At 46.4% G+C, this 969,728-nt stretch overlaps 1 protein-coding gene across 1 annotated transcript; it reads left to right on the plus strand.

Annotated features, from left to right (window-relative positions):
- Positions 1–278,265: 278,265 nt before the first annotated feature.
- LOC147717735 (complement C4-B-like) lies at positions 278,266–921,417 on the plus strand. The gene is made up of 32 exons (XM_086919877.1): positions 278,266–278,413; positions 336,528–336,720; positions 367,196–367,376; positions 417,914–417,984; positions 418,941–419,029; positions 420,691–420,773; positions 430,582–430,669; positions 438,903–439,008; positions 445,147–445,279; positions 451,738–451,853; positions 488,574–488,744; positions 493,263–493,451; positions 495,894–496,076; positions 501,567–501,719; positions 531,550–531,676; positions 571,574–571,645; positions 575,794–575,994; positions 587,112–587,223; positions 610,056–610,126; positions 613,297–613,436; positions 614,897–615,106; positions 616,103–616,154; positions 619,369–619,458; positions 675,722–675,925; positions 691,019–691,094; positions 788,834–788,993; positions 834,981–835,085; positions 839,293–839,461; positions 876,260–876,474; positions 911,812–911,970; positions 920,488–920,547; positions 921,367–921,417. Exons 1-32 carry the CDS (start codon positions 278,349–278,351, stop codon positions 921,415–921,417), a joined length of 4,095 nt encoding a protein of 1,364 aa, XP_086776003.1. The 5' UTR covers positions 278,266–278,348.
- The last annotated feature ends 48,311 nt before the right edge of the window (positions 921,418–969,728 follow it).

Here is a 969,728-nt window from a genome sequence, read left to right on the forward strand (position 1 = left end):
TATACCAGTAATTTCCCGCAGCTCCCCCAATAATATTGTCTTTAAAATGTCATGACAAAAAAGCATTGACAGCCAGATGGCTGGCAGCAAATGGCAGACCTGTTAGCCTGGGAACAGCCCAAAGACAGCATTGCTGTTTCCCCATGTGATACCTATACAAGCATGGATCGTCAAGGCCTCTGTATTTATGTGTTATTTTTACTGTGTAGTGATTGCTTGTTTATTATTAATTGTTATTTTCTGCATGACTGACTTGTGAGCTTCTTCCTCACAACACCTCCCTAAGCTTTGGACCTATCTGCCTGGCTACCCTGATGGTCAGGCTTTAAAGAGGTGTACCTGGCATTCAGTGTTGGGCTCAACCATAAGAAAAAGCCCCAGGACACCAGTGATGAAGGGCTCTCCTTGTTATAGTCTGACACAAGTAACCCCTCGGTGTCCAGAGACTTCTGAGCAAGTACCCAACACACACATCCATGTTGCATTTTAAGGCTGCCTCTTGTTTATCTTGTGTTATAGATAATTCCATGCTTAGGTCACTTAGGCATTTTCCTATGCATAGGGCTGCCACCTGGCCGGTTTTATACTGGCATGACTGGCATTTTTATGTCCCAGACTTTGCAACGATTAGAACAAGCATTAAAAATGCAAAAGGTCTCGCCTTTCAATAAATTAAAGCCATTTGCTTTGCTATACTGTTCCATTAGCAAAGCAAATGGCTTTAACTTAATCGAAGGAGAGATCTATTGCATTTCCAATGCTTGTCAACACAACAGAAGAACTACACAGATATCAACAGAACAAGCTTCCCTCACACAAAGAACAGGTCCATCTTAAACAGCAGCATTGAAAGTGTTTCTTGTTCACCCATCAGGTACATTACTACATTACAAGTAGAAGCAAGGCAAGCTTCTTTGGCAGGGCCGGACTGGGAACCCAAACCAGCCCTGGCAATTTTGTTGGACCAGCCCCATGGCGGCAGAGGGGGGGTTGCAATTGTGAAGCACTGCTGCTTTTGTTGCTGGGGCCGATATTGCAGCATCCACTAACAAAACCGACCCCTACTGCTGTAAAACTGGCCCCTATCCTTCCAGCCTCCCGGGGAAACATCTGATGCCAGCTAAGGCTAGCCCATGTTCTTTGGGGCACACCACAAAATTCTTTGGGGCACACAACAGGTATGAAGCAGACATTATTGCAAATGTTCTTCACACGCAAACTGGTGCTCAAGCTTCCTTTATGTACCTAAATGGTGCAGCGGACTCCCTAGCCACAAAAGTTTCTCGCGCACAGAAAAGATCCATGTGGATTAACGGCCGAGCAGCCGACTTTGAAGCTTGGGAACCAGGTTTGAGTCTGGCGGGAGGGGGGGTCTCAGGCATCCTGTGATCCTGGGCAAATCATTTAATCTGCCCATTCCTAAAAATGAATGTGTCTGTCTGTAATGCAACTGGTGCTCATGTAAAGATCTCTGGTACCTTCTGGTCGAGTGTGCGCTATATAAAACTATAACAACACTGCAAACTTCCCATGGACACACCAGTGCAGGCTTCCCCTCACATGTGCAGTGCATTCAACAGCACCGCAAGCTTTCATCCCTAGGGCATGTGTGGCAAAAGACAGTAGTACAAGCTCCATTTGCAATTAAAACAATGAATGCACTGGAAGGAGGTGTCCATGTTTAACGCTCACAGCTGAAACATGCGGTACCTGTATACGTGTCTCTGATGAACGGTGTGTGTAGCTAATATTATGCATCAATGCAAGCTCTCCTCCATGGAACAGCAAAGAAATCATCCCTCTGACAAGGAACACAGGCAGCAGCAGTGCAAGCTCTTTTTACAGAAACAGATCGAGCAAAAATTGTGCGCCCTGCATTCTCAGTAGTTGCTTCATTCTCAACAATCACCCATGTGCCTCAGTATGGACAAAGCAAAGGTGTGAAAGTTAAATGTAGTCCAAACCGCCACCCCGTTATCATTGGTTGAGATAACAGCACTGATTCCTTGCCCGTCAGTCCTGCGTCTCACTCCTGCGTCTCACTCCTGAAACTGCCATTAAGACTGCCTATAAGCAGGCTATTGGGGTTATGCGACAGGGGAAGACCAATTCATGTAACAGAGTTGACCATATTATGCAGCAAGAGAAGGCAAATGATGTGTAGTGATGATGTGCATTTTCTGACAATAATACTTCATTATTTTGTTATGTTTACTCATGGTAAATAACGTATGGGTACTGCTTTAAATGGACAGGTACTGTTCGGTACTGAGTACCTGCACTTCTTTAATTTGAAAGGGAGAGTACCGGCATTTCTCCTCACTGCTGCAGGACATTTAGTGGGAGCCTAGGGGGAGTTCCAGGGAGCAAACAGATACTCTAATTATATTTCCATTTAAAGTACTGCGTATGGCAAAAGGATTTACCTTTTGAAGTTTAACCCCAAGCACACCAATAAGCAAGTGAAAGATGACCAGTGTAAGAGAGTAGGATCTACTTCCTATGGTCACCCCCACTTTTTGCTGTGATTTTCTGGTTTTTCGACTTTAGTGTGGCTGTGTGCCTGCTAATCAGACCCACAGCCTAGCTATTCTCTCTCTAAATTAATACCATGTACTTTAGGTACATACCAGATTGGTTATTGGGTCACCTTTGTGAGCCCCTGTGACCCAGGGCATAGGTGCATCCAAGGCCTACCAGGGGCTGCAGCATGTATTATGCCACCCCTGGCTGGCCCTCCAAACTGACACCACAGGCTGATCACTCAGCTTGGGTAAGGTGGTGCAATGACCCCTTACTTAGATATAGTATACCTATATCTACCTTATATATAGACACATATGCACCTATAAGTCATTCCTATGGTAGGCCTTGACAATCCTGGAGGCAGAGTGCTTGGTTTTATGTGAGAGGGTGCCCTAGCATGAGCTGAGCCCCTCTGCAGCTTTCGGAACCATCTCCTTATAGCTGTTCTATGATATAGCCATATCATATACTCTTAACTCTTAAGTGCATTATAATCCTCGCGGTTAATGCTAACTTTAGTTTGGCTTTATCAAAACATGTTGTGTAAGGTATCAAACGCTTTGGAATACTACCCCGCCCCGCCAATTCTGGCGGCGAGGGTAGCATTCCACCCTTCTAGAGGGAAAAGACATGTATGTTACTGCTTTACCCGGTTAAAGTTAAACAGAGCCCCAGCATCACAAAATGGATGCTGCTGCCACAGACACAAGTCTTACCTCCTGCTGCTGGACAAAACTCTGGCAGGGGAGTCCTGGACAATAGGTTTCCTGTCCAGGGAGATGCCAGCTCCTCCCCAGACAGGAAGATGTGTATTGGGACAGGGAGGGCTGCATCAGCAGATGCTTTCTGAGACACTGCCTGGGACACACAAGGTGCTCCATGCATAGCCCGGTTCAAACCAGTTGCTGGGGCACTCCAGCCCCAGCTCTGGTGCAAAACTGGACAAAGGGAAAGAGGTGTAACCACCCCTTCTCAGGTCCACCCATAGGAGGGACCTAGGCAGGTAATCCAGCCCCTTAGTTTAGTATAAGTCTAGGAGCTGTGTCCCCAGGACTTTAGATTATCCTGGAAAGAAACTTTGATACAGAACTCTTGGACCTTTGACATTCTATTCTGACTAGAAGATGGAAGACATCTCCCTTGTGGTCAAGGAGTGACCACCCTGTGCAAACAGGCACCACCAGTAACTTGCCGGTCTGCTTTGTCGACACTCCCGCCGGAACCCGAAGAATCAGCGACACAAGAACTGGACTCGCAGACTTCTCTAAATCCAACGCACATCCACAGCAAAGCTGAGACCCGTGGCGGACACGAGAGACGTGGGACTGGACACCCTGGACATCCTTCAATTTGCTAACAGCTCAACTACCAAGGTACCCTTGCAGTTGTGCATTGGGGCACGAGAAGCCCCAGACCTGAGCGCCATTTTCACTGAAGCTTAGCCTTCCACACTCCACGAGTGCTGCGTGGGGCCCGCTCTTGCATTTCAGCTTGACGGGTCTTCCCGGTTCCTTGCCCTTTGGCCAGTGAGCCCCCTGAATACTTTACTTTTGAACTAAACTGCTTTCCTGTTTGCTCGAGGCTTCCTCCAGCCTCCGTTCGAAGGAGAAGCGCCACAGACCTTGCTGGTCTGCAACAGAGCCAATCTTGACATCCTGCATGGGTTGCGGTTGTCAAGGCTTGTTTGGTCCGGTTGCTCGAGGCTTCCTCCAGCTTCCGTTCGAAGGAGAAGCGCCACAGACCTTGCTGGTCTGCAACAGAGCCAATCTTGACATCCTGCATGGATTGCGGTTGTCAAGCCTTGTTTGGTCCAATCCAGATACCGACACCGCAGTATATCCTTCGTGGGACAGCTAGAATCCAGCGCCTGGTCATCGTGGATGCCTCCTGGACCTCGTGGCTGAAGAGACAAGCTCACCTTCTTCACCTCCAAGCATGCAACTTCGCCTGGTTCCTTCCTGGTTCCTTCCTGGTCACTGGCTAGTGATCCAGACTCTGTCCCCTCTGCTTTTAGGTTCTTCAAATCATTGATCCACCCTTGGATCCACTGGACACTTTTCCTCTGGTCGCCTGTAGCACTTCTTTGCAGCTCTCCATAGAAAACGACGACGAAACCCGACACCAAAAGGCACCTATGCACCAGTGGTGTAACAAAACTTGAGGGGGCCCCCTTGCAAAGTACATGGAGGGGGCCCCCTCCAACCACACTCAGGAGCTCTCAGGACAGGGCAATGTGCTGAGGAGACCCCTGGAGCTTGTAGGCCCACCACACCATGGGGGCTGCTGGGGCCTTAGTTACACGTCTGCTTCCCTTTACAGCCACAATTAATGATATCATGAAACTTTAGAAATACTACCTGTAAATGTTAAGTAAATGAAACACAGCTTTTGTTTATATAAACCACCCACTTCCAAAGCTAATGAGAAGAAACCGGGGGTCTGTATGTTATAGTGGAGAGGTTCATTGATCGCAATCCCTTCTACGCTCTGTTCGCTCATTAATTTCAGTTGATAATTTACATGGCCACTAGAATTATGTAGCAAGGTTAGATCAAATAATGTGGCAGGGTTGCCTATATTCTGCTGCAAGAAAAGGCAAAGTATGCTGTATAATGCGGCACAATTTTGGGATAGCATTGCCTCATTCTTTTTTTAAATTTTACTCACATTATAAATGTTTGGGCAAATGTTTAATCTCATTAATGCAAGTTGTGCACCCAAACACATAAATAAGCAACTGAGACGTGACCTGCCAACTTTTGTGATGGGCCCTCTAGTGCACAGCAACACATTTTGTGTGTGTTTAGAGACTTGATCCGTTTGAGTTAGAAAACATTTTTGTTAAAATTTGCAATTTATGCAGCCGGTGATGGATTCTGTGGCAAATGTGGCATAATTATGCAGAAAACGTTGCAACTGCAGATGCCTTAATGCCAGTGGCCTTGCTAATATTCAAGTCCACTGCACAGCTGATTATCATTTGTAGTCTAAAGCCCCACTGTGGTACATCTTTGAATTACAGTTGCACATCTAGTCAAAACCACCAACGCTGTTTCTGATCTTTCCATAGTCTGCTATAATTAAGAAAAGCTTTAATGAAAACGCGTCCCCGTTATGAAACCACCTCCTGTAAACACTTTGCTGCCCAATGGGTCTGATTCTTTCTATTGATAAAATAAATAAATAAAAAACCTCACCTCACTATCACCACCTTTAAAAAAAAAAATTTGAGCGAGGAAATGTTCTGCCATCTATGTGGGTCATGATCTGGTACTGGGTGATGTTATCGACTAACACCTATGCCATCTGTTTTCATAAATGACCCCAGCTCAGGAATGTATGACGTTACAACCCATACACTTACAACGCATGCCTTTATAACACCGTTTTTACATCGCATGCAACTACAACAAAAAATGTTTAAACTACATTTACAACGCATTCCATTACATCGCATACCATTACATTGCATTTAAGGTAAGTGTTGGATAGTGTGGGGGTAAAAATTACAATTCTAACTTCAGGGGGTGCAACAGTAGGGTAAGTGTTGGATAGTGTAGGGGTACAATGGGTTGTAATGGTAGGCGTTGTAATGACATGTGCTGTAATGCCTGCGCTGTAGTGACATGCGTTGTAGTGCCATGCAATGTAATGGATGTATTGTAGTGGCATGAGTTGTAAAGGATGTTGCGATGTAATGACTGTGTTTTAAATGTAGTGCGATGTAATGACTGCATTGTAAAGGTTGTTTCCCAGTTCAGAACAGGAAGTTGGACCGCTTGGGTGGTCATCATTCTAACCCCAAGCCACCTAGCAGATGGTATAAACCATTGAGTTCAGAGTCCTCACACACAAAAATCCATGCCCACAGCCTAATAATGTCACACTGCAGTCTCCCTTTCTGCGGCAGAGACTGTCCTAACAATAGAAAGTGCACCTCTGGCGAGTGCTGGGACCAGGCAGTGTCACAATCCTGGGAGGGGAGCCACTCAAGAGAAAGTGCAGCAGGTGCAGTGTAGGCGGGGTTCCTGCTGGTTCTCTCTACTTGGTTTGCCAGATTCTCTGGTGCAAGGCGAAAGGCAGTCAAACCCCATGTCAGATAAATAATACCAATCCTAATAATAATATGGAAATCGAAAGTGCTGGGCCTGGGAGCCTGGGTGTGAGAGTGCTCCTGCTTATGAGAATCTGACAACGTCTGTGGGGAGGGAAAAGTCAGAGGCATCCTCTGCTGTTCTCATAATTGCAAATTGGATGGTGTCACAATAAGGGAGGCAAGGGGGTCGGAACAATCCTATTCATGTTCATCTTGGCTGCGAGTAAACCATCCTGTGTCATGTGGTTAGGTTTGCCGTAATTTCTAGCTGACAAAATAGCGAATACAAGTTCAGACTATGGCCCAGAATGATGTGGTGTTTCCAGCATTACTCAGGATCAGTTACTCCCTGCCATATCAATCAATCAATCAATCATGGGCATTTGTATAGCGCGCTACTCACCCGGAAGGGTCTCAAGGTGCTGGGGGGGAAGGGTCCATTACTGCTCGAAGAGCCAGGTCTTGAGGAGCTTCCTGAAGGAGAGATGATCCTGGGTCAGCCGGAGGTGGATCGGGAGGGAGTTCCATGTCTTGGCTGCCAGGTAGGAGAAGGATCTTCCCCCGGCGGTGGCTTTAAGGATGCGTGGTACGGCGGCGAGGGCGAGGCTGGTCGATCGTAGCTGGCGGGTGGGTACGTAGAAGGTCAGGCGGTTGTTGAGGTGCTTGGGGCCCAGGTCGTGGAGGGCCTTGTGTGTGTGGGTGAGGAGCCTGAACGTGATCCTCTTGCTGACTGGGAGCCAGTGCAGGTCTCTCAGGTGGCCGGAGATGTGGCTGTGTCGGGGGATGCCCAGGACGAGTCGTGCGGAGGCGTTCTGGATGCGCTGGAGTCTTTTCTGAAGTTTGGCTGTGGTTCCGGCGTAGAGGGTGTTTCCGTAGTCGCCATAAGGAGGTGGAATGCACACACACACACACACACACATGAACTGGCTCAGGTATGTCCATATTTGTTTATATAATCAGATACCACCAGGTACAATTGTGTGCTGGGCATTCTCCATTTGGGTTTGCTCAGGCCACAAAAATCGATCTGTTACAATTATCCTGATAATGCCAGAATAATCTACTTTACTTTCCCTCTCACCCAATGAAATATCTTCACGGTTGATTAAAGATCCTCGCAGGCATAACGACCACCACCTACAATTCTACACATGCCGAATACACAGTGCTTTATTCCTCAGACATATCCAGATATTTACTACATCTTGGTGGTAGATGTCTTTAATGCCTTATGTACAAAAAACAACCTAAAGAGAAAAAGGCAGCCCTTTCTTGAAGTGCGTGGGTTCCTCTCCTTTTCTAACAAGTGTGGACTTTGAACCTCCAGTTGAAAAAGGAGGAAGTATTAACTGTTTCAATGATTAGGCATCAAATATAAATCTATCTTTTTAAGACTCAAATCCATCACTGCCTTGTCCCATGTGTACCTTCCTCTTAGTCCCATTCAATAATGTATTTGGTTAGTCAAAGCAGGAGTCAGCGTTGAGCAGGAGTAGGGGAGCCGGTATTGCAACAACAAGAGTCTATTGGCAAAAATACCCCACTTCTTGTCTTTTCTCTCACTCCTTCTTGTGCCATAAAACTTGCAAAGTGGATCCCATCAGAGGTGCTGCCCACATAGGTTCAGACAGACCTCCTGCCAACAGGCTTCAAAATACTAACTGAGCCCGTACAATACTTGATTATGATTAGGGCTTCCAGTTTTATGGCATTTATGTTTTTTAACATTTCCATCTGTATTTACTCATTTTTATTTTTGGGACATTTATTGGTATTTATCCATATCTATTTTCTGTTTTGAGCTAAATGGAGTTGTAAAATTGCATACTTCCACATTTATTTGACTCTTAGACGTGCACTCATATGTGGATGCCTGTCGCATTTTAGCAAGTTAAACAGCCAATTATAACTAAACACTACACCCACTGCTGCATATTAGCTCTATTCTACAAATATATGTTAACATATGCCTATTTTCAGGAAATCTCATCCTGTTTTTCAACTCCCCATGCTGTCTATCTGCTCAGGTTTTGCCTGGAGTTCATGAAAGACCACATCGAGATTCTCACCAGAACCACAATTTTCAGGATTTTCCGCTTTTAGAAATAAATACAGACAGGAAACACACCGTTTTTTTTCTGTAAAAATAGGAGCCTTATTTTATGATATAGTGCTTTAGCAGCAGACCACATTTTTACCGTTTTCAAACACTAACAATTTCATGGTATTGATAAATTAAAAAAACTAGTTGAGCCATAATCTGAGAACATCAGGCGCATCATACTAAAATTCCTAATCTTGCTACTTCACCATCATAGTAATACATATATATTTAAAGGGATGTGAGGTGGACTGTGAAATCTGAAAATGCATCTCACAAACCCTACATGTTGGCATAATGGCTATAGAGTGCATTGCAGAATTCCACTGGTGTTAACTACCTTATATAAAATGTACATTTATTAAGTTTTACACTTTTTCTATTCCTCATAAAAAATGTGTGTATATTTATCTGCCAAATTAGATTGCACTTTCTCCATATTCCTCGTAAACCTTGCATTATTTTAGTTATCTGTGAACAGCAAAGTAATAACAAACCCTGGAATGTTATAGAAATGCATCCCAGCTATCCTAGAGCGCGCGGCCCCGGGCCCGGCAGTGCGTGCGCAGCACCTTTCAATTAAAAGAGCCTCTGAGGCCCGGCCGGGGACAGTGTGCAGTGCACCAATTAATTGTTTGAGGCCGGGCGTGCCGTGCGCACTGCGTACCATCTAATGCTCATGAGAAATTCATGAGAAATAAAGTGAGAGAGAGGGGGCCCTGGAGCGCTGCCCCCCCCCCGCAATGCGGGGGCTGCGGGGGCCTGTGTTACGTCCCTGCTGTGCACCCGGCTTTCCTGGGTGAGGTAACACAAGTACTCCGGTGCTCCCATGGGTCTTGACTCTCGAAGTGTCCTAGTCTTAAGGGGTTTTATCGTAGTCCATCCGGAAGTGTCCTAAAACAGTAACTTTGTAACTTCTTTGTTTCCCATTATAAGTCAATGGTAACTCACGACTGTGTTTAGACACTGCGCGTGTCTCCCATGGGCCTCCTATTTCCTATCCTTTGGCTGTTTAGTGTAGTCCCAGCGATTCTACAGGCCCTAGGCCTGCTGTCTCACTCTCATGTGATTCTTATACCACTTCTTTAGTATATGGTTTGTGAGGCCCCTAGGGCATAACTGTATTTGTGCAACTTATCATATGCTAATTGAGTAACTTGTGATGTACTTTTACCTCTGACCTCATAAAGAGTGCAGAGGGGTTGTGTTTAGAATAAATACATATATATTTGATATATACCTTGTGTGGTGTCCTTTCATTTGATATTCAAGGGATTATAATTGGTAAAACCGCTTGCTTCACATGCTCTCTGAAGTCTTAGCCTAAGACTGCTGGTCCATGCTACCACTAGGATAGCTTATATATAAGGTTGACTTTACAACCACCAGCAATAAGGGTCGATTAGACTGGTGCAAGGTGCCCACTAGAATAGTGGACATCATATGCCAGGCTAACTTCCCACATTGGTGTGCAGCGGATGGGATAAGAGCTTGCTGTTGTTTTACCATATAATCTTAAGATTTCATTTGAAAGATCACATTAAGGTACCTGTAGGTACATATAAATCAAGTTCATATAATACATAAGTTCTACTGAACTTAGCAGTTGTAGGTGGTAAGGGCCTAGCACACCCTGACTACAACTCCTAGAGAGGTTCTAGTAGGAAAACATTTAGTGTAGGGAGGTGCACACACCACACCTCACTAGAAAATGTCCTTGGGTGCAGGGCTTAGTGGGCCTCTGCCAGAAGCTGACCCTCCCAGGGCACCTTCTAAATATGACACATTCACTTTTCTTGAATTGAGAAGCCTGTGTACAGCCAGAAGGCTGAGACAAGGACAGAGTCCAACCTTTAACCACCTGGTAGATATTTTAGTAGAGTATGATGTAGAAAAGGCATCCACCCCAGATCAAGCAGGTAGTACAGAGGGGGGCCATCCCTCAACAGAAGATCTCAAAACAGGTTAGCCTAGGACTATTTGGGACTGGAGGAGGAAAAATCCAATCCAGACCCCCAAGTAGGCCTAACCCTGAGCACAGAAGAGGAAGTTCACTCTCTAGTGAGTCCAACCACTCTGATGACTCAGTAGGGTCCCATGCCTAAGTTCTAGGGAGAATGACTTCCCCTCACAGAAGAGAGCATACGGCTAGGATGAGAGAATCCAAGCTTAGAATCAGTAGGCAAGAAGTTGCCCTTGCAAAAGAGACCCTGGCTCTTGAGAGAGAGAAAAAATGTTGTGGGCTAGAGCCCACTGTGGCAGCACAGTACCTAGAGATAGGGAAAGGTCTCATGACATCAGAAACCTGAACAAGATTGTCCCTCCCTACCAGGTTGGGGATGACATCCACAAATGGATAACTGCTTTGGAGAGGGCTTGCAAAGTACAGCAGATACCCCAAAGTCAGTGGGCAGCAATCCTGTGACTCTCCTTTTCAGATAAAAGCAGAGACAAGCTCCTGACAGTTAATGAACAGGATGCTGACAACTACTATGTCCTAAAGAGTGCTCTGATAGATGGGTTTGGCTTAACCACTGAGCAGTACAGTTTGCTGTTCAGAGATACCCAGAAGACACAGACTCAGGACTGCACTGACTTTGTAGATTGTGCTATTAAGGCTCTGGAAGGCTGGTTACTGGGCAGTAAGGTTAATGACTATACAGGATTGTATAATTTGATCATGAGAGAACAAATTCTTAACAACTGTCAGAACCAGTTATTGCATCAGCACCTAATTGACTCTGATCTGATCTCTCCCCAAGAATTAGGAAAGAAGGCAGACAAATGGGTCAGAACCAGGGTGAAGCAGAAGGTACAGAACCAAGGTGGTGATCAGAAGAAGCAAGACCAAAAGGGTGGGGAGAAAGCAAAAGACCAGAAGTCTTCTCAAGGTCCCCAAAAAGCTTCTAATGGTGGGGGTTCCCAACCTGCAAAAAAGAAAGAAGGTCCTAAGAAACCATGGTGCAAAGTATGTAAGGTAAATACTCACTGGACAAGTGAACGTGATAGAGCGCGTAGGTCACCCGGGTCATTAGATTACCAATCTCCACGCACTGGGCCCTGGGGTGCATGTAATGACAGAATTTTTCATGAACCAGGTGAAACCTTCACCACGCTATTATGAGTAATTCGGGGGGTGTCACTTACACCACTTACTATACATGTACCTGACTTACCCCAGGCACATTACTCCTGAAGGATCAGGAGCTAGCAGTGGACAGGTAACAAGAAACCTAAAAGGGTAGAAAACCTTTCACGTTTAATACTTTAATGACATTTACTTTGTAAAATGACCACAGACACCTGATGAGGTTTAAAGTTTTATATAGGAAGTTTCAGAATGAATATGCCAGTATAATGAGGCAAATACAAATCAATATATCAATCATTAATATTAAAGCCACAATATAACTATGGATAAGGGCAAGTACCATTTAGAGTAGTTGGGAACACTACAGGGTATGAGCATTTAGAAAACACGCTATTCAGCACGAGTTTTAAACTAAGGAAAAGGACGTGAGGAGGGCCTAATATGTGCACTAATATTCTCAAACCTAATCCCTAGATCTTATCCTATTCTTACTAAGTTCACGGCAATCAGGCTAAAGGGAAGGGTAAAATGGAACACACTAAAATATTATGACAGTTTAATAATATCCTATAGGTGGGGAGAGAAGTGGAACATCACTAATAAACAATTGCATATAATTTGCATTCAGAGGTGATAGAGCAATATCACAGGCAAGAGAGCTTTATTAAGAAGGGAAGAAAGAGTATAGTCAGTCAGACACCCACAGAGGATATTTACCTAGAACGAGAAAGATGACTAACCCTGGCCACGGGTCAGTTGGGACAAGACGGGGACAAGGACCCTCAAGGATTGGAATACCAGAAAGCGAGCAGGTACAGCTCGTGGACAGTCAGGACAGGATACCCCTCAGGTTGGGATCAGGACTGGGCTCACCAAGGTACGACCAACACCCACAGCTTAGGATGCAACGCCTGCGTTACCCCCTCTCTGCAAGTAATCCGCCAGTAACCCCGATTGGGTTGTCGAATTTCCCAGCAAAGTGCTCCGCCAGCACTTAAGAATATTTCCACCCCTTCTAGTTTGTGGAAAGTACGGGCAGAGTGCTCCGCAGCACTCTGTATCAATCACCTATAGAGTTCGTAGGGTCAGTGACAGGTCTGCTACTCGGACAAGTCGGACAATTTCTCTAAGCTATACTAAGCTAGTTATACTGTTTTGGGACCCCTAGACCACCCACAAATGTTGCAAGTGACACAATTCCCATGTTATGATTGGTCAGGAGAGGTGACTTTGTCATTGTCACCACCTATAATTCAGTGTTCTCATACTGAATATTCAATTTTGCATACCCGCCCCTTGGGTTCACGTTCCCAGGCATAGGAATATAGAAGACAATGAGAGAGTGCAGTATATAGATACATTGTTGCATAGTCAAGATAAACTGCAGCATCTTCTAGGTAGGTTCTCAGGCGCATCGAGCTTCGGGAGCCAGCTGGCTGGTTTCAGCTTCTGCGCAGTGGGGTTTCTCCCATGTCACGTGACAGGGTTTAGAAGAGCTTCAAATATGGAGCGGCTCCCCGTTCCCGGGCCCACAGATATGCGGTACATGAAAAGTAAGCGAAAACAAATTAGAATCATACGATAAAATGATTACACTCTATACCGTTATAAGCTTCACTGCACCCCTTACTTTATAATATCTATAGCATTAAGGTTTAGTGCAAAAAGACAGATAGGCAGAAGCAGCGGTGGCAAGCAGAGAGCGTGGTGAGAGACAAGCGGCCATGTTTGCAACAATGCGCATGAGCAACAAAATCCCTCCAGAATGCGAGTGCGTCACATCACGTGAGTATGACCGACGCATGCGCAGACTGGTTTTCTGCGAAGCAGCCATTTCCGTAGTGCAAGCATGGTTAGGATGAAAAGACACACAGGCAAGCCTCCTGGGGACACCCGCGTGTTGGGGAAAACGCTAAATAAATGACGGACAGGTTGAATTAATATGATTATAAGTTAGGCGAGGTTCTTGATTGAGAGCAAGTCGCTTTACGTGCGAATCCTTGCTCCATCAATCCCCTCTTTGATGATATTTACTATCATCACTACAAAGGAAACAGATGCCAACTTCATTCTTCCATTTCTTCCATTTCAATTTCAACAGACTTATTGTTTAATTTTCTTTCGGCTTCTCTATGAGAGTGGCGATTCTTGGCCTTTTTGTAGATTTGGTTCCTTAATTCTTCTAATTCTAACTCATCAATATTTCGCTTCACTCCTCTCTTATTCACAGTGTACTTTTTGCATTTTTGACATTTACAACAGATAAAGATGATCAGTACAACCACACCTATTCCAGCTATTGGCATCATTATTTGCCACAGAAGATTTTTACCTAAGTTAGAAAACCAACTACCTATAGAGGAGAGACCTCCAGTCAGTCTCGTCCAGGCACTGTCAACCTCTAATGGTTTGAGTTCTTTTTCCAAATTAGTTATGTTCCTTACATATTTCTTAAGTTCGATACTTTTGTCAGGTATATAGGTGCAACAATGTTGCGCCTTCAGCATTCTACAGACTCCGCCCTCTTTTGCCAATAAGGTGTCAAGAGCAAGGCGATTTTGTAAAACCATTGATCTGATCGCAACCATTTCAGTATTGACCAGCAGAAATCCGGCAGCAGTGTCAGTTGATAACCGATCCACTACTGTAGACAATTTGCAGATTCTGTGAGTATTCAGAACTACCCCCATTCCAGGTATCAGTGCACTAAAAATATCACCTATAATTTCTCCTACACTTTCTCTTTTTCTACGCGCTAAGCCATTAGTTTCTTCATTGCTTCCAGCAGCGTTATTCACATGGTATACTTTCGGGAAAACAATGCCAAAGTAGCAGCTCCCATACCAGTGATCCGGCAATTTGAAATAAGCCTTGTTCCCACATATATAATAAATTCCGGGAAACACAGGTTCTGACCCATTTTTGAAACCCCAACCTCCAATTACCTTATAATTATGTTCACACTCGCTGGAACCGATGAATACATTGTTATAATAATCTGTCCTTTCTCTATGGAGACAAAGTTTCCCTTTCCGTTCAAAATCCAGCAACAAAGCAGGAGTAGCTTCGCCTTGTGAGGTGTTGTCCATGTGTTCTGCCCACCTAGAGATTCTATCTTTTTCGTCATTTGCCTTTTTCTGAAACTTTTCTCTCCTTCTATCTGCCATTTTTATAAACATCTTTTCCTGCTCTTGTAAGGAACAGGCCAGATTAGCTTGTCTTGCTTCATTTAAGTCTATTTCACCTATAGTCAGGAAATATTCTCCCGTGTAGCGGGTCACCTCACTTCTAATATGTACAAGGTTCAGGTTTCCTCGAATAGGGAGTTCTGAAAAGATTACGTCAGTGTTTGAGTAATAGTACTGTAAAGTGCTTCTATAAAACAAGCTGGCTAATATGCTACAGGAAATTCCATAGGTTAGGGGTAAATGGTGATAGGTCACACCTTCAGCTACAGAAGTGGGTAGCTTCATGCAGACATAACAATCTTCTATTTCCATAGCCTCCACATAATGCACTAAAAGGTTTGCGAAAACATTTAAATGTGTCCTGTTTCTCATTTTGTGAAAATGCAGTCCACCCTCATCTGATGCTTCTAATTTAGGTCGTGTGTGTCTCATACTAACTGTATTGTCACGTTTTTCTAAACTTCGTGGTGTTTCTTCAGTCTGTACAACGTTTGTGTCTAGCGTCTCTGGTTCAGTCGGTGACAGGTTAGGATCTTTACTTATCATAAAAGGTATAAAGACTGTTAGTCCTATCCATATCACTATTAACATGGCTACACTACATAAGCATATTTTACAGCAAGTTTTGCAACACCTAAATTTGGATCTTCCATTGACACTTGAATCAGACATTATAGCTTACAGGTGGCTTTTCAACCCCTCTTTGTTTCTTTACACCAGAGGCTCACTTAGGTGTGTTTCAGAAGGGTCTTCGTCAGAACTCCGATCAGCAATGGACTCTTCGTCACTTTTGCCACTGTGGTTGGGCTCGTCAATTTCTTCCAACACCAAGTAAGTCCATTCAGGGCTCCGATACAATCTGTTCTGTTTCTTTACTCTATCGCCTTTTCTGAGAGACTTGCCTCGGGCTTCTTTCCTTTCACTTTCAGCCCTTTTTCGGTCTTTTAGTTTTTCTTCAACTGTCTTTATTCGGAGTCTCAGTCTTTTGATGTATCGGGGTTCACCCTTACTTCTGTGGCTTTCAGTGGTCGAGGATACTTGGCCTTCCTCGTGCACTCTTTTTATTTCGCTTTGTGGTGTCACCTTTGGTTTGGCAGTGTCTAGTTCCCTTCCTGTCTGACTAGTTCCAGGTCTTTCATCTATTTCTTCTGCCTGGTTTCTAAGCTGGCCTTGTTCAGGTTGGCTTTGTATTTGTTCTTTACTTTCAGGCAAACTGGATTCTGTTTCCTGAACACGTTCGTCTATATCTATCTGCTCTGGTTCATGCGCTTCGTTCCCTTGATTTTCTTCCGCATGAACTTCAACTTTGACCACTATCTGTCCCTTTCCAGACTCCGGAGTTTCAGGAGGAGTGTCGATGGATTGATCTGTCCCTACTTGGCCTACTTCCTGATCAGGTATGATGTGAGTCTCGTTGACCTGACCTTTGTCCTCTAGTTCTGTCTCACCCTCACTATCCCACTCACTATCTAGGTAGGAATACTTTCTGGTTCGTATTGGATCAAGAACCTGTTCATCAGCAGGGTACCAATCAATGTTTTGACTTGTGCTCGGCAGTTCGATGTCAGCGAGATCCGGACTCTCCTCGGGAGTCTCCTCAGCTGGACTACCTTCAGCATCAGTCGCGTTTTCTCCGGTTACCCGCTTCGTGTGGCTGGCATGGATCCACTTCGGTACACCAGCACACTTTACAGCAGTTGTGGTGACAAGGATCACTTGTCTTGGCTTTCCCCACTTTGGTCCAAGGCAACTCGTCCGGGTGTGTTTCTTTAACACCACCCAATCACCTGGTTGCAGTTTATGTGCTGGAGTCTTGGGCCAATCGTCAGCAGTCTCTCCAATCTGGTGAGAGATAGAACGCACTTGGTCACCCAGCTGCTTGCAGTATTCTAGTACCAAATCATCAGAAATACTTAGCAGTTTGTGTCCAGGTACCCATGCCTGTCGCATCACTCTCCCCATTAGCACTTCATGGGGGCTCAGGCCTGTTTTTCGGTTTGGAATGCTTCTCAGACTCATCAGCACTAGGGGCAAAGCGTCTATCCAGTTCATTTTGGTGGAATCACACATCTTCGCCAGTCTGGACTTGATCGTACCATTTATCTGTTCAACTATTCCAGAAGCCTCTGGATGATAGGCACAGTGCAGCCTTTGCTCCTTTTTAAATGCTGTGTAGAGTTCTTTTAGGATTTCATTTGAAAAATGCCCACCTTGGTCTGTTTCAATGGTCTCTGGAATTCCGTACCTAGGTATCAGCTCCCTCAGTAATAGTTTAGCTACAGTTATGGCATCATTTTTCTTTGCTGGGTAAGCCTCCACCCACCTGGAAAACAGGCAAACTATGACCAGGACATATCTATATCCCTTGCACCTGGGTAATATTATAAAGTCCGCCTGCATCCTGACAAAGGGACCTTCTGCCTTTCCAATGGTACTCTGCTCTACTACAGTCCTTTTTCCTGCGTTGAATTGCTGACACACTAGGCACCTCTGGCAAAGCCTTTCCGCTTGGTTCCTGAACTTTGAATTGTAGAACACCTTGTCAAACACGCGACACATTGCATCCCTTCCCATATGTGTTGGTTCATGTATCATTCTGACCATGGGGTCTACCAGGCTGTCTGGCAGTACAGGCATACCAGTTTGGCTCACCACCACACCATCATTCCTTATTCTGCATTTGTTCGCCCTCCATCTGCCCTTTTCTTCCCTGTCTGTTTCCTGTTGTAAGTTTCTCAATTCTTCCCATGTAGACACACTTTCAAACAACATCAGTTGGCAGCTGCTTCCACCACCCCATAATCCAATTTGGAGGGACATTTGGTGTCGGGCACAAAACTGGGCAATTTGGTCAGCGTATCGGTTTCCGGCTGTCACATCATCATTTCCAGATCTGTGAGCCGCACACTTGACCACAGCCAATTCTTTGGGCAATTGAATTGCTACCAGTAACTTCTGTACCACCTTTCCAATTCTGATAGGGGTACCTGAGGAAGTCATGAATTCTCTTTGTAACCATAGTTGGCCGAAGTCATGAACCACCCCATAACAGTACTGGCTGTCGGTATACACAGTTACTCTTTTGTTTTTCCCCCGTTTACAAGCTCTTGTCAATGCGATTAGTTCTGCTACTTGGGCAGATTTCACTTCGCATAGGTAAGATGCTTCCAGGGTTGTGGTCAATGTGACTACAGCATAGGCAGCACTCAGACCTCCATTCTCATGTCTTAAACATGAGCCATCCACAAACATCATAATATCCTCATCAAGTAAGGCTATTTCTCTGATATCAGGACGTGGCTTGGTGCTAAATTCAGTTAAATCTACGCAGTTATGCTCCATTTCATCCTCGGCTTCTACATCCAGAGGAATAGGCAACATGGTTGCAGGGTTCAGTACATTGCACCGGGAAATGATTACATTCTCGGCACCCACTAGGATTCTCTCATATTTAGTCAGCCGACTAGGGGTGAGATACTGGGTCTTTCTTCGGGTCAGTAAGATCACAACAGAATGAGGAACATATACAGTGACAGGATGTCCCATGACAATGTTCTCACTCTGTTCTAGACTTACACAAGTAGCAGCTACTGCTTTCAGACATCCTGGTAATCCTGCAGCCACTGGATCTAAAGTGGCCGAAAAATAGGCCACGGGACGCCTGATCAGCCCATGTTCCTGGGTTAGGACTGAGAGCACACAATTGTCTCTTGTGTCACAGAACAATTCGAAGTTCTTGGAATAGTCAGGCATTCCTAATGCAGGAGCTGAGCACAGACAATTTCGCAATTTTACCCAAGCGGACATGCTTTCATCATTCCACTTCACTGGATCTTCCACTCCCTTCTTGGTCATGTTTATCAAAGGTTTTGCTAGAGCTGCGAATCCTACAATTCATTGCCTGCAGTATCCTACAACCCCCAGGAACATTCTCACTTCTTTCTGGGTCACGGGTAGGCCCATATTTTGAATTATTTTGATCCTTTCTGTAGTGACTTTTCGAATTCCTTTCTCTATCTGGTGCCCCAGATATTTTACTGAGTTTCTGCAGAACTGCAATTTGTCAGGCGAGACCTTATGTCCTCCCTTTCCTAGGTGATTTAACAAGGCAATAGTATCAGTGACACAGTCAGTTTGACTTTTAGACGCCACCAGAAGGTCATCTATGTATTGTACCAGAACAGACTCTCTTGGCAGTACTAACGACTCAAGGCATCTTTTTAGGATCTGGTTGAAAATCGATGGACTTTCGGTGTACCCCTGGGGGACACGATTCCAGACATAGATATGGCTGTCAAATTCAAAACTAAAAAGGAACTTGCTTTCTGGATGCAATGGGATGGAAAAGAATGCATGGCACAGGTCAATGACAGTGAACCATTCTGCATCCCAAGGAATTTGGTATAGTATCACTGCGGGGTTGGGCACAATGGGACAGCAAGGTACAACAATTTGGTTCACCTTGCGCAGATCCTGCACTACCCGGTACTTTCCGCTAGGCTTTTTAATTCCAATTATGGGTGAATTACAGGGACTGCTCATTACTTCCTGTATTATGTTTGCTTCGAGCAACCGCTTTATTTCTGTTGCGACTCCAGCCTTCACTTCTGCACTCATCTTGTACTGCCGGATTTTTGGATAAACAGCATTTGTTTTTATCGCTATTTTAACTGGGTCTACATTTGCCATTAAGCCTACATCTTTTCCAGTGAACTCCCAAACTTCAGGTACCACTTTTGACTGTAATTCTTCAGGAAGGTCTTCAATGGACAGGGGTCTAACTTCTGTATCTGGCCTTAGCAAGATCAATTTGTACAGGCCATCTTCCTCTTTAGTCTGAATTTCGACGCCATTTGGTGTGCAAAATATGGTGCAATTCATTTTGCACAGCAAATCTCGTCCTAGCAGGTTTACAGGACTGGAGTCACAGACCACGAATCTGTGCATGTCCTTGAAGTTCCCTATAGAAATCTCCATTGGTTCAGTTACTGGAGTACTGATTATCTGATTTGAAACACCTACTACTTGGATTGCTTCTCCCGAGAGGGGTAGGTTAGGAACATCCACTGTTCTCACAGTAGAACGAGTAGCACCAGTGTCCAACAGAAAGGTGACGTCTTTTCCCTCAACCTTTCCTTCAATATATGGTCCAGTCTGGTCTACCGGTAAGGAGGCGCCAAGCACGCACTCCTTGTCCTCCCCTCTCAGGCCCCGTCAATCTTGATCTTCACAGAGGAAGGAATCATTTAACAAATACTGTGGAATCGCTGCATTTCTTTCACTCTCCCCCTCCCATATCTCGGCCCTTTCATTCTGCTGACCCTGATTCTTATAATTCGGTCTAGGAGCGCGAGGCACGGGAGGTAGCTTTACCTGTTGCTGGTTCTTTCGTATCCCCTCTTTCTGCACCTGTGGATTTAAACCATTTACAGGGGCATTACCAGCCTGCAGATGTGGACACTAGTCTCTCCAATGCCCTATCTGACCGCACCCGTGGCAGGGGAACTTCTTCATAGCCTCCTCCCGACTCTTTTTTACCCGGGGTTTCCCTCCTCCCCCAGCATTGGGATTTTGGGCATTATTAGCATTATTCATTTTACTTAACCGTTTTTCTTGCTGTTCAGCCAATTTCACTTGTGCCCACATCACCTTTTCCTTTAGGGCTTTCTTCTTATTTTCTATCTCATCCTCACAGTACTTGGCGTACTTGAGGACATCATCTATGGGCTTGCCTTGCCAACTGATTTTATTATCTCGAATCCACTGGGATATTTCAGGCCTTAATCCTAACACGAATCTGTAACTGAAATGGGTCATGTCTTTCATGTCCACATTATCAATCCCACTGTAAGTTTTGAATACCTGCAGTAACCTCTCATAAAAGGAGTGAACAGTTTCATCGCGCTCTTGGGTAGTTCTATCTATCCGAGTCCAATCAGTTTCCTTTGCGGGCACCTTTTTCTTTAGGTATTGTATGACTTGCTCATACTTCCTCATTACTTCAGCTGAGGGAGCTCCGGTTCTAGGGTCTCTTGCATATTCATCAGTGGGCCAATCAATTTCAATTTTGCAATCGGTCCACAAATCTACAGGCACCACAATGTCGAAAAACCCATCCAGGTCTTTCAAAAGGCATTTCTGAACTTTAATGAAGCGCTCAACCTGTCTGTACCAGTCGACTGGTTTCTCCCGCAATTTTGGAAAGTCATTTGTAAATGACACAATGTCTTGTCGGGACCAAGGGACATGGACATATTTCCCTCCCGGTACCTCTCTCATGGGACACAATTTTTCTGCTGGTTCTACCTCTTTCAGTAAATATTCTGAACCCTTTGGATTAGCCTTACTCTCTTCTTTCTTTTTCGCCCATCGGGTTTTCCATTTTTCTACATTTCCCCAATTCTGGAGGACTTTCAGTAATTCTTTTATCTGGATCTGTTTTCCTACCATGTTCATGTTCTCTAGGTCTTTGTCAGAAAAATCTGCTCTGTAGGGTTTCTTAAGGACTTTGGATCGACTAATATCTATTCCCATATCAGTGGCTGTGTCCATCAATCTCTCATGTAGCAATCTAGTGCTTCGGGTAAGGTTTTTGCTGATAAACAGTAACTTGTCTTCACTAAAGGAGTTTAACCGATCTAATCCTACATTACCAGCCACCAGTTCTTCTATTTCTATCCTTAGTCTATAGATTTCTAAGGGTTTCGGTTGGGGTGTGGTCTCTTTCTCTAACTCTTTGGTCCATCTGTCCAACTCCTCTGGTGATACTACTGTGGCACTTCTAACCCCAGAGGTGCTTTCAATCATTACCTCTTTTGTCCTACTCTGACTTTTTGCCCTTGGCGCACTGGTTCTAGTGAGGAAATATAAATTTTTTGGTCATGTTATGTTCCCTAGCGCGTACCCCACCGACTCCATGTACCAGCTTAAAGCGCATGTAACTTCCCTCCTGTGTCAGCTATGAAGACGCAAATACATTTGCGTCCAACGTTAACTTGTCCTCTTTCAGATCCACCCTGAATGGATTATATAGTCCGTTCCTAAGTATGCTATGCCACCGTCTTTTTGTAGTGTACTTTACATGTTTTCCTGCTCTGGCAGAGTAGGCCCCGAATTTCTGCCATCGAGCCTCTTTTCTGGTTTTTTGACTCTGACAGCCTCTGCCCAGGCTACCTCTGTACCCGTGAACTCTGACTTACTTCCAGCGCGGCCCCTCGCGCTCAGCTTAGCCTGCTTTCTGCCAAGAATGACTATAACCTTCGAGTTATCTGTTCCGCTCCTCGAGAATACATTCCTACCTACTAGCTTCAGTAAACATCCTCCCCAGCTGCAGAGCCAAAGGGCCGACCCGCCCCAATGCAAGTAATTCATAGCTTCTGTTACCATGCCTCCATGGAAGGCCCCCGTGCCCCACGCTTCTCATGTAGACACTTAGGCGCTTATACACGCATCCACAGTTAGCATAGAATAGCTTCTGCCCTAGAGACCTTTCCGTCCAGATAATATGGTTCCTAAACATCAGATATCAGATATGATAGAAGTACAAGTTGATCTGACATGCCAGACTTCTGTCTCTTTCCGTCAGTGTAAATGTCAAGTCCCCTGCACCCTCCAGCTTCACGTAATTCACACGTCATGCAGCTGCGCGCGCATCCAAGCTTCCGATTTCTGCTGACATTGCAAAAATTCTGTTAGTGCCACCCCTTTGTGACACCTATCAGTGACGTCTCTAGCACACACCTCCAGTTCACGCCTAGTTCACGCCTCTTGCTTACGTACCAGTACCACGTGTATACTGTTATCTTGTCTTCTCTCAGCTGTTACGCCTCCTGCACTATTGCCTATGATGTGAATTAAGTATATAAGCTATGTATTGTTAATAAAAAGCAGCGCTCTATCCCTTCTGACACCCCTGTGGTGGCCAGAATCCGATATCCTGGTCATGACCATTCCTTTTCAAGGAATAAAACCCCTAAGAACTCTAACACCACGGACTCTGTTTTTTTCTTTCCGATCTGAGTTATTATTGATGAAGTACTTACCTGCATAGAAATTAAGAGAGTAAATTAATTATTTACGTCATTTTGGCGCCCGAACAGGGACCCCTCCCCCACCTCACGCGCCGGTTGGTGCGTTGCAAGCTCTGTCCCCTGCCATCAGTTAGACGGAACCTACGCGTACTGGCAGGATTTCCTGCATCTCCCTCTGGCCCACGGAGGTGACGAAGACTGCGATCAGTGCCCAGACGAGGCGGTGAGGAGTGCGGAGGATCCCGACCAGAGCCTAGCCGAAAGAAGCAAGGTCCGAGGTGTCAAGAGGCCCACCAGGTTTCCGAGGTTTTCCGAAGTTTTCCGAAGTACCGAGTCGAGTCCAGTCGAGTTTTCCGAGGCCTTCTGTTTCCGTGCTTCCCGGTGAGTACCATTGCTGGGACGTATCTAGACGGGTTTGGGTACACAAGTCCGGTCTGCACTGTTTTTAGGCAGTGTATCTGTACTGTTTAGCAGTATATCTAGTATTCTGAATTTCTGCACTGTTACACCAGTGTATCTGTACTGTTGAGCAGTACATCCAGTATAGGGGGTAGTCATCTATGTCTTCTTATGTGATTAATGTCGTGGTATGAATGTGACTGTTTAATGTGCATTATTGTGTTTCTTGTATAACCTAGCTGTAACCAGTATTTAAGGAGTAAGGATCAAGCATTCAGTAATAAGTAAACAAGATGCCGTTTTTCAGCAAGCTAAAGCAGATAGGAACTAGGAAAGGGATACTGGAGGAAGAAATTCCTATTCCCCCTAGGGACACTCCAGGTAACTTTATGTATCATAAACATGGCATAGATGCCATATTGTATCTAGACTTATGGGCCGATTACACCAAGCACCTAGACGAAAGACACAGATGGCCTGTTACTGGAACATGGGATGCCGAGTGCATCATGAAGGTAGAAGAAGCATTATGGAAAAAGAAAGCTAGACAATCTCAGAAAGATGCCATAGAATTTTGGCGTAAGGAATCACATAAGCGTGCTGAGAAAACACTCCGTAGAGAAGACAGACTTAAAGAATCAGAAAAAGCCCAAGAAAACGAATTAGTTACTGAAGGGATCCGAGTAAAAACAGAACAAATAGACCGTGCCCGAAACAATCTCGTAAACGGTATGTATCTCGCGGCCGAAGGCACATCTGAGGCCCTATCAGAAATACCGAAAAACTTACCGCCACCATTAGTTCCAACTAAAGTAATGCATAAGACTACTAAAGACATATTCCTAAATTCTTATCTAGAGGATGTAGCACCAGCTTACACCAATTTGCCTGTTCGTGCCCTGCCTCCCGACAGGGACGGGGGTGGCACTCCGCCCCCAGATCATGTTCCGCCGGTACCGCGCCAGACCTCCCCCGCTCCGCCAGCTCCGCCACTTCCCGCACCCAAAGTTGACCTACCGAAACAAAGTCTACCTGACCCTACTAAACGACAAATTCAAGTTCAGATCCAGACTCCGCAGGGAGATAATGCCCAAGCATCCACTTCAGGAGGTGCGACCGCGGGTCTTCCGACCCTGCCATTAACACCCAGATTCAATCTCAGAGACATGCAGAGTCCTCTCACGTTCAAGTCACCCCGTCTTGACGCACTCAGAGAAAACATTTCCGTTTGTAGATATGATCCAGTACCAGGTAAAAACGATCTAATGATATTGGCATCACTACGGTTAAGATCTGCCACTGATATCTTGCTATGCTATGTAGGAATGAAGGAACGCCTAGATAGAATATATGAGTTTGTCCAGACAGGGAAAGACCCCGACAGTATCAAGGATGCGATGGAGAAACAGAAGGTTGACATTCAAGCACAGATACTACGATTTTTCATAAATTGTCTAATAAGAGAACGAGACAGGCCTGAGACAGATCAAAGTGAATTAGATGCACTGAACAAGTGGGGTCAAAATATAGCCGATGGAAAACATGACAGGGGGGCTTGCATAGCCAGTATGTACAAGAAAATTAGAAAGGCAGTGATAACGGCACACCAGAAAGGGAATGACAAAGCTTCCTCCGAGGAGGAAGAAGAACCTGAAGAACCAGAAAGAACTACAGATATTATAGCGTATGTAGGTAAGGGAGCTTACCTTAGGAAAGGCATCCGTCCGGAAAACAAGAGAGTTTTTCTCTCTGCTTTAACAAATCCGAATTCTTCTGAACATCAGTTCCAGGAGACTGATAGAAGACTACGAGAAGGAATGGGGTACCATGTACTCAATTCGATGGATGAACAAGAACTAGCCCGGTCAGCCATCTTATGGGCCGAAAATCCAGACATATATAATGATGATACCTTAGCACAGACGTTTCTAAACCTTTCCCCAGAGGAACAGAAATTAGCAGGTGTATACATGATTCAGCACCTCCTCACGAAATACAGAAATAAACATTCCGATCCAGGACCCTTACACGAAACATTAGAAGCACTACTCATGGATAGATGGAGAGGTTTCAGTACCAAGTTAATACAAATAATTCTAGAACAACGACATAAATATAACACCTTCATAAGCTCTGAATATGTTCCCACCCCACCTCTAGAAAGGAAAACGTACCACATGCAGTGCGGGAGTGGCATTGAAAGTCAGAACCCCTTACGAGAAGTACACCCAGTTATGGGTGCGGATCACGCCTTGAAACGTGTATATGTGCACACGCCACTGACTAAGTTAGAACTGTTAGAAATGAAGAAACTAGTTCCGTGTCATGATAAAGACCCTGCAGGTTTTCACAGAGAGCTTAAAGACATGTTACTGATGGGGGATTACACGTATGATGATATTATGAAAATGTTAAAGGTGCTGTTGCCCACGGGCATTTACGAGAAATTAAAGGAAAAAGAATGGGAGGTGGGGGACACAAAGATTGCATGGGCAGAAATAGAAGACGAAGAAAGCAAACGGATCCCCGGAGTAGGTCTTGGGGACAAGACTAAAGCATTACCCGGATTAATAGTACAGGTTCTGCCAAGATTATTGACAACTAGAAAGGAAGATTGGGACGCAATCTCGTCCTGTAAACAGAAACATGATGAAGATACTAGTGACTTCTATTCCAGATTTGAGAAATGTTTCATTATAAATAGGGCTCCCGGTTTTCCGTTTTTACGGATATTTACATATAAATACAGACGGAAATCTATATTTCCTTTGTCTGTATTTATATATAGAAACGGCAAAACACTGGCAAATGTTGCCGCGCTGCCGCTGTCTGCATTCATTTTAAAACCCTTCAAATCAGTGTTTTGGCGCCCTCGTGTGGAGAAATCGGCACATCTCCAGGGCTCCGCCACAAGCTCTGCACCACCCAGCTGCCGTTTGTACAGACAAGGTAAGAGGCTTTCCCCTGCCCCCCCATGCCCCAGCATCAGCAGAGGATCGCCTTCCGTCATCATGAGGGGGAGGTGGGGACTTTTGTTTATTGTGAAATCCCTGTCTGTGCTGAATGCCACAGGGTGCCTTAGTTTATCGCGGTGGTGGAGGGAAAGGGCCCACCGTCGCGCCATTCCACGATTAATGGCCTATTTAGGATTAACATGCTAAGTAGGCCATCAATCGTGGAATGGAGCGACGGCGGGCCCTGTCCCTCCACCACCACGATAAACTAAGGCACCCTGTGGCATTGAGCACACACACAACAGAAAAAAACAGCTGGGGTGACAGATAGAGCCGCTAACATCATTAGCTGATATTTCACACATAATTGGTTACCGATTTAGCATGAGTACAGAGGACTTTCAGGACCAGGACTTGTGCACCCTGGGCGCCTCTCGCTCTGGCTGGCTCGTTTCCGGTGGAACGGAGCATTGTGGCTATGCAGATCACACAATTGTCTGGGGCTGGGGGGGGGGGGGGGGGGGGGGGGGGGACAAAGAGCAATGGGTTCACTTGATTTAGTCTACGCAATTTGATATGCGCGATATTTACCCTGACTGAGTACACGAGTCACAGCAAAGATGCAAACGGAAACATCTAGATGCGCAGGTGTGCTCGCATAGTATTCTTGCAATAGCGTGGAGGCCTTGGATAAATGAAACCTTAGCAGCACTGGCGAGGTTTGCCTTCTTGTGTGCGCATGCCACAGGGTGCATTAATTTATCGCGGTGGTGGAGGGAAAGGGCCCGCCGTCGCGCCATTCCACGATTGATGGCCTATTTAGGATTAACCTCATGCTAAGTAGCCCATCAATCGTGGAATGGCGCAACGGCGGCCCTATCCCTCCACCATCGCGATAAACCAAGGCACCCTGTGGCATTCAGCACACACACAACAAATAGACAGGTGGGGTGACAGATAGAGCCGCTGAAATTATTAGCCTGATATTTCTGTCATAAGATTTTTACAAGATGACGTTAGTAGCACTGGCGATGTTTGCCTTCTTGTGTGCACAATGCAATCGCTTTTTTGTGAATCCACTGTATAGTGAAGTTTTTGAACAAGTACTCAATCCTCACCCTGCAGCAGGTCTCACATTCATACAGTGTTTGTCACTGTGAATTGATTTTAAATGCTGCTTCTGGCCTTCATTTAGTTCAGTATTACAACAGTGTTTATTTCAAAGAATCTTATCAAGCCCTAGCACAGTATCAGCAGTTTCATTCGATAATACAATACTGAGAGCCGGTTGGCTGTTTCGCACAGTGGATACAATTTAGATTGCTGTAGTGATTTCATTAACAAACCAGAAAGAGCCTCAATGTCTGCAAATTCTCTTGAAATGCACATGTGCTTCTACTACAATGGCAAAGTTTTCAATTGAATGTATTGTGTTGACCAATAACAACCGGGCGCAGGTGTGCATTGTCAATTTAAATAAATGTGGAAAAATACTAGCTGTAGCTTCGTCTTTTGCTTGTGGCAAAAATAAATGTGGATAAATACAGAAAAAATGCCCAAAAAATAAATATGGATAAATACAGACGGAAATGGCAAAAAAATAGATACCATAAAACCGGGAGCCCTAATTATAAATAGTGGCCTACAACCAAGCAGCGAGTCATATCCACACCTTTTTGTATCAAAACTAGTCGAGAACTCCCTACCATTAGTTAAAAACAGAGTGTATAAAGTTGAAAGTACTTGGCAGGCAAATACGCCATCCCAGATGTTACAAATGTTACAATATCATCAGAATAAAATTAGAGAAGAACAAGATCAGGAACAGAAACGTATGAAAGACACTAAGATGAAAATGTTAGTAGCTCAGACGGTCCCAGCCGACGGTCAGAGAAAAGGTGGGACCCAGACAAGTCACACTACAGCTCCCGTTAAAGGGACATGTAATTACTGTAAACAGCCAGGTCACTACGTACATGAATGCCCAGTCCTGAAACATAACATTTCAACAGGTAAAACTAAAGAAAGACCGCATCCGCCTAGACAAGATCAGGTCCAGCAACAGACCTCACAAAATGTACCGCCAATGCAGAATACACAGCCTATGCATGCTCCATCTCATACAGCACAGACAGTAGCAGGACCAGAGCCCATTGCCGCGACTCAGCAAGTTTCACAACAGATGTACCAGTATGCCCAATCTGCATATCCAGATTACCCCCGATATACATGAAACAGCCTAGAGAGGGAAGGTGGTTTGCCTCTTATTGAAATTCCTGTAGATCAAGAAGGTCCTTATGTACACAGTCACGTATTGGGAAAAGACAGAAAGTTTTTAATTGACACAGGGGCAAGTCGCACTACCATCAGTCATAATGAAGTCCCAGGGGCACCCCTCTCAGGCTCACAGAATGTTTCCCTTGGTTTTTCAGGACAGCCTATTGTAAATGAAGTATCGGAACCAGTACCCTTGGCTGTGGGTCCATTGTCACGAGTTACAGATTTGTTACTTACGAACTCATGCCCAGAAAACTTGCTAGGAATTAAAACTCTGAAGGCTCTAGGAGCTATAATATGCTGTTCCCCGGAGGGAGTTAAACTCTTTCTACGGGATTTCAAGGGTCATTATGTTTTACGAGAATTTGATGTCAGATTGAAAAATGTACCAGATCACCTATGGGCAAAAGGCCCAGCTGACGTGGGTTGCATGCATATCACTCCATACCGTGTTACACTCAAGACAGGAGTTGTTCTACCCAGAATCAGACAATACAAGTTACCACCCGATGCTGTAGTGGCTTTACTGAAAATCATTGAAGAGCTCATTGCCCAGGGAGTGGTCGTAGAGACCGACTCCAATATCTGTAATTCACCCATCATTCCAATTCTTAAACGTACTGACCCCAATGCACCGCCAGTATATCGGCTGGTGATTGATCTTCGAGAATTGAACAAATGCATTGTACCACAGTACCCTGTGGTCCCCGATATCTCTTCCCTATTGACTGCTATTGATTCAGAAGAAACGTTCTTTACTGTAATTGATCTCAAGAATGCTTTCTTCAGTGTACCTATTGATCCAGAGAGCCAATATCTCTTCGGATTCAGTTTAAATGGACGAAGTTTCAAATTTTCCCGCGCACCTCAAGGATTCACAGAAAGCCCCAGCATCTATAGTCAAGCACTGAAGAGACAACTAGATTGTATTCAAATGCCAGTTAACACCGCTTTACTGCAATACGTCGATGATCTACTGATCACCGCACGAAGTGAGCCCGAATGTGAACAAGCATCATTGACAGTTTTACATTTCCTGGCCGACAAGGGACACAAGGTGTCTCCTTCGAAGCTACAATTCTGTGTTCAGCAAGTTGTATACTTGGGTCACTTGCTGTCCAAAGTGGGGAGACAGCTCACTCCCGATCGCATTCAGTTAATTGTAAACATGCCACGACCCCAGACACAAAAGGAAGTGCGGGCCTTTATAGGCCTCACCTCGTACTGCAGACAATGGATTCCTCAATATGCATTTCTAGCTAAACCACTCATCCAGTTAACGACGCAGGAGGCAGCAACTTCGATTGCCCTCCCTTGGACTCAGGAACACACGCAAGCCTTTGAGGAATTAAAGAAAGCATTATGCCAAGCACCAGTTTTAGCGACACCATGTTACAGCAAACCGTTTACACTTTTTGTTACAGAACGTGACGGCACAGCATTGGCTGTCCTCACTCAAGATCAGGCAGGTTCACATAAGCCTTGCGCTTATTTTTCAAGTACATTGGATTCCGTAGCTCAGGCACTCCCTGCATGCTTAAAGTCAGTAGCTGCAACAGCGTTAGCAATAAGACAAAGTGATTCAATTGTTTTAGGACATCAGTTAACAGTACAAGTTCCACACTCTGTAGAGGTTCTGTTAAACAGAACCCAAACTCAACACTTGACTATAGCACGACTGACAGGTTACGAATTAACACTATTCAAGCCACACATAGAAATCAGACGCTGCAGCATCCTGAACCCAGCAACACTGTTACCTACCATTATGACAGATCCAGCTCCGCATGATTGCATAGAGATCATTAATGCAGTAACAAAGCCCCGACGAGACTTAACAGATGTTCCATTGACAAATCCTGACCTGACACTTTATGTGGATGGTTCATGTATGAGAAAAAGTACAGGAGAATTAGTGGCCGCGTATGCAGTGACCACTGAAACCGAAGTTAAAGAAACACATCGTATTGATACACTGTCTGCTCAAGCGGCAGAGCTCATCGCTCTGACCCGAGCCTGTATTCTAGCCAAGAACAGAAATGTCAACATATACACAGATTCCCGTTATGCGTTCGGAGTTGTACACGACTTCGGCATGTTATGGCAAGAACGAGGTTTCCTGACCTCTCATGGTGCCAAGATCCAACATGGTCCCCTCATTCAAGCACTGTTAGAAGCAATACATCTGCCTTCAGGAATATCCGTCATGAAGTGTAAAGCACATACTAAAGTCACAGATTCTGTTTCCCAGGGTAACGACCTGGCAGACCAGACAGCAAAACATACAGCATCGACTCACACTCAGACAATTGATACGACAAAGACAACAGAACCAACAAATTGCATGACAGTCAGGGATCCCACACTAGATGTTATCGACATTCAGACACATGCTACTCCAGAAGAAATAAAGAAATGGATTGAACAAGGAGGGATCCAAACAGATCAAGGTTGGGTGACGAAGGGAAAATCTACATGGTTTCTCCCTGACTCTATGGTTCAAGTCATGATAAATACAGCACATAGCCCAGCACACCTAGGAGAGAAAGCGATGCTAGACAGTTTACAAATTCTCTGGAGTAATAAACACTTACGGGCAGCCGCAAAACAGAAAGTGCGTACTTGCATGATCTGTTGTCAGTTCAATCCAGGTAAAAGCGTCCCTGTAGAGCAAGGTGGATTTCATCCTCCCGATCACCCTTTTGAAGTCCTCCAGATGGATTATATCCAGATGGACCGTTGTCGAGGATTTAAATATGTTCTCGTAGTTGTTTGTGCTCTGTCCCGCTGGACCGAAGCATACCCAGTCCCAGATTACACTGCTCCGACCACTGCCAAGCAGCTGGTTCGTGAATTCTTCCCACGATACGGCCTGCCTCGTGTCGTGTACTCAGATAACGGTCAGCCATTCTCATCTGCATTAATGAAAGAAGTTTCTTTATTACTGGGATACCAGTGGAAATTCCATTGTGTCCGACATCCTGAAGCCGCAGGCCTTGTAGAAAGGCATAACCAGACACTAAAGATCCGCCTTGCCAAAATATGTCAGGAGAAAGGGGTCGACTGGATAGTCGCCCTGCCAGTGGCACTATTCTACATGAGAATGGTTGCCCATTCGAGATCAGGGCTATCCCCGTACGAGGTGGTCTTTGGCAGACCACCGAATATGTGGGGGACGCCCATTCCGAAAAAGATTACTGATGTTGATTGTAACATGTTGACAGATTACCTTGCCTCCTTGATGTCTGCACTCCAATCATGTCGTTCACAGGTTGCCGCAGCCTTCCCTGACAACACTGATGTAAAGCCACACGACGTCCGTCCTGGGGACATCGTATTAGTGCGAAATTTTGATAGAAAGAGTCCGTTGGAGCCCCGCTGGAAATCGCCGAAGACCGTCCTTCTCACCACGAGGACTGCCGTGAAGATCGAAGGGAGAAAGGGGTGGGTTCACACGAGTCATGTGAAAATTTTTTTGGGACTGAAACCTGATCGAGACTCGTCCACCCCCACCAAAGACTGTGTTGAGCCAAAAGACTTTACAGAATCTGAACGAGAAAAAACTCCCCAAGAAGAGTACCGTATGAAACTCCGATCTAGCAAGTCAGACAGTTTAATTGTTTAAGTCCTCCCCTAGGTGAATCGGTTAAATAGTTTCTGACATGTATCCCCTAGATCGAGAGAGAGAGAAGCCAAGAAACGTATATATTGTAAATCACTTCGTAGTCACTGTATAGTGACACTATTAATCATGTTTATTCTGAGTATTTTAATTATTGTTGCTAGCATCCTTTTACCTATCTACTACCCTATTTTCAAGCGTGAACAATCTGTTTACAATGTCTCTGCTGAACACACTTTTAGTAAGTTACCTCCACATGAACTCTCCTACAGACTTGCGCTGCGCAACAACACTTTTATTAGTATGTTACACCATTCTCATCAAACTAACAATGCTACAGATTGCTGGATATGTGGCCGACTCCCTCCCTACCAGAATTACAAGGGAGCTCTGCCCCTCTTTCCGTACCCATTCACTCACAATGGCTCTTGTGGTGCATGGTTTAAAATAATTAATTCCCTAGATCCTGATATTGCTGTTTTCGATGGGGGCTGGGTTTGGGGAAACCTGAACTTAGTCCTGCTCGACGTCTGTTACCCTGATAAGGAGGGACTCCCCACTAGAATAGGAACTGATCTAGAAAATGAAGTATATGGATTAGGTAATTATACAATTAGCCTTATGATTCTTACTGTTGAGTCCGAAGCTGCACCAGTTCTACCAGTTATGTCAGTATTGCCAGTCACTGGTGAATTACGTATCAGGAAGAAAGGTTCAGTACACTTAGGTCATAGTAAATGCACTACTGTGGTCGAATTCAGTGATCAAGGTAAATCGTCCTTTAAAGCTATTCGTCATTCTTACTTTGTTTGTGGTCATACCGCATACATACGTCTACCTCCAGATTGGGATGGTACCTGTTACATTGCATTCCTTCTGCCACCTGTTTTCCTAGCTCCCCCTGATTACCATAGAAATACCAATCTAGTAAAGAATAGACCCAGAAGAGATATCCCACTTGTCGACTACACAGAAACGGCATGGGAACAGTACACCGATTTTAATAAAGGATTCTTTTTCTTTTTAGGACCTGTTCAGAATAGTAAATTAATACGTAGATTAACTAGAACGCTTGAAGCAGTAGTGAATGAAACTGCCTCCGCCTTAGGTAACCTAACAGAAGAGCAGTCCGCCATGCGGGTTGTTGTCCTTCAGAACCGTCTTGTTATTGGCGTCATCTTGGCAGATAGAGGCGGAGCTTGTAAGGTCATCGGGTCAAGTTGCTGTGTTTTCATACCACAAAACGCACCATCTGTATATCAAGCTATTACCCGTCTCCATAAAATTGCCAATCAGATACATCAGAATCCAGGCACCTGGACTTGGTCCGGTTGGTTCTGGACAACGTTAACAGCTTGGGGATGGAAGATCCTATCCTTCCTAGGCATTGGCCTAGTCCTAGTATTCAGTTGCTGCCTGTGCCTACAGAGTGGGCCAGCGATTTGTGGACTATGTGCCACCTCTTGTATTGAACATTCCAGTTTTCTCTCAAAACGTAAACGAAGGAAAGAAGAACAAATGATGTTGCAAGAACAGACTGATCGATTCATGAGGATCGATATTTCATGAAGGGTCCGTAGGGAACAAGGAGGGAATGAGGAAATATAAATTTTTTGGTCATGTTATGTTCCCTAGCGCGTACCCCACCGACTCCATGTACCAGCTTAAAGCGCATGTAACTTCCCTCCTGTGTCAGCTATGAAGACGCAAATACATTTTATGGGCAGATCCATTAAGACCACTGACTCACATTCGCTTTCTTGATCATCATCTATGAGCGTTTCTTTTCTCGGGAGTGGAACACTAGGAGTTTGTATATTCGGGGTTATAACAGGAGTCCGTGGACTGGCCAGTCTATCCCCGTAAAGAGGAATGGCTGGACCTATAGTTACTGGGATAGTCAGTCAATCTGGATGGGGATGTATCTGGGCTATGGTCCGAATTAAATCATCTCGCTGTCTGGCTAGGGCTTCCTTCTCTCGCTCACGCAAAGCCCTTTCGGCAGATTTGTCATGCACCACTTGGGGTACCAAGGGAGGGTAAATATTTGGGCCAGTTGGAGTAACCAACCTGGGTGGGTCTTCTCCAAACGGACGGTAATTCGGGACTGTAGAACTAGGTCTGCAAAACCCGTCCCCATCACTGGTTTTACTATCCGTACCCGTTCCATCTGTATCACTATCCCTCCGACATCTAGGATATTTAGAAAACGGGTTTGTTGAACTCAAAGGATCTGACTCTGCAACATAGGGAGGGGGGTTTTTCATCAACAAATCTTCTAGGTGTTCATCTTCAGAGTCCCCCACGGCCATTAAGTGATGGGTTTTCTCTGTACGTTTCCCTTTCCCTTGTTCTAGTACCCCCATCATTGGGAACAATCCCTCAACCATCATATTCTGCATCCACTGTTTCATTTTCTGCTCTTTGGTTTCTTTTGGCAATTTTGGATACCATCTACTCAAACCCTTATCCATTCTGGGCCTGTCTCTTTCTAGAGCCTCAATCTCCCATTCCTCTAATGCCTCATACTGTGTTAATCTAGGTCTGGGGTGTAATTCATTCATTCGATTCCTCAGGTTAAACAGGATTCTGCCATTAAAGGAACCATTAATAAGAAATGCAAGAACTCCGTCATCTGCAGTATACTTTACCCAATTTTCTAACCATACGCAAGTATGATACCCCTTATCAAACATCATGAAAGAGGCGGGAGTATCTGGTGGAGGAATGATCACACCCTCCCTAGTCCTAATAGGCTGGTCTTTCTTGAAATAATTCTTAATTTTGTCAGCAAGAGACATGTTCCTTTTAACTCCGTACATTTTGTTTGGTCTACCTCGTAAAATCTGTTCCTTATAGAAGCCTAAGTACTGTGGATTAGGTATAAACTCAGGATACCACATACACCTTTCCAAACTCTTCTCAAGCTCCTGTTGATTAATTTTGTTTACCTTTGTGCTTCCAATGCTAACGCGACTCCTATCTTGCTGTAACCAATCAACGCTGTGACTACAAAATCCTTGTCCAATGGGTGCGCGGCCTTTCGCGAGACGAGGTCTCACGCTCCGGCACTCACCCCTCCCTTACAATTTCAGCTCCACTACACGCCCGCTGTCTCGACCAATACCAGCGCGGCACGGAGCGACATCAGGGCAGTCTTCCGACTGACTCCCTCCTTCACAAGGTAACGGAAACTTTGAATTTTTCCTAAAGTGCGAGTGCAAATTTTAGTTACTAACACGTAACGTTCGCCGCAGTGTCTGAGTGTTCTAAATAGAAAAAAAAATTTCCTCTCACTACAAGTAAACCTCTTCTGTCTACTTTTCATTCACTCCGGATAGACTTCTCTGTCTAACCTCTCACACGAGCAATATAGAACCTGCTACTCCTCTGACTCATCCACTTCTTTCCGGGATATATACTAAGTCAGGCTTTCACCAGCGGACTACCTTGCTTACCAGTCAAGCTTCGGAGACCCTATTACTCCTTCCGCATGTGTCCCCTTGCTAGGAGATATCACAATGAAAGTTTTATTCCAGGACTCGTGGCTATCATTTATTCAGATATAAAAGACCCTAATTAGTGCTTCCGGTGCTTCCTAACCATGCACTAATAACTCACGACATGCGACCTCATCAGCTAACCGGATTCTGCTCACCGTTAGCTATAGACTTCCCCGGGGATTCGGACTACCCTGAACACTTACAAACAATTTCTGTTAATGTAACATAGAACACTTATAGCAGCAATGCAAAATTGATATATATATCAAAACCCTTTAAAACATTTGCACAATATTTGTAGACATACAATCAATAAAAAAGATTTTAGCAGCACATTTTATTTTCACGGTTTGTTTCTTAACTATCTTGTCTACCTATCTTAACTAGTCCTAACCATAGCTCTGCTACCAGAAAATTACTGATAGAGCGCGTAGGTCACCCGGGTCATTAGATTACCAATCTCCACGCAATGGGCCCTGGGGTGCATGTAATGACAGAATTATTCATGAACCAGGTGAAACCTTCACCACGCTACTATGAGTAATTCGGGGGGTGTCACTTACACCACTTACTATACATGTACCTGACTTACCCCAGGCACATTACTCCTGAAGGATCAGGAGCTAGCAGTGGACAGGTAACAAGAAACCTAAAAGGGTAGAAAACCTTTCACTTTTAATACTTTAATGACATTTACTTTGTAAAATGACCACAGACACCTGATGAGGTTTAAAGTTTTATATAGGAAGTTTCAGAATGAATATGCCAGTATAATGAGGCAAATACAAATCAATATATCAATCATTAATATTAAAGCCACAATATAACTATGGATAAGGGCAAGTACCATTTAGAGTAGTTGGGAACACTACAGGGTATGAGCATTTAGAAAACACGCTATTCAGCACGAGTTTTAAACTAAGGAAAAGGACGTGAGGAGGACCTAATATGTGCACTAATATTCTCAAACCTAATCCCTAGATCTTATGCTATTCTTACCAAGTTCACGGCAATCAGGCTAAAGGGAAGGGTAAAATGGAACACACTAAAATATTATGACAGTTTAATAATATCCTATAGGTGGGGAGAGAAGTGGAACATCACTAATAAACAATTGCATATAATTTGCATTCAGAGGTGATAGAGCAATATCACAGGCAAGAGAGCTTTATTAAGAAGGGAAGAAAGAGTATAGTCAGTCAGACACCCACAGAGGATATTTACCTAGAACGAGAAAGATGACTAACCCTGGCCACGGGTCAGTTGGGACAAGACGGGGACAAGGACCCTCAAGGATTGGAATACCAGAAAGCGAGCAGGTACAGCTCGTGCACAGTCAGGACAGGATACCCCTTAGGTTGGGATCAGGACTGGGCTCACCAAGGTACGACCAACACCCACAGCTTAGGATGCAACGCCTGCGTTACCCCCTCTCTGCAAGTAATCCGCCAGTAACCCCGATTGGGTTGTCGAATTTCCCAGCAAAGTGCTCCGCCAGCACTTAAGAATATTTCCACCCCTTCTAGTTTGTGGAAAGTACGGGCAGAGTGCTCCGCAGCACTCTGTATCAATCACCTATAGAGTTCGTAGGGTCAGTGACAGGTCTGCTACTCGGACAAGTCGGACAATTTCTCTAAGCTATACTAAGCTAGTTATACTGTTTTGGGACCCCTAGACCACCCACAAATGTTGCAAGTGACACAATTCCCACGTTATGATTGGTCAGGAGAGGTGACTTTGTCATTGTCACCACCTATAATTCAGTGTTCTCATAATGAATATTCAATTTTGCATACCCGCCCCTTGGGTTCACGTTCCCAGGCATAGGAATATAGAAGACAATGAGAGAGTGCAGTATATAGATACATTGTTGCATAGTCAAGGTAAACTGCAGCATCTTCTAGGTAGGTTCTCAGGCGCATCGAGCTTCGGGAGCCAGCTGGCTGGTTTCAGCTTCTGCGCAGTGGGGTTTCTCCCATGTCACGTGACAGGGTTTAGAAGAGCTTCAAATATGGAGCGGCTCCCCGTTCCCGGGCCCACAGATACGCGGTACATGAAAAGTAAGCGAAAACAAATTAGAATCATACGATAAAATGATTACACTGTATACCGTTATAAGCTTCACTGCACCCCTTACTTTATAATATCTATAGCATTAAGGTTTAGTGCAAAAAGACAGATAGGCAGAAGCAGCGGTGGCAAGCAGAGAGCGTGGTGAGAGACAAGCGGCCATGTTTGCAACAATGCGCATGAGCAACAAAATCCCTCCAGAATGCGAGTGCGTCACATCACGTGAGTATGACCGACGCATGCGCAGACTGGTTTTCTGCGAAGCAGCCATTTCCGTAGTGCAAGCATGGTTAGGATGAAAAGACACACAGGCAAGCCTCCTGGGGACACCCGCGTGTTGGGGAAAACGCTAAATAAATGACGGACAGGTTGAATTAATATGATTATAAGTTAGGTGAGGTTCTTGATTGAGAGCAAGTCGCTTTACGTGCGAATCCTTGCTCCATCAAATGCACCAAGAAGGAGGCAGCTCCAGCCACCGTTGCCCCTAAGGCAACTGTTCCCCCTAGTACAGCTAATAGTGGTGGTTCTCAACAGAAGGGTGTGGTAGGGTTAACCCTGGGAACTGAGGTGGATTCTGGCCTAGTCAGAATACCAACTCAAGCTGTTCTTGTCTGTGATGTGGACATGGCTATGTCCTCTACTGTGAGCCCCAGTAACTTGGGAAAGTACAGACAGACTCCTTTAATTAATAACAAAGTGGCTCAGGCCTACAGGGACACATGTGCTAATGTCACAATGGTGACACCCAGCTTTGTGGACCCTGGACAGATAATACAAGGTGACAATTACCTAGTGACCAATGCAAGCAATGTCACTACCACCCATAGTATGGCAATTGTTGATTTCTCCTGGGGAGGGGTAACTGACCTCAAAAGAGTTGTTGTTAGTTCAGACCTCCCTGTAGAATGTTTGCTTGGCAGTGACCTAGAATCTTCAGTCTGGTCTGAAGTGGAGTATAGGACTCATGCAGAGATGTTAGGTATATCAGCACATGTCTATACAATCAGCGAACAGGTTTTTAAGTGTTCAGAAATATGGCGCTCAGCTTATCACGGTAAGTATTAAGATGTCGTGGTATGGAATTAGGTGCTTCTTGGCAGAGGAAAACCTTAACCTCTGTAAGAGAAGAGGTTCAGGGACCTCTCTCTAATGTAATTGGACAAGAATCCAGAGCACACTTAGTGTATCAAATCAAGTTTCAATCTTCAAGTGGTCAAATGGTCAAAGCAATGGGATAGATCAAACAAACATAAGTTTTCAAAAGGTTTTATTGTTCAACAGTGTTCTTTTCTCAGAATCACTGTGCTTATCACTCTAGCCTACACGTGTTTCATCACAGCATGTGGCTGTGAATCTTCAGGGCTGATCTGAATGATCGAGGCGCGTTATCGGGAGACCGGTGATAATTCCGTCCCGGTCCTAATCGGGATGTTTCTGTTAAAAGGAGAGCGGTACCGAAAATAATCGGTTTCCGTTCCGTCAGAATGGGGGTAGTGTGTAAATTTACACAGCGTCGGTATTTTCGGGCTGTATGTTGCCCGTGGGTTGAGCTGAGTGCAGCTCCTGTTTCCCGCACTCGGAAACAGGAGCTGCACTCAGCTCAACCCACGGGCAACATACAGCCCGAAAATACAGACGCTGTGTAAATTTACACACTACCCCCATTCTGACGGAACGGAAACCGATTATTTTCGGTACCGCTCTCCTGTAAACAGAAACATCCCGATTAGGACCGGGACGGAATTATCACCGGTCTCCCGATAACGCGCCTCGATCATTCAGATCAGCCCTGAAGATTCACAGCCACATGCTGTGATGAAACACGTGTAGGCTAGAGTGATAAGCACAGTGATTCTGAGAAAAGAATACTGTTGAACAATAAAACCTTTTGAAAACTTATGTTTGTTTGATCTATCCCATTGCTTTGACCATTTGACCACTTGAAGATTGAAACTTGATTTGATACACTAAGTGTGCTCTGGATTCTTGTCCAATATCAGCACATGTCCTTGCTGTGACCAAGTCACAGGTCAAAAATTGCAACACTGAACAGGCCCTGGATCCTGAAATAATGGACCAGTTGCCTACCAGGAGGAGAAGCAGTAGGGTTAAGGCAGTGCCTTCCCTCTTGCCTCAGGAAGAGGATCAGCCTTCTCAGGAAGCTGATTGTGAGACACAGGAGGAAACTGTCCTAGAAGAGCTTGAGCCTGATGAGGTTGAGTTTCTTGGCACAGGGGGACCCTCCAGGGCACATCTGAGGCAGGCGCAGTTGGACTGCCCTTCTCTTGAACCCCTCAGACAGCAAGCTGCTGCTGAGGCTGCTGGGAATGCTAGTGGGACCCACAAAGTCTATTGGGATGATGGGCTCCTGTATTCAGAGGCTAGAGACCCCAAGCCTGGTGCTTCCAGGAGGTTGGTCATACCTTTTGGCATTCAGGGGCTTCCTTCTCACACTAGCCCATGATATTCCCCTTGCAGGACATATTGGCCTTAACAAGACTTGGGACAGGCTTGTCCCTCCCTTTCACTGGCCCCACATGTCAGAAGACACCAAGGATTTTTGTTGCGTCTGTGTCACCTGCCAAGCCAGTGGCAAATCAGGTGGCACCACAAAGGCCCCCCTAATACCACTACCTGTGGTGGGGGTTCCCTTTGAAAGAGTAGGGATTGACATTGTTGGACCAATGGACCCCCAAACAGCCTCTGGGTACAGGTTTATTCTGGTGGTAGTGGATCATGCCACCAGATACCCTGAAGCTATTCCCCTAAGGACCACAACAGCACCTGTTGTGGCAAGAGCCCTCCTGGGAGTTTTCTCAAGAGTGGTTTTTCCAAAGGAGGTTGTCTCAGACAGAGGTGCAAACTTTATGTCTGGATATTTGACTTCTATGTGGAAGGAGTGTGGAGTGAACTAAAAGTTCACCACACCCTATCACCCACAGTGCAATGGTCTGGTGGAGAGATTCAACAAGACCTTAAAGGTCATGATCAAGAGTTTACCTGAAAATCTTAGGCAAAGATGGGACATCCTGCTGCCCTGCCTTTTGTTTGCTTACAGAGAGGTCCCACAGAAGGGGGTTGGCTACAGCCCTTTTGAGCTTCTGTTTGGGCATCCTGTAAGAGGACCCCTTTGTCTGATGAAGGAGGGATGGGAGTTACCTCTCAAACCTCCCAAACAAGACATTGTGGATTATGTACTTGGTCTCCGCTCCAGGATGGCTGAGTATATGAAAAAGGCATCCAAAAACCTTGAGGCTAGCCAGGAATTACAGAAAGACTGCCATGACCAAAAGACTGTGCTGACTGTGTACCAGCCAGGACGGAAAGTGTGGATGTTGGAGCCAGTGGCCCTAGCAGCTCTCCAAGACAAATGGTCTGGACCCTACACTATTGTTGAGCAAAAGGGAGAGGTAACCTATTTGTTTGATCTTGGAACTCCCAGGAGCCCCCACAGGGTGCTTCATGTCAACAGATTGAAACCATTTGTTGACAGGGCAGACATGGGCTTGCTCATGGCTACAGATGAGGGACAGGAGGAGGAGAGTGACCCTCTCCCAGACCTGCTTTCTCAGTACCCTGATGATGGTTCAGTTGATGATGTAGCCTTGGCAAGCAGCCTCACTGACCAACAGCAACAGGACTGCAGACAAGTTCTACAGTCAATTATGATAGTTGGACAGCACCCTTCAAAAGTTACACATTTGTTGCAAAAGCAGTTATTAAAAACATACAGATGAACAGAATTATTAGTTTCCCCAAATATTCAGAAAGACACACAAAAGTAGTGACTTGGATTTTCTTTCTTTTATTCAATTTTTGTTCTTTATTTTCTTTTTTTGATAGTTGCGGATAGCCGACGCGTTTCGTCCGTTGCCGGACTTCTTCAGGGCTATACAAAATACATACAAAAACATATATTATAAAATTTAGTTAATATTATTTTACACAATTTGTATACAGATGGGCACCCTAAACCAGAAAAAAGAGAACAAAACCAGAAAAGGTTCAGGGGTCCAGTACCTCGTTAAAAACAGGTCGTTTACAAACATGGGAAAACATTTGCAATTCATAAAAAAAAAAAACACTACAGTGAAAGGATAGAAGAACTAAAAAAGCACAGGGATATAGTCAATTTTATATAATGATCTCACAAAATTCTGTCATATCAGTACATAGTATTGAATACCATAACTAACTAATTATTAGAATTCCATACCTAAAGTTGGTTTAAGCAAAAGAGAGCGAGAATTTATTTCAGTATTGTAACCCTACAGATAGCAATGGTAGTGTATAACATTGAATACCACTGCTGGCTAGTTGTTAGAAGCCAGTGTATGCGGTTGGTGTTAACCAGAAAGAGTTATTTTATTTTAGGTTTATGACTTTAAAAAAAACAATAATACTATGTAGAAAGACACATATATTTAGAAATTACCTTAAAACACATTCTCTGGAATCAAGTTTCACATCCGTCTTAATAAGATTTTCATGGAGTTTCTTTCATTGCTCTGTTAAAATAATCCCAAAGGATATATCAGAATGCGCGTAAGCCATCTTCTAGTGCAATGCAAGTGTAGAGGCTCTCTACATCCATTGTCACAAAGGTAAAGTTGTCATGGTCCCAAGTCACATCCTCTAATTTGCACAGGAGCTCCCTACTATCCTTCAAATAGGATGGCAGATTCTGTACCATCGGTTGAAGAAAAGAGTCGACATATTCTGCCATATGTTCAGTCGGCCCTCCATTTCCCGATATGATGGGCCTACCGGGAGGAAAGGCACCACCCTTGTGCACCTTGGGCAGTGCATAGATACAGGGATACCGTGATTTATTAGCCATCAAAAATCTGGATTCTTGGTCAGATATAAGACCGGATTCCTTCCATTCAACGATCCGCATGTTGATATTGTTCTCTACAGATTTGATGGGGTTGATTTTTAGTTTAGTAGTTCTACAGTCCTACAGACATATGTTTTCTCTGACTCCAAGTCAGACTACCTGGTGCACTCATGAAGTGGACACTGGGGACAGTCTGCCTGTTAAAAGTAAGATGTACAGGGAACCTGATCAGGTCAGGGACTGTATCAGAAGTGTGGCTCACTGGTTAGAGGAGGCAGACCTGGAAGCAGAAGTCAGCCCGGGACCAGGGTTCAATTCCCGGCTCGGCGGGGTCTTGAGTCCTAAAATGTCCATGGACTCGACAATTCTCGCTCCGGTGCCTACTCGATTCACGGGTTCACACTCTGCGACTCTGGGCAATAGCTTGCTTAATCTCCACAACGGCCCCTCGCGGCGGGATGCCTGGCTTTCACCTTGCGGATACCCTGCTGGGGTTATCTCACAGGGGAATACCAGGACGGGTTCCCTAAGCAACCGCTCTGTGATTTGCGCTATATAAATTCCTGTACATTACATTACATCAGGACAGAGGTCCAAAAGATGTTGGAGTTGGGAGTCATTGAGCCCTCAGATAGCCCTTGGGCCAGTCCAGTAGTCCTGGTGCCTAAACCTCACACCCAAGATGGTAAGAGTGAGATGAGGTTTTGCTTGGATTACAGAGCCTCAATGCTGTCACTGGGACAGATGCCCACCCAATACCAAGGGCAGATGAACTCATTGCCAGATTGGCATCTGCCAAGTTTTTGAGTACATTTGACTTGACAGCTGGCTACTGACAGATCAGACTAACTGATGATGCATAAGCCACAACAGCATTTTCAACCCCAGGAGGACATTATCAATTTGTGGTAATGCCCTTTGGTCTGAAAAATGCACCTGCCACATTCCAAAGGTTGGTGAACCAAGTCCTCTCAGGTCTGGATGACTACTGTGCAGCTTATGTAAATGATATTGTTGTCTTTAGCTCCACTTGGGAAGATAACCTGATCCACCTGAAGAATGTTTTGCAGGCCTAACTATCAAGGCTACCAAGTGCCAGATAAGGCAGAGCAAGGTTGTATACCTGGGTCACCTTGTAGGTGGAGGGCAGGTTCAACCATTGGAGAGCAAGATCCAGACCATAAAGGACTGGACTGCTCTCACCACCCAGACACAGGTCAGAGCTTTCTTGGGCCTGACTGGGTACTACAGGAAATTCGTCAAGGGGTATGGTTCAATAGTGACACCCCTTAATGATTTAACTTCCAAGAAAATGCCAAAGAAAGTTCAGTGGACAGTAAGCTGTCAAAAGGCATTTGATAACCTGAAGCAGGCCATGTGCACTGCTCCTCTTCTGCAAAGTCCAACCTACTCCAAAGAATTCATTGTTCAAACAGATGCTTCTGAGTTGGGGTAGGTACTGTTCTTTCACAACTGAATAAAGATGGTCTAGACCAGCCAGCAGCTTTTATTAGCAGACGGCTGACCCCTAGAGAGAAACGTTGGTCAGCTATTGAGAGGGAGGCCTTTGCTGCGGTTTGGGCACTGCTGAAGCTTAGGCCATACTTGTTTGGCACACACTTCAAGATTCAGACAGACCATAAGATTGATATGAATACCATTACGGGGCCTTTCAGCTGCAGGCTATGCAGATGGACTTCTTCCCCGGCCAAGACCACAATCCCTCAAACAAATCTTAGGGACTCCAATCAGCTTTTCAAAGGAGGGCTGATCAACGCACGCTCCATGTGCTGTCACAACCAAGACATAAAGGATCTCATCCAGGAATTGGACCTTGATTGCCTTTTCATCACGGAAACCTGGCTTACGGACAACAGCAATCCGGACCTAGCCACTGCCCTCCCACAAGGCTATACTATCTTTAGACAAGATAGACTGAAGGGAAGAGGAGGAGGAGTAGCCCTGTTGCTACGAAACTCCTTCAAGTGCCATACTTTCACCCTCGGCTTCTCCATTAAACTTAACGAGTCAGCTTCCTTCTCAGGAGGACTCATCTATCGCCACCCGAATACTGCTACTGGGTTCCTAGAAACTCTTAGTGATGCCCTTGGTCAGCTTTTAACCCGATACCCACACGTTACCCTCCTGGGCGACTTTAATCTACACCTCGACTCTACAGAGGACGCTCAGGCACTAAATTTCCACCAAACTTTGGAAATTTTTAAACTTCAACAAAGGGTCAAACAACCCACTCATCTAGCCGGACATACACTAGATGGGCTTTGCACTAACTTTCCTCTTCTAGAGGCCCAGACCCCCGTCCCACAAATTTGGACAGACCACAGCCTGATCCCGTTTACTATCAAGACCACGCGCTCTAAATACTCAATCAAACCCAGCCCACTTCCTGATAACTACATCAATTGGAAAACGGTAGAAGAAATCTTCAAACTCAAGCCTATCATCGAGACCCAGTCTCCTAGTCTGACGGGTAACGTTGAACAGGACTCCAAACTTTTCCATAATTGGATCCAACAAGAAATCAAATCACGCGCCCCTCCCAAACACTCTAGGAAAACAGAGAAAAAAGGCAAAATAAGTGCCCCCTGGTTCACACCACAATTAGCTAAAGCACATCTACTCTGCAGGAAAGGGGAACGCAAATGGCGTAAAACGTACGATAGTACGGACAGAAACTCCTATGTCCAGCTAAGGAAAAGCTACCACCTCATCATAAAAAGTGCCAAAAAGGATTTCTACATTAAAGCCATCATTGAGTCGAAACAAAAACAGAAAACCCTGTTCGCAATTGTCAAAACCTTCACTCATCCCAAAGCTTTACAGCCTGAAATACCCCCTTCCCAAGATCTCTGCGATCAAATAGCAGACTTCTTTGAGGAGAAAATCAACCTCATTCACAAAGATTTTCCCCCATATAAAGTTCCCCAATCCTCCATCCTCTCGGAACAAGCAGGAAATACGGCAGGAAACCTCAAATCTTTCTCACCGGTCAGTCTTGCTCAAACCCGCGAAGTAATACTAGCATGTAAATCAGGGGCCCCTTCCGACTCCTGCCCACCCAGAATTCTTCACCAACTGATCGATGGTATTAATCCCATCATAAACCAAATAGTTAATACCTCCCTCACCACTGGCACTGTCCAGAGAAAATGGAAACACGGCACTGTGAAGCCATTGATGAAAAAACCTAACAAATCCCCCTCAGACCTCACTAATCTCCGCCCAATTTCACTTCTCCCAATTCTGGGCAGAATTACGGAACAGATAGTCCACAAGGAACTTAAAAACCACCTGGAAACGAATAACATCTTCCACCCCCTACAATCAGGCTTTCGCCCCCAGCACTCGACGGAAACAGCCTTGATCGAATTAACTGACTCCATAAAACTCCTACAGGACCAAAGAAAGAATGCCGTGCTGATTTTACTGGATTTAACAGCAGCATTCGATACCATCTCTCACGCTATACTCCTAGACAGGCTGAAGGCAATTGGCATCTCTGACCTAGCTCTGGACTGGATAACATCTTTCTTAACTGAAAGATCACAATCCATCACACTAGGCCCCTTCAGCTCCACAGAGAAAAAGATTCGATCCGGAGTCCCACAGGGCTCCATCTTAAGCCCTCTGCTTTTTAACGTCTACCTCATCCCCCTTATTTCTCTGATCGAATCCTTTGGCATTACTGTTACATCGTACTTCGACGACACCCAACTCGTCGTTCCATTAGACGATAACACAACAAATGCCGAACAAAATCTCAAACATTTCTTAAAAGATGTCTTTCTGTGGATGGAATCCAACCACCTTAAGTGCAATACAAGCAAGACAGAGATCCTCCCTATGGGGAAAAATGTCAACTTCTGTCCTAATCTCTGGTGGCCAGAGGATTCCACCGCTCCCCCCCAGACTGTCACTACAGCAAAAAACCTTGGAGTCTTATTTGATACTGATCTGTCTTTCGATCAGCACGCCAGGCATCTGGCAGGAAGCTGCTTCGGGATTATTAAATCCCTAAAAAAATTCTTTGACCTTCTACCAACGGATGCTAGAAAGGCGGTAGCGGTCGCGCTAATCTTAGCGCGTCTTGACTACTGCAATGGTCTATTAGCAGGTGTGAAGAAAATCACACTTAAAAAACTCCAGAGCATCCAACATTCCGCCGCTAGACTGGTGCTTAAACTCCCCAGGAGGTCTTCGGCTTCTACCGCTCTGAGAACCCTCCACTGGCTGCCTCTGCACAAAAGGATCTTTTTTAAGATCCTCATCATCGCTTTCAGGGCATTTCACAGCACGGGCCCCAAATACCTAATTAAACGCTACCCACACTACAACCCCCCGAGGACCCTGAGATCCTCCAACAACAACCTGCTAAAAATTGCCAAATTCAACCTAAAAACTAAAGGGGGTAAAACCCTGACCCATCTATCTTCCAGATCATGGAATTCCATGCCGCAACATCTGCGGTCACAAACCAAAGAAACTCAGTTTAGGAAACAGCTAAAAACATGGATTTTCAGCCTCCCAGATGAATACGTCATGGCCGCCATCTAATTCTGCCTTACTAACTATATCTGATTTCTCACTTTCCAGCCAGCGCCAGGATGCTCCTTTCGGAGCGATAGTCGCGCTTTACAAATACCCAATACAATACAATACATAAGCCCCTCTTGTGGCTAAATCGGATGAAGGGTGAAAATCCCAAACTGCTTAGGTGGTCCATTTCCCTAGAGGGGGTGGACTTTACAGTGGAACATAGACCTGGGACTGACCAATCCAATGCAGATGGACTCTCCAGACATTTCCACTTAGAACATGAAGACTCAACTGGTCAAGGTTAGTTTAATGTCCCTAAGTTTGGGGGCAGGTTGTGTAGGAGAGTAGGGCCTGCTTCCTATGGTCACCCCCACTTTTTGCTGTGATTTTCTGGTTTTCGACTTTAGGGGAGCCGCTCGCAGTCGTGAAGTGTGCGGACAGTTTGAACTTTTGGAAGCCCTTCGAATAGCCAGGTGGAACTGCGGCTGATTTAAAAAGCCTCAGTTTTCTTCTCCCGGACTTGCTGCTGGTTTAATCTTTTATTAATTTGGGCCCTTACCGGGGAGCGGGACTGCGAGGCCCAGAGGTGCTTGCGTTCTGGCATCTCGTGCACCTGGTGCCTCTTCCCGCCACTTCCTCCTCCTATTTAGGCCCACTTCCGACCGCGAGCGCGGGACAAAGCACGGGGCGAAGCCCGGGCAAAGGGCGGGCCGTCTAAGGCCGTCCGAAGACGGTTGAGGCCGGGCTGGGCCACCCCTCTTGGTCTTCTGGTTTCGCTACATATTGAATTTTTATATACTATTTTAATCTAGAGTTTTTTACCCATTGAAAGTGTTTACTGATAACTGTGTATTGGTGGTCATGACCTTACGCTCAGGGAAAAACAGATTGGTTACTGTAAACACTAATGCAGGAATGGTTACGGGCACCCTAGATCAGTTTTTTAAACGGGCTACCGTAATTTTAGAGAAGGAAATAGCCTTTGCAGAAAAGCGCCTGTCGATAGATATCTTAACAGGCAAGCGGTCTTCCCTGGGTGTGATCGGGTCTGCTGTAACACCGGCCCATAGTAGTGACCCGGTTGCTCTTGTAGACACTAGCCAGATTCAATGCTCTCTAGAGTACAGCTGGATCTGCTACTGTTTCTATGTTGCGCTCAACCTCACTTAATCTTCCTTCTAGTGACTTGAGCCACAGAACATCTACGCCCTGCTCCCAGGACAGAACAAGATCAGGTGTCGGGGAGAGTAAACAAGAAAAGTACTGTAACCCCTAAGCATATCAAAAATAAGAGACGGGAAGGCAGGAAGAAGTCGGGCGGTGGTATTAAATTTGCTAAAATCCAACATCCTAGTGATGCTTCACAGGCTGCAGCTCAGTCCCCCATCCTAAATAATGTATTAACTAATATTGATTCACCTTTGAATCAACAGAATTCTAATGAGGATTTACTTGCCAAAATGGAAACATTAGTTAGGTTTCTAATATTGCCCTTGATCAATCGAACAAAATTAATTAAAGAAAAATTAGATCAGCTAGAATTAATAACAAAAGGGAATACTTTAAAACTCGACGCACTGATTAAGAGAGCAAAAAGTAAAGATGTTAGAGCCCCCTCCACTACATCCTCAAGTAATATCAAGCCTCCTAATGCCCCCCCTATGGCCCAGAAAACCCAACCAGCTTCAGGGGCAGAAGTTGTGGCTAGTAGAAAAGCCCAAAGTACTGAGGCAGCCACGGCGGCTGCCCCTAAACAGATTTTAAATCAAAGTGGTCAAACAGCCTTTGAGTAATGCCCCTCAAGGCAAAGAAGTGCAAAGAAAGAGGCTCCCATGTGTAAATCTCCCTGCGGAATCTATGCCCCTGACTATCATTCTAACAGGGGTACCAGAAACTAACTCAGACTATCATGAATCAGATAGGGAACTCAAGAATAAAGTTATTTTTTGGCTTAGCAAGAATAGGAGATTACCACCAGGCTCGAACTCGGAGATCTTAGGTGTAAGGCGAGTGGCATGGCTGGGCCATAGCACGAAGGATCTCGAGGGAGATAGCATAATCGTTAATTTTAGAAATACATGGGCTGTAGACCACATACGTAGGGAACCAAGGTTTGCCAGACTAGGTGACATTCAATCACTAGGCTTAGACTACTTATACCCATATACGATTTCTAACCCACCTCGTCTATCACAGAATTTTGGTAGGGGTGTTCCCACTGGCCCCAATAGAATGGTTTGGGTACCACAGTATTTACCACAGTATCTACCACTAAGTAATAGGTTTGACCCACTTATGGGACTGGAGGGGGTGGACTGACTCCGGAATGCTTGTATTCTTAGTAGTGGGTAGAAGATACAGATAGGGGTAGGGTTGTCTGCCCAATGAGGCAAACCCCAGGTGAAGTAGTTAGAACTTGGGCAAAGACGGCTAGTAACACACATTTATGCACCAACGTATTAATCGTTCCCACAGTAGCATCGAGGGGAGAGAGAGATGGAGCTGAACACATAGAACTGGTACCCTGGGATCAAGATAATACTCAAATAGTAGCAAATCAGGGTGGGAGAGTGAACACTGAACAGGTGGAACTGGTACCCTTGGAAGCAGATATTGGCCCTGTAGTAGCGATCCAGTGTGAGAATGATGAGATCCAGCCGAAAGCAACATCATTCATGGGGGAAGCAGATGGTCTGGTTAAGGGTTCCCCTTTCCGACTGATCTCGTGGAATATAGCTGGCTTCACTAGGAGGCTAGAGGATCCAGTGTGGATGAAATTTGTCGAATCTTTTGACATAATTTGCTTCCAGGAGACCTGGAGTAGAGGGAACCATAGCTTGGATGGATACCAAATGTTTAATGTTCATGCTAAAGCGTCACACGCAGGAAGAGCCAAGGGTGGTCTTATGACAGCTAGTTCTGTGAAGCACAACATGATGAAAAGTATTGCATTGGTGGAATCCCCTTGGTATCAATTGCTTATGATTAAGGATTTATTTCATGTGCCTCTGCTTTTAATTAATTGGTATTACAACATATTTGATGCCCATGAAACATCGGTTATTGAAAAATTACAGGATGAAATTGTCAAAGTAACTAAGACTGTATGTCCTCTTTTTGTTATGTGGGTAGGTGATTTTAATTGTACTTTGTGCAAATTTAGTGGAACAAGAGTCAGTGGCTTGGTAGATCTAAATGATCAGCCATTGGCTCATTTTAAACATTCAAAACAAGGGGATGCTTTGAATAGTATCATCATAATTAATGAACTTTGTGTTCTGGATATGTCTAATTTTTCAAGACCTTTGGGTATACCCACTTTTCAAGGAACAGGGGGCCAGATGATTTCGCTATGGTGTCTAGCAGGTATATTCACCTAGTAAATGACTTCGAGATTGAAGTGAACCCTGCTTGTGACCATAACCCTCTAATTCTAAGTTTGAGCACTGCTCTTGAGAGAGTCCAGACCCTGGAACATCCGATAAAATTTAGTTTGAATCAGGGGGTTACCCTAAAGTGGGATAAGATAGATGCAAGGCAGCTGAAGGTGGTTGTCTTTAAAGCAAATAAATTAAGGATAGATGCTTGTTTAACTGTCACCAATGAGCCGGATGTAATAATAGAGAATTTTGAGGCTCTTTTAGGTAATATAGCATCCCATTTCTAAAAAACTGTGGGTGGGAAAAAAGAAAACGGATGCAAATGGTTTCATGCAGAATGTTCTAAAGCACAAACTAGACTTACGAAGGCACTACACCAAGTCCCACGGGATAGGGAGCTGGTTAGAAGGTCAAGGAAACTTTATAAAGATGCCGTTATTAGGCGAAAATTAGATTTAAGAAAAAAGGCATGGGAGGATTTAGAAAAAGCCTCGGAACTTAAGGATAGTAGGATAGTAGGTATTTCTGGAAGGTAATAAACCGCCCATTTTTAAAGAGCGACGAAGTGGGCAAAATGTTGGTGCATATATTAGGGGATATTTGGGAAGCACATTATGGGAACATTTTTAACCCAAAAGGGGCGACGTTGACATCCCTTAATGAGGACGCTAGAGACTTTAACATGAAGTCAGCCTTAACGCTTAGCCTTTCGCTTTCCATCCCAGAGGTAAAGGATGCTCTCGCGAAGGGCACCCCACTAAAAGCGCCAGGGCCGGATTCAGTTCCTCTGGATCTCTTCAAATATAATGTCGAGGTCTGGGCACCACTTTTATTAAATCTATTTAGAGCAGTTGTGGTAGGGCGTATCCCGCCCTCCTGGCAAGAGGCCGTAGTGGTGCCGATATTTAAAAAGGGGGACAAAACTGATCCATGTTGCTATAGACCGATATCTTTAATAGATGCGTCTTGCAAATTGATGGGAAGGGTGATATTGGCACGCTTGGAAACCTGGGCGGAGTCATCAGGTATTATTGTGTATTCCCAGTTCGGGTTTAGGAGGGGTAAAGGAACCACTGAGCAGTGCCTTAATTTGGCACTGATTATGGGTAAGTACATGAGGGCCAAGCGTGGTCATATCCACTTGGCCTTCATGGACTTATCCAGTGCGTTTGACACTGTTTGTAGAGTTAAACTGTGGCAGATGATGGAGTCCATGGGGTTCGAAGAACCGTTGGTCACCCTTCTCCGCAGACTGCATTGAACAGTGAGGATCCGTTTTGGCCCAGGTGGGGAGAAGACAAAGCCCATTCCATCGACTGAAGGTGTACGCCAGGGATGCTTTCTAGCTCCTTTTTTGTTGCTGGTGTACACCAACGGTCTGGAGGGCTACTTGTTGGAAACCTCTGCAGACTTTCCCCAGGCTAATGGTAAACGGATACCGATGCTATCTTATGCAGATGACACAGTGCTAATGACCCTAACCGCCAATAGCATGCAAACATGTTTGAATGCTTTTGATGCTTTTATGCAAGGATTAGATCTGAGGGTCAACTTTACAAAGTCCTTTGCCATGGCCTGCGGCCCTAAAGGGGTAAAACCTCGCAGGTATATGGTGAATGACTCAATTATTGCGAAAGTCGATAATTTTAATTACCTAGGGAATTTATTTAATAAAACCTTGAGCTGGTATCCTCTAATATCAGCCCGTGTTCAAAAAGCCACGTAATCTATAGAGGCCCTTTTCCGTTTTGCAAGTAAATTGGGTCAAAAGTAAGCATGAGCGAATTTTGCGGATCTCGCGTTCGCGAATTTTGCGGATTTGCGGATTCGCAATCCGCAAAATCCGCGAATTCCCGCGAATTTGCGGATTTTTTTTTTTTGTGTTCGCCCGTGTTTCTGCCAGTTCGCGAGGGTTTTGTACACTTTCGCAAATTGCGAACTTACCTGTCGGGTCGCAAGTTTCGCGAACTTGTTGTTTCTACGTGTCCAGCCTGTTTGGGACACTCTTCTTCATCACTGCCACTCTCTGTCACCACTGCCACTCTCTGACTACTCATGCCACCCTCTGGCCCACCCATGCCACCCTCTGTTTCATCACCACACCCTCTGGTTGTCCAGTGTACATTATTTTCGGCAAAGCAAAGCACACCTTCCCTGCCTCAAGTGACCTGAATTAATTTGGGGCTGATTAGTGTGTCACAGAATATTTTGTTAGCTGGCACCTGCTTCCTTAGTGCGCCCTGATTAGTGATCTTTTGCACTTGCTAAGTGCTTTCATTGTTGCAAAATTAGTTACAACACCTGCCCTGCCCCAACTGACAATAATGAATTAGGGGCTGATTAATGGATTTTAACTTCCAGCCTGGCTCCTGCTTGTCTCCCTTAGCTGTAATTCAGGACCTTTGTGGCATATGTGTAACTATTCTGAGGTTCAGAGCAGGGTCACATAATAGTTTCAACTGGCAACTGAACTCTGGAGGGGCCCCTCAGGAAGCACTACAGGAAATGGCTACAAATGATGAGCCTGAACTTTTGAACCTGGTAAGTAGTTACTTTCAGTTTTGCTAAGATCGTATTTCTGCAATTTTGCACTTATTCGCGGGGCGCGAACTCACGCGAACTCACGCGAACAGTGCGAGCAGTGCGAGCAAAATCCGCTGCTCGCGGATTTGCGGATTTTGCGGGAGATTAGCGAATCTCGCAGATTGCGGATTTCCCGAAAATCCGCAAAATCCGCGAGCGGAACGGATTTTCCGCCCATGCCTAGTCAAAAGCCGGTTGCAGAACTTAAAACCCTATATAAAGCAAAATGCATCCCTGTTGCAACTTATGGTGCAGGAGTGTGGGGGACACAAAATTGTAATAAAATACAAATCATGGAAAATAAGTTTATAAAGCGCCTTTTATCTGTCCCACCTGGTACTTCAAATAGTTTTTGGTCTTGAGTTTGTGAGTGATACTATTCATGTCTCTCCTTTGCTGCTATAGAGCAAGGTTTGATGATCTGATGATTTGAAACTCACAAAGGAAATTTTGCAAGACTGCCTTAAGCTTGACCATTCTATGGAGATACCATGGTTATTATATGTAAGGGAAACCCTCCATAAGATTGGATTGGGACACATATTCTTAAATCCTGAAACTGTTGGCAGTGAGACCAAATTAACAATTAAGGACGCCTACCTTACAAGTTTAGGTATGTTAAGAAGTAGTGAGCATGCAGTATATGATAGGGGTAAGCTTCAACATCAGTCCTACTTGTCATACATTATGCATGCCCAATGGCGTTTTTATTTGACAAGGTTTCGCTTTGGCACGTTGCATTTCCTTTTTGCTTTCCCAAAGCAAGCAGGGTGGTGTGAGAGACTTCCCGCCTGCCCCTGTAACAATATAGTTTCACAAAATACTGTGCACCTCATTCTTTTTTGTAATCTGTATAAAGATCCACGAAATCGGTTTATCAAGCCTGTCCTGTTAACTCTTGGTTCCCGCTATTATAAAGAGGGTTACGAACACTTATTATCCTTATCAAATCCAACCATATGTAGTGCTGTGCTTAGCTTTATTAGAGTAGCGCTCACTATCAGAAATCGATATTGAACAGCATTATTGTATACCAATGATTATTATCTGAAATACATCTAATAGATTACTATATATAATGGCATCAAAACGAAATGCACATGCACTTACAGTATTTACACTATTTTCTGTTTATTTATGTGTTTTTTTTGTTTGAATGCTTTGCAAATTTAAACTGGATATATAATATGTGTTTTGGATATTAATATGACTGTATGTTTTTTAAATTTTTTTATTCTATCTGTAATTGCCCTTTTAAACTGTTTATACTTTTATGATTCTATTTTTGAATCGAAATAAAATTTCTTGACTTGACTTGACTTTAGTGTGGCTGTGGGCCTGCTAATCAGACCCACAGCCCAGCTGTTCTCTCTCTAAATTGATACCATGCAATTTAGGTACATACCAGATTGGGTATTGGGTCACCTTTGTGAGTCCCTGTATAGTGTACCATAGGTACCCAGGGTTATAGGTGCATGCAAGGCCTACCAGGGGCTGCAGTATGTATTATGCCACCCATGGCTAGGCCTCCAAACTGACACCACTCGCTGATCACTCAGCTCGGGTAAGGTGGTGTAATCACCCCTTACGTAGATATAGTATACCTATATCTACCTTATGTACAGACACATATGCACCTATAAGTCACTCCTATGGTAGGCCTTGACAATCCTGGAGGCAGAGTGCTTGGTTTTATGTGAGAGTGTGCCCTAGCATGAGCTGAGCCCCTCTGCAGCTTTTGGAACCATCTCCTTATAGCTGTTTTATGATATAGCCATACCATATACTCTTAAGTGCATTTTAATCCTTGCGGTTAATGCTAACTTTGGTTTGGCTTTATCAAAACATGTCGTGTAAGGTGTCAAACACTTTGGAATACTACCCTCCCCCCCACCAATTCTGGCAGCGGGGGTAGCATTCCACCCTTCTAGAGGGAAAAGACATGTATGTTACTGCTTTGCCCGGTTAAAGTTAAACAGAGCCCCAGCATCACAAAATGGATGCTGCTGCCACAGACACAAGTCTGACCTCCTGCTGCTGGACGAAACTCCGGTAGGGGAGGCCTGGAAAATACGTTTCCTGTCCAGGAAGGTGCCAGCACCTCCCCAGAGAGGCAGATGTGTATTGGGACAGGGAGGGCTGCATCGGCAGATGCTATTTGAGACACTGCGTGGGGCACACAAGGTGCTCCATGCATAGCCCGGTTCAAACCTGTTGCTGGGGCACTCCAGCCCCAGCTCTGGCACAAAACTGGACAAAGGGAAAGGGGTGTAACCACCCCCTTCTCAGGTCCACCCATAGGAGGGACCTAGGCAGGTAATCCAGCCCCTTAGCTTAGTATAAGTATAGGAGCTGTGTCCCTAGGACTTTAGATTATCCTGGGAAGAAACTTTGATACAGAACTCTTGGACCTTCGACATTCTATTCTGTGCAAACAGGCACCACCAGTAACTTGCTGGTCTGCTCCCGCCAAAACCCAAAGACTCAGTGACACAGGAACTGGACGCTTAGACTTCTCTAACTCTGACCACATCCACAGCAAAGCTGAGACCCATGGCGGACACAAGAGATGTGGGACTGGACACCCTGGACATCCTGCATTTTGCTAACAGCTCAACTACCGAGGTACCCTTGCAGTTGTGCATTGGGGTACCAGAAGCCCCAGACCCGAGCGCCATTTGCTCCGAAGCTCAGCCCTCCACACTCCACGAGTGCCCCGTGGGGCCCGCTCTTGCATTTCAGCTTGACACGTCTTCCCGGTTCCTTGCCCGTTGGCTAGTGATCCCCCTTAAGACTTTGTTTTTTAACTAAACTGCTTTCCTGGTTGCTCCAGGCTTGCTCCAGCTTCCCTTCAAAGGAGAAGCACCACAGACCTTTCTGGTCTGCAACAGAGCCAATCTTGACATCCTGCGTGGGTTGCGGTTGCCAAGGCTTCTTGGGTCCAATCCGGATACCGACACCGCAGTCAACTAGATCCTTTGTGGGACAGCTCAAATCCAGTGCATGGTCATCGTCGATGCCTCCTGGACCTCGTGGCTGAAGAGACAAGCTCACCTTCTTCACCTTCAAGCATGCGACATTGCCTGGTTTCTTCCTGGTTCCTTCCTGGTCACTGGCTAGTGACCCAGACTCTGTCCCCTCTGCTTTCAGGTTCTTCATACCATCGATCCACCCTTGGATCCACTGGACACTTTTCCTCTGGTCGCCTGCAGCACTTCTTTGCAGCTCTCCATAGAAAACGACGACGAAACCCGACACCAAAAGGCACCTATGCACCCGGCTTCCCTGGGTGAGGTAACACGAGTACTCCGGTGCTCCCATGGGTCTTGACTCTCAAAGTGTCCTAGTTTAAAGGGGTTTTATCGTAGTCCATCCGGAAGTGTCCTGAAACAGTAACTTTGTAACTTCTTTGTTTCCCATTATAAGTCAATGGTAATTTGCGACTGTGTTTAGACACTGCACCCGTCTCCCGTGAGCCTCCTACTTCCTTACCTTTGGTTGCTTAGTGTAGTCCCAGCGATTCTACAGGCCCTAGGCCTGCTGTCTAAGTCTCACGTGCTTCTTATACCACTTCTTTAGTATATGGTTTGTGAGGCCCCTGGGCATAACTGTATTTGTGCAACTTATGGTATGCTAATTGAGTAACTTGTGATGTACTTTTACCTCTGACCTCATAAAGAGTGCAGAGGAGTTGTGGTTAGAATAAATACATATATATTTGTTACATACCTTGTGTGGTGTCCTTTCATTTGGTATTCAAGGGATTATAGTTGGTAAAACAGCTTGCTTCACATGCTCTCTGAAGTCTTAGCCTAAGACTGCTGGGCCATGCTACCACTAGGATAGCTTGTCTATAAGGTTGACTTTACAACCACCATCAATAAGGGTCAATTAGACTGGTGCAAGGTGCCCACTAGAATAGTGGACATCATATGCCAGGCTAACTACCCACAACCAGCAAATCTTCGTAAGGAGCTATTGTAGGAGAGTAGGATCTGCTTAATATGGTTACCCCACTTTTTGCTGGTGTTTCACTGTTTCTCGACTTTAGTCTGGCTGGGGCCCTGCTAACCAGGACCCCAGCCTAGCTGCTTCCTCTCTAAAATGATTGCATGTACTTTAGTTACACTCCAGATTGGTTACTGGGTTACCCTTGTGAGTCCCTAGTATATGGTAACTTAGGTACTAAGGGCATAGGTACCACAGAGGCCTACCAGGTGCTGAAGCATGTATTATGCCACTCCTGGGAAGTCTTCAAAAATGGCACCACAGGTCTGCTACTGCAGCCTGGGTAAGGTGGTGCATGCACCCCCTTACTAAGCTATAGGTTACCTATATCTACCTTAAATCACTGACACATATAAACCTATAAGTCACTCCTTTGGCAGGCCTTATCAATCCTGAAGGCAGAGCACTTGATTTTGTGTGAGAGGGTGCCCATGCAGGAGCTGGGCCCCTCTGCAGCTTTCGGAGCCTATTCTCTGAGGCTGTTCTGTGATGCAGCCAGACCATATACTGTTAAGTGCATTATAACCTCGCTGTAAATGCTAACTTTGGAATGGCTGCATGGAAACATGTTGTGTTTGTTGTCAAACACTTTGGAGTCCTACCCCCCCCCCGCCAATCCTGGCGGCGGTGGTGGAATTCCACCCTTCTAGAGGGAGAGACATGTACACACTATTCTATCCGGTAATAGTTGAAAAGAACCCTGCTGGACGAAACTCTGGCAGGGGACGCCTGGAGAATAGGTTTCCTGTCACAGGGAGGTGTAGCTACCTCCCAGACAGGCTTTAGTGTATTGGGGCTGGGGGAGTGCATTCAGAGAATGCTTTCAGACAGTGCTGGGGGCACACTTGGTGTCCCTGTGCATACCCCAGTTCAAACCGGTTGCAGGGGTGCTCAGCCCCTGCTCTGGCGTGAAACTGGACAAAGGGTAAGAGGTGTAGCCACCCCTCTCCCTAGATCCTCCCAAAGGTGGGTTCCCAGAGTATGTCCAACCCCTTTCTTCAGTATAAGTAAGGGACCCCCGGCAACAGGACTTTAGATTATACCTGGACAAAACTCTGATACACATATCCTGGAACTTCGACATTCTACACGACTAGAAGACGGAAGAATCTCCCTTGGGGTCAAGGAGTGACCCCTGTTCAAACAGGCACCAAAGAAGCATCTTGCGGTCTGCATTTTCAAAGCTCCCGCCGGACTCCAAAGTATTTGCGACTCAGGACATGGACTTCCAGACTTCTCAGAGGCCAACACGATATCCCAGCATAGCTGAGACCCGCAACCCTCACGAGTGACGTGGGAACGAATCTCCTGGACACCGTGCACATTTGCTAGTGCATCAACTTTTGGGCTACTTGCAGTCCGAGCCCCGAGCACCATCTGCACCAAAGATTGTGGGCCTACACTCCATGAGTGTTCTGTGAGCCTGCTTCTAGCATTCCTACTTGAGGCCCCTTTGTGATCCGTGGTCTGCCGACTGGTGGGTCCCTATGAAGGTAACTCTTATTTCCTTTGGGCTTCCCTGGTTGCTCCAGACGTGCCCCACCGAGTAGTGAGTCCCTCAGACCTTGCTGGTCTGCACCAAAGCCAAACTCTGCTTTCTGCGTGGGTTGCTGTTGCCAAGGCTTTTTGGGTCCAATCACCAAACCAACACCGCAGTACCCGACATCCTTCGTGGGACAGCTCGAATCCAGCACCTCTCAGATTCTTTCGCGGGCGGACGCCGGTTCATGGACACACATCATGATTCAGCGATCAAGGGGACACATGCTCGTGCCTCACTGAAGAATTTCGTTCCTTGCAACACCCCGCATGGAACTTTACGTATAATAATTTTGCTGCTTACTATTGAAATTGAATTTTATCCGATGTCCATTGGAAGCGTTCTTTTACAGGAAGGGGAGGCAAGATGGCCGACGCTGGATTGCTGTGAGCAGTCGCATTTTTTCCCCTCTCCAGCCTGAGGATGAAGTAGTAGGATGTACAGAAGCTGGAATCCATGGTCTTCCTAGCTTCTTCTGAATGGCACTGATATGGCTAGTACATGACGAACCAGAACTTTCAAAGACAAATTATCCAGGGTTCATTGTTAAGCAAGCTTACTATTGCTACCGAGCTTTCGACTGGCTAAAGAGAGGTGCCAAAAGCCTGATGAGTACGATTGGGCTTAGGATTAAAAGGAAAACCCTGATACAGCAGGCTGAAGTACAAGCGCGAGAGACTGTAATGCCTACAATGCCTACAAGAACGACAAAGTGAAAGGCAAGAGAAGCAAGACATTCAGAGAGAAAAAGACAAGAAAATGCCGAGTGGGCCGATTGATTCAACAGGGAACACGACGGGGCGAGTAAAGCCACGCGTAATCCAGGTGCCAATCCGGGTGCTATCCCTAAAACAGGGGTCGTGGTCGGAGGAAAAAAGAAATCTGACCAGAAATGCAGCAGTACAGATGAACATACTCTGCGCGCAATAAATCTAAGTAAACCCGGCAGACAGCAAGATAAACAGAAAGGCAGAGATACATTGTTGCGGCAGCCTACCGTTACTGAAGCTTTCTCCCCGAGAACCCTCCAGCGTATGGACGTTGTGCAAGGTCCAAGAGGTAGACGGGGGAGCGGTAGCGGTAGCAGCAGCGGGATCGGCGGCTCCACTGGTCCCGGGGAAAGCAGCGGAAAACCGGATGCTCAGGAGAGCGTCCTCGAGGACGCCGACGACGCCAAAGGTGGGGTTGCTAGGCAACGCCCGAATCACGGACTCGGCAGCAAGCCAGAGCTCGGGGAAAAAGCCGCCGCTGACACAGCAGAGGCAGAGGTGCCAACACGACAAGAGAAGCTGCAGCAACTGGAGAAAGAAGGAAAGATGCTGCAGCCAGAAGGTAACAATGACATTCCTGAGGTTGGAGAAACTCTGGAAAATCAGGAAAGTCAAGGCCAGCCTGCGGTTGAATTCGGCAACGCAGATATGCTAGGAGCCTTGTTGATGGTGGAAAATGAAATGAAATTAGCGAGCATGGAGCCCTTAAAAACATGGGGGAGCACCCTCAGCCTGGCGAGCAAAAATGGAGCTGGTGAAGGAGCAGGTAAGGCCGAAGGTGGCTCTGCAGAGGGAGATTGTTTCTTCTCATTGAATGAGGAGTCAGACCCTGAGCAAACAAGTATTGGAAGTTCAGAGGAGGGTATACACTCAGACTCGGACTCAAGTACTGATAAAGATACCACCCTTAAAAGGAAGTCCCTGAAGCTATCTAGACAGCTCGCAGGGGGGTTTGAGGCGGCCCAGAAGAAGTTATTATGGGATTATTCAGCGACATCACAGTCATACCAGGATGTGGATGATAATAACCCAGGCCCCCCCCCCAGCAGGTTCAGATACAGCGCATCAGCTACCAGTTGAACTCCTGTTTAATACCCTTAAGCAGATGCAAGCAGAGGCTAGAGCAGAAAGCCGTAGAGCAAGACAGGACGCTAAAAAAATTCAAAATACAATGAGGAAAATGAATAAACTGTATGATGAACTAGCTGAAAGAGTAACAGAGGCTGAAGAACGCACAGGCAAGCTGGAAGATGAGATGGGCGACTTCAAATCTTTTAAGTCAGATCAAGAAAAACTTTCGGAGGATTTCCAATGGAAGTTGGAAGATTTTGAAAATCGCCAAAGAAGAAATAACATTAGACTTTTGGGTGTGGCAGAAGGGATTGAGGGGCAGGACACAGGGCGCTTTGTGGTGAACATGTTAAAGGGGGCTTTCCCAGAGTCAGATTGGCAGTGGGATAAAGAGATACAGCGAGCGCATAGATATCCCTTTACATTGAAACAGGGGGCCAGGAAAGATGGTCAGGGCTCTTATCCCAGAGCGATCTTGGTAAATGTAGGGAACTTCTTGCTGAGGGAAGAGATTATCGCCAAAGCTAGACCAGATAGCAAGAGGGTATTTGAGGGTACCGCATTTTGCGCTAGGCCCGATTTTTGCCACGTGACGGTGGAGAGAAGGTGGAGGCTCAGACAGCTGATTGCACCATTTCAGGCATTAGGGTCAGAGGCATACCTCCTTTTCCCTGCTAAACTGAAAGTTGTAACAAAAGGGAAAATAAGAGTGTTCAACTCCGAAATTAAAGCACAGCAGTTCATTGAAGAGCTGAAGAATAGGAAGGGGGGTTGAGTTGCTGGTAAGGATATAATAGACGGGTTTTCACTACAAGTATAGCTTTTTTAAACGATAAGAGGAGCCAGGGACTCAGCTAGTGATGAGATTAGGCTGAGAGGGGAAGCGACTGACGCAATTCAAAAGCGGCCACACATAGGTCTTTTTGACCTATTTGCCCGTAGAGGGGGGGGGACCGGGGTGGGAGGGGTGGGAACTGAGGAGACGGGAGAGAGGGGGGTGGGTGGGGGAGGGGAAAAAAAAGTACAAATGCACGGTACACAATATTTGACTCAGCACAGTTACACATCCTACAAATTCCAGAGTATCTGGTATACAAAAAGATCAGTCTTTCATATAAGGAAATTGTGGCATTATGATGACGTGTAGGATCGCCTCAATTAATATCTGTGGTCTCAATTGTGTTAACAAGAGGTTGAGGGTGGCAGCGTTGCTAAAATCTCTGAGATTGGACTTGGTATGTTTGCAAGAGACACATATTGAAGGTACAAGAGGCTACCTATTGGAACAACTTGGTTTTAGATTATTGGCCAACACTAAACAAGGGACAAAAACAAGAGGAGTAGCAGTTTTGGGTAAGACTAGGGAGATAACGGTTAAAAGAAAGAAAGAAGATCAGTGGGGAAGGTGGGTCATCCTCGAAATCTGCTTTAAAGGAAAGACCTTTACGTTGACGTCAGTCTATGGTTCTACTGAGGAGGATCCTGACGTTTTACAATATTTGGACATTGAATTAGCTCAATGGCCAGAGCCAATAGTATGTTGCGGAGATTTAAACATACATGTTCCAGATAGCTCTTGTTTGCAGGCGGGTGGACATTATGGTGGTAGGAAGAAGAAAGTATATAAAGCTTTAGTAGATCTGGTTTCACATAATTCCCTGGTAGATCCTTGGATTAAATCACAACAACAGGTAGATGGTAGCACATTTTTTTCGGCCCCACATAGGACTTTGGTTAGGTTGGATTATTTTTTAATTTCTAGTACAATACTCCAGGAAGTTCAAATCGAGAAACAACCTCGGATAGTATCAGATCATAGTCCGTTGATTTTAACTTTCAAACTAGGACAGGGTCAGAATATCAGGACACAATGGACTTTTGAAAGATCATTACTAACAGACGATGCATATAGAGGTCATATGGAAAAATGGATAAAATTTTATTGGGAAATTAATAGAGGATCTGCCACTTCAGGAATCGTCTGGGACGCCTTTAAAGCAGGAGTAAGGGGGGAGACAGTTAGTTTTGTCCTAGCAAAACAGAAGAAAGAGAGGGCGAGATTGGAGGAGGTAAGATTGAGACTGATAAAGGAGGAAGAAGATCTTGCTTTGGCCTTAACACAGAATCTTCCAGTGGAATCACATCTGTTCAGAATTATAGCTGTGAAAGCAGAAGCAGTAGAAGGCATTGTAGAGAAGGAGGCAAATAATTATCTGTCCAAAAAGGAGAGCGCATATGAACTAAGTGAGAGGGTAGGACATATTTTGGCGGTCCGCACGAGACAGAGAATGGCCACTTCGGATATTAAAGAAATTAAGGATAGCCAGGGTAACATGGTAAGCGAGACAGAACAAGTGAGAGAGGTATTTAGGGAGTATTACACAACCCTCTATACCCCAGAGAAGGAAGAGAGTATTACTGATATAGAGAGGTACCTAAGGGGAGTTGAGACCTATAAATTGTCTGAAGACAGAAGAGAAGAACTTGAGATGGCAATACAATTAGATGAGTTTAACACCGCATTGAATAGCCTACCATCAGGTAAAGCTGCAGGGCCGGACTTGATTCCGGTGGAGTTTTATAAAGTATTTAAAGATGTATTGATTAATGATATGTTTAATATTATGATTTCAGCACAAAAAGGTGATGGGGCTCCCCCATCTTGGGGAGGAGCAGATATTATTGTAATTCTAAAAAAGGGGAAGGACCCAAAAAACACAGGATCTTATAGGCCGATCACCTTGATGAATGCTGATGTCAAGGTCTACTCTAAAATACTAGCTACAAGGCTGTCAGGGGTCATTGAGAGTTTGGTAAGCCCTGTCCAACATGGATTTATACCTGGTAAAGAGACAACGCAGCATACCAGGACGGTTCTAACTATGTTCGATGCGGCAGGTGGCCTGGGAGACCCTATGGCAGCACTTTTCTTAGACGCCGAGAAGGCATTCGATAGGGTCTCTTGGAAGTACTTATGGCAAACTATGAGGTGGTCTGGGATAGGCGAGGGATTTATTAGGGCTATACAGGCGCTATATAATGATCCTATAGCCAGAATTAGAGTTAATCGAGGGTATTCAGCAGATGTTAATATAGGAAGGGGGACAAGACAGGGGTGCCCATCATCCCCATTGCTGTTTGCCCTGTATTTAGAACCACTGCTCCATAGATTAGAAGGCAATCCTTTGATCACGCCAGTTAGGTTGAATGGTTGCGTTGTCAAATCCCTCGCCTATGCAGACGACGTAGCAATACTTACTCCTGACCCTCATATGTCAATTGGTGAAGTTGAACGGGAAGCGGAGTTATTTGGGCAAATCTCTGGTTATAGTCTTAATAAAGCAAAGACCCAGATAGTAGAGAATGGATATTCTAACTGTAATGATCCACGTGTGGTTACCTCGGCAGTTTATTTAGAGGTGGCTATTTCGTCAGACCTGGATAATGTTGTGGGAAATAATATCGCCCCCCTATTGGCAAAAGTCAAAAATGACCTGGAAAGGCTCAACAATATACATCTGTCTCTGGTAGGAACTACAAATGTTATCAAAATGTTAATTCTTCCCAAGTTCCTTTATTTTTTCAGAGCTATTCCCCTTTTTTTCGAGAATAAGTGGTTTAACTCACTAGAGATTATTCTGAATAAATTCATATGGGCACAAGGCAAGACCAGAAGGGCTTATAGATTTATGGCTTTGCCGAGAGAAAAAGGGGGTTGGGGAGTGCCTGATTTCAGGATGTATTATGTTGCTGCTGCCCTGCAGTATATGCAGGGGTTAATTGGGGGAGGAGGTAAGACGCAAAAAGTTACAAGTATGTCGACAGAAATTTACAAGGCTGTTTTGGGCGAAGAAGCAGAAAATTGCTTCTTAAACTGTACGGAGTATGGGTACTACAAAAGGACCAGATTTAAAACACTAAATGCTGCTGTTAGAATCTGGAATGTTTTTTTAAAGAAGTCAGGCCTTGGTAGGTTTAATAGATATATTAGATTATACAAGAATAGGTCATTGCCTGCAGCAATATTTGCGGATAGTACAATGGCTGGCTGGGCTGAAAGGGGAATTGTACAGATTGGGGACCTCAGAGGGATTGAAGCGATGTTACAGTTTACAGATCTTGTGACGAAATATGATATTGATAGGAGATCTTTCTTTAAATACCTTCAGGTTAGGAGCTTTTTGGGCAATAAACAAGGAGGACCTGCAGGATATCAGAGTAATGAAATTTTAGAGAAAATACAAATCTCTGCAGACTGTACAATTAGGAGCCTGTATGCATGCTTGGTGAAAGGAAAAGCAGATGATATGGAAAAATTTAGTAACAAATGGGCATCTAAACTGAGTATTCCAAAAGAATTATTTCAAGAGTCACTTGAGCTTGCGCGTACGGTTTTGTGTTCGGCACCTTTACAATCACAGCATTATAAAACGCTGTACTTCTTATATTTTACCCCAGCGAGAATAGCTAAATGGGGAGGTACTACGGGTATCACTTGTCCAAGGTGCAATCACCCAGAGGCGGATATAATTCATGTTTTCGCCACGTGTCCACAACTGTATACTTTGATTGAAAATATAGAACGATTTCTAATTAGGTCATTGAAGCTACGCATAACCCTCACACCATCAATATTATTGTTGGGGATAGATCAGGATGGAGGTATAGTACATAAAGGGTTTATCTTTGTGGCTGCTGCAGTTTATAGACTGACTATAGCTAGAGCCTGGTTAGATAAAAATCCACCTATCATGCAAACCTGGTTGGCTAATTTATTGGCAGCTTATAATTTGGAGAAACCTATTTATTCCCGAAAAGGGATAAGAGGTAAAATGAGAGGATTAAAAATATGGGAACCCATAACTAGATGGAAAGAGAATATTGGGCCTCAGTAAGATTAAGGGCTGTCCCTTTGTTTTTGGTTTTTTTTTTGTTTTTTTTTTGTTTTTCCCTTATTGTTTTTTTGTACATATATCAAATGAGTCGTTATTGCCGATCCTATGTTTTACCTCATAGGCAATTAATATGAAATGTATAATATGAAATGTATAAATGTATGATGTGTAAACTATGCAAAGTATGGAAATAATAAAAATAATAAAAAAAAAAAAAAAATGAAATTGAACTTTATCCGGCGTCTCGATTCTGAGTTGCTTTTTGATTGGCCGCCTATTTACAGATACGCAAACTTCTATTCAAGACTCATGGTACCCTGCCGGGTTGGAATTAGCACCGGACGTGGGCTTTTCAGAAATTGTAAAACAGCGATTGAGCCCTGAAGAGTTGTAGAAGACTCTTTTCTACAATGAAACACGTGTCGGCTGGCTGTTTATGAACTGTATCGGATGCACGATTAAAGAAAAGATTAAGAACTAAGACTTCATTGTTGGATTTTCCTAAATTGTTCCATAACTTATTTTTCTATCTGTAGAGTAACTGTTTGTGTGTGCACAGGATTATCGTCGAATCCAGCACCTGGTTGTCTTCGACGCCTCTAGGTTCTGGTGGCTGAAGAGTCAAACTTCACCTTCTTCACCTGCAAGCACCCGACATTGGTGAGCATCCACTCATCGCCGTCCTGGTCAATGGCAAGTGACACAGACTCTGTCCCCTCTGCTTTCAGGTTCTTCTCTTTCTTGATCCAGGCTTGGATCCACCTGCACACTTTCCACTTGGTCGCCAGCAGCACTTTGCAGCAGATCGCCATTGAAATTGACGACGAAACCCAACACGAAAAGACACCTATGCGCCCGGCTTCCCTGGGTGAGGTAACTCGAGTACTCTGGTGCTCCTGTGGGTGTTGACTCTAGAACCTCCTAGTTCTAAAGGGGGTAACTCCACGTCCTCTTCTAAGTGTCCCTAATCTTTAAAATTCCAACTGTGACTTTCCCCATAGAAGTTAATGGTGATTCGCAGCTGTGTTCAGACAGCGCACGCGTCCCCGTGGGTCCCATGTGTCACTACCTTGGGTGGTTCCTCGTGGCTCCAGCGGTTCTACAGGCTCTAGGCCTGCTCTCTATGGCAGTCATGGTTCTTATACCACTTTCCTAATATATGGTTTGGTATGCCCCTAGTTTGGTATCCCTTTAGGGATCAACGTATATTGTGCTAATTTACTGTGTGCTAATTACGTTTACTAAATGTACTTTTGCCTCTAGCCTCATAAAGAATCTAAAGGGATGTGTTTAGAATAAATACATATATTTTATATATATACCTGGTGTAGTTCTCCTTTCATTTGAACATTTACGAGGTTATAGACTGGTAAAACAAGCTGCTTTACATTCCTTCAAGACTTAGCCTGAAGGCTGCTCTCCACAGCTACCACTAGGATAGCTTCCTATAAAGGTTGTCTTAAACCTCCCATCAATAAGGGTCGTTTGGACTGGTGCAAGGTGCCCACTAGAATAGTGGACAGCATATGCCAGCCAACTTCTCACAGCTATTCACTGCGCAGCAACATGTGCTGTTGCATTTTTAGTAACTTTTGATTTATTTGAGCTGGAAATATTTTTTTGTTATAATCTGCGGATTATGGATTTTCTGATAAGAAGCTTGAAACATAAATCAATGTAACTGATATCAGTAGGACATGGCATGCCTGGGCTTTTATCCTGGGTTTCTTTCTCAACCAATGCAACTGTGTGCTCTTAAGAAAAGCACTCTATCCTTCCCAGTGCTGTGGTTGCCATTTTTAAAGATAAGATACCTGGGGCATTAATGGAATATGTTTAAATGAAAAAAGGCATTTCATATTGTGGCCAGAGTTGCTAACTTTGGAACTGGGGAACTATGTTTGAGTCTCAGCATCAGTCCAACATCCTGTTATTCTTGGCAAATCACTTAATCTCCTTGTGCCTTAAAAACAGAATGTGCCCCTGTGTAATGTAACTAGTGCCCGGAGAGGAGAGCGCCCAAAATGGCGGCCGCCGTCCTGCCCTGACGCGCCTGGCGGTGGACTTGGGGGGGCGAGGAGGAGTCCCCTGACGTGGTGGCGGCTGACCGCTGGCCGGCGGAGGCCCCCGGAGAACGAGCAGAGGTGAGGGGACCTGGCTGGCGCACTCGCGGGTGAACCTGGAGGACGGGAGACGTCTGCCCTGCCTGACCCTAAAATGGCGCCGATGGAGACCAAGTGACCGCATTGGCGGCCGACAGCGGAGCTGCTGGTGCCGCGTGGACCGCTGGATCTGCGTGCAGCACCCGACCCACCCTCCTAGTGGTGGCATTGCCGGGAGCCTGCACCACGGGTGGTTGGGGGGTGCACGAGGGCAGTAGACGAGGAGGAGAGCGGGGGACTGGCTACCCTCCCCCCCCACAAAGCACTGCCGGCGCAGGCGGAAGGAGGCGCCCACCTGGCCTGGGTGGCTGTCCACGGAGCCGCGGGGACCGTGTGGAGACCTGGGCCTGCGAAGAGCACCTGTCCCGTTCTCCTGGTGGTGGACTTGCCAGGGAGCCTGCGCCACTGGGGGTTGGCGGCACGCGAGCAAGGAGGACGACGAAGGGTGCAGGGGATGCGGTGCTGACTCCCCACCCCCACGAGACACTGAATTTCCGGGCGGGAAGAGGCGCCTACCTGGCCGGGGGCGCCCGAGCACAGCGGGCGACATCGGGACTGGTGCTCATTGGTGAATACCCTGCCTGAGCCTTCTAAGCGCCCGGACCCGGGGCACTGGTGCCCCACAACACCGGCGAAGAGTGACCTGGCCCTTGGGTAGCACCACGAACTGGGCCCCACGAGGCGCGGGCCCAGAGGTCGGAGGGAACGGCGGGCCTGAGGCGGACCGAGGGCGGAGAGGGGGACCATCGGCGACCACCGCAGGGGCACTTGACGGTCGCTGCCCGCCAGGATGGTACGTGGCAGCAGCAGGAAGAAAGGCTTCGAGGCCCTGAGGCTGGACGACCCGGGGCACCTCGTCGAGGACGTCCCGCCGGGGGAGGGGGCCGGAAGCTCGTCCCGCCCACGGGATCCCTCCCTGGGGGACATAATGCAGGCGATTGTGGCGTCACGGGAGGCTCTTGAGAAGCGCATACAATCAATCAAAGACAATCAAAGACATTTATAGAGCGCACTACCTACCCGTAGGGTCTCGAGGCGCTTGGGAGGGGGGGTGCCGCTAATGCTCGAACAGCCAGGTCTTGAGCTTCTTCCTGAAGGAGAGGTGGTCTTGGGTCAGGCGCAGGTCGGCCGGGAGGGAGTTCCAGGTCTTGGCGGCCAGGTAGGAGAAGGACCTTCCTCCTGTGGTGGCTCTGCGGATGCGTGGGACGGCGGCGAGGGCGTGGCTGGCAGATCGGAGGTGGCGTTTGGGAGCGTAGAAGTTGATGCGGTTGTTGAGGTAGCTCGGGCCTTGATCGTGGAGAGCTTTGTGTGCGTGGGTAAGGAGGCGGAAGGTGATTCTCTTGTTGACCGGGAGCCAGTGTAGGTCTCTTAGGTGTCCGGAGATGTGGCTGTGTCGTGGGATGTCGAGGATAGACACCATTGGGTCGGACCTGACCCTGCTGAAGGACGACCACAGGAAACTGAAGGAGCGGGTGGCGACCTCAGAGGTTGCCCTGAAAAGCTTGCCAGGGGACGTGGCGGAGCTAAAAACGACACCGGCGGAAATGGCGCAGAAGGTACGGGTCCTAGAGCTCCGAGCAGAGGACAGTGAAGGGCGCTCTCGGCGCAATAACCTCCGCCTTGTGGTGGTCCCTGAAAACACATAGGGGCGTGATGCGGTCACCTACCTGGAGGGCTGGCTACGATCCGAGGTTGCCCCGGAGGGACTCTCGCCGTTCTTTGCCATTGAACGCGCACACAGTGTCCCTGCGCGTCCCCCCAAGCCGGGGGTGCCTCCGCGCCCGTTTATACTGCGGCTCCTGCACTTCAGAGACAGAGACCATATACTGCGGAGGGTGAGGGACATCCCGGACCTGAGAATAGACAACAGCAGGGTCATGGTCTTTCCGGACTTCACCAGAGATGTGCAAAAGCAGCGGGCCTCCTTCCTGGCGGTCAAGCGGAAATTGAGATCACTGCAACTGCCCTACGCTATGCTGTTCCCGGCGCGGCTGCGGGTGGTTGATGGGGGGCGCACCCACTTTTTCCTGATGCCGCAGGAAGCTTGGAGCTGGTTGGACGCGAGGGGGGAGCCGGGCACAGGCCCCACGCCACAGACCCCCCCCAGGAGACACTCCACGGAAGCGACGCCGACGCGACGATCTGGTTCCCCATCGGGCTGGCAGCAGGAGCGAGCCAAGGCGGTGCAGGCGGTGGCGGCCATTGGCCAGGGGGACGCCAGCCCCTCCAGCAGCGCGTCGGAGCAGTCGAAGGCCAGCACTCCCAGCCCTGGCTCCAGCAGTGGGCATGAACTTTCAGAGACGGACCTGCCGGTGGTGACTCCCCAGACAGCGGATGGTATCCTTGGCTGAGACGGTTCGTGAGACATTGTCCACACAAGTAAGGTACCGGGGTACGCAGGCGGGGGGGGGACCGCTTCTGGACGCTATGCAGTGGGGTGCGGATGCCCCCCCGGGACTTATTACTGGAACCTTGGGGACAAGGAGAGTCGGGGGGTCTCTCCTGATTGTTGCTAGGGGAGGTGGGGCGGGGCGGGGGGCTTCGGGCCTGTCTGGGGCCGGCATCGCTGCCACTCCAGCCCTATTATGTAGTGATACGCTCTTTGATACTTGAGTTTGGATGGGGTTTCCACGTTGGTTGTCTGTCCGGGGGTATGGGAGTTGGGGTAGTTTGAACATGCAAGTTGGGGGGGGACGGGGGTGGGACCTAGGCGTGCTGGGGGGGTTGCCGATAGAGTGGATGGGGCTTGGCAGACTTTGCCATGGGATCCGACTTAGGCTATAAATGTCTCACATGGAACGTAAGGGGGATGCACTCGATGCATAGGCGTCATAAGATCCACTCCTATCTGGTCAGGCGGGGCATACACATCGCCTTCCTTCAGGAAACTCATCTGCTGGATAAAGAGGGGAGGGCACTGCAGCGGCGCTGGAGGGGGCAGGTCTTCCACACTGGTTACTCCGCTTATGCTAGGGGGGTGGCCATCTGGATACGGGCGGGGGTACCCTACCAGTGCACACAACAGGTAATTGACCCAGAGGGGAGATACGTAATGGTGCGTGGCAAGTTGGACGGGAGGGAACTTAACCTGGGTTGCATATACGCCCCAAATGTGGACCAACCTGAATTCCTCGCACTACTGTCCAACAAACTAGCTCAGTTTCTGGTGGAGCCCTTGATCCTGGGCGGCGACTTTAACAGCGTGGCAGACGTTGCCCTGGATAGATCCCACCCCCCCCTTCCGAACGCACCAGCTGGTAAACTTGCATTCGCGCGCTCGGCCTGGCAATGCCAGTGGGGACTGGTCGACTCCTGGAGGGCTAACCACCCGTCGGACAGGGACTACTCTTTCTTCTCCGCTCTCTACGAATTACATGTCCGCATTGACGCCTTCCTATGCTCGCAAGACGTGCACGCGGAGGTGCGCCACAGTGAGTATCTCACGCGCTCGATCTCAGACCACAACCCGCTCCTCGTGCGGCTGCGCTGGTCTCAGTTCCGCCCGAGGATCCCGGCTTGGAAACTCCGCCCTGAGGCACTGGACGATCAGCTCTTCCGTGCCACGATTGCCTCGGGCATCGAGGCATATTTCCAGGAGAACGCGGGCACGGCGGGTTCGGCCGCGACGGAATGGGACGCCTTCGGGGCCAGTGCATCGCAACGTCTTCGGGAGTGCGAAGAACGCTACTGGAAGACATTGAGAAACAGGACGAGACCCTACGGAGGCTAGAGAGGGCGAGACCTGAGCGGCCGGACACTCACGAGGCCCTGCTAGGGGCGCGGGAGGCGGTGGCGGCGACAGTGGAGCGTCTCCGGTGCTTTGATTACAAGGCCTACCTCACGCGAGCGCACTCGGAACGCGACAAATCGGGGGCTCTCCTGGCCTGGCTGGCCAACCCGACCCGCCGGAGCTCGGTCATCCTTGAGCTCAGAGACCACGCGGGGCGGCGAGGTTTGATCAACAGGGAATTAACGCGTTGTTTTACGACTACTACACAGAGCTCTACCGCAGCAGGGTCCTCCCTTCGGTGGAGGAGTTCCAGGCCTTTCTGGAGGGTCTTGACCTGCCGGTACTGGAAGAGGAGGTCGCGAAGCGACTCGGGGACAAGATCGAGGAGAGAGAGGTGCGGGTCGCCATCAAGAGCATGGCAAGGAATAAGACGCCGGGCACCGATGGATTCCCGACGTAATTCTATCTCACCTACGTGGATCTCCTAGCGCCCCGGCTGACATGGGTGTACAACGAGTCGAAGCGGCTGGGCTGCCTCCCTGCGACCACGAGAGAGGCGCTGATAGTCCCCCTACTGAAGCCGGGTAAGCAGCCATGGGACAGATCAGCGTATCGCCCACTGTCCATGCTCAACCTGGACTACAAGATTCTGAGCAAGATCTTGGCGACGCGTTTGCTCCCTCACATGCCCATGCTGGTACATGCGGACCAATCGGGTTTCATCCCGGCCCGCAATACGGCGCTTAACGTACGGCGACTCCTGCATATACTAGAGGCCGACACTTATGACGGCGACGAGGCAGTGGTGTTTGCTGTCGACATGGAGAAGGCCTTCGACAGCCTGGAATGGCCGTATCTCTTCCATGTTTTACGAGCGCTGGGTCTTGGCGAAGGCTTCGTAGATTGGACGAGGCTGCTCTATACGAACGCGACGGCGAGGGTCAGGACGGGGAGGGTTATCTCTGCGATGTGCGGGGTGGGCAGGGGCACCCGTCAGGGTTGCCCTCTTTCCCCCCTGCTGTTTGCCTTGGCCGTCAAGCCCCTTGCGGCGCGGGCCCGGCTGGGCCAGGCGTATCGGGGCCTGGACGTCTATGGCCAAGAACACCACATCGCACTATACGCAGATGATCTGCTGATGTTCCTGGCGGACTAGGCGGACTCCCTGCGTGGAGCTAAGACCCTCCTGCAATCGCTGGGTAGAATCTCGGGCCTCCGAGTGAACTGGGAGAAGTCCCACCTATTCCCGGCCCGCCCACGGAGAGCATGCCCGCAAACTACAGAGGGCGTGACTTGGGAAGAGAGGAGCCTGCGGTACCTTGGCACCTCGATCTTCCATGACAATGCCGATATCCTTGAGGGGAATATCGGTACGGCGATCAGGCACACTAAAGGGAATTTCGACTTTTGGGGCACGCTCCCATTGTCACTCATGGGAAGGGTGGCGCTGCTCAAGATGGTAACCCTGCCGCGGCTGCTTTACTTCTTCGAGGACCCTCCCGATTTGGATCCCGGCGAGCTACTTTCGACGGCTGCGATCGATGGTCATCGGCTTCCTGTGGGGGGCGGGCAGGCGCAGGGTGGCCCATGCCACACTTCTCCGCCCAAGGGCGGACGGAGGTCTAGCGGTGCCGGACTATGAGCTCTACTACTTGGCGGCGCAGCTGCAATGGCTGACACAGTGGGTGGCGCGGGCCAGGAGAGGGGAGGACGGAGCGGAAGAGCCGGCGGGTCCGGTTCGGATGTTGTCCCGGATTGTCCTGGGGCTTCCGATGGGGGATTTCCACCTCACTCAGGAGTTTGCGACGGCTCGGAAATACTGGAACAGATCTCGCCGGAGATGCGGTATTACGGTTCCGTACGCACCTGAGATCCCACTTAGACTCTGCGGGGCGCTTCCGCACGGAGGCTCGTGGCACGGGCTGGACGGTTGGGATCAGCAGGGGCTGTCATCCATGGGTGATCTGTACGAAAACGGGGTGATGTTGCCCTTCGACCTCCTGCAGGACCGTTTTGAGCTGGCGGGTGGGGACTTCCTCCTTCATGCGGCTTTAACGGCGGCGATCCGCAAACACTGGGGGGCGGGCATATCGGAGCCACCATTGTCCCTGGGCTGTCAGTACGTCGTGATGATGGCGGGGACGGTCAAGGCGGTCACGTGCCTGACTCGACGCATGGTCTCGGAGTCCACCGCTCCGCTGCTGACCTTGAAGGCGAAATGGGAGGCCGACTTGGCGACTGAGATCCCCGAGGAGGCCTGGAATGGCATACTGGAGGGGGCCCGGAATGGCACGCGCAACGCAAGGTTCCAGCTGGTGCACTTTTATGTCCTACATAGGGCGTATCTGACCCCTGATAAATTACATAAGTACTTCCCGGCACACCCGGCGTCCTGTCCGCGCTGCCCGGCGGATCCCGCAGACTTCCAACACATGTTCTGGTCCTGCCCTGAGCTGGGGCCCTTTTGGGAGGAGGTAGTGGAGGTTCTGAGGGAGGTGACGGAGAGGGACCTGCAACTCACCATGGCACATTGCATACTACACTGGTTCCCACACACGTCAAAGAATAAAGTCACTAGCAAGTTCCTGGACTTGGGGCTTCTCCTGGCGAAGCGGGCCATTACGTCCCAGTGGAAGGCGTCCCGGGGCCCCGTGGTAGAGCGCTGGAAGGCTGAGCTGCTTAAATGGGCCAGATGTGAGGGTGAGCTTCACCTGCGAGCCGCGCTCAGGATAGACAATGACATGGCACTGGAGAGAACCAGGGCGTGGGAGGGGCTGGTCCTAGATCTCACGCTCCGGGACGTGGAGGAGGAGGAATCCCCGGTGCATAGCCCGGCTCCAGCGGGACACCCGCCTGACGGGGGGACGGCATAGACCCGCTCAGCTACTTCACTACCCTTGCGTTCCATTGTGATAATTTACGGATGATTGCAGATAAATCCTGGTGCCATGCTTCGGATCTGAGCTTGGTGGAGAGGTTGAGAGCTCGGTTAGGTGATACTCTGGCACGCCTGGGGGGCTGGGGGGTCTGGGCAGGGGCAGGGAGAGATTGGGGGGAATCCTAGACGAGGGTGGCGGGGTAGGAAAGGTTGAGGGGGTTAAGGGAGAGGGGAGGGGGTTTTGTTCATGGAGGATGTACAGGAACTCTTGGCTTAAACTGGACTTGGGACATGGGAGAGGGAGTGTTAGGACCCAAAAGCAGCTTTGCCATTTCCCACCCACTTGGTGGCTACAGCCATACACAGAATGCTCCAGCGCAGTTTCTTTGTACCTGTGACTTTGCCGCTCGACCTCCGGGGTGCGAGCTGAATGGCTGTGTGATACAGGGGTGAGGGAGCGGCGCTCACACTGAGCACCAAGGGGAATGGTTTAAGTCTACTGTATGCTTCTCTGATTTTGCTGCAATAAAAAGATATTTACAAAAAAAAAAATGTAAAGCGCTCCAATACCTCGGGTCGAGTTGACACTATATAAAAACTGCAACAAAAAAATGCAATCTCTCCCATAAACTCACCTAAATGAGTTAACACTTGCTGGACCAGGAAAGGGAAGGTTATCATCAAGGAGACTTGTTCGCCAGGCAGAGAGAGGCGTGTGGCATGGGAGCTGGAGGTTTGATGTTAAATAGAGGGTGATTAGGTGAAAAATGCCTGGGTGGACACTTTGACAGGTGAGCCAGGTGGATCTCATGGTATGGCCAACGGACATATGAATAGATAGGTGCAGGTGGATCAATGATGGATTGAGTGATAAACGGGTGGATATGGGTCGGTGAGTGAATGATTTTTAGATGGGAGTATAGGCTGACGGCCAGGTGGCTGGATTAAGCATTGGGTGGAATGGATGACTAGCTGATAGATGTATTCACAAATCATTTGTTGGACAAGTGAATGGATGGATTCATGAATTGATAAATTGGTGGCGAGACAGATGGAGAAATCAAAGATAGTTGGCGGAATGGATGGAAAACACATTGATATATTAACCGCAGGGTGTATAGACAGACGGATGAATGAGTAGATTCATACATGGATTAGCATGCTGACAGATGAAAAGGTAGATGGGTGAGTAGAAAGGCTAAATGGTTGAATAGTTAGATAAGTACCTTGGTTGGATTCCACCTGTAAAGTTCTGTATACGTTCTTGTGCCAGGGTGACGTCTAAAGCACAATGTTTTAGGCCTTTTCAGGTAGGAAGCCTGTTCCCAAGATTTACATTGATCAATTTTGCCAGGATTATGAGATTACTAAACAACTTCACCCTCAAAACTCGTACATACTGATTAAAAAAAACACAGTGCTGTGGTTCGGATTAAGGCACACGGCTCTCCCTCCCCCACAAACCCTCTACTGGGATGAGAAAGAGATATGTGAGCAGGGCAGGGAAGGGGGGTTGTTGTAGCAGCCCCATTTCCAGTGGAAAAGAAGCGGGGATCCAAGCACATGTCTGGGTGCTTAGGCAGCTGTCCGCACATATACGCTTCTCCAGGATCAGCTGAGATACTGTCTCTGGTTCAGACCTTCCCTAGAGGTGTTCACTGTCATTGCGAATATATTTAAACACAGGTCTGCCTCGTTTATGCAATAAATCTCGCTGAGCGAGCTACTCAGGTGCGCACCAACGCTAGGCGAGACGTAAAAACCATATGTTCGGTATTTTTCCTCCTAATCAGTACATACTTTAAACAGTATGTGTAAGAATAAAACACTTTAAAATGTGTTCTAAGGTAGCTCTAGTCACCCCTGACTGATGATTAAAGTAAATAAAGACAGAAAGGCCATGTTAAAAAAGGAATATGGACAATTTAATATAAAGTTTCACAAAGAATCAGGTCCGGGCCTTTGCAAAATGTTACAATATGAAGACATGGCGGTTATTTATCTCTTGAAAAGGTGGCAAGCTGGTAATCCTACCAATGGAGCACCTTGTTGGGGCACCCCAGTGTGTACCCTCACTGGCGGCATTTTGTTCATGATGCACATGTCTGGATTCAGTGGTCAAGGCTGTGTTTAAAACAGTCCATGATGTGATCCTCGTAATCCTCTCAGGAAAATCAGTACTGACACTGTCCGTGGCGGCATGTCTCTCGTTGTCCCATTTATGGTGACACTGACAGGGTAAATCTTAGGAGGGAAACTTAGGGTTGGCACCTGAATGGTTACAGCACCACCAGTATTTTGAGGTGAAGTAAGGAAAATCACCTAAAGCCAATATTTTGAGCCTTTTTACACTTCAAATAGCAAATATGAATAGAATAGAAAGCATATTTAAATGTGTTCTGGAACTGCATTAATGATCGACGACTAGTAATTAAGTAAGCAAAGGCAAAAAGTAATGTGACAACTCAATAAATAGATTTTGTTTACAGACATATTTAGAATCTCTCGCAGGCCTTTGCATACTCTTAAAACAATAACAAACGGCTAGTATTTTTCTCTTTACAAGGTAACCCTACCTCGCTTCCTTCATCTTACTGTGTGACATTTTATTACCTTGTGTGCCACTTGTGTTTTCTTAATAATTATAGCTAACAGACACAGGAGATATTTCTAGGCCGAGAAGATTACACAAAAATCATAATGGGCCCCCAGGGGCACTTGGCAAAGCCAATGTCCCCCTGGGGGATTTCGCGCGAGGGACGACCTCACGCGACCTGATTGGGTGGTGGGAGGGGTTAGGGTCAAGTGAAGGGTGGGGAGGGAGGGTGACGTCACTCTGAGCGAGTGAGGAGAACGGTGGAGTCGCTTTTTGAGGCGCCCTGTTTACTTTCCTGTCAGAGCTGTCAATTGTGCTTGGGAAAGCGTATTTTGAAGTGAATTTTCTGTCACAAACGGAAGGATGTCGGTAGAAGATATCACAATTGAGGCTGTTCGCGCTTTGGTGGCGGTAGGACGGAGCGACTTGCTGCGGCCAGGCGCTGTGGTAGATTCTTCGGTGGCGGTGAAGCGTCCGCGCCGCCTGGCAGCGGAGGGTGTGTCACGAGCAGTAGCAGCCTGCCAATCGGTACACCATACTCCTCATGAGGAGGATGAAGGAAGGAGGATGCCGGCGGCAAGAGCACGGAGAGCGCGCTCGACGAGCAGAGGAAGCCGGGGTAAGAAGCAGCAGCCCCCTCGCTCGTCATCAGCCCCAAGTGAGTTCAGGGGGGGCCGTAATGTCAGTGTGGCATCCCTTCGGCGTAGAGCTGGCAGGCGAGGAGCCAGCGCTGGTGGTAGTTTTGACACGCGCGTGTCTCAGGTCCAGCTGATAGAAGGAGAGGCTGACAGGGAGTTTGAAGTGCAGAGAGCGTCGACATCCCAGGAGCCTTGCGAGGCTGCGCCACGTCCCAGCTTGAGGGCTGCAGCAGGTCTACATGTGAGGGCAGCAGGGCAGCAGGCGAGTGGCAAAAAAATTGAAATTGCGCCAGATTTAGATGCTGCCAGGCGGAGTCCAATGTTAGTGGACTATTCCAGCGATAGCGAGGCTGAGGAGTATGAGCTTTCTGGAGTTGAGGAAGGCGAGGAGGTCGAGGGAGGCGCATCTGACGTCGATGAGCAACACCAGCTGGTTGAGTTCGAGGACTGCCAGAACATTCTTGTTCCTCGGCCTAGGGGCCCCCCGAGACAATTGATGGAGGAGGATTCTAATGTTGATTTAACATGTGATTTTCAGTTTTTGCAGGAGGAGCAGGGGTTGGGTGGTGTGCGATGGAAACCACCAGCAAGGCAGTTCAAGGGTGGGAGGTGGGGGGGCATGGGTGACAGGGGTGAGGGCAGGCAGGTGCAGGAAGCCACTTCAATGTTTCCAAATGCCAGGCCCCCGCCTGGGTGTCCTGAGGTGATTCATAGCATGGGGTCTGCGATTTCACAAGGCCAATGGGTGTGGGTGGAACATACAGAGCTGCCTGTGCCAGACAGGGCGGGTACTTCATCTACTCAGGTGGCAGGTAAGTATGGTGTGGGTCCTCGCTCGAGCGGCGAGTACCTTTCTGGAGTTGCTGGTCTGGTACCAGATGAGCAGTTCTGCTATTCGCAGGCTGCGCCGCAGAGCGCGGTGTTTAGGGGGGGGCGAATTTGAGAGGCGGATCTGGTGCGGATTTAACATCAGCGACTGGGCGCTTTGCACGGAGGCCCGAGTCTGAGTTTCTAGGTGCTTTTACTAACTTGGCGTCTGGCAATAGGCCAGGTAGGAGTTTGGTAAGGTCGGAAAGTGAACAACAACGGGAAGGTGATGATGGTGATTATGATAAAGAGAATGTTTATGGGACAAGAGGTGGTCTGTCTCATGGTGGTAGAGCTGGGGCTGGGAGGGGGGAGAGGAGATTAACTTCTGCCAGTGTGTTACAGAGTTCTGGAGCGGTTCTCTCACCGGCACACGGGATGCAAGGCGGACGTCATCTGCGTGACGGTCTGGAAGACTTTCGACAACGGGCTGCGCAGTTACCAGCAGGTAAGACAGACTGGTGGGCTGCTTGGACACGGCCGTTGGTGGGTGTTTCAGGTGGGGCGCCTGCAGAGGGTGGTCAAGTGAGGGTGGAGGTTGGGGACGGCTCCGGTTCAAAGCAAAGTGAAAATGTAAAGGCAGTGTCAGGGAATGGGGGGAGGCCGGGATATGACAGCCCAGGTTCATCGGTTACTAGTTCAGAACAGAGTGATTTGCCGAGAGTGAGTGGTACGAGACTGCCTTACATGGGAGTATCAATGCCATTGGGCATAGATTTGTCAACCAGAACTAGGCAGCGTATTTGGGATCATGAATATGTAGATGTTTTCAGGCTCCTTCATAGGGAATTGCAAGCAAAGGAAGGTTCTAAAGAGGAGGAGGCTGAATTGTCCCGCCGTCCCAAAGTTCCTAAAACAATAGAAAACTGGACAGCGGCCTTTTTGATATATGCCAGCGTATACAGTGAACGATACCCCGAGAGGGCGGTGTCGCTTTTCAAATATTTAGATGTCATAAGAAAGGCACATTTGCAGGCAGGGGGTTACGCGTGGCTGAACTATGATGAAGAATTTCGGGCGCGAATGAGTTTATTCCACGATAAGCCATGGGGGGAGGTTGATCAGGAGTTGTGGTTGCAGTGGATGTCAGGTCATTCTTCGGCCAACACGATCCACACAGCCAGTGGGTTGCCGATTCCCTACCGGCCCTTTTCTCAGCGTCCCGCCACACAAGGGGCAAATGGCGTTGGACGTGGACAGTTGCCCACAACTGGAGCATGTTGGAGCTTCAACAGAGGTTCCTGCGTGCGCCAGTATTGTAAATTTAAACATGAATGCTCCCAGTGTGGGGGCAGACATGCTGTCTTCCAATGCTTCCCCAAACAACACCCGGGAGATCACGGGAGGGGTCAGAGGGGGGGGAGAGGATCTGTGCCGCCTCTTATGCCAAAAGGCGCCTACTCCAATTAGGTTACAGGCCATGTTGAGCGCATTGGAAGCTTACCCTGATGTGGAAGGAGCGGCCAAGTTGTTTTGGGGGTTTCGGCTCGGATTTAGGATTGGTTATCAAGGCCCCAGAGTTTCACGTTGGGCTGATAACTTGAAGTCAGCAAAGGAGATGGCGTCAGTGGTAGAAGTGAAGTTGCTGAGGGAAGTGGAATTAGGCAGAGTAGTTGGCCCTTTCGAATTTTGCCCCTTGCCAAATCTAATTGTGTCACCACTTGGTGTTATCCCGAAGAAGGCAAAGGGTGAGTTCCGCCTGATACATCATCTGTCTTGGCCGGAGGGGCTTTCAGTTAACGACTTCATTTCCACTTCCGATTCGGCAGTGACATATGCGTCAGTGGATGACGCTTTGGAATTGGTGCGCAAGGCAGGGGTAGGAGCTGACCTTGCAAAATGTGACATACAGGCCGCTTTTCGCCTTTTGCCTATTCATCCAGCCGATTTTGGTTTGCTGGGTATGTACTTTGCAGGAGAATATTACGTGGACCGGGTATTACCCATGGGCTGTGCTATCTCTTGCTCACTTTTCGAAACTTTTAGTACATTTTTGGAGTGGTGTGTAGTCCAGCGCTCAGATCACGCAGCTGTATGCCATTACCTGGATGATTTTTTGTTTGTGGGCAAAGCGGGTACGGAGCAGTGTACTAAAGTCTTGGCTTGTTTCCAGGACTTGGCTAAAGAATTTGGTGTGCCGTTGGCGGAGGACAAAACGGAAGGTCCAACGCCTAGGTTGACCTTCCTGGGCATAGAAATAGACACGATAGAGATGGTGGCCCGTTTGCCCAGACCAAAAGTACAAGAGATCAGGTCTTTTTTGCAGGAAATTCTAGGAGCTAAAAGAGTGCAGCTGAGGCAAGTCCAGAGGCTTCTGGGCTATTTGAACTTTGCTTGTCGAGTTGTCAGAGCAGGAAGGACGTTTTGCAGGCGGCTGGGCTTTGCTATGGCTGGGGCGTACTTGCCACACCACCACATACGTTTGACAGCTAAAATCAAGGAGGATTTGAGCATTTGGCTGAGATTTTTGGACGATTTCAATGGTGTGTCCATCAATTTTGTGTCAGAAGACACGGTCTGGCCAGTGCAGATATTCTCGGACGGTTGCTCCCTCACGCTCTCCTGCCAGATTACTTTGATTAACATCCCCTGCATCGCAGCTGAAGCCCTTCGCAGCCGAGTATTCCTGACTGCGCCTGGTATCGTTATTACTGATTAAATCATCGCGTTCTGAAGCAATTAGTCGCGCTGCGCTCTCAGTACTCCATTTATCAAAATTGAATAGTGCTTGCTGTAGTTTAATTTAATACATCTCGCTCTGTGCCTCATTGCCTGTAAAGCTTACCGCGTTTATGTAAAAGTCAGCATTAGCGCTTCGAAGCTGATTTACGCCTGGCGCTTTAGAATCCTGGTACTTCAATTGTGTTTGGCGCTCTGTGCTCATAACGTGCACTTCTTAGCTGTGTTGTGCTCCAAGGTTGATAGTCCTAGAGTTACGCTTTAGCAGAGGTATTGTGCTGGAACTTAGAGCCTTTGGCTGCCTGTTTACGAGCATTGTGTTGTGCCCTCGCTGCTGCTTGAAGTTTCACTTTCGCCCTCCATCTTGTGTTTTCCTCTCTCCCCTGACCCGCCTTTCTGATGCCGCCTCCCAGCTGACCCTCCCACACACGAAGAACAGTCTCTCCCCAGCCCGTACCTAGCTGTGACCGCCGGGATTCCTTCCTGAACGGTTGCTCCCTCACGCTCTCCTGCCAGATTACTTTGATTAACATCACCTGCATCGCAGCTGAAGCCCTTCGCAGCCGAGTATTCCTGACTGCGCTTGGTATCGTTATTACTGATTAAATCATCGCGTTCTGAAGCAATTAGTCGCGCTGCGCTCTCAGTACTCCATTTATCAAAATTGAATAGTGCTTGCTGTAGTTTAATTTAATACATCTCGCTCTGTGCCTCATTGCCTGTAAAGCTTACCGCGTTTATGTAAAAGTCAGCATTAGCGCTTCGAAGCTGATTACCGCCTGGCGCTTTAGAATCCTGGTACTTCAATTGTGTTTGGCGCTCTGTGCTCATAACGTGCACTTCTTAGCTGTGTTGTGCTCCAAGGTTGATAGTCCTAGAGTTCCGCTTTAGCAGAGGTATTGTGCTGGAACTTAGAGCCTTTGGCTGCCTGTTTACGAGGATTGTGTTGTGCCCTCGCTGCTGCTTGAAGTTTCACTTTCGCCCTCCATCTTGTGTTTTCCTCTCTCCCCTGACCCGCCTTTCTGATCCCGCCTCCCAGCTGACCCTCCCACACACGAAGAACAGTCTCTCCCCAGCCCGTACCTAGCTGTGACCGCCGGGATTCCTTCCTGAACGGTTGCTCCCTCACGCTCTCCTGCCAGATTACTTTGATTAACATCACCTGCATCGCAGCTGAAGCCCTTCGCAGCCGAGTATTCCTGACTGCGCCTGGTATCGTTATTACTGATTAAATCATCGCGTTCTGAAGCAATTAGTCGCGCTGCGCTCTCAGTACTCCATTTATCAAAATTGAATAGTGCTTGCTGTAGTTTAATTTAATACATCTCGCTCTGTGCCTCATTGCCTGTAAAGCTTACCGCGTTTATGTAAAAGTCAGCATTAGCGCTTCGAAGCTGATTACCGCCTGGCGCTTTAGAATCCTGGTACTTCAATTGTGTTTGGCGCTCTGTGCTCATAACGTGCACTTCTTAGCTGTGTTGTGCTCCAAGGTTGATAGTCCTAGAGTTCCGCTTTAGCAGAGGTATTGTGCTGGAACTTAGAGCCTTTGGCTGCCTGTTTACGAGCATTGTGTTGTGCCCTCGCTGCTGCTTGAAGTTTCACTTTCGCCCTCCATCTTGTGTTTTCCTCTCTCCCCTGACCCGCCTTTCTGATCCCGCCTCCCAGCTGACCCTCCCACGCTCCGCCCCCTCCACTGTCCATTAATCCCTGATGCCCCCACGCGCAGCGTCCACGCGCTACGGCCTCGCCGAAGGTGCGCCAAAGGTAAGCCCGTCTACGCCCGTCCGCGCCTGGACCGCGCCCAGCGCCAGACCCCCTGCCCCTCGCGCTGCCCAGCCCTCCCGCTGTACCTACGATGCCGCCACCCTCCTAGCCTTTAACCCCGGACGCGCCCCCAACTGCGTCCAAGCCGCTCCTGGACACACCCATGGACCTTTCTCTTGCTACTCCTGCAAATTCAGCGGCTCCGACATTTACTCCGCTACGACCACTCCACAGAATCCCGACCGCAACCACCTACAGTGCATCCTTCTCAACACCCGATCGGTCCACAGACACGCCATTGACCTATGGAATCTACTAGACACCATCTCTCCGGACGTCGCCTTCCTTACAGAAACATGGATGAACACCTCCTCCGCCCCAGACATCACCATTGCCATCCCAGAAGATTATAAGATCACACGCAAGGACCGTACCGGCCACACAGGAGGAGGAATCGCCATCGTCCATAAGAAATCAATCCGCATCTCAACCAGCTCTGACGCTAATCTCGCCAACTCTGAACACCTTCACTTCCAGATCCTCATCGACCCCAAGACCACACTCAGAGGCACCCTCCTCTACAGACCACCAGGACCCCGCGCAAAATTCAGTGAAGACATCACGGACTTCATCACTCCTCACGCGCTCCCCTCCAAAGATTACATCCTTCTGGGAGACCTCAATTTTCACCTTGAAAAGATCAACGACCGCAACACCACCACCCTCTTGGACAATCTCGCCAACCTCGGACTTAACCAACTGGTAACATCGCCCACCCACATCGCAGGTCACACACTCGACCCCATCTTCACCTCCAGCAATCATGTCTCCTTCAGCCACACTACGGAGCTCCTCTGGACTGACCACAGCTGCGTTCACTTCACCTACAACAAACCAAAACCCACCAACCACCTCCAACCAACTCTGCAAAGAAACTGGAACAAAATCACCACAGACCAGATCTCCGCATCGCTCCTTCTAAACACCCCAGCCCACTCTTCTAACGCAAACGAAGCCGCCGCCAACCTCACCCTATGGTTATCCAACACCGCCGACACCTTAGCACCACTGAAGAAACGTCAAAACAAACCTGCCAGCTAAAAGGCCTCATGGTTTAACGATGATCTTAAGAAGTCCAAGAAACTCTGCCGCTCCCTCGAAAAGGCCTGGAAAAAAGACCCAACTACTAGCACCAAGGACGCCTTCAAAAACGCCACCCGCACTCACCACCAACTAATCCGAAAGGCCAAGAAAACAGCATTCAAGGATCGACTAGACAACAACGCCCACAACAGCAAGGAACTTTTCAACATCGTCAAGGAATTTTCCAATCCCTCGGCCAACTCCAACGACATCACCCCCTCTCAAGCCCTCTGCGACTCCCTAGCCTCATTCTTCCACAACAAGATTGCAGACATCCACAACAGCTTCGACAACCAACCCAGAAACCAACCCACTCTACCTTGTGCTGAACATTCTCCCCCCGTGAACACCCTTAACGACTGGAACCCAATCTCCACTGAGGACACGATCCGCCTGATGAATTCCATCCACTCAGGATCCCCCACAGACCCATGTCCTCACCACATCTTCAACAAAGCAGACTCCGTCATAGCACCACACCTCCGAGACGTCATCAACAGCTCCCTCAACTCCGCCACCTTCCCGGAAGATTGGAAACACGCTGAACTCACCGCCCTTCTGAAGAAACCCACAGCGGACCCCACCGAACTCAAAAATTACCGCCCCATCTCGCTCCTTCCATTCCCGGCCAAAGTCATCGAGAAAGCTGTCAACAACCAACTCGCCGCCTTCCTCGAAGCCAACAAATCCCTCGACTCCTCACAATCTGGCTTCCGGGCAAAACACAGCACTGAGACCGCCCTCATCGCAGCAACAGACGACATTCGAACTCTACTGGACAATGGAGACACAGTCGCCCTCATCCTCCTCGACCTCTCTGCAGCATTTGACACAGTCTGCCACAGCACCCTTTTACAACGCCTCAATAACATCGGAATCCAAGGAAAAGCACTTGAATGGATCACCTCGTTCCTCACCGGAAGAACTCAGAAAGTCCGCCTCCCACCATTCAAGTCCGAGGCCACTGAAGTCATCTGTGGCGTACCACAAGGATCCTCACTCAGCCCCACCCTCTTCAACGTATACATGAGCCCCCTCGCAACCATCGCCCGCCAACACAACCTCAACATCATCTCATACGCGGATGACACTCAACTAATCCTTTCTCTCACCAATGACCCCAGCACCGCCAAAACCAACCTACACGAAGGAATGAAAGAAGTTGCCGAATGGATGAAACAAAGCCGTCTGAAACTGAACTCAGACAAAACAGAAGTCCTCATCTTAGGTACATCCCCCTCTGCATGGGACGACTCCTGGTGGTCGGAAGCACTCGGAAAGGCACCCATCCCGACAGACCATGCACGGAACTTAGGCATCATACTGGACTCTTCACTCTCAATGAATAGACAAGTCAGCGCCGTATCCTCTTCCTGCTTCAACATTCTTCGCATGCTCAGAAAAACATTTCGCTGGATCCCCACCGAAACAAGGAAAACAGTCACCCATGCTCTGGTCACGAGCCGACTAGACTACGGAAACACCCTCTACGCAGGCATTACCGCCAAACTCCAGAAGAAACTCCAACGAATCCAAAACGCCTCAGCCAGGATCATATTAGACATCCCACGCAACGAACACATCTCCGGTCACCTTAAAGACCTCCACTGGCTACCCGTCAATAAGAGGATCACTTTCCGACTGCTAACCCACGCACACAAATCACTCTACGACATCGGACCAGAATGCCTCAACTCACGACTGTCCTTCTACACCCCCTCCCGCCAACTACGCTCTTCCAGCCAAGCCCTCGCCACTGTACCTCGCATCAACAAGACCACCATGGGCGGCAGATCCTTCTCATACCTGGCTGCTAAAACATGGAACTCACTCCCCGCTTACCTTCGCCTTACCCAGAACCACCTAGCATTCAGAAAGCAGCTCAAAACGTGAATATTTGACAAGTAATCTCCCTCCCCTCTCTAAGCGCCTTGGGACCCTCTGGGTATGTAGTGCGCTATATAAATTCTCTGACTTGACTTGACTTGGGGCCTTAGGTTTCGGCGTGTTCTGGGACGGAAGGTGGTGCGCGGAGCAATGGCCGGCACAGTGGTTGCAACAGGGCCGCAGCATTGCTTTTTTAGAATTCTTTCCCTTGTTGGTGGCGCTGCAGATTTGGGGTGAAGAGTTCAGGGACCGCTGCGTGTTGTTTCATATCGACAACATGGCGGTGGTTTTTCTGGTGAACGGGCAGCGGGCAAAGGATTTAAAGGTGTTACAATTATTACGGGCCTTCATGTTGCGTGTTCTGCAGCTGAATATTGTGTTTAAAGCCCAACACATCCCTGGTGTCAACAATTCAATTGCCGATGCTTTGTCTCGTTGCCAGTGGCAGAGGTTTCGGGAGTTGGCACCTGGAGCGGACCGATGCAGAACACCGATTACGCCGAACATGTGGGACCTGGGGAATTGAGAATGGCAGAGTTTGCGGAGCAGTCCTTATCAGAATCCACGCGACGCAGCTATCAGCTGGCATGGTCTGGTTTTTTGAGTTACACTGCACAGCACGGCAGGGATGGTACGGCAGTGCGGGATGAAAAGTTTATGTGGTGTTTTGTTCTGAGTTTAATAGACAAAGGTTTGTCGCCTTCAACCATTTCAGGCAAGTTGGCAGGCATTTCATTTTATAGTCAACTAGAATTGGGGTGTGAGGTGCAGAAAGGCTTTCGTTTGCAGAAAATGCTGAAGGGTTTTGGGAGGTCCTTTGGGCAGGCAAAGAAGTTGAGGGACCCCATTACGTTCGACTTGTTACAAAAATTGTTGGGTGTGTTGCCCTCCTGCTGTTATGATGAGTGGGAATGGTTTCGGTTCAAGTTATGCATGATATGGTTGTTTTTCGGTGCATTTCGGATATCAGAATTATTGGGGTTACGTAATCAAGAAGGGATCCGTTCATCTGATATTGTTCTTTTGGGCAATGGTGTGTTGCAAATCACATTGAGAAGGTCAAAGACAGACCAGGCAGGAAAAGGGATGTTGGTGCGCCTGGGCAGGAGTGGGTTGAAGGGTTGCTGCCCGGTTGGGGAGTGGGAGGCATTTGTGGTTTCAGGGGTATTTCGAGAGGGTGGGATATTTTGCCATAAAAACAAAACACAGTTAACTTGTTTCCAATTCTTAGCGGTCTTACGGAAGGCATTGACTTTCGTGGGTGAAAATTCGCACTGTTTTGGGACGCATTCGTTCAGAATAGGTGCAGCTACAGAAGCGGCAAAGTTGGGTTGGGGGGCAGAAGAGTTGCAGCGAATTGGTAGATGGAAATCAAATTGTTTTAAATATGTTAGGTTATAAAAAAAAAAAAAAAAAAGTTAGACTCATTACAGAAGTCAGGTAGTTAATGTTACTTTTTCCATCACAGGTTGAGTGGCGGATTTTCCTCGAAAAAAGAGGACCTGGATTGTCGGCCATTCTATAGTGAAGTGGGCGGCGAACTTTGCCGAACAGCAGCTGTGTGGGAGAGGGCTGGGACTATATGGCAATGACCATGAGGTGATTTGGAAGGGCTTAGGGGGGATGAAATGGGGAGAGTTGTTTTCGGTACTAAACAAAATGGCTGAAGTGTGGGGCATCCCAGATCTGTTGATCCTACATTTGGGTGAAAATGACTTGGTGGAGTGTTCAGGTCTTGCTTTAATCAAACAGATGAAGCTGGATTTGGCTGTGATTAAGGACAGATGGCACGGGGCCAGGGTTGTGTGGACAGAATTTCTGTACAGGAGCCAGTGGAAGGGTGCTAGGGTTCATGCAGCTGTTGAGAGGGCCCGCAAGAAAGTTAATAAAGCATTGAAGACATACTGCGTGGCAATGGGAATTACGGTCATTGCCCACGAGCATTTTAATGGCGAAATGCTGCACTTGTTAAGGGAGGACGGGGTTCATCTCTCACAAATGGGGCAGTCATATTACTTGATGGAACTCAGAGATACTTTGGCCAATCTTTGGTGTGTCGATTTGTGGTGCTCCAAACCAAAGAAATGAAGGGAAGAATTTGAGGATAAAAGTTTTCCTTCTTAGACATTAGGTATTGTCTTGAGCGGACTATTTCTGCATTAGGGGAGGGTTTGTGTGGGTGGGGCAGGAAAACTCAAGGGTTTTCCTGGGTGGCGTGTGTGATGGGGATTGGATAATCTAGAGCGGATTCATCCTTTCTCTAAGGGGGAGGGCTTGGGAGGGTAGGTGGGGAAGAGATGGAAAAAGAAGAAGGAAAACTCAAGGATGGTATCAAAACAAGTTATGTTATCGGAAAAGAAAGAATTGGAAAAAGGAAATGGTTATATGAAAAAAGGTTTGGAGAAATAAATAAAGATAAAGTTTGTTGGAAAAGTTATGTTGCGGGTCTGTCTTTGGCTGTCCTGGTAATAAAGGTGACCTTTTATACTATATTCAGAGTTGTGTGAGAGTCCTTATTTGCGCGATGGGCCCCCAGGGGCACTTGGCAAAGCCAATGTCCCCCTGGGGGATTTCGCGCGAGGGACGACCTCACGCGACCTGATTGGGTGGTGGGAGGGGTTAGGGTCAAGTGAAGGGTGGGGAGGGAGGGTGACGTCACTCTGAGCGAGTGAGGAGAACGGTGGAGTCGCTTTTTGACCCACCCACCCGCCCTGATTTCAAAAAATCAAGGGTAGGTGTTTTTTGTTGTCTGTCGTGTCTGTATGTTGTTCAGTTTAAAAAAAAAAAAAAAAAACAAGCTGCAAGGGAAGGTTTTCACAGCTTGATAATAAAGTTAGGCATGCATGCCTACCTCTTGATTCAGGTCAAAGTGTCAAGATGTCACCTCAGGACAGCTCGGGCAGATTCTTTTGTTGTCTCGTCGGCGTGTGTGATGGGTATTGGATAATCTAGAGCGGATTCATCCTTTCTCTAAGGGGGAGGGCTTGGGAGGGTAGGTGGGGAAGAGATGGAAAAAGAAGAAGGAAAACTCAAGGATGGTATCAAAACAAGTTATGTTATCGGAAAAGAAAGAATTGGAAAAAGGAAATGGTTATATGAAAAAAGGTTTGGAGAAATAAATAAAGATAAAGTTTGTTGGAAAAGTTATGTTGCGGGTCTGTCTTTGGCTGTCCTGGTAATAAAGGTGACCTTTTATACTATATTCAGAGTTGTGTGAGAGTCCTTATTTGCGCGAACACATGGATGCATGGGCACTGGACGTTTCGCGAGACTTGAAGGATCTCGCACGACTTGAAGAAATCTTGGCCGCCATTTTGATGGTGGTCCAAATAAATAAAATATGACGCACTTCAGCTTCTCGAAGGTTTGCTTCGAGCATAAGGGAGCATCGGAAGCCCGTTTCTTCGGAACACTTGGGAACCTTCATTGATGAAGCTGCAGACATTCCCTGCGCCGCAGCTAAGTGATCTGCAATAGACCTCAGGGCAATTTTGAGCTTAGAGTGATTAACGGCGCAGCGCTTATTGATATTGGACACATGTTGGAGAACAATATTATTAAATTGTGGCAAATACTATATTCGGGAGCAGGGCGCCAGCAGACCTTTCGTTGGGAAGTTCTCATAGTTTCTGTGTAGTTCAACTTTCTCAGGTCTAATGTGGCCGTATACTATGCCGTGAAATACAGTTTTAATATTGTCTCATATTTTTTATATGAGAGTAAATGTTTGCCCAGTGAGTTATTGCACTTTGATACATACGTGTACACTCTTCAGTCTCAGCCCACTCCCCGCCTGCGTGATTTCCTCTGAGAGAAAAGACAGAAAACCACAAACCAAAACCGTTCAGCATTTTACATAGTGATACGCCATTTAAAAACCGGACTTTTTTTTTTTTTTAAGTTTTATATAGCGCGAACCAGATCCCAAGGGATATCAGAGCGCTTTACAAAATTATAAAAGGTAGAGTACTAATCCTTGTTTTGCATGCAAAACACAAATCCTGAGTTTCAAAGAAGGCTTTTTGTCATGTGTGACATCTTCAGCAGGATTTTGGTTTTTAGCTAACGATGCTTTGCTTTCTGGAAGTTGTGCATCCCCTCCCCCTCTATCTGTAACTCGTGAGCAGAATGTATATATGCCAATAGACCCTATCCAAGTGGAAAACCCCTGATTGTTTAAGCTAAAAATAGATTGCTTTATTTTAGTAGCCTCCCGCCTAAAACTGCCTCTGCTTCAATGAAAGTCAAAGGGGTATATCTATTCCTCTATTATATTTTTAAAAATCTACCTCTTTACTGGTCTAAAATGTAGGCATGTGATTGTGAATGTTGCCACCGTAGCGCACTCGATCAGCATCTGGTTTCACAATACTCGAAAGACCTTCCAGCTTCCAACTTGGGGCCTAGTTTAGAGTTTGGCAAAAGGATTACTCCACCACAAATGGGCCGGATATGCCTTCCGCCTTATTAAAAGAGCATTATCCTATGGCACTCATTGCACCAGCATAGGCGTATAGCCAATGGGAAACTATGCAGACTACGTGAAGTATGGTAAACAGGAACAATGAAAACTATGCTTGTGCAATAAAAACAAACACATCCTTAGCGGTGTATATTAGCAGGGGCCAAAAAGAAGCCCAAGGGGGAAGGCTCATCCAAGCTCTTAATGAACTCAGACCTTTAAGGGGGCCTTGTCCCAGGTCTTGAGAATGAATTGCAGTACATTGTTCAGTTTAAGAGAGGATTTCTATGAACCCATGCACTCTTTTCAGTGCCGAGTAGAAGGGGACTGTATAGCTGGGACCATATTTTAATCTTGCTGCAATATTCATTTGCCAGGGAGATGTGTAGTACCCCATGGTCTGTTTTACCAAAGGATGAGTCATTAGCATTGCTAAATCATCATTTAACGCAAAGCATAAGAGTAAACCAGATAAAACAAACTTATTGGATATATTGTCGGTATCGCTGGCGTCTGCTGATTTCTTGGGTATATTTGTATGAAAGTAGCCCTTTTGGATTGTAATGGAGATAAAATTGCACAATAGAGTGATTTCTGGGCATTGGGAATTTCTAAAAGGGGGCGGGCTCAGATTGTCATTGTAACACACATGAAAGAGAAAGTTGTGCAATCTGATGTCTGTAACGTCCAAAGCAAATAATGTGTCTGACTGCACAACTCTAATCAAATAAACAGTTTTTACAGAAAGTCATGTGGTCATTTCCCGGCAAAGGGGTAATGCTTGCCAGCAGAGAACCCAGTTTGCGCTCCTCCTCTTTCTTCGCCACTCCCCACGGGAAGGGAGCCAGTAGATGGGCCAGTTCAACAGACAACACGGCCTCCATCACTGGGGACCACAAGAACAGCAGGGCCGGGGAGATGGCCAGCTTTCACCTCTTCCTTCTTGACGCTGTGGAGCACATGCAAATTGTAGATAAGCAAAAATGTGGGAGCAGGGTCCAACCTTTCCTCAGACCAGATCAATAGAACCAGGTCACTGGCCTCTGGGGCAACCTGGCTGAGGCAGGGGGAGGATATTGTCTCTCTCAGTGTGATAAACTCAGTGCAAAAGAGTCGTGAGTAGAAAGGGTTTGTGAAACCAACGGCGCTAGTATTCAAACTCACTTTTATGGAAAGAACCATCATGTGTATCTTTTGTCGGGTATTTGTCATGCAGTGCTCATTTGAATGCATAATTATACCTGGAATATTAAAATGTCATTTGACACAAATGAATAAGCAGAAATTCTGAATAAAACTATTAAACGTGATAGTTGCATTGGTGCAATGAAAACAAGGCAAATACATTTGTACCATTTTGATGCCTTGCATTATGTCACGGGCATGCATTTTATCTATGTAATTTTATAACCTCTCTTGTACTTTGAATTGTAGGTAAGTAAAGTCGATATTTTGAACCTCAATATTTTTGTGGTCCATAATCGGTCTTAGAAGCCCCAGTGGCCAATGATGCTTGCCATCAGCGGAGGGAAGATATGTTTGGAGGACCCCCTCCACCCTCCCCATATTTATTGTCAGTCAGAAAACGTCCCATAGAATGGCTTGTCGGGTCAGCGTGGAGTCCAGTCTGTGAAGGGTAAATCTTTCCCTGGTGCAGAATCCAGTGCAGGCAGGGCGTTCAACCCTGCTATTGGCAGGGCCCCTTCACTCTGACCCCAGTGACCTCAAGTAATGCATGTCAGACTGAATAGTACCTTTCTCCCGAATGACTGATTTTTGGAGCGCAAGGCTACTCCGAGGAGTGTCCCGGCACTAACAGAAGGAGCCCATTGTACGGGCCCAAATACAAGACCTTACTACCCCATAGAGAAGAACCAAGGGGCATATTACCCAGAACGGCGTTAAAATGATTGCCGCTTTAGCGGTAGGAAAGAGCCGCTAAGCGTCGATAATGGGCTTGATAATAACATGCCCTTGAGAATTCCAATAGAAGCCCATGCTCACACCAGAATATGGGCTTCTATGGGAATTCACAAGGGCATATTATCAAGCCCATTATCACCGCTTTAGCTGCAGTTTCCTACCACTAAAGTGGCGACAATTTAAATGCCGTTTCTTGATAATATGCCCCCAAGTTTTAAGTTTTCTGCTGAATTTTGTATCAAGGGGGATCAGACACAATTCCTGTGGGAGCTCATTCCATGCTTTGGCAGAAAGGAAAGATAAAGCTTTACCACCTCTTCAAACACCCTTAAAGCGAGGGATCGTCAACAGTGAGCCAGAACACAGTGCTCTGGAGGGAAGGTACTGGACACATCTCTTTGCCAGAGGGCCAGGGCTCGAGGGATACGCTTCCCTATAAACTAGAACCAGGACTTTAAATAAGGTCCATTTCCTGATGGCCAGCCAAAGGACAGTTTTCAAAGCTTTCAAGGGAAGCGTAGCCGCCACATTTTGGCCAAGCGGCAGGTGAATCACCAGAGCCTCCGTAACTCCCTGATAGAGGGTGAGAGGGTGTTAGCGCCAGCATAGGGATCATGACCCCCCTACCTCCCAGAGGAAGTATGGGAAAAAAGTTCTTCAGGGAGAATAGTGAAACATTGGCCCTCCACCAGAGAGATCTGTGACCAAATGGCAAGGGCGGTGTCCAGCTTCACCCCTGTTTTTAATCACCAAAAATGGAGGGGGCGGCATGCCAAAAATCTTTCCACCAGTTTGAGACTCGATCCAAATGGAATAATTTTCATCCTCTCTGCGTTACATTTGAGTTGACTACTCTGCATCCAATGAAAGATGCCTTGCATGCAGTCAGTAAAAGATGCTGCAATTGAAATGATTTTACATCCAAACCGACCTTCTCCCCTTTTTAAAAATAAATATAATGCTTATTTTGCTGCTTGATTCTCACCCAGGTGTTGCCCCTGAGGTTCATGAGCACAGATGAAGAGTTTGTATACCTATGGCAAGGGGTCTTGGATCTGCCATGTGGTTTGTGGACCCAGCACCAGGTCTGCAAAACCAGAGGGATGCTGGATGTCCAACTGTGGTCTACAAGTTTGCCATGGTCCATAAACCCCAACATAGGGCCTGGGAATTTTAACATTTAAAAAAAAAGTCAAAGGGTGTGCACACCGAGGATTGGCCACAGGGTCTTATTGAGTTTCAATACGTCATTCAGATGGTGGTGCCTCCTCTTACTTTATGGTCCCAAGCTATGCAATCTAGTCAAGCTGTTATCAGCATTCTATATTTCATAAAACGTTTGATAATTTAAAAGTCATCAATCTGTTAAACCCCAGATGACCTCCATCGTACTTTACTGTAATACCACATGGGGGTTTAAACCATGGACATGAGAAACTGACTTGCAGGAGATAGACTTGCATCTAGATGTGGAATGAGCCATGTGCACATGTGTTTAAAACAACCGTGCACAGAAAGGGCAGTATATGTGCATAGAGGGTGTCCCAAGAAATGGTCAAGAATTTGGAGTAAGTGGAACGAATACCGAGGTAACTTATGTGAACCTCCGGAGGAACTGCCGGAACCTGAGGCTAGCCCGTAGTGGGGGTGTGACAGTAACTTTGTTCTGATACTGACTTTTACTGTGTTTGGGAACACAGAAAGTAATGTATTTGGACTATGTGTGCTAATGGGTGGTAAATGGAACTGAGGTATATCATATATATCACGGAATGCACCCAGGGGGGGGTAAGAAATTACAGAAATAAGTATTTCATGCTAGTTGATGGGAGACACAACTTATGGCACACAAGACTTGTTGTATAGCTTGTGCTGAGAAATGTTTAAATAATAATATAGTGACACATATGACCCGTATCAAAAATGCTTGTAACAGGTAACCCTACGGAATGTTGGTAACGACTGGTTTGGTCCTAATTTTGATAGAGACAAGTTATGTTTATAAAATATAAAATAAGACGAACTGCGATCGAGAATAATAATGTACGACTGTAATAAGCCAATGTGTCACAGATTTAAGGCTGGATGAAGATGGTCGGTAAAACTGCATTAATAATGGGATGTGTACATACGATAAATAGCGGCCAGCCTCAGGGTTGTGGGCGTGACGCTGTGTATGGCTGAAAGAAACAATAAACGTCTTAAAAAAAAGAAAAAAAAAAAAAAAACAACCGTGCACAAATCAGTAAATTTAACAGGTGCATAAACAGCAAAGTTTGCAGCCTGCTTGTTGTTGTACCTCAGAATCTTGTTTGTTATAATGTATCCATGCATATGCATAGGTACATGGTATTTACATAGCATGAACTTAGCCAAAAGGCTGCACAGTGTTGCATAATGTCAAAGACCAAGATATATACAGTCAACAAGTAATTGCAGAGGTATCTGGGATCAGAGTGAACTATTAATCCATCATGATGTATTGTTCTTTAAAGAGGTACATAAGTAGCTCATACCTAAATTAAAGCAAGGTTTGGATGGCCCTGAAGGATAAAGTAATGTTGTTCCACCTCCTGGGTGCATATATGTAGAAGACAGATTCCCTTGTTTTCCATTTTTTGCGATTCTTTGCCTCCAGTCTGATGGTGTCTTATCTGATGGGCCTGCCCACAAGATACGGGGAGTGGTGGTGCTGGTCATAATGGCTGAGTAAATATTGCAGCTGGTTTGAAAGATGGTGCCAGCAAGGGGAGCCAGTGTGAGTTCCATAAGTAACAACATGATGTGTGGATAAGATGTGCTGCAACGTGTAGGATGCTCTTAAGAGGTATTAGTATGGAATCTGGGAGGTCACAGAGCAAGGCATTGTCACCATCCAGATATGTAAGAGTATAAGGACTTGAACAGCACTTCTTAAATTACTTCTGGGAGTAATGGGTTCACCTTATCTAGTGGAGAGAGTCGGTACCAGCCTATCTTTATGCAATGTTTTCCTTGAAGGTGAGTTGGGCTACCAGAGTCATTCCAAGTGATTTGACGCTGGATGAAATGTTGCTGTCTAAATCCATTTTGGTGATACAGCCAGGTGTGCTTTAGTTTTTTATTTGTTGTTCTTTATTGGTACGATCATCAGGAGGTCTTCCACGTCTGGGTGATTTGTAGGCAGAGTTTAAGACACAGGATTTAAGGAGTGCAGGAAACCTTCCGTTGGGGTTGTGTGTCATAAGAATATCTGTGAATTCTGACAATGTTATGAGTGAGTGGCACCCAAGGGGCTTCATGTAGAGGTTGAAGATGACGGGGCTAAAATGGAACCGTGGGACAAATCTGTAGGTGTTAGACATCTTCTGGGAACTGGAAGTGCCCATTTGAACAAACTGGTTTTGATTGGATAAATAGGAGGAAAAGCATTGAAGGACTTTGCTGAATCCCATTCAGGACTTCAGGTTTCGGATGAGGGTGAGATAGTCAATGGTGCTGAAATCAGCTGAGAGGTGCAGCAAAACCACTAGGCAGCCACCACCACCCAGCTGAAGGAATTTTGAGGCCATGCCCCTCATCTTTGGGTGGCCAGGCCCCTCCGGAGCCCCTTATGCCCCCTGGGTGTGGGAGGGCCTCTACTGTGATCACACGGTGGGGTTCACCTTTGGTGCCAGTTGGACCCCAAGGATCCCTTGCTGAATCTTGAGCAGAGCCGCCAGCGAGACACAGATCTTCCTCTGTGCCCGCTCCAGTGCTGATGTCCCCAGCCTCGCCGAGACGCCTAGGCAGCTCCATCCCCATCATCATTCCCAACTCTGACGCCAAGCCAGACATGCATTGTCCAACACTGAGTCCAGCACTGACTGAGGACATCCTTTCAGGAGTGGAGCCAGTGCCTTATTTGATGGATAGATCTGGAGAGGGAGACATTTGGAAGGGGCATGTGGAGCCCGTATGGAGAAGATCCAGTAGAGGAGGATAACTGGTATGAGGAAATGGGTGAGGCTAATGGGTTGGACACCTCACCTTGTACTGGCATGGTTTCCCTTCCTATTGTGGCTACTGAGGAGGGAGCCTCTTTTGAAATGGTGGTGGCAGTCAAGAGTAATGTCTTGACAGGGGTTCTTCACCTGGGAGTCACCCCCAACGAATCCTTACTCAAATTCAGTGAAGAACTGATGGATGTCCTCCCTGGCCGTGGTCCAAGCCCTGCACAAAGGCTCCTGTGAATGGGACGATTACTCGCCACCATTGCCCTACTCCTGGGGATCCTAGTTTCCTTACCCAGCATCCCCACCACAGAGAGCTTGGTGGTCTAAGCCTTCTCATCCTGCATCCACCCAGGCACGTCCTACCACCCCACCAGATAGGGAATCCAAGTGGCTGACATCTTCAGTAAGAAAATGTTCTCTTCCAACAGCCTGGTACTGCAGACAGTTAACACTACATGCACATGCCTATTGACCTGTTATTCCCTACACTATGGAATTCGGTTGTGCAGGAGATGTCCATGATCCTGGAGGAGGCCCGAGCCATGCTCCCTCAGTCTGTTGCAGATGGGTGAGATGCAGCAAAGTTTAACATCAGATGTAGACTTGACACAACCAACTCACTGGGTAAAGCAATTTCATTGTCGGTGGCTTTGCGATGCCATGCCTGGCTGAGAACATCTGTTTTTTAGGGGATGTCTATGCTGCCCTCATGGACATGCCCTTTGATGGCTCTCGCCTCTTTAGAGACACAGCAGATTCAGCGCTGGAGTGCTTCGAGGATAGCAGGTCTATGGCCAGGTCAATGGTCTGGTCTATGGCCCCTTATCAGCCCCAATCCTCCTTCCGTCCCTTTCGTGGCTAAGGAAGGGGTCTCCAAACACTCCCATGCCCTCCCAGCCATCAAGGCCAGCAGGCTTCCCAGCCTTTTTGGAGCAGAGGGTGCGGGTCCCATAGACCTTGTCAGACCACCACCTCCAAACCAGCTACTGCCTCCAGGCCTCTTTAGTCCACTCTTAGACCATAATCGGCACCCACTGGGAGGCAGGATACGCTATCATCTCTCCCATTGGCGGTCAGTAACATCAGGTACTCCAGATAGTCCAATGGGGCTACTCTCTCCCCTTTGTCAAATACCCACAACACTCACCTACAATTGGCTGACAGAGGACCATCTCTTGTTGCTCCGTCAAGAAGTTCAGGCTCTCCTGGTCAAGGGAGCCATAGAGAGGGTGCCTGTATCAGAAGTAGGTTTTGCCTTTTATTCCTTCTACTATCTGGTGCCAAAGAAGGACAGGGGACTTCACCCTGTCCTCGATCTGCACCGTATCAATCTTTTCTTGAAGAAGGAGAAGCTCAAAATGCTAACGCTCACCAAAGTTTTGTCTGCCCTAGATCCGGTAGACTGGATGATAGCATTGGATTGACAGGACGCATATTTCCCCATCCCTGCCCTACCATCTAACAGCGCAACCTCTGGTTTATGGTGGGCTATAAGCAGTTTTTTTGCTGTGCTATCTTTCAGTGTTGTTCTTTCAGGTGTTCACCAAGATGATGGCGATGGTAGAAGCTCATCTGCAGAGGTTGGGAAGTTTAATCTTCCCTATTTCAACGGCTTGTTGTTGATGGTGGGCTCGCCCCAGGCAGGTGTCGCCCTCCTTCAGACTACGCTAAACCTCTTGCACTTGATGGCGTTCACTGTCTATAGGCCGAAGTCAAACCTGACTCCCTCTCAGACGCTTCCTTTCATCTGAGCTGTTCTGGGCACAGTGCAGTTTTGGTCCTATCCTTCCGAGCAGCAAGTCCATGATATTCAGGCTATGATACTGATGTTTCAGCATAAGTTCAAGTTCAAGTTCGGGTATTTGTATAGCGCACTGCTCACCCAGAGGGTCTCAAGGCGCTTTGGTAAGGGGTTCATTATTTGTCGAATAGCCAGGTTTTAAGTTCTTTTCTGAAAGAGATGTGGTTTTAAGTAAGGCGGAGGTGAGTGGGGAGTGAGTTCCAGGTCTTGGCAGCAAGGAAGGAGAAGGATCTGCCACCCATGGTGGATTTTCGGATGCGCGGGACAGCGGCGAGGGCTTGATTGGACGATCTTAGTTGGCGGGTGGGTTTGTAGAAGGACAGTCGAGTGTTGAGGCATTCGGGTCCTAGATTGTAGAGGGCCTTGTGTGCGTGGGTGAGAAGGCGGAATGTAATTCTTTTGTTGACGGGAAGCCAGTGGAGGTCTTTTAGGTGTCTGGTGATGTGATCTTGGCGAGGGATGTCTAATATTAGTCTCGCTGATGCGTTTTGGATGCGTTGGAGTTTTTTCTGTAATTTTACTGTGATTCCGGGGTATAGTGTGTTACCATAATCCAGTCGACTCGTGACAAGTGCGTGGGTGACAGTCTTTCTTGTCTCGAGGGGGATCCAACGGAAGATCTTTTTGAGAATGCGAAGTACGTTGAAGCAGGAGGATGAGACTGCGTTGACTTGTCTGGACATCGAGAGAGAGGAGTCTAGGATGAAGCCAAGGTTACGTTCATGGTCTGTGGGTGTGGGTGCTGTGCCCAGAGCGGAAGGCCACCAAGAGTCGTCCCAGGCAGAGGGGGAAGATCCTAGGATGAGCACCTCCGTTTTGTCTGAGTTGAGTTCTAGGCGGCTATGTTTCATTCATTCGGCTACTTCTTTCATGCCTTCGTGAAGATTGGTTTTGGGGGTGTTAGGGTCTTTGGTGAGGGAAAGGATTAGCTGGGTGTCGTCGGCGTAAGAGATGATGTTAAGGTTGTGTTGACGCGCGATGGAGGCGAGTGGACTCATGTAAACGTTGAAGAGGGTGGGACTGAGTGAAGATCCTTGTGGTACGCCACAGATGACTTCAGTGGCCTCAGAGTTGAATGGGGGAAGTCGGACTCTTTGAGTTCTCCCAGCGAGGAATGAGGTGATCCAGTCCAAGGCTTTTCCTTGTATTCCGATGTTGCTGAGGCGTTGTATAAGGGTGCTGTGGCAGACTGTGTCGAAAGCGGCGGAGAGGTCGAGTAGAATGAGGGCCACTGTTTCACCGTTGTCCAGTAGTGTTCGGATGTCGTCAGTCGCTGCAATGAGGGCGGTTTCGGTGCTGTGTTTGGCTCGAAACCCGGATTGAGATGGATCGAGGGAGTTGTTGGATTCAAGGAAGGCGGCGAGCTGGTTGTTTGAAGGCTTTCTCAATGACTTTGGCCGGGAATGGGAGGAGGGATATGGGTCGGTAGTTTTTAAGTTCAGAGGGGTCTGCTGTGGGTTTCTTCAGAAGGGCGCTGAGTTCGGCGTGATTCCAGCTTTCTGGAAAGGTGGCAGAGTTGAACGAGCAGTTGATGACATCACCGAGATGGGGTGCGATGATGGAGTCCGCTTTGTTGAAGATGTGGTGGGGGCAGGGGGCAGTTGGCGAGCCAGAGTGGATGGAGTTCATTAGGCGGATGGTGTCTTCAGTGGTGATTGGGTTCCAGGCTGTAAGGTTGTTAGTTGGCGGAGTAGGATCTGAGGGGGGTAGGGAGGGTTGAACGCTGGAAGTATTCTCAAAGCTGTTGTGGATGTCGGCAATTTTTGTTGTAGAAGAAGGAGGATAACGCATCGCAGAGGTCTTGGGAGGGAGTGATGTCGTTAGATGCTGCGGTGGGGTTGGTGAATTCTTTGACGATGTCGAAAAGTTCCTTGCTGTTGTGAGTGTTGTTGTCGAGACGATCCTTGAATGCTGATTTCTTGGCGGATCGAATCAGTTGGTGGTGTTTGCGGGTGGCTGCCTTGAGGGTGGACATGTTGTCGGTGGTTGGGTTTTATTCTCCATGTTTTCTCCAGGGTGCGGCATAGCTTCTTGGATTTTTTAAGGTCATCATTGAACCAGGGAGCCTTTTTGCTGGCTGATTTGATCTGGTGTTTTTTCGGGGGTGCTAATTCGTCAGCACTGGGGGTGATCCATTGCTTGAGATTGGTGGCCGCTTGGTTTGGGTCCAATGAGAGGGTGGAAGGGTTTTGGTTGAGTGATGTGAGGAGTTGGTCGGAGGTTATTTTGTTCCAGTTTCTCCGAAGAATAGGTTGTGGGCGGTTGTGGGTCAGGGTGGTTTTGTAGCTGAAGTGAACACAGCTGTGGTCCGTCCGGTGGAGAGCTGTGGTGCGATCGAAGGAGATGTGCTTGCAGGAGGTGAAGATAGGGTCGAGCGTGTGTCCGGCTACATGGGTGGGGGTGTCAACAAGTTGTTTGAGTCCGAGATTGGCCAGGTTGTCCAGAAGGGTGGTGGTGTTGCTGTCGTGTTTGTTTTCAAGGTGGTAGTTGAAGTCTCCTAAAAGAATGTAGTTCTCGGAGGCGAGGGCATGTGGGCTGACGAAGTCGGTGATGTCATCGCTGAATTGACTGCGGGTACCTGGAGGCCTGTAGATGAGGGTGCCTCTAAGTGTGGTCCTAGGGTCGGTGTGGATCTGAAAGTGGAGATGTTCGGTGGTTGCAAGATTATCATCGGAGCTGGTCGTGATTTTGATGGTGTTCTTATGGATGATGGCGATGCCTCCTCCTGTTTGATTGGTGCGGTCTTTACGGGTAATCTTGTAAGCGTCCGGTATGGCTATGGCGATGTCGGGTGCTGATGATGTGTTCATCCATGTTTCTGTAAGGAAGGCGATGTCCGGTGACGCAGTGTCGAGTAGGTCCCAGAGTTCCGTTGCGTGTCTGTGGACCGAGCGGGTGTTGAGCAGGATGCACTTCAGGCGGTTAGAGTCGGAGCTGTGTGTGGAGGAAGTGGATTTGGTGAGGGTCCTGAAGCAGTTGAACTTGCAGGAGAGGCAGGCGAATGGGCCGTGGGTACGTCCTGGGGTGGCTTCGCAGCATTGTGGTGCGCGTCCGGGGTTGAGGGCGAGGAGGATTGCGGCATCATATGTGACTCTAGTGGGCTGGGTACGGCGGGGACCAGGGGGTCTGGCGCTGGGCGCGGTCCAGGCGCGGACGGGCGTAGACGGGCTTACCTTTGGCGCACCTTCGGCGCGACCGCTGCGCGTGGACGCTGCGCGTTGAGTCATCTGTCTTAAATGGGTATTGGAGGGGGGCGGAGCGTGGGAGGATCAGCTGGGAGGCGGTAGCGAGGAGGCGGGCCAGGGGAAAGCACAACAACAAGATGGTGGGCGAAATAGAAAGCGAAACAGGGCACAGTACAGTACTTGTAATCACAGGGAATGCACAAAGATTAACAGCGTGCTATTTCAGAGTATCCGGGTGAGAGCGCAATCAAATAAATAATGCTGCGATCCCAGAGCGTGATTAAATAAATAATAATACGATCTCAAAGCGCTATTAATTAAATAATGCTCAAAGCACTATTAATTAAATAATGCAATGATACCAGAAACTGCAAGGCGATTATGAGCAACAATGTGCTTCAGCTGTGGGCGCTATAGTGAGGATCACGAGCTGGATCCAGGGAGGGTGTGGTATTGGGTTCTCCAGGCCTACATATTCCGCAAAACCCGCTACACCATGAAAAGATGTTGGCACGGAAACTGGAAAATGCAAAAGACAAGTTTATTAAGACCCCATGGGGTGGTGGTACATTCCTACAGCACCCTTCGGCAATGCAAGAAGTATCACACCGAACATCGGTGCGAGACCTCTTTTATACAGTTTTACAGTAATAAAAATGTAGGCGGAACACATTTACAGAGTTTTAGGTACATATATGGTCATTTTTGGAACACAGCCAACTCATGGGAGGAGTTACAACACCACTGGTCAGTTTGGAGGGACATTCCTAAGTGATGACCATCCAACGGTACAAAGGGCTCAACTGCGCATGTGCGGGCTTGACCAGTACTAAAAATAGCCTGTTGCTGGGCAAACTCGAGTGGTCAGTGGTACAGAGAAAGGACAAACGGGCATGCTAGCCACGAGGCGACGCATTCATATAAAATGGCCGCCAGCACATTCAAAATGGCTTCCGACAACCATAGTCAAGATAAGGGGAATACGTGTAGCAAAGCTTAACGCTAACCCGATCACCGTCAAATTACGACAGACGACCCTTTTAGCGTTCAGCTGAAGCTACCTCATAATGGACGTAGTCAGGGTATTCATTATCAATGGACATTATTTTCGCTACTTCTCTTTGAATCATTTGTTCATTTTTTACAATAGCTCGTTTGGACGGGATACAGGCAGAAAGACACATAGAACACAACATAGGGCCACATTGAATACAGAGACATAGAAAGAATAATATCCCAATTATTACACATAGGATTGTCAGCAACTTCCAACCCCAAGTAATGTCCAAAACCACCCCGAAAGTGTCCAAGTACCATTGTCAGGATGTATTTCAGCAGCTATCTTATGTAACTTAGATATTGCATCATATACAGAAGTTGAATTATCTGGCACGTATACACAACAACTACTTCCGATAATGCGACATGCACCTCCACGATCGGCTAATATGACATCTAAAACCATACGATTTTGGAGCGTTACAATTCTGGTAATCTGAAGTTCCTCTGTTAAGTTTCCTAAGGCGAAGACTGTCTCATTAGCAACAGCTTCTACAACACGTGTCAGTCGTCTTATTTTTTGACTATTTAAAGCAGCCCCAACGAATAAAAAGAGACCTAAATTAAAATCAACATACTGTCGCAGAGAAGTGTCTGTTTGATCGATCTCGTCGAGAACTAATGTTCTTTTCACTCTATTCAATATAAAATCATGGTACAACACATAATCATTATGATACATAGGCGGGGCAATAAACACAGGGGGTAATACAAAGGATATATAACATGTTCCTAACCATCCTATAGGGAGACGATGATAACCTTTATTCCCACAAATAAAGTACGTGTTTCGTGAGGCCACAAATGTAATGCCATTTGGAGTGTCAAAGGTGAGAGTGGTATTACATTCACTATTTCCTACTGGGATTGTACCTTTATTACGAACACATAGATCAGCTTTCGTATCGATAACAGTAATCACATGCAAATTAGACATATTTACACTTCTTTGGTTGCTATAAATTCGTGGCGAGGATACATTGTCAGGCCTGTACTCTTCCCATTCGAACTTAGTTCCTTCAGCTTGTGGATAGCCGTCTCGATCGTTAAAACAAACTTTGTTGAGTCGGAAAAGTAGTCCACCTTTCGTTGGCCATCGCAAAGTAAACAAAAGTGTATACCAAGCATTACAAGAACCATTATGGGAAAACGGGAGTGGAATAAGTGGTGTGCCTCCTTTCTTTTGATGTCCAGGCAACATCCCACATACCCAGCAGTTCGAAGTGTTTGTCATGTTATGTGTATGATGCAGAATCTGGATGAAGCTGTTATTCAAATAAGTCTGTCTGTGTCGTTCTTCATGGTAAGGTAGAGTAAAATGAAAATGTTCAGACGGAACTTGGGTAGTTGGCAATAAATGTTCTCTTGCCGGCACCAGGATTTCTACTACCCAAGCTATCACAGCTATCACCACAATTGTCATAACAAATAATACTGCGCCAAGAATTCTCTTATTTCGCATTGTAGAAGATGCCATAGTTCAAAAGTTCAAAGTGTCTCAAAAACAACTAAAAAATAAAAATATGAGTGCTGAGCTCTGAGGTAGCCGTTGGTTTCTTCTCCGAGATTCAAGACGGGTGTCGCTACACTTGGCAGAACAGATCCCCCCCTTGATATTCCCGGCTTCCGTTTCACAAACCTGGAGAGGTAACTCAACCAGTCTCGCACAAAACAACTGCTTTTCGTGGTCGTAGATTGTATCTCTCTCTTCTAGAGACAGTGTGGTCCGGGAAGTCTCCCTCCGATTCAGTAGACGCAACAGCTGGGCTCTTCTCCTCGTCCAAGATGTCTCGATAATCAGACAGCACAGTTGGGCTCACCAGGTCCGGAGAGACTCGACGGCAGTGAGTGGAATGAACCCAATGCTTCCTGTTGGTAACTCACACCGCCGTTCGAGTCGCTAATAGCACTTGCTCGGGGCCACGCCACCTCGGCTCCAAGCTGCTGGTTCTCTCGAAGGACCGGATCATAACGTGATCGCCAGGAAGAAGATTGTGAGCCTCTCCAATGGAATTGTCAGGGAGCGCTTCTCGAACCTGTTGATGAATGGAAAGTAAATCATTGGTTAATCGTGCCAAATAATCGTTCATCATTATACAAGGCACATCATGTAACAATCGAGGCTTAGGAACTCCCCATATATTCATAGGCCTTCCAAACACCACTTCATAAGGTGTGAGGCCAGTTCGGGAATAGGGCACTGATCTGATGAATAGCAATGCCAGTGGCAGAGCATCCGGCCATTTCAAAGACGTGGATGCCACGATCTTTGCTAGCTTTAATTTCAGAGTAGCATTATACCTCTCCACAAGACCTGCTGACTGCGGATGAAATACAGCATGAAACTTTTGCTGACTTCCCAATCCCTTCATTACATATTCCACAATTTTCCCAACAAAATGAGGACCGTTATCGCTCCACAAAAATTTACAAACACCGTAGCGGGGGAAGTACTCCTTAAGCAAAACCTTAGCTGTTGTCAGCGCTGTATTATCCTTCGTGGGGAAGGCCTCAATCCATTTACTGAAAGCACATACCACCACTAAGACATACTTAAGGTTATTGCAACGCTCAAGCTGGATGTAATCCATTTGTAGTACCTCGAATGGTGCAGTAGGTGGAACAAACCCTCCTTTTGGAGTATACGTCCCTTTTGCAGGATTGTGCTGCAAGCATATCAGACAGGTCTGCACTACTCTTTTGGCCGTATTGGCAATCTCAGGATGCTCGCAAACTCGCGTTAGCAATCGAGTAATTGCAAGAGCTCCAACATGTGCCAATCCATGTGTCATTTGAACCATTGCTTGCAAGTAAGCTGCAGGCAATTTCCATCTTTCCATATCTTTGCTTCTCCAACAACCCTCATCATCCAGCACTCCCTCTGCTGCCCAGGTTGCGAGTTCTGCTTCAGACGCTGATTTCTGGATATCTAGTATCTCCTCTCTAGCATCGTGCCATCGCTCAGCCTGTGATTTCACTACATACATTAGCGAGGCATTTCGTAACATGGCAGTTTCCCTCGCTATGCTATCTGCAAAAGCGTTTCCTTGTCCCACTTTGTCAGTCACTTTCTTATGTGCACTGCATTTGATTATCGCCACTTTCTTTGGACAAAGTAACGCATTCAAAAGATCACGCACTAGTTCTCCGTGCATGATGTGCACTACATGCGAAGTCAAAAACCCTAGTTCCCTCCAGAGTAGGCCAAAATCATGCGCTACTCCAAAGGCGTACCGGCTATCAGTGTAGATGTTCACACACAAGCCAGCACTCAATTCACATGCTCTTGTTAAGGCTATCAGTTCCGCTGCTTGGGCCGATTTCTGTGGTGTTCGTGCTGCTTCTACCACTGTCTTAAGTGTCGTGATCGCATATGCTGCGGAAGTTGTACCATCTGGTAGCCTCAAACACGATCCATCAACCCACAGTTCCCCATCCACATCTGGAAGTGGCGTATCCTGTAAGTCAACACAACCCTTTGTTTGTTCTTCAGTCAGGAAAACACAATAATGGTGTTCTTCCTCCTGGCCCTCAGCAACTGGATACGGCAATAAAGTGGCAGGGTTCAGAGTAGCACATCTCTTTAGTGTGATGTGTGGCGCCAACAGTGTAAGCTCATATCCTGTTAAACGCGCACTCGTGAGATACTGGGTCTTTGTTTGGTTTAACAGAGCATCTACCGCATGGGGAACTAACACCAGCAATTTGTGTGACAAAACTATTCCCTCACTCTGCCATATAGCCACTGCTGTTGCTGCAACTGCTCGAAAACACCCAGGTAATCCTCGTGCTACAGGGTCAAGTATTGCGGAAAAATACGCACAGGGCCTCTGCTTATCCCCGTGAGTCTGCACCAAAACTGACAATGCACACCCATCTTTCTCATGTACGTACAACGTGAAAATCTTCGTGTAGTCTGGTGTACCTAACACTGGTGCAGAGCAAAGAGCTTGTCTCAATTGTTCAAAAGCATTCTGGCATTCATCTGTCCATTCAAGGGGCATTGGTGTAGTTTTGGACAATAACGCTAGCAAAGGTTTTATAATGTGTGAAAACCCCATTATCCACTGCCTACAAAAAGACGTTAAGCCTATAAAAGCGCGCACATCTCTCTGAGTGCGGGGGACCGGTGTATCTAAAATCGCTTGGATTCGATCAGATGTTAATGCACGCCCCTCCTTAGACAAAAGATGACCGAGGTAGGTCACCTTTGGTCTACAATATTGTAGTTTCTTTCTAGATACTTTATGGTTATTCTGAGCAAGAAAGGAGAGCAAAGCAAGAGTGCTCTCCTCGCACTGTGCACGTGTATCTGCAGCAAGTAGAATATCATCAACATACTGGATAAGGGCCACTCCAGTCTGCAAATCAAAAGAATCGAGCTGTCTTTTTAAGGCCTGGCTATAGATGCTAGGACTTTCTGTATAGCCTTGAGGAACTCTACAAAATCTATACGATTTATTATTTAATGTAAAGCCAAATAGATATCCGCTATCAGGATGGATAGGAATGGAAAAGAAGGCATTTTTGAGGTCAACCACGGTAAACGTGGTAGCAGTGGGCGGAATCAAAGTAAGTAAGGTGGTGATGTCAGACACCACCGGGTACTGGGGTACTACAATCTTGTTAATTTCCCTCAAATCAATAATAAATCGATAGACTTGGTCATCTGTATCTTTCTTTAAGATCGGAAGAATCGGGCTGTTACAGACATTATAGTGAACTTCCTCCACTACTCCTGCAATAATCAAATCGTGTACAATGTGAGTTAAGGCAATTTCACCTTCCCTAGATATTTTGTATTGTGGCACACGTGGCAAAGACGCACCCTCCTTGACAGTTATTCGAATAGGGGGAATAAGCATCTGTCCCACATCCGTGTCCGAAGTAGCCCATAACGTTTGTGGGAGAGAGGCTAACGCTTCAATTTCTTGCATTGTACACAGTCTCTCTACATCTGGGTAATTATCGTTCAAGATAATCCGCACTCCTTCAGGGGCACAGCGTATTGTTGCTCGGAAGTATTTAAGCAAATCTATACCCATAATATTGTCTGGAGTATTTGGTGACAATAAGAACGGGCACGGACCAAAGAATCTGTCAATGTAAAATGTAAGGGGTTGTGACAATGGGCTAAGAGAGGGTGTTCCATCGAACCCTATAGATGTAATCGTTTCGCCAGACAGGGGAGCCCTTGGAACCAAGTTTTTAGACAGAGCACTACGAGTAGCTCCTGAATCCACCAGTAGAACCCAAAACGCCCGCTGATACATATGGACCTCTTTGATCTACTGGTATTTCAACCGATTCCACACCCCATCCTACGCACTCCTATGCATGAACATAATCCTGAGACTCCACATTCTCACCCTCAGATATCTGATACTGATTCCGTCGATCAAAAGTATTACGATCATCCTGACCACGACCCCTCGCTTCAAACCTGCCACGGTCACTTGTTCCACCCCTCGCTCCTGAATAACTATTCCGTGTCCTTCCACCTCCTCGCCCACGCTGATTACGTTGTTCACGAAGCACCAGACAATCTGAAGCCCAATGTCCAAACTCTTTACAATATGCACATTGATCCTCAGCAATGTCGGTACGACCAGAAGACGCACCATACGCTCCACGCCTACCTCTGTCTACCCTCTCGGTTGTGTAGCACGAACTTGAGCCAACATCACTTTCGTCTTTAATTCCTTCGCTTTCTTATCAGTACTTTCCTTAGCCTCAAATTCCTGACGCTCATAATACTGAGCCATAGTTAATAAAGAAGCAGGGGTCGCCGTGGTCCAAGAACTCTCACTAGTCTTTAGACGTTTTGCAATCTCCGGTAGGAGATTATCCACATACTTGTCGACAAACAAATGCCTACCCGTATCATCTGTTAATAATTGCCCGCTGTAATCATGAAATGCTTCTTCGAAACGAGAGAAGAAGTCAGACACCGACTCATCCGCCTTCTGTTTGCAAGAGGCTAGCATAGTCCAATCAATCTTTTTAGGGGGTACGAGCGTTTTTAATTTATTTAAGATAGCCGTTGGGAGATCTAATATTAATTGACACGGCTTACATGCAGGCTCCCTGTCTAAATCGGCTTGGGCTAAAGTTTTCCAATCCGCTCCCAAGGTCGCTTGGTCGTCGAACTTACGAATCGCTCTCCACATATCAGGGGGCAATATTAACCCAAAGAAAAGATCAATATCAACTAACGTCATAACACACGAAGAAATAGCCCCTTCCACTCCTTCATAGAAAGCTGCTGGATTTTTACGGGGATCAGGTAAAGCATTTTTCAGTGCCAAAACATTTGCTCTATTCCAAGGTGTATAAACCCAATTATATACGAAATAACCCTTGGCATCCCCAGACAATTTATCGTCACTTGTACCTTGCCCTTTAGGAGGGACATACAAAGGTGCGGCTTCACGCATAGGCATAACATGAACTGCAGGACTCTTATCTGTTCCAAAGATAGAACACTCTTTGGATGCCTCCGTCGATCCCGGCGCAGACACGTCTGATACTTTTCTTGCGTCCCGTAATCTTGACGCCTCATCCCATAGCTGGACCAACCGTCGGAAAAAATCATCCGCATCTGCAATAACAAATAAACCTTTACGCATATTCTCACGATTAACTGATATGTCCTTAGGCTCTAGATCAGTTGAATATTTCCTAAACCGGTCTACAACTTCATCTCCAAAGTGACTCAAGAAATACAACCGTTCTCGTTCGGACCACTTACTCATTTCATCATTAATCTCGGTCATAGTTATTTTGTTCAAATTTAGTTTACGGGCAAAACGGCGCCATTCCGCAGTCTCACTAGCAGTTTACCTGACACGACTACTCCCTTGACCATCTCCGTCCGATTCCTCATCTGGGGCCATAGGCAGAACATACGGAGGCGGGCACCGATCTAATAATGAAAAATCATCAACTTCATTAGTAAGGACAGGATAAAGAGGACGCCGAATAGGGAATTGACCATTCATTTGCAAATTGCGTTCCCGTGTCTCCCTGTCTTTCTTTTCCTGCCACTCTTTCTCCTCCAGCTGTAAAGCCTTATCCCGAGCAGCCTTTCGCTGTTCTTTGTCCGCCAAGGCTATTTTACGCTTCATTCGTTCACGCACTGTTTTCTCCCACATTCGTACGCAATCAAACATATCTTGTCTAGACCTACGCTGAAACAAACATTTATTATTTATTTATTTCATTTCTAAAGCGCTACAGCTACCCAACAAAGGGTTTCCCGGCGCTGATGATTCAGTGCATTAAGACAGTCAGGTTGCTAGATGTTAAAAAGCCAAGTTTTTAAGGCCTTCCTGAATTTCAGGTGATTAGTTTCATGCCTAAGAGTCAATGGAAGAGTGTTCCAAAGGGAGGGTCCAAGGTAAGAAAAAGATTTGCCGCCCATTCTCGCCAGCCTGATTTTAGGGATCACAAATTGGTTGGCTGTAGCCGAACGAAGGGTACGGGATGGACGGTAGGGCTGAACAAGGTTTTGTAGATATTTGGGTGCCTTATTGGTTGAAATCCTGTGCATAAGGCATAAGGATTTAAATTTTACCCGATTCTCGATTCTTAGCCAGTGCAATTCGCGGATATACTTGGTGGTAGGTGTGGAGATGGGGATTTTCCACAGCAATCTTGCGGCGGCATTTTGCACCGTCTGTAATCGTCGGGTAATGGCCTTGTTGGCCCCAAGATACAGCACATTTGCGTAATCGAGCCTGGAGGTTATCAATGCATTGATGACTGATTTTTGGGTATGTTTAGGCAACATCCAACAGATTTTCTTCAACCACTTTAGAATTGCAAAGCAAGTGGATGATGTCTTCGTAGCTTGTTGTTTAAGACTTAGTGATTCATCGATGATGACTCCGAGATTACGGGCTGATTTGACTGGGATCGGGGGTGTACCCATCACTTCAGGCCAGTGCTGGGGTCCCCAGAGTTCCTTGTCTTTGCCCAAAACAAGTAACTCTGTTTTCTCACCATTAAGTTTGAGAAAATTTTTTCTCATCCACTCAGCGATGTTAGTGAGGCCAGTTTTTAGTGACGAGGTGTTGTTGGGATCCGAAGATGATAAAGAGAAAATAAGCTGGGAATCATCGGCATACGAGAACATGAGTAGACCAGACTTTTCTATCATTTTGGCTAGTGGACTCATGTAAACATTGAAGAGCAGTGGGCTCAATATAGAGCCCTGCGGAACTCCATGTTTAAGGATCATAATATCAGAGCATGCTGATTGGGAAAAAACTTGGAAGGTGCGTTGTTCTAACAGAGATTTAATCCAGTTGCAAGCGGCGCCCCTGATACCGGTGGCGTGAAGGGTGTGCTCAAGTACAGCATGTGACACAGTATCAAATGCTGCACTGAGATCCAGTAGCAGCAATGCAACCGTTTCTCCACGGTCTAACAGTCGACGGATATTCTCAGTTACGCCCAACAGAGTCGTTTCCGTAGAGAATCCTGTGCGGAATCCTGACTGATGAAGAGGTAATAGATCATGGGTGGTAATGAAATCAGTGAGGACTCTGTGAACATGCTTTTCCAGTATCTTTGCAAAGGTAGGCAGCAGGGAGATAGGCCTAAAGTTGGATGGCAAGTTGGGATCAGTTCCAGCTTTTTTCAGTAAAGGGTGGATCATTGCATGTTTCCACTCTTTAGGTACGATTTCTTCCTGTAGTGATTTATTAAGAAGGTTGGTAATTATCACTAGGGCTTTATCATTTAATTTTTTCAGAATGGAACACGGTAGTGGATCATTTGGCGAGCCTGATTTGATGGAATTCAAAAGTTTTCGAACCAGGTCTAAGTCAAGCAACGGCCATTTATCTAGAATGGCTGGAGGTGTTACATCCTGTGGGGATATACAGGAGGACAATTCTGTTTCCATGGGAGTGATGGGGATTGAAGTATTAATTTCAAGGCCAATACTAATAGAAAGTGGATTTACTCTGGATTTGTCAATTTCCTTTGTGGTTTGTTCTATACCCTGATAGATCTTGTCGACTTTTTCTACAAAAAAAGTTGCAAGAGTGTCACATTGTAATTTGTTTAGATCTGGGGGAGATTGTGATGTGAGGGAACCAGCTAGTTCTCTTACAGTTTTAAAAAGTGTTTTGGACTGGCATAAGGCTTCAGTAATTGTCGTGCAGGCATATTCAGCTTTAGTTTTGGCACAGAGCCTTTGATAATTTGAGAGTTTATTTTTATAGGCCAATTTGGACTCAGGACAGTAGGATTTCCGCCAATGACGTTCTGCAGTTTTGCATATACTTTTTTCTTGTTTCAAAGTCTCAGTGAACCATGGCGCAGGGGGACGATGGGAGTTTTGTTTTAATTTAGTTTTGGGCAAAATGGAGTCAATGGCGTCTAAGAGCCAAGTTTGGACTGATGTAGAAAACTCTTGTACTCTAGATTTGGTACAAGGAAGATGACCCTCGAGAAGGGAGTTAAGTTTTTCTAGATCAAGCTTTTTCCATTTCCTGATTAATTGGGTAGGAGTTGATGTTCTCACCCCATTTGAATTTTTTACAAGAAGGGAAAATTTAATCAGGAAGTGGTCAGACCAAGGCACTGGAATAGCCGTGGGTCTAGATATGTCATTAAGGTTGGAGAGAATTGGATCCAACAAATGACCGGCTCTATGTGTAGGGTCAGAGTTCTTTAAGGTCAGGTTAAGGGATGCAAGATCTGTTTTAAAGTCGTTCACTATTGGGCAATCATCTTTCTCCAAATGGAGATTCATGTCTCCTAGAATAGTGAAACTGGCCATTTTCATAATTAGGGGTCCAAGGAGTTCTACAAAGTGAGATATCCATTTAGAGGCAGTTCCCGGTGGCCTATAGATGAGTGCTCCCGAGAGAGTAAAGTTCGGTGTAAGTGAAAGTTTAAAAATTGCGCCTTCACAACCCTCACATGGGAGTTTGTTGAATTCGCAATTATATCGTTTTTTAAAAATAATTGCTATTCCTCCTCCTGGTGGTTTTTCTCGATCAAGTCTGACGATTGCATAAGTTTCAAACATTACTCCACATACTGAACCTTTCGTAAATCAAACGACCCATGTAGTGGCCATTGCAACTCAAGATCACGTTTCGTATACTTATTCCATAATTTACTATATAGAATAGGGGGAAGGCCAAATTTTATGTACATTTCCCGATTAGGAGTCCCCTCTGGGGGAGCCGGCTGAGATTCATTTAATCGATAATTGGTACCATTTCCAAAACAGCACATTCCTCGGAGTGTGCTTAAAACAGGCATGTCAAAATATCACAGAAACGCGATATCACAAAAATGGCACTTAATATACTCTACACAAATGTGCCGTTCAAACAGAAACAAGTTTAGAGAAATCTCTCTACATGCCTGCCTATGTGAAGTGCACTGCACATATAGTTCAAATCATAGAATCAAATGTTAGCTAACTCAAAACATATTCAAAGAGCCACAGTAAGCGTCCGTAGACTATCTTACCAATCACAAGCTTACCAAATTCTCAGATATCCAGGTTCCAACTGCCAAGGTCTTTAACCACTTGGCTGCTAATGACAAGGGTAACTCGTCATGCACTGCCCATTCATTTCAATGGAAATCTCATTATTATGGCCTAATGACCCTTAGCATCCAAGTGGTTAATCGAATCAGCCAAACCGGCACTGTACGACAACTCGAACGAGCAGGATCTCAGTCGAGGACCGGCCCCACCTGGAAGGTCAGATCAGAAGGAAAGGAAGAAAACACCTGGGTGCCAAGACTCGGGTCACTCAGTGGCAGCGTACGCGTCCATGGCGAGTTTCCAATCCTTCGTCACGACCTCTCCTTCGGGCATCCGAGTCGCCGATGAGTCCCTTCGTGGTCGCCAATTTGTGGTATTGGGTTCTCCAGGCCTACATATTCCGCAAAACCCGCTACACCATGAAAAGATGTTGGCACGGAAACTGGAAAATGCAAAAGACAAGTTTATTAAGACCCCATGGGGTGGTGGTACATTCCTACAGCACCCTTCGGCAATGCAAGAAGTATCACACCGAACATCGGTGCGAGACCTCTTTTATACAGTTTTACAGTAATAAAAATGTAGGCGGAACACATTTACAGAGTTTTAGGTACATATATGGTCATTTTTGGAACACAGCCAACTCATGGGAGGAGTTGCAACACCACTGGTCAGTTTGGAGGGACATTCCTAAGTGATGACTATCCAACGGTACAAAGGGCTCAACTGCGCATGTGCGGGCTTGACCAGTACTAAAAATAGCCTGTTGCTGGGCAAACTCGAGTGGTCAGTGGTACAGAGAAAGGACAAACGGGCATGCTAGCCACGAGGCGACGCATTCATATAAAATGGCCGCCGGCACATTCAAAATGGCTTCCGGCAACCATAGTCAAGATAAGGGGAATTCGTGTAGCAAAGCTTAATGCTAACCCGATCACCGTCAAATTACGACAAGCGTGGGGGAGCGACCGTTAAGGTAGAGGTCCAGGCGGTCACAGTAATGCTGGGGAGGTGGTTAGCCCTCTATTCGTGGGTGGGAGGGGCAGCTGGGAGGCGGTAGCGGGGAGGCGGTAGCGGGGAGGCGGGCCAGGGAAAAGCACAACAACAAGATGGTGGGCAAAATAGAAAGAGAAACAGGGCACAGTACAGTACTTGTAATCACAGGGAATGCACAAAGATTAACAGCGCGCTATTTCAGAGTATCCGGGTGAGAGCGCAATCAAATAAATAATGCTGCGATCCCAGAGCGCGATTAAATAAATAATAATACGATCTCAAAGCGCTATTAATTAAATAATGCTCAAAGCGCTATTAATTAAATAATGCTACAATACCAGAAACTGCAAGGCGATTATGAGCAACAATGTGCTTCAGCTGTGGGCGCAATAGTGGGGATCACGAGCTGGATCCAGGGAGCGTGGGGGAGCGACCGATTAGGAAGAGGTCCAGGATTTCTGTGAGACTGACTCTGAGGCTGTTGGGCCTCATGGCCTCCTGCATCCTGCTGGTGACTCATGCTTGCTGGTACATGCAGGCTCTGGAGTGGGACCTGAAGGCTCAGTGGGCTCACCATCAGGGGAATCTCTATGACATGGTCCAGATCTTGCATGGAACTAGAAGAGACCTGCAGTGGTGGCTAGCAAACCACAATTGTCAGTGTCAGACCCCTCTTTCTTATCCAGCCAGATATAATGGTAGTGATGGATGCTTCACTCCGTGGCTGTGGTGGAGATCGGAGGACTCTGGTCTCCGGCGGAGTCCCAGCTTCACAAAAATCTGTTGGAACTTCTGGCAGTTCGATTGGCGTTAAAAGCCTTTCTTTCTTCTTTCAAGGTAAGGTAACGTAGGTGCTCATGGACATCACCACCAGGAGTACTGCAACATTCAAGGTGGGGTGGGGTCCTGGACTCTATGTTAAGAGGCTCTGCACCTCTAGACATGGATGGAACGTCATGGAATTTCAATGGTGGTGCAATATCTGGCAGGATCTATGAACACCAGAGCAGACAAACAAAGTCGAAGATGCCTAGCGGATCACAAATGGCATCTCTGCCTAGAGGTGGTGCAAGGTCTTTTTCAGCAGTGTACAGAGCCTTGGTAGTGATCTGTTCGCCACCACCCAGAACATTCAATGTTAGCAGTTCTGTGCACTGGAATTTCCATCCTGACTCTTGCTCTCAGATGCTTTTCATCTCAAGTGGAGCACCAGCCTTGGAAGCCTTTCTGCATATACCATTCTTGACCACAGTTCTCAAGAAGATCAGTAATGACCGAGCTCAAGTCATTCTAGTGGCTCCGCATTGAGCACAGTCTGTTGAGCATGACCATCGGTCCTCCAGTCAGGCTTCCTCTTCGGGAGGATCTTCTGTCACTGCCACAGGGTACGGTTCTGCACCAGAAACTGCACACCCTCCACTGACAGTTGACAGATTTCACCCTACCTCCTGTAATCTGTGATGCTATTCTGGCAGCCCAGCATCCCTCCACCAATCCAGTATATGCCTGCTGTTGGGATAAGTTTGTGTCTTAGTGTGCTTCTCCCAACATTGATACCTTTTCTGCAAATGTATCCAAGGTTCTCTTGTTTGCTTTATCTTTGGCAGTTAAAGCTTATCTCTCTGCCATCTCTGCATTTTTGCCGATGCCGGACTACCCATCTCTCTTTAAGTCACCATAAAAGTCACCTTTAAAGGCTTGCAACATATGTTTCCCCCTATGCCATTCATCATGACTCAGTGGGATCTCAACCTGGTCCTCACCTTTCTAATGTGTGCACCATTCGAGCCACATAGAGAGTGAGTGACCCCAAGGAGTACCTGGAGATCCTCCTGGTGATGGGGGATCTAGGCCTTTCATACAGTCTACTAGTGCCTCCCAGACCCTAGCCTTATATTGTGACCCTCATCCACATCTAGCCCCTTGGAGCTGCACTGCACTTTCATAGCCCGTCCATCTTCCCAGTTCCCTTCTCCAAACTACCACCGGGGTCCCCCTAAGCGTTCCAAAACCTGGTGATTTCCTACTGTGCAAGAATAAAAGCTAGGTCCTGAAACTGACTTGTGGCCTTGGTGTTGGCAGTGTGTGCAAACCAGTTCAATAAGCAGTGCCCTGGAGTGCATAAGACTTCCCTTTCAATAACACCTGCGGCCATACTTGTGTCTTCGTCCCAGTAAGCAGCGAGCATCAAGCAATTCCATGACGTATTTATAAATTCCGCTCCCCCCTCCCCACTCCTTAGGCACGTTCACACCCGCTGCATGAAACTATTTATTCTTCTGAGAGTGAGGTACGCCCTTTGTATAACATAGAAATTAATGAGTTTAAAACTTGTGTTCCTAGTTATTTTGGGTGCTATTTCTATTTCTAGAGCAAGACCACTGACTCATTGTCAGTGAAATTGCTCTCCCTCCCTCGCAGCTCCACCATTAAGTGAGGTGCCCCTGCCCCTGCACTCTTGAGTGTTGGTGATTAAGGCCCTCCTCCACCCGCAGGTTTCCCTGCGCCTCATCCCTGGTGGTCCAGTGGACCTGTCTCCTTTCTTTCTTTCTGCTACTTCACTCGTTTTTCTCCCCTTTCTATCTTTCACCTTTCTGCACCTCTGCTCTTTTGCGCCTTATTTCTGCCCATTTTCCCTTTCTCTCCCTCTGCTCCTTCGCTCGTTTTCACTCGTTTTTCTCCCCTTTCTATCTTTCACACTTCTGCTCTTTTGTGCCTTATTTCTGCCCATTTTCCCTTTCTCTCCCTCTGCTCCTTCACTCGTTTTCACTCGTTTTTCTACCCTTTCTATCTTTCACCTTTCTGCTCTTTTCTGCATCTCTGCTCTTTTGTGCCTTATTTCTGCCTATTTTCCCTTTTTTCTTTATCCCTTCTTTCCTCCCTTTACCTTTCCCCGCCGCTGCTGCCCCTGCAGCACCTCCCCCCCCCCGCCCCCCCCCAGCGCGACCGGCCCAATCCAGCTCCCCTCCCCGCTCCCGCCTCCCAGCTGTCCAGCCCTCCCCGACCCCTACTTAATGGCGGCCACTGCGGGGACAGGCGAGCAAAACCACTGACTCATTGCCAGTGAAATTGCTCTCCCACCCTCGCAGCTCCACCATTAAGTGAGGTGCCCCTGCCCCTGCACTCTTGAGTGTTGGTGATCGAGGCCCTCCTCCACCCGCAGGTTTCCCTGCGCCTCATCCCTGGTGGTCCAGTGGACCTCTGTCTCCTTTCTTTCTTTCTGCTACTTCACTCGTTTGTCTCCCCTTTCTATCTTTCACCTTTCTGCACCTCTGCTCTTTTGTGCCTTATTTCTGCCCATTTTCCCTCTCTCTCCCTCTGCTTTTTCACTCGTTTTTCTACCCTTTCTATCTTTCACCTTTCTGCTCTTTTCTGCATCTCTGCTCTTTTGTGCCTTATTTCTGCTTATTTTCCCTTTTTTCTTTATCCCTTCTTTCCTCCCTTTACCTTTCCCCGCCGCTGCTGCCCCCGCGGCCCCTCCCCCCCCCAGCGCGACCGGCCCAATCCAGCTCCCCTCCCCGCTCCCGCCTCCCAGCTGTCCAGCCCTCCCCGACCCCTACTTAATGGCAGCCACTGCCGCTGGTGCACCGAAGGCACGTCAAAGGCAAGCACGTCTGCGCCCGTCTGCGACCCGTCCGCGACCAGCACCAGGAACCCTGGACCTCCGCCCCGCCAACGCTACGACCCAGCAGCACTCCACGCACTCAACCCAGGCTGCAACAACAACTGCAAGCTAGCATCACCAGCCGACACCCATGGACCCTTCAGCTGTCACCGCTGCCGGCACACCTGCAGCACCGTCAAGAACACGGGTCCAGCACAACCCGTCCACAAGAACACAACCGAACCGAAGACCCTGCAATGCATCCTCCTCAACGTCCGATCCCTCCACAAACACGCCACAGAAATCTGGGACCTCCTCGACAGCACCACCCCAGATGTAGCATTCTTCACCGAAACCTGGACCAACTCCACCTCGGGACCGGACATCGCCATCGCCATCCCTCAAGTATACAAGATCTCCAGGAAGGACCGCCCCACTCACCCAGGAGGAGGAATCGCCATCGTCCACAAATCCAGCCTCCGCCTGAGCACACTCCCTGACGAGTCCACATAACTGATGGAACACCTTCACTTCAAGATACTGGCCAGCCCCACCGCCGCCCTCCGAGGAACCCTCATCTACCGACCCCCTGGACCCCGCGGACCCTTCGCTAACTCCATCATGGACATTATCTTCCCGCAGGCCATCGCATCCACTAACTACACCCTGCTGGGAGACCTCAACTTCCACCTCGACAATCAACTGGACCCCAACACCACATGCCTCCTGGACAACCTCCACAACTTTGGAATCCGCCAGATCGTGACCGAGCCCACGCACTCAGCAGGACACACCCTCGACCCCCTCTTCACTACAGGAAACTCCATAACCTTCACCCACACCACCGAACTCCCATGGACCGACCATCGTTGCGGCCACTTCACCTTCAGAACACCAACCATCCACAGACACCAGCACTTGCTTCCACAAAGAAACTGGACCAAAATCACTGATGACCAGGTCACCTCCTCACTCAACAACTCCACCCCAACCATCGCGGAAAACGATGACCCCAACACCGCAGCCCGAACCCTGCATAGATGGATCTCGGACAGCACCAACACTATAGCCCCCCTCAAGAAAAACAACAATACCCGTGCCAAGAAAGCCAGATGGTTTACCACCGAACTTCGAGAGTCCAGGCGCACATGCCGCCGCCTCGAAAAGACCTGGAGAAACACCAAATCCACAGAAGCCCACAACAACTTCAGAGCCGCCACCAACGCCCACCATCAACTCATCAGAGAAACAAGGAAAAAAGCAATTGAAGACAGAATCTCCACCCACGCACACAACAGCAAGGAACTCTTCAGCATCATCAAGGAGTTCGCCCAACGCACCAGCGAGTCTACCGACATCCCTCCCTCACAAGACCTCTGCGACAAACTCAGCATCTTTTTCCACCACAAAATCAAGAGCATCTACGACAACTTCGACGAAGACAACCAACACACTGAACCCTCACCAACCACCCCCGACACCCGGAAACCAGCGATTGATGACTGGACAGCCCTCACCACCGAAGACACACTGAAGACAATGAAGTCAATCCACTCAGGGGCCCCCACGGACCCCTGCCCCCACCACAGAGCTGCCAACACCATCGCACCCATGCTCTGCCACACCATCAACCGCTCCCTGGCGACCGCCTCGTTCCCCGACGACTGGAAACACGCCAAGGTCAACCCCCTCCTGAAGAAACCCTCAGCGGACCCCACCGACCTCAAAAACTACAGACCCATCTCCCTGCTCCCGTTCCCAGCGAAAGTCATCGAGAAAGCCATCAACAGCCAACTCGCCACATTCATTGAAGAACACAACATCCTCGACTCCTCCCAATCCGGCTTCAGAAAAAACCACAGTACGGAAACCGCCCTCCTCGCCGCAACAGACGACATCCGCACCTTACTGGACAAAGGAGAAACGGTAGCCCTCATCCTCCTCGACCTATCAGCGGCGTTCGACACAGTCTCCCACCGCACCCTAATACGCAGACTCTACGATGCAGGAATCCAGGACAAGGCCCTCGACTGGATCTGCTCCTTCCTCTCCGGCAGGACGCAGCAGGTCAGACTCCCCCTTTCCTCTCGGACCCCACACCTACCACCTGCGGAGTCCCCCAGGGCTCCTCCCTCAGCCCGACGCTCTTCAACGTCTACATGGCTCCACTTGCCCCCATCGTTAGAACCTACAAACTCAACATCGTGTCATACGCAGACGACACCCAGCTCATCATCTCCCTATCCAACGAGCCCAACACCGCCAAACGCAACTTTCGAGAAGGCATGGAAGCCGTCGCCAAATGGATGAAAAGCAGCTGCCTACAACTAAACACCAACAAAACAGAAGAACTCATCATGGGCCAAACCCCGACGCCTGGAGCGACACCTGGTGGCCCACCGCCCTCGGAAACCCGCCAAACCCCACACACCACGCACGCAACCTGGGAATCATCCTGGACTCCGAGCTCAAAATGGACCGCCAGATCAACTCTGTCTCATCTTCCTGCTTCCACACCCTCCGCCTCCTTCGTAAGACATTCAAATTGATCCCCCTCGAACACCGAAAAACAGTCACTCACGCCCTGGTCACCAGCAGACTCGACTACGGCAACGCACTCTACGCCGGAATAAACAAAAACCTCATCCGCAAGCTACAGAACATCCAGAACGCCGCCGCAAGACTGGTCCTCAACCTGCCAAAACACTGCCACATCTCCCAGCACCTGCGCACACTCCACTGGCTCCCTGTCGAGGCGAGAATCACCTTTAAGATGCTCACCCACGCACACAAGGCCCTCCACGGCACCGGACCAGCATACCTGAACAGCCGACTCAAATTCCACGCACCCCAAAGGGCCCTATGATCAGCCCAGCTTTCCTACGCCGTGGTCCCTCGCACCAGAAAGACCAGATCGGGAGGCCGCTCCTTCTCCTTCCTCGCGGCCAAAGCATGGAACGCCCTTCCGCTCCACCTCAGACAGACAACATCGCTCCCCATCTTCGCAAGAAACCTCAAAACCTGGCTCTTCGACAGACCCCCTCCTTGATGGAATGGAACCTGCACCCCCCCCTCCCTTCCCACCCCTAGCGCCTTGAGACCCTCACGGGTGAGTAGTCGCGCTCTAACAAACTCCTGATTGATTGAATATACCCACTCAGTTGTTCTCCAGTATGGGGTTCCCCAGATCTTACTCCCATCGGGATTGTCGCAGGGATTCTGCACCTACACAGAACTGTGCACAGAGACCCAGGACCTCCGTGAATTGTGGTAGACAAAAAACTCACCTTAGTACCTAGAAACCCTAACCAGCTAGCATCAGTGTCTCATTAGCTCTTCGTCCTATAGCAAAGTAACCAATGATTAGACAACCCAGAACATGCGACTTAGGATAAACTCAGGAGGCAAGAACACTCTTTCGTTATACTCTCATACTAGTCCACAACTGGAGTAAAATAAGGGACACAGGAAGGGTTAAAATATTTATTTTAATGACGTGCTCTAAGATGCAGTACCTTTGCTACCATAAGTAGACATTATTAGAAATATTATGATCAGCAGTGTTACAATCCGTTAAAACACAAAAGGAGAAATCATATTACAATGATTGTGAAAATAGGTACTATAGCGCCTAGTACATCACCCTCCCTAGATAGGAACTATGTTTTATAAAACTAAAGAAGGTCTATTAGGCCTGTTTGGGGGACCTCATACCTCTAAGATCAGCAGGATGAATCACATCAGGGTCTGCAAAAGCTCTTTCTCTCTGGAAACGGAAATCTTCCAATTGCCCGAAATCATGCTTACAGTGTGATAATAAAGGCGTCAGAATGCAGGCAGCTGCACTTTGATTTGCAGCTGCCTGTATGTTATTTCTAGAAAGGTGAACCGATCAGTTCGAACAACAGCTACCCTGTTATGATAACCTTGGAGTCTCGAACACTCACTGTGCAGACTCGAGACACAATGTAAGTCTAGGGAAGCTGAAAACAAGCCTTTCTCATGTAAAGCATTTTCACGTAGCCTAACTTACAACAACAGTTATATGCAGTGTCGTGTGCAAAAGCAGCAAAAAGGTAAAATGGTGTTTAAACTTCTAATAAGCTCATGCTAACATAACAGTGTACACAAACTAGGCCCAGGCCACGCCACACACTCCCTTGATCGGAGAACGCACAAGACGTGAGGGGCAAATATTTAGAACGCAGAGTTCAAGTTTGAATGAGACAGAACCATGTTCAAAAAGTCACCGGAGTGGATAATAGGGAGAATAATCCGAATCAGTAACCACAAAAAATATTTTTCAAAACCCAACAGGGATGTATAGTGGAGGACTACATGTAACTGATATAGTATATAAAAAAAAAAGAAAAGAAAAATTCTCATCAGTCCAATACGTGTCTATGAAGTAGAAAAATTTGCCACTTCAGTCCAACAACGTATAGGCACAGTACGTTGCAACCGCCTCCAATAGGAAGTGTTTATCCTCATCAGTGAACATATCTACCATCCAATTCAGCAATGGAAATGAACACACGTGTTCTTCAACAGCCAGAGCCTCTAGCACAATCAAGCACTACTCAGGTGTTCTTCGAGATAGCTGCTTGCCAGAAAGTCATGGGCTGCAGCCCAATTGCCTAGGACTCCATGAGCCGCTGCGCAGGCCATAATCCAGACTCAGAACAATCTAGTTCATGAGCAACTAAGGGACTCATTAATAGATCATAATCTGGGTTAGGAGACACCGTGGTGCAGAGAGACACAAATCCAGAGCCCATTCAAATCCAAAATCCAGGCAATTAAAAACTGGCTGCACCCATGTGAAATACGAGAACCGGAAAGATAAACCATACGCCACACTCAGAGTTGCCGGAGGTAGCGATCCATAGTATTCAAGCATCCGGTCATGGAGCTGGAGCAGCCGGGGCAGTTCGTCGTGGGGCATTGTGCGACCATTTTATAGTAAGCAAATTAACAGCAATACGCCGGTAGCTAAGGCAATAATGAACGGTAAACCGCCAAAGACGCTGGAAAAAATAGAATGAAAAATGCTGGTATCACACCAAATATAGCTTGAAATGAAGTCACAAGGCCAGAACGTATTACTTTAAAAAAGTGTGCCGGCCCTGTGGTCGAAGAGGCATTAAAAATAGTGTGAATCAAAGCGCCGAAATGCAGGGGAAGATCAGTGTTTAGTAAAGCATGTACCTCAGTACGACTGTTAGCTACGTGAAGGACGAATGTTTCACTTGCAGATGTAAGAGCGACTTATTTTTGAGACAAAAGGGCTCTTATTCTACTCATCTTGTTGAACTCTGCTTTCAAGGTCGGAATAGAAGGCCAGATGGATAAATCGAGCTTCCCATGTGGAGGAGGAAACAGGATATTTTTACAGCAGTCAACACGTTGGAAGACAGTTACAATGTACGGAATCCCAGCCAGCATACCACAACAATCTTCATTATTTAATAATAAATACCTACTGTTTGCTAACAGCGTGAAAGTAGGTGTAATAGCCGGAACAGGTGTACCTTTTAAAATACAGGCCAAATTGGATGCATCGGTATCACAAGAGCCGTGCAATTATATATGTCTACAGACTGATGAGTGGTCAGGAGTCGAAGTGCAATCTTCACCTTTTTAAATAAACTTCCTTACCCTCCCTTAGATACCTGTAAGTAAAGGGCAGAGACCAAACTTAATGGAGATATGCGCTACCTAACGGCTCATATCTACCTTTGGCATAGTGCTTCATACATGACTCGAATTTAAACAGTGGAAAAGGGAGCGTGATTAACCCTTGTATAAGCCAAACGGCGAAATTCATCTCAGCCACCGAAAACGGTAAAGGTTCCAATTTTTCAATATGCAGTAGGGAAAATGTGGCATCTTTTATTGACATGAATTGTTGTTTAACAGTCAGATTAAATGGTAAGAAAAATGAGGACGTGTTCATATAGTCCCAAGGCACTTTCCCTGACTTGAGCGTTTGTAAAGTCCATGCAAACTGCATACTGGAACGCAATTGGTTCTGACTATGGTACAAAACTGAAACTTCATCTTGTACAATATAAACAACAGAAGAAACAATGTTATCTAACGTGTAAATTCGAGAAGAAAGTGTGTTAATGCTATTATCTACGACTGCAAGCACTTTTTCTAAATTAGCTTGATCAATAGCACGCAACCTAAAAGCAGCTTCAATTTGGGACAGTTTCCAAAGTTCGTTATAAACAGCATAAACCCATCTCTTGGATCTACCTTTCGCAGGACCTTTTATAAAGTCATTCAAATGAACATCGTCAGTCAGTTTAGATAAATGAAGCTTAACTGACGCAAGGGTGGAGTGTTTGAGCCAGTTCTGACATAACTTGCCCACAGAATAGGTAGTGACAGAATGTGAGCTTTCAAAACAGGGATCCACCCGAACCTGTGTATAGCCAGGGGCCAAACCCAGAAAACGATGCTGGCATGAATCTGTATTTTTGTGCCATAATAACCAGCCTTGGGGATCCAGACTGGAAATGTTAAAGGAAGAATTTTGTAACAGAGTCCGTACATCACTAAGGGACATACTGGTGTAATTATTCCAATTAGAGTATTCACCTAAATCAGGAATTGAAAGAACATTTAATTTTTTAGAAGTAGCCAATCCAAAGCAGGTGGTTTGTGAAATAGTTAAATTCAGAAACAACATATGGCCTGGGATGAGACATGCACGATGCAAAGCTTCAGTGCCTTGCACTTGCCAACCTTTAGAACCCCAAACAGATTTAAGATCAATAGTATCCTTCCACAGCTCATAGCCCCCTACAGCCAATTGGTTGATAAAGGATTTAGAATACAATAATTTGGTGTGAGTAAGTCTAACCTAGGAAGAGGACTTCTCAGTCATCTTAAAATAAAATGCATTAGGTTTTGACTGATCAAAATCAGTAAAGGAAGAATACTTTTTCAAAAGAGTTTTGGAGCTGCCTTCAGCTGGAGCAGGACAATGTTCCCATTGTGTGTAATTAACCACATTTCTAAATGTGTTTGCTTTGTGCAAATAGTGATTTCCATAGTGTTGGTAACAAAACAAATCAGCATGATTAGCAGAATCTTAGTTCGAATCTTCAGCATCAAAGGAAGCATAATATTTCAAATCAGAGAACAGCGCTTCTACAGCTTGTACATCCCAATCATCATTTGTTTAACCACATCCCCCATTGAAGCACGTAGTTTTAGGGACATTAACAACCTCCGTGGGACTGTGGATTTGGAATTTTACAGTATTCCACTCAACCCCATCTAAGGCAGGCCAAGCAGTGATATTCACGAAAGTATGGTCCCTCTTCATCCTGTGTGATGAGGAGTGGGGTGCCAAAGTTCCATCAATTAGTCTAATTGCAGTTTTTTGTTAACATAATTTCCGTTCACAAGACGGAATAAATACACTACAAATCCAATGGACATGAACTAAAAAATAAAAAAAAGCACCAGCCAAATGTAAGTCCGGGGGGGGGGGGTGTAAGAAAATGTTTTTTAAACCAAACAGCAAAAACAGAAATTTTTGATGGGGACTTTGATGTGGCAGAGTCAGTGTCACATGAAAATCGTGATTGATTAGCCACACAGGTCTCTAAATCCGGTATTGATAAGTCAGTTGGATAAGCGCACTCAGTTTCATCAATAGGAACACCAACCGGTGTATTCAATAAAGGATTAGTAACTGTATTCATCTCAATGGCAATATCAGGCCTGGTGGTAGGTGCCAGAGCCAAAACAGAGTTTCTCAGCATTGCTGGGCAAGAGACCGCAGGTGTCATACTATGAAGAATTGGCCACTCTGTATAGTTTGACATTGTCAATCGAGATGTACCTGTTTTCCTTCATACCAGTAACTGGAGGTAAAATGAATGTTCTTGTACCCTTCACGCCAAGCACAGCAACCGGAGCACGATATGAGGGACCAAATTCTTTCTTGTTCTCGATCTTCTCTCGGACCAGTTTGCCAACCTGGGGTAGCCAGCCGGAATCTGCAACACACCATCAGATCTGGAGGGCAAATGTTCCTTTGGAAGACTGTCTATGGTCATTTGTAGATTCTGTAAAACAGTAGAGTGTTCATCTACGTCAAAGGATGCGGCCGACTCCACCATATCTAGACCCTCAAGGTCCGGGACAAACATTTTGATACCAAAGAACATTTCGTATGGGGTTCGCCCCATTGTAGATTCTGTAAAACAGTAGAGTGTTCATCTACGTCAAAGGATGCGGCCGACGCCACCATATCTAGACCCTCAAGGTCCGTAACAAACATTTTGATACCAAAGAACATTTCGTATGGGGTTCGCCCACCCAGAGACCTTCTAGGGAGATTATTAAGTGCACGCTGAACGCTATTGAGGTGGCTGAGCTAGTCCTGGCCTGTACTTATAACTCTAGCTGTCAAGGATGCTTTAAGTCACGGTTCATCCGTTCCACAACACTATTGCCCTCAGGCTGATATGGAGACGAAAATTTGACTTGGACCCCCAATGAACGCATGTCATCCTTGTATGCCTTCAGGGCAAACGCTGGACCCTGGTCCAAATGAAAGGTACCACATGCAAAAATTCCCACAAAGACACACAAATCCCTGATGACAGTTCAAGAATCAGCACTCCTTTGGGGCCACAACCACACAAAGCGTGTGCCCCAATCAACTGCAACTAAGATGTACTTATACGCAGTATCAGAGGAGAAAGGATCGCGGTGATCTAAATAAACACACCCAAGTGGTTTATTAGATATGTACAACTGTGTCTGGGGGGATGTGTAGCAGAAGAACTTTTAATCTGCTGGCATATGTCACAACGAAGGACATAATCACGCGTCTGTTTGTACAGTCCCTGCCACCAGTAACGCTGTTGTAGGAGAGATACAGTAGCCGACATGCTGGCATGTGCAGATGCCATACCCTTGTGTGCCGCCGTAATCAAAGCCTGCCTGCGGTCAGTGTTGGGAACTAACCTGTCACCAACGTCGTTAATTCTCACATAAGGAACTTTATCAGGACTTAAATGATAAGAGTATTTAGAAGGCAAACCTTTTGGGTAATTACTTCCCTTCTCTGTTGCGGCAATAGCTGCCAAGATGTCATCATCAATCTTACTTTTGGAACGTGTAACTGCTGCTACTGAGTATGCCGCAACTGCAGTCTTGGCCGCCTCATCGGCATGACAATTGCCAACAGCGTGAACTCCAACAAGCTGGTGACCCAGAGTATGAATTACAAAGATGAGTTGGAGCCTCTCTTTGAGCTCATCTTTGCGAACCCAGATCATTTTATGTTTTATTGTGCGATCTTTGGAGTCACAATAGTCATTTTGAGTCCAAAAGGATAAATTGTCATTGTATGATTGAACACAGTAGTAAGAGTCTTTTACGATAAGAGTAGTCCACTAGGATCTGCGTACTCCAATGCAAGCATCAGTGCACAAAGCCCTGCCAATTGGGCGGCGCAGTCCCCTAATGTCTCTGTATGCGCGACATCAGACTTGAATTCACCATCCACCATCGTACCAACCACTATTGCGCAGGTCAAAGAATACGCGTGGTTTGAACCTGTAGCCGCTTGCGCGGAACCGTCAGTGTAAATGATTTAATGGAAATCCTCTAATGGCCGCATGGTCAGAGAAGCAGGATGAACAAATTCATACTGCAAAAACTCCTGAGTCTGCAGAGAGGAATCAAAAATGAACGTGGCATCCAGAGATGTCAAGGACGTGGTCCACTGTATCCACCTCGAGTGCAAAGCTTTTGAATTCGGTACACTGGCTTTCGTCACTGCCTCTAGGGCATCAACCAAAATGCGTTTTCCCTGCGACAGTGCACGTTCCTTAAGAATCGCCATTTGCACTGCAGTCAAAACTTTTTCCACAGTGGAAACCCGCAACTCAGCCGAAGTGTACAAGTGTGACTTGTAAGCGATAGGGACTGTGTCACCCTCATTAAAGGTGAGGTACACAAACCCCACCGCCCCTGGTACGATTCTTATCACCAGGTTGGAGTGGTTATTAGGAGTCAACAATAATTTAGATTCTAGAAGATCAGCCTGCAAAGATTGCAAGATGGCTGAATGTTCAGGCATCCAGCACGATTTGGAAAAAGTAGGTTGTACCAAAGCATTAAGAGGCTTGATACGCTGGGCATAAGCGGGATTGTAAGTACGCCCAAAATTCAAAAAGCCCAGTAAAGATTGTAGTATTTTCAGTGTTGTTGGAGTGCGCAGCTGTACGCATTTCTCCAAGAAGTGAGGTGCCAAACCTCGACCTTCATTGTGGCGCTCGTAGCCCAGGAACAACACTGTGTACTCTGTAATGTGGTATTTATAGCCGATGTCTGCAAAATGGCAAATAATGGGGTCTACACGACACAGATGCGGCCATAATTCGTCGTCTGTGAGATAAATGTCATCCACATACGAACATGCATCTGGGTCGAGTTCCTCTAAAAGAGAGATTATGCGGCCAGCAAAGACACCAAGGGCCAGATGTAGGTGGCCACTTACCGGCCGGTAAATGGGTTTTTGGGATGTAGGGGGCCAATTTTACCAAATCTGTAAATTTACCGATTCAGTAAATTTACAGAATCGGTATTTTTACCGATTCGGTAACTTCTAGATGTAGGTGGGACTCTTCTGAGTCCCAAAGGCCTTTCAGATTCGATATTTTACCACCCAATCCAATTGGGTGGTAAAATACCGAATCTAGGTGTGCATGCACATGTGTGCATGCACACCTATGCCATGTGACAGACAGACATGCCCTTAGGGCATGTCTGTGTGCCACATGGCACACATGCCTGTATTTGGGGTGCTAGAGGGTGTCAAAGTGACACCCCCTGCACCCATGCTGGAATCGGTATTTACCGAATCGGTAAATACCGATTCGGTAATGCCCATTGATTCCTATGGGCTTCAATGCCCATAGGAATCAATGGGCATTACCCAATCAGTATTTACAGAATCCGTAAATACCAAATCGCAACGATTCGGTATTTACCGATTCTGTAATACCTACATCCCCCCCCTCTATTTTACCACTTTTTAAATACAGAATCGGTAAAATTCGGTATTTAAGAAGTGGTAAAATAAAATTACCTACATCTAGGCCCTGGTCTGTTCTTATAGCCCATAGCCAAAAATATGAATTGGCGTTGTTTGCCACCACTGGTAAAAGCTGTCCATTGACTACCAATAGAGGACAGGTTGTGGGCAAAGAAGCCATTGGGTATGTCAAGTGTGTTGTTAAACCTTTTGCGCATGAGACTATCTGCAAGAGCAGAACTGTGAGTATTCTGCACCGCACTCGTACGACAATGGGAGTTTAAGTGACAGAAATCCAATACCAAACGGTACGAGCCATCCGGCTTGGTCACAGTAAAAATAGGATTATTCATCGGAGACACAGATGTTTCAATCACATCTTGATATTCCAATTCCTCAAGGATCGCAGCCATGGGAGCTTTCGCTTCACATCACATGGGGTATTGGGGTTGAGGCTGTGGCATAGACCGTAAGAGTATCTCCTGGCTGGGGGATAATTTGTCCCAACAACAGTGAGTACGGTACAAAGCTGGAGCAAGCGCCTTAGCCCAATCTTCCGCAAAATGCAGGGCCTGCTTCTTCGGCACAGTGTGTGCGAAACTAGGGAGGCTCACCTCCCCCCCTTTGAGAACAGCTAAGACAATTGGTAGGGGCCAGTCGACCTCCTCCAACAAAATGTCATAGTAGTTGTTAGATTTTCCCAAAATACTCCTTTTACGGTACGTTGTATGTCTCCTTCAATTAAAACGACAATCTCAAAAAGTCTCTCAGGGGGAGCCGCCCTAGTACCAGCTGCCTCAACTATAACAAATTTGTCAGTCGCCGTCACCTTCAGTAGTGGACGCAGCGCTTCTCGAATGATGGTAATCTCTTTCGTTATACTCTCATACCAGTCCACAACAGGAGTAAAATAAGAGACACAGGAAGGGTTAAAATATTTATTTTAAAGACGTGCTACCATAAGTAGACATTATTAGAAATAATATGATCAGCATTGTTACAATTCCATAAAACACAAAAGGAGAAATCATATTACAATGATGGTGAAAATAGGCACTATAGCACATAGTACATCACCCTCCCTAGTTTAAAAAAACTAAAGAAGGTCTCTTAGGCTTGTTTAGGGGACCCCATACCTCTAAGATCAGCATGGATGAATCACATCAGGGTCTGCAAAGGATATATACCCTGCAGGATATATGATGTTAGCACGCATACATTTAGCACGCATACCATTACCACGCATTTTTTACAACGCAGGACCCATTACACCGAATGGCTTTACAACGCATTACACTACAACGCAGATACTATTGCAACGCATACCATTACAATGTAAGTATAGGTAAGTATATAATATTTTAAAATAATTTAAAATAATGTAACTAATAATTATTTAAATAATTTAATTAATTATATTATTTTTATTTAAGAATTTGTAAATATATATGTTAAAAATACCCCTGTACCCCATGACCCAAACCTAGCCCTGAACCCTAAAATACCTTTGTACCCCATAACCCAAACCTAGCCCTGAACCCTAAAATACCCCTGTACCCCAAAACCCAAACCATGCCCTGAACCCTAAAATACCCTTGTACCCCATACCCAAACCCAGCCCTAAACCCTAAAATACCATTGTACCCCATTACCCAAACCTAGCCCTGAACCCTAAAATACCCCTGTACCCCATAACCCAAACCCAGCCCTGAACCCTAAAATACCCCTGTACCCCATAACCCAAACCCAGCCCTAAACCCTAAAATACCCTTGTACCCCATTACCCAAACCTAGTCCTGAACCCTAAAATACCCCTGTACCCCATAACCCAAACCCAGCCCTGAACCCTAAAATACCCCTGTATCCCATAACCCAAACCTAGCCCTGAACCCTAAAATACCCCTGTACCCCTGTACCCCATAACCCAAACCTAGCCCTGAACCCTAAAAATACCCCTGTACCCCAAAACCCAAACCCAGCCCTGAACCCTAAAATACCCCTGTACCCCATAACCCAAACCCAGCCCTGAACCCTAAAAATACCCCTGTACCCCAAAACCCAAACCATGCCCTGAACCCTAACAATACCCCTGTACCCCAAAACCCAAACCCAGCCCTGAACCCTAAAAATACCCCTGTACCCCATAACCCAATACCCCTAATAAATGTATTAAAAAAAAGATAAACGTACCTATACTTACGTTGTAATGGTATGCGTTGTAATAGTAGCTGCGTTGTAGTGTAATGCGTTGTAAATACATGCATTGTAAATACATTTGCGTTGTAATGGTTTCGTTGTAACAGTACTTCCTGGTAAAAGATGCGTGGTAATGGTTGTATACCCTGCAAAAGCTCTTTCTCTCTGGAAACGGAAATCTTCCAAGTGCCTGAAATCATACTTACAGTATGTGATAAAGGCGATAGAATCACGTTGGTTTGCAGCTGCCTGTATGTTATGTCTAGAAACGTGAACCGATCAGTTCGAACAACAGCTACCCTGGTATGATAACCTTGGAGTCTCGAGCACTCACTGTGCAGACTAGAGATGCGATGTAAATCTAGGGAAGCTGATAACAAGCCTTTCTCATGTAAAGCATTTTCACGTAGCCTAACTTACAACAACAGTTATATGCAGTGTTGTGTGAAAAAGCAGCAAAAAGGCAAAATGGCATTTAAACTTCTAATAAGCTCATGCTAACAAAACAGTGTAAACAAACTAGGCCACAGGATCAGAGGTTGGTCAGGGGCAGCAACATGTTCTTTCTAATCATCTTATATAAGCAGGTGACAGCTTTAAAAGTTGCCTACGATGTGACTAGATAATGATAGCTCTTGTGGTGTGGTGGTTCTGACATGCCCGCATCCCAGTGGATCCGCATCCATAGGATTGCAGCCGTCACAGCACAAGAGAGCGTAAAGTGGCCTGGAGGTAGATAATAATAATAATAATAAAATGTTTGTAAAGCTCCTGGCTGCACAAAACTGTGTGTCCCCGCGCTAACTGCTAAACAAATAAAATCCAGAGGAATAAAGTCAAGGAGCTCATCTAACAAATTACTGACTAGGGAACAAATGAGTTTTTAATTTTGCTCTGAATCTTATTTCGGAAGGTTCCATCCGAAGGTGGAGAGGGAGGGCATTCCAATATTTTGTGGCCAGATAACGGAAGGATTTGCCTCCCATTTTAGCTCTTGTAATTCGGGGGAGCTTGAATAACATCATGCCTGATGATCTTAAGTCTCTAATCGGACGATGAATGGTGATAAGACTTTTCAGGTAGTTGGGTCCCTTGTTGTGTGCTATACAGTGGGCATAGCAGAGGGTCTTGAATCTAATTCTCTCCTTAATAGGGAGCCAATGAAGTTTTGATGAAGCTGCTTTGGTATATGTTCTTTTTGATAGACCGAGCACCAGTCGGGCAGCTGTGTTTTGTACACATTGAAGCTGGTGAAGGCCCTTCTGGCTGAGACCTATCAAGAGGGCATTGCCATAGTCCAGATGAGGTGTTATCAAGGCATAGACTATTGTTTTTCTAGCATCGATAGGAAGAAGGTCAAGTACCTTTCGGAGGATTTTTAATATGCCAAAGCACTTTCCTGTTATTTTATTAACTTGGGTCCTGCCGGAGAGATCTGAATCCAGCATGACACCTAGGTTTGTAACCGTCTCAACGGGGCTGGGCAGCTTTCCTAGTTCACTGGGCCACCATGCATGAGACCATACAGAGATTTCTTTCCCCACCACCAGTACTTCGGTCTTGTCTCCGTTTAAACGGAGACAGTTATTATCCATCCAGGTGGCTACTGCCGACATACAGTTTGAAAAGTTGGTGGCATGTTCTCTACTATCCGGAGTTAGCTTGAACATTAACTGTGTGTCGTCAGCATAGCTGGCAATGCCCACACCAAAATCCTCTACAATGTGTGCCAGGGGTTCCATATAGATGTTAAATAATGTAGGGCTCAGACTAGAGCCCTGTGGAACCCCATGGCTCACTCTGCGAGGAGATGATCTAAAGGGTGGGCAGTGCAGCTGGAACGATCTATTGGTTAGGAAGGATTGAAGCCAGGCAAGTGCTGGGCCCTTTACTCCCATGTCCGAGAGACGAGACAACAGCGTTGAGTGCAGCACGGTGTCAAATGCTGCACTAAGGTCCAATAGGACCAACGCTGCCGTCTCGCCTTCGTCCACCATCCTTCGGATACATTCAGTTGAGTATAGGACTGCCGATTCGGTAGAATGGCCTGGTCTAAATCCCGATTGGGAGGGGTGAAGAAGGGCTTCTTTCTCCAGAAATTCCATTAGTTGTTTGTTTGCTATCTTTTCTATGATTTTGGCACAGAATGGCAGGAGTGAAATAGGTCTTAAGTTTTGGAGTTGGGAGATGGGAATGTTCGGTTTCTTTTTTAAAGGCATCACTTGAGCAGTTTTCCAAGCTTCTGGGATGTAGCATTCCTGGAAGGATAGAGTGATCATGTGACTTATTTGATCAATTAGAGTGTTTTCCATCACTACCTTACTTTTTTCCTGTGGGCACACATCCCTGGGGGAACCTGAATGTATTCCATTAATAATGTTCAGTAGATCCTGTTTATCTGGCACAGTGAACGTGGTAAGTAAGGAATTGCGCGTTTGGAAGGCTTTATTGTCTATATTGCTGTTTACAGGAGCAATGGATTTTGTAAAAGTGGCATGAATTTTTTCCACTCCTGCAGCCACCCACTCATCAATATCCCGCCAAACTCCCCCATGCAGTGAAACCTCTAATATTATTTCCATGCGTATGTTCGGTGAATATGGGATTCTCACATGAGTTCTTTCCAGACACATGGCCCAACATTTCCGCTACACCCAAAATTCAGTAGTATTACCTCCTCTAGGGCACTTTAGCTTTATTAGGACTGATAAATTGGTGAAGATGAGGTACAAAAGGACCCATCTCCCACCCATGTGTCAGTCTGCCCACCAAGCACTGCATCAGCCACTGGAGCTGCGTGGCAAGATAGTAAGATTCAAAGTCGGGAAATGCAAGACCTCTTTCCTCCACAGGTATCTGCAATGTGGTCAGCACCACTCTTCTGCGGGCCGAGCCCCAGTTGAAAGCAGTAATAAGCAAATCACGATCTCGAAACATTGCTCGAGGAATGCACACCGGTAGCACCACAAAAAAATACAATAGTCAGGGAAGCGCAACCATTTTTAACAGTGTAGTCCTGCCCAAAACCGAAAGGGAAAGCGGCTTCTAAAAGTCAATGATTGTTCTGAGAGCCCGGATCACCTTCTTGACATTGCCTTCCAATAAATCACTTGGGTCACAATATATATTTACCCCCAAGTATTGCAAACATCAGGGCTCCGATTGCAATGCCATCAATCCTCCTGAGGGCCCCGATTCTCCAGCATCAGTCGCGATTTCTGCAAATTGATACTCAACCCGGTGATTAATCCAAACTTCTCCAGTAGCCCTCGAGCTCCCACTAGAGCCGCTGTCGTAGTTTGCAGAAAAATAAGGAGATTATCGGCATATAGAGGGATGTGATGGGGTTGTCCCCCTTTCTCTATCCCCAGATAACTGTTCCCAGCTCTGGCTTAGCCGCCCAGTGGCTCTATTGCCAGGGCGAATAATAGGGCTTACAAAGGGTACCCTTTTCTGGTCCCACGGCCCACTGATAACTCTCCGATATAAATCACCCCACAGGACTCAGGCAATGGGGTCCGCATACAACATCTGGTCAAGGTTACCCTCGCCCCAGTTGGACGTCAAAACTTCACTGTGGAGATCGCTGCCTATACTTGATCATAGGAATCAGCTTCTAATAGTGTGAAAAGTCTCTAATTATTGAGCCCCATATTGCTGCCAGGGATAAATGCCGCCTGATCAAAGTGGATTAGCTTGGGCATGTGAGGGAGGACTCTGGTAGCAAAAACCGGCTGAAATTTTTATTCATGAATGTTTTACATTGATAACTGCCAGTAGGCCCTCTTGGTGTGCGCTGGTCTCTGTGGCGTTACCAGTGGCAGTATCCGGGCCTCATTAGTGGAGGATGGTAAGAAACCTGTATTCCTAGCCACCTTATATAGGTCCACTAGTTTGGGGGCAGGCTCATCCGCATATGCAGCATATAGCTAAGCAGCTTAGCCCATCTGTCCCTAGTGTTTTGCCCCGGGTCATAGTTTTTACAGCCGCCCGGACCTCTGGCAGGGTGATCTCCCCTCCCAGCTCCTCAGCCTCCTCAGGCGAAATAGTTGGCAAAGTCAAGGTTACTAGGAAAACGTCAATGTCATTGTCGGATTGGCCAGAGACGCTCATGTATAGGTCAGAGTAATATTTGTAGAATACCTGATTAACATCTACTTGTCAGTAGTGTCTGGCTCCCTGGCCAGTTTCAAGCTCCACAATCACCACGCCCATTTTCGAAGGGCTGGCGAGCAAGGCTAACAGCGAACCAGTGCGTTTCCGCACTGCATGTGCCCAGGTCATATAGGCTCTATATTCAAAACAGCTAAGCATTTCCACCTGTTCCGCAACTTTCTGGTTGGCCGCTAAAAGTTCTGGTTGTAAGTCCGGGTGCCCTGGTCTATGCTGTTCAACAGTCCTCAATGCCTCTTCTGAGGAGAAACCTTCACTTATGAAAATGCGACACAGCCATGCACTGCCCTCTTAGCGTGATTTGAAAGGTATCCAACTCCACCTGAGGGGACAACACTGTACCAGCATTGTCCTCAAAGTATTGCCAAATGCTATTCCCCTTGATATCCCGGAAAACCCTACCTCCCTGGACTACGGTTTCATTCTCCACGCTGGGATGCAGGGTAGTGCTCTCCCACATAACAAATACAGTAGGACTGGGTTATGGTTCGGATGGATATTCATTAGTACGTACCAACCCATGAACATTCTGGGTGCAGAGAAATGCATCCAGCGCTGTGGAGGTCATGGAGAGTTCTAGTGGGTATGTCAAGCGCCAGGAGTTAAGAAGTCCCCATTCCATCTGCCATTTGTAGAATATTCATGCTATTCTGATAATTGGGGAGTCTCTCAGTGGGGGATGGGAGCGATCAACCATGGGGTCTATTACACGATTATAATTCTCACCCATGATGACCGAGACCACCAGGTAGGGGACCCATGATCTTTACAGATCTGCAAACGACTCCCCTTGATCTATATTAGGAGCATAAATATTGACTATTGCTATATCTTGACCATCAAGGTGACCAGTCACTACTAGAAATCTGCCCGCTGGGTCAATCAGGTCACCAGTATGTTGGAAGGGAACCCCACAGTGCAGCCACACCATTGTCCCTATCATACAGGCAGAGTAGGTAATATAATAGGCCTGACCCCTCCATCTTCACTGCAGTGCTGCTTCCTTCTTAGATGCTTGGTATGTTTCCTGTAGTAGTGCTATCTGGATCCCGCTCCTATTAAGATATGAAAATTCTTTGTAAATCTTGGCAATGATGTGCATCCCCTAATATTCCAGGATTAGATTTTGTAGGTCAGAGGGTTACCATCACATGGGATTATAGACATACTGCTGCCACCCACTGAACCTAGATCCTGCAATCACACTCTTTCATCCAACATCAGGATATTGAATACATTAACTATGGGGCACGACTCGTGAGACCCCACAACAGTCAAACAACAAATAACCCAATTCCCACACCCCAGGATGAGCAGGTGGACACCCCCCATCCAAATTTGCAGCCAAACCTCTTACACTCGCTGGTGGACCCAGGTAAACCACAAACATATAGATTGTGACCAATGGGGATCACCTCACCAGGTTACCACCTACCCAGCCATAGCTAGTAAGAAAGAGCTACAAATCCAATGGACCAAAAAGCATCTTCAAAGTTCCCCCACAAGCCACCGCGGGCTCCAGTGGCGGCTGGTGACATTTGAAAGTAGTGGGGCGTAAAAGTTTGAGGTGAGTGCTCGGTGGCGAGTGAGCCTAGTGAGTGAGTCTGACTGCCATAAGGTGGGTTTGTGGGGTCCTTCTCGCCATTTTTGTAATCAAACTGACTATCCCCAGAGCTAAGCTAACCCAGCCTATCAGTATTCAGATGCTGATTAAGCCGATGTGTAATATCTGAAAAAACTCCAGGTGACAATGGTGAACACTGCACAGAGATGGTGCCCTGACTACCGAAGCGCACACGGTAATGGATAGACACACAATGCATGCACATGTGAGGTATTTGGCCACTGTGGGTAACATCAAAAGGAATGGGGGCGATTGACAGCCTGAAAACAGGCAACATATGCAGGGAACAAGCCCCAAGGCATCCTATGTGACCCAAGAACACCACCCAGCATGGATGCAGCAATAATGTAGTACACATGCAAAATTAGTAGCAGATGAAGAGAGCAGTGCCTGAATAAACAAAAAACAGTAATAAAGACATTCATGAACGAAATTAATGAATTTACCAACCATGAAAGAAACACTAAAATGCTAATTTAAAGGGTACGACTCCAGTCCATAGCATCCGAGCACCTCGCAGAACATGTCACTACCAGTGACATCACACAGCTGGGTCCTTACCAAGGCTGCACACGCACACCCCACCTCTTAAAGTTCAATAATCTGCATAAACTAGAATCATTGAGGGAAAACAAACCATGTGACAACACCATGTTAATTTTTAAATAATTCTCTCTGTGGTATTTTAGAACAAGTCCTTGCGTGCAGGTTTGTGTAACTGTGCAGTTTTGTTTACATTCCACTCGCAAAAGAAACGGAACTAATAAGCTCTCTGATTTGTACATTTAACTTCCACACACCTGTGGCACAGTATGACCCCAACTCCCAGTGCACCAAGCATATCAAGGTGTCCTGCAGCACCTTGATCTCCTGGGCCAGAATGGCGAAGAGCACCTGCAGCACGGGAACCATGTTCAGAGCAAATAAAAGACACGAGCGAGCAATGAGTTTACCGCTGCAGTAGTTCTAATTAACTGCGCTGTAAGACTGTGCGGGTGAGAAAGCAATATTAGAGGGGGCGAGAGAGCAAACAAGGGTTGTATCCTGAACAATGCGAGCCTGTGCAAAAACAGTTTTCTGCAGGTGCATTTATGTGATTTATGCTCTAATCACAAACCCTTTTTTATGATCAGCGCTGGTGTGCAGATTACCTTTTCATCAGTTAGTTAACATTTCAAACGGTTCCTAACTGAGAATATACTTAAAAAATAGAAATACCTGTTTTCTGCCATATTCTCAGTAAGGAAACACTATCATGAAAATTGCACTAACGGACAAATTGCTGGGGCAAAAATCATAGGAACTCCGCTGCAAGTGTGGCACGAGAGGAATTCAAACCTAGTGTTGCCCACGCGCACTCTAGTCTCTTCATGGTCTGGCCTCCCAGAGGTGTTTGGTAGTAAGAAGGGAGTGTGACCGGAGACAGCTGCACAGGTATGGGGAAGGAACATCAGCTGTCATGAACGAAGGAATCGGCACAGACAGTTTGAACGTCAGGCCAGCTCCAAGGGCGGCAGAAGTTTAACCACGTACAGTACACATATTTATATACCCTTATTACAGCAATTTTTATAGTGCAAAGTAAACAGCATTACAGCCCAATCCCACCCAACAGGGATTTGAAACGGTAAACAGTACACTTTTGATGTGGTTTTTTTACCTTCTATTTTTACACACGGGCGGCTGCCTGCTTCAGCGTCTCTGAGGCCATTAGGCCAACACTGACAGTGCTGCCTTGCTGCGGGCTTGCTGTGAGGCCAGGCCCGGGCCTGAGCGTGGCATGTAGTCAGAGAGATGACGAGTGACATGGTGGTGGTCAGATTGGGAATGAGGAATAAATACCACCACTCGTCTCAACTGCACCTGCACCATCCACACTTCGATCTTCGTCGTCCTGGAGGCAAATATACGCAGGAGCTGGAAGTAGATTTAAACTCCAGCGCGGCAACAGGAGTAGGGGTCCATCACTGCAAGGCATCATATTAAAGCCCTGCAGTGATTGGTCACGAACATTGGAGCCTCAAAAGATCTCTCCTATCCTCGCGTTGCCTTCTGTTCACCAGAGATCGGGCAGTCAGCCTCCAACCCACGCACGGCAGCACCATCATCCTCGTTAACTCAGCCAATCCTGGCGCAGCATAACATCGCCACTGCGCCAGGATTGGCTAAAGTGCAGGGCTAAAACTGCCCATAATGAGACCCGGCTCCCCCGGGTCTCTGTCTGTGTGACAGCTAAGGGAGGAGGAGGAGGGAAGGGGCTATTGCCTGTGTGCGCATGCGTGGGCAAGTCATAATAATGACGTGTCCTAAATGCGCACACTGCTGCCTGCCACAGACGCTGATATTCACAGTGAGTCACACGCTGCACTGCCGCAGGCCCGCCCCCCACGATCGCGATGATGTCACGTTGTGACTCCGGCCTCAATTATGACTGCACTGTCGTTTATTCTGTGCGCGCTCATAATTGTACTTTATACTTTTTACTTTTTGCGCAGTGTGCTGTGTGCAGTGTGTCAGACCAGTGACAGCAGTGACGGTCGTCCATGGCTAGTGGGGCCCCTCAATCAAAAAAGCTCAAGCGATACTGTTAGAAGGGTCGATCCCAGAGGCCAGGTTATGTCTACCCGAGTCCTCCGTGACCCACCTCTCCCACCAATAATGCCGAGCCTTATGAGAGATCACCACCGGGGAAGACCTCAGGTAGCGAATCGTACACACGAGGACCACACCACACTTACGAACAGACACCACACCGTGGGTTTCGTTATCAACTTCTTTATAATCACATAAAAAGTATTATCACTCTCAGGTACAATGATCGAGGGATCGCAGAAAGGCTCAAGTCTTTAGGGAAGGGGTAGCGGGACAGTCTTAGTGTCATAGGCCAGTACGTATCGTACCCGGCGCACAGCTCTCAATCCTCGAGCCGGGGGATACGGAAGATGGTAACCGCACTGGTGATCCTACTCACTTGAGGAGGGTTCAACTCGAGTTGGTAGCGTTGATAGTCCAGCCGGACAAGAGTGTTCCTTGAGCCGCGACGACGTCAACTGGGCTCGCTCTGGAGGAAGTTCTGGGGGAGCCGTAACCACGTCAGCAGGGCTCAGAGGGTTCGGAATAGGTCTTCAAGATTCAAGCTCGAGCCGCGATGAGGTCAGCAGGGCTCCGATGGTTCAGTTCCAAGAACGAGCCGCAACAGCGTCAGCAGGGCTCAAAGAGTTCACGAGGTTCAGTTCAGCCACGATCAGATCAGCAGGGCTTCCTTGTCCAAGATACAACTGCCGCTAGTTCAGGGGCGGGCCTTGATATAGTCCAGTGGCCCTTTGATGTCCGGACCCTCACAGGCGGAGGTCCGAGGCTTTGGGGGCGGCCCGTGGGTGAGGTCCGGTGGTTGGTCCTTTGATCCCTTTGAGGATGCGTCCGGGAATTCCCAGACGCCCAGCAGGTCTGGAGCCAGCACTTGGGGAGGCCAGAGGTGCAATCAAAACTGCCCCCCAGGGGAAGGCCAGAGGTGTGACAGAAACCAGTCTCTCAGGGGAGGCCGGAGGTGCCACCGAAACTCCTTGTCTTTTCTCACTAGGGTAGCCCTCACCCTCCCAACGGGGGCTGGCGCGTCTGGAGCCTACGCTGCGCTGGGGTCATGCTAGGCCCGCGGAGTCAGGGATCCCGGGAAGGGAAAATGGCTGCCGAGGGGCTTATGGGGCCTTGCGGGTTCGGGGCGCGTGGGCTGGGAAGGTGGCCGGGGACAGGCCGATGCGGGTCATGGGCGTTTGGTTGGACATGGGCAGGGCAGCTAGGGGTTTCTAGGTACGGGGCTGGGCTAACGGGGAGCTGTGTCGCGGTGGGGGGGGCAACCACGCCACGAGGCCAGGTCCAGCACGCGTCCCCCCCAGCTGAAAGGCGGAGACAACTACCCATCCCCTTGGGGGTTCTCTTCACTGAGGCGGAAGAATCGGGACAGGCCGTCGGCGTTGGCGTGGTCAACACCCGGCCGGTGCTCAACAGTGAAATCCATCCCCTGGAGGGAGATGGACCATCGCAACAACTTGGGGTTCTGCCCTCTCATTTGCATTAGCCACCGGAGGGGTCGGTGGTCGGTCTGGACCCGGAGGTGAGTACCGAACAGGTAGGGCCTCAGCTTCTTCAGGGCCCAAACCACCGCGAAGGCCTCCCGCTCGATGGTGCTCCACCTTTGTTCTCGAGCCTTTGACTAATGAAGTCCACTGGCTGATCCAGGCCTTTCTCGTTCAATTGGGACAGGACGGCCCCGATGCCATGCTCAGACGCGTCCGTCTGGACGACGAACTCTTTGGAGTAGTCGGGGGCCTGCAACACAGGGGCAGTGCACATGGCGTGCTTCAGGGCTTCAAATGCCTCTTGGTCCAGCTAACTTTCTTCGGCTGGTTCTTGGAGGTCAATTCCGTGAGGGGCACTACGATGCTGCCTTACCCCTTTATGAATCTTCGGTAGTACCCCGTGAGCCCTAGGAACGCCCGCACCTCCGTTTGGGTGGAGGGTGTCTCCCAGGCCACGATCGCATCGACCTTGCGTTGGAGAGGGGCTGCCGACCTGGTGCCCCAGGTAGACCACGGACCCCTGTCCGATTTGACACTTACTGGCCTTAATGGTGAGACCCGCCCTCTGTAGGGCTAACAAGACCTCCCGGAGGTGGAGGTGATGTTCGGACCAGTGGGAGCTGAACACCGCAATATCGTCTAGATATGCGGCGCTGAATTCTTCCAACCCAGCCAGTACCTGGTTCACCAGTCTCTGGAAGGTGGCGGGGGCATTTTTCATGCCGAAGGGCATCACCCGGAAATGGAAGTGACCATCCGGGGTGGAAAAGGCGGATCTCTCTCGGGCCCCTTCGGTCAGGGCGATCTGACAGTATCCACTGGTCAGGTCGAAGGTGCTAAGGTATCGAGCGGACCCTAGGCGGTCAATGAGCTCGTCTGCTCGGGGAATGGGGTGAGCGTCGGTTCTGGTGACGGCGTTGAGCCCTCGGTAGTCCACACAGAATCTCAACTCGGGGACATCACCAGGGGCCGCGGCCTTGGGAACCAGCACCACGGGGCTGGCCCATGGGCTGTCGGAGGCTTTGACCACTCCCAGGGCTAGCATCTTGGAGACTTCGGCCTTGATGCAGGCTCGCACTCGGTCGGGAACGCGGTAGGCCCAGTGCCGTACCGGAGGGCTGTCCCCGGTGTCCACATAGTGGACGCACCAACTGGTGACTCCGGGGACGAGGGAGAAAAGGTCAGAGAAATGTCCCAATAACTGGCGACAGTCCTCGCGCTGCTCGGGGGTGAGGGAGGGGGCGAGGCTCACTCCCTCTACGGAGCCGTCTTTCTCCTTCGCACACAAGAGATCGGGGAGAGGATCCGTCTCTTCTTCCGCCCCATCATCGGTGGCGAGGAGTAAACTCAACTCGGACCGCACGAAGTGGGGTTTCAGGCAGTTCACATGAAGAACCCGTAAGGGGTTCCTCGGGGACTGGACATCAACGAGGTAGGTAACCTGGCTTTTTCGTTCCACCACTTTGAAGGGACCTGTCCACTTGTCCTGCAGGGCACAGAGTTCCACAGGGGCCATCACCAGACCTGTTGTCCGGGTTGGAACACTCGACCAAGTCAAGTCAAGTCAAGTCAAAATTTGTATAGCGCACTACTCACCCAGAGGATCTCAAGGCGCTTGAGGGGGGGGGTCGCTACTTATCAAATAGCCAAGTTTTGAGTTGTTTTCTGAAGGAGAGGTGGTTCTGTGTGAGGCGGAGGTGGGTGGGGAGAGAATTCCAGGTTTTGGCCGCTAAGTAGGAGAATGATCTTCCTCCCATTGTGGCTCTTCGGATGCGTGGAATCGCGGCGAGGGCTTGATTAGACAATCGTAGTTGGCTGGTGGGGGTGTAAAAGGTCAAGCGTGTGTTGAGGTATTTGGGTCCTAGGTTGTAGAGGGCTTTGTGTGCGTGGGTGAGGAGGCAGAACGTTATTCTCTTGTTGACGGGGAGCCAGTGAAGGTCTCTCAGGTGACCGGAGATGTGATTGTGGCGGGGTATGTCTAGGATGAGTCGGGCGGAGGCGTTCTGAATGCGTTGGAGTTTTTTCTGTGATTTGGCTGTGGTTCCGGCGTAGAGGGTGTTTCCGTAGTCCAGTCGGCTTGTGACAAGTGCTTGGGTGACCGTCTTTCTTGTTTCAGTGGGGATCCATCTGAAGATCTTTTTGAGCATACGTAAGATGTTAAAGCATGATGATGAGATGGCGTTGACTTGTCTGGTCATCGAGAGGGAGGAGTCTAGAATGAATCCCAGGTTGCGAGCATGGTCCGTTGGTAAGGGTGTGCTGCCCAGGGCCGGTGGCCACCATGAGTCGTCCCATGCAGAGGGGGATGATCCTAGGATGAGGACTTCCGTCTTGTCTGAATTCAGTTTTAAGCGGCTGTTCTTCATCCACTCGGCTACGTCTTTCATCCCTTCGTGTAGGTTGGTTTTGGCGGTATTTGGGTCTTTGGTGAGGGAGAGGATCAGCTGTGTGTCGTCAGCATAGGAGATGATGTTGAGGTTGTGCTGGCGTGCGATGGATGCAAGGGGGCTCATGTAGACATTGAAGAGAGTGGGGCTGAGCGATGATCCTTGTGGTACGCCGCAGATGACTTCGGTGGCCTCTGATCTAAAAGGGGGGAGGCGGACTCTCTGGGTTCTTCCGGCGAGGAGCGAGATGATCCAATCCAATGCTTTTCCTTGTATCCCAACGTTGCTGAGGCGATATACAAGGGTGCTATGACAGACCGTGTCAAACGCTGCGGAGAGGTCCAGGAGGATAAGGGCAGCTGTTTCCCCGTTGTCGAGTAGTGTTCGGATGTCGACTGTGGCTGCGATGACGGCGGTCTCGGTGCTGTGTTTGGCTCGGAATCCGGACTGTGAGGGGTCGAGGGAGCCGTTAGACTCGAGGAAGGCGGCGAGCTAACTGTTGACGGTCTTCTCTATGACTTTGGCAGGAAAAGGGAGGAGCAAGATGGGGCGGTAGTTCTTAAGTTCGGTGGAGTCTGCTGTAGGTTTCTTCAGGAGGGCACTGAGTTCGGCATGTTTCTAGCTTTCCGGGAAGGTAGCGGAGTTGAGGGAGCAGTTGATGATATCCCTGAGATGGGGTGAGATGATGGCGTCGGCCTTGTTGAAAATGTGGTGGGGGCATGGGTCGGTTGGTGATCCGGAGTGAATGGAGTTCATCAAGCGGATGGTGTCTTCGGTGCTGATCGGGTTCCAGGCGCAATGGGTGGTGGTGGGGGGCTTCAGTTCGGTGGTAAGGGGGGTGGACTGGTCGCCGAAGCTATTATGTATGTCAGCGATTTTGCTGTGGAAGAACGAGGCTAGAGAGTCGCAGAGGTCTTGAGAGGGAGTGATGTCGTTGGTGCCGGCGCTGGGGTTGGTAAGCTCTTTGACAATGTTGAAGAGTTCCTTGCTGTTGTGGGCGTTGTTGTCGAGTCGATCCTTGAATGCTGATTTCTTGGTGGATGGGATCAGCTGGTGGTGTTTGCGGGTGGCGTCCTTGAGGGCGGTCATGTTGTCTGTGGTTGGGTTTTTTCGCCAGGCTTTCTCAAGGGTGCAGCAGTTCTTTTTGGAGTTCTTGAGGTCGTCATTGAACCAGGAGGCTTTTTTGATACCTGGCTTGTTGTGATGGTTTTTCAAGGGTGCTAGTTCGTCAGCGCAGTGGGTGATCCATTGTGCGAAATTTATGGCTGCTTGGTTTGTGTCCGATGATTTGGCGGGAGGGTTTTGGTTTATCGATGTGGTGAGCTGGTCGGTGGTAATTTTGTTCCAGTTTCTGCGAGGGACTTGTTGTGGGTGGTGGTGGGTCGGGGTCTTTTTGAAGTTGAAGTGGACGCAGCTGTGGTCCGTCCAGTGGAGTTCTGTGGCATGATTGAAGGAGACGTGCTTGCTGGAGGAGAAAATTGGGTCGAGCGTGTGTCCGGCGTAGTGGGTGGGGGGTGTTTGCCAGTTGTTTGAGTCCGAGATTGGCAAGGTTGTCCAGAAGGGTGGTGGTGTTGCTGTCGTTGTTCTTTTCCAGGTGGAAGTTGAGGTCCCCTATGAGAATGTAGTTCTCGGAGGGGAGGGCGTGTGGACTGATAAAGTCAGTGATGTCTTCGCTGAATTGTGTGTGGGTCCTGGTTGTCTGTAGATGAGGGTGCCTCTAAGTGTGGTCTTGGGGTCGGTGTGTATCTTTAAGTGAAGGTGTTCGGCGGCTGTGAGGGTGTCGTCGGAGCTGGTCGTGACGCGGATGGTTTTCTTGTGGACGATGGCGATGCCTCCTCCAGATTGGTTGATGCGGTCCTTTCGGATGATCTGGTAACCGTCCGGGATGGCTTTGGCGATGTCGGGCGCTGATGAGGCGTTCATCCAGGTTTCTGTAAGAAAGGCGACGTCCGGTGTTGTGGTGTCTAGTAGGTTCCATAGTTCAATGGCGTGTCTGTGGACCGAGCGGGTGTTGAGCATGATGCACTTCAGGTGGTTATTGTCGGAGCTCTGTTTGGCGTTTATGAATGTAGTGTGGGTCCTGATGCAGCAGAACTTGCAGGATTGGCAGGTGAAGGGTCCATGGGTGTGTCCTGGGGCGGCTTGATGGCAGTCGGGGAGACGGCCGGTGGTGAGTGCAGATAGGGTTGCGGTGTCGTATGTTAGGCGGGTGGAGTGGATTTTTTCGGGGGCAAGGGGCTCTGGCGCTGGGCGCGGTTGGGCGTAGACGGGCTTACCTTTGGCGTGCCTTCGGCGCTTAGGGCGCGCCCTCTGCGCGTGAACGCTGTGCGTAAGTGACTCATTCATAAGTGGAGAGTGGAGGGGGGCGGAGTGAGGGAGGAGCAGCTGGGAGGCGGGAGCGGGGTGTCGAAGGCGGAGGTTCACTAGAAGCTGGAGGGAGCGGGGTGGGGCCGCGGGGGAGCAGCGGCAGGGACGACGGGCTAAGGGCACAACAAGCTGGCTAAATAATGCTGGGCGATATCAGGCACAGAGGAGGTCGCGGTCACCAGAGCAAAACAATGGCACACAATGCAGGTCGTCGGCACAAACCAGACCAATGGCGCGAATAGCTGGTACAATTTATAAGCAAAGCAGGAGACCAATGGCGTGAATAGCTGGCACAATTCACAACCAAAGCAAAGCAGGAGATAATAACGATACCAGGCAGCAAGGCAGGGTAACAGCGATACCAGGCAGCAAGGCAGGATAACAGCGATACCAGGCAGCAAGGCAGGGAGGGGTGAGCTGCGAGTGGAGCGACCGGTTCTGGTCATACCACCTTTTCATTTCCTCTTGACTGGCCTCGAGGTTTGCCTCGGCCAGCTCTCGTAACTTCCGAGTTTGGTTGCGAAGAGCCAGAATGTATCGAAATACATCTGGTGGGGGGTCCAAGGACGCCGTCTCCCACCCTTCCTTGACCAGGCTGAGACGTCCTCGGACGGGGTGCCCGTAGAGCAGCTCGAAGGGGCTAAACCCTAGGGACTTCTGGGGGACTTCGCGGTACGCGAATAGGAGGCAGGGGAGGAGAACGTCCCACTTGCATCTCAGAGATTCCTCGAGGCCCATGATCATCCCCTTGAGGGTGCGGTTGAACCGCTCGACCAGGCCGTTACCTTGGGGGTGGTACGGGGTGGTGAACTTGTACATCACCCCACACTGTTGCCAGAGAGACTTCATGTACCTGGAGATGAAGTTCGCTCACTACTTCTCGCTGGAACCCCACCCGGGAGAAGATCCCCATGAGGGCCTGCCCCACCACGGGCCGCCCCACCACGGGGGCTGTCACCGTTCGGAGGGGGATGGCCTCAGGATATCTGGTGCCGTGGTCCACCAGGACCAGAATGAACCGGTGTCCTAAGGACGTTCGGGGGTCGAGGGGCCCCGCGATATTGATTCCTACCCACTCAAAGGGGGTACTGACCACAGGGAGAGTTTGGAGAGGAGCCTTGCATCGCCCTCCGCTCTTCCCGCTGGCCTGACACATGGGACAGGATCTGCAGTGGGTCTCCACATCGTAGCGCATGTGGGGCCAGGAGAAATGGGTGACCAACCGGTGGTACGTTTTGTCTTGACCCAAGTGTCCCGCCAAGGGCACATCGTGGGCCAGGTTCAGGAGGAATCTGCGGAAACGTAGGGGTACCACCAGCACTCGGGCTAACCCTAGTTCGGCAGACTTCTGTTCGCTATATAGCAGGCCATTTTCCCAATAGACGTGGTGGGAGCCGGACTGGTCACCGGCGGCCTGGGCGGCGGCCTGCTGCTGCGGCCCCACTAGAGAGGGACAAGAAGTCTGCTCCAGGCAGAACTCCTCTCGGGAGGGTCCCCCCTCTTGGCGCCACTGGGGCAACTCAGGGAGATCGTACGTGCTCAGGGCTGGCTCACCAGCTTGGTCCAAGGGACCGGAGTCGGGGTCGCTGCTCTCACCGGGAAAGAGGTCAAGGCCTTCTGTCTGCCCGCTACCCTCTGGTTCGGCGGGGACGGGGCGAGGGATTTCGGTAGTCACCTCCTCGGGGGTGGCCACCCGGGCCGCCATGGATCGGGTGGTCACGCAGGTCCACTCGGGTAGGCCCACCATCTCGAGGTGAGTCTTGCGCTCTATTTGCTTCCAGGGGGAGCTCTCTAGATCGTTACCGAGGAGACAGTCCACCTGCATGTTGGTGCGGACTGCAACTCGTAACTCTCCGGAGATGCCCTCCCACTCGAATGGGACCTGTGCTATTCTACAGGTGCGGACAGAGTTGTCCGCGGAGATCACTCTGCAGGAGGCACGGGCTACGATCTGGTCTGGGGTGACTAGGTGTTCTTTCACAGCAGTGATACTGGCCCCGGTATCTCGGAGAGCTCCTATGCGGAACCCGTTGACAGTCACCTGCTATCGGTATTTCTCTGCGTTATCTGGCAGGAAGGTACCGGGGAAAATTTCTCTATCACCCAGGGAAACTAAGGTCATGGCTGCTGGTTCCCACCCCTCGGGGTCCTCCATCTCCTCTTCTTCTTTTAGGGCTACGTTGGCGAGGTGGCGCGCAGGGGGACCTGCAGCAGGGGTCTTCTTGAGCAGAGGGCAGTTGGGATTATTTGCATAGTGCCCTGTTTGATTACATCGGTAGCAGGCTGTGGTGATTCTGGGTCCTGATCTAATGGGAGGGAATCCTGTCTTTGCGTCCGGCGGGGGAGTCCCTGTCTGGTTCCTAGGGGGACTGCGGGGAGGCCCTGCCTGGGAACCCCTCTGTCTATTCTGATTCCCTGCACCTCTCTGATGGGAAGATCCTTGTTCGTTTCGGTTATAGTCCCCCACGGGCCCGCGGGGGACTCTGGTGTTCACCCATCGATCAGCCTCGACAACCAACTTCCGGGTGTCGGCCAACTTGCTATCCAGAAGGTGCTGCCTTAACTCTACAAAGCAATTGTTGGATAGGTGTTCATAAGCGATGAGGTCTACAAGTCCCTGGAAGGTGGATACTTTGCTGCCCTTGATCCACCCTTCCAGGGCCCGGCTGTAGAAATTCACATATTCTACCCATGTGGTGCCGGGGATTTTTTTTGCAGTCTCGAAATCTCTGCCGGTAAATTTCCGGGGTGAGCCCATAGCGAGCCATGAGGGCGTCCTTCATATGGGTGTAGGAGTTCATGATGGGGGAGGGTAGATCCAGCAGGGTGTCTCTTCCCTCGCTGAGGAAGCGGCCCCACAATGCGGCCCCCCAATCCTTCTCAGGTACTCGGTGGGCGGTCATGGCGACCTCATAAGCTTTGAACCTCTGCTGGATATCGTCATTCTTATAGTATTCCTTCACCACATCCTTGGGGATGTGTACCTTCGGTTCGGCCGGGGGTCCAGGGTCTCTGTTCCCCGGGGTCGGGTCTCTTCGTTCCAGGCTTTAATTTCGAGCTCTTTCAAGCTGCGCTCGTGTTCGAGTTGGAATTTCTTCCCTTCGTGCTCCCGCTGGAGCTTCTTTTCTTCCAGCTCCCAGTGGAGCTTCTTTTCTTCCAGCTCCCGCTGGAGCTTCTTTTCTTCCAGTTCTCCTTGCAGCCGTAACTGCTCTACGGCTAGTTTCTTTTCCACCAGCTTTAGTTCTCCTTCGATTTTAAGTCGGGCCAGTTCTAGCTCGTGGTTTCGGTTGCGCTCCCGGTCTGCCATTTCTTCTATTGACAGACCTCTCTCCGTGCTGGCGTTCCGTGGCAGGGATTCGGATCCCTCTTCCCTCGGGCCGTCAGTTTCGGTCAGTGGCTCTCCCTCTTCCACATTTCCTTCTGTCGTGGGGAGGGGGGCCCTGGTTTCTACCCAGGCCGTCAGGGCTTTCTGGAAGTCGTCTTTGGTGCTCAACCCAGTGGTAGCGATGCGGAAATCTTTACAGAATTGTTTTAATTCTTTGTGTGTATAATCTTCTAGGTTTTCCTTCTGAAATGCGGTCTTCTCGCTGGTTCCGGTGAGATTCATGGTGCCCTTGTTCGGGTGGTGTGTCAGTCGCTTTACTGTACGATTCTAGACGTAGGCTCTTATCCCGTCGCTTGCCACCAATGTTAGAAGGGGCGATCCCAGAGGCCAGGTTATGTCTACCTGACTCCTCTGTGACCCACCTCTCCCACCAATAATGCCGAGCCTTATGAGAGATCTCCACCGGGGAAGACTCAGGTAGTGAATCGTACACACGAGGACCACACCACACTTACGAACAGACACCACACCGTGGCTTTCGTCATCAACTTCTTTATAATCACATAAAAAGTATTATCACTCTCAGGTACAATGATCGAGGGATCACAGAAAGTCTCAAGTCTTTAGGGAAGGTGTAGCGGGACAGTCTTAGTGTCATAGGCCTGTACGTAGCGTACCCGGCGCACAGCTCTCAATCCTTGAGCCGGGGGGATACGGAAGATGGTAACCGCACTGGTGATCCTAGTCACTTGAGGAGGGTTCATCTCGAGTTGGTAGCGTTGATAGTCCAGCCGGACTAGAGTGTTCCTCGAGCCGCGACGACGTCAGCAGGGCTCGCTCTGAAGGAAGTTCTGGGGGAGCCGCGACAACGTCAGCAGGGCTCGGAGGGTTCGGAATAGGTCTTCAAGATTCAAGCTCGAGCCGCGACGAGGTCAACAGGGCTCCGATGGTTCAGTTCCAAGAACGAGCCGCGACAGCGTCAGCAGGGCTCAAAGAGTTCACGAGGTTCAGTTCAGCCGCGATCAGATCAGCAGGGCTTCCTTGTCCAAGATACAACTGCCGCTAGTTCAGGGGCGGGTCTTGATATAGTCCAGTGGCCCTTTGATGTCCGGACCCTCACAGGCGGAGGTCCGAGGCTTTGGGGGCGGCCCGTGGGTGAGGTCCTGCGGTTGGTCCTTTGATCCCTTTGAGGATGGGTCCGGGAATTCTCAGACGCCCAGCAGGTCTGGAGCTAGCACTCGGGGAGGCCAGAGGTGCAATCGAAACTGGCCCCCAGGGGAAGGCCAGAGGTGTGATAGAAACCAGTCTCTCAGGGGAGGCCGGAGGTGCCACTGAAACTCCTTGTCTTTTCAAACTAGGGTAGCCCTCACCCTTCCAACGGGGGCTGGCGCGCCTGGAGCCTACGCTGCGCTGGGGCTGGGGTCATGCTAGGCCCAGGGAGTCAGGGATCTCGGGAAGGGAAAATGGCTGCTGGGGGGCTTATGGGGCCTTGAGTGTTCGGGCGCGTGGGCTGGGAAGGTGGCCGGGGACAGGCCGATTCGGGTCATGGGCGTTTGGTCGGACATGGGCAGGGCAGCTAGGGGTTTCTAGGTACGGGGCTGGGCTAACGGGGAGCTGTGTCGCGGGGGGGAACCACGCCACGAGGCCAGGTCCAACAGATACATTACAGCGTCTGCAGCAAATAAGTTCAACAGTGGTTCTCGGCGTCACTTTAAGCAACTCAATGCCCGATTCTTCCGATGAACTAGACCTATGGTCTAGATCGGATCACAAGGGTTGTCTTCTCCCATCGAGGTAGCCGGGCTCACACCGCCGCCACTCATGCTTCTAAAACCTCCTTCATTCTCTGCTGCACTCATTGAACGTCTACTCCTGAAGGGGCTATCCTGTGGGCACTCCTAGGCCTGTTCCGTCTTGGGGACCTCTGTCTAGGACCGGCCTGTGTATACAGATTAATCCACTCTCACACTTTCTGTGGGGTTCTGAAAAAATCTACAGCGTCTGGAGTTGCAACGCACAATCTCATCTGTAACAGCATGGTGTAAGTCGAGCCCATCTGGCAAAAACGTCTTTTAGCATCCAGGAATGTTGAGCGTTTCTGGGATGGGTGGGAGGTTCCTATGCATACATTGGTGACTCTCTCAGATCGATATTACTGAGAGGATCGATGAAACACAGAGACAACCCACTATTGCAGGTGGGAAGGGAAAGAAACCATTTTCTTTTATTTGCACTCACTCACTCTAGTAGTGACATGCTTCATCATTGGGCCATCCGACTCCTAAAAGTCAGGTTGAGCTTGACTGTTTTTCAGGGAGCACTTAAAGATAATTTGTAAGGGTGCTTACCATTAAAGATAAAATTCCTAACCCACTCCTAAAGAAATCTTTATTAGTGGGGTGGTTTGGAAGGTTAAAATATATATACAAAACGGGTATTTAGGATGTGATGGTCCTATGACCCTAAAAACAGCAAAAACATGTTTCAGCCCTGCTTAACTGGCTTACTATGAGTCCTGGGCTTTCGTCAGGGTGGAACGTAAAGAGGTTACTTCCCCCAAAGACGTGAGTACAATGTGTACTATTTGTCAAGTGCACTAATTTGCCACCGGTCTGGTTGAGGAATTACCCCACTGACTCAGGGTTAATGATTCTCAAGAGAGCATAGGAGGGAGGCCTTGTAGTCACACATTCGCCAAAGGTCCTTCCCCGCCCGAACCTACGTCTGCTGGTGCTTCCCGGCTTGTGCCCTGACTCGTGGCTTCATCGGAGGGCCGAACAGGCTCTTGTTTCAGCTATGCAGGCCACTAATATCTGGCCAGGACGTGCGACTGGACAGGAGGGTCCTCTACTTAAATTGAGAGCCCCCAGCACTATATTTAAAGCAGGATGATGCCAGATTGCTCCATGTTGTGTGACGTACGCCACCTCTGTGCACCCTCCTTATACCACCTTCTTCCTGGACAAGCTGATTCTCCAGCCTCCTTCCTTCCAAAAGTTGTCACTTTCTTCCATGTAGGTCAGAACATTACCCTGACTACCTTCTTTGCTCCGCCTCACCTCCTCCAAAGAGAAGAGACTCCACAGTCTGAATGCAAAAAGTGTGTTGTCGTTTAACCTTTGTAGCACAAAAGAGTTTGGGTGGAGAGTCAACTCCTTGTGGGCTATGTCGGAGCAGAAAAAAGTGAATGCTGTGCAGAAGTGGACCATCTCACGATTGATCATCCTGTGCATTAAGATCTGCTACACATTGGCCAAAAGCCAGCCCCCAGACGGCTTGAAAGCTCACTCTACCAGAGCCAAGGATGCTACCACTGCATTGGCGGCAACATGGGCATCTCTACACACATGTACAAAACATTTGCTGGACAGTCAGATCTGTTGTAATGGGCACTTCGCTTCGTCAGTCCTGCAGGACATTTTGGCTTAATCGGGTTTTCAGACCCACTTCTGGGAAGGTTTTGCTTGAGTATCAATTCAAATGTAAGGATTCTGAGGCCTGAATTCTCTATCAGATGAACAAGTTATTTACCTTGGGTAACACCATATCAGGAAGAGTCTTTATCTAGCCACAGATTAGTCACTGACCCTCCTAGTCTCCCTGCTCTGCAATTCGGTTCAGGTCTAAGGGACATCCTTCCAGGATCCTAGTCTTTTCCACATCAGTGGTCACAAAAGTAACTGACATCAGTGCAACCAAGATTGTGCCTGTCTCGTTACCACACACGCCACTACTGGTGCAACCGTTGTAGTGCAAAACAATACCACCTACCTGCACGCAGGGGTACAACCTAGATGTCTTCCAGATCTCCTTGGCCTCTTGTAGTTCTTGGGATATTCAAAGGTAAGGAATATGGGGTAGAACGAGTCTCTCAGATAATGCTTTAACTTGTTTGATTTGCTGCTGCAGAGAAAGAACACTGGTTGATACTCTGGTAAACACTAGAACATTTTAAGTGGTTCTCCGACAAATTCCCATTAAAATCTATGGATTTTTAGCCAAGATAATAGAAAAATGTTACTAGAAAACCAAATGTCTATTGCAATAAAGGGCTGCTACTAAAACATTTTAGAAGTAAGTGAAGAGTGACAGCACAGAACACTTTGGGGGCGCTTCTTTCAACTACGAATTGTTTCGAAAAAGGCTGATTAATTTTAATCAGAGCACTTAGGGGGCATTTTAATTACCAATTGTTACTTATTCTGCAAAGGCTGATTCTTTTTAAAACACGCACTGTACCTTTTTACTCCTGCCTCGAGCTGACTCCCTGGACCACCACGGACGTTTCCGGTTGTGTGGAGGGAGGCGACTAGAGGAGGTGGAGCTCAGGCAGGTAGGCGGAGTAACAGTCGCTACTTAGTCGCATGCCAATGCGAATGCTCTGCTGGCGGCGCCAAAGGCAAGCCCATCTGCGCCCGACCGCCCCCTTTCGGGATCAGGGGCCAGAACCTCTGGTCCTCTACCTATAGGTAATCTAAGGCATTCATCGTCCCAACTGTATCAATTGCGGACCCACCCCAAAGACCTATGCCTACACTCCATCAGTTTCATAAACGGCTCACATCCTGTACCAACTGCCCTTTTGACCCATGTAATATTCCACAACTGCATACTACAACTAAGACCACGAGTGGTTAAAAAATGTTTTTCCTTAACTGAAGATCCCTTCCGAAACATGTATTTGAAGTTAACTTACTCCTGAATGAAGAACAGCCCGATGTTCTGTTCCTAACAGAAACCGGGCTCCAGAAAGACTCTGAGCCACATCTGGTCCAGGCATTGCCCCCTGGCTATTACATCTTAAGGAAAGATAGGGAATTGAGGAAAGGAGGAGGCATTGCCATTATTTTGAAAGAACACTTGAAGGGGTGCATGGGGACGGATATTATATTAGACTGCGAAAGTAGGTCCTTCTCGATCTCCTTTGCACCAACCCTCTGCGATCAGGAATTCTTATATACCAGCCCCCGGCCCAAGCGGGTCATTTGTAAAATCACTAACTGATGTTGCCGCTAGACTAGCAAGCACAGCACTTAATATTACCGTATTAGGCAACTTTAACCTGCACTTAGAGAATTCTCTCAAGGCAGATGCCTCAGATCTTACACAAAGGGACCGATTCCGATTTCGGAAACAAATCCGTACGACAATTCAAATTCATAGCCCTTTTCGTACGAATCGTAAAAATCCGTCCGAATCGCGTAGTATGATTCGTAGGAAAAAAATACGTCCGAATCTATGCGAACCGTACGAAAAGCAAGGGAAAATGCGTACGATACGGACCCTGAAAGTGAACCGTACGAATCGTAAACATGCTGTACGACCCGACAAGTACGATCCCGACCGGGGAATCAGAATGCGATTTGTACGGAAAATGTCGCGTATGAGCGATTCGTACGGAGGGCCACACAATCACATGCAATCATGGGGTGTGTACGCACCATCCCCCTGCACACTGTACCCCTACGAACCGTACCCCTGTGCGCCATACCCCTACGAACCGTACCCCTATGCACCGTACTCCTACGAACCATACCCCTACGAACCGTACCTCTATGCACCGTACCCTACGAACCGTACCCCTATGCACTGTACCCTACAAACCATACCCCTATGTACCGTACCCCTATGTACCGTACCACTATGAACCATAACCCTATGCACCATACCCCTACAAACCGTACCCCTATGAACAGTACCCCTATGAACAGTACCCCTACGCAACGTACCCCTACGAACCGTATCCCTGCAGTAATGGGGGGTACATCACGTACCGGGGGTCTGTTCCATACGCGGTTCGAGTAAAAAAAAATATGCTTTTCTGGACGTTTTGAGCTCCCGTAGAAAAAGAGTCGTACGGAGTGTTGACGAGATGAATCGTACTTGCTGGGTCGGAAAATGCTGCTTCGATCCGTACTGATGTCACGTACTGCGTGTTCCGAGTACGGTTCGTACGTATTTTTCAGTCGTATGGCCGTTCGTACGATTCATATGGAGATCTGCTTTGGATACGAATGGTACTTTGTACGGGAAAAATGCTCCGTACGGCTATTTGTAAGGGATTTTACCGAATCCGAATTGGCCCCAAAATGTATTGGCTATACTACTAACTCAAAGAGTGCTTAGCCCAACACCCGACAAGGGTCACATTCCGGACCCAGTCTTTTCAAATAATGAACAACTATTAGCAGGTTGCCCCATTTCGGTACCATGGTCAGACCACCTCCTAATTCCAATTCTTTAGAATATCCCACTCCAGACCGTGAGCACACAAACTGTCAAGAGCTGGGAATCCCCTGGGCAAAACTCTCTCCAGAGGCATGGACCTCTGCCTTGTTGAACTCCAAACCGTTGGGGGACATCAATCCTAATATAGCGTCAGACAACTATAATCACTGGATCGAATCCTCTCTGGACGCTATGGGCCATATGTAGGTAATCACTATTTACTGATTCTTAAATACCGAATTTTACCGATTTGGTATTTAGGAATCGGTAAATAGTATATAGGTAAAAATTCGGTAAATTTTACTGATTCGGTAATATTCGGTATTACCGAATCGGTATTTACCAATTCAGTAATTCACTATTACCGATTCGGTAAATACCGAATAGGTAACAGGGGGAACATATTCAAGGGTGGAAGGGTGTCACATTGACACCCTGTTGCATCCTTGAATCGTGCATGTGTGCACATGTGGGGCACTTACATGCCCTAAGGGCATGTATGTCTGACACATGGCACTGAGAAAAAAGCAAACAATTGCTTTTTCAAAGGTATTCGGTATTTACCACCAACTTTTAGTTGGTGGTAAATACCAGCTCCTTAAGGCTAAAATGCACTCACTTGAGTGTAGTTCCTATTTTCCCAATAGGCCCTGCGCATTGGAATAACATAAACAGTAGTATGGACGTAGAAGTGCGGATCTTCCAGGTCTCCACTGACTATGCTAAACTTAATTGGGTTTGTTACCAACTAGCTCAGAGGTCACTGGAAACTTTCTTGTCTGAAAAGGAAGTGATCAGCTTCCCTGGTACAGACAAGAAGGGATTCAGTTTTCCAACAACCGCATAAACATGACAACTTTGCTCCTTAGAAGAAGAGTCAATCTCTAGACACGTGTGAAACAATAGACAGTTATTTTACTCAGTCAGTTTTGTGCAGATTACTTTCACCAATATGCAGAGAATAGAGAGACGGGTGTTTTCAATAAAAAGGTATTATTTATTGAACAGTCTTTCTTCTCATACAAGAGAAATGAATTGCCACAATTGCAAGACTAGTTATTATAAAAAGTGCGTACAGTAAAATGAGGATTGCGAAATAATACTGTAAAAGCATTGATATGGTTTCTTAGCCATACAATGGTTTAAAATGAATAAAACATATATACATTCATATATACCTTAGGCTAACATACTCAACTGGTGCTTCTAACTACGCCTACCCAGTGTACCTGACCTAAGCCTAATACTTGGGAGGGAGTAAGTAAGTAGCAGTTTAAGTTAAGTTGGTTTTGCCAAGGTTTGCTTCAAAAATTCTCTCTAAGGGTTTAGTCAACACCATACCTCTGGAATAGAATGTTGGAGGTCTTGTATCTCCTTCCAGGACTCGATATCCCAGTCACTCGCAAGAGTAGGCTGGAAACGCCGGAGCTGGATTTTCTCGGCAGGAGAAAAGACAGCGTCTCTCTCAGCGCGTCGAGGAAGAGGAGGAGGGGCAGCGTCCGTGGGCAGCTTGTGTCTGATGGGCTTTGCAGGGGGACAGCTGTTCTGCTCCTACGTTCACCACACCATCGTTCGCCGATGTCGTTGAGGCAGCGATAGCATCAGTATCAGCGTGGCAGCGTTTGCTTAATGCAACGTTGGTAATATTTATACCTGAAAAGTGCCTTGCTTGACGTAAGTTTTTGGACATAAGACGTCAATAAAGATGTCACTAGGAAGTGATCGTCTCTCAGTGCTCATTAGAGTTCTATTACTAATCAAAACATAGCAAGCGGGGCTTTCCCAGGTTGCTGAGTTTTTATCTTGTTGAAGAACTCGGAGTGTAATCTAGGAGTCTTATATAGTGGCTTCTGCTGTGTCATTTGCTCTAATGAGCTGCAGAGGAAGCTGCAGAGGAAGAGATTCTGAAATGTGGCTCTGATCGTGTGAGGCCAGAGACGAGTTTCTGAATATTGCATTTGATTGTTTATGCCAATATAGGGGTACAAAGGGATTATAGCCGTATAGGGGCATAAGGTCACAGTATCGATCGGGGTCCTAGATTAGAACGCGACACCCACTCCACGAATTTATGTCCATCAATTTACTAAAATTATAGCAAAAGATGCATGTGTAACATTCCCCACCCCAAAATACATATATGCATTTGAAATGGCGTATCTGAAATACGTGGTAATTTTGGTACTGTACGGTTTTAAGCATAGAAATCATTCAAAATTATAGCATATGTAATCAATAAACGATTTTGCGAAAAAAAATTACACATGAAATATCTCTTAATACAGAAAAGAAGGGCGAGATAATTTCATCACATATAAATACATTTTGCTGTAACATGTGTTTAGAGGCTGATGTAGAGTTATTATGTCTCTAGAAGTACCTAAAAATAGAAGCTTCTGTTCTTTATGAATAGGTCTACTTTAAGCAAAGAATTTTCGTGCCAGAAAAGGTAAATATTTTCAAAAAGTGTTCAATTAAAAAAGATAAAATTCTTGTTGAACGGGGGAATAGAGTTCCAACGCTTTTCAGCAGTTTTTGTTCATCAAAACTGAAGGCCGAATTCAGAGTTCATGGGAACACTGTGTGTCGGAATGCTTTTCTAAAGTTATTGTTTCTGTTCAGGGGAGAACATCATATCAGACAGGCTCTCAAAAAATTGGTATACAAAATCAGGTGACAGTTCGACCAAGTTCGATAGTGTTGTACCTTGGCAGGTGTGAGAATGATTGCTATCATCAAAGTATGGATCAGCAATGCTCACAGAAGGTCGTACCTGGGTGATGTCGCTTTTATTTCTCGCTCCACTGTTACCACCTAGTCGTAGCACAGGAGTCTCAACGAATGCCGTCATCAGGATTGGTAGCCGCTGGGGACAACACAATGCGTGAGCCGTTATCGGACTTAGCAAAGCATCGACATCCATTGGTACTGCTGATGGAAGTGCAAGGCAGATGTCCAACACGCACTCATCTCCGCATAGCATACATCGAAGCACAGGTAAGATGCAGGTCTGCCATATAGGTCTGAATGAAAGAAACCAGGCCATGTTCAGATCTCTCAGCCTGGCCAATCCAAGGACTTTAGTTATTCTGTCCCGGTAGCGGATTGCTAGGATAGTTTCTTCCATCCTTGTAGGAGTCATGTCTGAGTTTTGGCTTGCCATATCGGAGCAGGAGGGTCAAAAATAAAATCCCTGCTACAAGTCCCAAAATCAGGGGTATGCCGCCAAAGACTGAATGGACAAAATTGGGAATGATTCCCAGAATTGCTTTGAATGGTGTTAGCAGTCCCGTAAAAATCGTCTTAAATATGCCTGGGATGCCTATGGCGCTAGACATGTTAAGAATTTGGCTAAGCATTTCTGTGAAATGCACAGAGCAATTTGTTGATAAAAGGTCATGCATCTCCGTAGCCGTCCTTGCAACTAGGAGATCATACGTCTCTTTTGATGACGTAATGGGCACTGTTGTCTGCAAAAGCACAGACTTCATTCTGCTTAAAGTATCAATTCGTATAGAGGAGGAGTACCCCCCATGTGCACCCCTCACCCCCCACTACACCTAGGGGGCCCACAACGGGCCCCTGCAGTGCAGTTACACATGCTTTTCCACGGCGGAAAAGCCGCCGCGGAAAAGCATGTTCCAAAGCACATCCTAATCTGGGTGACGGTGTCTGAAAGACAACTTCACCATTGTAGTGCTTTTCCGCCGCGGTTGTAAGCCAGCCGCGGCGGAAAAGCTGCGAACCTAAACCATGACCCACCAGCCATCCTAATGTGGCGGTGGGTCCTGGTGGGTCCGCAGAGGATTTTCCGCATCCTCCGGGCTGGCGGTGGCTTCTGCCGGCCCGGAGGATGCGGAAAATCCTCCATCCTAATGACCCCCAAAGTACCATGATGAGCCAAAGCAGGAGGAAAAATACACCTAGACCAAACCAGAACTCTAACCATGGAGAAATAAGGTAAATTTCCTTGAGTTGATGAAAGAGTTCTGTTGCTTTTTCTTTAAAAGTCTTTTTTGTTTCTGGCATCACTTCGGGGTCGTTTTGATCCTCAGAAAAGTTATCGAAGTTGATGAAGTAGCCAGAGGCAGTTCTGTCAATTGTTGGGATTGTTCTTTTAATTTGTCTTTCGGTAGCACATTCTGATGCCACATCATTGTAGACTGGTGTTTCTTGATAAGCTGTTTCAATCTGTGTTTCAAGAGGCACGAGTTCTATGGCATTATTGCGTAGTCCCTCTCTGTGCACTGCAGGCTGATCGAATGTGATTAGTCTTTCAGTTTGAACCTCTTGGATTGTTGCAAGTTTGGGTATTCTGTTGTTTCTCGGGAGTCCACTGGGCCTACTGTTGATTATAGGCCACATGCTTGTGGTTTTACCAGGTCGATTGATACAACTCTGTTCTCCTTTTTACCAGCAAGGGGCGGTAGTACTACTGATCTTGTTCCGTTGATTGCTAAGACGGGTACTGCTTTTCTGTAAGTAGGCCCAAATTCCTTCTTCACCGCTATTTTTTCTCTGACTAGATCCCCAATCTTTGGAATCCAGACAGGCCTTGCTGGGGCTGGTGGTGCCTCGTCAGTGGTAGCTGGCTGTTGCTTTAACTTTATGTTGCTTAAGGATTTTCTTGTTTCATTCAAGTCCTGTAAAACAGCCAAACGATCTTTGATGTCAAAGCCTGTTTTCTTATCTTCTACCACTGATACCTGACTATCTAAGTCCTGAATTCGCATTCTAGGTCCGAACAATAGTTCGTATGGGCTGAAACCTTTTAGAGAATTTCTTGGCAAGTTGTTTAGACTTAACTGGACACGTATTAAATGTTTGACCCACCCAGCACCTGAACCTAATACCTTCGCTGTTATAGATTGCTTTATGTCCCGTTTTTTTTTTCTACCACACTGTTCCCTTCGGGGTGTGACGGACAAGAATACCGCAATCCAACGCCCATGCTGGCCATGGCCTCCTTATAAGCTCGAGAGCTGAAAGCAGGACCCTGGTCCGAATGGAACATGGCAATTGCGTATGTGCTGATAAAGACTCGCAGATCTTTTATAACCGTTCTGGTGTCAGCCGAGCGCTGGGGCCACATTTTTTAAGTGGGTTTAGTCTAAATGATTAATAGGACGCTGGATGGCATGTAGACAGCATTATGCCTACCATGGCATTAATGCACTTGACTCATTGCTGCGATCTCTGTTGCAGTCCGGGCAGTTCTTTACATATTTGTAGTGGTGTAGGCTCATTCCTGGCCACCAGTATACTGATTGTAATTCAGTCAGAGAGTCCCTGATTGTTTGGTGTCTCAGAACCAACCCCATATGTGCTTCCTGTAATAGGAAACCTCTCCTGTTCATGTTTGGAATTACCCTATCCCCCACTCCAGGGATTCGAGCAAAAGGAACGGAGTTTGCATCAATTACGTATGCATAATTGAGTGGATAGTTCACGGGTAGCGCTGCACAGTCGCCTTATACGGACGTTTTGACTGCCAGCATGGTTTCCCCGTCTATGTATTTTTCTGAACCCTTTTTTGTGGCTACGGAAGCCGGTTTAGTTGCTTCCGCTGTGGCTGTATTAGCCAATGAATTCCCTGCAACGTGAACGCCATCACGTTGATGACTCAGAATGTGTATCACGTGAGTCTTTTGTAGTTCTTTCTGTAAAAGAGCTACCTGTTTCCAAAACATTTTAGGCTTTATTGTGGCACCTGTGTCATCTTTGTAATCGTTTTCAATCCAGCTCTGTAATTTAATATTGTAAGAGTTGACGCAGAAATGAGAATCGCACACGATTAGTGTCGGGAATTCAGGTTCTGCATTTTCAAGCTCCATCTTTAAACATCTGATTTCAGCTCTCTGAGCCGAACAGTATCTAACTGATTACGTTTTTGTTATTTTCGGTCTGAATTTACCGCACAGCCAGCGACCTTTAACAATCGCACAGGCTGCATCGTAGGATTTGTTCTCTACGTTAAAATGCTGTACAAATCTATCTGTATAGATTATACAGGCGTACTGTGGGAGAGGCAGAAGTTCGATTGGCAGAGGATATTCTTCTTCATAAGTCAATTCATTCAGTTTTTTTAATTGTGGGGCGAAATAGTATTTCACATCTTCCACTCCAAGAGAATCTATACACTGTATCCATTTCGGATCCAGTGACACTGTAGGCAGGTTTACTGGGCTGAATAGCGCCTCGAAGGCGGATTCCGCTGTGAGGATATTAATCCTTTTGCCGTGTGCTAGTTCTCGTTCATTCGCTAATGCAGTTTCTACTGCTTTCACAATATTTTCTGTTGGACTGAATGTTTTTTCTGCTTGTGTGTACAAGTGAGATTTAATTGAAATTGGTACCTTTTCTCCCTCATTAGAGGTCAGGTACGGGAATCCGCATCTTCCTGGGATGACTCGGTTTACAAGATTGCGTGTGTTGTCACGTGTATCTAATTTCGTTTTTGCTAACATGTCTGTTTGCAGTGATCTCAAAATTTCTGTGTGTTTTTGAGTCCAGGTGATTGGTTTAAAATCAGGTTTAATTAGTTCGTAGAGAGGTTTAACCCTCTCTGCGTAATTTAGAATGTAAGTTCTACCGAAATTCAGGAAGCCTAAAATCGATTGTAAGTTCTTCCGCGTTTTTGGAGCTTGGAGTACAGCGCACTTCTCTAAGAAGTTGTCCGCTAGGCTTTTTCCTTCACTTGACAATTCGTATCCTAAAAATAATACTGTCAGATGGGCAATTCGAGACTTTTTAAAGTTGAATTTGTAACCCTCTGCTGCGAACCCAAGTATAATGGTGTTCACTCTTTTCAAGTGAGTCTCCAAGTCGTTGTCTGTGAGATAGATATCATCTACGTAAGATAATGCCTCATCATCATACATTTGTAGTAACTCTGTTACTCTAGCTGAGAATAGTCCTGGGCTTTTCTTGAATCCCTGTGGGAGCCTACAGAAATTTTTCTGAGACCCCATTACTGAGAAAGCGGTCAAATATCTGCTTTCTGGTGCAATGTTTTGACAAAAGAAACCATTTGATATGTCTAATATAGTTTTATATTTTTTCCTAACTATGTTATTCATTAGTGCAGCACTATGCGAATTTTGTACTGCAAAAGATTTGCAACATGCGTTAAGGTGTCTGTAGTCCAAAACTAGACGATATGAATTGTCTGTCTTGGAGACAGGAAACAAAGGATTGCTCATTTGAGAGGTGCATGTTTCAATCACCCCCTGGTATTCAAGTTGATCTAAAATCTCCCTGACTTGTTTTTTAGCTTCTTGCCTAATGGGATACTGCCTTTGTGCAGTCGGTTGACTTTTTAACTGGATTTTGTGAGGAGGAGAGTCCTCATCCCATCCTACATGATTTTTATATAATGCTGGTGCCTGGGCTACTGCCCATTTCCTTGCATAAGTATATTTATTGTGAATCGGAATGTGATTCGAGAAGGCAGGCATAATCATTTCTTCGCCACGAGGGCACTCCCTGACAAACTATGGGGGCCAATCTTTTTCAGCTAACAGGATATCATAGCCTTTTCAGAGTTTATCCCTAAATAGACCCCTTATTTTCCTAGTCTTATCACCCTCTATACGCAGTGTTATTTCGTATATCTTATGGGGCTCGCTAACTCTGGTGTCGGCAGTTTCTATCTGAATGTATTCATTCGTGTCCACTGTCTCCAGATGACTCATCAGGATCTTGCGAGCTATACTGATTTCTGCTGCACTGTCTAACATTGTCTGTGCCCACTCCCCGTTTTTCAACTGTGTCCTCAGTATTCTCGGCATGTTCGATTACTCTAATACTGGCTACCTTCTTTTTCGGAAATTGTAACTTTTTACTTTGAGCAGGTTCCTTGTCTTTGGACTTGGTGTGCTCTCCTGGGTCTGACCGTCCTCTTCTTTCTGATTTCTGCGAAAAAGATTGAGAGGGACGTGTATCAATACTTTGATATCTATCAGGCTTTTTCAAATTATCCCTATTTCTAAGGTTGTATATTTTCTCAGAGGGCTCCCTCTGGGGAGACTGGTGTTCTCGAGTCGGAGTTCTTTCCCTCCGTCGAGGAGACCTTCCTCTGGACTGGAAAACGTTTTCCTTGGGAGTGGATTGTTTATTTCCATCCCAGCTCTTTTTAGGAGTGTTTGAATTATTTTTAATAATTAATTTTTCAGGATTTTCGAGCAGTTGGGGCTTTACTGGTTTTCCATCCAAGCTGTCTCGACCTAGTTCTTCATAGCATTTTTCTATGATTCTGGAAAGCTCAATTGGTTGATCTGTTATATCTGTTTCCTTCAACTTCTGGCGGATCGCCACAGATGCTGCTTCTCCTTTTATGTTGGCTAGTAATATAGCCGAGACCTGCTTGAAGTCTTTCAGTAATTTCATACCAAGAGTTAAGGCAGGTTCTGGACCGTATTCATTTTGAATCTGTTTTAGCACATCTGGTATTACCGCCATAAATGGAACACCATGTGTTTTTGTGTAAATGGAAGCAAAGACTGTACCCCAAGTGTCACAGAACTCCACGTGTGGTGCGACCCCCATAGGAAGGCAGATGGTCAAGATTCAGTGTCTCTCAATAGGGGTAGTATTCGGGAATACTGCCTCTATTTGAGTAATTTTCTGTGCTAACCAGAAAGGAATTTGTTCCCGTTTTATGGGTGTTTTACCAAGACATGATTGTATGTTCTGTGGTGTAATTTTATTAGTGTTCCCCTGATGAGGGGTCAGCTGTGGTACATTAACAGCTGTTTGGACTGTTGCAGTCCGCATTACATATTGGACTAATTGTCTATGTATTTTAATTAAGGTTTTTAGCTGTGCTAAAAGTCCTTCTTTTGACATTTTTGCAATGTCCTGATGTGGTGTGTAGCTGGCTAGAACCGGCCACGTTGCTCCTGGTCTACCGAGTGGACCGAGCCTGGTAATATGATCATTATGTTTTAGGGCGCCTTTAAACCAGAGCAAATGCTCTTGGTATTTTAATGGGATTTCAATCTCCTCGAAAGGAGCGTACTCTTCCGGTGGATCCCCTACTATGTAGTAGTGGAACTCGTGTGTTGCGGCGTTTGCCGCTGGAATTTTTATCCATGAATAGTATACCTCTGTCTGCCGATATTCGTGTGCCTCTATCACGAAGACGACTGTGCCACCTTGTGTGGTCAGTCCATTTTCTATAAGTTTTGACGTTATAGATTTTCATAAATGTGCTGGGATGATTATTGCACCCGGTTCAGTAGTCCCGTCGGGACCCTGCTGAGTCGCATCTACTGCGGCTGCAGCGGTTCCGTTTTCTCCTGGCATTGTATAAATGCAAGGTTTGCAGAGCAGGTCTCCAAGGAGACAAAGATTAGGTGCACAATATTTTGGAACACTGTATCCTTCAACGTTGAATAAACCAGAGCTTTACATAGGAATCTCTTCCTACTAAGGTCGGGCGGATTTTAACCTTTCACCCACTCCAGACGTCTATTGGAGTATTTACGGGAGAAAGGGGTCTGTGTGAAATGCACAACTGAGTTACTCTAACGTCTTGCGTTAGTTTTATCGCCTTACCAAACGTTGGGCGCCATGTAGTGTAGTTCCTATTTTCCCAATAGGCCCTGCGCATTGGAATAACATAAACAGTAGTATGGACGTAGAAGTGCGGATCTTCCAGGTCTCCACTGACTATGCTAAACTTAATTGGGTTTGTTACCAACTACCTCAGAGGTCACTGGAAACTTTCTTGACTGAATAGGAAGTGATCAGCTTCCCTGGTACAGACAAGAAGGGATTCAGTTTTCCAACAACCGCATAACCATGACAACTTTGCTCCTTAGAAGAAGAGTCAATCTCTAGACACGTGTGAAACAATAGACAGTTATTTTACTCAGTCAGTTTTGTGCAGATTCTTTCACCAATATGCAGAGAATAGAGAGACGGGCGTTTTCAATAAAAAGGTATTATTTATTGAACAGTCTTTCTTCTCATACAAGAGAAATGAATTAGCACAATTGCAAGACTAGTTATTATAAAAAGTGCGTACAGTAAAATGAGGATTGCGAAATAATACTGTAAAAGCATTGATATGGTTTCTTAGCCATACAATGGTTTAAAATGAATAAAACATATATACATTCATATATACATTAGGCTAACGTACTCAACTGGTGCTTCTAACTACGCCTACCCCAGTGTACCTGACCTAAGCCTAATACTTGGGAGGGAGTAAGTAAGTAGCAGTTTAAGTTAAGTTGGTTTTGCCAAGGTTTGCTTCAAAAATTCTCTCTAAGGGTTTAGTCAACACCATACCTCTGGAATAGAATGTTGGAGGTCTTGTATCTCCTTCCAGGACTCGATATCCCAGTCACTCGCAAGAGTAGGCTGGAAACGCCGGAGCTGGATTTTCTCGGCAGGAGAAAAGACAGCGTCTCTCTCAGCGCGTCGAGGAAGAGGAGGAGGGGCAGCGTCCGTGGGCAGCTTGTATCTGCTGGGCTTTGCATGGGGACAGCTGTTCTGCTCCTATGTTCACCACACCATCGTTTGCCGATGTCGTTGAGGCAGCGATAGCATCAGTATCAGCGTGGCAGCGTTTGCTTAAGGCAACATTGGTAATATTTATACCTGAAAGGTGCCTTGTTTGACGTAAGTTTTTGGACATAAGACGTCAATAAAGATGTCACTAGGAAGTGATTGTCTCTCAGTGCTCATTAGAGTTCTATTACTAATCAAAACATAGCAAGCGGGGCTTTCCCAGGTTGCTGAGTTTTTATCTTGTTGAAGAACTCGGAGTGTAATCTAGGAATCTTAGATAGTGGCTTCTGCTGTGTCATTTGCTCTAATGTGCTGCAGAGGAAGCTGCAGAGGAAGAGATTCTGAAATGTGGCTCTGATCGTGTGAGGCCAGAGACAAGTTTCTGAATATTGCATTTGATAGTTTATGCCAACATAGGGGTACAAAGGGATTATAGCCGTATAGGGGCATAAGGTCACAGTATCGATCGGGGTCCTAGATTAGAACGCGACACTACCTTTATAGGATTATGGATTCGGTAATTTACAGGTTCGGTATTTTATGGATTCGGTAATTTACCGATTCCTTAAATTACCGAATCGGTAAATTACCAAATCCTTAAATCCAGCCACCTACATTGAAATAAGCTAAATACCGGTCGGTAACGGGTAATTTACCGATTTTCGGCCGTTACCGACCGGTATTAAGCTACCTACATATGGCCCTATGATCCCACATAAATGGAGCCAAAAATAGCCCAAGGAGAAACAGATGCCGTGGTACTCACCAAAACTGAGGAAGCTTAAACAAAAAAGTAAAAAACTGGAGAGAGCCTGGAGGAAAGAATACAACTTCGGAAAAAAACAGATATACAGAGTCTATAAAATCCTAAAATATTAAAGAAAGCTTGCTCTGCAGTGCTTGTGAGACTGGTGAGGTCCTCCCACAGGCAGCAGTTCTAATGAAAAAATCAGGAAACAGGCCTCACTTTTTGCACAGATGACTTTCGCTTTTGATGAGGATTTAGGAGAGAGAAAGAAACTACCTGCAGGGAAAGTCACAGCTAGAGCCAGGCTCCGGGGCAGCGAAAGCAGCCACATTGTAATGATTTTGCACAGGGCAGTAGGAGGAAGCAGTTTCTCCCGGGCCCTATCCTCCATGCCCCCAAGTATAACAGGAACATCATTTCTGCATCACCTACTGAGACTACAGCACCATACATTACACTTGCCATGAATCAAGTTGAAGGTCAGGTCAGGTTTTGATTCTCTTTATATTTTAACACAGCAAAATAAAGTGTATCCATTCTTTGTATTCAAAGCAGATTTAATGTAATGAATTAATAATATTCACACTCAGCCCAAAGGGCCTGTTGCTAGTATAAGGGGGCAAGCAGGGTAGGTCTGGCCTGTGGGGCACTCTACCAGTAGCAGAAGGACTGGCCTGAAAGGTCAGGGGGTTGGCTATTTTGTGGCTGTTTGTGGTCTCTTTTATGGTCTGGAGAGAAGTTTTGTCTCAGTTGATTTCAGTGATAATACCCAACCATTTTCTGCAGCAAGCACAAATGAATGCAGTCTCACATACTTTGCACAGCAGTCATACAGCATGTCTCTGTAAGCTCACAACTGCTCTGATTTGCAAATGAGGTATTATTCTAGCTATTTAATTCCCACATTTATTTTAATGTTTGACTCTATTTTCCGTCACAGTCCAACCCTGGGGCTGAGCAGGGAGACAAAAGTTTTGTCTTCTGTGATCCCATGACCTCAAAACTTTAAAAGAGAGGTCTTGGAAAGTGAGTGGACGAAAGAGGAAACAAACTTCTACTGTATTTATTGAAAAAAATCGGTGGGTGGGATATGTTTCCTGTAGTGCTGTAGTGAATAAGTTTCTAACCCTCTACTCATTTTTAGTCCCTCTTTGTCTGTGCCTGAAGAGATGAAACTACCTGACTTGACTTCTTCTCTTTAAAGAAGGAATCCTCCACCCTCAGTCGTATTCCAACAGCTTATTGTAGTAGATAAATACATGCTCTTACGTTTTTTTTAAGTGTGCAGAACTACAGGGTTTACAGGTATTCGTGAACTCAATGAAAATACAACTTTCAGTATTTTTCAGAGGGCGGCATTAAGAGTTTGTGGCTAGAGACATGCAAGGCCAGATTATAGCCAGGTACCAAAACTAAGCAGAAGTAACTGTATTGCCAAAGTCTGTATATTATATTGTAGTGATATAATGCTTCATATCCTTATCTGGCTGCTAAACAACGTGCATTTTGTGTCTGCAGGTGTGTCCACTGATATGTATGCTGGTGGGAAAGTGGGTGTGTATGTGTCTCTGTGTGATGGATAGGGATGGGTAGGCTGTCTTTCTATTGACAACCTAGGACAGACATATATGTGCTACCAGTTTTGTGAAATAAACCTCAAACTATTTCTTTCATTTTCAAATGATCAGTGAAACTGCTCCTGCATGGCTATTTAGAAATTTAGCCTGATGTGGGGATAATCATAATGCTGTGTGCGTACCTTTATGACATAGTAATCAAATGCTTGTTTGGGTTTTTCAACTCTCACTTTTTTGAAAAGGGTCTCCTTCTTAAAATGCTATTTCAGATCTTGTTTTTTTTCAATTTAAACTTACCAGTACACTTTATCATCCCTGATCCACTTTTTATATTACCTAATCGATTGTCCATCTGTATTTCCTTGGTACTTTGAAGTGGACCTAGGATGTTATAGGTAGTTTATAAGTAAAGAATGCCATCACATAAGTCACTAAGGCTAGTCCAGTGACACAGTGGGGCCTACACTGAAACTAGGGAACTGAAACAGGGGCACCAAGAATGACATAGCAGCACTTACAATGGGCCTCCAACACTGTAACTAGCACACTGCCAACAATTACATGGAGGCATTGATGTGGCCACAGTGACAAATAGGCACAGCGGGACTAGCAAATGGGCACTGTCAGTAAGATAATGAGACAGGCAAATCAGCACTGACCCTAGGGCACTGGAACAGGGGTACCGAAAGAGGACCATAAATACTAACACAGAAACTATGACATTGGGACGCTGACATGGGACACAAACACTAATGCTGGGACACCGACACAGGACAGTTATGCAGGGAAACTGACACAGGGATGCCAGGGCACAAGGTTATTGACAATAAACAGTGGGACATAATATTACGCTGTCAAATTATATAATGACACAGGGGCACTGACTGAGAAACACATCATTAGTGTACCTGTGTACCTGTGAATGCGGACAGAGGTTACTGATGCAAGGACACTACATGGAGACACTGCCATTGGGACACGACACTAGAGCACTGACCAGTGGCACCAACGATGGCATGAGGGTGTTGGCATTGTGGCACTGGAAGTCGTTCATTGACATGAGTCACAAATATTGACATGGGACACATTAGGACATTAACACACCCTCACCTCAGTGATGCTAATACAAGGGCATTTTTACTGGGACAGTACCACTGGCAAAGAGATAATCGCGCACCATCCTGGTGATATTGACTTAGGGACTGTTAGACTTGGCTTTTTCAGTGGGTTTACCCCCAGACCTTTTGGCCTCCTTTTTTTTAACCTTGTTTTTGTTGGTTTTAAGGACTCTGTACACTTTAGCACTGCCATTCAGTGCTAAAGTGCATATGCTTTCCATTTAAATTGTTTTATGGATTCGTGTTTCCATGGTTGGCATATTTGGTTTACTACTAAGTCCCTAGTACAGTGCACTGTGCCTGCCCAGGGCGTGTAAGTCAAATGCTGCTAGTGTGCCTGCAGCACTGATTTTACCACCCACACAGGCAGCCTTTCAAATGTCTCAGACCTGCCTCTGCAATGTCTGTGTGCAGTTTTTACCGCCATGTCCACCTAGCAAGTGCGCCCAACCTTCCCTTTTCTTACATGTAAGGTACCCCTCAGGTAGGCCCAAGGTGCCCCCATGGCCAGGATGCAGTGTGAAAGGTAAGACTTGTACTGGTGTGTTTTACACGTCCTGATAATGAAAGACTGTGCATTTCGTTTTTCACTATTGCAAGGCTATCTGTCCCATAGGCTGACATGGGAGTTGCTTTGTAACATCTTACAAGCATAACTTTACATTGGGACAATATAGAGAAATGAAGTTTAGGCTTCATGAACTCCGGATTTAACAATACATATTTTAGTAAAGATGATTTTTATATTGTGTGTTTGAAAATACCACTTTAAAAAAGTGGGCATTTTCTTGTCTAACCATCTATGTGCCTCTGCCTTTTGTGTATCCGCTGTCTGGGTTTTAGACTGGCAGAGGCTGTTTTGTGCAGTCACACTAGACATACACATGCGGGTTTGAGGTGTGTCCTGCCTTTCCTGGGTGATTCATAGCCAGGCCGAATCAGGGGTCGACAAATGTACTCGACCGCTCGCAAATGCGAGTGAATTTCATGAAGGGCGAGTCAGTTTCAAAGCCTACTTGACCGGCCTGGCGAGTGCTATCTGGCACTGCAGTAGCAGGTGAAGGCTCTAGGGGGCAGCATCACGGCGGCGGCAACGACGGCATTCTGCACGCACCACCTAGCATAATGGTGGTGGTGCGGTGCGCGGTGAAGGCTCTAGGGGGCAGCATGCACGCACCACCTAACTTAGTGGTGGTGGTGTGGTGCGCTGCCTATTGTTTCTGTGGGTCCCAGGGCCGTCAATCACATAGCGCGCGAAAGCGCTTCCAATGACGGCCCTGGACTGCTGTGCTGCTTAAAGTGCAGCAGTACGCCACGGAGAAGTGGGCGAAACCGCGATGAATGAAGACGAGAAGGAAGACAATGAACATGAGAAAAAGGAGCGAGGCTGAACGGGAGCCACCCGGCTGTCTGTATGTCTCCGAGAGCTGCGCTGTTGAACACGCGTGCGAGTGCAGGTGAGAGGTGGACATGTGACAGCCTCCCCTGGGGAGGCGCTGGGATGTCAACTCCTGACATCCTGCAGACCTGCCCTGTGACAGCTGCAGATCAAGATGATCAAGTCGAAGAGGAGGGCGGGGGCAAAGAGACAGAGAACTGGAGGGCAGGTGCTCGAGGATGCACGCGGGGGAGGCCTAGCTATTGACACATCCTCACTGAGCTCCGAGACTCCCTGTTCGCCAGGCAGCCCCCAGAAACAAAGCGAAAATCTCACAAACACGAGAAGAAATGGCACACGGGGATTGACCTGTGGGGCCACGTGTTAGGTTCTTGGTGTGACGTTGCTTTCTACAAATGCTGCTGTAGCAACCACCAACTTTGTTGCAAATCTCAGCAGAGAGGCCAGTGTCTGGATGGGAATGTGTCGAGAACTCTAATGTGTCACTCCTTTTGTGATTAGCTGGCACTCGTGGGTTGGTGAGAGGCTGACTCTGCTGGGCAGTGTGAAGAACTGGCACACGTGTACAGGGCCACAGGTTGACATGTTGTGGCAGTGTGCAGAGGAGTTTGTAAGGGGGTGACACCGGAGGGCTGAGTGAGAGGATGACACTGACAAGCGCTGTGATAGGCGGGCAGAGATGGACAGCAGCCGCAGTACGAAAAGCTTGAGTGAAATTGACACGCAGAGGCCGCGAGGCTGTGCTTTGCTGCTCAATAGAGATTTGCCTTCAGGCTGGGCAGCAGGTTTCAGATTTCAGGATTCCCATCATTTGCTTTTAGATTTACCAACAGTCAAAACTCTCAGGTTTTTTTACGTTCTGGTATTTGGACCTCTGCTGTGTGCCGAGCCTCCCCCATGGAGTCTCGCCCGCTGTAAGATCTGTTGCATTGAACTATGATATGGAATCTATAGAGCCCACCTGTTAACATAAGGTCAGCTTCCCCTGTACAGCGTGGGGTTAATGTGCTCTGGACAGGTTGAAGGGGGCACTGTCAGAGTGTGTGTGAGCCCTGGTGTTTGTGTGCATTAGGGTGAATGGTGGAGTGTCTACTGTGCTTTGCTGTACGGCAGCGGTTCCCAATGTGTGCGCCGGCGGGACCCAGGTGCGCCGTCAGAACTATCCAGGGGCGCCGCAAACAGATGCAAAAAAATTATATAATTGCATTAAATGTAGATTGTTTTACCATAGCAGCCCATTCTAACAACCTCACGGGGGTGCTGGTGACCACACTATCATCTCCTGACGGTCACATCCTTTCTGATTCATCCGGGCTTGTTGTATTACGTTTTCTCCTGAATTCACCGGTGTAACTAACCTTGTAGGTAGGGACCACCCTCCATACCTGCTGTGTGACATTTCTCACACTGATCCAAACGGCCACGGCTTCCTGACAGTCTTTGAAGTGAAAATAAATGAAACTTAATTGTACCCCGGGACAATGACCTAACAGTGAATGTGTCCCCAGCCCTCCAGCAAAACACACTTTGAATGATCTACAAGGATAGCCTTGTGAAGAAAAGACGGGCAAAGTGGGGCCAATACTGTGACAATAAATATAGTCTAACATTTACCTGTGCCCATAATCGTTTCAAATAACAGAAAGACTGCCATTATCGGTTTTCTGTCTGTGATCGCTCTTTATTTAAATGTACGTTCAGAGGTTTCATTTTGCATCGATCTATTTGTTTTATTTCCATTCTTAGCTGTCTCTATTTTTAACTAAATTTCTGAAAAAAATCTAAATATTCAAGTTTTCATTATGTCACTACTTTGCAAAAGATGTTTTATGACACACAGATTCCGCAGGTGCGTTCCTTTCTTTTTGCCATCCTCGTTAACGGGGCTGTGGAGGGACACCAAAGCAGAGCGAGAAAGGAATCACTTTTACTTCTTGTCTGGCCTAAAAACAAGCACTGGGGACTTTAAAGGGACAAGAGAGGAGAGAGGGGGCACGGTCACATCCAAGAGGGAGCCTGAAGTGAGCAGCACTTTGGCACCCTGATAGAAGCTTCTGTGAATTGCTGTGTGCAACTTTATTGTGACGAGAATCTATACAAAGTACACCCACCTTCTTTGACCTCAAAGATAAATTGACATTTTAGGGCAATTTTACATCGCCGTTATATGACAAAACTGTTAGAGGAGGTAGTGGCATCACAGTTGCAATCATTTGTGCAATCTGTCAAGTAGGTGGATAATCCTCAGGCTGGCTTCAGGCTCAAAAAGAGCTCTATTTCAGCATCATATGTATTTTGCTGTAGAATGACCAGGACAGTATTCTTACAGTGGTTCTTCTGCATTGGTTGATCTATTGGACTGCATCTCACCCCCCAAGCTAGGTCAACACCTGGCACTGCCAGGGCTAATTGAGAACACACTCATTTTATTTTGTATTTTGTGATGATTGCTTAGTTGGCATCTATCTGTTCTTCATTTATATCATTCACTAGCCTGCAGTGTGGAGTCCCTCAGAGTTCTGCTCCCGCCCCACACTATTTAATACTATCCTCACACACCCATACCTGTTCTTAAACCATTGTGACTTTTTCCCCATAACTATGGTGATGACACTTCACTCTCGATCCACTGCCACTTGTTTGTGGTGCTTCTCCAGACTCCATGCTATCACCAGTGGTGCTTAGCTCCTGTATGACTCCTCACACAGTGGTCCTAAACTCCACTGGTTTATGATATCATATGTATGCTGCTGACTCCCATTACATCTCAAGGTTCATGAGAATCCTGAACACTCACTGAAAGTTTCACACTGTCCATCGCAGGTTAGTCGTTGGGGCAGAGAGAGTGGTTATGCATGAGTAGTGAGAAACCACAAGTCCTGCTGCTGGGGTTGGTATCTCTGACAAACAGATCTGTCTTCTGGCCTGAGTTCCTGCCCCCATCCCCGCTGCCATTGATAGAAGTCTGCAATTTGTGTATAATGGTCGATGGCGAATCTCTCCTTTGTATCTGAAATCAAAGCGGTCTCTACTAGCATCTACTAAAAGGTGTTCTTTGATTCTGATACCTCTCCCAGAGTATTTTAATCACCCTCGCAGTGGTGATCTCCTAGATGCACCAACATCCGTGAATGTGCACACTGCTGGCTCTGTGGGGCCTTCAGGCAAGAGGGAAGCCGTATGATTATATTACCTTCATTTTCAAGGAGAAAAATTTAAGTAATCTATAGGCGAGGCTTACATCCCCCACTTGCTGAAAAAAGTAACATAATGGGGAGCCACGACCAATGGCCAATAGCTCAAGGGAGCCACGGGTCAAAAAAGTTTGGGAACCACTGCTGTACGGGGACAGCAGATCCCGTCATTCAGGAAGGTAGACACATCCCTGGAGGTGGACAAAGGCTCCTGTGAGAAGGGGAAGGGATACAGTTACGCCCTTTAAAATGTAGGGTCAGTTTCTGTCCTGTTTCTGTTTCATTCTTGCCTAGAGGTGCTACAGCAGACAGCTTTATGTAGCAGCTGGGTGGGAGGGTCTCCTCTCACCCATGCCTTTCTGCGGGGTTCCACGTCAGGGGACACCACAACGCACCTCCTAATCCTGCTGAATTTGAGTAACAACGATCAATTTGTGGGTCGAGTGCATTGCTGTTAGGTCGAGCAGAAAAGTCTTCTTACTCGACCTGCAGGTCAAGTAAGATTTTTTAGATTTGTCAAGCCCTGCGAATAGACCTGGCTGCTTTTAGAGTAGTGGTAGAAGTTGTTGCTTGCACCTGAATGGACTGTGTCTGTCTTCCACAATATTGTACCCCCCTCCTGGAGTTAGCATGGCCGGAGCCAGGAAGAACTGGATTATGGGTGCTAGTGGAACTTTGGGCCAATTTCAAAGGGAAATGTGGTATAAATATTGGGGCCCGACCTCAGAACCTTATATTACTGCTGGACTAAGAAACCTGCTGGAAGAGCTGTGAGAAGAGACTACCACTTTTTGTGTGCTTTGCTGGGTTGGCCTGCAGTTTCTGCTTCTGTCTTGGGCAGGAAAGGACTGGACATTTCCTTTCTACATTCTAAGTATCCCCAAGGGCTTGATGTAGAGCTTGCCTCCTATTGGACTTCTCAAGAAAATCAAATACTTTACCTTCTTCTGTGTACTGGTTTCTGGAAATGGATGTTTCAGCTGCCACAGAGGAAAAGGTAACCCGACGCCACCAACAACAATGCTGCCAGCTCTGTGACCTAAATGGCTCCGCTGAGGGTACCGCCGCACTTCGCACCGCAACCCTGGTCTCACTGATGACACCACCACCGAACCGCTGCTTGCACCGTGACCTGTGGGCACCGCACTCTGCCCTGTCTTACTTCACACAGCGGCCTTGGTAGCCCAGATGATGACACAACAGTGTCACCGACGTCACTGCCTGACCATGACCGGTGGACACTGCTCATGGAGAACACAAAGCCTTGTCCCACTTCGCACTGTAGCCCTGGTCTCACTGCCACTGCCGCTCCAAGCTGACATCAGCACCGCTGCTTGCACTGTTGTTTGGAGGCAAAGCTTGTAAATTACACAACGCACCACCCCATCCCACACCGCAGCCTTGGCCCACCAACGCCAGTGCCATCGACTCCAGTTTGTCAACCAACACTATCATCTTTTTCTTACTCTTGCAAGATCTTTTTTATCTGAGTGTTCTGTCTTTGTCATAATTTTCCGATATTTCTATTCCTCTTTTATTTCTGCCCATCTTACTTTTGGTTGGGGTCAAAATCCAATGACAAAAAGTAAGTCTGGTTCTCAAAAGATATGTTCCAGTGTTGGCTACCTGAAACCATTCACACAAATTAAGTACTGGACACAAGGCTCTGACAAAAATGACTGAGCAGCTACCTGGTAAGTTTCTGCTGCTTTAAGTAGTGGAAGGGGGCCTATCACCAAATTCACTTCCTTAACTATGCCCATGCTCCCCCAACATCTTATGCTTACCATGTATATCTCTCATACTGACTATTCCATTGAGGTCTCCCTTGCTGAAGTTAATTTAGAGCTCCCTTAAAAATCCATTCAATTATTGTCAATTGTTGTTTAGAAAATATACCTAGAACCGTTGGATTTGCTTTACTTTTCTCCAAAGGCATCTTGAGGGAGAGTACACAGACCCACGCATAATTGCATTTACGCACTATTTAGTTTTCTTCAATTTTACTTGATACAAGTGCGTGGAAAATACCCTTTAAAACAGACTTGCTTAATAGTTCCCAGTGTTCTTGCTCAGCGTACTTACAAAGGTACAATTTCCTATTTATTATGACTAATAGTGGTAAATGTAGAATAATGGTAACACTTCAGAAACACTGCAAAATATTCTGCATGCTTTAAAATGCAAACATATTGTGCCTTTAATTACAAAACACTGCTGGGGGAACCAAATCAATGTCAACTATTGAGAACCGAAACCCTCCTGTAGTTATTCCTTGGGGCCATGCCCCCTAAACACCTATCCCTGGCTACGGGCCTGTTTCTCCTTGGTCGAGAATGCGTCTGATGCCATCGGTGGCCACAGTGGGGTGTGCCTCTGTGCTGTTGTTGAGAGGTGTGTAGGAGTTGAAGGAGGTCTGCACATCTGGTATTGGTGGCTTTCTCAATTACCTTAGCTTGAAAAGGCAGGAGCAAGATAGGTCTGTAGCTGCTGAGGGTGTTGGGGTCCGCAGTTAGTTTCTTTAATATTGTATTGACCTCTGCATTTTTCCATCAAGACGGGAAGGTGGCGGCGGGTATAGAGGGGGGAAGAGTCTGAGGGTGCTCCTGAGTTGATGGTATTCATCAGGGCGGTGGTTTCTTTGTTCAAGATGGGCTTCTATTGCTTAGCTGCTGTTTGGCAATGAAGGAGGTGTCCAGCTGATAGGGGGAGCTTGTGTCCTTATGCTGTGTGTCGAATGTGTTGTAGATCTTGGCTATCTTCTGTTTGAAGAAGTTTGAGAGGTCATTGCAGAGTGCTTGAGATGGAATGATGCTGTTGTTCACAGCTGCAGGATTGGTGAACTCCTTCCAACAGGAAAGTGTTGGAGGGCAAATCACTGAGAGATGAATGTTTAGGAGAGTAAATAGGCCGTACCCAGCCTCCCTTGATACTCTCTGACCGTCGCTCCCCTCACGACTCATTCTGAAGGGTGGAGGGGTCCAGGTCACACCACTCCTGAGAGCACAGTGCATCACCGGGAAGGGGAACCCTCAAGCCCCGCTGCCATGGAGCTCTTCGTGAGACTGGCATGGATCTGTGCCCTAGTAAACCTCGCCCGCCTGTGTCCAGTGTGAGTTTAAAAAGAGGGGAATCGGAGTTTGTGATCTTGTAATTTTCAGTGGAAGCCTAGCTGTTATCTAAGAGCTCCGGATTTGATTGTAGAAGAGAAGTGAGATTGCCACACAGCAGTCATGAACTCACAAATCATGCACTCCTTGTCAATGAGTGACTGAGTTTACTTATATAGTCGGGCCTTGAAAAATGCAAAACATTTTACTAGACCTGCAGGACTTGTGACATGAATTATGTACTCAACCTAATTATAATGCTTTTGACCCTTAAACTGGTTTCAAATTGTGTGATCCTGGGCAAGTGTTTTAATTCACTGAGAAGCCATTTTCTTCTTTATCACATAGGAGAGCACCATCAAATACGCAAGTTCAGCATGTGTGCTCTACAGAAAATTCTTGTTTAGTTTAATAGACCATATTTTTGCTTCATATATAATACAAATCTAGCCACATATAGGATACACATGACCGCTGACTTGCCTCCATTCATTAACCGCATTGTAAAAAATGTAAATCCAGTACTTGTATAGCGCACGAATCAGCCCCGAAGGGGTATCTCGGCACTTGGGGGCCGTTGGGAAGATAAAGCGAGCTATTGCCCAGAGTCGCATGGTGCTGGGCAGACCCTTGCCGCCAGAGATCGAACTGGGATCCCCAGCGTCCAGCGTCAGTCGCCCTGGCCGTCACCACACCGCTCCCCATATTGTCATAGGTGCAGGGGCAGGAATGTTTCTGTACTCATGTTTAAAAATATCGCTTTTATTAAATACATAACTAAAGCATAAAGTAGCAGCACACTGTCATTTGCAATCAGCAGATTTTACATAGTGGAGAGGTGTGGTGCAGCGGCCAGGGTAGCTGAGCACAGGGTTCATGGTATGATCCCCCGCTCCAGGGGCAGCTGAGGTCAGCACCATGTAACTCTGGGCAATAGCTCACTTAATTTCCACAATGGCCCCCAGTGCTTGAGACCCGTAAGGGTAAGTCGTTTGTGCTTAACATATACGGATTTACATTCAAATGCCCACAGAATTTCCCACTGACATGTGATTTTAAACATGTATAAAGTACAATGTCTGGAAATCGAGTCTCTGCAAATATTTGTCATTTGCACATCACCAAGTAAAGCGTTGTGATTTGTTTTGTTCCTATGTAAACTTTGTTTGCATTACACTTCTGAATTACAAAAAAAGTTATTTCATAATTCCTGATATATTTTGAAATATTTGTACTAATCATTTACAAGCTGTTTAAATGTCCTATTAGAAAAACCCCTGACATTTTACAGCTTTTTCTGTTTCACAATTATTGTCAGATAACTCACTTGTCAGAAAGCACTAACTATAATAAGAGAAAGAAAAATAAAACATATTTTCCATGAACAGATAAGCAGCATAGTAAAAAGACAAACTGACATTTGACCTCTGTCCTTGAACAGACAAAAAAGATTTAAAGGTTCCTTATTGCTTATTCACTTTCTGAATAAACAAAACACCTGTTATTTCCCGTTTAAAGTAACTCGCCATCACGGTCACGGTTGAGTAAATGCTAAAAAGACCTGCTAAATTCTCACTGGACATTGCGAGTGGGCGAGTGTATTTTTTTAGGCCTTATAATGCACACTAGGGATGGAATCAATCGCCTCCAGGCTCTTGAGAGCATATCTGGTGTTGGACTGAGAGAAGTAAATCCCTACACATTTGTATCATGTATTTACACCACCATCAATGCTGCCCCCCCCTTCCTGGCCACAAGAGCTAGAGTCTCGCGCAACTCGCTAGTGTGACCACCTCACACTATCCAATATTGCCAGTGTCTTACCCTGACCACCAGTGCCAGGTTCTCTCTCTACATATCAGTGCCAACTCCTTCTACTGCCCAAATGTGTCGGCACCTCATACTGATTGCTGAGCTCAGCCCCTAACAATACCTGTCGGTGTCAGTGTTTCACACTACCTGTCAGCCTCTCACTTTCTAGCAAAAAAAGGGGAAATTGGTTCCTTTCTGTGGTTCCTAAATCAAAGCACGGGATACTTAATAAGATTAGACACCAAAAACTTTTCTAACCTCAATGATGTATATCCTAACTTGTCCCAAAATTATTACATAAACATATTAATCTTAAAAATCATATTCGCAGAGCATATCTTATGAATACCCTGAGCCTTCTAAATTGATACAAAGAAGGATACCCAACGCCCCAACTATTAAGTACAAAGTCACACGTCACTTAAAGGAAAGAAATCGAATCATAAAAGTGGATAAGATTTATCTATCCCCAGGATTTATGCTGTCACCACACATTGAATACTGCGTATTATATTGAAGAATTTACTGTAGTCCTGAGGAAGGTGTACCATCTACCTTAAACACCGAAACGCGTCGACAATTTGGCTACTTTTAATCATTGTTTATATGTAAATGTGTTGAACTTTAATGCAATGTGATTGTGTTTTTTATATGTTGCTTATATGTAAAATTGTTACCTATACCATGCTGCTATCTCAAGCTTTTAATAAATATGATTTTTAAGAATAATATGTTTATGTAATAATTTTGGGACAAGTTAGGATATACATCATTGAGGTTAGAAAAGTTTTTGGTGTCTAATCTTATTAAGTATCCCGTGCTTTGATTTAGGAACCACAGAAAGGAACCAATTCCCCCTTTTTTTGCTATATTTCCCAGTCCTTTCTGGGTTTGTTTGGGAAAACTCTCTTGTCTAACAAGCCTCTCACTTTCTGCCAGGGTCAGCTCCTAAAGTTGCTTGCCAGGATGAGTCCTCACACTAATTACGATGCCAGATCCTCACACTGCATGCCAGTGCTTCATTTTCATTGTACCTGCCAGTCTTGGCTCCTTACACTGCCTCCAGTGCCAGCCCCTCACAGTGCATGCCAGTGCAACCTTCTCAAACTACCCACCAGTGCTTCCTTCTCATACTACCTGCCAGTGCCAGCTCTTCATGCTGCCTGCCAGCTCCTCATGCTGCCTGCCAATGCCAGCTCCTCATGTTGCCTGCCAGTGCCAGCTCTTCATGCTGCCTGCCAGTGCCAGCTCTTCATGCTATCCATGCCCATGCCAGATGCTCACAGGCGGCATACAAGTGGCAGGTACTCACACTAGCCTCCAGTGTCAGCACCTCACACTGCCTTTTATTTTTATGGAGTTTTATATAGCGCAAACTTGACCCGAATCGGGTATCAGAGCGCTTTACATAGCACCAGTTGCGTTACATGAGGACACACTCATTTTTACCTCACATTGCCTTTGATGGGCAGTTTCTTCCTCACAATGATCATCAGTCATGGTCCAGTTCTTGTCCTCTCCACCAGTGTCAGCACCTCACAGTGTTACCCAGGCCAGCTTCTGCCACTTCGGAGGCACTACATTGATCATGTTAAGACTAATTTGCATATGGCTGGGCCTGAGCTGGGATGGCGAAGTGAGCTAAAGAACAATGACAGATTCAACCCAGATCTGTGACTGGGGGTGAGTGTCAGTGCTGCATTCATCATCTCCTTGTGTTTGCTTTGTTTGCCCCAAGTTGGCAGGGTATGCGCAGATGTGGTCCCTTGCTCACTTTGCCACTAGATTCAAGCTAGCCTCGCTAATAAGGGGTGTTGACTGTCGCACAATAAAGTGGGGTATGGCGGCTTAATAACTGACATTAGGAAAGAGACCACCCTAGTAGAAATAAGTCAGATATGTGGGAGCTCTGTTTTTATTCTTGAAGGGTACAGAGAGCCTGTTTCAAGATTGGAGTGATGGTCAGGTGTGGTAGGGAGGGGGTGAAATAGGCAGACTGCTACTCTGGGCCTTCTCCATCATCAGTGCAGCAGAAGTGTGAAGGGCTCACAGCTATCTCAATTATGCTGAGCAGCATTTGTGGGTCAATTATTGTTTCTGTTTGATGCATTTGCAATTTTTTAAGCCTCACATTTAGAGTAGATAATGACCTACAGAAAAAGTACCTCTGCAGTGACTTCATAAGCCCCACCCCCTGTGCTTAGCCATGTCCTTCTCCAATTATTTCCCATAAAGTTTTGGAGGGGATCCGACTTCAAACTTTTCTACACTGATCCTCCCTTGTTGTTAACGTATCTAGGACCCTAATTAAATATTCCAGATTTATGCCCTTATGTGCTTATAACCAATCATATCCTTATAAAGGCATAAGAATAATATCCATATTTAGTTATAGCCAATGCAGTCCAAATATGGCAAGGCTACTTCCCTAGACTCCTAGAAAGTACAACGTGTTCTTTAAACAAACCAAACCTCCAGCAGCCCGGGAATTCCCCCTGCTTTTGGTTTGATTTGTCCTAGAACTCCTGAGAGTCCTGAAAGAACTGCCAGTTCTTAGTGACAGTTCTTAGTGACGTCTTATGTCCAACCTTACGTCAAACACAGCACCTTCCAGGTATAAATATACCAGCATTTGCCTTAAGCAACACACAGTGGTTTGGAGCAGAGTGGCTATCTACTTACCCAAAGCCCAGCTGATGCGAGTGCCGAAGGAAGCCGTCCCTCCCATTTGACTCACTGAGAAAGACGCTGTCTTTTCTCCTGCCGAGAAAATCCAGCTCCAGTGTTTCCAGTCACCCTTGCGGGTTACTGGGAGATGGAGTCCTGAGAACGAGATACAAGACCTCCTTCATTCTAAAACCAAGGTACGGAGCTGATTAGATCCTTAGAGAATTCTTGATTCAGATTCTTGGCAAAACTAACTAAACTTAAACTGCAACTCTCTTACTCCTTCCCACGTACTAGGCTTTGGTTAGGTAAACTGGGGTAGGCGTAATTTAGAAGCACCAGTTGAGTACGTTTAGTCAACTTTTATCATTGTATGTATTGTATATATTTTATCCGTTTTAAGTATCATATGGCTCAGAAACTATATCAATGCTTTTACAGTATTATTTCATAATACTCCTTTTACTGTACGCACTTTACTTTATGATAAGTATTGCAATTGTGGCAATTCATTTCTCTTGCATGAGGAAGAAGACTGCTCAATAAATGTCCATTGCCGCTCCGTCCACAGGCACGCCGTGGAACTCTGGGACCTGCTCGACGCAACTGCACCGGACGTCGCCTTCCTCACCGAAACCTGGATGAACGCCTCCTCAGCGCCCGACATCGCCACAGCCATCCCGGACGGATACAAGATCACCCGGAAGGACCGCGTCAACCAGACGGGAGGAGGCATCGCCATCGTACACAAGAACACCATCCGCATCTCGACTAACTCCAACAAAACCTTCTCCGCCGCCGAGCACCTGCACTTCCAGATACACACCGACCCCAAGACCACCCTCCGAGGCACCCTCATTTACAGACCACCGGGACCACGCACGCAGTTCAGCGAAGAGATCGCAGACTTCATCAGCCCGCACGCCCTTCCCTCCGCCGACTACATCCTCCTAGGGGACCTCAACTTCCACCTGGAGAACAACAACGACAGAAACACAACCGCCCTGCTGGACAACCTCGCCAACCTCTGACTCAAGCAACTGGTGGACACCCCCACCCACTACGCCGGACACACGTTTGACCCCGTCTTCTCATCCAGCAAGCACGTCTCCTTCAGCCACGCCACCGAACTACACTGGACAGATCACAGCTGCGTCCACTTCAGCTTCAGTAGAAGTACGACCCACCACCAACCGCAACGGGTCCCCGGCCGCAGCTGGAGCAAGATCACCGCCGAGCAGCTCACCGCCTCCCTCAGCCAGAACACTCCCACCAGCACAATGGACCCCAACGTAGCAGCCAGCAACCTCACCAAGTGGCTTACCGCCTGCGCCGATGACCTCGCACCACTAAAGAACCCTCCCAGCAGACCCGGCAGCAAGAAAACCCCCTGGTTCACCGACGAACTCAAGGAATCCAAGAAGAACTGCCGCACCCTCAAGAAAGCCTGGCGGCTCGACCACACCACAGACAACTGGACCGCCCTCAAGCACGCCACCCGCAAACACCATCAACTGATCCGCGCCACCAAGAAGACGGCACTCAAAGAACGACTGGACAACAACGCCCACGACAGCAAGGAACTCTTCAGCATCGTCAAAGAGTTCTCCAACCCCAGCGCCGGAACCAACGACATCACTCCCACGCAAGACCTCTGCGACTCCCTCGCCTCGTTCTTCCACCGCAAGATCGCTGACATACACAACAGCTTCGACTCACAGACCACGCACCCTACCACCGAACCAACGCCCGCCACCACCACCCTCTGCAACTGGACCCCGATCAGCACCGAAGACACCACCCGCACAATGAACTCCATCCACTCAGGATCACCAACCGACCCGTGCCCACACCACGTCTTCAACAAAGCCGCCGCCACCATCGCACCCCATCTCCGAGACACCATCAACTCCTCCTTCCACACCGCCACCTTCCCGGAGAGCTGGAAGCATGCCGAGCTGACTGCCCTCCTGAAGAAACCAACAGCGGACCCCACCGACCTCAAGAACTACCGTCCCATCTCGCTCCTTCCTTTTCCGGCCAAAGTCATCGAGAAGACCGTCAACAAACAGCTTGCCGCCTTCCTCGAGACAAACGGATCCCTCGACCACTCGCAGTCCGGATTTCGGGCCAACCACAGCACGGAGACCGCCCTGATCGCAGCCACCGACGACATCAGAACCCTGATCGACAACGGGGAAACAGTGGCCCTCATCCTCCTGGACCTCTCCGCAGCGTTCGACACGGTCTGCCACCGAACCCTAGTGAAGCGACTCAGCAACATCGGAATCCAAGAGAAAGCGCTGGAATGGATCATCTCGTTCCTCACCGGAAGAACCCAGAGAGTCCGCCTCCCTTCGTTCAGATCCGACGCCACCGAAGTCATCTGCGGCGTACCACAAGGATCTTCTCTCAGCCCGACCCTCTTCAACGTCTACATGAGCCCCCTCGCAGCCATTGCACGCCAACACCACCTCAACATCATCTCCTACGCCGACAACACCCAGCTGATCCTCTCCCTCACCAACGATCCCACCACCGCCAGAGCCAACCTACACGAAGGGATGAAAGACGTCACCGACTGGATGAGGAACAGCCGCCTTAAACTGAACTCAGACAAGACGGAAGTCCTCATCCTGGGATCATCACCCTCCACCTGGGACGACTCCTGGTGGCCCCCGGCCCTGGGCACCGCCCCCAAACCAACGGACCATGCACGCAACCTGGGCTTCATCCTCCCTGTCAATGACCAGACAAGTCAACGCCGTTTCTTCCTCATGCTTCAACACCCTGCACATGCTCCGCAAGATCTTCAGATGGATCCCCACTGAAACCAGGAAGACCGTCACCCAGGCACTCGTCACCAGCCGACTGGACTACGGGAACGCCCTCTACGCCGGAACCACAGCCAAACTCCAGAGAAGACTCCAACGCATCCAGAACGCCTCCGCACGACTCATCCTGGACATCCCCCGACACAGCCACATCACCGGACACCTGAGAGAACTGCACTGGCTCCCCGTCAGCAAGAGAATCACGTTCAGACTCCTCACCCACGCACACAAGGATCTACACGACCTGGGCCCCAAATACCTCAACGACCGCATGACCTTCTACACGCCCACACACCAGCTACGATCAACCAGCCACTCACTCGCCACCGTACCACGCATCCGCAGAGCCACCGCCGGAGGAAGATCCTTCTCCTACCTGGCAGCCAAGACTTGGAACTCCCTCCCCATTCACCTTCGACGTACCCAAGACCATCTCTCCTTCAGGAAGCAACTCAAGACCTGGCTGTTCGAGCAGTGACACACCCCTCTCCCCCAGCGCCTTGAGACCCTCCCGGGTGAGTAGCGCGCTATATAAATGCCGTGACTGATTGATTGATAACAACTTTTATTGAAAACACCTGTCTCTCTATTTCTCTGCACTCTGGTGAAACTAAGCATGCACGATTGACTAGGTGAAATAGCTATCTATTGTTTTCACACGACTCTGGAGATATACTCCTTATTCTGGAGGGAGCAAAGTTGTCATGTTTATGCGGTTGTCAGAAACTAATCCCTTCTTGTTTAATCAGGGAAGTTAACTCCTCCCTGTTCATTCGAGAAAGTTTCTAGTGACCTCTGAGCTAGCTGGCATACCTAATTAAGTCTAACATATTCAGTAGAGACCTAGTCAACCGAAGTCCTACGTCTAAACTGCTGTTTATGTTATTCCAATGCGCAGAGCCTATTGGGAATATAGGAACTACACTACATGGCGCCCAACGTTTGGTAAGGCGATAATCTAACGCAAGATACTATAGTAACTCAGTCGTGCTTTTCACACAGACCCCTTTTTCCCGTAAAAACTCCAATAGACGTCTGGAGTGGGTGAAAGGTTAATATTCGCCAGAACTTAGTAGGAAGAGATTCCTATATATAAGTTTTTGGTTTAGTCAACGTTGAAGGATACAGTGTTCCAAAATATTCTGATATTCTGCACCTAATCTTTGTTTCCTCAAAACTTGCTCTGCAAGACTTTCATTAAACAATGTCAAATAACGGTGACAAAAACGAAACCGGTGGAGCTGCATTAAATGCGAATCAACCGGGTGCAGAAGTTACAGGGTTGAATGATGATTACCCGGATGCAATAATCATCCCGGTCAATATAAGAAAAAACATAACTATAAAACTTATGGAGAATGGAGTATCATCAAGAGGTGATACAGTCATATTTGTAGTAGAGGCACATGAATAGCGGCAGACAGGGGTATTCTATTCCTGGATAAATTTTCCAGCAGCACATGCTGTAACACATGAGTTCCACTACTACAAAATAGCGGAATCTCCAGAGGAATACTCTCCTTTCGAGGAAGTTGAAATTCCACTAACATACCAAGAGCACCTGCTCTGGTTTAAGGGCACCCTAAAACATCAAAATCACATTACCAGGCTCGGTCCACTAGGTAGACCAGGAGCCACATGGCCGGTTCTAGCCAGCTACACACCACACCCCGACATTGAAAAAATGTCAAGCGAAGAACTCGTAGTTAAAATAAAAGAATTAACAAAAGCATATAGAGATTTAGTTCAATTAACAGTTGACGGTACAACCTACCGACTAAAAACACTAATTGAAAATCCTGAAAAAACTTTCATTAAAAATAATATCAACTCGCAAAAGAAGAAGTGGGAGGGTAATAAACAAACCTCTCCCAGAGAAAAACAGTTTCAGTACAGAGGAAGGTCTCCCCAACGGAGAAATAGATCGGGGGAGCAATTCTCCACAAAGGGAGGCCTCTGAAAAAAGATACAACCTTAGAAATAGGGACAATTTGAGAAAACCTGACAGGTATCAAGATATTGATACACGTCCCTCTCGATCTTTTCAGACTTCCTCAAAGAAATCGGAAAGAAGAGAACGGTCAGAACATAAAGAAGAGCATGTCAAGTCCAAAGACAAGGAACCTGCTCATCAAAGTAAACAATTCAAATTTCTAGAAAGAAGGTAGCCAGTATTAAAGTAAAACATGCTGAGAATTCTGAGGACACAACTGAAAAACGGAGAGTCGGCCCAGACAATGCTAGACAGTGCAGCAGAAGTGACCATAGCTTGCAAGATCCTGATGAATCTTCTGGAGACAGTGGACACAAATGAATACATTCAAGTGGAAACTGCAGATACCCGAATTAGCGTGCCCAATAAACTATATGAAATAATATTACGTATAGAGGGAGATAAAACTAGGAAAATAAGAGGTCTCTTTTGGGAGAATCTATCTAAAGTCTATGATATCCTTCTAGAAAGACTGGCCACCAGAGTTTGTCACGGAGTGCCCACATGGTGAAGAAATGATTATGCCTGCCTTCTCAAATCACATTCCAATTCATAAAAAATACACATTTGCTAGAAAATGGGCAGTGGCCCAAGCCCCTGCATTATATAAATATCATGTAGGATGGGATGAGGATTCTCCTCACCATAAAATCCAGTTAAAAAATCAACCTACTGCACAAAGGCAGTATCCTGTTAAGCAAGAAGCTAAAAAACAAGTAAGAGAAATTTTAGATCAACTTGAATATCAGGGGGTGATTGAAACATGCACCTCACAAATGAACAATCCTTTGTTTCCTGTCTCCAAGCCAGACAATTCATATCGTCTAGTTTTGGACTACAGACACCTAAACTCCTGCTGTAAAACTTTTGCAGTACACAACACACACAGTGCAGCACTAATGAATAACATTGTGCGCAAGAAATATAAAACGACATTAGATATTTCAAATGGTTTCTTCTGTCAAAACATAGCACCTGAAAGCAGATATTTGACCGCATTCTCCAGCATGGGGACTCAAAAACAATTTTGTCGTCTCCCACAGGGATTCGAGAACAGCCCAGGATTATTTTCAGCCAGGGTAACAGAGTTACTACAAATATATGATGATGAGGCATTATCTTATGTCGATGACATCTATCTTACAGACGATGACCTGGAGACTCACTTGAAAAGAGTGAACACCATCATACTTGGGTTCGCATCCGAAGGGTACAAATTCAACTTTAAAAAAGCACAAATTGCCCATCTAACTGTCCTATTTTTAGGATATGAATTATCAAGTGAAGGCAAAAGCCTAGCAGACAACTTATTAGAGAAGTTGCAGTACTACAACCTCCAAAAACGCTGAAAAACTTACAATCAAAACTAGGTTTCATGAATTTCGGAAGAACATACATTCTTAATTATGCAGAGAGGGTTAAACCTCTCTACGAATTAATGAAACCTGATTTCAAACCCATTAATTGGACACAAAAACACACAGAAATTTTAATATCATTACAGACAGACATGCTAACTAAAACAAAACTACAAACACGCGCAAACAAACGCAACCTTGTAATCCGAGTCATCCCAGGAAGATGCGGATTCACATACCTGACCTCTAATGAGGGAGAAACGGTACCAATAGCTTACAAATCACACTTGTACACACAAGCTGAAATGAAATTCAGTTCTACTGAAAAAATTCTAACTGCGGTTCAAACTGCTGTAGCAAAAGAAAGAGCCCTGGCACAAGGTAAACGTATAATAATCATTATACTGGTACCTGCCCTAGAAGCAGTAACAAGAGCAAGCAATCCCAATGCTAAAGCTTTACATCCGAGATGTATACAATGGGTTAATTCTCTTGCTGCACCAGACGTAGTATACGAATTTGATCCTAACTTAAAAACACAAGAATTCCTACAATACGAATATGAATGTCCTCTGCCAACTGAAATCCTGCCTCTCGAACATTACGGCTGTATAATATATACAGACGGCTCAGCACAACCCGTAGTTGGGGGTAAACAAGCCTATAGTGCTGCGTGCGCGATTGTTAAAGGTCATTGGCATGATGGGAAATTTAAACCTTTGGTCACTAAAACTCAATCACTCAGAGACTGTTCAGCTCAGCGAGATGAACTACAGGCTTTTAAGATGGCACTTGAAAATACCAATCGCGAATTCCCCACACTAATATCGTGCGATTCTTATTACTGTGTCCAGTCTTACAATGAATACTTGCAGAACTGAGTTCAAAACAAATTCAAAGATGCAAAAGGTGGCACAATCAAGCATAAAATGCTTTGGGAACAAGTAGTTCTTTTACAGAAAGAACTACAAACGACTCACGTGATTCATACACTGAGTCATCAACGTGATGGCGTTCACGTTGCGGGGAATTAATTGGCTGACAGAGCCACGGCGGCAGCTGGTCAACCGGCTTCCATAGCCACAAAAAAAGCGTTCTAAAAACTAAATAGATGGAGAAACGGTACTAGCAGTGAAAGCCTCAATGAAAGGCAATCATGCGTCGTTACCTCTAAACTATCCACTCGGAAATACATACATAATTGATGCGAACTCCGTTCCGTTTACTCAAATCCCTGGAATGGGGGATAGAGTAATTCCAAACACGAACTGGAGAGTCTTCTTGATTGAAGAAGCACACATGGGATTGGGTCTGAGGCACCAAGAGATCCTGAAATCTCTAATAGAATTACAATCACGATAATGGTGGCCGGGGATGAGCATGCAAATGTATAACTTTGCAATGAATTGTCAGGACTGCAACAGAGATCGCAGTTGTGAACCGGACCAGACACCTGCCCAGCACCTCTATTAGACCGAATCAGGCTATCTATACGCAGACATCCAGACGGAAGGATGCGATCCCATAATTATTAAGACGAGATTCATTTGGATGTGGCCCCAGCGCTCGGCTGACGCCAGACCTGTTATAAAAGATTTGCGAGTCCTTATCGGCACATACGCAATTGGCGTGCTACATTCTGACCAGGGTCCTGCATTTAGCTCTCGGGCTTACAAGGAGGCCATGGCCAGCATGGGCATTGCATTGCGGTACTGTAGTCCATTCCTTCCCGAGGGAAATGCTGTAGTGGAGAGAAAAAAACGTGACATAAAGCAATCTATAACAGCGAGGGTATTAGGTTCGGGTGACGGGTGGGTCAAACATCTAATAAGTGTCCAACGTAGTCTTAATAACATGCCAAGAAATTCTCTAGGAGGTATCAGTCCGTGCGAACTTTTATTTGGTACTAGAATGATCATCCAGGATTTGGATTGTCAGACTTCAGTGGTGAAACAAAAAACCTTTGATATCAAAGATTGTTTGGCTGTTTAACAGGACTTAAATGAAACAAGAAAAAGTAAAGTAACGAAAAGATAAAGCCAACGACCACTGAAGAAAAACCACCTGTCCCAGCAAGACCTGTCTGGATTCCAAAGATTGGGGATCTGGTCAGAGAAAAGATCGCGGTGAAGAAGGAATTTGGGCCTTCTTACAGAAAAGCAGTACCTGTCTTAGCTGTCAGCGGAACAAGAACAGTAGTACTACTGCCCCTTGCTGGTAAAAAGGAGAACTGAGTTGTATCAATTGACCTGGAGAAACCACAACCATGTGGCCAATAATAAGTAGTAGGCCCAGTGGACTCCAAAGAAATAGCAGAAGACCAAATCTTGCTACAATCCAAGAGGTTCAAACTGAAAGACTAATCACATTCGATAAACCTTCAGTGAATAAAAAAGGACTATGCAACAAAGCCATGGAACGTGTGCCTCTTGATACCCAAATCGCAACAGTTCGTCAAGAAACACCTGTCTACAACGATGTAGCCTCGGACCATACAAAAGTAACAAAAGAAAATCCAAAGATCAATGGAAATCCGGAAGCAATTCCACCAATTGACAGAACTGCATCTGGCTACTTTATCAACTTTGATGACTTTTCCGATGATCCAAGTGAACATGGAGACAAGCCAGCAACAAGAGCTCTTTCATCAATTCAGAGAAACATATCTAATTGCACCATGGATTAAATTATGGATTGTGTTAGGTGTACTTTTCCTCCTTCTGTGGCTTATCTTGGTTTTAAGTTTGGGTAGATTTATTGATGGAAAATATAGTACAATGGAAACAGCAAGTCAGAACATCAACTTGATCCTGAAACCACACAGATCTTCTCACCTCGATAAAAGAGAACTATCATCAGTGAACATCACAGCCATCCCTATACCTGGTGGTATAGCATGGGACAAAACTGACTATGAAATCTATGGGCCGGTTGAGCTCTTGAAATATCCACACCAATTCAAGATCTCCTTAAGTGACTTTGTATCACCTAGTACTTTCTCTGATGATTGGGACTTAGAAAATATTAATAATATGATGTCAGTTTTAGAAATTTCTGCAAAATTTATAGAACATGATTATTTACAGGGTTCATCGAATTATGAGGAAATGTATTGCTTCAATCACTTTGGGCATCATTATCTTCATTAATCTGCTAATCCTAGAAATATTTTCAGTTATAATCAGTGGGAACATTGTCCAACTCCACCAAAAGGCAGTTAAAAAACATTTTATGAGAAGTTTCCATACTTTTCTGGATTTCATTACACTAATCCAGAAACGTTTTATTTCAAAATGTTAAATAAGACCGGAATGAAAAACATGTCGACAAATACTAAACTGATTTATTCTGAAAATTTTTATTTAAAAAATGTCTATATTTGGTTTTGAATTTTGGAAAAACAACATTGAGACAAAAAACATCTGGGGTACTAAAGAGTGGCAGGTAAAAGGTTTAGAATCATTATTTAGAGCCTGCATGATCCCAGAGTAAATAATGTTTCCGAATGACACCATTCAACAAACAACCTGTCTTGGTCTAGCCAAGAAAAAAGATTTAAACAACCCGTCTATACCAAAACCTACGCCAGATAGACACACCACTACAGATGAGGGGTTAGACGTGTCCTATATTTTAAAACAAAACAGAACAATTCCTGATTGGAACACATGGTTGATCTGGCCCACTGACACAAATATCTGTCAAGATAGATTCCTGAACAAAATACAGGGGTTCAAACAGAACAGGCCAGACCCGAGATATTCCCAGAGACAACATCCAGGGATAGTTACAACATACAGTGTAGGAAAACTATGCCTCGATTGGCTACAGAGATCCACACTTCACGAAAGTAAGCAACACTTAACTTTACTTAAAGAAGGTACTGACTTGCGAGATTTCATAATGTGACCTCGCAAACAATGTCAAAAACGTTTCATATACGCCGGTATATACGCAGCTTACAATGAAGCTTGGAAAGTAACACAAATTGAAACTGCAGAAAAAATACAAGAAATTGATCGTATTAATTTGGAAAAATCACTTTCTGTAGTGGACAATGGGTTAACGACTCTGTCCTCCAGAATTTATTTACTGGACAGCATTGTATCATCTGCTATTGATATCATAGAACAGTATATTCTAATGTTACAACGTGGTCAATCCCAATTACGTTCTATTGTACAGCTAGGCTGGACTTTACAAAACCTCCGTTCAGGCTACGTGCCAAGGCGTCTAATCAACACAATGTCATTATTTTCTATCTTTAACCTTACTGATAGACAAATCTCGTTGGCACAAAAAGGAGCAGACTATACGGTGCTGAGCATTGAAAAACTAGAAAGAATACCATTGACAATGTCAGAAAGACAGACCTGTCATTGAATGGATATTACATGGCACCATTACAATCCCGATAACAACTTTTCAGTTTCAATACTGCCAAAAGTATATACCAGCAGGCCTGTATAAAGGGTTGGGTAAAGGATACATCAAGTCAACCTGGAATTTACCTTATACACATAGATGTTATAGTGAAGGGAAAAAAGAGGTATTTTTTAGTTGTAACAATTGTAAAAAATCACTAAGCGCTACACTTCTGTGTCAAGGTATTAACTTGCATGGAGCCTGCGAAGGTGCATCAAACAAACTTTCATGTCATCTGCACCGCACCCCTGCTACACAGATAGAGCCCTTTTTCAGACAACTTTCCAACGGTAGCTACGTTATAATAAGTGACCACAGCTGTTGTGGCATGATGCCAGGAAAAGCCTATCTCGTGAGCGTTACTTCCAGGGTCATTTGTTGTATGCAAGTATTGTATCCAAACAGCAATCCAGACATGGAGGCAGCAATAAGGCCTTGTGTGAATATCTCTTCTATTCGAATTGATACTTTAAGCAGAATGAAGTCTATTCTTTTAGAAACAACTGTGCCCCAATTTTTTCCCATAAAGTTTTGGAGGGAATCCGACTTCAAACTTTTCTACACTGATCCTCACTAAGCACAATTTTTCAAGTCCTCTATCTTAGTGACACAGTCTTGGGGCAGGTGAATGTGGTACCCTGGTTTACTGGACATGAGCATCTGTCCTCTGATCAACCTACCTCTTCGGGAGGCTCTTCTGTTGCAGCAGAAGAGCAGGGTATTTCACATGCACACTTTGAATGCTTGGAAATTGAGAAGTGGCAGTTGACCTTCAACCTGCATCCTAAGGTTGTTGATGTAATTGTGGCTGCTTGGTGCCCTTGTACAACTTTGTGGATTGGTGTGCCACCCAGCCAATTGCCCCTATACGGGTAGAGGTATTTGAAGTTTTGCTGTTTGATCTGTCCCTGGCCTTACAAGGACTTGCCTTGGGCGCTTATATTGTTTTTTATCAGCTCTTTCAGCTTTCCTGGTGTTGCCAGATCAACCGTCATTATTAAAATCACTAGTGGATGAGGATTTTGAAAGATCTGAAACATTTGTTTCCTCTAAAACCTTTTGTGATGCTCCAGTGGGACTTGAACTCATTCATCTCATTCTTGATGTACAACCAGTTCAAGCCATTGAACAATTGTGCCTAAAGACTTCTGACCTTAAAGACAGTCTTTCTCATTGCAATGTCATCTGCTGGACATGTGGGTGAACTTCAGCTTATCAGTGTAAATCCACTTACACCACCTTCTTCTTTGAGCAGTTTGTTTTGAGGATCCAAGCTTTCATTCTGCTGAAAGTAATCACACTTGTTCATGTCAGCCAGGCAGTCACTGTAAGGAAGAAGAGGCTTCATTGTTTGGATCCTAAAAGAGCACAGAGTTTCTTATCTAACATACCAAGAAGCACTGAGTGGATGATCAGATCTTTGAAGGGTTTTCCAGAACAAATCAGGGTAAATCAGTGCAAAAACAGAAGGACATTGCCTTTTTCCTGCCCTGTTGTGCAGGACTCTTTGGTCTGAACTAGTTTACAGACCCACCATCTTGGGAGGTACTGGTATGGTTTCTATTCACAAGTTGAGGAATCTGCAGTTAGAAGTATCCATCAGAAGAACAAGTTACTTACAAACTCAACTACTTTTCCACAAAATTTTTATCTTCATCTAAGAAGTCCAAAGACATTTTTAATATAGTCAATGAACTCTGTGACAACGACAGGACAGCCCCCTCAATAGCTCCCACGCAGAAGCTATGTGATTCCCTGAATAACTTTTTCAGAGAAAAAATTGTCACAATTAAATCGAGCATTACCAGTTCCCCAACGTCACTTCCTCTGGATGACGCCTTTTATAATCCCTCTGTACTAGATGCCTTCCCGGCCATCGATGGTAAAACCTTTTCTTCACTTTTGGCGAGGGTAAAGTCCGGATCCCCAAACGATATCTGCCCCCCCCCCCACATCTTCTCTGAAATCGGTCAGACTATCCCTCAGGGTATCCTACCCCTACTAAACAAATCATTGGCCCAGGGCAGGGTACCTACTGGTTTCAAACACGCCCTGCTAATCCCTCTGATAAAAAAAAACAGGTCTGGACCCCCGGGACTCATCAAATTATCGTCCCATATCCCTGTTGCCGTTTTTATCCAAGATATTGGAGGCTCACGTCTCCAATTGTCTTTCCAACTTTGTGGAAACCACTGGGTTTCTGGATCCCAATCAAGCTGGGTTCCGTCCAGGCCATTCGACCGAGACGGTAACCCTGGCAGTCCAGAACACACTTCGGTGTAACGCAGACAGGGACGTCCACCAGGCACTGGTACTCCTTGACCTGTCTGCTGCATTCGACACGGTCGACCACACCATTTTGGTCGGCCGTGTCGGGCAGGCAGGCCTCAGAGGTGCTGCCCTGAGCTGGGTGGAATCATTTTTGTCTGACCGGACTCAAGCAGTGAGACTGGGCACTTTCTCAGCCCCTAGAATTAAGAACGACTGCGGTGTCCCTCAGGGCTCTTCCCTGTCCCCCCTTTTATTTAATTTATATTTGCGTCCCCTCTTGTACTCCTTGAGGAAATTCAAAGTGTGGATCTTTAACTACGCAGATGATCTGCAATTGATTTTCCCCCTAGGCTCGCCTGACGCTGTTACTGAGTTTAGGGAGGTCATGGCTCACATCCAGAGGTGGATGGGCCTTAACCACCTAAAACTCAACCCAGGCAAGACTGAACTGATCTTGCCTGGGAAGAGTGAACTCAGCTGGGGACCTCAATTTTGGCCTCCGGAGATGGGAAATCCCCCTTCCAAATCCCGCACGGTCAAGAGCCTTGGAGTCACCTTTAGTGAAGACCTCTGTTTGAAAAGTCAGGTAGGGACAGTAGTCTCCGCATGCTTCTTTCAGCTGCGCAAGATTAGAAAGATTGCCCATCTCCTAACCCATTCTGCCCTGATACAGGTGACCATCGCCCTTGTGCTGTCTAGGCTGGACTACTCAAATAGTTTATATTTGGGTCTTCCAGCCGGGCAGCTCAAGAGGCTGCAGCTAGTTCAAAATCAGGCGGCCAGGCTGATCTGTGGGCTTCCTAAATGGCAGTCCATCAGGCCAGGCCTGGCAGATCTGCATTGGCTGCCGATAGCCCGGAGGGCGGCTTTTAAAACCGGCTGCATTATCTTCAGGGCACTACAAGGCAAGGGCCCCAAATTTATCATCAACTTGCTTGCCAGATATGTCCCCTCTCGCAACCTTCGTTCCAGTCACAAAAGCCTGCTCACGGTGCCTGTTGTTAGGAAACAACGTCAGGGCGGCAGCTCCTTTCACTTTCTTGCTGCCTCCCTCTGGAACTCCCTGCCAGCTTCTTTAAGGTCACACGAGGATATTCTGGCCTTTAGACAAGCCTTTAAGACCTGGCTCTTTAGGGAAGCCTATCCTTAGATGTTCCAAGCTGTCCTCTTGTTGTTGTGTTGTGTTTCTGAAAACTTCCTATAGCGCCATGAAGCCTACGGGCGTACGTGCGCTCTACAAGTCAAATTTAACATAACATAACATAACATCTGGTAACAATATTTCTGGTGGACATTCGAACCACAGATTCCTGACTGACCCTCTCAACTCCCCATTCTGTGAATTGGACTGCTTTCCTTTTAAAAAGTCTCAATTTAGAGGTCTGGACACTAGCCGTAAACAATCTGCTGATGGACTCTTACAGCGTGGACAGCCTTGAAAGCACCTCGAGTCAGCTGGAATGGGTAGTCCTTATATGTGGCTCTACTTGTCACTTCTTGTCTCACATGATATTGGCACAGAGAGGCATGTCACCACATAGTGACACACACGAGAACTGCACTGAAAGACTTTGGCTTAACATTGACACATGGAGATTATTCACAAGTTAAGGTACAAGGTAAGGAATCTGCTGTTACACAGAGCATCCACCAGAAAGATCTGTTACCAAAGGTAAGTAACTTGGTCTTCTGACTCTCCCACTAGACTTTCACCGATATCCAGGTTTAGACAAAGCATTGTCACCCCAAAAAGCGTAAGATACCGAGTTCTGGAGACAAAGGAAAATGGGTCAAAGGAAACTGGCGATAATGAGTCCATTCAAAATTCCACAGGCAGTTTCAGTAACGGTGGGAAGATCAGCCATACGTTTGACTCCTACTTCACACTGACACATTAAGCCAATATTCCATGTATCTTAGGTCAAAGAAGTATTTTTGATGGTTTTAGTAAACAAACTTTTCCTGCTATAATAGTTGGGTCATTACAGTAAGAAGACGAGCTCACTGGTTATTATTATTATTATTATTATTATATTCTTATATAGCGCCAGATTCGACTCCCGAAGGGGTATCTCCGCGCTTGCCTTGGGAACCCGTCCTGGCTTTTCCCTGTGAGATAGCCCCTACAGGGCATCCCCAAGGTGAAAGCCAGGCATCCCGCTGCGGGGGGGGCCGTTGTGGAGATTAAGCAGGCTTAATGCCCAGAGTTGCAGAGTGTGAACCCATGATTAGGTCAGGCACCGAAGCGAGAATTATCAAGTCCATGGACATTTGAGCTCAAGACCCTGCCACGTCGGGAATTGAACCCTGGTCCCGGGTCTGACCTCTGCTTCAGGGTCTGCCTGCTTTAACCAGTGAGCCACACTTCTCCACTCCACTCTTACTTTGTCTATGAGGTCAGTTACAATATCTAGTGGTCTGGAGTGCACATGATGTTCTTGAAAGGTTGTGGAAAGGTGCAGATTTGGTGCATGCTCCCAAGCTGGTTAAAGGGTTCTACAGACGTCGTCATATGGGGCTGACTTCAGAGGCCACAAAATACATGGTAGTTACTCAGTTCTTGGGTCTGGGGTCATTTCGGGGTAAATGGTGGTAGAGTTATATTTAAAGCCATGCATGGCTCATAGTTTTTGTCTAGGAATGCATAGTTAGTTGCATTGGCTTCTCCCTATCCTACCAGTTGTACTTGTATCCGCCCCTCATGCTTGTTTTTGTCGTTTTGATGGAGCAAGGTTTTACACGTAAAGTGACTTGCTTGTACTCAACCCTCACGTAATAACATTAATGTACTAATTAACATGTTTTTTTCTTATTAATATTGCATTACACAACATATTAGGTATCTAGGGGAAGCTTGTCAATGTGCTTTTACTAACAATAATCCACTTGCACTAAAATGGCTGCTGCTACGCGGGATTTTGTACTGCGCATGTGTCTGTCATGCCCACGTGATATGCTTGGAGGGAAAACTTCTGCTTCTGTGCAATAGAACTAAGATGGCCGTTATGTGTCCTAATGTGCAAGAAGGTTGCACCGCTGCCTTGCTAAGCTGTCTGTTTCGCATAATCTCTAACGCAATAGTATAAAATAAAATAATGGGAGTAGAGTAGAAAGAAGTGGTATACAGTGTATTCATTTATTCTGTGTCTCTAAAACTGTTCTTTTCTATTTTTACATGATAAACTGAATGGGCCTAAATGCTTTGCTGAACTCCATCTTTGGAGAAACTGCGACTGCGCGACAAGTCCTGAAGTTACAGAAGCTGTAGCCTTGAATCATGGCCAAGATGGACATGGAAGGGGGAGAAGAATGAACTTCTTGCCTTGACAGAGGAAGCTGAATTGATAAAATTGTTTATTAAACATTTGAAACATTTGATACATTTCATTACTGGGAGGAATAAAAAGAACATGGGATTATAAAGTTATGGGAGGGGATGTCATGAATACATGATTGACAAGTTGCCTCTAGAAAAATATGGTGTGATGGCTACTCCTCATTCTTGTCCAATAATATTGTGGGATTTACACATTTGCAACATTTGGGGGTGGTACACTGACCTGAAAAATGGTATAACTAGGGTAGGCTTAGTTAGTTAGATTGTCCGACTTGTCCGAATAGCTGACCTGTCACTGACCCAACGCACTCAATAGGTGATCAAGAGCAGAGTTGCTGGAGGAGCACTTCGTCAGAAGATTTGATAATCCAATCGGGGTATTGGGAAGGAGATCGATGACCCAATCGGGGTTCGACTGTTAGCTGCACAGAGGGTTTTCAACGCTGGCGTTTGAACTTTAACTGTGGTGCAAGTCTTAACATGCGGTGGTCCTGTCCTGATCCAATTTGGTCCGTATCCTGTCTTGGTTCTGATTTCTGGCTTGCACCTGTTCTAACCTGCTGGCACCTGTACTTGGGATTATCTTACTCTTTGATTCAGCATGTGACCAGGATTGGTCATCACACCGAAATAGGTAACTATAAAGTGTGGGTTTGTCATTGTTCTGTTTTTTCTTTTTCTCTTACCCACCCTCTGTCTAAATGCTTAACGATTAACAATATTTTTTCTCCAAATGCATTTGCAATGTTATCTTTTTCATAAAATCTGAATTATTCTAAAGAATAAGAAGTTAATCTGAATTTCATGTTATAATTTTTCTAAAAATACTTTGATAAAGATTTAAAACTTTTTCCTGAGTTTGTGGTTATTCATAAAAATATTAAATGTTATTATTGCTACCTATTTTCTCTCTAACTCCCTTGATCCTTTAGGACATAGGTATCGGTGACTTGGATTGGTAAGATAAATGGTGTAAAATCCAAATGGTAAAAACCCCCAATTGAATGGAGTGTGTAGATTTACCTGTTTAATATGTACATAGATATATGGGCCCAGGTGAGTATGTTGAGCAGGTGAGCCCGTGCTCTATCACTTTTAGTTCCCTCAGTTTTATCAATAGTCCCCGCTTTGCCCTGACCCTTATGTTGATGTGTTTGCCTGTCCAGATTTGTTGTACCTCTGTCCGGGATGTGTTTGTGGCAGTGTCCTGGGGCTCTCGACTAGATTCTAGATCAGTCCAAGGCTCGTCAAAGCAACACGCTGTCGAGATTAGAAACGTTTGGAAGCCTGCTTGTATATTACATTTTTCTTCTGGTTTTCCTCCATCTTCAAGTCAGGCGATTCATCCTTACATCCATAATAAGAAGTAGTGTAGGCAGTCCTTCAGCTGAGATTATTCCATTCCAGAGAGTGAGCTCCAGTCTGCAGCGTCTTTCTCACTCTCCTTCCCTGTTTTTCTCAAAATTCCTATCACCAGTAGCAAGCCCATCCTTCCCCGCCATTGTGGGTATTCAGGAATGCCAAGAGCTAACACAAATGTACATCTATGGAACCTAACAACTAAGTTGCAGCCGCCACCTGCCTGTTGTGAGCTGACTGATGCGGTCATAGCCAACAGTACGGATGCTTGTTGATGGTGGGATCTTATAGCGTCATCAAACCTGATCGGAGGCTGAGGAGGCTTCACAACTCTTCTGCATGAGCCGTCTCTATCATGGACAGGCTTGGTCCTCCCTTCTTTCCTTTGTCTTTCTTGGTGCTGAAAGGAGGCACCTCTTCTTTTCTAAGGTGGCCTTTGTGCTATAGTTCTGGGGGTGAGAGAGGGCACATTTCAGGACAGGCATCAACCCTCCTCACCTCAGTGAGTGAATTGATAATGTGGAGTGTCATCATACCATGTGCACGCCCTCTTGGAGGTGTAGAGAGACTGCAGTTTGTTACACCTGGTGAGTTGAGTTTTCATGAGGGAGCACCGTGTTGAGGCAGCATTGGGGAACTATTCATGGTGGAGGGTATGTGCCCGATCAAGACTTTTCAGGAGGTTGAGCTTTCAAAATTGCTGCTCCTGTTTTTTTATTCTCTGTCTCTGCTTCTGTTGTAGGCTAGGGCTGAAGAGGGATCTAACTTCAGTAGAGTGCATGATCATACAGATGCAGGTTTCTGGCAGTAATTATAATAAGGGCAGGTCCCCCGCTTCTATTTTATTAGCAGGGCCACCTGATTGTAGATGGCCATGAAGGATGTGTGTGTGTGTGAGTGTTGGGGCAGCCCTCTGAGGAAAAGGAGCTGCAAAGTAACACTTCCTAAGGACACTACAGACCTTTCCCACACTTTTCTATCCTGTGATAGGGTTGGAGCAGACCAAAACTATGCAGAAATCTCAAGTTTTCGAAAATTCTGGTTGATGATAACTAATTAGCATACTCCATGACCTCACAAGAAATGATGCCACACAAGTTTTGACATCAATGACAACAGAGGAATCCACCACAGTTAACTGTCAAAATGAAAGTAACATTTATAGCAAATTACCAAAACCTCACAAGACAAAAATCTTTCTTCGCCTTTATGAAATCTCTAGTGAAACAAGGATTAGGTTGGTGTAAGGGTTCTTAGTTGAGGGGAGGTTTCCTCCCAGGGCATTTTAGACAGTCAACCAATTTCCTATGGTTATCCACAATTGAGATCTCAGTAGAGTGGGAGTATACGAGGGCAGTTAGTGCTACAGAAAATCTCAGTTAAGTTCTTAACGGTCCCTGGTATTGATTGCCATTTAATTGACAATCATTGATGGTACTCTATGACCACAGTGTTTATTAATTAGGGTTCCTGAGAGTCAGAAATGAAGTTGGGAATGGTCACTGTCTTCTACCATGTCATCTAAAATCTGCCAATTTCTCCCACGTGTGAACAGAGATCTAAATATGATCCACTTTTGTTCTGCATGACCCTTGCCTAGGCATTGGCTGCCCCTCTCTATCTGAAATGGATCTTCCGTGCTCTTAGTCCATTGGAGATAGCGAAGCGGACTAGCTGGGATGCATTTGCTATGTATGGGACATATGAGTGGGTGCTAAGGAATGGAATGCCCCAACTCTCGTTCTCCCCCTCTGTAATCAGGTCAAGACCATATATAGGCTTAAACAAGATGTTCATGTGTAGGAAGCTGGCTCTTTATTTACTATCCTCATCCACAATAAGGCGCATAATAGGGAATTACAAAACAGGTCGCCTTCCACTCATAACATCAATATATAAAAAAAGACCTGATTGTACATGGACACATAATCTTTCCAAGGGTCCCAAGGGCAGGGTAGTGAACTCTCTGCCCAAAAACTGGCTTCTAAACAATGTCGCTAGCAGCTGGGCCTTGATGTCCAAATTTAAATGTTTGTCAATCCACCCCGCTTATATCCCCATATGTTAGTGAATACAAAGACAAAATGTGTGAAAGGTATGAAAGTGCCTCAAGTAAGCATCACCAAGGGAGCTGCTGGTAGGTACTCACCAGTCTGCTCACGTTTTTCATCATTGGTCATCATTGGTGACTTTCAAGACCGTGAAAAATTGAAATCAGTGTCAAGTATGAGTTTTAAGACGTGTAAAAAAAGGACCCTTGGAAAGATAACGGGGCAGATTTGCGACTTCTGGCGCATCTCTGCTAATCAGCAGAGATGCGCCACCACTGATACGCCACATTACAATGCGGCACACCGTGGCCCTCGGATGGGCAGATGCGTGACGCATCCCTGGCGGAAATGTGGCACATTGCTGGAGTTGCGTTGCAAGCGCGATGCAGCTCCAGCAAGGCTCAGGGGTGCCCTATCTCTAACATGCTGCGTCAATCCTTACGCCTGCTTCAAGCAGGCGCAGGGGTTTGACGCAGCATGGCCCTAAAAGTGACTGAGTGAAATCTTGTAGATTTCACTCAGCCACTTTTAGGAGTTGTTCCTGCACCAGCAATGCCCTCCAAGCCCCCTGCGCCTATACACCTACAGGTGGCGCAGGGTTTTACAACGTGACGCATCTCCCAGATGCGTCATGTTGTAAATACCCCGCAGCATGATGCAACGGTGGCGTGATAGAGGCACAAGGGGCTTGTAAATCTGCCTCAACGTGTCCATGTACAATTAGGTCTTTTTTGATATATTGTCTTTATTTACTATACCAAAAACAGGTATAGTGTGCAGGCAGTCCAGTGGAGTCCAGATGCTTCACAGAGGCTAAAGCAGATAATACTAATGCTCTCTTTTGTAGTAATGAGTGCAAGCAATTAGGCTTATCAGAGGGTGGTGTTAAGCATTTGTTGTACACACAATGGTAATAAATGAGACACACACTCAATGAATAAATCCAAGACCAATTTATAAAAGTTATATTTGGTTATATTTATTTTGTATAACTACAGAACTTCATCATAGGTAAATACGTTTTGCAGTCCAAATACTTTTCAATATAAACAGTGGCCACACTGCAATTTTCAGACTTTTGCAATGTTAACCTATGATAGGAAGCAAACATCCAACATATCTGTAGGCAACACCGGCTTACAAGACCATTCTGTGGAATTTAAGGTCAGTATTGGGCAAGGTTCAGTTCAGCACCAAGTGTACACAACCAGCGGCACAGAGGCGGCTGGATGCAAGTTTGAGGGCGGGTGCCCAATACAAATCAATGGGGACTGTCCAAATCAGCAACTGGTGGGCCATATGGACTCGGGCCGGAGGTGTCTGGTGCATTTTTGGAACCGGTGCAGGCTTTGAGGTTCTTCTGGTCACAGAGTGGTTCGATGTTCTCAAGATATCTTGGTCTTTATCGAAGGCCAGCAATCCTCCCAAGTTTCTAAGGTTGCTGGTCTGCAGGACGAGTCAACTTTTGGTGCGGGATTGTCGAGGGCTACAGACAGGCCGGTAGGGCTGGGGCCAAGTCAGTAGTTCTCTGTAGTCTTCTCTGCTGGTGCGGCTTTGGAGTGTATAGCTCTTCTTAGGTCATCAGGAACTGAAGTTCGGGGTCTGGGGATGCCACCTAAATACCAGATTTCGATGCGCTACAAGCAAGTGATATGTAATGGCCAAAGGGCCCCTTACCTAGGACGTCTACACCCTCTGTTATTCCCACCTCCTGGGGGGGTGGACATGGACCTCGCCCTGATTGGCTAATTCCCACCATTTTCAAGATGGTGGGCACTGAAAAGTGTACTACACCTCGCCTCTAGCAACTGAAGGGTGGAATTGGCAAAGGGTGGCAGCACACCTCCTATTCTTTCTATGTCTTCTCACCTATCTTCCTGCCAAAAAAGGGTGAGTACAGAAAGAGTGCCTGCTCCCTCTAACAGGAGAGGCTGGGGTCGCATTACAAAGGCGTCAAGGCCTATGAAGCACCCCACCTCGGATGGCTCTTCCTGACTAGGGGGAGGTATGAACACCTCTATCCAGGAAAGGCATTGTTCCCGGCTTCAGAGTACACAGGCACGCTTCCCCATGGGGTTAAACTATTGTCTGGTGGTAGCAGGCTGGCTCAGGCCAGTCGGTGACCACACTAAGTTTTGGTATGTTTCAGGAGATCATTCTAAAGGGCCCTCCGTGTGTAATTTTTAATATATCTGACACTGGCATCAGTACATGTTTATTATGCAAGATGTTTGGTACCAAACATCTCATATTTCTGTGAAGCCATCATGGAGCTGGGAACTCATAATGACGAGTGTCCAGCCCAGATACTTACTATGGCTTGAATTAAAAAATTTGAATTTAAAAACATTTATTGAGCGCGCTTATACCGAGCGGTTTCATGGCGCTTTGAGGATTACGACCAGCAAACAGCAGCAGGGGAGGGCATACTAGGTGGTAAAGGCACTAGAAAAAAGAAAAGTTTTCAAGTTTTTTCGGAACTCTAAGTAAGAGGATGAGGTTCGGAGCGCCAGGGGGAGGGAGTTCCAAAACACTGGTGCAAGGGCCGCGAATTTCGCCCCACCAGCTTTCTTTTTCTTGAAGCGGGGTATGGCCAGAAGTGCCATGTGGGTAGAGCGGAGTTCTCTGCCCGGTGAGTAGGGGCTGACAGCTGAGCAGATGAACTCAGGAGCAGTGCCCATCCTGGCCTGGAAAGTGAGGCAGCCTAGTTTGAATAGGGACCGTTCTCTCACGGGCAGCCAGTGCAGTGCCTTCAGCAATGGAGTGGCTCGATGGAATTTGGGCAGTCCATGAATCAGGCGGGCAGCCTGATTCTGCACTAACTGCAAGCGGTGTATGGCATAGGCCGGTGCGCCGTTGTAGACTATGTTTCCATAATCGAGGCGCGAGAGCACCATAGCCATTACGATGACCTTTAGCGCCGAAAGGGAGAAAAAACGGGATATTTTCCTGATTATCCTGAGAGAGAAGAAGCAGGAGGATACCACCGAACTGACTTGGGAGTGGACAGAAAGTTGAGAGTTGAGCAGAATCCCAAGGGTTTTAACTTTAGGGACCGGGAGTGGGGGGGCACCAAGTGATGAGGGCCAAAATAATGGGGACCATGGACTGCAACCACCTCCAGTCAAGACCAACTCTGTCTTGTCTGGATTGAGCTTGAGGTGGTTGCAGTTCATCCAGTCCTGAATAAATGACATAACAGTTTGAACATTCTGAGCGGACGAGGGGGAGTGGGAAAGATTGAAGATTAGCTGGAGGTCATCGGTGTAATTGAACACTGTGACCTCCAGCTGCTGTAACATAAAAATGAGGGGGTAGATGTATAAATTAAATAAGAGGGGGGAAAGTGATGAGCCCTGGGGGACGCCACACTCCACCTTACGGGAGGCGGCAGTGAAACCAGCAAGGTGGACCGCTTGAGCCCTATCACACAGGGAGGACGTGAGCCATGAGAGGGCTAGGCCCTCTATGCCCGCCGCCCTGACACGGGTGAGAAGGATGGAATAGTCCACCGTGTCAAAGGCGGCGGACAGGTCCAAAAGGATAAGGGCCTGCGGAAGATTGGTGTCAATGCCCTCGCGAAGTCCATCCATTACCGAAATCACTACCTTCTCCGTGGAGTGTAGAGGTCGGAAGCCCGACTGGCGGGGAGAGAGGCAATGATTTGCCTCCACGTGAGCGCTCAGGGTGGTGGTAACATGGGTTTCCAGAACCTTTCCCAGATAGGGCAGCAGGGAAATGGGGCAGTAATTGGAAGGGGATGAGGGATCGGCGCAAGGTTTTTTCAGGATTGGAATAACAACCGCTGCTTTGTGAAAATTGGGGACGACACCGTTGCTGAGCGAGTCGTTAAGGAGAGTGAGGGGGGGGCAGGGCAGGCCAGGAAAATTTCTCTGAGGACGTGAGCGGGGCCAAAGTCCAGAGGAGAGCCAGATTTTACCCGTTGGAGCAACGGGGGAAGTGAATCCATAGTTAATGGAGGAATGATAGTCAATTTAGAAGCAGTGGGTGGGGGAGAGGGGTTAACGAACGTTGGTGAGGGAAGGGGTATGTTGATTTTTATCTTTGCAACCTTCTCAATGAAAAATTCATTGAGTGAGTTGCATAAATGTTGGGAAGGGGGGATCGTTGCGGTGGCTCTATCAGATGAAGCTAGTTCGTGTACCGTGGCGAAAATTTCTTTGGACTGAGACTCTGCCGCTAATATCTTGTTAGAGTAAAACTCGGTCTTGGCCTCGAGAATGGCTTTTTTATAGGTCTGAAGGACAGAGAGGTATGCAGTTTTCAGTACAGGGCAATAGACTCTCCTCCAAGCTCGCTCAGCTCTCCGCTCAGCTAACTTTTTTGCCTTGAGGTCTGAGTTGAACCATCTATTAGCTGCGTGGGCCCTTTTAACCGTAATCCGTCTCAGGGGGGCGAATTCGTCGCCCAATTGAGTCAGCCAGTTGTTGATGGTTGCCAGCTGAGCTGGGGCTGTGAGGCCTGAGAGGTCAGGGCTGGTCTCAGCCAAAGATGAGCAGAGGGACGGCATATCAGCTTTGCCCCATTTCCTGGTCCAGATATTCTTACGGAGTAGAGGCTTGGCATCAGGGGCTAAGGCAAGGGAAAATAAAATAAGAAAGTGATCGGACCAGGGGCAGGGGGAAACAATGGGGGGTGATGTGGGGACATTTAAAGCCCAAATCTGGTCCAACGTGTGACCGTGGTTGTGGGTGGGACTGTGAATGTGGGATGTGAAATTGAGGCTGGTCATGAGATCAGTAAAGTCCTTAGAATGGGAACTTTCAGCAGGGTCGTTGGGCCAGAAGTTGAGGTCCCCTAGGACTAGAACTGAAGAGTTATTTATCGCTAGTGTGGCCAGGAGATCTTGAAAGCTGGAATTGAAGGAAGGGGTAGGTTGGGGGGGTCGGTAAATAAGGACACAAGTCAAAGGTGTCTGGTATGAGGTCGAGCGTGCTACCAGGTAATCCACTTCTGGAATTGGGGGGGGAGGGAAGGATCTGAAAGTGAAGGTCAGTGCGGGCTATCAAGGCCACTCCTCCACCCCTCTTGCCCTCCGGCCGATCGGCTCGGATGGCAGAGTATTGGGGGGGCAGTATGGCTAGAATATTGGGCAGGGAGTCAGCCTTGAACCAGGTCTCGCTTAAGAACAGGAGATCGGGCACATGTGTGTCAATATAATCAAATAGCTCGTGCTGATGATTAACCGCTGACCTGGTATTAAGTAGTGTGGCCGAGATGTTGAATGCCGGTGTTAGGGGAGTGAAGGGATGAGGGAGGGACGGGGATGGGAAGACAAGCGAGGGTGTCATCTGTGACACAATTGCTGGAGGGGAACAGGGAGGGGAAGTAGACAAGACAAGGACAGACACATGAGAAGCTACAGAGGGGGGATTGTGCCAGGGGTCCAGTATGAGCAGAGTTGAGATGAGGAGTATGTAATCAGACGAGCAGAGTGGGGTGCCCCTAGCCCCTGCCTTCCGCGGACGGGCGCAGACGGGCTTATCTCTGGCGCAACTCCGGCGCGCCTTCGTCGCGCCCGCTGCACTCGTCCGCTGCGCTGACACATGTGAGCCATTTATATAGAGGAGTAGCGTGGGGGGAGTGGCGTGGGTGGAGTTCGCCGGTCCTGCCCAACCCAAGATGGCGGGCGCAGCCGCTGTGAGCCCGCCTAGGACGATCAGCCCACAGCCAGCCACGCGCAGCCCCTGAAATGAAGGATGAAGGTTAGTAACCTGTCAACTTTGAGGGCAAGGTTAGACACACAATAAAAGGCAATTAAAAAGAGCGTGCCACCGCTCGTAATCAGCGGGACACAATGAATTTTAAAAAATGAAATAGCAACTATCCAGCTAACACCAGCAAGCCCACTGCCACCGGGCTGCTCGCAATCGCCAGGAAGGTGCAGGAGACACTCCTAAATAGAGGAGTAGCGTGGAGGGAGTGGCGTGGGTGGAGTTCGCCGGTCCTGCCCAACCTAAGATGGCGGGCGCGGCCGCTGTGAGCCCGCCTGGGACTATCAGCCCACAGCCAGCCACGCGCAGCCCCTGAGATGAAGGATGAAGGTTAGTAACCTGTCAACTTTGAGGGCAAGGTTAGACACACAATAAAAGGCAATTAAAAAGAGCGTGCCACCGCTCGTAATCAGCGGGACACAATGAATTTAAAAAAATGAAATAGCAACCATCCAGCTACCACCAGCAAGCCCACTGCCACCGGGCGGCTTCCCTGTTCAATTACAATATCCAGGAATCAACAAGGATATTGTAGGGATTCACAATGTTTATGAGAGCGTGTAATAGTGTAGGAGGGCAAAGATCGAAGGGAGATATTGATTTGATGGACATGATCGGCCAACGCGATTCTTCCAGTGTGGTAGGCTTAAAGGTCAGCATACTTGCTATGCCCATCTCTCCGGGAAAATCCTTGTACGTGGAGGTGAGGGTGGGAGAGGGTAGTTTCAGAACCTTCTCTTCAAAAAAGTCCATTATCTTATTGCAGAAACTCTGAGAGGGGGGATTTCTTGTTGTAGACTTTTAGGATTTGTGAATAGATTAACTATTTGAAAAATCTATTTTTGATTATTATTGGTAGTTTTAATAGCCTCCGTATAATATGCTTTCTTGGAGTTTTTGATCAGGGTGTGTTATTTTCTGAGGGCTGTTTTGAAATCTTTAAGTTTGTTTTCATCGTAGCTTCACCACCACATGCGTTCTAATGATCTAACGTGTCTTTGTTCTTTTAAGGATTGTAAGTACCAGGGGGCAGATGGTTTCTTTTTTGTGGACCAGTGATATGAGACCGGGGGTATCAGCTGATCTTTCGGGGCATGCATCCACTGCCCAAAAAGCTGGCTATCAACTGTGGGGTCCCCTAGCATGTTGCTTCTGTCCATGAGGGCTTTGGGAAGAAGATCTGGGTGTCCTATTAATTCTTTCCACCTCGCCTTGTCTTGTTGTGGAGCCATGTTATAATCCCTACTAAGGGGCTTATTCTTAGTCAGGATATCAAAGGGAATTAGTTTATGGTCTTTCCGTGTTAGGTAAACGGGAGGTTTGGCTTCAAGGGTTTCCAAGTTAGGACAATACATACAACACAGCCGAACTGGACTGTTGCTGCAGGATCTTATTGTTATACATCATATACGTGTGAATCCTGCCTATTAGGCCTATTCATCAATTCACTGCAAGGGGAAAGATAGGCTTGACATGATGATAGGATGCAGGTAGTGGACACTGGAGAGTATCCGAAAGACATATTTTCTACAATACACAGTCTTAACTGAAACTTATAATTTACAAATGGAAACATGCCTGCCATCTGTAAAATTGCAAACAGAATCAAGGGGTAAAAAGTTGCATCATCGGTATTTAGCCACTTGAACAGTAAATATAATCGAGGATTAGAACAGGGCGCATATTGAGGCGTAATATTCAACTAGCGAAGAGGACCTCTGCTTCTGAAAACGGAAGGGGTGTGAGTGATCATCTACAACGGTCCAGGGGTGCAATAGTGTGCTCCATGTATAGTGAAGCGTACCTGTGGTGAAAAACTGAGTAATCAGGAATTGGTTTGCCTAACTCGAGTCGCAGTTTGGGAATTATTTGCTTCCGGTGCATGGCTTGCCTGTAAGACAATGAGTAAGACGTTCCAGCTTTGCGCAATGGGAAATTTGCGGAGCCCCGCTGTTTCCTCTCTGTGCAGCATCGTGCTTTCCGCCTGTGTCCATTCTGTGAGGGAATGCCTCCAACGAAGTATCTCCAGAGTATTTGCATTTTTCCATTTCTTACTTATTAAGCGTTTTGCTGTGATTAGATCTAAATCTTGGAACTTCGAGGTGACCTCATTCTGTTTGGACCTGGCATAAAGCCCAAGTTTGCAGACTTCCCATGATCCCATGACAATGGTAATGACGTGCTTGTTCACGGAGCTAGAGCTGCGACTACCTCCTGCCAGTAATGTTGAAGGGATGAAGAGGCCCAGAGCATATGAAGTAGGTCAGCTTCAGGATGCTGGCAGCGTGGGCATGCAGAGGCGGCAGTATGGAAATATCTATTTATCATGTCAGGCGAGAGATATGCCCTCTGTACGATATATGTTTGTATAAGTTTGAACCTAGAGTTCCTTGGTAAGTTTCTGGCATCCTCTAATATGACTTCCCATTCCTTATCAGTCCAGGGAAGGCCTCTGTCTGTCTCCCATCCTACTTGGAGACATTGCAGCAGCTTCAACATATGCATAAGCAGTGCATCCACCAGCCAGTGTACCAGGCCCCAAATATATGTATTGAAAGGTGCGTCGGTGGCTCAGTAGTCAAATCCCCCCAGGCGGCCATCAGTGCCTTCAAGATAGTAGTTGTAAGAGGACTTGTCCTGCTGGCAACTCAGTGTCTTCAACCAGCGTTTCAAATGCTAATAATGTGCATTCTCTGTATAAATCGCCTAAGGTGTATAGCTCAACCGCAGGCCAGGTCGCCAGGGCTGCCACCAATTTGCCTAGTTTTCCGCCTGGTGTCTCCAACAATTGCAAAATCGGGGTATATGGAAGTGTTGTGCGAGTAAGATAAAAACTTCTTTTATAGCACTTATGAGCTAATCCTAAATGTAATTGTGGTGGTCATGGGAGCTTGGCGACAGGATGGAACAAATGGCATATTTGCGGGTGGGTCCAGGGCAGGTGCATAGTCGCTGTGTCTTCCAGACACCTGCCGTCTAGCCATTTCGCCGCCCATTGGAGCTGGCAGCCAGGTAATACAACTCCATATTAGGGACAGCCAGCCCGTCCTGACTAATGACAGCATACGGTTTCCACAGACCAACTCACGGTCTCCCCTTGTTCCATATTAACTCTCTGAATGGCCGTTCCACTTCTCTGAAAGTCTTGTGTGGTATATAAAGTGGAAGGTTCGAGAAATAATACAGCCGTTTGAGGAGTACGATCATTTTGAGCAAGGTGACACGGCTCATTACCTTTAACGGAAGTGTATTCCAGAACTGCATTTGAGCCCGTATAGCCGAAATTGCTCTCACTAAGCTACCCTCTGATAAATCATCGGGTGATCGATATATGAAGATGCCAAGATATCTGAATGTGGTGGGATACCACGTGAGAGGCACGCCATTTAAGGACACATCTTCCTCAACTGTGGACTAAAATCCTCGATTTGGCCCAGTTGACCCGGAGCCCGAAGTTTCCTCAAAGGTTGTGAGTATATTTGCAAAAGATGCCGGTATTGAGGTGACATCTCGGAGATATAACAGCATATTGGCAGCATACAGAGAAACAGCATGTAGCCCATCACCCAACCGAATCCTCCACTCCTCACTATCTTTCCGGTGCAACATGGCTAAAGATTCCATGGCTAAGGAGAACAATAGCGGTGATAATAGACAGCCCTGGCGTGTCCCCCGTTTCACTCTGATGCAGTCCGAGACTAACCTGCCAGTACGGATCCAGACAGTGGGATGTTGATACAATAAACGAACCATGTTTAAATAGTGTTCCACAAAGGAGTATTTGCCTAGCACAGATGCCAGATAAGGCCCTTTCACAGAATCAAAGGCTTTCTCCAAGTCCAATACTAGGCAGCCTGATCGGGGCCAGCTATGCGTTGCGTACTGTTGCACTCTAAAAAGCCTGCGTATCTTAAGAGAAGTGTGGCGTGTGGGAACAAAACAGTTCTGATCAGGGTATACCAATAATTTCACTAGGGGTGAAAGGTGTCTGGCTAGGAGCGATGCAAAGATTTTATATTCCTAGTTCAGGAGCACAAGCGGGCAATAGGAGCCCAGGAGGTCGGGGTTTTTTATCAGGTTTGAGGAGAGAGACCAACAGGGCCTCATTCTGCGTAGTAGTGAGAGTGGATTCATCGAGTACGGTCTCGTACACCTTTAGCAAGTACAGCAATAGAATATGTGTATATGCCTTATAAATTTCAGTCAGCAGTCCATCCGGTCCTGGTAACTTCCCATTGGACAGTAAAAAAAATACTTTCTCGAATTTCCTCAAGGTGAAGAGGGGTGTTTAAGTCTTCACTTTGGGCATGCATAAACTGTGGCAGATCTAAGTCTTCCAGGTATATCTGTAACGCTACCGGGCATAGCTTGTACACACAATTTATATAAATTTATATAAATCTCGATAGTGAATGACAAATGCATCAGGAATACCCCGCTGTGTGTACGGAACCTCCCCATTCGCCTTTTTCACCGATACTAAGGGTATTGATGTCTCATTCTGTCGCATGAGCCAAGTTAGCAGTTTGCCTGTCTTGTTGCCCATACGAAGTGTTTTCGCCGAGTGAGCAGCATAATATAAGACAGCGCAGCCGCTCTAGCAATTGCGCATGTTCTTCCTGATGGCGGCCTAGCTGCGCTGGGTACCGTTTAACACTGCCTGTTCACTGGCGGCCAATCTCCTCTCTAAGACGGTGAGCTGCGTCCCCAAACAATGCCCCCTAACTACCACCTTGAGGGCATACCATTCCACCAAAGATGACGTGGCAGTGCCCGCATTTTCTTTGAAATATTGCACCACAGTGGTGGCCAGTAAGTCCCGGAACGGAGCATCCAGGAGAACATCGGCTAGAGACGCCATATCGGGATCAGCGGCAGCTCCATCTGCCACTGTAACTCCAGTACGTGTAGATTGTGGTCGGAGTGCGTGCCCCCCATATAAGTAGAAGAGGGAATACATGGCAAGAGGTCAGTCGATACCATGAAGCGGTCCAGGCATATGTGGAGTCTGTGGGCCCCAGAGTAATAAGAATACTCCCTGTCTACAGGGTTTCTGTGCCGCCATACATCGGAGAAGCGCCACTGCATGGCCCAGTGCACCAACGCTTTTGCAGCCGTGAGTGTAGCAGTGCCAGGTAAGGGAGGGAAGAAGCGGTCTAAGGAGACATACAGCACACAGTAATAATCTCCGCCTAAGATCATAGGGGTGTCATGTCCTGTGGATAGTTTTTGTGATATCCGATCTAAGAATGCTATTACCACTGGCTTGCTATCAAGTATCCCATTGACTATGACATATCTACCCTCCTCATCCACTGTTGTGTCCTCCACACGAAACGGGGTGCCTGGTCTGACCCACACTAAGACCCCTGTGCATATGCAGAGTAGCTTGTCGCATATAAGTGTCCCCTCCAGCATCTATGAAGGCGTGTGACTTCTATCTAGGTGAAATGAGTCTCCTGGAGGAGAGCTATTTGTATGTGATGATGTTTTAAATATGAATATATAAGATAACGACGTTCCGGTCTATGTATGCCTCGCACGGTCCATGTACCTATCTTAACGGGTGCCATAACCACTGAGTGTCAGAGACATAATTGGAGTCATCCAGCCGAGTGACGAGAAGACTGACAATAAGATGTATATGGAGGCCGCCTCAGAATGCGTAACCCTGTGTAGGCCGATGCTGCAACAACCATACCCTAGTCGAAAAAAGATGGCATACAAAACAAAAAAAACAGCTTACAATCAAAAATACCATGAGAGCAATGTTGCAACAAGCAAGTGCCCAAACCTAAAGTGCTATGGCACACAACTAATGTCTGGGGGAGACTATTGTGCACAGCAATCTAGAAATTAACTAAGTAAAAGAAGGAAGCCGTTGTATGTGGCTAATCCCACCTCTGGCCAACCACTTGGGAGACAGAGCTGCTGCCTACTCATTATGCATGAAATTCCCATACATTAAAAAAAGGCTACCAAATCAGATATGCCGGCATGCCATGGTCCCGGCCCGCAAGAGCAGCATCAATATTAATGTCAATCTCAAACATTGCAGTTCAAAGACAGCAAATGGAGTCTTTTATACTTGCGCAGCCCGTGAGGTCATACAGCTCTTAGCCTGCGTGGAAGGGGAAAAGCAAACTGTTGACAGTCATGTGGTCAAGCAATATTATCAGAAGTCTGGAGTGACATATGGCAACAAGCAGTAGCCCTGAGAGACAGGAAGATTGTCCGAAAGTTCCTCGTCACTGTGCGGCCCCCGTTGATCTGAGTCCAACCTGAATTCCCCTTCCGGTGATCCACTGATGTTTACCACTGCTTGAACCGCCTCAGGTTGACCACTCAGTATCAATTCTGGTGTTAAGGCAGAGGCCTGTGGAGTCAAGGACTGCGATTTCCTTCGTCTTCCTTGGCGACGCTGTAGGGTAGTCTCAGGCATTGCCTCCAGTCGTCTGGTTGATGATGAATTATTAGAATCCAGCCACTCCTCCACACTTTCCGCAGTGGTGAAGAAATGGGTCTTGTCATTCGCGGCGACTCTCAGCTTCGCAGGAAACAACAGAGAATACTTAAGACCACATTGCCGCAAATGCCTCTTCACCGCCAAATAGGAGTGTCTCTGTTTCTGGACTTGGAAAGTGTAGTCCGGGAAGATCATAACTTTATGATTGTAAACTTGTATTTCTTGCAATTTCCAAGGTTCCTGGAGTATGGCATCTCTGTCTCTGTAATTTCATAAACAGATTAAGAACGGCCTCTGGTTTGAGGCCGGAGGCGGGGGCTTGGCAGGCACCCTGTGCGCTCTTTCAACAACGAAGTGTGGAGATAGAGCTTTGCCGGGCAACAGCGATTTAATCCAGGCTTCTGCATAACCCACTAAGTTTCTTCCTTCCACTCCGTCCGGAAGGCCAATGACGAGTACATTATTGCGATGAGCCCTGCCTCCAGCATCTTCTGCCCTGTCCTCTAGGAATTCCACCCGATTCAATAGGTCACGGGTGTGCTTCTCGACCGCGGACACTCGCGGCAAAACCTCTGTGATTTCCTCTTCCGTGGCAGTAGTACTGCCTGCAAGTTTCCGGTGATCCACATGCAAGCCCATGTTAATCCCAGTGCAGGGGAAAATAAAATACAACCGCCACCTTAACAAATAATAAAAAGAAAACAAAGAGGAGGTACCAATCCCCCGACCCCTACTATTTCAATAGAGGCACTGCATAATCACAGGAGGATTCACACTCTAAACCCACAGAAGAGCAACAAAATCTGACAAGGTTAAGACCAGCAATTTACAAAACAGAAAAAATTAATACAAATCAAAAAAAGAAATATATACCCAATATCAAACAGACAATTTACCGTACAAATGTCATCAGAAAGGGGGTACAGTGTTGTGAGGTCTATTCCAGTCCAAAGAGTCATCAGCAAGGTAATATCAACAAGAGCAGAAACAGGGGACCTGTAACTAGTCTTATCTCCAGAGTAAAATCCACACTCCCCAAGCTGTATTAAATCAATGAACACAACTCATCGTGATCGTTCAATCCATTTGAAGTGGTGTGGTATCTATCAATGAGTCTGGCCTCTACTGTGTTCAGTTTTATTTTGAGTTCTACTCTGCTTTTAGCAGTAATAACCACTAAAACTGCCCACATCATCTCTTCTTCATTATGGCCTGCTTCAGTGTAGTGTTGTACCAGTGGAGCCCCACTGGTTTTGCACCGAATGCGAGACTTATGCTGTCCAATCCGCATTTTCACTGCTTGTGTCGTCTGGCCTATATAGGCTAAATTACAGGGGCATACTACCACATAAACAACATTTTTAGTATTGCAATTCGACAAGGAGCGCATAGTATGTGTCTGACCATTAATCACTATGCTTTTCAAATCTTTCAAATTAGGGCACACAGTGCAATTCATACACCGATAGTGGCCAATCAGAGCTGGGAGACCTAACAGACTCCTGGTGTCTTTTCTGACGGGAGGTTCTCGACTGGCTCTAACAAGGTGTTGTCTTATGTTTTTTCCCCTTGCGAAATGCAAAGAGTGGTTTCGGTATGTTGAGATGTTCAATCAATCTCCAGTTTTTTAGGATGATTTGTTTAACCTTGTTGGCTTTCGGTTAAAAGTCAAAACACAGGTCATCAGATTTTTTTCTTTCTTTTCTTTGGGGGTCAGTAGAGTCTCCCGAGGTGTGAACCATTCTCTTTTAAGCACAGCTTTCACCAACTTTCTCGGGTAACCTCGGGCACCTACCTGAACAGCAGACTCTGCTTCTACACCTCCACCCGCCAGCTCCGCTCCGCAAGCCTCGCCCTCGCCGCTGTCCCCCGCATCCAATGAATGACATCCAGCGGCAGATCCTTCTCTCGCCGCCAAGACCTGGAAAACCCTCCATACCCACATACGGCAGACCCAAGACTTACTCGCCTTCAGAAGACTCCTCAAGACCTGGCTCTTCGAGCAGTAGCAGCACCACCCCCCCTTCCCTCAGCGGCTTGAGACCCTCACGGGTAAGTAGCGCGCTCTACAAGTACTGTGATTGATTCAGCATCATATCACTGACTTCTCGGTCTATTGCTAAACGAGCATTTACATTTTGGACATTCGTTTTAGATGGTAGACAAGTAGTACAAGTGGAAATTCAGAGGGAACAAAGTATTGGCCCGCATTGGATACATAAACAACAAGAGAAGAGAATTGCAATAATTATGAACAAGGCCGAAAATATTTTCACACCCCATACAGAAAATACGCTCCAGAACATCCAGCCAAAGTCCATGTTCCTGAATCTTGATATATCTCAGTGGCTATGTTATGCATTTTGGAAATGGCATCATAAACAGAAGGGGCGTGGTCAGGGATAGATGCACTACAACTACTACCGATAATTCGACATGCTCCACCACGATCAGCTGGAACAACATCTAGCACCATTCTGTTCTGTAAAGTCACAATTCTCGTAATTTCGAGTTCTTCTGTAATATTTCCAAGCGCCATTGCTGTCTGCTTAGTCACAGCCTCTACTACACAGGTTAAGCGACTGATCTTCCTACTATTTAAAGCCGCACCAACAAAGAAAACGAGTCCCAAATTAAAGTCAACCCATTGCTGTAATGCAGTGTCAGTTTGATCCACTTCATCATTATTTATAGTTCTTTTGAATCGGTTCAAGGAAATGTTATTAAACAATTTTTGATCTTTATGATAAGATGCAGGTGCTAGGAAGCAAGAAGGATATATATCATGTTCCAGACCATCCAATTGGTAGATGATAGTAGCCTTTACTCCTACAAAGAAAATAAGTGTTGTGTGAAGATAGAAAACTACTATTGTTCGTTCCAGTAATGTTCAATACTGTGGTCCAGTCACTTTTTCCCACTGAAATACTACCAAAACTGCTCTCACAAAGATTTGCTTGGGCTCTAGTAACAGCGATAACAAAAGGCCTGTTACCCTTGGCCGTTCGAGTGTTGGGGAAAACATAACGTGTAGAGGAATCTCCTCTGCGATACTCTTCCATTTCCCATACAGCTCCTTTGGCTTGTGGGTCCCCTTCCGCATCGGGGTAACAAACTTTATTACGTTTTTCATTAAGTCCTTCTACATCGGCTAAAGTAAAATTAACATTTCAGAGGCCCACAACAGTGCAAACCAGGCTTTAGTGGAGCTATTATGCGAGAATGGCAAGGGAATGAAAGGCGTTCCTCCCTTCATTTGATGAGCTGGCATCACACATACCCAGCAGTTGGTAGTATTTGTAGCCTTATGAGTGTGATGCAACATTTGTATGGAAGTGTTAATGAGATAGGCCATTTGATGCTTATTTTCATGATAGGGAAGAGTAAAATAATAATGTTCTGGGGGGACAGGAGTAGTAGCAGGTAATAAGTTTTGAGCCGGAGCTACTTCCTCTACAACCCACATTATTACAGAAATGATGACAACAGTCAAAGTTAGTCCAATAGCGAACATCATTTTTTTACTACAGACTTTTGCAGCGTTGAATTACTTCTCCTCCCGCATGTTCATTTCGTTGGTAAACAACAAAACAGATGGTGCCCTAAGGTCCTGGGAAGGTGTTGGTTTCTTCACTAACGATGAGACGAGTAGTCACTAATAGGCTACCCACTTTGTAGTCAGTCTTTAACCACCCAGGACAGTGGCTGAAACAATCTCTTTCTGTGATGAAATGTCTTTCCTCCTGTATTGAAGCAGATATCTAGATGTACCAGGGATCGTGTGGTCCAGAAGACTTCCTTAGGTCTTTCAGGTGACATAGCTCGTCCTTTCTCGGTTGGCCAGGATGTCACGGTGATCTGTCAACGCAGCTGGGCTCACGAGGGCATGCAGGACTTTTCAACAATGGGTGGCATGCACCCAATACTTCTGGTTGGTCACTCGCACTGCAGTTCTGGTAGCCAGGAGGACTTGTTCCGGTCCGTGCCAACGAGGTGCCAAGGAACTGGTCAGTTGAAACTACTTTGTCAAGAAAACACCACCAGGCCGCATATCATACCCATCACCCTACGACCTGTCTGGAAGGGTTTCACGCACCTGCTGATAAATAGAAGACAAGCTGTTAACTGGGGCAAATATTCAATCATCAACACATGGGGTACATCATGTATAGGGCGAGGTTTAGGGATTCCCCAAATATTCATGGTCCTGACAAACACAACATCATGTGGCGTAAGGCCAGATCATACAAGATTAACTATCCATCCGAGCTCACCAAAAAAACGCCAAACGCTTCAAACACAACTTCCTGAAGGCCCACCCCGAAACCCCGTTTGTGGACACCTACTTCTCGCTAATTAATGGAGCCACGAGCACTGATATCATCTTCTACACCCTACGTAGAGCACAGTGGAGGAAAGTGCTCCTCGCCACCCTCACCATCTCCACCTCTAGAAAATCCTCTCATGGCCTAACACTCTCTATTATACCATCCCAACTTTTTCCGGATCAATATTGTGACCTTATGCCCCTATACGGCTATAATCAATACATATCCCTATAATGGCATAAACGATCAGAGCCATATTTCAGTAACTCGTCTCTGCAGCTCATTAAAGTACATGACACAGCAGAAGCCACTTCCTTAGATTCCTAGATAATACTCCGAGTTCTTTCAACAGATAAAACCCCCAGCAACCTGGGAAAGCCCCGCTTCCTTTGTTTTGATTAGTAATAGAACTCTAACGAGCACTGTAAGAACAACCAGTTCTTAGTGACATCTTTATTGACGTCTTATGTCCAAACACTTACGTCAAACAAGGCACCTTTCAGGTATAAATAATACCAACATTGCCTTAAGCAAATGCGATGGTGGTGGTGAATACAGGAGCAGACCAGCTGTCCCTTGCAGAGCCCCTCCTCCTCCTTGACGCGCTGAGAGAGACGCTGTCTTTTCTCCTGCCAAGAAAATCCAGCTCAGGCGTTTTCAGCCTACTCTTGCGAGTAACTGGAATATCGAGTCCTGAGAGGAGATACCAGACCTCCAACATTCTATTCCAGAGGTACGGTGCTGACTAAACCCTTAGAGAGAATTCTTGAAGCAAACCCTTGGCAAAACCAACTTAACTTATATTGCTACTTACTTACTCCCTCCCAAGTATTAGGCTTAGGTCACGTACACCGGGGTAGGCGTAGTTAGAAGCACCAGTTGAGGACGTTAGCTAAATGTATATATGAATGTATATATTTCACTCATTTTAACTATCATATGGCTAAGAAACCATATCAATGCTTTTACAGTATTATTTCGCAATACTCCTTTTACTGTTCGCACTTTTTATAATAACAAGTCTTGCAATTGTGGCAATTCATTTCTCTTGCATGAGAAGAAAGACTGTTCAATAAATAATACCTTTTATTGAAAACGCCTGTTTCTCTATTCTCTGCATACTGGTGAAAGTAATTCTTGCACAACTGACTGAGTGAAATAGCTGTCTATTGTTTCACACGACTCTAGAGATTGACTCTTATTCTGAGGAGCAAAGTTGTCATGTTTATGCGGTTGTTGGAAAACTGAATCCCTTCTTGTCTGAGCCAGGGAAGCTGATCACTTCCTATTCAGTCAAGAAAGTTTCCAGTGACCTCTGAGCTAGTTGGTACAAACCCAATTAAGTCTAACATAGTCAGTAGAGACCTAGAAGACCGCACTTCTACATCTATACTGCTGTTTATGTTATTCCAATGCGCAGGGCCTATAGGGAAAATAGGAACTACACTACAAAATGAGGTACGTTGTCACACCATTAGACCCGACAAATGCCAAATTGAGGGAAGAACTCCTTTAGGAGAACTTTTGCTGTTGAGAGAGCTGTATTATACTTAATAGCATATGCCATTTACTAAAGGCACAAACCACTACTAGGACATATTTTAGATTATTACAAAGCTCAAAATTAATGTAATCCATTTGCAGAACCTCAAAAGGTGCAGTTGGTGTCGCTAACACTCCTGTTGGAGTTTGCGTTCCCTTTCCAGGATTATACTGGAAACAGATCAAACAAGACAGGACCATCTTTTTAGCAGTGCCGGCAATATCAGGATGATCCCAAACTTGCATAAGTTGCTTTGCCATTGAGGATGTACCAACATGTGCCAGCCCATGTACCATGTGAATCATGGGGTATAAGTAGACTGCGGGTAACTCCCATTTGGTCATATCTTTCTTCCTCCAGCAGCCCTCATCATCCAGTGCTCCCTCCTTAGACCATTGGTCTAGTTTATCAGTGGAGGCAGATTGTTGCATGTCCAGCACCTCTTGCCTGGCATCATGCCAAAGTTCAGCTTGTGACTTCACTACATACATAGATGTTGTACTTCGCTGCATTGCGGTTTCACGGGCTGTGTAATCTGCACTTTCTTGTGCGCATAACACTTAGCAATTACCACTTTCTTAGGATAGGTTAGAGCAGTAAGGAGATTATGTACTAATTCTCCTTGCACTATCTATGTCCCATGTGAGGTGAGAAAGCCCCTTTCTTTCCACGAATGACCAAAATTGTGTGCCACCCCAAAAACGCACTGGCTGTACTAAGCTCACATGCTCTTGTCAGTGCAATCAATTCGGCCACTTGGGCTGACTGTTGTGGGATGCAAGCTGTTTCAACTACTGTCTGAAGTGTTGTAATCGCATAGGCGTCAGATGTAGAGCCATCAGGCAATTTAAGACACAAGCCGTTAACCCATAGCTCCCCATCAACACTAGGGAGAGGTGTATCTTGTAGGTCAAAGTTGTCCTTTGTTTGCTCTCTAGTAATGAATATACAAACATGTAACTCTTGTATCTGATACTGAGTAGCTGGAAATGGCAATAGTGTAGCAGGGTTTAGGGTCAGACCTCTTTTCAGCATAATATGAGGGACCAAATGTGTCAATTCATATCCTGCTAAGCGAGCACTAGTCAAATGCTGTGTTATCGTTTGATTTAGCAAAATATCAACAGAATGGGGTACCAACACATGTAGTTTATGTGACAAAACTATTCCTTCACTCTGATTGATTGATACAGCTGTTGCTGCCACTGCTCGGAAACATCCAGGCAGCACACTGGCGACTGGGTCAAGGATAGCTGAGAAATATGCACAAGGACGTTGCTTCTCACTGTGTGTCTGTGTTAAAACTGAGATGGCACAACCTTCCCTCTCATGTACATAGAGTCTGAAAGTCTTAGTGTAGTCTGGAGATCCTAATACTGGTGCAGAGCAAAGAGCTTGGCGTAACTGTTGGAAGGCATTCTGACATTCAGTAGTTCATCAGAGTGTCTTTAGTCAAAAGGGCCAACAACGGTTTAATAATGTGTGAAAAACTGGGGATCCACTGCCTACAAAAAGAAGTAAGGTCAATCAGTGCATGGACATCCTTCTGAGTACGGGGCACAGAAGTATCTAAAATAATTTGAATGCACATCAGTCCTTACACAGGAGGTGACCTAAATAGGTTACCTGCTGTCTACAAAATTGCAATTTCTTACTCGAGAATTTGTGATTGTAAGAGGCAAGAAATGATAACAATAACAGTGCTCCTTCTTCACACTGGTCAGGGGTATCTGCAGCCAGCAAGATATCATTGACATATTGCATAAGGGCCACCCCTCGAGATAGAGGAACAGAATCAAGCTGGCTTTTTAATGTCTGGCTGTTAATGCTAGGACTCTCTGTGGAGCCCTGTGGAGCTCTACACAACCGAAATGATCTATTTATCAGGGTGAACCTGAACAAATAACGGCTGTGAGGGTGAATGGGTATCGAGAAGAAAGCATTCTTCAAATCGATCGCCGAAAATGTAGTGGCAGTAGGAGGGACCATAGTGAGAAGTGTAGTGATATCAGAAACTACCAGATATTGGGGCACTACAATTTTATTAACTTCTTGCAAATCAATAATGAATCTGTAGATTTTAGTGTCAGTGTCTTTTTTTAAAAATAGGAAGGATAGGGCTACTGCAAGTGTTATAGGGGACTTCTTCCACTTGCCTTACTTTAATCAAATCCTGAACAATACCTGCTAATGCTTCTTCACCTTATCTGGATATTTTGTATTGGGGCAGACGAGGCAATGAAACACCTTCCTTTACTTGGATATGCACAGGTGGAATTACCATTTGACCCACATCAGTATCTGATCTAGCCCACAAAGTACTTTGTAAGGATGCCAGAGGCACATTATCATTGATAAGACAAGATCTCTCAACCATTGGATAATTGTCATTCAAAATAACATGCACACCTTCCGGAGAACAAAGTTTTGTGGCACAAACATATTTAAGCATATTGATACCCACAATGTTGTCCGGTGTGGTAGGGGAAAGCAAAAATTGCGTGCTTCTGTACTTCCCCTACTTCTTGAATTCCCTGGGCATCCTCTTATACTGCCCCTTCCTCACTGATACGGCTGACCTCGCAAAAGAGGGCACTTAGAACACCAATGCCCAGTCTCTTTACAATAAACACACTGATCAGTGCACACATTTGCTTGAGGAAGAGGGGGCACTCCATTACACAACTGCCTCTTCCACCACCCCTAAATGGTGGACCATATACTTGAGCCAACATAACTTTTGTCTTTAATTCTTTAGCCTTTTGTTTTTTCACTGGCTTTCGCTTCCTGTTCTTGCCGCTCATAAAATTGGACCATAATCAAAAGGGAAACTAGGGAAGACGTGATCCAAGAACTCTCACTGGCCTTTAAGCAACTAGCTATTTCCGGTAACATATTAGCGACAAATTTGACAACAAACAAATACCTACCCATATCATCGGCCAATGACTGACCACTAAAATCATGGAATGTCTCTTCAAATCTTGAAAAGAAATCAGAAACTAACTCATCTTTTTTCTGTTTACAGGACGCTAACGTGGTCCAATCTATTTTCTTACGGGGTATGAGAGTCTTTAACTTAGTCACAATGGGCATATTATCAAGGACTGCGTTAAAAATTATTGCCGGTTTAGCGCCAGAAAACTGCTGCTAAAGCGGCGTTAATGGGCTTGATAATATGCCCTAGAGAATTCCCATAGAGGCCCATGTTCTGGTGTGAACATGGGCTTCTATTGGAATTCTCCAGGGCATATTATCAAGCCCATTATCGCCACTTTAGCAGCAATTGTCTGCTGCTAAACCGGCGATAATTTTAACGCCGTCCTTGATAATATGCCCCAATAGCTTTAGGAAGATCTAATATCTCGTTCTAAGGTTTCTGCGCAGGCTCCCTTTCTGCATCTATTTGTTCTAAATGTTCCCAGGTATCACCATGTGCTACATTATCATCTATTTTAGGTATTGTTCTCCACATATCAGGATGCAAAACAAGCCCGAAGAACATATCAATATATGGCAAGGACACAGGGCAGGAGCTAATGGCTCCTTCCACCTCCTCATAGAAGGTGGCAGGATTTTTCCAAGGGTCAGGCAAAGCAGCTTTAAGAGCCATCACGTCAGCTCTACTCCAAGGAGTGTAAAGCAAATTATATATAAAATATCACTTTGCATCATCCGAAGTTTTATCATCATTGGTTCCCGCACCCTTCGGAGGAACAAACAGTGGTGCAGCTTCACGCATAGGTTTCACGGAATCTGTAGTACTACTGGGTGCAACTTCTTCCACCGGAGCATCTACGTCCTGTGCTTGAGTTTGAACTGCTTCTATACCTCTCTGTTTTCTAGCTAATTCTTGCTCCTTTTGTAAACGTAATGTTACGTCTCGTCTAATCATATCAGATAGGTCTGGAAAAAGAAAAGTCCCCTCTGTTAATCATTTATAATCAGTGTTTATATCAGCTAGCTCTAGTTCCTGAAAAATATGGCTATAATCAAAAATTACCTCCCAAGCTAACTTTTGTATGAAATAAAATTGCTCTGTATTTTTCCACTGTGGAACCATAGTTACAATGAGCGATGCAGCGTGAGGCCGGCGGTTTTTAATTTATCTTTTTCTGCTCTAGTCAAAGTAGAGCGAATCTGTTGCCCATCTTGTTTATCTTTATCTTTTTCATCTGAAGACAAATGCTCCTCATCAGAAACCTCATCCTCAGGGGCACTTGGAGTAGGAAATGTATATGGGGTGGGGGTGTTCTAATATGATGCAATCATCCTGATAAATGGATAAATAGGGTGCCTAATAGGATACTGGCCATTAGCCTCTAATCGATGTTCTCTATCTTCTTTTTCTATTTTTTCCTTCTTTTCTTCATTTTTTAATTCTAGCGCTTTTTGATATATGGTTTTTCGTTGTTCTTTTTCTGCAATAGCTTCTGCACACTTCTTTTTCCCACATACGCAAACAATCAAACATATCCTGTCTACTTTTTCTTTTAAATAAATACTGCTCTACATATTGAACCTTTTTAGAATCAAATGATCCATTCACTGGCCATCGTAGAGCGGAATCTTTCTTTGTGTATTTGTTCCATAGTGGACCATACATTATGGAAGAAATACCATATTTGACATACAAGTCTCTATTAAGTGTCCCTTCTGTGGGAGCCGGCTAACTTTGTTTCTAAGCTTACTTTGGTACCACCAGAGCCGTAACACCACCTACGAAGTGTGCTGAGAACATGCATTTTTTATAAATATATGTAAAATATTACTAGTCCAGACAAATATTCCAAAACAAGAAAAATCTTCAAACTTTGCAAAGAAAGAATAACAAATCTAAATAAAAAGCCCAAGCCAAACAAATCAAGAGTGCTGCTTCAGCGACCTTACCAAACAGACGACTCTAACTCCCTCCTGCCGATCCCCAGTCGACCTAATGGTCACTGCAAAATTGCACCAAAGATAACCCCAGTCGAGATCCGCCACCACCTGGAGGGTCAAATCGGGAAAACCGGAAAAATCACATCGGTCTGCAAAGACAAAGGCTTCCTCAGCAATATTTCGATCCTCCGTCGAGACCACTCCTTCGGACGGCCGTGTCTCCGATGGGGGCCCAGGTTGGGCGCCAACTGTGGAAATGTACCTTTTTTAGGAGTACACTGATGCACGGTCACCCTTTTTTCCACGGGATCAAAGACTAACAAAATAGAGATTGGCACTGGAGTTGGAATAAATAACAAGTTTATTAATCACTCATGTGTGGTACCACATCCACACAGCACTCTCAAGTGCTGCATGAGGTATTGCACTGTGGACACCAACGCCAAAATGGTTGTCACTTATGCTAAGTAAAATATTACACATTTCCACACGCCTGGGCGTTACTTTGAGGAATGTGTTGTAATGGCATGTGGTGTAATGACATGTGTTGTAATGGATTTTGCGTTGTAAAAATTACTTTGTAATGGCACAAGTTGTAAATGATGTCTCCCGAGATTTAGTGCACCATGCCTTAGGATTAGGCCTGCTAGAGGGGTGTCTTACCTATATCTCATGCAGTGTCTATGTGCATGGCATACAGGGATGTGTGCTATGTTGACTATTCAGTTGTGCCTGCACCAAGACACACAGGCTGCAGTGGCAGTGTGCATGTGCTTGGGGAGGGTGGCACAATTTGTGCTGCAGTCCTTAGGGACACTCTTTAACCACAAGGCTCTTGGTACAAGGGGTACCTTTTACTAGGGACTTACATGTCAGCTAAAGAGGTTCCAATCATGAAAACAACAGGTACAGTTTAGAGAAGGAGAATTGGCACATGGGACTGTTATGTTTCATACAGGTACCCCAATATAGGCTCAGGTAGTGTATGTACCTTTCACCTACATTCCCCTGACATTACACTACATAATGGTTCTCAGTACTGACGTTTTACCTAGTTACGGTAATTCCTAAATGACATGGGATTTTCTCTGAAAACTAGCCTCATCCATTATGTATGAGGATTCTTGGAATCACAGCAGGGCTACCATCTCCTGCATAATAACGATGTAAAAGGGTCATTCCTTCTGTCATCCTAGTCTGACGAGACACAGCAAGTTATATCCCAGTGGGTGCCTGTTTGGGTATATAAACATCATATATTTGCTGAGGTGAAAGAGGAGAAAAGGACTTCCATGTTGACACACTGACATGAGACCCTGAGGTTCCTGCAAGCAGACACTCCAGTATACAGTGGTCTGAAATCGCTTGCGGGTTGTCTATCTCGAGACCAAGATGGGGTCCCACAGTCTCTCACTTCAGGTAATGGGTTTGACTTTATCCTAAAGGGATTCTTGGCTCCACATCTGCATACATGCTAGGGAATGTTATGTACATCTAGTTAGGGTTGCAGCGTAGGAGTACGCGTTTTAATGTCACCTATTTTTATACTTGCCTGTATTCATTGTTTTAGCACTATGGTAGAAATCTACCATCCTTTTACTCTGTTGGTACTTATAATCATTTATATCTGTTTCTGTCTGATGGTTGTTTCAGCACGCCTATTTTACACTAGAAGGACGCTGGTTCAATAAATGCTTGTTGAAAAACGTCCCCACCGTTTACTCTGTGTGTCTCTCTGAGACAAAGTGAGCACGTGTGACTGAGCGAAAAGTATTGCACTGTATCCACGATCCCTGACGGGACAGAGTTGTCATTTTCAATAGTTGCCAAGAACTCTTCTCTCCTTGGTAAGAAGGTTTTATAGTGGCCCTGTGAGCTAGCTCGTATAAAGGCTAACATACACGGTGGGGGAGTCTGGAATCAGTCTGGACACCAATCCCGCAGCGTATGTTGTCTAAACGCTCCGATCCTATATAGGTTTATAAGAACTACACGACATGGCGCCGCCAACATTGGTTGGTACTTATTTAACGGTCAAATCTGAGTAGTTCAGTCATGTTGTTCTCAGAGACCCCTACTCACATTTCCCCAGAGACGTGTGGAGTGGGAAGGGAACTACTGCCACAGGTGAGTAAGCATATCCTATGTATTGCCTGTAGGCTTATCAAGCTTGAAGTACAAACAGTCCTGAAGGCGCATAAAACCTTATCCCAGTTTCCTTGAAACTTTTTCCTTCCTCAAAATAAATGACTGACGAAGACGCCGCTGCGCAAGCACAACATGCAGCCACAGTAAGGAAGAAGAACAGGAAAATGAAATAAACATTTCAATAAATGCCAGGACTGCCCTTACGTTAAAGCTGGAGTCACAGCGAGGAGCAAGACAGTTACATTCGTGATTGAGGCACATCTGTCATATAGAACAGAGGTGTTCTATTCATGGGTTAAATTTCCACCAGCAGATGCACGTACAAATACATTTCATTCTTACACTGAAGATGAAACACCAAATGAATACCGTCCGTATGAGGCCATTGAAGTTCCGCACACCTACCAGGAGCATATAAACTGGTTTAAAGGTGCTTTCTCCCACACAAAAGACAAAGTAAGACTAGGTCCACTCGAAGAGATGGAACCACTTGGCCAGTCTCAGCGGCTTAAAGACCGCATCTAGACATTGACTCAATGCCAGTTGCAGACTTACGTACACTTAATAAAGAAATAATAAAGCTTTACAGAACCTGACACAATTTGTGATGAGAACACTCACTCTTCATCCAGCAAGGGCTTCACAGGCAGGATCTGCCACACTACAGATCTCCTCTGGACTGACCACAGCTGCGTTCACTTCACCTACAACAAGCCAAAACGCACCAACCACCTCCAACCAACTCTACAAAGAAACTGGAACAAAATCACCACGGAGCAGATCTCCACATCGCTCCTTCAAACCTCCCCAGCCCTCTCCTCTAACACCAACGAAGCCGCCTCTAACCTCACCCTTTGGCTATCCAACACCGCCGACACCTTAGCACCACTGAAGAAACGTCAAAGCAAACCTGGCAGCAAAAAGGCCTCATGGTTCAACGATGATCTCAAGAAGTCCAAGAAAATGTGCCGCTCCCTTGAAAAGGCCTGGAAAAAAGACCCATCCACCAGCAACAAAGACGCCTTCAAAAGCGCCATCCGTACTCACCACCAACTGATCCGAAAAGCCAAGAAAACAGCATTCAAGGATCGACTTGACAACAACGCCCACAACAGCAAGGAACTTTTCAACATCGTCAAGGAATTTTCCAACCCCTCGGCCAACTCCAACGACATCACCCCCTCTCAAACCCTCTGCGATTCCCTAGCCTCTTTTTTCCACAACAAGATTGCTGACATCCACAAAAGTTTCGACAACCAACCCGGAAGCCAACCCACCCTACCATCAGCTGACCATCTTCCCCCCGTTAACACCCTTAACACCTGGAACCCTATCTCCACTGAGGACACCATCCGCCTGATGAATTCCATCCACTCTGGATCCCCCACAGACCCTTGCCCTCACCACATCTTCAACAAAGCAGACTCCGTCATAGCTCCGCACCTCCGAGACGTCATCAACTGCTCCTTCAACTCCGCTACCTTCCCAGAACATTGGAAACACGCTGAACTCACCGCCCTTCTGAAAAAACCAACAGCAGACCCCACCGAACTCAAAAACTACCGCCCCATCTCGCTTCTTCCATTCCCGGCCAAAGTCATCGAGAAAGCTGTCAACAACCAGCTCGCCGCCTTCCTCGAAGCCAACAATTCACTCGACCCCTCACAATCTGGCTTCCGAGCCAAACACAGCACTGAGACCGCTCTCATCGCAGCAACTGACGACATTCGAACTCTACTGGACAATGGAGACACAGTCGCCCTCATCCTCCTCGACCTTTCTGCAGCCTTCGACACAGTCTGCCACAGCACCCTTTTACAACGCCTTAGAAACATCGGAATCCAAGGAAAGGCACTGGAATGGATCACCTCGTTCCTCACCGGAAGAACCCAGAGAGTCCGCCTCCCACCATTCAAGTCCAAGGCCTCTGAAATCATCTGCGGCGTACCACAAGGATCCTCACTCAGTCCCACCCTTTTCAACGTATACATGAGCCCCCTCGCGGCCATCGCCCGCCAACACAACCTCAACATCATCTCTTACGCAGACGACACTCAACTGATCCTATCTCTCACCAAGGACCCCGGCACCGCCAAAACTAACCTTCACGAAGGAATGAAAGAAGTCGCCGAATGGATGAAACAAAGCCGACTGAAACTGAACTCAGACAAAACAGAAGTCCTCATCTTAGGTAAATCCCCCTCTGCATGGGACAACTCCTGGTGGCCAGAAGCCCTCGGAAATGCACCCATCCCGACAGACCACGCACGGAACCTTGGCGTCATCCTGGATTCTTCACTCTCAATGAACAGACAAGTCAGCGCCGTATCGTCTTCCTGCTTTAACATTCTTCGCATGCTCAGAAAAACATTTCGCTGGATCCCCACCGAAACAAGGAAAACAGTCACCCATGCTCTGGTCACGAGCCGACTGGACTACGGAAACACCCTCTACGCAGGTACCACCGCTAAACTCCAGAAGAAACTACAACGAATCCAAAACGCCTCAGCCAGGCTCATATTAGATATCCCACGCAACGAACACATCTCTGGTCACCTTAAAGATCTCCACTGGCTACCCGTCAATAAGAGGATTACTTTCCGACTGCTCACCCACGCACACAAATCACTCTACGACATCGGACCAGATTGCCTCAACTCTCGACTGTCCTTCTACACCCCCTCCCGCCAACTCCGCTCTTCCAGCCAAGCCTTCGCCACTGTACCTCGCATCAACAAGACCACCATGGGAGGCAGATCCTTCTCTTACCTGGCTGCCAAAACATGGAACTCACTCCCCGCTTACCTTCGCCTCACCCAGAACCACCTAGCGTTCAGAAAGCAGCTTAAAACGTGGATATTTGACAAATAATCCTCCCCCCTTCCTAAGCGCCTTGAAACCCTCTGGGTATGTAGTGCGCTATATAAATTATATGACTTGACTTGACTTGACTAATTCAGGGTTCTGCAACTAAAATTACTCCATAAATGCTACACATAGTTATGGGTAAAATGCCCCCTAAGCCTGATCAAATGCCATTCTGGATAGAAAATAACACAGTTGGATGCAGTATTTCCACACACAAGCCCTCAAGACAAACACATAATGCTAACAATCTGCTAGCTAATGGGTATTACTCCCCAGATAGAGGATTGTACTACCTGGGGTACAGTTTTTGCTGCCATATATACCAGAACCCATGGCATCCCTTCACTAACAGTAATACCTGATGTATTAAGGCAAATACTGAATGAGGATGGAGCAGAACCTGCTCTGAACTTAGGGATGAAATTATAGGCAGTTTTGCCCAGGTATCGGCTATTATATTAGCAAACATAAAAGGGGAGGCAGCAGCAGTGGCAATAAGCCAACGCCTGAGGGATTTCACTCCTTTACAACAGGAACGTGAATCACCTAAAATTATTGAAGACACCTATGCTAAATTAGGTCGATAATAATTTGCAAGCTAGAGCAACAAAACCTCAATTCATGGATGGTCCTCAAAAGGACAAGTAAGCACCTGATTCTTCCAAGAAGAAAGGGGATAATAACAACAAAAAACTGAAGAAAAGAGAAAATAGATCTCAATCCAGGAGTGGGTCTCCTCTACACAAGCCCTCCCAAAGGAGGTACAATCTTAGGAATATAGATAATATTAAAAGCCTGACAGGTATCAGGATACTGGTACACATTCCTCTTAAACCTTTCAGGGTTCACCAAGAGCCTCCGAGAGAGAAGGGCAGCGTCCACGCGCTTCGGCCACGCCGAAGGTGCGCCAAAGGTAAGCCCGTCTACGCCCGTCCGCGCCTGGACCGCGCCCAGCGCCAGACCCCCTGCCCCTCGCGCTACCCAGCCCCCCCGCATTACCTACGATGCCGCCACCCTCCTAGCCCTTAACCCCGATCGCGCCCCCAACTGCGTCCAAGCCGCTCCTGGACGCACCCATGGACCGTTCTCCTGCTTCTCCTGCAAATTTAGCGGCACCGACAACTTCTCCGCCACGACCACACCACAGATTCCCGACCCCAACCACTTAGAATGCATCCTTCTCAACACCCGCTCGGTCAACAGGCACGCCATTGACCTTTGGAACCTACTTGACACCATCTCTCCTGACGTCGCCTTCCTAACGGAAACATGGATGAACGCTTCCTCCGGCCCTGACATCGCCATCGCTATCCCTGATGACTATAAGATCACACGCAAGGACCGCACCGACCATACAGGAGGAGGAATCGCTATCGTCCATAAGAAAACTATCCGCATCTCAACCAGCTCTGATGCCAACCTCACCAACTCCGAACACCTTCACTTCCAGATCCACATCGACCCCAAGACCACACTCAGAGGCACCCTCCTTTACAGGCCACCAGGACCCCGCGCACAATTTAGTGAGGACATCACGGACTTCATCACTCCACACGCACTCCCCTCCAAAGACTACATCCTTCTGGGAGACCTCAACTTCCACCTCGAAAAGATCAACGACCGCAACACCTCCACCATCTTGGACAACCTCGCCAACCTCGGACTTAAACAACTGGTCACTTCCCCCACCCACATCGCAGGTCACACTCTCGACCCCATCTTCACCTCCAGCAACCATATCTCCTTCAGCCACACTACGGATCTCCTCTGGACTGACCACAGCTGCGTTCACTTCACCTACAACAAGCCGAAACCCATCATCCACCCCCAACCTACTCTGCAAAGAAACTGGAACAAAATCACCACAGAACAGATCTCCACATCGCTCCTTCAAACCTCCCCAGCCCTCTCTTCTAACGCCAACGAAGCCGCCTCCAACCTCACCCTTTGGTTATCCAACACCGCCGACAACTTAGCACCACTGAAAAAACGTCAACACAAACTTGGCATCAAGAAGGCCTCATGGTTCAACGACGACCTCAAGAAGTCCAAGAAACTGTGCCGCTCCTTAGAAAAGGCCTGGAAAAAAGACCCATCCATCAGCAACAAGGACGCCTTCAAAAACGCCACCCGTACTCACCACCAACTGATCCGAAAAGCCAAGAAAACAGCATTCAAAGATCGACTTGACAACAACGCCCACAACAGCAAGGAACTTTTCAACATCGTCAAGGAATTTTCCAACCCCTCGGCCAACTCCAACGACATCACCCCCTCTCAAACCCTCTGCGATTCCCTAGCCTCTTTTTTCCACAACAAGATTGCTGACATCCACAACAGCTTTGACAACCAACCCGGAAGCCAACCCACCCCACCATCAGCTGACCATCTTCCCCCCGTTAACACCCTTAACGCCTGGAACCCAATCTCCACTGAGGACACCATCCGCCTGATGAATTCCATCCACTCTGGATCCCCCACTGAGGTTCCGTGACAATTGCAAGTGGTGTTTTCGACTCGCACGAATATGGTCGAGTCTGGTATCTATGAACCGCAAATGACGAGTTTAGTAAGTGTGCGCAGTTTCGCTGTGCTAACTTAAACCGTTCGTTTGTTATGTGGGTTTTTCATCTGTACCCACGGGTTCCATCTTAGATACGGCATCCATTTTGTCTCTTGCCCTCAAGTAGCCAGCGAACGGACGTTGTCCGCTTCGCGACCCTGGGACTCCCAAGATATTTGCGGAAGACACATGTTCTTTGAAAGTGTCTTTATGACGAGGGGGTTGCTACTGTAAGGCAGATGGCATCGCTCGAGGCTCATCTTGCCGCACGGACTTATTGTCTCAGCCGTGCATCTCATTAGGCACGTCTCTTTGATGCCTGTATCTCGTGTTTCCCGATACCTCCCCTTTTACACCCTTTCCGATCTCCCCACTGTCTCCGTCTTCCTCTGCACCTGTCTTCGTCCTATTTCGATCTATTTTACTGCTGATTGGAATTTGCTAATGGTGGGAAGATAGGTTTTTACAGTTGGGAACCGCCAAATGTTTCCGCACTTATGTTCCGGACCTTGTGTGTTTCAAAGTGACCAAAGCGACCCCTCTGGGGGATAATTGTGGGAACCGGGTTGTAAACTTTTGTGTATCATGTTATCGTATGGGTAAAAACTGTATAAAAGGAGCGATCCACAGAACCAATTTGAAGCAGTCTCCCCAAGTTGCACGCTGTGAACTTGTCGTGATCTCTGTGTTCCCTGCAGCAAATAAACCTTGAATCTTTGACGTCGAAGGAAGTGTCCCGTGTCTCTGTGACTTGTACGCCGGAGCAGGTTACCCACGAAGGTTTCAGGTGTTGTGCCCTGGCACCGCTGGGTCTTAAAGAACCCAGTCCTTCAGTTGGCGCCCAACGTGGGGCTGCATCAGTGGTACCGGTCCAAGCCCGACGATCGTGAGGAACTTCGTGTGAAATCTCCGAGGGAAGGTGCACTCCGCTTCATCGATCCTGTTGTCGAAATAAGTGGCCCGAAGACTTTTCCCGCGAAGATTCCCGCCTCCTGACGGCTGCGACGGACTGCTGCCCTGACTGTAGACCTGTTTTGGCGCCTGGCGTAGACCTTGGTATAGCGAGACGATTGACGGGCCTTCCTGGTGACGCCATCGATCTTTGAGTTAAGTATTTGTGGGTCGCTCCCAGAGTTCTTGGTTGTTGACACTTTAGCGAGTGTTTTTGTTGTTCACGCTGTGTGAGTGTTTTTGTCGGTGACACTTTGCTAGCGTACCTTGTTGTATTGTTTGACGACTGCAGCCGCCAAAGACCGAGGGTTTTGTTCTTTGCTGGGACTTGGTAAATCCCGTAACCCTTGAAGTTTGTGAAACTCGGCTAGTGTGCAAGATGCCTGGTCGCAGTACTTTGTTCAGTTGTTTCAGACCTTGTGGTGCGGATTCCCGACTGGAGGACTCGTGTCCGATACCTCCGGTTGGAACTCCTACTTATGACTTGTATAGCAAACATGGGCTAGGCCCGATTACCTTTAATGATTATTGGGTTAAATATACAAAGAAAGACGGCGACCTTCGTTGGCCACCTCACGGTAGCTTCGAGGCGTCGATCGTAGATAATCTAGAAATGAAGTTGTTCGAACGTAAATCAAGGCCGGCCATGTTTGATGCCTTTCGGTTGTGGCGCAAAGAAGCCCGACAGAAAGAGATCAGACAGAATAAACGTAGTCAGCGAGATAATGTTGCTACCATAGTGAAGAAAGCTGAGCAGTTCCAGCGTGATAAGGAGGATAAGGATAAGGAAGTGTTTGAGAGGTTACAACGTATGACCATAGATAAATGTTATCCTGCTTTGCCTACGGAGTCGGATAAGAAGGAAGAGGCAGTTGAGGATCCTTTAATGTCTTATCTTATGAAGTCGCCACCTCCGTACGTACAGGGTACCGCAGCTCCTGTGGTCCCTGCCGTACCTGTTCTTCCACCTATTGTTCCTCCGCCTGTTCCTCAACCTGCACCCGCTCTTCCGTCTGTTCCTGCACCTTTGTCTGTCTCTATTCCTACTGCTCCTCCGCTCCCACATACTCCTGCTCCCGCTACTGCTCCTGTTTTGTTAACCCCTGTTGTTGCTACTGTTTCTACTCCTTCTCTTGTTAGCCCTGTGTCTTATTCTTCTCCCTCTACTCGTAGTCGCAATTCTCCCCTTGCGGCTAGCTTCTTTCAGTCGCTCGGACCTGTTCATGGGTCTGCTGGTTCCGATGGTCCTCAGCGACGTAGTCAGCTTCCTGGAAACAGGGAACGCGTGGCGCTATATAATATGGCAATGGGTTGGATGGTAAACCCTCTTAGAAATCCACCCCGTGTTGTCCTCGAAACGTTTAGTCAATTCAACATACCAACTCAGAGATATGTGTTTGACGAAATGTGCAAGTTCCTACATGATCAGATAGCGGCCGATGCGCCTGACGAGGTGCTGACCGCCCTGTCTGAACTTCGGCTTCAGTTCGCAACTGGACTGATAGTAGATACTAATGTCCGACGTGCTATTGAGCGGTTGCTATCTCTTCGTCCCGCTCCCATTCCTCATGCACTGTTTGTTGAGGATATTGAAAAACAAGACGAGTCTGGCCAATATCCTATGCGTGAAGTTCCGCCGGTTTGGATACCAGCGAATCCAAATGCTCAACCTCCGACATTGGCGCACTTCCAGAGAATATGGATACATCTCCCATGGAAACGTTCGGAAGTACTACAGGTGAAACAATCCTTGCCCGATCCTCGGAAAAATCCTACTGGGTATTATAAGGAATTATCGCAGCTCGTAGATGCTACGGTAATGAATCTTGCCGATATCGACATGTTGTTTGGCAATGTCGTACCGCAACCGGTATGGGCTAAGATTCGTCACCAAGATCACGCAAATGAATTAGGTGGTGATTGGGCTGCCATTACAGCGGCAGATGCTGGACAAGTGGCTGCTGCTAAACCCGACCAATTGGTTACTGCTCTTCCTCAGCGAATAATAACGTTAATGAAAACTCTTATGCCAGCTATGAGGGTAAATTGGGACAAATTGTCCGCTTGCAAACAAAAGAAAGATGAGAGTGTTTCGGACTTCTTTACGAGGTTTGAAGAAGCATTCATTGATCACAGCGGACAGGATATGGGTACTGAGGGTGGACAGAGGTTGTTTGTGGATAAATTTGTGTCAAATTTGTTGCCCGATTTGAGCAATAAATTAAAGAATTCAGAGAGTGCATGGGCCGTTTCTACCTCAGCTCAGATATTGGCTACGGCACAATATTATGAGAATAGGGAGAAAGAGGAGAATGACCGTGCTGACAAAAAGACGAAAGAACTGAAAACTAAAGTGTTGTTGCAACAAGCGTATCCGCCGCGTTCTAATCAGAATGCGCCCCAACAGAATAGATCACAGTCGCAATCGAATCGATCGCAGCCACGTAATGATTCCTCCTTCCAAAGGTCCTCGTTGGGGTACAATCAATGTGCTTATTGTAGACAGGAAGGACACATTAAATTCAATTGTCCTGCTTTAAATGAACGTAATAGTGGTAACTCGTCTAAAGGAGGCCGTGGTGGTTCACAGCACGCATCACGTGGTAGAGGTCGTGGTGCTCAGAACGATCGCTTTGACAACTCGTCAAATTCTAATAACTGTTTTGATCAATGTGGATCGTCGCAAGGACGATCTGCGCAGTACAATGTAGACGATTATTACGTCGATCAGGGAACTGACGACAGTAATTACTAGGACAGCCAAAGACAAGGAGAGGGAGTGGTATCAGTTCCGGTTGATCAGAGAGGGCCTTACGTCGCAGTTGCTACATCGGGCGTCGTTGAGCCTTTTCTGTTGGACACTGGTGCAGCGAAAAGTTCTATCATACATTCGAAACTCCCTGGCGCACCTTTGTCTGGCTTAACAAATGTTTCCGTTGGATTCTCTGGCGCCCCTGTTAGCAATCCAGTTTCACGCCCCTTGCCCCTTCAAATTGGGCCACGTGAGCTAGAAGCTCCGTTGATTTTAACCACGGGTTGTGGTGAGAGTCTCTTGGGCCTGGATTTGCTTAAACGTTTGTATGCAACTTTGTACTGTTCTCCTGCGGGTGTAAAGCTTACGTTAGGAGAGAGGGTTGTCTCTCCCATGTATTTGTCTCTCGATAAGCTTCCACCGGAATTGAGTTCTCTTCCTGCGTCTTTGTGGGCAACGGGTCCAAATGATGTGGGCCTACTTGATGTCACTCCTTATGTTGTTCAGTTGAAATCGAATGTGCGATTGCCACGTATTCCCCAGTATCGTATTTCCCTTGATGGTGAACGAGCTTTGTTAGCGATCATCTATGATCTGATCGAGAAAGATGTTATTGAAGAGACTCGGGGGAACGTGTGCAATAGCCCTGTACTGCCCATTCTTAAACGTACTGATCCTACAAAACCGCCTGTTTATCGCTTTGTTATCGATTTACGGGAGGTAAATAAAATTGTGGTTCCTCAATTTCCTGTTGTGCCTGACATCACGGCGCTACTGACTCTGATTCCAGCTTCTGCATCATGGTTTTCAGTGATTGATTTGAAAAATGCGTTTTTCAGCATCCCGATTGCCGAGGAGAGCAGGGACCTTTTCGGTTTCTCTCTCGGTGGACGTAGCTTCCGGTTCAAACGCGCTCCTCAGGGCTACTGTGAAAGTCCATCTATTTACAGTCAAGCCTTGAAGGGTCAACTGGATGCGTTTAGGTTGCCGGTTGGTGCGGCTTTAATCCAATACGTCGACGACTTATTGGTGGCTGCCGATACTCAGGACATTTGCAAAATTGCTACGGTGTCATTGCTGCAACATCTCTGTGAGTTAAATCACAAGGTGTCACCTTCTAAACTCCAATATTGTTGCCAAGAAGTAACCTATCTAGGTCACTTATTGTCAAAGGAGGGAAGAAGATTGACCCCAGAGAGAATTGCAGCGATTGCGCGAATGGCTGTGCCAAAAACCCAAAGAGATGTGCGTGCCTTTATAGGTATCACGTCGTACTGCAGGCAATGGATTCCTAATTTTTCATTGCTAGCGAAACCATTGGTGGCTCTTACGTGCAAGGATGTTTCAACTCCTTTACCATGGACGGAAGAATGTCAGAAAAGTTTTTCTGAACTACGTGATTCATTGTGTTCGGCTCCTGTGTTAGGTACCCCTGACTACGGTAAGCCGTTCACGTTATATGTTCACGAGAGGGAAGGTTGTGCTTTGAGTGTTCTGACGCAACCTTTTGGTGGTAAGCAGCGTCCATGTGCATATTTCTCCTCGACCTTAGACCCAGTAGCTAGAGCATTGCCGAGTTGTTTGAGAGCAACTGCGGCAGCTGCGGTCTCCATCCGACAATCAGCAGGATTGGTCATGGATAATATGCTTACGGTGATGGTTCCGCATGCAGTCGATACTCTTTTGAATCGAACGAAAACTCAGCACTTGACGAGTGCGAGGTTGTCTGGGTACGAATTGACGCTCTTGGCAAGCCATATTCAGATAAAACGTTGTAATGTCCTAAATCCGGCAACTTTGTTACCAATTAGTGCAGAGTCAGATGAAGTAGCAGAACATGACTGCTACTTGAGGACTGAAGAAGAAACGAAAGGTCGAGTAGACCTTAAAAACACCCCATTGGAAGATCCGGATGGCACTCTGTATGTGGATGGGTCATGTTTTAAGTTGCCGAATGGCGATGTGACTACTGCTTATGCTGTTGTAACGTTGAATACTGTTGTTGAGACTGCAAGGTTGAATCAGAATTCTGCCCAAGCTGCAGAACTGATCGCTCTTACTAGAGCATGTGTGTTAGCAAAAGGGAAACGTGTGAATGTGTACACTGATAGTCAATACGCTTTTGGTGTAGCGCATAGTTTTGGACGATTGTGGCGAGAGCGTGGTTTCTTGACATCGCATGGTACGAAGATACAGCATGGCCAGCTTGTGAACGATCTTTTGGATGCATTGACTTTGCCTACACAAGTTGCGATTGTTAAGTGTAGTGCGCATCGTAAAGTGACGGATGATGTTGGTCGTGGTAATGCGTTTGCGGATGAGATTGCTAAGGAGACTGCCCGGAACCTTAGCACTCGAATGTATGTGACGAGTTCGGTTAGGTGGCCTGCAGAATCGAGTATGTGTGAAGACACTATTGAGAGCGTGAAAGTAATTCAGAGTGAGGCCACCGAGACTGAAAAGATGAAGTGGAAAGTAAGTACGGGAAAGTTGGATGCGAATGGTTGTTGGATTGATTTGTCGGATCAGAAAAGATGGATGTTGCCTGATGCGTATGTGCTGGCTGTTGTGACAATGGCACATGGGTTAGCACATATTAGCGCGAAAGGTATTTGTAAGTTGTTGTCTCCTGTGTGGAAGAATGATGGTATTACGAAATGTGCTGAACGTTTGGTGAAGAATTGTATGGTGTGCATAATGTACAATCCTGGCAAAGGAACCCCAACTCCCCCTGGCAGTTTTGCTCCTCCTTCGTATCCCTTTGAGGTGATTCAATTGGACTTCATCCATATGGAGCGATGCAATAACCTGAAATACGTTTTAGTAGTGGTTTGCGCATTCTCCCGATGGATCGAGGCCTATCCCCTCAAAGACAATACTACTTTGTCTACTGCGAAAATCCTACTGAAGGAATATTTTCCTCGGTATGGAATGCCTAGAGTCGTGTGGTCAGATAACGGAAGTGAGTTTGTTGGAAGTGTGATGAAGAGTGTGTGTAAGGGCCTTGGAATAAATCAAAAATTCCACAGTGCCAATCATCCCCAGTCAGCTGGATTAGTTGAGGGGTATAACGGCACCCTTAAACTAAAGTTAGCAAAGATTCAGGCTACGACTGGTCTTTCGTGGCCTGACGCTTTACCCTTAGCATTACTGTCAACTAGGGCGACTGTACACTCCCGAGTAGGGCTTAGTCCCTATGAGATAGTGTTCGGCCGTCCTGCGAATGTGTGGGGGGTTCCTAGGCCAGGAATATTCTCTGATCTTGAGTATCCAATGCTGATTGACTATTTACATGACTTGACTGCTAAACTGAGGTTAATTCACCAACAGGTTTACGACTCATTGCCGACGCAGACGGAGGGTCCAGGCCACCAGCTCCAGCCCGGAGACTGGGTGGTAACTCGCAACTTTTCACGCAAGAATAATCTGGACCCAAGATTTACCGGACCTTATCAGGTGCTCCTGGCCACGAGGACTGCCGTTCGTCTTGAGGGGCGCAAAAATTGGGTGCACGCTACGCACACCAAGCGAGTCCCTATCCCTTTGCCGGCAGACCCGTGGGTAAGGAAAGGCATTGCGTCAACAGAAACAGAAACATTGCCGGCGTTTGTGCCTTTCAGCGACGCACAGCCTGTTGGAGAATCCTCAGCGCAGCAGAAAGCCACTGTTGAAAAATTGTTAGCAAAAGACTCAAGACCAGAACAATCAACTGATCAACAGGACGCTGTCTCTTCAACGGATCCGTTGTTCGACGAGCAGACACGTCCCGGGAAACACCGATATTCCTTGCGATCTCGCACTAAAGACAAATAAAATATTTTTTTCTTGCTTTGCTGGAATTGACAACTGCATTATCCCCGTTTCCCGTGATCAGTTTTGGACATTCGTATCACTGTGAATTGTGTACATATATATACATTGAGTTTCCTTCTTTGCATTTTTTTACTCCCACAGCTGAGAGACTTTGTGTTTGTATATACATATTGTGTATCGAAGGCCGTAGGGCCGCGCGCGTACTTCCTTCTGGACAGTAGGTCTTGACGCTAGGTTAAAGGCCGTCGGTTCCTAGGAACTCCTGGGGATTGACTATTGCTGCACAGAACGAAGTGCGTCAAGAAACGTTGCGGACGGTCATAGGGAATGGCATTCTCGAAGCTGAATGATTTGGAGGGGGCTCAAGTCTATAGATTCAAGCTGCAGCAACTTAGTCGTACTAAATGTTTCATATTTCAATTGTTTGTAATGTTTTTGACTGCTTCTGCATTATTGGCGGGTGGGGTGTATTATACGATGTCCTATTTCTTACCTGCTACACCTACTCCTACTCCTTACCCTAATCTTACCTCAACTGCTTCTCCCCATTCCTTTCACATGTTACCGGAACACGAGCAGGCTAGACGTGTAGAATTCCGCAACAATTCCTTTATTCAGCTCCTTCATCAGCATCAGTTAGTAGTTAACACTACTAATTGTTGGGTGTGTGGGTTGATGCCACATACTACGGATAAGGGAATTCCATATCTGGTGTTACCGTATAGTTCCCAAGGGTCAGCTCGAGCATTTCAAACAATGTTCCGAAGTGCACTGGGTTTCCACCCCATTCGAGAACCACGTTCCCCCTACTCTGGCCCTACCTCGTATCAGAAGCCTTTATCGATAGCCATAGAGGACTTAGATAGTGAGATCTATGATCCTTCGCTTATCCCTGAAGAAGAGGTACAAGCCTATAAGGTCCTAAGTAGAGGTGAATATAGTGTGTTCACTAGTGAAAAGCAGCTTAAAAGCTCGCCTCCAATATGGGTCGTACCCCACACTGGTAATTTTTGTCTTATGGGTCGTGGCCGAAGATCGCAAGCCCGACTTGGAGCAAGTGCTTGCACTGAAAATTACATTCTGCCAATGTTCTCGTCCCCTGTGTTTCTGGCTGCCAAGGGTACATACTTTATCTGTTATGATCGTGCATATACATGGTTGCCTGCTGACTTCATGGGCTCATGTTTTATTGCAAATCTGTTGCCTCCGACGTTCACTGTAGATGCTGATTATCATAAGACTAGAGTTGTGCGAGGCGTAATTAGCGAAGAGGATACTGCCGGTCAAGAGGCAGGAGACTTTTTCAAGGGTTTCCTCCCGTTTTGGGGACCTATGGTTAATAGTAGGAACCTGAGACAGTTGACTCGAGTGGTAGAATCGACAGCTAATATTACTGCCAGTGCCCTTGGTAATATCACCACAGAACTTCAGGCGGAGAGACTTATGACGTTACAAAACCGTATGGTTTTAGATGTCATCTTAGCAGATCGAGGTGGGGTATGTAAGGTGATCCATTCGAGCTGCTGCATTTTCATTCCAGATAATGCTCCCACTGTCTATCAAGCCATCTCGAGGTTGCATAAGATCTCCGAATCCATACACGTGGATGTAGGGGATTGGACGCTACTTGGATGGTTTTGGGGCCTGATGTCGACTTGGGGTTGGAAAATTCTGATGATCATCGGAGTTGTGGTAGTGTTCCTGTTCACGTGTTGCCTTTGTGTGCAGTGTGGTCCTGCCTTATGTGGCCTCTGCGCTACAACGTGTATGAGACAACCATCTGTTACCAAGGGGACTCGGTTGGACAGAGCTATGCTACAGCAACACCTCAATGGTCTGATGAATATCGAGTATGATTCCGACTAGTGCTTGCCTACATGAGGGCAAAAGGAGCGTCTGAGGTTCCGTGACAATTGCAAGTGGTGTTTTCGACTCGCACGAATATGGTCGAGTCTGGTATCTATGAACCGCAAATGACGAGTTTAGTAAGTGTGCGCAGTTTCGCTGTGCTAACTTAAACCGTTCGTTTGTTATGTGGGTTTTTCATCTGTACCCACGGGTTCCATCTTAGATACGGCATCCATTTTGTCTCTTGCCCTCAAGTAGCCAGCGAACAGACGTTGTCCGCTTCGCGACCCTGGGACTCCCAAGATATTTGCGGAAGACACATGTTCTTTGAAAGTGTCTTTATGACGAGGGGGTTGCTACTGTAAGGCAGATTGCATCGCTCGAGGCTCATCTTGCCGCACGGACTTATTGTCTCAGCCGTGCATCTCATTAGGCACGTCTCTTTGATGCCTGTATCTCGTGTTTCCCGATACCTCCCCTTTTACACCCTTTCCGATCTCCCCACTGTCTCCGTCTTCCTCTGCACCTGTCTTCGTCCTATTTCGATCTATTTTACTGCTGATTGGAATTTGCTAATGGTGGGAAGATAGGTTTTTACAGTTGGGAACCGCCAAATGTTTCCGCACTTATGTTCCGGACCTTGTGTGTTTCAAAGTGACCAAAGCGACCCCTCTGGGGGATAATTGTGGGAACCGGGTTATAAACTTTTGTGTATCATGTTATCGTATGGGTAAAAACTGTATAAAAGGAGCGATCCACAGAACCAATTTGAAGCAGTCTCCCCAAGTTGCACGCTGTGAACTTGTCGTGATCTCTGTGTTCCCTGCAGCAAATAAACCTTGAATCTTTGACGTCGAAGGAAGTGTCCCGTGTCTCTGTGACTTGTACGCCGGAGCAGGTTACCCACGAAGGTTTCAGGTGTTGTGCCCTGGCACCGCTGGGTCTTAAAGAACCCAGTCCTTCACCACAGACCCATGCCCTCACCACATCTTCAACAAAGCAGACTCCGTCATAGCTCCACACCTCCGAGACGTCATCAACTGCTCCTTCAACTCCGCCACCTTCCCAGAAGACTGGAAACACGCTGAACTCACCGCCCTTCTGAAAAAACCAACAGCAGACCCCACCGAACTCAAAAACTACCGCCCCATCTCGCTCCTCCCATTCCCGGCCAAAGTCATCGAGAAAGCTGTCAACAACCAGCTCGCCGCCTTCCTCGAAGCCAACAAATCACTCGACTCCTCACAATCTGGCTTCCGAGCCAAACACAGCACTGAGACCGCCCTCATCGCAGCAACAGACGACATTCGAACTCTACTGGACAATGGAGATACAGTCGCCCTCATCCTCCTCGACCTCTCTGCAGCCTTCGACACAGTCTGCCATAGCACCCTTTTACAACGCCTCAGAAACATCGGAATCCAAGGAAAGGCACTGGAATGGATCACCTCGTTCCTCACTGGAAGAACCCAGAGAGTCCGCCTCCCACCATTCAAGTCAGAGGCCTCAGAAATCATCTGCGGCGTACCACAAGGATCCTCACTCAGTCCCACCCTCTTCAACGTATACATGAGCCCCCTCGCGGCCATCGCACGCCAACACAACCTCAACATCATCTCTTACGCGGATGACACTCAACTGATCCTATCTCTCACCAAGGACCCCAGCACCGCCAAAACTAACCTACACGAGGGAATGAAAGAAGTCGCCGAATGGATGAAACAAAGCCGTCTGAAACTAAACTCAGACAAAACAGAAGTCCTCATCCTAGGCAAATCCCCTTCCGCATGGGACGACTCTTGGTGGCCGGAAGCCCTCGGAAAAGCACCCATCCCGACAGACCACGCACGAAACCTAGGCGTCATCCTGGATTCTTCACTATCAATGAACAGACAGGTCAACGCCGTATCCTCTTCCTGCTTTAACATTCTTCGCATGCTCAGAAAAACATTTCGCTGGATCCCCTCCGAAACAAGGAAAATAGTCACCCACGCTCTGGTCACGAGCCGACTGGACTACGGAAACACCCTTTACGCAGGTACTACCGCAAAACTCCAGAAGAAACTACAACGAATCCAAAACGCCTCAGCCAGGCTCATATTAGACATCCCACGCAACGAACACATCTCTGGTCACCTTAAAGACCTCCACTGGCTACCCGTCAATAAGAGGATTACTTTCCGACTGCTTACCCACGCACACAAATCACTCTACGACACCGGACCAGAGTGCCTCAACTCCCGACTGTCCTTTTACACCCCCTCCCGCCAACTTCGCTCTTCCAGCCAAGCCTTCGCCACTGTACCTCGCATCAACAAGACCACCATGGGAGGCAGATCCTTCTCCTACCTGGCTGCCAAAACATGGAACTCACTCCCCGCTTACCTTCGCCTCACCCAGAATCACCTAGCGTTCAGAAAGCAGCTTAAAACGTGGATATTCGACAATTAATCCTACCCCCCTTCCTAGCGCCTTGAAACCCTCTGGGTATGTAGTGCGCTATATAAATGTTATGACTTGACTTGACTTGACTTGTAGAACGCATACAAGCTGAGCGTACAAAGTCCAGAGACACGCAACACAGTTCAGAATATACTTCCAAAAAAGAACAAAAGCCAAAATCAAAACCTCGTTTTAAAAAGAAGAAAGTAGCAGTTCTCAAATTTAGACATGGGCTCTGACGATGCTAGACAGCGCAGCAGAAGTAACAATAGCTCGCCAGAACCTCATGGAATTTCTTGTGACAGCGGAGTTGAATGAACATATCACGGTGAGACACCTGATTAACCCTGGGAGTAGTGGGGCTTCGCGGAGCATCACGAAGTGGGGGGGAACCTACGCACACCTGCACACTCCGTGTCGCCCCACAACGGGCTACCCGCCTCCCATTATAAGCATTGTTAAAGTAATGAAATAGACTTACCTGAGATGCGGCGTCCCGGGGATCCCTCTTCCTGGTTTATCGCCGACTTCTTCCTCACAAATGCGCATGCACGGGTGCCTTGAGAAATTGAGAAATGCGCTGGCACCCGTGCATGCGCATTTGTGAGGAAGAAGTCGGCGATAAACCAGGAAGAGGGAGCCCCAGGACGCCGCATCTCAGGTAAGTCTTTTTCATTACTTTAACAATGCTTTTAATGATTCTAATGGTATTTAGAAGCGGGCGGGAGGGAGGCGAGTGGCGGGCAACTCTGCCCCTCCATGGCTTGTGCGTAGTCTGCCTATTACGCCTACTTCGCGGATCGCGAAGTAGACAACACTACGCACACTCCGTGGACGTAACGGAGCACTATGCCCACACTTACACCTGATACAAGGGCAAGTGTCCTGCATAGATTACATGAAATACCACTCCAAATGGACAACCTTTTAGCCAAAAAAGGATTGGCCGCCTGAAATTGTTATAGATTGCCCAAAAGAAGAAACAGTAATTTTACCAGCTTTTCCCGACCTCGTCCCAATTTATTTAAAACACACATACGTGCAGGAGTGGGCACTAGCACTTGCTCCAGCATTATATCGCAACCATGTTGGGTGATATGTTGATTCACCTCACCATGTAAACCTAGTAAAAACTACTCCAACTCCACAGAGGCAGTACCCAATAAAACAGAAGTGGAAAAACAGGTCAGGGAGATCTTAGATCAATTTGAATATAAGGGTGTAATAGAAACATGCACCGCTTCAATGAATAATCCTTTGTTTCCCGTATTGAACCCGATAACACATACCATTTCGTTTTAGACTACAGACATCTGAAAACATGCACAAAAACATTTGCAGTATAGAATGCACATTAGTGCCGCATTAATGAATAACATTATGCGGAAAAAATAGAAAACAACACTAGACATCTCAAATGGATTTTTAGCGCCTGAAAGCAAATATTTGACCGCATTTTCAGCGCTAGGTTCTCAGGGTCAATTTTGTTGACTCTCCCAATGGTATAAGTATAGCCCTTAGTTGTTCACCGCTAGATTAAAGCGTTACTTTAGAAATTGGATGAAGAAGCATTGACCTATGTAGATTATATTTATCTGATGGATTATGATTTAAAGGATCACTTGACCAGGGTGAGCACTATAATTTTGGGATTCGCCTCTGAGGACTACAAATTCAACTTTCAAAAATGAAAAATACCCCACCTCCATGTCCTTTTTTTGAGATATGAGCTTTAAAGTGAAGGTAAAAGCCTGGCAGCTAACTTTTGAGAAAAGTGTGTGCTACTTCAACCTTCTTAATCTTTGAAAAATGTTCAATCCATGTTGGGATTCCTAGATTTTGGCAGAACATATATTTTGGAGTACGCAAAAAAAGTAAAACTTTTCTCCGACCTAATAAGACTTGATTTTTCAGTTAGGCATTGGACACAGGAAAACATAGATATTTTTTGTTCCCTACAAGCTGACATTTTGCATCAAAACACATGCCGGCACATGTAAATGTCTGCCACCTGGTGATATGGGTCGTCCCCGGGTCATCAGGATATACTTACCTAAGCTTCAATGAAGGTGAGACAGTCCCAATTACATACAAATCACACTTGTACAGAAACGCTGAAATGTGTTTGGCTTCCACCGAAACAATTTATGACAGCAGTACATACCGCTGTAGCAAGAGAAAGAGCACTGTCTCAGGGGAAACATTTGTTATGTTATGTTATTAAAATATTTATTAAGCGCACTGTCACCGATTGGTTTCTTGGCGCTGCGATCAACAGTAGCATAGATGTGGGTGAAGGGTAGAGAGTTATTGAAGTGCTTGTCTGAACATTTAATTTTCGTAATTCCAGTACCAGCCTTAGAGACTGTTACAAAGTATAGTGTTCCTAATGCTAAAGCCTTACATCCAAGATGGATACAATGGGCTAATTCTCTCACTGCCACAGATGTAGAATACAGATATGACTCTGCACCTAAAACGAAAGCCTTTCTGCAATATGAACAAGAATGTCCTCTCCCAAATGAAATAATGCCTCTTTATCAGTATGAATACATTATTTACACTGACTCATCAGATCAGCCGGCCGTACGAAGTAAACAGCAATACAGCGCCGCATGTGCAATTATGAAGGGTTGTATACAGGAAGTAAAGTACCATCCTAGCAGTACGAAAACACATTCTCTCGGAGACTGTATGGCACAGCTAGCAGAAGTAAAAGCCCTATTATTGGCACTAATAAATACTGATCAAGAATTCCCGACACTGATTGTGTGCGAATAATTTGACTGTTTCCAGTCATATAAGGAATATTTACACTACTGGGGTCAAAATGGGTTTAAAGACTCATAATATGTCACAATTAAGGATAAAATGCTATGGAAACAGATAGCTGATTTGAAAAACTAACTACCGAACTCATATGATCCACACGCTGAGTCATCCCCCGGATGGTTTTGACGTTGAAGGGAATTCTTTGGCTGATGAAGCTACAAAATGGGCAGTGCAAACTGTTGTCATAGCAGCAATCACTCGTTCAAAAATGAGACTAGACAGACATTGTCATTATTTACGCAAAAAGAGCACTACCTTACCGAAAGGTTTTCCACTCAAGTACCTGTACAAGTTAGATGCAAATAACATTCCGTATGCTCAAGTTCCAGGAGTGGGGGATAGAGTAATACCAAACATGGATTGCAGATTAGGTTTAATTCTATCTGCAGCTGAGGGTCTGGGTTCTGCACATGCAGGAGTTACCGCAGCAGTTTCTTTACTGAAACAACGGTATTGGTGGCCAGGATTAACTAAATAAAGACTTTTGTCCTTAAGAGCAACATCTGTCAGCAGGTGAAGGGTTCCACTGTGGCACGTCCAGCACAGACACCATTACTAATATCAGACAGACCACTCGCTTGTGTTTATTTGGCCACTGCGGGGCTTACAAGTATTTCTTGGTGGCAGTGGATTTATTGTCAGGACCGGAGTCTCCGATTATGTTTTTTTACTGTGCTTTATAATTTCCATAAAACACACAGCAGCCAGAAAAGCACCATAATTTGATCTTTTCCAAAACAACCAGGAAAAATGATCATTTCCACAAAAAAGAACAAAGTACAAGACACGGAACTCCAAATCCCACCAGGCCATAGGGGACTGCCACACCTTCAACAGTGTCCATGCAGTGAAGGTAGCCACTCCATCTTTTCTAACCCTCCTCTTTCTTCGCAGCCAGTTAAGTGCTCCACTTTATTTTCCTCACAAAAGAATAGTATATTTTGCCTATTTTTGCATATGTGGGACTGGAGCATATTCTACCGTTTTCGGGCTTCAGGGTATTGTGTTATTGTATATTGTTGCATTGTTTGGTGGTTCTATTTACCCACACGGATTCCCTTCGGCTGCGGGAGTGTTCTCGCTCCTTCCACGGCCGTTCCCAACTTGACGCAGCGTTTTTTTTTCACCGCTAGGGGGATCACACGCGTCTCTCTGGTCTCACGGTGCGGTCTCCTCAGTTGAGGAGCCGCCCTGTGAGACACGGTTGAACCGCGAGCCTTGTTCCCTCTGCCGCCACACCTTGATGCCCTACGGACACGGTTTCCTCTTGACAGGCCTTACAGGCCATACTGAGTGCCTGCTGGGTGGCGAGCTTGGTCCTGGGCTGTAGACAGGGACCGCGTGCACTGGAGGCTTGTGCCACCTCAATTAGCGCTTCTTTGAACCGCATGTAAAATCTGCAGACCTCTGGCCTGCCCATATTTTTGCCTGTCACAGCAGACTGGTCACATCTATTGGTTTACTCAGCCTGCCCCCTCAGTGACCCTTGATTCCCTTTCTTTGTCTAGAGAGCGATTCATGGCTCCTGTCATGGACCAGGGAGAGTATTATGAGGAGGAAGAAGTACAACAGTACCTTCCTTTCGATAAGAATTTTTTTGACGCATTGGACGACTCCATTGACAGATGTGTGAATGAGGTCATCGGCCCTATGGAGGAGCATCTTTATAATCGCATTATTGTAGAGTGTGCAAAAGTAGCGCAAGCCCACCTGTGGACCCTGGTCCCCACACATACCCTATCCCCTGTGGAGGGTCCTTTGGCCCCAAAGAAGGCCTTCACAGAGGGTGGCCTGGAAGGGTTACAGGGGGTGGACAAAGATGCCATTGAGTGCCTTAGAAACGCTTTTCTGGCGAAGGCAGTCACAGCCAACCCTGCGCCCCTTCCGACCATGGAGTCTACGGCATCCCCTCCGTTGCCCCGCCATCTCCTGAAGGAGATAAGCCGGCGGACACGGAAAATGAAGAAGGGTCTTCGCGGCCTTGGCGTCCGTCCACCTCTGCGGCCGTGTTGCCACAGGACAGCATGGTCATACTGGACCTGGATGAGATCATTAAGCCGCGGTCGGCAGCATGGGCACCTGGGGACAAGGTAGCCAAGTTTGTGGTGGGTCGCCTCCGCAAACCCCTAGAAAAGGAGGCCAGAGGATGCTTGAGAGCGGAGTGCCAGCGCCCCACGCTTGAATGAAAGGTAGGACTTACTCCTGAATTGGATTAAAAAATGGCCAACTTCCTGGCCAAACACATGAAATATCCCTGCAAGGATATCGATCGCTCCTGGCATTCCTGCCAGGATAAACTGCTTGACATCATAGGTCCCCACACAAAGATTTTAGATATGGCGGAGGAGGTGCAAGTGACGGGCTCCGCCATATCCCCCGACGTGCTCTAGAACTGGGCGCATCGGGCAATAATATTTTTGGGAAATGCCAACTGGGCACTATTGACAGAATGCTGGCGCTCCCCGTTGATCACGCTCAACCCAAAACTGGGGGATTTGGCCTCTTTGGAGGCAGGAGCAGTGGCGCAAGGGGGCCTATTTTGCGACCCCTCCTTCAAGGAGTTGGGGAAGTTCGTGGCTACTTTCACTTCTTTTGATCAGGCCCAGTCTAACATCAAAAGGGTCTTCCAGACACGTTTCTCCCAAGGGGCCGGTTGCGCTAGGGGCCGGTCGCGCTAGGGGCCGCGCGATTGGCTGCGGTGCTCAACAGAATTCCGGCACAGGACAGGACTCCGGGCGGGGACAGTATCATACAACTGCCAACTACAACAACTTTTATCCTACCAGAGGACAGCGCTTCCGAGGGCACTGTGGCTTCAAGTACAATTCCGGCAGCAATGGAGCCAATGGTCAGTGATATACCTTTGGGGCAAGTGTGTGTTGGGGGTCGTCTAGCGTACTTTCAAGATGCGTAGGCACAGATCACATCAGGTGCTTGGGTTTTATAAACCGTGCAGGGGTTTCATATCAAATTTTACGACCTTCACCATCAAGCCAGTTACCCACACCCCATCACTTTTTCCGTTCCAGCTGCGCAACTGGTCTACGATGAAGTGGCCAATTTGCTTCGCAAAGGAGCCATTTGTCGGGCAGTTCGGCATCCCAACGGTTTCCTCAGCAAAAGTTTTGGGTGGAAAAAACAGATGGAGGAGAACAACCAGTAATAAACCTCAAGGAATTCAATGGGTGTTTGATTTATCGGCATTTCAAGACAGAGGGGATCCACCTCCTCTGGGATGTTCTCCTGGGTGACTGCATTGTCCGCCTGGACCTCAAAGACGCCTACCTGGTCATTCCCATTCAGCCGCAACATCACAGTTTCTCCAATTTAGCTGGCAAGGTCAGGTCTATGAGTATGCCACCCTTCCGTTCAGTCTTTCATCAGCGCCTTGGTGTTTCACGAAGGTGCTTCATCCGGCGGTGGAATTCCTAAGAAGCCAGAGTGTTCGAATGATCGTCTACCTGGACAACATCTTATTGATAGCATAATGCCCCAAAACGTTGAGCCAACAAATGCAGCAGACGGTCTCCCTTTTACAGGGACTGGGTTTTGTCATCAACGTGGACAAGGCAGTTTTCATCCTGACTCAGAATATAGTGTTCCTCGGTTTTCTGGTAGATTCAGTCCGTTCCTCCTTGAGTCTGCCATCCCGGAAGATTGCCAAAATTCGTCATGTACTAAGACAGACCCTCATGAAGACTCAAACCTCGCTCAGACAGATTGCCTGGGTGGTGGGCCTTCTCTCCTCATCCATTCATGCAAACTTTCCCAGCCCCCTGCACTATCAAGCTCTGTAACACCTAAAGGCATATCAGCTGAGGAAGGGCCCATCGTACGATCAAAAGGTTAATCTCTCGGAAGAAGTAAAAGAGGAGATGTCGTGGAGGCTCACCCACATAGAGGCGTGGAACGGTTGGGTGATCTTCGGATCGGTTCCGGACCTAGTCATCGAGTCCAACACCAGCAGGTCGGGTTGGGGCGCCCGTTGCAGGAAATTCTCCACCGGCGGCGTGTGGTCATCAAGCGAACAGCAGTTACACATCATCTGCTCAGAACTTCTGGCAGGATCGTTCGCAGTCCGTTTCTGGACAAAAGACAAGTTCATGTGTCCTGCTGAAAATGGACAATGTGTCAGTGGTTTGCTACGTCAACCACCTGGGAGGCCCTCGCTCTTGAGCCTATACATACATAAATACATTGACTAACGTACTCAACTGGTGCTTTTAACTAAGCCTACCCCGGTGTACCTGACCTAAGCCTAATACTTGGGAAGGGATGAGTAAGTAGCAGTTTAAGTTAAGTTTAAGTTAAGTTGGTTAAGATTATTTTGCCATGAATCTGCATCAAGAATTCTCTCAAGGGTTTAGTCAGCTCCGTACCTTGGTAATAGAATGTGGGAGGTCTGGTGTAGCAGGGTTTCCGTTCTCCCACAGAACTGTGCATAGAGATCTAGAACCTCAGTGAGTTAGGATGATCCAAAAACTCATCTCAGTGTCAGAAATCCCCTTACCTAGCTAGCTACAGTGTCTCATGGATCATTATGGAATGATCCATGTCTTAGACAAACCAGAACATGATCTTTAGAATACCTCAGGAATCGTGGAACACATGAACACTCTTTCGTTATATAATCATTTCAAACCAAAACTGAGAGTCAAAGAACACAAGTGCAAGTTTGAAATATTTATTATTCAATGCAAAGTTCTCAAACGCAGTATCTTGTATAATACCAAAATGCAGATTATAAAAATCAGAGTCAGCAGCATAGTCACTAATCCATAGTAAGCAAAAGGTGCTAGCATGTTATAATGCAATTTCTATAGAAATCTATATCACCTATATTTCGCGCACCCTATCTAGCATATTATATTATATCTAAGAAGGTCTCATTTGGGCTTTAGCAGGGCGGCCCCATACCTCTCAATGTCAGTAGGAGCAGTTCACATCAACAGCTACCAGCTCTCTTCATTTTTTTTTTTATTTTTTTTTTTAAATATATTTTTATTGCAGGAATCAGTACAACAATACAGTAACGACCAGCATCATATTATAGCCAACTCTTACAAGATACAGCCCACCGACCCCCTCCCATAGCATTGCTATACAGCCAAGCGGCCCGTATTCTTGGGGTTGGACGGTGAATGTAGCTGGGGTCAGTAGGATGCTGGAGCTGGTCCGGATAACACACTGTCCGTCATCTGCTTTTCTAAACAAACCCCAACCCCCAAAAAGATACCCCCCCCCTCAAACTACCAGTCATTGTGAAACTCCCCCCTCCTCCCCCCCCCACCATCAGCGCCAGGGAGTTTATCACTGTAGGATCCACTGTTTGACCCACGGGGAAGGTAATAGTGCTGTTAATGCTAGTGTCTAACGGGACTCGGGTCTAGTTGCTTCTTCGCTTTCGGAGTCGCTGGGGGTACAATAATCCCTGAGGGCCTGCACCAGCGTTTCCCATTCTAACGCGGCCTCCTGCGCCTTCTCATTGCTTTGCCTCCAAGCCAACTGATATCGCAGCGCGCTCTCACCCGCCGCCCATTTCAAAAGTTCACCGTGCCATCTGCTGCCCGTGGGACCAGCACGTGCCTTCCAGTTCCTGGTCACCTCTCGCTTAGCCAGTAGGAGCCCCAGGTCTATAAATTTACTGGTGATTTTATTCCGGGGGGTATGGGGGAACCAGTGCAGTAGCCCTACCGCCGCATCGAACGATAAGTGCCTCCCCGTCACCTCTTCTAAAGTCGCCGCCACCTCCTGCCAGTAGGACGTCAATCCGGGACAGGCCCATAGCATGTGTAGGAGGTCCGCCTCCTGAGCCGGGCACCTAGGGCATTCCGCCGAGGCTGTGGCAAAATAACGCCTGATCTTAACCGGGGTCAGGTACGCCCTATGGAGAACATAGTAGTGGACCAGTTGGAAACGGGTGCTACGTGTACCCTTCCATGCTCGCCTCACCAGCTGGGACCAGGTCGTCTCCGGGATCTCCCTACTGATGTCCTCCTCCCAGCGGGACTTCAGTGTGGTGAGAGGGACCAACCCCTCGGTAATCAGCCTGCCGTAAAGGCAAGTGACCGCCTTCACTGTGCCCGCCGACATCATTACATACTGGCACACCTGAGACAATTGAGGTTCCTCTAGTCCGTTTTGCCAGTACGCCTGGATCACTCGCACAATGGCCGAGTGCAGCAGAAAGTCGCCCCGGGGGATCCCAAAGCGGTCAATGAGATCCTGAAAGGACAGGAGCACTCCGTCCTCATACAGGTCCCCGACGAGCTGTAAACCCGAATCCTCCCAGTCCGCCAGTCTCGACCAGTCTCCTCCGTGGGGGAGGGCCGTCAGCATCCCCAATGGTATTTCAGGTGCATATGGGGTCCGCAGGTGACCTCTGTTATGAGCCCGATTCCAACAGAGTCGGATAGACCGCTCCTCCATCGACAGGTCCCGAAGGACTAAACGCTGTCGCAGCGCGATAAAGGAGAGGACGTGCCTGGCTATACCCGTCCCTCTACCGTCTTCCGGGCCTCTGAACTCCCTGGCAATCTCCTGGGTGTATGTCTGGAGCTGCGCCGCCAGGTAGTACTTCTCAAAGTCCGGCACAGCGAGCCCCCCTTCGTCCTTCGGCCTCATCAGGGTATTGAGGGCCACCCGCCGCCGGCCCGTGCCCCAAAGGAACCCGATCACCATAGAACGCAAGCGGCGAAACGTAGCCGGTGGGACCCAGATCGGCAAAGTCCGAAAGTAATACAATAGTCGGGGGAGCGCCACCATTTTGAGCAGGGCGATGCGTCCTGCCACGGAGAGCGGCAGCGTGGCCCAAAAATCCATGCTGCCTCGGAGTGCTCGTATGCAACGGGCAATGTTTCCGTCTAGGAGGTCGAGCTGGTCGTGGTACACAAATACCCCAAGGTACTTAAAGCAGTCGGGTTCCCATCTGATCTCCCTACTTAGCGCCGGAGTGGGGACACCCCTACGCATCGGGAAGAGGCAGGTCTTAGACTAGTTCACTCGTAGGCCTGAGACTTCCCCGAACTCCGTTAGCGCTAATTCCGCTCCCCGTAATGCGTCGACCGGATCTTCCAGGAAGAGCAACAGGTTGTCCGCATAGAGCGAAACATAATGCGGGCCGGCCGCCGTCCATAAGCCCGTATAGTGGGCTCCCGAGCGAAGATGCATCGCTAGTGGCTCCACCGCTAGTGCAAAAAGAAGCGGGGATAAGGAGCACCCTTGCCGCGTGCCACGCTCCACCGGATATCGCGATGAAATCAAAGGGCCCGATCTAACCCTGGCTGAAGCAGAAGCGTAAAGAACTGCTGTCCATTTGATAAATCCCTCCCCGAGGCCGAATTTCCGCAATACCGCGTCTAAGTAGTCCCACTCCAGGCTATCAAACGCCTTCTCCAGGTCCACCGACAAAACTACCGGGGACGGGGCATCCACGAATGGTTCCCCAAGCAAGCGAAACAACCTTCGGATGTTCATGGTCGTATTTCGCCGTGGGATGAAACCGGCTTGGTCCTCGTGTACTAGGGAGCCCATGCGTCCCAACAGCCTCGAGGCCAAGATGCTGCTCAATATTTTGTAGTCCACCGTCAGCATTGAGAGGGGACGGTAGGACCCCGGGTCAGACGAGTCTCGGCCTGGCTTGAGGAGAGGAACCACCAACGCCTCACACATCGAGCCGGGGAGGCGACCCAGCCTCTTCGCCTCCCTGTAGACCACCAGTAAACGAGGGGCCAGGAGGTCAGCATAAGCTGCATAGAACTCCACCGGCAGGCCATCCAGGCCCGGGGTCTTGTTCCTCGCCATCCGTTTGATGGCCCCGCGGATCTCCCCCAAGCCTATGTCAGATCCCAGGGTGTCTGCCACTTCTTGTTCCACTGTGCGGAGTTCCAGCGGGCGAAGATAGTTATCAAGCCGGTCCGGGTCACGCGCGGAGCGACTGCGATATAAACATTCGTAATAATGCCGGAAGCAAGTAAGAATCTCCGGTTGGGTGCACACCTCGGTCCCATCCGCCCTACGCATCCTAGTCGTCGTTTGGGACTGGCGCGTAGGGTTGGCCAACCACGCCAGTAACGCGCTCGATCTGTCGCCCTCCGCTATAGACCGGACCGTATAGGCCTTATAATCGAAACAGCGGAGCCGTTCGACCTCCACCGCCACCTTCTCCCTCGCCTCTACCGTTCGTGTTTGCAATTCCGGGTGTCCGGGTCGGCTGATTTCAAGCTCACGAAGCGTTCGGTCCGCTGCGTCTAAATCAGCCAGGATAACACGCCGCATGCCCACCCTCTTAGAGATACAGTACCCCCTCACCACCACCTTGAAAGCGTCCCATTCGAACGCCCTAGTACTCGCGGAACCGCCGTTGGATGCAAAATAATCCGTGATTCTCTCCCCTAGGTCTGCCTTGAAGACACTGTCCTCGAGGATCTCGGGGCGCATCTTCCAGGTGGGTACCGCTGGCGTCCCAGGGAACCAGCGAATGTCCAGCAGTAGGGGGTTATGGTCCGAGATGGTTCGCGATAAATACTCCGATCGGACCGCTGCCGAGACTAATTCGGACGAACCAAGAAAGCCATCCAGTCTGACATGCAGCTCATGAAGGCTCGAAAAGTACGAATAATCCCTAGACGCGGGGTGATGCGCCCTCCAGATGTCCGTCAAACCCCAGCGGGTCTGCCAATCTTGACGGCCCTTAGCCGTCCGCCGGACCGGGGAGTCGGGGAGCGGGGGATGCGAGCGGTCTATGTCTACATCTACCACGGAGTTAAAGTCTCCCCCCAGCAGAAGGGGACCGGTGAAAAAGTGGGCCAGCGAGCCCGATAACCCGGAAAGGAAGGCAGTCTGATCCATATTAGGGGCATACACACAACAAACATTCAAGTCCCTCCCTCCTAGCGTGCCTGATATGGCCACGAAGCGCCCCTCTGGGTCCAACACTGTCCTCGTGACCTGGAAGGGGACTCCTGCCCTGATCCATATTAGCGCCCCCCTGGCATAAGCAGAGTACGCCGTGGAGAAGACCTGCCCTCGCCACCTACGCTGAAGCGCCGCCCCTTCCGCCTTGTTCAGATGCGTTTCCTGCAGCAGCGCCATTTGCACTCCCCTACGCACTAAATAAGCGTGGACCTTGTGACGCCTAGACATAGTGTGAAGCCCCCTCACGTTCCAAGTAATACATTTCAAGTTAGCAACATCAGCCATTGTCCCAAAGTGTTCTTGCACAGTCCCCCCGTCCGGGTCCCCACAAAGAAAAAACATCAATCCTCCCAGCGCTGTCGGCGGCCATTTTCCCCAACCAGAACCAAACCCCCCAAAACCCAACAAAACCCCCTCCCAACCACCCCAGAACAGGACCCAAACTGCACCATCTAGATCCCATCCAAACTTCTAAGGAGAACAACCCCAAAAACCCCACTAGTCCTACGGTCGCCACCGTAGGAAGGCCTTATGGGCCAGGTGCGGGCTGAGCGGAGGCAGTGGGCCCTCGTCGCCCAGGCTACCAGGACTATAATAAGCCCCCCCGTGTCAAAATCTTTCGGGGCAAGAGTAGAAGCCTCCCAACCCTCCCTCTTCCATTGTCAGCAAGAAAGGACGGCAGCCGCCTCCCCCCTGCCGGGCCCCCACCCAAAACAAGGCAACCAATCCCATTACCCCTGTCCGTCCAGAAGGTCCTCCACCGATTTCGGTGTGATCACCGGTGTGTGGGTACTGTCTGCCACTGAGTCTTCCGAGTCCGATGGTGCCCCCTGAGCACCCGGGTTTTCTTCCTCCTCTTCGATGTCTTCGCCCCTTGCTCCCGACAGTTCCGACAGAACTTCCAACACTCCCCTCCGCTCAGATGATGTCTCCGCTGTCGAGGGTCCTCCCGTGCGGCCGCGGCGGTTCCTGACCCTTTTAGATCGCCTCCTTTGTTCCGGCTCCTCCGCCTGATGGGTCGAGGCGTTATAACCATCCTTCCCTGTTCGGTACAGTTCGAGCCAGTCACAGGCCTCCTCCGGGGTGTCGAAGAACTGGGTTTTGTCGTCGACAATGACTCGGAGCCTCGCGGGAAATAGGAGTGAATATTGGATGCCTTCACTCCTGAGTTCACGCTTAACCGCCAGGAAGGAGAACCGCTTGCGCTGCGACTCGTAGGTATAGTCCGGGAAGATATTCACCTGGCTGTTTGCAACCTGGAACGGGCCATTGTGTCTGGCGGCATTTAGGATCAGGTCTCTGTCCCGGAAATGTAGCAACCGCGCCACCACCGGCCTCGGGGCTCGTCCCTGCTGTGGGGGCCGCGCTGGAACTCTGTGGGCCCGTTCTAGAGTGTAAAAGGAGGACAGGCCCTCCGGGACCACCGTGTCTCGGAGCCAGGTCTCCAGGTAGCGCACCATGTCGCCTTCCTCGACCTTTTCCGGCAGGCCCACTACCCGAATGTTATTCCTCCTGTTTCGGCCTTCCGCATCCTCCGCCCTCCGTTCGAGGGTCTCGATTCGGGACATGGCATCCTTTATCGTCGCAGCCAGGGTTCTCTGCGCCGGTTCGATAGTCCTCACCGTGCTCTCCACCTCCTTGACCCGGTCCGAGAGTTTACCATGGTCTGCCCTAAGGAGGCCCAGGCCAGTCGCCACCTGGGCAATGTCCTGTTGTAGGGCCGACCGAGTTGCCTCTATGGCTTCCAGTACACGGTCGAATTGTTGCTGGAGTGGTGCGCCACCAGGTCTTTTAGGATCTCCATGTTCTTCCTTGTCCTGGGCCTCAGAGTCCGAGGTGGCCTGGCTGGATCCCTTGGCTCCTTTAGGTTTCCCCATGCTGCCAGGGGCTCTCCGCAAAGGTCCCGGAGTAGTCGCCTCCGTGTGCAAGTGTCCAGCACGACTTTCCCGGGATTTCGCCCTCCAGTCCGGAATGGGCGATCTCCTTCTCCAGAGCCTGTGGAGACTCCGCCGTTTCGGCTCACGCCACCGCCACGGCGTCCGAGGGCACCGATAAGGGGGCGGAGACACCCGTCTCCGAGTCGGGCAGGCCCGTTCACCCACTATAGCTCCGGGGCAAGGGCCACCAACACCCCCGGTTGTCCTGTGGCGCCCGAGCATCGCGCCATCCATGTAGTTGGGGTGGCCAGGAACTCGCAGCCCGTTGCGGAGTCGCGGTGCCGACCACTGCCTAGAATTGAGTGCACCCGTGCCCGGTGCCCTCTAGCGCGTGGGCACCCGCCCGGTCGTCTAATCGAGTGTGGTCCCGCTGTAGAGGGTCCGAACCAGCCAATGTCCAATGTCTAAAACAACTGAGGCTGGTGAAGCCGGGTGCCGGGCGACACCCGTGAGACCTCCTCAACTCCGTAGGTTCGATCAAGGGGACAAAGGGGTCCGGGCGCCATATTGGGTCGCACTCCGCCACTCCGCAAACCTCGGCATTTCTTCAAAGCCACCTCCGTCCAAACTCCACCAGGGCCCTCGGGAGGGTGTCGTCGCCTCGCTCAACCGAATGCGGGGTCTGGGGTGCCCCTCAGCCTCCGATATTCAGGATAATTCCGGGCTCAGTCCCGGAGCCGAGCTCTCAGGCGACCATCGCCATCGGCGCCCAAGCCACGCCCCCCTACCAGCTCTCTTCATGCGCAGCACCAAGTGTCTACGTTCATTCCGTGTAACTCTATCTTAAACCCGCGCAGAGCCCAAAATGTTGGCATCAACATTATTTGTGTTATGTCTAATGTCTAATGTGGTGCGAGGATCAGACCTCCCAGCAACCTTGTGTTAGGTTAATCTCAGAGTGTGCAGCTCTCAGTGTGCAGACAGTTGTACCAAGTGTACCAGGCAAAGCTGATAGCATAGGAATAACATATTATTCTCAAATAAAGCACCTCACCGCTTCTAGGGTGAAAGCTACAACAACAAGTACGTGTCGTGTGCAAAACTGAAGCCGAAGGCAAAACGGCTGTCTAAACATGTAATACACTCATGCTAACTTAACGCAATATATGTAATGAAGTATCCATATGACACCCCCCCATTGGTCCGAGCACCGCCAATCATAAGGGAAAAGGCAATACTAAATCAGATACAAAAATTGAAAGCAAAATTCAATAATCTTGAGCTAAAATAAGCTAAAAATATGTATGAATGAATATGTATGAATGAATATGTATGAATGCCTACAGTGGCCTCAAATCTAAAAATAACAACAAAACTCTTGAACCAAAAGTCTTCCGCCAGGTCTCAAAAATATGAAATGTAGGACCAGGTCGCATCCTTTCAAATGTTTGTAAGAGAAAAACCAAGGCACTTATCCGATATCCAAAGTCATGTGCCACCTAGACGTTATCTCCAGCGACATCACGTGAGTGAACTCTCCATCAGCTGAACATAGTCCATCCCTCCAATTCAGCGAGGGGAAAGTCATATTTCACAACAAAGCATTCCTCCCAGGCATCTCACGATTGGAAAGTATATGCAAAGAAAGTTGCAACAGCCTCCAGTATGAAATCACTGCCATCATCCGAAAATAGTTCAGCCATCCAATTTAGCAATGGGAAAGAACATACGTGCTCCTCCAGCATCGGATCCTCCTGCAACGTCAGAGGACAACTCGGTGGGGTCACCAGATCGCTGTGTGTCAGAAAGGCATTCGCCGCTGCAGAGATCTCCCATTGGCCCAGAACTCCATTTATCGCTGCCAAGGCCATAACTCTCTCGCCAGAACAGATCAGCTCGTGAGCCACCACGGGACGCATTAGCTGATCAAAATCGACGTCAGGAGCAGTCCTCAAGCATAGGCATAAATCAATGGCCCAATCGAACTCGCAGCTCAGGCAGTGAAACACAGGTTGGACACACGTGAAGTCGGTAAACCGAAATGACAATCTATAGGCCGTGCTTAATGCTGCAAGCGGCAAAGTTCCATAGTAATTGAGCATCCGATTACGGCACAGTGTCAGGAGGCGTTGAACGGCGTCTTGCGCAGGATGGGCATCCATGTTTTATGAAGAAAAACACCAACAGAAAGCATGCGGCCACAGCCAGCAACACAGGTAGTCCACCAAACAAACTCGAAAAAATAGTGTGGAAAAACGTGGGAATGATACCAAAAACTTTTTCAAACGTAGTCACGAGGCCACTGCTTACTAATTTAAAAAAATGTGCAAGCCCAGTCGTTGAAGAAGCATTAAAAATCTGGTGTACCAGCTCGCAGAAATGAAATGGCAAATCAGTGTTTAAAAGCGCCTGCACCTCTGTGCGGGTGTTAGCTATGTGAAGGACATAAGTTTCCCGGGCCGAACTCAGGGTCACTTGTTTTTGAGACAAAAGGGCCCTTATTCTGCTTAAACCATTGAATTTTGCTTCCAAGGTTGGAATCCGTGGCCAGATGGAGACATCTGAAGACCCATGCGTGGGTGGGTATAGAACGTTCTTGCAGCACACCACACGCTCTGATACAGTTACTACATAAGCCACACCAATTAATAAACCACAACATAATTCGTTGTTTAAAAGCAAATAACTACCATTAGCTAATAATGTAAATGTGGGAACCACTGCTGGAACTGGCGTGCCTTTTAAAACACATGCTAAATTTGGGCGGTCCTGATTACAAGAACCGTGTAACTGAATGTGTCTGCATATTAATGAATGGCCAGGTGACTGTGTGCATTCCTCACCATTAAGATTCACTTCTTTTCCATCTTTCAGACATCTGTATGTGTATGGTAATGACCATGCCTCATGTAGGAATGCATTGCCTAGCGGTTCATATCGTCCTATAGCAATATAACGCATACAGTTAGTAAATTTATATAAAGGGAATGGTAATGTAATTAATCCATGAATAAGCCATGTGGCAGTAGTGGTTTCAGCAACAGAGAAAGGCAAGGACTCTAGCTTTTCAATATGTAGCATAGAAAATGAAGCATCACGCATTGAAAGCATGCGCTGTTTTTCAGTAAGATTAAAAGGGGCGAAAAGGGATGAAACGTTCAATGAGGTCCAGGGAACTCGACCAGCCTTAAGAGTCTGTAGGGTCCACGCAAACTGCATTACAGAACGCAATTGATTTTGACCATGGTATAACGTGGACACTTCATCATGTACAATATCAACAACAGAAGAAACAATATTATCCAATGTGTAAATTCTGGAAGAAAGCATGTTAATACTGTTATCGACCACTGCAAGCACTTTTTCCAAATTTGCTTGATCAATAGCTCTCAGGCGTTTAGCTGCCTCAACTTGTGAAAATTTCCAAATCTCATTGTATATAGCACAAAGAAAGCGTTTAGATCTACCCCTAGCTGGGCCTTTTATAAAATCATTTAGGTCAATATTTTCATTCAACTGGGACAGATGCAGTTTAACTGCAGCCAAAGTGGAATGTTGTAACCAGTTCTGACACAATTTGCCTACTGAATAAGTAGTAACAGTGTGATCTGTTTCAAACCTGGGATCCGGCCTGATGTGTGTAAAACCTTCAGACATTCCCAAAAAACGACGTTGGCAAGCATCAGAGCTTCTTTGCCACAAAAGCCACCCCTCTGGATCAAAATGGGAAATATTAAAGGAGGAATTCTGCAAAAGAGTTTGTATCCCACTAATGGATAATGTAGTGAAATTACTCCAACCTGAATATTCTTCCAAGTCAGGGATAGTAGGGGTATTTAATTTTTTAGATGTAGCCAATCCAAAACATGTTGTTTGGGAAATAGTTGAATTTAAAAACAACATGTGATTCGGGATGAGACATGCACGATGCAAAGCCTCAGTGCCTTGTACCTGCCAATCTTTGGTACCCCAAACCGATTTAAGGTCAACAGCATCCTTCCATAACTCATAGCCATCCACAGATAACCTTTCTAGAAAGGACTTTGAATACAGCAATTTTGTATCAGTAAGTCTAACTTTGGGCGTGAATTTCTGGTTCACTTTAAAATAAAATGACTCAGGATTTGATTGATTAAAATCCGTAAAATAAGAGTATTTCCCCAGAAATGTACTTGAGCTCCCCTGTATAGGAGTAGGGCAATGTTCCCACTGAGTGTAATTCACAGGAACCCTCCTGGAACTTGTCTTGTGTAAGAAATGATTTCCATAATGTTGATAACAAAACAAATCACCATAATTGACAGAATCTAAGTACAAATCCTCAGCATCAAAGGCCGAATAATATTTCAAATCAGAGAACAATGCTTCTACAGCCTGAAGATCCCAGTCATCAGAACGAATATCTTGCTTAATCACATCTCCCATGTTTACTCTAAGCACATTAGGAACATTAATAACTTCTGTGGGGCCATGTATCTGAAACCTAACCGCATCCCACACAATCCCATCAAGGACAGGCCAAGCAGTAATTTCTACTGTTTTTAAGTCTCTCTTTAGTCTTTGTGCTGAATGAGAGGAGGAAAGAGGGGCCAATGTTCCATTAAGGTACCGAATTCCTGTTCTTTCTATCACATAATGGCCATCGATCAAGCGGAAAAAATAAAACACAAAACCAATTGACATAAAAAGATAAAATGAAAATAGTATCAGCCAAACGTATGTCCAAGGTGGAATTAGAAAATGTTTTTTAAACAACGTGGCATATTTTGCAATAGTCGATGGTTTCTTTGAAAGTTCCGAATCAGAGTCAAAAGAGAATCTGGACTGGTTAGCCAAACGAGCATGTAGATCGGACATAGATAAATCAGCAGGATCTGCATAGGTCAGCTCATCAATGTTAGCAAGAGGAATAGTATTTAATAAAGGACTGGATATAGCAGGCATCTCGAGGGACACCTCCTGATCTGCACCAGATGTAATAGCCAGCACAGAGTTCCTCACCATGGAAGGACAGGATGCAGCCGGTGTCATGCTATGAAGAATCGGCCACCCTGTGTGTCTTGACATTGTCAATAGAAATAAATCTGTTTTCTTTACGACCTGGAAGTGGTGGTAAAATGACTGTTCTTGTGCCCTTCACTCCAAGGACTCGAACCGGCGATCGATATGAGGGACCAAATTCTTTCTTGTTATCGATCTTTTCTCGAACCAGTTCTCCAACTTGGGGTAGCCAGCCAACTACCGGGATCTGCAACGCATCATCCGATGTGGAGGGCAAGTGTTCCTTTGAAAGACTGTCTCTGGTCTTTTGTAGATCCTGTAAAACATTGCAATGTTCATCTACGTCAAAGGCCGCGGCCTGGGCCTGGCAGTCTGCACCATCAAGGTCAGGGACGTACATCTTGATACCAAAGAGCATTTCGTATGGGGTCCGCCCACCCAGAGACCTTCTAGGGAGATTATTAAGCGCACGCTGCACGCCATAGAGGTGGGTCAGCCAGTTTCTACCAGTGCCTATAACACGGGCTGTCAAAGATTGCTTTAAGTCGCGGTTCATTCTCTCTACTACAGAATTGCCCTCAGGCCTGTAGGGACTTGAAAACTTCACCTGTACTCCCAACGAAACCATAGCATCCTTATACGCCTTAGAGGCGAAAGCCGGACCCTGGTCCGAATGGAAAGTACCACAAGCAAAGATTCCCACAAAGACACGCAAATCCTTAATGACAGTTCGCGAATCAGCGCTTCGATGCGGCCATACCCATACAAAGCGTGTGCATGAGTCAACTGCTACTAAGATGTATTTATACGCAGTATCAGAAGAAAAAGGACCGCAGTGATCCAAATAAACGCAACCAAGCGGTTTATTAGAGATGCACAACTGTGTCTGAGGCGGACGCGCAGCAGTAGAAGGCTTAATCTGCTGACAAATGTCACACATAAGGACATAATCGCGCGTCTGTTTATACAGTCCCCGCCACCAGAACCTCTGTTGTAGCTGAGATACAGTGGCTGAGACGCCCGCATGCGCAGACGCCACACCTTCATGAGCCGCTGTAATCAGAGAAGCTCTGCGATCCGAGTTGGGAACTAAACGCTCTCCAACTTCAGGAATTTTCACATAAGGAACCTTATCGGGACTTAAGTGGTATGTGTACTTCGAAGGGAACCCCGCAGGATATTTACCTCCCTTCTCCGTGGCAGCAACAGCCGCCAAGATGTCGTCATCTATTTTGCTTTTGGACCTCGTGACCGCTGCAACTAAGTATTTTGATACCGCAGACTTCGCTGCCTCATCAGCAAGCGAATTGCCAACAGCGTGGACTCCCACGCGCTGGTGGCCGAGAGTATGAATCACAAACACGAGCGGCAGTTTCTCTTTAAGTTCCGCCACTCGGACCCAGATCATTTTATGTTTTATTGTACTACCTTTGGAATCACGAAAATCATTCTGAATCCAAAAGAACAAGTTCTCATTGTAAGACTGGACACAGTAGTAAGAATCACTTACGATTAAAGTCGTCACACAAGGATCAGCGTACTCCAATGCAAGCATAAGAGCACGCAGCTCAGCCAATTGTGCGGTGCAGTCCCCAAGCGTCTGCGTGTGCACGACGCTGGACTTGAACTCATCGTTCACCATGGCACCGACCACAATGGCGCAAGCGGAAACGTAGGCATGTTTAGAGCCATGCGCAACCTGCGCCGACCCATCCGTGTAAATGATACAGTGGAAATCCTCCAACGGCCGCATTGCTAAAGGAGCAGGATGAACAAATTCATACTGTAAATACTCCTGCGACCGTAAAGCGGCGTCAAAAATAAACGTGACATCCTGAGATGTCAAGGATGTAGCCCACTGAATCCACCGAGGGTGCAAAGCTTTAGAATTCGGTACACTGGCTTTCGTGACCGCCTCCAAGGCCGGACACGGGGTAACAACCAACATGCGCTTTCCCTGCGACAGGGCACGTTCCTTAAGAATTGCCATCTGCACAGCCGTTAAAACTTTCTCCACAGTGGAAAATCGCAATTCAGCCGAAGTGTACAAGTGTGACTTGTAAGCAATAGGTACAGTATCCCCCTCATTAAAAGTCAGGTACGTGAAACCCACCGTCCCAGGGATAATTCTTATCACCAGGTTGGTCTGGTTATCACGGGTCTGTAAGTAGTCAGAAGTGAGCAAATCAGCCTGCAAGGACTGCAGAATGGCTGAATGCTCAGGCAGCCAGCATGATTTGGAAAAAGATGGTTGTACCAAGGCATATAAAGGCTTGATACGCTGGGCATATTCCGGAATGTATGTCCTCCCGAAATTTAAAAAACCCAGTTAAGACTGTAATTTTTTCAGCGTTGTCGGAGAGCGCAACTGCGCGCACTTCTCCAGGAAGTGAGGAGCCAATCCCTTTCCTTCATGGTTAAGTTCATAACCTAGAAACAACACTGTGTACTCCGCAATGTGTGATTTCGCAAAGTTAAACTTGTAACCCATGTCTGCAAAGTTACAAATTATGCTGTTTACTCGACACAGATGCACCCAAAGCTCGTCGTCTGTGAGATAAATGTCATCCACATACGAACATGCAACTGGATCGAAACGCTCCAAAAGAGAGACTATGCGGGCGGAAAACACTCCAGGACTATTTTTATATCCCATTGGGAGTCGTTTAAACATTTTTTGTACGCCGCCGCATGTAAAACTGGTCCATTGGGAACTTAGACCATCTAATCTATGTGCATAAAAACCATTGGAAATGTCAAGCGTGGTTTTGAACCGTTTATGCTCAAGACTATTCACTAGGGCAGAGCCGTGAGTATTCTGTACTGCACAGTTACGGCAATGCGAGTTCAAATGCCGGTAATCCAAAACTAGACGATATGAGCCGTCCGGCTTGTTAACAGTAAAAAGGGGATTATTCATTGGTGACACACACGTTACAATTACACCTTGATATTCCAATTGTTCAAGGATAGCCGCGACCGAAGCTTTAGCTTCACGCCGTATGGTATACTGGGGTTGTGGCTGCGGCTGTGACCGTAAAGGAATCTCATGGCTAGGGGACAATTTATCCCAGCCACACTGATTTCGGTACACAGCCGGCGCAAGCGCCAGAGCCCACTCCTCTGCAAAATGCAGCGCTTCCACTCTCGATACAGTGTGCGCGAAACTGGGGAGGATTACCTCCTACCCTCGCGGAGCTGCGAGAACAAAAGGTGGGGGCCAGTCAGCCTCCGAAAGCAAAATGTCATACGTATCCGAAAGATTCTCCCAAAATACCCCTTTTACAGTTCGCTGCATGTCACCTTCTATTAACAGGACAATTTCAAAAAGTCTTTCAGGGGGAGCAACATGTGTATCAGCTGTTTCGATTACAACATAAGTGTCAGTCGCTGTCACCTTCAACAGTGGACGGAGGGCCTCTCTCACTATGGTAATCTCCGCCGCGCTGTCCAGCAAGGTCAGAGCCCACGTCAGATTCCGAAGCCGCGTTCTCACTATCTGGGGCATATCGATGCGCCGTTAAGGCTGCGACTTTCTTCTTGGCAAACTGCGGTCTCTTTGGCGTAGAGTCGTCCCGCTGGTCCCCTTCACTTCGCGTGCGGGGCTGGCCACGTCCTTGCTGACCACCCCTGCCCCTGCCGCCCCCTCCACCACCGGTTGACGGAGCCGATGAGTCCTGAAAGGAACGAGGAGAGCGTTGGTCAGATGCCTGATATCTGTCAGGCGATTTAATCGTAGCGCGATCGCGCAATTCATAAACTCGCTCTGACTGCGCAGGTTGTGAAGGCGCCGGACTCGAAACCTGTGTCTGTTGTTGTTGTTGCTTACCCTGATTCTGCTTTTTAGGCCAAGTTTGTTTTTTGGACTTGGGCTGTCCACCTGTTTCCGAAGACTGCCCCTGGGGCTGCTTCTTTTCTTTTTCAAGAAAAACCTTCGCACCCTTAGAATTGCGGCCAACCATTTTATAAGCTGCCACAATAATTCTTGCTAGCTGACGGGGTTTCTCGGCATCGGGTATTAACGCCAGACCATTGGCCACCTGAAAGTTCACTGCATCCCCTTTTACATTGGCAAGGATAATACCGCAAACTGTCTCAAATGAACCGTTCAGGCGCATACCCAACTCAACCGCCGACTCAGGTCCGTGATCATCCTGAACACGTTTGAGGATCGCAGACAGGTTCGATACTGACGGTGTGCCAAAGCACCTCGAGTAAACCGCTGCAAAAGTCTTACCCCATGTCTCACAGTCAGCAAGTTCCGGGGCTATTTCCTTCGGTAAACTAAGCGTAAGAATCCGGTGTTTTTCACTCGGAGTCGTATTAGGAAACACAGCCTCTAGCTGGTCGAATTTCTCGGCAAGCCAGTAAGGAAAATCATCCTTATTCTCTGGCTTTCTGCCCATAACGGAATTCACCAAGACAGGACTGATTTTCAAACCAGCCTGTTCTGCTCGAAGCTGCGCACCTGCGGGGGCTGCGCCATGAATATTACGACCAATGTAATGAACAAGCGCTCTAATCACTCCAACCGCGACCTCATGAAGACGCCGCAGGTCACCCACGTTACAAGTGGCGCGATTAGGATGAGGAGTAAATCCACCCAAAGCGGGCCAATTTGTGCCCGGAATGGACAAAGGACCTAACCTCGGAGCCGTTAAAGAATGGGGTAGGGCGCCACCAAACCAAACTCCGTGCTGCCAAGCGTCAATAGGTACTTCCAGTGCCCTGTACGGAGCATATGCCGCCGGTACATCCGTGGCAGTGTATGAATGGAAGACACCCGAATTAGCGTCCACACCCGGAAATGTTACCCAGGAATAAAACAATTCGTACGGGTACGCATGTTCCGCACTCACCATTAGAACCACAGCCAAGCCCTCTGCCGGCACATTATATGCCCGCATGTGGTCGCGAACCGCGACTCGGCTATGCTGCGCAATTTCCACGGCCATGTTAGCACAGGAAGTGAAAAGAGACAAAGAACAGTTTGTAGCACAACTGGGTAGTAATTCAAAGAAACCGTTTACAGAAGAATTCAAGCTTGAAAAGACCTATTCCAAAAATAGGTAGGTTTTTCCGACACCACCGTTTACCGGAAACGGGTATGAAGGTGTTAAGGTTTGAATGATATACTACTCGAGTGTCATGAAATACGGCCAACCAATCCATTGGGCGCCATGTAGCAGGGTTTCCGTTCTCCCACAGAACTGTGCATAGAGATCTAGAACCTCAGTGAGTTAGGATGATCCAAAAACTCATCTCAGTGTCAGAAATCCCCTTACCTAGCTAGCTACAGTGTCTCATGGATCATTATGGAATGATCCATGTCTTAGACAAACCAGAACATGATCTTTAGAATACCTCAGGAATCGTGGAACACATGAACACTCTTTCGTTATATAATCATTTCAAACCAAAACTGAGAGTCAAAGAACACAAGTGCAAGTTTGAAATATTTATTATTCAATGCAAAGTTCTCAAACGCAGTATCTTGTATAATACCAAAATGCAGATTATAAAAATCAGAGTCAGCAGCATAGTCACTAATCCATAGTAAGCAAAAGGTGCTAGCATGTTATAATGCAATTTCTATAGAAATCTATATCACCTATATTTCGCGCACCCTATCTAGCATATTATATTATATCTAAGAAGGTCTCATTTGGGCTTTAGCAGGGCGGCCCCATACCTCTCAATGTCAGTAGGAGCAGTTCACATCAACAGCTACCAGCTCTCTTCATGCGCAGCACCAAGTGTCTACGTTCATTCCGTGTAACTCTATCTTAAACCCGCGTAGAGCCCAAAATGTTGGCATCAACATTATTTGTGTTATGTCTAATGTCTAATGTGGTGCGAGGATCAGACCTCCCAGCAACCTTGTGTTAGGTTAATCTTAGAGTGTGCAGCTCTCAGTGTGCAGACAGTTGTACCAAGTGTACCAGGCAAAGCTGATAGCATAGGAATAACATATTATTCTCAAATAAAGCACCTCACCGCTTCTAGGGTGAAAGCTACAACAACAAGTACGTGTCGTGTGCAAAACTGAAGCCGAAGGCAAAACGGCTGTCTAAACATGTAATACACTCATGCTAACTTAACGCAATATATGTAATGAAGTATCCATATGACACTGGTATCTCTTTCCTCATGACTCGATATCCCAGCAACCCGCAAGGGTAGGCTGGAAACACCTGAGCTGGATTTTCTCGGCTGGAGAAAAAGACAGCGACTCTCAGTGCGTCAAACAGGAGGGGCGGCTTCCGTGGGCTCTCGCATCAGCTGGGCTCTCGGGCAAGTAGATGGCCGCTCTGCTCCAAACCACTGTGTGTTTGCTTAAGGCAACTGTTGGTATTTTATACCTGGAAGGTGCCGGGTTTGACGTAAGGTTGGACATAAGATGTCACTAAGAACTAACAGTTCTTTCTGGACTTCAGGAGTTCTTGTTCAAATCAAAACAAAAGCAGGGGGGATTTCCCAGGCTGCTGGAGGCTTGGTTTGTTTAAAGAACGCGTTGTGCTTTCTAGGAGTTGATGGGAGTAGCCGTGCTGTGCTTTGGACTGCATGGGCTATTACTGAATATGGATCTGATTATCAGGACATTATTGATTATAACCTCACAAGGGCATAAATCGGGAATATCGAATTAGTGTCCTAGATATAAACACAACAAGCAAACTAGGCAAAATAATTTTGGGACTATTGCCTAGCCCATCGCATGTCCATAACAGTGGAATATCTGCCGGGTAAGGCCAATCAAGTGGCAGACTGGCACTCCAGGCTCCTGAGGGATTCCAGCCTGTGGAAGTTGGACTCACAGACCTTCCAGTGGTTACGCGGCCTATGGAGCCCGTTATCGGTGGATCTGTTTGCGTCACAACTGGACCATCACCTCCCACCTTTCTTCAGCTGGAGGCCGGATCCTCTCGCGGAGGCAACAGATGCCTTTCTCCAAGACTGGGGTCAAGAAACGGGTTACGCTTTTCCCCCATTCTTGATGGTGGTGCGGTCGGCAGCCCAGATCCGACGACAGAGAGCGGAGGTAGTAATGGTGACCCTGGTTTGGCAGCCTCTTGAACTTTCTTGGGATTTTCCAATCCTACTCACCCTGTTTCCTCATCCCTCATCTCCTACTGAATCCGAACGGGGAACGTCAACATCTCATCACCGAGGGGTCTCTCCGCCTCATGGCATGACAGCTTTCAGGTGTTGCTGGTCGCTCCCAGGCCTATCAGGACCGGCTGAAACTCTCTTGTCCAAAGCCTGGGCAGACAGTACCTCAAAGCGTTATCTCTCAGCTTCGAATAAGTGAATTTCTTAGCGGAACTGGCGACAGAAGGCCTGGCGTACCGGTCTAATAACACAATGCTTTCTGCGAATTCAGCTGCCCATTGCCCGGCAGAGGGGGCCCCTATTTAGGAACAGCCTTTTGTTTGCAGGCCAAAAATCCCTTAACAATATGCCAAGAACTTCCCTAGGAGATGTCACTCCTTACGAGGTCCTATTTGGGACGAGAATTTGGGTATCTGATCTCGATTATGAAAGCGCAGTGCAGGATGAAAAACCATTTGACATCAATAAACGTGTGGTTGTTTTATAGGATCTTAATTATTCCCGGGCACTACTAAGCAACAAGCAAGTAAAACGCACCGCCACTGGAGAAGCCAATATCAGTCACGAGAAGACCTGCCTGGATCCCAAAAGTCGGCGATTTGGTCAGAGAAAAGATTGTGGACTAGAAAGAATTTGAGCCATCATACAGAAAACCCATACCTGTTGTGGCTGTCAAAGGAACAACAAGAGTACTTCCGCCTCTTGCCGGAAAAAAAGAAAAGAGATTTGTCTCCATTGATCTGATCAAACCACACTATGTGGCCGATACTGAATAAAAAAAATTATACTTTATTTAGACAGTAAAGTCTATCAAAGTGCCTAAAATTATGAATAACCTTAACGTGATACTTGTTATCACAATTTTTCAAAGGTCTCCATAATTTAACAAGTAATACATAATTCATCAGCACGACTCACTGGTAAAAACAGTTAAAATACGTTTCAAGGATAAATGGCTAACTTAGTAAAAAATACCTTTGGTTTGAAAGAAAAACTATACTTTCAATGCATTAGAAATTAATTGAATAAAAGTACAAATATTCAGAGAACCTCCACTTCTTCGTTTTGGGATTCAGAGATTATTTTTAGTTGCCTCTCCACGCATCCTAAAAGTTTTACTAGTTTTGCGATCACTTGCGGCTGCTTATTGTTCAGTAGAAAACTAACAGCAGGCAGTAATGTCCTTGTACCCTCCTTGATCCATATGAGCCTGAGAAATCTTTTGCGCTCAGCCAGACGTATGGGACAGATACAGAGTAAATTAGTTATTGACTCCTGAAATAGGTTGCACAACCGACAAATTGTTGACTCCCATGCCCATGATGGGAGTAGATCTATAGATGCAAACGTTCCCATCTGTATCCTCAGAAATTTCTTTTTATGATGGTGGAGAATGGTTTGTTAATATATGTTTGCGGGCCCTTTCTGTCGTAGCTACCGAGTACCAGGTAGGCGTGTTTACTTTTAGCAAATGCACTTTGATCTGATTTCCACGATATCCTTTTTACATTTCTATCCAGGAGTGTTTTAAACTGTAAATGAGGTAATTTCAAATGCCATAGCTCCCTTGATTGAGTCTGAACCAGGGCTATGTCTTGGGCTTGCACCCAGACATATGAGTGTTTTGTGTTGTCGAAACCCGCAAGTTCGAGCCAGATGAGCTGCTTTTATGCTGGCCATATGTACAAGCATTTGATCCTGTAATGTGAACTCCAACCTAATTTGCGCTGGTAAGGTGTTACCTGGCAGTTGAAATAAAGACCTGCACACTGCGCTCTATGCCCTGTTAAAAAAGGCCCCAATTTTTCCCGGATAAGCCTCTGCGCCATAGGACAGTGTTGGGACCAGTTTTGCAGATACAATTTGCAACAGTGCCTCGAAGGAGAAAGTATTTTTGCCCTTGGATATTGTCCGAAAAGCACCTTGCAACAAGGCTACTTTTGGTTTTAGTGAGTTCATGTGTAGTAAATGACCTCCTTTGTTATCCAGCCAGCAGCCCAAATATTTATGTTTGTTCTCAATGGTCATTCGATTGTTGACAAGGTGCCAGAGGTGTTGTTTTATCTTTTCCGACCAAAAATAACTATGCTTGTTTTTTCATAGTTGATCTTGCCTCACAGTGCGTGGCTAGGGCGTCCCACAATCTTTGAAGCCCCACTGGCATCCAGCTGAGCAAGACAATGTCATCCACATACAGCAGAGAACAGATGTATTGATTCGCCCATTTGGGAGCATGACTGTTAACTTTATTTAATGCAGGAACTAAATCACACATATACAGATTAAAAAGGGTTGGTGCTAAAACGCAACCTGTTTGACACCTTGTTCCGTGTTGATACTGCATAGTAGTCATCTTGGGCTCCTGGGTAGCCGATGCTCTCCTCTCGCTACCATACAGGAAGTTCAGACAAAGGCTCATAACATTTGAAGAGTCACCAATACAAAGAAATTGAATTTCCAACAATGAAATGGAACTTGTTCCTGTTCAAATTGAACATCAGAATTCAAATGAAACAGAAATATCAATTCAACCGAAGACTGATATCTACATTAATATGCCTCTACAAGAAACGTCTGCCAGTTCAAAAAACCTGCTGGGCTACCAAAGATAGATAGGACTGCATCTGGCTACTTCATTGATTTTGATTCCTTCTCGCTTGATCCCAGTGAACCTGAGTCAATGCCAGATCCAGTTTCCCGTAAGCAAAAACTTCAGGATTTCTACACATTTCTGAAAAAGATTTACCTGGTTTCACCATGGCACCAGCTCTGGATAATAACTGGAATACTGTATTTTCTGTTCTGAATTGGCCTAGTGACAGTCTTTTGCTTGATTTTGAATGGTAACTAGCTCCCAGGACGCTCTGCAGTTTCAAACGTGAACTTAATCCTGAAACCTCATACATCTTCACATTGTGAACAAAGAGACCGGTCCATAGTGAACATTACAACTGTTACAATTCCTGATGGTATAGTTTGGGACAAGGTTGATTATGATGTATTTGCCCCTACAGAGCTTTTGAAAATACCTCATGTGCTTAAAATTTCTTTGAATGATATCATTACCTCCAGTACATTTTCTGATGATTGGGATTTTGAAGCTGTAAATAACATGTTATCTGATTTAGAACAATCCTCTGCATTGTCAAGCACTGAAATGTTAGAGGGCACATCTGATTTTGACGCCATGTACTGTTATCAACATGTATCCCATTTTACTATTTTCACATACCACCAATGGGAACATTGCCCTACTCCACCAAAAGGTAGTTCAAAAACATTTGCACAGAAGTTTGCCTGTATTTCAGGGTTTAACACTTCAGACCCAACCTCATATTACTATAAGGTCGCACCTACAACTGCACAGAAAAATATGGTGACTAACACTAAACAGATTTACTATGCATCCTTTATTTCCCAACTGCCTGACCAGCGAAAGACACTATAGACATAAAATCAGTCGGGGGTTCAAAGGAATGGCAAGTTCAGGGGACGGAGGCACTATTTAGAACATGCCTCATTCAGCAACAAATAATTTTTCTTAAACAAAACTGTGCAACAGACATCTTGTCTTGGAATAGCCAAGAACAAAGACTTTAACAGACCTCGGATTCCTTCACCTACAAACTTTGAGGGGTGGCAAAATTGTACAACACAGGGTGGGGATACAGTTGATGATATCATCCGCACCGTTTCAAACAATTTATCAGACCCCGAATGGAAGGGATGGTTAGTTTGGTCTACAGACACAAATAGATGTCAATCAAGATTCAGGGGTACCACCGAAGGGTTTAGTATCCATAGGTCGGACCAATGCTATGTACAAAGAGAACATCTGGGGGTAGTGACTTGATACAGTGTTGGGAAATATGCCTCGATTGGCTGAACACCTCAACACTGTCCCAAGTGAAACAGCACTCATCCTTACTCTCAGATTAGGTGGATCTAAGGGATTTTCTATTAGGACCCCGTAAACCGTGTCAGAAACGTTTTTTATATGCTGCCTATAATGAAATCTGGAAAATCTCTCAACAAGAAGCCGCAGAGAGAATTCGTGAAATTGACAGAATTAACTTGGAAAAGGCCTAAGCGGTTGTCGATAATGGTATGACAACTTTAACATCCTGGATTTATTCACTGGGCAACTTTGCATTCTTCTATGGATATACTAGAACAGAATGTGTTCATACTATAGCAAGGACAGTCTCAACTACGTTCTATTATGATGTTAAGTTGGACGCTGCAATCTTTGCGCGCTGGTTATGTGCCTAGGTGATTTATCAACAGTACTTCCCTATTCTCTGCATATAATCTAACTAAAAAGCAGACACAAATGGCTCAAAGGGAAGCAAAATGCTTGATAATATGCCCCCCAGATACTATACTGGCTTCCCCAGCATCGGCTGTGGGCACCGCAGAAGATCATCTGTGCTCGATCATCTGTGCTCGATCAACCTTATCTGTGAGGAGTTGCAGGGATCGTCATCTGCGTTGGCATGCAACAGTGATGTTGTGTCTCTCAGCCAGGACACATAATCATGCGCTCGAAAAAATCTGGCCTTTTTCAAAACAACCACATTTTGGAATTTAAAACAATAGACATTTTTTTGTTGAATAGCATGGCTTTCAAGAACTCATAGTTGTTCAGGCCATACATATGAACATATATTACTAGACTTCTTAGGCTTATGCTCGAATTTTAGCAGGGTTTATGAATGTTTTATCATTTTAATGGACTTGTTAGTTATCTGCGTATGTTATCTTTTTTAGAAATACATTTGTAGACCTTACTTTTAGTTTGTCGTCCAGTTGGATGAGGCGTGGGTGTTTTATTTCATACAGGTACCCCAATAAAGGCTCAGGTAGTGAATGCACCTTTCACCTACGTTCCCCTGACATTACACTACATAACGGTTCTCAGTACTGACCTTTTACCTAGTTACGGTAATGCCTTAATGACATGGGGTTTTCTCTAAAAACTAACCTCATTCATGCATGAGGATTCTTGGAATCAGAGCAGGACTACCATCTCCTGCATAATAACTATGTATAAGGGTCATTCCTTCTGTCATCCTAGTCCGACACAACACAGCAAGGTATATCCCCTGGGGAAACCCGTTTGGGTATATAAACACCATATCTTTGCTGAGGCAATAGAGGAGAAAAGGACTTCCATGCTGACACACTGACACGAGACACTGAGGTTCCTGCACGCAGACACTCCAGCACGCAATGGTCTGACATCCCTTGTGGGGTGGCCATCTAGAGACCAAGACGGGGTCCCACAGTCTTTGACTTCAGGTAATGGGGTTGACTTCACCCTTGAGGGATTCGTTGCTCCACACCTACATACATGCTAAGTACACTTAAGGTACATCTAGATAGGGTTGCATCGTAGGAGTATGCATTTTTATTGTCATGTATTTTTTTTACTTGCTTGAATTCATCATAGAAGCAATATTGTAGAAATCTACCATCCTTTTACTCTGTCGGTGCTTATAATACTTTATATCTGTTTCTGTCTAATGGTTGTTTCAGCACACCTATTTTACACTAGAATGACGCTGGTTCATTAAATGCATATTGAAAAATGTTCCCACCTTTTATTCTGTGTATCTCTCTGAGACAAAGTGAGCACGAGTGACTGAGCGAAAAGTATTGTACTGTTTTCACAATCCCAGACGGGACAGAGTTGTCATGTTCGATAGTTGCCTAGAACTATTGTCTTCTTGGTAAAAGGGATTTACAGTTGCACTGTGAGCTAGCTCGTATACAGGCTAACATACTAGGTGGGGGTGGCGGGAATCAGTCTGGACACCATACCCACAGTGTATGTTGTCTAAATGCGCAGATCCTATGTAGGTTTATAGGAACTACACAACAGGACCTGGTTGACAGGGACCCTGTGCACTTCCAGTTAAAACTAATTTGAATTTGAATTTAAAATTTCTTATAGAGCGCTCGTATACCTGCGGTTTCTTGGCGCTGTTACTGACAGGATCCTAGTTAAAAAGCTGGGGGAACCGGAGAGTTATTATTCGAAAGATTTCGTGAATAGGTAGGTCTTAAGTTGTTTACGGAAATGTGGGTAAAGAGAGATGGTGCGGAGTTCAAGGGGAAGGGAGTTCCAGAGGGTAGGGGCGAGGGTGGCAAATTTAGAGCTTCCCCACTTCTTTCTCCGGTAGCGTGGGATGGTGAGGAGGGACTGGGAGGACGAGCGAAGTTCCCTGGTGGGGACATAGGAGACAATCTCGGAGGAGATGAATTCAGGTGCGAGTCCGTGTCGGGCCCGGAAGGTGATGGAAGCAAGCTTGAATTCAATTCTGGCTCGCACAGGGAGCCAGTGAAGTGATTTCAGGAGCGGAGTAGAGTGGTGAAATTTGGGGAGTTTAAAAACCAGGCGGGCCGCCTGGTTTTGTATCTGTTGCAGGCGACGCAGACTGTAGGCGGGGATGCCGGCATACAGGGCGTTGCCGTAGTCCAGGCGGGATACCACCATGGCCAAGATGATGAGCTTTAGAGCAGAGAAAGTGAAGAAACGGGACACCCTACGTATAGTGCGTAGTGAAAGAAAGGAAGAAGATACCACAGAGCTAACCTGGGAGTGAAGGGTGAGTTGAGAATTAAGTTTTATGCCAAGTGTTTTAACTGAGGAAGCAGGGGTAGGAGGAGGGCCAAGAGAACGGGGCCAGAAAAGAGGGGACCAGGGGCTGGATGAACCACCCGTCAACACCAACTCGGTTTTGTCGGGGTTGAGTTTAAGGTGGTTGTGGTTCATCCAGTCCCTGATGTGAAGCATAACAGATTGAAAGTTAAGAATAGAGGAAGGAGAAGACAGATTGAAGACAAGCTGGAAGTCGTCCGCATAATTAAATACGCCGACCTCCATCTGTTGAAGAGAGAAGATTAGGGGAGCAATGTACAGGTTAAACAAGAGAGGAGAGAGGGAGGAACCTTGGGGAACCCCGCACTGAACTTTCCGGACGTCCGCCGTGAAGTCACCCAGTCGAACAGCCTGGGTGCGGTCGCTCAGGAAGGAGGCCAACCAGACCAGGGCGGTCCCCCCGATCCCCGCCGCTCCGATACGGGAGAGGAGGATGGTATGATCCACCGTATCGAAGGCGGCTGAGAGATCGAGGAGCACAAGGGCCTGGTGCTGATTGGTGTCCATGCCCTCCCTGAGGGTGTCCAGGACCGACAGGACAACGGACTCCGTAGAGTGTGCGGGGCGGAAACCGGCTTGACGGGGGGCAAGGGCACCATGATTCTCCACAAAGGAGCTCAGAGCGCAGGTGACGTGGCGCTCGAGCACCTTGGCCAGGAATGGTAGGAGGGAGATAGGCCGGAAATTGGCGGGGACAAAGGGATCTGCCCCGGTTTTTTTAAAAATGGGCACAATTACGGCGGATTTCAAGGGTTTAGGGACGATGCCTTGAGCGAGAGAGCTGTTAAGAAGATGAAGGGGAGGGTCAGGACAGGAAACAAAAATATGGCGGAGAATGTGAGCGGGACAAGGGTCAAGAGGAGAGCCGGATTTAACCAGGGGAACCAAGGTGATCAGGCTCTCCCTAGTGATAGGGGGAAGTGAGGAAAGCTCGCCCTTAGGGGGGGGGCATTGGGGGTCGACAAAAGAGGAGGAGGGTGGCGGGATGTTAGCCTTGATGGTGATGATTTTGTGAATGAAATAGTTGTTGAGGGAAGAACAGAGTGCTTTGGAGGGGGCCGGCTTAAGAGTAGTTCTGTCCGAGAACGCTAGGTTGTGGACGATGGTGAATATCTCCTTGGACTGGTTTTCTGCGGCTAAGATTTTGGAGGAGAAGTAAGATGTTTTTGCCTCTAAGATGTCTTTTTTATACTGGCTCAGGATGTTAGTGTAGACCAGTTTCAGGGTGGGGCAGTAATTCCTTCTCCAAACTAGATCATTTTCAGGCAAAAAAGTGGGGGTTATTCATGTCCAAAGGAGGCACTTTCCTACATTATGTCTTCTCCAATGATAATCATGCATCCTGGCTTTAATGGGACTGGCAAAGCCCCATAGGGTTGCTAAAGTCTGGGATTGCACATTCCTCGACCTTGAAATGAAAAGTACATTGAAGCAGTGGAGGCACTTACCCTCTGGCACATGTATGTTTATCCTGGATATGTCATGTGAGTCTATATATTTACCAGTTCAATAAGAAAGGTCAAAGACCGGCACAAAGTCTACGAGTGATAGCAGAGGAAGAAGCTGCGTTCTGGGTGGTTAATGCACTGTGATGTAGTGTTCTTTAAAGAGGGTGAGTTGTTAACTCTTTTCTGAATCCCAGCAGCGGTGTGGCGGTCCTGACGGATGCAGGAATGTTGATGCATATCCTGGGTGCATGGATAAAAAAGGCCTGCTGTCTGGTTTCTGGTGGCACATCGTTGCACACAGTGACATGAGGCGCAGGGGAATCTACACATGAGACTTAGTGACAACCTCCAGTAGATTATTGGGGCAGGGCCGGCTCTAGGCATGTGCAAGCTGTGCACCTGCACAGGGCCACCAAACCCCAGGGGCCACCACACCAATATATATCCTTAATATATTAATCCTCTGAGTATGGATACATATTTGCGTGGTGGCCCCTGGCAGGGATTTGGCGGCCTCTGGCTCTGTTCCACTTCTAAACTCCCTGACCCCTCCCCTCTTTACTGGCCTGCGCGCTCCGCCCCACCCGGACCCCCTCATCCGGGCCCCCTACCTACGCTCCCTGCCCAGGGCCACCATGAGCCTAGAGCCGGCCCTGATTGGGGGCTGCTTTCAGAAGAAAAAAAGAACGTTGCTTGGTACTTTGGCAAACCCTATAGAACTGGAACAATTGAAGAAGTTCTCTTCAAAATTCCCTTTAAAATGTATGGATTTTTAGCCAGCATAATAGGAAAATGTACTAGAAAACCAAATGTTCCTTGCAATAATAGCCTACTATTGAAACATTTTAGTTTTTAGTTTATCTTCCCAGCAAGAGAGACAGCACTGCTCCAGGTTTGTTCAGATTCCTCAGATCTTGTGCTAGTCTGTAAACATTAGACCTGCGTTGAGAGCAACCAGTTACTGACCTGGTGACCCACCGGTGACCCCAAACAGCACACAAGTGCTGCCAAGGTCACACCTGAGGCGACGGAAGTACCTCCTTTGCTGGTACACAACTGACCCTCAACAGCACAGTAGTTGAAACCATGGGAGAGTAGCCTGTACAGTGCCCGATGACCCGGCCCATGGTGATCTCCATCTGCACTGGAGCAGCACGTGCTGCACTCACCCCAGACTATGGGAGAGTGCCCAGGCAGTAACCCTGGCATCTGCTGCTTCCAAGCAGGGCTGGGATGTCTCTCTAAGGCACCGGCCAGGAGTCTGGCTCTGGGCAGGCCCTGTAAATGTCTTAATTCGGGGGAGACGGTCAGCAGCAACAAAATAATAATAATAATTCTAGGAAAACCGTCAGAAGCGCATAAAACAGATAATTTGGACTTTTCGGAATGTGTCAGAGGTAAATTCCCGGATAAGTTAATGTTTAGGAGAGTAAACAGGGCGTGCCCAGCCTCCCTAGGTACTCTCTGCCCGTCGATCCCCCTCTGGGCTTATTCTGAAGAGTAAAGGAGCCCAGGTCGCACCACCCTGACAGCACGAGCGCCACCGGGAAGGGGAACCCCCAGCCCCGCCGCCATGGAGCTCCTCGTGAGACTGGCGTGGATCTGCGCCCTCGTGAACCTCGCCCGCCCGGCGCCAGCGTGAGTGTTTCTGTTTTAATAAAGGGGATCGGGGATTTGTGAGCTTGCAGTTTTCAGTGAGGGCGCTCCGGAATTTACCCTACTTTGATTCATTTCGTGATAAACAAGCATTGGCATAGCCAATAGATCTCATCTTTCGGACCTTATAAGTGTTTAGCCATGCAACAGTTAATATTGTTGCAGTAAGGATATTGTGCTGCATAACTAAATACTTATAAGGTCTCAAAGGCGAGACCTATTGGCTATGCCAAAGTTTGTTTTTCTGGGTGTGGCCTAGGGACTCCAGATGTGCATAGGGGGTATCTGGAATGCCTGGCTTGCAGGGTGCCCAGAACGGTGGTAAGTGAGTGCATTGGCTGGGGCTAGTGGGTGGTGTAAGCGTCCTTCCTGTTTGGTGTTTTAAATGTGCGCAGTTCGGGGTGAGTGTTCTTTCAGTTTTCTGCATGAAACTAGATTGCTCTCCCAGTACGAATTCATAGCCCAGAAAAATACCTGCAGTTTAGCCGCTCATTAAAATGTTAAGGTTCAGCTAAATGTCCTTACTCTTTCAGCCGTATTATATTAGCTTCATTGTGTTGTTTTAAGTTCTGTTGTAAGGACAGATATGAAATAAACAAGTGGAGGACAAAGCAGAAAGAATGTTGCAGCAAATCCGGAGGTGCACGGACCTGGGCGCAGACAGGGAAAGAAGAGCAAATCTACTGCATAACAAAAGAAAGTCAGTCGCAGTCAGTGCCTAATTTGAGCCGGTAGTTGCTTACCGGTGGAGGCCACCGGCACTTCTTTTTCCTCGCATCACATTTCATTTGCCGATAGGTGGTGAGGAAATACGCACAATGCAGATAGACGGAGGAAGAGAAAGACGGAAAAGCAGAAACCTGAAAGAGTGAGTGTCTGGTGTTTGATCAAAGAGGTCTGACACTACGCACAGTCAATAGTAGTTCATACCTACAACCTCTGAATACCTAAAATGCCCATGGTTTTAGATAGCAGCGGTCAAGCCGTGACAGCAGTAGAGTGGTTTTATAATTGTAGCTATCTATATGAAGCCACAAATAGACTGATGGCCTGGCGTAACGGGCCGGGATTTGACTTGTAAATGCTAGAACTGTTTACTAAACGTGAAGTTCTTGAGTATGTATTAACTATTAAGGGTATAGCCAGAGAGAAGGAGCAACAAGACCCGGGGCCGCGAGACGTGCTCTGTGCTGGGGGAGGGGGAGGGGCGTTAAAGCAGGGTCGGATTGGGATCACAATTTGGCCCGGGCACTGACGAAAAAAGTGGCCCACATTCAAGGGGCGTGGCCCACATTCAAGGGGCGTGCCCTTCCGTGAAACACCATTTGCATAGACAAGGAATGAAAGTGAGAAGATACTGTTCTTGAGCAGGGCACACGCCCAAGGTGACAATGGCCCACACTCTGAACAACAAAAAAAACAGCAAGGCCCCTTTCTGTCACAAAATTATTCGAGGCCGCCAGTGCAGGAGCACCTGAAAAGCAGCGAAGCCCCTGCTATTACTAACCTACTCAGCCCTCCCAGACCTTCTACTCAGGAGCACATGAACAGCAGTAAGGCCCCTGCAATTAGTAAATTAATCAGCCCTCCAGGCCTCAGGGCAATGTCCAGGCAGGGGAGCACAAAACACAGCTGCTGGGTCATCCATGGTAGCCAGGGAGAGGCTGAGGTGAAGATGGTGCGAGTTCCAAACATCACTAGGCCCCCACAGTGAGACCCATCCTTCTCGCCCACTACGCCCTGAATGTGAAGGGCTGTGGGCGAGGTGTTCAGATTAACACTGTTTCTGGGCTGCGTGGGCCCCAGTGGGGCCGAGGGGAAAATGGCTGAAAGGCCTGGCCCCCAGGGAGGTCGATTCTTGCAAACAATCACCCCTCCCCAGCCCACCCTCAGCGTGATTGCTTTGCAGGGCAGGGGGTAAAGGAGAGGCTACAGCTGATAATCGCTGTACAGTGAAGCTGCTTTCATTTCTCTGTCTCCGTGCCCTCTGTGGGCTAGTTTTTTTCTCCCCTTTCCTAGAAAAAAACTGGCCCACAGAAGGCACTGAGACACCGGCCCTTCGGCCGATGCCCGAATGCCCGCAGTGCCAATCCGCCCCTGCGTTAAAGCACAAGCAAGACACCCGCTGGGAGAGCGAGAAGAAAGCCAGATAATTCCTCTGCCAGAGCCGGACTGGGAACCAAAACCGGCCCTTGCAAAGTGCTCGCCCACTCAGGGGGGTTGGAGGTGCCGCCAAGCGCTTTGCTAGGGCCGGTTTTCGGCCGATTTTGTTGCAGGGCCGATTTTGCAGCTATGCTGCAAAAACGGCCCTGTAACAAATTCGGCCCCATAGGGGCTCAAAAAGGGCCCCCACCCTTGCGGCGCACCGGGGGATTGCCTGTTGCCCGCTATGGCCAGTCCGGGCCTGGCCTCTGCTCGTGCCTGTGCACGTAACCTCACGCTCCATGCCACCGAAAAAGCTGTGGTTGGACTTTTGAAAACCTACTCACTAAGGGGCATAATATCAAGAACAGGCGATAAAATTATCGCTGCTTTATCGGCAGGAAACTGCCGCTAAAGCGGCGATAATGGGCTTGATAATAGATCCTTGTGAATTCCCATAGCAGCCCAGGTTAACACCAGAACCTGGACTGCTATGGGAATTCACAAGGGCATATTATCAAGCCTATTATCGCCGCTTTATTGGCAGTTTTCTGCCAATAAAAGCGGCGATAATGTATCGCCCTTTCTTGATAATATGGCCCTAAATATCTCACCAGAGCAATGCATGCGCTGACTCAGGAGAGATCTAAAAAACGAAGCACCGCAAACAACAGTTGCTCGCCTGCTGCCGTTGTGTATTCACAGTAATGCGGACGCAGCCTGCTTATGCAAAGTGGCATACCAGTGTAATTTCAAGTAAGAAATGCATCGATTCGCTGGTACTCCACTGGTGCACATCACTCTTTCTCTTAGTACTGTGTAGAACTCTTGGTCTGTGGTACTTTACGCATCTATTATTGTGTGTGAGTGTCTTTATGTCTGATAGAGAGCAGGTGTTTTGCGTAAATGCTCTTTTGTGCATGTGTACCCAAATTGTGCATTCCTTTGTGTGGTTTTTTTGTACAAAAGAGAAACATATTGACTTTGTCCCTGCATGTATTTATTTTTGTCAGGAAATCTGTGTATTTTGCAGCTGTTTAATATAACAGATTTTTTGCCAATATTTGCTATTAGGGCACTTAGCATCTTTGGACCCTGAGCTGTCAGTGTCTGTGGCAACCGATGGGATCTGCTAGAACAAAAAAAACATGCTTTTGTGGCAGATCCATAGCAGAATTTGCGTCCCATAACTCACTCTATGTATCACTTGGGATCAGGAGGAACACCCTTCTTTTGTTCCTATGGATATCATCCTCAGATGTTACCACAGAAAGTTATTATTTCTTCTGTTCCCTCCGTTACTGCACTTCTACACAGACTTCAAGATATACTGAAGGCAGCGCACCAACATCTGGTGCAGGTGATACCAGCTTATAACAGCTTCCTGATAAACATTACAGAAAGGCTCTCGATTATCAGAAAAGGAATAAGGTGTGGTTATTTATCAAATTACCAACCATTCATGGATCTTGCTCTAAATTTTGTAGGTCCATTCAAAGTTTTGGGAAAAGTGGAAAGAGCAGCTGTAAGTTTATCTTCAACTTCACATTTGCATGTCCATCCACTATTCCATATATCTAGAGTGAAACTTGCCATTTCAGAGGCTCTTAGTAAAGACTCACCGCTCCTACTGGACCCGTCACCTGAGTAAGAAGATAAGGCCATTGACTCCTGTATCTTTGAGGCCAATTTCAATATCTAATGCTCTGGAAAGGATATGATAAGTTTGAAAGGTTGTGAGAAGGTGCATGCTGTCAAGCTTCTATAGACAACATCCAGTTGGGGGAGGAGTATTCTCAATAGGAGGGGCACCGGTCAGGATTCATGAAAAGTACAGGCAGACCACAAAGCAGTGGACACATGGGGGTTGGAGCAATGGACAGGAGCTTAGTGGAAACTGAGGAGAATGTAATCAGTATACCACTAACTGCACAGTACTTAGGGCCAGATGTAGGTAGCCCAATACCGGTCGGTAACAGCCAAAATTACAGAATTTCGACCATTACCGTCCGGTATTGGGTATTTGAGATGTAGGGGACAAATTCAAGGATTCGGTAATTTACCGAATCGGTAATTTAAGGAATCAGTAAATTACGATTCCTTAAAATAGCGATTCGGTAAATTACTAGGGGCCAGATGTAGGTATCAAAATACCGGTCGGAAACGGCCAAAAATACCGATTTTCGGCTGTTTCTGACCGGTATTTGGATATTGAGATGTAGGAGCATGTTAAATTACAGAATCAGTAATTTTACCGAATTTGTAATTTTTCCGATTCGGTAAAATACTGAATTGGTAAAATTACAGATTCTGTAATTCAACATGTAGGTAGCACTGTAATCAGTGCTACAAGGGTTTAAGAATTCGTTATTTACCACCAACTAGAAGTTGGTGGTAAATAATGAAAACCCTTCAAAAAACATTTTTTTTGCTTTAAAAAACGTGCCATGTTGCAGACATACATGCCCTAAGGGCATGTATGTCAGCAACATGTGCACCCATGCACAATTGAGGGGTGCAACAGGGTGTCAAAGTGACACCCTGTCCCCCTTGCAAATTCGGTAATTTTACCGAATCAGTATTTACCGATTCGGTAATTGGCATTGATTCCTATGGGCCTCAAGGCCTCAAGGCCCATAGGAAGCAATGGCAATTATCGAATTGGTAAATACCGATTCGGTAATTACCAAATCATTCCGATTCGGTAATTTCAAAAGTGAAATTACCTACATTCCATTTACCTACTCTTAAATGAGTAGGTAAATGCAGATTACCTACATCTGGCCCAGAATCCTTAATGTAGGGAGCACTCAAGTGAGTGCATTTCTGAGTTAAGGATTCGGTATTTACCACCAACTAATAGTTGGTGGTAAATATCAAAAAACCTTTGAAAAAGCAAATTTGTGCTTTTCTTAAAGTGCCATGTGGCAGACATACATGCCCTTAGGGCATGTATGTCTGCCACATGTGCACCCATGCACTATTCAGGGGTGCAACAGGGTGTAAATGTGACACCCTGCCACCCTTGTAAGTCTTCCCCCTATTACCGATTCGGTATTTACCGGTAATTCCCATTCATTTCTACAGGCCTCCAGGCCCATAGGAATGAATGGGAATTACCGAATCGGTAAATACCAAATCGGTAATCACCGAATTTTACCGATCCGGTAAAATTTACCGAATCAATACCTACATACCATTTACCAATTTTGAAATACCGAATCGGTAAAATTGGGTATTTTAGAATCGGTAAATAGTATTTACCTACATTTGGCCCATGGTAACTCACTTCCTGGGTCCGGGGTTATTTGTTCTGGGCTAAGGGTTGGAGAGCCATATTTAATGGAACACAAGGTTCACGGTCTTGTCCTGGCAATGTCTTGTTAGTTGCATTAGCTTCTCACTCTCGGGCCACTTCACACTCATATCCACCTTTCACGTTTGTTGTTTTTTTTCCTTTGAGTTCCCTCAGTTTCTCCAATAGTCTAACCTTTTCCTTTCGTCTTTATGTTGATAGGTTTGCCTGTCTGTATTTATTGTACCTCTGTCCAGTATGTTTGCGGCAGCGTCCTGGGGCTCTAAACTGAATTTCAGGTCAGCCTAAGACTAAACAAAACAAGAGATGCTGCTGCAATTGTTAAGCTTTGTAAACCCATTTGTGTATTGCATTTTTATGCTGGTTGTCCTCTGTCTGTAAATCAGGTCATTCACACCTACTTCCAAAATTTAGAGGTAGTGTGTGCCATTGCTCAGCTGACACTATTCATTGCAGGAGAGTGAGCTCCAGTCTGGTGTGTCTGTATCACTCCCTGTCCTTGTTCTTCCCCAGAGTCCTTTCACAGGTAGCAAGTCCATATTTGCCCACTGCTGGTGGTATTCAGAGACGGAATGAGCTTTCACAGGTCTACATCTCTGGCACCTGACAACTGAGTTGTTTTCACGTTAGTGGCCTGCCTATTGTGAGCTGATGGATGCAGTTACAGATATCAGTGCAAATGCGTGTGATGGTGGGAACTTATGTCCTGATCAAACCTGATCGGAGGATGAGGAGACTTCACAACTCTTCTGCAAATGTGTGATGTTACAATGCATACCTTTACAACGCAAACCTTTATAACACAGTTTTTTACATTCGCAACATCCTTTACAACGCATGCATTTACATCGCATACAAATATAAAAATTTTTTAAACTACATTTACAACGCATTCCATTACATCGCATTATACTTTTTTCAACGCATACCATTACAACGCATAGAATTACCTTGCATTTAAGGTAAGTGTTGGATAGTGTAGGGGTAAAAATTACTATTCTAACTCCAGGGGGTGCAACAGTAGGTTAAGTGTTGGATAATGTAGGGGTAAAAATTACTATTCTAACTCCAGGGGGTGTAACAGTAGGGTAAGTGCTGGATAATGTAGGGGTAAAAATTACTATTCTAACTCCAAGGTGTGTAACAGTAGGGTAAGCGCTGGATAATGTAGGGGTAAAAATTACTATTCTAACTCCAGTGGGTGCAACAGTAGGGTAAGTGTTGGATAGTGTAGGGGTACTATGCGTTGTAATGGTATGCGTTGTAATGACATGCAATATAATTCCTGCGTTGTAGTCACATGCGATGTAGTGTCATGCGTTGTAGTGACATGCAATGTAATGGATGCGTTGTAGTGACATGCGTTGTAAAGGATGTTGCGAGGTAATGCCTGCGTTGTAAATGTATTGCGATGTAAACTACACTTACAACGCATTCCATTACATCGCATTATACTTTTACAACGCATACCATTACAATGCATAGCATTACATTGCATTTAAGGTAAGTGTTGGATAGTGTAGGGGTAAAAATTACTATTCTAACTCCAGGGGGTCAACAGTAGGGTAAATGTTAGATAGTGTAGGGGCACTATGCGTTGTAATTGTATGCGTTCTAATGACATGCAATGTAATGCCTGCGTTGTAGTGACATGCAATGTAGTGTCATGCGTTGTAGTGACATGCAAAGAAATGGATGCGTTGTAGTGACATGTGTTGTAAAGGATGTTGGGATGTAATGCCAGTGTTGTAAATGTAGTGCGATGTAATGGTTAAGTTGTAATGGATGTTTCCCCTCTTCTGCATGAGGCATCTTCTGATTCAACATTGTGGACAGCCTTGGTGCTCCCTTCTCTCCTTTGTTCTTCTTGATGTTGAGATGTGGCACCTCTTCTTTCCTGTCAGGCCAATTGGGCATCTGTGGTATAGCTTTTGGAGTGAGGGAGGGCACATTTCAGGGCAGGCATCAACCCTCCTCACCTTCAGTGGGTGAAAAGACAATGTGGTGTGACATCATACCACATGATGTCCTTTGTGGAGGTGTACATCGACAGGGGGCCGCATGAGGGAGCAGTCGTGTTGAGGCAGCATTGGGGGCCTATTTCATGGAGGGGGGGGTACCTGATGAAGATCGTTGAGTAGGTTGAGGTTTCAACAATGGCGCCCCCATTTTTAGGTCGAGCATTCAAGACCTCTTGTATATACTTATATATTAGCATATACTTATATGTGTATGTACTTTGTGGGCTCTGAAGATCAGCCCTAGGACTTGTCTGCTTCCACTTAGGGACTTTTTTTCTGTCAAACTCCCTCTATTTAACTGTCTTAATAAAGAAGGACCAGTAGAGGTCAGTAAAATACCTGAATTGCTTTCTGCTGAGGGACTTTATTATTTTTTTTTTGGCAACTGCCTCTATTTAACTTTCTTGATAAAAAACGACCAGCAGAGGTCAGTAAAATACCAGAATCACTTAAGCCTTCTCTAGATTCCAGTTCATAGAAATTGTCTTCCACATGCACCCGTAGACAATCATATTTTGAATTTTCAGTGATATGACCACCGATGGCCCTGATTTTACATTAAAAACAGAGCTTTGGACTATACCATTTCCAGCTGAAAGGCAATATTTAGCTCCATGAGTTTCCATACCAGGCCCATCACGCAGTTTGGTGCTTACTTTGCCTCCATGTTAAAGAACAGTAGATGTTTCAGCATCCAGGCTAATGTGCATAGCTAAATACTTATAAGGTCCCAAAGGCGAGACCGTTTGCATTGCAAATGCTTGTTATCCAATGTCCCTGCTTCTGTTGCAGGCTGGAACTGAAGTGGGATCTTCCTGTAGTACAGTAAATGATGGCACAGATGCAGGGTGCTGGCAGTAAATGGTAGTAGTGGTTGGTGTGTATTCAGAATGGCGGGGTGAGTGGGACGGTAGGAGGGGCAAAGAAAACAGTTAAAAAAAAGAAATTACCTGCTTCATCGTGCCCCCTACAACACCGCTCTTCTGCTTCTTCCTGGCTGCAGGCAGAGTCTCCTCCGCAACCAATCCTGACGCTGCATGAGAGCATTATCATGACTGCCTGAGTGTCGAAGATTTGCAATCCCAGGTAGACTACAAGCCTCTGCCTGCTCTCTCTCCAATCTGACAATGCATCTTGGTTGGAGAAGCTTCACTGCGCATGTGGGTTTGGCCGGCCTGAGACGACTTGCTAAACCCACATATGCACTGAAGGCAGTGCACAACCAGTCCCCAGCCTGACTTGCCCACGATAGCCCCACCCCAAGCCGCATTAAATGAAAGAAAAAAAAAAAAATATTAAACAAGTTTTATTATCGTTTTATTTTTCAAAATCTGAGGCTGGCAGGGGCAGCGAAGCTCCTCCTGCATAGCGGAGGAGCCACCACTGGTAAATGGAATAAGGGCACGTGCGCCCAGCTTCTCTTTTATTAGCAGGGTCATCTGATTTGCCCCAGTATTGGACTTTCATAGATTCCCATGCTTTGTATCATTCCCCCGTCGTCAGAATGGGAGCCTCGGTAAAAAGAAAATACCATAGCGGTAGGTACAAAAGAGAAACCTAGGCCTAGGCCTCATCAAATTTTGTAGCCTATCCGCCTCTATTTGTAAAAGAGACCAAAAATGTTGCAACAACCAATCAGAGCAGCCTCACCCCATAGAACCCTCCTGAGAGAGCCTCAGAGCCTCAGATTTTCTATTGCACGTTGTGCTTAGGGAGTCTCCACTGAGCTGTGCTCAGATTTCTCTTCAGTTTTGGAATTTTTTCCATTTCTTTAAATTTACTATGTCTGAAAAGGAGAAGAAGGCGTTATTTAGAGCTTGTGCTACCTGCTCAACGAAGAGGCTGTTTGTTGAGGACAAGCATAAAGACTGTATTGTTAACAATAGAAACCGCCCAAAGACTCTCAAAAACACAATTGGAGGAAATAAAGGCACTTGAAACAGCAATCTCCACAAATCAACTAATCACAGATTCAAAATCACTGTTAGAGAAATTACAAAAAGAGATTGGAGAGTTTAAAGACTATACAATAAACCAAAAAACGGTGCAATTCGAAAAAGACAAGAAAAATTTCAACTTGGAAAAAGTTTATCCGTATTTACAATCCGACTTCTATACCAAACCAGATTCTAGAAAACATCTACAAGAATACCAGGGAAGATCGTTTAATAAATTCACAACCTTTTCAGACACGTCGTCGACAAGTGGGAACGAAGGAGACAACCCCACACCGAGGAGAAATAATAATAGGAGAGGTGGATTCCAACAAAATCAGGGATTCCAACAACAACAACAAGGACCTTTTTTAGGCAGGGGCCAACCCAAACCACGTGGAAAAACTCGCTTCGCCCCCCAAACATGGGAAATGTCAACAAGACGACACAACTACAAAAACTAGTACCGTCACCAATATTTAATTTGTCTAACAAAATCTTGACACCTGAAGAGGAAAACATTTTAACAAAAGGTCTTACATTCGTCCCTACTAAATATACAGACTTTGTAAAACTCAAGACAGAGGTCATTGAATTTTGTCGAAAAATAAGATTAAAAACCTTCTTTACAGAGCAGCCCTACCAACCCAGGCTTGAAATAACAGGACTAAGGAACAAATCATCTTTCTGTCCACCTACAAGTAAAATACCCAAGGAGGTGATCACCTTTGAACGGACCCTACTGTCAGCAGTCATGGAAATGGAGAAAAAGAAAAAGCACATCGAATTCAATTTATCCAAAGCTGAGTCACAAGCCCTAAACAATCTAAAAACAGACACGTCGGTTATTATAAAGCAGGCCGACAAAGGGGGCTCAATTGTCATCTGGGACAAAGAATTGTATAAAATGGAAGTCAAAAGACAACTGAATGATGAGACATGTTATCGGAAAGTGAATAAAGATCCGACCTTGGAACTGAAAAATGAACTTCATAAGATCCTTGACGATGGTTTTGAACAGGGATTTCTTGGCAAAAAGGAGTTTGAGTACCTAAAAATAAAACATCCTAGGACTCCTCTTTTTTATGTATTGCCTAAAATACACAAGAATGAAAAAACGCCCCCAGGACGCCCAATAGTGTCTGGTTGTGATTCTTTATTGGAGCCTATTTCTAAGTTTGTTGATTTCTTTCTTAAACCCTTTTTATTGACAGTCAAATCTCACATACAAGATACTACTGACTTTATCAAGAAGTTGATGACAATTAAGTTTGAAAAAAACTCCCAATTAATGGTCACAATGGACATTACTTCATTCTATACTTCAATCCCGCAAGATGAAGGTATCTATGTCCTTGAAGCATTTTTGGAGGAAAGACCAAGACCTCACCCAATACCAACGGACTTCATTTTGAGACTTGCAGAATTCGCATTAAAAAAGAATTACTTTAATTTCGATGGAGAATTCTACTTCCAAGTCGGTGGCGTGGCAATGGGATGCCCATTTGCCCCGGAATTAGCTGTGCTATTCATGGCTAGATATGAGGAGGCATTCGTCTATAACAACAATCCATACATACAATGGATAACCCATTGGTATCGTTATATAGACGATATTTTTTTCATATGGACTGGACCAACAGAGGAACTTGAACGATTCCATGATTGGATCAATAATAGAGTACCAACTATAAAATTCAGCATGGAACATTCATCAGAAAAAATGCCGTTCCTGGACGTAGAAGTGTATCCCTATGAAGGCGAATTAATAACAACATTATATAAAAAATCGACCGATCGAAATAGGGCACTACACTTTCGCAGCAACCATCCACGGAGTCTAAAGGAAAACCTCCCATATGGGCAATATTTACGTCTGAGACGTAATTGCCAATTCAAAGAAGAATACTGGAAGCATGCAGACAAACTCACGGAAAACCTACTAATACGGGGCTACCCAAAAAAACTGCTAAAGAAATCAGCCAAAAGAGCTTGGTGGACGCCACGGGAAAGCCTTCTTGAAAGAAGAGCAAAAAATGAAACAGACAGGTTGGTTTTTGTTTCTACATTTTGCCCTAATTCAAACGCCTTGAAAAAAGTAGTGAAACAAAATTGGCACCTACTGCGTAATTTAGATCAAACCTTCAATAAAGAACCACTTTTTGCTTTCAAAAAGAATTACAGTGTCGCCAATCAACTAATCAGAGCAGCTTTGCTCAAAAAAACAAATCCAGACTTGAGGACTATGCTAAATTTTCCACCAATCCAGGGACACCACAAATGCGGCACATGCACATGCTGTGATACTACGGTTGAAGGATCTGTTTTCACGTATAACCATATCAGTTGGAAACATGAAAAGTTCTCAAACTGCAAATCACGCAACGTGGTGTACGGAATCGTGTGTCCTTGTAAATTGGCATACATTGGTAAAACTAATCAAGAAGTCCGCCTCCGAATACAACAACACAAATCAAGAATTCGGAACAATGTGGCCACAGCTCCTCTGGTAAATCACTGGAAAGAAAAACAACATAAAGAGACAGATGTAATCTGGACAGTTATTGCGAAAGTGGAAAGTGACACTAGAGGTGGTAACCTAGACGCCAAACTAACAAAAATGGAAGCAATGTTAATCGTCAAATTCAACACAGCATTCTATGGGCTAACCGAAATGTCAGAAATGTTTAAACTCTAAACATCAATACTTGCTTAGGACACCAGCCATGATTCTCCCATACACTCGCACCTCAACCGTACTATAACCACACCACAACAAGCTAATCAGTATTGCCCCGTCACGTGGGTCCCCAGTCGACACCTGGTCACCACAATTCAATCTCACATGACCACTTACTAGATAGACCACGCAGCTACCGTAAAATGACAACCGCAAGTACACTTACAATTCTCACAAATCGTCGTCATTGGAAATATTAAACGGAGCACTACAACTCCCAGAAACCATTGTACATCAAGTTAACGATAAACTTATACAACTGGTTCCCTGTTGCTCTAAATTAAGGCTCATATAAAATCATATGAGATAAAGAAAAAATAGATCACTGGTCAGTCCACCGCATTCATGAAATTTGACTGCCCATTAGACGAGCCTCGGGCCCTTTAAAAGATTGAAAGCACTGAACACTGCGCATCCGCTCCAGCTCCCAGGATCCTTTGCGGACCCGGAAGCTTCGCGCATTGTGGACGACCGGCAGAAAGAATAGAACCCTGCTCCGTATTGACGCGACCGTTTGAAGGTAAGACTCGCCTTAGCTGCGTGTTCTCAGACCTCCATAACAACTGGTGCACACTCGCTGACAGGCTCCTTCTGTCCCGTTTTTTCAGATTCATTCCAAACGCTCACGGACAACGCGTCCCACGAGACCTTGCATCAGTGCCGGCTATCAGGACACATTCACGGTTTTCAGGTGAGAATACACCCTCCTCTCGGTAAAACGCCGCTTTTTGAATTCTGAGTTGCCGATCACTGACAAGGTCCCGTTTTCCCACAGACAGCCGGAGCCCGCCACCTTGACTCATTGCGGAGCCCGGACCTTCCATATATCCATGTAAGCATGACGAGAGAAGTGGTGGTACGCTTGTGGTGATAAATGGTTAGGCATTGGCAGATAATGATGTTATACATTTTCTCATGACAGATGGTTTGGTGTTCCGGTATCTTCACATGTATTTCTGGTCTCCTAGTGACTGAGAGGTAAGAGGCATTAGCTGGCAGTAGGGATAGGCAGTGTAGTTGCAATAAAAACAGCATACCAATAAGTTTCCCCTTTCTCTCTTTACAGACCTTGGTCCTGACGAGAACTCATTTATTCATATGAGTTCGAAACGCGTAGACTTTTCAAGCCTTAAAATATAAAAACTGTGATACTTACTTTTGAATGGTTTTTGAAAAAATATGAATATTTTTCAGGCTTCTTTGTAAATCAAAGTGATTACATTGTTGAAACAACTTATATGTTCTCTTTTTGTTGTGTTTGTATATATGTAAATAGCGTGGTTTGAGAGTGGCATGATTGAATGTATGTATTATATGTTGTCCAAATAGTCTAAAAATATTTCTACTTTGAAAAAAAGTGTTTTTTTTGTGTGTTTTTTTTATTAATTATCATTTTGTTGTTGTACATAAGGTCTTAAATTTTGCATTGAAAAAAATCTTAATTTCTGTGGAGATCTAAAATATAAAATAATCCTCCTTCAAAATAAAATAAATTAACGACACATTTTGGTCATCAGTAACATTTGTTTCACTGTCGTTTGTTGAGGACAAGCATAAAGACTGTATTTACTGCTTGTACCCAGATCACAAGGCCACAGATTGTAAGATCTGCAGAACATTTTCTACGAAGACCTTGAGAGACAGGGAAGGCCGCTTGTTGACTTGTTTGGAGAAAATGAAGTCGCATAAGGAGGTTCTGTCATCTGACAGTGAGGATTCTTCCTCAGCTGCGTCCTCCAAAAGATCCAAGAAAAGGGGTAGGTCGTCCCCTTCAACATCTACTGAGCCCCCTGTTAAAGCCTTACAAAAGACCTCTGATAGGTCTGAAAGGCTCAGTCCCAAACAATCTCCTCACCGAGGTGAAAAGTAGAGGCTGGGACCGGCTGAGGAGACACAGTCATCTAAGAAGGTACAAAAAAGCCTTTCTATTGCTTCTCCTCCATCTGATAAGGAGAAGGGATTCAGGAAACCTTCTGTTGTCCCTCAGGAAGGAAAATCAGACAAGAAACCACGTCCATCGACGACGAAAACATCTGGTACGTCGACGACGATTTCCAAAAAGGACTTGGGTTCAGTTACAGCTAAGGCCAACGGGCCTGTCGACGGCAGCTTCGACGACGGTGGCTGCATTGATGTCTTCGTCGACGTTTAAGGTACCTGTTTCCTGCTCGTCAACGATGGTGTTTACATCTTCGAGGTCAACGATAATGACATCGTAGACAACTAGCTCGTCGATAACACCGTCGACGATCAATCCACCGTCGACGAGGTCCATCTCTCCGTCGACAACGAGTCCGTCGACGACGAGTCTGTCGACGTTTCCATCGGCGACGAGTCCGTCAACGAGGTCGTCGACGATTCAAAAAGTCTATATCTCTATAAGGAGGCAGCAAATCACTCCAGAGATGACATCCCCTCGCCGTGTAACACCCTTACCTCCATCTTTGCTTCTTGAGGAGGAGTCTGATGATGATGAGGATGGTCCTTATGGGGTTGCTTAAAGCCCATCCCAACTCCAGGTGAAATATCAGGATTCAGACTCTGAGCAATACTATACAGAAGAATGCCATTTTGTTCAGCAGGAGAGGCCTCCACAGCAATCTCGTCAGGATATGGTGGCAATGCCGCCCTCTCTTATAACGGACTTGCAGATGATGCTACAGGACTACAGGAAAAGGTTTCATTCACAAGCTGCGGACCAACAAGAGCAGCCTCCTCCTCCATCTATTCCTACTGCTACTCCAGTTGCAGTGAGGCCTCAGGTTTCTTGTATTTCAGATCCAGAACCAAGAGAAAGCCTTCAGAAGGTGGTGACTAACCAGGATGATAATGACTCAAAAATCATTGAAATCATCAAGTGGATCCATCCCATGACCCAGATTGGGACGAGTATGTTATTCAAGATCCAGCTTCACCAGTGCCGGATACTGCTACCTCCCTTCCAGCAGACATTGGGGGTTTCCATAATCTTATGGAGAGGGCGTCCAGGAGGTTTGGCCTTCCTATTACAACAGTGCAGTCAGATTGTTACCTCTACGATTTCAAGGAGCCTTATAGAAAACCCATCCTTTCAATACCAATTATTGAACATGTGTGGTTGGAAGGTACTAAGGTGATGCAGAATCCGGCTACAGTCATCCCTGTTCTTCCCCGGCTGGAGAAGAAATATAAAGCTCCAGAAAGCAGTCCTGCTTGTCTGACTGTTCAACAAAAGCCGGACTCAGTTATTTCCCAGGCGGCGCAGAATAAGTCCAAAAATCCATCAGCGCCCCTTACGACACCACCAGACAAAGAAGGGAGACGCCTGGACAATGTGGGGAAAAGGTTCTCCTCTATGTCTAGCCTTCTGGTTCGATTGCTAATGCTCTTGCTATCTTGGGTAGATATGATCGCCAGATGTGGTGCGATTTATCCCCGTTTGTTGACCAGCTTCCGGATCGTGCAAAGGATGAGGCCTGGAAGATACTGGAGGAAGGAGAGTGTTCATCTTCAGAGGTGATAGATTGTGCTATGGACATAGCTACTACCGATTTCCTAACCCTAGCGGGTTCAGCAGTTTTAAGGCGTCAGGGCTGGCTTTGGGCAACCTGGTTCCTCCAGGAGGTTCAAAATAAGATCTTGGACTTACCTTATGACTGAGAAATGCTTTTTGGAAAGCATATAGATGATGCCCTTCAAGACATCAAGAAGGACACGGACACGGTGAAGTCCTTAGGCACATTGCATTACTGCAAAGTACCTGCCAGGGGTGCGAAAGGGAGAGGTTTCTCGTCGTACAGAGGTGGCAATCAACAACGCTACTCTTCGTACTCACAGTCCTCTCAGTCATACAAGCCCCAATATTTGCAGCGCCAAGGTCAATCGGCGTCTTTCTCTCGCCAACCATCAAGAGGGCGACAAGGACGTCAGGGAAGAGATACATCTAAAAGACAATAGTGGGCTTCATGGCTCTGTCTGCTGTTCCTTCCCCTCTAATAACATCAGTGGGGGGCAGGATATCAAATTATCTCCACAACTGGAAAATTATTACATCGGATCGGTGGGTCCTCAACATCATTCAATTTGGCCCCCCACTGGAGTTTCAGAAATTGCCACCATCCAGAGCTCCTCGCGCCACGGAAACAAAACATCTAAATCTTCTGCATTTCGAAGTTCAACAACTGTTCATCAAAGGATTGATAGAATCAGTTCCTCAGACCCAATGCAGGAAAGGATTCTATTCCAGGTTTTTCCTGGTTGGCAAGACAGAAGAAAAGTGGCGCCCAATTCTAGACCTGAGAGAGCTCAACACCTATCTCATAAAACTGTCTTTCGGATGGTTTCTCTCCAGGATATATTGCGTCTCCTAAATCCTGGCGATTATATGGCAACTCTGGACCTAGAGGACGCATATTTTCATGTTCCTGTCCATCTGGCCCACAGGAGGTATCTTCGCTTCACAGTAGCCAAGAGCCATTTTCAATTCAGAGTCCTACCCTTCGGACTAAGATCTGCACCGCGGATATTTACAAAGGTATTGGCGCCAGTGGCAGCTTTTCTCAGAAGGCAGTCTCTGCAGGTGTTTCCCTACCTGGACGACTGGCTGATAAAAGCTCCATCCTCTCACACAGCTTCAAAAGCAGTCAAGGATTGTATTCAACTTTTCAGTCATCTGGGTCTAGGTCTAAACAGAAGCAAATCTGTCCTTCGTCCGTCAAGGTCGGCAAGATTTCTGGGTGCCATTCTGAACACTACCCATTGCAAGGCTTTCCCGTCAGAGGAGAGAAAGAACAAATTGATACTTTCTGCCAACCGATTTCAAAGGAATTGGATTCTTTCAGTCCGTCAGTACAAGTCCATTCTAGGGTCGATGTCATCTTGCATTGCATTGATTCCGCACTGCAGGCTTCACATGCATCCTCTGCAGGAACAACTGGACATGCAATGGTATCAAGCAGAGGGGTCCTTCGAGGACAGGATAAAGATTACTCCTATCATGAGGAAAGCAGTCAGGTGGTTGACTATGGCATGCAATATTGAGGAAGGTCTCTCCTTCACGGTTCCTCCCTGTCCGTTAGTTCTAACCACAAACGCCTCTCTGGAAGGTTGAGGGGCGACATTACAGGATCTTCAAGTGAGCGATCACTGGTCTCCAGAGCTTCGCACCTTGCACATCAACCTACTGGAACTGAGAGCATTTCGTTTGGCTCTACAAGATTTCCTCCCAAAGATTCGGGGTTCCACAGTCCTGGTGCTTACGGACAACACGATGGCCATGCACTATGTGAACAAACAGAGTGGAACAAAGTCCAAACTTCTTTCAAGGGAAGCACAGGAGATCTGGGAATGGGCTATCCGTCACCAGATTTCTCTCTCAGCGGAACATCTTCCAGGTTCCCTCAATGTAGAAGCAGATTCATTGAGCCGCCTAAGGTCGGTCTCCCACGAATGGGAATTGGATCAGAAAACTCTCGAAAGGATATTCTCTCGTTGGGGCACTCCTCTTATAGACTTATTCATGACCCCAGAGAACAAGAAAAGCCAACTCTACGCAAGCAGATATCTCCATCGAGGGTCGTTGGGGAATGCCCTTTCGATAGCATGGTCAGGCGCATTTCTTTACGCCTTTCCACCGATTCCTTTGATACCAAGGATACTGAGGAAACTCGAGACGGAACCCTGCACCATGATTTTAATAGCCCAAGCTTTGCCCCGCCAATTTTGGTTCACAGAGCTCCTCCTGTTGTCTCAGGGTCAGCAGGTTCTCCTACATCCCATTCCTACCCTGCTGGCGATGTCCCAGGGCCAAGTGATGCATCCGGACCCGAGCTCCCTGCAATTGACAGCTTGAGAGTTCAATACTTTACATATTCCTCAAGATTGCAAGGACATTTTATCCCAAGCTCGGGCTCCAAGTACAAACAAGATTTATTGAGCAAAATGGAAGCCTTTTTGTACATGGTGCCAGAAGCAAAATCTTCACCCTTTTACTTTGGCTCCTTATAAGATCTTACCGTACATATTGTCTTTGGCAAAATCAGGTCTTCAACACTCTTCCATTAAGGTGCATCTAGCAGCAATTTCTAGGTTCAGACGCACAACCTCTGGTCCATCTCTTTGGTCAGCGAGAGTGATCAAGCAATTCCTGAAGTGCCTATTCAGAGTTTTTCCTCCGGTGAAACCTCCTCCTCCGAATTGGCAACTCAACTTGGTCCTTTCCCATCTCATGAGAGCTCCATTTGAACCAATCCATAAAGCTGACATGAAGTTTGTGTCATGGACAATTGCTTTTCTTCTAGCGATAACCTCAGCTGGAGGGTTGGGGAACTTCACGCTCTAACGATTGTTGAACCTTTCTTGCAGTTTAAAAAGGAATCTTTGATTTTACGGACAAATCCAAAATTTATCCCAAAGTCCCTTCGGATTTTCAGCTAAACGAGCCTATAGTGCTAAAGTCTTACTTTCCTCGACCTTCATCTCTGGCGGAGAGGTCTCTACACACTTTAGATGTCCAAAGATGCTTAAAGTTCTATCTTCAACGTACGAAGGAATTCAGAAAGACATCACAGCTTTTTGTCGCTTTTGGTGCTCCAAGAAAAGGTTTACCCAGATCAAAGCAGGGGATATCACGTTGGATTGGCAACACAACTCTTTTCTGTCATCAAGCGACAGGGAAGCCGATGAAAGGACGGATCAAGGCTCCTTCTATGAGATCGGTGTCTTCATCTACGGCTCTGTTCTCTGGTGTCCCTATCAAGAACATTTGTAGGGGAGAGACATGGAGCAGTGCCGATTCATTCACGAGACACTACTGTTTGGATTGGTCCACAAAGAGTGACACAGCAGTTGGACAAGCGGTCCTGAGGAATTTATTCCAGTGAGCGGTGAGCTTTCCATTCTATCCCTCCTTCCTTTATTGCACATTTTGTATTTGATGATATTGCCTATCTATTGTTACAAAGAGTTTTGACTATTTATGAGAATACTTGTTCTGTATATGCTGATATGCATAGGACAAAATGTGCATTTGTTGTTTACTGCTAGCTACTCTGATACAAAGCATGGGAATCTATGAAAATCCAATACTGGGGCAAGAAAACAAGTTACTTACTTGTAACTTTGGTTCCCCAGTATTGGTACTTTCAAAGATTCCCATGCACCCACCCTCCTCCCCCGGGAAAGCTCAGCCTTCAGCGGAAGTGGTTACTGTTACACAACTGCTACGAAAATCTGAGGCTCTGAGGCTTTCTCAGGAGCGTTCTATGGGGTGAGGCTGCTCTGATTGGTTGTTGCAACATTTTTGGTCTCTTTTAAAAAAAAGAGGTGGATAGGCTACAAAATGAGATGAGGCCTAGGCATAGGTTTTTCTTTTGTACCTACGGCTATGGTATTTTCTTTTTACCGAGGTTCCCATTCCGATGACGGGGAAATGATACAAAGCATGGGAATCTATGAAAGTACCAATACTGGGGAACCAAAGTTACAGGTAAGTAACTTGTTTTCATTTGATGGCTTTGAGGGATGGGAGAGTGTGAGTTTTTGGACAGCTCTCTCAGGAAAACAAGCTGTACAGTAGCATGTTCTCAGGACACTGCAGACCTTTGAGGTTGTGGGTCTTTTTCCTGTCCTGGGGAAGGATGGGAACAAATTGAGGCAACACTGCATACTGAGCTATCAAATTTTGCAAATTCTTATTGTCAACTAATTAGCATATTTAATGACATACAGGAAATGAAGTCACACAAACATTGAAATCGCTGACAACATAAGCATTCATCTCAGTTAAGGGATAACACAGCTAAAATGAATATAAAATTACCAGAAAGGCACAAAAATTCACTAAAGTAGAAACGTGGCTGACAAAAGTTGTAGAGCAGCACTCTGATGTGTCAAAAGTGTCTCCTCTCATTAAACAGAGGAATCTGTGCTTCCGGAAGCTTCTGCAGCTCCAAGAAGTTGCTTGGTACAAACTAGAGGGGCATTTAGAGATCATGTATAGACTTTGGTGTGACATTTTGACTGACTCACGTTTGAGCTCAACCCAACATTCAAAGATATGAGTCTCATTCATAATAAGTGAGACATGAGTTCTCACTCAGAGAGTGTAACTTTAAGTGAGTTGAATGTTCTGCCAGGCCCAGTTGTCCTTTGATGAGTCATAAGCATTTATAAAGAGTATACTGGAAGGTATTAGAAGCAAAAAACCATTCGTGTTACTGGGGAAGACAGCATGAGGACTCTCACAACAATTTAAAATTGGGAACACAAGCTAGTGTACAGACATGAAACAAGAATTGGCAAAGCCTTTAGAACTGGCTTTGGCTGCCAGCCTCTTGGCTTTGTCAAAGCATGTTTGCAGGTTTTTGTAAAACTTTGTTTTTGGAGGGCTGTGAGGCTCACATGAAAAAAGAAATGTCTAAAGCAAAAATAATTGTGGTCTTAAAAAGCACATATTTCGGTAGTAGCCCTTGTCACTGAAAGGTACTACTGTGTGGGTGGATGTGCTTGTTGTGAAAGAGCAAAATGCCATCAATCACAGTGAGGTTAGCCAATCGCTGAAATGTGCTGAAGCATTGCCCCATGATGTATTGTGTAATGGGTGGAAGAAAAACGGGAACGATGCAGGAAGAAACTATAGACTCTATTAGTAAGTATAAAGTAAGTATTATCTATAAATAGGGGTACACACACATACACGAGCACATACACATACACACACAGACACACACACACATATATATAAGTATATTACCTACTGGCGGTTGCCAGTAGGTAGTTATAGTAAGGACGCAGTTTCAATAGGAAAACCGTTTTTTGACTTGGCTATACCTTTGGCGCTGGTTGACGAATCTTCACGAAAATTTCCCAAAAAAAAGTGTGCCACTGGGTTTTATTGTGCATGGAAAGTTTCAGGATGATCTGTCATGTGAGGTCTGAGAAAAAGGAAGGTAAAACAAAGTGCATTTCCTATGTTAATTCCCAAAGGGATATTGAACATGACTACAGCCCGAACCGCTGGACAGAATTACGGCAAATTTCTCAGAAAGGTAGCTCTCCAGAAAGAGCCCTTTTTAGGTCGAGTCTAGCGACAGCACGCATGCTCTGCTCGCTCTGCAAGGCATGCAGTATTCAAGTATGCTGTGGAAGCCTCACCTTCTCTCCGCCCATATTTTTGATTGGCTGGTGTCATTGTCCATGGTAAATGCTGGCTTCTGATTGTTAATGAGGCTTGTTAGTCCCTCCTTTTTACCGCCCTATCACCATTTGTTATCCAGTATTATGGGTGTCTTTCATAGATTCACATATATAGAGAAAAGTAGGCCTAAGGGCCTCACCTTAGTAGCCTATCTATGTCCTTTTGTAAAAAGGACCAAACTCTAGAAGAGAGCCAATCAGCTATCACCTCCCTCTAGAATCTTCCTGTCAGGAGCCTCAGTCCCTCAAATTTTCTACCGCACGTTGTGCTAAGGGAGTCTCCACCTGAGTTCCCCTCAGGTTTCTTTCTTCAATCTTTTTTCTTCACAATTTTGGATTACTTTAATAAAAGAGTAGATATGGCTGATCCTCAGAAGAAAGGTCTCTTCAGAGCATGTAGTGCTTGTGGTAAAAAGAGGTTACATGTTGAAGACCAGCACCTGCTTATATTGCCTGTATCCAGACCATTCACCAAAGGATTGCAAAATTTGTAGAACATTTTTTACGCTTAAAGACAGAGAAGGACGTCTTTTACTCTGGCTTAACAGGCTCAAGGACAGAGACAATTTGGAATCTTCAGAAGAAGGTGAGAATTCTTCAGCTTCCTCCAAAGAAGGCTACAAAAAAGTCTTCAGAGGCCCAGTCATCAGCGTCCGACAAGGAGGTTCATACCTTCAAAAAGCCTGCGCCGTCGTCGACGACTACCTCGTCGACGCCATCATCGGTTAATACAGTGTACATTTTTAGCTTATATGCTCTTTGTTCTGCTAATTAAAAAAAATACGCAGTGTAGAGTTGCTGCCTCATAAAAGCACCGGCCCTTTATTTGTTGCAAGCTATGTACTAGGACAGCGGCTGTAGCCGAGTGTTTGTAGGTACACATAAATTGAGTTGGTATCGTAGCTCCACTAAAGGCGATATTTTTGATTGTGTGTATTTTACTAAGTACTGCTATTCCCTCAAAGTAAGAAGCACACAAAAAACCTTTTTATTTAAGAAACAAAACTGCAGGGTTACTTGCATGTTTGTAGTAAAATACATATAAAATGTAAAGCTGCTGCCTATTTACAACACCAGCACTTACTTTCTTAAAAGGAAGGCTGAAGCTACGTGTTTGTATGTGTGGTTGTGGTTGTGTGTTTTGTGTGTGTGTGTGGTTGTGTGTGTGGTTGTGTGTGTGGGAGTGTGTGTGGTTGTGTGTGGTTGTGGTTGTGTGGGTGTGGTTGTGTGTGGTTGTGTGTGTGGTTATGTGTGTGGTTGTGTGTGTTTGTTGTTGTGTTTGTGGTTGTGTTTGTGGTTGTGTGTGTGGTTGTGTGTGTGGTTGTGTGTGTGTGGTTGTGTGTGTGGTTGTGTGTGCAGTTGTGTGTCTGTGTGTATGTGTGGTTGTGGTTGTGTGTGTGTGGTTGTGTGGGTGCATGTGTGGTTGTGGGTGTGGTTGTGGGTGTGGTTGTGTGTGTGGTTGTGTGTGGTTGTGTGTGTGGCTGTGTGTGTTTGTGTGTGTGGCTGTGTGTGCGGTTGTGTGTGTGGGTGTATGTGCGGTTGTGTGTGGTTGTATGTGTGGTTGTGTGTGGTTATATGTGTGGTTGTGTGTGTGGTTGTGTGTGGTTGTGTGGGTGCATGTGTGGTTGTGGTTGTGTGTGTGGTTGTGTGTGTGGTTGTGTGTGTTTGTGTGTGTGGGTGTATGTGTGGCTGTGTGTGTGGCTGCGTGTGTGGCTGTGTGTGCGGTTGTGTGTGTGTGGTTGTATGTGTGGTTGTGTGTGTGGTTTTGTGTGTGGTTGTGTGTGTGGTTGTGTGTGTGGTTGTGGGTGTGGTTGTGGGTGTGGTTGTGTGTGTGGTTGTGTGTGTGGTTTTGTGTGTTGTTTTGTGTGTGGTTGTGTGTGTGGTTGTGTGGGTGTTGTTGTGTGTGTGCATGTGTGGTTGTGTGTGTGGTTTTGTGTGTGGTTGTGTGTGTTGTTGTGTTCCCTTCTTCAGTAGTGTTTGAAATGCCCTGTTTATGCCCGAGCCTGGAGGCAGAGGGCATCTAAATACAGCACACAGGGTCTTTATAAACTGTAGTGTGTGATATCCAGAGTACCAGGAAGGAAGCCTTCCCAAATATGTGGGAAAGGGTTTTTATGTGGTCATATAGGCACCGGTAGTCAGAGGCTCTACAAAGTTTGCGGGTGGCCTATGTAGCTATAAAAGTAGCTATAAAGAGTGCAGCAGCACTTTGTGCTCTTTTGGCAGTGTGGCCCCTGTTCCTACAGGAAGTGGAGGGCTGCTTTATAAATATTAATTAAAAGACGATGTGTGTCCCGTTTGTACAGAGGACACATGGGTTAGCTACACAGAAAATCACAGACACACGCATTTGCAGCAGGCACTATAACCTACTGAGCTATATGCATATTTAACAGACACAAAAGAACAGCGCGGGTCAGATCGCGCATCCTTCCTAGCCACGGGCTCACAGTCACGTTAGAGGAAAAAACAAAATAGGTTAAAGTGTCCCTAAGCATTACACAGTCACAGCTGCACGTGGAAAGGCGGATAGCGGGATATCTTAAAATAATATCACTGTATGTAATCTCTGTAGCACCCCTAATCCCCCATTTCTCACATGTACGTTACTATTTTACATCTAAAATAACATTGTTTATGGATGTTGCGTAAATCAAACATATTCTCTGCAAAATGTCTGTAATCGAAAGTCCCACATCTATTGACAGCAATATTATTCTAATTAACAAGCAGATACAATTAATAAAACTAACCACTGAATTTATCACAAACGGTAAATATTTCAGCAAACACTTCTAACCCAGAATCAGATGCGGCTGACATCTGCAAAAGGTGTTAAGGCAAACGGATGGAAGGGTGATAAACACACCCCCCTCATCCCCCCCCCACACTTCTAAAGAGTACACAAGGAATTCTTAGAGCGGAAGAAAAGGAACCTATAAAAGCTGTGCTTATCTTGACAAAGCACATTTGTCAAAGGCTCTGTGAAAACTGGCACAAGCATAAGTAATAAGGCCCCAGCAACAACGTAGGTTGTTTATGGGCTGTTACCAGAGCTCTTATCAACGTGAAAGCAGGAGAAATTACACGTGGAACCGAAAGGTTTAAACCTGTGCCCAAAACTGGACCCCAACGAACTATGCTGCACTCGCATGATCACTTCTATAAGTGATCCCTTTGGTTCACGGCCGTGAGGGATGTTATTTAGGGGGGAGGAGAAGTAAGTGAGGCCGAGCCCACTGGGGGAAGCAACAGATGGCTTTGGTGTTAATGCGCTTCGCGCGCTGGATGGAAAGCGCATGCAGCCTGGCTCTCTGCGCTGCAACACAGGCCCTGCTCTCTCTGTGATGCATCACAGACCCAAGGGAAGCCAGTCCTCAGATGTGGAGTTGAGCCAATTAACTTTACCACCCACTTGTTGTCCCTATAAGTATCCCGAGGTGGAAAAGAGAAATCAGCCCCAACACAACTTCATCCAAACTGACATTTGGAGGTGGCAGGAATCCAGGGTGCACTGGTTGCTCAAAAAATGCCATGAAGGTGGTAGCAAGTAACGGAGAGGCTTCCCGTTTATAAGAGTTCTAGACAACAGGAGTTGCTATTACTTTATATTTACATCGGAAGGATGAACCGCCCAGCTGACATTACTTGAATTCAGAATTGTAACTGCAGAACGCATGTTGGTCAGTAGCAGCGTTTAACTTTAGCTCGTTGGCCAATCTGGGTATTGAAATTATCAACACATTGTCAGCTTGTTGCAGCTTTGGCAATTCCGCCATGCCTTCCTTATAAGCCACCCCCGTACTATTCACATTTATTAATGTTTTAATTGTGTGCATTTTTTTTCTTTATAGCAGCTCAGGTTGGAAGTATTTAGAACTGGATAAATAACGCACAGCGCTACAAATTGCGGCCACTTGAGCGTACATTAGGAGCTGTAAGGAGTGGCGCTGATGACTTCCTTCTCTGCTTGCATGTGCCGTTTCTTTTTTGAGCCCTCATAAAAACTAATCTGCTGTCGGAACTAGCTCTGAAGTTTTATCATGATTTACTGAGCCAAGAACCCGATGCTGAGATGTGTCACTTGTAGGTCATGGGTTCGGCTGTGCAGATGAAAAAATGACGCACTTTTTAAGTGGCACTACGAAAGAAAACAAGCATTGGCCAATGTAGAGCATGAAAAGAGGTAATTACTAGGCCGTGAGGGATGTTAATTAGGGGGGAGGAGAAGTAAGTGAGGCCGAGCCTGCTGGGGGAAGCAACAGATGGCTTTGGCACATTCCAATGAAGTCTGGTGGGGGGCGGGGGTGGGGAGCATGCATGTGTTGTTTGAGTGAGCAGCCTTTGATGTGCGAGCGAGTGGGAGGGAACAGCAGGGGGCGGAGAAGCAGATTGCCTTCAAGGCAGGAGGCAGGCAGAAGGCTCGGGCAAGCTCGTGCATGAAGGCACATGCACTCGTGAAAAACCTCTTTTTTGGGCTCATGGTGAAACTCTTGGTTTCACTGCTATAGACTCGTCCTATTCCATTCCTGCGGAATGGAAATAGGCCGAGACCTAAAAACGTTACTCTCTGTGCTCGTTTTTTTCTTGTGTCGCAAGTTAATACGTCTTCAGGGGGTGGATACTCGAGGCCGCGGAACAGTCTATTGCTACCGGTTGCGCGTTACTGCCTCGGCGTCTCCACACCCGACCAGCGTTTGTCGAAGATTCCTCTATTCTCAAGGGAAGACTCGGCCTTGCCCATTCCTCCATAAAGGTACACCTAGCGGTGATATCAAGATTTAAAAGATCCTCGAAAGGGCCCTCTATCTGGTCTAGTAGACTAATAAAACAATTCCTTAAAGGTCTGTATAGATCTTTCCCTCAAGTACGGATGGTCCCTCCAACATGGCATCTCAATGTGGTTCTTAACCAACTGATAAAACACCCTTTTGAACGCATTCACAGGGCGGACATAAAATACATCTCATGGAAGACGGCTCTCCTCCTGGCGCTTACATCAGCAAGGAGGGTCAGTGAAATGCAGGCTTTTTCCATCCAAGATCCCTTCCTGCAGTTTAAGGACGACAGGGTGATTTTAAGAACCAACCCTAGGTTTATTCCTAAGGTCCCGTCGGACTTCCACTTAAATGAGCCTGTGATTCTCGGATCATTCTTTCCAAATCCCAGCACTGCAGTTGAGAGATCGCTGCATTCATTGAACCTTAAAAGATGTCTAAAGTTTTATATTGATAAGACCAAGAATTTCAGGAAGTCTAATCAACTCTTCATAGCCTTCAGTAGACCTAGGAAGGGTCTACCTCTTAACAAACAAAGCATCTCCAGATGGATCTCTTCGACGATTGCTTTTTGTCACGACAGAGCCGGACAGCCTTTACACTCTAAAATCAGGGCTCACTCTACAAGAGCCATGTCTACATCTATGGCACTATTTGCAGGAGTGCCAGTTATCGACATCTGCAGGGCGGCAACATGGAAGTCGCCGCATACCTTCTCCAGGCACTACTGCCTTGATACAGAGCTGATGAAGGATGCAGCAGTGGGACAAGCAGTGCTACACCAGCTATTACAGTAAGGTGAGCCTTCCTCCATCCCTCCATCCTTTTCTGGTATACACATTTCTTTGCTAATGCTTATTGTTGATGTCTATTGATGGTTCATAGTCGCAAGATATGTATTATCTAAGGACTTGTATATGCTGTTCCATCAGAAATGTGCAAAATATATTGCTTGCTACTCTGATTCAGGCATGTGAATCTATGAAAGACACCCATAATACTAGATAAGAAATGCGTTACTTACCTGTAACTGCAGTTATCCAGTATTGGTGTCTTTCATAGATTCACATGCAACCCTCCCGCCTTCCCTGGAAGGACTCACTTAACTCTCTCAGTGTCACGCCTACTTAGCTTAGTGCGTACGAAAATCTGAGGGACTGAGGCTCCTGACAGAAAGGTTCTATAGGGAGGTGATAGCTGATTGGCTCTCTTCTAGAGTTTGGTCCTTTTTACAAAAGGACATAGATAGGCTACTAAGGTGAGGCTCTTAGGCCTACTTTTCTCTATATATGTCTATAGGACATTACTTTTCTATATACCGGAGACTCCCGTCTCGACGACGGGGAATGATTCAGGCATGTGAATCTATGAAAGACACCAATACTGGATAACTGCAGTTACAGGCAAGTAACGCATTTCTTACCTCTCATGAGGACTGGAACTTTTACTTGTGGAGTTACACGGTCTCCTTCATGCGTCAGTAGGCACTATTTTTTTTCCTTTTTGCAGCACGGTTTGCCTTTGAACTGCCTCCTTGTTGACAATGTATCACTTCTCTCTGTTGGGTGCGGCCACCATTGGGAGCAAGGCATTATAGTTTTTATGCACGAGGGCCTCACTCACTTAAGAATAGGCTGCATAACATACATTCTTTAAAAAACAATCTCGATTTTGCCTGCACCCTCAGTGTTCCCTGGTTAAAGTGCATCCTCCCCATACAGCAGGGGCGTTATGAACCCCCGCCTCCCCATCCCACCCCACTCCAACCCAACAGTACAGCCGAGGCTGTCACTGAAACATCAGTTGTTCTTTGCTGTCATTCTCGGCCTGAAGCCAACAGCGCACAAAAAACACTGTGACAGAGTAAGGTGTGACAGAGGCTTAGAAACAGATGTCAAAATGTCAAAAATAAAACAAGAGGGGCAAAAACAAAAGAGAGTACGATAGACAATGATGAGAGAGATATTATGTACATAGAGAAGAAGGAAGAAAAGGTGTGGAAGGAACGTTGAAATGAAGGACGGAAAAAGTAACAACAGGAAGTAAAGGTAAAAGGAGGAAGGTACAGTGAAAGAATCCGAAAAAAAGGCGGAAGAGCGAAAGGAGATGTATGGAAGATTGACAAGGTGGGTGATGAGATGTATGGATGGACGTGATGGGATGTAATATTTATGGGTGAAAGGATGGAAAGGTGAAAGGATGTATGGATAAATGAATGGGAAGGTGGATGGATGGAAAGCAATATAGAACGTTGAAGCAGCCCCATCGTAGGATAGTCTAGCCCGCTTGCTTCATCTGCTTATTGCTTTTAGTATAATGGTTCAAGGTGGGAGTTACTTAAATGTTCTGGCCACTGCGTGGCGTAAAGACAGGCATACCGGATCTTTATGCAACAGAGATGTATGACAAGTTAGCTATCCTAGTGTTCAAATACACTCATGGGCTCAGCATACTTACAAAGCAAACTCAAGGAGATGATAGTCCAAGCGCTGAAACATTTCAGACATTCTCCCCAGTCACAGATCTGGGTTGAATCCATCATCATTCTTTAGCTCACTTCGCCACCCCAGTTCAGACCCAGCTATATGCAAAGCAGTCTTTCCCCTCTGCCTCATTGGAACAGTCCAGCCCGAACTGCCAAGCTATGTCTTCCCTGGACCGGACTCTAATAAAAGAGAGAGGGACCCCAGACACAAAGGGATAGGGTACCACAACTGACTTTAGTCAAAGAAAGATTCCCTTTGGGTACCTTACACTTGAGATAACAATCCTCACATACACATGAAACGTAACGCAAACATCTACTAAAACATGTACATAAACAACATTATAGAAAACTATGAAAGCAATGCAACAGATATACAAAACAATAACAAATATAATTCTGCACTTTTTATTCATACACAGCTAAAATTCTATAAAAATTGGGAAACAGACATTAAAAGAAGGAAAATATTGCACAATAAATCACATAAATTCCTATTTGTAAAAAGGAGACACAAAACAGAAAATTAATTCAGCCGCTAGGTCAGAATTATCCCTGGTTTATGTGCAATGTGTTTCTCCTTTGGCATCGACGCGTTTCGGTGGATGTAAATATGTAACCACCTTCATCAGGATAACATACAATGTTGCCCCAATAGTTCTCTTTTTCAGATTTAAAAGGAACTTGTCTGACCAAGGGGTATACACCTCCCTTTAAGAAATTCTCGTCCCGCAAGAATCACAAATTCGTTTAAAATGGACTGCACAAATCCATCTAGCTTTCTAGTCCAAACATAGCTGTATTGGGATAGGTGTTGGAAATCAGGAGAATTCCTTGAAACTTCCACACTTATCCTTCAGATAAACCCGTTTGTGAATAGTACGTAGTCAATGATATAATTCGGTGTATTACAACCCAAATGACCATTGTAGCACGAGTATTTTACACTTCGAGCATTCGTTGTATTTTGATGGTGCACGCGGTAGAATTACGACTCCATCTGAGCAATTGTTAGGCATTCAATCATATATGTCACTTATGTCACTGCCGGTTTTGTTTCGTGGTCACAATAAACAAGGAGTCCAGTGTTTATAATGGCGGGCGAATATAGCCTTCCAAATAGAGAATAACTTCCTTCCGCGTGCAGTCCCGGTCGTCTTACCTCGATGGGCTCAGCATACTTACAAAGCAAACTCAAGGAGATGATAGTCCGAGCGCTGAAACATTTCAGACATTCTCCCCAGTCACAGATCTGGGTTGAATCCATCATCATTCTTTAGCTCACTTCGCCACCCCAGTTCAGACCCAGCTATATGCAAAGCAGTCTTGACCCTGTGCCTCATTGGAACAGTCCAGCCCGAACTGCCAAGCCATGTCTTCCCTGGACCGGAAACAAGAACCCTGGGACCGATTTTGGGCAGGCTAGCTTGAATCCAGTGACAAAGTGAGCAAGGGACCCACTTCTGGGCACAACCTGCCAACTTAGGGCGAATAAAAGCAAGCACCAGGAGCCAGTCCTAGGATGCATGTTTCCAGTCCAGGGAGGACCTGGCCTGGCAGTACGGGCTGGACTGTTCCTATGAGGCACAGGGTCAATTTGCATATGGCTGGGTCCAAACTGGAATGGCATGGTGAGCAAAAAAACGACGGATTTCGGCGAAGATCTCTTAACTCGGGTGAATGTGTGACATTGTTCTGCAATGTGTCCATCAACAGTTCTTTTTGCTCAGCATACCTACCCTATAACCACCTTTGGACCTTTACATTCCCCCCTTCAATCAGACTCTAGACCACATTTAACCCAGAGCGGCCGAGCACACACCTAAAGAAAACACAAGAAGATTCCATAAATGATTTAACCCCACCACAACATCGATGTGTGTGCGAGAGGGAATATTTAGCGGCAAATCATGCCTCTCACAGCTCTCTATATGTATAGTAGGTAGGCAGAGTGAGATATGCTTTACCAGTGAAAACGAAGGCACATCGATAAAAGGTGTTGTTTGGAGTAAGTGTAGTGATGCATGCAGACTCAGTGGATGCTCATTTGTAACTACCTTGTTAGGGGATATTCTATATTATTACCATAGTAGTGGGAGGTGGGTGTGGGTCTTCTGGGCCTACGTGCTCTTAGTCTCAGCTGCTCACTCTCTGGGCAGATACAAGAAGATGATGCTTTGGTACTGGTCGAGTACCGGACAGAACAGCATGTTTGCGTAGAGCCTGTAACATGCCGTCTGTTATCATTTTTGGGGGAATGAAGAGGCAGCCCCACTCAAGGCTTCATATGGTATGAGTAAATCCCCCTCCCTTACTCAATGCTGGTAATAAATAGCATTGTGCGCCCTATGCATCTGCTTATAGACTGTGTATCACTGACAAGCACACACTTACATACTGAGCAATGGCTCTGCCAACCATGAACTCATCTGTTCCAAGTCCCCAGCCACATTTTGCAGTGTAAGTACAATTTCTACTATTTTTGTTTAAGGAGGTATTGTCAAAACTTTATAAACGAGCCTCTCGCCGCTTATTTTCTTTAAATGTCTTCATGTTATACTAACCCATTGTACAACCCATGTTCATACCCCAACAAACTCCCTCTATCTGGTGTTGTCTTGTTAACTTGTACTAGTTAAAGTGATCTGTGTAGGGTCGGATGTACAGGATGTAAGCTAGTGACCATTGTCCTTGTGTTACTAAACACAATGTCAAGCATGTACAGGATGTAAGCTAGTGACCAATGTCCTTGTGTTACTAACCACAATGTCAAGCATTGCGCCATCAGAATTTCTAATATGTGGGAAACGTTGTCAGCACATTTATTCATATTTTGCAGAGTCGGAGTTAGGGACTGTCTAGTCACGGTTGACTCCATTAGTACAAAGGATGAAACCTTTATTGTTTTACTAACACCTTTGGCCAAAATTGTTGATTTTCTAAAAATCTCCGTTTGTTGACTGAATAAAGCTAGGTGAAACAAATGTGTCCTCCTAAGGTCTACAGTTGGAGTTTGAAATGCTTTGTGGAGATACATATCCATCCCAAGCTCCCCACCCCCACCACCACCAAACAGCAGTGGTTTCCACCAGTGACAACATCGCAGATGGACTAGCAAACTCACTCCATGCAATACTCTGCTGAAGGTACAAAGGAGCCCCCATCTGGCAGCTTCTGGAATAACATGCTGGCAAAGCCCGGGTGTGCAAATACATCGAAGATCCTACTTCGAGAAGCGAGCCCTTGGGTATAACAAGCATTTGCAGTGTAATAGGTCTCGCATTTACGCAACTTTAAGCTATTGGCATTGTAAATTAAAAATACTTTTATTTATGTTTTAAAAATGAAAACAAAAATAAAAGGCATTGTCATTTACAATGCCATTAGCTTAAATTCGCATACATGGGAGACCTATTGCATTGCAAATGCTTGTTGTTATTTGGTGTAAATCTGTTCAGTAGTTTTGAAGATATTTAAGAAAATCCAAGTTTGTATATGTAGAGGAGTGAAGTCTTCGCAAATATTGACGATCTCGTGCAAAGATGTGATTGTCTGCCAACACATCAACCAGGAAGTGTTGGCAGCCTTTTTGAGACTCCTCCTCAGCCAGCCCCAAAAAACGTTAACAAAAAGAAAAAGGGACAGGATAGGACTTTTTAAAAAATGGTACGCAAAATCAAGAACATTTCTGAATTCGCAGCAAAATTTAAAAAAAGGAAGTGCGGTCTCCTGAACTTCTTTAAAACTCAGCCCACCGGTGGACCAGGTCCCGGGTCATATGTAAATATAAATAATGGGGAGGAAGTGAATGCAGCTCCCCTCCCCAAGGTTCCCCTGAGGCCTCTTTGTATTCTTATCGTCTTCGATGTAGGAGAATTCACGTAATCACAGATTTCTGGATGAAGAGGCAGGAGGAACAATCACACTGCTGAAACGCACAGTCTCTTTGTAGTCTTGTTGTCTCCTATACAGGAGGATTCATGCAAACACAGATTTCTGGATCAAGGTCTTTCTGACTTTTGTCAGGACAATTGGCAGTGTAACAAGAGCGCACCCAGCGCTTTTCCTGCTACTTTTGGTGACGTATTCTTGATGCCTTGGAATGTGAAGACATCTCGACCAAACAAAGAAACACTTGCTTCATATAGTTAAGAGGAAGTACCCATTGTTTGGTAGAAATTAACCTCTTTATAGTCTTGTCATCTTCTATAGCTGAGGATTCAAGTAATCACAGATTATGGTATGAAGACGCATGAGAAACAATCAAATTGCCAAAACACCCCCAAGGTCACTGGAGACATTTCCTCATGGTCCATTACCCAGCTGTAGTGTAGAATATGCACTAGACATTTACCCAACGAAATAGCATTTACTAATTAATTAACCAGTAGAAAGTAATCCAGTTGGGTAGACATTTTGTGCATAGTGGACCCTTTTGATAAAGGAGCAGGTGAGTTTCCATTGTGGTGCAGTTACTCACATAGCTAATGATACACTTATAAAACACTCACACACCAATTCTGCCACTCTCACATCTACTCACAGACCTAAAGAGTCACTCATACTCTCACTCACTGACCTATATAGTCACACACACAGCCACTAACACACACAAAACCACTCACATACTCCCTCACTGACCCATATAGCCACTCACACACACACTTGCAAACCCATCCAGCCACTCACACACCCACCTACTGACCTATGCTGCCACTCACACACACACTCTCAAAGGTTCCAGTTAGGAAATAAAATTAAAAACCTTAGAAACTCACTAAAAAATCCAAAGGTTACAGGGTTTGTAATAGTTAGAAAATAACATTGAAAAAAACTAACAATTCACTGAGAAAACAAAGGTTACAGTGATATAATAGTTAGGAATTAGAGGTAAAATGCCTTAGAAATTAACTGAACAAACCAAAGGTTACAGGTTCATTATAATTAGGCTATGACAGAGGTCTTCAAACTTTTGGATGCCGAGACCCCCCTGTCAACATTTTGAGGCGTAAGGACTCCCTCCTGACTAAAATTTCTAAACCTGTAGGCAGGTCTACTAGAATTATGAGGCAGGTGAGGACCAAATTACGCGACAGGCTTGACTAAATTGTGTGGGAAGAAAATGTAAGTGATGTTATGTGATGCTGTGTATTTTGGGATAGCATTGCTTCATTGTTTTGACATTTTTTACACACAGTAACACTAGGATTTCACCCCATCAGTACCCGTTTATTAACCAAAATACAGCAATTAACATCAGAAAGATTTCTAGTCAACCTTTGAGAAGGGCTTTCCACTCCGCAGGAATATGTGCTGCCACATTAGAAGCTCAACTGGCCCTGGCCAGGAAAAGCCGGGATCCCTTAAAAACCTGGCGGTTTTGTGCAGAGTTAAGCAGTTTACCCATGCAGCTTTCTCTCACCCCTTCCCTTCCATCCCTCTCTCTTTTCCTAACCCCGGATCCCTCTCTCACTTTGCAGGCCATTTTCTTTAACCCCTTTTTACAACTTCTGAAATCTCCCCATTCAACCTCTCACTTCACCTTTAATCACCTCTTGCCATTCTCTCTTTTCACTGCCCTCATCTCTAACAGTCTCTCATGGCCTCTCTGGTCCCGTCACCTCCGGTGCCCCTCAGCACTTCTCATTCACCTTGTCTCTCCATTCAAATTTTTGTCTATTGTCCCCCCATTCAACTTTCATATCTCCCCTTTGTTCTAACAGAAGCCCTCACCTTTGGCTCACACTCACTTCTTGCGTGTCCACACTTCTTTTCGGCAATTCACATTTCTCCTCATCCCTGACCTCTTCAATCGAATTCTCACTCCCTTGTTTTCCTTTCTCATCCTCTCATCTCTCCTCACCAAGCATACGGGTCAGACCCGTATGCTGATCTCGGCCTGTGCCACTCTGCTTATTGTTCCCTAATTCAAGAAGGCATGAGTTGTCTGTCTCGCTGTTTTGTTGCAGGCCGCGCAGTTATGGAACTTGCACCCTCTTTTGCTTCACTCCACCAAGAATCTATTATCCTTTAGGAAGATATCAAAACCTTTCTCTATACTCTGTAGGTTACCCCATTTGGCTGGTTCTCCTTCTCTTTCTGTGTGTTTCTCATTTGCCTACAGGCAGCAGATGGGTATTAGCCTCAGGACATCTTTTGGCAACAGTAGCGCACTACAAATGTAAATAATAATATAGCCAGAAGCAGGGGAGTCAATAGACCAGAAATTCAGAGAGGACTAACACTCCCAGCCAGGGCTGGTCCTAACACTGGTCGCACATGGTGCAACAGTCATTTTTGGTGCCCCACCCCTGTTTCCTCCTTCTCCATGAATTCCTTCACTGCCACTCACCAACAATGCACCTCATCTCTCTATAGCACCTTTCTGACAAACATTTCATTTTTTATAGCGCTACTCATAGTTTACTCGCACTCAGTTCTATGATCTGCATAGTACACGTTCTTTGTAGCAGGCAGATTAACCCTCTGCTCACTGTGTGGGTGACAAGAGTGCCTATGTGAGTTCACAGTGAGCGATGCAACAAAGCGAGAGTAGGGTAAGAGGAGTGTGCAGGGTGAGTGAGGTGGCGTATGAATTTATGAATTTGGGTGCGAATGCAGGTTCAGAATGGGACGAATGAATGTATGATTACTGATGGGCTTGTTTGAGTAAGTTGCATATTGAGCAGTGAGGGGGACAGGTGAGTGAAGTGTCACATGAGTGCAGGATGAGTAGTGTACTCGTGTGACTGCAGGGTGAGGTATAGAGTGATCAGCGCAAGTGCATTGTGAGTGCAGAGTCAAGTCAAGTCAAGTCAAATAATTTATATAGCGCGCTACATACCCAGAGGGTCTCAAGGCGCTTGAAGAAGGGTGGGGAATTCAGAGGGTCTCAAGGCGCTTGAAGAAGGGTGGGGAATTACTTGTCGAATATCCAAGTTTTAAGTTGCTTTCTGAATGCTAGGTGGTTCTGAGTGATCACTGTGAGTGCAGTGTGAGTGGGTGAATGGTGTGAGTGCATGGTGATCAGTGTGAGTGCAGGGTGAGAGTGAAAGTGAAGGGCGAGAATGAGGAGCGAGTTGTCTGAATGCAGGGCGCATTCCAGACACTTGAAGTAACTCATCATTATATTGACGGCGGCGTAGGGTTTAAGATCTAAGTTAAACTATTGCGGCATTAATCGGGGATCGAGGGTGGAGGAAATAAATAATGTGCTTATCCTGCAACAAACTTATAGTCCTATGGTTAGGGTTGCCAGCAGATTATTTTGATGGCCCAGTCGGTACAAAAATAAGCAGTCATCTAAAGCTGTATTTTCAGCATTTATCTGTGCATACTTCGAACAACAAATATAAATAGAAAGCACTTTTAATTGTGTTCTAGGGCTGCCTCAATGATCCATGACTGATCAAGAGAAAAAAGACAGAAAAGTCACATAAGGAATGCATACATACATTTGTATTTAAAAGTCTATTTAGTGTCAAGAGGAGGACATTCCAGGATCTTTAAACAAAACAGGCAGGCATTTTTCTTTTGGAAACCCTACTTTATATTCCTTTTCATTAAATGCATTCTCACAGTACAACAGTAATTGTAAAATACAAATGTAAGGAACAGGCAGAGTGGGGACCCAGAGGGTACTGGAACCAGGAAAAAAACTAAGCCTCTGTAACAAGTTTACAAAGACATGTAAATATGCAAATGGACTTTAAAGACCTGTGAAAAACTTAGCGTGCAGGAGAGGAATCCAGACACTGCCCAGCGAGCCCCCAGCAGCTCGAGTTTCACTGCTGCAGCAGCCAGGCTGAGACACACGATGAGGGAGGAGGGGGGCTGAAGCACTTGGGCCTCGGCAGAAGTGTGACTGTGAAGGCGCGACCCCCTTGGCATTACTCCACGGCCCCCCTGGGGGTCGCGCCCCACAGTTTGAAGACCCGTGGGCTATGATGTCACTTGTACAAAACCAGTCAAATTCAGCAGTTATAGCTACCTGAGCTAACTATAACTTACGCCCCTGCAAAGCACAGCTTCTGAATTCATGAGATGGTCATTGACATTACTGATGATATCTCAAATGACCTCACTGATGACATTATCTACAGAACCATTCACACATCCACTCCCACAACCACTCATACACCCATTGACACATCCATATAACCAGTTACACACCCAGACTCATGAATTGACAAACTCACATACCCACTCACTCACCTATAAAGCCATTCACTTACCCATACAGCCACATATACATCCACTTACTCACCCATACAGCTACTGAAATACCCATTCACTAACACATACAATCACTCACACACCCACTCACTCACCCATACAGCCACTCACACAGCCAGTCACTCACCTATACACCCACACAACACCTCATATGCACCCATATATACACTCACTCACCCATACATACTTTTAACACATCACTCATACAACTCAGACATCCACTCACATACTCACACAACTTACATACCCATTCACACACCCACTCACTCACCCATACAGCCACTCATACAGACACTCACTCTCCAATGCAGCCATTTACACACCAAGGGCCAGATGTAGGTCGCCCAATACCGGTCAGTAACGGCCGAAATTACTGAATTTCGGCCGTTACCGACCGGGCTTTTTAGATACAGTTGGCATTTTTGTAGGATTCGGTATTTTACCGAATCGGTAATTTAAGGATTCGGTAAAATACCGAATTCTTAACATTCCGATTCGGTAAATTACCGAATCCAGGATGTAGGGAGCACTCAAGTTAGTGCATTCCTCAGTTAAGGATTCATTATTTACCACCAACTACAAGTTGGTGGTAAATAATGAAAACCTTTGAAAAAGCTTTTTTTTCTTTTCCAACAGTGCGATGTGGCAGACATACATGCCCTTAGGGCATGTATGTGTGCCACATGTGCACCCATGCACTATTCAGGGGTGCAACAGGGTGTCAAAGTGACACCCTGCCACCCTTGAATGTGTTCCGACTTATACCGAATCGCAAAATTCTGATTCGGTAATTCCCATTAATTTCTATGGGCCTCCAGGCCCATGGGAATGAATGGGATTTACCGAATCAGTATTTACCGATTCAGTAAATACCGAATCGTACCGATTCGGTAATACTTACCGATTCATTACCTACATAGCATTTACCGATTCTAAAATACTGAATTGGTAAAATTTGGTATTTTAGAATTGGTCAATGTAGTTTACCTAAACAACAAATGGAGGAGTGCCCCCTATAGGTATAACAGAGAAATACTCTGTACCCAAAGCTTAAAGATCAATAATGCACAGTGTGCCCTACCTTTTTACAGGACATATTATGTCCTTTCAGAAGACCCCTCACTCACCAACCTAGTAGGTGACATGCTTCATCATCGTGGTCCCACCACGCAAGCCGAGTGCCAGCAGGGTGTGCTTCGACACCTGACTACAGTGGAGCGGGTATTTTTCTTTTTTTATATGTGCAGTGATACTAAAAGGTTATAAGTGATTTAAAAAGGGGCCAATACTACTCACTCCAAGACTTTATTCCTGAGTGATTGGACACCCTAAAGATAGAACTGTGACACCTATGTCTAATTAGGTAGACTACGGTGTTCAAGACGTGTGGTGTTTTAAAATAGCGACATGTGCTATGTGATTAAAATACAGGTCTACATGTTTCAACCATCTTGCAATTGTGGGTTTTCGTCAGGACCAGTGTACATGACCTGGGTGGTGCGCACCCGCTAAGGTGCGCCCTGCCCTCGATCATAAAAAACGGAACCTCAAACTTGTGGCCCTTTGCAAAATCGTGTCGTCTTCTCCCCGTTCTGGAAGAAAAACTCAAAAAGCGGTAATTGGCCGCTTCATGGGCGTCCGGGTTCCAAGTACATGTGGACATGTCAGCCAGGATGAGGATAGCAGTGACCCTAATACAGAGTTATATTGCAGAAGATGGTAATCCTGCTGTGAAACTAAGAATCCTCATGCATAATAAACAAGGCTACTTTTCAGAGAAAACCACACGACATAATGCGGCAGCTAACTAGGTAAAAAGTCAGCACCAGAACCGTTAAGGAACCGCAAAGGAACCAAGTAGGTTACCTAACTGATGAGCAGAAGCCACAAGTTACGTGAGCATACGGCTCTTGGAAGCGGTAATTGGACGCTTCATGGACGTCCGGGTTCCAAGTACATGTGGGCATGTCAGCCAGGATGAGGATAGCAGTGACCCTAATACAGAGTTTTTGTGCAGAAGATGGTAATCCTGCTGTGAAACTAAGAATCCTCATGCATAATAAACAAGGCTAGTTTTCAGAGAAAACCACACGACATAATGCGGCAGCTAACTAGGTAAAAAGTCAGCACCAGAACCGTTAAGGAACCGCAAAGGAACCAAGTAGGTTACCTAACCGATGAGCAGAAGCCACAAGTTACGTGAGCATACGGCTCTTGGAACCCGGACGCCCATGAAGCAGCCAATTACCGCTTTCTGAGTTTTCTTCCAGAACGGGGAGAAGACGACACGATTTTGCAAAGGGCCACAAGTTTGTGGTTCCGTTTTTTATGATCGAGGGCAGGGCGCACCTTAGCGTGTGCGCACCACCCAGGTTATCTACACTGGTCCTGACGAAAACCCACAATTGCAAGATGGTTGAAACATGTAGACCTGTATTTTAATCACATAGCACACGTCGCTATTTTAAAACACAACACGCCTTGAACACCGGAGTCTACCTAATTAGACATAGGTGTCACAGTTCTATCTTTAGGGTGTTCAATCACTCAGGAATAAAGTCTTGAAGTGAGAAGTATTGGCCCCTTTTTAAATCACTTATCACCTTTTAGTATCACTGCACATATAAAAAAGAAAAATACCCGCTCCACTGTAGTCAGGTGTCGAAGCACACCCTGCTGGCATTCGGCTTGCGGGGTGGGACCCCGATGATGAAGCATGTCACCAACTAGGTTGGTGAGTGAGGGGTCTTCTGAAAGGTCATACTATGTCCTGTAAAAAGGTTGGGCACACTGTGCATTATTGATCTTTAAGCTTTGGGTACAGAGTATTTCTCTGTTATACCGATAGGGGGCACTCTTCCATTTGTTGTTTAAATAGTCAGAAGGGGACCAGGAGTACCCGCCCTACACACATTTAGAACACCCTTTCTCTCTCCTTTGTTTTGAAAAAATGTAGTTTACCTACATCTGGCCCCAATTCACTTAATCAAACCCCCACTCAAACAGCCAATCCCTTGTGAATACAGTCATTTACACACCCAGCGGCACACTCATAGAGCCACTCACACAGCCACTCAGTCACCCATACAGTGACTCATGCATCCACTCACCCTGCTATGAACCCCAATGTACCCAAATATAGGCCTAGGTAGTTACACAACCTTTTACCTTCGTTTGTCCTACCATTGTTCTACATAACGGTTCTGGTGCTGACTTTTTACCTAGTTAGCTGCCACATTAAGTCGTGTGGTTTTCTCTGAAAACTAGCCTTGTTTATTATGCATGAGGATTCTTAGTTTCACAGAAGGATTACCATCTTCTGCACAATAACTCTGTCCTCATCCTGGCTGACATGCCACATGTACTATGACACATCTAGGTAGAACCCCTTAGGGTACCTTTCAGGTATATAAGTACCACATCTTCGCTGGGTAAGGGAGAGGAGATAACGACTAACATGCCGACACTTACACAAGTTGCTGAGGTCCCTGCATGCAGACACTCCAGCATGCAGTGGTCTGACATCCCTTACAGGGTGTCCAACTCGAGACCAAGGTCGATCCTTCACTCTCTCACATCAGGTAATGGTGTTGGCTTTTGCCTAGAGTTTTTTTGGCTATACACCTACATACACTAGGTACATCTAGTTAGGGTTAGCATAGTAGGAGTGTGCATTATTACTATCATGTATCCATATGCCTGCATATAAGTCATTGTTTTAGCACTATGGGAGAATTCTATTTATTTATTTATGAAGTTTTATATAGCGCGAACAAGATCCCGAAGGATATCAGAGCGCTTTACAAAATGATGGAAGGAAGGATATAAATTCAATATCGATATCAAATAAGAATACAAAACAGGAATAATCGCATAATTACAAGACAAATGAATCAAGGAGAGTAATACAATAAACAGGTATATAGCGGGCTAAGAAGGGGGGCACACTATGTAATAAAGAAGAGCTGCATCAAATGATGGTACAATGGTTGTAGGATCAGTGAGTCCGAGCAGGTGAACCTAGCCCAATTAAGGTAAGAATGTGTTCATTAGGAATCTTTTGGCTTCCAGTTTGAAAGCAGTTGTTGAGGATATTCTGCGTACTTCCGGTGAAAGAGAGTGCCATATCTTTGGGGCAGTGTCGGAGAAGGCTCGGTAACAAGTTCTCTTTTTGCTAATGATGAGTGGTTTCAAGAGGAAAGTTTTAGAGCTTCTTGAGGCTCTACCACCACCGGATAATTCAAGCTTTTGCGCTAGGTACCTCGGAGTTTTTAATTGCAGGGCTTTGTGTGCCTGAACGGCAATCTTTAACTGAATTCGAGCTTCGTTGGGCAAGCATTTAAAAGATTTTAGGACTAGGGATATGTGCTCATTTTGTTTTCTACCTGTGACTAGTCTAGCCACAGCATTAAGTGACACCCTTACAGGTACAAGGGTGTATTTGGTAAGGCCACAGAGTGTAGCGCTGCCATAGTCTAACCTTGGCAAGACAAGCGCTTGAACCACCTGCTTGAAATCCTTTTGAGGAAGGAATGATTTGATTTTCCTCATCAAGTGATTAGCTCCCTTACACACCTTGCTGATATGGTTTGTTTTCATATTCAGGTGCTTGTCCAGGGTGATTCTGAGAGATGTGGCTGAGTCTATGATGAGAGGGGTGCAGTTGAATTCAGTCAGGTGATTCATCCAAAGGTCTAGCTTGGCGATATGGTTCGGAGGAGAAATGAGAAGGAATTCAGTTTTGGAGGTGTTGAGCAGGAGATGGTTCTAAGGTAACCAATTTTGAGTAGATGTTAGGTTAATGTTGAATGAGATGATGTTATTCAGGGATGAGATTTTCAAATAAAGTTGCGTTTCGTCCGCAAGGGAATGTTCGTGGAATTTAGTGAATTAGGTAATGGTTCCAAGAAAAGGTTGAAGAGGATAGGTGATAGGGCGGACCCTTGGGGGACACCCATGAGTACTGGAGAGGGCTGGAGAGGGAGTGGTTTGCCTTGACTCTTTGTGATCTGTGGTGGAGGAAGGACGAGAACCATTGTAACACCCGACCCGAGAAACCCATCCTGTTCTTCAGAAAGGATTGGAGGTTGTCGTGATTAAACATGTCAAATGTGGAGGAAAGGTCAAGGAGGATTAGGAGGCAGGAATCCTTTTGGTCAAGCATTTTTTAAATGTCATCCATAACGTGAGTGAGAGCCGATTCAGTGCTGTGCCCCTTTCGAAAACCGGATTGATGTTGGTCTAGGAGTTGGAAATTCTCTATGTGAGCACAAAATTGGGATTGTACGCATTTTTCTAGTAGTTTGGCTAGGGTGGGGATGTTGGAGATAGGGCGGAAATTATTGAGGACAGCTTTATTTGCATTAGGTTTTTTAGTGTAGGTGACACCTGAGCTGCTTGTAGGCATTCTGGGATTGTGTCTTGTGATAGAGAGGTGTTTACAATCCTTGCCCAGGTGGGGATGAGTACATTCTTGATTTCTTGGAAGATGGCTGAGGGCAACGGGTCACTGAAGTGGTTAGACGGGTTGATATTCTGAAGAATCTTGTTGAAGAATCTTGTCTTTTTCACTGAATGGGGTAAAGGTGACCCATGACACATTGTTCTTAGAGTTCAGGCTGATAGGCTTGCGCTTTTCTAAGAGGTCAAGGGGTTGTCCTGACCCGGAGGATGGCAGTGGAGCCTTCTTAGAGGCGAGTTCAATGGTGATGAGTCTTGAATTCTCAGTGATGAAAGCAGTAAGTTTGTTGCATGAGGGTGGCCTGCCTCCAGAGTCAGAGTGGTTTGAACGTACCACTGATTGCTGTTTGACCAATTCGAAAAGTTTCTTGGGGCGGTTAGCAGCTTGATCAAGTTTGTGTTTAAAGTAGTCTGCCGTACCGCTCTTGATTTTTTTTTGTAGAAGCTCCCAAAATCTCTAAGGAGTTTTAGTTGTTCAAAGGAGGGTTTGGATCTCCAGGAACGTTCAACTGCCCTAAGGTTGCGAGCGTTTCATGTTTAAATCGTCATTGTACCATGGTTTGGATATTTTTGTTGAGGCGTTTTTTGTTGGTGTGTTGCAATGTCATTCATGATGTTGGAGATGGTCAAGTTGTAGGAGTCGATGAGTAACTGAACCTCAACCAAGTCAGTTTTGGGAGGAGAGGGTAGATTTACAGTGGGCTGCTAGTTCATCTGAGTTTATTGATCTGAGGCCCCTTTTCCAGATCTTTGATTTCGTTGGCTGAACCTTCCTCATCAACACCTCCCTGTTAATATAAAAGAGGATGCAGTGGTGGTTGGACCAATGGCAAGGGGTAATGGTATCCAATGTGATGGTCTGCCCTTTCGAGATAATGAGGCCTAGAGTTTCTCCTTTATTGTGAGTTGGTGGGTCACAGTGCTGAATCAGATCTTGATCACTCAAGAATGCTTTAAGGCAAGTTACAGCGTGGTCATTGGGGTTAGACCAGTGGAGGTTGAAATCACCAAGGAAGATTTGGGACCCGGGTGAGTCGACATTGTCAGAGATGACTTTCATTAGTTGCTCTATGAATGGGAGAATGTCTCCCGGGAGGTGATAAAAAGTGTGAAGTTTGCAAACCAGCTGGTTATTACCTGAGATGCTGAGACAAAGGTATTCACAGGAAGGCGAAGGGGACTCCAAGTGAGAAATCGAGAGTGTGTTCCTATGAATACCGGCTAGGCCACCACCCAGCTTCCGAGCTCTGCCTAGCCTACTAATGTCCTGAGTAGGAGGTACTAGGAGGTCTAAGATAGGAGTGGAGGCGGGATTTAGCCAAGTTTCAGTGAGGATGATAATGTCCAAATCATTATGGTGGATGAGGTCGAAGATATTGGAGTCGTAACGGATTAATGGGTGGTGGAGTCTGGATGTCATTCACTCTCGTGAGGTTGTCTTTATTGATGACTCTAAGAATGTGAGGAGGTTCTCTCTTCGGGTTAGAATGTATGGTTTGTATTTGTCTCGGCGGGATCATGTTGAAGTTGGACCTAGTAGAGTAAGAGTTCCGAAGGTCATTGAGATCATTGGACGCCAATTAGGTCTCAAATCTTCTGGGGCAGGAGGGCGTGTTAGGTAGGGGAATGCTTTCCGAGACAGAGGGGGCTAAAAACTGGCCGATGCGATCTCTAACACTAGGGGAGGCTCTCTGCAGATTCGCAGAGGTGAGAAATTAGCTGATCACAGGGATCATTTGGGAGGGCTTTCAGGTCATGCAGTTCAGTAGTGAGAAGGTGCAGCTGGAGAGATATATCATCCAGGCTTGCAACTAAGTCTGGAAGGATTAAAGAGTGTGTGCAAGCGGAGAAGGGGGACCTTGGTGTAAGCCCATGGGGTCCAAGGTGATGGTGAGTAGTTCCTGGGGAGGGAGTTGATCATTTGGGACTAGCGGAGTTCCATGGCCTCTGGATAACAAAGTTGGAGCAATTCTACCTTTTCTTTACTCTGTTGGTGATAACTGTAAACATATGTTTCTATCTAATGTTTGTTGCAGCACATGTATTTTATACTAGAATGACGCTGGTTCAATAAATGCTTATTGAAAACCTCCCCATTGTTTATTCTGTATATCTCTCTGAGAGCAAGTGAGCGAGCGAAAAGTACTGTACTGTTTCCACGACCCCTTAGGAGTCAGGGCTGTCATGCTCGATAGTTGCTAGAAACTATTTGCTCCTTGGTAAGGTTGTGGGGCTTATAGTGGCACTGTGAGCTAGCTGGTCTACATATAGATTTGTAGGAACTACACAAAATGGTGCTGCCAATGTTGGTTTGGTTCTTTTTTAATGGTCGAATCTGAGTAGTTCAGTTGTGCTTTTCTCATAGACCCCTAATCACATTTACCCAAAAATGTCTGGATTGGGAAGTGAAAATCCGCCGCAGCTGAGTAGGTATACCCTATGTATTGGCTGTCGATTTTATTCAAGCTTGAAGGATTACAGTTCCCCATATTGTATAAGATCTCATCTTTTTTCTATATCTATAAACTTTCACCCATAATGTCTCAGACAACAAACACTGCTGCTAATGGCAATTCTAGTACAAGTCTACCACAATGTGGGTGGGATGCTGAGTCACCTCACCATGTAATCCCAGTAAAAAGTACTTCAACTCCACAGAGACAGTACACAATAAAACGTGAGGCGAAAAAACAAGTCAGGGAGATCTTAGATCAACTTGAATATCAAGGTGTGATTGAGAATTGCCCCACACAGTCAGGGAGGCGCCACTTTGGCCTTAATTGTATGTTTCCCTTATACGGTTTACTTTTGATCTTCAGGTTGCAAGGTCTTCAGCTGTGATACAGGCTTTAGTCCGAACGAACGTCCCGCTCCATTTCAGGGAAATGGTACATCGTATCTTTAAAATGTCCGATACAAGTTGGATAGTACACCCATTTAAGACCATAGGTTCCGGGCTAGTAAGTACCTTTCAGATGATCTTCGGAGTAATTCCATCATTAATACACTCCGTATTGGGAAGCTTTTTTTGGAGGGCTTCCGCTGGCCCTCCAACTAGTAGTGGGTTTTTCTTTTAAAAGCCATGGGGAGGTGGCGGTCCCCAGGACCACGTAGGGTGGGCAGGAGCCCCCTCGTGCATTTTTTAACTACATAGCTCCAGGGCGGTGGCGGTCCTCTGGGCTGCGGGGGCAGCGTGGGCCCCCACAACTCAGTGTATAAACTCCAGGGATGTTGCGGTCCCAGGGGCTGCGGTGGCTCCCTCTGGCCCCCGCATATCTATTTACAACTGACCCTGGGACGTGGCCCACCCGGGGATTAAAGGGAAACAAAGCACAGGAGACCGTGCTTCGTTGAAAAAAAACCTTTTCAGCGGGATTCACAGACACTACGCGACACCCACTGAAAATAAAAATAAAATGTTTTGGGGCCCTAGAGGTCCCTGTGGCCCCTCATAGCTGACCTAGGGGGTCAGAGTGTTTCTACCCTGCCCCCTTTTATTCATTTTTAATGTTTTTCAGCCTTTTTCCTTGTGAAGTGGTTCAACTGCGTCACAGGATGGCTGCCAACACTTCCTGGTTGGAACTGTTGCCACCAATCGCAGGCTTGAGATCGGGAGGGTTTTTGGATCCTTCGCGTTGATATATGGATATCTGAGAAATGTTTAAATTTCTTAGGAACTACTGAACAGATGTACACCATTTAACAAAAAGAGTGCTTTCTGAATCAAGAGCTACCTTTTTGCCAAATTTGATGTAATTCTGTTCAGCAGTTCGGGCTGCAGCCGTGTCTAAATTTTCCTATGAAAATTAACATGGAGAAAACGCGTTTTTTAGACCACCCTTTTTCTCGGCCCACACTTAACGAATCACCCCGAAAAGTTCAACACAACAGCTGAAAAGGGAGTGGGCCAATAGTTTTAAAATTTCGTAAACATTCATCAAACATCGTCCTCCAACGACCTCCAGCTTATTTTTAATTTGTCTTCTTCCCCACATTCCATCTCCAATTTTCAGTCTACTATGATTTTCATCAGGGACTGGATGAACCACAACCATCTGAAGCTGAACCCTGATAAAACAGAATTGGTCCTTACGGGTGGTTCCTCCAGTCCCTGGAACTCTTTTTTCTGGCCTTCTTCCTTAGGTTCTCCCCCCATACCCTCTTCCTCAGTCAAGACTCTGGGCATCAAACTTAATAATCATCTCAACCTTCACTCACAAATTAATTCTTTTGTTTCTTCCTGTTTTCTTGTTCTTCGAACTATTCGATCTGTTTCTCGTTTCTTTTCTCCCCTTGCACTTAAGTTAATCATGTCCGCACTGGTTGTCTCCCGGCTGGATTACGCCAATGCCCTCTACAACGGCATCCCAGCGTATAGTCTGCGGAAGCTCCAGCTGGTTCAAAACCAGGCGGCCAGATTGGTATATGGTCTCCCCCGCTCCCATCATTCTACCCCCCTACTAAAGGCACTACATTGGCTACCTGTCAGGGAGCGATCCCTGTTCAAAACCGGTTGTATGGTCTTTCAGGCGCGCCAGGGGACTGCCCCTGCTTTCATCTCCTCTCTGATAAAAGAGTACATCCCCTCCCGTGAGCTTCGCTCTTCCACACAATCTCTCCTTCAGGTACCCCGATACAGACGCAAGAAATGGGGCGGAGCTAATTTTTCAGTACTAGCTCCATCCTTTTGGAACTCCCTCCCTGATCACTTGCGTCTGGCTAGACACTATTCTCTGTTCCGCAAGGATCTTAAGACTTTTCTTTTCACTCAGGCTTTTCCCTAATGTGAACTGATCCTAATTTTCTTTCTGCATTTGTTTCTTTGTCCTGCTGCTAAATTTGCCTCCACAGCGCCAAGAAACCGTATGGTGAATGTTGCGCTATACAAATATTTTAAATTCAAATTCAATCGTCAAAGATATTGGCAAAATGAAAAACTTTTTATGAATAGAAACAAGGTCCTAACTGTAACTACCTACTGCCAATAGGTCATATATATATATACATTACCTACTGGAGGTCGCCAGTAGGTAGTTATAGTTAGGATTTTTTTCAATGCAAAATCTCAACATTCTATTGGGAATAACTTTGGCGCCGGTTGAGGAATCTGCGTGAAAATTTCCCCAAATTTGCCTCGCGGCGCTCCGGTCCTTCCCTGAAAGTTTGGGGGGGGATTCGTCAAGCGGGGGCCAAGATAAAAGGGGGGTCCCAAAACGTGTTTTCCGCATGTTAATTTCCATAGGGCGGTCAACCTCACTTTTAGCCCCAACGGCTGAATGGATTTCCACCAAACTTGGCAAAATTGTAGGGACTGGTAGCCCGATGTGCCTTTGCTATGTCTCAAGATATGTGCTCCAGTGGTTTTTGAGTAATTTAGGTTCAAAAAAATATATATATCTATAGGCGCGCCCCGGTACGCGCACCGGGCGTGCTACGCAACTTGCGCGCGGAAAGCTGATTGGCTCTCGGGTGTCTGTAAACATTCGAAACAGTCCGGAGCGGCCGCCATCTTGTGTCTCGGTAAGATCGAGACTCAAGAGGTGGCAAAAACAAAGGGGGAAATGACCATAAGGGGGCAGAGTAGACCCCCCCTGACCCCCTAGGTTTGATGTGGGGGCTATAAAAGGGCCCCGCGCGGGGGGAGCACTCGGTACGCGCACCGGGGAGCGGACCGGGGAGCGTAGCATGGGGAAAACCCAGTTTATTCACTGCGTCATCTCTACGACCCTTTCTTGCGTCAATACGCCCCTTTTGCATACATTACACCTGACGTAGGTATAATGTGGCGCAGGGGTTTACAAAGTGACGCATCTACCTAGATGCGTCACTTTGTAAATATAACTTAATAAGGTGCATGTTTTACGCTGCTGATGCGTCACAAAAAGTGACGTACCGGTGGCGTAAAAGTGACGCATGGCCTTATAAATGAGGCCTTCAGTCTTCTACTCATGCGTCATATTAAATATATGACGTATTATGTTGCAAATACTTACAGATACGTCAGTATTTCAGACGTTTCTGTAAGCGCAAAAGTGATGCATTGCTGGAATGTGTCACAAAAATGATGCAACTCCGGCAATGCATCCTTTCACATGGGGCCAGGCCCATGTGAAAGGGCCTGCATCAGTCTTACGCCTGCTGTGAAACAGGCGCAAGATTTTGACGCAACAGCGTCATAAAAGTGACGCAGTGATATCTCATAGATTTCACTGCGTTACCTCTTGCGTCAATATGTCCCTTTTGCATACGTTACACCTGACGTAGGTATAATGTGGCACAGGGGGTTACAAAGTGACACATCTACCTAGATGCGTCACTTTGTAAATATGACTCAATAAGGTGAATTTTTTACAGCACTGGTGCGTCACAAAAAGTGACGTACCGGTGGCGAAAAAATTGACGCATGGCATTATAAATGAGGCCTTCAGTCTTCTACTCATGCGTCATATTAAATATATGACGTATTATGTCACAAGTACTTACAGATACGTCAGTATTTCAGACGTATCTGTAAGCGCAAAAGTGATGCATTGCTGGAGTGTGTCACAAAAATTATGCAACTCCAGCAATGCATCCTTTCACATGGGGCCAGGCCCATGTGAAAGGGCCTGCATCAGTCTTACGCCTGCTGTGAAACAGGCGCAAGATTTTGACACAACAGCGTCATAAATGTGACGCAGTGATATCTCATAGATTTCACTGCGTCACCTCTTGCGTCAATATGTCCCTTTTGCATACATTACACCTGACGTAGGTATAATGTGGCACAGGGGTTTACAAAGTGACGCAACTACCTAGATGCGTCACTTTGTAAATATGACTCAATAAGGTGCATTTTTTTACAGCACTGGTGAGTCACAAAAAGTGACGTACCAGTGGCTTAAAAGTGATGCATGGCCTTATAAATGAGGCCTTCAGTCTTCTACTCATGCGTCATATTAAATATATGACGTATTATGTCTCAAGTACTTACAGATACGTCAGTATTACAGACATATCTGTAAGCGCAAAAGTGATGCATTGCTGGAGTGTGTCACAAAAATGATGCAACTCCAGCAATGCATCCTTTCACATGGGGCCAGGCCCATGTGAAAGGGCCTGCATCAGTCTTACTCCTGCTGTAAAACAGGCGCAAGATTTTGATGCAACAGCGTCATAAAAGTGACGCAGTGATAGCTCATAGATTTCACTGCGTCACCTCTTGCGTCAATATGTCCCTTTTGCATACATTACACCTGACGTAGGTATATTGTGGCACAGGGGTTTACAAAGTGACGCATCTACCTAGATGCGTCACTTTGTAAATATGACTCAATAAGGTGCATTTTTTACAGCACTGGTGCATCACAAAAAGTGACGTACCGGTGGCGTAAAAGTGACGCATGGCCTCATAAATGAGGCCTTCAGTCTTCTACTCATGCGTCATATCAAATTTATGACGCATTATGTCGCAAGTACTTACAGATGCGTCAGTATTTCAGATGTATCTGTAAGCGCAAAAGTGATGCATTGCTGGAGTGCGTCACAAAAATGATGCAACTCCAGCAATGCATCTTTTCTTACCCTTCCACACCCCTGTTCCTTTTCTACATTTTCTTTGAATATCCACATTCCCCATGTTCACTCTCCTTCTTACTTTCCTTCCCAACACTCACCTTCTTTCAGTCCCCCTACTTCACTTGCTTTCTCCTCTCATACCTTTCTGTGCTTTCTTACTCATTTTCCTTTCCTTTATCAATGCACTCCACTTCACTTACTCTTTTTCATTTTTTAAGAATATAGCTCTTTGATAAGAATTGGAGGTAGTTCTGAAAAGAACTTTTTTTTTTCTTCTTTTTTTTTTAGAACAAAAACAAAAACAGGGAATGGAAACTGCTCAACAGGAGCAAAAAAAAATAATAATTAGGGCTGGGAATGGCAGCGATGGTTCTCCAATGATCGAACCATGAGCAGAACACTTTGCTCCCCATAGCAAAGTAGCTAATCACAGTATCTGCATTTAAGGACGCCTTTGTTAAATGCAGGCTGAATGTTTGGAACCAGCTCTTGTGATCTCCCCCTCACCGATGTTGTTGGTCCTCCGGTGGATGTAGAGGCCCCATCACTGGGAACCTCTTGTGCCAGAGCCCTGACACTTTCCCGGGCAAAATTCTGGGGGTGCCTCCTCTCCACATGGCGAATCATTGTGGAGTTCCCAAAAGAATATTTTTTAGTGGGGTCACCCCGTGACAGGACTGTGTGGCAGATCCTGCACTCCACTTTTGGAGCATTTACCTTCTTTTGGTCTTCTGGTATGGAAAAAAACTTCCATATGAAGTGTTCTTTTACCCAGGGTGGAAGAACCTCTTCATCAATAAATGTCTCTCTGTCATCATCACTGCTGGATTCTCTGGCAGCCATGGTAATCCAAGAAAGATCCAAGAGCAAAAAACAGGTCTTTCAGTCACAAAAGTGAAAGAAGAAGTGAAGGAAATGGGTGGGGATTTCATTCTTTGTAAAAAAAACTGTTAGCAACCAATGAAAAGTGTTATTTTAAGGTCACATGACTTGACGCGCTTACGCTGCGTGCACCGAAGCGCTTCCGGGGGCGCTCACGCTGCGCAAACATAGGCGCTTCCGGGGGCGCATATGCGGCGCGAACGAAGGCGCTTCCGGGGGCGCTTACGCGGCGTGCCTAAGTGACGTTTTGATAGTTTCACAGCAATGCAAAATCATTTTCATTTCCTTATTCAAAAAAACTGCTTTTATATGTATGGTACTAAATGTCTTGCGTTATTATTTACTTTTCATTCATATTTTTTTTCACGAACGCAAGTAGCGCTCTGGGTGCGCTTTCCGGAGAGCTTACCGGTGCGCACACCCAGAGCGCCCCAGGAAAAAATGATTTAAAAAAAATATATTATAAAAAATAAAAAATAATAATTAATACTTACACAAAACAGCAAATTTATAAAAAAATCGTAGGTTAGAAACTCGATATAGAAAGGAATTAGCTTTTAAAAAACCTATGAAATTCACTGAAAAAACCATAGGTTTCACACCAGTTATAGTTAGGAATTAGCATTTAAAAAACCTATTAAATTCAATGAAAAAACCATAGGTTTCACACCAGTTATAGTTAGCTGGAAATTTTACTGACATAAAACCATTAAAATTCCCACGTTATAGTTAGTTGGACTCACTATAACTTGCGCGCCTGCAATGCACTGCTGATGACGTCACATATTACATCACTCATGACATGGTCAGTGACATCACTCATGACACCATCCTTGTGACAGAGTGACAGACCTCCTTTCAGTGTAATGTAACCCTTGAAACACATATTCAAAAATAGAAACTAACATTTTCAATAAAATGGAGATACCCATACCAGTTACAACAACCAATTCAGTAATTCCACCATCTATATACACATCCACTCATTCATTAACAGTTCTATATAGTCACTCATACATATACTCACTCATCATATGTAGTGATACACTTATAAATACTGTTACACACCGACATTCATCCAAAGGTTACTCATACACAAACTCACACATGCAAATAAACTATTGAACATCCATTTATTTGCATATACAGCTATACACACACTACCACCTTACTTCTAAGGAAACTTACACATACTTACTCTCTTAAACAATCACTTATAGAAACACATACTTATTTAAACAGGAACTCTTACAATCTCTCACTCTCACATATATTTATTTATTTATTTATTTATGGTCTTGTATCGCGCCTGAATCAGCCCCGAAGGGGTATCTCCGCGCGTAGCTTGCATGAATTGGGCAGACTGTAGTAGATGGGGTGAAAAAAAAGAGTGGCCATGTTATTCGTGTGAGAACAGGTGAGTTTTTAATTTTTTCCTAAAGGAAAAGAGATTGGGAATTAGCCTCAGCTGAGGTGGAAGAGAATTCCACAACAAGGGGCCTTTATAGGAGGGTGCACGCCCCCCCTGTCTCGCTCTGGAGACTTTAGGAACATGCAGCAGCATGGTGTTGCTGGAGCGCAGAGCCCGTCCAGGAGAATAGGGAAGACAAATTTCTCTCATATATTTGGGGCCAGATCCATATATGCACTTATGCATAATGCAGCAGATTTTGAAGTTTATACGCTGTTGCACTGGGAACCAATGGAGGTGGGAGAGAAGAGGGCGGGAAGGGGTACGGGGGGGGGGCATTCAGGATGAGTCTTGCCGCAGTATTCTGCACCACCTGCAGTCTGCGTAGTTGTTCCTGGTTGGCGGAAATTAGTAGACTATTGCAATAGTCCACTCGTCCAAGGACTAGTGCCTGTACCAGCGTTTTCCTATAGATGTTGGGTAGGAAGGGGAAGATACGCCGTAGAAGACCAATTGTACGGAAACATGTTCCCGTAACCAGACTGACGTGATCTTTCATAATCAGAGCTTGGTCTAGGCGTACTCCCAGATTTTTGATGGTCAGTTTGGGCGCTGGGACAGGTCCTAGCTCAAGTGGCCACCAATCTGGCGACCAGAGCAGAGTGGCCCCTCCAAACAACATGACCTCCGTTTTGGACACATTGCACTGGAGGAAGTTCTGAGCCATCCAACCCGCCACTGCTCTCATGCCGTCTTGGAAGGATTTCATGACTGCAGGAGTGATGGTCTGAAAGGGAAACAGCAGCTGAGTGTCGTCAGCGTAGGAGATTGGAGAGAACCCATAAAATCTTATAATCTCTGCCAAAGGGGCCACATATACGTTAAATAACGTGGGGCTCAAGCATGAGCCGTGTGGCACACCCTTGGTAAGCTTCCTGCAGACAGATTTATGAGAGCCTAGTTTGACTCCTTGTTGTCTGTCTTGAAGAAAGCTTTCAAGCCATGCAAGGGCGGTCCCTTTTACTCCCACTGCCTTCAGACGGTCGAGGAGAATTTCATGCGACACCGTGTCGAAGGCAGCGGACAAATCCAATAGCACCAGAATCACTGAGCTCCCCCTGTCAAGTGACATTCTGATGTTATCTGTCACTGAGAGGAGAGCTGATTCGGTGCTATGGTTAGGCCTGAAACCAGATTGCGAGTGGTCTAGGCCGCCCGCTGCCTCGATGTAACTAGACAGGTGTGCATTGACATGTTTCTCGGCCATCTTGCTGTAATAAGGCAGAAGGGAGATGGGACGGAGGTTGGAAAGCTCTGTCCAGGGGAGTGCCGCATTCTTGCGGATGGGGTTCACCACTGCATTTTTCCACTCAGCTGGTACTTTTCCCTCTTTCAAAGACTGATTTATTACATCCTGAATGTGGGGGGCTAGCAAGGTGCGGAGAGAGGTCAGGGTTTTGGCAGGAATGAGGTCGTTCGGTGAACCAGATTTTACTTGGGTCATAATTGTGTAGAGCTCTTCGGTATTGACAGGAGGAAATGTGGTTAATGTGAAGTTGGTATTGTTATTGGGGGAGGAAGTATTCATGGTATCACTATTTGGTTGGGATGCCAGAATTTTTTCATAGATTGCTTCTATTTTGTTTTCGAAGTATGATGAGACCTCTTCACATAGATTTTGTGAGAAGTCATCTGGACTTGTGCAGGCCATGGGTTTAGCGAAAGTTCCAAAATCCTATACAATTCTTTAGGGGAATTGCCTGCTTCTAATAGTTGTTGAGCAATAGTGTTTTTGCGGGCAGCTTTAATATGTTTATAATAGTTATTTTGCGCTGCACGGTGTGCCTTTTCGTTCTCCTCAGAATGTAACTTCCTCCACCTTTTTTCTATCCTCCTGCATTCTTGTTTCTCTTTCCTAAGGGCCTCGGTATACCATTTCTCCTGCTTAGCTACAGGAAACTGTTTGAATGTTTTCAGGGGGGCAATTTTATCAATGGCTGTTGTAAGAGATTGCTGGAACATAGTTAACTTGTGTTCTGCGTCTTCGGTGTCTCTAATCTCAGGTTTTTCCCACACCTTTTGTAACGTCTCCAGTGTAAGTTTATGCCACTGTCTGCGTATAGAGGGGGGTAGGGGTTTCTTATGGGGACCTACATTGGCTTTAAAAATTGTGAATTGTAGTAAGAAATGTTCTGACAAATTGAGTTGGATGGGTTTATGACACAGTATGTTGTCAAAGTTGGTATATATCAGGTCAATGCAGTGTCCACCTTCATGAGTGGGATCCTGATTTTTTTGTGTCAGACCGATGGTGTTCATGTCGGTAATCAGACTTTTAGCGCCTATGGAGTCAGGTTGGTCAGTATGAATATTAAAATCTCCAAGGAGGAGAAAATCCTCATTGGCCCGTATATGGGGGCCTAACATCTCTAAAAGAGATGTAGAAAAATTGGGACAAGGAGGAGGTGGTCTGTATATAAGTACGCCTTTACTAGCCTTTCTGTTTGGGAAAATATACTCACTTATATACATCAATACTCACATATACTAGATTAAAACATATGTCGTTACTGTTAAAGACACTAGTGAGACAGTCATTGACTCACTAACACACACATATACACATTCATCCACCCATACAGTCCTGCACATATGCTGTCTTCAAAACACATACAAACAGTGAGTCAGTCATTGATGCATCTATGTGCTAAGTAATACCCCCACCAAACCATACAGACACTCATACTGATACTAAAAAAACATCTAATAACCCATATACACACACATGTAGCTACTCACCAACCAATGCAGCCACTTATACACAAAGTGAAACACTGATACATATATTTAAATATTTAAACATTACTCGCTAATAAATGTATTCACTAAGATACACTTAATAAGCCAGTTAACCAATCAATTTTTTTAAAAAAAACATCCATTTAGACACTTATTTAAACATTTATTCTTCCATCGACCTTTACATATACACATATAAAACATATTTATTTTTCAGAAAGACACACATTCACTGGATGGTGTCATCAGTGATGTCAGGAGTGATGTCACTGGCCATGTCATGAGTGATGTAATATGTGACGTCATCAGCAGTGCATTACAGGCGCGCAAGTTATAGTGAGTCCAACTAACTATAACGTGGGAATTTCAATGGTTTTATGTCAGTAAAATTTCCAGGTAACTATAACTGGTGTGAAACCTATGGTTTTTTCAGTGAATATATATATATATATATATATACATATATATATATAGATTCTCGCTGATTCTGGTGCCAGATATTCAGTGCTTTATTTGTGCAATAAAACGCCCAGCTTGCCCACCATATATATAAATATATATATATATATATATATATATATATATATATATATCCATTGTTGTTGTTTTTTAGAAGAAAAAGGCAGAGCCCAATTCCTTTCAGCTTCAAATTAATTTATTCCATACAGCGAAAAAACACCCGACGCGTTTCGGAGCTGCCCGCTCCTTTATCACGGGTCATACAATGTTTGCTGACACAATACAAAAATAGTAGTGCACTTATCACCAACAATTAAGTAGGACTACAAGATCATAAGCATCATAGTGCAAGTTGGCATCCATTTTGACAAGAATGAGAATAGGGCTGAAAAGCAGTATTTATAGTATTTAAGTGTAAGCCCAATGGAGCATGATTATGAAAGAATAATGTCCATAAACTAGAATTGGGCTAAAAAGCTGTATAACTGAATCATGTATACAAATTACGATGAAATGTTGATTATTGTCTCAACAGAAAGCAAAAAATGGGTAATGTTTAACTATATAAAGTTATATATATATCAGCCCCAGGTCGAGTAGTTCGCTACTGTTGGTCTTGACATGTTCAACGTAGGCCCTATACGAATACATATTCACCAGGGCTTCCTCTTTGGTGTTAGCCACGCTTTGCTAGGGTAAGGAAACAGTTAATAAGCCACATTGGCCGTAGGCATCCATTGTGAGCTTCTGCCAACTGCTCGAATCGGGTGCAGCCCTCACATTCGCAGACTTATACACATGGGCATAGCTTCATGGGGGTTTTGGGGTCTTACATCTCCCCTTAAAAATGTATTTTGTGGTAAATAGTTGGGTATAAGTGCTTTCAGTTGTTTATGGTGATGTGCCTGTCAGATTTCACCAGGAATTTTTACATACACATAAACAAAATTGCACACACACTCTCTCCCTCCCTATTTTGAAAGTCCTAAGAGATGTTAGTTTACAAAACATCTTGATTTTCCTCACATAGGGCAAGATGTAGGTGGCCCAATACCGGTCTGTAACGTCCGAAATTACCGAATTTCGGCCGTTACCGACCGGTATTGGGCATTTGGGAGGTAGGGGAGGATTCTGTAAATAACGAATCGGTATTTACCAATTCGGTATTTACCGAATCATCATTTACCAATTCGGTATTTACCAAATCGGTAAATGACATGTAGAAAGCACTTTAAAGAGTGCTTCTGTGCTTTAAGGATTCGTTATTTACCACCAACTATTAGTTGGTGGTAAATAACGAATACCTCTGTAAATGCAAATCTGTGCATTTACACCTGTGCCATGTGACAGACATACATGCCCTTGAGGCATGTATGTGTGCCACATGTGCACACAAGCACTATTCAGGGGTGCAACAGGGTGTCAAAGTGACACCCTGCCACCCTTGACTCTTTCTCTATTTTACCGAATCAGTAATTACCGATTCGGTAATTGACATTCATTCCTATGGGCCTCCAGGATATAGCTATATAGGATTTACCGATTCTAAAATACCGAATCGATAAAATTCGGTATTTTAGAATCGGTAAATCCTATTTACTCACATTCATCCCTTAGTGTTCCTACCACTCTCCATTCCTCGCCCTTTCCAATGCCTGGTAATCCCCGCTCATGCGCCCTGCTTGTGGTATAATGTATTTTAACATGACATGCCTGCTTGATTGTTTTTAAACCTATAGCCCCCCCCCCCTTCTTTATGACCAAGTTATGCCCCTCCCGGCTTATGCGAAGCACATGAGTTGACTGGGACAGATCTTAACACGTGCAGCCCTCGCAGATAATATAATAGGCAGTAAAGGTTAGACCATGAAACGGAGTCAGATACAAATAATGCACTTCGCACATTGCTGACGCGGAGCCCCAAACATCACAGGATCACTTATCCATAACACACACGGAGACAGAGGAGGGGGTGCCACTGTCTGCCCTTAAGCCTCGATGGAGCCAAGGCCTCCAGACTGACCTGTCTCACAAGGACTTCTCTACAGACTTCATCTGTATTCCCAATGTCCCCATAAACGCTGGCTTCAAGCTGCTACAATTCAATTATTTTTATCGTACTTACTTGACTGCAGCCAGGTTGCATAGGGTGTCTGGCGCCGCCCCTCGTTCCTGCACCAGATGCATGCAGATTTTTATCATATGACGTGACAATAATGCACGCTCTTCATCCCCTCCGGAAAGAGATATGTCAATTACTTAAGCGAGTTACCGGTATTAGGCGACATGTTACCATGCAGAACCCCTGCCTGCTGGGCTCGATTGATGCCCCACCCTAAGACGGACAGGGCTGGGAGGAAATTTGTTCGCTGCGCCCCCCTCGATCTTGCAAAACGAGCAACAGTGAGAGGGTGGCCTCCCCCCCCCCCCTCTCTGCTGTTTGTCCTTAATCCAGTTGTTGCCTCCATTTTCCATGGTAATGTTTGTCAGTATGATACCCTGTTGAATGCAGATGCTAAGCCAGTGTTATCTGGACTCAAAAGCTTTCAATAAAGAGCAATAAAAAAAACCATATTGAGAACTTGTAACACCCATTTCTGCTATGGTTTAGGTAATGTAACAGCCACGTCATACATGCAGACCTGTGATATTATGGTTAGTATATCAGTATGACCAGTGCCATCTTTGTCCTTCTTTTCTCAGTGTTTTGGTTGCCGCTCCTAACATCATCCATGTAGATGTCGCCGAGTCGGTAGCGATTCAAGTGGAGGGACTCACCAGTGCCGTCACAGTCGAAGTGTATTTTGAGAACCAGCTGAAAGGCAAGAGATGCTCCAACACCGAGACCTTCACCCTAAACAGTGCCAACAATTACATGGAGGTCAAGAAGCTGAAGGTATGAGCCATCTTTCACTGTTCCATCTCTGCCCCAGCACAGCGACTCTCTGATCTCTGAAAGCACACTGAGAATCCTTCTCTCGGAATAGTTTAGTTTAATGAGGACCTAATCTCCCATCCCCCCCCCCCCAACCCGCGCCCCCCCCCCCCCTGATGCTGTGTGCAATGAATGTCCTCTCCCCTCTCCTCTGCAGGGTGAGAATCCTCCCCTTTGTAAGTTTTATAGATTCCTCCCTTCTGTAGATGGATGGTGCTTCCTTTTAGAGGTTATTGAATGCGTTCCCCTCTGCTGTGAGAATCCACACTCTGTAGATGAGAATCATATGCTATGTACATTATTGAGAATCCTCTTATGTATATGCTGAGACCCCATCCTCCTGGTTCTTGCAGATCCTCCCTTCTGCAGGTTGAGATTCCACCTTCGGTATATGAGAACCCCCCACTATGTAGGTTATTGAGATTCCTCCTTCTGTAGATTGATAACCCTTCCTTTCCAGGTTATTGAGAACGCTCCCCTCTAATGTGAGATTCCTCCCCTCTGTAGATGAGAATGTTGAGAATGCTTCTCTATATAGGTTGAGATCCCCTGCTATTGGTTATTGCAGTTCCTTCCTTCTGCAGGTTGAGAATCCTCCCCTTTGTAGGTGTTATAGATTCCTCCCTTTAGTAGATCAATAACCCTTCCTTTTACAGGTTATTGAGAACGCTCATGTCTAGTATGAGAGCCCTCCCCGCTGTATATGTGAATCATCCTCTATGTAGATTATTGACAATCCTGCTATTTATACGTTGAAACCCCGCCTACCATTTTTTTTACATGATTGTTTTTTTTAGGGAGTTTTATATACTGCGAACTTGACCCGAAGGTATCGGGTATCAGAGCCCCTTACATAGCACCTGTTGCGTTACATGAGGACACATTCATTTTTGTTAGACACAGGGGGATTAAGTGATTTGCCCAGAATCACAGGATGTTTAGCATTATTGCCAAGACTCAAACCTGGTGCCCCAAATTCGAGGTCGACCGGCCAGCAGTTCTTACAGTCGCAGATTAAGAATCCACCCTCTATAGATGAGAATTATCTGCTATGTACATTATTGAGTATCCTCCTATGCATAGGCTGAGACCCCCCTTTTCCCACTATTGCTTAATGAAGACCCTCCCTTCTGCAGGGTGAGAATCCACCTTCTGTAGATGAGAATCCTCCCCTTTGTAGTTTATTGACATTCCCCCTTCTATAGATTAATTACCCTTCCTTCTGCAGGTTATTGAGAACGCTCCCATCTGATGTGATAATCCTCCCTTCTGTAGATGGAAACCATCCATGATGTAGATTATTGAGACTCCTCCTATGTATAGATTGAGGAGACCCCCTACTATTGGGTATTGCAGATCCACCCTTCTGTAGGTTGAGAATCCTCCCCTTTGTAGGTTTTATAGATTTCTCCCTTCTTTAGATTGATAACCCTTCCTTCTGCGGGTTATTCAGAATGCTCCTCTCTGATGTGAGAATCCCCCTGTAGCATGAGAATCACCCACTGTGAAGAGGATTGAATCCTCCTATGTATAGGCTGCGAACCCCTCCCCCCCTATTGATTATTGCAGATCCACCTTTCTGCAGGTTGAGAATCCTGCCCTTTGTAGGTTTTATAGATTCCTCCTTTCTACAGATATATGATCCTTCCTTCTGCAGGTTATTGAGAACACTCCTGTCGAACATGAAAATCCTCCCCTTTGTAGGTTTTATAGATTCCTCCCTTCTGTAGATTGATAACCCTTCCTTTTACAAGTTATTGACAACGCTCCTCTCTGATGTGAGAATCCTCCCTTTCGTAGATGAGAATCATTCTCTTTTTAGTTAAGAATCCGCCCCTTTGTAGATTATTGAGAACTCTCCTTCTGCAGCTTAAAAATCAATCCCTTTGTAGGTGGTATAGATTCCCCCTTCTGTAGATTGATTGCCCTTCTTTTTATCTTATCCTTTTATAGGTTGTTGATTATCCTGTATGTACATTATTGAGAATCCTCCTATATTTATCCTGAGACTCCCTACTATTAGTAATTGCAGATCCTCCCTTCTGCAGGTTGAGAATCCACACTCTGTAGATGAGAATCATATGCTATGTACATTATTGAGAATCCTCCTATGTATATGCTGAGATCCCATCCTCCTGGTTTTTGCAGATCCTCCCTTCTGCAGGTTGAGATTCCACCCTCTGTACATGAGAATCCCCCACTATGTAGGTTATTGAGATTTCTCCCTTCTGTAGATTCCTTTGCAAGTTATTGAGAGTGCTCCCCTCTGACGTGAGAATCCTCCCCTCTGTAGATGGGAATCATCCACAATGTAGAATACTGAGAATCCTCCTCTGTATAGGCTGAGACCCCCTACTATTGGTTATTGCAGATCCTCCCTTCTGCAGGTTGAGAATCCACCCTGTGTAGATGAGAATCCTCCACTATGTAGATTCCTGCTTTGGTCGAGAATCCTCCCCGATACTAGTTATTGAAGCTCCTTTCCTCTGTAGAGTTTACTCTGCATCCTACCTATTTTAGGTACCAGCAGTATTGTTTAAGTATCTTCTATGCAGCCGGGTTGGCATACCAAGAATTAAAAAGATCTTGCAAAGCAAGTAAGATACTTTGCCTTTTGAGTCCTAGCTAAAACATTAAAAAGCGGACAGCGCTGAAAAACCAAATAAAAGTGATTTCTATCTTTGTACAGTGCCTCTATGAGATATATAATTAATGCTTGATGATTCAGTGAAGTTTTGAGATGCAAATACTCCTTTATTAGTTGTAATAGGAGCACATCATCAGAGGCGGAACGGAACATTACAGCTGATAGCATGATGTGAGAGAAGGAAAGTCGTCTGGGTGGAACCAAAGCCCACTCTTTGTATGTTTTAAAGAACTGTTAACAATAGGTTGCTGACAGCGGCGCTGTCAAGAGAGACAAAAATAAGAAAGGACTTACATTGGCACAAGTCAGAATGACAGATGCAACTCTTTGTCAAAGTTACAACCGCCGAGGACTGGAGAATTGATCATAATTTTGCTTGAAAACACACAAAAGTGAAAGACAATTTAAATCCTCTGGACTGCAGAGGGTCTGAAGTTTACATCCTCTAGACTGCAGAGGATCTAAAGTTTACGTCCTCTGGACTGCATAGGGTCTGAAGTTTACATCCTCTGGACTGCAGAGAATCTGAAGTTTACATCCTCTGGACTGCAGAGATCTAAAGTTTACATCCTCTGGACTGCATAGGATCTGAAGTTTACATCCTCTGGACTGCAGAGGGTCTGAAGTTTACATCCACTGGACTGCATAGGATCTGAATGTTTACATCCACTGGACTGCAGAGAATCTGAAGTTTACATCCTCTGGACTGCAGGGAGTCTGAAGTTTACATCCTCTGGACTGCAGAGGATCGGAAGTTTACATCCTCTGGACTGCAGGGGGTCTGAAGTTTACATCATCTGGACTGCATAGGGTCTGAAGTTTACATCCTCTGGACTGCATAGAGTGTGAAGTGTATATCCTCTGGACTGCATAGAGTCTAAATGTTACATCATCTGGACTGGACAGGGTCTGAATGCTTTTGCCCAGGATGGGTCTGCTGGGGAGGGGCAGGTAGGCGACAGGGGAGGGGAGGGGTGGCCTAAAGGCTTCCTTTCTTTTTAGGTGGAAGTACATTCCAGCAGGAGATATGAAAGCTGAATCATCTATGTTATTGCAGCCCACACATATTGACTAGTAAGGAGTTTTGGGCTGATATGCAGAAGTAACTGAGGGGATACATAACACGAACTCTGACACGTTCACAGAGACCAGTGTCTTCCCAAATGAGATGCAAATCAGGGCAGTAGTTTTTGAGAACTGCCCGAATTTAACATGGTGCCACACAGATTATTTCGTATATAAAAGGGAACACATCCGTTAGTAAAATGGAACTGTCTGCCAGTCTGCCATTTCGAGGTTCACAAACTTCTAACAGGTTCAAACACAACAAACATCAGAGGAGCGGAAAGCTTTGTTTTGGCCACCATTACTCACCGCGAGATGACTCAAGAGCCAATCGTGCGCCCCATGTTGAATCACTGGTGTTGTGTGGCAAAGAAGCACATATCAACCCCAGGACGATTGAGGGACTCCAAAGAAGGGCGGAGAAGGCCTTTTCATCAAATAAAATAAAACTGTAACTTGAGCTGTGTGGGCTTCTCTATGAGTCTGCAGACCCCGAAAGTTATTGTGGTCAGCAATGCTTATCCGGGTTTGTCAGCCATGAACTGCCACTAATCACGCTCAGTCTTGCTTCCTGAAAAGTTTGTACATCTCACTAAACTAGAAAAACATTTACTGATGATGTAAAAATGTAAAATATTAACCACCCTCAGTACCCAAAAGGGTGAGGGCACGTGCTGTGCTCAAAGTCAGCTGGCTCAATTGCCATTCCTTTGGCAATGAGGCCAGGGAGTTGAGAACCTCTGTGGGGTTGCAAAGTATCAGTTTCATCTTGCTGCCACTACTTGCCCAGGAAGAAAACACTCCCAGAGTCTGGGAGTGTGATTGGCTCTCTTCTAAGAATGTCCCCAAAGGTTCCTCCTTCTCAGCTCCAGCGTCCATCTGTCCATCGTCCGCAGTCTGAGCAAATCTTCCTGAGTCTTTCTTAAAGGTACATGCTTTGTGTGCCTCCACTTTTAATTCATTCTGACCTGGGCCTCCCCATATCTTAATCCGGACTCCTGCAATGTAATGTCTACAACAAAGTAAGCCAATAATACTCAATTGAGGTTTCTCACTGTGATCAAACACTTTAGTCACCAAATTCACCAATGTTATGCTTAAACTGGCCATCTGGATGTATTGCCTACAGTATTTTACAAGGCCTGGAACCAAACATGTACAGGAAACTATGGTCATTAGCTGGTGTTCTAGTCTTCTCTGGTTCCTGATGTATGTAGAAAATGTAATATTATGGCACTAATTCAAATACCAGTCCAAGATCTTTCTGTTTTAATATATTTTCAACCCCCATCACACTGCTGCAATTTCTAACCAAACTAATAGAAAAAGAGATGGCGCTCTTGAGTCACTTCACCTCCCGGATAAATTATTTCTCAGTTTGTTAAGAAGGAGGCAAACTACTACTGGTCAGATATAATATCCCTCTCAGCTCACTCTTCAATTGGGTTAGTAAAAAAGGAGGGGGTCACAAGTTTATATATTTCATTTATTTTCCATTTATAAAGTGCTTGGTAACACCCAACGGTGTGTCCCTTCGCTCTAGTTCGATCTCATAGAGTAGGGAGAAATTAAAGGGGATTTGGTTTCCGAAGCAGACCGAGAATACGCTCATGCTGACTGACCAGACCAAGACATCAGTGACCGGATGCCCCACGTACAGATTTTACGAACTCACTTTACCTAGCAGGACTCTCTTACGCTACTCTCATTTCACGCCCTGAGAAAGCCCCTTGGCCTGTCGCCTGTACCAGGGGGCGAAACACGTGTTGGCTGTTCTATTTCCCACCTGTCCTATGATATATGCCCGCTTTAATTGACTCTGCTTACATACAAGAGTCAAGTACCAAATAGATCCTCTGATGGAACAATAAATAGGAATTATTCCAGATAAAAGAGTGACAACTCCTACTTGTTCTGGCACTTTCTCAAACTTATTACCCACAATGGGGAAGGGGTATCCCATTGCCGAGAACGAGTGAACCCTGTAATTAATAGTTCTAATACTACAGGCCAACTGGGGCCCGGGACCCATTACCCCTTTTTCCTTTGACCACAAGAAGAGACCATGGCTGAGCAGACCTTACTAAGCCCGGGCAGAGACCGCTGATCTGCCCGCGGAGTGTGCGGGGATTTGCCTTCTCCGCGTCTGCGGAGAACGTGGAGAAGACATATCTTTGCACACTCCACAGCGGAGCAGAGTTGGCCAGCCCCGGCCTCCACCCCCCTATATTAGCAAGTATTTCTACGTTTCTTAAAAGTAAATTAAAAACACTTACCTGTACTGCAGCGTCCCCGGACTGCCCTCCTCCTCTTCCTCACCGTCTGGGTAATCCCTGAGAAAACTGCGCTTTCGATCTCGCCCGCGCATCCACATTTCTCGCATGAAATGCGCATGCACGGGCGCACGTGCATACACAGTTTTGAAATGCGCGGGCAAGAATTACTTGTTAATATAGGGGGGTGGAGGCGGGTGGCATAGCGGAGGGAGCAGAGTTCCACTGGGTTTGTTTGCAACTCCGTGGACCTCCGCATAGCCCTGCTACGCCCACTACACCCAGGGTTAGAAATTACACATTGCATGCTAAAGGAACCTGAATAGCCAGATTTTAGGTCCTTTACGAAAGGTCCTCTTTATTGGTTCTGCTCTCAGATTCGGTGGTAAAGAGTTCCATATCGTGGCCACCAGTTAACTGAAGGAACAAGCCCCCCATCTGGGCACTCAGCTATTGAGGCACCTTTACTAGATTAACCCCAGCAATTTTTAATTACGTGAGGGAGTACAGGGTATTACCATATAGCACAGATATCTCGTGCCTTTGCCTGTCAGAATTTTGAGACAATGGCACATCGCCTTGTTGAGATGGATGTCCTTCTGCGAAGATTTAAAACTAAGCGGGCTGCTGCATTTTGAATCTATTGTAATTTCTTTAGACTGCCCTTGGTAGCACCAAGGTAAATGATGTTAAAGCATGCACAACGGTTTTCCTGGTCGTTAAAGTCAATTGGTCCAGGGTTTTGAGAGGGCCAAAGCATTTCCCGGCCATGCTAATTATTTGACTCTCAAACAAACGTTTGGAGTCAATCCATACACCCAAATGTTTAGTTTTGGATTTAGGCATGAAGGTTTGGCCTAAGAAATCCTGCCACCAAGCTGATGAACAGATAGAAGGTACTTTGCCCACTATCATTACCTCCATTTTGTTGCCACTTAATTTAAGGCAATTGTTGGTCATCCTGGAGGATAGTTCTTCTACACAAAGGGCCAGATGTACGACGGTACAAGCGGTCGTAAAAGGGTTTTAAGCCTGTTTGCAAATGAAAAAAAGGTGTGGCCCATGTACTAACCGTATTTTGCGAGTCACTAATCAATTAATGACTCACAAAATAGAGTTAGCGACTCACTATTAGAAACCGGCGTTCTAAGGGAGTCCCTCCCTAATAGCGACTTCAAAACCTATGTATGAATGTTTTGCGACTGTAATTGCGATTACAAAACACTCCCAGTTTACCACCCTTCTCATAAGGGTGTTAAGGCACTCGCAAACGGGAAAGGGTCCCCAGGGGCCCCCCTCCCCTTTTGGGAAAGCATGCACAATTATTTTTTAAGGGCAGGCACTGGTACCAGGGACCACCGCCTGCCCTTAAAAAATATAACTAATAAAGATTAATTTTTATTATTTAAATGCATCCCATTTTCCTTTAAGGAAAACGGGATGCATTTAAAAAAAATAATGCTTTATTTAAAAGCATTCCCAGACGTGGTGGTCTGCTGACCCCAGCAGGCCACCATCCATGGGAGTGCCAGCCTTTCCAAATGGGATTGCAAATGGTGAGTGCCTCATTAATATTTATGAGGCATGCAAATTGCGACCCCAATGGGAATCACTGCAAACAGTGTCTCAGATACTGTTGTACATAGCATTTTGCAACTCACAATTTGCGAGGCGCAAAATACTATGGTTGTACATCTGGCCCAAAGAGGGAATTGGGTCGCAGCAGCCTCCATATTTTGAGATGAGGTGACTATGAGCTGTGTATCGTCCGCATAAGATCCAATTTTCACATTGTACCTTTCCACAATTTCCGCTAAGGGGCAGTGTATACGAATAAAGTGTGACTCAGAATGAAACCCTGTCGTACCCTTTCCGATAGTGCAATGCTATCAGACATGTGCTGGCTTAGGCCAACTTGGAAGCTTCGGGATTGGAGAAATGATCTCATCCAGTGCAGCGAGGTGCCACAGACACCGCACAGCCTAAGCCTCTTAAGGACTAGGCTGTGCGATATGGTGTCAAAAGCCTCACTTAGATCTAGTAACACCAGAGCTGCTGTATGCCCTTCACCTGTACACCGTCTCAAAGTTTCAGTGGCAAGAAGGAGGGCAAGTATTAGCTTTAATGTCCATTGCTGCACATTCCTTGTTTAAGTTTTCAAGGAACCTTCATAGTACTTCTAGTAGGGCAATCTCAGTGTGTTTTGGTGAAATTCAGATTCTCCAAATACAGGAGGATTCTCTAAGTAATACCGGGGCTCTATAGCAGCTGCCTTTCCCAAGAGTGTCAGCAGAAAATTTACATTAGTTATAAGGTAATAGTTCTTACACTTGTTGGAGTTTGTTGATCTTTTATTTAGAAAGAAAACAAATCAAAAATCATGGGGGAATTCCTAATTCTTTTACACACAGTCTGATCAGAGGAACACTCAATAGATTGATCAGTATAGGGATGTGTTACTGTGTTCCTGCTTCAATTCAAATACATTTCTCATAAATACCATATTATGTACTTACACATAGAAACATAAGATCCAATGCATACTATTGTGCATGTGGCCCGTCACCTATAATTAAATCTGGGCAATTTAATAAACATCTGGATTAAAATCTGTATGGGCCAGTTCCACAATTATTCATGTAAAAAAAGGAAGGGGAGAGAGAAAGGGTTCCAACAAGATCTCTTTAGGGAAACCCTCCAAATTTTGCATTTGTGCAACAATTACTGTCTAGTTGTCTGTATTCTAAGACTAAGTGGTAGGAATGGTCCAATTTCGCTACGGAAAACAAAGGATTATTCATCAGTGAGAAGCAAGGCTCAATTATTTCTTGATATTCAAGTCATTTTAGAATTTCTCTAACTGGACGTTAAGCTTCATCTTTTATGGGTTATTGTGGTTGCACTTGTGGGCTGGACCTCATGGGTATTATACAGTCCAAGGAGGGTTTCTGGCCATTTCTAGTCAAGGCCATGACCAATATATTGCATACCGTGCAGTGGGCGTTCGTACTATGGGGGCGTATCGGGGGGCATATATATTGAGGTTCCTCGTCTATCTGTACCTACTTATTATAACACATTACCATCCCTGCTCCTCTCTTCTTCACTACATGTCTGCATTGGGTGTTCCCAGGCAACAAGTAGTTCCTTTCACTTTTCAGCTATGGGATGGCGTCTTAATCCATTTGATTCTTCTCTGATTAAGGCTGTACCTTCTGTTCCAGCCCAGCTGGTTACATCTCGTTTCCACGTTCCTATCAGTGGCCCAGTGGTAGGTTTCCAGGACATTTCTATCCTCCTTTTGGCTAGAGCCATAGCAAGATCTACAGGCCTACTGGTCAGTGGAAAAGCCCCAGCAAACATACTTCGGCCATGGTGTTTAACGTGTGCCCCAATATATCACTGATCCTTAATAATACTGCCTCCCAAAATGAACGCAACACAGTACAGGTCCAGGTCATATGTATAAAATCTGCATCTGAATGTGACAGTCAGTTATAGATTCCTTACCTTTAGAATTACCCACAGGCATCAGGCTAGATCCAGAGGATTTTTTCTTAGCAGTACCTGCGCGTTGGTGGGTGGCTTCGGTTGACCGCGCGTCCGTCTTCAGCATTGTGGTCGCCAGGATGACTTTGCGGTGCCAACTTAGACGCCCACCCCTGGGTCCTGATGTCAGTTCTTTCTTTTGCTTCGCCAGCCTAGTGCAGATCTGGAGAGAGCTACCCCTTTAGTCCCTTTTTGACTCCACTTCTTCAACGTTTTGTCGACTTCTTTTTTGAGTTTTTGACTCCTGGTGCGCGAGGGATGTCCCATTGTTGGACCGGCTTTGAGCCTTCGAGGCCTGTCACAAGCTGATGTCTGCTCCTCATGTGCCTTTGGTGTTTGGAGCGTACCACGACCCGAAGTTGTGCTCCGACTGCCAGGCCCGAAAGTCTTTGCGGGAGCATTCTCGAAAGCTCTTGGAAGCCATGGGGTCGGCTAGGATCTCTCCCAGTCTCGTTCGAGAGGAAGGTCTTGAGACCGCTTGCGGAGCCACCACACCTCGTCCCATTTCAAGTCTTCGAAGTACTTGGCTACCTCGAAGCACGTCGAAGCACAAAAAGAACGCGAAGAAGCACTAGGGCTCTTTGTCTTCTCCCCGACAGTTGGCTGACACAACGTGGGACCTGGAGGGGCATTGCTGTAAGGCTCCATCTCCTGATGTTTCCGGGAGCCAGGGCGTCCCCTGCCCAGCATTGTATGTTTTACAAAGCCCTCAAACCTATCCCCACCTGACTCCGCTGGTGCCCCTTCGGGCCCCGCGAACTTGGTTGGGGGCCTTGGGCTTTCGATACCGGCGGCTCCGGCCCCAGCGCCAGAGGGCCCCTGTAGATCAGGCCCTGGATTCAGATCAATGCTGGTCCATCTTACCCGACCTTCCCGGGTGCCGACGCCTTTGACGTACGCCGTGGCCCTGGCCGATGCAGTCCCCATCCTCCCCCCGAGATGGCCCGGAGCAGGACCGACGTTGAATCCAACGCCGGAGGGGACTTTTGTTCCCATGTTCATTTCTGGAGTTCCCTATTGCCCAGAAGGTGGTGAAGAGGATTGGGAGGGGTTGCTGGACGCCAGTGGTCTGGACACTTCTTCTTCAGAGCAGGATCACAGCCAACAAAAAGCCAACAGAAAGGTTTGAGATATATGAAGGTCGGTTCTTCGATATGGGCATTCAATCTGATGAAGTCCCCGCTGTTTGGAACGAAAAGTGTTGGCAGAGCATCATGTGTTAAATAAGGATTTATACTCAATGGATAAAAGTACAACTAAAGGTTTTGAAATGACAAGACTGACTGGACTTCATTACCGGGCACACCTCCTTTTGCTTTATTTATTATAGATCTGGAACACAGGGACACTGCACAATGGCAGGTGCTGGAGTGATTGTGTGCAGGACTCTGGAATAAATGAAACTAGCGTGAGGTGCAGATCTGAAGGTCCGCCGTTGGGTTCTTTTCAGTTGAGATGGTGTAATCTTGCCCATCTACTATCAACCACATCCCTTCACATCGCTGTCGAAACAATGTTGCTAGAGGCTCAATTGCCAAGACAAATAAAAGTATAGACAAAGGGCAACTGCGCCGAGTGCCACAAAAAATCCCATATTGTGCAGATACTTTTTTGCCCATCTTAACTCTTGCCGTGGGGCATAAATATCAGACTCTCACCCATTTTATCCAACCTTCCCTGAGACCCATACGTATCATGGTGTCAAATAAATATCCCCAGTCTATTGTATCAAAAGCCTTTTCCAGGTCAATCGATAAAATAGCCGCCTGCGTGAGAGATCATGCCTCTGAGTGATGCAACACAGAATAGAGTATTCTGAGATTAAATGAGGTATTTCAGGACGGAATAAAACCATTTTGGGCAGTATGTATTAGAGTCCGCATATAGGGGAACAATTGGTGCGCCAAAACCTTACTAAGTATATTGAAATCTATGTTAAGCATGGAGAGTGGTCAATAATCTACCACCCGGGCTCCTGAGACAGTCGTTTTGGGAAGTGGGATAACAAGTGCGTTCCGTGTGGATTCAGGAAGTCTTCCGAGTCTCAGGGACTCGACATAGAGAGTCACCAAGTATGGTGTCAATTTGTAAGCATACACTGAATAAAATTCAGCAGGGAGACCATCTGGTCCCGGCATTTTACCTGTGGCAATAGTTGTGATAGCCTCACGGACCTCCTGTAATGTCATTGGTTCTCCCAGTGTCTCCTGTATCTGTCTATCTAGTACTCAGACCTTTAAGGGAGTCACAAAGTCTCTGATCTCCATCTGCGAGATCGGGGGAGGAGCACTATATACTATCTCATAGTATTCCGGGAATAAAGCATTAATCGCCTCTGGATCATAGACGGATGTGCCCACCACAGACCAGACGTGTGATCGGTGTCCCTCTGGTCTCTGGTCTGATCAGCCATGCCGATAGGCAGCCGGCTTTCCCCTCCTCTTCCTGTACCTTAGTAAGGTATCTCTTATAAACATGGCATCGTAACCTTTCCAGTGTATCGTTGTAAAGTGTCAGGATTTCCTGTAAACATTTCAAAGCTGAGGCTCCCTGCATGTTGTCCAGTCTGCGCAATCGGTTCCTCCCACCCTGCATCCCAACTGACTGACCTAGGCAGTGTCCCTGTACCACCACCTTAAACACCTCCTATTCCACTAGCGCTGTGGATGCTGTAAGTGCATTAATGGAAAAGAAGGTTTTGATAAAAGTCCCCAGGGACTCCCTAAAGGGGACATCCTCCAACATCAGGGGGCTGAGTCTCCATCTGGGATTGGGGGGGTTGGTGGGTCATCAATAATAGTCTGTGGTCTGAAAAAGTATGCCCCAGGTATTCAGTATGTATTACAGAACCACTGAAGTCTGGGGAGCACAGGAAGGCATGCTTGGGAGAGAAATGGGAATGTTCGCTATCCTCAGTGTGCTGTACCCTTCAAATGGCCTCCAGCCCCCAGTGCTCCTTCCAGTCTTGGAACCCCATGACTGTACGGTGGGTTTGGGCACCTGGGAGAAGGGAATGGGAATAGTCTAGCAAGATATATCTCACACAGTTAAAATCACCCCCTAGTATCATGGTCCCTGCTGTTAGGTCAGCCATCAAGTCACCTGGTCTTGATTGAGGACATGTACAGTACCAAGAATAATATCCCAGCTGAGCAGTCTCCCAGAAAGTAACACATACCTGCCCTCCTTATCTATCAGGGTACGTAATGGTTCAAAAGGGATACCCGCCCGTATTCAAATTAACACGCCCGAGCATAGGCTGAAAAGAAGTGGGTCCCAGGCACTGTATTTGTATGTTCCAGTTTCAGATAATGTCATCTGCAGTCCTCGGGGTAACTATTGGCAGGGTAACATTATCCTCTCAGGAGTAATCTGAGTCCGACCCATTGGTCCACTTCACGGAGCAAGAGCAAGCCTCCCAGAGGATATCTTTGACTTGCATAATCTCAGACTTGTTTTTTTCTGACCCGACGTATCCTGCTGTGGCAAGATAAGTCTCCATTGGTTAGTAATGTAGTTTCATGACAATTATCTTGCCTTACCGGCATCTGGCAATCGTTTCTGGTTAGATCAATGGTACTAATATAGAGTAGACAGCTTTCCCTGTTTTCTCTATCAACTTGCCACTCCAGGTGTAGGGTAGACAATACAAAAAGATTCATCAAGTTTGAGTACTAGCAGCATGGGAGAAACCCACTCACAATCAGAAGGGTCTATGATGTTCATAGAAAGTATAGTTACCAACTAATTCTCAGTGGCTTGCCTCCGTCCTTCAGAGATCTGGTATAGCCATACCCTTTTTGCAGTATCATATTGGAAAATAGATCTAGCTGGTGTTATTTTGCATGGGTATCTGGAAAAACATGTCCTACTGTTTCCATGAGCTTATCTAGGTGTCTCATTTCGCTGTTTTTAGTGGTTGCTGTTGTTGTCCAGGATCCATCACATTTTGTCTTATATGTTACAATTCCCATTTCTTTAGATTTTTGTTCAATAGTTAAAGTGGTAGTTTGGTCCAGTTGTGGTACATAAAATGTAACTAGTATGACTGCTACAGTTATTTTGTATATATTCCATCCTATTGAGCTAGTAATTTGCTGTTAGAGGCATGTAACAACACAAGCACTTTATCTCTTGGAGTAATCTGTCGTAAATAGCTCCCCTCATTGAAGTACAGTTTCTGGATATTTGAAACTATTTGAAGGTTGTTTGCGATTATCTACCAGATCGCTTGCAATCTTTGTCGTTAAGCTAGCACATACTCTTCGAATGAAACAATCTTCTTTTGTCCATTATGGTAAGGTGAGATCCAAAATAGTCTGTGGTTGTCTGACAAACGACAACTTGAAGTCCATAAAGGCTTATGGCATACTGTGAAGTGCGAACAATGTAAGTGCTGATACTTTGGTCCAATTTTTCCCAGTAATGTTGGTGGCTTTTTGAAACATCTGTATCACTCTACTAGTCCATTGTTGGTTGAGGTTTTTTTTTATTTGCTTGATTTGAAGGAGTGGATGCACCTTCATGAGTTGTTGCGACATAAAGTTAGATGCTCGATTTGTTTTGATATCTATTGGTAATCCAACATGTTAAAAGAATTGCAATGTGAGCCACTCTAATCCAAAGCAAAATATAAGAAATACCTCTAAAGGGACCTATATTGCTTTTACAAGGAGTAAATCCTAACAATATTCCCAAATAGGGGGATGCCAAAGAGGAAAGCTAAAACTTCAAAGTATTATCAATACATATTTTTATTTGTTTTTTCAGATATTTTGGTTTGAAAATATATATACATCGGTACCGTTCATTTTGTCATATAACATTCTGGACAAAAATTCATCAACATTTATAATACAATTTATATAATTAGGTAAAGTGCAAGTTAAGACAATAAGACAAAAAAGAACGTGCCCCTAACAATCTATTATAATCCTGACATTCATGCATACATACTTACACACCAATCAAACCATTACAATTATTAAAAAACGTACCTAATAACATAGATACATAGACTAAGCACAATGAAACAGAAGAACCCAAAGGTGTACTTGGTAGATTACAATAGGAACCTAGATGTAATAGTTCTGCCAGTTAGACATTGGTCTGTATGGAATTGACCAATCTATATCCAAATTGTGGATGTGGGGCCCCACATCCACAATTTGGATATAGATTGTCTTAACTTGCACTTTACCTAATTATATAAATTGTATTATGATAATACTTTGAAGTTTTAGCTTTCCTCTTTGGCATCCCCCTATTTGTGAATATTGTTAGGATTTACTCCTTGTAAAAGCAATATAGGTCCCTTTGGAGGTATTTCTTATATTTTGCTTGTCTCTGTCTCCCCACTCTGGACCTAAAATCAACTGGGAGAACTCTCTCTCTTTGCCACTCTAATCCCATGCATTGGAGGAAATCAGTTTCTTTTTTTACTGCTCTTTTTATTGATTTAAGTGCATTAAAGTAGAAAAATGCATGAACCTGTGACATATACCAATGAGATCTATCCCCATTTATCATTACAATCAACATTATAAAACCAGTGCAAATTATGCCGCCACTGAGGAGGAGTTGAGCTGAGTCCAAGTGTCCAGGAGTGTAGCTTAATGTACCCCACAAGCTTTATATACCAATTCGTGAAGTGATTCATTCTACTAGACCATTCTCTAATGGAGGGGGCACGGGCATCTCGCCAGTGGTGCGCTATATCTCTCTTTGCTACTAAATCATCCGTAGCTCCTAGGGCTTGAGTGCTGCGGCATCCTCCTATGTTGTCCATGATATCTAGAAGGAAACTTTTTGGGTCAAATTCCAGGTGTCTGCCAACAACATTTCCTGGGGCTCTGTTCACAGCGTTCAATCACTTCAGACAACCGAGCATTCCCAGATAGTGTGATAGAATGTGCCCAGCGAGGATTCACATTGAAGGAAGTCAGGGCTGATGGCACTCTCCCTACACCAGAGTCGAGAGGGATGAACGTATTTGAATTGAATGAGTCGAAATTGCATAGATATCCTCAACAGCCTAGTTGCCATTTTAGCCTCCATCCACTCATCATCATCAAGGGCTCCCAGATCTGCCTGAGGTGGTAGAGGATCCGGCGAGTGGATTACCATGGATTTCTCTTCCAGGGGAGTCTCATCAATATGTGTAAATCAAAGGAGAGAGTAAGGGAGATTACACAGGCTATGTGTAGTGGGAACTCCTGGTCCCCGGGAAAAGTTTTTAACAACAATGGAGGAGTACCCCCTAGATGCAAAATATACAGTGTAGGAATTTCCTCTGTATCTAGAGCATAAGGCTCAGGTTAGCAATAAGTGCCCCAACCCTTAACCTGACAATAGTTGTCCTTTTGAGAAGACCCCTCACTCACCAACCTGGTTGGTGACATGCTTCATCATTGGGGTCCCACCCCATAGGCCGAGTGCCCATAGGGTGTGCTGCGACACCTGGTTACAGTGGAGCGGGTTCTTTTGTTTTTTTTATATGTGAAAAAAATAACAGTGAAAAGTGTATTAAAAAGGGACAAGACTACTCACAACAAGACTTTATTCTTGAGTGCTTTGTCCCTATTAAAAACATATAGTGTGGCACCAGTGCCTATTTAGGAAGGCTGTGGTGTCTCAAGACGTGTAATAAATCTAAAAATAGCGTAGTGTGCTATGTGTGTTAGTTAAAATTTAGGTCTACATGTTTCAACCATTTTCAAAAAAATTCTACTGGTTTTCGTCAGGACCGTGTTTTTTGAGCGGGGTGGTCCGCACACGCTAAGGCGCATCCAGCCCTCGTTCAAAGTAGAGACCACAAATTATGGTCTTGTGTAAAAGTGTGCTTTTATCCTGGATCAGGAAAAAACCTGTAAGAAAAAACATATATAGGGTTGGGTTTACGTACCGGGAAAGACAAAACAAAGGTACACACTTAATGGATAGGTGCACTGGGTGGATTCACCAGAGCTATGGTGGTGAAAAAACCTCAGGGTCAGGTCGTACCAGTGGTCTGTCTATATTAGAAGACAGTAGTGCTCAGGCGGTATTTACCGCAGCGTGGATGTGCTGGACTAGACTGACTTGTTCACCAATTGTTGATGTGGTAGACAAACTAGTTCGTATGCTAGTGGTAAAGAGCTGTGAGGGAGAGGAGGTAAGGAAGAGCGATCGCCACCATTCACGCGGCAAACACACAGCACGCCAAGGCATAACTGAGGGTGACCGTTCAATATTAGATTGTGCCTGAAAAAGCGGAACGGTTTTGTAAAGAATACAATATATAAAGTGGTAGCATTGCTTACACGTGAAGCATCTAGGAGTCTCATCAATAGTCATAAGCACTATAATATTCCCGCCCATGCGCTGGACCCCGCTGGACCCCGAAAACACAATCATATGTTTGACAATATATATGTTTCTCCATATGTATATACATATACATATATATATATGCATGGCAAAGATGCACTTGAGCTTTTAGAAGGGCACACTGCGATGTTATGCCATCGGCTTCCTGACCCCTGTGCAGTTCCTCAGCCCCTCTCCATGCTGTTTACCAGATAAAACGTGTTTTGGGGTCACTTCGCCCCTTAATCATGGATCGTGGATCGTGATGTGCCCTTCTAAAAGCTCAAGTGCATCTTTGCTACATCGGCGACGATCGGCTCCTTGATGCCGATCGTCGCTGGGTTGACGACGGCGGAGGTTCACGATTCTTCGACATCGAGGGTGAACGAAGAGACGTACCTGAATGACGGTGTTCTCTTACCGGCGAACCCACGGTCGAAGGTCTTGTTTTGGACAAATGACCCACCGGTGGTAACTTTATCAGCGCCGAGCCAGACGCTGAAGCACAAGAGCGAGGAATTTTGCTTTTGTAGGAAGATCTAGCCCTCTTAAAGCCCTTCCTCACTGGTGACCTGCCTCTGGAAGATGATTTATCCTTTCCTGCCAGCCCATAAAGACGGATTCTTTCTCTGTCTTTTAGAGTCCTTTCGGATAAGGACTAGCAATAAGGGCAAGTCTTGGGGACATGGTCCTTAGGCAAACAAAGAATACAGACTGCATGAGAGTCTGACCTGGCCTTCTTTTTTCCACAAGAAGGGCAGGGGTCAAAAAGAGATGGCATTTTGGAGTGGAAAAAATGCAAAATTCTGTCAAAAAAAGACAGAACCTTACTTCAAATGATGAAAGACGTCAAAGTAAGTCACATTTTTTCCGAAAACTAAAGATTATTTCTGACTAAAATCAGAAAGAAGTGGAGCTGTGTAACCAGGGTCCTTTCTGAAGGAGCCAGAAAGAACAACTGACCTAACTGTCACCCCTGAGGCATGATGGGAAGCTGGGGGTCATGACTGCCTTAAAGGCACGGTGCCAGTTTATTACTATGTTGCTATGAGTTAGCTTTCTAGCCGTTTTGGGCTATATTTTCTGCAATGCAGCCTGTGAGCTGTCAATGCTTTCAGTCCTGAATAAGGCATTTTACTAAGTACTAAGCATTAAAACAGTTTCAAACATGCTTTGCTGTGGTTTTTCCCTGTTTTTAATGTATTGTTTATGATATACAGGGGAGTCCTTACAGCATTAGTCGGCTCTAGGGTATAGAAGGATGCATTTGCTTTTTTATTGTATATATATATATATATATATATATATATATATATATATATATATATATATTTTTTTTTTTTATTTTTTTTTATTTTTACGGACACCCAGGACTATGTTAGTGAGGCCACGCGCCAATTAAATGACCAACGAAGCTACAGCAAATCGGCAAATAATCCTGTCAATCAAATGACTCTACAGCTCAACAAATTTTTACAGGAATGGCACAATGAAGGACTTCAAATTTTTATCAAAGGATCTCCCAGTAATCCTCACAATCTACTTCCTACCTAAAATCCATAAAACCTTGATCAACCCACCCGGAAGACCGATTGTTTCCTCATGTGAGAGTCTCTACGAAAATGTATCAAAATATGTAGATATTTATTTACTTCCAATTGCTAAAAACATGAGCTCGTACATTAAAGATACAGGGGACTTTCCCAGGATCCTGGAGGATACAATATGGAATGAAAATTATTTATTAGTGACAATCGACGTGGTGGCCTTGTATACCTCAATCAGACACGAAGTTGGACTAAATGTGCGCAGCTATTTTCTCGGACAACGTAATATTGAGGAACTCCAACATACGCAAATGCTTTTGCAGATGATCAAAATATGCCTGACAAATAATGTGTTCTTATTTAACCATCAATTATACAAACAAGAATGTGGAACCGCTATGGGCATTTCTTTTTCGCCAAATTATGCGAACATTACAATAGGCTGGTGGGAAAAAACAATAGCAACCAAATGGATCTAGACAAAATAATTCTATGGGTCAGATGCATAGATGACTTGTTTTTAATCTGGAACGGTAAATTGCAGGATTTTAACACCTATTATCTGAAACTCTGCCAGAATGATGTTGGTTTAGAATTTACTTGCACAACCAGTAAAAAGGAAATAAACTACTTGGATCTAAAAATCTACATTGAAAATAATGAAATTCATTCATCTCTATTTTGTAAAAAAACTTCAACTAACAGCATACTCCATGGTACGAGCTTCCATCCTCAACCATTAATCGCCAGTATACCTTATGGCGAATGTCTTCGGATGAAACGCAACTGTTCGAAAGAAACAGATGCTGAAGAAAAAGATAGAGGAAACCCTGATCAGACTGAAAACGAGAGGTTACAGTGAAAGAAGTCTAGGAAAAAGTAAAAAGCAGGCTTCGCAAAAAAATAGAACAGAACTCTTGAACCCAAAAACGAGAACCCCCAAGGAAACCAAGAGGCCCCCACGATTCATCACAACATACAGCAAAGAAAGTGGGATTATCGCTGCCAAAATTCGAAAATACTGGCATCTCATATCTGGGGATCCAGATATTGGAAAGATGCTAGGAGACGGCCCTATGATAACTTACCGAAAAACTGACTCACTACAAGATCAACTGGTGAGAAGTCACTTTCAAGGTAAAAAAACAAAGGAAAAATGTAGTTGGCTGACGGATCATCAAAAAGGCTTCAAAAAATGCAATACATGCAAGGCATGTAAAATTGGATTGAACAAGAATAACATCCTTGAGCCAAATGGAAAAACGATGTTAATCCAAGAGAAAATCACATGTACATCAACACATGTGGTGTACATCATTGAATGTAAGTGCAAAATTAAATACATCGGGAGCACAACATGTATGCTCACAAAAAGAATATTGGAACACATAAGGGCAGTAAAGATATGTCGTATGCCACAGCAAAGCACATGGCATTGTGCCAAGGAAGCAATTGGAGTGCTATGTCGTACTATGGGATCTTCAAGGTAACATTGAATGAGAGAGGAGGTGACAGACGCAAAAAACTGAGACAAATTGAATCACATCTAATCATCAGTCTCAAATCCAAGGCTCCAAGAGGGATGAACTGCGACGAAGAACTCTATGTACATCTTGAGTGACAATGTAACAGCAAAATGGAAATGATTGAAAAATCAGTACAAAATCAATACCAATTGTCCCTGTATCAAATCGGAAAAAGGGTACTATACCTTGCACAATGACTCTAACAGCACAACATCATTGAAAGAAACATAGCTGTATGTAAAGTTCCACATCAATATGAAATGACAAAAACGGATGATGGGCAGTTTGAAAAATCATCGCTCAAAATCATTATTAAAAGAGGAACTTGAATACAGGGCTCAAATTGATATTGACATCAAAGAATATGAATTGAGTCACTAGAAGGCAGAGTATAAAAAATGATACCAAAAAACGATTTAAAATAAGGACATTATGGTGCACTACATACCCCAGGCGGCTACCCACAAGCGCTGGTGAAATTAATGTGGAAAAAAGACTGATAATGAAAGACTGCCAAACATATTAATTGGGTACTAAATCAGTGACAAAAAACTAAGATAAAATTGCTTTACGAATACCTTCATGAATAACGAAAATTCAAGCAATGACTGTCTGTTAAACTGTATATATATATATATATATATATATATATATATATATATATATATATATATATATATATATATATATATATATATATATATATATATATATATATATATATATATATATATATATATATATATATATATATATATATCCAAATCACACTGTGCTCACAGCTCGGGGCTCACTCTCCATCCGGATTGCATCAGGTCAAGGAAGAGGCCAGGTCACTCAGCGTCAGCAGAGACCTAACGCGTTTCAGGCATGCTCCCTTCGTCAGAGGTATTTCTGCTACCGAAAAGACTGCTCCCATCAGGCTTACGTTAATGTCCCTCTTTTATTTAGATTACAATCACACACAGGTGAGTATACATACGAGTTGCATTATGGGAACGGAAGTCCTGCATAATCATGCTCCAGTGAGCCGGGTGCAGTCATTTGCGGTAAATTATGCTAAAAAGTCATGGGTGTCCTTTTAAAACTCATCCTCCATTCAGCCATATGCCAGACAGACCCGTGGCGCTGGAAAAACATCAGCAGCTGGACCGCATGAGTCCGCGGCGGTGCGCCCCCCGGCCGAGCAGGCCGTTCAACATCCAAATCACACTGTGCTCACAGCTCGGGGCTCACTCTCCATCCGGCTTGCATCAGGTCAAGGAAGAGGCCAGGTCACTCAGCGTCAGCAGAGACCTAACGCTTTTCAGGCATGCGCCCTTCGTCAGAGGTATTTCTGCTACCGAAAAGACTGCTCCCATCAGGCTTACGTTAATGTCCCTCTTTTATTTAGATTACAATCACACACAGGTGAGTATACATACGAGTTGCATTATGGGAACGGAAGTCCTGCATAATCATGCTCCAGTGAGCCGGGTGCAGTCATTTGCGGTAAATTATGCTAAAAAGTCATGGGTGTCCTTTTAAAACTCATCCTCCATTCAGCCATATGCCAGACAGACCCGTGGCGCTGGAAAAACATCAGCAGCTGGACCGCATGAGTCCGCGGCGGTGCGCCCCCCGGCCGAGCAGGCCGTTCAACATCCAAATCACACTGTGCTCACAGCTCGGGGCTCACTCTCCATCCGGCTTGCATCAGGTCAAGGAAGAGGCCAGGTCACTCAGCGTCAGCAGAGACCTAACGCGTTTCAGGCATGCGCCCTTCGTCAGAGGTATTTCTGCTACCGAAAAGACTGCTCCCATCAGGCTTACGTTAATGTCCCTCTTTCATTTAGATTATAATCACACACAGGTGAGTATACATACGAGTTGCATTATGGGAACGGAAGTCCTGCATAATCATGCTCCAGTGAGCCGGGTGCAGTCATTTGCGGTAAATTATGCTAAAAAGTCATGGGTGTCCTTTTAAAACTCATCCTCCATTCAGCCATATGCCAGACAGACCCGTGGCGCTGGAAAAACATCAGCAGCTGGACCGCATGAGCAGAAATACCTCTGACGAAGGGCGCATGCCTGAAACGCGTTAGGTCTCTGCTGACGCTGAGTGACCTGGCCTCTTATGTATACTCACCTGTGTGTGATTGTAATCTAAATAAAAGAGGGACATTAACTGACCATGTCATGAATGATGTAATATGTAACATGATCAGCAGTGGATTGCGGGTGCGCGATATATAGTTAGTGCAACTAACTATATATGCAAATTTCAATGGTTTTGTGTGAGTAAATTAAGGTTTTGTAAATGCTAATTCCTAACTATATATGGTCTATAACCAATGGTTTTTTCAGTGAATTTTCAAGGTTTTGTAAATGCAAATTCCTAACTATATATGGTCTATAACCTATGGTTTTTTCAGTGAATATATATATATACAACAATTCTATTGCAAAATGAAACCCCTCATTTTGTTCCTTTGCAAATTAAATGTTTCAAGTGTTGTCTTTAGAACACTCTGGGACATTGTAGGACAGCCTATAACAATCCCTGCAATGTTTCACTAAGAAAAGAGGGGATATACTACAGACCCCGAAATGTAAGGATCTGTTGCAGAAACTGTAGAGCCAAGGGTGGGAAAGTCCATTACCATAGAGGCTGGGGAAAGAGTGGTTGTACGTACAAACAGGTTTTCACCTCTCATAGATCATCAAGAGAAAGAGAGGGCTGATGACTATTTGAATAATCCCCCGACGCCACTTCGTAGTCCGCCTCCCATAACCAAATCACACAATAACACAATGACATTGATTACCAGGGTTTACCTTATCTTATTAGTGAATTAAAAACAGAGGTAACTCTTATGCGAACAAAGTTGATAGAACTGACCTCAATGGTTGATCTTTTGACACAAAGGATCCCTGTCTACTCAGATGTTCCCAATTGTAGGGCAAAGCAGCCCGATCAATACACACAGATAACGTAGTCAGGCTATTTCTTCAAAGACTGCTCAGAGTAAAGATAATACTTAACATCATAACATGTGTGGAGAAAATAGACCTAATATAGAGCCTATACCATCAGGGCGTCTTATTCATGCACCTAGTTTAAATTCAGAACCACTACAAGTACAAACTAGGTTTTCTGCCACACTAGGCTCAGGGACCTTTCCAAACAACCATAGGCAACAAAGTATTGCACTGCTAGGTCCAAATTTGCATCAGGCGACAAAAATCTATATGGTTAACGTCCCCAAATATGATAGTAGGAATAGTAGAGAAAATGTGGACACCCTCAGTAATAAGGCAATTCATTGGATTCGTCACGTCAGGGGATGTTGCTTGATTATTAGAGAAGATATCCTTTGAGCTTGCAGACTTTCTTCCCAGACACACTCCCTAGATTGTATTGAGTTAACATTAAAAGATCAGGAACTAGTTGAAAATCTGCTAGCTCTGGAGTTTCGAACGTCTTCTCCAGACCATTCCCTGATTCAGTTTAGACGCATCCCTTTTGTAAGTGAAAAGGTTTGCTCTACAGGACCTACCGTCAGATGAATCTTCAAATCTAGATTCTAATGATTGACTGCTGATTGCGCCTCAAAGGCACCAATGATACCACCTTGTTAAGTAGAATACCTAGTAATTCTTTCCACCAACCCAGTGAGGTGGAGTATTATACCCCCTGACAGTAACACGCTGCTAACTAGGGGAGCTGGAGAGCCACCCATCTATTCAGGCAATTTTGTGAACGATGCGACACCTCTATGTCCAGGCAAGAATTTAGTGGTCGGTTTATCCGTGATGTCATGGAATGTAGCTGGCCTAAAAACTAAGATTATATCACCAGATTGGCATTTGTTTGTTGTACAACATGATGTCTGCCTTTTTCAGGAAACCTGGTTGACGGATCCAATCCACTGTATAGGTTATCTAAATGTCCACGTCCCCGCAATTGCTGGTGGCAAAGGCCGACCCTCAGGGGGGTTAACCATGTAGGTTTGTCAAGAAATTAGCTTTGTGGTGTAAGTCCTTGAGTCCCACAAGAAGGATATTTTTGCACTCAGGCTGAGGTGGGGAGAGGGCGAAAAGATTGATGTCTTTAACATCTATGCACGGGGGACAAAGGGTAGGAAATCTGAGGTGTTAGCAGCTCTGGATACACTGTGTGACCAACATTCCAGGGGCGCAGATGTAATAGTAGCGGGTGATTTTAATATGACTTTCGAGCCCCTTCTAAATGGCAACTCTAGTTTTACAGATGAGGAAGATGATTTTTGGAGAATACCCAAATTGGATATAATCCCAGTAAAAAAATGGACCACGGTGGTAATCCAGATGAACTCTCTCTGTATGGAGAAAAGGCCGTAAACGGAAGAACATATTCAGATAGAGATGGTGTATGTACTTTTAACAATGGCACCAGCTTGATCCGTATTGACTATTTACTGATAAATTGCCAGTTCTAGCATTTCCTACGGGACATGAACATAATCGAGGGTCTATAGAAAATTTAAATAATTTATAAATTGTCACTGTTTTTATCTTTGATCGCCCTGCAATACCCTGTGCACCTTCTCACTGTGTTTTAAATTGAAAATCGGCACCTACCCGACCCGCTAGAGCGGGGGGAACTGGGCACTCGAACTAGTCCACGAGGACCAGCCGCCATCTTAGGGCTGGCTCGGGACACTTTCTAGCTCTTCTCCACTTCCGGGAGAGAGCTATATAGTCCTCGCTCACCCAGGATGCGCAGCAGACGTGCGCAGCGGGCGCGCGCCGAAGACGCGCCTAAGACAAGCCCGTCTGCGCCCGTCCGAGCCAGCTCCGGGCCCAGGGCCACCCCCCCTGGTCCTGCTACCCCACATGAGGCCATATCTACTTAATGCTACTCCTCCGCACAGCTGAGACAGTGGAACACAGGTGTGGGTAGGTCCTGTAAAGTATTATTGCCATGCAAACACTTGCCTACCGCACCCACATCATGTGTAGGTTGCGCATTTTTCATGCCATCTCCACAGCTGTCGACAAATACCACATCCCACCCCCAAGAAACCCCCAGCATTTCCCCATCCACTGAGCAATATGTAAAAGCTGCACTAATCAATGTACGCTCACTCCCCCAACATAGCCTGGTAATAAGGGAGACTATTATTCACCAAGGATTGGATATACTTTTTATCACTGAGTCATGGGGAGACGAAGCTTCTGGTCCTGACTTTGTACTGGCTACCCCAGAAGGCTATTGTGTAGCTAGACAAGACAGGATCTCAGGACGAGGTGGAGGTTTAGCCATCATTTATAGGGACAACTACCGAATGAAATGTGATCCTATTCTTAGCACTAATTGCGAAGCGGTTACATTCGCTATCAATCTTACCCAGAAACAAGCTTTTAAAGGGGCACTTGTGTACAGACCTCCAGGAACACGTACCAAATTTTTAGCAGACCTTACAGTTCTCACGGAATCAGTGATAGGTTCATCATACTATACGATTCTTGGGGACTTTAATTTCCCGCTTGAAAACATGGATAACCATGATACAGTCCAACTTATCGCTGACATGCAGGCAATAGGACTGCAGCAGTTAGTGAGGGGCCCTACGCACAATGCTGGGCATACACTGGATGGTGTATTTACCAACGACCCCAAAATTGAGACATCATTAATACTTCCTTTGATATGGACTCACCACCAAGCTATAATTTTTAGGATCAAACTGTCACCACTCAAACTTTCCCAGAATAAAGTCCGCCCGCCAGTGGGGGTACGGACTTGGAATAAGGCAGATATGCCGCACTTTATTAATCTCCTGATGTCATCTATCCTAGAAAACACAGGTGATATTGAGACTATGTCCACAAATTTTCAGGAATGGATTGTAAAGGCAGCTAACCAAGTTGCGCCAGAAAAACATTATCGCCCCAATAGAGCTACGCCATCTGCTCAATGGTACTCAGAGGAACTGCGCCTCCAACGTCAGTATTGTAGAAATCTTGAAAGACGCTGGAGGAAACATTACAGTCCTGCGGTTAAGCAGGATTATAAGAGCGCTCTAGCAATCTACAAAAAAGCAATTAACACACAAAAGAATCTTTTCTACACTGGCCAAATTGAACAAGCACACAACTCAGCCAGGATGCTCTTTCAGGTTGTGAATTCTCTTTCTAGTCCAAAGGGACCTATAAGTGAAAACTCGCAGGAACTATGTGATACACTGGCCACTTTCTTCAAAAACAAGGTGACGGACATTTATTCCACTTTTTCTGATGAGCAGGCAAGAAAAGCTGATGCTACACCCGTTATTCATCCAATGCCCAATAATCCCTCTTTTGATAAGTTTCAGCCAGCCACTGAAGCTCAGATCAGTGCGCTGATCTGTAAGATCAAATCAGGTTCCCCACTTGACCCTTGCCCACCTACAACAATGAATAAATTACAGAACGTTATCACACAGCCGCTAACTGAAATATGTAATTCCATATTCACATCTGGTGTCTACCCAGCAAGCTGGAAGAAGGCCATTGTTAAACCATTAATCAAGAAACCTTCTTTAGACCCCACTATTTCATCTAACTACAGGCCTATTGCCTGTCTCCCTTTTATGTCCAAAATCATAGAGGCAACTATGAATAAACAGCTTTCGGAGTTTATTGAACATCATAAACTCTTAGATGATACTCAGTTCGGGTTCCGGAGGGAACACGGAACGGAGACAGCATTAATAAAAGCCTCAGACGAAATTAGAGAGATTATGGACTCAGGAGGAGCTGCAGTTCTTATTCTACTAGACCTGTCGGCGACCTTCGACACGGTCGACCACACCATCTTGGTCGACCGTGTCGCAACCTTTGGGATCAATCATCTGGCCAAAGATCTCTTAGCTTCTTTTTTAGCCAACCGTAGACAGGCAGTAAAGCTGGGCAATTATTATTCGCCCACCACTGAACTGCCTTGTGGGGTTCCTCAAGGATCCTCGCTAAGTCCTACCCTTTTTAACATTTATGTTTCGGACTTGGCGAGGGTCATCAAATCCCATGGGATGCGCCTAACCACCTATGCTGATGATACCCAGCTTGTGTTGGCGGTGCACAAGAATGGCCCCGTGGTAGCAGCTAGGTTTCAGGAGGGGTTACTGGATGTACAATCATGGATGCACAGTAACTGCCTGAAACTTAATGCGGAGAAAACTGAGGTCATGACTTTTGGCACAATTTCTCCAGAATGGTCTCACATATGGTGGCCTAGTCAGATGGGTCCGCCTCCGGTGCCAGCCACCAAGGTCAGGAATCTGGGAGTGATTTTTGATAATAAGTTAACTTTTGGATGCCATGTCAATAAGGTGGTCTCGGCTGCTTTCTTTGTACTGAAGAAAATAAAAAAAAACTCCTGCCGTACTTACCAGTATCTGCAGGAAAAACGTTAGTCACCACACTAGTATTTTCTAAATTAGATTATGGAAATGCTCTTTTTCTTGGCACACATAAATTCATCCTAAACAAGCTTCAGTCCGTCCAAAACATGGCAGCACGGATCCTGCTTAACATCCCTAGGCGACATCCCACTTCTGCAGCCATACACCACCTTCATTGGTTAAGGGTTGAGAGCAGGATCAAATTTAAGGCTCTTTGTATAGCCTATAAGGCCATTCATCAGACAGGACCAAAGTTTCTAAAGGAGGCTTTTCAGGTATATACCCCCAAAAAGAATCTAAGATCAGCAGCTAGCTATCTTTTGACTGTCCCCCGCACAAGAACGGCCACCTGGGGTGACAGGCGATTCTTGGTAGCTACGCCGGTGCTCTGGAATTCACTCCCCTTACACATTAAAACCGCTCCCACCCTTATTAATTTTCGTAAATTACTGAAGACCTGGCTTTTTAATCAATAAGAACGTGCTGATCTGTGCTGGAATTTGGAGTATTTCGCTGCGCCTAGACACCTTAGGGTATTAGTTGCGCACAAAAAATCCCATAAATAAATAAATAAATAAATCGAGCGGATAGAGAGTCAGCATAATCCATTATATGCAGTTTTTGAAATAGTGGTAGACATTGTTCTGCATTCTGTCCATCAACTGTTGTTTTTGCATTTGTCACCCCAAGTGAGACGGGTATGCTCAGACATGAGTCCCGTGCTATTCATGCCACTGGAATCAAGATATCCTGGCTGAAGAGGGCTGAAAGCCTGAAACCGGTCCTAGGATGCTTGTTTCCAGTCCAAGGAGGACCTGGCTTGGCAGTTCGGGCTGGACTGTTCCTTTGTGGCACAGGATCAAGACTGATTTGCATATGGCTGGGTTCAAACTGTAATCGCATTGTGAGCAAAAAAACGATGGATTTAGGCCCAGATCTCTGTCCGGGGGTGAATGTATGACATTGTTCTACATTCAGTCCATCAACTGTTGTTTTTGCATTTGTCACCAGAGTGGGACGGGTATGCTTAGACGTGAGTCCTGTGCTCTTCATGCCACTGGAATCAAGCTATTCTGGCTGAAGAGGGGTGAAAGCCCGAAACCGGTCCTAGGATGATTGTTTCCAGTCCAGGGAGGACCTGGCTTGGCAGTTCGGGCTGGACTGTTCCCCTGGGGCACTGGTTCAAGACTGATTTGCATATGGCTGGGTTCAAACTGGAATGGCATGGTGAGCAAAAAAACGATGGATTTAGGCCCAGATCTCTGTACTGGGGTGAATGCATGACATTGTTCTGTATTCTGTCCATCAACTGTTGTATTTGCATTTGTCACCCCAAGTGGGACCGGTATGCTCAGATGTGAGTCCTGTGCTTTTCATGCCACTGGAATCAAGCTATCCTGGCTGAAGAGGGCTGAAAGCCCGAAACCGGTCCTAGGATGCTTGTTTGCAGGCCAGGGAGGACCTGGCTTGGCAGTTCGGGCTGGACTGTTCCCCTGGGGCACATGGTCAAGACTTATTTGCATATGGCTGGGGTCAAACTGGAATGGCATGGTGAGCATAATAACTATGGATTTAGGCCCAGATCTCTGTACTGGGGTGAATGTATGACATTGTTCTGCATTCTGTCCATCAACTGTTGTTTTTGCATTTGTCACCCCGAGTAGGACGGGTATGCTCAGACGTGAGTCCAGTGCTCTTCATTCCACTGGAATCAAGCTATCCTGGCCGAAGAGGGCTGAAAGCCCGAAACCGGTCCTAGGATGCTTGTTTCCAGTCCAGAGAGGACCTGGCTTGGCAGTTCGGGCTGGCCTGTTCCCCTGGGGCACACGGTCAAGACTAATTTGCATTTGGCTGGGTTCAAACTGGAATTGCATGGTGAGCATAATAACTATGGATTTAGGCCCAGATCTCTGTACTGGGGTGAATGTATGACATTGTTCTGCATTCTGTCCATCAACTGTTGTTTTTGCATTTGTCACCCCGAGTGGGACGGGTATGCTCAGACGTGAGTCCCGTGCTCTTCATTCCACTGGAATCAAGCTATCCTGGCCGAAGAGGGCTGAAAGCCCGAAACCGGTCCTAGGATGCTTGTTTCCAGTCCAGGGAGGACCTGGCTTGGCAGTTCGGGCTGGACTGTTCCCATGGGGCACAGGGTCAAGACTAATTTGCATATGGCTGGGTTCAAACTGGAATGGGATGGTGAGCAAAAAAACGAAGGATTTAGGCCCAGATCTCTGTACAGGGGTGAATGTGTGATATTGTTCTGCATTCTGTCCATCAACTGTTGTTTTTGCATTTGTCACCCCGAGTGGGACGGGTATGCGCAGACTTGAGTACTTTGCTCTTCATGCCACTGGAATCAAGCTATCCTGGCTGAAGAGCGCTGAAAGGCCGAAACCGGTCCTAGGATGCTTGTTTCCAGTCCAGGGAGGACCTGGCTTGGTAGTTGGGGCTGGACTGTTCTCATGGGGCACAGGGTCAAGACTGATTTGCATATGGCTGGGTTCAAACTGGAATGGCATGGTGAGCAAAAAAATGGTGTATTTATGCCCAAATCTCTGCACTGGGGTGAATGCATGACATTGTCTGCATTCTGTCCATCAACTGTTTTTGCCATGGGTAAGCAGAACCTTGCTGCAAGCAGCGTGGCAGCTCTTTTATCGTCCTGTACCCACTGCCTGCTGTTTCATGGAGCCAACGTAGGAGGAAGACCATCCCACGCAGTAACTGCCCTACTGGCTGCTCTTTTTGAGGTGGTGAGGTTTGAAGCTTAGGCGTTCTAGATACAGAGCAGAGGCTCAAATACGGCTTGTCCACTGTGAGGAGCCCTGACGTCCACAAAGCGGCATCACCCCTCTGGGATATGAAACTGTGTCTTGTACTCCATGGAATTCTCATGTGGGTGCGCAACCAAGTGAATTATCTTCCACGGAGCCCTGCTTTACTAGGCTTGATAACCTGAAGGATCTGCTTAGCATAAATTCTCTGGACATGATGCAACTGCAAAGTTTCTACATCACACTATTTCCAGTTGTCAACTGCATCCAACAGTTTCTGGTCTCTCCTCTCACAGGTCACAGCCCAGCAAGTGAAAACTTGCGAACTTGAAATTCTGAAGAAGCAAAAATACATCCAACTGGTTGCTACAGGCCCTGTGTTTCCGAAAGCCAGAAAGGTTCCCATCCTGCTCTCCACCAAGAAGGGGTACCTGTTCATTCAGACGGAAAAGCCCATCTACACACCCGCCCAGGAGGGTAAGTGACTCTCTTTGAATAAATGCTTTCCTCTGAGGGCTTTAATCACTATAACATGATTTTTTTTACTGCCACTAAGGTGCTGGAATTAGGGGTGCAGGAGGTGCCGCAGCGCCCCAGATAACCTTTGGGGAGTTATGCTGCATAATCACTAACAAAGAGTCCTTTAAAGTGTTTTACTTGTAGCACTTTCTGCTTATTCCAATTCAGAGGTTCAAATGTCGACCAACTCCCTATATTAAACTGCTTCTAATTATTTTAACATGGAGATCTGTGTTTACCTTTCATTTCTCTGGGTGCAAATTGTGTGTATTTTATGGATCAACAGATCAAATGTTTATACTGGGATTGTATATAACAGCCACCAACATTTACAACCTGGTGGCTGGCATAGACTGATGATTGAGAGCCAATTAATGTTCATGTGTCACAGTTCACTTGGGAAGTGGATAGTTTGGTAAGTATCAGTATGGGTTAACCTCATTTACTGACCAGAAAAGCCTTCATCAGGCTTTAAACTCAGACTAGCATGTGCAGGCATCAAGGCGGATAAGGATGCCATTGTATACGAAGGCAAGGATGCTGCTCAGCGTGTGCTTTATGCTGCAAAGGATCAGCCCAGAAATAACTTTGTGTTTGGCAGTATTTAAGTTAGGGTTGTGAAATTCCTTCATGACAGCATGGCACCATTGTTTCAATCCTGTGTATTCTGTGATTAGTGTTTCTCATTTGCTTTCAATGTAATTGATTGGAATAACACTCCTGGCACCAATAATTTGTAAACTGTATAATTGTATTCTGCTGATATGGAGCAATATGATAAAGGTATTGGTGTGGTATAACCATATAGCTGCTTGTTTGGCAAGGGCCACTGACACAGGGAGAATGGTTAACCATTCTCCCCTTTCTCAAGAAGACCTGCTCTGTAATACAGTATTGATGGGCTTTAATTTCAATTCAGACCAGAACTATGGTATGCTATTTCTCCTGGAAACACAGTACTTGTGGTTTATGGTTTTACAGAAACACTGTATCATCCCTAATGGCCTTACTTCTCATGATACATTGCTTAGGGTGGCAATTACATTTGACATGGCTCGGTGTTTCAGAGCAAGGCAGTGTTTACATTTACAAAAACCAGGCACTGTGAGAACGTGCATTATTAGTTGAAGTGGGCCTAGCCCTTTTCAAGTAATAATGGCTCTATCTCTTACTAGGTTCACCTGTGCTCTACCTTTGCTAGCCTTAGCACAGAGCTGACAGGTTTAACTTAGGCAATAGCATTTGGCAATAGCAGAAAAAATTAATCAGTAGAAAACACAACACAATAAAAACTCCACTCCAATGTATAACAAGCATTTGCAATGTAATTGGTCTCGCTTTTGGGGGACTTATAAGTATTTAGCCATGCAGCACATTGCAGAGGGAGGCCAGTAGCAGTTCCACCTGGATGCGGGGAAGGGAAACAGTGCTCTAAAACGTCCATGCTGTTTTCCTAAGAGCCAAATAATGAAAGGACAAAAGCAGGTTCAATTTACAAGGTCATTATAAAATACAAGGGGGGAACAAAGGACAAAACCAGGTTCACTTTACTAGGCCATTATAAAATACAAGGGGGGAACAATGACAAGAGAGATGGGTTAAATGTTTGTGTCTGCAGGGGAAAATCACCCGTCGACCAGCGCGGCCCAATATCTGAAAAACAAAAGGATTGTGTTGGCTCGAAAGGTAGAATCAAAAGTACAAGAACCGGAATGTCTAATCAGCTTTACAGCGATAAATTCAGAAAGAAAAATGGGAACTCAGTAGGTCACAGAAGAAGGTAACAGCTTCGCCGAGTGTGGCATTAAGGCACTTAGAAGCCATTAGTTGGCCTAACAAGGCGCTTTGATAATAGTGGAACAAGGAGGTTTTAGCGGCATGGGGAATAAGGAGTACCCGGATTACGACATAGAACATTAGCGAGTTTTGGCTGTGTTTGGGAGGTGCAGGGAGTCTGAAACAATCCAACGGCCTCACATGATTTGGAGTGACTAGAGATTAAACAAAGCCACGAGCTCCAATGTGCCCCGGTTAGGGAATAGGTAATGGATAGGACCATGAGGTTTAATTATTTGAATTAAAAAAGCCAGTGTGTTTATTCCCAAATAAACTGCACTTTATGCTCAGGAACTGCCTTCTAAGTACAGCCATGCTACATGAAGGACAGCGTCAGTCCCCATGGTCTCATAACTGCTTTCTTGGAGCTCTTTAGCTGCAATGCCTCTGCTTTGGACCTGAGCCTCCTGCATACACTGGTCTCCTGCTAGACCCTGCAGTTCTTCCTTCTCTTTCCCGCAGCATATGGGCAATGAATGTATTCGTGTTTGGTGCTGGGCAGGTTTGAGGGAGAGCGTTGAGTAGGTAGCAGAGGAAAGGGGAAATAAAACAAAAATCTATTTCAATGCCTCCTTCTTTATATTTTACCTGAGTGAGCACTGCATATTCTTCTGTAACAGCTTTGGTTTTTCTTTTAATCAGCATTTCAGAAAACCGGGATTCATCATCTGGCAAAAAATAAACAGCACAATGCGCGCCTTGCACCGCAGCAGGGGGAGGGGGCCTGCGCGATTCCCATGCGGCAGCATGCAGCAAGGTGCGATGATTGCGACCATATGGCACTGTTAGGGCTCGGGGCTAGTCCTCTCTCAGTGACCATGCTTTGACATCACATGACCTGTGGCAAGTAGGATAAATGTTTGTCCTACCTTTACCTCATTGCTTGATATTGCCGCTGCTTGGATTCTGGTATCCTGGTTGCTGGTTGCTGCTTGAAGAAGGTTCCTGCTGGTTGGATTCCTTTATTTTTGTTCTTCCTCACGGGTTCGTGAGAAGAGTATTTTTTGTCCCGCTGTGTTGGCTGCCCCCTCCCCTTTGTAGTTAGTGAGTTACGGGTCCCGGGGTTTCCCTTTCCCCTTCCCTCCCTCGTTTATTTTCCCCAGCGTTTACTTTGGTTCTGGGTGTTCGGGGGCTCCCGTTCACGTTAAATACTAAGGACCTTTTGCCCTTGTTAAAAAGTGTTTGCTAGGGAACGCTAAGGGTAAACGAAGCGTTTGCCTTCGTTTCCGCGCGTCTTTGCTTAGATGCCGCTTAGCTTCGTTTAGGCGGAAGTGACATTTTGGGTCACTCCGCAAGGCTTTTCGTCAACAAACGCTGGGGTTCTCGGCATTCCCGAGGTTCACGTACCTGTCCCTGTCCCTTGGCCGATTTTAAAGAATGCGAAGGGGTTTTTTTCTGGCATAGAGACAACCTGTCACAAGTCCTTTTTTCCCCTCGTTGTGCATTTCTATATCTTTAAGGACACGATCGGAAATACTCCCGACTGGCTATCTGTTGCAAGAGACTTTATCTTGTATTTCCTGAGTGCCATGTTTTTGTGCTTTATACCTTCACGAAGCTGAGCCTGCGCTTCACACTGGTAAGAGGGGTTGTGAATGTTGTGGCAGGGCATGGTCATAGGGGTTGAGACTTAGCTGGGCGGAACCTTACACATAAAGGGTTTGTCTTTCTCCCTGTTGTACATAGGTGCAGACGCGTGAAGAACAGGAGGGAGCCGTGTCCTGCATTCATATAAGGGTGGAAGACTTGGTGTCTCTTCAACATTACTACCCTCTTTTCAGGTTCATTGACACACTCATAGTGGTTGTCCTGTGAGTGGTCAGTGGGCAGGGGAAGGGGATTGGTGCATGCTACGTTTCTGCAGTGCTCGGGCTGGTTGGAATCCAACAGAATATCAAGCCCACGATAAATAGCACTGCCCGGACTAGCATGGACGAAGATGGGAATCCGTTAGGTGGGGGTACGGGTGGTCCCTCAATGCAGGACATAACGGGAGCAGTACATACACTACAGGCACAGGTCCAAGAGTTACAGCAAGAGAATGTAGGTCTAAAACAGGAATTAGTGGCGGTAGGGGCCAGAGAGCAGTCGCAACACAGGGGGACAGGTCCAGTCATACAGCCTGCTACCTTTCAGTACGGAGGTGGGGCTGGGGCTGGACAAAGCGCTGCCGGAGGCAGCAATCCTATAGCCGTAACGGTAACAACACCTGTTGCAGTGCCCTTAGCCCCCCCTTAAAGGTTTACAGGGGATAGCGACAAGTTCGGGACGTTCATGAACCAGTGTCAACTGCACTTTATGTGTAGACCGAGTGCCTTTCCCGACGATTCTGCGAAAGTCGCTTTTACACTGTCATATCTGGCTGGTAACGCTGCCCAGTGGGCGATTCCCTTGGTGGAAAGTGATGACCGTGTGCTGTATAATTATTCAGCATTCAAGGAATTGATGCGGGGTCTGTTCGCTAAACATGCGTTTATGCAGGCGAGCGATGCGGAGCTCTTGAAATTACGGCAGGGCAGGCAGGACTTATTGTCTTACATAGCCTCCTTTAATCGATTAATATCCGAGACTCATTGGCCAATCGAGAAAAGGACGCCCCTGTTTTATCAGGGTCTTTGTGAGGAGCTCAAGGACATAGTGTCACAGGTGGTGGATCCACCTGAGGATTGTGCGGCGTTCATAGACCTAGTGGTTACGTTGAATCATCGGGTGACAGAACGGCGTGGAGAACACAGTCGGTTTCAATCCTCCCGGAGTAGCTACGTGAAAACAGAGGTGAAGTCAGTAGGGCAGAGCAAAACAGCACCCGAACCCATGGAAATAGGAGGGGTAAGGGGACCTCTGACTCCGGAGGAGAAGAAGAGGAGGAGGGAGAAAAACCTGTGTTTGTATTGTGGCCAGGGAGGCCATTTTGCAAGGGAATGTCCGGTGAAGCCGTCAGGTGCAGGGTTTGGGAAAAAGGTGGCCTGTATACAGGTGGACCGAGGCACGGGTGAAGAACGGAACAAACAGTATGAGGTCGTTGGGGCCCTGGATCAAGCCCCAAGACATTTTGTTATCAACGCCCATTTGCTGCTTTCAGCACAGAACCATGTCCCGGTGGCGGTGGTGTTGGATTCCGGTACTACCGGAAACTTCATAGACATCTCAATGGCCGAGAAATTGATGGTTCCGTGTCACTTGAAAGAACAACCGGAGCCAGTGAGGGCTATCGATGGGACAGAGCTGACGTCAGGGTGCATCACCCGACAGACCGCTCCTTTAAGCTTATTGTGTGAGAATGGGCATTCGGAAATGGTGGTTTTCGATTTGATTGATGCCCCTTCTTTTGGGTTGGTGTTGGGGGTTCCGTGGCTGCAGACTCATAACCCCAAGATTGACTGGGTTCAGAGGTTGGTGACATTAGACTCAGTGCATTGTTTGAAGAATTGTTATACCGTGGCAGGTGAGCGGGTTAATCCTTTGTCCTGTGCTGTGGCGGATGTGAGATCTGTCCCGCCACAGTATTCTGCCTTTAAGGATGTTTTTGAAAAAGGATGTGCCCAAGGTCTTCCACCGCATCGCTCTTACGATTGTAAGATCGACTTGGTACCAGGGGTTCTGCTGCCATGTAGTCGGGTGTACGCACTATCGGAACCCGAAGAGATACATCTGAAAGGTTATATTGATGAGATGTTACAGCTAGGTTACATTCGTCCCTCTTCTTCGCCCGTGTCATCTGCCATCTTTTTCATTCCTAAAAAGGAAGGGACTTTGAGGGCTTGTGTTGATTATAGAACCTTGAACACAGCTACTGTAAAGAACAGGTACCCTCTTCCACTCATCTCCGTGTTACTGGACCAGCTCCGCAAAGCAACGGTGTTTACCAAATTAGATTTGCGGGGCGCCTACCATCTCATACGGGTTCGGCCCGGAGATGAGTGGAAGACGGCTTTCAAGACCAAGTACGGCCTGTTTGAATACACCGTGATGCCGTTTGGCTTGTGCAATGCTCCAGCGGCATTCCAGTTTTTTATCAACGAGGTCCTCAGCGAATACCTAGACCTAATGGTCATAGTATATCTGGATGATATTCTCATCTACTCAGAGAACGGGGCAGAGCATACTGAACACGTATTACAGGTGTTACAAACATTGCAGGATCATCACCTATACGCTAAGCTAGAGAAGTGCCAGTTCAGTACCCCTGAAGTAGAATTCTTGGGGTTCATTATCTCGGCGGGAGGTATAAGGATGGACCCAAAGAAGATTCGGGCCATAGAGACCTGGCCGGTGCCGACTACTGTGAAGCAAATACAGGTGCTTCTGGATTTCGCCAATTTTTATCGGCGTTTTATATCACATTTCTCCGATATAGTGGCACCTATGACCCGCCTTTTGAGGAAGGGTGTCCCTTTTGATTGGACTGGTGAGACTCAGGACGCTTTTCGATTATTGCTGGGACAGTTTACATCCGCGCCAGTATTGGTGCATCCTGATCCTGCCCTGCTGTTTTTTGTAGAAACTGACGCTTCTTTGTGTGCCGTGGGTGGGGTGTTGTCCCAACGTGATGAAGCCACATTGCCTTTTTTTCTAAAACCTTGTTGCCGGCGGAACGTAACTATACTGTGGCAGAACGTGAGTTGTTGGCAGTGAAATTGGCATTTGAAGAGTGGCGCCAATATTTATGGGGCGCTAGGCATGTTATTACCATCTATACTGACCACAAAAACCTAGAGTTCTTTCGTTCTGCTAGTGCGTTAACCCCTCGTCAGAAACGGTGGGTCTTATTCTTCAACGAATACGACTTAATCATTACCTATAGACCTGCGGCCCAACAGATTAAATCTGATGCTCTTTCTCGGATCCATGTTGATGCTAAGGAAGAGGGTTCACTGAGTGCAAGCAGGGCTATGATTGCGGTAGAAAGGATCATAGGGGCCTTGGCTGTGGATGACTTCCCTTCTTTAGTGAAAGAGCGGTTGAGCCAATTGGATCTGGCTCCTTGGGTGTTGTTGTCCCAGATCACAGACAAGGAGGGGATTTTGTATTACGAGGACAGATTGTTCATTCCCCCCGTATTGAGAGATGTGGTTTTGGAGTGGTGCCATTCCTCCGCCTTGGTAGCGCATCCGGGGATACGGAAAACAAAGGAATTGTGTATGAGGTGGTTTTGGTGGGAGTCCATGACTAGTGACATCCTGGGATATGTGCGTGCTTGTCCTGTTTGTGCCATCAGCAAGCCTTCACACTGTAAGTCCTCTGGACTCTTGCAACCTTTGGAGGTACCTCCTGCCCCCTGGCATACTATAAGTATGGATTTTGTAAACAATTTACCATCTGTCTCTGGTTATACTGCCATATTGGTGGTGGTGGATTTGTTCACCAAAATGGCGCATTTCATTCCGCTTTCCAAAATCCCTACGGCAAAGGAAATGTCTGTGGTTTTTATGTCATCAGTCATACGGTTACATGGGTTACCTGCTGTGATAATATCCGACAGGGGAGCACAGTTCGTGTCTCATTTTTGGACCGAGCTGTGTCTGGTACTCAAGACAGAGATTCGATTGTCCTCGGCTTACCATCCTCAGTCTGATGATCAGACTGAGCGAACCAATCAGACGATGGAGCAATATTTGAGGTGTCCTGTTGCTTCTTTATCTTGTGATTGGGTGACTGCTTTACCCATTGCGGAATTTGCCTATAACAACAGTCTGTATTCCGCCCTGGGTATGACTCCTTTCTATTGTTCACTTGGGTACCATCCTAGAGCTGTGGCTATCCAGCCCACGGGACGCGTGCCAGCCATAGATGACGTGTTTGGACGATTGAGAGATATCTGGGGTTTGGCCAGGGAAAGCTTACTGGAGGCCAAGGCGGCTATGAAGGTACAGGCAGACAAACATCGGGTTCCTGCTCCCTCATATAAGGTGGGTGATCTAGTGTGGCTGGCGTCTCGTAACCTGCGATTGCAAGGGTCACGCAAGTTGCAACCCCGGTTTGTGGGTCCTTTTCCTATAATCCAGATTATAAACCCAGTGGCTATGAAGCTCAGGTTACCGCAAGATTACGGGGTGCATCCCGTGTTTCACACATCATTGTTAAAACCCTACATACCCTCGGTTCAGGTGTTGCCTCCTCCTCCGCCTGTGGTGATTGATGGACAAGTGGAATTTGAGGTTCAGGCTATCCTTGATTCCAAGCGGGTATGGGGTCGCCTTTTTTACCTGGTGGATTGGAAGGGGTACACACAGGAGGACAGGACTTGGGAGCCAGCTGGGGGGGTGCATGCACCCCGTTTGGTTCGATTATTTCATAGACAACATCCCTTGAAACCCCGTCCGGTGGGGAGGATCATTGGGGGGGGGGGTACTGTTAGGGCTCGGGGCTAGTCCTCTCTCAGTGACCATGCTTTGACATCACATGACCTGTGGCAAGTAGGATAAATGTTTGTCCTACCTTTACCTCATTGCTTGATATTGCCGCTGCTTGGATTCTGGTATCCTGGTTGCTGGTTGCTGCTTGAAGAAGGTTCCTGCTGGTTGGATTCCTTTATTTTTGTTCTTCCTCACGGGCTCATGAGAAGAGTATTTTTTGTCCCGCTGTGTTGGCTGCCCCCTCCCCTTTGTAGTTAGTGAGTTACGGGTCCCGGGGTTTCCCTTTCCCCTTCCCTCCCTCGTTTATTTTCCCCAGCGTTTGCTTTGGTTCTGGGTGTTCGGAGCTCCCGTTCACGTTAAATACTAAGGACCTTTTGCCCTTGTTAGAAAGTGTTTGCTAGGGAACGCTAAGGGTAAACGAAGCGTTCGGCTTCGTTTCCGCGCGTCTTTGCTTAGACGCCGATTAGCTTCGTTTAGGCGGAAGTGACGTTTTGGGTAACTCCGCGAGGCTTTTTGTCAACAAATGCTGGGGTTCTCGGCATTCCCGAGGTTCACGTACCTGTCCCTGTCCCTTGGCCGATTTTAAAGAATACGAAGGGATTTTTTTCTGGCATAGAGACAACCTGTCACAAGTCCTTTTTTCCCCTCGTTGTGCATTTCTATATCTTTAAGGACACGATCGGAAATACTCCCGACTGGCTATCTGTTGCAAGAGACTTTATCTTGTATTTCCTGAGTGCCATGCTTTTTGCTATATACCTTCACGAAGCTGAGCCTGTGCTTCACACTGGTAAGAGGGGTTGTGAACCTTACACATAAAGGGTTTGTCTTTCTCCCTGTTGTACATAGGTGCAGACGCGTGAAGAACAGGAGGGAGCCGTGTCCTGCATTCATATAACGGTGTCTCTTCAACATTACCACCCTCTTTTCAGGTTCATTGACACACTCATAGTGGTTGTCCTGTGAGTGGTCAGTGGGCAGGGGAAGGGGATTGGTGCATGCTACGTTCCTGCAGTGCTCGGGCTGGTTGGAATCCAACAGGCACCACCATATAGCGCCGCGCGCTCCCACAAGGGAATCGACAGACGTGCACACGTTGCCATTGCAAGCAATGCAACGCATGCACGTTTTTGCCCCCTAAGGTGTGCCAATGGCTAAAGGTCTCTCTCCTTGTAGCGCATGCGCCCTGCGTAGGCGATACCTAACAACAAAGCTTGGGCGGATAGCTACCCTGTAACCAAGGATGGAATTTTAAAAGAAATTTTAATTTTGAATAAGTCCCTGTGGGTTTGGTATTAGCTGGTCAGTGTTTGCCTAGGGATCATGCCTTGCAATTGGAAAACTGAGGAGCGCTATCACCCCTTCTTATAACCCAGTTAACTCGCTAATGTCAGCCACATTATTTATAATGGGCCTTTCTGTGTGCGGATGTCCTCGCTGTGAAACAGAACATCATACAGGCATATTGGAGGAACGCCGAAAAATATAGAAATGTTATCTTTTATTGTCTGCGATTTTCTGTATCACGGCTAGGCATGAGCCGGGCTCCAAGGTAAACATCAAAGCTGTTGCTGATCTGAATTTGCAGACAGCCCCTCACAGTCCTAGCTGTCGTGCCCTCTGTCACCTCTTTTACAGAATTTAATCCAGAAAATGCTTTCGGGGTAACCTTATCCGGCAGCTGGCCACAACAGCATCGCCAGGCCGCCGTGATAGGCAGGAACTCGCGGGGATTTAGTTAATAAGGTAAACTTTCAAGAAAAGAGAGCTGGCAGCAAGAACCACAGAGCCAAATACAAGGGCCCGGTGTGGCCCCAATTGAGAGCATGTGAGCTTCATCAGAGAAGGATTAGGGAAAAGAGACAGACCTCGCTCGCGAAGATTAGTTTTAAATAAATGGGCTTGAGGCGAAAGTCAGCAGTTGGTGAAAGATACAAGCAAAAGCAAAAGCACTGCGCGGTGTGTAACCTGACCCACGAGGAGAGGAATGCAGCTGCCACTCTGCGCACCGCTGCTCGCTCCCTCAAGCAAAACGCTGTGGGAGTAAACATTTGCCAAAAAGGTGGGATATGCGCCCGCCTATAGCCGTTTGCAGGCTACAATAAGAAAATGACACAGGTAACAGCCAACCCAATGCGTGGGTGGAGTCATACCCACATGGAGTACTTTAGAATACTTACAATTGCTTTGCAGAGCAGCGCATGCGCGCTGGCTCAGGCTCCACCTAAAAACAAGTGCCAAACACAAAGTGGAAAATACTACAGAGAAAGCAGACTAGTAATAGGTCAAAATTTTGAGCGGAAACTAGCCACAAGGAGGGACCTAAAGTAAAACAAACCACACAGAAGAAAGCTTTTCAGAACGACACACACTTTAACAAATCACCAGCAAGGAACAGAATGAAAGCCCAAATATTGAATACAGAATGTTTTAAAGAGGCAGCGCATGCGCTTCGTAGGCGAGACCTAAAAAGGTGAAGCTGGCCTGCAAAAGAATTAACAAATTCTCGAAAGTTTGAAACCAGTGGTAAGTGTTTTTATTTATTTATTTAGAAAAAATCCTAAAAGGTCGGTTTCAGGTTCTCCTTGATTTAAGGGAAGTCTGAGATTCCTCAAAGTTCCAAAGATCATTTTACAAGCGTTTTATTGTGGTTTTAATTGTCATCAAAGACACTTGACTACCATGAAGTGATGGACACACAACTAGATACGTTTCTTCGCTCCCCATCATCTCAGCTTTCTATCAGTCGCAGTCAATGCTGAGTCTTCACCTGAGTAAAATTATTACATTTGTGTCTAATGTAACTGTAAAGCCTCAGGAGCCCACATGTTATATACTACAGAACTTGTAAATAAAAATAGAAACCAGCAAGTGTTATAAGCTTCAGCACAAATAAATGCCGCCTATTTAGGGCACCACACAATCATTTTTACTTATTATAAGAAAGGTATAAACTTTTATACCTGCTGCTGCTGAGCCTGAAGACATACGACCTCCTATAGTGAGTGTGACTTGAACACCTTTGCTACAGTTTTCAGTCCATATCACCATTGCCAAATAACTTAGCTATTAATAAAAAATATATGTTTTTTCTGGTTATTATTCACAATTAAATTCGGATTGTTTATTTTTAGTCAAGGACAAAGAGACTACCACACTTGGCCTTAGCCACACGGCAAACAAGCAGAAGGGCCCAAAAAACCTCACTCTTTCCCAACATATACCATAGTGACATGTAACACTGCTCCTCCTCCCCCGACTGCTCCACTTCATGATTCACATGCCTGACTTACCCACTGCATTTGTGAGCAACATGAGTGGCTGCCTTCTCTGATTACCCCAGGCTCTGAGAAGGAAAGACCATAGAAAAGAATATATCTGTTTAAAGGCTCCCTCCCAGCTCCAGATAAAGCTCAGACACATTTTTTAAGGGATCTCTATCAAGTTCAGGTTCCACAATTTGTATAGCGCACTACTCACCCAGAGGGTCTCAAGGCGCTTGAGGGAGGGAGATGCTTTACTTATCGAATATCCAAGTTTTTAGTTGCTTTCTGAAGGAGAGGTGGTTCTGTGTAAGGCGGAGGTGGTTGGGGAGGGAATTCCAGGTTTTGGCCGCTAAGTAGGAGAAGGATCTACCCCCCATGGCGGATCTGTGGATGTGCGGAATTGCAGCGAGGGCTTGATTGGACGATCGTAGTTGGCGGGAGGGGGTGTAGAAGGAAAGTCGCGTGTTGAGGCATTCGGGTCCTAGGTCGTAGAGGGGTTTGTGTGCGTGGGTAAGGAGACGGAACGGTATTCTCTTGTTGACAGGGAGCCAATGGAGGTCTTTCAGGTGGTCGGAGATGTGAGCTTGTCGAGGGATGTCCAAAATGAGTCTGGCTGAGGCGTTTTGGATGCTTGGGAGTTTTTCTGTAGTTTGGTTGTGGTTCCGGCGTAGAGGGTGTTTCTGTAATCCAGTCGGCTTGTGACCAGTGCGTGGGTGACCGTTTTTCTTGTTTCCGTGGGGATCCAACGGAATATTTTTTTGAGCATGCTTAGGATGTTGAAGCATGATGATGAGACGGCGTTGACTTGTCTGGTCATCGAGAGGGAGGAGTCCAGGATGAAGCCCAGGTTACGTGCGTGGTCCGTGGGTATGGGTGCTGTTCCCAGGGCCGGTGGCCACCATGAGTCGTCCCAGGCAGAAGGGGATGACCCTAAGATGAGGACTTCCATTTTGTCCGAGTTTAGTTTTAGGCGGCTGTTCTTCCTCCACTCGGCTACTTCTTTCATTCCTAAATTGGTTTTGGCGGTCTTTGGGTCTTTGGTGAGGGAGAGGATCAGCTGGGTGACATCTGCATAGGAGATGATGTTGAGGTTGTGTTGGCGCACGATGGATGCGAGGGGGCTCATGTAAACGTTGAAGAGGGTGGGACTGAGTGATGATCCTTGTGGAACGCCGCAGATGACTTCGGTGGCCTCTGATTTAAAAGGGGGGAGGCGGACTCTCTGGGTTCTTCCGGCGAGGAACGAGATGATCCAATCCAATGCTTTTCCTTGTATTCCGACGTTGCTGAGGCGTTGTATGAGGGTGCTATGACAGACTGTGTTGAAGGCTGCGGAGAGGTCGAGTAGGATGAGGGCAACTGTTTCTCCGTTGTCCAGAAGTGTTCGGATGTCGTCTGTTGCTGCGATGAGGGCGGTTTCGGTGCTGTGTTTGGCTCGGAAGCCGGACTGTGAAGGGTCGAGCGATTTGTTGGATTCAAGGAAGGCGGCGAGTTGACTATTGACGGCTTTCTCAATGACTTTGGCGGGGAATGGGAGGAGCGAGATGGGGCGGTAGTTCTTAAGTTCGGTGGGGTCTGCTGTGGGTTTCTTCAGAAGGGCACTGAGTTCGGCATGTTTCCAGTTTTCCGGGAAGGTAGCGGAGTTGAAGGAAGAGTTGATGACATCGCGGAGGTGGGGAGCGATGATGGAGTCTGCTTTGTTGAAAATGTAGTGGGGACATGGGTCGGTTGGCGATCCTGAGTGGATGGAGTTCATCAGGCGGATGGTGTCTTCGGTGGTGATTGGGTTCCAGTCGCAAAGGTTGTTGGAGAGCGGTTTAGGTTCGGGGGTGGGTGGAGTGGGTTGGTCTTTGGACTGGTTTTCAAAGCTGTTATGTATTTCGGCGATTTTGTTGTGGAAGAATGAGGATAGAGAGTCGCAGAGGTCTTGGGAGGGAGTGATGTCGTTGGTGCCGGCGGTGGGGTTAGTAAATTCTTTGACGATGTTGAATAGTTCCTTGCTGTTTTGGGCATTGTTGTCAAGTCGATCCTTGAATGCTGATTTCTTGGTGGATCGGATCCGTTGGTGGTGTTTCCGGGTGGCGTTCTTGAAGGTGGCTAAGTTGTCAGTGGTTGGGTTTTTTCTCCAGGTTTTCTCTGGAGTACGGCAGAGCTTCTTGGATTTCTTAAGGTCATCGTTGAACCAGGGGGCTTTTTTGCTACCTTGCTTGATTAAATGGTTTTTCAAGGGTGCTAGTTCGTCCGCGCTGTGGGTGATCCATTGTGTGAGGTTGGTGGCTGCTTGGTTTGGTCCGATGATTTGGGGGGGGGTTTTGGTGAAGCGATGTGAAGAGCTGGTCGGTGGTGATTTTGTTCCAGTTTCTTCGAGGAATAGGTTGTGGGGGGTTGTGGGTCGTGGTCTTATTGTAGTCGAAGCGAACGCAGCTGTGGTCCGTCCAATGGAGAGCTGTGGTGTGATCGAAGGAGATGTGCTTGCTGGAAGTGAAGATTGGGTCGAGCTTGTGTCCGGCAAGGTGGGTGGGGGTGTCAACAAGTTGTTTGAGTACGAGATTGGCCAGGTTGTCTAGGAAGGTGGTGGTGTTGCTGTCGTATTTCTTTTCCAGGTGGAAGTTGAGGTCTCCCAGTAGAATATAGTTCTCGGAGGGGAGGGCATGTGGGCTGATGAAGTCAGTGATGTCTTCGCTGAATTGTGTGCAGGGTCCTGGTGGTCTGTAGATGAGGGCGCCTCTGAGTGTGGTTTTGGGGTCGGTGTGAATCTGGAAGTGAAGGTGTTCGGCGGAAGCGAGGTTATCGTCGGAACTGGTCGTGATGCGGATGGCCTCCTCCTGTTTAGTTGGTGCGATCTTTACGAATGATCTTATAGGCGTCCGGGATGGATATGGCGATGTCGGGTGCTGATGAGGCGTTCATCCATGTTTCTGTAAGGAAGGCGACGTCCGGCGATGTGGTGTTGAGTAGGTTCCAGAGTTCAATGGAGTGTCTGTGGACTGAGCGGGTGTTGAGCAGGATGCACTTTAGGTGGTTAGTGTTGGAGTTCTGTTTGGAGTTTGTGGATTTGGTGTGGGTCCTGATGCAGCAGAACTTGCAGGATTGGCAGGAGAAGGGTCCATGGGTGTGTCCTGGTACGGCTTGGTAGCAGGTTGGGAGTCGGCCGGGGATAAGGTCTGAGAGGGTTGCGGCGTCGTATGTAATGCGGGTGGAATGGGTTTTGTGAGGACCAGGGGGTCTGGCGCTGGGCGCGGTCCAGGCGTGGACGGGCTTACCTTTGGCGCACCTTCGGCGCGACTGGGGCGAGACCGCTGCGCGTGAACGCTGCGCGTGAAAGCATCTGTCATATGTGGATGGTGGAGGGGGAGGGGCGAGGGAGGAGCAGCTGAGAGGCGGGAGCGGTTCAGAAAAGCGGGTGGTGATGGACAGAGTATCTGAATTAAGCAGAACACTCCTACCCAGTCAACAGATCAGGGCTTGATCCATCACCGTTTTTTAGCTCACTGCACCATCCCAGCTCAGAACCTGGCTACATGCAAATTAGTCTGTCCCTGGCCAAGTGCATCATGGGAACAGGGCAGACCAAACTACCAAGCCAATTCTTTTACTGGGAAGGAAACAAGCTTCCGGGGACCGGTTTCTGGCATTACAGCCGTCTCCGGCCCGGCTTGCTTGAATCCTGATGGTGCAGTGAGCAAGGGACTCACATCTGAGCATACCCTTCCACGCTTATGGTGGACAGAACGATTCAGAAAAGGGGGTGGTGATGGACAGAGTATCTGAATTAAGCAGAACACTCCTACCCAGTCAACAGATCAGGGCTTGATCCATCACCGTTTTTTAGCTCACTGCACCATCCCAGCTCAGAACCTGGCTACATGCAAATTAGTCTGTCCCTGGCCCAGTGCATCATGGGAACAGGGCAGACCAAACTACCAAGCCAATTCTTTTACTGGGAAGGAAACAAGCTTCCGGGGACCGGTTTCTGGCATTACAGCCATCTTTGGCCCGGCTTGCTTGAATCCTGATGGTGCAGTGAGCAAGGGACTCACATCTGAGCATACCCTTCCACGCTTATGGTGGACAAAACGATTCAGAAAAGGTTGTGGTGATGGACAGAGTATCTGAATTAAGCAGAACACTCCTACCCAGTCAACAGATCAGGGCTTGATCCCTCACCGTTTTTTAGCTCACTGCACCATCCCAGTTCAGAAGCAGGCTACATGCAAATTAGTCTGTCCCTGGCCCAGTGCATCATGGGAACAGGGCAGACCAAACTACCAAGCCAATTCTTTTACTGGGAAGGAAACAAGATTCCGGGGACCGGTTTCTGGCATTACAGCCGTCTTCGACCCGGCTTGCTTGAATCCTGATGGTGCAGTGAGCAAGGGACTCACATCTGAGCGGACCCTTCCACGCTTATGGTGGACAAAACGATTCAGAAAAGGGGGTGGTGATGGACAGAGTATCTGAATTAAGCAGAACACTCCTACCCAGTCAACAGATCAGGGAGGCGGGAGCGGGGCGGAGAGCCGGGCTGGGAGTCACAACAACAACAACAAAATGGCAGCAAGCCAAAAGGCAAGCAGGACGAGATTGAGGCACCGGTAAAGCTAATGGCAGTGAAATGGCCAGTGAAATCGGCACAATCAGGCACAAATCGGCAAGCAGGTTTAGTGAAATTGAGTTCAGCAATAACAGTGCGAGCAGCGCTACGATACCAGGTCAGGTACTGGGCTGGGAGCAGCGTGGGGAGCGACCGCCTTCGAGGAGCTCAGGACGGTTACCTCTGTTGCTTCTCTGACTTTGACATAAGAAGTTTGGATTATCAGTACCATAAATAAAGTTAGGAGAGCTGTTGATTGCCGTAAGTTGCAGACGCACTCTTTTTAAAACAGTCTAAATCTGTTTTTATACCTTTTATCCATGTTACTTTATTGCGACCTACTTACTTGTGTGCAATTTGAATTTGAATTTGAATTGGTGGGGCAGACTTCTTACAATCGGGGGAAGGCTCTCTCTACCTTACCCTGCGACACAGGAAGTCACTGTGAGGCCGGAAGCAGGCGCATTACGGGGCAGAGCTCTATCTTTCCCGCTCATGGTGGATTATTTAAACAGGCCCATGCTGCGGGTGCGCGACGGATGCGCACCTAAGGCAAGCCTGTCTGCGCCCATCTGCGTCTGGATCATGGCCAGCATCAGCCATGCTGCCTGTGACTTGTACGTAGAACGAATCTGTTGGTCCAGGGATCAACTACTTTGCATTATTATCAGGGACTGTGATTACACTCTCAAACTAGACTGTGTGGGGTCGAGCCACCAAACAGACTGCAGCGCCTGCTTATACTCTCTTATGCCGGGTTCCCTGCGTCTCAAAGATGCACCCTTCACGTACCCCGCCCTCACCAATCAAAACCCACTTCCCCCCCATATGGGCCTGCTTGATTAACTGCAGATCCCTCCCTAGACACTCTGATGATATCTTGCTACTTTGGAGGTACACTTGCGGGATTCAATGTTCCTCACCGAAACCTGGATTAGAGGCAGCTCCAACCCTGACCTCACTCTAGCCGGCTAGATATCAGCTGATTGGAGTCAAAAGGGCTGACAACCAAACTGGGCATGGGAGGGGTATTGGCTGTGATTCTTAGAGAAGGCCGGGAAATCTCACACAGAAAGATTGAAAAAACAGGCCCCTTGAAGCTATGTTCTTCTGCGTTAAGATCGCAGCAGGCCTCTCGAAGGCTGGCATCTTAGTTTAGAGACCCCCGAACTCCCCAGCGTGACACCTGACAGAACTATACGATATAGCAGCTGACCTTTCGCTCTTGCACGCAAGGTTCATGATTCTAGGTGATTTTACCGTCCATATGGGCAAAAACAATTGCACAAAAGATAGTCAATTGGCCGAAACGTTAGATGGACTCAACCTGGCACAACTGGTCAATGGCCCTACACATGTTGCTGGCCATACTTTGGACCTCATTTTTTGTAATGATCCTAACTTGAGAGTAGCGCCCCCCCTTACCTCTCACTTGGTCAGACCACTTCTTAATACCTGTCAGCCTGGAGTTGAATTACCTTATTTCCAGACCTATTCAAGTCCCAGAGAAAATCAGAATGTGGCACAATGTCACCAGTAATAGTATGACACCCGCATACTCCCTAAACGATAAATTAACCTATTGTTCTGCACTTAGGCAGTACCATCTAGCCGGCAGAAAGACGAAAGCCTCTTATGTCTTGGAGTCCATAAATAGGGCCACTAACTGGCCGAAAGCTTTATTCTCAATGGTGAAAAAGCTAGCAGGTTCAAATTCCTCCCCTACCCCACCGGCTCTGGGAGAAACCCAATGTAATGACATTGCAGATTTCTTCATTTCTAAAGTTGACATGATTTACAAATCACTTTCTTCAGTTCCCTCTGGGACACTGCATGATCCTTCCACCCCGGATACATCTGGCCCCCCTTCTCTGATGGCACAGATTTCAGAATGGCCCCAGCTCCATCAAAGTTCGCTTTGCGACTGTAAGGTCAAGGTAAATTCAGGCTCTCCCCTTGACCCAATTCCCATCCATATTCTCTGTCAGCTTTCACCTGATGTACTCCTAGTTATTCAAAATCTCTTGAACTCCTCACTACGAGAATCTATTGTCCCAGAGGAATGGAAAAGAGCCATGGTGATACCACTCTTAAAAAAACCTAGCGCAGACCCCAAGACCTTCTCCAATTACTGCCCCATCTCCCTGCTGCCAATGTTTTCAAAAATTCTGGAAAGGCATATCAATACTCACCTTACCTCCCACATCGAGGCCACAGGCTTTCTACACCCATCTCAATCTGGGTTTCGCTCCCATTTTTCAACAGAAACCACCCTTCTAGGGGTTACTGAGAACTTACGTTCCCGCCTCGACCAGGGCAAAACCTCAGCGCTTATTCTTTTAGACTTAAGCGCCGCATTTGATACGGTTTCACACCCTGTCCTTTTGAAAGCATTGAAGGCGGCCGGAGTGACTGGTCCCGCATTGGCCTGGCTTTCTTCTATTCTGAGCGGTCGTTCATTCCAAGTCTTCTCTTCCAACTCAGCTTCCTCTGTTCGTTCGTCTGCGCATGGGGTGCCTCGGGGGTCCTCACTTAGCCCTATGCTATTCAACATCTACGTGAGGCCCCTGGCAAGCATTGTGGAAGACTCTGGTCTTTCCCTTTACTCATACGCAGACGACACTCAAATTATTTCTCCCTCTCCCCAGCCAAGGCTTGTGCCCCGTCTGCTCTTAAACTGGGGCTCAGCCGAGTGGAGGAATGGATGCAGACCAATCTCCTGAAATTGAACGGAGATAAGACGGAGGTAGTCATCCTAGGCAAACATAAACACCTCTGGGGCCCTCAACATTGGCCACCAGAAATGGGACCACTACCCCTGCCTGTCACACCGGTACAAAACCTTGGCTTTGTTCTAGATAACTCACTATCCATGCGGCACCAAGTAGTCAGAGTGGCAGCCATCTGTTTTTCCATCCTTGGGTGGCTCCGCAAAATCCTCTGGATGCTCCCGGACTCGACAAGGCGTACGGTAGTCCAGGCTTTAGTCATCTCACGCCTGGACTACGGTAATGTACTTTACCTTGGAGTCACTGCGGAGACTCAGAGGAAACTCCAGCTTGTTCAGAACTCGGCCGCTCGCCTACTCTGTAAAGTTCCTTGGAGATCCCCATCTCCTCTTATCTTAAAGATCTACATTGGCTCCGCATTGAAAACAGAATCAAATTTAAGGCCCTCTGCTTTATGCATAAGATCAAGCAGGGGCTAGCCCCTGCCTACCTCCAGTCTCTCGTCCAATCTTACGCTCCTTCCCGCCTTCTCAGATCCTCGTCTCAAGGGAATTTCCTGATTCCACATTTCAAACTAGCAAGAATGGGCGGACGCTCCTTCTCCTGTCTTGCCCCCAAACTGTGGAATGCTCTTCCAGCTCCACTGAAACTTGAGCCTTCCCTGACCAAATTTCGTAAAAAGCTGAAAACCTTGCTTTTCCCTCAGTGATGACCACCTGACCTCACTACCACTGCCTTTAGCTGGCGCCGGGAGACCCCATGCGAGTAGCTGCGCGCATTATAAATCTAAATAGAATACAATACAATACTCTCTACATCACTGCTCCATTTGACTGGAAACCCTGAAGATGGTGCAGTTAACTTTAAAAGCTTGATGTCTAAGGCCTTAGACATTGTTGCCCCCCTCAGATCAGTCACTAGGAAGAGACCATCAGCCCCATGATTTTCCCCTGAATTCCGTGTGGAGAAAAGTCGCTGTAAAAAATTGGAGTGTTCACAAAATCAAGTGCAACACTAAGGGGCCGATTCCGATTCTGTAAAATCCAGTCCGAATCGCAGTACGGATCGTTTTTCCCGTACGAATCGTATCCGAACCGTCCCCATACATACGATGCGCACCCACTGCAATTCTCCGTACGAATCGTACCAAGGACCGTACGACTCAATAATCCGTACGGATCGCACTTGGAACATGCAGTATGCGATGTCCGTACGGATCAAAGCAGCTTTGTACGACCCAGCAAGTACGATTCGTATCGACAACACTCCGTACGACTCCTTTTTTACGGGAGCTGAAAACGTCTGGAAAAGCAGATTTCGCCTTGTAATGGGTACGGAACGGACCCCCCGGGTATGGTGCGTACACCCCATGATTGCAGGAGTACTGTGCTTCAGTGCATGGTGCGTACACCCCAGGATTTCAGGGGTACGGTGCGTATGTCCCCGTGCATACACCCCATGAATGTTGGTGTACGGTGCGTAGGGGTATGGTTCCTACCCCCCAAGGACATAGGTGTACGGTGCGAACACCCTGTGCATACACCCCTTGAATTCAGGGGTACGGTGGGTATGTTATTTTGTGGCTCTCTTTACGAATTGCCTATACGTGATGTTTTCCATACGAATCGCGTACTCAGTCACCGGTCCGGATCGTACTTGGCGGGTTGTACGGCGTTTACGATTCATACGGTTCCATGTGAGGGTCTATGTCGTACGGATCAACCCGTGTTTTTCATATGGTTTGCACGATTTTGGACGTATTTTTTACCTACGGATCGTACTACGCGATTCGGACGGATTTGTACGATTCGTACGGAAACAGCTACGAATCGACCTACGGATACGTTTCCCGAATCGGAATCAACACCTATGAGGGACTATTTCTCCAAAAAGATCAAATTAGCTGGAAATTCAACGAACACACTCTTCAAAATTGTCCAAGGTTTTACTAAACCTGTTGCCATTACCAGCATGGAACTCCCCATTGGTAAACATCGAGTTTTTTGGAAGTATCTCGGGGAAACAATATCGAAATCAAAAATATCGATGACCAGAATATCGACCTGAAGGTAAGAAATATAATTTTTGTTAATATCGAAGTTAGTAATATCGATAGCAAAAATATCGATGTTACTAATATCGATATGTGTTTATATTTTTTGTTAATTATTGTACTACTTTTTGAATATATGTATTACATTTTTAGACGTTAGTAATATTTTTATAAAGTAAATTATGCGTTTTACTACCGTAGTGGATTGTGGGTCTAAGGGAATAGGGTGGGAAGTAATTTAATTATAGTAAATTAATAGTTATTTAGGAATTAGTAATTATTTTTAAATACATTTTGCATTTTAGTTCTGTAGCAGGTTGTGGGTTTATAGGGGAATAGGGTGGGAAGTAATGTAATTGTAATTAAGTAAAAAAAACATTTTATTGGTATTGATAATTAATGTTATGTTAAATAATTCGTAATTAATTTTTATTAATTGATTCATTGGTATTTATATTAAGTGTATTAATTTATTCATGAAGTGTGTTGTGAGTTTATAGGTCAATAGGGTGGGAAGTAATTTAATTGTAATTAAGTAATTATTTATGTAATTTATTTGTAATTAAGTAATTATTTATTTTATTGTTGAGTATTAATTTATTGTTAATTAATTATTAATTGGTAGTAACTTTTTAATAATGAATATTTTTTTGTTTGGGAAAATAATGTATTGTTCATTAATTAATAATTGGAAATGAAATGTGATGAACTATAATTTATTGGTATTTATTAATAATGTATTATTAATTAATTAGTAATTGTTAAATATGTTTGTAATAATTATCATTTTTTAGTATTGGAAATAATTTTTTCTTTCATTATTATTTGGTAATTCATTTTTAATAATTATCATTTAATTGTATTTATCATCAATTTAATTGTTAATTACGTATTAATTGGTAATTATTTTTAAGTAATTATTTATTGGTATTATTAATGAATTTATTGTTATTTAATAATTAAATTATTATTTCTTTAAAAAAAAATATTGTAATTATTAGCAAGTTTTTTTTACCCCTATGCTATCCAACACTTTCCCTGCTGTTGCACTCTCTGGAGTTGGAATAGTAATTGTAACCCCTATGCTATCCAACACTTTCCCTGCTGTTGCACTCTCTGAAGTTGGTATAGTAACTTTTACCCCTAAGCTATCCAACACTTTCCCTACTGTTGCACTCTCTGGAGTTGGGATAGTAATTTTAACCTCTATGCTACCCAACACTTTCCTTACTGTTGCACTCTCTGTAGTTGGAATAGTAATTTAACCCCTACTCTATCCAACACTTTCCATAGTGTTGCACTCTCTGGAGTTGGAATAGTCATTTTAATCCTATGCTATTCAACACTTTCCCTACTATTGCACTTCCTGGAGTTGGAATAGTAATTTTTACCCCTATGATATCCAACACTCCCTACTTTTGCACTCTCTGGAGTGGGAATAGTAATTTTAACCTCTACACTATCCAACACTTTCCCTACTGTTGCACTCTCTGGAGTTGGCATAGTAATCTTTACCCCTACACTATCCAATACTTTACCTACTGTTGCACTCTCTGAAGTTGGAATTTAGTAATTTTTACCCCAACGCTATCCAACACTTTCCCTGCTGTTGCACTCTCTGGAGTGGGAATAGTAATTTTTACCCCTACGCTATCCAACACTTTCCCTACTGTTACGCTCTCTGGAGTTGGAATTCTAATTTTAACCCCTACGCTATCCAACACTTTCCCTACTGTTGCACTCTCCGGAGTTGGAATAGTAATTTTAACCCCTACGCTATCCAACAATTTCCCTATTGTTGCACTCTCTGGAGTTGAAATAGTAATTTTTACCCCTATGCTACCCAACACTGTCCCTACTTTTGCACTCTCTGGAGTGGGAATAGTAATTTTTACCCCTACGCTATCAAATATTTACTGTTTCAGTTAATGTAGTGTATAATCTATTTACATTTTTTTTTACATTTCTTATATATATTTTTTATATTTGTATTTATATTATTGTATGTGTATGTATGTATTTATAATTTATACAATGTTTTTTAACAATTTATAAGTTATAATAACTAATCGTAAATATTATTAAGTATATATATTATATATAACGGATGAGATAAAGGTACAATTGCTTTTTCAGCAATTAGAAAAGCTACACCGCAAAGAACTGTCTAAATGGTGGGAAGCAGAGTCACTACAACGCTAAATCGAAGTGGAACCCACAGGATTGCGGATATTTACCATTCCAACGTATGAAGATCCGGATCTGGAGATGTTAGAAGAATGGTCCAGTAATTCAAATGCTTGTTCACTTACAATGATGCGAATTTTGGTGAAATATGCATTGATGGACAGGGCTAAGCTTCTTGACGAAATTGACCATTTGTTTACTGAGTTGAATAACTTGGCAACAAAAGAAGCAGTAGAGACATTTACTAAAAATCTTATGACCCGCCTGGAAAAACTGGGACTGAGATTACAGAAAAGAAACAGAGAAAATGTTTACGTGATTACAAAGACTACCAGGCTGGGCTGACACTAACTTTTCATAGGGAATATGATTATTTATTTGAACCTAAGCAATCTGGAGGGGCAGGGCAAAAAGTAACACCAGTACCACCAACTGACGTCAGTGAAAGTGACGTATCAGATGGAAATTTGTCCGATGTGTCAACTTCTGCACTAAGCCAAGGTACAACCAAGGAAACACAGAAAAATTATTTTTTACGGCAATTTCAAGTAATGAGCGAAGGAAGGACTCAACATCTCCAGGAGCAAAATACCCAAAGGGGAGAGGGCGCGGCAACAGAGGAAGAACTCGAGGAATAAACAAGCAAAAGCAAGGAGCAAAGAGCGGAGAAGTCTTGCCCGTGGGAATGCTGACAAGGGGCAAACAACAACAGAAACAATGAATGTCATTAATCTTTCATGGCGCCAGTTATCATCGGAAGAAAAGGAACTCCTATCACTAGGTCTGTCTTTTTGTCCTTCAGCTAATATGAATTTTGTACAGACTAGGATAGATTAATTTTACTTTCGTCGCAAACTTAAATTGAAAAAGTGGTTTGAAACTAAACCGTTAAAAATGAAGTCAAATGATACAAAACAAATTTAAGATCAGATGAGTCTATTGTCATTAGACAATCAGATAAAGGTGGGAACATCGGCATTTTGGATAAAAATGATTATCTGATTGAAGGGCATAGACAGTTAGATGATGTCAATTGTTATTGTATATCAAGCAGACAAGAAATTTTAACATCTAATAGCAGATATGGTGAAATGTTAATTGAGTGGCAGGAGATAGGCCTACTGGAGTGGGACGGATACAGCTTCTTAAAATGTACCCACCCCAGGATTCCTGTGTTATACCTTTTGCCTAAATTGCATAAGGATGCTTTACACCCACCAGGCAGGCCAATCGTTTCCTCGATAGACTCTCTGTTAGAGAATATGTCAAAATTCCTTGATCACTCTCTTAGACCCTATGCAATGAGCTTGCTGGCCTTTTTACGTGATACTACACACTTCCTGACGGTCATTGATGGCATCCATTGGGAGGACGATTACATCTTAGTCACCATGGATGTCACCAGCTTGCACACTAGTATTAAACATGATATTGGTATTGGTGCAGTTAGACACTTTTTAAAGACACAATCTATTTCATTACTATTCCATTCTGAGATTATTTTAGATATGATTTTGTTTTGTTTAACAAACATTTTTTTTATTTTTGATGATGACATTTTTAGGCAGTCACAGGGCACAGCAATGGGCACCTGCTTCGCCCCCAGCTATGCGAATTTAGTCATGAGCTGATGGGAGGAGCAGGTGGCCGCACAGCTGGAGAAGTTTGATAGCTGTGCTGTCCTGCGGCTTCGTTTTATTGATGATGTGTTTTTTATTTGGAAGTGGGATGTAGAATCTGTTAAGGAGTTCATTGGAAAACTAAACAATAACAATTACCATCTATCTTTCAGTGAACAGATAAGCAAAACTGAGATAGAATTCTTAGATGTGCAGGTGATAGTCAAAAATAACAAACTGGAGACAAAGTTGTTTCACAAAAGAACGGCTGGTAACAGCCTGTTACAGGCTAAAAGTGCTCATCCCCCTAAATTAGTGTACAGCATTCCCTATGGAGAACTTCTGCTTGCTAAACGCAATTGTAGTACCATTTTTTATTTTGAACAAGAAAAGGATGTGATGTGCCAACGGTTTTTTGAATGCGGGTACAGTAAAAAAGTGATTGATCAGGCTGTTACAAGGGTAGAAAAGGTAACATTCACTGAATTAATACATCAGGTGAGAGATCCCCCAGAAACAGAGACAACTCGATTTACAATCACTTTTTCACATCAAGTACCAGAAGTTCGAAGAATCTTGAAAAAGCACTGGCACACTTTATTAACTGATGATGATTTGAGTAAATATCTTAACTGTAATCGTCAGATAACCTTTAAAAAGAGCAAATCATTGTGAGATGTTTTAAGTGTGAATTTAGTGACTAATAAAGACATACCCAAAAGTACGGGTCGTATTGGATTTCGTCGCTGTGCTAAATGCAAAGCTTGTGAGAAAAGCACAGATTGTAAAGAATTTCAAATTCCCAACTCATAGAGGCAGTTTGTTATCTCCAACGCTGTTAATTGTAACACAACGTATTGTGTTTATGCCTTAATGTGCCCGTGCCAAATGATGTACATAGGCAGCACAATTCACCAGGTACTCGAACATGTGCGTGCCATCTGACACAATAATCAACAGTACCTGGTGGCACAGCACTTTTTTGTTTCTCATTTTCAGAATGAAAATCTTTTGAAAATGAAGGTGATAGATGCTGTTGACTTGGATATCAGGGGAGGTGATAGAAAACTCTCTCTGAGGAAATAGGAATCAAAATATATTACTGATTTTGAAACAATGATGCCCAAAGGTTTGAATTCCAATGAAGAACTAGCAATACATTTGAGCTGTTGAAGTATAACATGATGGTAAAATTCCTTCTGAATGCTTTTTAGTGGTAATGGGTTTAGTCTATTTTTTTTACAGGCACATACACTTTTTTGAAACATTGGTTAATGATGTATCGGTATAAACATCTGTTTTCATCTTTGACATCAACAACACTAGATTGGTTGTTATGAATTATTGCTTACTATTGCAGCAGATATTTCTGAATTTATTGTAAATAGGTTTGGATCAATTGCGAGGTTTAATCTCATTATTATGTATATGCCCACTGGGGCAGGATGGTGTAAAAGCTGTTTTTCCATATTATGTAAATATGAGAATATTTTATTCGTATTGATATACTGATGTAATTATGGAGTATCCAGGCAAATCAAATTTATGATCTGAAATCATGTTCAATATTTGTAAATCTGCAAATGAGAACGCCCACTTGGGCGGAATTCATGAAATGTTCGCATTTAATATCATATTTTTATAATTGATGTTATTATGGCAATACATGAATGATAAGGCAAAGATGGCCGAAACAGAAATTGTATTACCAGATGGCCGATACTTTTTAAACTTTTTTCACTATCACGTGGCGTTTTACATAGTCACCTTTTCACTGTTTACGTTTTGTATTTAAATATGTAGAAATATGAAAAACTTTATTGCCCGTGAGCAAGGCTTAAAGCCGAAACGCGCATGGGGATTGTCATTAAAATTAACTTAATTTTAAAAATATCCACAAGCGTCTGGACATTCTTTCTCTGACTGAGCGAGTGTTTATGATAATTACGGGGGTGTCCGGTAACCCTGTCCAGACCGCCCACATCAGACATCTTCGAAGCAAAACCGGAATTGTAATAGAATGTTATATTTTATATGTATATGTTTCATTGTTTGTTACATTATATGTATTACTTATAATTTTAAACATATTTTTAACTAGATTTATTTTAAATATACGTGTTATTTATTTTATTTTACATTATTTTTAAACAATTAAAAAAAAAAAATTTAACTGTGATATTTTTGACAACTATATATTTTTTCTCAATATTTTTGTACTTACCATTATGTAGATAGGACTTCGATTTTCTTGATCTCAACATTTCGGCTCCGATATTTTTGACGTTGATATTCTGTCAGTGATTCCTCCCCACCACCTCCCTCTGTACGGGACTGTCTGACTTTTTCCAAGACAAAATCCAAGCTATCTATACCACCTTCACTTCAACCCAGACTACCTCAGAGCCCACTGTCTCGCTCGACAAAAATGATGGCTGACCAAATTCCGCCCGCTTTCTCTAGATACTTCCTTGCAATAGCTATTAACTTGCACATCTTGGTCGTCGGGCGATTCCTGCCTGGCCCAGTTTTTTAAACTCTTGGCATCTTGTATTAACTTCCTGCTAAATCAGATCTGAAACACCTCCTTGAGAGCTCAGGCATTTTCCCTGCAGTGTGGAAACAGGGCTTAACTCCTGCAGATCCTCAAAAAACCAGATGCCGACCTCACTGAATACAAAAACTTCAGACCCATCTCTCTGCTTCCAGCACCAGCGAAAATTCTTGAATAGTCCAAGAGAAACTTTCTGTTCATCTAGAATCTAGGAATCATTTCCATGACTCACAATCCGGCTTTAGAGCGGGCTATAGCATGGAGACCGCCCTCTTTGAAGTATCCAAGGGTGTCCGCGAGAATGTAGACCAGAGCAATGCCGCTATGCTTGTGCTACTCGATCTGTCCACGGCCTTCGACACGGTTGCCCACTCCATTTTCCTGGAAAGATTAAGAGGCCTGGGTATTCAGGGCACGGCTCTGTCCTGGATGATCCGGTCCTGTCTAGACAACTTGTCACAACAAGTCTTTCTCCGCCATTTCCTCTCTTCCGAGAAACCCCTGCTGTGTGGGGTTCCCCAGGGACGCATTGAATCCTCTCCTTTTTTTTTTTAACAACAGATTTTATTGATTTCCCATAGTGCCAGATGGGCCAAGCCCAGCAAGCAACATACAGTTGAAAGGCATATTGTAAAAACTCAATGTACTGAAAAATGTTCACGCTGAAGGTCTGCAGAACATCAGACCCGAAACAGCCCCCTCCCCCAACCACGCACCATACATATCATAAAAAACATAGTATAAACACATTGGATGAGTTTCCGTCCACATCTCTATGACTCTATCACATTAAACTGGCAAGTCATTTACCACTAGCCATTCAAGAGGATCTCGGTTTACTGGCTGCGTTATTAAGGACAATTCCATACCCGAATATCTTCCTATGTTTTTGTGGACAGCCCCACGCTTGAAACACCATAATCTCCGCCGACATGCACCTATCCATGGCCTTTATCCACTTTGCTACACATGGTGAGGACATAGCCTTTCAATGCTGTACAATGTCTCGCTTTGCCAATGTGAGGCAGAAGAACAAAGGTTGTCTTTTATATCTATCCCCCCCAATGTCTTCTGTGCCATGAAGGAATCTCAATCTAGAGTCTGCTGGGATGTCTCATACTAATACCCGCCCCATGCAGGACAGAATGCCCGACCAGAAGTGTTGCAGTGCCCCACAACTCCACACCGTATGAAGAAACGACCCCTCGTCTGAGTCACAGCGGAGACAGGCGGGGGGCTGAATAGCCCCATCTTCCAGAGGCGGAGGCGTGTGTAATATATACTGTGGAGATATTTAAATTGTATTAGCCTGTATCTATTGGAAACTGAGGAGTACCTGGGGCTAGCCAGCGCCTCGGCCCAATCGTCGTTTGTCAGGGCGGGCAAGTCTGCCTCCCATGCCGCTCGGGTCCGATGTAACGTAGTTTTTGAGTGTGTAGTGAGAGTTTGATAAATTTGCCGGATTTTGTGGGCCGACAGATCCCCAATCAACATCCGACCATCCAACGGGTGAAACTCGGGTAGAGATGGCGTATCAGGGGGGACAGGGCATGTCGGAGCTGTAACTACCTATGGAACTGTGATTTGTGATGGTCGAAATCCACCTGCAACCTCTGGAAGGACTTAAGAGTGGACCCCTGCATAATATCTCCGAGAGTGGATATCCTGATATCGTCCCACCTATGAAACCCCACTAGTGTTGAGACAGGTGTGATCCCTGCCAGAGGGGAGTAGCCCTGGTCAGCATCGCTCTTGCGACTAACTCATTAAAAGACCGCAAGTAATTAAAGAAGCACACATTTCCGGCACAGGATGTCTGCCCACCAACCCATAGACCGGACCACCCACCTCCATGTCTAGATAACCATCCGGCTGGCCGGGGGAAACGTCTCCAGGGATGAGCACCTATACAAGGGGAGTAGCAGCAGGGTATCCGCCATGAAGAACCTTTCCACCGCATAGGCCGGGTCTACCTGAGAACCATACCACCATTCATTGATTACCAGGAGCTGCGAAGCCCAGTAGTATGCCCGAACATCGGCCGCCGCAATCCCAACGCAATACGTAGACTGAATACATGTTGCAAGCGCCACCCGGACCGCACCCCCTGCCAGTGGAGTTCAATTCTGGAATTAACTAAGAAGCCTCAACAAATACCTCAAAAAACAATTGTTAAGCATGGTTACCATCCAAGATTTAGTGCAACGAGAACGAGTACATGTCATCCCTGGATCTCCAAGATGCACATTTTCATGTACCCATACACCAGAAACACAGAAAATTCACAGATTCACAGTAGCCAGCAGCCACTATCAGTTTAGAGTATTGCCATTGGGCCTCAAATCTCTGCCATTTTTACACAGTGCGTACCGCTGGTTGCAGACTACCTCAGACAACAGTAACATCATATTTTCCCTACCTCAATGACTAGCTCATCAAAGCCCTCACTTACAAGGCTTCAAAAACGTCCAACAACGCCTGTATTAACCTTCAACTAGTTGGGTCTGACTCCAAACCCAGACAGATCAATCCTTCAACCTTCACAGTGACTAACTTTCCTAGGAGCCATACTGGCTACCACTCTAAACAAAGCATATCCCACACTGGAGAGACAACAGAAGCTTCTGGCTTGGGCAAAACTCGTACTAAAAAGAAGGCCACTTTCCATACACCTTTGCAAATCTCTCCTAGGCATGATGTACTCTTGTATTCATCTCATTCCATACTGTTGCCTACACATTCATCCGCTTCAGGAAGCCTTAGACAAACAGTGGGCGCAAGCCAAGAGAAAACTCGGCTACATAATTACGGTCACTCCACCAATGATATCATCACTCATTCAGTGGACGCAACCTTCTCATCTGTCACACGGCCTACCATTCCTACCTTAAGCCTCTCCTTTAGTAATAACAAGAGATGCTTCCTTGGAGGACCGCTGGGGAGCTTACCTCCAGGAGCTCCAGGTCAGTGGCATATGGCCCCCATTCCATCGGAGCCTTCACATCAACCTTCTCGAATTAAGATTGGTATTCCTTGCTCCGCAAGTCTTTCTGCCCAGATTTCGTAACTCTTCCATGCTTGTACAAAAAGACAATACTATGACAATGCACTACATATACAAGCATGCAGGCACAAGATCTCGCCTTCTATCCCAGGAAACTGAACTTAACTGGAAATGGACAATATGTCACAAGGTCACTATAGGCTGGATATGTACCAGGAAACGAGAACACCAGAGAGGAAACCTTAAGCAGACTAAAAACCAGCTGCCACGAGTGGGAATTAGATCAACACACAATCTACAGCACCTTCCTCCAGTGGGGCAAGCAAAACATAGACTTCTTCGCAACTCCCTACAACATCAAATGTTTATACTTTGCAAAATGCCGTCCCTATCAGGGCAATGCCTTTTCAATTGCATTGTCTAGCATATTTGCCATCGCCTTTCCTTCCATTGCTTTCCTTCTAAAAGTAATAAAGAAGATGAAGGCAGAACCCTGCAATATCATACTTATAGCCCCAGCATGGCCTTGCCAACACTGGTACACAGAACTCACCTCAAATCGATTCCATCACTGTTGATGATGAGCCAGGGACATGGTCTGCATCCAGATCGCTGTTCTATCAGATTATCAGCCTAGTTCCTGAGTCTCAAAGAATTGTAACATTTATCAATTCCTGCAGAATGTGCAGACATACTGGCCAGGGCAAGAGTGGACAGTACCAACAAAACTTACCTCTTAAAGTGGAAAAAATTCGGCATTTGATGTCAAATTGCTAAAGTGTATCCTATCTCATCTTCCCCAGAAGAGATTTCACCTTACCTCCGACACCTGGTGCAAACAGGTTTTGGCCACACTTCCATAAAAGTACATCTAGTAGCCATTTCCCATTTCTGTAGGTCATCCAACACTCCATCCTTATGGTCCGGCAGGCTTGTTAAGCAGTTCCTCAAAGGGTTGTTCAGAACATTTCCACCAGTAAGAGCCACTCCTCCAGCTCAAAACTGTGATTGCACAACTAATGAAACATCCTTTCGAGCCTATCCATAAAGTGGATACAAAGTAGGAAGGGAGCTCCCCTACTCGCTCCCACATCTGCAAGGAGGGTTAGTGAAATAAAGGCTTTTACTTCACAGGAACCATTCCTGCAATTTTGGAACCATAGGACTATTCTGCATACAAACCCTAAGTTTATTCCTAAAGTCCCTTCGGACTTTCAACCAAGATGAGCCAGTGATACCTAAATATTTTTTTCCAAATCCTCCGACCTTTTCCGAATGTGCACTTCACTCTTTAGATTGTAAACGGTGATTGAAGTTTTTTTTGGACAGAACAAGTCAAGTCAAGTCAAGTCATAAAATTTGTATAGCGCGCTACATACCCAGAGGGTTTCAAGGCGCTTAGGAAGGGGAGGAGGATTATTTGTCAAATATCCACGTTTTAAGCAGCTTTCTGAACGCTAGGTGATTTTGGGTGAGGCGAAGGTAGGCGGGGAGTGAGTTCCATGTTTTGGCAGCCAGGTATGAAAAGGATCTGCCTCCCATGGTGGTCTTGTTGATGCGAGGTACAGTGGCGAAGGCTTGGCTGGAAGAGCGAAGTTGGCGGGAGGGGGTGTAGAAGGACAGTCGAGAGTTGAGGCAATCTGGTCCGATGTCGTAGAGTGATTTGTGTGCGTGGGTAAGCAGTCGGAAAGTGATCCTCTTATTGACGGGTAACCAGTGGAGGTCTTTAAGGTGACCAGAGATGTGTTCGTTGCGATTTTGGCAAATCCAACCAACTATTTGTAGTCTACAGCACACCAAGGAAAGGTTACCCTCTCCTGCGGCAGAAAATTTATAGATGGATATCAAGCGCAATCCTCTTCTGTTATCAACAATTTTTTCTTATGCACATTTTGCATACTTTTTATACATGTATTTGTAATCTTTTTTACATGCATGATATGATATATTTCAACAAAATATGCTTATTACTGCTCTCTACTCTGATTCCAACATGTGACTCTATGAAAGTTCCAATAGAAGAGTAAGAAAATAAGTTACTTACCTGTAACAGTTGTTCTTCAGTGTTGGAATCATTGATAGATTCACATGCGACCCACCCACTTCCCCTGAAAGAGCTAACCCTTATTCATCTCAGTTCAGTACTATGTGTACGCACCAGTACATGAAAAATCTGAGGGACTGGAGCTGCTGTCTAGAAGGTTCTAAAGGGTGGTGTCACCTGATGATTGTCTTTTATATTTAGTCCTTTTTAGGTCTCGCCTGAGCCAGCGCATTCGCTGCTCTGCGAGACATTTAGTTAGTGGATTTTTAAAGTGCTACCAGAGGCTTTTCCTGGCCTCAAGCTTGCGGTTACGTGCGCGTGCACAGTCGCCAACTGTCTTTCCTCCGTCTGGCCGTCATGGCTCACAAAGCACAGCGCTCTCCCAAGCGCCTAGCTCTGCCCTCCCCCACCACAGAGCGTGTCCCTGCGATCACTTCCAGTTCACTTTTATTGTTTTCCCTGAGGCCGTGTCAGTTTCATTTTATTCTGTGCCGTCTGTTTCATTTTCTTTCGTGCTGTCAGTTTCATTTTCTTCTGTGCTATCTGCTGCGCTTTCTCATGGCCGCTCACTTTTATTTTCTTTCCACGGCCACGATTTGTGCTTTCTCACTAGCGTGGCCACTCATTTTTATTTTCCTCCCGCAGGATTGGTCTGTGCATAGAAAAGAAGGGCCGGTGCTGCTTTGAGCCAAGTGGCACAGGTGGTGGGGTGGGCAATCCCAGTGAAAGTCAGCATGCCAACCTAGTACCAGCAGAGCTAATGTCAAGGCACTCAAGAAGATAAGGGCCCGCTTGCCAGCGTCATGCAGTGTCCATGGGTACAGCAGCACAAGCAGCCCCAACAGTACACACGTCAGGCCCCTTGAGCAGTTTGTACTAGACGGTGTATAGAAGGGCAGCAGGCCTCAGATGTGTACACAGCAAACAGTCAGGCATTGGGTCCCCCAGTTGCTTCCCAACCAGGTAATGTAGAGAGGCAAAGAGGTCTACGTTGCTACTGTGTCGCCGTCAGTAAGTTTAGATGGGCAGCGTTTTACCCCCAGGGCTTATCAGATCATCCCATTCATCGGGGTGTACAGCACAACGGTGTTGAAATAGCAGGCAGGGTCCAGCCGACTTCAGACCAGCAACGAGACAGGTGCAGCCACACTCCGCCTCCTTGCTTCGCATTGGGCACCAGAAGCGGGCGGCGCCTCGGTTCACATTAATGGAGCAACTTGCACCTCAGATGTGCCAATCCAGTGAGGTTCCTGAAACAGTGGGGGTCGCTGCAACCAGCGTAGCAGGCCCTGAGCCAGGTCCCAAGTGCAACCAGCAAGCAGTGTACACTCTCAGGCTCCCTTGGGCGACCCCCGTTCCTTGTCAGCAGTAACTAGCGAGAAGGTCACACTCACAGCACGTCCGAATGCTCCACACTTGGCTCCCACCACACACCCGCATCGCACCACCCTTCATCGGGGCAGCCAGGTGTGTCACGGCACCACAGGACATCACAGTCCATGGCCCACTAGATCACCACTCTGCAGCTTGCAGGCAGGATTCGGCTACTGTGAGAAAGTGGCTCTATATAAACTAGACCAGCATAAGGTACAGTGTGTATAGAGGCCACCAACCTCAGAGGTATAACAGAGGTTAAAGTCAGGACTGACCTTACTCTCAAAAGTGGTAGCTTGGTCGAGCAGTAAGGCAGTACCAGAGGACAATGTAAAGCATTTGCTGTACACACTCAGTCAGCAAAAGGTTTCACACACTCAAGGACTGAACTCCAGGCCAATTGTTTTTATATCAAAAGATATATTTGTTTAATTTTTTAGAACCAACAGGTATAACAATATACTTTTCTCAGTGATAAGTGATCTCAGGTTATGGCTTTGCAAAAAGACAATGGTTTTGTAAACACAATAGGTGCAGGGGTTGCAATAGGCAACACAGTTCTAAACACAATTTAGCATTGAGCTCAACAGGTTTTTCTACACAATTCACAGTTGATTACTTTGCAGATTACTTTTGTAAGTCTAGGACTGGATCCTAGATTCAGTCCTGGTGTGTAAGCTGCAACCAGTTCAGTAAAATCGTTTTGGTTATTGCAATGATTTTTAAAAAAATAAAAAGGTATTTTAAAAGTTCACATTTAGAAACTTTTCAGTGAAAATCTGGCAATGTTATCCAATGAGAGAAAATTCAGGTTACAGGTAAAGTATGTTCTCGTTACTTTTGTAATCCAGTACTGGGCTCCTAGGTCCAGCACTCGGATCTCTACTTAAGACAAGTAAGTAATTACGTTTCAGTAGTTAGCACGATTTTTAAAGAATATTTCAAGTTTTCAAAAGTAGACAGAAGAAATTTCACAGAAAAGCAGACAATGGATTACTATGGAGAAAATGCAGGTTACTAGTAAACCCGGTTAGGATTACTTTTGCTGTTCAGCACTGGGCTACAAGATACAGTACTGGCTTCTCTCCTGGTCACAGGTGAGTACTTTGGAATTCGGAGTTCGACTGATTTTTTAGGAATATTTTAAGTTTGCAAAACTTCACACTTGAAAGATTTTTCGAGTCAAACCAGTCAATGCTATCCAATGGCAGGTAAGTTAGTTACCGGTTTCCAGGTGAGCACTCGACTGGTGAAGTTAAGGTTCTGGGCATAGACTCAGGGGTCCCCCAGGGTCAGGTAGGTACAGTTGGTTCACCCTCAGCGGCACAGGGGTGGCCGGGAACAGAGGTAGGTAGGCCCAATGTTAGCCAAAGATGGGCGGGGGCCTTCCGTTGGTGGCTGTTGTCTAGCAGGCCATGCGGCTGTGGGAGCTGGGCTCCTGGTATCTTGCTCAGGGCAAAGGGGGAAGTAGGATAGGGCAAAGGTTGCACTCCCAGAGGCACTCGGGCGGCTGCGTGCAGGGTGCTTTTGAGCCGTCGGGCACTCAATGTTATTCAATGGGACAGGTAAAAAGGGAACAAAGGCTGCAGACTCGGGGATGGTGATTCTTCAGGTGCGTCCACCACTTCGAGAGGTAAGTTGGGATCCTGGAGAAGAGGTAGGTACCCCAAAGGGAGGCACAGGGAGCCGCAGGGCGCCGGGTGCAGGGGTGTGTTTGGGTGTCGGGAAATCTTACCCTCGGCTGGTCGTGGTTGGAGGGGTCCCTGGTTCTGAGGATGCAGGCGTCGTCTGGTTCGTCTAGGATGGTCTTTGGACACTGGACTTCGGGTCCCAGTCACCGGGGGGACGTCCTCGTGGTCATGGATCACTCGGGCACTGGCCGGGCTCGGCAGGTGCAGAGTGAGCAGGTCTTGAGCTTTCTGGCTGGCCCCAGGGGTTGGTTGTTGAAGCAGAGCCTCTGCTTATGGGAGTCCCAGTCTTTAAGAGGGTCAAGGCAGGCAGGTCCTTCGGGGGTCCCAAGGTTGCTGTCCGCAGAAGTCACCGGGATTAGGCAGGAGCAGGTTCCAGGATCGACAGGCCGGTAGGGCTGGGGCCAAGTCAGTGGGCTTCAGCCTGTTGTGAGCAGCTGCACGACGGGTCTTCTTCTTGATCTTCTTTCTTCTTTTCTTATCGGGATCTGAGGAAGGAAAGTTCAGGGTGGCCCCAAATACTAAATGTAGGAGCGTTACAGGTAGGGCAACGGCAGGGACCAATAGGTCCCTGTCCTGGGGTGTGTAAATCCCCTAGCCTGCTCCTCTCCTGTGGGAGGGGGGCAGGAGCCTAGCTGTGATTTTGCTGGGCTCCCCATCTTCAAGATGGCCGGAGCCCCGGGTCCCTGTCCTGGGGTGGGTACACCCCCTAGCCTTCTCCTCTACTGTGGGAAGGGGGCACAGGAGGGCAGGGCTCCCCATCTTCAAGATGGCCGGAGCCTGGGGTCGTCCTTCACCTCGCCTCTCCCACCTGAGGGGTGGGGTTGGCACAGGCTGGCACTCCCCCTACCTGATGTAGGTTTTCCAGCCAGTCTTCCCGCCAGAGTGGGGGTTTAGAACTGGTGGGGGCCAGTTGCTGAGTACAGCAAGTGGCCTGGGGAAGCTCACAAAGGCGGCATGCCTTTGAAGCTTTCCTCTGCCCATCCTGGGGGAGGAGACCTATTACCTCGCCCAGGATGTGCTTTGTTGCAGGCCCAGGAGAACGGTCGGCTCTCCACCCATGGGTCCAGCAACATGTCTGCTGTGTGACAGCCTGGGCAGCCACTCAGTCCAGACGTGGATTGTAGGTTAGGTTTCAGGGGGCATCTCTAAGATGCCCTCTGTGGTGCATTTTGCATTAAATCCCACACTGGCATCAGTGGGTTTAATGTGCTGAGAAGTTTGATACCAAACTTTTCAGTCTTAAGGTAGCCATTATGGTGCTGTGGAGTTCGTAATGATGACCTCCCAGCATTATATACTCTTAATGGCATGACTACACTTACAGTGCCCAGGAATGGCCCTGGGTACTGTAGGGGCACAGGGCTCAGGCACCTGTGCCCACACCACTGACATAGGGCAACCAGCTAGAGGGGTGACTGATGTGTGCCAGGGCAGTGGGTTTGTAGGCATGGAACACAGGGATGTGTGCCATGTCGAAATTTTGTTTAGTTCTGTACTTAGACATTTAGCCTGAAAAGGCAGTGTGTGGGTGCAAGTGGTACAGGGCCCCTAAGGGTAGCACAATAAGTGCTACAACCCCTAGGGGTCTTCTCTGGTTACCATGCGCTGGGTACCTAGGGTACCATTTAGTAGGGGCTGACAGGTGGCAAGAGATGCCAATTGGGTTTTAGTTTCAACACAGTTTTAGGGAAAGAACACAGGCCCTGGGTCCTGGGTACCTGGTTAGCAGGATCCCAGGGCACACTCAGTCAAAGCACATCAGCAGTTCAGAAAAAAGTGGGGGCATAAAATGCAAGAAAGATATCACTTTCTCACACAACCCTCCACCCCCCCCCCCACTTCACCCCCCAAACGAAAGGTGATGAGACTAACATTGCCCTAGGGAGTCTTCATTGTCTAAGTGGAAGAACCTGGAAAGTGCAGCTGCATTGGCATTGGCAGTCCCTGGTCGGTGTACCACTTCAAAGTCCATTCCCTGTAGGGAGATAGACCATCTCAGTAGTTCGGGATTTTCCTCTTTCATCTACATTAGCCATCTGAGAGGTCTGTGGTCAGTTTGAACCAGGAAGTGAGTTCCAAACAAGTAGGGCCGCAACTTCTTCAGGGACCAACCACAGCAAAGGCCTAGCTCTCAATGGCACTCCAACGCTGCTCTCTGGGAAGTAGCCTCCTGCTTATAAAAGCAATAGGTTGGTCTTTGCCTTCCTCATTGATCTGGGATAGGACCGCTCCTATCCCCAGCTCTGAGGCATCAGTCTGCACTATGAACTGCTTGGAGTAGCCTGGTGCTTTTAGAATGGGTGCTGAGCACATTGCTTCTAACAGGGTGTCAAAAGCCTTTTGGCAGCTGACAGTCCAGTTTACTTTCTTGGGCATCTTATTGGAGGTGAGGTCTGTGAGGGGAGTCACGATGGACCCATATCCCTTAACAAACTTCCTTTAGTATCCAGTCAAGCCAAGGAATGCCCTGACTTGGGTCTGGGTTGTTGGAGCTGCCCAGTCCATGATACTCTAGATCTTGGGTTGTAAGGGTTTGACCTGGCCTCCACCAACAAAGTGGCCCAAGTACACCACAGTGCCCTGCCCTATCTGGACATTGGATGCCTTGATAGTCAGTCCTGCAGATTGCAGGGCTTGTAGGACCTTCCCAAGGTGGATCAGGTGATCCTGCCAGGTGTAGCTAAGGACAGAAATATCATCAAGATAAGCTGCACTAAAGGACCCCAATCCAGTCAAGACTTGGTTCACCAACCTCTGGAAGGTGGCAGGGGCAAAAGGCATCACAGTAAACTGATAGTGCCCATCAGGGGTGGAGAATGCTGTTTTCACATTGGCTCCTGGGGCCATGCCAATCTGCCAGTACCCTACAGTTAAGTCAAAGGTACTAAGGAATTTGGCTGTCCCTAACTTGTCTATCAACTCATCTGCATTTGGAATGGGGTGAGCATCTGTCTTGGTGACAGAGTTTAGTCCTCTATAGTCCACACAGAACCTCATCTCACTCTTTCCACCCTGTTGATGAGGCTTGGGGACCATAACCACTGGGCTAGCCCAGGGGATCTCAGAGGGTTCAATCACCCCTAGCTCCAGCATCTTGCTGACTTCAGCTTTGATGCTTTCCTTGACTTGGCCTGATTGTTGATATATTTTGTTTTTGACAGGGTTACTGTCACCAGTGTCCATATCAAGGGTACACCAGTTAGTCAGACCAGGGGTCAAGGAAAAGAGACTAGCAAACTGTTGCAAGACTTGCTTGCAGACAGTCTGCTGTTTGGTAGAGAGGGTGTCTGAAAAGACCACTCCATCCACTGTCCCATCTTTTGGGCTGGAAGAGAGGAGATCAGGGAGAGGTTCACTCTCTGCTTCATGTTCCTCATCAGTCACCATCAGCATGGTATGGTCAGCCCTGTCATTGTAGAGTTTAAGGCGGTTCACATGGATAACCCTTTTGGGTGTCCTGCTTGTGCCCAGGTCCACTAAGTAAGTGACCTCACTCTTTTTCTCCAGGATAGGGTAAAGGCCACTCCATCTGTCTTGGAGAGCCCTTGGTGCCACTGGATCCAAATCCCACACCTGTTACCCAGGTTGAAACTCAACCATTGCAGCTTTTAGGTCATACCAGTGCTTCTGAAGCTCCTGGCTGGCCTCAAGACTCTTGGATGCCTTTTTCATATACTCAGCCATTCTGGACCTTAGGCCAAGTACACAATCCACAATGTCTTGCTGGGTTCTTAAAGAGGCCTCTCCCAACCCTCTTTTACAAGACAAAGTGGTCCCCTTACAGGATGACCAAACAGAAGTTCAAAGGGTGAAAATCCTACTCCCTTCTGTGGCACTTCCCTATAAGCAAAAAGCAGGCATGGCAACAGGACATCCCATCTCCTTTTGAGTTTTTCAATGTCTTGTTGAACCTCTCAACATGGCCATTGGTTTGTGGGTGGTATGGGGTAGTAAATCTGTACTGCACACCACACTCCTTCCACATGTGTTTCAGGTATGCAGACATGAAGTTGGAACCTCTGTCTGAAACCACCTCCTTAGGAAACCCCACCCTGGTGAAGACACCCAGGAGGACCTTGGCTACTGCAGGAGCTGTAGTAACCCTAAGGGCAATTGCTTCAGGGTACCTAGTAGCATGATCCACTACTACTAGAATGAATTTGTTCCCTGACGCTGTGGAAGGGTCAAGTGGACCCACAATGTTCACACCTATCCTTTCAAAGGGTACTCCCACCATTGGCAGTGGTATCATGGGGGCCTTTGGGTGGCCACCAGTCTTGTCACTGGCCTTACAGGTGACACAGGAGCTCACAAACTCCTTCACCTTCTCTTCCAGGGGATCCTCATCAATAGTCATAAGCACATGAATATTCCCGCCCATGTGCGGGACCCTGGAAAACATATATCATATATATGTAGCTCTACATACGACGCAGTCCTCTTTGGAAAAGCTGAACATTGCTGCAATAGGATTCTTTGCACATAAAACATTCCAATAAAGCAGGGAGAAAGAAAACTTTTGAAAACTGCTTTATTATACAGTAGAAAAAGGCCATCCTGCAAGGAAAGTGAAAGCATTGTCAGCACATAGGCTGCATTGTAGAAGAAACCATAAAGTAGAAAGCTGAAAAGCTAACTCACATAAACAGTAACAGAAAACTGGCACTGTGTCTTTAAGGCAGCCATGACCCCTAGCTCCTGTCTGGGGTGACAGTTAGGTCAGTTGTTCTTTCCGGCTCCTTCTGAAAGGAACCTGGTCTCTACAGCTATGTTTTTTTCTGATTTTTGTCAGAAATTACTTCAAGTTTTGAGGTGAAAACTTTCTACTTCGACATTTTTTCAGTGTTGCAGTATTTTTCAACCTTTTCTGAAGGGTTTGGGCATTGAATTTCACTTTTCAATTCTTGCCCCTCCTGTGGCAAAAAGAAGGCAAAAACAGACTCTCACTCAGTCTGTATTTTATGTTTGCCTTCTGATCATGATTCTCACGCCTGCCAACATTGCCAGCTCCTGTCCAAAAGAACTCTGGAGGACAGAGAGAGGATTCGCCTCTATGGGCTGGCAGAGAGAAGAAGATCTTCATCCAGAGGCAGGTCACCGCTGAAGAAGAAGAAGGAGAGAGCATCTACAAGTAAGATTCCTGTGTGCTCTCCATCGGCGTTGGGCTCGGCGCCTCAAATTCCTTCTTCAGCGTCAAAAACGGCGACGAAAAGACCATTGGCGGACTCGCCGTTGAGAGAAGATCGGTCGTCACAGGAACGTCGATACCTCCGCCGTCATCAACCAGGTGGCGATCGGCGTCGAGGCAACGATCTCCGTTGGTGCCGGGTAGCACAACGTCGAGAGATAGGTCTCCGCCGTCGATGCGTACGTCGAGACATGTGCCGTCGACACAGAGTCACCAGTGGTCGACTTCGAAGCATAGATCTCCGTCGACGTCAACCAGGCGATTGTCGACGTTGAGTCAAGCTCCGCCGTCGCAGGTTCAACAGCGACCAGCGTCAAAGCATACTTCTCCGTCGACATCATCCAGGCGGCATTCAACGTTGAGGTCTAGATCCCCTCTTGTGTCACATTCGACGTCGAGACCAAGAAGATCGACGTTGATGGATTGTTCGACGTCGAGGAGGATTTCTCCGTCGAACAGGTCAGTGAGGAGATCGCAGGCACGCTCTCCCTCAAGAGCAAGGTCTAGAGGCTCAAGGCACCACTCTATGTCGAGGCATTCCAGGTCAGCGTTGAGGAGACGTTCAGGATCCAGAGTCTCTCCTCTTATGGTGACGCAGAGCAGATCTACGTCAAGGCAATTGCCAGTGACGTCCCATCGCTCTTCGCGACGGAGATCACGCTCTAGAACCCTTGTGGCTTCTTTAAATTCTATCAGGGGTTCCCCACAGACGATTGCTTCCTCTCGCAGTGCATCCAGGCATTCTAAAGAGCCGTAGGTTCTCCTGCAAGAAAGTCTCCGAGGCGGCAGAGATCCCCTTCAGTACATCTCTCTCCCAGGTGGCTACAACCTCTACATCTGTGAAAGCCATCATCAGTGGGTGCTACACAAAGGGCAGCCAAATACTCAAGCCCTTTGCATAGGTCTCCTTTGCAGTGCCTGGTACAGGAAGTCGACAAGTCACCTAACACTCGCACCAGAGAGCACCGGGGCAGATCTCCTGAGTGTAGGTCTGTGCATGGCCATCGTAAAAGACGAATTGCACCATCTTGGTCGTCTTCATCAACACATTCATCTAAGAGGGATTACTCTCCCACCCTCAGGGATAGCCCACCCAGCAGAGTGTCACCCATTGACGACGTGAACGCCTTCCATGATGTGTTGTCCAGAGGGGCACAGAAGTTAGGTATTACCATGGCCACTGCACAAATGACCACTTCCATCATCTTTGAAACACTACATCAAAGATCGGTGTCAAGACCGTTGCTCCCCTTGGTACCAGGAGTTATTGAACCTGTGATGGAGGTGTTTTTAACTCCGGCTTCAGCTAAAGCTGCCCCTGAACGGATATTAAAGAAGTACAAACCTGCGGTGTCGGATCCTCTCTTTCTGAGATCTGATCCTCCCCTATAATCGCAGCAGCGGAGAAAACGCATTCCGTAGCCTCTCCTTCCTCCGTTCCATCTGATAAGGTCAGAAAGGCCCAAGACTCTTGGGGGAGGAAGGCCTGTGGCTCAGCTGCTTCCACTCTGCAGGTTTCCAACGCTGCAGCCCTGTTGGGGCGATATGACAGATCCCTGTGGGACTCTTTAGATCCTTTTAAAGAGAAGCTGCAGAAGGAAGATCAGCAGGACTTCTCAGAAATTATCCAGGAAGGTGCTCTGGTTTCCAACCAAGTTATAAGCACGGCAGCTGATGGAGTCTCTCATGTGGCTCATTCCTATGCGCATGGCGTTTGCGCACGCCGATCCTGTTGGTTACACCTCACTGCATTAAAGCCTGATGCACAACCGCGCATACTCAATCTTCCGTTCTCAGGTACCTCTTTGTTTGGGTCCCATACAGACGAAGAGATGGGAAGAATGAAGGCTGAATTGGACACTTTGAAGGCAGTGGGCCTTGAGAAAAAGAAAGAGTACAGGAAGCGGTACAGGCCGTATAATCACAGAGGTAACCAACAGAGGGTTCAAACCCCTCAATGGTCACAAAATAGGCAGGGAAAATCCCAATATCAAGGCTGACGTTCCTCCTGGGGCAGAGGAGGACACCAGCAGCAATCCTCCTTCACATCCAAGACCGGGGAGAAGCAATGAGTCAATGCTTCCTCCAGCACCGTTGCGCACTCCAGTGGGAGGAAGTGTAACACACTACGCTCAGGAGTGGGGCAGGATAACGAAAGATCAATGGGTGCAAAATATACCAGACAATGGATACGCGCTACATTTTTGCACGGCTCCAAAAGACTCACCTCCGTTAAAATCCAGACAACATCATTTGGACCTCCTGCGTCAGGAAGTGTTGACCCTTCTAAAAAAACAAGCAATAGAAAAGGTCACACCAATGCAGAGGGGGAAAGGAATCTATTCCAGATACTTCCTTGTCCGGAAAAAAGACCCTCTGAACAAGTTCAGACCCATTTTAGATCTGCGGTTCCTGAACAAATGCATCAAAAAAGAAAAATTGTGGATGCTATCTCTCCATCAAATCTTTGCACACTTAAAAAGAGGCGATTGGATGTGCTCAGTGGATCTTCAGGATGCATATTTCCACATCCCGATCACAGTACGGCATTGCAAGTTCCTACGGTTCACAGTAGGGAAGGATCATTACCAGTTCAAGGTCTTACCCTTCGGCCTCAAGTCAGCTCCAAGGGTATTCACGAAATGCATGGCAGTAGTAGCGGCCTTCTTACATCGCCAAGGCCTACATGTCTATCCATACCTGGACGATTGGCTGCTTAAAGAATCATCTCCTCTTTTGGTACAAGGACACCTCCTCATGTGTCTGAACCTACTTCAGCGCTTGGGGCTGCATGTCAATCTGGACAAATCAGTCCTTCAGCTGACCCAGTAGATCCACTATCTGGGACCACTATCAACTCCATCCTAGGAAAAGTGTTTCCTTTGGCGAAAAGACTGTCATCAATGAAAGTCAAAGGCAACATCATTCTTCAAGCTCCTCAGCCATCAGTAAGACAAGTGGCTTCTCTGCTGGGCTCCATGGCCTCCTGCATTTTCCTCATACCCAACGCCAGGTTGAGGATGAGGCCACTTCAGCAGGACCTGGAACACAAATGGAATCAGTTCTCAGGTCAGTGGAACAATCAGATTCTACTATCCCCCATTGCGAAGAAGTCCATCCTCTGGTGGATGCATCCACAGAATCTCATGGTGGGAGTTCCGTTTCATCAGCCTCTTCCTGTGCAATCCCTGATTACAGACGCTTCTCTTCAGGGCTGGGGTGCACATCTAGATCCCCTTCAAACTCACGGAAGATGGACCCCAAACGAGCAGACTTATCATATCAATATGCTCGAGCTGCGGGCCGTCCACTTGGCTCTCAAGGCATTTCAACCTGCCATACAGTCAGAATCAATATTGATTCAAACGGACAACACAACCACCATGTACTATTTAAACAAACAAGGTGGAACACGTTCTCGTCCTCTGTCTCTCGAAGCCCAAGAGATTTGGCACTGGCTGCTAGCCAGGAACCTATTGATCACTGCAGTCCATCTGCCGGGAGAGCAGAACGTTCGTGCGGACTCCCTCAGTCGTCACTTCCAAGAGCAAGAAGACTGGGTGCTAAACGACGACATAGTAGCAGAGATTTTTCAGCAGTGGGGTCATCCCTGCATCGACCTCTTTGCAGACGAAAACAACAAAAAATGCCACGCCTTCGTATCCAGGTTTTACCGACCAGGAAGGAGGGGGAATGCACTTTTGATAAACTGGTCAGGGACGTTTGCATACGCCTTTCCACTCCTCCCTCTCATTCCGAAGGTAGTGGCAAAGCTCCTGAGATCCAGGATGAAAATGATACTAATAGCACCGGACTGGCCTCGCCAGTGGTGGTATCCAGATCTGTTGAAGCTGTCAATTCGCCCGCATCGGAGGCTTCCATGCAAGCCGGACCTTGTCACCAAGATGGAGGGAGAAGATCTTCCATCCCAGCCTTCCCTCCCTCAGCCTGACAGCATGGCTCCTGAAGTCCTGCAGTATGTATGTATGTATGTATAGGCATTCTTATATAGCTCATTGACTGTCACCCGACGGGCATACTTGCGCTTAGACTGTTATGACACATACATGATGTTTCCAGCATCCGATCTATTTACATTGTTCTAGGGAACAGGTAAGTTTTCAAGGCTTTCTTAAAAGAAGGGAGGTCCTCCAGACCCCTCAGGCCCAGCGGAAGGGAATTCCACAGTCTCGCTGCGGTGAACCTGAAGGATCGACCAACCATCCGAGACCTCAAAATCTTGGGTACAACTACCAAGTAAGCCGAGGCTGACCGGAGTGATCTAGACGGGGTGTACCAAGAGAAAAGATCCTGCAGAGGGGACGGACCTTGTCGGTGAAGAGCCCTAAATACCAAGCACCAAGCTTTAAAATCAATCCGTTGAGAGACTGGTAACCAGTGAAGGTCCCTAAGTGCTTTGGCAGAAGAGTCAAGGCGTCGGCGCGACAGTGCCAATTTGGCGGCGACATTCTGTACGCGTTGCAATTTTTCCAATAGTGTAGCAGGTGCCCCCAGAAGTAGTGCATTACAATAGTCAAGCCGACTTAAAATTATGCTCCGCACTACCTCTGGTCTAGCCTGCACAGGGAGCAAGGGTAAGATCTTTCGCAGCGACCAGAGCAGTGCCATGCAAGTGGCCACCGTTCTGTTCACTGATATGTCTAGCTGCACACTGGAGCTAAACATCACCCCCAGGTTTCGGACGGATTCAGCAGGCAGGCTAGTACCTTGAAAGTCAGGAGGCCAAAAATCCTGTGGGAGAGGCCTAGGGGTACGATCCATGGAGCAATGCAGCAACTCGGTTTTCGAGCTGTTAAATTGCAGGGAGTTATTGCCCAGCCATTCTGCCGTGGTGCTCTTGCAACGATGGAAGACCTCCTGTGACACCGCCTCCTTACCCTCAAACGAGAAGATAAGTTGGGTGTCGTCGGCATAATTGGTGACTGCTATGCCAAAAGATTTTATCAACATGATCAGGGGGCGGAGGTAAAGATTGAATAGAATGGGGCTTATCCTGTCCTCTTGGACAGGGCGTACCCCTGGGGTACGCCCTGTCCAACCCTCCTGATGTTAGATTTAAAGGGTGGCAGGGCTACCACCTGGTGCCTATGATCGAGGTACGACACCAGCCACTCAAGGGCCAGGCCAGACACCCCAACCTCCGCCAGTCTCCTGATCAGAATTGCGCGGCTGACTGTATCGAACGCGGCCGACATATCGAGCAGCACTAAAAAGGCTGCTCGACCCTGGTCGGCACGCGTCCGAAGGTCGTCCAGAACAGTCACCAATAGCGATTCTGTCCCATGTGCTGGCCTAAAACCAAACTGGGCCACGTCCAAACAATTAGTGGTCTCAAGAAAGTTGGAAAGATGTTTTGTGGCCAGTTTCTCAAGGATTTTAATTGGAAATGGCAGCAGGGAAATTGGCCTATAGTTAGCTGGACAGGCAGGGTCCAGGTTTTCCTTCTTAAGCAGTGGGGAAACCACAGCCAGTTTCCAGCAGTCTGGGACCCATGCCGATCTAAGGGACTGCTCTTCCTGAAACAATTTCCAGAATTTAGGTGGAAGAGGATCAGACGGAGAGCCCGAGGACACACCGTCAGCCAAAGCACAAAAGTCCTCAAAGGATGGTAGGGGAAAATTGTTCAATCCGGCTAGTTTGGCACCCCCCTTCATGTTCTCAAACGGAGTGGAATTGTGCATAGCATGGCCAGAAGACGAGGCAAGATTATTTAGGATGGTAGCAATCTTGTCCTCGAAAGCTTGTGCCAGCAAATCGCAAAGAGCTTGGGAGGCCGGGATGTCATTTATAGTACAAGCTGGATGGGCCAGGTCTTTAACGATCTTAAATATGTCATGGGACTTGTTTGCAGCTGCCTTCAGTGATTCTTCTAGAAATCTGGCTTTAGCAAGCTTGATCTGGACTTTATAGGTCGCCAATGCCTGTTTAAAGAGGACTCTATGTGATTCCAGATACTGTTTTCTCCAGGCACGCTCAGCCTGTTTACACTGAAGCTTAAGCTGCCGAAGTTCTTCTGAGTACCATGGCATATGGACATCTAAATCTTCCTTCGGACTGCATGGACATTCTACGGGAGTCGAATAGGCCTTCCACCAGAAACTCATACTCTATGAAATGGAAGAGGTTTTATTTGTGGTGTGGGCAGAAAGGTTGGAGTCCAGTAAATGGTCAGGAGGAGGTCATCCTCCCATACTTACTCTATTTGGCCAAGTCTGGATTGAAATACTCTACTATAAAGGTACATTTGGCAGCCATTACGGTTTATCGTAAGTCTCCTAACCAACCTTCCTTTTTTCAACTTCAGGTGGTTAAGGACTTCCTGTAGGGGCTAAAGAAAGTTTACCCTCCTGTGAGACCTCCTTCTCCTCCTTGGGAGTTGAACCTGGTATTTTCCAAGTTGATGGGCTCTCCCTTTGAGCCCATTCGTAAAGCATCTCTGCAACAGAAAGTGGTATTTCTGGTATTTCTGGTGGCAATCTCTTCTGCGCGCAGAGTTAGTGAAATTCAGGCATTATCTTCTAAAGAGCCCTAAACAGTCTTCCACCATAATAGAGTGGCGATGCGAACCCATCCTTCCTTTCTCCTAAAGGTTGTGTCGGAGTTCCATGTAAATCAGACGATTTATTTGCCCTCTTTCATTCCAAATCCTACGACACCAGCGGAAAGGGCTCTGCATTCGCTGGACCTCAAGAGGGTTCTCAAGTTTTACTTGGAAGCCACTAAATCTATGAGAAAGTCTGACCAACTGTTTGTGAACTATGGTTCTGTTAGAACAGGTTTGGGTGGATAGTCTATTGTGTAAATTTATCTTACCAGTTGGCAAATAAACCTTTGCTCGCTTCCCCGAAGGCTCACTCAACTAGGGGCAAAGCGGCAACAGTAGCTTTCTTACATATGTACTGATGACCGAGATTTGCAAAGCAGCAACTTGGAAATTGGTTCACACATTTACCAGGCATTACTGCCTAGATTCTGACTCCAGAGCAGAGAACCAAGTGGGCCAGGCTTCCTTGCGGAATCTGGTCCAGTGTTGATAATTGCGGAGTCTGTGTTCGCCTTATGGCGGTTTATGTCTGGAGAGTTCTCTGTCTACTTGCCCGCAGGATGAGGGGGTGGGTTTGCTATTCTATTCATGTGCTTATGACTATTGACGAGGATCCTGTGGAAGAGAAGGATTAGTTACTTACCTGTAATCCTAGTTCTCTTCCATGGGCATCCTCATCAAAGTCATAAGCAACCCACCCGCCTCCCCGGGCAAGTAGTCATGTGAAATATATATATCCGTTTTTTTAAATGGTCTGCGGTTATCCGCAAAGAACAACTCACCTAACTGTCACCCCTGAGGCATGATGGGAGCTAGGGGTCATGGTTGCCTTAAAGGCACGGTGCCAGTTTTCTGTTACTGTTTATGTGAGTTAGCTTTTCAGCTTTCTACTCTATGGTTTCTTCTACAATGCAGCCTATGTGCTGACAATGCTTTCACTTTCCTTGCAGGATGGCCTTTTTCTACTGTATAATAAAGCAGTTTTCAAAGGTTTTCTTTGTCCCTGCTTTATTGGAATGTTTTATGTACAAAGACTTCTATTGCAGCATTGTTCAGCTTTTCCAGAGAGGACTGCATTGTATGTGTTTATATATGTATATATACATATATGTAGAGCTACATATATATGATATATGTTTTCCGGGGTCCCGCACATGGGTGGGAATATTCATGTGCTTATGACTTTGATGAGGATACCCCTGAAAGAGAACTAGGATTGCAGGTAAGTAACTAATCCTTCTGGTGCATCTGGGGCCAGTAGAAGTGACTAACTAGCCTTTCCCAAGTTTTGTTCTGCCCCAGATGTCCAGCTAGGGGGATGTCATGAGCTAAAGTTAGGAGGAACTCCCTGTACTTCTCTGGCACTACCACCCTCCTGGTAGCTCCAGGAGTGAGGTTTTTGCCTCAGCATACAGTAATCCCTCTTCCCAATAAGCTCTGTGGGTACCACTGACATCTCCCTGTGCTTCTGAAACAGCTTTCTGCCTCAGGCTTTCAAGAGTGGGGCAGTCTCGCTGTCCCTGGTACATCTCTTGCACAGTGGGTCTCCCTGGGCCCAGGAGTCCAACCTGGTAAGGCGCAAGCTCCATGGGCTCAGCTCCCTCTTGGCTTTCCAAGTTCTCTCCCTAAGGAGAGGGGTCCTGAGAGACTTGCTGTGTATAAGCTGGTCCCCCTTTCTTCTTGTTTTTCCTCTTTCTTGGTTGGGCCATACTTTCAGGCTCCATACCTACTCGCTCACCCTTCTTTTCACTCTGTGCTCTGGTTTGCACACACACCAGTCTAGGGATACCCAGCATGGCTGCATGGGCTACTTGATAAACTCAAGCCCAGGCTGAGGTTTCCAGGTCATTTCCAAGCAGACAGTCAGCTGGCAATTGTGGAGAGACCACTACCAGTTTCAGGCCAATAACCTCCCCCCAACCTAATGTCACCATAGCCATAGGGTGTTAGGTGGTTATGCTGTCAGCATTGGTGACTGGGTAAGTTTTCCCAATCACGTATTGCTCTGGGGAAACCAGCATATCTTTCACCATAGTGATGCTGGCACCTGTATCCCTCAGGACGTCTACTCTAGTTCCATTAATGGAGGGGTATTGCATATATTTTGTAAAGTTGGGTGGCCAACCAGCTACATTGGCAAACTCCATTTCCTCCAAAGAGACTAGGCTATCTTGAGTGTATTCCCAGATTTGCTCTGGGCACTCCTCTGATCCCATCTGTAAACTCACTGTCCCTGGAGTAGCTGTACTGGGTGCATTAGGGGCTTTGATGTTGGGGCAGTTTTTGTCTACAGTTAAATGTCCCAACTTCTTGCAGTTGTTACAATAGGCCTTGTTAGAATCAAAGTACTTCCCCCTATAGGGCTGAGGCACATAGGGAGTAGTTTGGGACCCACCCACCTGTACAGGTTTTTGGGGCCCTTTGGAAGACTCAGACTTTTTATCTTGGGTATTTTTACCACCCTTCCTCTTTTGGTCACTCCCAGTGGTTGACCTTGTCACCCTAGTCTTGACCTAATGGTCTGCCTTCTTTCCCAATTCTTGGGGAGAAATTAGAACGCGCTCCACCTCCTCACCTCTCAGCAGCTTGGCGCCAGCAGCCTTGGCTCTCGGCCGTGGCCTAACTCCCAGCCTATGTAGAAGGGGCCCCCAGTCCTGCCACAATTCTGTTCGCAGTGGTGCCTTCTCCTTCAGGCACAGCAGGGCAGTCAGGAACAATGGGAAGGGACTCTGCGGGCACAGAGCAGGGCTCACCGTAGAATAATCACCAGATAAACGGGACAAAGAGCATACTTAGAGCATAGCTTACATAGAGCAGAGTACAAAATAGGTAAAAGATCCACTGGCTCTAGTTGGTGCATCTACCGGGGCTGATGATGGCAGCAAGAGTCTACACATAGCCCCAAATGACATAGCCTGTAAGGACCTTGGTGCTCTCACAGACCTAACAAGTCCCTATCACACTGGGTGCCTAATACTCCTTCCTGATAGTTAGATCTTCACCGTGAAATCCTGAGATGTGTTGCTGCCTTCTCTGCAGGATGAGTTGGTCAGACCAATACTAGTTCTAAGGATTTGTTAGGGTTGGAGGTGCTGCTGCTGGAGGAGCAGGGGACCTTCAAGGGTTGTGCCTGTGGCCTTGTAAGGCACCGCGTAAAAGCTCACTTGCACACACACCTTTGCTCATTTTGTCATTGTTCCCTTTCTCCTTATGCAACCAAGAACCCACTTCCAAACAACAAAAGGGAAAATTTATTAAGATGGATGAGTTTAAGGAATATTCCTGAGCCGAGAGATACTTGGGCCCGTAATCCAGGACGCATTCCAATTAAGACTCTTGTGCCAAACTTGCTAGCTTGCAATGTCCGAGGTCTGGCCCATGGGCCTTGTATGCAGTAGATCCCATCAATCTAATTCATACTTTGTTGCCTTACAGTGAAGTTCCGGGTCTTCGTTCTCGACCACGTGATGAGGCCTGTAGATGAATCCATCACAGTCACAGTTTACGTAAGTTCCATTTCACAATTCTGGACACCCTTATCACAGAGTACATGGTCATGAAAGATAGTTCGCTGTCCTGACAACTCAATCACATGAAATCCAAGCACATTTCCTAAACACGCCTTCCATGCAAGAAGCTTACTTTTAATGTCTATCTTGGAAAAAGAGTGCACAATCCCTGTACAGCCACTGTGTCGTTCTCTTACAGTAATAATGTCCAGACCCTGCCACCTATGGCCTCTATTACTGAAGCTCATAGCCCATTCCTGTAAGAGAATCTATCCTGCAGTTGCCACCTGAGGCCTTGAGCCGACTGGTTTGAGGGTGTTCCTTTACTTGTATTCAGTCTCATTTTGTACAGGCAATCCCTCTCTCCAATCGTTCAGTATTGAGCCTCTCTGCGGGTGTATGAGTACGCATTAAACACATTTCCAGTATATAATATTGCATGTTCAATACCTCCCTTCAGTGTCATCTGGTTCTCAACTTCTCCCTGTAAGTGGAAGGGCATGCAGCTATGTAATGCTGTCTGAACCCCCAAAACCTACTAGAGCCTTGGCATTTCCTCATTCGTACGCTCTCCATTACTTAGCCCAATAGCTAATAGCCATCTCTAGGCCTACTGAATCCTAGAGATGAGTATTACATTCATCCCTCTTATACGCTCTTCTACTCAGGCTGATACCCTCCTCCTGGTACTCTACAGTACTACAACCTATAGTCCACCACTGTAAGTGACATCCCTCCCTCTTACACCCTCCAGTATTCGGACCGGAGCCCACCCTTGAGTTCACACGTGTGTCCATTTCTGACACATATTCTGGTGTACAATATGAAGTTGCTGGTAAATCACAGCAGGTCACTGCTGCTGCTAAAAGCTAAGTTGCAGGGCCTGACCCCTTTCATTTTGTGCATGAGGTGAATACATTCTGCATAATAGCCCTTTCCTGTTTCTTTGTCAGAATGCGCAAGGGTTGCAAGTGAAGAAGTCAGAGAAACGTTCTGATGCGGGGATTATCAACGAGCAGCTCACCATCCCAGACATCTCTGAGTAAGGCAACGCATTTGCTTCTTTTTTCCAGGCTGGGGTCTCTCACACAGAATACTCCATGGAAAGGGGTTGTAATTTTTGTCTCGGATACTTTCACCTGGTATCGCTGTGAATCAGTGTCTCCCTCAACGACCAGATGAATCTCTGCTCCCACACATGTAGTGTATCCCTTTGCTGCAGTTTTTTTTAATTTTAATTTAAAAGCATTTGTACAGCGCTCGTTTACCCAGCGGTTTCGCTGTGAATCAGTGTCTCCCACTCTTCAGTGTCTCTCATGATGCCTGTAGTATCTAATCTTTAGTATCTTGCATTGCCTTTGTCATGACCAGAGTATTGTTGACTATTGCTCCAGGAAATACTTCCTTCATGTGTCTCATACTTAGTGTTTTATTCAGTGTCTCTCATGAGCAGTGTCTTCTTCAGTCTCTCTCATGCCCAGTTTCTTCTTCAGTCTCTCTCATGACCAGTGTCTTCTTCAGTGTCTCTCATGGCCAGTGTCTTCTTCAGTGTCTCTCATGACCAGTGTCTTCTTCAGAGTCTCTCATCCCCAGTGTCTTCTTCAGTCTCTCTCATGACCAGTGTCTTCTTCAGTGTCTCTCATGCCCAGTGTCTTCTTCAGTCTCTCTCATGACCAGTGTCTTCTTCAGTGTCTCTCATGATCAGTGTCTTCTTCAGTCTCTCTCATGACCAGTGTCTTCTTCAGTGTCTCTCATGACCAGTGTCTTCTTCAGAGTCTCATGACCAGTGTCTTCTTTGGTGTCTCTTGTGACAGTGTCTTCTTCAGTGTCTCTCATGCCCAGTGTCTTCTTCAGTGTCTTTCATGACCAATGACTTCTTCAGTGTCTCTAATGCCTGTGTCTTCTTCAGTGTCTCTCATGCCCAGTGTCTTCTTCAGTGTCTATCATGACCAGTGTCTTCTTCAGTGTCTATCATGACCAGTGTCTTCTTCAGTGTCTCTCATGCCCAGTGTCTTCTTCGGTGTCTCTCATGACAGTGTTTTCTTCAGTGTCTCTCATGACCAGTGTCTTTCATGGCCAGTGTCTTCTTCAGTGTCTCTCATGACCAATGTCTTCTTCAGTGCCTCTCATGACCAATGTCTTCTGCATCTTTTGGGACTAGTTTCTCTCCTGCCTCCGAGGAGTATCACGTGTGAACACTTATTTCACACCTACACTCACAATTTGATGGTAACAAGATTCTCTGAGGCAGGAGTGGTAAATCCGCTGGTGGAGGATTTTTCACCGATGGAGAATTCTCAGGCAGGCTTACATTTTGGCGAAGGCCACAACGTCAGTGAATTCTCCGCTGTTGAATGCATTTCCCCCTCCTCTAAAAAATGGAGGGTTTTGTATTAGCACCCAACTCTGAAACTGTGGTCTCAGAATACCCAACCAAAATGTTGTCCAAAATATTGTTCAAAAGTATATTGCCCCCTTAGAGTTATTGATAGAAAATATGCAGCTGATGAGACAATCTTTTTGTAAATAAGACACAGGACGGCCTTTCTATCAGGCAGTACTTCTGCTAATGATATACTGACCTTTTGGGTGGAGCAGTAGTGCAGCTTCATGATAGGGAACAGCGTGCCAGGGGTGGGTGGGTGGAAAAGGAACCTTCAGCAGAGCCTCTAATGCGAGTTGTCTCCTCTTGTTACCCCGCAGCCCCGGTGTATGGAACATCACGGCCAGGTACACCTCCTCCCCCGAGGCCAGCTCTTCAACCCAGTTTGATGTGAAGAAGTACGGTAAGGTCTACAGTGCTTCAGCATGTGTGCGCCCTGAGCAGAAGAGCACATTCCCATCGATAAACGGGTTTATGAGAGCATCTTGAAAGTATACCATGCCCGCTGGTCTGCAAGCATGCCTTAAAAGAGCAGAAAGAGAGGACGCTTCCGGATATCTTAGTTCCAGACAACAGCGTTCTCTCTGAATGGCATTAGAGTGTGGTTCAGTCTTTTGGAAATTCTGGGAGGGGGGGGAGTAGACCGCAAACCATTTTGTTGTTTGTAAAAGGCCGCTTTATTGAAACAGGTGCAAATAACATTAAAAAAATCCCTGGCAACTGCTTTACAAAACTTAAAGCCTCACTAAAACATCCATATACTTGACCCCTGACCTGCCCCCTCCCCTAAGATTCCCTGAACCCGCCCCCACCCTGACATTACAATTTACACAACAATACAAAGCATTGCATTAAAAATAACCCCTTTAATTCTACACTTCACTTAACCAACATCCTCTGCCTACCTCGCTACAACAGTAAATCCACAAACGTGTCTAACTTAACTTAAAGTAACCTGCCTACCCTTTCCCTGTCAATAAACCCAACTTCAACAATGACCAAAAACTTCTGCCAACGCTGGAAAACTTCCCATAACCCCGCACTGCAGGTGTTCCAAGCAACAATACGTGCTACCCCTTGCTCACCTGTCTCAGTGAAAGCCAGCCAAAGCCAAAAAGATAAATGAAAAATTATGCCACAAAAAGAAAAAAGATTGTGGGAAAGAGGGTGGGAAAAGAAAGTAACTACAAAAAAGCTCCCAGCCAACAGGTCACCAAACCTAAAATGGTGGCAAGTAGCAGAAGCCCAAAGCCCCTATAGTTGGGCTATAAAACAAAATAGCCCAAAAAAACAAAATGGACGACTTGTTGCCCACTCCAAGCCCCTCCCAAACAGCCCGGGGGCGGGAGACCTCTCTGCAGTCGGCTACCCCACAGACCCCCTTGCGAGAGAGAGGGGGAGCAGACCACAAACCATTTTGTTCTGTGTAATAGGCCGCTTTATTTAAACAGGTGCACATAACATTAAAACATCCCCGGCAACTGCAGTACAAAGCCTAAAGCCTCACTAATACATCCATATACCTGACCCCGCCCCGCCCCGAAGATCCCCTGACTCTGCCCCTACCCTGACATTACAATTTACATGACAATATAAAGCATTGCATTAAAAATATCCCCTTTAATTCTACACTTCACCTAACCAACATCCTCTGCCTCTCTACAACAGTAAATCCGCAAACATGTCTAACTGAACTTAAAATAACCTGCCTACCCTTTCCCTTTCGATAAACCCAACTTCAACAATGACCAAAAACTTCTGCCAACGCTGGCAAACTTTCCATAACCCCGCCACCCAGAAAGTGGGCGGAGAGAATCTACCTCAGCTTTCTGCCCCCTAAAACAGGCTAGCCAACCTATGTCTTATGTGAAATGCTTCTGTAAGTTCAGGCACTTGAACAAAACCTCCCTGATCTCCAATAAATATAAATCCATACCTAACCTTGATAAATGCACACCGTCATCTCTAAAAAACTCAACTGACTCAAAACAAATGTCTTTATGGCTAACTCTCCCAAACGGTCCCAGGATGCTTGTTTCCAGTCCAGGGAAGACATGGCTTGGCAGTTCGGGCTGGACTGTTCCCATGAGGCACAGGGTCAGACTGATTTGCATATGGCCATGTCTGAACTGGGGTGATGGAGTAAGCTGAAGAATGATGATGGTTTAAACCCAGATCAGTTGATTGGGGGTGAGTGTTTGGTTTGCTCAAGCGCTCCGTCCATCATCCCCTTTGGTATCACTTTGTTCGCCCTAAGTTGGCTGGGTATGCCCAGACGTGGGTCACTTGCTTACTTTTCCCCTGGATTCAAACTAGCCTGGCTGATTAGCCTGAAACCAGTCCCCGGATGCTTGTTTCTGGTCCAGGGAAGACATGGCTTTACAGTTCGGTCTGGACTGTTCCCATGAGGCACAGGGTCAGACTGATTTGCATATGTCCATGTCTGAACTGGGCTGGTGGAGTGAGCTAAAGAATGATGATGGATTAAACCCAGATCAGTTGACTGGGGGTGAGTGTTTGATTTGCTCAAGCGCTCCGTCCATCATCCCCTTTGGTATCACTTTGTTCGCCCTAAGTTGGAAGGGTTTGCCCAGACGTGGGTCCCTTGTTCACTTTCCCCCTGGATTCAAGCTAGCCTGGCTGATGACGGCTGATTAGCCAGGAACCGGTCCCAGGATGCTTGTTTCCGGTCCAGGGAAGACATGGCTTGGCATTTCGGGCTGGACTGTTCCCATGAGGCACAGGGTCAGACTGATGTGCAAATGGCCATGTCTAAACTGGGGTATGCCCTTTGGTATAACTCTCCCAAGACCCAAGCTTCTACAAAAACTGGGCATTTCAATATTCATCTTCCACCTAGCTTTGTCAATATCACTCGGGTGCAGGGCACCCCTCAACACCCTGCGTGGGACAAATTCAATCCACAGCACATGTTATGTTATGTTATGTTATAAAATATTTTATTACGCGCTCTGCTACTACAGAGTATCCTGGCGCGATATGTAGGCACTAAACTGACCCAGTCCAAAAAGAAAGAAGCAGAGAACTAGATACTAAGATTAAAAAGATGGGTTTTTAGCCCTTTCTTAAATCCTGCCAATGTAGTTGCTGATCGCAGAGAGAGCGGCAAGGCATTCCAGGCCCGTACTGTTTGGACTGAAATTGACTGACCGCCCAGTCTCGCATATCTGATTTTAGGCATAGACATCAGACGAAGATTGGCCGATCGAAGAGCACGATGAGGCGTGTAAAAGGAAAACCTCTTGTGCAAATATTGTGGGCCTTGCTGGTGCAGGGCCCGAAAGGCCAAAACCAATGATTTAAACATAATGCGATGCGCCACAGGGAGCCAGTGGAGCTCACGAAGATGGGCACGCGCACTAGTTCTTCGAGGAAGATGGAACAGAAGTCGCACGGCCGCGTTCTGAATGATCTGCATTCGCTTTATAAGGTATTTAGGGAGACCACTATAGAGTGCATTGGCATAATCAAGCCTTGACAGAATCAGAGCACGCAAAACAGTCTCCTTCGCCTCCCTATGGAGAAGTGGAAGGAATCGCTTGAGTGACTTTAGGGTCGCAAAACAGGTTGCAGTAAGTTTTTTTAGATGGGCTTCAAACTTAAGATCCTGTCCAAACCAGACCCCCAGGTTTTTGGCCGGGCCTCCATGGTAGCTAGGGCATGCAAGATCTGTCGGCCAAATAAGCTCTCTAAAATTGGCCGGAAAATTGCCATAGAATAGTAGCTCAGACTTGTCCTCGTTGCATTTAAGCTGGGCTGAGACAAGCCAACGGAAGACATGGGTCAAACAAGAACAGACCGTCTGAGCGTCTAAGCAGTCCTTAGGCCAGGTGAACAACAGCTGCGTGTCGTCAGCGTATGACATTATTTTGGCTCCCCACTGCTCAGCCAGATAGATCAACGGAGTCATGTAAACGTTGAACAGCAGTGGGCTCAACGTCGAGCCCTGTGGTACCCCGGTGGTGAGCTTCTTGGGTGATGAGGAAAAAGGAGGCAACCATACCTGCTGCGACCGCTCAGACAAAAACGAGGACAGCCAGGCCAGAACCGCACCCGACAGCCCCACCTCTGCCAGCCTAGTCAGCAACTGGGCATGGGGCACCGTGTCGAAGGCGGCAGATAAGTCTAGCAAAACCAGGACCGCTCTGCCGCCTCCGTCAAGACACTCCCTAATGGCCTCTGAGACTTCCACCAGAGCCATTTCAGTACTGAAAGCAGCACATGGCATCCTGCCCACTGTTCTTTTAATAAGGTCAAATCGTTCTTCATTGCCCTCATCAAAGCAACCTCTTTTTCTCTGCACAAGTCATTTTCCCCAAGATGAACCAACAAAACATCTGGGCACCGGCCCCCCACCATCCGTCTGTTCAGAAAAGTCCTTCCACAGCATACCCCCTTTTCTTCTCCAGACAACTTGAAACAAACGGCCATTGAGACCCAGGTGGGCCCCAAAATAACTCTGGGGCGCCTGTATGTGCGCCCATTTGACAAAAGAGTGCCCCACTATCCAAATGGTCAATTCATCCTCGTGGGGGCTGGGCACAGAACCTGAAACGAGAAAAAGTAGAATGAGACTCCCAAATGGGGAGATGACGCATGCGCCTAACACGTATCCCGTCTAACATAGCGCAGAAGACCAGTACCCTAATTGCACGATATCCTCCCGGGCCCAGCCCCTGTTGCACTCTTCTGTTGCCGCTCCAATCCGAAAAGAATGAGTCCCATAAAGCGCCTCATCCAACCCAATGTGTTGTAATGCTTTCCACAACACCATCCCCAGCTGATAGTCTTTAACCTTGTGCCCATTTAAATGTTTAAATACCGCCCCATCCCTGGACCCACCTGACAAAGCGAACCAGCGCCAGGCCCACCGAAGCGGGCATTTCACCGGAGGAGCTGCTGCCTCTAACTTGACCCATCTGCCTTTTCCTCTCTGGTCTGTTTTGGATCTAGCCAGCCAAATCTGTAAACCTGACTCTTGTGGAGACATTTCCTGCCACACTACCCCCCACCCCCACCGTCCTTGTTGCCCAGAAGTTCAGACACCCTAAATGCCCCAAAAAACATCCAAAGTTTAAGTTTATTTATTTTTGCATAGTTAACTAAAACCATTGCAATATTAACACCTAAAAGAATAAAATGTTAAACAGACATTCAATATGATTTCATCCACCTTAGCTGCCTTTTTACTTGCTACAGTTACTAAAGAAAAATCTTTGTTAAAACCATTTAAAACCCAAATTACAGTTAATTATACTTGTTAAAGAATGTCATTAGCTCACTGGATGCTGTGATGTACAGTTTCAGATTTTCTTTACTCCAGCCACGCTTGCCCATTTGTCAAATCGTTCAAATTATCTCAACGTGTTGCAAGGGTTATCACATAAGGGTCGAGAACAAGCAAGTCTCAAACTCATCTTTGCAGACCGCCGGTAAAACTTCAATCACCGGTGCCAAAGTCTGCCAAGAAAGCGGTCTCCGCAGATGCCGCCCCCCAACTTGCTCCCTGGCTCACCCCTCGAGTATCCTTCTACCTTGTCCCCCCACCGACGGATGGTAACCCCATAGTAATTTCCCCATGAAAGCTATGCCCGCCAGTTTCCCGGTGATTGTTACCCTGGATAAACACCGCTCAATGAGATCGAGAATGAATTAAATTACATCTTTTGACCGCCGCCAGACCTCAACGTTCCGCCGAGCACCTGATGCTAAGAAGTCCCACCAAGCCAATCTGTATCAATCAATCAATCAATCAAGACATTTATAAAGTGCACTACATACCTGTGAGGGTCTCAAGGCGCTGGGGGGTGGTGGGTGCTGCTACTGATCGAAGATCCAGGTATTGAGGAGTCTTCTGAAGGCCAGTAGGTCTTGGGTCTGCCATAGGTTGGTGGGGAGGGTGTTCCAGGTCTTGGCGGCGAGGAGGGAGAAGGATCTGCCGCCGGTGGTCGTTCTTCAGACGCGTGGGACCGTGGCGAGGGCAAGGCAGGCGGAGCGGAGCTGGCGGGTGGGAGTGTAGAAGCCGAGTCGTCTGTTGAGGTATGCTGGGCCGGTGTTGTGAAGAGCTTTGTGCGCGTGGTGGAGGAGCTTGAAGGTTACCCTCTTGTTGACGGGGAGCCAGTGTAGGTCTCTCAGGTGGGGCATGATGTGGCTGCGACCGGGGAGGTCAAGGATCAGGCATGTAGAGGCGTTCTGGATGCATTGCAGCCATCTCAGGAGCTTGGCCGATGTTCCTGCATAGAGGGAGTTTCCGTAGTCCAGCCTGCTGGTGACGTGGGCCTGGGTGACTGTTTTTTACTCATTTCGGTGGGGATCCACTTGAAGATCCTGCGGAGCATTCGGAGGGTGTTGAAGCTGTATGAAGAGACAGCATTGATCTGCTTAGTCATGGAGAGGGTGGAGTCGAGGATGACCCCTAGGTTGCATGCATGGTCGGTGGGTGTCGGTGCTGTTCCCAGTATTGTCGGCCACCAGGAGTCATCCCAGGCTGAGGAGGTGATGCCGAGGATGAGGACTTCCGTCTTGTCTGAGTTCATCTTCAGTCGGCGGTTCTTCATTCATTCGGCGACGTCCTTCATTCCTTCGTGGAGGTTGGTTTTGGCGGTGTGTGAGGGTCTTTAGTGAGGGAGAGAATCAGCTGGGTGTCATCGGCGTAGGAGATGATGTTGAGGTTGTGCTGTCGGGCGACGTGGGCGAGGGATGCCATGTAGATGTTGAACAGCATCAGGCTGAGGGAGGAGTCCTGGGGTACGCTGCAGATGTTCTCGGTAGCCTTGGAGTGGAAGGGGGAGGCGGATGCTCTGAGTTCTGCCAGAGAGGAAGGATGTGGTCCAATCCAGGGCCTTCTCTTGGATTCCGGCGTCATGTAGGGGTGTTCATAGTGTGTGGTGGAAGACCATGTCGAAGGCGGCTGACAGGTCCAGGAGGATGATGACCAAGTAGCTGCTGACAACAAGCCTACCACCAATTATAGCATCCTACGTTGCATACGTACCACAAATGAGCGGGCATTGGCGTCCCCATCCTATCTGCCTCCATTGCCAGCCCACGGTATCTCCCCCACTGTGAACAAGACAAAGCATCGGCTATGTCATTGTCCACACCAGGTACGTGTAAAGCCCTGAAAGCAATGTCATGCCTCAGGCACCTCAAAACAAAAACTCTTAACAACTTCAGAATTTGCTCGTCCCTCGCTGATTGCCTATTCACAATCTCGACCACTGCCATGTTGTCTATTCTAAACAAAACCTTCTTGTGAGCCAATTTCTCCCCCAAAATATTATTGCAACCACTAAAGGGAAAAACTCCAAAAAGGCTATGCTGCTGCCTCCACTTTTCCACAGTAGCGGCCACTGCTCTGCACACCATCTTCCCTGCCAATAGAGGCCAAAGCCTTTGCTGCCTGTCGCATCAGAAAGAATTTTCACGTCCCAAGTGACGTCATCCTCCCTTGCCAATGGCACTCTATTAAATGACAGCAGAAAAACAGTCCAGATCCTCAAATCCTCTTTCACTCCAGCCGAAAGGTGCACATGGTGATGAGGTAAGTGGTGTCCTGCTAGTGCACGCCCCAGTCTCCTACAAAAAGTCCTCCCAGCCCGGACCACCCTTCACACAAAATTGAGATGTCCTAACAGTACTTGGATGTCCTTGACAGTAACTTTATCTTTTGACAGCATTGTTCTCAACAAATCCAACATTTTCTCCTTTTTCTCTGTTGGCAAGCAAGCCCGCATTGCCACAGAGTTGATTTCTATGCCCAAGAAAGACAGGGCTGTGCTGGGTCCCATTGTCTTTTCCGGTGCCAAAGGCACCCCAGGTTCCTCTGTTAGCTCATGGAAAGTGTCCAGTGCTGCATGGCATTCCGTGGAGCCCAGCGAACCGACAAAGAAGAAATCGTCCAAATAGTGTGTCACCAGATGGTGACCAGTGCCCTGTGGTGATTACCTCGTAATACTCATGTTTATGTGCTGGGTCACCAGCCAGAAGTGTCAATTCCAGCCACACTGTTTCCTCGTACACAAATCTGCATTAGTCACACTCAGGCCTAAAATACCAGTGAAGCATTGTGAGAGTACGGTGTTTTAATCCCAGGGCTTCTGAAACTACTGGCCTACTTAGTCTTTAAATGCCACTTCTAACATTTAACACTTACTATATAAGAAGTCAAAGTAGCTAGTTTAAAATAGTTGAGTCTGCTGAGTGCCTTGAAAGTGGGTGAGAAGTGAGAGCTACAGCTCCTCACCTCCAACTGACTCTTCCTCAGGCTCAGACTTTCAAGCACTCTCAACATGGACGTGGCTAATCTGAAAACACTCAGGAATACATGCATCAAACTCCTGTTTTGCGATTCCAAATTTGCGATTTTTACCGAATCGCAAATAAGGAATCGCAAAACGGGATGCATTATTGAAAGTGCACAATATTTGCGATTCGGTAAAAATCGCAATTTTTACCGAATCGCAAATATTATGCGAATTCCAATTTGCGATTTCGCAATTCCCATTGATTCCTATGGGCCAAAAGGCCCATAGGAATCAATGGTAATTGCGAATTCGCAAATTGGAATTCGCAAAATGTTGATTAATTCCATGGGTGCAGGGGGGGTCCAAATGGACCCCCCCCTGCACCCCTGAAATGTATTTTCAAATGGATGTTTCACACACACATGTCCTAAGGACATGTGTGTCTGTAACATGACAGTGTTTAAAATGCTAATTTGAGCATTTTAAACATTTTTCGCAAATTACCACGAGGTTCAACCTCGTGGTAATTTGCACTTGCAATCTTCAAAATCGCTATTTTTTTAATAATGATGCATTGCATTTAAGGAATCGCAAAATTGCGATTCCTTAAATGCAATTGCATTTTAGAAAATCGCAAAATTAGCGATGTTCAACTAAAACAAATGATGCATCTCAAAAAGCATTTTTGGAATCGCAAACGGCCGATTTTAAGGAAGCGCACCGTTTGCGACTCCAAAAATGCTTGATGCATGTGGGCATCAGTGTACATAGAGTCACTCAGGCACACTATCTACCCATTCCAGGCAGACGTGCAGGACCACCACGAGCTGGCAGAGTCCTCCCCTCAACACATACTCCGGCCTGGCACAGAGGGCAGAACGCATTCACCAAACATTATTACAGCATTCAGATGCATGGCGTCAGCATTGAACTACTTAATATCAATCAGTCTAATATCTTAGATGGAGGCGGGTGAGTCTGTGTTATATCAGTCTTATGAACTTGATGGGTGCAATGAAAGAGAGCCTGGTCATATTACCAGCCCTCCCCATGCCACTGCAGTCAAGCTATCCTGCCTGATGATTGGTGATACCCCAAAACCAGTCCCAGGATGCTTGTTTCTGGTCTAGGGAGGACCTGGCCTGGCAGTTCGGGCTGGGCTGTTCCCATGGGAAGCAGGGTCAAGACTGATTTGCATAGAGTTGGGTTTAAACTGGAACGGCAGGTGAGCAAAAAAAACAATGGATTTAGGCCCAGATCTCTGTACTGGGGGTGAATGTTTGACATTGTTAAACATTTTGTCTACATCAGGAAATAAATCGCATCTCATAAGCAGAGTCAGGTTTCAGTGGGCCAGATGCTTGATGTCTTTAGGATAATGTGGCTGCGTCAGAAATTTATGCCTGAGACTTCCTGGCAGAATCCGCAGCAGGGACCACTCAGTCTTTATCCTTCCAAGTTCAATAAATAAGTACCGAACTCACAAGGCTGCAGACGCAAGGGATATATAAATAAGTTATTAACATAGAGCAGGGGATCAGTGGCAAAGTCAAGGTTCTGAGCGACATAATTGATAGCTCCAGGTTTGCTCTCATCTATTTGATGTCACTCAGAACCCCTCGATGAAAAACATTCCCTTTATTCACTGTTACCCATCTATAATTCTATATGATACTCTCCAGCGGCAGGCAATGCATCTTCTGTGACGGGACTCTCCTGGCCCATCTGCTTTGTGCAAATTAGTGCGTTTCCATTCCATTTTTCCTTCACTTCACATTGTAATTCAGAATTTATAACAGATAAAATGCACTGCAAGGGCCAGTATGCAAAGTTTAAACTTGACATGCATGAACTTCTCATGAATAGTGGCATACATCTTCTGATCAGAGCCCTGCAGCTCCCAGGGACCATCTATAATACCTCTCCCCTTCCTCTTATGTATAGTGTTGCCCAACTTCGAGGTGAAGATCCTTGTCGACAAGCCGTACTTCCTGCTCTCAGAGGAGGCGTTTGACTTCATCGTGGAAGCCAGGTACTGTGCACTGGGCTTGGGGAGCTCAGAGGGTGGGCAGGCTGCCATTGGATTGTTGCTCTGGGTGCCTCTTGCCCAGAAGAAAGGACTAAAGCATTCAGCATTCATTGTTTAATTTTATTTAAGGAAGTCATAAAGGCTTACTAATCGCTACAACCTCAAGATGCTACTACATGAAGCCTTGCTATGATACAAAGCCTCTCAAAGTCAGTAGCAAGCCATGGGTTTTAAAAACAGAAGGCACCGTTTTTGCTCCCTGTGCAATGTGCTTGTATACTGTGCTCGTGTGATAACAGGTTCTACTGTGTTCTTATGATAACAATTTCCAGAAATGAATCTCTACTTTTTTACTGTGACAGTTGTACATTAGCTTAAGTGAATCCCAGTTATTCCTGCTTTTACTGTAAAAGTAGCTAAATAGTATACAACCGGCTTACTCTATCATAATAGGTTAATTGTGGAATAAGATTTCCTTGTGAAAACCTCCAATACACATGTAAAATGAAATTTTAGCATAAAAGCGTTTTATATATGTTTAGCAATGGCTCCCCATTCTAAAATGTTCTCAATTTGTCCCCTGGTGCAAATAGATTTCTGTGATAAGAACTGGTACAAAATGCATTTCATAATACGCAGGCAGAAAAATTGTCTTTACTCTGTTCTGCACCAGTGCAAAGTTTTGTTAAATACAGGTTCTTGTCTCCAGTTATTGGTTTAATTTGGCACATCACTGTTTTCTGTAAACAGCCCTTTGCTTGCTCTAATTGAATCACTTGCACTAACTCACTCGACAACACTTGTTTATAAAACAAAATGGCAAGTCTCGAAAAAGGCTGTCCTATCTAGGTGAAACGACTTGATGCGCCTAAGCATCGCAAGAGTTTTTTTGTTTTTTTTAACAAAAGCTGCTCTCGGCTGTCTCGCTGTGCTGGTTGAGTGCTGAGTGTTGACGGTCTCTTACTCTTGCAAGCCTTCCAATCACCCTGATACATAAGATGCAGGTGAAACCCCCATCATGTTGATACAGGTTCCTATCCACAAAGTTTGTACCTTGAGTTCTGGTTATGTCTTATGAACGTATTTAGAGTTTGGAGGATGGGATACTCCGTCACAAACATGGTGGATAACATGTGTCATATTCCAAGTGCATTATAGCCTTTGGCACTTGTAATATGGTGGACAGGATACGCGTTGCATACTAGCCCATCTGCCCAAGCTCTAAATGAGGCCCTTAGTACTTCCTGACTGTCAGCCTTAGTAATCAATAGGGCCTTTAGAGGAAGCACTACTGCTGGTGCAACTAAATCTCCACAAAAAAGCACTCAATTAATTGACATTTTGGCACCCAATTCAATCCTAGATGGATGAACAGGAGGAAGAATGACAGTGAATCAAACTCAGAAAGAAGTAAAAAGAATGCCCAGGACCATGCTTGAAGGCATCTTCAGACTACTGGCACCAGGACCAGCTCTCCCGTGCTGCTGCACCACCCTGCTTTCGCCCTGTTTTTCTGAGTGCTTTTGACATCATTTTTTTATTGCTTTCTCCTTCCTTCCTTTACCCCATTTTCTGAGTGCTTTCTTTAGTTTTCCCCTTGTTTTTTACTGTTTTCTCCTTCCTCTTCTCCGTTTTTCTGAGTCCCTTCTCCTGTTTTTGCCTCGTTTTTCACTGCTTTCTCAAAGTGCCTTGATACCCTCACTCTGAATAGAGTCTCCCTCCTACACGAGCTCATCCTTGCCAAGTACCATGCATCAGTCGTTACACTCATGCATTTTAATGCTGGTGTCCACATCAACGTGCTAAAATACTGAGCGCTACTCTATTCACATAAAGCAGCCAGCACACTGTGTGATTTGGCAGCCCAACATCATTTAACATTATTCGTTCACTGATTCAGCCGGGCGGGTGGGAGGCTTTATATCAATGGTGCCAATTTTAAATGAGACTTGGGTATGTTTTGTGTTAAGTTTTCAGTGGCCTCCTATTCTTGTAGGGACCTCGAAAACGTGGGCAGGGAAGACCACATTGCTGCCTGGCAGATGTTAACGACTGGAACTCCATGTGCTAACGCAGAGGTTGCAGCTTTAGCTCTTGTGAAATGAGCATGCAAACCATCAGAGAGTTGCTTCCAATACAATGCTCAGCAGATTTAAATGCAGAGCATGATCCATCTGGAGATGGTCCACTTCTGCACAGCCTTGCCCTTCTTTGCACGCAACTAAAGCAAGCAGAGATTTCAGAAAGATATCCCTTAACAGTTCCCTGGAACAAAGCTCTGCAGGGCAAGGGAAAGGACGAGCAGGAGAACCTGAAAATTGGGGGGCAGAAAGTGGATCAATGTGTCTTTCTGTACACCATGACACCAATTCTGCCGAACGGCAGGTGTAAACCATCTTGGTAGAGGGACGCCTGACTGCCAAGGCCAAACAGGCCTTTTATCCTACCGGGCGGTACCCTGGTTGAACTTAGCCCTGAAGACAGTTTTGGAAGGCCAGTGGCATTCCTGGTGCCGCTTACACCTTCACCAGGTGTCCATGGTTAACTACGTAAGATACAGCGACACATCAGAAGAGAGAACAAGATGAATGGAAGGAGAAAGTAGAGAGAAAGCGATCAGAGATGGAGAAGATAGGGAGGAGAGACAGAGAATGGCTAGAAAGAGAGAGATAGCTTGAGCAGGCACGGCCGGCACGGGTAACAGCGGTGGGGTGGCGGAGTGGAAGGAAGTCAACAGACGATGGGATAGGGAAAATTAAATAAATGTAAACATCTACTTACCTTGCGCTCACCGCATCGCTGAGTTGGCGATGCGGGGAGAGCGCAAGGTAAGTGTTAAAAAAGAAATGCTACCCCCTTCGTCTGTTGACTTCCCCTCACACTACCCCGGCACTGCCTCACCCCTGCCCCTCCCTGCCGCCCTTACCTGTGCCGGCCACGCCTGAGCTTGAGGAGATGAAAGGAGTGGGGCTAATTCAAGCATTTTTGCTCGGACTGCTTTTGGTTCCCCAATCTAGATGTGACTTTCACTCTTCCCGAGGAGGTCTTACGTAGATCTTACATATTATTTCTTAGCACTATTATGAGAATAAAATGAGCTTTGTGATTTGTGATGTAAGGTGTAAAACAAAGTGTGAATTCACTTGCACATTTACATGAAACTGATCTTTTTCTCTAAGTTACACTATATGGATATAGAATATATGAACTATTGATAAAGTATCAACCTATAAAAAAGCATCATTATACTTTGAGTGTATGAAAATGAAATAGCAAACAAAATAATGCATTGTAAAATTATAAATACAGGCTAGTGAAAAAATGAATAAATATATGCTTTGATGGTGAACAAGATCAGAAAGGAGGCAAGCATATGGCAAATCTGTGTACTGATGTGAGTGGATGGGGGTACGTTCTGCCATAAACTAACTGTTTGATGTGCGTGGAGGGTGGCAAGGTCTGTCAGTAAATATGCCCAATTACATATGGAGAATATTTTTGGCTGTGAGAGAGCCACTGCCCTGCTTCCTATAGAGACTTCTAGCTGCAGATTCCTCACCATTTCAATATTCCTCAGTCGTCAGACTGAATCCGCAAACTTTTCAGCAGCACTTCTGTGCACAGTTAAGTGGTGTTTTGTGGCTCAACATTTATGCCGTTCCACTCCAGATATGCAATGTTATGTTAACCCCATTCGTTACAGCACAGACCAAATCCACCCGGAAGGAATATCCCAATGCTATGCTGATATAGACTAGCAACAGCTGAACTAATCGACTAGAATAGCCATGTTTTTAAAAGATTTTTTAACTTTCCAAACTCTGAGTAAAGTTGGATATGCAGAGTTAGTTTGTTTCAGTTTCAGTGGAAGGCAGAGAGATAGGAGAACGACCTACCACAATAACTGGCAGTGCGCATTCGCAGAATTTGCAAAAAGGCTTTGGGGCACATGCATTAAGCTAGGTAAATCGATTCCTTAATAGCAATTGCCTATTCATGTAGATTTTGCAAAAATATTTGTGATTCCTACACATTCCTTAATTTCAAACCCCAAATTGCGATTCGCAATTAATGAATGCCTTCCCATTCACTCCTTTAGGCCCATAGGAGTGAATGGGAAGCCATTCGAAATTTGCGAGTACCAAATAGGTACTCGCAAATTACGAATGCAACTTGAAAGGTGCTAGGGGGCCTTAAAGGCCACCCTGCTGCACCCCCAAATTTGGCATGTAAACTCATGTGACGCACACATATTCCCAAAGGGGATATGTGTAAACCACATAGCACTTTGAAAAATTTCCTTTTGTGCATTTTTCTAAGTTTTTGCAAATTACCATCAACTTGCAGTTGATGGTAACTAGTGTTTCCTAAGTGCAAAGTCACATTTAGGAAAGGCTTTGATGCATCCCAAATGCGATTCCCTAAAAGCATTCACAATTTAGGTAATCACAAAATTTGTGATTACCTATATTGCAAATGGGTTTTGGGTTGAGGCATCCCAATTGCCTAAAAACTGGTCGCAAAGGGGCCGAGTCTACGAATCAGCCTGTTTGCGAACGGTATTTAGGTTGATGTATGTGTCCCTTTGAGTTTAGAACTTAAAGGTCTGGTTGGGTTATACAGTCTGAACCTGTTTTGCAGGTAAGACGGATCATTCACATTTAGTGAGATGTGTAAGACAGCTTATCTTAAAGATAAGCCTTTTCCTGATGGATAACCAGTGCAAAGAGTTCAGAATCATCAGAGCAAACGAGTATCTAGATGGAAGATTGCCAATCAGTCTGGCTGCCATGTTTTGTACCACTTGTAGTTTGGACAACAGAGCCTTGTTTGCAACAACCAATAATGCATTGCCGTAGTCTAAACAACGTGTTATTAAGGCTTGCCCCAGTGTTTTGCTGGAAGCTGGAGGGAGTCAAGGAAAAGCTTTTTTCGGTAATCACATGGAGGTGAAGCAGGTTCTTCACATAGTAGATATATGCTCTTTTATAGAGAAAGCGAGATCTAACTTCATGACCAGGTGTTTTGCTACTTGCTTTGTGGACAGGACTTGCCCCAGTTTGGAAGGCTACCAGTCTGGCTTCCATAAATCCTAATCTTTGCCAAGTAGGAATATCTCATTTTGTCCTCCATGCAATAGTAGACAGTTATTAGACATCCAGAAAACTATCTTCTTCATACAATCAGAGAAGCAGGATTTAACCCCTGCTAGATAGACCAAAAGAGATGACCAATTGTGTCTCATCAGCATATGTGATTGCCTCGAAACCACATGCCTTGATGAGCTGTGCCAGAGTGGCAACATAGACGTTGAATAACATAGGGCAAGGTGTGGAACCCTATAGTACCCCTTTGTCAACAGGCGTGGTGTGAGATTTAAAGAGGTTCAGAGAATTGGATTGGGTTAGATCTTTTACAAAGTTGATGAATCATTTGAGCCCCTTACCATAGACTACAATGTTATGCAGCCTATGAATGAGAATCCCATGCATCGAGGGATGCCCTCACATCTAGAAGTAGTAGCGTTGCTAGGATGCCTGCATCCAGGGACAATCTAATAGTGTCCATGACAGCGACTAGCACTGTCTCTGTGCTTTAGCATGCTCTAAAACCAGAGTGGGAGGGGCAAGGAGCCAGTGTTTTTACAAGGGGCAGAGAGATGCATGTGTATGATGTTCTCCAGAGGTTTGTAGAAGAGGGAGTAGCGAAATGGACCGGTAATTTGATGTGATGCCTGGGTCAGCGCTTGGCTTCTTAAGCATGGGGGAGACTAGAGCAGTTTTCCATGCAATGGGGACTGGAGCTGAGTTCATGGAGAAGTTAAAAAGGGACATTATGGAAGGAGTGATTAAGCTGGAGATGCTTGCCATAATGCTGGGTGGCACAGGTCCAGTGGGGATGCTGATTTGACTGATTCGAGCATCCCCACCATGCCAACTGCAACTGCCCTGTTGCTCATTTTACAGACTAGCACCCCATATTGTCAGCCAGTCCAACCTCAGCAAGGTGTTAAGCAGTTTTGCGGTTGTGGTGCTCACCACCCCTGTGTTCAAGGTCAATTGACCACCCAGTCCACTCTTCCCCCTGCAGCCCCACCTGCCACACCCGTTTAAGAGCCCTTAGTGGAGCCCAGCTACCTAATAAGAAGGAGAATCTGATGGTTCTTGCCCGGTTGGCAGGTCACAATATGGCAGGTGGATCCTGAAAATTGTTGGGAAGGGGTATGCCCTACCCTTCATTTCCATGCCACTACATCTTCCACCATCCCTCTATGACTGTCGTAAGATCATCTGTCCCTTTTGTGGCAGGAAGAGCAAGTTCCTTTAGCCAAGGGGCCTATAAAGAGTGTGGCTGCACCAGAATTAGGCTGTGGTTGTTATTACTGCTACTTTCTGATGCCAGTGAAGGATGGAGGCCATCGTCCTATTTTAACCCTGAGCATACTCATCGCCTTCATTCAGAAGGAAAAAGTCAAGATGCTCTTGCTAGCCTAGGTCTGGTCTGCACTCGACCCTGGAGACTGGATTGTGGCATTGTACCTGCAGATACCTATTTCCATATACCCATCCAACATGCCCATTGCCACTACCTGGGATTTGCGGTGGGACTGGAGCGTTTCCAGTTCTCTGTGCCCCCCATCCCGGTTTCCCCACTGCACCCCAGGAGTTAAGGAAAGTGATGGTGGTGGTAGCAGCAAACCTTTGAAGGCAAGTTGTCCCATTCGTCTCTCTACCTTGATGACTGGCTGTTGAAGGTGAGCTCACTCCAGGCAATCGTCAACAACCTTCAGACAATGACGAAGCCTCTGTGATCTTTGGGATTCACTATGAGAGTGCCAAAGTCATACCATAGAATCCTTCTCAGACACACCCCTTCATCTGAGTCATTCTGGTTTTGTCCAGCACATTCAGGCTATGGTTATCCGCTGTCCTGGATTTCAGTGAGGTCAACTCTGAGGCTACTGGGACTGATGGCCGCCTCATACATCCTGCAGGTCAAGCATTCCAGATGGCATATGCTGGTTCTGCAGTGGCATCTGAAGACTCAGTGAGCCCAATATCAAAGGAACCTCTCACACCACATCCACATCTCAGAGGAGACTCTAAAAGATCCACAATAGTGGTTACTTAACTGTGACTGGGTCAGCGGCAGACACCTCTACCCTACCCAGAGGTGACAGTGGTGACTGCTGCATCCCTTCTGGGTTGGGACGAGATGGAAGAGGCGGAGAACAGAGGCCTCTGTTTTCTGGGGGAAGCCCAGCTCCATCTGGAGCTGAGGACCATCTGCTTGGCGTTGAAAGCCTTACTACTGTCCTTCAAGGGTAGATTGGCACAGGTGCTCACACACAACACTACCTCCTGGTGGTACTGGAACAAACAGGTTGGGGAGCGGGGTTAGGTCATGGACACTGTGCCAGGAGGCCCAATGCCACTGGACCTCCAGTGAATTTTCCTTGGTGGCGAGCCACCTGGCAGGATAATTGAATCTCAGTGCGGACGAGCTCAGCCGTAGGCACCTAGCAGATCCCGAGGGGCAGTTTCACCTGCAGGTGACACAAGATCTCTTCTGCAAATGGGGAGAAACTTGGCTCGATCTGTTAACCACTGAGAATGAGCAGTAGCCACGGAGCCACTCTTGCCCAGAGTTCTCAAGGAGGTCAAGACTGACCAGCTACAAACAATGTCCCTGGATTAGGCACTGAGAGTAACTTTCTGGTTTGTGTCCATTCACACACCCATCTTCAATTAGATACTGACTTGGTATCTGTTCAGAAGGTGGGGAATCTGTGGCTAGGTTTCTTAATCAGAAGAACAAGTTACTTACCTAAAGTAATGCTCTTTTGGTAGAAACTCTGTCTAGCTGCAGATTCCTCACTGACTCTCCCATCCTCCCTGTTCTGTGATTAAACTCTATCCGTTAATAAGACCCAAGTCTAGGAATCTGCGCACTGCTCACAACCAATTTGCTATGGGGGCTCCACATCTGGGGGCGTAGACAGCCTCCAAAGAAATTTCCAGAGCACACGGGCGTCACTGCTGGCACACAGAAGTACAGCTAAAATGTTTCTGGATCCAGTTTGACACCTGGGGAATATTTAAAAGTTGAGGAATATGCAACTAGGTAGAGTCTCTACCAGAGAGAGAGTTCTCGAAGGTGTGTAACTTCTTCTTTGCAAGCTGGAAGGCAGAGCCTGTTTCAGACAGTACACCAATGAATCTAACTTCTCTTCCAGCTACGTCTATGGCAAGAGTGTTCAAGGGATCAGCTATGTGAGGTTCGCCATATTGGACGTAGATGGCACAAAGAAATTCCTGAGAGGCACAGAGCAGCAGATCAAGGTGAGTGGGTATGACTTGACTGTCTGGCTTGGCGCGTGTGTGGGTCCACAGAGCTCTGGGTCACCACAGGGCAATGGCAAAAGCACGGAGTAGATTGGCTACTCATCTTTGACAAATAGGGTGCTTCATTCAGGAGCAGTGAGTAGGTGCATCTACTCAGGGGATGACTCTATGCATTGCAAGCATCACCACTGTGAAAAAAGTTAAATGATGCTGACTATTTATATAAGTTTAAGTTTAGGTTTAAAAATGTGTATAGCGCACTACTCACCCAGAGGGTCTCAAGGCGCTTGAGGGAGGGGTGCTTTACTTATCGAATATCCAAGTTTTTAGTTGTTTTCTGAAGGAGAGGTGGTTCTGTGTAAGGCGGAGGTGGGTGGGGAGAGAATTCCAGGTCTTGGACGCTAAGTAGGAGAAGGATCTTCCCCCCATGGTGGATCTTTGGATGCGTGGAATTGCGGCGAGGGCTTGATTGGACGATCGTAGTTGGCGGGTGGGGGTGTAAAAGAACAGGCGCGTGTTGAGGAATTCGGGTCCTAGGTCGTAGAGGGCTTTGTGTGCGTGGGTGAGGAGGCGGAACATTATTCTCTTGTTGACGGGGAGCCAGTGGAGGTCTTTCAGGTGACCGGAAATGTGAGCTTGGCGGGGGATGCCTAGGATGAGCCTGGCCGAGGCGTTTTGGATGCGTTGGAGTTTTTCTGTAGTTTGGCTGTGGTTCCGGCGTAAAGGGTGTTTCCGTAGTCCAGTCGGCTTGTGACCAGTGCATGGGTGACCGTCTTTCTTGTTTCGATGGGGATCCAACGGAAGATTTTTTTGAGCATACGTAGGATGTTGAAGCAAGATGATGAGACGGCGTTGACTTGTCTGGTCATCGAGAGGGAGGAGTCCAGGATGAAGCCCAGGTTACGTGCGTGGTCCGTCGGTATGGGTGCGGTTCCCAGGGCCGGTGGCCACCATGAGTCGTCCCAGGCGGACGGGGATGATCCTAGGATGAGGACTTCCGTTTTGTCAGAGTTCAGTTTTAAACGGCTGTTCTTCATCCATTCGGCTACTTCTTTCATCCCTTCGTGTAGGTTGGTTTTGGCGGTGTTTGGGTCTTTGGTGAGGGAGAGGATCAATTGGGTGTCGTCTGCGTAGGAGATGATGTTGAGGTTGTTTCATTGCATGAAACTATTAGGCATGTTACTCAACTAAGTGATTGTAAGGCTATCAAAGTTGAAAACTTGAACTGACCCAGCCTAGCACAGGAACTGAAGTCCACATTGACAGCTCCCGCTCATTCTCCCAAACAGATCTTCCTCTCAATTGAGTTTCCAGGTAAATACAAGTAAAGAAAAATTAGAAATAAAAGAGTAATTTCTCCCTGTCCTGCTACTTTCGTCTTGAGAAATTGCAAGGTCATCAGGGTGCCTCTTGATCTTGATCCCAGTCTCTTAGCGAGGAATGGGTTCCCCAACTTGTCTTGATGCACCCAATATTTATCAGTCTCCTTTGACAGAAACCTTGATACACATATTTGGCACATTTATGGCTCCCTCTGGTGCACCGCCAGATCTCATTTATCAAAGAAAGCCTCCTGCTGGGTTACTCTCAGCACAACCATCCTTGACACCGTCTGTGCCACTTGTCCTCATTGTAGACTCTGGGGCCAATGCCCAACATGACTCATGATTCCCGCACCATGGTCCATGCCTGCACCTGACACGTCAACACCAGCCCCGATGACGCCCTAGGTGCTTATACGTCTGCTGAGATCATCCTCTCACTGCTCGCTGCACCAAGGTTTCATCTTACCCACATGAAGTGTCACTCATTTGCTTACCTTGGTCCTAAAATGCAGAATTTTCTCCATGCCTCTCTCAAGAATTGTAACCCCTTACTTGCCTTCTGTAAGAATCTGAAGACATGGCTTTTCCAGCTGCCCGCTGCGGTCTCCGTCAGCTGCTTCAATCCTGCGCCCTGAAACCCCTCAGCATAGCTGCGTGCATTATAAGTCCTTTACAATAATAATAATAATGATAATGCCAGAGGAGGACCCGATTGTCTAAAACTAATCTGACTCCAGCATGACCGAAGTCAAGACAAATGCTACAATCCATACCCTTTCCGACTCAGGTAGAACACCTTATATTGGGAAATCATCCACAAGCCGTCACAACTTGTTTGGCTCAGACTCTGACCAAACCAACATATTTTTAGAGCTGACAATAGGACTGATGTATAATACTATTGTACATGTATTTGCAGGAGGCTAGTGGTCTGGATATCTTCCCTGATACTGATTTGAATTCCCACTTGGTCATATAACATAAGAATCTGCTTCCTTTGCTATGGTCATCCAGTGTGCAGTCAAAGGTTTGGACATTCATCTTCCATCCATTGAGGTCAAGACAAATGTGATGACATGAGTTCTGTAAGCACAGCCCAGACAGGCATTTATAGAGAGACTTCTTTCTTTCATTGATGCACCCACTGACAGAATGATGGGCACCAGGGCCACACCTTGCTCTTATACGATGGTTAATAGGCAGGTGGCCAGACTTCACAAGCAGTCTCGCCAGCAATTTCACATCTTTCAAGGCTTCAGAAGGGATATAGCAGCAAAGACAATTCATAGGCCCTCTTCACTCAAGTAGTTGACCCCCACCGGTCTGTTTGAGGCCGGAGTCAGGGATCCAGCCTACAACGGTCCAGTATCCCATTCCCTCAACTTCAGCTCCCAAGCTGCTTTAGCACATGGCCACCCTGCAACAGGCAGAATAAGGTATCACCTCCAGGGGTGGCAGAGCATCACATCCTTACAGGCTGAGCCTGGTGTAACATCCGAGGGCACGGAGAATCTGGGGCAGCTCACAATGTTTTCCACCCCCCCTCCGGAAGAATTAGTCTGGATATGTCTTTCTGTAAAATCTGGCTACCCTTTGGACCCTGGTGTCCCCTAAACGTCTGGGAGATAGCCTGGAGGTCCTGAAGCCTTATATAAGGCATGTCCTGGATGTTTCGTTTAAGTCGGGCATGCTGCCTAGGGGGTGGAAACAGGCAGTGGTGCTCCCCCTCCGGAAGAAATCTAACATTAGTTTTGACGTGTTAGAAAATCTGAGGCCCATTTCTCTCCTACCCTTTATGTCCAAAGTGGCTGAGAAGGTGGTAAACAACCAAATCATGGAATATGTGGAGGAGGTAGGGTTGCTCCACACGACGCAGTTCAGCTTTAGACCTCGCCACTCGACAGAGTCTGCCCTATTGATGGCAACAGAACATCTGAGACAGGGTGCAGATGAGGGGCAAACGATGGCCTTGATCATGTTGGACCTCAGCGCGGCGTTCGACACTGTAGCATATTCCATCTTGCTACAGTGTCTGAGCAGAGGCGGTTTCGCTAACACTGCGCTGAGGTGGATCCAGGCCTTCTTAACGGGCAGAAGCTTCCAAGTGAGACAAGGAGATTGCTACTCCAAAGGGGTACTTTTGGGCCAGGGCGTGCCCCAGGGTTCGTCTCTGAGCCCGACCCTTTTTAACTTGTACGTAGCGCCTGTTGCTTCCATTGTTGAGAGCTATGGCCTCTAAATGGTATCTTATGCCGATGATACGCAGCTGGTCATCTCCCTGTCGCATGCGCCCTGTCTTGCTGCAGATGGCTTCCGGTCGTGCATGAAAGATCTGGCCGACTGGATGGCTATGAATTGTTTGAAACTGAACGGCAGCAAGACAGAGGTACTTGTGGTGGGGAGAGACCAGTCTGCTTGGTCATCGGCCTGGTGGCCACCCTGTTTAGGGCCGACCCCACCCCCTGTCAGAAGGCAAAAAACTTGGGGGTTTGGTTTGATGCGGGCCTTACCTTTGGCCCACAAATCAACCGTGTGGTGGGCTTGTGCTTCGGAGTTTTGAAAAAACTGAGGAAAGTCCTGGAACTACTGCCCATGGAGGCCCGAAAAACCCTGGTACACGCATTAGTGACCGCAAGACTAGATTATGCAAACTTGCTGTATCTGGGGGCACCTGGGAAGAGTTTTGGTCGCCTTCAAGTGCTGCAGAATGCGGCATCACGTTTGATTCTCAGGCTGCCCAAAAGGGCGTCCTCGAGGGAGACCTTGCAGAAGCTGCACTGGCTCCCAGTGAGGAGCAGAGTAGAGTACAAGGCTCTCTGCACCTGCCATCGGATTCTGAATGGCAGGGCACCTCGACCATTGCAGAGCTTGATTGAATCCTACGAACCCACCCGTGTGTTAAGATCTGCGGGTGGGGGACTGCTGAGAATCCCCAAGGTGAAGAAAGCCCGCATGGGAGGCCGATCGTTCAGGCACCTAGCGGCAAAACATTTGAATAAACTTCCGATGGAGTTACGTTTGGAACCAGTAGAAATTAGGTTCCGTGCGAAATTAAAAACGTACCTTTATGTCAGATAGACTGCTCGCTCTCCAGCTAAACTCTCAGCTTCTGCCTCTCTCATCCTAGCGCAGGGACATGCCGGTGTGCGTAACTCAGCGCTCTACAAATACCCCTATTATAATTTTTTTATTATTACAGTGGGTGCTCCAAATCATTCAAAAGGGCTATGTCCTAGCATTTCTGTCAGACTACTTCTCCCCCTGCCTCTCTTGCCCAGAGTTATGAAGTTGATCAGGACCAACCGGGCCCAAGTTATGAGTGTGGTATACAAAATGTTTGGGCCTCTCATCCGATCAGGCGGCCTGTTTGTGTGGATATTCTCCTCTTGCCGCAGCAGCAAGGCACTGGCCTGCATCTGGGCCTAGAAAATCTACACCACCATGCGTGGAGATTGAGTGGCAACAGTTGACTGCTTTCGATCTTCCTCCCATAGTGGTGAATATCATCCTAATTACCATGCATCCACCTTCGAAACCAGTTTATGCTGGACACTGGGATAGATTTGAAGCCTGGTGCACATCCTTTCTTACAGATTCATTACAAGCAAAGTTGTTGTATGTTTTACTATTTGTGTGATCTTTAGTCCATCAAGGATTTGCAATGAGTACTGTTATTGGTTTCCAGCCGTTTCTGCCTTTTTGCATCTCCCAGAGCAATGATCTGGTTCATATGTGTCCACTCAGGCCTCTTATGATGCTGCGGTTTGACCTTAATTTGCTTCTCATATTTTGTATGTGTACCACAATTTAGCAGATGCACAGCCGTCCTTTGTGTCAGTTGGCTCTAAGACAGTGTGTTTCATTGCGATAACTTCAGCTTGCTACATGTGGAAGCCACAAGCTCTGTCATGCATCCATCATACACCACTTTTTCCCCCGGACAAACTGGTATTGCAGCATTCCTGTTGAAGGAGGGGTCTTTTTTCATGCCAGAAAATCCATCTCCCTTCCGGGCATCCTTTGCTCCACATCTCCCCTTGAAAGAGGAGGAGAGGCTATACAGCTTGGATACCAAGTGGACCTTGATCTTGTATATTGACCAGTGGGACATCGATCCACTCTTTTTGGATTTCCATGGGGCAAAGAAATATAGAGCGGTGCAGAAAAGGACCATATCGAGGTGAATAGTGTTCTGTATAATAATTTGTTACAAATTGGCCAAGAAGTAGCCTCAGGAATATGTGTGGGCTCAATCGACCAGAGCGGAAGGCTAATATCTGTATGTTGCCATGCGTAGTACCTGTTTTAGGCAGCCGTCCATAATGTGGGCACCTGTTAATACATTCACAAAACACTACTGACTTGAAAGGCAGATAAGACTGGTGAGAGTGTATGGTCCATTACTTTGTAAAACTCATAGGGCACAGGCCTGTGAGAGTGTGCATAAAGCCCTAAAAAAGCAGAAAAAACAAGATGCATACATCATAAGCATTTAGACATTAAAGATGACATGCCACATCTATGAAAGCTATCTATCCACAGATGTGCAGAAATGGAGCTTCTGGAACATGATTGTGATGGGTCATTGAGTCAGGGTATCAGTAGGTATCAATCAGTGTGATCAGCAAGTTATCAAATACTTTTGCTTATGTATTGTATCAAAAGGAATCTGTGAGTGTGATCAGGAAATCATCAATGTATTTTGCTTATGTACTCTATCAATAGATATTTATATATCGATCATTGTGATCTGCTAGTAATCAATGATGTTTTCTTAGTTCCTTCTTTCTATGTCTTTCTCTACCAACAGCTGGTGGAGGGGAAAGCTGCTGTCAGTTTGACAAGGGAAAGGATTTCAAGCATTTGTCAAACCTTCAACCTGTCCCTGGCTGATCTGAAGGGGAGGCACTTGTACATTGCTGTGACCGTGCTGGAGATCGCAAGTGAGTAGAGGTGACGGGCCATTCAACTACCAGTACCATAATGCACCAACTTTATTTATACCTCCCTGTACACCCGCAAATCTCTTGGATGCTTTTTCAGTACCAGGATCTGTCCACTGCTTTACTCGTGCCCATCAATACTGACTTGAATGACCATTACTTTTTAGGTACTTTGCCCACACTTATCTCTGCTGATAGATCTCAGTCCTGACCTACAGGATCACTGCTATGCGAGCACTGCCAATGCATCTCAACCCTGATACACAGAATCCCCTGAACCAACGTACAACATGGACATCAGCACAGTTCTACTAATACACCTCAAGTCTGACCTGAAGAACTCAGTGGCATATCAAACACAAAATGGCAACCTCCAGCCAATACTTCACCCTAAAGCATGTTTTGAGGTAGCCCTGGGAATCCTGCTGTTTAGATATTTAAGTCATCCCTGTGACAAAAAAACAAACTGCACGTAAACAGTACAAATACTTTAAAAAATGGGAGGTAAGATGGTTACCATTGAGCCTAAGTGATCCATTCTGATGTCTAGTATTTGTGCCTATGCTATGATACATATAAGCAAACAATAAATCCATTTACAGTTGCTGATGAGTAGGACAGTACTGGCTCATTTAATTCTAGTAACAAAGGATTCCATTTTAATACTTTTTCCAACTCTGGAGAAACAAGTTTGCCAGAATGACTGGTGGGAGTGAGTTATGGTGCAGAGGATCTTGAAGATAAATTCAATGCTCAGAACCTCGAGGAGGCCAAGATCTACCAAGCGGAACTAACACACTAGAGTTTGCAGATCTTGGTTGGGGTGCGGCGGGTATAAGATGCCAGAGACGTTTGGGGGCAATGACATTTCCTGCTTTGTACACATGCGCTGATAACTGGTATGCGGCTGTGTTTTGGGTGGAAATCCAGTCAGTTTGGCTACAATAGAATGAGGTGAGAGTCTGCCTAGAAAAGAATGTAGAAGGTACCTTGTCAAGAGAGCAGAATGCCAACTATTTATAATATAAAAGCCCTGTATTACAGTTCTATACTGATGACTTGATGAGTGTTTTCCATGTTGAATGGGATATCTGGCTGACTCTTATTCTGAGGATATTGTAGTAGTTATGGAGGATTGTGTTTTGTATTGAGAGGTGTTTTGAGCGGCGCTAATGAGGAGGGCAAATACAGGACTTCAGAATTAGAGGAGTTTCACATGTGGAACTGTAAAGCAATCCAGTAACAAATGATAGTAGGACAATTAAATACATGTGACTGAAGGAGGGTAAGAAAGTAGGAAATAGGAAAGATTTTGGTGCCGTATGTATGAATTTAGATAGTATTTTGTGTTGAATCTGTATAATATTTATATAGAGAGCACGATGGCAGCGGAGAGCTGGACAGGGTCAAAGACAAGCATAAAGTCAATGAGTGATGGGAGCGATAGCGCGGGTTAAGGATGGTTATTGCATTGTGATGTTATGGACGGTTAATGCATTGCGACGTTATGGAAGGTTATTGCATTGTGATGTTATGGACGGTTAATGCATTGTGATGTTATGGACGGTTAATGCAGGTTAATGCATTGCGACGTTATAGATGGTTAATGCATTGTGATGTTATGAATGGTTATTGCATTGCGATGTTATGGATGGGTAATGCATTGTGATGTTTTGGACGGTTAGTGCATTGTGATGTTATGAATGGTTATTGCATTGCGATGTTATGGATGGGTAATTAAGCATGGGCGAATTTTGCGAATCTCGCGTTCGCGAATTTTGCGGATTTGCGAACTCGCAATCCGCAAAATCCGCGAATTCTCGCGAATTTGCGGATTTTTTTTTTGTGTGTTCGCGCGGGTTTCTGCCAGTTCGCGAGGGTTTTTGTACAATTTCGCAAACACGAACTTACCTGTCGGGTCGCAAGTTTTGCGAACTTGTTGTTTCTACGTGTCCAGCCTGTTTGGGACACTCTTCTTCATCACTGCCACCCTCTGTCACCACTGCCACTCTCTGACTACTCATGCCACCCTCTGGCCCACCCATGCCACTCTTTGTTTCATCACAGCACCCTCTGGTTGTCCAGTGTACATTATTGTGGCAAAGCAAAGCACACCTTCCCTGCCTCAAGTGACCTGAATTAATTTGGGGCTGATTAATGTGTGACAGAATATTTTTTTAGCTGGCACCTGCTTCCTTAGTGCTTCCTGATTAGTGATCTTTTGCACTTGCTAAGTGCTTTCATTGTTGCAAAATTAGTTACAACACCTGCCCTGCCCCAACTGACAATAATGAATTAGGGGCTGATTAATGTGTCACTGGATTTGAACTTCCAGCCTGGCTCCTGCTTGTCTCCCTTAGCTGTAATTCAGGACCTTTGTGGCATATGTGTAACTATTCTGAGGGTCAGAGCAGGGTCACATAATAGTTGCAAGTAGGCAACTGAACTCTGGAGGGGCCCCTCAGAAAGCACTACAGGAAATGGCTACTAATGATGAGCTTGAACTTTTGAACCTGGTAAGTAGTTTCAGTTTTGCTAAGATCGTATTTCTGCAATTTAGCGCTTATTCGCGGGGCGCGAAGTTGAACTGGGAAGCCGCGAACTCACGCGAACAGTGCGAGCAAGCCATAAAATCCGCTGCTCGCAGATTTGCGGATTTTGCGGGAAATTCGCGAATCTCGCGGATTGCGAATTTACCGAAAATCCGCAAAATCCGCGAGCGGAACGGATTTTCCGCCCATACTTATGGGTAATGCATTGTGATGTTTTGGACGGTTAGTGCATTGTGATGTTATGGTCGGTTAGTGCATTGTGATGTTATGGACAGTTAATGCGTTGTGATGTCATATAAGTAAATGTAATTTATGAAAGCACAAACTCATGCCCGGGGGAGTCTTGGTGCTATAGAAATCCGACTAGGGCTGCGGCAATGTCAGCAACGGGTCAAGCAGGTGCGCAAAGTACCTTCTAATCCTGTGTGAAGAGCCAGGTTTTTAAGTCTTTTCTGATAGTGAGTATGCAGGGGGCAGTTTTTAGAGTCAATAACAGACTGTTCCAGAACATCGCAGTGGTCCTTAAAAACTCTTTCCCCCCAGGTGGCCCTCCTAAATGGGGGGACCATCAGGTCCCTAGCAGAGCCTGAACGAAGCGTCCTTGCTGGCACATACCATTTGAGTTTCTTCTTAAATGGTCTAGCCCAAGTACGTGGAAGGATTTAAATGCCAGACAGAGGGCTCAAGTACCAGGTTTTTAAGAGCCCAGCGGTGCCAGGGAGAACACCCAAAGACTTCGAGTCCAGCCTGTTTCAGACTACAGAAACACAGAGTCTTCTTGGTGAAGTCAAAGATCGTATTTATTGGCGGCAGCCAGTAACAGGTATCCAAGAAGCACAACAACATGTATGTTCAGGCAAACATTCCTTATTTTACAGTAGACCATTCACATATTTTCGCTACAAAGGAAAAGCAGAGTCACGATGACAAGCCCACATTTCAGTTTGTCCAGACCATAATCAATTTCCCGGCAAGGCCCAGAACTTTCATCAGATATCGACGGACCCCTAATAAAAACGGTCACCTCCTCCTCGTAAAACAGGTCATAAAGAAGAAACAAGGACAGGTGTGTGTGAGATTAGGCATGGTTTGTGTGCGATGATCGGTTTATGACATGTTGTGGCTTGATTCTGATCTCGCTCTGGCCACTGGGAAAGAACCTGGCCGGACAGGTTTGGCTTCGGACAGTGGAGTCAGCTTGCCCAGGTCACAGCGGAGTCAGCAGAGGTGTACGTGTCCTTCAGGTTGGTTTCAGCCTTTAGTCATTGCCTTATGTGAGGGCAATCACAAAATGGCTGCCGATCACAAAATGGAACCCGAGGGTTCCGGACGAAAAATCAGATTTCAGGGTGATTCCGTCACTCGAACATGACGGAAATGCATGTGCATAGTATTTGAACCATTACCGGTCTGCTGATACCAAAATCGTCATGGTACGACGATGTATATGACACGGGTCCAGAATTTTCAGTACCACAGGGCCTTGAATTTACAGCGTTGCCTAAAGGGCAACCAGTCTAAATTCCCAGATGGCACCTCTGGCCGATTCATATTTACAAATTTTAAAAAGGGAAGAAGCAGCAGCATTTTGCAGAGTCTGGAGTCTCTTCAAGAGACCTGATGCGAGAGTAAGGTAGAGACTATTGCAATAATCAAACCTTGTGAGAACCAATGCCATGGTTACTATTTTCAGAAGTTCGGGAGGCAAGAATTTTTCTTAAAGAGCAGAAAGAGGCAGATGTAATTTTGTTAACTTGATCCTTGAACTTCAGTTCGCTGTCTGCCAAGAAGCCTACGTTTTTTACTTTATTAGAGGGTGTGGGCAATGAGTCTAACTCTAGAGGCCGCCAGTCCGGTGTCCAAAGAGAGGTTTTATTGCTGAAGATGATGAATTCAGTTTTTGTTGCATTCAATTTCAGGCAGTTGCAATCTATCTAGTTGCTCACCTTACTCATGCATCAGCAGAATGCCGCACCCGAACTGTTTTCAGAATTTGCTAATGACACCACAATTTGGGTTTCCTCAGCGTCAGACGCTAAGTTAAGACCAGAGTCTTTTATAATTGACACGAGTGGCGTAACATAGAGGTTAAATAAAGTTGGGCTCAGTGACGAGCCATGGGGAACTCCGCAGGGCAGGGAAAAAGTCCTAGAGAGAAACTTGCCCATTGTCACAGTATGGTGTCTATTTGCCATGAATGATTTCAGGAGATCCAACGCTGTGTCCTCTATCCCCAGGCCTCGCATACGGTTAGACAGGAACTCATGGCTGTCTGTATCAAAACCTGTGGAGCGATCCAACAAGTACTTTTGATGTTATGGACGGTAAATGCATTGCAATGTTATGGACGGTAAATGCATTGAGATGTTATGTGCGGTTATTGCATTGCGGTGTTATGGATGGTTAATGCATTGTGATGTTATGGACGGGTAATGCATTGTGATGTAGTATTCTGCATACAAAATTGAATGAGAGCTCAAAAGAGGATATGATATCCCTGAAGGAGGTGGAGTAGAAAGGAAGAGAGCGAAGGAGAGAGCCTTGAATGACACCTACTGAAAGTGAAGCATGTGTGGATTTGGATTTCCAGACACCCTAGATAGATCGGTTACAGAGATAGAAGACAAGGCGTTATTATCACATTATGTTTTTTTTTAAGTTCACCACAATACTGGCCACAAATGTATCATTAAGGAAAGTAGATGTGGACTTAAGGATAGTAAATGTATACATCCTATGTATACTTACCTTGAATGTGCATCGACGCATGTGGCATCCAGCCCTGTGGATGTGTGGTTGTAGAGGAGAATATGCCTGGACCATAGTGGGAGCCAGCATCATGAGTCAAAATGCCACTATTTCGATCAAATTGAAGTGGGATGAAGTTGTTGTGTATGTGGCTTAGGAATGACGGGAGATGTAGGGCTATCAGTAGCATGTAAATGATATCACGATCAGACAGAGAGGGGTCAATGATAGGTAAAGAATGGGATATTGTGTTGGGAAACAGTATTGGATCCACGGGGTCCCTAGAGTAACACTGGCGGCCAGTATATATTGAATAGCAAGTGATCAGAGACCAATTATGAAAATAGGGTGTGTTATAAACGATTATTGTGTCACGTTCCCTAAAGAAAGGACCAATTAAGCTCTTAGAAGGAAGTTATAGTTTTTCTGATGTGCAAACAAAATAGTGGAGCTAACATATTGTGTGGACAAAATATCTTGTTAAGAATATCAAGGACTAAAACATTGTGAAGGTAAGTTTCTGTGGGTAAGCAAATATATATCATTTATAACTCTACATATATGTACCTCGACGATATTTTATATTTTAAAGGTATGTAGATGTGGAGTTTAGAATAGTAAATCTATGCTTACCTTTTTGCACTTATCTTCTCTGTGTTTTGGTCCTCGATATTTGTGACACAATATTCTGTCCACACGATATTTGTATTTCCGATATTTTGTCAGTGATCCGTTACACAATGTATTAGCACTCAATTCAAAAACCCCGAAAGGATGGAAGTCTGAGATGGCCCTGCTAGGATCCCAGCTTGTAACCTGCAGATCCTTGCAGCTTAAGTCATGAGCATTCAACTCACCCATCCTGTGGAACAAAAGCCACCTCGCCAAGGCCCATTTGTATCAATGCATTTCTCCATTGACACGTAATGGATAAAACTCTTTGATACATCAGGGCCAAAAGCACAAGGAACTCAAGGTTGACTGGGGCCTCCTAAATGGTACACCCACTGCACAGCTATGATTGGAGGGACCCAAGTGAGGCCCCAGAAACAAAGTCTGCTGCTAAAACTAGGAGCATCCGGACTTTTCTGTTTCTGAAAATTGTGGTAGTACTTACTTGCTGTGTTTACAGTTTGGAACTCTTGTTTCACTCTACAGCTGGGACCCTTGAAGAGCAGGAGCTGAGCACAGTGAAATTTGTGACATCTCCTCACGTGGTGGACCTTTCGAAGACTGAGCGGTACTTTGTTCCAGGGGCTTCTTTGAGTGTGCAGGTGATTATGACCTAGGCTAGACAAGTACACAACTCTTACTGGGAGAGATGAGGCCATAAGAGAGCAAACACGGGGACTGTACACATCACTATGCTTTATGGGATATGTAGTCTTACTTCATCATGGGAAAACCATAGGCAAAGAAACACACACATTATGTAAATAATTAAAGGCAAGGAATCAGCCTTTCACAACTTTTACATTGTAGACCCTATGGTTGTACTATAGTAGGTCAGAAATTTGTTCAAAATGGTCCAGAACAGAAGCGCTTACTATTTCCGTGCTAGAGAATGGTGTGAAATAAGCTTTACATGGAAAACACAACCAATACTTTAGGTCAGCCAACAAGTGCAAAAACCCCAGTTGATGGACAGAATGCAGAACAATGTCATACTTTCACCCCAGTACAGAGATCTGGGCCTAAATCCATCGTTTTTTTGCACTCCACACCACCCCAGTTCAGACATGCCCATATGCAAATCAGCCTTGACCCTGTGCCTCATGGGAACAGTCAGCCCGAACTGCCAAGCCATGTCTTTCCTGGACCGGAATCAAGCATCCTAGGACCGGTTCTGTGACTGGGGGTGAATGTTTTGCCATTGTGCAACATTCCGTCCATCAATTGTTGTTTTTACATTTGTCAGCCAACAAGCACATCACCCACTTCTGACACCATGAGATTTTCAATGGTCTCTATCTGGATAAGCATGGAATATCCCACTGAATATCCCACTGTGGAGAAGTGTGGCTCAATGGTTAGAGGCGGCAGACCCGGATGCTGAGATCGGCCTGGGACCAGGGATCGTCCCGGGACCAGGGTTCGAATCCCAATGCGGCAGGGTCTTGGGTCAAAATGTCTGTGGGCCTGATGATTCTCGCCTCGGCGCCTACTCTAACCTTGGGCTCCACTCTGCAACTCTGGGCAATAGCTTGCTTAATCTTCACAACGGCCCCTTCAAAGCAGGGGATGCCTGGTCTCACCTTGGGGGTGCCCAGAAGGGAACATCTCACAGGGAAAGCTAGGATTTCCCAGCGGTATACAGCGCCGGGACGCCCGCGATGCGGGCAGCTGTGCGCTTTAGAAGTATACAACATATTACATATTACTGATTGAAAGTATCTCTGTCTCTGCTCCATCATCAATTTGGTGGGACCCTGTCAGATGAGGCTACTGCTTCCCTCCGCTAAGATAGGAAGCATTGGCAAAGCCAACAAGTCAGATCCTGGCAAGTTGGTGTGAAGGTTCTATTTTTTTGTTTTTCTGTTTCAAGCATGTGGCACCAAAAAGAAAAGGAAAACAAAAGACATGCTGCCACCAAAATGTGGCTGCCAGATGCTTGCGCTACATTTTTGTACATTTGAAAAATATTCAATAATATGGCTGGTTTACTATTGATGTTTTTAAAATGAGAAACATTCCAGTTGTGTCATTCATTTCTTTATTGTTTGTTAAGGAGACAAGAATAAATCACGACTGCAGGCAGCTAAAATTTTACAGTGTCAGTTTATAACACCAACTTTAAAAAGGAAATGGAAAATAAATCACCATATAACTGGGAACACGTTGCTCAAAATAAATGAGTAGCCAATATTATAAAAAATAAAAAAACACACTTGGAATCAGCTTTTCATTGAAGAGTTAGGAACTATTTTAGGCAGATGGGAACAACTCGCACAGACTTTGTGCAGTCACTCAGAGTGGAGGGAGCCAGTGGGCAAAGTTGTCTGACCCTTTGCTCTATGCTGTGTGCTGTGCTGGGCAGAATTAAAATTGTGAATATCTGTTAAATAGACCAATGGATGAAACGTGGTCACCAAACGTGTTATGTATATTATTTATGACTTTTTAGGAAAAACAGTAGACTGGCAAGACAACTAAAGCTATCTCAAAATGACAGACCTAAAAATTGAGGCCTGTGTCTGATGAAGAGTTGATTTTGAGTCTCTGTAGAGGAAATTCCGTTTATCAGTAAGAGTGTGCCAAAAGCCATCCATTTAATCAACTTTTCATTGAGGAATCTTTATATGTTACTCAGTGGCGGTCACCACTGTGTAGTTATAGCTAGGACCTGGATACCATTGGAAGGAAGAGTCTTTTTTGATTTGTAAATAACTTTGGCGTTTGACGAATCTTCACAAAACTTTCCAAAATAAAGTTCATCCACCTCAGCTACTTTTTGGAGAGTTTCGGGGGAACCATCAAGCGGCGGCCAAGAAAAAAGGGTGGTCCTGAAATGCAATTTGCCCGTGCAATTTTCCATAGGCTGAGTGGGCTTGTTGACTCTTAGGCCGTCTCGTCTCGCTCACGTGGGAGCAAAAGCCACCACGAACTCACGCTCTGAGTGGGTGGCCACAATAAAAAGAGAAATGTTGCAGCCACCATTTCCTTCCCTGTGTCCTGAAAATTAAAATCATTAAGGGACAGAGGGGTAGAGTAGGAGTACTCTGGCCCCTGGAGCTTATAAGAGGTTTCAGAGGGACCAGAATAAAAAAATATATATTTTGTGCATCCATCATCCTGCTGGAGAAAGTGCTGCCCCCTGGGCTCCCATGGGAGTCCCACTTGAGCACATGGGCCGCGCTACCTCCCATGAGTCTCGCAGGATCTAAATCATTATTTTTAAAGGGACAGGGCCTGAGTGTCTGATCAGTTGACTTGAACAGGTGAAAGCCCATCTTCCGGGGCCAGCTAAGTTATTCCATTCCCGGAAAAACATGTTTGCTCTTGCTTGTAAGAGCATTTTTAAATATCAGTTTAGGTTTGTAATTGGAGACATACAAGAATACAAGGGTTGTTTATGATAGGAGTTAGCATTCCCCCAAGAGTGGCAAACAAATTACCTTAAACTGTCTTAAATTACAAACAGTATGAGTGCTCTGGGTGGAATCTGGTCTTATGCACTAAACCTTTTATGCTATTAAATGTTGTAGTATTTGAGTGAATAAGATTTCAATACTCTTCTCTGCACTTTTTGACACTTCAACAGTTTTACTTTTGCACGTGTATCTTAAAAAATCCCCTCTGAGAAGTGACGTGTCAGCTGTTACATTTGCCAGATTGTTGGATGTTTTCGTTTCCTATAACATCTTGAATGAAAGTCCAGCCCAGTGGCTGCGCCATTATCATTATGTTTTCTGTTGCGCTAACTGTTCCAGCTAATTTTGGTTTGTTTACTGAGTTTGTGGTTTCCCTCTCTCCCCAGCAACCCTCAGACTGCAGCTCTAGTGCCTTTCAGAGACACTGTTTATGTGAATGCAAGCAATGAGAAGGACTTCCACTCCATTTGGTCCCCCTGCGTCCGGTCTCAAGGGGGGTTGGGGTGGTACCCACTCTGACCTGGCTGGTGGTGCAGAGTATTATTTTGGGGGTGATTTGGTGTACCCATGGAAATTGGTTGGTGGCCACCAAGGGGTCGATTCCGATTCGGGAAAAACCGCTCCGAATAGACGTTCCGAGCGTTTATCCCGTACGAATCGTACCCTGCAATGTACCCCGTAGGTATCACGAAGTATGATTCGTACCAGGAGCTGGACTCCGTACGAATCGTACAGAGACCGTACGAATCAAATTCCCATACGAATCTCCCTCGGAACCCGCTGTACCCGACATCTGTACGGTTCGCGGCTGCTTTTTTCGACCCGGCAAGTACGATTTGTGTCGGGTACGCACTGTACGACCCTTTTGCAATGGGAGCTGAAAACAGCTGTAAAAGCAGAGTTTGCCCCGAAACAGGTACGGAACAGCCCCCCCAGGTACGGTGCGTACCCCCCATGATCGCAGGGGTACAGTGCGTACCCCTGCGATCACGGGGTGTACGCACCGTACCCCGCGATCTTGGGGTGTACGCACCGTACCCCATGTTCGGTGGGTGTACGGTGCATACACCCTGCGATCGCGGGATACGGTGCATACACCCCAAGATCGCAGGGGTACACACCGTACCCCTGCGATCATGGGGTGTACGCACCGTACGGTGTGTAAGTGATTGTGTGCTTTTCCGTACGAATCGCCCTTACCTGACGTGGACCGTACGAATCGCGTCCTCATACCCCGGTCCGGATCGTACTCGGCGGGTCGTACGGCATGTGTACGAGTTGTACCGTTCACTGTTTCAGCCTTGCAATACTTACGGATCGCGAAGATTCGGACGGATTGACGGAATACGCATTGTACTACGCGACTCAGACGGACGGGTACGAATCGTACGGCGATGGCTCCGGATGAAAATCGTACGGACGTTTTTTTTCCAGGATCGGAATCGGCCCCCAAGTGTTAATTTAAGCCCTGAGGCACAGGGCATACAGGAGTAAAATGTTTGCAGCAGCAAAGATAAGGCTCACTTGTCTACTCCTAGATTTCCCCCTTACTTGTCATACAGTGCCAATGGGAGACAGACTGTCACCTTCACTCTCTTTCTTCAGGAAAAGCTGAGGATTTGTCTGTTTGGCTAGGCAGGAATTGTAAGACGAGCACCAGAAATCCCAGTCGGTAGTGAGTGCTTGTGCGAAATTTGAATCACTGTCAAAATATCGGCCTACAAAATATCGACCTACAGAAATATCGATACTGAAATATCGAAGGCAAGAATATCGACATCCTATCTACAACATGGTAAGTACAAAAATATCGAAAAAAATATAGATGTTAAAAATATTGATGTTAAAAATATCGTTTATTTCTGTAAAAATATAAATGTAAAATAAAATGAATAACACTAATAAATAAAATAAACATAGTTAAAAGTATCTAATAATGTTTAAAATTAATAAATAATACATATATAATAATAATACATTAATTAAACATATACAGAACATATATAATATATACGTACTTAACAATAAGTTTTAATATTTATTTTAATAATTTATAAATTAATAAAACATATTATAAATTACAAATACATTTACAAACATAAAAAAATTAATAAAAAGTAAATAATTATATTTAATAAATTAAAAAAATTAAATATATTTTTTATATTTTTAAAATTAATGATATACTACATTATCTAAAATTATACAAAAAATATTAAATAGCTAAATAAATAAAAATACTATTCAAAATCCATAACTAAAAAAATACAGTAATAAAAATGTTAGATAGCATAGAACTTAAAATTACCATTCCCACTCCAGAGAGCGCAACAGTAGAGAAACCATTGGATAGCGTAGGAGTAAAAATTACTATTCCAACTCCAGAGAGTGCAACAGTAGGGAAAGTGCTGGATAGTGTAGGGGTAAAAATTACTATTCCAACTCCAGAGAGTGCAACAGTAGGGAAAGCGCTGGATAGCGTAGGGGTAAAAATTACTATTCCCACTCCAGAGAGTGCAACGGTAGGGAAAGCGTTGGATAGCGTAGGAGTAAAAATTACTATTCCCACTCCAGAGAGTGGAAACAGTAGGGAAAGTGTTGGATAGTGTAGGGGTAAAAATTACTATTCCAACTCCAGAGAGTGCAACAGTAGGGAAAGTGTTGGATAGCGTAGGGTTAACATTACTATTCCAACTCCAAAGAGTGCAATAGTAGGGAAAGCGTTGGATAGCGTAGGGGTAAAAATTACTATTCCCACTCCAGAGGGTGCAACAGTATGGAAAGCGTTGGATAGCGAAGGGGAAAAAATTGCTATTCCAACTACAGAGAGTGCAACAGTAGGGAAAGTGTTAGATAGCGTAGCGGCAAAAATTACTATTCCCACTCCAGAGAGTGCAACAGAAGGGAAAGCGTTGGATAGCGTAGGGATAAAAATTACTGTTCCACCTCCAGAGAGTGCAACAGTAGGGAAAGCGTTGGATAGCCTAGGGGTAAGAATTACTATTCCAACTCCATAGAGTGCAACAGTAGGGAAAACGTTGGATAGCGTAGAAGTTAAATATAACATACTTATAAATAATTGTTGTAAATAAAATAATTAATAATTTAATTTTTAAATAACTCTACATCATTTGCAAATACCCATTAATAATTACTAAAAACATAATTACAATTGAATAATTAATTAACAATAAATACCAATATATATTAACAAGACATATTAATTACCAAATAATAAATATTGAACACTAAAATATTTTTCAAAACAAAAAGCATATTAATATTTAAAAATTGATTAACAATTAAAAAATAGCAAACAATACATTTATTTTTAAATCTAAAAATATTTTTTTATAAATAAATTACCAATTAATAATAATTTCCAATTTATAAATTGTAATTAACAAATAAAAATATGAATTACCAATTAAAAAAAGGAATTACTAATTAAAAAAATTAATTGCCAATTAAAAAATGTAAATACCAATTACAAACATTAATTACCAATTAAAAAAATTAATTACCAATTAAAATAATTAATTACCAATTTTAATTAATTAAAATAAAATAAATATCAATACCAATAAAAAAAGTCATTACTTAATTACAATTAAATTACTTCCCACCCAATTCCCCTATAAACCCACAACCCGCTACAGAACTTAAACTCAAAATTAATTAAAAATGTATTTACAATACGAAAAATTGATAATTAATTGACTATAATTAAATTACTTCCCACCCTATTCCCCTATAAACCCACAACTCACTCCAGTACTAAAACATACAATTTAATTAAAAATAACATTATTAATTGATAAAAAATAGTACACATATAATATAAAACAAATAAACTACTTAACAAAAATCATATAACACATAATATTAAAAACATAAAAAAATACATAACAACAAACAAATATCGATATTAGTAACATCGAAATTAGTAACATCGATATATTTGATATCGATATTACTAACTTTGATGTTACTTACATGGATATAAAGAAATTCGATATTACTTACCTTAGGGTCGATATTCTGTCCAACGATATTCTTTACCTCAATATTCTTCACCTTCGATATTTCTAACTCAATATTACTGTAGGTCGATATTTCGGAATCGATATTTAGACTGTGTACCGCGAAATTGGGTTGTTGATTGAGGGGGTGGAGCCTTTCTCATGCAACAGCCACAACCTCTGTCAGGGTGAATCACAAAAGTCACTAAATTAACCTGTGCTTAACCCTCTGGTAGCTTGGCACAAAAGCAGTCAGGCTTAACTGAAAGGCAATGTGTAAAGTATTTGTTAGAGGCTATTTACCCGGCCACTAGGTAAATAGTGATTTTTTTCAGTTTTACTCAATCACTGGCTAAATAGTAGAAATTAATTCTTATTTGGCCGGCGGCCTTGAAGTAGCAGAGAAATGTCAGCACTTACCCGGCTGCTTGCTTAATAATAGACATTCTGCACTGTTTGGTCAACGGCCATGCACATAGCAGAAAAACATCACTAATTAACCGGCCGCTGGCTAAGCAGTGGAGATTCTGCACTGATTGTCTAGGCCAAACAAATAGCAGAAACATGTCAGTCTGCATTGTAGATTCTTCATTGATAGTCATAAACATTGAATAATTTCTCGCTGCCTGCATGGACCATGGAACACCTGCTTTAATGTATAAACCTTGGAGAAATTATCTTTGAAGCATGTTCATCATTAAAATTATTTGCCAAAGAGTCTCAGTGTAGTATGTCAGAAATGCCATTTTATTTCTTATTGCTGGAGAAAGTAGTTGAAGTCACTAAGTAGCTTTTGAATGTAGATTATTTGTCATGGAAAAAGGCTACCTTTTATTTAATAAGCATGAGGAGAAAATGCGACCCGATAGGCTAACACTGTGGTGACATTTTCTCCATTCTCCCAAACTTCAGTTCTGCGAAATCAATACACGCCCATTGTGTAGGGAAGCTGTATCTACAGTCCATCATGTCATGTAAACTGCATCCCACTGGTCTATGCCCTACTTTCATCACACAAGGATTCTTACGACTATGCACTTTGGGGTAGATTTACTAAGAGATTGTGTTGCCCTTGCGTCAAGCAAGGTGACGCAAGCCCTTAAATGGGATTTACTAAGTCACGCAAAGCCACCTTGTATTGCTCTGCGTGACTTAGTAAGTCCACAGTAATACAAGGCAGAGCAAATCGCTGCATTGTGTTACTCTGTGTTGAGAAGGCATTCCATGGGTGGAGCTTATCTTAGTAGATATGTCACATTTCTGCTATCTCCCTGTCACTCAAAGCAGCACGTTGTTTTGCTGTCTTCCATTGCGTAACTTCTTAGTAAGTCTGCCCCATGCTACATATCCACCTTACATACGCAAACATGGAATGTTAGCACAAAGATATGGGGGTCACACAAAATCGCTCTTTGGGTCATCTAAGATGATCTAGCTGAAGCCTCCATCATCCCTTCTTCTGCTAATCAGAGCCTCCTTATGATCTTAAGATTCCCTTTGCTGATTGGCACAGCCCTCTGACCCCTTTCTTAACCATTAACAATGTTTTCCTGACTTCAGCCATCTGAGTTTCTGAAACCCTTTCCACCATCCTTGACAGACCACACTCGTTTGTAGCCACCTTTAAACTCCTCTGCTAAATTTCAGTCCCTATTTCCTCAGATCCACCCTCAGATTACTGTGCTAGCATCGGACCATGTCTTCTACGCTCAAAAGTCAGTGCGTGATTTTTCAGCAAATACTTATCAGTTCTGTTTGTTGGCTGAAGAGATAGGGGTTTCTAAGGGTTGGCAGTATAAGACACATGAACAAGGAACCATTTTCCTCCTGATCATGGTACTGCTGATCCTCATCCTGATCCTGCTGGTTTGCTGGATCCTTATCCACCTAACCCTAATGTTCTGGTTCTCTTAGGGCTAGCCCTCCTAGTCTTCCTTGTTTGTGTCATCCTGATTCTCCTTGCCTTAGTCTTGTGGTCCACCTGGTATTTCATCCACTCGTCCAGGTCCTCCTTATTAGGTCCTCTTGGTCTGTGCCTCGTTATTATGGTCCTGGTCTGGTCCTATTGGTCCTTATGATTCTGGTTGTCCTGGTTCCCCTGATCACCGTTCAGCCAAGTCCTAATACCCTAGTTCTCAGTTTCTAGTCCCCTGCTTTGCTTGGAATTTCAGGTCCTGGGTCCTTGGTTTTGACCTCTCTGGTCCTCCTAGCCCTTTTTCTGGTCCTAGCTAATCTGACCCTTCAAGTCCACCTAACCTCTTAACATTTGGTCTGTGGTCTTAATAGCCATAGTCCAACTACTCCTGACCTGACTAGTTCTCCGGGTCCTCCTCCAGCACGTCACAATACTCTTTGCATTGGTCCTACTGGTCAATGTCATCTTAGACTAGCTGTCCACTTTATCCTTATCCTCCTTGTTCAGGTTATCCTGTTCTTAGCTGTTCTCAGCTACCCAGCTTGGTCGTCATGGCTCTTGTCATCCTGGCCTTCCTGGTCCTCCTTTTCTTCCGACAGTCTGGTCTCCTGATCTTCCTCACCCTGGTCCTACTAACCCCAGGTCCTGGTCTTTCTGCTCCACTTGGTATTCTGGGCCCTGGTTCTATGGCCATGGCCCCCCTGGCACTTCTAGGCCTGTGCATGGTCCTATAGGTGCTGATCCTTCTAATCCTCTTTCTCTGGTCCTCGTCTTCCTGTCTGTAGGCCTCCTGGTATTCCTGGTACAGACCCCCTCGTCCTCCTTGCTTAATGTAGCCTTCAGACCTATTGACCTGCATCTTGTCTGCCTGGATCTGGCCCTGATCCTCTTATCCCTGGTCTTACTGCTGCTTGACCTTGTGCTGCTCATGCTGCACGAACCCACCATGCTCCTCCTTTATCTAATCCAACTGGGCCTAGCCAGCCTGTTGCTCATCCTATTCATATCACTGAACTGGATCTCCAGGCTGTGATCATTCTAGTCCTGATGTCCATGCCCCTAATCCTCCTTTTCCTCTTCACGCTGGTTCACCTAGTCATGGTACTCAAGGTCCAAATCCTCTTTACCCTGATCTTCCTGGTCCCCTTGGTCCCTTACTTCCTGGTCCTATTAGAACTTTTCTTCTGACTCTGGCTGCCTGTGACCCTGGTCTCAGCTACCTGCCACTCCAGGCCAAGATCATGCTATTCTTGTCTTTCATAGTCTTTGTTCTTCTATAGATTCTGTGCTCTTGGTCTTGTTCCTTATAGTCTGGGTTCTCCTGGACTTACCCCACCTGCCATCTTAGGAGCTCATTAGGATGACAGGTGGACTTTGTCCGCCCGCCATCCTGTCGGAATTCGGGACCGCCCGCCATTAGAGCGGGGGTCCCGTGGGGTAATATTAGGATGTGTCCGCCACAGTGGCGGACACATCCTGCATTTATAGCATTGTGGCGGGCGGTGCTCTCTACACTGCCCGCCAAAATGCTATAAATGCATTAATGCATTTGCATAAACAAAGCGCCAGCTTTTTTAATGCAAATGAAGGGGAGTACCACAGGTACCCCCCCGTGTGCAGCCCCCACCTCTCCTTCACTCTGGGGCAGGGGGTTCCCAGAGTGAAGACCGCATGCCTTTCCGTGGCGGCATAGACACAGCGGAAAGGCATCTCCCTAAGCCCATCATAATATGATATGGCTGGCGGTGTCTATTGGACACCGCCACCATATTCATCCTTTTCCGCCCTGGCCCCAAGGCGACCGGGGCGGAAAAGCGGCCGACGGTCCTTCCGTCCGCCGCGGTCCCCCCGCCATATTAGGATGGTGCGGATGGCGGGTGGATTGCCCCGCCAGGCTGGCGGTGGCTACGCCAGCCTGGCGGGTGCAATCCGCCCGCCATCCTAATGGACCCCTAAGTCTTGGTCTCTGTGGTTCTGGTCCTTCTTATCCCATTGTGCTTTTATCATAAATATTTATTTTTGTCCTTCATGTCCCTTCCTGGTACCCCCAGTCCTGGCCCATCTTGCTGTGTTCCTTTATGGTCCTCTTGATTCTAGTCACCTTGTCCGCCTCACTGCCACTCTCCTGGCCGTGGTATCGCAGGTCCTGGATTGTCTTGCTTCTTGTGTCCTGGCACTCTTAATCTTTGTCCTCCTGGTTAGGTTTCTCCATATTCTCCTGGATCCGATCCTTGTCCATGTAGTCCTACTTGTACTGCAGCCATTGATCTAAGTCCTGTTGATCGAGGTTCTCCTCAACAGGGTCTCCTAAGCCTGGTCATGTTGGTCCTCCAATAACTGTCTATTTCACTTAGTCCGCCTGGTGCTGGTTGGCCTACTTGTATCAGATCCTCCTCACCCTGGTACTCCTACATGTAATGATTGCCCTGGCTCCCCTTGGTATTCTGAGCCCTAAAAAATACAACACTCCTTAGCACACGTAAAATTATAGTATAGCTTGTATATGCCAGTGTTTCCACCAATTGTCACAATGTAATAGAAATGAGTTCTTGTCCTTGTACTTCAGTTTCAAATGTATTCCTGTTCACTGGAAATTTTCACACAGCCTTTCAAAATTTGGTCCTGATCTTCGTGACCCTATTAGCCCTGTTTCTGATCCTTCCTTTTAGTTTACCTAGTCCTCTTGCCCTTGTCTTCTGAGTGCCCTTGGTACTGCCTCCCATGGTCTTCCTAATCCCTGTCCTTCTTATTCGTGGACATACTTGGCATTGACCCTCAGGTCCTGATCTACTTGGTCCTCTTCAATCTGATCCTGATCCTCTTGGCCCTCATCCTTCTGCTCCTTGCTCAAATGGCTCTGCAATAACGTGTCCTGTCACATATCATGCTAGCCTTTTCTAGGTCTGGTGTTCCTTGCTCCTCAGTTCATGCTAGTCTAAGAACTTCCTGCCCCTGTATTTCCTGGTTCTAGTATGACTGCCCATCATTCCCATGTACCTCCACCCCTAGTCGTTTGGATTTTAGGTCTCCTGTTTCACAGGTTCCTTTTATTGGACCTTTTCATCCTCCTAACCCTAATTGTCGTCCATCAGTCCTCCTGGTCCATCTCCCCTGGTTTATCTAGTCCCCTGGTTTGCCTATTCCTAATCCTTCTGATTTCGGCCACGTTGGTCCATGTAGTCCAGGTCTTAGTTCTAGTACTCCTTTGTCTGGCCTTCATGTATTGGGTCTTCTGAGACTAGTTTCATTGGCCTTCGTAGCCCCTGTTCCTCCTGCCCAATCCTATTTCTAATGGTCCTCCTGCTCTCCTGGTTTGCCTGGTTTCCTATTCTACCTTGTTCTCGTCCATCTGACAGTGGGCCCCTCTATCTTGGTCCTCCTAGTAATGATCCTATTAAGTCAGACTTTCCTCATCCCTATGGCTCTGGTCGGATTAGTTCCTAAGTTGTAGGCCACCGGGGTTCATGTAGTTCCTGTTACCATGGTTTAGGATCCTCCTGAGTCTGACAATCCTGGACCTTCTGATCCTGGTCTCACTGGTCCTAGACTTTCTCGCCCTTAAAAAGCCATTCCAATCTAGGGTGTCCAAATCCTCCGAGCCCTGGTACTTTCTGATTGTGGTCTTCCTGGTGCTTGTCCTTTTGCTTCGGAACGCTTGGGCCTCCTTGATCTGAGGTCTGTGGACTTGGCCCTCCTGCCACTGGTCCTTCTCTCCATTGATCTCCTGGGAATGGTCCTCTGTGGTATGTCTACTTTGTTTTACTACTCCTGGCCCTGGTTGTCCTCATCCTTCTGGTCCAGGTCGGTATTCACAGGTCCTCATCACCCTTCTTGTCATTCCTTTTACCTCTGGTCCTTCTGTTCGGTGTCCACATCCCTGTTTCACATTCTCCTGGCTCTCCTAAACCTGATCCTGGTAGCTCCACAGCTGTTTTCCATTGTCCTGTTCCTCATTGTCTACTAATTATTGGTCCCTCCTGACATTGATAACACTTGTCCTCAAAGATTAGATTTGCCTGTGGCATGTTCTGCTTGTCCTCCTGGCTCTGGTCGTCCGAGCCTTCTTAGTGGTCCACCTCTTGGCCCCTATTCTCCTACGTTTCATTCTCCTCCTTCTACTGCTTCCTTCTTCAGTTCCCCATCTACAGTGACTTCAGTCAAGTACAGCCTCCAATACTATCACACAGATTTGCATTTATTTATATGTTTGTTTTATTGGCTTGCTGATTTATTTTGCTGAGACAGTACTGTCAAGTACAGAAATGAGGGCCCAGTAGAGACAGGGCCTTGAGCACTTAAAACACTGCTTAACATGTTAAAAATCAAAACTACAATTCCCAAATCCATCGTACAAGTGTCTAAAATGTCAATGATGATGAAGGTGCCACACATGACATGGGACCAATAAGCATCAATGTCGTAAACATACTCTGCTGGGTGAATAGTATGAACAAATGTGTTAATTCACAGGCAGCAGAGTGAACTTATCCTGTGGATTAACCGGATACATTACTGTTTCCTGTTTTCACATCCCCATTCCACAGAAGCCCCATACAGTGTCTCACTCAGTTTACCTCCTGCAAATGCCTCAAAGCGATGCCCCCCAAACAATATTTACCTACTGATCATGTCCCTCTCTCTAATTGCTTCTGCTTGATGACTGCTCCTGTGTTGCCAGATTTGAAATACTAACCAAGCACAAGCATCCTTAAACCGTAGTCCAAAGCTAGCACAATGTCTTCCATAAGCACCCCAAAAGGAGTCGAGCCCTCAAAAACCATCAAAAGGAGCATCATGAACATTAGAAAGAAACAGTGCTTTCTCATGAGTAAATAAAACATGCTTTAAAACCCTATTCAGTTTTCTTTGCTGACAGCCAAATACTCCCTGACAAAATATCTGTGTGACATATCTGGAAGCTTCTGTTTTATTTACACATGTCCTATTTGAATATTAACATAACATAAATGTTTTATTCAACATTTTTTTATTTTTTTTATCAGTAAATAGTTTAGTTAATTCATGCAATTAACTTTGTGTAAACTATTGTACATTTGTATGCGCACAAGCTCTCAAACACTTTACACATGTTGCATCCCCAAGACAGATGGCCTCCACACTATTATTGCCTGGAGTCCCTTTTTTTCTTTATGGTTGGCTAAAAATATACCTTGTTCACAATATTTATCCTTCAGCTGAAAAAAACATCATCTCTACCCATTTAGTCTATGGGCGGATAAACAGCGGAGATTATATAGTATTTTGCCAGCCATTGGGTAAATAGCAGAGATTTTATACTATTTTGCCAGCAGCCGGTTAAATAGACACTTCCAAAGTATTTATGTATCACATAAACATTAAGAAATACAGTGAAAATACAACATAAGTAAAATGCCACACCAATTTACAAAAACGGAGTCCAATTTAATAAATGAAACGAAACCAAAACAACAAGATTCCAATGAGTAGAACTGGAGACATGCAATTTTAAACATTTAGGTGAAAATAACGCCTAAATGCACAACGTGCCACTTGTGGTCATTTGGTTGTGGTAGACCAGGGGAAATTCAAGATGACCGCGATAGAGCACGGGATACAAGGACTAAGTTTGTCCCACAGAAGGGTTGATGATGCTGTAGCACAAATTGCAGAACTTGAGTTGCTTGTCATGCTGGAGGTCTCTGTAGCACACAAGTCCAGTTCCACCGGAGCTTCACGTTTTCAGTCAGAGCAGGTGCGGAGGTCCTGGTGCGAATAGGCCAATTTGCGGTCCTGAAGAGGCCAACATTTCAGGATTTCCCCTGTAGGTTAAGAGGAGTGCACTCTGAGGTCCGCCAAAGGTTCAGGACCTGGGGAGGCCCCTCTTGGGGATCAGAGACTCACTCTTGCAGGGGCCAACAGGGCTTGGGCAGGTCCACTTGCAGGTCCAGGTAGCAGGTCAACCAGCAGATGTTGGGAGTCCTCTGGAGCATCTTGTGTCCCAGAAGCTCAGCCAATTGATCCTTGGAGTCACTCAGGGTAGAATGGGATGAAGGGAGCAGGCCCTGTCTTCCTTCTCAGCAAGCAGGGCAGGCGTCAAGCTGCAAGGCAGCATGGAAGTCATTCTTCTGTAGTATCAACAGGTTAAGGAGTGTACTGCAGAGTGGGTCTGAGGGTCGTATTTTCATACCTGGTGCCTCCTTTGAAGTGGGGAAAGCTTCTAGAGTTTTCTCTCTCAGATGTATCTGAAACTTCCTTCCTCCCAGCCCTGGCCCCAGATTGTCTGTGGTCACAATAGACTAGTGTGAATCCCTTTGCTAGTGTGCTAAGGCAGCCCCTTTGAAGTGTGTCAGGTGACCGCTCACCGGTTTAGAGATGGCCCATCCTGCCAACACCTCGTCCCCTTTGTGATGTTGAATAAACAAATGCCAACTGTCAGTAACACCTATTCATACGACCCAGGAAACAGGCTGAAGGCACCAAATGGTTAGGACAAGAAAATGCCAATTTGCAAAAAGTGGCATATTCAAAATTGTGACTTAAAATGTGACTTTCTTAATCATTCAAGAGGGTTTTAAATTACAATTTCTTAGGTACCAGCCATGGGTTTCCTACCTGCTCTTTGTCAAAGATTATCACGTATTACATTTAAAAGGCAATCCAATATTATCCTATGGGAGAGGTAGGCCTTGCTGAAGTGAAAAACAAGTTTAGGAGTTTTCAGTATGTTATGTTATGTTACTATGGCCCAGATGTAGGTAAAATAGATTTACCGAATTTTAATTACCGAATTCTACCGAATCGGTAATTAAAAATCGGTAAATCTTAGGGGTGGATATGTAGGAACATCCAGATGTTCCTTTTACCGAATGGGTAAATATCTGTATTTACCGATTCGGTAAATACCGACCGGTAATGCCCCATTCATTCCTATGGGCTTTGAAGCCCATAGGAATGAATGGGGCATTACCGGTCGGTATTTACCGAATCGGTAAATACCGATTTTGACAAGGGTGCAGGGGGTGTCACTTTGACACCCTCTAGCACCCCCAAAAAAGATTCGGGGGCCATGTGGCAGGCATACCTGCCCTAAGGGCAGGTCTGCCTGTCATATGGCACAGGTGTGCATGCACACCGGAATCGGTATTTTACCATGAAGTTGGATTTCATGGTAAAATACCGATTCTGTAAGGCTTGTGGGACTCAGAAGAGTCCCGCCTACATCTCATTGTTACCGAATCGGTAAAAACACCGATTCGGTATTTTACAGATTCGGTAAATTTAACGATCGGTTAATTTACCGAATCTGTAAAATATGTGGCCCTACATACCATTTTGTGAATCTCGGTCGGTAACGGCCGAAAATACCGATTTTTGGCCATTACCGACCGACCTACATCCGGCCCTATGTTTTTGTATAGCGCACATCACCACTGGTCTCTAAGGGCTTTCACAGAAAAAGTACACAACATGCTGCAACTGGAGAGCCCTCCGCCATCAAAACAAACAATTAGGGTGTTGATGTTATCTTTTTAAACAGGTAGGTCTTTAACTCCTTTCTGAAAGAAAGTAACGCTGAGTCCCTTTGCAAGGTTGCAGGTGGCTTGTTCCAGATTTGCGGAAGGAGTACAGACAAAGCTCTCCAACCCTTAGATTTAAGATTAAACCGAGGTTGCGTTAGTTTACAAGCTTTGCCAGAACGCAGAGCTCTGCCCGGGGTGTACTTCTTCAGACAATCTTTAATGTAGTTAGGGGCTTCTCCATAGATGGCTTTATGGGCTATACAAAGACATTTAAACTGCACTTTGTATTCAATAGGCAGCCAGTGCAGCTTCAAAAGAAGAGGCGTCGCACGAGTTCTCCTCGGAAGGGAAAAGACCAGCCTTGCCGCATCATTCTGCACTACCTGCAGTTTCCCCAGAAGTTTCAGCGGGAGACCTAAATAAAGGGCATTGCCATAGTCCAGCCGAGAAATAACTGTGGCGGACACAATAGATTGCAATGTGGGGACAGAAAGGCTGGGTACCAATTTCCGGAGTTGCCTGAGCAGGCCAATGCAGGAGCCTACCACCGCAGAGACTTGAGGGGCCATAGATAGGTCTGCGTAAATTTTTAATCCTAAGCTTTTGACCACTCTTCCTGGAGTTGGCACCTCCCCTAATTCTGGGGGCCAAAAAAGCTCGCACCAGGGACTTTCTTGTTTAGTGATGACCAAAACCTCCGTTTTCTCTACGTTAACTTTCAGAAGATTGTTTGTCATCCAGTTAACCGTGAATCTAAGCAGATTCTTTTACAGAGTCTTGTGCCTGGCTGGTGTTCTCGAGCTGGACTAACTGTTGAGTGTCATCCGCATAGTTAAAAACTTGGCAGTTCCTGTGAGTAAGTTCCTCCACTAAAGGTTGCAGATAGATATTAAATACAGACCCCTGGGGAAAGCCACACAGGTCACCGCAATAGCACCGGATAGTTGGTCTCCCAGTTGCACTCTCTGAGGGCGGCCAGTAAGGAAGGATTTGAGCCATTTGAGTGCTTGCCCTGTTATTCCTAGTTTCGAGATACGGTTCAGCAGGATGACATGGCTGACCGTATCGAAAGCTGCTGACAAATCCTGGAGAATCAGGGCACACGGCTGTGTATTATCAGCCCTGATTCTCAGATCGTCAACAACCGTGGCCATCACCAGCTCCGTGCTATGCTGTGACCGGAAGCCTGCCTGTCTAGGGTGGAGTAGACCATGTTCCTCCAAGTAGCAGTCCAGAGTATTCAAGACCTGCTTTTCCAAGATCTTTCCTATAAACGGGAGTTCGGAAATGGGTCTATAGTTTTTTAAAGCCTTAATATCCGCTCCTGCTGTTTTCAGGAGGGGGATAACCCTGGCTTCCTTCAGATTTGCTGCCAGGTAACCTGAGTCCAATGACTCATTCAGTAGACTTAGCAGCTGCCTTTCCAAACCAGACAAGGCCATTTGGAATATTCTCGGAGGGCAGGGGTCCACACTGGATCCTGATATAATTTGGTGCGCAATTGCTGCCAAACTCCCTTCATCCAAACGTGGAATACTGTTCAGATTCCAAGCCAACTCCTGGAGATTAGGTAGGTCTAGGGGCATAAGGTCGATTGGAGTTCTTGTGATATCCATAATGATATCCTGCACTTTCTGAAGAAAGAACTTCTGGAATGTGTCACAGTCCGGACGATCATTTATTGGGACTTTACCTTCCGGCTGCGTTAGTTCCCTCAGGATAGAAAAAATCTCCCTTTGCTTATTTCCCGCACGGCCAATTGTGTCCTCATAAAAGGCTACCTTCCTCAACAATATATCAGCCTTATATTTCAACAGAAGTTCCTTATAAATTTCAGACTCTGTCCGGCTATAATTGAGTTCCCCACCTTCTCTCTGCTTGACGCAGAGCTTGTTTTTTCTCTCTTAGCTAGACATCAAACCAAGGGGCTCCCTTTCCTTTTACTCTGGTCCTCTCTGTTCGTTCAGGGGCAAGAGTGTCAAGAGCAGCCCGAAACCAAGACATTAGTGCTGTAATTTGAAGGTCTAGGTTTCCCTCACTCCTCTCTGGGGGTGGGATAGAGAGAAGCGTGGAGAGCAAGGATTCAGCTTCCACCTTCTTCCAGGCTAGAACCTTCCTCCAGAGAGGGTCAGATGATACAGGTGAAGAATCACACAGAACCCTGCATTTAATCAAAGAGTGGTCTGACCACACACAAGCACTGACATCGATTATCTCTGCCAGAGGCATAGAAGACCAGATCAGGTCCAGAGTGTGGCCCTTGACATGGGTGGGGCCTGTAACCAGTTGTATTAGGTTGAGCGAGGACAGGTTGGTTTCAAACCCTGCCTCTGTAGAGTCTCTGGGTAACTTATCCCGGTGATAGTGTAAGTCCCCTACCACCAGGAGAGACTTGTATCTTGATCCCAGATCTGTTAAAAACTCCAAAAAGGCTTCATTGAAGTCTGGGGAGCTTTTTGGTGGGAGGTATACTACTAACAGCATAATGCATGAGGATTTCAGGGAAATTTTTATACCCAGTAGCTCTGCACTATCACAGTTGTCGGCGACAATATGTGTCACCCTAAGAGTTTTTTAAAATAATATTGCAACCCCCCCCCCTCTACACTCTTCGGGCGGTTATACCATATTGCATCATATTCTAACGGTAATGCGGCCAGAACGTCAGGGGTAGATGATGCCCCCAGCCAGGTTTCTGTGAGGGCTAGAATGTTGATATCACTGTCAAGAAGGAGAGAGAACACTTCCAGATGGTGTTTTTGCAAAGATCGTGTGTTTAGCACAGCAACTTTTAGCCCCTGGATCGTGTGAGAATGGAGCTGTATCTTCTGTAATAAGGGTTCATTCACTCACCGCAATAGTGACTCATTTTGTAACCTGACTAATGTAATGCTATCTAGCACCTCATCCCCAGTTCTAAGGGCCAAACGGGCCTCACCAGGATAAATATAGAGTTGAGAAGGGGTCCTGGCCCCCAGTTCCGTCGTGGCGCGGACGGGCGCTGCGCGCTTGCATTCTGGGTCCTTAAATTGTGTTTGGCAGGAGTACCTACAACACTAGTGCGCTACCCAAGATGGCGTCTTTGGAGCGTCTCGGAGCCCCGGTCCCTCACCCAAGATGGCGGTCCGGAGCCGAGACAGTACCAGGACATGTAAAGCTTAAATGTATGTGGCCAACTTTTTAAATACACTGCACCAGCACGATGGGAAAAAGGAAGGTTTAGAGCTGGAAAAAGGTTTATTTTGCCAGTTTGAAATGCAGTTTAAAACTGCACCTACAGGCCGCAATGGCAGGCCTGTGACATGTTTTGAAAGGCTAAGTAAGTGGGTGGCACAATCAGTGCTGCAGGCCTTCTAGTTCCATTTAATTCACAGGCCCTTGGTACCAGTATACCACTTTAATAGGGACTTATATGTAAATTAAATGTGCCAATAAGATGTAAGCCAATTTCACAATTTTTAAAGGAAAGAGCACAAGCACGTTAGCATTGGCTAGAAGTGGTAAAGTGCACAGAGTAGGTGCCCAGGTGCAACTCGTCTGCTAAGTGCAACTTGACCTCGCCTTGCCCTTCTGAATCATGTTGGTATTTGTTTCCTTCCGTTTGTCTTGTTTAACTGCTTGTTCTGCCTCCAACTCAGCAACTTCTCTTTCTTTGTCTGTTCCGTTTGTTCTGTCTGCCCCCTGTCTCTTTTTAATAGTTCCTTTTTGCATCCATTGCTCCTCTTAACCACTCAATTCTGCATCTTTTGCTCCTTTTAATGCTCTGCTTTGCATCTTGGTCTTTTCCCACCTTGCCGCTCCCACTAGACTTTCCTGCTCTCTCTGCTGGACTTTCCCACTCTTGCTGAGCCCGCTCACTGCCCTAGCACGCCTCCCTCTGTCCAAGGTTCAACTTAATAGAGGTCACAAAGGCAAGCCTGTCTGCACCAGTACATGCCTGGGCCACGCCCAGCTCCAGGAACCATGGTACAAAAGCCTCCTGCAGCTACACCGCCAAAATATTCCACCTGCTCAACCCAGGACGCCACCACGAAAGAGGCTGCCTCACATCAGTCCCCTTTGCCTGCTTGCATTGCCACTTCACCTGTGTACACACACCTGCTCCCACCAACAACACACACACCATACATCTCACCAAGTCAGAATTCAATATCACTCTCACACAGCACCACACACCCACCCCACACAACAGCAGTCACTCACTCGCACACTCCTCAACACATGCACCCTCAGCGAGCACTCCACCAAGATTTGGGACCTGATTGACTTTCATGCACCGGACCTCTTCTCCCTTACCGAAACCCAGCTCATCCCCAAATCGCCATCATCCACAGAGACACCATTAGGTGTACCTCTCACACTGATTCACAAGCCACAACATGCACTTCAAGCTTTAAATGGTCAGTAAAACCACGATCGAAGGCACCCTCGCCAACCGACCATCAGGACCTCGCACCCACTTAAGCACCCTCCTCACTGTCTCTTTCGCCATTGGTGCAAAAGTCTTCATACTTCTAGGGCATCTCAACTTTCATCTTTGCGACCCCACAGACTCCAACTTCATGGACTTGCTCGAAATTCTACAAGACACTGGCCTCACTCAGCGTGTACAAGGCCCTGCCCACATTGCAGGACACACCCTAAACCCCATCTTATCCCCAGCGATAAGGTTAATGTCAGCCACATAACATAACATGTTTATTTGTAAAGTGCACGTTCATCCAAGGGTATCTTGGCACTGAATAACAGATGTTTATTGTTACCCAATTCAATGGCACTCATTTTATTGACCTCAGAAGGATGAAAGGCTTAGTGGATCTGCCGAGAATTGAAGCTGTGACCATGAGGTTGAACACAGATCACTACAGTGGATGCATTAATCCACTAAACCACCAGACCCGGCTGTCTACACTCACATGGGCGGACCACTCAATCGTCCACTTCCACATAACAGGGTCACAAACCACCCCTTTGGAGTCTAGCAACACTCCAAGTCGCTGCTGGAAAAAAGTTACAGAAAAAGAATGGTTCAATGTCCTCCAACTAAACTACCCAGACCCCACCAACGACCTCATCAGTTACACAAACATCTTCAACAACTGGATCACCACCTGCGCTAATACCCTAGTGCCCTTGGAAAACACCAAACCTAAAAGGTCCATAAACAAGCTAGCTGGTTCAACTCTGACCTCAGAGTGTCCAAGAGAGTTTGCAAACAACTCAAAAGGAAATGGAGATGGAGAACCACCAGAGGAACCACCGCAAGACACACCTAGATCCTGCAGTTACACACTATCATCATCAAGTGAAAGAGACATAGGAAAAGGCCCTAGCCTAAGAATCAAATCTAGCTGCAGCAACTGCAAGGAACCTTTCGCCATTGCCAAGGAATTCCCCAACCCTGCAGCCACAACCAACACTATCATCCCTACACAAGAACTCTGCAACAACCTTTCTGACTTCTTTTACAAAAAAATCACCAAGAGCTACAGCAACTTCAAACTTTAGCCACCTCTGTAGTGCGTCCCAGCCTTCTAACCTCAGACTACCAACTGACAGCATGGAACCCTCTCTCCGTCTAGTACACTGCAGTACAAAAGAAGACAGTCCACTCAGGGGCACCCACAAACCCCTACCCCCACCGTGTCTACAACCTGAGAAGAGTAAAAAGGCGATACAGTGCACACCAATTTCATCCTTCTTTCCAAAGCTGATTGGATTTGTAAATTTGAACTGATTGCGTGAAGCCTGGAAGATGTGACCCACCCTGGGGTCACGCATTCGTAAATACAACTGTTAGTGAAGCGAAGTTACACTCCTTTCCAAAGCGCACAGTGTGTTCCGCGACTTTCGCACGTGAACATTTTCCGTTTTTAATTTCAAAATGATTAATCCAACTACTCCAAAAAATGTCATTCACTTGTTTCTTCTTCTTCGCAAAACACATGTAAGATGTTGATGTTTTCAAAACTGTTTCTCATGCCGCAGATATGCCCATCCGGGCCTTTTTTGGAGCAGTTGGATTCGTCATTTGGAGATTCAAAACGGAAAATATTCATGTGAAAAAATCGCGCAACGCGCTGTGTGCTTGGAAAAGGAGTGTAACTTCGCTTCACTGAGAAGAGCCACAATCAATGCTGCACTCATCTACATTATCAGCAGCTCCCTCAAGAGAGCCCCTTTTCCAAAAAGCTGGAAACACACCAAAGTCACCGCACTCCTCAAAACACCCTCAGCCGAAATCGAAGTACATAGCAACTACTGACTGATCTCGCTGCTCCCCTTCCCAGTCAAAGTCATCGAGAAGACCCATCGACAGACAACCCTCTGACCACCTAGAATGCCTCAAACTCCTGGATGACTCGCAATCAGAAAAAAAAAAAAACCAGCACTGAAACTGCCACAGATAAATACGCATCATCCTCGACCATGGACAAACCGCTGCCCTCATCCTGCTCGACAACTCTGCCACTTTCTACACCATCTCCCACTTCTCACTCCTCATCAGACTACACAGCGGGAATAGCACTCAAATGGATAGCTTCCTTCCTAAGGGCAGGTCTGCCTGTCATATGGCACAGGTGTGCATGCACACCGGAATCGGTATTTTACCATGAAGTTGGATTTCATGGTAAAATACCGATTCTGTAAGGCTTGTGGGACTCAGAAGAGTCCCGCCTACATCTCATTGTTACCGAATCGGTAAAAACACCGATTCGGTATTTTACAGATTCGGTAAATTTAACGATCGGTTAATTTACCGAATCTGTAAAATATGTGGCCCTACATACCATTTTGTGAATCTCGGTCGGTAACGGCCGAAAATACCGATTTTTGGCCATTACCGACCGACCTACATCCGGCCCTATGTTTTTGTATAGCGCACATCACCACTGGTCTCTAAGGGCTTTCACAGAAAAAGTACACAACATGCTGCAACTGGAGAGCCCTCCGCCATCAAAACAAACAATTAGGGTGTTGATGTTATCTTTTTAAACAGGTAGGTCTTTAACTCCTTTCTGAAAGAAAGTAACGCTGAGTCCCTTTGCAAGGTTGCAGGTGGCTTGTTCCAGATTTGCGGAAGGAGTACAGACAAAGCTCTCCAACCCTTAGATTTAAGATTAAACCGAGGTTGCGTTAGTTTACAAGCTTTGCCAGAACGCAGAGCTCTGCCCGGGGTGTACTTCTTCAGACAATCTTTAATGTAGTTAGGGGCTTCTCCATAGATGGCTTTATGGGCTATACAAAGACATTTAAACTGCACTTTGTATTCAATAGGCAGCCAGTGCAGCTTCAAAAGAAGAGGCGTCGCACGAGTTCTCCTCGGAAGGGAAAAGACCAGCCTTGCCGCATCATTCTGCACTACCTGCAGTTTCCCCAGAAGTTTCAGCGGGAGACCTAAATAAAGGGCATTGCCATAGTCCAGCCGAGAAATAACTGTGGCGGACACAATAGATTGCAATGTGGGGACAGAAAGGCTGGGTACCAATTTCCGGAGTTGCCTGAGCAGGCCAATGCAGGAGCCTACCACCGCAGAGACTTGAGGGGCCATAGATAGGTCTGCGTAAATTTTTAATCCTAAGCTTTTGACCACTCTTCCTGGAGTTGGCACCTCCCCTAATTCTGGGGGCCAAAAAAGCTCGCACCAGGGACTTTCTTGTTTAGTGATGACCAAAACCTCCGTTTTCTCTACGTTAACTTTCAGAAGATTGTTTGTCATCCAGTTAACCGTGAATCTAAGCAGATTCTTTTACAGAGTCTTGTGCCTGGCTGGTGTTCTCGAGCTGGACTAACTGTTGAGTGTCATCCGCATAGTTAAAAACTTGGCAGTTCCTGTGAGTAAGTTCCTCCACTAAAGGTTGCAGATAGATATTAAATACAGACCCCTGGGGAAAGCCACACAGGTCACCGCAATAGCACCGGATAGTTGGTCTCCCAGTTGCACTCTCTGAGGGCGGCCAGTAAGGAAGGATTTGAGCCATTTGAGTGCTTGCCCTGTTATTCCTAGTTTCGAGATACGGTTCAGCAGGATGACATGGCTGACCGTATCGAAAGCTGCTGACAAATCCTGGAGAATCAGGGCACACGGCTGTGTATTATCAGCCCTGATTCTCAGATCGTCAACAACCGTGGCCATCACCAGCTCCGTGCTATGCTGTGACCGGAAGCCTGCCTGTCTAGGGTGGAGTAGACCATGTTCCTCCAAGTAGCAGTCCAGAGTATTCAAGACCTGCTTTTCCAAGATCTTTCCTATAAACGGGAGTTCGGAAATGGGTCTATAGTTTTTTAAAGCCTTAATATCCGCTCCTGCTGTTTTCAGGAGGGGGATAACCCTGGCTTCCTTCAGATTTGCTGCCAGGTAACCTGAGTCCAATGACTCATTCAGTAGACTTAGCAGCTGCCTTTCCAAACCAGACAAGGCCATTTGGAATATTCTCGGAGGGCAGGGGTCCACACTGGATCCTGATATAATTTGGTGCGCAATTGCTGCCAAACTCCCTTCATCCAAACGTGGAATACTGTTCAGATTCCAAGCCAACTCCTGGAGATTAGGTAGGTCTAGGGGCATAAGGTCGATTGGAGTTCTTGTGATATCCATAATGATATCCTGCACTTTCTGAAGAAAGAACTTCTGGAATGTGTCACAGTCCGGACGATCATTTATTGGGACTTTACCTTCCGGCTGCGTTAGTTCCCTCAGGATAGAAAAAATCTCCCTTTGCTTATTTCCCGCACGGCCAATTGTGTCCTCATAAAAGGCTGCCTTCCTCAACAATATATCAGCCTTATATTTCAACAGAAGTTCCTTATAAATTTCAGACTCTGTCCGGCTATAATTGAGTTCCCCACCTTCTCTCTGCTTGACGCAGAGCTTGTTTTTTCTCTCTTAGCTAGACATCAAACCAAGGGGCTCCCTTTCCTTTTACTCTGGTCCTCTCTGTTCGTTCAGGGGCAAGAGTGTCAAGAGCAGCCCGAAACCAAGACATTAGTGCTGTAATTTGAAGGTCTAGGTTTCCCTCACTCCTCTCTGGGGGTGGGATAGAGAGAAGCGTGGAGAGCAAGGATTCAGCTTCCACCTTCTTCCAGGCTAGAACCTTCCTCCAGAGAGGGTCAGATGATACAGGTGAAGAATCACACAGGACCCTGCATTTAATCAAAGAGTGGTCTGACCACACACAAGCACTGACATCGATTATCTCTGCCAGAGGCATAGAAGACCAGATCAGGTCCAGAGTGTGGCCCTTGACATGGGTGGGGCCTGTAACCAGTTGTATTAGGTTGAGCGAGGACAGGTTGGTTTCAAACCCTGCCTCTGTAGAGTCTCTGGGTAACTTATCCCGGTGATAGTGTAAGTCCCCTACCACCAGGAGAGACTTGTATCTTGATCCCAGATCTGTTAAAAACTCCAAAAAGGCTTCATTGAAGTCTGGGGAGCTTTTTGGTGGGAGGTATACTACTAACAGCATAATGCATGAGGATTTCAGGGAAATTTTTATACCCAGTAGCTCTGCACTATCACAGTTGTCGGCGACAATATGTGTCACCCTAAGAGTTTTTTAAAATAATATTGCAACCCCCCCCCCTCTACACTCTTCGGGCGGTTATACCATATTGCATCATATTCTAACGGTAATGCGGCCAGAACGTCAGGGGTAGATGATGCCCCCAGCCAGGTTTCTGTGAGGGCTAGAATGTTGATATCACTGTCAAGAAGGAGAGAGAACACTTCCAGATGGTGTTTTTGCAAAGATCGTGTGTTTAGCACAGCAACTTTTAGCCCCTGGATCGTGTGAGAATGGAGCTGTATCTTCTGTAATAAGGGTTCATTCACTCACCGCAATAGTGACTCATTTTGTAACCTGACTAATGTAATGCTATCTAGCACCTCATCCCCAGTTCTAAGGGCCAAACGGGCCTCACCAGGATAAATATAGAGTTGAGAAGGGGTCCTGGCCCCCAGTTCCGTCGTGGCGCGGACGGGCGCTGCGCGCTTGCATTCTGGGTCCTTAAATTGTGTTTGGCAGGAGTACCTACAACACTAGTGCGCTACCCAAGATGGCGTCTTTGGAGCGTCTCGGAGCCCCGGTCCCTCACCCAAGATGGCGGTCCGGAGCCGAGACAGTACCAGGACATGTAAAGCTTAAATGTATGTGGCCAACTTTTTAAATACACTGCACCAGCACGATGGGAAAAAGGAAGGTTTAGAGCTGGAAAAAGGTTTATTTTGCCAGTTTGAAATGCAGTTTAAAACTGCACCTACAGGCCGCAATGGCAGGCCTGTGACATGTTTTGAAAGGCTAAGTAAGTGGGTGGCACAATCAGTGCTGCAGGCCTTCTAGTTCCATTTAATTCACAGGCCCTTGGTACCAGTATACCACTTTAATAGGGACTTATATGTAAATTAAATGTGCCAATAAGATGTAAGCCAATTTCACAATTTTTAAAGGAAAGAGCACAAGCACGTTAGCATTGGCTAGAAGTGGTAAAGTGCACAGAGTAGGTGCCCAGGTGCAACTCGTCTGCTAAGTGCAACTTGACCTCGCCTTGCCCTTCTGAATCATGTTGGTATTTGTTTCCTTCCGTTTGTCTTGTTTAACTGCTTGTTCTGCCTCCAACTCAGCAACTTCTCTTTCTTTGTCTGTTCCGTTTGTTCTGTCTGCCCCCTGTCTCTTTTTAATAGTTCCTTTTTGCATCCATTGCTCCTCTTAACCACTCAATTCTGCATCTTTTGCTCCTTTTAATGCTCTGCTTTGCATCTTGGTCTTTTCCCACCTTGCCGCTCCCACTAGACTTTCCTGCTCTCTCTGCTGGACTTTCCCACTCTTGCTGAGCCCGCTCACTGCCCTAGCATGCCTCCCTCTGTCCAAGGTTCAACTTAATAGAGGTCACAAAGGCAAGCCTGTCTGCACCAGTACATGCCTGGGCCACGCCCAGCTCCAGGAACCATGGTACAAAAGCCTCCTGCAGCTACACCGCCAAAATATTCCACCTGCTCAACCCAGGACGCCACCACGAAAGAGGCTGCCTCACATCAGTCCCCTTTGCCTGCTTGCATTGCCACTTCACCTGTGTACACACACCTGCTCCCACCAACAACACACACACCATACATCTCACCAAGTCAGAATTCAATATCACTCTCACACAGCACCACACACCCACCCCACACAACAGCAGTCACTCACTCGCACACTCCTCAACACATGCACCCTCAGCGAGCACTCCACCAAGATTTGGGACCTGATTGACTTTCATGCACCGGACCTCTTCTCCCTTACCGAAACCCAGCTCATCCCCAAATCGCCATCATCCACAGAGACACCATTAGGTGTACCTCTCACACTGATTCACAAGCCACAACATGCACTTCAAGCTTTAAATGGTCAGTAAAACCACGATCGAAGGCACCCTCGCCAACCGACCATCAGGACCTCGCACCCACTTAAGCACCCTCCTCACTGTCTCTTTCGCCATTGGTGCAAAAGTCTTCATACTTCTAGGGGATCTCAACTTTCATCTTTGCGACCCCACAGACTCCAACTTCATGGACTTGCTCGAAATTCTACAAGACACTGGCCTCACTCAGCGTGTACAAGGCCCTGCCCACATTGCAGGACACACCCTAAACCCCATCTTATCCCCAGCGATAAGGTTAATGTCAGCCACATAACATAACATGTTTATTTGTAAAGTGCACGTTCATCCAAGGGTATCTTGGCACTGAATAACAGATGTTTATTGTTACCCAATTCAATGGCACTCATTTTATTGACCTCAGAAGGATGAAAGGCTTAGTGGATCTGCCGAGAATTGAAGCTGTGACCATGAGGTTGAACACAGATCACTACAGTGGATGCATTAATCCACTAAACCACCAGACCCGGCTGTCTACACTCACATGGGCGGACCACTCAATCGTCCACTTCCACATAACAGGGTCACAAACCACCCCTTTGGAGTCTAGCAACACTCCAAGTCGCTGCTGGAAAAAAGTTACAGAAAAAGAATGGTTCAATGTCCTCCAACTAAACTACCCAGACCCCACCAACGACCTCATCAGTTACACAAACATCTTCAACAACTGGATCACCACCTGCGCTAATACCCTAGTGCCCTTGGAAAACACCAAACCTAAAAGGTCCATAAACAAGCTAGCTGGTTCAACTCTGACCTCAGAGTGTCCAAGAGAGTTTGCAAACAACTCAAAAGGAAATGGAGATGGAGAACCACCAGAAGAACCACCGCAAGACACACCTAGATCCTGCAGTTACACACTATCATCATCAAGTGAAAGAGACATAGGAAAAGGCCCTAGCCTAAGAATCAAATCTAGCTGCAGCAACTGCAAGGAACCTTTCGCCATTGCCAAGGAATTCCCCAACCCTGCAGCCACAACCAACACTATCATCCCTACACAAGAACTCTGCAACAACCTTTCTGACTTCTTTTACAAAAAAATCACCAAGAGCTACAGCAACTTCAAACTTTAGCCACCTCTGTAGTGCGTCCCAGCCTTCTAACCTCAGACTACCAACTGACAGCATGGAACCCTCTCTCCGTCTAGTACACTGCAGTACAAAAGAAGACAGTCCACTCAGGGGCACCCACAAACCCCTACCCCCACCGTGTCTACAACCTGAGAAGAGTAAAAAGGCGATACAGTGCACACCAATTTCATCCTTCTTTCCAAAGCTGATTGGATTTGTAAATTTGAACTGATTGCGTGAAGCCTGGAAGATGTGACCCACCCTGGGGTCACGCATTCGTAAATACAACTGTTAGTGAAGCGAAGTTACACTCCTTTCCAAAGCGCACAGTGTGTTCCGCGACTTTCGCACGTGAACATTTTCCGTTTTTAATTTCAAAATGATTAATCCAACTACTCCAAAAAATGTCATTCACTTGTTTCTTCTTCTTCGCAAAACACATGTAAGATGTTGATGTTTTCAAAACTGTTTCTCATGCCGCAGATATGCCCATCCGGGCCTTTTTTGGAGCAGTTGGATTCGTCATTTGGAGATTCAAAACGGAAAATATTCATGTGAAAAAATCGCGCAACACGCTGTGTGCTTGGAAAAGGAGTGTAACTTCGCTTCACTGAGAAGAGCCACAATCAATGCTGCACTCATCTACATTATCAGCAGCTCCCTCAAGAGAGCCCCTTTTCCAAAAAGCTGGAAACACACCAAAGTCACCGCACTCCTCAAAACACCCTCAGCCGAAATCGAAGTACATAGCAACTACTGACTGATCTCGCTGCTCCCCTTCCCAGTCAAAGTCATCGAGAAGACCCATCGACAGACAACCCTCTGACCACCTAGAATGCCTCAAACTCCTGGATGACTCGCAATCAGAAAAAAAAAAAAAACCAGCACTGAAACTGCCACAGATAAATACGCATCATCCTCGACCATGGACAAACCGCTGCCCTCATCCTGCTCGACAACTCTGCCACTTTCTAACCATCTCCCACTTCTCACTCCTCATCAGACTACACAGCGGGAATAGCACTCAAATGGATAGCTTCCTTCCTCTTTGGAAGAGCAAAACGAGTCAGGCTCACGCTGTTCACATCAGAACCCAAGGACCTCATCTGCGTAGTCCCTCAAGGATCATCACTTGGCCCCACACTTTTCAACATGTACATGACTGGTGTGGCACACATCATCTGATTGCCATGGAATCAACATCCTTTCCTGCGCTGATGGCACCCTGCTCATTCAATCAATCAATCAATTGGAGTTTTAAGCGCAATACTCACCCATGAGTGTCTCAAGGCGCTGGGGCAGGGGGAAGCAGCTCCAGTCAGTCGAAGAGCCAGGTCTTGAGAGTCTTACTGAAGTTGTACAAGGTGGGAGAGAGTCTGATGTTGATCGCCTGCTCGTTCCAGGACTTGGCTGCGATGTAGGAGAAGGTTCTTCCCCCTGCTTTTGCTCTACGGATGGGCGGGGGTTCAGATGGACGGGGGTTCGGAAGGGTGCGGTCTTCGGATCGGAGGTTCTTCTTGGGTGTGTGGAAGGAGATTCTGTCATTGAGATATGGAGGTCCGGCATTGTAGAGGCATTTGTAGGTGTGAGTGAGTATCTTCAAGGTTACTCACTTCTTAATGGGGAGCCAGTGGAGGTTTCGTAGGTGTTGGGTGATGTGTTTGTGTCGAAGGATGCCGCATACGAGTCTGGCTGCAGTGTTCAGTATGGTCTGGAGTTTGCAGAGCAGAGACTTGTTGATCCCGGCATAGAGGGTGTTTCCGTAGTCCAGTCTGCTGGTTATGAGTGTGTGGGTGGCCGTCTTCATTGATTCAGGAGGAAGCGATTTGAAGGTCTTGCGGAGGAAGGCGCAGTGTGTTGTAGCAGGTGGAGTCGACTGCGTTGACCTGTCGGGGCATGGAGAGAGAGGAGTCCAGTATGATGCAGAGATTTCAGACGTGGTCTGTGGGGGTGGGGGTGCTGCTGAAGGCAATTTTGAGTCCAAGCTGTCTGACGATGGTGGTGAGGGGGGCCATGTAGATGTTGAAGAGCGTTGGGCTGAGCGGTGATCCTTGGGGTACTCCGCAGTGGATATCCGTGGGTTTAGATAGGAAGGGCGGCAGTCTGATTCTTTGGGTTCTGCTGGTAAGGAAGGAACGAAGCTAGTTGTGGGCGGTGCGATCTTCGGATGTTTTGCTGTTTCTCCAGTTCTTCTCGTGACGTCTGCAGGTGCGTCTGGATTCTTGGAGGGCGGCGGTGAACTAGGCGGCCTTTATGGGGCGATGTTTGTCGGGGTTTGCATAGGGGTTAGGGGTGTGAGTTCATCTGCGCAGTTGGTGATCCATCTGTGGAGTTCTTTGGCTGTGAAGTTGGCGTGGGTCGAGGTGGTGACAAGAACGCCATGACAGAATACTACCAACGCATCAGATCCACCAAAAGGACCTTCATCCAAACAAGATCCTCGCCAACTCCAGCAACTCCAACGAACTCTTCAGCATCATCCAGGAATTCACCAAGCCCCCCAGCTAAACTATGGACATCACCCCTTCCCAAGACCTCTGCAACAAGCTCTGATCATACTTCCATCTCAAAATCGAGAGCCTCTACGACATCTTCAAAGACCAGACACCTGACTCCTGAACCACTTCCTTCTCCAGCAACGCCAGCCAGCCCACCATCTCTCCCTGGACCCCTGTCACCACCAAAGACACCACTTCAATCATGAAAGGCATCAACTCTGGGGTCCCCATTGACACCTGCCTGCCGCACATATTCCACCAAGCCGCCACTGCTCCAGAACTACGACGATTCATCGACGTCACTTTACAAGACCGGCAACTTTCCGATGACTGGAAAAGAACAGAAGTCAGACCCCTGATCAAGAAGCCCTCAGCAGATCCCACGGACCTCAAGAACTACTGACCATGGCCCTCCTCCCCTTCACGGTCAAAGTCACCTAGAAGACCGTCAATGCACCTCTAACAAAACCTCCATCCTCGACCCCTCCCAATCTGAATTCCACAGCAACCAGAGCACCGAGACCGCTCTACTTGCCACCACAGATGACATCCGCACCCTCCTCAACCAAGGCCGTGATCCTACTTGACCTCTCGGCAGCTTTCTACACCGTCTCCCACAGCACACTCAGTGCCAGACTCCACGACGGCGGCATACAAGGAACCACCCTCGATTGAATCCACTCGTTCCTCACCTGCAGAACCCAAATTATCAGGCTGCCACCCTTCCTCTCTGAACCCACGGAAATCAACTGCCAAGTCCCCCAAGGATCATTGCTCAGCCCCAGGCTCTACAACATCTACATGGCCCATCTCGCCGCCATTGTCAGAGAGAATGGACTCAGCATAATATCCTACGCCAACGACATCCAGCTCATCCTCTCCCTCACCAAGGACCCCATCACCACCAGACTCAACTTCCAGGAAGGAATGAAGAACGTCTGATCCTGGATGAGCAGCAGCTGCCTGAAGCTCAACTAGGAGAAGACAGAGGTCTTCGTACCTGGACCCTTCCCCTTTCCATGGGACAACACCTGATGGCCTACCACCCTTAGCCGCCCTCCCACCCCCACAAAACACACCCGAAACCACTGCATCATACTCGACTCCTCCCTCTCCATGACCCGACAGGTCAACGGTGTCGCCTCAAGTTGCCTCAATACCCTCCACATCCTCTGAAAGACCTTCAAATGGATCTCCCCAATCAAGAAAGGCCGTCACCCGCGCACTCATAACCAGCAGACTGGCCAACGGAAACACCCCACATGCTGGGATCAACAAGTCCCTGCTCCGCAAGCTCCAGACCATACAGAACACCACAGCCAGACTCATCCTTGGCATCCCTTGACACAAACACATCACCCAAAACCTGCAGAACCTCCACTGACTCCCCGTTGAGAAGAGTTACTTTCAAGATGCTTACTGATGCCCACAAATGCCTCAACAACTCCGGACCCCAATACCTCAATGAGAGGATAGGATAGGATGAATATTTGTAAAGCACACTAAAAGCAAAAGTCAAGGCGCTGGGCGAGAGGAAAGAGAAACTAGCACCAACCAGCAAAGAGGCAAAGAGCCAGGTCTTTAACATCTTCCTAAAGGACTCGAGTGAATTTGCCACAGATATAAAGGGGAGAAAAGATCTCCAAAGTTTAGTGGACGCTTAAGAAAATGAGCAGCCACCCCATTTGGACCTACGAAATCTAGGAGCGACAAGATTATTCTGTGTAGAAGATCTCAAGGTTTTGGCTGGAGTGTACCAGCGGAACAAGGTTTTGAGATGTGATGTGCCTGTACCAAGCCTTGAAGGTGATGCTGATCGTTTTGCACCACCTGAAGCTTATTCATAGAGCCTATGCTGACATTAAGGTATAATGCATTGCAATAGTCTAACTGAGAGCTCAATAGTGCATTGATGATGGGCCGATGTAGCTCCGAGGGAATATACGGCAGCACTTTCTTCTGAGTTTTAAGAATATAGAAGCAGGTACTAACTGTGCGGTTCACCGGTTGGTCAAAAGACAGGGCCTCATCAGAAATGACTCCCAGATTTCTGGCCATTGTCACTGGAACAGGACGGGAAAGCAGATCTTGGGCCACCAAGCGGCAGACCAAATCGAAGTTTGAGGACCGAAAACCAACACTTCCGTTTTATCCATTTTGATTTTAAGAGAGTTGTACTTCATCCATCGTATTATGCTGGTCATACATTGATTGAACTTTTGGGCAACCAGCTGCTAATCATTGGAGATAGAAATTATGATTTGCGTGTCATCCGCATAGGAGAGGACTTGAAAGTCGAAAGATCTCACCAACTGACCCAGGGTTTCACATAAAGATTAAAAAGAGTGGGGTTGAGCGAGGAGCCCTGAAGGACCCCACATGGAAGGCTGAAGGCCTTGGCTTTGAACCCGCCGTAACTGACAGCATTGGTTCTGCCGTGCATAAAAGAGTGAAGAAGCTACCAAGCCCTCTCGGTGATTCCTTCTTCCCGCAATCGCTGAAGCATGCCAGCTGGGGAGATGGTGTCAAATGCCGCATAGAGGTCGAGCAGAATCAATACTGGGAGAATCTCCTTCCGCGTAACCAAGAGAAACCTCTGATCTGCCAACCTTGCCAAAAACCCGGGCATCCGCAGAGCCAGAACAGATGGAAGAGCCTTATCCTACATCGTGGCCAAGACCTGGAAGAAGCTCCCAATCGACATCAAACGTCTCCCTGAACATGTACAGGAAGACACTCAAGTCCTAGCTCTTATACTGAACAGAGGTCCCCCCCCCCACCCCCAGCGCCTTGAGACCCTCACGTGTGAGTAGCGCACTTACAATTCCCCTGATTGATTGAGTGAAGATTACTGGTCCCATTGAAGATTGCCAAATTCTTGTGTGAGTGCCAGATGGCATCTAGTATTGCATTGTGTATTGTATTTTGGGTATTTCTACCGATTTCGTAAGTATTCCACTTTCATTTTAACAGATAGATAGCTAGATACACAGATACACACACATGAATATGTTTATATATTATAAGATATTAAATGATTGCGTTAAACATAAAGCAAAACTAAAAATGCAAATAAACTTCGATATCATCACTGTACCAAGTCTTGGCATAAAGACTTTTCCATAGAGATCGCAGACAAAAGCAAGACAGAAGCATTGCTATTATCTTCTGTGCCTATTCTAAAGTCTCCCTTATATCTGCAGGAAGATGTTACTAAGTAGAATTCCCGATGTCCAGTTTAGAAAAAACTCCCGACCTTTGTGTTTCAGATATTCTTATTTACCAATCTCCTGGCAGGACCTCCTTTTTTTACTCTGATTTAGCTACCTCTAATGCTCCCTACATATTCCACATTGTTAACTTGTCTTAATCGACCTGTATCTTTGGCTGCATGACTTGTCTGTGGCCGAATCACAGGCCCTCATTAAAAACCTTACAATGCTTGACCTTAACCTTCATTTGTGCTCTGCCACTCACACCTGAGAACATTTGTTCGACCCCATCTTCTCTACTTGTAAAGAGAAATGGCAATGGCAGTAGCTCTGGGTATAAAGGAATGTTGTATAATAATGTGAAGTATTATAAATAAGCTGAATGGGGATGGATATGTTTTGGTGTAGAAGCAAAGAACTGTAGAATAATATTGGTGTGGATTAAGCTCAGATGATAGTTGCATTGTCAAGCCAGACCTAAACATCCATGTAGGGTAATGACGTCCCCCTCCAATCTGTGTAGCTGCCAAGGAAAAACACCTTAAATGATTTAGTTATCTATTACACTTTAATAGCTTTACACTGTGTGTGCGCCTGAACGTTCAATCTCAGGCAGCTGGTTAAATAAACAAAATGATCACAACTGTGTGAATGGCAAGATTGTTTTGTGGGAGCCCACAACTTCTGCCTAATCAAAACATATACTCGTGGCTCCCAACATGTGGGCAGAACTAAAGCCCCTCTCTAGTGATACCCGCATAATTGTCTGGTGCCAGCTGCACTGTCAAGCCAGTCCATTAAAACTAGAACGAATCTTAAGGAAAAAATATCTTGCCACCTATTCTTAATAGAATACAAATCCTTCCTACCACAAAATATTTTATGGCCACAAACAATTTTCCTGGTAAAATATTTCAAATTAATAAGGAATTCAGAGATCCCAGGGCCTGTGAAAGCTCTGCAGCTCTCTCTAGTTCTATAACTCACTTTTCACTTTTTTTTAAAAAAACCATTGACTCTTCTTTCACAGACATGGATGTTGTCCGCTTCCCTTTGACTCACCCCCACTCTGGGACCAGGCTATGCTCGGCGTTGCAAGCGTAGCCAAACCACACAGTCAGGATTTCCACTTGATCCTCGCACACCTCACATTCTTAATCAATGACTTATAATATTAGTACTTTCTTCACTGACCTCAGAAATTCTTCTCTGGCACCTTTCTTTCAGATTGGATGACAGCCTTGGTGTCCTCCCTTTTGAACCGGGCAGTGCTGACCCCTCTCTGATGAGCAAATCTGAATCATCTTCCTTTTACAATTCCCTGCTAAAAATTGGTGGTCGATGTTCACCGTCAACTCTCCCATTACATTAAATTCCACAATCTTATTAAACCAATTCAATTGGTTTATGACCACTGGTGGAACAGCCCTTCTAGCAATTTCTGACCATTTCAGGTGGGCTCTAGGAAATGGAGATAAAGCAGTACTTATCCTTCTTGATTTCAGCTGCCGCCTTTTCTATGGTTTTCATACCATCCGCAAATGCTGGACTTAAATGGGCATCCATGGGAAGACATTCTTCATAAACCATCACAAGGCAGTGCAATTGCTACCCTTCAGGTCTTCTCTGTTACAGGGTTCCACTGGAGTACTTTCTCAGACCCACCCTGTTTGATCCCGACCATTCTCATCTGATCCTTTGGAGTCACACTAATGTGATGTACAGATGATACCCAAATTATGGTGACCTTCAACTCCAGCCTAAAGAAACTTCAGTTCAAGTTTTGCCAGTGAAGCTGGATGATCAAACGTCCCTCAACTTGAACAGCCAGGGGATGGAATTTCTGGTCTTTGGTACTGATAACTCTATCTGGAACTCCATCTTGTGCTTCGAAATCTAAGACCAACATCTACAAGAAGTCTAGCAGTGAAGTGATTTCACCCCAATAGCACCCGCTGTCATGGCTTTTTTCACTTTGAACCAACATCGTGTGAGAGAGGATGGTTTAACGGTGGTAGACCTGTGAGATATGAATGATGATTAATAACGGATGGAGAAGGCCTCACTTGCTTTTACAGGCAGTCTAGTGAGCCATGAGCCCCTTCTGTGTCTGCTGTATTGCAGATTCCACCTGAAGTCTGCACTTGTTAATGCTTGCAGTAATGTTCATGCAACAGAAGTATGACTAGGTTTTCTGTATTTTTTTGCACAATTTATTACCATTGACCAAAATGACGTGCTTCATATTGTTTGTGCCATTCAACAGGCGGTGGTATCTCACTCAGATGGCTCCGTGGCTGCCGGGATCCCTGTGAAGATAGACGTGCAAATAAATGGAGTCCCTTCGCCTTCTCCGGTAACTCAGAAAACGGATCAAAATGGAGTGTTGAAGTACCCCTTCAACACACCCACTACAGCCAAGACACTGGATATATTGGTGAGTGTCTCGCATCTTTGGTTATTAAAGAATGTGCAGGTGTCATGGATCACTAGTAAGGGCTAAGAGGAAGGGCTCATCTTTCTAGATTTTAGTAAAAAGATCACCTTAGGCATACAGCCATTGGTGTCTTGTCTTCTCTCTGTGGTAAGGGTCAGAGTAGATGTATATCTGCAAGGCTAATCAAACTTTGTCCTGTTACTATTAAATAGAGATAAAGTGATATGCCCAGGATCACACTAATTAAGACAACCAGACAATCAGAAATATAACTGAAATCCGCTTTGTTTAACCATCATCCAATCAACTGTTGACAAGTAAGCCTATTGAGAACTTCTCTGAAATACTCTATTACACATCCACAGAATTGTTTGTGTGATGGGGCAGAGCGGGTGGCTCTTAATAAACGTCTTGTCCTTTGCTTTCTGTCTTGTGGTGTTCTTTCTGGAGGGTGCAAGAGGATAATTCAATCTATGTGTTAAGTTATGTTATCTGACTCTTGTATGGCTTCCATAAACTACTAGTATCTCTTGGTAGTTCTTTGGTACAGCAGAGTCTTCCCACAAATAGTGAGTGATAAACAAAAAACCTGATCAAGGTATAGATAAGTGCTACATGTAGGTAAGCTAGGATATACATTGCATTTTAGAGTGGAGTTGATTGGTTTCCCATGGCTTGTCACTTGTGTGTGCAATGTCCATTATGTTGGCAAAATTAAGCTTTTGTGTTGGAGGGTGATTAAAGCTTTGCACTAGACAGCTATCATCCTGTCCCTGTTTTACTTCTGCCTAGCTCAATGTCTCTTCCCAGTGGACCTGATGTCTGGAGGCTACTGACTTCTTTTCGTGTTTTTTGTATGTCACAGGCATAGGATTCATCAACTCCCTTGATTAAATGTTTCCAGTCGCTCATCATTGAAGTCTTTCACTTTACCCAGAGTGTGTGTGATTTTGTGTGGTTGTGCTTATTGTTGTGTGCTCTGGGAATTTAGTCATCTGTGAAAATACATGGCATGTTTTATAAGGTAGCGGTTCACTACCTCACTGTTAAGGCCACTGCATCTTCCCTAAGCTTGAAGCAGCATTTGAACCTGTACCTCAAATGTCTGATTGGAGTTTTAACCTTATTTGGTTTCTGGTTTGTGTTCCATATTCAGACTATGCTATGGAAAAACACTGGTTGAAACTTGGGATGTCTGGTCTGTGACTTCATATTACTTATCCCTTTAACCATGTATTTATTCCCCTCCTTCGGTGTAGGAAACATAGATATGCAGGTGAAGCTGCTTCTTGTTCAGGTTAATGTGTATATCATTTTTGTGCCTGTTCAAATATTTCTTATTAGGGTTTTTTTAGAAAATATACAAAAAAATAAAAAGAAAGAGAAGTTAAGCAGACATAATGTGTTACATCCACCATTAGCCAGGAGCATCATCAAGGCAATCAAAACATATACAGGTATCATGTTATTTTTAATTGCATCAATCATTGATGACAGTAACAGCGAGTTGAGAAATATCACAGACATGATACCAAGTCAATCAACCTGAGATATCCGTGGTCTTAAAACCAAGTCTTTCCTGTGATTTAAAAATGTCCTGGCTTTGGTATTGATATGGCAACTTGTGTCCACTATGGGAACTAATAAGTGTACAGCCACAATAGCGAAGGTAAACAAAAAGAAGGTGAAGGAATAGGAAAACGAAAAGAAAAGGAAAAATAAGAAAAGAGAAGCCAATGGAACATCATGATGCCCAATTACAACCATATAGTGGGTCTTCAACGGATCTCCCCTGCTTTGGTTCCAAGATTATCTCTACCTAATGCAGCATAGGTTTCTTCGATAATTTTGGGTAATTCTCGCTCCTTATTTATAGGAGCTATTTCCCTTAGGCGGCTATGTATGGCTCCTTCCTCCCCCTTTATGTCGCTCAGCATTATTGCAGAGACTTGGGCAAAATCACCCATCAGTTTCACCCCCAGGTCCAGGGCAGGTCCTGCACCATACTCATTCTGTATTTGTTTAAATACTTGTAGAACAACTGCTATGGACGTGGTACCATGTATTCTAATGTTTACAGCAGCAAAGATTTTTCGCCAAGTGGTACAATCCTCTATTGAGGGAACCATCCCCATTGGCAAGCAAATGTTTAGCATTCTATGTTTTTCCTGCGGACCTGCATGGGGAAATACTGCTTCCAGCTGTTCCATTTTTTGTGCTATACATAACGGAATTTGCTCCAGTTTAGAAGGTATTGTGCCTATTACTGATTTCAGTGCCTGTGGGTCAATTGTAAGTGTGGTCTAATGTAGACCAACTGGAGCATTTCTTGCATGTTGAACCGTTACTGTTCGCATGACGAACTGGACAATGTGTCTGTATAGCCTGACTTTATCTTTGTATATTGTACGAAAATCATCCACTAGTAGTGTATTTAACTCTGGTCTTCATAGTCCTTATGGTGTTCTTAATGCAGAGGGTGGTCCAGCTGTCCAGTGTCAGCTGCGTCGGGCTGGGAACGGTGGGAGCAGGTTCCTCGGGGGGTTTGTTGTCAATGAAGTTGTCATAAATGGACTTGATTTTGTGGTGGGAGAATGCGCTGAGTCTGTTGTAGAGGTCCTGGGAGGATGGGATGTCGGTGGTCCCGCTGTTGAGTTGGGCGAACTCTTTGATGATACCAACGAGTTCATTGCTGTTGTGTGCATGGTTGGAGATTCTGTCCTGGAGTGCCTTTTACCTTGAGTATCTAATGAGTATGTGGTGGGCAGTGTTCCTCTTTTCAAGTTGTCGAGCTCTGCTGGGGTTTTGAAGTTCCTCCATAGCTTTTCAAGGCATCTGCAGGTGTGTCTTGATTCCCGGAGTTCGGTGGAGAATAAGCTGACTTTCTTGGCGTGAGGGTTGGAGACTTTGTTGAGGGGGGCAATGGTGTTGATGCAGTCGGTGATCCAGTGTGTAGGGTGTGGGCGGAGGTGGTAGGGTCATCATCTGTGGCAGTGGGAGAAGAGTTGCTGAGGGCGGCAGCGACCTGTTCGTTGAAGATCCTGGTCCAGTTTCTGCATTGGAGCTGGTGTGGACATCTGCTGGAGATGTTAGTTTTGAAGGTGAAAGGTACGCAGCGGTGGTCTGTCCATGGAGTTCAAAGGTGTGGCTGAAGGTGATGAAGTTCTCTGCTATGAAGATGGGGTTGAGGGTGTATCCTGCTGAGTGCGTTGGTTCTGGTACGATCTGTTTGATTACGATGTTGTGGAGGCTATCCAGGAGGGAGGTAGAGTTGGGGTCTTGGCGGTTTTCGAGGTGAAAGTTGAGGTCTCCCAGCAAGCTGTAGTCAGTGGAGGTGATGGCATGCGGGCTGATTATGTCAGTGATGGAGTTGTGAGAATGGTGCATGCGGTTTGTGGGGTCTGTAGACGAAGATGCCTCGGAGGTTGGTGGATGAAAGTGTCTGTATCTTGAAGTGGAGGTGTTCCATCAGATCTGTGGGCCCATTGGTGTAGGTGCTCAGGCGAAGGTTGGCCTTGTAGGCGATTGAGATGCTTCCTCTGGGACGGTTGGGGTGGTTCTTCTGGGTGAATTTGTATCCTTCGGGGATGGCGATTACAGTTTTCGGTCCCGAGGTGGCGTCCAGGTTACGGCAAGGAAGGCGACGTCAGGAAAGGTGCTGTTAAAGAGGCCCCAGATTTCTACGGCGTGTGTGTGGAGGGAGGGGAAGCTGAAGGGAGTGCTTTGCAAGGATTGGGGTGCAAGGAGATGTTGCTGGAGGGTGAAAGGGGGGTCCTGTGTCTCCGCGAAAGTGAAGAAGTGGCAGCAGTGTCGGCAGGTGAAGAGTCCCTGGGTGTTGAGGGGTGAGTTGAGCTTGCAGTTGTTGTTCTTGCGGACGCTGAGTGTGTAGAGAGCCAAGGAGCTGTAGCGTTGGCGGACCAGGGTTCCTGGTGCTGGTTGCAGTTGGGTAACGGACGGGCACAGGCGGGCTTGCCTTTGGCGTGCCAGAGGCACAGCCGCACAGCTGCTGCCATTAAGTAGGGGTCTTGGGGTTGGCAGGACAGCTGGGAGGTGGGAGCGGGATTGGGAGAACGCGGAAGGGGGAGGTGCCGCAGGGGCAGCAGCGGCAGAAAAAGGAGGCAGGAGACAAGGGAGGAAATAAAAACAAATTAAAAGCAGCCAAGGAGAGTGAAAGGGGCAAGAGATATAAGCCCTATTTCCTACCATTATGTAGAAAATGCAATTGCCAAGTCAATCACTCCTTGACTTGCTTACTTATTCAGCCGCTTGCTCACTCACTCAAACACGGTCACTCTCTTGCTCACTCAGTCCCATACTCACTCACTGGCTCACACACACACACTTATTTACTCACTTGATCACTCTGATGGACAGGCTTGATGAACCACAACGCTTTCTACTGATGTCACTCAGTAGGCCATGTATACCCTCAACCTCTGTGAAACCACACTAAACTATGACCTTCTTTTAATGCAGCTTCTCTTATATTGTTTTTACCTCCCCCCATGCTCTCTTTAGGCAAAGGTCGGCGAGGGTGAAAACACAGAAACCAGCAGGGTGACTGTCAGTGTGTACCAATCTTCAAGCCAGAGTTACCTCTTCATTCAGGCACCTACAAGCTTGGCGGTGAAGCCTGGTGAACTGGCGTCCTTTACCCTGATGGCTGTTACTGCTAAGCCTGATGAGATCAAATTCCTGTATTACATGGTGAGTATAGGTCTGGGAGCATCTTGATGCTGCTATCATCTCCCTCTGGGAGGATGTGTTGAAGTAGACTAATTAAGGCAGTTGAGGACAATACTAAAACACACAGATGTTTTGCAGGTTTGGACAAGAGGGGAACTGGGGCCGTGCCTTAAATGCGACCAGAGAAATAAAATTAAGAGACGCATCAGAACAGATGGACTTAAGGAGGTTTTAAAGTCTCTTCTGTATCCATAGGCAGGCAGATAGCAAAGCCTTTAGTAGCATGTTGAGTCTCTTCATTGGGGGTGGCGGTTAACAAGGGCTATAATTCTGTTTAGTGTGGCTCAGTTACCAAATGCTCTAAAAATGTCTGTGAATCTCTTCCTCAGGGCTTGTAGACCTATTAGGACAAAATACCTGTGCCAAAGGCAATCCTGCTAAGCTTCCTTGTCCTGCAGCAACAGCACTGACATGAAGGAATAATATTAAAGGATGTCCAGAGACCAGGCACTCCATAAAGGATAGATATATAGAAACGTCATTGAACCAGAATGAGCAGTTAATGTTAATGTTAATGAAATTTGTAGAACGCAAACTGTTACCCGAAGGTGTCCTGGTGCTGTGTGAAGACCCACTGTTGGCTGGGAGGAGAAACACCTGGTCAGTTAGAAAACAGCCATGTTTTCAGTGCCTTCCTAAAGGCCAACAGATTGGTCATGTTAAGCAAACAGGCAGAAGTGGATAACGTGCAAGGCAGGAAACTAAACCAGGACATGACTGGAATTTGAGGACCCAAGATCAGTCACAGTTCTGGTTTGAGAATCCGAAGAGTGAGAACCAAAAGAAAATACGGACTTCAAAGTAGGGAGCGGAGTTCCGGGTCTGCAAGGTAAGAGGATAGCCAAAGAGGGGTTGAAGGCATGTGTTTGATGCACAGGTGGAAGGTACACATGCCAATCAAGGCATGTACACAAACATCCAGTGGGTAGTGGCAGAGTTCTGAAATTGGTCTAAAGACCGAGAATTGAACTAGGAATGTGCTGCGGTGAAATATCTTGTGTAACACAACAGCACATATGTAGTTGTAAAGCGCATGTTCACCCCCAAAGGGGTATCTTGGTGCTGAATAACAGATGTTTATTGAAACATGCCGCTAAAGGTGGGGAAGGGGAAGGAAAGGTCATCTTCTCCAATGGGTGATAATATACTGCGACTGTGCCTTGTGAAGGGCTCTTGAAGGCACCATCATGTCTGTCTGTCGCTGCGGATGAGCAGAACAGGGCTCTTATGAAGACAATGGCTCTGCATCTCGGTCTGTGATGATAATCTGCTCCAAAAAGGGAGATCTAGAAAATATCGCAAAAAACAAAAAAGAAATCTTAGATAGAAATCTATCAAACATATTTAAATTTAATTCCTAAAATAACTAATCTGAAGAGGCAATTGCAGTTGGTGTGGTTGCAGTCAGTAGCCAGCACCAGAAACAGCTGTCCTCGAAATCACATCAGACGGTCAGCCTTGACTGGCTTCCTAAATCATCACGGACTGACCTCATGGAAGACACCACAGATTTGAAACACTCACACAAGGGTACTCATCATGCAATGGGAAAAACATATTCAAAGGGCAGCCATCATCCGGCCATCCAGAAATATAAAACAAACACTTGGAAATACAATCAGTCTTCCCTCAAATAATTGGGTAGAGCTCTGTTGCCTTTGTCAGTGCTTGTTAGCTTTTCTGTGCTGACAAGTGTAAACGTAGTTCATCATAAATGGCATTTGGTATATCAGTAGACACATATATACATGACAAAGACCATTCCAAGATAGTTGGCGGTGCATCAGCACACATGCAAACACAGCCTTCTTGGAATGGTTCTTGACATACAGGACAAACATTCCAAGATTACACGTCATGCATACGCATCCATGCTCATGCAGGCCACAGCCAGCCTTCTTTTCTGTTCTTTTACTGTTAGACTTTATTATGAATTTACAATGTAAAGATGGCAGATGGTCATTTTAGAACAAGTAGGAAGTATGTTTGGTACATCAAACGTGTCGGCCCTCCTGGAGTATACCGGTAAAAATAGGTAGTGTTTGTCAAATGAGTGGGAAATCTTGAAGAGATATCAGACAAGTTATTTCTCATTTCTCCTCATGTATTTTTGGATCACAGAATTGTGTATTTTTTTTAATTTGCTTTCTTTTCTTCTCTGTCTGCCAATTTTCATCTAACTGCTATCTTGTTTCCCCTTCACTCCTTCCCACAACTCAAATGATATCTCATTTCTCTTTTCTTTTCTTGTTAGGCCTCCACTTTTCCCCATTCTTTCTCTTTTCTCTTCACTTGTATTCCTTTTCTCCCACTCAGTTCCTCTTCCATTTCCTCCTCTCTACAGTCTACTCTTATACTCCTGTTCCTTGTGACTTCAGTGTTCCTTTCTCTCCCCCTCCACAGGCTTTGAACAAAGGTCAGATACTCTTCTTGAAGAGAGTGGCAAAGGAATCTCTCACCAAAATCCAGTTCATGGTCACTGGGGATATGATCCCATCTATCAGGCTTGTCGCCTACTACTACCTCGGGGACGAGATTGTAGCAAACTCGGTGTGGATGGATGTGGAGGATTCCTGTGAAGGAAGGGTAAAAAAACTTGAAAGGGATGGGGAGCGAACACCTTTGCAAGGGAATAGATTTCTTATTTTCTGCAGGGGAGAAGAAAGCACTTCATTTATTCAGGTATTTGGAAAAACGGTTGTGGCTAAGCTATATAGAGAGCCACACCTCTCTACATGCTGTAGAGAGGTGTGGCTCACTGGTTAGAGGCGGCAGACCCGAGTGCAGAGAACGGCCCGGGACCAGGGTTCGATTCCCGACGCGGCAGGGTCTTGGACCAGGATCAGCGGACTGATAATTCTCGCATCGGTGCCCACTCCGACCAGGGAGCACACTCGGCAACTCTGGGCATTAGCTTGCCTCATCTCTACAACGGCCCCCACAGACGCCAGGGATGCCTGGTTTCACCCTGGAGATACCCATAAGGGACCATCTCACAGGGAAAACCAGGACGGGTTCCCCAGCGGTCTACAGCGCCGGGACACTCGGGTAGAGTAACTGTGCGCTATACAAGTATCCCACATTTACATTTACATTTACATATGATAGCATTTTTATGAAGTTGTGAATGGACCAAGATTTGCATTGCCATGAAGAGAGCAACAATCTTTTCCCTGCAATTTGTGCTTTGGCAGTTAATGGAAATACTAAAAACAGGAGGCCTGCCACTAATGTTAAGAAGTGAGACGAATATAAATAAATAGAAGGACCATTGATTAAGGGACGATGGGAGAGGTCTGTACACTGTATTAGTCCCTGTGTAGAGCTGAATAAAGTTCATGGGGTTAAAGTCCATTTGAGCTACTTGATCTACTTGCTCCAGGAATGTAGATTTTATCGGCCCTCAAGGTAAATCAATACATGCAGATTTATTTATGTGTAAATTCACTCTTGCACCTAGGTGTAAATCTACATTTGTTTGATAGTCAGCATTTCCGAGAGTCGATTTACACCTAAATGTAAAATTATGTCTCCAGGCCCTGAAACCAGAGGATAGAGGCATCTAAAACTGAACGTACAAGTTTAAAATTAATACAGGTCACTTTTTTTCAATGCAACCAATGATCTCCAACCCCTGGGCAGAGATCAATATCACATGGGCAGAGATCTCCACCCCTGGGAAAGAGATCTCTAGCACTAGGGCAGAGATCTCCATATGATAAAATATAGTATGCCGTTTATTATTAAAAACATATATATATTAAACATATTTCAGTGTATAATACATTTGTAAATTACTTCAACATAATTATTATTAACCTAAATATTATAATAAAATGTTACAGCACAATAAATTAAATGTTTATTAAATATTTAAATAAATAATATGGAGAACCTGGCAAGGGTTGACATGCAAAAAGCGCTCCAAGGGAATGCATACTCGATTGAATGGTAACCTTCGACAAACCTAGATTTCAGGTCCCTACATTTTTACGAGTGGTGCAATATTGAGGGGCGATCTGGCTTGGGAACAGCCAACACTACTCACCGGAGTTCCCTCTATGGTCCCTACATAAGTTCTGGGAAGTACCAGGCATACATGATTGTGATGCATGGATGGAAGCGAGGGTACCTATGGTTGGGGATGTGTATGACAAAGGTACCCTACATAAATTTGAAAAGGTAGGGGACGTGTATCTCTTTGCCAGAGGTCAGTTCCTGAAATTCAATGCATTGATGGGAGCTGGTGCAGGTACACAGGATTCAAATGGAGATGGAACCCTAGGGCCAAGGCGCTTCTGATGATCCTTACTCATTGGAGTGATATGAAGCAGTAATGTATTTCCATAATAAACTGGCAATAGCGGGCAGATTGAAAATATCTGAGGATCACTGGGGTGGCGGTGTCTGGGATATGTGTCTGTGGTATCTAGGAACTCACGCTTCAACTACACTCAAATCAAATGTTTACGTCATACATAACTGTCTCTGGAGGGTTTAGGGAAGATGGATAGGGAAATTGGAACTGGGTGTCCCTTATGTAAAGCAGTGAATGCAAATGTTTTGCCATATGACATCTGAATATTCAATAATTAGGGGCTTCTAGGAAAAGGTGCTTCGTCTCCTTGCAAATGTTATGGGCGGGCAGGTGCAATTGGAGCAAGTCCCATGGTTCAAATGCCATGAACATTTTGCATGGTTTCTGGGTCTGACATTGATTTCGGTGAAGTAGATTATAGCCATGTCTTGGAAAGCCAGAACAAGCAGCAGAGTCAGAGTATGGTTGAAAGATGTGCACAGTTGAGCTCAAGATGGTGTTGCAGCACAATTGTGAATACATAAACGGGCAGAGGCGCATAAGGCGTGAAACCCATTTCTGATCAATAAGGAAGATTGACAGGATAAATATGCTTATGGCTTATATGATTAATAGTGTGGTTGGTACTATCTTAAGAATAAGTGTAATTGCATCATGCTGAATTTTAATGTGCAAATGCCCTGCAGAAGTAATATAACTATATCGAGACAGTTGACCACAAGATTCATGATTTATGTGAGGCAAGGGATCTTTTCTGCAAGCAGATCACACTAGTTTATTATCGATCATTATAATGGATGGGCACCCATGTCATGTCCTAGTGGTTCTTTTTGCTGCTATTACAATGTTCCAGACTGTGGTCACTCAGATGGCAAATTGTCAAGAGTTATAAATTCAGTCTAGATTGCTTTATAGTGTTTTATTAGGCTGCACTGATAATGATGTACTTGTTTATGATTAAAAATGAAATAAAGAGATATTGAACTAAAAAGTAAACAAATTATAATAAATGGATTTATAAATATGTTTCAATAAAATTAAAAAATCCACCTTTACTAGCATTTTAATATCAAAATAATATTTAGTAAATTAGTTGAAAATAATTGTATTTTTCATTAATAGTTTAATTAAATCATTTTTTAAAGTGCCTAATATTTAATTCTTAATTTATTACAATATTTAACGCTAAAACAATTGAATAAATACACAAATTGTGTGTGTGTGAGATCTATTTTTACATTAATTCCTATTAGGTTTTATTTTAAGTCCTTGCTTCCATTATTTGCAATGAGAGTTTGTTGCAATACCTATGAGTGGCCATATCTGGTGCTCGACTTACTCCCAGGCTGGACAGGAGTACATTTACAACTGATTTGTGACATTTTAGGCTGTAGTAATTTTAGAAGTGTCGTTTGTGAATGTAATGGTCTGATACCTTTGTGGTTGGGTGTTCATGTTATTATGATCCTCCCTACATCCCATCTTAAACCTCACTAAACCCCTCTTACTTTTTAGTAAGTATTCCTCATTTACAGCCACTCCACTTTGTCCCACCCTCATTTGCTACTAATGGGCCGATTACAATCTTGGCAGAAAGCATTTCCGAGGCCTCCGGGTGGTTATGCGCTATACAAGTGCAATTTTTCATTTCATTTCAAATCAGTTCCGGAATGCTTTCCGGATGCCTCAGATCGGAGGAGTCCAACCAAGCGATTTGGATGCATCCAGATACTTCCGGATACCATTCAGTCAGACTCCTATTGACTTCAAAGTCAGCCTGTGTTATGAACGAGAACTCAGGCTCCCATTTAAGAAAGGGGTGGCATGGGAAAATTGTGCACCCTGTGGCAGGCAACCCATGGTGACTGCCACACTGTGCATGGTTGGAAAGGGGGTACCCATGGGTACCACCATGGGATCGATTCCGAGGGCCCCGGGTAAACCAGGGCCTGCTACGGGCCCCCAAAGACAGATTCTGACAACTGTTTCCTTCTAGGCATACCGTATCGGAACCGCTGTCCGCATCTGTCATCTTACCCTCTAGATCAGAAACCGTGTCCATAGAGCTGTTAGAAATGGCTTAGAAAGGCTCAATCTCTATGAATGCCTTATAGAACCGATTCGGTAGGCGATAATGGCTTTCGGGCATCGGTCGTTCGAATCTGGGTACGATTCGGTCGTAAACAAGGGCTCCATTTTGGATTCGGCAAACCGGAACCCGATATGTAGCCCTTCCGAAAGGGATCGTAATCGACCCCTAAGTATTAAACCTACATGTGTGGAGATCTCCCCTGCATAAAAAGACCTGGGAGGCGGCGGTGGAGATTTACACATGTAGGCTTGTGAATTGTGTTTTGTAGTAAGTAGTGCTACTGTAGTACGACTGTATGCATTACAAAATGTAGTGTGGGCACCATGCGGTTGTTTTTCAAATTCTTTCTTTTCAGGTACTGTTGTAAATGGCCCTTTATGCAGGGTTATCCCCAAACTTTTAGCTTTTTCCTCTTATTTTTCCCTGGCCTGTTTGTGTTGGTTTTAGGACTCTGGGCACTTTACCACTGCTAATCAGTGCTAAAGTGTGTATGTTTTCTGTGTAAATTGTGTTATAGTTTGGTGTTTCCATGATTGGTTATTTGATTTACTTGTTAGTCCCTAGTAAAGTGCACTGAGTGTGCCAGGGCCTGTGAATCAAATGCTACTAGTGGGCCTGCAACACTGATTGTGCCACCCACGTGAGTAGCCCTGCATTTCTCACAGGTACTGTTTGCGGGTCTTTCCGACACTGTAGCTGGCCTGCGACCCTGCGACCAGCCCAAACTGTTTGATTTGTTGTTCACAACGCTGTGAAAGCCCCTGACGGATCTATTGACATCAAGGAACTGTGTTTGAAACTTATTTTGATAACTGCAGATTTTTATGTATAATATTGTGGATTTGTATCATATTTGGTCTTGTCTTAAGTATATAAAAATTTGATATTTTTCTAAACTGGTGTGGTGTCCTTTTGTAGTGCGTACACTGTGTTACTGTTGGTTATGTGCAAATGCTTTACACACTGCCTCTAAGATAAGCCTGGCTGTTCATGCCAATCTACTAAAGGGGTGTGCAGGGGTTATTCTAGAAGTGCAACTCCCTTATCCTGACTAGAGTGGTGGTTTTGCCTGGCTTTGGCCCATGCCCTAGCCTACCAGAAATCCCATTTCTAACAGGTACTCAAACTTTTAAAATCCATCTTCTTTTATATATAATCATTGTTTTCAGATATATTCCCTGTTATTCTGTACCTGTCAATTTTTTTAGGTAGGTCCCACATTTAGGGGAAACCAGGTGAAGTAGCTCATGTCACGTATTTCGTAATGCACTCTGTGCCTCTTGAGCATCTGTTTCAGATGAAGCATCTAACTGCCTCCCAGAGACGAACTCCCAACTCCTGTCCATAACTTTTTTGTATTATTAAGCTACTTTCAATTGCAGTAAGCCTGGGGTGCCCAACATAAGACCAGGTAGGTCAGATCCATGCCAGATATTCAAAACATAGACATAAGTATATTTACATACTGTATAATCCTGGCCAACTCACATGTATCTTGCCTTCCTGAATCAGTTCTGGACACACTTGCTGTATTTATTCACTTGACACACAAAAGGTCTGTTGCTCTTATATCAGAAATAAACCTTCCAAATAACATTAAGAATTCAGGTGTATTGCAAAAAATGTCAAGTCAGGCATCTAAATATGTATTTTTTTAATCCTTTAGCTGCACATTGAAAGCAATGTGAAGAATGACTTGAAGCCGGGCAGTTCTTTGAAAGTGACGATCGAGACAGATGACCAAGCAAAGGTCGCCCTTTCTGTTATTGACACTGCTGTCTACATTCTAAACAAGAAGAACAAGCTGACGCAGAAAAAGGTAAGGCTGTCTGATACTAACATGTGTGCAGCTTGATAAAGAGATCACTACTACAATATTTGTTCTCCATCACCAAGGCTGCCCTGGCATGTGCTATCACCATCCACGCCAAATTCACCATCATCAAAACCTCTACTACTCCTATTTTGGCAGATGTTTGTACTACTGCTTCTTGACAAAGCATCATCATCAGTCCCACTGCAATGTCTACTTTGACCACTTAGTACACCACTACATTGTGAAGCACCATCAGCAGTAACTTTACGATATCTACTGCGAACACTGAGTCCACCACCCATTGCCGAAGAGTTCAGTACCACCAACAACAGTAACTTTACAATGTCTACTGTGATCGCTGCACACGTACAATTTCCTCTCCTTCTTTTATGACAACTAACCCAGCTATCAAAAATATCCCTACTATTATTGCTGATGATTGTACCACTGTGTGCTGAAACACAACTATCATCAGTGCCACTACTAGTAAGTAACTAGCTGTCTGAGCTACTTTTCACCATCAACAATACCTTCACTACTTGCATATCACACCCAATCCCCTTTTTTTTCATTCACTACAAACCATGAGAACCATTTTTGTGTCCTCATTGAATCAACACTATCATAATGACAGCACTTCCACTTCTACTTCTAAAAATGGAATCACCTCCGGACCCTAGTTCCTCCCTCATCTACAAAGTCCAGCAGTACTACCTATTTTACCACAACAAAATTTGTTTGTAGGACCTTTACCACCACTATTTCCACAATATTTGGTAAGTATCCCATTAGATGCATGCTCCTTCCGCTGCCACCTTATAATGGTACCTGCTCAATCATGGCTATCTATGCTACTTTCACTATCCCAACCTCCTTCATTATCACTGCTTGTATCACCATCTCCACCATTATTATCACCATTCCCTTTGTGGCTTTTCTACTCCCATCGTCCATAATACGATAACCTTCTCCCTAAGTACTACTCCACACTTCACCGCATCACTACTTACTCACCTACTTGTCACACTGAAGGCCTAAATCAGTTTCTCGACTGTATATTTCATTCTGCTAATGCTGTTGTCAGCATCTGCCCCACACCCCACATCTGCTACCACAGTACAGCCATGCACTAATAAATGGATTTACACTTAGAAAAAGTGCAGTTGGGCTGTGAGCAGGGAATGGGCATTCTAGGGCTGGAAAAGAATGATTGTACACTTGTAAATTTGTGAGTATTCACAAACATAAATGTTTGTGGGTATTCGCATATTACTTGCCACTTTGCAAACAGTTCATCTATTTCCATGGTGTAACACCCCCTAAATTTGAATACAGGAAGAGGTTTCTACAGGAAGTTAAAAAAGTTTCTTTAAGAAAAAAACTAAACAAAGCCCTAGCACTGTCAATTTTCTCGAGCACTGGTATTTGCGATGGATTCTTCTACCCGTGTGATAATCCCTAGGGAACTAAACTGGAAAGTCAAAAGGTAGTGCTCCTGCGTGTCAGCAGGTGACGCTTTGTGTCTGTGCGCCGACGTTGTTCTGCTCCAGAAGTGATGAACAGAGCCTCATATAAGCGTCACTCAATCCTGTTGACGTCAGCTCCTTTCTTTCTGCTCCTTCAGATGAAGATCAGAAGCTCTGCTCATCTATTTCTTCACTCTGTGTAGCCATTTTTTCATTCTACGTTTTTCCAGTGTACAACGGCACATGTCACTCCCAAGACCGCAGAGTTTAAGCCTTGTAAGGGTTGTTGCAAACAGATGTCTATGACAGATCCTCATGAGGTTTGTTTAGGTTCCGCACATGACTCTAAGGTCTTAACGCTTGCCCTGTGAAGAATCTGAGGATATTTGTTATTGCAAAGCCCTGCAAGACTCCACTTAGGTCTCGCTACAGGGTAAAGTTGAGAATGCGGACTTGCGAGGTTTCAAAGTCCTGTGGCAGGTCATCTTTGGGGTTGAAGTTTTTTGGTAAGTCCAAGAAGAAACAAAAAAATCCAAGAGAGACTGGGCCTCTTCCTGCCACTCTCGTTCTCTGCAGAAGGTACAAGGGAGTCACCGTGCCTCCAGGTCTCGCTTTCCTTCCACAGAGGAGCGAAATCTGGCGTTGATTCCAATGCATCCTGGGTCCATCAACAATGTTGCAACAGGTTGAAGCCTTTCGAGAGGCCATGCAGCACATCTTTGACACCCTTCTGTCTCTTTTTGGCACACCTTCAGTCTCCAAGGATTTGCAAAGGCATCCAGTCAGGTTACTGCCGCTTAGTCCTCCTTTGGCACTGTTTGTACCATTTCAAAACAGTTCAACTTCCACAGTAGCATTGATGGTGATTTTGGATATGTGCTAAAGTCTTCGCTGGTCCAATGGATGTCCACAACAGCACCAACTCACCCAGCACCGGAAAAGGAGCCTCAACCCATCGTGGTCTCTGACTTTATCTCAACTCCGATCAAGATCACGATATGGCACAGCCAATACTCTGTCCATTAAACCATATTCTATTGCGTGGTTGTGCACTGAAAATACAGCAACTTTTACGACTGGAGTCAGCAATGTGGAGACAACAATGGAGGGGATAGGGAAGAGTCTCTCCCCTCCCATTATGATGAAGACAATTAGTTCTTAGATTTAATGGATACCTGTGGACTGGATACCTCACCCAATACTAGGTTGGTGTTGCACCTTAAACCAACTAGGAAAGTACATAACTGTGACAATTCAGGATGGCTGAGTTGTGGCTAAGTTCATCATCTGCTTAAGTATAGACAACACAAAAATGTCTAGGAAGGGCTATTAGGACACACATGGGACAACATGGATAAGGTCCATAGGCTTCTCAGGGAAATCCAGTCACCCTTAATGGACTTCTCCTTCAATGGTGCCAGTAGATGTGGTGAAAAGGCGGACTCGATTCTGGAGTGTTTTAAGGAGAGTTGAGCCACAGTATGATCTTTGGTCTTTTGACCCTAATCCGGCAATCCCCCAATACTTCATCCGTTTTGTGGATATTACAGGGGCTTGGCGGGTCAACAGCATCAGGTCTTGCTGCCTGCACAGCACCCCTCAGAAGAACAGAATGTTTTCCCCCCGACTCACTTGTGCCAAAGAAGGATGGAGGCTTTCGTCGTATTTTAGATCTTTTCCCTCTCAATGCCTTCTTGTTAAAGGACAAATTGAAGATGATCACACTGACCCAGGATCTGTCTGTCCTAGGTCCCAGAGATTTGATGTTGGTGTCTATTTTCACATCCATCTTTCAGCCCCTCAGGGGCTACCTGCAGAACAAGGACGGTCACAAGCACTTTCAGTTTGCCGGGCTCACTTTTGGGCTCACAGGGGGCCAATTGGGTGTTTATAAAGGTGATGGTGATGGTCTTTGTCTATCTGCGGAGGTTGGTGTACCAGTCTTACCTTACTTCGATGACGGCTCTTAAAGGTAGGCTTGCCACATTCAGCCACATACCACCTCCAGATGAAATGAACCTCTTGACATTGTTAGGGTTCTCAATCAACATACTGTAGTCACACCTGAACCCTTTGTTGAGGCTGCCTTCATGGGAGCCATCCTGGATATGGTGTGCCTTCAAACCAATGAGTCCAGGACATTCAGGCTGTGATCCCAATGATTCAGCTTCCAACCTGGGTGTCAGTGAGGATGGCTCTGAGACTTCTTGGCCTGCTTGCCTCCTTAATTCTCCTTGCAAACTATGTTCAATGGCATATGCAGACTCTGAAGTGGGTTCTGAAGTATCAGTGGGCCCAGCATCCAGGTGTTGGGAAGACTGAAAATGATGTACAGCCTTCCTGTCAACCGTTAAGAGCAGGCTGGTTCAAGTTCTCATGGACAACACCACCATCATTTGGTCCTGCAACAAGCAGAGTGGGGTGGGGTATTGAGTCCTGTGCTAGGTAGGAGGCTCTGTGCCTCTGGAACTGACTGAACAGTAAGACCATTTGACTGTGGGCACACCAGCTAACAGGATGTTTGCATGTCAGGAGGGACTAGCTTAGTCATCGTTGCTTAGCGGATCAAGAATGGCAGTTACACCCAGAGGTTGTGCAGCAAATGGGAGAACCTTGGCTCAATCTCTTTGTCACTGCTGAGAATGTGCATTGTCAACAGTTTTGAACGTTGGAGTTCTCAAGGTGCCTTCTGCATACAGTAATGAACGAGACTCCTGGATGCCTTCCCACTGATACTTCTCCTCTCCAGCGTTCTGAAAATCTGGAATGACCAGGCCCAAGTTATCATAGTGACCTTAAATTGGGTCAAAAAAGTATTGTACCCAGATGCTGCGCTAGGTTTGTTGCTTAGTGCAGTACCCGCCAGGCAGGCGCGTTGCAGGCCAAAGTGTCGGATATATTGTTGTTTGCTGTGTCTCTGATCCAGCAAGGCCATGCTGTGGTCATTGTTAAAGGCTACTTGTCGTCCCTTTTTATGTTTATCGGACAGGCTGTCCTGGTTCAAATCACGTTGTGATATGTTTTTTGCCAGAATCTCTTGTGATGTCACAGTGGGACTTCAATTTGTCCCTCACTGTCCTAAAATGTACCACTTTACAGTTGTCCAATGCACCTCCTCACATTAAAATGTGTCTTGCTGGTTGTGATAACCTCAGCAGGGAGCTTCAGGTCTACTCAGTCCAGCCTCCTTTTGCTACTTTTTTCCAGGTGTTTCGTACTTAAGATCTGTTCTTACTGAAGATGGTAACTACTTTTCATGTTTGGCAAGCCATCATTCTTCCAACTTTAATCGCACCATCTCATACCTCAAAAGAGGAAAAGAGACTCCATTGCTTGAACCCCAACAGAGCACTGAGATTTTCCATCATTTGTAGCAAGGAACATTGGCTGGATGAACAGATGTGAGGTTCTCTGCCACATAGAAGGACAAGGCGGCCAGAAATGTACCGTCTCCTGATGGATAGTTCTCAGTAGTAAGATCTGCTACGCATTGGCCAAGATGGACACTCCATAAAACCTGAGGGCTAATTCCACCAGACCAAAAGCTACCACCACTGCATTGGTACACGTAATATCTGTCAAGGGGATCTGTCAGGCTCCTAATCGGCATCAGTGCACACATTCACGAAACACTACTGCCTTGAAAAGCCAATTAAGGGGGAGAGGGCAGTTTGCCCATTCGGGCCTGATGGATGTTTTGATGTGGTATTTAAAACTATGTGGTATTTAAAACTATCCGTCAACAGACCCACCATCTTGGAAGGTACTGCTTTGGTATCTATCACAGGGTGAGGAATCTGCAGGTAGACGTATCTATCAGATAAACGCTTTTTCTGATGGATCTAACCATAGATCCCTCAAGTCCCCCACCTCCCCATTCTGTGGAATCTGCACACTGGTTATTCCAATGTGCTGGTGGGCTCCACGTCTGAGGGCACGACAGGTGCATGAAAAAAACTGACCAGCGCGCATGGTAGGTGCTTATATGTGGCTCTGTTAATCACTTCTTGAACAGAACAACATCGGCGCTGAGCTGAATGTTGCCACCTATTGGCATGAAGGAGCACAGCTTTTCAAGTTTCCGGATTTTACCTGGTTCCTGGGAATATTCAGAAGGTGATGAATCTGCGGTTAAATAGTGTATGCACCAGGAATAGCATTACTGAAGGTAAGTAACTTGTTTCTTTATGTATGAAAAATTGGAAATCGCAGGACTACCTCAGAAAAGCTACAGCTGTCACAGAGTCCTCGATGTAACCTGTAAAACGTCTGTGAATTCCTGTAAGTCAGAAATCTGTACTCAGGCAAATATATTGCAGGTGGAGTTTCCAACTTGCGGTGTCAACTAGTTTCCACTAATCAGTAGAAGCTGTCCGTTTGTGGAAGACAAACTTTGGAATGTTACCATACTGATTCCATGCACCCCCGCAGAGAATGTTGTCCCTTGGACCAGCCAGCTCACAGAACCACCATAAGCCCCATGGGCACAGAACAAGAACCTTTCGCTCACACACTCTGTCTCTTATTTGCTCAGAGAATTATACAAATAATACAAATAGTGACATTTTCAATGTTTATTATTATTATTTTTTTAAACGTTTTATTGCAGTAAAAGACAATCTGCATATGCAGTTTTATAATCATGAGGACAGTTGCACACAGCCAATCGGTACACAGTTTCCACTATGACACCACCTCCATGATGACTACAATACTGTTATATCTCATCGTCGGAACCTTGATCCAATATCGGAGGTGTACAGATGTTTCCCCCATAGGTAATCCAGTTGCCCCACACCTTTCCCCATTTCTTTGGACATTCTCTTTTAATGAAGAATGCCTTCTCAGCCACCATGACCATATCCATATCTCTACACCATTCTACCAAAGTTGGTATGTGTGATCAGTTTGCATGCTGCCACTCTTGCCGGTTTTCCATCCCAAAGGAGAACAGCCACCTCCGAGTTCACTGCTCTGCTCTGAAGTAGGAGTCGGGGACTAGATAGGGCGTGTTGTGTAGGGCGCATAGAAACTGGCCAGGGCCATCATTTTAAAAAGTGCTGCTCTGCCCAGTGGGGTGAGCGGCAATGCTCTCCAAGGCTTGATATCACGCTTCAGCCTTGACACCAGTGCTTGCAAGTTAAGTGCTAGGAATTCGTCCGGGTCAGACGTTACGTGGATCCTGAGGTATTTAAAACTATCCGTCACTATCTGGACCGTGCATCCCTTTGGCAGACGTGGGGCAGTCCATGTAGAACACGGGTACTCATAGTGTGGCCCGTGGGCCGCCAGCGGCACAGCAAGCCTTCCTTGGCGGCCCGCGGACCTTGCAGACATGGTACCCATGTTTAAAATATTTTTTTAAAAGAGTGTCAGCAAACACATTCGCAGCAGCGCGGACTCTGAGACACTCTGCTCTATGGGGGCCAGGCGATTCACAACAAAGCCTCATTAACAAATAAATGGTCTTTTAAAGACCTGTGAAGTACTCAGGTGCAGCTGTGTGTGTGCCCGGGAAGCTGGGGTGAGGTGACAGAGGGTGACAGACAGAGGGAGACAGAGGGTGGCAAACAGAGGGTGACAGACAGAGGGAGACAGAGGGAGGGAGACAGAGGGAGGGAGACAGACAGAGTGAGACAGACGGAGACAGAGAGAGAAAGGAAACAGAGGGATACAGATAGAGGGAGACAGAGAGAGAGAGACAAGAGAGGGAGACAGAGCAAGGGAGGCAGAGGGAGACAGAGGGAGGGAGTCCCGGGGAGACAGAGGGATGGAGAGGGAGACAGAGAGAGGGAGACAGAGGGAGGGAGATAGAGGTAGGGAGACAGAGAGAGAGGGAGACAGTGAAAGAGGGAGAGGAAGACAGAGGGAGACAGACAAAGGGAGACAGAGAGGGAGAGGGAGACTGAGGGAGGAAGACAGAGGGATGGAGACAGACAGAGGGAGATAGAGGGCTACAGACACAGGGAGACAAACAGAGCGAGGGAGACAGAGGGAGGGAGACAGACAGATGGAGACAGAGGAAGAAAGACAGAGGGAGGAGGGCGAAAGAGGGAGGGAGACAGAGGGAGACAGGGAGGGAGATAGATAGAGGGAGACAGAGAAAGACAGACGGAGACAGACAGAGGGAGAGAGAGGGAGAGAGACAGAGAGGGAGACAGAGAGAGAGAGGGAGACAGACAGTGAGTGAGTGAGACAGCAGGAGTCAGAGGGAGACAGAGAGAGAGAGAGAGAGGGAGGGAGAGAGAGGGAAGGAGACAGAGAGAGGGAGGGAGACAGGGAGAGAGACAGAGACAGATAGAGATAGAGACAGAGACAGACAGAGGCAGAAAGATGGAGGCAGAGACAGACAGAGACAGAGAGACGGAGAGGGCGGAAGACAGGGACAGACAAACAGAAGTGACAGGGACAGACAGATAGAGGCAGAGACTGAAACAGACAGAGGCAGAGAGACAGAGAGGGAGACGGAGGAGACAGAGGGAGAGAGAGAGGGAGGGAGACAGAGGGTGACAGAGGGAGGGTGAGGAAGGGAGACAGAGGGAGGTAGAGGGAGGTAGACAGAGAGAGAGGGAGACAGAGGGAGACAGAGAGGGAGACAGATAGAGGGAGGGAAACAGAGGGAAACAGACAGAGGGAGACAGAAAGAGGGAGGGAGGCAGAGGGAGGGAGATAGAGGGAGACAGAGAGAGAGAGTGACAGAGGGAGGGAGGGAGACAGAGGGAGACAGACAGCGAGACCGACAGAGCGAGATAGAGGGAGGGAGACAAAGGGAGGGAGACAGAGTGCGACAGACAGAGGGTGACAGACAGAGGGAGACAGACAGAGGGAGAGAGACAGAGGGAGGGAGACAGACAGAGGGAGACAGACAGAGGGAGCAAGACAGATAGAGGGAGACAGAGGGAGATAAACAGATAGAGGGAGACAGACAGGGAGACAGACATAGGGAGGGAGACAGAGGGAGATAGAGGGAGAGAGAGAGAGACAGAGGGAGAGAGACAGAGGGAGACAGACACAGGGAGACAGACAGATGGAAACAGACAGGGAGGGAGACAGAAAGAGGGAAACAGAGGGAGGGAGACACAGGGAGACAGACAGAGGAAGAGGGAGACAGAGGGAGGGGGAGACAGAGGAAGGGAGATATAGGGAGGGAGACAGAAGGAGACAGACAGAGGGAGACAGAGGGCAACAGGCAGAGGGAGACAGAGAGAGAAAGAGAGAGAGAGAGAGCGGGAGGAAGAGAGGGTGAGGGAGAGAGAGAGAGGGAGAGAGAGTGAGATAGAGAGAGGGAGGGAGACAAAGAGAGAGGGAGAGAGGGAGGGAGACAGACAGGGGGAGGGAGACAGAGGGAGCGAGACAGATAGAGGGAGACAGACAGACAGAGGTAGACAGACGGAGACAGATAGAGGGAGACAGACAGAAGGAGACAGACACAGGGAGGGAGGAAGAGGGAGATAGGGGAGACAGTGAGAGAGGGAGACAGAGAGAGAGAGGGAGACAGAGGGAGAGAGACAGAGGTAGACAGACACGGAGACAGACAGAGGGAGACAGAGGGAAACAGACAGAGGGAGACAGAAAGAAGGAGGGAGACCGACAGAGGGAGACAGACAGAGGGAGGGAGACAGAGGGAGCTCCTCCCATAAAGTTAGCAAAGAAGGGACCGATGTCTCATTTTCTTGAAAATATTACGTTGTTGCGGTTACCAAACCTTTCTTAATTTTAGGGTTAAGTAGGAATCCTAGATATATGGGGTGCATACGACGTCGGGTAGGGCCAAGTGCTCGAATCTCCACCATCACCGGGGAGTGATCGGAGATCCCCCTGGCCAGGTGTGAGGCTCTCCCCATGTTATCCAGTGCAGTGAATATGTAGTCTATGCGTGAAAGGCTATTGTGAGCCCCTGAATGAAAAGTGTATTGTCTCGAATGTGGATTTTGGAACCGCCATATGTCCAGTAAAACTTGTGCTTCCACAAATGTGGCCAGTGGTGAACTAAGGCGGTGTTGGGGGCGGGCAGGTGTACCGTCCATTGCGTTGTTTATTGTCATGTTAAAGTTGCCCCCAAAAATTAGGTCCCCTTCCGGTAATGCAAGGAGGAACTTGCCCAGGTCCTGAAAGGCGGACGAGTGTAGGGCGGTGGGATATAGACAGTCACTAAGTTAAGCAGGTGACCTTCCCATTGGACTGAAGTTGCGGCAAAACGGCCCTGGTCATCTTTGGCAGTGCAGTGGACAATGAGAGGGAATAACTTTCTAACAAGAATTCCCACCCCTCGGGACCCTGACGTGAACTCCGAGTGTACTATTAATTGGAACCCCCATCGGTCAAGTGCTTTATACGTGGATCATACTAGATGCGTTTCCTGCAACAGTATAACTGCTGGGGCCTTACGATTTAGGTAGTGTAGCACCAACCCTCGTTTTATCTTGTCCCTAAGCCCAATAACATTCCATGAGAGGAACGTTAACATAGCTGTGGTAGTACGTTGTGTCATTGGATCAGATGAGGTCAGACAAGGCGTGGGTCTTCGTGACAGACTGGATAACTGAGATCAAGTGTAAATATGTTCCCTTAATGACTGTGTGCCGGTGTTTGGAGATCGTTAACTATCAGAACGATACCAACCAAAAAAACTTTGTGTCGCAGATATACATCATCTATAGATGGATACTTCACCCCCAATCTTCGCTCAGTCGGAGCGATGGCATAAGCATTAAAGCATATTTCACATTCCTGTAAGGGCTAAACGGTAGTTCTGCTATCATGACAATACAAAACATTAACAATATCCTTCCCCCTATCCCCAAGAGTAACAGATCCCTCCTCCCTGCATCCCTGCCTAGTAGGTCTAAAACTATCCACATCCCCTGTAGCAGAGAGCCTATGATCTCAAGAACGAAAAACATTAAATTTAGGGTCGTGCGTTTTTGGCACCCAATAGCCTCCCTCGGCCGGGCCCCCAGCTATACTCCAACATTATTTAGTGTTAATATTGTATTCTAAAGTCCATAGTCCATTCAGCAATTTGCCAGTCCGATATTGAAGATAGCAGAGAAGAACATCATATGCCCAGAGGAAGGAAACGCCCCTCCCCGCACCCCAAAAAGACAAAAAGATAACTACAGACCAGTAGAGTCCATGCAGACTTTTCACTTCCCAGCACATGCTGTGTCACTTCCAGGGCTAACAGAGTGGGAGCTTCTGGATCTCGATGGCGAGCACACCCTCTCCCCCACGCCAGTGCAATTCGTTTTTAGGGCGTTGGCCAGTGGCTCCGCGGTGTAACTCCTCTTGTCAGTGATGTGTCTGGGAGGGGCCATCATCGAGCCATCGTTGAGCTGCATCCGGCGTCAGGAAGAACCAAGACTTGTCGCCGTCAACTACCTTTGACTTGGTCAGGAAAAACATCATGTACTTAAGCCCTTTGTCTCTAAGAGCCCGTTTTATCCCTTCAAAGGAACGCCTTCCTCGCTGTACCTTCAGAGTAAAGTCCGGGAACAAACGGATCATCGCATTATCATAGGGGAGGACGCCATTGACCCTGGCCGCTTGCAGGATTGCATCCCGATCACGGAAATTGAGAATACGTGCGATGATGGTCCAGGGTGGTGCTCCAGTTTTCGGCTTAGGGATTGGGGCTCAATGCGCCCTTTCCACGGAGAATAACAGTGACAGTCTTTTGAGCTTGAGGTGATGCAGGATAAGGTCTTCGAGGAAGAGACCCATGCTGGGGCCCTCTGCCCCTTCAGGTACCCCCACCACCCGGATGTTGTTGCGGCGGGCCCGTCCTTCCTGATCGTCCAGGTGGAGCACCATTTCTCTATGTTGATGAACCAAGTTTTGAACCCTTTCCTCCATCTTTCGTGTTGCAGACTGCAACTCCCCTGTATTTTCTTTGTTACAGTGACCCTTTTGGACGTTTTTTGCATGTCCGCTCTCACGAGGTTCATCTCAATCATGACCTTGTCGATTTTGGTCTCCAGATTTGTCCCTACTGTTTGTATTGTAGCCATAATTGAGCTGAGGGATAGTTCTTCTGCGGCCGTGTTGTCGTCTCGCGTCCCATCTTCCGTGGTGAGCTGTCGCGGTACCGTATATTTGTCCATTTTATTGACTTGGACAGAAGCCTATCTCCCTTCGGCTTCGTCATGGTGCGGTGTGCCGCTGAAGTCAGGCGGCGTGATATGGTTGGGGAGTCTCACCTCACACCCGGCCAGTATATGTTGCCGTCCAAGGGGTCTCAGTCTCCCGAAATCGAGGAAGATTATGGCTTGTCAGTAATATGGCGGGAGCGCTGTGGTCTTTCAGACAACGCCAATCCGATAATAAAAGTTCCCACATGTGGATAGGTGAAAAAGAAGGGGGGGCACAGGACCACACTCACGTCCACCCTCTGCTCGAGTTCACAAGGCCTTTCCGTGCGTCACACCTCCTTCGTTTGCACTGCCTCAAGCCACTGTGCCGTGTCTGCACCACTCACACTGATCAGTTCACAGGGGCCAGGAGTCAGGGGCCGTCACTCGCAGGCTCAGAGCCTCACCAACCAGGCTCAGTAATTGCTTGATGACACCTCGGGAGCATATACCTCTCCAGTATGCTCATACCGGGGCCTCGTCTCATCTCCGGCGTTATCGGCTCTCACCTCCCGGTCATCCGGAGCAGGTGGGGGGCCAAACAGGATCGAGCATCTTTGGTGTGCGGGGGGGGGGGTGAGAAAGCCCCGCCGGGTCGCACCTTATTTTGCTCATTAACAGAAGCGCTCACTCCCCAGGCTGCCACACACTGGTGTAGTTGCTCCAGTCACAGGCCAGAAGCAGCGGGTCTCGCATAGAGCGAAGCCTCGGCCCCACAAACACTGTGGCCGGCACAATACGCGACTCTACCCCCCTCTTGCTGGAGCTCCTGCATTGTTGTCAGGTTGGGCCCCGGCTCGCTGTAGCGGTTGTCCTGCACCACCAGAATAGAAAGCGTCTCCTCTGCCGCACACTGATATTGGCGACCTTTTGCTAAACTTCTCTCCCCTCTGGCTGTCGGATTGTTAGCGGATTTCACGGGCTTTGTCACGGGCCCTGACGGAGCTCGAGAGGTATGCTGCAATCTCGGTCAGCGCCAAACCACGCCCCATTTTCAATGTTTATTGAACTGAAGTGATTCTTGTATAGAAAATATGGTCTGCAATGATCAATAGACAGAAGCAGATAAAAGTTATAATAAGTGAACAGAACGAAAAGTTCCACCATTGTTCTGAAACAACGTATATTTTTTCAGGCATATGAAATAATATGACAATCTGGTGTACTCCTTCTATGCAAAGCCCTAATCTACGTATATAGGTTGTATTTTATTTATTTATTTATCATTAATCTTATAGAGCGCGACAGCTACCCGTTAGGGTTTCCCGGCACTGATTGACAGTGATAGCAGAATAAATCCGAGGGGGAAGTTATTGGGCAAAAAGCCAGGTCTTTACGGCTTTACGGAAGCGGAAGTGACAGTGCTCCACACGTAAGTCCAGGGGAAGGGAATTCCAGAGTTTGGGTTCTAAAGTGGCAAAAGAGTGACCACCCACTCTGGAAAGCCTGAACTTAGGCACACAGAACAGGTGTTGGGAAGAAGAACGGAGAGAACGTGCAGGTACATAAGGTTTAACAAGGGATTGAAGATAGATGGGGGCGGCTCCGATTTTAATCTTATGCATAAAGCATAATGCCTTAAATTTTACCCGGTTGTCAATATTGAGCCAATGCAGTTCCTTGAGGCGTTCAGTAATTGGATCGTATTTCCGACAAACCACAGAGAAGCCGTGCGGTGGCATTCTGAACTAGTTGGAGACGGCGCATGACCGCCCTGGTAGCCCCCAGATAGAGCACGTTCCCGTAGTCCAATCTAGAGGTCACCAGGGCCGTCAGGACAGATCTCTGGGTGTCGGAAGGCAGAATCCAGAAGATTTTTCTCAGCCATCTTAGAATAGTAAAACAGGTGGCTGCAACTTTATTGGCCTGATCTTTCATCAATAGATCCCTATCGATAAGGATCCCAAGATTTCGTGCTCGCTCAGAAGGAATGGGTAAGTCGCCCATGGTCGAAGGCCAGTTTCTCGAACTCCATAGATCAGGCTTATTACCAAAGACAAGCACCTCCGTCTTGTCTCTGTTTAGTTTAAGAAAATTGCGGCTCATCCAGCGAGAAATATCGCTAAGACCTGTTGCAAAGATGAAGGCGAGGAAGGATCAGCTTGGGATAGGGAAAACACAATCTGGGTGTAATCAGCGTAAGTAAAGAGATTAAGACAAGAGTGATGTGCAATATGGGCCAGAGGAACAACATAAAGATTGAAAAGAAGAGGACTAAGGATAGAGCCCTGGGGCACACCATGTGGAGAAAGGTAGGTGTTGGAAGTAGATGTGTTTGAAAAGATTTGAAAACCCTCTGTTGTCGGTAGGGTAGATGGGAAACATGGCGGCAGCTAGTTGAGCTGTCGCAGTGCTCACCTGAGTTCCTGTCCGCGATGGTCCGATGGTGAGCGTGTGAGCGGAGGCTCACAGTGAGATGAGAGTGAGAGAGATCTGCGGTATTCGGCCTGTATTTTTCCGGCGTTCTTCCGCGCCTTTTCGTCAGCCCCTCTCTATGCCCTCTCTGGGTTAGCTCGGCAAAATCCATCATCCGCCATCCACCATCCGCAAAAATCTGCCTTCTGCCTTCCGAGCCTCCAGCGTTTAATGCGCGGAGGCGAGAAGTGGATGTCCAGCCCCAGGGTCGTCATTGGAGTCTTTGGAGTTGCCGGTAGAGACAAATCTGCTGCAGGGGGCGCTACTCCGGCTCCAGCTGCAGTTGCACTTGCCCCGCCCTTTCCCTCGGCTGTAACATGGAGGAAGCCAAGTTTGCCGTCCGAGCTTCAGCTTCAGGTGCGGCAGTCAAGTTTGTCAAGCCCATGGCAGGCTCTTCCCGGCCTGCTGCTTTGGAGTTTGGCAGCACTGGAGCTCCGCCGTGGGAGGAAGCTCCGCAGCCTTCATTTTGGGCCTCGAGGGAGCTTGGTGGGACCTAGCTCCAGCTGTAGCATCTCTTCAGTATCTGGTAGGAGGTGTAGGGGAGGGGCGGAGGAGAAGGACACAACTGAGGCACGAAGGGGTATGGGGCCCAGCGCAGAGGCTGTCACGGCTGAGCTTACAGAACTGTCACAGGGGGGGTGTAGAAGGTTGGCGAGTCTGGAGGAACACAGCGCAATAATAGCACCTGTAATTTACGAGGCCCCTGGCCCTCACCCCATCCTCAGCCTGTCGCCCTCCCCAGAAAGCGGCTTAGAAGTTAGTACCCCTAACACAAAGCATACAGCCAGAAGGAGGGGGAGGGGCACGCTTAGTAGAAAAGCTCAAACCCGTGGGGGGGCCATAGATCCTGACATCGAGCTAGAGATACAAACAAAATCCACTAGTGATGGTCCCCCGACACCGGATCTAAGTCAGACAGCTCAGAGCGCCTCATTGAGGAAAAAAGTCTCCTCATATTTATCTGGAGAAGTAAAAGCGAAACGTGCCTTTACCTGCAAAACGGCACGGGGTTCCAAAACCGCCAAAAATACCAAAGCAGCTAGTAACACTGGATCAAAGATAACGCCTTCTTTGAGGTCTTACTTCAAGGTCGTCCCGCAAATCCTGCGCCTTTCAGATCAGCAACTATTCGAAGATACCTCTTCTGGGATGGCATCGCTGGAACATCCGGAGGGGACCGCACCTGCCGCAGATAGGAGCATTCCCGTTATAGGACCTCCCCCCGCTACAGCAAACACCTTGCAGGATCTAGCTGAGGCTGAGGCTGAGGAGGCAGATACAAGCACTGAGACATATAAAGTCGATACTACAAAAAAATCCTGTGAGATAAGGGTGGTGGATCAGGGGTTGGAGGCGGGGCCTAAGGAGGTTAATCAAATGGTTAATGTGTTAGATGGCTCTTCAATCCCGAGTGTGAGCTTTCAGGGGCCGCTGAACACCATTCCTCCTGACATTCCTCCTGACACCCCGGTACAAAATCCAACGGATTTATTACATCCTACGGTACCACTGATTGTCACTTCTCCTATTTCCCTTGAGCAAAATGTAACAGATGTTTTGCGCTCCATGGTGCCATCGACAATTTTTTCCCCCTCGATACACCTGGCCGCAATGCCTAATCCAGTGTCACTGTCAGCAGGGTTGCCATATAACAATGAGTTACTACAGGAGGACCTGCAGGAAGCTACGGCCTCTGATACCTACCTGGGTAGCGGGGTCGACCCATATCTAGCCTCCTATCTGCAGTCAATGTTTTCATCTTTATCAGCAGATATTAAGAAAGGCTTTGAGGCGTCGACATCTATCCAATCCGAAATCCGGAATTTTTGTGAATCCCTAGATATCAAAGTAGACAGCCTTGCCACAAGAACAGAAAGGTTGGAGGATACAGTGACAGTCATGTCTCTAAACCTGGACGAAGCCAAGACGGATATCGTCAAACTTAAAAAAGAAGATCTGATGCTGGCGGAGAGGATGGAGTCATTGGAGAACAACGCGCGTCGTAGCAACCTCCGTATTCTTAACATCCCGGAAAACAGCGAAGGGTCGGATATCAAGCAATACATTATCCAACTGCTAAAAGAATCCCTGAGATTGGATCAAACGGTCGATGAGTTGTCACTTGACATCCAACGAGTCCATAGAGATCCCTTCAGGAGGAATCCTCAAAGAACAAAGCTGAGGAAAATACTGGTGAACTTCCACACTTACACCCTTAAAGAGACTATCTTGAGCTTGGCCCTAAAACAGAAGTCCTTGAGTGGGAAGGGTTTTAACTTCCAAATTAGATCAGACCTCTCAAGGGCTACGCTCGATAAGCAGTGGGAGTTCGGGAGGAGGTTAGATGCCTTTAGGAGCCTAGGGGCAGTAGCCCAATTAGTCTCCCAGCCGCCCTGAAGGTTATGCATAATAATACAATGCATAATATCCGCTCAGTCCAGGCTGCGGATGAGTTGTTAATATCCTTGGGGAGGGCGAGAGACAAAGATAAAAACAAGGGGGCTTCAAGTTAAAAAAAAAAAAAGCCAAAGAATAAATTACTGTGCCTCTGAAGGGAAGGAAGAGAGGGAAGAGAAGAGGGAGGGAAGGGAAAAAAAAGGGAAACAGGAAGAAAAAAGGGAACAAAAAAAAGAAAAAAAAAGTGAGTTTAGTTAATGCCACGAGCAAATGTCAAAGGAGGTTAGCACAGGTTAGCACAGGTTAAAAAAGGAAGGATAATAGATGAAAAAAACAAAACAAAACAGGAAAATGAAGAGATATCTGTTAGGAAAAATTAAGAAAAAAAAAAAAAAAAAAAAACTTAAGAACATTCTCACATATAATTTATATCCTGTTCCCCTCCCTGCGGGGTCATTTATTCTTTTCTTTTCCTCTTTCTCTTATTCAGTTTTTTTTTTTTTTTTTTTTTTCTCTCACTTATGTATATATAAAAGGTATCGGTTAGTTAGGACAGGAACTCAGTAGGGGCGCTATCTTCTGGTTTTCCAGATAGAGTAAGGGTTTCCCAAGGGGCGGGGGGAGGTTCAGGGGGGGAAGTGGGGGGTGGGGGGGGGGATGCTTGTAAAAATTTCAAAAAAAGTCCTCGTTTTTTGCCCATTGATATTCTGGTTATGGAGAGTTGTAGGTCGGGATGTAAAAGTTGGTACTTTTTCCAGCATTGTTGTTAGAGGCTCTCTTGCCTTACTTGTTAATGCTTCTAGGTGGGGGAGTGCAAAACTGCTCTTATGGATAAGCTAAAAGTTCTTTCTTGGAACATAAACGGCTTGCGCTCTAGCCCCAGAAATAGGAAGATATTGCAGTATCTTCGCGACTCGGATGCCCAGGTACTCATACTTCAAGAGACCCATCTCACTGAAAATGAGATTCTTTCTTTAGTTAAAAAAAATAGGTGGATCGACTTTTGCATATCCACTACAAAGAACTCGAATACCAGAGGTGTGGCGATCATCTTTAAAAAATCTTTAAAAGCCAGGCTGGTTGATAAACTCGCAGACTCTGGGGGCAGGTGGCTCATTGTCTCGGTTCTTATAGCTGGGGCTCCAGTTACGATAGTGGGCTATTATGGGCCTAACAACGACGATCCTTCAGCATTGAGTTCATTGTTTTCTCATCTCCTTCTTTATCCAGAACCGGTCGTCCTGGCCGGAGATTTTAATGTGGTCTTGGACCCTAATTTGGATAAATCTCTGTCTAACAGGCCAATAGTCCCTTGCAAAACTAGGGCCTTTCTACTTGATAAAATGAAGGAGTTTGGATATGTAGATATATGGAGACTAAGATCTGGGTTAAAACAGGGCATTTCCTTTCGTAATTATAAGTATCACCACCAGTCAAGAATAGACCTTGCTCTGGTCAGTCGTGAATTAGTTAAATTTGTACAAAATGTTTACTATCTCCCTTTCCATCTGTCTGGCCATGCAGCTTTGTGCATGGAACTGGTTGGGCTGTCAAATACCACATCCAGAACATGGTCGTTTGACCGCTCCCTTCTTAATGCTCCAGACGATATTACCTTTTTAAAATCTGAAGCACAGCGTTTTTTTGATAACAACATCGGATCGGCTTCATTAGGTTGCGTCTGGGATGCATTTAAAGCTTTTTTACGAGGCATTATCACTAATAAGGTCTCGTATAGAAGGAAGATCAATAGATAAACTGTCACCTCATTGGAAGCCGATATGGCTATGCTGCAGGAGAATATCTTATTACATCCTGCTGCCCCATCAGAAATTTTGGAAGATTGGCAGAACAGGCTACTCATATTAAAGGGGGAATTGAGTTCAACTCTGAACGCGCAAGTTCTCCAGAGATGGGAGGCCGGTAAGATGGCCCATTTCGAATATGGAGAATGTGCAGGGAAGCTCCTGGCTTGGAAAGTAAAAACAGACCGAGTCAGAAATAACATAGATCATATTGAAGTTGACGGTGTGGCTTACTCGGCAGACAGTGACATCAGAAGGGCCTTCCGTGATTTTTTTATAGACATCTATCATGAGGACAAGACTATCGAGGCGCGGCAAGTAGACGAGTGGTTGATCGGAGTATCCCTCCCTTCCCTTTCGCATGACCAGAAAGTTGCCTTAGATAGACCAATTATAAGGAAGAGGTTATCAGAGCCATTACAGATAGTAAGAAGGGTAAGGCATCAGGTCCCGATGGCCTCCCATCGGAGGTCTATCTGGCCCTATTACCAACAATAGTCCCCTTCTTAACTCAGCTGTTCAATCAGATCTTCCAGGTGGGGCTGGCCCCTCCTGACTCATGGAATGACGCTTCAATTAGTTTGATATTGAAGCCGGGTAAACCAGCCGAGAGCTGTGGTTCTTATAGACCGATCTCCATTCTAAACTCTGACTATAAGTTTTTTACATCTGTTCTTGCTAGTAGGCTGGGGGAGGTGGCACCTTGCATTTTACATCGAGATCAACGAGGCTTCGTGAAGGGGCGCCAGCTCTTTGAGCTAACTTATGACCTACTGGGAGCAATCGACATGGCGACTGCAGATTCTTTACCCCTAGCCGTTATCACGTTGGACCCCACCTAGGCCTTCGACAGGGTGAATTGGACATTCTTGTCGGGGGTCTTGGAAAAGTTCAACCTGGGGGAGGGTTTCCGCAGAGTGGTGAGCCTATTGTATCGGAACCCCACAGCTTCTTTATTGGTCAACGGTGAATTGTCGGACCCTTTTGACATCACTCGGGGTATGAGGCAGGGCTTGTCCCTCTCCCATTTGATTTCTATATTGAACCCTTTGCGCAAAGGCTTAGGGATGACAATAACATCAAGTCCTTTTTCTATGGGGGATGGGAGAGGAAGGTAGCCCTGTACGCAGACGACATTCTCATTTTCACCTCAGATCTGTGCTCAGCACTCCCCTCGGTCATCGCACTGGCTCATGACTATGGTGAGCTATCTGGATATCAAATCAATGAATCCAAAACTGAGATGATGCTGTGGAATGAGGCTGAGCCAGTGGCAGGGGCTCAGCGAAGTAATTCTATGCGCTATCTCGGTCTCACCATCGTTTAGGACATAGACAAAATCGCTTCATTGAATTTTGATATTGTGGCGAGAGACTGTAGAAAACTTATGAGGTCTTGGTCTTCACTCCCCCTCTCCATCCTGGGTAGAGCCAACCTTGTAAAGATGTCTATTTTACCCAAAATTTCATTTTTGTTTAATACTCTTCCTTTGCATTTTGAACCCTCTCTCCTAACTAAGTTTCAAGGTTATATTAGCTCCTTTATTTTGAATGATCGCATACCACGGGTAGCATGGAAAAAGATCAGGCGCCGTAGAGAAAAGGGGGGTCTGGCAGCACCCGACATACAACTATACGCTTGGGCATTCCAATTTTCTCATGCCAGGATGCTGCTTAAGACGCCGATAAACGTAGGAATAGGTAGCATGTTTGCCGCACTACTTAGAGGAGAGGGAGCAGGCCAGCAGGGTTTTTTGCTTAAATTCTGGGAGTTTTTAAAAAAGATTAAGTTGAAGATTTTGTTGGGATTCACCAAAACATGGGTTAAATTAAGAAGTGCCATAAAGGTGGGGTATTTCGCAGGCAGGTCACCATTGTGAGACTCTCCTGGGTGTCCAGGATGGCTCCTTGATAGTTTGGCAACTCCTTTGAGAGAGGCCGGCCTGGAGGTATGGGGGGATCTGTTTTTAGAGGGCTCTTTGTTACCTTGGGACTACCTATCAGCTAGAGTGGGGTTGGGCCTCTCTAAATTTAAATATCTACAGATGGCAAGCTGGGCCCATACACAGAGTTCTGTTAGGGGTAGATTCCAAATGGGAGGTGATAGTAACATATTGTCACTGATGATGGACAAACCCCCGGTAATTAAGGAAATCTCGTTCTGGTATAATTTGTTACTTGATGAGGTAGACGGGGACTTTATCCTTCCCGAGACCTTGTGGAGCTCTTCCTTTATCATAAAAGATCTCGAGAACATTTGGTATTCTTCCTTTAGGCTTCTGTGGGATACAGTGAAGCCGGCGTGGTTGCGTAGGAACCATCTTTTTACGCTACATAGGGCCTGCTACTCTCCACAGCGGCTATCGAAGTTCTCAACTGATTCCACTGTGGCTTGCCCTAAGTGTGGGTTGCTTGCAGCCTCCGACTTACACATGTTCTTTGAATGCCCAGTGCTGTCATCATACTGGGATTCTATCAGCTCTCTGTTAACAACATCCCTGGGCTTCGAAATCCCAATCGATGCACTGCTTGTAGTCTTCGGAACATCATTGGAAATCCAAGGCCCTGTCAAAAAACTCCTCTTCTACTGTATCCTATTGGCCAGGAGAGAAATATGCAGGAAATGGAAGGAACCACTGCCTCCCACTGTGTTAGATTGGCGCATCTCAGTTTTACAAACATCTAAAACTGACCTAGTAAGAGCTGGCAACCCCGACAAACGTGGCTTCTGGCACCTTTTAAACTGGTCTAGGTGATTCTTCTCTAGACTGTGGTTTTTTTTTTTTTTTTTCCCCACTGTCCGATGAATAACGCTGCTTGGTCTGCTCTCCCCCATTGCTCTATCCAAGGTTGTGGTCCCCCCTATCCTGTATGGGTATTGCATAGCAGCAACATTGCTCCTCTAGAGTTGTCATCTTGCGGCGCTTTTTTGGGAGTGAATGAACAACGCTGAGTGTCAAAACCATATCAGTCGGGCGACGGCACTACCAGTTTACCTGTGACAGCGGAGTTCATACTCCTCTCCTAGTGCACCTAGGTGATTTACTAAGGGCAAAATGAGGACATAAAAAAAAAAAAAGGGGCGTGGCCAAGATGGCGGCGGAGTAGGACTACTTTCCGTGCCGCTCCGGCGCTGATCCAGCAAAGCATCTAAAAGCACGAACTTGTGGGAGTTCACCCGCCCCGAAAGCGGCGGGGAAGTCCGCCTGACGGAGCGGTTGGCTTTGGTGTGGTCGCCGAGGCGGTGTGACCCCAGGTGTGCCTCTGAGATCGAACGCACCCCGCGGCCTTTGAGACCCCGGGCTCTCCTGACATCGAGGCCCGGAGCGGTCGATGGGCGGGGCCCTGGATCTGCCCTGAAGTCGTCGGCGCAGGCGGAAGGCTGGAAGTAGCTGCACATAGGGGACTGGCGACCTAGCGACGGACTCGGATCATACCCCCCTGCCCTTGGGGTGGTGAAGCACCAGTTCCTGGCACTGACTGTGGCACTCGGTCGGTCGGCGGCGTTCTACGTTCTGCACCACCCGCCATTGCCTCTGCAGGCTTGGCTTGGCTGGCATCTGCCGCCTGATCGGGTCTTCGAAGCCCGCCACTGCACTTGACCACGAGGCGCGGGGCCTGGGCGCTGTGCACGGACGAGATTACTGCGGAGCAAGGGAACGGAACTGGCCAGAGGCTATCGACGCAGCACATGTCAGGAGAAGGCCCGGAGGGCACAGGCAAACAGGCGCCGGCTCTTGGGCTTTACCCTACTTGGGCTCCGGTGGGACCCACAGAGCGAGTAGCTGTGTGTGGGGGGCTGGACATAACTGGTGGCCTCAGAGAGTGCCTTCCCGAGCACTTGGACTGCCTAAAGATCCCGCTGCTCTCCAGGGCCACGTGGCACCGGACCAGAGCGCTGTGAGCCGCCATGACTAATGTGCCGCGCAAACGGGGCCAAGGGAAGGACAATGCCCCGAAATCCTCTCAGCAGCCGGCCTCCCCTGGAGCGAGTGGATCGTCGAAGCATTCGGACGAGGATGCCCCAGCGACGAAGGCTTTCATGACAGAGTTGTTTGCCTCTATCAAGGAGGACATCTCCGAGCTCAGGGCGCAGCTAGCCTCCGACTTGAGGGAGGTGCGGAGAGACGTGGACGGCATAGGCGAGAGGGTGGCGACCCTGGAAGACCGGGATCTGAGCGTGGCCACCGACGTCCACATGCTTCAGCAGGACATCATTCGCCTCACAGAGCAAAATTTGGACTTACAACTACACACGGAAGACCTGGAAAACCGCTCCTGTAGAAATAACATCCGAATACGGGCGGTGCCGTGGGACGGTGAGGCTGGGGACCTACGGGGGTACGTCCAGGAGCTGTTCCTCCAGGTCCTAGATGAGGAAGACACGAAGGAGATACAGATGGACAGAGCTCACCGGGTAGGGTTGCCACGGCGCGGGGGGGCCCCCCCCCCTGACATTCTAGTGTGCGTCCACGACTTCCAGATCAAGGAAAGGATTCTCCGCAAGGCCAGGACCATCGAGTCGCTACAGTTCCGGGGGCATCGGCCGCAACTGTATCAGGACTTGGCTGCATCTACCTTGCAAAAGCGGAGGGAGTTCCGACCGGTGACAGCGTTCCTGAGAGAGAAGGGCACACTTTCAGGATCATTTTTAGATGGCAGAATCGCCTGGCTCAAATCCGCACACTTCAGGCGGCAAAAGAGCTTTTGGGCCTGGAGGATGTGCCGTCTTCGCAGGCCGCGACGGCTTCCCCGTCTCGAAGGCGCCACCGTTCGTCTTCATGGCACAGGGTGGGGGGTTCCCCCATCAGACAACGACCAGATCTTTCTGCCAGCCTGCAAGAACGGGGAGCAGCAGTCGCCTCGGTGGCATCGGCCACGTTGGCCGACTCACAGCATAGTTCTGGGGCGGCGTGATCCCCAAAGAATGGCGGATCGGCGCCGGAGGGGCCCGGGCCTTCCGGTCGAGGGATCTGAAAGTACTCTTGTTGGAGACGACCTCGACTGTGGCCAAGGGGAATAGTGTCTTCATTCCCCCGGCCTGCTTCTTGAGTGGGGGCCTCCTACGGACTTCGGCCTACTGATCTCGATGAGTATTGTTACTGCACTTTTCTTTTTGATTTTGTACACTGTTGGGTTTACATATTGTTTGGGGAGGGGTTCGGTTGGGGGTTGTTGGGGATGGGGGGGGGACCCGTGACGGAAGGCCATTGGGGATGAGTGTGGTGTGTCTGCGGATGAGTGCGTACGTTGCTGTTGAGGTTGTGGTTCTGCGAATGTTCTGGAAGCACCTGGATGTTTTCTGCCTGGGGGTGGGGAGGAATGTGGGATGGGTGACAATTGGAGTGCTGGAAGCGGGTTCTGTGGTCTGTATTTGCCATGCCACTTAGTTTAGGGACGTGGAATGTTAAGGGCATGAACTCTCCCCAGAAGCGACAGAAGGTTCTGAAATATGTGGTAGACCATCACCTCGATGTGGTAGGTTTGCAAGAAACTCACTTGGCTCGAAAGGATGAGTTACGGCTCCGCCATAGGGCGTACCCCATTGTATACAGGTCCTCTGCTGTCACGAAGCACCGGGGGGTGGCATTACTGTTCAGGGCATCGTTGCACTTTCAACCTGTGGGGGTCCGCATTGACAAGGAGGGGCGTTGGCTGATGGTAAAGGGGCACATTCAGGGTAGATTGTGTACGTTTGTTGTGCTTTATCTGCCCAATGCCGGTCAGAACAAGTTCCTGCAAGATTTACTGGGTAAGGTGGAAGACTTTGCAGAAGGTCTCTTGTTCCTGCTGGGCGATTTCAATTTGGTGTGGGACAGAGATATTGATAGCTCGGGGGGGCGCAGGGCGGACACAGGGGTCTTTTCTGATTCCTCACAGCGGGGGGTGGAGGAGTTGGGTCTGATAGATGGATGGCGATTTTTTCACCCTGCCGTGAAAGACTATACGTTCTTTTCACATGTGCACCACTCCTATTCTCGATTGGATCACGTCTTCCTTAGTCAGTCCCTTAGAGGGAACATTCTAGATGCCGCCATTCTCCCGATGTCTGTGTCGGATCACAGCCTCATGGTGCTCACGCTCCGCTGGTCGCCGCCCGACACAGCAAATCGGAAGTGGTACTTCCCTGCATCGGTGGTCAGAGACGAGGTCTCCAATCGGGCCTTACGTTTGGCCATACGTGAATTTTTCGACTGCAATCCCCCGTCGGACACTTCTCTGATGAATACGTGGGACGCCTTCAAGTCGACGATCAGGGGGACGTGCTTGGGCCTCAATTCGCAACTGAACACTCTGCGTAGGAAGGAGAGGGAGGCGCTGGAAGCTGAGGTGCTCGCGCTTGAGAGGGCACACAAAGCTAACCCCTCGAGGATAACCCTGCGTCCCCTGACGGCGGTTAGGGGCAAGCTGAAAGCACACTATACAAACAGGGCCGAACTCACTCTCCTGCGGCTGGGACGGCACTCCTACTCCAGTAGTAACAAGATTGGCAGACACTTGGCCCGACAACTGAGGGACAAGAGGGAACGTGAGTACATAGGAGGGATTAAAGACCCCGCGGGAGCACTCCACCATCGTGACGGAGCGAAGGCGGACGTATTTGGCCTCTTCTATGCCACTTTATACAAGGGAGAGGAGCTAGATGCTGCTAAGCAGCGGGAGTTCCTGCAGCGCCTGCCGCTTCCGCAGGTCTCCAGGGCCCGGAATGACTTGTTGGACGCCCCGATCTCGAGGGAGGAAGTCCTCTCCGCCATCAAAAACTTGAAATTACACAAAGCCCCCGGGCCCGATGGGTACACTGCAGTTTTCTATCAGACCTATGCGACTGAGGTGTGTGACTTCCTGGTCGCCCTCTTTAACGACATGGCTGGGTCCGATGTGAATTCTGGGACCCTCGCGGAGGCGGTGATTACGGTCCTGCCGAAGCCGGGGAAGGATCCGGAGCAGTGTGCCTCATACCGCCCCATAGCCTTACTCAATGTCGACGCGAAGCTGTACTCAGCGATTCTGGCGAGCCGCCTCCAGGACCTGCTACCGACGATTGTCCACGCAGACCAGTCCGGCTTCATCAAAGGTCGCCAGACCTACGCGGAGGGTGATTCACCTTATTGAGAAGGCGGACAAGTTCCGCATTCCGGCAGTCTTGGTGGGCCTAGACGCGGAGAAGGCCTTCGACTGAGTGGACTGGGGCTTTCTATTTCACACATTACAGGCGTTTGGTTTCTCCGACAGATTCATTGCCATGGTGAGAGCAAACTTCTGCAGCCCACACTCGAGGGTGGCAGTGAACGGCCATCTGTCGGCCTTCTTCCAGCACTCATGGGGCACCAGACAAGGGTGCCCCCTCTCTCCCTTGTTGTTTGCGCTCAGCATTGAGCCCCTGGCGATGGCGGTCCGGATGCATGAGGGGGTTAAGGGCATCCCATTCACAGGAGAACAGCACAAGATTTCCCTTTTTGCGGACGACGTCTTGCTATCGGTGGCAGACCCCGCTAACTCTCTTCCATGCGTTTGCGATATCCTGCTGGAATTTGAGGAAGTGGCTGGCTTCAAAGTTAATTACGGCAAGTCTTATGTCCTGAACCTGACTCTATCACAGGCCGAGGTGGCACAGGTGAGAGCGACGACGCCTCTGGCCTGGGCCTCGGGCTCCATACTTTACTTGGGAGTCCGCCTCACCCCCACGGTGGGTGGCTTATTTGCGGCCAACTTCCCGCCCCTCCTAGCTAAGACGCGGGCAGACCTGGAGAAGTGGAAGCCCAAATTCCTATCCTGGTTGGGTCGGGTGCACGCCATCAAAATGGTCCTTCTCCCCAAATACTTGTACCTGTTCCAGGCCCTGCCGATCCCACTGAGCTCTTCCTTTTTTAGCCACCTTAAGTCATTGATCTTGAAATTTGTCTGGCAGGGTGGTCGGGCACGACTTTCGTTTGCACTCCTGCGACGGCTACGGCCTGACGGGGGGGTCGGCCTCCCGGATTTACACCTCTATTATAAAGCTGCCCAACTTAGGGTCATGGTGGAATGGTCACAACAATTTTCCGACAAACACTGGTTGCATATGGACCGGAGTGTGGCGGGCCGGTCCATCTGGGATCTGGCCTGGAAGCCAAAGCGGGACCGCCCAGCGAATGCGTACATTAGTACCCCCACGGGGACTAAGCTGAAAGTCTGGGATACCTTGGCGGGTGATGAGCGATGGACGACCTTTCCGTCTCCATTCACTCCATTGCATTTCAAACCGGAGTTCCCGCCGGCACTCGCCGAGGGCCCCTTTGACGCCTGGAGGGAGGGGGGTTGTCGGGCGCTACTCCACCTGTTCCACGGTCCTGACCCCCTGACTTTTGAGAACTGCATGCGGGACTACCAAGTGCAGCCGGTTGAAAAATACAGGCACTTGCAACTGCTCCACTGGGCCACGTCACCAGGTGTACGGGAGGCTGCAACGAGACCTCCGTCTGACTTTGAGGCCTTCCTCCTGAAAACATCCACCATGAAGGGGGCCATCTCCTCTCTCTACCAACTGCTGCTTCGATCTGCCCTTTCCCCTAGACCGCGCTACATGGAGCAATGGGAGGAGATGGTAGGGAGGGATATCACTGATGGAGAATGGTCGGCGCTCTGTAGGGACATGACGCAATTTAATCACTCAATACTCCTGAGGGAGGCGCATTTAAAAACCCTCACGCAGTGGTACATGGTCCCGGCCCGGCTTCACCGCATTTACCCAACTGTCACGGATAGGTGCTGGAGGGGCTGTGGCCTCCTGGGGGACTTCCGCCACATTTGGTGGGACTGCCCGATCATCAAACCCCTCTGGGACGAGATCTTATCCCATATTAAAGATATCCTGAAATACCCTATCGTCGACTCACTGGAGTTCGTGCTCCTGGGCTTGAGAGACCCTGGCCTTGAGCACCAGACGCGAGCAGACAAGAAGATTCTCTGGCTATGTTTGGGCGCGGCTAAACTCACGTTGGCATCAGCCTGGAAGCGGAAAGAGGCACCGGCGATCTCCCTTTGGCACGCTAGACTGTGGAGGCTCCTGAGTCTTGAGAGAATGGCGGACATCTTCCTAGGCAACTACAAAAACTTCAAACACATATGGGGCCCCTTGGTGTCCTTTCTCTCTACTGGTTTACCCTCAGCAGTGTGTCCGGCGTCTTTGAGGAATTTACATTTATTTCAGCTCTAAGTATGACTGACGGATGAATGGGGGAAGAGTGCGGCGTCGTCACGGGAGGGGGGGGGCGGGTAACGGGGAGTTAAGTTTGGGTGCTACTGTCGGGACATTTATTTCACTAGGACGAGGCTCAACTCGACGGCTTGGTGATTCTGGTCTCCCTGTCGGCTGAACTAACTGAGCACCCCCGCCTTGGGGAGCACGAACAAGACTGCCTACACTTGCGGCTGGCGAAGCCTCTTGTTCACTAACTTTCTCGTATTACAGCATTGCCTCGTCTTTATCTACTGCTTTCCCACTGTGTGGGATCATCTGTGCACCCTATGTGGTACCTTTTGTTTACTGTTTTATTTCTTTATGTCTGCAAAATAAAAAAATTTACACAAAAAAAAAAAAAAAAAAAAGACCAGAGTGATGTGCAATATGGGCCAGAGGAACAACATAAAGATTGAAAAGAAGAGGACTAAGGATAGAACCCTGGGGCACACCATGTGGAGAAAGGTAGGTGTTGGAAGTAGATGTGTTTGAAAAGATTTGAAAAGTCCGGTCAGTGAGAAAAGACGAGAACCAGTGCAAGGCTTTATCACTAATGCCAAAAGAGGCAAGGTTACTGAGAAGGATACTGTGCGAGACAGTATCAAAGGCTGCACTGAGGTCAAGCAGTATCAGTGCAGCCGTTTCACCTCGATCTAGTAGTAGGCGAAGATTCTCAGTTACTCCTAATAGAGTGGTTTCAGTGGAGAAGCCCTGACGGAAGCCTGACTGGGAGGAATGAAGAAGATTGTTAGTGGTGACAAAGCGTGATAGATGTAAATGAATGTGCCTTTCCAAAATTTTAGAAAAAGCAGGCAACAGCGAAATAGGACGAAAATTGGAAGCAACATTGGGATCCGCAGTAGGTTTCTTCAGTAGCGGAGTCACCATTGCATGCTTCCAGCAGTTGGGAACCATGGCTGAGTCAAGAGAAGAATTAAGTAAGGTACAGATCACGCTGAGTTGAGGGAGCTCTAGCTTACGTAAAATAGAGATTGGTAGTGGGTCCCTGGGGGAACCCGATTTAATATTGTTTAGAATCTCCAATAGGGTTGCAGGTAAGAGATCAGGCCAAGTCATCAATGAGGCCGAGGGTGGACAAGAAGTAGTGGGGGACGGACAAAGAATGGCATTAGATTTATCATGGGCTGCTATGTCTTGGTAGATTTTGTCAATTTTGGACATGAAGTACTGGGCAAGTTCGTCACATTTCTTGCTAGAAAGAGGTGGGGGTATAGCAGTGGTCTGTGAACCAGCAAGATCTTTTACTACATTAAATAAAACATTGGACTTGTTCATGGCTTCAGTGATCAGGTTGTTGACATAGGCGGCTCTGGTATGAGCACACGCCTTGTGATAAAGTTTAAATTCTGTTCTATACGTGAGTCCAGCGGTGATGGAGTGGTCCTTCCTCCAGGCACGTTCTAGTCTTTTACATTGGGATTTATGTGAACGAAGGGTTGTATGTGTATGTTCTGCCAAGAAACCGCTTACTAGATGATCCAACCCCATTTCCTGATGGGTAAGAATGTAGGACCCTGTCTTGGTCACGAGCTGGACACTCCTGACAGAGATGTCAGTCAGCTGCTTGGCAAAAGCTTCAGTGTATAGAGACCTCTCAAAGTCAGCAGAAGAGCCTCCTCTAACTATACCAGGAAACAGATGTTTATATAAGAAAATAAGGCATCCTTGCCTTGTGCTGAGATTGTGATCAGGCTGTCATTGTCTGTATTCTACAGATAGCTGTGTCACCATATGGATGTAAATAACAAACATATTTGCACATCGTACATGTAGGCCTTGTACAGAATGCAAGGCAGTATGATAGTGTTCTCGCAAAGTTAAGTTGTGTAAGCAAGTGCCACAGATACAAATGTGTGTCAAAAGTCAATGTGAAAAAGTGAAGGCAACTTTAGGAAAGATCCGTGTGCATGTGGAAATGCCAATGTTTCCTACTAGGCCTTACTGGGACACATGACAGTGGCTCAGAGCCGTATGTAGCATTGCCTACGCCCTCAAATAAAAATCAAACTTCAGGGTAGAACTGTCTTTAATAATCCATCATGCTCTCTTGATGCCCAATCTGAATTTATCCAACATAATGTCCCCAAATATCTTTGGTGTTCAGTAAGACGTGTATGTGTAGATAATCATGTTATAGATGAAAACCCAAAATGGTTAATACCACTTGTCTTGCCAACTAATAATCCCAAGCAATACATCGATCCTAAACACATAATATTAGTATAGGGGTTGGAAGCCTCCAGATAAAATGAGGAATGGTTGTCAAGCTGTTATCGCAGCAGGAATTTGGTAATGGTATCTTGTAATCAGACAATGCATTGCTTACGAGTGCTTGTCCCTCTACAGACTTTCTCTTTTCTTTTCAAACCCCTGCCTGCAGGTTTTCCAGGCCATGAACGAGTACGACCTCGGCTGCACGATGGGGAATGGCAAAGATTTTGACGGTGTCTTTAAGGATGCCGGTCTTTCATTCATATCCAGCCAGACCTCCTCAAAACTCCGTGAAGGTAAGGTCTTTTGACCATGTTGTTAGTCACAGATACATCTTTCAATCAGTGTTCACTCTATTTATTTTCCATGTGTGTATCAGTGAATGGTCTCTGTGCACTGCAACCAAGGCCATGTGCGTCACAAACATGTGACAACTTACTAATCTAGCGAGTGAGGTCCCAAAATCAATGTTATTTGCTAGAAGGTATATAGTTCATCCTTTGACACAAGATGGCACCTTAGTGTTGACCCCTTGTCTGACGCTTAGCCCTTATCAATTGACGAGACAATAGAGGACACTGCAGAACGTTAACAGATCATTTAGTAAGTATTGTATTGCAATTAGATTTATATAGCACTTACTAGCCCTAACACGTTGCTGAAGTCCTTTATGCAAAGCATGACTCAACTCCAGAACTGAAGTAAGTGGTTATTGTTGGTATAGGGTTTAGTCTAATTCTCTCAAAGTAACCATTCTTAGTCTCCATGTCGGTTCCAGTATCTTTGAGGTAAACTAAAATTAGTATCAGTCCTATATTAAAAGGTGAGCTGGAGCAGATTAGGTATCGCTAGGTTCATGGGCTGACTTTCAAAGAAAGACATGTAGTGATCTTTATGATGAGGTGTTAGAAATTTTCACAGAGACAGTCATAGAGATTAAGTCAACCATGCACAGGACTTAGAGTAGATTGTACTACGAGGGGAGGCATGGAGAAGAGGGACAGCAAGGAGAGGGCAATTCAATTTAAGAAAGAGGGAAGGTGACAATCGGAAATTTTAAGACATGGTCAACATTTTTAAGGAGGGTTTTAAGCACAGAGAGTAGACTTTTGAGAGAGCTTGCAATCCGAGGATGCACAACTGTAAAAAGAAACATCATATTTTCATGTGATGTAGTTCTATATTATTTAGATATAAACAATGGTTCCGTCGGGTAATATCAATTTCAGGTAAGGAACAAATCATTCAACAGACATATGCGTTATAAATCAACATAGCATGTGTTTTTATCAAGAGAGATTCATCAAATTCAAAACCAACCAAAGAAGTAAGGGTCATGAACAGTTTTAATCACTGTGTTTCTTCAATTTAACGTTCATATTATGCATGTGATAGACCCTTTGTAAAATGCTTTGAAAACACAGAAAAAGAAGCAATTAATACTTCCTATTAAACAGCGCAACAATATAAAAGGTGAATAGTGACATTCCGTGACTTTAGTGACATAAATAGTGCTCTATATACAATTGTGAAAAGATAAAGGGAAAAGGACAAAAAATTATTTATTGTTATTGATTTATAACGCATATGTCTGTTGAATGATTTGTTCCTTACCTGAAATTGATATTACCCGACGGAACCATTGTTTATATCTAAACAGTACTGCCCAGGTTCTGAGGGATACTGGATTACCCCATACTACGCTTGCGTGTAGTTCTATATTAGGCATCTTTGATAGGTCATAGAATCCGGCGAACAGTCAGTCTACTTCTAGGCTATTGCTAGAGCACTGCTTCAGTATGGACAGCTGATCAGCTGAGGGGTTGGAAGTGTAAAGTAATGGCTGACAACATAGACAAGGAACTGTCAAGCTCTTTATACTGTGCTATATTGATGCAGTACTCTCATTATCAAAGCAACATGAGAGAATATAAAGGGTAAACAATGCAAACATCAAAAGGAGATTCTGTAAATGCTGGAGCCATATCTTCTGATGTTCACCCTTAAAATGTGCCTCACAAATGCTTTGCCTACATATAAACGGAAAGCATTTGGATGTCCCTGGTTTAGCATGGCACAGAAAGGAGGTAAGAATAGCTTCCCAGACAGTGGAATGCATTGTGCGCATGACGGAGCGGTTCCGTCATGGCCCCGCCTGCTCAATGGAGCGCCCAGCGCAGGCGCAGCGAGCGGGAAATGACGGAACCGCTCCGTCATCAGCACAGCGCCACCGCGGCTGATGACGGAGCGGTTCTGTCATCAGCACGGAAAGAGTTAACAAGGAGATGCTGATTAGTCTGCCTGAGCTGCAGTTTGTTGTTCAAGGTGAGGAGGTTTCTATCTCAGATAGGTTCTTTGCCTGATTACTGCTTCAGGGAGGATGACGACAGCCATGTGCCCATGTTGTGAGTGCTCCAGTTTAGAGACAGTCCCAATTCTCCTACTATGAGGTACACCACTTTGGACAATGAATGTTTCTCAAGGGCAGCCTAAGAAAGGTATTAGTAGTTCCAATCTAACCCAGAGCTCATGTAGGGAAACGGTCAATACATGTAGAGGACCAGGCACATCGTTTGATGTGCAGGATTTCATTTCTACTCCTGGGAGTAAAATCAGTTACATGGACTTGTGTTGGTGTGGTACCTGTGCACTGGGAGTGGAGAGGCAAAGACTTTCTGTATTACCCCCATCCTTTTAAGAACTTCTGTTTATTACTCCTGATCAGTAGGCGGCACCAGGCACACCTGCTTTCCTGGGTCCTTGTCCCAATTGAACACCGGCACCAGTAATAGAGTGGGGCTGCTGGCATTGTGTACCTTGCACTTTTTTAAACTCTACTTGAGAAGTCACCATCTCATAGGATGTAATAATTCAACTGCCTTTAAATAAAAGCACCTGAGAAACATGGACCATTGAAAAGGAAGGATGAAGCTTAGAGCAAGGCCTGCAATGTGAAAGGTGGCTGCAATCCCTGCAGTGCCAGGGGGAGATATGTTTACTGCTTTTAGCCCAGAAGATAGCCCACAAGTTAATGCACCTCCTACAGAGAGATATATGTTCACATTAACTCCAGGGTCTTAAAGTGCAACGTTCACTCAGACGTTTGAACTGCTCATGGAGTTGAAAAGAGTACTCTGAGTTTGGTGATGGTAACATCACGTGCACTAAACACATTCCATTTTTAGTATGCACTGCATAGTCCGCATTATTTTCAACAAGGCAGCTGCAGCAGGAACCCTATATAAGGTTTGTAAACCACTCCCTCCAGCTTGCATGTCCAATATTAAATATAAATAGATCAGCTAGTCCTGGTGTTTTCACTATATTCAGGTGCTTGTTATTTGCATATCTGGTACTAAATGCAGTCTGCAAAACAAGTTACACACAATTGAGCTCTTTGGAACACACTATCTTGACTTGTGCATGAGGAGATTATTGCCAGAGGTGCACCACATCACTTGCGTGTGGAGAAACAAACTTCAACAGCGTTACGGATTACAACATTTTAAGAGTGACACCAGCCAGACATGTTTTTTTAACACAGTATACATATCTACAAATCTGCTGTAAATGTCTAAAAAAACATCTGACCAGCCTCTGCTTGTTTTTAAATAAATTATTAATAATATAACAGAGGGACAGCTTTATAAAGCCATAAGGTCCCAAGAAAATCATAACACTTAAGTTTTTAAAATTTTTATTTCTGTTTATTATTTTCAGTCACATACAAAAAATCACAATAACTTTATCAGCAGTAATGGTACAATAAGCGGTACAGTAGTGGGTCTTATCACCTTCAAGGTACATGGTATTAGATGTCGCCTCATGCCGTGTCAACTCAAGCCCCGAATACATGCCGGACTAGTAAACATCTGTGTACTACAGAGCGCGTTCTGGAATAGACATTCAATCAATGTTACAGTTCCCGTATAATACACCCCACCTCCTTATGTTATGTTATGTTATGTTATGTTATATTTTATTTCTATAGCGCACGGCTACTCCAACGGAGTGTCCCGGCGCTTTATTTTGGCAGCTCATAAGAAGAAAACATTACAGATGAAAACATTCAGAAGAGCAAAATAACATAACTAAAGGGTAAAAAGCCAAGTTTTTAAGCCTTTCCTAAAAGACAGCAGATTAGAGGTCCTGCGTAGGGCCAGTGGCAGAGTGTTCCAAAGCTGGGGTGCCCTCACACTAAAGGAGCGCCCTCTAATACGGGCCTTCCTAACTCGAGGGACCACCGCCAGAGACAGGGAATCAGAACGCAGAGCTCTGGTAGGACGATAGAAAGCAAGCCTGCGTTGGAGATATTTTGCTCCCAAGCCGAAGAGCGCTTTATGGGCCAGGGTCAGCGCCTTAAAAACTATCCGCTGCCGGATAGGCAGCCAATGGAGTGACTGTAAAAGGCCGGACACTCTGGCTCGCCTGCGGAGGCCAAAAATGGCACGTGCCGCAGAGCATTGATTTCAGCTCCTACAGGTATATAGAGGGCAGGTCACCTCCCCACCAGTGCAATCCCCTGCTTCTCATATGCATTAGTATAGTCACACCAGTTTATGGGGGGTCACATGGATGTGCGAGCAGGTAGCATGTTAGCGGAGCCCATGTATCCCTGGGCCTGGAGGCTATGGGCAACAATTCAACATATGTGGAAAGCCTTTCTTGGCAAAGCACCAAATCATCAATCCAGCTCTTAAATTTGGGTGCCCGCCCCCTCCCCCAGCGACAGGCCCCTCTTCTCTTAGCCATGAGCATTGCCTGGGATACAAATTTGTGGTGCTCAGCTCGTAAGGTTGTAACATAGCCTAATAGGGCCTTCAATGGTGTAGGGTCAATGTGCATATTTATCATCAATGTTATAGCCTGGAAGACCCGCCTCCAGTACTCATATATCCTGGGACACTCCCACGCCAGATGAAGAAAGTCCGCACCTTCGGCCCGACAACTGTCACATCTGTCCGAGTCCCTTCAACTAAATCTATGCATCCTAGCAGGGGTATAATACAATCTATGTAGGAATTTATATTGAATTATGTGGAGCTTACTGCTGGCCGAGACCTGTTCAGTCTGTAAGCAACAAAACTCCCAGTGATCATCAGTTAGGGCAACGACCAGCTCCTCCCCCCATCTTGTGCGGGACAAAGTGGCCGGGATGTCCCTCTGTATGTGTACTGTACGATATATCAAGGATACCAAGCGCCTAGCTGTCGTGCACTGCAGCAGCAGCTGTAATGGTGTTAACGCTTGGGGCTCAGCTGGAGAGTCCAGGGTCAGCAAGCGTATCCCTGCCTAAGCTGGATATACAGAAAAGGGTCCATTGGGTTCTGTTGTGTATTCTGGAATCAGTTCCATAGTTCGGAATTGGCCATTATAGAATAAGTCCCCCCAGGTGCGAATATGAGTAAGTTTTTTTAAAGTTATGGAAAATGACTTCTTGCAAGAGAGGCATGCTTGGGTGATAAGTGAGAGGCAGCAATGGAGAGTATAGCATGGATGCACCTAGCATATGTCCTATGTGCTGCCATGCTGAAATCGTACATGTAAGGGTCGTCGGCATCTTGTCCCTAGCTCCCACAGTTTCATACATGACTCCATCTATAGGTGTGGGGTGCGCTAGGCAGTGTTCCGCCGCAACTTGTGGCGTGTATCTCGGTTGCGCTACCCAAAACCAAGCTTAGTTGGCTTGCGCGCTCACGTAGTATAATTCAAAGTTTGGTATTCCAAACCCTCCCTCTTAGTGGGGCCTAGTCAGTACGCTCCACTGCAACCTCAGCTGTTTACCTCCCCATACTAGGCGTATCAGTTCCGTTCTCAGTGTTTTGAAGAAAAAAGCCCCAGGATAGTACGGTATATTTAGAAAGAGATAAAGCAGTTGGGGGAGTATCACCATTTTAATCAAGGACGCTCGGCTCGCCATGGAAAGTGGTAGAGCTATCCAACGGGTAACACATTCCATTATGCGGGTCATGGTTGTACAGTAATTCAATCTCATGAGTTCTCCCTTGTCCCTAGCAACTCGTATCCCCAAATATTTCAGTTCCTCGTCACACCACTCTAAAGGATAGTCTAGCTGGAAGCGGGTCATCACTGTCGACAGAGGAAAAATATTTGACTTCCTCCAGTTGATTTGAATTCCCAATATCTTTCCAAATACTATAAATTCCCTAAGCACCGGGTTTAGATTCTGCTGCGGGTCTCGATAGTAGAGAGTAATGTCAAACAAATTTCCTCCCGAGCACTCTAACAAAAAATTAAGGACAATAATCAGTTCTTGCAAGCCCTTGTTGGCACAGTCACCACAGTCCAATTTCAAAATCACACTCCGATATTCCGGAAAGGATGTTCCAACCACATTTATTTCTCCAAAATCATATTCATTTTGTCCAGTGATAGCCTACACGTGTTTTGTCGTGATTATTCTTATTATTGCCAGTCAGGGCTAGAATTCAATTCAAGGTACTGTGTTTAGCCTTCAAGATTCTAAATGGTACGGCTCCTCAAATACTTATGGACCTCCTGTACTGGTATGTCCCCACTCGGCATCTGAGATCTCTGGGCCAAGCTCTCACTATCACTCCCAGATACAAGCTGTGCCATGTTGGTGGTCGTTCCTTCCGGGTCAAAGCAGCCGAACTGTGGAACTCCCTTCCGGTGGAGATTCGGTTGTTGGAGGATCTTTTTTCTTTTCGTCAGGCTATTAAAACTTTATTATTTTAACCTGGTTCCTTCTTTTTAGCTGTTGTGTTTCTTGTGGCTGTTGCGTGTTACCTTGCCATGCGCCAGGACGCCCCTTAGCTGGGGCAGCTGTGCGCAGTACAAATCCACGTAACATAACATAACATGACATATTCTCATCACCTAGACTTCCTCAGGGCTGCAACCCAAATAAACATAAAGTCCCATCAGTTATTAGGACCAACCTTCGCCCAATATCATTAAACCAATTGTATGGATTAGGAAAAGAATAGGCGAAGTCAAGGGTCCCTGGTGGAAAGAAGAGCGTATGAAAAGATAGTGGAACCCAAGCCGTTCACATGCTTCTCCTCCAGCTTGTGCAAAGTAAAATAAGTCTATTACCAGAATTAGGAAAAGAATGGTCATAGCTTAAAACACATTGCACATCTCTATCTATGTAATGAATGATGGCCACCTGTTATTTCTTTACACTCTTCAGTGGCTTAAATGTCCCAGTATTAGGTACAATCACAACACCTGAAATCATGATAAACCATATTGAACACACTGTCACAATAATGGCCACATAACGTGCAATCCATTCTTTAGTCCGGTCCCCAAACAGAGAGTTCCTCAAACCCCTACGATACAGTTATCTCCTCAGCCCCTTAATTTGTGGAATACACACAGCACAATAAGGCACTCAGTTTGTGCCTCGCCATATTCTACTTGTACTCATTTTTACCATTTCCGCGTACCTAAATAAGAATCCTTCACTATATTCCTTGTAGTGTTTGTATCATATCAAACCATGGCATCAGCAATCATTCAGTGCTGAAACCAAATAATAAAATAAAAATAAATCATATAATATAATCAAACCATATTGTCACCCCAATTCTCATATTCATCTCTGTCCAACTCACCCTCTTACTCCAAATCTCGGTGTACGCCAGATTACTCCCACAGACTTCAAATATCCAAATGCAATTTCTTTTTTTTTTTTTGATTTAAAATATTTTTATTGAAAAATAAAGTGGCATATACATCTTACAACAGTGCTGAAGGGAAAAGAAAAGAGAGGGATGAAAGAAGAAGAAGAAAGAGGGGGGGGGGTTTAGTGTGGCTTCTTTAAATGTTCATCGAGTTGTTTCCACATGCGCTCTTGGGGCTTGTGTTCTTTCGAGAAGTTGCCCGTGATATTGTCTGCTCCTCTTAGGAAGGTGACCCAGTTGATCCATGTTTTGAAGTTTGCTTTTCCCGTGTCCTTCCAGTTTGTTAAGATTATCTTCAGGGCTGCTGTCAGGAGCAGGTCTAGAAGGTCTCTTTCTTCCTTGCTGTTCAGGTTCGCTGTTACGTGCCCTGTCGCCAGTGTCACATAGTTCACCATTAAGTTTGTATTGAACATGTCATTTATGAAGGCGTTTATCTGGGCCCAGAACTTCTTGACTTTGACGCACCCAAAGATGAGGTGTTCAAGTGTGCCCTCTTCTTTCTGGCAGTTCCAGCAGTCGGCTGAATCTGCTATGCCGCTTTTATGGAGCCTGGATGGGGTCCAGTAGGCTCTGTGGAGTAGCCAGTATTTTGTTTGTGCCAGTTGCGGGGTGATCTTGCTTTTTGTAGCTGAGGCCCACATTTGCGCCTGTTCCTTTTCGTTTAGCTGTCTGCCTAGGAGTGTTGTCCATGAGTTTGTTGTCTTCTTGTTTAGAGATAGGGTCGTTGGGGCGAGCAGTTTGTAGATTTTGGCGGTTTGGTGTCCCGCCGAGTTTAGCATTAGCACGTACTTGACTATGCCCGGTTCTTCTCGGGTTAGGTTTGCTCTGGTTATGGCAGTCCTTATTTTCAGAAATGTGTATAGCTCTTTGTTGGGCAAGTTGTGTAGTTGTTGTAGGTTTGAGAAGGTTAGCTGTTTCCCCTTTGTTTCTATTTGTTTGGGAAGGCTTATCCCCTTTTTGATCCATGTGTTATAGTTTATTACTGCCCCTTGATATGATATTTTTGTGTTGTACCAGATGGATTCCCATGTTGTACCTCTCAGTTTCTGTGCCATTCGCCTGTCCACCTTCATCAGCGCTTCTCTGGTGTGCTTCAGTATCGCGTTGGACCACAGGGGGTGTTTGTTTGCAGTTAAAATCGCTGTCGGGTGTAGGCCTCCTAGGAGCTCTCTTTCCAATTCCAGCCAGACTGGTTTGTATTGTTGTGTTTCGTCGATCCATGCGAATCCTTGTTTAGCTAGGCAGGCTGTCTGGTAGGTTTTGAAGTTTGCCAGGTTGAGGCCGCCTAGTTCCTTCGCTAGTCTCAGTTTGGGTAGGCTGATTCGTGGTTTTTTGTTTCTCCATAGGAAGGTGTTGATCAAGCCGTCCAGCTTTTTGTGGAAGCCATCCGTCATTTGGATCGGTAGCATGTTTAGCGTGTAGTTTATTGCGGGTGTTATCATCATTTTTATCGTCTCTATCCTCCCCCACCAGCTGATGTATTTGGGCGACCACAGTTCTAGTCTATCTTTGACTTTTTTTAACAGTGAGTCTTCGTTGTACTGTATTGTTGATGTTAGATCCCTTCCGAACTGTAGGCCAAGGTACTTGAGTGGTTTCGTTTGCCAGGCTAGGCCGGAGTCCCCTAGTACCAATTTGGTGGTATGTATGTTCATCGGTTTGCATTCCGATTTGTCCTTGTTGAGTTTGTATCCGGATGCATCTGCGTATTCCCCTATTGCCTCCATTAGTGCTGTGATTGACGTTGATGGCTTGGTGGTGGTGATGAGGATGTCGTCCGCGTAAGCTGCAAGTTTGACTGTCTTATCTCCGATCTTGACACCCGTTATTCCCTCATTGTCTCTTATTTTTGCAAGTAGTGGTTCAAGTGCCAGTAGGAAGAGGCCGGGTGACAGTGGGCATCCTTGCCTGGTTCCTCTTCCCAGTAGGAGAGGGTCAGATGTGCTCCCGTTAACCACTATTTTTGCTCTCGGTTTGTTGTATAGGGCCATTATCATTGCTATGTACTTCTCCCCCAGTCCAAACTTTGTCATGCAATTCCTGAGGAATGGCCACGAGACTCTGTCAAAAGCCTTCTCCGCGTCCAGTGCTATCATGACCGCCTGTTCATTGGTCTGTGTTGTGTGGTTGATCAGATGGCACAGCAGCCTTGTGTTGTCCTGCGACAGCCTGTGCTTTATGTAGCCTACTTGTGAGTTGTGTATGATGTCGGGTAGGATTCTATTAAGTCTGTTAGCAAGCACCTTTGCATAAATTTTGCAGTCCACATTTATGAGTGATATAGGTCTGTAGTTTTGCGGGTATTGGTGGTCTTTACCTTCTTTGGGTATTATTGTGATGTTTGCCTCTCGCATGGTGTTGGTCATCTCCCCTTTCCTTATGCAGGCGGCATAAGTTTCCGATAGTATTTTCCTGATGTTTGGGCAGAAGGTCTTGTAGAACACGGCAGAGTATCCGTCTGGTCCTGGGGCTTTGTTCCGTTTTAGCTGATTGATTGCGGTTTCGATTTCCTCTTCCGTTATGTCCGCCTCTAAGGGTGCTTTCTCCTCCTCCCTGAGTTTCGGTAGGTTGATGTCCTTGAGGAGGGAGTAGCCCCCGTCTTTGCTCAAGTTCTTGTCTTCGGAATATAGATCCTGATAGAACTGTCTGAATACCTCCAGTATGCCTTTGTTTGTTGTTTGTGATTTGTTGTTTTTGTCTGTTATTGCTGCTATTGTGTGCTGTCTTTGCTTCCCTTTGAGGTAGGATGCAAGCTGTTTCCCTGCTTTGTTCGCTCTGCATAGATTCACTGACTTGAACTTTGTTAGCCACGACCCAGCCCGTTCGCTTAGGATTCTGTTTAGTTCGTATTTTTTTTTTGTGAGCGTGGTGAGTGTGTTCTTGTCTGTTATGTTTGCGCAGTGGCCTCTTTCCAGTGCTTCTATCTCCCTTTCTATCTCTGAGATCTTCTTGTTCCTGCTTCTGTTCATTCTTGATTTGATGTTTATCAGCTTGCCTCTTAAGGTCGCTTTGAGTGCTTCCCAGATGGTGTCCTTCTCCACTTCGCCATTGTCATTGTCTTCCAGGTAGTTATTTAGTGCTTCCTCTATTTCTTTTACATTGTCTCTGTTCTGTAGGATGTCGTCGTTGAGTCTCCACCTTCTCGTTATGCTTTCATTGTGTTTGCCTTTGAGGTCTAGGGAAATATGTGCATGGTCGGAGATGGTTATTGGGGCTATCTCTGTGTTCTCAATCAGGTGCGTGCGGTCGCTGGATATCAATATATAGTCAATTCTGCTGTACGAGTTATGCGGGTGCGAATAAAAGGTGTATTCGCGCGCTGTCGGGTGTTGAAGCCTCCATGGGTCTGCTAGGTGGTGTTTGGTACATAGATCTTTAAGGGTGTTGCTGCCTGGAGAGTTGTGGCTTGGCCTGCTTGGGTCGCTGGATATCAATATATAGTCAATTCTGCTGTACGAGTTATGCGGGTGCGAATAAAAGGTGTATTCGCGCGCTGTCGGGTGTTGAAGCCTCCATGGGTCTGCTAGGTGGTGTTTGGTACATAGATCTTTAAGGGTGTTGCTGCCTGGAGAGTTGTGGCTTGGCCTGCTTGGGTGTCCGTGGCCTGGTCCATTGTCTTGTTCAGGTCCCGGCTACAATCAGAAGGTCCTCCTGTGGTAGCTTGCTGAGCTCGCCATCTACCATTTGCCAAAAGTCTCTGTCTTCAGTGTTTGGTCCATAGATGTTTGCTACATGTAGCTTGTCGGTTCCTCTTTGGACACTTGCTATCAGCAGACGTCCGTCTTCGTCCGTGTTTGTCTTATGTATGGTGAGGTTGGCTTTCTTGCTTAGGATGGTTACCACACCTCGCTTCTTCCCCTTGGCAGGTGAGCATAAGATGTCCCCTATCCATCTTGCCTTCAGTAGTTTAGCCTCTTCCTCTGAGAGTTTGGACTCCTGTAGCGTGTAAATGTCCCCCTTGAGTTTCCCCAGGTGTTCTAGTATCTTCCTGCGTTTGATCGGATGGTTTAGGCCTTTGACGTTCATGGAGATAACCTTTAGGTTTGCGGAGAGGTTCGCTGGTGTTTGATCTGTCATGGGGGCTTGTAATTGTCGCAGGTTGTTCTGTCCTTTTCATTGCTGGATCTTGAGGTGCCTGCCTTTGTTCCACCCCAGTGCTTTGGTCCCCCCCCCCGGGGATGAAGAGAGTGGGGTGGGAGATGGGTGAGGGAATGGATGTAGAGATCAGTATAGAAAAAAGAGAAGGAGAAAGAGTAGCTACACATTGCACCACTGTCCGTTGTCACGCTGGCCTTCATGCCCGCATGCCCCCCCGCCCCATCTGTCCGCCCCCCTCCCACCCCTCCCCCCTCCCTCCGCCTGTAGAAAACCGGGTGTGTGACAGCAAGGTTCCTCACACTCCCCTCATCCCCAAGTCTTGCAGTGTCTCTGCGGACCTAAGGCAAAAGGATATGTGCGTCATCGGTCTTCATTGTCTCTACGATTGCCATCGGCGTTCTTGAGGTAGCAGCGTTGATCATTCGCGATTTGAGGTAGCTTCGTTGATCAGTATGTGCGTTATTGAGGTAGGTTTGTTGTCTACAGTTCAAGGTTCGTCATTTCTGTTGTGTGCTTAAGCTTTGTATCGTGTGTTCGGAGTCTTGAGCTATTTGTTGAATATTGGCCAGCGCTGCATTCTTGTCATATGCCATCTCCTTCTGTCTCGTCCGTCGAGGCTCTTCTCTTGGCCCCTGGGCTTTGGTGTTTCATCTCTTCTGGAGGTGGCCCCAGTAGGTACCTGTGTAGGTCGTTGGGGTCTTCGAAGATTTTGCTTCCGTGTCTGTCTGTGATTCTCAGTTTCGAAGGGCCTGCGAAAGAGAAGGTGATGTTGTTTCTCCGCAGGGTGTCCCGTTGAGCTAGGAAGCCCTTCCTTACTTCCACCGTTAGCTTAGATAGGTCTTGTGTGATAGTCACTTTTTTTCCGTTGATTGTCATTGGTTTACCTTTCCTGGCTACTGCGAATATTGCCTCCGTGTGGTCCTCTCGTAGCGGTTTGCATATGATTGGTCTCGGGGTGTTGCTGTTTGATTGTTTCTTTGCTGGGATGCGGTAAGCTTTGACCAGCTCAAGTGGTCTTTCAAAAGTGATGCCTGTTATTTGGGGGATAATGTCCTCCAGCATACGGGCGCATGCTCCCGGGGCGTCTTTCTCCTCCTCGGGTATTCCTAGTAACCTTATGTTCCCCTTGCGGCTTCTGTCATCCTGCTCGGCCATCGATCTTTGTAGGGCTGATGTTCTTTTTATGACTAGCCCTAGATCTTTGTGTGTTGTATTGGCCCGGTCTTCGAGGTTGCTAATTCTTTTTTCCGCTTCGTCTATTCTGCCGTTGGCTCTGCTCTGCTCCGCTCTTATGGCTATTAGTTCCATTTGTATGTTGTCCACTATCTTTTTTGTCGCCTTTGCGAGGTCGTTACCCTCCCTTATCTCTTTCAGTAGTGTGTCCAGACTGGTTGTTTCTCCGCCCATGTCTCCGCGATCTTTCGCGGGCGACGCGGTCAGATCGTTTTTGTTCTTCTTCTGGGCGTTTGTCACTAGGTTGCCTTCTTTCTCCGCCATTGTGTCAAAGCCTCTCCTGACCTGGTGCGCTCTAGGTTTAGCTTCTGGTGGCTGCTGCTTTGTGGGTGTTTTTTGTTGCTTTTCGTCCTCCTTTTTTCTTTGGGCCGGCCCCGTTGTTATGTTGCAGTCTCTGAAGCGGGGTGGCCACTTGACCACTCTGGTCTTGGTCCTGGCCTCCGCCAGCCTCCTGCGATTCTGCCCCTTTTTTCCCTTGATGTGTCAGTCCTCCTGTGTTCGCTCGTCGGTTGGGCCTTGCATAGGCTGTCGGCTAGAGGGGTCTGCTTCGTTGCTCTGTTGTTATGCCTGTAATCCCGTTCTGGTAGAGGTGCTTCTGTTAGCTTCCTGTCTGTTAGTGCTCCCCTCGTTCTGCTTCCATGCACACTTGGCAGCGTTATGCGTGGACGGAGGTGGGCTATTGCTACCCCTGATTGTGGTGGTGCCTGTGAGTTAGTGTTCTCTTGCTGGTGGCTGTTGTCTCCACACGATCTTCACCTGATCACCAACGCGACCTGCGGTGAGTGGCTGCCTGCGCCTGCGCCTGATCGCGCTGCTTCCTCACCTCACTTCCCAGCTTCGCCTCTCTCCCTCCGTTTCTCAATACGGCCGCCCCTGCCGCCGGTTATCTTGCTTCGATGTTGCTCAGGTGCCGCACTTATGTCGCCTCAGGAGGTGGCCCGGTTGTTCCGTGGTCACAAGCGTTTCTGTGTGGCTGTCTGGCTTCAGTGCTGTTTTTTTCTTTGTTTTTGGCCTTATTTTCGATTGTGGACTTGTTGTGCACGGGTGTGCACTCAGCTCCGCTGCTGCTGCCCCTCCTAAGATGGCCGCCGCTGATCGATTTCTTCCGTTTCCGTCGCCGATTCTCGCCGATTCTGGTGCGCTCGCCGTCGGGAGGTTGGTTCCTTGGTCTAGAGCGTTTATGCGCGGCTATGTGGCTTCTGTGCGCTTTGGCCTTATTTGGCCTTCTTACTGAATCTGGGCTTGTTGTGCACGGTTAGTCGCTCCGCTGCTGCTGCCCCTCCTAAGATGGCCGCCGCCGTTCAATTCCTTCGCTTCTCGTCGCCAATTCACATCCCACCCCCCTCGGTCTGGTTCCTTTTCGGGGGGGGGGCGCGCTCCTGCCCTCCTGCCTTTGTTCTGAGCGTGGCGCTGCCTTTCTATTTCGGCGCCTGCCTGGATCTGGGGTGTGGCTCCGGACTTTACCGATATGGCCGCCTCGGTGTTCAAATGTGGGATCTTTTTCTCTATGCTTCCCTTCCTGATGCCCTCGCTGTGCTCATCGGCCTGCCCCCGGTGTAGGTGCGCTCACCGTCGGGTGGTTGAGATGCGCTAGTAATGCCTCCTCCGCTTGGTCGTCTTCCCTTCTTTGTACTTGTGCTGCACCAAGATGGCCGCCCCTGCGCCTCCGTCCAGGTGCTCCTTCCCTCCGCCCTTGCGCCGATGTTCGTTAGTTTAGGCGCCCCCTTCTAGGGGTCGAGGGCTATTGGGGGTGTTGGGAGGGGGGGGAGTGCGCGCTGTTAGTAGACCTGTTCGCTCGGTGATTCTTACTTGAGGCTTCCGGGAGCTTCAGGAGTCCGCCGCCATCTTGCGCTTCTGCACTCTCGTTTCCCTCGGCGGTCCTTTTTGTCTCCAGCGACTGCCCGGCGTGGTTTGTGGGGTTGTAAAGGGTCGCGGTGGGTGCCCCTTCAGTTCATGCACCTCTCCGTGTGATCACTTCGTTGCCAGTTGCGTTTTGTCCTTTTGCTTCGCCGTTATTTGACTTGGGGGATCGGGAGCTCCGGACTCAGGACTGCTGCCTCCTTGCCATCCAAGCCACGCCCCAAATGCAATTTCTATAAGAATATAACAATACTCATATTCTCAGTAATTATCATATATACAAGAGTTAAAAAACCACAGTAATGTTGTTGCGCAAACTCGAGGCTTACCTATAAATAGTAGTGAATATCTTCCCTATTCCATATATTCTCCTAATATCTCCACAAAGTCCTAAGGTTCATAGTCCAAATTTCTACAAATAAATATGTGAGAGTAATCACATTCCCAGTAAGTAGTGTTAATTATAAACCAAAACGTTAACCTTCTTAGTAAATTGCAGCGATGCCCTGTTCTTACCGGAAAACAGGTAGCGATTATCTCCACTATCCGTACTAATATCTCCCAAAATTTCCAAGATCCGCAATTCCAATTTCTAAAAAAAAGAGTAATAATAGTCCATGCTTTGACGTATTAAAGTTGCGCTGATTGTGAGCGCGCTGAGAGAATACCTACACTCCTGAGGCGGAAGCCGGGAGAATCGCTGCTATTGTCTTTTTAACTTGTTCTTGTTATATTGTGTGTTTTTAACTCACCACTCCCCCTGGTACTCGATCCTGTGACAGGGCACCATCTGGTCTTCCCCGTACCGCGGATTTCAGCGCTGACGCGGGGCTCATTTCTTTCTGCCGCCATCTCCCCGGGCCACGCCCAAGCCACGCCCACTATCGCCAGGACACGCCCCTTGCTCTGACGTATTAAAGTCGCGCTGATTGCGAGCGCGCTCAGAGAATACCCACACTCCTGAGGCGGAAGCCGGGAGAATCGCTGCTATTGTCTTTTTAACTTGTTCTTGTTATATTGTGTGTTTTTAACTCACCACTCCCCTGGTACTCGATCCTGTGACAGGGCACCATCTGGGCTTCACCGTACAGCGGATTTCAGCGCTGACGTGGGGCTCATTTCTTTCTGCCGCCATCTCCCCGGGCCACGCCCAAGCCACGCCCACTATCGCCAGGCTACGCCCCCTTTCTCCTTATAATCATGTACCTTCCCAGGACGCGCAGCGGACGAGCGCAGCGGGCGCGCCGTTTGCTCGCCGAAGGCGCGCCTAAGGCAAGCCCGTCTGCGCCCGTCCACGCCTGGTCGGGCCTAGGGACTAAGCAGAATGGGGAAATTTACAGCTACACCTCCGTTGAACTTTGTTCTTTGCAACACTCTTGCCCCCTACATCGATCCCGCCACACGCGCTTGCCTAAAGGCGCTAATAACATCTACCCCCCCCCCCCCCACTTAATTCAGGACACCTCCGCTACCACGCCACAAGGCTCTTATTCCACTAGCCCTACTCCAAGGCATAATGCCCTGACTCTTCGCTGCCTATATCTTAACACCAGATCTCTGGTAAAACATCAACTAGACATCTTCTTACTGCTTAAATCAGATAGACCAGACATGCTACTCGTCTCTGAAACCTGGCTCACCGAGGACTCCCTACCGAATATCCTTGCAGCTCTCCCGGCAGACTATTATATATTATTCGCAAACAGAGAACCAGGAAAGTCTGGGGGTGGCGTCGCCACCATCATCCATAAATATCACAAGTTTACCACCTTACCTTCCTTGGATCTACCAGACACTGAAAACCTGGTAATTAAATCCGACACAGACAAGGGAACTATGGTTTTGGTATTAATCTACCGCCCACCTAAAACTATGCCTATATTCCCAGTCTGTCTGACTGAGCAAATGGCCAGCCTAGTTGTTAATTATGATAAGGTAATACTGATTGAGGACTTAAATTATTGGTACAATGACCCGGAAGCAGGACCTCAGGCTACAGAACTCTTTGAGATACTTTCCCATATGAACTTTTCTCAATCATTTCTGACCCCCACTCATGAAAAGAGACATATATTGGACCAGATTTGGTCACACAATGTTCCATTGTCTACCCCGACGACAATGCCTTGCATATGGTCTGATCATCACCTACTGCAATTCTCCATCACTTTTCACGGCCATACTAATGCCCCCGTTTCCGCGGGGGGATTAGCAAGGAAATGGAGCTCATTAAATAACCAAGATTTTCTGTCTACCTTGGCTAATTCTATTCCAGCACCCTCCCCAGACATTAACCTTATGGATAAAGATCTCTCTGACTGGCTCTTGGCGGCCTGCAATGAGCATGTTCCACTTACTAAGTTCTCACACGCTCGCCGCATGGACGCCCACAGGTGGTTTACAGCAGATCTAAAAAAACTAAAATTAGAATTGCACCAATTAGAGAGAAAATGGAGACATGGGTACTCTGATGAGGATAGATCATCATACACATCTGCCCGCAGGAAGTATAAGAACTTCATCCTATCTGCTAAGGTAGTTTTCTTCTCCGAAAAAATCTCCAAGGCCCAAAACAAATCCAGAGAAATCTTCAGGGTCGTGAATGACCTATGTAACGATGTTAGAACCTCTCCCTCTCAACCCCCCACTCAAATGATGTGCAATCAGCGTAATAATTTTTTCCATTATAAAAGAAAGTATTCAGATCAGCTCTATCACGGCGGACAGTGCGGATATTTGCAGAAATCCGTCCGAACTGGAGGTTGTCCCTCCCATAGACCAACCCAGGTTAGCAGAATTGATGAATCGTGTGAAGTCCAGGTCTCCTAATGACCCTTGCCCCCCGCATGTACTAAAGGAAGTTTATTCTGTACTTCCACGAGGAATACTCCCCCTCTTGTATGAGTCCCTATCGCAGGGAATAGTTTCCAACTCATTTAAAAACGCTACGCTGGTCCCATTAATCAAAAAACCAGGTGCCGACTCATCTAATCTATCGAACTATCGTCCCATATCCCTCCTCACTTTTGCTGCAAAGATTCTAGAAGCCCATGTGGCTAGCTGCATCTCTAACTTTATAGAGACATCTGACTACCTGGAGTTCAACCAAGCCGGCTTTCGCCAGGCGTACTCTACAGAGGCGGTGATCCTCGCTGTCCTGGACACAGTGAGGTCAAATGCCAATAAGGGCATACATCAAGCCTTGGTGCTCCTGGACCTGTCGGCAGCGTTCGACACGGTGGACCACACCATCTTATTACACCGTGTCGAACAAGCCGGCCTTCGAGGCTGGGTCAAGTCCTTTTTGAACGACCGATCTCAGGCAGTCAAGCTCGAGAAATTCACAGCACCCAAACTGTCCACCACCTGCGACGTTCCGCAGGGCTCATCATTGTCCCCCCTCCTATTTAATCTGTACCTTAAACCCCTATTACACTCTTTAAAAAATAGGAAGGTTACAATATACAACTATGCGGACGACCTGCAACTTATTTTTCCTCTAAACTCAACAGACTCCGTCGAGGAATTTCAGGCCACCATGCTGCACATTCAAGGGTGGATGGAGTTGAACCACCTAAAACTCAACCCCGGAAAGACCGAGCTGGTAAGAAACGTCTTGGCGGATGCCAATTTGCTCATTTAGCCCCAAAGATCTGGAACTCTCTTCCCTTGTCACTCCGGAGATGCACTAATCTTTTGGAATTCAGGGGCGCACTGAAGACCTGGTTATTCAAGCAAGCACACGGTGAGGTTACTGTTTACCATCTTTCTCACCACTAGCGCCATGAAACCTCTGGGTGCCCGTGCGCTTAATAAATCTTGAATAACGTAACAAATAATATTCTCAGTAAGTAACTAAAGCAAAAGCTAACCTTCATACTAAATGGAGGCATTCCTCGGTTCTTACCGGCAAACAGGTAGCGCGTATCTCCACTATCCCGTACTGGTGTCTAGTTTAGGCGCCATCTTAAAGTTTCTAATATAGGCCAAGAGGCGCGGGCGCCATCTTAGAGTGTCAAAAGTCGGCAAAGTAACTCAAATTTGTTACGTTCATCATCCTCCATGAGGAATACAATATCACGTCTCATCCAGCATTCCTAATTAGCTCATTTTATAACTGAATATATACACAAATTCGCAAACTCAATATCGGCGTTCTGGCGTCCAACTTGGGCGCCATCTTAGAATATCTAATGTCAGCCCAGAACCGTGGGCGCCATCTTTGAAAATCAAAGTCGGTAATATTACTCAAATTTGTTGAGTATATCTCCCTCTATACGGGTTGTTATATCTCATCTCACCCAACATTCCTGATTACCTTGACTGATAACTATATTTATACACAACTTCGCAAACTAAATACCATTTTAGGTGTCCCGTACAGCTCAGAACCACAGGCGCCATCTTGTAACAGACAAGTTGGCTTTATTTACTATCAGATATACCTAAAACCGTTCCCATACTGCCAGAGTTTGTTTACTGTACGTCCAAATATTCGCAAAAAAGTCAGCACTATGTATCAAGAACGGTTATAACTGTCAACCTTATTTATTACTCACATTATTACTGCACCATAACCAGACTGTGTCTTGCATGGAATTCATATTCTACATTATACCAAATTCATCACAACTTAATCTAGGTAATCACCGAAACGTGGGCGGACACTCCCTAGGTTTATTACACTGCTCCAAAATAAATTAATAAATAAGTCTTTCATAGATATTCGCGTACAGCTTCATGAAGAGTGAGAGAGCGGATATATTAATGCAGGGGTGAAGTTTTGAAAAAGAAAAGAAAAGTAAAGAGAGAGAGAGAGAGATAAAGGTACATACAGATACAAAAGTTGAAATTAATACATAAATTAAGCAATCCACCAAAGAGAGGTGAAGGGATGCCATCAGTCCCAGTGGCCTTCCCAGATTACATACTCATGATGGCTTCCTTAACTTCATCTAACTCAAAAGGGGTATATAAGAATTTTCTCTGTACATCGCTTAGCCATCCAAGTGCCACGTCCCCCAAAACATTGTCTACATCCAGACCATCCACTCGGTTCGTGGTGTAAAGCCGATGATAATGGCGTGTAAAGGCATTAAGTATAGTGGTCGTGTCTTTATAGACTTTCCCATCTAAATCCTTAATTTGCAAGACATAATTAGTGCAGCAAGGTTTTCTAACTATTTGTGTCAGGGCCTTGCCCGGCCTTTCACCTTCTCCATAACTCCTGGCTACCCAATATTTGCCCCAAAATTGCACCTCCCTTTGTGCCATGTCCATGTACTCTGTGAGTGTGTTTCTAAATTTAGCCTGGGAGTCTCCATTTGGTCCCGCCGCCAGTGCCTTTTTACAGTGCCTTGAGCTCTAGCTCCAACTTTCGTATGGCGTTTAGTATATCTTTCAGGACCCCAGAACCCTTTGATATGCAGTACCCTCGGATCGTGACTTTAAATGCCTCCCAGATGGTTTCAACACTGTCTACCAAGCCTTTGTTACGCACAAAGAAGTCCTGTATTTCTTCTCGCAATACCTTCTGAAAAACAGTGCCTAGCAGGATAGGAGCATGTAGCCGCCATCCGCCTTGCGGCTTGGCAAAATCCCGGGAAGACAACGTGAGCTGAACTGGGGCATGATCTGAGTACGTTCTGGCTAGATGTCTCACTTGTGATACTGCAGGGGCCAGCCCTCGGGAAACCAACCAATGATCGAGCCTTGCCCATGACACTGCCTGTGCCGTGTAATGTGTGCCCTCCTGTGTGTTAGAGTGGATGTACCGCCATGCATCAGTCAGTTGGTAGGTGTCTATAGTGTCATTCAGTATCACCCGCAATTTGGTGTAATGGTGCGGAGCAGGATGTGATCTATCCAACCTGGGGTGAAGTGTGACATTAAAATCACGCCCCCCAAATTATGTGGGTAGAGCCAGCTTCATATATTTGGCCCATAGTGAGGTATAATAGCCTGGGTTGTCAGAGCTTAGCCCGTAACAGCAGGCCATCGTGATGGATTCAGATCCTAGTCTCCCCCACAGTATGCAATAGCGGCCCTGTGGATCACATGCTGTGCCCGCCAGGTTGAATGGTACCCACTTTTTTATGAGGATCGCTGTCCCTCGCGCGTATGTGGAGTAAGAGGAGAACACTCTGTGTTCCGCCAATCTACTTGCGAAAGTTTTAGATCTCTGAGGTGCGATATGATTTTCTTGTATCATAGCTATGTGCACTCGGTGTCTATCCAAATAAGCCAATATATGTCTTTTTTTTTCGTGGGTCACCTAGGCCTCTAACATTCCATGTAATTACATTCAGAGCTTCAGAACTTACACTAGTCTCATTCCCAGACATCTCGTCTTATTCAGCACAATATATATCGAATGCCACCCAGTCCACTTGTACCAACGTATATAATAATAATAATAATAATAAGGAAGTTTATAGAGCCCCTGGTTACGCCTTCCCGGCGTGTCCCCCCGCTGTGGAGAGAGAAGCCAGTCCAATAGAAGTAGAAAACACAAGCCCATAGCTAATCACAGGGAACTAGTTGGCGAACAGGTGAGTTTTAAGAAGGCTCCTAAACCTGGTCTCCGATTGTTCCATCCTCAGACAGACTGGGAGTTTGTTCCAGTTTTGGGCAGCTAAGAGGCTAAATGAGCGGCCGCCCATTCTCGCTTTCTTAATCCTAGGGATTTCTCGCTGCCCTGTCCCGCCTGACCTCAACGGTCTGCCCGGTACATACCTAGTGATCAGGTTTCCCAGGTACATTGGAGCCTTATGCCAGAGGATGCGATGACAGATGAGAAGGGATTTAAACAGCACCCTTTTCTTGACTGGAAGCCAATGAAGAGCTTCAAGGGCTGGTTTAGACGCCGCCCTTCTGGTTAGTCTCAAAATCAGTCGTGCTGCAGCATTCTGCAAGACTTGTAGCCGTCTAAGATTCTTTTCTGGAGCACCCAGATATAAAACATTCACGTAATCCAGATGGGAAGTAATAAGAGCGTGCGTCATCGTCTGTCTGGCCTCTAGCGGGAGCAGATCAAGTGTTTTATTAAGAGTTTTTAGAACACCAAAACATTTCCCCACTAGCTTGCGGATATGACCTTCATAAGAGAGGGCCGGATCCACCCATACCCCTAGATTCTTAGCCTCCAGACAGGGTATAGGGGTGGGGCCTAGACATTGTAGCCACCAATCTGCAGTCCAGCAAGATTTGTCTCTACCCACCACCATCACCTCGGTCTTGCCTCCATTCAACTTTAAGCAGTTTTTATTCATCCAGGAGGCAAGCTCCTGCATGCATGCCTTAAAGTTGGAAGCCTCGGCCAAAGGTCCATATCATTCCTGTAAAACGCTTGTGACTCCAACTGAAAACCTCAACTGCCCAACTCTCGCCCCCCTCAAAAGTGACATTCTGATGTCGACATATAACACAACAACCCAACCAATCAACCCCCCTTCCAGCCCCCCCTCTGTCGTAGTCCTAAACATATCCCCCGTGCCACCCACCACCCACTGAAGCAACCCCAACTTGCCAGCATCATTCTCCTACCCACCCCCTCCTATCCCCAACATAATCTGCAACAACAACAACACTGCAGACTCCCTTTTTGTCATATAGTAGACAAGTCTTGGGGTACACGCAATGGGGGTCATGTCAGGGTGGCAACACAGTAGCCCCTCTCCCTTCGGGCCCATCTCAGATGGAACAGTCGGGCTCCATGGAAGACTGGGGTGCCCAGTGTGCAATAATTGTAGCTTATTAGACCTAACATCTCATTCATCATATAGCCCTTGAGTTCGAACCCCCACTCCGAATCATTTATACTACTAACTCAATATTGTAATCTTGTCTTGACAGCGATGTCGTGCTTCACTGCGAGTCATCCTCAGTTCCTGTCGACACCGATTGTTGCGATGCAGCACCAGCCCGGCTTGTGCGTTTCACATGCTTGAGGAATTCCTCCACTTGCTCTGGTTTTGTAAAGAATCTTTGTTTGCCTTGATGCGTGACCCTGAGTCTCGCTGGGTACAAAAGTGCATAATCAATCTGTGCTTTCCTCAGCTTGTTCTTAACATCTAGAAACTTTTGCCTTTCCTCCTGCACCATGGGCGTAAAATCCAGGTATATTGAGAATGTGTTCCCGTCGTATGACAGAGTTTGCTTATTCCGTGCTGCCCGCAGGGCCACATTGCGGTCTCTATAAATTCAAAAGTCTCGCTATTATGGGCTGCGGAGTGGCCCCCTGTGGCGTGCGTGGTTTAAGTGATCTGTGGGCACGTTCCACAATGAACTGACTCTAGAAGGATTCAGCTCCTATCGCCGTCAGCAGCATTTTTTCAACGTACTCCTTCATCCTTCCCGTGTTGGTGGATTCCTGGATTCCAATCACGCGAATGTTATTGCGCCTGCTGCGCGCTTCTAAATCTTCGTTCTTAGCAGCAATCACTCGTAATAGCTGATCCATGCGAGCCAGCTTCGTGGTGTGCCCGGACGCCATATCTTCTGAGTCCGAAATGCGCCTCTCCGTTCCTTTTATCCGTTCTTCTTGCCCCTCTAGCTTTTGCGCTATGGCGTCCATATGCGACGACATACGGTCAACTTTGTCCACAATAGTGGCAAATCCTTGCCTAACCTCCTGTAAAATGCTCTTCACGTCCGCTGTTTGGGTCGTGGTGCTGCCCTGTGCCTCGTCTCCTCCATCTCGATCTTGGTCATTCTGCGCGACGCAGCCAGACTGTTTCACAGCATAAAAGTTCAACTTTGGTTGTCGTGTGTCGGCTTCCCGATGCTGGTACCAAAGTGGGGGCTACGATGCTGGTACCAAGGTGGGGGCTACCGCCAATCCACCTCTTTCCCTCGCTCTTCCCATCTTCAAGATGTCTCGAGCGGTCTAATCCTGCAGCCCACACAAGCAGCCAATATCGCCCAGATGTAGTGACTGCTAGTAACCTCACAGGTTGTGTCGCGCTGCGGAAAATCACAGTGAGAGGAAGCTAGATATACCAAAAAAAAGGGGGTCTCTCAAATGCAGCCGGGTCCTGTTGCCTAAGCCTTCCAATGTCTGTAATTTAATTATAGCAGGCACACGCCTAAAACAGTTCCTTGGATAGTGGGGGCTCCTTGCTGCCCACTATGGTCAGGAGGTGAAGGCCCTAACTACTGGCTATCCTCACTCCAGCAGGGACGCCTTCAGATGCACTGTCGCTGCCTGGGGACGACGCCACTGGCAATCAATGCAGTAAACTCTCCAGGCCGCCAGGCCGTCCTCCCGCTGTCCCAGTTTTCAAAATGGTGCCCTTTAGCAGCTATGGTGGAAAATGGCGCCAGAATGGACTAGTAGTCAGTGTCCATCTGCTCAGCAGGGTGGGGGACACGCCTCCCAGCTTCTGCATCCCCTCGTCACCTTAGTCAGGGATTAAGATGCCCGCCCCTTTTTCCCCGCACTGCCCAGTCTTCATAAAGGTTGCGGAAGAGGCGAGGGCGGCCGCAGCGCTTACTGCCGAGTCGGTTGGCGCGGCCGCCTCACCTTCAATCTGACCGTAGCCCCAGAATCTCCTCAAGGCAGGCCTGGGTATCTATGGGCTTGCAGCACTCCCGCGCGGGGAAGGGAGACACCGCTCACACCTTCCTCACGGTGCGGGTACATATATAAAGGGTCGGAGTCTAATATAAACAAAATAGGAAAGAAATCTCAAAGTAGTACTTGTTTTCTCAGAAAAAATGCTTTCATTCTTATCAAAGGCATCAATGTAGCTCGGCACCTCGCGGTTCACTTCACTGCCGACAGCCAGAGGAGAGCCAGGAGACAGACTAGCGCTACGGACAGGTGAGCCATAATCCAGGCTTCTACCTCAGTGTAGCGCGCATAACACACATTGCCCAAATTGATGGAGTTTTTCTCCCGTCTTTCTTCAGTGGGACTCCTGTCCCGAATTACGCTTGAAACCATGCCAATTTTTTTCCCAGTGTCTCGGGTGCGCTATCGCCAACTCGGACACCCTTTCCTTATAACTTTGAGCATGTTAACGCTTATCCATGTATAGACAGGTGGCCCCTGTTTTTAACAAACTGCGCTCTCAACGTACCAATACACTGTGACATTTTGGCGCGGAACTATAGATCAACCACCACAACTTAGTTTGATACTTTACTTCCAGAGACACACGGTGTTCCACCACGGACCGGCTGGTCCTGTGAACGACGGAACCCCACAAGTTTGGACCACTTTGAGACAAGCTACCAGTAAGTTTCTTCCCCTACTACCCTTTCTCATTGTGGATGTAGCGTGAGTCCGCTTCATCCCAGGTGGATCAACTAAATTTTTACTGATACCACCTTCACTTAATTACAGATTTTACGCATCACTAAGGAACCTTTGAAGGTCCCCAGGCTGCAGGCCCAAACGGGCCTCATGCGAAGTAGGTAACTTTTTTGTCTAATTTCGAGTGCACTAACTCAATATATAGGAGTACAATATACATTCATGGCTTTTACATCACTTATAGGCGCTCCAGTTCTAACCCAACGTCCTGATGAAGACCCCATCCTGAGGTTCTGAATAACCCGCACCTTTCAGGGGTCGAAACGTCGACTAGCATTACTCCTCATGTTTCCAAACATAGGACTAAATAATGGATGACTACGTAACCTATGTTTGAGAATGTTTTTTGGAACCTTTTGATCGATATAGGCTGTAAAGGCTTCTCATTTTCACTGTGATTTTTACTCAGTCACACCACCTTTACCCGGTCCCCACCTTCACCCCCACTTACCCATCCCTTCTAATTAACCCTTTTTCCTCTATGCACCTTGAGCGCGTTGACATGTTTTTTGAGTTTATCTAAGGACTTAGAAATGTGTTAATTCTAAATTTATATTGTCAATGCATTAATTGCAATATCACCTACCCTCTGGGTTGAAATTCATGCAGTTTATAAACACAAGACGTGCTAAATAAATATGCACCGAATGTACCGAATCTTTTCTCTGTTTGTTGAGCTACATTGATGCCTTTGATAAGAATGAAAGCATTTTTTCTGAGAAAACAAGTACTACTTTGAGATTTCTTTCCTATTTTGTTTATATTAGACTCCGACCCTTTATATATGTACCCACTTTAATTGACCTAGGTCAAGGAGTTCTCAGGGTCTACCCCGTTGTAACTCACCACTTCCTCACGGTGCGGGCTGACGGCTCCTGCGTCGCACCTTCTGTGTCTCTCCGCTCTTCACCGTCTCCTCCCCGCCGGTGTCAATGTTCGGTGATCACTGCACGGTCCGGTGTCCACCAGCACCCATCTCCAGGCATTCGCCGTGCAGGTACAGGGTGAAGGCGCCTCGTTTCCGCTCTCACCGCGCTCTACTTGTGGGCAGGCCTACGAGTCCCCAGCGCGTCCACGGCCTCAGTTAGCCTGCATGTCCCCGCTTGCTCTCCCGAGACTTCCCTGTCCTCTCTCGGCCCATCACAGATTCAGCCCTTCAATGTCAATCTGGGGTATATACATCCCAAAACTGGGAATCCCTTGGCTGTTGGCATTCTCAAAACATCTGCCAATATTACTTGCTTGACACGCCAACATATTGACACTGACCTCTGCACGGCTATTTTCGATTCCCAGTTTTGGGATGTATATACCCCAGATTGACATTGAAGGGCTGAATCTGTGATCAAGCCCTGCTCTCGCTAATGGTCTCCCTATTATCCTGGTGAAGACCTCTTTCTGGACACATCCAGTAGATATCCTTCATCCAGTTCCAGCTCTTACCTGAGACGATTAAATCATGAAATAGAACAAACCAGCACGACTATTCAAATTAGAATAAACCGCCCTGAAGAAGTCCCGAGTGGACGAAACGCGTCGACTGTACAATCTTCTTTCTTCACGTGTTTTGGAATAAAACAAATCGAAATTAAGGAATTCTACTCCTGTGATTATTAGACTTTGATCTGTTTTTTACTACCTACAGTTATGTTACATGTATGTGGTGCACCTGGGTGTCAGTAATCATTTATTTCTGTTTCTGTCTCATGGTTGTGGCAGCACATGTATTTTATACTAGAATAACTGATTCAATAAATGCTAATTGCAAACGTCCCCACCGTTTATTCTGTGTATCTCTCTGAGACAAAGTGAGCACGAATGACTGAGGGAAAACTACTGTACTGTTTCCACGATCCCTGAAGGGTCAGGGTTGTCATGTTCGATAGTTGCCAGAAACTATTCTGTCCTTCATGAGGAGGGAGCTTATAGTGGCACTGTGAGCTAGCTGGTCTACAGACTAACATATCTGTTGGGGGTGTCTGGAATCAGTTTGGACACCAATCCCTTAGTTTATGTTGTCTAAACATACAGACCTATCTAGACCTGTAGGATTACACAACAGGACTGTGGGGCGAAAGAGTCAGTGAGTTCCTGACACTAATACCTCTATTACTTTGCACTACACTACACTGAAATGCCGAATGGAAAACTATGGAAATGCAACAGCTCCAAAGAGCAAATACTATAAGTAAAAATAAATGTGAAACTGTGGCATACATCGCTGACAAGGATTTACATGACATGGTTTACTTTCAGGGTTTTAAAGGGCTTATGAAGGTGTTAAGTGCATGTGGAGAAGTGTGGCTCACTGGTTAGAGCAGGCAGACCCTAAAGCAGAGGTCATACCCGGGACCAGGGTTCAATTCCCGACGCGGCAGGGTCTTGAGCTCAAATGCCCATGGATTCGATAATTCTCGCTTTGGTGCCTGACCTAATCATGGGTTCACACTCTGCAACTCTGGGCATTAAGCTTGCTTAATCTCCACAACAGCCCCCCAGCGGCGGGATGCCTGGCTTTCACCTTGGGGATGCCCTGTAGGGGCTATCTCACAGGGAAAAGCCAGGACGGGTTCCCAAGGCAAGCGCGGAGATACTCGTTCGCGGGTCGATTCAGGTGCTATATAAGAAACATAATCAATCAATCAATCAATAAATCAATGTACACAACAATGCACTTTACCCAGCAGGTTAGCTGAGTGAATCCAACATCTGAAAGAAACAGGTTAGTATTAGATTCCTTACCTTAGAATATCCCCAGGCTTCAGACTGGATCCGGAAACTTTTGTGTAGCAGTACCCATGCGCGTCGGTAGGCGTTGTCTGCGGCTCGCGTCCGTTGTCGGCTTCGTTGGCCCCAGGATGACGTCGCTGGAGTACTTAGACGCCTCCCTCGCGCGCTGACATCAGTACTTCTTTTTTCCGCGCCAGCAAGCGCAGGTCTGGAGAAAGCAGTACCGTAGTCACTTTTTGATCTCCTCTCGATTCTTCATGACTCTCGGTGCCGGTAGGGATGACCGGGTTCAAGCCCTGTACCGACTGCCACCGACTGATGTCGGTTACCGATCCCCACCGCCGGTGCCTGTATTACCTTGGGGCCGACCAAGACGACCGGTCGTGCCCAGACTCCCAGGCCTTGACGTCGAAGGCTAGGCAGGAGCGGTCCCGTAAGCGCCTCGAGCTCCGGCAGTCGGCCCGCGCCGCTCAAGGTCCAGGTCCAGGAGGGGGTCGAGGGACCGGTTGCGGGGCCACAGTCATCGAAGCTCGGCAAGTCATCACCATTCGTCGGGCTCCAAGTCCTCAGGTAAGAGGCACAAAAAGTCGAAGAGACAACATCGCTCTTCCGACTCCCCCCGACGCTCGCGCAATGCGGTCGGGGGTTCAGGTGACGCCAACCCCGCAGGCGTCACAGCCAGCTCTATACCCGCCGGTCCCGGGAAACAACCTTTACAAAGCAACTTTTACAACTCACTACCATTACAACTAAACTTTTACAACGCAACATCCATTACATCACATGCCATTACAACGCAACCATTATAACGCATGACACTACAACGCATACCACTTCAATGCATGTCATTACAACGCAGTCATTACAACGCATACCATTACAACGCATACCATCACAATGCCTAGTAACCTTACACTATCCAATACTTACCCTACTGTTGCACCCCCTGGATTTAGAATAGTAATTTTTACCCCTACACTATCCAACACTTACCCTACTGTTGCACCCCCTGGAGTTAGATTAATAATTTTCACCCCTACACTATCCAACACTTACCCTACTGTTGCACCCCCCTGGAGTTAGAATATTAATTTTTACCCCTACACTATTCAATACTTACCATACATGCAATGTAATGGCATGCGTTGTAATGGTATGCATTGTAAAGGTATTGTACGTTGTAATGGAATGTGTTGTAAATGTAGTTTTTAAAAATTCGTTGTAATGGCATGCGTTGTAATGGAATGCGTTGTAATGGATGTTGCGTTGTTAAAAATGCGTTGTAAAGGTATGCATTGTAAAAGTATGTGTTGTAACGTCATACATTCGCCGGTCCCTGGGCTGAACGCGACGCCAGAGGAGATCGATGCCTTCCTCATGGCCATGAGGTCCCTCTCTCCTCCGTCGAGTCCTGTGGTGCCTCCGGGCCCCGCGGCCCCGACTGGGAGTCCAAGCGTTCCGGGAACTCCAGCCCCGGTTCCGTCGGGTGCTTCGGCCCCGGCGCCGCTGGCGACTTCGGCCCCTCCCATAGGCTCCCGCGGGATCCGGACCGGGTCGCCGCTGGTCGACTTAACTACCCCGCCGGCGACGACCCCCAGGGTGTCGCCACCGGCGCCGTCCCTGATCCCTCCTTCGGTCTGGATCCGGCGTCGGAAGGGCGTCGACCGACGCCGCATTCGACCCCGGCTGAAGAGCATTTCTTCTTTAGTCCGGCTCCATCCTTTGACCCTGAATTTCAGGAGAAGGAGGACGAGGGGGATTGGGAGGGGTCTGAGGCCCCTTTGACACGTGAGTGTCAGTCCTCTCAGGACTGGACAGAGGAGCTAGGGGAGACCAGTGGTCTCGACACCTCCCCTGACACTGGCTTTGACTCCCCTCCTACCGTGGCTACGGAGGAGGGGCTGCTTATATTGTGGTGCTGACGTGGGCAGCCAAGGCCTTAGCGCTTACGCTCTCCGTCGCTACTGTGAGGTCTAACATCCTCACTGAGGTCCTTAGACCACAGTCAAGCTCACCAGAGCATCTGCTGCCGTTTAATGAGGCTCTCATGGACGTCCTGTTGGGCTCCTGGTCCAGGCCCCGCTACAGGCCCCCATGTAGATAGGAACGTCGCCAGGCGCCACCGCCAAGCTCCTTGCGACCCTAGCTTCCTGTCCACGCACCCCACCCCCGAGAGCCTGGTTATGAAGGCCTCTACTTCCCAATCTGCATTACCGACTGTACCCCCAGATCGGGAATCCAAAAGGTATGAACAGTTTGGTAAGAAACTGTTCTCGTCCCTCAGTTGTGGGCTGGGGTCAGTCAACACTGCTTGCCTTTTGGACCGATATACCCAATCTCTGTGGGATACGGTTGCAGATGTGCTGCCAGAGTGCCCGGAGGAGGCCCAGAAAAAGCTTGCTCAAGCCCTCGCGCAAGGACGAGACGCAGCTAGATATTCGGTTTGATATGGGCTGGATACTACGGACTCGCTGGGCAGGGCGTTGTCAACGACGGTGGCAGGTCGCCGCCACGCCTGGCTGAGGCCCGCCAACTTTTCGGCTTATGTCCAGAACACCCTCATGGACATGTCGTTTGATGGCAGCCACCTCTTTGGTGGCAAGGCAGATCATGCGCTTGAACGCTTCAAGGACTCCAGGGCTACGGCCAAGTCCTTGGGCCTCTCGGGCCAGCGTCAGCAGCAGTCTGCCTTTCGCTCCTTTTGGGGCCAAGGAAGGGGCACCCCTTCACGTCCTGCCAGCCACGGGCCGCAGTCTAACATCCAGCACGGCGGCGGACGTGGTAACAGCGGCGGGGCCAGTCCACCTCCACCCCGGCAGCATCCGCCTCTAAGCCTTCCTAGTCCGAGCTTCCAGTGGGGGGCAGGGTCCGCCATCACCTCCTCCACTGGCACGACATCACATCGGACAGGTGGGTGCTGCAAATCGTCCGAAGGGGCTATTCCCTCCCCTTCGAGGCGACCCCTCCAGCCATGCCACCGCAGTACCACAGCGTGTCGGGGGATCACTTGAAGCTTCTGCAAGAGGAAGTTACGGCCCTCTTGGCCAAGGGGGCCATTGAGCGCGTTCCTGGGTCAGAAGTAGGGTGTGGTTGCTACTCCCACTACTTTCTGGTTCCCAAGAAGGGCAAAGGGGGCCTACGCCCTATCTTGGACCTGCGGAATGTCAACGGCTTCCTCCGGAATGAGAAGTTCAAGATGCTGACATTGGCTCAAGTCTTAGCTGCCCTAGCCCCGGGAGACTGGATGGTAGCGTTGGACTTGCAGGACGCCTATTTCCTCATTCCCGTCCTACAGGCCCACCGGCGCTACAGGCGGTTCACGGTAGGCCACGGGCACTTTCGGTTTACTGTGCTCCCCTTCAGCCTTACCAGCACCACACGGGTGTTCACGAAAGTGATGGCGGTGGTCGCAGCTCATCTGCGCAGGTTAGGGGTTTCAGTCTTCCCCTACCTCGACGACTGGTCGTTGAAGGTGGGCTCGCCCCAGACAGTCGTCAGCCACCTCCAGACTACTGGGGTTCTCCATCAATGTGTCGAAGTCGCACCTGTGCCCCTCTCATAAGCTCCTCTTCATCAAAGCGGTTCTGGACGCAGTTTCGGGTTTATCCTCCCGAACAGCGGGTTCGGGATATTAAGGCTCTGATTCGATCTTACAGCCGTTATCCCGAGTCTCAGTCATGTTCACGCTGCGGCTTCTGGGGCTGATGGCCTCCTGCATCCTACTGGTGCATCACGCCAGGTAGCGGATGCGGGCTCTGCAGTGGGACCTGAAGTTTCAGTGGGCCCAGCATCAGGGCAACTTGTCCAACCATGTCTTGATCTCGTCTCGAAGGGCACTGCAAGACAGTTGCTGTGGTGGCTCACGGACCGCGATTCGGTCAGTGGCAGATCCCTCTCCCTACCCCAGCCGGAGCACATAGTTGTGACGGACACGTCCCTCCAGGGCTGGGGGGGCCACATGGGAGAGGCGGAGATCAGAGGCCTCTGGTCTCCCGCAAAGTCCCAGCTCCACATCAACTTCCAGGAGCTGCGGGCGATCCGGCTTGCACTGAAGGCATTCCTCCCCTCTGTCAGGGGAATTGTAGTGCATTTGTCACCCCGAGTGGGATGGGTATGCTCAGACGTGAGTCCCATGCTCTCCACACCACTGGAGTCAAGCTATCCTGGCTGAAGACGGCTGATAGCTAAAAAACGGTCCTAGGATGCTTGATTCCGGTCCAGGAAAGACATGACTTGGCAGTTCGGGCTGGACTGTTCCCATGAGGCACAGGGTCAAGGCTGATTTGCATATGGCCATGTCTGGACTTGGGCGGTGTGGAGTGCAAAAAAAAGGATGGATTTAGGCCCAGATCTCTGTACTGTATGACATTGATCAGCATTCTGTCCATCAACTGTTGTTTTTGCATGTGTAACAATCTGTGACAAGATTGAAATCTGAACATCATCCATAGACACTAATACATACATATTTTGTGCAAACAATATGTTGGCCTTGTCAATGGAATGCTGCTATTGAACTTTGCAGTTAGGGACTTCGGATGCTGTTAGTACTAAAACCTGCAAATTTAACATGACTTATATATTTTGCATCCGAACATGATACAGCAGAGTTTTGGAGTTCCGAAGTACATGTATAAGTGACTTATTTAATTTCTGAAAAGGGCTTAAACATGTCACACATTACTTTAGTCGAAAATCTTAGCACTGCGCTGCTTGGCCTGCGAGGCTATAGAGCTGGTTACCAACCTTTTTGCTGTGTTTTTAAAATTCAGTGTAAGTGGTATAGAGCCACACTATATTCCACATTGGGCATTCGTCATTAATGCCACCGACAAAACATTTGAGCTCTTTTACTTGAGACTTACCAAGAAGCCAAATCTGGCAATTTGTTTTTGCCATTTATCAGCATTTTATAGGAAAAGGCATTTTTACTCGTCACCAACAATAGAAGCAACTTAGTTCATTAAAAATCTAAACAATGTAGTAATCGAGAGCCAAGTTCTCTTTGGGCCACGGTTGTCCATTCAATAAACTTTCCGTCCGGGAACATGTCACCCATTGTCAACAAATTTGCCTTCGCTAGTTAGCTTAGCACCTTGGGTCGGAAGAGGATCGGCAACAGTGGGCAGCCTTGTTACGTAGATCTGTGTATGGGTATTGCCTCAAATGTGACCCTGTTCACACTGAGTCGTGCGATGGGGTCTGTATATTGTAAGCAGGCCCAACGGAGAAAGTCGGGGGCACCCCCTTCTGGAGTAAAATGGTGAACATGTAGGACAGTTCGATTAAGTCAAAGGCATTCACCTCGTCTAGTGAGACTGCAGCGGCTTTCAAAGTGGGGTGGAGCTGGGGGAATAATGCAAATATAGTGCACATATGCTGCCCTTTTGAGTGGTTGTGAATGAAGTCAAACTGGTCTTGGAGGACCATATTGGTAAGTAACGACTGCAGTCTGCTTGCTATATTTTTCCCAGTATTTTTGTATCTATATTAATTAATGACAGCGGCTGACATTGGTTAGGGGGCTTATCTGGCTTTAAAATCAGTATGAGGAGGGCCTCCCTACATGATGGGGGAGCACTTGCCTATCGTATGCTTCTGCAAATACCCTAAGCTAGTTCAGGGAGAAGTGGAGAAGTGTGGCTCACTGGTTATAGGCGGCAGACCCAGAAGCAGAGGTCGGCCCTGGACCAGGGTTCGATTCCCGACGCGGCAGGGTATGGAACCAATGTCAGCGGGCTCGATAAATCTCGCCTCGATGCCTCTCTAACCATGGGTCCCATGCTGCAACTCTGGGGAATAGCTTGCTTAATCTCCACAACAGCCCCCTCGTTGCCGGGGATGCCTAGCTTCACCTTGGGGATGCCCAATAGGGACCATCTCACAGGGAAAGCCAGGACGGGTTCCCCAGTGGTACACAGCGCCAAAAAACCCCGGGGTGAACGTGCACTCTACAAATTCATACTAACATAACATAACAAAGATCTGCATATTCCTTATAAAATTCGACCCGACAGACCATCTAAGCCCGGGGCCTTATTGTTGGGAAGCATATTTATTATTTCCTTGATCTCCTCCACCGTGATGGGTTGCTCCAGGTATTCTCTATGTGGCCATCAGTCAACCACTCCAGGTCAATATCGTCCAGTTATTGTGAGATCTCAGCTGCTGTCGCTCCCTTGCGAGAGCTGTTTAATTGAGCAAAGAACTCTAAGAATTCGGCCCCAATGAAGGGGGTGTCATAGCAAGGTATTCCATTGGGCCCGATCACCTCAGTTACATGGGACTGTGCCCATGGGCCTTTCAGCGGCATGGCCAAGTGGCATTCTGGTCTGCCGGCTTCCCAATATGCCCGCATAACGTGTCTGCGTAATATATGGCACATTTCCCGCTCTGCCAGAGCCTCATATTCAGAGATTTGCTTCCTTATAGTTGCCAAGGTGCTTGTTTTTGGGTCGCTCTCGTACCTTCGTACTCTCGCTCCTATTTCTGTAGGTTCCCTTTCAGTTCCTGTAACTGGGTGTGGATGCCCTTAAAATCCCTGCACGTGTTCCCATGCATACCCCCCTTCCCCCCACCCCAATCCCCCTGTGGATGGTGGCTTTGAATGCTTCTCAGAGGACTCAGCTCTGTCTACCAAGTCTGTATTTATGGTAAAATATTCCACTATAGCCTTCCTCACAGCGTCTCGGAAAGCTGGATCTAATAGCTCAGTGAGGTGAGGTGCCATTAGAACTGTCTAAGTGCTGGTGTTGGGATAAACAGTGCCAACAGCACCAGTGCATGATCTGATAGTTTTTTAGTCAAGTGACATAGATTTTGCACCCAAGTGTTCACCTCCCTTGTTCTGAGTCAGTAATTTAAGCGAGACCAGGAACCATGGGTCACTGAGGTGTAGGTACTATCCCTCCCACTAGGATGTCTGAGTCTCCAAATGTCTCCAAAGTCACCCATTTTATTGCACATCAGCTGCGCTACCTGTTTCCCCCTCGTCTTCCCTTTCGCTGAGCTGTCCATGTTCGGATCCAAATATAAATTTAGGTCCCCTTCCCATATAGTCAACGAGGGCTGTATTGCCCTTAGCCGGTGCCAATGTGGGCATAGAACTCTGGGACCATAGGTATTAATAATAGTCAATATTGTGCCACAGAGCTCGCACTGTACTATCACTCACCAGCCATGTTCATCAATCTCTGAATATGTTGTCACAAATGGGACCCCCTTTTTATTCAATAGCTTGCCCCCCCCAGGTATAGTTAGAGTAAGAAAAGGCCACTCGGTATCCCGCCCATCTGGCTCCTGATGTCTCCGTCGCTTTGCCTCTGAGGTGCATCTCCTGCAACAGCTCTATTTTTACCTTAAGCCTATCTAGGTAGGCTAACATTTGTCTAATTATTTTCAGATTATTAAGGCCCCACACATTCCATGTTATTAAATGTAGTGGTTCAACTTGTGGTGTTTTACCCATCTGCTTCAGCTGCGTACCCTTGTGTGTGTCTGTTCATTTTGAATACAGCTTCACATCTGGCAGTTTCAGTCATCATACATTTGTAGGCTTTTAACATAAAACTAACAACACTCCCTCCCCCTCCTACTTCAGCATCCCAACCATGCAAAAAGGCATCATCCCTAAATACCTGAACGTCCCTAATACATTGCATTATTAGACTACATCGTAATCGAGACATAGGACCCTTGTGAACTGTAACTCAAGTGGAGATCACCCGGGGGGGGGGCAGCTAGTCGCCTGGTGTAACCTCCTGGTGGGCGGAGGCGACAAGGGAGCTCATGCACCACTATCTATTCATGAGACCAGCAGCCAAGCAGGTTGGGCGGGTACGCCGTGTTTGCAGCCTGTAATGACTCTTATATTTCAAGGCCTAAAACATTGTCTCTTGCCCCACCACAGCGGCACCACACCTATTCAGTACAGTACTTACAAACCCTCGAGATATCACCCATGGTGGCACTTGTTTCCACAGAATCTTGTATTCTGTACAGCCGTCCGCTCAGAGTTTGTCCACTAGCTGACAGTTCACCTAGACGTGAAGCTGTCGGCTGGGGTATCTGACCATGGGCCCCTCAGTCCTCCTGTTCCTGGGCAGGCCTTTGGGTCCCCGTAATCTGCTTCACATATTCCATTGCCGCTTTAGGGGTGGTGCATATCTTTTGTGTGCCCTTGTAGTCGATCTTAACGATCGTAACATAGCATACTTGATGCCCTCTTTTTGCAATTTCTTCTTCACTGGGAGGTATTCCCTGTGAACGGCTTGTACCGACGCCGTGAAATCCGGGAAAAAGGGAAGGGGATTCCCTTGATATTGTATCTCCTGCCGTTCTCTGGACTGGCGGTCTTGGTAGTTCATAAGGGGCGCAACATTGGGAAGGGGAAGAGTGCCAGGGGAAGGCCTCACCATCACGATCTGTGCGCTCTTCCTACCACCAACACATTTTTGAAACCATCATTAGTATCAAAGATCTCCTTCAGCAAGTGATCTACATAGAGTTTCATGTTTCCTGTGTTGGTGGTTTCCGAAACCCCCATAATCCACAGGTTATTCCTTCTAGATGTAGCTTCGAGATCTTTGTTTTTAGCATGGATCACCTCCAGGACCTTCTCCATGTTTAAGCATTTCTCGTGAGAGCTCAAGTGTGTGTCTTTCCTACTGTGGCTATACATTGCTCTGTCTCCATTATCCTGGCCGATTGCTTATCCAGTTTGGTCGCCATATGATCAATGCGTAATTTTAGCGTGTCGTTTTTCCAGTTGATAAGTTGTAGGCTCTGCAGCATCACTGCCAGCATGGAGGCCAGCGTCAATGAGCTCTGGGGTTGAACATCTTGTTCCGAGAATGATATTGCTTCCCTGCTGGGTTTGGCCACTCTCTTGGTCTCAAATGTGAATCAGGATTGCTTCTTATCTGTTTTGCCCATGGTGGAGTTCTCTGTGTCCAGTGGACAGGCTTCCCAGTATTGTATGCATAGCAGTGGCCTTGTCAAATTGCGATCGTCCTCCTGTGCCGCCTCTCACTCACCGGGACTGTGCGGAGGCTAGACACCGTTCCCTGTCGCCAGTGCGAGTTGTGCAGATTCGAGAGTTAGGCTGAGGTGGGCCCAGGGTAGTTTTTGGTGGAGGATTATGGAGTTGTTCACTCCCTTGTCTTCTATAGCAGCATGTTATTTCAGGCCAGTCTCTAATAAGATCCCTCATGGGCCTTAGGCAGCATTCTATAGTAATTTAAAGCTCTGGGATTAGTCGGTGCAAGAACAAATTGGAGGTTATTTCTCACCTCAGCTCTTCCTCCACTGTAAGGTCCCTTGGGGGAAACGCGATTCAAGGGCCCGACGATTTATCGTTTGCACAAAGTATAACATAATTTATTGGTAGTAGTTTTGTTGATCTTTTACTTTACGTAGTTTCCAGAGTAGTTTCCTCTCTGCAGTGGCTTGAGGAGCCCGCATATAGATATGGGGAGGGGTCCGGTCCAGCCGCAGCCCGGTCAAGCCGCCAGCTTCCGTGGTCCAGGACGGTCCATCGCTCGTCTCAGGTGCTGTGTGCTCCTGGGCCAGCTGTACGAATCTACTAGTCGGCCTAACCAGGCCCTGCCATCATCTCTCGTGCCCGTCTCTTTCTGGAGCACCCAGTGGTCTCTTCACAGTGGGTCTCGCTTCTTCAACACTGCTCCACTCACTGCAAGATGGTAATTTGCGTTGCACACCATCCCCAGCGTGTCCCGCGTCCCAGCCGCGCAGCGCCTCCTGCTGCACAGGATCTGCCTGTCGAGGCCTCTGTTAGCCGATGTTAAAACTCGCTTCTCTTCAGCGCCAAATAACCTTCATCAGAGGGCAGCACATGCTTTGCTCTGCAGTCTCAACGCCCATGGCTCCCATTCGCAGCCAAAGTCACCCAGCTGGAACACTTCAACAAAGCCAACAACGTCATGGTCATCTCCCAATCCGGATTCCGCAGCAACCACAGCACAGAGACAGCCCTACTCACTGCCACCGACAACATCCGTTCCCTCCTCGACCAGGGCCAAATGGCACTCCTCATCCTCCTGGACCTCACAGCTGCCTTCGACCCCGTTTCCCACCGCATGCTAGCCACGTGACTACACAATGCCGGCGGAAAGGCCCTTGACTGAATTTGTTCATTTCTCACAGGCAGATCTCAGCGAGTCAGACTCCCGCCTTTCCTCTGGGAACCAACAGAGACCAGATGGGGAGTACCCCAGAAATCCTCCCTCAGCCCCACCCTCTTCAATATCTACATGGTCCCCATCGCAACCATCACCAGAAACCACGGGCTCAACATAGTGTCCTACACCTACAACAGCCAGCTCATCCTCTCCCTCACCAAATAACCTAACATCACCAGGCACGACCTCCAAGAAGGGATGAAAGCCGTTGCCACTTGGATGAACAGGAGCTGCCTGAAACTCAATTCATAGAAAACAGAAGTCCTCATCCTTGGCCCAATCCCATCCACCTGGTATGAAACCTGGTGGCCCCCTGCCCTCGAAACCCCCACCCCAAAGGACCATGCACAAAATCTCGGCATCATACTAGACTCAGTTCTCACAATGAACTGCCAGATCAACGCTGTATCCTCTTCATGCTTCAACACCCTCTACATACTCTGAAAAACGTTTAGATGGATCTGCCAAGGGCGTCCCTTCCTAATTGCAAGTCGCAGGGAGATGTACAAGTGTTTTACAGTTGGAATGCAGTTGTAAAACAATCGCAGTTTACCACTTACTTCAGGTAGGTGGTAAGCCAGTCGCAAGCAGGAAAGATGCCAGAGGGCCCCTTCCCCTTTGTGAATGATAGCTAAAACGATTTTAAGAGCAGGCAGTAAAAATAAACCTGTACGTTTCATTTTTATTTTTGAAAAACATCCTGTTCTTCTTTAAGGAAAAGGGGCTGCCTAAAAAATAAAAGTTGCTTTATTTAAAAGCAAACAGACATGGTGGTCTGCTTCTCCAGCAGGCCAACACCACTGTGTTATTGCCCATTCCCAATGCGTCACAAAGTGTGACCTGCCTAATTAATATTGATGAGGTAGGCCAATTGCGACCTCCTTGGGAATTGCTAATGTGTCAGGGACACATTAGTTCATTTCATTTTGTGAGTCTCGAATTGCGAGTTGAAAATAAATCGCAATATCAAATGGTGGTACATCTGACCCTTAGTAAATTTTTCTAAATTATGCAATTATTCTTGTGTTGTGCTTTCACTTTATTACTGTTTGAAGTGCTGCATAAATACTTTATACATTGCCTCTAACTTAAGCCTGACTGCCTTTGTGCCAAGCTACCAGAGGGGTAAGCACAGATTAATTTGGGATTTACTTAGGTTTCACACTGTCAGAGATTGTGGTTGCTGCTTGAAAAGGGGTTATCCCTCCTCAACCAGTAACCCAATTTCTAACTATCACTGGAGCGAGGAGGGAGTGGGGGACAGAGAACTGACCCAGAGGGGACTGTGGACTGTGAATCTAGTGGTAAAAATACAATGTTATTCTTTTTTTGATAAAAGTGAGTATTTGGCTGAGCCATAATTTATTGTTGCACATATCTTGAGTTGTGAGCCCATGTCCACCCTTGTATCCACCCTCTTCCCCTACAATGGAGCATTATACTGCTTGGACCACGCTATTACTGAGAGTCAAGTGCTGAAGGGGTACTTGGCCCAGTTGCTATGGATCCATTGTAGGTTGCGTCCCAGGACATGAGAATTAAAAGGCCTCAACCACCAAGGTTGGTCCCAAAGGCTCCTGCTTGCTCCATGGCCTACTGAGCTGGGTTCTGATAGTGTTGTGAACCAAGTCATTGTCAGACTGACCTCAGGCCCTTTGTTTCCAAGGGAAGGAGCGAACTACATCCGTATCGGGCTATTCAGCCTGGCACTTCACTCCCAGCTCATTCTCGTTCTTGTACTGTCTTGTCCAGCACATGGGAGAAAAAAGAGGCAATTGGAGATATTTTTCAATATGTTGCGACAGATTGTTTGTTTGCAGGAATGGAGAAAAATAAGCAGAAACTTGTGCATTCTCTTTTGTTTTTTTGCTCACTATTTTCTTGTGTCACCTTCATGAGTTATAATTTCATAATGGAATATCCTCTGATTTTCCGAGGAAGAGCAAAATCTAGAACTTAGTCCATCGAGGGAAATTCCAATTACTTCCAGAGTTTTCACTTCCTCCAGAATTGTTCACCCTACTTAACTCTAAACCTCGATCTTTTGTGCTCAATCTTCTGTTTTGATGTTTTATCATACAGGGTACGGGTGCAAAACACAGCCAAGGAGAAAGAAAAGGGCTTTGGACTACCAAACCGCAATCAACAACAAACGTGAGTAGAGTGGGGAAAAATAAAATGTGAACTCAGGCTACCATCACCTTTCCAGGACAGTGCTGGGTATAAAGAAACTATTATCTTACTGTGGCCGAATCATCTTCTTTATCGCAACAACGGCTTGATGTTTCCTCTTTCTTCTCTACCAATGGTGACCCCTCTTCTACAGTGGGAGGAAATTATGGGGTTACATTCACCAGTAAGCGTGACAATCTGGGTAATGTAAATTTGAATGTATTGCAGGAATGGTGAATTTGTGTAGGCCACCTCACTAAAAAGGCATATGTCAGAGAACTACTCGCCACTAATATTCAAGTATGTCACCGCTTAAGCCTTGTGAGAGGCTCTTGTCTTTGTGGAGTCAAGCACAGGTGATGCACCATTGTGACTTGTATTCATGTATGTATACATGTATGTGACTTATGGGTTTTAGCTCTTTCTGTAAGTGGATAAAGGAGGAATCCAGCTATATCTGTGGATATGGTGCTCTGACAATCATGATCTCAGTCCCCAAAGGTTCTTATCATTTGTCTTTATATATTACTTTTTTAGGGCTATACTTATAGAAAACTTTATTGTTTAAATTTGCAGATTGCACACCTGCCCATCTAAGTGTAAGAAAGGGCTGTCAAATAAATTCCCACTTAGCATTTGACCCCACCTGTGATCTGCACATTGTGCTGCATCAGTTTGTCTGTAGTCGGCTTTTTGCAATATGCAGTGCACACAGGCTGTATTCGCTTACGACACAGCCAAACCTTAAACTGCTACCTATTTCATGCATGTACAATATGAATGAGCTCTTGTCAATATGCACTTTCTGCACATGTGAATGAATATTATGTGTGCAAGAGCAGCTTTGAGGACCTTCCTCTCACTATTGGGGCGCATGTGGCTCAGATTGCTCCCTCAGACGCACTGCCTACTTCTGAAAGCATCATCAAGCATCCTTAATGAGGCCCATGATGGACTCACAAAATGACTCCATGATACAGTGCAAATAGGATGCTCAGTCAGTCATAGGCAACATTCAGGAGCCCTTGTGTTTAAGCTGTTCATTTGTTTTAGTTTTCATTTGCATTTGCTGCGCGTGAAACAATGGCCTGCAGATATCTAAGGCCTAATAACCCGTGGTCTATGTCGGACAGGTAAAATGATCACAACAAGATAAAAGAAAGAAGTTCAAACTAAGAACTGATGCACAGCCAGGTCTTCAGCAATTTCCTGAAAATCAACAGGGAGATTCATGTCACATTTTCAGTGGAATGCATGACAGTCAGTCTGATGTGACAGAAAAGGCTCTGCACCCCACATAGTAACACCTCAAAACTCAGTACTTTGAGGAGGAAGGCTCCCTCTGATTTTAAACTAACATTGGGTTTGTAAAAAGAAAATCTCTCAGAGGGTTTGGATGAGGGTCATTCAAAGATTTATGATCCACACATAATGCCTTAAACCTTACTCTTTGGCTCACAGGGAGCCAACGCGGTATATTCAGAGCTGGCGAGATATAGATCATATTAAAGATCAGCCTGGCTGCTGCATTTTGCACCAGCTCAATTCTACTTAAAGATAAAGCTGGGGGATCCAGGTACAGGCCATTGCAATAATTTTGCCTGTCTTAGATAAAAACGGTCATAACTAGTTTCCTTTGTTGGTGTGTAAACATACGGATTATGCGTTTGAAAACCCTCAGCTGGTAAAGGCAACTGAGTTCACTTCATCCTCCATTAATAGTGGTCGATCAAGCATAACACCCCCTTTTTTGACATACAGGATGGGTGTTAGATTTTTGCCCCAATGAAGCATGCCAGAACATGTGATTCCACCCCAGTGGTGGCCGAATGAAGATAGGATTTCCCTTTTCCCTCCAATTTAATTTTAAATGGCATCTCTTGATTCCCATTAGTGAGACATCTGCATAATGTTTCTGTCCTGGTGAATTGATCTCAAGCAACCGCAGATAGGATCGGGGTATCGTCAGTATACCTCATAACGATAATGCCAAAACATTGTATCAAATCTGCACGTGGAGCCATATATAAATTAAAAAGCAGCGATGACAATATCAAACCCTGAGCCTCTGTCATTTCAGCATTTTCATATCAGATATGTAAGGGTTGGAAGTAACTTGGACAGCATGGTTAGTTAGTCAGAAATCTTTGGAGCCACGCAAGAACTTCTGGTACCGAAGGCCTCAAGATGATTCAATAATACATGGTGGTCGATCTCCAGCAAAATCAAAGCTACTGGAACATCTTGACCTGCATACTTGTGCAAGTTGTCCAATATTGTGGTCACATTGCCTTCAGTGCCACAACCTGTGCGAAAGCTGGGCTTCATTGGATGGAGTATCTGTTAGTCTACAAAAGTGGTTGGCTGGTTAACGATAGCTCACTCCAGAATTGTAGCCATGGATGGCAGTTGAGATTCTGGTCTATAATTATCAGAGTACTCTGGATCCAAAGAGAATTCGGTTTTTAATAATGATCGATTGCCGGCATTTTTAAAATCATCTGGAACACAAACAGTACTATATGAGGAATTGATAATAACCCTAGGCATAATAATGTGAGTTCAGTAGGAACACTCTGTGCACCTTTGCTGGGATAATATCTGCACCACAACCTTAAAGCTTAATACTTTTGATTACAAGCGATCCTCATCACTTAGTAAGGATAACAGATTCAGTATCTGTAGCTCCAGGAGTGAACTGCGCTTTACAATCAACTCCTTGGTCTGGGACTGCACTCAAGCCCAGATACGCTTTGATTGTTCATATTATCAACTGAAAAAATACTGGAGATACATTTAGCTGCTGAGCAAATGTCCATCAATTGGCCTTAGTTCATTAATTACTGTAAAAATAGCTTTGGAAACATTTGGGTCCAAAAATATTTTTTGCAAAATATGTTTTCTTAAAAGCTTTTATTGACTGTGTACATTCACTGTTAAGAAAAAGCTATCAGTTTTTTGTATTTGCTTCATTGTCCAGCTGCCATCTGAGTTCTAATTGGCATAACTTACATCTTTTGATTGAACAACTTAATCTGTCTGTGCCTTCTATGGCAATTTTGGAGCAAGTCAGTTCCACCTCATGGCTCTTATGTCCACCACCCTACACATTCTTTCTCTTTATCACACTCTTCCAGGTCTTCTTCATCACTGCCTTTTTCCTTTGACACCGTTTATGTACACTTTTCTCCTCCTTTCTCCCTTTTTAGACTTATCTCTTGTTCTGGGTCAAAGTCTAATGATGAAAATAAGTCTCAGAAATGAGCGCTGATACCGACCTCCTACAACTGCCAGTGCACATCAAGCAATGCCGTTGTTGAACTTCATCACCACTGTTCCCAGATGGTGGAACTGTTTCCCACCAGATACCCTTGATTCTTCTGTCTCTCTTCTCTTCACTCTATCTTGAATTGATTTTGGTTTGTGATAATGCAGTGAACTCCTCCCTTTCCACAAATCTCTTTTAGGGAGTACATTAGGCTAAGGAGAGGGTAACACCTTACACTCCACCAGCGGGTTAACCAGAAGCAACACATCCTTTTCATACACTGGCTTGAAGCATTACAATGGATTCTAAGTACTCACATTCTATAGTAGGCCAACAGACTGCACCCTGAGTTACTGCGCAAACGTCACCTTCCAATAACATTAGCTTTCAACATTGCATAGACAGTATGCTATTTTAACTAAGCACATTCAATCATCCATATTTCAGGTGGTGTGCATCTCAGATAGACTGTTTCTGAATAAGACAAAAAGCATATAATTCTTTCATTACATAATAGAGACCGCAAAGAGTGTAAGGGATCCTGCAGCAGTTCTAAACAAGGAAATGTGACCACCTTGATTGGTGAGTTCCCCTGCACAGTGACCCTGGACATTATCAGAAGAGAGGGTGCAGGACAAGTTACCAGCAGCCAAGGCAATAAGAAAACGAATTGCACCTCAGAACATCCCCCTCTACACTGTTAACTAGTGTGTTGGAGGCGTAAAGCCACCAGTCAGCATGCCACTAGTGGTTCTTAAGTCCATGCACAACGAGGGCTTTTTATTGCATTGTTTTGTGTTTCTTCTCCACCCCCTCTTGTTCTGCTCATCACTTACTGCCTTTTATCTCCTGCATGCCACAGTCGGAGAGTTTACTGATCCCAAGCTGAAGCAGTGTTGCAAAAGCGGCGTGGCGCTCCTGCCCCCATACATGAAGCGCACCTGTGAACAGAGGTCCGAAAGAGTCCCTAATGAGAAATGCAGAAGTGCCCTACTGATGTGCTGCAAATTTGCTGCAGAGCAACGGGAAAAATACAGGAGGATGGCCTCTGGGCTGGGAAGAAGTAAGGATCCATGCTTCTTTGTGACCTTGTTCATTTCATCTACTTGTGATATGACTCTATCTTACCAACATATTGGGATATATTAGCAGTCAAGAGTTGTACTGTGGCAGCACTAGTAGGAAATATGTTCCTTTTCAGAGTGAATCCTTGCCTATAAAATCCCACTTACCATGTCTTTAAATGTGTATGTATATGTGCTCATATTCTCGGTGTATGAAAGAACCATTTCTCTAGTCGGGGATTTTCATATATAGTCATAATCGTTGAATAGTCCCACCCGCCTGCGGGGTCCTCGGAGCACTTTTTCCAATATGTCTTTTTAAGTACGTAAATTCGTCTTTCTTCAGGAAGGTCTAAAAAAGTCACTTAAGAAAGTCATAATGCAGCCAATAGGATTAGGCTACAGTGGTCAAAATTCCTAATGTTCATGGAACAAAAGGGGACTATCCAAGGAAACAGGGGGCAGATGTATCAAGATACCTATTTGAGATTCTCAAATTGCGATTTTTTGAGAATCGCTATTTGAGAATCGCAAATGGTATGTAACAAAAAAATCGCAATTTGTTAGCGATTTCTTGTTATTCCTTAATTGCGAATTCGCAAATTGCGAATTCGCAATTAAGAAATACTTTCCCATTCATTTCTATGGGCCAGGAGGCCCATGGGAAGGAATGGGAAGTTATTCTCAATTTGCGATTCGCAATTTGCTAATCGCAAATTGAGAATAATTTCAAGGGTGAGATTCCTTAAATTTGCGATGCGATTTACATGATACATCGCATTTCCGTATTTTTTTCTCGCAAACGCTGCTTTTTTGCGAATCGCAGCATTTGTGAGAAAAAAACGGATGATACATCTGCCCCCAGGTGCTTAATGCATGAACAACTTTGTAAGGTCACAAAAGAAATCCTACACAAACCCTTTTGCTATAAGAGAGTAGGATGAAGACATGCAGGGCAATATAGCCCATAGGCTGACATTTTTAGGAAACAAAAAGGAGAATATGCCTTTAAGAACTGTGTGACCTCCAATATTGCATCCTGCCCAGCCAGCGGCAGTTACCACTGTTGTTCTTTTTTCTGGCGCCTCCTGACAGGACCCTTGTAGTATTGAACTCGACCTTTTGAGGTTTTTTCTTCAAAATGCAGACTTAAATATCAGTGATTTGTGCTACACTTTACATCTTTTGTCTTCACCTATTGAGTTTTGTATTTTTCTGACAGGAATAGAGGTATTTTTGTGTTTAAAAGGCCTTCTTTATTCGACAGCTGTCATCGCTGTGGCAGGAAAAAGGCGAAAACAGACACCCATGAGGTCTGTATTATCTGCCTGCCTTCTTCACATCTATCTGTCTCCTACGACGTTTGCAAAACCATCTTCAGGCAAAACCTACATGACAGGGAGAAAATTCACCTTCAAGGAAAAGATGGAAGAAGACTGAAGCAAAAAGCCACATAGACCTCTGAGCTAGGGAAGGTCTGAGTAGTGTTTTCCAGGCAGAAAGCACTTTTGGTCCCGGTTGACGTCGAGGCGGATGATGTTGAAAAGGAGGTAAGCCATCGACATGCTTACCATCAATGACTGGCTCGACACCGTATAAACGTCAACGTTCGACGTCAAGACACTCTCGTGCGAGGTTGAGACCTTCTACTCATCACCGCCCAACGTCAAGAAGTGCTTTGGCGTCGAGGGACTTTGATCCTGCCGTCACCAAGAAGTAGAAGCTCAATGTCAAAAGCTATAATTGTCGATGTGCGTGGTCGTCGTCGTGAAGCTAATCAACGTCGAGACGACGACAACAGAGGTCGACTTCGATAAGCCCATCAACGCTGAGGAGACCTTGGAAGCCCTTTAAAAGAAGATTAATCTATACCTTATCTAACTCATAATCTAGGATCTCAATCTCTGGTAGAGGCACCATCTTCCCCAATTCTGTTGTCTTCTCCCTCAGTAAAGTCGCCAGCTCCACCAGCTCTGCTGCCTCCTGTATTGCAGGTGAATGTCTGACAAAATATCGAAATCAAAAATATCGAAATACAAAAATATCGGAACAAAAATATCGAAGTCAAAAATATAGGAATCCTATCCCTAACAAGGTAAGTACAAAAATATCGAAAAAATAATATCGTAGTACAAAAATATCGAAATTAAAAATATTGTTTTTTTAAATGTATTAATAATAATGTAAAAATAATTATAAAATACATATAATGTTACAAATATTAAATAAAAATATTAAAACATAATTAAAAAATTAAAACTAATACATATACATTTAAAATAAATTAAAAACTTAATAATTTAAAGTAATTTTATATTTTTTAATTTCATTTAATTGATTTAATTTAAATTTATTTTATTTTTACCCTGTACGACTGTACCCCAAAAACCCAAAACTGACCCTGAACCCTAAAAATACCCCTTTACCCAAAAACCCCAAACTGACCCTGAACCCTAAAAATATCCCTGAACCCCAAAAACCCAAAACTGACCCTAAACCCTAAAAATACCTTTACCCAAAAACTGAAAACTGACCCTGAACCCTAAAAATACCACTTTACCCAAAAACTGAAAACTGACCCTAAACCCTAAAAATACCCCTTTACCCAAAAACTGAAAACTGACCCTGAACCCTAAAAATACCCCTTTACCCATGAACTGAAAACTGACCCTGAACCCTAAAAATACCCCTTTACCCAAAAACTGAAAACTGACCCTGAACCCTAAAAATACCCCTTTACCCATGAACTGAAAACTGACCCTGAACCCTAAAAATACCCCTGTACCCATGAACTGAAAACTGACCCTGAACCCTAAAAATACCCCTGTACCCAAAATTAATTAATATTATTTAATTACCAATTAATTATTAATTAACAATAACAATAAAGTAAATATATTAGCACATTTGCTGTAATTAATTTAATTTAATAATTAATATTATTTTGCCCAATTAATTAATTAAGAATAACAGTAAATTATATATAAAGAAATTACTATAATTAATGTAATAAAATAATTAATAATAATTAATTACCAACTAATTAATAATTATAAATATGTAAAAAATTATAATAATTAATTAACTAATTAATAGAAATTAATTACCAATTAATTATTAATTAAAATATGTACAAACATATATCAATTCATTAATTATTATTAAATTACTTCCCACCCTATTCCCCTATATACCCATAACCCGCTACAGAACATATTTATCAATTAATCAATTAATTAAAAATAATTACAAATTAATTCTCAATTAATTAATTAATAATTCCTACTAATTAATAATTAATTTAACATAATTAAATTACTTCCCACCCTATTCCCCTATAAACCCACAACCCGCTACAGTAGTAAAAGACAATATTTAATTAAATTACATTAAAAATAAATAATAAAACATAATAATTAAAATATAATATACACTAAATTTATTTAAAAATTGATATTAGTAACATCAAAGTTATTAATTTCGATATTGTTAACATCGATATTTACAACTTCGATATTACTAGTATCATACCAATATCGATATTTAGACTGTCGATATTACTTACCTTCGATATTTTTGTATATCGATATTTAAACTTCGATATTTTGGTATATCGATATTTAAAACTCGATATTTTGTCTGTGTACCATTGCAGGTACTACCACCCTCTTTACCTCCAGTGGCTCCACAACCTCTAGTGTTGCCAATACCACCAGCTCTACTGGCACCTCTCATTCCACCTCCTTCAGTGCTGCATGTACCTAGCACTCCAGATCCCAGGAGATTGCCCTTAAGGATGTGCCATACCATGGCCATCATCCATCTTGGCGTTCTCCTACTAGAACAAGACACTCTTGTTTGCATCACAGAACGCACCACAGATCAAGATTGCAATCTCACCGCCATCACCATGGGGATATGTCTTCTTCCACCAGGGACTATTCACCCACCTTGCCTGACTGTCCTCAACCTCGTTCCTCACCAATTTATGACATAATCACCTTTCAAGAAGTTCTTGTTTGAGGTGCCGCTAAACTGAATATACCAAAGACGGTTCCAATGCCATCGTCAACAGTGATCTTCAAGACACTTCACCAATGCACAGCCTCTAGACCTTTGCTCCCACTAGTGCCGGGTGTCTTGAGCCCGCCATGGAATTATTTCTTCTCCAGCTGTTGCAAAATCAGCACCATCCAGGCTCCAGAAGAAATATCGTCCTCCACATCAAGATCCGCATTGGGGGGATTTCAACATACACTTAGAGGACCAATTAAACCCCATAGTCAATAGCCTTTTATCGAGCCTTCAGGCGATAGATCTCCATCAAAAGTGCTTCCTCCCAACACATGACAAAGGCCATCTCTTGGACCCAGTCTTCAGCAATTTAGACAACCTCAGTTCTGGGGACCCTATTCCCCTACGCTGGTCGGACCATTTTCTAATTCCTCTGTTCTGGGCCATGAGGATCGCCCCATATGTTCAGAATCCAACGGCGTCCTGGGGCAGGAAATGGTCCAGACTTCCTCTGGCGGAATGGAAGCTGGCCCTAGAAGCCTCAAAAACCCCAAAGAGAAATAACACTGATGAGGCAAATACTAATTTTAATAACTGGATCCAGGACTCTCTTGACAGAACCCTTCCTAAAACCTTTATCCTTAAAAAAAAACAGGAAAAATGCAGCCCCATGGTTTAGTTCCAAACTTAGGGCTCTAAAACAATCTTGCCGGAAACTAGAAAGGGTCTGGAGACAGGATCCCACACAGCATAGGAAGGAAGCCTATAGGAAGGCCATCAGGCAATATAAAACTGAAATCAAAGTCGCACAAGCCCATTTTTATGAAATTAAAATCAGTACGGCTGCCAACTCTCCCGAGGGGATCTTTCGGATAGCGAAATCTCTAATTACTCCGCCTCAAATACCTCCATTGAGGGAAGGGGTTTTGTAACAATCTAGCGGTGTTCTTCCAACAAAAGGTCCAAGCTATCTATACAGCTTTTCCCCTTAATCCGCCGGAGCCAGCGGGAACAGAGGTAACTGGCCCGGGCCCGGTGCTGGAACAATTTGGTCTTCTGGACACAGTTACGCTAGATCAGGTAATTGGTAAGGTGTCCTCAGGCTCCCCGTCGGACCCTGCTCCGCCTCAACATCTTGTGGCAGTTCTTGATTCCGTCCAGGCGACAATCATTGAGGTATTGAACTCCTTAAATACAACTAGTATAGTCCCCTCCCAGTGGAAGTGCGCGATGGTCAGGGCCCTTTTGAAGAAGCCTAGTTTGGATCAATTAAACCTATCCAATTATCATCCAATCTCGCTCCTGCCCTGGTTGAGTAAACTGTTGGAGAAACACATTAATAATATCATGGTCAATCATCTAGAATACAACAACCTGCTGGATGCCACGCAAACCGGCTTCCATCCTAACCATGGGACGAAGACTGCTCTGCTGATGGTAACAGAGGAGGCAAGGAAGCTGGTGGATGAGGGGTGAATGGCTGCCATTATTCTCTTAGACCTCAGTGCAGCGTTTGATAGGGTCAATCATACCATCTTGACCGACCGACTGAAGAGTGTCGGAGTGACAGACGCTGCACTGGCATGGTTCTCTTCCTTCCTCAGTGACCGCTACTTCCAGGTTTTCGAGGGAGATGTGGTCTCCTCCAGACTACCTCTGAGATGTGGGGTTCCACAGGGCTCGGCCCTAAGTCCGACGCTCTTTAATATTTATATGAGGCCGTTGGCGGAGATTATCCATCCATTTGGCATCAAGATCGCCAGCTATGCAGACGACAGCCAGTTAGTGGTATCACTTCACCACGACAAGGGTTCACCCAGCACCCTGGCTCCTTGCCTTGAAGCGGTGGCCAGATGGATTGAGCGTTCCTACCTTCGCCTCAACGGAGACAAGACAGAGATTATGCTGCTGGGGAATCCATCACCCGCTGCCTCCGTCCCCATGTGGCCGCCATGTCTAGGTCCTGCACCATCCCCAAAGCCACAAATAAAGAGCCTGGGCATATGGCTCGACAGCTCCCTCAACTTTGTGCATCAGGCCACCACACTCTCATCAATCTGCTATGGATTGATGAGAATGCTCCGTAAAATTATTCCCCTCCTTCCATTTCAGGCCAGAAGGATAATGGTCCAAGCTCTCATATTGTCCCGCTTGGACTATGGAAATATTCTGTACTTGGGAGCCCCTCAGGCCACAATAAATAAGCTGCAAGTAGTTCAGAACTGTGAAGCACGGATGCTTCTTCAGGTTCCACGTCGACAATCAGCAAGGCCAGCACTGCGACAATTACACTGTCTACCAATTGCCACAAGGCAATTGGTAGCCAGGCTACTCAAACTACTCACAGCTATCGGTGATGGAAGTGTACCCGGTAGTATGGTGAGATCATTCGGCCATTCTATTTGAGATAGCCTGTGTAGAGAACCAGAACAAGGCGAAAGCAGTCAAAAAAACTAGTTATCCGCGCGCATGGAATAAAATTGAAGCAGAGAAACTGTTAGTCCTCCTGGAATCTACCGTGCCTTCTCTATGGGGCGAGGTGGATACAGCTATCTCTAGTTTTAATGATTGGATAAATGAAGCTTGTGATAAGCTCACCCCCAAAAAGCGCTTTGATGATTAAAGGACCTTCCCGTCTGCCCCGTGGTACACCCCTAATTTAAAGGCTCAGAAATGCATCTGCAAAAACTCTGAACGGGAATGGAGGAAGGGCTATAAGATGGAGAACAAAATTAAACATAAAGACAGTCTACGGGCATATAACCAGTTGTTGCTTATAGCTAAGCAAGAGTACTTTGCGAGTCAAATCAAATTAGCTGAAAACTCAGCAAAGTAACTCTTAAAAATTGTCTGTCAACTGGCCAATCCCCACTCGTCAAAAATAGCAGAGAGTCAGGAACTATGTGACAAAATTGCTAAGCATTTCATAGACAAAGTTGAAGCTATCTTTTCAACCTTCACCAATGCCAAGAAAGGTCCCTCCTATGAATTGGATAGGGACATAAATCCAACCCCGCAAACACAACATGTATTGATGGAATTCCCTGCTATGGCTAACACTGACTCGGCTACACTCTTGCAAAATCTGAAATCTGGTTCCTCCTATGACCCCTGTCCTGTCAAAATAGCCAAAATGATTCCTCGTGTAATTACCTCAGCACTGACTCCCCTTTTTAATAGGGTATTGTGGGAGGGCATTTTCCCAGTAGATTGGAAGACGGCTTCCTTGATTACGCTGCTAAAGAAACCAAATTTGGATCCTACAGATGTCCGCAACTTCAGGCCTATCTCTCGCCTACCTTTCCCAGTGAAAATGCTGGAAACATGGATAAATAGACATCTGAGCAGCTATCTGTATGAGGCTGAGGTACTTGACTGTACACAATATGGCTTTCGAGAGGGTCATAGTATGAAAACTGCTCTCATAAAATCTACTGATGAGATTAGGAAAACGCTAGATCAGGGGAGTAAAGCAGCAATGATTATGCTTGATCTCTCCGCAGCGTTTGACACTGTCCATCATGCACTTTTGATGGACCGTTTGTCTGCCTGCGGAGTAAAAAATTCTGTCTGGAAGGTCTTAAATTCATTCCTTATGGCGCGTAGGCCGATAGTAGCCCTTGAAGACTTCTGCTCAACTTCTTTTCGTTTGCCTTGTGGGGTCCCTCAGGGCTCATCACTAAGTCCAACCGTATTCAATGTGTATGTATCATCCCTGGCACCACTGATAAGATCTTATGGCTTCCAGCTTACATCTTACGCGGACGATACACAGATTGTGGTATCCCTCCTTCCCGGACTAGAAGGGGCGGTTAGCCACAATTTACACGATTGCATGGAAGCAGTTGGACTTTGGATGGCCAGTAATTGTCTAAAATTAAACTCAGACAAAACTGAGGTCATCCTATTTGGTAATGATATTAATATTAGGCCAGTCTCCCTGGGACCCCTACCTGTCCCCTCCACACAGGTGAAAAACCTGGGGGTTTATCTGGATGAGAGACTTGACATGAGGCAACAAATTAATGCAGTGGTCTCCTCCACAATGTTTACCATTAGAATTACTAAGAAAATTCTCCCTTTTCTGCCCAAGGAGAGCCAACAGACGGTGGTCACGGCGCTGGTCATGTCAAGACTTGAGTATTGCAACCGCCTCTATCTAAACATCCAAGAGAGGCTGTTGCAGAGGCTTCAACAGCTGCAGAATATAGCTGCCAGGCTAATTTCTGGCCTGCCCAAATTTTCCCCCATCTCTGGTGAGATTAGGAAACTTCATTGGTTACTGGTGAGACAACGGATACAGTTCAAATCATTGTGCCTTGTTTTTAGGTCACTTCATAATCAGGGTCCTCACTATCTTCAGGACCAATTTCAATGGTATTTACCATCTAGAACCCTGCGCTCATCAGCTCATAAATTAATAAGAGTACCACCAGTGAAAAAGGCTCGGTGGGGTGGTAAGAGCTTTGTGGTAGGTGCAGCAAGACTTTGGAATCAGCTCCCCGTTCATCTGAGGAGCTGTACTGAATTACTCCCTTTCAGAAAAATGCTTAAAACCTGGTTGTTTTAGATCCTCTTTCTATCCAGCAACCCTTTTCTTCCAGTAGAGATAGCAGATAGCGCCAGGACACCTTCGGGTAACAGATGCGCTTTACAAATTAATTAACATAACGTAACATAACATAACAGGATACATTTCAAGGCTATGTGCTTGGCACATAAAGCCATGAGGAAGACCGGCCCACCCATCCTACACCCACTATTAACACCTTATCAGCCGCCTAGGACTCTACGCTCAGTTCCTTATATTTGGCCAACATTAAGAAAATAAGGAAGGTGAGATGGGGAGGACGCTCCTTTTCTTTTGCTGCTGCTAAGTTATGGAACTCCCTTCCCCAAGCTATGCTGACCTTTCGCAAGCTCTTAAAAACACACCTGTTTAGAATGCTTCCCTAGCTGTGCGGACTGATGTGATGCTCTCTCTTCACCAAAAGCGCTACAAGGCCTCTGGGTAGTTAGGCGCTATAGAAATACTCTTCTACTCTATTCTATTCTATTTCTGCACGCAGACCCTTCACCTGACTTCATGGTGACTCTAGCTGCATGTAAGTTTCACGCCATATCTACTTCTGTCACTTCTCCTCCGGATAAAGAGAGAAAAAGATTGGACTCTTCAGGCCTCAGTCTGCAAAACAGCAGCTACATACATGAACGGGGCCAGCGCAACAGCCCTCTTGGGTAGATATGATCGAGCCTTGTGGCATTCCTTCTCCACTTCACGGAACACCTCCCAAAAGATTACGGAGAGAATTTTCTGGAAATTGTTCAAGAAGGTGTCAAGATCTATAACCAGCTCATTTGTGAGGCGTCTGATTTCTCTATTCTGGCTCCTCATGGTTATTGCCATGGAGTGTCCTTGCGCAGAAATGCATGACTCCGACTGACATCATTAACTTGATGCTCAGCTGCATATTCAGAACATGCCATTTTCGGGTTCCATTCTGTTCGGCTCACATGTTGATGATGATATGGCAAGGATGAAGAGGGAGGTGGATACTTTAAAAGCCATAGGGCTTGAGAAATCTAAGGACCAGCGCCGGTCGTTCCGACCCTACCAGACTTGTTCGTCACAGAGGGTTCAAACCCCTCAATTGCAGGCTGGGAGACAATTTGGGTGCTACCTAATACATCCAGAAGAATTTTGGTAGGAGGAGAAACCACTCAAGAGACAGTGGATCAGAAGCATGAGGTGTTTAGTGTGTTCTGTACTGTGCCTGCATTAAATGTGATCACAGATATTTTTACCCATTGTGCTAAATTGCAACTAATGCTCTTCAAACCAATTACATTTCTGGCTGTTGCACATTTATTAGTTCTCTATAGAATATTTCAAACTTTTCTGGGGAGTATTGGAAGTGTGCTGCCAACACTGAGCACCTCATGCTAATTGCCTGAAATATCTTTGGTGCCTTCACCAGGATTATTGCAATAGTGACCGGTGATATTTCCCAAAAACTCTGATAAAGTTCTAAATATTGGGAAAGTAAAATCATGGACTTCCTGTTCACTGCATACTGTATTTTGTCTAAAAGAGAAATTATTTGATCTCTACTGAGGCTCTCAATATGATTTACTGGAATTCAACCAGAGCAATAACTATCTATGGAATTCTGCCTGCCCAATTTTCTGAATGTCTCCAGGTCTGGAACGATGGTGCCTGCAAACTCCAGACCCGATAATTCCAGGCCTGGAGACACCAGCCCCATTAAATGCTGAATGTGCTGTGGGCAGCAGCAGAGCCCAGCCCCATCCGACCCCTGCAGCAATGGGTTGAAGCCTGACCTGACACTTTCGAGGTGCTCAGATTGAGGCAAAAGCATCAGCAGACTCATCCCTAGAAGCAGGAACAAGTGCATGGGAAAGGACCTGGGAGTCATGCAGATCCTTGCAGTCTTTCATCAGTACACAGCGAAACGTTGTATTCATTGGAATTTGGTGGTGGATACAGGCCGTAATCTGAGGTTCCAGTACTTTGGTATCTCCACTTCAAATGATGTCACCTTGATAATGAGAGCCTAAATGGGGGAACCTCCTTAAGTATGGAAATGGCACTGGCTTGTTATTGTTCCCTAGTTTTGAAAATTATCAGTACTGCGGAGCATCCCTTAGCCTGTCGGTGCCCCACTACGGTACTCCCCATGTTGACAGTTTCTCTCTGGTGGTCTTTGCCCCCTGTTGGACTGTAGCATCTCACTTAACACTCTTGCTGCCCTTTTAATGTATGGATACACCATACAAAGCTGGACACAGTTCTCCCTCATGACATAAGAAGCACAGGGGCATGAGGCACAAATGTGAAGGGAAGTGCCTTTTTCTCTCTGTAGAAACCTTCTATAAAGATGAAAATCTAGCACAGGATTACACAAGCACCTCGGAAATCGAGGGGTTAACAAGTCATCTACAAAATTAACAGTACTGATGTGCTGCTGTGGGAGGGTCGGGAGATGCATGTACTATATTCCGTTCACCCCACACATGCTCCATCTCTTCGAAGATTAGTGTGTATGAGCTCATCCAGTCCAATATTGCTCTGTTGTTGCAGCTCTTTCGGATGATGAAGAGGAAGAGTTTTACGACGAAGACTCTATCGAAGCAAGAACCAAATTCCCTGAGAGCTGGCTGTGGAAGACAGTGAACGTGAACAAAAAACACACGTAAGACTGATTGCTAAGTGTGGCCATTTTAACCTTTTATATTCCACTTCAAAGATCTCCACCTTTGTGCAAATGTATGGTGACTAGTCAACAGCAATGTCGGTAATGACAACACGTTACACATTCAAACTATGACCTTATTGTCCAAAAACAACACCCCCACTCACTCAAAGTTCGCATTTAGAGGTCCTCGCCCACCGTCTTTGACAACACCTTCTCCTTTCCAAACTGGATGGTGGCCATGATCAATGACCTACTTGGTGTGTAGGTCGGGTGCCTTGTATACTAATCACCTTCTAGTAACTTATTTTTGTCTACTGTAAAAAAACTTGATCATTCTGGAACTGATGTATCCATACGAGGGAAGGGGCACCATTGAAAGTGTGTGTGTGTATGTGTGTATGCATGTTTGTTTGTGTCTGTATTTGAATTAACAATCCTATTCATACTTCTTTGTTCCTGTAGGAGAGTAGGGTCTGCAATCCTATGGTCACCCCAGATTTTTGCTTCACTGGTTTACGACTTTCCCTGGCTGTAGGCCTGCTAATTAGACCCACAACCTAGCTGTTCACTCTCTAAATTGACATCCATGTACTTTAGGTGAATTTTCCAATTGGTATTGGGTCACTCTTGTAAGTCCTTGTACAGTGTACCATAGGTACCCAGGGCCTAAGGGTACCCAAGGCCTACCAGGGGCTGCAGCATGTATTATGCCACCCCTGGCTGGCCATCTAAACAGACACAACTGGCTGGTAACACAGCTGGGGCAAGGTGGTCTAATCACCCTTTGCTTTAGATATAGTATACCTATATCTAACCCTAAAATGGACACATATCCTCCTATAAGTCACTCCTATGGCAGGCCTTATCAATACTGAAGGCAGAGTGCTTGGAATTATGTGAGATGGTGCTCTAGCATGAGCTGAGCCTATCTGCAGCTTTCGGAACCAAGCCCTTTAGCTGTTTCCATGATAACGCTATACCATATACTCTTAAGTGCATTATAATCCTCACGGTTATTGCTAACTTTTGCATAGCATTATCAAAACATGGCGAGTATGGTGTCATACGAATTGGAATACTACCCCCTCGCCAGTTCTGGCGACGGGGGTAGCATTCCACCCAGACCCCAGACCTGGAACTCCCTCCCGACCGACCTGCGCCTGACCTAAGACCACCTCTCCTTCAGGAAGAAGCTGAAGACCTGGCGCCCCCCTCCCCCCCCTCCCCCCCCACCCCCCCAGCGCCTTGAGACCCTACGGGTATGTAGCGCGCTCTATAAGTGTCACTGATTGATTGATTGATTTTAGAGGGACACGACATGTATGTAACTGTGAACCCCGGTTAAAGTTAGACAGAGCCTCAGCATCACAAAATGGATGCTGCCACCACAGACACGAGTCTGACCTCCTGCTGCTGGGAGTCCTTCCAGCGAGGGAGGCCTAGACAAAGGGTTTCCTGCCCTGGGAGGTGCTAGCACCACCCCAGACAGGACTTTGTGTATCCAGATAGGCAGGGCTGAAAGGAATGAGACATGCCTGGGGCTCACAAGGTGTCCCTGTGCATACCCCGGTTCAAACCAGTTGCTGGGGCACTCCAGCCCCAGCTCTGGCGCGAAACCGGACAAAGGATAGGGGGTGTAACCACCCCCCTTCCTGGTCCCACCCATAGGAGGGACCTAGCCACAGTACAGCCCCCTTTAGGAGAATAAAGGTAGGAGCTGGTCCCATTCCAAATTAGATTAATCCTGAACAACTTTACATGAAGAAACTCTGGACTTCGATGTTCTGCTCCACAGAAGACTGAAGAAATCTCCCTTGTGGTCAAGGAGTGACCACCCTGCACAAGCAGGCACCATCAAGCGTCCTAGCGGTTCACTTTGTTGTCCTTCTTCCGGGAACCAGACTTCAGAGCCCGACGAGATCCGGACTTCCAGACCTCTCCGACCTCTACCTACATCTGCAGCACACCTGGGATCCGCGGGTGCAATGAGACACGTGGGACCGGCCATGTTGAAGAAACTGCACTTCGCTTCCAGCACGACTTCAGAGGCATCCTCGAGTAAGTGCTTTGGGGATTGAGAAGCCCCAGCCCCGAGCAGCTCCTGCACCGGAGACCAGCCCTCTAGCATCCACGAGATCTGCGTGGTGCCCTTTTGCTTGGTTACTGCTCGACGCGTTGTCTGGTCACTTGCCGGCTGGCTAGTGACCTCCTAGACGACAATCCATGAAATCTACATCGCTGGTCTGGTTGCTCCAGACTGGCCCTTGCTTCCCAGCAAAGGAGAAGCATCCCGGACCCTCCTGGTCCGCACCAGACGCCTTTTCCACTCACCGCGTGGGTTGCCTTTGCCAAGGCCTGTTGATGCCGAATCCGGAACAGATACCGCCAACAGCGAGAGCCTGCGTGGGACAGCTCGTGACTCCATCCTGGTCGTCGAAGACACCTCCTGGTCCACGTGGCTGCAGAGTCAAGCGTCCACTCTTCACTTGATCGCGACGACAGCATCTGGTTCCTTCCTGGTTCCACTGCGGTCACTGGCTAGTGATTTTGAACACTGTCCCCTCTGCTTTCAGTTCTCCATCTTCCCCGATCCACCCTTGGATCACTCCGGACATCTTCCTCCTGGTCGCCTGCAGCATCTTTCTTCAAGGCTACATAGACTTCAACGCGGAAACCCGACACACTTTCACACCTATGCACCCGCAGCTTGTGGGTGAGGTAACAAGAGCACTTCGGTGCTCAAGGGTAGATTGACTCTCCTAGTGTCCAGGTATCCTGTCATTTTAGTCGTAACTAGTTGGAACTGTCTTTTACTTACCTTTTCGTAATTTGTTCCGCCCATTGACTTTGTTCCTCATCTCGCGTGTGAGTTTACACTCTGCACACGCTTCCCGTGGGCCTCCTGCTACTTACCTAAGGTTAGGGTAGTGTAGTCCCAGCGATTCTACAGCCTCTGGGCATCTTCATTTCCTCTATTGATTTCCTTATACCATTTTACTTAGTATATGGTTTGTCGTGCCCCTAGGGCACCATTGTAATTTGTGCGACTTATTGTGTTTTTCTTAAGAGTCTTGTCATGTGCTTAGTCCTCTGACCTCATAAAGAGTTTATAAAGAGTTCAGAGGTGTTTATTAGTAATAAATATATTGTCTATTTTCATAACAACCTGTGTGGCGTCCTTTCATCTGGTATTCAAGGGGTTATATGTGGTAAAACAGCTGGCTTCACATGCCAAAAGAGTTTAGACTGCTTTGTCCATGCTACCATTATGATAGCTGGTCTATAAGGTTGACTTACAACCAATCACCATAAGGGTTGTTTGGACTGATACAAGGTGATCACTAGAACTAGTGAGCATCATATATCAGGCCAACTTCTCACAGTTCCCCCCACATCATCGCACTACCACTTGCATCTCTGAGCCACTATATTCTCCTCAATACCATTGCGTCCCTATGGTTCAGACCTCTTAAGAAAATAACTAAGCCTCAATGCTTAGATTAGGGAATCTCATATTCATTGAAATCTTTTTGGACAAACTTCTTTCCAATAGCCAATGATCTCTGCAGCGTGGTTCAATAACCCACACACATTTGTGTTTCTTAAATAGCAGTGAAGATTCAGCAGTACAATGTGGAAAACCATCAGAATCATGCTTTGGGGCTACACTTTAGTGGAAAGAGGAATTTTCCAGGTGTTAAGATCTGCAACTTCTTTAAAAAGCCCCCCCTTTACCAAAAGCAACAATATTTCATCTTTTTCATCTCACTAATCTCTCCATACAACACCTCTCTTGACCTGTTTCTCACCTCTCTCATTACTCTCAGTACTCTACACTTTAGCTCTCCACTCTCTACGTCACCTCTCTCCCTAGCTCAAGTCTCTCTCTATTTCACATCTCTCTCACTACCTCATATTTACCCAACAACTTTCTCTATCTTGCTACCAAACCTAACAGTTTACTTCCTTATATATTCACCTCTCCAGCTGCCCTTCTCTTTGAAACTCTTTTCTAACTACCTTTGTCATTATCTCACTTATTCTACTTCCACCACTTTTCCTCTATTATTTCCTTCTCTCTCTGTATATTCCTCCTATCACTTTCTGCATCTACCTCTATTTCATTCCACCCTCTTTACATCTCTTCTCTCTTCCTCCTTCCCTGTATACCTCTTCCTATCTTATTTCTCAGACTCCACCTCTTTGTCTACCTCACCTTTTATTTCCCTCTTTATGATTGCACTTCTGTCTACCTCAACTGCCTCTCTATTTAACTTTTCCTCTTTACCACAGCTTTCATTTCATTCTCTCTATTACAGATATCTACTTCTGCTTCTTCCATCCCCTATATATAACTTGTTTCCCTCCCGCTCTCTATCTCACCCTCCTTCTCCCTATTGGGCTCTCTCTACCTCACTTTATTTCCTTATCTGTGTAGCAAATTTTTTTCTACCAGCCTCTTCTTCATCCTTTCTCTCTGTGTCTTTCCTACTGGCTACTTCACTCTTTTCACTTTACCTTACATATCTCTGTTCTCACTTGTCACTTTACCTCAGCTCTATCTTTATTCCTGTGCTCTTTCTTTTTCACCTCTCTCAGTATACTGCTCTCTTTACCGCTTTGTTCTTCTCTTACTTCCTCTCATTACTTTTACTCAATCGATCAGTAAGTCACTGTCTGACAAGAGAGGCGTACATAGAACGAGGAGAGGAGGGGCAAGGAAGAGGGAATTAAAGAGAAAATTCAGATTTCACCTGCTTTGATTCTCACTGTTGCAGCATACTCGAAGGGGGCACATTTCGTAGTACATTGAGTGAACAGCCACTATCCATAATTGGGCTAGAATTCACATCCTGATCACTTCTCCTCTTCCCCTATCAATATCAGCATCAGTATATGCATTCAGTACCAACCCGCAACATAGAAGTCCTCAAGCTTGGTGCTCTCGCATATTCTTGCCCCTCCCTCCCCCATCCCCTTAATCTCTTCCACTGGTGTGCTCTAACTAATTTAAGCGAGGATAAGCAATCATCGTTCTTATGCTCGGTTGTGTGGGTCTTCAATTCTATTTTGGCTATTCTCCCATTCACGCTGATTCCATACCTGCTCTTTTCCCCCCACGGCCAGCTCAAACCTATCTATATGCCATGTTCCCTGACATGCTCCTGAGGAGCTTCTAGGGAGTCGGTATACGAGTCAGACTCTGGAAGCTTCAGCAAAGTCACCAATGCAGTTTCCATCGCTTTTTCGTTGTTCGCTCTCCTAGCCTGCTGGAATCTAGCCATACTCCCACTAGCCGCCCAGTTCTCCAGCTCCACCCTCCATCGTACCACGCTGGCCCTGCTTGGATTGCCACTGCCTTGTCAGTTCCCATTTAGCTAATAACAGCCCCAAATCAATGAACTTGCTCGTGATCTTAGTCCGGGCTGTATGTGGAAACCAGTGCAGCATGCATACTCCTATGTCAGGCTCTATCTGCCTATCCATCACTCCGCTCAGAACCCCGACCACCTCCTCCCAGTATGTTCCGAGCTGCGGACAGCTCCACATCATGTGTTGGAAGTCTGCTGCATTTGTGTTACAGCTGGGGCAACATGCCGTATCCACATGGAAATATTTAGTTATCTGCTCAGGGGTTAAATACGCCCTGTGTAGAACGTAGAAATGAATGAGTTAGAATCTGGCATTCCGTGTACCTTTCCAAGCCCTTTCCACTATTCTATTCCAGGTTGCTTCAGGAATATCCCTACCCTGGTCCACCCCCTATCTGTCTCGCAGCTGATTCAATGGCTGCATCCCCTCTTCCACCATCTGCCTACACAGGCATGTTATGGCCTTTACCGTCCCTGCTGCCATTACAACTTATTGACACGTCAATAATGTCTGTGCTTCGGATAGTCCTTCCCCCCAGTATTTCTGAATCGCAGATTACAAAACGGCATGCAGCAATAAATCGCCCCTAGGCAAACCATACCTGTCGTGCAGTTCCTGAAAAGGCAAGAGGGCCCCCTCCCCATATAGATCCTCGATCATTTGCAACCCCAGATCCGCCAGCGCAGACCAGTCTCCTCCATGCGGAAAGGCTGTGCACATGCCCAGAGGAATCTTCGGCGTGTACGGGCGAGTGATGCCACCCCTACGCTTGTATCTATATTCCAACATGCCCTTAGTGTTTTCTCCTCATTCGTAAAGGATTTAATTCGCAACCGGTGGCCAAGAACCACAAATGACATAACATGCCGCGGTAACCATCGGTCCTCTGGGCCATCTGGTCCCCTAAACTCCTGAGCCACTGCCTGCCTGAACCATTGTAATTGGGCTGCTAAAAAATACACTTCGAAGTCCTGGACTGCCCATCCTCCCTCTGCTCTAGGCCTCATCATCGTGATCAGTGCCACCCGCCGCCTGCCATTCCCCAATTGAAATCCCCCAATCATGGACCTGAGCGTCTTAAACACCGATCCCGGGATCCAGATCGGCAGCGTCCTGAAATAATATAAGAGTCTAGGCAGTGCTACCATTTCAGCAGTGCTACTCTGCCTGCCACTGAAAGTGGCAGAGTACTCCAAAATGCCATACTCCCTTTGATCCCTTCCACCGTCCTGTTCACATTACCCTCCAATAAGTCCTCCTGCTCATGGTAAATGTTAGTCCCCAGATATGGCAGGCAGTGGGGCTCCCATCTTATTCCCTAGTCTAGCAGGGATTTCCATGGCTCGACGCACTGGGAATAGGCAAGTCTTCTTCCAATTTACGCATAGCCCCGATACTTCTCAAAACGTCCTCAGCAGCTCAGTTGCTCCTGCGAAGACTTCTCGTGGGGCAGCCAAAAACATCAGCAGGTCATCTGCGTAGAGCGATATGTAATACTCTTCTCCGCACACCTCTAGCCCAGTGTAATGCCTTCCTGATCTAGTTTGCATCCCAGTGGTTCGATCGCCAGCGCAAATAGGAGCAGAGACAGCAAAGAAAAACACTGTTGTGTCCCCCGTCCCATCGAGCAGGGTGACGATACCGATCCCCCCCGTTCTTACCTGGTCAGTCGCTGAGTTATATAGTATTTGGGTCCATCTCACAAACTCGTCCCCCAGGCCAACTTTCGCAGCACCTGGAAGAGATATGCCCACTCCAGACTATCGAATGCCTTTTCTATGTCGACTGAAAGAATCAAGGCAGTTGATATTGGGTCCTGGCAATCCTCCAAAATTCGTAACAAGCGTCTCACATTAATAGACGTATTACGCTTAGGTATAAAACACTATTGATCCCGATGCACTAACTGCGCCATGTATGGGAGTAGACGGGAGGCCAGGATCCTGTTCAGGATTTTGTAATCAGTCGTCAAAATGGAGAGTGGACGATATGCCTTTATATCTATCACTTCCCTGCCAGGTTCCAGGAGGGGAATGATAATAGCCTCCCTAGTCGTCTCGGGCAGCCTTCCTGCTTTACGTGCCTCCTGATAAGCCACTTGTAAGCGCGGAGCCAGACAGTCTGCATATTTGGAGTAGAATTCTATAGGGAGGCCGTCCACCCTAGGCGTCTTGTTGCGGGCCATATGCTTAATCGCGTTCCGTATCTCTCCCACCGTGATCTTGTTGCCCAGCAAGTCTCCCTGCTCCTTACTCAGGCACGGAAAAGCCACCTCCTCTAGATACTCTCCTATATCACTAGCATCCTTGGTCAATTGGCTACTATAGAGCTCAGCGTAATATTCCAGGAACAAGCTGTTAATCCCTGTTTGCGTGTTCACCATCTTCCCTGTGGGGGCCAGCAGGCCCAATATAGGTGCTCCCCTGGGTATCGGGTTAGACAACCACTCCAACAGAGCGCTCGATTTGTCTCCTTCTGCATGCATCCTTATTCTATAATTCTTATAATCGAAAGAGCGTTGTCTCTCCACCTGCACCGCCACTGTCTCTCTAACCTTCGATACCTCTGACTGCATTCCGGGCCTCCCAGGTTGGTCCCTCTCCAACTCCCGAAGTCAGCTTTCTACTTTCTCCAGATCCACCAACAGTGTTTTCCTTACTCCCACCGCCTTGTTAATACACATACCCCTGATCACAACCTTAAACACATTCCACTCAATGGACGCTGACGTCGCCGTTCCCTCATTCTTCTCAAAATATTGGTCAATGCCCTCCCCCAGCTCTACACTAAAGACCGGATCTTCTAGCGCCTCCGGTCGGAGCCACCATGTCGGTATCAGTGAACTCTCCATCGTATCCGCACCAGTAGCGGGTTGTGGTCTGACATCATTCGCGATAGATACTCGCTACCGATCAATTTGGAGTGGACATCTGGGGTACATAACATTGCGTCTAATTGTACATGCAAGTCATAGAGGCCAGAATAATAAGAATAGTCTCTCTCTTCCAAATGCTGGGCGCGCCACTTGCCAACCAGCCCCCAATTAGTTTGCAATTCCCTCCTTGCCTTGGAGATCCTATATACTGGGGCACCAGAGAGCGGGGGTGGGATCTGTCTCTTTCCAAATAAGCTATTGAATTGAAATCTCCCCCCATTATTGTAGCCCCAGTTAAGTATGGGGCCAAGCTCCCTGATAACCTCTCAAAAAAGGTGGGCTGGTCAACATTGGGAGCATACACGCTACACAGAGCTATATCCACTCCATTCAGCCGCCCCAGCACCGTTACATACCTTCCCTCTGGGTCAATCAATTGCTGCGTTGGCTGAAAAGGGATACCCGCTCTTACCCATATCAAGGCACCCCTGGCAAAAGATGAATAAGTTGTGTAGAATACTTGCCCCCTCCACCTCTTCTTCAGTGCTGCTCCCTCTGATCGGTTAATATGTGTTTCCTGAAGGAGCGCCACCTGCACCCCCGTCGTACCAAATAAGCATGTACCTTGTGGCGCCTCTGCATTGTGTGAAGCCCCGTTACATTCCAGGTAATACATTTTAAATCATGTAACGTCCCCATTTGTCAGGCAATCCTTCTCCTGATCACATCCCCCTTCTAAGAGCACAACTGTGTCCCTAACTCCCCCCAAACCCTCTCCAACTCCCCCCCCCCCCCCCAGAACAGGCACTATAACATTAGAACCCATCCAAACTACTGCCCAATTGCTCCTTCAAGATCCTTGGGAAGCTAACGCTCAACCCCTGTAATGTTAAACCAGCCCCCTTCGGGGCCTCATCTCAACGAGACCTCTTTCACACCTTTTCCACAGCCCCTAGAAATTCTTCAGTACTTACTAATTAAGTCCTAGTCCCCCTCCCCTCACTTAGCGCATTTCCCAAGTCCAGCCAGAGTCTACATCACCCATCCATGATCTCGTCCGCCGTCCCGGGTGTCACATGAGGCAGTTTCGAGCTTCCTGCATCCGACTGTTCATTGTCCTCGTCCAAGGACCCCCCTTCTGATTCCGTCCTCGCAGGAGATATACCCCCTTCCACTTGAGAGATAGCCGTAATGGCCTGCAAAGCGGCCGCTCGCTCCTTCTCGGTCTGTGCCTCTGTCGGCTTCCGAGCCGCTGGTTAACGTAGTCGAGTGCGCCTCATTCTGCGAGAGCAGGACCCCTCTGCTCCTGCACTCATGCCATTTCCTACTTCTCTGATACCCGCTTTATACATCTCCAGTCAGTCCCAGGCCTCTTCAGGGCTGTCATGAAAGGACATCTTACAATCCACAGTAATCTTCAGGTGCGCCGGAAACATCAGAGAGTTTGGAATACCCTCATCCCAAAGTGCCCTCTTGACTGCCACAAACGATACTCTGCGGCGCTGGACCTCAAGCGTGTTATCCAGGAACAACGTCACCTTACTATTGTCCACCGTTTCCTTGTTTAAGAGAAGATCCCTATCTTTATAGTGAAGCAGCCTGGCCACCACCGGCCTTGGTGGTCTCCCAAGGGGCCAATGGCCTGGCCGGTACTCTGTGGGCCCTCTCTAGAGTAAAGAAGGGTGACAATCCTTCCGCGTGACGGTCCCTTTTAGCCACTCCTCCAGATAGTCCACCATGCTGGGTCCTCCCACTCCCTCCAGTAAACCCACCACCCGGATGTTGTTTCTTCGATTCCTCCCTTTTGTATCCTCCGCTCTCTGCTCCAGGGTCCGCGGCCTGTTTTGAACGTCAGTCATCTGCGCTGTCATCGTCTTTTGTGCTGGTTCCAGGACTTCTATAGCTGACTCTGTTTGTTTCACCCTATCCGCTAATTTAGCGGGGTCCGCTCGGAGCAGTCCTAGGCCCTGGGTCACATGCACAATATCCAGCTGCAGGGCCTCCCTAGTGTCCGTTATGGCTTTTAGTATTTGATCAACCTGTTGCTGGAGCATCCCCTCTGGGCGTTGTTGTTGGCCCTCTCGCACTTCCCCAGTGGCCAAGTCCTCCTCCTGCTCCCCTGGCGTTCCTGCCTGCTTTCCTCTGGGCTTCCCCATGTTCCCTCCGGGCTCAAGGTCCACAAGGCCTCCGGTCGTTTTTTCTATATATCTCAGCCTCTCAACGAGATCCCACCGTGCAGCCACACCTTGCGTCCCCTCTCTGTTCCCTCCGCCAGATCACACTCCTCTGTAAGGTCGTCCTCCAAGCTCGACCAGGCCCGCAACTCCACAGCCCTCCAAATGAACCTCTCTCCAGCTGGGCAGCGATTACTCACTTCCAACAATGGGTCCCATTCCAGGCCATCCAACACCGGCTGTTGCGTCCCTCTTGTCGTCGATTACTACTGTCCCCCGACCTCACTGGTAGGAAACAGCTGGCCTCCATTCCTTCTCAATACCTGCTCTTGACGATCCTGTAACGTAGCATTTATCCGTGCTCACTGCCTGCATAGGCCACCTGCTACTTGCACCAGCCCGTGCCTTCTCCTGTGATCCTGCCCTGTCTGTCCCTTGCCGAGATCATCCCTCAGTGGTTCCACACATGACTTCTCCCAGCCACTAGCCCGCTCTGCACCACGCCAGGCCACGCCAGCAGGTCAAGTGCCCCATTTCCTACAGCCCTACAAGCTCAATTGTGCTAGCTGTCCGATCCCCAGTCGGGAAGGGGAAACTCTTTGAAAGGCTCCTTCAGTTACGTACGGCCTTCAGTTCCCTTCAGCCACCGGCGTCCCCACCACGTCTGTACTGTCCTTAGATGCCCCTCTACCCCTCAATTGGCCTTCAGCACGGGTAGTCAGCTCTCCTCATCAGTTCCACTGCGAAGCTGGTATCGTTCAGGCAACCCACTTCTAGGACCACCTCTCAACTCCTGACCTCTCCAAGTGGTTTCTTCCACCACCTGCAGGCGCTCATGCGGCCTCAGGGCTCCTGATCCCGTACAGTCTCGCCGGGTTCTGCCACTTGCTGTCACCACAGCTGCCCTTTGTGAGGACACATTCAAGCAGGAACAAAGCTGTTACTGAATATTTGCTATGTGATGGGGTGTAGGGTGCCAAGCTTGTGGCACTTCTTTCAAGCAAGCCAGCACTCACAATGCTGGTAGTATCTGTTAGTGGATGAGTACACTGGAGAGAAAAAATGCAATCCCTCCAGGTGCCACAGATAGCAAATTATTTAACAGGCTGTAAATTGCAGTTATGTGTGGCGGTGTCGCTATTGCCCACTGCTCACCCGCAAAAGCTGAGAGTCAGGAATGTCCTGGGCGGGGGTATGCAGTTGTCAGAATGTCATTGTGATCTTGGGACAGCATACCTGGCATCTGGCTACAAAGTGGTTAATCGTGGAGGCACATGAGCTTGTTTCATTCTCATTCCCGGCACATGGGGACAATGGGAGGAGCCCGGCAGTCTCTTATACGCTCTGTTATATGGCGAGCCGGCTGCCTGCTCACAGCTCCAGGCGGCCCCTCCCACCTCCACTGTATCCCTCTCTCCCGGGTCGCTGCAGTCCAGCAAGGCGTTCAGGGTAACCCCGGTGCACCATGCCCCTACTTCCGGCAGATCCAGGCTGCTTACCTCTATTCTGACGTGTTCGCCCAGATCTTCACTCCGTTGCCGATTCTGCCCTCTGGCAGAAGAAAGAAGGGAGCGGGGGTCGCCCGCCGCCACGCGCGTCCCGCGGGACAACCCGCTCCTTCAGGCCTCCAGCATGTGGCCTCTAACGGCGCGAGCTCCAGATCACGCACGCAGCTTCAGCTGATCACTGCCGTGAGATCTGCGCTGACCGCTCATGCCGCCATCCTGTGCCTGCACTGCTTCAGGAGTCGTCCGTGCACCACGCGCCCGGAAGTTCAGCAGCCCCGGTTCCCTCCACAATGTTCGTCCTGGGCTTTCACTGGGGGAGTTCTTCTCCGCTAGTGGTCCCTTATCGTCCTCATCGGTCGAGCCGCCCACAGAGCCAGTCGAATCACTGAGCCCCGACCGCCATCTTGGGTCCGCTTCTCGGACCGATGCACTTCCGGCAGATCTCCCGTTCACACCGCTGCCAGATTCGCTGTCCTGGCTGCTGGCTTCCACCAGGCTCCGTTCTCCTCCGTCCCAGAGTTTGGGGGCTTTGTACACTGCCCCTAATCAGGATTATAGTCGAGGTCAGCGCGGAGCCCTTTGCTCATGCTTCCATTCCCATCCGCCTCGGGGTCACACCCCCTTTGCTTGACATCATGAGGGCTGTAATTATCTAAAAGTGGATAATAAATTAATAATTGTCCTGAACAGTGCCCAGAAAATGTCTTGCCCGAACCCCCAAACAATGTTCAACATGTATGATCATCTGTCCCTTATGTTCTTAAATGTAGCGTCCTCTTCCCTTTTACTCTCCTAGATCTGCTCTGCACCTTGAGATTCAAATTTCTAATTTATTTTATTTGTTGATTTGTTCCATCTACTTTTATATTTATGGGCAACAGCCAGTCAGAAGGATCAATTTTACAAACTTGTTTCACACCCACTCACCACTACATTTGGCTGTCAGCACTCAGTGCTTCAATCCCCACTACTGGTGCATGCACCCTCTGTTTAGTTATTCCCTCACTTGTTCACTTATGAATACTTGCTTATTTATTCATGTATTCCTGTGCTCAGTCATTCGTTAAAGTAGTCATTCACTTCTTGTAGGAGAGTAGGATCTGCTTCCTATGGTTACCACCACGTTTTGCTGTGTTTCACTGGTTTTTCGACTTTAGTCTGGCTGTGACCCTGCTAATCAGGACCACAGCCTAGCTGTTCTCTCTCTAAATTGATTGCATGTACTTTAGGTACATATCAGATTGGTTACTGGGTCACCCTTACGAGTCCCTAGTATATGGTACCTTAGGTACCTAGGGTATAGTACCCCAGCAGCCTACCAGGGGCTGAAGCATGCATTATGCTTCCAAAATGGCACCAGAGGTCTGCACTTGCAGCCTGGGTAAGGTGGTGTAAGCACCCCTTACTGGGATATAGTATACCTAAAGCCACCATTTAAAAGAAAAACATATTAACCTATAAGTCACTCCTATGGCAGGCCTTGACAATACTGAAGGCAGAGTGCTTGGTTTTGTGGGAGAGGGAGCCCTAGCATGACCTGAGCCCCTCTGCAGCTTTCGGAATCCTTTCCTTATAGCTGTTTTGTGATATGGCCATACCATATACTCTTAAGTGCATTATAATCCTCGCGGTTAATGCTAACTTTGGTTTGGCTTTATCAAAACATGTTGTGTTTGGTGTCAAACACTTTGGAATACACCCCCTCCCACTAGTTCTGGTGGCGGGGGTAGCATTCCACCCTTCTAGAGGGAGAAGACATGTACACACTTACTTACCTCGGTAAATGTTTAAAAGAGCCTCAGCATCACAAAAGGGATGTTGCTGCCACAGACACGAGTCTGACCTTTTGCTGCTGGACGAAACTCCGGCAGGGGAGGCCTGGACAATAGGTTTCCTGTCCAGGGAGGTGCCAGCACTTCTCCAGACAGGCTTTAGTGTATTGGGGCAGGGTGGGTTGCATTCAGTGAATGCTTTTCAGACATTGCCTGGGACACACAAGGTGCTCCATGCATTTCCCTGTTCAAACCGGTTGCTGGAGCACTCAGCCCCAGCTCTGGCACGAAACTGGGCAAAGGGGAAGGGGTGAAACCACCCCCTCTCCAGATCCTCCCTTAGGAGGGATCCTAGAGTTAGTCCAACCCCTAAACTTAGTATAAGTGTGGGAACCCAGTCACTAGGGCTTTAGATTACCCTGGACGAATCTCTGAAGACAAAATCATGGACCTTAGACATAACATGAGTACTTCGGTGCTCCCGTGGGCCTTGATTCTCGAAGTGTCTAGTTCTAAAGTGTTTTTAGGGGGGTTTCACCGCAGTCCACTCCTAAGTGTCCTAAATCTTTAAAACCGTAACTTGAATTTCCTCCATAAAAGTCAATGGTGATTCTCTACTGTGTTTAGATACTGCAAGCGTGTCCCGTGGGTCTCATGCGCCCCTACCTTGGGTGGTTCCTTCCTGGTTGCCCCATCAGTTCTAGAGGCCCTAGGCCTAACTTCTATCCCTCATGTGGTTCTTATACCACTATTTTAGTATATGGTTTGAGAGGCCCCTAGGGCTAAACGTATACTGTGCTATTTACTGTGTGCTATTTAAGTTCTTGTATTGTACTTTTGCCCCTAGCCTCATAAAGAGACTAGAGGGGTGTGTTTTAGAATAAATACATATATTTTATGTATATACCTTGTGTGGTGTACTTTCATTTGATCATTCAAGAGATTATAGACTGGTAAAACAAGCTGCTTTACATTCCTTCAAGACTTAGCCTGAAGGCGGCTCTCCACAACTACCACTAGGACAGCTTTCTATAAGGTTGTGTTTAACCTTCCATCAATAAGGGTCGTTTGGACTGGTGCAAGGTGCCCACTGAAATAGTGGACACCATATGCCAGGCCAACTTCTCACATTGGTGTGCAGCAGATAATCTTGAAAATATCATTTGAAAAATATCTAAAGGTACCATAGGTACATATAATCTGAGTTTAGAATACAGTAAATTCTACTAAACGTAGCGCTGTGTGTGTTAAGGGCTTAGCACACCCTTGCCACAGCTCAAGAGAGGTTTAGTAGGAAACCAACTAGCGTAGGTAGTGCATACACCACACCTCACTAGTTATGGCTTCAGGGGCAGGATCTAGTGTGCCTCGCCAGATGTCAGTAAATTACAGACATCTAAATATGACACATTCCCTTTCTCAGAGTTAAGGGCTCTGTGTACTATGAGAAACCTGAAGACTGGCAAAGGTGCCAACACCCAACGCCTCAGAGAGGTATTACTGTTAGATGACCTGAAGAAGGCTTCAGAGCCTGTAAGGGTAGGCAGTGGATTGGGAGCAGCAGATGAGGAAGATCCTAGTGGTCCAATTCCGCAGGATTCAGACTCTGATGCTGACCAGAAAGTTGACCATGAACTAGACCTGGAGAACCCAGCTCCTACTGGAGATGAGGAAGGCCCAAGGGGCCCTCTCCTTGCCCCCAAGGAAGAGTTGGTGGTGGGCCCAGAAGACCAAGGTCACCTTCAGTGGAATCTAATAATTCTGGCATATCTATAGGGCCCTCTGCCTCTTATCATAGAAGGACTACCTCCCAGGAGAAGAAGGAGTATCAGGTGAGAATGGAAGAAGCTCAACTGAGAATAAGGAGACAAAGAGTAGCCTTAGAAAAGGAAACCCTGGCTCTTGAAAGAGCAAGACAAAAGATGGAGCTATAGCCCCATAGTGACAGCAACTTACCTAGTGGAAGGGATAGGTCTTATGACCATAGAAACCTAAACAAGATTGTCCATCCCTATCAGACTGGGGACGACCTCCACAAATGGATTACTGCACTGGAGAGGGCCTGCAAAGTACAGAAGGTACCCCAGGAGCAGTGGGTAGCAATGTTGTGGCTCTCCTTTGCAGACAATGGTAGATCTAAGCTCCTCTCTGTAAGAGAAGAGGATGCTGATGGTTGCAAGGTCCTGAAGAGTGCTCTGATAGATGGGTTTGCCTTAACCACTGAGCAGTACAGGATACAGTTCAGAGATTCCCAGACGGCACAGACTCAGGACTGGGTTGACTTTGTTGATTGTGCTACTAAGGCTCTGGAGGGCTGGTTGCTGGGCAGTAAAGTGTGTGACTATACAGGATTGTATAATCTGATCATGAGAGAACAAATTCTTTAAAACTGTCTGAACCAGCTGTTGCATCAGCACCTGGTAGACTCTGATCTGACCTCTCCCCAAGAATTGGGAAAGAAAGCACAAATGAGTCAGAACCAGGGTGAAGCAGAAGGTACAGAACCAAGGTGGTGGCACAGAAGTCACAGAAGGCACAGAAGTCAGTTGGTACAAAATAAATGGTGGCACAGAGGTTGGTGAGGGGTACAGAATTCAAAAGTGGCCACAGAAGCAAAGCGGCGAGAGGGAGTTAGGGGGGCACAGAAGAGGAGCGGGCAGATAGTTACAGGCACACGCAGCAAGCGGCAACAAACCTAAGGCCACCACTGGCCACCAGGGATGAGGCGCAGGTGGATGCCTGTGGGTGGTGGAGGGCCTCGATTTCACCGGCGGCCTTAGAGACAGCGGGGGTGCAGGCGGAGCTGCAGCGGCGGGGGAGCGACCTACTAGGGAAGGTCAAGGGTTGCAGACTCAGGTCAGAGCTTTCTTGGGCCTGACTGGGTACTATAGGAGATTTGTCAAGGGGTATGGTTCCATAGTGACAACCCTGAATGACTTAACTTCTAAAAGAATGCCTAACAAAGTTAAGTGGACAGTCAGCTGTCAAAAGGCATTTGATGACCTGAAGCAGGCCATGTGCACTGCACCAATTCTGCAAAGTCCTAACTACTCCATGGAATTCATTGTCCAAACAGATGCATCTGAGATGGGGGTAGGGGCTGTGCTGTCACAATTGAATGATGAAGGTCAGGACCAGCCAGTAGCTTTTATTAGCAGAAGGCTGACCCCTAGAGAGAAATGTCAGCTATTGAGAGGGAGGCCTTTGCTGTGGTTTGGGCTCTAATGAAGCTGAGGCCATACTTGTTTGGCACTCACTTCACAGTTCAGACAGACCATAAGCCCCTCTTATGGCTGAAAATCCAAAATGCTCAGGTGGTCCATTTCCCTACAGGGGATGGACTATACAGTGGAACATAGACCTGGGAGTAACCATGCCAATGCAGATGGGCTCTCCAGATATTTCCACTTAGAACATGAAGACTCAACTGTTCAAGGTTAGTTTAATGTCCCTGCGTTGGGGGTAGGAGAATAGGATCTGCTTCCTATGGTTACCCCCCCCCCCCCTTTTTGCTGTGTTTCACTGTTTTTTTTACTTTAGACTGGCTGTGGCCCTGCTAATCAGGACCACAGCCTAGCTGTTCACTCTCTAAATTGATTGCATGCACTTTAGGTACATACCAGATTGGTTACTGGGTCACCCTTATGAGTCCCTAGTATATGGTGCCTTAGGTACCAAGGGAATAGGTACCCCAGAGGCCTACCAGGGGCTGAAGCATGTATTAAGCCTTCCAAAATGGCACCACAGGTTTGCACTTGCAGCATGGGTAAGCACCCCTTACTGAGATATAGTATACCTATATCCACCATTTAAAATAGACACATATTAACCTATAAGTCACTCCTATAGCAGGCCTTGACAATCCTGAAGGCAGAGTGCTTGGTTTTGTGTGAGAGGGTGCTCTAGCATGAGCTGAGCCCCTATGCAGCTTTCGGAATCCCTTCCTTATAGCTGTTCTATGATATGGCCATACGGTTAATGCTAACTATGGTTTGGCTTTATCAAAACATGTCGTGTTTGGTGTCAAACACTTTGGAATACTACCCCCGCCAGTTCTGGTGGCCAGGGTAGCATTCCACCCTTCTAGAGATAGAGCCTCAGCATCACAAAATGGATGCTGCTGCCACAGACACGAGTCTGACCTCGTGCTGCTGGATGAAACTCCGGAAGAGAAGGCCTGGACAATAGGTTTCCTGTCCAGGGAGGTGCCTGCACCTCTCCAGACAGGCTTTAGTGTTATGGTGCATTCAGTGAATGCCTTTCAGACACTGCCTGGGGCACACAAGGTGCTCCATGCATTTCCCAGTTCAGACCGGTTGCTGAGGCACTCAGCCCCAGCTCTGGTGCGAAACTGGACAAAGGGGAAGGGGTGTAACCACCCCCTCCCAGGTCCTCCCATAGGTGGGAGCTAAAGTTAGTCCTACCCCTAAACTTAGTATAAGTATGGGAACCCAGTCACTAGGGCTTTAGATTACCCTGGACGAAACTCTGAAGACGAAATCTTGGACCTTCGACATTCCATATCGACTGGAAGACGGAAGAAATCTACCGTGGGGTCAAGGTGTGACCTCCCTGTTCAAACAGGCACCAAAGAAGCATCTTGCCAGTCTGCATTTTTGAGGCTCCCGCCGGATCCTGAATAATCCGCAGCATAGGACACGGACTTCAAGACATTTCCAGGCTGACACAAGTCCCTAGCGAAGCTGAGACCTGTAGCTATCACGAGAGACGTGGGACCGGAACTCCTGGACATCCTGCAAGTTTGCAAGTGCACCTACTTCCCGAAGTTACTGAAGTTGTGCATTGGGCTATTTGTTGCCCTCACCCCGAGCACCTTTTGTACCGAAGCTGAGAGGCCTACACTCCACGAGTGTTTCGTGGGCCAGCTTTCTTCACCGCAGCTTGAGGCTCCTTCGTGATCTCTAGTCCATTGGCTAGTGGATCCACACGAAGGACAATCCTTTGTTCCCTGGGCTTTTCCAGTTGCTCCAGACGTGCCCTGACTCCCCTCCAAAGGGTTAGTCCCTCAGACCTTGCTGGTCTGCATTGAAGCCAATCTTGTTATGTTGCCAAGGCTTGTTGGTTCCAATCCGGATACCGATGCTGCAGCACTCGGCATCCGATGTGGGACAGCTCAAATCCAGCGCCTGGTTGTCGTCCACGCCTTCTGGACCTCGTAGCTGAAGAGTGAAGCTTCACCTACTTCACTCTAAAGCACCAGACATCGGCTGGCATCTTCTTGTCGCCATCCTGGTCACTGGCTAGGGACCCAGACTCTGTCCCTCTGATTTCAAGTCCTTCTGATCTCCGATCGACCCTTGGATCCATCCAGATACTTTTCCTCTGGTCGCCTGCAGCATTTCTTCGCAGCTCTCCATTGGAATCGACGACGAAACCCAACACGAAAAGACACCTATGCACCCGGCTTCCCTAGGTGAGGTAACACGAGAACTTCAGTGCTCCTGTGGGTCTTGACTCTCGAAGTGTCTAGTTCTAAAGGGGTTTCACCGCAGTCCACTCCTAAGTATCCTAAATCTTTAAAACTGTAACTTGAATTTTCTCCATTGAAATCAATGGTGATTCGCAGCTGTGTTTAGACACTGCACACGTCCCCGTGGGTCTCCTGCGTCCCTACCTTCAGTGGGTCCTGGTTGCCCTAACGGTTCTACAGGCCCTAGGCCTAACTTCTATCCCTCACGTGGTTCATATACCACTATTCTAGTATATGATTTGTGAGGCCTCTAGGGCAAAACATATGCTGTGTTATGTACTGTGTGCTATTTAAGTTCTCGTATTGTACTTTTGCCTCTAGCCTCATAAAGAGACTAGAGGGGTGTGTTTTAGAATAAATACATATATTTTATATATACCTTGTGTGGTGTACTTTCATGTGATCATTCAAGAGATTATAGACTGGGAAAACAAGCTGCTTTTCATTCCTTCAAGACTTAGCCTGAAGGCTGCTCTCCACAGCTACCACTCGGATAGCTTACTATAAGGTTGTCTTTAACCTACCATCAGTAAGGGTCGTTTGGACTGGTGCAAGGTGCTCATTAGAATAGTGGACATCCTATGCCAGGCCAACTTCTCACACTTCTCTACATTCACACCTCCAGTCCCACATTCATTGTCTTAGTTCCCCAGCCATTCACTATTCCATTCATTCACTCCTGGACACTTGTGCATTGATTGCTCTAATCACGTGCTCACTGCTGAACTCATTTAATTCTGTACATTTATGCATTCTTATGGTACTCCCTCCTTCATTGCTGCACGCTGAAGCATTCATTACTGAACTCAGTGCAGCATTCACTAGTGTGTGCACAAATCCACTTCTGTTTGCTCACTCATTGATTACCTGCTTCACACTTAGATTCATATGAATTCACTTTTTCCTTCCTGTACTAGATTGTTCGGTGCAATATTCGTTCACCCTGTACAGTTAATTTATGCACTCAACATTATTTAATGTACACTCGCAAATGTATTCCTTTAGTTAAGACATTACTCCCATGAATGCCTGGACGGATAAAGCTTGTGAACGAGTCAGCACATTTTTCCATACATGCCCTCACTCACCCATTCATTCATCCACTCATTAACTCGTTTTCTCATGCACCCATGCACTCACTAAAATCACCGGTCAATGCAGAAGTAAAATGGCAGACCTAATGGCTTTGCCAGTGCTTGTTTGTAAGTGAATCCAAACACAGAAAAAAGAAGCAGCTCCGCTCATGAACCATTGGTTTTCTACATCTTCACTTGACCTGCAATTGACAGGTGAATCCAGAAACGATTTTAACGCTTCAGGAATTCATCGAGCTTCCCATTACGTTGATGGTAGTTCAATGTGTTACTGCACAAAATACTGAAATGAAAGCCACGGTCAGGCAAGGAGACACTGGAGATCAGGAATGCTGAAAAGCCTCACCTCTGCCAGGGCTGTGGCACATCAATTAGGTACGAATTCCAGCTACTCTCTTAGTTGCAATCAAGGAAAATAGAGTACTGACTGGATGCCCAAACGGATTTCTAAATATCAATTTGTTGGTCTTATTCCACCATTTTTAACTCCTCCGAATTGTTATTTGACAAAAAATATTTTTCTTCTTCAAGTAATTTCCTTCACAACTTGCTGAAGAATGAAGTTATGAAATTTGTGTGGCTGCACAACATTTATTTAGACTGATTACCAGAACGTTTCATAAATATCCGTGTCTGGGAGGTTTTGTAAATAGCTTGCTGATTTCTCTGATAAACATTTTTTCACAGTCATTTTCAGGACATAGCGCATTACTTTACAGAGTGTCTGTTAAAAACCTCTCAACTCCCAAGTGCGAATTCCCACACACTGCATTCACTTTGCACCACATACACGCGTACTAGCTATGTCATTTCTCTCCTCAGTCCTGCCGGAGATTCTCAAATGACATCACTGATGACATCACTTATACATCCACTCATTCTTCAATATGTAAGACATATTTTAACTTTACAGAAACATACAGTCAGTAACTAGAGCCTGACTGAGAGTATTCTTTGGTGTCAGTGGTAAAGCCTGGCATTGATTTGACAACTTCTTGAACAGATACTCTGATCAGGTGAAAATTCAGTCCTTCAGGTTCTCAATCACTGACCTCCCTTATGGGGTATTTCACAACTGCAGACTCACACCTCTTCAATCTGTTCCTTATCTTTTTTTCTGCAGTCATCCACTATGTTTTCCTTCACTTTAAGATGCATGTCGAAGATGTTCTGGAGATCCTAAAGTTATGCATAGATTCTGTGGCTTCCATTCACTGGTGCCTCTAGACCACTCATGCTTACTTAAAGCTCAGCTGATCCGTGAATAAGGCTGAAATACTCATATTTTGGGCCCTAGTTTGGAGGACCACTCAAGTATGTCTTAGCCTGCTATCTGTATCACCTTCATTAACAAAGTCACTTTGTGGAGCAAATCAGTCAAATTGATATATCCTGCATTTTTCAGCTTTGCTATGCATAATATATACTTATTTTATGCTCAAGCAAACACCGCGGTGCAAAAGGGGGTGGTGATGGACGCAGCATCTGAACCAATCAAACACTCACACCCAGTCAACAGATCTGGGTTTAATCCATCACCGTTCTTTAGCCCACTCTGCCACCCCAGTTCAGACATGGCCATATGCAAATCAGTCTGACCCTGTGCCTCATGGGAACAGTCCAGCCCGAACTGCCAAACCATGCCTTCCCTGAACCGTAAACAAGTTTCTTAGGACCGGTTTCTGGCATTACAGCACTTGCTCACTTTGCCACTGGATTCAAAATGCCATGTCTGAACTGGGGTGGCAGAGTGGGCTAAAGAACGGTGATGGATTAAACCCAGATCTTTTGACTGGGGGTGAGTGTTTGATTGGTTCAGATGCTCCGTCCATCACCACGCCCTTTTGTACAAGCAAACACCGAGCACCTTTTCTATGGGTAATTGTGTATCTAATATTGATAATGGCATGGCAATGCTCTTTATTTTGAGATTACACAAAACTATGTGGACAGACAATCTGTAACCTTTGAGACCACATCTACTCGACTATCTTCTGATGGAAGCACAAATCCAAAGTAAGATCCTCTGTATGACCCGCAAGGTAATCTGGGCTGAGGACTGGGTCAACCTCAGCAAGGTGAACTCCAATTCAAATCCTCTCAAGCCAGTCTAATCTCGACCACTAAGAAATACAATACTATAGGCTATCCTAATTTTAGGGAGATGCTGTGGATTCTCCTAGATCCACAACACCGCAACTCTTACATAGCGCACATCTGTCCCACCTACAGATGAATTCACTTTCCCTTCAGAGTCCTCTCCCTTTTCCTACCTGGCTTAGATCCAGTATGCTCTGAAGCATTTACTTTCAGAGTGAATGAAGCACAGTACCATAGCACAATGCATACATGCATGCAGACCTTTACATTGACCTCCAATTCGCTTTATATTCATAAATAAAACAAAGCTGAAATTGAGAACTTACAGCATTTATAATATCATATTTCTCTGCATTAGTACTAGTAGCATCATCTCCTAACCTGGCTACATTATTCAGATGAACAGATTTTTCTTTTGTCATTTGCTTTATGTGTCTTACAGAGAAAATGCATTTGTTCCTGACTCCATCACGACGTGGGAGATCCAGGCCATCAGCATATCCAACGGAAAAGGTGAGTGATAGCTGGTCAGACTGCGACTGCTCACTGCGCTATTGGGGCAATCTTTGCTATCAATCTAGAAGATGAGAAGGCATATTTTTATAGCTTAATGACTTCATAGCAACATCCCTGACCTCTCAGCAAGTACTGTGATACCAGGCTCATCTCTTTAATGAGGACATATTCCATGGTTCTATGTATTGGGAGATTATTTTGTGGATCCCACTGGAACAGAGCCCACTTATTCTATGTTTGCTGAACTAGTAATGAATAAACAACCCATTCTGCACAATTTTGTTACTTCAATATCTCTCCACTGCATTAGAAAGTCTCAACGTGTTGCATTCAGCATTATGCCTTTTCATTGATAAGGCTTGAGGATTCAACATCTCATGGCAAATGATTAGCGGGTTCAAGATCCCATGAAGCCCGACTTCAGTCCTAGGCTGTCATTACTTGCCTTGACCTCTTCTTTTCCTGCATGTCTTGAACCCATAGAGCTCGACTCTAACCTGTAGGTTTCACCACTGTGCCATGACTTCTTGATGAATGCAGAAACTAATGCATAAAGTCCTGCCTCAAGCCATGTGCTATTCCACACCACCTACCTCACAGCTAGAATCATAACCCATGCATTCATAGCTAGAGTACAGAGTAACTTCCACCATACTCCATGTTTTCTTCACAGTTAGAAAGTCTGCACTAGGTTAACGCATGCCTCCACCCTAACAGCAAAGGTGAGAACACATGGACTTATATCCTATCCTTCAAAACCAAGTCAGAGCCATGGACCTCAGAATCCTCTCTTGGGCTCTCAATGCTAGTCTTCACCTCCTCTCTTAGCCCAATTAAAAAACCATAGACTTCTGTCTCTAGCCCACACACTCACACTACTTGCCCACACCACTTCCTTTAAATCCCTGAGGTGCTTTCGCCACCACCCCACACATTTCCTTTCAGGTGCTCACCATTATGCCACAGTCTGTCCAAACTCTTGCAATTTGGCCACAATTTCTCCCTCAGGGCAAGAAAAAAAAGGGCCCTATCGGATCGCATAGGCAAAAGCTCCAGCAGTGGTAACAAAATATTCACAATCATCAAAGACTCAACTTCACCAGCCGCCACTAACTGCATCCCTCCTTTGCAAGAATTAGGTGACAACCTCTCAGAATTATTCAGCGACTAAATCAAAGCCATATACAAAAGCTCTCAACTGGACTTGTTCCTTCCTCACAGGAAGAACAAAACAGTTAACTTGCCACCCTACACATTGAAGGCCAAGAACCTCATATCTGGAATGCCCCAAGGATCATCCCTCATTCCAATGCTATTCAACTTTTACATGACTCCAGAAGCGGACCATCAGATCCTCAATATACTCTCCTAAGCAGAGGATACCTAATTGACTCTCTCTGTCTAAAAAGGCCGCTATTACAAAAACAACTAGGCCACATGCATGACCGCAGTAACAACACGGATAAAAAAAGTAACTGCCTCAAACTAAACACAGACAACACTGAAGTAGTAATCTTTGGAAGGAAAGCCTCTGCCGAGATCTCTAACTGGTGGCCAATTATTCCCTGACCTTCACCCACCCCCACCACAAATGCAAGAATTCTTGGAAGAATCCTAGACAACAAGCTCAACATCACAGCCCAAATAAGCGCAGTGACTACCTCCTGCTACCACATCCTTAGGATGCTACAAAAGATCTTCAAACGGCTACCTGGGAACACTAGGAAAACAGTTGCACAGGCCTTGATCACCAGCAGAGTCTATCACTGCAACACACTCTACACAGGAATCACTAAGAAGCTCCTGAACTGGCTCCAGACTATTCAAAACACCACAGCAAGACTCATACTCAATCTACCTTATTGCAACCACATAACCCGGCACCTCAGAGAACTACACTAGCTCCCAATGCACAAATTTGCCCAGATCTAACTACTCACCCACACATACAAAGTAGTATACACCAGCCCTGAACACAATAATCGCAAACATTTCTACTTGCCTCACTGGCACGCATACCCTGTATCCGCAAATCCATAGCCGGAGGCGGTTCCTTCTCATATCTCTCCGCCAAAACATAGAACTACCTCCCTCACCACATCGGAGCTTCCTCATTCCTTCTTGGGTTCTGCGAGAAGCTGAAAATCTGGCACTTTGATTAACCTCACCAGACGACAGCTGCTTACCCACCCGCAAAGCACCCAAATACTCTCATCGGGGATTGGCGCACTAAACAAATAAGCATAGCATAACATAGCATGGCAAGGATTGGTTCTATTGGTTGCTAGCTACTCCCTCACAGCACTTGCTCACTAGCTACTCTCCAAAGGTCTTGCTAGCTGTTACCACTAGCCAATACCTCTTCAAAACCCTGAGGTTCTTTCACCAAGAATTCACTCTTCTTCCCTAAAAGCCCTGAGGACTTCATTCTACAAGACTACATCTCTCTGTGCACACCAGGTCTAAATACATTGGACATGTGGGTAACTGGCAAATTTCACCACTCCTCCTGACTACCTCCTTTCTAGGAGGCCTAAAATCATTGGACTCTCCCCATCAGCCTTACATTAAAGAGCTCTCAAGTTTAGCCTATGCATCATCCTCCAAGGAACTCTTGCCGCCAGCCCACATCTCTTCTTTTTAAGTCATAAAAAGCTTTTGTCCTTAAATCATACGTCCTCCCTCACAGTTAGAATTATAACTAGTGGACTCCTGTCTTAAGGACTGGGATGCCACCATCACGCAATACCTTCAAAGTCTTCAGGATCCCTACCCACTGACCCGCACTAGTTCTTCCCAGTAGAACTAAAACCAATGGACCAAAGTCAATAGGCCTGCACTCTCCACTTGCTCATACCTTCCTCCCTCAAAACCCAGAGGATCTCTTGCCACTAGCCCACACATCATCAAAGAAGAGCTCTTTCCATTAGCCCTCACCTCCCTCACAGCTAGTGTTAGAACTATGGGACTCCTAGTTATTCCCTAAGCGTCCACCACCAGCCCACACCACTTCTCTTATAGTTCTAATTACCCCTAGCCATTAGCTGACACCTTCTTCCATCACAGATTCCTTTCTCTATCCCTAGGTTCGTCCTTAAATCACCCATGTTTATTCACAGGCAGATACAAAGTGTGCCTTCCTGATTATCTTCATTTTGTTTTCCTAGGATTCTGTATTGCGGAACCAATTAGAGTGAAGGTTTTCCAGCCATTTCATATTTACCTGCCTCTCCCTTATTCTGTCAAGCGTTTTGAACAGCTAGAGATTCGCCCAACAATCTACAACTATTTTGAGCAGGATCTGCAGGTAAGCGAACATGAGGGTAATCTAACTGGAAGTGACATGCTATTCCACGTTAGTATCGACTGCGGAATATTATGCTACTAGAACGTAGTAGACAAAATATCAACAAAGTAATTATATATAGGTAAGTGCAGGATTACTTAACTCCTCTACAAACATAGGGGGTCATTATGATTGCGGATTTTCCGCATCCTCGGGGCCGGCGGAAGCCACCGCCGGCCCCGAGGATGCGGAAAATCCGCAGCGGACTGACCAAAGACCCACCGCCAGATTAGGATGGCTGGTGGGTCCTGGTTTCCGTCCGCAGCTTTTCCGCCGCGGTCGGATTACAACCGCGGCGGAAAAGCTCTAATATGGTGACGGTGTCTTCCAGACACCGTCCACCATATTAGGATGGCCAGTAAAGTATGCTTTTCCGCGGCGGGTTTTCCGCCGCGGAAAAGCATACGGAACTTCACTGCGGGGGCCCGTTGCGGGCCCCCTAGGTGAAGGTGGGGTGGGGGGTGCACATGGGGGGTACCTATGGTACCCCCCTGCATTTGCATGCAGAAAGCGGCAGGCACCGCGCGGTGCCTGCCTCTTTCTGCATGCAAATGCAATGCGTGCATTTTTAACATTGCCGCGGGTGCAGCTTGAAGCTGCACCCGCGGCAATGTTAAGAATAGAGGATGTGACCGCCAGGGTGGCGGTCACATCCTAATTGCACAGGAGGGAACTCCGCATACTATGCGGAGGTTCCCTCCTGCTCTGGGGTCGCGGACGGACGCAGGTCCGTCCGCGATCCTAATCGACCCCTTAGTCAGTTGCTGTGTTGGTCTGAAGACCAAGTCAGTCAGCATAGAGGGTGAGGATCATGCCTGCAGCAAGGTGGTGTCATAATTATAAATGTACATATTGCTATGACTGCTCTGCAAGCTGAATACTAGCCATCATCTCTAGAACCCTCACACGCCCGGAGGTGAAAACACATTAACTGCAAACTGATTGGCCTCATGATATTCTTAATCCAAACCTCTATCCGTTCAACATGGAATGAAGTGACCAGTGAGAAACAAAGAGTTTACTGAATCAAGCAAGTGTGCCTCAAAGGTCAAAGTGTCTGGGCCACAGACAGGCTTGAAATTAACTTTCTCCAAGTCCTGCAGGTCAAGCCAGCCAACACATCTCCTGACAAGGTGATCTCTGTTTACCAGTACATCTCCATCTATGCTCACAGGAAGTAGTAGCTATCCTTGTTGGTTCAGCGCACATGAACGTCAAACACTTTATATTGCATGCCCTGCTCCATCACTCTGTACTGATGGTTGCCTTAGGCACTGTCACCTCTGTATCACAATCTCACGGCTCTTGAATGATTCCATGTTTAGTATTTGGCAGCAACATTCTCTAGAAGGTCACTCAATAACAGTGCCGTATGTTTCGTGTTTCCACGCTTTGGTCCCTGACGGCAACCTGTTAATTAGGTCCAGGTGTCTTTGGAGAGAACAGAAGGACTCTGCAGCCGAGCCACGTCCGGTGCGGAGAAAAAATACACGGTGCTGGTGCCCAACAATTCTGCAGTTGCAGTGCCCTTTTCCATCGTGCCCATGACTAAGGTGGACCTCCCCGTCACTGTGTTGGCTCAAGGACCACGTGGCGAGGGAGACAAAATCACGAAGTTACTAAAAATTGTGGTGAGTAACTCTCAGTAGTCTGCCTTTTTATCCCTCTGTGTCTTTTTTATCTTGTCTCTTTGTATCCCCTCACAATTCTTAGTACATTTTCCTGTACTTCCTCATTCACAAACAGTAATGAGGTGAGAGGGTGTAGTGTTCACGTTTAGATGTCTCCTAATAGTTTAGTTACGATGTGGTACAATGGCTAGTTCGAGATGTGGACTAGTTGGTAAGATGCCTTGGCATCAAGCTGACATGAGATCTACTGGCCTACTTGAAATGTTGTCTAGAGGCAACGTTGGTATTCTTTACAGTGGCTATGTTTTAACTTGGCCTAGTGGCTACGTTATGATATGAACTGGTAGCTGATTATAAGATGTGGTCTAGATGTTATGTTACAATGAGCTCTGGTGCTCGGGTAAAGTTGCAGTAGGGTCTAGTGCCCGGATTGAGGCATGGTATAGATGCCAAGTTCAGATGTGAAGGGGTGGATACGTTTAGTTTGCTCTACTGGCCTAATGGCTTTGTTGACATGTAGTTTAGCAAGTTAGCATGTGATTTAGTGGTAGGCTGGGATTCATATAAATCCGTATGTCTTGGTAGCTGAGTGAAGAAGATGGCTGGTGGCAAACACAATCGGTCAGTGGTATGTGAGCAAGTTCTTCTCACGAAAAAGCCTGAACTCAGCTGACAGATTACCAGATATTTGATTGCAAGTGTGCCTTGATTCCCTACAGCACCAAAATTGAGCCTAAAAAGCAGATCACACCCAATATTAAATTCTGTGTAATTTAGAACAAGCAGGTCTGCACCTAGAGGTGTCTAATTCAGTTTTCTCCAGTCCTCTATATTCCCCAGATCTCTTCCTGGACAGTCCATTTGCTCAGTTTCTTCACCTCCTCTCTCAATCTCTCTGTCTCACTCCATCTCTCCAGTATGACTAAGGTTTCTTCCCTTCTCTCTGTCTCACTCATCGTTCCAGTATCACTATGGTTTTTTTCCTTTTTTTGGCAGAGAGAGGGAGTAACCAAACTTGAAGAACAAACGTACAATCTTGACACCAATGGTAAGTGAGTGTGATGCCTCATGTCCAAAGGTTGGTGTTTCTGTGCTGGTCCTAGAGTACATTATTGTTGGTTCAGATACTCTTTTCAGTGTCTGTACATTGTCCAGCATGATGAGAATGTCCTATTCGGAACCTATGGGCCACTTTGCATATGGGAACGTTCAGGACTGGATATTGGTAAGGTGCATTACAGCCTGCAGGAGGAGTGTAGATAGCTTTAGATCCAGGATGTTTGCATAAGATTGTTATGGATGGTGGTAGAGTACTTTGTGGACTTTAAACAAATATTTAAAGGGTTGGCTGGAAAACCAGTTCAACATCGTTTGAGAATCTGCTGGTCACAGTCATTCAGCCTTTTACGGTGGATAAAACAAGTGATCAGCAATTGAGCAACAATAATACTAATTAATAATCACTGCAAGGAACAATTTGGTGTGTGGTGTGCCCTACCCAATTGGTCAATATTGTGCTTAGGTGAAGACTTCTAAAGGCATGATATGCTACAAAAGGCTGGTTTAGGTATTCAGGCTTAAAGTGCAGTAGCAGTTTCATTTTTCCTTGCAGATTAAATGGTAAAATGGTCTCAGGTTTGGGTTGGGAATTTTAGTTTTCTAAAGCCCAGTTGAGTTATATCCAAAGGTGACTCTTCTTCCGTAAGGACATTAACTAGGAAATGCCTGACATCCTAGTCCTTATTTCTTAACTAGGGCACACACGTTGTTACCAAAACTCCCCCGGAAATACACACATCCAGTAGAAGGGAGGGATGACTATTAATGTCCTGTTTATTGAAAAACAAGTATTGAGAAACTATGAGAAAACACTAAAAACTGTAACATCAAGAAGGTATGGTATTTGACCTGGTCTAATGATAAAAGTATTATGCATATCAAACAAAATAGTTTAAAGTGGATACCCCCATACTAATTTAATTTGAAATTATTCTAATTTCCCAGTGCTGCTCACGCTTCAGTCATCTCAGGGCACACTGTGACATCAAATGCCATTCCCAAGTCAGATTCCGGAAGGTTACTGAAAAAAAGCTCTGTTGTCTCTATTGTTTATAATATTAAACACATGCACTACTAATAACTAAATAAGAATATGTGACGTTACAACGCCACATATTGCATCGCGGTAAATATTACTGTCTATTCTAAAATAATGTAAACCCTGAGGCAGTTTCCTTCAAGAATTACAAAGGGAAATGGCTAGCTGTTATAAAAAATAGAATAACACCGGGTGTAATATCTTGAAGAAAACGTAAAACAAATGCAAAACTTCATGACTTGCTCAATGATATTTCTGTCTATCCCATAATAAATGAACCCCCTGGTGCAATGTGTGTTAGCTAATGTAAAACACACCCAATATTGATATCAAGAGATGCTAAATAATTACCGAGCCTATCCTATAATATGGTCCCCTGTTATTCATTATATTGTGGTAAATTATAATGTGCAAGCGATGCATTCTTCAAGAATTGCTTAATAATGCTTCTTTGTGTCATAAAATAGAGTAAACCCAGACATGGTATGCTGTGTAAAATCCATAATGCCTATCCTAGATTTAACGATTTACAAAATAGGGGTGGTGATGAACAGAGTGTCTGAGTTAAACAGACCACTCTTACCCAGACCAAAGATCAGGGCTTGATCCATCACCGTTATTTATCTCACTGCCCCATCCCAGCTCAGAACCTGGCTATATGCAAATCAGTCTGTCCCTGGCCCAGTGCATCATGGGAACAGGGCAGACTAAACTACCAAGCCAATTCTTCACCAGAAAGGAGACAAGCTACCGGGGACCGGTTTCTGGCATTTCAGCCTTCTTCGGCCCGGCTTGCTTGAATCCTGATGGAGCAGTGAGAAAGGGACTCATGTCTGAGTATACCCTGCCACACCTATAGTGGCCAAAAACGATTTACAAAATAGGGGTGGTGATGAACAGAGTGTCTGAGTTAAACAGACCACTCTTACCCAGTCCAAAGATCAGGGCTTGATCCATCACCGTTATTTATCTCACTGCCCCATCCCAGCTCAGAACCTGGCTATATGCAAATCAGTCTGTCCCTGGCCCAGTGCATCATGGGAACAGGTCAGACTAAACTACTAAGCCAATTCTTGTTTCCTTCCCAGTGTAAGAATTGGCTTTTGTAGTTTGGTTTGCCCTGTTCCCATCATGCACTGGGACAGGAACAGACTAATTTGCATACAGCCAGGTTCTGAAACTGGGATGGTGCAGTGAGCTAAAAAACGGTGTTGGATCTAGCCCTGATCTCTTGACTGGGTGAGAGCTTTCTGCTTACTTCAGAGACTCTGTCCCTCACCACCCCTTGTTGTAAATATTTTTGTCCACCCTAAGCGTGGAAGGGTATTCTCAGATGTGAGACCCTTGCTCATTGCACCATCAGGATTCAAGAAAACCGGGCCGAAGACGGCTGTAATGCCAGAAACCGGTCCCCGGGAGCTTGTTTCCTTCCCAGTGTAAGAATTGGCTTTTGTAGTTTGGTTTGCCCTGTTCCCATCATGCACTGGGACAGGAACAGACTAATTTGCATACAGCCAGGTTCTGAAACTGGGATGGTGCAGTGAGCTAAAAAATGGTATTGGATCTAGCCCTGATCTCTTGACTGGGTGAGAGCTTTCTGCTTACTTCAGAGACTCTGTCCCTCACCACCCCTTGTTGTAAATATTTTTGTCCACCCTAAGCGTGGAAGGGTATTCTCAGATGTGAGACCCTTGCTCATTGCACCATCAGGATTCAAGAAAACCGGGCCGAAGACGGCTGTAATGCCAGAAACCGGTCCCCGGGAGCTTGTTTCCTTCCCAGTGTAAGAATTGGCTTTTGTAGTTTGGTTTGCCCTGTTCCCATCATGCACTGGGACAGGAACAGACTAATTTGCATACAGCCAGGTTCTGAAACTGGGATGGTGCAGTGAGCTAAAAAACGGTGTTGGATCTAGCCCTGATCTCTTGACTGGGTGAGAGCTTTCTGCTTAATTCAGAGACTCTGTCCCTCACCACCCCTTGTTGTAAATATCCTAGATTTAAGTCCTTACCTTTTGTGCTCTTTTCAGTCTTTTTTAAAGATCTCACATTTGTATATTGAACCATCGGAAAGAAGTTTCCCTGTCTTTGGTTTTGGTCTGCTTCAACCTTGGATGTGCCTATCACTGTGTTTTTTCTCACTCCTCTGTCTTTTCCTATCGCAGATTTACAGGGCAGGGTATTTAGGATTCCGGGGGCAGAGCCCTCAAATTTGATCCCCGATGGAGATGTCAGAATAAGCCTGCGGGTCAGCGGTAAGTCCAGATCTCAGTTGTTATCCTGTTGCCTCAAATACACCAAATTTTAAATTTGTCTTAGGTTAAAAATGCCTCTTCTGGCCATTTGTAGGACCCCCTATTGGCCCGGTTAGGATGGTTAGGTGGGACAAGAATATTTTGGACTAATTTCTAATTACTTCTTAAAGTAGGCTCTCTCTGTCAGTGCCACAATTCACCAAAGAACTACCACTGCAGTATTTAAAAAGCTCTCCTGAAAAACATATGTGCCTTTACCTTTTTACACGTTGACAGGGTAATAGGATTTTGTGATCACTTTGTTAAAAAGGTTATACAAGTTGGAAAGTGACAAAACCAAAGGAAGACTCCATGTATTGTCACATTCTATAAAGCAGTCCTAAGAGGGCAGAAAAGCAACATAAATGTGCATCTTTAAAGAAAGCTTTTCAATTGTGTGTTGTAAATCTTCGGTGTTCCTGCAGGGACCAAGATTTGACTATTTTGTATGCGAAACACAAGTGCCTTGGGGCCGACAAAGAAACAGAAAGTTGTGATGCAGAAAAAGTGACTGTATTAGTACTTGGAGGGCAGAAATTAAATTAGCTGACAGGCTACACAACACCAGATACCTCTCCCACTGCCCAGGATTAAGGCTCCTTGTTGATGCTCTCTTGGGATGTCTTTCACTGATAGATAGAGGCTACAATAACGTCTAAAATCAGTGCCACTTTGTCATATATTCATTTCACACTCTGTATAGATGAAACCCCTGATTCCCAGACATAAGCATCCTCCCTAATCCAATATATATTAATAGTATTTGCAGCATTTCTCCTTGCTTGTTTTGGTGCCATTAGTATTTTGTTCCTATCTGTAAGGCTTGGTTACCGGTTTGTTCCATACTTCTTTACAAGAGCATCAGTTTCATAACCTGCCTTCTTTCTATCACCCGAGCTGCTCAATGCATTCCATTTCATAACATTTCTTACAGCAGTAACTTATTGTGCAGACTACCCCAAAAAGCTAATGACAGAACTCCTGATGCGCAATGTTTCTTCACAAGATTTAAGTTTACAAAATTCTCCCGCAGCCAACATTTTTTATTAAAAGTATTGAAATTCATTCAGTAGAAAGATCATGTTTGTGATTTCAAATGCTTTTCTTTTTCCAATGAATAACCAACGACTGGTGCATTCGTTGCAAATCTGTAGGTCATGACATTCAGTATTAGAAAGCAATTAACTGTGCGACAAACATTGCTTAATGTATAGGTTGGTGGTACAGCAAGATTAGTTACATGACTGTATAATTAATGTATAATAATTAAACAAATATATACATGGCTCTTAGCTGAGGAGTCACTGAAAAAGCATTTTTTACTTCCTGGTGTATGTATAACACAGACTACAATAACTCCTCTCTAGTTATGGTTAGGTCAGAATTTCCATTTAAAAGGCATTTTCTTAACATTCATACCATTCTACAAATCTGTCCAAAACTCCCCACGTTCCCCTCCGCCCCCTCCCCGCTCGCCCTTCCTCAACCCCCTCTCCCACCAAAAACAAGCATTTGCAATACAATAGGTCTCGCATTAGGAAAGTTTGAGCTATTGGTATTGTAAATGACAAATTTTCTATTTATGTGTTGGTTTTGAAAATAGCGAAATTGTCATTTACAATGCCAATACTTTTAACTTTCGTAAATGTGACACCTATAGCATTTGTAATGCAACATGTGTTGTATTTACGTGACTTAGATGTATTGATATTACAAATAACAATTGCTTTTCATTTTTTTAAATAAATAATACTAATATAAAAGTTTTTTTATAATGGCAATAGCTTAAACTTTTGTAAATAACTTTTGTGAAGATTATGTTCAGTGTATTTTATTGTGACGAAAATCAAGAACAGAAGTGAAATATTAACATCTTTTTGTGACATTTGTAATAAAGCTTGAAACATTGAGAGAACATATTTGAACCAGTTGTTGTTGAATGGTTGCACAGATTGATGCTGTGGTGGCGCTGAATGATGTGGTGGCGACAAGTGATGCTGTGGTGTTCAGTGATGCTGTGGTAGCGCATAAGTGATGTTGTGGTGCCTCTGAGTGATGCTGTGGTGGTGCTGAGTGATGCTGTGGTGATGCGATAGATAGATAGAGTGTAATTATGTGGCATGTAACTATGTAGCACTGAGTGGTATTTGGAGTGTATGTTCCATTGAGTGCAGTGTAATTATGTTGTGTGTGATTATGTGGCTGTGGGCGTGGGAGTAGGGACGACCGTGACACCAAGTAGAGGGGTTAAAGAAGGTTTTATTTTTATAGCTCTCGGGGGTTTAGACATCAACGTCTTTCTGTTTCGAAGGGTCAGTCTCTCTCTGGCAAACACGCTGGGGTCCGTGGTTGTGGTCTTCTCCTTCCTTAGTTGGGGGTTGATAGGACGTTCTTACAGCTGTCTCCGGCTCCGGTGCATGCAAGAAACCAACAGAGAGGAAAGCCGTTAGTTTCCAGTCCTCAATGGGGGTTGCACCAAGGGGTCCGGGGCAGGCGAGGGCAACCCAGTGAGATGTGACTTCTCTATGTACAGTGCTCGGTGAACAAGGGGGGGGGTTGGATGTGAGGAACTGGGAAGGAAAAAGGAGTATGGATGGGAAGGGATAACTACAAAGGTTAGGAACAAACAGGGACTAGTTTACATTATTTACACGCTATTGCTTCGCCTCCCCACCCAGGCTGCCCAACGCCGCCGTACCTGTGACAGCCACACTCCTCCCTCGGGAGTGTGGCACGGCGGTCCGCAGGGTCGTTGGCCTCCTGGCTTTCCTCCGTCCTCCGTCTCTCCGTCCCCTCCGAGATGTTCCTCCGGGCTGACTCTCTCCTCGTTCTCTCCGGTTTTGCCTCTGTCCTCCGTTCCGCTTGCTTCCGCCTGTCTCTCCTCCTCCGGGGTGCTCGCACATCCGGCGTACATCACTTCCTTGCTTTTGACCAATCCGGTCACTCTGACGTCCTTCCGGGGCGTGTCCTCCTCTTCTGTGGAAAACGCCCAGTTAAAGGAGCCGCTGTTGTTGTCCTCGTCGTCTGGCTCGCACCGACCTTCCTTCCACCGTTCGGACTGCAAAGAAGGAGTCGGGGATGATCAGCAGGGTAAGGGTTCCACCAGTCACGCGAGGCAGGTATCCCTACCTCGTTACACTCCTCCCCCCCCTGGGTTCACCCGCTTGGGGAGAACGGGCATCCTAGAAAGGAAGTCTGCGTTCCCGTTGTCCTTTCCCTTTCTGTGTATCACTTTGAAGGAAAAAGGTTGCAGGAAGAGAAACCAACGTAGGATTCTCGCATTCTGGGATCGGTTTCTCTGCATCCATTGCAGTGGGGCATGATCCGAAAAGAGAAAGAAGGCCTTACCCCCAAGTAGTAGCGCAATTTGTCTACTGCCCAGCGGATTGCCAGGCACTCTTTTTCCACCGTGGGATACTTACGTTCCCTCGGGTGGAGTTTCCTGCTCACGTAGAGTATAGGATGTTCGGCCCCATCGTCTCCTTCCTGGGATAATGCCGCACCAATGCCAGTGTCAGAGGCATCAGTAGCCAGGGAAAAAGGTTTCTCAAAGTTTGGAGGGATGAGGACCGGACTCGTAGTGATTGCCGTCTTTGAGCCTGAAAGGCGGTATGGGCCTTTTCTGAGGGAGGCATCGGAAGGGTGTTTTTGATATTTTTCTGGATTAGGTCGGTAAGGGGACTGGAAAGATCAGCAAAATTCTTAACGAAGCGCCTGTAATAACCAATGAGGCCTAGAAAAGCCCTCAGTTCCCTTTTAGTCGATGGAAATGGAGTCTGCGTGATGGCTCTGATTTTCTCCTCTTGCGGGGCTATCACACCCTCCCCTAGCATGAACCCCAGGTACTTTACTTTTGGGAAAGCAGCTCTTGATTTCTTCGCTTTCACATGCAACCCTGCTTCCTGTAAAGCGGTTAAGACATTGGCCAAGTGTCCCATGTGTTCCTCCCATGTGGTACTGAAGATGACTATATCGTCCAAATACACCAAACTGTATTGGGTATGGGGAGCTAACACAGTGTTCATTAGTCTTTGGAAAGTAGCCGGGGCTCTGTGGAGGGCAAAAGGAAGTACATTAAACTCAAAGAGCCCATCGTCTGTTGCGAAGGCGGTTTTGTGTCGGTCCCCCTCCCTCAGGGGGACTTGCCAATAACCCTTGGTTAGGTCGAGGGTAGTAATGTAACGAGCCTCCCCAATCCGTTCTATCAATTCATCCACCCGGGGTATGGGGAAAGCGTCAAAGGATGAAATAGCGTTCAGGGCACGGAAGTCCATACAAAAACGTGTAGACACGTCGGGCTTCGGAACCATGACTATGGGTGATGCCCAGTCACTCTTGGAAGGTCTTATCACCCCTAGCCTGAGCATGTCCTGTATCTCCTTCCTCACATCGGCCCTTTTTGCTGCTGGAATGCGATAGGCCCTCTGTTTCACCACCTGTCCTTCCTTTGTTTTAATCTGGTGCTCCGCCAAATGGGTACACCCCGGGGTGTCCGAAAATATCGTGGAGAAAGGGTGTAGTGTTTTTATCAACTCCTTTCTTTCGGTGTCATTCAGCTCGGTATTCACTGGAAGGTCCTCCAGGGTGGAGGCGGTGCGGCGGGATGGTAACACTAAATTGGCTGAGCGTGGGGGCTGTCCTATCCACCGTTTGAGGAGATTAATGTGGAAGGTTTGCCTTCGGGTAGGAGAAATTTGTAACCGGTATGTTGTTCTCCCAAATGAGTCTATAACCTTGTAGGGCCCCTTCCACTCACTCTTGAACTTTTGGGAAGAAGATGGTAGGAGCACCAGGGCCCAATCCCCATTTTCAAGAGTCCTCCACTTCTTGCCCTTATCGTAGTATTGTTTTTGGATACGTTGAGTTTTTTCCAAGTTCGAGTATGCCAAGTCTCTTAGCTTTCCCAGTCTAGATCGTAACTGTTGGGTATTCTAGTAGGTTTCTTTGTTCCGCTGCCTCCTCCCTCTCCCAGGCTTCCCTTGTGATCTCAAGAAGCGATCTTGGTTGCCGGCCGTATAGGAGCTCAAACGGTGAAAACCCTAAACTGCTCTGTACTTGGGCTCTTACTACATATAGGGCCAGGGGTAACATGCTGTCCCAATCCTTGTTTTCAGCGCTCAACAATTTTTTTAGGGTTGTTTTTAATGTCCGGTTGTACCTCTCTACGAGGTCGTCCATTTGGGGATGGTATGCGGACGTTCGGATGTGGCGGAGGTCCAGCAACTTACATACCTCTACCATCATCCGAGAAACAAAGAGAGTTCCCTGATCCGTTAGGATCTCCCGTGGAAACCACACCCGTGAAAACATCTCCACCAGTTTTTCCGCTACATTCTTCGTAGTCGGGGCGCTGAGGGCGAAGGCCTCCGGGAACCTTGTGTTGTAATCAACCACCACTAGGGCGTATGTATGTCCTCTTGAGGTACGTGGTAGGGGACCGATGAGATCCATCCCCACCCTATCCCATGGGTTGCCTATGATTGGTAGAGGTTGTAGGTGAACTGCAGGGGGTCGTGTCAGGTTCTTTTTTTGGCACACTTCGCATTGTCGACAATAAGTCTCTGCCTCCTTGTAAATACCAGGCCAGAAAAATAGCCGCAATATGTTTTGAGTCGTTTTCTCGGTACCACTGTGTCCAGCAGTGAGGTGGGTGTGGGCGTAGAAAAGTATCTGCTCCCTGAAATCTTTCGGTACCACTAGTTGGGTTGGATCCCCTGCTTTCCCTTCCCTATACAGTAATTCGTTTACGATACTGAATCTGGGGTACCCCATGGCAGGTGAGGTTTGCGCGAGGTGAGCCGCTTCCCAAGCATTCATGAGGGACGGGTCATTGGATTGAGCGAATTTAAAACCCCTATCTAACACCCAGGGTTCGACGGACAGGTATGCCCCTGCAGGGAGGTCTTTTAGTTCTCTTTTAAACAGGGACAGAAAATCAGGGTTATCCACTCCTATTATCAGCTCCTCTGGTAAGGACTCCACCACCCCCACTTTCACCAAACACGGCTCTCTACCTATTGGGTGCAAGGTTATGCAGGCTAGGGGGTAGGGTTTAACGTCACCGTGAACGCATATGATGTGAACGGTGCCATCATGGCCTATCTGGGAGGGGCGCAACAGTCTTTCCTGTATGACAGATTGCCTACCTCCAGAATCTAAGAGGGCTTTTACAGGTTTACAATTTACCCGTACCCTTACATAGAATGAAGGGCCCATTTCTGCGGTGTACATCACGGCTTTGGTGATGTAGCCAACCTCCATGGGTTCCTCGGTGGGTCTTCGGTGGGGGCACATTCTGGCTATGTGTCCCCACTCTCCGCACTCAAAGCATTGGGGCCCCTTCATGATGGGGGGTCCTTCCGGTCGATAGGGTCGGGGTTTGTGAGGTTCGGGGACAGGTTTCTTTTTATCAACTTTGGTAGAAGTCGGGTTGGGCTTGCCACTCTTGTCTGTATCCCAAGGGAAAGTCCTGGGAGCTGCACTGTCAATGGCTTGTGCTGCCGTTAGTCCGGGATATTGCCTCAACCATCTCTGAGTACCATATGGTAAGACCTCTATGAACTGTTCCAAGATGATGCTGGACATGATGTCCTCTTTGCTACGTATGTCAGGTCTTAGCCATTTTTCGGCGGCCATCTTGACTCTCAGGTACATGGTCTTGGGGTTCTCACCCGTGATACCCTTCTCCTTTCGGAAACGGAGTCTATATGCCTCCGCATCCATTCCCAGGCGGTCCAGAATCACAGCTTTGATGTCTGAATAGGAGGACGTGCAAGAATGGTTGGCCACCTGATAGGCAGCCTGGGCTTCTCCAGTCAATAGGGGAGCTCGGAAGAAGGGCCATTTGTCCTCGCACCATCCACAAGCCCTAGCCGCCCGTTCAAAGTTCAACAGAAATGCATCGGGATCTTCCTCTACCACATATTTCTGCAGGGCCACTCCCGAGGGGTGTGGACTGGCTAGTCTTGGGGTTGTTGCACCTGGGGCCTGCACGACTTTGTGGAGATTGTCCATCTGCTGAGTCATGTAGGTTCGAAATAGTTCTCTGTCGGCATCCGCAGTGTTGATCTGCTGGCTGATCGCCCATTCTAACTTTTGTTGCCCTTCTATGAGTGTCTGGATCACTTGTTCCATGGCCATGGTCGTTTCCGAAGGGGTAGATCCCACTTCTGACACCAGTGTGGGCGTGGGAGTAGGGACGACCGTGACACCAAGTAGAGGGGTTAAAGAAGGTTTTATTTTTATAGCTCTAGGGGGTTTAGACATCAACGTCTTTCTGTTTCGAAGGGTCAGTCTCTCTCTGGCAAACACGCTGGGGTCCGTGGTTGTGGTCTTCTCCTTCCTTAGTTGGGGGTTGATAGGACGTTCTTACAGCTGTCTCCGGCTCCGGTGCATGCAAGAGACCAACAGAGAGGAAAGCCGTTAGTTTCCAGTCCTCAATGGGGGTTGCACCAAGGGGTCCGGGGTAGGTGAGGGCAACCCAGTGAGACATGACTTCTCTATGTACAGTGCTCGGTGAACATGGGGGGGTTTGGATGTGAGGAACTGGGAAGGAAAAAGGAGTATGGATGGGAAGGGATAACTACAAAGGTTAGGAACAAACAGGGACTAGTCTACACTATTTACACGCTATCGCTTCGCCTCCCCACCTAGGCTGCCCAACGCCGCCGTACCTGTGACAGCCACACTCCTCCCTCGGGAGTGTGGCACGGCGGTCCGCAGGGTCGTTGGCCTCCTGGCTTTCCTCCGTCCTCCGTCTCTCCGTCCCCTCCGGGATGTTCCTCCGGGCTGACTCTCTCCTCGTTCTCTCCGGTTTCGCCTCTGTCCTCCGTTCCGCTTGCTTCCGCCTGTCTCTCCTCCTCCGGGGTGCTCGCACACCCAGCGTACATCACTTCCTTGCTTTTGACCAATCCAGTCACTCTGACGTCCTTCGGGGGCGTGTCCGCCTCTTCTATGGAAAACGCCCAGTTAAAGGAGCCGCTGTTGTTGTCCTCGTCGTCTGGCTCGCACCGACCTTCCTTCCACCGTTCGGACTGCAAAGAAGGAGTCGGGGATGATCAGCAGGGTAAGGGTTCCACCAGTCACGCGAGGCAGGTATCCCTACCTCGTTACAGTGGCACTGAGTGGTATTTGGAGTGTATGTTGCATTGAGTGCAGTGTAATTATGTGGCACTGAGTGGTATTTGGTGAGTATGTTGCGTTGAGCACATTGTAATTATGTAGCATATAATTTTATGGCACTGAGTGGTATTGTGTGGAGTGTATGTTGTATTCAGTAGGGTGTAATTGTGTGGCGTGTAATTATATGGTACTGATTGGTATTGTTTGGAGTGTGTGTTGCATTGAGTGCATTGTAATTATGTAGCATATAATTACGTGGCACTGAGTGGTATGGTGTGGAGTGTGTGTTACATTTAGTAGAGGTAATTATGTGGTGTGTAATTATGTGGCACTGAGTGGTTTTTGGAGTGTATGTTGCATTGAGTGCAGTGTAATTATGTAGCGTGTAATTATGTGGCACTGAGGGGTATTTGGAGTGTATGTTGCATTGAGGGCAGTGTAATTATGTGGCGTGTAACTATGTGGCACTGAGTGGTATTTGGAGTGTATGTTGCATTGAGTGCAGTGTAATTATGTGGCGTGTAATTATGTGGCACTGAGTGGTATTTGGAGTGTATGTTGCATTGAATGCAGTGTAATTATGTGGCGTGTAATTATGTGGCACTGAGTGGTATTTAGAGTGTATGTTGCATTGAGTGCAGTGTAATTATGTGGCGTGTAATTATGTGGCACTGAGTGGTATTTAGAGTGTTTGTTGCATTGAGTGCAGTGTAATTATGTGGTGTGTAATTATGTGGCACTGAGTGGTATTTGGAGTGTATGTTGCATTGAGTGCAGTGTAATTATGTGGCATGTAATTATGTGGCACTGAGTGGTATTTGGAGTGTAGGTTGCATTGAGTGCAGTGTAATTATGTGGCATGTAATTATGTGGCACTGAGTGGTATTTGGAGTGTATGGTGCATTGAGCGCAGTGTAATTATGTGGCGTGTAATTATGTGCCACTGAGTGGTATTTGGAGTGTATGTTGCATTGAGTGTAGTGTAAGTATGAGGCGAGTAATTATGTGGCACTGAGTGGTATTTGGAGTGTAGGTTACGTTGAGCGCAGTGTAAATATGTAGCATAACCGGCATGGAGCTCAGCCATGGTGACAGCAGAGTCGCTAAGTTGTTCAGTGGTATTGGTGTTAATTGCTACATCGTCCACATCTGACAGAGATTATGGTCTTCTGATCACCTTGGCACATTCGAATGGGAGCTTCCACTGCTTGGGATCCCCTTTCCCCATGATGGCAAGCATGTGCAGGAGTATATGTGCTCAAAGAGAAGTGTATGGTACAAAGGACTCATTCTAGGAGAGAGTAGGGGAAGGCCAGAATGGAGGGCAGCTGACACGTGCGGTCTTAAGTCACAGTCGGTGACAGCCGCTGGGCTCGGAGCATTATCAGACTAATAAGGCCTGGTCCAAATGCAGGGGGTGTATGGGTGTGACAGAGGCCGTAGTCCGGGATAAGAAATGCGCTTTAAGGTATTAGTCGCCTCTTAGGATATGAAGGGGGCCTACGCCATCTGAGCAAAGCCCAAATTGGTAAGCTGGAGTGGGCCCCGGACAGACAGACAAGGGGGCAGTATGGGCCTCCAGTACGGCGGTCGCACCAGTTATCGGTCCCCGGGCAGGTGCCAGTCGAGCAATCACCCTCCACAGGCCAGCGGGATCGAGGCAGTACTAGTTGATCCTGGGCAAGCATATAAGTACAATCAAAGGATGCGCCCCAGGGGATGTGAGGGAAAGAGGCTCAGCCATCATGGAAGCCCCGTGGCCCGATCCTCGGCCACCGAACTATCAAGGCCGAGGAGGCCCCGCAGCACAGTGACGCCCTGAGAGCCGTTCGTAAAAACCGCATCACTCACCTCTTACCTGGTGTCTGAGCAAGTCTGTGTAGAGGGTCGCATCACCACCCCTAGCATCGCTGAGATGAGCTGTCCGTCTGTACAACCATTAGTAAGCTGCACTTTCAGGCCAATGCACAATACCAGATGTTAAAGGCAGGCGGGGGCCAAGCTAGGCTTGTTAGCCTCGGACCTAAGGTTCGCCCACGGTCCCTGTTGCCACGAACTGTTAGCCACCTGCTACCAGTGCTCCACTCCCGATTGACGCACTGCAGTGAAAATATCATCAATCAGTTCCACTTGCCGTGAGGATGCATCATTTGACTAGTTCAATTCAAGCAGATTGCATTATGGCCTGGGATATGCCACAAGCAGCTCACAGCCCCGTCTCAGGCTCGGGAGGCATGGAACGGCAAAATAGAAAGCAGGCGCAGCTCCACATCCGGGCGGGGAGAAGACCTGGGAGAGCGAGGGCTGGCCACGCATTCGCGGTAAATGTTACATTTCGCATGTGGCTCGCGCGTGTTAATGGTGTATGCAGCGCCTGTCCCCTTCCGGGGCTCCCATGATGAAGAGGGAGCCCCGGCACTAATGAGGAAGTGAAGTGCGGGAGCTGAAGTCCCGGTAGAGCAGCAGATAGCAGTGCGGGCTCCTTTGCCTAAGGAGGAAGCCACGCATCGTGCTGCCAGAAATTTGGAGGAGCTGGAGTGCTCCAGTACCACGCCACAGCCAGCCACCACACCGAGTGAGTTTGCACATTTGCTCTTGGAGCGGAGGGAGGGGGGGCTTGGTCGGGCCGTAGAGCCGATGGCGGAGGGGGAGGGAAAGTGAAAGTAACTGCAGGAGGCTTGAAAGGGAGACAGGAGATGGGCACAGCGCGTAACTGTATGTGGTGAATGCGCGCGTTTACATATCCAGTCCGACCTGCAGCCTGCACGTGCCCATCTCCTGTCTCCCTTGCAAGCCCATGAAAGCATAGTCGACGACTATAGGTCACGCTGGCGACAGCGCTTCGCGCTGTATCGCCAGGTGCGAGACCTAAAAAGGGCCTCCACTTTGGGTTCGTCATGCCAAGTCTCATGCAGATTCCTCAAGCTTGGGCCTAAAAATAGGGATGTTCCAAAAAGTGACATTGCACATTTTAACTCTCACAAGATTCTTTGCTCCTTGATGCAAATGCAGATGAACTGAATTACATTAAACGTGGCATGTCATCATCAGCCAAACTGTATTCGGATGACAGAGACATCTATGAAAGCACGAAATATTTAAAAGAATTGTATTTACCTACATTAAAAAAACTAGTGTACAGATTCATCAATTAGAATGACTAGGCAAATATAAAATAAAATAATCTAACCTTTGCTCAAATATTCTTGTGAAGGATGAATAAAAAGCTTATTAGTGTCTCATCCAGCCCCTGTTCAAGTAAAATCACCTATAGATCAATTAACACAGTCTAACGCCGTTGACTGGTCCATATATGCCAGGTATAGTGGGCAGTGCTGGGCAGTGATTTATTTGCCACCAATGGCCAAATTAAGGTTGAGGCACTGCTCCACCGTACCCAGCCGCTCCCTAAATCTATATTGGCAAAAATGCAGGATGCTGTTATTGTTGGCCGAATCACACATTCTATTATAAATGACTCTGCCGGTAATTTTAACCAAGATGTCAATAAGGGAAATGGGCCGATAACATCTAGGATTAGAGTGATTGCCCTCTTTAAAGACGGCAACAGTGATCAAAGGTGACCAGGATCATGCCATTTGTATATAATCTAGGCTATTAAAGATGTTGTACATCAATGACGCCCATAAGTCTAGGTTGAATTTTAGGAGGTTGATAGGCCCCTTGTCAGGACTTGGAACTTTACCCGTTGGGTCCTGCTGTAATGCTAGTGTCACTTCATATAGCAAGAAAACTAATCTTACTCCATTATTGAAACTTTCATAGATTCACATGCCTGAAATATTCCCCGTCGTTGAGACGGGAATCTCCGGTACATAAAAAAGCAATGCATAGCAGTCTAGCAAACTGAAAAGAGGCCTATGCCCATTTTCTTTTTGCAACCCATAGCTTTCGTTATGTAAAAAAGGCCCAAACTTTTCCCTGAAACAATCAGCTGTCCTCACCCTCTAGAACACTCCTGAGAGAACCTCTCGCCCCTCAGATTTTCTACTGCACGTTGTGATAGGGAGTCTCCTTTGAGCTCTGCTCAAAATCTTCAATTTATACTCAGTGACTGGAATTTGGGAGTTCCCCTTTTTCTAGATTGAGTTTTTGGCAACTTCTCTATTTCTTCTACCATGGCTGACAAGGAGAAGAAAAGCTTATTTAGAGCTTGTGCCACCTGCTCTAAGAAAAGGCTTTATACAGATGATCCTCATGAAGACTGTATATATTGCCTTTACCCAGATCATCAGGCGAAGGAGTGTAAGATTTGTCACACTTTCTCCAATAGGATCTTGAGAGATCGTGAAGGCAGGCTTCTACTCTGGTTCCAGAAGGTAAAGGCCAGAAAAGAGATCCTCTCAAGTGACAGTGAGGAGGAGTCAATATCATCCAGGAGATCTCAAAAGAGGAACAGTTCTTCACAGGCTCATATCTCAGGTGAGAGGCCTGTAAAAACCCCTAAAAGACCGCACCAGGGTCTTCGGGTCGCAGTCCCTCAAAATCTCCTTCAGGAAAGTCTAAGGAGAAGAAGGGTCATGCTTCAGAGGAGAAACAGGCTAAGAAGACTTCATCAGAGCTGTCGAAATCTCCTCCAAAGGTAAAAATTACCTTAAAAAATCTTTTTCTACACCTTCTGAGGTGAAAAAAATGTGCGTTGTTGACGAGGAGAACATCATCGTCGACGAAAACACCATAGTCGTCAACGAAAACTGAGGTGAAGGCTGTATTGCTGTCGACGACGACGACGAGCCCTTCGTCGACTAAGACAGTGGTGACCATGTCGTCGACGGGATCATCGACAACGACATCGACCATGGGACCATCGACGACGGTGACGACAACGTCTACGATAGCGTCAACAGTTATGATTTCGTCGACGGTGGCGACGACGATCTCGGGCTCGTCGACGACGGAAAAAACAATGGAGAAACGTTTTTTGGCCTGGAAAAGAACAATAACGCCAGAAGTTACGTCGCCAAGTCAGGTATCACCATTGGTTCCTTCTCACCTTCTGGAGGAGGAAGATTCGGAGGAAGAGGATGATGGTGGTCCTTTCGGATATTCTAGCAGCCCATCTCAACTAAAGGTTAAGTACCAGGAAGAAGACTCACAAGATGAATATGAGGTTTTTCAAAGTCATCCCCAACATCACCACCACCAGGAACAATGAGAAGAGATGACAAGTGTGCCCTCTTCATTGTTGAGAGATCTTCAATCTATGCTGGAAGATTATAGAAGAAGATATCCTACACCTCAAACGACTAAGGAAATCCCTGACGTTACACCTCTGCCACGCTCTGTACCGAGTACGCCGGTGCGCAGACGAGAGATCTTGCCGGAGTCTTTTCCTAAGTATCCGCCATCCAGACCCCAGCGTGATCCTGACACTACTGATAAGGAGCATGTGGATGCGGAGATTACGGATCCTAGCAAGGAGTGGGACGATTACCTCATTCCTTCACCTGCGTCCCCTTCACCGAAACCCGTGGATTCCCCACCAGAGGACATTGGGGGGTTTCATAACCTGATGGAAAGGGCCACTAAAAGATTCTCACTTTCCATGTCGGAGGATAAGGCTGAATGCTTTCTTTATGACTTTAAAGAAACCTATCGCAAATCGGTTCGATCTTTGCCGATTGTGAGTCATATTTGGGAGGAAGGCCTAAAGGTGATGGAATCACCAGCTACAGGGACCCCAGTACTCTCAAGATTAGACAAAAAGTATAAAGTGCTGGCAGATGCCCCAGCCTGCCTTTTACGTCCCCCCAAACCAGATTCGGTGATTACACAGGCAGCGCAGCAGAAATCAAGAAACCCGTCAGCTCTGATAACAGCACCCCCAGACAGAGAAGGAAGAAGACTGGACAACGCAGGGAAGAGATTTTCCTCGATAACAGGCAAATGTGGTGCGACCTGTCACCTTATATTGACCACCTGCCGGATGCAGAGAAGGAAGAAGCCAGAAAGATTCTTTTGGAGGGGGAGAGGACTTCAGCGGAAATCATAGACTGCGCTATGGATATAGCGACTACAGCTTTCAGGTCTCTAGGAGGAGCGGCGGTGCTGCACAGACAAGGGTGGTTAAGGGCTACGGCATTCAGATCGGAGGTCCAAAATAAAATCTTGGATCTTCCGTTCAACGGCGAAGACTTATTCGGCAAGCATGTGGATGACGCGCTGCAGAGTATCAAGAAAGACACTGATACTGCCAAAGCTTTGGGAACTCTGCAATACAGAAAGGTTCCTTTTTGCGGCTCTAAGGGTAGGGGCCAAACATCATACAGAGGAGGATATCAGCAAGGGAGATATTCTTCTTATATCTCCACTTCTCAACACTACCGTCAGCAGTACACACAGTGACAATCGGGAGGTTATTCCAAATATGCTCCAAGAGGTAGAGGAGGTCGTCAGGTTAAGGACGCCCTACGACAATGACAACCTGCGAATGCTGATCACACCAGATACACTGAGATCGTATGTTCCCCTGGGTGGAAACATTTCCTGTTTTCTTTACAATTGGCAAATAATAACCACGGACCGTTGGGTCCTCAACGTTATTTGATGCAGCCACACTCTAGAATTTCTTCAGACACCCCCTCGGACGCCACCGATGCATCACAAGGTCAATCATTTGCATCAACTCTGGAAGGAGATTCGGACAATGCTCCGAAAGGGAGCAATAGAACCGCTACCAAATTCTCAAAAAGAAGGATTTTACTCCCGATTTTTTCTTGTCAGGAAAAACATCCTACAATGGTGTCCTATTCTGGAGCTCAGATCCCTGAATACCTATCTCAAAAAACAGTAATTCCGGAAGGTGTCCTTGCCCCCCGTCAAGCCGGTTTTCGCCCCGCACACTCCACGGAGTCTGTTGTCATGTCGGTCCTTGACACCCTCAGGGAGGGTATGGACACCAATCAGCACCAGGCGCTTGTGCTCCTCGATCTCTCAGCCGCTTTCGATACGGTGGACCACAACACCTTACTTTCCCGTATCGCGGCGGCGGGGATCGGGGGCAGTGCTCTGGTCTGGTTGTCCTCCTTCTTGAGTGACCGCACCCAGGCTGTTCGCCTGGGTGACTACACAGCGGACACCCGAAGAGTTCAGTGCGGGGTTCCCCACGGTTCCTCTCTCTCTCCCCTCCTATTTAATCTGTATATCGCCCCTCTTATTTTCTCTCTTCAACAGATGGAGGTCACCGTATTTAATTATGCGGATGACCTCCAGCTGGTCTTCAATCTCTCTTCTCCCTCTGCTACACTTAACTTTCAAACTGTTATGCTTCATATCAGGGACTGGATGAACCACAACCACCTTAAACTCAACCCTGATAAAACAGAACTGGTGTTGACGGGTGGTTCATCCAGCCCCTGGTCCCCTCTCTTCTGGCCCCTCTCTCTTGGTCCCTCTCCTGTTCCCTCTCCCTCAGTCAAAACCTTAGGCATAAAACTCAACTCTCAACTCACCCTTCACTCCCAGGTTAGCTCTGTGGTGTCTTCTTCCTTTCTCTCACTGCGTACTATTCGCAGGGTGTCCCGATTCTTCACTTTCTCAGCACTTAAACTCATCATTTTGGCCATGGTGGTGTCCCGCCTGGACTACGGGAACGCCCTGTATGCCGGCATTCCTGCATACAGCCTGCGCCGCCTTCAACAAATACAGAACCAGGCGGCCCGCCTGGCCTTTAACCTCCCTAAATTCCACCACTCTACCCCTCTTTTGAAATCTCTGCACTGGCTCCCCGTGCGAGCTAGAATTCAATTCAAGCTCAGATGCATTACTTTCCTGGCCCGCTCCAGTTCGGCGCCAGCTTTCATCTCCTCTGAGATCGTCCCTTATGTCCCCACTAGGGCTCTGCGATCCTCCACCCATTCCCTCCTGACCATCCCACGCTTCCGGAGAAAGAAGTGGGGTGGATCTAAATTTGCTGTTCTCGCCCCTACCCTCTGGAACTCCCTTCCCCTTGAACTTCGTTCCATCCCCCTCTATTCACAATTCCGCAAAAGCCTCAAAACCCATCTCTTTACCAAATCCTTTGACTAACTGCCCGCTTTGACCTCCCTACCTCTAACCTCAGTCCCCGTTAGCTACAGCGCCAAGAAGCCGCTGGTATACGTGCGCTTAACAAGAACTTTTAAATTCAAATTCAAATTCAAGGTTTCTCTACAGGACATGCTTCTACTTTTAAACCCAGGGGATCATATGACCTCCTTGGACTTGCAAGAGGCGTACTTTCACGTCCCAATCCATCCTGCACACAGGCAGTACCTTCATTTCATGGTGGCTGGGGAACATTACCAATTCAAGGTACTGCCTTTTGGCCTCAAATCAGCCCCAAGAGTGTTCACAAAATACCTGGTTCCAGTGGCGACTGTCTTAAGGAAACAAAAACATCAAGTGTTTCCTTACCTAGACGACTGGCTAGTCAAGGCACCAACAGAAGTGTCAACGGGTATGTGGATAGACTTGTTCACCAAGCTGGGATTGACTCTGCACGAGTAAAAATCATCCCTTCAACCAAAGAAACAGATAACTTTTCTTGGAGCAATCTTAGACATGGAGAAAAACAAAGCGTTCCCCTGCACAGAAAGACAACAAAAAATAGTGTCCCACTTCCAGAGATTTCTAAAAAGAAACTATCTTTCAGTACGCAGATACAAATCATTGCTGGGGACAATGTCATCTTGTATTCCCCTCGTGCCTCACTGCAGAGTAAGAATGCGACCATTACAAAAACAGCTCGACCTCCAATGGCGTCAAGCACAGGGATCCTTCGAGGATGTGGTGCGAGTGACACGAGTCATGCTTCAAGCAGCTGCGTGGTGGACGCAACAGCAAACGTCTCTCAATGACTCTCATTTCTCACTGCTCCAGCCCCATTGGTAGTAACTACAGATGCGTTCCTGGAAAGATGGGGGCGTTTCTGCAGGATCTGCAGGTCAGCCGTCGATGGAAGTTAGAAGAACAACAACTGCACATAAACTTTCTGGAACTAAGGGCAGTGCGCTTCGCGTTGTTGGCTTTCCTGCCACGAATCAGAGGTTCGTCTGTGCTGATAAGAACAGACAACACGACTGCGATGCACTACTTAAACAAGCAGGGAGGCACAAGATCTCTCTCCCTTTCTCAAGAAGCACAGAACATATGGAAATAGGCTCTACAACAAGGAATATCCATGTCGGCAGAACACCTATCAGGAAATCAGAACACCAAAGCAGATACTCTCAGCAGGCTCAAAACTTCTTGCCACGAGTGGGAGTGGGACCTGGGAGTCCTGGACAGCATTATTCGAGCATGGGCCAAGCCAACGGTGGAACTCTTTGCCACAAGGGACAGCAAGAAAAGCCGGTTCTTCGCAAGCTGGTTCCCCAGGGGGGATCCTGGGGGAATGCGTTTTCGATGGCATGGTTCGACGTCTTTGCCTACGCTTTTCCCCCGATTTCCCTCCTGCCAAGGGTCCTCAGGAAAATAAGGAAGGAACCGAGCAGGCTGATCCTGATAGCCCCTTGGGGGCCGAGACAGCACTGGTTCGCGGAGCTTCTGCTGCTGTCAGGAGCACAACCTATTAGCCTCCAGCCGATACCATAGCTCCTGACAAGGTCCCAGGGACAAGTGCTCCATCCGGAACCGAAATCCTTGCACTTGAAAGCCTTCCTCCTGAGCACTATGAGTTCCAACATCTGAATATTTCGCAGGAGTGCAGAAACATCCTATCGAAGGCTAGGACAGAGAGCACAAACAAAACGTACAGGATGAAGTGGAAGAGGTTTTTTCTCTGGTGTCAACGGAATGGTGCCCATCCTCTGACGGCGGCAGAGGATGGGCACCATTATCCCATACATCTTGCTGTTAGCAAAGTCTGGATTAGCTCACGCTTCTTTAAAAGTGCATTTAGCTGCAATATACGGATACAGGAGATCTGCATCAGGCCCTTCCTTATGTTCAGCCAGGATCATCAAGCAGTTTATGAAGGGATTATTCAGGGTTTTCCCTCCATTAAACCCTCTGACACCGCTCTGGAATCTCAACATAGTATTGTCTCAATTATTGAAACAACCTTTCGAACCCATACACAGAGCGGATCTTAAATTCTTATCTTGGACAGTAGCGCTTCTCCTCGCCCTAACTTCAGCTAGTAGGGTAGGAGAACTACAAGCTCTCACAATTCGAGACACTTTTTTGCAGTTCAAAGAGGGCAGAATGATTCTGAGGACTAATCCAAGATTTATTCCTAAGGTGCCTACTGATTTCCATTTGAATGAGCCATTGGTGTTGAAACGATTCTTTCCTCACCCAACATCAGCGGCAGAAAGAGTTTTACATTCATTAGACGTTCAGAGATGTCTCAAGTTCTATCTTAAAGAAACCAAAGGTTTTCGAAAATCTTTACAGTTATTTGTCGCCTTCAGTGCACCCAGGAAGGGTTTTCCTTTATCAAAACGTGGAATTGCCAGATGGATTTCCAGTGCAATTGTTTACTGTCATCCAGCTGCTGGGAAGCCTCTGAACTCCCACGTTTGTGCCCATTCGACGAGAGCAGTGTCCACAGCTGCTGGGAAGCCTCTGAACTCCCAAGTTTGTGCCCATTCGACGAGAGCAGTGTCCACGGCGTTATTTGCAGGAATGCCTATTCAGGATATCTGCAGAGCAGCGACCTGGGCATCTACGCACTCATTTACCAAGCACTACTGCTTGGAAGCAGCTGCAGAGACGGAAGCGGCGGTGGGAGAAGCGGTGCTGAGAAACATCATCCAGTGATGGTGAGCCTTTTTTTACATCCCTCCATCCTATTTTGTCTTGCTTACAAAGTCACATTTATGATACTGTACTAAGCTTTATAATACACAAGTTGTGTTGCACGAGTTTGGAACATAAGGAGCAAATGCGCTTTGTGATTTTACTGCTCACTATTCTAATTCAGGCATGTGAATCTATGAAAGTCCCAGTACTGGAGTAAGAAAACAAGTTACTTACCTGCAACTGTGGTTCTCCAGTATTGGAAGCTATCATAGATTCACATGCACCCACCCTCCTCCCCTGAGAGGCTCACCTTGGATTTGGCACGACAAGTGTTTAGTATGCGCAAGTGCGTGAAAATCTGAGGGGCAAGAGGTTCTCTCAGGAGTATTCTAGAGGGTGAGGACAGCTGATTGGTTCAGGGAAAAGTTTCGGCCTTTTTTACATAACGAAGACTATGGGTTGCAAAAGGAAAATGGGCCTAGGCCTCTTTTCAGTTTCCTATACTGCTATGCATTGTTTTTTTATGTACCGGAGACTCCCGACTCGACGACGGGGAATAATTCAGGCATGTGAATCTATGAAAGCTTCCAATACTGGAGAACTACAGTTAAAGGTGTGTAACTTGTTTTCTTCCTTCAGGGGTGTTGATAGTTAAGGGCTCATAAGCCCTAAGACGCAGGGCAGCTCAGCAAGTCATGTTGCAGCACCGCCCTGCGTCAAAAGAAAGGGCAGGAATGCACCTTATCTATGAGATAGGCACATTCCTGTTCTCTTACACTGCGCTGGCGCACAATTGGCTGCCTTGCACCAAATGCAGGCACCCTTGCACCATGGTGCATGGGCGTCTGCGTTGTATGAATGAATTGTATGAATGATTGTTTTTGAAGGGATACCTTCCTGCACAAAAACAATCAATGGAGGCGGTTTCCTTCTACTATGTGAGGAAAACACGAGGAGAAATAAAGATGTTTGACACATTCACAGGTTTTCCAGTCCTTGTAAATCTTGGTATGTGTCATGTGGGAACACCCACTGCAACTCCCATAGAATGCCTCTTTGACGCAGAGTAAGGCAATGGCGCAATTTATGCCGCTTTGCCTTATTCATATCTAAGAGACCATGGATAGCCACACAAAGGTGCTTTGCATGGTGTCATAGATTTGAGTCTTCACTCTGCGCCACCAGTGCCTCCAAAAAAGTGCTGCACCGGATGCGCAATGGGCTTGTAAATAAGCCCCTATATTTTCCAAGGGTGTACAGTAGATGCCTGAAAAATAGGCCACCCTCTCTTTCCCTGGAATGTTACAGCTGATGGGTGTATCACCAGCCCTTTTTTTTTACAGCAAGTGTATACAGTCGGCGAGATCTTGAAACTGGCAGGGGATCCCTAGTGGAAACTGTTAGGGCTCTCGGTAGATGTCTATTAACTAAAAAGCATGAGAAATCAAACCAGTGAGAAGTGTCAGTAGAACTCCTAATAGGCTTTAGTATGGGCAGCTAAAATATTGCCACATAACCCTATAGGATTCTATTATATGCTCACTCCTTCCCTCACAGATAAGACAACCTAAAAAGGAGTCAAGATTTTTTTCAATGAAAGAGGAAAGAAACTGGGATGAATTCTGAATGCTCCATTAAACCTGAGTGGGTTGGATGAGGATGGGAACAGGGTTAAGACTTCCGCGGGCAGGTGACCCTTGATTCTAAAATCTCAACCCCCACCAAATACAAAGGGCATAATTTCAAGTTTTGCAGTCTATATGATTGAAAATCTTTCGGCGGCGGTCGTGGATCACTGCACCAGTGGTTCAACCACCGTATTTCAACGACGGCAGTCGGACCACATGAGGACCACCACAACCACCAGGGATCCACAATCCATGGCGCTATTGCGGCCGTCTGAGGCCACAATATGCTTGGTGGTGCCTTTGAAGCACCACTAAGCATAGTACGAGTTGGTTGTCAGCCACTCTTCTCATGGAGGTGAGACCGCATGAAAAGGGCAGTGGAGAATCAATAAAGGGGCCCTTAAAGGGCTCCCTGTTGGCTTGGGGCCTTTGAGATGCATTCAGGGGGCACATGGTGTACCCTCCTGTCTGAATGCACTCTATGTTCCAGCATGGCATGGACTTTACAGTCCATGCCGTGGTGGAAAGCTCTGTGGCTGACCGACGGCGCTGCCTTTCTAAAGCTCTCCTATGATCCTTTGGTAAGGCAGCTCCGTGGGCCAGCTGCTGCAGGACCACCCGCCAGATTAAAACTTGTAATCCAGCGTGCAGCTGGCAATAGACTTTGGCAGTGCGGGAGCGGGGCGATGTCATGCCACCCTGCTCTTGCACCGCTAAAGTCGTAATCAGGTCCTTGGCCAGGCCTCTTGGCAGGAAGATGTAATCAATTACAGAGACACAGCCCCGCCCTCAAAAAGTGGGTATGGGGTTAGCACGGCCCAACATATACTCAACCATGCCATATGCTGAGATACAGTGACTAATTACTACGTCTTTGTTGTCGTTACTACTGGCAAAGTCATTAGGAACTAAGTAGCTTATATCAACAGTGTTAATACTAAGTTTGTCATTCAAATCCTCTGTAAGTATAAGGTCACACTCCTGGGGCAGTGACACCCCCCTTAATATTATCTGCAAAGTCAAACAAATTAGAGAAATTTACTTTAATTTAATTTACTTGGGGAGAGAATGTGGACTAACGGTGAGAGCGGACGACCTCAGAGCGGGGGAACCAGGTTTGAGTCTCGGCAGTGACGCTCAACATTCTGTGATTCTGGGCAAATCACTTTATTTCCCCGTGCCTAACAGCAAAAAAAAAGAATGTGTTCATGTGTAACGGAACTGGCGCTCATGTAAAGCGCTCTGATGCCTCTGGGTCCAGTTTGCGCTAAATAAAATTCGACCCCTAAAAAAAAAGAATTAGTGCACAACAATGAACTCCTGCAGATCCTAGCCCGTTAACCCTTCTGGGCATTAGAATCTGTTTGCAATTTGCTATACTGAACCCCATATTCCTACATAACTAAAGCATAACATTGTTGAAGACTTTTTCCCCTGATTCCATCTGGTTACCTCTGAGCTCCCGGACACATGCCAAAATCAAGACATACAAGCAGGTAGATGGAGGGAGGTCCAGAACTACCTTATTGAGCGGTGTATCATTATTCTTCTGGTCTATCACAATCTGAGAACTTTTCAAACATGGCTCCATCGGCCTCCTATTCTTCACAGTGCTGAGGGGATCTGAATTGCAAACAATTTTGGAGGGGGAGAGGACTTCAGCGGAAATCATAGACTGCGCTATGGATATAGCGACTACAGCTTTCAGGTCTCTAGGAGGAGCGGCGGTGCTGCACAGACAAGGGTGGGTAAGGGCTACGGCATTCAGATCGGAGGTCCAAAATAAAATCTTGGATCTTCCGTTCAACGGCGAAGACTTATTCAGCAAGCACGTGGATGACGCGCTGCAGAGTATCAAGAAAGACACTGATACTGCCAAAGCTTTGGGAACTCTGCAATACAGAAAGGTTCCTTTCGCGGCTCTAAGGGTAGGGGCCAAACATCATACAGAGGAGGACATCAGCAAGGGATATATTCTTCTTATACCTCCACTTCTCAACACTACCGTCAGCAGTACACACAGCGACAATCGGGAGGTTATTCCAAATCTGCTCCAAGAGGTAGAGGAGGTCGTCAGGGTAAGGACGTCCGACGACAATGACAACCTGCGAATGCTGATCACACAGGATACACTGAGATCGTATGTTTCCCTGGGTGGAAAAATTTCCTGTTTTCTTCACAATTGGCAAATAATAACCACGGACCGTTGGGTCCTCAACATTATTCGATTCGGCCGCACTCTAGAATTTCTTCAGACACCCCCTCGGACGCCACCGATGCATCACAAGGTCAATCATTTGCATCAAATCCGGAAGGAGATTCGGACAAATGCTCCAAAAGGGAGCAATAGAAAGGGTATCAAATTTTACTCCCGATTTTTCTAGTCAGGAAAAACATCCTACAATGGTGTCCTATACTGGATCTCAGATCCCTGAATACCTATCTCAAAAAACAGTCATTCCGGATGATTTTTCTACAGGACATGCTTCTACTTTTAAACCCAGGGGATCATATGACCACCTTGGACTTGCAAGAGGCATACTTTCACGTCCGAATCAATCCTGCACACAGGCAGTGCCTTCGTTTCATGGTGGCTGGGGAACATTACCAATTCAAGGTACTGCCTTTTGGCCACAAATCAGCCCCAAGAGTGTTCACAAAATACCTGGTTCCAGTGGTGGCTCTCCTAAGGAAACAAAATCATCAAGTGTTTCCTTACCTAGACGACTGGTTAGTCAAGGCACCAACAGAAGCACTAACCAGAGTGTCAACGGGGATGTGCATAGACTTGTTCACCAAGCTGGGATTGACTCTGTACGAGAAAAAAGCATCCCTTCAATCAAAGAAACAGATAACTTTTCTGGGAGAAATCTTAGACACAGAGAAAAAGAAAGCGTTCCCCTGCACAGAAAGACAGCAAAAAATAGTGTCCCACTTCCTGAGATTTCTAAAAAGAAAGTATCTTTCAGTACGCAAGTACAAATCATTGCTGGGGACAATGTCATCTTGTATTCCCCTCGTGCCTCACTGCAGATAAGAATGCGGCCATTACAAAAACAGCTCGACCTCCAATGGCGTCAAGCACAGGGATCCTTCGAGGATGTGGTGCGAGTGACACCGGTCATGCTTCAAGCAGCTGCGTGGTGGACGCAACAGCAAACGTCTCTCAAGGACTCTCATTTCTCACTGCTCCAGCCCCATTGGTAGTAACTACAGATGGGTCCCTGGAAGGATGGGGGGCGTTTCTGCAGGTCAGCGGTCGATGGAAGTTAGAAGAACAACAACTGCACATAAAATTGCTGGAACTAAGGGCAGTGCGCCTCGCGTTGCTGGCATTCCTGCCATGAATCAGAGGTTTGTCTGTGTTGATAAGAACAGACAACACGACTTCGATGCACTACTTAAATAAGAAGGGAGGCACAAGATCTCTCTCCCTTTCTCAAGAAGCACAGAACATATGGAAATAGGCTCTACAACAAGGAATATCCATGTCGGCAGAACACCTACCAGGGAATCAGAACACCAAAGCAGATACCCTCAGCAGGCTCAAAATGTCTTGCCACAAGTGGGAGTTGGACCAGAGAGTCCTGGACAGCATTTTTTGAGCATGGGGCAAACCAACGGTGGAACTCTTCGCCACAAGGGACAACAAGAAATGCCGGTTCTTTGCAAGCTGGCTTCTCCAGGGGGGATCCTGGGGGAATGCTTTTCGATGGCATGGTTCGACATCTTTGCCTACGCTTTCCCCCGATTCCACTCGTGCCAAGGGTCCTGAGTAAAATAAAGAAGGAACCGTGCAGGCTGATCCTGATAGCCCCTTGGTGGCCCAGACAGCACTGGTTCACGGAGCTTCTGCTGCTGTCAGAAGCACAACCTATTAGCCTCCAGCCGATACCATCGCTCCTGACAATGTCCCAGGGACAAGTGCTCCATCCGGAACCGAAATCCCTGCACTTGAAAGCCTTTATCCTGAGCACTATGAGTTCCAACATCTGAATATTTCGCAGGAGTGCAGAAACATCCTATCGAAGGATAGGGCAGAGAGCACAAACAAAACTTACAGGATGAAGTGGAAGAGTTTTTTTCTCTGGTGTCAACGGAATGGTGCCCATCCTCTGACGGCGGCACCTCATGAAATCATCCCATACATCTTGCTGTTAGCAAAGTCTGGATTAGCTCACGCTTCTTTAAAAGTGCATTTAGCTGCAATATCCCGATACAGGAGATCTGCATCAGGCCCTTCCTTATGGTCAGCCAGGATCATCAAGCAGTTTATGAAGGGATTATTCAGGGTTTTCCCTCCATTAAACCCTCTGACACCACTCTGGAATCTCAAAATAGTATTGTCTCAATTATTGAAACAACCTTTCGAACCCATACACAGAGTGGATCTTAAATTCTTATCTTGGACAGTGGCGCTTCTCCTCACCCTAACTTCAGCTAGTAGGGTAGGAGAACTGAAAGCTCTCACAATTCGAGACACTTTTTTGCAGTTCAAAGAGGACAGAATGATTCTGAGGACTAATCCAAGATTTATTCCTAAGGTGCCTACTGATTTCCATTTGAATGAGCCATTGGTGTTGAAACGATTCTTTCCTCACCCAACATCAGCGGCAGAAAGAGTTTTACATTCATTAGACGTTCAGAGATGTCTCAAGTTCTATCTTAAAGAAACCACAGTTATTTGTCGCCTTCAGTGCACCCAGGAAGGGTTTTCCTTTATCAAAACGTGGAATTGCCAGATGGATTTCCAGTGCAATTGTTTTCTGTCATCCAGCTGCTGGGAAGCCTCTGAACTCCCAAGTTTGTGCCCATTCGACGAGAGCAGTGACCACGTCCACAGCGTTATTTGCAGGAATGCCTATTCAGGATATCTGCAGAGCAGCGACCTGGGCATCTACGCACTCATTTACCAAGCACTACTGCTTGGAAGCAGCTGCAGAGACGGAAGTGGCGGTGGGAGAAGCGGTGCTGAGAAACATCATCCAGTGACGGTGAGCCTTTTTTTACATCCCTCCATCCTATTTTGTCTTGCTTACAAAGTCACATTTATGATACTGTACTAAGCTTTATAATACACAAGCTGTGTTGCACGAGGTTGGAACATAAGGAACAAATGTGCTTTGTGATGTTACTGCTCACTATTCTAATTCAGGCATGTGAATCTATGAAAGTCCCAGTACTGGAGTAAGAAAACAAGTTACTTACCTGTAACTGTAGTTCTCCAGTATTGGAAGCTTTCATAGATTCACATGCACCCACCCTCCTCCCCTGAGAGGCTCACCTTGGATTTGGCACGACAAGTGTTTAGTATGCACAAGTGCGTGAAAATCTGAGGGGCAAGAGGTTCTCTCAGGAGTATTCTAGAGGGTGAGGACAGCTGATTGGTTCAGGGAAAAGTTTGGGCCTTTTTTCTTCATAACGAAGGCTATGGGTTGAAAAAGGAAAATGGGCCTAGGCCTCTTTTCAGTTTGCTATACAGCTATGCATTGCTTTTTTATGTACCGGGAGACTCCCGACTCGACGACGGGGAATAATTCAGGCATGTGAATCTATGAAAGCTTCCAATACTGGAGAACTACAGTTAAAGGTGTGTAACTTGTTTTCTTCCTTCAGGGGTGTTGATAGTTAAGGGCTCATAAGCCCTAAGACGCAGGGCAGCTCAGCAAGTCATGTTGCAGCACCGCCCTGCGTCAAAAGAAAGGGCAGGAATGCACCTTATCTATGAGATAGGCACATTCCTGTCCTCTTACACTGCGCTGGCGCACCATTGGCTGCCTTGCACCAAATGCAGGCACCCTTGCACCATGGTGCATGGGCGTCTGCATTTTATGAATGAATTGTATGAATGATTGTTTTTGAAGGGATACCTTCCTGCACAAAAACAATCAATGGAGGCGGTTTCCTTCTACTATGTGAGGAAAACACGAGGAGAAATAAAGATGTTTGACACATTCACAGGTTTTCCAGTCCTTGTAAATCTTGGTATGTGTCATGTGGGAACACCCACTGCAACTCCCATAGAATGCCTCTTTGACGCAGAGTAAGGCAATGGCGCAATTTATGCCGCTTTGCCTTATTCATATCTAAGAGACCATGGATAGCCACACAAAGGTGCTTTGCATGGTCTCATAGATATGAGTCTTCACTCTGCGCCACCAGTGCCTCCAAAAAAGTGCTGCACCGGCTGCGCAATGGGCTTGTAAATAAGCCCCTATATTTTCCAAGGGTGTACAGTAGATGCTTGAAAAATAGGCCACCCTCTCTTTCCCTGGAATGTTACAGCTGATGGGTGTATCACCAGCCCTTTTTTTTACAGCAAGTGTATACAGTCGGCGAGATCTTGAAACTGGCAGGGGATCCCTAGTGGAAACTGTTAGGGCTCTCGGTAGATGTCTATTAACTAAAAAGCATGAGGAATCAAACCAGTGAGAAGTGTCAGTAGAACTCCTAATAGGCTTTAGTATGGGCAGCTAAAATATTGCCACATAACCCTATAGGATTCTATTATATGCTCACTCCTTCCCTCACAGATAAGACAACCTAAAAAGGAGTCAAGATTTTTTTCAATGAAAGAGGAAAGAAACTGGGATGAGTTCTGAATGCTCCATTAAACCTGAGTGGGTTGGATGAGGATGGGAACAGGGTTAAGACTTCCGCGGGCAGGTGACCCTTGATTCTAAAATCTCAACCCCCACCAAATACAAAGGGCATAATTTCAAGTTTTGCAGTCTATATGATTGAAAATCTTTCGGCGGTGGTCGTGGATCACTGCACCAGTGGTTCAACCACCGTATTTCAACGACGGCAGTCGGACCACATGAGGACCACCACAACCACCAGGGATCCACAATCCATGGCGCTATTGCGGCCGTCTGAGGCCACAATATGCTTGGTGGTGCCTTTGAAGCACCACTAAGCATAGTACGAGTTGGTTGTCAGCCACTCTTCTCATGGAGGTTAGACCGCATGAAAAGGGCAGTGGAGAATCTATAAAGGGGCCCCTAAAGGGCTCCCTGTTGGCTTGGGGCCTTTGAGATGCATTCAGGGGGCACATGGTGTACCCTCCTGTCTGAATGCACTCTATGTTCCAGCATGGCATGGACTTTACAGTCCATGCCGTGGTGGAAAGCTCTGTGGCTGACCGACGGCGCTGCCTTTCTAAAGCTCTCCTATGATCCTTTGGTAAGGCAGCTCCGTGGGCCAGCTGCTGCAGGACCACCCGCCAGATTAAAACTTGTAATCCAGCGTGCAGCTGGCAATAGACTTTGGCAGTGCGGGAGCGGGGCGATGTCATGCCACCCTGCTCTTGCACCGCTAAAGTCGTAATCAGGTCCTTGGCCAGGCCTCTTGGCAGGAAGATGTAATCAATTACAGAGACACAGCCCCGCCCTCAAAAAGTGGGTATGGGGTTAGCACGGCCCAACATATACTCAACCATGCCATATGCTGAGATACAGTGACTAATTACTACGTCTTTGTTGTCGTTACTACTGGCAAAGTCATTAGGAACTAAGTAGCTTATATCAACAGTGTTAATACTAAGTTTGTCATTCAAATCCTCTGTAAGTATAAGGTCACACTCCTGGGGCAGTGACACCCCCCTTAATATTATCTGCAAAGTCAAACAAATTAGAGAAATTTACTTTAATTTAATTTACTTGGGGAGAGAATGTGGACTAACGGTGAGAGCGGACGACCTAAGAGCGGGGGAACCAGGTTTGAGTCTCGGCAGGGACGCTCAACATTCTGTGATTCTGGGCAAATCACTTTATTTCCCCGTGCCTAACAGCAAAAAAAAAGAATGTGTTCATGTGTAACGGAACTGGCGCTCATGTAAAGCGCTCTGATGCCTCTGGGTCCAGTTTGCGCTAAATAAAATTCGACCCCTAAAAAAAAAAGAATTAGTGCACAACAATGAACTCCTGCAGATCCTAGCCCGTTAACCCTTCTGGGCATTAGAATCTGTTTGCAATTTGCTATACTGAACCCCATATTCCTACATAACTAAAGCATAACATTGTTGAAGAGTTTTTCCCCTGGTTCCATCTGGTTACCTCTGAGCTCCCGGACACATGCCAAAATCAAGACATACAAACAGGTAGATGGAGGGAGGTCCAGAACTACCTTATTGAGCGGTGTATCATTATTCTTCTGGTCTATCACAATCTGAGAACTTTTCAAACATGGCTCCATCGGCCTCCTATTCTTCACAGTGCTGAGGGGATCTGAATTGCTAACAAAGTGCTGAACACTGCTCGGCCGGCCCAGGACCTTCCTCCCCAGAGATTCCTACCATTCGTGCCAAATGTAGACCTTCATCCAAAAATGGTTCTGAGGCAATGGGAGAGGACGTATGTGGGTTTGCTGGTTGGTTGACCATACGATCAGCTGTGGGGAAAATCTAAAAGAACTGATAGCTGCTAACTGTGAATCAATAGAACACAGACAGTCAATGATGGGTTGCAGTAAGGTTTACAGGTGCGTTTGTCCAATCAAATTGAGTCTGCTGCAGAATTGATCAAGTAGCAGTGAAGACTAGGGTGCTGGAGGGGGTGAGCTATCATGGATAGCTTCCTTCGCCTGATCCACCACTACGCCCCTTTTCTTTCGCTTGGCTACCGATGCTGAGGGGGTTCAGATACTTCTGCAGTAAAGGGACCAACTCCACTTCATATATCATTACTGTCAGTGCCAGAGCGGGTGCCAATAACGACAACCACAGTAACAATACTGTCCATGTAGGGCCTGTGTTCAATGGAAAGTATTTGCTCCGTAAGGGCAATTTTCTTGGTGATTACCCCTACCGCCATGCTGTCAATAGTTGTGCCTTGGTAGGGTGGGTTGTTCATCCCTGCTGTATTACATTTACCAATTGTTACACTGGAGACTTCTTGACAGGTAGTCTTTAAGGCATTAATTGAACAAGCATTTGCAATGCAATAGGTCTCGCATTCACGCGAGTTTGAGCTACTGGCATTGTAAATGACAATGCTTTTTATTTATGTTTTGAAAACCAAAACATAAAGAAAAGGCATTGTCATTTACAATGCCAATAGCTCAAACTTGTGTGAATGCGAGACCTATTGCACTGCAAATGCTTGTTTTTAGAGCGCTGTGTTTTTCACAAGCGCTACTGCCTACTTGTTAACAGTAGTCCACACATAAGATCCCAAAGGCGAGACCTATTGGCTATTCCAATGCTTGTACTGCATATGCTTGCAATAAGAAATCAAAAAATATGTAGCTTCGCACGAGCTTGTCATGGCATACTGTTTGAATGCTGAACTTCAATAACATCGTTCAGCCAGACTCTTCAAAGACAAAAGTAATGATTAATTATGATTATATGTGGGGCTCGGCTGAGCTTATTGTCCATGTGTGATGCTTTGAAATTATCCTTGTGAAAGAATACTACAGGAGCCACTCAAAAGCAAGTGAAACTATATCCACTTACATGATGTGGAAGACTAACCGCCTTTTCAGTGGAGCCTTCTCATTTTAAGTTCAGCAGAGAGATGTTAAACAGTTCTCTTTCCAGTTGTGTGTAAAACTCTCTGTTGCCCGTGTGGCTGGGTCTGCGCTATATTTCAGGTTGATGTCAAACAATTAGCAAACCTCTATATAACGGAACCAATTCTAATGATCACAACGAAAAAGATTTAGATTTTGTTTTATCTCAAATAGGCTAATTACATTAAAAAACACACACACATAAAGCAGCACAGGTACATAATGAGGGACAGATGCATGTGTCTTTCTTATGAAGAACATAGTATTGGTTTCTTGGTAGCACATGCATCTCAAAGATTTGTGGCCAACTACAAATGGTTGTTAATGTATGACCTCATCTAGGACTGCTTGTGAGTTCTGCAAATAAAATATTTCACAGTTGCCAGCACTGGTGAAAAACACATTCTCTTGCATTCAACACCTTCAGGATTGATGACTCTTTGCTACTGATGTCCATGAGCAGCCGTGGCAACAGCACTGTATTTCTGTCCAGTATTTATTATGTTTGTATGTTTCCACATACCAAGCAATGACTGCTCTTTGTTTAGAAAAACCTAAAACGACCTGAAAGTTGACTGCGCGCGCACACTCACACTTGAACACTGCTCCACTCTTAGTTAACAGGCACACATTCTGAGGCGCCGCAATGAAAATGCAACCCTCCGTCGGTTTTGAATAAGCTGAACATGTTTATGGGCTTTCAAGCCAGTTCTTATCCAGGAAGGTCATTAGAAAGAGACCTTTCAAGAGAGGAGTCTGCTGAACTCGGCGATGACAGCAGCCGATAGCATTTCAATGACGGAACAGAATGCTATGCACACTGTCCTTACAAATCACACAAACCAGACCATTTACTTACATAGCACGTTTACCTCTCTAAGCCAGACTCAAACAAGCCTATGTGGAGCTGGCGCTGGGGTGCCTTGAGCTGCTGCAGCGGACCCTGACGTCTTTAATCCACCTCGTGTCCCAGCGAGGGATAGCACACTTCACGAAGAGCTGACGCTGCTTTTCTAGAACTTGTCCGACCTGTCCCTTCACCTCATCATCCACAATAACCACCTGGGTGGCAGGAAGACTGACGAAGTGCACCCATCTCTGTGGGCAGCCTCCAGACTATGCTATAAGGCTCGCATTGTTTTACAGTGGCTGGAATGACAAGGGAAAGTGAAAGCGCGGCATGCACGCGTTGTAGGCACGCCGTGAGCGTGCACATTGGCTGTCCGGGCGCCCTGGGTAATGGTGATGCGATGCGATTGAGAAGCCTAGCCACAAACTGGGACTTGGCAGGGGATGACTGCTGCACCACCATGCCAAAAAGCTATAGACAAGGGTGAGGCCGAGGCGGCTGTGAGTGGGCTGTGCAGATTGTGGAGCTGCCAGCTGCCAACAGAGCAACAACTGAGGTAAGGGCCCAACCAGGAGCGTAAGGACAGGAGTTTTAAAAGCGACTATACAGAATACTTCTATCGAGCTAGAGCGTGCAGGGTGGAGTAGATTTGCTTGCAATTAATGAAAGCTTTTAGAAAGTCTGTTTGTTTTATTCTTTTGCAAGTTAATGTAACGCCATCATTTGTGTTTAGTTACACGCTTTCCACACGTGTTCACGTAAGTGCGGCGCGCACAGACAGGAGATGTGCACGCGTATAGTGCCAGCAGGAGCTGTACTAACGCCAGAGCTGTACGCGTGCCCAGCTCATGTCTTGCGGTACGTGCGTGCCCAGGTCCTGTTCCGCTTCTCACTTCAAGTCGGCAACAATAGAACTCGTGATACCGAGCAGCGCTCTGCGCTGCGTCACTAGGCGAGACCTAAAAAGGGAGAGTAGCGCCTGGCCTCCTCCGGGGATAGCCAAGCCCACTCTTGCTCCATACACCGGTAGCCCCAACACCTGAAGAGACTCCCAAACATGAAGTCCCATCTTCAGGTTCAGGAGAAGCCCCAAAATGATTGTGGGCAATCTAAATTTAGCTCAGAGGGATATAAAGCGACTGGAGGAATTTGGTGTTCCTTAATGTTCCTTAAAATTCTAGATTAGCAGAAATATACTTGACAGGGATTCCATTTCCTTCCTCCCTTAAGTACTGCTGCTGCCACTGTCTCCACCCTTAAATCCTCTAACATTTGGCTTAATATTGCAAGCTCTGCCACCACACTGGACCAGGTCTCCGTAGTTCTTTCTTCCCCAGAATTGTACCTTTCATAGATTCACCTGCTTGAATAATTTCCCAGCGTCGAAAAGGGAGTCCCATTGTAACAGTAGAAAATCAGTACAATGGTACGAAATACATACACAGTTAAGCTAAACATTATACCGTGTGTGATGGACAGATGATTTAGACCTTCGGTCTCTGATATCCCACGCAGAAACAGCCAGTCTCAGTCTAAAACCCAGTGTCGTCTGGTATCATTCCGCTGGGCTGATGCAGTTCATAGTTAGGCTTGCAATGGGGTCAAGAATCAAGAATAAGTGAGCAGCCGCCTCACGTCAATCTTGGTAGGCCTCTGGGCATAGGCTGCCCAATACAGCATATTGGTTTTCTACGGCTCCTCGAACAGGAGTCATCATCTTCGAATAGTCCATGTGGCCCCATGCTGTGTCAGACGTGCTCGCGGCTGCAGCTCCAGGAACACCGCTGCTGCCCGACATCCTCTCCTGGCAAAGCTTCGCACAGGAGGAGAGGAGCAGCCCCCTGGCTACCAGCCTTCACTCCTGGCCGCATCAGGCCCGGCACCTCCATCTTGCTTCTATATCTCCACCGTGAGGTCGGCGCAAGCACCCAGCTTCAGAAATCCACTGTGACCCACTGCAGTGTGCATCAAACTCTCCTCCGCAGTCTCTCCCAGCACTGCTGCCTGCTGGATGAGGTGTTTTAGGCCTGTGATGGCATGATCTTACAGGATTACTGGCCCAGCTCAAGGAGCCACATGAATGTGCAGCCATCTTGGAGCCAGGCACTTTGGGCCCCCCGGTCATGCTTCCATTAATGTACATTTTGCAGCCATATCCCATTTCATAAGATCCTCTACGGCACACTCACTGTGGTCTAGCTGGCTCATCAATCAAAGAGGTTCTCAATGGACTTTTCTCCAGTAAAGCATCCTCTCTGGCTGTCGAACACAAGTTCGAGCCCATTCACAAGGCAGAAATAAATTTTTTCCCCAAGAAAATGGTGCTTTAATTAGTGCTAACATTAGCAAGGAGAGTGAGCAAAATACAAGCCTTCACCATTCAAGAGCTTTTGATAAAATTCAGAAGTGATCAAGTGATCCTAAAACCAAATCCAAAATTAATTCCAAAAGAAAGTGCCATCAGAATTTTATTTAAACAAACAGATTGTTTTGAAAACATTCCTTCCAAATTCAAAAGATGTATCAGAAATAATTCTACATTCTTTCTATTTTATTGTTTAACGCACTTTAATTAAGATTTTTGAAAACAGAGTGTCTATATGACAACATTGTCTGTCTACTATATATCAGGCTCAGGACATAACTTAAAAAGGAAAAGGGGGTAAGGGATCAAGAAAGGATCTGAGAGAAGGCATTGGATAGAAAATGTGGAAAGGATATTTGACTTCTCTCAGCAATAGATGGTTATATGTAGTGTAGTCGGCAGGCAAGCAAGGACAGTCAGGGGTTGACTACCACTACTCTTGTGTAGTCCTGATCTCCCCGGGTAAGACCCTTGGTCCTCTGTCCACTGGCCCCTTTCTTTTGGTCCTCCACCTTCCCCGGTTCCCTCTGTTCGGACTTTGGGCATCAAGGTCAGCAATGACCTCTCGATGCACGCACACATTAGTTCTGTTGTATCCTCTTGCTTTCTCTCCCTCCGCCTCATCCGCAAGATCTCCCGGTTTTTTTCTGTTGATGCCCTCAAAGTTATCATCACTGCCCTTATTACATCCCGCCTGGATTATGGTAATGGCCTGTATGTAGGCATCCCTGCCTACGAGACCCGTCGTCTCCAGGCCATCCGGAACCAGGCGGCCCGTCTTGTCCTTCGTTTACCTAAGTTCTCCCACATCACTCCCGCCCTAAAAACCCTTCACTGGCTCCCCGTTCAGTTCAGGTCCCAGTTCAAACTTGCCTGCCTGGCCTTTCGGGCACAGGCCCGGTCCGCTCCTCTCTTCATCAACTCTCTGATCTCTTCCTATTCCCCTCCCCGCTCCCTCCGATCTTCCTCCCTCTCTCTTCTTCACGTTCCCCGCTTCCGTAAGTCCCGCACAGGGGGCTCCCGCTTCTCTGTGCGTGCTCCGCAAATCTGGAACTCTCTTCCCCTCTCTATCCGCTCCATTCCCATTTTTTCTCATTTTCGGAAAGCCCTCAAAACTTTTTTCTTTCTTCAGGCTTTCCCGGGCTAATCTCTCTTGCACCAGTTAGGCAGTTACCGATGTGTTCCTCAGCGCCAGGAAGCCGCTTGGCCACAGAGCGCTTTATAAATTTCTTTTTCATTTCATTTCATTTCATTTAAGACAGAGCACCCGCATGTACCTCGGTCAAGACAATTCTCAGAACTCTTGGGAGTGAAAGTGCACACCCGGTACCCAGGTCTTATCAAACTGTGGCAACTTGTAGTTAATCACTGCAGTTAGCTTCTCCATGTCCAGCAGACCCCATCATTTGTGAAGCCACTCCAGTTTCGATGGGATGTTCTCTGAGGCCCATCTAGCTTGTATTGTTTGTTTAGCACGCAGAGTATTAGATCTGCCCCTCAATGACTTCAGGGAGCCCCAGAAGAATATAGCTAGAGAAGCGCGGGACATCTCATTGACATCTGTCAAAATCCCTGTCCAGTATTGCTGCAGTTTAGGGCAGTGACATAGGAAATGTGGAAGCGACCCAGTTTGACCACACTACTGCTAACACTTATTGTCCTCTCCTGGCTTGCATTTGGCCAGTCACTACGGTGGATAGTACCAATAGTGCATAATTTTCATAAGTCTTTCCTTGGCATTGGCACCACCTGTGGAGGTGCGTGTGCGGTGGACAACATCTGCCCACTCTTTGGGGGTAAAGGAGCATTCACACTCATTCCCCCAGGTCCTCTGCACTAAGGATGGCTCCTTGTGGAGGGGGGCGTTAAGAAATGCATTTATATTTGATACTAGTTTCTTATCCATGTCGGGAGTAAGGAGCCATTGTTCAAAGACTGAGCGGGCGGCTTGCATGTGGTTTAACTTGAGGCTGTGTAACCTAATGCCTTGTGGCTAGATATTGGCATGCGTTTGTGGGGATATTATAGTCTGATTGGACTTAAGCAAAATCCAACAGGCCGTCAAGGTCAAAAAGGTCACCCACCCTCTTACAACTGGCGATTTTCCATTGCATATAGGAAAAACCCTATAAAGCGTGATGGAAATCAGGATTATCAGGTATGGGTGTTTGGGGTGAGATTCGTAAGGACCGTTGCTCGAAGTACGGGGGAGATATAATTGCCAACCAGTTTGTGTGGTTTGGGGAGCCAGGGTTTCTTCCAAATATGGATTCCAGCTTTGGCCTGATCAATAAAGCACCAGTGCTTCTCAGACACAGATGGGACTATTCAACTATGTTTCTGATTTGTGCCGCCTGCTAGTATTGGACCAGGTGTGATATACCCAGGCTGCCCTCCTTCTGATGCCAACAAACCTGCTTCTTGGGTATTCAAGCTATTTTGCCTTTCTATATGTAGTTTTCAATGAATTGTTGCATCTTCCCTTGGACATGGGGAGTGGGCTGGAGCGGTACTGTCTGCATCACATATAGTGTCTTGGGTAGGAGCATCATCTTTACCGCTGCTAATTTCCCCACCCACAAGATGGAACCCCCAGTCTAAAACTGGAGGTCCATCCTGGCCATAGAGAAGAGCGAATCATAATTGGACTCCACCGTCTTCTTCAATGTGGAATGAATCTGCAGGCCCAAGAATGAGACATCCTATGAAGCCCAGAGGAATGGGAAGAGGTGACCCAGTTGCACCTGGTCCGCCTAAGGAACTGTGAAACCCAGCATCTGTGTTTTTTTAATGTAAACTTTAAAGCCTGACACTCTACCCAATGGCCTCTACTGCAGAGACTAGGTGAGGGAGAGAAGCCAGAGGATGCGTGAGGGATATAATGACATCATCTTCATACACAGCTATTTGTGCTCCATGCTTTCCATCTAGACGCACTTTATCTGAAGGTTGCCCCGTATTCTCTCCGCCAATGGCTCCATGTACAGGGCAAAAAGAAGAGGGGATGGGGGCAGCCCTGTCTAGTGCCTCGCCTGATAGGAAAGGACCACAACTGCACCCCATTTACCCTAACCTTCGTAGCAGCGTAGTTGCACCCGAACCATGGTTGAAAGCAGAGACCGAGGCCATCTCTGGCCAGCACCTCCCGCAAGTACGGCAAGTGAACGTGATCAAACGCTTTCTCAGTGTCAATCAGGAGTAGAATTGTCGGTATGTGGGATCAGTGGGATTTATCTATTTAATGACCGAGGCACTTGGTGTTAGCACTGCAACCCCTTTAAGGAATAAATCCTGCATGGTCAGAGTCAATCAAGCCCTGCTTGTTGGGTGCAAGACGTGCAGCTAAAATGCTAGTGAAGATTTTGGCAGCCATGTTTGCTAAAGGATATGGGCCAATGCGAGGCACAATTCACATGTTCCTTCCCAGTTTGGGTATAACCGTGATAGTGGCTTCCCTCATGGTGTCAGTGAGCGTCCCTGAAGAGCTAAAAGAGTTTTATAAGCGGGCCAGGAGGGGGGCAGGAAGGGTGCAAATGACTTATAAAAGTCAGCAGTGTCACCATCTTGACTGGATGCCTTTCCTAGTTGTAAACGGGCTATTGCCGCCAGTATCTTTGTTGTTTGGATATCGGAGTCAATCTGTGTAGCATCCCTGTCAGGGATTCATGTTACCGGGAGTGGGGCAATGTACTGGGCAGCGCATTTTACATCAAGTGACTCTGCTGTCTAGAGGGAGGCATAGAAGCACTCAAACTTTTGCACAATTTGAGAGTCTTGGCACACCGCGTGGCTCTCCCATGTCTGAATTTCCAAAATTCTTTGCTTGAAGGCTTGGGCGCGAAACTTATGGGGTGAGCAGCGATCCAGCTTTGCTACCCCGGAGTAAAACATTTGTTAAATGAGCAGTAAGGCATACTCAGCTTTGTCCCTATCCAAATCTTGAAGTTCCTTGCTGGCTGATGTAAGTTGATGCCTCACCTAATGATTGCCCAAGCTTTTGTGTTCTTCCTCTGGCTCCCTCACCGACTCTCCATTGCAAGTCTTTTTGCTGTCCTCTCCCTATTGTGTTTGTATCAATATGGCAATGAAAGCACCTCTAATTACCACCTTAAAGGAGTCCCAGATTAGGGCAATGGTGGTGTCTGGGGTATCATTGACCTCTAGGAATTTGCGTATCACTGTGGCAATTTCCAGGGTGACTCTGTTGGAGGAGTCTGGTATTCAGGCGCCTTGTACCAAAGTGATTTAGGTGGCAGGTGGAGTTATGAGAGTTATGAGAGTGCCAGAGTAATTTAGGGGGTGCGTAGAGTTATGAGAATGGGAGAGTGTTCAGTTAGTTCGCTGTTCCCAAACCAACCTCCACCACGTCCGCAGATCGATGCGGGGATGTCAAAAAGAGGTCTGTGCAGGTGTATGTTTGGTGGGCTGCAGAATAAAAGGTATACACCTTATTAGTGGGATGCTTAGTGCACCACACATCCTCAAGCCCCATATCCCTCATCCACTGAAGTCCAGCTGCAGTAAAGGCTTCTGTTTGAGTAGTGCGTTGGGCCAATGTATCTTTAAGGGTGTCTGGCACTAAGTTAAAATCCCCGTCTATCATGTGTCAGTAAGAGGGGACGTCGGCATTCATCCCATATCATCTAAAAGGAATGGCTTTTGATGAACATTCGGAGCATATAGTGTGGCTATCATAAACGTGTATGTTTGTAGAGCATGTGTTTGTGTAACACGGCCTGGGAAGTGAGTGGCCAAGAGGGCCCCACCCCGCCTGTCTCTGAGCCCCTGAAGGGAAGAACTGGCGATTAAATCAGCAGGAGTGCAGACGATGCCAGTTCCTCTGAAGGAGGTAAGTCTCCTATATGAGACGTGTATTGCATTTGGCAACTTTAAGCATGGACAGGAGTGCGGACCTCTTCGCCAAGAATTTTTATCATGATATGGGGTGATCCAAAGGGCCCTAGCTATTTGGAGTGGTGAGAGGGTCATGAGACAAGCACCACACAGGTTCCCGAGGGGGGGAGAATGGCAGTGACTACAGCCAAAGTGAAAAAGAAAGAGCAGTCGAGGTGAGGGTATGAGACAAGAGGAAAAACAACATAACTCCTGGGAACCAACATCACCAATTGTCTAGGGTTCATTTTCCAGACAGCCAGTCATCTCTGCAACAAAGTGTGGAGTAGTAATGGAACCCCGCCGCATGAAGGACCATCTTCTAGTTGTAACAGTGCCGTGCCGACCGGTCGGGATGCATGGGTCTAGTCTCTAACTGGAAATGAACGCCAGCAGAGCTTACCTGCCTCAGGAACAGAGTGTCATTCATTTTCAGTGTCTGACGCAATTCGCAGTTGCTGTAGTTTCGGCAGAAGTGCTGCCATTTCTTTATGACTTTCAGACGCCGATAGTTTTGCAGTTGAGGACTTCACGTTGCGTGACGGGTGTTTCGGTCTGGTGGTGGAGTGAGATGGTGGCCTGGCCTTTGGGTGACGAGTCTCATCCTCCGAGGCGAGATCAAGATCTAAGAGAGGTTGGGCCTCCTCGAGAGTGCGAATTGCATGGGTTTCTTGGTTCCAGACAAAGAGAAGGTGGAAGGGGTGTCCCCACCAATAGCAAATCCGTAGGAAGGCGGTGGCCAGTCACAGTGTTCTACACCTTTGGAGGGTAAGCAGAGAAAGATCCTGGAAGATGCTAATGTTTGCACCCTCAAAAGTGATGACAGCCAGATTTCGATCAGCAGACATGATAAGCTCCTTCTGCTTATAGGAATAGAGGCATGTAAGAATGTCTTGAGGCAGGCCTGAGATTTTTGACAGTCTTCCCACACTATGAGTGCGCTCCAGCGGAATATCCTTAGTCACCAGCCCTGGAGCTATTTGCTTGAAGAGCTTTGTCACATACTCCACCAGTTTCCTGATTCTGCTTGGAGCGACCCCCTCTAATGCAGATGTTGGAGCAGCGTGACCTATTTTCAAGGTCCTTGAAGTGGTAGTATAGATCCTAATTTCTGTCCTCCAATTCCAACTATTCTCGGTTGTGTTCATGGAGTTCCTCATCCTGCCGATCACCAGTCCAATCCAATGTGCCAGCTTGTTGCCCCGTCTTTCCCAAGTCCTTTTTGAGCCCCTTGATATTAGCCACAATGTTGAGCCTCACTGACGCAATATCTTCTCTCAAGGTTCACCGTTCTGATAAGTGATATTAGGTAAAGGTATATGGCGCCACTGGGAAGAATAACACAGTTAATCTAAGTTTCTCAATTAATTCTGACGGTGCTGCAGGGTGTGGAGAACCACCAACCTCCACAGACAAAAGCCTCAGCTAGTATGGAAATAGAATTCACTCCCCAACACACGTCTACAAATTTGGGTGCACTGATGTCAAATCAGAATTCTATACAAGACATTTTGGACACAAAATTGTTATTGCCAGTAACTGACTGCGAGGATGAGGTTATCACATCTGAAATGATTATGCGTGATCTCAATATTACAACTGATTACAGCATATCCAGTGACCTAAGGGAGAAATTTAAATGGACCCCTACACTTTTTTTTTCTGGTAACAATATTGATCTGTTTTACAAACAGGTGTTGGCTGATTTAGACAGACATTGGGATAGAAATAGTGTCTCCAAACTTAAAAGGGATAACCTGTCTTTCAAAGAACGGAACGCATTGAAGGAATTGTGCAACAACAGGTACAAAACGTTACGAGAGGCAGACAAGGGGGCAACATGGTGGTCATGCGAAGTGATGATTACAACAATGAGATCTTCACACAATTGAATAATCAGGAATGTTATGAACCATTACACAGCAACCCTATCTAGCCACGTTAATACACATCTTAAAAGGTGGCATGGCTTGGGTTTGATCAATGACAATGAATTAACATACTTGAAACTTGACAGACCTAAGTACCCGTGTATTTTTTTTACATTACCAAAGGTACATAAGGAACTACACTTTCCCCCGGGCAGACTTATAATTTCGGGAATTGGGGGACCAACGAAGCGAATTTCCGGGTATGTAGATATATTTTTAAAACCATTGGTGATTAACTTGCCTTTCTATATCAGGGACACAAAACACATCTTATGCATACTTTCTGATTTTAGCTGGGACAATACCATGATTATGGTAACACTCAATGAGACAGCACTTTACACCAGTATTAAGAGAGAGGTAGGGTTGGTGGTGATCAGAAGAATGCTTAGCAACAGATCAGCAAGCACCTGGAACCATACGGAAATACTGATTGAAATGGTGGAGCTAATACTGGACAATATTGTATTTCTGTTCCAGGAGAAATGGTACAGGCAGAGACAAGGAGTCGTGATGGGCTCCGGGATTTCTCCCTCTTATGCCAACCTGTTTATGAGTTGGTTCGAGGAGAAGAGAATCTGGGGCCCAGAAGGCTCTAAATGGAACGACTCAGTACTGTACTGTGGGAGGAATATAGATGACTGTTTTATAATATGGACAGGCACGAGACCAAACTGACTGAATTTATTGAACGTCCTACCACAAAGGAATACAACATTTGCTTTACGTCCGAACAGAGCAAAAGCAAGATATAATTTCTAGACGTAGAATTTTATGTGAGGGAAAATCGGATACATAGCAGACTATTTCGATAGGGAACATCTTGAAATTCACTCCTTCATGCGTTAAGTGCACATCCACCTCACCAGATACGTTCAATCCCCTATGGAGAACTTGTTAGGGTCAGACGAAACTGAAGCTATGAGACAGACTTTGAGGAATGTAAGAAAGGAGTCCTGAATAGCTTTAACCCCTTCGAAGCTAATGACGAGCTGGGCTCGTCATGGCGCTTACCTGCCGTGCGCGGATGACAAGGCCAGCTCGTCATGGATTATTGTGGTTTTCTTTTTTCAGCGCAGGACGGGAAAACGCCTAGCAGCCATGTGGTTAAAAACAGAGGTTATGATGGGAAAACACTGAAGAAAGCGGAGCATAGAATAGACCAAATTAGAAGAGAAGACACACTGAGAGAGAAGACACCACCCTCAGAGAAGCAAGATACAATACAATTGATAACGGGATATAAAAATTGGTCAGGGGTGCTGAGACGTCGCTTGAATAAACACTGGCACTTATTACGGGCTGATAAGTCTCTTAAAGACTTTATCACGGACAAACCTAACATCACGTAGAGACGCGGACTCTCACTCAGGAACATGTTGAGCCCGAGTTACCCCATAAAAATGACAACTGACAACTGGATGAGTAAATACACTAGGGGTTTCTATGGCTGCGGTCATTGCACGGCGTTCAAATGGGCTTATGCAAAGAAAACGGAATTTCAGGGACAAGGCGGCAAAACATTTGAGATCAGGATGAATATCAACTGTCTTACCAGATTTGTTGTTTATGCCATTGAATGTAGATGTAAGAAGAGATATATTGGTAGTACCATCAGAACACTCCGGGAGAGGATTAGGGAACACATTCAGGCAGTCAAACATGGTGACATGAGATACCCTTTGGCTGCCCATATGTCAATATGTCCTGCACAACTGACTAACAAGCGGTTTTACTTTTATGGAATAGATCACATACCTAGACACCCCAGGAGAGGCAATAGGGAACTAGCTTTACACAGTAAGGAAGCATATTGGATATTGAGACTGCGGAGCACTGAGTGCGGTTTGAACATCGACCAGGAACAACATTATTTCTTGGGTAGATAGGGTGTTTAATCTAAGCAGGTACATGTTAGCCCCCATCTCATTTCTGTATTTGACTCACAAGGGATCACCTGTGAGGGATCGCATGAACAATTTGAGTTTTATTCAATGTGAGGATATATCATGTGAACTATAACTTTAGGAAATTTAATTTGTAGTTTTAACTTAGCGACCTTTCTTTACAATGTTTAGAATTGTGAACACAGACTCTGCCCTGCACATTTAAATGTTGCTAATGTACTGACCTCTACAGATGGAGAGATTCAAGGTTGAATAACCACGACACATGGTTGATTCATTGCCAGCCCTGAAATGATTTAGATGCACACATCAACTCACTGGTGGATTTCTTTAATTTAAATTACCTTTGGAACTTAGATCTCGGAGGAGGATAAGGCACGTTGTGTAGAGATGTCTCTATTACAATCTGCATGTGTTGCTAGGAAACTTGGAATGTGATGATTAGAAAGCTTGTGTACTGGCAGAGTGAAGCTGGTGGATAGAGGAGCTGGAGTTTCCTGTACCTACTCTTCAATAAAAGACTTACATTCAGAAACCTACAATTTTCCTGCTTTCATCTTTACATTGGTGACGAGGATGGGATGTTGAAGGAGGTCATCCTGAGAGTATCTAACGGTTGGAATAGTGATCCTAGTCTGGATGTGACTTTCAAAGGGTTCAAGAATGTGGAAGAAGAATTGAGTGTAAGAGAAGGAAAGTTATGGAGGAGTGAAAAGTTGGTACCATCGGATGGTCTTAAAGCAAAGATAATCAGTATTGCCCATGAGGGTCATTTGGGCAGAAATATGACTAAAAGATGCATTCGTCAGTCGTTCTGGTGGCCAAAATTAGGCAAGGATCTTAAAAACATTGTCAAGGATTGCTATGCTTGTGCTGCAAGTGACAAGACCAAGATTGTTCGTCAACCACCTCTTTCGTGTATTAAGTTTCCTGATCATCCTTGGGAAAGAGTTGCATTGGATTTTCTAGGACCCATTTCAAGATTGGGGACTAATTGTAAATTTCTTATGGTTTTGGTAGATTACCATTCTAAATGGTTTGTTGTGGAGACTGTAAATAGTATTGTATCTGAGAAAGTGATAACATTTTTGGAGAATGTTTTTATGAATGAAGGGATTCCCAAGACGTTAGTTTCAGATAACGGCCCACAGTTGGTGTCTAGGGCAATGCAAGATTTCCTTCACAGCAAGGGTGTGAAACATGAAAGAGTTGCCATGTTTAGACCTCAAGCGAATGGTTTGGTCGAGAGGATTAATAGGTTGATTATGGACAACATTCAACTTTCTTTGTGTAATGGGTTGTCATGGTCAGATGAGTTGAGAAAGCTAATATGGTCTTACAGGGTGACACCTCATTCTGTGACTGGTGTCTCACCATTTGTATCATTGAAGGGAAGGGAGCAAGGACTTAAAGAAATATCTGGTTGGTTAAAAGCGAAGGAATGTGTGTGGGTGGATCGTGAGAAGATCAGTAGTAGTGTTCAAAATCAGCAATTGGCTGCTGCTTATCGGCACAATCAAATGAGGGGTGTCAGGTTTCCTACTAACAAGGTGGGTGACTGGGTGGATGTAAAACGGGGCGGTGATGTTACCAAAGGTGATAGTAAATTCTCTAAACCCTTCAGAGTCAAGCAGGTAAAAAAAGTGTGCTGGGTTTGAGTGATGGTTCCACTTGGAGCTATGGTAATATTTTTAAATGTCCATCGCCTTCATTACCATATAATTGAGTATCATTATATTCTTGTGAATGTATAGTTATATATTTATAGTTATAATATATGCAATTGTGTAACTTTACTTTCTTGTCTACGTAAAGGTTTGTTTAAAGCTATTTAAACATGTTTAAATATATGTACGGGGGAAGATGTGAAGAGATGTCTCTATTAGAATCTGCATGTGTTGCTAGGTAACTTGGAATGTGATGATTAGAAAGCTTGTGTACTGGCAGAGTGAAGCTGGTGGATAGAGGAGCTGGAGTTTCCTGTACCTACTCTTCAATAAAAGACTTTCATTCAGAAACCTACAATTTTCCTGCTTTCATCTTTACAGTTACGAAGAAGGCACGCGTGAGGCAATTATGACGATCAAGTACACGTAGTCATGCCTGATTTTGAACTTGGAGCGATTAATTTCTGACAAAATATGTGGGATCACGTAGAATTTTGATTATTTGTTACTTCGGGGCAGATGCGGCGATCTCATGACAGATATGTCCTTTTCCTTTTAACAATGGCGGAGTTAGACAGGGATACTGACAGTCCCCTTTCTATGCACAGCGAGTGAGAGAAACTGATTGGCTTCACTCGCCGGCGTCATAGTGCTTACACTTCCGGCATATAGGCAGCCGGGAACTGTACTTCGGGATGTTGCCGCACTCAGTCGACATGGAGCGGCGTCAAGACAGATAGAGAATTAAGCACACGGAGGTAAGAAGCCTTGTCTCGCATGAGGCTTGGCTAACACGAGCAATTGGTTTAGTTCAGACGTTTTATTGTACTGGGAGGATATAACAATTTTGACGTTTACGGGGCATGTGGCTTCAAAGTTTCTTATTATATGGTTTTGTATTTACCAGCACTATTTATATGACTAACAGTAGAGAATATGTTGACTTAAACAGCAATAGAGAAGGTTGTGGGTTAAATAATGCGGGTACTGCTATATATGGGTCAGGGCCAGGGCCAGGGCCAGGATCTATGTCAAAATCATTAGGGCCCATGATAATCTACACCCGCGATGATCTTCTAGCACTACGTCCCTCTAAAAAGACGACATGCAACTATATTTATAGGGGAGTAAAACCTTTTACCTATTGTGAGGTATGCTGCTCGCCCCAGCCACCTATAGGAAAGAGCTCCCTGCAAATGGCCTTGTTGAATTGCAGATCCCTCCCGAGGCACTCTTTAGAGATTAATTTTCTTAAACAGGATCATAATTTAGATATCCTGTTTTTAACGGAAACGTGGCTCACTTCAAGCTCAGGGGTGGACATTGTACGAGCCCTTCCCTCAGGCTTTCTAATATACTCTCTGAACAGGCCAATAGGCCGAGGAGTTGGCATCGCCATACTATATAGGGATTCATTTGTATGTAGGGCACAGAATAGTGGAGTGCTGGACTGTGAGAGCTGTCAGTTCTCTTTGCAGATTTCACCCACGGTCTCTGTGTCAGGTCTACTGGTGTATCGTCCACCAGGGTGTATTGGAAATTTTGTCAGCTCCCTTATGGAAACCGTTACAGTTTTGGCATCTACTGCTACCAACTTTATGATGCTGGGAGATTTTAATCTCCACCTTAACGATCCAGCGGACGTGTTAGCGACAGACCTACAATCTGATCTTAAGGCCTATGAGGTAGGCCTGATCAATTCTGGAGCAACTCATAATAAGGGCCATCTGCTTGATCCGATTTTCTCTAATGTGCCCTTTTGCAAGGCTATGCCTCCCTACCCTCTCCCGTGGTCAGACCATTTCTTGGTTCCTTTTACTTGGCAAATGGAGGCCATGACTATATCCCCTCCTCCTAGTGTTCGCACTCTGGAAAGAGCTTGGTCCAGATTGTCGATCGAGAATTGGGTCCTTAAACTCGAAGGCTCTAGGCCCTGACCCAGTACTGGTAGATGCAAATCTCAGCAACTGGCTGACCAGCTCACTTGACTCTATCCTCCCTAAAAGAACAGTTCCAAAAAGGAGAAGAGAATAGGCTCTGCTCCTTGGTATACGCCCGAGTTGAGAATCCTTAGGAAGGGCTGCAAGAAGCTGGAGCGCACATGGAGGAAGGACTGGGGTGAACCTAATAGAATTGAATATCGCTCTGCGATAAGGGCATATAAATGTGCTCTTCGTCGTACTAAAGCACAATTCTTTGAGGAAAGAATTAAAAACTCCTCGAATTCCTCTAGAGAAACTTATTTAGTGGTTAAGGAACTATTGAGAGTTCCCGAGCCCTCCTCAGCCCATGACAACCCAGGAGAGAAATGTAAAGACCTGGCGAACTTTTTTTATACTAAAATAGAGAACATTCTAAGTGCCCTGCCCCATATTGACCAGATAGCAGAGGCTAGCAGTGAGTCAGTTGGAGCCCCCGCACACCTGGAAGCCTTTGGACCAACAACAGTGGAAGAGGTCCTCAAAGTGCTGGTCACTATTAAGAGTGGCTCCCCCAGTGATCCGGTCCCTATGAGGATCCTGAAACAGGTAGGTGCTACTATTGCCAACCCTGTCACCGATTTAATTAACGCATCCTTTGCTTGTGGTCTGGTGCCACCGAGCTGGAAGGGTATATTTACAACAAGGGGTGGTGAGGGACAGAGTCTCTGAATTAAACAGAATACTCTCACCCAGTCAAGAGATCAGGGCTAGATCCAACACCGTTTTTTAGCTCACTGCACCATCCCAGTTTCAGAACCTGGCTGTATGCAAATTAGTCTGTTCCTGTCCCAGTGCATGATGGGAACAGGGCAAACCAAACTACAAAAGCCAATTCTTACACTGGGAAGGAAACAAGCTACCGGGGACCGGTTTCTGGCATTTCAGCCTCTTCGGCCCGGCTTGCTTGAATCCTGATGGTGCAATGAGCAAGGGACTCACATCTGAGTATACCCTTCCACGCTTAGGGTGGACAAAAATATTTACAACAAGGGGTGGTGAGGGACAGAGTCTCTGAATTAAACAGAATACTCTCACCCAGTCAAGAGATCAGGGCTAGATCCAACACCGTTTTTTAGCTCACTGCACCATCCCAGTTTCAGAACCTGGCTGTATGCAAATTAGTCTGTTCCTGTCCCAGTGCATGATGGGAACAGGGCAAACCAAACTACAAAAGCCAATTCTTACACTGGGAAGGAAACAAGCTACCGGGGACCGGTTTCTGGCATTTCAGCCTCTTCGGCCCGGCTTGCTTGAATCCTGATGGTGCAATGAGCAAGGGACTCACATCTGAGTATACCCTTCCACGCTTAGGGTGGACAAAAATATTTACAACAAGGGGTGGTGAGGGACAGAGTCTCTGAATTAAACAGAATACTCTCACCCAGTCAAGAGATCAGGGCTAGATCCAACACCGTTTTTTAGCTCACTGCACCATCCCAGTTTCAGAACCTGGCTGTATGCAAATTAGTCTGTTCCTGTCCCAGTGCATGATGGGAACAGGGCAAACCAAACTACAAAAGCCAATTCTTACACTGGGAAGGAAACAAGCTACCGGGGACCGGTTTCTGGCATTTCAGCCTCTTCGGCCCGGCTTGCTTGAATCCTGATGGTGCAATGAGCAAGGGACTCACATCTGAGTATACCCTTCCACGCTTAGGGTGGACAAAAATATTTACAACAAGGGGTGGTGAGGGACAGAGTCTCTGAATTAAACAGAATACTCTCACCCAGTCAAGAGATCAGGGCTAGATCCAACACCGTTTTTTAGCTCACTGCACCATCCCAGTTTCAGAACCTGGCTGTATGCAAATTAGTCTGTTCCTGTCCCAGTGCATGATGGGAACAGGGCAAACCAAACTACAAAAGCCAATTCTTACACTGGGAAGGAAACAAGCTACCGGGGACCGGTTTCTGGCATTTCAGCCTCTTCGGCCCGGCTTGCTTGAATCCTGATGGTGCAATGAGCAAGGGACTCACATCTGAGTATACCCTTCCACGCTTAGGGTGGACAAAAATATTTACAACAAGGGGTGGTGAGGGACAGAGTCTCTGAATTAAACAGAATACTCTCACCCAGTCAAGAGATCAGGGCTAGATCCAACACCGTTTTTTAGCTCACTGCACCATCCCAGTTTCAGAACCTGGCTGTATGCAAATTAGTCTGTTCCTGTCCCAGTGCATGATGGGAACAGGGCAAACCAAACTACAAAAGCCAATTCTTACACTGGGAAGGAAACAAGCTACCGGGGACCGGTTTCTGGCATTTCAGCCTCTTCGGCCCGGCTTGCTTGAATCCTGATGGTGCAATGAGCAAGGGACTCACATCTGAGTATACCCTTCCACGCTTAGGGTGGACAAAAATATTTACAACAAGGGGTGGTGAGGGACAGAGTCTCTGAATTAAACAGAATACTCTCACCCAGTCAAGAGATCAGGGCTAGATCCAACACCGTTTTTTAGCTCACTGCACCATCCCAGTTTCAGAACCTGGCTGTATGCAAATTAGTCTGTTCCTGTCCCAGTGCATGATGGGAACAGGGCAAACCAAACTACAAAAGCCAATTCTTACACTGGGAAGGAAACAAGCTACCGGGGACCGGTTTCTGGCATTTCAGCCTCTTCGGCCCGGCTTGCTTGAATCCTGATGGTGCAATGAGCAAGGGACTCACATCTGAGTATACCCTTCCACGCTTAGGGTGGACAAAAATATTTACAACAAGGGGTGGTGAGGGACAGAGTCTCTGAATTAAACAGAATACTCTCACCCAGTCAAGAGATCAGGGCTAGATCCAACACCGTTTTTTAGCTCACTGCACCATCCCAGTTTCAGAACCTGGCTGTATGCAAATTAGTCTGTTCCTGTCCCAGTGCATGATGGGAACAGGGCAAACCAAACTACAAAAGCCAATTCTTACACTGGGAAGGAAACAAGCTACCGGGGACCGGTTTCTGGCATTTCAGCCTCTTCGGCCCGGCTTGCTTGAATCCTGATGGTGCAATGAGCAAGGGACTCACATCTGAGTATACCCTTCCACGCTTAGGGTGGACAAAAATATTTACAACAAGGGGTGGTGAGGGACAGAGTCTCTGAATTAAACAGAATACTCTCACCCAGTCAAGAGATCAGGGCTAGATCCAACACCGTTTTTTAGCTCACTGCACCATCCCAGTTTCAGAACCTGGCTGTATGCAAATTAGTCTGTTCCTGTCCCAGTGCATGATGGGAACAGGGCAAACCAAACTACAAAAGCCAATTCTTACACTGGGAAGGAAACAAGCTACCGGGGACCGGTTTCTGGCATTTCAGCCTCTTCGGCCCGGCTTGCTTGAATCCTGATGGTGCAATGAGCAAGGGACTCACATCTGAGTATACCCTTCCACGCTTAGGGTGGACAAAAATATTTACAACAAGGGGTGGTGAGGGACAGAGTCTCTGAATTAAACAGAATACTCTCACCCAGTCAAGAGATCAGGGCTAGATCCAACACCGTTTTTTAGCTCACTGCACATCCCAGTTTCAGAACCTGGCTGTATGCAAATTAGTCTGTTCCTGTCCCAGTGCATGATGGGAACAGGGCAAACCAAACTACAAAAGCCAATTCTTACACTGGGAAGGAAACAAGCAGTTGTGAAAGCCCTCTTGAAAAAGCCTTACCTAGATCCATTGGATCTAGCAAATTAAAGGCCCATTTCTCTGCTGCCGGGACTCAGTAAAATCGCGGAAAGGCTGGGGAATTCACATCTTTCACACATTCTTGAGTCCAATGACCTGCTGAGAAATTCGCAAACAGGCTTTCGGCCGGGTCAGGGCACTGACACTGCTCTTCTGGCAGTCGTTGAGGAAGCCAGGAGCATTTTGGATCCGGGAGGATCAGTGGCAGTGATCCTCCTGGATCTCAGTGCGGCTTTCGACACTGTTAACCATCAAGTGTTAATTCAACGGCTGTCAGATGCAGGGGTAACAGGATTGGCCCTGAAATGGCTTAAGTCATTTCTTAACGACCGGACCTACCAAGTATGGGAAGGCAGCGCACGATCAGCATCAATCCCCCGCCATTGTGGTGTGCCACAAGGCTCATCCCTAAGCCCCACATTGTTTAATGTGTATATGGCCCCCCTGGAGGATGTGGTTGCCCCATTTGGTATCAAAATCGTGAGTTACGCTGATGATACTCAGCTGGTGGTTGCCTTATCCCAGCTTGCTAAAAGTCCGGACACGTTGCACTCCTGCATGTCCAAAGTCTATACCTGGATGTGCCAATCGGCTTTGAAGCTAAATGGCTCAAAGACCGAAATAATGCTCTTAGGGCATAAAGGACCCTCACTTCCTCCGACTAGCTGGCCCAGTTGTTTGGGCGAGCTCCCGAATCCAAAGGAGGAGATTAAGAGTCTTGGCGTCTGGCTGGAGCAAGATCTCTCTTTTAGGACCCAGGCGAAAAAAACTGCGGGAGTTTGTTTCGGTCTCCTCCGCGCAGCTCGGAATGTTTTGCCCCTCCTTCCACCGCAATCTAGAAAGCTGCTTATTCAGGGGTTGATCGTATCAATACTAGACTATAGCAATGCTATTTTTCTTGGTGCACCTGAAGCAACGCTTAATAAACTCCAGCAGATTCAAAACGCTGCCGCACGGCTCCTCAAGAACACCCCAATGATGCGGTCAGCTAAACCTGCATTGAAGGCGCTGCATTGGTTCCCAATGCGCCAAAGGGTCAAATTTAAGTCCCTCTGTATCGCGCATAAAATTCTTCAGAATAAGGGACCTCCCATCCTGAAGAATTTAGTTGTACCCTACAAAGCAAACAGAGCCTTGCGCTCAGATCAGAAACATCTGCTTAGAACTCCCAAAGTCAAAAAGGCTCGAACGGGGAGGAGAAGATTCTCAGTGAATATAGCGATTCTTTGGAACTCACTCCCCCTGAGTCTACGTTCGGAGACTTGTCTTCTCCGGTTTCTTAAACTCCTTAAAACACACCTCTTCCCCAACTAATGCCTGTGATCACGCTTAACTGCCTCCTTTTTATTGCTCTGGAATAAGCGCTGGGATGCTCCAGGGTAACTACGCGCTATATAAAACTCGAAATAAAATAATAATAATAAAATAAATATGCTTAACGAGACTTCGCTTAGCAAATCAATTTTTATGAAGTTATCTACTTAATGAATTACATCACGTATTGAGTGTAGATCTATACTAGAGCATTGATTAACAAACAGAATTTGTTGCCTTTGGGTATGAGATATGAGTAACATTGGAGAATGTTTGATATATACAGCTTTGAAGAAGTTTGCGGGTTAAATGACGCCGGTGCTGTTATATCCGCATAATGTGATTTCACAAAACAAATTACATATTATAATTTCTTATACTTAATAGAATATAGTATGTACTTAGTGTGGATCTACTTGTAGAGTTACTATAGGGGATGGTTTGCCTTTGGGTGTGAGATATGATGAGGATTTGCATGCTCCAAAGAAATAGAAAGAATCTTAATGCGGACACATATTACAGCTTGGTGACTTTCGAAACAGAGAGGAGCATTAAGAACGACACAATAATTTGATAGTGGGATGCCACTCGCAATAGAAACCCTTTGTGGTCCGGAATTATCACCACAAATCAAGTAGGTGTTGGCAAGCATGGTGGGGGATTTATATTTGTTGGTAGTGAGAAGGAAGGTCCCTTTTTAATTTTGACTTCTCGCTCCCCTTCCCTCTCTTTCTTACCTTACAGAGACGTGCTACGCAGGCTAATTAGGTATTTGGAACACATACATGGTTTTGGCGTGTCTTCTAAGTTTCTTCACAATTGTCACTTGTCGGATTGAGATAGCACTAAGTGATTTCATATATATCTTAAACCTTTCCTTGGTTCAGATATCACGCATTTAGAGGTTTTGGTTTTTAATGGCATGGTGCTATCACCCACTAGTCACACTCGGGCAATATGGTTGCACTACGGTGTGTCCAATGGGACCAATCCTTTTCTTCTCTCCATCAATTTTGGTTATAGCCTATATCCTTTTGTAAGTAATTTTTATTGTGCTGGATGCAAATTGACTGTAAACTGTACGTCAGACCAAGTTTTGGGTCATTCACCTTGTGCATGATATACAAATACACTGCTTGATGTATATAATATTTTTTATAAATGATTATAGAAAATGTTCATGCTTGAAAGAATACAATGGTATTTTATATGTTTACACTTATACAGCCTTGAGAAAGTCGCGGGACTACATCCCTGGCGCGACAAAACAAGTGTTGGCTGATGGGAGCTGTGGTGGAAAGCTAAATGAATAAAATACCGAAAAGAAGAAAATCATTGTTTACACTTGTATCTGATTGTGATATATTTCTATCTTCTCTCAACGCCCCGAAGAGTTGCTCCAAGAGGGCACGGATCACCAGTTCCTTAGCTGAGAGAGGGTCTGTGTAGGGGGCTATGCCCTGTGAGGAGAGAGCGGGTGGTTTATCCAGTAGGTCTTTGATGGTGGTATTCTTCTTTGAGTGGTTCGCAGCCATTATGCAGAGTGCAACACCTTGACAGTAAGTGAAGATAGGGGCCTGGTCCAAGCGGTGAATGCCAGAAAGCCCAGTCATGTGGTTAGAGCTCACGGATCGATGCCAAGGGTCTGCAGGGTGTCTTCAGTGCATCCAAGTGAGTGTCGTGCTGCACAAGCGACTGGTCTTGAAATAAGATAAGTTGCCCCAGTATTGGAAGTTTCATAGATTCCCATAGCTTGTACCATTCCCCATCGTCGGAATGGGAGCCTCTGTAAATAAAAAAATACCATAGCAGTAGGTACAAAAGAGAAAGAAAGGCCTAGGCCTAATCTCATTTTGTAGCATATCCACCTCTTTTTGTAAAAGATACCAAAAACCTGCAACAATCAATCAGATTAGCCTCACCTCATAGAACCCTCCTGAGAGAACCTCAGAGCCTCAGATTTTATACCGCACATTGTGCTAAGGGAGTCTCCACTGAGCTCTGCTCAGTTTTTTCTCTACAACTTTGGATTTCAGCTAGTTTCTCTTCAGGATGTCGGATAAAGAAAAGAAGGCTTTATTTAAGACCTGTTCTACCTGTTCTAAAACAAAACCTTTATGTTAAAGACAAACTTAAGGATTGTATTTATTGCTTGTACCTGGACCACAAGGCCACAGATTGTAAAATCTGCAGAACCTTCTCCACCAAGACACTGAGAGATAGGGAAGGAAGACTTTTGACCTGGTTACAGAAGATAAAGTCACGGAAGGAGGTAATTTCAAGTGACAGCGAAGATTCCTCCCCAGCTTCATCATCAAGGAGATCTAAAAAGAGGGGTAGGTCTTCCCCTTCAACTTCAACTGAACCTCCTGCTAAGGCCTCTCAAAAGACGTCTGATAGTTCCAGTCCCACAAAATCTCCTCACTGAGGTGCAAAGGAGAGGGTGGGACTTGTTACTGAGGTATTTTCTACACAGAAGGTGAGCCAAGGACCTCCTGTTGTTTCTCCACCAGCTGAGAAGACAAAAAGTTTCCAAAAAGCCATCATCTGTACCCCAGGCGGGAAAATCGGAAAAGAAAACCCGTTAGTCAACGACGACATCATCAGGTATGTCGACGAAGGCTGCTAAAGTTTACCAGGCGTCGATCACAGCTCCGTCGACGGCCCCATTGTTGAGGGCTTCGACGACGACCGCTTCGACAACGACTTCGTCGACGACGCAGGTTCCACGCAGTGGTGGACTGTTCCCATGAGGCACAGGGTCAAGACTGATTTGCATATGACCATGTCTGAACTGGGGTGGCTTGGTGTGCAAAATAACGATGGATTAAGCCCAGATCTGTGACTGGGGGTGAATGTTTTGCCAATGTGCAACTTTCCGTCCATCATCTTGTGTGTTTTGCTGTTCACCCTATGTGGGAAGGGTATGCTCAGACGTGGGTCCTGTGCTCACTAAGCCACTGGAGTCAAGATATCCTGGCTGATGAAGGCTGATAGCGAGAAACCGGTCCTAGGATGCTCGATTCCGGTCAAGGGAAGACATGGCTTCGCAGTTCGATCTGGATTGTTTCCATGAGGCACAGGGTCAAGACTGATTTGCATATGACCACGTCTGAACTGGGGTGGCTTGGTGAGCAAAATAACGATGGATTAAACCCAGATCTGTGACTGGGGGTGAATGTTTTGCCATTGTGCAATATTCCGTCCATCATCTTCTGTGTTTTGCAGGTGCTTATCTTGGCAAGCTCTCAGGGACCTGTCGATACACTTTTTGGGGTCCTTGACAAATTTTGCTAGGAAAGTAGCCATCCTACGGTCAATCTTCAGTGTCAATGTAAACTTGTCAGCCAGAGCTGGATGTGGGTACTGTGCCCACAGGCTGCTATGCACCACTTTCTACAGAGGTTTGCATCAGCGGTTTGCCACATAGTGTGCCACTTTGTTGCCGGGGACCCTTTCTGCTGATTGGAGATGAAGAATCTCATCTGGATCCAACATATCAGATCCTGCCTCTGCAGCGGGGTTTCGCTGGTGGCAGAGGGGGCAAGACACAGCTTGGCAGATCCTGGAGTATCCCACCTCCTCATCCGACGGCGAGTCCTCATTCTGATCAGGTGAGGGGGGGAGGGTGCTCCAGCAATTCCGGTGAATCAGAAGGAGAGAAAGGTTTTGGGCCACAAAAGGCCTGCTTAAGGCACGCAAAAGCATCTAGATCCACTTCCTCCGCACAATGGCACTTTGCCAGGGCTGGGTCAAACTTTTGAGGTGCTGGGGGCCCTGGAGAAGGCCCTGGGGCCTCCTGTGGTGCCTAAGGGCACATGGCACATTTGTAAGCAGTCAGTTGCACATTGCGCTCTTCATAGTGCCCTTGGCCTCGTCAACTGCCCCGTAAATAGAAGTGCCCACTGCATCATAAAAATCATCATCCCAGGGTAGGCATCCAAAGGTTCCTCATAAATGTCCCCTTCAACCTCCAACCTCCAATAGGAAGGCATACCTTGAAAACAATGACAATACAGGCACCTATAGAGCTTTTTAACCCCCTTTAGGGCTAATGTAGGCAGTTAGGTGTCTGTAAATGGTAGATTGCGAGTTCAGTCAGGGGTTTTTAGTGGGAAAGCCACATACAATATGGGTCTAGGCCCGGGAACACGTCACCCCCACTGCCAAAATCAGTAGGGGAAATCTAGTGCCTGGGAGCATGTTCCCCCACAGGCCCTTGTGGCCAACAACAGTAACATAGACCCCAGGGGGCATAATAATGCACTACCGACCCAAGCAGGGCATCAATGTCGCAAAGCTCAGGGGATTTCCCCAATGGTTTACTGACCTCAGCATGCTGGGGCGTCATGCTCCAGGGCAGAAAGGCTCCAGGCCGAAGCTACCAGCACACAATCCCTGCATCCTCTGATGTGAATTGAAAGGATCTCACATCGGTAGAGCGAGTGTCAACCATACCGTAGTGCCACCAAGTGGGTGGAGGAACGCACCACAAAGCTGCACCAGAATAGCGGCTGCAGAGGAGCATAAACACACGTTCCTGCGGCCATAACAAGCACACACACACAATTAGAGAGGGCTATGGGACACCTGGTGGAGTCTGATTGGCTCATTGTTGGAACTGTTATCTGCTATGGTTGGGCCACTTGTGGAATTATTCCCAAGGACTCATGGGAGTTGCAGTTTGTTGTGCATACTGTTGGGAAAAAATTTGGTTAAATGAATGGCTGCTTTAATAAAACGCAGATAAGCATAATCCTCGTCTCAGGTCTTGAAATGAAATTGGATTGGGTTGGCTATAAGTTGTCCATCAATGAAACCTCTGGTTTTATGGTATCTTCAAAGTCTCTTTGTAAATTAAAGCCCTAAAACAGTAGACTCCACCATCAATATTTCATCGTCTCAACACAGATGATGATTTTTTGCTGCAAAGCAATGTCTGGCTGAGCCCCTTCTGTAGGTCTTTGTCAGGGTATGAAGGGCAGAATCATGGCTATTTCATTCTCATGAGTAAAGCACTACCAACGGTCTTTTTCATGACTACCGCTAGAAGATCATCTCTCCAAAATGCTAAGTGATCCCCTACATGCCTGCAGCAGTGACTAGTAGTGTTCAAGGTCAACATTAGCTCCAGTGCATGGAGGACATGCCACATTTTGTTTCTGCTGTTTCCTCTTATTTATTAAAGTGCATCAGTTGGGTGATATGCCCACATTCTCACTAAAGGGGATTTAACTGATTATTTGTGCAGCGCCTCATATGTTCCTTCTGTGTCCGAAATTGTATGTTTTGCATGCGTTTGCTTTGGTAAGGATTGTATTGATATAGTCCACTATACAATCCTGCATAATATTTTTTAGACAGACTCAAACATGAAAAATTAGTCTAGTGTATATCCCTATCTTATGCCAATTTCATGTGAACGTGGTGGCAAACCTGAAAACAGCTTATTAACATGTTGAAACCAAATCTGTATGTGGTCAGTACCGCTCATGTATACCTAAATATTTGTGTAGTCAAGCCCTTTTTTGGACTGAAGATGGAGTGATTGTGTAAGGTTAGTGAATACGATGGATTACTGGAGGGACAATCAAGACATATCAAGTTAAATGCATTTTCCTCTCTATTCTGCAGCCGACAACTCCATAGAGACTGTCAACAACAGCTTGGCTGCTGATGGAGTGAGTCGCTTGATCCGGGTTCCTACCGGTTGCGCCGAGCAGACCATGATTTACATGGCACCAGGGGTATATGCCATGAAGTACCTAGATGAAACCGAGCAGTGGACCCAGCTCGGTCCAGAGCGGCGTGATGAGGCACGAGAGACTATGGAAAAAGGTGATGTATCGTCAGTAGCAAGGTGTAAAGTTGGCAAAAGTACCAGATGAACATTGATGGATAGTGTGGCTGTTAAGGAAATGCTAAACACAATCACACTGGCGGTTCTGTTGCTGTTAATAACCCACATTGACAATGTAAATTTCTACAACATTGGATTTTTTCATATTGACATGCTTGAATCATTCCCAGTCGTCAGACTGGGCATCAAAGCCTGACGACGGGGAATGATTCAACCATGTCAATATATGGAAGATACCAGTGTTGGAAACTGGAGTAAAGGTTTTTATTTTATTTTAATTTTTAATACATCAATCAAGCTTGGAATGTAAAATCATATATATACTAAAATTCTCTCTACATCTATATTATGTAATTATTACTGTGTTCGGTATCTTGTTAGCTCTAACCTTAGTCTGAACTCTCCCTGCCCCCTTTTCCTTGGAGAAGAGAGTGGAGAGATTTACCAAACCTCTAATGGGTCTTGAAAACATCAGCATCATTAAGACCAGGGCAAAGAATAATGTTTCCAGTGCAGCCTCCATATCAGTGAAGGACCTAGTTTCTGCCATGATTAGAGATCCCCACCTGCCTGGCCCTGGTTGAGGATGCACTGAAGGCAAAGGGAAATGCCAGTTGAGAGTCATGTCTATCAGGTCTTGCTTGACTTTCTTTTTGTATTTCTGAAACTCCCAAAGCAGGAGTTTTTGTTTCACAGATACAACCGCCATGACACGCAGGGATTTTATCCCCTAAGCTTCTCCAACATTGGATCTTTTATGTATACAAGAACGTCATTAGGCTACGAATCCTTTGGTACACATAACCTAGCAGCAAATAGTGTAAAATATATATAGTATACTATACACAGTTCATAAAAGTCCATCAGCCTAAACACCATAGAATCTTTATTAATACAACCACCTCATTTGAAAGAACCCAAGATTCAGCTAATGAGGTGGAAGCTTAAGCTCGCCTACTCCCTTAGAGGCCACCATAGCTCAGATGTCTGCTGCATGTCGGGTACATGTGAGTCCCGTGTCAGAGATCTGCTTTAACATATCAGTGAACCTGAAATTGTTAGTATATATTGGGCTGCCCTGAATTCAAATCAGCCCTATCTTCAGCATTGCTGTACTGTGAATTGTGTTTAGGGTAGATTATTATATTTTCTGGACCAGCAGGGAGATCATTTTATCTGACAACCAACTGTCACCATGACTGACAAAGAGAAGAAATCTTTATTTAAACCTTGTTCATCTTGTGGCAACAAGAAGATCTACACTGATGACCTACAATCTCAGTTTATTTATTGCCTTTATCTAATACATAGTCTAGCAGAATGCAATATTTGTAAGTCTTTCTCAACTAAAACCCTTAGAGAAAGGAGGTTGGCGTGATTCCTTATGAATAAAGAGAATGTTCCTTGTTCTAAAGGAGAAGCCCCCTATTCAGAGGAGGATTCTGTGAGAAGTGCCCCTTCAAGCACTTCCACAAAGGCATCGAACAAGACAAGAATTGGACAGTTCCTGAGCATGATTTATTTGGTGCAGCCTTGCAGCCACCTCCTTTGATAACAAACCAGATAAGTATGTCTCTGAGTGCTACAGAGAAGATCTACTTGTCGTAAAAAAGAAGTTTTCAAAGGACTCATCTTCAAAGGAAACCTCATTGACAACGAGACTGTTGACAACTTCAATTCTTGACGGTGTTGTCGTCAAATGTATGGTTGTCTTCAATGGTATCATCGTCATTGACGACAACCATACAGTTGATGACAACACCGTCAATGTCAAACATTCGGGCAAGAACAAAGAAACTATCCACAACAACCAAACAGTTGACGAGGACCATACCGTCGATGACGGCATACTGTAGATTATGACTTACTGTCAACGACGGCCATACTGTTGGCTACAAAGTCACCATCAACGACATCATCGTTGAGAGCCACACTGTCAATCAAAAACATTGGACAAGATGTTTTTTCACCATTAATGGTGATTGATTTCACTACAGCTCAATTATTGCAGTCAGTTCAAGAAGAAGAGGGTAGTGATTATGCCACGCTGACAGCTTACACCCCAACAAAATTAGATGTAAAATATGTCCCATAGTTTGAAGAGTATGAAATGCCTGACAAAGAGTCCTACAACGAATATGTTTACCAGTAGCAGTATAAGTCTGAGAGTACTCAAATTAGTATGAGGCAGAAACCACCAAGATATTATAGAGATCCAGATATGGTCCATGTGCCACTAGCCTTTTTATCAACATTGCAACAGATGATGGTTACGTTCAACAAGTTATACCACAGAAACCAAGTAATAATTCTTCAATGAGGTTACCTGCTGCACTCATTCTTCCACCTCCTCAATCTGCTCCTTTACCGGTTTCGCCTACTCCTCAGCAGCCGTTGCCGCTTCCTTCTCCTCCAACGACAAGAGAATCTGTTTATGGAGAGGACATGGGTGATGTTTACTCTAATTGTTCTGGATATTCTGATACAGAAGGAGAGCAAGGTGAGCTTCCACCAGACGATGATGGACAAAATGATAATGGACAAGAATGTATTATCCTAAGTGGAAATGATGGGCCATTTCCACTGGATTCTACAGATGATGTTTCACATTTTTTTTTATTCCTCTAATCAGTTTCGGATTTTTATATTACATTTTGACAGTTTTACTGTCTTGGTACTTCATAAATACGTCACACACGGTTCTAAGTTAAGCATATCTGCTCTGTGCAAGAACTACCAGAGGGTGGAGCTCAGGTTAATCTAGTGAACTCTCGAGGGTTTTGATTATTCTGTGAAGTGGGAAGCCCTACCCCAAATAATAATCCAGTTTCTTACAATATCATTTCATGCAGAAACCACAATTGTTTTCATGGTGAAGTAACCAGCAAACCCTAAATTAAACTGTGCTCAACCCTCGGGTATCTTGACTCAGAGCAGTCAGGTTTAACTCAGAGGCAATGTGTAAAGTATTTGTGCAACACTTCAAACAGTAACACAGTCACTCTACAAAAGGAATCCACACCAGCTTTAGAAAAATAGAATAATTTTTAATTAAAAAAAATACCAAACTGACAAATATCCAATCAGTATACCAGAAAAAAATCTATTGGCTACAAATTTATAAGAGGATCCTTTTTAAGATTCTACTACTAGTGTTTAGAGCCTTTAAGTCCACTGGACCCAAATACCTCACTGCCCATCTCTGCCACTACAGGAACTAGAGGACGCTGAGATCATCCACTGCCAATCTATTGAAGCCACCACCCTTTAGACTCATATCCTGTGGGAGAGTCCATCATTGTGCTGAGCTCCAGAGCCTGTAACCAAGTATCCAGCTCTCTCTGCTTCATTGATCCTGAAGATAAATTATAAAAAAATGCTCAAAAACATGTCTTTTTGTCCCTGACACCCTCTGCTACTTCTTAATCTAACCACTCCATCAATCTGTTCCCTTTCTTCCCATCGCCTTCACGGAAGGATCCATGTCGGTCCCACACTTAGAGCCAGGATGCTCAATTGTGAGTGACAGTGTGCTGTATAAGCTTGATATTCGTTAATTGTAAGCAATGTGGCTCCTGCCACTGCCAAATGTCAATAACGGCGCTTGTCTATAGTACCTTGAGCATGACCACGATGCCAAGACCTGTGCCGATTTTGCACTGTGCACCCCAAAGCCTTGAGGGAGCAGTCCCTCAACCTTCTCACTACTTGGTGTGCGAAGCCGCAATGATCTTGATCTTGCGGAGCCACTCCCAGCAATCGTTGTCACAGTCGAAGTCATCCGGGTGTTCGAGTCAGTCCCACAAATAAGTAAGTAGGCGAAGAGGTCTTTGACTTCACCCGTCCGGTCAAGTCATCCGACGAGATGGGGAAACTCAGGACTCTAGGTGTGGCACTACAGTTGAGCCCGCACCAGGGCCATCTCCGTGCCTCTCAGAATTTCTTGGAGCCGGAGCAACCCACATAGAACTTTGTGAATTTTATGAGGCCAAGCTCCTAATACTTAGGCAGGAATTACTGATAGAGTGGCTTCGGGCCCAGTGGCTTATGAATGGACCCCTCCTGGTTTTCCATCGATGAGTATTCCTCTGGTGCCAGTCAGCCCCCTTGGATCCATGGATGGATTCAGAGCGCTGCTGGTCGAGCCACCTAGACCTTTCCTGGCACCGGCTCCAGTGCTGACATCCCGGTGCCCACTGGGCGCACAGTTCCCATACTCATCCCAAATCTGACACAGAGCTGGATATGCGTTGCCTGATGCCGACTTCGTTGCCAATTGGGGGCAGACCTCCCAGGTCAAAGCCTGTGAGCTGAGACTTGGGGAAGATTGGGAGGGGCCACTGGACCCTGATGAATACCAGCCCCTAGATATCACTAGGAACACGGGGTGTGAGGATCTGGCAGATGCTAGTGGACTGGACACCTCCCCAGATAATGGCTTGGCCTCTCTTCCTACTGTAGGAGGAATCTCATTTACTGCAGGAGGGAATCTCATTTACTAAGGTGGTGAGGAAGGCAGCATAGACCAGCTACCAGCTGTGGCTTTCAAGACAACTGCCTCTACTGAGGTGCTTCATCCAGGAGTCACCATATCCAAACTGCTTCTCCCATTTGATGAAACCCCCACGGACATCCTACTCATGGCCCGGTCCAAGTCCTGTACAGGAGTGTGAGAAGTTAGCCTGGCATATGATGTCCACTAGTTCTAGTGGGCACCTTGCACCAGTCTAATTGACCCTGAACTAGCAGTCATCAGGTTAAGACTTCAGTAGGCGAGTTACGCGAGTTGTTTTACCAATTATAATCCCTTGAATACCAAATGAAAGGACACCACACAGGGTATATATCAAATATATATGTATTTAATCTAAACACAACCCCCCTGCACTCTTTATGAGGTCAGAGGTAAAAATACAATACAAGTCACACAATTAATATACGGTAAGTTGCACAGTATGCATTATGCCCTAGGGGCCTCACAAATCATATACTAAGGAAGTGGTATAAGAACCACAAGAGAATTATAAAGCAGGCCTGGGGCCTGTGGAATCGCTGGGCTACTCTAAACAACCAAAGGTTAGGAAGGAGGAGGCCCACGGGAGACGTGTGCAGTGTCTAAACACAGGCGCAGGTTACCATTGACTTTCTACGGGAAACGTAAAAGTTACAATTATACAAATTAAGGACACTTCCGGATGGACTAGGATGGAACCCTTTTAAACTAGGACACTTTGAGAGTCAAGACCCATGGGAGCACTGGAGTACTCGTGTTACCTCACCCAGGGAAGCCGGGTGCATAGGTATATTTTCGTGTCGGGTTTCGTCGTCGTATTTTTTGGCGAGCTACAAATAAGTGCTGCAGGCGACCAGAGGAAAAGTGACCGGGTGGATCCAAGGGTGGATCGAAGATCTGAAGAACCTGAAAGCAGAAGGGACAGAGTCTGGGTCACTAGCCAGTGCCCAGGAAGGAACCAGGAAGGAACCAGGCGATGTCGGGTGATTTCAGGTGAAGTAGTCAAACTTGTCGCTTCAGCCACGAGGTACAGGAGGCATCGACGATAGCCAGGCACTGGATTCGAGCAGCCTTACGATGGATATAGTTGACTGTGGTGTCAGTATCCGGATTGGACCCAACAAGCCTTGGCAACCGCAACCCACGCAGGATGTCAAGATTGGCTCTGTTGCAGACCAGCAAGGTCTGTGGCGCTTCTCCTTTGCAGGGAAGCTGGAGCAAGCCTGGAGCAACCAGTAAAGCGAGTTAGTTTCAAAATGGAGTCTTCAGGGGGCTCACTATCCAAAGGACTAGGAACCAGGAAGACGTGTTGGGCTCAAATGCAAGAGCGGGACCCATGGAACACTTGGGGGCCGGGGCTTCGGCGCAAATGGTGCTCGGGGCTGGGGCTTCAAGCCCTCCAGTGCAGGATGTCGAGGAGTTCCGGTCGGTCCCACGTCTCTCGTGTCCACCACGTGTCTCAGCTTTGCTGGGGATGTGGGTTGGGGTCGGAGATGTCTCGAAGTCCAGGTCCTGTGTCGCATTATCTTCGGGATCCAGCAAGAGCGTCAAAAATGCACACCGGCAAAGTTGCTGTTGGTGCCTGTTTGAGCAGGGTGGTCACTCCTTGACCACAAGGGAGATGTCTTCCGTCTTCCGGTCGAAATGGAATGTCGAAGGTCCAGGATTCTGTATAAAAGTTTCATCCAGGGAAATCTAAAGTCCTAGGAACTCAGCTCCTATGCATATACTAAAGTTGTGTGCTGGACTATCTGGCTAGGTCCCTCCTTTGGGTGGACCTAGGCAGGGGGTGGTTACCCCCCTTCCCTTTGTCCAGTTTTGGGCCAGAGTTGGGGCTGAGTGAACCAGCAACTGGTTTGAACCGGGTTATGCATGGAGCACCTTGTGTGCCCCAGGCAGTGTCTGGAAAAGCATCTGCTGATGCAGCCCTCCATGCCCCAATAGTCATAATCCTGTGTGGGGAGGTGTTGGCACCTCCCTGGATAGGAAACCTATTGTCCAGGCCTCCCCTGCCGGAGTTTCGTCCAGCAGCAGGAGGTCAGACTCGTGTCTGTGGCAGCAGCATCCATTTTGTGATGCTGAGGCTCTGTTTAACTTTAACCGGGTAAACCAGTAACTACATGTCTTCTCCCTCTAGAAGGGTGGAATGCTACCCCCGCCTCCAGGACTGGCGGGGGGGGGGTATAGTATTCCAAAGTGTTTGACACCTCACACAACATGTTTTGTTAAAGCCAAACCAAAGTTAGCATTAACTGCGAGGATTATAATGCACTTAAGAGTATATGGTATGGCTATATCATAGAACAGCCATAAGAGATCGTTCCGAAAGCTGCAGAGGGGCTCAGCTCATGCTAGGCCACCCTCTCACATAAAACTAAGCACTCTATAGGTGTATATATGCCTATATGTATATATAGATATAGGGATACGATATCTAAGTATGGGGTGATTACACCAACTTACCCAGGCTGTGTGAACAGACCTGTGGTGTCAGTTTGGAAGGCATACCAGGGGTGGCACAATACATGCTGCAGCCCCTGGAAGGCCTAAGGTGCACCTATGCCCTGGGTACCTAGGGTACACTTATACAGGGGCTCACAAGGGTGACCCAGTAACCAATCTGGTATGTACCTAAAGTACATGGTATCAATTTAGAGAGAGAACAGCTGGCCTGCCGCCATCACCCTCCAGTAGTGCCAGCAGACTGCCATAAGCTAGGAAGTGTCCCGCCAAAAGGTCATACTCCTCTCGCAACTGTTCATAGGGTAATAGGACACCATCTTGGAATAGTGCCCATAGGGGATTCGCTCCCTACCCCTGCTCTACCCAGCAGGCTCCCAAAGGGCTCAAGAGAACTCAATAGAATTTCAGGAGAGTAACAGTCTAGATCTGATGCACCATCTTCGGGACATCAATTGACGGCGATAGGCGATCAGCCCACAGATTAACTGCTGCTGTCAGAGCCTGACAATACCGAAGGGGATGATGGGCAAAGTACTTGTGCAAATCAAACACTCAACCCCAGTCAACTGATATGGGTTTAATACATCATCATTCTTTAGCTCACTCCACCACCCCAGTTCAGACATGGCCATATGCAAATCAGTCTGATCCTGTGCCTCATGGGAACAGTCCAGCCAAACTGCCAAGCCATGTGTTCCCTGGACCGGAAACAAGCATCCTGGGACCGGTTTCGGATTCATAATCCTCATCAGCCAGGCTATTTTGAATCCAGTGTTAGAGTGACCAAGGGAAGGGACCCACGTCTGGGCATACCCTGCCAATTCAGGGGAAACAAAGCAATACCAAAGGGGATGATGGATTAAGTGCTTGAACAAATCAAACACTCACCCCCAGTCAACTGATCTTGGTTTAATCCATCATCATTCTTTAGCTCACTCCACCACCCCAGTTCAGAAATGGCCATATGCACATCAGTCTGACCCTGTGCCTCATGGGAACAGTCCAGCCCGAACTGCCAAGCCAGGTATTCCCTGGACCAGAAACAAACATCCTGGGACCGGCACAGGGTCAGACTGATTTGCATATGGCCATATCTGAACTGGGTTGGTGGACTGAGCTAAAGAATGGTGATGGATTAAACCCAGATCATTTGACTGGCGGGTGAGTGTTTGATTTGCTCAAACACTCAGTCTATCATCCCCTTTGGTATCGCGCTGTCAGAGCCTGAGCCTGTTCCTCCTAAAGTGTGACGCCCTTGTGGACCTCCATGCCGCTGGCCTCATAGGACTCTCAATTCTTGGCACGCAAGGAGTGAGCCGCCTGAGGCCCAGCCGACAGCTTGCATTGGGCTCTTTTACCGCACCTTCTCACTATCCCAAACACCCTCCAAATGCAGAGGAGAAAACGGGGAAGGCTGAGAGCTCCCCGCTAACCAGGCCAGCGGCCGCACGGGCCCCTTGTCCATCCCAAGACCAATTCCCAGCTGCTGTGTAGGAGGCGGCCACAGAAGAGATTAATCACAAGTGGCGGATGACCTAGCAGGATTCAATGTCCGGATCTCCATCCTCCACTTACTGCACCAGCCACCAAGAACTGTTGCCTGCCCAAAGGCTGTCCAGGCTCCCGCACTCCGCTCTGGGCTCCCGCTGCAGGGTTCTGTCGCAGCAGTCATGCGGGGCACAGGTAGGCTCCAGGAACCTCCTCTGCCGGTCTCCTAGGTGCAAGTGCCAAACTGGCCTGGTCGCCAGAATCCAAGCTGCTCCGCTGGGCTAGTGGACGCTCTACTTCAGCCACAGGCCATGTTGCAGGCCCTGCGGGCCCCAGAGGCCAAGCGTCCAAGGCATGGAATATGACACTGTTCAATCGGTGCTGCTGTATCTCCCCATTCCAGAGCCACTACAAATGGACCATGGAAGGAGCAGATGGCAGTGGGCATAACTGGATTGTAAGTCTCCCTGTGGAGCATCGCTAAAGCCCGCCACCCATATTGCAGTGCCAGGCCATGCCCCTTAAAATAGTAGTTTTGAAGAAAACTTGTAGGTAACTTGTATTTTACTCTAATGCGGTAATGCTATCCTATGGGGAAACAAAGCAAACGCACGGAGATGATGGACGGAGCGCTGAAACGTCTGGGCATACCTTGCCAACTTAGGTCAAACAGATGATGGATTCAACCCTGATCTGTGATTGTGGGTGAGTGTCTGAATAGTTTCAGCGCTCCGTCCATCATCTCCTTGTGTTTGCTTTATCCTATGGGGAAAAACACATATAATGCATGCGGGTACTTAGCAGCGACACACAGGACCAGTCATCTGGAGTTAAGATACGTATGGAGCAAGTTCCAAGATACCACCAACGGATCACCTCGGTAGGCTCTGGGCTGTCCGGGTCAGAGGTGCTTTACGGCTTTGAGTGCCCCATTGGTTTCAATGGGAAACAGTCCTGGGAAAAAGAGGCTGCAATCTGGGACTGGGCGGGCACTACCGTTGAACCCAGTATGGGGGTAAGATCCTTGAGATGCTTGGCAGGTAGGGACACCATTGGTACACTTCTTCTTGGGCTTTAGAGCCCCGGTGTAGGGGTATCTTTAGTAAGGCTGTGCGTTAAACTATTCTCCACTGGCGGAGTTTACTGAGTTTTTTGTCACTCCATGCTCCACTTGAAGTGCAAAGTCTGGCAAAAACTCCGCCGCGTAACAGAGTTTACCTGAGCTGTGCAGGCCACTCTCAGCCTTCACATTAAGACAGACAACGGGAGTGCTTCTGTTCAGATTGAAGCAATGACACACACAGCCTCAAGTGCTGATTAACTCGCTGTGTCAGCCCTACAGGGAGAGCGCTACGTACATGGAGACAAGACAGAGCCATGGCTATTGGCTACCACAAGCTGCGAAGCCTCACACGTACAAGATGGAGCTGTGCTGCACCTTGGCTTCCACACAGTGGGTTATGCTTGCCCCTAAGGGCCGCGCTGCCACTTCATCCGCAATGCCGAAGGGCCGGCATCAGGCCGAACCAGCCTCTCCCTCCCTTTCAGGTTTCCCTCCTGTGGGGACTTCAAACATACAGTAGCAGCAGCACCCAGCAGAGAGACTCCAGTAAGAGGCCTTGTTTCTTACAACTTCCCCACTTGGGTGCAGGCTGGGCCCGAGCCGGCGAGTCCCACGCGCTGCAGCCCCTGCTATCAGAGCTTTATGCAGAGGAGCTACAGCTTCTCTTGGCAAACAATGCCTTCAGCTTCAGTTCTTGGTGGGCCACCAGTTGCCTCACCCCACTGGTATCGCCTCCAGCTACACCTTCTCTGGCTTCCCCACCATGGCTCAGGATGGGCCTGAGCCGGCTTAACCGGTAGCCCCACACACTGCTGAAGCTCTATGCAGAGGAGCTGCAACTAGTCTCGGACAAAAACATGCTTTTGGCTTCTTGGCAGGCCTACCAGAAGAAGAACCTGCACAACCAGCACTGCCAGCACCAACAGCACCTCGGGTCAGCCATCCGCCGCGGGAGGAACAACACCACAGTAAGTAAGTGCACTTTTAAATTAACCCGCTATGAGTACTAATTAATATTCAGCCATGTTTTTCTAACAAGAAAATGACATCATAACACATTGCTTTGCTCCTCCCCTGAATTGATCTCTCACTAAAGCTTGAGCTATTGTTATTCCGCCCACTCGTGGAACTCTGCGTAGCATGGCAGAGTTTTTGGGTCACTTCGCAGAGTCTGCGTAGCTCTGCAAACTCCGCCCAGACCTAGTCTTTAGGCGTCAGGTCTGTGCTACAGGAGACACTCGTGGTTGAGGAGGCCTGCACAAAGAAGCTGCAGGCAGCGACTGGAAGTGCAGTCCGGGCAAATCCAAGGTGAGGTTTGATTCTGGTCGGTCTCAGGACCTCCCTGGCACCATTGGCCCACTTCAACTCAGACTGGGGGACACAGGTGCAGTGGTGCTTTCCTGTGACAAGTTTTCACGGGCCAGAGTCCTCACAGTTCTTCTTGGGTGCCTACATGGTACAGGGAAGTAGCTCTGCTACTTCATGAAAGATGCTGGACGCTCCTTGAAATGCTGGCAGTCCTCCCAGGTTTTTTGGAAGCAGAGCAGCTGCAGGACGAGTCTTCTTTGCTGACATTGTCTGGGACACCCGGAAGGCCAGCAGGGTTGGCGCCAAGTCAGTTGCTGCTCTGCAGTTTTAGGTCTTTGTGGCTCTTCTGTGTCTTTCTTCTTCTTAGGTCATCCAAATCTGCTTTCCTGGTGCTAGGGGCTTCCATAAATACTAGATTTAGGGGCATTAAGGGGAGTAAAAGGTGGTAACAAATGGGCTACTTTCCCTTGGGGTCACTACACACCCTATATGACCAATTCTGTGGGAAATGACCATAACCCTGTCCCAGAGTTCCTAATGCTACCATCGCCAAGATAGTGGAATTTTCCTTAAGGGGGGCACATCAGGCAGTTTACCTTAGGGGTGTGACTGGCTTATAATGCACCACGCCTCCCTTCATATCAAATTTCTTGACGTTCTTGGTGCAAAATGGGCCCATGGCAGGGGGTTGGCATTTCCTCTCTATGCTGAATCTGCAGTCACTTATCAAAGGTGGCAGAGGTCTTTGAAGCCACCTGCCTTGATAGACTGATTTCCTAACCATCTCGCTTGGAGGAGGTGCCAACACCTCTGACCAGAGCAGGCACTGTTTCTGCTTTAGAGGGGTCAGACACCTGTCTGTGGTGACAGGCTGGTCTGCACCAGTCAGCCAGCACACTAGTAGTTGGTAGGTTTTCAGGGGCACCTCTAAGGTGCCCTCTGGGTGAAGGTATTAATAAATCCACCACTGGAATCAGTGTGGGTTTAATAATACAAGGTGTTTGATACCAAACACCATAGATTTCAGTGAAGCTATCATGTCACTGGGCAAATCGTTTTTACCGGAGACAGCACATACACTTGAAATGGCTTCCCTGTTCACTTGTGATATCTGTGAATTCAATTAAACATCACAGGGGCATATTTGCTTATACGGATATGCCCACACATGTAATATAGTGCACCCTGACTTAGGGCTGTAAGGCCTGCTCTAGGGGTGGCTTCCTTATACTATAAGAAGTGTCTACAGGCATGGCACAAAGGGATGTGTGTTAAGTTGTATTTTTACTTTTTTCTGCACCATGGCATGCAGCCTGCAATGGCAGTTTGCAAGTTGTTGCTGAGGGGTCTCTTAGGGTTGCACACTATAGGCTGCAGCCCTTAGAGACACTCTTTAGCTTATTTGCCCTAGGTACAAGGGGTGTCATTTACTAGGAACAATTGTACAGTTTAGGTAAAGAGACCTGTCAGTGGGGACCTGGATAGCAGGAACCCAGTGCACTCCTGTCAAAATTACATCAGATACCAGGCAAAAAGTAGGGGTGACCATGTCAAAAAGGGGCACTTTCCTACATATGTATTGTATGCAACACAAGTGACTCAGCACTCATAGTGTCAGAAAAAATATTATAACACAACCATTATTCATTATCTTCTTAAAAGTATCTTCTGACTGTAGCAATAGACTGTAAAAAGAAGTTTTCAAGAATGCATAAAGAAATATGATGAGTTATTGCATTGTGTGGCTCTGTGCATATAAATATCTAACATACGATAGAAGACTTATGGTTGCGTTCTAATTAAAAAACTTTGATTGCTGAGTCACTTGTGTTGCAGACATTATAGTGGACTTTGTCCTATAATGGAATTTACGGGGGCTGATCTCCCTGACTCATGCACCTGTTTCATTCTATATTTAACTGTATATTTACCAACGTGATAAGTATAATAATTGTTTCCTCAGCCATTACAGTGTAAATCAACTGTTATATGTGCTGTATATAGCAGTTATGCACTTTAATTCATGTATTCACCGTCACTGCATAGTTTCTTGAGCACCTTTTGAAACAATGTGTTGCTAAATGGGTTTGTATATATTCTGAGTATAAACTCGTTGTTGTCAATAATAAATTGAATTAATTAACAAGCAAGCAGTTGATAACCTTATTCAATTTGCCAAGGAGCATAGGCCTGCACTTCCCCCTAGGGGGACCATTGTGTTGGAGTTTCCAAGATGACTCTCACATGTAAACGCTTTTCATCTTGAGTGGAGCTCAGGCCTCCTGTACACCTTTCCTCCAGAACCACTCGTGGACAGAGTTCTCAAGAAGATCAGGAACGACCGGGCCCAACTCATTCTTGTGGATCTGGACTTGGCTTGGAGAGTCTGGTATACCGAGCTGTTGAGTATGTCCATCGGTCCTCCGATCAGGCTGCCTCTTCTGGAAGATCTCCTGTCGCAGCCCCCAAACCTGTCAATGCCCTGCCTCATGTGTAGAGATTGAGCAGTGATAGTTGACAGCTTTTGACTTTCGGCCAGAAATCTGTAAGGTTATTTTGGCAGTTTAGCGTCCCTCCATGAAAACGGTATACGGGAGCACGTTTGTGACATGGTGTGCAGACAAACAGGTTGAGCCCTTATCTGCACCACTTTCCCAAGTTATTTTGTTTATATTTACCCAGGTCCAGAAGGGCTCTGCATTGGGCAGGTTCTAGGGTTATTTGCCTGCTATCTCAGATTTTCTGCAGCTGGCAGATCAACCTTTCCTTTTGAAGTCCCCTAATGTAAATAGTTTCCTTAAAGGTCTTCAGCACATGCTTCCTCCAGCTCTCTTTGTTACACCTCAATGGGACCTCAATTTGGTTCTTACTTTTCTTATATGCGCTCCCTTGGAGCCGCTTCATAACTACCCTCTTAGGCTCCTCACCATCAAGACAGCCTTCTGGTGGTAATTACTTCTGCCCGGAGGGTCAGTGAACTGCAGACGCTGATATTTCAGCCTCCATGTATATCCTTTGAGCCAGACTAACTGGTCCTTTGAACTCGACATTTTTCTTGCCGAAGATAGTCACCCCATTGCAAGTAGGACAGCCCATTACCCTATCCTTTACTCTCTGCGTCATCCCTCTAAGGAAAAGAAGAGACTCCACTGGCTTGACCCAAAAAGAGCGCTGTCATTCTACCTTGACCTCACAGAACCATTGTGGGTGGGCAATCAACTCTACGTGGGGTATTTCAGAGCCAAGAAAGGGAAGGTCATGCAGAAATGAACTATCTTCGCATGATTGTGTTCTGCATTAAGATCTGCTACGCATTGGCCAAGGAGCAATCCCCGGAAGGCTTGCGTGTTCATTCCACCAGAACAAAGGCTGCCATCACAGAGTTAGCACAGGAAGTTACGGTCCTTGCCAACTGTCAAGCTGCAACGTGGGCTTTGTTGAACATGTTCACAAAACACTATTGCCGAGACAGTCAGAGCCATTGGGATAGGCATGTTGCCTGTTCGGTCCTGCAGGACTTTCTAGTCTAAATCGGATTTGCAGATCCACCTCGGGAGATGTAGTGCTTGGATATCTATTCTAAGATCAGGAATCTACAGCTAAAAAACTCTATTCGATGAACTAATTACTTACCTTCGGTAACACCTTATCTGGTAGAGACTCTATCCAGCCACAGATTCCTTACCTACCCACCCATCCTCACTGCTCTGCGAACAGATATTTTCAGGTACATGGCTGGTCCCTTTTCAGGGCCCTAGTTTTGCACACCAGGGTCAGTGTTCTTCGTGTCTCTGTACTCCCTGCTTGGAAAGTCACGAAAAGGAACTGAAGTTAGCGCAATGGTGTGTCACCTATTTAGGCACTGCACGTCACTTCCGGTGCGGATGATGCTATGGGAGCAACTGATTCCACTTACCGGCGCACTGGGTACTGCTCACCCAAAAAATTCCAGATCCTGCCTGACTCTTGGGAATATTTCTATGGTATGGAACCTGCAGCTAGACAGAGCCTCTACCAGATTAGGCTTTACTAAAGGTAAATATCATGATCATAAGTGCACAGTCCTTCCATCTCATAAAGTGCTGGATTTTCTTTATATTTCCAATGTCTGCACTACTGCTTGAAGTGTATAATGTAATGGACCACAGCTGCATTAAAATGTATTCTGTAGAAAGATTCTGATGGATAAAAGTATAGTCTAACTGTCTCTATTAATGCTTTTTTACCTCTTTTCAGGTCACGCGCGACTCTTGACTTTTAGGAAAGATGATGGGTCATATGGAGCTTGGAAAACCACTCCTAGCAGCACCTGGTCAGTTTTTTGCTTTCTGTACCTTACTTCTTTTGCCTATTGAGCTCATTCGGAATTCTTGATCACTGGATTGCCAGTTTACATATTAAGGGATCAGATATATCATTGGCTCAGTAAGCCATCCACCATTATGTTGTCCCAAGATTATCATTATTTCCAATTCTCTTGGGTTATCATTGAGTTGGTCCCAGATGTTTCTCTGTTGACTATGTCCCAGGTCCATCACTAGCTCAGATGTGTCTATCGTAGCCCCGGTCTCAGATTTATAAGTGGCAAATTTCGAGGCCCATTGTTGTCTCCGTCCCAAACATGTTATTGGCTGAGTCCCAGAACCATCATTACCTCTAATTTTGATTCACCAATGGCTCCCTCCTAGGTCCATTGTTGTGTCAGTCCCTGCAGTTCCTGCAGCATCATTGTCTTTGTTCCAGGTCCATATTGGCTCGATCCCAGTCCATCATCGCCTCGGTCAAAGGGCCATAATTAGCTAGGTCTTTTAGTGGCTCAATCTTAGTCTAGGTCTATCAGTGGCTCAGTCCTAGGTCGATTACAGGTCCATTCACCAGTTCCTCATTTAAACACCATTAGCTGAGCACCATGGGCCTTATCATGGTCTGGTCCGCACCACAATGTACTTGGTGCACCAGCTATAGACCAGGTCAGCACGACCTATTTTTGTTAATATGGTACCCTCAGTACAGCTGCAAGCTCACATCTGCCCTAAGGGCAGCAAGTCAGTGAAAAGCGGACCAGCAGAAGCTGTCAGTCCATCTTTCACCATATAGCAGCTATGCAGACTGCCTTTCAATGAGGGACAATAAGTGACTGCACCCAACAACAAGGGATTGTAAGAAGTTAGCCTGGCATAAGATGTCCACTTGATCTAGTGGGCACCTTGCACAAGTCTAATCGACCCTTATTGATGGTGGTTGTAAAGTCAACCTTATAGAAAGCTACCCTAGTGGTAGCGTGGACCAGCAGTCATCAGGCTAATACTTCAGAGAGCGTATTAAGCAAGTTGTTTTACCAATTGTAATCCATTGAGTACCAAATGAAAGGACACCACACAAGGTATATATCAAATATATATGTATTAATTCTAAACACAACCCTCTGCACTCTTTATGAGGTCAGAGGTAAAAGTACAATACAAGAATGTCAATTAGCATACGATAAGTTGCACAGTATACGTTTTGCCCTAGGGGCCTCACAAACCATATATTAAAATAGTGGTATAAGAACCACGTGAGAATTAGAAAGCAGGCCTGGGTCCTGTGGAATCGCTGGGGCTACCCTAAACAACCAAAGGTTAGGAAGCAGGAGGCCCACGGGAGACGCGTGCAGTGTCTAAACACAGCCGCGGGTTACCATTGATTTTCTATAGAAAACGAACAAGTTACAGTTTTGCAATTTAAGGATACTTCCGGATGGACAACGATGAAACCCTTTTAGACTTAGACACTAGGAGGGCCAATACCCTCTAGACTACCAGAGTACTCATGTTACCTCACCCACGGAAGCCGGGTGCATAGGTGTCTTTTGATGTCTTGTTTCGTCGTCGATTTCAATGGAGAGCTGCAAAGAGGTGCTTCAGGTGACCAGAGAAAAAGTGTCCGGGTGGATCCAAGGGAGGGATCGAAGATCTGAAGAACCTGAAAGCAGAGGGGACAGAGTCTGGGTCACGTGGCAGTGACCAGGATGGAACCAGGAAGGAACCAGGCGATGTCGGGTGCTTCCAGGTGAAAAGGTGAAGTTTGTTTTTTCAGCCACGAGGTCCCACAAAGGACCTAGTTGACTGCGGTGTCGGTATTCGGATTGGACCCAACAAGCCTTGGCAAACGCAACCCACGCAGGATGTCAAGATTGGCTTTGTTGCAGACCAGCAAGGTCGTGGAGCTTTTCCTTTGCAGGGAAGCTGGAGCAAGCCTGGAGCAACCAGGAAAGCAAGTTAGATTCAAAACGGAGTCTTCAGGGGCCTCACTAGCCAACAGACTAGGAACCGGGAAGACACGTCAAGCTGAAATGCAAGAGCGGGCCCCACTGGACACTCATGGAGTGTGGAGGCCTGAGCTTCGGTACAAATGGTACTCTGGTCCGGAGCTTCTCGTACCCCAATGCACAACTGCGAGTTTCCTTGGCAGTCGATGCAGTTAGCAAAATGCAGGATGTCCAGGAGTTCCGGTCCCACGTCTCTCGTGTCTGTCACGGGTCTCAGAATTGCTGGGAAAGTCGAGCAGCGTCAGAGATGTTTCGAAGTCTGTGTCCCGTGTCGCAGATTCTTTGGGAGCCTCGAAAATGCAGACCGGCAAAGTTGCTGTTGGTGCCTGTTTGTACAGGGTGGTCACTCCTTGACCACAAGGGAGATGTATTCCGTCTTCCAGTTGAAATGGAATGTCGAAGGTCCAGGAAGTTTCGTCCAGGGTAATCTAAAGTTCTAGTGACTGGGGTCCTATACTTATAGTAAAATTAGGGGCTGGACTACCCTTAAGGTCCCTCTTATGGATGGACCTAGGAAGAGGTTGGTTACACCCCTTTCCCTTTGTCCAGTTTTGCACCAGAGCTGGGGCAGAGTGCCCCAGCAACCGGTTTGAACTGGGAAATGCATGGAGCACCTAGTGTGCCCCAGGCAGTGTCTGGAAAACATTCACTGAATGCATTCCTCCCTGCCCCAATACACAAAACCCTGTCTGGCGAGGTGCCAGCACCTCCCTGGGCAGGAAACCTATTGTCCAGTCCTCCCCTGCCGGAGTTTCGTCCAGCAACAGGAGACCAGACTCGTGTCTGTGGCAACAGCTTTCATTTTGTGATGCTGAGGCTCTGTTTAACTTTAACCGGATAAACCAGTAACTACATGTCTTCTCTCTCTAGAAGGGTGAAATGCTACCCGGGGGGGTAGTATTCCAGAGTGTTTGACACCTTACACGAGATGTTTTGATAAAGCCAAACCAAAGTTAGCATTAACCGCAAGGATTATAATTAGGGCTCCCGGTTTTATGGTATTCATTTTTTTAGCATTTACGTCTGTATTTATCCATATTTATTATTTGCCCACTTTATCTGTATTTATCCATATTTATTTTGTGTTTTGCGGATAAATTAAGTTATGAAACTGTACATTTCCATATTTATTTAACCGATAGACGCGCACTCATACTTTGATGTCTGTCTGTTTTGGTTATTTAAGCTACCAAATATTATGTAACAAAACATCCACTGGTAAATATTAGCATTATACCACAAATGTATGTTGATACATGGCATTATTTAATGAAATTGCATCCTATTTTTTAATTTCCCATGCTGTCCATTAAGGGTGGGCGGCCAGCTACGCTCCGTGCACGGAGTGTGCGTAGTGCCGTCTACTCCGCATTTTGCGTAGCGGGCGTAGCCAGGCGGCACTACGCACGCTCCGCAGACGGAGCATAGCTGGCCGCCACCCGCCTCCCTCCCGCCCTCCCTAAATACTTTATATTAAAAGTGTAAAATAATTAAAAGGCACTTACCTTGCCGGCCGCTGCCCGCCGCGTCCCCGGGGCTCGCTATCTTCATTCTGCCGACTTGTGTACTAATGCGCATGCGCGGGCGGCCGCGCATGCGCATTTCTCACGAAAAAATGCGCATGCGCGGCCGCCCGCGCATGCGCATTAGTAAACAAGACGGCAGCAATGAAGATAGCGAGCCACGGGGACGCGGCGGGCAGCGGCGGGCAGCGGCGGGCAAGGTAAGTGCCTTTTAATTATTTTACACTTTTAATTTAAAGTATTTAGGGAGGGCGGGAGGGAGGCCTGAGGTGCGTAGTGGGGCTACGCGGAGTGCGGAGGTGGGCGTAGTTTCTCGCCCACTTCACGTAGCTCCGCGAAGCCCCACTACGCCCACTACGCCCAGGGTTACTGTCCATCTGCTCAGCTGTTGACTAATAATTCAAGAAAAACAGCATAGAGTCACTTAAAAGAAGCCCCTTTTTCCGTATTGATCCACTTAAAAAAATAAATGCAGATAGAAAACACAAAATGTTTTCTGTCTGTATTTGTCTGTAAAAATCTGTAAAAACTGAAAACCGGGAGCCTTAATTATAATGCACTTAAGAGTATATGGTATGGCTATATCATAGAACAGCTATAAGGAGGTGGTTCCGAAAGCTGCGGAGGGGCTCAGCTCATGCTTGGGCACCCTCTCACATAAAACCAAGCACTCTACCTCCAGGATTGTCGAGGTCTGCCTTAGGAGTGGCTTATAGGTGTATATGCGTCTATATAGGTATATAGATATAGGTATACTATAGCTAAGTAAGGGGTGATTACACCACCTTACCCAGGCTGTGTGAACAGACCTGTGGTGTCAGTTTGGAAGGCAAACCAGTGGTGGCACAATATATGCTTCAGCCCCTGGTAGGCCTAGGGTGCACCTATGCCCTGGGTACCTAGGGTACACTATACAGGGGCTCACAAGGGTGACCCAGTAACCAATCTGGTATGTACCTAAGTACATGGAGTCCATTTTATAGAGAAGGCAGATAGCAGGGTCCCAGGCCAACTAAGTCAAAAACCAGCAGTTGGGATAACCATATAGTCAGATATCCATCTTCCTACAGGGATGTCTGGAGGGACCTTGGGCCTCACTTTCCTCTGTATTCAAGTATAACCCTTGGAAAGGGGAATCACACTGAATGTGTACCACCTCTTTGTGTCACATAGACAGACTGCTAACTGCTGCTTTTCTTATGTGCCAGCGCCTATATTAGCACAATGGCACAGAGATGGAGTGTTTGCTCATTTGCATGGGCCATACTGCCATGCTAATGAGGAATGCTTCCTTTATATCGCACCTGTGTACATGTAGCACTAGCACAAACTGTATTAGAGGAGGGGCTGTGCAGCTTCGGCCCGTTCTTTAATACCAACGTGATCCAGGATTGCAGAAAGTAGGCGCACATGCCTGTTGTTGCTTCATATTTAACAACAAGGGGGGGTGATGGACAGAGTTTCTGAATTAAGCAGAATACTCTAACCCAGTCAAGAGATCAGGGCTAGATCCAACACCGTTTTTTAGCTCACTGCACCATCCCAGCTCAGAACCTGGCTATATGCAAATTAGTCTGTTCCTGTCCCAGTGCATGATGGGAACAGGGCAAACCAAACTACCAAGCCAATTCTTACACTGGGAAGGAAACAAGCTTCCGGGGACCGGTTTCTGGCATTTCAGCCGTCGTCGGCCCGGCTTGCTTGAATCATGATGGTACAATGAGCAAGGGACTCACATCTGAGTATACCCTTCCACGCTTATGGTGGACAAAATATTTAACAACAAGGGGTGATGATGGACAGTTTCTGAATTAAGCAGAATACTCTCACCCAGTCAAGAGATCAGGGCTAGATCCAACACCGTTTTTTTTTAGCTCACTGCACCATCCCAGCTCAGAACCTGGCTATATGCAAATTAGTCTGTTCCTGTCCCAGTGCATGATGGGAACAGGGCAAACCAAACTACCAAGCCAATTCTTACACTGGGAAGGAAACAAGCTTCCGGGGACCGGTTTCTGGCATTTCAGCCGTCGTCGGCCCGGCTTGCTTGAATCCTGATGGTGCAATGAGCAAGGGACTCGCATCTGAGTATACCCTTCCACGCTTATGGTGGACAAAATATTTAACAACAAGGTGTGGTGATGGACAGTTTCTGAATTAAGCAGAATACTCTCACCCAGTCAAGAGATCAGGGCTAGATCCAACACCGTTTTTTTTAGCTCACTGCACCATCCCAGCTCAGAACCTGGCTATATGCAAATTAGTCTGTTCCTGTCCCAGTGCATGATGGGAACAGGGCAAACCAAACTACCAAGCCAATTCTTACACTGGGAAGGAAACAAGCTTCCGGGGACCGGTTTCTGGCATTTCAGCCGTCGTCGGCCCGGCTTGCTTGAATCCTGATGGTGCAATGAGCAAGGGACTCGCATCTGAGTATACCCTTCCACGCTTATGGTGGACAAAATATTTAACAACAAGGGGTGGTGATGGACAGAGTTTCTGAATTAAGCAGAATACTCTCACCCAGTCAAGAGATCAGGGCTAGATCCAACACCGTTTTTTAGCTCACTGCACCATCCCAGCTCAGAACTTGACTATATGCAAATTAGTCTGTTCCTGTCACAGTGCATGATGGGAACAGGGCAAACCAAACTACCAAGTCAATTCTTACACTGGGAAGGAAACAAGCTTCCGGGGACCGGTTTCTGGCATTTCAGCCGTCGTCGGCCCGGCTTGCTTGAATTCCCCAACATACTCAGATGTTGAGACGGGGATAATTGCAATGAGGATGACCTCTATCATGTGGACACTGATCCTGATGATCAAGACCAACAATGGACGGACACTGCTGACTCAAGGGATCCGCAGACTGGCCCGGACACTCATGTGTACAGTGTGAAAACGTCTCCTACTGAGGACAAAACTGCTTATAACGCCCTTATTGAGAGGGCAGCCAGTTATCATGACGTCGAGCTACATGCTGACCCTGTGGACGAAGACTTTCTGGTCGACACTTTTTCAACTTCAGAAAGGGCAGTCAAAACCCTACCCATGCTCAAAGGGGTCCTCAAGCATGCTGCTGACATTTTTAAAGATACCACTAGGGCCAGGGTGTTAAAGTTGAGAAGAAATATCGGCCGGCCCCTGTGGACCCTCCTTATATAATGCCATTGGATTCATTGGTTGTTTCTAATGCACTTAAGAGAGCGAACTCCCAGACTACAGGTGATGCTTCTCCTCCGGACAAAGAGTCGAAGGTTATGGAAACCTCAGGGAAAAGAGTAGCTGCGCAGGCGGCTAACATCTGGCGCATTGCTAACACTCAGGCTCTCTTGGCCAGATATGACAGGGCACATTATGATACCCTTGAGACGCTATTACCACACCTACCTGATCAGTACAAGGAGGGGAAACTCATAACCAATGCTTCCATCAAGTGTGCTCTGGACGCAGCTGACACTGCAGCCAGGGCCATCAGCACTAGTGTTATGCTAAGACGACACGCCTGGTTGAGGATTTCAGGCTTCAAACCTGAAATTCAAACTTCTATTCTCAATCAGCCAGTTAACCCAGACTTCTTATTCGGACCTGAGGTTGACACCACCCTTGAGAAACTTAAAAAGGACAGAGACTGCAAAGTCTATGGGGGCTCTGCAGTCACAGCAGTTTCGGGGTGGCTCCTTTTGTCGCTCCAGTACTAGAGGCCCCTCAAGAGGCCAGTCAACGCAACAAACAAAAGACAATAAGGGAAGTACACAATCCACCTACAATAAGAACAACCGTGGTGGATATCGGGGAAACAACATCAAGGGCAGAGGCAGAGGAAACAACAGTTCCAGATCCTCTGCCAATACCAAACAGTGACGCCCTGTCACTGCCCCCCGACCACATAACACCTGTCGGGGGGAGACTACAACAGTTCCTGCCGATCTGGAAATCCATCACCACAGACAGGTGGGTGAGAGACATTGTACAGTATGGGTATTGTCTGGAATTAACGTCCACTCCACCCAACATCACACCAAAACACCGTCCTATGTCCGCAGAGCACTTACACTTATTGTAGCAGGAGGTCGCCAGCATGCTGCAAAAAGGGGCCATAGAGCTCGTGCCTGTAGAAGAACAAGGGTCAGGGGTGTACTCTCTCTACTTTCTAATACCCCAAAAGGACGGGTCGCTCAGACCTATACTAGACCTCAGGCCTCTAAACAGTTACATTCTGTCAGAGCATTTTCATATGCTCACCTTGCAACAGGTTCTGCCGTTACTCAGTCAGGGAGACTTCCTCGCAACGCTGGATCTAAAAGATGCGTATTTCCATGTACCCATACACCCGTCACACAGACCTCAGGTTCACTATTCAACATCAACATTATCAGTTCAAAGTCCTCCCTTTCGGAGTAACAACGGCACCCAGGGTGTTCACAAAGTGCCTGGCAACAGTAGCAGCACACCTCAGGAGACAGCACATACATGTCTACCCTTATCTGGACTACTGGCTTATTCAAGCAAAGTCGGCCCAGCAGTGTGCCAGCCACATGTCCCACACCATTCATCTTCTTCACAGTCTGGGATTCTCACTGAATTACCCAAAGTCACACCTTCAGCCCGCCCACGTGCGACAGTACCTGGGTGCGACCATAGACACTCTGACAGCCAAAGCACAGCCAAATTCAGTGAGAATAAACAGCATGCAATTGCTGATACAGAAATTCAGACCTCAACGCTCGCTTCCAGCGAAAGTGTTCTTGCAGTTGATAGGCATGATGGCCTCCTGCATTTTCATAGTCCCGCACGTGAGGCTACATATGCGTCCGCTTTAGGAGTGCTTAGCACGTCAGTGGAATCAGGCTCAAGGACATTTAAAGGACCTAGTGTTGGTGAGCGGTCGGGCATTCAACTCTCTGCATTGGTGGAACCCACAAAACCTTTGCAAGGGCTGACCGTTCCAAGAGCCTGTTCCACAAATTGTACTGACGGCGGACGCGTCTCTCCACGGATGGGGAGCTCATGTACTCCACTACACAGTGCAGGGACTATGGACAGCACAGCAAAAGAAGATGCATATCAACCTTCTGGAACTGATGGCAATCTTCATGGCGATGAAAGCTTTCAAGGTACACTTGTGCAATAAGGTCGTGTTGATCCGGACGGACAACATGATTACCATGTACTACATACAGAAGCAGGGAGGAACGCACTCTCCACAGTTGTCTCATCTGGCTCAGAGCATGTGGAAGTGGGCCATTCAGAGGAACATCTTCCTCATGGCGGAACACCTCCCGGGCAAAGACAACCAGATGGCGGATCTGCTTAGCAGACACAGCCACCAGATGCACAAGTGAGAGATACATCCATCAGTACTCCAACCGTACTTTCAGCAATGGGGCCATCCACAGATAAACCTGTTCGCCAAAAGGGAAAACGCAAAATGCCAAAGCTTCGCAAGCAGGTTCCCACACCCACAGTCGCAGGTCAATGCGATATGGATGAACTGGTCAGGCAAATTTGCGTACGCTTTTCCCCCAGCACCTTTGATACCGCTGGTGGCACGCAAACTACGGCAACACTCGATGACCCTCATCCTGGTTGCTCCAATGTGATCATGCCAACCATGGTACACCACGTTTCTGGAACTATCCGTGGTACTGCATCAACGGCTACGCCTCACACCCAGACTTTTGACGCAGAACCATGGAGACATTCAGCTTCCAGATCTGCAACAGCTCAACCTGGCAATCTGGCTCCTGAAGTCCTAGAATTTGGCTACCTCAACTTGCCGCCGGAATGTATGAATATCATCAAGGAGGCAAGACAGCCCACAACCAGAGCATGCTATGCGGCTAAATGGAAAAGGTTTGTCATATATTGTACCAACAATGACATTAACCCACTGGATGCATCTATTCAAAACATCATCTGTTATTTGTTGCATTTATACAGATCTAGCGTACAGTTCCATTCGCATACATTTATCTGCCATAGCAGCCTATCTTCAGAACAGGCAGCACCTCTCCTTATTCAGAGTGCCTGCGATTAAAGCTTTTCTGGAGGGACTTAAAAGAGTGATCCTTCCCAGACACCCACCGTCACCAGTCTGGAACCTAAATGTGGTCCTCACCAGATTAATGGGACCCCCTTTTGAACCTCTACACTCTTGTGAGATTCAATTTCTGACTTGGAAAGTTGCTTTCCTAGTGGCCATTACCTCACTGAGGAGAGTTAGTGAACTCCAGGCACTAACCATTACAGAGCCATTCATCCAGGTCCACGCAAATAGGGTGGTATTACGCACCAACCCTACATTTATGTCTAAAGTGATTTCGCAGTTCCACATGAACCAGACCATAGAACTGCCAGTTTTCTTTCCCAATCCGAAAAATGTCGCAGAGAGATCCCTACACACGTTAGATGTCAAAAGGGCTCTAATGTACTATATAGACAGAACAAAGGATTTCAGAAAAACAAAACAGCTTTTCGTTGCCTTTTCTCCACAACACAAAGGCAACCCCATTTCCAAAGCAGGGATAGCTCGGTGGATCGTTAAATGTATACAGATTTGCTATGCTAAGGCTAAACGCACAATAACCATTCCACCACAAGCACACTCCACACGTAAGTTAGGAGCGTCCATGGCTTTCCTGGGGAATATTCCTTTAGAAGAGATATGTAAGGCAGCCACTTGGTCCACCACACATACATTTACGAAACACTACTGCGTAGATGTGCATTCTAAACAGCAGGCAGCTGTAGGACAGGCTGTTCTCAAAACTCTTTTTCAGACTGCTGCAGCTGGCACGGGCAGCCGCCGCTAACAGGAGGGACTGCTATGTAATCTATGCACAGATATGAATTCAGCAGCCCACATGCCTCGAACCGAATATGCTACTTACCAGTATGCATCTGTTCTTGGCATGTAGGGCTGCTCCCCGGCACCTGTAGCAGCTGTAGCATTCAGAATTATTGTCTAGCATGGACATCACTCACTGGATTACACTCCATCTCTGCCACAATGGTGAAAAACAATCTGAGGATGGAGAGGATGCCCATGTGCACTGTAGTCCAGGGGAGGAGCCACCTATCTCGTGATACTTCGAAGACTCTTCCAGGACAACAATGTACAATCATCCGGACCCAACACTAGGCGGCGATCTATGCACAGATATGAATGTCAGCAGCCATACATGCCAAGAACAGATGCATACTGGTAAGTAGCATATTTGATCGATGGAGAAGGTGGCACAAACCTTATCGACGTCGAGGGACAACAATGCAGTGGCTACTGAGGAGGCGTGGCACAAATCAAAGTCGAGATCCCGATCTACGTCAAGAGCCCATTCATCATCCCCAGGGCTGAATATTGTGCAAATTTCTCCAGAGAGAACTCCTAGGGCTGGCGAAAAGGAGGTTTTCGGTCTGTCGCCACGGTGGCTGAGGACTTCAGAGGGACAGGCGACCGCAGAAGTCCAGGCTCGGACTACTCGCAGACATACTCACCCTCTAGAACCTCAAGAGACCCTGAGAGAGGCGCTACTGCGAAACCTTCAAAGTCGCCTCCCAAAAGACCACGGTTGCCAGCCACACGCGGATCACAGTTAAGGGGTCATAACAGCTCGCACCACGAACATGCACACAAAAGGAGGCGCAGAAGATCATCCACCTGGTCTTCTTCCAGTAGGTCCTCTGTTCTGGACTACTCACCAAACCTTTCATCTACGCCACCTTCAAGGGTGTCTCCCATTGATGACATTGGGACTTTCTCTGACGTACTTGGCAGAGGAGCTAGGAAACTGAATATCAGTTTGTATACTCCTGTGGTCCCTACATCAGTATTTTTTGAGACATTGCACCATCGTACAGCTCCCAAACCTCTGCTACCTCTGGTGCGAGGCTTTTTAGAACCTGCTATGGCCCCGTTCCTCACCCCTGCCACAGTGGGGTCAGTTCCATCAAGGATCGCAAAGAAGTACAAGGCTCCAGACCAAGATCCCTTATTCCTTATGTCTGATCCTCCTGCGGATTCAGTCATTGTGGCAGCCGCCAAGAAAGCACACTCAGCATCCTCATCAGCTTCTGTTCCTCCAGAAAAGGACAGTAAGCAAATGGACTCTTGTGGCAGGAAGATGTGTACTACGTCTGCATCATTTATGAAAGTCGCAAGTGCATCAGCCCTTCTGAGGTGCTACGACAGGTCTCTTTGGGACTCCCTACTAGGTTTACTGACAAGCTTCCCAAAGAAGATCGACAGGACTTCCAAGAGATCCTGCAGGAGGTTGGTTTAGTAGCAAACCCGGTCATCAGCACTGCTGCAGACGCCTCAGACCTTGCAGCGCATGGCTATGACACGGCAGCTGCTCGTGGAACTCAGCATGGTTGCGCCTCACAGGTCTTATACCGGACGCCCAGAAGAGGATTCTCAACCTGCCTTTCAACGGCTCCTCGTTATTTGGCTCTCACGCTGATGAGGAGATGACAAAGATGAAGACCGAGCTGGACACGGTCAAAGCAGTTGGACTAGAGAAGCGGAAGGAGTTTCATAAACGCTTCTGTCAATACGACAAGCGCCCCTTCTAGCAGAGGGTTCAAACCTCTCAATGGTCCTCCGAAAACCAGCAGAGGTCTCAATTCCAGCAGAAACATCCTAGCAGAGGAGGGGGGGAACAATAAACAACATCAGTCATCCTCCAAGCAGCCTCCAAAGCAGTGAGGCATTGCTTCCTCCGCACCCGTCAGGTCATCAGCCGTGGGGAACAAAGAGCAAGAAGAAAAACAAGAGCAGCGACTCTAATTGAAGACAACAATGAAGAGAAATCAAAGAAAGAGGAAGATAAACCACGTCTCATTTTGACATACTCCAAAGAGAGTGCACAAATCAGAAAAACTGTAACCAAATATTGGAGTGTGCTCAAAAAGGATCCAGACATTGGTAATTTAATTGGTGATGGACCACTAATTTCATTTAGAAAAGCACCATCTCTTGGAGACACACTGGTTAACAGCCACTTCACAGATAAAAAGGCAGAAACATGGCTACAAAAGCGACAGAAAGGATTTACAAAATGCATGTCATGCAAAGCATGCAAAGTAGGGAAAAACCTGAAATCGATCAAGGATCCAAAGGGACAAATCTTTGAAATTCGGAATAAAGTCACGTGTGAATCACATTTTGTAGTCTACCTGATAGAATGTGACTGTGGCAAACGTTATATTGGATCAACAATCTGTGCTCTCAAGAAACGAATGCTGGAGCATATATGAGCGATTCAAAATAAGGACATATCATATGCAATTGCCAAACACATGATGAACCACAAAAACAAAACATGGCAAAGCATAAGATATTCTGGAATCGCAATGGTGCCTGAACATGAAAGAGGAGGGAATCGACTCCAAAAGCTAAGACGCTTAGAATCGAAACTAATCATCCGGTTTAAAACAAAAATCCCCAATGGACTGAATGGGGACGAGGAACTGTATGTACACTTGTGACAAGTCAACAGCTTGCAAAAAATTGACAAATGAAATACTGACAAACTGTAGAAATTAAATATTAGAGAAACTGGAATGAAAAATAGGATGTGTAAAACAATCTCTTTCAATAGACACAATTTAAATTTTTGATACAGAATTGGGGTACATAGATGATATGCAGAGCTGAAGACTGTAATGTATCAATATATATAGATTTGAGGAAGAATCCACATCTATAAGATTTTGTGCTGTATTAAGATTCTATGCTGAATCAATACGAGTTGGGACTAACTGTCCATGTTTCCTACTTAATTAATGTATGAGGGATGTTAAAATAGCCCAATTGTATATATGTAATAAGAAATTGTAAACAGCAGTATGTTCTCCCCAATGTATTTGGAAATCCTAAGTAATATTTGCATATTAGTATCGATGCCCAGAGCAATTCAGTTAGCTGAAATTCATATCTATTGGCCAAAGCACTTAGCTTTATAATGTGGATACATGCTCACAACAGTGAGGTCCTAAGTGAGAAACACAGTGGCTCACACAGATATAAGTGGCACTCAGCCCAAACTCTTACAATCTGTTGGTCAGCCTGGGACATGGCAATTACTCGAGCCAAGCACACTAACGTACTAGGTAGAATCATTTGGAATTGATTCCAGCTGACTGATTGCAAAGGACATCAATAGGCTAGATTAAGCCAAGCGTAAACTACTCAACCCACAATGCATCATAATGGCTAGTGTGGTGTTGCAGTATAAATAAAGGAAACTAAAGTAGGACTTATTACTACCGTGATCAGGAACTGCTGAGTTCGAAACGCGTAGGTGAAGGAGGAGATTTGGAGTTGAAATAAATCGTGTTTAAAACACCCAAGAAGAGTGTGGCGGCCTTTGTGAAACTTGCTGTAACACACACACACACATATATAAATATATATATATATATATATATATATGTATATATATATATATATATATATATGTATATATATATATATATATATATATATATATATATATATATATATATATATATATATATATATATATATATATATATATATATACATATATACATATATATATCGGCATACAAAGGGATCCTAAAGCCAGTTGAGAGCGCTCTGCAGTGTGTGCTCTGCCCAGGGGTCGGATCCTGACCCTGGATATTCTCGACATACAAAAGAGGCGGCACAACCAGGATACTTTTAAGTCTGTTTATTAGACTTCACCCCACCAACGCGTTTCTGCCACAACTGGCCTTGCTCACGGTCGGTTAGTCCCTCCACAGTGTTACTTTTTTTACTCCCATAGGTCACCAATTATGAGGCATTATGGGATTTGTAGTTAAACGTGATAAATCAAAAATTTAAAAACAAAAGAAAGACTTAGTGTGCTGTTTCAATTATTACACTGTGGTGACAAGTAGTTTACTGTGGCTAATTAAAGCAATTATCGGGTCTAGTACCCTTGATCTGTAGTTCATAGTTTCTGGAGAGTACCTGGTGTAGTACCCATTTCATTTTTCGAGCACATTAGTCCAGATGAACATGCAGATCCTCTCCGAAATTCATCCCTCTTGGATGCTTCGTTCTGAATCTGATGATCATTTTTGATTCCATCTGGCGGAGTTTGCGGACTGTGTCTCCGCCTCTTTCTGATTTGTCCAGCATTTTCACTCCGTAGAACTGCATTTGTCTCCAGTCTCCATTTTGACATAAACTCATGTGTTTGGCCGTGGCATATTGCATGTTTGAGTTTTAGCCACAGTAAACTACTTGTCACCACAGTGTAATAATTGAAACAGCACACTAAGTCTTTCTTTTGTTTTTAAATTTTTGATTTATCACGTTTAACTACAAATCCCATAATGCCTCATAATTGGTGACCTATGGGAGTATAAAAAGTAACACTGTGGAGGGACTAACCGACCGTGAGCAAGGCCAGTTGTGGCTGAAACGCGTTGGTGGGGTGAAGTCTAATAAACAGACTTAAAAGTATCCTGGTTGTGCCGCCTCTTTTGTATGTCGAGAATCTCCAGGGTCAGGATCCGACCCCTGGGCAGAGCACACACTGCAGAGCGCTCTCAACTGGCTTTAGGATCCCTTTGTATGCCGACAAATTAAGCCGAGAAAAGCGCCCAATTTCCTGCACTGCAAAGCAGCCGAAACAAGATTACCTGTGCCGAATAGACGGAGGGGCTGTGAGTAACAACCTCCGTCAACAGAAAATTTACGCACAAGGTAAGAGGGGAACTAACCTCCGTGTAGATGGAAGCAGGACATTGAAGTGGCTGGCCGAGAAACTCCGCAACGAAACGCCGACTCCGTAACAGTACGGGCGGCTCCGCGTAGTTTGCCAGACCAGGAGAAAAGCCTTAAAGAGACAGACTCAAATGTATTCTCACCCTTAAGGTTAAAGTGTGCAACAAGAAAATCACTAAAAGAATGGAAGCTCGTGTAGCGAAGAGAGCCTCCAAAGTGACTACCATGTTTAAAACTGCGGCTAAACCGGATGAAACTCAGGCTGCTCCAGCAGCATCCACAACACCGGATAATACCGTAAAGCAACAGTTGAATGCTTTGGAGAAATTATACAAAAAGGAAATCAACAAGAGCTGGGAAGCCATTGCTTTAGAGAAATACGTGGAAGTGAAACGTATCCCACGTGGTTTAAGGATTTTCACTATGCCAACACATTCTGAAGTAAAAAGAGAACTAATAGAAGAATGGATTGAGAACAACACACAATGTTCACTAAACATGATGCGCATCCTGGTAAAACATGCACGCATTGAGGTGGACGAGATCACTGAAAAAATAAAAGAACTAGAGGGCAAAATCTCAGATGACAGTAATCAAGATGAAATCGTCAAATTACGAAAAGAGATGGAAGCAAGACTGGACAGTTATGAAAGTGAAATTGAGGAACGAAAAGAGCGAAAATTTCACAGAGATGAACAGGATTACATCCATGGCAGAAACTTGACATTTGCCAGAAGATATGACAATCTAAAGAAAAATTATCCTTCACAGAAATTAATGTCAAGTGCAAGCGAGTCAAGCATTAGCGATGATGGTTCAGTGCGTGGCACATACCAGTCAAAAAACTGGACTGTTTTAGAGGAAGTAGAGCTTATCAATCTAGAGAAAAGCATTGCGAGAGGCGGAGCAAGGGGAAGGGGAAGACGACCGTACCCCAACAGAAGAGGAAGAGGCAGGGGGACTTCAAATCAAACAACCCCCCGCCCCAGCATCAGAAAAACCCGCAGGTCCAAGCGGAGAAAAACGACAGTACCCCCTTCGCAATTGCAATCCGAGACCAACCTAATAGTAAATCTTTCAGACCATCAACTAACTGAAACAGAATGGAGTGTTCTGAATAAAGGATTGTCATTTTGTCCTGAAGCTCACTTCGACTATACAGAAACCCGAATTGATTTCTATAAATATATTAGAAAACTCAAACTAGCCAAAATACATGCTGGGAAACAGAATGAACCAACACTCGTGCAAGAAGAACCATTGGACACGGTCCAGTTCAACACCATTGCCGAAATACCGGATTTAAGAAACTGCTTTGAGTCACTTTTCGATACAGATGGCATTTCGCTCTCAGACAAAGAAATGTTGGAGGAATTGAATATCCCAACGGATGAGAGGCCAATAACTGGACTTAAAAGGAAGTCGAGATACTATCCAATATTATCACCAGGAAACAAGATTGATTTGTTTTCTGAAGCCATCACGAAGGAATTGGATAACTTATCAAAAGTGAGGAATAGCAAACGGGAAAATCTCTCGAAAAATGAACGAGAAGCCATCAAAAAACTAATGGAGAATGATCAAGTCACAATAAAGCCGGCTGATAAGGGGGGCAACATTGTGCTAATGAGAACTATGGATTACAAACGTGAAGCCATGAGACAACTTAAACAAGAAAATAACTATCAGATACTGGAAACTAATCCCTTTATGAATATGAAGAGGGAAGTGCAGGAACTCTTGGAAACTTGGTATGCAAATGGTCTAATCGATGAAGAAGAAAAGAAATATTTAACTGTTGAACACCCGACAACGCCTTGCATATACTTTCTTCCGAAAATTCATAAGACTCTGAAAAACCCTCCAGGGAGACCCATCGTCTCATTGTGTGGCTCACTGTATGAGAACATGTCAAATTATGTGGACAAGTTCCTAGCCCCTATTGCCCAAAGCCTACCTTCATACATCAAGGATACTGGCGACTTTCTGAGAACTCTGATGAATGTAAATTGGAGCCCAGAATACCTACTAGTGACTATAGATGTGGTGTCGCTCTACACCACGATCCGGCATGAAGTCGGGATGCAAGCATGTGAGTACTACCTTAAACAACGCAATATCGTGTACTTAGAACATTCTAAAATGCTAATCACAATGATCAATTTATGCCTGAAAAATAACGTATTTCTCTTTGAAAATCAACTCTATAAACAAATATGTGGTACTGCCATGGGCATTTCTCTATCTCCAAATTATGCCAATATCACCATGGGATGGTGGGAGAAAAATGTAGCATGGAATCAAAATAATCAGCAAGATCTTGACCGAATAATATTATGGGTTCGGTATATAGACGACCTGTTTGTTATTTGGCATGGGACAGACAATCAGTTCAAAAGCTACTTCAACAAACTAAATGAAAATGATTTGGGTCTACAATTTACCTGTAACACCAGTGCAAAAGAAATAGACTTTTTGAACACCAAGATATACGTGGCCAATAATAAACTTGAATCCACACTATTTCGAAAGAAAACAGCAACAAATAGCGTGTTACATGGAACTAGTTTTCATCCAAAATCCCTTCTTGACAGCATACCGTATTGTGAATTCACACGTTTAAAGAGAAATTGCTCATTACCAGAGGATGCAGAAAGAGTAATAGAGGAAAGTAAATGCAGGTTCAGATCAAGAGGATACAAAGAAAGGGTGCTTAACAAATGTAAAAGAAAAATTGATTTGAAAAGCAGAACTCACACACTAATAGAGCAGAACAAAAGAACAGAAATCAGCAAGTCTCCAAGATTCATAACGACATTCAGCAAAGAGAGTGGAAATATTGCAGGCATCATGAAAAAATACTGGCACCTTTTGTTAGGAGATCCTGACATTGGCAGTACCCTCGGGGAAGCACCGCTAATAACCTACAAAAAGAACACATCCCTAAAGGACTTACTGGTCAAGAGCTATTTCCAAGAGAAACAAAAACCAAACTGGTTACAGAATCAACGAAAAGGTTTTAAACCGTGCAACTCATGCAAAGCATGTAAAATCGGAAAAAGCATGAAAGCAATTCAAGAACCAGATGGAAAAACAATGAGAATTGACCAACAGATCACATGCTCCTCGAGAAATGTAATATACATTGTGGAGTGTAAATGTGGCATGAAATATGTGGGATGTACAACCTGTATGCTTAAAAACGGATGTTAGAGCATATTCGAGCAGTGAAAAACTCAAACATGCAATATGCCACGGCCAAACACATGAGTTTATGTCAAAATGGAGACTGGAGACAAATGCAGTTCTACGGAGTGAAAATGCTGGACAAATCAGAAAGAGGCGGAGACACAGTCCGCAAACTCCGCCAGATGGAATCAAAAATGATCATTAGACTCAGAACGAAGCATCCACGAGGGATGAATTTCGGAGAGGATCTGCATGTTCATCTGGACTAATGTGCTCGAAAAATGAAATGGGTACTACACCCGGTACTCTCCAGAAACTATGAACTACAGATTAAGGGTACTAGACCCGATAATTGCTTTAATTAGCCACAGTAAACTACTTGTCACCACAGTGTAATAATTGAAACAGCACACTAAGTCTTTCTTTTGTTTTTAAATTTTTGATTTATCACGTTTAACTACAAATCCCATAATGCCTCATAATTGGTGACCTATGGGAGTATAAAAAGTAACACTGTGGAGGGACTAACCGACCGTGAGCAAGGCCAGTTGTGGCTGAAACGCGTTGGTGGGGTGAAGTCTAATAAACAGACTTAAAAGTATCCTGGTTGTGCCGCCTCTTTTGTATGTCGATATATGTATATATATGCACATATATATATATACATACATATGTGAAAACATATACATGCATGCATGCATTTTAGGCTGCACGTATATGTATGTACATATATATGTATATATATGTATGTATATATATATATATTTATGTATATATATATATATATATATATATATATATATATATATATATATATATATATATATATATATATATATATATATATATATATATATATTGTACAAATCCCTTTCCTCATTTGTGCTAATGTTGGAGAATTGACAAAGAAATAAATAACTTGGGAAATACTGGTCCGTGAGTGCTGACTCATTCCCTTGAGGAAAGGGATTTGTACAAAATAATCCAAAAGCGGGGCTCTGCTTAGGAGTCACGGCACCGGTGGAGAGAGCGCCATAGGATTGTGTAACGAGCCAAATTGGTGGATATATATATATATATACACATATGTGAAAACATATACATGCAGCCTAAAATGCATGCATGCATGTATATGTTTTCACATATGTATATAGATATATATATATATATATCATCACAAAAGGTTGCCCTAGATCGAAGACGGACTCACCAGGCCATTGAGCTCAGCAGCGTTCCTTTATTTAAAGCGGGATTTTACATCGAGAATTCTTCTTTGCCTTACGCGTTTCAAACCGACTTGGTTCTTGATCACAGGCATCTGATGTGTGTCTGGCAGCACTATAGCACTTTCAACTTCACTGCATTCTCATTATTTAAATGCCCTCTGGTGGGCGGCTCCAGTGCGTGCTTCTTTCACGGAATGCTGGAATTCGTAGTGCACATTTCAAACTACCCTCCAGTGGTAAAAAAGACTGTAATTGTTGTTTCAGGCGCACACCGACTGATTTATTGTCCTGAATTTTAAAATATGTCGAGATTCCTTTTGACAGAGTATTTTTTCCAAATTTCCTCCGCGTTTGCTTTCAATCACTTGGTCAATGCCATAGAATTTCAGCATTTTCCAATCCCCATTGTGGACCAATTCCATGTGTCTGGCTATGGCATTGTTTTTGTCCTTGTTTGTGGTTGCACGAGTGTGTTCTAAAATTCTCTTCTTCAATTCACATGTTGTGCTCCCTATATATTTTAGTTTACAGGGGCATTCAACTATGTACACCACATATCTGCTTTTGCAAGTGATTAGATTTTGGATTTTCCACATCATTTTGTTGGCCGTTTGTATTTCCGATGTAGGTTTGGCTATTTGGCATCGACCAAGTGATTGAAAGCAAATCTCGACATATTTTAAAATTCAGGACAATGACCCCGTTTGGTTTAAATCAGTCGGAAGAGTTATATGTGCATCTATAGTATAAAAATATAAACATGATGAAACAGAAAATGTAAATGTTATATATATATTTAAAATGACATCAAATTATATCATATTTTGCACATGCAGCGAAGATAAAACTGTTTGTATTTCATATTGAATCAACACCAAATGGGGCAAATCAACAATGTGTCTGAAAATGTAAATGCCGTTTGCTGACAAAATCCCTATTTAGGTTTTGATAGTTTGCACGATTTTTATATTTAACAAAATGCAGATACTAAATGTCCCATAAGCCTTAGTGGCAGGATTAAAAAAAACTACAGGAAATTATGTAATTGTCCTCTTTCAAACCTGTTTAAATCACGAAGAAAAAAATGTTTGTTAGATGCCGTGATCAAGCAGCGGCTCCTGCGAAACGCGTCGGTCTTGTTTGTCTTACCAGAGTAACCGATGGAAATAGAATGAAAAAATATAAATAAAAAGAAACTTGACGAAGCGATTCCTTTTGGTGAGTGCGACCCATCTTTCTGGGCTTCCAGAAGTGTGTCAAAATATATATATATATATACTGCTCCAACTTCCTCCCTGGTCAGGGAAAGAACAACCGCACTCACAGGGTCAGTTCAGGATCAAAATTTATTTGCACACAGCTCAGTTCAGAATCAAAATTTATTTGCACACAGAACGCATTTCGGCGTCAACACCTTCTTCCCGCTGTAACAAAAGTGCAAAACAAGTAGCGCCATTTTATTTTCAGTTCACTTCGGCGTTTCCGGGACGCACATCGTTATAGAAAGTGGACTTAATCTCAAATGACATTGTAAATGCGGCGCCATGATGGAACATGCAAGTATATACAATATTTATATTATTACTTGAAGTGTCGTTTATAATTCCTAAACGAATTCATTAATCACATAGGTACCGATTTTTCAACATAATTGAGCCTTGAATAGGCTTTCTCTAAAAAATTAATTGATTAATTAAATCAGGAGCCATACTTCACCGTTCAATTCATTAAATAAAACACCATTGTGCAACTAGCAATTTTTCCTATTAAATTATGCTCACTCCGAGTCTCAAAAATTATTTCATAAGGAAATCAGTGACATTTATGTACATTCCCTGCATTATTAAGCCGTATATCGGCATAGTTTTTTCATTTATTTGCATGTATATTCTATTCTCTACCATATCTTACACATCAAAGTTGCGCCCATTTTTCTTAGATTAATATAACAAGTAACCTTCCTGGTGATCTCAAAGATGAAATCAAATGCATATCAATCAAAGTTAATACTTGCACGTAATAACCAATGATTCATATACTCGTGACACCTTCCACCTCATGTACAACTCAATGTATTTTCAACCTTCTCTAACCTAGATGAATGGAGAGTTCCTCTTCTGTATTTAGACCAAAAGGTATTATGGTTTGTAGATCAATGTTATAACGTGATTCAAACCTACGTAGTTTCAGCTTACAATTGCCTCCTCGTTCATCAGCTGGGATGTGATCAATACAATAACATTTTTGTAAATTCCTATCACTATTGTGATATTGACTGAAGTGTCTCGCTACTGGGTCTGAGCTGTCTTTGTTTTCAATTGCCCTGGCGTGTTCCAAAATTCTGCGTTTAGTTGGATGGATTGGGCTGCCTATGTAACTTTTCATGCATGGGCATACTAGGCAGTACATGCAGTATGGAGTATTACATGTTAGGAATTTATTGATTTGCCTTTCCTCATTATTGCCTGGTATTTTGTAAGTCAGGACTTTTGAACTATTCCTACATGCCTTGCATGTAGAGCAAGGAAAAAACCCTGTTGTAGCGCTGATTCTTGACACAAAAGGGATAGGTGTATAACGACTTTTGATCAGTGAATCTTTTAGGGACCTACTGCGTTTGAATGTGATTTGGGGATATTTAGGTAAGGTCCTCCCTATCACTGAATCTGTCTTCAAAATATGCAAGTTACAACATAACATTTTTCTTAGTTCCCCTGCTTCCCCTGAGAAGGTAGTTATAAATCTACAGGTTTCTTCATCCTGGTCTCTCTTTTTCTCTTTATCTCTCAATAAGCAACTTCTCGGAATCCTTTCTACCTTGTTCAGTGTTTTTGTTAGCAACTCAGAGTTATACCCTCGCACTTTAAATCTTTCGATTGATTCCAGCGCAGCAGCTTGGAAATCTTCATTAGTGGTGCTATTCCTTTTAATACATAGTAGCTCACTATACGGTATGCTGTCTTTTAAATTCTTCTGGTGGCTACTTGTGGCTTCTAAGATCGAGTTGCCTGCTGTTTCTTTTCTGAAGAGTGCTGTACAGATCTTGCCCTCATTGATAAACACTTTAAGATCTAAAAGGGAGACTTCATATTTACTCAGATGGCCACTAAATTGGAGATTGAGAGAATTTTTGTTTAATTCACAGATATAATCTTCTGCTTCATGTTGGGGCCCTTTCCATAAAATGAACAAATCATCGATGTATCTGTGCCAGGATACGATACAGCTTACCTACTTGCTATATTTATCCGCCCAGGCCACCTGCTTTCCCCACAGCCTACGAATAAATTTGCGTAGCTGGGGGCGAAGCAGGTGCCCCTAGCAGTCCCCCTTATTTGTCGATAATGTTGTTTATCGAAGAGGAAGATGTTATTTGTCAAACAAGAATTTGCAAATTCTAAAAGCATTTTTATTATGTTCTGAATATTGCAATGCTCGCTCTTTGAGAAAATACTGTATAGCTTGTAGGCATTTTCATGTTCTATGACTGTATAATAAGCTCGTAATGTTCATTACAATCATGATCATATCCTGTTCCCATGAAATGTCCATTATATTTTTGATGAAGTGGGTAGTGTCTTGAGTATATGATGGCAAAGTCTTGACAAAATCTGTTAAAAAGTAATCGACAAACTGGGACATAGCTTCGGTCAGGCAGCCATATATATGTTTCATCTATATGCTCCGGGATCCCGCACGTGGGTGGGGATTATTCACAGATTATGACTTTGCTGAGTATACCCCTGGATGAGAACTAGGATTACAGGTAAGTAACTAATCCTTCATGTCTATCAGTCTTCAGTTGTAGACCCATTACTGTTGAATTTCCAGGTCAATCTGTGTCTCGGTCCCATGTTCATTGTCACTGGTTCGGTACCAGACCTGTCATCTCTGGCTCAACTACTAGTGCATTATCTGCTTATTTGCTGTCTTTTATTATTTCATAATTCCTAGGAGCATTATGCTTGCCTTAGTCCCAGGTCTATTATCAATGTAACAGCCGCCGGTCCACCATTGGCTCCTTCCATCATTTATGATTGGCACCTGGTCCATTATTAGCTCTTTTTTTTTTAGTTTGAAAAAATAAGTTTATTAAGAGAACAATTGATACAGAGCAATACAATATGGGGTGGAAGGAAACAAACAGAAAGGGAAAACAAAAAAGTGGAAAGTGTTACATAAACATATCAAGATCAGAATAAAAAAGTATGAAAATATAACATCAGTCTATCTATATAACAGTACATTGCAGATAACAATAATAGGCTTTTGCTACACCCAGTCACATTACATAAAAGGCATGTTACGATATCAGACACTTGTTGGTCCTGCTCCTCTCCAGTAGGTGATTTAAAACACATGCTATTTACTTCCCCTCACTTACATAAATTCTGGTCATCCGTATGGGATCAGATTAACTCTATATTCAACTCCAATTTCCCTTTCTCTTTTACGTATTTATTCTTGGGCAGCGTATCCCCCATATGGGAGGATCGTACCTCCGCAACTAAAATTGTAGACGTATTGTTGGCAGTTGCCTTTCAACAGATCACCAAAAATTGGAAGGACTTTACGTAGTTATCTTCTCAAGCTTGGTGGTATGCAGTATGTAATCATCACAGATTGGACACAGCCTGTATCCACCCCATTCATCTAGCCATGCAGCGCTCTATTATATGGTGACCTGTCACAACGTTTTATGATTGTAGTGCCAAGCGCTCTTTTTCTCTATCCCCTGCTCAGCAAGAAGTTGCTCGACCTCCATGATATTCCGTATCTTTAGTATCAACATGTTATACTATGCTGTTATATTCTGATTATGTTATGTTATGTTATGTTATGTATGTTATGTTATGTTGCCACATGGTTATTATCTGCAATGTACTGTTATATAGATAGACTGATGTTACATTTTTATACCTTTTTATTCTGATCTTGATATGTTTATGTAACACTTTCCATTATTAGCTCTTAGAGAGGTCCAATATTTGATTACTCCCTGGTCCCTTCCTGGCTTAGTTCTAGGTCCATCACTGAATCAGTTCCAGAGCCATTATTTGTTCAATCCAATGGCCATTGTTCAGGCGTGGTACGTTCATTGCGGCATGGGGGCATAGCCTCTCCGCCCGCAGCTCCCTCTTCGTCTTTGAACTTAAGTAAACTGAATCAGTTTACTTAACTTTAAAGACGCCGCGGTAGAACTGACAATCATCTCAGTCAGCATGACGTCAGACTGCCCACCCCCTTCAGACTCTGAAAGGGATGGGCGGTCCAGCGTCATGTTGACTGACATGATTGTCAGACGGACCAGGGGCAGCAGGCAGTAGCACAAGTGCGCATGAGTGGGGAAGGTCAGCAAATTTCCGCGCCGTGCCCAGTCATGCACACTAGTGTCTGCTCTGCTGGCGCATGCCCATTAGGAGAGCGAGGGCTGAGCAAAGGCTCAAACCTCGGTCTCCTAATGGGCAGGCGGGCGAGTAGTAACAGTGCCCTAAGGCAATCCTATAAGAATAAGCAAACAATATCCCAACTGGTGTTATTGAGAAAGAAAATTAAACATGTATGCGTAAAGCATTACATGGACAGAAACAAGGAGACTCAATTTGTTTTGAAACGCGCACATGGTATCGTATAATTAAAGAACAAAGAAAATTAGGGTATACAGTTGTATCAGCACTGTATGTAAACAAATAACAAAACAACCCGAATTGGACTTGGTGCTCGGCATGTGTAAGTGACACAAGAGGTGGCGACGCAAGTGACAATTGTGATTAGCAGGAACGGCGCATGGTGTCAAAGTGCTTCATATATACAGTGAGTAGAGTGAACAATGTGGCTCCAAATGAATTACAATGCAAACGTCTTGACAAATTTGATGGATTAATTTGAACGAGCAGTAAGAGAAAAAGTTCCCTCCTAGGCCTCAGTTATTCCAGATCTGTATTTATCAAATTCTTCATATAAAAGTGACAGAATTGCACCAACCACATTTTTTTCTCATTTTTTTCAAAAATATATATAATTTATTATCTTTATACTTTGAAGTATTAGCATTGCATTCACAGATACGATACAAAATTCATTATTTGAGAACACCACATAAAGCTAAATCACAAAATCCATATAGCAAAAGTAAATTATTAACACAATACATATAACAAAAAAAGGAATCACTATTTACAACAACATTATACAAAAGATGGAAAGAATTATTTTCGTTAAAAAAGGAAGAAAAAACAATTCATGTGTCCCAAAAGGTTCTCACCCACACAAACAACTAACACACTCATACATACACATTCACAAAAAGCTCCAATTGTGAAAAGGTAGCTGGGTACTAGTAGACAGGGAGCCCCCTGTTACTAGGACAGTCTCAACCAAATTTTTGAGACCCGCACTCTGGTAGTCGACGCGCGTTTCGGCGGCTCTTGGCCACCTTCCTCAGGACCTTTCCCCAGATGAACAGCAACCCAGTGAGACCCAAGGGGACCTAAAAAATATAATAACAGTGGTTGTAGGCGCTGCCACCAAACAAAATTGCAAAAACCCACAGACTATTAGCAAGATAAAAACAGATTGTTGACACCAATTCCAACTTAGTGACGCACCACTGTCAACCTCCACATAGGAATACATTTAATGTCGATCTTACAATGAGATGATACAATAAATCATGAGGGTCTCGTCATATCCTCATGCCCATATATCAGGACTTTTTATCAAGAATTCCACACTGGTCAAAAATCGCAAAGAAGAGACAATAGACACTCACACCGTGAGATCTTGGTGTGTGTTCAAGTCTTGATGTATATTCAAATGAGTGGCTGTATCACAGGTGTAAGGGTTTTTCTTTCTATTCATACCCTATAACAGTAAGAGAATTATTATTAAGAGTCACAGTCCAATGGTCACTATGCATGTGACTCATGTGTGCTCCAGCCCAGAGCCATACCTTACCTCATTATCCAAACATGGGTGTCTCTCCAAGAATGCCCAAATGATAAGTACCCGATGTCACACAATTGTGTCGCTCGATCCGTGGTTTTATTGAGATGGACTGAACCATAAAGAAAAAGAAAAGGCAAAAAGTGGACCGTTGGTGGTCTCTATATGGTATCAAACAACAGAGAAGCCATAGATTACATGTGTCTAGGCAAATGGTACCCACCTATAGTTAATAAGCATGATTGCTTACATGTTGTGCCAGGAAATTCCTTAATTTATAAGACAAGAGCGTGTCTTTCCGTTTCCGACCTGAATGCCCACAGCGGAGGATTCTCTAAACAAAGAGTAAGATGGAGACCTTTAGTAAGTGTGCAGTCTCTTTCTAAGCACACATATCAACTATATTACTTTAAAATGCAATAGTTCCTCTCTAACGTGAGTAATCAGGTTTCTATTTCAAGACTCCGTTTTGCCTGCTAACTCAATATCCGTTATGTATTGTGAAAAGCCTATGGACAGAGTAAGAGTCTCAAGACTGTCACAAAAATAGGATATCGTTTCTCAGAGTGTGAATACCCGACATAAGTAAAACACGCGGAGGGTGTAGTATCATTTCTCAGGGTCAGGGCACCCGACATAGCTAAAACACGCGGAAGGTGTAGTATCCGCCTCCTCTAACTATACTTAAAACATGTAGATCAGCATGACATTCGTGTTTAGACCTGGCCTTTGTTTGACCTGGCCTTTCGCTGTGATTAATTATTTACTTTTTACTATTTTGGACGTCGAGTTATAGCTAAGGAATTTAGACTCTGACATTATACGATTATTTGCAATCTTACCGATTTTTGCAACTTTATTGCATCCCCTGGGCAGTATGACAACCTTCCAATATGGCGCAGGTTTTTCTGCTATCGCGTAGTCCCAGGTTTGTCGTGTATAGGAGTCTGCCTCTCTTATTTGACCATTGCGCATTGTCTACACCACGTGTCCACACAACGGCGAGGAACTGAATTTACTTCAATTTCTGTTTCCATGAATTATTTAAAAAGGGTTTTCTGTTGTGGACGCTGAGTTTGTTGATACATAGGAGTTCGCCTTTGTGGTTTATAATTACACTATGTTTACATCACATGTCGACACATTGGAGAGTGAATAGATCAAGTCCAGCCTCTGTTTCCATGATCTGCCCACTCCCTGGGATATCGCGATATTTCACCTTTCCTCTACAAATACGTCCGGGTTGCATCAGGGCTCTGTCCGATGTCGCCGTTGACCGTGGTGTTCCTGTTTCACGGTGCACTTTGTGCACATTTGCGGTAAGGATTCTTTGGGTTACGTGTTTTATGGTAGGAGTAGGAACATGCTCAGAACTCACGTTTTGTCCGAGCCTCCCGTTTGCTGGAAAGTTAGCTTTGACCCTTAATATTTTTACGCTTCTAGTCAATATGCTTATGGACTGTACGGGGGCTATGCCTCGTGGTATTACGGCACTTCGGTCGGGTTTTTTTCTGAATTCTCGTACATATGTGGCAAGGGCCTCTTGGATTATGTGTACATGTAGAACTTTGTCTAAACACGAATGTCATGCTGATCTACATGTTTTAAGTATAGTTAGAGTAGGCGGATACTACACCTTCCGCGTGTTTTAGCTATGTCGGGTGCCCTGACCCTGAGAAATGATACTACACCCTCCGCGTGTTTTACTTATGTCGGGTATTCACACTCTGAGAAACGATATCCTATTTTTGTGACAGTCTTGAGACTCTTACTCTGTCCATAGGCTTTTCACAATACATAACGGATATTGAGTTAGCAGGCAAAACGGAGTCTTGTAATAGAAACCTGATTACTCACGTTAGGGAGGAACTATTGCATTTTAAAGTAATATAGTTGATATGTGTGCTTAGAAAGAGACTGCACACTTACTAAAGGTCTCCATCTTACTCTTTGTTTAGAGAATCCTCCGCTGTGGGCATTCAGGTCGGAAACAGAAAGACACGCTCTTGTCTTATAAATTAAGGAATTTCCTGGCACAACATGTAAGCAATCATGCTTATTAACTATAGGTGGGTACCATTTGCCTAGACACATGTAATCTATGGCTTCTCTGTTGTTTGATACCATATAGAGACCACCAACGGTCCACTTGTTGCCTTTTCTTTTTTTTTTTTTTTTTTTTTCTTTATGGTTCAGTCCATCTCAATAAAACCACGGATCGAGCGACACAATTGTGTGACATCGGGTACTTATCATTTGGGCATTCTTGGAGAGACACCCATGTTTGGATAATGAGGTAAGGTATGGCTCTGGGCTGGAGCACACATGAGTCACATGCATAGTGACCATTGGACTATGACTCTTAATAATAATTCTCTTACTGTTATAGGGTATGAATAGAAAGAAAAACCCTTACACCTGTGATACAGCCACTCATTTGAATATACATCAAGACTTGAACACACACCAAGATCTCACGGTGTGAGTGTCTATTGTCTCTTCTTTGCGATTTTTGACCAGTGTGGAATTCTTGATAAAAAGTCCTGATATATGGGCATGAGGATATGACGAGACCCTCATGATTTATTGTATCATCTCATTGTAAGATCGACATTAAATGTATTCCTATGTGGAGGTTGACAGTGGTGCGTCACTAAGTTGGAATTGGTGTCAACAATCTGTTTTTATCTTGCTAATAGTCTGTGGGTTTTTGCAATTTTGTTTGGTGGCAGCGCCTACAACCACTGTTATTATATTTTTTAGGTCCCCTTGGGTCTCACTGGGTTGCTGTTCATCTGGGGAAAGGTCCTGAGGAAGGTGGCCAAGAGCCGCCGAAACGCGCGTCGACTACCAGAGTGCGGGTCTCAAAAATTTGGTTGAGACTGTCCTAGTAACAGGGGGCTCCCTGTCTACTAGTACCCAGCTACCTTTTCACAATTGGAGCTTTTTGTGAATGTGTATGTATGAGTGTGTTAGTTGTTTGTGTGGGTGAGAACCTTTTGGGACACATGAATTGTTTTTTCTTCCTTTTTTAACGAAAATAATTCTTTCCATCTTTTGTATAATGTTGTTGTAAATAGTGATTCCTTTTTTTGTTATATGTATTGTGTTAATAATTTACTTTTGCTATATGGATTTTGTGATTTAGCTTTATGTGGTGTTCTCAAATAATGAATTTTGTATCGTATCTGTGAAAGCAATGCTAATACTTCAAAGTATAAAGATAATAAATGATATATATTTTTGAAAAAAATGAGAAAAAAATGTGGTTGGTGCAATTCTGTCACTTTTATATGAAGAATTTGATAAATACAGATCTGGAATAACTGAGGCCTAGGAGGGAACTTTTTCTCTTACTGTTTATTTTTTCCCCTCTGTTCCCTGGCCTATACTTAACCTTTTTGAGGGGGTCCCATCATTTTCGCTTTCTTAATTTGAACGAGCCACAATGGGGGATGTGCCATCTATTGCGCTGAACAGTCGACGACGTTTCAATTCTCTTTGGTCAGGATCATCTTCAGGACCCAGTTGTAAATGAAAACGGTGCTGTACAGGGAGGTAAGGAAGAGGGTAAGGGTGGGTTAGGAGGGTGGAAGACGGGCGCTGGCGCAAGGAGTCAATGGGTGGTTGGGGAAATAAAGGAGACAAATCCGAAGGTGAGGCTGGGAGTGTGCCTTGGAGTAGGGGAAGAGGGCTGTGTTGGAAAAGGGGGGTAATTCCAGTGAAGGAGTGTGGTGTGTGGGTATGGAAGGGCAGAGGGTCAGACAGGTAGATGATGCCACCTGGAGAGTCAAGGAAGGCATGTGGATGTAGGCAATTGAAGGATGAAGTTATACGTAAAGGAGGAAGGAAGCGGGCATGTATGGAAGAGGGCGGAGGGAACAGGCCAAGAATGTGTAGCCTGTGACAAAAAGCGATTGGTGGCATATGGCGACGTGTCTCGGTCATATGATGTGGGCCTGGTGACTGTTACTAAACTAAACACGCTGATGGCCGCTAACGTGTAGAGGATAAAAGAAGGAAAACGAGATTTACCTGGTGGACGCTGCAGGGTTCAAGACTGCTAGGAGTCGAGTGGGGCGATTAGCGTCTTGTTCCAACTACGGGACGGGGGGAAAGGAAAAAGGCAGAGAGAGTCCGGACTATGTTAAAAGCGTTCGCAGATGCGAGGTGGCAACATCCTGGCTAAGGAAGCGATTCACGTGATAGGTGCCAGAAAACTTCTAACAGAGGTATTTCCACAAAAAGGTTCAGAGGGCGATGTCTTGAATAAGTGAACCTGGAAAGTGGAAAACGGCAACCAGGTGCTTAGAGAAGGATCGTAACTAGCGACATAATGCTGCAAGGGGGTGTGCCATAGGGGAGAGGTGGGGCTTACCTTGGGCTGAATGAAGCAGCGAGGAGCGGCTTAGACTCGCCACGTCTGTATGCAGCGTGCCGTTACCGGGGTATTTCCACATAAGGGTTCAGAGGGCGATGCCTTGAATAAGTGAACCTGGAAAGTGAAAAACGGCAACCAAGCGCCTACAGAAGGATCCTAACTGGCGACATAAGGCAGCGAGGGGGTGCATGATTGGGGAGAGGTTGGGCTTCCCTTGGGCTGAATGAAACAGTGCAGAAAAGCTGTGACTCGCCATGTCTGCGTGCAGAGTGCCGTTGCCGGAGGAGCCAGTCGTTAAGGAAGCGCGGCCGTATCCGGGAGTGGGGCGTGCCGTAGTCACGTGGGTGACTAGGGGGCGGGGCAGCCGTGAGGCGAGGAAAGCCACTTGGGTGGGGAAAGGAGGAGGGGAGGGAAGGGAGGAGGGTCGAAAGCGAGACCCGGGAACAATAAAGCATGTCAATGTCATTAGTACATAAATTAAAAAAGATCATTACATAACAAGGACAATTAGAAAATTAGGTTGTATGATACAGTAGGGGAACAAAACTGTGTTTGGTAGAGAAGCAATCCTGTTCAACCCTCTTCCTTTGTTTGTTTTTTCTTAAAATAAACTCAACTTTTTCTAAAAACTAAACAGCTTTTTAATCCTAGCGAACTGTAGTAGTAGCACGTTTGTCTTGACCGTGCCTTCACTAGAACCTTCCTACCTCGACCCCACAGGGCTCGACCACTACGCACTATAGCTATGGTAATTTTCCCACTTTTTCAATTATGTATTCAAACTCTCTACTTTGATGTTAAATTGAAATTTCTGCCTTTTTCAAAAATATTTAAATTCGACACAAAAAAGTCTTTTCATTAATGTTCGCTTTTACTTTTCAATTATTTTTCAATAGAGTAAAGCACACATATACATCAAATAATAATATCCAAATAAACAAAGGTACATTTAAACAAACACTACATTTTTAATATAATCTTCTTCAAATGTCCGTCAATGCATTTGGGGCCGAAGATTGGCCCTTCATCAGGAGTCTTATGTATCTACAAAATGATATATGAACAGTGTTCAGCAACTCCTTCTAATCACACTTTAAATGTCAGAAAAACATGACTTCTCATATTCAAGGTTATGATGCATCATTATCGTATTTCAATAGCCACCTTTCAAAGCATTAAAACACGAAAGACCCTTCACCTGACCAACGTGTGTGTGATAACTCAAACAAAACAATAACTTACAGACAACCGGCTGCTTGTAGAACCAACCTCATAAACTGCAAGGGGCGAAATGAGATGGAAAACCATTGAGACACCAGCGCTGCAAAGCGCCCAAACGCACAACTCTTCCAGTGTAAAATGAAAATGTCTTACCTCCTTGCTGACCGCAAACGAGGATAAACAGAGACTTGTCACTGAATGCCTATCTTCATACACCTCAAACAATCCTCTGAGTGAGTCTGCAAATAAACGACTCGTGTAAGGGTCACAATACATGTAGATCCTCGGCGTGCGTGCCGGTCTCATGAACAAATAAACACTGGTACCTGCTAGCGAAAATCTTCTGTGATGCTGACCGCCACAACGTCTCCAATCTTTACTGTTGCTTGTCGGCAACTCATGTGCTACAAGCTCTCGCGTTGAAGAACTCATGGCCTAGTATCAACACTGACAAGGGACTGCGCCCTCACGAAAATCAGCGCCATCTTTAAACGGGTACAAATAACAATGGAAGCACTCGCGGGTAGGAAAAACTGAAAAAGAACCTTCTATAGCCTGCTACGAGGCATAAAACAGCCTCATAAATTAACATAACGAAAACTTCAGATAAAAAGTAACTGACACCCAATCTTAACAGGGTAAAACCAAATGATCAACGCTGAAAGTATCAAAAGGACATGCTTTTGTTGTTGTTCATGCTGAAAAAAGATCGGTCATTTTGGAATGGTTCTTTAGTCTGAGTTTATATGTGCTAATATAGCACGGGGATCATATGGAAAGTAAGAAGAGCACAAATCTGCTATGTAGAGAAAGTTTATTAATGGGATATAGTCAGAGAGAATGACTGAGCATTCCTTTGATCTTTACACATTATAGCGGCTCTGATAGGATCCCTATGTATGTAGATGGTTATCATAGATCACAAATTGTGTTATAAGTCCCTCTCTAATTTTAGTTTCTTCTATTTGGAAAAGGAATAATCTCATACGGCTACAAGACTCTCTCGATACTTGCAGTCTTCCAGAATAGGAGGTTCAGACGGAAGATCTGGTCCGTAGTTGAAACCCCCCTTTTGAAACCAGCCTGATAGGGACTTAGGATGGCGAATTCCTCGATCAGCCTACCGAATAATTTCTGAGAAACATCGATAAGACTGATAAGTCTGTAGTTGGCTGGGAGCAGAGGCGATCCCTTCTTGTATATTGGGACAATCTCTGCGCCCAGCCAAGTACCTGGCACCTCCATGCCCCTCAGGATTGCGTTGAATATCGTCATTAAATATGGTACCCATACGTCAGGTTCCTGCCTGAATAGGTCGCCCGGTAAACCATCCAGGCCAGGTGCCTTGCCTGCTGCCAGCCCAGCAATCGGAACTCTTACCTCCAAATCTGTAAAGGGGTCACCTTCAGAACAATCACTGGAGGACAATGGGGAACTAAGTGGGACCCGTCAACTGCCCTACAAAGGGACTGAAAATGGTCTTGCCAAACCTTGGGAGCGATGTTAGGTTCTAATACCGAGGCTAGCTCCTCAGACCCTGTATTCACAATACGCCAGAATTTGCGAGAATCCCTGGCGGCTAAGGAAATGGTGAGGTTCTTCCATTTGTCCTGCTCCCACTCTCTCTTGGCGTGGGCAATCAGACACTTGTAAGCCTTTCTCAAAGCCCTGATCTCATCTCTCTCCTTACCTTCCTTAATCGAGATTAACAAGTCAGTTTTTGCCTTGCGGCATGCTGCGTTATACCAGGAGAGGCGGATAGGTCGACCACTGCCACTTTTTACAGTCGAGAAGAGAACTACGGACGCATACTTGATTAGGTCCTTGTGCAACAGCCACAGCTTTTTATTTGCGCCCTGAATGCTGGTTTGTTCCGTAATTGCACAAGCCTTTTAAAGTATGGGGATAACCCGGGCGTATAACTCTCCTAACTTTTCTGGACTAGAGGCCAATTTCTCCCACCTTACTCTACGTCTATTGTTAGTTAACACAAGGCCTTGCGCAGGGGCCTCTGCCTCAGTCCCCCTAACCTCTAGACCAGGGTGGGAATACTCTAGTTCCAGTGCGTCGTGGTCGCTATCCTCCCTTGCGATCACCCGGAAGTCAATAATATGCGACCACAACGCAAGTGGAACCAGAATATAGTCGAGTCTTGACTCCGTGCCCACCTTGTTATATGTGCATTTGGGGGGGATGTCAGAGTTTGTGCGTCCATTACAGGCCCGCAGGCCATGTTTCAGGCTTAAGGATGTAATTTGGACGGCCAGGGGAGTCCATGCTCTAGGTGGCGGGCGCTGCCAATGGGGGTACTAACCATAAAGCATCCTCCTCCTGGGTCAGTCCATCCAATAAACCTGAAAGCGGTTCAAAATGACAATTCAGATCCCCTCCTATCAGGAAGGGAGTACCCTCAGGAATTTCACTTAGGGCTGTCGAGAGCTCCTCAATGGTGCATGACTCTTGTGTAATGCCCAGCGGCCTAGAGTAAACATTTACCAACAAGAGTCTGCTCGAATTTGGCCACACCAGCATGACGCCTAGAATGTCTTCTATGGCTAGGGCAAATAAGGTTGCCCTGCATCCCAAATCAACGGCCACCCATGTTGCTAGACTTCCTGAGGGACGCCCCCTTACCCCCCACTTTGGTGGCTTTGAAAATGCTGCAAATTCTGTGTGGGAGACATCCTCTCTCGCCCAAGTTTCTTGAAACATGCATATATCTTTGCCCTCGACGAATGAACTCCAATCCGGGCAATTCAGTTCATTCCCCAGACCTGCCACATTCCAAGATATTATCTTTAGGAAGGGAGGGTTGAGGCTCGGGGTTGGAGAAGGAGAAGAGCCCGTATTGGGTTGGGTCGTCACTAATGTATTGTTGTCGGAATTTTCCCTCTGGACAACTATGGCATTGTTTGGAGCTGGTGGGGTCCCGACAAAGGTTTTATTTACCTCTCCACTGGTATGTTGCTCCTTACGGTCGGCCTTTCCCCTTAAGTTAGGGGTACATTGTATAGGTGGAGAGACCCTATGTTCACTTTTGGCCTCCCCCCTCCCATATCCACTCAGTCAGTCTACCATGTCCAGAGTGCTGTACCTGTTATAAGTTGGGAAATAAGCAGGCTGCTGAGATCTAGGAAGGAAAAGGGCTCCTCTTTCTCTTTCGCCCCATCTTCCCTCCCTCCTATGAACTGTTTACGGTCCCTCCTCTACTTGCATGTGTCTATTTGGTGGGTAGAAGAATGATAGAGGTAAGGGCTGGATGGAAGTCCCTTGGTCAGGGTATAACCAGCCACATATGTGTGAGACGGCCATGGGGTCCCTAAAATTAAATAGGACACAATCTCCATTGATGGATTTCCTGGTGTTACCTAACCATGGGACTCTCCTTACCATGAGGACCTCACTAGATATTCCTTGTGGGAGAGGCCTGTTAATGGAAAGCCAGTTCACCACCTTGTTTTTCAAGGCTGCAACAGGTTCTTTGATGAATGATTTTAGCTCTGGGACACCAGCCAGAATAACAGTATATGGGCTCGCCTCTGTTGGTAAATTCATTGGCCTATGTTTTTTAGTATTGCCCTGCTTGCCCTGTGCGACTACAGCTGTCCTCTCAGGTGGACTGGGAGTTGCGGCTCAATTCGTCTTCTATGGGTTTGGGGTGTGAGATGTAGGCTGTTGGATTTGCGTAGGCTTAGGGGCTGGACCAGCTTCCTTTGCTAAAGACGCTGGTGTAGCCTTCTTGTTTCTAATCTCCACCCCACCTCTGGGAGCTTTATTGTCTTTTTTAAGACTGTCAGCTACTAGCACCGTTGCCTTTTCAATGGTCGCTAAGCTAGCTTCGATCTTAGATAGGCGTAGTAAATGTGTAAATGTATAGGCATTTATATAGCGCACTACTTACCCGTAGGGTCCCAAGGCGCTTCGACCGCTGCGAAACCCTTCCTGGCTTCCCTGAGAGATGGTCCCTTAATGGGTATCTCCAGGGAGAGACCAGGCATCCCCAGCGGTCTGGTGGGGCCGTTAGTGAAGAAGAGGCAAGCTAATGCCCAGAGTTGCCGAGTGTGATCGCTGATCAGAGTGGGCACCGAGGCGAGAGAATTATCGAGTCCGCTGACCCTGGTCCAGAAACCTGCCGCGCCGGGAATCGAACCCTGGTCCCGGGCCGTCCTCTGCTCTCGGGTCTGCCGCCTCTAACCAGTGAGCCACACTACTTCACTGTTCGAATGGGTGTAACATTGACCTTAGAAGAACACCTATATCAGAGAGTGTAATGTCCTCATCTCCAGCAGTTACACGTGGGGGTGACTGTTCCAGTATGTGAGTAGGTGATAACGTATTTATTTGCGGAGTGGTAGATCCCTTGCTAGTTACTACTGATTTATTACCCTCCACCATAGGGTTATGCTTGGCAGCCTTAGCCTTTCGGCCCCCAGTGTTATGTGCACCACTTTTTCTATTTGGGATAGCTCCTTCCCTTTCCCCCTGGGTTGGATGGCTAGTTCCAGCAGAAGTGCCATCCGTGTGAGCCATAATAGCTATAGCAGTAGTAGGTGGTGGAGGGGGCTGGGGTAAGGGTAGAAGGCTTAGCTCTTCAGGGGCACTAATATCGATATCTGTGTTGTGAAGAGTAGAATTTGTTAGATCAGGTAAGTCAAGCGTACCGCTGGCCCCCTTATTCCCATTGTCTGTCGATACACAATCCAGTCTCTTTTCTGGGGTGATTGCGTGCGCTAGGGGACCCATAGAGGATCTCCTTACCCAATCTATTTCTTGTGATATACGCCTCTCGAGGATGGTAATTTCATCAATAAGAAGGGAACCCGCTTTTGCAAAATAAGTCTCCAGAGTACCTTTTGCCGCTGTGGCGGCTAGCGTGGTCTTGCTCCTAGTCTCTCTTGCGGCCATAGTCCGAGGGTCAGAAGACGTGGTAGGTGAATTTGGAGTAGGTTCCAGATACAAACTCCAGGGGGGGTAGCCCGGTCCCGGTCTCTGCCGGTCTCGAACGGCCTCAAACGGCCCGCCCTTTGCCCGGGCTTAGCCCCGGGCTGAGTCCCGCGCGCGTCCCGTGTACGCGGGGGTGGGTGTGCTTATATGAGGGAGTTGGGGACGGGAAGAGACACCAGGTGCGCTGTGATGATGGTGCGCTGTGCACCCTGGGTCTCGCAGTCCCTGCCCCGGCAGCAGCGGTGGTAGAAGCCCAAAGATGTCAGGATCCTCGCTGATCAGGCTCCAACTACGAGGCAGTCTGGGGGAAACGATAAAAACAAGTGCCCAAGGTTGCTTCCCAAATTCCAAGGCTGCGAGCGGCGCCCGCAGAGCGGGGGCCGCAAGCCGTTTGTAGCCGCAAGAGAGCTGGGGGCGGGAAGAGACACCAGGTGCGCTGTGATGATGGAGCGCTGTGCACCCTGGGTCTCGCAGTCCTTGCCCCGGCAGCAGCAGCTGTAGAAGCCCAAAGATGTCAGGATCCTCGCTGATCAGTCTCCAACTAGGAGGCAGTCCGGGGGAAACGATAAAAACAAGTGCCCAAGGTTGCTTCCCAAATTCCAAGGCTGCGACTGGGTTTCAGTTTGAAATTTTTTATGTCAGTGCGTATTGATCTATGAAGTTTTGCATGCCCTTTGATACTTTCGGCGTTGATCATTTGGCCTTACCCTGTTAAGATTGGGTGTCAGTTTGTTTTTATCTGAAGTTTTCGTTTCATTTATGAGGCTGTTTTATGCCTCGTAACAGGCTATAGAAGGTTATTTTTCAGTTTTTCCTACCCGCGAGTGCTTCCATTGTTAGTTGGACCCATTTAAAGATGGCACTGATTTTCGTGAGGGCGCAGTCCCTTGTCAGTGTTGATACTAGGTGTAGGGAATCGAGAGGAACCCCTTGAAACACCAAGGGAAATAGGGTTATACAACCAAGAAAGGGAGGATTCCCCCGGGGACGATGGAGGCGCAAGGAACTGGAATTTGGTTTTAAGATCCACTGTCTCTATTTCTTAAATAGCCCGTATATGAGGAGTACCGAATAAGAGCCAAGTCAGTCCGCTGTCTGTGGGGGACTGTTCGTGGGTAGACCCAGGAGCAGAATATTAACACGGCAGCCCAGCCGGGAGGAGAGCACCACCCTGTGGAATACGGGGGCACGGGGAAAGGAATTCTACCTACCCTGAAGTGGGACAGCTGTCTGCGGATAAGGATTAAAGGCGCACATGGGGGCTCATTCAGAGCTTGGACTCCTAAAAGAGATGCAGTTAAGCAAGTGCGTCCATCATAGGGATATAAGGACTTCAACTCCCAGAACGCTGTACAAGAATTCAGCGTGGGGGAGTGTGCACGTAACCTCCATCGTTAAGCCTCTGAGGAAGAATTAATTGAAGCGCGTCAGGCATGATGAAGGTACTGCTATCCTGTCTGTGTGCGAGTGCAATCCGTACCAGTGAATAAAGGTTAAGGGTCATACCTTTGCAGCTGTTCGAGTATGCACCTTGTTTGTGGGTAGACCCAGGAGCAGGATATATATATATATATATTCAGTATATATATTCACTGAAAAAACCATAGGTTTCACACCAGTTATAGTTAGATGGAAATTTTACTGACATGAAACCAATGAAATTCCCACGTTATAGTTAGTTGGACTCACTATAACTTGCGCGTGTAATGCACTGCTGATGACATCACATATTACATCACTCATGACATGGTCAGTGACATTACTCATGACATCCCTGATGACACCATCCAGTGAATGTGTGTCTTTCTGAAAAATAAACATGTTTTATATATGTATATGTAAAGGTCGATGGAAGAATAAATGTTTCAATAAGTGTCTTAATGGATGGTTTTTTTTTTTAAATGATTGGTTAACTTGCTTGTTAAGTGTATCTTAGTGAATACATATATTAGCGAGTAATGTTTAAATATTTAAATATATGTATCAGTGTTTCACTTTGTGTATAAGTGGCCGCATGGGTTGGTGAGTAGCTACATGTGTGTTTATATGGGTTATTAGATGTTTTTTTTAGTATCTTTATAATTGTCTGTTTGACTTGGTGGGGGTGTTACTTAGCACATAGATGCATCAATGACTGACTCACTGTTTGTATGTGTTTTGAAGACAGCATATGTGTCGGACTGTATGGGTGAATGAGTGTGTATATGTATGTGTTAGTAAGTGAATGACTATCTCACTAGTGTCTTTATCAGTAACTACATATGTTTTAATCTAGTATATGTGAGTATTGATGTATATAAGTGAATATATGTGAGAGTGAGAGATTGAAATAGTTCTTGTTTTAATAAGTATGTGTTTCTATAAGTGATTGTTTAAGAGAGTAAGTATGTGTAAGTTTCCTTAGAAGTAAGGTGGTAGTGTGTGTATAGCTGTATATGAAAAAAATAGATGTTCAATAGTTTATTTGCATGTGTGGGAGCAAGTTTTGGAAGACTGTCGGTGTGTTAACAGATGTAAAGGTGTCTCATTACATATGATAAGTGAATATATGTATGAATGACTATATAGAACTGTTGGTGAATGAGTGGATGTGTATATAGATGAATGAATGAATGAAATTTGATTTGTAGAGTGCATGGCTGCCCGAAAGCGTCCCAGCGCTTGCTTAGGGAACCCGTCCTGGTATTCCCCTACGAGATAACCCATTACTGGGCATCCCCAAGGTGAAAGCCAGGCATCCCGCTGCGAGGGGCCGTTGTGGAGATTAAGCAAGCTATTGCCCAGAGTTACAGAGTGGGACTCCATGATTGGAATAGGCACCGAGGCAAGAATTGTCAGGTCCGGGGAAATTTGAGCCCAAGATCCGGCGAGGCGGGGAATTGAACCCTGGTCCGGGCCAGACCTCTGCATCAGGGACTGCCGCTCCAACCACTTGAGCCACAGCCAGATGGTGGAATTACTGAATTGGTTGTTGTAACTGGAATAGGTATCTCCACTTTTTTGTAAATGTTAGTTTCTATTTTTGAATATGTGTTTCAAGGGTTACTTTACAGTGAAAGGAGGTCAGTCACTCTGTCACAAGGATGGTGTCATCAGTGATGTCATGAGTGATGTCACTGACCATGTCATGAATGATGTAATATGTGATGTCATCAGCAGTGCATTACACGCGCAAGTTATAGTGAGTCCAACTAACGATAACGTGGGAATTTCATTGGTTTTATGTCAGTAAAATTTCTACCTAACTATAACTGGTGTGAAACCTATGTTTTTTTCAGTGAATTTATTAGGTTTTTTAAATGCTAATTCCTAACTATAACTGGTGTGAAACCTATGGTTTTTTCAGTGAATTTCATAGGTTTTTTAACTGCTAATTCCTAACTTTTTATATGGACTCATACCTATGTGTTTGTTAGTGAATCTCTAAGGTTATTTTTTCGCAAATATCTATAGCTTAGAAAGGTATGTTTTTCTAAAAATGAATCCTATATTGTATATTAATATAATATATATTTTTTTTTAAAGTATATTCTTTTTTTTTATATTTCACTCAGGAGCGCTCCTCTATTTTGCAAATGTTTATAGCAAGTATTATCAAAAAGCAAAAAACAAACCAACAGCAAACAAACTCAGGGCCTTATTTATGAAGGCCTTGCGCCACAAGAGCGTCACTTATTTCCCATGTTTAAAGTGATGCACCGGCTGCACAAGGCAATCATAAATAAGGGCCAAATGAAAATACCATTGAATTGCACCCAAAATCGTTTTTGGAATAACATTTAAGAAACACTGCGCAGAACCTATGTACAACCACTCAATATCACTTTTGAAACCTCACTGTTTCAAAAAATACAAATCCACTATCTTGCAATTGTTCATAGCAAGTATTATCAAAAAGCAAGACACAAGCCAACAACAAAAAAAATCAGGGCCTTATTTATGAAGGCCTTGCGCCACAAAAGCGTCACTTATTTCCAATGTTTAAAGTGATGCACCGGCTGCACAAGGCAATCATAAATAAGGGCCAAATGAAAATACCATTCATTTGCACCCAAAATCGTTTTTTGAATAACATTTTAGAAAAATTGCGCAGAACCTATGTACAACTACTCAATATCACTTTTGAAACCTCACTGTTTCCCAAAATACAAATCCTCTATTTTGCAAATGTTCATAGCAAGTATTATCAAAAAGCAAAAAACAAACCAACAACAAAATAAATCAGGGCCTTATTTATGAAGGCCTTGCGCCACAAGAGCGTCACTTATTTCCCATGTTTAAAGTGATGCACCGGCTGCACAAGGCAATCATAAATAAGGGCCAAATGAAAATACTATTGATTTGCACCCAAAATCGTTTTTTGAATAACATTTTAGAAACACTGCGCAGAACCTATGTACAACCACTCAATATCACTTTTTAAACCTCACTGTTTCCCAAAATACAAATCCACTATCTTGCAAATGTTCATAATAAGTATTATCAAAAAGCAAAAAACAAATCAACAGCCAACAAACTCAGGGCCTTATTTATGAAGGCCTTGCGCCACAAGAGCGTCACTTATTTCCCATGTTTAAAGTGATGCACCGGCTGCACAAGGCAATCATAAATAAGGGCCAAATGAAAATACCATTGATTTGCACCCAAAATCGTTTTTTGAATAACATTTTAGAAACACTGCGCTGAACCTATGTACAACCACTCAATATCACTTTTGAAACCTCACTGTTTCCCAAAATACAAATCCACTATCTTGCAAATGTTCATAATAAGTATTATCAAAAAGCAAAAAACAAACCAACAGCCAACAAACTCAGGGCCTTATTTATGAAGGCCTTGCGCCACAAGAGGTTCACTTACTTCCCATGTTTAAAGTGATGCACCGGCTGCACAAGGCAATCATAAATAAGGGCCAAATGAAAATACCGTTCATTTGCACCCAAAATCGTTTTTGAATAACATTTTAGAAACACTGCGCAGAACCTATGTACAACCACTCAATATCACTTTTGAAACCTCACTCTTTCCAAAAATACAAATCCACTATCTTGCAAATGTTCATAATAAGTATTATCAAAAAGCAAAAAACAAATCAACAGCCAACAAACTCAGGGCCTTATTTATGAAGGCCTGGTGCCACAAGAGCGTCACTTATTTCCCATGTTTAATGTGATGCACCGGCTGCACAAGGCAATCATAAATAAGGGCCAAATGAAAAAACCATTCATTTACACCCAAAATCGTTTTTTGAATAACATTTTAGAAACACAACACAGGACCTATGTACCAGTATTTAGTTACACTTCTGAAACTTAACTATCTGCTTCAAAATATTCTCCATAGAGCAAACAAGTCTCTATCTAAATTAAATAAATCATTACTTACCTTTACAAATGCTTTGGGAGATTGAAAACAGTGTCAGACACACACACCAATTTTTCTTTAGCAGAGAAAAAGGTGTGCACTCAATACACTGAAACCAAGACTGGCATAGAAAATCTCTAACTTTACACAATTCAATTCAATAATAACTTTATTCGGTAGTTTAAAAAAACACCATAAAAGTTCACATTAAACCAATTACAAAATTTACAAGGATTAAAACCAGTGAAAAATACAGTTGTTAAAAAGCGGTTTAAAGAAGACGTCTCAGTTTATATATTTGTCAGCCATACCATAACGTACAGTTTTCCTTTTATCTAGCAATCTTTCATTTAAGCAGGGCTTATACATAGTACATAGTCAAAGGTTCGCACGATGACGGATACAAAATTTGAGAAAACATACAATCGCTTTGGCATAATTTTCATTTTCAAGATACTGAAGTGCCAAGTATGCAGGACGACACTGTCGGAGCCCCCAGATTTTCAGAATGGGCAGTATCCAGCGTTTGCGAGGTTCAGTAAAAAATTTACAAAATAGCATTTTATGTATAGTTGTTTGTGGGGACACCAGGTCACACGGACACATGGAAAGTGTAGATGACCAAACATTTTGTATTGGGAATGCGACCAGTAGATGAAATATGTCAAATCTAAAACGGGTAAGCAACATTTTTTCATATTGCGTTAAGCTAAACATCAAATAGGGTTCAGCGGAAAACACAGTCTGCGCTAGTAAAGAGTGTTGAACAGATGGTTTATGAATCTCGGATAGTAATCGTAGCTGGCGCAAGTGTTACAAGACACACTTTTTGTAGGTCCTTTTTAGAGATTTCATTTATCGTTAACGGATGGTCAAAAAACTTCCTGCAACCCAAATCTGTTAGTAGCGCTTTGACATAACATAGCCATTTGATTTTCTTATACCGATCAAGTGTCAAGATATCTTGAATGATCGCTCTAGTTAGTTGGCATTGTTCGGTGACCCATATTCGACGCCACAACATTACTGGTTGTAATTTTATAATATCTGCAATGTAATCAATACCCAGCTCTGTGTGACAGGCATACGTGGAACAGCTTTTAGGTACCGCAAGCCATTATCTCAAAAAGGAATTCTCAACTTTTTGTATTGAGTCCACATTTGCGAAGCCCCATATCCCCGCCCCATATGTGGCCGTGCTTACGCATTTCGCATTATATATTTTTAACAATTCTTTTGGTGGTCGCTGCCCCAGTCTTTGTGAAAACATTTTTAACGGAACTGTCTCTCGCAAGAATGAAAGTTTCCTTGCATTAATAGCTGAATTCCATTTAAATTTTTCATCTATAACAATCCCTAGATAGGGGTAGGTTGTAGTCCTGTCCAGTGATTCACCTTGTACAAACAATCTCCGATTTTTTACTTTTTTCCCCCCGCGTGCATAGTGTATGTTTTCTTTGCATTTAATTTCAAATTTAAACTCGCCATAAAGGCACAGTATCTGTCTAATGCCAGTTGGAGTTCAATCGGTGTTCTTGCTAGAATAACAGCATTGTCGGCATATAAAAGCGCAGGTATCTGCCGACGAGCAATTAGAGGAAGGTCTTTACTGCCTTGAAGCATGGCGGTCTCTAAGCCGTTAGTGTACAGGGTGAATAAAAAGGGGGCCAGTACACATCCCTGTCTGACCCCCTTTTCCACCCTGAAAGTATCCGTGAGCTCACCTTTCACCCCGAATCTTACCCTGCCTGTAGTGCCTGTATACAATTCTCAAAGGAAGTCCACAATTGGGGGAGCAACCCCCATTTTCAGAATAATGCTCCACAGCATTGAGTGTGCCACACAATTGAACGCTGTAGAGAGGTCAACGTAGACCATATGAAGCGTGGACCCCTTGGCCTCCACGTATTTACCCGCCAATAGGGACAGATTTAAGGCCTGGTCAACTGTTCCTAGCCCCTCCCGGAAACCATATTGTATATCTGAGATGATGCTATGGTCAGTGGCCCATTCCTGGAGTCGATCGAGAAGTATCCGCCCTGCCATCTTCCCGAGCGAATCCAGGAGGGAGATACGCCTATAACAAAACGGGCTATTTCGGTCCCCTTTTTTAAATATGGGGCCCAACGTCGATGTTCTCCAGGAATCTAGTAAACCCACTTCAGTAGTGGCATTCAAAACATTGGTCAGCAAGGGAGACCAAAGGTCCGGAAGGTATTTGAAGATGTCAACAGGAACGCCATCCGTACCGGGAGCTTTGGCTATTTTTGAAGATTTTAAGGCTTTTTGGACCTCTTCATGGGAAAACTGGAGGTTTATTGGATAAATGACCTTTATCAAGGGGTCTGGTTGGTCCATGTCTACTGAGGCGTCTTTGCTAAAAACTTTTGTAAAATGTCTCACCCACTCCCGTTCGCTTATGGCGACATCAATAGAGGGAGAGTCATCTTTATCTGTTAGGAAGGGGGAGCGAACTACCTGCCAGAACATAGTACTATCTTTTAATTCTGAGCTTTGATTAAGGCGTTCCCACAGTTCAGCTTTCAATTCTTTTTTCCTATTGTTTAGGGCAACCGCATACTCTTTTCTGAATCTGCTAACTTCGGCTCTGTCCCTATGATCTCTGTTTAGGGCTTCCTTTAAGCTTGAGTGTGCCTTTGTGCATGCTGAGTTAAACCAGCCTTTTTTCATTTGGGACTTTTGTTTGTGCGTCCTGGTTAATTCTTTTTTGTAACAGCCAGAAAACTCATTATGACTTCTTTAGGTTGTATCTTAGGGTCAAGACAGTTTATGATATCAGCTTGATTATATTTAACTATTTTTCTAGTTGTTGCTTCCTTATCGATACTACCCCATTTCAATGTGTAACCGTTCAGAGAGCTTATTACTAGGTCACGTTGATGTAAGATAGTCATGATATCATGTGGTTTGTGTATTTTTGTTTCAGATAGGACCATAGTATTTGGAAAGTGGTCACTCAAAGGATTTTTAGCAACCTCAAATGATTCTATGGTAGATCCCATAGAGACTGAAATTAATATATAGTCTATCAGACTTGTTAGACCTCTACCATTGAATGTGGGCTGGAAAGGCACTGATGGGATCTTTATTTCGTTAGCGAAGCTTAGCTCTAGTTCTGTCATGACCTTGCTCATTTTATCTCCTTCATTGGAATGTGTGAAGTGTGCTACGTTATTGTCATCCTCATCACTGATACCACACTTATCATTATTATTATTCCTACATAGGTGGAGATTGAAATCTCCCCCCCCCCCAAATTATCGTACACGACTTTTTAATATATTTTAGGCGTTGTTCTTGTAATACTACAGAGATCTCTGAGAGAAGAGTGATCAAGTCAGCCTGACACAGATTGGTATAAAAATTTACTACTATGTATAATTTTTGTTTAGTAATCTTTAAGACAATGATCTGAAAGTTCTTTTCTAGTCTTCAAGGAAGTATGTCATCCACAGAAAGAGTATTTATAATATAGGTGACTAGGCCACCACTGTTTCTACCAGAGATTGATTTCTTTGCAGGTGACCAGAATGTCTTAAAGCCCGCTATATGTGTTGGCCTAATAGCCCAAGTCTCCTGGAGGCAGATAAAACCGCTGATGTTAATCTGACTCAGGAAACTGGGAATTGTCTTTTTAGCAGACAAACCTGCAACGTTCCAAAATGTAAAGTGTACTTGTAGGGTAGTCGAAGTAGAGTCAACATCAGTAGATGTTTCGACTATATGATCTACTGCTCCCGGATTAATTGGAGCCGGTGGTACAGTCATCAAAACGTCTGTCTCATGGTGTTTTATTGTGGAATGGTTACATTTACCAGGGGTAGATATAAACTGATTTACCAAATTATCAGAAATTATAGTTGCTGGAGTCACCCCTATTTTAAAAGATTGTGGGGTTTCCCAGTTAGACTGAGGACTGGCAAGTCAGTCATTAAAATCCAGCCCAGAAAGAGCGTTAAATCTGTTATAGGTGGGAATACTGTAAGAGGTAGCTGGTACCAGAGCAGCTTGTCTCCATCGATTATCCCCATTCTCTTGATAAGGAGTTGCAGAGAGATAGGGATGAATAGATGGAGGTATGTGTGTTTGGCTCTGATGCCATTGCACCAAGCCTGTTGGATAGACAAACTTGGGATTTTGATGGAAAAAAGGGGCATGCGTTTCGGAAGGAAAGTACCTTTCTTGAAATACGTTCGTGAGATTGGGTGGCATATTAGAATTTGTAGTTAACAAATGCCTATAGAAATAACCCAATGGGAGAAGAGTTGTGTTGAATTCCCATGTAGAGGGTGGAGGGGCCTTAGTTAGTGTCTTTTCGGCCCATTGAGGGTTCCTAAAGTTAATTGTTACACAGTCCCCCTCAAACTTTTTCCGTAGAGGGCCTATCCAGCCTACTCTTTGGGTATGAGTAATTTCCCCCGCACATTCCATTGGAAAATTGCAGTTCAAGGTCAACCAGTGTAGGATCTTATTTTTTAAAGACGAAGTGGTTTCACTCTGCTCTTGTTTAAGTGTCGGTACATTTACTAGTACAAGTACGTAGGCTCCAAATTCAGGGGGGAGAGTAATGCGCAAAGGGATCTGTCTTGACCTGTATGGTTGTTCGTACGGAATCTTGGGCTGCTGCGTCCTTGCAGCCAAATGGTTAGGTTGGTTAAGTATTTGTGATCCATGTTGAGGTGCTGTATGGGTCTTCCCTGACTGATTATTGGCAGATTGAGTGTTCGAGTTGGCAGTGGGAGTAGAACTAATAGACGGTGCAGGTTTATTTGCAGCAGATGGATTATTGATAGTGGTCTTCTGTTTCGGCATAGGTACTGAGCCGGGGATAACTTTTGGTTGAGGGATAGTTGTTTTGCTAGTGTTCGCTTTTGGATTTGGGGCTACAGCAGTATTTTGGGGAACAGTGGGTGGTTTTTTCCTGTTTAGGGATACTAATTCTTCAATTTGTTTCTCTAGTCGAGCAAGCCTAGTTTCGACTGGTGACAGATAAATGCTTAGAAGATCCCCAATTCGTTCAATCAGGTGATCACTGTCTGTAATAGTCTCATACTTATCCCTGTGTTCCTCCCCCACGTTTGTGTCCGAGGCCCCCAAAGGTTGATGTATTTCGCTGACTTTACTTTTTTGCTCTCTCGTAAGTTTGCGTTTCTTAGAAACCCGAGACGCCGATGGAATCGGTTGCTTGGTTTGTTTTGGAATTGCACCCCCTTGTGTGTTAGCGACGTCTTTCTCTTGGGTGTCATCTACAGTCTCAGGTGTTAACCCCACATTAAGAGCTGGAGATCTTTCTAGGTCACTACTCAGGTCGCAATTGGTGCTGGAGTCTGACACTGATAGATCGACCTCATTTGTTAGAATATGGAGGTCGTCTTGGGTGTCATGCGTGGAAGCAGGGTGTATATTACTAGGGTTACCTGGGTTGTAGCAAGCTTAATGCTTCCTAGGGAAGAGCGTTTGGCTATGCTCAAATCACGTGATACTCTTCGTTGCAGTAATGAGATACTAAGATCGATAGCATCGTTTGTTCTTGGTTCTTGTAATAAAGCTATCTATTGGCCCTAGAACTGAAGCTGCTCTCGCGGCAGTCTTGCTTCTACTACCTCTCGTAGTCATTTTGCAGTTTTTTTTTTACCCCGCGGGGCCCTTTTAAAGCCCCCACATCAAACCTAGGGGGTCAGGGAGGGTCTACTCTGCCCCCTTATGATAATTTCCCCCTTTGTTTTGGCCACCTCTCATGTCTCAATCCTACCGAGACACAAGATGGCGGCCGCTCCAGACTGTTCAGAATGTTTACAGACACCCGTGAGCCAATCAGCTTTCCGTGCGCAAGTCGCGTGGCGCGCCCGGTGCGCCTTCCGGTGCGCGTACCGGGGCGCGCTTATAGATATATATATTTTTTTTAACCTAAATTACTCAAAATCCACTGGAGCACATATCTTGAGACATAGCAAAGGCACATCGGGCAACCAGTCCCTACAATTTTGCCAAGTTTGGTGTAAATCCATTCAGCCGTTCGGGCTAAAAGCGACCGCCAGTAGGTTATATATATATATATATATATACACATATATATATATATATATATACACATATATATATATATATATATATATATATATATATATATATATATATATATATATATATATATATATATATATATATATATATATATATATGTATATATATATATATATATATATATATATATATATATATGTATATATATATTCTCCAAAAGCTATCAGCCGATAGCGCAAGTCAGCACTCAACACAGGAATTCTTTCCCAAAAGGTCACGGTTTATTGTCAGAAAGCAGCATACATCGCACAACACCAACGCGTTTCGCAACTCACTGTTGCTTGATCACGGTAGGGATACAATGTTTCAGTTCTCTTTTGTAATTAGAAAAAAAAAACGGCCTCAAACCCATAATACTGACATCACTTCCTGCCCAAATCCAGGAAGTAGCTTGGGAAATGTAGTTTTTTATCACAAACAGAGTGTATATTGTAGGAAACAGCGATGTAATTTGTAACCAATGCTTTGTTATACTGTGTTGACATTTCAGTTATCTGGTAAACTTAACTTGTAAACATGTAGGAGGATATTCTTAATGTTGGTCATCTATTTTTAAACATACGGAGACCACAAAAAACGGGAGATGAGAGTGCCATCTGGTGGGCAAATTAAATATGACAAAGAAAGTGAAATTCAGCTCTCTGGTGAGCATATTATCTAAATCTCAAATCAATAAAGCCCTCTGGTGGGCTAATCGTCATTCTTAATTACATTTTCAAAAAACATTTTAAACTGTCTCTTTTAGTCCCCTCAATAATTTCTAGATCCTGTTGTTGACCCTATTATTAAACCATAATATTCCCATGTTTCCAAACAGTCCTGGTCTCATTATTCATTCATAATGCCAACCATACAAATACGCTGTTACAGGTTATTCCAACCACATTTTCCACTCACATATGTAAATTCCGAAAATTATGTTCTATTAGACTCTGTATCTCGTTCCAAAGAAAATTAAATCAGTACACAAACAGTTCTCATATTGTTCACCTGATTATAAATGTACATAAAGCTCCTCGCTCTGATTTAAACCCCAGGGGCTCATTGTTCGGAAGTTGAGAATTTGTCTAGATTCTCTGCATCTAAGTTGTTTCTCTTGGTCCCCGCCCCTTTCATGTGGTAAGACACATTCTAATGCATATGTCTTCAAGAGTTTCCAATCACTATTGTGCATCAATTCCATGTGTTTGGCGACAGCATTATTTTTGTCTTTATTCACTGTAGCTCTGATGTGCTCAAGGATACGTAATTTGAATTGTTTTTTCGTACTCCCGATATATTTCAAAGCACATGGGCACTCGATCACATATACCACGTGAGTGCTTGTACAATCTATCAATTGGTTAATCTTCCACAATTTTTTATTAGGTAAGCTTACTTCTTTTTTATTGATGGCAATTTGGCAGACCTTACATCGTTGGCATTTGATAAAACCTTTCGTATTCATCCATTGAATGCCCTTTTTCTTTTTAGATTTGTCCTGAAAATGGCTCTGTATCAATCTGTCTTTTAGGTTCTTGGCTCGGCGATATGTAACTAATGGGTGGTTGCCCATTATTTTGCCCACCGTTTGATCTAGTTGCACTAATTTCCAGTTCTTTCTCAGAGTGTTAACAATTTGTTTTGATTCTCTCGTATAGTCCAGTATCAATCTCACTTTCCTTTCATTTGGTACTTTGTCCTGGGTGATGTTTGTTGCTGATTTTTTAGTTATCAAGGCATCTTCTCGTTTTTTTTGGTTTGCTCTTTGCCACCCTTTTTCAATGATAGCTTTATGGTATCCTCTGGTTTTGAACCTCTGAGCCATGTTCTTACTTTTTGATTCCCATTCTTTTTCTTCTGAGCAAATTCTTCTCACCCTCAAGAACTCCCCATACGGTATATTCTCCTTGACAGAAGGTTTATGGAAGCTGTCGAAGTGTAAAATTGAGTTGGTAGCCGTATTTTTTCTATGGAGCGTTGTCTCCACTTTGTTGTCTTGAATGTAGATTTCTGTATCAAGAAAAATTGCTCTGTCTTTACTGATGTGGTACGTAAAGCGAATGTTTGAAGTAGAGGAATTAAGAATTTGGAAATAGTTCTCAAATTCACAGGCCGTTCCTTCCCAAATTATCAGAAGATCGTCTATGTATCTTATCCATTTCGCTACTTTTTCTACATAGACATCATTGTCAGTATGCCACGCAATTTGTTGCTCCCACCACCCCATAGTGAGACATGCATACGCTGGGCTGAATGAGAAACCCATGGCGCAGCCATGGATTTGTTGGTAAATTTCATCTCCGAATAGAAACACATTTTGGGTTAGGCACATCTCCACCATGTCAATCAGCATCTGATTGTGTTGATTTAATTGGATATCCCGTTCTTTCAAGAAGAATGCACAAGCCTTCAACCCGATGTCGTTGTCAATATTTGTGTACAGAGACACAACATCCATTGTTATTAATAGATAGTTAGTTTGCCATGGAAGGTCCTGTAGATGTTTCAATAGGTCTGTTGTGTCACGTAGGTAAGAGCTTAAGCTGGTAACAAACGGCAAAAGAAAAAAATCAATATAATTTGCAATTGGCTCCATTAGGGACCCCTTCGATGACACAATGGGTCTCCCTGGTGGTTTTAGTGGGTTCTTGTGCACTTTCGGAAGAAAGTAGATTGTGGCCATTTTCGGATGGTCTGTGCACAAAAATTTCTTTTCATCCATGTCAATTAAATTTTGGTTGTTCCACAATTGAAGTTTTTGATCCAATTTTTCTTTGAACATCTTCGTTGGATTTGATTCTAGTTTTCTGTAATATTTTTTGTTATCCAACTGTAGATGTGCTTCAGCCATGTAGTCGGTGGTGTTTAGAATGACAATATTTCCGCCTTTGTCGGCTGACTTTATGGTTATTGTTTTGTCATCTTTCAAGTTATTCAAAGCTGTTCTTTCGTCTTTGGATAAGTTGTCTTTATACTTCAGTCCCTTGATTTTATAGATGTCTTTGACAATTGCCTCTTGAAATAGGTCAATCTTGTTCCCTTGAGGTAGTTGGGGATAGAATTTTGAGGGTGCTTTCATCCCACTTAGGCCTGCGCCTTTCTGATGCACTGTTTGAGATTCTGAAATATTATCCCCCTCATTGTCTGTATCCAAGTTGGTAAGTACTGTCAATGCCGGTAAGTCCGCCGAGGTTAGACTTTGTTCTGTACTGGGTTCAATGGTTCGTTTTTGGTTTCTGTTTTTTACATATGTGGCCATTTTTTAATTTTCCTCAAAGGTTTTCATGAGTTTAATTTTTCTGATATATTTATATATATCTATTCTCGTCTGTGCCATATCCATTGATTCTGATGGACAGAACGTTATTCCTCTTTTTAGTAAAGACGTTTCATGTTCACTGATGTTTCTGTGAGACAAATTCAAAACCACTAATTCATCTTGTACTGTATTGTTTATTTGCCCCTCTTCTGACGCATCGATCTCGTTTCTGTACCTATCGTTTATGCTCCATTTTTTTCTCCTTTGTCCCCTTCTGGTTGTTTTTTTTGTGATGTTCCTGATCTGGGTACCCATCTGCGCCCTTGACCTCTTCCTCTGATATTTTGGTTTTGATTGAACTCCCATGTCCTTTGTTCTAATACCAGTCTCATATCTCCTAAAAAATCCTTATTGGTTGGATCCGGGTTCTGCGCTCCATCCTCACTTGTTCCAGTGGATGTCAATGATGTCGCACTCGATGAGCTTTGTTTATTAAGACCTTTGCGTTGTTTTTTGAAAATATCAAATTTTCTGGCATATGTAAAGATACATCCATTAGTGTAGTCCTCTTCATCTCTTTGAAATTTAGATTGCTTGCGGTTTCTTACCACTTCTTCATGTTTGTTCACATACTTTTCCAACTCTTCCTTAAATTTTGTTTGTTCTGGGGTGAGTTCTAAAGACGCTAGTTCTTTTTCTAACTCTGCCAATTCCTCCTTTATTTTGGCTAGTGCAACTTCCAGATGTTTTATCAGGATTTTGATTAATCCCAAAGATGATTCCAATATGTATTCACCCCATTCATTCAGCAATTCATCCGACACATCTTGTTGACTAGGCATTAATGAAATCCGTAGTCCTCTTGGGACCCTTTGAACTTCAATGTATTTTTTCAATGTAATTAATTCCCACCACTTGTTGATTTCTTTCTTACTTAGTCTCTCCCACATCTTAAGCTTACTTTTTGTATCCGATTTGTCATCTTTGTTTTTGTTTTTATTCTTATCCTTATCAGTTTCTATCTTTCTTTGTTCAAAGAAACGTGAGTCTAATAGTTCAGTTCTCTCGGCGTCTCGTTTATCCATTTTGTATCACACAAACAATTGTGCAGGTGCTGCTTGGAAGAAAAATACCGACGTATTTATTCTCCTTTCTTTCTATTCTGATACAATTTGTTTAATCTCCTGTTTCTTTTGTGTATACAGGAGTAGATGGGAAAACCTGTGTGTGAGAAAAACCGTACTGAGAAGGTACTGTGTCCAACTTTTATTCCGCTTATGTGTATTGTGCACATTCCATTGCGGTGTGATAATTGTTCAGTCCTTCAGACGGCTCCAATTCACAATGTAGCCAAACCCTTATTCTCTTGCAAACAGCATATAGAATCAAAGACGTGTGTCGGAGGTACCGCGTCCCAGTTTCCCGTGCTTACCTCCACCCTTCGATGTTGGTCCGCCGGGTCCTGTGCGTTTCCCTCGTCCAAAACGTTTCGCGTTTCTGCTGATAGATTTCACTGGGTTGGCGTTCACCAGGACCACCACTTAGAATCCACAGGTATGGCTCGAAATCTTGTAGTCCAATGGCGCTCATCCACCGGTGCCGACTTCAAAGCAGAGCCCCGCTTTCATAAATTCTCCAAAAGCTATCAGCCGATAGCGCAAGTCAGCACTCAACACAGGAATTCTTTCCCAAAAGGTCACGGTTTATTGTCAGAAAGCAGCATACATCGCACAACACCAACGCGTTTCGCAACTCACTGTTGCTTGATCACGGTAGGGATACAATGTTTCAGTTCTCTTTTGTAATTAGAAAAAAAAACGGCCTCAAACCCATAATACTGACATCACTTCCTGCCCAAATCCAGGAAGTAGCTTGGGAAATGTAGTTTTTTTTATCACAAACAGAGTGTATATTGTAGGAAACAGCGATGTAATTTGTAACCAATGCTTTGTTATACTGTGTTGACATTTCAGTTATCTGGTAAACTTAACTTGTAAACATGTAGGAGGATATTCTTAATGTTGGTCATCTATTTTTAAACATACGGAGACCACAAAAAACGGGAGATGAGAGTGCCATCTGGTGGGCAAATTAAATATGACAAAGAAAGTGAAATTCAGCTCTCTGGTGAGCATATTATCTAAATTTCAAATCTAGACAAATTCTCAACTTCCGAACAATGAGCCCCTGGGGTTTAAATCAGAGCGAGGAGCTTTATGTACATTTATAATGAGGTGAACAATATGAGAACTGTTTGTGTACTGATTTAATTTTCTTTGGAACGAGATACAGAGTCTAATAGAACATAATTTTCGGAATTTACATATGTGAGTGGAAAATGTGGTTGGAATAACCTGTAACAGCGTATTTGTATGGTTGGCATTATGAATGAATAATGAGACCAGGACTGTTTGGAAACATGGGAATATTATGGTTTAATAATAGGGTCAACAACAGGATCTAGAAATTATTGAGGGGACTAAAAGAGACAGTTTAATATGTTTTTTGAAAATGTAATTAAGAATGACGATTAGCCCACCAGAGGGCTTTATTGATTTGAAATTTAGATAATATGCTCACCAGAGAGCTGAATTTCACTTTCTTTGTCATATTTAATTTGCCCACCAGATGGCACTCTCATCTCCCGTTTTTTGTGGTCTCCGTATGTTTAAAAATAGATGACCAACATTAAGAATATCCTCCTACATGTTTACAAGTTAAGTTTACCAGATAACTGAAATGTCAACACAGTATAACAAAGCATTGGTTACAAATTACATCGCTGTTTCCTACAATATACACTCTGTTTGTGATAAAAAACTACATTTCCCAAGCTACTTCCTGGATTTGGGCAGGAAGTGATGTCAGTATTATGGGTTTGAGGCCGTTTTTTTTTCTAATTACAAAAGAGAACTGAAACATTGTATCCCTACCGTGATCAAGCAACAGTGAGTTGCGAAACGCGTTGGTGTTGTGCGATGTATGCTGCTTTCTGACAATAAACCGTGACCTTTTGGGAAAGAATTCCTGTGTTGAGTGCTGACTTGTGCTATCGGCTGATAGCTTTTGGAGAATTTATGAAAGCAGGGCTCTGCTTTGAAGTCGGCACCGGTGGATGAGCGCCATTGGACTGCAAGATTTCGAGCCATACCTGTGGATATATATATATATATATATATGTCCAAACTAGCAGGGTCCTTCTGAGATCAAACTCCCTTAGTCAGGTGGCGCACAGAAACGGCGAACCCAAAGCAGTAAAATTCAATCCACAAATTCGAAAGTGCTCGTAAGCAAATGCGCACTCAGACGCAGGTTGCTGAAAATCTTTCTTTATTCCCAAATAACGCTACGCGTTTCGACACTTACTTGTGTCTTGGTCACACAACATATATATATATATATATATATATATATATATATATATATATATATATATATATATATATATATATATATATATATATATATATGTACTACCTACTGGCGGTCGCCAGTAGGTAGTTATAGTTAGGATTGGCTACCATAGGAAATTTCCAACATTCTATTGGGAATAAGTTTGGCGCCGATTGAGGGATCTACCTGTAATTTTCCTTAAAATGGTCTCGCTGCGCTCCGCTCCTTCCCTGAAAGTTTCGCGGGGATTCGTGAAGTGGGGGCTGAGAAAAAAGGGTGGTCCCAAAACGTGTTTTCTCCATGTTAATTTCCATAGGACGGTCTGACAAGTCTACAGCCCGAACCGCTGAACGGAATTACGCCAAACTTTGCAAAATTGTAGGGACTGGTACGCAGATGTGCCTTTGCTATGTTTGGTGAAAATTGCTCCAGTGGTTTTTACAAAAAGGGACTTCAAAAACATATATCTATAGGCGCTCTCCGAGCGTTCACCAGTGTGCGTACCGGGGAGCGCACCCGGCGCGCTACAGGAGTGCGCGTGCGGAAAGCTGATTGGCTGTCGGGTGTCTGTCAACATTCTAAACAGTCCGGAGAGTCCGCCATCTTGTGTCTCGGGAGAATCGAGACACAAGAGGTGAAAAAAGAAAGGGGATATAATTAAAAGGGGGCAGAGTAGACACCCCGTGACCCCCTAGGTTTTCTGAAGGGGGCCTAGAAGGACCTTGAAGGGCTCTCCGGTACGTGCACCCTGAGTGTACCACGGGGAAAAACAGTGTAAAAAAATAGAGTAAAAAAATAATGTTGAGTGTTTAGAGGAAGGTGATGCATTGCTGGAGTGTGTCACAAAAGTGACGCAACTCCAGCAATGCATCCTTTCACAGTGATGTCATTTGAGGTGTCATCAGCGATGTCATCAGTGATGTCACTGACCATGTCATGAATGATGTAATATGTGACATCATCAGCAGTGGAATGCGGGCGCGCGAGTTATAGTGAGTCCAACTAACTATAACGTGGGAATTTCAATGGTTTTGTATGAGTAAAATGTCCAGCTAACTATAACTGGTGTTAAACCTATGGTTTTTTCAGTGAATTTCAAAGGTTTTTTAAATGCTAATTCCTAAATATAACAATTGTGAAAAATCTGTTTTTTTCACTGAATATATATATATATATATATATATATATATATATATATATATATATATACATACATACATACATACATATGCAGCCTGAAAACATGTTACTAGGCTCAAAACTGCCACAATTGCATATTGCATTGTAAATCTTTTACATTTGAAAAAATAAAGACATATAAGTCATGATATATTGACTTATATGTCAAATTCATCCGCTTTGAATTTGCTTTAAAACACACAACCTTTATTTTCAAAGGTAAAAAGGCAAGATCATAGAGGCAGATTAGCCTAGAAAGGCTGCATATAGAAACAATTGCAAAACTGGTGCAGTCCCTTTAAGACCTCCAAGAACCCCCAGGCTCCCATCATGCACCACAGGTGACAGTTAGGTCAGTTCTTTTTTCCGGCTCCTTCTGTGAAGTTCCTGGAGCATTGAACTCGCCAGTTAGTGATTTTTAAATCACTATTTTCTGGTTGAAAGTGAACTTTTTTTAGTTTCACTCAATGTCTTTAGTCCTTAGCGTACTAATTCTGTTGTTTTTTTCAGACTTTTGGCTACTTTTTCCTGTCATAATGCTGGCCTTATTTAATAAGTGCCCGGCCTTTGGAAAAAAAGATCGCTAAGTCAGACCCTCGCTCAGTCTGTATTGCTTGTCTACCTTCATCTCACAAGCCAGACCAGTGTTACCACTGCAGCAAGTTTTAAAAAAACCCTTAGGGAAAGGGAGAAGATTGAGCTGTACTCCATGCAGGAGAGAGGAAAAAAACAGCAAGTGGGCGAGAAGAACATCCATCAAAGAAGCCCTCCTCTCAACCAAGGCTGGAGCACAAAGAGAAAGGTGAGCAAAAGAAACATAGGTCTCACACGCCGTCGAGGGACAGATCGACATCCAAAATACCTTTGTGCTCCGAGTCGGCGTAGAAATTGACGTTGAGGCATCCTTAGCCGTCAAAGCAACTGACTTCAGGTGAGAAAGCCCGTAGGAAGAAGTCGACACCAATGCGTATGCGGTCCAGGTCTGGCTCGCCTACGACGTCAAGAGGCCGTGGCTCGATGTCCACTCATCAATGTCGAAGCCCGCCGCCGAGAGGTGCTATGGTGAAGTAGAGATCACCACTGATGTCGAGAGGTCCACTTGCATCAACGTCGAACCGAACACCGAGGGCCTCGACACCAGTGAGGCACAGTCATTCGCCGCCGAGGCACTAGCACAGGCATTCGCTGCCGAGACGCATGACATCGACGCATCCGTCACCAAGGAGGTCGACGTCGCCGTCGAGGAGATCGATGTTGAGATCTCGAAAAACACCCTCTGTATCTAGGAGGTCAAGAAATTGCGATCTAGGTCGACACCGAGGAGATCTAAGTCGAGATCACACTCCAATCACGTATCTCCTCCTGCAAAGAGAACTAGAGCGACGTTGAGAGACAGCTCGACGTAGGACGGCCAGGTGGTGATGTCAAGGAGTGCCCCTTCCTCCCCAGGACTTCAGATAGTGCAAGTCACTCCTGAACCCTCACCAGTGCCGACTCCAGCCCCTGCAACTAATATCTCCCCTAGGTGGCTAGGGGACATAGGAGAGTGGAAGATTCGCAGGATTACAAGACTGCTACGTTCCTCTACAAGATCCAGATCCTCTATCGTTCAATCAGTACACTCATCTGAAAGACATGAGCAACGTGCCACTCCACAAAGGTCCCCATATTTGAGAAGGCGCTTATCACATTCTCCTAGGAGTCAGGCATCCAGATCTCACCACCGCTCTCCTAGAAGACAAAGCCATAGATCTTCTTTGCGGTCTTCAGATTCCAAGACAGAGAACTCTCCTACTCTTTCTTCCTCTCCTCAGAGTAGAATATCGCCCATTGATGATATCCTGACTTTCAATGAGGTTCTATGTCGAGGGGCTGCAAAGCCTCAGATTGAAATGCCTGTTTCCACCACTAAAATCTCAGTCATCATCGAAACACTTCACTAAAGGTCTTCTTCTAGACCATTGCTTCCCCTAGTACCTGGCCTGCTAGAGCCTGCTTTTCAAATATTCCTTACTCCAGTATTGGTGGGGGCAGCCCCATCTCTGATCCCTAAAAAGTACAAGGCTCCTGAGAAGGACGCCTTTTTGCTCAGGGCTGACCCTCCACCAGACTCATTTATTGTTTCAGTGGCACGGAAGAACCAGACGGGGCAGCATCATCTGCGGTACCCCTGGATAGAGACAGTAAGGCCATGGATTCTGTTGGTAAGAGAACGTGCACCACCTCGGCATCTTATATGAAGGTAGCCAGCGCCTCTGCCTTACTGGGTCGGTAAGACTGCTCTATTACATGCTTCCCTGAGTTGAGAAGCTCCCAAAAGAAGACAAGCAAGATTTCCTGGAAATCCTTCATGAAGGTGGTCTGGTGGCTACTCAGGTCAGCAGTGCAGCGGCTGATGCCTCTGACTTAGCTGTCCATGGTTATTCACATCGGATTTGTGCCTGTCACTCTGCCTGGCTGAGATTGACAGGTTTGAGGCCAGAGGCGCAACATCGTATTCTCAATCTCCCCTTCAATGGCACATCGCTCTTCAGCTCTCATGCTGATGACGAAATGTCCAGGATGAAGAACGAACTGGATACAGTGAAGGCGGTTGGGCTTGAGAAGAGGAAGGATTTCAGGCGACTCTACCACCCTTACGATCGGCGCCAATACCAACAGATGGTTCAAACCCCTCAGTGGTCCTCCCAGCAACATCAAGGAAGATCACACCTTGTCACCGTAGTCCTACCAGGAGAACGCTGGTCCTGCCAGAGTTGTCCTGGTAGAGGACGAGGAGGGAACTCCAGACAGTCCACACCTGCTGCCAAGCAACAACAGGAGCAGTGAGTGCTTGCTTCCCCTAACTCTGTTAACCACTCCAGTGGGGGGAAGTGCCAGTTTCTACCTGGAAGAGTGGACCAAAATCACACTAGACAAGTGGGTGCTCAATATTGTGAGGAATGGGTATTTCATCAGGTTCAATTCCCCTCCACCTTCTATCCCTCCTCAAACGACTGTCATCCATCGCATACATCTTCTGAGAGAAGAAGTGTCCGCTCTACTCCTAAAGCAGGCCATTGAGGAGGTCCTATGGCATCAACGTTGACAGGGGATCTACTCCCGATATTTTTTGGTTCCAAAGAAAGGTCCAAACAAGGAGTTCAGGCCTCTACTAGATCTCAGGTTTCTCAACAAGTTCATTCTGAGAGAGAGGTTCAGAATGCTGGCATTACATCAAATAATCCCGCATCTACATCAAGGGGACTGGATGTGTTCCATAGATCTTCAAGATGCCTATTTCCACATTCCAATCTCTCCAAAGCATCGAAAGTTTCTAAGGTTTCGCATCCAGTCAGACCACTTCCAGTTCACTGTCCTGCCCTTCGGACTGAAGTCAGCCCCTCCCACATTCTCAAAGTGCTTTGCAGTAGTAGCTGCTTTCATGAGGAAGAAGCAAATTTTTGTCTACCCCAGTGGCAGTGCGTCCATTGGGGGCGTTGGGGCGTTGCCCCACTAATGCCACAACAGAAATCGTTCTACTTCTGACGCTAATTACAGCAATCAGGACTCCTGATTGGAATTATCTTCAGAAGTAGAACATGGACGCACGCTGTCTATTGCGCTGTCACTCAACGGCTGAGAATGCTGCAGCCCTACCCCCTTCAGCGTGATGCTGAAGGGGGCATGGTTGCAGCAGCACTCTCAGCCGTTGAGTGACAGTGCATTAATGCGCATGTTCATTTTTGGGCTGATAATTTTTACCATCAGCCCGAACATGCGCACCAAGCCTTCTTCGTAAGAGACGAGGTCTCCTGATGGGCAGGGAGTATACCTGCCCTCCCCCAATCCTGGCGCTGCTTGAGCAGCGTCTGGATTGCCAGCCCCTCACGCAGATGATGTTGAAGGCGCGAAAGCACCATACCAGGCCCAGGACAGACAGCAAAGGTGGCGCGCACCCGCCCGTTCAGGTAAGTTTTTTTAAAAAAACATTATTTTTACACCCCATAACCCCCCCCGCAGTATTGCGAGCTGCAAGTGGTGTTTTGTGGTCCGTCTGAAAGTGTGCATTGAAGTTTGTCACAGTGCTGCTCTGCCTGTGTGTGTTTACGTGCGTCAGTAATTCTCGTTTCAGACGGTGTGCATTTTAAAATGCGATTTGACGCGGATAGTGTGGTATAACCTGCTTTTATTTTCTGTGGTTTGCAGCACTAAGCAGTCTCTTATTCATCTTTGTGCGCCGATGATACAGGCACATTCACGGTAGAAAGGCACTATAAAAGAAATGTAATGGTTTTGGCTTCATATGATACACGTGTGTGACGTACGCTAGTGGTTGTAATCACTTTTCCTCAAAGAAGCTTGTTCACAAACAAAAACACAAAAGTCCAAATAAAAGTCTGAGTCTGTAACAAATTAATCAAAAACGTAGGCGTCCGACCTCATTTGTCACCCTGATAGCCACTCCAGTCCATGCTTCTGTGAAAAGAGACCACCCCTCCCAAGCCCATCTCTATTCTCCCTTCCCCAGAGCCCTCAGCTTCAGAGTGTGGTGAGCGGATTAATCGGGGCAGGTGTTGTTTAACCCTTTGCTGCTGTGTGTGCATGATGCAAAGCGCCAGCATGACACCTTGAAGTCCTCTGTAAACTTGTAAAGCGTCTTGCAGCACGTCGTCAGATCTGGTTTGTTTTACCCATTGTGGGTCCCTGGTGCCCGCTGCTGTCCGCCAATCCAGGGACCTGAAGGCCATTTTACAGTTCTTGGGAGCAAATAATATCGGCTTTAAGCCACCGTTGCTCATTGGTACACGCTGCTGTGCATGGTGATGTGTGCCAACTAGCACCCTGAAACCCTCTTAAAAGGTCCGCACAGCACATTAGGTCTAATACTTTAACTCATCCCTGCCTGTTCTATGAAGTGTGCTGTGCATGATGTCTTGAACCGGCCTTGCTGACTGAACCCATCACCTCCCCAAAGTCTTGCATGGCATGAGGTCAGGTTTAACCCATTATTGCTCCATGCTGTTGTAAATGATGCTGAAAGTCACTCTAGTGACCAGAAGTCTGTTTTATATATCCTCTTGGGGTACAAGGTTTGCTTTTACGTATTACTGATGCCTGTTTTTTTCTGCTGCAAATGTGCATGATGATAAAAGCCTGGTCAACGCAGCGCCTGAGATCTGTTGCATTTAATGGCTTCTTGCTGATGCCCACTGCAGTTGGTGTCTATAATGCAAGAACCAGCCTAGAGGCTTGATGTCCATCCCAAGGCACCTCTTGGCATATCAGATCTGGTTTAATTTGGTCCCTGGTAGCTCCTGCATCTAATGATCATGATGCTGTGAGAGCCGACCTGAGCGATACAAAAGGGGATGATGGACGGAGCGTTTGAGCCAATCAAACACTCACCCCCAGTCAACTGATCTGGGTTTAATCCATCACCATTCTTTAGCTCACTCAGCCAGCTCAGTTCAGACATGGCCATATGCAAATCAGTCTGACCCTGTGCCTCATGGGAACAGTCCAGCCCGAACTGCCAAGCCATGTCTTCCCTGGACCGGAAACAAGCATCCTGGGACCGGTTTCGGATTCATAATCCTCATCAGCCAGGCTATCTTGAATCCAGTGGCCAAGTGAGCAAAGGACTCACGTCTGAGCATACACTGCCTACTTAGGGCGAACAAAGCGATACAAAAGGGGATGATGGACAGAGCGGATATATATCACAAAAAGCCTCTCCACCTGGGAAAAGAGTGAGCCGCACTCATCGTGGTTGTTTGCAGCATTTATTAAAAGCGGTTTTCAAAGCTCCGGTAGTCCTTATGCATTTCGGCCAGCATCTCAACCTTCGTCAGAGGAGGAGCTGCAGGCATCTAAAGGCTGTGTATACAGGTAACAGATGATTGCTTTCGATCTCTTTAGTAATTTCCCTCTAGTGGGCGTCGTGGTGAGCTGCGATAGTTAAGCATTCTGGTACCTGTAGTCAGTCTCGTACTTTCTTCCCTCCAGTGGGTGATGTCTGTTTCAATCCGCCGATCAGATACGTGCATCTGGCTGGTGTTTTGAAGCTGCTATATGTATATATAAAGCTGACAAATGAAAAAACCCACCTGGTGTTGGTCCTCTCTCAGCAGGCAACTTTGAAGTCTTGATGTTAATGCGGCCCCGCCTGAGCCGCGAGAGTGACCCAGCTGCGGTTTCGCAGTCCCGCCGAAGTGTGAACCGACATTCCGGCTTTGGGACGGGTGAGTGTCGATTTTGTGAGAAGATTAGACAAGCCAGGAACGTCCATGCTGCTGTGCACACCCCACTTGGGATACAACTTTATCAACACGTTTTGAAACCGAGCAACTCACTGGAGCGAAACATGCACTACATGACCCAGCAGGCCAGAGGATGGATGGCCACGCCCACTGGGGTTGAAATAGTAGTGCGGACATGGCCGGTTTCATTTCAGTGATGTCCACAATCCTTTGATGAAGTGCTGTCTATGCACGAAACGCGTCAGGAAAGGACTATCTTTGTGCCACGATGTCCGGTGCTGTGCTTGCCCTCGCAAAATAAAGCTGACAAATGAAAAAACCCACCTGGTGTTGGTCCTCTCTCAGCAGGCAACTTTGATGTCTTGATGTTAATGCGGCCCCGCCTGAGCCGCGAGAGTGACCCAGCTGCGGTTTCGCAGTCCCGCCGAAGTGTGAACCGACATTCCGGCTTTGGGACGGGTGAGTGTCGATTTTGTGAGAAGATTAGACAAGCCAGGAACGTCCATGCTGCTGTGCACACCCCACTTGGGATACAACTTTATCAACACGTTTTGAAACCGAGCAACTCACTGGAGCGAAACATGCACTACATGACCCAGCAGGCCAGAGGATGGATGGCCACGCCCACTGGGGTTGAAATAGTAGTGCGGACATGGCCGGTTTCATTTCAGTGATGTCCACAATCCTTTGATGAAGTGCTGTCTATGCACGAAACGCGTCAGGAAAGGACTATCTTTGTGCCACGATGTCCGGTGCTGTGCTTGCCCTCGCAAAATAAAGCTGACAAATGAAAAAACCCACCTGGTGTTGGTCCTCTCTCAGCAGGCAACTTTGATGTCTTGATGTATATATATATATATATATATATATATATATATATATATATATATATATATATATATATATATATATATATATATATATTACCTACTGGCGGTCGCCAGTAGGTAGTTATAGTTAGGATTTTTTTCAATGTAAAATCTGAAAATTCTATTTGGAATAACTTTGGCGCCGGTTGACGAATCTGCCTGACATTTTCCTGAAAATGGCCTCGCGGGGTTCCGGTCCTTCCCTGAAAGTTTGGGGGGGATTCGTCAAGCGGGGGCCGAGATAAAAGGGGGGTCCCAAAACACGTTTTCCCCATGTTAATTTTCATAGGGCGGTCGATTTCACTTTTAGCCCGAACGGCTGAATGGATTTCCACCAAACTTGGCAAAATTGTAGGGACTGGTAGCCCGATGTGCCTTTGCTATGTCTCAAGATATGTGCTCCAGTGGATTTTGAGTAATTAAGGTTCAAAAAAATATATATATCTATAGCAGCGCTCCGGTAAGCGCACCGGTACGCGCACCGGGCGCGTCACGCGACTTGCGCGCAGAAAGCTGATTGGCTCTGGGGTGTCTGTAAACATTCTAAACAGTCCGGAGCGGCCGCCATCTTGTGTCTCGGTAGGATCGAGACACAAGAGGTGGCCAAAACAAAGGGGGAAATGACCATAATGGGGCAGAGTAGACCCCCCTTGACCCCCTAGGTTTGATGTGGGGGCCATAAAAGGGCCCCACGGGGCAAAAAAAAAAATTTTTTTTTTTTGATTTTTGCGGGGGGAGCGCCCGGTACGCGCACCGGGGAGCGTACCATGGGGAAAAAGAATGACAGTTTTAAAAGTAGCTGATTAGAACAAAAAATGTTTAGTTGTTTTTTTTATACATACACATACATATATATATAAATGCATATGGACATATATATATGCATATATGTCTATATGTGTGCGTGTAGAGAGAGGTAGAGAGGTAGAGGTGTAGAGGTAGAGAGGTAGAGAGGTAGAGAGTAGAGAGTGAGTAATAGAGAGTAGAGAGTGAGTAGTAGAGAGTAGTAGAGAGCAGTAGAGAGAGTAGCAGAGTGAGTAGTAGAGAGTAGTAGAGTGAATAGTAGAGTGAGTAGTAGAGAGTAGTAGAGAGTGAGTAGTAGAGACTGAGTAGTAGAGAGTAGTAGAGAGTAAGTAGTAGAGTGAGTAGTAGAGAGCAGTAGAGAGTGAGTAGTAGAGAGTGGGAGAGAGTAAGTAGTAGAGAGTAGTGGAGAATATTCCAAAGTTTGGCACAGCACCACTTTCACAATGAGTCCAATCAAATCATATCACTTAGAGTACTTATTGAAGCGCTGAATCTTGGTGTATATTCAAATGCTTTTATTTTCCTTAAGTTTATGTACCACAGCCAGCCGAAACGTTTCGTTCTGTACAACAGAACTTCTTCAGGGCGTTCTTATTTCCTTCAAGTTATGTCGGTATCCCGTTGTCATATAACTAGATATTTCTTCCAAATGTTAGACGAGACATAAGTATATTCTTATTAAAAGTGACTAGGTATCAATTTTACCCACACAATTCGGGCAGACTTGAGTAATTTATAGCATCCTCAAAGTCAGTCTTTCAAAAATTCCAAAGTATAGGACATGATAATCCAAATCCAAATGTTTCTCAAGAAAAGTCATTTACAATCGTTCGGAATATCGGTGTTTGGGCAGATATGATCCAGGGACCCCCAGTATGCAAGGGGAATTAGTCCCCCCTCTGCAAAGGCGCCAGTGGCCTGCATTGCAGAGAGGTGTAACAAGGGTGTGGCCTCATTACACTTCTCTGCAATGCAGCTCCCTCGCGCATACTGGAGGCTCCTGGTGGACTAGTTGACCCCAGGGACCCCCAGTATGCAAGGGGAATTAGTTCCCCCTCTGCAAACGCGGCAGTGGGCTGCGTTGCAGAGAGGTGTAACAAGGGGCATATTCTCATTACACCTCTGCAATGCAGCCCCAGGCGCATACTGGAGGTTCCAGGTGGGCTAATTGGCCCCCAGGGGCCTCCAGTATGCAAGGGGAATTAGTTTCCCCTCTTCAAACATGCACGGGGGCTGCGTTGCAGAGAGGTGTAAAAAGGGTTGTGGCTTCATTACACCTCTCTGCAATGCAGTCCCCTGGCGCATACTGGAGATTCCTGGTGGGCTTTCAGGTCTTATATAGTTAGGAATTAGCATTAAAAAAACCTTTAAAATTCACTGAAAAAACCAGTTATAGTTAGCTGGAAATTTTACTGATATAAAACCAATGAAATTCCACGTTATAGTTAGTTGGACTCACTATAACTTGCGCGTGCAATGCACTGCTGATGACGTCACATATTACATCACTCATGACATGGTCAGTGACATCACTCATGACATCACCGATGACACCATCCTTGTGACATACTGACAGACCTCCTTTCACTGTAATGTAACCCTTGAAACACATATTCAAAAATAGAAACTGAAATTAAAAAAAAAATGGAGATACCCATATCAGTTACAACAAGCAATTCAGTAATTCCACCATCTATATGCACATCCAGTCATTCACCAACAGTTCTATATAGTCACTCATACATATACTCACTCATCATATGAAGTGATACACCTATACATCCTGTTACACACCAACAGTCATCCAAAAGTTACTCACACACATACTCACACGTGCAAATAAACTATTGAACATCCATTTATTTGAATATAGAGTTATACACACACTTCCACCTTACTTCTATTGAAAATTACACATATTTATTCTCTTAAACAATCACTTATAGAAACACATACTTATTTAAACAGGAACTCTTACAATCTCTTACTCTCACATATACTCACTTATATACATCAATATTCACATATACTAGATTAAAACATATGTAGTTACTGATAAAGACACTAGTGAGACAGTCATTCACTCACTAACAAACACATATACACACTCATCCACCCATACAGTCCTGCACATATGCTGTCTTCAAAACACATACAAACAGAGAGTCAGTCACTCATGCATCTATGTGCTAAGTAATACCCCCACCAAACCATATAGACACTCATACTGATACTAAGAGAAACATCTAATAACCCATATACATACGCATGTAGCTACTTACCAACACATGTAGCCACTTATACACAAAGTGAAAAACTAATATATATATTTAAATATTTAAACATTACTCACTAATATTTATTTTTCAGAAAGACACATATTCACTGGATGGTGTCATCAGTGATGTCATGAGTGATGTCACTGACCATGTCATGAGTGATGTAATATGTGACGTCATCAGCAGTGCATTGCACGCGCAAGTTATAGTGAGTCCAACTAACTATAACGTGGAATTTCATTGGTTTTATATCAGTAAAATTTCCAGCTAACTATAACTGGTTTTGTCAGTGAATTTAATAGGTTTTTTAAATGCTAATTCCTAACTATAACTGGTGTGAAACCTATGGCTTTTTCAGTGAATTTCAAAGGTTTTTTAAATGCTAATTCCTAACTATAACTGGTGTGAAACCTGTGGTTTTTCAGTGAATATATATATATATATATATACATATATATATATATATATATTCACTGAAAAACCATAGGTTTCACACCAGTTATAGTTAGGAATTAGCATTTAAAAAACCTATTAAATTCACTAAAAAAAACATAGGTTTCACATCAGTTATAGTTAGCTGGAAATTTTACTGACATAAAACCAATGAAATTCCACGTTATAGTTAGTTGGACTCCCTATAACTTGCGCTCCTGCAATGCACTGCTGATGACGTCACATATTACATCACTCATGACATGGTCAGTGACATCACTCATGACATCACTGATGACACCATCCAGTGAATGTGTGTCTTTATGAAAAATAAATATGTTTTATATTTGTATTTGTAAAGGACGATGGAAGAATAAATGGTTAAATAAGTGTGTAAATGGATGTTTTTTTTAAAAAGAATTGATTGGTTAACTGCCTTATTAAGTGTATCTTAATGAATACATATATTAACGAGTAATTTTTAAATATTTAAATATATGTATCAGTGTTTCACTTTGTGTATAAGTGGCTGCATGGGTTGGTGACTGACTCACTGTTTGTATGTGTTTTGAAGACAGCATATGTGCAGGACTGTATGGGTGGATGAGTGTGTATATGTGTGTGTTAGTGAGTGAATGCCTGTCTCACTAGTGTCTTTATGAGTAACTACATATGTTTTAATCTTGTATATATGAGCATTGATGTATATAAGTCAGTATATGTGAGGGTGAGAGATTGAAAGAGTTCCTGTTTAAATAAGTATGTGTTTCTATAAGTGATTGTTTAAGAGAGTAAGTATGTGTAAGTTTCCTTAGAAGTAATGTGCTAATGTATGTATAGCTGTATATGCAAATAAATAGATGTTCAATAGTTTATTTGCATGTGTGAGTATGTGTGTGAGTAACTTTTGTAAGTCTGTCGGTGTGTAACAGGATGTATATGTGTATCACTATATATGATGAGTGAGAATATGTATGAGTGACTATATAGAACTGTTGGTGTATGAGTGGATGTGTATATAGATGGTGGAATTACTGAATTGGTTATTGTAACTGGTATGGGTATCTCCATTTTTTTTTAAATGTTAGTTTCTATTGTTTGAATATGTGTTTCAATGGTTACATTACACTGAAAGGAGGTCTATCAGTCTGTCACAAGGATGGTGTCATCAGTGATGTCATGAATGATGTCACTGACCATGTCATGAGTGATGTAATATGTGACGTCATCAGCAGTGCATTGCAGGCGCGCAAGTTATAGTGAGTCCCACTAACTATAACGTGGAATTTCATTGGTTTTATGTCAGTAAAATTTCCAGCTAACTATAACTGATGTGAAACCTATGGTTTTTTTAGTGAATTTAATAGGTTTTTTAAATGCTAATTCCTAACTATAACTGGTGTGAAACCTATGGTTTTTTCAGTGAATTTCATAGGTTTTTTAAATGCTAATTCCTAACTATAACTGGTGTGAAACCTATGTTTTTTTCAGTGAATTTGAAACGTTTTTTAAATTCTAATTCCTAACTATAAGTCTCACTTTATAAATAAGACTGTTAGCACTCTAGTTGTTCTTTAGAACACTCTGGGACATTCTGTCATTGGGCTACAGTTGGGCTACATCTAGCTGATATTTGGGCTACATTTGGATTTTTTGGTCTCTGGTGGCCATCTTTGGGCTACATTGGGCTACATTGGGCTACATTTGGTCTACATTTTGGCATATATATAGCCCAATGTAGCACAATATATATTTTTTCAAAGTTAATTTTCGTAAAAACCACTTAAGAATAGGGCTACCAGTCCCTACAATTTTTCCCAATTTTTATTTTTTATTTTTTGCTTTGGAGCGCTCCCGGTGCGCTTCCCGGGGAGCGCCCCGAAAAGCGTACTTTTATAAAGCGCCCCCGGGCGCGCTCCGGGGAGCGTCCCGTAAGCGCCAATATCGCGAACGAAAACATGATCGTGACGTATCGCGTAGCCGCGTCAGCGTGATACGCACGGCGTAAGCGTAAGCGCACCCGGAAGTACTCGAGCGAATACGATCGCGCAACGTAAACATCCGACGCGCTTACGCTACGCGACCCGGAGCCCCCCCGGGCGCGCCCGGGGGCGCGTAGCGTAAGCGCGTCGGGTCATGTGACCTGAAAATAACACTTTTCATTGGTTCATAACAGTTTTAGTTTCATAATGATGAAACCCCTGGTCTTGTGACCTGAAAATAACACTTCTCATTGGTTCAGGACAGTTTTTTTTCCAAATGATGAAAGACCCCACCTTTTTTCCTTATTCTGACTTTGTCCTTTGACTGAGGAAGACCTGTTTGTAAATCTCTGTACCTTTTTGATCTTAATAATGGCTTCAGTAGCAGCAGCAGCTGGTGCATCTGCCCCAACACCACCACCACCACCACCAACAGGACCAGCTCCAGATTATATTGGTGGTCAAGAAGAGGAGGAGGAGGAAGAGGAAGAGGAGGAGGGGAGGAGAAGATGGCTGCCTGAAGAAAATACCCCATACAAACCCAAGCCACACATTGTATGGGAGTTTTTTTCAATCCCAGAGGGCAAGAAAAAAGTAAATGCAGCCAAGGTAACTTGCCTAATCTGCAATGAAGAACTCTCACGGGGCAACCCAAACAAAAAATATTCATTTGGTAACTATACCATGATTCGTCATATGACCCGAAAGCACCCAAACAACTAATCTCGTGCAGAGCTCAGGGAACTGGCCAGTAACCTCCCCAAGTCGTCAAGGACCACCCCCAAAAGAAACCAACCCACTTCATCGGGACCAGAAACATCAGAGATGATGCCTTGTATTCAGCCAAGATTTGCTGATTTTAAAATCACTTGTTCTGCATGTGGCAAGCTTATCGCCTATGGTGAAAAAAGCGTAAAGCTCATCGTCCTTGCAGGTGATAATCACAAGTGCCCCAAAAAGAAGTAATTTTTGGGGTTTTTTGTTTTTTTGCTCCAGTTGAGCCAGTTTCAATTCCCTTTTTTTGTTTCTCCCCCTAAAAAAATACAAAAAAAATATAAAACTGTTTTGAAAAGCCAAAAAAAGTACAAAATGTTCAAAAAACACAACAAAATTTAAAACAACAAAAAGAAGAAAAAAAAAGTTCTTTTTAGAACTACCTCCAATTTCTAAATAAAGGCTTCATTTTTTAAAAACTCTGTCATCTTTTTCCCTCATAGTACGCTCCCCGGGCCACTCCCCGGTGCGCGTACCGGGCGCTTCCCCCGCGCAAAACGAAAAAAAAAAATATTTTAAATGCCCCGCGGGGCCCTTTTATAGCCCCCACATCAAACCTAGGGGGTCAAGGGGTGGTCTACTCTGCCCCCTTATGGTCATTTCCCTCTTTGTTTTGTCCACCTCTCGTGTCTCGATCCTACCGAGACACAAGATGGCGGCCGCTCCAGACTGTTTCGAATGTTTACAGACACCCGAGAGCCAATCAGCTTTCCGTGCGCACCTCGCGTGGCGTGCCCGGTGCGCGTACCGGTGCACGTACCAGAGCGCGGCTATAGATATATATATTTTTTGGAACCTTAATTACTCAAAATCCACTGGAGCACATATCTTGAGACATAGCAAAGGCACATCGGGCTACCATTCCCTACGATTTTGCCAAGTTTGGTGGAAATCCATTCAGCCGTTCGGGCTAAAAGTGAATCGACCGCCCTATGGAAATTAACATGGGGAAAACGCGTTTTGGGACCCCCCTTTTATCTCGGCCCCCGCTTCACGAATCCCCCCCAAACTTTCGAGGCAAATTTGAGGAAATTTTCAGGCAGATTCGTCAACCGGTGCCAAAGTTATTCCAAATAGAATTTTGAGATTTTGCATTGAAAAAAATCCTAACTATAACTACCTACTGGCGACCACCAGTAGGTAATATATATATATATATATATATATATATATATATATATATATATATATATATATATATAGCATCTAGAGTTTGTCCAAAAGAACGAGGCCGCACACTACAGAAGACTGCCTCCAACAAAAGCTTTATTCACGCGTAGAGCTGGCACTTTGTCTGGTCCATTTAGCTCTGCCTGACGCGTTTTGGGTCGCATCAGCCCCGGTTCGAGTGGCTTGAAATTACGTCAGGCACCTTGGGAGAAGCAATACCCAGCAATCGAGACCTAGCACACGTTGGGGCCCATTTGAGGGCTTGATTTGGAGACCCTAAGCACACACCACCCAATTGGGTAGAATTAACTGCACTACAACTCCCATAAAACCTTGGAGAATGCTCATTGGAGTAAGCCAATCAGCCTATCAGAAGGCAGAGAATGGTACTAAGGTGCAGGAAGAAACACTGTGCACTTGGTAAACCAGCCTATGAAGAAGGAATATTATCCGAACCGCGTCGGCTAAATACCCCTGTGTGTTAAGGCCTGAGGAGATTCTTTGCATCCAGAGTGCACTTGACCAAATGGGCAACTTGGAGCATTATGTTTACACGGTATGTCTGTTGTTGTGTAAGCTGCTGCATGTGTTGATCAGTAGCTATATGAGTGGCTATATGGGTTATTGATTGGTTGCCCAAGCATTTGTATGGGAGACTGAGTGTGTGTGTGGCTGGCTGGGAGGTGTGTGACAGATCAATGTGTACTTGTATCAGTGATTGTATAAGAGAGTAAGTATGTGTTAGTATATGTTTGAATAAGGAAGGTGTTGTGTGTATAACTGTATAGATGAGGAAATGGAAGTGTGATTGATTCTTTACATGACTGACTAGGTGTGTGAGTAACTCCATGGATGAGTGGCAGTGTGTGAGTGTCTGCATATGTGTATGAGTGCATATGATAGTGTTGCATTGATGAGTGACTGTATGTATGAGTGATTGTATGGGTGAATGAGTGGATGTGTATGTAGACCTAGGAATCAGTGAGTGCCTATGTATTAACTGGTATTGGTGTGTCAATGGTTTCAAGAATGGTAGTCCGTATTTAACACTGGGTGTATCAAAGGTTATATTAGAGTGTGAGGAGGTGCATCGTATTATCACATGAACGATGTAATCAGTGATGTGATCAGTGATGTCTTTTGAGATGTCATCAGTGATGTCATCAGTGATGTCACTGATTATGTCATGAATGATGTAATATGTGACATCATCAGCAGTGGATTGCGGGTGCGCCAAATATAGTTAGTACAATTAACTATATAGTAGCACTTTCAATGGTTTTTATATGTTAATTCCTAACTATATAAGGCCTGAAACCTATGGTTTTTTCAGTGAATTTGCAACGTTTTTTTAAATGCTAATTCCTAACTATATAAGGCCTGAAACCTATGTTTTTTTCAGTGAATTTGCAAGGTTTTTTAAATGCTAATTCCTAACCATATAAGGCCTGAAACCTATGGTTTTTTCAGTGAATTTGCAAGGTTTTTAAAATGCTAATTCTATTAGCGGATAACGTTTAAATATGTTAATATCCTTGTGGGACCACCTGAGCAGCCTTAGGGATCCGATTTTTGGACCGGAGCAAGATGCTCTCTGATTGTGCCGTATTTCTTGCCTTCTGCCCCCCTGATTGTGCCTTATTTCTTGCTTCTGCCCCCCTAATTGTGCCATATTTCTTGGCTTCTGCCCCCCTGATTGTGCCGTATTTCTTGCCTTCTGCACCCTGATTGTGCCATATTTCTTGCCTTCTGCACCCTGATTGTGCCGTATTTCTTGCCTTCTGCTCCCTGATTGTGCCGTATTTGTTGCATTCTACCCACTAATTGTGCCGTTTTTTCTTGCCTTCTGCCCCCTGATTGTGCCGTTTGTCGGGCCTTCTGTCCCCTGATTGTGCCGTTTTTCGTGCACCTGCCCCCCTGATTGTATTATCTTTGCCAGTGTTTGTTCGCTGCTGGTATTACCTTTGCCTGTGTTTCTTTGCTGCCGTTATTGTCTTTGCCAGTGTTTCTTTGCTGCCGTTATTGTCTTTGCCAGTGTTTGTTTGCTGCCATTATTGTCTTTGCCAGTGCTTGTTCGCTGCTGGTATTATCTTTGCCAGAGCTGTGTGTGCTGTGTGGGCTGTGAGAGCTGTGTGGGCTGTGAGAGCTTTGTGGGCTGTGAGAGCTGTATGGGCTGTGAGAGCTGTGTGGGATGTGAGCTGTGTGGGCTGTGAGGGCTGTGTGAGCTGTGAGAGCTGTGTGGGCTGTGAGAGCTGTGAGGCCTGTGAGAGCTGTGTGGGCTGTGACAGTTGTGTGGGCTGTGAGAGCTGTGTGGGCTGTGAGAGCTGTATGGGCTGTGAGAGCTGTGTGGAATGTGAGCTGTGTGAGCTGTGAGGGCTATGAGGGCTGTGTGGGCTGTGAGAGCTGTGTGGGCTGTGAGAGCTGTGTGGGCTGTGAGGGCTGTGTGAGCTGTGAGGGCTGTGTGGGCTGTGAGAGCTGTGAGGGCTGTGAGGGCTGTGAGAGCTGTGTGGGCTGTGAGAGCTGTGAGAGCTGTGTGGGCTGTGAGAGCTGTGTGGGCTGTGAGAGCTGTGTGGGCTGTGAGGGCTGTGTGGGCTGTGAGGGCTGTGAGGGCTGTGAGAGCTGTGTGGGCTGGAAGAGCTGTGTGGGCTGTGAGAGCTGTGTGGGCTGTGAGAGCTGTGTGGGCTGTGAGCTCCGTTTCTTTTGTGTCTCGGTCTACCTAGCACAAGATGAATGCCAACACTTCCTGGTTAGAAGTGTTGACAGGCAACGAGCATGCTGCTTTCCTGTGAAATGCATGCTGATTGGCTGCCACTGTCTGTCAACACTCCAAACCAGGAAGTGTTGGCAGCCATCTTGTGCCTCGGTAGAACCAAGGCACAAGAAAGCAGTGAAACAAAGGTGCAAAACACGCAAAGGGGGCAGGGTAGATGCACCCTGACCCCCTAGGCCTGCTCAGGGGGTCCCACAAGGCCCCCCCGAAGGCCCCCCCCTATTTTTTTTTCAAAAAATCGCAGGGTGCGCGCACGGTGCGCGCACGGTGCGCGCTTATAGATATATAATTTTTTTCTCTTTTAATTTTCTCAGGAACTACTGGAGGGATTTACACTATTTAACCAGAAGCGTGATCTGACTCTACCATTTTGCCAAGTTTGGTGTAATTCCGTTCAGCGGTTCGGGCTGTAGCCGTGTTTAAAGGTCCTATGGAAATTAACATGGGGAAAACACGTTTTGGGACCCCCCTTTTTTCTCGGTCCCCGCTTGACGAATCTACCCGAAACTTTCAGGGAAGAAGCGGAGCGGAACGGGCCATCTTCTTTGGGAAATTCGGGAACATTCAATAACCGCGCCAAAGTTATTCCCAATAGAATGTTGCGGATTTTCTATGGAAACTAGTTCCTAACTATATATATAAATATATATATATATATATATAAATATATATATATATATATATATATATATATATATATATATATATATATATATATATATATATATATATATATATATATATATATATATATATGCATATTATTGGCTATTGCTCAAGTTGCCTTTCCTGCAACGGAGAGACAGCGCTAAAACCATTGATGCAGCCATCCGCAAGTCAAGTTCCTTAGCCAGGGAAGACCTGCTGTAATATAAAGACGTCTCATAAAACTAGGGATGAAAGTCTAGCTGCTTCTACAGAACCAGTAAGACTCATCTTGACGTTTTCCAGACAGGAGCAGCAAGTGCCAAAATCATCCAGCGCAAGACCCCATCATAGACAGCTCCCTTCCTAGATTTCCTTCAATTACACATAGGAAATCAGTGTCTCTGGCGAATGTTCTGGTAAAAAGTAGCCCAGAACACAAGGAAGGGGAGGGTTGGCTAGCTGCAAGGAATGGGTTCTTCAAATGTTCCGAATGCAAAGCATGTACATATGGAAGCAATAGAACATCCTCTTTGACTGCTTTCAGTGACAAGCCTCAGATGATCAAATATCACCTTACATGTAGAACTGACCATGTGGTGTATGTGCTAGAATGCAGCTGCAAGCTGGCATACATCGAAAAACTGAGAGTTGACTCCTGAGGCGGAAGCCGGGAGTAAGGCAGCATCTTTTTAAAATTTTGTGTCACTGATTACTTGTATTTTAAGAAATTAATTGTCACAGATTGCTTGTGTTTTAATTTCACTCACCTGATAGAACAGTCGTGCACGCAGCGGAGCCAGCGCTGACGCTACACGCATTCTCCCCCTCGCGCCCTCCCGCCATGAGCGGAGGCCACGCCCCTTTCAGGCCACGCCCCCAGACACTCGCATATAAAAGGCGCCGTGTCAGGGCACCCAGCAAAAACTGAGAGTTGACTCCTGAGGCGGAAGCCGGGAGTAAGGCAGCATCTTTTTAAAATTTTGTGTCACTGATTACTTGTATTTTAAGAAATTAATTGTCACAGATTGCTTGTGTTTTAATTTCACTCACCTGATAGAACAGTCGTGCACGCAGCGGAGCCAGCGCTGACGCTACACGCATTCTCCCCCTCGCGCCCTCCCGCCATGAGCGGAGGCCACGCCCCTTTCAGGCCACGCCCCCAGACACTCGCATATAAAAGGCGCCGTGTCAGGGCACCCAGCAAAAACTGAGAGTTGACTCCTGAGGCGGAAGCCGGGAGTAAGGCAGCATCTTTTGAAATTTTTTTGTCACTGATTACTTGTATTTTAAGAAATTAATTGTCACAGATTGCTTGTGTTTTAATTTCACTCACCTGATAGAACAGTCGTGCATGCAGCGGAGCCAGCGCTGACGCTACACGCATTCTCCCCCTCGCGCTCTCCCACCACGAGCGGAGGCAGCGCCCCTTTTAGGCCACGCCCCCAGACACTCGCTTATAAAAGGCGCCGTGTCAGGGCACCCAGCAAAAACTGAGAGTTGACTCTTGAGGCGGAAGCCGGGAGTAAGGCAGCATCTTTTTAAAATTTTGTGTCACTGATTACTTGTATTTTAAGAAATTAATTGTTACAGATTGCTTGTGTTTTAATTTCACTCACCTGATAGAACAGTCGTGCACGCAGAGGAGCCAGCGCTGACGCTACACGCATTCTCCCCCTCGCGCCCTCCCGCCATGAGCGGAGGCCACGCCCCTTTCAGGCCACGCCCCCAGACACTCGCGTATAAAAGGCGCCGTGTCAGGGCACCCAGCAAAAACTGAGAGTTGACTCTTGAGGCGGAAGCCGGGAGTAAGGCAGCATCTTTTTAAAATTTTGTGTCACTGATTACTTGTATTTTAAGAAATTAATTGTCACAGATTGCTTGTGTTTTAATTTCACTCACCTGATAGAACAGTCGTGCACGCAGCGGAGCCAGCGCTGACGCTACACGCATTTTCCCCCTCGCGCCCTCCCGCCACGAGCGGAGGCCACGCCCTTTTCAGGCCACGCCCCCAGACACTCGCGTATAAAAGGCGCCGTGTCAGGGCACCCAGCAAAAACTGAGAGTTGACTCCTGAGGCGGAAGCCGGGAGTAAGGCAGCATCTTTTTAAAATTTTGTGTTACTGATTACTTGTATTTTAAGAAATTAATTGTCACAGATTGCTTGTGTTTTATTTTCACTTACCTGATAGAACAGTCGTGCACGCAGCGGAGCCAGCGCTGACGCTACACGCATTCTCCCCCTCGCGCCCTCCCGCCACGAGCGGAGGCCACGCCCCTTTCAGGCCACGCCCCCAGACACTCGCGTATAAAAGGCGCCGTGTCAGGGCACCCAGCAAAAACTGAGAGTTGACTCCTGAGGCGGAAGCCGGGAGTAAGGCAGCATCTTTTTAAAATTTTGTGTCACTGATTACTTGTATTTTAAGAAATGAATTGTCACAGATTGCTTGTGTTTTAATTTCACTCACCTGATAGAACAGTCGTGCACGCAGCGGAGCCAGCGCTGACGCTACATGCATTCTCCCCCTCGCGCCCTCCCGCCACGAGCGGAGGCCACTCCCCTTTCAGGCCACACCCCCAGACACTCGCGTATAAAAGGCGCCGTGTCAGGGCACCCAGCAAAAACTGAGAGTTGACTCCTGAGGCGGAAGCCGGGAGTAAGACAGCATCTTTTTAAAATGTTATGTCACTGATTACTTGTATTTTAAGAAATTAATTGTCACAGATTGCTTGTGTTTTAATTTCACTCACCTGATAGAACAGTTGTGCACGCAGCGGAGCCAGCGCTGATGCTACACGCATTCTCCCCCTCGCGCCCTCCCGCCACGAGCGGAGGCCACGCCCCTTTCAGGCCACACCCCCTCGTTCCACAACTTCAGAGCAACATAAATTATGTGTAATCCTCGGTCCCGCAGCGGGCGAGCGTAGCGGGCGCAACGTTTGCGCGCCGAAGGCGCGCCTAAGGCAAGCCCGTCTGCGCCCGTCCGCGACCGACTGGGACTAGGGGCTATACCCCCTACAGGCTCCAACTCATCCATGTCTATTCCCATCTGTTATACACGCAGCAAACTACTAGCCCTCAACAAAACTACTACGGGTGTTAGACCTCACCTATGTATCCAAACCGGCCCTGGCCTATCCTATGGACCTATCACCTGTCTCGCCTGTCGCTGGTCAAGTATGGGCCAATCCCCAACTGACCACCACACAATCTCTGCTAAAAATCAGCTGGAATTGAAATGCCTATACCTTAATGCCAGATCCCTACCTAAACATGCCCTGGATAACTGGGACATGATGACATCCGGGGGCCCTGACCTGGTTTTTATCACCGAAACCTGGCTATCTGACACCAGCGCTCCAGATCTCGCTAATGCTCTTCCCCCTGAATACAAAATAATTACACAAAATAGACAAGGCAAAAAAAAGGAGGTGGAGTCGCTGTGATCTTCAGAGATCACCTAACATGCCTCGCGGAAACGACAACTGTTTACCCCGAACATGAGATATTACTATTTAAAATCCTCCTCGAGGGCCTCATCATACTAGCCGGTGCAGTTGTCTACAACCCCCCAGGGCAACAAGCCAGCGTAGGTGCCAAACTACTGAACCAACTGCTACCATTCTGCTTGAAACATAAAAATTACATGGTCGTCTGCGACTTCAACGTCCATTACGAAAAAACAGACGCCCCCGGATCTTCCCAGCTGAAATATGACATGGAAATTCTACAACTCAAACAGTGGGCTAAGGGCCCCACGCACTCAGCAGGGCATACCCTGGATCTTCTTTTCACTAATATTGAATCGACAACCATAAAGGAAATCCTCCCCCTGTCCTGGTCTGACCACTCCATGTTATCCTTCTCATTTAAACTCCTTGGTAAACCCTTGAAGCCCAGATCCACCCCCCTTATCACCAACAGAGCTTGGAGACTAATTAATGACTCTAATTTCCAAAACCACTTTCTTGAGACAGACGTCACTTTGCTGGACGACTCTTCCATCTGCAGCAATGTCACTCTTTTAGACACCGGAATTCGCCAAACGCTAGACAAACTAGCCCCTATGCGGCAATCAAGGAAAAAAACAACCACTACGGAGAAATGGTATACCCCTCTCCTCAAGAGCCTCAAAAAGGAATGCCAAAAAAACGAACATCGATGGAGACAAACAAAAGACTCGGAAACTAGATCAAATTATGTCACCAAATGAAAACAGTATATCCTAGCCATCCGAGACGCAAAAAAAGCATACTTCACTCAACGAATCCAGGAAAACCACAATTCCGCTAAAGAATTGTTCAAAATAGTGAAGGAGCTCAGTAATCCATCCAGCACTTCACAAACCCTCACCCCCTCAACCGAGGCCTGTGAACGCATCAGCACCTTCTTTGCTGATAAAATCAACAAAATTTACTCTACCTTCGCCCCCTCAAACACCCCTACCCTGTCCGACAATTCTGACAAGCATTCTCCAACACCAGACAAATGCAATGACCAACCAGACGTAGGCAACCTACCGCGTCTAACTAGTTTTCAACCATTCTCTGAAAACGAGGTATTAGCGGTATTGAAGACAATTAAATCTGGCTCTCCCGCGGACCCTTGTCCCCACTTTGTGTTTTCCAAAATTGCACCAATGCTCTGCCCTTTTATCACCAAACTTTTTAATCAATCACTCACCACCGCGTCCTTTCCGGAAGCCTGGAAACACGCATCCGTGATCCCCCTTCTGAAGAAAGCTGGATCCGATATCTCCAATCCGGAGAACTACAGGCCAATTTCTCAGCTCCCTTACCTCTCCAAAGCCTTGGAGAAACTGGTCAACAGACAACTGTCCCGGTATCTGGAAAACAACTCACTCCTGGACCCCTCCCAGACCGGCTTCAGGGCCAACAATAGCACCGAAGCAACGTTGCTGGCAGTGTCGGACAGTATCAGATGCAACACAGATCAAGGGGGATCTGTGGCTCTGATACTGCTTGACCTGTCAGCAGCGTTTGACACGGTATCACACGATTGCCTACTAAATACCCTCTTGAGTAAAGGAGTGCAATCTACAGCATTAAACTGGATTAAATCATTCCTTAGCAATCGTACCCAGGCCGTGCACATGGGCCAGTTCTACTCAAAACCCTATCCCATCGGCTGTGGGGTCCCACAGGGGGCCTCGCTGAGCCCCACTCTCTTCAATGTCTATGTTTCATCTCTGGCTGACATTGGAAGAAAGTGGGGCATCGGCATATGTTCCTATGCTGACGACACACAGCTGATGGTGACAATGGATGAAGGGTCAGAGACAACAAAGAAAAAGCTACACAGCTGTCTCTCTGAAATGGCCCTATGGATGCGCAACCACTGCCTAAAGCTAAACGCCGGCAAATCGGAGATACTACTGTTCGGAGGAGCTAAACTTTACATGGAACGCCACATGGTGGCCACCCACACTGGGGTCAGCCCCCACCCCAAAACAGCACGCCAGAAATCTAGGCATCATCATGGACGACGCCCTGTCCATGAAGGATCACATACGATCACTCTGGGGCAAAGGCTTCGCAATACTCAAACTCCTGGCAAAAATCTTCCCCTGGATACCCCATGACTGTCGACGTACAGTCACTCAAGCCCTACTGGTCAGCCGCCTAGACTATGGCAACGCCCTATTCGAAGGGATGAATGAACAACTGTTCTCCCGCCTACAGGTCCTACAAAATCAGGCGGCTAAACTGGTCTGTAATAAAGGCAAGCGGGACTCAGCATCCGCATGCCTCATGAAACTTCACTGGCTACCGATGCGCCAGAGGGCTACTTTCAAAATACTCTGCCACGCGCACAGAGCTTTGCATAAAACTGGCCCCACTATCCTCCAAGGGAAAATTGAATTCTACGTCCCCAACAGGAACCTAAGATCGAATCACTCAGCTCTTGCCAAATCCAAGCGCATCTACAAGGCAAGGACAGGCGGACGCGCCTTCTCATACCTGGCAGCCAAAAGGTGGAATGAGTTACCTGTAGACCTCAGACACACCATAAACTACCTTCAGTTCAGTCAAAAACGAAAAACTCACCTCTTCCCCAAAAACTAATCCCCCAGCACAGTCCTCAGCAGTCTCCTTTGTTTTACAGCGCCGTGATATCCCATGGGATGAGTGTCGCGCTTTACAAATACCAGAAATAAAAAATAAAAAATCGGGAGCACGAAGCTAGCAGCACATTAAAGGGTTCTCCAACATATTAAGGCTATTACAAATAATGACCCTAATTATCCAGTGGCCAGGCATTTTAAAGAGCACCACAATAGTAATTTAAAACATCTGAGGTACTATGTCATTGATACTGTACCACAAAGGAGAGGCAGAGATAGGGAAGGGAAGCTAAGACACTTAGAAACTCACTACATCCTCAAGCTCGACACAAAACAGCCAGGGGTGCTTAATATGAGCGAGGACCTCTATACGGTATTGCACCGTTACAACGCAACTTTTACAACGCACTACCATTACATCGCAACTTTTACAACGCAGGATCCATTACAATGCATGCCTTTACAACTCATGTCATTACATAGCAGATGCTATTACAACGCATGCCATTACAACGTAAGTATTGGTAAGTATATTATTTTTTTTTATATTTTATTTTACATTATTTAATTATTTTAATTAATATTAAAAATAAATAAATATATTAATTTATGTATTTTTATAACATAAATTATATATATTAATTTAAGTAATTTAAAAAAATAAGTATGAGTATAGGAGTATATGTTTTGGGGTACTGAGGTATATGTTTTGGGGTGTTTGGGTATTTTTAGTTTTTTATGGCTGAGTTTGTTTTTTGGGGTACAGGGGTATTTTTAGGGTTCAGGGCTGGGTTTGGTTTTTGGGGTACAGGGGTATTTTTAGGTTTTAGGGCTGGGTTTGGTTTGTGGGGTACAGGGGTATTTTTAGGTTTTAGGGCTGGGTTTGGTTTTTGGGGTACAGGGGTATTTTTAGGTTTTAGGGCTAGGTTTGGTTTTTGGGGTACAGGGGTATTTTTAGGTTTTAGGGCTGGGTTTGGTTTTTGGGGTACAGGGGTATTTTTAAGTTTTAGGGCTGGGTTTGGGTTTTGGGGTACAGGGGTATTTTTAGGGTTCAGTTTTTTTTAAAAAACGACTTTAAATAAATTAAATTATTATATTAAATAAATTAAATTAAATTAATTAAATTATATTATTTACCATTTATAAATTAATTAAATTACATTATTTAAATTAAATTAATTAATTAAATTAATTAAATTAAATTAATTACTATTATAAAATTAATTACATTAAATTAATTAAATTAATTAAATTAAATAAATTTATTTAATTAATTTAATTTAATTACAATTTTAAAATTAATTAAATTAATTAAATTATATTAATTAAATTAAATTAATTACAATTTTTTTAATTAATTAAATTAAATAAATAGAATTAAATTTATTATATTAAATTAATTACTATTTTAAAATGTATTTAAATTAAATTAAATTAATTAAATTAATTAAATTAACTTAATTACATTTTTTTTATAAAGATATACTTACCTATACTTACGTTGTAATGGCATGCGTTGTAATAGTATTTGCTATGTAATGACATGCGTTGTAAAGGCATGCATTGTAATGGATCCTGCGTTGTAAAAATTGCGATGTAACGGTCTGCGTTGTAAAATAACGCGTTGTAACGTCATAGATCCCCTCTATACATATCTTTGAATAGTGAGTCTATCTTCCCAGTTAAGCAATATGATGAGAACAACCTGTTTCACATATATAGCGCCTCATGTATTATTAGAAGTCATTTGTTGGTTTGTCATACATTTTATAAGGAATATGTCCCATAACTTTTCACTTTTTTCCTCAATGAACTGTTTTTGATATGAGTTTTAAAATGGAAGTAGATCCTTTTTAACATTCACGTTTTTGTACAAGGTTTTAGGTCAAATTAATTATAGTATTAGAATTTATATGTATTTATTTATTAATTACATATTTACATATTAAAAAATATATTTATGATTGTGGGAATCGTTTGTCCCAATACTGTAGAAACTTTTAGGATCATTTAGGACCCATGAAAACTCAATTTTAGACATGGTGTCGTTTTGAACATGGTTCAGAATGCCATAATAGTAAACTAAAGAATAATGTACTATTACTGTGTATTAGTACATTGTACTATTTTAAAGCAATAGACATGATGGGCCATATGTATCAAGCAAATTAGCATTCGCAAAAGCCGAAATTCACAGAATTTCAGCCTTTGCGAATGCTAATTTGGGAAATGGAATGTATGAAACATTTTCGCAGCAAAATAAGGAATCGCAAAATTTGCCATTCCTTACTTTGCAATTGCAATTAAGGAATCGCAAATTTAGCGATTCCTTAAATGCAATGTATCAAAAAAAAATTAATGCAAATATGCCCATAAGGAATCGCAAATTACCACCAAATTCTAGTTGGTGGTAAGTTGCGAATTCTTTTGAAATAGCAATTTATTTAAAAATCAAAGGTGGCATATGACGCTCATACATGCCCTTAGGGCATGTATGTGCGCCATATGCCCACACATGTCATTTTCAGGGGTGCAGCAGGGTGTTCTTGTGACACCCCTGCACCCTTGAAAATATTCAAAATTTGCGATTAGAAAACTGCTAATCGCAAATATCCCCTTCATACCTATGGGCCTCCTGGCACATAGAAATGTATGGGAAAATTGCGATTAGCAATTTGCTAATCGCAATTTAGGAATGTGAAGGAATCGCTAAAAATAAGCGATTTCCTACATACATACCGTTTTGCGATTTCTAAATAGCGATTCCTTAAACTTCGCTATTTAGAAATCGCAAATGGTGAGGATGATACATATGGCCCGATGTCTTCTATTTCTGCACAAGCACTTTCACCTTGGAAGCACTGGTGAGGCACTGTTATAGTATAAGTTAGAATTTAGCGCACTTTATCTCTTCTACATTTTCTTTTTCTTTCCTTTTCTCCCCTCTTTTTTGTTTTATTGAATAAATTGGTTCTTACATAGTTTTTATGGAGGTAAATGAGAATACCGCATTTGAGCAAAAATAATTCTTGTCTCCAAGTAACAAGTTCAAAATTAGAGTGTTTGGAATGAAATGCTTAATATCACTTTATTCCAAATGAAGTAAATGGGTTTAAACAAGGTATGATTGTATGCATTTATGTATATAATTACTCAGTATTTCTTCTATATTTATTGCCAATTAATCACACTGTCACTTTAAAATGAAGGTTACACAATGCAATGTTGTCATGTGATCAAGGCAGGGATCTACCGAAACGCGTCATGGCGAATGATGATGTGTGTTGAAATGAATATATTTGCACCAAACCTGGGTCTACGCTTGTTTGTTTTGGAGAAGAAAGTAAAGCAAGGTTCGTTGCATATCTATACTACTATTATAAAGAGAGAACTGTGTCCTTTGAGCCAGGTAAACTCGAAAAGTACACCACCAATCCAAACACCCAAGACATATTTGAAAACCTCAGGGCAAGCAGAAGGACATAGGCTATATAAAAATAAAAAATATACGTTGTTTAAAAAATTTAGAAATGAAAATAAAGTAGTGCCTTGCAAGTAGCGCCGGCCGCGACGTCTGCGTGATGACATTGGGAGCGCAGGGAGGACCGGCGTTCAGGAGCAACAGGAAGAGCGGAGGACATGAGCGCGGGGAGGAGTGACGAGCGGCGGTCAAGCGGTGAGGAGCAGCGAGAAGCGGAGGAGCAGTGGAGCGGTAAAATCAGCAGCGCGGGGAGGAGCGGCGGGTGAGGTAAGTGAAGCAGCCAAGAGCCGTGGGTGGGCACCGAAGGATGGGCGGGAGCCATGAGTGCACACAAGCCCAAAATGCTGCCCCCAGCCCCCTTCTGCCTCGGGCAACACCGGCGGGTGAGGTAAGTGAAGCAGCCAAGAGCCGCGGGCGCGCACAGAGGGACGGGGGTGGGACGGGCAGGAGCCATGAGTGCACGTAAGCCTGAAATGCTGCCCAAAGCCCCCTTCTGCCCCAGGCAACGCTGGGGCGGGCTGCTATTATATATATATATGTAGATATATGCATATTATTGGCTATTGCTACGGGGGTCCCCTCACGTGGGCGGGACTATTCAGTGCTTATGACTTTGATGAGTATACCCCTGGAAGAGAACTAGGAGTACAGGTAAGTAACTTATCCTTCTCCGTCAGCATAAAGGATAACAACAAAATCGCACCTCGTATTACCACCAACCACTCCAAATGGTCAGACAAGAATGAGAGGTGGCACAACACAGCATGATATAAATTAGCCTAATTTGCAAACAAAACAGGTGATGGACAGAATGTGGATCAATGTCACACATTCACCCCAGTCCAAAGATCTGGGCCCAAATCCATCGTTTTTTTGCACTCCACACCACCCTGGGTTAGACAATGGCGATATGCAAATCAGCTCTGACTCTGAGCCTCATGAGAACAGTCCAGTCCGAACTACAAAAGCCATGTCCTTCCCAGAACGGAATCAAGCATCCGAGGACCGTACCGGTTTCGAGGTAACACCTCTCATCAGCCCGGCTAGCTTGACTCCAGTGGTGTGGAGTACCTGGGACCCACGTCTTGGCATCCCCAGCGCACTTAGGGCGGAATTTGCAAACAAAACAGGTGATGGACAGAATGTGGATCAATGTCACACATTCACCCCAGTCCAAAGATCTGGGCCCAAATCCATCGTTTTTTTGCACTCCACACCACCCTGGGTTAGACAATGGCGATATGCAAATCAGCTCTGACCCTGAGCCTCGTGGGAACAGTCCAGTCCGAACTACAAAAGTCATGTCTTTCCCAGAATGGAATCAAGCATCCGAGGACCGGACCGGTTTCGAGGTAACACCTCTCATCAGCCCGGCTAGCTTGACTCCAGTGGTGTGGAGTGCCTGGGACCCACGTCTGGGCATCCCCAGCGCACTTAGGGCGGAATTTGCAAACAAAACAGGTGATGGACAGAATGTGGATCAATGTCACACATTCACCCCTGTCCAAAGATCTGGGCCCAAATCCATCGTTTTTTTGCACTCCACACCACCCTGGGTTAGACAATGGCGATATGCAAATCAGCTCTGACCCTGAGCCTCATGGGAACAGTCCAGTCCGAACTACAAAAGCCATGTCCTTCCCAGAACGGAATCAAGCATCCGAGGACCGGACCGGTTTCAAGGTAACACCTCTCATCAGCCCGGCTAGTTTGACTCCAGTGGTGTGGAGTGCCTGGGACCCACGTCTGGGCATCCCCAGCGCACTTAGGGCGGAATTTGCAAACAAAACAGGTGATGGACAGAATGTGGATCAATGTCACACATTCACCCCAGTCCAAAGATCTGGGCCCAAATCCATCGTTTTTTTGCACTCCACACCACCCTGGGTTAGACAATGGCGATATGCAAATCAGCTCTGACCCTGAGCCTCATGGGAACAGTCCAGTCCGAACTACAAAAGCCATGTCCTTCCCAGAACGGAATCAAGCATCCGAGGACCAGACCGGTTTCGAGGTAACACCTCATCAGCCCGGCTAGCTTGACTCCAGTGGTGTGGAGTGCCTGGGACCCACATCTGGGCATCCCCAGCGCACTTAGGACGGAATTTGCAAACAAAACAGGTGATGGACAGAATGTGGATCAATGTCACACATTCACCCCAGTCCAAAGATCTGGGCCCAAATCCATTGTTTTTTTGCACTCCGCACCACCCTGGGTTAGACAATGGCGATATGCAAATCAGCTCTGACCCTGAGCCTCATGGGAACAGTCCAGTCCGAACTACAAAAGCCATGTCCTTCCCAGAACGGAATCAAGCATCCGAGAACCGGACCGGTTTCGAGGTAACACCTCATCAGCCCGGCTAGCTTGACTCCAGTGGTGTGGAGTGCCTGGGACCCACATCTGGGCATCCCCAGCGCACTTAGGACGGAATTTGCAAACAAAACAGGTGATGGACAGAATGTGGATCAATGTCACACATTCACCCCAGTCCAAAGATCTGGGCCCAAATCCATCGTTTTTTTGCACTCCACACCACCCTGGGTTAGACAATGGCGATATGCAAATCAGCTCTGACCCTGAGCCTCATGGGAACAGTCCAGTCCGAACTACAAAAGCCATGTCCTTCCCAGAACGGAATCAAGCATCCGAGGACCGGACCGGTTTCGAGGTAACACCTCTCATCAGCCCCGCTAGCTTGACTCCAGTGGTGTGGAGTGCCTGGGACCCACGTCTGGGCATCCCCAGCGCACTTAGGGTGGAATTTGCAAACAAAACAGGTGATGGACAGAATGTGGATCAATGTCACACATTCATCCCAGTCCAAAGATCTGGGCCCAAATCCATCTGGGAAAGACATGGCTTGGTAGTTCGGACTGGACTGTTCCCATGAGGCACAGGGTCAGAGCTGATTTGCATATAGCCAGTGTCTAACCCAGGGTGGTGTGGAGTGCAAAAAAACGATGGATTTAGGCCCAGATCCTTGTACTGGGGTGAATGTATGACATTGTTCTACATTCTGTCCATCAACTGTGTTTTTTGCAATAAATTAGCCCTAGGCACGTCTCACACACACATGTCATAACAAAGAAGTAATGGGTGAAGTACACCTGACCAAACATCAGCAAACAAGGGCAAGAAGCATAAGATATAAATCATCCCTCATGTAAGGGTATGAAACGTAAAGTGTAGTGATGGGTGACAAACAACCCATCCAGACATCTCTCAGGAAAGGACATACACAAACAATGTAGTTATGGGTGATGTCTACCCATAAAACCATTCCTCCTGTAAGGGCAGTAGCATGCAATGTAAATGTGGGTGACATCCACCTATATAACCCTCCGCCATGTAAGGGGCATGAAGTTTATTGTTGTGCAGCGTTTTAGGACCCTAGTGTAATTTTCCCGATTCATGCCCATATTTAGGTATAAATCACCCTATCCTTATATAGGCATAGAAATCAAAAACCATATTTAGACTTAGCCTATATGGCAGGGTTACTTCCACTAGTACCGAAAATCCACAACGATTTCTTGGAAAAACCCGCCTTCAGCAGTCAGGAACTTCCCCTTGCTTGAATATTGATTTATCCAAGAACTCATGGAGTTTTCAAAGAACTGAGTCTTTGATGACGTTATTATGTCCAACCTTACGTCAAAGAAGGCACCTTCAAGGTATAAATAAGCCCACACTTGCCCAGGCAAACACACGGTGGTTTGGAGCAGTTCGACTATCTACTTGCCCAACGCAACCTACCGCAGCAAGTGCCGAAGGAAGCCGACCCTCCAGCAGACGCACTGAGAGAGACGCTGTCTTTTCTCTTGCCAAGAAATCCAGCTCCAGTGTTTCCAAGCTACCCTTGCGGGTTGTTGGGAAATCGAGACCTGAGAGAGAGATACAAGATCTCCTTCATTCTAAACCAAGGTACGGAGCTGATTAGACCCTTTAGAGAATTCTTGGATAGATTCTTGGCAAAGAATACTAAAACTAAGCTACACCTGACTTACTTCTTCCCTTATACTAGACTTAGGTTAGGTACACAGGGGTAGGCGTATTTTAGAAGCACCAGTTAAGTCCTTTTAGTCTTTATTTATTAATGTATGTATTCTATGTATTTTATGGCTTAGAAACCATATCATGCTTCTACAGTATTATTTTATAATACTCTTCGTACTGTACGCATTATACTTTGCAACCAGTATTACGATTGTAGCAGTTCATTTCTTCTGCATGAGAAAGAAGACCATTCAAGAAATACCCTTTTATTGAAAACGCCCGTCTCTCTATTTCTCTGCACCTCTGGTGAAACGAAGAATGTACGATTAACTGAGTGAAATAACTATCTATTGTTTCCGCGACTCTAGAGATAGATTTCTTATTCTTGGGAAACAAAGTTGTCATGTTTATGCGGTTGTCAGAAACTAATCCCTTCTTGTTTATTCGAGAAAGTTTCTAGTGACCTCTGAGCTAGCTGGCACTCACAATTAAGTCTAGTATATTCGATAGAGACCTAGTAGACCTCAGTCTACGTCAAATCTATAGGATATAATATTCCAATGCGCAGTGCGTATAGGAAATATTAGGAAATACACTACAATACAATGTTGAAAAGGGTGGCACCCCTGCCTTCATACAATAATCCCTCGTGTAAGAGCAGGAAACGAAACGTGTAGCACAAGCTTACTTACACACCGTCTAATCAACCCTCATGTAAGGACCGGTAACGTAAAATGTAGAAATGGGGGACTTCCACCCATAAAGCCATTCCTCATGTAAGGCAGTATGGAAATGGGCAATTCCCACCGAAAGACCAATCCCACGTGTAAGGTATACAAGAGTTAAATGTAAAATCTTGAAATGCAACATGACAGAACCTGAAGTGGCAACCCTTACTTAAAGAAATTTCAAAAACTAGAAATAGCTATGACACTACTGAACCTAAGTAGCAACTGCCACATAAAGGAAATTTCCCACCACAACACATCAAATTAGACACAAATGCAGAGTAAGCTTGTTTACTCTAAAGAAACATAGACTGTTAAGACATATTGGCAGAACACAATGACACAGTGACACTCAAATTATTATCTATGGCAACCAATCTTTCCACACACATAGGGAATTAAACAACACTGTACACAATATTCTTCTTTGAAACCAAATCTTGCTGGAAACAGCATTTACAACGCGTGCTTTAGAACGCATGACATTACAACACGGTCGTTACAATGACTGTGGTGTTACAACGTGAACCATTATATTGCAAGTCGTTACAACAACTTTTCTGTTGGTGGCAAAGGTGTTGGATTTACAATACAACACAACGCCTTCCCTGCTGTTTCACAAACTGGAGTAGGAATAGTAAATGATACTATTCCTAAATCCAGCGTGCACTGAAACAATGCACCAGAACAGTATCCCATATGCCCCAGGAATAAGCACTCAAATCATATAGTATGATAAGAACACTGCAGGCAATAGGAGTAGTAGTTCTAGACCTGCAATACTGGCATGACACAGAACATAGATATACAGCCAATGCAACTTATAATACAAAAACAAACACAAGATCAGAAAATATGTCTTGCAGACACTTGATCGTGTCCCATGTTAAAACACCAGACCTCCTGTGAGTGAACACTCACACAAATTAGCACTGGTTGAAGTCTGTGTAATCAGTGCAGTCTTACCAGCTTCCACAGTTGGTGAAATATATCAGCGTTAGAATGTGTCCAGCAAGATGCGATATAACTTCAACAATGCAGGCAAAATAGCTTCAATGTTGCTTGGTTCCAATATGCCTTAGGAGATGTTGCGCACACTAGTAAACATCACAGTAGACACAGATAAGCTCCATTAACTCCAGCAAGACTCTCCTTGTCTGCTTCCGATGTAAAGTAAAGAAACTGCTTCCAAGTTGTAGAATTGAAGATGAACACTTCAATGTAGGTTGAAATAAGTTTATTCCATAAGCAAGCAGGTACACAACCTGACATGTAGTCAGTCAGCGTCAAGTGAATCAAGACAGAACATATATTTCATAAATGGAACACAGTACACAAAGTTCCATAGAATGTGGAATGTGCAAAGTTAAAGGTGTATTACATATTCACAACATAACACATCCCCTTCGGAACACAATAAAAAAAACAATGAAATAATTAATAACGAGCATCATCCTCTTTCTTAAAACAAAAAGCAAAAATGAATGAAAATATAAATAAATCCTTCTTTACAGTGGAAAACTTTCAGAAATATAATCAGCCAACCAAACTGGAGGCCTTTTTTCACGTCTAGAATTCCTGTTGGTATTGGATACTTCCTGACTGACACCGCTTGAACCTAGAACACTGGGAACAGTCAAACTTGTCAAAGCATCTTGATTGGCTAACCCAGACACACTTGGAACAGCTAAATTAGAGCTAACAACATCTTCATTGGTGACATTCACATTAGATGACTCAGAAGAACTTGAGCACATCAAGTCCTCCAAATCAAACAAATTAATTGATTTGTTAAAGAATGCAAAGAAGTAGAATCAAACAAATCAGAAGATTTGTTAAGAGAATACAAAGGATCAGAACACTTAGCTATCCTTTTAAGATTCCACACCCGTCCATCAGTAAGGTGAACAGAATTATTAATAATTTCCACAACTTGCCTAGGCTCATAAAAACAACTTTCCTCCTTGGAAGATTTGTTAGGTTTCTTAACTCTTACCCACTGTCCAACAACAATATCAACATCTTTAACATTATGTTTTGAATCATACCAAACTTTACTTTTCAGATGTGAGGCCTGACTTCTTTCTTTTACAAAATTTGCAGACCAGTTTACTACATTAGATTTGAACAACCACCCAGGAGTAAATTTTGTCTGTGGATTGCTACCACGCATAAGAACAAAAGGAGGATAACCCGTGGCTTCACAAATAGATGTTCTGTAAGACCAAACCATTTTTAACACCTGAGTTTCCCAATCTTTGTTACTAGCAGACATCTGAATAGTGTTTTTGATGACTCGGTTACAACGCTCAACCATGCCGTTGTAGTTTGGGTTGTACAAAGCAGTGGTTTTGTGTTTGATACCTAATCTATCAAAATACTCTTTTATTTATTTATTTATTTATGTGCTTTTATAGCGCCTGAATAAATCCCCGAAGGGGTATCTCCGCGCTTATGCTGGTTGAAGGAGATTTATACCATGTCTAGTCACTTACAGAGGTAGCGAGTCATGAACTGATTAATTAATAGTAAAAAGGTGAGTCTTGAGGGTTTTACGAAAGGATAGATGGTTGGTAATGAGTTTGAGTTTGGGGGGAAGGGAGTTCCAGAGAGCAGGACCTGTGTGTGCCAGAGCACGACCTCCCTGACGAGATTTTTTTATTTTAGGGACCTGTAGTAAATGGAGATTGCTCGATCGTAAAGATCGGCTTGGGACATAGGGTTGAAAGGCTTTAGTCAGATATTTGGGGCCCTTTCCTGTCAGGCATTTATGAATGGTGCACAGAATTTTAAACTTCGTGCGTTGCCGCACTGGCAACCAGTGGAGTTTAGCTAGTAGAGGACGGGAGGGAGTTCTTGATGGAACATTAAGGACTAACCGCGCCGCCGTGTTTTGGACTACTTGCAGTTTGTTTAATTGGCCTTCATTAGTTGACAAAAGAAGGCCATTGCAGTAGTCCAATCTACTGATCACTAGTGCCTGGACTAGGGTTTTCCTGTGACTATCAGGTATATAGGGGAACACCCTTTTCAATAGTCCAATGGCCCTGAAGCATGTGCCAGCAACTTGGTTGACGTGATGTTTAAAAGTCAAGGCTTGATCGAATAACACCCCCAAGTTTTTGACTGTCTGCTTTGGGACAGGAACTGGTCCTAGTTCTGTGGGCCACCACTCCCCAGACCACAATGTCGCCGCCTCCCCGAACAATAAAACTTCTGTTTTGCCCACGTTGCATTGTAGGCAGTTCTCGGCCATCCATCTTGACACGGCCCTCATGCCTTCTGCAAAGGATTTTTGCAGGGCAGGTGTAAAAGTTTTGAAAGGGAACAGAAGCTGGCTGTCGTCAGCGTAGGATATCGGGGTAAACCCATAGGGCCTCACTAAGTCGGCCAGGGGGGCCACATACACATTAAATAATGTGGGGCTAAGGCATGAGCCCTGTGGCACCCCCCTGGTGAGCTCCCTAGAGATGGATTTATGGGAGCCCAGCCTGACTTCTTGAGAGCGGCAGGAGAGGAAACTTTCCACCCAAGACAGGGCTGCACCTCCCAGCCCTACATCCCTCAGACGGTCGAGAAGCACTTTGTGAGACACCGTGTCGAAATCAGCAGACAAATCCAACAGCACCAGAATCATAGACCTCCCACTATCCAGTGTCATCCTGATGTTATTGGTCACTTCTAGTAGGGCCGATTCGGTGCTGTGGTTTGGCCTGAACCCAGATTGAGAGGGGTCCAGGCCTTCTGCTGCCTCGAGGTGATTCGATAGGTGGGTGTTCACGTGCTTCTCTGTCATCTTACCGATGTAGGGTAGGAGGGAGATGGGCCGGAGGTTGGAAAGGTCTGCCGCTTTCTTCCTTATAGGGTTTACCACCGCTATCTTCCATTCCCTCGGGACTTGTCCCTTCGCCAGTGAGGTATTCATAACTGACTGAATGGAGGGTCCCAAGATGGAAATCAAAGGGGCCACCATTTTAGCAGGAAGGTGGTCATTTGGGGAGCCGGTTTTCATGTGGTTAATGAGGAGTGGAAGATCTGAATCACTGACTAGTGGAATAGTAAGAATGGTGTTTTTAGTATGTGCAGAGGGTACACATGGGAGGGAGGGCCGGGTTTCTGTGCCTTGAGAAGCGATAATTTTATTGTAAATCAAGTTGATTTTGTCCTCAAAGAACATGGAGATCTCATCGCACAGTGTCTGTGAGGCATCGTCAGGGCTCTCACTGGCTGTCGATTTTACAAAACTTAGCAGGATTTTAAATAATTCCCTCGGACAGTTTCCGGCCTCAGCTAGTTGTAGGGATAAATTATTTTTCCTTGCAAGTTTTATATTTTTGTAGTAATTTGACTGAGCCTCTAAAAACATTTTCCTTTCCTGACCATTTTTAGATTTCCTCCACGCTTTTTCTAGCCTCCTACATTTCTGTTTTTCTTTCCTGAGGTCAAGGGTATACCACTTTTCTTGTTTGGTGGGGGGGTACTGCCTATGAAGTTTTAGCGGGGCAAGGGTGTCAATAGCTAGTTTAAGAGAATTATTGTATTTTTCCAGTGCCGCTTTGGCTGAGTCTACTTCGGAGAACTGAGTTTGTTGCCAATGTTCACGCAGATTTTCAACTGATATTTTATGCCATTGGCGACGGTAGATAGGAGGAGGTGGTGTTCTGGGTTGTTGTTTGGTTGGTCCTGCCAGATAGAACTCAATCAAAAAGTGGTCTGTTCAGTGGATTTCTGTAGCAGGGAGGCACCTGATTTTAGTGCAGTTTGAAAATATAGAGTCAAGGGTGTGACCCGCTATATGAGTCGCACCACTATTTTTTACCTCTAGTCCAAGATTGGACAGATCTGCTGTTAGTTGAATTGTTTCAAGGTCTTCGGGGTTGTCCATATGTATATTAAAATCACCAAGGAGAAAAAAGTCCTCCTTTGCCCTGACATGGGGGGCCAGTAATTCCAGAAGAGACAGAGCAAAATCTGGATTCTGTCCCGGTGGGCGATATATTAGTGCGCCCTTCCATGAGATGTTGCTTGCTAGGTTAATTTTGAATACCATGATTTCCAAAAGAGGGGTGGAGCTTTGTTCTAACATTGCTATCTTATAAGTGTCTTTAAATATGATGGCTAATCCGCCTCCTGTTTTAATTGGCCTATCTACATGTATGATTTTATAACCGGCTGGGACCCCTAATGTTATTGCAGTTATTGTATGGGGTTTCATCCACGTTTCCGTGAAAAAACATATGTCAGGTTGCTGGGAAAATATCAGATCCCAGATCTGAAGTTGATGTTTAGGAAGGGACCGTACGTTAAGGAGAAGACACTTAAGTTCCAGGGGAGATGCTAATGTGGTTACATTGCCGTGGGTGCTTTCTGTTGCCACAATTGATTGATAATGACATTGTTGACATGAGAAGCAACCCTCGAGTAACTTACAGGATATTCGAGTATCACAGATCCTCGTGGGTTGTAGTTGGCGCAGGGAGCTAGCGGGATAGGTAATGAAACGAGTACCTGTAATGGTGGGGTCCATAATACATGGGCCCTAGCCCCTATGCCACGTCCTGTCGCGGACGGGCGCAGACGGGCAGCTCTTTGGCTGGTCTTCGGCGACGCTGCGCGCGATCGCTGCGCGTATCTAGGGGGCGATGGCTAAATAGGCCGTCAAGAAGCAACCACTAGAGCGCTAACCGCTCGGGAAGTGCCGCCGCAGGAAGTGACTGGCTCTCCCTGACCCGCCCTCCGCGCAACGGTACTGGCTACCGCGTCGGACCGGGGCGGGCAGGAGTAATGACGAGCGCAGGCTTTCCCTTTACTATGAGTGCTCCCTCCCCTTTGTAATCAGGGTGGGGGCGAAGGTATCTATCGCACAAAGCAGCAAGTGTGAGGATTTTACAAATGCGTGCAGTTACAGTGAGTAAGGGATTTTTAAAATGAGTACACAGGCTAAAACATCGTTATTGCATCAACAATGAATTTTAAAAAGGTTATGCAGGAAAATCACAGTTCATACATGCATCAGTACTCAAGTAGTGCGAGGCACAATCGCGTTTCCTTCAGCAAGCTAAGCAGAATTGAGACTCTGCCACCGTCTCTCATCCGCCTTACTGGACATAAACTGAACGCCATTGTCACTTAATAAAACAGAAGGAATGCCTTCCAAAGTGAAAGAATTATCCAAAAATTGTAAAACAGTATCAGTATCTGCTCTATTTACAATATTTACAAAAGGCCACCTTGAAAAAAAGTCCATCAACACCAAAATATACTTCTGGTCATTTCCAATGGGACCCATAATGTCAATAGCTGTGTGCTCCCACTGTGAATTAGGTTCCACCATAGCGCCCATCGGGGGTTTACACGTCACCAAGGATTTATCAGCAGCTTGACATGATTTACAATTCCTCACAAATTTATCTATATCTGCATCCTTCCCAGGCCACCAAAATGAAGTTTTAACAGTGCGTTTGGATCGAACAATGCCAAAATGACCTTCATGGCATAAAGGCATGATAGATAAACGCAAAGTGTTAGGAGGAATGACCCTTTCACCAAACCAGATATTACCTTCCCTGACACTTAAATCAAATCTGACCTCCCAAAAAGACTTCAAAGGATGTTTACTATCCACTTTCCTCGGCCAGGACCCAGCTAGATGTGATTTCACTGATGCTAATTCATTATCATTAAGATATTCTTCCTCCCACTTCTCTTTCATAATACCAGTACCTTTCAGATCTTGCACATACGTAGATTCCGATTGTCGCCACTTGTAGAATTTAAGATAAACACTTCAATGTAGGTTGAAATAAGTTTATTCCATAAGTAAGCAGGTACACAACCTGACATGTAGTCAGTCAGCGTCAAGTGAATCAAGGCAGAACATTAATATGTCATAAATGGAACACAGTACACAAAGTTCCATAGAATGTGGAATGTGCAAAGTTAAAGGTGTATTACATATTCACAACATAACACAAGTGTATCTGGAAAATCATTGGAACCTTTGCCTGCATGCCGTAACTTCAAAGGGATTACACATAATTACTCCCAAAGACCAAAGATGGCCGCCGGTATGCTGTTAAACATCAACTTTCTTTGGAAAATAGGTCTTACTTCCATGCCAATGTCATCTAGACAGGAACGTTTCACCTCGCGCCAGGAGGAATGCAACAGCCAGGAAGCAGGAAAGCCTCACGCATATCTCGCATCAACAACGGTGTATTTTCAAATTTCAACAGCAGCACCTCGTAGATATGCAATGTAAAAGTAATAAAGCACTCATATTTCATTTTCGGTGAATGTTGTTTCACCCAAGCGCATGAATGAGCTCCATGCAAAACTAGTCATCGTAAGATGTGACGCATTATGTGTACTGAAAATAAAAATGGCACCAGTTCCGTGCTGGTACTCTGAACAGGAAGATGGAAATCTTTTGATATCGGTCATTGACAGCACGCCATCAAATCCTATTCTAGTGAGCATATACGTTACACGTTGAGACAAATCAATCTGTACAACACAGGGAAAACACCATTGATGTCACTGAAGATGGTTGAACACATTCATCACTGCCAGTAACGCAGGCTCACACCAAATTGATTCCAAATTCCCGCTGTCATTTCAATTTGTGTACAGCAGCCCACCAGGAACAGCCTGCCCGCTGCTCAGCCATACTCCAACTGTCACACCTCACCTCACAGGCACGCAAACATTCTATTCATCATCACCGCTCCAACATTCCGTACAGCACATTCACACTGGCTGAGCAGCTAGGGATAAAGCAACAGGGGAAAGCATAAACTACACGTTTATTTACCAAATTCTTCAAAGAATTTCTTGCCAGTGGATTTGGTCAGCTTTGTTGGCTCAATCCAGGATTTGTTCTCTAGGATATAATATAATTACTAGTGACTTTAAACCCCACTTATTTAGACTGAAATCTACTACTGGAAATACTAAGGGGGTCATTAGGATCGCGGACGGACTTGAGTCCATCCGCGACCCCAGAGTATGAGGGAACGTCCGCATGGGCAGCGACGTTCCCTCTGTGCTGATTAGGATGTGACCGCCATGGTGGCGGTCACATCCTATATCTTTAACATTGCGGCGGGTGCAGCTTCAAGCTGCACCCGCCGCAATGTTAAAAATGCATACAATGCATTTGTATGCAGAAAGCGGCAGGCACCGGGCGGTGCCTGGCGATTTCTGTATACAAATGCAGGGGGGTACCATAGGTACCCGCCATGTGCACCCCCCACCCCCCCTTCACCTAGGGGGCCCGCAACGGGCCCCCGCAGTGAAGATACACATGCTTTTCCTCGGCGGAAAACCCGCTGCGGAAAAGCATCTTTGGAAGCCCATCCTAATATGGTGACGGTGTCTGAGAGACACCGCCACCATATTAGAGCTTTTCCGCCGCGGTTGTAAGCCAACCGCGGCGGAAAAGCTGCGGACGGAAACCAGAACCCACCAGCCATCCTAATGTGGCGGTGGGTCTTTGGTGGGTCCGCTGCGGTTTTTCTGCATCCTCTGGGCCGGCGGTGGCTTCCGCCGGCCCAGAGTATGCGGAAATTTCGCAATCATAATCGGCCCCTAAATCTGACGACTTCTTAAGGTAAATGCCAAGCATTAGACGTAAGGGGCATTAGATCAATATTGCTAAATTTCGATGCAAGTTTCTAGCAAAATGTTCATGTTTTTTTGTGAGATTGATTACTGTCCTGAATTATAATTTTGTTTCAATATTACATTTAAATTAATGTGTAGTTTTTGTATTTGTCTCCATTAAATCAGCCATTACCCTAAAACTACCCATCATTTTAAGCATTATCTATTTTCCGGTTCACACCCTCAAAGGGACAACCAAGATAACATAACCAACTATTTCATTAATTTCATTTGACAAAACGGCCTTTTACCTCATCCTCCTCTCTTGTCATGTTGCAAGAATCTGAAGACATAGTGGTGGTTCTATTGTGGTTTACTCTGTACCCTGATGTCATGGCATTCATGTTGTTCTTTCTTCCAGGCTTACTGCCTTCATTGCTAAGATACTTTCCATTTGTCGCGATCACATTAATTTGAATGATGACACCATCCTGACAGCGGTGGACTTTCTGATGAAGCATCAGGAGAAGAACAGCGGGGCCTTCAGGGATCCAGCACCGGTCTGGCACAGGGAGATGCAGGTAATCATAGTCTTGTTCTGCCTTGGGAGAAAGTAGGAGAAGGTCCAAATAATGTATTTACTCTACATAAGCTACTCATACTTAAGAAGGTGTTGCTGTTTTTGCTTCTCCAAACCAAGGAATATATTGGAAAGATGGAGGTTTAAAGAATGCCTGTGTCTTGATGCAATGAGGGAAGGCCATAGTCCCCTGGTTTCCCTCTCCCCATTGTCCCCACTGAGGAGAATTCTGAGGCACAAGTGCTTGGAACCAGCATCCTTGAAATGGAAGAAAGTGTCCCTGCAACCTGCAGATGTGCTATAACATCATGTCTGCCCATCTGTGTTTCGATGCCAATGGGCCACAGGTGGAACAAAAGCATCAAACAGAAATTAAATACAGGACTGTGCAGTGCTAGTGCCTCACTTGATTTCAGTTAATTTAATTGGTTTATATTGACTGATGTGTCTCTTGGCACTTTTGGTCCCCCATCCCCCAGAGACACCCGCCAGCCCACCATCTCCAACTGGACACCGCCACGACCATGAAAGGCATGCACTCGGGGGCCCCCACCAACCCCAGCCCCCCGCACATCTACCACAGAGCCGCGGACCCTATTGCACCTGAAGTGCAACGCATCATAAACACCACCTTCAAAACAGGCACTCTCCCAGATGACTGGAAGCGAGCAAAAGTCAGGCCCCTGCTCAAGAAGCTCACGGACGACCCCACTGACATCAAAAACTACCAGCCCATCGCGCTCCTCCACTCCGCAGCCAAAGTGGCAGAGAAAACAGTCAACAGGGAACTAACACGATCGAAGCCTCCGCACACCGCCCGAAACCGTTGTTCCGCATATACCTGACACCTCCACCCTGCATTAACACACTACCTGGTCGCGGAACCTGGACAGCAGGAACCACACTGCAGCACCCCTTTCCCTCCCTCAAGTTAAGGTTCCTAACATCCCCAATTTCTTTTCTATTCCCTCCCTTGGTTTGGAGGTTGTTTCAGCAGGCTGTCGCCCCCCAGTTGACTACGCTGCATTTTTCCACCTGACAAGCAAGCACATGATCATAAACCACACGACGACCCCTGCCGCAACCCTCTACCACAACACGACAACAATCAGAGTGTACTCAACATCCACGGCACTCAAACACACCGCTCAGTGATAGACCCGGTCGGTAACACCCACCCTTGGGAAACAACACATTGCATCACCGGGCGGAGGGTTGTGGGCAGCACGGGGAGAGTCGACCAGAGGCACACCGACTTGGTAGGATGGGCCGATACTCTGGTGGGATGGATAACGCAAACTACGTTGTTGTGTAATGTAAGAGTGTCATTTACTGTAGTCGCCGAGACTGTTCCCATTGCAGCTGATTGCGTTATTCGCTAATAATTGTACTTATTGGGTCTTTGGCTGTCATCAGCACTCTCACGGACATTGTACGTATTGACTAATTCTCTGTTTCCCTCTCAAATTATGCTCACAGAAATGTAACTGTATGTCAAGTGTTTCAATAAAACATATTTAAAAAAAAAAAAACAGGGAACAAACACGATTCATCGAAGAGAGCCCCGTCCTGGACCCGTCTCAATCCAGATTCCGGAGTAACCACAGTAGCGACCCTCCCTACTCGCCACCACTGACGACATCCGCACCATCCTGGACCAAGGCCTCTCCGCAGCCCTCATCCTCCTCGCCCTGCCTGCAGCCTTCGACACCGTCTCCCCCCGCACACTAGTCGCCAGACTGCACAATGCCGGCATACAAAGAACTGCCCTGGACTGGATCTGATTGTTCCTCGCCGGAAGAAGCCAAAGGATCAGACTGCCTCCCTTCCTCTCCTTCCCTACAGAAATCACCTGCGGAGTCCCCCATGGGTCATCACTGAGCCCGACGCTCTTCAACATCTACATGGCCCCCCTCGCAGCCATCATCCGACATCACGGCCTCAACATAGTATCCTACGCCCATGACATATCCACGCTCATCCTCTCCCTCACCAGAGACCCCAACACTGCAAAACTCAACTTCTAGAGAGGCATGTAAGACGTTGCAGTCTGGATGACCAACAGCTGAGTAACACTCAACGCTGAGAAGACAGAATTCCTCATCCTTGGAACCACCCCTTCGGCATGGGATAACACCTTGTGGCCACCGCCCTCGGAAGCCCACCTACCCCCTCAGGCCAAGCCAAAAACCCCAGCATCACACTCGACTCATCACTCGTCATGAACCAATAGGTCAACGCCGTCATCTCCAGGTGCTTCAACACCCTCCGCATCCTTCAAATGGAACCCCCTGAGTCAAGGAAGACGGTAACCCACGCACTCATCACCAGCAGACTGGACTATGGTAACGCACTTTACGCCGGCCTCAACAAGTCCCTATTCCGCAAACTCCAGACAATACAGAACACCACAGCCAGACTCGTCTTCCGCATCCCCCAGCACGAACACATCAGCCAACACCTGTGGAGACTCAACTGACTCCCCGTGGAGAAGAGAGTCACCTTCAAAATCCTCACTCACGCCTACAAATGCCTAGACAACAACGAACCCAAATACCTCAACAACAGAATAAACTTCCATGTACCCAAAAGAAACCTCTGATCTTCCAACCTCACACTGGCTGAAACCACATGCATCCAAAGTGCCAGAGAAGGTGGAAGATCTTTCTCTCACATCGCTGCCAAGACCTGGAACAAGCTACCGGTAGACATCAAATGCGACCCCTCCCTGAACACCTTTAGGAACAGTCTCAGGACCTGGCTCGTCCACTGAACGGAGCTGCGACCCCCTCTTCCCCCAGCGCCTTGAGACCCTCACAGGTGAGTAGCACGCTTACAATTCCCTGATAGATTGATTGATTGATAGTGCCTAAAAGATCAAAGCGCCCGCTGCGGACATCTAGTCGCACAATACCAAAAGTTGTTGCAGACTGCGATGAAGTGTGGTTCGAATACACAAAGTGGATTGGGCCCAGTCTCCGCTTACCTTTAGATTTAGAATACATTTCAAAGTAAAATGTCTAAGAAGGTAAAGTTTAAAATTAGCGGGAAAGGCAGCTGGCAGAGTCCGAGAAGGAGGTGTTGTCACCGGGAAGCTGCTGGACGAAGTTGCAGTGAAGATGTTTCCGTTTGGAAGTTGAAAATCTCCAGCGAGACAAGCCTATAGGCTGTATTCGAAGAGGGCTTCAGGAGGTGAATATCCTTCTAAAGAGGAGCCGCTGACCAGGATTTAATTCTGTGGGGAAGAACTTAGCAGGGGCTTCTGCAAAGTCGGATTAGCAAGCAGGTTGGTCTGACTTCTCTGTTCTCAATCCACTTATTGACAGAAATTCTTTTGGCCTAGTACAGGAGGTGTACAACTTGGAGGGTCAGGGCTCACTCTGGCTGGTTCGAGGTGCGGGTTCAAGATGGTTGGAGCCTTTTCTCTGTCCAAGTCTCTGATCAGAAGGCCCAGCAAACTGGCCCTAGGAATCACTTTGGTAGTCCTGGGTGTAAGCAGAAAAGCAAGTCCCAAGCAGCGGGGCAGTCCTCTGAGGCAGGCTTCAGGCAGAAGGGAAATCCTTTTGGTTCAGCAGGTCAGTCCTTTGAAGTAAACAGCAGGCCATGGAGAGCGGGCAATTCTTTGAGAGTTGTTCCGCAGGCCCAGAAGTGAACTAAAGAGTGAGTCTGAGGGTCCTATTTTTAGGTCGAGCATTCAAGACCTCTTGTATATACTTATATGTGTCTGTACTTTGTGGGCTCTGGAGATCAGCCCTAAGACTTATCTGCTTCTGCTAAGGGACTTTTTTTCTGTTCAACTGCCTTTATTTAACACATGCCACTTTTGAAGCATAGCTGCAATATTGGCCTCTGTAACAAAATTGGCTGAAACCAACCTGCCAAACAGCTCGGCCGCACCCCCAAAACCCCCCAGGGGGCGGGGGAGCACTTTGCCATGGCCGGTTTTGGTTCCCAGTCCGGCCCTTGGTAGAGGTCAGTAAAATACCAGAATTGGTTTCTGCTTGTTCAACTGCCTCTATTTAACTGTCTTGATAGAAAACGACCAGTAGAGGTCAGTAAAACACAAGAATTGCTTTCTGCTTAGGGACTTTATTTTTTTATTTTTCTGGCAACTGCCTCAATTTAACTTTCTTGATAGTAAACGACCAGCAGAGGTCAGTAAAATACCAGAATCACTTTAGTATTCTCTAGATTCAAGTCCATAGAAATTGTCTTACACAAGCACACATAGACAATATTTTTTTTTTTAAATCCTGTATTTTCTGTGACATGACTACCAAAGGCCATGATTTCGTGTTAAAAACAGAGCTTTGGACTATACCATTTTCCACTGAAAGGCAATATTTATTTCCATGTGTTCCCATACCTGGTGTATCACTCAGTTTGGTGCTTACTTTCCCTCCATGTTAAAGAACTGTAGATGTTTCAACACCCAGGCTAATGTGCTGCGTAGCTAAATACATATAAGGTCCCAAAGGCGAGACCGATTGCATTGCAAATGCTTGTTGTACCTAGTGCTAGCTTTGAATTGGAAGAAACTAAGGGAGTTTTCCTCCCACAGAATTAGCTGGAGTTTCCTGCCTAACTGCTCAGGCTCTACTGGGTCTAAAGTCACAAAAGACTGGTGCGAAGTTCTTTGTGTGTGTGCTGAGGCAGAGTCTTTGAAGTTCAAGTGGGTCTCTGCTCAGCTCTACCACTGTCCTGCTAAGAAGGCCCATACTGCCAACACCTAGCCCCTCTATTGTTTGGCTGTCTGAGAGGAATATACAAAAACCAACCACACCTAGTCAGTAATTTGTTCAAGGAAACGGGCTGCAGACACAAAATGGTAAAAAAAAATGCCAGCTTTTTAAAATTGTAAAAGTGGGGGGTTGGGCCTGTTACTAGCACCCAGACTGGGCCTCTTATAAAGTCATATCAACAATTTCAGTGTCTAGGTGCTCCAGTCAAATTATATTACTTCGCTATAAGAACCACATTTGCAATTATAGGGCCTTGGTGATTTACTTCACACTCATTTTGTAATTTTAAAATGATTTTAAGCATTCATAGCATATCTTTCTTAGAAAGGCAACATTTTCCCTTATTTGCATATATACATTTCACAGTGATAAAGTAAAAATACGAAAAAATTAACATTTGAATGAAGAGGCAAAACAATTGTAAAGTAGACCAGTCCTTCAATCTAAGAACAAAGCACATGGCGGAATTCACATTTAAAATTCAATCATGTTATACATCCTGCCAGTGTAAGCTAGTTGGGATTCTGTAGTGCAAGAACAGGCAATTTGCTGTATTTTCTGAATGCTGCTAGTCTGTTTGGGTAATATCTTTCCCCAACCAGCTTGGTCAACACGTTTCAAACCCTTTCGTAATTTCTGGGATTCTCCTCAGGACCAGGACTTGGTCAGTGCTTTCTCCTTATTGTACACTACTGGAGTTCGCAGTCAGTTCTGTTCATAGTGGTTTCTTCGAAAGTGTAAGTATTCCGTACATGTTGAAACAGGTTTATGCTCTTCATGGTAGTCCGTATACTGCAGTCTTTGAACAAGCTTGAATCATTACTAACCTTTGGCAGACCGGCGAGTTTTATGAAGTGAAACACATAGATTTCTTCCTGTGGTGTAACTTCTGTGGTATTTCATAGCGACGTGTCTTTCAGAATGAAGCATGTTCAAAATTGTGACTTAAAATCCGATTTTACAATTAAAGAGGATTTTAAATATCAATTTCTTAGACACCAAACATGATATTTTGCACTTGCTCCCAAGCAAAAGTTATCATTTATTAAATGTAATAATGTAGCACAATGTTATTCCGTGGGCGAAGTAGGCCTTGTGAGTTTTTCAGTACCAGGAGATGTAAATGTTAAAAATTCATTTCCAAATTTTTAAATAAATTGCATTGTTTAGGGCCGACCCTGGGCTGACATATATGTTTTAAAAAGGTGTTTTTGGCTTCGCAAAGGGGTTCTTTTCAAGAGGATCCTCATCAAAGCCATACGCACTGAATACCCAGGAACATATAAAAAAAATAATATATCAAAACATACATTTACAGAGATATATATATATATATATATATATATATATATATATATATATAAATATATATATATATATATGTATATATATATATATATATATTATATATATATATATATATATTACCTACTGGCGGTCGCCGGTAGGTGTATATAGTTAGGATTTTTTCTCTATGGAACTTTTGAAAATTCTATGTCTAATAACTTTGGCGTTTGTGGACGGAATCGGCTGATATTTTCAGGAAAATGGCACATTTTGTTTCTGAGCAGCCCCTGAAAATTTGGGGGGGTTCCGTTAAGGGGGGGCCGAGAAAAAAGGGGGGTCCCAAAACGCGTTTTTCCCATTCATTTTTCCATAGGGCCTTTGGCCTCACTTTTAGCTCGAACGGCTGAATGGATTTACACGAAACTTGGCAAAATTATAGGGACTGTTAGCCCGATGTGCCTTTGCTGGGTCTCAATATATGTGCTCCAGTGGATTTTGAGAAATTAACGTTTAAAAAAACAGATATATCTGTGACAGCATCCCAGATAGCGCACCAGATCGCGTACTTCTTGCGTAACGGAGCTTTGCGTAGCAAAGCTGATTGGCTCTCCGGTGTCTGTCAACATTCTAAACAGTCCGGTGCGGCCGCCATCTTGTCTCTCGGTAGGATCGAGAGACAAGAGGAGGAGAAAAACGAAGGGGGAATTTAATGAAAGGGGGCAAGGTAGATCCTTCTTGACCCCCTAGGAATGATGTTGGGGTTATTAAAGGGTCCCGTGGGGCAAATAATAAAAATTTGATTTTTCGCGGTAGAAGCGCTTCTCGGTGCGCGAACCGGGTCGCAAACTGGTAGCGAAACGTGAATTCGCCATTTTGTGTTTCGATTTAATTAAATTACTAGGTATAAGGGGGGTACGGGAGACGTATCCTGACCCCTTATGTTTTCTGAGGGTGGCTGAGGAGGCTCATATATGTTGATACATGTCTTCCAGCGGCTGTGCGTGAGCGTTTTTTTTTTTTTGCTGCGTGACGTCTGTTAACGTTCGATTCGATGGAAATCAGGAACTGTTGACCGCCATTTTGTCACTGCGAGTAAATATTTTGTTTTAAATAATTGTTATAAATTATTCCTTATTGATAAACATTGTCTGCGCCATCTTGCCTTTTTTGCAATGCCACACTTTTGTTGAGCACGGCAGTGTTATGTTGTGAATTACTTGTCATATCACTTTAACTGTGTTCATTCCACATTCCATCCTATAGTGTTCTTACCCAATGTTCTTTCCAATGCATTCCAATGTCATTCAACAGGCAGCCATTTTAGATGCCTTGACCAGACCTACTCTCTGCACGCCGCCGATCCTCAGCATGGCTCCCCACCCTCGCAGGCATCTCCCCCACGCACTGGTCACCCCCGCTCTCTCTCTCATGCATGGGCCAGAAACCTCCTCCCATCTGCGCTGTTCGTGAGCGTTTTTTTTTTTTGCTGCGTGACGTCTGTTAACGTTCGATTTGATGGAAATCAGGAACTGTTGACCGCCATTTTGTCACTGCGATTAAATATTTTGTTAAAAATAATTGTTATAAATTAATCCTTATTGATAAACATTGTCTGCGCCATCTTGCCTTTTTTGCAATGCCACACTTTTGTTGAGCACGGCAGCCATTTTAGATGCCTAGACCAGACCCACTCTCTGCACTCCGCTGATCCTCAGCATGGCTTCACACCCTCTCAAGCATCTCCCCCACGCACTGGTCACCCCCGCTCTCTCTCTCATGCATGGGCCAGAAACCTCCTCCCATCTGCGCTGTTCTTCTCTGAGAATCACACCCTGTGCCCGCCCGACACCTCCCTTTCACCCTATTCACTACCACACCCTCTGACACTCCTCTTCCTCTGTGTCCGATTGTCCAGGCCAGTCCCAGGCTATCACCTAGTCCTACAGGTGTAGTTTATGGCCCCAGCTGTAGAGAATCACCCCTCTTCAAAGGAGTTACAGTAGATCAAGGCCCCCACCCGATGAGATCCGTCACACCACACGCGTTCCTACTATCTGATAACCATCCTGTATTGTGCTTGGGGAGGGGATTCTCACTGTGAGGGTGTGTGGGTCCGAGCCTGAAGTGGAAGATTCCAGGGATGCCTCTTTGTACATCAAAGTTTTTACAATTATGTGTCACATTAAAAATATATAGCACTCCAACAAAGTAGTAGGATTATGACATTTTAATAACTTATAAATATATACAACGCAACAAAAACAGTAAATACATTTAAACATTTTTTTTAAAAAGAAGCAACAATGGTCAGTAGCTGTGTTTTGTGCGAATAGTCCCAAGGCAGCACAACGTGCTGAGTTCTGGACGGCACCCAGGTGATGTTACCTGGGTGCCGCTCTGGTTTTTGGTATCCTACAATGCAGCTCCGTAAAACGGCGTGGGGCGTCCCGGGTGGTGCGGGGGGAGGCCTCGTCAGTAGCGGTCTGTTGTGCGAATAGTCCCAAGGCAGCAGAACGCGCTGAAATGTGGATGGCATCCAGGTGATGTCCAGTAAGTTGCCGCACTGGTTTTGGCATCCTACAATGCTGCTCGGAAAAACGGCGTGGGGCGCCCCGGGGGGGGGGGGTGGGGGTGAGGCGGCGTGAACGGGCCTCCCCAGGTGGAGGCTCGTCTGCTGTACTGGGGCGCCCCTTTACCGTTTCAGTTGCCATTCCGCCCGCTTTTGCTACACTGTGCCTCATCCTCCATTCAGCTGGTTATCACCCGCTCTTGCGGCTACAGCGTCTCGCTCACCATGTAGTTGAGTTGCGCCCACTCTTGCAGTGCAGCGATAGGCGGCTGCTACAGGACTCTTAAAATGGCGGACGGCTCTTCGGATTTGGGCCTGGTCCACTAAAATGGCCCTGGGACACCTTGGAACTCGGATGTCCCCTGAGCCTTGTAGATTTTACAAAAGTCTTGAGGGCCCCCGACTCCTGCAGTCTTCCGGTGGGGAGCAGCTGCCATGATTGCTCGCGGAATGACCACGACGGAGCCACGAGATGGTGGTGCTCTCATGCTGACGCCAGCTTCAGTCTGAAACATCCAAAAACAAAGTGGGGCTTTCATCGTTTGGGAAAAAAAAAATGTTTTAATCCAATGAAAAGTGTTATTTTTAGGTCATATGATCAAGCCTTCTATCATTAGGAAACTAAAAGTAAAATGAACCCATGAAAAGTTTTATAAACAAGTCACATGACCTGTTATGCTTAGGTTACGCACTGGTATAAAAAGCGTAGAAAATCCGTTGGCACGTGAGGCGGCGTCAGTAGCGGACCGATGTGCGAATAGGCCGAAGGCAGCACAACGCGCCAAGATCCGGATGGCACCGAGGTGGTGTTCAGCAAGTTGCCGCACTGGTGTGGCCATCCTACAATGCTGCGCCGAAAGTCGGCGTGGGGCGCCCCGTTGGCCTGTGAGGTCGCGTCAGTCAGTGGGGGCTGTTTGAGAAAGCAATGTGATGCTGTGCGTCGCCCCCAAGATGGAGGCTCCTCGGCTGCAGTGGGGCGCCCCTTGGTGTTTCACTCGCTATCCAGCTGAGTTGCGTCCGCACTTGCGGCTACAGTAGGCCGAAGGCAGCACAAGGCGCCGAGATCTGGATGGCACCGAGGTGGTGTCCAGCAAGTTGCCGCACTGGTGTGCCCATCCTACAATGCTGCGCCGAAAGTCGGCGTGGGGTGCCCCGTTGGCTTATGAGGTGGTGTCAGTAGCGGACCGATGTGTGAATAGGTCGGAACCAGCACAAGGCGCCAAGATCCGGATGGCAAGTCCTGGATGTTGGGTGCCATAGTTGAGAGCCAAGATCCGGATGGCAAGTCCTGGATGTTGGGTGCCATAGTTGAGAGTTCTGAGCAGTGCTTGTAACACTGTCTGAAGCTTATTTGCACCTGCTGCAGCTTCACTATTGCCCTGGTGTGGCCAAAGATCGCCCATGACATAGGCGGCCGGCTCCCGAGGTCCGGCGGAACTTTTTTCCTTTTCCTTTCTGCATCTTGTCCCGCAATCCGTTTGACCTGAAGACACGACCAGGTCCCTGAATGTGTGCAGGGGGAAGCTATTGATTAAATCAAAATGGCGGCTTCACACAAAGCTGACTCAAGCGTTGCTGGTGATGCTATACAGACAAAAAATGGTTTTCAGTTTGTACATTCTTCAGGATTTTTCCATCCAAGGCTGGTTGAGAGTTTGTAGAACAATGGCTTTAGATCTTGCCCTCCCCTCTTTTGACTGTTGGTTCTTGTTGCCTATCTCTTCTGTTGTCATTTAACTGAACCTTTTTTGACTGCCGAAAGGGGTTCTGGTCCGACCACTGGTTGGTGGAGACATTTTGACTATATCCTGGACCTGCCCGGCCTCGCCCAAAATGGCGCCAGTATAAATGGGACTTGTAACTCCTTGTTGTGTACTGGTTGAACAACCTTGATATCACGAGATACGTATGCAGTTTTGAAGCACATGGCGGGCGGGGACGAGAATTGATTGAATATTTCGACATCCTTATTGATATTAAGTTCTGATGTGTTATTGATTACTGTACTATTGTAAGTTCGAATTACACCATCCAATGTACTTGCCCGCAAATGTATATCTAGAAAATTTTATTGTAAGTGGCCCTGTCGTATTTTAATTACAAAATGTATGTCCACCGATTCCGCAGCTGTTAGACACCTTAGTTCTTGCAACCTAATGGCCCGCTCGTTACGTTCCTCTACAGTGTAAATGCTTCCTCATCATATACCATTCCAGTTTGCTCCGTGGCCGGCCCACGTGGTTGTAGGCCCGTATTTGTATACTGACATTTTCACAATAAAGGTTTTTAAAACAAAACATGGTAGTAGTATTTACATTGGTAAAGTTTTTAATTTTAGTCACTGTTTTCGAATCAGTAAAAGCAAGTGAAATAAAGCAGTCCAATTATATGACGGATAAAAGGTATAATACGCAGGAACGCAGTTAAGATAAATGGTCAAGGGCTGTTGTGTTTTTTACTCCTGCAACATAAAGTGATCGATAAGAATCTGATATTCAGGCGTATCGGCGACTAAGACAGCAGACCGAGCATCTTTTGCTCAACGGCTCCGTCATGGGACGAAGAAACGCCCTTTTGCTATAAAAAGGAAAATATTTTACTTGCAGGACAGTTGTAAATTTTCCGGGAAAGTACATTAGCCTGGAACATTATAACATATATGTTTAAGAAAAAATAATGTTCGAAAGCAATAAAAAGCGTAATTTTTAGGTCATATGACCAAGCCTTTCATCATTAGAATAACAAAAGTAAAATGAACCAATGAAAAGTTTTATAAACAAGTCACATGACCTGTTATGCTTACGTTACGCGCCGCGCCCCGGAGCACTTCCGGGTGCGCTAACGCGGCGTGTCATATAACGCATTACGCGACAACGTAGGTCCAGAATATAGTCAAAATGTCTCCACCAACCAGCGGTCGGAACACAACCCCTTTCAGTAGTCTAAAAAGTTCTGTTAAATGACAACAGAAGGGACAGGCAACAAGAACCATCAGTCAAAGAGGGGAGGGCAAGTTCTTCCCTACCGGGTCACGTTGGGGCGCTACCGGAACTGATCGAATTGGTAGTCTACAGTGTTTCTGGATGTTTCAGACTGAAGCTGGCGTCAGCATGAGAGCACCACCATCTCGTAGCTCAGTCGTGGCCATTCCACGAGCAATCATGGCAGCCGCTCCCCACCAGAAGCCTGCGGGAGTCGGGCCCCCAAGACTTTTGTAGAATCTTCAAGGCTCAGGGGACGCTTTCGAGAATGGGGCCCAAGCCCTAGCAGACAAGCGTCCGAGTTCCAAGGTGTCCCAGGGCCATTTTAGTGGATCACGCCCAAATCTGAAGAGCCGGCCGCCATTCTGAGAGTCTTGTGGCAGCCGCCTATCGCTGCATCGCAAGAGCGCGAGCAACTCAACTACATGGTGAGGGAGACGCTGTAGTCGCAAGAGCGGGCGGTAAACAGCTGAATGGTGGAAGAGGCACAGTGTAGCAAAAGTGGGCGGAATGGCAACTGAAACGGTAAAGGGGCGCCCCACTACATCGTGTCTTCAGGTCAAACGGATTGTGGGACAAGGTCCAGAATGGAAGAGTCATCAAAAGGCAAAAAGTTCCGCCCGACCCCGGGAGCCGGCCGCCTATGTCGGGGGCGATCTTAGGCCACACCAGGGCAACACGACTTGGGGAGGGGGCAGGAGCCAAGCGCCCCCTCCCAGTCCGCGCCACCACACCGTATGTTGAAAATCTGAAGCTATTGTTCTACAAACTCTCAACCAGCCTTGGATGGAAAAATCTTGATGAATGTACAAACTGAAAACCAGTTTTTGTCTGCATAGCATCAGCAGCAACGCTTGCTATCAGAGTTTATGAGTTTCATGCTCGATCGATTGAGCTAGCCGGATCAGGCAACAAAAAGTATAAAATAGTTATGTAAATAGTTATTTAATAAAATGTTTTACCCTGTTACTTTGCTGGTGTGTTGTATATATTTATAATATTTGCATAGAGTTTATCGTTATTTTGGGCGGGGTTGGTGGCGGAGCCGAGCTAATGTTTCTATTTTAGCGAGGTCAAAAAGAGATCCCATTAGTGGCCTACTGATTTTGCTCGATTACTTTTGTTTTTTTACACGATTTTTCACTATCTGCAAAGACTAAACAGAGTATTGCGACTTTGTGCTTGTTTGTAAATAGAGAATGAACCAAAGAGACTCAATTGTAAAACAGTAAATGCTTGGATAACAATCAATCAAACTGAGAGACAAGCAGGCACGACGGATTACAACGGGGGTAAAGGCCTGCGTTAAATACCCTTCACTATCTGCAAAGAGAGAGTACTACTAAGAGAAAAGAGGGGGGGGGGCAGCGTTCAAAGCACATCAGCGTGCATAAACACGAAAAAGTTTTTACCTATCTCCTACTTGACATTTGACAGCTTTTGATATTTGCTATTAAAAAACCATTGAAATTCACTGAAAAAAACATAGGTTTTAGCCCATATATAGTTAGGGATTAGCATTTACAAAACCTTAATTTACTCGCACAAAACCATAGAAATTCGCATATATAGTTAGATGCAATAACTATATATCGCGCACCCGCAACCCACTGCTGATGATGTCACATATTACATCATTCATGACATGGTCAGTGACATCACTGATGACATCACTGATGACATCTCAAATGACATCATTCATGACATGGTCAGTGACATCACTGATGACATCACTGATGATATTTCAAATTACATCACTTGTAAAATCACTGATAACATCTCATTTGTCATTACTGATCACATCACTGATGATATCATTCATGTGATAATACGATCAACCTCTTCAGACTCTAATATAACCTTAGATACAATCAGTGTAAACAGACTCTCACAGACTGTCACTTATCCATGGAGTTACTCACACACCTAGTCAGTCATGCAAAGAATCAATCACACCTCCATTTCCTCAACTATACAGTTATACACACCTTACTTAATCAAACATATACTAACACATATTTACTCTCTTATACAATCCCTGATACAAGTTCACAATGATCCATAGAGCCACTCACACATTCACTGGCTCTTATGCACAGTTATTTATATATGTCAACTCTTACATGTACTGTGTTTTACATATGTAGTTACTTTGACATGTAGCACTGAGATATCCATTCACTCACCAATACACTCATGCACACAGTCAACCGCCCATACAGCTGTTTTCACATGCACTTTTGAACCCATACATCTACTGAATCAACTGCTCACACATCTATGCACAGAGTCACACACCTCTCAGCAACCCCCACACACACACTCAGTCTCCCATACAAATATTTGGGCAACCAATCAATAACCCATATAGTTACTCATATAGCTACTGATCAACAAATGCAGCAGTTTACAGAACTACAGTAATAATGATGCACAAATTAAGACAGTTTAGTCATTAACCCATGCACTCAGTGAGACACATTTAATCATTCTCTCATACAGTCTGTCATGCACCTACTAAATCCTTCATCCAAACACTTATACATCCACTCATTCTTCAATATGTAAGACATATTTTAACTTTACAGAAACATACAGTCACTGGATGTTGTCATTTGAGATGTCATCAGTGATGTCATTTGAGATGTCATCAGTGATGTCATCAGTGATGTCACTGACCATGTCATGAATGATGTAATATGTGACATCATCAGCAGTGGGTTGCGGGTGCGCGATATATAGTTATTGCATCTAACTATATATGCGAATTTCTATGGTTTTGTGCGAGTAAATTAAGGTTTTGTAAATGCTAATCCCTAACTATATATGGGCTAAAACCTATGGTTTTTTCAGTGAATATATATATATATATATATATATATATATATATATATTCACTGAAAAAACCATAGGTTATAGACCATATATAGTTAGGGATTAGCATTTAAAAAACCTTATTTTATTTGCACAAAACCATTGAAATTCCATATATAGTTAGTTGCACTAACTATATATCGCGGACCCGCAATCCACTGCTAATGATGTCACATATTACATCATTCATGACATGGTCAGTGACATCGCTGATGACATCACTGATGACATCTCAAATGACATCACTGATGACATCACTGATGACAACACCCAGTGACTGTATGTTTCTGTAAAGTTAAAATATGTCTTACATATTGAAGAATGAGTGGATGTATAAGTGTCTGGATGAAGGATTTAGTAGGTGCATGACTGACTGTATGAGAGAGTGATTAAATGTGTCTCACTGAGTGCATCGGTTAATGATTAAAGTGTCTTAATTTGGCAATCATTATTTATGTTCTTCTGTAAACTGCTGCATGTTTAAATCAGTAGCTATATCAGTAACTATATGGGTTATTGAATGGTTGCCCAAGTATTTGTATGGGAGACTGAGTATGTGTGTGGGTGGCTGGGAGGTGTATAACTCTGTGCATAGATGTGTGAGCAGTTGATTCCCTAGGTGTATGGCTTCAAAAGTGCATGTAGAAACAGCTGTATGGACAGTTGACTGTGTGCATGAGTATATTGGTGAGTGATTGGATATCTCAGTTCTACATGTCAAAGTAAGTACATATGTAAAACACACTCCATGTGAGAGTTGACATATATAAATAACTGAACATAAGAGCCAGTGAATGTGAGAGTGGCTGTATGAATCATTGTGAACTTGTATCAAGGATTGTATAAGAGAGTAAATATGTGTTAGTATATGTTTGAATAAGTAAGGTGTGTATAACTGTATAGTTGAGGAAATGGAGGTGTGATTGATTCTTTGCATGACTGACTAGGTGTGTGAGTAACTCCATGGATGTGTGACAGTCTGTGAGTGCCTGTTTACACTGAGTGTATCTAAGGTTATATTAGAGTCTGAAGATATATTATCACATAAATGATATCATCAGTGATGTAATCAGTAATGTCAAATGAGATGTCAGCGATGTCATCAGTGATGTCATTTGAGATGTCATCAGTGATGTCATCAGTGATGTCATTTGAGATGTCATCAGTGATGTCATCAGCGATGTCACTGACCATGTCATGAATGATGTAATATGTGACATCATTAGCAGTGGATTGCGGGTCCGCGATATATAGTTAGTGCAACTAACTATATATGGAATTTCAATGGTTTTGTGCAAATAAAATAAGGTTTTTTAAATGCTAATCCCTAACTATATATGGTCTATAACCTATGGTTTTTTCAGTGAATTTTCAAGGTTTTGTAAATGCAAATTCCTAACTATATATGGTCTATAACCTATGGTTTTTTCTGTGAATTTCATTGGTTTTTTAAAAGCTAATATCTATAGCTGTAAAATATATTCTTTATTAAGTGACGTATCACGTAGCCCGTGAGACGCCTCATGATGCATCGCATAACCGTGACGTATCGTCTCTGCAGCGCAAACCAAACCCAAAACGTAAGCGCGCCAAAACACGCTTAAAGATATATATATTTTTTTAACCTTAATTAGACAAAATCCACACGTGCACATATCACAAACGTTCAAAAAACACAATATGTCGGACTCCCGTAACGCTGCCGGTTAGCTGCCCGGTTAACGTACCAGGAAGCACCTTTACCGCGAAAAATCGCATTTTTTTTTCACCCCCCAGGGAACTTTAATAGCCCCCTCATCAATCCTAGGGGTTCAGGAGGGGTCTGCCTTACCCCTTTCATTCATTTACACCTTTTTTTTTTCCACCTCTTGTCTCTCGATCCCACAGAGAGACAAGATGGCGGCTACCAGACTGTTTACAATGATAACAGCCAATCAGCTTCTCCTCAGACTCCCGTTACACTGCCGATTAGCTTCCCGGTAGCTGCCCGGTTACCTGCCCAGTTCGCGTACCAAGACGCGTCTCTACGGCGAAAAAATCGGATTTTTTTGTTTGTTTTTTTTTTGGCCCCACGTGGCTTTATAATATCCCCCTCATAAATCCTAGGGGGTCAGAAGGGGTCTACCTTGCCCTGTTTCCTTCATTTCCCCCTTTGTTTTGGCCTCCTCTTGTCTCTCGATCCTACCGAGAGACAAGATGGCGGCCGCTCCGGACTGTTTACAATATTGACAGCCAATCAGCTACTCCTCAGACTCCCGTTACACTGCCGGTTAGCTTCCCGGTTAGCTGCCCGGTTAGCTGCCCGGTTCGCGTACCAAGACGCGTCTCTACGGCGAAAAAATCTGATTTTTTTTTTTTTTTTGGGTTACACTGCTGGTTAGCTTCCCGGTTAGCTGCCCGGTTAGCTGCCCGGTTCGCGAACCAAGACGCGTCTCTACGGCGAAAAAATCGGATTTTTTTTTTTTTTTTTTTGGGCCCGGCGTGGCTCTATAATATCCCCCTCATCAATCCTAGGGGGTCAGGAGGGGTCTACCTTGCCCCCTTTCCTTCATTTCCCCCTTTGTTTTGGCCTCCTCTTGTCTCTCGATCCTACCGAGAGACAAGATGGCGGCCGCACCGGACTGTTTAGAATGTTGACAGACACCGGAGAGCCAATCAGCTTCGCTTTGCAAAGTTCCGATACGCGAAAGGTTCGCTAACCGGATAGCTGCCCGGAGCGCTGTTACAGATATATATCTTGATTTAAACGTTAATTTCTCAAAATCCACTGAAGCACATATATTGAGACCTAGCAAAGGCACATCGGGCTAACAGTCCCTACAATTTTGCCAAGTTTCGTGGAAATCCATTCAGCCGTTCGGGCTAAAAGTGAGTCCAACCGCCCTATGGAAATTAACATGGGAAAAACGCGTTTTGGGACCCCCCTTTTTTCTCGGCCCCCCCTTGACGAACCCCCCCCCCAATTTTCAGGAGCTGCTCAGAAACAAAATGTGCCATTTTCCTGAAAATTTCAGCCGATTCCGTCCACAAACGCCAAAGTTATTAGACATAGAATTTTCAAAAGTCCCATAGGAAAAAAATCCTAACTATATATACCTACTGGCTATCGCCAGTAGGTAATATATATATATATATATATATATATATATATATATATAATTTTTTATTACAAACCAGGGCAGCCTCCAAGAAAAAACCAAGGCTAACCAATGCTCAAGGAAATTTACTTTTGCCACAATAGATTGGAGAAATCAGAAAACAGGAGGCCAAGAAGATACTTGAATGAAAGTTTTCCTGCAAAAACAGCAGGCATTGTTGACCTATAGGCTGCATTGAAAACTCAACAGCATAGAAAGTGAAAGCAATTGCAAACATAAACTGGCACCATGCCTTTAAGGCAGTCATGACCCCCAGCTTCCAGCCATGACTCGGGTGACAGTTAGGTCAGTTGTTCTATCCAGCTCCTTCAGTCAGGACACTGGATTTTCAGCTCTTTCCATCCTATTGCTACTAACTTCTGTTCATTCGACATTTTATGTCTGTAAGGCGTTAATTTTTTTCTGGCACAAAATTCCCTTTTTCTGTCAGAACATGCCTTCTCTTTTTGATTCTTACCCCCCCTGTGGCAAAAAAAGGTCAAAACAGATTCCCATTCGATTTGTATCCTCTGCCTTCCTGAGTCTCATAATCCTGAAACCCTGAAACCTGCCAACACTGCAAGAATCTTTCAAGATGCACTCTCAAGGAGAGAGCAAGAATACAGCTTTATGACCTCTTGCAGAGAAGAAATCCACTACCTCCACTACCTCCAGAAGCAGATCTCCAGTGAGGCACAAGAAGACGAGACCCAGGTCGACTTCTAAGAGTAAGGTTCCGGTCTCCAACAATGAAGAAATCACATGTGAGAGTCTCTTCATAGACGAGACAGCCAGTAAGTCTAACTCTACTCTCACCCCGGTTCTTACGATCCTATTTAATAATATATTAATCAGAGGCGAGACACCACCAAGTTCCTGGGGGGAAGCAAATATATCTTTAATACTAAAAACAGGCAAAGATCCAGTTGAGTGTGGATCATATCGTCCAATCTCGCTTCTCAATAATGAATATAAAATCTTTGCGTCAATCTTGGCTGCACGATTGGGAAGCGAGATTGGATCAATTATCCACCCCGATCAAAAGGGGTTTAATAGAGGCTGACAACTGGCTGATTTAACATATGATTTAGTGGGAGCCGCTGACATTGCCTCAACTTTCTGTTTACCCCTGGCAACTATGACACTTGACGCAGCAAAAGCGTTTGATAGGGTAAACTGGGCATATTTAAACACAACAATGGACAAATTTCAACTTGGTTCCAAATTTCGCAGAGCCATCGGCATCATCATATTCTTGACCTTTACATTTATTAAGCACTAGGCCATCGTCCTCTATAAGGTTTACAAGTTCTGTTGCTATCCCCTCAGCACGTTGGTCTGTAATTTTATAGAAACCAACAAAGCTTTCATTAATTTTTTTTTTTCAAACAGACTTTATTGACAGACTGCACATATTTCGCAGGGCTCTGCACACCAGAGGAATCTGCAGATTAGAAACATGACATCAACTGAAATGCAATCGACTTTTCTTTAATAGCAAGAACAAGCTAGTATAGAACAGAGCAGCACTTAACAAGCTACCCCCTCCCCTCAACACTCCCCACCCCTACTTCTGCCCCCCAGAGTCGCACAAGATCCACCACGTGTCACCCACATACAACACAACGTGCACCGAATAGAGAGCTGCATACATACGCCCACCTCCCAGACCCCCCACACCATATTCCCCAGCGCCTCTCGACCCCAGCCTGACACCCTCGGGAGGTCATCCAGCTCCACTGGAGGCTCAAGCCACAGGCCCCTGTAATCAGCCCAGTGTGTCCAAATGTTATAATGTTTCCGCGGCCGCCACCTGGCCACAAAAATCTGCTGTTACAGCGCCATACAAAAATCCAACCCATTTTTCCATACGGCCACAGACGGGGCCCGCAGATCTTTCCACGCTTTGGCAACGTCTCTCTTGGCCAACGTAAGGCCTAGTTGCATCAAGTGTCTCTTATAAACGTTGCCACCCACCCCATCCATCACATGCAGCAAGGCAATCTGTGGTGTACGTGGGAGCTCCCACCCCAATACTTCGGATAGACAGGCCAAGACCCCCCTCCAGAACCGGTCTAGGGAACTGCAACTCCAGACTGTATTCAAGAACGTCCCTTCCTCCCTGCCACAGCGGAGGCATTCCGGCGATGCAATCATTCCCACCCGCCACAGCCGAACCCTGGTGAAATAAACTCTGTTTAAGTATTTAAATTGGATGGGACGGAGGCACATTGCTATGGCTGCACCCCTGGGGGCAGCCAAAGCCTCTCTCCAATCCTCCTCCTCAAGTTCGCCCACATCCTCCTCCCATGTCTTCCGGAGCTTCTGCAGCTTGGGGGAACAGTGCGTGACTAGTGACTGGTATATGCGTGATATCTTGTTCGTCTCCAAATCTGCCATAAATACCTTTGCTTCTAGGGGGCTAAACTCAGGGAGGGACTCCAAACCCTCTAGGCTGGGGGACGGTGCATGACGAAATTGGGGGTATCTAAAAAACTGGGAGCGTGGCATACCAAATTCCTTACAAAGATCCTGAAAGGACTTAAGGATCGTACCCCTCAGTACATCCCCAGAGCCTAAATGCCAATGCTGTCCCATCCCCGAAAGCCCTGTAACGTCGCAAGGCTAGGCAACCGCCAATTGTTCCACAGGGGAGTTTCACCAGTTAGGGTATTCCACCATCCCATACGGCGCAGATCCTGTCTCCAAATCCGAAACACCACTTGCGTGGCCGATGGCAGTGCGCTCCGCAACGGTGCTGTGTAAAGAATAGAGTGCAGCGTATGAGACCCCATAAGATAGCGCTCCAGAGCGTACGCCAGGTCCCGCCTGTCACCATGTCACCATACCACCACTCATTCAAGACCAGAAGATAAGAGGCCTGGTAGTAGGAGAGGATGTCCGAGGTTTCCAACCCTTCACAATAAGTGGATAGAAAACAGGTGGAGTGGTGTGGTTCACTGGTTGGAGGCGGCAGACCCGGAAGCAGAGGACGGCCCGGGACCAAGGTTCAATTCCCGACGCGGCAGGGTCGTGGACCACGGTCAGCGGACTCGATAATTCTCGCCTCGGTGCCTACTCTAACCAGGGATCACATTCGGCAACTTTGGGCATTAGCTTGCCTTATCTCCACAATGCCCCCCCACATACGCCGGGGATGCCTGGTTTCACCTTGGAGATACCCAGCAGGGACCATCTCACAGGGAAAGCCAGGACGGGTTCCCCAGCGGTCTACAGCGCTGAGATACCCCATGGCGGGGTGATACATGCACTTTACAAGACATCATTACATTACAGGTGCGCCACACGCACAGTACCCCCTCTGCCCACAGAAACTGCCCCAGTACAGAGTTCACCAGCCAGAACCATTTGGGGGGGATGGGATATGGGTGATTCTGCGGTTGGTACAACTGCCGGGGAGAGCCACCATTTTAAATATGGCTGACCTGCCGTAGATCGTCAGTGGCATACGGGACCAGGTCTTGAGATCAGCCCGAACTTGTTCTCATACTGGTGCCAGATTCCGCTCCCAGGAGACTGTTGTCACCTCCGTCAAAAACACCCCCAGGTATTTAATGCCCCCCCACTGCCACCTGAAATGTAGATGCCCAAACACCTACTCCTGACCGCTCCCCCAGCACCCATAGGGTAGACTTGGAGGGATCATGTAGAGCCCCGACGTTTCTCCGAATACCTGCATTATCCGCAGGAGGCGTGGCCCTGACCTATTGAGATCCGTAAGGAAGAACAGGACATCATCGCATACAGTGCAATCCTATCGGACAGACCCTGTGCCCACTGAAACCCACTCAATTGCGCATCCATGCGCACCCAGGCCGCCAACGGCTCCATAGCCAGGGCGAATAGGTATGGCGAGAGGGGGCAGCCCTGCCGGGTGCCCCGCCTGATAGGAAATCTGGAGGAGATTGCTCCCGCCACTCGGACCGAAGCCATCAAATCAGTGTATAGAAGTTGCAGGTAGGACAGGATGCGAGGCCCGAGGTTAAGTCGGGACAGGAACGCGAACAGATAGACCATATCTGCCAGGAGAAGTGCGGCCTGCTCTCCAGTACGTCGAACTGCCTCCACCGCCACAAGCACTCGCCGAATGTTGTGCCAGGTCGCCCTCTGGGGCATAAAGCTGGCCTGATCTGGGTGTACAAGTGCTGAGATATGAAGTAGAAGCCAGTTGGCTAACGCTTTGGCCAGGACTTTGGCCTCCACGTTCAGAAGAGAAATTGGGTGGTAAGAGGCATGATGTTCCGGGGGTCGGACCGGATTATGAAACACCACCACCTTCGCATGTCTCCAGTCTGGGGCGAGTCTTCCCTGCTCTCTGGCCTCTTCTAAAGCTGCCCTATAGTGAGGGGCTAGCTGTAGGTGATATTTCTTGAAGAATTCACTGGGGAACCCATTTGGACCAGGAGATTTCCTTGAGTTGAGCTCACCCAGGGCCGTGCCCAGCTCCTCTTCTGTCAGCGGGAGCTCCAACCGCTCACGCACCTCATCAGACACAGCTTTAAGTGGGAAATCAGCTATGAACTTGTCCACCATGGGAGGGCGTGGCTAAGCACGCGATGTGAGCGGACGTGCCCGGGCTGAGCTCCGAGTGATGCTCCCCAACCACGGGCCATTTCTGCTCAATATCCAGCGGTGGCGAGCCCAAACTCGGACCGAGTGCGCCCGGGAACCTCCTCCGCCGCCAGAGTAATTTTCGGATGGATCGGAGGGGCGGACCCTCCGGCCGGCAGCAACCCCGGCATCTACCCGCCCAGGGTTCACTTCCGGTCGGCAAGACCAACTACTTGAGGCCGGGGTCCTGGCCTTACGAGGTAGGCCATAACACACACATCCTCCCCGGCGAAACCCAGAAAGGGGAAAGGGATCACGCCACGGCGCCGGATACCCCTGGCGACCCAGCTCCTCAGGGGCCCCAGACGCTGCAAGAGGACACGCCGCCCTGGCTAACAGCGAGCTGTAACGCCGACCCGCCCTACCCGACGGCTCCGAGGACGCCCCGCCATGCCTCGTGGACACCGGGGGTGACCGCGCTCCTTTGATTGGGGGCATACACGGACGGTATTACCCCCTAGGCCCCAAAGAACGCCAACGGAGGCTGACCAGTCCTATCTCCCGGGCTCCTGCACCCACCTGCCTCCCTGGAATAGCCTCTGACCGGCACCGGACCCGTCCAGCACACAGGGGCCCGGCCCACACAGCACACGGACTGCGACCACAACGGAACAGCACCGCCGGCGACCGGTCCTACATTAGGAGGACTTGTATGTGCCTGCGCAGGTGAGAAACCAGAGTGGCCCGCGCTCCTCACCGCGGCTAACCCGGCGCTGCGCTACACGGAGCCCTGCACAGCACTTGGTGGCATCTAGAGTCACCCAGCGGAGCGTGCCTCTCCTGGCCCAAGGGGCGGACCTGATCGGGGAGACCAGGCGGTCAGGCCTAGCAGACCTCCACGTGGTGCAGCCGAGAAGTGGCTTGACGTTGAGACACTTACAGAGGCAACCGGTGTACTTGGGAACTCCCCTACTGGTCAAGACGCAGCCAGCTCGCCCTCATCGGACGGTGCCATAGTGCAAAGGCCCGAAGACCCGACGGTGTAACGGCTCCCCCCCCCCCCCCCCCCCCCCCCGCGGACCACACACCGTCCGATACGAGTGGAGCAGAGTGCCTACCCAGGAGGCCCATACGAACGGGTCCCAACAGTGTTCATTGCAAGGGCCTACCCACCCGGCTGCCTCGCAGTGTCGACCAGCCCCATGTCAGGAGGGACCAGAGCAAAGACAGGCACCGGTGGGGCACCAAACAAAGGAAAGATGGTGAAAAACACAGAAGCTGACCAAACCGCCTCCAAGCTGGACACTATGCTGGCGGCCATGGAGCACCTGGAAGAATCCGTGCAGCTGACCCGTACATCGCTGGAGAACAGGATCGATAAAGTGGCAGTGGACCTGACGCATCCCGAGCGGACCACAAGAAACTGTCCGAACGCACCACGGCCCTGGAACTAACGATGGCGGAGACCTCACCCAAGCTGGCGCAGACAGACAAGCATGTACGTGACCTGATCAACCGGGTGGAGTTCCTCGAGGACAGGGCGGAGGATGCGGAAGGACGGGCCAGAAGAAACAATGTGCGCATAGTAGGCCTGCCGGAACTATGGGAGCGGAGGGAGACAGCGGAGCACATGGAGACCTGGCTCAGAGAACTTTTGCCGGAGGGCACGCTGTCACCTCACTTTGTAGTGGAGAGAGCGCACAGAGTGCCGTCCCGTCCACCCCCGGAGGGCTCCAACCCGAGACCGATGCTTATGCGGGTACTGAACTACCATGATCAGGACGCCATCCTCCGTGAAACGCGGAAACTGTCAGACATAAAAGTAGACAACGCCAAGGTGATGTTCTTCCCTGATTACACCGTACAGGTTCAACGACAGCGACAATCGTTCTTGGCGGTGAAACAGCGGCTCAGGCGTCTGGTACTCAAGTACTCATTGCTGTTCCCGGCACGCCTCAGGGTGGTGGCGCAGGACAAGACCCACTTTTTCGATACTCCGGAGGCGGCGGCGACCTGGCTGGACTCGGGGGTGGATACGAACCACGGACCTGCACCAATGGAACAACGCAGACATTGAGGCATCCGCAGGCGGAGACAACGACGGCCCTCGAGGGCCGGATCGCCGACCGCGGACACAGAGATCGGCCCCACACCGGAGCAAATTCAGAATGAACAACAAGAGGCTCTCCGAATAGCAGCTGAGATAAGTGGTTCACAATCACCCATCCTGATCTCTAACGCCAGCCCACGGTCCCGCGGGAGCGAAGACGACGAATACCTGTACGGATTGCCAGATGATTCGAATACCGAGGGCCTACCGGATGTCACACCCCAAACGGCGGACCTGCTAGCATAAGTAACCCACCTCATCCTGGCCCTGGCAGGGCTGTCGCAATTGGCAACTTGGAGCAGTTTGTTCACTTCCAAGGTTGACCCGATCGAGGGCCCACATCGGCACTCCTAGGGGATCTGGTGGCTGCACCCGACCCCATGCCCGGGGTCTGTGCTCTATTCCCGAACCCCCTCATCTGCCGGACGGACACGGAATCGCCGCGGCCACCGGGAGGGGTGCCGGAGATGTACCACTAGAACATTCCCGGAAACGCAGAGTTGGTGGGGTGGACGGACCCCTACAGGTGAGTGCCCCCCTCGGGGGACCAGCGGAGGAGGCCCCATCCCCCCCGGAACTAAACATCCAAGTCCTGTGACATTGGGAACTCTGCACTGTTCGCGGGCACTGTCACTATTTGCTGGTACCCTTTGACCCACTGCCCGTGGAGGGGAGTCACCACAACTAGCATAGCAAACTAACTTGTTAATACCTAAGTGACGTACTTTGTCATCCCCCCATTGAACTCACGGATTGATTGAGCTCGATAGAGCGTTTGGGCGGCGACTTGTTTTGTTGTTGCCCTTTTGGTATTATGGTTCTGTTCACGTTCCCCCCTTTGAGATTGATGTTGGCATTGAAGTGTTCTGGCGCGCATTCCTGGGTCTGTGTGGGATGGCGGGTGGAAAGAATGATCATTGATAAATGCGGCTGTGTGTGCGCGGGCGGGGCGGACTGGGCTTTGGGGGGGGGGGAGTGCTTGGGCGCAATGAATACTGTGATGACTACGGTTAACTTTTGTACCTGGAATGTCAGGGGCATGCACACACCCTCGCGCAGATATCAGGTGTACTCCTATCTTAAACGACATGAGATCCAGATTGCACTACTGCAGGAGACACACCTAGTCGCCACTGAGGTAGCCACACTCCGCCGTAGATGGAGGGGGCAGATATTCGCCACGACCTTTTCAGCGTTCGCACGAGGGTCCCTGATCTGGATACGACCCGGGGTTCCATTCGCATTGACACACAGCAACATTGACACTGAGGGACGCTATGTCTTCATACAGGGCAGGCTAGACGGGCAGCAGATTGTCATAGCCTCCATCTACGCACCTAATATCGAGCAAGGGAAATTCTTCACGCGATTATCGGCGGTGATTGCACCTTGGCCAGATGTACCCCTGTTGATAGGTGGGGATTACAATTGCGTGTTGGATGTCTCCCTTGACCGCTCGTCCCCCCCGGCGACAATCGCCCCAGCGCAGGCAGCCTCCGGGGCCCTACTTAATTGGGCGGCACAGTGGAACTTACAGGATGCCTGGCGAGTCAGAAACCCTACTGCCCGGGTGTATTCCTACTACTCAGGGGCCCACTCATTGCATGTCAGACTAGATAGGTACATGATGTCCCGCGACCTGATCCCCTCCATGACGGACACTGACTACTTGGGACGAACGCACTCCGACCATAACCCACACACTCTAGTATATGGATGGAGACGCCCGCGCCCGCCTGTACCCACGTGGCGCTTACAACCAGATCTCCTGCTTGACAACCCATTCCGAGAGGAGATGTCCAGGAGAATTATACAATATTTCGAGGACAATAGCGACTCGACCTCCTCCCCGAGAATTGAGTGGAACGCCTTCAAGGCGGTGACCCGGGGGGGCTGCCTCAGTGTGCAGGCGGGCCTGCGAGGACAGGTGGAGAGAGATCTGATACGGGTGGAAGGGACACTGCTGGACAAAGAGCGTGAGGCGACGGAGGGCGATGACTCCCAGCTGATCTCGGCCAGGGCGGATCATGCTGTTTTGATGGAGCGCCTAAAGAACATTAATTTTGCAGCACACTCCGCACGTACTCACAACACAGGGGATAAACCTGGCAGGCTCCTGTCGTGCCTGGTACGACAAGACACCCAATCCGAGTCGGTCCTGTCGATCCGCACGACCCAGGGCGCTGAGGTCTACACCCAGAAGCAGATTCACGAAGCGTTCACGTCACATTACAGGTCCTTGTACAGCTCACGGCTGCGGGCCACAGTGGTGGAGATCACGGACTATTTGGCGACACTGCAACTTCCGGCAGCTACTGCTGCCCAACAAACAGAGCTAGGTGCTGCGCTCACTAGTGAGGAACTGCGGGAGGTGATCTTCTCCCTCCAATGGCAAGGCACCGGGCCCTGACGGACTCCCGGCTGAGTTCTACAAAGCCTACTCGCTGGTGTTGATACCGGAACTGTTGAAGGTGTATAAGGCAGCGTCGGAGGATGCTGAGCTCCCGGTGTCCCTGAACGAAGCTACCGTGGTCTCCCTGCTTAAACCGGGTAGGGAAGCAAACGAACTCGGCTCGTACCGACCGTTAGCACTCCTCAATACCGATTACAAAATCTTAGCTGCGACACTGGCTCGGAGGCTTGCACCGCTGGTCCCCAGACTGGTGCACTCTGATCAGAACGGCTTTGTGCCCACCCGGTGCACGTCTTATAATCTGCGCCGCTTTTTCAGAGTCCAACGGTATGCGACCCCCGCCTGGCCACGCTCAGGATGCGTCATCCTCGATCTGGAAAAAGCGTTCGACTCAGTGGAGTGGCCGTATCTCCTCCGAGTCCTCGAGAAGTACGAGCTGGGTGACGCCTACGTCCAGATGGTGGGGCTCCTCTATCAGGCACCCGAGGTACGCGTACGGACTGGGCGGTTGTTCTCTGACAGGATTCGTATAGGGAGGGGCACCAGACAGGGCTGCCCTCTCTCCCCTCTGCTATTCGCCCTGGCGATGGAGCCACTGGCGGAACTGCTCCGCACCTCCGGCGACACCTGGGGCATCCCACTGGCAGATGGCATTCACTCAGTGTCTTTGTACGCTGATGACCTGTTGTTATATATTAGGGACCTCGCCTGTATACCCGCGACAATCACGGCCATCTTTCAAACGTTTGGGGACATGTCGGGGCTCCGCGTTAACTGGGCCAAATCGGGAGTTTATGCATTCAGTGCCGAGATGCCACAATGCGAAGTGCGCATGATGGGAGAGACGCTCCGATGGCACCCGACGGTATTCAGATACCTAGGGATCCTCATATACCGGGACCCTGTAGATCTCCTGGAGGGCAATCTAGTGAGAGCCATATCCTCGCTCTCGGCCCAGGTCACGTTCTGGAACTCCCTCCCACTGAATGTGCCGGCCAGAGTGACGCTAACCAAGATGATAATGCTCCCCCACGGCTCCTCTATTATTATACTAACCTGCCAGTGTATGTACCGGCGCGCATATTCAAGGGGTTGGAGGCCCTCACCAGGTGCCTCATCTGGAATAAAAGGCGACCCCGGGTAGCATTGAAGACCCTCTACGCGGCCACGGACGCTGGAGGCTTGGCGGTTCCCAATCAGGAGCTATATTACTTAGCAGCCCAGCTACAATGGGTCACTTACTGGCTGAGCAGCAAGAACTTAACAGACACGGCCACAGCTGACACTACCCTGTCCCCCGTACGGGAGCTGACACTCTTCCACCCCCTGACGCGGGGCCGACCCCCCACTCAGATCCATATGACAGTCGCAAACAGTGCTTTCTGCGGAGCCTCAGACTCACCAAAACTACGGTACCCTATGCCCCGAACCTGCCTCTGCTGGGGACTCCCCTGGGCACTGGCGTATTGTCCTCGACCGAGCTACGCAGCTGGACTGCGGCAGACTTGGACGAACTGGGCGGCCTGTATAGCGACGGAGAGCTGTTGCCCTTCGAGACCTTGACCGCAGATACTGGCCTACCAGTGGGCCAGTTTCTGACACACGCCAGGCTACTCCGTGAGCTTATGAAGACGTGGGGTGACATGGGCCACGAACCGTCCACTCATCTGATCATCCAGTATCTACACGTGATGGGCGATGGCTCCCATATAGTGCATTGGTTAGCACAAGCACTACACAGCCATACTCAATTCTCCTCCCAAAAACTGAGGGAGAAGTGGACGACCGACCGGGGTAGCGCCTGGACGGACAAACAGTGGGCCGCTGTCTTAGAGGGCGCCAGAAACATCCCTCACAACGCGCGATTCAAGACCATCCAATATTACATCATACACCGCGCGTATTTGTCCCCAGACAAGCTGAATCGCTACTTTGGACTTGCATCGTCGGCGTGTCCCAGATGTGGTCTCCTGGATTCAGGCCTCCTACACGCACTCTGGAGTTGCGCCCACCTCACCATATACTGGTCGGCGGTCACAGACACATTGACGGCGGCCACAGGCGACACCCTCCCCAAGACGTGGGAAGCATGCCTGCTGGGACTCTATAAGAGGACCAAACAGACCAAGCTACGGGCGCGTTTTTGGGACTTAGGCCTCATTACGGCCAAGCGTCTCATCACGAAACGATGGAAGAGTGCCACCCCACCGCGCCCTGCAGACTGGCGTCATTCTCTTGGCAACTGGGCTTGCGCGGAGAGTGTGTCTCTACACAGGGAGGAGACCGCGGGCCTACGGAAGTACCCGATCGCCCAAGACTGGGACGCCACCCTAACCGCGTTCCACTGGGCATGCACCCAGGCCGGTATAGCGTGACCACCCCGACACGGAATAGTGGGGGCCCAGTAGACTACTGTCCAGGCGTGGCGCGAGCTCCCCCTCTCCTCCGCCCCCGCCCCCCCCCCCTCCCCCGATAGACGGGGTCTTGCCCAACGGGAGATGTCCCCTGTTGCCCCCCCCCCGCCCCTGCTTCCCCCCCTCCCCGACCTGCAGCCGCAACGACACTACATCCTCAGCCGTCCACAGTCCCACACAGCCCACATAGGGTGCGACATACACAGCTAGGACCCCAGATACACTATTATACACGCATACACTAATCCAACAGTTGTTGAAATGTTTCTCCCTCACCCCCTTCTTTTCATTCCCAGTTATGTCTCTTGGGTGGCAAAGAGAATGTTTCTGCTATACTCATGATGTTACTAGATTTCTCCTCCCAGTTTATTTTACACACAATGCTTGTTGGTCACTGCCGGTAGCAAGAGACTGAAACCCAGCGACCCGTATGGTCATGTGGGATATGATCCTGCCTTTGACTGCTAAATGTGCCAACCAGGGTACCCAACCCAAGACAATTGGTTGCTGGATTGCATGACCACCTTGGTCCTTCTGCGGCGCTGTGGGCCACGAACGCTACGGCCCGAGACATTTCCTGGCACTGCCACTTACGAACTAATGCATCTCCCCTGGCTACTGTTTATTTTCACTCATGTATAATTGACATGTCAAAATGTGCTACTTGCTGGGTATCGTTTGTAGTAATTTTTCCTTTTTATGTCATTGTATGTATACTTGCCTTCTTATCTGTGAAACTAAATAAAGTTTGGGACCATTGGTCTTAAAAAAAAAAAAAAAAAAAAAAATGAACTTGTCCACCATATATTCTGATAGGCACTCTCTCGGGGCATATAGGTCCGCATAATATGCAGCGAAGCTCTCTGCCAACTCCCTCGGTCCGTAATCTGGCAACCCGCTCCATCAAGTATCCCCGGTATGATCTGCGCATGGAAGGCACCTTGACAAAGCCGATGTAGCATTTTGACAGATTTGTCCCCCCACTGACATATTCTGCTGCGCGTTGCAAGCCAGATCTGCCGCACCTCATCTATCAGGAGGGAAGCATAAAACTGTTGCGCTAGGTGCAGCTGCCCCATTGCCTGACCCTCACTCGCCTCGCGGCCCTGGCGTTCCAGCGCATCTATCTCAGCCTCGGCTCGCACCAAGTTCGCCATGCTCCTCCTTCGGGCTGCTGCGCACCAAGCAATATCCACCCCCTGTAGCGTGGGCTTTAGTGCTTCCCACAGTATCCTGGCACTAGAGACGGAACCCACATTCCCGACCAAGTAACCAGCGATTGCCTCACCCATGTGCCTCCCGTAGTCTTCCTGTTGCAGGTGCCACACCGAGAGGCGCCAACAAAACGGCTGCCGCCCCCTGCCCAACTGGAGATCAACAGAGATAGGGGAGTGGTCCGAGAGCCCACGTGGAAGTATGTCTGCTGACTCTACCCTGCCAGCCATCTCTCTAGGAACAAAAATATAATCCCATCTACAAATGGATTTGTGGACTGCTGAGAGAAATGTGTATTCCCGTGAACGCCGTGCAAGTGCCGCCATGTGTCCACCCAATGCAAGCCCTCAACCATATCACGTAGTTTGGTGGAATGGCCTACTCCTGTGCCTCCCCTAGGCCTGTACCTGTCTCTGAGCACATCCAGAACATCGTTACAATCTCCTCCCACAGCCGATACCGCCTCGGGGATATCTGCCCTGACCGCAAACAGCTTCTCAACCAGCGACCACTGTAGGGGGGGCGGGGCAGATAGACATCCCAACCCCAGAGGGTCCTCCCCAGCCATACCCCTGATAAACAAATATCACCCCTGTGTGTCGACCCACTGCTTTGAATGGATGTAAGGGATTCTACGAGCTTTCATTAATTTTGATTTCTGTTGGAATATCTTCAGTATTAAGGCACAGTGTTACATATCGGATAACCAGGCTTAATTGGTCTTCTTTTTTAATGTCCTGCGTCGTGTCCATTATCACAGTAAAATGGTGCTTTTTTTATTTCACTTACTATCTCATTTTGTACTTTATTTGAAAGCATTTAAATAAGCTCATTTTGAATTGCAGGACTGAAGTCTTTAACTCTAATCTCTGTTGTGATCAGATGGTTTAAATAGGATCATAATTGGCCAAAAGTTCAATGACTGCCAGAAAGTTCCCATCATCTTTTTATTTCAGTTTTTCTATATGTCCTCTGAAAGGTAAATTACAATTTGACAACAGAAGTGTAACATCGATGATCCTACTCAGAATTTGTGTCCAATAGTTCACCTGCCCTTTGAAGTCTGATTCCAGTTGTGTATTGATCGTCTCATCCTACCTCCATCTTCGATGTACATTACCAAAGGGGATGATGGACGGAGCGTTTCAGCAAATCAAACACTCACCCCCAGTCAACTGATCTGGGTTTAATCCATCATCATTCTTTAGCTCACTCCACCACCCCAGTTCAGACATGGCCATATGCAAATCAGTCTGACCCTGTGCCTCATGGGAACAGTCCAGCCCGAACTGCCAAGCCATGTCTCCCCTGGACCGGAAACAAGCATCCTGGGACCGGTTTCGGGTTCATAACCCTCATCAGCCAGGCTATCTTGAATCCAGTGGCAAAGTGAGCAAGGGACCCACGTCTATGCATACCCTGCCAACTTAGGGCAAACAAAGCAATACCAAAGGGGTTGATTGTCGGAGCGTTTGAGCAAATCAAACACTCACCTCCAGTCAACTGATCTTGGTTTAATCCATCATCATTCTTTAGCTCACTCCAGCACCCCAGTTCAGACATGGTCATATGCAAATCAGTCTGACCCTGTGCATCATGGGAACAGTCCAGCCCGAACTGCCAAGCCATGTCTTCCCTGTACCGGGAACAAGCATCCTGGGACCAGTTTCGGGTTCATAACCCTCATCAGCCAGGCTATCTTGAATCCAGTGGCAAAGTGAGCAAGGGACCCACGTCTGTGCATACCCTGCCAACTTAGGACGAACAAAGCAATACCAAAGGGGATGATGGATGAAGTGTTTGAGCAAATCAAACACGAACCCCCTGTCAACTGATCTGTGTTTATTCCATCATCATTCTTTAGCTCACTCCACCACCCCAGTTCAGACATGGCCTATGCAAATCAGTCTGACTCTGTGCCTCATGGGAACAGTACAGCCCGAACTACGAAGCCATGTCTTCCCTCGGCCGGAAACAAGCATCGTGGGACCAGTTTTGGGTTCATAACCCTCATCAGCCAGGCTATCTTGAATCCAGTAGAAAAGTGAGCAAGGGACCCACATCTGGGAATTCCCTGCCAACTTAGGGTGAACAAAGCAATACCAAAGGGGATGATGGATGGAGCGTTTGAACAAATCAAACACACCCCCAGTCATCTGATCTTGGTTTAATCCATCATCATTCTTTAGCTCACTCTACCACCCCAGTTCAGACATGGCCATATGCAAATCAGTCTGACTCTGTGCCTCATGGGAACAGTCCAGCCCGAAATGCCAAGCTATGTCTTCCCTGGACCGGAAACAAGCATCCTGGGACCGGTTTCGGGTTCATAAACCTCATCAGCCAGGCTATATTGAATCCAGTGGTACAGTGCGCAAGGGACCCACGTCTGGACAATCAAACACTCACCCCCAGTCAACTGATCTGGGTTTAATCCATAATCATTCTATAGCTCACTCCACAACCCCAGTTCAGACATGGCCATATGCAAATCAGGCTGGACTTCATCTCCTTTCGTATCGCTTTGTTCGCCCTAAGTTAGCAGGGTATGCACACACCACGGACCAATCCTGCCTAGGCTTGGACGCAGACTCACCTGACCTGAGGGCTGAGCCTGGCCTGGCCTGGTCTGCAGCTTCAGGTAGGCGCAGTCTGGCCGGGCAGCAGCAGAGAAGAGAAAGCACTGGCAGGGCAACTGGGCAAGGCTATTCAGGCAGGGCCCAGGGCTGGTAGTAATGCAAATTATGGCCACCGACCTCAGACGTAGCATGGCGGCTGGGTCTGACCTGGGATCGGAATGGATCTCTGCTCACGCGCACTTTTAAATTGCGCGCTCTGCGTGACCAGTATTCAATCAGTACATTGTTCAAGACACCAGATCCTGCCCCACCCTGAAAACCGCGCACGTGTCACGGAGACAACTGCACGCCGTGCGCACCCACTAACTATTTAGCTTCAGAGGCTTGGACGGGCCCATGCACCATTAATTATTGAAGAGGCTCGGCTGGGAACTGCACGTGCACACTGCACAGCAGTTCAGTTGCGCATCCTTAAATTAATAAAAGAGCAAGCCTCCATTTAATTAGAAGAGCGGAGCCTCTGAGGCCCGTCTGGGGCTCAGGCGTGGGTGCTGTGTGCTGATGTGCACCATTTAATTTAAGGATGCCGGGTGTGCCATTAAAATCATAATAAATAAAGTGAGTGAGGGGGCCCCTGGAGCGCGAGCGAGGGACCGGCCCCCCTCCGTCCCCACAACCTGTTAAGCCCCTGCCGTGGCATGTGCACCCTTTAATTTATTGAGTACGAGTGTGCTGTGCCGTGCGCATAGCGCACAATTAAAATCATATCATGTCAGGGAGGGACCCCAGGAGCTTGGAGGCCCCCCCCGACAATGCGGGGGCTATGGGGGCCTGTGTACAACCCTGGTCATAGCCTCCACTTGCCCATTACATGAGATTGCATTGACCCCCCGTGGTTATTAATCACAGTGGTGGGACTAAGGGGGACCTGTTGACCGGTTAAATGGCTGTTCAAGCAATTTGGCACAACTGGATTTTGAGTCCCCAAATTATTAGGTGGATCGTCAATGCTGACCACGGGGCTGTGTGCACATGTGGGCAGAAGAAGATGGGAAGTTACAAAGGATCTGGAGAGTCGCCGGTTCACTAATTTAATCTTCTTATCAAGCACCGATGCTGCCCACAGCAAGAACAAGTCTATGGTCACCAGAGAGCCTAAGGAGCCGACAGGCGCCCTGCATTTCCCAATCAACTGCTGTGAATCTTATATTACTCAGCACCACAACCAATAAATTAACCAGAGAAGACTATAATAGAAAAGGAAAATTAATAGAAATAATGGGCATTAACCTCCTATCTGGGCCTTTAACGCTGCAGATGAGATCGGGCTGGATCTGGAACATTTGAAGGAACAGGGAGGTAAGTAGCTCTTTTGGGGGCGAGCTCTAGGAATCTTTGAAGATGAATAATGAAAATCCAAAAGGGTAGGCCCAGCCCGGCCTCCTCTGGTGTAGGATGTGTGCAAACAGGCCCGCGCTTGGCTTGGGCGCAGCCTGGGTGCGCCGCTGGAGACCTGTCCTGGTCTTAAGCACCTCCTGGCGTGTGAATCCTCCGTTGGTGGCTTGCGAGCCACTAGGGAACTTGGGAAGTGTGGGCCGGGTCTCTCCCCGGTGTCTCTCAAATGGCAGGCAGGCAGCGAGTGCAGTAATGAGGTCTCCTGCCGCGGGAGAGCTGCCCATGTCTCAAGCGCCTCCTGGCACGTGAATCCTCCGTTGGCAACATGCATGCTGATAGGGAAACCTGTGAAGTGTCGTTCCAGCCTCTTCCTGGTCTCTGATAGACTGTCGCAAGTGGCAGGCAGGCAGAGAGTGTAGTCCCGGTCTAAAGCGCCTCCTGGCACGTGAATCTTCCGTTGGTGGTGTGCGCGCTACTAGGGTACCTGGGAAGTGTGGTGCCGGTCTCTCCCCGGTCTCTGGCAGACTCTGGCAAGTGGCAGGCAGGCAGTGAGTGCTGTAATGAGGTCCTTCTACATCTTTCGGAGTGTCCACACAAGAGGCTCCCCTACAGGCCAGACCTACCGTCCAAGATGAATGAGATGATCCAGCATCCCAACCTTCCCTCACTGAACTTTGCAGCATAGATCCTGAGGTCCTCCAGTATGGACACCTATGTCTTCCTCAGGACTGCATTGACATTTTTAAGGATTCTAGAAGGCCTCCCACAAAGCATTCTTCTGCTTTTAAATGAAAAAAGGTTCTATTTGTGGTGTGTGCAAAATGATTTCCAACCTACCAAAAGGCAGGAGGATGTAATTCTTCCATATCTCCTACACTTGGCCAGGTCGGGTCTAAAATGTGGTCTATAATAAAGGTACACCTTGCCACCATTGCGGCATACAGAAAGTCACCTACTAAGCCATCTTTCTTTCAGCTTCAGGTGGCTAAGGATTTTCTGCAGGGTTTAAAGAAAGTTTTTTCTCCCAGTCCTTCCCGACTCGCCTCCCTGAGAGCTCAATCTGTTTCTTTCCAAGCTCTCTGGTTCTTTTGTCCACCCTTTGAACAAAATCACAAATCGACCCTTCAACATCTTATATTGAAAGCCTCCTTCTTGGTGGCAATCACTTCCGCTCTTTGGGTGAGCAAGATTCAGGCACTCTCCTTTAATAAACCGTACACTGTATTTCACCACAACAGAGTAATTCTGAGAACCCACCTCTCCTTCCTGCGAAGGTGGTTTAGGATTTTTATGTTAACCATTCCATCTCACTGCCTACTTTCTTTCCCCATCCCTCTACGCCAGCTGAGTGGTCACCCCATTCTTTAGACCTAAAAAGAGTTTTAAAATTCTACCTAGACAAGTCTAATGCTATTAGGAAGTCTGATCAATTGTTTGTAAACTATGGTTCCATCAGAACATGTTTCCCAGCCTCCAAGCGTTCCATCTCCAGATGGATAGTGTCATGTATCGAGCTGGCTTTCCAACTGTCAAATTAGCCCCTCTTGTTGACTCCCAAGGCTCATTTCACTAGGGGGAAGGAAGCTACGGTGGGTTTTCTGCACAATGTATGGATTGCTGAGATCAGCAAAGCAGACACTTGGGAATCGGTACAAACATTCACGAGACACTATTGTCTCGACACGGATACGAAAGCAGACGCTCAAGTAGGCCAGGCCTCCTTGAGAAATGTATTTCAATGCTGAAATCAGCTCGCATAGTTTTTCTGGTCATTTGCCCGCAGGAGTACAGTATGAGCTTGCTATTCGATTCAGTGCTCATGACAATTGATGAGGATCCCCTGGAAGAGAAGGATAAGTTACTTGCCTGTAATCCTTGTTCTCTTCTTGGGATATCCTGATCAAAGTCAGAAGCAACATCCACCCACCTCCCTGGGCAAAAGATCTATTATTGCTTAATCTCTTTGTGCCCTAATCTTCGGGTCTCCGCAAAGAACAATTTACCTAACTGTCACCCATGAGGCATGGTGGGAAGCTGGGGGTCATGGCTGCCTTAAAGGCACAGGGCCAGTTTATGCTTGCAATTTATTTTATTTTCTATGCTAATGAGTTTTCAATGCAGCCTATAGGCGAACAATGCCTGCTGTTTTGTAGGATAACTTTCTTCTGTCCATTAAAGAGAGTTCATGTGTTTTCTTGGCCTCCTGTTTTCAGTTTTCTCCAATCTATTGTTACTAAATCAGATTTCCGGAGCATTGGTAAGCCTTGTTTTTTTCTTGGAGGCTGCATTGGTTTGTGAAAATATGATATATGTTTCAATATAGAGCTGTATATATGTTTTCATATATACTTTTTTTATATGTTTCGGGGTCCCCGTGCATGGGTGGGAATTTGCAGTGCAATTGAAAACTGCATCCAGGCTTCAATGGCTGACCTGAGACATGTTTGGAATGGCTACTTAAGTAGATGGTGCAATAAGTGCTTCAGACCCATTAGTAGCATTTAATTTACCGGCCCTGGGTATGTGGTATGCCACTATACTAGCGACTTAAAAGTTAATTAAATATGCCAATTAGGTTTAAGCCAATTTTACCATGTTTTAGAGAGTGATCACAAGCACTTTAGCACTGGATAGCAGTGGTAAAGTGCATAAAGTCCCAAGGGGAACAAAAACAAATTCAGCAAAACAAGAGGAGTGAGGCAAAATGTTTGACTTTTAGTTGGTAAGATTGCTAGATGTCTGGGTAAAGCAGAAACCAAATACTCGATCTCTCATTTATGAGACTGCCTTTCAGTCTTTCAAGTAAAGGAATGCAAACTTGAGCAAGATGGACCACAGACATAAGGCTGTACTGAGATATGATAACAGCAGGTCAGGATATTGACGCTGTTGAGATACGTTGAAGACGCCCCTGCATGCTTCTTAAATTGTGCCACTGACGAGCTTCAAATGGATTGTACCCACTTTATACTTGGAATCAAAATGAGCCAGGAACAAGGACATCAACTTAGGAAAGAGGATGATAAATCTTATGTAGGCTCCTCCACAAGGCATTGTCCACCGTTAGGCAAGAAGTAGGAAAACAGCAACCTTGCTGTGCACCTGGAGCTGCATAAAGTAGAGTCCGGGCAAAGCAGAGCACGAGCATTTCTAGGGGAGCACAGCCTGCAACGAGGGTGATGGAAGACACTAGAGTCTGTGCTGAAAGGGAAGGCCTATGCTCCCAATCCATGCCAAGAGCATGCAAACAACGAGGGTAATCAGACCTTATACAGTTGTCCATTTCTTTAGCAATCCAGGGAAGTTATAGGGAAAGGGCCCAACCGCCTGCAGTACCTCCCCATAATCATTCAACCGCATATAGGAATCCATGAGTTATCGGACATAACATATTGGACTCATCATTATCAGTGGCCATTAGTTCAGGGGCTTCCTTTGAGGAGCTAAACACTGCCCCTGTGCACAGCGAGCACCCTCTTGAAGTTATCCAAGAGGTGTCCTCATTGACACTGCATACTGTATGCAGAAATCATGATCCTACTTAGATACATTCGGGTTACACAACACCCCAGCGTTGCCTTCCACATCAATTCTGCTTTGCCTCATGTTTTGTGTTCACCCCTAACCAAGTTAGAAGCAAAGCACATTCTTTAGGGATTGACCAGAACATGTTTTGGTCTGAAATTCCATTCCCTGCAGTCAATACATAATGATTAGTGAGGTGTGTGCCAAATATTCATGATTTAATTTTGTGCAGTTACGTCACATTTGAAAAAATGTACAGGTAATGAAATGCAAAACTGGCGTTTGGCGCTGAATTTTAGCACTAAATGTATCCTTGCGTCCACTTTCAATGCGAGAATGCATTTCGTGCGAAAAAAATGCAACAAAACAAAAGCACCGTGAACAATAGCGTATTGACATTTATATTGTCTTTGTGCGTGTGTGATAATTTCTAACATGAGTCAGATTTGCAGTAAACTTTTGTAGAGATAGTTTCATTTTGATAATTTAGCGTAACAAGAGTAATGCGAAATTACAGAAGTGATGCTAATTACACCTGTGTTACACAAAATTCATCTGGCCCTAGTAATGATTAACTATGGGCTAGTCATTACATATTGACATGGGTGTAACACACATGTACAAATCGTCCAAAGTCGACGACTTTGCACCACAACATGTCAGGACAGTGGAAATGTTACTTAAATCCCTACCTTGGTTGGCTTTAGGGGCTCACATTCAAGTCAAACTCACATGCTTTTCTCATAAAGCTCCTATCTTTCTGCAAGCCTCCGATCTCCAGAAACTGCAAGCTCCCCATCTGTCGTAATATCTCCATTTTCTAAAATCTTACTCTGCCTATCGAGTTTGTTCGCTTGCTCTGTAAGGCTCCTGAATTCGCATCTCCTTCCCTCAGACGTTCTTTAGAGCATTTTTGTTTGAACATTCTGTGCTTTAGGGTAGGATTCCTGGTTCTTGCTTGGCAATCTTTGTTTTCGTTTTGTATTGATGTAAATTGCATAATGAATTTTATTTCATTTAATCAATTTTGATTCTACAATGTTATATGTTGTTGTACTGACCTGGTTGCTATTCATATTGTTCAGCACACTGTTAGCCTTTGAGAGGTGCTTAAAAAAGAGCAGTCAATGTTTTCCTTATCGTGGGCCGTTCTACTGTACTCCATTCCATGTGTGTGACATAACATCTGAAACTCTACCCATTACAGCTTTTGGAATACTCTTGAGCCCTTCCATTTGTACCAAAGCCCTGCATGAGGGACTTTTCAATTCATCCCCTGTGCCAGTACACAGCTAGATGGGCCACTGTATCTGAATCGGACTTCCTGTCTGGCCTCTGTGTGTTGCTGTTTTTGGATTTCCTCTGCTCCTGTTTATCATAAGGAGTACAAAAATAATGTAGGGGTCTCCAAAGATTGTATCCTCCTACATAGGAATCCAAAGATATTGCATGAACAATCCGGACCTAAGAATAGAAATTTGCCTAGCCTACGAGAAGGTAAGTTTCAATTCTATTAAGGACGTGGATTATGCTCATTCTTTCTTCGCTTTAATATAACCAATTTCATACAGCAGCTTTTCCCAAACAATATTTAACAACTACATTTCCCAAAAGTCCAGGAAGAGAAAAAGCAACAGTCTCTAGGTAGTCTTTTCCCAGTGTTCCTGGCTCTCATCCAATAAACCTCAGTGACACCTTCTGCACTTCCTCTTTCTTCGCTGGAGGGACTCTCTCCTGCTCACGCATCCTGCTTCAAATTATCATTCCTTGAAACAAACAACACTGATCAGCCAAGGAACTATCACCGTCCAAACTTCATATTCAACATTGCAGCATAAAAAGGGACTGTAAACATCAGCACAGTATAGACCACAATGTAAAGACCATGTTAAGTCCTGAAAGAGACCAACTTAGCATTATCATATGACCCCTTATCCAAATTAAAAGGATTACTTACTTCTATCCGGGGTGGGACCGCAACCAGCGAGCTTGCGGGAAGGGATAATCCTCGCCTTCGCGTCCTTAATAGAATTGAAACTTACCTTCTCGTAGGCTAGGCAAATTTCTATTCTATGTCAGGACCGGAGACGAGGATTATGCTCCTTCAAAGCTTATCGTTTACCATCTGAGCCACATTCAACTCTGGCTTAAAATAAAGCTTTTTAAAAGTAGAATCCGATGACCAATCTGCTGCTCTCATATGGTCCTCAAACTGAGTGCCTAGGCTGAATGCTTTCGAAGCCATCGCCCCTCATGCTGAATGTGCACCAAAAGCTCACGTATTGATGCTCGCCTCTTGCATGACCCACCGCACCCAGCAGGCTATAGTGGGAGGTGAAACTGCCTTAAACGGCTTCCTAAGGGCTATCAGGAGTTGCTGCTCGCCCGGAGGGCCGGCTTCCTCCGTGGCCTCCTCATAGGCTTTAAGGCATTGAACTACACAGAGCTTTGGTGATTCCCCAAAAGCAGGGTAAGAGATTGTGCAGGTGTTGGGTTTAGTACGTCTACTCACCGTGAAGGTAAAAATTCTTGCTGTAATATCCAGAGCTCGGACGTCCGAGACCCTCCTGCATGACACCAGGCTGAGCAACATTGCCAACTTAGCTGACACTTCTTTCCTCGAGAGGAACGGTTAGGCTGCCAAGACAACAACAAATTCAACACCTGGTTAACATCCCAAAGGACTGAATAGCGGGGTTCAGAAGGCAACAATAAGCGAATGCCCCTGAGAAGTTTGCAAACAAAAGGGTGTTCTCCATGGGGTGCTCCATCCGATGGAGCGTGTCCCGCTGAAATAGCCGTTCAAACTGTGTTTACCGACCTACACGCCAAGCCTTTTTTATCTAGGCTCGCCAGATAATTGAGAACATGCGTCAAATCTGCAACCACAGGATCCACTTCCCGTTGCATACACCAACATACCCATTGCGTCCAAGCCGATTTGTATCTTTTGGACGCCCAGGCTCTGGAGAGTAGGAGCTTAGCGTGCTCCAAAAGGCCTGGCAGTCTCAACCGTTGCCTGTAATCCGCCAGGCCATGAGCTGAAGTGATCCGTCTACCACCAACTGGTGAGAATACCCTCCAGATTCGTCAGGAGGAGGAGAGTATGGTGGATTCGGATTGGAGAATCCCAAGAAAGTTCCAGTAGAACCGGAAACCAAACTTGGGACCTCCAGAACGGCGTTACCAGAACCACGGAGGCTCTCTGTCTGCGAACCAGGGCCGCCGTCCGAGTCTCCTGACTCCAATCTTGAGTGAACACATCCGTCTCCACCGCCTGCAGGTCAGGTCTCCTACTGAAGAACCGGGGAAGTTGACAGTCGAGGGGACATGCAAAGAGGTCGATGGAGAAAGGCCCCCAACGCTCCTGCAGACTGAGAGTCAAGTCAAGTCAAGTCAGAGAATTTATATAGCGCACTACCTACCCAGAGGGTCTCAAGGCGCTTAGAAAGGGGAGGAGGATTACTTGTCAAATATCCACGTTTTAAGTTGCTTTCTGAATGCTAGGTGGTTCTGGGTGAGGCGAAGGTACGCGGGGAGTGGGTTCCATGTTTTAGCAGCCAGGTATGAGAAGGATCTGCCTCCCATGGTGGTCTTGTTGATGCGAAGTACAGTGGCGAGGGCTTGGCTGGAAGAACGTAGTTGGCGGGGGGGGGGGTGTAGAAGGACAGTCGTGAGTTGAGGCATTCTGGTCCGATGTCGTAGAGTGATTTGTGTGCGTGGGTTAGCAGTCGGAAAGTGATTCTCTTATTGACGGGTAGCCAGCACTATTGCTATGTTCACCAAGACTTTAGACCGCGTGCCGCCCAGATGATTGATATACCTGACCGCCGACACATTGTCCATTTTCAGGAGCACTGAGGCTTGGTTCTGGTCCTTGGTCCAGCAACAGACTGCAAAGGAGCCTACCAAAAGCTCTAGACAATTGATATGAAGCCATTGCTCTTGAGTAGACCAACTTCCGCCTGTGGAGAAATCCCCACACCGCGCTCCCCAGCCTGCCTGGCTGGAATCCAAGACTATCACCAGGTCCGGAGCGGAACTGAAGATAGCTCTTCCAAGCCAGGCCTTCATGTGCGCTATCCACTACTCCAATTCTTCCTTCACTTCGTCCGTCAGAGGCACCACCTGGGAATACGTCAGGCCTCTCTGCAAATGGTGTGCTTTCAAGCACTTAAGGGCCCGATAGTGCAATAGGCCTGGGAAGATTGCTTGAACAGAGGCCGAAAACAGACACCACCAGATGTGCAATCTAGTGCAGAGAAGTCTTCTGCTTTGCTAGGGTTTGACGGATCTCATGACAAATCTTCACCACTTTCCTGGAAGGCAGACTGAGTGACGCCGAGGTGGAGTCTATATCGAACCCCAGAAAAAACGCTTTCTGCGTCGAGACCAGAAGGGATTTCTGCCCGTTGATCATGAAACCCAAGTCCTGAAGCAAAGACACTGCCATCCGTAGTTGAACCCGCAGCTGCAAAGGGCATTGGGCCAAAATGAGAATATCGTCCAAGTAGACAATCAAGCGTACTCTGTGCACCCTCAAGTATTCCACCGCCGTCTTGAGAACCTTGGTGAAGCACCACGGGGCAGACGAAAGCCCGAACGGGAGAGACAGAAATTCGTAAGCTTGACCGCACCAGAGAAACTGAAGGTACCGTCAGTGTGGCGGAAATATCGGGACCCCCAGGTACACATCCTTCAGGTCAAGTCGCACCATGCAATCGAGTGGCAGGAGGACGTCTCTGAGCAGATGAATGCCCTCCATTTTGAAGTGCCTGTACACCAGCCACTCGTTGAACTCTTGAAGGTTGATGACCGGCCTCCGCCCCCTGTTGGGTTTGTCTACTAAAAAGATGTTGCTGAGGAAGCCCCCAGGGTGAACCTCCATACGGCATACCACCCCTTTGCGTAGGAGATCGTCCACCTCCTCGTCTACCATGACTGCATTGGATGAGCAAAAAACTATTGGACGAGGTCAGACATCCTGGCGGGGGAGCCATAAAACTATATCTGGAATCCCTGCACAGTCTGGAGAACCCAAGCGTCCCCTGTAAGTGCTTCCCAGGTGGGGAAGAATTGCGCCAGCCTGCCCCCAACTTTCAACTGTGCAGCGGGCAAAACATTCACCGTTGACTTTTCTGTTGTTGCCGCCATTGTATCCTCCGCGGCCTCTGAAGTATTGCCCTCTGGTTGGGTAAAAGTTGTTAAAACGCTGGTCCGTTTGGTACTGCCCACATCCGGAGCCTTACCCCCTGCTCTGGGGGTTTTGGTTTTTAAAGTGGCCGGACGGACGGCCCCTGCTCTGACCGACCCCTCGGAAAACCAGAGGGTGAAAACCCTTTTTATGTTTGCCTGGGCTTTAGCCAGGGAAGTAAATGTGGCGACAAACTTGCCCAGCTCCTTAATGAAGGGCTTGCCGAATAAACCTCTGTGAGCAACCGCTCCTGCATCCGAGCAGGCCAGGTTGCCTAGCTTGGGGTCAACTTTGATTAAAAGGGACTTACACCGCTCTGTCGAGAAGGCGCAGTTTGCATTGCCCATAAAGCAGATCACTCCTCCGGGTTAATCAATGAACCAGAACTACGGGCCTCCTCCGCCATGTCCAGTGTCTTCGACATAGGACCAATGGCGTTCAACAGCTTGTCCTGACAAGCACACCAGGACCGGTCTATCCCTTTTTTGGGGTCCTTAATAAACTTAGCCAGGAAATTAGGCATTTTCGCTTCTATATCGGGGCTAAGGGCTACTTTTCCCTCCAAGTTAGAGCGGGGACACTCAGCTCGTAACCTACTCCAGGCCTCGTTCTCTAACGGCTTCCTGAGGCGGGACGCTACATACGGGGCCACCTTCTCGGCGGGAACCCACTCCGCCGACCAAGGATGTACGATATCATCAGGGTCTAACATATTAGCAATACCCGTCTTCCGAGGCTCAGTAGAGCTCAACGGTCGCCAAGACATGGAGGAACCTGCTTCATCATCCGACCCATCAGGGGAGTCCCCTTACTGAGTCTGAGGTGAAGCCGGCTGCAGGTCTGAACTCGGGGGAACTGGCTCTTGGGGAAGTACAATAGGCGTAGTCTGGTCCAAAAAGGCCTGCTTAAGGCAATCAAATGCGTCTTTATCTACCCCCACGTCGCACTTTTTTTTAGGGGGAGGGGGCCTTCACCGCTATGTTGGTCTGCTGCTAGCTCTCCAGCCAGCACTGTAGGGGTAGCAGGAAGAGGTTGTCCTACTTTTGCGCATAACTGCTCAACCTTGTCGGCCAGGCGCTGTTCCATAGGTGTCATCAGCACAGTGACTGCCCTATAAATAGAGTTATAGATAGCCTCATAAAAATCAATCTCCCACTGTAGATAAGAGAGAGTTTTCCTCCTCATAATACTCCCGCTCCATATTAAGTAGGGCACTATGAGCTGAGGCAAAAAAAAACCAAGGAGCACACACGCAGCGCGTGAGATATTAGGGGCTGGGTGTTCTCAGCGAAATATGGAGGCCAGAGGCACAGATTCAACCCCAGAACACCAAAACACCCACAAGGTAACAGGGGGATCAAGAACTGCCTGTGTCTGGTGTCCGCAATAATAATGGCACAGAGGCCAAACACTGCAGCCACAGGGCATGAGGAGTGAAACCCCTGGTGCACCGCACCGCTACCGACCTGAAAACGGGCAACAGTACAGACCCAGCAGCACTGGGCGATTCAGGCAGCACACACAGATGCGGACAGTACCAGCCTATAGGACCGTGATTCAGCTTCTCTGACTTAAACGCGCTCCACGGCCAACAAGTCGCGGCACCCCCACAGGGCCCTCTAGAGGGCAGGGGACCGCACCGCGGCCTCTACCTGACGGGAGAGCAAACCGCGTAAGGAGCGCTGTGCGTTCCCACGGTCATGAGGGAATCTGTGAGGAGAAAAACATGTAAATGCGCAATGCAAGGCACAGATACCCCCAGAATGAATACACGATGCCAAAACACACAGTTAAGGAAAACAGAGAAAAGCACTTAACTCCAGGTGCCAAGCAGCAAAGAAAGAGTGAGTGCAGGAGGTGGCAGAGAGGTTTATTGGATGAGAGCTATGAACACTGTGAAAGGACTACCTAGAGCCTTTTGGGAAATGTAGTTGTTAAATGTTGTTTTGGAAAAGCTGCTGTATGAAATTGGTCATATTAAAGTGAAGAAAGAATGAGCATAATCCTCGCCTCTGGTCCTGACATAGAATCTGGGCATATAGTTAGAAAGTGCTTTACAAATAGGAAAAACAATTTCCTCTCTCTAGATTGTGTTTCTCTTATAGAAAAGAGAACCCTCACACACCAACCTTGGTGCAGGCTTCATCAAGGGTTGCTCCCTATCCGGACCCCATATCTGGCGGCACAGATGGGCTCCAAAGTTATAATAAGAGCTCTTGGCTGTGGGTTTACTCCCTGTTTTTTAAAGAAACACAATCTAGAGATTGGCTGCCGTTTATCGTAACAAGCAGTCTAATACATTCTGAGACGAGGAAGATGCCAGCTTCAAAATTACACTATTTTAAATTATTTACTCTGCCAAAATTGATGGTTCATTTTTTTCTCAACCTCTAGGATTAACCCCTTAAGTGCTGCGCACGTTCACCGGCCAACGGCACCACTACCTCCGTAGTGCTGCCGTCGGCCGTTGAACGTTCGAACTGCACCTGCGCAATGGAACGTCCAGCACTGGATCTGGACGTTCCATAGCAGCTATGAGGTTAAAGAAAGGGTATACCTAAAGTCCCACCCTTCCAAAACTGTATCTTGGGCCCTCAGTACACTCAGTGAACAGCCATGACAATGCGGGGATTACCCCGCAATGCCATTACAACGCAGGGATTACAGCGAAAGTCGTTACAACGACTTTCGCTGGAGGGCGCTGTTTAATAGGGAATAGTCACATTTTCTATCCAACACCTTCCCTACTGTCAACGTGGGCTAGAGTTGGAATAGAAAATTAAACTATTCCACAAACTAGCGCCCTCCAGCAAAGTCGTTGTAACGACTTTCGTTGTAATCCCCGCGTTGTAATGGCATGCCGGGTAAACGCCCGTGTTGTAACGCCATACAACCGAACACTCTACTCCCTTCTGGGCTGCCACTGTTATGAGCTTTGTTCCTCCAGATCCAATGTTGAGTGCTTTGTTGACTTGTTTCAGGGCGGCGTGGGAGGCTTGGAAGGTGAGGTGGCCCTCACTGCGTTTGTGACCATCGCTCTGCACCACACAATGGACGTCCACCAGGGACCAGACAAGAGCAAAGTGGTAGGTAACATTGCAGCCCCCTTGAGCCTGGCAAACCAGCTTCCTCTGCTCAACCTATGCTTGGCTCTCTCTGTTTTGCGTGTGAATGTTTCTCTATCTAGCTCCAAGGTGTGACATCTTTCACTGTCTGTATTTTACTCCACCCTCCAGCGTCCTAGTAATGTTAAGGCGCTGCCTGTCTAACAGCGAGGACCTGTCTGAGAGGTGAGTCCAAGAGGCGGCCAAGGTGGCTGCTGAGGAGGCCACTGATTGGCTGAAATGTTTCAGGCACAGTAGAGCGCCTGTTGATTGGCTGTGTGGAATGCTAGCTTGAGCATGAGATGATTGGGTGATTGACGCTTCCGCCTGGCAAGCACATCATCTGCACAAGTGCCATGCATTGTGTAGAGTGCACAGGACTAGACATGTCCACATGACATGACCGTGTTCAAGTCCTCCAGCCAGGTTGCTACCAGATCACTGCAGTCTGGTGCTGCACGATTAGATATCCCTGGGTTCTCCTGATATTAAGGTCTCTGATCATTTGCTTGTCTCTATTTAACCTCTCAGAAACTAAAACATTGTGTCATTTCACACCAAAGAGCAGGGCCTGAACCTCAACGAATCTCCAGAAACTCCAAACAGGGAAAGATCACAACCTTCTCCAGCAGGTGCAGAGGGCAGTGGAGATGCAGGGCAGGCCAGGTGTTCGTTTTGAATCCACACTAGGAGAGACAGTACCAGAGTGAGTGATTTCCAATATGAACATTAGTGACACATAACACAAAAATGTCAGGCCGTGCCTCTTAATGACCTGAGAAATTAAACACAGTTGTCATCCCCTATTAGGGTTCAAACCATCCTCAACTCACTGGTCTCTCCCAGTTCAGACGCTAGCATTGCTCTGAAAACTTCAGGGATGGCATTTAGAGACGAATTAACGCGCATCTGAGAGGTTGGTCTCTGTACTGGTTGAAATAGGCCCTTTAATTGCACGTAAAAGTGCTGTACAAAGGGTTGATATGTAGAAAAAAGTATCAATATACACGGAAATCTCAGGATAACAGCAGCCCTCCAGCACTTATCCCTCTGTGATTCTCTCAATGATTATTTTATTGAGAAAATCGTTGCTATTAGGTCTAAGATTCCACTGCCCTCCCCTTCCTTCACTGATTTCCAACCTCCGCCCAATCTGTTTCATCTGGACCAAATACCCCTGACTAGGGAAACCTTTTTGCCTCTGATTGCCAAGGTCAAGTCAGGTTCCCCCTCTGACATCTGCCCTGCACATGTCTTGAGGGAGATCTTTTTGGCTTGCCCTCTGCCCCTCTTACTTTTCTCAATGACTCTCTGGCACAGAGCATTGTTCCAGACCTCCACAAATCAACAACCATAATCCTTATTCTAAAGAAGCCTGGTGCCGATCCTTCCTCCCTCCCCAACTACCGTCCAATATCCCTTCTTCCGTTCTTGGGCAAAGTCCAAGAATGCCACATCACTAAAGGCCTTAGCGCATTTGTGGAGGATAGCAGCAGCTTAGCCCCCTGTCAGGCGGGCTTGCGTCCATTCCACTCCACCGAAAAGGCAGTCCTTTCCGTTATGGACAAACTCAGAGAGGGGACGGATGTTAACTTGCCCCAGGCACTGGTCCTCCTTGTATGTCTGCCGCCTTTGACACGGTTGATCATTCCATCCTTCTCACCCGTATCGAGGCGGCCAGCATCAGGGACCCCATTGTTTTGGCCCCTTTCCATGGGTACCCCTCCTTCACCCTCCCCTTCAGTCAGGACACATGGGATAACACTCAATAAACACCTCACTCTCCATTCCCAGATTAGTTCAGTGGTTTCATCTTGTTGTCTGACCCTTCGTACTATTCACAAGATATCCCGGTTTTTCTCCTTTTCTGCTCTCAAACTGATTATTTTGGCCATGGTCTTGTCACGCCTGGACTATGGCAACATTTTGTACAATGGGGTTCCTGCTTATGACCTCCGGCGCATTCAACTGGTCCAAAACCAAGCTGCCCGTCTCATTCTTGGTCTTTCTAAATTCCATCACGTCACTCCCCTACTTAAAGCCTTGCACTGGCTCCCCATCCGGGAACGCGCCCTCTTCAAGATGGGCTGTACGACCTTCCAGGCTCGCGCCGGAACCGCTCCAGCTTTCATCAATTCCGAAATTAAAGTCTACATTCCTAGTAGAGAGCTGTGCTCTTCCACCCAGTCCCTCCTTTCTGTTCCTCGTTTTAGGAAGAAAAAATCCAGGGGCGTGAAGTTCTCTGTCCTTGCCCGCACCTTCTGGAACGCCCTCCCCTTCACCATTAGGTCTTCGGCCTCCTACCTTGAGTTTCGCAAAGCGCTGAAGACCCTACTTTTCTCACAAGCCTTCCCGCTCTAGCGCCCTCCCCCTGTTCTCCTGGGTCTGCATCCCTAGCGCCAAGGAACCGCCTGGTAATCGTGCGCTTAATAAATATTTTAACTTCTAACTTCTTCTATGTTCCCAAATAATAACAAAATACAGAGTTGTGGTGGATCAGGGAAGAGAAAGCCAGGGGATAAAGATGTGAAGCAGTTTTGCCACCAGACCAGGCCAGGGAGGAGAAGCCTGCCTGGGGAAAACCTCTGACCAGGAGACAGCCAGAAGTGTCATTAGACGTAGGAGAATTGCATATATTAAATCAGACTGTGCTTTGGTGCTTATATTTGTGTGCGCGCCTTCATAACAAGAAACTCCACCTTCTCTAATAACCTCTTCTGTAAGCATGGCTATTTAAAGCGAGCAGTGGCTCCAAGTGTATGATGCTAATGCCGCAGAAATAACCGGACACTGAGCTGACATTTCTCCAACCCTGATCACCCGTTAAACAAATTATTTGACATGTGGCCGCCACTTTTCAAGCCCTACAGTCTTGGAAAGTCACCAGTCTGTTGTAGAGTTCGTCATATTCCCTAAACGCGAGACCACCTTTGCTCCATCTTCCTAAATTGTCCATTGGTCCCTTTCACACCGCTGAGTTTCATATGTAGCTGTAGCCCCCCGAAAGAACTACCCAATCCCCTCCTCGGGTGTTTTCAAATTTTAAACTGGTCATTGGAAAGCAACGCACACTGATAGCAGAAGGGAACAGGAGCTTGACGATGGCATTCATTGTGGCCCAAACAAACCTTCACCTGAAGTCCCAGATGTTTTCACCTGTGTGCGTCAGTCACCAGGGAGCGGGCGGCGTGCTTCTGTGGTGGATGAACAGTAGGAATTCATTTCAGGCTGGTGTGGATGCTCTTCTTTGGAAGGCTTGATGTTTGGTCTGTTCTCTGCAGAAGTGAGATGTCAGTCACATTACTTTGGGGTTTGTTTTGTCTATGGCTGCAGTTCTTGAATTTGTGTCCTACGTTCAGTAGGGTACCTCTGTAGAGCTGTGTCTGATGCAGAGGACCTTCAGGGTTATCTTGAGTGTCTGAGACAGCAAGTACTTGGCTTGGTTTGTTAGTGTTGCGACAACCGAAGAGCAGCAGCCACAAATCTTGCTGTCGTGTGTATAGTCCTTTCTAGAACAACGAGTATTGCATTGACCCACAATCAGAGTGCTCAAAATCACCTTCTGACCCAGAGTTCTTGAACGAGTGCCCACAATGGTCAGAGTGGAATGACATTTTGTGCCTTTGAGCAGGAGGGTGAGTTGTTGTTTAATTCAGAGATGCCTAGGGTGAAGCCAGATGCACATCATGGTGGGCCCTGGCGGCAGAATCACAGTATTTGACGCCTGTTTTCAGAGTGCATCCTTGGTAATCAAGTATTTGTCCTTTGCCAGACTAAATTTGAGGAAGTTTATTGTCACTTAGTATGTTTGAGTGTGATATGTATGGAGGTTGTTCCTTCTTAATACTCTTTTGTACGGCTGATGGTGGACATTGATGTTGCGCGCGCTGTCAGGGTTCCTGGTGGCTCCTTGTGTAGACGGAACTGGACCCCCAGTTGCACTGCCAGGGCAACTGCTGATTCCACAGCGGCCTGATCTGCTATGATGTGAGCAATGCAGGTGTAGCACTGATGCTGCCTTTTCTTGATCAGCTTTTTCTCTTGTCTAATTCTCTTCTGAAAATGTATCTTTGATTATGTTTTTCCATCCTACATCCCATACAACCCATCCAGTTTCCTCTGTACTATGAGTACCAGTATGGGAGCCTCGCCCTACACTGTGCCCTATTCTTCTTTCCATCCTCTGCAGAGGCTGAGCATTGAGAGGGCGGCCGAGTACCTCCAACAGATGCTGCCCACCTTGCGGCGCGCTTACACCGTCGCCATCTCGGCCTATGCCCTGACTTTGGTGTCAGACAGCGATAGCGCCAAGAAGGAGGCCAACAGCTACCTGATGGACTTCGCCACAAAGACCAATGGTGAGTAGCCCACTGCCACCACAGCGGTAAGTAGATGAGGGGGGACTGACTGAGAGAGTGGCCACATTGCACACGCTGCCTGCCTTCTACAAATAACTAAGACCTAAGAATAGAAACGCTCAACCAGTCAACACCCAAGGACAATGATAGTCATTACATAATGTTTTGAATATAACATTCCATATTTGTATATATTTATAGACACAAGGTGGGCAAGTTCATTTACAGGATCACATTATCAATACTAGACAGCAAAGGTTCGACTGTAGAAATGTGCACTGACCGTGCATTGCTTGTGGGTTTTAAAAGTGCAAATTATAAAAATAGATATGAGACAAAGATACACAGCCAAAGTTCTGTCTGTGGTGCTTATTGTTGCGACTGTACAAGATGTCCACATCTGCCTGTTTGAATAGGAGTTACTTACTCCACTGGGCTCAATTTAAAACTGTAATTCTTCAGTGATGTACGTGTTCGGCCCTGGTAGATGGTTTGGGAAGTCTTCATCGGGACAAAGGTACAGACCACTTTGAGCAGCAGCCGGTGGTAGAAAAATGAAGAATAGTCTTAACAGTGTCCAGTGGCAGCCTATGGTGTGTCTAAGAAGCAGTCAGAAAGCACTTACCTAATCAAACCTTGAAGAAATCCAGTTTCATCTGCAAACATCAGACACCAATGACAAGCAAAGTAGAAAACATTCAATGTCATGCAAGCAACTTCACCGGGAGCAGGCTTACTGTAACATAGTCTTTCTTGCAATGAGCTGAAGGGCGTGGAAATTGAAGGAGCCAATCAACCGCAGGAACATTTAACCAAAAAGATGAAAATGCACAAAGGTGCTTTGGTGATCTACACAGACAGACTTACACAATGAATGAGAAAACTGGGGAAATAAAACAGAGATAGAGATCAATCCTCTCCATCGCGGTGGTAAAGGAGCACCCATCCTGAACTATCTGAGGGAAGACAATCTTTTCTGACAACCTTCTATTGATAAACTGCAAAAGTTTATTGAAAACGTCATCAAGTTGTACGTCATTCATATTTGCCTTACTTGAAACAGTATCTGTCCCTGTCAGTGATGCATCTGGTAGATATATAGTTTTGGGCAAAAATGCCAGCTTGCCTTCCAAACTGGAGGTGGGTGTGTTCTGTATCAAATAATGGGTGAAAACTAAATCAGAGAGCTATTTCATGACAATGTGAAACAAGCATTGAAAATGCAATAGGTCTCGCCTTTGATTAAGTTAAAGCCATTTGCTTTGCTGATTGTATTGTACAGCAAAGCAAATGGCTTTAACTTAATGCTGGAGGGAGTCAGGACAGCTTCAGGGAGCAGTTTAATTTGCTCTTTTGAAAAAACGCCTTTGTAGCTGCAACCATTCCCTCGGGTCTCCGTTGTTACAGCAGCAAAGCTGCGAAGTTTGGCAACATGCGACACTCACACTCCAATTAATAGTTTTGTGAAAAGGAAACATCTGCACTGTAATACATCGGTTTTAGGGCGAACTGACCAGCGCACGTAGCCACTGACGGGCAGCTGCAGACACGCGTGGGGGCAGTGGTACCTAGAGGTGGGCGCGCCAAAAAGTTAATAGGGCAATCCGAGCCAGGGTTCTCGCTTGGCACTTAGAGGCCAGAAAACGTTTGCCATTAAATCATACAACAAACATAGTGCCCACACCGTCATCCGCTCCCCAACACTTACATACTTCCGTAATGACTGCACAGGACACATTACTTGTGGGTAAAGAACTGCTGCAGTTTTATTTTCATACAACAAAAGTATGCTTTTATCTCTGTGGGTTAGCTTACGGACGATCCAGGGCAGTCAGCCCTTGCTGACCCGCCCGCCTTGAGAGCCAGCTGGCACGGTGGGTCGATGCCCAGACAGTGCAGCACCTTTGTTGATCCCCTTCTGGATTCATGTGATCATGCATTATACTTCCGCACCTTTCAGGGCGGAGCGTGGTCTGGCACACCCCCGATTGGTCAGGCCCCCCAACCGCACGAAAGACTAACGGGGCGCCGCCGCGGTTTCCCCGGATTTCCCTGCAGCTCCAGGTCCGTGGCTCAGGCACCCTTACTGTGCCAGGCATAGGTACCCTTACTGTACCAGTCTGCCGCAGAGGTACCTTTACTGTACCAGTCTGCCTCCAGATCGCCCTGTAACTCCGTCTGCAACACAAAAGAAACATTAAAACATTCAAGATGTAAGCCACCTGCCCTGCTGCTGGGTACGAGGATAGGGAGGGTGCAGCACAGCAGGCGGGGCAGCAACGACCGGCAAAGAGGTCGATTGTGGGGCTGCCCAGGCCTAAATACCCGGCCTGCCCCCCAAGGCCCTCCCTCCCCTGGAGGCGCGTCAGAGGCTGCCTGTGGCCGGGGGAGGGGCCATGGGGCTGCCAGAGACTCCCCTTCTCCGAGGGCTGAGGGAGGGGAGGGGGGGCTCTGACTAGTGGGAACTAGAAGGCTGCCCTGCTAATGTCCCCCTGTGGGGGACACGGGCAGCGGCATAGTGCCCACACCGTCATCCGCTCCCCAACACTTACATACTTCCGTAATGACTGCACAGGACACATTGCTTGTGGGTAAAGAACTGCTGCAGTTTTATTTTCATACAACAAAAGTATGCTTTTATCTCTGTGGGTTAGCTTATGGACGATCCAGGGCAGGCAGCCCCTTGCTGCCCCGCCCGCCTTGAGAGCCGGCCAGCAAGGTGGGTCGATGCCCAGACAGAGCAGCACCTTTGTTGATCCCCTTCTGGATTCACGTGATCATGCGTTATACTCCTGCCCCTTTCAGGGCGGAGCGTGGTCTGGCACACCCCGGTTGGTCAGGCCCCCCAATCGCCCGAAGGACTAACGGGGTGCCGTCGCAGTTTTCCCGGAAGCTCCTTGCATCTCCAGGTCCATGGCTCAGGCACCCTTACTGTGCCAGGCAGAGGTACCTTTACTGTACAAGTCTGCCGCAGAGGTACCCTTACTGTACCAGTCTGCCTCCAGATCGCCCTGTAACTCCGCCACAGCTCTGGAGGAGGCTATCGTCGATGACAGAGCCCCCCACTTCTGCCCCTCACTTACACCCTACCGCTTTCAAAGCATCTTGCACATCAAGGAGGAACCTGTCCATCCCAACCTTGGACAGGTGCACACCGTCCTTCTCGTAATAGCCTTCCACTTTCGCCTGTATCAGTGCATGCCTTATGAACCCAAAGCCCATGCGTTCCATGAACTTCTGCATAGCCCTGTTCACTCTCTTACGTGAATGTTCCACCGCCGCTGTGGAATTGCCCCCACCACTCCCTCAGTGGAACGATCTCTGACCAAAAGATGTTGCATGACCCAAGTTTGTTGCTGAGTGCCCCGATGTCAGATTGCATGGTTTGTATCAGTGCCCTCCTCCTCGTGCTGACCAAGTCATTGCCCCCCAAATGGATTATAAGTACATCGGGCGGGGGCCCCCCAATAGCCAGACACTGTTTTAGGCTGTTCTTTGCACTGCTCCATCTCATCCCCGGGACGCCTATCCACACAAACTGTGTCCGCGCAAACCCTTTGGACCAATTCTTGTGCGCTGCCCACTCTGCCAACCTGGCAATATAGGAGTGTCCCAACAGCCACACCCGACAATCTGATGGAAAACAGGGGGTGGAGGACGCCATCTTGTCACATTTGTTTAATATGTTTGAAGTACTGCAAGCATGAATGTACATTATTTCTTCACCACACACATTTTTACATCTACATGACTCTACACATCTTCATGGGCGAATGTACAGCTGGAAACAATTGAATTGCCAGCGCCCGACACCATTGGCGCCCTCAGGCCCCATACCTGCCTTGAATGCTGCTGTGGCAGCCCCAATTCTGAAAGAGTGGCTCAGAATTTTTTTTCCTGAGCTTGCATGCCCCGCCTTTGATAGTGCAGCGGCCATGATGCGATCCAACTGGAACCTAGTCAGGGGTGCCCCGTCTGCGTGTACCAGGAAGTGTCCTGCGTTGGCGGGCCTAATCTTCAAATATTCTCTAGCTGTGGTGACGGGGCAGTACCTTGGGTCCCCCAGTGCCTGTAATACAATTGTTGTCCCCCGCCCCGCCTGATCTGTCTTGGATCTCCGAATACGAAGAACCAGGTGGTCGGACACGCAAACATCCTGTAGGGCCAAAGCCACCCCTGTTGTGTCAGTCTTGGATTTTGCGACAAACTCACTGACCCTGAGAGCCCCGTAAAAAGCCAGGCAAAATGCTGTTGTAAAAAGCCTGGCCTCGAAGGGGGAGTTAGTAACCAGTGGCACGACCTCTATCATACCTTGAAGGGAAGGGAAATCAATGGGCGCCCTGGCATCTGGGGTCCTGACTTCCTCCCTCGCCCACCCTTTCAGTGCCGCCCTGACCTTAAATGAAGCTGTGGGATCCTGGCACCCATTGAGCCTGGCGTCGTGCTTCAAGACGATCAGGTGGCCACACACCCACGAACGACTCCTGCCGGTGTCCTTAGCCCAAACCACGAAGACCTCCACCTGTTCTTCAAGTGGCATAGCCCCTGCTTCCTCCGACTCTATGGCTGCTCTGAATGTCTGCAATTGTGCCCCATATTTCTTCTTTGTCTTTGAGGCCAGTCAACGCGCATCCATCGTCCTCAGTCGCTCCCCCACTGAAGTAGTCGCCACAGGGAGGCCGGGAATGGTGTCATCTCCACCCTTGCCTGCGGCCAGGCCTCTCAGAACCGGAGCCACTGAAAGGGAGAGAGAGCGTCAGCAGCCACATTCTTCACACCCTCAATATGTTGCCCCCTAAACTCAATGTTGGACTGCAAACCCACCTTGACTAGCTCTCTTAGTAAACTCAACACAAGGGGACATGTGCCCGTCAGCCCGTTAATTGCCTGCACCACTGCCATATTATCCGACCAGAACACCACTTTCCTGTTTCTCAAAGTGTCCGGCCAAATGTGGAGAGCTACTATAATGGGGAAGAGTTCCATTGCAGTGATGTTGGCTGTTATTTTCTTCCTACGCCAGGCATTCAGCCACTTCATCGCACACCACTCGTCTCTTAAGATGACACCAAAGCCCTTCCTGCCTGAGGCATTAGAAAAAAGGCAGAGTTCCTGGCTACCCGCCCAAGGGGCCCTCCAAATGACTGTCCCATTGAAGTCCTGCAAGAAGCCCGCCCACATCTCCAGATCGGCCTTCAGGCCGAGACCACGTCGTACCAAATAATGTTTCTTGCTCACATTGGCCGTGGCTTTTGCCAGTCTCCGTGAAAATACCCTGCCTGCTGGAATCACCCGGGAAGCGAAATTCAACTTGCCCAAGAGGCTCTGGGCAGCACCCAGGGTCACTTTTTCCTTGCCCAACAGTGCCCGAATGTCCTGACGCAGATCACAAACCTTGTCCACCAGAAGCCTGGACTCACCCTTGACAATGTCCAGCTCGATGCCCAAAAAGGTCAGGACCTGCGACGGACCCTCGGTCTTACCTGGAGCAAGGGGAACCCCTAGGTGCCCCACCATTGCCTCAAAAGCCCGCAGACCTTCCGCGCACTCCAGAGTACCTGCATGCCCAAAAAACAGGAAATCATCCAAGTAGTGTGTTACTTGCGTTATGCCGTGGGTGGCGGAAAGTGCCCATTCCAGGAAAGAACTGAACGCCTCAAAGTATGCGCAGGATACCGCGCACCCCATTGGCATGCAGTGGTCAAAGAAGAATTCACCTTCCCACTTAAACCCTAGCAGGTGCTGACTGGATGGGTGGACCGGCAGGAGGCAGAAGGCTGATTCGATATCTGTCTTGGCCAGCCATGCCCCCTTTCCTGTCCTTCTTACCAAATCAATGGCCATATCCAGCGAGCAGTATGACACCGAGCAGGGCCCTTCCTCCAGCCAGTGGTTGACAGAGTTGCCCTCGGGGTAGGACAGGTGGTGGATGAGGTGATAAGCACCTGGCTGTTTTTTAGGCACAACTCCCAACTTTGACACTAAGAAATGATCCAGGGGGGGTTGGGGAATGGTACCGCCACCCTGCCCAGGGTCACCTCCTTTCTGATTTTCTCCCCGACCACCCACGGCAGTTCTCTTGCTGATTTCAGGTTCAACGCATTCCTGCACCCCAGAGGACCTTTGTAAGGTATTGTGAAACCATCAACAAACCCTTCCGCTAGTAGTAACCTGTCCTTATCCATTGGATACAGCCGCAGTAGGGGGAGAAGATTCTGGAGGATGACGGGGGAGGGGCCCTTGCTATTCCCAGATGACCACCTATCACTGGTGGTTGTTGGAGGGGGGAGCTCATTTTCTGTTAACGTTGTGGTCAGGCTGGGGTCACTGTCCTTCCTATCGCGGGGCATCTGTTCTGCCTGCCTGGGTAGCGGGGGGCAAACCCTGGCTGGCTGTGCAGGTAAGGGCTGAGTGCTGGGCCCGCACTTGCTACAGTTGTGCGTAAACTTGCATCCTCTGCCCCATGTGCAGATACCCCCATTAAATAGTCTGCATGTCCCAGAGTTAAAACGCCTTGACCCTGCCCTCTGTTGTCCCCTCCCATGTCCCCCAGGAAAGGGCTGTTTGAATGGCCGTTTGTTAAACTGCTCCCCCCTTCTATTTCCCTCGCCCTGTGCCCTGTATGGAACTCTGCCTTTTTTCTGATGCCTCAGGCAGGGAGGGGTTTGGTGTCATCTTAATAGACGAGTGGTGTGCGATGAAGTGGCCGAATGCCTGGCGTAGGAAGAAAATAACAGCCAACATCACTGTACTGAAACTCTTCCCCATTTTAGTAGCTCTCCACATTTGGCCGGACACTTTGGGAAACAGGAAAGTGGTGTTCTGGTCGGATAATATGGCAGTGGTGCAGGCAATTAACGGGCTGATGGCCACATGTCCCCTTGTGTTGAGTTTACTAAGAGAGCTAGTCAAGGTGGGTTTCCAGTCCAACATTGAGTTTAGGGCACAACATATTGAGGGTGTGAAGAATGTGGCTGCTGTCGCTCTTTCTCGCTTTCAGTGGCTCCGGTTCCGAGAGGCCTGGCCGCAGGCAAGGGCGGAGATGACACCATTCCCGGCCTCCCTGTGGCGATTACTTCGGTGGGGGAGTGACTGAGAACAATGGGTGAGCGGTCACAGGTCCCAACGACAAGGAGGAAATATGGGGCACAGTCGCAGACATTCAGAGCAGTCATAGAGTCGGAGGAAGCAGGGGCCATGCCACTTGAAAAACAGGTGGAGGACTTCGTGGTTTGGGCTAAGGACGCCGGCAGGAGTCATTTGTGGGTGTGTGGCCACCTGATCGCCTTGAAGCACGACACCAGGCTCAATGGGGGCCCGGCCAGGATCCCACAGCTTCATTTAAGGTCAGGGCGGCACTGAAAGGGTGGGCGACGGAGGAAGTCAGGACCCCAGATGCCAGGGCGCCCATTGATTTCCCTTCCCTGCAAGGTATGATAGAGGTCGTGCCACTGGTTAACAACTGCCCTTTCGAGGCCAGGCTTTTTACGGCAGCATTTTGCCTGGCTTTTTACGGGGCTCTCATGGTCAGTGAGTTTGTCGCAAAATCCAAGACTGACACAACAGGGTTGGCTTTGGTCCTACAGGATGTTTGCGTCTCCGACTACCTGGTTCTTCGCATTCGGAGATCCAAGACAGATCAGGCGGGGCGGGGGACAACAATTGTATTACAGGCACTGGGGACTCCAGGTACTGCCCCGTCACCACAGTTAGAGAATACTTGAAGATTAGGCCAGCCAAAGCAGGACACTTCCTGGTACACGCGGACAGGACACCCCTGACTAGGTTCCAGTTGGATCGCATCATCAGAGTAAAGACCAAGAGGCACCTAAGCCCTGTGGACAGCGGCGAACTGGCGGCAAGAGCAGGGGGGACCGGCGCACTCAGGAGGAGCCACGCAACGGGTGGAGCGACTGGCTCTGACGAGGTCAGGTCAGGTCACAAAAATCTATAAATAGTACTTATAGCCCAAAACTATTGTCTGCTAGAGTCTGTTTCGAAGCGCTGTACAGTCAAATGAAACTTTGGCGCGTTGCAGCCACAAATGACTAATCCTGTAGGCAGATTTTTACAGGAGCAGAAGACCATTGCTAAAGCAGAAACTGGGTCAATAGTTTGGATTTGTGGCAGTTGCACGTGAGAATTAGAACATCAAAGCGGCCGCTTTTTGTGGCACAGTATCAGACTGATTTGCATATGGCCATGTCTGAATTGGGGTGGCAGAGTGGGCTAAAGAACAGTGATGGATTAAACCCAGATCTTTTGACTGGGTGTGAGTGTTTGATTGGTTCAGATGCTCCGTCCATCACTAGCCCCTTTTGTAACGCTTTGTTCGCCATAGGTTGTCAGGGTATGCTCAGACGTGAGTCACTTGTTAACTTTGCCACTGGATTCAAGCAAGCCTGGCTGAAGACGACTGTAATGCCAGAAACCAGTACTAGGAAGCTTGTTTCCGGTCCAGGGAAGGCATAGCTTGGCAGTTCGGGCTGGACTGTTCCCATGAGGCACAGGGTCAGACTGATTTGCATATGAGTGTTTGATGGTTCAGATGCTCCGTCCATCACCACCCACTTTTGTACTGCAGTAGGAAACAAGGTAGTAGTGGAAATAGGTGGCAGTTGCACAAACACACACACACACCTGTGCATCATCTTATATATAAATACACAGCACTGAGAGGCAGCTTTCAGTCACGCCACACGATGGGGTCAGATGCCAGTATTACACAAGTTGCATTTTCAAAAGCTTTTAAATCTCGAATTTGTCAATTAGGAGAGGATAAGATAACAAAACTAATGGATAAGGCAGAAAAAGGCTTGAAGAAAACGAAAGATTTTGCAGTCCAAAGAGAAAACTGTGGATTGTTTGTTCCTAAGGCAAAAACGAATGAGGAGATTCTGATTTTGTGCTTGCTTCCCCTGTTTCCCGCTGTTTGTTTTCCCCGCTCCCCGCTCCCTGCCGCTGCTCCCCCGCGGCCTCGCCCCCCTTTTCCCTTCTGTACTCTCTCCCCTCCTATTCGCCACCCCGCTCCATCCTCACAGCTTCTCCTCCCTCCCACTGACTATTTAGGACACGCGACGGGGAGCTGTGACCTGACCTGACCTCGTCAGAGCCGGTCGCTCCTCCCGCCGCGTGGCTCCTCCTGAGTGCGCCGGTCCCCCCTGCTCTTGCCGCCAGTTCGCCACTGCCCCCAGGGCTTAGGTGCCTCTTGGTTGTTTTTACTCTGCTCTGTGCCTAAATCTGGGTATTTTTTTCTGATCTCTGCCTACTTCTGTTTGCCAGCTCTGTGCCTAATTCTGTGTATTTCTGTTTGCCCGCTCTGTGCCTAATTCTGTGTATTTTTTTCCGATCTGTGACGATTTCTGTTTGCCCGCTCTGCCCCTGTAATTTCAGATTTTGCGCTTGCTTCCGATGTTTCCCACTGTTTGTTTTCCCCGCTCCCCGCTCCCTGCCACTGCTCCACCGTGGCACCGCCCCCTTTTCCCTTCTGTACCCTCTCCCCTCCTATTCGCCACCCCGCTCCCGCCTCCCAGGTTCTCCACCCTCCCACTGACTATTTAGGAGGTGGACACGCGACGGGGAGCTGTGACCTGACCTGACCTCATCAGAGTCGGTCGCTCCTCCCGCCGAGTGGCTCCTCGTGAGTGCGCCGGTCCCCCCTGATCTTGCCGCCAGTTCGCCGCTGCCCCCAGGGCTTAGGTGCCTCTTGTTCATTTTTACTCTGCTCTGTGCCTAAATCTGGGTATTTTTTTCTGATCTGTGCCTACTTCTGTTTGCCCGCTCTGTGCCTAATTCTGTGTATTTCTGTTTGCCCGCTCTGTGCCTAATTCTGTGTATTTTTTTCCGATCTGTGACGATTTCTGTTTGCCCGCTCTGCCCCTGTAATTTCTGATTTTGCGCTTGCTTCCCGCTGTTTCCCACTGTTTGTTTTCCCCGCTCCCCGCTCCCTGCCACTGCTCCCCCGCGGCCCCGCCCCCCTTTTCCCTTCTGTACCCTCTCCCCTCCTATTCGCCACCCCGCTCCCGCCTCCCAGCTTCTCCTCCCTCCCACTGACTATTTTGGAGGTGGACACGCGACGGGGAGCTGTGACCTGACCTGACCTTGTCAGAGCTGGTCGCTCCTCCTGCCGCGTGGCTCCTCCTGAGTGCTCTGGTCCCCCCTGCTCTTGCCGCCAGTTCGCCGCTGCCCCCAGGGCTTAGGTGCCTCTTGGTCGTTTTTACTCTGCTCTGTGCCTAAATCTGAGTATATTTTTCTCATCTGTGCCTACTTCTGTTTGCCGCTCTGTGCCTAATTCTGTGTATTTCTGTTTGCCCGCTCTGTGCCTAATTCTGTGTATTTTTTTCCGATCTGTGACGATTTCTGTTTGCCCGCTCTGCTCCTGTAATTTCTGATTTTGCGCTTGCTTCCCGCTGTTTCCCGCTGTTTGTTTTCCCCGCTCCCCGCTCCCTGCCGCTGCTCCCCCGCGGCCCCGCCCCCTTTTCCCTTCTGTACCCTCTCCCCTCCGATTCGCCACCCCGCTCCAGACTCCCAGCTTCTCCTCCCTCCCACTGACTATTTTGGAGGTGGACACGCGACGGGGAGCTGTGACCTGACCTGACCTCGTCAGAGCCGGTCGCTCCTCCTGCCGCGTGGCTCCTCCTGAGTGCGCCGGTCGCCCCTGCTCTTGCCGCCAGTCCGCCGCTGCCCCCAGGGCTTAGGTGCCTCTTGGTCGTTTTTACTCTGCTCTGTGCCTAAACCTGGGTACATTTTTCTGATCTGTGCCTACTTCTGTTTGCCCGCTCTGTGCCTAATTCTGTGTATTTATGTTTGGCCGCTCTGTGCCTAATTCTGTGTATTTTTTTCCGATCTGTGAAGATTTCTGTTTGCCCGCTCTGCCCCTGTAATTTCTGATTTTGCGCTTGCTTCCCGCCGTTTCCCGCTGTTTGTTTTTCCCGCTCCCTGCCGCTGCTCCCCCGCGGCCCGCCCCCCTTTTCCCTTCTGTACCCTCTCCCCTCCTATTCGCCTCCCCGCTCCCGCCTGCCAGCTTCTCTTCCCTCCCTTCTCCCCCCACTCTCCATTTATGGCAGAGTCCACGCGCACGTGCAGCGGGTGCGCCGATTGTACGCCGATTGTACGCCGAAGGCGCGACAAAGGCAAGCCCGTCTGTGCCCGTCCGCGCCTGGCCGGCGCCCAGTGCCAGGACCCCTGCTCCTCGTCGAAGCCAGCCCACACGACGGACCTACGACGCCGCCACCCTCAACGCACTCAATCCCAACCGGAACCCCCAATGCTACCTAGCCACCCCAAAACGCACCCACGGACCCTTCAGCCGCCAAGCCTGCAAGTTCACCTGCCTCCGGACCTGCACCGCACCCAAAAGACCAGGCTCCAGCAACAACCACCTCAAGTGCATCCTGCTCAACACCCGCTCCGTCCACAGACACGCCGTAGAACTCTGGAACCTGCTCGCCACAACATCACCAGACGTCGCCTTCCTCAGGGAAACCTGGATGAACGCCTCCTCAGCGCCCGACATCGCCATAGCTATCCCGGACGGATACAAGATCACCCGGAGGGACCGCGTCAACCAGACCGGAGGAGGCATCGCCATCGTCTACAGGAACACCATCCGCGTCACAACCAACTCCGACGACACCTTCTCCGCCGCCGAACACCTCCACTTCCAGATACAAACCGACCCCAAGACCACCCTCAGAGGCACCCTCATCTACAGACGCCCCGGGACCACGCACCCAATTCAGCGATAACATCGCAGACTTCATCAGCCCGCACGCCCTACCCTCCGCTGACTACATCCTCCTAGGGGACCTCAACTTCCACCTGGAGAAAAACAACGACACCAACACCACCACCCTGCTGGACAACCTCGCCATCCTCGGACTCAAGCAACAGGTGAACACCCCCACCCACTACGCCGGCCACACGCTCAACCCCATCTTCTTCTCCAGCAAACACATCTCCTTCAGCCACTCCACCGGACTTCATTGGATGGATCACAGCTGTGTCCACTTCAGCTTCAGAAGAACCACGACCCACCACCACCCGCAACAGGTTCCCAGCAGGAGCTGGAGCAAGATCACCACCTCCCTCAGCCGGAACCCTCCCGCCAGCGCAATGGGCCCCAACGAAGCAGCCAGCACCTTCACACAGTGGCTCACCAACTGCGCCGACGACCTCGCACCACTGAAGAACCCCTCCCAGCAGACCCGGCAGCAAGAAAGCCTTGTGGTTCACCGACGAACTCAAAACATCCAAGAAAAACTGCCGCACCCTTGAAAAAGCCTGGCGCCACGACCAGACCACAGAAAACATGACTGCCCTCAAAAACGCCACCCGCAAACACCACCAACTGATCTGCACCACCAAAAGGACAACATTCAAAGAACGACTGGACAACAACACCCACAACAGCAAGGAACTCTTCAGCATTGTGAAAGAGTTCTCCAACCCCAACGCCGGAAACAACGACATCACACCCTCGCAAGACCTCTGCGACTCACTCGCCACCTCTTCCACCGCAAGATCACCGACATACACAACAGCTTCAGCGCACAGACCACGCACCCAACCGCCGAACCAACGCCCCCCACCACCACCCTCTGCACCTGGACCCCGGTCAGCACTGAAGACACCACCCGCACAATGAACATCATCCACTCCGGATCACCAACCGACCCCTGCCCCCACCACGTCTTCAACAAGGCCGACTCCATCATCGCACCACAACTCAGGGACATCATCAACATCTCTTTCAACACCGCCACCTTCCTGGAGAGCTGGAAGCACGCCGAGCTCAGCGCCCTCCTGAAGAAACCAACAGCGGACCCCACCGACCTCAAGAACTTCCGCCCAATCTCGCTCCTCCCTTTTCCTGCCAAAGTCATCGAGAAGACCGTCAACAGACAGCTCGCCGCCTTCCTCGAGACAAACGGATCCCTCGACCCTCGCAGTCCGGCTTCCGAGCCAACCACAGCACTGAGACCGCCCTCATTGCAGCCACTGACAACATCAGATCCCTGCTCGACAACGGAGAAGCAGCGGCCCTCATCCTCCTGGACCTATCCGTGGCGTTCGACACTGTCTGCCACCGCACCCTAGTACAGCGCCTCAACAACATCGGTATCCAAGGGAAGGCTCTGGAGTGGATCATCTTGTTCCTCGCCGGAAGAACCCAGAAAGTCCGCCTCCCCCCGTTCAGATCCGAGGCCACCGAAGTCATCTGCGGCATACCACAAGGATCCTCACTCAGCCCCACCCTCTTCAAGCCTACATGAGCCCCCTCGCAGCCATCGCACGCCAACACAACCTCAACATCATCTCCTACGCCGACGACACCCAGCTGATCCTCTGCCTTACCAAGGACCCCACCAGAGCCAGCCTACATGAAGGGATGAAAGACGTCGCCGAGTGGATGAAGAACAGCCACCTGAAACTGAACTCAGACAAGACGGAAGTCCTCATCCTGGGGTCACCGCCCTCCGCCTGGGACGACTCCTGGTGGCCCCCTGCCCTGAGCACCACCCCAAGCCAACGGACCACGTGCGAAACCTGGGCTTCATCCTGGACTCCTCTAGATGACCAGACAAGTCAACGCTGTATCGCCATCGTGCTTCAACACCCTGCGAATGCTCCGGAAGATCTTCCGATGGATCCCCACCGAAACCAGGAAGACAGTCACCCAGGCACTCGTCACCAGCTGACTGGACTACGAGAACACCCTCTACGCGGGAACCACTGCCAAAATCCAGAAAAAACTCCAGCGCATACAGAACGCCCCCACACGACTCATCCTGGGCATCCCTCGCCACAGCCACATCTCAACCCACCTGAAAGACCTGCACTGGCTCCCCGTCAACAAGAGGATCACATTCAGACTCCTCACCCACGCACACAAGGCTCTCCAAGACATGGGACCGAAGTACCTCAACAGCCGCCTCACTTTCTACACACCCACCTGCCAGCTACGATCAGCCAGCCTCGCCCTCGCCGCCGTACCACGCATCCGCAGAGCCACCGCTGGAGGAAGATCCTTCTCCTACCTGGCGGCCAAAACATGGAACTCCCTCCCCATCCACCTACGGCTAACCCAGGACCACCTCTCCTTCAGGAAACAACTCAAGACCTGGCTTTTCGAGCAGTAACGGACCCCCCCCCCCAGCACCTTGAGACCCTACTGGGTGAGTAGCGCGCTCTACAAATTCCTGATTGATTGATTGATTGATTGATTGATTTTTGTATTTTATTTATTTCATATGTCACAACAGTAAAAAAGGGAAATAAAAAACATGCCACCACCCAAATGTGCAATCCGTATGCATGTAAAGAATTTATTTAATAATCATAACTTTAATAGAGAAGTTACTTTGCTTCCTAGTGGGCAGGTATAGAAACTCTTTTTAGTTTTGGCGCACCTCGTATATGCCTCTCAGTGGCCCTTAGTGTGCTGTTTAAACCTCAATGTTATAGTTAAAACCTCCTGTGCCACATCACGTTAAATATATTCGCCCCTAACACTGCAATTTACTCCATCCACGTCCCGCTGTTCCATGAGCTCACTCTCGACCTTGGTGCTTCGGGTCCAGTTCGAGCTATATAAAACTCCATAAAAATATTAAAATTCTCTCCCTATCACCAACACACAATTCGTCCCTGCCCATAGAGGACCTTCCGTTTCAGGGCTAATTAATCGGTGATTCTCGTAGCACACATTTTTCACTCAAGCGCCAAGAGGCCTTTCGAAATGCAGTGCTAATCATTCAATACTTCTCAACATCATACGCTTACCATACAAGTGCCTACGGCGCATTGAGACTGCACTTCAAATAAATCACTACTTCTCACCAGCATCTTGTTCATGCAGGCGCCTAGACGCCATTCACAAGTGCTTTCAGTACCTTGAGCAAGACCTATCACCAGCACCCTGTTCCACACAACACTACACACACACACAACCACACACACACACAACCACACACACACAACCACACACACACACAACCACACACACAACCACACACACACACAACCACACACGCACACACACAACCACACACACACACACACAACCACACACACACACAACCACACACACACAACCACACACACACAACCACACACACACAACCTCACACCACGCTCACAACCACCCTCACAACCACACTCACAAACACACACTCACAACCATACACACACACAACCACACAAACTCACAACCACACACACAACCACACACAACCACACACAACACACACACCCAACCACACACACAACCACACTGTCAGTGCACACTTTCACCAGACACAGACACCATAAGTCATCAGTGCACGCTTTCACCGGGCACAAACACCACTAGCCATTAGTGCATGCTTTAACCGGGCACCATCACCACCAGGCGTCAGTGCACGCTTTCACCGGACACACAGAACCAGATGTCAGTGCACGCTTTCACCAGGCACACACACACCACCAGCCATCAGTGCACGCTTTCACTGGCACACACACACCACCAGCCATCAATGCACGCTTTCACCAGGCACACACACACACACCACCAGCCGTCAGTGCACGCTTTCACCAGGCACACACACACACACACCACCAGCCATCAGTGCACGCTTTCACCAGGCACACACCACAAGCCGTCAGTGCACGCTTTCACCAGGCACACACACCTCCAGCCGTCAGCGCACACTTCGACCAGACACACACACCACCAGCCGGCAGTGCACACATCAATTGTTAACGCATCCACAATTAACTATTGTAGCAATCGCAGTATGGCACACTACAATTTATAGACTTTTGTTGCAATTGGTGTTGCAATATTTAGCAATGCCAATAGCTCAAACTTAATTAATGCGAGACCTATTGCATTACAAATGCTTGTTAATTCTTTGTGAGTGAGTACCCTGAAGGTGCAGGCTAAAGCCGCATGGTAGCGGGACTCGTTATGGGCTTGAGGTTACAACGCAACCCCGAGCTGGACAAGGGCCGGGTTTCAGACTCAAGCTTTCAGTGGCTCACCCACCTTTAGTGGTACCTGCAGGATCCCTTTGGACCTCTTGTTGGGCTGTTACCAAGGCGTTCTCTTCTCCTACGCACTGTAAGGATGGTGCAACAAACAGCTCTACGGCACACAGTAGTAGTGTACTGCCATATCTATTGCAATAATAAAAACCCTTGCAGATACCACTAACTAACCCTCAAGCACTCCAAGTCGGGGTTACTGGAGCACTTCACTAAAACGCATATCTGAAAGAAACACGTTAGTGTTAGATTCCTTACCTTAGAATATCCCCAGGCGTCAGTCTGGATCCGGAAACTTTTGCGTAGCAGTACCCCTGCGCGTCGGTAGGCGTCGTCTGCAGGCGTCCCCTGCGGCTCCGCGTCCGTCGTCGGCGTCGTGCGCCGTGATGACGTCGCTGGAGTATATAAACGCCGCCTCCGCGCGCTGACGTCAGTTCTTCTTTTTTCCGCGCCAGTAAGCGCAGATTCGAAGAGCAGTACTCCAGTCTTTTGACCAAGTTTTGTTAACTTTCTATATCTTTTTGGTGCCTGGTAGGATGCCCGGTTTCAAGAATTGTGACGGTTGTGACCGCACGATGTCGGTCACGGACCATCACCGACTCTGTCTCCGGTGCCTGGGCCCCGACCACGACGTGGACTCCTGCGTCGATTGCCGGGCTCTGACTAATAAGGCTAGACGGGAGCGGTCCCGCAAGCTACTCGAGCTCCGGGTGTCGGCCCCGCGTCGGGAGCGGTCCCGGTCCGGCCGGAGGTCCAGGGAGCGGTCGCGGAGCCGCGCCGGGCGCTCCAGAAGTCATCACCATTCGTCGGACTCTTCAGGTAAGAAACACAAGAAGTCGGGGCGTCGTCATCGTACCCCTGACGACTCCCCCCGACGCTCGCACGATGCGGCCGGGGGTTCGGGTGACCCCAACCCCGCGGCTCCACGAGAGTCGCCGGCGCGGCCTGCTCCATACCCTCCGGTCCCTGGGCAAGGTGCGACGCCTAAAGGAGATTGAGGCGTTCCTCATGGCCATGAGGGCGCTCACTTCTCCGACGGGGCCTACGGCGCCTTCGGGCCCAGTGCTACCGTCTGGGGGCCCTAGCGGTTCGGGTGTCCCTGCCTCGACGCCATCGGGTGCTCCGGCCCCGGTGCCGCTGACGGCTCCGACCCCGGAGCCGCAAGGGCCTTCGGGGTCGACGCCGGCTCGTCTGCCGGCACCGATTCCATCGGGGTTGCCCCCAACGCCGTCCCCGCGCGGCGCCGGTTCTCCTGTGCCGGCTCCGGGTGGCGCCGTCCCATACCCTCCCCGAATCCGGACGCGGAGTCGGACCGACGTCGCTCGACGCCGGGCTCGACGCCGATGGGGCCTGTGAACCCCGAGGAGCCGGTCTACATTGTTGACTCCGAATATGGAGATGATGTGGAGTACGGAGAGTGTTGGGAGGGGTCTGAGGACCCTCTGTCACCTGAGTGTCAGTACGACGTGGACTGGACAGGTGATTTGGGTGATGCAAGTGGTCTGGACGACTCTCCTAACCCTGGCTTTGTCTCTCCTCCTTCCGTGGCATCGGAGGAGGGAGCTGCTTATTCAGTGGTGTTGATGAGGGCTGCCAAGGCCTTACACCTTGAGCTCCCCGTCGCGGCCGTGAGGCCTAACATTCTCACTGAGGTCTTCAAACCGCAGTCATGCCCACAAGAGCCACTGCTGCCGTTTAACGAAGCCTTGTCAGACGTTCTTTTGGGCACGTGGTCCAGGCCCTCTTCAGGTTCGCCTGTTGATAGGAACGTGGCCAGACGCCACCGTCCGTGCCCGTACGACCCCAAGTTCCTGTCCACCCATCCCACCCCTGAGAGTCTGGTGATCCAGGCCTCGACTTCCCAGACCGCATTCCCGTTGGCCCCGCCCGACCGGGAATCTAAGAGGTATGACCAGTATGGCAAGAAGGTCTTCTCGTCCCTGAGTTTGGGACTGCGGTCTTGCAACACCGCTTGCCTCTTGGGCCGCTACACCCACTCTGTGTGGGATACGGTCGCGGAACTGCTGCCAGAATGCCCCATGGAGGTGCGGGCGAAGCTCGGCAAGGCTGTGGCTGAGGGCCGAGATGCAGCAAAATAGTCCATATGGTGTGGTCTTGATACGACCGACTCGCTGGGCAGAGCGATGTCCACGACGGTGGCGATTCGTCGCCACGCCTGGCTGAGATCCGCCAACTTTTCGGCAGATGTCCAGAATGCCTTGATGGACATGCCGTTCGATGGCTGTCGCCTGTTTGGTGACAAAGTGGACCACGCGCTGGAACGCTTCAAGGACTCCAGGGTCACGGCCAAGTCCTTGGGTCTCTCGACCCAGCGCCAGCAAACGGGTTTGTTTCGCTCCTTTCGTGGCCAAGGAAGGGGCGTCCCAACACGTGCTGCCAGCCACGCGCCGCAACAATATTTTCAACGCGGTGGCGGCCGTGGAAACCGCCGTGGAGGCGGTCGGGGTCAACGGCGGGGTCAGGCCACACCTCCCCCCGCAGCATCTGCCTCCAAATCCTCCTAGTCCGTGCTTTCAGGCCCATGTGACGCCAGTGGGTGGCAGGGTTCGCCATCACCACGCCCGCTGGCGCACAATCACATCGGACAGGTGGGTGCTGCAACTCGTCCGAAGGGGCTACTCCCTCCCCTTCGAGACCAATCCTCCGGTCATGCCACCGCAGAACCACCGTGTGTCAGGGGACCACTTGACACTTCTGCAGGAGGAAGTTACGGCCCTCTTGGCCAAGGGGGCCATCGAGCGCGTTCCTGGGCCAGAAGTAGGGCGTGGTTGCTATTCCCACTACTTTCTGGTGCCCAAGAAGGACAAAGGGGGCCTACGTCCCATCTTGGATCTACGGAACGTCAACGGCTTCCTCCGGAAGGAGAAGTTTAAGATGTTGACATTGGCTCAGGTCTTGGCTGCTCTAGACCCGCAAGACTGGATGGTAGCGTTGGACTTGCAGGATGCGTATTTTCACATCCCTGTCCTGCCGGCCCACCGGCGTTACCTGCGGTTCACGGTAGGCCAGGAGCACTTTCAGTTTATCGTGCTCCCCTTCGGCCTTACTAGCGCCCCACGGGTGTTCACAAAGGTGTTGGCGGTGGTCGCAGCCCATCTGCGCAGGTTAGGGGTTTCAGTCTTCCCCTACCTAGACGACTGGTTGTTGAAGGCGGGCTCGCCCCAGACAGTCGTCCACCACCTTCACATGACGGCAGACCTCTTGCACGACCTGGGGTTCTCCATCAATGTGCCGAAATCACACCTGTGTCCCTCTCAAAAGCTCCTTTTCATCGGAGCGGTTCTGGACTCGGCGCAGTTTCGGGTTTATCCTCCGGAACGGCGGGTCCGGGATATACAGGCTTTGATTCCCATCTTTCAGCCGCTATCCCGGGTTTCGGTCAGGTTGACGCTGCGGCTGCTGGGGCTGATGGCTTCCTGCATCCTTCTGGTGCATCACGCCCGGTGGCGGATGCGGGCTCTGCAGTGGGACCTGAAGTTTCAGTGGGCCCAGCATCAGGGCAACTTGTCCGACCACGTCTTGATCTCGGAGGGCACTGCGAGACAACTGCAGTGGTGGCTTACGGACCGCGATTGGGTCAGAGGCAGATCCCTCTCCCTTTCCCAACCGGAGCACGTTGTCGTGACGGACGCATCCCTCCAGGGCTGGGGAGGCCACTTGGGAGAGGCGGAGATCAGAGGCATCTGGTCTCCGGCGGAGTCCCGGCTCCATATCAACCTGTTGGAGCTACGGGCGAGTCGTCTAGCACTGAAGGCATTCCTCCCCTTTGTCAACGGGAGTGTAGTGCAGGTGTTCACGGACAACACCACCTCCATGTGGTACTGCAACAAACAGGGCGGGGTGGGGTCGTGGACCCTTTGCCAGGAGTCTCTGCGCCTCTGGCAGTGGCTGGACGTCAGTGCGTGACTTTGACGGTTCAACACCTGGCAGGTTCTCTGAACGCCAGGGCGGACGAACTCAGCCGTCGGTGCTCGATGGATCACGAATGGCGTCTGAACTCGGACGTGGCACAAGGCCTCTTTCTGCAATGGGGATAGCCTTGGTTAGATCTATTCGCCACAGAAGAGAACGCGCAATGTCATCGGTTCTGCGCGTTGGAGTTTCCAAGACGGCACTCGCACGGCGACGCCTTTTGGCGCGAGTGGAGTTGCGGTCTGTTATATGCCTTTCCGCCTATACCACTTCTGCCCAGAGTGCTGAAGAAGATCAGGCGCGACCGGGCCCAAGTTATCCTTGTGGCTCCGGACTGGGCTCGAAGGTACTGGTATCCCGAGCTACTCAGCATGTCAGTCGGTCCCCCGATCCGCCTGCCCCTTCAGGAGGACCTTCTGTCGCAGCAGCAGGGGACGGTCCTCCACCCGAACCTGTCCAGTCTCCACCTCCATGCTTGGAGATTGAGCGGCGGCAGTTGAGGCCATTTGACTTGCCTCCTGAAGTCTGTGATGTAATTCTGGCAGCCAGGCGTCCCTCCACAAAGTCGGTATACGCCTGTCGGTGGAACAGATTTGTGGCATGGTGCACAGCAAAGGCTGTGGATCCTCTTTCTGCCCCTCTTTCCGAGGTTCTTCTTTTTCTTCTCTCTCTTGCCCAGCAGGGCTCTGCTCTGGGCACTATCAAGGGCTACCTTTCGGCCCTTTCAGCCTTTCTAAGGCTTCCTGATCAGCCTTCTTTGTTCAAGTCCCCAATTGTAACGAGATTCTTGAAGGGCATCACACACATGTATCCACCTGTTCCGTTTGTGATGCCTCAGTGGGACTTGAACCTGGTTCTAACCTTTTTGATGTGTGCTCCCTTTGAGCCCCTTCATTCTTGTCCTCTCCGTCTCCTGACCTTGAAGATGGCCTTCCTGGTTGCCATCACCTCTGCCAGGAGAGTGAGTGAGCTCCAGGCTCTTTCTGTCAAACCTCCTTTCCTGTCCATTCATCCTGACCAGGTGGTTCTAAGGACTAGACCTTCTTTCCTGCCCAAAGTAGTTTCTGCTTTTCACATCGGGCAGTCCATCACCCTCCCCTCCTTCTTCCCGCCTCCGCATCCTTCGAAGGATGAAGAGCGGCTCCATCGTCTGGACCCAAAACGTGCGCTTTCATTTTATATGGATCGCACACGCCAGTTCCGGGTGGATGACCAACTGTTTGTTGGCTACGTGGGTGCGAAGAAGGGACAGGCGGTACATAAACGGACCATCTCTCGGTGGGTCGTTCTGTGCATCAAAGCGTGCTACTCTTTGGCTAGGAAGGAGCCTCCTGTTGGGTTGAGGGCCCATTCCACTCGGGCCACGGCGGCTACTACTGCCCTGGGCCAGGGAGTCCCCTTGCAGGACATTTGCCAGACGGCTACGTGGGCCTCGCTGCACACCTTTGCGAGGCACTACTGCCTGGACAGTCTAGTCCGGAGGGATGGCTTCTTTGGCCGTTCTGTCCTCCAGGACTTTCTGGTGTAGGAATGTATTGTTTCGCAGACCCACCACCGGAGTTGGTATTGCTGGGGTATGTATTCTAAGGTAAGGAATCTAACACTAACGTGTTTCTTTCAGATGAACAAGTTACTTATCTTCGGTAACGATATATCTGTAAGAAACATTAGTTAGTGTTAGATTCCTTACCGAACCCACCCATCCTCCCCGTTCTGCGAACGGATACCTAGGGTTAAGGACATCCCTTTCAGGGCCCTAGTTTCAATTGGCACCAGTGTTGGTTCTCACATGGCTCTGCGTGTTCTGGCGCGGAAAAGCTGTGTACAAAGAACTGACGTCAGCGCGCGGAGGCGGCGTCTATATACTCCAGCGACGTCATCACGGCGCACGACGCCGACGACGGACGCGGAGCCGCAGGGGACGCCTGCAGACGACGCCTACCGACGCGCAGGGGTACTGCTACGCAAAAGTTTCCGGAACCAGACTGACGCCTGGGGATATTCTAAGGTAAGGAATCTAACACTAACTAATGTTTCTTACAGATATATCGTTACCGAAGGTAAGTAACTTGTTCATTACAAATGCTTTTAGTTATAGGGGGAAGACTGCCATTATCCAATTGCACTTGATTGTGCCCTCATTGGACGGGAAAATCACTTCCTTTGATTTCGTGGTAGGGAAACAGTGCGTTTTCCTGTCATTAGCCTATGTTATATGTTATACTTTTAATAAGCACGCTATTAACTAAAGAGAAGTCCTGGCGCAGATAGACCAAAACATGGGTAGACCGTGGCAGGAATAACCCGCGGGATCTGTATCTAGGTAATCACGTGATTACAGTCCATACACCCAGTTCAAGGCCTTTCTGATGTGCAAAATTGCTGACGTTTTGCACAGGCTTGTGGACAGAGAATTCCACAATCTAGCAGCCGCTACCGAAAAAGCCCTGTCAAGTCCAAGTCCAATAAAATCTAGGTAAAGAGGAGGAAGTCATCCAGAAGTGTAGTGAACAACCAGCAATATAGGTGTTGCATTTTTTTCAAAAGTAATACGGTCCAGACTGATGAACGTGCATGCACCAGACAAGGCCACACCTCAAATAAAATTAAAAACGGAAACTTCTTCATTGAAATGGGCCAAGGTGGTGCCAGTGCATCGCTTTAAGGCTCATTAGGAGAAGCAGCATTTTGCTCTTCCCGTGTTGTGGTCAACAGGAAACAAATTTGATGCTTGTAGTCCAGGGGCAACCTAGTGTCGTAGGCAGGGGCCATGTATTGATTCAACGTGCAAATGACCCCTCAGTTCAGAGCGGGGTAGTGTGTGCGCACACACACACACGCGGACGCACAACCCCCCCATATCCCCAATACTTGCCAAATGACTATCTTATAGTTCCACAAATAAAACTTCCACATTGCAAAACGAGGCAACAAAATTATCCTTGTTTATAATATAACAGTAACTCTGCTAGTTGTATGCTTTATAGATGCATACTTATAAGGATTCAACGTGTGATCGCAATTCCTTAATTCCCAAGTTAATACTCTGGCAGTACATTCACAATAGAGGTTTCCTGGTTTGTCTCAGGCATCACCTTTGATGCCTAATGTAGTAGTTATACTTTATTTGTTGATTAAAAATCATTACAATCAAGAATAATACACAATAGGTTAAGAACATTAATTTTTGCTGACAGAACACATGTTCACCTTTCTACGGAAAAGTTAGCAGCAATGATAAAAGTGCCTGTGCCAATCAATTATTAAAGTACAACTGTTAAGAAATAAATGTTCTCCTTAGCAGGACGACCCACAAAATACAGTTAATTGTGAGTTTTTTTTTATTTTTTTTATTTTAAAATCATTTTGTTTCCCAATCACAGAAACAATTTAAAACCTTTTGGAACTTCAAAATCCGTGTCGTGCACTAAGCTTTTAGAAGCAAATTATAATTTTGGCATTAATGTCGTTGGCAACATGATGTTTCAATAACAATCATTATTAGACTTGGTTAGTAGCTTTTTTTTGACAATATAAATTAAATTTACAAATTGTGAGATCATGCGGGGCATATTTCCAGTGAGACAGATTATAATGGCGTGTCAACATTTTCTCACCCCTAGTTCATTAAAAAATGGGTCTCAACAGGTCTTCCGCTCTTCTAACAGCTGAGGGCACGTAGTTACAATATGTATTAAGGATTCGTTATAAAAGCCACATAACCTACAGCTTTTTGTGGACCAGTTTTTTCCCATTTGGGTATTCTCTCCTTTGTGGGATAGGTCCCAAACCGTAACAACATAAATGTGTTCCTTAAAAATGGTTTTAAATGGGTCAGGAGATATGATTGAGGTTCTAATTTAATAAATGAGTTGATAACTGATCAGGAGTGACTCTTTTTTGAGAGCTCATCCTTATCTACAAAAGACTCGATAAAAGAGTGACTGAACAATTTATTGTCTGTTTATAAACTGCTTTTCTCCTAACTTCTTCAAAGACTGGACACTTAAAATTGAGTAAACTCTCTCTTAGATAAGCTCTCCAACTCCTAGCCTGCTTATACCTCGTTATCTCTTGCCAACATTGGTTTGTAAGGGTACCATGGTCTGAACGAAACATAACGTTTTTAAAAAAGCAGATTGCCGTACCAGAGATTGCCTTTTCAGACCAAATTCTAATCTGAGATTAGCGTGACCTATATACCTAAGCATCCCAAAGACTGATTTGTAGACCTTTATTTGCATGTCATTAAGGATCTTCGCGTCTTTACCACGAAAAATCATTGAACCGTAAGCTAAAGAGGGGATCACCTTTGCTTTCATAACCTTTAATAGATGTTCGTGATTTGGACAAGACAACTTATCCCTCAACTTTCTAAAGGCGAAGGGCAAGGCTGCCGCCTTTGCTTTAAGGTTAATGAAATGCTGTCAAAATGACAGATTATCATTGAATGTTATTCCTAGATATTTCACGGTTTCAATATGTAACCTGTTAATGTTCCATTCTATCTTCTCTGTTTTTGAACCACCCATCGTCATTATTTTGGTCTTTTTGGTATTAATCTGCAAACCATTAAGGGTGATATAGTGAATAAAAGAATCAACTAATCTTCTTAGGCCTATGGCATTATGGCTTAACAAAATAGTGTCATCAACATATTGTAAATATTTGATGTCTTTGCCTAAGAAGGTAGGTGAGTGAGTGTTAACTTCATTAACATGTATTGGTAGCTCGTCCATAAACGGATTCAAAAGGCTCGGAGCCAAAACGCAACCTTGTTTCAGACCACTCTTAGTTTCAAATCAGCAGATTGTACTTCTGTCGTCTCCGACTTTGATCTGAACCGATGTGTTAGTGTATAACAGTTTAATCATGCCAAGCAATGTGTTTGGGATAACCCATTCTGAAAGTTTGGCTCAAAGGAGATTACGGGGAACAGAATCAAAAGTGGCCTTGAGGTCGGCAAAACATATATATAGCTTCTGCTTTCTATATTTTGCACTTTCGGCCAATAAAGTCAGTAAGGTCAAGTTCGTACTTGTTGATTCGCCCCTTCTGAAGCCTGCTTGAAAAGCGGGAATTAGATCTTTTTTTATGGCCCATTCTTCCAAGTCATCAAGCAGGCAGTTCGCAAAGATTTTTGCCTCCACACCTGTTAGGGCAATTAGCCGATAATTTGCAGGGTTATCTTGTGGACCACTTTTGTATATCAGCTGAATTATACTTCCTTGCTATGATTCGGGAACCTATCCAAATTTAATAACATCATTGCAGAAAATAGTTAAAACCTCTGACCAATGCTCAAGATTTGCTTTGAAAATTGAATTTGGAATTCCGTTAGGGCCAGGAGCTCCATTTGTTCTCATTCTGCTTATTACCGTTTTAACTTGCTCTGTAGGCCATGCCTCCTTAACTTGTGGCTCAGCTTCGTTAATATGCTGGACATTCCCGTGTTTTCTACCTTCTTCTCTGCTTGAAGTGCTTGACTTGTGACAAACAGTGTTAGTATTAAGCTGTAGGTCCGAGGATGAAACTTAAAGATTATAAATGAAAGATGCCCTGCGGGATTCAGTGATATTAGCACTATTCCCTCTTTTGCTACCATTTTCGAGATTATTTATTATGCCCCAAAATAATTTTGGATTTTGAGTTTTGCATGAAAATTTAACTTGCACCATAATCCCTTATAATAAAATTGTGTGGCTTTCCATATTTCGTTTTTATATTGTCTTCTGAGCATTTTTAATTTATGAAGTTCCAGAGTTTTTAGTACTCCATTCGGTTTTCTAAAAGTTGCCCTTATAGCTCTATTAAGTTCTCCTTTTAGGCGAATCAGCCAATTAGTATACCATCGTGATTTTTATGGTATCATGATAGAGCCTTTTGATGTCATTGAAGGAGGAAAGCGATCCAAAAGGGAAACACACAAACAAGGCCAAATATCAACCATAGACTTCCCTTCTTTTTTTCAATCAATGCTTTAGAGATTGCAAGTTCGGGAGTCCCATTTTACCTTTTGTTTCTCGGGTTCCACACTAGCCTTTTAAGGCTAAAGGCTGTTGGCACGATTTTCATGGATCTTGCTTCCGGCAGGTGAACAAGTGATAGAGCCAGAGAGATTGATTGATGATTGTGATCGCTTTCTATCCTAGGTACTACTTGATACTTATAGAGGGAATATATCAGCCCGATTGAGATGATGGAATAATCAATGATGGAGAATTAGCCTGTTTTTTTGAATGTGGGTATTTCACCGTCATCCTGTAATAACACAAGGTTATATGTATTAAACCGGGGAACAGCACATCTGAGTCAGTGCTCTACTAGGTTTATTAACGCAGTTTTTAGTAAGGAGGTGCATATTAAAATCTCGTGAGATAATTATCATTGCGTCTAAGTGGTTGTGGTACAGCACTTTGACTACTTCCCATAGAGCAGTAAATTGAGAAGTCTTGACAGAGTTTTTTGCACTTAGATAGCTGTTTAAGAGTATTATAGGTTGTTTAAAAACTAATTTGATACACAAAAGCCACGCCAATTGAAAGTCAATTTCATAATGTTTAACATCCAAACTCAAAGAAACGTAAATGGATAAACCGCCACTTGCGTGACCAAAGACTGCCTTGCGGGATGCAAAGTTCAAATACTTATAATAACCAATTAGGGGTTCCTTTTCTATGCACCATGTTTCCTGGAACATTAAGACATCAAAATGCCTAAAAAAGATTACTGTATCTGGATCCTCTGTAAGGGTTTTCAGACTGTTGGTATTCCGTGAGCAAATATTAAAGGGTTTTGTGTACTTATCTGAGCCTTTAAGCATCATTTGTGTGTATCAGCTCTCCCTTTTGTTAGTATTTTAAGAAGCCAACTCCAATCATCACTGAGGGCTATATCCTTCTTTAGCTGACAGTTGAACTGTGCATGCGCTTAATGCACTGCAGGAACCGAGCTGCTGCTCGTTTTTAATATTGCCTCGTTTTTCATTTATTTTTATTCCTCATTTATTATCCCCTGTTTTTAATAGCGCTCGCTGCACCTGGCCCTTACTTGCATTTAACTTGGGACACCCACCGCTGTTTGGCGGGTCCGCTTCCCGGCGCAGGTCCGTTTTCAGCGCCATCTTGGATAGGGATGGCTTAACACTATCGCTGATTGGCTGGTATCGCGCTCTAGTCGCCAGGAGGACGCTAGGCGGATACTTAAGAGAGGTAAACCCTCTGCTCTCTCTTTCTAGCTGACAGTTGAACTGTGCATGCGCTTAATGCACTGCAGGAACCGAGCTGCTGCTCGTTTTTAATATTGCCTCGTTTTTCATTTATTTTTATTCCTCATTTATTATCCCCTGTTTTTAATAGCGCTCGCTGCACCTGGCCCTTACTTGCATTTAACTTGGGACACCCACCGCTGTTTGGCGGGTCCGCTTCCCGGCGCAGGTCCGTTTTCAGCGCCATCTTGGATAGGGATGGCTTAACACTATCGCTGATTGGCTGGTATCGCGCTCTAGTCGCCAGGAGGACGCTAGGCGGATACTTAAGAGAGGTAAACCCTCTGCTCTCTCTTTCTAGCTGACAGTTGAACTGTGCATGCGCTTAATGCACTGCAGGAACCGAGCTGCTGCTCGTTTTTAATATTGCCTCGTTTTTCATTTATTTTTATTCCTCATTTATTATCCCCTGTTTTTAATAGCGCTCGCTGCACCTGGCCCTTACTTGCATTTAACTTGGGACACCCACCGCTGTTTGGCGGGTCCGCTTCCCGGCGCAGGTCCGTTTTCAGCGCCATCTTGGATAGGGATGGCTTAACACTATCGCTGATTGGCTGGTATCGCGCTCTAGTCGCCAGGAGGACGCTAGGCGGATACTTAAGAGAGGTAAACCCTCTGCTCTCTCTTTCTAGCTGACAGTTGAACTGTGCATGCGCTTAATGCACTGCAGGAACCGAGCTGCTGCTCGTTTTTAATATTGCCTCGTTTTTCATTTATTTTTATTCCTCATTTATTATCCCCTGTTTTTAATAGCGCTCGCTGCACCTGGCCCTTACTTGCATTTAACTTGGGACACCCACCGCTGTTTGGCGGGTCCGCTTCCCGGCGCAGGTCCGTTTTCAGCGCCATCTTGGATAGGGATGGCTTAACACTATCGCTGATTGACTGGTATCGCGCTCTAGTCGCCAGGAGGACGCTAGGCGGATACTTAAGAGAGGTAAACCCTCTGCTCTCTCTTTCTAGCTGACAGTTGAACTGTGCATGCGCTTAATGCACTGCAGGAACCGAGCTGCTGCTCGTTTTTAATATTGCCTCGTTTTTCATTTATTTTTATTCCTCATTTATTATCCCCTGTTTTTAATAGCGCTCGCTGCACCTGGCCCTTACTTGCATTTAACTTGGGACACCCACCGCTGTTTGGCGGGTCCGCTTCCCGGCGCAGGTCCGTTTTCAGCGCCATCTTGGATAGGGATGGCTTAACACTATCGCTGATTGGCTGGTATCGCGCTCTAGTCGCCAGGAGGACGCTAGGCGGATACTTAAGAGAGGTAAACCCTCTGCTCTCTCTTTCTAGCTGACAGTTGAACTGTGCATGCGCTTAATGCACTGCAGGAACCGAGCTGCTGCTCGTTTTTAATATTGCCTCGTTTTTCATTTATTTTTATTCCTCATTTATTATCCCCTGTTTTTAATAGCGCTCGCTGCACCTGGCCCTTACTTGCATTTAACTTGGGACACCCACCGCTGTTTGGCGGGTCCGCTTCCCGGCGCAGGTCCGTTTTCAGCGCCATCTTGGATAGGGATGGCTTAACACTATCGCTGATTGGCTGGTATCGCGCTCTAGTCGCCAGGAGGACGCTAGGCGGATACTTAAGAGAGTCATGCAGACGCGCAGCGGATACGCGCTGCGGGGACGCCAGACTGACGCCGGAGTTACGCCAGAGTTCAGCCCGTCTGCGCCCGTCCGCGCTGAGGACGCGCTGCAGGACGGGCTGGACCCTGGGCTCTCCGTCGTTCATTCTCCCCCTCCACCAGAGAATCTCTACAATACCCTTTGTTCTCTGAGACCTCGTGCACTTTGCTGCCATCACCGGCTCAGACCTGAAGTTCTGAGCCGGGCTCGTTTTTGTCCCTCGTGCAACAGCTCTTTTATTTGTCCTAGTCAATCCCCTATTCGTACCACCCCTCTTCAGTCCACCAGCCATATTTCCCAACCCAAACAGGGTTTTTTGGTCAATGCTCGTTCTCTGATTAAACATGGGATCGAATTTCATGACTTCGTTAGCTTGAGAAATCCAGATTGGGTTTTTGTTACAGAAACTTGGGCTTCTGAGTCCGCTGGTCATGATCTTCTCCTGGCTATACCTGAAGGTTATTCCCTTCTAAGGTTAGACAGAGAACGTTGTAGAGGAGGTGGAATAGCCATTCTTTTTAAATCTACTCTCTCCTGCATAATAAAACCTTTATCAGTCTCCACAGATCCTTTCGAAGCACTCTATTTTTGTATTACGCATACTCCGGTGAGTTCTTTCTCCGGCATACTGCTTTATAGACCCCCCGGGTCCAGAGTCAATTTTTGCCCAGAACTTTTTAGAATTTTAGAACCTTATTTTGGTAGGCCTCATTTTACCATTTTGGGTGACATTAATTTCCATTTAGAGGATTCTGCATCTAAAGATACCTCTTCCCTGCTTAATTCCTTGGAGGCTTGTGATCTTGTCCAACTTGTTCTCCACCCGACCCATCAGGCGGGGCACATTCTTGATGGGATCTTCTCCAACGATTCCAGACTTGAAGTCGGTTTACCGGTACCAATTACATGGTCAGATCACCTAGCAGTCCCGCTTTCTCTAGACATTCCTTGTCCTAATGTCACGGCTGACACTGGTAAAAAACAATCTAAAAGGAGCTTCAAAAACTTTACTAAGGAAGCACTTGCACCTTTTTTCCGCAACATCAGTATTTCAACCAAACAGAAGGTTGATGACTCGGCTCAAGATTTAACTGATGTCATTATCAAAGCTGCTGATGAGCTAGCCCCCCCTTCCCTGAAATTTGCAGCTAGACAGAAGCCATCTGCCCCTTGGTTCTCTGCCGATCTGAGGCTGCTCAGACAACAATGTAGACAGAAGGAACGTGGCTGGCGTAAATCTTGGGATTTAAAAGATAGAGAAGGTTACAAGAGTCTACTACGGGAGTATAGAAAGCGAATCATCAAGGAAAAACAGGACTATTTTTCCAACTTAACCTGTTCGTTAACATCCTCCAAAGAGCTTTTTAAAATTGTAGACTCCCTTTGCTCTCTTCAGGTTCCTGATCCAGTCGTTGCTTCCCAGGAGCTATGTGATGATATATCGAACTTTTTCTATAAGAAGATAGACGATATCTACATAGCCCTAAAGGCGCAGAGGAACTTACTCAGCTTGGAGGATTCCGTGCAAATCACACGATTGGAAGCTTGGAATGTAGACTCCCCTCCATCCCTTGAACACTTCCCGGCTCTTACGCTAGAAGATCTCAGTAGCTTACTGGATAAAACTAAATCTTCATCCCCTCTTGACCCTCTGCCCCTCAAGGTACTTAAAAACTGCAGAGAGATAATTCTTCCCCCTATGCTTGAGGTAATGAATGGAGCGTTGGAACAGGGCACTTTTCCATCACTCTGGAAGAGAGCCATTGTAAAGCCGCTTCTGAAAAAGACCACTTTAGACCCTGGAGTGCTGAAAAATTTTAGACCCATCTCTCTGCTGCCAGCCCCTGCTAAGATGTTGGAGACCCACTTGAATCTCCATCTTTCGAACTTCCTCGACGCCTCCGGCTTCCTGGATGGGTCCCAACATGGCTTTAGAAAGCTACATAGCACGGAGTCTGCCTTGACAAAAGTCATGGATAACATCCGCAGAAAAGTAGACTTGGGTCTTACCACCGTACTGGTGCTGCTTGATCTTTCAGCAGCTTTCGACACCCTGTCTCCCTTGACTTTAACATCTAGGTTAAGGGAGGCAGGGGTAGTCGGACCAGCGCTCAGTCTCCTGAGCTCCTTTCTACAACATCGAGAGCAGCGTGTCATGCTAGGTGAATACCTCTCCCCTGCCAAGTCTTTGCAGTGTGGGGTGCCACAGGGGTCGGCATTGAGTCCGACCCTGTTCAACATCTATGTGGCCCCCCTTGCAAGACTTGTAAGATCTCAGGGGATGGAGGTAGTGTCGTATGCCGACGACACGCAGATTATGGTATCCCTGACCCACTCTGTCAGTGAAACTGCTTCTAACTTCAGGGCCTGCATGCAACTTGTTGCAGAGTGGATGGTCTCCAACTCCCTGAAGTTGAACGGGGACAAGACAGAGGTCCTGGTCTTTGGCAAGGACCAGGACATATGGTCAGATGACTGGTGGCCTCCTTCTCTAGGTAGCTGCCCTATACCTACCAAATCTGCTAGAAACCTAGGGGTCATCTTTGACACCCAGCTCTCCATGGAGCTACAGGTGAATAGAACGGTGGCGACCTGTTGGGGTGTCATCAAGACCCTGAAAAGGATTGTACACTATCTGTCCCCACAGGCGCGGAAACAGGTGGTGATTGCCCTTGTTGGCTCAAGGCTCGACTACTGTAACGCAGTGTACGCCGGGGCCAACAAGGGCTTGCTCCAGCGTCTACAGGTCATACAGAACGCGGCAGCGCGGTTTGCTCTCGCTTTGCCCTGGTTATCTTCTATGACCCTAGCGAGGAAGAACCTCCACTGGCTCCCCATCCCGTCAAGGATCATTTTCAAACTCCTTTGCCTTACCTATAAGGCTCTAACTGCAGGCTCGGCTGATGCCCTTGGTTCATTACTTACCAGATATGTTCCGAGTAGATGTTTACGATCCAGCGAGCAACACCAACTGGTAATCCCCAGAGCCAAGAAGGCCAGATGGGGGTCCAAAGCTTTTTCCATATTGGCACCTCTTACTTGGAACTCACTCCCCCTCGAAATCAAACGACTTCCTTCCCTTGATCTCTTTAGGAAGTCATTGAAAACCTGGCTCTTTATTAAGGCATACCAGTAGGTTCTGTTTCTGTCTGCTATCAGCTTTATATTCTGGTTTAGGCGCCTTGACGCCCACTGGGCATAGCTGCGCGTTACAAATAATATTTCATTCATTCATTCATAGCTCTTCACATACACGGGTGCCCGGGGTGCAACTTGTAATCTTGATCCCAGATGACAGATCTAAATTTGATAGTGGTCCTGAAGCTCCTTTCAATAGCCTAGAATGACCTCTTAATCTCATACTAATAGCAGAATCCATCGAGGCAGGGCTAATAATTGTTAACTTCTGAATCAGCAGATTTGGATATTGACTTTCACTGATTATCCATATTTTGATGCCCCATTTCTCAAATTGTAATTTATTTGCTAAGATTATTTTGACGGTCTCTTCTCGGTGCCAAGTTGTAAAAGTTATCCCTTTGTTGGGATTGTTATGATCTTGTTTAAATTCAACTGAATCTAAGTCTTCCGATGTTAAATCTTTAAACTCTGGGATTGCGTTTAACAGTTTCAAAATATTACCACGATTCAAAATATCATGGGGGCCTCTTGAAGTATAACATGAGCAGAATGCTAATTTCATAACTGCATCTGAGAATTCATTATTCTTAAATTTTTCACTGGTTCACGGAGCTTCATATCCTGTCACTGGAACCACCGATCCCATTGAAGCCGTTTCCCTCTCTTCTCACAATGAACCAGCGGCAAGTCCAACATCCGGATCCAGCATTGCTCAAATTATTGGTTTGGCTCCTGAGTTCAGAGAATTCCATGGCCTAGACATTCCTACGGACTGTAATGCAGTTCTAGCTCGGGCTCGAGCTGACAGTACCAACAAAACATTTTCCTTAAAATGGAAGAGGTTCTGCATCTGGTGCAAGTCGAAAAAGATACACCCTCTTTCATCTTCTCCAGAACAAATATTGCCTTACCTTCTCCATATGGAAAATTCAGGTCTTGCACATGCTTCCATTAAAGTTCACCTGGCAGCAATATCCCATTTCAGAAGATCCTCTGCAGGCCCTTCTCTTTGGTCTAGTAGGTTAATTAAACAGTTTCCTAAAGGCCTATTCAGGACGTTCCCTCCTGTGACTTTACCTCCTACTTGGCAACTTAACACAGTTCTTGCTCAGCTTATGAAACACCCATTTGAGCCGATACACAGAGCTGATCTTAAGTATCTTTCCTGGAAAACGGCACTCCTACTGGCTCTTACCTCAGCGAGGCGAGTAAGTGAACTTCAGGCATTCTCACTTTAAGACCCTTTCCTTCAATTCAAACACGATCGGGTGATACTGAGGACAAACCCTAAGTTTGTGCCCAAGGTCCTGTTGGACTTTCACCTCAATGAGCCCATAGTCTTGCGCTTCTTCTATCCAAACCCTCAAATGGCAGCAGAGAGGATTCTCCATTCCCTCGATCTTAAACGCCGCCTTAAATTCTATATTGACAAAATAAAGACATTTTGCAAAACAAACCCACTCTTCGTGGCTTTCAGTTGACTTAGGAAAGGTCTTATACTAACTAAACAGAGTATTTCTCGATGGATCTCACCAGCAAGCAGGACAAACCCTGCATTCCAAGGTTCGAGCCCATTCCACTAGGGCGATCTCGACCTCCATGGTGCTCTTTGCAGGAGTGCCAATTACAGACATCTGCAAAGCGGCAACAAGGAAGACGCCACATACGTTTACCAAGCATTACTGCTTGGATACATAACTCATGAAGGATGCAGCAGTGGGACAAGCAGTGCTCCGTCATCTATTTAATTAAAGGGGAGCCTTTCTCTTCATCCCGCCATCCTCTTGTATACACGCACATTTCTCTCTGATATTTATTTCTATTATCTGTATTGCATTTTGGTACTTTCTTTGTTTCACACTGATATGTTATTATCTGGTGATTTTCATACTGTACCATCAGAAATGTGCTTTTCATTGCTTACTACTCTGATTCAGGTATGTGAATCTATGAAAGATACCATAATACTGGATAAGGAATGCGTTACTTACCTGTAACTGTAATATCCAGTATTGGTATCTTTCATAGATTCACATGCAACCCACCCACCTCCCCTGGAAGGGCTCACTATAGTTCTCTCAGTAATACAACTACTTAGCACTGTGCTTACGTACATCTGAGGGACTAGAACTCCTTCCAGGAAGGTTCCAGAGGGTGGTGATAGCTGATTGGCTCTTTTCCGAAGTTTGGTCCTTTTTACAAAAGGACATGGATATGTTACAAATGAGAGGCCCTTGGCATATACTATGTATATATGTCTATCAATCAATCAATCAATCAATGCATTTGTGGAGCTCGCTTCTCACCCGTGAGGGTCTCAAGGCGCTGAAGGGAGGGGGGGGGGGGGGTGCAGTTATTGCTTGAATAACCAGGTATTGAGGTGTTTCCTGAAGGTGAGATGGTCCTGGGTCAGTCGTAGGTGTGCAGGGAGGGAGTTCCATGTTTTGGCTGCCAGGCAATGATCTTCCTCCGGTGGTGGTTCTGCGAGTCCGTGGGATGGTGGCTAGGGCGAGGCTGGTGAAGCAGAGCTGGCAGGTGGGGGTGTAGAACGAGAGGCGGTTGTTGAGGTATTCGGGGCCCATGTTGTGGAGCGCTTTGTGTACGTGGGTGAGCAGCCTGAACGTGATCCTGTTGCTGACGGGGAGCCAGTGCAGGTTTCTCAGGTGGGCGGATATGTGGCTGTTGCGAGGGGTGTCGAGGATGAGTCGTGCGGAGGCGTTCTGTATGTGTTGAAGGGCTTTCTGAAGTTTGGCTGTGGTTCCTGCGTATAGGCGTTCACCTAGTCCAGTCGGGTGGTGACGAGGGCCTGGGTGACCGTCTTTCTGGTTTCGGTGGGGATCCACCGGAAGATCTTTCAGAGACATTACTTTATTTATGTACCGGGGACTCCAACCCCGACGACGGGGAATGATTCAGGCATGTGAATCTATGAAAGATACCAATACTGGATAACTGCAGTTACAGGTAAGTAACGCATTCCTTCCTGGCAATGAGACCGGTTTAAAATGCTATTTTTTTTCACCATAAAAGGAAATTACATGTTAAGAAAAGGTCAACTGTCACGCTATTGAGAGGACAGATTAAAAAGCGCGGTACCGCAAAGGCAGTCGCGCGTTTATTTTTGCACCGCGCTTTAACTTTAAGTGAAAGCGCAATGCAAAAGTGAAAGCATGATGCGAAAGTAAACACGTGGCTGCCTGTTCCAAAGTTGAATAAGAAGAAAAAAGTGCGCAGGTACCAATGAAGGAGTGTGTCAACTGCTGCCAGTAAAAAATCCAATCCAGGTGTGCGGGACTAAAAGGAGACAAGGTGGCAACAAGGATGGATAAGAAGCCTCCTTTTCAATTGTGAGCCTGCGTTTTACATGCAGGATGACGCCAGCGAATGAAGAAGATAGGCGGGGCTTACACTCCACCTCCAAGAGCTTCGGAATCTGTATTGATTCTGAGAAGCCCTCGGATGACGAGGAGCAGCGCATGCACTGCTCACATCAGGCCGAGACCTAAAAATATCTGAAAGGACTTTGTTCCATGAGTCGGTTCTCTGGGCTTAACAATTACTATGTCAAGCTTATATAATAACGAAAGTTTAGTCAAAACCATATTGAAACTGACTTATAGTAAGCATGACGTGTCTTTATAAAAGGAGATACGTATAGTGTCTGAAGATGCCAACAAAGAACTTTCACCGTGTCATTCATAATAATTTAATATGGCTCTCCCAGGGAGCATAGACATCATTAGTAATGGTGAAATGGTGCTACTTCACGATAGAGGTAGAAGGACAGAAAGGGGAGGTAGACGGATAGAAAGGAGAGGTAGACGGACAGAAAGGAGAGGTAGACGGACAGAAAGGGATATTGTGTGCTTAGTTGACTGTAAAGGGTTAAGCTTTTGTTCTTGACAGTTGACTGGAAGCTGGAATTTGCACCTTTTTCCCTGCTAAGGCTGACGGTCACTGAGATGTCAATAATACATGTTTTTTAGTTTATTGCAATGGAAGATATCGCTGTATAGTGTTAAGATCAGTATCACCGGGAGATGCATATCTATGAAGGTTTGGTATAGACTGGTCCATGAGGAGCCGGGTCATTATGGATGTGCATAGTCAGGGCCTCTGTCTAGAGTGGCCGATGATAGGTTTGAGAGCTACTCAAAGTCATTGTGTGTGGTCTAAGCTATTTGCAAGCATTCCTGATTTAACGGCTTAAGTTGCCAAAGGTATGCACAGATGCTCCTTGCATCAGCACAGGATCCAAGCAAGACCTTGCCATGGGGTCTCACGTGGCCATAACAGGCATGAGGCTGCTTGTGTTCCCTGCTGGAGGGCCTTGCGGACAGTACTAATTTGCCCAAGGTTTGCTCTCAGTCTGGAAACCAGTTACTTGTATTTCTTTCTTGTTATGGATCAAATTGTCATGAATTCCACACTCACTGAGTCCTGAAAGAGGTGCCAGTCTGTTAAAGCCTAGAGAAACCGCCCCAGGGAGTCTCCCTCATCACTGTTTAACTCTGGCTTCTGGCTCTCTTCTTCTGCTAGCTATGCATTTCTATTTCATTCATGGTCCTTTCCATTGCCTCTTAGTTCCTGCCCACTTCCCTACCACTGACTCTTCGAAGACTCGCCAAGACATACTTCATTCACTTGTCTCTTCAGAATGTATTTGTTTGCTGTTCTCTACTTTTCTTGGTCTCCACCACTCAGTTCCAGTTTTCTATTCTCTCATTGTCATATCCCACCTTTGCTATCATTCTCTTCTTGGTTTCATTTTGCCTCGTTGTCTCTTTCTCGTGCCTAGATGAACGGATGCTGTACTGGGAATCGAAGGAGACAGACAGGCTGCACTCAGAGACCAAGAAGGGCCGCGTGCCAAGTGCTTCCGCCATCACAGTGGAAGGGACCGCCTTCGCCCTGATGGCCGTGCTGCTTCGTAATGACATCCCGACAGCCAACAAAATCGTCAAATGGCTGACAGAACAGCAAAACTATGGTGGGGGATTCAAATCCACACAGGTAAGGATTCCTCTCAGTGTGGTACAGGGCCTTTAAGATGCTTTGTGGGGCCTGGGTCACAAACGTCATGCGGGGCTCCTCTCTGGTTTTCTGGCAGCACAAGCAAATCGCTCAGAATAGAAATACTGTCAGTGGAACTATTTGGAGGTTGCCACAGCGAATGGCGCCACACACTAGAGGTGGTCGTAACCTGCTTCATTCCGATACATAAACACATTATGCCTTGCGGCCCTTCGAATGTTTGGGGTCCGGGGCACACAATCCCAGCTGAGACACTATTGGGACAGCTATGCATGAAACTCTAAAAAGTAACAGCTAAACAGAGAGAAACGGTTAAAAAGATTACTTTCTTATTTAATATGGTGTGTACAGCAGGGATGTGCAAAGCTTTTATTGTATATGAGTAGCTTTGCATTTCAGAGTTATTGACTGCTTTTAGCTCTTGAACATTCTCCAGTATTGAATTTTTCATAGATTCACATGCTTGTATTTTCCCCGTCGTCATGGTGGGAGTCTCACGGTAACAAGATGATCATAGCAGTATTGGAAAAATGCGTAGAAAAAGCCCCATAGGGAATAATAATATTTGGTAACGAAACCTCATCATTATTTGGTCCAAAACTCAGCCAATCAGCTGCCAGTCCTGACATCACACGCCCCAGCAGAGCCATCATACCTCAGATTTCCAACCTCCTTCGTGTGAGAAGGAGTCTCCCTGAGCTCTGCTCAGTTTTGTTCCTGTGTGAACTTTTCACCTTTTCAACTGAAAGTTCTTTCTGCTGGATTTAAGGTAATGTGATACTTCTCTTACCTACTATGGCTGAAAGCTCTAAAAATAGGCTTTTCAGGCCCTGCAGATCCTGTGGGAAACCTAGGCTGTATTCTGAGGATCCACACAAGGACTGTATGTACTGCCTCCACCCTAAACATGTGCCAAAAGACTGCAAGCACTGTAGAACCTTTTCGGCAAAAACCTTGAGAGACAGGGATGCTTGTGTACTAATGTGGCTTCAAAAAAAGAAGGCCACTTCAGATTCTGACTCTGAGGAATAAGCTGATATTCATCTTCCAAGAAGAAGAAGTATTCTGATCCTGAGGAGAAAGTGGAACCAAAAAACAAAAAACCAAAGACAAAGAAGCCTCTTCGTCTTCTCTTCCTCACACTCCCCCGAAAATGTAATCAGTATCAAGGAAGGTGTCTTCAGCTCCGTCTGCAAAAGTTGGGGTGTCGCCTGCACTGATCCCTGTGAAAATGTCAACGACACCGTCGACGACAACTTCGTCGACGACTACGATCTCGACGACGATAGCTGCATCAACGTCGACGACTAGAACAACGTTGTTGAAGAAAGTTCGTCGACGATTCCGTCGATGGAAAGAACAGCGTCGACCTTGATGACTCCGTCGACGACGACATCATCGTCGACGGCACCGTTGGCGTCGACGACCTCGTCGACGATATTCGTATTTCAGAAGTGGCTTATAGCCCTTCTCAGCCTCAAATAAAAAGTCAGGACACTGATGAAGAGGAATATCCCTGTTCCCATGATACACTGGGCCAGGGACAGATTAATTTGCTTATAGCCAGGTTCTGAGCATGGATGGTGCAGTGAGCTAAAAAACGGTGTTGGATTAAGCCCTGATCTCTTGACTGGGTGAGAGTATTCTGCTTAATTTAGAAACTCTGTCCATCACCACCCCCTGTTGTTTAATTATTTTGTCCACCATAAGCGTGGAAGGGTATACTCAGACGTGAGTCCCTAGCTCATTGCACCATCAGGATTCAAGCAAGCCGGGCCGAAGACGGCTGAAATACCAGAAACCGGTCCCCGGTAGCTTGTTTCCTTCCCAGTGAAAGAATTGGCTTGGTAGTTTGGTTTGCCCTGTTCCCATGATACACTGGGCCAGGGACAGACTAATTTGCATATAGCCAGGTTCTGAGCTGGGATGGTGCAGTGAGCTAAAAAACGGTGTTGGATTAAGCCCTGATCTCTTGACTGGGTGAGAGTATTCTGTTTAATTCAGAAACTCTGTCCATCACCACCCCCTGTTGTTTAATCAGTATATTCTACCTTCCTACGCATTCTCCATCGCCGTCTCCAGCAAACTCTCCTCCACAGGACATTGGAGGATTCCATGAGATTATGGAAAAAGCCTCGAAAAGATTTGAACTTCCACTTCCAGTGCAGGAAGCAGAATGCTTTCTCTACGATTTTAAAGAGGAGTCAAGAAAATCCATCAAAGCAATCCCTATTATCGAGTACATTTGGGAAGAGGGATTAAAACTTATGAAAAACTCAGCCTCAGTCACAGCCTTGGTGCCCAGGATAGAGAAAAAGTATCGGGCAACAGAATCTTCGTCAGCATTCTTAATTGAGAATCTGCAGCCAGAGTCCGTAGTAATGCAAGCCGCACATTGACAGTCGAAAAATCCAGTTTCAACATCTGCAGCTCCTCCTGACAAAGAAGGAAGATGAATGGATGGTGCAGGGAAGCGCTTTTCTGTCACGGAAGCAGCTTCCATTAGAGCGCAAATGCTTTAGCCTTCATGAGTAGGTACAATCTTCAAATGTGGTCAGATATAGCACCATTGTTGGCCCATTTGCCTGAAGACAAAAAAGAAGAAGCGGCCGCCTTAACACAAGATGGGTCTAGAGCGGCATCTAAATCTATAGATATTGCGATGGATATGTCTTCTATAGCATTCAGACAAATGGCAGGTGCAGTGGCACTACGGAGACAAGGATGGCTTAAAGCGTTTAGACCAGAAGTCCAAGCAAAAATAATAGACATGCCGTTCGACAGAGAACATCTCTTTGGAAAACGCATTGATGAGGCCCTTCAAGGCATCAAAGCTAACACAGACACGGCGCGAGCAGTGGGCTCTTTACAGCAGGGCAGATTTCAGTCCTTTCGAAAGAGAGTCTAGAGCACAATATAATCAAAGATCCTCATACCAATCTGGCCGATACCAGCCTACAGTGAGCAGGGGTATCGTCAGTTTTCAAGCAACTAGCGATTTTGATCCTCCAACACCCCGTATCATCAGCAGTCCAAAGGCAAGACTACTGCGAGAGGTAAATCGCAGCAATCTAATAGAAGACAGTGACACTGTCAAAGTGCCCGCCACTTGTTCAAACCTCAAATATCATTACCTTTCTCTCTTTTATCAGGAATGGCTGTTGATAACAACAGGCAGATGGGTACTGGACATAATAAAGCAAGGCCATACCCTAGAATTTATAGAGAAGCCTCCGAATCAACCTCCTGTTCGCAGAAAGCAACAGCACTTGTCAGCCCTCATGGCGGAAATTGTATCTTCCTTGCAAAAAGAGGCAATAGAAGAAGTTCCGCGTCATCAAAGAGGGAAAGGCTTTTATTCACATTTCTTTCTAATAAAGAAAAAACACATGACATGGAGGCAGGTAATGGACCTGAAAAGTTTGAACAAATTCATGAAAAAGATTTCTTTCATGGTGGCGGGGCGCCACTACCAATTCAAAGTTTTACCATTCGGTCTGAAGTCGGCGCCAAGAGTTTTTACAAAGTGTATGGTGCCAGTGGCAACACACCTGAGACTTCAAGGTCACCAAATTTTCCCACATCTGGACGATTGATCATAAAAAAAACTTCCTTCCAGAAAACCGAGCACTCACTACAATGCTGCATGGATGTCTTCAGGCACCTGGGACTAAGAGTCAATCTAGAAAAGTCATCTCTCATCCCATCTCAGGCTCTTCAATTCCTGGAAGCCATGCTCTGCACAAAGGAAGCAAAAGCTTATCCCTCAGAGGAGCATATTAAAAAGATCATAAACCTAATGTCACATCTACAGACAGGAAAGTACACTTCTGTGAGAATCTACAAGTCCTTTTTGGGGATGATGTCTTCTTGTATCCCCTTACTTCCCAATTGCAGACTACACATGAGGTCTCTTCAAGAGCGTCTGGACGAGCAGTGGATTCTATCTCAATGGTCCTTCGAATATCGAGTGACTTTATCACCTCAGATAAAAAAGGCCCTGTCATGGTGGAAAAATAGGAAAACATTTAACAAAAGGTCTGCCCTTCGAACCTCAACATCACAGTTATGTTATGATGACAGATGCATCGCTACAAGGTTGGGGGGCACATCTCCAAGACCTTGAAATTCAGGGTCATTGGTCAGACCGCAAAACTCAACTTCACATCAACCTGCTGGAGCTAAAGGCAGTGTTTTTAGGATTACAGGCATTCCTACCCAGAATCCACGATTCCACAGTACTGGTCACACCAGACAGTACAACTACGCTGTTTTACCTATTGAAACAAGGGGGTACAAAGTCGAAACTTCTATCAAAGAAAGTGCAAGAGATTTGGAGGTGGTACTTCTTCACAACATCTCGCTTCAAGGTCAGAACTTTCCAGGGGTGAACAACACAAGAGCAGATGTCCTGAACAGATCAAGCAGTGTTCCTTACGAGTGGGAATTAGCTCAACGTCAACTTCTCAGAGTGTTTCGTCTTGGTTCACCCCATCGCTGGATCTGTTCACGAACCTTCACAACTCAAAATGCGAACACTATGCAAGCATGTTTGTACGCATATGCTTTCCCTCCATTTCCTCTGATATTGAGAGTGTTACAGAAAATGAAATCAGAACTGTGCCACTTAATTCTCATAGCTCCAGCATGGCTGAGACAAGCTTGGTTCTCAGTTCTCCTCAAGTTATCAGTGGCACCCAGGATTCAGTTCCCATTCTCAAGGGACCTGACCTCCATGAAGAAAGGACAAATTCTCCATCCAAATTTGAAATCGCTCAATTTGTCAGCATGGAACCTCATGAGCATGAATTCCAAACTTTAAATATTTCTCAGCAATGCCAAGATATTCTCTCACGTTCTCGGGCAATTTCTACGAATAAGACGTATTGGCAAAATGGAAGAGATTTTGTCAATGGTGCGCATCTCAAGATCTATATCCCTTTAATACCTCTTCAGAACAAATTCTTCCATATCTTTTGCATGTGGCTAAGGCTGGTCTTTCACATGCATCTATAAAAGTACATTTGGCAGCTATCTCAAGATATAAAAGGAATCCTAATCATCCATCTCTCTGGTCTCAAAGAGTAATAAAAGAATTCCTCAAAGGGCTTTTCAGGGTGTTTCCCCCTGTTCAGCGTCTAATAGGGTCTTGGCAGCTCAATACACAGCTCATGAAACCGCCGTTTGAACCAGTACAGAAAGTGGATTTACAGTTTCTTTCGTGGAAGACAGGCTTGCTGCTAGCCCTCACATCAGCAAGGAGAGTCAGCGAAATTCAAGCCTTCTCAATTGCAGAACCTTTTCTCCAATTCCGTCCGGATAAGGTTATCGTAAGAACAAATCCAAAGTTCATTCCTAAGGTTCCCTCCATTTTTCATCTCTACAAGCCTGTAGCATTGCCAAGACTCTTTAGAGATCCTTCTTCATCTGCGGAAAGAGTGCTATACTCCCTAGACATCAAATGATGTTTAAAATTCTACTTTGACAGAACGAAGCAGTTCAGAAAAACAAACCAACTTTTTGTAGCTTTGTCTGGACCTAGAAAAGGTTTGGCGCTGTCCAGACCTAGGGGCCAGATGTAGGTAGGCAAATACCGGTCGGTAATGGCCGAAATTCGGTAATTTCGGCCGTTACCGACCGGTATTTGGAAAATGAGATGAAAATTACCGAATCTGTATTTTGCGATGTAGGTAGCACTTAATCAGTGCTACAGGGCTTTCAGAATTCGTTATTTACCACCAACTAGAAGTTGGTGGTAAATAATGAAAAGCCTTGCTTTTCAAACGCTGCCATGTTGCAGACATACACGACATAGGGCATGTATGTCTGCAACATGTGCACCCATACACGATTGAGGGGTGCAACAAAGTGTCAAAGTGACACCCTGCCACCCTTCAATGTTTCCCCCAATTATCGAATCGGTATTTACCTACAGGCCCATAGGAATGAATGGCAATTACCGAATCGGTAAATATCGATTCGGTAATTACTGAATCTTACCGATTCGGTAATTTAACCCGCGGGCGTTTTCGTGCGCGGGCGGGGCCGCGTCGGCCATTGGCCGATGGCAGCACTGGGGAGGTAGTGCTGCCGTCGGCCAATGGCCGACAGCAGCAAGCAAAGGGTTAAAAATAGAAATTACCTACATCCCATTTACCTACTCTTAAATACCGAATCGGTATGAGTCGGTATTTAAGAGTAGGTAAATCGAGATTACCTACATCGGGCCCCTATCCTTTCTAGATGGATTTCTTCGGCCATTTTCTTTTGTCATGACATAGTTGGTAAACCTCTTCAATCCAGGGTACACGCGCATTCCACTAGAAAGATTGCAACTTATACAGCCCTGTTTGCAGGAGAATGTCTGCCAGACATTTGCAGGGCAGCGACATGGAAAAATGTGCACACATTCACTAGACATTATTGTCTAGACACAGCATGTAAAAAGGATGCAGCAGTGGAACAAGCAGTTCTACGCCATTTGTTTCATTAAGGTATTTATCATGATGTATATGTATGTTCTTGTATACACAATTTCAAAAATATACATGGATATCTAAATGTTTATTTCTTGCAATATCTGAATATTATCTTGGCATAAGCATTCTCTGTTACAAATCTCTTCGATCAGATTAATTTTAAGATTATTAATATACTGGAAATAGAAGCAGAGCCCACAGAGAATGTGGGGTTCTATCCTGGAAACGCAACTTGGCACAAGTACTGCTCGCTATTCTGATACAAGCATGTGAATCTATGAAAGATTCAATACTGGAGAAAAAACTAGTTACTTACCTGTACACTATGGTTCTACAGTATTATCTTTCATAGATTCACATGCGGCCCGCCCACCTCCCAGTTTCTCAGGTAGACCTTTTTATCTCTAGATATATCCTTGGCTCTCACTTGGGACTGGAAATCTGAGGTATGATGGCTCTGCTGGGGAGTGTGATGTCAGGGCTGGCAGCTGATTGGCTGAGTTTTGGACCAAATAATGATGAGGTTTGGTTACCAAATAATATGATTCCCTATTGGACTTTTTTCCATGCAGCTTTCTAATACTGCTATGGTCATCTTGTTACCGTGAGACTCCAACCATGACAACGGGGAAAATACAAGCATGTGAATCTATGAAAAATAATACTGAAGAACCATAGTGTACAGGTAAGTAACTAGTTTTTTCTTGCTTTCCCTTCGTCAGTGTTGGTTGGCGCTAAAAGTGGATATATTGGGCAACGTGCATCAAAGTAAGGAATTGCGATTCCTAAATTGCGATTTTAAAGGAATAGCAATTTAGGAATCACAATTCCGTATGTATGTAGGAATCGCAAAACAATTGTGATTCCTACACATTCTTTAATTGCGACTCGCAAATTGCGAAATTCAATTTCAAGGGTTCAAGTGTGCCAAAAGGACACCCTGATGCCCCCTGAAATTGCCATTTGACCACATGTTAAGAACACACATGCCCTATGGGCATGTGTGTGTGTAAGGAAATCAAAAGGGGGGAGGAAGAGGTGGTGCTATGTGGCACCGAGGTGGGCACGTCCTCCTCTTGCAAAAGTAACTGTAATCAAAAAGGTCCACCTCAAACAAAGAGGTTAGTGCGTATCTCGATGACCTTGGGATACACACATGTGGTTAAAATACTCCTCACACACCAAAAGGGCCCTTGGTGTCATGCTTCATCATCGGGGTCTTCCCGCCCGGCTGCCGGACGGGGCAGTGCTGCGACAAGCGACTACGCTGGAGCACCTTTTTAAATTGTGGGTGCTATGTGAGTGAATGGAGTGAGTGTCAGTGGGGTCAGGGGTGACAGGCAAGTGATGCTAAAAAATACCTGGCCTAGTGATACAAAAAACTATTTAATAAGCACCGGCTGGTATTGTTAAAAAATGTGGTGTCGGAAAGAGTAATCGGGTTTATGAGCTTACTTTCCTGTGTGGGTCGACATGTTTCGGGGCAACATGCCCCTTCGTCAGGACCGGGGTAAAAGATCCCCCTGTCACTCACTAGTGTGTCGCCACAGTGGGTCTTATTTTTACAAAAAAGTGAAAATAAAGGGATCAATGTGTATGTACATATATTTTATATTACTAGATACACATCCCTAGCTATGAAGTAAAATACTCATGTAGTATGCTCATTACGATGAGGAACAGTGCCTCATGGGCCAGCGCTAGGTCGAAGGGTATAATAGGGGTCCAATCAACCCCCAGCCTCGTTGTGCTTCCTCCTCCGTCCGTGGCCTCCTCTGTGTGTGTGTGTAGCATGGAACTTTGAAAAATGCACTGTAGTGCATTTTTCAAAGTTTTCGCAAATTACCACAAATTTTAAATTGATGGTAATTAGCGATCCCTATTTGCGAAATCGCAATTTAACATTGCATCATGAATTGCAATTAGGGAATAGCAATTTGTGATTCCCTAAATGCATGTAGAGTTTAAGTAAACGCAAATTTTGCGATTACTTAAATTTCGAATATGCATTTGAGTTGATGCATCCCAAATTCAACAATACCAGTCGCAAAGAGGCAGATTATGCGAATCTGCCCCTTTTCGACTGGTATTTAGAATGATGCATGTGCCCCATTGTTCTTATGAATATTGTGAAACTTTAATGTGTGGGTATGCAGGTTTACATCTTGTTTTGCTTTCCCTTGTGAGTGACTCGACACACAAGGAGAAAATATTTCAGAGTACACTTGCATGCAGAAACATTATGAAAGCCCTGATTTTTGCAAGAAAGCTTAGCTTATGTGCAAATTAGTGACTTTTGAATAATGTTTGCAAGAAATACGGAAAGGTTTTAATAAACAAAAGTTTGCAACACCGCTCAGCATTTATATATATCCTATTTTGTGATAGGCAGAGGCTCCAGTCAAACAGACATTATGGCTGTCAGATATCCTTATTTGTTGCAAACCAACTCTACGATTGTCAACGGTGTAACTACCAAGTACACGTTTAAAAGCCTACATCATTTGAATCCTACATCATTGCTAAATCATAGATGGGGAAGATGGGTAGTGGGTCAATTTCTTGACAGGATTATTCATTGAGGAGATGTATTAGTCTTTGGATCTTTCTGAGTGGGCAGCCGTTCAATTCAACTTTTAAATATCCCCAGGTGGCAGACTGGATCTGGAAACTTTTCAGCAGTACCTCTGGTTGCTGGTAGGTGGCACCTTGCAGCTCCACATTGACGCTGTTCCGCTTAGGAAATTATATGTGGGTTCCATATAGGTGCCACTTCTGCACATTGACGCCTGTTCCTTTTTTAACAGGCCACCAGACATGGATCCAGAGTTACCTTTCGTCTCTTAGAGATCTATTTACCTCAGAAATATTGCAGTGTGCAACAGAAAATGTTGCCTCCCAAAAAGACACTTTTTAAGCCTTGCAGGAAATGTTGCAAGCAAATAACTTCTTTCAACCTGACTCCAGGTGTAACCCTTCCCCTTGAAGTTGCCTTGGCATCAGGTGTTTCTTGGACATCCACTTTTCCTTTTCCCTTGAGGATCATGAGCAGGGAGTTGGTCGTTGTTGCTGATTGTGCTTGTTCAGTGGATTTTGCAGATTTTCCTCAGACAGGTGTTGATGAAGGTCTGGACTACGTTGAGGGAGGGTTACTGTTATCTTCCAAGTTTAGGCTCCATACAGAAGTACTGATTTTACGTTGGTGTTAAAAAGCCAGAACCTGGTTTGGAGCGATACGTCTTTTAAGCTGAATGAAGGCAGCCCTTGCTTTGCAGATTCTTGCCTTGATGTCGGCATCTGTGCCGCCCTCCTTGTCTATAACTCTGCCCAGGTAGGTGAAGGCCTTAGTGTCTTCCAGTAGATTGTCTGCAAGAGTGACTGGCTGGCCATGGTAGCCTTCAGGATCTTGGTTTTTCCACTTTGGACGTTGAGGCCAGGTTGTACTGATTTCGCTGCCACATTGTTAGTCTTCTCTTGCATCTGTAGATGGGTAGGGGGAAGTTGGGCCAGGTCCTCTGCAAAGTCCAGGTCGTCAAGCTTCTTCCAAGGTGTCCACTGGATCCCATTTCTTCTCCATGCTGTGGGTGTCATAATGATCCAGTCTATGACCAGCAGGAATAGAAAAGGCAAGAGCAAACAACCCTGGTGGACTCTGGTCTTGGACGTTATTTGGAAGTAGTCAGGGGTCTCAGCTGTGGCCTCTAGCTTGCTTCTTGCTACTCCTGGTACTTCCTATGCAACTCCCGGCAATAGAAGTGTTGTCCCCTCTGAGGCCAGGGGTGTCAAAGGAAGTGACAGGAGTAACAAGGAGCAAGCTGAAGCTCACATCTGTGACCCATGCCTACTCCCAAATGACGGCGATGACTCTGGTCCTCACTTGGAAGGCTTCCTTGAGTTGGCCTTGGAGGTCATTTCCTTGTAAGAATTTTTGATGATTCTTACGAGTACATCTGGCACGCCTCAATGGTGGAGGAGGTGCCAACGGGTCTATCTGTCAACTCTCTCAACTGCCTTCTCCTAGTCGATGAATTTGACATAGAGGGGGGAGTTCCATTACATGGGCTTCTCAATGATGATGTGCAGTGTTGCAGTCTGGTCTGTTCAGGATGTGTCTTTGCAGAAGCCAGCTTGCTGGTCTCATAACTGATTATTAACTTTTTCCTTCATTCTGTTCAGGATGACTCTGTTTAACACTTTGCCTAGGGTTTATAGAGGAGATTTCCCTCTGTAGTTTGTACAGTTACTCAGGTGACCTTTCTTTGATTAGGTATCTCTCCTTCCAGGCTGATGGCCCCTTTTCCTCTTCCCAGAACATTCAAAACATGGGGTAGAGCATATCACCTGATATTTCAATGTCTGCACTCAGTGCCTCCGCAGGAGTGTTGTCAGTTCTGCTTCCTTCCCATTTCTCAGATGTTTGATGGCTTGCCGTATTTCTTCCTTTGTTGGTATGCTGTAATCAATTGGCAAGTCCTTGTCAGTTGGCTGAATGTCTGGTGGAGACTAAGGCACAAGTTCGTTCAGCAGTTCTTCAAAGTGCTCCACCCATCTACATTGTTATCCTTCATTACCCATGATTGTCTTGCCAGCTTTGTCTTGAACATGTCTTTCAGGCTTGCTGTATGTGACGGAAACTTTCTTTGTTATGTAGTATAGTTCTTCCTAGTTTCCATGGCTTGCTGCTTTCTAGGCTTCTGTGGAAAGACCATAGATAAATCTTTGCTTGTCTGCTCTTAAGCTTCTCTTTACTTCCTTGTTGGATTTGCCTTTTTTGCTTTAGTTCGGCTGGCGTTGACTGCAGCTTTCTTTTTCTTTCTTTCTTGAATTTTGCAGAAAGTCTCGGTAGAGATCCATTCTTTCTGCTGGCAATTCTTGGGACCCAGTACCTTCTGGCAGGCTGATATCACTGTTTCTTTGATCTTCTCCCATGGATTTTCTTTCGGGTCTGTCTCGTCCTCTAGTTCTTGCTGGACATGAAACTTGTTACTAAAGGTGACTGAGTATTCACTCCGTTTCTTTGCATTTTTAAAGAGGGTGGTGCACTATCCATGCTTTCTTCAGCTCAACCTTTTGCCTAGCCACAACAAGGTGATGGTCTGATGCCACGTCCTCTTTTCTCATCACTCTCACATTCTGCAGGGACCTTCAAGTCCAAGTTTTGGTCTCATTCATTTTCCAAAAGTCTCAAGGGTCGATACCAAGGTTAATTATCATTGTGCTCCAAATCTTTGGGTAAGTTGAAGGAAAAACTAAAAGGGACTTGGCCCCTTCCTGCGACTCCTAAGACAGCGCAAGAGCATTGCCATGCCTCTCAATCTTATTTCCGAAGTTAGTCAAAATCTAAGCCCAACTCGCAACATGTTTTTGCACAAGTGGAGTTTCTGGGGCCGTCAGCAACATCTAGGCAGATCCAAGAGCTTCACAAGGTCATGCTGAGACTCCTTTCTCACTCCCTCTGGCATGCCAGCAGGCACCAGGGAGCCGGAAGTCAGGCCATCTGGGATACAGCGGGCGGGTTCGCTCTCATCACTTTGAATGTATCACTGGATGTCTCCCGGCTCCTGTACCAACTCTGCGTCTGGCTCGGGGATCCATGCCAGTTCCCAGAACATCAACGCCGATGCAGACTCCACTGATGCCAGAGGGAAAGGTGCCCATTGTGCCCTCCAACTCAGAGTCAATGGCGATCCAAACTTGACCACGGCTGTTCTCAGTTTCCATCAAACTACAGCCATTTCTATGTGATCTGCGTGGTGTACCACTTCTCAAGGCAGATCTCATACACTAAATTCCTTGTTTGGGAACGATTCTAATAATGACTATGATGCAGGAGATAAAATTAACCAACCCTACCACATAATAAAACTGGTATAAGGACCTCAGACAATGATATGATGACCTGACCTTGACACCTCTCCTAATTCTAGCTTTTTTTCACCCTCAAAACCTGCCACTGGAGAAAGTGCTTCCTTTGCAATGGTCATGTGGAGGGTGGCAACGTTATCAACCTCCATCTCCTCCAACATAGAGGTCAAAACCAATGTCCTCACCAAAGTGCTCCAGCTGGAGAAAACCACTCCTGAGCCTCTGTTATGTTCAATGAGGCACTCTCTGATGCTCATCTTAGGACCTGGGCCAAACCATGCTATGGTCTCCCATTAAATCACCAAAATGCGAGTCGCCACTAACCTCCCCCAGCAACCCCTCCTATTTCTTTCAGCATTCCTCCCATCAGAGCTTGGTAGTGCAAGCTTCCACTAGTTGGACCAATCCAAATGCTTTCTGGACTACTCCCTTTGATAGGGAGCCCAAAAGAGTGGAGGCCTTTGGGAGCAAGGTCTTTTCTGCTACTAGCTTGGTTTTCAAGTCTGTCAATGAAATTTGGCCGCTGGACAACTATTCTCACATTCCCTTCCACGTGGTCGTAATCAATAGTCATAAGCACTGAATAGTCCCACTCACGCGGTGGGATCCTGGAGCACTCATAAAATACATGTCTGCTTTATATCCATCAATCTAAAAAATCATTTACTCTCACAACAATTGCAGCCTATAAACAGGCAAAAAGTCCTACATTTATTTTCATTTGAAAAAGAAAAGCATTTACTTTTATATAAGTCACCATATAAAAAAGGTGAGCATATCACACATTTCACAAGCTTTATTTAAAAGGAAAAGAAATGAAGGCCAATAAGCAATACATTCAGCTACCACAATTGGCACTGTGCCTCACAGTACCCTCAGTATTCCATAATGCCCCACAGGTGACAGTTACGTCAGCTCATTTTTTTGGCTCTTGTAAACAGGATACTGCGGGAATGAGCTGTGCTGTGTTTGACAAATATCCAGAGAAAAGATTTATCACAACTTGTTTTCAGATTTTTACTTAAAGTCCTTTTAGGACTAGAGTAATTGAGCACCTTTTTTCTGACTAAACGTGGCGATTCTACTGTCAGGATGCCTTCACTTTTTTGAAGTGGCTTTTGATCTAGAACTAGATCTAGAAGACAATCTACTGCCAGATCTGCCTCTTCTTATTCAAGACAATCAGGTACATCAGCAAGGTTTCATTCTATGTCAAAATCTCCAACTCTCTACGTCGGAATCTCCCAACACCTCCTACACAGACTTCAGACATTCAGAACACTGCTGCAAGACTGATGCTGGACCTCATACTCCACATCCACATCACACTGCACCCCAGGACACTTCACTGGCTCCCCATTAACAAGGGCAGCTAATTCAAACTGGGAAACATCCTTTACGACGCAACTTTTACAACGCAGTGCCTTTACAACGCAGTATTTACAACGCGCTGGGGGGCGCTCTAGGATAGGGAATACGTTTAATTTACTATCCAACACCTTCCCTAGTGTCCACGGGGACTGGAGTTGGAATAGTAAATTAAACTATTCACCATCCAGCACCCCAAAGCACTATGCATTGTAAAGGTTTTCCTTGTAAATACCGCGTTGTAAAGGCATGCGTGGTAAAAGCATGCGTTGTAATGTCATACATCCATTCAAACTTCTCACGCACCCATACAAACCCCTACACAACACTGGACCAGAATACCTAAACAGATGCATACACTTTCACCAATCCAACAGACAGCTATGCTCAGCCTTACTCTCACTCGCACACATTCCCCGCATTTGCAAAAGCAAAACTGGAGGTTGCTCATTCTCTTGCATCGCACCCAAGACATGGAGCAACCTCCCTCACCAAATCAGAGCCTTCGCCTCACTTCTTGAGGTCCAGAAGACCTGGCTCTTTGTATAAGCACCCGACCTTGGGGACCACAAACCTACACAGCTGCCCAAGTGCCTGGATGTCCGGTAAGGTAATTACTGTGCTATACAAATCAATATAACATAACGTACCACATAGGAGATATTTGCCTGTAACTCCCTCACAATCTTTAATAAGATATTATTCCCCAACACTGATTGATACTCCTTCAGGTAGAATCTCTGCGGTAGATGATCTCTCCACCTTCAATGAGGTATTAGTGAGAGGGGCTGGGAAACATCACGATGCCCACCATGCCTACTTTGACTTCAGTCATTTTTGAGACTTCACACCAAAGACCCTTTTCTAGACTTGTATTGCTTTCGATTCCAGGCCTTTTAGAGCCTGCAATGCAGCTATTCTTGATGCCTGCATCAATTAGGTCTGTTCTTTCCAGGTTTTCTAAAGAAGTACAAGCCACCAGATTAGGACCCCCTTTTTTTTAGGCAAGATACTGAGCCATATCCAGTGATTGCAGCTACCGCTAACAAATCGCATACAGTTGCTCCTGCTTCTTCTGCCCCACCAGACAAAAAGGGCAGAAAAATGTGCGGAACATCTGCATTAATTATGAAAGGGGCAAGTGCGACAGCTCTTGTTTGTGAAGATTTGATTGTTCCCTGTGGGATTCATTACACTCTCCAAGGAAGATAGATAAGACTCCCAAGAGATCCTTCATTAAGGCATGCTACTCTCAAATCAAATCATTGTGGCAGCAGCAGACTCAGCCAACTTGACAGCACATTGGTATTGCCCAAGGCATCTCCACATGACGCAACTTTTGGTTGAGAGTTACAGGCCTAAAACCTGAAGCGCATCAAAGGATTGCTAATTTACCATTCTCAGGCTCAACATTATTTGGCTCTCATGCAGATGATGAAATGTCACGAATGAAGTCTGCCATGTACACTTTAAAAGCAGGTAGCCTGGAGAAGAGAAAAGAGTTCAGAAGGCGATTCAGGGCTTACGACAGGCGTTATTTCCCTCAGAGGGTTTGAGCCCCTCATTGGTTGCACCAACAGCAGCAGCAACCAAGGCAACTGTACCAGCACAGGAAATCTTCTAGACGGTAAAATGGTCTCCACCAACCATTCTCCTTCTTGGTTCATCTACTCCGGTAGGAGGAAGTATGAACAATTATGTCGAAGAGTGGCCCCAACTAACCAAAGACAAATGGGTCTTGAATATTGTCTAGAATGGATATTCTCTATGATTCAGATCCCCTCCTACTTTAACCAAACGATTATCAAATAGACCTGTTGCAGAAAGAGGTTAACACATTGATGTTGAAAAAAGCAGTGGAGATGTTTCCACACTATCAAAAAGGATTTGGAGTTCACTCCCAGTATATTTTGGTTTGGAAGAAGGGGCCCAAACAAGAATTCAGACCCATACTAGACTTGAGAACTCTCAACAAATTTATAAAAAGAGAAAAGTTCAGGATGCTGACATTAAACCAAATATACCCCCAGCGACAACAAGGAGACAGGATGTGTGTTACAGACCTACAAGATGCCTATTTCTACATACCGATTGTACAGAAACATCAAACACTTCTTAGATTTGTGGTAGGCTCCAAGCAAATCAAATCTGAAAGAAGCACGTTAGTTAGAATCCTTACCTTAGAATATCCCCAAGCGTCAGACTGAATCCGGAAAGTTTTTGTCGCCAGTACCCCTGCGCGTTGGTAGGCGTCGTCTGCTGCTCTGCGTTCGTCATCGGCGTCGCGATCGCCAGGATGATGTCGTCGGAGTACTTAGACACCGCCCTCGCGCGCTGACGTCAGTTCTTCTTTTTTCCGCGCCAGCAAGCGCAGATCCGGGAAGAGCATGTACCCCTAGTCAATTTTTGACTAACTTTTTAGTCTTTTTGACTATCTTTTTCGAGTCTACTTCGACTCCTGGTGCCAGTAGGGATGCCCGTTATCAAGCCGTGTGACGGCTGTCACCGCCTGATGACGGTTACCGACCTCTACCGCCGGTGTCTCTTCTGCTTAGGGGCCGACCACGACAACAAGTCGTGCCTCGACTGTCGGGCCTGGACTTTGAAAGCTAGGCGGGAGCAGTCCCATAAGCTTCTCGAGCTCTGGGAGTCGGCTCCATGCCGCTCGAGGTACCGGTCGAGGAGGAAGTCGAGGGACCGGTCGCGGAGCCGCAGCCATCACTGCTTGTCAGGTTCCAAGTCCTCGCACTCAGGTAAGTCGAGGCATGGCAAGAAGAAGTCGAAGTGGCGACATCGCTCTTCTGACTCCCCTCACGGGTCGCGGGACTTGGCCAAGGGTTTGGGCGGCACCACCCGCGTGGTTCTGCCGAAGCCGCAGGAGTCGCATCCAGCTCCACACCCTCCGGTCCCTGGACTTAATGCGACTCCGGGCGGGATTCAAGACTTCCTCATGGCTATGAGGAGTCTCTTCCTGCCGTCGAGGCCCACTGGTGCGCCTTCGGGCCCCTCGGGCCAGACTGAGGGTCCCAGCGTGCTGGCGCCGCAGGACCCCTCGGGATCCCAGTCGATGCCGGTTGACCTCACGACTCCTCCGCCGGCGCCAACCCCTATGGTGCCACTCCCGACACCGCCCCTGGTTTCAGCCCCGCTCCAGGTCCGGCGTCGGAGCGGCGCCGCTCGGCACCATCTCCGGCGTCGATGGGTGAGAATTCCCCTATGACCCGGCTCCATCATTTCTGCCTGTTTATCAGGACACGGATGAAGGGGAGGACTGGGAGGGGTCTGATGACCCTCTGACACAGCAGTGCCAGTTAAGTCAGGACTGGGCAGATGAGATGCCAGTGGTCTTGACACATCGCCTGATACTGGTTTTCTCTCTCCTCCTTCCGTGGCTACGGAGGAGGGGGCTACGTATGCTTTGGTGTTGCGTAGGGTGGCCAAGCCCTTGGCACTTGAGCTCCCTGTAGCGGCCGTGAGGACTAATCTCCTCACTGAGGTGTTTCAACCGCCAGTAAGCTCTTCGGAGCCTCTGCTGCCGTTTAATGAGGCCCTCAACGACGTTCTGATGGGCACTTGCTCCAGGACCTCCACTTTGCCCCCTGTGGATTGGAACGTGGCCCGATGCCACCGCCCGGCTCCGGGGGACCCCTGCTTTCTGTCCACCCACCCTACCCCGAGAGTCTGATTATCCAGGCCTCCACGTCCCAGACCGCATTTCCGACTTCTCCCCCAGATAGGGAATCCAAAAGGCTTGATCGGTTTGTGAAGAAACTGTTCTCCTCGGTTAGCTTAGGACTGTGGTCCATTAACACTGCATGCCTTTTGGTCCGTTACACCCACTCTCTGTGGGATACGGTGGCGGATGTGCTGCCCTAGTGTTCGGAGGAGGCCCAGACACAGCTCGCCCAGGCTCTTGCTGAGGGGTGGGAGTCAGCACGATATTCCATCCGATGTGGACTTGATACCACAGACAGAGCGATTTCCACGTCGGTGGCGATCTGTCGTCATGACTGGCTGACGACCGCCAATTATTCGGGGGATGTCCAGAATACAGTCATGGACTTGCCCTTTGATGGCCGTTGCCTGTTTGGTGACAAAGCAGACAATGCGCTTGAGCGTTTCAAGGATTCCGGGCTACGGCCAAGTCCTTGGGGCTGTCGGGCCAGCAAACTTCTGCTTTTTGTCCCTTTTGTGGGCAAGGAAGGGGCGCCCCCAGCCACAGGCCGCAGAATCAACCTCAACGCGGTCACGGACATGGTGGACATGGTGGCCGCCCTGGCGGCACAGGGGGACATGGTGGACATCGTGGCCGCCCTGGCCGCACAGGGGGACAGAGGCCGGGTCAGTTCACATCCTCTCCCGCAGCATCCACCTCAAAGCCTTCCTAGTCCAACCTCTCAGACCCATTCAACGCCAGTGGGAGGCAGGGTTCTCCATCACCTACTCCACTGGCGTACCATCACTTTGGACAGGTGGGTGCTGCAAATTGTCTGAAGGGGCTACTCCCTCCCCATGAGGTGACCCCTCCAGCCATGCCACCGCAGTACCACCGCATGTCGGGGATCACTTGCGACTTCTGCAGGAGGAAGTTACAGCTCTCTTGCCAAGGGGCCATCGAGTGCATTCCTGGGCCCGAAGTAGGACGTGGTTGTTATTCCCACTACTTCTGGTTCCCAAGAAGGGCAAAGGGGGCCTGTGCCCTATCTTGGGCCTCAGGAGCGTCAACAGCTTCCTCCGGAAGGAGAAGTTCAAGATGCTGACTTTAGCTCAGGTCCTGGCTGCCCTAGACCCTGGAGACTGAATGGTAGCATTGGACTTGCAGGACGATTATTTCCAAATCCCCATCCTGCCGGCCCCCGGCGTTACCTGCGGTTCACGGTGGGCCACGAGCACTTTCAGTTTACCGTGCTCACCTTCAGCCTCACCAGTGCCCCTTGGGTGTTCATGAAAGTGATGGTGGTGGTCGCAGCTCATCTGTGCAGATCAGGGGTTCCAGTCTTCCCCTATCTCGACGACTGGTTGTTGAAGGCAGGCTCGCCCCAGACAGTCGTCTCCCACCTCCAGACTACGGCCAATCTCCTGCACTTGCTGGGGTTCTCCATCAACGGGCCGAAGTCACACCTGAGTCCCTCTCAGAAGCCCCTCTACATCGGAGCGGTTATGGACTCGGCGCAGTTTTGGGTTCATCCTCCCGAACAGCGGGTTCGAGATATTCAGGCTCTGATTCCAATCTTTCAGATCTTTATCCCGGGTGTCGGTCAGGCTGACGCTACGGCTCCTGGGGCTGATGGCCTCCTGCATCCTTCTGGTACATCACGCTAGGTGGCAGATGCGGGCTCTGCAATGGGACCTGAAATTCGAGTGGGCACAGCATCAGGGCAACATGTCCGACCACGTCCTGATCTCGGAGGGCACTGCGAGTCAGTTGCTGTGGTGACTCATGGACCACGATTGGGTCAGTGGCAGATCCCTCTCCCTTCCCCTACCGGAGCACACAGTGGTGATGGGATTGGGAGGCCACATGTGAGAGGCGGAGATCAGAGGCCTCTGGTCTCCGGCGGAGTCCCGGCTCCATATCAACCTTCTGGTGCTGCGGGCGATCCAACTTGCACTGAAGGCATTCCTTCCCTTTGTCCGAGGAAGTGTAGTGCAGGCGTTCACGGACAACACCACCGCCATGTGGTATTGCAACGAACAGGGCGGGGTGGGGTCGTGGACCCTTTGTCAGGAGGCTCTGTGCCTCTGGACATGGCTTGAACACCAGGGCATCACCTTGGTGGTTCAACACCTTGCAGGTTCTCTGAACGCCAGGGTAGACAAACTCAGCCACCGGTGCATGATGGATCACGAATGGCGTCTGAACTTGGATGTGGCGCAAGGTCTCTTTCAGCAGTGGGGAGAGCATTGGTTAAATCTATTCGCCACCGAAGAGAACGCGCAATGTCATCAGTTCTGCGCGTTAGAATTTCCAAGGCGGCACCCACTCGGAGACGCTTTTAGTCGCGAGTGAAGCTGCGGTCTGTTGTACGCCTTTCTGCCTTTACCACTTCTACCCAGGGTGCTGAAGAAGATCAGGCGCGACCGGGCCCAAGTCATTCTTGTGGCTCCGGATTGGGCACAAAGATACTGGTATTCCGAGCTACTCAGTATGTCAATCGATCCCCCGATTCGTCTGCCTCTTCAGGAGGACCTTCTGTCGCAGCAGCAGGGGATGGTCCTCTGCCCGAACCTGTCCAGTCTCCACCTACATGTGTGGAGATAGAGCGACAACAGTTGAGGCCATTTGACTTGCCTCCTGAAGTCTGTGATGTGATTCTGGCAGCCAGGCGTCCCTCCACAAAAACGGTATACGCCTGCAGGTGGAACAAATTTGTGGCATGGTGCACAGCAAAGGCTATGGATCCACTCTCTGGCCCTCTTTCAAAGGTTCTCCTCTTTCTTCTTTCTCTTGCCCAGCAGGGCTCTACACTGGGCACTAGCAAAGGCTATCTCTCGGCCATTTCAGCCTTCTTGAGGCTTCCTGATCAGCCTTCCCTTTTCAAGTCCCCTGTTGTGAATAGATTCTTGAAGGGCATCACACACATGTTCCCTCCTGGTCCTTTCATGAAGCTTAAGTGGCCTTGAACTCGTTTCTTACTTATCTGATGTGGCTCCCTTTGAGTCATTTCATAATTGCCCTCTCTGTCTTCTGACTCTCAAAACTGCTTTCCTGGTCACCATCACCTCTGCCAGAAGAGTGAGTGAGCTCCAGGCACTTTCATCTAAGCCTCCTTTCCTCTCTGTCATCCAAACAAAGTTGTTCTGAGGACTCGTCCTTCTTTCCTGCCCAAGATGGTTACAGCCTTCACATCGGGCAGTCCATCACCTTGCCCACCTTCTTTCCGCCTCCGCATCCCTCAAAAGAGGAAGAGAGGTTCCACCGTCTGGACCCAAAATGTGCGTTTTCTTTTTCCCTAGACCGCACACGACAGTTCTGGGTGGACGACCAACTCTTTGTTGGCTACGTGGGCGCTAAGAAGGGACGGGCAGTGCACAAACGGACTATCTCTCGGTGGGTCATTTTGTGCATCAAGGTCTGGTATTCCTTGGCTAAGAAGGAGCCTCCTTTGAGGCTACATGCCCATTCCACTGGGGCCACGGCGGCTTCTACTGCCCTGGGTCGGGGAGTCCCCTTGCATGAAATCTGTCAGGCAGCTACATTGGCCTCGCTGCATACGTTTGCCAAGCACTACTGCCTGGACAGCCAAGTCCGGAGAGATGCCATTCTCCAGGACTTCCTGGTGTGATTTTGGTTCGCAGACCCACCACCGGGGTTGGTATTGCTGGGGTATCTATTCTAAGGTAAGGAATCTAACTAACGTGTTTCTTTCAGATGCACAAGTTACTTACCTTCGGTAACAATATATCTGTAAGAAACATTAGTTAGTTAGATTCCTTACCGCATCACCCACCCTCCCCGTTCTGCGAACCGATATCTAGGGTTAAGGTATCTCCCTTTGAGGGCCCTGGTTTCATGGCACCAGTGTCGGTTTCTTGCATGGCTCTGCGTTTCTGGCATGGAAAGCTATGTACAGAACTGACGTAAGCGCGCAAGGGCGGCGTCTAAGTACTGCGAAATCATCCCGGTGATCATGACGACGGACGCGGAGCCGCAGACGACGCCTACCGACACGCAGGGGTACTACTGACAAAAACTTTCAGGATCCAGTCTGACGCCTGGGGATATTCTAAGGTAAGTAATCTAACTAACCAATGTTTCTTACAGATATATCGTTACCGAAGGTAAGTAACTTGTGCTTCACAGTTCTTCCATTTCTAAAGTTGGCACCCAGGACTTTTTCAAAATGCATAGCTGACATCGCAGCACATCTAAGACAGAAAAATATCCATCTATCCCTGTCTAGATAATTGATCAATAAAGAGTCCATCCTCAGAAAAGACTGTAAAAAAATTTCAGATATGTCTGGAAACGTTCTCACGACTAGGTCTTCATGTCAACATAAACAAATCAAAAGTACATCCTGTCCAAAGGATACACTAACTTGATGCTATTCTAGATACCCAGGCCGCAAAAGTATATCATTCAGAGGAGAGACTGGCATCCATCTAAATGTCTCACTCTGTGACAAACTCATCATCCTTTAGGTCGACAGGTATCGTCCTTCTTGGGATCAATGACATCTTCCATATTCATAGTTCCCTATGCCAGACTGCACATGAGACCACTGCAACAGTCTTCAAATAGCTGGAAACAAAAGCTAACACTGTCACAGTCAGCACTCCTGTCTCTCCCATGGTGGACCAAGTAGAACAATCTTAAAGTGGTAATCCCCTTCCATCAGGATCTCCCATCCCAAACTTTTGTTACTGATGCTCCCCCCCCAGAATGGGGTGCTCACATTGGCCACTTACAGACTCAAGGAATATGGTTGGACAAAGAAGCGTCTTACCATATCAATCTCTTAGAACTGAAAGTTAATCATTTGGCTTTGAAGTCCTTCCTTCCTGCGATAAAGACGAATTCTGTTTGTTCAGACAGACAATACCACAGCAACGCATTACCTGAACAAACAGGGAGGGTCACACTCCAGTCCTCTGTCCCTTGAATCGCAGGCCATTTGGGAATGGCTCATAGCAAAGACCCAACAGTTACAGCAGTACACCTTCCAGGTGTTCAAAATATAGAAGCATATTTCCTCAGCCGTGTTATTCAAGACAATCACAACTGGGTTCTAAACAACAAAGTACTGGGGGAAATTTTTCAAGACTGTGGCTATCCCCAAATAGACTTGTTTGCAGATGCAGAAAACAAAAAATGCCAAGACTATATCTCCAGATTTGACCAACTGGGGCGAAAGGGGATGCCCTTTTGATTGCCTGGTCAAGGACATTTCTCTATGCTTTTCCACGATCCCTCTTATTCTGGAAGTTTTGATCAAGCCGTGCAAATCCAAAACAAAAATTATACTCATAGTACCTGAATGCCCTTGTCAGTGGTGGTTCACGGACCTTCTTCATCTCACTCAGCAGTGAGAAGTTGCCGTGCAGGCAGAATCTTCTTTGCAAGTTGAGAGGTCAGATTCTCCATCCCCATCTTCCATTGCTGCGATTGACCGCTTGGCTTCTGAATTCTTACAATATGGCAATCTAAAGTTACCACAAGAATGTATGGACATTTTGAGAGAGTCTAAGTGCCCTTTCACAAAAACTCCCATGCTTTCAGGCAAAGAGATTTTGTATTTGGTGTATTAAAAACAATTCTAATCCATTTAATTGTCATGTTGAAGTGTTATTACCTTACCTGTTTCATCTAGCAAACTCTAATTTACAGCATTCTTCTTCTATTAAGGTACATCTTGCGGCCATAACAGCCTACAGAACATTCTGTTCACAATCTTCATTTTTTCAACTTTCTGTGGTCAAAGATTTCTTAGCAGGTATTAAGAAATAATACCCTTCAGTTGAAACTACCTCTCCCCTATGGGAGCTTAAAATTGTTCTATCTAAATTAATGGGGCCTCCTTTCGAACATATTCACAATTCTTCTTCACAACACCTTACGTAGAAAACAGCTTTCTTAGTCACAATTTCTTCAACATGCAGAGTCTGTGAAATCCTAGCCCTGTGTGTAAATTAACCATATACAGTTTACACAAAAACAGAATTGTAATCAGAACACACCCTGTTTTTTCCATGAAGCAATCTCTGATTTCTACAGTAATCAAATTATTTCTTTGACCACTTTTCTCCAAATCCTTCAACTCAGGCAGAGAAATCTCTCACTCCCTTGATGTTTCAAGGGTGTTGACATTCTGTTTGAACAAAACTAGAAACAAATGAAAAACAGATCTGCTTTTCATAAATTATTGACCTGTAAGAACTGGATTGCCCTCTACAAAATAATTGATAACAAGATGGATTGTTTCTTGCATTGTTTTTGCATTGTTTTTGCATGTCTGTTAGAGAAGAAACCCTTACCTGGTAGGCCCAAAACGCATTCTACTCGAGGTGAAGTGGCTACTCTAGCCCTTCTTAGGACTGTCCCAATTACAGATAGTTTCAAGACTGTGACCTGGAGGTCTGTCCATACTTTGTATATTATGTCTAGATTCAGACTCCAGGGAAGATACTCAAATAGGGCAGGCTTCATTGAGGAATATTTTGGGATGATTGTTGGCTTGTCTCTATTTCCTGCCCACTCTCTGAGTGAGGGATGAGCTTGCTATTCTATTCAGTGCTTATGGAAATTGATGAGGATCCCCTGAAAGAGAAGGAAAAGTTACTTACCACTAATCCTAGTTCTCTTACAGTGTTATCCTCGTCAAATTCATAAGGAACGCTCTCTCCTCTTCGGACAAGAATGCTACAGTACTCATTACATTTTACCAAGGGTTCCTATATTCTACGGTAATAATGAATTGACCTAACTGTCACCTGTTGGGCATGATGGCATACTGAGGGTACTGTGAGATTCTTTTCTTTGTGTTGTACTATTTTTATTATTTAGTGCAATAACAACGTATAGCAAAGTTTCAAATACAAGGAAAATGTCAGAGTGAATAGATTCACAACTGTGAATAATGGAACTTTAGAGAACCAGTTGGGGGAATAGAAGGGCGAGGATGGTTTGTGGGAGATGAGTACCATGAGAATCTTAGAGGCACAGTACCAGTTTTATTAGCTGAATATATTGCATGCAGCCTATTGGCTAATTCTGTCCTTCATTTATTTTCCTTTTAGGTTTAATTTTGTTTTTATTGACATTCTGCAGCAATAAAACATCATTTATATCAATACTGTGACAGCACCCCAGCATGTCTGCCCTACTGGGCCCATACATATAAAGATCTGTAGATGAGACACTGGTGCCTCTTGACTCATTCCAGTCTTCAGCCATGAGAAAGTCCATGGAGTCTCTGCGTGTGCCCGCAGCATAATAGATCCTAGTTAGACAGCCATGTCAAAAGGACAAGAAAAACGAAATAAGAACATAATCCCCACCACTCTCCCCTCCCTCCCACAAACTGGTGTGCTTGAGGTCTAATTGAAATAGAACTTTCTTTCTGACTGGAGCGAGGGTAAGATTCAGGAGCTTGTAGGTGGTGTGCTTGATCTTTAAGGCGGAGGAGTCGGAGGTACCTTGGACAGGTGACCTCATTCATTTAAGTGGCCAGTAAAGATACTATGGGTTGCCAGATGTCATTGAAATTTGTCATGGAGTTAGTGAGAGAGGCCTAAATCCTTCCAATTCCCAGAATGTACCTCATCCTGTGTAACCACCCTAGGTATGTCAGTTTTGTCTGTGTACCCCAGTGCGATGAGATGTTTTGATGGGCTGCTCTCAATACCAGGCCCATCTGCATTCCCTTCCGAGATCTCAAAGAGTATTTTAGGGGGTTAGGTAGTCCAAGTATTCCATAGGCTGGGAATCTCGGTATTTGCGTCTTGAACTGTCTATCTACATTGTCTAGTATCGCCTGCTAGTATTCCGCCAAGGACTGGTTTGAGATACCAGTATGTGGCTACCTTATCTACTGTCTCTCTGCTAGCGGTGTTACGTGCCGTATGGTTGGCTCGGTAATAAATATCTTTCCCTTCTTTCGGGGTGAGGTCTCTAGCCAGTTCGTCCGCCCATCGTTTCTGGCTGGCCATAGATGCCCAGGGAGCTTGTGGGCATATCATATCATACAGTTCAGAGATCATTTTTCCTATCTGGAGTCTTGGTCACCAACCCCCTTTCGTAATTGATCAATATTCTGCCCACTTTTGGTCTCACCTCTGGCTGGAGGAGCCAATGCCGGAGCTGCAGGTAGTGGAACTGCTCTGCTTCGGGGAGGTCTTGATGGTCCGGGAAGGAGACAATCCCATCCGGGTTAAAGAAGTGACCTGCTGCCTTGAACTCAGTTCCCCTCTACCCAGAGAATGCCTGTTTGTCTAGACCCAGTGTAAAGTCCCTGTTCTCCAACAGAGGAGTCATGGGCAAGGGGAAAGACGTCAGTCCCTTCCCAATGGTCACCCCACCCAAGGCCGGAGTTGAGTGTGCGTGATGGTGATCCCCATAGATTATGGTGCCGATCTGCTCTTTTGAGGAAAGGGACCTTCCAGAGGGAGAGTTTTGCTAATGCTCTATCATGGAACAGCCACCTCTTTTCAGATTCTGGCCGATGCCATTCCACGAAGTACTTAAAGTGCGCTGCCCTAAAGTAGTCCAATATACACTGAATCGCCAACCCTCCCTCGTTGGGCCGGAGATAGCCCAGGTCTTTTTACATCCGGAGTCGGGCCCCTGCCCATACAAACTGTTGTATTCCTTGCTGTATTTTATGGAGAATACCCGGTGTGAGCCACACTGGGAGTGTCTGGAACAGATATAGTGCTTTGGGGAGAATAAACATTTTGATCCCTGCCACCCTTCATTTATTTTCCTTTTAAAGAAAGCTTGTAAAATGTATGATATGTTCACCTTTACTTTATGGTGAATTATATGAAAGCAAATGCTTTTCTTTTAAAAATGAAAGTAAAAATGGGACTTCTTAGCCTGTTTTTAGGCTGCAATTGTCGTCAATGCAAATAATTTTTTTAGATTGCAGTATATACATATATACATGTATTTTATAAGCACTCCAGGGTCCCCGTGTGCGGGCATGACTATTCAGTGCTTATAACTTTGATGAGGATACCCAAAAAGAGAGCTAGGATTACAGGTAAATAACTTATCCTTCCATGGGCTTTGGTTGCTCAAGTCCAGCCAGGTGTCGGGTAGACCTTTCCCTGCTCTAACCCGAGCCATACAAGATGATTGTGACACTGCTAAAGTCACAATCAATTGTGGGCTGGTTACCACAGATTCTCCAGTATTGAATCTTCCCAGTTGTAGAGGTGGGAGTACCATTGTAATTATAATTAGCAGTGTAAATCAAAAGCGGTAAAGCCAAACCCAAGAGATTGTATTCCAATTCACATCATTGACGATAGAACCAAACTTCAGCCAATCAGAATTCAGCTCCTGCCTCATTTCTCTCCTTCAGAGCCACCACGCCTCAGTTTCCCTGAACTTTGCTGGAAATTTGCTGCTGTCACCTCTGCTGACCTTCGGTTGAATTCTACATCTACAGATCAATCTTACTGGCCTGTACCTTATTCTGGCAGAAATCTAACACATCAGAGGGAACCAAAAAGGTTTATTTGGATCCTGTAAGTCTTGTGGTAAGATGAGGCAGTTTCATTAAGACACTAACTAGGAGTCTCTGTATTGTCCATACTCTGATCATAAACCTAAGAGCTGCAAATATTGCAGAGCTTTTCTGCCAAAACTTTAAAAGACAGAGAAGCAGGGCCTCTCTTATAGCTTCAGAAGAACAATTTACAGAAACCCCAGTCTCTGGAGAAGATGTATCACTAACACCAAAGAAAAAGACCTTGAAGAGAGACAGACATGGTAAGGAGTCGGGCAGGCAGCCACATAAGAAATTATTGAAAGGGACAGAAAAAAGAATTGCTAAAAGGAGGCCTGATCAGAAGAAGTCGGTCAGACAGCAACTCCAGGCTCATCTTAACAAAATAATTCAGGTCAGAGCCTTCCACTCTTTTTGAAGCAGCCCTACCCTCTGCAGATATCAAAAAGACTACCTCAGATCCTCGTCACATATCACACACATCGCCTGCAAAAGCATCACCAAAACAATTGACACGACCATTGACAGCTACTAGGCCTACATCAACGATGTCTACTACTACAGTGTCCACTGCATCTTTAACATCAAGGTTGATCTTAACAATGTCTTCATCGTCGTAGAGACCGTCTATGGCTGCGTCGTCATCGAAACTGAAGATGGCTGCTTCATCATCGACAGATGATCGATAAGCACCCTCGTCAATGACCGCTCTGTTAACTGCACAAACGATGGCTACACCAATGACGACTATGGTTCTAAAAGGAAAGCCAGATCCGACAATGAGCCATTACTGAACCCTAATAAGACCAGAGCAAACCTCACTGACCAAGGTTTCCCATTTGCCACCATTACGCCTTCTAGAAATAGGCGGTTTGGATGACAATGAGGATGATGTACATTTTGGGGCTGCAAGTAGCCCATCACAGCTGCATGTAAAATGGCAGGAAATGGATGAGGAATTTGATCAAGATGTGGCTACTTACTTCAAATGAGATTTCTCTTTTACAAAAAGGCCCCATGACAAAAGAAGATCATATTGGGAGTTTCACAAGGATTATCCATCGGAAGAAACTTTTGAAAAACAGCCATTTCAGGAACCATTGATGCAGGTTCCCATAGCCCTAGTTACAGACCTTTGCATGATCCTTAAGAATTATTATAAAAAAATTGCCAGGAAAAGGAAACTATAGCACAAAAGCAGCAGCAAATTTGGATGTACCCAACTGGTATTTTGTCACATTATCCTGAGATAATGACATAGGAAAAGCGCTCTGCTGCACAGAAAAGAGACCTTCCACAGCAAATGACTATTCACTATGATCGAATTGATCAGGGCGACGACAATGAAGAACCTGACGAAGGTGAAATACTTTATAATCAGGCTAGTAATACAGGAAGCGAGTGACTATGTTGCCCTAATATCTGCCCCCAGCACCTCCGGCGGACAGTTCAGCACCAGATAGTAATGGGAGCTTCCATACCGTCTTAAAAAGAGCTGTTAAAAGGTTTGATCTGCTATCATCTGTTAAACAAAGATTCTCCTATACGATTTCAAAGAAACAACAAGAAAATCTGTGAGATCCATCCCATATATTTGAGCAGAAGGCCTTAAAGTAAAGAAAAACCCTGCTACGGTGGCAGACGTAAGGTTGAACACATCTGAAAGATTTGTTTTGCTATGGCAGCTATGAGTAAAAGAGAGTCCAACGTATTAGCCATAGTAGGCAGGTATGGCCATCAGATGTGGTCAGAATGTTATTGACTATCTGCCACAGTACAAGAAACAAGATGCAAAATCTATCCTTCAGGAAGGAGAGAAGACATCCACAGAGATTATCAATAAAGGAATGGATGTAGCATTGACTGGATTCAGACAAATGGCTGGAGCAGCAGTTTTAAAAAGGCAAGGCTGGCAGAAAGCAACATTGTTTACATCTGAAGTACAATAAAGTTTTTGGGATATGCCGTATAATGGAGAAGTTCTTTTCCGGAAGCATATGGATGATGGCCTTTAATCAATAAATGCTGATATGAAAACAGCAAGATCACTAGGAGTTCTCCAAAACTCCAAAAACAAAGGTTTCAGTCATTCGGAGGTATTAGGGGTAGACACCAATGCTCCTTCAGAGGAGGCTATTAGTATTAGAGATATCAGCCATATATTCACCAACAACAAGGATATTGTCAGCAATTCATTCAGCAAACCTACACCAGCAACTCTCTTCAGACATCCCAATAGGAGGAAATATCTGGCACAGGTAGGTTCTCCAGAGACAATGACAAAGTAATGACACCGGTCGCCTCTCTTCAGGTAGCTCGTTTGAATGTGAGAGACACTCTCAACAACTTATACGAAAACTGGAGATCCATATCTTTGGTCTGTTGTATGTTGGATATCATTCAGCAAGGTCAAACCCTACAATTTACTCAGTAACCTCCTCGCAGTCCACCTTGCAGGAGGTCACATGAACACCTTTGGCTGTTGAAAGAGAAAATAAAGTCGCAAGCAAAAAGGTCTCACAAGCTCACAGAAACATTGGTTTCTACTCCAACGCAGCCACAGCCCGTGCAGGTAAGAGCGGTGGGGCAGAGTGTGGGTGGGTCTTTGACAGATGACGACATAGGAAAATTAAATAAATAATGAATTTTCCCTTGTCGTCGTCTGTCAAAATCTCCCACCCACTCGGACCCACCAACCTACCGCTCTTACCTGCACGGTGCGAGGCTGCTCCAACGTCTTCCTACTGAAGAAGAAATATAGAAAATGGGAACAAGTATTGGATTTGAGACAGCTCAACAAATACCTCAAAAAGCAATAATTCAGAATGGTTACACTACAGGATATCATTCAGCTGATAATCCTAGGGGATCCTATGGCATGGCTAGATTTACAAGATCACACAAAATGGTACCAAGGTGCACTCTGTTTTTCAATGAGGTCCTCTTTTGAATGAATTTGATCACTGTTCGACCCTGTCATTAGCGCATGTCTGTAAGCGCTGTAATACTAGATTATTCAAGAAAGCTAGGATTGGAAAACCGTTCCCAGCAGACGGGCGCACTTAGCTGAAAAACCGACGACAAAGTTTTTCTTCCGAATCTCAAATAAATTATAGTGCTCTCCTCTGATGAAATCTTCTCCAAACAATATAAGTGACATTTCTTTTGTGTTTACTTTTATTTACTCACAACAATGATTTTTATTATTCAAAATGCTTCATTGTATATATCACAATGTACTGCGATGGTCGTAAAAACCCAATGCATTTCAGGTCTTCCCAGACCCTTCATCAGGGGTCTCTTAATGCAGTCCAAATGATGTTAAGTTAATACGTTCCTGCCATGTGATATATACAATGAGTGATTTTGAATAATAAAATCATTGTTGTGATTCAACAAATGAGAAATATTGACCTTAGACCTGTTTGCTATCCAGCTTATTCAGAAATACCAACACTATGCTATCAGGTTCCTGCGCAAGGGATCCTGGGGGAATGCATTACAGGGTGTGTAGACAGGAATTCTACCTCTACCTATGATATCACGGATTCTAAACAAATTGAAGAGAGAACTGTGTTGAATTATCCTAATTTCATTGGTACACAGAACTTTTCCTAATGTCCGAGCAGCAACACATTGCATTCAAACCAGCCCCAGGATTGCTCTCCAAGAAAATTGGGCAGGTAATACATTTGAATACGAAAGCAATCAATTTAGTGGCCTGGCTCCTGAGAACAATGGGTTCTATCAGATGAATATCTCTCAACAATGCAGAGACATACTAGCACAAGCAATAGCTGATTCCACAAATAGATCATATAAGGCAAAACAGCTCAAAAAAATCGCAAATGTTGGTCTACAAATAATTGCCATCCTTTTTCCTCAATATTAGCAAAAGTATTACAATACCTACTCAACTTAGCTCCCTCTGGCCCAGCTCAATCAGAGTTCATCCTGTAGCAATATCGAGATTTCAGGAGATCCTGGAACTAAAAGTCTTTATGGTCAGACAGGCTCTTAAAATAATTTTTTTAAGGGATATCAAGAGGTTATCCTTCGATAAAAAAAATGGCAATTGCATGGCAGCTTAGCACAGTCTTGGCACCATTGATTCGAGAGCCTTTTGAGCCTATACACTAAGCGGACATCAAATATCTTTCACAGAAGACAGCTCTTCTCATAGCCCTTACATCTGCTAGAAGAATTAGCAATGTACAGGCATTCACATACAACGACTATACTTGCAATTTAAAAAGGATAGTTTTATTTTCCATACTCACCTTCATTTCTTACCTAAGGTTCCAACGGATTTTCACCTTAATTAACCTATTGCCTTAAAGACATACTTTCGGAACCCTCCAAAAATAGCAGAAAGAGTGTTTCATTCCATGGATGTTAAAATGTGCTTAACATTTTATATCAATATCAAAAGAAAAAAAAACTTGATCAGCTTCTGGTCAGCAAGACAGAGCCAAGATGTGTCCTGAGTTATTATTACATTCAGCAGCTATAGCTTTTTGCCACAAAAAAGCAGGAAGACAGCTTGCAACTAAAGTACATCCTCATTCAAAAAGAAGTGTGGCAACCTCTACAGCTCTTTTTGGTGGAGTATCATTACCTGACATATGCAGGGCAGCCACATGGACAAACAGACATACCTTTACTAGACACTATTGTCTAGATGCAACTGCCAACCAAGATGCAGCAGTGGCTCAAGCAGTTCTTCACAACTTATTTCAATGAGGTGAGCTATTGTTATAAATTGTAACATGGATATTAATGTATTATATATAGATCGCTTATAAACTACACCCCTTATATTATGCTACCCGCCTCTGCAATTTTCTATACATTAGATCAAGTTGTTACTGCTTGCTATTCGGATTCAAGCATGTGAATCTATGAACAATTCAGTACTGGAAAAACAAAAAGTTACTTATCAGTACACTGTGGTTCTCCAGTATTGATATCTTTCATAGATTCACATAAGAGACACCGACCTCCCCTTCAGGTGCTCAGAACATTGATTGACGGAGATACTAGTATTCCCTATTTTGTACTCGTGTGATCTGAAATCTGAGGTTTGGTGGCTCTGGAAGAGTGGAATGAAGCAGGGGCTGGTGTTTGGTTCTACCTACAATTATGTGGATTAGTATACAATCTCATGGGGTTTTCCCTTAATGTTTAGTTTGTTTGATTTACACTGATAACTATAATGACCATGGGCTTCCCACCTCAACGACAGGTAAGATTCAAACATGTGAGTCTAGGAAAGATATCAATATTGTAGAACCACAGTGTATTGGTAAGTAACTTGTTTTTTCATCAGCACTAGAATTGCTATTCATTGACACGCCTGTTTACCGTCAACAGACATTTCAAGTGATGCCTTATTGTTCCTTATGGATATACCCTTTGATTGGTACAAGGCAGATTCCACTCTAAAGTGCTTTAACGAGAGCAGTGCCACAGAACATTCCTTGAGTGTATCTACCATGTCTCACCAGCTGAATGAATCCTATGGTTCCTTTGCAGTTTCATTTGGGGTACTCCAAACCGACAGCCACTTCAGCCTCAGCAAAGTACCCAGCAGTTTCACGGGTCAGAGTGTGGTGACTCCCAGTCAGGAACAACATGCGCACGTCCTCCCTCCACCAACACGCCCCCAGCCCCCAGAACCCTGTGTCCCAAAAGCAGATATACCTACCAAAACCCTTTACCGTGCTCTTAATGGAGCACAATCACCCTTCTGAAGGCAGAATCCAATGCCTCTCACCGGATTAGCGGGCCATAACATCTGACAGGTAGGTCCCACAGATTGTCCAGAATGGACACTTCACGGCCACTCCCCCACACCTTCTACTATCACCTGGAAGGGCTGACGGACAGCCATCTTCCCATCTCACTGAGAGGAGTGCAAGCCCCTTTTGGCCAAAGGGGCTATCAAGAGCAGGGTGGCAGCTATCAAGAGGATGCCTGTGACAGTAAAGGGTTGTGGTTGTTATTCCTGCTACCTTCTGTTGACAAAGAAGGACGGAGGTCTTCATTCTATTTTAGACCTGCACCTTCTCTCAAAATGCCTAGCGTAGCACAGGTTTTGTCTGCCCTTGACCCCGGAGACTTGATGGTGGTGTTGGATCTGCAGGCGTCCTATTTCCATACACCAGTCCTGCAGGCCCATCAGCTCTTTCTACGGGATGAAGGTGGTAGCAGCCACCTTCAGAGGTCAGTTTTCCCCTACCTCGATGACTGGCTGTTGAAGGTTGGCTTGCACTAGACAGTCGTCTACGACCTCCATACTACGGCGAACCCTCCTGTCATCCTTGGGGTTCACTGTCAGTGTTCCGAAGTCATACCTGACTCCTTCTCAGACACTCAGCTGTTTTGGCTAATCCCCGCTCCCATCTTTGAGATTCTTTGAATTACTTAACCTAAACCTTAGTGGGGCTTTTCAGTTCTGCTTCTGCATCTCTCCTGGAGAATTGATCACCTGTCTTGTATTGATACAGGGCCATTCTCTGTATAGGACATACAACCTTGTGAACAGAAAACTCTATTCAAAAAGAAATATTTGACAATTCTCTGTGAAGCGGTCATTGTAGTAAGATTTTGACACATTTGTCTAGACCCTTGAAGCATGTCAGTTTTTCCCCTGTTAGAACCCACACCATTGACAAAGGTGAACATGGAACATTGTGCTTATTCATACAAGTTTGTGCATGGACCTGATATGGGAGTACTGATCGCAATGGCTCCATCCACAAGTTTCTCTAGATCCCCGAGTAAGCAGATGATTCAAACCTTTCCAGGTTTTATAAAGTTAACTCATCAACAATTTTGTTTTAGACATTTACTCTAGTGCAGCAACTTCACCACAGGCAGACAGTGATATACTCAGATTCAAATTGATACTAATGAAATTGTCCTGAAAACAGAGGCGTAATTCTCAGTCTCCTCCAAATTCTGAGTCATGCAGTATCTTCACAACTCCAACATTTGACTTGAATTGAGGGATCAAGGAACATTCACCAGCATTCACCAACCTCCCCGAGGATTACATTTAAGATTAGTTTGAATTGAACCTCAAGCATTGCGATACACTTATGAATGAAAAGACTAAGGTTGCCATTGACGGTGTCTCAGGTTAGTTATTGATCAATACAATCTAATTTAGAACCATTCTGTTAAGCATTGGCATTTGCAACATTTTGTGCATTTGTCCTTTCATATTTTATAGTGGACTGTTTAAATGCACAAAAAAGTGGTGTCTTAGACTTAAGGCAGGCTAACTCTAATCTCTCTTAATGAGCCATTAAGTGGTAAATCATGGGATGCTTCAGGTGGTAGAATGGTTTGCCGAGGCCATCATGGTAGCAACAAAAACAGGAAAAACATAAACATCAAGGGTATATTGAACAAATATTTATGCAGCGCATCAAGCCACCTCACTACGCTGCGTGAAAGAGCAGGAATGCGCTGTATTCGTAGAAAGAGGAAAAATTGAGGAGAAATGAAGATATTTCCCCTCGTGATACCTCACCTGGGGAAGGTTTGCATTTTGACACATTCTCAGGACTGCCATTAGTGGTAAATCTGTGAATGCACCAAAATCCATGGGTAGATGCATGGACACCCACGCTTCCCCCATGGAACGCCTGCCTGGGGCAGAGCAACGTAAGGCATGAATTTGTGCTGCCTTGCATTACTCCAGATTCATCAAGCCATACAGGGCCACCAAAGTCGCTTTGCTTGGCTTTGTAAATCTCATTTAGGCTTTGTGTCACACTTATGCCCCCTTGAATCGTGCAAGGGTGACACAAACCTTGATAAATTTGGCACCAAGTATATAGATTTTAAAAAATGTGAGTTAAAATGACAAGAAAACTGTAATGAAGTAAGAAGTTCCAATAAGTTATCAGTGTTATTAACCTAGGCAAGTGAAAAGATCTTGGGAATGTGAAGGGTTTTCCACATTACCTTCCAGCGAATTCCACCTGCTCTCCCTGGCAAGGAAGTTGGACTGATACAGTGCCTATCATTGCAAATTTCTGAAAATAATTTACAAGTCTTATATATTTCCTGTGAAATATGGATTTTGAAAGCTCTGTTAGTGTGTGCAATAACAGTAGCCAAATAAGGACAATTTGAGTATTTATGACTATGTGGGTCATCAAACTATATTTTGTGTGTTCTTGATGATGGGCATTAAGGGATGAGTAAAGGTTTTCAGGCAGACAGTATTGCAACAGTGTAAATAAAGACGAGGGTTTTGCAATTGTGGCAGTCACCAAAAGAATAAAGGGGTGCAGGTGCATCACAACATGGAGCATGTACTTAAATGAAGATATGATAAAAAAAGAAGTTATGTTACACCTGGGATGGAGGTGTTTTTTAGGTGAGATAGTAATACCAATTCTGTTTTACTTAAGGACACTGTGGTTGCTTTGGAGGCCCTTTCTCGCTACTGGACGAAGACCTACTCAACAGAGGGAGGCAATCTTGCTCTCACTATCTCTTCCCCACAGAGAAATTTCAATACCAGACTTCGCCTGGACAAGCACAGTAAACAAGTGCAAGAGCAGTTGCAGGTAAGTCTTCTGAGCCACTGAACTGGTTTCAGTCTTTAGATTGTAATCCACCAGTGCTTTGGAGAACACACACATGCAGTTCACAGCCTCTAACACACATAAGCAAACATGCAGCAACATTGAGCACAATAGTCATCAGCATCAGCCACAAACCCACAGTGATTTCTCAAACCAATTCCGCGATAGCTCACAGCATATGCCGCTGGCATAGATTAAATTACTGGCACTAAAGAAGCTTTGATCCAAACAAATAACATCAGACATACCTGACTTCCCTCACTAATATTGCTCCTAACACATGCTGAGAATGAACGACTTGGTGAGGGTCAGAGCTATAGCCTCTGTTTTGAAAAGTGGAATACAAGCATAGAGACGCATAATAAATTGAAACCCAGATGCTTATGTTAGGCTAATATTTCTTCATCCTGTGTCCCTATTATTATAGTGTAGTATGTGCCTGTAGGCAGGAAAGGCAGAACTGTGACCTCACGATGAGGCATATTGTGAGGCAGTTTGTTTTGGCGTACAATGCACTTCTCTTCCAGGGGATCCTCATCAATAGTCATAAGCACTGAAGAGTCCCGCCCACGTGCGTGGATCCTAGAGAAACAGCCAATTGCATAGAAATACATCACTAACAAGAAGTGACCATAAAAAAATATTTCCAAAAACATTTTTTTAAAGGAAAAAGAAAAGGAATATGAGACATTGTTTTTTAGTAGGCTGCAATGCAAAGCATAGAAAGAAAACTGGCACAGTGCCTTTAAGAACCTCAAAGAACCTCACAGTACCCCCTGTATCTCATCATGCCAGTTGGGTTAGTTCATTTTTCCGGCTTCTAGAAACAGGATACTGGGGCACTCAGCTCTGTCTTTTTGGACGAAGTTTTTTAGAAATCTTTGCAAATATGGTATTTAAAGGTTCATAATCTCTTTTTACTTAGGGTAGTTGGACACCTCTTTCTGACAGAAAATTATTTATTTTTTCTGTTAAAAATGTTTTCATTTTTTGCGAAGTGACCTTCCGGTGGAAAAAGAAGCCACAGTGAGACCCCAACAGGCTCTGCATTATGTGTCTTCTAGAGGATCACATTCCTGATTCCTGTAACCATTGACAATCTTAATCCAGAAGAACTTTGAAGGATTAGCAGAAAATCAGACTACAAGGGTTGCAGCAAAGGAAGGAAGAACATGCTGCCAGATCTTCTAGAAGCCATGGAGAAGGACAGTCTTCTACTAGAGCTTCTTCTTCCTGCTCCAAGGACTCTCCTAGAGGTAGATCCAAGGAAAAAAGGCATCAGAGGAAGAGACATTGCTCCTGCTGGACATCGAGAAGCATTACGTAGAGGGGCATAAGGTTGCAGACTGGACACATAAAAATTTGCTTGCGCTCATCAGCTACGAAGTCGAGACACTCAACAGTGAAAGAACACTGTCAGTTGCCGTTGAAAACTCCTCCTTCAATGATAAGACCTCAGTTGTTGATACTGAAACCACCTCCGTCTATGGTAAAGTTACCTCTGTCGATGTCGAGACTGCCTACGCCAATGACGGCACCACCTCAATCAAGGTCACGGCCACCCCCATCAACCTCAAGACCACCTCAGTATACGTTGAGATCATCTCGGTCGACACTCAAACCTCTTTCCTTAACAACAAGAATGCCAACTTCAACGTCAAAGCCACCACATTCATCAAAAATGACATCTCCCAGGAGCTTCGTCCAGAGAGACCTACCACTCCAGATTCGAAATACTCTCAAACATATTCTCGATCACGTCATACACTAAAAGTAGTGCCTTTTGGGACATTGTTTTATGGTACATTCACAAGGGTGAGCCACGCCACCTAACTTTTCTCCAGTTTCATTAATATCCCCAATGCTATCACCTATAATATGCCTGGCATCTCCTTCTGTCCTCACAAGTCCAGAGGACAGTCCACAGTTTTTGAAAAAGCTCTAGAGAAAGAAGCCGCTTGTCTCACTATAGATCAAGAAGATCTAGTACAAGCGATCGCAGAACGCTGTCTCCCTTATGAACAACAACCTCAAGATCTTTAATCAGAAATTATTATTCTACAGCTTCCTCTAACACATTTTCACCATGACTATCTCCAATTGATGGATGACTTGATAGCTTTAAATGAGGTGCTTGTAAGAAGTGCAGCTAATTTGAACATTACTATGACTGCTCCTATTCCATCTACATCAGTCGTCTTTGAAACCTTACATCAAAGAACTTTACCTAGACCTCTCCTCCCTCTGGTCCCGGGTCTTCTTGAATCTGCAATGCAAATATTCCTGACACCTGTATCTACAAATTTGATCTATATAAGCTCTTGAAGAAGTATAGGCCTCCTGACCAAGATCGTCTCTTTCTCGGGGCAGATCCACCACCAGATTCTGTAATTGGGGCTGCAGCAAGGAAGTCACACATAGTAGCACCACTGTCTTCCATACCACCGGATAAGGAAAGCAAAAGTATAGTCTCCCTGGGAAGAGAAATGTGTAGAACATCAGCGTTTACAATGCCCTTTAATGGAGGTATGATCAATCTCTTTGGGATTCCCTACAAAGCTTACGGATAAACTCACTAAAGAAGACAGGCAAGATTTTCAGGCTGGCATTAGTGAGGGAATGCTTATATCAAATCAAATTATTAATTCAGCTGCTGACATATCAGATGTATCTGCTCATGGTTACTACCATGATATTTGGCGACTAACTGGTCTAAAACTGTAAGCGCAAAATAGAACACTGAACCTGCCAATCTCTGGAAAAACACTGTTTGGATCTCATTAGATGACGAAATGTCACAGATGAAGACTGAATTGGATACATTAAAAGTTGTGGGCCTAGAAAAGAAAAAATAATTTAGAAGGAGGTACAGGCCCAATGATAGCTGCTACAATCCTCAGAGGGTTCAAACCCCTCACTGGTTGCACCACAAGCAGCAACATCTCCTAAAACAGTCATACCATCCAAAGGAACAGGGTGTCAACATCAGCAATCTGCAGCGGGATAGACTCTAAACAATGACAATGGGTCACATCTTCCCCCAGATCCGTCAGTCACTCAGGTAGGAGGAAGTATTGTAACATGATTTTCAGAGGGGCTGCTGATCACTGCACCCAGATGGGTCTTTAATAGTGTTCGGAGTGGCTCTTCTTTTCTTTTCAAGTCCTCTTCCTCCAACCAAAGCATCATCTTATCAACAAGTTCTATTTCAGGAAGAGGTGAACATTTTACTACAGAATAAAAACAGTGGAGGAGGTTCCTTTGCATCAAAAAGGATTGGGTGTGTATCCTGATACTTATTGTTTCAGGAAAAAGGATCAAAACAGGAAATAAAACATTTGCAGAATGGATGGCTATAGTCACACCACATCTGAGAAAACAAAAGATATTAATCTACTTTTACATAGACAACTTTCTATAAAAGAAGCATCCTCAAAAGAAACAATGAGCCATTTTCAAGTATGTCTCCATACATAAACCAAGTTAGATCTTCCAGTACAATATCATAAATAGGCAATAATTGTCAAGATTTAAAACACAAGACAGTAATTTTCAGAAATAATGTCCATCCAAAATAGTCTCCAAAAGTTGTTGTGTGATAAGCTTCTCTTTATTCAATTTGTTTCCGACAAAATACAGCCACCACGTTTCGGTCTCACTCAAGCTTCTTCAGGGCTGTAATATAAAAAATCTGTATAACAATTTATTTTTAAACATTGAGTTACACACTACACAATTAAAAACACTTAAATGTATAATTACAGACAACTTCAGAAAACCTATACCCTACCCAGTTCAAAATATACACTGAGGGATAAAATAGATACTCAGTCCAAAAAAGTGTATCCTTCAGAGGAGACTGCTATCCATCCAACTGAAGTGTTGCATTCTATTGCACGTTAATCATCCAACTGCTCAACAGATTTTATCTCTGTTGTGATTGATGGCATCTTGCAATTTTTCTAGTTTCTCATGCCAGCCTTCACATGAGACCTTTACAGCAGTGTCTAGGGGGCCAGTGGAACCAGTTCTTGAACAGTTGGGAAAAAAATTTACTATCACAATCAATCATCCAATCACTTTCATAGTGGACCAAACTGAAAAAAAATTATGACCGGTACCTCATTCCATCAGTTCTCCCAGTTTAGAGTCTAGTTAGAGATGCATCCCAAAAAGGATGGTTAGCACACTGCGCCGTTTAGGGACCCAAGCACTATGGTCACACAAAGGGAAGACCTACCACATCAACCTCCTAGAGTTGAAAGAAGTTCATCCGGCTTTAAAATATTGTCTTCCAGTAGTTAAAATGACTTTTCTGCATGTTCAGATGGGCAATAAATAATGTACTACCTGAAAAAGCAGAGAGGGAGGCATTCAAGACCTCTGTCCCTAGAGTCACAAACCATATGGGAATGGCTTATTGCAAGGAACTTGACAATTACAGCTGTCCGGGGCTCACAGCTGCCCAAAATATGGAAGCACCACGCTCAGTTTACCCTTCCAAGAAAACAATGACTGGATTCTAAATGACAAAATCGTAGAAGACATTTTCTAAGAAAGGGGATGTCCCCAAATAGACTTACTTGCAATATAAAAAATAAAAAATGTAAAGGCTACCCCTCCAGATAGTTCCAGCCAGGGACAAAGAGGAATGCTTTTGTGATATACTGGTCCAAGAAATTCCTTCATGCATTTCCACCAAATCCTCTCATTCCGACAGTTCTGGTCAAATGTTACCGGTCCAGAACTAGGATGCTAATGATCATACCAGAATGGCCTTATGGGTGGTGGTTTACAGACCTTCTTCACTTATCAGAATGACCACGCAGGAGTTTGCCTTGCAGACAGGAGTTTGGGTATCAGATCCTGCACCTCAACTTTCCATCACTGAACTTAATGACATGGCTCCTAAATTCCTGCAATATGGCCATCTAGGTCTCCCAAAAATGGTGCATGATCATTTTACAACCTTCCTCAAGAAACTCATATGTCTTTAAGTGGAAGAGATTTAGCATATGGTGCATACAGAACAGCCACAATCCTTCCTCCTGTCAAGAAAGTATACTGATACCATATCGTCTTCATCTGGCAAGGTATGGGCTACAGTTTTTTTCTGTTAAAGTTCACTTTGTGGCAATAACTGCCTATAAGAAGTCTTCAGCACAAGTTTCTTTTGTAAAAATACCTGTGACTAAAGAATTTCTAGAAGATATTAAAACTGGTTTTACACCAGTTAAGTTCCCTTCTCCTCGTTGGGGTCTTAACATTGTTCTCTCTAAATTAGTGGGAACAACAAAGAAACAGACAATTTGAAGCCACTTTGAGGCCTATGGACTAATTGTGTTAACTTTATTGGTGGTTTGTTACTTGTAACACACATGCACCTTTAAGTTGTATAAGAGGTTACCTATTCTATGTGAGGTTCTGTTGCCCTGGGCTCACTATGCACTAATCTTATCAGACACCGAAAACTCAATCCCCTCCTCACAGGAACTCTGCGACGCTCTAGTATACCACTTCCACAACAAGATAGCCACCATATATAGGAACTTTGACCACAACCCACTGACCCCTCCAGCCTCCCCCTCCCAGTCACCGACCACCTGCTCACCTCATTGGAACAGCTCAGCACACCGGACTCTACTGTCTCAATGAACTCTATCCACTTGTGAGCGCCCTCTGACCCAGGCCCCCATCAACTCTTCAGCCTAAGAAGAGACAAGATCGGCCACCAGCTTACCACCATCCTCAACGCCTCTGTCGCCACAACCACCTTTCCCGATGCCTGGAAAGACTCAGAAGCAGACCCCTTCTCCTCAAGAAACTCCCGTAGGACCCAGCTATCTTCAGAACTACCCCATCTTGCTACTCCTGTTTCCCACCAAAGTCCTGGAGAAGGCAATCAACCTCCAATTCGTCGGAAACCTGGAGAGAAACAACCTGCTGGATCCCTCCCAATCAGGATCAACCACAGATGGCCTTGATCTATGCGACAGATAACATGCACAGACGACAGAGGAGAATCGTCCGCCTTGATCCTTCTTGACCTCTCTGCAGCCTTCGACACCATCTCCCTTCATACACTCATCAAACGTCAACACCAGATTGGATTGCATTATTCCTCCTGAGGTGCACCCAGAGAATCTGAGTACCTCCCTTTACCCATGAGCACCATCTGCGGCATCCCTCAATGTTCGTCCCTTAGTCCAACCCTCTTTAACATCTACATGACACCGCAGCAGACATTGTCAGTATTGTCAACATCATCGCCTATGCTGTCGACACCCAGCTCATCCTCTTGCTCTCAGCAGACCCCTCCACAAAGTCCATCTTCCATGACTGCATAAAGACTGTCTCAGCCTAAATGAAGAACAACTACCTGTAGCTCAATGCGGACAAAACCGAAGTGCTGATTTTCAACAGCCACACCTCCCTCAGGAATGACTGCTGGTGGCCATCGGAACTCGGACCCATCCCCACACCAAAAGAACATCGGCATCATTCTGGGCATCAAACTCTCATTAAAATGACAGGTCAACGGCGTCTCCTCAGCCTGCTTCCAGACTCTCATCATGCTACACAGAATCTACAAATGACTCCGCATCAGCACCAGAAAAACAGTGATGCAGGCTCTTATCACCAGCTTTTTGGATTATGGAAACGCACTCTATGCAGGCACCACCAGCGAACTCATGAGAAGGCTTCAGACGATACAGAAAGCAGCTGCCAGACTGATCCTCAAGTACCCACATCACCCAGCATCTGGTAGACCTCCACTGGCTCTCCATCCAGGAAAGATGCCTTTTCAAACTTCTGACCCACGCCTACAAAGTCCTTAACGACCAAGAACCTGCATATATGTAACCACAGCTTGAACTTCCACCAACTTTCCAGGAACCTCCGCTCCACCCACGCCATCCTTACACACACACCGTGCATCCGGCTCTGCCGCAGCAGAGGACCCACCTTCTCCAAGCCTGCTGTTAAGTCCCGGGACTCCCTCCCCCTACACCTCTGAACAACAGCCTCGCTGATAGACTACAGAAAGGAAGCTCTAAACCTGGCTCTTCGACAGAAACTCGCAGCCCAGTACCTGGACACCCTCACAGGTGATAAGCTGCACTGTACAAGTACTGTATGATTGATATGATATGATTGGGTATGAATTTGTTTTTTACAGTGGTCATTTGTAATAATCTAAAAACGTGTGGCTTTTAAAAAAGTTTTATCTAAGTAAATGATTCTTTAATATGTTTGTAGGATGGGCCAGCTATTATTTTGAGCGCTTATGACTATTGAGGAGGATACCCTGGAAGAGAAGGAAATGGTACTCACCTGTATTCCTAGTTATCTTCCAGGCGTAGCCTCATAAAAGTCATAAGCAACCCTCCTACCTAACCACACAGGAACTATTACAGCTCTCAACAATTTCTTCATCTAAGATCCCTAATTGCTGTAAAAATGACCTGTGAAAGGGCGGCAGCTCCCCAGCGGAAGAAGCAAAAGAAAGGAAAAAATAAAATGATAATAACATATTGATATTAGCATTTTATTGTGTTCTCCTGCTATTACTATTTGTGGGATCCCCCTGTGCTCTGCAAACTGGAGGAATATTACAATCACCTTTCAAATGTTTTTTTAATACTTACCTAGAGTGTAGGTAATACAAGGAAATTATGATTAGATTGTGTAAAACATTAGCACTGGTGAAAGTTAGAAACATGAACCAGTAAAACATAGTTTACATTTTTTTAAGGGCTAGGAAGAACACTTTTGGGTATTTCTACTAATTTATAATCAAGTTCTCTCAAACCTCCCTTTAGTCAGCAAGAGTGAATGTAGAGATTATGTTCCAAGGTCATAGGCAGAGCATTCAGTTTTATATTAATTTAGAAGGGTAAAGGGATCAGATGTCTTAGGTCATAAAAAAATACAAAATAATTGCAGTTTGGTGCTATAGAAAATGAATAAATGAGTGATAAATGGTTGTTCAGGGACGTGGGGGCATGCTGTCACTCGTGGCCTTTTTCCATGAGGCATCCAGCAGATGGTTAAGGGTATTTGGGGGATGACACACTTGCTTATGCGACCTGGACTCCGGCAATAATCTGGTGGTCCTGGCTCACATAGAGAAGGTTCTAGTTCAGTGCTAGTGTTTTAGTCATACAAAAAGGTATATATGTCTAAAAAAGGATGCACAAGAAGACCCTTTGGTGGCAGAGTGGCTGTTGTGCAGGGCTAGCAGGTCATATTTTTTAATCTAAACAACAATCACTCCGAATTTCATCCTTCAGAAGTACATCATTCGAGTACCATGGTTTGGGTAACATAACACTTATTGTTAAAACAGGAAGAGAAGTTACTTTGCGTGGTTTGCTGCATATGTACTAAATATCACATGGGCAAATTCTCTAAATGTGAGCTTTTGATAACAAGTAAAATCACAACACAACAATGATTTCTAATATATATTCTGAAAATTTCTTTTCCTTGACCTAGTTTTCTCTCGGAAACGATTTGCATGTGGACGTCCAAGGGAAAGGAAAAGCCACCCTGACGGTGAGTAGTAATGTGTATCTAAGACTCTGGCTTAGCTCTACAAGGTTTGTTTTTACATTCACAGGTGTCACGAGTGAACGTAGTTCAATAGAACAGTGATTGAATGTGAAAAGCAGGTTGTTGTAGCCCCACACAACCCCACTCAATACATAGTTGTAGTGGCATCTGTCTTTTGGATTACTAACGGTTTCTAAACATGCATCCAGGGATGCGGTGGCAATTTAGAAGCCTAATTATGTTCTTTACGATATCACACACAAACACTGTTGCTAAAAATTACACTTTAAGAATACATTTCAAAAGGCTCATCTTGTTGCCTAGCACACGTAAACATTTTTACAAAATAATATTAAAATCACACAAATGCATGCTGTGAACAACTAGAATGAAATAAACATTTCTACCAAAGTTAAAATGTCATCTAGCAATCTAACCCCTCAAAACCTACTTATATGTGCTAAACTAGCAGAGGTGTAATAATGTAATGTGCATCTAGAGTTTCTTAAGGAGAATCGACGCACTGAACAGAAGTTTACAGCTAAACGCAGTAGTTATCAGCAGATGAGAGCAAGTGTTTCCTCGAAAGGAAGACATGCATCAACCATGGCTCCTCTTTCTTCAGACTTGGATTGGCATCAACTTTCAGAGTAGAATGGAATACTAAAGAAATAATGCCTTGTATTAACCATGTAAAGGGGGAATTGTTACAAACTGAAAACATTATTTCTTCCAGTTGTTTGGTGCTCAATAACGTGTATGTGGATTTGGATCTGTTAGAGACTTTTTGACACAGGTTTTTCACTTTGGAATATTCCCCAGGCATCAGACTGGATCTGGAAATTTGTGAGCAGTCCCACTTTGAAGTGGTAGCAAGGTTGTTTGGCTTTGCGGCTTTGGCATCATCACCAGAAGTGTTGTGTGCAGTGCCTATATAGGGAACACCCGAGCGTGCTGAACTCTGTTCCTTCTTTTCCACACCATAACACGGATCGATTGAGCTCCCCTGAGTAATTTTTTTCACCTAGATTTTATGCCATGCTTTGCTTTTGGGTTTAAGGGATATTAAGCCCACACCTGAAGGTCACAGCATAAGGGATTATCGTGTGCCGTGTTTACCCCACCCCACTTGGTTCCTCTATGAGGTCGGTGCCTGTTTAACATCCCATTCACTGGTGTAAATTTCCTTGATATCTTCAGGTACAATTTGAGAAAAAGCTACCCTTATTACTTCCTCTCCACCCTCCCCCGGGGTGCTTCACTAATAAAGTAATTTTCAGATAGTATAAGATCATAAACCTCAAATAAACACAGAGAGAAGACTGTTTTAATGATGCATTGTATATCCCCTTCAACCTGTATCCCTAGAACAAAAACTCTATCAAGAGGATTTAAGGGCTAGATGTACGACCCGTTTTTGCATGCGCAAATAGGTTTACGAATCCGTTTGCGCATGCAAAAACCTATTGGGCCATGTACATAGCCTATTTAGCGAGTCACAATTTTTTGCAATTCGCTAAATAGGTTTTGAGACTCGCTATTTGGAAGGGGCGTTCCCTTCCAAATAGCGAGTCTCAAAACAATGTACAAATGTTTTGCGACCACAACTGCGGTTGCAAAACACTCCTTGATGCGGATGATTTGTATATTACAGATTGTATTCATTCCAACCTCATTTTTGTTTCACGTTTTTGATTAGCACTATATTCTCACTGGGCATGATCATCACGTGTATATGCAGTAGCAATATTAGAGAGCAGAGGCCCTAAAGAAAGCCTTGGGATTAGCAGCCCGGCTGGCTGAAACATGTTGGCCTTTTTTTGGCAGTTATTTGTTTAAACTGCCTTTTTACACTGTTCTGTTTTTAAATTAGGGGTTATGTCCTTAATAAAAATGTTCTCTATTGTTTGCAACATCACCCTATTTTAACTCACCACTCATTTTTGTGTTTTGCACTGCACTTTATATTTTTTCGGCGTTCAACTACTTAGTTGTTCATTGTGTTTTCCAAAGTGAATGCGGGCAAGATCCAGCCCACTATCATAGAAATGGTGGTCTCTATGATCAAGAGACACACCACTTCTCTAGCTGGTTGACCAAATGATAATACTGATCACAACGAGAAGTTGATGGCTATCCAGACAAGCTAGGCTGGATCTCACCACATATCACTATAGCGTTCTTTTCTTGTAGTAAGTTCTTTATTTTTTGGCTTATATGTGACTTGGGTACCACTTTATTTTTGTGAAAGTGTAGATAGCCTGCCATAGTATTGGCCTTTAGAACCCCGGTTTGTTGTATTTAAATATGTTGCCTTTACAAATGCAGTAACTATAACTCGGTAAGAATCAAAGCTTGCTTATTCTGGTTAAACGTTAGTCCATGCACAATAAAAGTGACGCGACGGCTTGTGTCAGTGGACAGGCTACTTTCTAAATAACTCTCATTGTGTATGACTAGCCAGTACTTTGTGCCACTCTACTGATGTGTGCAGTAACATTGTAATTTTACCAAAGTTTAAAAACTATATTTTGGAATTCTTAATTTTTTCTAATTTGTAGCAGCCATAAACAGACCAAAATTTTAAACATCTTCATTAGTGTATGTGTGCAAAATGTATTTTGTTAAATAATTCTATTTCCATGTATGGGAAGATTACTGATTATCGGAAGATTATGCATTTAAATCAGGCTGTTATAATGCATTGAGTAGTTGTAGTTTTAAATGACCACCTGTCATGAGTTTTTTGATGTAACGCTGCTACTGTAGTGTAGTTCCTATTTTCCCAATAGGCTCTGCGCATTGGAATAACATAAACAGCAGTGTAGACGTAGGACTGAGGTCATCTAGGTCTCTACTGACTATGTTAAACTTAATTTAGGTTTGCGCCAGCTAGCTCAGAGGTCACTGGAAACTTTCTTGAATGAATAGGGAGGGACAAGCTCCCCAGTATCAGACAAGAAGGGATTCAGTTTCCGATAACCGCATAAACATGACAACTTTGCTCCCTCAGAATAAGAGTATATCTCTGGGCTATTACTGAATATGAATCTGATTCTAATGCCTTTATCAGGATATTATTGATTATAACCTCACAAGGACATAAATCGGGAATATAGAATTAGGGTCCTACATATGAACACGACACTACTATGAGTGTGTATGACTGCACTTTTAATTCATCATTAGTGTGCAGCGATAAACAATCAGCTAAATAAATATTAGTGTGACTAGTGTACTTTTTTAAAATAACTGTATTAGTGTGCATAGATAGTTTAATTTGAGTAACTCTATTAATGTGTTTAAAAAGGCATTACTTTTGAAGAACCCTGTTACTGAGTATAGTAAGCTGTTGTTTATATACAGAGAAATATATAGAGAGAAATCATACTTTTAAATAACACTTCTATTGGGTATAAATAAAATCTACTTTTCAATCACTTTCTTAACGTGCATAGAGAATTATAAAAATCCTTTGATAATAATCGTATTGCAGTTTAAATGTCGACAACACTTTTCAATAACTGCCACTAGATATGGGTAGATAGATTGTACTTTTAAATATTTCTATTAGTATATGCGTTACCTTCCATAATTCAAAGTACTTCTATTTCTGTGCATAAAACAGATTATCCTTTAATTACCCTCTCCTGTGTATACGGACCATATATTTAATAATTGAAATGCTATACGCCTTTAGGCGTATATCAGTAATGAATGAATGAATGAATACATTTATTTGTGTGGTTACTCAAAACCATTACAATAAAACAAAAAAGTAGAAAAAGAACTCTCCATTTAAAAAATGTGAACAATTTAAAACAATAAACATAGTGATAAAATCTAAGGGTCTAAAATTCAATGATCATTGAGTCCAAGAAAGCTTTTTTAAAAAAAAACATATTTAAACTCGGCCAACAGTTATACATGCTCCTGTTAAGCTGTTAGTTTGGGATGGTAATTGACCTCAGCGCAGGTGCTTGCCTGATTGCTTAGCTGGGATAGTCCCTCAGCTTCCTACGAGTTTGTTGTACAAATTTACCAAACATAGCCATATGCTTCACTGTGTCCAGTGTGTACAGTTGATGGACTGCCTCCTTTGCAGTTCTAGTCCCCCATTGTAACAAGATGGGCCTAAGGTAAAGTCTGCGGTCTAGACGCAAGGGCGGGCGGCAAAGTAGAATATGGGCCAAGGACTCGTTTGTATTTGCAGAGCCGACACTCCATGATCGGCTCTTTTTATTTTTATCGACCCAGAGGGGTATAATTCTTTAAGGGGGAGAGGATGTAATCTGAACTCTATGATCCTGTGTAGGGCTTGTCGCCCCACAGCCTGCGGAAAATGAAGTTTGGGGTTGTACTCTGTATGTGGGAGGCTTTAGGACTCGTGAAAGCCTCTTGCTTCCAATGATTCCATGTCTGAGGTGCGAGAGCAAATGCAAACTTGTTTTTAGGTTTCGCCCTGGCCGTAGCAACTGCGTAGCAGTTGCTCCGCACAGGGCGAAATCTTATGATCCTACATATGGGGCGTTGGTCCCGCCTCTGTCTTCCATTGGCTAGCTCCATAAATGGAGGCTAGCCATTGGAAGAGATTGGCTGTCAGTCACGCTTTCCCCGTGGAAACGCGATTCGGGGGCGTTTCCGTGTGTTTTTTTAAGTCCCGCCCTCTCCTCTTCCCATTGGCTGGAATTTTACCTTCCAGCCAATGGGAAGGGTAGAGCACGAAAAACACGCCTCCCGAATCTGCCGGCCGGCACACCCTCATGACGTCATTCCCCGGGCTGCGCTGTGATTGGCTGCCGGCCCGGGACCTGACTTGAGGTTGGGGAAGGACATACTCACGGCTCAGCAACATCTTCAAAAATATATTGTGTCTCACAGTTCTGACTTGTTAAACAATAAACAGATGTTGACCTCTTTCTTCCCTTTAAGCTGAATTGAAAGGTTGAGAGGCATGATTTTTGATACGATAAATTAAATGTACCGCCGTTTTAACATGACTCTTTTCAATTGGGTACCGTAGAGAATACAGGTTCATAGTATCTCTGATACAGCTGACTGGAAACAATTAACTACTTTAATTTGATTACTGCTCAGTCAACACGCACTTTTCATAATACGGTCCTCATCAGAAAACAATGGGACGGCAACAATAACCAATCAGTAGAGGGTTTTCAATATCCAATCCCGAACTGCCTCTGGAGTGACCAATCAGAGAATTACTTGTATATGAACGCTATGGAGCGACGCTACTGAGATTCCCAAACAACCTTGCAGCTGTTAAATAGTGTTGCAACGTTAGCTATTTTAAGTGAGTTAAATTGAACAATTTTCGGTGAAAGTCACACATACCAGTTTTGAGAAGGAAGCAGTTTCTGCTCTTTTAGATTCTCGCAACGCAGGACATGTTGGCTTCGTGGTACACCCTGTCGTTCCTATGCTCTTGTTTAATTAAATTGTTTAATGGGTGAGGTACTTGTCTCGGTGTATGATCGTCTAGAAGAGAGAACCCAGCAGCAGCCACGAAATAACTACAACCCTTGGGTACTTAGCTGTGTGGGAATGTATGCCACCCTCCCAGCGGTGCCTATTTATAAAGAAAACTACATTTCACGAGGCCGTCACCTTTAATGAGGGTAAGCTTCTTCTTGGAACCAAAATTAGTCTTTATTCGCGTGTTTACGTTTTATGCGTCATACAAGTCTGTTCTGCTGCATGCTTTTCCTGAGTGCGCCGCGCGTGCCCCTCTTTTGCTCTGTTGCTGCCAGCTGGAAGGGAACAGATTAATTATTGATGTGTTAGGCACACCTGTGAACAATTTAAAGTGCACAGGGGATTAAGGCTCTAAATCTGTTTGTCATCATTTTAGCACCCTCTACCCCCTGCAAACTTTCTCTCAGGCATGTTTTCATTTAAATGTTTTTGAGGCCATTGAAAAGAGAGCTTTAAGATTTCACTGTGGTGAGAATTTGTGAACAGAATGTGCAGCAGGCAGCCTTCCAGGGCGCCTGTAAAGTAAGAAAAGTGGTTGATTGGTCCTAAGAAACAGACCGAAGTATCATAGGGAATATCTTGCTTCAAAAAACAATTAAAACTCATGGTGCTGTTTAAAACACGCAATAGACTATTCGGAAAGTCTTACAGGATTTTGTATGGGTGTGGTAACTTCAGTAGAAAAGGTAGTCAGGATTCCTCTAAAGCAAGTGGAGTGTACATGGCCATTAAGTTCTACTGACATAAAGAATACACTTTAATTGGGCATGACGTGTAGTGGCACTTCTATCATTCATGCTGAACATATATTCTATACATACTCACTATGGCTTTGGTTCAGCCTCCCTCTGCTTGTGGCTTCTTTGGTTCAAGAACCTTCAGACATTGGCTTGAAATATTGTCAGACACATCTTGGATCAGCCACAGGAGTATTTTTGTTTCATCTTCTGTATGAGGGACTATTTTACACCTGATACATATATTATGTTACAAAAAACCTCACAGGTGTAAGGTGGCGCTCTTGAGCACTCCTATGTGCAGAATATTTTGCAGACAATTCAATCAAAGTAATCCAATGGAAAGAAACAAAGTTTTATTCACGAAAGATTAAGCTATTGACTTGTAAATGACAATGCCATTTATTTATCTGTTTTCAAAACCAACACATAAATAAACAATTTGTCATTTACAATGCTAATAGCTCTAACTTTGGCAAAGGCGAAACCGTTACATTGTAAATGCTTGTTTTATTGTACTTTTGATAGCAGTGTACTTGATTATTTTGGGGTCCCAGTTCTCTATTGCAAGTTTCAAAACGTTTTTGGCAGCGGAAAGGCTGGCTGACCAGGGATTACCGGCTTCCAGAAAAATACTTTTTACGGTAAACTTCATTGTGTTTCCTGGTACCGCCATGGTAAGATAGAAGTATTTGCTCAAAGAGGCCAACTCTTCCAGCTTTTGTTGGTTCAGGTTAAATTCTAACCGCACTAGATTGTTCCTGGTGCTTGCGGGTAGGTGAAATAACTTTTTACAGGTTGAGCAGTGGATTTTTTCTAGGTCTCTCGCTAATTTCCCTGGGAATGCCCATTGTGGTAATTAAGTGATGGTATTAATTTCGCTCTCAAGACTGTTTGGATAGCCGTTGTTGTGGGGCTATGTAGAGTGGCATATAACTTGCAGAGGGCGAAAATTATGCTATTCCCTTTCGTACGCATTTTGTGGAGATGATCTCCTGGGCGGCCTGTTTCGCTGAACCAAACCCCCAAGTAATTGTAGTGTTATGTGCAATCCAGAGTCAGCTGGCCTAGCCTCCATTTTGCCAGTTTTTTGTTAGGGTATTGTTTTTGATTTGGATGGGTTGGCAACCAGCTTGTTTTTGGCATTGTAGGTTGCCAAAGCTCTAAGTGCTTTTTGTCGGCCTATTTTAGTGTGGTCTAGGAGTACCAGGCCATCGGTGTATTGCATTAGTTGGATTTTAGTGTGCCCAATCCTAGGTGTTGCTAATGTGGCTTCAATCAAGGCTTGACCCATGTCTGCGTTGTATAAATTAAAGAGCATCGGAGCTAAGACACACCCTTGCATTACGCCGCGATCCGTGTCGATTTTCTCTGTGGCAGATACGCTCGAAAGTTTGATTCTTACCCAAGTTCTTGAGTACAATGAGCGAATGGCTTGTAATAAAGTTGGGTCGATGTTCCAGTGTACCAACTTCTGCCAGAGCATGGAACGATCTACGCGGTCAAAAGCAGCCGAGTAGTCAATAAAACAAGCAAAAAGCGGCAGACTTTGTCGTGACACACCTTGTTGTGTTAGATACGAGAGCGCTATTATATTGTCCACTGTTGATGCCCCAGGTCTAAACCCTGTTTGAAAAAAGGGCAGAAGGCCTTCAGAACTGGCCCAGTTCGATAATTCCGCCAGGAGGGTGCTTGCGTAGGCCTTGCCCTCAATATCAAGCAGGGCAATCATGTGATAGTTTTGTGGGTTGGATTTTGGCCCTTTCTTATGTATTGGGTGCAATAACGCCCCTCTCTAGGAATCTGGAACGTCCCCAAAAAACCAGCATTCAGCATATAACTTGGTCAAATTGTCCGTCCAGAAGTCTGTATCAGCCCTGAAGAGGGAGCCAGGCAGACCGTTGAGTCCTGGTGCCCCATTGTGCCTGATCTTTTTTAAGTTGTACGAACTAAAGTTTTTCCTGGGGGTGCTTGGTCGTCCAAAGTTTTTGATGTGTGAACAGTGGTGTCTTGTTCTCCTTTATTCAGCAAAGTTATGCTTCCATCTCCTTTGTACAATGTTACACATGAGCGGCCCAGGTGCCTGCGTCAAGTGAGCTCTCTCTATGGTTGTCTCCGTGGGTTAGAGTATTTAGATATCGCCACACTCTTGGGACTTGCAAGGTCTCAGTAAGTCGAAGATCTTCAGCCATTTCGCCTCAGTTTTCTGGTAGGCTCTACGTTTGGCGTTTAATTGTTTAGCACTCTCTTTAATTGATGGGACGCGTCCAAAAGTGTGTGATGGATATTGGGGGGATCTGCTTATTGTGCCTCCTTGGAGCACTGAAGCTAATTTGCGGGCGGACCGATCCCATTCAGCTATAGCGCCCCTGTTGTTTGCGCTGTGTTGCCAGCCGGCCCATATTTTTTTCCATTTCTCAAACGTATTAATTGGCACTGGCCCCCATTTGATTCTTCTTGATAGCATATACAATTCTTCTCCATTTGATGCCCCAATGCTTCGTAAAGTGTGACGAGTATCTACTGTGAGATTGAACATGCTCGTTAGGGTGGCATGATCGCTTTCGTTTTGTTGATGTACTGTATAGTTTACCATGAGGTTTTGTATTCTTCCACTTAATAAGATGTAATCTATTGTCGTTTGGTTGTTATATGTGGGAGCAAAGAGTGCCCCTGGTGGATTCCTTAAAAGCAGAAAATGTGCTGTTAGCCGATTATAAGACTGCATTAGGGCGTTGAAGGCGTCTTTATCCACAGAATGGATCCTTTGTAATCCGGTGGCCCCTATATTGTGTGTTTTAAAGTCCCCAAGGATGATAGATTCCAAAGTAGCAAACTGTAAAAGTAGAATTTCTGTTTGACTTATCAGCTGGGTCAACTTGTCCTTGGCACCCGGCCCATGAGAATTGTGATAAATGTTAATTAAGAGTATTGGGAGCGGACCGTTAGTTGTAGGGAGGCCTTTCAGGGTGCCTGCCAGAAACATACTTGGCGTTGTTTTTATTTCTGTGAATTGTATTTTCAGGGAGTGCTTGATGTATATAGAAATCCCTCCTGATGGTCTTCCAAATATGTTGTCCTTAATAGCTGGTTTGCAATATTCCAGGTAACCTCATATTGATATTGATTTAGTTGCCCACGTTTCTTGGGGGCAGAATATATCGTCTCCTTCTAAAAATGCCAATGTCGCTTGGTTTTGCACGAGCTTTGAAATCCCTGCGACGTTCCAGGTCATGATGTTTAATCTTTGAATGCTAACCGTCGAGTTACTGTGCTTGGCTAAGCCAGTTTTTGGCAGATGCAGTGTGGTCTCCTTGCTTGCAAGAGGATGGGTGTTAGGAACTGGAATTTAAGGCTCTTGACAGCCAAGACCAGTCTTCGCTGGTGTTCCCCTTGATTGAGCAAGACCGAATGCCTTGTCCCGGTTTTGTTGTTATTTTAATTAAGCTGTCACTTGTTAAATTAATTTTTGTACTGCTTGTAGTCCCATGAAGAATGGACACTGCTGGTGGCAGAAAGTAAAGCGAGTCGTTCATGGATGTCTTTTTTTTTTTAGTGTTCTGTTCCAGAGAAACTGTTGGTTCCTTCAAGTTGCTGTTTTTCAGGAGCATTGGGTATTTTAGCACAGGCTGGGTGAGGATTTTTATGCCCCAGTTTTCCAATTGCTTGGTTAGTGAAAATCAGCTCTGAAGTCTCATTGGTCTCGCCTAGACCTGGGGTAAGGAAGGAAACACTCTCAATATCCATTGTTGTTATGCTTTCTAGACCTGGAATATTAGCACAAAGTTTTAGGAGATTGCTGAGGTTAAGAATATCCCACTTTCCCTGTGAGACATATTCAGGGTACAGCAATATTTTCAGGTCATCGTAATTTATAGAAGGCAGGTTTTGCCTCTCTGTTATTGGTAGACTCACTATTACATTGAGACGGCCTGTGACCTGGTGCTAGGATGGTAATTTGTTTTTTTATTTCTTAGAGTTTCTTGGTTCATGCTGTTCGTATTTTTAACCACCGGTTTAGTCAACGAGGGACTCTTTGAGTTAGGTTCCTGGATTCTTTGTTAGTCGTACTTTCCATCCCTGGCTTGCTGTCCTTGTAAGCGGTTGGAGCACCAGCTGACTTTTTGTTCCCTCATATCCACAGGATTTAACCAATGGTCCGTGCGGTCATCCGCAGTATCATCTGAGTTAGTTTTGCGGTTAGTTTTACCCAGTATTGCTGAACATGTAGCGTTTTCATTAAGGTTCAGGGTCTGAGGAGGCATATTGGTCTCATATCGATCAACAGTGGGAACCTCGATCTCCTTATTTTCCAGCAGCAACCACTGCCGAATGGAGCCATATTATCTTTGTTTGTTCAGCTTTTTTAGTTTCTTCTTATTTTTCCGGGAAAGATGGTGGGTATCTAAGCTTGCCGGTTTTGAAGTATTTTGAATTTCATGGTCATTGACAGAGTTGGGGCTGATTTCTATTGCAATGTTTTTAGCTCTGCATGGTTGCTCATCCACTGCCTTTGTCGTATCTTGCTGGGGTTCTTTGTCGTTGGTTTGCGAGTTTTTAGTGGTTATAAGCTCCTTGGTGTTTTGCTGGAAGTACGATGTTCCGTTGCCTGCTAGCTTCTTCCTTGAGATCCTCAATCCGTGTATTCATTATCTCTGGAAGCTTTTCTAAATTGAGCATCATAGGACTGCAGCCACAGCCCTCTTGTTTGGCTGTTGGTATTGGGTTTGCCTGGGCTCTGTGGATCAGAGAATAATTCAAGTGTTCTAGCTTGGAGTTTATTCCTGAAGTCAGATCAGCAACTGTTTGCAGTATGTTTATTTGAACGTCCAGTGTATCTGCGTGCATTATTGCAGCACTTGCCATTGAGGTCAGGGCATCATTAATTAGTACTAAGTAATTTTCATTTATGGGGGGCTTCTGCTCTTTTTCCGCCCCCCCCCACTGAAAGGGCTGGGATTAATTATGTTTCTGGTGCTTCTGCTGTTGCACTTATTATATGAGCATTGGCTAAGCTGGTTCCGTTGGTTCCATTGGCTCCGTTGACCCCATTAGCTCCATTAGCCGCAGGGCCCATTTTCATGTCCCATGATCGTTGAGTTGCTGAATTGTGTGGACTATTATGGCTAGACATGCCTGGTGCCGTGTTTGTTTGTGCTGTTCCCCACCCCAAATCATGATTATTTCTGGCGAGAGTGGGATGGCCAGGGGCCTAGGTTAATGGGGTCCTAAAGTTATGTTACGGGCATCTATAGGTGGACTGACAATACTGATTATTTGTCCTAAACATGGTGAGCTCACTACTCCTCTGGGTTCACCAAGTTTGTCGTTTGGCGTTGTATGATGCAGAAATTCTCTTATGTCTCAATTGGTGTGCTGGTTGTTCTTTTTCTAGAACTGAGACTTTTCTTATTAGATGTGGGCTTGTGTGGAGTAGGAACCTTTCCTAATGGAGTTGCAGGTGCTAGTACTGGAGCTAATAATGGCTCTCCTGTTTGCTGGACCTCCAGGGTGCCCTCCTTGGGGCTTGACCCCAATTTAGAACTCCCTCTGCGCGGAGGGTAGAGCAGTTTACATTTTTGTTGTCTTGCTGATTTGTGGGGGCGAGGCTTATCTTGATGTTGTAGCAGATTTGAGTTTCTTGTTCTCATGTTTGTAGTTGCACTGAGGTCACGTAAGTGAGAATTAGTCTTGTGGAGAGGTTGAGATCTCCTTTTTAGATTGCTGGGCTGCAGAAGCTACTTAGTATTTGGGCTGTTAGGCTGTTGGAAAAGTTGGTATAGAAGTAGTTGGTAAATCAATGGAGAATAAATTGAGAGACTGCCAGACTATCGGGCTCTCGGGCTATCGGGCAGTCCGACTACACAGGTCCAGAGTCTATTTCTCGGGGGTTCCAGGCTATTAGGCGTATAAAAATGGTGTTGGGGCTGCAGTTATACTTATTTATTTATTTTTTTAAATTCTGTTTTAATTAACAACATAAAACAAGTCAGTGGTCATCACATCCCAAATACATCTTAATCACATGTGCGTTGTGGGAGAACACAAATCATACCAAGCTTTACATTTTTTGAGTGTATACCACAGAACATCAGAGTTTTATTTACAATCCGAGCGGCCCATCCAGCGGGACAGTTTTGGGGACTCACATATGTTGCCTCTATACTCATTCCATTTGGACCAAACTTCTATCCATTTCCGTGGGCATCCACGTGCCACATAAACTGTTTTCTCCTGGAGCATGCACCAGTCCATATCGGTCTTCCAGGAACTTAGTTTCTGCGGTTCCTTAACCCCCCACATCCGTGCTATGTTGCGTTTTGCAATTACACATCCCAGCGTCACCCATATCCTCCCCCGGGGTGGTATGGCCTTCGGTTCCCAGATGTTTAAGAGACACCTCTTCACTTCCAATCTCTACTCCACCCCCCACACCTCCTGCATACAGCGGGTCACCCTGTTCCAGTAATTACTTAACACGGGGTGTAGGAGAGTAGGGTCTGCAATCCTATGATCACCCCAGATTTTTGCTTTTTGCTTCACTGGTTTACGACTTTCCCTGGCTGTGGGCCTGCTAATCAGACCCACAGCCTAGCTTTCTCTCTCTAAATTGACACGTGTACCTTAGGTGCATTTACCAATTGGTACTGGGCCACCTTATCAGTCCCTGTACCCAGGGCATAGGTGTACCCAGGGCCTACCAGGGGCTGCAGCATGTATTATGCCACCCCTGGCTGGCCATCTAAATCTGACACAACTGGCTGCACGACAGCTGGGGCAAGGTGGTGTAAACACCCTTTGCTTTAGATATAGTATTCCTATATCTAACCCTAAAATGGACACATGTATTCCTATCAGTCACTCCTATGGCAGGCCTTATCAATCCTGAAGGCAGAGTGCTTGGAATTATGTGAGATGGTGCTCTGGCATGAGCTGAGCCCGTTTGCAGCTTGCGGAACCAAGTCCTAATATCTGTTCCATGATAACGCATACCATATACTCTTAAGTGCATTATAATCCTCGCGGTTATTTGCCAACTTTGGTATCGCTTTATCAAAACATGTCGAGTAAGGTGTCATACGAATTGGAATACTAACCCCTTGCCAATTCTGGCAACGGGTTTAGCATTCCATCCTTCTAGAGGGACACGACATGTATGTAACTGTGAACCCCGGTTAAAGTTAACTCGAGCCTCAGCATCACAAAATGGATGCTGCCACCACAGACACAAGTCTGACCTCCTGCTGCTGGGAGTCCTTCCAGCGAGGAGAGCTTGGACAAAGGGTTTCCTGTCAGGGGCGGTGCTAGCACCATCCCAGACAGGGTTTTGTGTATCCCAGGTAGGCAGGGCTGAGAGGAAGGTGACTGCAAGTGGCACCCCGGTGCTCACTGTGCATATGCCGGCTCAAACCAGTTCCAGGGGCACACCAGCCCCTGAGCTGGGAGGAGACCGGACAAAGGAGAGGGGTGTAACCAGCCCCCCCCCCCTGGTCCCACCCATGGGCAGGACCTAGTCGCGTGCCAGCCCCTTTCTTTACTTATATAGGTAGGAGCAGGCCCCCTTCCCAAATTAGATAATTCTGAATCTTGACTACTTTCCACGAAAGAACTCTTGAACATTTCTGAAGACTCTCCCTTGTGGCTAAGGAGTAGCCACCCTACACCAGCGGGCACCATCTAAGCGCATGCGGTTTGCTGCAAGTCCATCCTCCGGATCAAGACTGCCCAGCTCGACGAGACCCGGATTCCCTGGCATCTCTGACATCTACCTACATCATCAGCCCAGCTGAGATTCGTGGGTGTGATGAGACCTGAAGGGACCGGCCATCTTCAAGACTGCACGACGCTTATCCAGCACGACCGCCGAGGGATCCTCAAGTGAGTGCTTTGGGGTTTGAGAAGCCCTAACCCTGAGCAGCTCCAGCACCGAAGTCCAGCCCCCTAGCATCCACAAGATTTGCATGGGGCCCTTCTGCTCTTTGCTGCTCACCACGTTGTCCGGCCACTTGCCTGTTGGCTTGTAGCCCTACTGACGACGAACCACGACACTTCCATCGCTGGTCTGGTTGCTCCAGACTGGCCCTTGCTCCCCTCCAACAGAGGAGCACCCCGGACCCTCCTGGTCCACTCCAGACGCCATTTTGAGTCCACCGCGTGGGCTTGCATTTGCCAAGAGTTGTTGCCCCAATCCTGGGTCCAGCATCGCTGACAGCAGATACCTTCGTGGGACAGCTCGCACCTCCATCCTGGTCGCCGACAACGCCTCCTGGTCCGAGAGACTGCAGAGCCCAGCGTCGCCCACTCACCTGGTCGAGGTGACTTCATCCGGTGCCATCCTGGTGCCCACCTGATCACTGGCTAGTGATTAAGAACTGAGTCCCCTCTGCTTTCAGGTCGTCTCCATCATCGATCGAGGCATGGATCACATCGAACTTCATCACTGGTCGCCTGCCAGCAACTTCTTCTTTCAGGCTCCATAGACTGTAACGAGGATCCCCGACGTCTTTTGAACCCTATGCAGCCGCAGCCCCTGGGCTAGGTAACCTGAGTATTTCGGTGCTCCAACATAGGTTCACTATCTAAGTGTCCAGATCCTTTTTCGTTTTCAGCCTAACTAGTCGGATTCGATTGACGAAATCTAGCATCCATAGACTTTGTCCCGCATCCCGCGTGAGAGTGCACACTCTGCACCCGATCTCCCTAGGCCTCCTGCACCTAACCTTAGGGTCCAGTAGTGTAGTCCTAGCGATCCTGAAGCCTCTGGATCTTGTTACTTACCTGCTAGTATTTCGCATTCCACTTTTAGAGTATATGGTTTTTCGTGCCCCTCGGGCATTTGTGTAAATTGTGCAACTTAAAGTATTTTCTAAGAGTTTTGTTGTGTGCTTAGCTCCCTGACTCATAAAGAGATCAGGGTAGACTTGTTATAAATAAATATCCTTTTATTTTCATAACAACTTGTGTGGTGTCCTTTCACTTGGTGTTCAAGGGGTATATGTGATGGTATAACAGCTGGCTTAACACGCCCTCTCTAGAGTTTAGCCTAAAGACTGCTCTTGTCCATGCTACTAGGATAGCTGGTCTATAAGGTTGACTTACAACCAATCATCAATAAGGGTCGTTTGGTATGATACAAAGTGATCACTAGAATAGTGAGCACTATATATCAGGCCTACTTCTCACATTGGTGAGCAGCGGTTGGGATTTGAGCTTGCTGTTGTTTTACCACACGTAACCTAAGAATATCATTTGAAAGATCACATAAGTACCAAGGTACATATAACTTAGCTTAGAATACTCTGAGTTCTACTGAACCAGCTGTTGTAGTGTAACAGGGCCTAGCACACCCTGACTACAACTCTAGCAAGGGATCAGTAGGCAAACAAATAGTGTAGGTAAGTGCACCACTTTCACCTCACTAGAAAAGCATGTCAGACAAAGGAGGGAACTCAGAGGCCCCCCTTGTGTCAGTTGACCCTCCACAGGTCATATCAAGATATGCAGCTCTTAGCTTCCAGGAGATGAGACAAGTGTGTACCTCCAGGAAGCTAAAACAGGGTTCTAACCCTACCATCCCATTCCTGATTGGTCTCTTAGAGACTTATGATGCCAGGAGGGCTTCTAACACAGGCCCTCCTAATCCAGATGGGAGCATGCCCCCCTTAGAGGGAACCCTTGGGGACCCTGACCTCAACCTCAATGCACAGGAAGTGATGAGGAGGAAGAGGAACAGGAGTTGTCAGGGGGTGAGGCAGACAAGGGTCAGGTAGAAGTCAGTAGACTCACCAGGACCAACTTAAGCAGGCATGAAAATGGACTTGGGGGACCCCCAGGCCCACTCTCAGGCAGGCTTAACATTGGGAGTGGACGAGTTAGGTCTCTATCCAGAGGCTCTAACAGGTCCATTCGAACCAATGGCTCTCAGACCTCTTCTCACAGAGGGATGACATCCCCTCAGAGGAGGGAGCATGAGGCCAAGATGAGGGAAGTCAATCTGAGGATTGAAAGGGAAGAACTTGCCCTGGCCAAAGAAAGACTTGCCTTCGCTAGAGAGCAGAAATTGAGTGGGGAAGACCCCACTGGTGGCAGCATTTTACCTAGAGAAAAGGACAGGAGTTTAGACACTAGACACCTGAGTACGATAGTGCCCCCCTTTAAACAAGGGGATGACATCCACAAATGGATGACTGCTTTGGAGAGGGCCTGCACTGTCCAGTGCGTCCCCCAGAGTCAGTGGGCAGCTATCTTGTGGCTCTCCTTTGAAGTCAAAGGTAGAGATAAGCTCCTCACTACTAGAGCTGAGGATGCTAACAATTACCAAGTCCTGAAGAATACACTGATTGATGGGTTTGGCTTAACAACTGAGCAGTACAGGTTGCTGTTCAGAGACACCCAGAAAATTCAGTCTCAGGATTGGTCTGACTTTGTGAATTGTGCCACTAAGGCTTTGGAAGGCTGGTTGCTGGGTAGTAAGGTTACTGATTACACAGGTTTGTACAATCTGATCATGAGAGAACAGATTTTAAATAACTGTCAGAACCAGTTGTTGCATGAGCACCTTGTTGACTCGGATCTGACCTCTCCCCAAGAATTGGGAAAGAAGGCAGACAGATAGGTCAGAACAAGGGTCAAGCAGAACCAGGCTCAAAACCAGGGTGGTCAGAAGAAAGCAGACCAAAAGGGTAGTAATAAGAATGAACAAAATGACCAGAAGTCTTCGACAGGTCCCCAACAAACCAAAGAGGATGGGGGTCAGGCTTCACAGCAGAAAAAGAAGACTCAAGTAGGCCAGTCAAAAAGGTGGTGCCAATACTGTAAAAGTAAAACTCACTGGTTTAGTGAGTGCACCAAGAAAGGAGGGCAAACTCCTACCACTACAGCCCCTAAGGCACCTGCACCCCCTAGTACAGTCAGTAGTGGTAGTGCACCTCCCAAGGGATTAGTTGGGTTAACCTTGGGATCTGAGGGGTATGACAACCTAGTTGGCACTGTCGTAAATATTTAATTTACCATCTTAATTTCTATGCAGGTAAGTACTTAATCAATAATAACTCAATCGGAAAGAAAGAAACAGAGTCCGTGGTGTTAGAGTTCTTAGGGGTTTTATTCCTTAAAAAGGAATTGTTCCGGAACTGGATATCAGGTTCCTGGCACCACACAGGGTCCAGGAAGGGATAGAGCAATATTTTATTGACAATACATAGCTTATGTACTTAAATCATGTCATAGAAACCAATATAGTAGGCGTAACAGCTGAGAGAAGACAAGATAACAGCATCCACGTGGTAAGGATACATAATTAGAAGGCGTGAACTAGGCGTGAACATAGAGGTGTGTGCTAGAAACGTCACAGATAGGTGTCACAAAGGGGTGGCACAAAGCAGAATGTTGCAATGTCAGCAGAAATCTGGAGCTTGGATGCGCGTGCAGCTGCATGACGTGTGATTGACGTGGAAACTGGACGGTGCAGGGGACTTGACATTTTTACTGACGGAAAGAGACAGAAGTCTGGCATGTCAGATCAACTTGTACTTCTATCATATCTGATATCTGATGTTTGGGAACCATATTATCTAAACGGAAAAGGTCTCTGGGGCAGAAGCTATTCTATACTGACTGTGAGTGCGTGTATACGCGCCTAAGTGTCTGCATGAGAAGCGTGGGGGCATGGGCCTTCCATGGTAACAGAGCTATGAATTACTTGCATGGAGACAGTAGGCCGGCCCTTTGCTCTGCAGCTGAGGGAATGTTTACTTTAAACTAGAAAACAGGAATGTATTTTCGAGGAGCGGAACAGATAACTCGAAGGTTGTAGTCAGTCTTGGCAGGCAGCAGGCTGAGCTAAGCGCGGTGGGCCGCGCTGGAAGTAAGTCAGAGTTCACGGGTACAGAGACAGCCTGGACTGAGGCTTTCAGAGTCAGAAGCCAGGAGAAAAAGGCTCGATGGCAGAAATTTAGGGCCTGCTTTGCCAGAGCTGAAAAACGTGTAAAGTACACTACAAAAAGACGTTGGCATGGCATACTTAGGAACGGACTATTCAACCCATTCAGGGTGGGTCTGAAAGAGGACATGTTAACGTTGGACGCAAATGTATTTGCGTCTTCATAGCTGGCACAGGAGGGAAGTTACATGCACTTTAAGCTGGTACATGGAGTCGGTGGGGTACACGCTAGGGAACACAACTTGACCATAAAATCTATATTTCCTCATTCCCTCCTTGTTCCCTACGGACCCTTCATGATATATCGATCCTCATGAATCGATCAGTTTGTTCTTGTAACATCATTTGCTCGTCTTTCTTCCTTTGGCGTTTTGAGAAAAAACTGGAATGCTCAATGCATGATGTGGCGCACAGTCCACAAATCGCTGGCCCACACTGTAGGCACAGACAGCAACTGAATACTAGGACTAGGCCAATGCCTAGGAAGGATAGGATCTTCCATCCCCAAGCGGTTAACGTTGTCCAGAACCAACCGGACCAAGTCCAGGTGCCTGGATTCTGATGTATCAGATTTGCAATTTTATGAAGACGTGTAATGGCTTTGTATACGGATGGCGCGTTTTCTGGAATGAAAACACAGCAACTTGACCCGATGACCTTACAAGCTCCACCTCTATCTGCCAAGATGACGTCAATAACAAGACGATTCTGAAGGACAACAACCCGCATGGCGGACTGCTCTTCTGTTAAGTTACCTAAGGCGGAGGCAGTTTCATTTACTACTGCTTCAAGTGTTCTAGTTAATCTGCGTATGAGTTTACTATTTTGGACGGGACCTAAGAAGAAAAAGAATCCTTTATTAAAATCGGTATATTGTTCCCATGCCGTTTCTGTATAGTCGACAAGCGAGAGATCTCTTCGGAGCCTATTCTTTACTAGATTTGTATTTCTGTGATAGTCAGGAGGAGCTAGAAAAACAGGTGGCAGAAGGAATGCAATGTAACAGGTACCATCCCAATCTGGAGGTAAGCGTATGTATGCGGTATGACCACAAACAAAGTAGGAATGACGGGTAGCTCTAAAAGAAGACTTGCCTTGATCACTGAATTCGACCACAGTAGTACATTTACTATGACCTAAGTGTACTGAACCTTTCTTACTGACACATAATTCACCAGTGACTGGTAATACTGACATAGCGGGCAGAACTGGTGCAGCTTCGGATTCTACAGTAAGAATCATAAGGTTAATTGTATAATTACCTAATCCATATACTTCATTTTCTAGATCAGTTCCTATTCTAATGGGAAGTCCCTTCTTGTCAGGGTAACAGACGTTAAGCAGAACTAAGTTCAAGTTTCCCCAAACCCAGCTCCCTTTGTAAACAGCAATATCAGGATCTAAGGAATTTATTATTCTAAACCAGGCACCACAGGAACCATTGTGAGTGAACGGGTACGGAAAGAGGGGCAGAGCTCCCTTGTATTTCTGGTAGGGAGGAAGTCGGCCACATATCCAGCAGTTTGTAGCATTGTTAGTCTGATGGGAGTGATGTAACATACTAATGAATGTGTTGTTGCGCAGCGCGAGTCTGTAAGAAAGTTCATGTGGAGGTAACTCGCTAAAAGAATGTTCAGCAGAAACATTGTAAGCAGATCGTTCACGCTTGAAAATAGGGTAATAGATAGGAAGCAGTATACTTGCAACAATAATCAGAAGACTTAGGAAAAGCATAATTAATAATGTCACTATACAGTGACTACGCAATGATTTGCAATATGTACGGTTCTTGAGTTGTCTCTCTCTCTCCCTATCTCGATCTAGGGGATACATGTCAGAAACTATTTAACCGATTCACCTAGGGGAGGACTTAAACAATTAAACTGTCTGACTTGCTAGATCGGAGTTTGAGTTTATACTCCTCTTGGGGAGTTTTCTCTCGTTTGGAAACTTTAAAGTCACTAGGCTCAATACAGTCTTTGGGAGGGGTGGACGAGTCTGGGTCTGGTTTCAGTTCGTTGCATTGTTTAATATGGCTCGTGTGTATCCACCCCTTTCTGCCCTCCACTTTCACTGCGGTCCTCGTAGTAAGAAGGACGGTCTTCGGTGCTTTCCAGCGGGGCTCCAGCGGACTTTTCCTGTCAAAGTTCCTAATTAAGACCAGGTCCCCAGGACGGACATCATGCGGCTTTACATCAGTGTTGTCAGGGAAAGCTGCGGCAACCTGTGAACGACATGATTGGAGTGCAGACATCAAGGAGGCAAGGTAATCTGTCAACATGTTACAATCAACATCAGTAATTTTCTTAGGAATGGGCGTCCCCCACATATTCGGTGGTCTGCCAAAAACCACTTCATACGGGGATAGTCCTGATCTCGAGTGGGCGACCATCCTCATATAGAACAATGCAACTGGCAGGGCGACTATCCAGTCGACCCCTTTCTCTTGACATATTTTAGCAAGGCGGGTCTTTAGTGTCTGATTATGCCTTTCTACAAGGCCTGCGGCTTCGGGATGTCGGACACAATGGAATTTCCACTGATATCCTAGCAGTAAGGAAACTTGTTTCATTAATTCGGATGAGAATGGCTGTCCGTTATCTGAGTACACGACACGAGGCAAGCCGTACCGTGGGAAGAATTCTCGAACCAGCTGCCTGGCAGTGGTCGGAGCAGTGTAATCTGGGACTGGATATGCTTCGGTCCAACGGGAAAGTGCACAAACAATTACGAGGACATATTTGAATCCTCGACAACGGTCCATCTGGATATAATCCATCTGGAGGACTTCAAAAGGGTGATCGGGAGGATGAAATCCACCTTGCTCTACGGGGACACTTTTTCCTGGATTGAACTGACAACAGATCATGCAAGTACGCACTTTCTGTTTTGCTGCTGCTCGTAAGTGTTTATTGTGCCAGAGATTTTGTAAACTGTCTAACATCGCTTTCTCTCCTAGATGTGCTGGACTATGTGCTGTATTTATTATGACTTGAACCATAGAGTCGGGGAGAAACCATGTAGATTTTCCCTTCGTCATCCAACCTTGATCTGTCTGGATCCCTCCTAGTTCAGTCCATTTCTTTATTTCATCTGAGGTAGCATGTGTCTGAATATCAATTACATCTAGTGCGGGATCCTTGACTGTCATACAATGTGTCGGTACTATTGTCTTCGTCACATCAGTTGTCTGGGTGTGAGTCAGTGCTGTATGTTTTGCTGTTTGGTCTGCCAGGTCATTACCCTGGGAAACAGAATCTGTAACTTTAGTATGTGCTTTACACTTCATGACGGATATGCCTGAAGGCAGATGTATTGCTTCTAACAGTGCTTGAATGAGGGGACCATGTTGGATCTTGGCACCATGAGAGGTCAAAAAACCTAGTTCTTGCCATAACATCCCGAAGTCGTGTACAACTCCGAACGCATAACGGGAGTCAGTGTATATGTTAACATTTCTGTTCTTGGCTAGTATACAGGCTCGGGTCAGAGCAATAAGCTCTGCCGCTTGAGCGGACAGTGTGTCAATACGATATGTTTCTTTAACTTCAGTTTCAGTGGTCACGGCATACGCGGCCACTAATTCTCCTGTACTTGTTCTCATACATGAACCATCCACATAAAGTGTCAGGTCTGGATTTGTCAGTGGAACATCTGTTAAGTCTCGTCGAGGCTTTGTTACTGCATTAATGATCTCTATACAATCATGCGGAGCTGGATCTGTCGTAATGGAAGGTAACAATGTTGCGGGGTTCAGAATGCTGCAGCGTCTGATTTCTATGTGTGGTTGGAATAGCGTTAATTCATAACCTGTCAGTCGTGCTATAGTCAGGTGCTGAGTCTGGGTTCTGTTTAAAAGAACCTCTACAGAATGTGGAACTTGTACTGTTAATTGATGTCCTAAAACAATTGAGTCGCTCTGTCTGATTGCTAAAGCTGTCGCTGCTACGGACTTCAAGCACGCAGGGAGTGCCTGGGCTACTGAATCCAATGTACTTGAAAAATAAGCGCAAGGCTTATGTGAACCTGCTTGATCTTGGGTGAGGACAGACAATGCTGTACCATCACGTTCTGTAACGAAAAGTGTAAAAGGTTTGCTGTAACATGGTGTCGCTAAAACTGGTGCTTGGCATAAAACTTTCTTTAATTCTTCAAAGGCTTGTGTGTGTTCCTGAGTCCAAGGGAGGACAGTCGAAGTTGCTGCCTCCTGTGTTGTTAACTGAATGAGTGGTTTAGCTAGAAATGCATATTGAGGAATCCATTGTCTGCAGTACGAGGTGAGGCCTATAAAGGCCCGCACTTCCTTTTGTGTCTGGGGTCGTGGCATATTTACAATTAACTGAATGCGATCGGGAGTGAGCTGTCTCCCCACTTTGGACAGCAAGTGACCCAAGTACACAACTTGCTGAACACAGAATTGTAGCTTCGAAGGAGACACCTTGTGTCCCTTGTCGGCCAGAAAATGTAAAACTGTCAGTGATGCTTGTTCACATTCGGGCTCACTTCGTGCGGTGATCAGCAGATCATCGACGTATTGCAGTAAAGCGGTGTTAACTGGCATTTGAATACAATCTAGTTGTCTTTTCAGTGCTTGACTATAAATGCTGGGGCTTTCTGTGAATCCTTGAGGTGCGCGGGAGAATTTGAAACTTCGTCCATTTAAACTGAATCCGAAGAGGTATTGGCTCTCTGGATCAATCGGTACACTAAAGAAGGCGTTCTTGAGGTCTATTACAGTGAAGAACGTTGCTTCAGAATCAATAGCAGTCAATAGGGAAGAGATATCGGGAACCACAGGGTACTGTGGAACGATGCATTTATTCAATTCTCTTAAATCAATCACCAGCCGATATACTGGCGGTGCATTGGGATCCGTACGTTTAAGAATTGGAATGATAGGTGAATTACAGATATTGGAGTCGGTCTCTACGACCACTCCTTGGGCAATGAGCTCTTCAATGATTTTCAGTAAAGCCACTACAGCATCGGGTGGTAACTTGTATTGTCTGATTCGGGGTAAAACAACCCCTGTCTTGAGTGTGACACGGTATGGTGTGATATGCATACAACCTACATCAGTTGGGCCTTTTGCCCACAAGTGGTCTGGTACATTTTTCAATCTGACATCAAACTGTCGTAGTACATAATGACCCTTGAAATCCCGCAGAAAGAGTCTAACTCCCTCCGGGGAACAGCATATTATGGCTCCTAGAGCCTTCAATGTTTTTATTCCTAACAGATTTTCTGGACATGATTTCGTAAGTAACAAGTCTGTAATACGTGATAATGGACCCACAGCCAGGGGGACGGGTTCTGATACCTCATTTACAATGGGCTGTCCTGAAAAACCAAGGGAAACATTCTGTGAGCCTGAGAGGGGTGCCCCTGGGACTTCGTCATGGCTGATTGTTGTGCAGCTTGCCCCTGTGTCAATTAAAAACTTTCTGTCTTTTCCCAATACTTGACTGTGTACATAAGGACCCTCTTGATCTACAGGAATCTCAATAAGAGGCAAGCCAAATTCCCTCTCTAGGCTGTTTCATGTGTATCGTGGGTAATCGGGGTAAGCAGATTGGGCATACTGGTACATCTGTTGGGAAACTTGCTGAGTCGCGGCAATGGGCTGTGGCTGTGGTACCGCTACCGTCTGTGCTGTATGAGATGAAGCATGCGTATGCTGTGGATTCTGTGAAGTCTGTTGTTGGGCCTGGTCTTGTCTTGGTGGATGCGGCCTTTCTTTAGTTTTACCTGTTGCTATATTATGTTTCAGAACTGGGCATTCATGTACGTAGTGACCTGGCTGCTTGCAATAGTTGCATGTCCCTTTAACGGGAGCTGCGGCGTGACCTGTCTGGGTCGTACCCTTTCTCTGGCTGTCTGCTGGAACTGATTGGGCCACTAACATTTTCATTTTCGTGTCTTTCATACGTTTCTGTTCATGGTCTTGTTCTTCTCTAATTCTGTTCTGATGATATTGTAACATTTGTAACATCTGTGATGGCGTATTTGCTTGCCATGTACTCTCAACCTTGTATACACGGTTTTTAACTGCTAACAGGGAATTCTCGACTAACTTTGATACAAAAAGATGCGGGTACGACTCGCTACTTGGTTTAAGACCACTGTTAATAATGAAACATTTCTCGAATCTTGAATAGAAGTCACTAGTATCTTCATCTGGTTTCTGTTTACATGCTGAAATTGCATCCCAGTCTTCCTTTCTAGTTGTCAGTAATCTTGGCAGAACCTGTACTATCAAACCTGGTAATGCTTTAGTTTTCTCCCCAAGGCCTACCCCTGGGACACGTTTGTTCTCTTCGTCTTCTATTTCTGCCCATACAATCTTTTTCTCTCCCACTTCCCATTCCTTTTCCTTCAGTTTCTCGTAGATGCCCGTGGGCAGCAGTACCTTTAACATTTTCATGATATCTTCATATGTGTAATCCCCCATCAGTAACATGTCTTTAAGCTCTCTGTGAAAACCTGCAGGGTCTTTATCATGGCACGGTACTAGTTTCTTCATTTCTAACAGTTCTAACTTGGTCAGAGGCGTGTGTACATACACACGTTTTAAGGTATGATCGGTACCCATAACTGGATGTACTTCTCGTAAGGGGTTCTGACTTTCAAGACCATGCAGACGCTCCATATGATACATTTTTCTTTCTGGGGGCGGAGCGGGAACATATTCGGAGCTTATGAAAGTGTTATATCTGTGTCGCTGTTCTAGAATTATTTGTATTAACTTGGTACTTAGACCTCTCCATCTATCCATGAGTAGTGCTTCTAATGTATCGTGTAAGGGACCTGGATCAGAATGTTGGTTTCTGTATAACGTGAGAAGGTGCTGCATCATGTATACACCTGCTAATTTCTGCTCGTCTGGGGAAAGGTTCAGGAATGTCTGTGCTACGGTGTCATCATTGTATATGTCTGGATTGTCAGCCCATAATATCGCTGACCGGGCTAGTTCTTGCTCATCCATAGAATTGAGTACGTGGTACCCTATTCGGTCTCGAAGTCTTTTATCAGTCTCCTGGAACCGATGTTCAGGAGAATTCGGGTTTGTTAAGCCAGAGAAAAAAACTCTCTTGCTTTCTGGACGAATGCCTTTCCTAAGGTAAGTTCCCTTACCTACATACGCTATCGTATTTGTAGTCCTTTCTGATTCTTCGGGTTCTTCTTCCTCCTCGGAGGAGGCCTTTTCTTTCTGTTTTTCGTGTATTTCTATCACTGTTTTTCTTATTTTCTTGTACATACTGGCTATGTAAGTCCCCTTATCATGTTTTCCATCGGATATATTTTGACCCCACTTGTTGAGTGCATTTAATTCATCCTGTTCTGTTTCAGGCCTGTCTCGTTCTCTTATTAGGCAGTTTATAAAAAAACGTAGTATATGTGCTTGAGTGTCAACTTTCTGATGCGCCATGGCATCCTTAATACTTTCAGGGTCTTTCCCAGTCTGAACAAAGTGATATATTCTATCTAGGCGCTCTTTCATTCCTGCAAATAGCAGCAGGTAGTCAGTGGCAGATCGTAACCGTAGTGATGCCATCATCATTCTATCGTCTTTGCCGGGTACTGGATCATATCTGCAAACTGCAAGCGGTTCTTTGAGTATGTCGAGACGGGGTGATTTGAACGTGAGAGGACTCTGTATATCCCTAAGGTGTAATCTGTGTGTTAATGGCGGCGTCCGAAGACCCCCCATCGCACTTCCTGAAGCGGAAGCTTGGACATTATCTCTCTGTGTAGTCTGTATCTGTACTTGAATTTGTCTTTGAGTAGGGTCAGGTAGAAGCGATTTCGGTAGATCAACTTTAGGTACGGGAAGTGGTGGAGGTGGAGGAATAGTGGGCTGTCGAACGGGTAAACCTGGTTGCAGTTGTGGCGGAATTTGGTCTGGAGGCGGGTTGACACCCCCGTCACCGTCAGTAGGCGGGACACGGACAGGCAGGTTGGTGTAAGCGGGTGCTACATCCTCTAGATAGGAATTCAGGAATATGTCTTTAGTGGTCCTGTGATTTACTTTAGTTGGGACCAATGGTGGCGGCAGATTTTTCGGTATTTCTGAAATGGCCTCAGGCGAACCCTCGGCCGCGAGATACATACCGTTTACGATATTGTTTCGTGCGCGGTCTACTTGCTCTGTTTTTACTCGGATCCCTTCAGTAACTAATTCGTTTTCTTGGGCTTTATCTGATTCTTTAAGTCTGTCCTCTCTACGGAGCGCCTTTTCAGCACGCTTATGTGATTCCTTACGCCAAAACTCTATGGCGTCTTTCTGAGATTGTCTGGCTTTCTTTTTCCATAGTGCTTCCTCTACCTTCATGATGCACTCGGCATCCCATGTTCCGGTAACAGGCCATCTGTGTCTCTCGTCTAGATGTTTAGTATAATCGGCCCATAAATCTAGATACAATATGGCGTCTAAGCCATGCTTGTTGTACATAAAATTTCCTGGAGTGTCCCTAGGGGGGATAGGAATTTCTTCCTCTAGTATCCCTTTCCTAGTTCCTATCTGCTTTAGCTTGTTGAAGAACGGCATCTTGTTTACTTAATACTGAATGCTCAATCCTAACTACTTAATACTGAATTCAGCTAGTTATACAAGAACACAATAATGCACATAAAAAAAACAGTCACACTCATACCACGACATTAATCACATGAAAAGACATTTGAGACATATATGACTACCCCCTATACCGGATGTACTGCTAAACAGCACAGATACACTGTCAGAGACAATGCAAAAACTTTAATAACTGATGTACTGCTAAACAGTACAGATACACTGTCTAAAACAGTGCAGACCGGACTTGTGTACCCAAACCCGTCTAGATACGTCCCAGCAATGGTACTCACCGGGAAGCACGGAAAACAGAAGGCCTCGGAAAACTCGACTGGACTGGACCGGACTCGACTCGACTCGACACGTGGATACTTCGGAAAACTGGTGGGCCTCTTGACACCTCGGACCTTGCTTCTTTCGGCTAGGCTCTGGTCGGGATCCTCCGCACTCCTCACCGCCTCGTCTGGGCGCTGATTGTAGTCTTCGTCACCTCCGTGGGCCAGAGGGAGATACAGGAAATCCTGCCGGTACGCGTAGTTTCCTTCTAACTGATGGCAGGGGACAGAGCTTGCAACGCACCAACCGGCGCGTGAGGTGGGGGAGGGGTCCCTGTTCGGGCGCCAAAATGTCGTAAATATTTAATTTACCATCTTAATTTCTATGCAGGTAAGTACTTAATCAATAATAACTCAATCGGAAAGAAAGAAACAGAGTCCGTGGTGTTAGAGTTCTTAGGGGTTTTATTCCTTAAAAAGGAATTGTTCCGGAACTGGATATCAGGTTCCTGGCACCACACAGGGTCCAGGAAGGGATAGAGCAATATTTTATTGACAATACATAGCTTATATACTTAAATCATGTCATAGAAACCAATATAGTAGGCGTAACAGCTGAGAGAAGACAAGATAACAGCATCCACGTGGTAAGGATACATAATTAGAAGGCGTGAACTAGGCGTGAACATAGAGGTGTGTGCTAGAAACGTCACAGATAGGTGTCACAAAGGGGTGGCACAAAGCAGAATGTTGCAATGTCAGCAGAAATCTGGAGCTTGGATGCGCGCGCAGCTGCATGACGTGTGATTGACGTGGAAACTGGACGGTGCAGGGGACTTGACATTTTTACTGACGGAAAGAGACAGAAGTCTGGCATGTCAGATCAACTTGTACTTCTATCATATCTGATATCTGATGTTTGGGAACCATATTATCTAAACGGAAAAGGTCTCTGGGGCAGAAGCTATTCTATACTGACTGTGAGTGCGTGTATACGCGCCTAAGTGTCTGCATGAGAAGCGTGGGGGCATGGGCCTTCCATGGTAACAGAGCTATGAATTACTTGCATGGAGACAGTAGGCCGGCCCTTTGCTCTGCAGCTGAGGGAATGTTTACTTTAAACTAGAAAACAGGAATGTATTTTCGAGGAGCGGAACAGATAACTCGAAGGTTGTAGTCAGTCTTGGCAGGCAGCAGGCTGAGCTAAGCGCGGTGGGCCGCGCTGGAAGTAAGTCAGAGTTCACGGGTACAGAGACAGCCTGGACTGAGGCTTTCAGAGTCAGAAGCCAGGAGAAAAAGGCTCGATGGCAGAAATTTAGGGCCTGCTTTGCCAGAGCTGAAAAACGTGTAAAGTACACTACAAAAAGACGTTGGCATGGCATACTTAGGAACGGACTATTCAACCCATTCAGGGTGGGTCTGAAAGAGGACATGTTAACGTTGGAGGCAAATGTATTTGCGTCTTCATAGCTGGCACAGGAGGGAAGTTACATGCACTTTAAGCTGGTACATGGAGTCGGTGGGGTACACGCTAGGGAACACAACTTGACCATAAAATCTATATTTCCTCAGCACACTCACTCAGGCTGTCCTTGTCTGTACAGGGGATGTGGATATATCCCCTGATGCCAGTCCCAATACTTTGGGCAAATACAGGCAGACACCTTTTATGAATGGAAAAATGGCTCAGGCCTACAGGGACACTTGTGCCAGTGTCACAATGGTGACACCTAACATTGTGGACCCTGGACAGATCATACTAGGTACAGACTACCTAGTGACCAATGCCAGCAATGTCACTACCCACCATAGTATGGCAATTGTTGATTTCTCCTGGGGAGGGGTAAGTGGCCAAAAGAAAGTTGTGGTTAGTTCAGACCTCCCAGTTGAATGTTTGTTGGGCAATGATTTTGAAACATCACCTTGGTCAGAAGTGGAGCAGAGGACTCACATGGAAATGTTAGGCTTGCCAGCACATGTCCTTGCTGTGACTAGGTCACAGGCCAGAAGATGCCCCACTGAACAGGTGCTGGGTCCTGGAACAATGGACCAGACACCTTCCAAGAGAAAGAGCAGTAGGGTTAAGGCATTGCCTTCCCCCTTGCCCCAGGATGTGGATCAAGTCTCAGAGGAGGCTGACCTCAAAGAACTGAGGGAAACTGAGCCTAAAGAACTTGAACCTGATCAGGTTGAGTTTCTGGGCTCATGGGGACCCTCCAGGGAAGACCTGGGGAAGGCACAGTTAGACTGCCCTTCACTTGAACCCCTCAGACAGCAGGCTGCTGCTGAGGCTGCAGGGAACGCCACAGGTGCCCACAGGGTATACTGGGATGATGGACTCCTGTACTCCGAGTCAAGAGACCCCAAGCCTGGTGCAACCAGGAGGCTGGTCATCCCCTTGTCTCAGAGAGGTTTCCTTCTTACATTGGCCCATGAGATTCCCCTTGCAGGACACTTAGGCCAGAATAAGACTTGGGACAGACTTGTCTCACACTTTCACTGGCCTCACATGAATGAAGATACCAGGGAGTTTTGTCGCTCCTGTGTCACTTGCCAAGCCAGTGGTAAGTCAGGTGGCACAACAAAGGCCCCCCTTATACCACTACCTGTGGTGGGGGTACCCTTTGAAAGAGTGGGGATTGACATTGTTGGTCCAATGGAACCCCAGACAGCATCAGGGCACAGGTTTATACTGGAGGTGGTGGACCATGCCACCAGGTATCCTGAAGCTATTCCCCTTAGGACCACTACAGAACCTGTTGTGGAAAGAGCCCTAGTTGGAGTGTTCTCCAAAGTGGGCTTCCCTAAGGAGGTTGTCTCTGACAGAGGTGCAAACTTCATGTCAGGATATCTGACTGCAATGTGGAAGGAATGTGGTGTCAACTACAAGTTCACCACACCCTATCATCCACAGTGCAATGGGCTTGTTGAAAGGTTCAACAGGACCCTAAAAGGGATGATTCATGGACTACCTGAAAAGCTCAGGCGTAGGTGGGATGTCCTGATACCCTGCCTCTTGTTTACTTACAGAGAGGTCCCACAGAAGGGGGTTGGCTACAGCCCTTTTGAACTTCTGTATGGGCATCCTGTGAGAGGACCCCTTTGTTTGGTGAAGGAAGGATGGGAGAGACCTCTCAAAAAGCCTGCAACCAACATTGTGGACTATGTACTTGGTCTCCGCTCCAGGATGGCTGAGTACATGGAAAAGGCATCTAAAAACCTTGAGGCAAGCCAAGAACTCCATAAAGCTTGGCATGACCAAAAGGCTGTCTTGACTGTGTACAAGCCTGGACAGAAGGTGTGGGTGTTGGAGCCAGTGGCCCCAGCAGCACTCAAAGACAAATGGTCTGGGCCCCACACAATCATTGAGCAAAAGGGAGAGGTCACCTACCTGGTGGATCTTGGAACTCCCAGGAGCCCCCTCAGGGTGCTCCATGTAAACAGGCTCAAAGCATATGTCGACAGGAAGGACATGAGCTTGCTCATGGCCACAGATGAGGGACAGGAGGAGGAGAGTGACCCTCTCCCAGACCTGCTCACTCAGAACCCTGATGATGGGTCAGTAGATGGTGTTGTCTTTTGTGGCAGCCTCTCTGAACATCAGCAAAAGGATTGCAAACAAGTTCTTCAATCCTTTAGACATATGTTCTCTCTGACACCCAGTCAAACCAATTGGTGTGCCCATGAGGTTGACACTGGTGACAGTCTGCCAGTTAAGAGTAAAATCTACAGACAGCCTGATCATGTCAGAGACTGCATTAAAACAGATGTGTAGAAAATGTTGGAGCTGGGAGTCATTGAGCCGTCAGATAGCCCTTGGGCTAGTCTAGTAGTTCTAGTGCCAAAGCCTCACACCCAGGGTGGTAAGAAAGAGATAAGGTTTTGCGTAGACTACAGAGGCCTCAATGCAGTCACTAAGAATGATGACCACCCAATACCAAGGGCAGATGAACTTATAGATAGATTGGCTTCTGCCAACTACTTAAGCACATTTGACCTGACAGCTGGGTATTGGCAAATCAGGTTAGCTGAGGAAGCCAAGCCCAAGACAGCATTTTCTACCCCTGGTGGGCATTATCAGTTTGTGGTAATGCCCTTTAGTTTGAAAAATGCACCTGCCACCTTCCAAAGGCTGGTGAATCAAGTTCTCACTGGGTTGGATGACTTCTGTGCAGCATATCTTGATGATATAGCTGTCTTTAGCTCCACCTGGGAGGATCACCTGGTCCCCCTGAGGAAAGTGTTAGAGGCACTGCAAGCAGCAGGTCTCTCTATCAAGGCCACAAAGTGCCAGATAGGGCAGACACAGGTTGTATACCTGGGCCACCTTGTAGGTGGAGGCCAGGTTCAGCCACTGGCGAGCAAGATACAGTCCATCAAGGACTGGGCTCCTCCAACCACCCAGACTCAGGTTCGAGCTTTCTTGGGCCTGACTGGTTATTACAGGAAATTTGTCAGAAATTATGGATCAATTGTGACTCCACTTAATGACCTGACAAGTAAAAAGATGCCAAAGAAAGTTCAGTGGACAGCAGGCTGTCAAAAAGCATTTGATGACCTAAAGCAGGCCATGTGCACAGCACCTATCCTAAAGAGTCCAGACTACTCCAAACCATTCATTGTCCAAACAGATGCTTCTGAGTTGGGTGTGGGAGCTGTTCTATCTCAGCTGAATTTTGATGGTCATGACCAGCCCATTGCTTTTATTAGCAGAAGGCTGACCCCCAGAGAGAAAAATTGGTCAGCTATTGAGAGGGAGGCCTTTGCTGTGGTTTGGGCCCTGAAGAAACTGAGGCCATACTTGTTTGGCACTCATTTCAAGATTCAGACCGACCATAAGCCCCTCTTGTGGCTAAATCAGATGAAGGGTGAAAACCCCAAACTACTTAGGTGGTCCATTTCCCTACATGGGATTGACTTTACAGTGGAGAATAGACATGGCACTGATCATGGCAATGCAGATGGGCTCTCCAGGTATTTCCACTTAGAGCAAGAAGACTCACCTGGTCAAGGTTAGTTTATTGTCCCAAAGTTTGGGGGGGGCTCATGTAGAAGAGTAGGGTCTGCAATCCTATGATCACCCCAGATTTTTGCTTTTTGCTTCACTGGTTTACGACTTTCCCTGGCTGTGGGCCTGCTAATCAGACCCACAGCCTAGCTGTTCTCTATCTAAATTGACACGTGTACCTTAGGTGCATTTACCAATTGGTACTGGGCCACCTTATCAGTCCCTGTACCCAGGGCATAGGTGTATCCAGGGCCTACCAGGGGCTGCGGCATGTATTATGCCACCCCTGGCTGGCCATCTAAATCTGACACAACTGGCTGCACGACAGCTGGGGCAAGGTGGTGTAAACACCCTTTGCTTTAGATATAGTATTCCTATATCTAACCCTAAAATGGACACATGTATTCCTATCAGTCACTCCTATGGCAGGCCTTATCAATCCTGAAGGCAGAGGGCTTGGAATTATGTGAGATGGTGCTCTGGCATGAGCTGAGCCCGTTTGCAGCTTGCGGAACCAAGTCCTAATAGCTGTTCCATGATAACGTATACCATATACTCTTAAGTGCATTATAATCCTCGCGGTTATTTGCCAACTTTGGTATCGCTTTATCAAAACATGTTGAGTAAGGTGTCATACGAATTGGAATACTAACCCCTCGCCAATTCTGGTGACGGGATTAGCATTCCACCCTTCTAGAGGGACACGACATGTATGTAACTGTGAACCCCGGTTAAAGTTAACTCGAGCCTCAGCATCACAAAATGGATGCTGCCACCACAGACACACGTCTGACCTCCTGCTGCTGGGAGTCCTTCCAGCGAGGAGAGCTTGGACAAAGGGTTTCCTGTCAGGGGCGGTGCTAGCACCATCCCAGACAGGGTTTTGTGTATCCCAGGTAGGCAGGGCTGAGAGGAAGGTGACTGCAAGTGGCACCCCGGTGCTCACTGTGCATATGCCGGCTCAAACCAGTTCCAGGGGCACACCAGCCCCTGAGCTGGGGGGAGACCGGACAAAGAGAGGGGTGTAACCACCCCCCCCTGGTCCCACCCATGGGCAGGACCTAGTCGCGTGCCAGCCCCTTTCTTTAGTATAAAGGTAGGAGCAGGCCCCTTCCCAAATTAGATAATTCTGAATCTTGACTACTTTCCACGAAAGAACTCTTGAACATTTCTGAAGACTCCCTTGTGGCTAAGGAGTAGCCACCCTGCACCAGCGGGCACCGTCTAAGCGCATGCGGTTTGCTGCAAGTCCATCCTCCGGATCAAGACTGCCCAGCTCGACGAGACCCGGATTCCCTGGCATCTCTGACCTCTACCTACATCATCAGCCCAGCTGAGATTCGTGGGTGTGATGAGACCTGAAGGGACCGGCCATCTTCAAGACTGCACGACGCTTATCCAGCACGACCACCGAGGGATCCTCAAGTGAGTGCTTTGGGGTTTGAGAAGCCCTAACCCTGAAAAGCTCCAGCACCGAAGTCCAGCCCCCTAGCATCCACAAGATTTGCGTGGGGCCCTTCTGCTCTTTGCTGCTCACCACGTTGTCCGGCCACTTGCCTGTTGGCTTGTAGCCCTACTGACGACGAACCACAACACTTCCATCGCTGGTCTGGTTGCTCCAGACTGGCCCTTGCTCCCCTCCAACAGAGGAGCACCCCGGACCCTCCTGGTCCACTCCAGGCGCCATTTTGAGTCCACCGCGTGGGCTTGCATTTGCCAAGAGTTGTTGCCCCAATCCTGAGTCCAGCATCGCCGACAGCAGATACCTTCGTGGGACAGCTCGCACCTCCATCCTGGTCTCCGACAACGCCTCCTGGTCCGAGAGACTGCAGAGCCCAGCGTCGTCCACTCACCTGGTCGAGGTGACTTCATCCGGTGCCATCCTGGTGCCCACCTGATCACTGGCTAGTGATTAAGAACTGAGTCCCCTCTGCTTTCAGGTCGTCTCCATCATCGATCCAGGCTTGGATCACATCGAACTTCATCACTGGTCGCCTGCCAGCAACTTCTTCTTTCAGGCTCCATAGACTGTAACGAGGAACCCCGACGTCTTTTGAACCCTATGCAGCCGCAGCCCCTGGGCTAGGTAACCTGAGCATTTCGGTGCTCCAACATAGGTTCACTATCTAAGTGTCCAGATCCTTTTTCGTTTTCAGCCTAACTAGTCAGATTCGTCCGATAACTGTAACTTTACGAAATCTAGCATCCATAGACTTTGTCCCGCATCCCTCGTGAGAGTGCACACTCTGCACCCGATCTCCCTAGGCCTCCTGCTCCTAACCTTAGGGTCCAGTAGTGTAGTCCTAGCGATCCTGAAGCCTCTGGATCTTGTTACTTACCTGCTAGTATTTCGCATTCCACTTTTAGAGTACATGGTTTTTCGTGCCCCTCGGGCACTTGTGTAAATTGTGCAACTTAAAGTATTTTCTTAAGAGTTTTGTTGTGTGCTTAGCTCCCTGACTCATAAAGAGATCAGGGTAGACTTGTTATAAATAAATATCCTTTTATTTTCATAAGAACTTGTGTGGTGTCCTTTCACTTGGTGTTCAAGGGGTATATGTGATGGTATAACAGCTGGCTTAACACGCCCTCTAGAGTTTAGCCTAAAGACTGCTCTTGTCCATGCTACTAGGATAGCTGGTCTATAAGGTTGACTTACAACCAATCATCAATAAGGGCCGTTTGGTATGATACAAAGTGATCACTAGAATAGTGAGCACTATATATCAGGCCAACTTCTCACACGGGGTATTCCCATAGGGTATGAAAGAAAGTCCCCAGCTCTCCGCATCCCCTCCTGCAGCACCCATCCACACTACGGCCCATCCTCTGTAGTCTGGTCTCAGAGAGGTACACTCGGTGGAGAATTTTAAGTTGAATCAGTCGGAGTCTAGCTGAAATGGTTACTTCCTTAGGGGAGGCCAGTGCACCCCTCCACTCTTCCTCGTCAATTTCCAACCCGTCAGCCTCCCATTTCCTTTTAAGTGGCAGTAGCTGGTCTGGGGAGTTGTTGATGATTTTCTTGTATGTGAGTGAGATGGCGTGGTCAGGGAGGTGGCCGTCAAGGAGTCTATCCTCCAGTGGGGAAGATTCCGGGGGATGGGTCCCAGGAGGGATGTTAGTCTGAAGTGAGTGTCTGACCTGCAAGTATCTAAAGTGTTCTGTGTGTGCTAGTTCGTATGTTTGTTGCAGTGAGGCAAAGGACACTACCCCTTCTGGGCCCCACAGATCTTTGATGCGAGAAATTCCAATGAGGACCCAGTTACGGAACCCTTTGGTGCGACCCAGAGTGCCCAGCTTCTCCGACACCCGCAATGGGGTTGCCATTATCAGGGTATTGGCCCATCCCATTGTGTGCTGCACAATGTGCCATAGCTGGACCGAGTGCTTCGTTGGTCCGGTGAGTGGGTACCTGCCAGGCCTGGAGTAGAGCGCCGCCTAAAAGTTACCTCCAGGCAATAGCCACCGTTGCATTCCATACCCAGGATCGTTCCCGTCGCAATATGTGCCCTGGTTAATTGCCGAAAGGTGTGCAGCCCAGTAATACGTCCGGATGTCAGGGAGTGCTATGCCCCCCTCGTACCAACCCAGTGTCAGTTTTTGAAGGGATATGCGCGGCGTCCCTGCCCACAGAAGTTCTCTTTGTGTGGCTTCAACGGACGCAAAATATGTTTTCGGGACCAGATCCGGGTAGTTTTGAAGGGCATATATGAATCTGGGCATGGCCATAATTTTGAAGAGCGCCGCCCTTCCCAAGAGGGACAGCGGGAGCTTGCGCCAGGAGGCCACGTCTCTTTTGAATCGCTGCAGGGGTGGAAGGAGATTTCACTCGCACCTCGTGGCCTACTCCTTCGAGATAAAGATTCCCAGGTACCGGAACCCATCCGTTTCCAACTTGATCGGGCAGTTTCGGGGGACTGTCTGAGGGTCTCCCTGTAGTACATATATTAGGGACTTGTCCCAGTTGATACAATATCCTGAGTTTTTCCAGAAGTTGGCGAAGATGTCCATGGCTGCAATAAGGGACTTACAGTGTCTAGTGAGGTATAAGAGGATATCATCCGCATAAAGCGAAATCCTATCCTCCCATCCGTCAGTCCAGCGGATTCCCTTCAGGGAGAGATCCTGTCTGATCCATGCAGAAAGGGGTTCCAGCGAGAGAGCAAAGAGAAGGGGCGAGAGTGGGCATCCCTGCCGCGTCCCTCTTCCGAGAGCAAACACCTCAGAGGATTTGTTGTTGACCGAGACCTGAGCCAGGGGTTCAGTGTAGAGGAGATGTATCCAGCTGATGAAGCTGGGCCCGAAGCCCAGCTTTCGGAGGACCGCCATCATATAGGGCCACTCTAGCGTGTTGAACGCCATTGCGGCACCCAGAGACACCACAACCGCATCCTCGCGGAGAGTGTGGCATCGCCCCAGCACTCCATGGAGTCGCCGGAGGTTGAGTGCCGTGTTTCGGTGGGGCATAAAGCCCGACTGATCCGGGTGGACCAGTGTGGACAGGACAGGTTTGAGTCTGTTAGCGAGGACCTGAGCCAATATTTTGGGCTCTGCGTTCAGTAATGATATAGGCCTATATGAGGCACAGGAATCCCTCAGCTTCCCTTCTTTGGGAATGGCCACTATTGTGGCTATACGCTGGTCTCATGGCAGGATACCCCTCTCCCTGCTCTCTTCGAATATTTGTTTTAAGTATGGACTAAGGCCATCGGGTTTAAGCTTGTACAGCGCGATCGGCAGGCCGTTTGGCCCGAGAGCCTTTCCCGGCCGGAGGTCCCTAATGGCCTGGCTCAGCTCTTCTGTGGTAATGGGCAACTCCAGGGTTTCCCGCTCGCCATCCGATAGGGTGGGCATACGGATGTCAGTCAACAGGGAAACCGAGTCCTCCTCTGGCCTGTCTGAGCCTCTACTGTAAACTCTTTGATAGTGTGTCTCGAATTCCTTGACTATTGCACGGGGTTCCGTGATGACAGCTCCTGATTCACCCCGAAGCTCCGTCACCACTCTCTGCGCCTGTTATTTTTTATCAAACCAGGCTATGAGCTTGCCCGCCTTGTCCCCTTGGTCGTAAATCCTGCCCTCCCTGTCTCTAGCTATAGTCTTGGCAGCGTCCGTGGCTAGGGCCTTGTACTCTGCCGCCTTGAGCTGCATCTGGTGGACTGCCACCGGGTCGCCCCCTCCCTGAGCTGCTTTTTCAAGCACGAGGAGGTCCTTCTCCATGTCGACCATTTGTGCCTCCCGGTCCCTTCGGCGGCCAGCGATCACCGAGAGCGCCTCCCCTCTTAGTACAGTCTTGAAGGCCTCCCACAGTATCGTTGAGGACTCTACCATCCCTTTGTTTGTCTCAAAGTAGTGTTCGATCAAAAGGATCAGTTTCTTCCTCACCTCTGTGCTGCGAAGGTGGCAAGCATTAATTGGCGCTACGCAACCCCCTTGTCGATCCCCCATTGTAATGTGGGCCAGCAACGGTGAGTGGTCTGAGACACCCCTTGCAAGGTGTGTGATCTGGTGGATAGTAGTGCCCTGTTGCATTGGTGCTAAAAGGTAGTCAATACTAGAAAAAGAACAGTGGGGGCCTGAAAAGAAGGTAAATTGTGTGTCTGTGGGGTGTCAGAGTCGCCAGAGATCTGTGAGCCCAAATTCCTCGATGAAGTCAGCTAACCACTTGTGACCCACTGGTAGGTCCCTAGGGGGGTGTCTGTCCAGGACCCTGGAGACTACGGCATTGAAGTCGCCCCCCACCAGAAGGTGCCCCTCCTGGAGAGAGAGTAGCATCTTTCCCAGTGCGTGGTATGATTGGGTCTGGAGACCAGGCGGGATGTAGGTTGTGACCAGGTTTAACCTGTGACCCTCCCACCTGCCCGAGATGGCCGCATAGCGTCCTAAAGGGTCTGAATACGTGCAGTCGACAACCAGGGGGAAGTTACGACGGAGCAGGATGCCCACCCCGAGATCCGGAGGTGAAGCCAGCATGGATCGCCAAGGAGTACCCTCAACGGTTGAGCGCGTGGCATGTGTTCCCCAGCAGATGCGTCTCCTGTAGGAGCACCACATCAGGAAGATGTTGTTTAATAAGTTGTAGCACAATAGTCCTTTTAAGTTTGTCCCCCAGCCCGTTGACGTTCCAGCTCAGGATCTTAAAGCTTTTATCCCACTTCTTTGCAGTTCACACTTTCCATTAGAGGAGCAACCTTGCCCTTCCCAACATCTTGCACATGTGTAAGCATATAGTTTTTGCGTGACCATGTTGAACAGTTCCCCCTTCCTCCCACCACCCCCAAGCCTACATTCCCCACCCCCCATACCCCTCCTCACCCAGCAACAGTCCCTCAATGTTCCCCAACAACTGTCCCCCCCACCCTGCTCCCTGCTCCGTAGGTTTCAAACTACCCACAACCCCAATTAGCAGAGCGCCTTTCGCCCAAACCCAACCCGGGAGTGAGGAAGCCTCCCACTCACGCGTAAACTCCTGAAGGGGTAAAAGTGCGCCTGCTCCAACCACATCCGCCGCTCGCATCCGCCCCCCAAGCTGCATACCTTTATTGTGCCTAAGACACACACTGACAGTTTGTGTAAGTCCCAGTCCTGAAAATGTTAACACACCAAGAGTGTCTTGTAGTTACAACCCCCAAACACTCAAGTTATACATTACAGTTCGGTAGTGTCCGCAGTCGGTACCCATCCTCCTCAGCGATCGTCGGTTTTCCAGAGAGATCCCTCTTTGAGGCTAGTTGATCTTGAACGCCCCCCCCCCCCGGAATGGACCCCAGAGAGGTGGCCCGAGTGACCCTCCAGTCTCCATTATCCGGTCGTCCCTGCTCTAGTGGCGCTTCATTATCCAACCAATTCTGCACCTCTGAGGGCGAGGTAAAAAACAAGGATTTACCTCCTGCGATGATCTTAAGCTTGGCCGGAAAAAACATCATGTATTTTATCCCCTTTTCCCGGAGTGCCGCCTTCACGCCCGTGAATGAGCATCTCTCACGCTGGACTTGTAATGTGAAGTCCGGGATGAAACGGATCGTAGGTCCTTCGTATCTTAGGTCCCCGCATTGCCTTGCCGCCTGCAGGATGGCATCACAGTCCCTATAATTGAGGATTTTCGCTATAATAGTCCTGGACAGCGCACCTGGCTTGGGCTTAGGGACCGGCGCTCGGTGGGCCCGCTCCACTGTGAAGATGTTGGACAGGCGTTTTGGCTTCAGGTGGGTGAGGATGAGGTGTTCCAGAAACAGCTCAACGCTTGGCCCCTCCATTTCCTCCGGCACCCCCACCACGCGAACGTTACTGCGTCAGGCCCTCCCTTCCTGGTCCTCAAGCCGCAGGGCCATTTCATGGTGTTGGTGGACCAGTTTGTTAACTCGCAGTTCCAATGCTTTCGAGGAGGTGTGGACCGCCTGAATCGCAGCTTCATTTGTTTTGGACCTTTCCGTAGTCTTGCCGAGGTCTGTCCGGAGAAGGTTCACTTCTATGGAGATTTTATCCATTTTTGTTTCCAGGTTGGTGCCCAGAGTTTGAATCGCCGTCATGATCGAGCTCAGTGATGGCTCTATTTGTCCGGTCTGGCCCTCAGTCGCGCCTCCTGCCTGGCCCTGCCCCAGGGGGACCGCGTATTTGTCCAGCTTGTTAGTTTGAGCGGGAGCGTTCCCTTTCGGCCTCATGTCGCTGGGATGCAGAACCCACGGATGGAGGTACCTCACTCGTTGTGCCCTTTCCGGCAAAGGAATAGGCCTCTCCTGTGTGCGCGATCTCCCCAGCAGCCTCTCTTTGGGTGTATAGTGTATAAACCCCCCGCCTACCTCCGCTGTCTGTAGGCACCCCCCACTCACCCAGGGGTGGCCCTGCGTAGTCAATGGCGCCTCCGGCTCCACATCCGAGGCACTCAGCAAGTATTGAGGCGAACAGTGCAATGGATATCACTGTGGAGAGGGCAAAGAGTGGGGCGGGTGCTGTATCTGTCTCCACCCAGATCTGTAGCAGGTCACTTGTATTTGTTCACGACTAGGCCGAGCCCTACCTCAAGTTGGCGTGCGGGAGCCAGTCCACAGGGTCAGTCTCTGTCACACTGGAGCAGGCGGGGGTCCCAAGGCCGCAAGTGCTGCCCCTGCCCCTGACCACCAGCTCTGCGCCGGTCAGGGGGCTTGAGGATGTAGCAGTGTCGCTCCAGCCAGAACTGCCAGGGGCGAGTGATGCAGTGTTTCGCAGGCCAAGAACAGTGTCGTCAGGGAGCCCCCAGATGCCCCCCGAGGCCCCCACTCCTGGGCCCCCTCCGCTGCTGCAATCGGCTGTAGGGCCCAATCTAGTGCTCAGGGCTCCTCCTCCTCATCTAGGCCCCCGGGCCCCCGGCGCAGTTGCGGGCCGCTCCTCGAGCCGCCGGGGGGGGGAGTGGAACGCAGCCCCCACCGCTCGCCACCCACGGCCAGCCCACCAGAGATCACCAACCACGGCCGCGTCCAGCGCCTCCAGCCGCGACCAGGCCACAAGCCGGGACCTCAATTAGGCACCAGCACATCAGCCGCGCACCCGGCCCCACGGATCCAGGGAGCCAACTCAGCCCCAAAAGGGAGTAGGGCCCCGGGAGAAAGACTCCGGTGTAGCTCCCCGCTGCGGCAACCTGGGCAACCTGGGGAGCACTGTCAGTGCTGTCTCAGGGCGGAGATCTGCTGGATATTTCGAGGGGCGGATTCAGCCCCGGCGGAGTTCGCTACTCAGGCGGCCATCACTGTTGGCGCCAGGCCACGCCCCCTGCAGTTATACTTATTAATGCCCTTTAGAAAGAAGAATAGCATTTGAGATGGAAAGACTGCGACAATCAATTACCCCTTGCATAGTCCCCAGTTTATTACGCAGATGTAAGTGGAGATATAGATAGAGAACTTGGTACTTTGGTGCTTACAGGAGGGCTTGACTTACCCCCCCTAGTACGTGGTACAATTATAGCAGGGCCGGCTCTAGGCTCATGGTGGCCCTGTGCAGGGAGCGTAGGTGGGGGCCCCGGAAGAGGGGGTCCGGACCCTCATGGACATCGATTCGCCAAAATGTTATGGGTGACAAAAGCGACATGTCACTCCCTTTCACACCCAGTGACATCACAGGCGTGTCTAACCTTGGACTTTCGACGGCCTCTTATTTACTGCTTGAGGTGTTATGGAAAGAGCAAGAAATGGAGACAACAGAAAAGTAAACAAAGCTCCATGGGCCCTCTTTAGTTTCTGTTCTCTCTGTCAGTCAGTCTCTCTCTCTGTCAGTCTCTGTCAGTCAATCTCTCTCTCAGTCAGTCTCTCTCTCTGTCAGTCTCTCTCTCTGTCAGTCTATCTCTCTCTGACAGTCTCTCTCTCAGCCAGTAAGTCTCCCAGTCTCTCTCTCTCTCTCTTAGTCTCTCTCTCTGTCAGCCAGTCTCGCTCTCTCCCAGTCAGTCTCTCTCTCTCCCAGTCAGTCAGTCTCTCTCAGTCAGTCATTCTCTCTCTACCTCAGTCAGTCTCTCTCTCTCTCTCCCTGTCAGTCCCCCTCTCAGTCAGTCTCTCTCTCTCTCTGTCAGTCTCTCTCAGTCAGTCAGTCTCTCTCAGTCAGTCAGTCTCTCTCGCAGTCAATCAGTCTATCTCTCTCAGTCAGTCAGTCTCTGCCTCTCTCTCTGTCTCTCTCTCTGTCAGTCAGTATCTCTCTACCTCAGTCAGTCAGTATCTCTCTACCTCAGTCAGTCTTTCTCTCTGTCAGTCAGTCTCACTCTCAATCAGTCTCTCTCTCTCTGTTAGTCAGTCAGTCACTCTCTTAGTCAGCCAATCATGCTCTCTCTCTCTGTCAGTTTCCTAGCCAGTCAGTCTCTCAGTCAGTCAGTATTCAGTCTCTGAGTCAGTCAGTCAGTCAGTCTCTCTCTCTCTCAACTCTCTCTCTCTCTCCATTCTCTCTCTCAACTCTGTCCACTCCATCTCCACTGTCTCTCCACTCTCTCTCCACTGTCTCTCTCTCCACTTTCTCTCTCTCTACTCTCTCTCCACTCTCTCTCCACTGTCTCCCTCCACTGTCTCCCTCCCCTCTCTCTACTCTCTCTCCACTCTCCCCCACTCTCTCCCTTCACACTCTCTCTCTACTTTCTCTCCACTCTCTCTTTCTCTCCGCTCTCTCTCTCCCTCCCTCTCTCCACTCTCTCACTCCACTCTCTCACTCCACTCTCTCTCTCACTCTCTGTCTCACTCTCTTTCCACCCTTTATCTACTCTCTCCACCCTCTTTCTACTCTCTCTCCACTCCCTCTCCACTCTCTCTCCACTCTCTCTCCACTCTCTCTCTCTGCACTGTCTCCTCCACTGTCTCCCTCCACTCTCTCCTTCCACTCTCTCCCTCCACTCTCCCTCCACTCTCTCTCCACTCTCTATGCACTCTCTCTCCTCTCTCTCTTCTCTCTCTCCACTCTCCACTCTCTCTCCCCACTCTCTCTCTCTCTTCTATCTCTCTCTCCACTGTCTCCTCCACTGTCTCCCTCCACTCTCTCTCCACTCTCTCTCCACTCTCTCTCCACTCTCTATCTCCTCTCTCTCTCTCCTCTCTCTCTCTCCACTCTCTCTCTCCTCTCTCTCTCTCTCTCTCTCCATTCTCTCTCTCTCTCTCCACTCTCTCTCTCTCTCTCCACTCTCTCTCTCCACTCTCTCTCTCCACTCTCCACTCTCTCTCTCTCCACTGTCTCTCTCTCCACTTTCTCTTTCTCTCTCCACTGTCTAGCTCCACTCCCTCCACTCTCTCTCTCTCTCTCTCCACTCTCTCTCTCTCCACTCTCTCTCTCTTCACTGTCTCTCTCACCACGTTCTCTCTCTCTCTCCACTCTCTATCCACTGTCTAGCTCCACTTTCTCTCCACTCTCTCTCTCTACTCTTTCTCCACTCTCTCTCTCTACTCTCTCTCCACTCTCTCTCCACTCTCTCTCCCTCCACTCTCTCTCCCTCCACTCTCTCTCCCTCCACTCTCTCTCCCTCCACTCTCTCTCCCTCCACTCTCTCTCTCTACTCTCTCTCCACTCTCTCTCTACTCTCTCTCCACTGTCTTTCTCTCCACTCTCTCTCCACTCTCTCTCCACTGTCTCCCTCCACTCTCTCTCTCTCCACTCTCTTGCTCACTCTCTCCACTGTCTCCATGCTCTCTCCACTCTCTCTCTCTCCACTCTCTCTCTCCACTCTCTCTCTCTCTCTCTACTCTCTCTCCACTCTCGCTCTCTCTACTCTCTCTCCACGCTCTCTCTCCACTCTCTCTCTCCACCCTCTCTCCCTCCACTCTCTCTCTCTACTCTCTCTCCACGCTCTCTCTCCACTCTCTCTCTCCACCCTCTCTCCCTCCACTCTCTCTCTCTACTCTCTCTCCACTGTCTTTCTCTCCACTCTCTCTACTCTCTCTCCACTCTCTCTCCACTGACTCTCTCTCTCTACTCTCTCGCTACTCTCTCTCTCCACTCTCTCTATACTCTCTCTCCACTGCCTCACTCCACTCTTTCTCCACTCTCTCTCCACTCTCGCTCTCTCCACCCTCTCTCTCCACCCTCACTCTCTCTCCACTCTCTCTCTCTCTCTCTACTCTCGCTCTCCACTCTCTCTCTCTCCTCTCTCTCTCCACTCTCTCTCACAAAGTAGTGTGCGTTCCATGGGCATCTGCAGAAATGTTTCCGGGGGGGCACAGTTTTTAACTTCATCTCCATCCCCCTTGCACCCTTCTCCCCTCTGCCTTGCAGCACCCTTCTCGCCCTCCCCCTTGCACCCTTCTCCCCCTCCCCCTTGCACCCTTCTCCACCTCCGCCTTGCACCCTTTTCTACCTTGCACCATTCTCCCCTCTGCCTTGCACCCTTCTCCCCTCTGCCTTGCACCCTTCTCCTCTCTGCCTTGCACCCTTCTCCCCTCTGCCTTGCACCCTTCTCCCCTCTGCCTTGCACCCTTCTCCCCTCTGCCTTGCACCCTTCTCCCCTCTGCCTTGCACTCTTCTCCCCTCTGCCTTGCACCCTTCTCCTCTCTGCCTTGCACCCTTCTCCCCACTGCCTTGCACCCTTCTCCCCTCTGCCTTGCACCCTTCTCCTCTCTGCCTTGCACCCTTCTCCTCTCTGCCTTGCAGCCTTCTCTACCGTGCACCCTTCTCCTCTCTGCCTTGCACCCTTCTCCTCTCTGCCTTGCACCCTTCTCCTCTCCCCGTGGCACCCTTCTCCTCTCCACCTTGCACCCTTCTCCCCTCCGCCTTGCACCCTTCTCCCCCTCCCCGTTGCACCATTCTCCCCTCTTCCTTGCACCCTTCTCCTCTCCACATTGCACCCTTCTCCTCTCTGCCTTGCACCCTTCTCCCCTCCGCCTTGCACCCTTCTCCTCTCTGCCTTGCGCCCTTCTCCTCTCTGCCTTGCGCCCTTCTCCCCTCTGCCTTGCACCCTTCTCCTCTCTGCCTTGCACCCTTCTCCCCTCTGCCTTGCACCCTTCTCCTCTCTGCCTTGCACCCTTCTCCCCTCTGCCTTGCACCCTTCTCCCCTCCACCTTGCACCCTTCTCCCCTCCGCCTTGCTCCCTTCTCTACTTTGCACCCTTCTCTACCTTGCACCCTTCTCCTCTCTGCCTTCCACCTTTCTCCCCTCTGCCTTGCACCCTTCTCCTCTCTGCCGTGCACCCTTCTCCTCTCTGCCTTGCGCCCTTCTCCCCTCCGCCTTGCACCCTTCTCCTCTCTGCCTTGCGCCCTTCTCCTCTCTGCCTTGCGCCCTTCTCCCCTCTGCCTTGCACCCTTCTCCTCTCTGCCTTGCACCCTTCTCCCCTCTGCCTTGCACCCTTCTCCTCTCTGCCTTGCACCCTTCTCCCCTCTGCCTTGCACCCTTCTCCCCTCCACCTTGCACCCTTCTCCCCTCCGCCTTGCACCCTTCTCCCCCTCCCCGTTGCACCATTCTCCCCTCTTCCTTGCACCCTTCTCCTCTCTGCCTTGCACCCTTCTCCCCTCTGCCTTGCACCTTCTCCCCTCTGCCTTGCACCCTTCTCCCCTCTGCCTTGCACCCTTCTCCCCTCCGCCTTGCACCCTTCTCCTCTCTGCCTTGCATCCTACTCCCCTCTGCCTTGCACCCTTCTCCTCTCTGCCTTGCACCCTTCTCCTCTCTGCCTTGCAACCTTCTACCCTCTGCCTTGCAACCTTCTCCCCTCTGCCTTGCACCCTTCTCTACCGTGCACCCTTTCTACTCTCTGCCTTGCACCCTTCTCCCCTCTGCCTTGCACCCTTCTCCCCTCCGCCTTGCTCCCTTCTCTACTTTGCACCCTTCTCTACCTTGCACCCTTCTCCTCTCTGCCTTCCACCTTTCTCCCCTCTGCCTTGCACCCTTCTCCTCTCTGCCGTGCACCCTTCTCCTCTCTGCCTTGCGCCCTTCTCCTCTCTGCCTTGCGCCCTTCTCCTCTCTGCCTTGCGCCCTTCTCCTCTCTGCCTTGCGCCCTTCTCCTCTCTGCCTTCCGCCCTTCTCCCCTCTGTCTTGCACCCTTCTCCCCTCTGCCTTGCACCCTTCTCCCCCTCCGCCTGGACTCCAAAACGTAAGCTGATCACTTTCTTCAAACAAAATAATTTTGACCTAATAGACAAGCTTTTTATTTTTAGTAAATGCATGGCAGGTGCTCTACTATCAGTTTGCAGTTTTCATCCAGTATCCATATGTACTCTGGCTATACAAGGAAAGTGCCACCATCCCAAGCCAAGGATACACACTAAATACTAAGAACTACCAACAATATATCGCCCAAACAAGGGTGGGCAGAGAGCACATCACCCTCACATGCATTCATGTTTTAATGAGGATGCTTTTCTCTCACAATAAAATTAATGTTTGTACAAATGCCATTTTGACACCTCTATGTGCTGTGCATAACGATTGTCACTGTAACTCAGCTTACCGAACTCAGAGGGAAGGTTGACTTGGTACACCGAGAGAATAACAAATGACTCGGAGGACTTAAACAGATGTCAGGGTTAGCGTGAAACGGACTACGATAAAGCAAGCAATTAAAATTGTATTTTGTTTAAAAGAACCATGACTTGTCGGAAAACACAATTTCTATTATGTATAAAAGTTCCTAAAAATGTCACAGTGATTACAAACTATATTACACAGGCACGTATGTTGGAGAAAGGACCTACAGGCTGTCTGAACAGAGATCAGATAATCTTCCCTTACTTGCAGGCTCGTTAACCCATTTCACCGAGACCTCTGTTTCACCTTTCAACAATAAAAATAAACGTACTCACTGTCTCGTTCCTTGTCCCAAACTTGGTGGCTGAGGAAGTGCTTCTGCATCTGGAGCGTTCTTTCTAATAATTATAATTCACCATGGGCCAACCTGTGCACAATCACATAGCAGAACACTACATCTTCGCCACATGCCAGCATGCCAGCTCTCCACATTTACCGAGGCCCACTCAAGAGGGGTGTGCAAATCGCTTTCACTTTCGCAAAGTTAGACATGCGTAGTCGAGCCGGCTAAAATCATCCAGAAAATGTAAGCATGCTTTTAAAATGCTGATGTGGAAACACAGAGCCAGCTTCAACATTGTAATTGTGTCTTTAGATAACTTGTAGGGGAGGCAGGGAAGCAGTTTTTTTAAGGGTGCCACAATCACATTAAGAGGTACCCAGCCCATGTAGGCCCTCAAACCCTGACAACCACCCCTCCCCCACCCCTCACAGCCCTGGCCTCCTCCCTTCTCAAAGGAATAGTGCCCTGAGGAGAATGCACTATCGTAGGCCCCCTCCCTCTTTCCGGGCCTGGCTCGTGGCTTTGACTGAAGAGAAACAATAGAAGTTGATACTTTGTTTCTCTTCAGTCAAAGGTCAGCAGCGTGAGGAGCGAGGAGCAGGCTGCAGACAGCAGCAGCAGCTTTAGAGAGAGAGAGACACAGCTCTCTACCGGAGAGCTCAGCTGAGGGGCCTTCTTCATCTACTGGAGACTGCCCCCCCCCCCGCACTGCGGGGGCTGCGGGGGCTGCGGGGTGTTTGTTACGCCCCTGATCACAGTTTAGTCAAGGGGGAGTGTTTGGAATAAAGTCCAAGTTTACTGGTTCTAAAGGCAATCTATTTCCCACGAGTAGCTTGGTAGTGAGATATCCTAAAAAATAATAGAAGCCGGGAGGCTGCCAAATCCTGCCAGGGGGCCGCCAGTGCCACGAACGGATCCTCGTCGTGGCGGCCCCTGGGGCACAGTTTGCACATGCCTTAGGCCGGCCCTGATTATAGTTGTGCTTAAAAGCTGCTTTGGCCGCGTTCGAACACTGCCATATGGCTCTTGCGACATCAAAAGGTGTTTTGTAGTTTTCAACTGAGCAAAAAAAAAAACCTCAGAGAGATGCCTCGTAATTGCGGCCTTACAATCAGTGTTTGTCGGTGTTTGTTGCCTAAACCACGCCAGCAGCTTAATCCGTGGCTCCAGCCGCGCTGTGGTGGCATCGCAGTGGCGTTGACAACCACCACCGCGCTGAAGAAATGACAAGCTGCTCCCTCCACACTGGACAGAAGGTTTAGCAGGGGTTTTTGCAGCTCCAGCCGCGTTCGGTGGGCCTTGGTAGGAGGGGGCGCGACCCTGCTGCTGCCAAGCGAATTAGCACCCCCCCGGCCCCAGCCGCGTTTTGGAAGGGCATTGAAGGGAGCTGGAAAGCGTCTCGCGGCTCCGGCCACGGTTAAGTTAATTTTGCAGCTCTGCCGTGTTAAGTAAGAGATTGCCGCGTTTGGACAAGCGTCGGCTCACCGTGTATCCAGCAGTGCCCGTAGACCTCGGCGCTCAGGTGGTGTCAGCGCCGGCGTGGTGCCTCCGCCCGCCGAGAGGTCCCGACCCCGCCGCCTGTGCCTCCACCGCCAAAGCAAGCCAACAGACCTCGGACCTCGGCAACAGGTAAGGTAAGGCAAGGCAAGGCGTAACGAGATGAGGCTCTCTCTCCGCTGCCTCCGCTGCCTCCACAGCTGCCTCCAATGCAGAGCCATGCCACACTGTGCAGCGCTCCTTCCTGCTTCCCAATTGCAGCGCTCCTTCCTCCCAATTCTATATCAGTAGGCTGTACCTTCAAATAAATGTATTAGTTTGTAAGAAATGCTCAACAACTAAAGGGACCGCCCAGCCTGCACACTTGGTCTGAAATGTGCAGTGTTCTGCAGGGTCACCTCAAGGCCGGCTTGTGCGGAATCAGGTCCAATCCCCCAGTGTCTCACCTGATTTATTTATGAAAGCGCTTTTTTTTACAAGCGCTTTGCTCCCGGTGCCACCAGCTGCCGGTGACCTCACGGAAGACGCTGTGGGCCCCGCATATATACTTTCAGCACCTTAATAGATCGCCATCTGAACCAAGTGGGCCTCGGTTCCCTGGAGGGGACCCCACATCCTGGTAACCCAAACCGGGCACCACGAGGGCCGGGCCTGCGGAGACGGGGCCCACACGAGCCCTGCTCCTGTCTGAGCCAAGAAGCGGAGCCTTAAAGGGGGTTTTAACGTGGCACGATAGTGCTCTCCGGAGACGCGCTAATCGCCTCTCCTTCTAAGCACTAGCCGGCAGTGGTATTACAAGGGTGACCTGTAATCTATATACATCACCATTGTATGCTGATTGGTTAAAACGTTGTCCCTTCCACCGGAGCTGGAAGGCTTTGTACATAACTACCCACTGGAAAAACACTACCCTTGATCCAGAGTACGGTGCAATCCTCCGTAAGGCGATTCAACGCCTCGTCAAGGGCAGCGAGCGCTATATACATGTGCTTGCATTACGGTAATCGTGTTATTGTGTGTAGGTTTATCAACAACACCATGCCCCTTTCTGTGCATTGGCTTTAAAGGCGGTACTGTCCCGCCCCCACATTCAATTCTACCAGTTCTAGCAGTGCCGGCAAGCCCTGCACTTTGCAGTCGCTGCAATAATGTCAAATACATAATTCATACACATCAAACTATTGATATGTAAATAACAAGCGACTTTAGTTCCAATCATAACCTGGGCACACATAGTGCCTAATGCCTCGTTGTGCCGCTTCTGCACACTGTAAATAACCGGTGCTTTTCTTAATTCCTGTTGCAGCGAATTAAAAATGCGCATTTTAAAAAAGAAAATCGAATAAAGACCCCTGTAAAACGAGCGTTAAAAATGCAATAGGCCTCGCCTTTGATTAAGTTATAGCCATTTGCTTTGCTATA

Source organism: Lissotriton vulgaris, chromosome 5 (assembly GCF_964263255.1).
Source record: "Lissotriton vulgaris chromosome 5, aLisVul1.2, whole genome shotgun sequence".
Classification (NCBI taxonomy): domain Eukaryota; kingdom Metazoa; phylum Chordata; class Amphibia; order Caudata; family Salamandridae; genus Lissotriton; species Lissotriton vulgaris.

Excerpts from the sequence above, each read along its gene's own strand:
- LOC147717735 (XM_086919877.1), top strand. The coding sequence starts at position 278,349 with ATGGAGCTCCTCGTGAGACTGGCGTGGATCTGCGCCCTCGTGAACCTC. Across the intron at positions 488,745-493,262 it reads CCAAGACACTGGATATATTG|GCAAAGGTCGGCGAGGGTGA; the intron begins GTGAGTGTCTCG and ends TGCTCTCTTTAG. Across the intron at positions 493,452-495,893 it reads TCAAATTCCTGTATTACATG|GCTTTGAACAAAGGTCAGAT; the intron begins GTGAGTATAGGT and ends CCCCCTCCACAG.